Source organism: Acromyrmex echinatior, chromosome 19 (genome assembly GCF_024713525.1).
Source record: "Acromyrmex echinatior isolate Ae372 chromosome 19, ASM2471352v2, whole genome shotgun sequence".
Lineage (NCBI taxonomy): Eukaryota > Metazoa > Arthropoda > Insecta > Hymenoptera > Formicidae > Acromyrmex > Acromyrmex echinatior.
This window is the reverse complement of record NC_141870.1, coordinates 1,387,476-2,425,171: the sequence shown is the minus strand read 5'-3', so window position 1 is coordinate 2,425,171 and position 1,037,696 is coordinate 1,387,476. Positions and strand designations below refer to the sequence as shown.

The 1,037,696-nt window shown below is 35.8% G+C and overlaps 56 protein-coding genes, 5 long non-coding RNA genes and 1 pseudogene across 139 annotated transcripts; 40 read left to right on the top strand and 22 right to left on the bottom strand.

The window, feature by feature from the left end:
* The first annotated feature begins 11,615 nt into the window (after positions 1–11,615).
* On the top strand, positions 11,616–15,061 carry car (vacuolar protein sorting-associated protein 33A). Its single transcript, XM_011059070.2, has 8 exons — positions 11,616–11,859; positions 11,943–12,139; positions 12,725–13,209; positions 13,325–13,445; positions 13,632–13,792; positions 13,892–14,437; positions 14,516–14,638; positions 14,730–15,061. Exons 1-8 carry the CDS (start codon positions 11,761–11,763, stop codon positions 14,816–14,818), a joined length of 1,821 nt encoding a protein of 606 aa, XP_011057372.1. The 5' UTR covers positions 11,616–11,760; the 3' UTR covers positions 14,819–15,061.
* A 543-nt stretch (positions 15,062–15,604) lies between these two features.
* Tao (Serine/threonine-protein kinase Tao) lies at positions 15,605–24,803 on the top strand. Of its 6 annotated transcripts, none has more exons than XM_011059068.2 (12): positions 15,605–15,751; positions 18,331–18,762; positions 18,872–19,220; positions 19,540–19,715; positions 19,849–20,011; positions 20,137–20,486; positions 20,740–20,985; positions 21,087–21,314; positions 21,575–21,814; positions 22,040–22,297; positions 22,396–22,652; positions 22,781–24,803. In XM_011059068.2, the coding sequence occupies exons 2-12, from the start codon at positions 18,457–18,459 to the stop codon at positions 22,899–22,901; spliced, it is 2,694 nt and encodes an 897-aa protein (XP_011057370.1). In that variant the 5' UTR covers positions 15,605–15,751; positions 18,331–18,456; the 3' UTR covers positions 22,902–24,803. The 6 variants fall into 6 exon arrangements, with proteins under 6 accessions (XP_011057370.1, XP_087272406.1, XP_011057369.1 ...); XM_087416280.1 differs by having other exon boundaries at positions 15,609–16,162; positions 20,158–20,486; XM_011059067.2 differs by having other exon boundaries at positions 15,610–16,162.
* Positions 24,804–28,361: 3,558 nt separating this feature from the next.
* On the bottom strand, positions 28,362–31,796 carry Nipsnap (protein nipsnap). Its single transcript, XM_011059066.2, has 6 exons — positions 31,619–31,796; positions 31,296–31,510; positions 30,960–31,142; positions 29,917–30,085; positions 29,445–29,712; positions 28,362–29,341 (listed from the first exon to the last, which is right to left on the bottom strand). Exons 2-6 carry the CDS (start codon positions 31,379–31,381, stop codon positions 29,193–29,195), a joined length of 855 nt encoding a protein of 284 aa, XP_011057368.1. The 5' UTR covers positions 31,382–31,510; positions 31,619–31,796; the 3' UTR covers positions 28,362–29,192.
* A 1,892-nt stretch (positions 31,797–33,688) lies between these two features.
* On the top strand, positions 33,689–64,119 carry Tps1 (Trehalose-6-phosphate synthase 1). Of its 3 annotated transcripts, XM_087416283.1 has the most exons (12): positions 33,692–33,847; positions 35,296–35,435; positions 44,953–45,058; positions 51,381–51,537; positions 57,576–57,740; positions 58,042–58,270; positions 58,354–58,670; positions 58,777–59,150; positions 59,329–59,520; positions 60,064–60,391; positions 60,685–60,978; positions 61,095–64,119. In XM_087416283.1, the coding sequence occupies exons 3-12, from the start codon at positions 44,982–44,984 to the stop codon at positions 61,341–61,343; spliced, it is 2,382 nt and encodes a 793-aa protein (XP_087272409.1). In that variant the 5' UTR covers positions 33,692–33,847; positions 35,296–35,435; positions 44,953–44,981; the 3' UTR covers positions 61,344–64,119. The 3 variants fall into 3 exon arrangements, with proteins under 3 accessions (XP_087272408.1, XP_087272409.1, XP_011057366.1); XM_087416282.1 differs by lacking the exon at positions 35,296–35,435 and having other exon boundaries at positions 33,689–33,847; XM_011059064.2 differs by lacking the exons at positions 33,692–33,847; positions 35,296–35,435 and having other exon boundaries at positions 44,384–45,058.
* A 14,874-nt stretch (positions 64,120–78,993) lies between these two features.
* Positions 78,994–86,412, top strand: Gsc (goosecoid homeobox). Its single transcript, XM_011059063.2, has 3 exons — positions 78,994–80,491; positions 82,614–82,903; positions 85,983–86,412. The coding sequence occupies exons 1-3, from the start codon at positions 79,957–79,959 to the stop codon at positions 86,202–86,204; spliced, it is 1,047 nt and encodes a 348-aa protein (XP_011057365.1). The 5' UTR covers positions 78,994–79,956; the 3' UTR covers positions 86,205–86,412.
* Positions 86,413–118,816: 32,404 nt separating this feature from the next.
* On the bottom strand, positions 118,817–125,373 carry LOC105147802 (N-acetylglucosamine-6-sulfatase). Of its 5 annotated transcripts, none has more exons than XM_087416118.1 (10): positions 125,212–125,373; positions 123,130–123,356; positions 121,962–122,021; positions 121,688–121,894; positions 121,281–121,442; positions 120,751–120,921; positions 120,244–120,445; positions 119,367–119,659; positions 119,174–119,290; positions 118,817–119,106 (listed from the first exon to the last, which is right to left on the bottom strand). In XM_087416118.1, the coding sequence occupies exons 2-10, from the start codon at positions 123,235–123,237 to the stop codon at positions 118,942–118,944; spliced, it is 1,485 nt and encodes a 494-aa protein (XP_087272244.1). In that variant the 5' UTR covers positions 123,238–123,356; positions 125,212–125,373; the 3' UTR covers positions 118,817–118,941. The 5 variants fall into 5 exon arrangements, with proteins under 5 accessions (XP_087272244.1, XP_087272245.1, XP_087272243.1 ...); XM_087416119.1 differs by lacking the exon at positions 125,212–125,373 and adding an exon at positions 123,676–123,737; XM_087416117.1 differs by lacking the exon at positions 125,212–125,373 and adding an exon at positions 123,556–123,677.
* Positions 125,374–125,458: 85 nt separating this feature from the next.
* Positions 125,459–134,220, top strand: Zn72D (Zinc-finger protein 72D). 2 transcript variants are annotated; one of them, XM_011059062.2, is made up of 11 exons: positions 125,459–125,610; positions 125,958–126,118; positions 127,069–127,410; positions 127,922–128,371; positions 128,513–129,223; positions 129,299–129,587; positions 129,663–129,847; positions 130,880–131,028; positions 132,346–132,441; positions 132,536–132,656; positions 132,922–134,220. In XM_011059062.2, exons 1-11 carry the CDS (start codon positions 125,561–125,563, stop codon positions 133,203–133,205), a joined length of 2,838 nt encoding a protein of 945 aa, XP_011057364.1. In that variant the 5' UTR covers positions 125,459–125,560; the 3' UTR covers positions 133,206–134,220. The 2 variants fall into 2 exon arrangements, with proteins under 2 accessions (XP_011057364.1, XP_011057363.1); XM_011059061.2 differs by having other exon boundaries at positions 127,811–128,371.
* A 1,858-nt stretch (positions 134,221–136,078) lies between these two features.
* On the top strand, positions 136,079–138,740 carry Ubi-p63E (Polyubiquitin-63E). The gene is made up of 2 exons (XM_011059059.2): positions 136,079–136,239; positions 136,978–138,740. The coding sequence occupies exon 2, from the start codon at positions 136,984–136,986 to the stop codon at positions 138,586–138,588; it is 1,605 nt and encodes a 534-aa protein (XP_011057361.1). The 5' UTR covers positions 136,079–136,239; positions 136,978–136,983; the 3' UTR covers positions 138,589–138,740.
* Positions 138,741–138,887: 147 nt separating this feature from the next.
* LOC105147800 (uncharacterized) lies at positions 138,888–188,848 on the top strand. The gene is made up of 25 exons (XM_087416115.1): positions 138,888–139,358; positions 140,246–140,376; positions 141,031–141,585; positions 142,115–142,498; positions 156,749–156,928; positions 159,801–160,131; positions 160,749–160,900; positions 161,149–161,286; positions 162,321–162,443; positions 162,886–163,143; positions 163,519–163,785; positions 164,169–168,152; positions 169,319–169,432; positions 169,521–169,634; positions 170,920–171,025; positions 171,111–171,294; positions 172,083–172,269; positions 174,430–174,544; positions 175,564–175,700; positions 177,612–177,751; positions 178,579–178,681; positions 178,904–178,929; positions 179,702–179,776; positions 179,856–180,036; positions 187,204–188,848. Exons 4-25 carry the CDS (start codon positions 142,453–142,455, stop codon positions 187,383–187,385), a joined length of 7,143 nt encoding a protein of 2,380 aa, XP_087272241.1. The 5' UTR covers positions 138,888–139,358; positions 140,246–140,376; positions 141,031–141,585; positions 142,115–142,452; the 3' UTR covers positions 187,386–188,848.
* LOC147906637 (uncharacterized) lies at positions 180,821–184,788 on the top strand. The gene is made up of 2 exons (XM_087415983.1): positions 180,821–180,958; positions 181,719–184,788. Exons 1-2 carry the CDS (start codon positions 180,821–180,823, stop codon positions 184,491–184,493), a joined length of 2,913 nt encoding a protein of 970 aa, XP_087272109.1. The 3' UTR covers positions 184,494–184,788.
* A 3,242-nt stretch (positions 188,849–192,090) lies between the features above and the next one.
* LOC105147799 (uncharacterized) lies at positions 192,091–218,076 on the bottom strand. The gene is made up of 12 exons (XM_011059056.2): positions 216,919–218,076; positions 211,721–211,817; positions 210,711–210,907; positions 209,287–210,433; positions 208,096–208,349; positions 207,459–207,725; positions 205,515–205,691; positions 200,071–200,196; positions 198,300–198,527; positions 197,346–197,597; positions 193,450–193,580; positions 192,091–192,247 (listed from the first exon to the last, which is right to left on the bottom strand). The coding sequence occupies exons 1-12, from the start codon at positions 216,995–216,997 to the stop codon at positions 192,137–192,139; spliced, it is 3,066 nt and encodes a 1,021-aa protein (XP_011057358.1). The 5' UTR covers positions 216,998–218,076; the 3' UTR covers positions 192,091–192,136.
* Positions 218,075–223,717, top strand: LOC105147798 (transmembrane protein 53). 2 transcript variants are annotated; one of them, XM_011059053.2, is made up of 5 exons: positions 218,075–218,437; positions 218,977–219,184; positions 220,406–220,558; positions 220,781–220,903; positions 221,311–223,717. In XM_011059053.2, exons 1-5 carry the CDS (start codon positions 218,223–218,225, stop codon positions 221,590–221,592), a joined length of 981 nt encoding a protein of 326 aa, XP_011057355.2. In that variant the 5' UTR covers positions 218,075–218,222; the 3' UTR covers positions 221,593–223,717. The 2 variants fall into 2 exon arrangements, with proteins under 2 accessions (XP_011057355.2, XP_011057356.2); XM_011059054.2 differs by having other exon boundaries at positions 218,092–218,437; positions 220,793–220,903.
* A 1,601-nt stretch (positions 223,718–225,318) lies between these two features.
* Positions 225,319–227,465, top strand: LOC105147796 (uncharacterized). Its single transcript, XM_087416123.1, has one exon. The coding sequence runs from the start codon at positions 226,016–226,018 to the stop codon at positions 226,994–226,996; it is 981 nt and encodes a 326-aa protein (XP_087272249.1). The 5' UTR covers positions 225,319–226,015; the 3' UTR covers positions 226,997–227,465.
* LOC105147795 (uncharacterized) lies at positions 227,280–230,351 on the bottom strand. Its single transcript, XM_011059051.2, has 8 exons — positions 229,703–230,351; positions 229,469–229,628; positions 228,874–228,986; positions 228,659–228,790; positions 228,375–228,582; positions 228,152–228,296; positions 227,959–228,073; positions 227,280–227,868 (listed from the first exon to the last, which is right to left on the bottom strand). The coding sequence occupies exons 1-8, from the start codon at positions 229,892–229,894 to the stop codon at positions 227,713–227,715; spliced, it is 1,221 nt and encodes a 406-aa protein (XP_011057353.1). The 5' UTR covers positions 229,895–230,351; the 3' UTR covers positions 227,280–227,712.
* A 1,334-nt stretch (positions 230,352–231,685) lies between these two features.
* LOC105147794 (flexible cuticle protein 12) lies at positions 231,686–233,008 on the bottom strand. Its single transcript, XM_011059050.2, has 2 exons — positions 232,924–233,008; positions 231,686–232,664 (listed from the first exon to the last, which is right to left on the bottom strand). The coding sequence occupies exons 1-2, from the start codon at positions 232,954–232,956 to the stop codon at positions 232,356–232,358; spliced, it is 342 nt and encodes a 113-aa protein (XP_011057352.1). The 5' UTR covers positions 232,957–233,008; the 3' UTR covers positions 231,686–232,355.
* A 2,026-nt stretch (positions 233,009–235,034) lies between these two features.
* Positions 235,035–236,703, bottom strand: LOC105147793 (flexible cuticle protein 12). The gene is made up of 2 exons (XM_011059049.2): positions 236,594–236,703; positions 235,035–235,857 (listed from the first exon to the last, which is right to left on the bottom strand). The coding sequence occupies exons 1-2, from the start codon at positions 236,600–236,602 to the stop codon at positions 235,540–235,542; spliced, it is 327 nt and encodes a 108-aa protein (XP_011057351.1). The 5' UTR covers positions 236,603–236,703; the 3' UTR covers positions 235,035–235,539.
* Positions 236,704–251,502: 14,799 nt separating this feature from the next.
* On the top strand, positions 251,503–254,483 carry CPR28 (cuticular protein 28). Its single transcript, XM_011059048.2, has 3 exons — positions 251,503–251,655; positions 252,771–253,018; positions 253,668–254,483. The coding sequence occupies exons 1-3, from the start codon at positions 251,647–251,649 to the stop codon at positions 253,726–253,728; spliced, it is 318 nt and encodes a 105-aa protein (XP_011057350.1). The 5' UTR covers positions 251,503–251,646; the 3' UTR covers positions 253,729–254,483.
* Positions 254,484–255,469: 986 nt separating this feature from the next.
* Positions 255,470–264,422, bottom strand: LOC105147791 (anillin). Of its 8 annotated transcripts, none has more exons than XM_087416131.1 (20): positions 264,309–264,422; positions 263,632–263,784; positions 262,501–262,621; positions 262,171–262,368; positions 261,522–261,706; positions 260,969–261,136; positions 260,207–260,759; positions 259,648–259,940; positions 259,473–259,557; positions 259,160–259,395; positions 258,917–259,036; positions 258,610–258,821; positions 258,411–258,510; positions 258,101–258,341; positions 257,803–257,967; positions 257,478–257,701; positions 257,235–257,393; positions 256,919–257,141; positions 256,690–256,834; positions 255,470–256,602 (listed from the first exon to the last, which is right to left on the bottom strand). In XM_087416131.1, the coding sequence occupies exons 2-20, from the start codon at positions 263,647–263,649 to the stop codon at positions 256,494–256,496; spliced, it is 3,555 nt and encodes a 1,184-aa protein (XP_087272257.1). In that variant the 5' UTR covers positions 263,650–263,784; positions 264,309–264,422; the 3' UTR covers positions 255,470–256,493. The 8 variants fall into 8 exon arrangements, with proteins under 8 accessions (XP_087272257.1, XP_087272259.1, XP_087272261.1 ...); XM_087416133.1 differs by lacking the exon at positions 264,309–264,422 and adding an exon at positions 264,017–264,280; XM_087416135.1 differs by lacking the exon at positions 264,309–264,422 and adding an exon at positions 262,895–262,958 and having other exon boundaries at positions 263,632–263,985.
* Positions 264,423–265,690: 1,268 nt separating this feature from the next.
* On the bottom strand, positions 265,691–268,736 carry LOC105147790 (serine/threonine-protein phosphatase 2A regulatory subunit B'' subunit gamma). 3 transcript variants are annotated; one of them, XM_087416141.1, is made up of 9 exons: positions 268,597–268,736; positions 268,216–268,493; positions 268,019–268,054; positions 267,764–267,891; positions 267,304–267,690; positions 266,582–266,907; positions 266,294–266,507; positions 266,088–266,215; positions 265,691–266,009 (listed from the first exon to the last, which is right to left on the bottom strand). In XM_087416141.1, the coding sequence occupies exons 2-9, from the start codon at positions 268,259–268,261 to the stop codon at positions 265,898–265,900; spliced, it is 1,377 nt and encodes a 458-aa protein (XP_087272267.1). In that variant the 5' UTR covers positions 268,262–268,493; positions 268,597–268,736; the 3' UTR covers positions 265,691–265,897. The 3 variants fall into 3 exon arrangements, with proteins under 3 accessions (XP_087272267.1, XP_087272266.1, XP_011057348.1); XM_087416140.1 differs by having other exon boundaries at positions 268,216–268,685; XM_011059046.2 differs by lacking the exon at positions 268,019–268,054 and having other exon boundaries at positions 268,216–268,685.
* Positions 268,737–268,923: 187 nt separating this feature from the next.
* Edem1 (ER degradation-enhancing alpha-mannosidase-like protein 2) lies at positions 268,924–272,473 on the top strand. The gene has a single exon (XM_011059044.2). The coding sequence runs from the start codon at positions 269,040–269,042 to the stop codon at positions 271,131–271,133; it is 2,094 nt and encodes a 697-aa protein (XP_011057346.1). The 5' UTR covers positions 268,924–269,039; the 3' UTR covers positions 271,134–272,473.
* Positions 272,264–275,151, top strand: LOC105147788 (CXXC finger protein 1). The gene is made up of 7 exons (XM_011059043.2): positions 272,264–272,348; positions 272,419–272,473; positions 272,688–272,809; positions 272,914–273,004; positions 273,087–273,307; positions 273,400–273,976; positions 274,190–275,151. The coding sequence occupies exons 2-7, from the start codon at positions 272,444–272,446 to the stop codon at positions 274,703–274,705; spliced, it is 1,557 nt and encodes a 518-aa protein (XP_011057345.1). The 5' UTR covers positions 272,264–272,348; positions 272,419–272,443; the 3' UTR covers positions 274,706–275,151.
* A 184-nt stretch (positions 275,152–275,335) lies between these two features.
* Positions 275,336–307,929, bottom strand: tyf (twenty-four). Of its 6 annotated transcripts, none has more exons than XM_087416128.1 (9): positions 307,790–307,929; positions 286,769–286,882; positions 286,365–286,679; positions 285,904–286,185; positions 285,248–285,638; positions 284,627–285,079; positions 284,167–284,539; positions 282,177–283,879; positions 275,336–282,067 (listed from the first exon to the last, which is right to left on the bottom strand). In XM_087416128.1, exons 2-9 carry the CDS (start codon positions 286,859–286,861, stop codon positions 282,000–282,002), a joined length of 3,678 nt encoding a protein of 1,225 aa, XP_087272254.1. In that variant the 5' UTR covers positions 286,862–286,882; positions 307,790–307,929; the 3' UTR covers positions 275,336–281,999. The 6 variants fall into 6 exon arrangements, with proteins under 6 accessions (XP_087272254.1, XP_087272252.1, XP_011057341.1 ...); XM_087416126.1 differs by lacking the exon at positions 307,790–307,929 and adding an exon at positions 299,371–302,394 and having other exon boundaries at positions 285,904–286,182; XM_011059039.2 differs by lacking the exon at positions 307,790–307,929 and adding an exon at positions 299,371–302,392.
* Positions 293,416–310,813, bottom strand: LOC105147785 (leucine-rich repeat-containing protein 47). Its single transcript, XM_011059038.2, has 5 exons — positions 310,107–310,813; positions 309,519–309,986; positions 309,112–309,439; positions 307,790–308,698; positions 293,416–293,525 (listed from the first exon to the last, which is right to left on the bottom strand). Exons 1-4 carry the CDS (start codon positions 310,684–310,686, stop codon positions 308,494–308,496), a joined length of 1,581 nt encoding a protein of 526 aa, XP_011057340.1. The 5' UTR covers positions 310,687–310,813; the 3' UTR covers positions 293,416–293,525; positions 307,790–308,493.
* Pis (phosphatidylinositol synthase) lies at positions 303,901–307,162 on the top strand. Its single transcript, XM_011059040.2, has 4 exons — positions 303,901–304,293; positions 304,786–305,074; positions 305,719–305,882; positions 305,952–307,162. Exons 1-4 carry the CDS (start codon positions 304,248–304,250, stop codon positions 306,104–306,106), a joined length of 654 nt encoding a protein of 217 aa, XP_011057342.1. The 5' UTR covers positions 303,901–304,247; the 3' UTR covers positions 306,107–307,162.
* Positions 310,814–314,863: 4,050 nt separating the features above from the next.
* Positions 314,864–318,381, top strand: LOC105147784 (hatching enzyme 1.2). The gene is made up of 4 exons (XM_011059036.2): positions 314,864–315,723; positions 316,543–316,848; positions 317,557–317,693; positions 317,917–318,381. The coding sequence occupies exons 1-4, from the start codon at positions 315,360–315,362 to the stop codon at positions 318,085–318,087; spliced, it is 978 nt and encodes a 325-aa protein (XP_011057338.1). The 5' UTR covers positions 314,864–315,359; the 3' UTR covers positions 318,088–318,381.
* A 775-nt stretch (positions 318,382–319,156) lies between these two features.
* LOC105147839 (low choriolytic enzyme) lies at positions 319,157–323,105 on the top strand. 2 transcript variants are annotated; one of them, XM_011059143.2, is made up of 5 exons: positions 319,157–319,400; positions 320,894–321,166; positions 321,788–322,090; positions 322,506–322,642; positions 322,880–323,105. In XM_011059143.2, the coding sequence occupies exons 2-5, from the start codon at positions 321,025–321,027 to the stop codon at positions 322,973–322,975; spliced, it is 678 nt and encodes a 225-aa protein (XP_011057445.2). In that variant the 5' UTR covers positions 319,157–319,400; positions 320,894–321,024; the 3' UTR covers positions 322,976–323,105. The 2 variants fall into 2 exon arrangements, with proteins under 2 accessions (XP_011057445.2, XP_087272035.1); XM_087415909.1 differs by lacking the exon at positions 319,157–319,400 and having other exon boundaries at positions 320,494–321,166.
* A 4,067-nt stretch (positions 323,106–327,172) lies between these two features.
* LOC105147782 (hatching enzyme 1.2) lies at positions 327,173–330,831 on the top strand. The gene is made up of 4 exons (XM_011059035.2): positions 327,173–327,855; positions 328,132–328,431; positions 329,203–329,339; positions 329,827–330,831. Exons 1-4 carry the CDS (start codon positions 327,525–327,527, stop codon positions 329,932–329,934), a joined length of 876 nt encoding a protein of 291 aa, XP_011057337.1. The 5' UTR covers positions 327,173–327,524; the 3' UTR covers positions 329,935–330,831.
* A 261-nt stretch (positions 330,832–331,092) lies between these two features.
* Positions 331,093–349,322, bottom strand: LOC105147781 (glucose dehydrogenase [FAD, quinone]). Of its 2 annotated transcripts, none has more exons than XM_011059034.2 (9): positions 349,169–349,322; positions 343,717–343,886; positions 338,795–339,038; positions 338,162–338,420; positions 337,455–337,715; positions 336,568–336,798; positions 333,017–333,344; positions 332,016–332,284; positions 331,093–331,954 (listed from the first exon to the last, which is right to left on the bottom strand). In XM_011059034.2, the coding sequence occupies exons 2-9, from the start codon at positions 343,884–343,886 to the stop codon at positions 331,911–331,913; spliced, it is 1,806 nt and encodes a 601-aa protein (XP_011057336.2). In that variant the 5' UTR covers positions 349,169–349,322; the 3' UTR covers positions 331,093–331,910. The 2 variants fall into 2 exon arrangements, with proteins under 2 accessions (XP_011057336.2, XP_087272034.1); XM_087415908.1 differs by lacking the exon at positions 349,169–349,322 and adding an exon at positions 343,998–344,166.
* On the top strand, positions 344,392–348,498 carry LOC147906636 (uncharacterized). Its single transcript, XR_015548244.1, has 2 exons — positions 344,392–345,649; positions 345,835–348,498. It is a non-coding gene; the product is annotated as an uncharacterized LOC147906636 (long non-coding RNA).
* A 1,497-nt stretch (positions 349,323–350,819) lies between the features above and the next one.
* Positions 350,820–355,510, bottom strand: LOC105147780 (uncharacterized). Its single transcript, XM_011059033.2, has 12 exons — positions 354,636–355,510; positions 354,438–354,572; positions 354,162–354,254; positions 353,921–354,085; positions 353,427–353,558; positions 353,188–353,348; positions 352,858–352,962; positions 352,719–352,774; positions 352,455–352,620; positions 351,965–352,361; positions 351,254–351,459; positions 350,820–351,010 (listed from the first exon to the last, which is right to left on the bottom strand). The coding sequence occupies exons 1-12, from the start codon at positions 354,712–354,714 to the stop codon at positions 350,882–350,884; spliced, it is 1,824 nt and encodes a 607-aa protein (XP_011057335.2). The 5' UTR covers positions 354,715–355,510; the 3' UTR covers positions 350,820–350,881.
* Positions 355,511–355,611: 101 nt separating this feature from the next.
* Positions 355,612–366,275, bottom strand: LOC105147778 (uncharacterized). 6 transcript variants are annotated; one of them, XM_087416228.1, is made up of 8 exons: positions 363,202–366,275; positions 362,997–363,082; positions 362,296–362,560; positions 358,952–359,189; positions 358,515–358,793; positions 357,936–358,276; positions 356,701–356,950; positions 355,612–356,406 (listed from the first exon to the last, which is right to left on the bottom strand). In XM_087416228.1, the coding sequence occupies exons 3-8, from the start codon at positions 362,326–362,328 to the stop codon at positions 356,099–356,101; spliced, it is 1,449 nt and encodes a 482-aa protein (XP_087272354.1). In that variant the 5' UTR covers positions 362,329–362,560; positions 362,997–363,082; positions 363,202–366,275; the 3' UTR covers positions 355,612–356,098. The 6 variants fall into 6 exon arrangements, with proteins under 6 accessions (XP_087272354.1, XP_087272353.1, XP_011057333.1 ...); XM_087416227.1 differs by having other exon boundaries at positions 363,008–363,082; XM_011059031.2 differs by lacking the exon at positions 362,997–363,082 and having other exon boundaries at positions 363,202–363,521; positions 364,621–366,275.
* A 129-nt stretch (positions 366,276–366,404) lies between these two features.
* Positions 366,405–372,428, bottom strand: LOC105147777 (alpha-tocopherol transfer protein-like). Its single transcript, XM_011059028.2, has 6 exons — positions 372,279–372,428; positions 369,979–370,117; positions 369,433–369,592; positions 369,207–369,312; positions 368,224–368,587; positions 366,405–367,934 (listed from the first exon to the last, which is right to left on the bottom strand). The coding sequence occupies exons 1-6, from the start codon at positions 372,300–372,302 to the stop codon at positions 367,783–367,785; spliced, it is 945 nt and encodes a 314-aa protein (XP_011057330.1). The 5' UTR covers positions 372,303–372,428; the 3' UTR covers positions 366,405–367,782.
* Positions 372,429–372,968: 540 nt separating this feature from the next.
* On the bottom strand, positions 372,969–409,259 carry LOC105147776 (uncharacterized). 4 transcript variants are annotated; one of them, XR_015548318.1, is made up of 10 exons: positions 409,127–409,259; positions 378,862–378,951; positions 378,155–378,561; positions 377,461–377,614; positions 377,026–377,214; positions 376,358–376,638; positions 375,841–376,134; positions 375,355–375,386; positions 374,341–375,175; positions 372,969–373,944 (listed from the first exon to the last, which is right to left on the bottom strand). XR_015548318.1 is itself a non-coding variant. In XM_087416232.1 (9 exons), the coding sequence occupies exons 2-9, from the start codon at positions 378,938–378,940 to the stop codon at positions 375,166–375,168; spliced, it is 1,446 nt and encodes a 481-aa protein (XP_087272358.1). In that variant the 5' UTR covers positions 378,941–378,951; positions 409,127–409,259; the 3' UTR covers positions 373,951–375,165. The 4 variants fall into 4 exon arrangements, 3 of the variants coding, with proteins under 3 accessions (XP_087272358.1, XP_087272359.1, XP_087272360.1); XM_087416232.1 differs by lacking the exon at positions 372,969–373,944 and having other exon boundaries at positions 373,951–375,175; XM_087416233.1 differs by lacking the exons at positions 372,969–373,944; positions 409,127–409,259 and adding an exon at positions 379,046–380,689 and having other exon boundaries at positions 373,951–375,175.
* Orco (odorant receptor co-receptor) lies at positions 380,831–390,099 on the top strand. The gene is made up of 9 exons (XM_011059026.2): positions 380,831–381,090; positions 381,823–381,957; positions 382,223–382,606; positions 383,069–383,323; positions 383,661–383,923; positions 386,768–386,867; positions 387,020–387,124; positions 387,784–387,939; positions 388,099–390,099. The coding sequence occupies exons 2-9, from the start codon at positions 381,823–381,825 to the stop codon at positions 388,147–388,149; spliced, it is 1,449 nt and encodes a 482-aa protein (XP_011057328.1). The 5' UTR covers positions 380,831–381,090; the 3' UTR covers positions 388,150–390,099.
* On the top strand, positions 395,348–403,364 carry LOC105147838 (ras-like protein family member 10B). Its single transcript, XM_087416238.1, has 5 exons — positions 395,348–395,896; positions 397,676–397,836; positions 399,546–399,782; positions 400,868–401,071; positions 401,842–403,364. The coding sequence occupies exons 1-5, from the start codon at positions 395,830–395,832 to the stop codon at positions 401,965–401,967; spliced, it is 795 nt and encodes a 264-aa protein (XP_087272364.1). The 5' UTR covers positions 395,348–395,829; the 3' UTR covers positions 401,968–403,364.
* LOC105147773 (putative citrate synthase 2, mitochondrial) lies at positions 404,314–408,246 on the top strand. The gene is made up of 8 exons (XM_011059025.2): positions 404,314–404,471; positions 404,584–404,812; positions 405,746–406,084; positions 406,504–406,709; positions 406,989–407,121; positions 407,276–407,470; positions 407,554–407,655; positions 408,049–408,246. The coding sequence occupies exons 1-8, from the start codon at positions 404,314–404,316 to the stop codon at positions 408,244–408,246; spliced, it is 1,560 nt and encodes a 519-aa protein (XP_011057327.2).
* On the top strand, positions 409,009–413,829 carry Rnft2 (ring finger protein, transmembrane 2). Of its 2 annotated transcripts, XM_087416235.1 has the most exons (6): positions 409,009–409,409; positions 409,537–409,703; positions 411,154–411,400; positions 412,184–412,876; positions 412,961–413,176; positions 413,506–413,829. In XM_087416235.1, the coding sequence occupies exons 3-6, from the start codon at positions 411,161–411,163 to the stop codon at positions 413,737–413,739; spliced, it is 1,383 nt and encodes a 460-aa protein (XP_087272361.1). In that variant the 5' UTR covers positions 409,009–409,409; positions 409,537–409,703; positions 411,154–411,160; the 3' UTR covers positions 413,740–413,829. The 2 variants fall into 2 exon arrangements, with proteins under 2 accessions (XP_087272361.1, XP_011057325.1); XM_011059023.2 differs by lacking the exon at positions 409,537–409,703 and having other exon boundaries at positions 409,011–409,409.
* Positions 413,830–414,250: 421 nt separating this feature from the next.
* On the bottom strand, positions 414,251–420,183 carry LOC105147771 (mediator of RNA polymerase II transcription subunit 25). 2 transcript variants are annotated; one of them, XM_087416226.1, is made up of 15 exons: positions 419,910–420,183; positions 419,398–419,522; positions 419,156–419,201; positions 418,943–419,067; positions 418,584–418,803; positions 417,893–418,496; positions 417,471–417,757; positions 417,065–417,243; positions 416,832–416,994; positions 416,520–416,708; positions 416,260–416,442; positions 415,986–416,171; positions 415,844–415,903; positions 415,654–415,773; positions 414,251–415,399 (listed from the first exon to the last, which is right to left on the bottom strand). In XM_087416226.1, the coding sequence occupies exons 2-15, from the start codon at positions 419,517–419,519 to the stop codon at positions 415,250–415,252; spliced, it is 2,634 nt and encodes an 877-aa protein (XP_087272352.1). In that variant the 5' UTR covers positions 419,520–419,522; positions 419,910–420,183; the 3' UTR covers positions 414,251–415,249. The 2 variants fall into 2 exon arrangements, with proteins under 2 accessions (XP_087272352.1, XP_011057324.2); XM_011059022.2 differs by having other exon boundaries at positions 419,995–420,183.
* LOC105147770 (uncharacterized) lies at positions 420,124–423,052 on the top strand. Of its 4 annotated transcripts, none has more exons than XM_087416237.1 (3): positions 420,856–420,942; positions 421,408–421,533; positions 422,325–423,052. In XM_087416237.1, exons 2-3 carry the CDS (start codon positions 421,525–421,527, stop codon positions 422,820–422,822), a joined length of 507 nt encoding a protein of 168 aa, XP_087272363.1. In that variant the 5' UTR covers positions 420,856–420,942; positions 421,408–421,524; the 3' UTR covers positions 422,823–423,052. The 4 variants fall into 4 exon arrangements, with proteins under 4 accessions (XP_011057323.1, XP_087272363.1, XP_011057322.1 ...); XM_011059020.2 differs by lacking the exon at positions 420,856–420,942 and adding an exon at positions 420,988–421,282; XM_011059021.2 differs by lacking the exons at positions 420,856–420,942; positions 421,408–421,533 and adding an exon at positions 420,124–420,261.
* A 206-nt stretch (positions 423,053–423,258) lies between these two features.
* Positions 423,259–426,286, bottom strand: LOC105147769 (exosome complex component RRP43). Its single transcript, XM_011059016.2, has 7 exons — positions 425,786–426,286; positions 425,545–425,581; positions 425,329–425,466; positions 423,922–424,216; positions 423,712–423,832; positions 423,537–423,643; positions 423,259–423,412 (listed from the first exon to the last, which is right to left on the bottom strand). Exons 1-7 carry the CDS (start codon positions 425,800–425,802, stop codon positions 423,279–423,281), a joined length of 849 nt encoding a protein of 282 aa, XP_011057318.1. The 5' UTR covers positions 425,803–426,286; the 3' UTR covers positions 423,259–423,278.
* A 3,057-nt stretch (positions 426,287–429,343) lies between these two features.
* Pak3 (p21 (RAC1) activated kinase 3) lies at positions 429,344–433,371 on the top strand. Its single transcript, XM_011057039.2, has one exon. The coding sequence runs from the start codon at positions 429,606–429,608 to the stop codon at positions 431,181–431,183; it is 1,578 nt and encodes a 525-aa protein (XP_011055341.1). The 5' UTR covers positions 429,344–429,605; the 3' UTR covers positions 431,184–433,371.
* Positions 433,372–433,751: 380 nt separating this feature from the next.
* LOC105146642 (uncharacterized) lies at positions 433,752–437,913 on the bottom strand. Its single transcript, XM_011057040.2, has 11 exons — positions 437,576–437,913; positions 436,970–437,151; positions 436,723–436,898; positions 436,357–436,531; positions 436,115–436,287; positions 435,836–435,987; positions 435,619–435,752; positions 435,377–435,553; positions 435,108–435,292; positions 434,926–435,026; positions 433,752–434,811 (listed from the first exon to the last, which is right to left on the bottom strand). Exons 1-11 carry the CDS (start codon positions 437,700–437,702, stop codon positions 434,636–434,638), a joined length of 1,758 nt encoding a protein of 585 aa, XP_011055342.1. The 5' UTR covers positions 437,703–437,913; the 3' UTR covers positions 433,752–434,635.
* A 407-nt stretch (positions 437,914–438,320) lies between these two features.
* Positions 438,321–595,999, bottom strand: LOC105146655 (uncharacterized). 19 transcript variants are annotated; one of them, XR_015548234.1, is made up of 31 exons: positions 576,144–588,775; positions 538,245–538,424; positions 505,877–505,925; positions 501,806–502,064; positions 498,884–499,094; positions 496,143–497,263; positions 495,140–495,353; positions 494,778–495,029; positions 493,754–494,117; positions 492,046–492,340; positions 485,763–490,481; positions 463,193–463,499; positions 461,133–461,290; positions 458,251–458,372; positions 451,010–451,210; positions 450,013–450,105; positions 449,354–449,593; positions 447,895–447,975; positions 447,335–447,484; positions 446,810–446,830; positions 446,397–446,664; positions 445,482–445,868; positions 445,159–445,317; positions 444,886–445,076; positions 444,346–444,576; positions 443,619–444,119; positions 443,254–443,436; positions 442,865–442,967; positions 442,649–442,783; positions 441,990–442,064; positions 438,321–441,696 (listed from the first exon to the last, which is right to left on the bottom strand). XR_015548234.1 is itself a non-coding variant. In XM_087415871.1 (31 exons), the coding sequence occupies exons 4-31, from the start codon at positions 505,889–505,891 to the stop codon at positions 441,584–441,586; spliced, it is 11,094 nt and encodes a 3,697-aa protein (XP_087271997.1). In that variant the 5' UTR covers positions 505,892–505,925; positions 538,245–538,424; positions 588,802–588,961; positions 591,085–595,999; the 3' UTR covers positions 438,321–441,583. The 19 variants fall into 19 exon arrangements, 18 of the variants coding, with proteins under 18 accessions (XP_087271997.1, XP_087271999.1, XP_087271984.1 ...); XM_087415871.1 differs by lacking the exons at positions 441,990–442,064; positions 576,144–588,775 and adding exons at positions 588,802–588,961; positions 591,085–595,999; XM_087415873.1 differs by lacking the exons at positions 441,990–442,064; positions 538,245–538,424; positions 576,144–588,775 and adding exons at positions 588,802–588,961; positions 591,085–595,999.
* Positions 590,098–599,468, top strand: LOC105146643 (nischarin). 3 transcript variants are annotated; one of them, XM_087415881.1, is made up of 4 exons: positions 590,098–590,673; positions 596,022–596,242; positions 597,378–597,690; positions 597,771–599,468. In XM_087415881.1, the coding sequence occupies exons 1-4, from the start codon at positions 590,518–590,520 to the stop codon at positions 598,734–598,736; spliced, it is 1,656 nt and encodes a 551-aa protein (XP_087272007.1). In that variant the 5' UTR covers positions 590,098–590,517; the 3' UTR covers positions 598,737–599,468. The 3 variants fall into 3 exon arrangements, with proteins under 3 accessions (XP_087272007.1, XP_011055343.1, XP_087272008.1); XM_087415882.1 differs by lacking the exons at positions 590,098–590,673; positions 596,022–596,242 and adding exons at positions 596,470–596,561; positions 597,002–597,167; XM_011057041.2 differs by lacking the exon at positions 590,098–590,673 and having other exon boundaries at positions 596,105–596,561.
* Positions 599,469–600,106: 638 nt separating this feature from the next.
* Positions 600,107–623,302, bottom strand: LOC105146647 (alpha-crystallin A chain). 3 transcript variants are annotated; one of them, XM_011057046.2, is made up of 4 exons: positions 622,909–623,302; positions 612,088–612,204; positions 610,680–610,869; positions 600,107–601,123 (listed from the first exon to the last, which is right to left on the bottom strand). In XM_011057046.2, the coding sequence occupies exons 1-4, from the start codon at positions 623,094–623,096 to the stop codon at positions 600,929–600,931; spliced, it is 690 nt and encodes a 229-aa protein (XP_011055348.1). In that variant the 5' UTR covers positions 623,097–623,302; the 3' UTR covers positions 600,107–600,928. The 3 variants fall into 3 exon arrangements, with proteins under 3 accessions (XP_011055348.1, XP_087272011.1, XP_011055349.1); XM_087415885.1 differs by lacking the exon at positions 622,909–623,302 and adding an exon at positions 617,816–617,992; XM_011057047.2 differs by lacking the exon at positions 612,088–612,204 and having other exon boundaries at positions 622,909–623,299.
* LOC147906635 (uncharacterized) lies at positions 612,146–617,637 on the top strand. The gene is made up of 2 exons (XR_015548240.1): positions 612,146–612,275; positions 616,298–617,637. It is a non-coding gene; the product is annotated as an uncharacterized LOC147906635 (long non-coding RNA).
* Positions 623,303–628,282: 4,980 nt separating the features above from the next.
* On the top strand, positions 628,283–630,225 carry LOC105146646 (uncharacterized). The gene is made up of 4 exons (XM_011057045.2): positions 628,283–628,455; positions 629,019–629,275; positions 629,346–629,472; positions 629,551–630,225. Exons 2-4 carry the CDS (start codon positions 629,146–629,148, stop codon positions 629,792–629,794), a joined length of 501 nt encoding a protein of 166 aa, XP_011055347.1. The 5' UTR covers positions 628,283–628,455; positions 629,019–629,145; the 3' UTR covers positions 629,795–630,225.
* Positions 630,226–630,843: 618 nt separating this feature from the next.
* AP-2alpha (adaptor protein complex 2, subunit alpha) lies at positions 630,844–640,666 on the top strand. 3 transcript variants are annotated; one of them, XM_011057043.2, is made up of 14 exons: positions 630,844–631,022; positions 631,841–631,929; positions 632,664–632,875; positions 632,952–633,145; positions 633,229–633,460; positions 633,528–633,636; positions 633,733–634,376; positions 634,442–634,573; positions 634,684–634,881; positions 634,943–635,280; positions 635,366–635,634; positions 635,724–635,868; positions 635,968–636,175; positions 636,260–640,666. In XM_011057043.2, the coding sequence occupies exons 2-14, from the start codon at positions 631,866–631,868 to the stop codon at positions 636,335–636,337; spliced, it is 2,823 nt and encodes a 940-aa protein (XP_011055345.1). In that variant the 5' UTR covers positions 630,844–631,022; positions 631,841–631,865; the 3' UTR covers positions 636,338–640,666. The 3 variants fall into 3 exon arrangements, with proteins under 3 accessions (XP_011055345.1, XP_011055344.1, XP_011055346.1); XM_011057042.2 differs by having other exon boundaries at positions 630,844–631,153; XM_011057044.2 differs by lacking the exon at positions 630,844–631,022 and adding an exon at positions 631,169–631,721.
* Positions 640,667–641,116: 450 nt separating this feature from the next.
* Positions 641,117–672,944, bottom strand: LOC105146651 (uncharacterized). Of its 5 annotated transcripts, XR_015548236.1 has the most exons (6): positions 667,110–667,240; positions 665,328–665,597; positions 665,017–665,220; positions 663,349–663,437; positions 662,308–662,452; positions 644,017–644,101 (listed from the first exon to the last, which is right to left on the bottom strand). XR_015548236.1 is itself a non-coding variant. In XM_011057053.2 (2 exons), exons 1-2 carry the CDS (start codon positions 652,153–652,155, stop codon positions 643,607–643,609), a joined length of 579 nt encoding a protein of 192 aa, XP_011055355.1. In that variant the 5' UTR covers positions 652,156–652,544; the 3' UTR covers positions 641,117–643,606. The 5 variants fall into 5 exon arrangements, 1 of the variants encoding a protein (XP_011055355.1); XR_015548237.1 differs by lacking the exons at positions 662,308–662,452; positions 667,110–667,240 and adding an exon at positions 672,284–672,944 and having other exon boundaries at positions 643,984–644,101; XR_015548235.1 differs by lacking the exon at positions 662,308–662,452 and having other exon boundaries at positions 643,984–644,101.
* On the top strand, positions 649,262–659,533 carry LOC105146650 (uncharacterized). Its single transcript, XM_011057051.2, has 5 exons — positions 649,262–649,472; positions 655,133–655,783; positions 657,823–658,251; positions 658,365–658,631; positions 659,068–659,533. The coding sequence occupies exons 2-5, from the start codon at positions 655,233–655,235 to the stop codon at positions 659,216–659,218; spliced, it is 1,398 nt and encodes a 465-aa protein (XP_011055353.1). The 5' UTR covers positions 649,262–649,472; positions 655,133–655,232; the 3' UTR covers positions 659,219–659,533.
* On the top strand, positions 659,626–661,704 carry LOC147906634 (uncharacterized; annotated as a pseudogene).
* Positions 663,422–668,512, top strand: LOC105146648 (Uncharacterized protein C4orf29-like protein). 3 transcript variants are annotated; one of them, XM_011057049.2, is made up of 9 exons: positions 663,422–663,760; positions 664,413–664,497; positions 664,575–664,757; positions 664,860–664,972; positions 665,069–665,207; positions 665,279–665,476; positions 665,558–665,849; positions 667,026–667,269; positions 667,359–668,512. In XM_011057049.2, the coding sequence occupies exons 1-9, from the start codon at positions 663,669–663,671 to the stop codon at positions 667,417–667,419; spliced, it is 1,407 nt and encodes a 468-aa protein (XP_011055351.1). In that variant the 5' UTR covers positions 663,422–663,668; the 3' UTR covers positions 667,420–668,512. The 3 variants fall into 3 exon arrangements, with proteins under 3 accessions (XP_011055351.1, XP_011055350.1, XP_011055352.1); XM_011057048.2 differs by having other exon boundaries at positions 666,984–667,269; XM_011057050.2 differs by having other exon boundaries at positions 663,634–663,770; positions 666,984–667,269.
* larp (La related protein) lies at positions 669,465–693,415 on the top strand. The gene is made up of 17 exons (XM_087415876.1): positions 669,465–671,571; positions 679,212–679,285; positions 679,820–679,873; positions 680,293–680,461; positions 680,630–680,731; positions 680,865–681,037; positions 681,240–681,358; positions 681,446–681,644; positions 681,943–682,506; positions 682,583–682,767; positions 684,366–684,588; positions 684,678–684,839; positions 684,912–685,162; positions 685,593–685,744; positions 685,952–686,206; positions 686,750–686,883; positions 686,988–693,415. The coding sequence occupies exons 1-17, from the start codon at positions 670,509–670,511 to the stop codon at positions 687,267–687,269; spliced, it is 4,161 nt and encodes a 1,386-aa protein (XP_087272002.1). The 5' UTR covers positions 669,465–670,508; the 3' UTR covers positions 687,270–693,415.
* LOC147906633 (uncharacterized) lies at positions 671,580–674,224 on the top strand. Its single transcript, XR_015548241.1, has 2 exons — positions 671,580–672,271; positions 672,937–674,224. It is a non-coding gene; the product is annotated as an uncharacterized LOC147906633 (long non-coding RNA).
* A 1,284-nt stretch (positions 693,416–694,699) lies between the features above and the next one.
* Positions 694,700–697,203, top strand: Rad17 (Rad17 checkpoint clamp loader component). Its single transcript, XM_087415883.1, has 9 exons — positions 694,700–694,856; positions 695,180–695,570; positions 695,644–695,800; positions 695,884–696,006; positions 696,076–696,254; positions 696,317–696,406; positions 696,470–696,660; positions 696,728–696,846; positions 696,983–697,203. The coding sequence occupies exons 1-9, from the start codon at positions 694,842–694,844 to the stop codon at positions 697,098–697,100; spliced, it is 1,383 nt and encodes a 460-aa protein (XP_087272009.1). The 5' UTR covers positions 694,700–694,841; the 3' UTR covers positions 697,101–697,203.
* Positions 697,204–701,316: 4,113 nt separating this feature from the next.
* mam (neurogenic protein mastermind) lies at positions 701,317–901,241 on the bottom strand. 4 transcript variants are annotated; one of them, XM_087415877.1, is made up of 7 exons: positions 898,721–901,241; positions 763,910–765,664; positions 718,581–718,928; positions 712,525–712,705; positions 711,228–711,542; positions 710,520–710,774; positions 701,317–709,732 (listed from the first exon to the last, which is right to left on the bottom strand). In XM_087415877.1, the coding sequence occupies exons 1-7, from the start codon at positions 899,261–899,263 to the stop codon at positions 709,488–709,490; spliced, it is 3,642 nt and encodes a 1,213-aa protein (XP_087272003.1). In that variant the 5' UTR covers positions 899,264–901,241; the 3' UTR covers positions 701,317–709,487. The 4 variants fall into 4 exon arrangements, with proteins under 4 accessions (XP_087272003.1, XP_087272004.1, XP_087272005.1 ...); XM_087415878.1 differs by having other exon boundaries at positions 763,910–765,661; XM_087415879.1 differs by lacking the exon at positions 898,721–901,241 and adding an exon at positions 793,363–797,523.
* On the top strand, positions 753,122–761,960 carry LOC147906632 (uncharacterized). Its single transcript, XM_087415886.1, has 2 exons — positions 753,122–753,847; positions 754,303–761,960. Exons 1-2 carry the CDS (start codon positions 753,407–753,409, stop codon positions 754,318–754,320), a joined length of 459 nt encoding a protein of 152 aa, XP_087272012.1. The 5' UTR covers positions 753,122–753,406; the 3' UTR covers positions 754,321–761,960.
* Positions 765,672–770,908, top strand: LOC147906631 (uncharacterized). Its single transcript, XR_015548242.1, has 2 exons — positions 765,672–767,468; positions 768,171–770,908. It is a non-coding gene; the product is annotated as an uncharacterized LOC147906631 (long non-coding RNA).
* LOC147906630 (uncharacterized) lies at positions 807,544–839,971 on the top strand. Its single transcript, XR_015548239.1, has 2 exons — positions 807,544–828,444; positions 828,527–839,971. It is a non-coding gene; the product is annotated as an uncharacterized LOC147906630 (long non-coding RNA).
* Positions 901,242–901,568: 327 nt separating the features above from the next.
* On the top strand, positions 901,569–905,954 carry Elp4 (Elongator complex protein 4). 2 transcript variants are annotated; one of them, XM_011057057.2, is made up of 5 exons: positions 901,569–902,066; positions 903,386–903,575; positions 904,751–905,388; positions 905,451–905,663; positions 905,748–905,954. In XM_011057057.2, the coding sequence occupies exons 2-5, from the start codon at positions 903,419–903,421 to the stop codon at positions 905,859–905,861; spliced, it is 1,122 nt and encodes a 373-aa protein (XP_011055359.2). In that variant the 5' UTR covers positions 901,569–902,066; positions 903,386–903,418; the 3' UTR covers positions 905,862–905,954. The 2 variants fall into 2 exon arrangements, with proteins under 2 accessions (XP_011055359.2, XP_011055358.2); XM_011057056.2 differs by having other exon boundaries at positions 901,569–902,465.
* A 147-nt stretch (positions 905,955–906,101) lies between these two features.
* On the top strand, positions 906,102–912,042 carry LOC105146654 (tetraspanin-9). Of its 2 annotated transcripts, none has more exons than XM_087415884.1 (6): positions 906,102–906,332; positions 907,388–907,606; positions 908,891–909,073; positions 909,444–909,656; positions 910,841–911,048; positions 911,928–912,042. In XM_087415884.1, the coding sequence occupies exons 1-6, from the start codon at positions 906,240–906,242 to the stop codon at positions 911,984–911,986; spliced, it is 975 nt and encodes a 324-aa protein (XP_087272010.1). In that variant the 5' UTR covers positions 906,102–906,239; the 3' UTR covers positions 911,987–912,042. The 2 variants fall into 2 exon arrangements, with proteins under 2 accessions (XP_087272010.1, XP_011055360.2); XM_011057058.2 differs by lacking the exon at positions 906,102–906,332 and adding an exon at positions 906,339–907,118.
* Positions 912,043–1,010,493: 98,451 nt separating this feature from the next.
* On the top strand, positions 1,010,494–1,027,339 carry Kr (krueppel). Of its 2 annotated transcripts, none has more exons than XM_011058365.2 (3): positions 1,010,494–1,010,997; positions 1,018,222–1,018,879; positions 1,019,607–1,027,339. In XM_011058365.2, the coding sequence occupies exons 1-3, from the start codon at positions 1,010,943–1,010,945 to the stop codon at positions 1,020,286–1,020,288; spliced, it is 1,395 nt and encodes a 464-aa protein (XP_011056667.1). In that variant the 5' UTR covers positions 1,010,494–1,010,942; the 3' UTR covers positions 1,020,289–1,027,339. The 2 variants fall into 2 exon arrangements, with proteins under 2 accessions (XP_011056667.1, XP_011056668.1); XM_011058366.2 differs by having other exon boundaries at positions 1,010,496–1,010,997; positions 1,018,217–1,018,879.
* The last annotated feature ends 10,357 nt before the right edge of the window (positions 1,027,340–1,037,696 follow it).

Sequence of the window (1,037,696 nt, the reverse complement as noted above, 5' to 3'; positions counted from 1 at the left end):
TTTTACTGCAAATTATTCTGTGTTTCAGAAATTCTTTAAACGTACGTATAATAAAATATAATAGGTTCCGGAAACTTATTTAAAATATTAAATAAGAAATAAGTCAGAAATGTAGTTATTTAAAATAATAAATACTAAATTTCTCTTTTAAGTTTTTAATTTAAAATATATACTTTAATTTTTGCTTTTACAAGTATGTAAAAATTATTAAACGATTTTTACGTATATTTTGGCAACTTTGAAAAGAATTTATAAAGTTGTATATTTATAACAAATACTTCTGCATTGTTGTAACTAAATATAGTTAACAAAATGAGAAAAATGTACTTTTTCAAAAATGTATAACTCTGAAACATAAATATTTAAACGAAAAATTTAAACGTTAATGTTTTTTTTAAACTAAATTAAGTTAAAATTAATGGTTTATAAATTTTTAATTTAAAAGAAATTAATAAATTAAAGTTAATAAATTAAAGTTTAAAAGTAATCAAATGAAGTTAAAAATTAATGCATTTAAAATTATCTAAATTAATATTTAAATGAAAAATATCTTCAGGATTGTCAGGTAGTAATTAGTTAAAACGTTAAAAGTTAAAAGAAAGTTAAAAAGTTAATGACTTTTAATTTAGATTAATTTTAAATGCATTACTTTTAAACTTTAATTTATTAACTTCTTTTAAATTAAGAATTTATAAGCCGTTAACTCTAACTTAATTTAGTTTAAAAAAAACATTAACGTTTAAATTTTTCGTTCAAATATTTATGTTTCAGAGTTATACATTTTTGAAAAAGTACATTTTTCTCATTTTGTTAACTATATTTAGTTACAACAATGCAGAAGTATTTGTTGTAAATATACAACTTTACAAATTCTTTTTAAAGTTGCCAAAATATAAGTAAAAATAGTTTAATAATTTTTACATACTTGTAAAAGCGATGAAAGTACATATTTTAAATAAAAAAAATTAAAATAGAAATTTAGTATTTGTTATTTTAAATAACTACATTTCTGACTTATTTAATATTTTAAATAAGTTTCCGGAACCTATTTTATATTTTATTATACGTACGTTTAAAGAATTTCTGAAACACAGATTAATTTGCAATAAAAGTAGCGTCCTAAATTAATTTATTAACTGAAAAATTAAATAACGATTAACAAGATATTTAGTACTTTTAACCAAACCTGTATTTAGCACAAATTATTTCATTTTATTAAGATTTTTTGCGTTTATCTTTATATAAGAACATATATAGAATATTTTATCAATCTTTATTGAAGTATGGATCATTAAAAAGAATTATGAAAATTGAGAATTATTGAAAATATTAAAAATATCTCACGCGAATAATTACTAATTCGTTTAAGAGAATCATGCAAATAATATAGGATTGTGCCCGAGATGCCACAAAGCAAAACGCGAAATGTACGGCGATATCCGTTTGTCAAAATCATGTAAAATATGAAAAATATAATTGAATAAATCGTTGAATATTTTTCATACGCAATAGTTGAGTGAAATCTAAAAACATCTGGCGAAAAGCTCGGGGGGGAAGGGGGTCGCGCGCGACGAAAAGCGGTTGGTCGCGAGCGAAAGCGGGTGGGCGGGGGAAGGGACGCGCGCGACGAAAAGCGGTGGGACGCGGAGCGAAGGCGTAGGGGGGCAAGGTGCGGTGGTCGATCGTCATCACTTCGGCATTCGCTAGGCGATCTCGGTGGGAGGCGCACGTGTTTTCGAGTCGCTCCGCGTGTCGCATTAATTAACAGCAATATCTACGAACGCGAATTACATAAGGTTGCCTAAAACTAAGGAATATATTAAGGATTGGAAAGGATTATAGGTTGTATGCACTTTTTCCCTTTATTTCTGAGATTCATTATTCACATACGCAACTCGTGAATATTTTAAATATTTCGTGCGTTCGCGGATGTACGATAACTAACAATAGAAATGAGATTCTTATTGTTAGATGCATGCTATTATTCTAAAATTGAGATATAATATTGGGATGTTAAAATTATTTCACGTGAGCAATTATGTAAGGAAGATCACGCTAATAAGAATCTCTTTTTACTCCTTGCCTTTTGTCAGCATTACATTGTAATTATACGAAAAATTGATATTTAAAATTATAAAATAAACGTCAAATATGTTCGTCGGTATATCGCAATATAATTATGATATCGCATTAAACGACTCGCGCCGCTAAAACTAGAAATAATCGTTTTATTAATCGAAGAACATTAAAAATGGGAAGAATATATTATTTTACTTATTCGTAATATATTCGTAATATTCGTAATATTCGTAATATTCGTTTTATTTCGGCAGTTAGACAGTTGGCGCGACCTTGTGTTGAGGATGGTACGGGGTGGCACAGAGCGGCGCATCATGTTTACGTTTACGCGTAGTTACTGCGCGGTCCCTTACTGAGATTCTTAGAAATAGGTAGTCGTGTCGCGTGTGGTTTTCACATTACATTTTAAAATCTTATCGCGAAGAATGCTAAATATAATACGAAACGTTATACTTTACGAATAATTAATCATTCTAGTAATCGTATTACGTGAATATTTATAAAATATTTATTAAATAGCACATTTCATTGACTTTAATCATATCTTACAGACATCTATAAATAAAAGATTCAATCCTTTTAGCGGCTCTAAATTTATTTCGCAATGATAACGAATTGCAGACGTGTGTTTGATATTCGTTTGTAAAAGTTAACCGGTTGCATAGTAATATAGATAATAGCTATTACATTTTTCAGATTATCTTCCCTCTCACGGGTACACCTTGACGAGGTGGGAAGGCTCAGTACCCATATAGGATATTTATACGAACAGAACGGTTTTTCTCAAATCTAAAAATTTTCGAATCTGAATGATATATCTAGATAAATTTGTAGATATTGAATAAAATCGTTCTCTTCGTATAAAAATCCAAGGAAGCTAACATACCCTCGTCGCCGCTTTGAAAATAAACGAACCGCAGTCGGTTTGTCGCGTCGCGCGTTTGTTCGGGAGTGTCGTTCAAGTAATCGGACTCAAGTTATAGTCCGCGCGCGATTATAATCCATTATTCGCGAGTGTTTTTCGCGAGTGTCCAGTGCGAGAGGATGTGTCAACCCCAACTCTGAGAGGAGGAGGAGATCTGGGAGAGGCATCGGGCACCGGCGGAGCAACCTTGCGGTAAATATCTTTTTTTGCTATTGTAAAATCAATATCTTTTTTCTATTTATTCACTTTATTTTACACTGATTTAAAAATAATAATTAGAAGAAAAGAATTATCTTAAAATTATTTTGAAATTTTATAAATGTATTTTTTTATCTATATATTTTTATCTATGTATTTTTAAGATTTTTTTAGAAAATGCCCGGGAAAAAATGTTTCATATACAAAAAATATTTATATATAATTATATATGTAATGTCTATTATATAACATTTTTTCGAGTGCATTATTATTTTTATAAATATGTAAGTGAATGATAAATTAAAACATTCAATGCTTGTAAAAATATTTTGAAAATTATGTGATTATTTTCAAGAGAATTACGTTTACTAAATATTTTTTTAAATATTACTTGATTTTTTTGCGTTGTTTTAATTTAGATTTTATATTCTTTTTTTACAGAATCATCGTAGCGACGATGCAGATCAAACTCCGCTGTTGCGCATCAAATTGGTGAGTGATGAATAGATGTTTTTGTTAAGGTAATGGATGCGTGGTGATTTTATTAATATATCTACAGATGCATATATGCATCAATTTAATAAAAATATACCTCTATATTTTTTATAAATGTATATGTAGCATTCCATGCATCCATTACCTTAAAATGGATAAGTTAGAACAGATTAGGATAAATTTAATCCTGGATGCTTCTTCTTATTTTGTTGTACATACACTGTAAAATTTATAATCATATTACACTCAGTTTAAGTTATTTTCAATCTTTCGTAAAAGTCCATTGCTCTTATTCAATCTCTCATTAATTTAACTAAAACAATAAAGTAGAATTATTTCATTCAAGAAATCTACAATTTTAAAGGCTGAAATTTTGTTTCTAAATTCATATGTTAACGCGAATATTATATATATATATATATATATATATATATATATATATATATAAGTAATTTAATCTCAGTTGTATGTAATTTAATTCGATTAATACCAAATAATTCAATCATAAAAATATGATAAAAGTTGATTCTATATAATCGGTTAAATATGTTTTACATTAAAATATATACAGGATGTTTGATAATTGTATTGATAACGTTGGTGGGCAAGTAGAGCGGATTAAACTGAGTTGAAAAGTCCTTTACCATTTTGCAATTTTCGTAATAGTAACAAGATATTAATTATTAAATAGTGGCGAATATTGATCTTCAATTTCGGCAAAAATTGTTAATTTTCTCCTTATAAAGTTCTAAATTTTTTTCAGAATTTTTTAATGTCATATTTCCTCACATGTTGATAAAAATACTTGCCAATGAAAAAATGCAATATTAAAAAGTTGATAAAAAATTCTGAAAAAAATCTTAAAGCTCTGTGAGAAGAAAACAAACAATTTTTGCTGTTTTTCTGTAAAATTGATAGTACGATCAATAGATCATCGCAATAGTAACAAGATATTAATTGTTAAATAGTGGCGAATATAGATCTTCAATTTCGGCACTATTTAATAATTAATATCTTGTTACTATTGCGATGATCTATTGATCATACTAATTTTACAGAAAAACAGCAAAAATTGTTTGTTTTCTTTTCGTAGAGCTCTAAGATTTTTTTCAGAATTTTTTATCAACTTTTTAGTATTGCATTTTTTCATTAGCAAGTATTTTTACCAACATGTGAAATACGATATTAAAAAATTCTGAAAAAAATTTTAGAACTTTATGAGAAAATTAACAATTTTTGTTTCTTGTTGTTTTTCTGTAAAGTTAATGGTATTTGAGTAAAAATTTATTGAAAATCAATATTGAGCGATTATTAATATCTTGTTAATTATTGCAAAAATTGCAAAATGTTACAAGACTTTTCGACTTAGTTTAGTCTGCTGTACCTACGAGCGTTGTCAACAGAATTATCAAACACTTTGTATATTATTACATCTTGGAAGTAAAAACAAAAATTAATAAAGTATTCGTATTTTTTAAATAAATGAAATACAGTAAATTAAAAATTATAAAGAATATATGTATATAAAAAGTAATTAGAATAAATGAAATTGTTTTTTTTTGTCTATAGATATTATAATATAGAACAGTGTTTGTTACAGTAGAATAAGTATAGTTTTATTATTCTTTCTATCTATCCTATTTTTAAATATTCATTCAGGATTAAATTTTATTTAAATTGGTGCGGAGAAATACAATATACATACACATATATGTATATAATACATACTGTTTTCACAAATATTCTTTATATTGCTTCACACTTATTATTTGTATACTTGTTAATAATAGATATACTTGAAATAATAGATATTTTAATGTAGCGCATTTATCGTATAATTTATTAATCTCGCTTTTTTATAAAAAATATTTTACGATTAATTTACCTAAATGCACTAAATGCACTACTTTAGTCTAAACTTTTATAACTTATCCATATGTAGTAACTGGATTTTATACCAGTCAAAGTAACATGTTGTAAGATCCAATATAGGTGTCAAGAAATAAAAGAATTTTATCTCATAATTATTTTAAAAAATCGCGTTCGGAATTTTGCATCTCTTAAAATACTTAATTTTGAAATAATAAATTATACAAAAAATGATTGTAATAATTTAAAATATAAACGATATATTTATTAATGTAAGGGAAAATTATATCCCCTTTTGGATCTTACATCATTTATCTGAATTTCTTATCTCTCTGCATGCTTTGAGATGAGATTCAGCAACGAATCGTTCGAATCGTTAAAAATATGTACATGGTCCTTGAATTTTGTTGAATGGAAATCGATTCAGTAATTTTTGGTTAATTTTCAAAAATTAAAATATTTTTCATTATGTTGTAATATTTATAAAAAATTAATAAATTAATAAATTTAATAGTTTCATAATGTTCAAGATTTTGAAAATAAAAAAACGTTGATTTAAAGATTTTTTTGAATTTAGATTTATTTTTAGTCGAATATTTATATTTTTAGTTTTGAATAAACGCGAATAGAGAATAGACGCGAAACTTATTCATTAATGGAATTATTAGCATTATTATTAATAATTGTTCATATTAATATTTAGTCAATTTCATTATATGATGTCCCTTTCGCAACGCGTTCGTGTTCCGCGCATCATAAAAGCGTAAAATCTTACGTTTATTGCCGCCGATATTAGTTGACAGCAATCGGCAGGAAAAAGGAGTATTTCTCCTTGTTGTCGATTTCTGGCATGTGAAGCCAGAATATTGGCCAGGAGCAACGAAAGGTGAGTTCAATCTGGCCAGAAGAAAGAAGAGAATCTCTACGAGCAGAATGTGAATCTGAAATCGACGCATAAGACAACTTTAAGATGTCTTTCAGAATTCTTTATAAAATGTTTTAAAGATGTTTCTTAAAGAACTCGGGAAAAAATGTTTTATATATGCAACAAACATTTATATAAAATTATATAAGAATATATATAATTTTATATAATTATATACATATATTTATATAATTATATAATCTTATATATAAAATTATATGAAATTATATATATTTATATAGAATTATACATAATTATATATAAAATATTTTTTCATGATTCTTAAAGATATTTTTAATATATCTTATGCGTTGTTAGACATTCTGCTCATTGAGAGGTTGGTGTGTGACACCAATCTAAGTTTGTAAAAAGTAAACTGTATATTCGGGAGGGTAATTTGCTCGCAAATTGCGAGTTCTTATATTTTTTGAGAGTTATTTAATATACAAAAAAAAATCAACAAACAACAGGGCTAATGAGAGACAGCGCGGAAAATCAAACGCAAATTTGGTAGATTTAAAAAAACTACAAAACTCGCACTTGATTATCCGCAATGACTCTCATTAACTGTGTTATTTATTAATTTTTTTTATTGTAAAAATTGAAAACCTGGTTTAATTATTACAGGCTGCATTCAGCAGAGAAAGCAGTTTTGCAACTGTTGTAAAATTCTTCAATATGATTGATTTATACATTTAGATAAGGAACTAAAAGCAAGGATCAATCGCATTGAAGAATTTTACAATAGTTGAAACAGCTGCTTTCTCTGAACGCAGTCACTAATTATATTCGCTGTATTATTGCACATTTATGAAATAATGTAGGTATAAGAAATACACGAGTAGAGATAGGTAGTGTATGCGAATAAGTAGGAACAAATGAAAATACGAGTAGGTAGGACAATAAGTATGGTAGGGACTGTATAGGTAGAACGATAAATATGGATAAGTAGAGACTATATAGGTAGAATGATAAATATGGATAAGTAGAGACTGTATAGATAGAACGATCAGTAAGTGGATAGGTAGGAATAAATCATATGTACATACTTGATAATTGGAAAGGAAGGATTAAAAATTGAATAAAATTTTTAATTAATTTTATGTTTTATTTATTATGTTTTATTAATTATCGGCATCCCGTTCCAATTATCATTTATGAAAATAAACCATTTATTTCAAATTTTATTGAATGTTCAGTTACCTAAAATTAAATTTTTTTTTAAATTCTATATACGTACAAATTATGTAATGTGTTAATATTGTAATTAATTTGTTATAAATAAATGTATGTAATAAACTTTATGTAAACTATATCCAGATAGATGCTATCATACTTACTTTTTGTAATTTGCATTACTAATGTAAATTATACATTTACTGTTTAATATATATATCCGTATTGAATATCTATTCAATACAGATAGCATTTATCTTGTCGTAGTAAACCAAAATTGTGTTGCATAATTGATGTAAATTATACGAAATCGACAAAACATAACAAAAATCATTTATTGATTTAATATATTTGATAAATATTTAATTTTGAAATTTTGATTTTTTGATTTGAATTTTATTGTGAATATCAAAATCATTAATAATTTTAAGTATTTAATTCTAATTAAAAATTTGATGTGTTATAAAATAATCATCAATTTTTTTTCGTACACAAATTTAAATAAGTCCGTAAAGATTGGAGTTTTGACTGAGACAATGATTAAATTTTAACATCTGGCTTGCTTTTTGACATTTTCATTTTTAACATTACAGAATTACAAATATATCATAGTGATTTATTATATGCAAAGGTCTCCTTGCATCAGATGGATGCTAGTGAATGTGGTTTATACCGATAGAAAGTCGAAATTATTTTTATCCTCGAGAGTTATTCCTCGTCGCTTTCCATAAAGTTAATTCGCAAAGTCTAATTTGGTTCCGTTAAAAATTCTTGTATATGACCAGTATTATAATTCCGGGTTTTCTCGTGAATTCCTGGAAGTAATAATTTTACCAATGAGTCAATGACAATTGTTATATATTTTAATTTTACTATAACTAAATGTTCTCCCACTAGTAATAACGTTAATAATAGATTGTCTTATTGATAATAAAAATTTAATAGGATTAATATGAATATATAATGAATATTAATTGTTTAAATCCAAATAATTTACTTTTTTTTATTGTTTCAACAAAAACACGTGGTTACGAATGTGTATATTTAATTTTCTAATTGTTACTTTAAAAATCGTTTTCAGGTATTGGACATCCCATCATTCTAGGATATTATTAATTAATAATTTATATATATATATATATATATATATATATATTGTATATACCTTTTTATATAAAATACATGCTATTATATAGATATTATAAGATTTATATATTTAACAAATTTTAATTTTTATAATTTAGATAGTTTTTATCAAAATATTTTATATATTTTTTAATAATGTTATCATGAATACATGAATTTAAAATCGTGTGAGTACAAAAAATTCGAGAAAATCGAATGGGGAACCCTCATATTAACGGGATATTAATAATAAAAATTTTTGGAAAGTACAACAAATAAGAAATTGTTAAATTTTATATAATAAATTCAGTATAAAACTATAGTTTTTTAAAATCCTGTTATTATCAGGTTCCGATTTATCTCGAAGAGTTGGTACCCGACAAACTTTTGTACCCATACATATAAAAAATTATAATAACGCATGTATTTTATTATTATTGAATATATTCCTTCGTAACCACCATTCCAGAAAGGAAATCATTTTATCCTTTATTTTTGATAAAAGATGATTTGTAGTAATGTGTGGCAGAACATATAATTTCCTCGCGAATTTTGATATTATATTAAAAATGCAATAAAAATGTAATTAACATGCTATAAAATTATTATAGCATATAATAAAATTATTACTATCATAAGTGGTCTAAAAGATTTAGAATTCACACCTTCCTGTAATAAGACCACTGGTATTTAACGGATCGCTCAACTTTTCTTTGCAAATGTTCTTGTGAATTTGACGTAGAATCATAATATTATACATTAAGAATAGAATCATAATACATTTCACTCTTCACTATAAAGATTGTTCTTCTTTGTATCGGATATCGCTAACTAGCGTACCACAAAACGAAGGGACCTTGATATTTATTGAGATAATTATCTTGAACGCGATGAGAGCTATTATAAATATATTAATGACTTTTTATTGCTATTATTAAGTTTTATATACGCAATTATATCGCAAATTAATATTAGGTGTTGGAATTAATTCGTAGCGTTTTTTAATGAAAGAATGTTATTTATTTCACATGAGCATTAAAAAATACATTAATGAAAGTACTTCCCATCACTTGTAAAACGCTACGAATTAATTCCAACACCTAATAATTAATAGTAAATATAATCTCTAATTGTTGTTAGTTTTTTTTTCCGCATTTATCAATATTTCATTAAACATTAGTTTATAAAAATTTATGTTATCGTATATATTTTTGACGTTTTCGTATAATCCCGCATACTAAAATTTGTTAATTATACTCCTATTTTGTCATTTTTATTATATTTTAAATATCGAAGGTGGTGGAGAGTTCCTCTATAGGTTGATTTCTTTTTATTCATTTCAATTTTCTTTACAAATTTAAATTAAAAAACAGAATACTGAGATGAATCAGTTAGTATAAAGAAAATAATACTTATAATAATTACTTATTTAAAAAATTATTTATTTTGCATACATAATTTTTTAAAGCAACTATATGTTTTCTTTACACCAAAAGCATCTCATTATTCTGTTTATAAAAATATTAAGATTCTCAAAAAGTTAATAGTTCATGAAATATAATATTTTATATCAATATGTGCCAAAATAAAATGTTAAATATCTCTTCAATTATTAGTTTTTTGACATTACTATCTTAATACTTTTATATACAAAATAATTGAAGGAATCATATTATGTAAAAAAAATCATATAGTTCCATTTTAAAAAGTGAAAGTGAAACCTTCATATCTTTTTGACGTCTCTATCTAAAAAAAAGCAAAATACGCCCTCCTCGAAACCCTTCCACTTCCATTTGAAATATTTTTTTGTATCATCAAAAATAAATGAGATTTCAGATCAGTCAATTTAATGGATCACCCTGTATATGAAATATGTCCATACAGTTCATACATTCTTTTTTTATTTGTAAAATTACTTTTGAGTATAATAGAAATAATAATAGTAATATGAAAACATTAAAAATAATTAAAAAGGTAATTTTCGCACTATATATGTTTTACAAAAAATCGAATTAGAAGAAATGTAAAAAAATTATTTACATATAATTATATATAAAATTATGCTTAATTATGTATGAGCAATTTTGTTTATATTTTTCTAAATTTGTTTTTTTCTAAAACAAACAATGCGAAAATTATTAATTATTTTTTAAATTATTTTTTATGTTTTCATATTACTATTACTATTTCCATTACACTAAAAAGTAATTTTATATAAATGAACAAGGATGTATAAACATGTATGAAGATAAATTTCATATTCATATAATTATACATTGCATGTTTATGTATGTTTATACATATTTATACATATTCATGCATGAAAAATTTTTTTACCAGGATATTACGTGGAAGTTGATTATTCGTTTTTATCTAATCCACGTAATAATATGGCAAAAATGTTAACTTCCTAATTTGATGCACGAAAAAGGTCGGGATGTGTCCACTCTCAATCTTTCTTTCTATAACTGGCAGTTTGTCGATGATTCATGTTTTCTCGTTACCAAAATGCTCTCATATCTAATAGTACGTCCTAACGTATATCCCATTAATAAAAAAAAAATTAAAAAATTTTTAAATGCGTGGAAATACTACGGAATAGAACCAAATGGAATAAAAAAAGACTATGGCCGGTATTCATAATCCGTTCTTATTTCAAGATCGTCTTAAATACTGTTTTAGATGCTAATAGCCCTTTAATTGACTTCTTAAGACTGTACTTAAGACGATTTTAAATATAAGATCCTATGAATACCGACGTCCTATGTTACCCATCAGAAATATTCACAGATTTGACTACGTAGTTCATGTCTACGTTTTATACACATAGAGGCGCTTTAATTCCATCTTTTACTCCAGTTTACTCTTAAAACTTTTCTGGTTTTATTGAAACTCCGTCGTCTGCAACTGTCAAAGTAATCTCAAATATGTTAAATATAATCAATACGTAAAATTTTACGAAGCAATCATGTCGTATCTAACAGGAGGTAGATTGAACGTCGGACTTATTCAGGAACAGGCGAGAAACCGATTACTTTGTCTGTTGGAAAAATGCGATGGTCCAAAGGTACTCTTACTTGACCTTCTCTAGACATATTAAAACAAATTACAAATTTGTTTTTACGATATATTTTTCCTTTTTTTCCGTAGGCTATTATATGGGACCAGTCGTTAGCTGGACCGATTGGTCTGGTCGCTAAGTATAATTTACTAGAAGAGTACGGTGTTGTGAAAATGTATCCGCTGTATGGTGGGACTTTAACAATACCACCTAACATTGCTAATGTCATATTTATCTCGAGGCCACAGTTGGAGCTTATGGATCTGATTGCAGAGAATGTTCATGGGTTGGTGCATAGCAAATATTATTAGATAGAATACAACATATCTATTCAGTGATATTAACAAAGGGGTCTTCACCCTTCATCTGCTATCTGGATACAAGCAAAATTTTACTTTTTCTGTCTTCTTTTCCAGTTTTCAGTTTTTATTTAATAAAGATTTTAGCATTTGAGTTAAAAAATTATTTTGGTGATATAACAGAAATGTTGAAAAGTAATCCTGAATTTTTCTACATTTCTTGAAAGTCTAGAGCAGTAAAAAAAAATTGGATTGAACAAAAAAGATTCAGTTTGCAATTGGAAGGAGTAAAAATATGTTTGCAGACAGACTGTCAAAATTATGTGTTGGTCCTAATATATTAGGATATTAGGTGTAGTAAAAATAATGGATTTCTTTTTACTACATCTAATACAGGGTCCGGCAAAATGATCTCCCACATTTTTAAATTATTAAAGATTAAAATGTGGGAGATCATTTTGCCGGACCCTGTATAATGATAACATGTTATGTCAAATTTTATTATAATTTGCATTAAATTGATATATATTAAAAAATAGTATATATTTGTTTATAAGTTTATATATTTGCAGAGAAGAGGGTAAGAGACCACGTAAAGAATTTCACTTGTTCTTTGTACCACGCAAGAGTCTACTTTGTCAAAAGAAGCTCCAGAATCGCGGTGTTTTTGGCAGCTTTACACTGATCGAAGAATTTAAGTGTGATCTCTTTCCATTTGATAATGATCTGCTCTCAATGGAACTCAGCGGATCCTTTAAGGAATTCCATTTGGAAAATGATCCCACTTGTCTCTATCAAGTTGCACAAGCCATACAAGGCTTGCAAAAGTTATATGGTAAAATTTCGAAAGTCACAGGAAGAGGACCAGCTGCCAGTAAAGTTTGGGAATTACTGGAGAGACTAAATAGAGAAGAGGAGGATAATAAATCACACCCTGTATCGTCTGTAGCCATTGAACATTTATTATTGTTGGATCGGTCTGTAGATTTACTGTCACCTTTAGTCACACAATTGACTTACGAAGGTTTAATTGATGAAATATATGGAATAAAATACAGTAAAGTATTGGTTTTGTATATTTTTTTATATTTCAGAATTATAATTGTTAAACATCTCTTCAATTTGAACGCAATTTGTACAAGGAATAATAACAGAAATATCTTCCATTATAGATACTGTGCAGTTACCTGCAAGAAAGTTTCACGACTCTGATGACTCTCCCACAGCAATGTCTCTGAATGAAAAGGAACAAATTATATTAAATTCAGGAGAAGAACTTTTTGCTGAGATTAGGTATATGTGTATATAAATTTCTCTAACAATTTTTCATATTATATTAGGTGTTGGAATTAATTCGTAGCGTTTTTAATGAAAGAATGTTATTTATTTCACATGAGCATTAAAAAATACATTAATGAAAGTACTTCCCATCACTTGTAAAACGCTACGAATTAATTCCAACACCTAATATTTTTACAGAGATAAAAATTTTAACGGCGTTGGGCCAGTTCTTAGTAAAAAAGCTAAAGTGATTTCGTCTCAATTTGACGAAAGACACGGAGATAAGAGTGTGCAAGAAATTAAACAGTTTGTTGCACGGTTACCTCACATGTTAGCAACAAAACAATCTCTAGCAAGGCGTAAGTAATAAAAACATGTGTTTGGATTTAATGTTCTCTGATTTTATTTTTTTATTTTTGTTTTAATATTTTTGTTTGTTGTAATTATTCTTTATTCAGATACCACAATCGCTGAGATGATAAAAGAAGTCACCGACTCGAGCAACTTTCTAGAATCATTGCAAGTCGAACAAGAATTGTTAAACTGTATCGAAACAGACAAACCGAATGCATATATCGAAGATATGATAGCGCAGCAACAACCTTTATTGAAAATTTTACGTCTTCTTTGTATACAATCGTTAACAAACTCTGGTTTAAAACCAAAGCTATTAGATTACTATAAAAGAGAAATAATTCACACTTACGGATACCAACATTTGCCAACTATATTAAATTTGGAAAAGGCTGGCTTATTGAAACAGCAACAGTCAGTACGACAATATGCAGTATTAAGGAAAGCATTAAGGCTCACCGTCGAGGACGAGAGTGAAGTAACACCGAAAGATATTAGTTACGTACATTCCATATATGCACCACTGAGCGTGAGATTGGCGGAGCAACTGGTACAACCAAACGGATGGCAAGGATTGAATGATGTGATGGGATTATTGCCAGGTCCTACTGTAAGCAGCATCCCATATAGTGTACTTTTGTCAACGAGACGTAAGTCAACTCTAAATCTTGATTTATTTATAGTTTATTTTTAATATATTTATTCCTTAAAAAAAATATGTATTTCAGGAAATTCTATTACTAGCGAAGACTCTAGTTCGGAACCACCGAAACTAATTCTAGTATTTTTCATTGGAGGATGCACTTTTGCCGAGATATCTGCTCTTCGGTTTCTATCGCAACAAGAAGAGTGTGAGTGTAATTTACATTATGAAGTATTTATTTGTACAAATAATAAACGTAATTACTTAATATATAATAAATGTAATATAATTTTTTTCAGTAAATGTCGAATTTGTCGTGGCAACTACGAGATTAATCAATGGCAACACGTTTCTTACTTCTTTAATGGAAGATTTAGAACGAACATGAGAAGAGAACTGTTTAAACCAAAAAGTATCGAAATAGGAGTTAATATTTTTTATATGATAAAGTAACTGTAAATATCTTATATTCCCTTCTTATTATTTTATATTCATAAATTTTATATATATAATTTTTAAAAATAAGATCTTTTTTAAAAACCTTATACATATATGAACGCTAATTGTATTTTGTACATACATGTATGTACAAAATGAAAATAAACTGCTGCAGTACATGAGAACGTAATAAGTACTTTTCTATTTATAAAGTTAGTGAATATATGATCATAATATAATCTAAAAATGTTTAAGGTTTTTCTAGATATTAATGAAAGTAACAAAAATCTTTAATAAACAAAAAGATTTTTGTCTCTAAACTGCTTATAATTAAGCATCCTCCTTTATAATTCTCCTGTAATTTTATAAATTTGTATGTTCATACATATAATATATTCTAAAAGGGAAAATCGAGTCGCTTAAATCTTTGAAGCATAGTGATATGAAGAATATCCTATTTTTCTTAGTGTTTGAATATGCAGGTTGGAGAAAAAAAATTTTAAATCACAAACTAATTAAATCGATAAAGTAAATATTTGAGGATGATCTCATCAACAATATAGAAATTTGTATATCGGTGAAATTATTAAAGATCTCAAATTATTCGTCAGTCAGTAAATAGGAAACTTCTACTTTTCATTGAATTGTATCATGATAAAGTAGCACAACAAAAGGGACGGCAAGAGGCGAGTTAATTCGCAACGTGACCGTCGTAGAGCGCCACCGCCATCGCGAACAGACGGCTCTCGCGCCTGGTGTGCCGTGTAGTGTGTACGGTGTATACGGTGCAAGTACGGTACGAAGGGGGACGAGCGAAATCGGACGTGAGACGCAGGTGGAGGAATCCTCGCGCACGGTCCCTGCGGTCGTCCGTGGATCCGAGGTACGGTGGTCTCGTCGTTGCTCGCTGTCTCGCGGCTCGTTCACTCTCGCGAGAGAGTGCTCGCGCGCACGTACGCGAAAAGAGAGAAAGAGGGAGAGAGAGAGAGAGAGAAAGAATATACGTGTGTGTGTGTGTGTGTGTGTGTGTGTGTGTGTGTGTAGGGTGTGCGTGACGTGCGTATACGGCGACGACACGACGACGACGACGACGAAGCGTGTATTGTTCCGGGGCGCGGTGCGCAACTCTCGCGAATCAACGGCAGGCTTGCCCGAGGATCGCAGGAATTTAATTATGCCCGCGGGATCGTCGGCCAGGTTCAGGAAAAAGAACTGCTACGCCTCCGCCTGAAGAGAGTACACACGGAGCCTACGAGGCGCATGCTTCCCCGCCCGCTCCCTCGCCATTTTGGAGGTGAATACAATTTTCTCGACCCTTTTTTAGCCGACCCTGCCCTGGTGTCCCAACGGGATTCCCATCCGCCGTGGATCGCGGCGTGTGAAACCGCGCGATGTCACGCCACCCAGACGAATGGACGGACGGACGGACGGACAGACGAATGAACGGACGGGGACGTGACGGGACCGGCCGTCATGATGCGCGCGCTATAACGCGTGAGGTGCATGTTTTCGTCCCGTCGTCGACAGTGCAGCGCAGCACCGCGACATCCGTGACGCGGCTGGGGGTGCGGCGGAGTGCGAGAAGGACGAGGACGACGACGGAAAGAGGTGGGGCAGGGGGCCTGATCGGCCCGATAAGCGCCGAGGACCCAACCCTCCTTACGCCCGCATTTCTCCGCCTCTTGCGAACTCTAGCCATCACCGTCGTCGTCGTCGTCGTCGTCGTCGTTATCATCGACGTCGTCGTCTTTGTCATCGTCGTCGTCCGATCTGTCCGCGAACTTCCCTTTTCATCTGCCAACGAATTTCCCGACGTCGTCGCGTTGCCACCGATCTCTCGCGAAAAGAATCACGAATCCGAAGGTGGCTCGCTCGCGTTTAAGGATGTTTCTCCTCGGCGCCGCGCGTCAATAATTGTCTCTCTCTCTCTCTCTCTCTCTCTCGTGCGCGCCCTGCCGAATTTTGCCTCCCAGCCCCTCTCCCCTTCCATTCTCTTTTTTGCTTTTCCTGATCCAATCCTGTCCGTGCGACGGAATTGTCACAGAAACGACAATCTCCGATAGGCTCCTCTTTATCGAGAATCGGCCTCTTTAATGATAGATATTAGGTGTCAGCTACTCGAGACTATTAAAGACCACGACGAGTAACGTGACTAACGCGACAACAATGACGGGACTTCGGCGATTCTCGCTCCTACGGGAAGAACGTGCCTATTTCTGTGTCGTTTGAGTTGTTACATGTTTCCTCTTCGCCCTCCTCACCGTGATCGCGAGGGAAATCGCATTTAGATCCTCACTCCCGCGAATGAGATAAAAAACGGAAATGACACGACAACGACCGATGACAAGATTCTGACAATGGGCCGAGTAAATGTTTGTGTTGTGCCTTTGCGTTTTCAATGCGCCGTGCTGCCATTCAGTGTACACTCAGTCTTTACACTCGTAAATCACGCGTAAGGTACATCCGGCTTGGAGGAATCTTGACTTTTGATACACGAGCGGAAAATTAGCGGATGCTTTTCCGAGAAACGAACAGTTTCTTCTCGAGAGAGTTCTCAGACCCGTGATGAACTTGGAGTTGAAAATTTCATAAAGAATTTAATTGCTTGCAATTAAATCGCTTGCAATCACTTTCGTGCAGTGAAATTAGAGAATATGAGTAGGAAAGTAGTGTTTCCAAGATAATCTCCGGTGCGAATCGGTTATAGTGTAAAACTGCAAGGCTTTATTATTAAATTCTTGACATTAAAACATGACGGTTTGTGGAAATGCAGACATATTGAAATTTGTAAGAAGACACAATTGAAACGTTTTGTAATTGAATGATAATCTGATTAGTGTAAAGTACACAAATATATATTTATCTATATAATTATCCAAGAACGATATCATAAATTATTAAGATTTTAAATTGTTAATTTGAAAGTGCTTTTATATTTTCACTGCAAAGTTATCATTCTTAATTAATGTGTGATAAAATTAATGATTTGCAAATACTGAAATGTGTAAATTCCTTGTTGAAATTTGAAATAAATTAAAAAATATTGACATATTAAGATATTAAGATATCGATATTAGCTACATTAATGTTTTGAGAATACAAAGAAATGAAATTTTATATTATTTGATTATGATGATCTTTATCACAAACTTGTATTTATCAAAATTCCTATTTAGTATTAAAAAATAAAAGTTAACAAATCTTGATTTTCTTTGGCATAATTTTGTAAAGACTTATCTCTGAAATAAGAAATCTACCTTTAACGTCTCATATAACAGTTTATGAATTTTTAAGTATTTTTTTTAGTATTATATTTTCTATGTAATTAATTAGATTATGAAATATATATAGTGACATTATATATATTAATTATATATATTAATAGTTATATATATTAATTATTGTAGCTTTAAATTTTATGAGCTTAATACGTCTAGATCTAAAAACATATTTCTTTTATAGAATGTTAAGTTTGGGAATGGACTGACAGAGGATTTAATATAAACAGACGGTTCGGGCAAGGAATCTAAAGATAACAGGGCAAGGTCTGGACTAGGCCTCGGGCATCTAATTATCAACAACTCGACTATGCCAGCTGTTGCAAGGCCTGGTAGTTTAAAGGACCCAGAGATTGCCGAATTATTTGAGAAAAATGATCCGGAGAAAATATTTGAGGATTTGCGCGAGATCGGACATGGCAGTTTCGGGGCTGTTTACTATGCACGATGCCTGGTTACCAAAGAAATTGTTGCCATCAAGAAAATGTCTTACCTGGGGAAGCAAACGGTGGAAAAGTGGCAGGACATTTTAAAGGAAATTCGATTTCTTAGGCAACTTAATCATCCTAACACTATAGAGTATAAGGGTTGCTATCTCAGGGACCACACTGCCTGGGTACGATATTTTTGTGTCTTTATTCGATTAATTCGATCATATTTTAAATCCTTCAAACTAGCATTTTCTAAATAATATTAAAACTGTACCATTGTATGCTGTTTTGTAGTTGGTGATGGAATATTGTCTTGGCTCCGCATCAGATATTATTGAGGTACACAAAAGACCACTGAAGGAAGAAGAAATAGCTGCAATATGCGAAGGTGTATTGCGCGGCTTGCATTATCTTCACTCCCTTGGAAGAATCCATCGCGATGTGAAAGCTGGAAATATTTTACTTACTGAGAATGGTACAGTGAAATTAGCTGATTTTGGGTCCGCGAGTATAAAATGTCCAGCCAATAGCTTCGTAGGGACTCCATACTGGATGGCGCCAGAAGTTATATTAGCTATGGACGAGGGGCAATATGATGGCAAGGTTGACGTATGGTCATTAGGAATAACATGCATCGAATTAGGTATGTGTATATTTAAGGTATGATTATGTCTAAAAACTTATTACAACATCAGTATGTTTGAACTTAAAGTAATTATTACCATATAATTTAAATTATAATTTGCACAATTATTCAATATCTGCATTTATAATTCTTTTATGTCCAATAAAGTGGCAATGGCTATTCCAATTCAAAAGACATTAATATAATTTTTCAAAATCCTATAATTTAATTAACATCTCAATTTTTCTGTTTTATCAAAGCAAAATAGTTTTATCTATATTCTTATTATTATTTATTCTTAAACACAAAACTGAATTATTTATATTATTGATTATAGCGGAAAGAAAGCCACCTTATTTTAATATGAATGCAATGAGCGCCTTGTATCATATTGCACAGAATGACACTCCAACGTTAAATTCGCCAGATTGGACTGATATTTTTCGACATTTTGTTGAGGTGTGTCTCACAAAAAGTCCAATTGAAAGACCAACATCCGGGAAACTGTTATCAGTGAGTTGTCCTTATGTATATCTGTAGCGATACTTTACATTATCCGTATGTATTTTTTCTTTTTTTTTGTTTCATTATATATAGTATGTTAGTAGTAGTCTAGTTGTTCTCTTATAGGCTTTCAATTTTACAGCATCAATTTGTCACCAGACCACGTTCTCCTCAAGTTTTGATAGATTTGATACAGAGAACAAAAGCCGCTGTTCGGGAATTAGATAATTTGAATTATCGTAAAATGAAGAAGATCTTGATGATCGATGCATGTGAAACAGAGAGCACAGTTGGTGACGCTGACGGTATGATTATTATTTATCAAATATCAATCTTATATGTATATTTTTTACGTTTACACTTTTTTTTAGTATGCTAATTAAAAGTGTTGTACATACTTTTGAATCTTCAAAACTACAATCACTTACAGATACTCCTGATGAACAAACAGGTGGCGATAGTAGCAAAAGCAATTCAATTACCTCAGAACACTCAATTCACTCGATGGGCGTCTCAGCAAGCTCTCAAAGTTCCTCCACCAATAGCCTGCCGCTGCCAAATGCTGATGGTAATGATTATTCTTCTGGATCTGTCAGAAATCGGCATAAGGTCTCAGCAGGTGGTGTCACTGCCAATCTTCTTGAACACGGTGCCAATAATTTTGCAACAATTAGGACAACTTCAATTGTTACGAAACAACAGAAAGAACATATGCAAGAAGAAATGCATGAACAAATGAGTGGATATAAACGAATGAGGAGAGAGCATCAAGGTGCTTTGGTAAGAATTCAAACATTCTACTTAATATCACGAATTTATACAATCTTTACAAATAATTTCATAATGATTACAATTAATAAATTTCTAAACTTCTTTGTATGTCTGAAAGAATTAAAATTTTGATAAATGATTCAATTGTTTAAAAAAATGATATTTAAATAAAGAGATTTTAAATCTCTAAACAATAATTATTGATAATTATGAAAAAATTTTTTAAATACTTATATTTATAATGTATTTCTTATATTTATAGGTGAAATTAGAGGAACGTTGCAAAATGGAAATGGAGTCACATAAACAGCTGTTGGATAAAGAGTATGAAACTTTGTTACAACAATTTAGTAAGGATCTCGAGAAATTACAACTCAGACATCTACAAGAGTTAGAACGCAAGTTAAAACAAAATCAAAATGCTGAGAAGAAACTTAATAAAGAGATAACAAGTAGACATGAAGCTGACCGTAAAGCTCTAGAAGCTCAACAGAAAAGAGAGTACAAAGTAAGATGTTGGCATAAGAAATTTATCATAATACGTAAAATTTTAATTCAAATCTTACACATTTAATTTATATCTTTAAATATATAATTTTATTTATATAGGCCTATAAAGAAAGATGGAAAAAAGAACTTTCTCAGGACGAAGTAACTCCAAAGAGGCAACGAGATGCTACACTTCAAAGTCAAAAAGATAATTTGAGACAGATGGAAGCTCAAGAGGAACAACGGCTTGCGAGGGGACAACGAGAATATTTGGATCTTGAAATTCGAAAATTCCGTAGAAAAAAGTTACTCATCTTCCATAGTTTGGAGCAGGAGCTTCTTCGTGAAGTTCGTATTACTATTGATTTAAAGATTTTTTTATTATTAAACTCTCATATATTTTTTTCTTCAAAATTTTTTCTATATCGTATTTTTTAATTTTAAATATTTGGAGTTAACAACTCTTTTCCCGTAGTGTTAATTCCGAAATCAAACTTATTGATTCTTATTGATATTTTTGTCTTATCTAGGATATTTTAAGAATGTGAATTTAATTACATTATGTATATTTATATATGTATATATATATATATATATTAAATAAACAGGAATTGAATAAACGGCAACAGCAGTTGGAGCAAGCACATGCTATGCTTCTGCGACATCATGAAAAGACGCAAGAATTAGAATATAGACAACAAAGAGCAGTACACGCACTTCGTGAGGATCAAGTACATCGACAGCATTCAACAGAACTTTGTAATCAGCAGGATTATATGCAACGAGCCGAACGTGATCTACGTAAAAAGCATGCATTAGAACTTAAACAACAACCGAAGAGTCTCAAGGTAAATAACAATATGTAATAATGAACATAGACATTGATATTTGTTCTTAGAATGATTTTCAAGCAAAATATTAAAATTGATACTTTAATATCAATTTCATTTTATTTGTATAGAATAATTCATGTAATAGAAATTCTACTGATGTATATATTATTTCCAATGTTTTCTTTACATATATGATATTGTATTCACAAAGAGTTTATAATTTGGAGTTTATAATTTTAGCAAAAGGAAATGCAAATTCGTAAACAGTTTAGAGAAACTTGTAAAATACAAACACGACAATATAAAGCGTTGAAAGCTCAAATCCTGCAAACGACTGCTAAAGATGAGCAAAAAGCAGTTATTAAAAAATTAAAGGAAGAACAAAGACGCAAATTAGCACTTTTAGGTGATCAATATGAGCAAAGTATTGCTGAAATGCTCCAAAAGCAAAGTATACGGCTAGACGAGTCACAAGAAGTAGAATGCCATAATCTTAAGGTTTGACAATTGACATTATCATATATTATTGCATATTGTACTATATTACAACATTATAATTATTCGCTATTAATGATAAATTAATATTAATCTTACAGGAAAGATTAAATTATGAATTAGAAATTCTAATGGCATACCAATCAAAAAATAAGATGCAAGCCGAGGCGCAGAGGAACAGGGAACGTCGTGAATTGGAAGATCGTGTATCCGTTAGACGAGCTTTGCTTGAACAAAAAATGGAATTAGAAACTCAGGAATTCCTTCGAGAACGTAGTGAACGTATACGCCTGTTACATGAAAGGCAAGAACGGGAACTGCAGCAATTTGATGAGGAAAGTGCAAGAATAGGATTCAGGTACGTTAAAAGAAAATAAAAATATACAATACAAAGTTTAATTAAGTTTTTTGCAAGAAATATGCTATATGCATTTGTCAAACACAAACATTGCATTATATTTTATAGCATTTTTCAAATTATTGCAGTGCTCTGGCGATAGCTGAAGCATCAAAAGAATCTTATCCGGACGATGAAAGCCTTAGTGGCTCTATGTTAAGTCTGGCTCACAGTAATAGCTCCACGTCCTTCCCCCCTAATAGTCTTTAATTTTAATCATATTAATATACATATACATATATACGTACGTATCTATATATGTATATGTATATATGTATGTATGTCTGCCTGTGTAGTAAGTACATGACGAGTCTGCCGACGTATAATAATAATAATAATAATAATAATAATAATAATAATAATAATAATAATAATAATAATAATAATAATAATAATAACAATTCAATGACTTACAAATATAACAAGGGTTGGCTCGTTGCGTGCATTGAACCGAACCTGAAAGATTTGTTAAGGTTGGGAATGTGTATTGGACTGAAATTGTCATAGGCGCGTAATTTTTAATCGTCCAGATGTATCGACAAACTTTGCCAGAAAAGAAAGAGAAAGCTTCATATTGAAGAAGAATTTAGATGCTTTTTGCAACATTGTAATATTTATTAATCGTAACCAAATATTCTGAGATGCATGTAGAGATAAAGGAAAAACTTTCAAACATTAATCTCATTTCTAATAATCCATTAGAGAATCTTTAAATTTATAGGCCAGATGATGTCAACATAGGGAATAAAGAATTTTATACACACCTATACCACAGAAAAAAATTTAGAGACATTTATTTATTAATATGCTACAAATATAATAAAAATAAGTACAATAGTTATAATGCTCGAAAATAATATATATTTTATTCTTTTTCCCTTAGATAAATCTGAGATATTTTTCTCAGTGTGGAGTTCTGATTTTTACGTTACTTTCACGATGAAAACTTTAAAGTTTTTCGTGATGATCGAGCATTGCGCGCATTAGTATATTTTTTACGTATTTCCAGATTTTAATTATATATATTCATTAAAGAGTAATAGTGGAGAATTTGTAAAGTAATATTCTAATAAATTTAGCAAAATTATCTTTTTGTTGTAAGTGTAAATATCAGCAATCAAACGTGCATTTTTCTAATAGAGGTTTAGATTCAGGATACAACAAAATATCCTTTTATTGCTTTATACTTTTCAACTTATATTAATATAACGAATTTAATTGCTAATAAAATTGTTGTTGAGAATTAGAAGCAATTGGTATTCACTTTTCAATTCCTTTCAAGTTTCCTGCGTTCAGAAAGTCATTATCATTTTATCTTTGTTATTTATTGAATATTAAACAAAGATAAAACGATAAATATACCCGGGTAAAGTTTCTAAACGCAGCTTTGTAAGATTCTTTAAAGTTGTATCTTGGATGTTTCCTAAATATGTAATTTACATAAAATTAATATATAAAATTATTTATGTGATATATTAATTTATATCTATTATTGCATTGTTTAAGAAAATTTAAATATTCACATTTTATATAATGAAAGATTCTTGATAATGAAGATGTTACGTTTTTTTATTAATCTAAATATTTTCTACGTTATTATAAAGTAAATTTATTTTCAGTTATAAAGCTAGTTATTTAATGTCTCACATGATTTCCTTTTCACTTCCATGTCTTTATTCATACAGCATTAAACCAGTGGAGTTAAAAGTATTTATATGTTAAATATGATATTTAATGAAAAGGAATAAAATCATGCAGATATTAATTACTTTAAATATAAGACAAATTGATATTGATGCATTAACTAAATGTTCTACACGTTTATACTGATAGCTATAACATTTATCTTAATTTGATATGTAAATTCCCCAAAATATTCACTTTTCATAATATTTCAATTGTACCGATTATTTGTGTTTTACGAGAATAAACGTTCAACAAACGTTTGTTCCTCTAAATTGCTTATGAGAGTTTAAAGTGTACCTTTTGATTCATCGCGCTCCATTATATTTTATATTGTATCATACACTCTATAACTGCATTCAAAATTTCATCCAGTACACATCCCAATGTTGTACTTTTACATCAAAATATACATGTTTTGTTTTCCTATTTATTATTTTTTCATATATTTTTTATTTTGTATGTCACGAAACCATTATACATGTAAAATCCGTATCCATGATTGTGACTGTTGTTCCTTCCGATGTTTTGTTATATAACAATTTTCCTAGAAAATCAACGAAAAACAAATATCTCGTTTTGTATTAAATTCAAGAAGTACATATTAAGAAAGTGTATTTCCATTAACGATAACATTTTTAAGCAGGGGTGCTACTATATTATGTAGTTAATACTTAGCAAAACATACAATCAACATTTATTTTTGGAATATGAAATGTCAGTAAGTTTTATTGTATAAAGAATTTTATTGTTATCATAAAAAATGTAAATTTTTATGATTCAATTAATTTCTTTTTAATATATATTTATAGATACATATGGAGAGCAGTAAAACATGTCACCATGAAATACTTGTAAACGATAGTTGACAAAGCCAATCAAATACTTGTATTATATATTAATGCGTATATATTATATTTAAAAAAAAAAGAACTAACGTTATATAATTTTATTTTACGCTTATAACTTGAGATTTTTCACCTAAATTAAAACAAAAATGTTTATTTAGTTTTAGAAGAGATATAAGTAATTATAAAACAGATTGCGGGGCACGACCAAAAATATTGCATTTTATTTCGTAAGTTCGTTAATCTTTCTTCCCCCATATAACTTATACATTTAAACAAAAATTGAAAGCTTTAAACGACATTCACATAATAAACATTTTGTCATTTGCATTATCAATGGCAATGTAGCATATACATTCCAATTTTCATTATATATATACATATATATATATATATATATATATGTAATATATATTATGTATTTTTTTTAATCTTCGTAAAAATAAAATTTGACGCGAAAATTATACGCGACTAGCATGCATCGAACGAATATCTAAAAGTGTGTTCAATTATAGTGATATGAGTGATTGTAGTAAAACATAAACAATACAATTGTTATCATGGTTATATGTTCCAAACTGTACAATACGGAAAACTGTCACAATCAACCGAAATATTTCCCATTATGATATGTAAATACAGACGCATATTATACATAGTAATTGAAATGTAATAACTCACATTATGGAAAAGACAGTAAGATGACATCCATGTATGTATGAAAATACACATTTAAATTCTTCCTTAGATTCTTATTAGGGACAGATGTCTGAAATCAATTACTATAATCAATTTGAAACGTAACAGACTAACAGAGATTGTTCGTGCTAACAAACCGGATTCTAAATTACGTAAAATGTGTGGTTTAGGAAAACTGTTTAGATTAATTTAATATGTTACGTCTTTCTGTTATTATAATTAACTAATTAAACAATTACGATTATTAAAGTTTTAGATTTCAAACCTGCCTTCATCGAGGAAGGTTCTATATAAAAGGAAATTGTTAAGTTTTATATGCACTTTTAATTATAGCACGAGTTGTGTCTCTGAGTTAAGTTGTATGTATGTAACAAAAGGATTATTCTCTCGACTATAGTCTGTGTAATCACTATAACTTGCTGAATACCCAATTTAGGAAATTAATTGTCGATGTTGCTAGAGTTTTGTAAATATTTATTCGCTTTATATAGAATTGCGATATGGAATTTTGATTATGATATCTAGTATTTAGAATGAAAAGAGAGAGTGTGTCTATGTATGTGTGTTTGTGCATCTGCATGTGCGCGCGCGCGCGGGTGTGTGTGTGTGTGTGTGTGTGTGTGTGTGTGTGTGTGTGTACATGGAAAAAAAGAGAGAAAGAGAGAGAGATTTATAAAAAATTTTTCAAAAAAACGTGCGCGTGGCTAACTTTATCAGTTAACTTTGGAATGTGATAACTGGTAAGCTAGACAATTAATCATAGGCATAGCATATCAAATATCATAGTATCAAATTATGCTTGTGATTATTTGACGAGCTCGTTCTTCACTTACTTCCATTTAAGGTGTGATTTTTGTAATGCTAGTGATTTGTATTACGATACAGTTCACCATCATCAGATAGAAACGCAATATTTTTGAGATTGCTGTAATAATTACGATTCCAGTATCCAATTATGTCTTCTTTACATATCGGCCAATTACAGGAATATTGTTTTTTTTTTTTTTTTTTTTGTACACGACGAAACACCGAAGTGAATGTAACTATATATATTTCAATACAATTTCTGGCTTTAATTAAAGATAAATCGTAACTCCTTTTTTATTTTCGACATTATTTTTTTAAAGTATGCAGAGTAATAAGAATAGGTGTAGTCGTGTTTGCAAAATAAATACTATTGATACCATGGAAAGTAGAAAATACTTCAGACCGATCTACTAAACAAAAATTTTGTGAAACAAAATAATCTCCCACAGATATGTTTTATAAACATGAAAATATTGATATCTGAAGACAGCCAAATAAAAATTCAATAATTATTTGTATTATTGTTAATTTGATTAAACAAGGCTAATTATAAGAAAGTATGTGTATTTATAAAATAGCGACAAATAGATACGTTATTGATATTATTTAAGATCACGTGTGAATGTTATATACATGTAATTTTTGATTTCTGAAAGTACTTTCTATTTTCGATATTATTACACAGATTCTTATAATTTTTCTAGTTTGCTATTATGTAATTATGGAAAAGATATTACAGCGCGATCCCTCCTCCCCCAAAAAAGATGATTATTTTAAAAATGCATCAGCATTGTGAAAAAGAGACCCATGTATGCGCGAAGTTCTATATAATTTATATTGGATTTATTCTCTAGCGAACCTGAAAATGATTTGTTTTAGTAAAATTTGAATCTAATTTCCTTTATCCCAATATATACCTTCTATAAGCTTTATTGATAATTCAATTGTAACTCATTCTTGCATTTTGCTGTTAGACAAAAACACTCACACCAATCAGCTTGTACTATATTTCGATGGTAGAATGAGATTCCATGTATATACATAAAGTGCATATTAAGGTAGTTCTCAACAATACCATCTGTAATATTTATTCTTTATTCAATTTTGTTATGTGTATAGGTCTAGATTGAAAAATATACGTAAATTCTTAAAACTAATATTATATTTTAAGCTTTTTATTAATTGCAATTAAAGAGAATAATTGCATTAAGAATTTTCTGACAATGCTGAAGTGTTTTACATCGAATTGAATGTAATTGCCTGAATGGGTGAGTTAATATTTGTAGTCAATATATGATCATATAACTCATCTGTAGCATGAGATAACGTATAATAGACTCTAATATATTCTCCCTACATTTTATTAATATTATTTTATTATTGTTTATTATTATCTTTGTTATATTAACACATGAAATGTAATTTTGATCTAGATAGATATCTTACCATTGAGATACCAATATCTTTCTAATGAATAAATAATCGTGAAATACATACGAAATGCGAATCGAGTCATAAACATTTTTAATAATTATTATACAAATTTAATTTCGTTTTTAACTTTAAGTAATATATATGCATTTTGTAACTAAATCAATTGGGGGGAAAGAAATATGCAGTGATGCATCGTAAATTAAGGTTTAAACAATTAAAATCATTTAATCCAATACACAATACATATTAAGATAATAAAAATAAAAAATGTTAGAACTATGAATGCATTTTAATCCCATTTACCGATCTTTTAAATGATATGTAGATTTTACTGATGATTTGCTTTTTATAAATTCAGGTACATCTTTTCTACTTATGTTATTATATTGTATTATCTATGCATTTTCGTAATATATATCAATTGTAATACGCAAAAATAGAAAAATATGGCAAATAAGAAAGTCGTTAGTAAAATCAAAACGTGTCCTATTGTCTTCCTATTGGATAGTTTGAAATGAATGTAGATAAAGAAAAAAGAAGAATATAAAGATCATTTCTTTATGTCTTTTTCTCTCTCTACAGACATATATATATATATATATATAATACATATGTTGTGATTCAACTGACATTTTGACAAAATGGCATGTTTTATATATAATATTTATACATATATATGTATATGTTATATATGTACATATGTTTATATGTATGTACATATACATATACATATACATATATACACACACACACACACACACATATATATATATATATATATATATATATAAACTGTCGCTTTTGCTAGTGTATAACATCATATAGTAACAAACTATTACATTCCTGCCAGTTGTAATACAACAAAAATTTGTAGCTTTTCTCATGCGCGTAAATAGTTCATATACTTAAATCTACACAGTGTATACATGTAACAAATGTTTTTACAATATTACAATCCGTACATATATATATTTATAAGAAATAACTGGTATAATATACAAATGCATTTATGTTCGCACCCATTTAAATTTTATTTCGTAGGCGAGAACGAAGTTGGGTTTAATATGCGCGAGTGCATTTCTCTTATTAAAGGTACAGTATAAGCGACACACTCGTCCCAACCGGGCGATCTCCAAGCACTTTCACGCGTTTCTTTACGCGATTGAAGATCTTTGTAACCTGAGAAATAAAAACAAATATTATTATGCGATATATGCAAAGATGAATGAGCATAATGTACATAAAATAGCGTAATATAAACAATATGTGACTTCACACTTACACCAAATATGATGTACATTGTACAATCTACCAATTTGAGAGAAGTAACCAGCAAACGGTTCATCATTATTGCGTCTATAATTAATAGCTTTAGCCCAATTGTTTCCCCATTCTATCATCGTGCCTGGTTGCAAACTATAACTACGTATTTCATATTTGTTTGGCCCTTTCCTTTTTGTCAACGGTGGCCAATAACTAAACGCCAACAGATATTGCAAATGACGTGATCTTAAGTAATTCCCACGTTCCGTTTGCAGTTGTTGATAAGACTATGGAAATTAGATTTTAGTCATCAATGTTCATTGCAATTGATCTATTCTTTTCAGTTGAACTTCTTGTACTATTATCTTTTTTTTTCTCTCATTAAAAAAGACATGAGCAATGCGAAATATTGATGATTTGAAATATCAACTGAAAAGAATAGATCTATGTCTCTGACATCTTTTCTTTGTATATTACAAAAGATTTCATACCTCATCTTTAGAAAGCACAGTTTGTGTATGATCTATACGTTCGTAACCACCTGTGTACTGCCATAAATGTAAGGCCTGATCCAAGTCTCCTACTTCCACTGTCCACGAACCCACTAATTCGCAATTCAAATCAGATTTTTTTGAGTGTATCAGATTAACGTGTTCCTCACTGGAATGGCATAAAAAAAAAATAAGGAGAAAACATTTAGCAACACAGGCTTATTTAAAGTTTAACACGTTTAACATTAATATATATATTTTTCGATAATCTACTAAATCTACAAAAGGTTACAAAACAAGTACATACAAATGATATTCTGACTATATTCTGATAATACCAATTAAATATATAATATAATACTGTATGACAAAGAACACAAGTTTTACTTATATTTTAAAGATCACATATTGCAATATCTATAAAGGCTAATCTGCAATGTTCTTTGCTTTTACCTCTTGCCTTTTTCATTCTTTGCAACTATTTTATCAACATCATGTTCTTTTCAGACAGAATACAAAATCATAAGATCAAAATCAAATTTCAAGTTGAAATCATTTTAAAGAAAAACATGTCATTCAAAACATTTTTGGTGACGATTTTGTGATGAATTCTTGATACGATAATAATTTTAACTGATTTTTAATTAAAAGCAATTACAAAATTCATTGTCATGAATTCACAAAATCGTTGTCAAAGTATATCGAAAGACATCACTATGATTTTTCCTAAATTACTTCAACTTGGTATTGGATTTTGTCTTCTACTATTCTATCTTATCTTTTTCGAAATTCAACTTTTTTGTTTCTTATAATAGAAAATGGAAAAATGGAATAAGAAAAAATGCAAGAAGTAAAAATCAAAAAACATGAAATCAAGAGTACACTGTTAGATTAGCCTTATATAAAGACTAGCAAACTACTAATAATAAATTAAATTAGAAGCGTTGCATGCAGCTGAAGACAGATCGACCCTATTGCATCGAATTTATAGGTCAGTGAACCATCACGCACTCAGATGCAAGATCACAAAGATGTCGACTCACTAGTTGGCCAAGTATTTGTCAATCGAATCTGGCCGTATGTTTTGAGTGTGCAGTGCATAAATGACTTCCTTGTCAGAGAGCATTCGCGAGTGCGATTCTTTCGTAGGCTCGATCTTCCTCACCAGAAGTTTGCTCAGCCATCCCTCGCTGATGTCACAGCGGATCGACGATCTCGTCAGATACCTACGAATTAATATAGCTGTTAGTCAATCCGAGCAGCAGGTCCGTTACGGTTACGGACTCTCACGTACAGATCGCTCTCGCGTTAAGAAGTTAAAAAAAATTGAAAAAAATAATAACGACAATCATGTTCCGCACGAGTTCGCTTGTGCTTACCGTGCGGCTGCGAGCAACGGTAGATTCCCGTTACCGGCAAGCACGCTCGTCACGATACGAAATTCTCTCCTCAAAACGGCAGCCATTTCCTACTGGATCTCCACACACGAATCTTCCCGTCGTACTTCACCTTCACCCGGTCGTGTTCGCGACACTTCGCGATCCAGCTCCGGGAGTTGAGAGATTGCGGTGGGACTCGCGGCGCTCCCGATACTCTGCGGAAAGCCACCAATTCGAACGGTCGGTTTATTTATATTCGTAATCTGGTTGCGCGACACTTCGTGTTTTCTCTCTCCCTAAACACGAAAAAAAGCGAGACTTACCGTCATTGAGCTCGAGATGCGCGCAAATGCGTATGTATTGTGTACGCGACGAACGTTGATAAACACTTGGCCACGTCTGATGAAACGAATCGCACGCAAGCGCGTACAGTTTTAATTAAGAATATTACAAGTCTATTTTTTCATGATTCAGCTTTCCTTTTTTTTCATATTGGAGTTTGAGAAAAGGAGAAAAGATGAACTATGAGAAGTTGAGCTGAAAAACATAAGAGGATTATCATAACATTCCAAAATATGTCCTCTCAGAGGAAAATTTTACTTGATACAATATATATATATATATATTATACGTGACATGACTATCAAATAAAATTTGCCTTGGAGAGGACGTTTCGCAAGCGGAACAACAATAAATCATTATGTCGAGTCATAATGACTCCAAAATGAGAGTCATTAAAAATCATTTTTCAATCATTTCCGATTCATTTTAATGTCATGATTTTAATGTTATTGTTACTTTGTTTTGCTTGAATTTGGAACGTAATTTTAATTAAGCCTGTTCTACAATATGCTTTTTGTTTTCTGTTTCTTGCTTTTTGTTATTTTTTACATCTTGTCTTTTTGTTTCTTATCCAGTTTTTTTGTTTTTATCCCGAGATAAAAGTTAACGAATTTCGAAAAAAACCAGAAACAGGAAACAAAGAGAACATTGTAGAATAAACTTTAGTCTCGTTAAACAATAAATTTATGCGAGGTTTCAAACATAAATCTCTTAAGATGCTCAAACAATTATACTTATCGCGAGAATATGTTCCAGACAAATGAAATTAAAAATGTTATCATTATGAAAGTTATCATCGCGAAGATATTCCAATTAATAAGAGACAGCGAAACTTTTTAATAAGCAACAATGGATTAAAAATATTAAAATGAATTAAAATTTTCTATCTATTTGAATGCATATTTTAAATAACAAAAACTTTCTTGAATTCAATTGGATTAAATTGGATTGAATTGAATTCAACTGGAGATTCAATTGGATTGAAAGACTGCATTTCCTATTCAGAATGAATTGAGAAATATTCAGATGAGGCACAGAAAAAAAACTCATATATTATTTTTAGATTGAAATTAAAGCATAGAAATGTGCTTCATGCAATTCCTAAATATAATAAATGCATTCGGATTAAAAAGGATTTTAATGTTCGTGAATACATATTTCTAAAAATCTGATTCTATTTCAATCCATTTTAATCTATTCTCGTTTACTGGGTTGAAATACATATTTTTCGAATCATTATTGTATTTATTGAAGAGAAAGATATATTAAGTTCGATAAAAAGTAGTCAAAATTGGAATTAATATAATAAGATTCTTACTTAACTTCTTTAAGATTCTCAAACCGTCAAATTTACAAGATTATAACCCAGTAAGAAATAACAATGGAATCAATGTCAAATCGATGTCGAATCGACATCATCGATTCAATGTCGATTCCATTGTCATTCTCACTAGATAAGAAAATGTACTCCAACCAAAGGTAACGATTACAATCGAAATATGTATTTTTTTAATTTCTTGATTTTAATTTTTTTTAAATGCGACTTTCCTGATTACGAATATCGTAACCGCATTGCAATTTTCTTAATATTTTAACCGTAATTTGGGAAAAATAATATATTTTTTCCTTGCAAAAATTAAAGGCCGTACCGCAGCCTTTAGGTTAGTTCGAATTGCTTTAAACACTTTTTAGTTTTTACACTCAGTACCTTCGCTTTCTTTCTCATTAACGTCCGAATATATATTTATCTCGTTTTAAGTACAAACATTTTAGAGATTTCAAGCAACACGAACAAATCTTTTATCTCATTTTAAGTGCAAAATCTTTTGAACATTCAAGTAACGCGAACAGACCTCTTATTTGACCCTAGTTCCTAGACCTAGGAAATTATTCCGTTCACGGTTGGCAGGCCATGCAAAACTATTATCGATTCAAGCGGCTAGCTTCGCTCAGTTAGAAACTTGGCGAAGGAGGGCACCAGTTATAGCCGGAGTTGGCTGGTCACTGGTGTTACCTTCTCAAATAAGCATCTCTCGTGAAGATACTAACCGGCGCCGCTACTGTCGCCATCATCGCGTCATTTGCCGGTACACGCACAGTATATCCTCGAACAGGTCCAGTTTTGTCATTCGGAAGAAGAACACCGAGGACGCATTTTACGTTCACGCTGTCACACGAAACACGAAATAAAGGACGACAATCGAGTTGAGGTGGGTGTCCCCAGGTCGATCTGTCAGTTTTGTCCTCTGATGATGACCGTCCGGTCGGTCGATTGACTGATAGCTAAAAGAACGTTTGTCAGTCATCGCACGCGCGTTCACCGCTGATTTCACGTTTTTTCACGTTTTTTTTTTGCGGCTCTTATTACTCATCGCGTTGGTTGCAAATTAAAGGTTGAAAGTACCGAAAGGTACAGCTGCGCAAAAACGATGTTTGAACGGAGCGAGTCGGACTTTTGCGCGCTGCGTGTTTTTTTCTTCTTCGGAACACGCCGGAGCGTCCTCTATTCCTTCGTGATTTAATCGAAATTGAAATTGTTAGGCTTACGATTTCGTTTGGCAAAATAATCTCTATTGCGTTACTGTGCGTCACATGCACTAAACTCCATAATTAAGTAAACGATTAACTTGATTGACTTGTATCCATTTTTCTACTAATAGAATAACTTAGAATAACTTCAATTTCGTTTAATATTCTTTATTCTTTTCTAATTCTTAGAAGTAGAAAAGTAGAAAAAGTAAATTAAATCAAGATTAAAGAGAGTTAATCTATATGGATAGAAACAGGCATTATGTTATATTTCTACTAATGTAGATTAACTTTAATTTTGGTTTAATTTATTCTTTATCTTTTTCTAATTCTTAAAACTAGAAAAGGATAAAAAGTAGGTTAAACTAAAATTAAAGTTAATTTATATGGGCAGGAACAGACATTATGTTATATTTCTATCAATGTAGATTAACTTTAATTTCGGTTTTATTTAATATTCTTTATTCTTTTCTAATTCTTAGAATTAAAAAATGATAAAAAGCAAATAAGTTAAAATTAATCTACACTGATAGAAACGGGCATATAATGTCTACCAATGTAAAGATTAATTTCAATTTATATAAATTTGATTACATATAAAGTAACTTTAATTTATATAAATTTAATCTAATTTATAGTTTCAAAGTTAATCTATTTTGGTAAAAATTGACATTAGACTCATTTTACAATACCAATGTAGATTAACTTTAATCTCAGTTTAGTTTACTTTTTATCTTTTTTTAATTCTTAGAAGTAGAAGATAAAAAATAAGTTAAATCAAGATTGAAATTCATCTAATCAGAAACAATGAATTGTATAATTAGAAATTTGCTATAAGCAATTCTGTCGGTGAGTTTAAAATCGGAATTTGGAATCGTTCTAAATATAGACGCTGTTATAAAGTTACGTAATAATGATAAAGAGATAATATTATCTTGATTGATAGAAATTAAAATTATATCATCGTATTATTAGCGAAAGTATACACAAATTTTATCACTTAAGGCGCTCATATTATGTTGCTGCACTTTGATATATTTACATACAACAATACAATCTATAGCACTGAAATATGATCGGTTAAATTCACAGTATGTTAACTCGCAAATGACATTGACTCATTTTTCAGTTTATCTACATTCTGTTTATCTTATGGAAAACTGACCTCGGAAAACGAACCGTACCGTGCGATTTCGAAATCTACCTACTTGGACCGAGAACTTGATCGAAGATTCAATTTGGCGCGATGCCGAGAAATCCGCACGAAAGGTATTAAATAAAGCTACGCGTAAAGTATAATACGATGCGAGGAAGAATCGCGTAAGTTAATTTGCCACGCGATTTTTTTTTTATATCGATATCGTTATTCCGGTATCACTGAATGCACACGTCCGCGAGCTACGTATAAAAAAATTACTGACGATATAAATCGTCACGAGTGTGTGGACAGATTCACATGTGTATTTACCGAATTAATTTCGTTCACGCGCTGTCGAACGACAATTTTAGGCTTTCCTCGACCGTTTGTTGAGAATGAGAAATGATTTTCTTAATTAGATTCTTTCGCTTTTGAAGAGGTAAGTTTGCAATGCAAGCCTCAGAAAAAGAAGAAATGATTATCGCGGGAAGAAAGTGCACTTCGAAAAGACCGATCTAATTATAGACGTAACGAGATGGTTCCTGACGGCAATGTATGCCAACATTAGCAAATATTACACACACATAACGTGCACGATTATCTATATTCTATATAAATATAGGTCAATATACGATAAAGTTGACATATATTGGTCATGTTTGAAACCGACTTAATAAGAATAGACTGTCCATTCTTATGAAATTGCCATTAGGTCTGTTCTTGTTGCTTGTATATTTTTTGCACTCAGTTTTCTTTTACTTTCTTTTACTTTCTTTGTTTTCTCTCTCTTCAACGTCTCAAATATATACTTATCTCCTTTTAAATACAAAAATTTGTTGAAATTTCAAGAGCAAGGCGAGCAAATTTATTATCATTTAAAAAGAGTGGAGTAATTTGAATTATATCGACCTTTCTTTCTAAATATTGGATTGAAGAAAGATGCTAATATATTCAATTCTTTCTGATATATACATATAGTCTATATAAGTTTATCAAATTTTATCGAAATTTAATGGAATTTAGCGTCTTTTTATTGTTAACCGATCGAATCGCGGAAGCCGTTGATTTTTCACGCTCCATCTTTATGTCAAGCGTATCATCAAATAGAGATTTGCCGAATCAATTTCTTGGTCGCCGGCTATTTCCGATTTTGATTACGAAAGATCTGGATATAACCGACTCACATAAATGGAATGCGCCTACACATTCGTTATTCCCAAAGAGCTCTTTCAAAATATGCGCTGTTTCGATTTTATATAATAAAGTGCTAGATAGCGTCTTGTGACAAACAGAGCACGTGAATTCCCGAGAATCCTGTCATAACGACACAAGAAACATATTTTGATTTTATGTATTTTTTATAATATTTGTGTTTATACATATTAATTAGTATTTTATACATATTAATTCAAAATAAAAAAGATCATTAACAAATTTTTAGCTCTTCAAAATTTATGCACGTTATTATCCTGTGTTCTTTTTCTTCGAAATTATTTATTTAAAAAGTTGGACTTTACGTTATTTCCGTTATGTATGCGTTTATAATTAATTTAATCCTAATCAATATTCGCGGATCTAGTGGACTCGGACATTTTTTTCAACTACATTATGACAAATTATTTATAATAAATATTTTTAAAATCTTACATACTTTTAAGTTACATAATTTTATTCGTCGAATTTTGAGCTTCAAAATAAAAAAAAATTGTTCAATTAAATTAACTTTAAGTAAAGATACATTTAAAAAGTATACTGATCTGTTATAAATATCAATTAATTTTCTTAGGCGAGTATTGCAAATTTTAACATACACTTTAAAATTAAATTCGGGATTAATTTGAAATTTTTGCAAATTAGTTATACTTAAGACTCCTGAGTAGTTACCTTAATCATATAGTCCAGCAAACGAGAAATTATTGAAGTGATATCGAATTTTTTGAATTTTTTAAATTCTTTTCTATATTCGTAATCCGCTTGAATCAGTAATTATGGATAGTTATTTAATTTCTGTATCTCACCCAATGCATAGAAATGAAACATGCGATCCGATTGAATCCGTAACTATGCATTGGTAATTTACATTTAGTATTTTACCTAATATTCAACGTAATGAACGTGCAACTAATTTGTTTGAATTTAACGTGCGGTAATGAAGAATTGTTTAACATGGGAGACCCACGAAATGTTAGTTATCGATCTCGGCAAGTCATTGAATAACATGCACCGAGGTAATATAGTATGCCTTCCAACAAGCAACACAGTGCGACACAGTGATCATGTCATCTTTGTTTAATATTGGTAAACAATAAGGATGTAATGATCCATTGTGTCACACCATGTCATTTGTGTCGCTTGTTGGAAACTACACATAATGGATCATTACATCCTTATTGTTTACCTATATTAAACAAAGATGACATGATCACTGTGTTGCACTGTGTCATTTGTTGGAAGGTATACATATATAAGTCGTTACCTCCCAAAAACTCTGATATGATTATGTGATATACAAAGTGTGTAACATTGCGGATTCACGGCAAGATAATTTCTAGACATAACTCTGGTCATGACAGTGCAAGTTATATCCGGGAGTCACTCTGTTCCTGTGAATCCGTAATGTTATATTATATTTTGTGTACATAGTAGGGCTCATTCGAGAAAAAACGATTCATGTATCTGTGATCATCTTGATGCATACTTTCCAACAATAAATCACTTTCTGAGATCGCAGGCTAGCATTTCATTTCTGAATCTATATAAATCCACACTAGAGTTTACACTATTATATTTATCTAAACGTATAGAAACGGATTCAGTGTATTCAAAATCATCTCTATAAAAATTCAATATCTTTTTCGTGGATAACGCGGATTCGAAAACTTGATTCATATGGATTTATCCAATCTAATCCGCTCTCGTTTGCTGGGAAGCAACACGTTGATTTTTCTTACACGCCATTTGTAAATAAAGACAAGTTGAATAAAACGGAACAATGGAATTGTTGTACATTTGCAAAACACTTGTAAAAATGGGTTGGAATTATTCTTATTTCTTCTGATAGTAAATAATCGTAAAGTGCATTTATTAGTTTTTACTTAATGCACGTGCGTAGTCTATTTTTACTTTACAAGCCTTTTTCGACTATTTGCTGATTGTCAGGGGAAAGGGGTAAACAAATAGTATATAAGAAAAATTAACCTGTCGTTTATGACATATTTCTTGTTTTTGACATGAAAATTCAATATGGCTGAGGTGACTACTTATGAGCTTTATAATATACTGGAGCAAGCCTTCCCTTAACTAAACTATAGAAAATTGTGGTCCGACAAAGGAAGGCAAGCAGTATTAATCTTCCTGATTCTTTTCTATTTATGATAGTAAAACATTAGGCAATGAGCGAATCCCTGAAAAAAACAGTGCATCAGAATATTCTTTGTTGTAGGAATTGAAGACACCCTCATTTCTCGATGGCTCGCTATAATATGTTATAGAACTCATTCAGGAGGCCTTAGGGCCTCAGCACAAAGATAGTCATAACTGAGTCGTAGATCAACGCACAATGTTTTGATCAACCTATATCTACGACTTACGTTTCAGGTCTCAATTACGATCATCTTTGTGCATTTAAGCCCTTAAGATTAGGAGAAGACAGCATCGAATATTAAAATATAGTTTCTACTTGCCAGAAAGGCTATACATCAATATATATCGCTTTGTATCGATAGATCCTTCATTTAGATTGGCGTTCCATGAGCGGAAATTTACAGCGGAATGAAATATAATAGCATAACCAATCATAACTCTACAGTCATTACTCTGTTTTCTTTTCTGCGGTTGTGATTGGTCTCACTGTTCCGTCCAGCTATAAATTTCCGCTTATGAGACGGCAGTCATAAATAACAAGAGTTGTTTTTTTTAATGACAGCACAATGCCCTTCATGGAAGATTAAGGAAATTTTGGAGCGAATATCGATTAGGATTAAGGTAAAGAACTGATGATTTATTTTTACGTATCTTTCAAAATTTATTTCCAATGTATCTTAAGTCTTGTATTCACGATGAAATCGCTCCAAGATCTTGAATAGAGAAAGAACTAACAAATCACGTTTGAACAACTCGGTTGTTCAAACCTGACCAATGCAATTCGATCCGAGATTTCGGATTGATTTTAGTATCGTGGACACGAGACTTTCAGAGAATCTTTCTCTCCTATCTTTTTTTATCATCGAAGCTCAACATTAATTTCGCATAGAGTTTGAACTCTATTATTTTTTATTGTAAAGATAATAACGTAAGAAATGTCAAACTAGTTGTTAAACTTAAACATTAATTAAAAATCCTGATGTGCTCCTTTTCAAAATTTAAAGACGCCGATGACACTCGGTTGTCTTTGTACTTAATAAATAAAGCAAGTTCTCGCTTCATCATCTTGGCACATATTCTTTTCTTATGTCTTCAATAATACTTCTTCTGTCGATCGAAGTTGTCCGTCTTCAATGCAAACATGCAATTGAAAATTAAAATCGACAATCGAACAGCAATGAATGATAAATCAACGAATAGCTTACGAGAATAGTTCAACAAGAAAGACAATGGTGATTAAAAAAGTACTTTTATTTCTTTATTTTTAAGGAAATGTAGAGAAACTTTGATTTAATTTAAATTCTGCATTATTTTACATTATCACTTCTCATTTTCTCGTCTCGATTATTCACTTTCAAAAATACTTTCGAGCTTGTATAATCGGATAAAAAATCGCACACTTCGACAATTACGCGTGATTCACATTTTAATGCTTCGAAATGTTCAACATGAACGCTTATCGTGGTTGAGAGGTCACGTTGATTCTATTGTGCATTCCAACGTCCAACGTTTATCTGCGAAATAGATTTATTCATAGATCAAATAAGTACATCCGGAACGCTATCGCGTAATAAACTTATTTACGAGACATAAAAGTTGAATAAAAGTAAAAAAAATATGAAGTTGTATAAAAAACAGATTAGATAACCGCCGAAGTCGGGGAATCCGAAAGAAAATCAATGTTGAACCAACGTATTAATCCGATTAAAATATTTTAATCGCAGCAATACAGCCAGTGCTGATTAGCTACAATTAACCTGTGCCATTATCGTTTAGATTATATCTTAGATCTTAAAAAAAGATTAACAATGATTTGAACTTTTCAATGAGATATCTACAATATTATAAATATAATCAATTTTTACAACATTTTATCTTTACGATTTTCATTGATAATGAAAACGATCGCAAAAACATTAAGTTGTTAAACTGATAGCCTTGAATATATAAATATTACAAAGTTTTTTATTTTAACAATTCAATTTTTTGTTTCTTTAAAGAGTTTAGAGCTTTAAAGTGTCACTTTAGATCTTCTATCATTTACGTTAAAATTCCGGATAGAATTAAAGTAACACTATGTTAAAATTCTGTTCATAATTTTGTATTATGTAATACAAAAAACGTTGAAGAATTGAAATACGCGACACATAAAATATTAAAACGCATCGCGTATAAAATTAGAAAAAGAATTCTATCTTGGAATCTTACACAAAGTTATGGAAGTAAGATGAGTTAACTGTACAAATTTCGTGAAACTGGAAAAATTCGATTATCGCAATAAATATTAATGCCTTACATTCTATCGAGAAAAATAACACACTCAATCATACGAACAGTTCTAAAATTTGCAGAATTTGATATAATCAAGCAGTATAAACAAAAACTGCACGCGATTGAAATATTTCCATATTCGCCTATTGACGAACAACCCGGCATACGTGCAGCTTCCAATGTGGAATAAACGGTAATGTGCACGCGTGCATGTGCATACATTCTTTTATCTCCTATTGCAAATATCGCGTAATCCAAGTACTTCATTTATTTACACATGATTGTTTATCCAGGGCTGTATTCGGTTTTAACGCTATTTTATCTTTGTTTTACCTCTGATGAATGATAATGATAGAGTGAGAGAGAGAGAGGGGCACAACGCCAAATTACTTTAGCAAATTACTTTAGAATTTGATATGTCCATTTACATCGACGTTATGCTCGTATCACACTACGCATTAGAAAGAGGATTAGAATTCGACCAAGGTAATTTCAATTTTAATCCGTTTTATTTTAATTGGTTGAATAATCTTTAATTTTCTCTCAATCCTCAATCTCCAATGCGTAATGTGATACGAGCGTTACATTTAACACATACATATATATGCTTAATACATTTATCCAAGTCATATTTGGAATCATTATTTAAAACTCGCGAATACATATCGGTCGTTTTGAGCATAAAAATTGATACAAAAATTCAACGAAAAAAGATAATGTTTCTTTAAATAGAACATGAAAAGAATGGTTTTGCTCAAGTATCCAAAAATTTTAGTAGAAATTTATTGAAAATACATTAATTAAATTTCGGCATATATTAGATCAATATTGAGCTAATATCTGGGCAATATCTGCCAATAATTAGGTATGCTACTGGAATTTAGCTGGATACAGACCTGAAAATAATTTTATTGGACCATCAAAATAATTACGTAGAAAATTGATTCGACGTCTTTTGCTAGAATATCAAAAGTCTAAATCATTATGCTTTCCTACGTAATTATTTCTTGTAAAAATTTAGTAATTATTTTTATAATCTATCAAAATTATTTTCAACTCTATATCTAGCTAACCTTTTTTAGATACTTCCGTAAAATCATTTTTTCCACGTAGAATTGTATTTTTGTAACTATATAGAAAGGGCAGGTTTTGCTGAAGTAGCTATCTACAAAATTAATTAGATATATTATAGAGCTGAAAATAATTTTGTTGAATTATCAAAATAATTATGTAGAAAATTTGTTACTAGAATGTACTTTTTGTATTATTCATCACTTGAATGTTTCATATGTTTCTTACAATTATTTTTATGGTCCAACAAAGTTATGTTCACATTTTTATCTACCTAAAGTTTTAGATACTACAACAAAATTGTACTTATAGCATACAATTTGAAGAAACGTTATCTCTCTTTGTGCCAGAAGTGTCACGACCAACGGAGAATGACGTCGAATCATTTTTAGCAAGATCATTCTTTTCGTGTAGCTATTCTCCCCTCTCTCTCTCTTGTTTTTCGCTCGTGCGTCATTAATCTACCCGCAAAGATGTAAATACTTCCGCGTAGATTAAAACGCGCGCACCGCGTGCGCGACGCGTGCCAATTTTCCGCATTTTGCCCGTGAGCCTGCCGATGACGACAATGAAGACGACGACGATGGCAACGATGGTGACACGCATTCGCAACGTGACGATAACATTTTTTTCTGATGTATTTATATCACAGCTTTCGGCTAAACGCGCTTAGCGAATAATTCGAGGCGCGAATAATTCACCATAAATCTTTTTCCGAACTCAACCGCGAAAAAACACTAATTGAATCCACCGATAATCATTCCAATTTCCACGTCCATTTATATAGTACTCACTTAGAAAGAAAGATGCATAATATCATTTTTTTTGTACTTTAGTTATTGATAATTCCAAGATCTTCAAAGCCCGCGAAGAATCGTTTTCACTCATATTGGAGTGTTAATCCTTAACTGATGAGGCTCTCACACGTCGTGATCAATTTATCGATAAGACGCTATTTCACTTATCTAGATTCAATGGGAAGAGTGAAATATTATCTTATCTTATGTAAAGAACATCGAATAATCGATAGTAATTTAGAAACAAAGTTGTTTGCACGCCAAATGGAAAAATACTTATGTATGAAAAACATAATTTTGCTAAAGTATTTCAAAAATTGTTTAGGTAGATATAGATCTGAAAATAATTTTGTTGGATCATCAAAATAATTATGTAAAATGATTGTCAAGATGGTTGTCAAAATTTTTTCCAACCTTGCTCATTATGTTTAAGTGCCTAAATATTTTCTAAATTCTTTGAATTCTCACTCTAAAGAGTAAAAATTGAGCTAGTCTTGAAAAAGACTCAATTACCAGTCTTTAAGAGTAAGAATTCTCTTTAGAGAATAATTATTTTGATGGTCAAACAAAATTATTTTCAGGATCATTTTCAGATACTTCAGCAAAATCATTCTTTCCGTGATAAACTTGTTCGTGATAAACTTGCTTCATCAATTTTATTTCGAAAATGGTACTTTTACATGGAAAAAAATATTTGCTTGAATTAATTGAAATTCTGGCGGAAAATGAATGATCAGAATTCTGGTCTATTAGATTTTTCGTTAAATCTACTAGAATTCTAGCAGATTTAACCAAATATCTAACAGATTTAATTAGAATTCTGGATCGTTCATCAAAATTCCAGTTGATTCATCGTTTTTTTTTTTTCGTTAATTACAAATTAGAGATCCGATAACAATTCAGCCACGAGATGACAAATTTTAAATTGGCCTATCGATTTTATCTAACTTCAATAAATTAGAATGAGTAAGATAGTATAAATTAGAATGAGATAGCACATTAAAAAAAAACAATATATACAGCCTCCTTTTTCACTCTTTTTTTGTAACAAAATTGCTCGTCAAATTGCTCATCAAATTCTATTATAGTCTCTATTACAAATTAAATTGTTCGCTGTAAAACAAATCATCCACCAAAAAATTTTGACATAACGCAGACGTCGTGCACGAGAGAAGGCGATTCATTCGCAAGGTGGTGAACGCAACCATAATCGATTAGCGGTCAGTGATCGATCATACATTCAGGAGCGCGTTTCGAACATTCATCACGTAGTCGCAGCCGAAATCATCGCCGTCGAAGATCCGGTCTCGAAGTAGCAGAGAATATCGCGGATCGGTCCCCGGTGATATCTTGTGTTCTCGGAACGGGATGCGGGGTGTTATCCCGGTGTGTTTACATGGCATCTGACGGTGGTGGTGGCCACGGCACCTCGGTCGCGTTGTTTGATCGCGCAATGACGGTGGCGACGGTCGAGAGGGCGGCCGGTCGCGCGCGGGTGGTGGTTGAAAGGTCGCGGCCTCCGTCATTGATATGGTTACAGAGAGCGCACTTTGGACCAAACGGTCGTGCCGACTTAAGAGGAATAAAGCGCGACGGCGTTAGTTGGCTTCAGTTTAGTGTCATCCTGGCTGCGTAACACGACGCATCGCGCAACCCGACCAACCCGCTCCCCACACTCTCTCTCTCTTGTCTTTTATAAATATTTTTTCCCCCTTTACTTTTCGCTCTCTCTCTCTCTCTCTTTCTCTCTCTCTCTCTCTCTCCTTCCGCGATCTGTAAACCGGCGAGGAATAAAACGCCGGTGAATCATGGACCCTGGCCAAGAGCGACAGTAAACTGCAACCGCGAAAAGATTTTCGCTCATGAGATAATTAGGCGAGGGATTCAGGCGCACCCGAGCCGATTTCTGATAGAAGAGAAAAAGAAGAAAGAAAAAGAGAGAGAGAGAGAGGGAGAGAAACAATAAAAGAGCCGCATCTTTTTATCGAGTCGCGCTGAACGCACGTGACTCTTGACGTTTCGCGTTGGCAAGGACGACCGTGTTGAGAGACCACGGCTACCAAACGTTCCGCCACGCGCTTCCCACCTTCACGTTCCCGTGTGAGCCCGTCGCGATACTATACTGATACCACCATGTGGTCCATAGAACCGGGCAGCTTCACCTCCAACGGGAGCATGATCGTCGTGAGCAACAGGTTGCCATTTGTGCTTAAGAGGAACGAGATAACCGGTCAGCTGGAGCGCAAAGCCAGGTGAGTGTCGCCTTCTTCTCCCCCTCTCTGAACTCTTTGAAGTAGAACCTCACTTAAAAAAAAATCGAGCCATTCTTTCTCAAAACTGGCTCAATTTTCAATCTTTAAGGCTGGGATTTCACTCTTCGGAGTGAAATTCATTCTAAAAGTTTTAGAGAGTCTTGGTGTAATCAAAGTCTGTGTTTTGAAGCATTAAATTGACCGATTCAAAGGAAAGAATTTTACTAATTGGTCAGTCAAAGAATGCTTCAAAGCATTTGTAGCATTATTGACTGTATTATCTTTCTAGCGAAAGAACAAAAACGGAGATATGCGTGAGATCAAAGATACAGAATACGTAAAATTGAGCGACAAAGATAAGAGGAATAGGATACGGAGACAGCTAAGTCTCTATCTCTTTCCATTCAGCGGTGTAATGAGAGGGAAATTGACCGTCTTCCTCTCTCATTTTTGTTAATCACATTTGCTGTACTCTTTACATACGAATGACGCAATCCATGCTCTATGAGTTTATGTCTTTGCGCGAGACCACGTGCAAATCGAATGACAGTCGCGAGAAGAGAGAGGACTTGGCTGTCACTCCGTATTCAACATTTGTCGCGAATGTTTGCGCCTTGAACGGCATGATTGTATGACTTATGCGGTCGCATAAATCAGTTCTTTAAAAAAAATCTCATTTCTTACACTTTAATCTTAGTACACACGATTGGGTCATTCGTGACGTTCTGACGTTCTATACACATTTCTTTTCTACTAAAACTAGGAATGGTTTATTAACTATAATAACTAATTAGCTATAATATTTATATAAAATTTTGTAAATACACAATCTTACGAACACTTTCTATATAAAGATGTTAAAGTATACGTAAGAATTATTTAATAATTTTTGTATATTTACTAAAGTGATGAAAATTAATCCAGAACGACTCGTTGTGTGTAAAGGACCGGAAAATTATATTATGTGTACTAATACAGTAATACATAAATGACTGAAACTTGGCGATATCGTACATGCAAATCGTCATGTAGCACTCGCTATTTTTAACTACGAAGTTCTATTTTTGTATGTCTATTTTTATACACTGAGACAATGCGTATATCTCACGCATTTGCGTATATATAGATCGCATTTTCTTTTATGATAACCAAATGGACTGTACTATTATTGTAGCTATTACTCGAGCGATTCTTTTTTAAGATTGTAGTGTCATTTGCAACATTTAAAGTTGTCGACATTTATGCCTGACACTTACATCTCGTTTTTTTATATATTTAACTGAAAAATCGTGGCTTGAGATAACGAATACGACAAATTACTTGCGATTATGTGTCGTCTTTGGAGTTACATCATTCGCTACTGTCATTATCTTTACATAAGATACAGTCAAACTACAGGATATTTCTATAGCATAACAATGATTTGTATCTTACGACTATATACCGACTTGTTCTCTCGTCTCGATTGCATTAACTCTTTCAAAGTAAAAATATGTAACGCGATTAACAAGATGGAGTTTATTAAAAGAGTTTGATGCCCATTTCCACTAATATAACTTTAATCTTGATTTAATTTACTTGTTTTCTTTTTCTAATTCTAAAAATTAAATTAATCTATATTAGAGAAAACGGACCGTAACAAATTTTTTAAATATTTTGAATCAGTTTGATCTTGAAATTTAATTTTTTTTTCATGCAGAGCGAAAATTATTGTGAAAAAATTTATAATTATGAAAATACTGTGTTTATAATTATCTAAAATAAGATCATTCTCTTAGTAACGCGTGGAAAATTATAAGAGGTACGTTTCTGAGTGCACGTTTCACCTCGAATGAGGTAGAAGGAAAGATACATGGCAAACGTGCATATGTCATAAACAAAAAGAGCGATTATTTCAATAAAAGGCGCGTCGTATCAGAAAATAAACGACGAATATATATAGATAGTCAATAGATACAGCACATCGGTGATATAATAAGAGCGACAAAATGCGAATAACAAAGTTTAACTTAAAATTTTCGTATTTGGAGAGTGATAGTCTTCCCACTGCGACTTCCTACTTGGCAAATACGATTTGATTAATATAATTTTTTTTCTTGTACGCGACATTGTTTACATTGCTATATTCGTGACATGCGCCATCGATTGAGAAAATTCGATGCGTATTGTAAAATCTGACCGATTGATCGAAGAACGATTGATAGTACCAAACGATTAATTGAATTCTGGCCGTATCATCATCAGTGAAGAAGACGTCCAAATAAGAGAAGAAGATTAATTGAATTGATAAAAGAGATTGACTTTGCACGAGGCGTTTTTCTTAATCACATTCAAAATAATTTTTTTTGATAGGCGTAATCTAATCGCGAGTATATAAATGGTAACTCTTACAAAATGTCACGCGAGATTTGTGTATTCCAAATCGGGATAGATTAATGCGAATTTTTAAGGTGACCCTACATGGTCACTAATCTATCAGTAATGAGAGAGAGAGAGAGAGAGAACCAACAATATTACTGATCGTGTGTGGTTAATATTGATAGATTAATGTAAGAGCTGAAAGAGCAATTTTGCTGAAGAAGTTAAAAATTTAGTTAGATGTAGATCTGAAAATAAATTTTGCTGAACCATCAAAATAATTTTGCAAGTATCTTAAGTATGATGAGTAATGCTGCAAAATGTGTTTTGATATTCTAGCAAGCAATTTAGTCGTCCTATCTAATTGTTTTGATGATCCAGCAAAATTATTTTTTGGATCTAAATTTAGATTCATTAGTAAAATTGCGCTTTCGGTGTAGAGTACTGAGAATGATCTGAATTTTGATTCTCGAGCATCAATATCGCTATATTCTACTTCACTGTTAGATGTCAAAGAAACAATGGTAACTTAATCCTTTAAGTTAATAACACTGTATTGTTTTTAACTTCTATATACGTAAATCAATCTACTTCCTTGATTAGTTTCAAAGTAAACATCATCTATATTACATATGCATTTAGTAAATAATAAATTTTTAGTCAAATTTAATACATTTTCTTGAATTAAATTATTAAATCAAGGAGCAAGTAGTGGCGACTTATAAAAATGATTAAAAAAAACTCTGATTGAATATAATTTAACATTATGAATTTAATAGTTTTGAATATCGTAAATATAATTTCATTTCAGAAAAATAATATTTATCAAATTAATTGGCAACCCATTTCTATTACATTACAGTAATTTCTTATAAATCAATTTTTTTTTATTTAAAAAAAAATTAACTTTTTGTATGCTACTTCAACTACCTCGCGAATGACCATCAATGTTATTTTTAATATAATATTTTTCAAGATGAGCACAATTATGCTCGAGTAATTTTTATAAAATAGTGTTCTTGGCTAAAAACGGAAAGATGAATTAGGTTAACGAAAAGGTAAATTAAGCTACGTGTATCGCCTGTAGCATCGTATACACGAGACGCCCGATGAGCACAATTACCACAATTAATTTCTCAAAGCGGCCGATATACGGACGCTATATGTTACCTGCATCATAATTGTCGCACGAGTCTATCGCGTGTTTGCCGGTCGCATCCGCATGTTTCATGTTCTTAGATTGCCCACGCGAGATGAATATCGCAGCTCACGATCGAGCTATGTATTCTCGTACGAAAGACTCACACCGGATCATGGAAAAACACTGACGCGAATGCAGGTTTTTGATTATCATTCTGAAGTGATAATACGAATCGGTCAATTTTCGACATGGGACGTATCAATGCGCTTGATTAAGTCGAATCTGTTTGTTGCACACGTATGTCGAATCGTTCGATTTAGTTTCTGTAAACTTATCCTTTTTTTTTGCTACATCGTCCGATATTGTTGCACGAAATCAATACAATGTTGCTAAAGTGTTAAAATTTTTTGCAATATTGCTTATCATACTTGAAATTCTTACGTAATTACATATATTGATAATAAAACAAAATTAAAAAATTCTTTTGAATTAGATAAGGTTTCTTATTTTTGGATGCTGAAAATCATGCCGCAAATCAAATTTAATATGAGGTTTTCGTAATATTTAAGATTCAAAATGGCTTTTTGCAATACCTGACATTTTTTTGTAAAAAAATATTAACAATAGGTATCCCTCAATTTCTTACTTTTCGACCACGATATAAAGAATTTAATACAGATTTTTGTGAGCTTTTTTAAAAAAAATATAAAATATCGCAAAAAAAACATTTTTTGTACATTAAACCTCAATCTTTCAGAAATTTAACGTGCTGGTAAAATTTGGTTTGCAACCTTGTTTTTTCAGCATCTAAAAATCTATAAAAAGCACCTAATAATTAGAAAAAGAACATTTTTTGAAACTATTTATTTTCAGATTTATATTTAACTAAATTTTTTATAGATTACATTCTTAGACGTGAAACAATTAAGAACATTCGATATATATTAACGATTTTTAAGTTTCTTCACAACATGTTTTGTATAAATCTTTTTCATTAACTTAATATTGTAATATACTTAACTGTAATATTATATGGGATTGAGAACGCAATCACTCGTTAATCAAGAAGACTTCAAAGTAGTCCCCTTAAATCTGTATTATATTTTTACAATTATTAGGAGTCCTATTTTATATATACAATATATATATATATATATATATATATATATATATTCTTTATTCTAAATTTTTTATAGATATTTCAGGAAAATAATATAAAAATTGTTTTTTTCCGTGTACTTAAAGATCAATCAGGAGGTAATCACAAGGCACAGCATAGTTCATATGAGAATCTATACTGTTTCCTTTTTCATTCACGTATTCTTTGATCAATTCAATCTTTTCATCAGAGAGGAAAACTAAATCCTGCGCGATGTTGACAAAGTTTGCTTGAAAGTATAGACACGCGTACTAATTATGAGTGAATTGTATCGCATACAAGAACAGCATGATACCCACGCAATGATCGAAGTTCACGCATTGCGTACTTTCGACAGCTTCAATATATTAAGAACGCTTCGTATATTAAGAACTCTTTTATTAGGTGTTGGAATTAATTCGTAGCGTTTTACAAGTGATGGGAAGTACTTTCATTAATGTATTTTTTAATGCTCATGTGAAATAAATAATATTCTTTCATTAAAAAACGCTACGAATTAATTCCAACACCTAATAGTTGCTTACGAGCAAGGCGAGCATAATCAACGATGCGTAAACAAGTTGGTCATTATACTCAATGTCGAGCTTAAACGTGTCCGCTAAATGTATAATTAATTACGGCAATCGCGTCTTAAATAAAACCGCGACGTTCAATTAATACGGTATATTACAATCATGTACGCTCTCTCTAATATACTTTTACACGCGAGAAATGTGTTTCTTTCATTTGCGATTAAAATACAAGCGAAATTAAGCCATAAAATGATGAGACTATAAGCATATATCCTTTAACACCGAGTCTCACAATATTCTTTTCCGCTGTCTTGAAGTATTTACATTCGAAATAAAATTGTTTTAAGATAACAACACTATCGACTTCTCATTAAAGAGTCGAGACACATTCTGATTGCAGGCCGATATTCATAATCGGTTCTTATTTTAAAACCGTCTTAAGTAATATTTTAAGATGCTAATACTGTTCTTTGATTTATTTATAACATCTTAGAGTAAGATCGTCTTAAATATATAAGAACCAACTATGAATATTGGCCTTAAACTTTGTTTCCTACAATTAGACGTTTACATTCTATTTTTCCTATTTTTTAATTCTATGATGATAGTAATATTAAATTTTCTAATTTTATATTCTTTTTATTCTGTGTATTTAATGTAATGCATTGTAAACAATTGAAATGGAAAGCAGTTAAAATTCAAGCATATGCTTAATGCGATTGTCAAATTGTTTTCCATTTTATTAATGTCAACGGTCAAATTAAAGTATCAGATATAATTAGACCTTTGCGTCGTTTTAAAACTCATAGGTTACTGTTAACGATCTAATGGTATCGAAACTTTTGTAATATTTTTCAAAATATCACGTTAATACAGCTGGATCTTTTTTATAAGAGATAAAGAAAGAGCTATTTTTTATATAAATAAATAATTTTATAATAAAATATTTAATTTTTTAAAATTATAATAACAATTTATTTAAATGAAATGAGAGACTATCTTACGTAACTTTTCTTTCTAATTCTAATTCTACCATAAAATCTTATAAAAATTATTTTAAGAGAAAATTTATTCTTTTAAATCTGAAACTCTTACTTTTTACGAGCGGCTTATTTTTGCTTATCTTTTCTTGAATTTCTCTTTCTTTTACAGTGCCGGTGGTCTGGTAACCGCGGTAGCGCCTGTTGTTATAAACGGAAATGGAGTGTGGGTCGGATGGCCGGGTATGCACATGGAAAACCCGAATGAACCAATTCCCGAATCAGATCCCAACGATCGCACGCCGACGGCTGGTCTATTATCGCGTAAGGTGAGTCACTGTTAACGACAATTAATCGTCGTTAACAAAATATCAACACGTTGATATTTTGTTACGACCGCAATTTGCGGCGCTTTACGTAACCATGATCTTGTAGTCATAATGTTTTTTTTACAATTGTTCATACACAGAAAAAAAGAAAAAACAGTTATTTAATCCGCGTATTGTTAGAAATCACTTTGACTCTTTTGTGTGCAAATTTTTCGAGACAACAATCGGTTAAATCGCTAGGACAATCATAGATTTGTTATACTATCACACACTTACAATTAGTATTTTACTGCCATGAACGTTTTATGTTATAAATAAGCTCATTGATTGTTGCGTCACAATGTGCAGACAATAGCGACTCACATATTTAAATTAAGCAATTTTTTTCTCGCATTCCCTTAAAGTTTTGCGATGTTTTTTGTCTCCTAAATTGACATTTTTTGAGATGGATATGTATTTCCAAAAATTTTTAGTTTATGTTAATTTATGCTAATTAAAACATATTAATTAATTTCAAGGAAAATAATATAACTCATTAAAAAGAACCAATTATTTAAACATTTTATTTTTTTTTCTTCAAGTTGTATCTGCAAATTTTTATTAAAAATAAAAAATTTGCAAATACTAATAACTTAAAGAAAATTGAATTATTTAACATTTTTTACAAAGATTTAAAATTGAGTGAGTCCAATAGACCCATCAATTTCGGAGAGTTAATATTCGAACTTATATAAAAGTTATTAATAATTTAAAAGTTGAAACTTGCTCTTGAAATCTTCATTCTCGATCACCAAATCGTAGCGGTTTTTAAGGTCTTCAATCTTTTAAGGTATTTAAATATTAAATATAGAGGTATTCACGAGAAGGTCTTCTGAGTATTTAAACTAAAACGAGGTCAAGAAAGATTTTCAGAATTGAGAACTCAGGTGGATCAAGTGGTGCGTTATCATTATCGCTATTTCAATTACGCGAAGTATGCTTGACATTGACAATGTGTACCACCTCCGCGTGGCGGAAAGAATAGTCACTGTTCCCCACTTCGATCAACCTGTAATATTCCATACGCCATTGAATGTTTCGAAATGATCTTTCGCTGCAAGCAGCGTCGACAATAATATAACGACAGCAATTTCCTACCTTTCATTTGTAACAACTACGACCAACGCTATTCGATCGATATACTGTTAAATCTAGTATCAAAAACCATTGTTTTAATATAAAATAATTATATATTGTAAGAGTAAGAGCAATGACGACTTATATAAATTAGGTTGATACTGTAGATTTAACAGTTAATGCCACATAGAATTACTTGATTGCGAATTTATGAAGCAATGAATTTGCAAAGAGTTTGCGAATTGCATTATATCGAAATATGTACGAAAATTGCTTTTTACAATGTAGAAAAAAGTGGTAAAGTAGATCGATTCGGAGATGCCTTTTGCCTTTCTCTCGACACTAGAAAATTCGGCGATAGTTTATAGCAGCTTATATACTCATTTAGAAAATAGACTTTTCACGACAATGTCGAGTATTTTTCGACGAAAGCAACGCGACTATGCCTTCTGAGAAGTGATTATTTTATTCTCTTTCACGTACTTACTACACGTAAAGCATAAAGCTTTTATAATGATTAATGCGCGCACTTCATATTACTAATCGTCGTAAACCGCTTTGTCGTTAGCTAGATTGAAACAACATGATAAAAACGACGCGCTTTAACAGTTTTTGTTGAAACATTTCTGATATGAACAGAGAAATGTTCGGTGGCCTGTTTTCCTTTGTTGGAAAAATGACGTAGGAAACAAATGTTGAAATTCCTACGTTTGGACACAATTCCTACGTATATCCGGCACAATGGTATCGGTCACGTATTATGCATGTCGAGTACATATCGTATTTATCTGCAGACTAACTGATTTTCGATTTCCAATTTAATAATTCATTTCCTGAATGGATGAACATTTTCATGTATCACATAACAGTTAATATAAATGTATAACATCAAGTGCGTTATCCGTTATTATTATTATTATTATTATTATTATTAGCATCATTATCATTTTTCTTCTTTCTTTTCTTTTTTTATTATTAATTACTTTTATTAATATTATTAGATATACGCAAAAATTTTAGCGAATTTTTCTTTTTCTTCAACGTTCTGATATAATTTTTGTAAATTCAAATAATTTATCTCCTTATCATATATTTGTAAGACTGATATCGAATTACCTAAAACGCCGTATTTTATAATTTATAATGATGCACATATAATTTTACAAAATAACAGTGAACACGATGAGCGATGAAGCTTTATATTTGACATTGCGTATAATTTTCTCTGTTCTTAACGAAGTCTACTGTGTCTCACAATACATACAAATGATCGTGTTACAAATTGTAGTAATTTTGAAGGTATGAAGATGCTTCGTGTGCATCTAATAAGCCTGAAACCGTTAATGCCAAACGCTATTGTCGTCAGTTAAATGATTTGGCTGAAAAAATAGAAGTAAAAGTACTAAAAAAGTACAAAAACTTTTGCACACACCTAATGTTATCGGTCGCCTAATACAATTTCATGTGTAAATAAGTCCAAAATGGCTGGCACTGTCACGGATATTCGTGTCACGAGGTCAATCGGGCTATCAACTGTATAACAGCGTTGCAAGCCTATCGTTTGTGAAATGATGACTTTTAGCTAGCTGTCGGTATGCTATGTCGGCGATTAACGGATTAGCGGATACCATGTATACACCCACGCGCGAACATTGCGATGGATCACGTGAATCGCCGCAAGAGTCTTCAAGATTGCCAATAATGATATCCAAGCGATAGCCTTGATAGCCTTCGACATCGTTAAATAAAACAGGACGGTGATTAAGCCCGGCAGGCTGCGTGGCGACGAACGATTATTATCGTTACGTGAAATTCACACAATGGCGTAGCTTTTACTCAGCCGACATTAGATTACTCGATAAAAGAGGAGGGGGGAGAGGAGGGGGGAGGGGGAGAGAAAAAACAATATTAATCCCAGAAAGTATTAATTTTTTATGCTCGACTACGAAATGATTACAATTAACGGTTGCCCAGGTCTACTTCAACCAATCACGAGTCCATCGTAATTGGCTAAAACAGAAAGAATCATCAATTCGTACTTCGATATTTTCGTTATGCAAATCACGATTACGATTCCATTTGAGTAAGTATCTCGAAAAATTACGAATAGAGAGAAATTATTATTTGTAATCAAAATAATAATTATTTATATATCGCGATATCGTTTAAGATATCGCTTAAGATGTCTTACGTTCTGAATTCTCTCTCTCTCTCTCTTCTCCGGAAAAGTCTCCTTAATTATGTGAAGGCAATAAAGGCAATGACTTATTGATTTTCACATCGATCAGCGATACCGCCTGGATTATCGACGTTAACAAATTGTTTTTTTACTGTCAGGCTGTAAAAGTTCTTCCTTCTATTTTATTCTGCAACTTAATTTTCCGCCTTGCATTGATTTCATCATTACTATCATTAGCGTTTCGTCAGTGGCTATATATACGTCCGTTGCTCAGTCTCGCCCTATTTTGCTGTCTATCACTGGCAGGAACGTTCAATAATATGTTTGCATAACACAACGAGCATATAGGAAACAAAGAAGACGAGAAGGAAAAACAACGCTGCAAGGGGGGAAAGCCGACTATCATGTCATGTCACGTGGAATACGCTTGCGAGACATGCGATAACGAGCAATTACGAGTATTTGTAAAAAATTTCTTAAAATATTTTCATTATTTCCTTAAATGAACCGTTGGATGAAACAGAAATACAAGATACACATTTTCATAATAATCCACCTTTGCGATTTTGAAATATCTCCGATACTTCTAAATAACAAAGATGACTATGTTAATAATGAGGAAGATCTGAGATCATCGTCCAAAAAAATTGCGCCGCGGATGATATACGTCAGTATATCAATCAGTATACCAGTCAGAACTAGTATACGAAATCTTTTGTTTGTTGTTTTCAATTTCCAAGCATCTTTTCTCGCAAATAACATGATTCGATGTTTTTAAAATCTTTTCTTCGCAACTATTGGATAACAACTCAATCAATTTGAAATTTTTTGATTGCGTATATCTCGAATCGTTTGCACCAAATTTGATTAGACTTCTTGCCTGAGAAACTTCTTGAAAAAACTGATTGCCGTAAATACATTGTTATGATTTTTTTAATTGCATTTATAACGCTTTAACGTGACGTTCGTAATTTGAAGCGGCAGCGTTTTTAACATAATTCTGACCCCGCGATCCCTCAAATTAAAATCGATCGAGGTCATCGCTTGTTTCCCGATCTCGCTCGACGATTAAAAAATTCACTGTCGGTGAATTGATATATGTTTTATCGTGACGCGGTTAAGCAACTTCGACGATGTACGAACATGAGATTTTTCTTTTTCGAGCGATAAAACAATGCGCGACGATCTCCCAATCCGGACGCATGTATGGATAAAGAGAGCCGCGTCGCTTTCCCTGACCTCTCTTAATTAATGTGCCCGTAAAGCGGCGATATCTGTCCGGAGAAAATAACAAACCGACGACCAGGCCGCGGTTGATTATGTCTATCGTAGAAGTATTAAACGCGCGTTATCGCCCGTCAGCGATTGCTCATTTGCGTCAGGAGTGATCTTTCTTGGCATGGCCTGTTTTCACGCGAGCAATCGGAAATAAAGAAGGCAATGTCGCTGGCAAAATAACAGAATTTCGCGGGATAACGAGTGACATTCGAGAGAGAACGGTAAGTCCTGAAACATACAATAGGTTTAGTAAGTTTTAAGCCGTGAGATATATTGGCCAATCACAGTCGAATGTGAAGAGAATAATCGGTTGGTTCATTTCTTTATTATATGTACCTATGTGTTTTGGGATTAAACAAAACTAGACTTTACGTACTTTTGATCTAACATCTGATTTATCTTGTCTTATTTCTCATTATTAAGTCAATTTCTCGCGTTGAGATATCGCTTCCGTTGAATTTATAATGACTCTTGTGTTCCCCTGATGTATGTATATTTTAAACATATTACACAGCTAGAGGCTTTTAAAAATATATTTTTTCTATTTTTTTTTTTTTGAGATATAGCTTTTATTGAAGTTCTTTTGTCTAAAATCTTTATCAAAACAATGTGATCAATAACAATTCAACTTGAAATAAATTATGCAGAGAATAATTTTTAATTAATTATTTCATTAATCAAGTTCAATATATCTAAGATCCAATTAAAAAAAATAATACGAGCTGGTTAAGGAGAATAAAAAAGTTAACAAATTACAGTTCGAAGTATTCATATCATATTAATGTATTCGTTAATGTATTACAATAATTTATTATTAATGACATAATGATAAATATGTATTATTAACTTTTTTACTTAAACCATTATTGACCATTATTTTCTTTAATTCTTAATTGCCATTTCTTTGTAGGATAAATTCAAAATCCAGAAAAAAAATTATACACAAAGTTAAGTCATTTAAAAAAGTTAAGTCGTTTATTTTGTGAATTAATATAAATAAAAGGAATCGAAACGCACGCAATAATCATGATTTTATATATTGCTAGACATTATTATTCTAAATGAACCATATAATCATATATTTAACAATGATTATTATTATAATTAATAATTAATATATAATATCATTAATAATAATAATTATTATTATTAATAACCATGCATGCATGTATATGCAATATATGTAATATATGCATGGCATGCACGGCTGTACGACATTACTTATTTATTTTACAAGTGGAGCACCTAAAAACAATTGTACTCACTGACAGGTTTGCCAAGTTACTTTCCGTATTCTGACACTATCTGATATGACGATTGCATTGTACTCTCATGCTTGTAACTCAAATTAATCCTCTTGAAATAGCGACAGAAATGCGTATCGTGCGTACGAATGATTGCGGAGAAATATGACGAGATATTCCCCCGTCTTAATCTCTTTCTCTCTTTCTCTCTTTATTTTCAGGTAGTAGCGGTTCACGTTGATGCCGGCATCTTTGACTCGTACTACAACGGATGCTGCAATGGAACCTTCTGGCCTCTCTTCCATTCTATGCCTGATCGAGCGACCTTCATCGCGGAACACTGGCGCGCGTATTCCGCAGTCAACGAACAGTTCGCCGCGAAGACAGTATGATTCTACACTTGTGATATTGATCGCGTTTTTGCAATTTGAGAACATTTTTTATTCCCACTCATTATCTTATTAATTCCCTCAATGTCGTTAGACGTCGCAATTTACTTTTAATTCCTTTTCAGTACGATATAAATGTAGTAATATCTCTGTAATAATATTTACTATTCTCACTGCAAAAAGAAATTATAATGAGCTAAGTGCGCTATTATAAAGAAATACTGTACTCAGTATTCTCGAAATATGATTGTAATAATTAAATAATTTATTAGCTCTCCCAAACACGATTCTGATGTAGGTTGGTGCGTTGGAACAAATTCATAAAGAACAAGAGAACCAGCAGAACGGTACGCCATTGGTATGGGTCCACGATTATCACTTGATGTTGGCCGCTAATTGGATCAGACAGGCGGCCGAAGAGAAGAATCTCAGGCTTAAATTAGGTTTCTTCCTTCACATACCCTTTCCTCCATGGGATATCTTCAGACTGTTCCCGTGGGCCGACGAAATCCTGCAGGGTATGCTGGGTGAGTGATATCGCGTAGATATTGATTGTCTTGAATAACTTCTCTCGAATTTCTAACGTGATTCTCTTTGTGGCGACGCTTAGGATGCGACATGGTGGGTTTCCACATTCAGGATTATTGCCTGAACTTCGTCGATTGCTGCCAGAGGTGTCTCGGTTGCAGAGTGGACCGTAAGAATCTACTGGTTGAACACGGTGGTAGAACGGTGCGAGTAAGACCGCTGCCTATCGGTATTCCATTCGATAGGTTCGTTTCATTAGCAGAGACCGCAACAAAAGTCATGCAGTCGAATCAGAAGATCGTCCTCGGCGTCGATCGGCTTGATTACACGAAGGGCCTGGTTCACAGATTAAAAGCCTTCGAGATGCTGTTGGAGAAACATCCCGAGCATCGCGAACAGGTCATTATCTAATACGCTTACTCGCGAGCTCTTGCTTCGCAAAAGTAGTTGCCGATGCTATCGGAGCTGTTTGAACAGTCATATTCAATCACGTGGCGTATGTTAGGTGACGATGCTTCAAATCGCAGTACCCTCACGCACGGACGTCCGCGAGTATCAGGATTTGAAGCTCGAGATGGATCAACTGATCGGCTGCATAAACGGTCGTTTTACAACACCCAATTGGTCGCCCATACGTTACATTTACGGCTGCGTGAGTCAGGACGAGCTAGCGGCGTTCTACAGGGATGCCGCCGTCGCTCTCGTCACACCACTCCGGGACGGTATGAATTTAGTCGCCAAGGAATTCGTTGCCTGTCAAATCAATACACCGCCGGGTGTGCTGATAGTGTCGCCTTTCGCTGGAGCCGGCGAAATGATGCATGAAGCTTTGATTTGCAATCCTTATGAGATCGACGAGGCTGCGGAGGTGATTCACAGGTACATGACTGTCCGTTTCAATAATAAAACATAAGGGAATTGTTTAAATAAAATAAATTATATACTATTTGTGAATCAAAGTTTCACTCTTTTATATTTTGTACTCTAGTTTTAATTAAGATACACTTTGATGGTCTACAACGAAGTAAAACGAGATTTAGACACTGATTTTTAACAGGGCGCTCACCATGCCCGAAGATGAACGCACATTAAGAATGAATCACTTACGTCGGCGTGAGAGGATATATGATGTTAACTACTGGATGAAGTCCTTCCTTCAGGTCATGGGATCTCTGGAGGAGCACGACTCCGTGGGCGCTACTACAATGCAGCCCGTGACTATGGATGATTTCGACGATTATTTAAGCAAGTAGGTATCAGATCTGTTAAAAAATGTGCATGACTGGGCCCGACCAGCGCATGCGCATGAACGGGAGATATCCATAAGGTAATATACATATATATATAAACAACGAGTATCGCGCGAGATTATTATTATCTCGAACTGATTAGCGATTCTCGTGTAAAAATAGCACTTGCAAGGAAAAAGGCTCATTGCATTGATGCCTTAATCGTTAAAGATAGTATTGTAAATCAGCTACGCTTTTAAGTACTTTTAAACCGAGCATGAGTTTGGGTACGTCGCAGCGTAACGATATGATGCGGCTATGCTTATGACGTCGTCGCCGATGGCAGTGACGACGATGAATTACGATGCACTTTGCTATGCGAGATGTATTGATCCTAAATATCCTGATGCCCGACTTGTAAATGGGGTGATTGAGATGGGGTGGGAGACATTGAAAAATCAAGAAAACGCTTTTATAAAAGCCGGCGGGCCCGCGCGAGCGAATGTTACCTGACTCATGACGAAAGCCGGATAACGATCCAGTGACAACCACATGTCCCCTAGGTACATCGGAGATAATCATAAATTGGCGCTTTTGTTGGATTACGATGGTACGTTGGCGCCCATCGCCACGCATCCCGACTTGGCAATCTTGCCGCTCGAAACGAAGAACGTCTTGCAAAGGTTGTCGAATATGTCAGATGTTTACATCGCGATTATATCAGGCAGAAACGTGATCAATGTAAAATCGATGGTCGGAATAGAGGGTATCACGTATGCCGGCAATCATGGACTGGAGATCCTGCATCCGGACGGCAGCAAATTCGTCCATCCAATGCCTGCCGAATTAGAGGACAAGGTGGCCAGTTTGATGCAAACGCTTCAGGAACAGGTACTATCGACCAGATTACTATCGATCCTTGTAATACAAATATAGATACGTGTTTGGACGTATTATCACTTGAAATATTTCTCATTGATAGAAGATGATGGATGATACGCAATGACTATGAGACTGTTAACGCGCGACTGTTACGCGTGCTAATAAATATTAAATCCATTTAATAAATATTAAATGAATATTAAATATTTAATAATTATGCGAAATCATTAAGAGATCGTGATCATAAACACATATTTATCCCGGTAAAGTCAACACATTTACGTGTCTTACTTTTCTGATAGCTCTGCAGGGACGGTGCTTGGGTCGAAAATAAAGGTGCGCTTCTCACGTTCCATTATCGTGAAACTCCGATGGAAAGTCGTCCCAGGATGGTCGATCAGGCTAAACGACTTATCGAGGGTGCTGGATTCAAGGCCTGTACAGCTCATTGCGCGATCGAGGCGAAACCACCAGTCGAATGGAACAAAGGACGTGCTTCTATTTACATCCTACGCACAGCATTTGGTCTAGATTGGAGCGAGCGTATTAGAATTATATATGCTGGTGATGATGTTACGGACGAGGACGCGATGAAGGTACAAAATCGTCTCTGCTGCTCTTGTCCGAACAAAAATAGTCAGCTTATCAAGACCGACATTTTAGATTAGTATATCATCAACATAGGAATTTAAACCTATTTGTTTTTATCTAGGCATTGAAAGGTATGGCGGCTACTTTCCGCGTGGCATCATCGCACATCATTCGCACGTCCGCGGAGAGACGTTTGCCTAGTACGGATTCGGTTCTGACGATGTTAAAGTGGGTCGAGAGGCATCTTAGCAGGCGCAAGCCTCGCAACAGCATCGATATTCCAGGCATCCCATCACGATTTCGACGGGGCAGTGGTGGTATTACGATGGAAATGTCTTATACCCCGCCAAAAACACCTCTCGAATCATAGGTGATGCTCAAATGTTCCCTGTTAGCATATCAGGTATATGTGGCGTGATATATATCATAGAATTATAATGTACTCGTAGCGTAAAGTCAGCCAACATAGACGAAGGAGCAAGAGATAATAAAAGAATCGCAGCTGAAAGCTGAAAAGAAGTTAACGAGGCCCATACCTAAACTTCATGTTGAATATAGGTGTTAAAGAGATTCGCGATCAAAAAGTCCAAAGAAACGAAATGATTCTTCTTAATTAAGAAGTACAATAACAATGTTATATATAATACAATAGAGTCGCTAATGCGGAGTTTAAGAAGTACGAAGAATCAAATCGTTACGTTGACTCTTTAACTTTGTCGATGTATTTTCTGATCGGTTAGATCCTAGCTCGAGAAAAATATTGAACTCGAAGTACATTATGATGTTTTCCATGCGACTGAAACTTCTATTTTGGCTCTATACAACAGAAAGATGTATATATTATATATCTATATTTTCGATGTACGTAATCTTACCGAATTCATAATTGTATACATGGAACACGATACGTATGTTTCTCCACGAAGATATAGCATTTAAATACTTAGTTTTTAAGTTCGCGTCGCTCAGTAAAAAGATAAACATTCGGCAGATAACACTGAATCCCGCACACTATCTTTATTAGCTGCGTTTTATCTCATTAATGATTTATATCATAGCAATAACAAAAGAACTTAGGATAATACTTACGAAGTATGTTTTTCTTTTCAAATGTTTTAATTAATTAATTTGTTTTTCTTCCTTTTTCTCCTCCTTATTTTATTAATAAAGTTCCGAACACACATATTACAAATATTAAAAATATTAATCATTAAATTTTTGGATAAACATGACGCTAAGGATTTTTCATTGGATTCTATAAATTTCTCTGAGAAAAATAAACGCATCGCGGGATAGGTGCAAGTTATTTCTGATATTAAAACTAAGTTCTTTAACAGAGCAATTGGAATCATTCTCGTGTCTAAGAATAGAAATTTAATTCACAATATTATAGACTGTCTATTTATCATACAATTATGCAATCCCGTAACAAGTTATCCAAAACTGGAGTGCCAATTTCTTTTTCGTGTCATACAATTTACAATAAAAATGACATCGTCACATAATTACAATGAACCTTAACGCATTTTCAGGAATAAGAATTATGCGCTCTGTTAATCTATAGCGAACGCGTAAATTGTGGAAACGTATGATTTCGTGCGAGACATCAAGAAAAAAGCAAAATCTAAAAAAAAAAGTAAAAAATAGATTTAAATTAAATTTTACACTTTTTGTAAGTAGAATAAGATATACGATGTATGTAAAAAAAAAAGTGGTAAGAGAAGATTACTGGTATTTATACTGGTATAATTGCTTTTGTGCGAGTGATAATAAATAAGAAACGGCTATGTTAGGATCTATGCTTTTTACTTAAAAAATATGTGTCGTTACGCATTTCTCCGTGCTGCCGGATAATACTGACTGATACAAACTGATACTGACTGGTACAAACTGGCAACGCGTATCCGTCTCTTGTCACGAGCTTGTTTTGAACTGAGGAACTTTACGAAAGTAACTCGGTAATGTCATTAGTTGCACAAAACACAATCCAATAAGTCACAATGGGGAGACTTTGAAGATGTAACGAAATTTAGTAATTTTAACAAATTATAATTAAGCAATGATAGAGATTTGTTCTGGGGTAAAATTGTATATGAAATTGTAAACGAATAATATATTATTTATTAAAAATTACCTCGAACACCTTATGAAAGGGGATTACTTTGGATTGACGACATTTTATTCTTCCTATACAATTTCGTTTTAAAAACGGGCTTTTTAAAATTCGTTTCCATAAAGTGTCACGTTTTATTCTACAATTGCTTTCTTTTAGCTCCCCTGTATTTACTTCTTTAATCTGCTTAGCGTTCGGAACATTCTTTCCATCTGTCACCCACAACGTGGCTCAGAACCGTTTATAATCTAAATTGAAATTAGTTTGCTCATTAATAAGTTAATTATTGCTGGTTGCACCGTAGAGCAAAAGAGTTTAGCGGTTAAAAGGTCAAACGTTGCGTAATATCTAATGAGCGATTAGCAATTAAGTATATAGATGAATATATCAACTATATCGATATCTCGGAGGCTTCGGCGCGTTGCGCGAGCGTCAGATTCTATAATCTCGTACTTTCGCCACTGTATTTATTAGTCAATTAAAATAATCGTCGGTCATTGGATAATGAATGAGACTGACGATTAGGTAGACGAGGGAGAAGAAGACGAAACAAAAAACGGCAATCAATATAAGGAAAATGTAAGCATAAAGCAAAATATAAATTATCGTTACATCGAGGATACACCTATCGGTATGCACAATATCATCTCTGTTTAAAGAATGTGTAGAAAAAAAAAGTATATGTGTACATAACGAGATATATATGTATAAATATACGCGTATACGCGCGTACAGAGTCCTACCACGTGCCCTTAAAACAAAAATCTCTATCCTTTCCCCGACTCCTTAAAAAAAAAAAAGAAAGAAAAAAGATAGAAAAATATTCTACATTTTATACGAGTACTTATTACTTGGTTGGTTTTTACCTCGTTATACCATGTTATACCATACTACCACTGTAAGTGTGTGTGAAACAGAAAACGAATCGCGCGAGATAGTGCGCGGGTAAACGATTAAAACTGTTTTGCTCCCGTCATTGTCGAGCCGACTACAAAATACACAGAGTGCAGAAATAAACGATGTTTATAAATCATTCTCGCACATTTTTCCTTTTTTTCCACGCTGCGCTACCTAGATCCGCTTTGGACGATCTGCGATTGGTGCGTTGGAGTTCAAAATACAAATTTTATTTGCAATTTGATGTGTTGTGTAACAAACTAAAATATTTGACAAACGAAAAATATTTGAAGAATTATAAAGTACACACAAATATATGAAATATGTATCATCTCATAAAACACGTATGAGTGCTATAGAATTATATACAAATGGTATTTAATAAAAATTGTATTCAATTTTTATCTGACGCGAATTATATACTGGAGAGCATTTAAAGTGGATTTGTAGATCATTTAAAGTCATTTAAGGATTTTTATAAAGAAGAAGAGGCAGATAAAATTTCAAAGGCAGATCTTATTCTGTAATTTTTAACGATAGTAACAATATCGTTATGTTATTGTTTTACCATGTATAAAACCTGCACAACGACAATGTAACAATATTATTACTGTTATTAAAAATTAGAATAGGAACTTTAGTTTTATTTGCAAAATGTATATAAATAAATCAAATTATATTATAATATTATAGCTCCGAATAAAGCAAACTTCAAGTTATTATGTTGTATTAAAAAAAGTAAAGCATAATTAATAAAATAATAAATAAAGAAACTTTTTCAATACATATGGCTTATTTAGATAGGAAAGTATAAGGTGTTCACTAGATACTTTCTAAGTACTTTATTTAAATTTATCCAAAGTTGAATTTGATCTATTTACATTTTCAGGCTATCTATGACGATAATCAAATATTATTGAATCTGCGAATTAATTAAATATAAATAATATATATTAAAAAATAAATGTGGTTATAAATTCAAAATTATGAAAAGAAGAGCCTAAGGAACCACAGCACAAGTTATAGTTTGTGATATTTAATTATTCTTGCATCAAAAATTGATTATTACAATAAAAACATTAAACGTTTCGACCACAATCTGGCCATCTACAATAAATTAATAATATTCTTAAGACGCAGAGTTACATCAAGTTGGAATTAAATTCAACCGTCGTGTGTTTATTCCAACTTGATGTAACTCTGCGTCTTAAGAATATTATTAATTTACTGAAGATGACCAGATTGTGGCCGAAACGTTTAATGTTTTTATTGTAATCAATTTTTGATGCAAGAATAATTAAATATCACAATAACTTGTGCTATGGTTCCTTATGCTCTTCTTTTCATAATATATATATTAATATATATATTAATTATATATATATATATATATATATATATTATATATATTAATATATATATTAATTAAATATAAATGCTACTTTACAGAGATCGATTAAACTTCTCCCGAAAATCGACTATTTCTCGAGAGAAGCTTAACCGATTGTTCTGCAACGATTGTAAAACGAGCTACGAATTTTACAATTTTTTTTTCTCTCGCAGGTGCTCTCGGTCCAATTTCCGTGGAACAGCCGGAGTATTATTCGCGACGGCGCGATTGCATTGCGATTGTTTGCATGCGATTTGATCGAGAGAAAAATTCCCGTTCCCCTCCCGCCTTCCAGGAATTTCATTTCTGCTACGGCAATAAATAATGATAGAACTGCCGAGCCGCGATATCGCCGTTTGTGTATCGCCGTTATTTTTCACGGCGTAACCTCTGATGTTGAGACGTATCTCAAGCCAGCGATTAAAAGTGTTTTTTTTACAAACCGATGTCACCGATGCGTGCCCGAAAGCGGAGCGGAGCGGGGCGGGGCGGGACGGAGCGGAGCGGTGACGCAACGAACCGTTACGAGCAACCGCGGATAATAATAATCGACGCGGGTAGGGGAGAGACGATCGCGGGAAAACACACGCGGATTTTTTTATTGTTATATTTTTTTTTATTTATTGTTTTCTAATCGATTCAAGCGAGGCTCCCGCGAACGAAGTGTTAATATCCATTTATACTTTCGATTCTCTATCGAATAATATTGAGATACGTATTTTTTTAGTGAAACGTTACGAATGAAATGTGTAACGTTGAATTTGTCGTCTTTTTGATAAAAGCAAATAATCGTTTTAAAGTGATTAAAAGTCCGCTTTAAATAATCTATAGAACTATCGTTTTAGATTTTAAGAGAGAATTTTACATGTAATTTTATTAATATTCGCATATTATGTATATATATGCACATTTTAATATATATTTATAATGAATATATTCTATTTCTTTTTAATATTATATTCTATATTAGAATAAAAACATGAATAAAATTCTTTTCTGAATTTTCTGATACGAATTATAGATTGTATAGAACATCATAATTATAATTCTATTTTGACTTATGTAAGCATTTTATATATTTTATGTAGTTATGTTATATATTATGTTTATTCCGATTCTCATTTATTTTTCTTTCCATACAAAACTAGACTTTTACTGTAAATTTTGATACGAACTATAAATTGTTTAAAGTGGGCTCTATAAATTAATTCATATGTTGTATATATACATATTTAGACATATATTTTAATGGTTATATATTTTGATTCTCTTTAAATATTTTTTGTATTAAAATAAATTTAAAGAGTTAAAAGTGGACTATTAGGAATCGGCAACTATTATAATAGTTGCGCTAAATTAATAACAGTATTTTCATTTGTTTCAATGTAAGAAATCTTATTTCATTTTAATTATTTTCCGTATTACATGACACAAAAATATAAATAGAATTCTATCCTGAATTACGGATTTAAAATGGTCTGACGAATGTGATCCTCTTTTCCATGTGTCACTACTATGCGAATTAAGACGTGGAAGGAACAACTTTGGCGAAAGGTTCTGTTGGGCGCGGAGTAATCGAGGAAGAAGAGGACCCTCGATTTCCACAGCCCTTTGAAACCGGAATGGGCCCCTTTCGACGACCGTGTCGATCTCGAGTTGGAAACATCCAAATATTTTCATCAGACGAGTCCGTTTTGCGGAGGGTGGACCACGCCATTTTTGCGGAGGTTTCTTTTCACGAGAAATCGATCTCGAGCTGATCGTGGAGAGACCGCCTTTCACGCCGAAGATCCTCTCCGCTGCGCGAGCGAGATTCTTGGCTGAAGAAGAATCCCCGGACGATCCCCGCAGTCGCTGCATAAAGAGGCGGATTACACGGTGTCCATTTCAAGACGTACAAGGAACTGGTGTTTGCGGTAAGTCTTCCTCCTCTCTTTCCCTCTCTCCCTCGTCCATTCTCTCTCTCTCTCTCTCTCTCCTTCGTTGCAGCCACCGCGTCCTGCGGGCGTATACCGAGCCCAGTAGGGGCATTATCTTCGCTGTTTTGCCGATTCAATTGTGTGTGCGGTGAAAGGCGGCGTTTAACAAGAGTTTAATAAAAGGCAAACAGCGCGGGATCGTCGGTCGTCCTCTCTCGCGAGCCATCCTCGTTTCTTCCGCTCCCGCGCGCGCGAAATCGCTCTCTCTCTCCCTCCCTCTGCCCATCATACGTTCTTCCTCGAAGGGATTACTCGGGAAAACCTGGGCCTGTCGGTCCGAAGAAAAGAGGGAACACACGCGAAAGGAAAGAGATTCGAGAAAGGATCGCAGCTGCCACGCACCGATTGGGCTCGACCAAAAAAGTAGCGATTCCTCTCGCTCTCCCCGTTCTATTTCTGTTTTCGCTGATCCACGCGGGTGGATAGACGGGGAATACAGTGTATGTATTCTATGTATTCCCATAGATAGAGGAAGCCACACGGGGCGAGTAAACGTGTTCCGTCGATCGCAATAGAAAGGCATTTTGGAAAACTCGTCAATCGGACAACTCACTTTCAAAGCGTCTTAAGTTCGTATCTGTAGAAATATAAATAAATTCCCGAAAAAGCCTCCTACGAGGCTTATTATTAGTTCTGCCTTGTAGTTTCTCGAGACGTAAGAAGCGTCCCGAATTTGTGAAAATACCATATTTGTAAAAAATATTTCTCGGAAATTGTACTTAAGGTTGTCAAAATTAAATAGAAATATTCACTGTGGAGATATATATTTATCAGCAATTAAAAAACTATTTACATGCACTCTGAATGGATAGACATCATATCGAATATATCGAATAATGAATATATATTTGATGTATTCGACATATTCGATATAATGCCAATTCACTCAGGATAAATATAAATAGTTTTTGCATCGATGAATATATTCAAAATGGATATTCATATTCGATATCGACAACCCTAATTGGATTCAATCGCAAAATTTAAGTCCTTCAATTTTTTGCTATCAGAACTCTAATCATATCAAGTGCTTTCAATTTTTTTATAATGTTTCTTTCTTTTTAAAAGCTATTAGAGTTGACTATAATAGTAAGATTAAAGTACCTTTTTTTTGCAATGAAAAATTAATGTCATTATAAGTATTGTAAATGTGATGTAAATAATTTTTAGAAGCATCAAATAACATTAAAAAAAATTGAGATGAATAAAGAAGAGAATTCTGAGGACATAACTCATTTATGAATAAACATTGGAAACACTTTTCGCAATATCACCGCGCATTTTCAAAGTAGATCCTTGAAAGTTCTTCTCTTATTTAAAATTCCAAAAATTGACTCGTGTTTCTTTTTGCCGACAAAATATCTACGAAACTCAGCTGTTCAATTATCGTTCGAAGACGTCCGAGGTAAACCTCCATCTTCGAAAAACGATCGATCGATCGTTAAATCGCAAAATCCGCCCCTTCTTTTCTTCTATTTTTCTCTCTCTCTCTCTCTCTCTTCTTTTTTCTTTTGCGCCGCGCTCAGCAGAAACGGGCGGACTAAGTAAGTCAGTAACCCAGTGGAAACTCGCCCGGGGCGAGCACCCTTTGCCCCGTTCCCTCTGCCGATCGATCAGTTCTGATGTAATTATCCAAACGTTGAATTTTTTATCGCGGTGAAACAATAACGCATTTTCAGAGCAAACAGCATCGCTCACCGAGGCCGCGGAGGCAGCTCGCGCCGCTCTGGGAGTACCCACGTCGTCCGCTTGTGCCCTCAGTGTTTACGCAACGTGTAATAGAATAATCTGCGCGTTACAGGGGGTGGCAGAGGAGGGGTGGGGAAAGGTGGTGAGGTGCGGTGGGCGATGCACCGCAGGGCAGAAGTACTGCGGTACATCTTTGTTTACCGCCCGCCATCGGTTTCCGGCCCGGAATATCTCTCCTCCGTGCCAATTTGCGGAAGAATGGTAATCGCGCGATAAAACATGCTTTTTTTTATCTTCTTTCCTCGTCCAGCGCCGACACCAGTTGGTGTCCTCTGCACTTCGCCGCAATCGCCGTCATCAATCCTTGCTGCAAACGTTGCATTAAAAAGGAAACTTGCAGCAGAAAAAGTGAGTAATGCTTTAAGTCAAAACCTATTGATTTTTTTATTTGCAACCTCTATGTTTATTTAAAATATTTTGTAAAAATTGATTGGGACTCTCGTTTAACAATTTCTAAATTTATTTGAAGATGAAATGTAATGCTTGTGGACAATTTTATCAATCTTTAAGTTAAGAATTTTCTTCTTGTTAATTTATCTACAAATAAATTTTATAGACTGTTCTATAAATTGTTGTTCGCGCGTTTGGACAATTTTGCATATTTTTATTTCTAAAAAAAAACTAATATCTTTATACGTTTAGAAATACAAAATTTCACGTAATGTACATATAGCGATTATTTTGAATTAGGTTAATTTTGTGTTAATTTTGAATCTAGAGAGCTTTGAAATTTAATACAAACATTCGTCTTATTGAGAATGATTTTCCAAGCGAGATATTATATGTATAAAGGCTATCCTTTATCGGCCGTTTAATACCACTATCACCTCCAATTAAACCATTCCAGCTATTAACTCGCACCTCCGGATTTAATCATTATGCCGTTGTACAATCGCGTTGTATTGTGCGCTGTATAATATGTCATACAATATTATTACCCTATTATACAGTTTACGGTGATAAGTTAATGCGCGCGTCGATAGAGAATCTTAAGGCTGTAACATAAACTTTTGTATAATACATAAGGCATAAGAGAATCAATTAATTAGAGTCATTTCACTCTGATTGATTGATTTTCTTATGTCTTATGCGTTATACAAAAGTCTGAATGGACTTTTTTCTTTTTACAATAAGCCATTACCTATAAAGCTTTCAATCCTAAGCCGTAAGAAATTGATCAATCATAGTTAATTATTCTTCTCACATTCGACTGTGATTAGTAGATAGACTGCGGATATTTATGCAAAACACTTAACTGAATATTTTGCGTAAGATGCATATTTTGCATAAATTGCATATTTACAGATGGCAATCTCAACCTTTTTACTTTACTTTTTAATAATCTTTAACGAACAACGATCGACTGCTAAAACTGTCCGATGGTTAATATTCAGTTAAGTATTTTGCATAAATATCCTAGTGATTAATTAATGTCTTATGATTTAAGACTTAAGTAACAGCTTATTTTGTAGAAAGTCTATAAAGCATACGAAAATTGATCAATCAGAGTCCTTCATTTCATGGAAAGGAAAAACTTTGATTGGTCGACTCTCTTATTCTTTATGCACTGTGCATTATGCAGAGGTCTGTGCTCCTGCCTTTATCGCAGAAAGCCCATAAGTTACGGTCTTTACGTTCTTACGGTTAACTTTACGCGAATTGTTTAGCGACGAATAGGATACAGTATCCGACAACGCGTCATGTTTCCACTACACAGTGAACGGCGCGTCATTCGAGAGGGGGGATGGGGGGTGAGTTTAGGTCGCGGAAAATAGGGGTAATCCCGTGCTACACGAAAACCTCATCGGGCTTTGCCGGGCGCAAGACGCAGAATCAACAAATCCAGCGGGATTAGATAACATCCCACGGGATTGCCGCGGTCCTTCCGTCTACATCCTCCGTCGAATCCCGCGGAGAAGTGCGTCCTATTGTTAGCCCACCGAGTTATTGGTATCACTTAGCGAAATCCGTATCCTTCGGAAAACGGCTTTAAAGGGCCATCCTCATTGGAGTGAGAGCTGCGAGTGAGAGTTTCACATACGTTGAGCTACTCTTATTTATTTATTTGTTTACTTGCTGATTTATTCAGCTCGATAGCCCCATGCGACCATTAACGGGGTCAAACTATTTCTCGCGTACTTCCGATAACACATAGCTCTATAATGTACTTTTTGACGAATGAAACGTTCCTCGTTGATTTTTTTCTAGAGATCCTCTAATTACGCGATGGTAACCTGTGATTGCTCTGACATTTTCAAATTGCGCAAATAAGAGCGAAATAGTATATATCTTTCTCTACATCATTGCAGAGATAATACATATCTTTTCTCATTTGCATGATTTTGATGAACGAAAAATGTCGGATTCCTTACTGTAATTATATGCTTAGAAGGTCTTCCAAGTTCTTCTTACAATAGAACGGCCACGAGCGAGTTTATTAAAATTCTAAGAGAGAGTGTATATACTTTTCCCTTGTACATGTATTTATTATCATATTTTAATTTATATACTGTCTTATTCTCTAACTTTAATTAGGATTATAGAATGAGATATTATAAATTCCAATGAAATATGTATGTATAAGAAGAAAGTCTAATACATGTATCTTTCCCATAGGATTTTGACAAAACCGCTCGTAAGCAAACTTTGCTATACTCCCTTCTGTAATACTTCCGCGAGAAACTCTTCATAATTTTGCGAAAAAAAATAAGCTTCGACGCGCGTCAAATCGGAGCTTCGTTAACGAGAGAAAAAAGAAATATCGAAAGGTAAGATTTTTCGTTACGATCCACCTACTGCATTCGGCGTTTATTTTCCAACGAGTCGCTGAAACGAAATTGACGGTGCTTTACACGAATGCGTTTTTCATTTTCCCCGTTTTTTTTTTTTTTTTTTTTCCGAATTCAACCGTATACCTTACGGCTACGACTAATTACACTTGTCGCTTGTCAGAAAACGCACTATTTGTCAGTGTCGTGTATCGAGTCCAATTTTAATGGCGTCGACATCGAAAAATGTGCACTCGGCAAGAACCGGAGTTGATTTTTCGGGTAGGCGAGGCCGCCTACCCGTGCGCTATTTTTTTCGCTCGCTCCCTACTCTTCCCACCCTCTCATCCCCCTGCCACCCCCTGCCACCCCCCGCCCCCTCCTGCGCCTCCCAGCGTTTATTTCGATTTTTTGTTGGGCACGTTCGGTCACCTGAAAAGGAATAGGTGAAAACTGTTAATTGGTTCCCTGCTGAAAATACGGCGATGTGGCCGCCGGCTGGTTGCGACGCGTTTTAAGCAGAGTCGTGTGCGTGGGGCGCCAGGTATCACGGGGGTGTATGTACGCATATATGCGTGTACACCCGCGCATATATACATACATACTCATACATATGTATGTAACGTATATACACGCGCGTTGCACGCGTGCAACGAGCGTCAAGGAGTGTAGAGCGTGCTCCGGCAGCGTGTCCGTCCAATTATGGAAAATTAATTGGCGATTGGTGACTCGGGGCGATGCGAACATAGTTCAGCGTCGAATAAACTTCCTTTGTATTCCGATCAGCCTTTGACAGCGGTGTAATAATTAAAGTAATTAACGTGCATGCCAATAAATTTGAGATCGTTGCGCATCGTCGCGCGGTACGAGCGCGGACAATTATTCGTCGCGCACGTATCTGTATATATATTGTATATATATATATATATGTGTGTGTGTGTGTGTGTGTGTGTGTGTGTGTGTGTGTGTGTGTGTATATATATATGTACATAGGCACGTACATAAGATACACATATATTCGCGCGTATGTACATATATCGCGCAGCGATCTCGAGTCCGCGTTTTCGATAATAGCCAGTAGAATCTCACGTAATTATAAGGCACGTGTGTACACGAAAGTTTGCGTGATATTTTTCCGCTTGACGGAAATCTTCTTCAGAAAACTCTTTGTGGATCAATTCTAATCGCATTACTGATTGTACAAATTTTGCCATTTTTCCGAAGATTACCGAATTACCGTCACGTCTAATCTAATCTAATCTCTGTAGTTTGCCTCGTCGTTATTGAATCGTAATTACAAGTTGTTTATTTTGTTCTGAGAACTAGTATTCTTCTGATTGACTGAAATGTTGTAATGATCTAATATGATTTAGTCTGAATGTACATTTTCTAGATTTATGACTTATAATTTTTACTAGTATAGATGACTATAACGGTATATTGTATTATAGAAAGTAACTTTTAAATTGTGTAAAAAATGGAATTTGATCAGGCAGTCTAATTACTGATTATTGTCGTATGAGATTCTACAATAAGTCATTAAATCTTAATCCGTAAGAAACTTACTAATCACAGTCAATTGTTCTTCTCACAATTATGATTGATCAATTTCTTACGTCTTAAGATTTAAGCTTAGATATTTAGATAGATAATTTATTATAGAAAATTTATTTATTATAGAAAATTTATAACTCACTCTTGATTTATTATTAACAATTTATTGTAGAAAGCTCACAATGCTGGTTTTTCAATAAAAGTCGTAAGTCTTAAGTCTTAAGAACCAATTGACCAATTATACACATTTTCTCTTTGCAATAAATTATTATTTAAGCTTTAAATTTTAAGCTGTAAAAAATTGACCAAGCACAGTCGAATATAAAAGAATAATCGACTATGATTCGTAAACTTACGGCTTAAGAAAACAGTTTAAGTAATGGCTTATTGTAGAAAACCCATCACAGTTGATTATTCTCTTGACATTCGACTGTGATGGATCAATTATTTAAGTTACAATTAAGTCATAAGTCATAAGTAATTGACTCATTTTGTCAACTCCTATTGTATTAGGCCATTTAAAAAGTATCCGCGGTTTTTTCATTAAAAAATTGAACAAAAAACCGCGGATACTTTTTAAATGTCCTAATAGAACCAGATTAATTCTACGTTCCTTCGCTCGAGTCGCAGTTATAAAACGATTCTTGAGATCCTTTCGCAACCGCGAGGATGCAGTGGCACCAGTTCAGAAACCGGACTTCACGAATCTGCGTTACGAGGGTCTTTTACACAATAGGCGAAAGAGAGAACGTAAGAATTGTCGGCCCGCCCGAATCCGGGAACGAGCAAATATTTACGAGGAACCGTAATCGACTACGCTAATCCATTGTGGAACTCACGTGAACAACGTACCGGATTCGGTCGGATGGATTAAGACACGGCCAAGAGGCGGCCTCGCCGCCTTTTCCTCTCGTCCTTTCGAAAATTCGGCATCCTTTGAGGATGCGCGAGCGCGAGGGTGCGCGGGATATCCCGTGTGCGCACGGCGTAGAAATAATATTTGCGCAATGCATTATGAGCCGCGCGAAACGTGCAAACGGGGCGTGAAAATATTAATTTTTGCGAGACACTTCCGCGACTCGCGGCGGAAGTGCGCTCCCGCGGAATCCTCTCTCGTAATCTCGCTTACGATCTTTTTCTACGCTGTTGTCTCGTTGTTTTTACAAAACTACTCGCGCTAATCCGCGGACTGTCGAGGGATTAACGGATAAAGGATCGCGGGCAGAGAGCACTCTAACATAAGTCGCATTCATCTTGCGTATTCCGGTTATGGTTTTAAATTTATTTCAAACCGTCCCTCTCGCGAGAAAGTTTCCCGGGATTAAATTCTGTAATTGTTTAAGTTACGTTTGTTACGCAAAAGTCTCTTCACTATTGTTTATACAGCAAGCTTTCCGCCATGTATAATGAGCCATACGTATAAGGATGATTTATTTCAAGTGACATGATGTATGAGTTTTCTCTTGAATTGCAAATGTTTTCTGAAAAAATGTTTTACATTAGTTTAAAGTTATTTAGGAGGGTAATATGATGATGTAATATTCGTTATTTTAGATTATTTTTATACCAGTGTTTTATAAAAGATTTAATATCTTATTCTCATGTATTTTTACATAAAATATAAAACATTGATGCTTGTTTTACACAAAATCTGCTAACGAATTTAAAGGAATATTAAAGTATTAAGAATTTCGCTCGTAATTAAGATGAGGCACAATCGCATAATATATTTGGACAAATTTGGACAAGTTGTATTCTAAAACTCCTGTGTATTGAAAGTTAATAAAACTATAATTTTTTTTTTCATGTCGATTTTTGCGATACTGCAGAACAATGTCATGTATACGTAATAAGAATTAATTAGTTCAGAAAAAAGCACAGTTATTTTTACAAAATATAAATACAATGTACAATTACATATTTCTCCAAATATAATACGCTTTAAAACTACAATTTAAAACGTTCCTCACTCATTGAGAGCCGAGGAACGAATCGAAAACTCTTCACGGCCGGTAATTGCCTTCCATTTCAATGCTTGTCATTTCCTCGAGAGCATAAGAAGTAAACGAGCGTGAAATTCCGGAAGAATCGACCAGCAGGCCCGGAATAATCGTTCAAAATGCGAACCGAACAATGTCTTAGATCGGCAACGTCAACAACGTCACGCCGTCCGTCTTAGCGAGCGATACCTATCAATAAGGGACGTCTCACCGGGATACGAAATCTCTCTCCTCCCTTCGGATGAAAATGGCGCGTCTAAACGGCCGCGGCCCGCGTCCTATCGGACGACCTACTTCAATTATTCGGTCGGCACGCGGGAAGGCAGGAAGGCACGCAGTCAAATGTAACCGAGTCCGAGATGAGATGCTGAGAAGAGACTTCGGAAGCTGAAGAAAATCAGGTATCGGCCCGCCTGACACCCCGCGGCTACGCCTTTAAGAATATCGACGCGGGTGCTTTTTCCAGCGCATTCGCCCTCACGAGGAACGAAAGAGCGAGAGCGAGAGAGAGAGAGGGGGGGGAGGGGGAGAACGGGCAAGATCCACTTAGCACGCCGCTTAGACGCGAAAACATCTGTATTGTCGCTGCATTAGCGCCGAGGATTCATCCCCCCGTGATTGCTGGGGAAAATTGTAATCTTTTTCGTGGAAGCCGCCCCGCCGGGAGCGCTCCTTAAAGCGAGAGAAGCTTGCCCGAGAGGGAGAAAGAGAGAGAGAGAGGGAGAGGGAGATGACCTCGACGAAGGATTCGTGTGAATTGCTAAGCGAACGACATATGCGTATTACAATGCGAGGAGGATGCGATATTCTTACTTTACATCTCTCTTTCAATTTACGTCTCCTTTCCGTGCCCGCTCAATTAAGATTCATTGCGTATTCAAGACGGCCGCGACTTACGTCGCACGCGTTCCGTCCCTCCCGCCGAACGTGCGGTCAAAGTAAACTTACTTAACTTCGTTACCTCTCCTTCCTTCGAGGAAGAGAGAGAGAGAGAGAGAGAGAGAGAGAGAGAGAGAGAGACGCGGCGTCTCATTCATAATTCATGAATTTCACTTCGAAGCCGGACTCGTAATACCAATTTCGAAATCGTAAACTCGTCCAGCTCTCCACACCGTTCGCCGTTTGCACGTTTTCGAGGGAACGGTTCATTCGGCGTGGATCGAGCAATTGCAAAAAGACCATCGGCAGATCAAGAGATATATTAGCGATGGCCGGTTCCCAGTCCGTCTCTAACAAAATTCACGACGTACCGGCGAACAATGGCCGGTCCACTGCGAGAAGGGCGGCGAGAGACAGGCCCTCTTTCTCTCAAGAATTCTCCTCGCGGGATCCTCGCGCGAGCGCGACAAGCTGCCATCTCCTGGTTCCGACAACGGCCTAAACCGGTAGGTAGGTAGGTAGGTAGATAAGTAGGTAGACAGGCAGATAGACGGGCATAATACGCGTGCACAGAATCGCGCAGAATGTGGGATCCGGTTCGCCGGATCGGGCGTACGATTAACGTACGGATTAGGATTAAGCTCCGACGTGGATCTCGCTGCGCCCGAGCGGACCGCAGCATCAGGGAGGCCGATACCTCGACCGGGAGGGGTTTATCGAAAGGAGGGGCTCGTCGCGAGGGGTAGATACGGGTGGCCGCGCGCGCGGGGGGGGGGGGTACCTACGTTCTACAATGTTCGAGGTCCATACGCGTTTCAGAAAAAGAAAGACAGAGTGGGGGGAGAGGGGGGGGGAGAGAAAGCGCTTTTCACGCTCGATTCTCCGCGTGTATTACGATATACCCCCTTGTACCCTCTCGCTTGCTGAAGGAGGGGCGGAGGGGGGAAGAGGGGACGACAGTCAATGCACATTACAACGGTTTTATGTTATTAATACGGATGCATTGGCTGGGATTTGAATAATTGAACGGATCCGCGCGGATTCGCTAGATAGGTAGGTATGGTTCTCTCTCCTTCTCCCCTCTCTCTCTCTCTCTCTCTCTCTCTCTTTCTGTGTCTCTGTCTCTCTTTGGCAACGCGCAACCGCCATAATCCAGATCTACCGACGCCTGAATTTTCACGTAGGGTTCATCGCGTTCGTATTGGCGTTTGCGATCGCTATTTGATCTCATAATGTCGACAGATCGATTCGATTATTTAAGATTACTGGTCGCAAATGTCTAATCTCACCTAAGATTAGCAATTATTGATTTCCTGAATACAAGCTGCACGTTAGGAAGAGTGGTACGTATTCAAAGGGATGATAATAAATGTCTGACGGAAGAGCATTTTGTCGTACGATCAATGAAATTATAACGAAATTAATATTAGTACATAAACGTGTATAATTTCGGCACCTGCGATCTTAATTCTCTGATGATAGCTTCTCTGCTGAATTTGAAAAAACTTAGCAAAAATATCTATAAGTCTATTTTTGAATAACTATAAAAAAGCAGAACTGTTTGCAAAATGAAATTTGAAAAGAATAAAAATAGATAACACAGATGTAAAAGATCGAGCTTTTAAATCAAATAAAAATTTAAAAATTAAAGTTTTTTTCGGAAAAGAAATTGAAAAATTTCTCTCTAAATGGAAAAAGTGAGTATATTGAAATCCAATGGTAAACTTGCTTCGATTTCGCTAAAATTTTGTTTCAAACTTTATTTAACAAAAAAATGACAAATCTTTTACTGATACATGTTTCTAATTCTTTCCCTTTTTATTAAAATTTTTATTTGATACCTGCGATTTGCAAAAAGAACATAAAAGATTGGAAGATTGCACGAGTCATTTTTGCAATAATCCTTCTCAATGATTTTATTACTGGTATTAGCTTTAAAGTAATGGGAGTGCTTTACAGAAAGTATCTCATAAAATTTTAAGTCGTGAAATACTCTATTATAATTAGAATTAGAAACTGGAATTTTTAATTTGTTATTTTCATGTTAAGAGTGAAAAGTCAAAGTTAGATAATCTTCTTTTGTGCGATGCTGGATGCTGCGTTACGATATGCCGCTGTTTCTTAAACGAGCAGCATATAATCAATGATTAATAAAACAAATATTGACAAACGTCTAAAGTCGAATTACAATTACAAAGAGAAGGTCTTTTAAAAAATATCATTTAAATACATATTTGTTTTATAAATGGAGATTACGTACTGAAGTCATTGGAATATTTTCTAATACGTCTCCATTGTCGAAAAATACAGATTTAAGACAATTTGCAAAAATAAGCTCTTCGATTCAATCGCATGGTCGAGCGACGGCGACGGCGACGAGAGGCGAGAGAGGTTCGGTAACCTTCGTAATATGCATCGACAAATATGTCGTTCGCTTCCGCGACGCTTTCTCTCATTCCTTCTCTCTTTCTCTCTCCATATCAGAGGGTTATTTCGCGACCACCCTCTCGGCTCGCGCGTTTGCCTCGCGTGTGTCTGTTGCCGCGGCGCGGCATCCGAAAGGGGTGCGATCCCCCCACCCATGAGCGTCGCGACGCGACGTGATCGCACCCTCCGCGCGAGAGCTGAACCTCGTCGTCGTCGTCGTCGTCGTCATCGTCGTCGTCGTCGTCGGCCCTCCGCTCGTCCTGTCTCGCCCTCCCTCGCGGCCGCGTTTCGTAACGTGAATGGGAAGGGGATGCGAGAGAGGTATCGCGGAGAGAGAGAGCCGTGCGACCGGGTGGTGGAAAAGTGGTCGGAGCCAGATAGGACCACGCCCCGATCGCGGACAACGCACGCCAACCCGATGTGGCACCCGAGGGTGTCTCTCTGTCCGCCACCGACGCGGCTGGCGCGGCTCACGGGAACCCACGGGGGTGGCTTTGTCGGTTGTGCGCGTAGGTACGGCACGGGTAGGGTAGGAAAGTAGCGCGCACCATGTCCACGCGGCATCGCGGCAGCCACCGTTATGGCTAGTCCACGTATACTCTTTATCGGGGAGATGTCACTTCGTGTCCGCGACGCGCGACGGTAGGCGCCCCTGCCTGCGACCGACGCCGACGCCGACGCCGACGCCGACCTGGTCCGAAGTGGATAAAGTGCGGACACCAACGGCGAGCGAGCGGGGGGTAGATCTCGAACATCTCCCCGTGGGATCTCCCCGTGGAGAAGAGATTCGGATCGGATTCGCGCCTTTCCCGTCTCGCGACACGACTCGTCTCGTCTCTTCCGTCTCGATGTTGAACGCCGATGATTCGACGCCGGTGAGCGATCGTCTGCGAGGCGGGAGCCTCCTATCTCTACGGGACAAGATTCATCCCATCCGGCTATAAAGGAAAGAAAGAAAGAAAGAAAGAAAGAAAAAAGATCCCGTTCGCTGCGCGGTGCTTAAAATTCGCGAGAAAGTCGGGAACGCGGATCCACACCGGATATACATCCGTTTTACGATGCGAGCGAGAACGTAACGTCGCCGGAGGACGAGGATAGAACGAGCCCGTATCCTTCGTCTTGACATCCTGGGTCCGGAGACTCGCTCGACGCGCATCTCGCTTCCGAGTAACGCCGATACCATCTGTACATCCGTATCCCGCGGGTTCGTATCCCGCGTTACGTAACATGGTAGAGAGCACTTATGCGAGCGACTCGCCGAGATCACGCTCGCCCATGACGGAGCCGTCGAGTCCGCTGCACTCGGATGGTCCCGGTATATCCGGCTACGGCCACAGCTATCTGTACAGCTATTCGCCGGACGCGCAGAACCACATATCGGTGGTGACGAGACGCAACAATCAGAACGAGACGGGCGCCGATGCCACGCACGAGCGCACGTTCGCCAGGAGTCCGATCGGCACGGAGGAGACGATGCCACGGCACCGTCACGGCGTTCGCGAACCGGTCGTCCCCTCGCGACCCTCGACCGGCACCTCCGCCTCCACCATGTCGTCCCCCACCTCACTCTTCACCATCGACAGCATCCTGGCACCGAGGCCGATCGGCAGCGTCGTTGCACCCACGAGCACCACCACCATCGCCGCATCCGTGATCCAGACGCCGGAGACGATCGATTCGGTCGCCGGCCGCACCACCGCAACGATGCATCCGTTGCAACAGCAGCTGCATCACTTGGCGTTCACCTCGGCGGATTTTCTCGGTGGGTAATACACCGCCCTCCGAGGATCGGCGTGACTCCTCTTTTCGGCTGAAAGTCTGTCAAAGGAACCGCGACGTTTAAAAGACGAGCCTAATCCTTTAGACTTTCTTCCTCCGGACGCCTCTTACATTTTCAGACTCTGAGCTCTCGTCATTCGAGTTCTCGTATGCATGAAATTATAATTAACTCCATTGAAATGTCTGGAATCCTATAAGCACGTCTTTTACTGTTTATAATCGTAACTTAAATGGAACTCGATTAATATAATCGTCGCGTTATCGAATTAAGTTCGTATTGTTGGATTATATTAAACTTGTACGTACGACAAGTTGATGATAAATGGAGTTTTCAAACTGTGTCGAGAAACCGATAGAAATAATAACGCGTTCGGGCAAATGAAGCGTTTGAAATCGCTCGTGTTGAACAATTACGCGAGGTCGAACGATTAATTTATGCGTGCCGTTGGAAATGTTAATTGCATTTATTCCGATTATATTACAGTTTTATCAAGTGACATCGGGGCAATATATCGTTTTTTGCAATCTTTTTTTGCAATACGGATGAGAATGTCGATAATGTTCAGAATGCCGGCCATCAATTTCGCAGCAATTTTATGAAAAATCGAAAATTCGGCGAAACAGCCCAATCTCCACATTCTTTTGTATTCCGTAAATTAGCGAATTATTTCCCTGATAGCGATATAGAAAATTGAAAAAAATCGTTTATTAACTTTGAAATGAGAGAACAAAATTTGACGAGCTGTAAAGTGTTAAAGCGCATATCCGAATGAAATCAGAGCGATCAGAGATTATTCGACTCTATTTCGTACGAAGCGAAAAATTTCATTCGTTTCGTTTTGTCCGATTACATTTTTGTTGACTATGTTTCTTTACTAGCTCACTGCCACGATATAATATTTTTACGTTAGCACGATAGTGAGATTATCATTTTAAACGTATTTTGAACGTCGAATTATGTTTTATTTTCATTAATGGATCCTATACTTCATGTGATTTTCTGTTCTAAATCAGCACGTCATAATTAATATCTTTAATTTTGAACTCATCGTTACAACGTGAATAAATAATTACAAATGTCACGGGACTACAGTCCGCATTTTTCCTTCTATACGACGTTACAATCTCACATTTTCTGCGGACTATATTTTTCATCTCACGTAACTCGCTTCTCTCTACAGCGCAAAGAATCTAATTCGTTTGCATTTCGTCAATTTTCTGCAGATCGGTAAACGTATTTCGTTCAACATAGAGACGTTTAACACTTTACAATACAAATATGTAAGACTTGCGCGAAATCCTAAGAGAGCCGGTGCGAAACGCGCCAAAATTTCTTTCATGCCCGCAGGGGGCTTTAGGTATTTTTCCTTCAAGGTAACTTGCATCTCTCTCGCATTGGGGATACGCGAGATGAAATCCGCAATCCGTTTCGATCATGCATGAACGATCTAGCTCCTTCCGCAATCCCGCTAGAAGACGGAGAACGTGAAAAGGAAGCATGCGAACGCGAAAGAATGGGTGTGAGGAAGAAGCCCGCGGTGCTGGGTAAAAGCAGAAATTTTTACCGTCCCCGCATTTTCATACGCAACGTCGCGTTTAAGCAGCTTTCTTCGAGATTTTAAAGTAAAACGTCCCCCGGGACGGGGGTGCCGAGCGACCTCTTTATCCCGCTAGAAGACGAACAGCGTGAATGGGGTCTGCGAAATTTGTAGTATCGCGTTTCCAACAGCGACGTTCCTCCATCGCGTTAATTCTCGATTCGAGAGAACGTTGAAACTGCCGATATTTGGGATTCGTCACCGCAAAGGATCATGTAATCCTTTTGTCAATCGCGTCGATTTAGTGCCCGAATTACCGCGATTGTTACAATTATCGCTCGACGCACAATCGATTTCAGGGCTCCCCTAAATGTTATAATCGCCAACGCGAGAATGGACGTTTGAATCTTTAATGCGGCGCAAAGTTCAAATGGCATGGCGGCCGCGCGGATAATCTTTATTGTCATTCCGCGGCGTGTAGGATCTATCCGAAATCTCGGATAGCGAAATTTCGAAATAAAGTGGCGCAAGTTTTATCATATTCTTCCATTCGTTTCCGGATTTCAGCCGCGGCATATCCGGGACTGTATCCCGGAGGATACGTGGCGGCGATGGCCGCCGCCGGCGTTTCCCTTCACGGACAGCCGGCTTTTTATCATGCCGGTCATCCTTATCAAATAAATCCCAACAATCCGGGAATGGGTCCAATGGCGAAAAGAAAACGTCGCCATCGAACGATCTTCACGGAGGAGCAATTGGAACAATTGGAGGCCACCTTCGACAAGACTCATTATCCTGATGTGCTCCTGCGAGAACAGCTGGCTCTCCAGGTCGACCTCAAGGAAGAAAGGATCGAGGTCAGTCGAATCTTACACTTCTACTATTGATATCTTGAATCTATACTACTTCTATCTTAATCTTTAGAGGCGGGAGTCTATTTTTTTAATCTTACAGCTTTTCCTTGCAAAATTTGTTACAATTCATTTTGTATTTCTTGCTTCAACTATAATGGCTTTCTCGTCCTGTAAAGGTTAATGATGATTCCTTCGAATCTAGAATCGTTTACGTAACGTTACAATTAATACTCGCAATTAGTTATTCACTGTTACAATCGTCTTAATAGTTAAATTGATTTCGGAAAATTGTACAGTCAAATTAAAGCGAGAGTTAGGTCTAATTATTAAAATCATGGTCGAGGACACTCCCTTCTTTGCATTGATTATGAAACGAAATCAATCGCGAAGCACTTAACTATTTAATTCAAATAGTGATGTGATGAGGAACAGAATAGCATGGAAAAGAGTACGCGTTGACAATTATGGGTCCTCTCATTAGTCCGTGATCGTTTTCGAAAAACGGGAGACTACCGTTTCTGAGCAACGTCGGTGAAGCTACAGCGGCGGGCTTAAAGCCGCTTGCCGATGACAAATTACTTTCTCGAGCCGTGAACGGAATATTGAATTTCGGATCGACAAACATTGACCGTCCGGATGGCCCGGGTCCGGTACGCACAATTTGTAATGTAACGTCGGCAAACTACGCGCTCACGCCGCCGCCGCGGCCGTTCCTGAGTGGGATGGAACGGTCTGTGTTTGTCGTCCTAATGCATAAAAGCCCATAATATTTTAACGCGGTCATTAAAATTTACCGCGGTGGGTATTTATCGGAGCCTCGGTCGACTTGAGCTAACAAGTTGCATGCTAGATTAAAAGCTTTAGCGATAATGTGTTTACTTCAATTATACATACGCTCGCGCGCTCTCGTTCGCACACGCGTGTGTGCGCACGTGTATTGGATAGTGCGTATCGTACAATTTATAATCTCTAAAGTGGTGTACTCTCTGCAGACAAGAGAGAGAGAGAGAGAGAGGGAGGAAAAGAGAACGCGCGTTTCCGCGTCACGTTAATTTCGTATAAATTTACCTTTCAACAAGTTCATTGTGTCGCCGATCGAGCGTTATTTTTCCAGTAATTAACGATCTAGCTTCTCAATCTGACGGTAAGCGACATATTGTGATTTCTGTGATTTTTTACACAGCGTAGCCCCGTGACTGAAAATAGTATCCTTTTATGTACACACCGTTTTGTACATTTCAACGCATTCATTTTGTCTGTAATGTTTCGATTTCACAAAGAGCCTTTCTTTTAGAATGATGATTCCTCAAAATGTAATTAACGCATGTTAAAGTCGACTTTCAGTACTCAATTGAATAGTATCTAATAAAAATTGTATAAATTTTTTGTTCCTGTATCTAATTGGTCTAAACGGTTAATCCAAATGTAAAGCTACCATCGATTAAACTCGATTTTACTGATTTTAATTACCGATTGATGTTGCCACAATAGTTTCAAAAAACACCGGGGCTGCGAGAATTGTGAACGGGTTGCGTAAAATTGTCCAACGGAGAATCTAGGATCGACGACGATTCCGTCGAGCAATCACGGACTCTGAGAATCATTGACACTCGCGGGACCACCCGCGTCGCGTCGGCTTTGCCAAAGAAAAGTCCCCCGAGTCTCGAGAGTTGTTTAAAGACGGGAACAACATATACCTGCGTGTCTGGTACCCGGGACCGCCTCTTGGAGCGAGAGTCCACGGTGTTTGCACAGAATTAGTAGAATAGCGATTCTTGCGTCCGATGGAGGGAGCACAGGAGAGGACAAAGAAAGAGCTAGGAAACGGGTCGGGCCGAAGGGAGAAGGAGGGGGTGAGAAACCTAAGGTACTGTTTTGTGTGCTTCCAAGATCGCGTCGACTCGACGGGTCCGAGGATCTACACGGGAAAAACAACAGCTCGGAAATTATCAGTGCACCCACGCTTTATTCAGGATACACATCTCATCGGCATACGACTCTCTGATTGATCGATTTAGCACGCATGACACTGTTGTCATTAAAATTTCCGCTGACAGGACACGAGACACCTTGGCTCACGTGAAACGCAATCAACGTGACAGATTTAATTTTACATCTCAGGGAGGAGTAAACTGGCATTCATCGTCCTTAACCTGAGAGAACTCTTCAAAGTGAACGAGGGTTAAGCTATTACAATAGCTAATGCAGCAAAACGAACGAGCGAATAGGGGTTGAATATTGATTGTCGGTTTTCATTCGGATTGATTCAGACAGGCGTGAGGGACAAATGCATGTCCCGCGAGTGCGCGGGAATCGTTTGATGTCTCTCACGCGTCTTTTCTTACTTCGTTAAGTAATATCTCGTAGCACGTTGATGTATTTTCTGTAATCAGGATTTAAAAAACATTATATTTTTCAAATATTGTTCAATTGGCTCCCCGGCAAATGTTTGCTTTAATTTATTTAATTGCGTACAACTAAAAATCGGTAGCATCATGCTTCACCTTTAGAAAAGCTGTAATTATATTATATTATATTACTTTATTTATAGATATATTCTTAAGTATTTTTAATTACGGCTACAAAAATAAACTTCACTCGTTATTGTCACTTGCAAAATCGAAGCAAAACCATCCACGGACTTTAGTATATACTCTCTTTTTAAAGAAGTTTTTAACTTTTTTGCAAGGCTTTTGATGGAAAAGGGCAAACCTTTTACACCAATCTGACGCTTTTATTCGCGGGCAAAATAAATCCTATTTAATCCTTCATTTGATAATGTTGCTTCAAGCAATTTGATTTTATCCACTTCCTAGAATGTTTTTGTTTTATTTTGAATTGCTTTTGTTATTATGATTGAAATTAAACAACATAAATAACAAGCTCCTCTCAATATTCAATTTATATTGTAATTTAAAGATATAGTCTACAGACATTATCTATGCCTACAAGAAAAGTGAAACCAGTAATGCATTTTTAATCGTCCAAGAAAGAATCGCTCGATTTCAGCTGTGTCGAATGATCGATTAATTTAGACGAGTCCCTCTGAACGTTGCGTTGAATTAAAAAAAATTCATTTCAGGTATGGTTTAAGAATCGTCGCGCCAAGTGGCGGAAGCAGAAGCGGGAGGAACAGGACCGCATCCGGAAGCTGCAGCTGGAGCAGCGTCAGCGTACCGACGATGGTGGCACCGCGACGACGGTGATGGTAGGCGATCGTCTGGGTCTGAATAGACAGCAGCAGCAGCAGCATCAGCAGAAGCTCGAGCAGGACACGGACAGCTCCGACCTCGAGGTAGCGTAGTGCGGCCGTGGTGACGATGAGACACGAGTCTCGTCCATCGGTAAATCGAGGAGATCGAGGACGACGGAAGACGGCCCGGTGCTTTCACGCTCTTATCGACAATGTGTATGGGCATGTACATACGTGACTGTGTTGTAAATACCATTGTAAATATGACTAACGATGAATGTGTACAATACCGAAATAAATTATTGCATTGAAGCACGAAGTGCGGTATGTCTGTCGTCTGGTCCCCTTAAGTCTGTTCTACTGCAAGACGTAAGTTGTAAGAAATTAATCGATCGTAGTTGATTATTTTTGTCACATTCAACTGTGATTGGCCGATTTCTTATGACTGACGACTTGCGATTCAATTGTAGAACAGGCATTTCGACGCATTCGCGAAAGAGTCTCCTTTTTATAGTACATTGAAGAAATAAGAATTCTATCGCCTAGCTTTATGACGATATTTATACACAAGATGCGTGTACAGCGTCGCATGTATACGCTGTTGAAAACTTTTAGAGTGAATCTCATTCTAAAAAATGAAATCTCACTCTTAAAAATAAAAATTGAGCCACTCTTTTTCCAAATTGGAAAGACTCAATTTTCACTCTCCAGAGTGAAATTCCATTCCAAAGAATTTAGAGAGTATATATTCAAATATTCGTAGATTGCCATGTTAACCGAGTCGTCATCAAATCTCTTTTTGCTTCAACTCTGATTATCTCAATGACGTTAAGAGTAAAATTAATTACATAAAATTAATTTTGTCCGCGCTTCTCTCCATCCCAGTTAGTTTGTACTGCGATTTAAAATACACGTTTATTTCTTGATTCAATATATATATATATATTAATTATAGATCAAATTAAATCAATTTAAATTTATTTTATTTTATCTCGAATTTTTCGTGGTTGATTTTCATTGACCTTCAATCTAATCTGAAGAGAGTAATATCAATTTACCTCGATGTGATACCTTTATTCGAGGATTCTCTCATTTACATACAAGTGTGCAGCGAGGTGTCCATTTAGATCGCGAGAACTTTAAATCTCCCGATACTCTTTCTCTACTACCGCTTATTGTTATTGCTGGAGCGCAACGCGGTTTTACAACAATATTTTCTTATTGAAATCGCTTCGCTGTTGTGGAAAATACATTCCCGTTTATATAAACGTTTACACGGAGCTTCGATATTCTACCACGCATAAATATTAAAGCCCGTCGATCGTTTAGAAATTTTGAAACGCGTCGCGTTTGGAACTTTTTGCTCAGCGGTTTTCCGGATATAGGATAGGAGAGTTTATGAGTGAATCAATTCAATCAATTGTATCAGAATAATTGCACCGATATGAATTAAATTTAATTATCAATTTTATTTAAAATAATAAAAAAATTTGTTTTTTTAATTTTACACATTTACAATTTTTTTTTTTAATCGAGTCCTCGATTATTATTTTCGATTATTATATGCGGTTACATCACGTTACATCACGTTCGGATTTACTGCTTATTCATTCTTTTTTTTCTTTTGTCCAACGTTCGCAAATCTCGACAACTTTCCCCCTGTTATTTTCCCCTTTAATCTTGTAAAACGGCATTTTTTGTCACGTGGTTTTCTACGAGAGTCGAATGCAGTGTCTACTTCGACAATCCTGAGAATTTCGATGGGATTCAGGCTGAATCGGCTGCGTTCCGACGAGCCGATAATCAACACGAGTACCGTCATAAATTTGCGCAAGGATGTGGCTCTGAGCATATACGCGGCGCCTTGGCCGTACCGGAAGAACGGCGGGCCAAACGAATTCACATCGCACACGTAGTAAGCTCCACAGAACTTGAAGAGGCCAAGACAGGCGCTCTCGCATGTCAGTACGGCGAAATGATAACTCGAGAATACTCGCTCCAGTGTCTTCCACAGGCACTCGTCCGATTCAGCGTACAATCTGCCGTTAATGGCCGGCAGCATCCGAGCCTCGAATACAATCTCACCGATATCGAAACAATTGGAGAGATATTTAAACGAGTGATTAGCATTTTCATCGCTGGCAGACTTGAGCTCGGCCTCATGCTTGCTGTGCGTGTAATAACGATCCCCGCACACAACGATCGCGTCGAGAGTCTTCGGGGTCCAATATTCCGGCGCCATAATCCTAGTCATGCCAGCACACACTACGTAACAGGCGTACGTCTGCATACCGCGATTCGCCTCGTCGAACATATCGTCAGTTATGTGTATCTCGCCCCACAGGGAGAACAGCCTGTTGGGTTCTTCCACGTAGTATTGATGCCATCTCGCTTTACCGGCGGCGGTGACCTCAGTCGAGCCTGGTCTCTTCCGGTTCGCGGACGTGCATTTGCCCCAGCTCGTCGGCCGATAACGTTTCAACCATGTTGCTCTCTCCCTTGGCTCCCTCGGATCGCCCTCCTCATCCTCCTCTCGATCAGTCTCGTCCTCTTGGTCCTCGATCTCAAGCGTATCCGACGGACATTCGTCGGCACGTCGCGGCTGCTTGGACATCCCGCGTTGCAGTAACTTTAGATTGTCCAGCTGACAGCAATGGAAAGACACGTGGTAGAGCTCAACGTCGATGTAAACGTTCCCCTCACCTTCATAGTTGGATTGAAAATCGAATCGAAATTTCTCCTGCTCGAAGGCGTGGCCTTGCAACATAAGGATCATCAGATGTCTCCGTAACGAGTCCTTGGAACAGAACTTCACGATGCAGGCGAAACCTTTTTTTTCCCACAAGCCATACTCATTGCACTGGTAGGGATTGTACAGGTACCAAAACAGACCATCCTGCCAGAAGGCCAATGAAAATCTGATTGTGCGCAAAATATAGTCACGATACCCCGTGATCATTTGGTCGAGCCACTGCTCGAGTTTTCTCGGCGAGTCGTCCCTGTGCACGGGCATGTAAGCTAAATTGACCTTCTCACGTCCGAGTTTCACCTCGACTTGCAGGGGATCCTTCCTTGATATAATCTGCGATGTCGTACCATACTCTTGATACGAATCGCAAACGCCCCGCGCCACGACTTCTTTCAGTTCCCCGATCAATTCTACTTCGACGCTGTATTTGTAATTGTATACTACGACGTCGTCTAGACGCTGCTTTGCCTTCACGTTGATCGAGCCGATGTGGGTGAAGAGCATCCAGGCATGATCGTAAATGTAATCGATATTAGCGCTCCGCACGTATTTGTATCTTCCATGCAAATAATGTCGTTTTTAAAAGAAATGACAGCTTTGAATGGATTCCAAACCCTCGTAAAAGTACAGTACAGTTAAATTCTCACTCTTCCAATGCGAGATATTAAAATTACGTCACGCAGCTTGACTCAAATTCCACGCACGTATCCTTTTACCTTGACGAGAGTTTTCTTTCCAAATAAATTTTGAGTAAAAGAAGCAAATCTCAAATTGATCGGACAGAGAGTCGAAATAATTTAATTTGTATTTAAATAAATAAATTAAGTAGACTGTAAAAAGAAGTGTCTTTTTGAGTGTAAGAATAATCAAAATATGCATCAAAATATATTAAAATACTTCATATGTTTCGATTGAAAAACAAGCTGACGTAACTTTTCGTAATTTTGATATTTAAAATGACGATAAATATCGTCAGGTTGTTTGCTAAGATTATCGTTTCGATTATCCTGCTTGACATATCAATACCTGAGCTGAGTTTTCGCTAACAATGCCACGATCGCTTGATAGAAGCAGAACTTCCAAGCGTTCACGCGTTCTCGCAGCGTGTTAATTTCCAGTAAATTCATACCCTTCTGTCCATGAAGAACCACGCAGGCATAAACACGCTTGGACGACAACTTCACAATCATGTAATCACCGTCAACCAAACCGGGACGTTGGTCGCCAACCGCGCAATCCACCGATAATAATTTCTTTGATTCCGCATACGATACCGGCACACGTACGTGGCCTAGTTCCTTGCGATTAGCAAAGTCGCTCCTCTGCTGATTTCGAAGAAATTTCTCCTTGTCATCGTCCGTTAGGTCATAGAAAATGTCCCTTCGCTTCTTTCGTTTTTCCTTTTCCCATTCTTTCTCCAGCCCGATAACTGTATCTCGTGCAAAGAGCGGCGGTACACTCGGCCATAATCTTCCGCTTTCATTTCTCGACATCCTTCGATGTATCCTCGTCTGCAGAAAATATCGCAAATTTGTACAGAACTTCATATATGTATCCGCAATGTAAAGAATAATGAATTAAGTAAATCAAATAAAATATGATCTTTATACAATAGTTATACAATCTTAATAAGACTTCGCTGAGAGAAATATTTTGAGTATGATGTGTAATTTACAAAAACTTGTTTACTTTTTAATTAAAAAATTTTATTGTTTTAACCAGAATTTAATTAAATTAATCAAATTTTGATTAGAACAACAAAATTTTTTTTAATTAAAAGAGTAAGGAAAATTTTTGTAAGTCACGTATACCAAACATTTCTCTCAGTGTTCAGTTCCGCAGAGGTGTGATAAAAGAAACATGCAAAAAAAAAATATGCAAATTAAATTAAATCTAGAATAATTTGAGCTGGCATCGTTCCGTTTCTAACCGGCTGCCTCGCCCTCATGCTTCTCCAGATTCGCGTCGTTCCGCATCGACCTAATCCAACAGTCGTCCTAGCCCGACGCTCGTACTCGAAGCAGTTGAGTGGAAAGCACTTGTTAGTTTCCGTGTCAGATAGTCTCGTGATGTCGGACATTGCCTTCCCTTTATCTTCTTCCCCCGGATTCGATCCTGATCTACATGATGCTTTGTGCAAATTCATCAGTCTATCTATCTAAATGAGAGATAATGTTCGCAATTCAAAAAAAAGGAGCCTCACGCGTCCCTTACGATTTTATTTCGCTAGCAGACTGCTGGTCCATTGAAGGATTCCCCTCCTTAGTGTCTTCATTCGTTTCATCATCAATATTCTTATAAGATATTTGATCAACGCTCGTCACATCTCCCGACTCCAAAATATCAGACTCCAAAACATCAGACTCCAAAACATCAGACTCCAAAACATCAGATTCCAAAACATCAGACTCCAAAACATCAGACTCCAAAACATCAGACTCCAAAATATTGCTAACCGTATCGATAACCATCTCATCTTCGGTTTGATCATGTCTTTGTTCATCCGGTCTTTGATCATCCGGTATTTGATCATCACTTTCCGGTCTTTGATCATCATTTTCCGGTCTTTGTTCATCACTTTCCGGTCTTTGATCATCATTTTCCGGTCTTTGATCATCACTTTCCGGTTCCATGATGTTTTGGCGAGATAAACCAATCTTATATTGTAATTTTTTAATCATAATATTATTACGTAATTATAAAAACTTAGTTATGAAATTGAAATTTAGTTATAGAATTCATATTTGTGTGTGTCTACATACTTGGCTAATTTAATGTATTAGATTTTCGAGACTTAAAAGTGTGCCGATGCAACGGGAATGTTAATGTCGATGTAAAATGTCACGTATTGCAATTTTGACATCAAACATAACCGCCGTGCGAGACAGCAGAGACAGCTTCACATAATACGAACATACATATATTTAACTCACAGACATAAAAAGATGTCTGATTTCAGTTTTTTAACAACCTTGCTTTAAGAGGCCTTAAGTTATAAGTTGAAAGAAATTAAGTGACAATAATTTCCATCTTTAAATTGTTTTTGCTTTAGACTTTAACTGTTAGACTTCAGCAAATTGAGCAAAACTCAATTCTTACGGCCTAAAGGCATAAGTTCTAAAGCCGATATATCGTCACTTACAACTTACAGCCTCTTAAAGCAAGGTTGTGGACTTAGCTTCATGTCGATTGTTTGGATCCACTTGACATCCTTTAAAAAAAGAAGAAACGTATACACATAATATATAAATATAATTATGAGTTTGTAATAATATTATTACTCTCTCTCTCTCTCTCTCTGATGACAATTGCTCTAAACACGTAACTATTGTACCTTCCAATAGACTTCTTTTGGAACAAATCCGCTCGGATATGATCCGGATTCAAAGTGAGAGAAAGGGGAGAGGGGGCAAACACTCGAAAATGGTTGGTTTGAATTTGTATAGGCCCTCGGAAGACCGCAGAGAGACAGGAGGGGTTCCTCGAGAGAACGCGGGACGGCTTCCTGAAGCTGAAAAAATACCGGGTACCCGATTGGGCGGGGTGAAGAGGGCGCGTAGCCTCGATTTATCCCGTTTCGTTTGCGTACGATTTTGTAATTATTTTACTGCCGGCGCAGACGAAGCCCTAGGAACGGCAGGCAGGCAATCTCGAACGCGCGAAGCCCGCCGGTGACGCAAGATTTTCAAAGTGTTTATAAAATTACGGGAGCGCGATACCGCCGCGCGCGCGACCGAAATAACGCGAAACCGTACGATCATACCGGCCCGTTCCGTATTCAAATCATTATTGGATTTGGGAGCCCTGCTCGTGCACGGATGACGAACAAATAAATCGTATTTCGAATGCGGCAAAGTCGTGACGCCACGTCGTGATTCCGTGATCGGCGGAAGTGCCGAGATCGTTTCTCCAAAACAAGCTTTGGACTCTCCCTTCCGCGTTCCTTAGACCCGAAAGATCCGAACAGCTTAAGAGTTAAAGTTCGAAACATCCGAATCGTTTAACCACGCCGGAAAAATTCTGAACACTCTGATCGGAAATTAAAAATTACACGAATTTTTTAAATGATCGAGAATTTCGTGCTTTTATTATGTATTTATTTATTATGTAAGAGAGTTACACAGTTAACACAGAGTAACACAGTTACAATTTTATCATTAATGTTACTTTTAGATTACAGTTTAAGGCACACAGATTGATTTCATCTTCTGTTTTGCACATTGACGTTCTCTCTTTAAAGACAGGGAGTTACAGCTCGAGTATCAGTGAATATTCGTCAAAAATCGCTTATCCAGGTGGGCCAAAATGCGTTAACCGAAAAAAAAAAAAACGGGTAACAACTTACAAAAATCGAAGGAAAAATACGTATGTACACTGCTGCGCTGACCGAAATTAATATCCGCAGCTTTTGTACGCGTTTGTTTGCGAGTTTACGTTTCGCCGACGGTCAAAGCGAGGCGGTTTTGCGCGAAAGCGCGTCGTAAAGTTTTTAACGCCGAATGAATCGGCAACGTGTGTAAAGGACGGACCGTAAGGTACGTGTATTTCATTTTTTTCGCGACTGAGAAACGAGCATCTGCCATTGTTAACATCAGTATTACCGCATTCCGGAGTATTTCCGACGCGAACGCCGAACGCGAGTCTTTGGAAAAACGGACGACGGCTTTCACCGATTTTTCTCATGGTTGTTCGACGGGAGCTTTCTCGCGGGTGGCCGGAGAATATCCCGTGGGAATCCCGGCGATGTACAAAGTCGAAGTGGAATTCGAGAATCAGTCTGATCCTCGCCGTCGGGCTCTGGCCGCGTCATGTCGAAGAGAAGTTCTCCAATGCGGATAGAAGGGCTCGCCAAAAGGGGGACGAGTCGAATCTGGACAATTCCCGGTGAAAATTTAATGGAAGGTTCATGGAGACACTAGAAGACGTAAACTTCGTGGGGGCGGATTGATTGCTTGCGTGCCGCGACTAAAACCACGAGAGCATACACATCAATGAATTATCACGATCGATTATTGCGTACCGGGGGTTCCCCGCCGAGAACTTTGACAACTGATCTGTAGGAATCGTCAGTCCCCTGCTATTTTAAGTGGGAGTAACCATGATCGGTGAAGGGTAATTCTTAGGGTATTGTCTCATTATTATGACTTTTTTACAACAAGCCATTATCTGAGTCTTAAACTGTAAGAAATTAACTAATAGGAAATTAATTAATAGGCCAGTATTCAGTTCTTATTTTATGACCATCTTAAGACGCTAATGCGGCCCTCTAATTGGTTCACCTCAAGGCAAAACTTTATTTTTCTCAAATTTAATTGTGATTGATCAATTTCTTAACTTCAAACTTAGATAGGGGAGATTGGAGTCAAAAGTAATACGGGTAAGAGTTGTAACATTTAAATTAAAAGAAAGAAAGTAGAAAGCCAATTACAAAAACTTCAAACGAAGAAATTCGCCGGTAATCATCTTTTCGTATTGAGTTCATTTTACAATTTTGCGTAGTTATTGTAAGAATTGACCAGCCAGTTAAATATTCTCCTCGTATTCGACTGCGATTGGTTGGATTCTTACAACTACTTACTACACTTACACAATTCTAGAATGAGCCTTAAACAGAAAAAGAACAGCTACGAGATTCTAGAGATCAATATTAAGAGTCTGATCGAAACTGATCAGCCTTTTGATTGATCATCACTTACGATCCATTCAGTATGTAGTTCAGATAGCTTCGTACATTTTTGAAAAGTGGGATAAAATAAAAAAGGAAGAAATGAAAAAGATAAACAGTTATATATCCGCCATTTTTATTCTCTTTACCAAACTCTTATTAGAATCTCTACAAGATTCACAATATTAATTGAAAATCGACTGATCAGATTAAACACACACGAATGAAAAATATCATATTCGATCAAGGTTCTTCGCCTAATAATACTTTTTGTAAATTTATATAATTTTCTGTTCAAGTAAATTATTGAGATTCGTATTTTCAATGCTCTCTTTCGTATACTTTCGACGCACAGCTGGAGAGATATTTTCTCGTAAACTGATCAAAATTATTATAAGAATTGCGTGTACATATCAATGGTTTCGGGAAGCTCGCGGTGCGAGAATCGTCCCGAGGGGTGAAGAGAGGAGAAGCGGATTGCCCGTACACATAATAACATGCACATATGTCTACGTATTCGCGTATAATACATACTCGCTCCGAAAGGAGGATCGGAGAGAAGGGAGTGAAGGGGGGTGGGAATGAACGGCGAGGGAGAGGGAGAGAGAGAGTGCAAAATAAACAGTGCATTATATGCAATAACGCACAAAACACCCCTACGGCTGTGCAGTCATCTCCTTCGAAAGATTCGGCCGCGAGTGCGCGCGCGGGCAATCCAATTAATTTTATTTTAATTACCGCATCGTCGGGCATACGCCGATTGTTATTGTTTCGACGTCGATGAATCGACCGTCGCCCGTAATTTTGCCGCTGACAATTTCCGCCACTCGACGTCCCGCGACACCTGTGCAAATGGACACCGCGTTTCTTCTCGAAATAGTCCAAATTTCCAAATTATTTCTTAGAATGGACGCTGCAATTGAATAACAAAAAAAAAAGAAGAAAGGTCGATCAGAGTCGCACTAATTTATTCGAAATTTTTATTCTTTTATTGAACTGAGACGCCAAGTAAAAAGATCGCTTCACATATATATATCCGGCAAAAAATGCCTTCTCAATCATTTCCTAATGGAAGATCATATTGAAACTGGGCGAAAATCTTTCGAAACGCTCTATAAAAATTCTCCCTAAAAAATAATTGTATTCTAAAATATTATTTAGAATTGGGGAATTTAGAAGGGTGGGGAGAGAAGAGATATCGATAGGATAGGTTGATCAGAATCTAGAAAGAAAGATGAGTTCTTGGTTTTAGTGTTATCTTTATATCGGTATCTTCCTTATGAAGGAAGTCCGAGTAGATTTATATATCCGTATCGCGAAGTTTAAGAAAACATTGTTAAGTCCAACGTTAAAAGAAGAACGTTAAATGATAGCAACGTCAGATTTCCTCGTGAGATATTGCGCAAAGTAGATCTCTTTAGAATTACGCAATCGAGAGAAAAGGTATAAGTTACGGGAAATGAGACCGTGTGGGTGGGGGATGAAGGGGGTTGCGATACCGATGCGGATGGGCGGCCATAACGGCAATGATTGTTACGCCGGGAACGAGCCCGCGATCGATGGCACTCGACACACAGTCGGCGAGGAGTTAAAAAGTCGACGTATTGAATTTACAAACGAGCCGTAATATTATTCGAGGAAATAACAAAGGCCGCACCGGTGCGGACGAATTAAGCTATTTTGCCCTACACACCGCGTATATTGTACAGTGGCGGTGGTGGCGGAATTATTTGTACGTCATTACTAATGCGCAGTCGCGATAGAGTTCGATAATATTACAATAATTAAATTATCGTAATATCGCCGGCGGAAAAGGGAGGCGAGTATGAATTTGTTGCGGTTAAATATATAATAAAGCGTTGCTTAAACAAGGGCGAATGCCGGTTACACAAAACGCACACTAAACTAGTCAATAATTCAGCGATTCATTTTCGATATAGAATTTAATCATCCGCGTAAAAGCGAGACGCGACGCTTCGACGACGGTATTAGTCCGATGGTCGTTTTCTTATCTTGCCAGGACCTCGTTATAATCCGGCAAGAATCGCGTTCCGATCACATCTCAATCGTGATAAGAAATGGAACGTATCAATTTTTCATTTAATCTTAACAAAATCAAAAAGTTTAGTTATCTATTACAAAATGTTTAGTTATCTCCTTCATTAAGAATGATAAAGATGTGATTTTTAGATATATTTTTGTCACATATAATTTATAATTTTTAACATAAATATTTTTATATTAACTTTTGTATAATTCTTTTTATATTAATTTTGAATGTAAATACATAATTTTCTTCACAAAAAAAGTTAAAAAAAATTTTATTATCGTACAAATAATAATTTATTTTAATAATGGTTTACAAACCATTTATTTTCTTCATTGAGAATGGAAAAATATGTTTTTCAAATATATCTTTATCATATAATTCATAATTTTTATATACATTTATATATTTTCTTCGCAAAAAAATTGTTATTTTTCGAATAAATAATAATCAACCCATGTTGTCGAGAATCTCCCTCCTTTTACCTATTTTTTATATTTAAACAACTTTGACATCTAAATAATTCAGAAATTTATCAATCTCAAGTATAATCTTTATGTATCTCATATATCAGTCTTTATGAATTTTGTTTCACCCGAAAGATTTGGGACATGTATTTAAAAGATTAAAATCGGTTCTTTCTATACCAATCAGATTTTCGTCGGAGCAAAAATTCAAACGTGCCACGAAGGGCGGAGGGCGACTTCGCGAGAGAGACGAACATCCGCGTAATGCATAGGTGAGTGCTTCAAGTTCGTGCCACGAAGTGGCATTCGAAACGTTCCCAGGAGGGATTTGCGCGCGACAAACCACCGGAGACGAGTCGGAAGGAAATTAAAGACGCGAGTCACCGCTCCATCTTCCGACTTCCGTACTTCCGTTTCCTTTCCGCCGCGACCGGGGGAGGAGGAGGGGTAGATGGAGGAAGAAGTGGAGGAGAAGGTGGAGATGGTGGAGGACGACGATGAAGGAGGTGGGGGGAAGGAGGGAAGTCCTTTTAATTACCCGACGTTAAATTCTTTATCTGGGTGAAACAATGTGGCGGGCCCGTGTTTTCAGATCAAACAAACCCCATGTTGATACGCGGTAATAGAATAATCTGGCAGCTGATTCCGGGGATATAGCCCGCGGGGATAGAAACCCACACGATTTCTGCACCCGGTCTGTACGTTACCACATCCCCGAACGAAAATCACCCCCCTGGTCTCCACCGCCGCCGCCGCCGCTGCCGCCACCGCCGTCGCCACCGCCGTCGCCACCGCCGCCGCCGCCGCCACCCTTCCGTCCTCCGTGCACCCTCGTAACCTCGTACCGAGAGAGAGACCAGACTCCAGGTCCGCGGGTGTTTACACACTCTGTGGCACTGCTAGGACGAATGGTTTCCGGTAGTACGTATGTACGCGATACATGTACGTGTGACAATAAACTGGTGCCTGTTAACTCATCGAATCTAACCGGGTATCGCTCATCGCCTCACCATCACCATCCTGACGTTGCGTGGCTATTTCAAACAATCGGATATGTAAATCTATGTTCTATATCTCGCTACTACAATCTAGAGTACTTTAGGGTAGCTTAGCTTTTAATCTTTTGAAGGAGTATTTATCACCTCCTACGTTTCCCAATATACTTCACTTCTCTTTATCTGACGCCATCGCGAAGTTATACTCAACGTATCGCGGTATTAAAAATTTAAGTAGTAAAAACTAAGCAATAAGCGTATTGGTAATTACACAATAAAAACTGTAAGACCATAAGCAGCAATCCAACATGTTGATTTCCTTACATCTTACTACTTAAGTTTTTCTGTCATGGCCCTAAGTCTCTAAACACATAGTAGGTATAGTGGGCTTTCTATAATAAGTCATTACCTAAACTGTAAGTCTTAAGCCATAAGAAATTGATCAATCATAGTCAATTATTCTTCTCATATTCAACTGTGATTGATCAATTTTTTATGGCTTAAGACTTAAGCCTTAGATAATGATTTGATATATTATATAACTTATATTATATAGTATTGCATAATTGATCAGTTTCTTAAGACTTAAGGCTTACTTACACATATTGTGTTTCGGGCCTAAAGGCTGACGAAAAAACGTAAGGTGGCAAGATGTATAAAATAATAAGCGAATTAGCTAATTACAGAACGTAAAGCAATAACGTAAGCATTAGCAAATCCAAAATGTCGATTTGCTTACTGCTTTTGTCCGCCATAGTCTTAACTTCATATCCCGATGACATGGAAAGGCAATACCGATCTATCGCTCACGCCGCGGGAAACGCCACACGCGAACCCCCGATGGAATTCAATAAAATTGCAAATTACTATCCCAGCGAGGAGTATTCCGAGCTTGTTATTTTCGCGTCGCATGGAAGGGGAGAAGGTAGAAAGATGAAGGAAGGGAGAAGGATGGAGGAGGCGCGCATCCGGCAAAGGGAAGCTGCTCGGCTGCTGGCGGGGCACACACGTGGAGAGAGAAAGAGAGAGAGAGAGAGAGAGAGAGAGAGAGAGAGAGAGAGAGAGAGAAATCCGTGCAGCACGATTGTATGTACGTAACTACGTACAAACGCGGAGGCACTTTTGGCGTGCGTCGCGTCGCGTCGCATCGCCTCAAACCTCCGGCCTCACAATGCGAGACGATTGAAACGCGGCATTCCGACTGTGTTTTATTGCTCCCCCCGGGAAAACTGATTCAATACGACGAAACGACACGGACGAGTGATTCCGATTCCGCGAGTTTCTCCACGGTACTTCCGTCGCCGATGTCAACGACGATGCTCTTATCGATACTACTGTCGACCTCCTCGACATCAAGTTTCGCGTGTTGCTCTCTCTCTGTTTCCCTCTAATCTTCAGTCTCTCTTTTTTTCTCGCGTCATTCTCCAAGGGAATTAACTCGAGGATAGCGACGGGATTAGCGAGTCTTCGTCTCGCACAATTTACAGTTTATTTTACTCTAAATGGTCCATGTTTAAAAATATGAATGCATTTTATTTTCTTGTTATACCTTTAACATTATCGTAGTTAGTAATACTATATTAATCTAAATAAATAATAATATTTATACAAAACAATAAAAAAGCTCAATAATAATTAGTATTCTGTTAATTTTACTCAAAAATTGTTGATGAGTTAATAGAATTTCCAGGATTCCAACAATGTGATAGATACTGTAATAGAGAATAAATTTAATTTACGTTCAAACATGCACAAGTAAATTTTGCAAAATAAGCAGCTTACAAAAATCATATTTCTATTACTGATATCTTATCTTTGTCTAAGATATTATTTAGCGTCGGCAGGATCTACGATTCAACGCACCCACGATTCGTTTCTCATACGAAATAGCTTCGCAACGTATAGTTTGCCGCGAATAAGATAGTTTCCTCGCGCCAATCCAACACCCTGGTACCCCGTTCGCTCTTTCTTAGCTTTAAAAAAATCGGTTTTTGTCAAAGAGAGCGTCGGCACAGTACCTTTCGCTGCGCGTAACTTTACGCTCATTCGTGCATAACGAGACGACGCGTAACAAGGGATCCGTGAGCGACCTCGCCCGAGACGCATCTGCAACGGCAAAGCAGCCAGCCGGCAAGAGAAAAGCGACTTCCTCCTTTTTACTCGCGCCTTCTTCGCTCAGCCGTTTGTTTATAGGCTAACGAGCGCGATTCCTTTCGCGCAGATTGTTTTTTCCTGCGAACGGCAAAATGACAAAGAACGCGACGGTGGATAACCGCGAAAGGATGATTGCAACCCCCCCGTGAATCAATTGCGAAAATTAACGTATGTATCGAAAAAGTGACGGTGTGATTTTAGGACTTGTGCCTGGGGAGGTACTTTTGATAAATTGTCACTGAAAATTATCAACATTCACGGAAATTAACACTATGGGTGCATTCAGTAACTATAACGGCTCACTATTGTTACAGAAATTCAATACTGGAAGACAGTAATTAATTATTTTAAGTATTAAAAGCACTGTTATTCAGTACTTTTAGTACTTCAAATAAGTAATTAATTACTGTCTTTTAGTAATAAATTGGCTATTAAATTAACCAGTATTAAATTTCTATAAAAGTAGGAGCCGGTTGTTCTATCTTCGGAAAAACCTATGTAATAATTTATTTAATTAGATAAACAAAACAGTAAAAGAATGAGAGAGAGTAAAGAGAGTAAAAGAGGAGCTGAAGTTTGAGAAAGGTGGAACAACTCAGCCTAAGCGGCTAAGTAGCTTTAAAAGTAAGAACCATTCGATTGCTGCTCAGTAATACTGAATGCACTCAATGTTTCTTATGTTATCATAATCCATCCCTTACAAAAATGTAATACTGGCCGATTTTATACTAATCAATTTACTAAAAGACAGCAATTAATTACATATTTGAAGTACTAAAAGTACTGAACAACAGTGCTTTTAATATAATACTTAAAATAAGTAATTAATTACTATCTTTCAGTATTGGCCAGGTATTAGATTTCTGTAAGGGATGTAGATTCAATTCCTAATGAAATTTGCAAATGCCGCGAAGAGATCAATTTATTGAAAGTTATATTTTTTTCTCGGGACATCTTTGGTCGATGCCACTTTGACGGTGGCAGTTTCTCGTTTAAAATCGACTCGTCTTAGCCGAGATAGCACGGATAACGTTAATCGATAAGTTGATTAAGTCGTGATAACGAGCAGTCGGGGGTCCGAGGACTCATTATGTTCTCTGCAGTTTTCATATAATCAAATGACGCGACGAAGCAAGGGCGTGGGCAGGTAACGCCGGGGGTGAGATTCGCCCTTAGGGTTGGTTGAACCCGCCTTTGTCGGGATCCGTAGTCTTCATCCTAAGGGATTTCATTTCCATTAGCGCATTGAAGAAACTCAAACGAAGAAAACATTCCGGTCGAGGAAGGCTGAGGAATCCTTTCTCGAGTGACGACGTACGCTTAAAAGTATCTTTTTTAAAAGTATCTCTTTTTTTCTGTTGAATTTTACTTATAATTTATGGCATACGTTCTACTCAATTTTTTTCGTTACGTTCGTATTTGACAGCTCTAAGAATTTAGGTATGGTGCATACAGGAAAGATTTTGCTCTCGGTTTTGCTCCTCTTTGCACAAGAAGGATATTTTTAGAAATTGCTTTTACGTAAAAATCTTTGTCTTTCGCAGGATAAGGAGCGTCAGTTAATGGTGACATTACCGGTGTGTCATAAGGAGAAGCGAATGCTAAGTTCCTGGTTTCAATTAACTTAATGGTTCACTGAGCGTACACCTTGAATTTAAGACACCGCGGTTGCTAATAGGAAATCTTCCACCGAGTCAACAACGCGATGGAACCGCAATTTTTCGCGGTAACGACCTGCATGATATGAGCAACAGACACTAAACGATTCAACGCGTATACACCTACAACACGCATATTTGTATCTGTTTGAATTTAATTAATACAGAACAAATATTTGCGGTGATAGTTTTAGAAATGTATTTCTCATGGTTTCGAAAAAATGATACATATTTGGCGCGATTACAGTTAATTATCGCGTAGGAATTTATTGGTTGTGTATTTATATTTAGGTCCATATTTTCACACCTTATTTTGTTGATAAATGCACACTTTTATTTCTGAGATTCTAAATGAAATTGTATGTTAAACATATACTTTTATCGATAAAAGTGAGGTACAAATACAGATCTCACATTTATTTAAAACGTTATTGTTTAAAACTTTTAGAGTGAATTGTCACTTTGAAGACTAAAATTTCACTCTTAAAGATTGAAAATTGAGCTACACTTTTTCAAAATTGGCTTCACCCTTTAAAGTGGGATTCTTCTCCATAGAATTTAGAAAGTATGAATAAATGTTATAAATATTAAACGCCCACATTTATTTTTAAGATTCTACACGAAAAATTTATGTTAAATATATGCATTTATCAATAAAAATGAAGGAGTAATCACTCAATGTAATCGTGGGACAGAATCCTCCACAACCACGAGAAATCACTGTATAATACTAAATAAAATCTAAAATATATTTTACCAAATAACTTCATATAGTAGTAAAAAAAATGATTTGTAATCAGACGTGAAATCATATGAAATCAAATGGAATCATGTAATCCGTGGAACAATATTTCAGCTAATAATTACCCCCTCAAGTGTGAATACAGATTTTTCCGCGGTTACGAAATACATATTATAAATATAAATTTGATAAATTTCCGTCTCATCACCATCCTTCCGAAGTGAGCGATTCGTCTGCTACGCGCAGAGTCTCGCAGTGTCGCGAGAACAAACTTGGAAGGAGATTAGCCGGCAATAAGGCGGACGCAACGGAGCAGTCACTAGCACCGATCGCCTGACAGGAGTCAAAGCATTCGAAGGCAATGAGTCCTTCATTCGGTTACGGAGGAGGCGGGCGGTTAATAGCTGGAGGACAATGGACTTGGGGTTGCGCGACTGCTCTCTCTCTCTCTCTCTCTCTCTCTCTCTCTCTCTCTCTCTCTCTCTCGTAGGTTCCCGGGACTGGCGAGAACCGAGCGGCTATCCGAGGGGATAGGCACGTAGATCGCAGGCGTGACTGTGTGAGACCCTCGCTGAGATAATTGAGCCGTCAGCTGCACGAACCTCGGGAGAACCGCGCCATGATAGCGCCGCGCCGCAAGTCACCCTCGCCTCGGACGGAAGTACACTTGGGTCACGTGACGGCGCGTGGATCGAATTACCACGAAACGACACCATCGTTCCCTTCCCCGCCCCCACTTTCATCCTCCTCCTATCTCAGGAGAGAATCTTCACCGTCCCGATATACGCGCCCGATTACTTTCCCGCCTGGTTTTCTCTCGGTGATGAGGAGTTCCGGCTCTCGACGATCTCTTTACGAATCATATTTTCCCCGGAAATCGACGTGAATGTCGAATGACATCGTACAGACATCTTAAAGAAAACGTCCTAAAATTTTAATTGAAAACAATAAATTGTAAAACCGGCGGGTAGGAGTTAAACGCGGAAATTCGTACGCAGAATGATTAAACTATTGATTTTACTAAAATCCTAAATATATATTACATATTTCGGCTCCTTTTTAACCATCTTCACATATAATTTTACAAAAAATTGAATAATCCTTTTGTGAATCATGCAAGAAGTTACTTTCAAGATTGATCGATGTAACGATCTTAATTTATTTAATTTATTTAATATATTAATATTGCTTAAAGCGTTTTCGTCGCCATTTTGACATTTCTTAATATTTAACGTTGTTCAACTAATTATTGCTATGAGGATGCGATGATACGGAATAAGCGATTACACGGAACGCGATACTTCGTCGAGAAAAACGGGGTGGTTCACCGAGTACCACATTCGCGTAGAAGAAATAAAAACAAGAAGGGTAAGGGGTACTTCCTAGCGGGGCGCGTCCAGCTAAGATGAAACCTTCAGCACGTTCTAATCCGTCTAAAAACTCGACATAGGATTCGATAATGCGACGCGACGCGTGAAATCCTGACGGATTTTACCCGCAACGGGAGGATCGAGTCCAGACTCCAGGTTGTGAGACGCGCGGGAAGGAAGCTCTTTACTCGGGCGGGAAGGATCGGTTCGCTTTCTGCAACTTCGCACCCTTGACGAAACACGTCGACAACGTCGTTGCGAGAAAGCATTATCGGGATTGAGAACGATATCATGGCATTCGCACGAAATCCATTAACCGTCCTCAGGTATCGAGAGAATTATTATCGCAGGAATGCGACTTCGCAAGGATGCGATTATGTATAAATTTTTCATACTGCCAGTACACTCCGTTCTCTAATGTTGTTTCAATATAAATTAACTTTAATCTCAGTGCAACTTACTCTTCATCTTTTTCTAGGGTTAGAAAAAGTTCTAAAAGTTAGAAAAAGATAAGAAATAAGTTGAAAATCGATAGATTAAAGTTAATCTACATTGGTAGAAACGAGCTTCATATCCATTTCTATTCCAATATAGATTAACTTTAATCTCGGTTTAATTTATTCTTTATCCTTTTTTAATTCTTAGAACTAGAAAAAGATAAAAAGTAAGTTAAACTGAGATTAAAGTTAATCTACTTTGGTAGAAACGAGCATTAGAGAAAGTAAGTTGAACTAAGATTAAAATTAATCTACATAACGCGAACATTATAATGCAAAAGATTGGTGGAAATGAACACAATTCTTAGAACTAAAAAGATACGAAAATTAAGTTGAATCGAGATTAAAATTAATGTTAAAATTTAATTGATGAAAATGGATATAAGAGAAGCGAACGGATCATGCCTCGATGATCTAACATTGCCATTCATTCTTCTTTATCTTTAGTTTCCTTCACGAAAAAAAAAGTAGGAAATCTCTTAACCACACACATCTTTTAGATTATTTAGATTAAACAACGATACACTAATCTAAATGCAAACATCAAGATAGCATTCTGAATGCCAAGCCTTGTTCTCTCAAGTGACACTGAACGGAAAACAAGATTCTTTTCATTTCAAATCAGCAGGATATCAAAGTTGGTAACTTACGTTGGAGAAACGGAAATACGTCGAATTGCCGTTACACTTCAAATCACTGTAGCATAGAAAAGATTTATCTGATCATCTATTAAATCAATGTTCGTAAAAGACCATATTTTGCAAGGCTGTTCTTAGCTTGGGAAATGATATATCTTGTCAGTTGTGGTCGTTGAGAAGTGAATCAATTCTATGAAGCTCGCGGTATGTTTGTGCTTTTAAAATAGTTATTTTAACAGAAAATAAGCAATGTTTTATGTTCTCTTGCAACTTGAAACTGCGATGGTTCGTATAAAGACATTCAAGGAGACCAGAGGATCGCTGCACTTTCTTTCGCTACCGAGAAAAATCTTATCTAGAATCTAAATGAAAAACTTATCTAAGGAGAGGAATATCGTTTGCTCCTGAAAGTTTACCGTTTCGCGAATTCGAAGTATAATTTTCCCTTTTTGTCAATTACGGGGCTTGAGCTACTTACAGATCATCGCCTAGTTTCTCAGTCTTTACTTCTATCATTCGTAACTCTCTTGCCTTACCTTCCCTCTTTCTCCCTCTCCTTCTCATAAAATCGTAGAGAAACGGCTTCGCTTCCGACGATGATCCTTTCGGAGCTTTTCGCACTCGGATGTATATATATATATATATACACATCGTTAGGAACAGGACAGTAACGTCGACCGATTATCCGTGTCCCTCGGGAAGGATACCTTTCCCAGCCTTACCCTTGCCTTACGAGGGGATGCATCGATGTCCTCCGTCTTCGTCTTCCCCTCTAAGAACGTCTTCGGAGTTTTCCCCCTCCGTGGCATGTGCCGGGGATCGGGAGAGGATTCGTTTAGCGGGTAAGCCGTACGTTTTGCCCGGGTGAGATGGGAAAGTAGAGGGGACTCACTCCGCGAAGTGTCGGCGACAAGAGGGATGATGGTTACCGGTCTGGCTGTGGGGGCCACACCCACCATCTCCGGAGACGGCCAATCGCATCCGCGACGACGCCAGGGGCTGCCGGCTATCCCGGAAGTTGTCACTGTGTATCAGGCTGGCTTTCGCCAGCCGTCGCGAAGATACGAATCGAGAATTTAAGGTTTTAAAACGCGTTCGTATATACATACGCGTGTACACGTAGATACACGTAGGGCATCCCTCCGATGCGCCTCGTGCCATCCTCCCTTCCTCACCTTCGCCTCATCTTCGACGCCCCGAAGCGGCCGCCTCTCGATTTTATTAACGCTGTCACTGCGAGAATCCGCCAATATTTTCAGGAGAAAAGCAGCTTGCCCTCGGTCGCGCCGACCATTTTACACGTTACATAATTAACAATCGTATAAAGCTCACTTTAGACAATCTATAAATACGCGTCAGATTTCAGGATAGAATTCTGTTTGTAATTTCATCGTGTCGCATAATTCAACGTATGTATGTATTTTAATATATATTTTATATACGTATATGTGTTAATTCTAATTCATCAAATACATTTACATGGCATATGTAATTACAAATAGAATTCTATTTTGAACTCTGGAACGAGCAAATTATGGATTGTCTAAAATAAGCTTTACAATGAATGAAATTGTGAATTTTACTTATATTTTCATGAATTTATTTTCATGTAAAATATAAAACCGATATAAAATCGAAGGGACGGTATTATTGTTATTATTATTTTATACATTGCATATAAAGCAAATGAATTCAATATATATTTATGAAGATTGAGAACTGTAAGAATTTCAATATTTAAAAGCGACACAAACTTTTACATTATGAAATGTTTCTTCGATATCTTTTTCAGACTACTTTAAATCGAAAACTTGAAATAAAAAAATATAATCTATTATTGTTTATACTAAAAACATAAGACAATGCGTTTTTATTAAAAATAAGAACAACGGTAGATTATATTTATCTAATCTAGTTTATTTCGTTGACCTTCAAACAAATTAATTTTTCGACAACATGTGTTCTTATTTAAATAAAAAACAATTGTCTTATATTTTTACTATAAATATAATTGGTTATATATATATTTATAATAAAAATATAATATATATATTTATTTCAAGTTTTCGATTTAAGAAAGTCTTAAAGAATATCGAATATCACGATGTAAAAGAATTTGTATCGTGTTTTTAAACATTGAAATTCTCAATCTTCACAAATATCGAATTCTCTTATCTCATGCGATATACTTATAAAATATCTTCTTATTATTGACAATACGTTCTTATTTTCTCTTTTATTTTGCATAAAAATTCGCGGATGCTGGTATTGTCCCTAGATACTTGCAAAACCCGCTCCGCGTCGCAGTAAAGTCACGGTAAAGTCAAACGGTAAAACGTTAAAGAACAATCCAAGAGTTAGTCAAACAGCTTCTGTTTAAACAGTTTAAGAATATTTCAAAATGTCGAGTCAAACGCGAGAGACGGAATGTCGTAGATAGGACGGAAATTACGAAGCTCTGCGTCGGCAGGGCATCACATCCGGTGTATACACATACGATACGGTATACATGTATTATCCGGACCACTATTAATCGATTATCCGACGCGAGAGCTGATTCCTATTTGATACTCCAACAAGGATTCCCGTTTATTATTCCCGCCGACAAAGCGCAAGAACGTACACACTCTCCGGCGGTTCATTAATCAAAAGCACCGATCCCCAAAATGGCTTCCTGCCTAGTAACGCCCTCAAAATCTCTCTCTCTCCCTCCCTCTCGCTCTCTCTCCCTCTCCCTCTCTCTCACTCTTACTCGCTCACTCATTCACTCTCTCACTCTTTCGCTGTCACTCGCTGCAAATATATACATACGTATCTGGCGTCTCTCGGCGTTGTTGGCCCGGTTTCTTTGATTTTCCCGATTACACTCTGATCTCTGACAGGTGCGCGTTCACGTAAGCGTGAGCGCATAACACGCGCGCTTCTCGCCCATCGTGTTTTTTGCCGTTTGATCTCTCCCGCTTCGTAACTCTCATCCCGACCACCTCGAATCCCATTCTCCTCCTCCCTCGCCGAAGGCTGCCATTTAATTAGGACGATTAACTTAATGCGCGCGTCGGGAGGAAAAGTGCTCGATTGGCTGTCGGCGAGATTCATCGAGCGCGATACATAATAGATATGGACTACGCATTTCCTGATCTTCGCAGCTAGGGGTCAATTGTGTATCTTGTGAGACGAGTGAAAATTATAAAAAAACGAGCAAATTCGCTAGATGTTAACCAATTGTAAATATTCTACTGAATTTGCTCACTTTTGAAATTTTTACTTCATTTCAAGATTTCAAGATATGCAATCGCGATCTTCTGTATTTTGTTAGAAAGTATTGAACATAGCAACATTTCTCTTCAACTTTTAAGAGATAGAGAGAGAGAAAGGAAATAAAAGTTATTTATGCGCTCTGAGATTATAACCGCTTGATTCTTGTATTTAAGACTATCTTAAATACAGTCTTAAGATTGTAAGCCAATCAGAGGTATTGTATTAGCATCTTAAGACATTACTTAAGACAATCTCAAAATAAGAATGGACTGTAAATATCATCCTATATCTTTTCATGTGCTAGGCACAATACATAATAAAGTTATATTATAGCAGTTTGATAATTAGATACAACAAAAGTAATTAAGAATGAAAACTAAAAAAAACGTAAAAATAAATTAGTGAGTAATACATATTGAACTGTATGATATACATAGAATTATAGTTACACAAAAAAATTGTGATAAACGTTGAATTAGTTACAAGCAAATTATGGCAAACAATGAAACGAATGATTGAAACAATGCAACAATTAAGAAAAGAGATAAAATAAAAAAATCTTCGTACAACAAGTAATCATAAAGAGAGAAAAAGAAAGAGAGAGAATAAATAAAATGTTTCGAGCTACTTCATTCTTTCTAGATTCTTTCTAAACCGATAGTGACAATTTCATAGGACAATTTCACAGTCTATTCTTATTACGTCTATAATGCAAAACGGTGTTCCATTATCTTCACGCAGCGCAAGAATCCAAGGAAGAAAGGAACAATTCAAAGATTTAGAATCTGTTTCACACGTTTGCGTGGCTCGGGATTCTGTTTCTCCCAAGGTGGAGGTTCTCTCAATGCATATATATTCGCGCGATAATTGAAGGTTTAACGATGGTGGATGAAAGTTGATCGCTGGATGATCTCGTAACGTCGTCGCCTGATGCGGAGCGCGTCGCTTCCGCCGACATCGAGAACGACGTTGGGAAAGGAGAGAAATGCGACCACAGGCGCGAGATGACGCGATAATTGCACTGTCAGCGACAGTGTCCCGACCGCGATATGATATGCATAATATAGCGAGCGGCCCGGAACGCTTCTCGCCAGATTACCATCTACACTCGCAGGCTCATCGCCGTGCCGGATCGATGCGCCTGCAGAGATCGGCGCGATAATCAAATCACGGGTTGTATATCAGATCCATCTGAGATTTACGAATGAGAAAAGTCAAAGGGATAAAGGACAAGATTAAAAAAAAAGTTACACGTAATACTCCGGAAAAAATCCGGAGGGAATTTATCGTATGAATAAACGTCTTTGGTACACGAAAGAAAAATATAATTACATATTCCCTTCAATTTTTCCCTTCAATTCGTAATTCTAGATTTTAAGAAATTCGTTCGTCGCAGTTCTAAATTCTAAAAATGTTTTATCTGCTACTTTCACATCCTCCTATCGCTTTCATTTACTTTCTACACACCAAGTATCGTAATCATCGTCGTTAACAATGATATATAAGAGCCGATAGAAAATTGGATCGCTGTAAAATTTTCTATCCGTGACCGCGCCGCGCGAACATCCTCGAATTAATTTCCGCGCGAGCTTGTACCTCGGGAAAGACTAACTGGAAGTTCCAGGTGAATCAGCTCCGACTAAAGCTGAGCTGAGGCATAAAGGAGAGCCGGATGCGCGAAATGAAATTTAAGCGTAGCTCCCGGACATCATTAAGCAAAGCTCTGTCCGCGGCGGCCGGGGACTTCTCTCGTTTCGCGCCCCGCAGGACTCCTGGGGGTTGGAAGTTATACGGGGACGATAGTGCTCTCGATAGATACTCGCGTCACTAGAGCACCATTAACTCTAGATTACAGCGCTGCGGTATTTACACAGGCCAGAGGCGTAACGTAATACGCGACGAGTCCCGTCTTACCATCCCTCGCTCCTGTTCTAGTTCCGCGCGCGCGGAACCCACCCTCTCTTGGTCTCTCGGTACCTCGAGAGAGAGAGAGAGAGAGAGAGAGAGAGAGAGAGAAAGAGAGAGTCCCGGGTTTTCTCTACCCTCGGTCCACCCCCGCGTCGCAACGCCTGTGCCCCGCGACGCCGTCCCTATTTGCCCGTCTCCCCATCCCCCGACGAAATGTATCACTTCGCTTCATTTAATATCGTGGGACGTTGGCCGTGTCGGCGCCATTGTTCCGCGTTAACAGTGGATCACGGCTAAAATAATACCTGCTAATGGCTCCCGGTTTTAAGCTGACAAACAGCAGCACGAGTGTAATAATATAATGCGAGCTACGCACTGCTCGCGGAGTGACGACGATGGGATACACGCTCTGTGTGTGTATGTATATGTGTGTGTGTGTGTGTGTGTGTGTGTGTGTGTGTGTGTGTGTGTGTGTTGTGTGTGTCAGTGTGCGTTGGACCATCGGTGGCGAGCAAATCTTTAATAGATTCAGGAATTGATCTTATCTATCCCGTAAAACTCTTGTCGAAATAATTAAAGCTGTGGCATATGCAAGAAAAACTTGAGCAAATCAATTTAATAAAACGTAAGCAAATCAACATGTTGGATTTGCTACTGTTTACGTTATAACCTTAGTAATAGCACAAGACATCCTGAGGGTGATTTGGAATACGTCTTGAATATCCTGAAACATATGTAGGATATGTTTAGAATTATACTACCCTTACAGAAATCTAATACTGTCCAATATTGAAAGTAATTAATTATTAATTTTAAATATTAAAAGCATTGTTATTCAGTATTTTTAGTACTACAAATTAGTAATTAATTACTGTCTTTTAATAATTGAACAACATTAAATTTCTGCAAGATGAAAATTTTGGACCTAAGACCTAACAAATAAGCCTAAATGGCGTCGTCATTCTAATCCAAAATCCTCAGAATATCCGTCTATAATTTTTTGAATCCATTTTTGATCTTTTCTAATATTTTAGGACTGCTAAATGACTTCATTTCTCGAATGTAATTGTAATTATTTGTACATGATTTTTATATACATTAAAAACGAGACATAATTGCATTTTTGTACCATCGAAGCCAATATTTTGTGAAGTATTTCAATCTTGCAAATTCAACACACTTTATCCAAGAGACATTCTGAGATATGTTCTTCAGAAGTTCAGATTTAGAGACGCCCTTTGAGCCCTTTAGAACGTTCCTTTGAGGTAGGTATATGTTGTATAAGAAACGATAGAATTGTATTATCCCAAATATTACGGATAAACATCTAGGATTACCGATTTCCATAATTTGTGGCTGGATGTAGAACATAGTAAGGCGCTCATTTCATAGCCCACACGTTCTCAGGATGTTTCAGGACGTCCCTGTGTTCCCTAATTGCACACTTTATCCAGGATACATCCTGGAGATATCTTTAGGGTGTTCGCAAGATAAAAGATACTCGGAGTTGACAGAGTCAAGTTTTAGAACGCATCCCTAGAGGTCTGTGATGTTAAGAGTTATTAAGACACGGTCTCTACTGCTATTGGGCAATTCGCTTATGGCTTAAATATTTTTGTATGGCACAACCCTTAAACGACTGTCTCTCGCAGTGATTTTGACTGCAAGTGAGAGAGTGAAAGACCGTCAGTCTCACCGCACGCGCATGTGGAGAATGAGTCGCGATTGTGTCGGACCAGCACGTACGGACCACTTCCTTTTCAATTAACGAGTTCTCCGTCGAAACGTACCTCTTTTTTTTCAGCGCTCTGAGCGCGCTCGGTTCCCTCTCTTTTTCGGATGGATTTTTTTCACCCGCCGTATTATCCGCCGCAAAACTCAGCCTTTCGGGAAATCGCAGCGGCGACGGCGGGTACAATCTTCAAAGTGGCATGGCGGCGCGATTTTTTATTATTCCCTATTCTCACCGTATTATACCCGCGTTGTATAATTTTCGCGGGAGCGAAAAAAACGGAACGTACGCCGTGGCCGTCGCTCGCTGTGAGCAACCCGCGGTAGCAGTAATTTGTAGTTTTTATGAGAAATTCTATATTTGCCCGAGCTGTTCATTAACCCGCTCGCGTTAACCGAGCTGCGACACGGTAATAAGGGTTGCGCCAGGCAAAGGGGTACAGCGGTGCAGCGAGAGGCGAGCGCAGTTATGAGTTACTGGCGGGGAGTAACGTGCGGAAAGCGAGCGTAAGGGAAACGGACGGAAAGGGAACGGAAGAGAGAGAGAGAGAGAGGGAGGGAAGAAGCAAGAAGGGGTGGTTTTCTACTCTTAATTAATTATTTCCGCGACAAACGCTGGCCAGCGGTGGAAAAAAGAGAGAGCGAGAGGGACGTCTATTGAAGCGCAGGTATTTTTCTCTGGCATTGACATTATCACGTGCTGTACCCTCGCGGACTATTTCTGATTAGATTGAAGTGACATAGAGACGCGTACGCGTCACTATGTGAAAAAATGCGGCATTTTTGCTGGACTTTAAAGAACATCGCGTTTACTAGGAGACGGTATTCCGAGTTTCCGAGCGGGCGGCATTACGCGTATTACGTCCGCGTGATTTTTTCTTTGAAAAAGCACTTTCCGCAAACAAAGTGGCACTTTCCGCGGCAAATGGACTGCTACGGAAGTAGCAGCTGTGTGTTACGAGAGGCGAAAAGAGCCTCAGCGTGTGAAAACGGAACAGAACGTATGATTATACATATATACAAGAGATCTCGGGTTTTCCGTACTTTTATTTACATATCTCTTGGCCATTTCCGAGTAGATTTCCCTTAAACTTTAATCTCGTCCTACCAATAATTTTTCAACATTCCGATTTAAATATATATTTTGCGATTTTTGTTGTAAAAAATAACAGATAACAAGCATGATTTCCGTGATTTATTAAAACATAAGTACTTAAAACACATATATATAATATTGTGTTTCAAGTACTTATGTTTTAGCAGAACTGAAATATAAATATTATTCATCGCAAATATGTTAAAAACTGAATATTAAAACGGATAAATAACTAAAAATATATATATTATGATATAAAATTGTTATATAAAAAAAGATTTTGCTGAAGTAACAAATTTACACTGTTGGAAAATTGTATCGAATAGCTCATTTCGTATGTCCCAAATGGGGGACTACTTAAATTTTTGTGTTCATTTAACATAAGATGAATATGTGACAAAACAACACATTGTGTAAAAAAATGATCAAACAAAAAAAGGTAATGCTGACACAGTTTGTTTACAAACTGTGGCAGTATATTTTTTTATTACAATATTTTTTTTAGTATAATTAATATTCATAATATGTTGTAAATTAACGCGTAATTTATTCATTCATCTTAGAATTGACGTTTTAAAACATTATTTTTATGTTACTTGTTCATTTACTCATAAATTGTATCGTTTTGACACTAAAAAATGTTAAATTAACACTCGAATATATTAAAAAATTCAACACAAACTGTTAACAAGAATGCGAATGAATTGTTCCCAACACAAATACACAATACTTTTTATCGTGTATTAAGATATACAAATCTAAAAATAATTGTGTTGAAAAGTTTTAACATTCTAGTATCAACCAGCTTAATCATCTTGCATAATTATTTAATACCGCATAACGGTCCAATAAAATTATTTTCAAAAATCATTAGCTAAATTTTTACATACTTCATCCATAAAACTATCCTTTTCATGTATCAATATATTATTACAACAATTACAGGAGCAAATATACTTTCTTCCTATTCATTATCTTTAAAGCTTATTTCGTGAAATTCAGACGATCACACCCCCCAGCCTGTTAGGAGCCCGATATTTTTTTTTTCAGGCGAATTTATGTACTCTAAATAAATTCAGGAAAACGCTGGTACTCGTGCAGTAGCAGAGTATCCGCAAGCTTAAGTGCTTGACAAGATCTTCGAACACCTAGCTATTATGTCGTCTTCTCGCCGCTTCTGCACGCGAGTCGCGCTCGTTTCTCAAGTTACAAAACTCGTCTTGCCTCGCTGTGCCTAAAACAATATTAGCGAGGACCGACCAGAGGGAGGGGGGGGGAGGTTCCAGTCGGGGTTGGGCACATTAGATATTTATTTAAGGCCGCCCGACACGGCCGCTTTGCTACTCATTCACCGTTGGTACTCGACGATGAGTGCACGCGCCTGTGTGCGTGCGCTTCGAGTACGCGCGTACGCGCGTGTGTGCGTTACGTCATTGACATAGGTACCGCGAAGTCTTTGGCACTAAGTACCCCAAACTCGAAATGTTGACCCGGTTAATAGCTCCGTGTTTGATTAGACTACTGTAGTTCGTATAAGCCGGCACCGGTAATACGAGTTTCATCGTCAGGCGGGCTGCGTTCCGCGGCGCATTTATGCAGAAATGGATCGGTAATTAAAGACGCGCCCCGTATCGCTCTTTGGTATCGCGTGCACGGAAAATTAGGTAAGGCTATAATTAGCCGATGACGATACACTCGTGTATCGATGCGCCGTTTAACGTGTCGTGCATGAATTAGACGAGTTTTCTACAAAGAAGCGTGAAACCTCCCTTGGATTTTAACATTACATTTCCGAAAAAGCGTACATCTTCGAAAAAGTTAAGAAAAGAATAATACAAATCCACACTGTTAAAAATGAAAAATGTAGAAAATAGAAACTGATTAGAAAGGAAATGTAATTACAAGTATACAATTATACATACGCGTATATTAATTTAATATGATTTAAAGTTAAATGTGGAAACATTACTATCTGTAATTTAAAGAGAAGGATTGATTTTTATTAATACACCACTTTTTTTAAATTATCTGTTATTTATTTTTTTTATCTTTTTTTTCTTTTTTAATAGTCTAGATTTATGTTATTCTTTGAAGTGAGAAATTTTGGAAGATAATTTTGAAAAATTCTTACTAATCGCTGACTTTGAAATGGACTCTGATAATTTCCGTTTTACTAATTATGATTTATGGTCTCGGATCTTGTTGCGCGTACAACGCGATCGTCGTGAGGTTCGTCAAGAAAGAAGCGCTTCCACTCCGTTATTTTCCAATTCACTAATTTACAGTAAATTCGCATTTTCCACGTTGCCGGTCTCGGAGGTGGAAATCGCAGAGAGGAGAAGGCACGAGTCGGCCAAAGGAAAATCAGAGAATACGCTTCGCTTCGCGCCAAGTTACACCGAAGGCGGGAGCAGCTAATTATCGAATAACAAGGGATGCCGTTTGAAGACAAATCACCGAGAAGCTCGAGATTGTAAATTGCTTAATTTTTAATGCGTTCGACGAATGTTATGATTTTCAATCTTAAAAGAACGAGATCGGGATATCTCGCTGCTGATAACGATGCTGATTGCCAAATCGTTTTACATTTCATAATATTATTATGTAATATTATAATTATATAATATTTACACTCTCTTTACTTATTTGATTTATATAATATTATTATTATAATCGACAAATTGACATTTGGTGATTAAATTGTATATCACATGAAATAGCTGATTAATGGTAAGTGATAGAAGACAAAAGTTGCAATTGAAAAACTAAGCGAAACGCTATTTCTTTCATATAATTAGAGCGCCATAATAAGTAGAATATATTTATACAGTAAACTTGTTATGTATTTAATATATGTAAATCTTTTTTTAGAAGACTCGGCGATCTTTTCAAGATAAATCGATCCCTTTTGTAATTCTCCCTGCAATATAAGTGCAACTTGGCATAAGTATCTGCTGGAACCCCCGGATAGAGGGAGAAAGAGGGACGAAAGTAAAGCCTAGATCTACGGCTAGAAAGGCAACGAAAGCCATTGATCCTCGCCAACAAGGAGGCGATCGTTCGCTCGAACGATCAATAAACACAGAATAAAAGGGCTCGTCCACAAGCCGACTCTTACACGTTTCAGCAGCGATGTAACGAAGATCAGTAAACGCCCAATCGAGCGATCGATCGAGGAGGATCGAATGATCCGCCAAAATCCTCGTACAATAGTATCGCTTCGCTCGCGTTGTGCCTTCCTGTCAGGAAAATACAACTAAACTACATGTAGATCGCAAACTGCATCGAATTGAACTGCTATGCAGTATCAATGAAATATCGATTCGCAAAAATCTGGAAAGAAATCGGAAAGTCGGTTATTGTAAGCTCAAGAATCTATATTCTTCTTAGGTCTGTTTTTCGAACGATTAACGTGTAGAATTTTAAGATATGGAAAGTTCTACGGAAAAAATACAATCAAAAATCGTATATAATGCGAAACAATACATACAAATTTTTCAAAAATTGGAATTTCGCAATCACATTTCCTTCAACTGTTACAGAAATCCAAATTAATTAATTATTTTCAATATTAAAAGCACTGTTATTCGATACTTTTAATACTTAAAATAAGTAATTAATCATTACCTTCTATTCTTCTTTACTAAATTTTTATGTAAGAGAAATCCTATATATCTGTACTTGTCCATTCGGTTTCGCATAACGAATTTTTCTGGCGATTCATTTTCATCCATTTTCCATAGGCGGATCGCAAAATGCAAATCTTGCGGAATAAGTCCTGATCTTGCTTTCAGCTTTGTCGCTGAGAAACGTCTTGCAACTTCGCTAACGAATAATCTCAAAGACGATCAGCGCACGCGGCCGATAGATTCGTCGTAATGCCATCTGTGCAAACGATTAAACGGACCCACGGGCCCGTGGCCAGCTACCACCGCAGTCTACAAACATTTTGACGTTCATTCACGTTACGAAGAAAGACCGTCTCTCACGCTTCTTGACACCGAAAGGGGCGAATCCAGGACGCTTTGTGCGCCGGTACTCACGAGTCTCGTCGCACTTTGAAGAATATTCGTGCATGCGCCAGCATCTAACCATTCTTCGATCGCATGTGCACTGACAATGAGAGATGGTTCCACTTTATATATATATATATATATATTTTTTTTTTTAAATATATAAGATCACGAAATTGACGGTAAATATTTTAAAGGCAGATTCATTTAATGAAAAATCTTTAAATATGAAAGATAAAAAGAATCTGTCTTTAAAATATTTATCGTCAATTTTAGGACACCCTGTACATATTCAAAAGATACATATAATATAATATAAAAAATGGAATCGTATATAATATGATACGTCATGTAACATATACAGGATGTCCTCTGTATGTATATATACATATATACAAAATAATAATTAGGAGATAATAATAAATAATATATAAGAATAAATATGCAAAAAATATAATAAATGTATATAATTTCCATACAGCACATAGATCATTATTTCAGAAATACACATATTGCAGTAATATTACAGCAATATTGCTGCAAATTTCTGGTGTTGTATGGATTTATGGAATAGTATATATAATAAAAATCTAAATAAAAGAATTGTCACGTTTATATTTAACATTCTCTACATATTCGTTTCTCTTAATTATTCATTTGTAATATAAAAATCATATACATCTTTCCGTATTATTTCTCCATTCACCTGTATTGTGTGCGAATCGAAATGGCTTATATCGCTTACACGTGAAATAATAGCGCGAGCAAGTTAAAGTATATCGAGTAGCGAGAATCGTTGTTTCGCGCACATCGCTGCAAATCCTCTGGAGGAACCAGAAACGTTTTAGCAATATAAATATGTACACGTCCGATATAGTATCGCGTTCTGTCTTCAACGCTCGGCTTTTTTCCATCACCTCCTCCTCCCATCCCTGCTCCTTTTTCCTTCGCGAATATCGCCATTGCTATTCAGATATTCGAGACTCTCTCCGCGGGGCTTTAATAAAAATATTTGCTTAGAAAACAGTTCCATCGCGGGGGGCACGCCCCTCCCTCCCGAGCGCAAGGCGAGTTATTCTTATATCCAGATTCGCGGCGTATTCTCCGACGGCGATTTCCATAAATGCAATAATTCGAAATAAGACAACTTTCGGTGCTCTTACTTCCGACCTAGAATAGATAGTATATAGGGTGATTCTTAATTATACGTCAATACCTCAAGGGATGAATTTAGAGCTAAAAATAAGCTGAAAAAGTTACGCGAATATCTCGCTTAAGCTGCAATTTCCAAATTATAATAAATTAAATACATATATAATATTATGAGATAGAATATATAATATAATCTTATACATACATTTTATATATATATATATATATATATATATATATATATATATATTTCAATTATTTTATTTCAAATGACTTTAAATAATATTTGTATTTAAACAAATTTATCTTTTTTCAAAAACAATTAAATAAAAGCTTAGATGAGAGCTTAAATTACATTCGAAAGATTATCATAACTATTAGAACAAACATTGTCAGAATTATTTTTCATAAAAGATAACAAGAATTAAATCGGCTTTAATTTTGCAAAAACTAACTCATTTGTTATAAAAAATTAAAATAAGTTGCAATTTTAAAATTTAAAAATTAACTTCTCGATACTAAAAAATATAATGTATATGCAAGAGAAAACAATTTAATTAAAAATAGAAATAAATTCATATGATTCTTATCTTAAAGCGTTATTTTTTTAATATGATAATTATGTAATTTCGCGTATTTTACTACACTTGATATATAACACATGTATGAGAATATCTAATATTAAGGATAGAAATTAATAAATGTATGCTACTCATATTTATTTCCCGGCGTGAGAACGCATTGTTCAGTCTGACATACCACCATTCTCTTAAGACGTTTTCTGAATCTGTACCTCAATCCTTTTTTCATAGTATATCCGATATTCACCATTTGATATTCGTCGATATTCATATCGTAAGCTTCAATGAATCTCTGAAGAAGATATCAAAGATCTGTAGTACACAAAACTCTTTCGAGTGTTAAAAGATGCGGACAGTACCTGATCGTCTTCGAAGACGCAGAAGATGTTGTTGAAATTCGGCGAAACGCGACGAATGCAACTGAATGTGTTGTTCGCAGCGTCTTGACATTTGCACGCCAATTCTTCCATGCATAACTAAAAAAATAATTAACATAGCAATTCAAAGAAACATAAATTTTGAAAAATAAAAATTTTAATATTTGAGACTTGCCGTGACATTCAAATCGTCGTTTGGACAACCAGGCGATGGTTCGTTGGACCTTTCTCCTCTATATTCTATCAAAACAATGCGATCTTGAGGTAAGTTACGATTTGAATTAAATAATGTCGTGCCATCCGATGGATATTTCATGCCAGCTATGTTCAAAATCGTGGCGAAGATATCTACACTGCTGACTGGCGCAGAAACCGTAGACAGCTCGATTCCGGGACCGGATATCAGTAACGGGACACGTATATCTGTTTCATAAGGTTGACGCTTATCTATTGGCATGCTGAACTGTCCTATTAAAAAATAATGCACCTTGTAAATACGTAAAAAGTATATAATAAATATATAATAATATGTATTATTTATTTAGTACAAGACAAGCGCGTAATTTTAAAAATATATTTAAATATTATTTATATATGTATAATGTATTATATATCGAGCTTCTAAAATTAGTAGAGCTATCAAAATTTAAGATGATTCTATCTACTGGAAGTACGACAAAAGCATGAAATTATCTAGTCATATAAATAATAAAGCGTGATCATTGCGATGATTGAATACGCAGTTTATTTATTAAAATATAGACATAAACAGTAAGGAACTCAGCTAATCATACTACAGATCATAAGGCAATAATGTAAGAAGTAATAAAAAATGATTTATTTGTTTACTGTTTATATTTCACTGTTCTTTGTGTATCTTAATCTTAATATAATATAATTCTTTGTTTCCTAATGTTCAATGTACTTCAGTGCCTAGTTAGTACTCCCGATTTTTATGTTTAAGATCGTCTTAAGTAAAATCATAAGTTGTCTCAAATCAATGAAATAAGAACGAATTATATACCGACCCAATGCGCCATTAAATTACTTACCAACGTGATATCCATTGTCGGAGGTGTAAATAAAATAAGTGTCATCTAAAAGATTTCGCTCTTCTAATAAATCGTGTATGTTCTTAATGAGTTCGTCTACCGCTAATAAGGTTTCCCACCTCCGCCTGTAGATATCGTCTAATTTTGGTAATATATCGTCTGGCAAAGGGATTGGACCTTTCCTAACTAGCCAATGTTTATCCTATTTTCAAAAATAAGAATCTACATTTCGACTTTACATCCGAGGATAGAATTTTGTTTATAATTTCATATGTCATGTATTTTAATGCGTGATTATTTTTTGTACAATATTTTATTTTTATATATGCATGTATATGTTTTAAAAGAATTCTAATTCTTAATTGCTTTCCATATTACATGGCATATAATAAGATTATAAATAAAATATCTTGATTTTTAGCATAAATTATGTATTATCTAAAATGATCTTTAAGAATCCGAGTTATTTTGGAAAAAATAATTGTTATGTTGGACAAATGTTGTAACCTGATTCACGGGTATATTAAAATTTGGTGTTCTTTTTGCTTTTGTGCCAATGTATTTATCTTTGTGTCTGACTGCGGGTATAAATGGCCCGTGAGGGGCTGGAGGTGCCAACATCATAAGAAAAGGTTGATCACCAGAGTATTCTTTGATAAAATTTACAGCCAGATTATTCTGAAACATGAATATATTTAATTAATATAATATATATATATATATATATATAGAACTCAGCTATGATTTTTTTTTATTTGTTCTATTAATGAACAAAGCCTATAGAACTCAAATAATTATAATAAAAAATGAAAAGGCTTCAAATTCACGCGTACGATAAAGAGCAAAAATGATGTACGATTCACAGGTAGTTTTTTTAATAGAGAAAAAAAAATTTCATAAAAATAATTAATTTATTAGTATGTTCAAAAAGATGGAAAAATTACAAATACAATTTTATTCGCTATATTTATATATTAATCAGACTAGATTTTTTACTCTCAGTTGTATGTTCATGTTGAACATTTTTGTATACTCACGATCACGTCGGTAAGGTAATCATTCGAGCTGTCACCGTATTTTCTCTCAGTACCGTTTATGGATAACGAATAATTGTAATACTTTGAGTTTCCTATGAGACCGGCCCACCAATCCCATCCCAATGGTACATGAGCTGCACCGCCAGTTTCCTTCTTTCCATACTATCGCATGTGCATTAATTTATTTTAATTATCACAAATAATAATTATAGAAAAAAGTAAAAAGATTTTCAAATTCCATTTCACAAATTTTAAAATCTAATTTTTACTTCAATTATTTTAGACCTCAAATTTTGAATTAAAAAATCTTATAAAATTTAAATAAAATTATTTTTGCTTATAATATCATTCGTGTACATCGTAAAACGAAATTTTCTTTAGTCGAAGAATCATTGAAGAAAGTCTACCTGGTTCAAATATTTTCCTGCGTAAAACGTTTTATATCCAACGATATTTTGCAAAAGAGAGGCAAACGTTGTCGGCTCTTGTAATTGTCGCCATCGCGCGCTATTACAACCACCGGCGATAGAATTGTTTACCGTTAGATGATTATGTTGATATCGTCCAGTCAAAATAGATGCCCGATTGGGACAACAAACCGGTGTGGCTACAAACTAAACGACGATTCTTTCTTTACACATCAAACCGAATAGAAATAATTTCCGCATTTTTTATACTTACACAATTTGTAAACGTAGCACCTCGACCTCCTATAAGATTCAGAGTATTTGTCATTGGCGTCTAAAATTATAAATTAAATCACGGTAAGCATACATTTCCAAAGTATAAACGGCTATAATTGTTTTCTAATCTTATTTTATTATTTTTTGCATTTCCTCTATAAAAGACCTTGCATTAATCATATGATAAAAATGATTTCGGTCAAATTGATGATGATATTTTGTAGATTTATGAGATATGAGCAAAAAAAGAGTTTCGATCTTTACGTAAAACTAAAAATGGATTAATTCTGCTGGTAGCACAAGTATTAAAAAAACGCTTCGATTTTTAATACTTTCCCAGCAAACGAGAATAAATTGAAATGAATTGAAATGGATTCAGATTTTCAGAAATATTGATTCACGAATTAAAATGAATGGTTTTCAATTCTGAATGCATTTTTATTCATTTATAGGAATTGCATGGAGCATATCTCTATGCCTTTCAACCTAAAAATAATATTAACTTTTTCCGTGCACACAATTGTGAATACTGTTCAATTCAAAATTTTGAATAGAAAATGCAGTTTTTTAATCCAATTGCATCCAATTGAATCTAATTGAATTCAATTGAATCCAAAAAAAAATATTCGCATTTGGATAGAAAAAAATTTCAATCCATTTTAATCCATTTTCGTTTGCAGAGTTGTTAACATTTTTAAGGCTCTGTTAGGAAGTTGCGATTCCAATCAGAGCATAGAATAATTTTTGATAATTTTGACTAAAAAAACTTTTGATCAATATTGACTGCAACACAGACTTTTGCATAATGCATAGTGCATAAGGGAATCAACCAATCGAAATCTTCTTTTCCATGGAAATGGGAAGAAAAGAAAAATTCTGTGAAATTCTGTGAATTCTAAAAATTAGTTGATTCGCAAAAGTTTATGTAAAAGTTTATGCTGCTGCCTTATCTCATAATCTGCAAAATATAATCACAATTAATTTCAGTCAATTTGACCGAAGTCACTTTTATTATGATTAGTGCGGGATCCTTTGTCGATACATTTGAAAATAAATTTTATTAATTTATATATATCTACATATAATATATTAGATTGAATTTTTATTAATTTTATTTATCTTTATTTTGTTAACTAGTTTGAATAAAATAGAATTAAAGACGCTACCATGCCGTCTAGAACAGAATCTTGATCATCCGTAATAATTAGCACGATATTCTTCGATATTGAGAATGATAAACAATTGAGTAATAAGAAAAATAGTACTAAACGCATATTGATCTCCCGGTGAAATATGAAAGTAGCGAGTGGAAAAATCCGTGTTATAATTCCCAGCTGACCGCGACGAAATTAGACACCACCGTGTCTGTCTAATTGGCGTTTCGCCAGATCTTCTGAAAATATATGTATTATATAATAATACGGTAATCTCAGTTCTTAATCTCGCGCACAGTATATGAATAAATTGCGTGATCGAAGCTACGAGATTACTGAGGCTACTCAATGAACTACAGTTACATGTTTATATCAACGTATTATTATCATATGATATAATAGAGCTATTCATTGTGGCTGAAAACAGTGTACACTTACTGCACTTGAAATGAAATAGATACAATATTTGAAGCGGATATATATTTAGTAGAAGTGAGATAGAAAATTTTAGTGTAGTCTAGTGCAACGAAAAGGAATGCTTAATGTTTAATGAATCACCATTCACGGCGAGGTGTTATATTAAAGATGGCCAGCCAAGGGCAAGTTTTCATGATCATCAAAACTGCATTCATAATTTTAAGGCTTAAAGCTGTCTTTTCATGCTAACTCAACGCTCATTTTTAGCGCCAAATAAGTCACGTAATCGAAATTAATGCTTGATATTCATCAATTTTTATCACGTGATCTGTTTTGATGCTAAAAATGAGGTGCTAAAATCGAATGTCAGCATAAAAAGGCACAAATGATTCTTAAGGGCATTCTACAATACTATCTTCTGATTGGCTTGTACATCTTAATATTATATTTAAGCCAGTTTGAAATATAAGAATCATCTGTAAATACTAGTCTATTAATATCGACCTAAGGATATGATTAACGTAATGCAATAAATGCTTTGAAGCATTTCTTGATTGATCAATTTGTAAAATTCTATCTTCCGATTGGTCGAGATGTTTCGAAGTATTTATATTATAAGATCTTGACTCCACTTCAAATTGAGATCAGGTTGGAATTTAACTAATTAAAGCAAACTGCACTAAACTCGATGTTAACTCGATCTGTTCAATTTATTGCACCAGATTCAGAGTGTAGCAATAAAAAACAGATCTTAGTTTCCTTTTTCAATTGGAAATTTTAATCCAATCTAATCTCACCAACCCTCCTGTGATCACGGCTTATGTTCATTTCTACCAATGGCCTAGTTTCCACCAAGGGTTTAAGCTGGATCAGAATGTAAGAACCAACTACAATCGAGCATTCCCCTGTCATTTCACTGTAACAGGGGAATGCTCGACTTGATGCTCGTAGTTGATTGGTTCTTACATTCTGATCCGATTTAAACCCTCGATGGAAATTAGGTCAATGTAGATTAATTCTTAGGACAGGAAAAGACGAAAAGCAAATTAAATCGACGAGATTAAAATTAATCTACATCGGTAGAAGCTGATAATTGGAAACGCGACAACGTCAATCGACAACGAACTCCGGAAGTGAGCGATGTTGCGAGGGGATGACTGGCAGAGGGCGTCGGGGAAGAAGTAATAGAGAAGCACTAGGAACATCTTGAGCGCGTCGGCGCTAGAATCTAGATCCCCCTACGCCTTCCGGACACGCATACGGCACGGCGAACAAACGAGCGCGAGCGCGGTCGTAGCGCGTGTATCTCGTCTCGCACGGCGACGCACGCACCTACGCACGAACGAACGCACGTTTCTGCTAACGGCAAGCCTCGAGCCCTTCCCCGCGCACGCTGTACGTATGTTCGATGCGCCACGTCGCGTGACGATCCCGACGATCCCGACGATACGCGACCAGCCGCGAAATTATTATCGCTAAACAAGTTCTGTTCTTCACGCTACTCACGCTCCACTACTCCCGGCGTCCCGGAGAATAGCCGAGAAAGACACGCAGTAAGTTTGGTGAGATTCGATTAAGATCGCATATCGGTTCGGGCCGATCGTTACTCATACGGGCGGGCCACATCGCGCTGCCGTTTTTTCTCTCTTTCATCTACCTTCCTCCGGGTATCTTTACCTCGTGCGACGTAATCTCTGGCTCGGCGGCAGGGCAGGTAGCTCGCCTCGCACGCCGACGGCGCCCGGCGGCAGGTAGCGCGGCGACGCCAGGTGTAGAATGCGCGGGCGCGTTGTAGTCCAGTAGTCGTATATTCGCGCGGAAGTGCAGTTTCTAATCTTCCGCCGCGCGCTGCTGGTTCTTTGCGGAAGTGGCCACTGAGGGCGCGTCGCTCTCACGGCTCGCCAGCCAATCGGCGTGCGCGGCAATACCGCACTACCGCCGCCGTTCTATCTTTCGAGTACGCTCGTGGCACGCCCTACGACTGCCTCCATTGTCCTTCTTTTCGAGATTCTCTTCGCGAGGAAGGATGGCTCAGAACAATTATTTTGGCTTTACCCACGGTGGGACGCAATATGGGTACGAAATCGTCTGCATTATCATTATCACTAAGTAGCTAGTGTTAAGTCGAGCGAGGATTCGTGGCCTCGAGCGTGTGCCTGCGATAGTGATAAAAGACGTTCACGTTTTCGACGGCACGCGTATGAAAGGTACGGCCGGCTTGGCGGCCATTACTCTCGCCGCGAGAAATTAGCGTCCCGAGTCGAGCGTCTCCCCCGAGGGGCTTCCGATACATTTTTCCTACGCCGTATTTATCATCGTCCGCATTGCCGTTGCGTGTCGCATTTCCTCGCGCGAACGCTCAATCAACCTCTACTATAATACGGCTGTGATAATTTTACTTTTTAACGTTGCTTCATGAATAGGGCGACCAGCGCCGCATATCAGACCGGGCAAGCAGGATACGCGGTAACTCCGGCAGCTACCGCTGCCACGTATACTCAACGACCCGCTGCCGCCGCTGCGACCGGTTACGAGACGTATCAGGCAGCTGCTGCTGCAGCCGCAACTGGGACAACGTACGCAGGTAGGTTCTACGTGCAAATTCCGCATGGTCACGTTTAATGATCGATCTCTTTATGAAAGAAATTTGAAATTTCAAAGAGTATACCTATCGTTAACGTACTTTGTATGAAATTTCATCTTTCATGGAATATAAACTTTCTTTTTAAAGATTTAAATAAGTATTAACAATATCATGGAAAAAAGTGCTGATCGGGTTCAGGTGTAGCAAGTGGAGCTACACTTGCATCCAGTTCCTTCTATAAGTTTTCCATGTGGTACTATGATCTACTGTGGACAATTCTATTTAACATTAGATAAGCAATGAAATGATTCCATGAGCGTTAAATGGAACATAATCATAGTAAACCGGAAATCCACTGACACTTGTAATGTATTCGATATACTAATTCGACCCGATTCTTAATTGATTCGTCTAGTCTTTTGTATTTCTCGCATAGCTCTTTGTAGTTAAAAAGAAAGACCATTGATTTAGAAACCATTTTGGGTTGAGTCAGTGAATTAAATACGTTATTAATAGATGCTTGTTTTAACAATTGGGTGACTATTGAGGCTATAGGTCTATTCACGTTGCTTAAAATTTTTGCAATTCAAATGAAATATATTTGAATGCTGAAAAGAAAGAAAGCAAAAATGCTGAGTATAAAAAATAAGGCAACACGAACAAATATCATGTTCCAATGTATACTATCAGCACTGAAAAACTATATAATATACATAACATTGAATTGTAAATTTTGAATACTGTAGTATATATCAGTGGAATATGACCTAAGAATGAGGAAGGACAAGAAATATTTTTATTTATTTTACTTGTATTGCATTTGTTATACAATAAATATAATGTTAGCTTAAATGCTTTAAATAGCATTTTTTGTTTCTCATATATTGTCAATAATATAATTATTTTCAAGTACGATAACAATAATGTTTTGCAATACATGTTCCTTGCAGCTGCTAATCCCGGTACTGTAGCTCAAACTTACGATTACGGTTACGGACGAGCTGCTCCAGCAGCTACATACGACGCGACTAAAACCTATTACCAACAACCAGCAGCAGCTGCAGCAACTTACACTACTACCGAAACACATTATCAGGCTGCAAAGCCTGCTTACAGCACGACCAGTGCTTATACTGGTACTGCTAGACAAGCCACTACTACTGGACAAGCTAAGACCTATCAAGCGTCTGGTACAGCTTATCAACAATCCAATCCTACACAGAGCGCTACTTATTCGTCAGGATATACAGCTCCAGCTACGCCTGCCGCTACACCATCAACTGCAACAAATAGTAAGTGTATTGACTTTTTTTTATACATTTATGTTTAAATATTTTCGGTCCTCTTTTGACCACTAACTGTGACGTAGAAACTAATAACATGAAATTGATCCTCTCACAATACATATGAAAAATGCCAAAACAAATTTTCAAAGCTCTGCTAGCATTCTCGATCGTAATAACAGTTTGAGGAGTTAGCAGAAGTTATAAATTTCATTTTATCCACTCCGAAGAATGGAGCACATTTTCGAGTACATCAATTTCCCATCGGTGTTTCGTCTTCGTGGAGTCTTCGTAGTTCGTCTTTTGATGCATCTTGAAATGAATAATAGTAAAAGTTTTGTTCGTCGCGCGAAAATACGAATGGTTTGGGCCCCTCCAAAGTTTGAGGTTTCAATTTCATTTCCCTTAGAAACGGCGAGTACAACGTATTCCGGCTACGACGCAGCGCTATATAGCGCTGCGACTATGTATGTAGCCCAACAGAGTGCAAACAGCAATTCCACTAACCAGAAGACTGGAGGTTGGCAGGGCTACGGACGGAAGGGATTCGGAGCTGGCGGGGGAGGGATGAAGGCAATGCGGCCCAAGCAGCCTCCTAAGCCTCAACAACTTCACTATTGCGATGTCTGTAAGATCAGCTGCGCCGGGCCACAGACTTATCGTGAGCATCTAGAGGGTCAGAAGCACAAGAAGAAGGAGGCTTCCCTGAAGGTGCCACAACAGCCCCCAGCGCGTGGAGCAGGCAACAGTCTTCGATGCGAGCTGTGTGATGTAACTTGTACTGGAAACGATGCATACGCCGCTCACATCAGAGGTGCCAAGCATCAGAAGGTCGTCAAATTGCACACTAAACTTGGAAAACCTATACCAAGTGCGGATCCCACAGTTCTAAATCCAAAACCAGCTGCAAAAGCTGCAGCTGCTAAGAAGTCGACAGTGACAGCAACACCTAAAATCAATTTTGTCGCTTGTAAGTAAATTCCTACATTTTTGCATGTTATGAGAAATTATTAGAATCTAGTGATATTTTTCTATTAATATTATATATTATAGGACTATTATAGGACAAAGCATCTATATAATCTCAATTGCATTTGTACAAATGTTTCAGCTGGAAACTTAGGCACGGTGAATCAAAATCAAACTGCAGAGGTTAAGCAGGAGGAATCAGTCGAAGAAACCGTGGAAGAGGCTACAGGCGATGAAAAGGATATTCAACCGGTTGGCCAAGAATATATCGAGGAGAATAAATCTGAGGATGGAAAGATCATAAGTTTCAATTGTAAACTATGCGAGTGTCGATTCAATGATCCTAATGCCAAAGACATGCATATGAAAGGTCGTCGTCATAGATTTGCCTACAAGAAGAAGGTCAATCCCGATTTGATTGTTGACATGAAACCGAGCCTTAAACAGCGCAAGATGCTGGAAGAAAAATTACGTAGGCAACAAATGCGCGACGAGTATTTACGTCGCAGAGAAGAGATCAATCAATTGGGACCTATGGGACCCATGATGGACGAGGAAATGATATATTGGGAAGAGAGGCGCCGCTACGAGGAAGAATGCGAATATTTCGAATGGTATCGACGATATGGACGTGGATCAGGTGCCCCACCGATGCCGCGTCCATTCCAAGGACCACCACCCATGATGTTATTCCCAGGTCCTCAAAGACGACCGGATTCATCTGACGACAAACATGTATTGGCGCATCATACAACTATTTATCCTAAGGAACAAGAATTATTGGCTGTTCAGAAAATAGTTTCTCACACAGAAAAGGCATTGAAGTTTGTGTCGGATGCTTTAGCTGAGGCTGGTAAGTACTTTCAAGCATTCTTTTTGTGCAAACTTTAAAATTATGAATTACACTGACGAACATGATTGTTTACAGGTAAAAAGAATACTCCTGCCAATTCCAATGCTACTGCAGCAAATGTACAAGCTGGTACCCCGCAGGCAAATGCTGATGCATTGAAGAAAGAAGAAGCTGACAAAAAGAAGGCAGTTACACCACAAAAAGAAGATGGAAGCGATGGGAATTTATTCTCGTTTCAAAAGGAAAAAGAAGATTCTAGGATACTTCGTGGCGTTATGCGCGTCGGAAACTTGGCCAAAGGGCTATTATTATCCGGAGATAATCACGTGTGTCTTGTTGTACTGTGCGCAGAGAAACCTACCAGGTATCTCAGATGATTTCCTTGCATACAGTAATCGCGCGTATACATTATAATTTACGAGACTATTCGTTTTTATAGAACATTGCTCAATAAGGTTGCTGAGATTTTACCGGGCGAGTTAAAGAATGTAGCTCCAGAAGAAACTTACAACGTTGGAAAACATCCAGAATCCGCGGCTTTGACTGTCTCTGGGGGTACAGTTACCGTCAGCGTGACACTCACCAGCCCTCTGATGCGCGAGACACCCAAGTCTGCCGCAGCAGGTGATTTCATTGTTTCGTATTTTTATAGTGGCCAAGAAAAGGATAACTATAAAGGCGAAGCGGGGTTTTTTATGAAATCGTGCACCTCTTTTATTTTCATGTCATTTTCTTGATCTACTCTGCGAGTTGTACATTTAGTTTGTTCTTTTCATGGCCCAGAAGATTTTCTGTAAGTTTTTTTAAGCACCAGGACGATGCGGGGCAGCCAAGGACGATTCGACGGTTGCCAGTGTACATACGCTCTAATATAAAAGTTCATTTCCTTTTCGATATAGCTGCGTGTCTTAGTGTGTCCACGACAGAGTCCTCTTTGTAGAATTCATTTCCAATTATTAAGAGTATATCACAAAACAATACTCGAACGATATTGAGATAAATTTCGCAGAAAAAGAGCGTAAATATGATACGATTAGATGCCGGCTTCCATTATTGCGCGTTATGTCATTTATAGTAACGATTTGTATATTTTGTCGAAAATGAATATTCGAATTAGAATTTCCACCGACGATCAATACTAACGAGAGATTTCATTGAACGTGGACACGCTTGCGATAGGAGGAAACAACGCTGAGGCAATCTTAAAACTATGGACTTTTTGATCATGCATAAAAAAAGACAGAAAATCCCTCTGACTGTTATCGAATGCTGTACGCACATTCTGCGATGTGCATTACATTACCTCTGAATCTTAACCGACCGTTCTATTGGCATCGGTGCTACCTACCTTTTAAGCGGATAGAGGTGACACTACCGATGCTGATAGGAATCGTCGGATGTTCTTAAGCGGCAGAAGAACCATCCGAGAAAGAACGTTTTAACGGGGGTGAACTCGATGCATTGCAAACGTACTACATTCGATCAGGCTTATATTTCTTTTTTCACGTTGGCATCATTACGGTATAGCCCACAATATAAAGGTGCTTAAGTTGAAACGAATATTAATAGAGAGAGGGAATACCTAAAATCTCTGGGCATGATCAAACACTCTAAGTGTTGTCTAAGCGTGTTGTGCTTTCTTTGTTGAAATCTCAGATAATGGTGGACAGCAGCAGCAGGAAGCTGCTCAACTGCAAACAACGCCCGCAGCCTCCAGTGTGACGAAACCAGACCCACCAGATGTACTTCCCAAGGCTAAGTGTTTGGAAGCTTTAGCTGCACTCAGGCACGCGAAGTGGTTTCAGGTTTGAATCCATTAACTCTCAGTTCAAGAACTCAAATTGTCGGTGCCACATTCTTGTTTGGCGCTATGTAACGGAGCATTTTCTTTTATTTTCTCCTGACAAAACGTGAGACGCGTGCAAATTGTCCTTTCTCTCTCTCTCTCTTAAAACAATTTTAATCAAACCAAAAAAGAAAGAAAAAGAGAAAAAGCAGTCTTAGAAACTTCCAGCCTTGTGACGGTTTTATTTTTTATCATTAACCGACCTGTCGTTGACATGATTCTGTCTGAATTGCTTATTTGATCACGTTCGATGTCCACCGTTTCTATATCCGCTGAATTTTTAAACACACACCAAGTCGGCTTTGTCCACTGTACCCTCTTCGGAGTTTTAGATTTTACATTTACGTTTCGGACCACGTTTATTACCACCGTTTATGGCCATACCATAATTTAGAACGGTCCGAAATAAAAATAGTTCCGAAAATAACAGTGGCATCGTCCGTACGTGGAAGAGAAAGCTAATCATACATCGAACATGCGATCAGATATATCAGGCAAGAAATCTTGCAAGTAAGCAACATGTAAATGTGTATCTCGACAGTCACGCGAAAATGCTGCTAGATGCATTTACATCTGCTTTGCTTTAAATCTTCAACATCCAGAATAATAGGAACTGCACTGCGAGACGTCGCAATTCGAGTATAATTCATTTATATTCTTAGAATGAATGTGATTTTCTTTATTTTCTTTACTAACGCAGACCTCGATTGCCTTACGATCAAGCGTAATTCATTATTCTGGATCGTCCTTAATGCGTTGTAGCCTAGGCTGCGTCTGTTCTAGGTCTGTCTTAACTTGAAAGCAAATCGACATATAGCATCAGTACAGCTTTTGTGAGATTATGTATTTCGTTCCATTTTTGTATTGTAACAATTTCATGTGCGTTAATTGCACAGCTTTGGAGATTAAAAGAGACAGACAAGCACAAACACACAGTAGCGCGTCATAAGTGTACCGGGTGTTTCTGTAGATTAGAGTCGAGTTTTAAAGTTGTTCTATAAGATGTGCACAGTTTTCCTTGAAACACATGAATTATGGCTTTTTTTTTTAATTATTGCGACAGGTATTAACGTCTAGGAAAGAGTAATCGATAAACACCCGGTAATATTGATATGGGCTAATACTATTAGGGGCACTAGGCACGAGGCTGGGAGGATAGCTAAAGCCCACACAAAGCAATCGAAGGATAGTTTAGGCTGTCTTATCTCCAGAAGAGCCAGTGCATCTATTACGTATATTAAATCGTAGATTTTAAAATGTTAATCCTGTTCAACAGGCTAGAGCTACCTCGCTGCAGAGCTGTGTTATGGTTATCCGTATAATGCGCGACCTGTGTAATCGTGTGCCAACATGGGGTCCGTTAAATCCTTGGGTTAGTATACGCGACATATTAATTACTCCCATTAATTATTCGCCTGTTCTCACGATTTTTCGATTCTCGATACTACGTTTTTCAATATATACAGGCATTGGAATTATTGACTGAGAAAGTGATTAGCACCGCGGGAGGTCCTCTTAGTCCGGGTGAAGCCTTAAGAAGACTTTTGGAATGCGTAGCTGGAGGAATATTGTTACCGGGTAGTCCAGGTAATTTCTAAAATTTATTTTGTCATATCATGTTTCGATAATTTAATTTCTTATCTTCAAATGATGAAAAAGATGACGAGACTGAGCGTATTGTGGAGTTGGTTTTTGAACTCGAGTACAAGTATTTTGTTCTCCTGTATCATAATCATATCTTCCGCGATACGCGCAGATGATATGGCAATCTGATAAAAATTTTAGCTGTACTGATACATACTGAAAGATAACATACGGAAATCAATGTTGATTCATAATCTTTTCGTTTTAGGCTTATCCGATCCATGCGAGAAAGAGCCAGTTGATGCAATAGGAAACATGACGTCCCAACAGAGAGAAGATATTACTTCGTCGGCGCAACACGCTTTACGATTAGTGGCATTCCGCCAGATTCACAAAGTCCTAGGTATGGAGCAATTGCCGCCGCCGAAATTCAAGGGACGATTCGCTCGAAAACGAAGACGCGATAACAGCAACGGAGAAGGTACCGATAGCGAGGCTTCGAAGAAAGATAAAAAGGCGGAAGAGATCAAAATGGAAACAGATTCCAAGTAGAAGATCTACCAAAAGATTCGTATTTGCAATACGAATTATCTATTAACTTATCTAGTATAAGGAAGCAGTTTCTTTTCCCGCCGTGTCAGTTGCTTGTTTAGGAGGAGAGATGTCTTCGGAATAAGGACAATTTGAAACTAGGCTGATGCTTGTCATGATTTTTAGAATATGCGCAATCTGAAAAATGATAAGATTATAAAAAGATATAAGACGCGTTTATTAAACTGCAATAGCGGGCGCTCTTTGTCTCTACGTCTCTATTGTGAGTTTACTTTATAGCAATGGATTTATTTCCTACGATGTATTTAATCTGTAATAAGCGTGTCACAAAACGAAGGTAGCGTTATTATTGAGGAAAGCTTGAGTTGATCGCTAATTTTTTCAGATGAATAGGATTCTGTTGATTCTGATATTAGATTTGTCTCGATGAAACTGACGGACGCGTTCACGGAATTTAAATCAGCTAAATTATCAGCTGATTAATCATTTATCGGATATGAAAGATACACAAACAAGAATTCAAATGAACGTGTAGTAAGACGACGACGAACGTTTATAAGTTTGAAGTTAAAGAGTAGGCAATAGATTGTATTGAGATTTTGTGTGTATGTTGTGTGTGTAGTCAGTACGTGTAGGAAATACTATATCCTTTCTCTCTCTCTCTCTCTCTCTCTCTCTCTTTCACTCACTCACTTTGCACAAAGTGACAACCATTTACGATATATGCTGTTGTCACGTATGTGACTCACGCAGAAAATAGCGCCAATATATTTATAACTCGATGATTTGGATGCTTGATGATTATCCAATGCGAAGAAAGTGCACGTGTTAACATTTTTTTAACACAATACTATAAATTAGTTTCATTTACAGAATTTCAAGCGAGTCGAGTTAAAACTTTGACGTTTCAATTTTTAGACATTACCTCATTTAAGTGAATTTATTCTGACTTGTGTAGATTTTCTGTTTTTTTTTTGAATGATCATTGAATAAAACAAACATGTGTACGACGCAACTGTGAACTTGTTGATACTTCTGATTGAAAAAACAGTTTCCTTGATATTACTGTTCCTTTCCTTTTCCAACTTCAATATTTTATTCACGAAAAACTCAAGTAATATGTACGAATGTAATTCGAATTTAAAAATAAAAGTGCAATAGTGTGCACGCGCGATTTATTTTTTAGTTATTTTTCGAATGTGCAAGTCGATTATGTATCTAAAATAAAATAAAATTTACAAAAGCGAGCAAATATATTCATCAGAATATTTATAATTTCATTAGTCGACACTTGATGAATTATTTACTTCTATAATTTTTATCATATATATATATACACGCACACACACATATATATATATTTTAGTATTCTGATAGTCACGCGTTTTATAAAATTCTTACTTTAAACTGGTTTATTTTTACAAGAGAAAAATATTCTTTAAAGAGCATGGTTTTTTACTTCGGAAACAAAAAAATGAATATTATGCGAGAATAATCTTAATATATGATATATATCGTGTTATTTATCTTGTTTCTACCTTATTTTCGTGCACGGTTAATATTGCATCAGTCTGCGAGTCATTGAAATTGCGACATTATGCTTATGACTCGGCAATTCTGCGAATTAAATTTTGCGAGGTCGATTTGTACAATGAAAAGCGAAAATAGAAATCTTAGATAAAAAAAAAATACCCGAACAACATGAATGTTTGTTGAGCATCCAGTATCCATCGAAACCGTTTTGTTCCTGAATATTTATTTTTAATAAAGGAGTAGTGCATTGTGCTCAGCCACAAATATCTTTTGACAAGAACATTTTTTAATAATCAACTTATATTTAGGGAATGCATCATTTTGCGTCATCAACGTCGTATTTATTTATTTAGAGAAGGAATATTGTTGGGAATAAACGTGAGCATCATTTTTGAAAGCTGAGCTCAAACAGGAAATTATAACTGTTTCGGTTTCTGATAAATGAGGACAGATGTATGTACAGGGTGCTGTAAAATTAATCGCCTCACATGAATAATTAATTCATTATACTTGAGAAAATAAAATAAATTCATAAAAACGCAAATTCTAAACAGCAATTAAAACTTGATTTTTGTAATTATCAGAAATCTTTATAAATAATCGCCTTAAATACGCTCGCAAATGCTTGCTCTCTCAATTTTCTGTTAAACATTACACGTTCAATATTCACAAAACAATTTGTTCGTACTTTTCGATTATGTACTTGTAGTCTATGAAATCTTAAATCGACGAATTGGTCTTCAAATTATGTACACAGTTTAAACTCTCGATTTCCGGATTATCGACGAAATTCGCCAATAACTGAATTATTAATAATTAAATTGTTATTTCTGGCGTATATACGTTAATTAGATCATTCTCAGGATATACGTTTAAAATATACTTCATATTATTCTTTCATAGCCCATCAAAAATATATGATTCCTTAAAATGAGGTGATTTATTTTGCAGCGTTCTGTACATAATATATAACACTAGCATTACGGAGAACCTGAGAGAATGATGCAGAATATCAAGACTAGATTCTCGAATATTCTCCATAATTCTTTTTTTTTTTACTTATTAGCTGTCGCCTCCAAAGAAAATGATAGAAGGACGATCACATAAGCTCCGTAATTCTGTCCGACGTAGACCTCGCATATCGACTTGGCAATAATAGCAACAAAGAACATTCTAGAATCTGGAGTCTAGAGTGTTCTTTATTGCCATTGTTGCCAGGTCGATACGCGAGATCTGCGTCAGTCCGCATATTCACGTCATATCGATCAGTGACGTTCGCTAGCGAGCCAATCAGTGGCATCGTCGACGCTCTTCGGCCAATCGGATACGAGCATGCGTCATTCGCAGTCATACATGATTTCGTGGTATAAAAGCAAGGCTGGCGAGGCTGGCTGTTTCAATAGTCATTGTGAGTTTGAGCAGAGAAGAGTGTTTATTCCACGACAGTTGTTAAGTCGTCTTACGTGAAAATTACACATAGCGAGAAGCTTTCAAACAAAAGGTATGTTTATTATACTTGTCGATATACTAATTTTTGATTTTGAAATTTTTGTCCTTGGCCTAAAAGTCAATTTATTTGTGCAAACGAGGCATGGATAGTAATGATGATAATCATAGAATATTTGTCCGATAGCCATTGACACGCTATGTTTAATAAGAAACATTTCGAATATTTGTAAGAGTCATTTCCAAATGTATGTTCTATACGCGCACATTATTGATCGTTTCGAGACTGTTGGCTCTGTTGCTAGGCGGAAGATTTTGATTGGTGTTTTTTTTATTGAATCGGTACATTTCGAAATCTAATCGAAAAGTCGTTTTGTATCTGCATCAGCGTGAGAGGCATGTAGGAAATGAGCAAAAAGCCGTAGAATTAATGCAATATCTGTTATTACGTTTTCTTGGGTAACATGGCGTCATACGCTTGGTAACGAGCAATGACGAGCAACTAAAAACCAACCAAAATGGCGGCCCTTGATTTTACTGCGTCTTGTAAGCAGCTTTGATCTGCAAACAGCCAGCTTTTTCATTTTTGTGATTAATATAATTTTGTGTATGGCTTATCTGTAAAGGTGAATGCGGTTTATCCTTTTTTTTTTAAATCTGTCTACATTTATACTTGTACAACTTATCGGTGTTCTCCGAGGTATTCTCATTTTATAAATAATTAGAATTGATTTATTTACATATATATATGATTAAAAGATAACCGTCCATACAACGTGAAATTTTATTGTAGAGCACCATGCAGATTTTCGTGAAGACATTGACGGGGAAGACCATAACTCTTGAAGTTGAGGCTTCTGACACTATTGAGAATGTAAAAGCAAAGATCCAGGATAAGGAAGGTATCCCACCTGATCAGCAGCGTTTGATCTTTGCCGGAAAGCAGCTGGAAGATGGACGTACTTTGTCTGATTACAATATTCAGAAGGAATCCACTCTCCATTTAGTTCTCAGATTGCGTGGTGGAATGCAGATCTTTGTCAAAACCCTGACAGGAAAGACCATCACGTTGGAAGTTGAGGCGTCAGACACGATCGAGAATGTCAAGGCCAAAATTCAAGACAAAGAAGGAATCCCCCCAGATCAGCAGAGATTGATCTTCGCTGGAAAACAACTTGAAGACGGCCGTACGCTTTCTGACTACAATATTCAGAAAGAATCCACATTGCATTTGGTTCTCCGTTTACGTGGTGGTATGCAAATTTTCGTCAAAACTCTGACAGGAAAGACCATCACGTTGGAAGTTGAGGCGTCAGACACTATTGAGAATGTCAAAGCCAAAATTCAAGACAAAGAAGGAATCCCCCCAGATCAGCAGAGATTGATCTTCGCTGGAAAACAACTTGAAGACGGCCGTACGCTTTCTGACTACAATATTCAGAAAGAATCCACATTGCATTTGGTTCTCCGTTTACGTGGTGGTATGCAAATTTTCGTCAAAACTCTGACAGGAAAGACCATCACGTTGGAAGTTGAGGCGTCAGACACTATTGAGAATGTCAAGGCCAAAATTCAAGACAAAGAAGGAATCCCACCGGACCAGCAGAGGTTGATCTTCGCCGGAAAACAACTTGAAGACGGTCGTACACTTTCTGATTACAACATTCAAAAGGAATCTACCTTGCATCTGGTCCTTCGTCTACGTGGTGGTATGCAAATTTTCGTCAAAACTCTGACAGGAAAGACTATCACATTGGAAGTTGAGGCGTCAGACACTATTGAGAATGTCAAGGCCAAAATTCAAGACAAAGAAGGGATTCCACCGGACCAGCAAAGGTTGATCTTCGCCGGAAAACAACTTGAAGACGGTCGTACACTTTCTGATTACAACATTCAAAAAGAATCCACGTTGCATTTGGTTTTGAGGCTTCGCGGTGGTATGCAGATTTTTGTCAAAACTCTCACTGGTAAAACTATCACGCTGGAGGTCGAAGCTTCAGATACGATCGAGAATGTCAAAGCTAAAATTCAGGACAAGGAAGGTATCCCACCGGATCAGCAGAGGTTGATCTTCGCCGGAAAACAACTTGAAGACGGGCGTACACTTTCTGACTACAATATTCAGAAGGAATCCACATTGCATTTGGTTTTGAGGCTTCGCGGTGGTATGCAGATTTTTGTCAAAACTCTCACTGGTAAAACTATTACGCTGGAGGTCGAGGCTTCAGACACGATCGAAAACGTGAAGGCGAAAATTCAGGATAAAGAAGGCATTCCTCCCGATCAACAAAGACTGATTTTCGCGGGCAAGCAGCTAGAGGATGGACGGACTTTATCAGACTATAATATTCAGAAAGAATCTACACTTCACCTTGTACTTCGACTTAGAGGCGGAGATGTCTGATTCCATTGTGATCTCTACTAAAGCGTCGCATTGTATTAAATTGTTTAATTATATTATAAATTCTATTACCTGAGTTTTAATTTTATTAATTCGCGTATACAAATCTTTCGTAGGAAATGATGAATAAAGAAATTAATTTTACATGCTAATAATGTCTTGTTTTCTATAATCGTCTGATTCCTTATAATAAAACTATCAATAATCAATATATTAACATTGTGTTTTTATTACCTAAAATTTTCTTGAATGTGTTTATTATTTATATAGATTGAACTTGATTAAAGTATTATTTCTAATAAGAGAACTTTTTACATGAACTTTGTATGTACTTTAGTCTTTTTAATGAAAGTTATAAACGAATAAATAATTTAACAAAGTAGTGAATATTTATACTTATGATTGTTTAGTTGAACTTCTATTGAGGTTTTTCTTCCTTTTATTCAACTGAAAAAATAGACTATATATCTTTCTTTTCATGATAAAAGAGTTAGTCTTAAGAGATTAGTCTTTGTTTAGTCTTCGTTTTGAAATAAATACACTTGTCAACAATTTATAAAAACTATCTGAAAAACATTCGCAATAGCAAATTTTTCATGATAACTTTTCTTTATTACCAACTGATGGCGCCACTAGGTCTTTTTTCCGTGAGAATAACTGATCCGCACTGTTTGCGCTTATTGCTAGCAAATTCACGGACTCGAGTTCAATATAATGCTGACATTCATATATATTTATACAGTATATTCAATTATACATGGACTTCATTTTCTGTAAGTAACAATGCAATTTAGAAGACAGAAACAAAATTATAAAAACGTGCTGAGTTTATATAAATGTTTGATATAAATGAAATGAAAGGTTATATTTGTGTATTAATATTACTTTCTTCTGAAGAATTTAAAATATAATATTTTTAAATCAAAATTTGTCTGAGATTTTGGAAATTAGAAAATAATTTTATAAAAATGATTTAAACTTGAATTTTACAAAATATATAAATAATTAATTGCATCAATATAACGAAAATTTTTATTTTAACAATTGTATTTTTGCAAATAGACTTTTAATAAAAGAAATTTTTGATAGATAAAAAAATTTTTTTTTCTTATCTGAAATCAATAATTTCATAAAAAATTGTTTGTACAAGAAAATTAACAGTTTAATTTTTATAAAAATTTATTTTTATAATAGAATTTTTATTGTAAAAAATTAGATGGTTTCTCTTAAAAAGTATTTAATATAATATTGTAAAAAAAGTTGTTGAGGAGAATTTTATTAATTCAATTTTTAAAAATACATTTTTATTTAGAATAAATCTGTTTTTGCACATAAAAAGATGCGTGGTAATTACTCTTACATAAAAACCATTCAACAATAATAATATTAAAAAATCTTTATAAAAAAAATTAACAATTTAATTATAATTTAATTTTTATAAGCATATTTTTACTTATAATAGAAAAAATATTTTTATAAATAAAAATATAGATGATTTCAATTACACAATAACTATTTAATAATATCGTGACACAAAAAGCAATTCAATAGAGAAGATGAGAATAAATACTTCATTTGAAAGAACCGAAAGTTCGTTATCGATACAGATCTCATCTTATGTTTGTGGACGAAATAAAAGCGATCGTCGTAATTGTTACAGTTGTTGCATTCTACAATTATTTGTGGCGCGCGTGTTCGGGTGAGTAATGAATTAAAATTTTCGCGCGCCAGTGAGATGCAAAAGTATTTTTTTCAACGCGGAATTCAATAACCATCCACAGTGAAAAACATGTAATTTTACTGATAACATATTTTTCTACCGCACTCGTCCTTTTCAATCTTTCGAAAAACATAGTTGCACGATAACTATCGTTTACAAAAAATCACATATTGGAAGACAACTAAAAAATGTGTTATTTTTATTTGGCTATTTTACACTAATTTATTTGTGTTACTTTCCAAATTATTTTTTTATCGTAGTTATAAAAAATTCATATAAAATAATTGAAATGATAATAATAGAAATCTAAACAGAACAACAAGTCATTATGATGTCAAAATGACTCCAAAATGATCATTAAAAGTCATTTTTCAATTTCTGGTTCATTTTAATGTTATTTTAATGTTATTAATGTTATCGTGGCTTGTTGTTCTGCTTTGGAAGTAGTTTAAATTACAGCACGTAGAAGAATTAGTGCAAAATGTAATATAAAATACAATAATATATGTAGTTTATATAACACAGTATATATAATAATTTAATTAGATTTTATAATAATTATATTAGATAATATAATTTAATGATAATATTAGATTTTAGAATAAGCCTTGTTCTAAAACTAATAGAGTCACATTAATGTTTTTCGGGAATCTAGTCTTTTTTAAAGAAATTAGAATTTTGCCTAATATTCTTTCACGCTGATTGATGTAATTTCAATTTTTCAGATCTATGAAGCTCTGATGAGGATGACGCTCTTTATGAAATATTACACTCCCCAATTTCCTCTCCTGATAAAATTTCAACGAATCAAGTCCGACAGTCTATACCGATGATTTCATTTTCACTTTGACGATCCCACTTTCGGATGGATACACGCAACACACATCGATCATCCGTACACGCGAGTGTGTGTCACACACTCGTGTGTGCGTGTGTATATTTATGTGTACGGCTAATGATGGAAGAAAACGTTATTCACAGGGAGGCGGGCGAGTTCGTGTACCATACCCAGTACGCCTTGTACCTTAGGTAGGGCTGAGAGAACTCGAAGAGAGAATCACGGACTTGCGTTCAGTCTAACTCGGTCCTCGAACTGGTCCCGTGTGCTTGGCGTGCAGCGTGTAACCGGCGTCAGTCACAGCATCCGCGTGGTACTCGCCGCGTTGCCGCTTCCCTGACGACGCGAGATAAGCTTCCCCCGACGCCGTTGGGCTCAACAGTGCAGTACAGATCCGCGTCATTCCGTAAAAGCGAGCGTCGTACAGAAGACATAGTCAAAAGTTTTATTTCATCCCTTGACGATTCCATAAAAGAACTAAATTCTTATCATATTAAAGTATCTTTGTAGGAAAACGCAGACGTACCAAAAAAAGATTTATACAATAAAATTTATCAATTAACTTTTTATTAAAATTTTTTATAAAAAATAAATTAAAATGTTTCACGCTAAATTTTAATCACTTTCCAGCAAACGCAATTCCATGATTCTCTCTTCGACCAATTAATATTACATTAATGTTATAATTTTCCATTCAATGATATAACTATTACGTACAATATGTGTTATATTTATATTGTCAAGTAGGAATTAAATTATATCAGTAATGTAATGTTACTGTTGGTTTGCATTTGTCAACTAATAGTAATATTACAACATTGTTATAATTTTCCACATTTAGTTATATAACTGTTACGTACAATATGCGTTATATTATATTTAGTTGTTGAGTAGGAATTAAATTATATCAGTAATGTAATATTACTGTCAGTTTCCATTTGCTGGGTTCTTACTTACTTCTCGAAAAATAGACTTCGGAAGTACGCGTTAGCGGACATTCAACTCTCTCTCTTTCACCGTTACGATGCTATAAAAAGAAACGTCCAAACTTATGTCGTCGAAATAACTACGCATAAAAATCTGTGTATAAACGTTTTATCTTTGTCCAACAACTTATCTAATGATTCATATGAAATCAGTAGGGCGAGCAGTAATTTAAAGAAAAACAGGAAAAGGGTTGTGAAGGAAATCAGATTTTTTTCCTTCCTGCATTAAATTGGGCTGATGAAACAGCGGAAACGTTAAAATATCATCGATACGAGATTGAAGCCAGCTGGCGTTGTATGAGACAACAGATCCATCAGTGAAGATGAGTGGCTTGGCGGTTTGTTTGATACTCCTCTCAACAGTGCCGGGTAAGTTGCAAGATACGTCAGAAATGCCTATTAACTGAAGATACCCTTAACACCTTGAGTTCTAATCACGCACCTCTCGTGGCATTGTGAAGATTATTGCTATATCCTGAGAAAGCACAGTCGAGTTTAAAATATTGGAAAAATGTTGATTCCTGGTAAACATCAAGCAACAATATCTCACATCAATATTATAATTTCCTAATCACAATATAATTGTTATGCACAACATGTGTTTATATTACCTTCATTTATGTTGTTGAATGGGAAATTATTAATATCATTATAATGTTACTGTAGTTTATGTTTACCATGTTAAACGTATCAAAAATATAATCATACAAAAAATCATTATTAAATTATTATTTGATGAAGATCGGTTTCTTATATTTTATATTTGAAAACATATTTGAAAAGAAACTCGTGTCTGCAAAGGAAAGTAAATTTTTTCAATCGTTTCAAAGAAAAGAAGTACATTCTTCGCTTTCAAATGAAGTACAAATTGTATTAGTAATAACTGAGAACAACTCTTCGCGCTTTATTCACTGAATGTTCAAGGAAACTCGGTATATTGAAGAAGACTTTATCTCACGTTTGCATAAAATTAAATTTTCACAATTGCCGTTCGACGTTATTTGATTGTTATCAATTACAGTCGATCAGCATAACGGAAATGAAACGGAGAGCCCAAATTCCAATTAAACGCCACTTGCAGAATCGCCAAAATGAACATATACAAATACAAATACAATATAACAGGCATATTTGACGCAGAATGATTTTGTATCAAAAATAAAATGAATAAAAAAACAAATAGCTATTTACATAACTATCGAGTTTGCAATGAAAAAAATAGCGAATTCGATTTATAGAATAATAATAAAATTTATATTTTAACACACATATTTCTCTCTCTTTCTCTTTTGATTGAAAATGTTCGTGAAAATATAAATTTTAAAAATATATATACAAAAGTATTAATAAATTTGATAATATGAATTTTATTGCACTTTGCCCGCGAATATATATATATATATATATATATATATATATATATAATATATATAAAATACATTCTATATCGAAACCTTTTATCGACGAAGGACCCGTACAGAAATTAAACTTCAGAAATAGGAACAAAAACGTTCCATGAATCGTTAAATACGCTTCTGCGTCGTGTTCAACTCGCATTCATAAATTTGCTGTTCTTTTTCTTGCCGCATATTGTCTGACTGTAATATACAGCGTCGACCTTACCATCGCCGATTCTCGTACGCGAAACAACGAATATAAACCACACGAGTCCGCGATGTCCTACAACACCGGCCTTCGTCCATTAATTCTTCGCTCAGTTCGATGTCCGTTAGAATAAAAGCATCGATTTTTTTTCGTCTTTAACATTTTCAATGAAGTCACGAATTCGGGTCAATTCTAAAGTAAAATCAACTTGAAACTAAAATGTAATATTTTGTCATCTCACAGCTTTGACGTTTAATTATCGAAAATCGCCGCATTCCTCTTGTGGTAGCTTTAAAGTTGCCAAGGGAATCGACTCCGAATTCATCGAGGAGTTGACAGACTTTTTGTTTCCGCTTTATTGTCGAGCGTCGAAAGGACAGCAAAGATGCAGCAGCGGGCTCTTTGAGTATGACGGCGTTTTTGTTATCTCCTCCATAAACGCAGCTGCAAGCCAGAAGTCGCGAGGTCCACGGAGGACATAATCCGATTTCTTTCGACGTCGAGATATCGTCGTCTCGAAACGATCCTTTCCTCGCGTCCCCGTCTCTCTCTCGTCTTCTCTCAATGCACCGCATCGCGTCGCATCTCGCCCGCATCTCGTCGCATCTCACGCTTATGTGCTTTCTTTTGTGTTTTCTCGCCGTTCTGGTAGTTCGACCCGGTCTAAATATAGAGACGTTGCAAGGGTCTGCCCCGCTGACGGGTCAGAAGTAACTTGTCGCTATTAGCGGACGAGGGTCGAGAGCGGACGCGGGCGTCTCATAGGGGAGAGATCGTAAGAGACAGAGAGAGAAACGAACTTAACTTCGAACGTGAGTCTCAGCTCTGGATGGAATTGAGACGCGGAGAGGATTTATTAAATTTTCCCGCGCGGCTTTTCCGGGACTTCCCCTGCGCGCCGCGCCGCTCGCGAGCGGGCACGCACCGAAATGGAATCCGTTATTTCGGAGGATGGTCGAGATAGGTCGCGAACTTTCGAGGAAAAATAAGAGAACGGGGAGCGAACTTAATTCTTCCGTCGTTTCATCGAAGCGAGAACAATTGGTACCTTGGCGTTGCAGTTGGAGAGAAAATTAGCTTTTAATTCGTCAAAGAACCGGTTATTACCGCGCAATATTCTATATATCGTCGCTTTTCCGCGTTCTTTGTCATTTACGGTACTGCCAATTATTCCGCCATTCTTCCCTCAATTACGATGTAACTCTCTACCGATATCTTGGAAACCGATACGTTTTTTTCTGCAAGAGTCTTTCTATTAGTCTTTCATTAATTTGAAAACGATAGTACAGACAATTAGAGTAAAAATGTTCGTTTATACGCGAAAGATCCTTGGCGATCAGCGTTTTCCCGTAGCATCATCCCGCATGTCGCCCATCGTCGTTTTACCTTCGGAATCACCATCGGCATTTCTGTCGTTTCAACTGGGTTCGCTTTCTCACGGTACATTGGTTCCTTCCATGGACCGGCTGCTCCAGGCGGACTCCATTCCCCAAATTCCGCTTCGCTGTTTCCTACTGTCATAGTAGTTTCTCTCCTACCCGACATCGACTGCACGAACGACGGGCTTGCAAGTTCAAAGCACCGTTCACAATCCTTAAGGCTAAAAGACTTTTGTCTCGAAAAATTCACGCGTCGGTTTCCTTGAGCGTGTTTTTACTCGCGATTATAGAGTCGTGGAAATCGGAAACGGAAGAAAATTCTCTCGCGATACGCAGAAGAAATCAGAGTTGAGAACGTTATACTTTATAAAAGTACCGTGTTACTATTATACCATTATTGTTTGTAAAAGAAATAACTCGTTACTAATTTTAAAAATTAATGCGTTACTATTATCATTACTTTTTTCGTTACTCTTTTGTGATATTAAAGTAAGATATTAGATTTAAAAATTACATTATTTAATAATCAATATTAATTATTAAAATTATTCAATATTGAAATTTAAAATTTTAGTTTTATAACAATTTTCTTTATATTAAGCTTATATCTAATAAATTCTTCGATAATTTTTTATATTAATGTTTTTATTTTTTAATATATGATTATGTATTATTGTAAGAAATTTAATTGTAATTTATAAACGCAGATTTTATTGAAAATTTCATGTACACTATAGATTTTCAATATTTTATTATAAAATATTTCTAGCTAATTGCAAAATGCGATTCTATTGAATAATTATAAAGAGAATAAAAGATTAAAGTAACTGCTGTAAAAATGTAACGACGTTACCGTTACTGTTACAGACAGAAAAAAATAATGATCGTTATCGAAAAAAAGTTAACGAAAATAATAACGCGTTACTTCCCAACTCTGAAAGAAATGAGAACTCTGTAAGAGCGTCGAGTTTACCGAATGCTCACGAAACGAGCAAGAATGGAAGCGAAGATCTTATTTAAAAATTCGACGTTTTTTGCTACAGTTTCATTTTCAAAGTGTATCTTTTTATTGAATCTCTTCTGTGATAAAAACGGCAATAAAACATTAAGATAATAACGATGCTTTTCCCATTAAACTCTCTTAAAAACTTGGAAAGGTACAAGTTTTATGACTATGTTATTCAATTATGGAAAGAAGTTGGAAAATAATTATCGCAAAAGTATCCGGCAAAAGGGAACGTATCAATAGTTTAAGATCCAATCGATTTGTAATAATCGCGAGAAAATCGCCAACGAGATAACTTCGCGACGACTTACTTTCACTCTCTCTTTCGCCTATTCCTTATTGAAGTCGGCATGATTATCGGTGATCATTTTCACGATTTCTATGTTATTACGTACTTGACATGGACGCCGCCCATTAACCTGTTATTTTTCACTCAGAATCGAATTACCAGTCGCTGGAACGATACGCAGAATCCAAAATGCTTGTAGAACGATCGAATAGATAAAGCATGCCCCGCAGTTAACAGGAGAACCGGACAGCGCGGGCCGTGCAATTTGCGCATACCTGGATACCCGCAAATTGACCTAGCTAGGATTTTTATTTGAATTTCCCTCAAACCTGGCCCATTTTTGCACACAATTCCGCGTCCATTACATATGCTAATGAGTTTTGTAACTCGGCTGAGCACGCGTACGCGCGCGGGTGCACGCCCTGTTTGCTTTAGCGAAAACGTACCGGTGATAAATCACGCTGGAACTGGCGGGTAATTGCACGCGTGTCCGCGGTACGTCGGTAAGTATCTCTCTCGAAATCCGATCTCCCGTTTTGTCTACGATTAGATCTGACCTCGCGGCGACGCGGTCGGTGCGATCACCAGCGGTGGTGGAAATTCTTCAGAATGTTATTGCGAGAAGAGTCTCGTCAGTCTAGAAATAAATTTGTATCTGTATCATTCCTTTTTCAATTTCCCATTAATCTTTTATATTTTTGTTTATCTGAAAAAGATTAAGCTTTATTTAGGAATAACGCATTGAGATAGATACAATGTCGTATGTATTATATTTTAACGATTTTTGAATTATATGAGAAAAAAAAAAAGTTCTATCCTCTTGAAAAGTCATCTTCATTCCCGTGAAAATCGCAAAAAACCATGAAAAATATATAAAAAAAAAAAAAATGGAAAATGCGCGTGGAACATGCTTTGAAAATTGATGAAGAATTTTTTCATTTATACTAAATAAGGTTTTTTTTATTTTATTTATTGTAAAACGTTATGAAGTTTTAATCAGCGTGTAATCACGCTTGAAAAGGAATAATTATAAAAAGTTATTTTTAAATACAGAGGTAGCAATGACACACTAATTAACAATTTTCGCTTTTGGGTCAAGATTTCCAATTGCGATGCTGATTTTATTTGAATTCTTGTTTGTGTACTTGCTAATTAAATTTGCATTTCTGATCGGTGCATGATTTTATGACTTCGCAATTGAACAAACCAATGCGGTAATGCATGTATGTGCAAGTACATGCTCGAGTACTGTGAGGTGCATTTCCATATGCATGCACCAACAACCCGGATGGATGCGCGCACTTTCGGTATCCCGACATACACACGTATTTCATTTTCACTGAAGCCCTTTTACATTGTTGCCCGAACACAAATACCGAACACGAAAACGCTTTAGGCCACTATTGTTCGCGAAGAGAGAGAGAGTCGCCAATTTATATCAGAAATTCGAACTACCCGCGCGGCCACCGGATGATAATAGCCCGAACACCTTACGTTATTTATGACCGTACATGAAACGGTATTAATTAATTTCCGTATCCCGACGACATTCGCTAAAATTTATCGGTATAGTAAAATTCGCATTTCGTCGTCCATATTTCGCAGAAAAGTTGTGTACGAAAAAGTGTACGATTTTCTGAGGATTCGCGTTTGTGATCCGTCGCGCGCAATAAAACGTTTTTAACAATACTGACAAAGTATATTTATTGCTGTCAACAATAGTTTGTAGTTCGATAAAGTTTTATGCGAATCCAGCGATTTTTTTTTGCACGTAACAATATTTCATTTGTTATTTATTTTTTGACATTTTCCATATTTACGTGAAATTCGATAATTAAATCATGGCAATGTATTTTGATCCTTCATTTCCTCCTTCCCGTTAAAATCTCTTTAAAATTTTAACACGTATAAAAAAGGCGTTGTCATGGTTACAAATGTATAAAAGAGTGTTATAACATCATTTTAAAGTAACGTCGATAATACAATAGAAATTATATTTCACAGTTCGCGTGCATCGTAGCGTGTCGAAGATTGAAATTAACCGTGGAATTACGTCGACTCGACGTTACAATCACAGACAGATTTTTTTTTTAAATCGCCGATCACTCCAGGCGATTATTAATCAGAACTCCAGTCCAGATCCGATCCGGTTTTCACGTCGTGGACTTACTTTAGCGCTTATTTTCATTTACCATCTCTTATCGTGGTGTTCCGTGAACACTATGTGTAACGAGAAACCCGAGCCAGCTTCCTCTTACTGTAACCGACTATCGTCTCGCGTGTTTCCTCAGAGCCCTATAACTTAATAGTGACTTAGTTTAGTACAGAATTATCAGATGTGGCAGGATGTAAGTAACGGATCTCTTCGAATACGGGTGGAAATCTCGAACTGATAGTAATCGAAACTTTTAAACTCTTAAAAATCTTCAATATTTTGAAAATATATTTCTTCTTTTATAACTTTACATTGTTATATTAACTTTTATATTTTACCGACACGAATAACAATTTTATTTTCAAGTATTGAACGTTTTAGATGTCTTAAATTTCCGTAATTATGCAGGAGACGATTTTATAAAGAAATCTCTTCGAGAGATAATCAAATCTCCAACTGATATGGTAATTGAAACTTTCAAAGTCTCGAAAGTCTTCAGAATTTCGAAAATATAATCTCTCCTTTTATAACTCTCTACGTTATATTAATTTTTTTATTTAACCGATACGAATAATAATTTCATTTTCAAGTCTCGAAAGTCTTCAAGATTTTAAAAATATCTGTCCTTTCATAATTTTATGTTACTATTATAATTTTTCATTCAATATGACCGAATTTTATTTGCAAGTATTTCAAATATTTCAGATATGCAAACACTTCACCAAGAAAAGATTTTCTTGGTACTTGAGACTCTCAAGAATTTCAGAACTTCCTAGCTTCTCGATAATATTTCAAGCAATTCGAGTCTTTACGATCAAATTGTTTGAAAACTTGAGTAGGATTCGAACGGCCATCGCTAGCGCAGATCTCTTCGATCGTTTGTAATCACCGCGACGCGCAGTTTGTTTCTCTTTTATATTTCCTCCACCGTAATCTGAATGATCCCAGATTATGGGAACGTTGTTTATGCTGCTTTTCGCAGCAGTGGATAATTTCAAGAATAATCAACGTCTTCACGCAGCGCGTATCGGAAGGCGGTTATTATAATATACTGCGAACTGGATGAAATATAAATTGATCGGACGATTATCGAGGTGTTCAGATTACAGGATCCGGGAACGGTCTGTCGGAATGTTTAAATTGCTCATACGAAGACGTGACTTCGCGACACGAGGCGAATAAGACGTCGTGTTGCTTTTGCGGTTGTTAATATCCGTTATAATAAGCGGCGAACGGTACGCGAACTTGATATGCAAGTCGGTTGCCTATTGAACCGAGATCGTCGTACACCCTGCACTCGCATTCGTCGTGATGAACGACGCAAGTCGAGCAGCCTTATGCGGCTTCGATAAGTAATTCGATAGAACTGTGTCAGTGCCCGCCTCGCAGCGGGGAAAACTTCGTGCCGTCTTAAAAGCAGTTTCTGGCGCGGAAGAGTAGACGTCGTCGTCGTTTCAAGAAAAAGTCTCTTTTCGTATGATATACGCGAAACTGTATCGTTCTCTTCCTCATCTCCCTCCCCATCCTGAGCGAGATCCATCTCGCGACTGACGGTCGTCGTGAAGATCGGACGTACTGATAGGAACTTCTCCGTACCGAAGAAAAATTACACAGTTTCTTTCCACCCGCTCTTCTTTTTTTAAACATAAAAAGGATAAAATCTGAATTTTAATACGCATTTAAGAAATTGTGAACTTTACACAAAAATATATAATGTACGCAAATAATAATAATAATAATAATTACTTCTTACGAGTATTTAAAAAGTCAGTAAATTTATCACAAGCGTCATATTTATTTCAAAAAATATTCTGAATCTTAGTAAGTTTAATACTTCAACCAAGATTATTACATCAAAACAAATTCGATTTGCTTATTATATAAAGTTGCTTTATCGATCAATTTTATAATATTCTTTATAGGAAATAAATAGAAAGTGAATACATTTTGAATACATATTAATGAGTTTTTTTTATTTATAATATAAGTATATTTTAAGATTATTATCAAGAAAATATTCTTTGTTAACAAAAAATCCGTTACTTAAAAGAAGGAAGTGATTGATAAATTGAGTGATCATATATATATATATATATATATATATATATATATATATATATATATATATCTTTTCTTAACTAAAATATCATTTTTCTGTACGTAGTGTAATCATATTTTATTCCTTTCGCAATTGAATCTTTTTTTCGTTGAGTCTTTTTATTATTTTAAATTTAAAAAAAAAATTCATTTTTTTTTTATATACTTTTTAACTCTGTTACGTTACCAAATATTTTTTTTAACTGAAATATTAAAATCTGTATTTAATAAAAGTTAAAATCTGAGAGTGAAATTTGAGAGTGAAATTTTGCTTATGCCAAAAAAGATTACGGACGCGGGGTTAATAGAGAGCATATATTAGCAGAAGCGAAATTATGCATGTAATGAGATGGCGACGCGTGTGTCGCGACATTAATAATCGCATGAACCTAAAGCCTCCATTTTGGACAATACATAATTTGTTCGAATTATTATTAATTAATTCAGAATAGACGATTCTGTTTATAACTTTGTGCGTTCAAGTAATTACGAGAAAATGGCAAAATGCATAATAAAACGACATAAATGGAATTCTGTACTCTTGAAGTCTGACGCGAATAATAGATCGTCGAGAGAAGACTTCAGGATTCTGTAAAGTAACTTTGAAAATTTCACGTCGTGTTAAATATGTGAATTAAAAAAGAAAGAAGACGCGAAACTATTTATCGCGGTGTAGCGCGGGACATTTCTTTATAGAATCGTCTCCTGCATAATTGCCGAAGTTTAAGAGATATCGGGAGGTCCACGGAAAGCGCTATAGAAAATCCATGGCATTAAAGCGGGAAACTTAGGCTCGTAGTTCTCGGCGTATAAGCGAGACAGTCGTGAAGACGAGAAGGAGTAAGCCTCTCCGGCGCTTCTCCTCGGCGCGAATGTCATTACTTATTCCCGCGTAGTGCGGAACCTGGTGACGACAGATTTATCGGGTGAAAAATTCACGGGGGGGAAAGGAACAAGACGTCGTCGCGCGGTGTCTTCGGTTTCGGACTGCCAAATGGGAAAACGTTGTTCCTGTTGCGGCGAGATTGCCCGACCGGAGGATGTCAGTCCGGTCCGAGGCGCGAGAAAGTGCGCGCCGCAAATAAATCGACGTGACCGATATCGTCGTCGGAAGCCCATCTCCCTCGAAAGGGAGGAAAACAAAAAAAAAAAGACCGCTGTTTACGGAAGCCGCGAATAATTTAGACGCCGAGACGGGAAGGTTCTACCTCTTTTTCTACTTAAAAAATTTTTTTCTTCCTCTTTTCCTCGCGATACTCGCGCGAACGATCGTGGAACGGCGATTCAGAGGAGGCCACTGCAAAGTAGACGGGGATCGATTTTTATGCGAGAGCAGGCTACGAAAATTAACTACTTTTTCTCCGTGAACCGCATCAGGCTCTTAAGCGTACGGGTTATGTAAATAAAATATGCGGTAAATGTTTTTGTTTTTATTTATCGAAGCAAGTACCTCGATGAATATAAAAGGTACGAGTACACGTGTGTACATCCCTTAGGGGAGACTACCTAACACGTTGCACCGTGGGATACATTTGTTATTTTTTTAACAATAATAAGATTTTTAATGTCGACTGCTCAGTTATATTACTTTTCAATTAAATTAGTGATTGAATTGTCAGCATTAAAAAGCTCGTTATTGTTAACAAAAATAATAATTACGTATTAATCCCAAGGTATATACATGTCCCTAGGCACTGCAGCCTCTCTTATTCATCTACATAACATTTTATACAAAAGATTTATTCGTGTTGCTTTAAATGCAAAAATGTTTGCATTTAAAACGAGATAAATATATATTTGAGCATTGAAGAGAGAGAAAACGAAGAATAAAGAGATTATAATTCTACAAGTGCACGTCCAATCATTGATATCTATTTGTACAAGAAAATTTCAAAATACAAGGCGAATATTTTTATTCTAAAAAATATGGATGTGGATTTAACACCGTGCAGTGTTTAAGTATATAATTTTTACCATGTTGAATATTAATACAACACCACAATGCTCTAACAGGGCGAATTTAAAACCCATGGTGTTTACATCGACACCAATATGGTATACATTTAAAACCCATGCTGGATTTAAATATCGTATTGGTGTTCGTACAAACATCAACACGACGAGAATTTATGTATATAAATACCACATAGTGTCAAATCCATTCCCATATTTTTTACATCGTTGAAGTGAAAAAAAAAATCGAGATCGTTAATGCGAGTCGTAACATTTTCCGCATTTTACATCTCCGAACAGACATTTCTATATAAAGTTCTGCGAATAAAGAGCACTTCCTTCCGGTCGCTCTCGTAATAATTCAGCGGTCGAATATTCAGAATATAGAGAGTGCATTTGATAAAATTTTCCCAAGGCACATCGAGGCGACGATTTTTTATTTAAGCATATCCGGCGCGCGTTTCTATGCCGGAACGTCTCGATGGGCTTTCTTTTCCTCCCGACATCCGCAACGATTGTGTTCGGGAACCATGACGAGCCGGATGGTAGGCGAGATCGCCACCGAGGTGGGTTAATCGTTAAGAGGTAGACACGTCGAATCTGCGATTTTGATCGGGAGTTCTTAATGGACGCGCGTGACTAACCGTCCTTTACCTCACGTGGTGCCATGACGCTGTCAAAGTCGTTGACACCGGAGGAGTCGAGATCATTGATCGCTCGTCGTTTGCACATAACACATACGTGCACCGAGAGCTACTCGAAGGAAGCTGAAGCTCTATACTGAAGGATGTTTCGGGAGGAAAGATCAATACTTGGCGTGGCGAACCAATGGGTACAGACGTGAAGAAAAAAAGAAAAAGAAAATGTGAAAGGAATGAAAAACGTATCAAGTAAGCGAAAGGAAGAATCGATATACGTAAATTGCGATTCATAGTTTCTGACCGTTTCCGTGTGTTACGACTAACGATACGTCCATGTCGAAGGGAGCGCGTTAATTTGGGCACGAATAGGAACAATGAATCATTTTGCCGCAGCGCTCTTATATATCATCCGTCCGTTCTCGACATTTTTATTTCTTCGCTTGTACGTCAAAAACGTCCGAGAGGTGCGAAAGATTATCAAACGTAAAATTTCATTGATCTCCAAGTTGGTTCGAGGAACGGACATATTCGCTGATCTAGCGACTGTCGGCTTTATGTAGTCTTTGATTTATCGATCGGAGAAGGTAAGCCAATAATCTCGAGTGACTAGAATTATATTCCCTCGTTCCCGTATAAGCGCAAACTGACTCACTCGCCGTGCAGTCAATTATATAAATTGGGGCCCGCGAGTTACTTTAATTAAGCGTTTAATTTTTCGTTTAATCTCGTGGAAAGCCGCGTCACGTCTTGTAACCCTTGCGAAAGTTAACGTTTCGACACAGCGCTGGATCTCCCACGCGATAAAACGCGTTTGGAGAAAAGAGGAGAGAGAGAGAGAGAGAGAGAGAGAGAGAGAGACTCTTGAATGAAGGGTCCGAAGCGGAGAATATTACACTTCAACGTACCTCGGAAACGGAATTTGTACGCTCTTTATTTAATGAAGTGTCCGATTTACATCGCACAGTCGCATCTAAGCTTCTTAAGAGAAGATGAAAACCGTACACTTTAATTCAATTGATTCAAATTTCAGCTTGAATCGAGATTCAGGTCACTCATTTAAGAATTTGCTTATTGCCGCGTTCATCAAAAGCGAATGCTCCTGGGAGGGACAAATTAATAAGGAAACTTAAATATATACGAGAGAAAATTAGAATCTTGACGCCGGTACGTTGGCAGTATGTTCACGACAATTTACGATGCATTTTATAATACCGAGAGAGAGAGAGAGAGAGAGAGAGAGAGAGAGAGAAAGAGAGAGAGGGAGGGTTAAACCGCAAGTTGTCCCAAGTTTTACTACTGGTCGTTTTATCACTGGTTGATAGACTGTATGAAAGGCCCGACAACAGAAGAGGAGCCAGAAGAGATACTTTAAAGGGAGAGACTAGCCGTTTGAAAATTTATGTTCCTTTTACCAAGAATTTTTAATCTGTACCAGAGATTTGTTGCCGAGAATAAACGTGAAAATTCTGTTAAAGCGCAATAAAACGAACGCTTTTTACCGTTTACATCTGCAAAAACGGAATCGTATAAAACTCTGTGTGCGTAAGATCGCAGCTAAAATGCGCTTTCCATAATTGAAAGCGCAAAAATGAAAAATTTTTATAAGAAAAAAAAAAAGAAAAAAAAGAATCGGGCTGGGGAAAATCGTCACAGATACCAGGGGTGGCTCTCAATAGGTTTCGAAATGCGAGGTTTCCTCGCGCGAATAAAACGAAAGTCATTCGTTTTTCGCGACTCACGTTTCCCGGGACGATTTATTTTACCCCGGCCACGTTTCGTCTCGTTGACATCCATCGCATCGCCATGCGGCCGATGGTCCTACCGTAAAATTTTTGCGGCGGAAGCGCACCGCACACGCCAGACATCACGACGTGACCGTATATTATATCGCCGCGGAATTATTCAATTTTAATCCCGCGTCACGCCGTGTCTGCGCGACCGCGAGATCCCCCACGTGCTTGACACACGTCTTTCCCTCTTTCTCGTCGCAGGACTTACTGCCAGAGTACGTGCATTGTCAGGGTGTACGGTACTTATTGTGTGCCGCGCTCGTGCGATACCGATGGAATGCACGTGCACGTGAAAGCATAAGTAGAGGATTTTAATTTTGTAATCGCGCACCGTGATTTATAATACCGAACATGTATAATAATAATCGTAATAATAATAATAATGATGACGACTTTATCGAGTGCAACTGTTGACATTAAATACGAATAAACGGATAGAAATACAGTAAGTTTGATACTGAGTATCAGCTACAAAACAATAGGCGGGGCGACAGCTGATTTGAAACCGTATCTGAATATCAGTAAATTTTAGATTTTGTTAATTCTGAACAAGCAAATTCAAAACAATTAGTATCACGAATACATGAAATACAAGCAGTCTAACACAAATAATACAGTGTATGTAATAATGTGGCTCAATAAAAATAAATCAATAATGATAATAGAAGAGCTATGAAAACCAAACAATAATTTTCAATATTCATTAAACAAACATATGTTTCGACAATGATCGTGTCATTAATACACTTAATATAGTTTTACAAATAATACAATTTTACCAATATAAAGTGCATAAGAGAAAGTAGGATTTAGTAGAGAAAGTATTTATAAAAGGAGAAACATTTATAAAATATATTTCTATGTACAATTATATGCAAATATTAATGTAGAGTATAAAGTAGAGTGAAGGAACTCAAGGAAAAAGCTGATCAAGTAAAGCTGATGATTATTTATCGATCGATAAAAGTCTTTAAAAGATTCTCCAAATGTTTGGCTTTAAACTACAATAATTGACATTTATATATTATCAATGTATAAATAACTATAATTTTAAATAAAAAGCAAAAGCCTTGCTGTTTGGAATTAGGTACCAGCCGCCACTCGGGGAGCAATGCCGAATCGGTTTTGTTTAAAATTATAGTTTACATCAATGATATGTAAATGTTACTTAGTGTAATTTACAGCTAATATTCTTTGAATAAAGGCTTCTATAATTAATAAATACGATTGGCTTTAACTTTTCCCGTAGGAGTATTCGCAATTCCCCATTCTCTCCTTCATTAAACCATCGAAAACATGTAATGATATTTACCTTGGACAGCATATACATTCTATGGTCTTGTTATAGTACAACATTAATTGTAAGCGTGTATCGGACTATTATTGGAATTGGATGTGAGAAATGAGAGATTATCACTTCTCTAGTATATATATACCGCAATAATGTTGTTCGCGTTTACCTGGTATTTGCAATTCTCCCATTTTCCCTTAAATATTATTACGTATACAATACGTAGCATATAAAATTTAATATATGTTGAATCCGACTAAATATTGCTGGATTGGACTTTCGAACACGTGGGAGGTTTAATGGCACGTCAAAATTTCCATCCAAGTGCCAATTCGACGTGCCATCGTAGCTTCTAGTGTTTATAGCTTATGCATTCGCGATACGATCGTAAAGCCTGTTTTCCTCGCTTTCAGGGATCCTCGGTGATTGTCTGATGGAGCCACCGCAGTGGGGAACCGTGAGGAAGAGAGTTCTTCAGGATGGTACTCTGCAAATTGTGTACTCGTGCGAGTCAGGCCGTAAACTGAAGGGTCACAAGATAGCGACTTGCACCGCTGACGGTTGGGACGAACCCGTCCCGAAATGCGTGCCTCGTAAGATATCGCCTCTTCAAACAAACCGCTCGTTGCGGGAGGAACGCGCGTCTAAATCTCAAGTTCAAATAATCTTTCGTTGGGATTAATTGGGCGTGGAATCTATCTACGATACATCAATCTCCATCTCGCGTTCTATCTCCATGTCGCTGTTACTTTTACTCAATTGACATTCATCTGTTCGCAGAATATCGTATTTGTTTCTTCTTCAGTTTAACAGCGATTAATCGTCACCTCGATGATTTATTTATTGGTCGAGCCGAATATTTGTACATCGCGCCCTCGATAATAACAGTAGTGTATAAATAGTATTACTGGGGAAATGGGACTCCATTTAAAATAATTCTGCACGTTAATTTATATCGTTTGAAATAATCAATGATTTATGTTGATACAGCTGACGTAATTAATACTGTTTGCAAATTGCGCTGTCTATTCTGGACATATTTATATTAAGGAATATTCTGAATTATTCTCGGATTGGAGTCAGAGTAAATTAACGATTTGCGCGTATCACGTATCGCATGATGTCCCCGCTATGTCCATAGCTATGCGGCATTATACTAATTTGATCGACGTAAGTCAATTATCCACATGAAAGGGAGCTTAACTCCTCGTGCCTGGCTCGGTTGAAGCCTCGACGCGCGTGTTCAATAGAACTGACGGACAAATCCGTTTACTGCGAGACATCGCGCTGTCGAAATAAAGGGACTCGCAGCATCAAACTCGCTCTTAATATCGCAAAGCGAATCAAGATTTTGCTTAGTCAATCGGACACCGAACTCATGATCGACAGACGGAGATTGCTGCGGATATGATGATTAAACTCGCTTCCTTTCATTGTTCATTTTGATCGCAACCTACGTTTACGGAGATAAATTTCATCTCAACTTATGTCTACACTGAAAAGCATTATTTTCCATTTCTTGACACAATTGTGCAGCTTCTACCATCAGATAATTATTCAAAATTATGAATATAAAAAAAAGTTACGTTCTGTGGAATTAAATGGTGGAATGCCGTCCATATATCGTTCCGTCGCGTTAATCTAAGCTAGTGGAACTAAGCAGTTGGAACTATATTTAAAATTACATTTTTATGAAAAAGACGGGCGCGGAAGGAGGAGAGAGATATGTCAAAAGGTCCCGAAAGTTTCGAAGAACAATTTACCCAAGACGCCCATTCCTATGATTTGTGGAAACACGACTTTACCGTGGGATTCAATTTTCACCGATGCTCAAGTTATCGGCATATCTTAAGCCGGGGGTTGGCATTGCTCCCAAGACTGCAAATATATAGGGTGTCTTCCGTTCTTTGCACTTTCAGAATCGGTGGAGAACTTTTTTAATTAAAAAAAAAAAAAGAAAATAACGGAGAAAGAGGCATTCAGGCAGCGACCGGATTATTTATTTCAGCCTGTAATTACTCGTACCATCGTCGTATTATTCTTATCATTAAATAATTGATTTCGCAGTTTACACGTATTAGGTGTTGGAATTAATTCGTAGCGTTTTTAATGAAAGAATGTTATTTATTTCACATGAGCATTAAAAAATACATTAATGAAAGTACTTCCCATCACTTGTAAAACGCTACGAATTAATTCCAACACCTAATATATACCTCACTATCATTAAACCGATGAGGTATCGATGATATCGACGATGAAACTAATATCTGGCCGCCACCCCTTCGATGACGTCCCTTTAGCGACCAGAAATGGCGAGGACGGAATTCCCGGATGGGGAAAATTCGCGGAGTAACGTTTCGGTGCTTCAGGAACGCGCCTCGTTCCATCGCATGTGCTATCGGTGGCACGAGATTCGCCGACATAACATAGCTAGCATTCGCCTCGATGGAGATAAGCCGCCAAGTCATACACCCGTCCGGACGTTACAGGCATACGTACACGTCCCCCACCTTCCTGTCTCCCTTCGGTTTGAGGCTTTGATCGGGATGCGCCGTTTGTGTGCTTGTCCAGAGCCAGAGAAGCTTATACGCGAGCCAGTAGCTTGCGTTCATTAATGATTAGATACGTCTATATATCTGTAAATTATTCAAAAGTATTGTACACCGCGAGATATGATAGACAGAACGAAAAATGTCTGCATGTCTAAAGGTTCAGATAGCAACAAAAAGCTGACGTATCCTGATTGAAAAAAAGCTCGAATTTATGAATGATAAGTTAAAATTAATTATTAGGAAATAAACGTTTTACGGAAGAGGATATGTAATATTTGATACTTTTTTTATGTACTTGACGTATTTTTTTTAAGGGGTATTTTTAGAAATAATGTCTTAGGAATAATGTCTGAGTATAATCATCTGAGTTGCATAAAAGTGCTGATTTTTACGGAAGATAATCTTGGCGGATTTATAAATGTGTGTAAATAGCGCGTACTCGGCTGCTTTATGCGTTACTTAGCTGATACGGGAATTATGCATGTAAAAAATACATTATTTGATAGCATTCTCGTATGCGATAAAAGGCGGTAAAAGTATCTGTCCCCGTGTTGGATCACCGTACATATCCAATGAGATTAATCCTCTGTGATGTAAAGCTAACGCCGGAATACCTCTAGAAACATTTTTACTCAGTAAAACGAATATTCTATTTAAAGCCCATTCGCCGGACGTGTATGAGTGACGAGAATTTAATTAAAATTCCTTTAATTATAATTGCAAAATGGATATTTTATTTGCGCTAGTACAATAAATGTACAAGGCGCTAATGATTTCGCGGTGATGAACGAATATTTACGTTTTATTATTCATTAACAATTTGCAGCAATTATATTATTCTATTCGCGAAATAGAAGGTGCTTAGCTCTGACATCGCATACATACGCTATGTTTTGTGTCCACTGTGTAGATAATATACTACGACGTTTCCGTAACGATCTTTATGTCGGCGATCAACCAATCGTTCCGGACAGGGACAAGGTACAAATCGCGAAGGATCGTCTTAAGACGTTAGAGAGGATAGACGATTTAAAAAAGCGCAGAAAAACGAAGGAGGGCAACAAGAGGAAAAAGAAAAGGAAGAGGCCGGTGAAATCCTCGTCAAGACTACCTACGGCAACAAGATTAAACGAAACCGTAGTGTCCCAATTGGATATCAGCTGTGCTGTGAGGAAAATCCTTAGAAAGGGACTCATCAAGGCCCCTTCGATCGAGAATGCTCGCCCCGCTAAATACGCCAGGTTTGTTGTTGCACAAACAAACTGCGAAACAACTTTGAAATAATGAAAAAGTTTTATCTTGAGCTCGCTTAAAAAGTAACAGGAAATTAATATCAACTTTTTTCAATTAAATTACATATACATTTTGTTACGTACATTTATGCCTATATATAGATCATATATATAATATACACTAATTTGAAAAGTAATTAATGTGATTACGAGAAGAAACGTAATGGCTAAAAAAATATAATAACAAAATTGGTTTTAACTTCCCGTTGCTTTTTTTTCGCAAACTCTAACAAGATTATTATTTTTTTTTTTAGCATTCTAAAATCCATTTAGAATTCTTTCAAATTCCGACTGTCTTAACCATCTGCAGTCCAAACTGTTTTCACGAAAATGAGCGAAGTATTTTATTCCCAATTTTATTGGCTGGTCTAATATGAATAAAAGAATTTTTATTATTTGGAGAAATTTACAGAGATCTTAAAAATACAGTTTACCGATTACAATTGCACCGATTCGAATGCTTAAAGAATTATAGGTAACCGCAGTATATCGAGTTCAACTCGACATAGGATCGCAAAAGGTTAATACATGTACATACCTATAATAGGATGTGTATTGTCCTATAGGAGAAAGAACGTACTGCCGCCGTATAATCGATACCTGGTTGCGGTTTACGAGTGCGCGGATGGTTACGTCTTCGTGGATTCAACGACGGACAGGCTTTTTTGCAGTAACGGCACTTGGCTGGGACGTCGTCCGAGATGCGTGAGAGACAATAGTAAGCCACGAATATATAAAAATATTATCTCTGCTCAGTTTAATAACCACGTATAAAGTAGCGAGCAGTTTACGTTTCATGTATGTGTTAATCACATTCTCTCTTTCCAATCTCTAATATCTGCAAATTTTTTCATATAAATATTAAGCACCAGGATCTGTTCCGAAAACGCGATTCTTTTTCTCGTTTAATTAAATCTATTATGTAAAAATCTGCTTTGTTATGAAATGAATGTGTGTTTGCCGTAGTAGAAGTTATCCCAGCGGACAAGGTGAAACGTTGCGATCAGGGAACAGGCGAATGCGAACACGTATGTGAGGATACGCCAAGCGGTATAAAGTGTTCCTGCTTCGACGGCTTTCGAGCTAAAGGACCGTCCTGTATCGGTAATCCATACGCCCACATATAAATTCACCACTGCATATTTCACATTTTTATATCTTTTGAGGAAAGTCAAACTCACGCGCACAACTCTCTCTCTCTTTCTCTCTCTCACTCTTTCTTTCTTCCTCTCTCCTTTACTCGACATGTGATATTTTCGTCGATATTTCCCCACGAATACCATCTTCGTATTGACTACCTGGTCGTATCGATTCGTTATATTACCTGTTTTCGACATGCCAGTTTTTCATCTGTTGCACTTGATATTCGTAAATTTATGGAAACCACGAACGCACACGCGAATAATCCATGTTGGTCGTCGGAATGCTCGCGAGGTGAAAATAATTTCAACTGCGGATATACACATGTATAATGTACGAGAAGTAATTTTAGCGCTCTCGAAAACATACCCGTTGTAAACCACCGCCGTCTTAATAATGGGATTATCGGTTTTGGAGCGTATCGGATTATTTAAGAGTCGGATTGCGCATATTGTTGTACGATATCGGCGCGATATCCAGTTTAAAAGCTGTTATCGATTCGGACATTTCTCGGCGTTTACTAGTTTTCTATTTTTGTTCCCCTCTCTCCGCCCTGTAATACATCGCATGTTTGCAGATCGTATCGCGTTTGTAGTCCGATGATTGCTCGATCAGCGTGTAACGTAGCCCGAGTGTTACAATACATGATATTCTAGCGTGTCGATAATACGCGATTGTAGCCATTGAATCTCTCATTCTACGATAAAATGCTAATAAATAACGATTAGGATTAATTCTGAAGAAAAAAATACCTAGTCTTCCTTTTTAGAAACGTAAATTAATTATCCAATTTGGTGTAGCTCCGTCGTTTGATTAGTTTTGCTGTTTGCGTTAAAAATTTTATCAATCTACATTCTTTGCAAATAAAAAAAAAAAAAAGAAATAAAGTTATAAGAATATTTCACAATTTAATTACAATGTTGCTGCGCTATTTATAAAACTGCGAAGTGCTTAAAATTCGATTATCGATTTTCCTTTTCTCTTTGATATTCTCTCAGACATCGACGAGTGTGCAGAAGGTATAGCAAAATGTACCGATATTTGTCGCAACGAACCCGGTTCGTACTCTTGCGAGTGTCATAGTGGTTTTCAGCTGGGGACCGATGGTCGTTCTTGCCAAGGTTAGTCATATAGAAAGAAAGATATCTATCTCCGACAAATATTTACTAATACTCGTCGGTTCCTCTTTGTATCGGCGTATTTATATTTACGCGTTTGTCTACACAAACTAAATTTCTTGCGGTGAAATCTCACTCCAAGAGAGTGAGAAAACACAACCATCCCCTTGAAAAAAGTGAAAATATTTCACTCCTTGAATTGTCACTCTTTTTTCAAGTAAAAGTTTCAAGAAGTAAAATATTTTCACTTTTCTTTCTCAAAAGGTAGTTGTATTTTCATTCTCTTGGAGTGAGATTTCACTGCAAAAAATTTAGAGTATTGTAAAATTTATGTATTAGCTTCAAAAAGCAATTTATTTTAGCGTTCTTTGATTTAATTTGTTATTTAATAAATGAACTTGTCGAGAGAGAAAAACTCTCTGTAAGGTACGTAACTATTACTCAGACATCAATGAATGCCTCTCGAACAATGGGCACGGACCTTGCCAAGGTACTTGTCGCAATCTCAAAGGAAGCTACGAGTGCAGTTGCACGGATATTCTCGGGTACAAATTAGCTGCCGACAATCATACTTGCGAGGACATCGACGAGTGCGCTCTGAACAACGCGAATTGTTCTCACCTGTGTTTAAACACCCCCGGGAGCGTCTTCTGTCTCTGCCCGGATGGTTTTTATCTGACGAATGATTGGAAAACCTGTCAGGGTAAATATATTTCATGTTCGTTTTCGATCGACTCTATTAACCCCTATTTTCGATCTTGTAATAAATTATTAAAATGTTTATCTGGAGATTTAACTGTTTATTGTATTAATTGCATCGTTAAGATTTAATTGTATCGATCATCTTTTATAAATTGTAATTTCCTTCTCGTAATTTAGACATTTTAGACCGATCGATTTTCCAATATTTACATTGTTTATGATATTTACTTACTATTATCTTCTGTTATTCTATTGGAATTTTTATTTACATTGCAAAAACAATATAAATATAAATTATAAAGTTGACGTATCTTTTTTCTTCCGCAAAAAGAAAGAAAACGGACATTATAAAATCTGAGTTATCTTTTATCTTTAGATATTAATGAATGCAAGGAGACTCCAAAGATATGTGCGGAGAACACTGAATGCGAGAATACAGTGGGATCATACAAGTGCACAAGTACAATACATCCTCACGTGGTAACGAAGATCCTTCGAGAAGAGAACTACGATGATGACAATGAAGACGATGATGATGAAGACGGGAACAATGACGATGATTACGGGGAAGAGATTACCGAAATTCCGCAGAGCTCGAAGTGCGAACATGGCTTTAAGAAAAATGAAAATTTAGAGTGCGTTGGTAAGTGGACTTTACAAGATAAAGTTATTAATAATAATAATAATTATAAAATTCGATTGTCAATTGAAATACGATATTCAAATAAAGATATTTCTAAATGAAAATGTTGATATACTTCTTTGCAGTAATTTTCTGCTTTTTATGTCTCTATTTTCTAAACTTATTTTCAAGTTGAGATTTTTCTCACTTTTGGTTAACTTTCGACATTTATTTATTTATTTCCAAACTTTTTTTTAAAAAGCACTTTTTCAGCAAAAAAAGTAAGACTTAAATAAAATGTTGTTTAAACGAGAAATATGGCTGACATTATAATTGGGAGAGAGAATTCTATCGTTTCGGAAAGAAGATTGCCTTGACACGAGATCACTGATATTCTCTTCCAGATGTAAACGAATGCGCCGAGATTGAATCGCACCGCTGTCAGCATGAGTGCGTGAACGAGCCGGGTGGTTACCATTGTGCCTGTCGACCTGGTTACGAACTCGCGGAAGACGGTGCGACGTGTAAGGACGTGGACGAGTGTGACGTACCATCCCAACCGTGTTCGCACATCTGCCGCAACACTGATGGCGCGTACGTGTGCGAGTGTTTTTCAGGGTTCATGTTGACGGACGACAACGCGACTTGCGTCGAGGAGTTCAAGAACTGCTTCAGCCTGATAAAACCCTGTTCTCACACCTGTGAGGACACCACGGAGGGACCACGATGCATTTGCCCAACTGGATACGAGCTGTTGGACGACCGTGCGACCTGCACGGACATCGACGAATGCGCCCGGGAGGCTCCATGTTCTCATTCGTGCGTTAATTTGGAAGGCAGTTTTATTTGCATGTGTCCGAACGGTCTGGAGATCCTCGAGCACGCGAGTAAATTTAATTGTACCGACGTAGATGAGTGCGGCAGAGATGATCACGGTTGCCAGCACGAATGCGTGAATCTGCACGGCGGATACGAATGCGTCTGTCATTCGGGATTCGTCCTGGATATCGATGACAGATCCTGCATCGACGTGGACGAGTGCGCGGAGAATCGACACGACTGCTCGCATGAGTGTAAGAATTATCCCGGAAGTTACGAATGCGTCTGCCCGGATGGATACCGAATCCTGCAGCATGCGCGAATGTGCGTCGACGTGGACGAATGCGCGGAAAGATCGCATGGGTGCTCGCATGAATGCGAGAACGAGGAGGGTGCTTACAAGTGTGGGTGTCCTAGCGATATGTCCTTGGATGGAACCGGCAGGAACTGCGTTCTGTCCGACGCGTGCAAAATCGCGAATTGCAGTCACGCCTGCGAGAAGGATCGGGATACCTACAGGTGCGTCTGCCAAGAGGGATATATCTTGCAAAAGGACGAGAAAACCTGCTTAGATATGGACGAGTGTTTCGAGGATGAGCACGATTGTTCGCATGAATGCATCAACATTCTCGGAAGTTACAGATGCGCTTGTCCACGGGATATGAAACTTCTCGAGGATGGTCTCACCTGCGGGGATCCGATATGCCCTCAAGGACTTCGACAGGACGAGCATGGTGAGTGCCAAGACATAGACGAGTGTCTCGAAGGTGAACACGAGTGTTCGCATTTGTGCCACAACGTGTATAGGTCTTATCGATGCTCGTGTCCTTCCGGCTGGGTCCTAGAGGACGACAGTCTCACTTGCGTGAGGAGTGATCCTTGCTCCAATTCCTCGTGCTCACACTCGTGTGTTCCGTCAGACTCGGGTTATAAATGTGAGTGTCCTTCGGGTTATCTTCTCGACGGGAACACGTGCAAGGATAAAAACGAATGCGAGGACGAGGTGATGAACGGTTGCAGTCACGATTGCAGAAACCAAGAAGGTTCCTATTCATGCTCTTGTCCAGCGGGAATGGAGCTTGGAGAGGATAATCGTACGTGCGTAGTCATCCCAGACGAATGCGCAAAATCTCGAGAAAATAATAACTGTACTTGCCTCGCGGGATATACTTACTCACAAAGAGATCGTATCTGCGAGGACGTCAACGAGTGCCAGGACAAACAGAAACACGATTGTTCCCACTATTGTATTAATACTGACGGCTCTTACTACTGCGAGTGTCCTTTCGGTTGGCGACTGCGGGAGGATTCTAGGACCTGCCAGGAGTTGCCAGATGATCCTTGCTCCAAGGATCACGGTTGTTCACACACGTGCGAACAGGATGATGACCGCGTTCGTTGCGGTTGTCCGGAAGGATACGAACTACAGGATGACGGGAAAACTTGCCGGGATGTGGACGAATGCTCCGAAGGCTCTCATACGTGCAGTGACATTTGCTTAAACGTCGAAGGCGCTTATCATTGTCAGTGTCCTTCGGGATTTCGGTTGGAAGACGATCATAGAACCTGTCAGGATATCGATGAATGTTCGTCCGAAGAGGCCGATTGCTCTCATGGATGTCTGAACATAAACGGCACTTATAACTGCACCTGTCCTGAAGGATATGAACTACAAGATGATGATAGGACGTGCGAAGTTGTGAATAGATGCGTCGCCTTGAACAATTCTTGTTCGCACAGCTGTATAAGCCATAATGGTACTTACGAGTGCTCGTGTCCTGCGGGATACCATATTGGCGAGGATGGCAGGACCTGCGAGGACATCAACGAGTGCATCCAGGACAACGGAGGATGTTCCCATCTTTGTGCGAACACGGAAGGTGGTGTCGAATGCGCGTGTCCCGAAAATTATGAGCTGTTAAAGGACGACGGTAAGACATGCGTAGAGATAAACGCGTGTTCCATCGATAACGGGGGATGCTCACATTTCTGTCATCACGAGGATAATCGGTTATTCTGCTCCTGCCCGCCTGGAATGGTTCTGTCCGAGGAAACGGTGTGTACATACGAAAACGATTGTCTGCAGGACAACGGTGGTTGTTCCCATTTGTGTTACCACGAAGCCGGAAACGTGACTTGCGCCTGTCCATCCGGCATGATTCTAGCGGAGGATCAAAGACTCTGCGTGCAAGAAGATGGATGCGCGATCGAGAATGGCGACTGTTCCCATTTCTGTCACGATCATGATGGTAACGTGACGTGTTCGTGTCCCGTAGGGATGTCCCTGTCTCAGGACGACGACACTCTTTGCATTCACGAGAATGGATGTCTTCCTAACAACGGCAAATGCTCGGATACCTGTATTTTCATTAACGGTTCAGTCATCTGCGAATGTCCTGAAGGCTACCGTCTATCATCGCGAGACAACGCTACCTGCGTGGACATCAACGAATGCTTGGAGCTGCTAGACAACTGCACTCATCAGTGTCTGAACATTCCAGGCGGTTTCAATTGCAACTGCAACGCCGGCTTCTCGCAGAATTTCCAAGATCCGACTCTATGCGACGACATCGATGAGTGCGAAATCGAGAACGCAGGATGCTCGCATTCCTGCGTGAACCTGGTGGGCACTTTCAAATGTCAGTGTCCAATAGGATACGTCCTGGAGCAAAACAACAAGACCTGCGTTTTGGTGGATGATTGCAAGAACGACAACGGGAACTGCTCCCATCATTGTCATCAAGCGGATGGTCCCGATGGAATTCCGAGCACTCGTTGCTCCTGTCCGCCCGGCTTCCGCCTGAAGCGCGATCTTAAGACCTGCGAGGACATTAACGAGTGCGAGGAATTTGAGAACGACGTGGAATCGGGCTGTTCTCACACTTGCGTGAACACCGAGGGCGGTTACGACTGCGAATGTCCAGTCGGTTACATTCTAATGCCGGATGATCGGAAGAACTGCGTGGATGTGAACGAATGTTTGACCAGCCATCACAATTGCACACACGACTGTGTGAACTTGCTAGGCGGTTACACGTGCACTTGCTACAAAGGACATTATTTGCACACTGACAATTTTACTTGCCTGGATATCGACGAGTGTTTCGAGCTGAATGGCGGGTGCTCACATAATTGTACCAACACCATCGGCGGCCACTTGTGCTTCTGTCCGACGGGCTACGAGCTGTCGCAGGACGAGAAGACTTGCATCGATATCGACGAGTGCTTGATTGACAACGGCGGATGTGATCACAAGTGCGTTAACACTGTGGGCTCCTTCAGCTGTGAATGTCCTCCGAATCATGAATCGTGGAATGGATCCTGCCGACCGTTCAATCCTTGCCGAGATCATAATGGTGGCTGCGAACACATTTGCGCAGCAGTGAACGGTACCGTAATATGTTCGTGCGAGAAAGGCTTCCAAAGGGACGAGATCGATGGTTTCAAATGTCGTGATATTGACGAGTGCAAGGAACAGCACGGTTGCGATCATATTTGCGTCAACAATCCCGGCTCGTACGAGTGCAGATGTAAGGAAGGATTCCAAATGGTGAATTCTACTTGTGAAGGTAAGTGAATAATAATAAATTTTGATTTTATTCTCATGATATAAATCTTGACATCTTTAAGTATAAGTCATTGATGATTTATTCATAGACTAATATTGTAAAAAGGAATTCTAAAACATCCGTTGAAGGGGCTTCTGGAAAATTATTGGAAAAGAAGTAAACGTTCTAGTTATTATATTTAAAAAAACGTAAAAAATTATTTTAAAAATTGTGACAATAAATACAAAATAAAAAAGTTTAATGGTTTTTATTATAAAAATGTAAAAAATGTATGTAATAACGAGAAAATATTTTTTGCATTTTAATATTTTTTTCATTTTATCTATCGTAATCAGTAATCTTATAGGTTTTTTACAAGAGAGAATAAATTTTTTAACATTTTTATTAATATATACGTATACAAATATGCGTAATAAACAAAAATTTATTGAAAAAATTTCTTTACTAAATGATTACAAAAACAAGTTTCTAACAGCATGGCATATGTCGGCTGCTCGGCACAACTTTGCTTCTTCACTGCTTGAAACTTAAATTTTACGTTGCCATTCCTCACTTATATTCTCATCATCTTAAAATTTCTTTTAGAAAAGAAAGCCAGTCGCATCACTAAAAGAACCTTTTAGAGATGCGAAAGGTTTGAAATAATGATATGTACAGAAATGAATCATGTACGTCATTTAAGGATTAATCGTCGTTACTGAATACTAAAGTAAATCACAAAGGAATCTCTATTTCTCGTTGTGTGTGTGTGTGTGTGTGTGTGTGTGTGTGTGTGTGTGTGTGTGTAATGAAGAATATTTTTTCTTAAAAAAAGAAAATTGTATTCACGAAGTGGATTGCGCATAAAAGTAGTAATAAATGCAATAAAGAAAGAAACTATCACGATCCACTTTTACAATTTTTCACGTTTATAAATCGTTGTTTCAATTTATTTTGCTATCACGGTTAATTTTCTGAAAATAGTATCGTCATCTCTGGAAAATCCGAGAGATAACGCGCGGTTCCTAGTTACACAGTTTCGCCCTTTTCTCCCTCTCCCTTACTTGTGTTCCAGTTTCGAAGCTTGCTGTAAAGTTAGACTCGCTTAGCTCGGGCGGAAGTTTCTCGAGGAACGACCGTGTGCGTATGCGGTTTTTTTTCTTTACCTTTCTTTCTTTTTTTTTTAGACGTCGACGAATGCGCAGCCGGTATTTGCAAGGGCAACAAATGTACCAACGTGCCGGGCAGTTATCGTTGCGAGTGTGAGGCAGGATATCGATTTCACGGTGATACCTGTGTAGGTTCGTGTGTAGGCGGAAACGTGTGCTTACTTGAGAAAAAAAACCGATGTCGCTTAATCGTAACTAAACTGAGTTTGCTTTTTCTCAGACGTCGACGAATGCCTGGAAGAGACACCCTGCAGCGAGAGATGTGTCAATACACCTGGATCGTACTACTGTACGTGCTCCGTCGGATTTCAACTGGAAGGGAACAAATGTGTAGGCAAGTTGAAGCACAAGAAATAATGTAAAAAATAAAATTTTAACTTGAAGACGTATAGTGGACTTTCTAAGCATGCAAAAGTGGTAAAATTAACATTTTTCTGTTAATTTCCACTATAAGTTAAAATTAATATTTTATTTTTCACAATGCATCCAATCGTGCGCATCGCATTGTAAAGTATAACGTGTTGTGTAATATATATATATATATATAATATATATTTTATATAGGATAGGACGAGGATATTCCGTTAATTTTAATCCAGCAAACACAAAATATAATTGCAATAATGCAGCAACATTGTAATATTCCTGCTATATTGCAGAAATGTTATAATGCTGCTGCAATATTGCAGTTATAGTCTGTATTTGCTGGGAACGAAAGTTCGGGATAGCAAACAATGTCTCTTTGCAGTGACATGTTTATAATTACATCGTACAATCACGATTGCTCTTGAAGGCACAAGCACAACTTTTAAATAATCAATATATATGTTTTGTACAGAAACAAACATTATCACAAAAAAATGGACGAAAAACTCTTCTCTCTATATTCTTTTAAAAACAAAAAAGAAGTTACGTACAAGTCTAGACATTGCAATCGTTTACTCGATAATTGTGATGGATGTGACTTTGACGCGTAAAAGTCTTTCTTACAGGTTTTTATTGAAAGAAATCGAAATAGTTTTATGACATTTCACCGTATCTGTCATCGTTTCTGAGATAATGGTCTTTCTATCTAGACTTGTGCGTAACTTTTTGTCAAAGAGTATGTTTTATACAGACTTTTATTGTTATATACATGTATACTTTTTAACAAAAAGTTGCGCACAAGTCTAGATAGAAAGTCTAGACAGAAAGACCATCATCTCAGAAACAGTTACAGTAAAATAACACAGAACTATTTCAATTTTTTCTCACTAACATATGCTGCACGTAACTCATGGACAGGTGGCCATCTAAACATAATCTATAATTGGCTATATTTAAACCCTTATATCTGAAAAATTACTTTTTAAAATACAAATTAACATATAACTTTTTTTAAAACATTTTCGTATTATGGTCATATATTTTGATTCGCCAATTTCGAGACACTCTATATATACATATTTATTAAAAGTTGAAGCTATATGGGCTTTGAAGCCTATATATTTTATCATGCAAATTTATCATTATTGCGCATTAATCATGTTACATTGTATATTTACTTGATTATGTAAATATACAATATTTTGTAGACGCTTTTATAATATTAATCTCAAAAATTCATTCCACGGCCGCAGATATTGATGAATGCGAATGGCGTCGCGACAGATGCGATCAAGAGTGCATCAATACCGTAGGATCATTTGTTTGTGCCTGTCGCGCCGGATATACGTTAATTTTGAGGTAAGATCTAAGCGATATTCACAGCAGCTGGTAGAGTAAGAACTGATATCACACGATTCCTACTCTTTATGCATGGGATGAGCAGGAGTCACTGTCAAGACGTGAACGAGTGTCTAAACGGGAACGGCGGTTGCACTGGCGAGTGCATCAACACCGCCGGAAGTTACTATTGCGTCTGCAGTGAAGATTTGGTGTTGGCGCCCGACGAGAGAACTTGTGTCTCGCCAACGTCGGAATGCCGTGCCATGGAGCCACCTATACACGGAGAGGTAACTGTCGCGATATTGCAAGTCATATTAGATAGATCGAGTCGATATATACTACCGAAATATATATTCTAAAGTATCTTTCAAAGAGATGATGTACTACACACACCACCGACATTTTCAACATATACCACTTTGCATTTTATGTGCCGTGTTAAAATGTTTAAAAAAAATTCTGGAAAATTCGGAGCTGCAAGAATAGCTGAAAAAAAATGGAGAATTTAGATTTGTTTGAAACAACCGGCAGAAATTAAAATGGCAAATTAATAAAATTACTTTTTATTACTGAACTGCTAGTTTTTTAAATGAGATCAAGATGAAACGAAAACGAGATAGCCGGAAGTTGAAAAATAATGTGTTTATAATAATATAATTATAATTAGTGGCACATACAAAAAATTGAAGTACACGAATTATTCGAGAGCCTGCTAATTGTCATTTATAATATAATAAATTTTTATAAATAAAATCAATAAATAAATTCAACATTTCTTTAATGCGGTCTTCTTCAATTAATATAAATGATACATACAATTGATTTATATTCACGAAGAAGACCGTATTAAATATCGAAACGTTTGAATTTATTTATAAAGATTATTATATCAAAAATGACAACTGGCGGAGTTAAATGTACTTTAATTTTTGTGAAATTTAATTTCATTAGACCCTTAAATTTATATATGTATATGCATTTTTAATTGTTATACACAAATATGACACAAATATAATATATAAATTATATTCTCTTGACTATGTTATTTATTCTGTTTCTGGGTTTAATCGAGTAGATCAGATGTCCAGGACATCCTTCCGGCGCATCCGTCTACCCCCAGGGCGCCAAGTGTCATGTCCGATGTCGCAGAGGCTTCCGGTTAGAAGGGGCGCATACGAGACACTGCGTCAGCGATGGCCACTGGAACGGGAAAGAACCTATATGTCTGCGCGAAGTCGCAACAGACCCTCTTTACAATCCAAGTATAACTCGATTCCACAGTCCCACGGTTGCCAAGAAAAACGCTGCAGGCATCATGTCCTTCACGTCCCGTAACTTTGCCGGGAAATTAATCAAGATGTTTATCCGATAAAATTTTTAACGAGCTGACTGTTGCATCGAGCGTCGCTTTACGCATAGTACGAACTGCTGTACGCTTACTTCATGGTCGTGTAATTATTTTCGACGAAACATTTTTTTCAACATCGTTATTTTCATTTAAAATTTATTCTTGCCGTTTCACGTTTTTCAGACACGCCTGCAGCATTTTTTTTTTGTGTGAAGAACCTGCATATCTCTTTTAAAGGGGCGTTTAAGCGAGTACCTCTATAGACGTAATAGGTCAGTGAGCTCTGTAATACGAGCCATTGAGGAGTGGGGGTGTTCCAATTTCTGGATAATGACATGCTAATGCAAAAATTGTACTGTTTTCTTTGTCAGCGATTCGCTGATTGGCTAATGTAGTTTTACCCACCACAAGTAGGAAACAGTCAGAAAGATAAATCTTTGTTTGCCTTCCTTTTTTCTGTCGAGTCGCAGTTTTCTACAGTTTAGTTCTCAATTTCTAAATAATGACACTCTAATATAAAGATTGTACTGTTTTCTTTGTCAGCGATTCGTTGATTGGCTAACGTAGTTAGCCATTTTATTCTAAGCAGAAAAGAAATCAGATGAATCTTTGTTTGCTTTCTTTTTCTCTATAGGGCCACAGTTTTTTACAGTTTAATTCTCCCAATGTCTAAATAATGATACTCTGATGCAAAAATTGTACTGTTTTCTTTATCAGCGATTGGCTGATGTGGTTTTACTATTGTAAGTAGGAAAGGATTAGAAAAAGTATTTGTTTGTTTTCCTTTCCTCGGTCTGTAATTTTCTGCAATAGTTTAATACAGGAAAGGCGCGTTCCAGTATATTAAAAATAGACCCTATTGTAACAGAAATAATAAGTAATATAAATTGTGCATTCCTACGAAATTGTCACTATAAATTCAGGAACAAAATACGGTAACTTGGTTTGTACCGCAGATACTGCTCTTTCTCTCAGAGCAAGAGAGTTAAAGAGAGATGCCGATGCGGTTCAATATTGCGTTTTCTTTTTAATGAAGTATAAAGATCAGGGAATGCACAGTCTATGCTTATTACGTCTATGACTTACGCCAAGCAGGGGATGTCTGGAGCTCTCATTAAATTTCCCTTCGATTTTCAAGACGTTATTCTTTTCAATTTACATAAAGGGAACGTTCGGATCGTCATGCGCGATCGAACGTAAAATATTGCCTGAACCGAGCAAATAACTTAACGACGAAAATTCTTGGACGCGCTAGATTAGTCATGCCGCTCGGAGCAGCTTTTAATAATACAAAGTTCCTGTGTAGAGGCTGCTTGCTAACGAGATCATACGTTAACGCCGCCTCTTAACGAGCTTACTCGGACCGACGGGTTTTTACGTTCCGGCTTCTCTCCTCTCGTTCGTTTTATCCATTTTGCCAGCTTTTTCATTCCCGCGCACATTTTCGCGGTTCTTTCCTCCGTGACGTTAATTGTTTCGTTTAATGGAAAGGAGATTTTGATTCTATGTCCGTTTCATGCCGCTTCGGTTTTTGCTAGTTTACAGCCGCTATCGCTCGGAAATCCATTCTTGGCAAAAGATATTCAAATCGGCTCCCATTTTGAAAGAGATGCTTTTCTGGAGCGGCGCTCTTTAAGTGGTTCCTATCTCGCATCAAACGATATTACGCGCGTTTATGGTTGCTTTATAAATAAAGGACGGCTTTAGGTTCTATAGAACGGGGATATACTAAGGATAACCGAGAATCCTCGCGTTCAATTTAACGATAGATTAAATAAATTATTGATTTTTCAGTTATAAAAAGAAAATCGATTGTGTATCATTGAAAACTAATGTTTTTACGAAATCTCTGTACGTCTAACGGTTGCATTGTTATTACATCTCGTGCAAAACGATAAAAGCCTGATAAACCTTTTCACGCACGACGTGATACTTTCTGGAGTAAAATAACTTTCTTGAACCCTATCGGCCAATGATATGGGAATTGCTCACCATCGAAGTTTCTTATCGTGTTATAGTATGGGAAATTGGGCGATCGGTATCAAGAGTTTAACTATCGACTTTATCTCTGTAGACACGCCACAACCGTTCGTGAGCTGCCCTCAGGACATGGACGTCGAATTACCGGCTAGGCAAAACACGATACGTGTAACTTTCCCGCAACCAAAGTCCAACATGGATTGGTGGAGGTAAGAAGCGCATTATAGAGCAGAGATCTTCAATTTCACTACCAAAATTGATCCGACCCGAATTTTTTTTTCAAAATATGTAAAATACATATTATACATTTATCTTAATAATATTTTTCGCAATAAATTCTTTACAGTGTTTTAAAATGCATCGATCATTAGCATCGATCAGTATTATTAAATTGCTTATCAATTTAATTTATAGTATTCTTGAATTTATTTTCCAAAACAGTAAATATATAGACTTATCTTGATGATATTTTCCGCAATAAATCCTTTAAAGTGTTTTAAGGTGCTTATTAGCAGTTATTAAATTACTTATTAATTTAATGTATAATCTTACTCGAATCTATTTTCCATAAAAAATGTGTAAATATATAGATTTGTTTTGGTAATATTTTCCACAATAAATTTTTTACAATGTTTTAAGATGCTCATTAGTATCAGTATTAATAAATTGTTTGTCAATTTAATTTGTAACACGTACTCCAGCTTCAATTTAAGACTATATTTCAAGGTTGTAAATAATCGACGCGCAGTTTAAATGAGTTGGAAAGTATAAGGATTCACGTAAAACTATAATATTATTAGGCATTAAAATCCGCTCTGATCAAACATGTGAAGCTTTATTTATGGTAGATTTACCTTACTCAAAAATATTGTTACTCAATTCTATTTTAGATTTGTTAGACCGAGTGACGCGAATTATTTCTATTTCGGTTCTGGACAGAAATCCATTCGTAGAATGAAAATGGATCTGCCAATTAGTCGCAGAGCGATATTAATTGGCAAATATTTATTTGTGTCAAATTTAGATCTTTTAGTTAATACTCGATTTCGAGAAATTTCTATAGTAAAATAAAAAAATATCCAAAGTTTCTCTATTTATTAATCTATTATTATATATTTGTTAATGTAAACGAAATAGTTTACAGTTTGAATAAAACATCGAGTAACTCGGTTGCATGTCTATCTCGCTGGTCTTTGTATTCTTCTTTTTTCCCTTTTATGTTTTTCAGATACGTACACGCTTCACCTCCATGGGCAAAGCAATTGCAAGCGGATCTGCCGGCGGGCACGACGGTCGTTACCTTCACGGCATGGTCGCCGGTCTCTAATTACACCAGCACCTGTAGGATCGTGATAAGAGTTCGCGGTAAGTCCAGCGCATAAGAGAGAAATCAGGAACAAAAAGAATTCGCTTTGGGAAGTGGAAAGGAAAATGGATCTCCTCCCTGCGAGCTCCTTTTTCTTGCACTAAGTATCGTCGCGGTGATAAGAACCGCTATTATAAACAGTATAAGTAAACGTATCATTGAAGCAAATAATAATAAATTATATCCATATTTTTCTTATGCTAACTATCCATTCCGCCCCCTTATAGAAATTCAGCTTAATACTGGCCAATTTAATACTGAAAGATGATGATTAATTATAATTACTTTGAATATAATTACTTATTTTGAATATTAAAAGCATTGAACAGCAGTGCTTTTAATACTCAAAGTAAGTAATTAATCACTACCTTCTAGTATTAAATTTTGATAAGGACGTTATTACATTATAATAAGGATCAGAATTATTAACAAGCGTACCGATGAACGCTAATAAAATCTATAGTTGAAATTCAATGGCAACGAAAGATATAATGAGAAAGGATTTAATTTGACATTTTATTTTAATGCGAAGAGTGACACCTTTCTCCTCTCAACTCCCAACTATGCCCTCCTGGGAGTTCAATTGAGCGGATAAGAATAAAATGGGAGCAGAAAACTTGACAGCTCCGAAGCGGAATTTCTGATTTCATAGATTATCAATCTTGGATCAAAATCCCGTCAAGTTTCCACCTTCCACTCTGTTCCCTTTTATTTTCGATTTGTCTACTTTTCCCGAGGAAACTTTTCGCACAGGGGACAATCGATCGGGATGGGAATCGGCTCGACACTCGAATCGTCCCGACGCGACGCGGGTAAACTTTAGTTTCCGCGGCGAAGTGCACTCCGCGTCCCGTCCCGCTTAATTACTCATTCTGAAAGTTCGTGAAACTCGCTTTAAGCAAGTTCTCTCCGCAACGCAACGGCTGGAAGGAGTGCCAGTGCATCGTGGTCGATACGCGATTACGCCGAATAAGCTCGCGTCGATCGGACGTACTCGCGAGAATCGCGTTGGTGCTCCTTCGCTCCTTCGTCGATCTTTGCAGTCTCAAAAACCGCTTAGCCTCGCCAAGTTTCTATTCGTCTATTATATTCCGCTTTATCTCGATTTCTATTCGCTCTACATTTCTATGTGAGACTATTCAAGATTGTTGGGAGTTCCATTGAAAAGAGGCTCTTGTTACGAGAATGTACCGGATGAACGTGAAATCTTGAATATATTTAATACACGTCGTAGGATGATAACAAATGGGTTTACAATCTCGTAACCAAGATGTACGATAAGAATGGTTTTTCTGAAGTATATGCCAAAAAATTTAGCTAGGCGGATCTAGAAATAATTTCGTTTGCATCAGAATAATTATGTGGAACGCTCAAATTTTTTACGTTGCACGTAACTATGTATTTTGCTGGTTCAACAAAGTTATTTTCAAATCTGTATCAAACTAACTTTTAAATATTTCAGCAAAACTGTCCTTTCCATGTGATACAAATTTAAATGTTCTAGTTACCTGTTATTCACAGAAGAATCTTAATCCTCTGAAAATCATATTTTTACTCCCTCCATCTATAATCTGAACCTTTATTGTCCTGTCCAAGTTTGTTTTTACTGTTCTAGGTTTTTAAAAAATGTGAAACAATTCAGACTTATAAGACCTCACTACTAACAAAATATTTTAGGATACGGCAGACTCTCCGCTCTCCTTTATTTGGGAGAAATTTAAGAGAAAGATTTCGTTTGTGCCAAAAAATCCACAGAGGATTAACAGACATGTTAAAATCTAAAGAGAAAGAGAAAAATAAAAATATTCTTAATAATAATAGATTGCGGCAAAAAGCACGAGATTTTAAATGAGTTTTACACAAGAGCGATTTTACGAGAGAATTCGGTAATTCTTAGGATATATTTTCAGATACCGAAAACCCCAAGGTTACTATGTGTCCCGTGTCTTTCGAGGTCAGACTGAGTCCGGGGGAACGAAATCGTCTGATATTCTGGCAAGAACCGACCTTCACCGATAACGTTGGCGTGGGACACGTTTATAAAACGAGGGTACGTACTCGTCAAGAAGCAATCGATATCAGCATTCGCTGTCGGATACAGCGTTTCATGTACGATCTTTCCTTGTATCTATGAAATTTTCTCAGTGTTTCCTTAACTCTGCAAATTTATGTCTCCGATATCGACCGGTCGAGACTTCTCAGTCTTCTGTTGGCTCACCTTGAAGTTAATTAACCCCCTTTTGCCGTTGACAATCGGGCATATTAATCGAGCGAGGATATCGTCCATTAATTATCCGTTTCGTGTTTCGAGAAAATGAGACCCAACGAAGAAACTGCTGCAATGCGACGGAGGATAGTATCTACGATTTTCCTCGCGAACGGTACCGTAGGAAAAACCAGCTGGATGATTAATCATTGTCGGTCGACGCTTCCGTCCTGTTTTTATTGTATCCTTTTGGCGTCTCGGCGCGGAAAGCGTATGTGTACTTTATTAACGTAATAACAGAGATTATCCTATCCTCATGTTAACCGGTCCGTGGATAATTGGTGGCTTGCACTCTCGATAGCATTGGTTATAAATGGCCTTGGATACATTATGTAACCTGACGGTTAATTTGATTAGGCAAATTGAAACAAGAAATCGTGCGAAGGGAGAGTACGCTGTACCAATCCCTTTAATCGGGTTATTTGAAGAAGGATGAAAACAAAAGGAAAGTGATCGATCGCGTCACATCGTATCCGATTTTGGACGAATACGAAGCGTACGAACAAGATTAGTCGCCGGCACACCGTTTTGCACATAGAAAGCGGATATTTTCCTCAGAGGAAATTTCCATGCAATTGCGCGAAAAGTTAATTATCGTATGTCTCGCATAGGGACCTGGACATGTGATGTATCCCGGCATTCACGATGTGCGCTACATCGCCTCGGATGCAGCCGGAAATCGAGCCGAATGCCATTTCTCGATACACGTGAGAGGTAAATTTATGCCATTGTGCCCCGCGGGAGTAGCCCGAGAAGGGCTTCGCGATGTGTAGACGCGAATGGCGTCGCGACGCTGTCTGCGTCGCGACGCGACATCGCTAATTCCCTTCAGGGTGGATTGTCGCGTCACATTTTTCTCTATCATAAATATATAAATGTAATTATCGATGGAGAACACAATTGAACCAACATTTGTTGTTTTTCGTATATTTGCAGAATCCACGGATATTCTCGATTCCGAAGTGAGTATGAATAAATTATCTTTGCAGATATTTCACACATTAATTCTGATAGACTATTTTTTAACCAATTTAGGCCAATTTCTATCAATGTAGGTTAATCCCTCGTAAGAACACATATTTCTACTTATTATTTTAGGCACTCTGGGTCTTTTTTCTCCAGCCTAAATTTTTTACTGTACTCTAAATTTGTAAAAATTCTAGAAAAATTCAGGATTACCTTTCAACATTTTTGCTACATTGCTAAATAGTTTTTTAATCGGTTTAACTTAAATATTGAAATCTTTATTTTAAAAAGTGAATTTGGTGTCAAAATATTTAAGATTGAAATTTCGATATCCTTGGCCTGAAAAAAGGACCGAGTGTATCTATAAAGAGTTAACTTTAATCACAATCTAATTTACTCTTTATCTTTTTCTAATTCTTAAAACTAGAAAAGAAAGATAAAAGTTAAACCGAGATTAAATTAATCTACAATACAATGATAGAAACGGACATTACCCGATCTACCTTTTTTGGATTACATAAGTCTATACGCGAGACGATCTTACTGCTTCAATTTTAGTAAACGGTTTTAGTTGTAATGGCTTTTCGACCCGACAAAAATATCGAAGCACCGGTATCCTTTATAGTCGTTTCAATAGAAGTGGTTCTACCACGCGCGCGTCTCGTAGAAAGGACCCTTCTTCGAGGATATGGCCGTAGATTAAAGCGCGAGAGAGAAATTCATGCGGGAAGGTAGGAAGTCTCATAGTGCACTTATCTCCTCGTTTAGCCGAGATTCTACAGAAGAAGGATGCTGATGTGCCCTGGCAGATCGCCCCAGCCCGTACCCAGCTCCTCATACGAGGTAAGTAGACACAAGAGTGCTCACGCGATTACACGCGAGGTCAATGAGATTCCAAGAAGTATCTTAACTCGACTTGCAGTGGCAAATACCGAGCGGTTGTTACTTAAGATACACCAGAATCTTCTCGGGAGCTTATCAGCGACATCCGGAGCATCGACAGAACGGTTACCCGGACACTGAAGCCCCTTATCGCGAACTTCCGCCTACCCGGCAGACTCCGAATCGTCCGGACAATGCCAGGTCGTACAATATCGACAATTGTAAGTGTTTGTACGTGTTATGACCCAGAAATGCATGTTTCATCGAGATTAATTATTGATACAATCAAATATTAACTTTCTAAATAATTTAAATATCCTGATACTAAAATGATGTCTCGAAAATCCAATTTACCATAATTCTCGTCAGAGAATTTCAGCTGTAGAATTTCTGTTCCGTTTATAATTTCGTGTAAAAATAAACCAATGTACATATGTACGAAAATGCATGACACATAAAATTAGATATAAATGGAAATCTATCTTAAAATTTGACATTTTTAGTATTGACTAAATGAACAAGAAATAGATATTTTATTTTAGAAAAAAATACACGCGCTACGGATACGTGCGATGGATTTAAAATAAACATCATTATTTGCACATAAATAAAGCAACATATGAAACGATGCATATAAACAATAAAATGTGAACGAAGCGTAAACCGTGGCATATACCGCAATCAATAATTGAGCTAATTTGAAATGAAGCCGACCCGAATGAGGCAGATGAGGCTGCGAGAGGGAGAAAGAAATCGAGAGGGGAAAAAAAGGAAAAAAAAAAAGAAGAAGAAGAGAACGAAGCTTTTCGAGACCGGAGATATCGACTATCGACGATAGTACTCCATTATAGAAGACATCGTTGATGGCAGTCAACTTCTCGAAGGCGGCATCGACCGGTCGAGAGAATCCACAGCCCTACGATCGGCGGTCTAAAGTGAAACGTGTGAAAGACGACGAGGGGCGATTTGCAATTACGACGGGGGTCGGGGAAACAAGCGGTCGGGATGTTCGACGTGTTGGTGCCGGGAAAACTCGTCTTAACCTTACGATCGACACCACCCTTCCTGGCTGAGAGCGCATTCGCTTTAGCCCTGACGATCTTGTTAGCGGCGCCGTTGATCGTGCGCGTTTACCTCCTCCTTGTACGTGCCCCGATAAATTGTCTCACCCCTTACCTCGATATAGGATAGTCGGGCGTGAAAACGTTACGCGAGTGCCTCTTATCGGGATTTGCGCGGCTTGAAATAGGAACGAACGATGTAACGTTTTTATTCCTTTCTTTTCTTTATTTTATTTTATTTTATTTATTTATTTATTTTTTTTTTTTCATTTTATTCGTCCGGCGCATTTCCTTCGATAAACAAGAGCCAAGGGACGGCGCGCTTCGGCTTTTATTCATATATGACGTAACGGCGCCGTCGACGGCGCTATCTCGAAAACTCGCGTTCGGGAACCGCGGCTTTAAAACGCGGGTGCGCATCGATAACGCTTCCGCGGTGTTCGAGCGGAAGCACCGCGCTGGACTGTAAATTTTCCAATTTCTTTCGGTGTAACCGTGATATAACATTCGCGTTTATAACACAATGCAAAGCGCGCCCACCGCGATACCGTTATATCGAATCCATTGAAGGCGATAATGTACAACTACAACTGAACACTGCATTATGAAGTCAGAATAGAAGTGAGAATATTTTTCCCACCATAAAGAGAGAAGGACCCCCCTCCCCACCCTTATAGAAGCGTATATAATTGCGAAAAAGATTCGGAACGAGATTAAAGTAGTTTTGTCGAAAAATTTCCTCTCTCCTTTTAAAGGGGAAATTTAACGTATTGTAGTATAACAGATTGCTATGGTGGCTTCTTACATTTTCTCGGTGAAATTGAATATTACGTTACGTGTAGGACAAGCCGTTGAGAGCCTTCACGAAGACCAGGCATCGTCGTCGCTACGATCGTGCCAATCGATCGTTATTGATACATTATCCGGCTCCAATCAAATTGGCCGACTCCACATCGAGTTCCAGTCTGCATCCGGAATCCGCTCGCAGGATCAATTCCACGCCGACTCTGCAAAGCAACAGCGATATCTCAAAGAGTTCCAGTCGACGTGAGATCCATGTCGACCGGAAGATCGGAGATCGCGGATCAAAAATACGGATACGTCCATCCTCGGATCGTCCTTCGTTCTTCGTGGACTCACGACATCCGATAATCGACATATCGAACCTCGATTACAAAGCGTATCGTTACAAATTGATCGAAGCAACCCTGAGGAAGCAGTACGACGATTTTCAGCCGCCGGGCGACGTCGTCTTGAATTCGCTGCATCTGAATTCGGCCGACTCGGTGATTGACGTACGATTGAACGACCGATACAACCATAGTCTTTTCGACTTTGTGGAGGAGTATTACGACATCGGCGATGCAACGAGTCGGAAAAATGTCGAACGTCTTCATCCGCTGGACCATTTCTTGTCGAAAGGTACAAGAAGACCGCGGACTAGCGAGAAGGAAACGGCAACGATTTCCGACAATGGCATCGATCGCGAAAACAGCAGAAATCATCTTTCGGAAAACATCGACGGCAATCCTCGAAAATTACCCAGCTTGGACGATAATGGGAATCCGTGCATTCGAGCGCCACTGAATGACGTTCCTGAGATCGCGACGAGCAATCAGGATTCAAAATCGGAAGTGCCGATTTTGAGAAGGTTGATTCCGACGCGATCTCGTAAATGTGCCGATAAAGCGACACTTGGACATGACGCGAAAGATGACTGTCCGCAATTCGCCGGTCCTGGAAGGAGAAAGGAATCTTCGACGAGAAACGATCGACCAGCGAGTGCTAGAAATACTTGCAAGATCTTCACGTTATCACGCGCTGCTACATCGCTGGAAAGACGGGAAGCTACGGGATCACCGAGACCGAGGACGAGCGCGGGTCGTTCGCGCGAATCCAAGAAAAAATTGGAAGATTACCCACTCGCTGTGTTCCCATTGTCGGGGAAACGTCGTGTGGAAAAGGAGGCGAGTGGGAGGTCAAATTTTATTTCGGTGAGCTCCAGCGAGATTGCCAGCATCCGCAGCGAATCCAGCAAACGTCGGGAGGACGAAATGTTGTGCCGTTCGCGCGAATCATCGATCAGTTCTAGGAACCGCGCGTCGTCGCGTCCCCCTTGGATGTCGGGGAACGGAAGGACCTCCTTCAACAGGAAATACGGAGGAAATATTACGGAGATTTCCGCCGCGAGGTTTGCGAGACCGCAACCCTCGTCGGCGCGCGGAAGTGGTCTGCCGAAGCAGAAATTGACAGTTTCGTCTCGGGGACAGTTTCGTTCGAAGGAATCCTCGGCAAGGAATGGCTCGATGAGCCGTAATCCGGCGTTGTCTAGAAAAGCGGCGAGGGGAAAAGAACAACAACGCGGAGAGGATTTCACGACACGGCCGCGTGGGCAGCAGCGAAGTAAATCAAAGGATGTCGTCGGAAGCGTCATGGTGAAAGATAATGAAGAGGAACGAACTTTGAAGATTACCGATTCGCCCCCCGGGGAAAAAATGTCCACCAGCAGAACGGCGATCTCGACAATGGTTGACAATGCCGCTTTGTCGTTTTTGTCGTCTGTAGCACGGACGCTGGGTCGCCCGAGGAAGCGCTCGTCTCCGACCGCTTTCTTCGCTAATGCACCTGTAACTGAAAGCGAAACTTGGGGGACAAAGGAGCCAGAATTAATAACGAGCCGATCCGGCACCACCGACGCTGCGAGAGAAAGGCCAGTATCCGGGAATAATGCGCTAAGACTCGACCCCGAGTCGCCATCCGTGGTAGATAGACGGGAGAACCGGTCGAAATTAAATCACGATGGAGGAAGGCGACGGTTAAGAAGCACGGAGAATCCCTCGAAAGGCGTGTCGCTAAGCCCGCAGATTGAATTATCCGGCGAAGTGTTAAACCCGGCCGACGATACCGATAAATCCGCGATCCCCGACAGCGAGAAATTCGCGGGGCTTACGTCCCGGATCGATTCGCGGGAGAATACGGGAATAGCTCGGAGAAGCGCGAAGACGGAAAACGACGTAAAATCTAACAACGCCAACGACATCGCAGGACCGAGAGTATCGAAAATTATACGAAATCTGCGAACGAGACTCGCCAGCGTGAACAATCTTTCCGAGAACCTCCTGCACGAATCCGCCGTCGCGGCATCGCATCCGGCACTGCGGGATGCAAATTCCGAGACGAAAAGCGGATTAAAGGGCATGAAATTGAATACTCGATCAAACGGCACGGTCGACGAAATGAGATACGATGAATCTCCGTTCGCGGAGGCGTCATCTTTCGTGGAGGCGAGAGAGACGCGGACGCGGGATGATATCACGGGACGCGGCGCCGATGAGGAATTGCAACTTCCGCGACACGATTCGAAAATAGGACTCGCGATGAATTCCGCTCTGAAGAGATATATTAAGTTGTTGAAACAGGGCCTCCGGAATCACGGCGATGAAGACGGCGTCGCTCTGGCGTCCCTGAGCCTCTCCGACGCCATATCCATCCTGTCGGAGCAGAGAACACCGCTGTCACCCGAGGAGATACAGGAGTTGCAAACCGTGCTGGATAGAATCGAAAGAAATCCCGAGTTGTTGTGCAAACTGTCGTACAGTATGGAAAGTGTTGCATGAAAATACATATTATATCTTGTTGATACCAACGTTAATATTTACATCATGTTTTAATATAATTAGTCTTTGTTACAAAACGATTTGCAGTTATGGTTCGTTGCACGCTAAGCCAGGCATAACGAATTTTCAAATGTAAACTCATTTAAATCGAAACGGTGGGAGTTAAAACAAAGCGCTGCGCGAAATAATTGGCAAACAGATAAAATCGCGATCGACGTTTATATTTCTGCTGGCGTTATTATTATCGCCAAATTGCATGTATACTGTAATAACAAACGTTAAATACGATTCAAAATAGCACGATTTCGCGGCCACGACTCCATGCTAAAAAAAAAAAAAAACTGGCAAAGAATTAATGCACGACAATTGATTTATGATATTTTTGCTAAATAAGAATTTTTACTAGATATCGTATTTACATATAATATAAATACGATTTACAATTTCGGATAACATGATGGTTAACTTCATATGCTACATTTTTAATTTTCTTTTATAAAGGATAATATAATAAATTGACGAATAATAAAATTGAAAATCGACAAAAAATTAATACATTCGCGATCACAATTTTTATTTTGACTCACTAAATACAATTTGTAATTTCGTGACAACAACTGATATTCTCATATATTTTTATTTTCTTTTAAAAGGAATAATATAATAATATGTTACTGTACACTATTATGTAAATGCAGCATTAATTATATATCGTATTTATTATTATAATTTATAATTTTGTGATAGTAAACTGATCTTTTCTTTTAAAAAGAATAACATAATAAAATTATATAACCCGACACAGAATTAATACGTTCTTGATCACAACAATTTTTATTTTGGCTTACTAAATATGATTTATAATTTCGTGATAGCAACAATTGACATTCTTACACATTTTTATTTCCTTTTAAAAAGAACAATATAATAATATATCACTTCACGTAACACTGTTACGCAACTACAGCACTAATAAATATATGCTACATTCGGTGGTCATTCACTGGTGGAACTTACAACGAGGGTTAACATCCGCATCGTAACAATAGACCGACGGCTAAGTGCTGTTGGCGCACTACGAAGTAGTTAATGAACAGCTCGAACAGACGTCTCCTCTCTCTCTCTCTCTCTCTCTCTCTCTCTCTCTCTCTCTCTCTCTCCCTGCCTGTTGTTGCCAGCATGATTTACATACGCCATGGTTTGCGGCGCAATCTCTTAGGCGTGTTAGCGCCACTGCTTGCTAATAAGACGTAAAGAGAAAAACGGGACACAATGACAATGTGCGGGCTGAAAGCGGTTTCCAAGCTGACGACGACCATTTACCAAAGATGAAGCGGGATTTGTCTTTGACTTCTGTATATCTTCTGCTGCTTTCGTAATTACAATAACAATAATAACGGTAATAATAATGAGAAAGTGGAATTAGAAGTAGGTTAATTTATCACAATTTCTATAATTCCATCTAAATTTGTTTATCGAATCCCTATTTGGAGAAAGTTGTTGCGCGCCAACACGAAGCTCTACACCTGTTTTATTCATAGAATCTGATATTGGCCACCGTTACAACGTTGTCAAAAGCGCCGAAGTAACATGGAACATTGACGTAATATACTTTAATCCCCTTCCGAACCCTTTGATGCATCAGGCTTTCAGTGTATCTAATCAATCTTGGTAATCTGACGTAAATTGACTTCATATGATTAACGACTGTATACCCGGTACTTGGAAAGTTTTTGTCTGCCACTTTTACTCTCCTTCGTCCTCTCTCCACTTTTCCATTCGCTTTTTCGTAACGACTCCATTGCATCTGCATTTCGACAGCTTAGCTTATGACATCGACTTATCTGAAATCCTTTTTACCTTTTAAAAGATGACGTCAGTTAATTCAGTATAATTAATTACAGCTATTGTAATCGAAGCTTTCGCATCTTGAAAATTCATGATTACGATGACCTAAAAGATCTTTATTACATGGAAGTCTTGTCCCATTTCGCGAAAGTTATATAATTAACCTTTAAATGTCCTTTTAATACGACATACGGTTTTCTTTTTACAATGCTTTTTCAATTACTTTTTTTTATTAGTAACAATACATACATTTACTTTTGATACCATTATTATTGTTCTTAAACAATGTCTGGCGTTTCGATTGAAAGGAAGCTCTTTTAAAATATATTCATTTTTATATGGAAATTGTAAGTAATCGAATTGGATTGATATTTAGTACAATTGTTCCCGTAGTGTAACATTTTAAGCTGTAAAAGCGACCAAATTATATTCATAGAGTTATTTAAGTACGGATTAGGAACGTAAAATGTTAAATGTTAAATTTGCTCGGAATTTTATCTAGAAGAAATTAAAGTGCTTTGCCAGTTTTCTTTACCTCGTATTCTTCCGATACATTAGACAATATCTAACTTTTACAGAATGGAGAAGTTATTACGGTAACGCTGACAGTGTCATATTTCGAGATAAGAAAGTACAATGAAATAATGAATTACAAGAAATCTTACTTAAGGAAAAGCTGTCGGTAAGATTTGAAAAATAGACCCCCCCCCACCCCCCATTTTCTAAAGATAAAGAAACGTTAAAAATATTTATCGTGAAGATAAAAGAGGCCATTTCTTCGGCTTGAAAATAATATTTCTGGTTACGCGCGTATATTGCACACGTCGACGAGACCCGATAATAGAGAAACGTGTGTTCTCAGATCGACATCCAGGCCGACAACAATACCACCCCCTCCGGCAGGAATGGGAGCAGCAGCTGCAGCAGCGGCAATATCGGCAACGCGCCACGAGGACCGATCACGTAGTTTCGCTACCGACTCATTACGGCGCGGGCCGCGTCGAGACTAGAATATTGCCGCCTCGGCATGAATGCTGCACGTAAGGGCTCGTGAACGACATGTAATAGGCGAACGTAAGTTAACTCCGCCAGTCTCCCCGAGGAAAGGCTGTCGTGTAAATCGGCACCTGCGAGCCTCTTGCGCGTACCCACAACTAGTATGAAGATCGATTGCTGTAATTAACTCTGGAAAGCATAGCCTAAAAGAAAATGATGCAATACGGTACTTTGTAACTGGCGATACTGGTACTTTTGTTTCGTAAGCGGTGGCGTATATTTTTTTTCGAAGTATCCATTTTTTTTTATACCTTCTTTGCACGATTTTGATAAATGAAGGATGTACGAAATCTATTAATATAATTAGCATACGTTCGCGGAATTGTCATCATTTTCGAAGGGAGCATTAATTATATGGAAAATTGGGCTCTGCCGTGAAATTAATTAATTTTCACATATATTATAGCTTATAATGTGGTGAACAAGAAATATGTCAAGGCTCGATAATAAATAGTTTTTGAGCTACGGTGCATGCAAAAATGTAAAACTTTCCAGACAGCACTATATCTAAAATTGGGACATAAGACATCTTTAAAACATCACATCATAAGATATTTTAAAGATGTCTAAGATGTCTTTTAGATATCTTATGTCTCCATTTTGGACATGTGTATTTGGGTTGCATCTTTGAGCACCTTTATCACACCATCAAAAACTATGCATTATTTGTGCTTATGACATCTTTTGTTCATCCATTATATGTAAAACTCCTCAAACAACAAAAAGTCCAAAATCAGAACATACTTAAGTCTAAGTCCACAACCTTTAAAAACCTGTAAACCTGTAAGAAATTGATCACAGTCAATTATTTTTCTCATATTCTCATATAATTGTGATTGGTCATTTTTTGCGGCTTTACGACTTACAGTCTCTTAAAACAATATTGTGGACCTGGACTAAGATGTCTTCAAGATATCTTTTGTCTCATTTTGAACATGTATATTGTCTGGGTCATTTCATTGGAATTCAATTTTCCTTATAATCAGTGCGTCCTTTGTTAAGACATTTCAGAATTCGTGCCTCGGTCAGTGACATCGCAGCAGTAGATTTATTTCCGCATAGCGAAGTATATATAGATCAGCAACGAAATAAGTCTGCCATCGTCAATAATACCATTTAAGAATAGATAATATAAAATAAGTGAGTTCGCACGAACCGACGCGACACGGCATGCGCGCGATTGTTTTAATAAGCAACATCAATAAAATCGTATAACGGTATACATTTGTTACGTAATAACAATAACAAACAACGTACCTGCGGCCATGCCGAATCGCGACGGTTCGCGCAGATTATATGGCGATTTTTTTGTAATATACATACGTACATATATATATGTATACACGTATATTTAGTACATAAATTTTATACATCTATATTAATATACGATCGTTATCGTAACAATGATATGCGAGTGACGGTAGAGGAATATTAATAAATAGTAAACGAAATATCTACCTATCTTCTTACGCTACCGACATGAGGTTGGATCGCACTCTGGCGGGGATAATTTTGGACCGGAATGTTTAAGTTTTATATGTAACTCTACATAAAAAAAAAAAGATTATGTATGTGAAATTGCGAATTTATTTGAATTCTACGAGAAATCAATTTAAAAGAAGAATAATCTTCTTTAAAACGCTACGTATTTCCTCTTAAATGCGATGCGATCTAATATGTATAGTATGACGCAAAATTACACCTGTATGTGCGATCTGAGCTCATTTTACAATACTCTTCTTCCTTCTTTGCGTTATACTATTACGATATTTCGTCGTTTAGTGAACCGCATCGTGAACGAGCGCCGTGATTATTAAATACGCCGATCGCTACCAGCTTACATAACGAGCATTATTAATTGATCAATGACGCAAACGTGAACAATTGTTGGTTCCACGCGAGTGCGTATTAATGAAAGCTCATACAAGCACACGGGTCTCTCGTATCAGTCTCGAGAGTAAATGGTAACTGATAATCATTTACGACAAGAAGAGGACGACGGCTTCGTAATTGGGAAGCTTTAAGAAGGCAGAATTTCTGTTGCTTGCAAATACGCATTTTGCCTGTGACAGAACGTTGTAATTAGACTGCAGTTAATTATTCGACGCGCCAACTCTGTAAACAGACCTCTCGCAGCTGTACTTCGTGGAATTACACTTTTCATTTCTCGTACCTCGAGAATTTATTATTCATCATTTAATATAATATATAGCAAGGCTGCAAAGGAGAAAGAAAGAAGGAAAAATTATAATTTCCTAATAATCACTAATTTTTGCCAAACAATCGAAATTTGTGAATGTTTCTCGTAATGGTAAAAAAAGAATATTTGAAAAAGTGTATGTGATTAATTAATCCCGCGTACTGTAAAAAAAGACAATATCAGTTAAAAATTATAGTTATTTCACTCGAACGAAACGCATCGCGAAACAGTAACAAGTTAGCATAATATTAAAGTTGTACGAAATATACATGGTTTTGCAAGTTGTATAACGAACTATACATGGTTTCACTGAAGTACCTAAAAATTTAGCTGAATACAGATGAAACTAATTTTGTTGGGTTACCAAAATAATATACGACACTCAAGCGTGACGAGTAACGCTGCAAGTTTTGGCATTCTAACAACCAGCTTGAACATCGTTACGTAATTATTTTGATAATCCAACAAAATTGTTTTCAGATTTGTGCCTAGTTAAATTTTTAGATACTTTAGCAACTATTCTTTTCGTGTAAACAGTATTTCAATACCATACTTGTTTTGTCGCGTCTTGATATTCATACTGCATAAGACATTTTAAATTTCGTAATCTCGAAATCAAACGCTGTGATTTCCTCTTTCTCTTTTTCTATTTATACTTTTCTCTCTATCAGTACGATTCCTAAATATCACTCCTAAAATCACGATGATTTCTACGACTTAACATGGCCACATTCCGCGTCAGTTCGCACGGAACATCAGCGAACGCGTGTGATTTTGGCGGCAATGCGCGTTGATCTTCCATTATCTGGTCTTGTCAGTGGAATGCATATATTCGGCGGAATAATTTTGTCGCGGGCAAGAAATCGGGTGGTAGGTTTGCCTCGTATGCGAGACAGCCGCGTTAATTGCTACGGAATATATTCGCGAGGAATACGTTATGTCACGCGGAAGTTTATCGGGAGCTCGCACGACGTCGTATCGTAATCGGCGCCCGTTAATTTCAACGTACGGCAGGAATCGATAACGCGAGTTTCGCCCCGCGTAATGCGGTTGTTAACGTATTATTATGTAGCTGGTAGCTGGCACCGTCTTCCCCGTGATCGCAATAAAAAAATTGCATCAACATGGTGATTAGAGGGAGAAGGCAGGAATGCACCACCGCGATAGCCGTTGATCAACAAAATTGGAGGCTTAGCTTCACGCGAAAATTTTACAGGAATTTTACACGAGCGGTATGACGCGAATTTTATACGAGCTAGAGATCCTATAACAAAGCCCGACCATGAGCGATTTTGGCAAAATCTTATGAGAGAGAAAGATATATATATATTGTCCCTGTGTGTGTTACTATCTCACTCTAATTTATACTGTCCCACTCTATAAGCTTAATTAAAGTATAGAATGAGATGATAGAAAGCAAATAAGAGAAAGATTCCTATTTTCAGTCAAAGCGGATTTCGATGTTGATAATATTTATGTGTAAATTTGCAAATATATTTTTCAATTCTATAAACTGCGCGTCGATTTGGTTTGTCGGACTCCAAATACGATTGTAAATTGGAACTGGAAATTATAAGCCTGTTCTTTATCAGAGAACTCTCTGAACTAGTGTATACTATACTGTGCGATAAGTTGAAGTGAAACAGGTATAAGTTTGTATACCAATTCATAGAGTTCATTAATAAAGAAGAGATCTAACTGAAGCAAAACAACAAGTCACGATAAAATGACATTAAAATGAATCGGAAATTATTGAAAAATGATTTTTAATGATCATTATGGAGTCATATTGACATCATTTTGATATCATAATGACTCGTTGTTCCGCTTGGAAATATTACAAATTACATTAATCATCAGTTGGAGACAGTGTAATTAAAATGAGACAATATATATGCAGAGAAGAAATATATATAACTTCTCTCCTGTAGGATTTTGACAAAATCATTTGCGACCAGACTCTGTTATGAAAACTTTAATACGAGCCATCGAGACTTTCGCATTTCTATCTGAATAAAATCCCACCTCCTTCCCCCATCTGCGCAAGACAATGATCTTCGCTTCTTACAATGAAATGCTTCGTACAACACTATACGAACTATCATTACATTATTATTATCTATCAAAAGTGGCAGTCGACGGGAGTTCGATCGCATAAATCTAGCGGCTAATCGTTACGTACTTCCATCCCTGTCTTAAAACTTCATTACGCGAGTACGCGAGTAGGGGGAAGAGAGCTGAGAAAGGGGTTGCACCAGTACAGGCGAAACGATATATCCATTTCTCTTTCTCACTTTTCCCGCGTGTAACCTGCCGGACAAAACGGAATCCATTACGGGGCCTACATAAGGAACGTCTGTGTATACCCGATTCCCGTAACATTTCCATTTATATTACCTTATCGTTATTCTTCCGCGCTGTTTCTTTCCTCTTCACTCCGTTCGTTTCTCTCTCTTTCTCTCTCTCTTCTCTCTTCTCTCTTCCTCCTTCCTCTTGCTCTCGCGTCCCTGATTCTTCCCCGTCGCACCCCTCCGGCCGTTTATCCCTGACGAAGGACCACGACGAAGACGCACTTGCTCGACCAACCGGCGTCGTCGCTCGCCTCGTACTCGATCCTGTGACCGCCGATGTCGAAGCGACGACCTGGACTCTGCGACAGGGTAAGACGAAAAAATATCGTCGCCAACGACAAACCACGGTGGAGCGCGACGATAAGGGGTGGAGAGGAGGGCAGATCTGCCGTGCAAAATTCGCCACCGACTTCCGGCAAGTTGAATATCAACCCCCTTCCGGGGGGAGGGGGGGTGAGTTCGCACGAGAATTTTTGGCACGGGCCAAGCGTGGGAATTTCCGCTTCCTGGCGGATTTATTCCCCAAAATCCTCATCCTCATCCTCTCTTTCTCTTTCTCTTTCTCGTTTACAGTGGAAAATTACGCTTAACTAATTTTACGCTCGCGACTTTCGCGACTCGAGAATCGAGGCTTTTGCTCAGTCGTACCTCGACGCACGAAAAATTTGCATTATTCACGAAAAAGCGCGCGGTTTTGGGAACGAATGACGCGGAGCTATGGTACAATTCGGGTAATAATTGACGCGCGTCGACAAACAAGCTAATTAAAGCCGGCGATACAGTACACACATTCCGATATCGCGCGTTAATTTTAGATATCACCGTTAATTAATCAAGTCATTTGGTGTGCCGCGATTATCGCAATTCTGTAAAGGAAATTGTAACGGGCAGTAACGGGCGTTCTCACATTATTGTGAGAAAAGCATCCGTGATCATTCATTTGTAGAACTTAATTTATCGCATCCGTATCTCTGCCAGCGGATTTTCCCTCGTTTTATAAAATAGCAATCTCGATATGTTCCGCTGGATAATATCACATAATGGGCATTTTCACGCTTGCAAAATATTAACGATTCGCTGAAAATCGCGTTCCGCCCAATTCGAGCGATTATTAAGTCCTCGCAACGTGTGTGTGTGTGTATGTGTATGTTCGCTGCACCGATACGAGTATATCAAATGTACATATTAAAACGACAAATTTTTTTATGATACGTAAACATCGATTATCGAGGTATCAACCAGTTTTGTTTATGATCCGTACACGTCGAATATCCGAGATGGAAATCAAACGGATCAGATAATGTTGATATTATTGAATAATTATAGACAGACATCGGTTTATAGAACGTGTGTATCAGAATGTCAATTACAATTATCCATCCGTAATTAGGATACCGCTCTAGGATACTGCGGCCTCATCCAAAACGAACTCATTATTCGGATTTTCGCGACGGATGCAAAATTAATACGAATTTCAGAGGGAAATCCGATACTTAATTACCTCATTATTGCTGATTCGCGTCACTTTCACGTTATCCGTGAAGGTCGGCTCCGTCCACATGATCGCCGTTCCGTTCCTCCCGACGACCTCGATGTCTCTCGGACAATTGTTAACTTTCGGGGCCTCGCCACCTACAAGTTTGGGATTAGCTATAAATAAACGTGGTGTACTTGTAATTAAAATGAGTTTACGCACAGCAACGCGCTGACCTTAATTTCAGCATTTTTGTTACAATAAGTCGCGTACTTGTCATATGATAGCACATGATGGAAATTCTAAAGTGATGTAAACTGTGAAATAATTGTGAGATGTAATTGTACTCTCTCTCTCTCTCTCTCTCTCTCAAAGTGAATCAGTGATTTTAGCTACATTTATACTGGTGTTACCATCAGTAAATATTTACTGTTTTCAGAATAATACACCGATCCACAGCTTTTAAAGAACATAAGTGAAATACTATGCCGACGTGTTGTGTGAAAGATTGCAAAAGTTGCGGTGATCAGTGAATGAAATACAAATCAATAAGTTTTTTTTTTTCATTTCCCAAAGACGAAGAGTACAGAAAATATGATTAAAAGACGGGCCTAAATAAATAATGTATTTAATATCAATAAAATATGGTGTACACATTATAAATTGTATAATTTAAAGCTAGAGCTAAGGATAAAATTTTGCAGTTTAGTTGAAATTGTTATAACCAGAACTTTGAAATTGTTATAATACCGCTGAAAAATAGATGAATAAGTAGACCAAGTTCTCATTGGGTGTGGCAAAAAATATGCGCAAAACACACCAAGTTTACTTGCATCATGGAGATTAGCAAGATGAAGTAACAGCAACAAGGATCTTGCGCTGCTAGTTTTACCATTCGCGCCGCGTCGAGAAAATTGCGAGGTATGAGAAAACTACCCCCCCAGCAAGGTCCATTCGAATCGAGTGGACGTTGTGATGTCGGAAAGTTCGATTTCCGCATCGTCGTGGAATGATGAATCGGTGACTTGACGCATTCGCGGGCGCGAAAAGTAGTCGGCCAAATGGAAGAGGTCCAAAAGTGAAGAGGGAGGTTCATTTATCGCTCGTCGTGCGTAACGTGACGTTGGAGTCATAAAACCGGAGGGGTGGGAGGGGGGGGGAGGGGGGAAGATGTGCGACATAAGCTTAATTCAAGTTTTCCTGCTGCCGCGCGCGTGTCCTTCCCGGTAAATATATTTTTCAACCCGGACAAGAGGGAAACAAATGGACGAGGGTGAAAAAAAATTATGCTCTCAGGAGGGAGGATAATTTGATATTTTCTCTTTTGCGTCGTACACTCGCTGGTCTAGAAAAGCTTATTCATGCGCCAAGTCCCTCGCTCGTTACCGCTCGTGAGAAAGAAATGGTTGAGGCGAGTTGAGAGCGCGGACTTGTCCGCGGAATCAGGCCAGCGTTCTCCCTGAGAAAACTCGTTGGTGTCAGTGATGAAGCTTCGGAGTTTTGCATTAAATTAGTTTCGTCAACTTACTTTTAGGCACGCAAATGAGAGCGTTGTACTTCTATAAGATTTGCGGAACGCCGAATGCAATCCTCGAATGCCGCCCGGTTAAACGAAACCTGCAGCTTTGCATCGAACACGCCCGGAATGCGGCGTGTTAAATCGTCCGAAAGGGTTCACTCGAGGAGGTAAACAGCCGAGGATTTCGGATTGTTTCCGCCATTTTTACTAACAAATTTATGCGCTCCAAATTCTAAAGATACTTCGGACGTACATGCAGAATTGGAAAAGTTACTTTCTAAAAATAACTCGTTACCGTTATTTCCTTTTTTTTTTTTTTTCTAAAAAAGTTGCTCGTTGTTATAAAAGTTCCTTACTAGTTATTGATTTAAAAAAGTAACTTGTTACTGTTACTCAAAAATTAACAAATGGCTATTAACAATGGCTAGTTTTTATTACTCTTTCACTAAACTTCGATGACCTTTTTTTTTTTTAATGGCATGCAATTGTTTATAGTAGGTGTCGTTAATTGATAGTTCAACGCTAGATTTATAACGGTTTTTATCATTCGCAATATATGAAAACAAGTTTATGCACTTCCATGTACTATACATATCATTCATTTGCTACAGCAATAATAATTAAAAAATTATCATTTTTTAGTTGGCTGCAGAAAAATAACGGAAAGGAACATAAAGAAAAAAAAGAGAACAAGAATGTACTTTTATTCCTCTACAATCATTATACAAAATTGCATATTTAAGATTAATGTTACAAATGGTTCCAAACATTCGAACTCATTTTCTAGAACATTTTGTATTTTCGTGTCATTATTATAGTATATAAAATAATAATAATAATAATAATAATAATAAAAGTAACGATTACATTAATTACTTTTATCTCAATAATGTAACTGCGTCACAAATAAGGAAATGTAAACGATAATAACAAAAACAAAATGAACGTTGGAAGTCGACGCAGAAAATAATGCGTATCTGCTTTAATAAAATTCAATCTTGACAATTACATACAGTCGCAAAGATTAAAGAAAACATTGATGATTAATATATACATTTCGGCTCCAGTTTCAGTTTTCAGCGTTGATCGGAAAAGCTTTTAAATTATAAAAATGTACATTACAGGTAAAAAAATGTAACTTCGTTCCCTATTTATTACTCGCACAAAAAAAAAATTGTAACAGCATAACGACGTTACAAGTAACTTCCCGATTCTGCATATACGTTATGAAAATTGCATTTCTCTATGCTACGCGCGTTGGCTCGAAACGCAAATCGAATAGCGTTGCAGTGATGAGTAAAAGAAGGTAGCAAGTTTTTTACGAGTACAGTAATAATTTACCGGTTTCTGCCACGAGAAGTAAGTTTACGCGGAATCATATAAGGATTTAACTCGCGGTGCAACGAGCTGCCGCCTGTATTTCGCTCACGTCCCGACAAGATGCGTCGGGGTAGGTCGGGGGTGGCGTGGAGGGTGCACGAGGAGGGACGTAATATTCTTAAGACGCATCTAACGGATCTCTACGCCTGGTCTTAACGGGCGAGACGCGGAGAACTTTTGATACGAAGACGTTCGTTTATGAGGCGACGTAACAATTTGCCAACCCGCGCGCTACTTCCCTCTTTTCCGCGCGAACTCGCGTTACATCGACGTGTTTACATCGAGCGTCCTCGCCGCCACCGTGAATCCCGAATTATCATCTTGCGCGCCAAGAAATGGGAACAAGGGAGGGAATATTTCAATCTCGCGCTGTTAATCATTGAGAAACTGCGAAGTTTCGCGACGGTTAAATGATGTACGGCTCTCCATTCTGCGAGCTGTAGTTTATTTAACATATGTTCCACCGATGGAATTAGCCGACCTACGCGTTACCTTCTCCATCTGTTATTAATCAAGATTCGTGAGATTCAAGAGACGTTTATCCGCACTATCTTCCACAAAGTGCAATCTCTATAATCCGAATTAATTAATGCAGGGGCGTATCGTGGATTACCGTGGCGTAACTGACCCTAAGTGAATGATCACGTTTTCGGGGAACCTAATATTTGGTGTTTGATTTTAAACGATTTCAACGGTGGTAAATCGTTTGCAGTCGATCCCTTTCAAAGCGTTAAAAAATTATTGAGCACGAAACGGCGGACGTTGAAAAAAAAACCGCGAAGATCGTATTTTGCCTCCCTCGAACAAAAATCGCGCGATGTGATAATTAACTATGAAAAGGTACATGTATACATTGTCGAGACAGGGGAGGATCATCGCGATTGGGCAATTACGAATTAATAATTGCCATTTCTGCTTGCTGTAGAGGGGACTGTGATTATCACGAGCGCTCGTACGAGAATCATCGTTAGCTGGGCTTATAGCCATAATACGTCGTTAACACGCATCCGCGCAAATTAATTACCTTTGACGATAATGCGTAATACACAGCTGGCCTGCTTCTTCGATACCGGGTGTCGCGCGAAAAATGTGACCTCGTGCATCCCAGGCTCCAGATTGGCTTCGAGTCGCGTACCCCAGGAAGGCTTCGATCGCACGTATCGAAACCAATCGAGATCGGTCGCCGGTTGATCGAAGGTCACGAATGCCTCGTCCCTGCCAGGCGGTAATTCGGCTACGACGTCCTTCGGACACTCCAATCGGGGCTTGCTATATCCTGTCGCGAGAGAAAGAACGGGGCGATTCCATCGCCGATATATGTCGCATCAATTTTTCAGGCGGCCGTAAAAACCCGGCCCAAAAATGTTTTAGTGATTCTTTCTATTTCTGATAAAGGAAACGGACAGGCATGCCTTCCGATAACCGTATAAACGAGTACTCGAAATTTTGTATGAGTATTACAGGTTGAGGTACCAAAAAATCTGATGGTTTTCAAAATAACAATATAAAATGTAATCTAAATATTAATTTATTGTTATATAAGAAATTTATGTTTAAGTTACATTATTATGTTATTTCATTTGAAAAAATCGTCAAGTTTTAATCGTCCTGTATTATTAAAATTCTATCCCGCATAATTAAATATATTCGTCATTAAATTTTCCAGTATTGAGCGTCTCTCAAAGTTCCAACTGTCTCGAGAAGAAGAAAAAAAAGGAATTCTTCAGATCGCAATTTGAAAAACAACTTTGAAACCGTTTTAAAGAAAAGTTTAATGAAACTTAAATATTTTTAAGAACTCATCGCTACGTTGAAAATTTAATTATCTGTCAATATTAAAGTACCGTGAACTCAGAAATATCTGGTTGAGTTAAATGAAATCGAGAGAAGCAGGAAGAAAGACAGTGTAACGAAAATCGTTATTCCACGCCGATAAATTGTACATACTGTGTCTTTTTTTAGAAACTTCCATACTCACTGACGCATTTTCCGTGCTGCGGTCCGTCCCAGGTGCCGTCGGATCGACAGGTCAACTCGTACTCACCGCGAAGCTGATACCCACGGGGGCACTTCAGGAAGCACCTCGTGCTAGGTCGATTGGGCACTTTTCGCCTGTCGCGCCACAACTTGGATGTGGCTGATCGGGAGCATATTAAATAGCCGCGATCGACCGGATTTAACGGCAGGCACGCGATACTATTTATGTCTGGAATGAACGAGATAAAAAATTTTATATAATCCCATCCATGGATTATAGTCCGGGATATAAATCCATATGGGACGCGAAAGCTTTAATCACCAACGAGGAATCACCGATTCGAGAAAGAGAATAATGCTCGTTACTTTTGAAATTGTAATTCGAAGAATTTTTTTCACAAAAACTTTAATCCTTCGATACCACGTTGTACGTTTTGTCGCAAGTGAAACACCCTGAGTATCGTATCGCATAAAGTGAACATATAATACATTTTTTCAATCGAAACAATCTAGACATAAAGGAATATAACACGATAACAAGGCAATGTATTTCTATTATTAAAAAGTTATAATTTGCGTTGTTAGAAAAGGAGTAATCCCTCGAATTAAATAACATTTTGCTATTCTTTCATTTTCATGTGTGTTCAAATGTAAAGCCATTTCTATGGCTAGCTTCAAAAAATAAACGTAAGAATTTAGTAAATAATGAACGAAATTTAATACATTTCCTTCAGTTAAATTGTTTCAGTTAAATTAACAACATAAGAATAATGGCGACCTGTAGAAATATTCAAAGAATAATTAAAATTGGGAATTCAGGCTAAGGGGAATTCCATACTAAGAGTGGCATCAAAGGATTAAGACGCTTTTATAAATATAGCTAGACATTATTCCGCGATTAAGTACATTAAATTTCATTATTCGTATCCAATTTATACTTCTGACGCTCTCAGTTACTTCAATTTCCGACACATAACGCGAATAAAATGAAAACACTTCCTTTTCTTTGAACGCGATGTTACCTCGTCCCAGGAGAACAAATAAACGATTAAGCGGATATTCATTGGTGAGCAGATATCGATTGTGTGGCTCGCACACTAAGTGGAACCTGCCTCGAACTAACAGCGGGCGTCAACGCGAGCCTAGCATTCACGTATGGCTCATAAAGCTCGCGAGCTCCGGGCGTAATCTACGTATGTACGAGCGCTCAAAGCGGAACGCTCCACATCGCCGCGGTATTATGTCAGCCACGTCAGCCGCGCAACGCTTCCACGTATCAAATACGATATGTATGTACATAAGACAGGAATTACAGATGCCAATGGCGGCATCAGAGCAAGGACCTATCGCGACTGACGCGTCCTAGTGGAAGTCGCTCCTGCGTGACAGCTTTGCATAATACTACCCCTGCGGATGCACCGCGACTAACCGGGTGCCGGTTCTACGCTTCCCGTTAACGCGTAAATTTCTTCTTTCTTCGGGAAATTTACCAAGTTACATGTAATTGAAAAAACGTTAAAAAGTTTACGACAAAAGAGGAGTGGCGTTCTCGAGCGAGAACTTTTTTCTCGCGAGGAAGAGGCGTTGAAATTTGTTCGAAGAGGCGAAGAGAACCGCGGCAATACCCAGTATGTACATCGTATTCACTTATCGCGTTCATCCGTCCGTATTCACCCATCGCGTTCGATCATCGTGCCATACTGGCACTGTGGAGTTCACGTCTCCTGTGAAATGAACGAGGCACGGAAAGTGATTTGTCAAGGAGCACGTACCTACGCAGGATTTCCCGTCGGATGACAGGGCCTTCTCGTCCCCGTCACAGGCGCAGAAGAAGCTCCCGTCGGTGTTCTCGCATACCTCCATGCATCCGCCATTATCAACCACACACTCGTTGATATCTAAACACAGAGGTCCAAATATAAACACACGATGTCCCGAAATTTACGAATCTAAAAATACTGCGGCAAGGTTTTTCGAAAAATTAAAAAGTTATACGTAGACATGTTTCTTAATTCAAGCAAAAATTTTCGATGTACAAGGATACAGCCAATTACGGATTATATTTAGATGGATAGTAGTATATAAATGCGCACTTCAGCGTTTAGACTAAAAGACGAAACGAATAAATTATCGTGAAAGATATAAAGAAAATGATAAAGAAATCAAATATTTTATTAGTATGAGAAGATAGAATTATTAAAAAGCAAAAAAATTCAGAATTCTATCTCTCTTACATAAGAAATGTAATATTAATCTAAAACTAAAAAATAGAAACGTTCAATAATGACTGCTCGACATTTCTAGGTTGAAGGGTCACCGAGAAATGAATATTTTACAACAGTTCAGAGTAAAAAAAAAAAATAATTAATCAGATATCTTTTATATTTATTTTAATATATTTGATCTTAAATAATATATTAATTATATTTCATTGCACTGTTTATTGCGCGAGTTTTTTTATGAGGTACAAATGTGATCGATTTATTTTAGAATAAAACCACAACATGTTATTCTATACAATTAAATTTTTTTACGTTGCATATTAAAATATTAGACTACTCATAAAAAAACTAATAAGTTATTAAATTTTTTCATTTTATTTCAGCTTTAAGTGTAGTACATCTCATGAAATATTTATTTTTCAATAATTTGATTGCCCTTTCATGCACAGAATAATGAAATTAATTAATCGATGTAAAAAAAACACGAATGAAAAAAATATATATATACATATATATATAAAACTACCGATTGCAAATTATAAGCTTTTTACATAAAACACAGTTATGTGTCTTTTTATACCAATTGATTGACATTTCCACGTATAGAATTAATATTTTATAAATAGTAGCATTAAAGTAAAATCAAAACCATTCACGAAATATTTCATATATCAATCATATTAATTATTAATATTGATACAATATCATATCTTTCTTAATTAATATTGATAGAGCATTATATCTTTCTTCATTAATATTGATATAATATTATATCTTTCTCCATTAATATGATACAATATTATATCTTTCTTAATTAATACTGACTATTATATCTCTCGGGCTTAATCACTTCTCATTCCAAAGTCATTTGCGTCATGTGACTGCAATACACATTCTGCAATCGATTAGAAGGTTATAAACGATCTCGTATACCCGAGTTACGTTTAATCTGAGATCGTCTCGACATAGTCACGCCTTCTGGCGAACGTCACGACTGTCCAACGATCTGTCTTTTAACGGATCATGGACCGACGATTATTCGCCGTATCACATCGAAACGAACGTTATACAAGGCGCCTTTCATTCGCGTTGTAATGACTCCTTCACCGGCGATCTCGCGTTCTTTGGTCCACGATCTGTCTTTCAATCGTCGGCGAGATTACGTTAAATTGACCGAAGTGGCCGAGCCGCTATTGCTCGGAGCACTCTCAATGATAGCCGTAGAGTACTCGACTTTCGCCGGCTTTCACGGCTTATAAATCTGCGCGGAAGTTCATACAGGGTGTCTCGTAATCCCGGTTAATTTTAGCGACAAATTAGTGATCATCCCTCCTCCCTGTTTATGATTAATTAATTGAAACTTTTTGAAGACGCCGCGTATAAATGGACGGTTTTGAAATGAAGACACAGCACGGAAACTAACTTCATTAAACACTAAGTGAAATTCTTAGATCATCGTTTATCACCGCGCTGGGCAATTTTTATTCTTCGTTACTCTGTTTTAATCCCACTTTTTGCGCCGCGGTTTTCGCGATAAATCTTCCAATACGTATACTCTTCTTCGTATGAAAACGTAAGCAAGGTGCAAGAACGTGGACGCGGTTCATTTATTTATTCGAAAGAGAGAGGAGCTACAAGGAGTTGCTACAAGAACTTCTCGCACCGGCGCGGGATCAGCCACAATGAGGACCGAACACTGAGCAAGAATTTCTTCCGTCGGCGCTCCAGTTTTCACAAAAATCCACCCGTGCGTACTTTTTAGCCGACACCTCGCCGACACCAGCCGTTCTTTTCAAGTCGTGCACACCGCCGGAGATTGTAAGATTATCGCGATAGTCCATTTTTCGCCAGTACAAAAACGGTACACGTCCTTCGCCTTTGCGGGAGCGAAATTAGAATTTCACTTTGATGCGAGATACCGGGAGGGATTTTCATAAACGTGACATCTCGCGTAGTATTGACGTGTATTTCTATTTACGGGTTTCTTTTATCTTCCTCGCGGAGCAAAGAAAAGGCGCGAAATGCGCTTCTTCCGGTTTTAAAAGGGAAAAAAAAACTTTGTTAACACCCTCACCGATCATTTAAGACGGTCTTTAGATCGATCGTTACATCACCCGCGAATGCGTGGATTCTTGTAGCCGCACATTTCCGCCTCGGGGCGACTCGTAATGTCAATCATTTATAAGATGACGTTCACGTAAAAAAACTTCTTCCCTTGAGGCTATTTAATGATTGTGGAAAAAGGAGACGGAAATGGATTGAGTTTCCGTGGAGTAAAATTCGCAAATCACGCCTGTATCAAATAAGCTGTAGTATTCTTAGTGTAATTCACCACAGCATCAATTATTAGAGGTGTGCAGAAATTTTAGTTCTTTTTTCATTTTCTTTTCTTTGCACATGAGTATCCTATTTTTCCGATCAAATCATTTTCTTCCCTTAGGAAAAAGTGTTTCAATATATTCAATACTGATTAACTATTCAGTAACTGGTGAAATATCATCAGTTACTGCGAATAGTTAATCAGTATATATTGAAACACTTTTTCTTAAGGGTTTATATATAATACGAGTACCTTTTTCCTACTTTATGACCAATCATTCAATTGATGACAATAGCGTTTGATAGATTCTCAAGTAAGAGATAAAATGATACTTTTCAAGACCTGCTTAAGATAGAATGAAATGGATTATAAGATAGAATGAGATATCCATGCACCTCATTTTATTTTATGCGTCTATTTTATTCTATCTTAGGTCCTGAAAAATATAATGGACCAATCGGAAGTTGTCTAAATGATATCTATCCAATGTCTTACTTAAGGATCTCTAGTGTGACACTAACAGTTTCATCCAGTTTAAGGAGCTCATAATAAAGCACGTCTTTCATATCCCATTAGATGTACAAAAAGTACCTTCAAAAATTATTATCTTTAAAACGACAAAACTAATATTTGCAATATTTCGTATTGTGAGATACAGTACCCTCGAAGAAGCAGAGCAAATTGATTCACATACTTTAGCAGTATTTTTCTCTTGCTGGAACTTATACGAATGTAATGTTGAATATAAAACTTTTCGTCGCTCATCATGTTCACTGTTATTTTGTAAAATTACGTGCATCATTAAATTACAAAATATGAAATACGTTTCAGATAATCTGACATCTTATAAATACATGAAAAGAAGATAAAATATTTAAATTTAAAATAGTTATACCACAATATTAAAAAAAAGACTAAAACTTTTGCATATCCTTGGTTTATTTAAATTTTTGCGCGAAATTAGAGAAACATACTCGGCACGTATCTGCGCCGTAAATCAATCGAACGATTATCTATCTTAAGAAAAAAATACTGGACGACACATCCTAAGAATGTATTACGCAAAGATTTGAATACGCCTCCTCTAGACATCAATTAATCAAATACTTTTATTTTACGAGTGTCCGTCATTACAAAAATCTCGAACGCATACGAGAGTTTTCGCATCAAATTATCGCGACAAAAATATGTACGTGCGAGTATGAGGAACTCACAGAAGCGTATTTTGTATAAAATGCCGATAAAAGCACCGCGTTTTTCCGATCGCGCTTGTGCGCGTCGGCAAAACGGATTGCAGCGGGGACTGCATTTTGTGCGAGCCGCTCAGAGATATTCGAAGGTATTGGGAGAGAAACTCGCGGGACTCCTAAGAAGGTTACTCTCCCGAGGAATGCACGATTGGCGGAAAAGAAAAGACTCTCTCTCTCTCTCTCTCTCTCTCTCTTTCTGTTTCTCTTTATCCAAAAGCAACTGATGGTGATATAGGTATCGTCCTTGTGGGGTTGTGGGGTTACAATTCGACGAGGTACTTCGTTCGCCGTCTTGCGGAAAAAGGAGTGAGAGCCAACTCGGATTTCCTCGAGAAAATACTGAAGCTGCTGCGTGCTTTCGTCGAAGGGAACGTACGAGAGAATTGTCCAGGATGTTGCGATCGAAGGAACTTAAACGTGAGCTTTCCGCTAAACGAAATACCGCGGCCACAGTAAAAAAAAAACCATCACGAGGAATGGTGTCAATCGTTGAGCTCGAGAGGGATTCGCAATTCTGGTGGGTGAAAACTGAGAAGTGAAAAAATACAGGATGTAATAAGGGAGATATGACAAAAAAAAAATTGAAGGACTCTACGTGTGGCTGATAAATTATTTCGACGAAATAATAACGCACGTGCGAAACTTAGGCATATAGGGTAATGGCGTTTCTGACAAAGTTCTCGTGTACACGTCGCGGAAGATCACACCTCCATTCCTAACGGTAACACGATGCTTCTGACTTATTAACGAGAACTTATTAGCTTAACTCCTGACTTAAGCAGCCGTCCTAACAGACGCAAAGTGGATTCATCCGCACTGTTATAATTCGTGCGCGTACCTGCGTCGTCTAACAATAAACTCGAGATGCAGTCAGACACGAGTCCCATTGAAATTAATGTCAAAATCTCGTTTCCACATTTTCCAAGTGGTTTTTAACAAAAGCGAGACGCAGGGAATATTCGTAAAATTATTAAAGATTTATCATCGTTATTAATCACTTTTTAAAAATTAATTCTCCATGAATCAATCGAGACTAAAAAATTCAGGCAAATTCTGAATAATCTGCTTCAAATTCGGCGCACAAAAAAAGTGAAAAAACGTTTCGGATTATATATTGTAGAATTTTATTCTTTAGTGTTAAAAGAGTGTATCAGAATTTTTTCAGATTTTTTTCGAGTCCAAAAACTCTTTAAAAAACACAATCAAGCATTATTGACCCGGCTGGACTAGCAAAAAAAAAAAAACGTTAGATTACGGAGGGTTAATATGAAAATTATCTCTCAACGCCTCGACTATCGAACAGAATTTATTTTTTATCGCGTTATTGCGGCAGTTAATCTAACGCATAAATTAACACGCCGGCGAGATAAACTTTCCCCTATTCTTGAGGATGAAAATCGGAAATTTTCCATTATCCGACTCACCGATGCACCCGTGGGAGGTCTGCTCGTAACCCGGCAGGCAAGTGATGGACAGGCTGTCCAGGACCGGTTGATCCTTCAGCTCCATAGGTTCTGCGCATCGATAGGAGCCCGGAGTGTTAATGCACCCGTAGCGACACAGCTCCGTCTGAAGATCCGGCACCGAGCATTCGTCCACGTCTACGGGAAATGATCGTCATTTGTCAAACGTCTCCCAATACGTTTCCCTGCTGTTCCCTGCTACGAAAGTGTCGTACCAAGCGATATCCCGCGAATGCTTGCGCGTAAAATCTGGACTAAGTGCGTTTTACCGCGATTGAGAGTCATTGCAAAAATTCCATTGAATTATTGAGCGAATTCTGTCACTTTTATTACACTAGATTAGTACAGATTGAAAGCTGCTATATAAAATTAGCAAAATTAAATCTCTAAGTCATACCTTTATAAAGATTTTAAACGGTCAAATATTCAAGAATGATACGTATTATCATGTTTTATTTAAAATAGATCTATTAATTTATCAAGGTTAATTATTAATATATATTGTCACATATTTGGATATTTTATACAAAGCAGTCTTCAATATATACTAATTCAGTGTAATGCGAGTGATCGAAATTATCGTTATTATTACACTGCAAATCCAAGCATATAATGGATTTTCTATAAACCGTTATTCATCACTCATATCACAATGGAAAGTTAGAATCATAAATCTTAGGAAACTTGTCAGAATAAATCATATTAGACTGTTACTTCACAATATTTTAGTCAATTAGAAAGATGATAGTTTTCAAATTAAATAATAGTACACTATATTTACTATATGATTGATTAGTCATAATGTTATCTATTATTTAATGCAAAAACCATTAATTTTATTTAACTACAATTTCTGTACCAAATAAATATTTGTTTATTATAAGCAATAAATTATTATAAGCAATATTTACTTGTTACTATTATTCAAAGAAATATATATTGAGATTTAGTAAATCTTTTTTCAGTATATTGACTCACTTATAACTTGCTCCTTGACATCTATTATTGTACTAAGCCTATTATAGAAAGTCCATAAAAAAATGACTTCAATATAGTGTAATTAAATTTTCTGTATAAAAATTGCATTACACTTTAAATATATAAATCCATTTTTATATAGAGTATAATACGAGAGTGGATCAAATATAAACGAGAATTTTTTTTTTATTATTTATTGGACGAGAATAAAAATGTAAAAAAAACAAATTATTTTTCTACATAGTACCCTGCTACATTAATATATTTTTGCCAGCGAATAAGCAGTGGCGATCTCGTTTTTAAAAAATAGTAGGTTGCGTCTGTAACTAATTGCGCAAGAATTCCTCTCTACTGGTATCGTCCATGAATCGTATTATCCTACTCTTCTTTCAATAGTCCAAATGATAATCGTATGGAAAGATTTATCTCAACGCGATTATCATTATTTATTTGAGCCGCTAAAAGGATTGGGAGGATTCGATGCCAGAGGACGATGCCAGTATAAAGATGACAGTATATTCGTGCGCAATTAGTTGCAAACACAACCTATTACTTTTTATAAAAACAGGATCGCTAAACTGCCTAAAATCGCTGATAAAAATGTATTGATGTAGCAAGGAACAATGTAGAAAAATAATTTGTTTTCTTTATATTTTTATTCTCGTCCAATAAATAAAAAAAAATTCTCGTTTATATTTGATCTCTCGTATGTTGTTTGTACACGGAAAACCAACACATATACTGAAGTCACTTTTTACACACTTAGACTTGCAATATAATCATCCATAAAATATCACGTCGACCAGCAGCGTCTCGCAGATTTACGATCTTGAATTAATGTCAAAGCATAAGTAAAAAAAGGAAGCAAAGGTGAATTGTATACAAGAACGAAGTCTCTTAATCGAGCGTTCACCGGCGTCCAATTACCTTGACAAGTCTTCCAGTCGTCCTCGAGCATGAAGCCGTCGGGGCAAAGGCAAAACACCCGACCCATCGTGGACAGACACGTGTGAGAGCATCCAGCGTTGTTAACACTGCATGGACCAGTGTGCTTGTTATGTTCGCACGTGTGATTGTCGGCAGTTAGCGACGCGTCTTGCAAATTCTCGCAGGAGCATTCATATCCTCCCATGAGATTTCGACAGGTGTCCTGACAGGGACCATGACCGTTGTTCAGTAAACACTCGTTGATATCTAAACAAGAAACATCGCGAATTTCATCCGCCGCTAACCGCGTGATTTACTCGCAAAGGCATACTTAATTGACTTCATAAGATACTTCGAAGTTTGAGTAAGATGTAATTACCACTCTGGGATTACTTTAATTGCGATAAACAGATGAACGTTTACGTAAAGAAAATAAAATATTGAGATAAAGATTCCGAATGGAAACTAATCTAAAAGTAAAAGTATCTAAAATACATAAATATGTAAAGTCAAAGAGGACGGACGGAAATAAAAACTTGTAAAAAGTTTTGGCCTACGTGGACAAAGTTGGCGCATGAAAATCTCCAAAAATTGCGTCCATTAATGATAATTACTCGCACGGGGAAATCGTGCTCACCGACGCATTTGCGGCCGTCCAATCTGAATCCCTCGTAGCAGGAACAGACGGGACGCCCGTTAATTTCGTTGCAAACGTGCTCGCAGGATACCTCGGCGCACATCCTATTCGGGTTTTGCTTGATCTCGCACTTTGGCACCTGTCCGACCCACTGACGATTTCTGCAGACTAATCGGCTCGCCGAGGATACCATACCGTAGCCTGGCACACACTCGTAATCGGCTTCCAAATACTCGTGGCCCGGGGTCGAGGACCTTTATAATTGTGACGTCAACGCAGCCAGTTATTTTTGCGATAAAATTCTATTTTCTCAGGAAGACTCTGGTATTAACGCTAAATGGCAATTGGGATATATATTTTGACTTTAATGTGAAAGCTCGTCGCGGGGAAAGGATTTGCCGTGATTTTCAAATTCAAATGAATTTATCTTCATCTGTGTGTAAATCCTCGTTGATTTTCAATATTAGATATTTACAATATTAATTAGATAAGATACAAATTATTTTGAGTTTATTGGCACCTTAATCAAATAGAAACCAATCAATTTCATTGAAATTAATGATTAAAATACATTTGTTTGATTGATATTTTAGTTAAAGAGAAATTAATTTGAAAACGGAAAACTTGAGATTAAAATTAACGTCAATCGCTCCGAGAGATTTCATGCATGTCTTATATTAAATTCGTGCACGGAAAAACATGATTAAAATAACAAAAAAACTTCACTGATTCAGCAAATTTACAGCCGTAATATACGGGCAGCTCGTTTTCTGTTAAAATAACAAGTCATACAGTTGAATAAAATTAGCGATTATAAGTAAAATGTATTGTAATAACACAACAAATTTATTAATACAGCGAAGATAATTTTCTATGAAAACCAATTCAATATATAGATCAAAATTTTTAACAAACTATGCTAACCAAGATGACGCGTATTTTTGTTGCTAAAGAAAACTTGTTATATTAGCAGTTTTTATCGTAACAAAGAATTAGCTGAATTAGCATACTCATAACTGTTTACAGACATAATTTCTTTATTGAATCATCGAATCTTCTTAGTTATAGATGTTAAACTCGTCCAGCAACCTATAGCTTTGCTGAATCACCCAATCTATTTTTTCCCGTGTATAAATCGTTGACATCGGATACCGAGCATTGAATTATGGATGATAGAAGGAGAGCACTTACTTTACATATTTGATCAGCGCGTGACGAGATAAAGGCGCCGGTAGGAACGTCCCGTTTATGCAAGTTAAGTCCCCTTTCATGCTGCTGTCGTCCTGCATCGCTCCCGTTACGTCTGTGACTTCCGTGTTTCCGTCGCCGATCTCCTCGACGCTCTCCTCGGAATTAATTATCGGCTTCCTCGGCGGATGAGTGCCGGAATTGCGACGGATCGGCAGCTCGTCGTAACGCGGCAACGACAACGGCTTCAGCCGCGACGTCATGTAAGCGTTGTAGTCCTTCAGGGTCCTCTCCAGTACCTCGTTCTCCAGATCCAGAATCGGTAGATCCTCCTCGGTCCTCGAGTAGCCCAGCATCCTCTCGGCGTCGTAATGTGAGCTCTTGAAATCAATTTTGCCCTCCAACGAAGCGACAGCATCCTGATTCACGCTTTTCCCGTTGACTTCCTTTGCTGCTGCATTCCGTACAGTCGATTTCTTCGGAGGGGTATCGAAAATACCATCATCCAGAATTGAGGAGTCCTTCAAGGCAGACTTGGAGATCTCCATCTCGAGCTGCTTGGAGAATTCCCTCTCCACCGTGTCGGCTGCGTAAACGCCACGACGTGGCGTCGTTCTCGTCAGTCTTCTCGTCGTCTCGAGAGTTGGATGACGTTGAAGACTCGACGACGTCGTCGTGACGATGGCCTCTGTCAACGAGGCGCGATCGGGGGTGAAACTGGACGAATTTTCTATCGTCGTCTCGGACGTGTTGGTCCCGGCGAGGTCGAGTTTATCGAGAACACGTCCACTTAGACCGCCATCGTGCGTCTTCCTCTTGCGCTTTCGTCGCGCGACATCCTGTCGTCTGTCATTCCGCCGCGTATCCTTCCCGCTTCCTCTATTTCGCTCCTTCCTGTCCTTTTTCCGCCTTCGCCGTTCCGCACGAGACTTTCGCGCCTCCCGATTCTTCGGCCGCAACTTTGAGAAAGGATCGCTCCTTTTTCGCGGCGATCGATCCCGCTTGCCCATTATCTCGTTCTCTCGACTGTCCTCGGTGATCTCGTGCAGGCGGTCCTTAACATCGGAACCTCCCGACTCCTCCTTGCCCCTACGGCGCTTTTTGCGCGTCCGACTGCCGAAGTTGCCCTCTTGTTGCTTGCTCAAGGTTGCTGTTGAACAAATAGCGAAGGTAGATCATCAAGGATATGTCGATTCATAAATTAAATGGAGGTACATTAATGATTGAGAAAACTCTTTCCATTCAAGTTTCACACAAAATACGGAGATAATATACGTGTTTACGTCGACATGAAAAATTTTCGGAATGTAAATTCGCTTAGAAACGAATGTTATGTCTTGCTCCGCGAGTATTTTCGCCTTGCCACGGACTGATTTAGCCAGAATATACGTTTCCCGTTAACATTAGGAAGAGACAATTTTACTCACTGACATTTACGTTTCGCCGAGGCAGAATTTTCGCACCATTTTCTGACAAAAGGAGATGTTTGTCCCCACGTTCATCGCCGCGGGCCTCTGCTTTCGCTTCCGCTTCCGTCTTCTCTGGCTCCTTGATAACGCCTCGCGACGAGAGCGTCCTTCTGTTTTCCTTGAGAGTCTCCATTCCCTCAAAAGATGCGTCCCCGCTGGCGGATAACAACAGCTCTAACCATCTTTGCTCTCGCAAAAAACAGGGGATCTAAGAGACGCTGTTCAGTCTACTAAATAAATTATCGAGAGAACAAAGAGGAACCATATCGCGCAATTTCACTGTCTCCAGACTCTAAAAGACCATTTAAACCCTGTTAGACTTTGTTTCAAGAGAAAATATTTTTATATTTCTGTCGATTTGTATGTAACTTGCTTGTTTAAGAAAAGGAAAATAATAAGAGGATGTCGAATACATTTATAAAAATGTAGTATAGACGTAAATACAAGTTGCACATGTAAAGCATATTTAAACGAATGTACCATCAGCAATTGAATCTTTTCCTATACAGAACGATTTTTGCTTAATTATATCAACCAATTTGGACATCCGACATAATTATTTCGATAGTCCAACAAAATTATTTTTAAATCTGTATCTATTATAAATTTTTAGATATTACAAGCAAAATCATTCTATCCGTGAATATTCCTTCTTTAACATTACAGGATTAATCGTCGACCAGTTGGTGGTATTTCGAAAGCGCTTCTTTGACGCTACCGTTCTGATAGACCTTTGTAATTCCGAGCTATAATTACAGCGTAATTCTATTAAAGACTTCCCTTGTGATATCCGACCGGATACGCAGATTTATACGACAAAGCATACGTCATTGTGAAGCGAGAGCATCGCTGGAGTCTCGTGAAGAGTCTCGTTTCTCGCGTTCCCTGCATCGCGTTACATCCGGAAGAAAAGTCGGCGAGCAAGCGGCAGATTTTACAGCTCGAGGGAGATCGCGGCGATACTTTACCTATACTGTCGACGGATTCCCAGAGTGTGCGACCCGTCACCGGAACGATTCGAGGCCATCCTATCCCCGGACGTCCCACGTGCATTTTGGCAGAGTCCTGTAAACACGAGGGGATTCGATCTTAAGAGCCAACTTTGGGTTGCGTTCCACTTGATGCTCGCAACGCTCATGTAATCATCTTATCCTTGTCGTTTGTGAAATATTAAACAAGGAACAAATAACGCTCGCGAGCGTTATGATCGCCAAATGGAACGCAACCCCTCGATTGGCCGTGGCAGGAAAATAAGGGTGAGATGGACGGGGTGAAGAGACGCTCTTCTTACGACTGCATCTCCGCGGGCGATGCAGTCAGCGAGGCGAAAATGCGGAAGTTCTATTGTGAAGTTTGTCGGAACCTCGCGCACACTTGTGCCACGAGTTGGGTCGAAACTTGGACTGCTACTACAATGAAACTACCACACGGAACCCCGGAAGTCATCGGTCCCCGCCCGTCATTTCACTCTGTCGAGCGTACTATCCGCTCGTCGATATGGAAATTCTTTAATGCGCGAAGATGGCGATAAAATCGAGTTGATGGGAATGAATGGAGGAAGGAGGAAGCAGAAGGATGGCTGGGCGATCTCTAAAGGGCGGGCGAGAAATATCTTAATTTCTCGAAGGACGTTCTTTAGACGTCTTACAAATTTTTCTACCGTTCAAGAATGCAACTGGCGGCGCTGAATGTAAAGGATCTTTTGCAAATCTCCTTCGGAAGTAGCGCACGTCGAGAAGTAATTTTTAGTGATAACATTTTGTCTATTCATTTTAGAAACGTGAACTTTCCTCGCATTGAACCTGCAATTTTTCCATTCGCGAGCTATAATACGGACTTCAGCGCGCTAACGAAGGGAATCTATGAGATGTGCCCCGAAAAGTTTCACGGTAGATTATACTCGAAACTTTTATGAGGTTCTCGATTCAGAGAAGAGGCGGTACCGGCCGCATTTTCCTTCGCCATTGTCGAAGAAAACCCGTCGAGAGAGGCATCCTTGAGTCTAATCTAAGCGATATCAAGTGGCAATTGGTATAATCCAGCGATAATCGACTTTCTCCGTTGTTACCGTTGTATCTGAAAACATTAATGAATGCAAGTATTCGTGCAAGAAGTACCTCCAAAGGAGGTATTATCCCGCAGAGAGAGAACTCACTCTTAATATTTTGTGTCTGTATCTAAATATATAATAAATATAAATATATACATACTTTATATATTATATGTATATATTAAATGTATATGTATATATATATATATATATATATATATATATATGTTTGTTTGTCAAATCAAGTTTGTATATAATTTATATTTATATTGAAATTGAATTTACAATATAATAATATTATTAAATTAAAATTATACGTATTTTTTTTATTTAAATAACGTTTTTTCGTATTGCACGAGCACAAGTAAATCACGCCGCTCTTTCCGATTTATCATTTTGATTGACCAACACAAATAATACATCGAGAATTATAAAGGCTTATTTATAAACCAATTGTTTTTCAGTCTACTATCAGGGAAGTAGGAACAGAAAACACACATGACAAAAGCGGAATAAAGAGAAACTGTTCCAACTTTAGAAACAATTAGAGCGAGCAGCTAAGCTTCGCCTTAGGCAGCAGAGAGTAATTCGTTCGTTTCTCTATCGTAATACCACCGACCATCGTAATATCGCGACCACCAGAGTGGTGATTCTGTCGCGAAAGTTTAATTAAATTCAATCAGTGGTAAACGACGTTGTTATAATATATTCCACTGAATGTAAATCGCACCGCTCTTTCTGATTTTTATCATTTTGATTGACCAACGCAAATGCATCCAGAATCGTGTAGCCAGTTATATTCCCCATTTATGTGGATTTACATTTATATACCATTTACTACAAATACAGAGCGGTTTTAGGGAAAGCTGTTTTAAATCTTTAATGGGGTGCGTCGCCTAAATCAGCAATCGGGACGCTTGAATGTTTCACATTTATTTTCACATTGCCTCGACAAGAATAACATAATGTATGACACATTATGCCGGCGCATGAGCGTGAATAAATGAGTACGTTTCGGCGGTACGGTGCGCGCACCGGCAATTTTTCATTTGCTGCACGCTTACTCACGTGTACGCGATATCCCAGCGCAACATTTCGCATCTGTAATATTCACGGGTCATCACCTTTAAAGTTACATCGAGTTTTCGCAAGAGGCAACCCCGGTCCGCAAGCCCTCGGGGCGGGTGCGAAGCCCGAACGCGTCCTGGGAAAGATCCTCCGGGTTTCCCTCATCGCGAAGCGAAATCTGAATTTCGTATGTACGACGATCAATTTTTGATTGCGATCCGGAAACGCAAGGAAATGGTGAACGGCTGGGAATAATTTCCAAATCGAGACGTATAATCGCGACGCGCGCTTTCAATAACTCGGTGTAACGTGCAATGGGACTTTGGGAAACTGCGCCTACTCTCTCGGTGAGAGTTTCCCAGGTACTCGGGGGAGGTTTCCCTGGCAAACCGCTTATCGTTCACCTGCAATAAGCTCGAACATCACGAGAGAATTTCTCTCCATCGCAGCTGATGCGCGGAGCGTGGCCTCATCGTTAATCCCTTGTCAATTTTCGCTCACGACACACGACACTGGGGACGACGAGATTACCTCCGGTAATGTTGCATCGCCAATCGAACGAAATGAATTTCCGGGGCGCCGGAGCTCGACCAATGGGACCTTTCCTCTCTCCCTTTCTCTCCCTCTCTGTCTCATAAAAGGATAAATAATCCCTCCAAAGAATATTCCCTACGATCGATGAAAAACGACGGAACCCGTTTTCTATAATTATTTCACATTATGCACTAAGCTCATCCCTTCGGCTGAATAATTCATTAAGTGTTTGACGGCTGTCTACAGAGACGAATATAGGAAAAACCGATTACGAGAAGATTATATTACGTCATAATTGTGAATTATAGGTTTTGCGCAAGAGTTTATTAATATAATAAGAATGATTATATGAAGAAGAATCTTATGTGTATTCTCTATTTCTTCGTATTTACGCGATTACCGTGATTTTAATTAAACGATCGATTGTATATAGCGGTTATACAAATATTTAGAAACAATGGAAAAGATGCACAGATATTATGTTTCAACTACACTCCGAATATTTAGATCTTTCTCTCAAAAATGCATTTTGAAATTTTATGTAACGTCGTCGCTGCGATATTTATGGACGATATTACTCCATTTAAGCCATAAGTGGAGCGCACTAAAATGAGTAAAAAGTACTGTAGAAACAGTATGCATGCGTTTCATCCCCTGTAAATCTTGCGCCATTTTGTTAATCCTGTTCTGCACGGAGAATATGCAACGACGTAATTACGTGCGAATGTACCAACCGCGCGAACAACCGCATAAATCGTAAACGAGTTAAGTGGCGAAGTTAGATTGCCCGGCGCTCATTGTTTTTTCATTGTTTAAGTGGATCATATACATAGAGAGGCGGAGAAAGATGAAGAGAGAGAGAGAGAGAGGGAGAGAGAGAGAGAGAGAATCCACTTAATGTTAATTCGTAAATCTGCTAATACGCGTCCAGCGACAAAACTAATTACATCACGCTATAGAAAGATGCCGGGGACTGGCATTTCATTGTGACTGCGCGGTCCACAATGCATTGTGAAAATTAACAGACCGCGCTTCAAGTCGCTCGCGCTTCGTAAAGGTGAAAACCCTGGTGGTTGGAATGGAGTTTCTGCCGTCGCGCGACGACGAAATTTCCCCCGGAGATGTAGTGGACTATTTTTCACTTTTAAGATATGAGCCATCGGATGGAAGAGGTGTGGTATAAGGGGGGGCATATTTTTCGTGCTTTAAGGAATGAAAGTACGAAAGGATTTAATGTGAGATAGCCGCTCTATTACACCGTTCTTCTCCATTCCGCTGCGTCGCAGGTGGAGGAGACGTCGTATGGGTGGCGTATTCTTCGCGCTTTAAGGAATGAAAGTACAAGAGGATTTAATGTAAGATAGCCGCTCCATTACGTCGTTTTTCTCCGTCCCGTCACAGACGAGGGAATCTTTGTAGAAGAGATCTCGAGAGTCTTGCCTTACGCCAAAATAATTCGTCGTGTTCTTAGAACGTACGATTTATTACTGACTTGTACCACTGCTCCGCACGACGGTTTCCGATTAACAGATAAAATCTAATTAAATGATAATTCTTGCGTGTTTTCTACAAGATAATGTACGCGGCGAAGTGAAGTAATTAGAAGCGGATTCTCAGTTGGCTAATTTCGGACGAGAACCGCGTTTGTAACGCGGTTTTTAAAAACTATGAGACAAAATTTACATATTATCACGGTCTCTTAAACGTTCTTTATTCATGGCCCCATCTCTTCTTAAAATACGAGGTAAACGTCTCGTCTCGGTTTTTAAGCTTTATCTCGGACGCGGACGTGGACATCCTTCTCTTTTTTTTTATTCCCTTCTTCAAGCGCGCCATATAAATTAAAACGCAGACACAGGCTGACGTGCTCAAGATTGAATCATCTTGCGCGCTTCGAAGATTGATCGTTGAATTGATTACCATTTGTAAAAAACTAGACGACGTAATCGATCACTATTGTATTAATTTTATATATATACAACTAATCCTTCAAAAAGCTGTGTTTATTGAGTAACATAATCAATCTATATGTATAATTAATGTATATGTAATTATGATTACATATGAATATAATATGTTCTCAATTAACGTAATTTATAGTAATTTAAGTAATTTACATAATAACAATTTAACTAATTATCACTAAAACCGATTAAAATTAATAATTTAATTCAATATATAAGCTAAAAATATTTAATTAATATAAATTTATATATGTATGTAATTAAAAGTTACTCAATTGAATACCTGTTTACCGCACGAATTTTATTTGCAACTAAATCAACAACGTTATAAAATATTGAACAAAGCTTATTCAATAAACATGAAATATCGGTTACACGTGCATTATATAAATATGTTATGTTATTGTATACTAAATCGCATAAATAAATTAAAAGAATTAATAATATAACGAATAATATATTCAAGAAATATTTCTTCACAAATAGAAAAATCGGAGTATTTTTCATAGGTCTGAAATAAAAAAAAAAAAAAATATGAAAATGCACTCACCGAACGGTAGAGTAATCGCCACGAGAAACAAGACGGCACAAGCGAGCCTCGCGTGGCTCGCACGTTTTTCAATGCACATAACGTGACGTCGTTCACACCGGCATCCGAATACTTGTACCGTATCGCGCGGCCGCTCGCGTGGCTCTGAGTGCTTCTCTTTAGATTTCGAGTTTCGAAACGCGCTTCCTCTCTCCTCCCTCTCTCTTTCTCTTTCTCTCTCTCGCTCCCTTCAATTTGGTCCCGCGCGTTACGAGACTCGCGCGCAGCTCCCGGATGCTGCGAACGGTCCAGCGAAGCGCCTGCTTGACGGCAACCTGTTCTACGGCCTCGCGTGCTATCCGCAGTTGGCGCCACTCGCTTGAGATCAGAAGAGATCGCGGAGAATTGGAAAGTGGCAAGAGTGGGCTCTTACCATCGGAACGTTATTTACAGATTCCTACCTTTTGATCTTTCAAATGAGCGGGAATGTTCGTTTAAATTCTAGGGTTCGATTGGTTCGAGAAGTATCACATAACTTAATAAAAATTGTAGAAATGAATAGATTCAGTAAGGCCCAGTTCCACAACTCACAGTTAACTCTTAACCGAAGTTCAACTTATTCTTCATTTCTTTCCAATTCTAAAATTGTTAAGTGTTAACAGACTAATGAAATTTTAAATATTCTCAAAAATTCGCACATTTTTTGTAATTTTCACTCTCACTGATAAGTTATTAATTAATTTAAAAAGATGATCGGATAATTATACGTGTGGAAAATCGCAGGCTCGATTGCGTTCTTAAAGTCTCAAAACTGTTGACTTTATTAAATCCATCTTTTATTCCCCATTTCCCAATTCGCTAATTTCTTCTATTTATTTACGTGATTATTTTATTTGCGTGATTTTTCCGAATAAATATACAAATTGCGTTATTTTTATTTTTCGATATGCAAACAATGTATTAAAAAGTAATAAACGTTTTTCCCTCGCAAATTCGGGATGATGGTCCCGCGCTCTTGCGTATGCACTTCTGCATGTGCATACGAGCAACTGGACGTCCACATGCGCCGTCATCCTCGACCTAGCTCCTGTAACTCCCTCGGATATCGATCCCTGAGCGAGTTCGCGCGTTTCGAACGACGCAAACTCGAGTTCAAGCCGAGTAGAAGTCACCCTCCCGGCGAAGCTAGTTCATGCCCGGCGTATTACCTCACCCCCGACTGCTTCCTCTCTCTCTTTCTCTCTCTCTCTCTCTCTCTCTTCCTCTGTCTCTGTCCCCTCTCCCCCTTTCGTCCTCGTGAACAGGAGGCACGACGATCGGACGAGATGAGCGAGCAGGAGGATCTGGATTATTACATCATGTTCCCGTCGTTTCCGCCGTCCCCGAAGGACCAGACGTTGACCGCAGGTGGACAGAATCAACGGGAGGAGTTCGTGTTCGTGTACGAGGAGGACAAGCGGCCGGTTGTGATCCTGCTAGGATGGGCCGGCTGTCAAGACCGATACTTGGCTAAATACAGCTCGATCTACGAGGATAAGAGGTATTCTAGACTACCAATATATCGCGTAATTCAATACACGCTGATACCACGATATGATCGAGCTGATACGCATTTAGTTTAGGAGATCGAAAATCCTTGTGTTGAAAAAACTATACCTAATTCTAATAGTTCTCCAAGTAATCGCGTGCGTACCGGGTGCGCATTTCATAAATGGCGTAGAATCCGTGGGAACGATTTTGCGAAAGAACGGAGTCGTCTCGACTTGTCGTATCGCAACAAAGTTCTTCAACGCGATCCCACTTCGGACGATTTATACGTGATAGAATTCGAAGCAGGATTTTATTTCTAACGCTATGTCTCGCGTAATGCGAAGACAGAGGATACTTGAAATCGAAAATGCAACCATAATGTAGAACCGGAAATACTCCATTTTTGTGAGTACAACATGACGCATCAGATACGCTCGTGTCAAATAGATTAATTCGATCGCAAAGAGCGACCGATGTTGTTCAACGCCGCTCGAAATACAATTAATCTCCTAATAATAATTAATTTTCGTGTTGCATTCTCATATATAGTTGCATCACGCTGCGTTACACAGCGCCAGTGGAATACCTGTTCTGGCGCCGGGACAAGATGCCTTACATCGGCAAGCGATTGCTGCAGGTGATCACCGACGAGCGGCTGGACGAGCACCCCATATTCTTTCACGTCTTCAGCAACGGCGGCGCTTTCCTGTATCAGCACATCAGCCTCGCGATGCAGAGGGCTAATACTCCGTTCAAGGTAGATGCCTCGTAGCGACGAAAATCTCTTTACGTCAAGTCCGCTGGACAATCTGCAATTCGTGTCAGAACTATAACAGTATGCCGTACATAATTATATTTAGTATAATTATTACATTAAGTATAATTATACTGTGTAGAATTATACTTAATATATTTTATATATAGAGGTGTTTTTAGTTCTTTAAATGTTTTTCATGTTTTAAATGTATAAAATTATAAAAGTCTATTTTGAATTTTAATTGAACTAAATTTGGAATCACACACAAGATCGTTATGTATTGTAACTTGCGTTAGATTCTCTTTTCTAAAAATTTTACATTTATTTCTACTTACAATTTTATGTGTCATGATTTTAATGTATGCTGTATGTATTAATGTATTTCACGATGTATATTTTACACATACTTGTATTCCGATTCCTCTATTATTTCTCTCATTACACAACCCAGAAAGTACCTAACAACTAACAGTAATATAACTGTTAGTTATAATTTCACTCGACAAATTGTAATATAACACTTGTTATAAGTTATATAAATTATATTATAAATTATATTTTATAAACAGTTATATTGTTGAGTAGGAAACTTGTAACTAATAGTTATGTTATTTTATTAATTGAAGCTTGCTGGATTGTGTAATACGAAAAAAAAAGAATTAAAGAATTAAAAATATTAACACAAAGTATACTTTAAAATGCAATCACACATGCAAAAATGTATGTCGTGTAAAATTATGTATTCTACACGGAGAGAATTATTTTTTAAAATTCACCCTGAAAATATGGTAGTGGTAATTGTGGTACAATACAATATTTTAAAGATTTTTGCTGCACTTCAGTAAAATTAATCAAATTTATTTTATATTTTATTATAGTTTTATTAATGCATGAGAAAAATTTACGTAAAATTCTTCGAAATGCAATACCGTTTATCCAGATGCGGTCATGTTATCTTCTTCTTAACTCCTAATTAAGAAAAGAATAACGTGACTTTAGCGTTCATCATATCTGGATCCACGTTATTGCAAAAACTCCCTAATATTGTCCCATATTTTCAGGATAAAGAAAAAATTCTCTCCGTATACATTTTATGTTCCAGACATAAATTATAAAGCATTTAAAATAAAGAAGATAGAGAATGTGTACAGAATAATCATCCTATAATATTATTTTATTTTTGCTGTCGACATGTACAAGAATTTCTGACTGGAATTTCAGATCAGAGGAGTGATATTCGACAGCGCACCCGGTGAGAGGAGACTGACGGCACTTTTCAAGGCAATCAGCGCGATTATCGGTGGTAATCCCCTCACAAACCTGCCGATGTCATTCGTCATCACGTTCTTCCTCTCCGTACTCTGGTTCTTCGAGGTAAACGAACAACATGTTGACACTCCACGATTCTCATTGTCTCAATGAACATTAAGCCAGCATGAAACGATCGTAATCTTCATTAATTTCCGAACACGTCCGACACGATCTCATCGCAAACGTATGTTTGTCAGGGCGGCGTACCATATCATGTCCATAGATCGGATCATTTCAGAGCTGTACCGACGCTGTACAGTTTATATGTCGATTTATGATCGTCAGGTAATTGCGCAGGCTTTCAGCAGAACGCCTATTCCGACGAACCCGATCGCCCTCGCGGAGGAAGCATATTCTTGGCCTCAGCTGTTCCTTTACTCCAATAGCGACACTCTGATCCCAGCGTCAGTAAGTTTCCATTTTTTTATGTTAATTCCACAATATATAAACACCAACAATAACATAACATTAATGTTTACACTCAGCAATGTGACTGTTGTACAGTAAAACATATTTGTTAAAATTTGTGTTAAATTTTTTAATATAAATTCGAGTGTTAATTCAACGTAACGTGATTACGTTATTTAAATAATTTTTGTTAAATTGATATTCAACATTTTTTACGAGCCAAAATAATTCGTATAAACAAACAAAATAGAAATATAAGGATAATGTGCTTTAAAAAAATGTTGAATGCGAAATGTTGAAAGTTTTAATATCCTTTAAAATTAGTAATTGAATGTACCTTATCGTTATTACAATCCTAGATGTAATGAGAAGAATCTTGTTACAAGAGAGATTCTGTCTTTCATCAGGACGTCGAGAAGTTCGCCAGTCGGAGGGCCGAGAGGGGTGTGAGGGTGCAGCTCGTCCTGTTCACCAATTCACCGCATGTCAAGCACTACACGACCTACCGCGACGTCTACGTGAACACGGTGTGCAGCTTCATTCATGAATGCCTGATCTCGCCGAGTCCATCAAGGAGCCTGCTGACCCTGGACCGCGGCGACGATCGCGGATCTCAGAGCTACGACGCGCCGCCGGATCTCACCAAGCGCGTCGTGTTGCCTCATGAGGCCGGCAAACAGCAGAATTAGTAATCCGGAGGAGACGCTAATAGATGTAAAATAGTTGCTCGCTAGAGGATCGCGTTGGTGGCACGCGCGCGACCTCGCGGGTGCAGGCGTAAAGGGAGAGAGGATCGACGATCAATTTATTACGTCTACATTTTATAGACTAAAGAGTCTACGAGGAAAGGAGTGAATTTCGAAGGAAATGCCTGTAATCGATTTTCAGCGCAATTACGGCCTCCCAATTTTCGTAATTCAAAATTGGTTTTCAAACTGCTAAACAATTTCTCCTCCTATCGTTTCTTTGTATTCATCCATCTATTCATTGCGATTCCAAGAAAAATCGTATAATTAGGACAGTCGAGTTTTTTGTTAAAATCAACAAAGAGTAATGTTTGCGATGACAAAATTAGAAGAGAAATCAAAAATTTTGTGGAATAGTTCCCGATTTTAAGAGATCGGGAGGTTGAGATTTCGCAGAAGAGATTCTTTCGATTCACTCGTTTCATAAAATAAAGAGGCGACGTCCGAGATGCTGGAAACGGTGCTACGATCGTTAATATACAGAGCTGTTTTATATGAAGTTAATTATTTTTTTTGAGTGAAAGTTATTCAAATGAAAATGTGGATTCTTTTATCCCAAGTCGAGCGAGAGAGTAGATACGCGGTGGCGTAAGAGCTTTCAAATATATATATTAACTGTACTTTGATGTATTCTGATGACTATTCATATAAGCCTAAAAACATAAAGATTTTTATTAAAGCTTATGTCAATTTTACTTCAGTTTTTTTTTTATTTCTATATGCAATTCAAATGTCACAATATACATACTTACACACAGAAAAATACATACTGTATGCAAGTAATAATTATTTGTTTTGAATATTTCAAAGTTTATATATCTGCAACTCTATCATAAATTCATCACAAGCATCATTTAAAATATATTCTGATTTCCAAATTTAACGTTTCAATCGAAATTACTTTAATTTATATGTATAAAACATTCAATTTTCTTATTACATGAAATCGTTTCTTCAATTAATTTTATAACATTCTTCAAAAGAAAACAAATTCTTATTTTGAGTACATAATAAATTTTTTTTTTAAATTTGTAATAAGTATACATTTTAAGATTATTATCAAGAAAATATTCTTTGTTTAAGATAATTGTTACTTAAAAGAAAGTAAATATGATTAATCTTTCACTTTTCTTAACAATAGAATGATATTTTTTTGTGTGTACTCGCGCTTATTTATTTTCTACAATATTTGATACAATTTTTTGAGACTCCTCGCAATATCGTTGCAACTTTTAATGGGTCAGAATCGATTCCTGGTCGAGTTATGTGCACTGTTTGCGGCATCATGAGCCTTGTCGAAATTTCTTAATTTTCGCTAGAACGGCGAAGGAACCGATAGTGTCCATATCCTCTCTCTCTCTTTCTTTCTCTCTCTCTCTCTCTCTCTCTCTCTCTCTCTCTCTCTCTCTCTTTCTCTCTCTATCTTTCTATATCCTTTGCCTTTAATCCTTTACATTTTCCCCGTGTCAGCTTGATTCTTCCTTCATATTTTTTTGTTACTTCTTTCGCCACCGCGTGTCCGAGTGATCGCCGTTTTAGAAGCTCGCAAACTCGTAGACTCGAATGCATCCGTATATATTCTCTGTACAATAATCTGGATGAGCGAATCTCTCTTGTTGAACAATTGTGCGCGTTCTCTTTCGTGGAGGTGTCGAGGACTAATTGCAAGAGAGATTTCTAAGACGAGATGGATACATTTGATAGAAAATCGTATACGCAATATCGTGCAATGTGTTTATCGCTTACGCTCGCGCTCTTTCCTACGCAGCGGAATAAAGAAACCGCACAAAAGAATCAAGCTGGACTTGATTTAGCTTTTACGCAATCCACGATTCGAAAATGCATGGCCGATTCGATAAAAAGAAAACGCAGGATTCTTTTTCTTTGTGTCTCGAATTATATCAGTGATAAACTTTCGAGAACGCTCGAGGCGCTCGAGCGTATAGCTCTGTATCGTTAACATCTCTTTACACACATATATATATATATATATATTTAAAAATAATATAAATATATTTTGATCTGTCGATTAGTTATACGAATAAAGACTGATAAATAAAGCTACAAAGCCTTTTGTTTTTTTTTTCTATTCAAACGAATGAATGTATATCCGAATTCTCTCCATTGATGATATTTCAATGTTTTTTTAAATGAAATCGGATATCGATTTTGATATTTTTTTTATAATCAAATATAAATGAAGTTGGATGGAAAGGTTACGTCAATGTGCATCAACACGTAATACGCGGTCAGCGATTTTCTCATTTTCATCCAAGCGTTGCTTGGCTTTTAATAGATTTACTAAAAATATACATATAAAAATAATATACATTTTTTGTCTATCTGAAAATCGCACTATATAGTTTCGCGAAACACGATTTGAGAAATAAAATTCAAAAGATACAATCAATTTTTAAAACAAAACTCTTTTGAACTCGTTTCGTATTCTTATTATGTCTTATTCCCTTTCGCCGTGAATCTAAATACTATTCGTATCAAGACACTAAATTGTGAGGAGTATAATAGAATTAATGCTCTGTCTGTTTTCGTGGAAAAAACAGAACGGGAACAGACGAAGGCATTGCATGCGGACGTATCGAAAGACAAAGTAACTTCTCTCTTCGGAACAAAGTAAGAAAAAGAGATCACATATGCGTTTAAACATATAAATAATTATATGACATAAATTAATTTGCAGTATCAAAAAATCGCATCAAAAGAAGATTAAAAGAACGGCTGATCGTAAAAGTGTGGATAAAGATGAAAATAAATTGTGCTCAGAGAAACACATTTGCATGGATACTTATAAGTAAAATTTCTATCTTCTTGCACAAACAATAATACACGTTGATTTTAAATTATATGTCTAAAATTTTTTAATCCATATAGAATGCGTTTTGCTAAAATCTATGGCGAGAAATTTCGGCAATTTTCACGGGATCTAAAAGCGCACGGCGATCAAAATAAGAACCTGAATTCTTATTATAATAAATTAGATGGCGATCAGAAATTACAAGCCAATGCCTTGAATAAAACTAAAGCAAAACTCTTAAATAAGGATATCCTAGGAACTAAAGTAAAACGCGATATTGTACGTTTATCTGTTATTTAAAAATTCATTGATATCCATAATTAATTATATGTCGCCAAAAGATACATATAATTTGCATCTCAAATAACAGAGTGATAATAGGCCTCTCCTTTTTAATTGAATCTCATCTTTCCTCTTTTTCTTTTCATGTTAAAGAGAAAAAGAGGAAAGATAAGCTATGCAAAAAAAAAATTCAACTAAAAATAACAAACTTATTAAAAGACGCAGTGACGTCTATGATAGATTAAAATAGATTTTTTTAATGTTATTCTGTGTTACTTGGAATCATTATACATAGTCTTTTTTAATTTATTTCAAGAATGGTAGTTACAAATTTGTTAATGCTGATTAAATATTAATAAGAATATTTTTTTTTTCGAGACAGATAGCGGAAAATATAACAAAGCAGGGAAAAAGATTACCTGTACGTTCCATAAACAGAATTCCGGCGACAAGCAATTTCATCTATGAATTTAATCCGTTTGTCCATATTGAACAATCACGTCCGACAATATCTCAGACTATTTTGTGGCATAAAAATAATTCTGCGCAAACGTTGCCTCACTCTAAAACAGGTAAGTAAGTTTAATTAAATTAAACATTGTCTCTTTGTTCTCGAATTTTTAAATTATTACACATTTTAAGATTTACATAATCGGTAAAAATATAAGTTGTATTCCAAAATTTACTGCCAGTACTGAAAATTTATAGTCTATGTCACTGTAGATTTTCAGTATTGTAAATTTTGAAACATAGCCACAGATGGAAATATTTGGATATTCAGAGATAAAAATATTTAATTCCAAGATATTCTGCACTTTTTATTAATGTATATTTATTATATAGATTTTAAACTGAGGTCATCTGCTGCCTTACCGGAATTGAAGTCTCATATCAATTTCGTGACACATGATCCAGATTTGAATGTAACAAATTCTTCTCCAACGAAAAATACTTGCCTTCCAATACTTGGTAGGGAGAATCTGAGGATACTAAACACACAAGTTGACAATGAATGTAAATTTCTATGCTTTTATCGAATATCTTCGTTCGCTCTTCAAATGTTGTTTTTAATACCTTTTATATTATTTAAATTATAATTTAAAAAAATTATACATTTCGATCGTTTATACCTCAGTCGAGCAAGACATAGATCGCGAAGTGGAGAAAATAAAGTCTGCGTGGCAAGCGTCACAAAAAGAAAAGGATTGGACGAAGGGTAAAGCTCGCATTGACAATATCCAAACGAAAAAACTGTACGAGATACTAGAGAAGATGACGTGCGAGATAGACAGAGTTCAAAGAAGTTACATGGATCCCAAGGCGAATCGCTACTTACACAAAAGCGCGAATAATGTTCTCAAACCGAGCAAGCCAAGTTTACAGGAAAAAGCTGAAATTATAAGAAACTTAATCTTTCCTGACAGAAAAGCGAGAACTAAATCAACATTTTCTATTCTGAGAAACGAAGATAGTAAAACAATTGATAAAGATATGGCAAGGATACGATTCGATGAAGGTGTGGAAAATATTTCAACGGATAAACAACTAAATAAGAATTTCCTATCGAACTACGCTGCGAAAAAGCAGTCTATACATACTGAAGCACACAAGTACGACATCCCCGATGATAAAAGATCAATCCATACAATTGCATTAAATAAGAAACAAGATACAGCTGTTACAGATATAATGAAGCCAAAATTTACAAATGAAAATAAAATAAGAACGAAGATAAGATCTTCCATCGAGGAGTATCTACAACATCACATTGATAATATTCATACATCATATGGCATCGAAGAGAAAAAGGAAGAATATTCTCGAATTGTAAAACTACCATCTGTAAGGGATATTGAAAATATTCTAGCGAATCATAATATTGGACCGCATATGTTGTATGAAAATTTCGAAAGACACAGCGATGATTACGATTCGGAAAATTATGCAAGCGAAGATGATGAATATCGCTCTTACTCGAATACTGCAACTAACACAACACAAGTGATACCCGTCGATACTACTCAAGAGAATAGAAGAATTCATGATATGTCCCTCGAGAATACGGAATTATATAATGATACACGATCGACGAAAGCGGTCGATACGAAATCTTTCAATATTCGGAGACACTCGAGCGCAACAAATTTCCAAGATAACAGCTTCATTAAAATGGGATTAAACAAAAATTTATCGAGAGACACGCTGTCGCAAATATTGCAGTCGGAATACTTGAGAAAGGACTTATCTTTATAATATCTGCTGTATGTGGACTTATCTTTATAATATCTGCTGTATGTGAAATATCATTAATATTTATTTTTATATATAAACATTACTAAATTATATTTTAAATTGTTTGAAATTTTATCATTTCGTAAGTCTTGTTCTCATTTTCCAATTCTTACAATACATAAGTGAACAGATCATCTCTCCCATGTGTTAAAATATTTTAAAAAATATATAAATGTGAAAGTTAAAATTTCTTCTATGTACACTCTTAAATTTTATAGAATATACATTTTATATCCTAACCACATAACTAAAAATTGTAATTTTTATTATAACATCACAAAATGTTTTCCGCTAATTCTTGAGTGATACAATACATATATTGATTAAGGTGTACGATGAGTTTCATAAATGTTCTTGCATTTCTCAATTAGTTTTTCAAATAATTCCATTCTTTCCATCAAGTTATGGCACTGTCTATCAAAATCACACTTTGTTGCCTCAAAAAGATAATAAAAATTTATTTAAGCTATAAATAAAGCATCATGATATGTCTTCGACTGGCCGATACACGATGACCAAATGCATCACACCAACATTCTGGTAAACGTTCGTAGCTACCTCATTGGGAATCATTCAAAATGATCTAAAAGCAAACATCTCAGTGTTCTCAACAAACACTTTACAACCTCTTCCTTCTTTTCAATAACAAATAATCGCTGGATGAGAGATAGAGCATATCATAACACTGGAAGCGCCGAACTATGACTTTGGTATATTATAGCCCCGGTGAAATTAATCGCTGCCGCTAACACGAAAACTGGCATCCACCAACCGTGCGAGGCAGTTACTAATTCAGCTGTCAATGGTCCACAAAGAATTCCAGGTACTGTTGCCTGAAAATTAAGATATACACGACACAGATAATGTAGTCAACTTTACGGCGATTATATCGGTGACTTATTGTTGGATAAAAAAATGCGTACAATTGTATTTGAAACTGCAAACGTAATTCCCGCATGATTCGGAGCTATATCCGCGTGATTACTTAGGTGTCCAGCTGAATTGCACGCACAGAGGCCCATAGATATCGAAACAAAGCTGTAAGATAATAATTTCATAAAGAAAAATCAAACATAGAAAAAATAGAAAAAATAAGACCAATGTTGTTATACATACATGACTGCAGCAAGCAGGTTATCTACAGCACAGAAAGCTAATAGAAAAGCACCTGGTCCTATTAAGCCTATGTTTGTCATTAATCTTCTAACAGACAAAACAGACCATCTTTTTTGTATCAAAGTGTCAGCACTGTGACCAGCAACTGTGAAAAAAAGAGGATATTTTTAAAAAATATTTAAAACAAAGTCGAAATATATATAATTATATATATATTACTTACCAATACCAATGAGAGAATTAACGATATAAGGGAGGGCTGTCAAACTAATGCTCTCCGTATTCGCAGATAAGTTTCTTGCCAAATAAGTTGGCAGCCACTGCATTATTATATAATTACTCCAATTCATTGCAAAATGTGCTATATACAAAGCCCACAGGGGCCAATGAGCAATAAACTCAGTCCAACGTAAGCTTCTATTTTGAGCTACCTGTTAATTAATTATAAAACATTAATACCAAAGAAAAAAAAATTGAAAGTAAATTAAATGTCGGACAGAAGTTTACTTTAGGAACAAATAACGGAATCTCATCTTGAGAATTAGTTTCCTGATACAGCATCAGCCACAACACAGTCCATACGATACCTATTGTCCCAAATAAATAAAATCCAGTTTGCCACGCCAAGTGGGAACATACCTAACGAATAGAAAGACGTACGATTTGCAAAACATAATTTTTTTCAAATTTAACGCACATTTTAAGAGTAAAATGAGACTTACAACAGATGCGACCACTTGGCCAACAGAACCAGCAGCTACTAGATAGCCAAAGGCGCGTGATCTTTCTTCCACAGGAACATTATGTGCGAATAAATGAAATATCACTGGTAGGCCTACAAATAATCTCAAGTTAACTCCTAATCTCAGAATGCATTAGATCTGTTTTTTTTTTAGCTAATTTCCAGTATTATTTATTTTTTATCTTAATGTTTTCTTTACACAAAAAGTGGAAAGATAAACTATGTAAGAAGTTTATAAATAGGTAAAAAGAATAGGCCTCTGTTTTTGTTTAGCTTAACTTCTTGCGTTGTTCATTATTTTCTAACTTGGAGAGATAAAGAGGAAAAATAGGTCTCAAGTCTATTCTTTTACAAAGAATGTTTTGAACTACAGGTGTGTAATGGAAGTTGGAGTGAAATAAATATAGTAATGTTTTGAATTGGTACATACTGTAATGGTTACAATAAGTTGGAGTGAAATAACTAAATTTATTTCACTCCAACTTATTGTACCATATATACCAATTCAAAACACTTTTCAAAGAAGAACAGACCTCACATCTGCTCCGAATGTTCCATTCCTTTTTTATCCTTACCTAATCCTTCTCCTAGTCCTAGAAGCACCCTACAGAGTATGAGTAATGGTATCGACTGTGCTAGCAACGGTGTGATGACTGTACTAATGGACCATAGCAGAACCGCTAGCATAAGTACAGTTTTGCAGCCAAAACGACTTGCTGTGCTCGCGCCAATAATCTTGAAGGAGAGAATGACATATTATAAGCGCTGCATTTTCATTAGCGGTAACACAAATCATACGAATCATCTACCTGACTAGTAAAATATCCGAAAGCAAACGCAGACAGTATCCATCCCTGCCAGTACAGGTTCCACTTAAACTCATCGGTCATCAGCACGATGGCGATGGGCATAATGACTCTGTCTGCGGCATTTATGAAATTCGCAGCCGAGCAGAGGGCCACAATACGCGACGTGCGCGGTAACATCCTGAATTTTGCCATTGTCGATCTCCAGGCACCGTCAAATCGACCAGGTTTAACGACCGCCAATGATCATCTCATCGCCCAGGCTCGATACGTTCCTGGTCAGCTGATCCTTCCTCGCTTATGACAAGCCGAACGCGTGCCCGCGGAAAAATGAGAAAAAGAAAACGACAAATACGAGCGAACGTGTATACGGTATGTGGAGTACGCAGATTTCTAACCTCTACACTGTCGTAGAACGACGAATGTTCTACGACGATGTACCGTTTGTACGTAACGGTAAAACGATCGGGATCATCGGGATTGTATTTATGCACCCGCACAGATAAACACTTTACACTAATGTTAGAAATCACAATTAAACGTCATTACTGTCTAACGACAAGGACGCGGCAAAACGTGATGACTACGAAGACACAATTTGACGTGTCAAGTCAACACGATTGCAGCACGATCGATTCCGATATTCCCAACAGAGGGAAGCCTAAGTCCTGAATGGTTAATGAATGATTAATGAATGTATCCGCGTTTTAGGTATGTATGTACTTAATCCCATTCATAATTTATTGAATTAATAGATTCAATTCAAGTAAACTCAATATTAACCTACAATATACATCCCTAACATTTAACTAATATATATATATATATATATTTTTATTAATAAATTGTTAATAGGAATTATATAATTTAATTGATAAATCACTTTCAATAACAATTACAAGCTAAAGATAGAAAATAGAACTGAATATTATAGAAAATAAATAAATAAATAAATTCGAATTAATGATGATTTACCATTAAATGTTGATTTTAAGTGAATAACATATAAATATTATAAATATTATAAATATTATAAATATTATAAATATTATAAATATAAATATTATAAATATTATAGATTTATTAACGTTGCTCACTTTTTGTATTCAGCATCTCTCGCTTCGTTTAATTCTTTGATCTCTTCAACATCCAAATATATTAGGTGTTGGAATTAATTCGTAGCGTTTTACAAGTGATGGGAAGTACTTTCATTAATGTATTTTTTAATGCTCATGTGAAATAAATAACATTCTTTCATTAAAAAACGCTACGAATTAATTCCAACACCTAATATATTTATCTCATTTTAAGTGCAAACATTTTTAGGGATTTCAAACAACACGATCTACTTTAATTAATTTAACAATGTCAAGCAAATAAATGTGCAAATCAAACAAATGTGCAAAAATATAAATAATTAGATATAAATAATTAATAATCATTTATAACAATTAAATATTGATTAATTATGTGTATAATAATATACAAATTTACACGTATATTTAATTAATACACGTATTTTTAATTAACAAATATATTGATTAATATTCTACTTTTTATTGGTATATGTATATTAAGTATTAAAAAAATGTATGAATTATTCAGACACTTAGCAGAATTTGATTATTAATGTAATGCAGAAATTAACATAAATTCAAGAATTCCATAAATTTTACAATATTTCTAAAAATAGACTACTAAAATTGTAAGTTAAACTGTTAAAGTTGTAAAGTAATCCCTTACGCAAGATTATACTATTAAATTTAGCAAGATTATACTAACTCATTTCGTATTCTTAATTTTTTAAAATAAAATACAAATATGTTGTACATATATATATATATATATATATATATATATATATATATATATATATAAACGTTTTTGAGAAAAAGAAAAAGAGAAAAATCAAAGGTTGCAACAGAATTTTCTGATTGAGTTTCTCAGAACGATCATAATTAGGGAAGGAAATAATATTTATGCATATATCTTTAATAAAATTCTTATTAATTTAAGATCGACAAAGCTACTATAATACAAAAGGCAGAATTGTATTACAATGCAAAAGGTAGAATTGCGCGTATCACTGTGACGAAATTGTAGAGATCGCAATGTCGCTGGAATTTTTCCAAATATAGCTGTGCAGTCCAAATACGATTAATCGACCCATGTTTGTGCTATTTATAATCGATTTTCAATAAGGTACTATTAAAGACCGATTAAGAATTTCATGTTAACTCACAATACAATATTAATTTTACGATTTATTATAACATAGATATGTACATTATACATCCGCGACGTGAAAACATAACACATTCAATGTTTATTTAAAACAATATCGTTCGTACTCGATCATTCATACAAGTAATGACTGTTGAAAAGAATACAGTTTCGCTAATACGTTCGATATCATTATGTAAATCAGTATATTCATTCACGAAGCATTTGTATATAATTAATAAATCGTGAATTTAATATCTACTGCATTATAAGCCAATATGCAGGTATTTATATTAAAACGATCGAGAATGTCTGTACTCTTCAATTGTCTTCGGGCTCACTACGCCCACTTGATGATCATCAGGTAAGTTTATCCAGAGCTAGCTATTTTTCATATCGACTTTAGTATCTCACTGGTAATTAATATTAACATTTAGATAGACGGCAGATGCGCTCCCTCGGGATGGAATCCGTTCTCGTCAGCGACGTAGTTGACGGTGTACCTAACGTTGGTCTCCGGGTCGACGTAGGTGAAGCTACCGCGGACGACGAGAGCCTCGTTCTCATGGCCGACGTTCACCAGCTGGGCAGACTCTTGATGGGCCTGACCGTTGGAAAGCTCGTAACCATACTGGTATCCATCAACACCAATGTTATCCAGTGGTGTTTCTTTCACGATGACCGTCTCATCGTGAGGGGGTGCTGCGATGGCGATGGCCACGAGGGCGCAGAGGGCGATGATCTGTAGGAAGAGAACGTCTATTAATCGATTTGTCACTTGATTTAGTTTCCGTTTTTCACAATTATTGATGAAAGTGATTAAATTAAAAAGTTATTAATAACTGGTAGTGCGAGTGGTGTAACAGCATTCCGATGTATCTATTTTGATGCTATGTTCACAATCTTTAAATTAATTAGCGATAAATTTTATACGCTTGTCCAAAAAAACAAGAGTTGACTTATTGTAAATTATAATTCGAGAGAATCTTATATATACCCACTGTTTTCATGTTGAATGTGGAGGCGATGTACATCTACTCTCGTTTGAAGAAGAAGACTGACGTGGGTAGTCGAAATCAGCAGGGATTTTATAGTGTTCCTCCTACTGCCAAAATTTGACTGGGTGTACACCAATTCACCTCTCACCTTTCTTCTCGTATTTTGCTAGTTAATACATCTGTCGATTGTCCAAATATTCGACCTTCATAAGAATTTTTCACGAAGGACACTTCACGATCTAAGAAACTTCACTCATTTAAAATCGCACACAGAGAGCTCCTAGATAACTATTAGACTAACACAGAGATTTTACAAATTTTATCATATTTATTTTATTGAAAAAATTTTTTTATTATTAATAATAGAATTTAATTATTATTTACCAAAAACCTAAATATTGTTAAACCAAAAATTACGTAATTAATAAACGAATTTTGGGTCAAATAGATCTTATTTCAGACATTCTGTATAAGATTATGTAATTCCGGGAAAAAATATTTTATATATAATTAAAAAAATTATATAAAATTATATATTAGGTGTTGGAATTAATTCGTAGCGTTTTTTAATGAAAGAATGTTATTTATTTCACATGAGCATTAAAAAATACATTAATGAAAGTACTTCCCATCGCTTGTAAAACGCTACGAATTAATTCCAACACCTAATATAATTTTATATATAATTATAGTAAGTTTATATATAATTATATAATAAAAATATATATATAATATGTTCACATTTATATAGAATTATAAAATATAAAATTATACATATTTTTATATAATTTTATATAATTATGTATAAAACATTTTTTCTCGGGATATTAACATATATATATAATTTAAAAATAATTATTTTAAAATAAAATATAATTTATATGATCGGATAAATATCATATAGATTTATTTAAACAATAATAAAATAATATAAATAATAATATAATTAAATTTCATTTAATAAACAAATGTCTAGAAGTATATCCGCCGAGTTTGTTAAAAAATTTTCTTGCAGCTTTTAAGGGTATGCAAGATAGAATTCCACTTTTCTTCAAGAATCTATTTGAGGAATCATTAATTATTGATGTAACCTTTATAGAGACGTAATTTTGCAAATTCTCCTATAAATTAAGACGACCCTGTTTGTAAAATAGCAATAAATTTAAATTTGATTCTTGCCACTCATTTTTTTAATCTGCATTTGGCATCACGTTGTGATCTCGTGATGAGATTTCTAGCCGCCCTCAAGGAACACTACTAACTAAAGCCTTGAAAATAATAGCAACATAAAAATAACACATTTTTAACCTTCGATACGATCAAGAGAAACTATTTGGTTAATCTATTCGGATTCTTTCGGTCTACATTTTGTTGCGAAACGTATCATCTTTAACTTAATGGATGTGTTGATGGCAATGATTTATAATACTATTTAAGAATATAAATTTTAATATTTAAGAAAAAAAGAATTAAATTCGTTATATGCTTATAAAAAATATTTTCAAAATATTAACATATTAATTTATTATAATTAAAAGATTTTTTTATATAATAATGGAAATAATAATTTATATTAAAGCATTTTTTAATAAAAAACTATTTTATTAAATATATTATTCAGCATATTATTAATATTATTAGTAAATTATTAATATTATTAAATATATTATTAATTATATGTATTATTAAATACATATAATTAATAATATATTTAATAATATTAATAATTATTTATCGATAGATTTTTATTATTTTTGTAAAAATGTGTGGATAAATAACTATTTAGTTTTCGCAAAAGTCGCAACTTACAATTAATTGCTACAAATTTAAAAAATGTGGAATAATAATAAGTCTAAGTAAATATGTTAAATTATGAAAGAAATTTGACAAATAAGTAACTCAAGAAAATTATAAATTTTTAACTGTTTGATTTTCCATTGTTTTTCAACATATTGTCTAATAAGAATGAAATGCGAAATAAAAGTAATTGGAACATATTATTGTGTGTTTCAAAACGCGTTGCATTATTTCATCGAATATATATTTATTACTTACATAGTATTGAATTATGATTGAGTAATATAAACTGTAGACCAATTAATAAAATGTGGGCATTATGATTTATAGCTTTATTGTTCTATAAAAAAATACAAATTATTTGTATAATACGTATTGTTAACCATATTATAACAAATTAATCGAGTCAAACGATCCTCAGTGAGAAATGAAAGTAAAATCGACGTCGAATGAATGTCGATTCAATGTCGATTTGATGATTTCGACATCGATGTCGATTCCATTATCTTATTGGGATTTAAATTGCTCATTTATATTCATAGAATTTATTACATTTTCAAGATTCAATTTTGATTTATCGAAAACGAAATTTACTTGTCCAACAATCAAAGTAACGTGTCGAAAATCGAAGAGTTGTGGAATAATTTAGACACCAAGGATTAAATAAAAATCAATTTATTTAAAACTAGGTTTGTCATATTTGTCTGTGTGATCGCTATGATCGAGAAATCGAGAGGGTTGAGGTTCTCTTCAAATATGAGACTGAACGAAAAGTTGTAAGAACACAGTTATGAGGTTGGCAGGTAGAATTCTCGTCAGAATTTAGGCGACTGGCAGATGCGCTCCCTCGGGGTGGAATCCATTCTCGTCGGCGACGTAGTTGACGGTGTACCTGACGTTGGTCTCCGGGTCGACGTAAGTGAAGCTACCGCGGACTACAAGTGCCTCGTTTTCATGACCAGCGTTTTGCAATTGGGCTGACTCTTGATGAGCCTGACCGTTGGAGAGCTCATAGCCAAACTGGTATCCGTCGATGCCGATGTTATCCAGTGGAGTCTCTTTCACGATGACCGCCTGATCATGGTAGTTTTGAGGGGGAGCCGCGAGGGCGACGGCGACGACGGCGACGAAGGCGACGATCTAAAGTAACGTGCAAAATAATGAAATGATTTGAAGACAAAGAAGTCTTTTGTCTTGTATCCCAATTACAAATTTCGAGTGGACTGGATCAAATCCCAGTCCACTCGAAATCTACAATTGGGATACAAGATAAAAGACTTCTTTGTCTTCAAGAAGTCTTTAAGATGTTTCTTACGCTTTTCGTTAATATATGTTTAAGACATCTATATTCTAATTTTTAAACTTTGCGTTGTCTGAGACGATTCGTAATCATTAGTAATAAAATAATATTTTGATAAATTTTACACTTCTTTCGCAACTTATGATAATCTGATCCTATTCTCTGATTCTTGTAAAATTACAATATATTCCTTTTTTCGCAAATTTCGTGTAAAAGTATAAAAAAAATGTAAAGAATAATTTATAAATTAATAAAATAGATAGATGAGACGCATATTTCTCTCTTTAACACAAGATAAAAACTCTCGTGATGACAATAATATAACTGTTATTCTAATACATTCTCAAGATATTTTGTACATTCCTCTGGAAAATGATAATGTCCTTAATTGGTGTCGCTTGATAACACGACGGTGTGATATTTCGTAATCCTCGAGGTTCCGAACAGGCGAAAGTTTCCGAGAAATCACCACATCGCGAGATTCACCGAGAGATTATCCCAAAAATTAGACGAGAGAGCGACACTCGTTTATCTCTTTTGGAAAATGTCATTACTGATTTTTTGTAGAACACGCACCAGTTTCATGGCTACAGGTTCTTTTTTCTCAGAGAACAAGTGGTGATCCGACTGGAGATGGCTCACTAAACTGATTCGATGTACCACATCAGCTGGCGATTATATATAGCCAGAATTGTGCGATATAAATTACGCCCTACCATCATCGTCCACGGCGTTGCCAAAATCTTCATGTTCGTGTGTCGAAATTCTTAAACGACCGGTCGACCGGACGGCGAGCGATGGCACAACGACCATGTTACGCGCAGTCGAGAATGTCAGGCTGGAATGTTCGGGACGGATGCTGGGGAGGTTTCACCTGAACAGGTCGCAATCGAAACTCTGGGTGCTTTCCAGTAAGAGACAGTGAGAGCTTCCAACAAGCGACACTGTATAACACAGTCATCGTTTCATCTTTGTTTAACATTGGCAAACCACAAAGATACCGTGTCTATCTAATTGTTGGATGGCATCCACAGATGACACAGTGTAACACAATGACTCATTATATCCTTATCGTTTGCTACTGTTAAACAAAGATGAAATTATCATATTAATAACTGTGTTACACTGCGTCTCTTTCTGGAAAGTATCATCTAATAATTAATTCCTCGCTCAACTCAATGCCCGCCACGAAGGATGATTTACGTCCCGTGTGAGGAAAGTTACGAGAGACTTAATTGTTAATTTTCTGCGGAATTTTGTTTTTCGATATGCAAACGCAACGATTGTAATAATGCATTTACGAGACTGGCTTGTCGAGAAACGCGCGATTGTACCATTTGCAATGGTCCAGATGCTGTCGTAATTCCAGAGTTAATAGTCGTGGATTAATCTAGGAGCAATTTCAAATGCACTTTGAGAGATAAGCCCTGCTAAAGGTTACACGTAAATCCTTTACCTCGTATGTCCTCGTTAAATCTTAATCCATTGGTCTTTAATATGTTTTTACGTTATGCAATACATGCACAGGCTCATCTGATGCGAATATTAACACGCATGTGTGCATGTAGCTCTAATGTATTTGATCAACTAAATTTTTTGTGAATCCAAGCCGGTAATCAATCATGACTCCTGTTGCATCACGTTACGATTCATCGAAATCCGCTAAGCAAAACATTTCATTTAGCGTGTAATAAAATTAAGAGAAAATTATAGATGTACGAGCTTGTGAATTATTATTGGAAATTTTTTGTAGGTTAATGAATTGACGGATGCATCCACCGATTGACTAAAAATGAAAATATAAAAATATGTTTAATTTATATTATTTTATAAAAATTTTTTTAATAATAAGCAATTGTATAAAAATATAATTTTTTTCTAAAATGACAAATGGGACAATATAAATACATATAAATGTATTTTAGACCGATATTCACAGTCGATTTTTATTTCAAGACCATCTTAATATCTTAAGATGCTAAACTAATAGCTAAATGATTGATTTATGACATCTTAAGGCTGAACTTAAAATGGTCTTAAATATAAGAATCGACTGTGAATATCGGTCTAAAATATATTTATATGTATTTATATTGTTCCATTTGTCATTTTAGAAAAAAATTATATTTTTATACAATTGCTTATTATTAAAAAAATTTTTAATAAAATAATATAAATATCAGTTATAGAATCTATTTTAATTGTTTTAAGCAACATTCTTTCCAATCATCAATCGCGAGGTTCCTCAAAGAGTTACGGAAAATTATTGTCTACTTGATTAATACAAATAGAATTTATCACGATATCAATAAAGTATTTTTACGATTTTTTATTTTATTTCACTATTTTTTGTTGCAAAATTTTTGATCTTTCTAATTCTCCACTGTATCTTAAATATCTTTTGTTTGAAATCGAAGTCAATATTCAAATGGCAGTCAAATAGTCAAATTGATAGTCAATAAGGCTCTTTATAATTGATAGTCAATAAGATTCCTCGTAAAAATAAAAGAAATCTGAGCTTTCTCGTTATATATCTTTGATCGACACACGAATATCTTATTGTCTGACACGAATGATATCACTGAGTAATGAAAAAGGAATGATGCGCGCTGGACAAGATTTGAAAAGAAAGTATACTGTTACATAAGCAGACAACTTATGCTAATGATCGAGAGATTGAGAAAAAGAAAAAGAGAGAGAAAGAGAGAGAGAAGTCCGACACGTTACCAGAGAGTAAAGATCTTTTTTGTGGGAGGGCAAGTCAACGACGCACCACGATCTTTTGATCTGACACGAGAATCTTCATTACATGGAAAATTGAAGATGCCTGCGTAGATCTTCGCGATAAGGCAATATCGTGACATTTTAATTAACAGTTTTAAATGGTGATTTTATGAAAAAAAAAAAAATACAAATTTGTTTTATATATTATTAAAAATCGAATTATTATTATCGTTCCTCCTGAATTTGTCATTGAATTAAATAAACTATTAACTTTCTCCACGCAGTGATACATCGCTCTTTATCTTTGTCTATCTTGTTTAAACATTGGACAATTATGTGCGCGCGTGCGTGTCATTACATATTATATAATATGCCATTATATTATCATTGCACATAGATTGTATCGAACTTTCTAATGCGTCTATATGATCAATAGGCCTCGTGTATCGAGTTATATCATACGCGTATGTAATCGGAGGTTGTACGTGGCTATGTTATTTTGAAGTACACCCCGCCTCGTATAATTACGAACGTTTGCAACTAATAATACATTGTACAAACGCCACAGGCTAAGTTACCGATTAATACCCGGGAGTCGTTATCGTCAAATTAGCCAATCGGCACTTTGGTTCGCATCATTGATAAAGGTTTCCAATAGCCTCTATATCTCACCTTTCGTTATTTATTAAATTTCGTCGCAAATTGCCATCACCTATTTTAAAGGTGAAAAATTAATTTCTAAAAAAAAAGAAAAGAAAAGAACTTACACGTTCGAATCTATTTGTTTGTTATCGATGAAAATTAAGAAGAGATTAAATCACAAATTGAAAAAAATACGTAAAAAAAATTATAGATCGATCTATCTTTCAATAAGACTAGATATTGCAAAATTCTAGAGAAAAAAAGAAATTTTTCAATTTTTTAATTTTATATCCGAAATAATACGATATTTGAGAAGAGAATTAGAAATATGTTATAATATCAAGTAAATTAAAAAATGACGTATAAAATAAATATAATTTTAAAACGGAGATAAATAAAGAAAGATAATTTTAATGATACGTTCTGAATTTTCGATGTACAAAATATGTTTATAATTTCTTTTGTAATACCGTTCTGAATAATTTCGGATGTATCATAACACTGCTAAAATTAAAACTGTGAAATTCGCAAAAGATCATTAAGTTTGCAAGATCGAAGATCTTCTGATCGTCATATATAGATAACTAACCGAGTTAGTGCATCGTCCCGTAGCGGCCACGTCAGATCGTGACTTTTCCTTTCTGTGGCCAGAGCGTCTTTTCAAGGCGCGATTATTGTATAATCGATTGTACGCGACGGTGTTACAGACGGCGCAGATGGATGCAAAAGGAGATGTGCGATCATTCCGGATAAACAGATGCGAACGGTTCGTCACGCGTCGGCGTTACGCAAAGATCCTCAGTACGTTACGCGCTGCGTACGAGAACCCCGAAGTTGACACCTGATTTCTATCATTCTATGCTAACAATTAATAACCTGCTGGCAATTTCGCTGACGGTTTCAACAAGAAGCTTTTTAATTTCCATGAAGTATCGAAAGTCGATTTTGTGATTAGGAAATTTAACAAGTCTCGATTTAAAATAGAGAAGCGAATAGAAATCCACGAAAAAATGCTTTTGCTGAAATATCTATAAATTTTCACCCTCTTTCAGAGTAAACTCTTACTCTGAAGAGTGAAATCTTTTAAAAAGTAAAAATTGAGCTATCCTCTTTCAAAATTTTTACTCTTTAGAGCGAGATTTCACTTCAAAGAATTTCGAGAGTAGGTAGATAATTAGATATAGATTTGAAAATAATTTTTGTTGGATCATTAAAAGAATTATATAAGAAACTCAAGCATGATGAGCAATGCTGCAAAAAATTGTAACATTCTAGCAGTTTTCAGCAAGTTTGAGCTTACATAATTATTTTGATAATCCAACAAAATTATTTTTAAATTCGCATGTTGCTAAATTTTTACACTGAAAAACTACTAAATTTTAATAAATATTTATTTGAATAGATCTAAATAAATATTTAAATGTAAACAATTATTTGTCTGGTATAAGAATCATTAATTTGATTTAATCATCATTTTTTATTGAGTAAACATTTTTTACTGTAAGTAAATGTTTACTTACATTATCTATTATTCAAAGAAATAAGTATTAAGATTTAGTAATTTTTTTTTTTTAGTGTAGATACTTCAGTTCTTATCGTACTTCATTTCATCTCCATGAATAAAATTGAGATCTCAAATGTCGAGATGCGCACGTCGCGCTTTTTTCGTGAAAAATAAACAGAAAAATGTACGAGAATTAATGTGTCTAGGAAAAGAGTTGTCTGTCTCGAAATTACGATTCTAACACGGACTTCCCGGGGAGCGAGCCCGTCGATCCCGCTGGGCAAAAGACAAGACGGAGGACGAGACAAGACGCGACGCCGCTTTTCAACGAGGAACTTGCACACGGATCGGGAATTTCGCAAGAATCCTGCTGGACCACGCGAGGTCGTCGCCGTTGCCGGTTAAAGGCACACCTTGCGTAACATCACCGCCGCGAGCACGACGGCACGGATCCTAAATGCCACCACACTCTGTCGACGGATGGATCTGTACACCGGCTGCGCACATGCATTAAACGACGAGGTGAAGTCGCATGGTACGATGTACTTCTGATCTATCGTTCCTCCTTGGTAGGGGAATTTATCTATAGTTGGCCTATCTTCAGCTATTGAATTTATGACGAAAGTGATAAAACTAATCCGGAGAAGCGAACGCGAGAAGCCGTCCTTAATTGGTTATTCTTTACGATTTCTTGGATCTCTTTAGTGGCCAGTATTACATATGCTAATGATGACGTAAAGTAACGTTCCAAGCAGCAGAGTCATTTAAACTTATGTCAGAGATGCGAGTCTGGTTATTTAAAAATTCTTCCTTCTTTCTCTCTTTCTCTCGCGCTCGAAAAATCACCTCGAAAAATTATCGGCGTATTTTGACTGCGAAGGAACTGATTTAGATGTATCGCACAAATTAAGAGATTCGGAATTTGCATTTAGTTAATATCTCCAAATGGCTTTGTACTACGAGGAAATAACTGTGATCGCGTTGCGCTCGTCTGGCCAGTTCTACCGCGGACTACTGCCACGGAAAAAACTGTTTTGCTAAAGTATCTAAAAATTTTAGCTAGATCTAAACGTGATTAAATTATCAAAATAATTATGCAGGATAATATAAATAATTATGCTCAAACTGATTACTAAAATATCAAAAAAATTGTTCGCAACATTGCTCATTATCATAAAAATACAAATACCAATCAGAGTCAACATTAGATATTTATGTGCAAATTCAAAGTCTTCATTACATAACAAATTAATTATACATTTTGACTCCTTGATAATTAAGGATGACCAAAAATGTTTAATTAATTTGTTATATTTAACAGAGAATTAAAATTCGCACACAAATACTTAACTGGTTCTTATTGGCATTTGTACCTTTGTGATTGCTCATTATATTTAAATTTCAAACATAATTATTTTGATGGTCCAACAAAATTATTTTCAGATCCGTATCTAAATTAAATTTTTAGATATCTTACAATTACTAAAATCGTTCATAAACAATTCGCGCAACAATTCGTTTTTCGAAGATCCTCTTCGCGATACGGCCGCACATCGATTAGCCTCGCGATAAAGAAACCGCCGAAGGCGCGATCCATCGGTGATGGGTCGGATCATCAACGATGCATTTGCCATGCGATACGATTACTTATTGATATCTTTCATAATTAACGTGGAATTCTTCTCGCGTCCTGTACCACGATAACGTAGCTAGATAAGATAATTGCACCAGCAGATGTGATCTCCTGCCGGAGGTCCTACGAGGGTGTTTAAAGGTGGCGGTGAATAGTAGCTGACGTCGCGAAAGGTGAGCCTCAATGAAAGAATATCTCGCTTTAAATTATATCGTTATCAAGGTGGATACACGCTCGTATGTATAAACGTCCTCGGAGTTCTGTACAATCACTCGTGCATCTGCATTTGCAGAAAAGAATTGTGAGGTATATATTCTTTTCTTCTATTTTACATTTATCATCGATAAATTTAATAAAGTTCATCTTGAATGATCTGTAAGTTGCATCAGAGTTTAGAAATAAAATTCTACGCAAGCAAAACAACAGGTCACGATAACGTTAAAGCGACGTAATGAATTATTACTGATTGACGTCATTATGATGTCGTGATGACTGTATTATGCTTGGATGTTTTTTTTAATTTTAAGTGCTGTATAATATGAAGAGATTTAAAAACAATTAGAAATACATACATACATACAAAATATATGACAAAATATATACACAAAATTTGATTTCAAAATCTGACAAGAGCTACACAGCGGGTTTAACGAGACATTGATGTATGGGAAGACAAAGTAACGTAAATAACGAAATCGCAAAAGGAGATAATCGAATCACGCGAGATAATTGCGCTCGCACGCGATTCTTCTTTCGTAAAGCGATCCGGAAAACTCACGCTGTGCCACTTATCGTGGAGATTTACATGCCGAATGAAGCAAACAACAGCTTATCTTCAGGAAAAGATCGGTGTTGGAACGTTACATGATCAAAAATGCAGATTCTTCCCTTCTACTTCGCACCTGATGTAAATTCAAATCCAGCCACGCAATCAACAAAAGGTAGAAGGCAAAAAATATGAATTGGACCCTCCTGGAAGCGCAGATTTATTTCTGCGGCGGAAGCGAAGAATTATGGTCAAGGATAAGCCAAAGTTACAAAAAATGCTTTCTCATTCCTGATTAGCGTTAAACATGTTTTTGTGAAGTTCCAAGCCAGTTTGGCCAGAATATTCAAGAATTTTTATATATACTGCAGAATTTATAATTTCTAATTTAGTTTTATAGAAAAATTATCAAATTAATTTTTTAGAATTAACGATGCATCTATTATATAGATTCACTCAATTATAAATCTCTTTGTCAAAATATCAAACGATTCAATTTTTTAATGTTACATCTATTAAATTAATCTTCCCAAAATGACAATGGATCTATTATAGATTCACTCGATTATAAATCTCTTTGTCAAAAGTACCAAATAATTCAATTTTTTATGTTATATCTGCAAAAATTTGGATAATTCTTATTAAAATGTTCTTAGTATTGTATCATATATTTTGAAAATTAATTAGTGCCTTTTAATTAACATAAATTTAAGGACTCTTAGAACAGCGATAATAATTATCGTATGTTACAAATTTTAGTCAACTCCAGAAAGTATCTTACTAAATTTATAGTAGTTGCGATATTTTTATCAGTATTACTTCGAAACAAAGTGGAGGAAACTGCACGTCTATTAATTCGTACGCGATAAAACGCACATAATTTTCTGTACGTGCAGAAGGTCACGAGAAGGAACGCTCGACGTCGGAAAATTATCAATTACCTACTGCCTCCTCAATTTCTTAGAAGCAGTGCTGCGCAGGCAGCTCGCATTCATTATTGCCGATAATCTGCCGGGACCCCCGTGAACTTTTCCTCAAAGAGACTGGCGGAGCGAATGAACCGTGCTCTCACGTGAAAATGTACCGTGACACAAACAGACGCGGATTTATCATTGAGGACAACGCATACATATATACAATCGTATTTAATCTCCCTTCGTGAATTCTCCCAGGTGGAACACAGAGTCATAATAAAGTCATAATGATATCGCAGAACGTCATCATGACACATTTGAGGGAGTGGTTCACTTGCACTGTTACAATTGTCCACTGCCAACTTTTGTCACAGCGACTTTTGCGTACAGAGTTTTTTTTTCTAGCGCTCTGATTAGCTTGTGCTTAATTAGATTGTGTGCAATTGATACATCCCGCATTTGACACCTAAAAATGAACTTATAAGTGACAAATAAGGTCGTGATGATATATATCTTTATGATATTACTATGACTTTCCTCTGTGTTTTACTGAAGCTACTATTGGTGGAGGAAGATGCATTCGACGCTTCATTTTGCATCCGCGCATCGCGTCTGCGGAAATGCAATTGTTCGACATTTGAGACTCTGGGACAATATCGATCGAATAGAGCACGCGAGAGTACTTCTCGCAGTTTCTCACGTGAATTGCCGATTGCGACCTTTGCAGTCAGTTGCGCGATCGAGAAGAGGAACGTGTTTCTGTCGCACCCGACAAAGAGCGAAATATTTCAATCACGATTGGTAAAAATTATTTTATATAACAAAATATGTCTTTTACAAACATGTTTTTAAACAATGTTAAAAAGAATTACATACTTCGAAATAAATATTTTATATTAATATGTTATACAATAAAATTTCATTTTGTTATACATATAAATCACACATATTATGTATTATAATTTGTAATATACTGTATATTTAATTTAACCTGTATAATATTTTATATTAAATTTGAACTTATTTTTAAAAAGTATTTCAAATATCATTTTCTCTCTATTTAGATATCTTTTTTAAATAAATATTTAAAACATATTTCAAATATCTCTCAATAAATGTTTTTAAACCAAATGTATTTATTTAATTGAATAATTTATAAATTATAATAGATTTACGAAATTGAATAGATTCTAAAATTTAAATCTGCGTTGTAGGTTCGGCAGAATAAAATGAAAGTATTAATTATATATTATACAATGAGCAATATCGTCGCGGATGCGTACAAAGAGATCACGTCACGACGTCGCATCTGCCGCGAGCATATTGCCAGCGTACGATGTTCACGATGCACGAGCGAAACGAGCACGAAGCGGCGGGTTAAAAAGAGAAGAAGAGAAAGAGCTGGTCAACTCGTTGACATTTACTCGCTTTCGCGAGTCTCCCTTTTTTTCTTTGTCTCACCAAGAGATGCGGCTCTGCGCGAACCCACCAGGCTGTGTACTTATTGCAACGTCCTTGGAAGTCGGGTTCACCATCGCAAGCTTATATCTCTCTCTCTCTCTTTCTCTCTTTCTTTTTCTTTTTTTTAAATTGTCTCGGTAAATTGATCTTAAGAACTATATTTACAACACGTCTAATATGCATGCAAATGGTACGCCATCGATTCTTCAGGGATTATTAAATATATACACAACCACCTGTCACGACCTTGTATTACCGTGTTAAAAGTGCTATTAAAATATCGAAAAATGATGTCAATGATCCATTAAAGATAAACTACTTCACGGGTTCGTATATTCGCAAATTTTACTGGAACACTCCAGGCGATGAACATTCATCCAGCAATTAAGTAAAAAATTTTGTTGAACCTTTCATTCGCGTTTAACCAACTTCTAAATAAAATTTTATGTGTTATCCAGTGCTAATAAAAATTTATTTGTTTAGACTCTGTCATTGTGTTTCATTAGAAATAAATAAATCTTTTAAAAATACTAAAAATTTATTATTTGACAGAATATGAATTTCTTGAAAATATATATACAATAGATTCTATAATAAAATATAAATAAAAATAAATAAATAAATAAATATAAATATTAAAAATATAAATTTAAAAAATATATATATATAAATGAATATAAATATAAATATAACATATATATTTATATTCTATAATAAAATTTAATTATCAAATTTATAATCTTAGATACAAAAATTAGTAAATAAAATTTGCAAGTATATACCCAGATATTTCCAAGATTTTTTGAGAATTTTCGCGTGCAAAACGTATTGACGCTGTGTATCTGTTTTCCTTGCCCAGAAGACTATCCATCCATTGCATAATTTCGACTTGAATGCATTTTATAGGCATTTCAACAGATAGGTTTGCCTGGAATTTAACATCGCGCGTCCTTACTTGGAATTTAAGGTTGTAACTCCGCATGTGATGCCTAGCTAAGGCAGAAAAGGTCCCTCATTGCGTGATTCGCAATATACTGTCTGCACACCGCCCCCTCGTAAATCATTCATTATCCATCCAAAGGAGGGTGAAATTCGCTATGGAAATGTGCGATGTCTTCAGTTGACATTTCAATATACCGCTCGTAACTATGTATTTCACGCTGTCTCGTGATACATAATTAAAGTTAATAAGATTTCATAGTAACTTAATTTCTTGCGAGCTACGTGATAACGCGAAATTTGCCAATCATTCTTTTTCTAAACCTTACTCTTTATTCATCTTTTTTAATGCGGTTCTTTAGCATTTCTTCGATGCAAAACTAACTTCTCAGATAACACGCAACATCTTTAGAAGATGTCTTTATGATGTCTTTTAGATACCTTTTAGTCACGCATGTTCCAAAAGACATCTTTATAACGTCTTTTAGACATGCATGTTATTTACTCGAACTTTCTTGTAGACTATTTCAATAAAAAAAATGATTTTTATACATTTTTCGGTTCCTCATCTCAAGATTTAAATTCTCATGTTGTTTGATTAATCACAAGCTTCTCATGATGACACTAATGAAGCAAAACCATGTAACAGATGATTAATTAAATAGTGAGTCGCAACTCTTCTAACAGGTGCATCGATGATGACGCAAGAAATCAAATAAGCCTTCTTATACTAAAGTAAAATAAAATAGCTATTGCTTACGCATACAATTAGATACTCCACGTTTTTAAAAGATACTATTCATTGTACAGACAACGTCGTAAATGATTGTAAATTCGCTCATGCCTCTGAAAGTCTCTGGATGTGTATGTATGTATAATATGCGAATATTGACTTGATACACAGAGAAATGATGTACAGAGAGATCGTGATTTTCACAGCGCTTTGTAAAAGTTGTGAAACGCCAAAAATTGAAAACACTTGCTTGAAGGTTAAATAGATAAATAATAAACGATATAATTGTTACAAAGTGTTATGATATATTTGAAATTTGTTAAATTTTAATTAATAATCGCAAATTTCTCGCCGTAATCATATATAAATGGGTCGTGGAATTCGAGAGAGAGAGAGAGAGAGAGAGAGAGAGAGAGAGAAGACTCATCTTCGTGATCTTTGCATAATCGATGCATAATCGGAGTCTGCGTTTACGGTCGCGAATCGTGACGAGCACTGACTTTCTCACGTACAAAAAGCGTAAAGACGAAAAGATGGAAGCCGTTTCGACATTAGAATGTCAGAGACCTGTACGACACTGACGTTTTTGCATCGGAGCGACTGGTTAACCACGTTACGAACATTGTCCGCCTGAGGAAAAGAACTCAGGCAAATGCAATCTTAATGCATTCAATTGTTACGATATCTTCGTTATCTTGCTGAGATTATCCCACTCTAACGAGAAACACAGCTATCGAGAATCTATCTGTATAGCAATCAAATAATATATTCCGAAGCAAAAAAAAAATAAATAAATAAATTGTAAATTGTTTTGTAACATAAAATACGTTAAAAATATTTCTAACGTCAATAATAGCGATATTAACAATATCCAAAAATCTAGGGATGTCTAAAAATTAGGTGCTGTATAAAAAAAACAGAAAAATGTCTCGCCGAAGAGAGAAAGAGAAAAGGAAATAAGAGGGAGGGAGGAGAAAGAAAGAAAACAAATATCAACGGGAAAGGAGATGCGGCTGCCGAAGGCGTCCTCCTCGAGCGTTTCGCCGTCGCATCTTCTGAAATGGCAAGGTCACCGGTAGTTACGTCATCAACTTTCCTCCAGCGCGCGTACAACTTCGAGAAAACCAAATGTCACAATGACCAAGGACGTTTCGGCTGCGCGTAATGTAACGTCGCCTACGGCTAACGCGATGAAATCCGCGCGCGGGGAATTTCGGTTTTCAGGTCGTTTTCGGATTGAGATCGGCCAAAGAAGATGGCATGCGCTGCAGATGAAACGCATCCCGTAGGCCACCGACCGTGGCCTTGGTTGGAATTACATCTACAAAAAAAAAAGAAACAGAAAAAAATAAAAAAAAAAAGCAATAAATCTGCAGCCGAGAACAGAGAGATGCGGATCCTAAAAGTCTGCAAGATCACGACCATCTTAAATAATGTCTCGAGACTAATACGGCTCTCTGACCGTTCATAGTCAGTTCTTATTTTAACACACGTTCTACGATAAGCTATTAGTAATGGGATCGAAAGTCAGAAATATATGTAGTCAATTATTCTTCTTACATTTGACTGTGGTTGGTCAACTTTTAGCTTCTGACTTCCAATTTATTACTGGCTTAATGTAGAATGGCCATACTGTCCTAATATCGCTAAGATGCGGCTTTCTCAGAATCGTATTAGAATCTTGCATTACTTAAGAAGGTTTTGAAATAAGAACAGACCGACCTACGATTTTTAATACGAGGTTTACAATAGAAGTCATATATAATAGAAGCGATTATAGGATCTCAAGTTGTAGAAAATTAATCAATCATAGTCGATTATTTTTCTCACATTCGACTGCGATTGATTAATCTTCTACGATTTAAGATTCTATTGTAGACGATCGCTATTGTAGACTCCGCGTAAGACATGAGAATCCATCGAGTATATTTAATACATATAAGACGATAACAGTACACCACCTCACCGTTACACCTTTACGTATAATGTACGAGGAAAGCTCACACTTTGAATTCAATGATAATTTTCCGGGGGGGGGGGGGGGCAAGGAGAGGCGGTTAATTCATAAAATCAGCCTGAACTTATCGCGCTAACGCGAGACGGATAAAGATCATACGCGGCGATTGAAGTCGCCGCATTGTAATATGAGAACGAGAACAATTGCCTTTGTGTAGCTGAGTCAATGATTCGCCCTTGACAATGATTCACGGATACCTGCCACGGAAAATCATTTCGCGATGCACCTGAATGAACAGCGGACAAGTGAATGCGTACAAATAAAATACGCGAGCGTATTCCCGGTCTCAGAATGAGAGGGACGTTGCGCAACGCAATAAACGCATCGATACAACGTGGAAGGCATCTTCTTCGTGCAATGCATCGACGTCTAATTCAAAATATAATTGTGCACGGCGTTGTTGTATTAATCCGCGTAGGTGCGCACATTAACAGCATGCACGTCGTAAACGCACAAACGTCGCGTGATAATTCCTTGCATTTGTGAATACCATTAACGCCGTAAGACAAGGCAGAGGAACGTCGTTATAGGTTCCGTCTCGCCTTCATCGTCCTCGGTAAACGCACTTGAGCAAATGGCATTTTTATTTGCGTGTGGAAAATTAATGGCTTATATAATAGGCTCATTATTTTAAATCGCATTTGTTTGGCTTATTTATATCTATCGTCGGGACACGTGTATTATACTCGTATATCGGGATTCTCGGTAATGATTACGATTACATGCGAATAATATTAACTGAGGGAGCTGCCGTTATTCCGCCATTCGTCAGTGTCAACTCTAAGCAAATTATAACTGATTGCTGCCAATTATAATGAAATTTGCATTTCTATTATTCTAACACGCGCTTCGAAGTTTGATGGAATCGCAATAAAGCATGCAGCGACATCGTGAATTTACGAAAGACAGAAGTTGCCGAAAGCTACTTTGTTTATTATTGTAAATTTTATAACTAAATGTAATTAAATAAATATACAATACTTATATATACAATATACGTACATATTATACGTACGTATATATAAATAATTATCAATAATAGCTAAAAAGTCTGCTAAAAGCCGACGCCAGTTGTAGTTGCAATTATAATTTTATTATTTTCCAATGCACACATAAAATAAATAAAATAGACGTTTCGACCGGTGTTTTGGGTCCTCTTCGGTATTATTACGTTGAGTAACAAATAAAATACTGCATTATATACAGAGATGTTGTTCTGTCGGATCGCTTGAAATGCATTTTTGTCGTCAAGTATCACTTAGATCGAGAATTATGCTTAGAACGGTCATTAGACTTCCTGATTCAATGACAGTTTCAGATTGCTATGACTATCGATGTTACGTGTACAATGGTCATTATCGTAATGAATGTAATGCAGTATTTTATTTGTTACTCATCAACGTAATAACACTGAAGAGGACACAAAATGTGGGTCGAAACGTCTATTTTATTTATTTTATTATATGTGGGGATTGAAAAATAATAAAATTATAATTCGCAACTACAACTAGCGTCGGTTCTCAACAGGCTTTTCAACTATTATTGATTATTATTAGAGTCTATACTTCTATGATTGTCTAAAATAATTTGTTAGGTTTCATTTATAACTATAAATTATATAAACTTTGTAATTTCAATATAAGACTTTTTGATTACATTCCTATCTAAAGTATAGAATGTATGTACATAATAATATCTTGTATCGAATTTATAGAAAATTGTTCTGACATACTTATATTAATTTCTAATAGATTTAATAATTGATGGATAAATAATTGATGAGGATAATTGATAAAGATAAATAATTGATGAGTTGTATGAAGAACCTATAATAAGGATAAGAAAAGCAATCATTCATTATTTTAGGAAAGATGTTTCTAAAATCTTGTTTTTCGAAAATATGAATTTTTTTCAAATTTTTAATATATTTAGCAGTAAAGTTCTTCATAAAACCAAGTGATTCAATTAGCAAATTTAAATCACGGCGTGCGTTCGCAGTGATGAAAAATAAAATATAACTCACAAACGGGCAACATCTAACGGCGACCGCGTCATCAAATCACAGATACATCCTGCATTTGCGGGAGAGACTCATCCGCGAATCCGTTGGGGGCTGTTGCTGCTGCTGCACAAGCAGGTGGGGGGATGTGCAATACAGCACCGCGATTTTCTGCTTATATAAAGGCAGATGCACCGAAGGATTCCCGGTATCTACGTATCGGTCGTCGTTTAAGGACGAAGGGCCGTCTTCGGGATCGTTCGCAGATCGTTCGACCACGAAAGAAAACCTGGCGCGATGAAGACGGTGGGTGGCGATCCTAGAAGAGATATAGAAATACATATTCGAGATACATTAAGATCTGTCAAAAGAAAAGCGATCGTGGGACTCTTCTTTAGACTTTTCGGGGAGGGACGATAGGCGGGACCGAATCGTGAGGGTTACCGCCGATATTTTCGAGCTGGGTCTTCCGAAATGGACTCAGCCATCCAATTTTTGCGTAACAGTGAAAGTGAAGAGGATTTTGTGACATTTGTGCGCGCGTGAAATTATACTCTCCATTCGCCACGGAGAACATCTACAGGGTGTCGCGGAAAGGCTACAATTTCAATGATCAATCCGGAGTACATGTCTTTTTTTCAGGAGAATCTGACAACAAATTTTTAATATTCAAGTATTAATTAAACAGATCTCAAATTGAGATTCTAAAATTTCAAGTTTTAAGTGATCTGTAGAATTTACGTTTACTTATTCCATCAGTTCACGAGAAACTTTTATTTTATGATATTACACAACTCGAAAAAACTCAGGATGATTCAATCATTCAATAAGTAATCGTTTTTATGTGATCGAAATTATTGATCATTTAATGAACAATTATTTTTAGGTAATTGAAATTATTGAGATCTGCGACACTTTGTATCCGAAGAAGTCAACCCATTGTTTTTTCAGTTTGCTGTGCGAACGATATAAATTCGATTTAAATTCGTAATAATCTAATACTGATCGTCGAAAGGTCAGGTTCCGAGGAAAGACCGAATTTCCAACACAGCCACCGCATGTTCCTCGCAGAGATCCATTATCAATAATTCATTTAAATAAAATGTTTACCCTAACATTACTTAAAGAAATCCAATCTAATACTGGCCAATTTAAGACTAGAAATTATTTATATTGAATATCAAAAGTATTGAACAATCATATTGAACGACAACTTTTAATCCTCAAAATAAGTAATTCAAATCACTATCTTTCAATATAAATTTCTATAAGGGATATCTTGCGATGAAAGAAATTTAAATATGCATGGTCACAATAAAAGACACCTGATTAATTTAATAGAACTCAACGCCATAAAGAAGAACGATCTCGTTCTTGTCTTCTTCAACGAAATGATCTTCTTGCTTCTCTTCGTCACGCAGGTGTTCGTCATTCTGGCACTCATAGCCGGCGTTCTCGCGGCGCCGCAATCTAATCCGAACGATATCACAATCGTGAACCAGGAGGAGGTGAACAATATAGGGGTAGGTGGGTACCACTTCAGTTATGAGCAGAGCGACGGTCAGAAGAGGGAGGAGACGGCGGAGCTGAAGAACGAGGGCACCGAAAACGAGTCTCTCAGCGTCGTTGGTAGCTTCAGTTTCATCGCGCCGGACGGACACACGTATAGGTACGCGATATCAAAAAAACCACCTTAGGCGATCTATAATTGGATAGGATTCTATTTGTAATTTATATCCTTTTTTTTAAATGTATTTTTATATTCTTTCTTGCATGTGTAAGTGTATATTCTGATTCTTCTAAAACAGATTCTTTCAAAATGTCTAGATCTATTTTATATACTTGATTCTATACATTTAAATCACTCTAGAATCCATAAAAAATTTAACATTTAATTATTAAAAACTTAATCTATATAATTCAAATTCATATACACTATTACATTCTTACAACTTTTTGCCGTGTTTATTTGCAAATAAATAAATATATTTGCAGACAAAGGTTGTAAAAAAATATAAGATATGAATTTGAATTATACAGATTATTTAAGTTTTTAATAATTAAGTTAATTATTAAATTTTTGTGGAGATTCTATGTGTGGGTTACGATTTCATCAAGTGTCTTTCGTATTGCATGGCACATAGAATTACGAGTACAAATTGAATTCTATCCTGAACCCTGACACGAATTACAGATCGTCTAAAGTGGCCTTTAGGATTGCAAAAATGATTACAAATTCGAAAGTAATGTCTTTATATTGAATGTTTGTATCGTTCAGGAACGTTGTAGCTCTTTGAACACCCTCTCTGTAATTGCAGGGTTGATTATACCGCAGATGAAAACGGATTCCATCCGACTATCAATCTCGTCGCAAAGTAAGCGGACTCGAGGACCGAAGTTACATCATCTTAGGTCGTCGACATACACGCTCGTGTAATTACACACGAATTAGGATATTTCTAATCGTATGACACTGCAAGGCACGCGATTCACATCGATGCGAATGGCAAAGAGTTGATGTCAGTCGCTAGTTAGAAAACGATCGATCTTCGTTCTTTTCTAACCGATGCGTTTTGTGATATTAATTGTGATATTTTACAAAGCGAGAGAAATGCAATTCTTAAAATCGACAATGATCGCGCAATTGGTCTAATTTATTAACACTTTTGCATCGTCTTCGGTCGAAAACCAAGAGTAATTCTTTGAACAGTCGGCAAATAGTATAAATAAAATTACGAGTAGAATTAACAAAATTATTTCGCTCAATATTTCTTTTTCTCTTCGATTTTCTCTTACAATTAACGTAAAAAATATTTACGAATATCGCATAACATCTAATGACTTACAAAACGCATTGAAGTCTTTCACGAGTGAAACACGTGCTTACTTGCAATCGGCAACATGTATTATACAGTTTCTCGAAATTGCTAGTAAACATTTTGAACGAGAGACGTCCTCTGTTTGCAATTCTATCTTTATAGCGTGGCGACAATGCAGCACTCATTGAGACATCGCGATATCTGCGGTTTCTCCCTGGCGCAACCTCTTTCTTTTTTATACGCGTAATCTATATATGTATATTATATCCATAACAGAAAATAATTTGTTCAAATAAACTTGTATACATACTGAAACCTCCCTGTAACTGTTTACCATGTCGCGTACTTTCTATACAATTAATAAAGTCTTTTAAACCAATCTATCGTTCGCATCCAAATTTCAAGATAGAAATTTACATTTATGACTTTTTATGTCATGGTAGACAGCGCTCTGGTCTATCAGATCCTGGTTCGATTCCAGTAGAAATCAAAATATTTACTCTCGTGTCTCTTCTCGGAAAAAGGCCGGCAACTTTCCGAGAATATTCTTACTCAGAGAAACACTTCTCGAAAAATCCACCGGCATTAAAAGTAGGTCCCAAATGCTTGTGGTAATTGAAAATTAATCAGCGTGTGCACCACAGCATATGAGAGAGGTGTAACACAGGCTAGAGGCTTAACGTAAGAAGAATAAAATCTTTTCCATTCTGTGCTATAAAGGCTTTATAGATATAAGGTTCTTATAGAACCTATGTAGAAAATACTGAGAGAGCAGTATTATAACTGATCTATCGATATAAACTCTTCCTATATAAACTTTGTTCTACAAAGCCTTTTTTTATAATTCGATTCGGTATTACGAATAAAAAAAGATAGTTTGTTTTTTTCTAATTAAATATACTGGATTAAATATATTTTTTTTATTTTATGTAATAAAGAAAGTATGGTAATATGAGAAATGTGAAGTAGAGAAACCTGAGTAGACATCCCGGTCTTTTTCGTGTATCAAATCTCGTAGGATAATGTCCACGATTTTTTTTATAGTTCTTTTCCACACTATTACGTGGATTAGACAAGGACGAATAAACAATTTTGATTGTTCATCCTTGCCTCACGTAATAACATGGAAAAGAACCATAAAAACGTGAATCCTACGAGGTTTGGTACACAAAAAAAGTCGGGATTTGATACAATCCGAACGAAAAAGGCCGGAATTTGATATACGAAAAAGGCCACTCTCAGATTTCTCTCTGAAAGTATAGATCGTTTACAACAAATTTTAGGATAAAAACAAGAATAGATTTTTACGGTATAAAAAAAATATATTTAATTCATTACAAAAAGATGAAGAATGTTAGTTGTATATGTGCATACTCAGAGTAACTCACATTAAAAAAAATATCAGTGTATTAAGTTCGATGTAATATTCGATGTAATTATTAGTCAGATTGTATACATTAGTATTATATTATTGCTAATTAATACATATATATTTGCTAATATAATAATATTATTAGTATATACTATTGCTAATATTAATATATAAGCGCGTATATAAGTAATTTTACATACATAAATATTTCTTAATTACATCAGTAAATACTAATAACTAATTTCCTATGATTAGCCTATGTACAATTTCTTTAATGTGTATTATATCGAAATAATGTCGAATGTTGAAATTTATGTAGCTATTTGATAAATATACGTGATCAAGTGTTCAAGAAGTTAATCGTCATGTTGCAGGTGATATAATTATGCAATTAAACGATTGAATAATACTGAAATACGATTACAATAAAGATGAAAGTCCTTTCAGTGCAATGAGAGATTTTTTTCTGAAGTGTAAATAAATTTTACAGTTTCAAAAGATATGAGAAAATGCATTGAAAATTTAATACATAATACTCATGTATATATACATATACATTAAATGTTTCAGTATTAAATGGATAGACTTCATGAAAGCTTGCTTTGAAATTCTGATTTTTAATAAAATAACTATCAAAGTTTAATGAAACCTTGTATAGATTGTGTGTCCACGATTAAAAATCAAATCGATTCATTCGACTATTTATATTAAAACAATTAGTTATTTGCAGCACAAATAATATCATACATGAAAATTTTTAAGCGACCAAAAGTAGTATATATTCGCTACTTTCTCTATATTTTTCTTGTTCTTGTAAAGTATTATAAACAAAGTATTTTATTCTACCTTTCGATGAGCGATGCATCATATATGAATGCATATGCATGTCTGCTATCAAAAATCGATCTATACGTACATGAATACGTTGCTCGAAATTAAAGTTTAATCTTGATTTAAGCTTTGTAAATTGAACTTCCCCAAGCTCTAATTAAACTTAGAGTTTTATTCAATTTAGACATCCATTCCAATCCTTTTTCTCTCGTATCAGCTAATAAAAAGTGTCTATGAACACAGGATTAAAAAAAATTATATTCTAACTCAAGAGCACAATTTTGTATTGCAATAGAACTAGAAGACAACTATACATACTCAATTATAGTTTCCTTTCCATCTGTCTTCATAACGAGAGTATTAGTATCTCCAGGTTGTACAGGTCTCGATATCTCGAGTAGAAATGTGTAAGGACGAGCATATTTCTCTCGATTTATAAATTGTACGTGCTTTGTAATAACATCTGCAATATCACAAAAAATTAAATCAATAATAATCAATATAGATACAATGCAGAAATTATGTTAGTCGAAAGTTCAAAAATTACCCTCCAAGTCGAGATGTCCTATTGGACTTTTCTTGTGTTCGTCCTCAGGATGTACCCAATAATAAAGCTTAGCGTCTTTAAGCCAACACCATCTTCGACGCCAAGCACCTAAATTTGTAATCTCCTCAAAGAGCGTCAAAAATCCACGATGCTCCACTGACACTGAGAGTTTACGCGATATACGCATTCGCAGGTATCCTTCTAATGGAGAATGTGATGAGATCTGAACGGAAAGTGCACATTAAGTATGCGAAGATTATACACATATTGACATTACGAATCTTGATTATACTGAAGAATTAATATATATACGTACGCCGAACAAAGTAAGTTGATCGCGATTTATATCATCGAGAGTGAGAGATGTTGTCCCCGACAATTCAAAAGCTGGTGATCTGATTGCATTTGGACCTGCTGGACTCTGTATTTCTGGCATTATAAACTGATTCTTTTTCTTTGGTGTCTTATTGACCGCCTGCAAATGGATTCAACATTAAACCGTTCTTGTGTATTTATAATATATTTTATAAAGAGAAGGAAGGATCTTGCTTTGACTTACTTTTACAGTATGACTGATATGATATTTTTTTTCATGTGGCAAATATTTTGGTTGCGTCTGAAAGGTATATACTTCAACAAGAATCTTGAAATCACTGTGCAAATTATCAAGTTTTAACATTGAAGTAAAACGGATGCATGAATCGCCTGGTTCAGCAGTTGCTGCTTGAGTAGCGAAAACTTCCCCTAAATAATACATCAAGCAGACACAATGAAGATATGTATCTGCAACAAATTGCAAGATTATTATGTTTAATATTTATTTCAATAGTTTCGTTTTATATAAAAAAAAATAACGTAAAAGTTGATTATATATAATCACTTACTCATGCCCATATTTCGGAAATATTCTTGCTTGAGCGGTAACGTAATAGCAGAAATAGTTAATGATCCACTCCCCTGCACTTCCGGCGAGCCTGCCTTAACAGGTCTCAGAGTGCCTTCTCGTTTCAACCTCTGTACTTCATTCAATGCAGCTTGGCGTTTGTGAGCTTAGTAAAAAAATAGGCACATTTTTCACATTTAGCAATATTTAAATTTTATATACGTTAAAATTAATGTTCAATTTTATTATTATCTAATTTATATGTAAAAAACTCATATCATATAAAAAGAAAAATTTACTAGCGACAAGCAGAGCCCATTCGCCTCCGACGTGCTCACTAGAACCATTAAATTCGACAGTAGAATGACATAAATTCAATGCTTTGCTAGCTTCTTCTATCTTTTTTTGTTGTGTTACAACAACTTCGTCCAATAACTTTTTTACTTTCATTTGCACCAATATGGATTCATCTTCGCGTTTCTCTATATCAAAAACTGAATCTGATCCTGTTTCGTGTCTTGCTGAATTAATTTTAGCCAACTGAAATTCATAAATAATAATCATGTTATTATTCTTTGTTTACATCAATTATGATATTGAACAACTTACTTGAGATTGTTGTCGTCTATACGCACTAACCGTACGTACTAATGGTACGCGCTTGTCACCATCTCCTAGTTTATCCGAATCTTTTAAAGGCGAACGATATCTGTGAAATTAAGAACAATTTCATTTAAACAATTTTTAAAAAATAAATGAAGGAGCAAGAAACATATTTTCAATAAAAATCGTGTACGAATGACTGTACTTGTAACTATTACACCCCATCGATGAACTTTCACCGCCTTTATTTATTTTAGGAGGTGTGGGACCTTCCTCCTTCATGTCATTATTTAATTCTTGATGAATTGGATCAATATTTGGATAAATGTCTTCAAGACACTCATCCAAATATTGATCCATTTCATCTAGTACCGAAATGTCTGACGTAATACTATCAGGATCCGGTTCTATGCATCTCTGTAATTGTAATATTAAAAAAACACATAAGTATATCTGATGTGTATTTAATAATATGTATACTGCGTTAAGATTAAGTTTTTATATCTTTATACCTTTTTGTTAAACAACGAACGTTCATCGAACTCATGCAAAATACTGCGTCCAAAACTCATACGCCCGAAAGATGAATTTTGTATGCTTTCCTTATCACTTTCTTGATCAGTTTCATCATGCTGTAAAGAAGTGAAGAATATATAAAATATTTCGCATATATTAATGTGAAAATTTTTTGGTTTTTGTTTTTAATATATTAAATGTAAAAATTTTTTAATTTTTATTATTTATTTTTATATTACTCGGATATAATAATCGGCTTCAGTTTCCGTCTCGGTTTCCGTTTCTGTTTTCTCGTCGAGAGTAGCTGTTACAGGTTCGGTACTATCGACAGTGTATTCCGAGTCACTCTCGCTTTCAGTAATTTCTATTTCCGACAGATTAGGATACAGAGATCCTGGTTTTGGTGGACACACGCGAATACGTTTAATGTCGGATGTTGCATTTAAATGTTGAACTTTGGGTGGGCTTCCAACAACTAAAAAGAAAACTCGTAATTTTAAGTATTACAACAGAAAAAGCGAAGTGAAAGAAAAATGTTCTTTTTATTTTTACCTTGTCTTTTTACTGGAGAAGATTTAGAATGATACGATATAATTTCTGGTAATGGTGGCGGTGGCGGCGGCTGAACAATCTGATCCTATATTTAATAAATAAAATATACAATTCATTATATCACACAGTAAAAATTTTGTGCTACTCTTTTACGCATAAAATAACTTAATCTTACCGGAGCAGGAGTCGGCTTCACTGGACAAACAGGCGAATTCTTTGGCGACGATGATTTGCCTTCGCTACTTTCGCTCGTTCGAATGCAAGAGCCAGCGGCAGCACGAGCTACTTCCTTATTAGTATTAAATCGGGAACGTAACATGCCTAATTCGCGTTGTCTCTCAGCAAAAGTAGCTTGTAAGATGCGATTTTCCATCTCTTCTACTTTGTTGCCTTGTTCGAACATCGCACGTTGCTCCACAACTGTTCTGCTCGGAATATCGACGTTTCGATTGTACATTGAAGATGAATCTAAAGAATGAAATATTATTAAAGGAAAAGTTCCTATTATGAGATATTGAGTTCATTTTGGGTAAATACTGGAAGTGTATGGGCTGAATTTAAAAAAATAATAAATTATTTTAAAGGGAAATTAATAAGCTGTTATGTAAAATTTAATCAAATACTATTTTTTTTTGAAAATTAAAGAAATATAAAAATCCTGATTATTATTATTGTTAGATATTCTAAATCGTATAAATGAGGACAAATATTTTTTAATTAAAAACTATATATACCCGTATTAGATCCTTGCTTATCTTTTTCTTGTAACTTCTTAGGCGGTATCGACATTGTAAGCGGTGCTTTAGGTATTAATGCTTCTCCCTTATTTCGCTCGAAAAATGCCATTCTTTCGGCAAGCGACATTTGAGCGGGATCTTTCGCCTTCGTCTCCGTGTTCTTAGCTTCAAATATCGATGCCTTACTCAACACCGAACCTGATGGTTGGACCAAAGTCTTTGGCGAACCGTTAAATCCTGTTCTCGACGGTAATCGAGAACTGCTAGTAGTATTCGCATTTTTAATATTTTCAGGAGTATTAGAAACTTTACTATCGTTGCTTCTAGAAGAATTAGCTGGACTTGCAATCACATTGGCATCACTTTCCGTTTTCTTGCCTCTTGGTGAACCGTCAGACTTAATAGGCAAAATTTGTTTCTTCTCTGCCTGCTGGTAAGCAGAGCTCTTATTAGGCGATAAACTTGTGACAGTGTTTGATTTCTGAGAACAATGCTTATAGTCATACACAAGACGAGAATTGCTTTTTGTACGACTAAAGCCTTGAGCCTCCTGTAAATATTTTTAACTATCCAAATGTGATCGTTCAATCATTACTTCTCTTCTTTCAAAGATATAAAAACAATAGAAAATGAAAATATAAAAATATAAAAAATTAACGCACTTTACATATTTAATACAAATATGTATATAAATATAGAAATTTTTACGAAGCTTTAGTCATTTCATTTTTAAGAATAAAATTATAATATGTTTTTTACCAAGTTTTCTAATACATTTTTATCCCATTTGAATTGTTTGATAGGACTTGAATCTTTGCTCTTCCATTTGTTACTTTCACTTGTGCTTGGTTGTGATTCTGATCCATTTTTAACTTGTTCGTTAAACTTTGCTTGTATTTTTTCTGCTTTACTATTTCCAGGTTTAATCTATAAAATAATTTGTATATTATAATGCAAATTAAAGGATATGCAAATTACTTAATACATCATTTTATTAAAATAAAAAAATTGTGAGCGCGAGCGTGACATGGTAGACAGATCTATCACGTCAGAGGTCTCAGGTTCAATCCTGGTAGGAAGATATTTACGCTCGTGTCTCCTCTCGGAAAAGGCTGATAACCTCCCGAGAGTATCCTTGCCCACAAAAATACTTCGCGAAAAATCCACCGTTTAGAATCAGATTAAAACTGTATGTCCCATATGCAATTGAATAATCAGCGTGCACCACAAGCATATGAGAGAGATGTAACACAACCCAGAGGCCCAACGTAAGAAAAAGAAAAAAACTTGTAAGCCAAGTATTACAAAATACCTTGGAACTAGTTATGATTGGATGAGATAAATCATCCTCCCAATTATTAATTGTTGAAGCTAAAGCTGCTAATCTATTAAGTCTAGCACCTCTCTTAACTGGTTTACCATCGTCACTACTTTCTTCTGCAGTGAATTTTTCTTCTGTTCGATGTATAGGTGAACTTAATTCGTGATTGTTATCATCTGTCAAAGGAAAAAATATTAATTCTTTTTGTTATCCATAAATATAAATATTAAAAATAATTTATTTATCTACACAAACATCAATAAACATTAATTTATATAATCAATAAATTTTTTAAAAAAATTTTTATATTAATTTAGTATAAAAAAATTTAATATAATAAAATTTGTTAATGTAAACTAATAATATAATTCTTCAAAAAAGTTGGAAACATATAACGAAAAATCATAATCATGTATGTTATATACATGCTGTGTGTATTCAGACATAAACATACTCATGTACAAGTGTTAGAAACAAGTTTTGAAATAGCTTATATGGGAGTGCTCTGTATGAATCGTGTGGGAGTAACCGAACGGAGAGATTCGAAGTATATTTAAGCTTATACTATTCATGCAAAAGAGTTAGGACTTTAACTTGAAGTTCAGTACAATGTTCAACCTTATTTTGAAATGCTGCTTACCAGAATATAATTTTCCAAGTCTGTGTAACTTGGATCGCATATTATGAATTTGAAAATCATTATTCTCCTTGTTTTCTTGTTCATTATTCGGTGAAGCGATGTTACTTATAGGAGATTTACGAGGAGATTTGGTAGGAGAAAGTGCATTAACTGCAACTGCTTGTATTGGTGATTTAGCTGAATTTTCATTTGCTACTGCTAAATAAGATATTTCTTTTAACAAACAAGAAGCTAACAGATTTTATCTTATTAATTTATTTCAAATATATTTTTAACTAACTATTAAAATTTCATATATAAACGCTACAAAATAAATCTTGGAAATATTACCTGTAGCTTGTTCTAACAAAGCATTTTTCAAAGGGCTCCGCCTTTTTTTGACATTATGTCCTGCATTTGACAACTTTTCATCCAGTTTCTCTCTCCTGGCTTTAGCTCGTTCCAACATACGCTATTTGTCAATAATCAATATGTGTTAGATTATAATATCACAAAAAAATAATTTATATTACAAAAAACATTTGTATCATAATCTACAGTCAGAATATTTATATATATATTATAGATTTACATATATATTATAGATTTAATAATAACAATAATCTGAATGATTAATATCATGCCTACGGTGACCATATTTTCTTAAAGAAAATAAAGGACAAATCCGAAAATTTTAAAGCTTTGTTCCTACATGTTTTCAAACCAATTTGTGACTGTCAAGAACCTGTGCTATAAAAATTATATTGCACAATATAATCGATTCGACTGTATTGGAACAAATCCTTAATCTGAAATGATAAAAAGTTCAAAATAAAAACTAGTTTGAATAAATTTAATTTAAAAAATTGAGAAATATAATTAACAAAAACAAATTGTACTTATATATTATACACTTTATAACATATTTTTATTATATTATATTTATGTATTATATATATTTATGTATTATATATTATTTTTTAATAAAATAATATTAAAGAAGGCTTTTAATGACTTTTCTGACGAATGTATGTTAAATTACGTCATTATTTAAAAAAAAAAATCACAAATTTATAAATAATTCATTTCAAAATTGCGTGTAAATGCAAACTTCAAATGTTTCAACTTTAAGTTGAATTTTACACTTAGAAAAGAATTTTCCGTAATGTCAAAATAAAGGACGATAAAGGACAAAATTAGAAAATAAGGATAAAATTGAGTTTTGAAGAAACAAATAAATCTAAAAGACAGCAATCCAAAATAAAGGACATATGGTCACCATAGTTATGCTTCTCAAAAATAATACCTCAAAATTTTCATTAATTAATAAATAATGCGCAATAAAAGAGAATTTACACGTAGGTACAAATCGTGAAATACAATCCGTGAAATACAATCATAACTACGTCATAGTACATGCTAGCCTCCTATCGTGAGGCATCTATCTTAGCAAGAAGACAAATAAAAAGGAAGGATCCTCACCTGGACGAAGGGCTCCATTGTTTCTTGGCGTGATTATGTGTCCAAAGCTTGTCAGCTCTCGCTCCAAATTCCGTTATGCAATCGCCACCACTGATGTAAATGGTAAAAATTCTTAGAAAGACACCGAACGAAGATCGGAACGATCCTTACGCTCTGCAACACAACGGAAGTAGCCTTTATTTCTAACCGTTGAATTTAAACACGGGCGCCATACTGACGAGGAACTACGGGAAGTGGGGAGCTTGGTTGACGACGCAGTGAGGAAAGGAGAAGTACCAGACCACGACGTGGGGGTTCCAGGAACTACAGCAGATTACAGGGAGTAGGGAGTCGTAGGGAAGCAATGGAGTATATAGAGGAGTGGGCGGAATGACAGTTTACTTACTGATTCCACCACCTCGATCTCTCGCGGATTCGCGGCTGGTATCACGCAAACGCGTAAAACATGCATCGAAAAATGCGCGCCAAACGCGGCCTTTCACTTCGCAAACAATAGTATAAGATCTGATTCAAATTAATAAATTCACGAATCAGATTCCATATTCAAAACAATAGGAATTTTTCTATCGTTCCTTATCAATTTTATCAGGGATATGAGAAGGCTGACTGCAGAATGAACTAAACATTAGATATGACTATCGAAGAGTGTCCTTGAAACTAGTGTAACGATAACAAACCTTGCTTGTTTCGTGTGAGTCGAGATCAAATTACGAATGTAGCCAGATCCAAGCTGACCCAAGCTCCATACTGTACACTATTGTATCGTGAACTGTCGCGAATGATGTGAAGAGAGACGCGAAAAAGACGCGATAGACGCTGCGTCGCAGTGACGTAGCCACGAATTTCTCCCCGCCCGTTAATAAAGTAATTAAAATGTCCTTCTTTTTACTTTTATATAAATAAAAAGGGAAATTTTTAAAGAAAAATTAAAGTAAAAAATTACACGTTTCAATTTGTATAAACGTTCAGCCGGTTAACAAAGAAATTTATATTTAGGTTGTATAATAAAAACTTTTTTTTTTTTTACAAATAAAATACACAACGCTTTTTGATAAATAATAAAGCCATTTTGAAAAGAAAAAAGTGAATTTGTTGTAGGCAGACGCAAAGTCGTTAATTGAATTTTTGCAAATGTCGAAATAATAAAATATTGAAAATATATGTTTCATGCTCCAAACCTTTTTCAGGGAATAAAATGATGGAGAAAAAGTACGCGAAGGATGTATATGCTTCTGGAGAGAATACTAATTGAAACTTTCAGGGACTAAAGTTCTAAACTTTTTTTTAGAAAGAAAAAAACATTAGATTCTTAAGGTGGGACTCTTTAGATTACTTCAATTTAATACTACGCTACTGATACGACTGTGCGATTCCATTGACCCTACCCTGTATAGGGCCGCTATTTCATTTGTGCGTTTTTTGTTGACAAGTCTGATTAGCTTACAAGATAAAGACATCCGAGAACCTCTCCATCCTGTACATTTATTGTTGTATGGCAGAAACAAATAAAAGAGCACCCTAACCACACGATTTAAAATCATGTGATTGGTCCATAGAAATTTCTCCCGAAATTTCTCGAAACCAAAAAAATTTTAATCAGATTGAGATGTGGCTATTTATTCGTAATAATGGTATCTGAAAACTACTTCAATTTAGATGTATTATCGATTCACTGATTAATGATGATGAATCTCTTATCAATTTTATTTTATTGTTTGACGACGAAAGTTTTGAGATTTTTTGAAGATATTTAATAAGACCATCCGCACAAAGATGAAATATAAAGATCAGTCTATCTATTTTGGTCTCTCTTGATGATAGTTTGCTAAGAGCGACTGTATGTATCATTAAATTATTTCTATGTACGATTTAGATTTTATTTGGATTTTAAAAAAAGACACTATGAAATCAAAACATTAATCATATTGTAAGAAAATATATATACTTTAAGCATGTCTACATCCTTATAGTTTTATTCGTAACTGTTTCAAATATTTCTATATATTGCTAAACAAAAGGGAGCAATTTATTGTTTTGTTTAGAAATTAATTAAGAAATATTAAAAATAAATATAGAATATATTAATTCTAAATGTTACATGTGACGGTGATTGCCATGTTCTGGCATATAATAAAGTATAAAAATTTTGTTACTACAAAATGCGTATCATCACAATATCGTGTTAAACACATTAAGTGTTAATGTCCAGTCGTGCATTATTTATCTCGGGACGTTTATCTCGTATTCTTGGATGGGAAGTGCTTCGTCATACATGGGACGACTCATCTCCGGTATCAGCCGCCATAGCTTCGCGATTTTCGTATGCCCAAAAGCCGTGGAATTCGATCAAGATACTGACCATCGTGTCGCCTTGTCCGCTTTTGTAATTAGAACATTTTAGTTTCAATATACCGCATTTTCACAGCACACACATAATATATTTAATATCTCCTTACCAAGATAGTAAGTCCTGCAGCGTAATTTTACACGGATCTGCTGGCTTTACCATATCGAATATCTCATCTTTAACATCTTCAAAACTAACAGGCTCTTGACCATGCATCGTCATTTGTTCTTGTATTGCCTAGAAAGTGATATTTTAACGTTTTTCACTTTGTCCGAATTCAGAAACTGTAAAAAAATTTATATTACAGTAACATACTCTAAAAAAATAATTCAGACAAAAAGTATCCAAGTAACCACGATTGTTAATGTCGAGAATTCGAAAGAGGTAATGAAGACTCTGAGGTTCGTGCCGATTCTCTAATGCTAAAACGAAATCCAAATACGTCTTATAATCCATCTCGCCTTCATAGGTGAGACATTCTTGAAATACTCGTTCGAGAAAAACACCGGTTAGAGTACCAGTGCCATATCTGTTAACAAAACAATTATATCTTTAATATGTATGTATTAATATAACATTACATGACATTTTGAAATTTATTACCCAGCGAGTTCTTCTTTATTCAACATTCCATTGTGATCTCTGTCCAAATTAAGATATTGCCCGTAAACTTTAAGGGCCGAAGGCGCAGAGAACCAATTGGCTTCTTGCAAATCTTTCGGCAAATCCTCGTCTCTCAATTCTAGAAGATCGTCCAAAAAGCTACACGCTAAAATATCCTGAATACGAACTCTTCCGGTTCGAAGCGGGTCTAAGAAGAACAAGAATTTCCTGACGGCTGTACACACGTAAAACGAGTGGAAGGACTTTTCCAAGCCTTCAAGTTGTGGCAATGTTGGTATCAGTTCTAAGATATAATTTTCCAAATCCTGAAAATAAGTGAATATTAAAAGAATGTATTATTAAGATGTATTCGTTAAGGTTTCACTTATAAAAATCTAATCTGAGATATTTAGAGAATTAAAAAATAAATGCTGTTTTCTTTATTCAGGAAAAAATTTAAAGCTTTAATCTGTAACAATTTTGTTTAGCATTTTCTTTGTGATTTCATATACTGTATCATTAATTTTTTTTTTCAATGTATTTTTACAACTGAGGAATGAAATATTTTGATTTTATTATTTTAATATTCGCTGTAGAAATCTCTATAAAAAGTTGATTCTTTTTTGTAACAATTTTGTATCAAAGAGCACATTTCTCTTATCTGAAATAAAAATATAGTATGCTACGCGCAAATAATAAAACATTTTAGATTATAGACTCACCGATTCTCTGAGATAACCCTGTCCTGTAATATCATATAAAGATAGTCCAATTCTTGTTTGATGTAACCAAACTTTACGCATAACGTAATTGAATAATGCCATTATGCTAATTCTACCATGTAGATCTCCTTGTTGTAATTTAGCAAAAACAACTGCAGTAAAATACGGACTGCACTTTGCTCCTGCCAGTTTGCCTACTTTCTTAAAGTCCTCATAATTAATTAATTGCTCGTCTCCTGACAAAGGCGGACTGTGATGTTTGTCCAACAAAACCCAGAGTGCTTTCAATTCGTGATTATCGAGCAACTGTCTAGAACGTCTTTGCAGGAATAAGGCGCGTGTTTCCTCGCGTAATTTTTGTGGTAGAATCTCATCTTCTTTTGGCAACTAAAACAGTATTTTTCATAACATATAACAGAAATATACTTCAAAGTTCAAATCTACAGAATATAAATAATACCTTGAAATAGAATTTTGGTATGACTTTATAAGTGGAATCATTCTTAGTCTTCACACCCTTCCACTGCTGATACATCTTCTGAAAGTATTTGTCTTCCTTCTTTTCATCTTCTTGAGAATTCTCATCAGCTGTAACAGCATGTCTCATGATATTCAATGAAACAAATAAGCAAGGTTTTGTTTATTTTTATTTATAATGCATTTTTTTTATTTATAATGGTTATTTCTACGAATTATTTTATTGGCCACTGTGTACCTAAAGATAAATTTAAGGAAGCCCTAAATATAAGATCTGAAAGAGAGAGTATGAATATAAACATTAGATTCTTCATATAAAGCAGTTTTTAATATGTACTAATTCAATATAGTGTGAGTGACCGAATTCATCATTAAAAGATGCATATCATGTTTTAGAAAAAATGCTGTTTTTAAAAGACAAAGGCACATACATACATTTCTTTGCTGAAGCGTGGTTCCGTAGCAGCGTTTCTAGCTCCATGTCTTCGTGAACGTCGTGATTCCACGTGTCCTTTTTTTTATATAAAGAATGATCGCACACCTTTACATCTAGATTCTTTTTTTTACTATTCCCATATTATATTATTCTTTCCTTTGCATGCAAATTGACGTACTATCTTTAATGTTTGAAACTTCTTTTGACAGTTCTTGAAATTAGTCTTAGTAGGTTTTGCTATTTTAACCTCTTTTTGAGGTTATATGACACTTGAAACCTGAATATTATTATTCTCAGATTATTTTCCCTAACTTCTTAAAGTTATAAATGATTCTGACTTTTTTCTACTGTTCTGTCTTAACAAGTTCAAAGATACTTGCAGACACTCTTTCGGTCGCTTTGGTTATGTCACGCTGTGTCAATCAGGAGTTGCAAACGGAGAGTTTCGAGGGTTTCAAACGTCGCGCACAATGCTCGACGATCACACGTTTGTCGTCCTTTCGTTCCTGCAATCGAAAAGGGAGTAACGAGACACGAGAATCAGATTTTGCATCGCGCGCGATCGTGCGCGCGCGTACAGCTCTTCTACGTGCAGGACGAGCTCGCGGTGCAGATTTGTAGGTTAGGTTAGATCGACGTCGCGCGAAACAACGCGACCAACGCGATGTTTACAGCGAGCAGCGGCGGGATTATTTTGATTACGTGGCGAACGTGGGGCGCTCGAGCCTCATCACGAGAGACTCGGCGTATTGTTGACGTCGTCGAAGACGCGACGATGCACAGTGATGACAGATAAGAGGCCACGGACGGTTAAACAACAGCGATGATCCTCTTCAGAGTGGGCTCGATCTTCGGCTTCTTGATCCTGGTCAGCGGATTTCGGGAGTACAGTAAGAAGGATCTGATCAGCCTGCGGGAGGAGGTACGATCCATGTTCGATTATGCCTACTCCGGCTACCTAACGCATGCCTATCCGTATGATGAACTACGCTCGCTGAGCTGCGACGGCTTCGACACGTGGGGCAGCTTCTCCCTAACCTTGATCGACGCCCTGGACACGCTCGCGGTTATGGGTAACTTCTCCGAGTTCCGTCGCGTAGCCGAGCTGATCGGCACGAGGACAAACTTTGAGGCTAATATCAACGTGTCGGTGTTTGAGACAAATATCCGGGTAGTCGGCGGGTTGCTGAGCGCCCATCTGCTATCACGTAGAGCTGGTGTCAAGTTGGAACCTGGGTGGCCCTGCAACGGCCCGCTGCTACGCCTCGCCGAGGACATGGCCAAGAGGTTGATCGCCGCGTTCGATACACCCACGGGGATGCCGTACGGCACGGTTAATCTCAAGTACGGAGTGCCGGAAGGTGAGACCAGTATCACGTGTACCGCTGGCATTGGTACCTTCTTGCTGGAATTCGGCACTCTCTCCAGACTGACTGGTGATCCGCTGTACGAGGAGGTGGCTATGAATGCTATAAAGGCGCTGCACTATTACAAATCCAGCATTGGCCTAGTCGGTAATCATATAGATGTCTTAACTGGCCACTGGACCGCTCAGGATTCCGGCATAGGCGCCGGAATAGACTCTTACTTCGAGTACTTGGCAAAGGGTACACTGCTCTTTCAGGATCCCCTGCTGGCCTCGATATTTCAGGAGCATAAGCAGGCTATAGAGAAATACATTCGACGAGAAGACTGGCATCTGTGGGTCTCCATGACCAAGGGTCAAGTGACTCTACCAGTCTTTCAATCTCTGGATGCGTATTGGCCCGGTGTGCTAAGTCTCTTTGGCGAGATTGGCGACGCGATGAAATCCTTACACAATTACCATCGCGTATGGAAGCAATTTGGATTTACTCCGGAATTTTACAATATACCACAGGCCGAGGCAGGGACCAACAGGGAGGGCTATCCATTGAGGCCAGAGCTTATAGAATCTGTCATGTATCTTTACAGGGCAACCAGGGATCCATATTTGATCCAAGTAGGAGTGGACATCCTGAGGAGTCTGCAACACAGCGCGAAAACCACATGTGGTTACGCGACCATCAATGATGTCCGGGACCATCGTAAAGCAGACCGAATGGAATCTTTCTTCCTCGCGGAGACCACCAAGTACCTGTACCTTCTTTTCGACACCGATAACTTTATTCACAATACTGGTTCTGAAGGCGAGATAATCGACACTCAATGGGGCCAGTGCGTGGTGGATGCCGGCGGATATATTTTCAACACTGAAGCTCATCCAATTGATCCTGGTGCTCTCTATTGTTGCCGGCCAGCGCAGGGGATCTTCCCGGAAGAGAGATCGATCTTGAGGAGATTCGTCCCGATGAGAGACGCACTGATGGATAACGCCTCACCGAACGAGCTTTATCCTGAAACGGATGCCTCTAGCAAAAATCCAGACGTGTTGCCAATCACGATTACGAAGCTCTCCGAGATCAGGCATTACTCTGCGAGCGAGAAGAAAGACGCTTTCAACGAGAGCGTTTCGTCGTCAAACGTCTCGTCAACGGATTCGTCGGATTCCATTGGACATGAAAACGCCAGGAACGAGGAAACCGAAAAATCGAATCGAAGCGAAATCCGATTGTCGACGACGCAGGTTCTTCCGCCCTCGTCGATGATCTACAAGGCTGACGACAGCGACGGTACCGATGGTTCCGATAATTTTGAACCCCCAATATTGTCCAACGGACAATACTCTGCTCCTGGACTTGCGACAGAGAGTGGGACACGACGGAACACTACACAGAGTCCCGCTAAGGCCAGATTCGAACCACAAATAATGCTGGAGAACATCAGACGTGGGAATCTTTATCCGATCAATGTCACAGCGAGGCAGAACTATCAGATTTTGTCCTGTCAAACTCAACCATTCCTACAACGAATGTCGATCATAGGAGAATTTTTTTAAAAAGAAACGTGCCGCAAAGAAATCTTTGATACGAATCTGTTATGGTGATTCTTAAAGTATTTTTGATTCGCGCATCTTTGTTATGAGAATGAAATCTACGCGAGCCTGTGTCACTTGCGTACGTTGTACTTTAGAATATATTCCTGTGATATAATTGTTGTTGTATAGTTTCTAACAAATATAAGATATTGCAAACATATGACAGTCTTTTCACACTGGCAATTTTATTTTTTTATTTCAAACTCAAATTAAAAAAGATAAAGTCATTTAATATTTTATACTGCTATTTGATATTTTATATGTATAATATAAATAAATTCTTTTTCTCTACATGACTTTCGCAAGAAATTTTATCGATGTTTAAATTTTATTATTTGTAATTCATTTAACTTTTTATGAGAGAAAATAAAATCTTTACATTTCATAATTGTGAAGTAATTCAGATCTTGTCACATCTTCAACGTCAAGTATCCAAATTTGTAATATCCTTGAAGAATGTAAAAAATGTACGATCCTCCACGGACACCAAGAGTTTAAGCTATATAAATTTGGGTGCTTGACGTTGAAGACGTGCTGGCTTGAAGACGTTAAGTTTTATTATTGGGTACATCCTGACAAATGTAGGAAAAGTCTAGTAGACTCTCGACTGCGAAGATAACTTTTGAACTTTAATTTCTAACGTAATTTCTATATTATATTTATACATGATGCAGGTCTACCCAAATAAAGAGAAGACCTACAGGTTTAATGCTAGATTCGAATGGTGCATAAAAGTGCAAGCATCAAGTTGCAAGCAGCAATCAATCAATGAGGTGATTTTTACAGTGTACGACAGTACAAGTATTTTTTACACCACTCGCATCGCCCAGCTGATTGATTGCTGCTTCCATTGTTTGATGCCTGACACTTGCATGTGAACGCACTTTAAAGCTAACCTGCATTAATTGCATCATTGGTTAAAATAGAACCAGCAACTGTAACCGACAATCTGTAATATGATTACGGTCTATAACAGGTTTATCATTCTTAGAATTTTCTGTTTCTTATATTTTTTAAATACATTTTGAAAATTTCAAAATTTCTTCTGCAATACCGACCGTGCCATATTAACCGACAGTACCTTTTAATCAACATGGCGATGAGATTGATCGCTTGTTTTTTTATACGCTCGTGAAATGTTTTTCCGTATATATAAATTGTACATATAAGTGAAACGTATGTAATATTAATAGTAAAATAGTGTAATATTAATATAAAAACGATACAAATTATTTTTCTTCGTTAGTGTGTTACTTCGGATTCACTTCATCATGGCTGATAAAAGACAACACAGTTTGTCGGTGAGAATTAAAATGTATATATGCGGCTGAATATTAAATAAAATACAATTTTTTTGTTAGTTTTGTAAACGAAAGCATTGTCATATAAATAAATTGCAATAGTATATTGTTTATTTTATATAAGTCCTGGTTTATAACATCTGAAATGCCGCCTAACCTCTTTGTTTACTAAAAAAAAATATTTGGATTGATCTTTAACTTGTATTATATACAGAAAGAAGAAATAGCGAAGCAGTTTATGTTGCCAGAGAGGAAAAGCAAAATCGCAACGTTATTGAAACAGGACGGTCAAGCATATTGTATTTGTAGAAGCTCCGACAGTTCTCGCTTTATGATGTGAGTAAAATTATTCAGAGAAATCAATGTCTAAAATTATTTTTATCTAATTTTGCTAATTTGAAACAAGATTGTGAATCTTACATTTTTTTTTATTATTTCAGAGGATGTGATGCATGTGAAGAATGGTACCATGGTGATTGCATAAACATAACCGAAAAAGAAGCAAAGCATATAAAACAATTTTTCTGTGTTGTAAGCAAGTGATTTTTATACAAGCGAATTTTTTAAAATGACAATAAAAGGCAGTTTAATGTAAAATAATTATTATATTCAGCGTTGTAGAGAAGAAGATCCAACATTGATAACACGATACAAACCACGTAGGACAGATCAAGATGACAGAAAACATAGAAAATACAAAGAGAAGGAAAGAGGACATCGATACGAATATGACGCGCCATGGGGTCCTAAAGTAGAAAAAAAATCCTCCAAACGCTGTGGAGAGTGTACAGGATGTCTGCGTACAGAAAATTGTGGCAAGTGTGACGCTTGCAGGTAATATAACAAAAGACTGATTAACAAAGTTCATTATTTGTACGAAACAGTTTTGCTTACAAAATTAATCATTTTGGATTTCATACGTATAGACATCTGAAGAAATTCGGACCTTCGGTACGATTGAAGCTCAGATGTATTCAACGTACTTGCCGTGTAGTAGGCGATCCGCTAAAACCGTCCAAAAGTCTCAATAAGGGAACGAAATTGACCAAGAGACGGAAGAGAGATTCGAGTAATGAGAGGAACGAGTACTTAGAGCCACCGCGCCATTGTTATGGACCTACATGCACGAAACAATCGCGACCTGGTAGCAAGTATTGCTCCGACGATTGCGGTTTGAAGCTGGCGACAAGTAGAATCTATCAGGTGCTGCCGCAGCGAATACAGGAATGGTCATTGACCACATGTATCGCGGAGCAAAATAACAGACGCGCTCTGGAAACCGTGAGAAAGCAGCAGCATGACGTCCGTAGGATATTGCAAGAATTAGAGAAAAGACACATTGAATTAGATCGTATTGTCGAACGTGCGAAGCATGCGTCCATCGATCCACAAGCCGAAGTGGATGACAACGACGACACGGAGAGCAGCATGTACTGTATAACGTGCGGCCACGAAGTCAACTCAAGAACCGCCATTAAACATATGGAAAAATGTTTCAATAAGGTATTACAAATTACAGGAAATTGTCGATTACTTGGCTTTACGAGTTCCTAAATGGGAGCATTTACATAAACTTAAAATATTGTACATATATTTACCATTTAGTTAGTGAGCCAGTCTCACTTTAGTTAATAAATTTTATAGTTTATTCTATAGAATGAATTTCTCTTTTTTTTTTCTCAAAATAAAAGTGCTTATTCAGGTTGTAATTTGCAGTACGAATCGCAAGCGTCCTTCGGCTCGATTTTTAAAACACGCATCGAGGGCCAGGTGATGTTCTGCGACTTCTACAATCCTGGAAACAGGACTTATTGCAAAAGGCTGCGTGTTCTCTGTCCCGAACACTGTAAGGATCCGAAAATTGGCGACGCTGAAGTATGCGGTTGTCCATTAGTCACGAACGTCTTCGATGCCACGGGTGAATTCTGTCGCGCGCCTAAAAAGAGCTGCGTAAAGCACTACATGTGGGAGAAACTACGACGAGCAGAGATCGACATGGAGAGAGTGAGGCAGTGGTTGAAAATCGATGAGCTCGTGGAGCAAGAGAGGCAGATTCGATCGAACATGGCGACGCGAGCCGGTGTATTAGCTCTGATGTTGCATTCCACTTATAATCACGAGTTAATGGAACAGATGACGCAGGAACAGAGTAGAGAACAACTGCAGGCGATGGAAGAAGAATTACAAAGGAGATACGGTGGGCGTCAGCAGAAGGAACAACGCATGGAGTAATAATCTTTATCATACTTAACTAATACTAGACCTCTAACTTTTAGTTGCACTTGTTCAGTTGCACATTTTTTTTATTTCCTCTTTTTTTAAATATATATTTTTTAATATTATATTAAGAGATGAAAATTATAAAAAAAGAATGCAGTTGCAAACGAAGCAGACCTAGTGTTATTTTAACATATTGTTTGTTCGGAACTAATTATGTATAGCATGGTCGATAGTTCTAACAAATATAAATCGTGTGGACTGAGAACAAAAAATAAACAAGTCACAGAAAGTTGGTACAGTAGTTGTAAACGTGTACTATAATGTAATGTGCGTATATACATATGTATATTATATTATGTACTTGTTAATTTAAAGTAGATTAAGATAATTTCGTAAGGTGAATAATAGTTCCTTTAAGCTCTGCCATTTTTTAAATAAATTTACATAAAATCTAAGTACGTTCTGATGACACATTTTATGTTTTTTTAAGAAAATATATATGAAAAAAAATATTTGTTAATATTCATTCTGTTGTAATCGTACTTACGCTCAGATGATGTTCGAACATAATCCATGTTCTCAATTAGTCTAAAATTGAAGAATCTCCAAAAAAGTGGTATGCAACAGATGGAGAAGCAGATATTTCTTTTCGGCAATATTCGTTATTATTTACATTATAGTATATCGAGATGCAGACGTCAGGATTTTTCACACACTCCGACAATTAATCGTTTCAACAAAAACCATTTATTCACAGGTCGTAGCCTCTGCGAATGCAAAATAATACGCCAAACTAGCGATCTATCGCTTAGCTTCGGAAAATAATCGCGTATAGAATGGACATATTTTTCCTCTCAGGAGAACCGCCTGTTTCGAATCGCCTCCCCTTAAATGCGTTAAATGACGCGATATTTGCCGAGTTCTTTGTCATCGATCGCTGAAACTATTATTAGTTATCGTCATTTTGGAAGTTTACGTAAAATGTCAAATATACAATAAGTATCATCCTCCGTCTATGGAACCGAGAGTGTGCTATCTCAGGACACACTTTCAATAACTAACACTGCTTTACTCACAAATATCTATATATAACAAACATAATAATATAAACTTATGCGACGCAATAATTAGGAACAAATGTGTCAATGCGATGGCAGTACGAAGCTAATGCGTCCGGATGTCCGTACAAATTATGCGATAAAAGTTAATTCTCTAATGTTCATTTCTATCAATTGTTTTTTTTTAATCTTGATTTAATGTAGCCTTTACTCTTTTATAACTTTTAGAACTGTAGAAAAAAATGAAAAAGTAAATTATACCGAATTAATCTACACGTTGATAGAAATGTACTAACTCATGTAATCTTAAACTAATTGTTTCGCGATAAAGACTGCGAGAAGCAATCATCAGATAGGCCACGATGGAATTAATTGTCGAGTTCGTAACAGACAAAATTCGAAAGTGCGTGTATCGGAAACAAATTATATGCGAATTAAACGAATGTTTGCGACTCGCTTTAAGGGACCGGGTTGAAAACAGGCGATCATATCCCGATATATATATATATATATTTTTTTTTTCGTGCGCCGACCTCACATTGTACGTGCATGCGCTTTAAAAAGGATAAAGGACGAAGAGAAATAGAGAACGACTCATTCTTTTTTCTTTTATCACAGTATTGCACGCAAAGCTTGTACGAAATCGCAAGTAAGACAGCATAAAGGCCAAATGGCAGACACTACACGCTTTCCTCTCAAAATACATCCGGGGAGGATCGGAATTCTTTCGCAGACTAGCGAAAAATGTTTCTATCCACTCCCTCATTTCTCCCTCACACACACACTCTCTCTCTCTTTCTGCCACTCTCATTCATACACATTTCAGCATTATTCTTTCACAATCCATGGCAACGACTCCAAACGACCCTTCACATCCATGGTCCATAATAGCTTCGACGTAGATCCGACAAGTTAGTAACAAAATAATAATCCACACGTATACACATGTGTTTGAGTACGTCACCAGAGAATAAATCGTGATATATCTCTTCGTTTCCTTCGTAAAATCCCTTCGGATTTTTTCCCCCCCCCCGTTTTCTTTCGCTCGACTACAATTTTTCCTCTCGTACGGTAGTGCCTTAACAATCTGTCGTTCAACGGAAAAATATAGCGCACGGGTGGTATTACGCTGTCTTGTCCGGGTCGACGCGGGTCGGATGGCTTTGACGTCTTAATATATTAACATCCTAATGGAACGTTAATCTCTTTACGAAAGAAGCTTCGGAAGAAAGTCGCCCCTCTCCGGATAATTCTGTGACACCGCATACAAAGAGAAGAATTTCTGTACTCCTCTCGGTAAGAAAAAAGGGGGGAAGAAGTTGAAAGCTGCAGGATCGTCGCCGTAGCCAAAATAAAGTGGATGAAGACGGGATTACGAGCGATTTTCTTCTCTCTTCGTGTATCTTCAGCCGCGACGCGAAGGTCCTAAGAAGAGAAAAGAGGGAAATAGTCCAGCTCCGCTTCCACCCCGGAGGGACGACGAACACACGGTTTTTTTGATTTGCCACCCCGGGACGAAGCTCTCGCCGATGCGATACGACCCGACAATCAGATATCACCGTACTTCACGCACGCGAAAAGGGGGAACTTTGGCAACAAACACACATTCGCATCGTTAAGGGTTTTTTTTTGCAGCTGGACAGCACAGCCTTTCACACGCACGCACAAGATCCGCAATTTGACATGTACAATCATCTCCCAATCTCACTCGCTCTCTCATTTGTTATCTCACTAATAATAGCAGCATTAACTGTAATCTTAATTGGATAATTCTGCCGTAGCGTTGGTAATAATCATACAATGTTATATCATACAGCGTCGTATGTACAATACGGGAGGAGAATCGTTTCGTTATCGAGTAACAAATTGTACAGCGGCGCGAGACCAGCGTTGAGGTACGTCCGGTCGATTTCCCTCGAGACCGTCAGGAGTACTTTTACTTTTCGCTCTGCGTTCCGTCCTGGAGAAGCCGCCAGCTGTGCGTAGCTATTTTCCGAGATAGTCGCAACAATCGGCTGCTGACTCGCATTTTTATCGCGCGAACGATTAACGACGAATTGAATAGACGGAACCGGATAAACAAGGCAAAGGGAGAAGATTAACTTTTGGTACATACGATAATTTTCCGGTTCCTCATTACACATGATGGATCATTCGTGTCCGGATTAATTTTTATTAATTTAATAAATATCCAATATTTCTATCTTCTGTGTAGATAAACTTTAATTTCGAGTTAACTTACTCTTTATTCTTTTCTAATTCTTAAAATTAGAAAAAGATAGAGTTAAACAAAGATTAAAGTTAATCTATATTAAAATAGCACAAAAAATATATAATTCTTATGTTTGACATCTTTAGAAAGTATTTGGAAAATTATAATATAATTGATGCTAGTTTTTCGAAGAGAAATGTGCGGAACACAAACGATCTAATCGTGTGTACTAAAAGTTAAAGGAAATCTCTATGCGAAACTGGGCTAGACTCGAGACGTCTTTCGGAGCGAAACAAACTTCGCTGTAATGAATAATGATGCAGATCGATGTGAAAGAAAATAAACATATTTATTTCTTCTCATAAACTTAAATTTCTTAAACGAAAACAGTAAAGGGGAGATGGGCAGGGAGACGTACAGACGTTTGTAATTTTAATGTAGTTTTTCACTTTTTCTTTCCCTTTTTATATTTTTTTTTTCTTTTCTCTTTGTTTCGTGTTCGCTCGTCCTTCTCTCTTTCCTCGTCGTTTTTCTCGAGTTGCGTCTACTCGTCGTTAACCGCCTGATCTTAATCTCACGCGATGCAGATCAAAGAGACAAAAGTCAATCCCGACCGGTCCGCAACGAATTTCCGCGCGTTTTCATGTATGTGTGTACGTCGAATGAAGAAAAAAAAAAAGAAACGTTAAGTAATTATATATACTCTACATGTGCGATATAGGTTGGCGTAGCTGCCATCCCACACTCGCTATGTACACTGTTAAATGGTCCTAATCTTCTTTTTTCTCCTTCTTTCCTTTTTTCGCTTAGTCCTGTTCCACAAGTACATTTGCACTAGTCTTCGCGAACTCTTTATCACTTAGCCATTTGAACCGGTCAACATGGCACAGGCTGAGACTGCATTCAGTTGCATTTTAAGGCGAATGGAGCACCTGACTCTGTTTCTTTTTTTTTTTGTGTTTTTGAATTATAGTTTTTTTTCGCGCGTGGAGTCGAAGTAGCTCGGAAAAAGAGAGAGTATCATTCGCGTGAGAGGCAACGACGAGCTGCTCGAGCGATTTATCAGTTAAAGTAACAACCGGTGTACCGCGAGATTGTTCACAGCATGTGCAGCATGTCGAGAGGTGCGTGGTGTGTGTATGTATATACGTGTAAAATGAAAATAAAAAGGAAATGAAAGATAAAAAAAGAAAAAAGTCGTGCAGTCCAGTATACTCTCCGTTGGAGCAACATACATCACGGAGAGAGAAAGAATCTGGGAGGAGCACGAATAAGAAAGATTAAAAAGAAAGTTTCTCTCGGTCGAAGAAGTGGAAAGGCGGTTCTCGCGATTACACTTTTGGAATGTAACTGTTCGACATTAGCAACTGAATGTAATGTATTATATAAAAAGGTGATAATTGGGACAAAAAGAAGGGAAGGATAGAGCTAAAAAGGCGTCCAGACAGTCAACGTAATATCGGAAACGCGTGTCTCCTGCGAAGTTGTTTTAAAAAGGAAAAAAAAAAAAGAAAGCGAGACACTTCGGGATACTTTGTCAAGTCTGTAAGGTATTTTAGCTGCGGCTACAGTCGTACCTCTTTTTTCCGAGTTACTCTCCAATATGCGCGATAAACGCTTGCGTCGTACAATTAAATATCTCGATTTTCTCGCTTATCTCGAAAGCTGTACTTCCAGCTGGAACTATCTCCTATATACTGGACAAAAATGAAAATTATCAACGGAGTACGGCTATCTTTTTTTTCGTTTTTACACAATTTTGATATTTTCGCAAATAAAGAACGATATATAACAAACTTTACCAATTCTAATTCATTAATTAATAATTAACTCGCGTTATAATACTACACACACTTTCATGCTTCCGTACGAAACTTATCTTGTGTTTCATTATTACCTATGAAAACGATAAGTTTCTACGATTCGCACTCATTCACTCATTCTATTCTTCACACAGATGTATGAGACTGCTGTACGAAGATTTTAGAATGACACGTTTTCGCGATTTTATAACAATGTTAATAATTAAATCATTTAAGATTATTAGAATGTATTTTCGTGCCCCGACGATGGGAGACAGCGTCGTGAAACGAGTTGAAAGATGTAACTAAAAGTTAATTCAAACGCAAAGGGATTAATTTGGAATATGATATCCTGAACCTACAGTGTACTTTCCTGAGGTTACAGAACTCATAAACTTACATTTAAAAACCGTACAATTACAGTAGTTAAAAGCGGCAATTATATGCATTATTGTTTTTAGGCTCAATTTTTTTTAGATATTTACAGGCATACGAATTTAAGATACAACTTATATATCTTTTCTTTTTATCTTCAATTAATTTAAAAGTTCCACTCGTATATATATTTCCGTATATACATACATGTTATATTACAGAGCGTACATTGCTTTCACTTACGTGTTTCATCGAAATAATAACGTGGTCACATTTTCTTCTTACGCCTGTAAATTAATGCCTCGGAAAATAAAGAAGAAAATGCAAGAGAACCTTCGCGCGTTTCAAAAATCGTCGTTCGTTGGTAAGATACATTCGACGAAACGAAAGCTTAGGAACTGGGAACGTATCTCGCGTATAGAGCTTTGATGAAAGTCGAGTTACATTTAATGAGCAAACGATACACATTAAGATAGCGCACACGAATTATCTTCCCGGGACAATGCCTTTCTCTGCAATCGAACAGCAATCTCACTTTTATGATCATCCGACACACGAATTACACACGCCATTCACACTATTTTTATCGATCACAAGCATTTTCTTATAATTATCATTACGAATAATTATCAGTTACTTTTTTTTTATTAAATAAGCAAGTCTGTGTAAAAATTTAATGTTTTTCGAATATTCAGCATTCTATCTTCACAGACATTTGACCAGACTTTGAGCTTACTTTGACATTTTCGAAACCCAGTTAGTGACCTTTTTTTCCCTTACTATTTTAAATTATCGAATGCTCCACAACTGGAAGAAGTAGCCACTCTGAGTTCTAAGTCAACCACATTATCTCAATATATTACACAACCACGCATTTACATTTTTCTGATTTACAGTCCGCACATCTTAATTTGCATTTATCGAGTAAAGTACGTTAACTGTGTATACATTTTGACTTCCATCATATTTCGACTCACCGATCATTGCTGATCTTCCATGATGATCGATTTAAGATTATAAGATCGTCTCATCTTAAATCGTTTCATCAGTTTACGAGTTCGAAATTATCAATTCGAATTTACTTACAGATGTTTTACGGTACTTCTCATAGATTTCTCGATGTGATTAGTGCAGGTTTCTTCGATACTTCCCCATTGATTCGCCTGAAGATTCGCAGCTCTAAAGGCACCAGGAGATATTACTGTTGATGCTGTTTCGACTTTTCCCATTTAAGACTCGCTTTATGGTAGATCTGGTTGTTACAAGTCTTTGTAGCATTATCTTTTAAGCACTTTTTAAAATCGTACACTCATATAAACCAAGACGATCTTCGAAATTTATAGAGATGTCTAACGTATATACACGCGTGACTTGTACGCTGGAAGTTCCCTTTATTCAAAGAAATAGGATACATCTCTTTTTCTCTCTCTTTCTCCATCTTTTAAGAGAGATATTTTTCGACCAAAAGTTTTTAATTGTCAATACTGAAGTTCTGCGACACTGTCACAATCGTTGGAAATTTATGCAAGTACAATGTACATTGCTGGAATATATACTTTATCCTTCTATATTCTGTCAACTGGTTATATATGTACATTGCTATTATTATCTCTTGAGGCACACTTTGCACCACTCGGCTCCATCAATCTTGCGCGTTTGACTCAAAGTAAGACAGACAATCCTCTGAACGAACTTTACGTCTCGAGAGGAGCAACCGTGCACGCAACACATACAAGTACTTGATCTCGCGTATCAACGTGATCGAGACTCATCGAACTAACTATTTGCAATGGAAGTGGTTACCAGTACAAAAGTTACTGTCATTGTCTATTTCCTTCGACACGGCGAACTTTCTCACTTCACTGTCCGCTATAGAACTGTATACGACCGGTTGTCACTGGCATTTCTTTCATGACAGCATCCCATGCTATTGACAAAAAAAAAGAAACAAGAGTAGAATAAGTACAAAGAATAAGCAAGAATAAAACAATGAATACCTCAGTTTAAGATGACAAAGAAACGCTATGATGTCTTACCTAAGCCAACAAACGACACGATCTTATCATGATTGTACGTCTGCACATTCAACTCTTCCTCGGGTGCTACGTAAAGCATCGAGAAATCTTCCTTAGGTGGATGAAACTTCTCCATGATTCCGGGTGGCGGTGGAGGCGGTGGTGGCAGATATGTAGGTGGCGCAAATCTTGTAGGATAGCCCATGTACGGCAACGATTGTACCATAACTGGATGCACGGGATGAGTGTTCGCCGGTGTCACGTGAGCGTTTGGTTGTTGCATGTGATAATTCGAGAACTTGTCGTATCTCACAGGTTTCTCGGTAAACAATGGCGGATTCCTCTCGAAATTGTTGGGCGACGGTACGGTCGGGGAAAAAACAGGATTCGCCACGATCGTCGGGGTTTCCTCGTTGCCGTTATCTTCCGAAAGCAACAACTCGTTTATTTCGAAACCAAACGTGAGTTCCGTCGGCAGATTGTTGTTTTTCGCGATGTCAGAGGATGTCTCGTCCAAAAGGATCACTGCGGGTCTAGGAGTCAAATTCTTTATCTGTTGCGTTTCCACGGATGGTCTTTGCGATTGATCTTTATCGGGCTGCATGTTGTGTGACTTTGTCTTCTTGTTTTCCGTCTCATCGCGCTGTTGATTGTCTTGCTTCGAGTTTTGCGATTGACAAACTCCCACTTTTGTCGCATCGTGTTTCATCGCGGTATTCTGATATTCTTTCGTGACCCTCGCTGACCTCGAATCACCGCCGGTCATCTTGTTGCTAGATTCGGGCTCACCGCTCTGCGAGTCCTGCATAGGTTTCGCAGTCTTCAACTTTTGCGCATCCGCGCAGTCATGTGGCACGATTATTGGATTAGCCTTGTTTTCGGACTGCGAGATGTCGATATTATGCGATTTTTTAATTGTCTCCTCATTATAAGAAGACCCGGGCTTTTTAATGTGTTGCTCTTCATGCGATCCCTGAGTTTGTACATTTTGATTACTGTGTACGTAATTCCTACGAGAGCGAGGATTATTAGCTCTCGGAAGCGTAACAGAATCTTTATTGTTGACAGTACAATTAGGATTGTTATCAGTATCGACTGGATTATAATTCATCATTGTACTATTATTATTATATCTTGGTGTTACGGCGTTTGTCGCGATAGTCTCGTTTGAATTCGAGCTGTAATTGTTAGAAGTCACGTTCTTCTGTTCCTTGTGATCTGTTGCTTGCGTTAGGCTTTCATGCATTTTCTCAATATCTTGCACATATTTAAAGACTTGGATGTTCTTATTGATGGCCTCTTCCTGAGCTTCGGCTTTCTTTCTATCTGACGAATTTTTCATTTTCGTCAGAGTCGGCGAAAGTGGTTTTTCGAAAGCCAAACTTAAACTTGCTGCTGCATGGTTCGATTGTGTCTGTTGCTGTCTCGCTTTTCTCTCCGGATGCTGCAATTCATCTAAACTTGGATAATAATCTTGAGGCACTTTATCCGGTTCCGAAAAAGTCTTAGGCGGAACACTGGGCCACGACGACGTATTTAGCATAGCGGACATTGTCAGATTATGTGGCATGTTAATAGTAGCCATGCGTGCTATATCAGCGTAACTCGCTTGCGGAGTGCCGCCTGACGATGTTGCAACTTTAGACAAATTATGCTTCGAGGTATTCGATGTAACCGGCAACGAATGGACTGAATCCAAATCGCTACTATCCGCCGACTTGTCGCTGCAAGAAATTACAATGTATATAAACATTAAAATCTTCGAATTAAGTGTCTAATCTAGGTCTGTCCACAATTTAGCTAAACACTACCATCTCTCCATTATCTTATTGAGCGAGATAAACAGGAAACAAAAAAGGATAAAAAAAAACAATCATTGAGTAGAACTCTAGCATTATCCTTTTTTATTTTCTATCTCAATGATGGAAAGAATGAAGCGTTTTGCTCGCGAGCTAAGTTTTGGACAGATCTAGTCGAATTATTTGTTACGTATAAACAATTATTTAATTACCTTGGAGGCATACTACTAGCTGATTTTCTTCGAAGTTCAGGAGAAAGAGGTGTCCTGTAGTCGTTAGAGAATCCTCTGGAATTTTGGAGATACGATCCCGATGTTGTTAGGTTTTGTGCCCTACTGCCACTGGAGCTTCTTCTTTGTTTTTTGCTCTTTTTCTTTTTCGTAACTACCAGAAACTCCGTCTCATGTTCCGGTTCCGGATTAATCTTTTTATTTGAATTACGACGACTCATGTAATCCTCCCCTGTATCGTTGCAATATATCGATTGACCTTCCTCTGTCCCCCAGGATCGTCTGTCGCCTCGACTATCAACTGTCGCATCTCCGGTGCTCCTTTGTTTTGGACGTCGCAGTGCTATATTTACTCCTATCATTATAAAGATTAAAAGTATATTAAGAAAGAGATATAAATATATAATGCTTAAAGCTTTATATATACATAAATAAATGATACCATGTTGACTGGATACGCTGCTGGCACCACTGGAACTGGGACTCTTTTCCGTCGTGAGATCCTCTAATTTTGTCTTCGAGATTTCTTCTAAGGAATTAGACTTCTTTAACTTGGAAGGCAATTGTTCTCTCTTTGTATCCTTCTCTCTGGTTCTCGGTTTTGTACCAGAACTAGTTTTCACTCTAACGGGATTACCAGTCTTTCCTTTTTTGCTCTTGGATTCTTTATTCTCAATGAAGTTAATTAGACTGTCGATATCCTCATTACGATGGCCTTCGACATTTTCGGCATTATAAACTTTGACATTGTGTTCCTGAGTATGTTTCCTTCTGGGCTTCTTCCGTTCACCATTATAGGGCTGTACAGCGTTTCCGTTTTCATCCAATGATTTCTTTTCTCCCGACACGGATGGATCCTTCATCGTGATGTGCTGCGTTGTATACCTTGGACCTTCTGTGCACAAATCATATATTTTATTAATAAATAATTTTATTAATTTTGAGATTTGGATAATGCAAGTAAATAAATTTTCTTAAATATTCATAGAAAAATCTTTCAAAAGTTTAATACAACAGACATCACATATAATATGTATACATACAATTAAAGCGTTATTTTTACCCATTGTTATATTCTGCGTTTGCCAAGACGCTGGCATCACGGAGCATAAACTGGGTACGATTTTGCTTTGGCTAGTACTGGAACCATTTGAAGCCCCACCTATACATTTTACACTGTTGTGTGGTTGAAACAATGCCCCAGTCACCTCTGTACCATTAACAGACATTTTTGATTTCTCTTGCTTATGATCACGTATAGGAAACTCTATAGTGGTGTCCACAGATGTCTGTCCTACTATATCGAAAGATGCCCGTGTGACATATTGTTGGATTGATTTGCGCGGTTCAATAATTTTCAATTCAGTCCCTTCGTCATTTTCAGTGTCTAACGAGCGAGGCCTCTGAATCCCACTCGCAGTAGACCCCACATTTCTTTCACTAATAGCACCTACCTAAAATAGATAAAAAGTAGTATCTCTTAAATATCATATATTTTATCTTCACCAAAACACTTATTTAAAACACTTTTATAAAAATAGGAAATAATCTTTCTTGATATTAAAATAAGTCATTAGGAACCGATATTAAACTATAGATTCCATGTATCCATGTATGCATAAAACTATAAAAAGATACACACTACAGAATATGCAGAAAGACTCACTCCTCCTCTAAGAGGCTATGGATTGAGATCAATTAGCACAAATGATACCTTACCTCAACATCGCCCAAGTCGATGACCATGTAATCCGATTTATATTCAGGAGGTGGATTATCTGATTCCAGCATCTCATTTGTTCCGAATTTTCCTTTGCTAACTTGTTTCTCTCGTGTTTCGGACTCTGCCTCGTCTGAACTATTAGCAGTGTCTCTTTTCAGTTCTTTTTTTTCTTTCTCTTTTTCTTCTTTCTTTGTACTAGTATATGACGGTTTATCTAAAGATTTGGATTTTTCCTTATTGGTCCAATCATAAGCTGGCCGTTCCTCACAGAAGCTCTTCTTTATAAACAGATAAGAAAATATGTTGTTTATGTACGTAAATTTTCACTGTTACAATCTCATAATCATCATAAAAATATTTTTTAAATATATATTAGATATAATTTATTAACCGCTAGTAAAACAGATTTATATTTATGAATATCATTAAGTTCATATTAATATTCAATAATAAATACCTTTTTATCAAATATTAGATCTAAATTAGCCAAAGGAGCAAGGTTATGCGATGCATTTACATTTGATGGTAACGATCCACCTTCTCTCTGTCTAGCAGAGACACTGGGTCCCGGATTTTGCTTTTTGTTCTTGTTCCTATCCTTTCCGTAAGTATCAAATTCCGAACGTCTTAATGATATGAAATGCAAATTTGAATCGGACACATAATACCCTTGCTTCTCTTTTTTACGATTTGAGCCCGAAAAACAGCGTGAATTAGATATCACTCTACCGCCTTCTTCAGTCTCATCCGCTTCTGCTTCTAACAAAAGTTCCTATAAAATACATCATTTTATATACATCTTACTGTCAACGTATAGCATTTTTATATGTAACTTTCACAAAGTAATTTCAAAGTACATACATTAAAAATCTTAGACCTTCCTTCCCGATCTTTTGGACGCTTGTATGTTATAGCTTCATCCAGTAAAGCGCGTAATTGTTTATCATTTAGCATAGACAGGGTCGTCGATTCTTCCTAAAAATAAGAACAATTGAAAAAATTACATCATCTATGCCAAATTGCAGAGAGACTGCATTGTATTGACTATATTTTCCCTAACTTATCTATAAGTATCTTTTAAATAAAAATTAAATAAATTGATCTCTCCTAGGATTTTCTCTTATAATATTAAACATCTATGCTCTTAATAGAAAATATATTGTAACAAATATATACACAAAGTTAAAAGTTTTGAGATAGGAGTCGGTTCGTATGCAAGTTGAATAGTAATATAGATGTATTGGCAGATAGAGAATTTAAGGTTTCTCTTATTGGATTTGTGTAAGGCTTACAACAACCACATTGCATTATATATATCAGGATTATCACAAAATTCTAAAATTCTATAACTTTTTCCTAATTTCCAAACAAAATTTCATGACTTTGTGCAACACTTTTAGTAACATTTTGAATTTCTTTGTATTTGTTTTAATTTGAAAACCGAATATTTTATTGAGAGAGCAATTTAACATAATGATGTAAGTTACTATTAATATTGCTGACATTGCTTGCATTTAATTGTTAAGTTATTGGTATTCCAAAACTGCATAAGTGTGATATACGCATATTGAACTTTTTTTAAAACCAAGAATTTTAATTTTCTCGCAAATTCCAACCTTTCCCTAATTTTCTCAACCGTTATCGATTTTCCGACATTTCTCTGATTCCCAGTTTCGTACCCTATATATATTTCTTACACACACATATGTGTATAGTGTTTACTGTTTCTAAAACGCTAGGTAAACATTCAATCTCAAGTAATTCAGTCTACTTTGCACCTTAAGACCTCCACCCCATTAATATGCCGACATAACCAAATCAACTTGCATGTAAGCAGACGAAACGGATTTCGTGTGCGACATACACAGCTGCGTATGCGGCAATATAAAAAGTAAAATGTGTCGAGATACCGCGCCACCACGTTATCGTCACGTTAACGAAAAAAAATCCAGATTTTATCCAACGTGGTTATATACCGGGTGTGAGAAAGCGGACGCATTTTCGGAAGCTCTGAGACGTCGAATTGAGTTTTTTTTTTGATGCACAAGAAATTCGATAGTGTTCGTAAAAAAAGGAGACGAGTAACGTGGATAGAAAAATCGAGAACGCACACGGACGTGGGGTGAGAGCGGGATGACGAGCGTTACAAGGGAGGTAAGGGGAGATCTCAGGATAACGATACAACGTTGGTTCGGCGAACTCGCGAACGTTCAATGACATGACGAGAATCGTCACGGAGTCCCAATTTCTTATACGGGGTGTCGCGAGCGTAAGAGCGACGAGGACAGTGAACGATCGACGAATGGATTTACGTAGCAATTCGGCGATCGCAGAGTCGGATGAACGTTATGGAAACCGCGGAGTCCGATCCGTGGGCCATTTGTGAGATCGATAACGCTCTAGTGATTAGCTAATTAAGACGTGAACTCCGAGGAACGGAGAGAGAGAGAGAGAGAGAGAGAGAAAGAGAAAGAAAGAGAGAGAAAGAGAGACAGAGCGATATCAGAGTAACTTACAACGGAAGATAATGGAGGAAAAAATCCACTATGCAACACCGGCACGAAATTTATATTTTTAGAGGACACACGGACGGCCGGGCCTCACTTGCTCGCTTCGAGATCGCACTTTCGCGACTCGGCTCGACTTTACGGTTGCACAGTGCACTGCCGCTTTTCTTTCAACACACGAACGAACGAACGAACGTCGCGCATCCCAGGGCCCGTGGACAGTGCTGCCGGACTAAGCACACGGATGGCGTCGTCGCCTTTCACGGAGGTACAGTAACAACAACAACAACGACGTCGTCGTCGTTGTCGGCGTCGTCGTCGTCGGTAGATATGACGAGTCCCGGTTTTTGAAAGCTACTGCGACGAGCGGGCGCGGCGCGCTCTTCCCAGCATGGCCGCCGCCATTACACTGAAAGCACGACCAGCCCAGGGGCGTATGAAGGCCGGAAGGTGCCACGCGGCTTCCCAGAAATAGCTCTCCTTTCCGCTCCTTTTCGTTCGTTTTCTCTCTCTCTCTCTCTTCTGCCGACAATTTTGTGAGTAAAAACGGAGTGGAAACAAAGAAACAAAAAAAAAAGCACGTGTTTCATCTTGATCAACAGAGAGGGTCGATTGTAGGTCTTTTGCGTAGTTAAACTAGTATACACTTTTAGAACTTAAGCCTGTGACATACAATGCTTGTTTTCCTGCTGAAATACGCTTGTGTTATTTAGTAAATTACTGGAATTGCATCACACAAAACGTAAGGTCTGTTTGGATTACTTGTACTTTTTGTACTCAGCATTTTCAATTTTTTTTTCTTTTCAATGTATATTTATCTCTTAGTGCAAAAAGTGTTGAGGATTTTAAATAACACAAAGATCTACAGACCTGTAGAATTTTTAGTAATTTACCAAAATACAAGTAATCTAGCAGGAAAACACGTATCTTCTGCCGCAGGCTTTAAAGTGAAATAGATATATTTTTTATATATGGTGAAAACGAGAAAGAAAGTTCTAATGCATGAATAAAAAATAGATCTATTATGAAATAAGTCGAAAATGGATTCTAATCGAAATTATTTCGTTTTCCCTAGAAAACACAATAGAAATCCAAGGAATAATTGAATAATTTCGGATTGGAATTCATTCTGAATAATTCCATAATATGTGTGAAAAAAGCTCAAACGAGATGAAAATTACAAATGTAAGCAGATTTTGCAGGTGTTGATTGCATTCAGCAGAAAAAATAGCTTTGCAAGATTCTTTAATATAATTAATTCACATATTTAGATCCAGTAAGGAACCAAAGACAAAATCAATCATATTACAAAATTTTACAACAGTCGCAAAGCTGCTTTTTCTGTTAAAGTGAAGAGATCTCTTTTTTGTAGCAGAAATGGTATACATTTTTAGAATTTAAAGTAAAATACAGTGAATGCAAAAAATATTCGTACAGAGAAAATATTTTTAAAAAAAATTTTATTTTTAAAAAGTAAATATTATCCAACAAGAAATGAGTCATCGAATTAATGTTACAAAACGGATACGATGATTTCAATTCGATGTTTAATTGACCATCATTTTTTGTTGGGTAATTAACTTTTAAATTTATTCATAAAGAATAAAACAGACTGTTTCTTTAAAATTATATATGAGATGTGTATTATAGAAAATGTATCTGAAAAATAAGCGAAAATATATTTGAATGTTTAAAAAGTATTCTTACAATCGGAAATTTATCTTCTAAAGTTAAAAATACATGCGAAGCTCGTTTATTAGAACAGAATATATTCATTGTATAAAATTGCTAATTAATATTTAAGATCCAGCTAGACCTTTCAAGGCTTTCATTTCTATAGTTTGTGTTATCATATGTACGGTCCTATAATGTTATATTAATTAATATTCTCACTGTAGATACACATTTAATATTTGGCAAAAGTGAAGAAGAAAATTTAGTGTAATTTATAGTGCGAAAATAAAACAGACCCAATAAAATTATAAATAATAATTATAATGAATTTGCTCACTTTTGTAATTTTCACCTTATTTCAAGATACACAACAATAGGATTTCGAGAGATGAACTCGATATCACGAGTCTTGTGAAAAGGCGAAAAAAAAAAAACAAAATCTTTCGTTGATCATCACGTTCCCCGTAAGAATCATTTTTGTATGGAAACGAAATGTGATTTGTCACGGAATGGGACGACACGTTCTTGCTCGTGACAATCACGCTTGCGTACTCGGGTAGTCCTCTGTTTGGAGAATCGTGCGTATACATACAATACATACGTGCACGCAGTTATCCAAGATTGAGAATCGGAAGGTTTGCACTCGCGATCCTAAATATGAGACGCGCGCGGCGCGAGTTCTCTCGCCTTTGTTAAACTCGACGACGAGGTGTGGGACAGATTATTAGAATATCTCTTTCTTCCGGTAGTCTCTGATCGTTCGGATAAGTTACGTTTGCAACGCGAATCGCGGTTCAATGCTCAGCATTGTTCTCTCTCCAAAATATCCAGAAAGCGAGACTCATGATCTGTTCTTTTTAATTAAAAATATGAAAAAGAGAAAAGATGAACAGCATTATATCTATATAGTGATTGAATTTATTAAATATTTATAATTTCATTGGTCAACATTTAGTGATGCTCATTTTCATCATTTTTCATTTTGTTTCAAAATGCTGAATATTACTGAATCGACCCTAAGAAGTTCAGCTAAAAGAATCTAGACTCTCGAATGTTTTTCATCGATAGATTTTTTATTTCTGCACTGTGAACTTTCCTTCTCGGTTTCGAATTTGCAAATTTCAAACATATAGGGTAACTTCATTATACGCCGTACTTAACAAAAATTTAATTTAATTAAGTATTATTATCATGTTTAACGTAAATGTAAATTAGACCAGTAAAAAACTTTGTACTGTCTATTACTATAAAAAAATAAGAGAAATTTGAAATTTATTTTTCGTTAAAAAAAAAACTTCGAAATCTTTTGTTGTATATGCTGTAGAAGTGGGATGTATGGTTAATAAAAAATTTATTCATAGGAGGGAGTGGGATGTTCGGCTAATAAAAAATTTACAAATAATGCTTATAAATAAAACGTAAATTTACAAATAATGCTTATAAATAAGATGTAAAATAATACAATAACTTATAAAATGTGTTTACAAAATTTTATTAAGGAATAAGAATGAAAGTGTGTATATGAAATAGTAAATAATAATTACAATTTTTTACATACACATATTACAGTGTCATGACATGAAATAGATATTTCATGTAATGCATTTATTGCATTTAATGCACCGAATCCAATCTTTGTATGCGCACTTTGTATGCTTTGGACATAAATCCCATCCGCTAAAAATGCTGTGTATCCTCCAAATAGTAAGATATACAGACATCAAGCTGAATATAAAAGAGCTAAGAACTTGTATTTTGCTATACTTATTCTTTACTATCTCTTTATACTTATGTATCATCAAATAATCATTAAGTAATTTCTACAATAATCATTTTATATGGATTATGATGTATGATTGCGCTGTTCACTACATTGACAAATCGATTCAACTGACAGTAATCTTATTAATATTAACAAGAAACGGATATAATAACACAATATTAATATAATAATATAACATAAAAGTATATAACAAAAAGATTACGTGTATATTACCCCCACCCATTACTTCTATTTTTCTAACTTTTACAGGGTAAGTACTCGCGCAGCTAAATACAGAGTTACTCTGCCTAATTGCCTATTCAACTTTAAGTAGAAAAATGTTGTATACTAGTTCTGTTGTAAAAAACCTATTTCTATCAATGTAGATGAACTTTAATCTTAGTTCAACTTACTATTCATTTTTTTCTAATTCTTTAGATGTTAAATTAATTAGGTTTGTTCGTGTTGCTTGCACTCTTTGCATTCAACACCTTCGCTTTTTCTTTCTTAAACGCTCAAATACATATTTATCTTCTTTTAAGTGCAAAAATTTTTTGGGATTTCAAGCAACGCAAATAGATCTTACATTTGTCTTATTTTGAATGTAAAATTTTGGGGATTTCAGGCAATGCGAACAAACCTCTTAATATCGATTTAATTTACTATTCTTAATTTATTTTTTCTTTAGACAGTATTCATATTTAAGATCATCTTAAGATGTTGTGAATCTACCAATCAAAGAATTATACTATTAGGTGTTGGAATTAATTCGTAGCGTTTTACAAGTGATGGGAAGTACTTTCATTAATGTATTTTTTAATGCTCATGTGAAATAAATAACATTCTTTCATTAAAAAACGCTACGAATTAATTCCAACACCTAATAGTATCTTAAGACATTAGTTAAAATGATCTTAAAATAAGAATATTATGGATTGTGAATATCATCCAAATGGTTTATTTTTATTTTAAGACCGTCTTAAGTAATGTCTTAAGATGCTAATACAGCTTTCTGATTGGCTTAGATTATATTGTAAGATAATTAAGATAATTTCAAATGTAAGACTCAACTATGAATATTAATCACAGAGCATCGTATTAGCATCTAAGACATTACTTGAGATGATCTTGAAATAAGAAGCGACTATGAATACCAGTCTTGGAAACAATTTTCTTCTTTTTTTAGAACTAAAAAGAACTTTCTTCTTTCTTTAAAACTAGAAAAAAGTGAATAATAAATTGAACCAAGATTGAAGAATTAATTTACATTTGTGAAAACGGAAATTAACAACGTCAGAAATGTACTCTGTATGTGTGGCGAACGCATGTCGCTTTATACTTCGTAGTCTATTTGCAGAATGTCATTTGAAAAATATAATAGCATAACCGATGCAATACCGTTTACGTATGTAGCCTCTGTGGTCGTTCTAGAGTTTATCGTCGATGAATCATGTCGGATTAAACTTCGCCAATGCTGTTCGGCGTGGAATCCAAAATAATGAAAAGCCAAGTTTTTGTCGTGTCATTTCTTCTGGCATGATGTAGCTTGCTCCATTGCGTCCATGTTTCTTTTTTTTTTTTTTTTTAAACAAATCTACCGTTTGCACAGATGAGTTACGTCGTTGTATCTTTTTGTTTTACAGCATCTAAATGCATTTGGTCTACATTTCTTTTGCTAAAAATGATTACAAAGAAAAATAATTTGGGCCAAATTTCGGCGGATATTTTATGCTTGTTTCCACCAGTAATAGTTTAATTTGAAACTTGATTCAATTAACTCTTTCTTTTCTAGTTTTAAAGTCCAATTCCACAAATGCAGGATTAACGTTGATCTTGGTCCAATTTATTCTTTATATAATATTTTTATAAGTCTAAGAATTAGAAAAAGATAAACAGTAAGTTAAACCGAGCGAGATTAAAATTAATTTTACATTGATGGAATAAAAATTAGAAAAAGATGAAGAGTAAATTGAATCGAAATTGAATTTAATCTACATTGATGAAAACGAGCATTAATCCAGAGATTAAGAGTTGAAATCGAATGGAATATCTCGAAATTCAAAGTACGTTTCTTTCCTTCGATTACCTTGTAAATACTGGAAAATATGCACGGAAAAAAGTGATGTATTAATAACATTAGGTAGAAATTATCGTATTAATTCAATAACAGTATTAATAAAACGAATATGACATCATGCTTCTGTTTTAACAAAATGCTATTGTTTAATAATGCTGTTATTAATTCTCTGGAGCTGACGATGGGTCTGTTAGACAATTATACTCCTTATGTTACATCCGAAAGTTTAGATTATTCTTATTAAAATGAATTTAATATTCATACATTTTTTTTTATACGATTTTGATTTCTCGAAATTAGTATCTTTTAATCAACTTATATTAAATGGGTCCACAGATCCAATGTCAATAACTGTCTTACTGATTTTGATGTCAGAATTAAATTAACAAGATTATTTTTAATTAGACTGCTGTTAATATACCATTTTTTTTCTGTATACTTTGTCTCAGATACAAACATCGGTTTTTTTTTAAATACTCCGTAGGAAACGAAAAAAACTTTCGAAAAACTTGCACAAATTACGGCATTTTTTAAACTGCTGTTAGCTATTAGTGTATCATTTTTTTCCATGCCTTATGTCAAATATCACAGATACATAAATTGGTTTTTTTAATACGAGTCCGTAGGACTCGGAAAAAAATTTTTAAAAAACTTGTACAAATTACGGTATTATTTTTAATTAAACTGTTGTTAGTTATTACGTATCATTTTTTTCCGTGTCTTACGTCAAGTCAAATGTCACTGATACAAAGATCGATTTTTTAATACTTCGTAGAAATCGAAGAAAACCTTTGAAAAACTTGTAGAAATTATGGCATCTCCAATCGCAACGCCGATCTTGAGAACGTCGCTGCGCGGCCTCGGAAGTCGCGCCGTATATAGAGTTCCAGTTCTAATCGTCACGTCTCAAGAACGTATGCGTTCGCGGCTGATATTATATTAAGCCGTGCCGTTTTTTTTTTGCACTTGAAACGTCCGTCAATTACGCAATTTTCGCGTACACGTGAGCTGCCCGACAAGGCACGTTTATGCGGGACAACTGAAAAAGTTCAATATCGCAAATCGGGATGATCGAAGGCTTAACCCAATGATGTGACGAGTTGCACGCGTTCACCTTCCACGAGATAATGATAATTGGTTTACGAGCGTCCCGCGATAACGCCCATTATTGGTTGATAATAATGAGCATTGTATTACGGGGGCATTTACATGAAGCTAATTAAAGAGGCAAGTCGACCGGCGAGAGCAGACCTTTCAATCAAAGGCGACAAGTGCAGATTGATTTAATCCATAACTGGAACGTATAATGATTTTCCTAATTTTTAAATAGTATAATTATTTTAAATAATTTCATGTGTCACAATTTTTTTGTTCACACAGATTGTTTTATTCGTGTGAGCTAATTATAATACCATATTTGTGCTACGTAATTAAAGTATTACAATTTTTATAAGTCTGTTTTTTATAGCTGAACTTTTGAAATTTAAAGTTAAATAGGTTATATATTTGATATTGACATAAGTTAATATATTTGGTATTTGATGAGAAAGCGAGAAAGAAATTTCTAGTGTAAGAATTTAATGTAAGAACAAAAATAGATATATATCTCATATACAGTTAAAAATTTTAATCTTCTAAAATTAACATATAACACAAAAAAACTTTAGTAGGTTACAAGAATCCATGTATCCCTTGTTACGGATTAAAATTTAAAACTGTCAGGGATGATTAAATTGAGAAAAAGAAAACAAAGAACGTCAGTATAAAATTAGTGTACAAATCACGTATTGATCAATTAATCTTTGAAGGACGAGCATCTATTTTCTAAATCTTACAGCTTTTCCTTGGGTAAGATTTATTATAATTTATTATACACTCCTTGCTTCAAAATATGATACTATTTGAACGCCACTATATAGTACTAAAGGGATTTTCCATCTTATAAAGGTTACAACAATTTACAGAGTTATTCAATTAAAGCTTCATCCATTGATCGGAATGATCCAAAATCAGGATCTTCTAAACCTTGAAGTTATAAAATCATAATTACATAATTTTAGGAAGATGAAAAATGATTTAATTGCTACATCGCGTAATGATCGAGCGACTTGACCCTTATCTGTTTTTTAATAAAATGATAAGCAAAAAGATGAACAAACAATAAAAAAATAAAAGTAAGAGATGGTAATAGAAACGAAGTACATAACGAGATTATAATTACTCATCAAAAAGATGAGTGATCTCGCGGAGAACATGACAAAGCTTCTTTCCGACATTTTATTAGTCATAAATAAAACGCAGAGAGCTAACGGAAATAAATATTTACACTCAATATATATTAATTGTAAAATGGTAATATTAATTTCTTTGTTGTTATCCTGATATAATTCAGCCACAATCCATTGTTCGGTCATTATATCGATTTCGTATAAATTCAGCAAAATCGCTCCGATTCCCAATTCTTATTACGCAATACACGTAAATCAAGAATCGAAGCGGCGCTTGAGCTTGCAATTGAGTTGCCTAATTGTCTGAAAGAAATTGTGCGAGCTGATCAAACACCGAAAAGGGATATTGAGAACGTATTTGCACGGATGTGTCCTCGCTCTATTGAGAGCCGGCATTTTCAGGAGCGTAACTAACTTTCAGAACCGTGTCCTTAAATCGCAATAAAGATCTATAGGAGGTGTGTGTTTTTATTGAGTTTCTCTAAAGTTAAAATGCTCAATTGAAAAGCAACAAGAATAGAAAATAAATTGAAATCTATCTAGAAATTGTGTATTATGATATTATCTACCTACAATCTATATCGTTTCTAGTAGGTTGAAATCTATTATTTAAAAGTTATCTATTTTTTTTTGTTTTATTAAATTTATTAGAGGCTTTTTCTACAATGAGCCATCAGTAATAAATCAGAAGTAAGAAGCTAGAAATTGACCAATCACAGTCGAATATGAGAAGAATACTTGACTATGACTTGACAATTTCTATCTTCTGATTTATCACTAATGGCTTTGGGTAAAGTGACAATTTGGATTATCAGAAATTTTAACATACAAAATATACTCTATTGCATCAATAATGTACATTTTGTATGTTTAATTGAATATACTATGATGACCTCAATTTTTTACTATTTCAACATTTTCAAATTATTCCACTTGTAGAAAACTTCTAATACACAAAATGACATCAGCTGTTCTCTAAATTTCTTGGAATTAAATCGCATTTCAAAAAAGTTAAACTTACTGCCATTGAAAAAGAGTAAAAAACATTTACACTCTTAAGTAAGAATAGCAGATTTTCACTCTTTTTGGAGTAAGATTTCATACTTTTGTAGTGAGATTCGAGACTCCAAAAAAAGAGTGCAGAGATTTCTTTTGGAGTGAATCTCATTTCAAAAGAGAGCAAATATTTTCACTCCTTTTCGAAAGTGGCAGTATTTTCACTCTTTTGGAGTGAGAAACTTCACTTCAAGAAATTTAGAGATTTCATAAGCACAGCACAAAGTCATTCGACCAATGAGCATCCAGTACAGAGGCATCATATTGATTCACATGAGATGCTCATTAATCCAACGGCTTTAACAGGAACACAGAGTTTTGCATAACTTATATTGCATAATGCATAAATGAATCAACCGAAGTCTTATTTCCTTCCTTTACATGAAATAGAAGACTGATTGGTTGATTTGCTTATATGCGTTATATAAAGATTTTTTTCGGCTTTTATCTTATGTTTATGCAAATTATGTCACTTTTCGTGCGATGAGTTTTAAGATAATACATAATAAAAAATACAGTAGACACGATTTCTAATTAAAATATACCTCTAGCTGTTATTTTTTGTTCCTATTTCCTTTAATTCAATTGTACATTAACCTTAACAAAATTAGAAAAAAATAGATGACCCCTAACCTTCTGTCGTAATTTGTGGATTTCGGAAAGGACGCACGTTAAAATAAGGGGAGATAAATATAGCGTGTGAGATCTTTGCGCATTATTTTAAAATAAATTCGTTCCTATCGCATTACAATATCAGTACTCTCTTTCCCGGAATTCTATTTTAGAAGAATGAAAAGAATGTGCTAGCAACAGTCCAATTTATTAAACAGATATAAGTAAATAATTATTAACATCGATGACACAAAAGGAAATAAATCATTTTCTAGAGAGAAAATTGTAATCCAATATCACCATCAGAACTTCACAAATCAAAGGCCTAATGGTTTCATCAGAATTCATACATATATATACAGATCGCGTTCAATTCTTTCATATTTAAAAATGAGAAGAGAATGAGAAGAGAAGGAGAAATTGGAGCAGCGAATGATCGATGCATATAATCAATGCATTGTTTTCTCATGACGAATTTTATTCCGAAACAACGTAAATGCCTTTCTAGTGAGATCAGTCAATCATGTAACTTTCATGTCTAAAGCGGAAACGTGAAAAGTGAAAAGTGAGTTTTTCGTACGTATATCGTATGTACACACATACATTTTCATTTTTTTTATAGTTCCACGTTAGGGAAAAAGTTACGTGATTGACTCCTAAGCTGGCAATCATGTAACTCTAAAGTGAAAACACGAAAAATGAAAAATTTTCCTATTATCTTCATAATAAAAATTTTCTCTTTTTATATTTCCATCTTCATATCGTTATACTGGTGCAAATGGTGAAAGGTGATATCTCAGACCTTCAATACTACAATTTTAAAGTTCATCCTGTGTGCTTGTTGTATTTGTCGTTATCTCGCATAACGCAGAACGCATAATGCGTAAGAGGCTTTCTACAATAAACCATTAGTCAGTTCTACAATAAATCAGAAGTCAGAAGCTAGAAATTGACCAATCATAATCGAGTATTCTTCTCATATTCAATTGTGATTGGTCAATTTCTAGCTTCTGACTTTTGATTGATTACTAACGGATTTTCTACAATAAGCTATTGTCCAAGCTTTAAGTGTTAAACTGTAAGAAATTGACCAATCATAATCGATTATTCTTTTCACATTTGACCGTGATTGGTCAATTTCTTACGACTTAAGACTTGAAGCTTTAATTTAATGTCTTATTGTAGAAAGCCTATAATGGCATATATTATAAAAATCCTTTTAGAAAACGAACCAATCAAAGTCCTTCAAAGTTTCTTTTCCTTTCCATAAAATAAAAGACTTTTACTGGCTGATTTTCTCATGCTTTATGCATTATGCGTAATGCAAAGGTCTATACTCCTTAAAGGCTTTTTACAATAAGTCATTACCCAAGTTTTAAGTCTGAAGCTTAAGTCATAAGAAATCGATGAATCGTAATCGAATGTGAGAAGAATAACCAATTATGATTGATCAATTTCTTATGGCTTAATGTAGAAAGCCTGTTAAGAATCGAAGAAAGGAGGGAGGATCGACGATTCCTCGACGCGGTCGCCGCTGCGATGCTCACCTGTTTGCTGTCGGCGCCGCTGTTCAGCGGTGAGCTTTGGCTGATCGAATCGGCGGCGCCAGCGGCAAAATTAGCCGGAGCAATCTCGATGTTCGAAGTTTGCTCTGCGGCGATGACGGCGACGGCGGCAACGGCGGCAACGGCGACGTTATTATTGTCGTCGTTATTATTGTTGCTGTTGCTGCTACCGGACGTCGATACGGCGTTGACGGTCTCTATATCGATAACTACATCGGCAGCAGCGGCGGCAGCGACGGCGGCGACGGCGGCGTCGGCGGCACGGTCGCTTTCAGCGATTTTGTCAGGAGCTACCGGTTCCTGACGATGTTCCGGCCCTGGGGCCATCTTGATCGAGATTGACAGCGCGGTGTCCGCCGTGCTCATGGCTCCCTCGTCATCTCTCTCCTCTTTTCTCTTTATCCTTCAAGGGTCACGAAGCCGCGAAAGGACTATTCGCGTATCGATCAATGATCCGTACCGCATTGAAGACGCTGCGTTCGGAAATACAACGGCCGAAGAAGACGCTATATTCTCGCGGTTAGACGAGCGCGAAGTACGCTTAGACGACGACGTCGAGGTCGAATTCAAGGATTGGTTTCACCAATGCTTACGCAGATCGCTAAGTTTTCTAATAGTTTAATCGAATTTTTTCAGCTTTCCTTTTCCTTATACCTTTTTGAATAGAGAGACAACCGCGACTTAGAAAAGGACTAACTAATCCTAATATAATAAGTGTTGATCAAAATAAGGACAAGCTGTCAATTTTTGGATTCAGTTGGAAAGAGTCATAATTCTCTAAGAAATATTCAGACTAGAAAAAGAGAGAGAGAGAAAGAGAGAGAAAGAGAGAAAAGTCCTTGATCGGGAAACAATCGAGATCCAAAAAGAAACTTGGATCGAAGATAACTTCCGGGGCTACTCCGGGATTTAACACGCGCGCACGATTCCTCGGTGCGGAGTTTCCGCGAAATCCTCGCACTCGATTCCGCACACGCGCGCGCACCCGACGGAGAAAGATGGCCCCGGTGAGTTCCTCGCGGCGATTGATCCTCCTGGAGAATCCAACTACGAGATTCCTCGTGGAGTCTCCTATCGCTTTTTCCGTCCAGGAGACTGGACGACACTCCGATTCGCGCAGCTCCGTCGATAGATGCGCCCGACGTCGAGGACACGTCGTCTGACGGCCGACCTCGCGCGAATTTGAGGTTAGCCCCGAGTCGAGCGAACTGTCAACTGGCGCGGCGACACAGCTGTCCGTCGCGACGTCATCGATCGCGTACGGCGAGCTGGCGAAACGGCGTTCGGCGATTTTTTTTTGTTTTCCTTCCTCGTCGTTGAAGTCGAAGGTGAACGCGAGAAAGGAAAATTCTTACACCACTCAGAATCAGCGATTCCTTTGCGAAACGTTCGTTCGGGAGACAACTTACGTAAACGCGACACCGCTCTGGCGGTCACATGTCAAATTTGAACGATCGACGCGTCGCCAACTGGTGGATTCGACCGCGTGCCGTTTCTCGCCTCCTCCTCCTCCTCCTCCTCTTCCTCCTCTTCTCGTTCACCACCTCCTCCTCGTCCTCCACACTCTTTTTCTTCTGGCAACGTCGAGCGACGAGGGGGTCCAGCTTTTCAAAAGTATAGATTTTCCAAGAATGGTCGGGGCCCATTCGGTGTTGCTGCCGCGGTCGTCGGCGTTTCCTCTCGAAAGTAGAAAGCCCAGTTGGACAATACCATTTCTAAATACAACGTCGTCGACGACGACGGCGACGGTGATGGTAACGGTGACGATGACGGTGACGGTGACGATGACGATGAAGGTGACAGTGACGGTGACAGTGACGGCGCGTCGTCGCGCAGACACGAAGACCCGGCGAAGCTTCTCGAACGACGAGGAGAATCGTGGATAGGCGCGGCGTCGTCGAGGAACGGCGACACAGCGCGACACGGAGAACCGTCCAATTTTGGCGTTACGACGCGGCGATGTTGATAATCGCCGCCGCGGCGAGCACTCATCGATTCAAAATGGCCGCCGCCGCTGCGCAGGGGCAACGCGAATACACGCACGCACCACGCACGCGTTTCGCTTCGTCCGTCCGCGCGTACATACGTGCGCGACGGAACGGCGTGAGAAAGAGTCCATTCGCAGGAAGGATGTTTCGCGGAGAAAACGCTTACGCACACCAGGCGCGTCTCTGCGACGCTCCCTGGCGCGCGCGCGCCACCACACACACACACACACACACACACGCGCAACGCAAGCGCGTACACACGCGCGAATCTCGATCCTCGCGCGCGTCGCGGAGCCTATTTCCTTCGGCAACGCGCACCGAGAGGTCCGAGAGGCTCGGCGAGAACGGCGAGCGAATTCGTCATCGCCGCCCAGCGCGCGACGTCGCGATTCGTCAACGTGACACGACGGACGATCTCACTGTACGAATATTGTCGGCATAGTAGATACCATTAGTTCGCTTTCTTTCTCTCTCTTTCTCGGCGCGACGGATCGCAGACGGGATCGTCGCGCGAAGCGAGGGAGAAACGGAAAAACGAACGAAAGGAGAGTACACGGGTAGAGTCGATTTAATTCCGTGCGAAACGACGGTGCGCCAACTGGTCGCGCCAACTGGGTCTCCCCGAGATCGGGCGCCGGGTTATCGATCGCACGACATTGCCTTTTTCTGGGGAGGGGAGGGAGGCGACTGGCTTCTCCGCGATGTCTTCGAGCGAGACGCGAAACGGAGGATTGGCTCCGAATCGAATGACGACGATGACGATAACGACTACGACGACGACGAGGATAATGACGACGCGCGCGGTAACCACGACGAATGTTTGTCAATGAGATTCACGGCTGTCGCAGAACTACGACCGCAGAGTTACGATTTTACGAATCGCGAGAAACGCACGATGACGCGCGGAGCCGATCCGAAGGCGAGACAGGTCCACCCTGAGGGATCTTACGGACACCCTCCGCCGAGCGACGCCGTCCGCACGCGCGCGAACGATTATCACCGGGGAAAGCCGAGGGCGGACCGTCGCTTTACAATGGACTTTACACTTTCCCGTCGCGACACTGTAACAAGCGAAATCCCCGCTTTTGCGCAGAGGAACGACGGCGGACCAGCCGCTCCGGCCTGCGAAAACATCGTCTGGCGTGCAGCTGTGTGCTCGCTTCACGCAGCGCCCCGGGTGTTAATTAATATCTCGTTCTTCCGTTTTTACCAAAGGAAACTTTACAAGGAAACGGAACTGACGAATAATTTCTTATTCTTTCTTTGTGTATTTCTATCACACTGCTCTGTTAAAAATTTCATGAAATTTAATATACTTTTAAGTTACGCAATTTGAACTTAATTTCATGACATTATGAAATTAAATAAGTGAAATTTAATGTACACGTTCATTACATTTAAGTAACTATAATTTAATGTTCAGTTAAATCACTCATTGTTATTTTAATTTCGTTCAACTACGAGCTTTATTTATATATAAAGGAAGCATTTCTAACAGTGCAATGTTCAACTTTAACCTCGATTTAAATCTAAATCTTCATCTTTTTCTTGTTCTAAGAATTAGAAAAAAATGAAGAGGAAATTGAACTGAGATTAAAATAAAGAGATTAAGTAAGAGGTTGGTAAAAACTGACACAAACGCAGTTCTACTAATTATCATTTTATAAAAATTATCTAAAAATTAGAAAAAGAATTAAATATAATTAATTAAATTAATTAAATGATATTAAAGTTAATTACATTGGTAGAAATAGACATTAACATAAGAACTATACAGAAGAAGAGAAGTTTAAAAAATTTAGAAATTTAATACAGTATAATATTGAATTCCGATTAATGTAATCAATGATTACTTGCAGAATTGTTTCAGCAAAATTACTATTTATTTAATTCGTCATTCTTTAATCTCTTTCCATGTTAAATAATAAGAAATTATATTAATTCTTATCATTTATATATTCTATATTTTATTAATTTTCAACTAATTAATTAAAACTTGATATTATATATATATAAAAATATTTATATACCCATATTATTAAAGTACTTGATATGAATTTAATCATTTTGTCGAATCATTCCAAGTATAGAGAATGCAAGGCAATAATATGACTTGCGTTTTTCAAATATTAAAGGTCTGTTTTTTATATAGCTGAACCATAATGTATAAACTCTTTAAAATAAAATAAGTATACGTTTAATATATATTTAAAACAAGGAGGTAAATCCATATCATTAAATTATTTGATAACTTAATCATTTTGTCGAATTACTCCAAGTATAGAGAACGCAAGGCAATGATATGAATTGCGTTTTTTCAAATATTAAAGGTCTGTTTTTTATAGCTGAATCATAATATATAACATACACTCTTTTTAAAATGAAATAGGTATACGTTTGATATAAAATTATACATTTGGCAAGAGCAAGGAGGTAAATTCTAGTCCACAATGCGGCAATAAAAAACACCTCAAGTCGAATACAGACAAAAGTGCACGTGGCGCGTGCAGGGTTAGTCACGGCTATGGACTTTTGATGGCCGGTGCAGTACGCGTCACCGCAGGTCGATACATCTCGAAGTCGCACGAATACGATACCGCTCGATGCCGACACTTTGTTCCCGTTGCTGTCGGCTGCCAGCAGTGCCAGCTGCATCCGGACGACGCCACGCGACGCGACGCTCGCGATACGGAGGCAGAGAGGAAAATCGTCCGTGCAATCACGATCTATCACGGTCCGAGTGAAGTGTCTGCAGATACGTGAGTCGGCATCGAGATAATCCCTGACACGAGCCGGCAGTTCTAGATAAGAGTCACATTATCTCGTAGATAGATATTCCTGTGAGGAGAGTCTACGTCGGAGTACGCCGAAATGACCAAGTCAGAGAATATCTTTCTCTTCGTGCCAAATATCATCGGTAAATACCTAATCTCGAGATATTTTCCTTGTGAGATAATCACACTGACGAGTACGTCGTGTGGAACCATTTTTGTATTTGTATGTAATACGCAGTAAGACTGGGCAGGTATCGATGCTCGCCAAGATTCAATTGAATGAGACTAAAGTAGCTGGAAAATCGGATTTTCCCTCGACGAATCGTTCTGCGTAATTCCAAGTAATTCAGTCGATGAGACGATCGTATAAGACTACAATCATGCGACCGTACGACGTTTTTAAGGTTGCCTTTATTGATTGAGTCAACGCCGCTATTGTTTTATGTAACATTTATATCGGCCAGTCAATAATAAATTTTTCTTGTAATTCTTTCAAAGCAATTTTTACTTTCAGCATCTAGAAGCATAAATTTTGAATTATTTTCCGATTGATTATAATGATAAAACAGTAGTTAAAGTTATGTTTATATGCCAAACGTGATAACAGCAGAAAGTATAATTATGCATTTCAACAGGTATCGGCAGAGTGATTCTGGCATTGATTTCCTTCTACTTTATGTCCACTAACTACGTCATTGCATCATGGTGTTACGTGGTTAGCTCGTTGCTGGACGCGGTAGACGGCCATGCGGCCAGGTATTACAATCAGAGCACCAAGTTTGGTGCGATCTTGGATCAGCTGACGGATAGAATCGGCACGATGTGTCTCATGGCTACGTTGTGCCAATTCTACGAACCATATACCTTCTGGTTTCGAGTGAGCATGGCTATCGACATATCTTGCCACTGGATATATTTGCACACGTAAGAAATAACGTATAATAAATTTAGATTGTAATACATCAGTGTTGTCTAAGGTTTGTAATTCTAGATACTGGCTTGACATACATCAGCATTCATGCTTTTTATCTTCTTTTTCTTATCTTTATTTTAAAAAAAAAAAGGAAGTTAACAGGTATGAATACTGATAGGTTAAGCCATTATACAAAATTACAAATCTTAAACAGCACTCATAGACATAATAGGTGTAGACTACGCATTGATCTTATCTTCTGTGTTTTGGTGGAAACAATTTCTCTGGAACATATCTCTCTTCAACTATCAGCTCTCTTTAGTTTTCTGTAGATGAGAACTAGTGTACACTTTTTAAAGTAAGATAGATTTGTTTGATATTTGAAAGCGAGAAAGAGAATTGTAGTAGTTTGCAAGAATAAAGAACAAATCTTTTAACTTGATACTTTAAAGAAAGGCGATATGCCTTCAAGCTAATATTTCTATTATCGGAACTCTTCTTCAAACTACTTCACTCTTTTTAATCTAATAGTGACAATATATCATAGAAATGCAGTCTGTTCTTATTACGTCTAAGCTGGCACTACATTGTACATATAATAATACGATGTAAACTAGTAAAGAAATGTAATAATTGCCTTATTGAAATACATCAGGACTCTTCTGCAAGGAAAAACCAGTCACAAGTTTGTCGATATGTCTGAGAATCCGATCATGAGACTGTACTACACAAATCGCATGGTACTATTCTTCATGTGCGCTGGCAATGAAGCATTCTACGCTGGTCTGTACCTCCTGCATTTTACCCCAGGACCAATTTGTAAGTAACATTGCAATACCATATTTCTTTCTTAAATGTGAGAATGTATAATGACGTTTTATCTTGCAGTTGCCGGTATGAGTCTGTACAGTATAATCGTGCACTTGACCTTCCCGATAGCACTTGTCAAAGCTGCTATCTCTTTATTACATGGATACGTGGCGTGCATCAATCTCAGCATCATTGACGTGAAAGAACGTCAGGAGCGGCTTAAAATGAATTAAGAATCTCTCGCTCTCTCAACGCATTGTTTGCTAGTCAAGTTGAATGTGATCTACAATCTTCCTATTCTATAAATTGATACACGCATGTTTACATACTTCCATATATATTTTTAAGAAGCAGAAAGAATGTGTTTAAAAATGCGTGGTCAAAAGATGTCTCTATTTAACTTATAGACCTATCTTGTAAGCTCAAATGAGTGTCGTTATCACTATATACTTGTCCCAGATGATGTATCTATAGTACATAAAAAGCTTAATGATAACAACACTCATCAAAAGTTATAGAATAGGCCTATTAGTTGATGCGTAGGAAAATATTATTCTTTAAAAATAATCTGAAGATAAATGGCCAAACTCTCTTACGTTAGAATATATGTGAAATGTATACTTTTACGAAAGAGGAGAAGAATTTATTTTTAAAGCATTAATAGTGACAAAGACCAAAATATTTCATTATCAATATGGCATAGTTTCATAGGCTGCATTCAGCAGAAAAACGGTTTTGCAACTGCTGTAAAATTTATTAATATGATTGATCTTGCCTTTAGTTCTTTATTGAATATAAATGTATAAACCAATCGTTAAAGAATTTTATAATTGCCAAACTGATTTTTCTACTACACGCAATCATGATCTTCATAACCTTGCTTTAAGAGGCCGTAAGCCGTAAAATCTTAAACCAAGAAATTGATCAATCACAGTTGAATATGAGAAAAATAATCGACTGTGATTGGTCAATGTCTTATGGCTTTACAGTTTAGGACCTCTTAAAATAAGATCGTAGACCTAGACATAGTTTTGTTGTGTAGTATATCGTTTATTATACAATAGCAGCATTTATTATACAATAGAACAGTAAGTTATTGATATTCTATTTTCAAGATCTCGGATATGTAGAAATTACAGATTCCTGTGCATCAATATTATATTTTTTTATATTTTTCCAGTAGACAGTTTAGAGGACCTAACATATTTTTCATGTAATACATTCTACATGTAGCAAAAAATGATTTCGATGTATCACAATGTGTTGAATAAAACATAATTTTAACATTTCTTTGCTTAAATTTATTGCACTGAGTTCTATAAATATCAAAATCAGTATATACAGGAGGACCTGTAATTGTATAAATATTATGCATACATCAGCTCTGTTCAATTTGCAACATATGGCAAACAAAAATAAAATATTGAAAAAAAATACTATAAGTATAGTAGCATCTTTTCGACTAAATATAAATATAATTGTTTGTAAGATACAAACTCAAAATAAAAGATATATTACTAATGCATCAAACGTGATAAGAAAAAAAATATTTTCAATTTGTGATGTAAAACATTGTAAGGGAAAGAATAAGGAATCGTGTGGAATACATTGAATATGTTGCAAGGAATAGTCGGTAATATTTCGTATTATCGCGCTTGTTCCGTACTGGGAACCTGGCGACGATGTCACCGCGAGGACAATGACGCGCGTGACTATACCGTAATTGAGGCACCTGTCCATAAAAACAACGTTAATTATAAAACGTGACGGATAGTTTCGCAGACGCGCGATACGTTTAACGGGCCGCATGTCCACGTACGACACGAGGAGAATTGACTGGAGAACAAAAGGAAATTCGACATCGCGATGACACAGCGGATGACTCCGGGCGAGAAAGTGGAAACGAACGTACTAACCTCAAATTCCTCGCTCCCCCGACGTGACCAGTCATAATTTCGGCGCCATATTATCACTTCAAACACTCGCGCATATCAAGGAAAGTTGCCCAACCTCTGTCGAAGCACCTTCTTCTTATCGCCGGGACACCATGAAGGGCGATCGTCGCGGCGCACAACCCGCGGGAACACAGCGGAGGGTGTCGGTCAACAAACGTCGAGAGTTTCGAACGCGAACGCGACACGCGTAGCAAAGTACAATATTTATAAAAACAGACGAGGATCCAAAGTACCGGCGCTCGTCGAGACGGCGCGATTCGGTAGCGAGACGGTAGCGCCACTATCGCCGCCGTTGGCCAGCTACCGCCGCGCCGGTCGATGTCCCTTCGCGACCATTCAAATCTGCGGATAACCGCCGCTTCCTGTCACCAAACGCCTCTAATCGACACGATAAAGCGAACCGAACGCACCCATCGCGATTATTTCGTTATGCTTCGTCACGCGATCTCGACGTCTCTCGCGACAAATACGTTAAAAAAAATTAATTACTCTCGTAATTAGTTTTCTCTCTCTAATAAATCTCACGTCGAGTTCGCCAATAACGAATCGAAAATAAGGAGCTTCTATATTTCTCTTTTTTTCTTTTTTTATAAAAAAAAAACTATTAAATTTTAAATCGATTGAATTTGAGGTTGAGCAAAATTTAATTGCTCTCCATGTTCTCTTTAGTCTCGTAATACAACGACAAGCTGTTCGCTAAGATTCAAATCTGCCCTTGAAGGATATACCAACTTTAGATTTCCTTGGGTGTCGACTACTTTGATTTGTTGAACCGTCAAGTTGTTACACTTGTTATCCGTATCCTTCGGTTCTATGGAATCGACGAGACCCGAGATTATCAATTCCTTCAGAAATTGATCCAACACATTCCTGGGAATAAAAGAGTACAAATGTATTAGAGAACTGATCTCTTTTTTTAGGCGTTTCATTTGCTGGTTAACTTGTAGTTAGACTTAACCTGATGTTTCATCTAATACTGATTAAATATTAGCTTAATATTTATTTAATATTGATCCAAAATATCTCCAACATTTAGCAAAGATATCATCAATAAATTACTATTAGAGTAGATTAATTTTAATTTTAGTTCAAGTAACTCTGTCTTTTTCTGGTTCTAAGAATTAAAAAAAAAATAAAGAGTAAATTGAACTGAAATTAAAGTTAATCTACGTCGTTACAAATGAGTATATAACTGGTTGATATCTTAACTTACGACTTATTATACCTATTGTGTATACAGATAAAAAAGATTGAGATATATCGTTACATACACAGAATCTCACCTGCAAATTGTGTATGATATAGCACTAGTTACTTCTACGAGCATCTCTTCGGTAGCTACAGACATTTTCGTTATGTCACTGTTTGTGATGGGTGGAAATGAAATAACCTGCTGTGATTGATCCAACAGACATGGAAATAAAGGTTTGCCTTCCAGCAGATATAAATACTTGTGTATTCCAGAATACACATTTCGTTTCTTCTCTTTACGTAGAGCCTCAGCTTCCATCTGCAACTTCTGGAACAGATCCGCGCCTGTGTATATCTTGTTGTACATTAGAGGCTTTATTTTCAATTCTGTAGGCACCTCCGCCGTATATGTGAGATCTCCTACAAAAGTGAGTAACAAAATATGTCTTAATAAAATATTAATGCACAAATAATACGTTATTAAATACTCGATATCTACCAGGTACAATGAGTTTGAAATCGTGAGTCGCTATTGTAGCTGCATTCCTTTTCTCGCATATTCCATCGTGTAATCTTGTTTGCAGCTGAATAAACTTTTTGAAATTCTCTTCTGTGAAGCTTATATTTTTCACGATGCACGCAGCTATATAAGGCCTGATACTTTTTACGTGTTCTGTAATTTTTATCACTGGTGTGTCGTCCAATATTTTCAAGACTTTTAATTTATGCGCCAAGCTATCAACTACATTTTCACTTTCGGAGACTTTCTGACCCCTCTTTCCTTTCTTCGACGTATTATTTTCTGTCGTGGATAATTCACTTCTTGGACAGTGCAACTTGACGTAATCCAGTATTTGCTTCGTGGAGCATTGATTAATTAATTTTGTTAGCCTCCTATCTGACAATTTATTCTCTTGCAGATACACTTCCTTCAGTTTACTACAATCTGCTAATTCACTTGGTACAACTGCATATTATAATATAATTATGTATTATTTATTTTTGAATGTTTAATGATACTTAAGATTATTTAAGGACATAATACAACAAGAAACATACATATGGTATAGAAATAAAACTACATTACCAGAAATTGAGTTATCTGCTATATTTAAAATCTTCAATCCCTGCAGTCGGCTTATAGTAATTGGAATTTCCGTTATATAATTGCCATTAACGTGAATCTCGGACAAATGTATGAGTTCTGTATGACAAACATCGGGAAAGGCCTTAAGCTGATTGTTTGATAGATCTAGGATGCTTAATTTCGTGCATAAAGTTAGCGACGGTACGTCTCGTAGACAATTCGAGGCAAGATTGATTGTGCTTAAATGGGGATGATCACCGAGTTCCCTCGGGAGAGAGGTCAACTTGTTCCTCGAGCAATCGAGTACCTTCAGCTTGGCCAGTTTAGCTATCTCGCATGGTAACGTGACGATCTCATTCGAGTGCAGCACCAAGGTCGCAAGATTCGCCAGTTTCTCGATCTCATCCGGCACTTCCTGGAGACACGTATATGTTATACTGAGATAATTCAAATTGTGAAGATTAAACAAGTTCTTATCCAGGCCGTGCGTGTTTTTGATCAGTTGGGACACCGACGTGCCCGACAGCACTAACTCGTGCCTGTTTTTCTCGGCCGCTTGTTTCACGGCCTCCCATGTCATTGTGGTGATTCAAAATTTTATTCACTCTACAACCGCGATGTAAACAGACAAGAAACGTTTTGAGGTTATTCAAGTCTTGTAGGTTGGCTCATGATGTAATGCGAATATTGCGAATTGACTCATCGACTAAACTCGACTGCACTCGATCGATTAATCGAATCTCGCTCAAATTCAAACTTCGATTGTTCTTTCAATTTTTTTCAAATGTACGAATTCAAAGAAATTCTGACTGTCTAATGTCCATTTCTATCTTATATTCAATGAGTGCGTTCGGGAAGACATTTTTAGACACTATTTAGCGCTACAAGTTATTCGCGAAGATACAAATAGCGCTAACAAACACGATCTTGGTCATTAATGGTAGTGTGTTACATCACAACTGCGTGATGTAACACACTACCGTGATGCTATCAACGCTAGGCTGCGTTCCACTTAACGCTCACAACGCTCGTGGAATCATTTCACCCTCGTCGTTTATTAAATGTTAAACAAGGACAAACTCGCGAGCATTGCGAGCGTTAAAAGTGGAACGCAGCCCTATATTTCTCCCGAGGTAGTGTATTGGTAACGTTAGCGTTTGTAAGCTCTGTGAACAGCACTGTGTTATTATACGCGATCGAATGTTGTTTCAAGAATTGTTACAGATTATAAACTTTCCCTGAACCGTCCATAGATTCTCTGTATACTCAAAAATTCAGATCGCGTTATTCACTCAAGTACCAATTGCACAAAAGTTGCACAAAAGTTGCAGCAACATTGCAGAGATTTTGCAATGATATTACTGCAAATTCTGTGCTGTGGGGTAGAGTATATATAACGTGAATTTTAAATTTTCTTGTAGTGAATATAACAAAATGCAATTTCAATTGCAATATCTATGATGGCTTGCCGCTAAGCAAAAATCGCTATTAACAAGATATCTCCAATCTTTTACACATTTGTGATGAAATCAAATATGCAAATTAAACTCGGCAGACACTTTGAACAATTAAAGATGATACTTACAGCAAGCAAGAATTCGTTTATTCCGACCTGGCAGCATCATAGAGATTACAATTGAGATTGCATTCTGTCTTCTGTGATTCACTATGAAAAAAAATTAAAATTCACGTTACGTGTACCTAATGCGAAACTCTAAAAATTTAAATTATTAGAGAAAACAGTTTGATGGATGATTGAGAACAGAATCCTCTATATTAATCTCGACGAATGTTAAACGCTATCAACGCTACAGTAGGATCGTTCATGGAGCTTACTAACGCTATCACGTTATTGGCTCCACGAATAGCGTTGGTAGCGTTTACGTTTATGGCGCAAATAGTAGGGAGTTTTTGCAGTAACGTGATCCAGATACGGTGAACGCTGAAGTCATGTTATCCTTTTCTTAATTAATTGTTAAGAAGATAATCTGATCTTAGCGTTTACCGTATCTGGATTCACGTTATTGCAAAAACTTTCTCTTATCTCCCAGAACGCATCCAATGTAACTTTAAATCTCAGTTTAATTTGCTTTTTATCTTTGACTAGTTCTAAGAATTAAAAAAAGTACATAAAATAATAAATTAAACTGAAATTAAATTAGATAATTTACATTGATAGAAATGGGCATAAATCGTCTGATTAACTTATCAGGTAATACTATTTTATTAACATTGATAGATTCATTAATTTTTTTATTATTTAACAAATGGGGAGAAAAATTTGATTGTGAATTACGCAAGTCAAAATCTTGCCATAAGCAATTTTGATGATCTGAATTAATTAGTGATTAATTTAGTAATTAATTAGTGATTAATTATTAATCAAGTAATATGTAATATTATTTTGTTAATATAGAATAATTAAACTTTTATTACTTAATAAAAAAAGAGATGAAGATGAATTATACAGTTTAATGAATTATACAATATAATTTAAAGTTTTTATAAGTATTTCACAAATATTTTTTAACAAATATTTTATTGAACACTAAATTAATCACATAAAAGAAGTTCAAGATTGTATAAAAATATATTTCAATATTAATTAGAATATTAAAATATACTAAAATTATTTATATAATTTTGGTTTAATTTTTGTCGTATAGATTTGTTTATATGATTTTAGTTTTATACTTTTGTCTTTCTCTCTCTAAATGTAATAAAAATGCCAACCCCAGAAATACAGATCTGTATGTAAATGGCGTGCGTGGACGGGATTTATTTATTTTTTTTTTAATCAAAAATTATCGTGTTGCTTGTATAATAGAAAGGGGGACCTAAGTTCTAACATTTAGTTCTAGTACGCCATTCAAACAGGTTTTAGATAACGCGCAACAGAATTTTCGTAATGCGGCTTTTAGCCTCTTGCTATCTGTATGCTAGTTAAACATTGCGATATTCATAGGTTCGCAATTGGTTCGCTACCATTTGTAATCACTCGAATGATTATAAAAAACGGCATTTTGCCTACTATTCCTTGAGTCCGGAAAAACCCAACGGTGTCAACGGCTTTTCGCTGTCCTATACAAAAATTTTGTCCATTGCGAATATTAGAAGTGAGATCCCTTTTTCTGCATCCCTAATCAAAATCCAATTGGATTTCTTAAAAAATTCTTGAATTCTAGTTGGAAAAATTTATGAAGATCTGGGCATGCATGTATTTGAAATACTTTTATATAGAAAACAAGTATTTGTAAGATCAATTGTATTTAATATTTTGTATTTCATAAGAGTATAATGTAAAAGTATTTAGTATTTTAAATTTTAAATTGACAATCAATTTTATTATTTGAATTATAAAATACAAAAACTTTCGATTTTTCAATTTTAAACACAAAATACATAATACTTTTATGTGCTCCGCTAAAATACAAAATACAAAATATATTTGTACTGCAAATACTGTATTTTAAATAAAACTATTTCAAATGCAGGCTCAGTCCTATGAAGATTGAGAAATAGAATGTTTTATAAACTTATAAACAGAAAGTTCAGACAAATCCCGGAAAAAAATGTTATATATATATATATATATAGACATATTTTATATATAATTTTATATAATTGTATATAAAATATGTCAATTTTTATATAATTATATATAATTATATATAAACCATTTTTTCCTAGGATCTCCCATTTTCTACAACATTTTTCTAAAGTTCTTTTTGGGTTCATTTTAGTGAATCATTTGAAATAATTTGCACATCTACGCTTCACAAGTAACTTTTTGTAAACATTTAAAGAATGTAAACATTTAAAATATCTCAAGAATTTGTTCAAGTTTCTTTTCTTAAATTGAATGAATGTATCACAATGATGAGTATAATATCGAAACGGATAATAAAAATCGTCCTTGGTTATTTAATTGCTGTCATACATCGAGGTTCTTCGATGACAAATGTTTGTCTGGCAAAATTTGCATGTGAATGACTTCGTGCCGGGATATTAATCCCGCCTATTCTATGTGCTAATAATGCCATTCTCCTATTATGCAGACGTATACTTGACGCATCAAGTGACCATTTAAACGGAATCTGAACTTCTTCACTTCCGTGAAATCATCTCGCCCTTCTAAAATTGTTTATTTCTTATTCCTTGGTATATGCAAATAAAATATAAATATCCTGAGACACCAATCAAGATTTATTCTCTAAAATTGTTTCTTAATATCCAAAATTTTTATAAAAAACATATTTATATTAAAAACATACTATATTATAGAACATATTTTACAGATGAATCTTTAGTCCAAGTTGATGCCTTTTGGAACCAAACACAGGATGTCGATGCGTAACAAGGTTTATTAAAGAGTTCTAATGTCTTATACATATATTTACAATATATTAGATTATTATTTCTTGTCAACACTTATTTTTTTTTAATTATGTTAACAGTGAAATATCGACACATTACATTTGTACAGTGTTAGGAAACTCAATGAGTTCGTTCAATGTGCATTGAAAAGGATCCGAAGCTGGATCGATACGTATAAAACATTAACTAATAAATTTTATTATGCATCGACATCCTGTATTTGGTTCCAAAAGACATCAACTTATGGACTAAAGATTCATCTATAATGAGTCTATTTACAACTAATATTTAATTCGTATTATATTTTACAGAATTTTCTTAATGCTTAAATCGATTCATAATTAAATACTTTCGAATTGATTGATTACTAAGTACTTTAAAATTGAAATAATTGCACTTCTCGGTGAGAAAATATTTCCTCTCAATATCTCCTAAATTAGAATATTAACTTCTTTGGATTATAATATCAATAACGATTGATCCATATGTCATCGGAATTGCGAAAGTATTAGAAAAGAATTCGACCTCCTCTAAAATAACCGCCATGTCGGGAGGATTAATGATTCATAACAGCGGCCTCGAGGTCTTGGTGTCGCACCTTCGAGGTATCAGAGAGATACCAGGAATAAATCTGAGCTCGCCATCACCAAAAGTCCACGGTTATCAACGGATGACCCCGATCATTTCCGGAGTTACTTCCTACAGCGAGTACATCCGCGCGGGTGGGGCACAGATTTTTTTTCCATGTGGCGTATATAAAAACGAGAACGACCCGAGTAGTTACGTATCATTCGCGTTCGTTGTCGCGTGACTGTAAAGGTATCTAAAGGTACCTAAACTTCGTATTCCGTGATACTTCTTACTTGATCCGATTGAATGTCGATCATGCCATGTGGACTATTAGCCACCCTCGTGTGGATGCTTCTCGTCGTGACGTCGTTGACGTTTGCGTGGCCGAGCTTTCGTCGTCGGGACATCTTCGACAACGCCGTGGACGGTCCTGGTGGATTGATCGCTCATCTGCAGAGTTTTGGCAGTTTACTCTACAGATACCCGAGCAATGAAACTGGATCGAAGGTAGCACAGTGGCGCGAGGATATGGATGTAAATCCGGAGGAGCTGGGCGAGTACGTGGAAGGAGACATCCTGTTTCCGTCGAATGTCGGAAGAAACGGTCTTGCAGCGGTCTCTGCCCGATGGCCCAACGGCATCATTCCCTTCATAATTAGCCCTTATTTCAGTGAGTAACTTCGAGAATCAGACACGACAGTTTCCTTTGCTTATTTTTTGAAATTGCGCGTTTTGCAGTATCTCATGTCAAAGTTATAACATACTTATTATTACTAAGTTATTTCATTATATTTCGTTTGATAATGTATTGAGTGTTAATTGAATATTCAGATAATTCTCTGTGAACGCTAACTGACGCCAGTTAATCCTTAGTATACACAATTGGATCATTCGTGTCTTGTATAACATTTCTTTTCTTCGATTAAAGCTAAAAGTATTAAATAATTAATTATACAATTTTTTGAGGATCACTTAATAATTTTCGTATATTTGTGATGAAAATTAATTTCGAACATGAATGACCCATTAATGTATAGTTTAAGGACCGGAAAATCATTATATATACTAGTTAATTATATTGCATTATATTAAATCGGAAATTATAATTAACATAACTTATGATTTCCCATTCAACAATAATTATAATATAACGTACTATGACAGTTATATAAAAAAATGTAATTAATTAACGGTTTCCAAGAAACACATTAAGTTAAGAGAAAGTTAAAATGACTTATTTTGATCATTACTTTTTGATGACTCATTTAAAGTCAAAATGATAATTTTTTTTGTTACAAAATTTGACCGTCTATTGACATTAAGATAAAGTTTTAATCAAAATAAAGTCATTTTTACGTTTTTGATTTTTAAGAGTTAAATTGATGTTTTGCTGGGTTGAGTACTTAAATATCTTTCTGAGCAATTCTTGAAAGCTCTCTCCTTTATCACTTAAGACCGCTATATTTTTGTCCTTTCATTCGTATCACAGACGCACAGCAGCAGAAAGTTATATACGACGCAATGGACGACTATCACAAGTACACGTGCATCAGATTTAAGCCGTACATGGGAGAGGAAAGCGATTACGTCAGAATCACAGCCGGTAACACCGGATGCTGGAGCAGTGTGGGTAGGATCGGTGGCCGGCAGGACATAAACCTTCAGGTTCCCGGTTGCCTGACGCAGAAGGGCACGGTGATACACGAGCTGATGCACGCCGTTGGCTTTTTGCACGAACACAGCAGATACGAGCGGGACGATTACGTGAATATTTTGTGGGATAATATCTTGAACGGTGTGTACTCGTACTCCCACTCACAAACAATAAAACTGTCTAAAAGAAAATATAATATCATGAGGTCTAACATTCTTTTGACATACTTTCTCGCGTCGCTTTGGTTTTTTATATCTTATCTATTATTTTTTAAAGTTAAAGAATCTTGAAAATTGATCATTTTTAATGAAGATTGAACTGAAAACCGTTTTGTCTATTTATATAACATTAATATTAATAGTATTTAATATTATTCAGTAATGACTGACATAATAATTTAAATAACATGCTGTTTATTTGGCATTGGTTTTTTTACTTGTATGATTTATAAAATGTTTTCTCTATAATAAAGTAACGTTTTAATGTCAGCAAGATGCCATTAAAATGTTACTTTATTGCTTGGGTTATAGCAGAAGAATTGCCTTATTACTAATGTCTTCAATATTAAATATGAGCGATTTTTTATATCACAAAATTTTAAATTGACTTTTTATACGCGACACGTTGCGACAGCAAAATGCTATTATTGATTGAAAATTGTTCGTGAGGTGACGCACTTTATATCAGCTCTCGAAAATTTGAATCTCATGACATTTTGTTGTCGCAATATGCTACGCAAGAAAAGTCAACTTTACAGTCATTGGTCTAATAATCGGCCGAGGTTATCTCTTCTGCATAAAATTTTATTTTTATGAAATTCTGTTTTTATCATGTGCGTTATGCATGTAGGTCACACGCACAATTTTAATAAGGCTCCCCCGGAGATCACCCATGCCTTTGGAGTCGGTTATGATTATGATAGCGTGATGCACTACTCATCGACAGCGTTTTCCAGGAACTATCAATTAAAAACTATCGTACCCAAGGTAGGCAATTCTTATAAACATTATCATATGTGTCAATGCTTTATCATTAATTATATCACATGAATAGTTTGATTGCTGGACGGAGTTTATGCAGACAAGAATTATTGAATTTGCCAGTATAATAAAAAAAAAATACCTTTTGCGAGTTTACGAATCATGAAAACTATGTTATATTGTATTATACATTATATACGTATCTATATGTATTTGTATGTGTCCGTAGAGACAACTAAACGGTGGAATATTGGATATTATTGGCGGAATATTCCAAGGAAATAGCGAAATAAAGCTGGGTCAGAGGGAAGGTTTCAGCAAGAAGGACATTTTGAAAATCAGAAGGATGTACAGATGTGGTAAACGTACTGACGTAATCAACTATGACTATCAGTACTGACGGACGAATACTGGTGGTTTAGCAACGTCTTCGCACGTGTTAATACAAATAAAAAGAAAAGAAATGTTTGATTAGCAAATTAATTACTTAATAAGAATCTTTCCGTAAAAAAAGAGCATCTAGTCTTATGTGCAAAAGATACGATTATTTTTTTTATAGATGATATGTGAACAATTAGTATAAACAGTATTATTATATGTTAATATATAATTATTAATCTTTAATAATTAATATATAATTATATATCTTAATTATGAATGTGTACCTATCTTATAAGTTACATATTATAATATATAAATGCATCATCCTTTCTTACTGAATTTTTTAATCCTCCTTTGTTAATCAAATATTAATGGAATATCAAAATTTATGAGCAATAGTAAAGAAAACATACTGAACATTATCGATTGATAAAGAAAACATAACGTAATTCGTACTAATAAAATATATTCAAATAGATGAACTATATCGCGATAAAATATTTATTATTGATATATTATTTTAAACGTAGTTTTACAGTATAATAACAAAATTTCTTGCTAAATTTATTTTTGTAGAACTGTAGATAAATATGGCAATCGAATGATATATTTTTTTATCTGTATTTCAAATATTTGTTAAAAGTTATACGAGGGTCGAAAAATTTTGAGTCTCAACATGAAAATGACATTACTCGTCAAAATCATTCTGGTATAATCGTACATTAAATTAATATAAAGGCTATGTGCGCAAATTAAATTAAAATTATTTGATTATAAAAAATCTTGATCATAAATAAATTTCAAAACGTACATTTCGGTTCAATTTTGAACCGAAATGTACGTTTTGAAATTTATTTATGATCAAGATTTTTTCATCAGTGTGAACCTCTCATGACAATATTAAGAACTAAATTATTATAATTGATTTAATTTATAATTTTATTTGTATAAAGGCTTTTAGCCTAATTTATTGTTTTAAATTTGAGGAATTCATATATTAATATTTTAATTGTTACAAAAATAGATGTTTTGCAAGATACTTGTGAAAATTGTAGCCATTTTGAACGCTCAATTATTGTTTGAGAGTCATTTGTGTCAGTCGATGTCAATAAGTGCTTTCCATTTGATGACACAAGTCGACACAAGTGTATCGTTCTGTCTTTGTCTTTCTCCGAATGTCAAGAAGGATAGAACAACGCTTGTGATTTGAGTTGACTTGTGTCATCAAATAAAAAGCACTCAGTGTTTTCGTTTGATGAAAATCTGTATCCTCCAAATCTTTAAGCCTAGGAAACAGGAAAAAATTGTTGGGGATCAGATCTGATGAATATGGTGAGTAATTAATTAATTTGAACCGCAATTTGTAAATTTTTGTTATGGCGATCGTCGATATTTGATTTTTTTCAACAACTGAGCGTTTAAAATGGCTACAATTTTCACAGCTATCTTGCAAAACATGTACGATTGTAATACCAGAAGGGTTTTTGATAAGTATTTGAAATATAGATGAATATGGCAATCATTCAATTCATATGTCATATTTATCTATATTTTTATAAAAATAAATCTAGCAAAAAATTTGCTGAGATAATATCAAAGATAATTATATCATGAAGATATCGTTTTCGGAGAAAAGATAATGTCAATGTCGTGTCCGACTTTTAAACGTTTCAGATAATACAAACATAATTAGACAAACTTATTTTATTCACCTGTTCAAACTTCCCAAATTGTTTAAGACATTATAATAAAAAGATATTAAAAATTTGCATTTATTTTACTGTACATATAGTAAACTCTTTGTTTTTACGTTAGAAACTGTTGTACTTTTTGTTTACTATACAAATTTTTATTTTAAAATATTATAATATTATAATTAAGGAAATTCTCGTGTTTAATAAAATATAAGACAAATCTATAATATACAAGTCTATGTAATACAAATGTTAATAATATCAATAATATTTAAAAAAATTTCATTGATTCTTACCGTATCATTTTGAAGATATTTAATTTTAAATGTATAGAATTTTACATTACAAGTTAAAGGTATAACCTTATTCTGTAATTATTTTCTTTTAAATTAAGATACGTATAAGACAGCAATTTAAAAATCGTTATAATTATAAAGTAAACATTTAAGTTTCTTCCCGTAAAGTTTCATTTAAACTGACCGAGTTTACAAGCAATTTATATTTTTCAATAAAGAAAGCTAGAATATATGTCAAAAATGGACGATGCGTACACATCAAATGAGCACCTAACTTTTATTTTATCATTTTGAAAATATTTAGTAACATATAAAATTAACAATAATTATGTAATGACATAAGATATTGTTAGTAATTTTTTTATTCCATTATTTTAATTATTTTATGTATTATCATGAATAAACTATCTATTAACTAGGAAGTAGTGCGAGAATCTCCTTAATCATAATTTGATAAAAATGTAACTGTGAATTATACTCATCATAAATATCAAACACTTACAGATATGTATATTCGTTGACAAAGATCTATTTATTTGAAAAATCAAAATTAAACAAAATGTACAGTACTAAACACGATAAGATCGTTTAATTGAATACTCATGTTCAATCAAAGAAAGACTGATTGTAATCGTCAGTAAGTTTGTGAATAGCATCTTTAGTACGATATTTATTGGCCACCTGAAATTAAATAGGAGGGACAGAAAATTTTTGAGATAAAATATATAAAAAGGGAAACGATATAAAACTCTTACCGCATTCGCTTTCGTCGTCATTATATAATTAAATCAGTAACTTATTGATTTAACGTTGATTATGTCGGGTCTGCCATCAGCATGGACGCTTGTCGTTCTTACAACATTTGTGTCGGCGGTTCCAATCTCTGACGTAGAAGATACTTTACAAGTGGCCCTGACAATTCCGGACAACGAAACGGGAGTTAAAGTATCACAATGGACCGTAAATATGAACGTAAATCCTGAAGAATTGGGCAACTATTTGGAAGGAGACATCATGATCGCAAAAAGCCTCACACGAAACGGTATGAAAGATGAAAGTCTTCGTTGGTCTAATGGCGTTATTCCTTACGTAATCATGGGTAACTTCGGTAAGTATTTCGAAAATTCAGCCATTCTAACGATCATCAATCTAATTATTTCATAATGTGTTATAAGTAATTATATGGGAGAGATCCAATTTAACAAGTATTAATCTTTTATCAAATCATTTATCAATAAATAAAATATAAAATAAAGAGTGCATTTGTTCTATATTACTAAATTATGTACAGTCTTTTATGCATACAATATTTTATAAGAACATAAGTGTTGTATAAGAATATTATATCTATATTTTTATTTCAATGTACAATAAAAAATGTATATATTATAAAATATTATAATATTTTTTAGAATAAGATAAAAAAAATCTTTTTTTACATTTGATGTTGTTAATTTAGCTTATATGTTACATTTCAGATATCCAGAATTAAAATATGTTGCAGACATGTTAATTTACTTTCAGAATATCTATCAATTATCCCATTCTTAGCAATATATTAAAATAAAATAAGATAATAATGTATTTATTATTATTAAATTATTTTATGATATTGCCAATGGCAAAATATAAATAAAAATTTAAATATAAACAAAAATAGTCATCTGGGAATGATCTTATCGTGTTCAAAATTATTTTATTATTTACGTTGATAAATTTTGTATCGCAGATGACGATCAGTTGAATCTTATACATGAAGCAATAAAGGAGTATGAGAAGTATACATGTATCCAGCTTAAACCGAGAACAGACGAAGAGGATTATGTCAAATTTGTTAGTTATAATACTGGATGTTGGAGCTACGTTGGCAAGATTGGCGGTGAACAATCAATAAACTTACAAATTCCTGGTTGTGTAACGAAAAAGGGTACTGTAATACATGAGATCATGCACGCTACTGGCTTTTGGCACGAGCATACTAGAGATGATCGAGATAATTACGTGACTATCAACTGGGATAATATTGAAGAATGTGCGTATATTCGTAATTTAACAATAAGAGATTTAAAATAAGAGATAATAAGACTTTCTTGAATAAATATTTCAAAAATTACATGCAAATGTTTTGCATTGTCATTTATTGATATTTAATATTAACTAATTTTATATAACTATAATATTTTATATCAAAATAATATATGCCATTTTTCCAGCTGGAAAGTTTTTTTTTATACATTTTTACAGAGTTTATTTACAGATTGATTTATGAAAATTTCTAGGAATTTTCTGTCGTTTATGACTTAAGAATTATTAATTATTTAACAGTATTTAAAATAATAAAAAAAATAACTGTTTATATAAAGATAATAATTCTAAATGCTATAATAATTAAATGAAAATATTCTGCACAGTTACGTTATAAACTACTCTTTATTTTGTGTATCTAGCAAGCACGGGTAATTTTGCCAAACTTTCCCCAAATATCGCCCAAGATTACGACATCCCTTATGATTACAGCAGCGTGATGCATTATTCAGCGTACGCATTTGCCAAAAATCCTATTATAAGAACTATCATTCCCAAAGTAAGTGATAATTATTTTTTATAAATAATCTCTATAGAGTTATTGTTAGTTACATTATTAATAAACAGAAATAAAAACGAAATATCGATTTGCCAATTTAATATAGAAAAAAGGAAAACTTGTACATTACTTGCAAATTACACGCTGCATCAAATTATATGTATCTATTGTGCGTTTATCTGTTAAAATAATCTTTGTGATTAATGACATTAATGATTTTATTATTGAAATTTTCAGAATCCGTCAGCAAAAATCGGTCAAAGAGACGGACTTAGCAAGTCAGACTATCAGAAAATTAACAAAATGTATAACTGCAATGTGTATATAGTATAACTGCAAGTAAAATAAAAGCTTAATCGATTGTTCTATCAGAGACCCGTACTGATGAATGGATTACGGCTGCTGTCATGATAACGTGAATAAATAAGTGTGAATGAATAATAAATAAGTACAAAAATTAAAACTGCGTTTCGTCCTTATTTGTGATTTTCTCCAAAACAAAGCAAAAACGAACACATCTTTAAAAGACTTTTTTTCTTAGTTTATCGATCTTCTACAGTCTACATACTCCTAAAGTTTTCACATTTAAATTCAGGGTATCCTGTATATGAACATATTATGGTTGATTTAATAGTTCTTTTTTCTATGCACATTTCATGTTTTTATTGTGTATGTGAGGTGCGGATAATACACAATGTTATTTATATTGTTTATTTTTGTAATCTTATATATTACCATACGACTTAATTATTATTAATCATTTTACATAAAAAAATTATATTTATTGATTAAGATATACAATTATTTTATTTATATTTAATTATGTTTTTAATTAATAATTAAATATTACAGTGTATGTTTAATTTGTTTATGTGTAATCAATTTTTAATAATCTTCAAGTTAAATACTTTTTTTGTTTATCATTTTTGTCATATTTATTTATATATATATATATATATATAAATAGAAAATATATATAAATGAAAAAAGCAATTTTTTCAATTATATATAATTATTGGTAAAAGATATATGACCATTATATATAATTTATTATTCTCGCTAGAATTAGTTTCTTGGAAATATTGATAAGATTATGCGGAAGTGGGGTGCGAAAACTTTTGCAATAAAATGTATAAATATAGAAAAAAATGTATGGAATATTGTATTATTGTCTTTGCTTTCATTGTCATAGGACCATAGATGGTAACTTTTTATAATTTCATTTAGTATCTATCATATTGTATCGACTAATCATTTACACTTAGAAGTTTCTCGTCTTCACAATATTTGTATTAGTGGAAACGGTTCTTTATACAGGAATGTACCATCAGAATTAGCACAACATGATTCCAAATAAAGAAATAAGGAACAAGAAACAAAGTAATGTGATGGATCAAGGAACTTAATATAAATCCTAAGGAATTGAGTGAAAAGAAATCATGAACATAAGAATTAATTTCAAAAGAAACGAAGATGTTTGAAGAAAATAAATCCCACCATTTGCATTATTTCCATCGTAAGTAATAATAATTTAATAATTTTAATAAGTATCTTTGATATTAAAAATGAGAAAGCATATATAATTAAATGTATCTTGAAAATTTTTTTAAATTGATAGTAAAAATATATTATAGTAAATTCCGGCTATACATATATTGGCATATTAATATATGCCATGATGATAAAACTATAGGCTACCGAATGAGTGATTCCATAAATAATTATTAAAATTTACTAATAGCGAATATATTAAAAGAAATTATCATGTCAATATTTTTTTTGTTTATTTTTTCTACGAATTGTGCTTATTTCTGATTTTTTAATGTTAATTAACATTAAAACCTGACATAATGGAATAATTTAGCAAAATTATTTTTTGTGACAAATTATTTTTTGAGAAAAATCTGTAAGAAACATCTATTCCAATTACAGTTACTTCAAAACAATGTTTTGTCGACTTGAATAACCATTGGCTGCGTTCAGAAAAAGCAGCTTTGCAATTGTTGTAAAATTCTATAATATGATTATGTCCTGCCCTTAGTTCCTAATTAGATCTAAATCTGTATAATCTAATTATATTCAAGAATTTTACAACAGTTGTAAAGTTGCTTTCTTTATTGAATGCAGCCATTGTTTGATTGCGCATTGAAGATTTAAAAATACAAACATAAGAAATGTGCAGTTCGAGACATTTCATTTTTCAAACAATTAAGCAAAAGTTTTTAAATGCTTAGTTTTGTTTGCCTGATATTTATATTATTCTATTTAGAAGAAAAAGCATAATGAAAAAGAATTAAAAATCAAAATAAAATAATTTAAAAAATAAGTGAACTTTATAATAATAAGTGCTCTGCCAGTAAAATCTCTTCTTCTTCTTCTTCTTCTTCTTCTTACGTTAGGCCTCGGATTATAGAATAAAATACTTCATTTATAATACTTTATAAAAAAAAGAAAAATATGTTTATGAAAAGATGGCTAGCTGATTATTCAATTATCGCAGCGTATAGGACAGTTTTAATATCGGTTCCGAAAGGCAGATTTTTCAAGAGATGTTTCTGTGAGCAAGGATATTCTCGGGAGGTTGCCGGCCTTTTTCAAGAGGAGACACGAGCATAAATATTTTGGTTCCTACTGGACCGAATCCATTATGGCATGGTAGACCATAACGATGTCTGCAATGCCAGGCTCGCGCTCAGTAAAACTCAATAAAATTAATATTATACAAAACAAAATCGTATATTACATACATATTATATGGGAACAAGAAAATTATTAAAATTCTAATATGTTTTTTTTTTAATTTTATATATTCACGTTTTATACATCGTTTTTTTAAACATCATTTACCTTTGCAAAAAAAAAAGGTTATCTATTTTAAAAAAACAATGTAGTTTTTTGTAAGTATTAGGGTTATTAAAAACATTACAGAGACATTGTGTGTTCCACAATGGAATGTGTCATAATAATACCTACAATTATTAACTATGTGTCATTGTTTTTTCTTAGAAAAAGAATTTTTGAAAATTAGAAACAGTTACTCTAGAAAAAATGTTTCATAATTATATATAATTATATATAAAATTGACATACTTTACATTAATTACATATATAAAATGTGCGTATATATAACATTTTTTCCAGGGTAGATGCACACAATGAAAAAAGAACCATTTATAGATGTTATTATATATTTAAATGTTTATAAATTAGTGATTAATAAGTTTTTATATAGATATATCTACTATTAAATATAATACAACTTTATATATTGCATATTATTTATTTTTGCAATGATATATTATCATTTAGTTTTAGTTAATATATTATTTATTTTGTATATGTAGAAAAATTGTATTTATTAATTACAAAAAAATACACAATTTTATTATTAATGATTGAAATATTGTCACACATATATTTTTAATTGTGTATGTTTAATATCCTGGCGGAAAAATTTTTACGAAAAACTATATAGATTAAGACTAAATCTTAGAAATTCATAGTTTAGATATTTATAGTGAGATATTGTTTGTTTGAAAAATCAAGAAATCCTTCGCCCCGTTCGTACTTTTTGACGAGTTTTTACAGAACATTTTTTCGTATTTTGTATCATAAAACAAATGTCATTTTATTTTCCATTACAAATATCTATGAAAAACTCAATATTTCTAAGATTTTATCCTAATCTATGTATTCTAGAATTTTTCTGTACTTTTTCGTAAAAGTTTTTTCCGTCAAGATTTTTTAGAGTTTTATATATATTATTTTTATAGATGAAAATATAGAATATATGAGACAAATTAGGATGTACGTATATCTAAACATGAAACTTCCGATAAAGAAATAATCTAAAAATCCTCGCGATATATAATATACCTTAATATACATATTAATCCTTATAAGCATGTCCGCCAGCGACTTACAAGGTGCAAAAGTTACTTTGGTGCCTCTCCGCTAGATGACTTTTTTTAAAATCAATTATAAATATCTAACTTGTATTTTGTAACAAGATATTATGATAAAAATGTCAAAACACGAGCAGCAATTATCTTAGATGGGGGGGATGGTATCTTAGATCATTAATTTATTTAACAAACGTATATAATTATTGGGTAAGACGTTTTACTCAATAATTTCTTGTTTTTAAGATATAAGAATTTGAAAATATCATATCGCTTTTTTATCTAGTATGATTTGATTATATAAGTATAAAAGCAGAAACATGTATATCATATCATTACCCTTGTTAATGTGTAAAAAGTTATAATTGTTAGCTGTTACTTCACACACACACACACACACACACACACACACACACACACACACACACACACACACACATATACAACACACACACATACATATATATATATATATATATATTCTTATTCATTAATAAAACTTTGTAAATACCATGACATAAAATGTATAATTTTATATCTTATTTCTAAACATTATTTGTAAATTTTTCATGAACCGCACCCTCTGGAATATGAAACATATAAGAGATGTAAAAAGGTTTTTATAAAAAACAAACATTCCGTATTTCTAATCTTTTATAGTGTAAATAATCTAAAGTTTGATATTTATTATAAACACAGTATAAACAGTTATATTAGATAAAATTAAATTTCCGATAGATACGACATATCGGTGTTATCCTAATTACTTGAGTACTTATGAGTAATACATAATTATTTGTGAGTAATATTATTCTCGCCAAAAGCGTTGTTTAGTTAACAATAAGATTATGCAAGTAAGTAAAGTGTGAAAACATTTGCGGTACAGTATATAAAGGGGAAAACATTCCGAATATTTCGTTACTGTATTCGTTTTCGTCCTCAGGACCATAGAAAAGGGTAACTTCTTATAATTTGATTGAATGTCGATCATGCGTCCATATTGTCGACTGTTAATTGCTTTTGCATGGACGCTTGTCATCATCACGTCAATGGGAGCAGTCCCTTATAGTACCGATGATGAAGCCGATGAAAGCAAACATAAATGGTTAAATATGGTTCCGAATTATGAAACAGGATTAAGGACTGCGCAATGGTGCGAAAAAATGAACGTAAATCCTGACGAATTAGGTGACTACTTCGAAGGAGATATCATGATCGCAAGTGACATTAAAAGAAACGTATTGAGTGATGATGCTGATTGGCATTGGTGGTCTGATGGCGTTATTCCTATCGTAGTCGATGGTGATTTCGGTAAGTATTTTCAAAATTAAAAATTTAGCCACATTCTGTAATATATTCTTTAAAATCAATTATGTTTCATAATACACTAATCTCAAAATTCTTTAGAATGAAACTCACTCTAAGAAAATTGAGCCAATTGAATTGAGTCCCGAGAAAAAATGTTTTTTATAAAATTATATAAAGTTACATATAATTATTCTATAGAATTTTATATAACTATAAACATTTTTTGCCGGGTTATCACTGTGTGTAAAATTGTCTTATTTTATTTTTGTTTACTCATAGATGAAAAAGGACACGAACATATACATCAAGCAATAAATGAATTTAAAAAGTATACATGTATAGAAGTTAAAGCTAGAACTAACGAAGATAACTATGTCAAAATCAGTAGCGATTATTCTGGATGCTGGAGCGAGATTGGCAGAAAAGGCGGTGAACAAAAAATGAATTTGCAGATTCCTGAATGTTTAGGAAAGGGTGTTATCATGCATCAGTTTATGCACGTCGCTGGTTTTTCTCACGAACACACTAGATCAGACCGAGATAATTATGTAAAAATCAATTGGGAAAATATTCAAGAAGGTATTTATTCCAATAACAAAAGTTTAAAAGGATTAATTTTTTTTTAATGAAAGTATTTAATCTAACCGGAAAGAGACCCAACTGTCCTCCACCGATTTTAATGAGCTTTTATATGTTATTTTCCAGACAAAAAAGAGCAACATGTATTTTTTATACGTGCCCATACGCACTTTTAGAGGATGAAACACCCTTTAAAAAAAATCGGTTTTTCTCTTTTGAAGCGAATATCGCCGGAACTGTAAGAGATAGAAAAAAATTTTCAGAATGAAAATTGAATGAATTCAAGAGTACTTTAGAACTATAATAAAAAAATTTTAAAGGGTAATTATAATAAAAAAAATCTAAAAGGTGTTTCACCCTCTAAAAGTGCATATGGACACGTTTAAAAAATACGTGTCACTTATTTTTGTCTAGAGAATGGCATACTAAAAACTCATTAAAATCGGAGAGGGACAATTGGGTTCCTTTCCTATAAATATATACTCTTAATGCAGCTATAACTTTGCAATTAATTTATCGTTTACAATATCTAGATATTTTTCAAGTCGCTATATTTTATCTATATATATCTCTCTAATTTATATATCTAATTTCTGATTCTTATTCATCGTTTCATGAAAATTTTCTTTCATTGTTCAATAATTACTAATGCTTTACATTAAACAGCGATTTCTTGTGCAACACCTTGTTTATAGTAAATGCTTGTAATAATTGATTGAAATTATATTGTTATAAGCTTTTTTTATCGTATATATGCATTGGTATTTTCAGATGCTAAAAGGAATTTCAAAAAAACTGAGCTAAAGTGGAGTAATTTTGACATTCCTTATGATTATGACAGCATAATGCATTCTTCAGCGTACGCGAGCGCTGTACACGATTACGTAAAAACTATTATACCTTTAAAAGTAAGTATTAGTTTTATAAATATTTTATTACGACTAGCGTATGTCATTAATTCCATTATCGAAGTATTTTAATTATTAGATTCAAAAACAAAAAATCATAGAAAGATTTTTTTAAAAATGATTTTGCAAGGAAAACTTCAAGTTTTCACGATAGATAGTCGAAAATTTCATAATTTTTTTGACACATGGCAGACTTATAAAGTAAGAAGAAGATTTTCCCTTTTTTAGACTTATATAGTTCTTTTTGGTAAAAATTATCAAATTCACATAAACTCAAAAATTATAATAACCTTTTGAGACTAAAAGTTTCAAGCTTTAAAATCTTTTTTTAAATTTAAATTTTGTTCATTTTTGACAAGGATATTGTATACAATTTCGAGCTAAAATACAGAACTTGTAAATAATCTTATTACGTATAACAATATTATTATGTATAAATAAAAGTAATTTTCGTAGTACCATTAAGATTATTGTTGAATACTTTCAGGATCCAAACATAAAAATCGGCCAGAGAGAGCGTCTTAGCGATTTGGACGTTATGAAGATAAATGTAATGTATAATTGCTCATCGATGTCACACAATCAAGTTGTGTAGAAATCATCCTGGAATTGTATCAAAATAATTGTTATTAATTTTGCGATGCTGATAATGCATAAATGAAAAATTAATCTTAGCTGTAATTTTAATGATATAACAGTAAGTTTGAAAAATTTGAGTTTAATATAAAAATTAAGTGATATCACTGTTCAACACCCTTATAGAATATGAGTATGAATATCATTTTCGATGTATTTTTGCTTGCTAAACGTTATTTGCTTACTGAATCCGTTGTCCAAATTTGACATTATATCACAATTTTGAAAAAAGTAGGATCAAAGAGAAATAAAGAATGACGATTTTGATGGTTTTCATGACATGATAGCACTGATAGCAAATTTTATTTCTAAGTTTCGTTTATATTACGCGTAAGTATTAATATTTTAGATTTAAAAAACATTTTGGCTGATTTCGATATCATTTTTTGTTTTCGAAATATATTAATTTAAATATAGTTATCTCTTTTCTCGTGTAATAATAATGTAATAATATAATAATAATGCATGTATCAACATAGAGAAAGAACTATATTTTCAAATTAATATATCTTGAAAACAAAAAATAATATTGTAATGAACAGAAATACATTGTAAGCTAAAAGTTGATACTTTTGCGTGATATAAATTTAGAAATAAAATTTATTACCGGTGCTACAACGACATAAAAACATTGTAACGTTTGCATCTTTGACACAATTTTTCTTAAAAATGCGAACTAATAATCAAATTTAAGTAACGGATTTGTATTCAGTAGACATAAATACATAGGAAAATGACTGTTTATATTCGCGATATCAAAAAAAGTTAAATTTTGTTAGCTAGTGTAATTAGTATTTATATATATAATATATTATATAGACTATCAATAAATAAAAAATAAATATTGTTTTGTGAACATTGTTTACTTTATCAAGGCAAGAAGCAACTTGTATTGTATACATTAATCTTAAAGTTACATATAAATACATAAATATATTCTTTATGAAGTATATTCTTTACTTATTAAACATTTCTTTTTTATCGAAACTTTTATTCCCCGTTAATCGATACTATGTATTAGTTGATTCTAGAAATTTTTTAAATTAAAACGAAGGAATATGTAAAAATTTTTATTTAAAAGGAAATTGTATTCTGAATTGATACATTTCAAAGAAGATTTGAGATATCTCGCGAAAATACTCTTTATTTGTACATCATTACGAGTGATTCGTAGAATACACCGCGGCAATGTATCTACTATTTACATTACAACAAAGTTTCTTATTCTATTTATTTTCGGTGAAAACGCAGAGAAAGATCGCAATTGAAGATGATTTGCTCACTAATTTAAAATATACATTTGCCAAAAAATTATTATTACGAAACGAACTTAAATATATCGATATATCTTTATACATCAAATATGTATAAAGTAAATTCTGAATTGTCATGCAATTAAGAAAAAATGTAACATGATTTTTCAATAAAGTTATAAAATGTTGCTAATAAATTTGATAGTCCTTCAGATTAGTTATATATGTATATATGTCATTTATATAAACAAATACATATAAACAAATACACATTTTTTTAATGGAATTCTACATAGTATTTCTAAATTAAACTAATTAATTGATAACCAATTTTGCAGAAAAAGGATACAAACCTGTATTACGTAAAATGTCTATTTTTTATCTTATATCGTAGGAGATTCGAAGTAACACAAATAATCCCCAAAATAGTATACGTATGTGCGCGCACGCGCACGCGAGTATTCCACTTAATTTTTACATTATTTATTTTCAAAATATCTAGTAATAACTATATATATATATATATATATATATATATATACTTATACTTTTTTATATAAATATACTTATACGTTTTCTAAATTCTTCTCTTTCACTTATTTATATGTGTGAGATACACAATGTCTTTAACGAAATAATAATATGACAGTGCAATTGAATCGTTTGATTAAACAACGTGGAATCAACCGATCCAGGTTTTCTTAATGAAATCTGCCGCTCTTTCACCTGCAACATGTACATATACAGTTATAAAGAGGAAAAGAGGAAGATGAAAAGATTTACATACCGATCATAATCGCTGGCGCATTCGTATTGCCGGATGTGACCCTCGGCATAATACTTGTGTCGGCCACTCTTACACCTCGCACTCCTCTGACTCGCAATTGATTGTCAACCACGGCCATTGGATCATCTGGCGGTCCCATTTTGCAGGATCCCGCCTGATGGTTCTCGGGTGCAGTGTCATGACGAATTGCACATTCCCAGTAAGCGTCGCAGCCGAACTTGAGATGCTCGCAATTCTTCACGGGAGTTCGGTCCAGTTCGAAACCATATCTATAAGTTATTTCCTTAGAATCGAAAATAAGTCAAGATACCTGAGACTAATCTAAGATTTTTTAATCATTTTTGATTATGATAAAAGTCTATGATGTAAGAAACTAGTGATCTGTGTTAAAATAAGAAAAATTTTTTATTGAAAAAATATTAAAAATAATGAATTAAGTATGAAAAATACGAATTAAAGAATAAAATATATATTTGACCGAGTTTATTTTAGGCGATTTATATTAGGTGTTGGAATTAATTCGTAGCGTTTTTTAATGAAAGAATGTTATTTATTTCACATGAGCATTAAAAAATACATTAATGAAAGTACTTCCCATCACTTGTAAAACGCTACGAATTAATTCCAACACCTAATATATATATAATTTGCGTCAAAGTTTAGAATCTAATTCCATTTATATTTTTATGTACTCTGTAACACAAATAAATTTAAAGAATAAAAAAAATGTACAGAAACATATATTTTAAAATATATACATATATACACGTATATAAAATTATAAACAGAATTCTATCCTAAAATCTAAAATGCAAGTAGTAAACCGTCTATGGATTTAAGAGATTGTTTAAGAAATGTAAAAACAATAACAAAAACAGAAATAATAATAGACATAAGTATTTATGCTCTTCTATCTGGAATTTTCATTTTTTAAAAAGGTTGCAACACGTCTGCATTTACTCACATTAATGAAAAAATTACTAAGAATTGAAAGTTAATACCTTTTGAGAGCCTGGGTCTCTGTTAATCGGATACTGAACTTAACGGCTTCCACGAGAGCTGCCGAATCGTCGGGATGAGTCAAGTATTTGGGGTAGATCAGCGGCTTCGAGAGAGGGTCGTTGTTTCGTAAACGTAGATAACCGCGACTTTTCGGATGCAGGATAGTCGGGATGACGTAGATGCTGCGGTTTGCACCCTTCTTTTCGCCCACCATTCCAGTCTCCGCGCAATCGGCCAGGTAACCGCCGAAGATTAGCTGCACGTCGGGATGATCTTCTTTCGGATTCGCGTACTTAGTGTTTATCATTGCTGTCACTTCGGATATTCCTAGATCAATGCAATGCTAAATGAATCTCGTTCTGCTCTATTTTCAAAAAAATCTAATAATGTTATTAATTTAATATAATTGTAATGAAATAATTTTGTGTGTGTATAGAATGGTAACAATTATATTGTTAAGATTTCTATATCATTAAAAAAATATATTTTCACAACCAAATATTTATTTTACAATATAATTGAAGCGACACTCAAACCGTAGTAATATTTTATCCATAAATCTGTAACTTCCAATATCAGTATATCATTGATTAATAAATAAAAAATTCAATTATTAATCTGACTCACAGTTCAGTCGATTTTGCTGTTAAGCGAAGTTCGAAACATCAGTATTTCGAGCATAGATGCAATCGATGTTTTTGCGACACACTTAATGTATCCGGATCGCGTTCATTATCCTTATGTAATTTAATTGAGCTCCAAATCGCATAACTGATTCGCGTAGCTGATGTCAAGAGAAGCGATTTTGCGAGCTGCATTTAGCGAGAACTGTGCCCCATTATAACGTCTCGCCGCGCCGCAGGCGTTCATGCGAGGAGGCAAGAGACGCGATTCTCAGACGTGAAGGAGTTCAGCCTCGGAGGTGAGGCTTGTTAAAAACTAGCACAGCTCGAGGCTACCGATCGTGCTGGATACCTTAAAAAGCGCTATGGGTTATGATCGAGTTAGTCTCGTGAAAGGGATACGTTACAGGTATAACACACGCGACGGAGTATGTATTTACATAAATTCCCGAGCAATTTACTCGGTGAATTCCCGACGCAAAGTTATATGCTCGCATCATTTTCAACGGTTACTCTCCTATCTTTAATAAAGACCCAGGGATATACGAGCGGAGTGCAAAGTAAATATGCCGTCCAATCAGAATTGTCTATATAATTAAATGTATTAATTAGAGGATCGCACAAAAGGATAAAACGTGACCTTAACTTTTTCGTGCATACTGCCTTTCATTCTTTCTTTTATTAATGGCACAATAAACACAAATGTTCGCACCTCGTTGTGGTTAGAGCTGAATATATTTTAGATATTTGTACTTGAAATAGAATATTTGAAATACAATTTGTATTTTGTATTTTGTATTTTAGAGAAGCGCATAAAAGTATTTTGTATTTCAAATAATGTAATAATGCATTTTACTCAGCCCCGTCTAAAGTACACGTTAAAGAATGTATGTTATCAATAAGAGTTACTGCCTCTTCTGGAAACTCTAACGTAAGTGAAATAGAATTTCCGTGCAATGTTGAGGGCTTGGCTTCATTGAGGAATTTAATAATACATAGCATAATTAAAAGGTTAAAAGGTATTTTAAAACATTGGAAGTATTTTCATTTTGTATTTTATGTTTCAAATCGAAAGATTGACAGTATTTTGTATCTTGTATATTTCAAATACTTTGATGATATATTTTGTTCAGCCTTGACAATGAATAATTAATCTTACATAGAGCGTTTTTAATAATATGTAAGCATAACTTCAGGAATTAATTCAGGACATGGAAAGTTCATATAAACGTTTATTCTGTCTATGATCTTCTTTCCCAAATTACGTTTTCATGTTTCACACATTTTCATTATAAACTGAGTTGATTTAGTTGATTCTATTCAAATGTTTACTATTAATTTAAATTAAGATGTTTACTATTAAACAGAAATGTGTTAAGATGCTATACTAACTCAATTTGTAAATAAAAATTAATACAACACGAAACGTAACTTGTCTGTAACTTTCGGAAAAACAAGATCAGATGATACATATGTTTATATAAATTTTTATTTTTATCCTGAATTTATTTCTAAAGTTGTGCCTACTTGTTATGAAAAATCCTGTATACAATCTCTTTTAATCGCTACTTACACGCGTCGTAATTAAGCCTATAATGTAATGGAAATGCAAATGTAATTTGTAGAAAGGTACATGATAATCACTGAAAGCAGATAAGTTGTTAATATTAATTTATGAGAAGGAATTAATGTGTTGTTAAATATTAGATTGATGATCAACCTTAAGTATGATCACTGATGTTCTCATAAATTATCGCACTTAAATTAACAATTAATATTGCAATGAAAAAAGTTATTAACTATTGACTAAAAGTTACGTCAGATATTACGTATTTCATACATCGTTAAATTATTAACTTTTAATATTATACCAATATCTCTATCCATTTCATTTTTATCATTGTATTTCTCAGTCTCGTTGTTAGGTTTTTTTCTTCGGGTCATAGAAAGCTTGAGAAATAATATTCGAACATAATGATGTATGGAGTGTATGTGAAATAATGGCACGGTACGAGGATCAGATAATTCGCATTGACAAATCATAAGAAGAGAGTCACGAGTATCGCACGAGGCGACGATCGGCTTCAAGTCGGCAATTGGGATGACGGTAAATAGATCTGTCGGTCGGGATAAGTCACGTAATCGCGGGTCGACAGAACCCGAACGTGACCATTGTGCAATAATACACTTTCACTGCTCGTGGCACGAAGCCCGTGAATTAACGGTCCGAGATGCAACATCCTTCGACATGGTAAACAGGAAGGAGAAGCAGATTAGTACTTTAACCCGACTAATGTTGCCCCGATCAATGAAATTGCAACCCTAGGGAGTCGATCTCAGGTCTCGAGTTCTAATGTAATAACCCGAGACAATGATGGCTTATACTTGTGGAGTAAAAATACAGATAGGATCGAAGCTACGGCCTCTTCGATTTTTCTCTGAGAGCTACGCTAAACTTTATTTATGTTTCAAGAAATTAAATTTTTTAACATACATTATTGATTAAATCTTTTTTTGAAATTATGATAAACAAATCAATAATTGATCAAAATCTAATAAAATGTAAAACAAAACTGCAGCGAGTAATTTAATTGAAAACGTAATTAGATATCCGTTATATCTTGTTGCATATATACTTAGCATATGTGTTAGCATATTACTTTGTTTTAATTTTACATATATAATTAATTTTTTTAATAGTGTTAAACAGTTTATTATTTTCCTAATTTTTACTTTTAACAGTTCTGTTCTTTTCTTGACTTTTTTATTTGTTATTATATAACTGTAAATATTTTATATATATATATATTCATGCATATTTTAAAATTTGTTTATGTTATCTAGGAAGATTCTTTAGATTCTTCATTGGTTTCACTCTTACACAATTAAAAAATTTTTAAGTAAACATTTAGAGCAGTCTGTCTTACCTGTTCCAGACATTAGGCCATCTCTGAAGAGCAAATATTCCATAGCGGTCGCCCAATTGAGAGGAGTAGTATCGGTATCGTTGATGGTGAAGGTCAACGCGTAGGCAACGTGATTGTGAAGATTCTTGCCGACACCCGGGAGATCGCGAACAACCGGCACTCCCACTGTATTGAGTTCATCTCGAGGTCCTATACCGCTATTTAAGAGGATTTGCGGTGAGTTAACGGCACCTGAACAAACGTGATGATTTCATTGCGAGTGATGATTTGTGTGCACGATTTTAACGCTAAATGTAACAATAAATCCTACAGATTTTGCCACTGGATAATACCGTGAACGTAAAATGTAATGCAAATTTATTCATTCATGAAATATTTATAAAATATAAAGATTTAAAAATAAAAAAATGATTTCTTCATCTCTATTGTAAATTTAATTTTATTATCTATTGTAGAGTATTTAAAGATAAAGAATTTATCATCGTATATTTATCATTGTCTTCTATTGCTTCAATATCACTGCGAAGTCTAGTCCCAAAGACGTCGTAAGATGCGCAATCCGTGTTCGAGAGAAATCGATTACTATCCCTCGAGAGAATTTGTGGAAGGATGAGTAACTGAGACTGATTCTCTATATATGTGTGCAAAGCATGTGGTTTCTAAACACAGATTTCTATATATGCGACATTCTTGACATGAATAGGAATGTAGTTGCGCCTCTTCAGAGGTGTCTTCTTCCGTGTCAAAGATAAGACAGAACCGTCGATATATTCGAGCCCTCGAGAAAGGAGAAGTCTATAGAGATTTGTCTGACTTGCACCGGTTTAAATTACACACGAATGCTAGCCGACGAAGCGTTCGTTATCCCAATTAATCGGTAGAATTACCTCCGCTCACGATCACCTCCTTCGCTACCGACACGTGTTTCATCATTCCGTCATGAAGGAACTCGACACCGACTGCCCTGTTATTCTCATCGAAGAGGATCTTCGTCGCCGTCGAATTTAGCATTATGTGAAGATTTGGGCGATTCCGAGCAGGACGCAGGAAGGCGCGCGCTGTGGAAAGACGTGAGCCATTCCTGGATGTGGTCTGCGCTATGGCGAACCCGGTGTGGGTTCGTCCATTCAGATCAACCGTATCGTATCCTGATATAAATAGATAGATAGATAAATAGATAAATAAATGCGTTTATAAGAAATTTTAGAGTAAGTCCTCTAAAGCGTCTATAATAAGATTAATTGCATCAAATTTAATAAGGCTTTAAGTCTTAAACTGTAAGAAATTGATCAATCACAGTCGAATGTGAGGAGAATAATATAGGAGAATAGACTATTGATTAATTTCAGTTTAAGGCTTAAAGGTTAAATTTTACGCAGTAAAATTTCATTGTAGACGCCATTTAAGAATATAATAATGCATTGAGATTAAAGGCTAACAAAGACAAACGGTGAATAGACAATACGAGAATTAAAAATTGAGTAGAAATAGAAAAGGTGAGACAAAAGCAATTCATCTTGGATTTCTTTGATTAATCTTGATAAATTTAGAGGTAAAGATTGTGTGGTCGCTCAAACCTCGCAATTATATGTACCTAATTCTTTTCCAGCTTCCAAGAGAGAGGTACTTAATGGCGGGTGGTAAGGAAACTGCATGACCGTGAGTGGTCCGCCAACCCCGTGATAACCGTAATCCATGCTGTTCACTTGCTGATTATCCTCGCTTCGTATAAAAAACGGTAGGACGTCGCGATAGGACCATCCGACGTTGCCGAGCTTGGCCCAGTCGTCGTAATCCTTGCGCGAGCCTCTCATATACATCATCCCGTTCATAACGCTCGTACCGCCGAGGACCTACGGATTTATGTTGTTATCTACAGTTTCATACTGTAGTTTCATATAGATACTTCATAACAAGTATCTCTGACAAAGAAAATCCTCTAATTTTTAATTAAAATTACAAAATTATAAATTGTTAAATTTATTTTTACAATAATTCGATTGAAAATTCATTAATTTTGTATTTTCTGTAATGACAAAAATACCTAAGACTTTTAAAAGTAAAAACATTTTGTATCTCTACAACTTTTAATCACGATATAATTTAAATCAGGAATTTAATTGAAAAAAAAAAATTAGAGAAAAAGAAATTGATAGAAGACTGGAAGAATTATTATAGCATCGAGGTTTCTTCTTCTTTCCATTTCATTCCATCTAATTCTACATACTTTTCCTCTAGGCCAATAACATTTTTTGTGTTCCTTGTTCAAGCAAGCTTCGTCCTCGCTCTCTGTGGTGTACTGCCAGTCGATGTCGCTGCCGATGAAATTGAAGAAGAAGGAAGGTATTTGGGTGCCCGTTGGCTCGTCCAAGCCAGCTTCCAACAGCAATACGGAAAATCTCGGCTCTTCCGACAATCTGGCCGCGACGGTTGCTCCAGCGCTACCACCTCCGATCACTACGAAATCGTACCTACAGAAGGAGAGACGTCATCGCGTTGACATCGAATTCTAATATTAAACCTACATATATTTGAAAACAGTATCACATTACAAAAAATGTGTTAGAATGAAACTACATTACAATAAATCTTCTCTGATTTTCTCTGGTATTCGACAAGGTATATGCATATCTCGTTACTCAGCCTTTGCGCTTAATTATCGAGTTGGGTCATTGATCTTGTGATAGATGAAGCGCGACGAAATAGAATGAATAGATGAAAACTCTTAACTTACGCAAATTCTTTTGACTGAAAAATTTCGATCCTTAATTTGAAAAATGATGTTTCGAAAGCGAGAATGTCGTGTTGGTGCGGATGATTGCTCGGTTTCCAACAATTTACGACGTATACTCATCAACGAAAGGCACGTTAATCAGCATAGTCATATTATTAAGTGATCTCCTTACTTTTTACGAATTAGAAACTGGGTTAGAGAGACGATGAAGAGAAATTATTACGGGAAAAAGTGAGAAATTAAACTCACTGTTAAACTGAATTATTTGTTCTTTCATGATAAGCTGTCTTCTTCCTTTGGATAATTGGATAATTAAATCGATAATTATCGTTACATAATTAATAACTTAATAAGCCTCGTTCTGGGATTTAATTAAACTTTCTTAAATTCGATTCTTAATTTACCTAGTAAACTAATGATTGTTATATCATGAATGTTGGTAAATTCGATTTTGCGTCGCACCAGGTCCCGTATTGGGGACGGTGCACCCTTTCCCTTCTAGCTATGCCTCTATATCGACATCGGGCGAAAGGCGGGTTTCTCAGGAGGTTGCTCGGGACGATCGTAAGTGTCCGTGGTATATGCTCTCCGCTGAATGCCACGGCGTGCCTGTATCCGTATTTATACGCTAGGAGGGACAATGACATACTTTTACGCGCGAGACTTGATAGAACGGCGTATACACATAATAAAATACTGTAAGAATCTCATCTTCCTCTCAATTCTGTGTTTGATTAACCTGGAACCAATTCCCCTAAAATTATATTACCGAGGGATACATGCTTTTTAAATCGTAAACATTAGGTCTGTTTTTTATTTTTACATAAGACTGCATCAGAACTTTCTGTCTCGCTTTCGCCAAATATCAAATACTTATTTATTCACTTTAAGTTCCAAAAGTGTAGTTCAATTATAAAAAATGAATGAATTGTAAGATGAGGATCTTAAAAATAAAACATAAAAAAATATAAGTAGTTAACAATAGTTAATAGAAAGTATCAAATTATTTTTTTTTTAATTGACTCTTTTTAATTAGCGAATTCATTACATTTCTCACGAGAAATATGGATTTCTTACGTCTTACATATCTTAATTAATTTAATTTATTTTATTTTAGCCTAAAACTTGTAGCCCTTTTCTTTCTGTTTATTTAATTTATTGAGCTTTATTACTATTTTAGTTTTATTTTATTTTATTAATGTCATTTGCATTGTGTGAACATTAAGCGTATCGTGAGATATGTAATGCAAATGCAATACCTCTTACAGTTCGTCTTATACATCGTTACGTTGTTATCACTCTGTCAAAATCCAACATTCAGAAATTACCTGTGGAAATGCATATTAATACATAGTGTTTCATACTTATGTAAATTTACTAGAATGAATATGTCAAATAACTCAGATTGTCTAAGTGCCAGTGGCTATGTAACGGCAAGTCGAGATAAGCATAAGCGCTATCAAACCTGTTTTCATCTTCGCTAAACAGGTTCTTGATACATAATAATTTCATTGCACGCTCTGTGTTCTTTTCCTTTTTTTTTTTTGACGATTTCGCTGATCATGTCCTTCGCGCATGATAAGGTAAAACAAAAGTATATGAAACGATTACTGTTTAATAATCAAAGTTCTTTTATGCTCATATTTGAATATCAATCGCAATATTAAGGCGTAAAGGATTCTGTGGAACATCATATATTTAAGAATCAAATAAATAAATCAAAGACACTTAAAAATTAAATAAATTAAAATAAATTTTGTCTCGCACGTTTCATACAAACTTATTTTTATATGCTCTTGTTTTACGTGCACAGAAAAATACGCAAATAATAATTAATAATAATAAACTTATTTCAAGTATCTCAAAAGTTTATATATCCGCAAATCTATTATAAGAAGCATTAAATTTATTCAAAATATATTCTGAATCCCAGTAAGTTTAATACTTCAATCAAGCTTATTAAATTAAAACAAATTCGATTTGCTCATTATGAAAAGTTCGTTTCTTCGATCAATTTTACAATATTCTTCAAAAAAAAAAAGTAAATTCTTGTTTTGAGTACATAATAATGAGTTTTTCAAAAATTTTGTAAGTATATTTTTTTATAGATTATTATCAAGAAAATACCTTCTCTTTGATGAAGATAGCCGTTACTTAAAAGAGAGAAAATAAATTGAGTAACCTTTTCTTAGCAGTAAATGATATTTTTCTTTGTGTAGTTCGACACATCTTTTTCGTAGCTAATTTTTTCCCGAGTATAAAAGAGCTCTCTGCTCCTTTCGCGCGTCGGTGCGTGCAGCGCAAGTGCGCGTCGATGAGGCGACGAGATGTGACGCAACGAAGAGATGCATCGGAACAATGGCCCGCGATATTACGTACGCGCGTAACAACGATCTCGCGGATGGAGGTGTGCGTGGATGCTCGTGTTTTTCCGAGAAAGAAAGAGAGAAACGAGAAAAGCGCCGGTAGTACTTCTGCGGTATTACGTGAATAACGTGTGCCCGCGACACAATCGTATATCCGTATTTAGGATTCGTCGCGGAACACTTCCCGTGGATACGATGCTCTCTTCTTCTTGGCGGAAGAAATCTCTCTCATCGATAAGTCCCAAAAGATCCCATGCGGGAAAGAGAAAAAGTGCGACGTGTTATTACATTCAGTGCGCGCACAATGCGGTCGCGAGATAAGGAAATCACTCGGGATGGTGGTAGACTCATCCTCGCGACCGTATCTCCCGACCTCGATCGGACGATCAAACGATACGAAAACAAGGAAATCGTGTTTGCGAGTTTCCTAAGCTCGCGTTCCCGCTATCCGGATAATTGCTGATAACCGCGATAGTTGGATAAATTGACAATCCGACGGACATTCGTGACTCAGCGACTCAATGAGATTTATGAATGTGTGTATTTTCGACATTCATGAACTCTCGGGAGATATGCCATTCCTAATTTCCGAGATCTTAATCTTCAGTTTTAATGTAAAATAGGACTTGCCATATTCGACAGGAATTAATGTACACTCTCTAAATTTTTAGTGGAATCTCACTCTAAAAAGTGAAAATTGAATGTCTTGAAAAGAACGACACACTTTTCAGTCTGCAACAATGAGATTTCATTTCTTAGTGAGAATTCACTTCAAAAGTTTTAAAGAGTAAAGACGACAAATGCAAATTGACGCGTAATTAATTAGGGCGCAGTAATATTTTAATAAGCAAATTAATTTAACAATAAAAATAATAATGATTAAGATATTCACAAATAATACACAAAGATATACATGATTGTCGATCACAAGGCAGGAAATTTCTTTCATAAGAAGATGTCCTAAATAAGGAATGCTTAATATCCAATATATTGGGTCATTTAAAAAGTATTCGCGGTTTTTTCATTCAAAAATTGAACAAAAAACCGCGGATATTTTTTAAATGACTTAAACGCTTGTATAATTTGCCCTTTTTTAATATTTAATAAAGAACAAGGATAAAATGCTGCTAATTAGAGCGCTATTGAGTTGCTAAAATAAACGTAGCCATAGGGAACATAATTTCCACTCAGAATCGATAGATAATAAAGATAATGGCAAAAGACTTAAGCAGTAAAACGTAAGCAACAAGAAAATCAATATGTTTGATTTGCTTACGTTATGGCTTTATGAACTTTATTAGCCAATTCGCTTACTGCTTTTTTTTGTATGCTCTGGACTTAATAGATAAAGCAATTTACACAGAAACAATTAAGATAGATCATTAGTAAGGCCAAGAGCATATAACAAAAGCCCCGTTCTTTATTGAAGAATTCTAAACTGGTGCACAACGGTGCAATGAATTGAAGTGGAAGAAACAGTTCAGAGAGTTTATCGATAAAGAATAGATCTAAAACACAGTCGACGGACTGTGTCGTTTATGGAAAACAATTAAAAATGTATTGTGTGCGTGCAATGGTTACATATATTGTCATGGACTTTTCATCAATGACACAATAGTCGGCCGACACTTTGTCTATCATGTTTTTGCCCTAACAATAAAAAATGGTGCACATGATAAAAATTAGTCAACACGATAATAACGACTATTTAACAAATTAAAATTAAAGATGTAAAAATAAAATATAGAGACTGAACATTGTATATCTAGTTAATATAACAAAATCAAACGTTAAAATCCTTTTCATTTTCCTTCAACGTCATTTTATGTCATTAACGCACACTTGATTATCGCACAAATGACCGACGGATGTACACACACATCATGTACTTATCTATACGCGTGGATAACAATTCCTGGCGAGTTGATTATCGTTATCGCGCAATCCGTCGAAAGAAATCATCGAGGTCGATTAGGGTCTCCTTTTCGGTTACTCGTGACCCAAATTTGGCAATCGCCTCGTCCAGAATGGTCTTTGTATGAAATTTACCTCGTATTGACATTGCTCGGTGGCGCAGGTCTGTTACATGGGTCCTCGAGATCGCATTGACTACGCAAGAAGACTTCGAGCAGCCCCATGAAGAGCATGAAGGACGAGCCACCGCATGTCGAGGCCAAAGTGGGTCCTGCGGACGTGGTCAACGGACAATTGCAACTCATCTGGAACAGAGACATTATTAGTGTTTTCATCAATCACGTAATGACTCGACGTAAATAGGCTTTAATTCGGTGCTGCAACACCGAAAAGTTCACCGTAAGACAACAATTTACTTTGGCGAATCTGATTGAAACTGAGCTCGTTCTCGGTTCTTTTATAGGATAGTAAATAATGTACGTCGGTATCGACGGGGAAAGGACTTTATCAAATCGTCGCGCGTTAATTCCAAGGAGAACGTATTTTATTTGAGAACGTTTCTCCAAGCCGCGCGACCAACTACAATAACTAACCGCAGAAAATTGAAATGCATGACCATTTAATTTACGCGTATTACTGTGATTACGTAAATTATGCGATAATCATATATCTTCTTGTACCTCGAAGATAACGGTAACTGTCATCGTGTTTTGCTGTAACATGATTATACAGGATTAAACTTATTATTTCTCAATAATCACGACGGCGATGTTAGTAGTATTAATCAGGATTACACATGAAATATAATAATCTGTATCTACGAGAATATTAACTATGTAAATTATGTTATAGAATATTAATTATGTAAATTATTATATTTGATGTGTAAACAATCTATGGATCACTAAAGAGTCCTTTGTCGTTGTACTGATTATACACAATAATGAAAATAATACAGTACAAAAATAAATAATTAAATTTTTTGATTATTAATATATCTGACTTTTACATTACTAGATAAAAATATAAAAGCGATATACAAATTTAGTATTAAACTGCTCTTTTCTTATACATCTTTATTTATTAATATAAAAGTCAAATATTAATAATTACAAAACTTAATTATTTCTTTCTATATTGTATTATCCCGTTTATGATAATTTACATATTTTATATTGCCTACATGAAAACAATTCGTGTAAAGTCAACGCGTAAACAATACACGAATACTCCACTGTTAATGTGGCGTGTTGAAACATACAACGTAAACCTGCTCTTAATTGCCCGGTTGAGAGGTAAAGCGTGTGATCTGCGAAAGTAATATTTTCATTCAGCAAAGGAGCCGAAGCATCTAACAATAAGCAATATCCCTTAACCAGTCATGCACCGATGCAATCCGCCGAGAGCGCGTTTATCTTCGATCCGCTGCATCGTCGGCGGACCATGAAGCCGAGCTCCGTTCCGTGAAGAACAAAGGCCCGAACGAGAGTGAGAGTGCGCATACCGACGTCGCCGTCGTCGTCACCGTCGAACAGTGTAACAGCCCCGTAATAGAGTGTGTAATGTCCGGCTGTAAATTCATTCAGCTCCGTTCGACCAGCGACCGGCGCGATTGAGAGGCGCGATTCCTCTTCGCGGGAGGCGCGTCGCACGTGCTTTCTACAATGCAATTCTCTCGCGTTGCGTCTCCCTCGGAATGCGCGCCTGCCTTGTATGCGCGCGTACGCGTATACGGCGGTGAAACTTTTTTTTTTTTACACCGCGTGTTTCCTCTTCCGACATTTCTCACAGTCGGATACATAATCGCGCGAGGCGTAACGCGCCGAATTTCTACCGCGAACCCGCGAGTGAAGCGTAACGATTGTATGTAGGGATTGCATTCACGCGACGCTTAAATTTTCGGTGAGAAAGCATGAGAGATGTGGAAAAACAAAGAGAGCAACACGCCGTACATCTTCTCTTCATTGAAAAGGAAATCTATACAGCACAGATCTCCGAGAGACATCCTAAATGGATCCAGGAGACGTTCTTTGTCCTAAGGATATTCCTAAAATGTCCTGCGAATAAAGTATGTTGTATGAGAAAGATTTAGATGCCAAGGTCGATATTGTCATGATTTTTTTATAAATAATATTTATTATATTTTAAAGATACGTGGATTATTTCTTCTAATTTCTAGACATTCAGAGAATTTTCACAAATTTTCAAATTTATTAAGGAGAAAGATAAAGCTAAATTTTTTTTTATTGACAGATCAGTGAATTCTGCGTCTAAAATCTGACATCAGTTCGATGGATTTTTAACGAGACGGATGAGAGATAGATCTTTAATAAGGGACGGCTTTTATTAACGAAATTACATCCGACAGGTTGTATCGCACGGATGTACCTGACACAACACGGTGAGGACGTAAGAAAACAGAAGGAGAAGCTGTAAAATAGCATGACTTTCGTAATCGACGGCGAGACAGTGCGCGGTTCTCGGTCAGTGAACGTAACGGTGTTGAGGCTTTGCGAAGGAGCGTATATATACGCTCGAGGGACGTATAGCTGCAGGCAAATTCGGGCTCCTGCAATTACGTACTAAAGTACCATAATGTATACCTGAAGCTGAATGTAATAAACAAAACTCGACAGTCAAAGTAGGAAATGAGTTCGTCTTATTTGTCTATTCTATCAAAGGTAATAGTATAATAATAATAATGATTCAGTGAAATTAGAATTTTAAAAATGTCGGAAATGATTTCTACAAATTATGATATGTAACAATTAACAATATTTCTGAGTCACGTACTAGATTTGTATGAAATGATTTAAACGAAACGTAATCTAATTTTATATCATTTATAATATTTTATATCATTATAAGATAAATTTTATAATATTTATTTAAATTTTATCACAGGATATATAAATTGTAAAATAAAATCAAGTGATCATATTTTTGTCTGGCTATATTTATACCACTTTCAAAATGGAACGCTTGATATTCCTGTTTAATTATTATTAGATCGTTCTTATTATTTATTTTACTCGACGTTAATGCGCTTCCTGATTAATTAGTGCGTCGTCCATGTCCGCTGGATATCTTTCGCTCGAAATGGAAAATCACGAATAAACAAAGTAATTTTCGATCGTTTAGAGTAATGGAAGTATAATTTTGCTCATTTTTCCTCCATTATCTTACGTGCGTGCATCTGAGCATCAACGAGCCATTGAGAAATTGCTTACTCATAATCCTAGCAATTCTAAAGAACGCATCTTGCTTCTCATTTTACATAAATTATCGCAATATGTAAATTTAATATATATGATAACGAAATAAGTCTTTCCTCTCCCTAGAGAATTCCCATCGCACCTCATTTCTTACGTTGATGATCTGGATATAATTAAGTCTTAAATACTTTTTAAATGTATTTTCAAGAGATTTTTAAAAATTTTTACCTGTGAAATATAGATGACAAAATCGTATGTATTTATTATCTTCAAGGGGTTCTTCAAAATTTTTACATGTGAAATAAAAGCGAGAATATACTTATGATTTGTACGCTTCAATTTCTCGATCGCGTGAGATTATCCCCTGATCTCGCATGAACGTTAACTGACAGCTTGTATTTTTTCTAATTATTATTCATATATTGTTATCCAATGTGTGTTACACGTAACATATACAATCAATCGCGTAACAGAGCACAGTTTGGCAGGGTAATGATTGTTTGCACGAGAAGACCGTAGTACCTGAGAGGGTGTTAATTGGAATTTATGTAACTTAAAAATGCTTAACGTTGGCGTTAACAACATCGCAATCGCCACAAAGAGAGTATAATTTCCCGCAAATCACTACTATATGCTTCTTGATTCTTGAGCGTGAAAATGTAGATATTACACGCTACGTTACATATTTCCTGACGTGATTTTCCATGTCAATTTCTATTTTGCTATGTTCACCTTATTATACACCTTATTATATCCAGTTCCGACGGATATCTTCTGTGGTAGCTATTTGATTACAATGTTATGCAATGCGTTATGCATAAGATCTGAACGTACGACTCGTCTGAATAATTTTAATTTTTATATAATTACGAGATATTCAATAATGGCAAATTTCATTGCGGTTTAATGCGATTAAAAATTATTCTCTTCTATATACGGTCGGATATCTGCTTAATTATTTTTTAATGAACACAGCCGAGCAAAGCTGCTAGGTATAGGCAAATATATATATTATAATATATAATAATATTATAATATTAGGTGTTGGAATTAATTCGTAGCGTTTTACAAGTGATGGGAAGTACTTTCATTAATGTATTTTTTAATGCTCATGTGAAATAAATAACATTCTTTCATTAAAAACGCTACGAATTAATTCCAACACCTAATATATAATGTATTGTATTAAACACAATTATGTCATATACGTGCTTTATAATTTTCAAGATTTACGATTTTAGTAGAAAAATTATTGTTTATATGACAAACCGTTATCAGTTTTTTTTAATAATTATATACAATCATAGAAAACAATTCACATTTCAGAAAACAAAGTGATTATGATTAATCTTAAAACTTTATATGACTTTAATTTGACATTGATAAACGGATAAGAATCATCACGTTTCGTGCATTTCTCTCACGTGATTGACTTGATACGATCTTTAAGCACGAATATGTCTCTCAAGGACTTGCGAGTGGATATTGTATCTTATCTATAGATAGATTTAAAAAACGAATTATGCATATTCGACAAGGACATCGTACATGTCGCTGCGGTGACGATTATGTGTTTAAAGGGAGAGGTACGTCTGATGACGCTTGATGTCAAAGTATACGATTATCATATAGCGAATTAATCCTGCGTATTTATCACTGCGTTTATTTAATAAATAATTAACTATATTGTACAGAGACACAATTTCTAGTTGCAAAAATGCATCAAGCGTGTAACACATATCAGAGACAAGAAGACGAGGCTCAGATACGCCTTTCACTCATTTTCCTGTCAGATATGTAAATATACAAACACTCATACATATTTATAAATGCATGTTTTTATGAGAAATATATATATATATATATATGAGACGTTTCTTTTTTTAGTTGATAGATGTTTTTATCAATTAATCCGCTAACTAATTTTCATCTTGTACATGCACAGAAATAATTACATAGTCGTTAGAATTTTGAATGAGTATTACTTGGAAAAATTTATCTCAGTTTGATATAATATTTCATTTTATAAGCTGGTTCTATGTAAAACAATCAAAATTAATTACGAAATTAATTAATTAATTAAAAGTAACAATTCTTTGTGCCTTCCTCCTTCCTTTTTCTTTCTCTTAAAGATAATAAAAAATGAATAAAAAAATCTATTAAAACTTCATTGATAATAATAGTTCATATTTATATTTCACAAATATGGAAACTATGGGTCGCATCAACCGTCCTGGTTTTGCTATCACGAGTAAAGAGATACAGGAATTATCTCCAGTACAGCATATCTTGACTCGCCAAAATTACACCGGTTTCAAGGTCTCGTAGGTCTCACCAAGACCGGAGCAGAGAAGAAAAGTCAAAGAACTCACCTTTCAAGGATGGTCACCCCGTATCCTTCGAAAGATAATTGCTCGACTGGGGCAGCCCGCAGCACAGCGCGGAAAAGACGCACGAGAGAGTAAGTGTAGCTCGCGGTACCGCGATCAACGGCCGACTAGACCGGTACCATTCCCCATCGCCGTGGTAATATTCGACAACTTCCACCACTTTCCTACCTTCTCTCTTCTGCTTCGCACTCGCAGGAACAGTTTCGGGAATTTACGCATCACAAAGAAATTTCGCGATGATGCGCCGGTGGAGGAACCGGTAGGCATTAATTAAATTATTGCGGACGCTTCCGCTGAAGATCTCTTAATGACGAAGAAATTCTGTACGATACAGAATTTCTTCGTCATTAAGAAATGTAGTCATTAATCGTTATGACTATTGTTTGTGTTGATTAAATTATCGTGTTCTAAGAATAATAATATATTATCTCAAATTAAATAATAATTAAGGAATAAGTGCCATAATAAATCGAATTAGATAATTGTTTAATTTAGTCAATACAATACGTATTGTCCGAAAGAAATTCCTAATTGAATTTGCAAAAAAGTCGAAAGATAAGCTAAGGATAATATTGTATATTTGATTATCTCATATGATATTATCTAAGTGAGAAGAGAAACGATATTCGTGAGGGATAAATTCATTTTCCGCAGACATGTTGCCTGACACCGTTCTCCAAAGTACGCGAAATACTGCAATTTCTCGCTGCCATTGTATATTTGCTTACTCTTTTATTATGCCCCCCGGGCTAATAATCGCGGAAGTATTTACAAACGAACGATTTCGTTTCTAAAATCACGCTATGGAAAGGAAAAGGAATGGCGACAACAGGGAGATAATAAAAAAACACCCATAAATTTTGCACTCGATCAGAAAGGTACCGTTTCCCATCACGATCCCGTCATTTCGATGCCGCTGATGTTGTCATAGTTCTCGTGACTGGAATATTCGTCGTACATTGTTCGGTTTCTCATATTATTGTTATGGATATAATAAGGCGATGTCTCGCGTAGGAGAGCATTATTGGACGTTCGTTGTTGAATAAGTCTTCGCCGAGAAGAAATGTGATCAGCATATCATGCTGCGAAACCGAAACCGAATTCGAAACCGGTTTTACAAGTAATTCAGAACAAAATAAAAATATTGAGACATCGCGATACCTGTATGTCCTTCCCCATTCAACGAAATGTTTAAAAGCTACCTTAGAGAAGATCCTCCGTATTCGCGACTTGATTTGCCAACATAGTGAACGGATATCATGTCATAAGGATAATTTGCGAGACCGTGGAATTTCTCGTCTCGAGTGCTGTAATCACTTTGCCCCGTTGAAGCAGATGGACTGAATGTCGCAATATTTTTATTGCGCCCATCTACGTATCGCATTTCAGAAACTCGGCTCTTCTTCTCGTCCATAATTTGGCTTCTCGCGGACGTTTCTATGTCGACCAACGTATCATTTCTATATCTGTAAACATCAATGACACGTTGCAGTGAAGCCAGACATTAATTACATGCAAAACAAAAGTATGCGAGATTTCTTCTATTTTATTTTTAGGTAAATTAAATCTGTTTTTTCCGCAACATAGTAAAGCTTCGAAATTTTTTTATATATAATCTTGTATAATTTTGATACTCAGTTATTCTTATTTTTATTTTCTTGCGTTTATTGTTATTTCGTTTTAACATTATGCGATCTAGCATAACTTTAGAGAATCATTTTTACACAGATTATCAATTGCGACATCAGTGACGTTTGGTTTGGATCCTTGTTCGCGGCTTGACTGTTCCAGATAATCATGAATCAAATACCACGGTCGCCACTCCTGTATGGTTTGAATATGTTGGAATAAACAATTGTCACACCACAATTCACTAGAAGTACATACACACGAGAACATAAATATCTAGATATATCTTTTCATGCCTTTTCAGTCCTCATGCCTTCTTCTCATTTTTTTCCTTCTTATATATATCTTCTTTGACACGCGTGCAACTTCGAATGGCTAATAACCTTATGTTCTCGTGTGTACAAACGTTTGGAAGATAATCTTTTGAAGCATACTCACATCAGAATTATCTAGTTCTTTGTTACGAATATTTAGCGAAGCAGTGCTTGTTCTTTCCGTCATCGGGAAACTCCTATGATCGGGCGATTCATCGGTATGATTCGTCTTGATATTTTCTATCTTGGCAATTGTAGAATTTATATTTGTATAATCAATAGTCTTATTTGCAATCATCGAAGTATTATTCGTCTTTGAATTTCCAATATCTAAAATAGTAACATTTATACAACGAATTAAAAAAAACATATGAATGTCTTACTTAAATAAATTATTTTTAATAATTCAAATAAATTTAAATCGTAAAAAATTAAATAACTTCATTATGCAGAATATAAAATAACAAATATTGATTTTTAAATTGGCAATCACTAATTAATAGTCTGCTATAAAAGATCTCTTTATGAACTGAATCCCAGCTATAAATTACATTCTTCAATTAATTTTAAGTAGATTTATGACATAACTTAAATTTAAAGTTCAGTTATGAATATACGCAACATCCTAGAGGTGAAGAAATTGCAAAAAGTGATTTATGCTTTAAAAATGGTTTTTGTAAAAGAAAAATCAACTCTAAATTGTCTCATAAATATGTCTCATAAATTTGTTTTTGATGGATTTTGTAACAATGGCTGTACACTTAATATATCTCGCAACTCAAATTCTTAAGTTTCTGCGATGTTAATCGAACATAATTCCTACTAACATAAATACCTGGTGTTATTTCTGGCAAAGATATTGAAACCACTTCGCTAAAAAGGTCAGTGAAGAATGCATCAGTGAAGAATGGTAGAAATTGTCCTCGTTTTCCCATATCTTCAACAAGGATCACCGGCTCATACGGCGGCAATAAAATCTTGTACGGTTTTTGTGGCGCGTGTCTCCATCCCTCTTCGTCCTTCACTTTCCACGAACGATATGGATCATTCTTTATCCAGATCGGGTAACCTTGGTTAAAGAAGTTAATGTCCTCTAACATCATGGGAAGGGGGAACTCGTCGTTGGTTGTTATGTAGATCTTTCTTGGGGTTTCGAATTTATCTGTATCACGCAACATAGTTGACTCGGTCTTCCCATCAGCGGATACAGTTGCCGGAGAAGTCTCTGAACTCTTAATTAAAGAATTTAGAAGTGATATATTTCTATAACATTTACAATGTTGCTATAATACCGCTGAACTATCTATATTGTATAGGTTTAATACTTGGAAAATTTTGTCATCGTTGATTGGAAAGGGTTTATTGTGATTCAATCGAACTCGAGGATAAGGCAACGTCAAAAATAGTTCATTCATTGATGATTCTGTGATTAAATTTGGTTTCGTTGTTGCGATTTGTTGATGAATCAACGAAACTTCTGTCCCTTGCTTTCTATATAAAGAAACGTATACAACAGAAAAGCATTTGCAGAATAATCATCTCATATCTTTAAAATAATAATTAGTGTTAACAGAAAATCCTTAACTTACACAGAAGTTGTATAGTGAATACTTTGTCTCCTCGTTGAAGTCACTGGTAAAGTCGGCTGAAATCATAATCGAGTCTTTCAATTTCGGAAACTGAATTTCCTCGTAATTTTTAATTCATTCATATAAGAAAATCCTCCACCTTTTTGCTTGTAGTCGAGTAATTCGTTCTTCTATCTAGCGCCTGGCGAATCAATTCCCTCTCGGGTTGCACCAAGGTTCTTCTATTTGAGGATTGCTTAGAGACCTACATTTGTTTCTGTCAGAGTCTTTCTACTCTATTTTTAGTGAACTCACGGATTTGTTTCGACGGAAAAGTCGTCGTCGGAATACAAGATAAAAATAAGTTAATTTGATTATATAACATCCTTTGTTTTTTTTCGTGAATTTTCTTGAAAAATTTGCTCTTTAGAATTAACAGCGAGTCTTGTGTAACGATTTTTATAACGATTTTTTAAATGAAGAGATATACCTTGTTATTCATGTTGCGTTTAGTGGACGAGACTGAAGATGCATGACACGATCGCTCGATGGTACAATTGAAACCCTTACACGAATCTATAATTCGCACTACACATTTTTGCGCTCGTGGGCAGATCCAACCGTAGCAATATTTACTGATTAGCTCATCTTCTACGAAAAGAATTACATCGGATTATTATTGTTGCAAATGCGTGAGCGTAGTTTGAGCATTTTATCATCACAACGAACCGATGGTGAGCACACAATCAGGCGTATGTGTGCACGACGGATTGCGACAATTGTTTTCTGGCCTTCGTAAAAAACACTCATATTCCGAAGCGCAATTCAAACTTTTGCATTGGTCGAACCAAGTTTGCACATCTGAAAACGATTATTTATTTTCATTATATACAAATTTAACAATTTTCTAACAAGCATTTTAAGTTGGTTTATATTTTAAAAAAATATACATACAATATTAAAATTGTTATTGTTACTTATATTTAATATTAATTAACACTAGGTTACAAAGTTATATACAAAAACATATTTGACCTAATGGAACTTTTCTAATGACAGATTCTCAGAACTCATCGCTCCAAAATGTGCTTAAAAAATTATTTTATATTTTAAATATGTAACATATATTTAAACAATTTCAAACACGTAAAAAGTTTATGAAAAAATACATAAAAGTATGATTGAGAATGAATTAAATTAATTATTCCTTTGCTTGATGTAACCTTCTTCATTTTCACAACTTTTGATCAGTTTGCACGGTGGACTAACGCAGAAGATTTCTCGCAAGATGCAACGTTTTCCTGACGGACATTCGAAACCGGCGCAGGAAGCTGCACCCTCGTAATATTCTTTTTCCAATACGCAGCGCGCTACTTGTTGCTTACACTCTGAGAAAATTTTGAAGATCTATATATTATCTGCATTTCTAGAAATATAATTAATCCGTTAGTATGCAATAATTACTTCCACCCCAATGACATCCTCGAACTTTAATGATGCACATGTGTCCTCTGTTGCAACGAACAGTGTCGCACGTTGGAGGTCCCTTTAAAGATTCTAAAAAGAGGCAGACTTAAAAAATCTACTTACAATATATAATACTGCGTGAAGTATTTTAAATTAATTAAATGCAGAAAAGATATAAAGAAATACAGAAGAAATCACAATAAATATTGAAGTCTAAAATAGGCAAATTTCTATCTGACGGAAGACAAAGCGATTTATCTTCTCGAACTTCACCTCTTCTTGATTTAGAACAATACAACATGCCAGGGCAAGGAGGATCCTTGCACCAAAATCTTCGTTTTACGCAATGACTACCATTCTCACAATGTAGATGAGCGCATCCTTTCGAATAGTCATTTCCTGATTCTCCTGTCACAAATTTTTGAAAAAGCGAAGTATATAAAATTTTATAAAATTTGAGATTAAACTTACCACTCGCGATAAGTCTTTCGAAAAACAGGAAAAGAAAAAGCCACATTAAACTGCAGATAAAAATGTGTTCGCACCGCATGACGACAGCACCGATAGCATTCACTTATTTCAATTGCGATGGTGCACTTGTGCTGATACAGCTATAGATATAATAGAGAGTAATGTAAACGCGAGTATTGTAACACGAGCCACCGCATGGAAAACGTATTGTCATTACAGCAATTGTCGCTAATATTACGCCTTGTTGAACAAGTCTATTGTCACGTTACACGGATCAAAGGAGACTTAAATCACAAATGTTCAATAAATCTTGCTTTATCTTTTGCGTATTTATTTTTGAAAAGCTTGGGAATTTATTCTCGCTGCTATCTGGTTGCATTTCTCTTGTAAAATTATAGATAGAGTCTTCACTTCGCGGAAACTTGCTTCTTCGATGACACGTATGTCATTTTAATATGATTTATTAAAGAAACAAGAGATACTATACGCAGCCTGGTCAAGTAACAAAACACACTCTGCTTTGACTTATTGACGTGAGTGATAATGCACGTGGAAACAATATTTTGCATAATTATTAAGCAATAATGAGAAATAATAATGAATTGATGATTCATTCTCCTAAATATTTTTAGAGAATGATAAAAACAGAAAAAATAATGGTATCTTGTCAACGTTAAATTGTTAAGCAATCTGTGTATTTAAAAATTAAAAAAATATTGTGTTTAATGCAAATATCATAGAAAAATATCAAGTATCTATTATTTTTTTAAAAGTTATTTTACCATTTGTTTTTTTTTTATATTCGCGCGATCAATATTGTACTACGTGGCTCAGTTCGCGCACGCACATGAGTTTACGATCAATGACTATCTAAGTATTTTTTTCACCTTCTGAAAAAGTCTTATGTTACCATTTTCTCAAATGCATTTGAATTGTTGTAGTCTTTGTCGGATTACAAATAAAGTAAATTCTATCATTTTGAACAAAACGATGCTTTATTTATACGCGATTATTGATAATGTTCGCATGTTATTTTTTAGTTTTTGCAAACAATATTATCAATCTATATTTAATTAAATGTTGTTAACATAGATAGATATTATAATTCTTTATAAATTTAGTTTTAAAAAGTTTGCATTTAAAACGTTCTTAATGACGTAAAACCTCTTACATACTTATTATCTCAAGTTATTATATCACACGTTTAGTTTTATCGCAATATTGCGGTATATATCAACAATATATAGTTCACAGATAAAAATTATATATATATAATATATATTTGTATATTGTATATAATACAATAATTAGATTTCTAATATAAAATTAATATTATAAGTCTTATAAAATTAAATCAAAATGTAGTTTTTAATATTAAAAAGTTTCTTTGTATATCATTGCAAAGAATCAACGACAGCCTTGATTTTACATAGAAATTCATCTATGCGTCGATTAACTACAATTTAATTTTCTTTTAACGGTCTTGTATCCACGTTTTTCAATTGCAGCTGCAACAGTCCAGCGAGTGCGCTGGTGAAACCAGCGTTGTAATCCAATGTGACTTCTGTATAAGCATACTCCTCGCGACAATCTTTAAACAAGTCTACCTCGTCTGGTCCGGAGACTAGAGCACCATAAAGGATCTGCGGATTTGGGGCATTCTTGCTAAATTCTTGCCATCCGCAAGGTGTCGGTTTATTGGGGCAAGAAGAGGCAGCATGATGCGGCTGTTTCGGTGAATTTTTACCATATCCGACTACGTAACTTCTTCCTGCAAAAAAAAACATAAGTCAATGATGGAAATAAAAAAAAAAGAAGAAACTTTCATTCAAAAATTGGTTACCGTTATTGTGCATTTTATTGGTTGCCAAATATTTAGATATTCTATTTATATTTAACAATATAAAAATTTTTAATCGATGACATAATAATTAAAAATGAGTTAATGATATAAAAAATAAAAATGAAGAAATAGAAATTGCATGATGAATAAAATAATCCGTCGCAACTAAATGAATGAATTTTTATCTTTTTTAGATATTTTGGAATAAAACCCAGGTCTTACCGGCTCCACCCAGCATGTAATCAATTTGTTCTTTGGCGAATTGGCGATATTCCTGTGATTCGCCGATTTCCAGGAAATCCGCCGCTACGAGACAAACGAAGGCTACATTAGCAACATGAGAAAGAGTACCGGACTTATCGATAAACAAAAGGCCTTTCGGTGTGCGTTTCTGCTGTCGTACCGAGAAGTCGCAGAATGCGCGAGTGGCATTCTGGTACTCGGACTGTCCCGTCAATTCGGCCAGTAGTACCTACAAAAAGCGAAAAAAAATATATTCCAGCTGAAAATATCAGAAAAAAATAAGATATCACTTAGTGAATTATTTTCAACTTTCCTTACTTTAAAGCCAAATTCGTCGAAGAATGACAACTCTTTCGTAACAAATAAATTATATTTATTAATGTATGTTACTAGAATAAAATAAAAGAATAGTTTATTAATTTCAGTGTATAATATAGCCAAGAAGGGAACTTTATAATTTTCGTCTCCTTACTTATTCATCCATATCTTCCTCGCGTACCTTCTTTAATTATTCATTTATTTACCTAATCTTTAAATTCACTTATCTATAGTTTCCTCTCTTTTACCTTATCTTATTTTTCTTTTTCTGCTCCTACTTATTCTTATGGCTATTTTTTACTTTCTCGCCTTTCTCCCCCTGCTTTCTTTATTTATTTAGACCTCTTATCTGCTATGAACTTAATTCTTTTTTCTTTTTCTTCTCAATATCATCTTTCTATCTTTCCACAATTTCTTTATGACTCTATACCTTTAATATCATCCAGTTCTCCCCTCCCCCCTATAACTTATCTATAATCTCTCCCTTTTCTTCTCCTATATAGTTCATCGAACCTACTCACATTCCTTTATATAGTGTTCTATTATCTTTACCTTTTTCGCAGAATATATCTCTCTTCTCTTCCTCTAACCAATATTTATTAGGCTCTATTGCACCAACGTTACTTTGATTTTAAGCAAAACTTAAAACTCTCTCTGTCTCATTTTAAAGCAAAAGGCAGACGGACATAGAGAGAGTTTTAAGCCTTACTTAAAGTCAAAGTAACGTTGGTGCAATCGCGCCTTAGCCTTTTCCATATTCCTGCATCTTAATTTTGCTAATATGCTCTCATCTCTTTCCCTTTTTTTATTATCTCTAAATTTTCTTCTCTTAGGAATTTCGATACCCTTTTATCGCTTATCTTAGAATAAAATAATATATAAATAAAAAATTTCACCTGGATACCAGCGACTTTCTTATTGTAGAAGAATGCGTTCGGCCGCTCCTTTAGATGAAAGTGTTGATAATGATGTATTGCGTCGTCGAAGTACTTCGTGTCTCCAGTCGCCTTGAAAAGCCAAATTGCGGCCCATGCTAATTCGTCACCGTAGTCTGTGCTTTCATAATAACGTTCGGCACCGCGTATCGCTTCGTGATAAAGACCGCGGTAAACGTCAGCGAATTTGTACAAGTCCTTCGCGTGCTCGAGACACTTGGCACTATACTCAGAATCGACGCTGCTGAAGACGATGCTCGAAGCCGCGAGAGCGGCGGCCGTTTCGCCGGCTAGATCAGAACCTGATAATAGTAGTAAATAGAATATTTTATAAGATTGCAATATATAATGAAAGTAATAAATGTGAAAAGATAAGTCAAGAGTGTCAAAAAAATAGAAAAACTGATTTTTTCGTAATTAGATATTCTATACAATAAAAATTAAAGGCAATAATATATTTTAATGTATTTTTTTTTGTTTTTCTATTTATCTCCTGATAAGTAAACGAATTATTTGAAAAGAGAAGTACGTCGACACTACCAGGATGTTCTGCATCAATCTTGTAAGTTGGTCTAGTAGTGTTTAGTTCCTCGGGTCTTCCCCAAAACATATGATCGACGGGAAAATCACCCACTTGGCCGTACAACACGTTTTCGCTTACGTGACACTTGATAAAATAATCGGTGGACCATTTGATAGCTCTGCGAATTTCGTCCAGTTGACCGGCGGCGTCATAAGCCTCTGGCCAGTTAACCGTTCCCCAAGCCAAAAGTGTCGTTGTGAAAGCCATCGTAAAGCCAAATTTGACGAAATCACCAGCTGGCAGAATAAGAACAATTAATTTTGCAAAATGGATTATACATTTTTTTTTTAATTTTAAAGAGATTTCATCTCGATATATTTTTTTCTAGATTTAAATAACTATATCATAAGCTTATCGAATTATGTAGTGATTGAAAACGTGACTGGCTTATTACCATCGTAGTATCCTCCGGTTAAATCCTCGCCATTCGAGCCGCGATCATACAACGCGGAATCGCCTCGCCATGAGATTCTGTTGTTCTTCGGCAGCTTACCAGAACGCTGTGCTTCGTAAAACAATAATGAAAGCTCGAGGACTTGGGCGTAATCATTCCCATTCTCGATTGCCTTCGCGTCTTCTGTCGGGACAGCGTTTATCTCGCATGTCGACGTAATCAATATTGCCGGCAGAATCTGTCGATACATCATACATTAACGAGTGTTTAATATCATTGTTGAACGACCGAACGTTTACAAGGGGAGAGAGTATATAATGATTTTCAGTGCACGTGTACTGGACGAAGCGCAATGTAGGACAATGTCGTGTAGAGTCTTAAATTTTCCATGTAGACTACAGTCATAACATAATCTGCGCAATCAAGATTTACGCTCCGGGGAAAAAATAAGGTCGTTTTCCCCTTTATTGGTTTTCCGTTTTATCGGGAGTCCAGAAAAACAAACAAAATTTTGAACAATTTTCAACGTAATGTCACGCGTCTCCACACTCTAAATAATATAGGTGTGAATTTAATACGCATCCGATGTTTATATAATTCTTATCGTATTGATGTTAATATAAACATAATATAGATTTAACACACAGTGAATTTTAAATCTATGTCATACATAATGGTGATACAAATAGGGTTTTAAATTAGCTCCATGTTGATGTTTAATGTTAACATCAACACAGTGAGAATTATACGCTAACCCAGCAAACGAGTATGGATTGAAATGAATTGAAATGGATTCAGATTTTCAGAAATATTGATTCACGAATGTTAAAATGAATGCTTTTCAATCTTAAATGCATTTTTATTCATTTATAGCATGGAGCATATCTCTATGTTTTTCAATCTAAAAATAATATCTGTGAACAACACACATATGATGAATACTGTTCAATTCAAAATTTTGAATAGGAAATGCAGTTTTTCAATCCATTTGCATCCAATTGAATCCAATTGAATCCAATCAAATCCAAAAAAAGTATTCGCTATTTAAAATACATTCGGATAAAAAAAAATTTCAATCCATTTTAATCCATTCTCGTTTGCTGGGAACACCACGTAATTAAATTACGTAATTATATTTACACTTATATTTTTTACAGTACTATTTTAATTTGATAATTTATTTGATGATTATCATTTCGAGTAGACTTTGAATTGCTTAACGTGACTAAAAGTAACAGAATTCATGATAATAAAATAAGAATTGTGAAGTACTGAATACTTGTCTTCTTCCAAATTCAGAGAGTTCAATTCTGAACAACAACAGTTATTTTAATAGATAATAGAATACAAGTTGCTTCAAGATGCTTAATGAATAACAAAATAAATATAAAAATTGGGAAGTAGTGTGATATGTACAAACACTTATTTTCTTCCCCTTGAAAAGCAAGCTCGAGGAATTTAACTTTGAAAAAAGAGAGAGAAGATATATTTTGCGAAGTAGAATATATGTATTTTGTATGCATATTACAATCATATGTCTTTTGTTTGTCAAAAAAACTGTAACGGCACAAAACGATGTACATACATTTTTGTTCTTTGCTTATAATATACTGACTATATGTGACGGCATCGCGCGAATCGCTGTGATAAATCCGCAAAACACGTACAAGTTACGTGACAGACTTAAACGCGATTCATTTGCGAGCTGAATCTTCGTTCATTCAAAAGCCTTCATTACGGATTAAATTCTTGCATTCTCGTACAGCTGCGTCTACCTTGATTAAAGTAAATTAAAGCACATTTCGTTTGAGAGATAAAAACTCATTGTCGGTCGCAATAATCTAATTAAAACTTTGCGAGACGTGTAATTTATATAAATAATTTATTTTCAAACAAAGTTTTATTCCAGAAAAATCATGAATACTGATTTTCAAAGTATAGAAAAGATTCTACTTTAATCACTAAAATAATTAACTTCTCTTCTGATAAATAAAGATTTTGGAGAATAGCGTCATGATTAATTAATTTTCAATGCTCTTGCAATCGTTATTGTTTCAGCGAATTCTTTAGCTGTTTATAAGCTGTTTTGTTTAAATATATATTTTACAGCTGTTTTATTTAAACATATATTTAACACTTCTTTAAATAATCTTTGATTAATTTATCTTATTAACATTTATCTTATTAACATTTTATATGAAAAAGCTAATTTTCTTGTCACATTTTGGATTTATATATATATATATATATATATATACATTTTTAGCACCACAAATAAAATGGTTAATTCGTGAATTCGAGAAACGGTATGTTTGAGAAGGAAGGAAGAAACTATTTGCAGCTGCGTTTGATCCTGCTTCCTCGTCGTCAAAGCGTTCTCTAGGTTTCCATGAAATCCTCGGTTCGTCGGCTGTGTAATTACTGTATGACAAACGTCAATAGCTTCGGCAAATATCGACCTTATTGTAAACTTGTGAATTCCGTATAACGTATAAGCGTGAAAATTTCTTTCGCGGAATTCAACGTTTTTGAAACAATATATCCCAAACGAGAAGAAATGTTTCACTATTTCAAAGTTCGCCAAGCGAATTATTATAAATTAGAATAAAATTTATAATAATGACGAACTTCGGAATAATGAAATATTTCTTCTCGTTTCGAATATATACGTTTCAAAAATGTTGAATTCCAAGAGAGAGAGAGAGAGAGAAATTCTCACGTTCACATAGGAATTCCCAAGTTACAACATTGCTGTAATACTACTTGCTGGAATGTTTCAAAACGTTTCTTGCTTATTAGGAATGGAATCTCATTTTCGATAAAAATTTTACCAATGTTCCATTAATGTGCTTTCTGAACTTATTATTAATATTTGAATGTCTATGTAATGTGTACAAATTCAGACAGAAAAAATAAGATTTTTCATTATAAATTTTAACTGAAAAAGCGCGAGCGCTGATTAAAGACTGTCCAAGATCTGTGAAAAATCTGACAATAAATGACGAAAACGGACTAGAAAATTTTTTACTATGATTTCCATACAAAGAGCCAAGACATTTAAAAAATTCGTTGATGACAATTGAAGATAATTGAATAGAATTGTTAGACTTAAAAGTATAAAGCTAATGATTTCAAAATTTCTGCCTTATTAAAAAAGACAATTAGCTATTCAACTAAAAACATTGTTAGCAATTATTTTCCTGTTATGAACTTATGGTATGTTGTTATTTATTTCATCACAAATTTTCGCAGCGTTCCGTCGTGTTCAAGGCAACATTTGAGGTACTGCAGGTATGCAGGTAATCGCGAGTGACCATCAGGAATCATTGGCCGGGAAAACTCACCGTGACGCACGTGACGAAGAGGTCGAGCTTCATTCTGTCTTAACGATTCTGTCGTCCCGGAAGCGCGAACGCGACGCGACGAGGCGCGCGCCGGTCACGTCGATTCAGAAACCTCGTGTGTGTCCGTTATACTGCAATGTCGTCGAGGATCGGCATAGCACACCTTGGTACACGAAAGCGTTGCGTTCTCCTTCGCAAAGTGTCAAGTTTCCTTCGTCCTTCTTCAAAGGTGAAAATAAATAAAATTTGAACAGATGTGAAGTTTCTGCAAAGGAATAAAATTCTCAGTTAACAGAGCCAAAAAGAAATTAATGGAAAAAATGTTAAACCTATCTTGTAAAATGCATCACGATGCTGGATTAACTACTCTTTTGAAATCCCAAATGTGAAATCTTTTTATCTATTTATCTATTTATAATTGATAATGTAAACAATATAAGGGTTTGTTGTTCCATCTTTGAATAAATTATGTGATAATTTATCTAATGAACAAAAGAAAAAGTTAGAGAGAGAGAGAGAGAGAGAATGAGAGCGAGAACAAGTAAGTTAAAATTTATCGAAAGATGGAACAATCCAGCCTTAATAATATATGAATAAATAAAATATCTGAATAAATAATAAAATATTTTTGTGCAAAAAGTGTAAAAGATATGTGTATAAAAGAAACAGTTATAGATCTACAAAAATTTAATCCTAATTACAATAAATTTACATCGTAGATAAATCATCAGATCAATCATAAATGATCAGAGACTGGAACCGGCAAAATTCGATACCACAGGCACACCTTTTAAATAAAAACGCATTGATATACACAAAACATTTTCTTTAAGAGAGACATGTTAAATGTAAATGCATATCCTGTGTGTGTATCGCATTTAAAATAACGTTAAAATTCAAACTCACCGTAGCTGTTCCGGTACCAGTCAACGCCGATCACTGGCTTAAATATCGCCGACTGTCTGCATCGCGATCTCGAGGAAGACTCGCGGAAGACCAAGAATGAACGATGATCGCGGACCGTTCCGTTCCTCGCGTTATTTGTTAAGAGGCCAAAGGTTGCCTCTTCTACCATCGGTATTTGTGTACCCAACACTGACAGAATGTGCCATGCACAGGTTGCGTACTCAGTCTTCTCTCGTTCTACCGTCACTTCGATCGCTCGGACTTCGTCTGGCTATCATTCTCCCACTCTCCCTTCATTTGTCCACCACGTCGATCTCCTTCTGTAGATTGTATTTAAATGCAGATCACGCTGCTATCTCTACAATTCGAATGAGAAGTTTGATCGAAGCGATTCGTACAGAGACGTGAGAAGCACCCAATCTTTTCGACACAATTTGACAGAAGAATGATATCTAAAGTTGAAAAATCAGCTGATTTTTAATGTTACATGCGCATCGTTTTAAATATCCAATATTATATGTGGATTATTTCATACATATCTTCTATTTTATCGATTCATACTTTAATGAAGTGATAATCTCAATTTTTACGTAGTTTCATATATAGATGGTAATAATTATTGATTAACCTATATATAGAAAGTCGGTGACTTATATTGTATAATATATGTTCATTATATTGATATTCAAGAATATCGATCCACCTGTCAAGCTAGCAAAGGCATACATTAGTGAAGAAATTATTGCAAATCGTATCTACATAATCGTTAATAATAATTTATATTGCACAAATATATCATTTACACTAAATATAAGATTACTTTACAATTTGAGGTCTTTATTAAATGAACTTCACTGAATATTAATGTTGATACTGTCGTGCTCGAGTGCTGCATAAGTTATCAAGCCGTTGTGTGGGTCTATTATAGAATCATTTATGTCAAAACATGAAGACGGAAAATCCAGAGACTAACGCTATCAATGTGCTTTCCTCATTAATAAAACAGTAGCACTTAAGAAAATTGAAATTATAATTATGAAGCTTTGAACATGTTAATTTCATAACTAAAAATCTATACATTACACTATTACAGTATGCATACACACACACACACACACACACACAGAGTATTTTAGTCGAAAACATTCCTCCACCGGTTAAATATAAAATGGTAAAAATTTGAAACAAATTCTATTTTTGCTTAAAATTCAGCAACAGGCTAATTTGGCATTTATTAAAATTAATTTGAATGATTCTTCATTTAAATTTATTCTTTTTATTCTTGCAATAATATTGCAATAATATTGGCTCAAATTTCCAGTTCATTCAATATAGTTCGTAAGAGAGAGAAAGCAAGGAAAAAGTATATAAGCAAATGCTTGAAAAATTATTAAGAAATTATTAAGAAATCATACTTACAGAACGAGGAAAAATACAAAATATACGGATGATTGAACGTGAAATCTCCGTAATTATTTAGTGAGTTTTTAGTAATATTCTCTTCGATGAACACGCCCGGAAACTCTTTTCAATTGTCGCATATATAATATTGTATTATATAGCACACACAAAAGAAGAGTGAAAGTGAGTATTAAAACTGTAAAAGTCGATTTAAACAATTGAAATATTTTTTATATTTAAAAAATTTGCCTGCAAAATAAAAAGAAAATTTTTATCTAAATTTAATTTAAATAATTATACAAGTAGAAAATAATAATAAGAATCTTGAAATTTTACAAGAGCTATTAATATATTTTTATGGAATATTTCATTGATTTTTTTTCATTGCTTTTAGTATTTTCTGATTTTGTTATATTTGTCGTAATTATCTTTATTATTAATATCGTAACTTCAAATAATTTCATTTATTATTTTGACGAGTTTTAATCGAAATAAAAGACAATAAAATAAAACACTCTTTACTTTCACAAATTCCTTTTTTGTCAAACATCGATTAGATTATCATTGTACACGCACTATATTGTCTTATTTTAATTGTCATCTCTGACAATGAAATTTATTGAAATAATTTATTGATTCCGGAATTGTAAAAAAGGTTGATTAATTAACTTGATTGAACAATTTACTAACCGACTGATTGATAAGCTGCCTGACTGACTGACTTAGCTCAGCTCAATGACGAATGATGAATGTAAGTGACCAAAAGAATGAAGAAGTGGGGATACATGGAAAGAGGCGACTACTCGTTTCGCATATATGATGGCATAAAGAATATTATATTACCATCACTATCGTCGTCGTTTTGATGTCGATATATTGCCCAGAAAATATAATTTTCGTATTTGTTAGATCTTTACTGGAATCATCAAACCCTATCAGGATATGACTAATATAGATGGAATCTGAATAATTAATGTATTGGCAACGGTTTCTTCTTCAAGGAGAATCTTATTATTTTAGTAAAGAATATTTTTATGTAGAAAATGTACGTGAATAAAAAAAATGTCTTTCTTTATGCGGAAAACTAGCAGAAACACCGAAAACAATAAATTAGATAAATTTCTTTTAATTTATTAATTTTTATAAATATATCAAATAGTTGCGCTTGAATAGCAGAAGAGAGAGTTAATGCAATTTTTTAAATACAATGCTAAGATAAACCAACAAAATAAATCAATTAAATTAATTACATATCTATCTCATTTTAATAAGATCTCGTTTCAATAAAAAGAAGAAAGAAAGCTTCTTTATAAAAACTTTTAAGGTAATTGTTTTAAGCTCAATAATACTTTTTACAAATTTTAGTGTTACTCTCTCTTTCTTTAACTTTCGAATTATTGAAATACGGCATTGATTATCTCAGGAAGTCGAGTGAACGTAAATGGAAACTCGGGTAATTTCAGCACAGCGGTTTAACTGCTACATACAGCTTTCACTGGATATGACATTCTTATCGAATCTTTCGTTTTCGTTCTACTTCGCGACGAATTAATGGTGATTGGCGCCGCAACTGGCCAAGTTAAATTGGATCTATTTTTTCTAAGAACAGGGCTTACGTTTTATTGCAAGGTTTCTGAAATTGTAGATTGCAAAACGCTTCTCGCAATTTCTTGTCTGATTATTGTAATACATAATCGTAATGAATGTAACTTCTTATACGTGCTCTGACGAAAACATTGCTATATGAGTCACTTACGTAGTACACAAAAAATCTGTCTGCGTTCGATATTGATTGAGGAAAATTGTTCTTTTTTTTTAGGATTTATTTATACAAATTACCTACTAATATTGACAGGGATACAGCTACATCTTTCATTCTGGAAGACTTTGTTCTCATTTCTTGAGATAGAATATCGATAATGAATATCTGAAGTCATCAAAAAACATCACGTTAATGATAGGTACATGTCAGTGCGCCGCATTTTTGCACGTTTACGAGTGCAAAGAGAGAAATCGCCGACGATTCAAGCAAAGAATGTATAAAACTATAACTTGTTTATATTGCTACATTTATGGCTCACTACGAAATTCAGCATTACTCAATTTCCAAACATTATTGCATATTTTACTAATGACATGATAATAACAATATATAACTTTAACTCTAAAACGTCTCACTATGGAAACAACACATTTAGATCCAACCCAATTTGATTGCTTATTACTTTTATAAAAATAAACATATATTGTAATCAATTTTTTCTCAATCAAAATGAAAGACATTAAGAAATATAATGGTACCAAATAAATGTTAGATATCTTTATTAATAAAAAAGTTACAAGCAATCAAAAAAAGCATTGAAAAGGTACTGGAAAAAAAAAGCTGAATATGCCATATTAAAAAGGCGTTTTAGAGTTATTAATGTGCATTTATATGTATGTATGTATAAAAGTGCGGTATATTCTAACGTACTGCTTGACTAAATGTTATATCACAATATTTCTATATTGAGATATTATCCTTTTTAAGAATCAACTTTGGCAATAAAATTTCTAAACTTAATTAATTTAGAAGACAAAGTAAAACATAATTTTTATGTTTCGCCATTAATATGATTACATATATAAAGTACTTATTATTTTATTATATAAAAAAGAATATTAAAATTTGATTATTCTATGTATGTGCCTTGAATAAAACACAAATGGTATTATCTGAAAAAAGTCGATGGAGAGGAAAGCTGGATAAAAAAAAAATATCTGTATAAAAAAGGTAAATTTTGTTTTCTTAGATTCTTTAAAATTATCTAATAAATTATAATCAATGACGTGACGTCTTCAATTATAAAAATAAATAAATTTAAAAAATGAAAAATATTAATATTTTGTTAATGAATCATCTCTATCATTTTTTTGGCAAGCTTTTTGATAAAAATATATTATGTTTTAACTATATAAGTTATACGAATTGAATCGCGCTATTTTAAAGATACTCGATATCGAGCACAGTTCGTACAAAAATTTGCGATACATTTGTAATCGTTTGAAACGGAAATGCTTCAGCTTTCATCGTGGACGAAGTTTATGATCGATCGACATCGAAGTTTACGCTGACGATCTGGTTAACGACTGCCGTTGGCGGTGATTACGCCATAACGATTTTGGATCGCGTTAAACGACTTAATCGATCGATAACTGCCGGAAGGATCCATCAAGACCAAATAGGTCGTCTTGCGTCTTTGGTTTACCTGGTCGTAAAGCCTCGTTAGTCTTCATAGCTTCCTGCTCCGCGAACCACGGCCCGTATTCCTCCAATTTCTTCATCCACATGTCTGAAAGATAAAGAAAAAGAAATGATATTAGTTAGAGAAATAATCTTAAAGTCTTAAAGATATTTAAGTGTGATGTTTTCTATATGTGCATATTACTATTTTAATAACAACTATTGTTATTATATCTCACTTTGATATTATATGCCGGATGTCTCACAAATTTAATAAAGAAAATTTAATGTTTTTTTTTCTCAAAGTATTCAAGAGACTAAAAAAAAATTGTGTTTGAAATTAAGTTTCAAAATGCACTCTAAATTCCAAATAAATAGAAATAGTGAAATTGACGTGCCATGTATATTCTGGATGGGTCCAGCGTCGCCACCATATTCGGTCGGCAATATCTCTCGAGGTATGTAATCATATAGCGTCTTGATATCACTGTGCATGAAGATGCGATTGCGTATCTTTTCCTTCAGGAAAGGTTTGACAAAATTAAGGATTGTGTCTACGAGTGGACTGATGTTTATCACGTGCACTTCTTTTAGCTTCACTGGATATGCTTCCATTGCGCAGACCAGAAATTTCTTCACTAGAGATGGTGTAAACTTGGCAAAATGTATGGGCGTCGCGACAGCAGCGTCGAGAATGTAGACATCGCCAGCCACACCGTGTTCCTCCTCCTTCAGACGAATGTCGCCGATCATGAACACTGTCTTTAATGATAATAATGTCTGTTATTCTGATATCATGACACGAAATATTACATAAAGTATCGATGTGAAATAATTTTTAAAAATCGAAATCGATTTCAATTATAAATCGAGTTCAATTATAAACACTACAAATATAAAAAGAATTAAGAATAACGTGGTAAAATGTTATTTATGAACATCAGATTAAATTTACCGAAACAACATCGGTAAATGTATTTTTTAAGGGATATTAAGCACTAATACGAAAGATTGTGTTGTAAATAAGATTGATCTTTCATTTTTAAACATAACAAAATTTTACTGAAGAAAGCATTTCTGAATCCATATATGGTTTTGCTGAAGTATCTAAAAATTTAGCTACATACAGATCTGAAAATAATTTTTTGAACCATCCAAATAATTGTGCAGAACGCTCAAGCTGATACATCTAGAACATCAAAACTTTTTGGAGCACTGCTCATCATGTTTGAGCGTCCTACATAATTATTTTGATAGTCCAACAAAATTATTATCAGATTTGCAACTAAATTTTTAGATACTCAACAAAACCGTTGCTTCCGTATAGCCAAAATGTCTGTACAGTTTTGTCGAAATGAAATAAACCACAATAAACTTATACTTTCATAGTTTCCGGTATATTGGGAGTTGGTATGTCCTTATCGACTCCTCGCATGACGATCACTCTATATCCCTTGTGCGTCAAGCCTGGCAAAGGAGGTAGATGTCTGCAGGAAGGAGACGAAGAGTTAGAGGTGCCGTTTAGTTATAGGAGTACCGTTTCTTTCCGAATTTCAATATCTTAAACTATCGCCATATGTATACTATGTACAATTCGAAATCCTTACAGTAGCTTTGCTACTTCTTGCAGCGCCGGCATTGTAATGTCACGATTGGAGAAAAATTCAGGAACTATTGCACGCATCGTAAAGTACATGTCTAGTTTCCATTTGCATTTCTCCAAGGAAAACTTGCACCCACGTAGAAATGTCATTATTCTTTGATCATCTAAAAAGAGATAAGATTATATCATGATGACTCTCTCTCTCTCTCTCTCTCTCTCTGTATATCTATAGTAATTAATTATAATAACTAATTAAAAAAGAATCTATTTAAAGCCTACTTTAGATGATCTGTACAATTCATGTTAGAATTTTATTTTAAATATTTAAAGAGAATGAATAATGTATTAAAATAAAATGAAATGTAAATTAAAATAAAACATATATTAAAATTTTATAATATTATATATATGTAAAAATATAATGCGGTATGTAAAATTACAAATTAGATTCTTAATATCCTAAAATTTTGTGCAGATTGCCTTCACTATAATTATTAATTTTATATGTTTAACATATGTTTAACATATATTTAACAAAAATTACATGTACCGTCGAACTTAGGTAAATGCGGCTGCTTAGCGAGCCATTCTTTAATCATTTCGAGATCCTTATCGCGCGTTGCTACATTCTCATTCAATTCCACTCGTATCTGGTTAGACATTTCATCCGTAGGTTGTATCAACAGCATCTACAAACACAACAATCGCAATAAGAAAGTAGGAACATATCTATATGACATCAAATATAGACAAACAAATTCAAGGATTCCCTATAATCGAGCATTCTTATAATAAAAAAATATAAATATATGTGTCTCCCATTTTCAGGATTAGAAAGCGTAAAATTAAATTACTTGCAAAATAAATCCGACATCATCCCTACTGTATGCATAATGTCTATGACTCCTTTTCGGTTACACGTGTTACGCGCGTAATGTGCACTACAGGGATTGCACAACCGGTTGAGATACCCATCGTTCTTATGTCAGGAATTAATGCTGACCAAAGCGACTTGCTCAACGCGAACTTTCTCTAACTCGTCGCGGCTTCGTACGTAGAAGCCGAGAGAATGTTTCTTAATCTTTACCCCTTCTCGTTTCGGGAACGGCAGTATTTCGAAATTCATTTTTTATGACCCATTTAATCATATGAAAAAATTTATAAAATCATATTCTTGTAATTAATACAGAAAACTATAGGTTTATTCTCCGCGCAAAGTTCGAGAACAAAATACTTATTTAATTATAAAGAAAAAAAAAGAAATTTGAAGCTGAAAAAAGACAAAGTGAAAAACAAAAGATTTTTTTTAAATTAGAATAGTTATGGCGCAAGCGCTCTTGGTCACCAAATTACTATCGTGATTGTCTTTTCATAAAGCAGGAAAATTGGCAAGCGTGAAAGTCTGTAAGTATTCAAAACATTAGTGACAAGAGCATTATCCAAACACAGCAACGTCTGCAAAGTGCTAAAAATGCGCTTAAATATATTCTTTTTAGTTAAATTTTCTTTTTAGTTTAAATATATACTTTTTTAACATTTTGTAGACACTATGTTATTATTATCTGTACACCATCAAAGGATGTAATTTGATTACAATAGAAATGAAAAATTTATAATAATGTCAAATTAGTAAGAAAAAGAAAGAGAAAAAGAAAGAGAGAGAAAAAGAAACAAAGAGGATCTGATTTTGAATTTTAATTAAACATCAAAGGTTTAAAAAATTTTAATAGTAATATATAATTCTAAAAATATAGGAAAATTAATATTTAAGTAATATTTAAGGAAAAAAATTAATTTATAGATTTAAACTTATTCTCACAAATATAAAAGATCTTTAGTTTTTTTAATTTATAAACTATTAATTTTTCAACATTCTCATATGATTGTTTGATATACTATGATACAAAATAAATGTGTCGCGTCTGCAGTATATCTACAGTATATATCTGCAGACAAGTAAAAAATGCAGTATAGACAAAGAAAGCGTCGCAGTATAGACGACAAAAAATGTGTAAGAGTAAATGAAGACAACCTGGATTCTTAAAAAGAATCACCTTGTAAAAAAGTTAAAGAAAAATTCGAAGAGTTAAATAAGACATTGCGAATAATAATTATGGTTTCGCAATTAAATTTGAAATGTACAATTCCTTTTCTTTTTATTATATTTTAATATAAACATTAAGCGCGATATTTAACTCTCTATGAGTCCGAATAATTTTCAAATCACTAATAAATCGATATTTTATTATAATTTATTTAATTTCTTATCGCAAGATGATGTATACATCTTGATATATATAATGTATTTTTAATAATCATTAACATTCTGGATAGCAGTATCAATATATAATGTATTTTTAATAACCATTAACATTCTGGATAGCGGTATCAACTTTAATCTGAGATTAAAGCAAACCTGAACAGAACAAGTTATGACAAAATGAATCGGAAATGATTGAAAAATGACTTTTAATTATTTTGACATCATTTTGATATAATTTATTGTTCTGCTTGGAAATGCTTTTGCAAGCAAAATAAGTCATTATGATATGACTCCAAAATGACTCCAAAATGATCATTAAAAATCATTTTTCAATTATTTCCGATTCATTTTGTCTGCAGATAGACATAATTTATATTTATATGTTGATATTTGTTGATTTCATGTTATATAATTTTTTTTATAATCATAAAAAAAATCGGTCCATAGAAGATTAAAGCTTATTTCATTGAATGTAACTTTATAATATTATGTAGTAATATTAACGCGATATGATACGCATGCAAAATGATCTCGTGAGTGTTTCCCAGATGATTTTCATATATGTTATAAAAGAGAGCCAAACTTACCTTGACCGATGTGCAACACGACATTTGCAGGCACAGACACTCAACGTGCAAATGATCGCGGCAACGATGACTTTCGGATAGTTGCAGAAAGAGAAATGATCGGAGCCGCAAACTCGAGAGACGGCAAATGAACAACGGAGTGGGAACGATTACTTCTCGTGCGTGGACCGGTTCTCCTTTATATCATAGGGAAGCCCCACTCTTACTTTGCTTGTTACAGTACGCCGTAAAAGAAAATCTGATTGATTAGCAATTTTTTGGGCAAATTTTACTAACAAATTAGTCGAGCTCTGTTGATTCATGAGAGATAGTTAGAAGAAATTCCATTCATTTCGTGACGTAAAAGAATAAATTTTGTATGATACCAGAGACATTAAACAGAGCAAAGCAAATATTCACATATTATACAACGTCTGTGGGCGTTCTAAAAATATAATAGGCTGAAATTGGAAATTTTATAATGAAATATGTAGTCGTTTGTTATAAAATTCAAATTTTAGTGATTTTATATAAAGAATTTAACGTAAAGATTTTATGAGGAAGAGATTATTAATTAATTTCCAATCTTATTAAAGCGGAGTCACAACCCGTCCAAAGTAAGCCAACATTAGCTAGTATTATATACACACATGACATGTATAATTATTCATATGTAAATCAATATTTAGCGAGTGTAATGCATAAAATTGACGTACATTGGTCATGGCATCTGGAGCTAGCTAAAAAAAGCTAATAGAGTATAATTCAAAAGTATGATAAAAGTACATAATTTTTTACTTATTTATATGCGAGCCGCTTAAAGACACATTGATCGATTCTCAGAAAGAAGTTTCACATTTTATTGTTTATCAGAGCAAAAAAAGATGAATCACGTACGTACTAAAGCGGTCAGGCGCGCTCATCAGGCGAGAATTTTCACGTTATATAAACGTTACAATTTCATGAGTTTCTAAAATCACGGAATTATATTAAAGTTAGCTATCGCCATTCCTCGGTAAGTAATTGAAAAATTATTGCGATTGCGTATAATGAGTAAATAAATTCACAGGTATATTCGTGTATATTCTCCGATTTTCGTTGAAATCCACTATTAAGAAATAAGCTAATACATTTGTCCATTGTCATTCATTATATGAAAAAGAACCATATACAATAACGTGTTTACATATATAAGAAAACTGTTCTTATATTGACTTAATTAATGTCTTAGAAGAGACAAAAAATATCGACAGTTCTCTCTTTCAGCAAAGTATTCATATAATTGATTACATTACTATACACGTTAAAAAGTTAGAAAACGTCATATTAACGATTATTATCTGCCATTAGAGAACACTCTATAAATGCATTGCCTACCACTGCTAAGTTAATGTTGGCCTAGCATAATAACTATACGATTGATATCAACATTACATGCACAATTAGTCATATAAATGTAGGCTATTATTTAGCGAATGTATTAGCGTTAGAAAAAACAGTGAGAAAGAAGTAATCGTGCAAATCTGAAGAAATCTCAGAAGCTGCTTCAGTTATTTTCTATGTACAATTTTTATACAAAAAAAAGGACAAAATGACGAAAAGAAGTGACAAAAATGAAAAATATTACCTTTTTTTTTCTTTAATGTGAAGAGAAAAAGAGGGAAGATAAACCATTTAAGAAGTTTAGCTGAAAAGAGCAAGTCTGTATTCAAATATAAACGATATAATTGCGATATAATGATCAAATCGGAAAAAACGATATAATTGCGATATAATCTTCTTTTTTGTTACACGCATGTTTTATATAATTCTAATCGCTCTGTACATATCGTCAGATCAATCTATTATTAAATATGTTTTACTACACAATTTATTAGCAAATTTTCGAATGTATATTTATAGCCACGTAAGATTTACAAGATTAAATTTTCTTCAAAAAAATTCGGATTATTGCTAATGCGTGATCATGATAATTAACACAAACGAAATCGCAAGTCTTTGTTCTTGCGAATAATTAATAATTCTCAAGAATTTATTATTGACTTTCGCACGCTGCTAGTAAAGATAACAGTGATAATCGTACACTCGATTCTGTATCGCATTCACTTCCGAGTGCATAGAATCACACGTTGACTAACTCACACGGGCTGCACTCATACCCTCGTCTTACTTTCTTTCGCAGATACATGCGCCGTTGTTGCACCAGGGCACGATTACGCGAATGGCGACCGTCATAACTGAAAGATTTCGCGTGTGTATGAAATTACTGGTTGCAATTTCATATACATTCGCGTGCGATTTTGTAATTGACTGGAATTAGCAAGACGTGTTTATACACGCGGTAAATACTTGGCCCCGCACAAATATACGAAGCTAGTCAATCCTGTCTTTTTTAAATTGCCAATAGTAGATTAGAGTTCGCTTTTTTTGTCGTTAGATTTTAACGACAGCTTCACAAATTAGAAATTAATTTTCCTTTGGGAAAAATTAATTTCTGATGCTATCAGAGCAATTATTCATGTATTGCACAGGTAATTATTTAATTGTCAAAGTTTATTCGTGGATTTAATTGATATTGTAGCAACATAACATCGTAATTTTCTTTTCTTTCGAAAGCCCTATTCATCGAATATTATCTTTTATAATGCTTTTTCAAGAAAATATTATCAAAATTGTTGCTAATTCTCATCTATATTGGGTAAAATATAGAGGAATAAATAGAAAAAAAGATAAAGAAATAAAAACATATAAAGATGGAGTACGAAATATTATGTCTTTACATTTAAGATGTTATTGCGACTTTGGCGAGAATTGAGGTCATGGCACCGAGAACTGTACTGAGGTCACATGGTATTGTCTTCAATGAAGCCGAATTTCTTTGTATTTTTTCGTTGTTTTTCTTCAATGTTTACGGTGCTCTAAACAGAAGATATAAAACAGTCATTTTTATCCCAAAAATCAATAGACATATTTCCAGATCAGATTATTAAAAATTTGAAGCTAATCCTTATTGAAAGTCTTTGCTATTAACAATTTGTATTAATATTTCAGTTGAATATAATATAAACATAAAAGTTACACAAACATAGAAACCTACTTTGACGTAGTGCCATTCAGTTTATCCGTTTTCTGTACAAAAATGGAATACAATTAATGTATTTTAAATGATTATATATTATTTCATTAATTATTTCTTTATTTTATTTAATTAATTGCTCTTGTATTCAACAAAGTATTATTATTGTTATTTAAATATATGTCAAATATATTAGGTGTTGGAATTAATTCGTAGCGTTTTACAAGTGATGGGAAGTACTTTCATTAATGTATTTTTTAATGCTCATGTGAAATAAATAACATTCTTTCATTAAAAACGCTACGAATTAATTCCAACATCTAATATATTTATACAATTGTGTGCTCTACTTTTATCGATCTGTATTTTAAGACGTAAAATAATTTGTTGAATATATATTTATTGAATATATATTTATTGAATATATAAATAATAATATTGAACTTGCGACACAGATAAACAAGCATTATCATTATTTATTATTAAGACATGATTGGTTCACCTTACCAGTTTTTTAATGTTCGTATTTCTAACAACTCGCTTTTCCGCTGGCAATTCTTGCGAAATGATTCCAGTTGATAAACGTAACTTAATTGGAACATCGCGTCTTTGTCGATTCATACATTCGGTATCATAACAATTGCTTGTAATTATAGCTTTTTTTATTAGAATTGGTAGCTCATCAATAACTCTTGCTTCTTGAAAAATTCGACAATTCGGTCCTTGTGCAGCAAATGAAACGGGTATTTGGTCTCCAACACAGATTTGCGTTACGATTAAAAGAGTGTTCTTTACAGAAGTCTTCATTGATTTAAGAAAACATTATAAGTTTATTAATATTTATAAGAATGTAATTATTTTTTATGTTTATTATATTTATGTATTTTTGATTTCGGCGTTTAATTAAAATTTAACGAAAATATTTAAATAAAAAAAGAACTGCTAAACTACATTTTATATTTCTCTGAATTATTTGCGAGTTTAATGATCTTATTGACGTCTTATTGACTGAAGCAGTAATTACTTCGCGTTGAAGGAGATCAATAGCGGCGGTTCCCTCACTTTTCGGCACGACGGCGACTAACATGTAACCTTTATCGTTTGGAATAGATTTCAGCTCTCTGATGGTTTTCTCGATTAAATTAATCGCAGTCGATTGAAGAAAGGATTGTTTGCGCGAAGAAAATTTATTCTTGAACACACCATCGTTCTTGTGCAATGATTCAAGTAGAGAACGAAAAAAAGCCATTCTTATTTTGGACAATATATCAAAAATATCCCATGTGGTATCATAATTCAAATCTCCTAATAAATAAAAAATTTGTTTCTTTATCTTTTCCTTTATTTTATTATAAGTTAATTAAAGATTATATTTTACGTCAAAATAACTAAAATGTCAACTTGTTATATTTTGTATAACATATATATCTTTTTATTTACACTTAGGATTAAAATAATCAAAATCTAATTTAATATATCATCCAAGATATTATTTTATATCTTATATTTTATGTCTCGTATTTGGAATTATTCTTAAAATTATCAGAATTTCATGTTTCATATTTGTTTTTTACTGTCTTTTAGCTTATTTTTCTTAATCTTTAATTAATGTGATCTGTTGTGAATCTTTTCATCTTTATTAAAATATTCATGTGAAATATTTTTCTTTAATTACATCCATTTCTGACTCACCGTCTGTCTTTGAATCTTCCGCAATCGAAGGGGGAACGGAACTTATCCGATCGTTAAGATCGATTACTTGCCAACCGTCGTTGAAATCGCGTTTGCTTTTACGCAATTCTAACTTTGCATTACTCTTATTTGAGCTAGACTCGTATTTAGGAAAAAATGGGATCGAGAAGTTGCTGCTGGAAACTGCACCTGTTGCATAAAATCAAAATCAAATTAAATTAGTAATTAACATAATGAATGTTGGAAGAATACATTGATATTTTTATATAAGAATACATTATAATATTTTTTAATTCTTAATTATTTTTTTTTAATTCTTAATTCTTAATATTTTTTAATTCTTAATATTTTTCTTTCGTGTTAATATTTTTAAAAATTTCAATACATGAATAATTGCAATAATTTAATAAATGTATTTTTTTCCTTTTTTCAAACCTGTTGTCATTCCTCTTGTATGTGTCGCCCAGGATAACAACTCTTCGATATTCGAGAGAAGGATATGCTCGCAATTGCAATCTTTTTCCTTCTTTTCAGAAATGGACGCGTTATCCATAGAGAAATTAGCATTCTCGATCTTGTCACGACAACTCTATAAATTTCATTTAACACAATTCGAATTTAAACTATAAATAAGCTTTAAAAAGATTGTATCGTATTATATATTAGGTGTTGGAATTAATTCGTAGCGTTTTACAAGTGATGGGAAGTACTTTCATTCATGTATTTTTTAATGCTCATGTGAAATAAATAACATTCTTTCATTAAAAAACGCTACGAATTAATTCCAACACCTAATAATATATAGTAAAGATTGTATAAAATAAAATTATAAAACTGAATTCTACAGTTCTTTCTTTAAATTTAACATATTTAAAAACTCGCCACTTCCTCATAGTATCACATTTTTATCAAACTTTTCATTAATTATTTTGTTATATTATATTTAATAAAAATACTTGAATATATATATATATTTTTTTTTCGTAAGAACGTGAGTTTATTTTGTACTTATTGAGTGTAGAAAAGAGAGTTAAATAATGAAAGAAAAATTTATTCTATAGATGTTCAATTTTCTAATTAATTTAAATTATCCGACATAGAAATGATTAATGTAATTATAGGAAAGTACTTGAAGAACTCCTTCAATCGCGAAGGGCAGTCTTTCTTTATAATCTTTCCACGAATTCTCTTCCTTTTTCTCATGGTCTCTTTCATCGATCAAGAGCAAAATGATATTTCGAGGAGTAATAACAGCATTAATGTTTTCTTCAGAAGAATCAGAAGCGTCGTTCCTCATTGCCGATGCTATTTCATTGATAGGTTTCATCTCGATGAGTTTCATCTCGACTTTCTCGGTTGTTGATTTCTTCTCGCGCGTCTGATTTTCTAACATATTTTTTGATATTTTCGTATCTTCAGTTTGCAAGATCCTGTTCATACCAGTTACCTGTATCTCTTTCATTGCAGAGTCGACAAATACTCTTTGATAAGTGTCCAAGGACGGTGCCGTGTCCCATGTAGGCGGTACAAACACTACTATTGAGTTGTGACATATTAATCAATATGTATAATAAACATTCTTAAAAAAACACGTTCTTAAAAAAACACGTTCTTAAAAAAGCATGTTCTTAAGTCGTCTTTAAATATAATTTTAATATAAATAGAATATTAACATCTTAAGACATTATTTATTCAAGACACACTGTAAAAAACAAGAACCGATTATGAATAAGTTGACTAAATGATTGATATATATGTATGATTTATACTTTGTCATAAGTTAGAAATATGACTATTCAAATGAAGCGAAGATGAAAGCAAAGATTGACGCGGTACCTGCACGATCCATCGTAAATCCGTAGGAGCACGTTATCAGCGACCACAGCATCAGAACAAAGATACCCAAACGTGACATGACGACTTCCGCTAAATTAATTTAAAAGTTTTTACTCGTTTTATATCGCAATTAGATTATTCCGCCTCACATGCACGTATTTTTATAATATTATACATCACTCACTTGTAATTAATTCACGATTGATTTTTCATAAAAAGAAACTTTGTGGAAAGCAAAACAGTTTAATTCTAGATCGTTGTTCAATCTCGATAATTGCTACGTCCGCCTTGTTTTCTTCCCAAAAAAACAATTCGACTGCGCTGTCGCTAATCAACAAAATCGGTTACCCGAACGACCAAAGGAGTATCTTATAAGTCACATGAAGTTCTCTTATTAGGATTATTTTGCAGTGATAAAAACATCACAATTTGCAGGTTTTCGATTTACGTAAAATCGCGTCGTTGAATCCAGAGTTTTAAATCCAAATATGTATTGATTATTTCATCAATCATTGTATTCATTAACAAATTTGAACAGGACACCCTTTATTCGAGAAATATCCTGGGAACATCTATGAACGATATTCAGAGGCCATAGGAATGTTCTCTGAACGTTTTTAGGACGTCCCTGAAGCGCATTCAGATTCCCACCCGAGGACTCCCTAGAGTGTTATCCTTGTTTAACATTCGGTAAGCAACAAGGATAAAATGACTGTTGGTACTCGGGTGAGAATTTGAAAACTCTCCTGGAGGTTTGCTGTATGGGGAAAAAACTTTCGCGTTTTAAATAAAAGATTAAAATATCTAAGTATAAGTGCCATCAATAACTTCTTCAATGTTGATCTAATTTTGACTTATCCGTCGTATTAGCACAAAGTATCATTAACCGACCGTAATATCGAAGGACTGTCACCCTAAATAATGAAGGATTCCTTACTATGTACTATCCATGTAAGTTGCGGTGCGGCCCCTGTTTTAAGTCGATACGTGACATATTTAATCGTTGAGGCTTACATAGGTCACACTCGACGATAAAACTACGCCCGATTTATACTATTTGTTTTACGTCATTCGTTTCGTATGCGCTCGTACTTTACGTACAAATCATTTATTTTTATCGACCCTATGATATATGTGATGATGGTATTCTAGTAAATTACATCTCATTTACGAGAATTTATGTACATTTTTCAACGTAGATTTTGCGTGTTGAAAGAGAGTGATTTTCCACAAAATTTACTAGAGAAAATTGGCTCCATCCAAAATCTGTCAAATCAAAATTATTCTTTGATAATAATTTTGCATATTAATTAAAAAAAAATACTAGAAACACTAGATTCTTAAGATATATAAAATTGATACATAAAAATACAATAATTAATTTGTAAATATTTTTAGGAAAAACATGAAATTTTGTATGATAGAAAGAGGATAGGATTGATCATTTGTAATAGCTACAATACGCAAGCTAAACTTTTTATTTAACATTAATACAATCGTGAAATGGAAGCACGAGAGGCATTATCTTCTAGCTAATAATTACTTAACAAAAGAATCGTAATAAGGGTCACAACTTGCAAAGTGTTCTAGAATAATATCCAGAAAATCGACGTTGCGCGTTGATATACGGCGATCTTAGCGGAAGCTTCGTTTCACCAGTTGCTAACCCCTGCTCTAGACATCTTGAGACTTTAGACTGTTTTCTTCGGTAAAACTTTCTTTACGTTGAAAACTACACGGAGCACGGCGGTGCTGTACTAAATTATTAAGAAGATTATAGATCCCCGTGCAACTCGGGGACGGCGTAAGAAGCGATATGGCGTCGGAGGAACGTCGCGCAACGCGACAAAGCGGTTTGCGCCTGGTTACCGGGCCCCGATTGGTCCACGTTTGGTACCTACCCTACTGGAAGGGGTTTCGCACCGACGGGGTAGTGGTAGCGGTCAGGTCATAACCAGAGGGTTGAACAAGAAGGCAGAAGTAGAGGGTACCTGGGCCTCGGTCGGAGAGACAAGACCATTCGCAACACAAAACTGTTTGTGCCATAAAACGACGACTGATGGCAGGCCGGCTAGTTAGTTTGCTTTTCTTCGTTCTTCTGATATATTTGGCAAGATTGCTGCAACGTAATCGCGAGGCGCTGAAGGCCGCATCATAAATTGGCCGCGGAGTTCCGACCAATTCTTCGCTTTTAGACATCTGTAATCTTGGATAGTTAAAGCGACCAAGGTAGGTCCTTCGCTCTTATTTCGAAACAGATACTTTCTGAACAAAAACGCGAAAGTTTAAAAAAGTATCCGAAAAATGTAAAAAGATTCTGACATCTTTTATAAATACGAAAATACAGCGTATGTCTGAAAAAACAGGAAGCTTCTGTTCGAGTCTTGTATCGTTTGACGACGAGTTGGAAAAGAGTCTAAAGACTACCTAGAAAAGTCTTATCAATTTTTCTAATTGTAATTTATATCAATTTACATTGTATAAAAAACACATAATCAACATTATATGTTGATGAATACAAAAGAAAAGTCATAGAAGTTTCTAGAAGTTTCATTTACATAATTGCCTTATGATTTCATGCGTATAGTCATTTACAATTAACTGCTTTATGACAAATGATACAATGTTTTGTGCGCGAAATAATAACCAATTATATTAAAAAATAATTACATATGTATGTTAATTATTATAATTATAATAACATATTTATGTTATTATAATGAATTATGCCAATAAAATTATTTGTAATTTAAAATATATTTTTTTGAATTGTGAAATTGTGAAATTTATTTAACAGTCGGTGTCTGCCGTATTTATTTGAATCATTTAATACTTTTTTAAATCAACTTTTTCTGAGTGAACGGATTTTAAAGTTGTTGAATTTTAATGACAACTCCACGAAATAAAGCGTTTGATAAGTAGTTTAATAATAAATTGTCAACTCGTGCAATTTGCTCGCAGATGATGAAGATGAAGCAACAGGGCCTAGTGGCCGATCTCATGCCCAACATAAGGATCATGAAGATGTTTGGACATTTCGTATTCAACTATTATGACGACAATTCGTCCAAATACTTGCATAAAATATTTTGCTGTGTAAGTAATCACGAGTTTCAACATACTATTAGATAGTATTTTCGCCAAATTGCAATAACAAAATTTAATTTTGTCTGATCAAATCGAAGTTATCGATATTCTTTAGCTTGATTTTGGCAATAATATTTTGACAATATATTTAATAGCTTTAGGATGATCTATAATTTTAACAATCGATACATTAAAATTAATATTAGTTCATGGTATCATCTGTGAATAAAAATCCTAGATCGTACACGAACGTCGCAAAAACTATCTTTTCTAGGCGAATCTATTTCTGCTGCTGTTACAATTCGGCCTGTGCGCGGTGAATCTGATCATCGAAAGCGCCGACGTCGATGATCTCACGGCCAACACGATTACTCTCCTTTTCTTCACGCACAGTATCGTCAAGGTCGTTTACTTTGCTATCAGGAGCAAGTACTTTTACAGAACGTGGGCGATATGGAACAATCCGAATTCACATCCGCTCTTTGCCGAGAGCAATGCGAGATACCACGCGATTGCTCTGAAGAAGATGAGGCTGCTGCTCTTCTTGGTCGGCGTCACTACCGTGCTCACTGCGGTAGCTTGGACCACTCTTACGTTCTTTGAACACCCGATTAGGAAACTCGTAGATCCAATTACGAATGAGACGACAATTATTCAGGTAATAATTCAAATTTATAAAATACAAAACATATTTCCGCTCAACAAGGAAAATTAAAAATTATTGAAAATGAAAAAGAAAAAATGCTTTAAGATAATTTAATTTATCTTTATGCTTAATTATATTTTAATTATATATATGTGTATTAAAAATAAAAAGCAACATTAGACATTCGCTTTTTATTATTAATATACAATTATTAAAATTATAATATATAATTTAAATAACAGAATTATAATGAAATATAATTATAATTTAAATTATAATGTATAATCAATATATAATTAAGACACGTTATGTATATGTACGTATATAAGTCAAATATTTATCTTTACATACTTCTTTTTTTTTTTATTTGATTTTTTTATCTATAATATATATGCATTTATATTGCATTTATTGTATAGTATAATTACCCGAGTACCTTTTTTCTGTGTATACATGACACTTCTTATAATTTAGTTACCGCAACTATTGGTCCGTTCGTTCTATCCGTTCGATGCCAGCAGGGGAATAACGCATATATTGATACTCATCTACCAATTCTATTGGGTGTTCTTCATGCTTGTTAATGCCAATTCATTGGATGTGCTTTTCTGCTCGTGGTTATTGTTTGCCTGTGAACAGTTGCAGCACTTGAAACAGATTATGAAACCACTCATGGAGTTGAGCGCAACTTTGGATACGGTGGTACCGAATAGCAGCGAGCTCTTCAAGGTCTGTCGAATTTCAATCTCCACAGATAATGTTGATCATATAAATTTTATTCCCCGCATTCAAATCTAGATCTATATATTTTTTCATTTTTTACATTTAAAAGTTTTTTTAAGATGCTTATTTTGATCAATATAAAAAAAATTTCATTTCTATTTTAAAATAAAAATAGGATTTTCTTTTTATATTAAAATCAAAATTAGCTTCTTAAACAAAATTTAACGTTGACATAAGAAGCAATTTCTGTCATCTAAAGTATTAAAATAAACGATGCAAATTTCTGCATAATTAAAATTTTCCTCAGATTTAATGTGTCAATGAGATTTTTTTGTGCATACAGGCTGGTAGTGCGGATCATCTTCGTGAATCGAATGAGAACAATCAGCCGCCACCACCTTCGGCAGCAGCCCAGGGCGACAACATGCTGGACCTCGATCTTCGTAATATATACAGCAATCGACAGGACTTCACGGCAACTTTCCGGCCAACTGCTGGTATGACTTTCAATGGTGGCGTAGGACCGAACGGATTAACGAAGAAGCAAGAGATGCTCGTCAGAAGTGCCATCAAGTACTGGGTTGAAAGACACAAGCATATTGTCAGGTCAGTCAATTTTATTACCACACAAGTCGCGCAAGTCCGACGAGACTTACCGCAAAGTCTAAATAACGGACTAGCTTACGAGAGGTCACAAGATAAAGCGTGAAGACCGTGAGATAAAAGATTCAGTATCGAATGCCGTGATAAGAGATGCGAAACCGCCCCCCTCCCGCCCCCCCGTGCTCCACTTACCTACTGAAGACGTATAGTTAATTCATGCAACTCTATGAGCGAACGACGGACCATTTCTTTGAAAGTCATCTGCATCTTGTGCGGACTAGTGACCCAGAATAATCTTGTACAACACGCCTGAAGGTGTGTAAAGTATTTAGTATATAGTCGGCATTATATTGACCCCATAGAGAGACACGCTAACTATTCTCTCAATTATTAAAAAGTGAGCATGACAAAGTTATGTGTGTGTGTTGCGTACGGAGCCAAACATCGCGATTATAAAATTTTAAAATATGCATAAACACATTTCAAATACTATTCCTTCGAGGCACACATATAAATACTTGATATTAATTATTTAATACGTAACGTAAACTGGAGAAAAATAATTTTATCTCCTTTTATATAATATAATATATATAATATACATATATATTATTTTATACAATTACATATTATATTTGTATTTTAACATTTATCTGATACTACGGATGAAATAATAGTCTTGCGATTTTAATTATAGATAAAGAAAAAAATGAAGGGAAAATTAATAAAACTCATTATTTGCAAATATTTAGACATTACATTTTTAGCATATAAAGCAAAGTAATTATTCACAATCTATATCGCGGTTTAAATTCCTAATATTTTATCAATAATTTTCGTACTATTTATTAATACGTTGAACGTTATTCAATGTGAGAGTTATCAGACTGCTATTGCAATAATATTCGGTCGCATATTTGTATGTAAAATATTCAAAAAATTTCAAAAATCATTAGAAATCAATAGAAAGACAATCATAAATAAGATAATAAATATATTTTTGAAAAGCTTCATTCGTATGTAATAACGAATATATAAAGTTTTGTTAAGCTTTGGCAAAGCTAATTGAAATTTGTACGTGACAACACATTGCAGCTATAATTATAATTACTGGGAGGAAAGTTTGAAATCTAGTCAAATAATCTTCTCAACAATTGATATTATTTTCGATGTAATTGATTGTTATTTTAAAAAATCTATGGTACAGTCCTTCAAAACTAAATAATAGATAAATAGAACAATTCTATTTCCAACATTTCACTACAGTTTCATAACTATTCGATAATGAATAATTTTATTTTAAAAGCGTATTCTTTTCGAATTGTGATAACCATCGTTCTTCGTGAAAGTCAGAGTATGCGGAATACGATCGGCGGCGACAAGATCGATTGCTCCTCGGGAAAATTTTTTTTTCGCAATAACGATGCGAACGGATGCCGTGTTCCTGTAGGTTCGCGGGGGTGCCGAAGCCACTCGTCGACTAGCACGGGATGCGCGTATTCCCACGGTGGTGAAGTATTTATTCTAAGAAAGCGCGATATTGACCGCAACGGGGGTCGTGTATTGTACGGACTGAGCAATTCATGGGGGATGGTATTCGACATGACGGTTCACGTGCACGTAACGTGCGCACACGTGGTTCACCTAACGCCAACGCACGAGTGATGACAGATTTTCGCCCACGCAACCTATGGACACGCGTTGTCACACTCATCTAGTATTGCACAAATCGTTCAAAGGAACAATAGCACCAGCACTGTAAAAAAAAAATGTTTTATTCTTGTCTCCATTTTTTAAACACTTCAAACTTTTTCAATAGACAAACCATTACATGTTTGGATTGAAAACACTATGCGTTTTAAATCCAAACATGTAGTGTTTTGTATAGGATTGAGAAAGTTTAAAGCTAAAACATCTTTAAGTGTTTAAAAAATGGAGATAAGAATAAAACATTTTAATATCTTAAAATTAAACACTTCTTTTTTCAGTGTGATTTTATCGATAGAAGGATCCCGTTTATTACTGTTTCGCATTTTCTTTAACACACATTTTTTTTTATTGAAAATTAAAATATGCAATCTTGATCGACGCGATTTCGATACTACATCGAATTTTACGTTATATTTATCTAAAAATTTATAAAATTTTTCTTTTGGAAACTTTTCGTTTATTTTTCATTTCAAATCCTTTTATTGTCGGTGATCTTAGGGATTTAAGAGATCGGCAAATTGATTGAAAAAATTATTATGATAGTCAAATTATATTATTCAAATGATAGAGATTCATATTATCATCTACGCAATATTGGAAAAGATATTGACCGCAACCGAGGTCATGTCCTACGAGTAAGTAGTCTAAGGGGAAGAAACGTTTCCACATAGCGGTCTATATATCGCGTTGGATATTCGATCTGAGTTTCAAAATTTTGAAATCTACGCAGTCTCGCTTCGAAATTACATTTCAGCGTATATTTTACAGATCCGACTTTTCGCGATAGTGACAACCAAGTGTAACGCTATACTACCGCGTTTTCTTCAAGGCGTTTCGACGTATCGATCATTCACTTACTGGAAATAGTGTTAACTCGACGAACGGTCGACGAAATAGGATATACGTGGTGAAATGGAAGCGAATATTTGTTCGTCGTTGTTCAACTTAGTTTTAATCACTTTAGTATAAAAATCAGTATCTATGTATGAAAGCATGGGAATCGCGAATATATCTTTCATAAGTCGCTTGTCAACGGTACTTTTAAAGTGCGGCATAAGTCTTCCGTAGATAATTCAGGTTGTCCTGAATTTTAATTGGCGAAATAATGTAATAATAATAACTGTTATTCCAACGTAGATTGGTCACCGCGGTCGGAGATGCGTACGGTTTTGCGCTTCTGCTTCACATGTTGACGACGACCATCACTTTAACGTTGCTCGCTTATCAAGCGACGAAGGTGAGTTGTCAGTCAGGTTCCTTTTCAAGGTCTCGAATAAATGATTTATTGATCGTATAAATTAGTTAAATAAATAATGCAAAGTCGATGGATTAATCTGAACTCGAATATATCAAGAAATATTCATACTATACGAGTTTTAAATGCTACAGGTGAGCGGTATAAATGTATATGCGGCCTCCACGATTGGCTACGTGCTCTATACATTTGGCCAAGTCTTTTTATTCTGCATATTTGGAAATCGTTTGATTGAAGAGGTGCGTATATGGAAATTTATAAACGACTTAATAAATTTCTGAAATTTTATACAATTGAAAATTTATGTTAAATTTAACATGTTTAATTTATGTGATCCAAACGATCCATCAAAATTTTAAGTGTTAATTAACAAAATGAATGATACGTTAGAATGTAACAGAAACATTATGGAAAAGTTAACACAAAAATGTAACATTTTGAATACAAATTGTGTAAACATATTTCTTGAAAAAATTAACATTTATGATGTATTAACTTAATACATTTATCTTTTATTCATTTATCTTAGAATTTACATTTTTTCAGAACTTATTATTTTTATGTTACTCTTTCATTTATAAATCATGTATTAACACTAAAAAATGAAAAGTTTAGCAATATTATTTTAATGTTAAAAATATTAAAAAATTAAATGTAATTTGACCCAAAATATTTAAATAATCACATTATGCTAAGTTAATACTCGAATATGTTAAAAATTCAACATAAAAATTTTAACAGAGGCGATTTTAACACAAGTACAAAATATTTCACTGTGTAATTTAAAATGGCTCTAAAAAAATAAAGATAAATGTAATAAAAATTTAAAAAGCAAAAACTAATTTTTTTATGCAATTTTATACAACAAATTGTAATAAAAAAATTCATTCTTTTTTAGAGCACTTCAGTGATGGAGGCGGCTTATTCTTGTCATTGGTATGATGGATCGGAGGAAGCTAAGACATTCGTGCAAATCGTATGTCAGCAGTGTCAGAAAGCTATGTCAATATCAGGGGCCAAGTTCTTCACGGTGTCTTTGGATCTCTTCGCTTCGGTAAAACTAGATATTTTATCTCAATATATTTTTGTGTTTTTTCTTTTCATTCAATTCTTATATAACGAAATTAAGAAGATTCCATTCACGATCTATTATGATAGAATGAGATAAAATTATGATAGAGTAACGTAATAAACAATTTTCTAAAAATTTCAGGTACTGGGAGCCGTGGTGACCTACTTCATGGTGTTGGTGCAACTAAAATGAACATTTGGTTTTGTATATTCCAGATACGAATGCAATCTCTCGCGTTGCACACGATTGTGCAAGATTATATTTTTTAACGTATTTACAAGGGACAAAATGGAGCATTCGTGTCATGAAGATTTTCACGAAGAGAATTCTGCGTCTTTACAGGCGCATAACAAAATACAAAGAATCATGGATTGAAAAGTCATAAGAAGCTAGTACATGTCAGAATTGAGTTTAAGCAATACAAAAATGATAGAAATTATTTGTACTGTTACTTAAGAAGTAAGGCTTAAATAAAAATCTTTCTTTTTTATTATTACTTAGATTAACGAGCGGTGAAAGAAACGAGCACATATATCCTATACATTTTTCTTCGTTAAAATGTAAATTTTAGCTCTGTATAATTTTTCTCTCCACCTTTATTATGCATATAGCAACAACAAAGAACAACGACAATGTAAGCACTCGTCGCGATTCATTTTCATAAACATTAATTATAAGTCATAATGCTTAACGGGGAAGATATACGCTATGTCATTTGAGGTATACTGCTGCAACTTGTACTAATTGTCCTACAATCGATAATGGAACATTAATGAATGGACGCAGGAAAGTTTATTATCTTTATTTAGAGTCTATTATTAAAAGTCGTCCAGCAATTACGTTGTTATATTTTCAAACAGCCTATATTAAAAAAAAAACACGGTGGAGGGATTAAATGGCAATGTGTACATTGGCGATGTGTCCGAATAATGTGTAAATATAAGATGTAATCGTATGAAGTGATTACATTTTTTAATGGAATAGTATAATATTACGTAATATTAAATTTTGATAGTGGCACTCTTTGTCGTTGTACGCAAATAAGTAACAATTTACAAAATATTTATCACTAATGCACGCCAATTTTTTATTACGATTTTTGCGTTTTGTTAAGAATTAAATTGTAAATCTTGTCATTTAGATTTCATTTTAATTTCATCTCATGGATCTTTAACTAAATTTTCTTCTTTTTATTCTCCCTCTCTCTCTCTCTTTCTCTCTCTCTCCCTCTTTTTCTCTCTCTTTCTCTTCACTATTATTGATAAAATTTGTGGTTTTACGGCTTTCAATGTAGAAAATGCGTTTTGACACAAATACGATTTAACCTCCCTATTTGTTGTCACTTAATTTTGCAGTAGAGACAAACAATCTTTGCTTTTTATCGCGCATTCGGAAGGAGAGAATTAAGAATAAAATTTGTTAGATAACGAATAGCGATTAATGGAATAGCTATGAATGCGCGATTGCGAAATACATAAAAAATTTCGCGTTAGGAACGGAAAGTGTCAGCGTCTTGCCTCTTGATGAGAGAAGCGGCGATACAATTGATGTAGTACGTCAATTACTATATAATATGATTACCAAAGTACTTGGCTCTAATAAATTTAAAAAGTAAGATATATATATATATATATATACACCATATATATATTTTCATTATACGTAACCACGTGAACGCGTGAACGTATATCTAATGTATACCTCGTTTTTTATATTTCTCGTAATATCTCTCGATATTTTTAGTAAGACAATATTTCATCACTTAAAAAGATGTATAAGAAGAAATATTTGCACCATGCATGGCTGCTCATTCTGACCGTTATAATATAAATATGTATCTTTCATCGACGCGGATATCGTTTTAGGCGACGTGAGATATTTTCAATTCTTTCGTCGGAAAGAAGTATGAAAAAAGTATTTCGTCAAAAGAAGAATGTAAAATGTCATAACAAACGTTTAATACGAGTATCTGGCGATATCCGAGCTCGATTTACTTTTGACATTAATGTATAATTAACGTATGTGTATATTACTATGATCAAGTATTAATCGATGAGATCACAGTATTATCAAATAGTTTTTCTCTATGTAAAGCTGTACTATATTTATTTAATAAAATATTGATATAAACGTTCATATAAATTCCAACGTGTCAGAGGAAAATCCGAATTTTCTCATTGCCCTCAAAAGATTTAGACAACTACACAGAAAGGAATATTTTGTATTTGTGTTAATTTCTTAATTCCTTGTTAAATTTTTGTGTTAAATTTTTAACATATTCAAGAGTTAATTTAACATAATGTGATTGTTTTTTTAAAATATTTTGAGTTAAATTGATATTCGACATTTCTTATTATTAAAATTACACAATTTATGAATAAGTAGACACATAACGTATATAAAAATAATGTTTTTTTTAAAAACATACGTTCTAAGATAAGTAATTAAAATGTGTTAATTTTATATATTATAAATATTAATTTTAATTATGAAGTATTTGCTTAAAAATTTAATACAGATTTTCCAACTGTATAGCATTTTTGCGACAAGATTTTATTAAACCGCTTCGTGTTAGAACTACAATAGATATTCACTATGCGAGTGTATTACAAGACAGCACCGTAAAAAAATAAAAGTTACAAATAACCCACATGAAATACACTTACGTTAGTAACTGCTAATAAAAATTGTCTTGTCTCACGAAATCTAAATTAATACAAACCGCATGAGTTTCTCTTATTCGATTCGATCGCTGCTTTTGGAGAACACGATTCTTTCAACATGTAGAAAGTAACTTTTTTTTTTTTGATGTGATTTACGAGTGAATTGTACAAGTAATGCGTACAAGTATGCAGGTTAACGTGAGTAGGATTGTAGAGATAAAGAAGGATTATGTTTTGCCACTCCCACTTTATCTGTGGAAATACTTTGAAAATCCGAGAAAAAGAACAAACTTTCTTTTCGCACTGCATTCTTCATCATATTCTCTTTCTTTACTATCAGTAAAAGTTTAGTATAAATATCAAGATAAATATCTCTGGTATATAAAATAAATCGAGATGCGCGCGACTGCGCATTTGTCCCCGTGTTTTCCAGCGTTAATAATAAAATATTGACGTAAAGCGTGGAGATGTATACATACACAGGGCGTTTCAAAATTTTGCAAGCTTGTAGTATTTATTGAACCGAATAAAAAGCGTTTAATCGAAATAAATACGTAAATAAATCCGCTTAAAGAACGAGCATTCTGTTCCGCTATTACAAATTGATTATTCGTTGTTTATCGTTTGTAGAAATAAAATATTTTTTATAATTGAAATTATAATTTTTATAATTGGAATTATTTTATTATTTTAATATTTTAATTCGGTGTTTATTGTTTATAAAAGCAAGAAGTTTTTGATTGCAAATGCACAGAATTATTTCATTATTTTAATATCTTAAGTTCAACTTTAGATTTATATATAAATTGTGTCGCAATCTAAAATAGAATTCAATTTAAAATTTTATATGCTATGTATGTAATAGAAACATTTAAAGAATCAGGAAAAAAGGAAATAAATATAAAATTCTAAATAAAATATTCTATCCTGAAATATAACATAAAATGAAAATTATTTAAAGTAAGTTTTAAAAGAAACGCATTATGTATCTTTCATTTCAATATATATTTATGATCTATTATTCTTGTATCATCAAATTTCGAACTTGTTTAAAAATTTATAACGTATATTTCGAACGAGTTGATAGTTGATAGTCTCTCAACAAGCAATATTTATGTATTAATATTTATACAATAATATTTACATGTTAAAGTATCAAAATCATTTTAAATAATTTATAATTCATGTCCTCCCAGAATTTAGAATAGACTTTTACATATGATTTTATGTCGCATGTAAAATGTTTGTAAAAAAAAAGATAATAAAATAAAATATACATGGCAATATAAAATTAAGATCTGACGCAAATGAAAAATCGTTATAGTGAACTTTACAATATATTACAACAAATATGTTATTAAATAATCTTCATTATTATTATTTATATACCGCGCACACACACACACACACAAACATAAAAATATAGATGAATAATTGTCACAGCAAAAAATAGCTATTTATTCTAAAAGAACAAGTTTGCGGATCTATTTTTGACTAATTGTAAATACTTTTTATTCACCTTAGCAAATATTGCAGACAAATATTGCAAAGCTATGATCCTATCTATTACTATCTGGAAACACTCTGTACATCTAGATTAAGATAAAGCAATGTCTATTAAGAGCTTGTAAAAATAATCGTTTAACAAGCCGAGTGAGAAATTGCCGCGACGCGGTTCGCACGCAGGCGCAAAACGCGAGCATCTCCGTGCGCTTCTAGGGGTAGTTTCGATCGTCCGAGGGATGAACTATGCCGTGCTGCCGCCCGAGACGCCTCAACCTCGTGCGTTGCTCCTGTGCGATGCTGTCTGAAACGAGAACTTTCGCGCCGCCGTCGTTTCATGACAGTGACACGCCTGCGGAGCGTGTGGTGCCGGTCGGTCGCGATTGCGTAATCGTTAATCGAGTGTCAGCCCTCGGCGACCGGGAGAGGGATCCTCACAGTCCGAAGAGGATTCTGTGATCGCGCATCGTCACCGGAGAGGATGTGCCGACCGTGGTCGAGACGAAATCAGCCGTTGGCTCTGTCAACGGCTAACTCGGACGGTTCTAAGATCGAGTCTGCGAAATTTCATTGACGAATCTCGGTAACGATCATCCTTCTGCACTGCAAAATTGTTTCTCCTCGGGAAGCAATACACGTAAAGCAATACTGGCGCATGGATCGCGTCTGACAAGCTACGCTCATCTTCACTTTGCCCTACCGTCTCCTTATATCGACGATTGTAAATATCAAAGAAAAATGATAATAATACGACGATGTTCTACAACAATGTTATTTAAGATGTATGCGGCGTTCGCCGAATCCGAGTGCAGGTGGATCGGATCCAGCTGAACTAGGCGTGCGCAATCCGAAGAAATCCTGAGGGTCGATGATCAATCAATCACGAAGCAAATCGGTTGTCAATCAACGAAGTACAATCTAGAATAATTGCTAACAATCAAAATCAACGCGTAATCTCGAGACGAGTTTTAGATCTCTATCTTATTGATACGTCAAAATGATATCACTTATATTTATCCGCAATTAAAATTACATTAGTAATGGAGTTTTTCTCATCATGATACATCAGGAATACTCATCGAGATTACGCCAATTACAATCCCTCAACTTTACGATACTTGAAGAATAGCGCGTATCGATCAGAATGATCGGACATTTGATATTAAGGGACATATGTACGTGAGTTACGTAATACGCCTATCTGTAAAGTAATAGGCTACAGTAGATGTCCCCAGAGAGGACATGAAGGAGATGAAATCAAATCTGAAATTACTGTTTGATTAGTGAAGCGAAGAAACACCCCCGATAGACAATGAATCTCAGCTCTTTTAGTCTAGTCTATAGTCTAGTCAACGAGACTGAACAACACTGGTTGTTAGATTGTAAAAGCTAAAATAAAGCGAGATAATTTTTATCAAAGGGAATAATCCATTGCCATTTAATGATACACCCGACGTGTACTAAAGCAAATAAAGTAAAGGGAAAAAAGAGAGAGAAATCAAAGTATAATCGCATGTGCGCACGTGGATTATAATTGACAGAATTGGATTCATCTTAGTTATTAAAAGGCTCAAACAATGAAATCGTATCGGAGTTAACGAGGACTGGCACGGTGCAAGTTGTGAGGAATTTTTTGCGAATCACCGATAACCATAGGTACAAAAACTGCGAGCGGCTGGAGGAGGCGAAGCCTCCCGCCGCACAAGCATTATCGTAAGTATTATAAGTCTTGCAAAATGTTTTGTCTGTCAATTTATTTGTATATTATATTTTATATTTATTTATTTTTTCTATAGTATGATTTATATATATCTTATTTTATACAATTAATTAATTATGTTTTATATTTTATATTATTACAATTATATATTAATCATATTTTATATTTTATATAAAATATAATTAATACATAATTGTAATAATTTTATATAATAATCTCAAAAATTTTCTTGTATTTTGAAATAAAAGATGTATTGAATATATTTTTTTATTATTTCTGTCTTTTATATTATTTTCATTTATCAATAAATTACGTTTATAATTTTTAAATAATAAATATCACGTGAACAAAATCAAATTAGTTATATAATATAGTTTTAAAAAAATTTAATATCCACGCACTCCCATAAACAAAAGCATCGATTACCTACATACACGTATTAACTATACATGTATTATGAGTTGAAATTAATTAAAAACTTCGACAAAGGCCCATATCCACGCATAATTAAAGTTTCTACGATATAATATTATGGTGAGCTAACCATAACCAAACACTTTTCAAACTATAATGTGATAATTTGTATACTCTTAATCCGATTAATACAACGTAATTCCCTCTTTCAGTCTTATAGCTTAGCACGTTGATTAAGAAAATTAAAAAATGTAATTTATATTATTTCATAAAAAGAAACTTAAAAGAAAAACATCTCAAAAATTTGTAATTAATAAAATCGGTAAGAGATTTCAAAACGATCTTATAATATCGTGATTATATTAAATTATATATAGAGATATGAGATATATTCCGTCCAGACCAAATTTAATTATAATTTATAATTAAAATATTTTATATATATATATATATATAAAATCTATTAATTAATTAAAATAAAAATAACTTTGTGTGACTCCAAAAATAAATGAAATATAAGTAAATTGTCTATATGAATTTCCACGGTTATTAGTGCATAAATAATATATTTATAAAATGATAAAATATAATAAGCAAACAATTGAAGTGTACTTATCAATAAAGTTAACTGTAAATTATAGTACATTCTAATTAAGATTTGCCACAGAAAATGAATTTTAAAATTCCCTTTTTCAAGATTTTCCAGATGAAAATGGAAAATTTTCCATGACTAATATAAAATATATAAATTTTAACATTTAGACTCAAGGATTGTAAGAAAACTATAATATATTATTAAAAACACAAAAAAAGCTTACTAGCATGTAGTAAAATTTTGGGTGCAAATTCAAGCCAGCTAAAAAAAATTAGTTTTGAAAAAAAGAATGCAGTTACAATAAAAAAGAGAGATCAAATAAAACTATTGAATAAAATAAATTTGAATTATTTTATTAAAATCGTTTAAAGTGCACAAGTTTTGAACTATAAACGTCAGATATAATATTTAAAAAATGATAACAATTGGAATAGGAACAGTTTAAGGAAATTGTTTGTGAGCAAATTTTGAAATTCCAGACTTTTTTACATTTTCCCTTTTTTTATTTTTTCCCTTTTTGGTTTCCATGACCAATTTCAATTTCCCTGACTTTTCCCGGTTTTCCCGGTTTTCCAGGTCTGTGGCAACCCTGTAATTGTTTGCGGATTATATTTTATCACCTTATGAATATGTTATTTATGCAACTGTAGAAACTTATAAGTAACTTACTTATATTTTATTATCCAGTTACATAACTATATATATATATATATATATATAAAATTTGAAACGTATATGTTTTAAATGCTATCTTGGTAAATCGGGATTATAATTCTCTTCACATACATATATATATATGTATGTATGTGCAAAACATATATCTATATGGTCGTTGATCCCTGGTTAGAAGAGACAGTACTCCGGAGTTTCGCGTCAGTCGATCGGCGAACTTCGACCACGAAGGTCGTCGGAGCGCGGTGATAAGTGCACTTCGAATGTTCGTCGCGAGTGCAATGTTCTAATTACAATTAAATCTGATGGAACGCGCGAAGGACAATGAGTTCCCATCAAGCTCGATCTTACATGCGAATAAACGGCTTTTGGGTAAACGAGATTCGCTTGTCAATACACGTGATGTGTTCTGATAAAAGTTCATCGTACAGAATGCATGTGAGACATTTTTATTTTTATTTAAAAAAAAACATTATCAAAGCTCGATATCCATTTTATTTAAAAATTTTCTCAATTTTCTTGTTCTATTTATAAAAATATATTTTTTCCTCCCGTTTTAAATATAATTATCTTTTATTAAGCACTTTGCAGTAATGCATGTCTTATTATAAGGATGTTTAATCGTTTTAATTGATTCGATTATTTAATCATAAATTGGGAATTGATTTCCGTTAGAAAGCGCATTCGTCAACGCTTTTATTTATACGCCAGTGTGGATTGGCGCATCGGTGTTCAAGAGAGCGGGACAAAATCTCATATAAGCATCCATAATTACATGTCGATTTGTTATGCGATATGCAATATCGCGAGTATAGCTTTCAACCAATTTGTACACAAATATAATCACATATATAGATGTTTTATTTGAAATTTCATCATATAAATCACAGAGATCACTCTGTACATGCACTTTCGCGCGTAATGCATCCTCGCCAATTAACATTTCACTTATTTTTTAAATTAAAATATGTTTAAATTAAATTTTTTCAATCCGCGGGTACCGCAAACGTTGTTCCGTTCTTGCATACGTGATCATAAAGCAAATTTATGATTCAAAATATTTACAAAGACAAATAAATTCGCGTGCGGAAGGTGTATTATGACTTATGGATGGCATGGGTGCCACCTAAAAATATTTTCTAAGCTTCATGAATAATATATCTTCACGATGGAAGACTAGAGCAACTTGCTGCAAAGTCGGCGAAACAAATGTCAAGAATATCTCGAATTTCTTTACTTGAATAAGCTTTCGCATTTCACGAAGCGATCTTCCAACTTGACTAACGCGTAAAGTTCGTTCCGAAGCGGATCCACATTTGAATATCATTAATTAATTCATTTATTCTATCGGTTCGCGGCGTTTCTCTTCGTGTACATTGTCACATTTAAAAATTACATCGAAAAAACGGAAAACATAATAATTTTCTGATATTTTTCGTGAATATTAATTGGACTGGAATATTTATAAATGTTCATTGCGTAGTCTTTCTCCCTTCTCTAATTCTTCGCGAGTAACGATAACTCGTTTCGTTTAGCATTTAAAATGTAGTTTTTTGTAGCTTCTGGATTTAATCCATACCGATAAACGATTCACAGAAAGAACAGTTTTGCTAAAATATCTAAAATATAATTAGAAATAAAATTCTTGAATCTTCTAAAAATTAGAAATAAAATTCTTGAATTATTCAATCAAGATAATTATGCAAAACACTCGAATTAATTACAAAATGTCAAAACTTTTTACTCATCACATTTGAGTTTCTTATGTAATTATTTAGATGGTCCAATCAAATTATTTAGATCTATATCTAGTTAAATTTTTAAATACTTTAGCAAATTCTTTTTTTCCGTATTCAATATAACGAAGCTCTTTGTGTAAAATATAGTTCTTGTACTTTGAATAGTTGGAATAACTTTGGTTAATCATACGGTATTGCATGCCTCCGATGTTTCATCAAAATTGTATCTAATTTGCAAAACTTTAGCGTATATATCACGAGAGTATTCGGAACGAGACTCTCATCGCAACATTCCTAGTTCCAGGAACCGAGTATAATTATGAAATAAAATTGCTCCTCGTATATGAGCAACAAGTTCTCGTACAGTTATACGTTATTTGCGTGTTGCATAATTTTGTCGTCTCTGTCGCAGAACTGGACCTCGATTATTTAGAAAGAAGAGGCGGAAATACAATAACTTACGAGGGCGCTGAAGGAAGCTCAAAAGAGGAAGACAGCCCTGCGGACACATTAGATCGTGTTAAGGTTATCTTCCTAGGTGCACCCGGCGTAGGAAAGACGAGTATAATCCGAGTAAGATTTAACTCTTACGCCTTTTCGGTATACCCGACTTATCTTTTTAAAAATTTTTCCACCGCCTGTAATTATTTTTTTATTAATAAAAGTATGTATATTTGTTTAATGCCGTTATGTTATATAATGTCAGGCGTTTCGATTAAAAAAAATTTCTTATATTTGTTCATTTTTGTGGAAATTATAAATAATTAAGTTGAATTGGGTACGTCATATATATCAATATGTTGTTCCTGTAGTGAGGCATTTAAAGGTTAACAGACATGATTGCATCTCTCAATTAGATGTTACTTTTATGTACTTTACGTGGAACTACTCTTTGCCCTGCGAATCTCTCAATTAATCTTTTGAATATTAAACGCGCAGCTTTGAAATTCTAGAGATTTAATTACCTCAATATAGAGACATTTTAATTAACATAATTTAAAATTTGGACATTATAAATATGTTACATCAGTCTTATATTTAAATGACGTAATTTTTATTAATCCGACAAAAAGCGAAGAACCTCTCTCTTTGATATTTTCAAATATCTTATATGAAAAAGCGATTCGTACGAAGTGCGACGTTCGATCGATGGGAATCTTTGTCAGAATTTTTGTTTTAAAGCAGGAAAAGAAACAAATCGTGGAAACGAGTCACTCGGACGCTCCGTTCATTTCCGATAATAGTTTCCGCTTATCGATGACGACGATTATCGGCTCTCCGAGGAAATTAAAAGGCACAACGAATATCCTAAGAAAGCCGAGTCACTTTTGACATTTCTTTTAATAGACGAAATTTAAGTTCAAATACCTGCTTGCGCGGGAGAATTGATCGTACACGAAACGAAAGGTTTCACTAAAATAGCTAAAAATTAAAGTATCTAAAGTATCTAGATACAGATTTATTAACTAGATAAATTAATTAAATACAGACACAAAATAATTTTACTGGGTTATCAAAGTAATTATGTAGGACGTTCAAGTTGGTTGCTAGAATGTCAAAACTTTTTACAACATTGCACGTCATGTTTGAAAATCCTACGTACTTATTATTATTTTGATGATCCCCAACAAAATTTTTTGTTTTTAGATCTATATATTTACTATCTAAATCTCTTGGAATAAAAATTGAGCCAGTCTTGAAAAAAGAGTGAAAACTTTTTTATTCTTGAACAAGAATGACAGATTTTTAAGATTTCACCCTTTTGGAATAAAATCCACTTCAAAGAAATGAAATTTCATTCCTTTTTTGGAAAGATATTTCATTCCTTAGTTTAGAATGACTTTAATTCCAAAAAAATAAAATCTTGCTCCAAAAGAATGAAATCTCATTCCTAAAGAATGAAAATCTGCCGCTCTTTTTTAAGAGTGAAAATATTTTCACTCTTTTTTCAAGATTGTTTAATTTTCAATCTTTTGGAGATTTCACTTTAAAAGATTTAGAGAGTAACTAAAATTTTAAATACTTCAGCAAAGTTAAATACTTCAGTAAAATTTTAAATACTTCAATAAAACGTTCTTTCCGTGTAATAATAATATCTATCTCTCTCTGAAAAGAAAAGTTTTACTTTTAAAGATTGAAAATTGAGCCACTCTTTTTCAAGACTGATTCAATTTTTACTCTTTAGAATGATAGAATGAGATTTCACTCCAAAGAATTTAGAGAGTAGAACTCTGAATCCATAATTATTTTTACGAATACGCGATATTTGTTTACGCTTCCAGCAATTCGTCTGGAGCGAGTTCTCCGAGGAGTACAGACCGACCGAGAGGCGGGAGACATTTTATCCGAGCGTGGTGCTGGCCGATCGATTATACGAATTGAAGATCACCGATTTGCCCACCATTCCGTACTTCCCGGTCAGTTCGCACTTAGAATGGACGGACTTTCGTTATTATGGACTACGGAGTGCAACAGCGTACGTGCTTGTATTTGATCTCAGTAATCAGGACACGTTTCAGGTACGTACAATTGAAATTTAATGTTAAAATCGCGATAAATTGCGAGCAGGCCACTTGCAGAACAGAACTTTAACTTCAGAAAGAACGTCAGGAACACGGCAAACGTAGCTCGCGCTTATATCTTTTTTGTTAAGTTTTTCTTGCAAGCCTTTTCCCTTCTCGCGAAAGCCGTCACGACTTTCGACTTGAAGTCGCATCAAAGTTGCTGACATAAAAGTTTGATTATGTGGATGTTTGTCTGGATGACGAAAGATGGTCTCTCGAGGACAAAACGTAGCGCAAGTTAAATGACGTTAAATCGATTTTGTTAATAATAAGTCAAAGTATAAATGATAATAAAAAGTATAAATGAAAAACCGTGACGTTGATAATATTATTAAACAAGAAATGAAATGATACAATAAGTAATTAGCGACTGCAAGAGAAGAATCTTTCTTCGTATTTATTTTGTTTAAAAGTATTCTAACTTCTAACATTAAAATTACTAAGCCTTATACATACAGCTTCTCAATATAATAAAGTATAATATTGAATGATTTCAAATAATTTATGAAATTTTTAGTTAACCCTTTCATATCTAATTTTTTAAAAATAAACAGCTTTAATTGTAAAAGCTACTTTAATTATAAAATTAATAAAAATTTAAGTCCAATGCAAACCGACACAAGATAATATTAAATTTTAATTATTTTTTTATTTTATAAATAATTTTTTATATTTTTGAATATAATAAAAATGTCAATACAAGCTAACACATTTTTATTTATATTTTTAGACAATACACATTTTATGCATACACACGTCCATCGATTTAGTTCAGCTTTAAAATTTTAATTTGTTTTATATTTTATAATAGTATCTATCAGTTTATCACAATACTTTTTTTTTTTATTAAAGTTTAAACAATAATTTATTGCGAAATGTGTCTTATATCTGATTTTACGGTGTCGGTGTCTTAAATGATTTAATATTTACTAAAAATAAAATTTTTTTAATATGCTACTACAAGTGGCCTAATGCGTGAAAGGCTAAATGTGAAAGCGCCGGTATATTTTTCTTTAATTTCCGACCGAAATTGTGTTCAGTATATTAGAACGTTACGCGAGCAAATCTATGAGGCGCGAGACATGAGAGGTGTACCCTTGCTGGTGGTCGGGAACAAGCAGGACGAACTGTCACAGACCGTCGCTTCCGGGACCAGGTACAGGGACATCGTGAACCTCGTCCGGAAACACTGGAGATGTGGTTACGTCGAGTGCAGTGCCAGATTTAACTGTCGCGTAGTGCAGGTGCGCGATATACATTATTTATCAATCTGCCCGCTGCCAATCTGCATCTCATTCGTATTAAGATTAATTTAACTCCTTTAAAATTTTAATGAGCATCTCAATTACCGTTCATATTTAACATTTAATACCAAAATTACGAGTATTGAAACGAGATTACTGAAATTCTCGCCGAGGAAATATTGACGTCGAAAAATTCATTGGGAAGAGCTTGAAAATAAACTCGGGATTTCTCATTTTTTAGAATTTTCGTAAAATTTTTTCTAACATTTTTAGAATTTGTTTAAATTTTAAGGGGAGGACCCAGAAGTAGAAACGCGCTTTTGAAACGCAGTTTATTGTAAAAGGTAGCTTTTTGTGTTTATACTTTGTACGAATTCCAAATCCTAACTTCAGATACTTAGTTTTTTAAAAAATTGACAATAAATGAAATCTATCATCTTCCCAAGTAATTAATCAATTCAATGACTTCAAAATTTATATACTATATTATAATTATATTATTATAATTAAAAAAAAACTAGAGGATGTTAAAGTTAGGATTTGGATTTGGTTTCTGTTAACATGTACACGAAGAACTGTTGCAACAAATCGCATTTCAAAAGCATGTTTCCTTAAAGACTTCCGGTCTTTTTCCTTACTCTGTCCATTTCTTCAAAATTCACAATCAATCTGCATAACTTCAATTGTAGAACAATTATTTGCATTGCCTCTTAAAAGAGATTGTGAGTTAGGAAGACTACAGCAACTTTTCGATATCTTTTGATTGACAGGTATTTCGGGAACTGATGAAGAGCATACAGGCAATAGAAGGTAGGCCGAACTCGCCGTCACCCGCGGCCACGCAACCAATGCGATCCCATCAGCACGATACCAACGAGAGGTGCATTCTTCTCTGACATTAAGACCAAATCGCTTCCCTGTTACGAGGCAGTCGATTACACAATGCAACGTCGTATATCGTGTATCGTACTTGCCCGCGAGCAATGAAACCAGAGTAATGACAACTCGAAGAGCATGTCACTCGAGGCACGAAAGCCAAGAGTAGTAGAATACATCGTACATCGGGGGTGACTCTTCTAAGACTGCACAAGAGTGCTAACGTGCACAATCACGCGAGCGAGTGAACGAGTGAAATAACAAGTTTCGAAATAAGCGACAATAATAATCGAGATTTACGCCAATGGCGAATTCGCTGCGACATGCGATTTAATCGCCGAATTATATATATCGGAGATTTCGCGCATAAATTTAGCGGGGCTCATTCGGTAAAATCCCGTCGATTCAACGGAAAGAATCTGTCTCTTCCTGCAGTATTCAAATTTTGTATTCATGTTAATCGCATTTGCATATTTAAACAATCTTCCTTTATGCGTAGAGGTCGTCGATTACGATACTAATATAGTAATATTACAATATTATAACGATGATAATTATAATTTCCTAGAAATTTCCAAATCAATTTTACGCAGTAAAATTACTTTTACATGTGTATACCGATTTTCAATGAGTTATGCAGATCTCTAGACGGAAATGAGATCGTCTATAGAAGTTAACACGCGTTAGAATGCTCAGACTATTAAATAGCGTAAAAATTAGAAAAAAAAACTTCGATAATTAAACGAGACAAGAAGGTAGCGAAATGCAGCGCGGAACTCCTTTCAGCTCAACCCTTTCCCGCGTTCGGCCTAATTATATTCACGCAGTAGGTAGGTATTCGGTGAGAACGAAGCAATAGTACATATACATATACATATATTTTACTATGCTGTTAAGAGAGTTAATTGGTTATCAATCTAACGGTCAGTCGATCGCGAGAAAATCGTGTAATCGTTATTAATATATTATCGATATGTTGTATACATAGATTATACTGGCATATATCGTGTGTTAGCGTTGTTACCGTTTGTATGTACTCTACGAAGGATGCTATGTGCACGTAATTTCTACATTAGGTCCTTCTCGAGATAAGACGCATCCCCGTGACTCATCGCGACGCGTTAATACTGTCACGCGCCACACATCAGTGACACCAGCAATAGAGAGAGCATCTCATCGACATTATTATCTGTTACATTCGAACGCTCGAATGCACATGTTAAAGAGTATCACATATATACGACAGGGGCATAAAAGATACGTAAGATCGCTCAATTTCAATTTGCACAAACGCAAGTAACCGTTTTGTAACCGGCGCGAGTACGACAGCATGGGAACGACCGGCAGAGTGATACGTGATCCCTTATTTTGTATGCACATGCACGACGTTCACAATAAAAACGCCAGTGAGACAGTAGCACGTGGCATATCATTTTTTTCTACACGTTGCCTAAACGCCTAAGTACTTTATTTTAATTTTTAATTCGTTGAAAGCTGGCACGTTCTACTCGGGGAAACTTTATGGGCTTTCTACAGTAAGCCGTTTAATCACTACTTATATATTATACTGGTAACAAGTTAGAATTATAAGTCATAAATCTTAGGGAACTTGCATCCAGAATAAATCATTTTAGACTATTACGTCATAATATGTCAGCCAATCAGAAGAATGATAGTTTTTGGGGAAAATGATACCTGCATTGTATGATTAGTCAATTTTAAATAAAAAATTTTTAATTGTAAAAAATGAAATTTGATCAGTTATTCTGACTTATTGTTGACTAACTGTTTATTACTGCAGAAAGCCCATTTCCAAGGAACACATCAAGTCAAGAGAAAGTCAAAATGACTTTATTTTGACGTCATGAAAGTCGAAATAATGATTTTTTTGTTCGACTATTTATTGACGTTAAGAATTAAAATTAAGTCATTTTGATTTTTTATCAATTTTTGTGTGTTCCTTAGATTAGACTTTTCTCGAGCAGAGCATAACTCATCATGACATTAGAATGACATTAAAAAGATTCCAAAGTAATTACAAAAAGTCACTTTTTAATAAATTACGATATACTTTAACATCGGTTATTTATTTTTATTTTTCAATGATGCCCATAGTAGTCTTCTCAAACAGAAGAAGATTGCTTGAAGTAAACGCATTCAAAGTCTCGCTTCGATTTTTCTTTGGGCTGAATGTGTCAAAATGTTTCTAAAATGATTTAATATATGTGAAAAATTTTCCGTTTAATTGGATATAAAACATAAATTCAAGTTACTACAAAAGAGTTTATCATTACCTCATCTTATATACTTTCCACGTAGCGTATTAACCGTTAATTTGGATTTGATTGAATAAATTATTACGAAAGATGTTACGTCTGTCGAGAGGACTTCGGTGTGAAAAAGCCTATCTATTCGCTCTGCGGGACAGGAGGAGAAATTGCACTACGCAATTTCCCGGCGACAGAAAGGTCAACTTTGGAACGGGCGAACGACACGTACTGACGGTTGGAACTAATTTATCAAAGTACGCGAGATCGCGCGAATGACTAATTCGCAAAATTCGCGAATCTTATCAAAGCGGTGCCGCTTAATTTACTTGAGATATAAACAATCTTCCGAAAATATAATAAATATAGAATCTGTCATCCAAAGGTAAGCAAAACGAGAGGAGAACCCAGTACGAGCACAAATCTAAAGGAAGCCCTCTGCGAGAAGATTCCCGTGCACCATGATCTTATGAGAAACTTTCGACTTCACTTTGGTCCAAGTGTCGTCAGTCAAATCACGGTTGAAAGCTTGTACACGGGATTAAACGATATAAAAATTATCGTCAAGGAAACCTCGGAACTTGATCCTAAACATGGTGTAATAATCATAAAATGTGATATATTTTTATCATGTGATAAAATATGTCAATGTAATATATTTTATCTATATTTAATCATTAAGAGACAAGATATTTTTAAATTATTAAAGGAATAATTACAATATATATAGATACATTAATAAAATAAATGATGATATATTAAAAAATATAGATATATTAAAGATAATATTTACTTTATCTTTCGAATGTGTGCGTGTGTAAAAGATGATATAGTTTTATAAATTTGTTAAACTTTTCGATCAAAATTAGATTTTACGAATACAATATATATTCTTAATTTTTAAATTTAATTATCTCAAATATGACTGTGCGCCGATACATTCGGACATTAACCACAATCGATGTGAGACCTAATAATAATTCGGACATTCCTATACATGAGAAATAATCTCCCCTAAATTATTTTGATAAAGAATTTATTGCGAAAAATATTACCTCAGCCAGATAATATTTTTCGCAATAAGTTCTTTACCAAAATAATTTAGGGGAGATTATTTCTCATATATAAAAATGTCCGAATGTTTCAGTTCCTTATATTATTAGTGCCTCACATCGATTGTGGTTAATGTCCAAATGTTTCAGCGCGTAGTCATATTTCAGAAAATTAAATTTAAAAATTAAGAATATATATTGTATTCATAACATCTAACTTTGACCGATCTTTGGCGCTCTCTATCATATGTATTGTACATTTACACGATCAGAGCTTATTTCTTATTTGTTAAACTTTTCATTTTTATAAAATTTTAAATTTCGTAAAAATGTATCAGATATTAAATTGTTAAAAATTTCAAGCAATGTTTGCGACTCATAGGCTACACAATTTTCTTTTTTAAGAGAGAGAGAGAGAGAGAGAGAGAGAGAGAGAGAGAGAGAGAGAGACTTTAACGTTAAAAATAAAACTTCTCTAGATCGTATACCGTGGATTGACTATACCGGAAGTGATCACTCTACTGCCTCGCGAAGGAAACTTGCCAAGCGCAGAGGCTGTGTTTTGGTTGCTCCTAACTGGTGACGTTCCTACACAGCAGCAAATTGCTTCATTGATCGCTGACTGGACGTTACGACGTAAAAAATGTACAGAATGGTGGTCGGGACCATGCGGCGAAACAATAGCTTCCGTTCTACGTTCAATGCCCGAAACAATTACACCCTTGCATAAATTGTCGGTCGCGCTCACAATTTTCAACATCAGCAAACAGGCGAAAGAAGCTAAAAAGCTCGGTGCCATGCCTTACACTTATTGGGAGGTAATTGAAGATATATTGTGACACATTATAAAAATTTACTAAATAAATAAAAACCTTCGAAGAATTACTTACAAAATTAATATTGCAAATGATAATAATCGAAATGTTTTATTTCTAATAAAACACATAATATTGAAACATAAAAATAAAAACGTAATTATGTCTCATTTAAAAAATATGAATAAAATTATACATATAAATAGCAAAAAATATTAATTCAAGATATCAAACTTTTATTTCTAAAAGTAAAGTATATGATTTCACTTATAAATTTGTATAATTGAGCTAATTATAGCAGAGAAAGAATGATGTAGTTTTCTGTATATAAAAACGCATTTTTATTGTAAAAAATTTTCATCAACCATATATTGATATTATACATTAGTTAACGAAAAATAACATTTACTTTTTATTTTAAGTATATCTACGAAGATTGTATGGAATTTCTTGCGACTTTACCAGCAATAATCGGTTTAATTGCCAAAGGCCAAACGTTGACAAATGTGAGCGGTGATGGCGATTGGGTGCAATTTTTGTTAGATTGCTTGAAAAACGTGAACGAGAGCTTAGACAGCCGAAAATCATCGATTGCGGATTTTCTCAGATTATACATCATTTTAAATGCGTAAATTTTTCAATTCTCTTGTAATATAAAAATTTTCATTTTTGTTAAAAATAAATTCGAATGTTAAATATACGTTTAAAAAACAATGAAGCTATAATTATAAAAAGTATCATAAGTTATAATTATTTAATAAACCAAATAATACAAAATCATTATAATTAAAATATAAAAATTCATTTCGTGTAAATAGTAGTGATAACTATATGAAATTATATCTTTCAATTGAATTAAGTGTAAAAGGAAAAATACAAGAGAACTGAATATCTATCTTAACCCTAGTGACGATGATGGCGGAGCTCCGATTGCTCACGTTACGCAAATTTTGGGTTCAACTGATCTCCATATAAATGAGGTATTAGCGAGCATCGTTTTAGCGTACATTGAAGAGCCTAAAAGTGGAACAATGTTGGAGGTAAAACAGTATTATTTTGGATTATGAAAAAAATTACATACATATATATGTAATATATTTAATATTTAATATATATATTTATATTTTATATAAATTATTGTTATAATAATATATTATAAATATTATTATATATATATGTGTGTATATTGTACAGTGGAAAGAATTACAAACAAAAATCAAAAACACTCTTGGCCGAACGTGGACGGAACATGCCTTAAAAACCTGCGTGCTAAATTTATTGAACAGATACAAATTGATAGGACATAAGGAGGCCGATTTTTGCGATCCACGATATACCGCACTCCTGCATTACGCCAAGCAACATTTGCCCAATAATTCGGAATTAAAGGTATAAAAATAAAATCGTGCACAGTGAGAAAAAAATATTGATTCTTATAGAAGATACAAGCCATAAAGCTAAAAACTTCACAGCTCTCGGAAGATATTACACGGATATTAAGAATGGCAACAAGAAGACCGAAAAGGAAGGACATTTATCCAGAACAGAATGCCTTGGCTCCTGTTATTTTTCAGGTAGAACCGCTATGTTTTTATAGAAAATAAATTTTGGCGTGCAGAAACATTCGACTTGCACATTTTCGTTTGGCTATTATTGTATTTACTATTGAATTTTATTTAATTTATATATAATTATGTATTATCATGTACATATTTATATATAATTCAGAATAATATAACTTCAAATTCATATCATTTATAAATTGTTTGTTATATCATATCTGAATTACCTATACATTTTTAACACTATTTATAAACATTTACTTGCACACACACAAAGTAAGATTATTTAGAAATTTTGAATTTATAGTATAATAGACTCGTTTTAAGAAAAAAGGTAAAAGATGTAAGACATATGTTTTGATCGTTTCTCCTCGAAATGCCTTAATTGATGATTTCTCTACCTAGTATTATGGGTTAGAAGACATGAGATTTAATCAGATGATACTTTATATGGCACGGACTCTGGGAGCGATCGCCTCGATTATCTGGACGAAGATCGTAAACGCGCCTATCGAGCACCCGATATCAAGTTGCACTTACAGCTATATAGAATCGGTTCGCGATAATGACATAAAGAAGCGAAAACGTAGGACACGAAAGTAAATAAAAGCAAAACGTGCATAAAGGTTCACTTATCAAAGTAAATCGATCTTCGACAGCTCAGTGATCTTTATTTCTCAAAGTTTAATTTTAATTTAACGTATTGATCATCAATTATTCGTCAACTATTTTCCGCTATCGCGTATGCTTGAAATAAATTGTTTTAAAAATGTCATTTGAAATTACACATAATTCGAGGTAGAACACAGAAATCATAGTAATATCCTAATTACATCATCATGATCTGTATTTGTCATATTTACTCAAGAAACACACAAGTCAACAAAAAATCGTAATTAACTTTCATGGCGTCAAAATAAAATCATTTTAACTTTCTTTTGACGTAGATATAAGTTTATTTTTAGTATCAAATAATCTATATCATAATCTATATCTATGATATTATGGCTCTTAATTTATGACTCTGCGTTTTACCTGGAATTATATAAATGTAATATATGTAAATATATAATATTTACCTTCAAAATAGATGACTTGGACAGAGAGAGAAAATTGCATTTTTTTAATTATCTATTACTGCGAGATTTTTAAAATTAAAAATATGTACACACATGTTACCACAAAGTCGCCAAAGCATTTTAGAGACACGTGCCGACTTCTATACGTCAATCTCAGTACTTCCGTAATACGCGCGTAAATGCGGTGGTAATGCAGGTTTCTCGTTTCAGTGCCGACGCAAATAAAAAATATATGACAAAATAACAGAAACGGTATCTAATGGGGCTACTCCCCGATTCCCTCTCGATAAGACGGGGACTTTAGGGGCATGCTCGAGTACCGTCGTTAATCCAAAGAAAGAAGAACTCGTCTCAAAAGGACATGGAAGGGGACGTTATCGCGAGATACATCAGGAAATACTTACATTCAAACGCGTGGATCGTTTTCAATACGCGTGCTCGAGCAAGGTCCAATCGACGTCGTACAGATAATCGCGTGTAGAATGGCGTGATACGACGTGTACTCGTGCTTCGAAATTATGACAGATAGAACTGACGGAAGGTCACCGACGTGAACGCTCCAAAGAAATCCGAGTTGCGCAAACCAGAATTCCGTGTCGTTTTCGCAAACCGAGAACTGTACAGCTGAAGAAATGAGAATCTCTCGACGATCGTAGCAGAATTTGCGTGATTACAATCTTTCGCAAGGTATATCTATAGAATTATATGTTCATCTCGGAAATCATTGAAAACAAAAGGATCGACGTATATTCTTTATGATTTTTCTCTTTACATGTTACGATATTTATTCGATATTTTGTTGGAAATATACCAGCGATATATGTGATATAAAAGCGAATGTTTAATTAGAGATATATCAATTTTGATGAAACCGAACTCGACAACTTTTGGCGTAAAAGTAGAGGATTGAATGATAAAAATCGCGATAATGATTAAGGCATGACATCCAGCTGACAATGGTGACATCAGACATGTCTGAAGGTTAGAAAATCTGTTGTACCGACATGGGTATTATAAAAATAACACGAAATATGAAATCTAGTGCAACTCAAGCAGACTAAGTCATTATGATATCAAAATGATGTCATAATAATTCCAAAATGATCGTTAAAATTATTTTTCAATCATTTCCGTTTCATTTTAATGTCATTTGACTTTATCGTGTGACTTGTTTTGCTCAGAGAAAGTTTATAAGATTTCTGAAGAAATAAAATTAAATTTAATATAAAATTCAGTAAAAATCTATACAATAGAGCAATCCTCAATCAACAATGCATAATCTATAGAATATTGCTACATAGATTGAATAAGAAATTCTGTAAAAATAACAAAAAAATAAAGCCAGTTATAAGTTTTGAAAGAAGATTTATGTCTGTTTCTTATCAGTGTAATTTAATTTCAATCTCGATTCAATTAACTTTTTAATTCCAGAAAAAGGTGAAAAGTAATTAATTAAATCAAAATTAAAGTTAATCTACATTGATAGAAACGAGTATTATAGAGCCATATTTGTATAGAAAGGATAGAAATCCACAATTTAAATACAAATACGATAATAATAACAATCTTGCTGTTCGCTAAAAGCAAGAAAAGAAATCTGAGAGTTTATTATGGTTCTTGAAACTTAATAATTACATAAGTGAGCAAATTTACAAAATATTTATAACTTTATTGGTCAACACCTAGTGAATTTGTTTATTTTTATAACTCACTTCGTTTTAAAAAAACGTAATAAGCCTGTTTTTTTTAACTGCAAGGAGTTCAGTTAAAAAGAATATATTTAGATACTTTTCTTTAAAAGTGCAACTCTAAAATGAATTTTTAACTTTTCGCAAAGCTTCATACATCTGTTTTCTCCGCACAGTGAGATCATTATTAAATATATTAGGTCATTTAAAAAGTATCCGCGGTTTTTTGTTCAATGTTTGAATGAAAAAAACCGCGGATACTTTTTAAATGATCCAATATAATATAATTATATGCAAGATTTCATATTTTGCGTATTACTTTTAGTCACGTGTTCGTACATATATTTCGTCGGTACAACAGATTTCTTAATTTTGTTAAACATTCTGAAATACGTCAATTTTAACAGTTAATTAATGATTTTATTATTTTGACTTTTCAAGCCTTCGTTCTTACGCAAAGAAGCATTGAACAAACATTTCATCAAAAACTAAACAGTGTCCTAAAAAATCAAGTAGTGTTCTAAATAAGATATTTACTAATACATATGCTATTTTAAGTTAATAATGTACATTATATTACGCAACATTCTATATTGCTTTGTTTATATTGATATTAAAAACATCTTACGAAAATATCGCACGTTATACGTATAACGACGTAATAAGGGGACTTAACAGATTATTGAACGTTGATATCATATATCCACAAATTGATAAAAATGTTTGAATATAAAAATGTTTAGATAAAACATGGCTGAGAATAGACCGACAGAAGAGACGACAAGCGGACCCAATTGTGACCCAACGATGCCACTTATATCAACATCGAATGAAAATAGACAAGTTCAGGACTCGCCAAGTAGTACTAGGTACACATTGGCGAGTATAAGCCCTGAAACGGCATTTAACTTTGGTGTCAGAACGGCAGAACGTTCAAGAATATTCGCGGGAAACATCTCCTCCACTATTCGTCCTCTTATACAGGCAGCGGTATGTAACATCAGGATTGTCAATATTAATCCTTCGCAATAGGGGTCTTTGAGAAACACAGCAAATTTTTTATTATTCCGGATTATATGTATAAAAATCTGAAAAAATAATCTGATATACTTCTTTGATGAATTTTACCATCATAAATAGTCGAATTGTATTTTACAGATTTATTTTTTATAGATTAAAATTTATTTGCTAAGGAGAATCAAACAAAGCTAATGAGAGTACAGCGCAGTTAATAGTGCACAAAGAAGTCACAAAAAAACTGTTTTAATACATATTTATTGTGAAAATATGATCGCTTTACAATTAATTGAACGTTTCGATTCTATGTGGAATCATCCTCGGCACACAATTCGATACAAATTTTTCTTACTATGTTCATTCTCAATGTGTCAAGATTGAGTTACTAACAAATTACCAAATTTGAACGCATAAATCTAAAAACAGACCAAGAATACATCTTGAAGCTTAAGATTACATTTAATCAGCATCAATTTAAATTTATGTAATAAGATTAAGAATATATTATAAAATATGCTTTCAGCATTCGCACGTATAAAAAAAAGTTTTTATATGATCTTTTTGTGGACTATTAACCGTGGACTATTAATTCTCATTACTTGTTTGATTCTCCTTTGTTTTTAATTTTGAGAGTCCATTTTTTAATTTATGTTTGTTAAAATGCACAATCAAAATATTGATGGTGTTTAAAAAACCCAATTGCCGACGTAAGTTTCAAAGGAACATATTTAGTCAATCATTTTCTTTTTGTCACAGCCTAACTTATCGTTGACGTCGCTCCTAGCCATTCATGGACTCCGGAATCAAGTCCATCCAGTTGCGTTACCAAGCGATAGCTACGTAATCAATTTAGAGGATCCTGTAAATGATACCAATTCTCATGATGAATCTGTGCACAATCACCACCATCACCATCATCATCATCACATAGCATCAACAATGCCAAACAATTTTTCAAATAACACGCATGAAACCGCGAATGAAGTAGTCGAAAACCACAATAATAATGCCTCGGAAAATACCGTCAATGGCAACGTCCAGATAGGTCCAGAAGCTCGGGCAATGCTGAAACAACTTCAACAATACGTTCCTTTTGTAACCATTCTTCTCGCCAAGGGTCTCTATGATCATCGAGCCGGAATAATCACGTTTGTTGTACTACTTATTACGTTCTTTCACGCTAATAATGGTCTCAAACGTGAAATCGCTAAACAGCACAACCGGAGTTGGTCATTGCTCATGCTGATTCTATGCTACATCACTGCGTGCATTGTGTTCGTCGTATACACGTTTAATTTGTACACTCTCGTTCCCTATGCTGAACCACTCACGATCTGGGAATTACTTTGTTACGTCACAGTGATGGACTTCTTCCTTAAACTCATCACTATCATTTGCAAAGTTCTTTTGACTTGTCTACCGGTACGATTACTGGCATTCCAGAATCGGGTAAATATTCATTCATTATTTCAATTTGTGTTGGATATTATATAACATAGATGATATATAAGATAGAAATGAATAAAATTTCAGGGAAAATATTATCTTATGGTAGAAGCGACGTCGCAACTTTATCGATGCGTCGCACCTGTTCAGCCGTGGTTATACTATCTGCTTGAAACGTATCAAGGTCAAGAGAAAATCGTGGGAATTTTCTTCTCGATAATGTATACAATGAGCAAGGGTAACGATCTGCTGTCACGTCTAAAACTATTTCGCACCGCTGCGTGGAAACTATTCCAAAATGTGGTACGCATAATCTTTACACATGAATATATCTCTCCGTCTACAATTTAGGTCTTTTTACACAAGCAAAATTTTATTCTCAAATTTCTCCGAAATAAAAGAGAACGAAGTTCGATTCCTCCTAAAATAATCGAGAAAACAATTTGATAATGTAATAGAGATTAAATTAGAGATTAAATTTTTTCATATTTTTTAAAAATCTGGAAAACGAACTTAGATTGGGCATAAAAAAACCCAGATTGTAAACGGAAGGAAATATGATTATGAATTGAAGCTTAAAATTGTCACACTATAACAATAATATTGTGTAATAATGTCTTTCTTATATATAGAGTCTTGGAGTATCTCCATCGAAGGAACAACTGATTGCATCCGGCGGTATATGTGCCATTTGCCATGAAGAATATACTACACCAGTTAAACTTCATTGTAAACATATTTTTTGTGAGACATGCGTCTCGACCTGGCTCGACAGAGAACGATCGTGTCCTCTGTGTCGCGCCTCCATCACGGATGATCCAATTTATCGGGATGGCCATACAACACACTTCATTCAATTGTATTAATTCCGTCAATTATCATCTCTTTAGAGATAATAATTTTTTGTACAGTTTTTTATTATTAGGTAAAAAAAGTAAGAGGTTCTGTTACAGCAACCATGTTTTCCATTATTTATCGTAATTGAATAATCCTCAAACTTTTATATCTTCTGAGTTATTTTATGAAACGAAATATAATAATATTGAAATAATATACTATTTTTTAATAAAACTAAATGCATTGGTAAGGTGCTTAGATTGAAACATTGTACACGTTTGGACATGTAAAATATGATGTATATAAATGGTCATATTTAGGAATTTTACCGCTAATTTGAAGGAAACCGTGATAGGAAAGGCCAAGAACTTTTTTTTTATTTTTTTACAAAAATTTTGTATGGGTAATATAAGAAGCATTTAAATAGATTAACTAAATTAGATAAATTGAAATTTAGACTTATTTAGTCCTTCTTTAATAAACTCATTTTTTAAATAAATATTATATATATATATATAATATTAAATAATATATAATGTATATGTATATTATATTTTATTGCATATATGTGTATATTTTATTTTAGTATTATTACATAAACAAATATATTATAAAATATAATATTAAATATAATGTTATTACTTGTTAAAAATTGCAACTTCAAAGCGTGTAACTTGCTATTTATATCGTTATTCATAAAACTATTTAGAATTTTTCCGGAATTTTTCAAGGTATGTGTTACTAAACATTGCTCATAAAATTGTTTATAGTTAGCAATTTCTTTATTATATAATTTAAATTAAATCATTCCGAATAAATGTGAATAATTACATTAAAGAGAAACTTAATTTCTCTAGAATCAAATCTTGAATTGATTCGAAAATAGAGAGAAGCTATTGTATTTTGCAGAAGTTAAATCAAGCAACAATAATCCGGATCATAAGAAAAAATGAATGGAAAAGAATTGCTATAAGCTTTTCAATTTCTACAAAGCAGTCCATGACCACCTAATAATTAAGAAAATATAAACCACTCGACATTTCGAATATGACAACAGTAACAAGTAGAGATCCTATTAACAATGTAATTAAAGAAGATTAAAAAAATTTGTAACGAATTGAAAGAAAACGAAGAATATTCCATTAATCTGGAGTTTGTTAATAAAGCTTTAAAAGTTAAAAAGCATTTCTAGGGAGAGAGGGAGGGGAGGGAAGGCTACGTAACAACAAAAGGAGAAAGCGCATCTAATATTAATGTTGCCAAAAATATCCAGAAATTTTTCAACAAATAGTTGAAAAACGTGGACACCTTGATTTATAACTTTATATACGTATTTTGGGCATGTATTTCTTCCTATGTACAAGTATTATTTATTCTCATAAATATATAAAATTAAAATTATTATGCTCTCCTATATTTCCTTTTACTTATGCATGGATACGTGCAAGTGCACACATGGCGAGTGTGCATGTATACTAATATACTACATAGTAAAATTAAAAAAAATAAAATTAAGAAGAAAACTCTTACTTGCGATGCTTAACCAAGAAAGTCATAATTCGACACATCTTCGAACTGCTGATTTTGTGCATTACCGGGAGCCATTGGTCTCGTTGCTATTTGCCCTCTCGGACCTACCATTTGCTGTTGTACTCCGAATACTTGCCGAACGCTATATTGAGGTTGCGGCTGTAACATTAATTGCAATTTATATTATAAATGTTTGTTTTACATATCTTTATTTTTGTCATATCTATAATATTAGGTGTTGGAATTAATTCGTAGCGTTTTTTAATGAAAGAATGTTATTTATTTCACATGAGCATTAAAAAATACATTAATGAAAGTACTTCCCATCACTTGTAAAACGCTACGAATTAATTCCAACACCTAATATTAATACAAATACAGCTCAGTTTTTTCAAGTTATCATAAATTCTCACCTGTTGTAATAAATGTCTGAGACCAAGATTGTTAGTGGAGACTGGACGCATCAATCGTTGAGAGTTCGCCTGTTGATTAGCCATTGCGGCCGGATTGAGGCCTCTCTGTGCTTGTTGCGCCTGTACATGCGTGAAAATAATTGTTTACGATACTAAAAATATATTTATTAATAAATTAAAACTCGTTTACCTCAAGTTGTTGCTTATACTGCATCTCTTGCTGTTGTGCCACTTCTAGGTTTTGTTGAATCTGGACAAAAAATATCGAAACCATAAAAATTTCTAATTTTAAATATTACTTTCTGTTAAATACAAAAAAAAAATATATTTACATTTACTTCCAATTGAGACTTATACTGTGCCTCTTGTTGTTGAGCAGCCTCTAACGTTTGTCTTAGATGTTGAATCTTTAGCAAATTTTGATGTCTGGCGATTTCTATATCATCATAAGGAGGTCTCTGTTGGCCAATCATGCCTCCGGCACCAGTATTTGCTTGTGGGCCATTAATTCCGCTATTCTGTAAACGCATGTAACATTTTCTAAATGTATCTAACCAGTATATAATTATTATTCTATTCTATAGAAATGCTAGCACATTGTATTACCTGCATATTCATTTGGGGACCGCTGGTCGAAGTTAAAGTTTGTGGAGGAGCGGTGGACACGACATTCTGTGTTATTTGACCACCTCCCATTGCCATCGTATTTGTTTGGGACATAAGAATACCCCCCTGTGTACCTGTAGTAGACATGGGTGCGGGAATCGTATTACCTGGTCCAGGATTAGCCTAACAAAGTTATAAGAGTTACTCTCTGATTATTTTCTTTTTATCAATTTCGCGTATAAGTAAATTTTATTACTTACCTGTCTTACAGAAGCGTTTTGAGACGTTTTCTGTTGTTGAATAACCTTGCGAAGACGATCTACAAAAGCTGTTTGATCGTTTGGAATAAAACCTAAATACGTTTTTTTGTCTGTAGTATACAAAAGTATAAGTACTTTTATTTCACAAGCTGGACTTGATGACGCAGAAGTGAAGTGAACACAGCCTGCCTGAAATATATTGAATTTTGAGTATTATTATAAACATTGTCGCAGATATATTATTCGTAGCATTTATTCGTGCAGCCAAAATAAAAAACACGTATATATGCATAGCATAATAAATACACTTACAAATCCAGCTGTCATCATTTTTGTTAAGGATTCTAATGCTTCACATGGCGTCGGATGAAATACAACAGATTTAGAATTCTTCAGATAAGTACCACCAATACTTCCTATCAATTGTTTCGGCATCAATTGCATTATCAATTTAGGCGGCCATGTATCTGCTTTCCTGAAAAGCAAATATCGTGTAAAATAAAAGTACGAAAAAGTTATGTTAACAGTGGAAAACAATCATTTACAATTCCGGATCTCCGTCTTTCGCATTAGCGGAAACTTGACACGGGACATGTCTCGTTTGCTTTTGCGCATCTGTTGGATTTTTGGCCTTTTCGATCCATTCTACGATTCCTTGCCAGATGTTTTGGCGCTCGCGCGGCACAAGTTGTTGATTTTGTACAGTACCAGTAGATACATTGCCCTGAAAAATTATAGAATCAATATTTTATTATTTATTTTTCACAATCCTTTGTGACTCAAGATAGCTTTTTCCCCGATTCACAGTGTTTAATAAACTATAAATTATATATTTTTATCTCATTCTAATTTTTACTTTATTCTATATACCACTCTATTGCAACGTTTTAATCCTTTATGCTTTTGTTTATTTATAAAGTTTATATAAATATAATAATGTAATTTGATTACTTGTGCCTGAGAGTGAGTAATCTGTTGCGTAATAGAAGATACTGAGACCGGTGCTTGCTGTGAAGCAGTAACAGTTTGTGAGACTTGAGTAGGTACAGACTGGCTAATACAAGAAGCAGTAAGCTGCGATCCTGGTTGACTGTGAGTCGGTTGAGCGGCCATAGACATGGTAGCCTGCTGAACATTTTGCTGTTGCAACTGCATCGTCAAGCGCAGTTGTTGCTGTTGCTGCGTGAGTTGCTGCTGTTGCTGTTGCTGATTAGCTGCCATAACATTATTGCCAGCCACTGTAAAATAATGTAGGTTATCTAGAACGTAAGTTATCTATAAATAAAATGTAAACTACAGAATTTTGTATGTCTAAACACAGCATAAAGAACAAAAGGTAAGATTAAAGACTGCAAATGTGTCAATGCTTTTACCATCTAATCGTTGATTAAACGCAGCTACATTAAGTCCTAACGATGAAGGCGGTTGTGTTAATTGTGCTATTAGCGCACTGCCTTGTGTATTTGCAGGCGCGGTTGCACCCGGTGCTATGAATGGTCGCATCCATCTGGGTCTTGTGGCTATGTTTACTCCCGGTGGATGATAATTTGGTGGTGCGGCTATCTGAGGATTGTAAGGCGGTCGGGCGGTATTCATTGGTGCCGCCATGGACGGCGTAACAGTTTGATGCACAGAGGTGATATTCTGAGGAGGGGCTTGGTTTCTGAAAGGAGGACCCTGTTGCTGATTTGGCGGAGCGATATTCTGCTGCACTTGATTAGTGTTAGGACTGTCGTTACTCTGCAGTGGACTTAAGGGTATTTGTGCAGCGGTAGCCGCGGTATTGTGAACATTACCACCCATTTGGGGACTGACTGGTCGTTCCTTTAAATTGTAATTTCGCAGAAGTACTAAATGCCGTGGATCCTTGGCGTAATTCTTTGTTTGCGAGGACTGTAAATCACCGCCAGCTTTTTCAAATAATTTATACAATGCCGGAATTTTTCTTGGTGATAATATAGAAATATTAATATTCCTCTGAAAAATTACACACACATATATATAGTATATACGCACATACATGATGATCACCTCCTTATTACGCATTTACATTTTGTCACTCACCTCTTGATAAATAGTAGCTAATTGTTCAATGGTATGACCAGCGAATTTGTAAGTTTCTTGAATCATGGTTTGATATGGGGGCGAATTACATATTAAAATACAATGTTTTTGTGAAGCTGTATTTGGCTCTCGTCTCAGCTGCAAGTCTTCAAAACATAATAATCCTGTTGCAAGACCTTCGCCTATGTTTGCAAAAGATTCTCCCTTTCCACCAACCATTCTAGATGAAATATTATTATTGATAAAATAAATTAATAAAAAGGATATACAATTTTTAAAATAGCAATGTTAATTATAAAAGGTTTATTTATGAAAAATATTATGATATTAGATATTATTAGATATTATGTGTTCTGTACTCAAGCTTGTCTAGAACCATCAGTAGCTTGTGAGGATTTGAATAAGGTCCTAGAGTCTCAGTGCACGGAGATGGTAAGCAATCAGCAGCGTGATAAACGACTATTCCATATAATGTCGTGCTGTTCTGTTAAAATTTCGATTGCAATAAAATAAATTGTAACTTAATTAATTTCCATAAATTAAGAAATATAACTGTATATTATATCATATACCTCAGCAACGTATTCCCTATCTTCTATGCCACCTTGACTAAAATATCTATAATAGATAAAGAAAAAACACAAAAATTGACAAACAGATTCTTATTGTGTACATAACATAGAAAGTTAGTATAATGCAGTTAATGCTTATAATAAAGTTGATATTTGCAATATATAAATGTAATCAAAGATAGGATTATTTTTAATTAATTTATGAAGTGATTTATAAATGTATGTTACATATTAAAACTTACTCCAATGTTGGAATAACATAATTTGTTTTAAGGTCATTAAGGTACGCGCCATTAACGGCTGTTCCTTCAATGACGAATATAACATCAGCTTGTATTCCATGTTCAGTTGGTCCTGTCACCATGTTCTAATACACAAGAATCTTGCTTAATTACTTAAATGCTATTTAATAAAATATATATAGAGTGTTCCGAATGTAAGTGACCAATTTTTTCCAAAATGAAGTAAGAACGAGCATATCTCTAAAATTATTTAGATATCATATCTTTAAAGAATTTTAGAGATAAGATTTTTTTTCTTATTAATTTATCGATCCCTTATACGCTTCCAAAGTTTGACTATTTAAATTCGGAACATCCCGTATATATAAAATCGCAAACTTTTTTCAAAGTTATTTTATTTAACTGTATTATTTATATTATGTAACTGATAAAAATAAAAGTTAAGATACTTGATTTTATGTATAGAATATTTCAATAAGATAAACTTAATAAAGATAAAATTAATTACATACATATTGAAGTTTCACAAGTTAATCTAACCTAGACACGCTCCTTCAAAATTATGTTACTTGAATTTTTCTTTCTTTACAAACTTACGTTCAATTAAAATTTACAAGTTCAGGCAAAAAATACGCTTGTTTGCCAACGCGTTTGTATGAATATGCGTATAAATCATATAAACAACTTTATCTTCTTTCTTTCTACGTTTACACACAGCTAAACTAAGTTAAACATAAAGCTCGTATCAGACTACTCGTCGGACCACGGTGGACAGGAGAGTGGAGACGGTGGAATAAACGGATCCTCATACGCGCAACAGCGCTTTGAAACCGAACGCTGATTAGTAAAAAACGAGTGATGGAGGTAAATTTTATTCCTACAGCCGACTTTTCATCAATAAAAAGGATAAAACAGAGAACCCAGACTCTTACAACGCGTAACACGTAATGCATAAGAAAACGTACCAAAATATCAAAGTCCTTCGTTTCCTTCTTTTTCGTGAAATAAAGAACTCTGATTGGTTAGATTTCTTATGCCTTATGTGTTATGCATTATGTAAAAGTCTGTGCTCCTCGCTTAAACGAAATGAACATCGAGTACCTATTTACTCGACTAGAAATTAAATATTTCGCATTGATATTTTTACATCATCTACATTATTTTTCTACTCTTATAATTAATATTCCAGAAATAGCTCGATTTACGTACTTCGAGCTTCAAAAAATAAAAAAATAAATTTAATTTTTTAAAAAATTAAAGCAAATAAAAAAGCAAATAAAATTTTAAGAAATAAAAGCACAAAAAACTAATTTAATAATAACAAATAATAGTCAACAAATTACTACCGATGAAAAATATACATAATTCATATAATATAATTATATTACATATATATATTATATATATAAATTATATATTGTATATTATTCATCTTTGTCTAATAATAGTATGGAAAAAAACCACAAAAACGTGAACATTATCCTATGAGGTTTATGGTACACAAAAAAGGTCGGGGTGTCCATTCTCAGATTTCTCTTTGATAGGGTAGTCCCGCACTTTTTTCTGCCAGATTTTTCATTTTATGTACAAACGCATCGAATAAGCCTAATTTTATCGAAATCAGAATAGAGGCAGTTTTCCTGGATAATTATAGTGTACCTTCCAACAAATGATATACAGCTAACACCGTGTAACGCACTTGATCATTACATCCTTGTTGTTTGCCAATGTTAAACAAAGATGAAATGATCACTGGTGTTGTACTGTGTCGCTTGTTGGAAGGCACACACCATGTATATTTAATCTCGTGCAATTTTGTGCTTTTGCCCGAATCATTCTGTTCATACGCGTCTGCCCGCTACTAATTGCTCAGCTGTTATGAAAGGTTTTTCATTGTTACGTAAACCGGCGCTGTCAGTTTCGAAATACCTGTAACAACTACGTTGTATATCGATCAAACTAAGTTCCTTCCCTATAATGACTAATGAAAGTAATATTTATGGGTACAAGGTATAAGTCCATTGAGGATGGCAGTCTCGCAACGACATTAGTATTAGAAACAATTCAGAGTGTACGAATTGTGGATAGGAGATATATTCATTTGTAACGTTTGCGAAGAATAAGTTGATGAGCATGGTAATTAGTTTGATTTTGATTTAACACATTTGTATTGCAATCTTTTTAATTCTATTCTTAAAATTATTTTAAATCGAAAATTTTGTCTAGCTTGCTAAAATATTAAAATTATTTTTATTTTGGTAGTTTGAGGAAACTGTACAATTTAATCATCTTACATGTATGCTCGTTTATTTTGAGGCTAACATTTTCAACAACTCTTAATAATTTTTTCAACAATTTTTCAATAATGAATTGAACTAGAGACCACTACATAGATAAGACTTGTTTCTGTCAATGTTAATTTTAAATCTTAGTTTAATTTACTCTTTATCTTTTTCTAGTTCTTAGAACTAGAAGAAAAAAACCTGGAGAACATAAACAGTAATATTTATGTTATAATTTCCTATTTAATAATATAATTATTATGTAATTATATAATTATATTGTACAACATATGTATTATGCCATTTATATTATTGAGTAGAAAATTATAATTATGTGATGTAATGCTATTGGTTCGTATTCTGTGGAAAGTAAGTTAAACTGAGATTAAGATTCATCTACATTGTTATTGACATAAATGAAATAGCATTAAAGATACAATCGAGCCTGGAACTTGTATTTAATAATACAAGTTCCAGGCTCGATTGTATCTTTAATGCTGTTTCACTTATGTCAATAATTGCCTAATATTTGTATGTGTATGAATTTTAAATATATCTTCCAATTATATAAATTTTGAGTCTCAATTGCTTTGGAACACAATTATGTCTACTGAATTATTTGATTAATTCTATTTTTTTCCATAGGCGTCCACATCGAAGAAACAAGCTCACAAGAAGAATATGATAAAATTTGAATTAACCGAAAAACAGAAATCTGACATAAAGGAAGCATTTGATCTATTCGATCCGGATGGCACCGGAAAAATTGGTATCAAGGATCTTAAAGTTGTTCTTAGAGCCTTAGGATATGAACCGACAGTGAAAGAGTTACAGACACTCGTAGCTGATATCACACCAGAATGTCCTAACTCGTTATCTTATGAAGAATTCATGAAAATAATGTTAATTAAAATGACAGATGTAGAAGAAAGCCAAAGCGAAATAATAAGGGCATTCCGACTTTTCGATGATGATAAAACAGGAAAAATATCCTTTAAAAATATCAAACGAGTTGCGATGGAATTGGAAGAAGAGTTGACTGATGAAGAAATATTTGATATGATCAATCAGGTAGATGAAGATGGCGATGGAGAAATATCATTAGAAGAATTTATAAAACTCTTTAAGAAGATGTCATGTTAACTTTGTATTAAGTTACATTCACATTTATGTCGAGTTAATGCAGAAACATAACGTATTTTTAAACTAATAATGTGTATTGTATTAATATATTCTAAATGGAAGACTGATATCTCAATATGATTATCTTTTACTTGTTAGTATACTTGTCAATGATATTTTTATAAACTTTTATTTATTTAGATGTTTAATGTGCCACGAGTGTGTAAAAATAAATAACATTAACTATTCTATGTATGTTAACATTTAATTTGTTGTTTTCAAATCCCATACAGTCCAATTTCAAAAATTTATAATAAAAATACAACTAAGAAAAAAAAAATATTATATATATATATATATATATATATATATATATATATACTTATAAAATAATTGCATCAATCTTATTACATATCAAATATATGTATGAAAATATGATATATATAATAATACAATATTTTATTTAAAGAAATATATTCAAGTATTTATTTCCTCATTTTTTACATTCAGTGTTGAAATAGCGGCGTTGATTACCGATCGAACTAACTTTGCTCTTGTTTTCGCCATTTCCAATCCTTTGGAAAGTAAATTCTGAGAGATTGGAATTCCACCTATATTAAATTTATGATCATTGTTACATGTGACATATAATTCAATAACTATTAAATCTATTAAATTATGCAAAGCCCATTAAAAATACAAATATTACACTGTATTTTAATATATACTACACACCAGGTTTATGTACATAACAAATTTTTTCCTCATCATCCATCACAATAGAAAATTTTCCTGATGACAAATCTTCCTCATCATCCGTTGGATCAGCTACTAATAATCGTCTGCAAATAAAGAGATTAATCAAATATGAATTACATGTAAATATCTATTACACTGAACCAAAACTGACTTTTCAAATACTGCGAACGATGTAGAAATTGGTAATGTTCTTACAATAAACTTCTTTCTATTTTTCGGATTTACGATAGTTAGTGCTGTCTCTTTAGTGTAATTCACCTCAGGTAAGGTCACTGCAAGATAAATTCTTTTATGAAATATAAAAAAAAATTGAACACAGATATTATTACATATTATAGCAGTATGTACACATGTGACGTACACGTTTTAAGAGCTGCCATCAATGCTCCAGTACAAGCATCTATAACTGAGCCATTGTAATTCAGACACAGGATATCACAATATAATACCCATACTAATTTACTTTTACAGATGCAAAGATCTTTTAAGTCAAGTGCCGCTGAGTTACTCAAAATAATATCTATGAACTTAGAGAGCACCTGCGCCTGTTCGCTCGGTGGGCCTGGACGAAACTTAGAAGAACAGAGAGGAGATAATTCCACATTTGGTACTATGTAACCATGATCCGGAGTGTCTGCTTTCGGTGCCGCTAATTCCTAAAATAACACGATGTGAATCATATTATCAGTGAAATAAAGCAACTTTCAGTTAAAATAAATAAAGAAAAATAAAGATAGTTTGTTATAAAATACTATATAAATTATTTAAAAAACATCAAACTCTGCCTCTATATATATATATATATATATATACCAGCTTGATCAAAAAGTTTCCGGAAGAGACCACCAGGTGATGCTCTGAGTCAGCTGATTTGAGTTTTTTTTTTTGGCTAGGTTGCCACATCTATCATTGACATTGCCATCAAATTTTATCGCCATAGCTTGACATTTGTAAAAATTACGCCGTCTTGAGTACATCTACCTCTGCGCGTGTTTCGATCTTTTACAGTTTTAAAAATGGAGTTGAATTTGCAACAACGAGTTTGCAACAACGAATACCATCAAACAGCCATCGAATTCACCCGATATGGCTCCCTGCGATTTTTTTCTGTTCGATCGAGTCAAAAAACCTGCGGGGAACGCGTTTTAACAGCCGAAAGGAGGTAATGGAAAAATCAAAGACGGCTCTGATGGCTATACCAATAATAGAGTTCCAGAAATGTTTCGGGAGCTGGATCAAGCGCTGGCATAAGTGCGTTGCAGTCGCTGGAAAGTACTTTGAAGGGGACAATATCACTTTTGATGAATAAACTTGTATTTTGAATTTTCTGAATGAATTCCGAAAACTTTTTGATCAAGCTAGTATATATATTTGAAGAGATATAAAAATGCAGAGTTTCCATTTGATGATACAAATAGATGTTCCTTTTTTGTTTTTACTCGTGATATGTCAAGAAAGATATTACAGAATAACATTTGTGTCGACTTATATCATTGAATGGAAAGCATCCTTTGTTACTTATAGAATCTCAGAAAAGATAGAATGACATTTATGTCATCTTGTGATGCTAATACTTGTTTTTTTCCAATTTAGATTAACTTTAATCTCAGTTTAACTTATATTATCTCTTTATCTTCCAATTTGTAGACTTTTCAAAAAAAGATGAAGAATAAGTTAAACAAAGATTAAAATTAATTTAAACTAGTAGAATTTGTACTAATAGAAATGGAAAGCATCCATATATAAACAATGTTGTAACCATACTTACAGCTTTAATACCACAAACTGCAGTTGTGTCACCTAATTTAAATATCGCTGAACTGTCTGCCTGAACAATTGATGAAACATTTACACTTACTGGGCGAAATGACAAAAATTTCCTACCATCTGTCCGAACATTTTGTTCCTACAAATGCCAGATATTTTATAGAAAAATTCTGTTATATTTATATCTTAATTTATTCAATATGTATACAATATTTACCAGATGATCCTGCAAATATTTCACAGGATGGATCGTTCTAAAAAAAAATATTAAAATGGATATATTAAAGCATCATTCAAAACAAAATAAACATTATAGTTCAATCCTACAAATTTTACAAGTTAATTAGATATTTTCTTGCCAAAAAAAAATTATTTTTTTGTACTTATAGAAAAAGGATATGAGATTTTCACTAATCATATATTCTGTAATTTATTTTAAAAAAATAAGATATACATACTTGTACTGTAAATCCATTTGTATTAAAATTTTTCGTATTTAATACTAATTGAAAGTATCCTTGTTTGACAACACGGGCCACGTAATGAATATTGATTTAAAAAAAGCGTAGTTATAAAAAAACAGGTATATATATATATATATATGTATATATATATATATTTATTTATTTATTTAATTCTACACAATTCTATAAACGACAATATAGAACACGTTTGAGATTATTTCCTTCTCTGGCTCGAATACATTTAATACAATAGGTTAGTTCGTGTCGCACGCTCCACATGCTCAACGCGCTCCAATCGCGCATGGTGGAAGCATGGTTGAAAGATTACAGGGATGTTTTCCTAGTTTACAGAAAGTATGTTCGGGAAGACGCTATTAATGCTGTTGTGTTATTCTATCTTTCTTTTACACCTAATAATAAAGAAAGAATGACGTAGCGCTAACAGCTGTATAAAGTACTTGTTGGAATGCAATTTAGTTTCATAGTGTAACACCAGAATGCATTGTAGTCTTCCCCATTCTTATTCTTATAATTATATTAACAATTTGCAATTTGAATAAAGTTGAAACTCTTCTAATTGTATAAGCAAACTACATTTAATTTAAAATTGTGAAGAAAATTTATATGAATAAAAATGAATCAGCCTTAGAGGCCCTCCACCATCCCCGCCAATTTTTAATAGCGGTCCTCTTTTCTTTGTAAGTATACTCCCTAGTAAAAAAACGAGTTACTAATAAATTTAGTCCGTTTTTGCAGGTAAGTATGATTTAAATTTATTTTTTAATTTTATAGATATTATTTTAATATCTCTCTTTTTTTCTTTAATTATTTTATTATATTTCGCTAAAATCATATTGCATTATGATATTCGCGAAATACAATAAAATAATTAACAATTACATTGCATAGCTTTTTAATATTATCTTTTATTGTAATCCTTTAATAATACAATAATAATTATTTACAATACAATGTTAATAATAAAAAAATTTGTCGAAATCTATAAGACTTATATTATAGCGGCCAATTAACAAAATTTAGTAAATGAGTATGATACGAAAAATGTCGAAATACATACGATACACAAATTTCTAAACCAATGTTTTAATGAAATTATGTAAATGTGGAATGAAATACAACAAATTAAGATCGTACTTACTATTTTATTAATTTTGGAATTAAACAAAAATTAATAAAGTATTCGTATTTTTTAAATAAATGAAATACATTAAATTAAAAAATATAAAGAATATATGTATATAAAAAGTAATTAGAGAATGTAATTAGAGAAATGAAATTATTTTTTTGTCTATAGATATTATAATATAGAACAGTGTTTGTTACAGTATAATAAGTATAGTTTTATTATTCTTTCTATCTATCCTATTTTCAAATATTCATTCAGGATTAAATTTAAGTTGGTGCAGAAAAAAATAATATACATACACATATATAGTATGTATATAACATACTGTTTTCAAAGATATTCTTTGTATTGCTTCACACTAATTATTTGCATACTTGTTACTAATGAAATAACAGATATTTTAATGTAGCGCATTTGTCGTATAATTTATTAATCTCGCTTTTTTATAAAAAATATTTTATGATTATTAATTGTTACTATAATTTACCTAAATTGCACTAAATGCACCTACATTAGCCTAAATTTTTATAACTTATCCATATGTAGTAATTAGATTTTATACCAGTCAAAATAATAACATGATGTAAGATCTAATATAGGTTTATTGTGTCAAGAAATAAAAGAATTTTATCTTAAATTATTTTAAAAAATCGCGTTCGCGATTTTGCATCTTTTAAAATACTTAATTTTGAAATAATAAATTATACAGAAAATGATTGTAATAATTTAAAACATAAACGATTTACGATATTTATTAATGTAAGGAAAAATTATCTCCCTTTTGGATCTTACATCATTTATCTGAATTTCTTATCTCTCTGCATGTTTTGAGATGAGATTCAGCAACGAATCGTTCGAATCGTTAAGAATACGTACATGGGCCTTAAGTTTTAGGATGTTAATCGATTTAGTAATTTCCGGTTTATATTTAATTGGAAATTTTGTTTTTTATATTGTGTAAAATTTATATTAAGAAATTTGATCTAATTTCATAATATTTGAGATTTATAAAATCAAAATATTGAAAACATCCCTCATAGAGATTTTTTTAAATTTAGATTTATTTTTAGTCAAATACTTATATTTTTAGTTTCGAATAGACACGAATAAGGAATAAATTTATTCACACACATGTAATAATAAAATTATTATTATTGATAATTAATATTTAATCAATTTATATATTAATATGGTGGCCCCTTCGCGACGCGTTCGTGTTTCGCGCATCATACAAAGGCGTAAAATTTTACGCTTTTAGTCGGCAGCAAAAAGGAATATTTCTCCTTGCTGTCGATCTCTGGCATATTAAACCAGAATATTGGCCAGAAAAAAGACGAAGATGTGAACGAAGTGGATTGGTGTGTAACACCAATCTAATTTTTGAAAGATATATATAAAGATAAATTTTGAATATTCGGGAGGGCAACTTTCTCGCAAATTGCGAGTTCTTATATTGTTGATTTAAAATACAATAATTAACAAATAATAGGGCTAATGAGAGCCAGTGCAGATAATGAAGCGCAAGTTTTGTAAGTTTTTTAATCTACAAATTCTAGTTGTACTTGATTATCCGCATTGGCTCTCATTAGCTCTGTTATTTATTAATTTTTTGTATTTAAAAAATTAAAAGTCTATTTTAATTATTATCATTTATTGCTCATTTATTTAATACGATCACAATTAGGTAATCTCTCTGAATTTATCAGTACACGATAGGACATGGTTAGGTATTAGCTGCTGCATTCAGCAAAGAAATCAGTTTTACAATTATTGTAAAATTTAATTTAATATCATTAGTTTCATTTAAATTTATAAAAAACCTAAAGTAAGAACCATTCGTGTTGAAGAATTTCACAATATTTGCAAAGCTGCTTTCTTTGCTGAACATGGCCATTAACGTATTATATTCGCGTAACAACATATAAATATATATATATATAACTATATATATATTAGGTGTTGGAATTAATTCGTAGCGTTTTTATTGAAAGAATGTTATTTATTTCACATGAGCATTAAAAAATACATTAATGAAAGTACTTCCCATCACTTGTAAAACGCTACGAATTAATTCCAACATCTAATATATATATATATATATATATATATATATATATATACACACATATATGTCATTACATATTTATGAAATAATGGAGTATAGGAATATGGGTTTTAAAACAAACTGTCGGCAAAAGTGATGGAGGCAAATGGTATATATAGGCAATCGATTTGTATATAGGCAAAAGGTGTCGTCTTCATCAGGAGCATAAAAATGAATATTGTTATGTAGTTGAGATTCATTGCTTCAGAGAGCAGTAGTGCGCGGATGCATTTTGCGGTTACAGGAAAAAGGTCTTCATGTCCTCTCTTAGGTTTCTCTCTGGTAATAATATCGTCTGATGATACGTCTGTCATTATTACGTTGTCAGCACTGATAACGTTCGTCCACCGGCGTGTAATCGGGCGTGAGACTCAACGATGTGATCGTTGTGGCGGACAATAATTTACAGAACGTTACAGAACATTAGCATGAGTATCGAGAGTATTTGAAATCGCGCGTTCGTCTATTTTCTTTTTCCCTCTTTTCTTTTCTTCTCGAAAATTACTACGCGTAGTCGCGAAGGAGCGGGGATAAGGGAGAGGAGCGCGAGAGTGCGCGCGAGAATGAGTCTCAATCTGACAAAGCTATTCTCAAAAAAGAGGAGCGGTCCCCACGTCGACACCGTGGCCGCGGAGATTGGTCTGCCGACTAACGTCTCGCACAAATTTCACGTGAGCAAAAATGCCGAGACCGGGCAGCTGGAGGGTCTGCCAGACCCATGGATACGTCTGCTCAACACCCAGATCTCCAAGTCAGAGCAGAACGAGCATCCCGACGCTGCTTTGCAGGCCATCAAGTTTTACAACTATTCGATCAAGCGCAAGCCGCAGGATCAGGAGGTCTTCAAACCGTTCGTCACCCAGGATCTGATCGAGGAAGAGTCGCAGGAAATCAACAACATCCTGACAAAGAAGTATCATTTGGATGAATCTGACGATGATCGCTTAACTTCTGAGAGTTTGACCGACGAACAGACGTTACCCGAGCTACCGCCAAAAGTAAATAAGCCGCTAAAACCTCCGAAACCACCAAAACCACCGAAACCGCCGAAACCGGCGCCACGCAAGTGCAATGACAGAGTGGAGAAGACCCTCACTGAGATACTAGAGGATTTAAACACATATAGGATCAGTAATGATGAGGATGTACCGTCACGAGAAGAAGAGGAGGAAGAAAATGTTTTGCCAATCAGAATAGAGGAGAGTCCTATTCTGCGAAGGAAGACGGAGTGTACGGGTGTAAGACTCAGTGATGAACAGGTATATGAGGAACTCAGGGCTATTTGCCAACGCGGAGATCCTAACTTGCGCTTTGAAAGAACTAAAGAGGTAGGCGCCGGTGCCTCTGGAACTGTGTTCATAGCCACTGATCTTCAGTACAATCAGAAGGTAGCTGTGAAAGACATAGATTTGTCGAAGCAACCAAAGAAAGAGTTGATACTAACTGAGATCAAGATTCTTAAGGAATTCCAACATCCAAATTTGGTTAATTTCCTCGATGCTTACCTTGTGGACGAACATCTTTGGGTAGTTATGGAACTACTGGAGGGTGGGCCACTCACAGACGTTGTCACTGAGACAGTGATGAAGGAAGTTCAAATCGCAGCTGTCTGCAGAGAGGTCCTGAAAGCAATAAGCTTCCTGCATACTAGAGGCATTATTCATAGAGATATTAAGTCAGACAATGTGCTGTTGGGAATGAATGGTACAGTAAAAGTAACAGACTTTGGTTTCTGCGCGAATATCGACGGTGATGAGAAACGGCAGACTATGGTCGGCACTCCATATTGGATGGCGCCAGAAGTAGTAACAAGGAAACAATATGGCAAAAAGGTGGACATTTGGTCGTTAGGTATAATGGCTATTGAAATGATCGAAGGAGAGCCACCTTATATGAAAGAGACACCATTGAGGGCATTATATTTGATCGCTGCCATTGGTAAACCGTCCATTCCGAGGTGGGACAGTCTCAGTCCGACATTCCAAAATTTCTTGGAGAGATGCCTCGCTGCAGAAGTTGATGAGAGAGCGACTGCTGACGAGTTACTCTCTCATCCATTCCTAGAAAATTGTGCGGAATTATCTACACTCACTCCATTGATCCGTGCGGCGCAAAGAATTCTCCACAAAGCATTTCATTAAATATTTATTTAAAAAATTGTAGCATTCATAATATAATTTCACGATACTTCATTGCTGCATTGTTACGCTAAATAATGAAAAGAAGATACTTTATAATTGAAAGCCTTAAAAGAATTTCGTAATTATTATTACTTCGATTTTAACATCTTAAACTTATTTAACTGCCCTTCGTTTTTATTTTACTATATTGATTTATATGTTATGAAACCAAAGCAATGGTTGATAGTCATTTTAAGATTATATTATTTACATAATGTATTATCGTTCTATAACAATCTAAAGTTATTTTTAATGCTACTTAATTATCATGATCATTACTCTTGCAAGATTGTATCGTGAAAATCATTTGTGAAAATGTTTAGGTAAATTTAGCGATTTTTTAAACAAGTTGCAACAAATATTAGGCTATTCGGTGTTCTAATTAGCAATATTTTTATCATTCGGCTGAATCATAAAAATACTAAAAAAAAGTAAAGTATAGATGATTTCTTTCTATTTGTAGAAGCCACAGTGTGTGCTCTTCACAAAAGTAATGAAAATACTAACTTTGCTAAAAGCAAACGCTAAACTGTACTAATTGTTAGCGGACGAACTTGTTACATTCTACGATAAGCCATTACACTTAAGCTTTAATTCTTTGAGTCACAATTGAATGTGAGATGAATGAACGACTATAATTGGTCAATGTATCTTATGGCTTAAGACTCAAAACTAATGGTAATGGCTCTTTGTAGAAAGCCTATCATACATGCACACGTGCACGGGGGTGCGGTCGGAAGTCGTCGCATTGTTTTTGTAAAAATCGTGCCTAATATTCAGTCGTTCGGTATATGGCTTTGTGGAATATTCGGTATTCGATTAGGTATCGAATATTAAATCTCTAGAAATATCATCCATTTTGTTGTGTGCAATATAATTCATGAAGAATTAGGATTTTACTCAGGTATTTCCGCTCAATGATACTACGTCGATGTGCATTTTACTATTCAAGTTCAGTATTCATCAAAACAACAAATGGAATGTTTTAGCTGTAGATAATTGTGGACAGAATGCATTTTTATATGCTCTTTTGAAGGATGAGTGGAATTTATACAATATTTTATACAAATATTGCATTTTTAATATTAAATTATAAAAAGTTCATAATACAGAATATTTTTCTTAAAAAAACTGTACTTATATCAATGTACAGAACCATCAAGATATCAGAGAGACAGAAAATCAGTTACATAACTCTGATAATAATTAATGAAAATTAGCCTCAAATTTGAAGCTCTTAACTCTTTCCAAGAAAAATAAACTGGATAAGGTTCGCACATGTTTGATAATATAAATTGTAAGATAAGTTCTTTGATTATAACTTGGTTTAAACTAAATTTATAACTTATAGAATTTTTTGACTATATTACTTTCAATTCAATTTATTAATCATTTTCAAATTTATAAGAAAAGTTGTACGTTGAAATATTAGTATTAGTCGTATATGAAATCATTTTGTGCACGAAATCGAGTGACACTGTTTGTTATCGTCAGACAATGCATTGAAAATTAACTGTTATGAGTTATATAACGACAATTATCCTACAATTCATTTTTTTTAGTAAAATTTTTTATAAAATTATTAAGGTGTGCACACACTCACATATACACACACTCATACACCTAACTTTGTAAGACTTTTATTCTTACTTTTATAAAACATTTTTGTATTTTCTAAGAGCGCGAAGATTGCTCAAACATAATATTCATATAGCTATATTTTTAAATAACTGATATATGTACATAACTGATATTCAAGTGTTTATAATGAACGTGTAATACGTATAAATGATTGGATTATTGTAAAAAGTGAATATTCTATATCCTTATCTAGATATTTAAGATAATTTGAGCAGTAATATCAAGTATATATGAAATCACGACTGTGATAAACGAAAGTTAAGTTATATTAAATATTTCTATAAAGTATAATTTTTGTCTTATATACATGATATTCAATTACCATACATGAAAATATTAAATTGTGACAATAGTTTAAAGTATATAATTATATTATAATAATTAACATGAAAGCTAGACAAGTGTTGTCTTCAATCATATAACATATTAAATGTCTGTTGACGAGTAAATATATTTAAACAGTATTGTAATCGTTTGTATGATTTGGAATAAAAAATTATTATTTATATATTTTATCAGTTTTGATAAGATATGAGTATTTAAAGTTTTTGAAAAAGATTATGAAAATTAAAATTAAATGCGGGAAATGCCTTATTAAATAAATACAAATAATTCTAATTAATAATAAACTTAAAAATATCATCAAGCAATAATAATAAAATTGTGATTATAATAAAAATTAAATATTTGTACAAATGTTAATTTTTGCTTTCTAAAAAGACATGAGATGCTCTGATGTGACTTTGAGAATTGCATATATAATGTAATTGTAATATATATATATATATATATATATATATATATATATATATATATAATTTTTCTGTATATGAATATAAATAGATATTGATACATTCGTAAGATATCACGTATTTTAGACAATAAATATTTTATTTAGGAAATGTTTTATTTAGGAATATGTTCATTCCATATTGTCATTAAACTAATCCAATAATATTTAAATTACAAGTAATATACAAGTGAACTATTTATTGATACATATTTCCAATTAATAAATTTATTAGAAGTAAATTGGGAGCTTTATATTTCACATATTTTTTCAATATTCAGACATAAATTTATATCTAAGTATTTATAATAATATAACGAAGACATTTATATTTCATAATTTTAACTCAAAAGATATACATGCTTCCCATGTGTTATATCACAGGGTCAATAATTTGAAGATTTTTACAAAAGTAGACTTACATAAATATTAATATTCTAATTATTATTTACAAGATTTTAAATATAGAATAATGGACACTTATTCTCTATCAATTTTTTGGATACCTAAATTAATAAAAAATTTTTTTAATAATTAAAAAATTATACTGAAATATTACAAAGAATGTTTAAAAAAATCACAATTAACATTTAGATTCACTTAATGTTGCCACTAATTAATTTATAAATGAAGTGAGAATGTGTCCATTTTGGCAATATAAATACATAAATTATTTCCTTTAATCAAAGTTTTTGATAATAGAATCATTTGAACTTTACAATGAACAGTTATTTGCAGAACACTCATATAAATATATAAATTGTTTTATATTTTTGATTATATATCTGGCACAAAAAATAGAATTAATATTAATCAATTCTTGTGTTTATTTCAAAAACAGTTAGCAATTATATACATTACATATACAAGTTATATTAATTAATATTTCTTCTACTTAATTCTATTTAAAAAAAAACAATATTTAACTCTCTTGATGCAAGAAAGCTGTTTTTGCAATAAACAAGAGTTTATTTAGAAATGATTAATATGCATCACGTTTGTACCTCAGTGCTTGTATTCTGCCAGCTGTGAGAAAAATTGGATCCTCTAGTGTTGCTTTTAAAATAGCCAAGAAATTAGCCGCTTGATCCTCGTCAATTGCTCGTCTATCGTACGATAGCTGTACTGACATTTTTGTTACTTTTATTAATGAGGAATCTGCAAGACATTGCAAAAGTATTATTAGTTGCTAGAAAAATTAGTTTGATAGCTAGAAAGTAGCTAGAAAAATTAGTTTGGTATTATCCACAAAACGTTTTTCGCAAAAATTACCCAGTTCTTCGCGTCCCGCGCCTACAGCAAGAATAGCAGTTTGTGGAGGATTTATAATAGCGGAAAACTCTTTGATGCCGAACATTCCCAAATTCGATATTCTGTACAATAAAATTGCATATGTAGTATACACGTACACATATGTAAACATACTTTACGTATATCGATCGATCAAGGCTTACGTAAATGTTCCTCCTTGGAACTCGTGTGGTTTGAGCTGTCCCTTCTTCGCTTTTTCGGCTAATTCTCGAATATTTTTAGAAATATCCGTTAAGTTTTTAGTGGCAGTATCGAATACTATTGGAGTAATCAGACCATTTTTTGTCGCAACTGCTATAGACACATCCACTTTTGGAACTCGAACAACCTAAGAGTTATCGATTGTTAATATGATAATTGAATTGCGTAGCTTAACACAATTATATAACATAGTAAAATTAATCGTATTAACCTGTCCATTTTGATATAACGTATTTATATCAGGACATTCAACAAGTGCATGAGCTACAGCCTTGGTAACAAAGTCGTTAACTGACACACTTATATCTTCTGTCTTTAACTTTCCACGAAGTTCAAGTAACTTGTCGATGTTTATATCCATAACTGCGTAAGAGTGTGGTATAGTTCTCTAGAAAAGAAAAGTTGCTTCGATTAAATTAAATAATTAATTAAATTTTATTACAAATACAATACCTTCGATTCTCCAAGTCGTTTAGCGATAACAGCACGAATGTTGGATATTTCAATATCTTTGTATGAAGATGGTCGGTCAGATGGGACAGATATCTCTTCTAAACTTGGCGTTTTAACAGCTTCTGGAGGAGGTGCTATAAAAAAAATAGTCAATAAGTGTTAAATATTATATAGATACTCCAAGAGAGACAGTATTATTCCAATATATCATATTTACCGGATTTAGGCGTAACTTTTTTAACATCGTGTATCTGAATGTACGCCAAAACATCGCTCTTCAATAAACGATTCGTACGTCCAGTGCCCTTAATTGTTCCAGAACTCAGGTCATATTCTTCCAATAATCTCTTTACTGCCAAACCATACACTCTGTACAAAAAATATATTAATTGCAGTACAATTATTCATTTGCAAGAATATGTTACGTTAAATATGGAAATAATAAATAAATAAAATTAATTCAATTATATAAATTATCTAAAAAATTAATACATACTGCCCACTTGATGGTAGTTTTGCATCAGCTGGTGCGGCCGGTTTAGTAGAACTTGGTGCTGCAGGTGTTGCTGATTCAGTTGATGTCGGGATAATAGCTTTTTTCCAGTCCATTCCTTTTTCAACCATAACCGCTATCAACTGTCCAATTTGTACTTGAGATCCTTCTGGAATCTAATAAATAATATTAATTAATTTAAGAGAGAATGTAGAATTTTTTATCGTTAATAATTAAATATGCACAAGAATTTTTGCGAGTACTCCTTCTTCTTCCAATTCAAAGGACATGACGGCTTTGTCTGTTTGTATGTCTGCTAACGCATCACCCGGCTGTATTTCATCACCTTCCTTCTTCAACCACTTTACAATTGTACCTGTTGTCATGGTTGGCGACAAGGCAGGCATGGCAATGTTTTGTCTGAAAATAAATGAAATATTTAGAAACAGATTCTGAAAATGTTAACTGTTGATTTGTAAGCGTATAAGTGCATAAGCGTTATACACAGTATTATTTTTAAATCTAATATATTAAGAGAATTAAATATGTAAATATGTGAGCATTATTTCAACATTACTTTAAAGCACAGTATATTTATTAAAGAATCATACTGGCCGGGTGGTGGTTCAGCTTTCGTAACAGGCGGGCTTGCCTCAGTAGAGGATGGTGCTGCTGAAGAAGCTTCTGCTAGATCAGCTGGCATTTCTACTGTTTTCCAATTTTCATCAGCCTCCACAGTGAGAGCTATCAGAGTTCCTACTTTAATATCTTTCGTTCCTTCAGGTACCTAATCAATATATGTTGCATAATTTAGATGCAATCTATATGATTTGATTGATTCGTTGCTAAGCTACATACGATTATCTTTGCCATCACACCTTCGTCGTCAAATTCCATTGTGACAATGGCTTTGTCAGTCTGAATTTCAGCAATAGCGTCGCCAGGTTCAATCTTATCACCTTCCTTTTTTAACCATTTCACTATGGTGCCACTTTCCATAGTAGGTGATAATGATGGCATCGATAATTTTTTTCCTATTACTGAAAACAAATGTTCTCTATGTTCATCTTCATAAATTAAAACTTTCATTTGCAATAAATGTAGATATGCAGTTGAGTAAAATATTTTTTCTGCAAAGTAATGTTTAAATAAGAAAATCGCTGGAAAAAGAAATTATGCTGAAATGATTGCAAACAGATTGAATGCTAGGTATCGAGTGAAAATTAAAAAATTGATTGCATAATCAGAAAGACGCAGAAATTTGTTTTATCGATCGCAGCGAAAAACTTAATTTATAATTATCAGGCATTGGTTTTCGACACTTTCGTTTAACGTTCGTATCGTAAACGAATAATTTTATCTCTCACAGATATTTTCATAAAATTTAGTTCACTTTTGGGGAGGTAACCTCAAAATCGACTAACTTTGCAAGAAAAAATCATAGTTTTTGAATAAATGCCATACCATCGAGAATAGTGCTGGTGTGAAAACATAATCGTTGATACTTTAAGGGCACAGGGACGTGAAGCGCGATGGGATTAGCGTACTTCAATGACAGGTGCATGAACTTGGACCTTAATATATGCGCCATTTTTATGATCAGGCAAGGCAATGATCAGACTATCCTATCAGCCCGCAGATTGACAGACTGTCGCGATTTGCCTGCAAGCCGTGACTTCAAATGACCTTAATTTTTCGTGGCACATGTTTATCAGTAGATCCTATTTGCTTGAGTTCCCGAAAATTTTTGCACTTAAAAAAACGAGATAGATATAATAGGGTCTTGAAGAGAGAGAAAGTAATAAGATTCAGAATGCACAAAGTAAACAACTGGTATCAAAATTGGTTCTAAAACTGGTTTTAAAACTGGTTTTAAAATTATATCAAGTATTAAGTCCTAGGTTTCTACCAATTTATTCATAATTTGTTTTTTTCCTCAACGGTTTTCTTATTGAATTTGAACTTTGGAAAAAGAACATTAAATTTAAAAACTTTGATTCACAATCAGTCGTGGTATCTTTATTTAAATTTATAATAAAATAATGGAAGATTCAATAGTAATAAATGATAAAACGATCTTGTTTTATCATTAATTATCTAATTAAGCTAATTTGATATCTATTAAATTTTATTTTAATTCAACAAAGATCTTTATTTTTTTTAAGACCATTATTTTTTTGGATTAAGGATAAAAAATGGATTTTCATCGTTTTTGCTCGTCATACAATTTTTATTTCATCGTTATAACAATAACAGTTTTCTTTCCCGTGTTAATTCGCATAATGTTTCTATTAATAATATTCTGCGATATTTCGCGTCGCATCGCTTACATGACTCGTATAAATTATGAGAATTTACCGGTGCGAGGATTTGAAATTTACCGGCGTTTGAAATTGGCGGCGATCGCTCATACCGCGATTATCGATACTATCGATCGCGCGCGCTTGCGATCCTCGATACTATCGATCGCGCGCGCTTGCGATCCTCGAAGTTGCTATTTGAGTTAATGGTGGACTTTTGCAAAGTACGTCGCGGTTGCAAAAGGTAGCCGGTGTTTCTCCAATTTCTTCGACTGGGCGTGCCGTTATATCGTGCACGATTATGTACAGGAAATTATACGTGCTATACAATGATACGTGCGTGTGTATTATATGTGTGTGTCGCGCGCGTAGATTATATCGTTATAAAAACTTATTGCTAAGAGCTCGGGAGTGTGTGTATGTTAAGTAAGAGTCAAGTTGGAGGACGCATAAAAAGGAGCTGATTACGTTTACAATTATCCCTCCAGCATCGGCGGTGAGTCAGTTTTTGATGGAATTATAATTTCTTCATTAATTTTGGATTAGACTCTGCTGACCCTAAATGATATTTTTCTGGAGTAGTTTTTATATATGTATTCAAATATTTTATATATGTATATATATATACGCGTATATATATATATAAATCATATATAATTTTTCAATATCCAGCATCGGGTGAAATGTGGATGCTATAATAAGATCGGTGATGAGTACATAATTGTGATAAAATTATTATAATTTCTTTATTATTAGATCTTGATTAGACTTTGCTGATCTAATATTTTTTTGGACCAGTATTTATATATATATACATATACATATATATATATATATATATACATATATATGATATTTAATATATCATTATGATATACAATAATACAATATATTATATAATTATATTATTGTACAATACATTACATATTATATATGTAATAATGAATTATGTATTATAGCAATAAATATATATAAATAATATTATATATATATATATTTATATATTGAATGTAAATTACATATATATTTAAGACTGTGTCCAAAATTGCACTTCGGCGCTGGAGGGATACATTAATAATATTAAAAGATGAAGTAATATCGCGATATTAAGTTTTCAACTTGAAAAATCAAGCCGAACTAATTAAAAGTAATATAAGATACATATATCGTATGATCGTTTTTTCCGTAATTTCTACTTTTACATATAACAAATGCTCCAGCGTATCCTGCATCGATCGGTACGGCGATTCTTTTTAATTGACGATTATTTAATCGCTCGTGATAGGAATTTGGCACTCTTCTCTTATGTGTGACAACTGCTCTAAACATTAAAACGCCATACTACAATGGCCCATGAAAAATCGTGTATATAACGCTAATAGCAACAGACGCTTCAGAAGCGTATGTATCGTGAATTTCTTAAAATCTAGTTTACATGGTAATTCACACACTTGCTTTTGTCGCCAAGTTCGGCGAATAAAATCTAGAAAGGCTCGATTTTAGCGCGATTGTTTTCTTTAGTGACTATAATAAGTTTTCTACAATAAACTATTACCTAAGCTTTAAGTCTTAAGACTTCTGGGTAATCGTCACATATTGAAATGACACGTTAATTTTATGTTATGTGTCAACTAAAGACAATTTGGATAAAACAAAATAACGAGATCGCTTTAAAACATTTTGAAAATAAAATGGATGAAAACTATTATCTTATCCTCCCCTTACAGTCAGTAAATAATCGTAAAAATTGATAAAAGACACGTAAAAGTGAAAATAGGTTACGCATGTGTATTGACTTAAAAGTACTTCATGTGCCTTTTATCACTTTTTACGATTATTAACTGTCAGGGGAGGATAAGAGAAAGGATAGCTTTCTATTTTTACAATTGTTTTAAAACGATCTCATTATTTTGTTTCAAATTGTTTTCATTTACAAATGGCACATAATAAAAATTAAAGTGTCATTTCTCATTTCTGTCGCCACGACTCATTAATGATGACTACTGAAGAGCCTTAAGTCATATATAAGAAATTGATCAATCACAGTTGAAAGAATAATCTGTGAAAAGAATAATCGACTATGATCGGTCAATTTTTTTATGGGCTTTCCACAATAAGTCATTATTCAAACTTTAAATTTTAAGCAGTAAGAAATTGATCAATTATAGTCAATTATTTTTCTCACATCCAACTGTGATTGATTAATTTCTTATGGCTTAAGATTTAAACTTGGATAACGACTTAATGTAAAAAACCTATTACGATTTAAAACTTAAAACTTAGGTAATAGTTTATTATAGAAAGCCCATTTCATTCCAATTTCATCTCATCGCATGCTTGACACGTTACAATCGCATACTTTTGTTTGTCGCCGCTAAAATGAAGAATCTGGCCGCGCCATTAAATCTAATGGTACCATCTCGCTCACAGACACTTCGGCGAGGATACGCAAGTCTCGTTTGTCGACATATTATATATAAAAGTTTGCCTCGTGAAAATGATTGTACGTAAAACGGGAAAGGACATAACGATATCCAAACCAGATTTTCAGTCGGGTGGGTTTTACAGTCTCTTATACTTACAAATACGCGGTACGATTTGAAAACTTTCGAAAAAGAACTTTCGATCTGCGAAGAGACGCGGTAAAGGTTTCTCCAAAGCCGGAATATATCGCCCGGAAGCGTATTAGATTAGTCACGCGGGTAAGATCTGACGTCCGCCAGATTTGTTATTTAACGGCCGAACGCCTGAATTAGTAAAAAATGACACAGTAAGTCGCGATGTTGTTCGATTTAGTACTTAAAAAGGGATGAGCTCCGTTTGATGATGCATTGATAGTCCTTTCTATCGCGTAGTTACCGCTTTCTGCGCTTTCTTCATACGCTTTTTCGTGTGTACTTGTACGTTACGAGCTCTTATCATATATAACAAATAATGACAACTACTTATATTACCGTATTATTTAGTCGATCATTATATACATTGCAATCAGTGCGCAAATAAAAAGCACTTCCTCAGTATGTTGCATGAACTTCCGTTTTCTTAACTAGTCGTTGAGAAAAAAGTTCCCTCCCTCTTTTTATTTTCTTGTTCTTCTTTCTTGTTCTTCTTTCTTGTTCTTGGTACTGGCAGTAGTTTTTTTGTGCTTCTGTTTGTATTCTTGGAACGATGCTTAGGAATAGAAGTTTTCTCTTTGCTGATAAAGCGGTAAAGGAGCCACTGGTGAGAGATCGTCATCATCCAAGCTTGATTCAGTTTTCAAGGGAAGCGTTGCTAGAGCTTTCACTGTTGGTGAACGAGAGACATGATGAAGCAATTATAAATTACAAATTAATACGTTTATTGAAAATGCAGTCTTGTTACCTTCAACGCTTTTACTACTTTATATATTTTTATTTATCATTTATATCTCGACTATTCCTATGAATTATCGTTTTTTACACACAATAGTTGAAATAGTTATTCTATTTCAATAAACGTATATCGATGGAAGTAATATTGCGGTTGTATCTGCTTAGCTTGATCGGAGGAAAAAAATAGAAGAAAAAAGAAGGGAAAAAAAAGATGAAAAAACAAACCTGAAAATGATAATGTGACGTGCGTGTCCTATAGGGAGGGATGGAGTAAGCATGTCGGTCAGTGTGCCTGGTTACCTATATACACACAAGCACAAAACAATCCAAACAACAATTCATACTCCCTAAGACGAGACTGTATTCGCTGTCTTGAACGAAAGCCATTAATAAAATCGTATAAAAATAGCGTATAACTCAAGTAATGCATGCGTGTTCGCATTTGTGAGAAGATTACGCGTATGCGCAATATAATGTAAATTGCTCAAACCGAATGAACATTGACGTTAAACCGAGCGTCAAACGCTTCTATAAAGGACGTCTTTCTACAATGCGTCACAAACACTTTGTCGCCAATGCTTTGCGATAACCTATCAGAATTGCGTCAATACTAATTATTGACACTTTTGATTGACTGTCGCGAAGGATTGTGACTAGTGACGAGGTGTTTGCGATGTATTATAGAACATCTAAGCGATAGAAAAATAAAAATCATTCATCACAACAGCAATATAGAAACTGTACTCATCATTGATCGAGCGTGGTAAAGAAATACGTTTTTTTTTCTTTTTGAAAGCTTAACAAAACGAGCATGCTGCCATAGATGTACGTAAAAACGATTACAATCATGCAGCGATCGTATTTGGAGTGTTATCGACACGTACCCGCTACCATTTTACTTTTCTCCATTACTTGCTTCGCCAGTATCTGATTGAGTTGGAGAATGTGCTCCCTCTGCCGTTTTTCTTCCACTACTTTGCGTTTCAAGGTGTCTGATTTTTCTACGTTAGAATTATCGTCTGAAATCAGGTTTACAAAATATTTTTGTAATCATTGTCACAAAAAATGATAAATAATTGGAGAAAAAAAATATCGCATACCACCTCCTTCCGGTGCAGTCACGGTTGTCTCTGAGAGCATTTTCCTAATTGCTTCCGCCTTTTTTAAGCGTTGCTCTTGTTCTTCTGCTGTTAGCTCCGGTGTCTGGAAAAATAATAACATATGATATAATAACATATATTTAGAGTTCAATTAATTCAGTTTAATATAATTTATTCAATAATGATTCAATAATATTATTTATACATATAATTCTCCAATATATCGAAGAATTCTATATAAATAAAATAAAATATATTATTTTTCATAATACAAATTTCTAACATATAATCTTTCCGATTTTTAAATCGGAATTTATATTAAAAACAAAGTGTAATTAAATTGATTTTTATGAAATTTAAAGAAATTAATGAGTACAAATTATAAATACCTGCTCAGGAATATATCTCTCGGGAATGACAATTTTATTAGGCGTGCCTAATAGCTGGTCTATAGTACTCTCGTTATACTTCAACTCCTTGTGACTTAACGTTGATCGCACCACGTCAGGAGCGTTTATCCTGGGTCTGAGCGCTCTTTCCATGTCCAGATCGTCCCTGGCTCTACCCATGCCCTAGAAATTATCAAAGATTCTCGTAACGTAAAAGCGAAAAATTAAGGAAACTGCCACTGATGGGCAATAGCACGGCACAGCGCAGCGATGAAAGTCAGTGACAGGAAATAGACAAAGTGAGACAGAGGTAGACGAAGATAGGGAAATGAGAGAGAACAGAAATTGAATGAAACAAAAAATACCATCTTCGAGAAAGTATCCTCTAGATCGAGCACTGGTTTGCTACTAGACACAGTGTAATGCCGCCTTTTCTCGCGAGGAATTTGCCTTCGTCTCGGTCCCTCCACCCTCTTCTCCGTCATCTCTTTGATAATCTGTTTGGCAGCCTCGCTCTTGAACACCGGCGACAATTGCGGCGAATCAGACTGGTTTGTGTTCACCGTCGTTGCGGTAGTCGGTCTCTCGTGAATGCCGACGTTAGTCGGCGATGTTAATTCGGGGCTCATGGCACCCACGAGAGTGCCGATTTTCTCGTATTGCCTGTACGGTCCAAGCGAGTAGTTGTTATAGTGAGACTGCGCGGCGACCATCGTCGCTTGCGACGGATAATTCTGGCTCTGGCATGGGCTGTACGACGAGGCGGTTGAGTAGTTGGGAGAGCTCATCGGCATGTGAGAGCTGGACGTAGGACTATCCGTGTACGGTGACAGAGTGCTATCGGAGCTGCCGTCATGACTTTCGAACTGCGATGGAGCGTCAAAAAAAAATTGTAAAATGCCGGGATCGAAGGGATTAACAAAAACGAGCGAGCGAGACGAGCGTCAGGATGCTCGGAGTAGAATAAAATTATCAATAATATTCGCAAAACTATATATACATCAATAAACGGAAGTAAGGTATTGTTGTACGGAGTGACCTGAGAAGTGACCTGGAATTGTATTTTTTAGGCAAGTTATTGGCAGGACTTACCCTAATTTTATGCCGACGTGCCATCATACTCTTCAGGGCATGCATACTGTCGCTTCGCGGTGGAGGTACCACGGGTCCATAGTGTACTCCAGTCTGCTGTTTTTGACCGCCGAAACCACGTGGCAGAGACATGCTTCTTTGGAATTGAACATCGTCCAGTTCGGACAGCTGAACCGTGCTCTGCGCATGAACAATTGGCGATTCCTCCACTACTCTACCAAGCTGAGCTTTCTAGTTGTTAAAAGATCTGCATTAGTATAAGTTTAAAGAAATTGATGTTTTTTTTTATTAGATTTCAAATACACTGAAAAAAATAAGTTTTAATAAATATTTGTTAGAATAGTTCTAAGTAAATATTTACTAAATGTAAACATGTATTTGTTTGAAGAATTAATTTGTGTGATTTAACTATCATTTTTATTGAGTAAATATTTATTTACTGTAAGTAATTATTTACTTGGTACTATTCAAAGAAATATTAAGATTTAGTAAATTTTTTTCAGTGTATTTGAAAAGACGCATAATCGAAAACGATCTTACTTCGAATTTCTGGGAGCCTCCGAAATCATCATCGGACAATCTCTTCGCGCCGCCTGGTGCCTGGAGGCCGTTCGTCAGAGGAATTCCAAGATTGCCGGTTCTGTCGCCACGGTCCCTTTGTCGCCTTTCCGATTCGCGTTTCACTATGCGCACCGTCTTAATCTCTTGTTTCTCGCGATTGTGCATTAATCCTGCGAAGGCGCGGAGAGAAGAATAAAATTTCCGACGTGTGTCAGGTTTAATAATGTTTCCGCAGTGGAATGGGCGACTTACCGGCGAATTTGTTGTCCTCGTTTTGTCTATAATTATCATTCAATAACAATGCTTCCTCGCTCAAAGGGGGCGGCGGTGGCGGGATATATTCCGGAGCAGGATTTAGCGTACCATTCATTATATTTCCGTTATACTTGCTCGTGTCGGCGACGTAATCACCTTGCGTTAAAAATACAAATCGATACTTGAATATCAGAATTATTTTGTGACTACGCTAATTGCTATTAATTGTTATTTATCCAAATACACGTGAACATCATTAGTAACAATATTTGTTAATATTAATAGGATGAATTTTTGCCATAATCCAACAAGAATATTACCTGCTACTCTTGAATCCGTATTAATATACAGGGGTACCACTTGAATCACGTTACCCTTGCCCTGCATTTGGTCTTTCAATAATTGTTGCTTTAATTGGTGTTGTTGAATTTGTTCGCGCAGCTGCGGCGAGAGCGTAGATATGTGATTTTGTGAGGGTTGTACGAAGGATTGCTGATTATGTGGGCGATTCAATGGGGATAAGTCCTTGTATTGGGTAGGAGAACCATATCGTTGGTGGGAGTTATCATTTTGTTTGTTCGGAGGTGAGATAGACAAAGACGGACTTGACGGTGAGTCCAAACCATGGTCCAAGGTTATTCCGGAATCTAAATCAGTCTCCAACCAAGAATTTTGCGTACGTTTCTTCGAATGATGCACCTGAGGAGCTAAGGAGAAAATTGTATCTTGTAAGCATCATTCTCTTTTTATGAAAAATATACATCCCGATATTAATGTTTAACAAATAATCAATAAATGTAATATACTGTTTTATTTAGTATACAAGGATAACTATGAATGTATTATATTACTGATTAAAATAATCTTTTTATGTTAATTTATTTAGATTAGGACTGTCTAATGTTTTGCCCACCTCTCTTCCATTGTCTTATTGAGCGAAACAGAGAGAAAAAAAAAAAAATAAACGCTAGAACTCTGCCTAGACCTGTATACTTTTCTGTCTCGTTCAATGAGAAGCTGGAGAGGTGGAAGCGTTTAGCTCGCGAGCCAATTATTGGACGAGCCTGATTATGATAAAGTAATAATAAATTAATAATAAATTTTGATTAATAATGACAGTTTATTACAATATGAATTTTGCAGTCTTTGGTTAAATTTGAGTCATCTTGAGTCAATATTAATCCTTAAGTTTTGAAATTTTTGATGGTTTCGACACCTTAAATTGTTAAACTCACCGTGCGGTGGCTGCGGGCGAATTTGCTGCACCAAACTATGAGATTTCTCCGTCAATTGGCGAACTTGAATGCTCAGTTCCTTCCTCTGTCTCTGCAGATCGCCGACGAGTTGTTGCACTCGTCGTAATTCCGCTTCCAGTGGTGCGGTCGTGCTCGAAGTGTCCCTCGCGACGTTACCGGCATATCTTCTGGATGCTTGCACCTTTTGCCTCAGCACCACCAAATCTTGCTCCAATCTCGCGTTCTCGGCGACCGTTTCCTCAAGTTTCTGAAAGCACGTGAGAGAATTGCGGACTATCAGATTAAAAGATTGCGCGACTTTGATCGTTAGCCGACTGTCACATTACGAGAATGGCAACTAAACAGCGAATGACGGAACTGAATGGTATAATGTTGTGAATAATGCAATTTACCTGGAAAAATACTGGCTTTACCTGGAAACAGTGAATCGAGACTTTAATTGCAATACGTAATACAATCTACTCTCGCCATTTACATTCTCTCGTGACTACTATCTTCTTGTATTACTATTATTTTCGCGATATCGCGAATTCAGATTGACAAAGAATAATAAAAGACAAACTTAATAAAAGCACGATAAAATGATGAAGCAGACGTTCACTTCAAATTCAAATATTCATTGATAAACGAGTAACTTCGTATCGTCAAAAAAATTTCTATTAGCAGAAACATCGGCAACAATGACGCGCGTTGGAATATTCAATACGTTTCACGACGTTAAAAAAACATACGAAGAATTACGAACAGCAATTACTCGCATTTTGAAATCCGGATTGATGCGCAGTTTACTTGTTTTTCTGCCAATCAGTCTGCATCGATTTTTAATAGATTTGTCCACGTATGGACCAATCGGGATGCAGGAAGGCGAAAGCGCGTGTTAGCGGCTGTCACGGATATACATTTTCGAAATTATCTACCTTCGAGTTATGGGCGAGCAGTATCCTCACTCTGCTCAGTTCGCGTTCCAACAGGAGTTGCTGCTTCCGATATCGCTCCGCTTCGGCCAAATTGCTTCTGCTACCTTGCAATTTGTGGCGCAACCCGCCCAAAGCTTTCTCGAGTATTTCCTGCGAGCATTAAGTCGACCAGGCGTGTAATGTGATATTGTAGATTTCTATATCTTGGAATTAAGGGCAGCTCCTGTCATTTCGTAATTTATTGTTACAATATCGTTTTAGTTTCAAGCAAATAACGACATCGACTCTCCTCTAAATTGTGAAGGATATAATAGATATCGTATCGGGTCTTTGTGTGGGTGAGATTACTCGGAACTCTTGAAGCTTAAAATCAAATTCGATAGAATTATCTTGAAAAATATTACAGAATATATTTCTTCTAGAAGAAACTCGGAAGGCTTTCGTACATTCATCAGTTTGGTGGAAGGTCGTTATAATTGCATTCTTAAAACATATACGCGAAATTTTTTGAGCAATTTAAAGGCTTTATTCTAAGTGGTCATTATTAGGTTCATACCAACCTTGTCCTGCTGGAGACTATGCAGTGTGCCAGATTCCTCCTGAAGCAGTCGATCGAGTTTGTAGAGCTGCTGCACTTTGGCCTACGACATAGAAAGGATATCGAGTGAACGACGAAACCTTCAAGTTTCGTTGCTCAAAGGACAAGCTAATGTTTCAATTGGAGCAGATCTCAGAGAAAAGGGAAATCTGCCATCGTTAATTCTAGAATAACGCTCCAGAATCTCTATTTTCTCAACACCCTATCTCTAATCTTGTCCGTAAATGAAATTCTTTCGCGAGTATCGTGTGAAAAATATTGGTCAAAGAGACTTTTTAATTTCAACAATATTATGTTCGATAATATTATTATTTTGATAACATTATATTCCTTAGTGTGACACATAATTTTAATTTATTACAGCACCTATTATACTTCTCTATATAACAATTATTTTAAACCTCTTTGAAGTCAATGAGAGTATTATTTGAGAATATTATTAGGTGTTGGAATTAATTCGTAGCGTTTTACAAGTGATGGGAAGTACTTTCATTAATGTATTTTTTAATGCTCATGTGAAATAAATAACATTCTTTCATTAAAAAACGCTACGAATTAATTCCAACACCTAATATTTTTAATAATTAGTTAAATTGAATATTACTGAAAAAGAAAGGAAAAAGGGTATTTCTTCATTATCTTTCTCGTTCGTTCTTATTTATTTTTTATTTGTTTATCGCATGGAAATGCATTTGTAAGACTGCACAAAAGTGTCAAGGTGGATTAATTTTGTTATTCTAACGGAATATTGTATACTTAATTAAATTTTGAGCAGTGAACGATCGTTGAAAAGTCTTGAGGACAAATAATAAGAAGAAGGAAACGAAAAGCGAGATACTTAAATGGACATTGTCCGTAGAGACTTGACTCGTCTAGAAAGTATATTCTTCAGTAAAGTGACTTCTTCACGGAATTTACGAGAGATCGTAAGTGTCGTCCGAGTTCGGTCTCTCTTGTGGTTGTGCCTGCGAGAGTAATTCTTAATTTTTGCACGTACCCTTTTTCCAATCGGCCTTTACAACTTATCTACCGTGGATTTCGCTTAGTATTATAGCACGCGAGAGATCAGGAATCGTTTTCATTGGTCAAGAAAACTTCCATGTTCTGATGCACCTCACGCTTTCTTAGCACGGAATATTACATTGCGGAAAGAGAATGTAATAATATGAGACGTAAGAGACAGAAATTGGAACGAGTAAAACGTATTTCACGGATGATATCTGACGAGATTGAGAAAGCAAAGAATATATACTGTAATAATCGAGACATTCCGTTTATAAGATCGTACACTTTTAATTAATGCGTTTCTAACGCTGCGAAAGTATAAGAATTATTTAAGAATCCCAATTAACAATGATTTCTACTGCGTATTCACATTAATTAAACTAGGATTTTTGTGGCATGATAATTAAATGAATCACCTGCAACTGTCCATGATCGGGACTCAACCTGTCCCAATCCCTACGCTCTTCAGCCAACAGTCGCTGCTCCTGCACCCTTTGGTTAAATTCCAGACGGTCGCGATGATCCCTCGCGTTCTCGTGCAGATCGTGTCGAGAACCGGAAACATTGCTGGTCCCGTTGGCAGTGTTACGATTATATAAAGAGCCCAGTTTCACCATATTGTCCACGAGGTTCACAAGAGGCTTGCTCTTCTCGTACTTTTTTGGGAAAAGTCGAACATGAACTTACATTAAACTTAGAGTACTTTTTAATGTGCAATATAAATGTTAATGTGTAATACAATGTGCACTAACGCTTAGAAACAGTATTAATTAACAGTATTAATTAAATCAATATTTTTTTAACTTTATTATTGATGAACGTTATCGAGAGTCGAAGAATTAAGTTTGAAAACTACGACAATAATTTCAGCCACTTTTTAAAATTTGATAAAATTATAATCTCAATTTGTTTAACTTTTATATAATTCCTATATTAACTTATATATTAATTCCTCTCAAATCTTTTCAAAGTTAAGTTATTTATTCTTTTTCTATTGATTGCTAAAATCCATCGTTTCATATCTATGTAAATATTTCGAGGTAAATCTCCGCAAGGTATATTTCACGTGTCTCACCTGCTTCTCGAGATCCATCAGATGCCTCTTGAGTTCCTCGAGTTTTTGAAGATTTTCTAACCGTCTCGGCGTGTCGAGGTCCGCCAGTCTAGCCTGCGGGTGCAAACAAAATACACGAAACGTTTATCGCGTTGCATCAGAGATTCCTTTGCTCTCCGCGTCAAAACAAACAACATTTGCGTTTTCGCGCGTTAAGCGACACGTTACTTCATGACATACAACGCAATAAAGCCGGACAATAAACACATATTTGCGTAGAAAGGCGACCCTAAGTTCGACTCGACTTTCTCCTCGAATCTCGCATGTCGCGAGATCACAGGTATATATTCATCTATGTCCCACATTTGACGTTGAACATAATCATTTGATAATGTTCTTTAAAGATCGTGATTTTTTTTTAGTCCAATAGTCCATGAAGCTCCGAGTCGAGACTCGGGGCTAAATATAAGACGTGAAAGAACCAATGTATCGCGCTTGCCTAGCAGTCAATTACACTTTGTGGATCGCAAAGTCCGTAAAGCGCAATTGAATACGTTCAATCCGTTTGTTTGCGCGCGAGCGTTACGTCACGTTGTCAACTATGAAAGAAACAATATTGATTACTCATACTGTATTATCGTCACGTGGATTCACAATCTGCGTGCATCTACAACATATCGATCTATTCCAACACATCCTGAAAGATCTCGTCAAACTGCACGATCGTCTGTCAAAGCGATCTTTATTTCTTTCTCTCTTCCTCTCTCTCTCTCTCTCTCTCTCTCTCTCTCTCTCTCTCTCCCCCTCTTTCTCTCTAACATTAAAGCAATCATTAAAAAGCGACGCTCCTCGAGCTCGAGGAGCCTACGACGTGTCCCTCCAGACGACTCCGGTTTGCCCGGACCCCTAAAGGGACCCACGACCGCCATCGTCACCGTCACCGTCATCGTCACCGTCCGTGGATCATCTAATTACTGTGAAAATTTCGTGAGATCGCGTGCAAAAGCTCTCTTCGGACCTGCGCCTCGATCTCCATGTGGCACGTCTCCATCGCCTTGAGGACCGTCGCGTTCTGACGTCGTAGCTGGATCAACAGTAGCACCAGTTCTTCATGGGTCCTGCCGAGGAGCTCGCCGGCGGAGACGCGCACCAGTCCGGATGCGCCAGTCTGTGTCACCAGCCTGCCGCTGGCATCCGCTCTCAGGGAGCTGATGTTACTCTGTCGAGGCATGCAATCGTTTGTTAGCCACACACGCAAACAACGCAATCGAGCTGTGACATATGGAATTGTTACGTTATGGAGCCGCGAGGATTGCTCAAGGTATCGCGTGAGCTTTCGTACGATGGAGAAATGAGAGGACGAGGCTTTTGTTAGAGAAAGCAAAGCGACGGATTAATTTTACAATTATACACGGAACACACCGAGCGTACGTGGATTTGATTGGCATGGAAGAGGAGAAAATATTATCATCGACAGCACGAGTTAAATTACCATCAACATTTCACAGTTGCGCCAACGTAAACGGCAAAATATTGTAGCTACTATTGTCCTAAATCATTCGATTCAGTGAGATCTTTCAGAATATGCAATAACTTGTTTATATACCATTGACATATTTTTCTCTTTCCCATATCTTCCCTCGCCTACGTAAATAATAAACTATCGCGTCAATATAATATAAAGATGTGTATAGAAATATATACGTGGTCATCTAGTTTCATGGATCATAACTAATAAAACGGTGGAAACTGGTCGGAAACAGATTCCACGCGAATGTGAGAAATAGAGAATGTGGCGAGCCACACTGACCCGAATTACAAGGTAGCCCGTTTAGCCGTATCGAAATTTCAGCCGGCGGTTTTACGTCAGTTGTGTCTGCGAGATTGTATGCAAACTTTTTAACTGCTGGAATTTCTCGGCGAGAGCCTAGGCAAGAGGGGATTACCGCTTAGCCGATTTCCCCGTCTGCCATTTTGCATTCGTCCCCGCTGTGTTCCAAAACCGCTACGTTTTAGTGGCTTTTACGGTTGGATTTGTGGTAGCTTCAGAGATGAAGCGAGAGGTGGACACATCCGACCGGGTCGTGTAATACAACGGAAGGCAATGTGACGTAAAGTGGAACGCGATACAAATAATTGCTGAAATAACAGCAGTTATCGAAGAGTAATTTGTTTAATATTTGCACTGCGCGAGGCAATTGTAAATAAATAATAATAAAGTGACACGCTATCAATTTACGTGTAACTGCATGACTCATTCAGCTGAGTATTTACCCGCATTTATGTCAAACAATATCGTTTGTGTATCGATATTATTTCGTCAGTGGAATGAAATTTAGAATTTATTTCTGATCGTATAAATATCCCTTTAGCTTAAATTTCCTTTTAAATCGCTCGGTACAAAAGTATCATGTAAGAATCTCTTTATATTTATATCTCTGACCATTTCCTCTCTTTTATATCTCTTAATTTTAAAAAGTAACTAGTTCAGACGTGTTTATCTATAACGTTCGACTTTCGAGTAATTTCGAAGCTTCGAGCAAATTAGCTGAACGGTCGTATCTTTTGTGCGCCATTGCAAGAATTTCTAAAGATCGTAGAAAAGAATTTCTAAAGATCGAAGAAACGGAGGGCGAGCTATAGTTTTCTATTACTTTCCAATTTTCTAATACGCCTCTCTGGCCGAGGGAGACCAGCCAGAGGCGACGTACAAATTCTCATAGACATATCGACACGGACGAGCGCAAACAGATACAGGTCATGCCGAGGTTCGATGCACGTAGCGTTGCAGCGTAGAAATGTAGGAATGAAATTCGTACAGCAATCACCATTGGATCGTAGTTTTTCTTTTAGTGAAACGAAAATACGCCTTCTTTATTTTAACAGACAGGTCCCAAAAGATAGCTCGTACGCTCTTCGCATTCCACTGGAGTCCTCGCTGGTCGCGGTATCTTTGCGAGGTCGTGCAATCTGTATTCGCGGGATATACCAAAGCGAGATCGAGGGCATTCCCTTGTCAGGAATGGTCGCTCAACGAATCCTAAATCCTTCGCCACGCGTTGAAATACGTCAACATGATCGCGCGATACACGACGAAGGAACATCGCGAAAAGGAAAGGCACGCTCACGCTTGCTCATTGTATCGCCAAGGACAATTCCTCCTTAAACAAGTAGAGTTCTTGTAGAAAGCTAAGGAATTTTCAATTTGCCGCATTCTCTTGCGGCTGCTTAATGCCTGTCGACTTTTATCTTCCACGTATAATTCAGAGTTCGCCACAAAACTGGAAATCAGGGAATTAAGGCAATTGAAAACAGTCAGGGAAATCAAGGAAAAGCGACGTCAGGAAATTTTCTAAAAGATTAAAATTCTTGGTTTTAAAGAAGTTTTATATACGTATATCACACCTATGCAGTTTTGGAATACTATCAATTTAATAATTAAATGCAAACAGTGTCAGTAATTTTTTACGAGCATTAACAGTAATTTACATTACTATGTTAAATTGCTCTCTCAATAAAATATTTAACAGTTTCCAAGTCAGAATGAATTAAATATAAAAAAATTTCAAAATATTGAAATTCAGAAAAAAACATGAAATTTTGTCTAAATCAGGGAAAAGTTATGAAATTTTAGGACGAGAAATTCGCGGCAACTATAATTATTAAATGCAGACGCATGCTGATAGTTATATAAAAGATATTTCTTCTCTTATAACACTAACATGATAGCATTCATCCACTTCACTTCTTCGAAAGTACAAACAAAGCGTGGTGTCCTCAAGTTTAACAGAGAAATCCTGAAAATTCGTGCTGAATTTCATCTTCAGAACGTTCAAAGAAAGGATATATCTCCAGAGATCACTTTTCATCTTTCCTAATTTCAAATCTTTGACTTCAAACGAATGTATCGAACAAAGTTACTTGATTGCACTCCAGAGATAGTAATCTGTGATGTCTCGAATCTTCTACTTTACCTATTTGCGCTTTGGAAATTCCTACGTTTTTCTCACTGATTAGCCAGATGGGGGATGTTTCAATTTGCAGAAAATGAAGAAATTCCACCGCGAACTTACGAATCTCACTCTCTCGGGGTGACGAACGGGAAGCGATATGGCGAGCAACGCTTCGGCGGGCGGACTGGCGTCATGCCCGGTCGGATCGGCTAGCTTGTTCGTCGACCGACCAGCCGGTTGCATAGTGTGCATCGCCGCCTTGCCTGGTTCGCCCGGTGCCTGGCGTTTTGTACCTTTTGCCCCCGAAGGGGCCCCGGTTGTCTCTCGACCACACGCGGGTATGCTCGCCGACGAAAGTTCGAAGCTGCTTATTCACGTTCCTCTCGCTTCATCGCGATTCTCTCATCCCGGATCGGATGTTCTCCTATCGGCTTCTATTAGTCATTAGAACGATGATGTGGATCAACAAACGAGATTTACACGTTGTAACGGACGTGTATCTCTTGCGGCGACATCCCGCGGTTGACGCGTCCCTAAGATGTGAGGTGTCGATTTACGCGGGAAGATAATTCGCGGTTTAACGTTATCGTGATGGTTCGATTGGCAAGGAATGATATTTTGCGACTTTTATATTTTGTAATACGATCGTTGGGTAGTGGTCGACGGTAAGCTAAAACTCGAGACGTAAATTGATTTTCGAACGCTACACAGAAAAAAATGATTTTATCGAAGTGTCTTAAAATTTAACTAGATATTTGAAAATAATTTTACTGGACTAGTAAAATAATAATGCGAGAATCTTAAATATGATGAGCAATGTTGCAAAAAATTTTAATATCCTAACAATCAGTTTGAGTTTCCCTACATAATTATTTTGATGCTTTAACGAAATTATTTTCGGATTTGTTAGATATTTCAGCAACTGTCCTTCCGTGTATTCTTTTAATCTGAAGTGTTGTTGGAAGAGGAGAAATTAAGTAATTATTCTTGTAAAACTTGGAGAATCTTGATGGCTTATTTACGCCAGTCTCTGACGCAACCACATTGTACGCAGTGCTACCATTTTACAGACGGTTTTTCACAAATCCTACATTGCCGTAATAAATAACATATTATGTCAGAGCTATTTTCCTACGATAAGATTCGTCGTGAGGAACGATGAATTTGTGTAGAAGGATGAATGCCGTGCCATCATGCGCAGATGGCGAAATCCATTGTGCACGAAGCTTAAGACCCGTCTGCAGTTCCTTGGCACGGTGCCCTTGCTGACCGGTGCTGACCGTATGCAGGATCGACCCTGGACCCCATGTTTCTCGTTTGTCTTTTTTTCTGCCGTCTCCGTCGCTCCCTTCGCTTCTCCTTTCTCTCTCTTTCCCTCGCCCTCCCCTTTCGTCCTGATCCTCTTGCCACCCTTTGCCACTCCATTGTATGTAATGGCGCCAGGACGACGACACTCGGGTCGTTACTTTCTTGCCTTCTCGTGTACCGTGCGTTTAAGATAAGCTCGAGTTAAGAAAACGATGGGTTCTCGTCCGAATTTGTCGTTCACAGGGCGAAAAATCCGTTTCTCGATTGAATCTAAGTATTCGTTGTTGCGGAACAAGTCGTGAAATAGTGTCGAAGAATGCTGTCTAGCAGGATTATTTGTAACACAAACTTGTAAAACTCCTCAAGCCACGCTTAGAATTTTATGACGCTATGCACTGAAGGAACGACTTGAAAAAAGATGTTAAGTACAATCGTAGATTCATTAGATTCTTCGTTATTTTAATGCAATCGCGAAACAAAAGAGTTCTCGAAGTTCTGCTCAGTACTGGGATTCTGTAACTCTTAATAATACTGTAGGTATCATTATACCGTTATATTAAAATTTTAAGTATCTTATTAATTATTATTTAAAGTTTTAATTAAAAAATGAACTTGTGGCATTTGTTATAAATTAATTTTAAGCTTATGTATAATGCTGGTAATTAATAAGTAACAATTCAGGTAAAAGATTTCGAGGTAAATGAAAAAAGTATAAGTGTCTAATATTTTTAGGCAAATACTTTAAAGGTTGTATTATTATGTTGTGAACATTGAGAAATAAAAAATAGTTGCAATTACCATAATTTAACTATAGTTTTTAGTCATTTTTTTGGGCAACTATATATTTACAGTTATTTCAATCAGGCAAATACAGTTAATTATGCTATTAAGAACGGTTTCACATACTGCTTGAAAATGTTTAGTTTTTCTAACACATTTTTAAATTATTATTATTATCACATAAATAGTAAATGAAAAAAATTAAAAAAATAATTATATTCACTATAATTATAATGCGTTTACTGAATAAAAATGTTCATTTATTTATTATTTACATCTTAATAATTTACTATATTAATATTTCAAATTATAATTTATAGTGTAACTTTTTCATGTTTTAACTACATGTATGGTTATTATTACTAACATTATATAGCAGTAATAATTATAAAAATGAAGCTCCTAACCCATAATTATTTTACCTCGCAATTATACAGATATAAATATTTTTCTCTTAGTACAGATATTATATATGATAAAAACGTAACAAAAATATAACGTTACCAATACTGTCATTACGAATCACTGAATCCCAATGCAATTCTCGATCGACACCTAGTCTCATTTTTCCTATTAATTTTTAATCACAAGATCATGACCTAATGCATTTAACGATGGAACAACAATGATGACCTTTCATGTTCAGGATCACATGAATCAATGTGATACTGTTTGTAAATAATGAGAAATTCATCAGCGATAACTTCATCAGAATTGTTTTTCGCTTGGAAAAGTCGAAAGCGCCGATGAAAATGATTCGCCTCGCGTTTATTGCGCACGATACCATAAGCGCAAATATTATCAATCTCGTTTACAACGCGATGCATCACGTGCGAAGATGAGAGACTCTCTCTCTCTCTCTCTCTCTCTCTCTCTCTCTCTCTCTCTCTCTCGGGGGGCAACATTTTAATTAATTGAGCTAATGGAATTTACATGCTGCGATGATGATATGCAGGCTATGCCGCGTCAATAAAACGGATAGCGTGTGTTTGCATGACAAGAGACAAAGAGACAGTTATAGATAAAAGCAGCAAAACGACAAACCGTCGATCGTGCAACGTTCGCGGGAGAATTCGCCATTTTGTTTCCGGTAATTTGATCCTGGCGCGATAATTCGATCCACCAATATTATATAAATCGGGGTTTTCAAGCTCGTCGCCTTTTTATATGGACAATAAACTCACGTCGTAGACGCGCTACCGTGCTACACGTAAACGTAATTTATTTTTACGAGCTGGAGGATTAGCGGGAGAGTAAGCTGTACGCTCGTAAACAAACCACAAGCAATTTGCGAGAATGTTAGACTTCACCGCGGAACCGAACCGAACCGAATCGCCGTCGGATGTCAGCCATCGGCGAGACTTGGTGCGTGATACAGGTGACACTTTTACGAAGCGTGCGCGTTCGCAATCGTTCCCCGGCCATAAATTTCCCGTTTGCGGTGACTGACCACCGCGACGACGGCATGGTTAATTCACGCGCGCGACCGTTGCACGATCGATGCCGCGAATGGACGCGCGAATTTCCTCTCTCCATCCATCATGCTCTGCCATGCCAATCGGGATCGACAGGACTAGAGACCGTCTAATAAAAGTCTGGACGTGAGAAAGCCACTTTTGATTTGTTTCCGTCTTGTTTTAACAATTCCTGAGAGAGAGAGAGAGAGAAATAGTTAGGAAAAAAAAGAACAGAAAAGAGAAAAAGGGAAAAAAGTAGCAAATATACGTCCTTCTCTCTCGCAGATTTTTGTTAAAACTACCACTCTGCGTACAAAATTGCAACTCGAGTCCAGACTCTTATTGGAGGGTCACTAAGACTAGAGCTCTATACGTAAAAGAATAATGTAAAGGTCTGCCACGTTTATCCTAATAATTATGGGTGTTTTCCAGTAAGAGATGATACAGTGTAACACAGTGAATCATTACATCCTTGTTTGTTCTTTATACTAATGTTAAACGAAAATGACATGATCACAGTGTCACACTGTGTCGCTTGCTGGAAAGCAATTACATATCATATTAAAGAATTATTAAGCTACTGTTGGATGTTAGACCATCAAGTTAAAAATGGCGGTCGAAATAGCCAACAGGAAAGTTGTGCTGAGCATTCGGCTCAGATGAAATGATTACGTTACTCTTTTATAAATAGAGCTCTATTCTAGACGGGGTGCTCTTTCGCACCGAGGTATTAAGGCGACTTGCCCGTCGCGTTTGCTTACCCTTTTATGCAGCAGCTCGCTGCAATCCGCGCGTGATCGCTGCTGGCCTTGTCTTGGACCCGTCATCGTGCCTCCGCCGCGGTCGACCTCCCTGCCAATCGGGCTCATCATTTTTCTCTCGCCTGCGAGCAGAAAGGAAGATAAGTTACGCAGGAGAAAGCCGCTGGAAGAGGAAGTCGCGTAGTTCTGAGCGTGTCGTAACGAGCGAAAGGATCTGTGAAACCGGAAATATTGAAATCGACTGATATTCTGGAAGATTTTTTTTTTTCTTTGTTCTCCCTCCCTTGCTTTGGCTTGCAGTCTCAGACTCAACGGAATAGCGAAAAAAATTGTAATAACGACCGAGCAGATTGACTTTCTCTTTAATCACGTAAATGGCAGTCGTTTGTATTTGCGCCTTAACTGTTTAAAAGCGCCGGAACTGTCGGAGCTACTGCCTTTCGTTACGATATTGCATTACAGGATGTCGCAGGCATTATTTTCAGCCACAGATTGCCACAGAATTTCTCTGAGGAATCTTAGAATTCTTTCTTTCTAGCAAGAATTTAATAAATTAACGATTTTTTTACATTATATTTCAGCGATTAAATTATACATTTTTTTTTGCTTCATCATAAATTCAGTTTCATTCGTTTTTTAAATTTCAAAAATATCTTTTCAAAAATATATGGATATTGAGACATTAGCATATTTGTTCTGACTCGACAATCTGTGGCTGGACTGAACGATAATGGATCTGGGACGCCTTGTATAGGATATTCAAATGCCTACAGAAATGTTCCGCAGCTGCGACCGTTAGACGAGTCGTAAAATGGAGAAGCATGGACTTCTGTCTAACGCAGAAAATTGCGCAGCTATTGTACCTGTACAGATACAATCGGATTGCACAAAGAAAATTCTTGGTGGACCGTGGTATTTAGATCGCGGTGTTTCCTCTATTCTTTTTTGAAGAAGATATTTGCTAGGAGATATCATCCAGGAGCATCGTTTAAAAAAAAATTACAATGTTTTTTCCAATTTCTTAGCATCAGATTCGATCAATCAAATTCGATTCTCCAAACGCGGCCAAGGGAAAGAAAGGGAATTGGCTGAAATCGTATCACTTATTCGTCTTCAAAATGCTCGTCGTTACAAACTTACAATTTTTTTTAATTAAAAGGGAATAATGGATAGTGTAATTATGATTTCTCTTATGATTGATTCTCCATTAAAGCCGCCCCAATTCGTATGTTCCTCCGTGGTTGGATGATTCGATATCGATCATGCGTACCTTTGCGTAGTTAGACAGGGCGTACGGAGGCACACACGGGATTTCCATTATTCCACGTTGTGCATTAGATAGGTGGCACACAAACCTTACCAGGACACCACTGCTACGGATCTTCGGGTAATTAACCCCGGGCGCCCGCTGAAATTCTCGACCTAAATTTATGCGCTTTTCAGGCGGTTCGGCAATCTCGCGATTCAGAGCAGACGTTAAATCGCCGCTTAATCTCGCGGGTATTAATCGCTCATCCGCCGAGCGAAGCTCTGTTCATCATTCGTAAGTTCGCACGAACCAAACGTTCCAGACGAGCCGGGTTAGAAACCAGCTTCGAATATTAGAGATAGAGATTTGCTGCAGTGATATATTACGTAGATTATAATATAATATTTATGCATATACTATATTTTATAATAAAATGTAATATACATTAATGGATTCTTGATATTAAAAATAACAATAATTTAGACAATGAGAGTTCGGCACGATACTTGGAGCGCAATTATTTTATTAGATATCTTTTATTATTATGTTAATTATGTTCATTTATCGAACATTACAATTTCTTCGGAGAGGACGTTTTAACATATTTCGGGATATTTTCAGCGATGATGTAGATAATAACAAAAGTTCGATTATATCTCTGATATTAGTGCAACTCGTTTCACATTTTTATACTTTTGTCTTTCATACATTATGTGTGACTGCAGATTTTATTAATTGTATTTCATAATTCAGACTAGTTTTACGCTCATGGCAATTGGAGGCCAGATTAATTTAACCAATTTCACAATTTTACGAATTCAATGCTATGAAATGATATAAAATACTTGACTACTATTTGAATATAAAACAAGTTTTATTATTATCGTTGAGGATGATCGAAACGTCCGTTCTGAAAAAATTGTAATGTTTAATAAATTAATATATATTTTTTGCATAACAAAAAATAAGACAAAAGAGACTAATTTGTGTTTATATTTTCAAATAGAATACTATTTTTTTCGAACAAAAAAATCTTTTGCAATATCAAGATGTTCCTCCATTGCGTACCGCAAAATTTGTATCACGAAATTGAGATAATAATTTTACGCGAAGTTTTACGAAAATTTATCGGGAATACTTTGAAAAAAATCTGATTAATTAGCGCGCTTAGCGAGCCATTAATTCCGCATAGTGCAATGTGTCCGGTACGTTGAAGGATCATTTTATGAACAACGTGAACGTTGTTACCTTTGGCATTGTCTTCGTCAGCGTCATTAATTAGCGTTTGCACTCTTGTGTGCTTTGCTACGAAAAGAAGAAAAGTCGATATGGGCGTAACTCTCTCGCTCGGAGACAACCCGGTCGACGTCGTAATTTTTTTTCCTGTCAAACTTACCGTCGCGATAGCGATTCGTATATTACGACCAACAATATATTAATTGCGCCTTAATCAACTTGGAGTTCGAGGCAAAAGTTTGAGTTCTTTCATAAACCCGGATTCTCCGGAGTTAGCCGTCGCTAATTAATCGCTTCGCCACCTGCTCGATTCATGGGTCGGCTCATCGAAAAGTTACCGTGAAAACCGTGGAAAGTATCAGGTAGATTAATAAATATAGTACAAAGGAAAACTTACTTGGACTGTGCACGCGTATCTCACTGTCGCTGGGACTGGAAACACGATGGTCGTTTAACGAAGTGACTCGCAAATGTCCGATCGGGCTGATCAATCGCTGAGTGGAATGACCGCTCGGCGATGCTAACCTTAGGTCCCTCATGTCATTACTAGTAACCCTGAAATTTGCCGAACAGGTCAATGGGCCGATTCGTAGAAGGCCACGTTTGAAATGATGCCACAAAGTGACCTAATGCAGGAAGAAGCTGTGAGCGAAAGTTAAGTTGCTGAACGTTTTAAAGGAAATATGATGCTCTGGTACAGTGATTCCCAAAAATTCGTTTTGCATTATTAAATTCAAAAAATAATAAATGTCAAATTATACCTTATTTTTAATCATTTTTATAGATCGCCATTGCTCTTAATCAATATGTCAATTTAATTCAAACATTGAAGTTAAACAATTTAATTCAAGAGAATGTATTCAATTTGATTTATTTTACTCAAATTTAGTTTCCTATTTACTAAGTATACGTTAATGTGGATTATTTTCTTTTCTGTAGTTTAAAAATAACTACAGAAATGAAATAATTTATATTTTGACACACATGGAAATTAGATATAACAAAATGTTAACTCAAGGATTGGGTTGCCATTGCTTCTTTGATATCTAAAAATGCAGTCCATAAAGACGGGAACACAGAGTCTTGCATAACGCATAACGCATAATGCATAAGAAAATGAACCAATCAAAGTCCTTCATTTTTTCTTTTCCATGAAATAAAAGACTCCAATTGGTTGATTTTCTTGTGCCTTATGTATTATGCATCGTCCAAAGATCTGTGCTCCGGTCTTAACGTTATGAATTTATGGCTATTAAATACGTTAAGTAAATATTGGCAGTTCCGAATCGATGTTTTGCGATTCTAAATTGATACTACGACACGCGCATTATCTTACGTACAATTTATAGCGGCAGATCTTGTCGATTAATCACGAGAAAAATCGATGTCTATCATCCGAAACAAATAAACGTGGTTACGCGATACAGCAGAAATTAGATTCGCCGTGGAGGTAAACCGCGACACAAATACATATGAGAAAATTGTATTACCAAGGTGACGCGGTTTAGCTCACGCCTGACAATAAATAGAGTCTCGGTGAGCTTGAGAGTGGCTCTCACGTCGATTATGACATCGCAACGCCCTTCAGTCTAATTAATGACGGTCTGTATAGCCTCTTCACGAGAACGAAAATTTGAAACGATAAAATTATTGCATTATTTTTAAAAATGTTTTTTTTTTTAACTTAATGGAAAAAATGTAAAAATCCTTTAATAAATTTTAAGAACATATATTTATAATAATATAATTATAATAATTTTGCCATTATACGAGAAACTAAATTAATTACCGTAATTACATTACAATATAATCATACAATCGTCACGTTATAAGTTGTCAAGAACACACAGGAAATTTAATCGGTTGTACATTTCGTGACAAACGAACAGCGCGTTGTTGTTTGCACAAACGCGGCGAGTAATTAAACAGCGACTTAAATGAACGCCCCTACACACACACAATACATAGCGAGTTATATACGAACTAAATCGGGCGGTAGCTAATCGCGTTGTGTTCAGGTGGAAGTGCACGCGCTACTGCCTTTTATGACGATTAATTAATTATTGTTCTCTACATTTTGTTTCGACATACTAGTTGAATAATTTTGCTATAAAAGCGGCAGAATGAGATTCGAGTCTTCAGGATCGTGCCTTTAATTGTAACGATAATTCTGCGTTGTAATACTTGTCTAGAGTCGAATGTGATCTTTTCAGACGCGATACACAAGGGTACAGACATTTGGCTGCTTGCGGCATTTCTACTAGTTACCACCTCAAAGTAACCAAACAGTCGAGCAACTTAGGTAGCAGAATTAGACGGCAGGGCTGCGGCCGCGCGAGTATGTGTTCGCTAATAAGTTTCCCTATTACGGGGTGCGATAGGGGCGGCGGTTTAATTACAGAACACCGAAACTTCGTTATACAAATACCTGGGAGGATCGGCTTTGAGTCTACTTACATGCCGGGACATTTGCCGATGTCGCCGTTGCTGGCGGCCCTCAGTATATGGGCGGTGGACTCGTTCTCCAGCTGTCTCATAGGCGATTGCTGCTGCTGCTGCTGCTGCTGCTGCTGCTGCTGCAGCGGAGTCGAGTGATGGAGCGGAAGCGGTTGTTGCCGATGGTTACTGCCGGTAGTGTTTCTCGGTAGCGGAAGAGTGGACACCGCCGTCGGTGGTTGAGTCAGCGTTCTTTGAGGCAGATGAGACGTGCTGACGGCTCTCGGCGGAAGCGGGTCTCTGCCTATCACGGATCCCGAACCGGACGCTGCGAGAAAGAAATATGCACGTGAAAATTCTATATATCATTACGTATATATGTTCCAAGAAACCTTTATTATAGTACGCAAGTTAGAAGCAAGATTTCACATGACGTTACACTAATTGAGCCTTGCGTGTATACGATGAAATCTCGCAAGCATCCTTGGATTGCGAGAGATCGGTATGGGGCCGTTCAGGAAACGTCTGTCTCGCTTGAATAGGAAAGATGAGAAAAATATGTGAGAAACTAGCATGGATATCGGATTGAGTAATATCTACTGTAAACTTCTATCGCTCGCCCTCGGCGAGCCAGTCAGCCGTTACCAGTCATAAGCGAAAAATGCATGAAATAATATACGATTCCTTAAGATTTTACGATCATGTATAAATACAAATCGAATTGAATAGGATTTACATAGTATAAAGTGTAATTACATTAAACTAAGTGTCTACGCCGGATTATTATGTTTTAAGCGTAGTTTTGCACCACAGTTAACAAAGAGTTAAATAAGAAGAAAATATTGTAGTTAAAATTACACAAAGAATACAGGTCTTATTGTGTACTGTTGAATTCATAATGCCAAATTATACTTAATTTGAGTTATTCTTAATAATTTTTATAGGTTAATTTAACTATAATATAATGGAGTTAAACAATTTAATTCGAGTAAATGTATTAAATTTGATTTACATTTAATTTATTATTTACCAAGTGCATACGTTTATATGGATGTTGTTCACTTTTATATTAACCACAGGATTGATTTACATTTTGTCACACATGGAAGTTAAAAATATTGTAATAAAATGTTATTTAACTCAAGAGGTTGGGTAATTGGATAACTCAAGCCATTGATATCTAACACCTTTGATATCTAACAACCAATATTTTGTTGTAAAATTGAAATAATGAACACTATAACATCATTAAATACAATTTCATATATTATTAAATATAATAAATTATTAAACAATGTCATAATAACATAATATGTACATTGATTAAAATTCGACTAGGTCTAAGAAATATGGAGTCGACGTGTACCGTATAATTCTAGAGTTAACATCTATATATGCGAGACTCGCCTATTTTCCTAAAAGCTTTACACTCTCAAAATTATTTTTCTTCACTCCAGAGTAGTAAAGAAAATTTATGTGAAAATGAAATATGTGAAATGCAAAAGATCCTACATGTGTGATGTAGGCTCAAACTTCGAATCTCATGCTGGCGAGTCCTCGCCATGCCGGATGCATGCAGTGAACATGGGAATAGTACGGAATGAAATTGACAGACACACAGGACGAAAGGCAGAACGGAAACGCGTGACGCTCGGGGGAAGCGGCAGTAGGCTATTGCGTTGAGAACAAACTGACGAGACAGACGACGAGAGAGAGGAAAAGACAATTTATCAGGCGCAATTAAGTCAACCTCCGGAACCGGGCCAGTATGTGTTTAGTTACGTAAGACTCCGGCCAGCTATGAGCTACCATTGGGCTAGGGAATACATCTGTGAAGTTAGCATGGCATTTTATTAATTTTCAAAAAATAATAATTGTTCCGATAGCACTTTCCTTTTTATTCTACCGCGTTCTTTCAAAAATGACAAAATGTTCAGCATCTTTAATATAAAAAAATCAAAAATAAACAAATACCATGCTGGAATGAAATTTTTACGGCATTATTATGACATTTTTATGGCATCTGCTACTTAGATGAAGTCATGCCGTGCTGGAACGCGTGAAGTTAGCACGGCATTTGTTTATTTTTGATTTTTTGATATTAAAAATACAGAACATTTTGTTATTTTTGAAAGACCTGGAGAACAGTGGAAAGTGCTACCGGAACAATCATTATTTTTTGAACATGGGAAATTAATAAAATGCCGTGCTAACTTTACAGACACCTAGCTCATGGCGATGACCGGTTACGCATCGAGTGCAATCGTGCGTCGCGACGTGACTCCTATTTTCTTTTCTCTCTCGCTACGAATTGTTTTACGAACAGATATCCCGCGATAGAAAGAATGGAACGAGAGTCGATTGTCTATCGTTGGGAAAATCGGTAGCGATCATCTGGAATTCAATCGATGTGGAATGCATGTCGGCGAATCATCGCGGACTTGTAGAGAGACCAGGGCGATTCAACGGACAATGAACGCGCACGAGGGAATAAATGGCGCGAATCCGCACCGGCTACGCTGCTACACGCACGTCTGGCATTTGCCCGACGATCGAATCGGTGGAATATCTGTCGTGTGACGATCGTTCACGGTTTAATTCTGCGTTCACGCTCAGACTGACGCTGGGAATGCAAACGACCTGGTGCGATGCCATATGGGCGCAGCAGGAAACTCCTCTCGCACTTTGCGCATAATAGACGGTATTCAATCTGCAGAATATGTGGACTGATAACGCGCGACTCTCCCCGTATATATGATGATAAAGACATCGCGCGCGATTTGAAATTCCGTTCTCCAGTCACGATCGGACCATATTTGCAGATTGATATAGCCGAGATTTTCTCTATTTGTCGGAGCGGTTCATAAATCTCGTTCGCGTAGAAGCGAGAATATCTGACATAAGAGTTGAAGATTATTATATTGCATTCTTAAACACCTGTGCTTTGCGTATATAGGTTTCGTTGAACCACAGATAGCTTCTTTCATTTATGTACTTTACATCATAAGTGGATGTTACAACGTAGCGAGACGTTTATAGAGTTAGTCCGTTTTAACCTGTCGTACAGCATCCGGGCTACGCAATTGAGAAATTCATGAGCAATAAAGCTAAAATGAGGATCTTATTATGCATAGAATATCGCGAAATGTTGTAACTTCTCCGACGGGAATAACTTTGTGCTGAGAATGATAAAAGATTTTAAAAGACTTGTGCTTTATTCCGTGTAGGAAAATAATCGGCGGGCAAATCGCTCTTTGGAAAATACGAACTATTTTCTTGTGATTTCTATAACGCTTCGGAAGTTTATTTCTCCGTTCCCAGTTATCTTCATTGCAATTCTACTCTGTTACACTTTGTTTTGGATCAACAATCGATCCACTCACTTCGCATTGTCCGCCCATAAAATTACAGGGGTGAATATATCGCTTATTCGCTAAAATAACGACATAACTCAAGAAACGAAGTTTTCCAGATAATAAGTTTGAATATTTTGAATCATTAAAATTTTGTAATATTAATTTTAAAATTCAATTTTGATGTAATAACTGACTGTAGAGAAATAAAGGTACATGTATACTTTTAAAGTATGTTCTTTCGCTCTCTTTGTTTCTTTATGTTTTCGTTTTTTTTTTACAAGCAACTAAAAAAAACGACAATTTTTTAATTGTGTCGTAACAAATGAGCGATATATTATTATATACATTGTTTTTTTTTTAATACCGCGAGATACGTGAGTTGATGCGAATCAACCCACTAACAATAACTCAAAGAGATGCACTTTTTAAGCGAAATATCCACGTACCGTGCAACATTTTTCACCTTTATAGGCCGTGGAGTTCGGATGCGCGAAGTTCCCTCGCGGAATCGTTCAATCCGGCTTGCATGATAAAAAACTCGAACGTGCGAACTGTGCGCGATTATATCGACTGACCATGGACAATTGACGATGTGACTCCGTAGTTGGTGGAATGCGTGACGACGCATCCGGGATGCCAGCGATTTGCGCGGATTCATCGTTATGCTGCGAATGAACACGCGAGCGGGATGACTCTGTGACAATTCGTATCGATAACCAACCGCGATGTGCGGCGCTCGATTGGATTAAATCGAGATCGACTTCCTAAACGACGTTTTTTATTTCCTTTACGCAATCATAAATGCGTTTCCCGTTTCTTGGCCTTTGGCGAAGACCGGAATGCGGATGGATGGTCGGTATTGTTAGCGATTCGAACAAATCCTATGAATGCATCGAAGGACGTCGCAGTAAATTCATTTGCTTTCAACCAATAAATTTCCATCACAAGAGATCGTAAATAAATCCACGAGTTTGCAGTTGCAAATTACGGCGATACTTATAACGAATATTCCACGTCTTCTCTTTTCACTCTATCTACTTTTATCTTTATTTTGTATATTTTCTAATTTCTCGCTTTATCTCGCGTTCATCACTGTCTTTGTTTTATTGTGCTCTTAATTTCAATGCTGCAACGTGTTCTTAGATACCGGGCTTGCCCTAGAATTTCTAATAAATATTTATCTCTCTCTCTCTCTATCTACCAGAACATATAAAACCTATTATTCTTGTTCTTTTTTACAACTTGGCTTATTGTAATTAAATTATTATTTATACGTACAAGTAAACATAAGAATAATTTCTGTGCGCCTCCATAATTCATATTTCCTAGCTTTATCACTCCTATAATTATTTAAAGTTAATCAAGTTTTTCCAGTTATTCCTGCTATTTTAACGGAAATGAAAGATCTTTATCAATACGACAAAAATCATCGATAAAAATAACAATCGTTCCAGTTTCTTAGATTGTCTCGATATTCCTGACGAACATTCTATTTGTAAACTCGAAAAATATATGAAAGAATTTTATATTTATACAGAACGTCGTCGAGAATTTTTTTTTAATTTCTTTCTTATACGCAACAACAGTCGTTTATCTCTTCACTCTTTTATTCCATAATATAATTGCCACGCATTCATGCATTGGGATCTGAATTGTATCGCTGTTCTCAATGCAATGCAAGTTACGATAACCATCCAGAATATTCAATGCGGAGCATCGAAAATACGTAGATAATCAATAAAACGGGGGAAATAATTTAATATATACTCAAGCGGTCGATCGACGATTGTACTACACTAATGTACCATCTCTCTCGAGCGATGGTTAAATGCATACAGCATACAATCAGTGTAATAATTTAAACGTATGCATCTCCGTCGACTCATTGCGAAAGTCGTGCTGGAAATGTTAGATCATGTAACAGATCGGCGTTACCCAATTTCGTTGTTCTAGAACCGGACCTCGTTTCGCAGCGCTACAAAATCTGCAACACGAGAAATTCACTCGCAAGTTTCACGCCGGTTTAATTAAGCGCGGAATTCATAGGGAAGCCGAGTCGCGGATTTGCGGACGGCGCGTCGATTAAAACGAAACAAATCTTGCGGAGTTTGAAAATGCAATTAAAAATTTCAGGCATCGATTTGATCTTCCCGTGCCCGCATGTGCGCGCGTAAATATAGGTGTGCTACTTGGCACAACGTGTAGAAAAGATCAAGATGCACAAACGAGAGCCGTTATCCGCGCACATACGGGGTGTCCGTGAATTTCCGTGACGTTTCGAATCGGCAATGCCCATAACGAATTTCTTGTCTTGTTGTAGAATTTCTTGCCTTGTTGTTGTTTCCGTAACATGACTGTTGCGCAAATCGTATATGTATGACGAAATGATCTCGCGAAGCGTTTCGAATTAGGAGGTCTGAGCTAGAAATTACGTTTTCACGGTAGAAAGGGGGAAAAAGGGTGGTCTGTGGAAATCTCCGACTGTGCAGAACGCACGGGGATTAAAGCGGGGGTTGTTCACCTCGAATATCCTAAAAGGCGCCGGAGAGTTGGGGAGCTTTCTATGGGGATTTAATGGCTGGCGTCGCGACGCCCGCGCCGGAAAAGGCGTCAGAGGGTCGTTGAAACGACGATGAGCATCGGCTCCAAAAGGGTGCGGATATCGTTTTCCCGGATCAGAATTCGGGCGTTGAATTCGCCCGAGAGATTATGGGAAAAGGGCGGTTCGCCCCCTCGTTCGAGAGCGGTTAATGAAATTCGTGAAAACCCGCACGGAATTGTAACAGAAGAATACAATGCGAATAATCCGACTCAACTAATTTTTACAGAGTATTTCGTAAGCTCATCTTCGACCTTGCCTTACTTTTGAATGTCATATTTATCAACAATTTTCGACTTTTGCTTGTCTCGGCATTAAATGTCTCGGTCGCGGTAATGAAACAGACATTCTATATTTAATTGTCCCAATTGTCGAGCAACAGATTATATTCCGACTGAGTTTCTCTCTTTGATTATCTGATGTAGTCTCTAGAACAGAAGTGGCCAACCTTCCTGTCTAGTATATTATTATAGAAATCTTTGATATGCCACTGTGCTACAGAATCAAGCAAAAATGATTGCAATCTTATACTTTCTTCTCTTGCATTAAAAGCAAAGACTTCTTTTATTTAACAAAGTTTATTTCTTTTACTATATTCTATTTTTCATTCGTTTTAAAGTAAATTGCAAAATACTAATCAGAGATTACATGTATTTTGTCCGTTTTCACGCTTAAGCAATATTATATTTTCTTCTGTTGATTGTTTATTAAGTAGAAAATTAGAAAATTATCTAATGGCCAATTAATATATTCAAAATCTTTATCATGTGATGAAAACAATATTAGTCTAGTGCCTTTAGTACGAAAACGAACGCAGCTGTAAAGTGCAAATGTATAATAAAAAAAAAAAAGAATTTAATGGAGCATATACGGTTGACACAAATTTTAAATTTTCTTTGCAAGCGTGTTTCTTTAAGCGTGCCACTGTAAGAATGCCTTCGCGTGTCACAGATTGGCCACTCCTTTAAAGTTAAGAATAACCTTGTATGAAATGACACTGTCCGAAATCGACAAAGGTAGATGAGCAGAGTAGGCAAACAGAAATAGATCGTGGCACTTTGAACACGACGTCGACGGTAGGAACGTACTCTCACGGTCATTTGTATCGTCCTCGACCTGTTGCTGTTGGACAAGAGTGTTGATTTTCCTTTTTCTCCGCTGTACACGCCGCGCTGGACCGCCTCCGCCGCGTTTCGTTTTCCCGCCATTATTACGAGCGGGATGGCAAAAGGAAGACGAAGAAAATGTTGGTGCGGTGGCTCGCGTCCGGATGTAATAAATATTTTACACTCCCGCAGCATTCCTCGAGCGTTTGTTTTCTCTTACTTTGTCGTATCCTCGCACGGTATCTTCGCCGTGAGGTAAAATAGGATCACGCCGTCATACGTCTCGCTTAGCACATCGCCGTAAAACTAGTGACGACTAATCCGAAGACGAAAAGAACCGGTGAGGTCCGCCCGTTAGATAATTCACGTAGATCTCGTTGTAATACTGTCACATTTTATCTTTATTTATTAATCTAAGCCTCGGATTCTGATTCAAAGATTAGGAATGGTTGAAGAGTGACACACTGGAAAAGGTACTAAATTTTAATAAATCGTTTGTTTAAATAGTGCCAATTAAATATTTATTAAATACAAAGATATACTGAAAAAAATTCCTGAATTGAAGTAATATTTTCTTGAATACGTTTAGTAAATATTTATTTGCAATAAGGAAATGTTTACTTACTATTCAAGAAAATACCACTTAGATTTAGGAAATTTTTTTTCAATTCATCAAAAAATACTTATATTTATTTGATACAAAAGCTATTAATTTGATTTAACTATCATTTCTTTTTATTGAGTCAATATTTCTTTATTGTAAGTAAATGTTTGGCACTATTCAAGTAATATAATAATAAATATTTATTAAAATTGAGTATAGTTTTTCTTGTGGAGAAAAAAATGTTTTGCTGAAGTATCTAAAAATTTAGTTAGATACAGATCCGAAAATAAATTTTGTTGGATGTCAAAATAATTATGTTTTTAGAACATTCAAGCTATAAGTTGCTAGAATGTCAAAACTTTTGGCAGCATTGCTCATCATGCTTGAATTTCTTACATGATTATTTATATTGGTCCAAAATTTTTAGGTCTATACATGTCTACATAAATTTTAGATATTTTAGCAAAATCATTGTTTCCGTATGGCAAGTGAGAAAATAAAATTGTACGAAGAAACATTAAAAAACGTTAACAATTGCGACATATTTTTTTATAGTCTATTTATCATTCACTGCAATTAGATTTATTTTTGTCTTAAATTTGCAAAACATTTCTTGACAAATACATATAATAATAAATAATAAATAAGAAATAGAGTAACGAATATTGTTTTACGATATTTGGAAATAAAAAAAAATCTTTATATAATATATAACTCTACAATTCTCAAAATTATCTTATTTTCTCTACTTCCTAAGATACTTTATAACGACTTTATAACGATTATCACTTAATCACGAAAACTTAGTTAAATTATAACTTTAAGTAATGCATTATGCATATCCCTCCGATAGGAAGCTAAGAAGTAGTTTCTTATTCCTCCATAATTCTCATTTATGTACATACTTGTACTTAATAATGCAAGAAAGAGGTACACGTATAGCCGCGGTTAAATTGTCTTTCGATGATGAAATCATTGTTTCTTATATGGAAAAGCAATGTAGTAAAACGACTAATCGCATTGCCGATCTACGAAACTACTGCAAACTACTGCAAACTACGGTTTGCCGCAGTACATATTTCCCGTGTGGATTAATCTCCGGTGTTTGAACCTCTCTCCGTCTTTCCAAGATCGCGCAACGGTCTGCCGCAATCTTGCCACTATGATTATGGTAGCAAGTAGCCACTATGGCACCGACACGAGTGTCGACTCGACGCTCCAAGTAACGGGATCTGTAGTGATCAAGTAGGTCAGGCGACGCGATATCGTCGCTTTGTCTCATCGACCGTGTACTTGAAGGTCCGGTTTTACCTTCCAATCATTATATTCGAGACGACATCGTGATTTCTAAGTGTGAAACGTGTATACATGAGTTAACTAGGAATTCATTTTATTAGCAAGCAACGATTCTTCTTGTACGCCGATAATGAGGAGATTTTACGGTGGATAGCATGAATGTTCTGAATGTTAAGAAAACGTTGAATCAGTGAATGATGTTGCGATTAATAAAATAAGTCGTAATACCGGTCGTAATAAGGCGATATTACTTGCATAAATAAGTTGATCGCAGTGAAAGTTAATATCGGACAAATTATTAAATGTCGATGTCTTTTCATAATGTGAACTGTATCGAAGTTTCTACAGAGAATATTGGAATTTATACTCCGACATATCAAGAATTAATGAACAATGGAGAAATTAACGTTATGTCATTATTATACCGTTAAATATCGAAGAGATTGGTAACCTAATATCTTGAATTAAATAGGAATTTGAATTAAATAGGAATCTTATTTAATTAAATAATATTTTATTATTTTTAACTTCTATGTATGTCAACGTGTAAATCAATCCATTTCTGTGATTAGTTTCGAACATATCGTCTACATTAACATGCATTTAGTAAATAATAAACTAAATTCAATCAAATTTAATACATTTTCTTGAGTTTAAAATCGTTTAACTTCATTGTTTTAGTCAAATTGACGATATATCGGGAAGTGTAGTAGCGATCTATAAATTATTAAAAATGACTCAAATTGGGTATAATTTGACGTTATAAATTCAACAGCGATATTATCGATTTTTACAAAGATGTCGATTGTGGATCGACAAATGAATAAAAATTAAAGCCGCTTGGAACTGTCACAAGAAAATATTCGCGTTTCATCCGAATATTTGCGGAGCTTGTCGAGCAAGAGTCGTGTTTGCCGGCGTCTAATGACATTTCTTGCTGTTACACCGTTAATTTAAAAGCGTAAAAATATCGCGACTGGCGCGTTCTCAAGTTAAAATCATCCTTTACATTTTATGAACGGTCGTAAAAGGATCGTTGAGAGCATTGGTGGCTGACAGACGACCGGAAGAAGATAACGTGTGTCGCGTCATCAGTTGCCGATCGATGAAGCTCAGTTTGGTACACGCTTCGATAAAAAGAGTAGGATTAAACATCGGTTGCTCGACAGCAATTCAAGCGGAAGCAATAATAGTCCAACACAAGAAACGGAATAAATGGTGCGTTTCGCTCCCCGCTAATTCTACAGGAGAAGTCAATTACTCCTATTTTATCGAGGGCACGAAGATGTTTTTCCCACGCGAGAATTAAGCGTCCAAGCAGAAATGTAAACATAGTATTGCGATGAATGCATAGTATCGATCATCCGTTAGCGATCCAGTTACATTAACGTTTTCCAATGTTTGCAGGAAAAGAAAACTATACACCGACGAACGTGAAATCTATGAGATCTGACCTAACAAACTGGACTGTTCTTTTTCTTCGTGTTTCGATGCCGTGAAGAGAATTTCTTATCGATCTTCAATTTCCCGGTCTCTCCACGGTCATCGTGATCAATTTGATGATGGCAGGTGCAAATACATCTTCCTGTCACCTACTTTTACATCTATAGAATTGTGTCGCTATTTCCTTGTTTATAAACCGTGTTCGGTCGTAAGAAAGGAATAAAGGCTCGTCGAATGCGCAAGATATGTCGCATAGAAATGTACAATCGTACATCGTGTAAGAAGCGATAGAAAGTTCTATCTATATAGAGTTATCCCAGACACTTCAGTAAGTTGATAGAAAGAAAAGAACTGCAGCACCTTGCTTAACCGCCAACACCTTGCTGCCGACACACATTACGTAAGAACCGAATCCGCGACGCGAGTACCGCGACTAGAATAACTGTATTTTACGAAGGAAAATCGTTCTGCAACGCGCGCACAAATTCTACTGCTTTTAACGGTTCACATGCCGAGGTTCAGTCCAATTGACGCGTCTCTGCTCGTCCCTGGTTTCGTTAGCAAAAAGATTCAGTCGCGTGACCACCTATTCATCAATGACATACCTTTCTTTGACGTTGCCAGTATCCGTCTAAGGTAAAAACCGTAGAAGTGGGACGCGATAAACACTACGTTGTTTCGTTGTTGTCTTTTATTGTGGACACGATGGCACAATATTTGCTGGAGCTATCGGCAAAACATTTATTTCCACGTCAAAGAATAGCTCGACTAGCTAGAAAGATCGTGACGTCGAAGTATTTTATCATAAATACAAAATTGATGATGAGCTAATGGCATCCGAATAACGGTAGTCATTATCTTTGTTAACTAAACGCCTTTGAAATATAATTTGATAGAGCTGACTGTCGGACTGTTTGATTGCTGCTTTATTGAGAGGCAGTGATGTAGGCTACCGAATTGGTCACGATCGACTCATTATCGTCCGAAAATAACCGCCGTTACTTTCGTTCTCGGATAAATGCAATTGAGAAAGAACATATGTTACTCGAAATGTCATTGATTTATATGATGAATTTATGATTGTGCAGAAAAAGAATTAAAAAAAAATGGAATGAAATTCGCGAGGTTTTTTTCATTGAAGTATTTTAGCGATCAATAGAAAAAAAAGTTTTATGTAGAGCTACAACCATTGTGAAGGCTATTTAAATTATTTAAATCGTGAAAAGTTGTAAGATCCAGAAAAGTCTTTTTGTTAAGACTGTCTTCTTGTTAAGTATCCAAATAAGGAGTATTAGGAAATATTATGAATTATGAACACGCCATAAATATAAATTGTTTTTGTATTAGGTGTTGGAATTAATTCGTAGCGTTTTTTAATGAAAGAATGTTATTTATTTCACATGAGCATTAAAAAATACATTAATGAAAGTACTTCCTATCACTTGTAAAACGCTACGAATTAATTCCAACACCTAATAATAAATCAAAACATATATTATTATTATTATTAGATATCAAAGGAGTAATAATGATCTCCAATCCCTTGATTTAAATAACATTTTGATATTTTAACTTTCATTTACCCATTTCTGTGGTTAGTTTCAAAGTAGACATCACTCATATTAACGTGTGCACTTAGTAAGTAATACCTAAACTATAAATTTGAGTCAAATTTAATTTTCTTGGGTTAAATCAACCCTATTGTTTTAGTCAAATTACCGATTGGGTAGAAACAGTGGCGACCTATAGGTATGATTAAAAATTACTCAAGTTGGGTATAATTTGACATTATAAATTCAACAGTGTAAAGAAAGACGAAAATGATAGGCCTAGAATCACATAATACCACATAATTCGATCCATATTTAATCCCTGCATTTAGCCTTTACCTAAATATTTGACAATTGAGTTGAATGGCAATATCACGGGTGTTCTAACGGGTGCGTCAGTCGGGAAAGTCAGCGTGGAGTTTCGGCAGCTACGTTCGCGTTGGACGATAGCGGGGATTCAATGATCGAAAGTGCCGGCACTCAGTAACGGTACTCGGTCGAGAGAGGAATGCATCCCTGCATCCACGCGCGTGTGGAGCTGAATAAAACGGAATAAACGAACGGAGCGTCCTGTGACCGAGCGGGCCTCTGGCCTTTCCGAAATGTATTCGTCGGGTCCCCGATCTCTTTTTCTCTTTCTCTCGGCGGCCTTTCGCGTTATGGTCCTCTCGCAACGATCGATACCACGGTCGCGAGAACGCAACAGTACCTTTGGCGCTGTTCCAGAATTGCAAGAAACTGTAACGCGATGTCGTTTCTCAGTATCGAGAAATCGAGTGGCTTGGCGACCAAGTTTGGCGAGGGTTCCTTTTCCCGATAATTACAGATCTGAATTCTGAGTTATGCCAAGTACAAAAATTACGAACTTTCGGGAGAAGGAGAAAAGGACTTAACGTCCAACTCGAACGTGATCAACATTTTAACGTTTGACATCTTCGGGATTCGTTAAAGATAGGGTTACCATTCAATTCTTTTCCCCGGATATCATCCTCTTTTTTTTTAGGGCAGTTCAAAGATAATTGTGAGCGTCCGGAATTCCTTCTAAATATTCTGCTTTAACTCTTCCCGCGTTATTCTATATTATAGTTTTGATTTATAACAAGTGTAGTAATTTCCTCAAGCTGTAATAAGCTGACCAATCATAGTTGAATGTGAGGAGAATCTGAAGAATAATCATCTATGATTGATTAATTTCTTATATTAAATTAATATCGCTAATAAACAATTAGATGGAAACAATTATTATTATCATCATTATTATTATTATTATTATTCGTTGATTGTTTTAATCAATTTTACTAACCTACACGCATTTTTATATGCATCCAGAGTTTTTAGCCTGTAAATTCTAGAACTGAGAAAATTATCTGGTTGAATTACTCGTAATTCTGGTAGAAACGGACAAATTAAAATTTTTGATTAAATCTACTAAATTCTAGTTGATTGTTGAGATTATCAGAATTTTGTGGTTCGTCCATTTTCTGTCACACACCTTTCTCAGCACGTAGTTTAGAAAATTTTGATAGCAACTCTAGCTAAAGGAGACGAGTTGTATGGCCGTGAATCGATCCTGATTCGCGCGACGCTCGTGAATTATTCTTAGAGGCTGCAATTTATACAGAGCTTTCAACTTCGCCGCGAATTAACGATTCGCCTTTTACCGCCAGCGCGCCGTTTGTCCGGTTTAATCGAAGTTCGCAAATTACCTCGCCAACCACGATGAACATTTTAATACCGAACTTCGTCTGTCTTCGCGAGAAATTCGAAGAATGCCCCACATTAACGAGACCTCACGTGCCAGGAGTTCTGGAATGGCCTGAATGAAAAGACCGGGAAACCCGGAAAACGCGCGTTTTTTCTTTAATGACGCTTTTTCCTACCTAGGTTTTAGATTTGCGCTCCGAGTTTAGTCTCTCGCAGTAACTTCGGTAGCTCGCGTAATAATGCTCTACCGATCTGACTGTGTAATGAGGCCGATCGATGGAAATCGTGCATTATCAACTAAATTAAATGTATCAAATTAAATGTATTCAATTACTTGTAGCTTAGGATATCATGATTGCAACTATTAGTGTAATTTTAATTCAATTATCTTGTTCCAAATATACCTGTACATTATTGGTTTCCAAGTTTCTCGTTGTCGAACGGTATAACGCGTAATAGCTATTAATTCTCCGGCGTCAGTGCTTTATTCTCAACACAACATTCTAGTCAGTGAAGGGAATGCGACATACATAATGCATAGATACCGTAAGTAAATTTCGATCTGTCGATACTGTTGCTGTTAATACTGTCAAACGAGTTGAAAATTATTCATAAAAAATCGGCAAAGTTTTTATACGGTTGTTCCATTGGATTATCAGGAAAATGGATTAAGATAGAATTATCACACGATTTGTGGATTTTATATACGTACTGTATTTGCCGGACCAACAGCTGCCGCAAATCAAACCAACTTTCCCGCCCATCTTCCTCGCGATAACGAGATGCGCAGCTATCAAAAGGTCCTTGCTCCCTGCCGTGAATCTTAATAGCAGCGTGATCGACGTTTTGTCACGCCACGTGCCTGTCATGGGCACAGTCGCGTCGTCAACGAGTCTTGTCCGCCACGTGTTCACTACGTCGAATCCCGTAATATCGAAGGCAAACAAGACAGTCACGATCGACCCAGTCGGTCTAATTGCTAGTCAACAATTTTTTTTTGTTTTCGTCACGATTGTTCAACTGATTTCCAGATCCTCTCGGAAAAGCCGTGGAAACTACTCCGATCTGATCTGCGCAGTTTTGAAAAATTTTAATACATTTCGCGTGTTTGCAAAACAAATTACATAAAATCTCCTCAAATAATTTCCGATTGATTGACGGATAAATTGCAGCTATTCTTTATAAAAACCCCAGAGATTAAAATTATTTTCTCTAGATATGTGATAATAATATTTTGTGTTTAAAACTGTTTTAGAGATATTTTTGAAGGTACAATTTTATTTATGAAAATATAACAACATAAATAATTATGTTAGATATCGGAAACAGAATGAAAGAAATTTAAAAATATAGATTTTCTCAGAAATATTCTGTAGATAATTGAATTAATTGAAAAATTATTTGATAAAAATCGTAGTGCATCAGTTATTTCAATAGCCGATCGAATAAGATCGACTAGGTTTATACAATCATACCGTCAGCACGGACGATGAAGTTTCTGTATCGATCAATACGAGCTGTCATGAGTTTATCGGTTTATTCGTTTATTGAATTAACAACGGATACGATTTCAGCAGAAATAGAAGCACATCGGTCTGCAGCTCGGATTTTTTGAAATTTCTATATTTGCAGTTTTGTTTATAAGCTGTAAAATTTCGAAGTCCATACCGATTTGTTCCGTACAATAATATTTCGAAGTTGTGACAAAAATATTTACATAGCAACGTGTTGCTTGAATTTACATTTTTTTAAATATAAAATCCTGATAGAAGTATATTTGTGATTACAATATACAGTAAATATATCCATAATAAATACACATAACAAAAAAATAAAAAATGAAATCCAATTTACACCTTCCGATGATTTAGCGTTAAAACTAAAAGGTGTATTTTTAAATTTTACCGATGTTTGCTTCAATCTTCAGACTACATTACCGCGGGATGTTCTTCGATTCCGAGAAACGTCATCATACGTGAAAACTTTATTCTCACTCTAGTTTCAGATTTCAGCAATTTAATACCGACGATACATATTACATCTACGTCCGCGGCGCCACTATATATTTTAAGACACACAGCGAAAACCGCTTCGCGCCTAAGAAATTACGCGATGCCCACCATTCTTATTCTTCCTCCGAGACGCGTAAAAATCATCCGGGCGCTTCTTACATCACGTAGCTCGCGCTCACCGTCATACTTAACGAGCATCGCGCATCTTCCTCGAAATGTCACGACCTCGAGTGAACTTTCAAGACGATCTTTATTCGCGTGTAGCGCGTACACCACAAACTCGCGTATCACACGTTGAACGTATCCATTCGATTTATCCGCGAAATTTCGCAACCCCGAATTTCTGTCGATCGCGATTCAGACGCGACGTCCGTTACACGATTTGGATTTCGCCTGGTGTCAGGTGTATGTGTGTGTGTATGTCACTCGCTCTGTCTGCCCTTCGCGAAAATTCCGAAAATTGATCGTGCAAATAGCGAAAGAGAAAGAATCGCTGCAAAATCTACAAACGATCCGCACAGCAATCTCGATTAAACTATCACACAGTCATGCAAATGTGTACCGCACTTTATCGCGAAATGCAACGTCTCTCTCGACGTTGATCCACGTGAGTACGATCACAATCCACTCGCCGATCGATGCGGACTGGCACGCGTCCACGCAGCACGCGAGAGTCGCGTGGAACCGCGCGGAGCGCCACCGACTGACTGACTGACTGACTCGAGGCTCGAGGCTCGAGGCTACTATCATCCAACCAGGCAGTCGGTTGTCTGTCCGACCCCGTCTGATCTGAAGGATCTCGCACCCGGGAACTGTTGCTCCTATGACGCGAACGTGCGTGGGGATGCTTTCCGATGCGGAAATACGCATGCAGTGCTTGTTACTGCAGTGTACTACTGATACCGATACCCTCTTGCTGGTTTTAACTGATTCTACATAGTGTTACATAGAACTTCCATTTGGTGACACAAGTCGACATAAATGTCATTCTCTCTTTGTTACTCATTGAATGCTATATTGAAAAATGATGTTATACCAAGCATTATTTTAATTGAAAATAATTGTGTTAATTTAATAATACTAATTAATGAAATACTAACAAATACGTCACGCTCCTGTTTCAAATGTTTATAAAATTTTATGTGTTTCATTAATATTGTTATTGAATTAATAAAATTATTTTCAATAAAAATATTGATGTTGATATAACGTCATTTTCTATGCATAAGAAAGATAGAATAATATTTGTGTCAACTTTACTATTAATGCTCAATTTTTCATTTGCTGGTTAACTTGTGGTTTAGACTCAATCTCACTTAACTCGATGATAATATAAAAATTGTGTTCTTTTCTAGTTATAAATAATCATTAAACTGATGATTTTGTAGTGGTGAAACTTTAAAAACTTTACTTACCACAAAACTATCAGTTCAATTATTAATCATGTATAAAAAATATGATTTGCATTATCATCAGATTAAGTCTAACCACAAGTTAATCAGAAAATGAAAAACCAGACTTACATGGAAAGTACTTACAGTTAAATTATCTACTCTCACTTTTGAGAAAAAGAGAATAGAATAGTTGTCTTACAGTTTTTCTGTCGTGTGATCGATATCTTCACTCTGTTGATGTTTTGTTTTTAATATTAATAGTTAAATATTGACAGCTGAAAATCGATTAATTAAAAAAGTGTTGAAATATACAGAAGCATTAAATCAGCAATAATGTTTAGAAATAATAATTTCGGAATAGTCCTTATACTTTTGTGATATGCTAATTATTGTATATCAATTTTCATTAATTCAGTGCTTTAGAAACTTTCTCTCTGTAGTTACTAGAAACGATGCGAATACTGTAATGTAATACTGTTTTCAAGGAAATTTTGGAGAAATATTGATACCGAAGCTGTGGATATCTTAACGAAGTTATGCATTCATAGTTTCCCTTCGTTAGCGAAATCTCGCTATTTTGATTTCGAACTTCGTGAGTTCGCTGCCGGAATTAAACGTTCCCGATAACAGGATTATCGTGGCGTTATTTTGCGTCTCATAGTGTTCTTGGCACATTGAAGCTGTATAAAAATAAAATGCTTTAAGCACTGTGTGGCATTCTGTTGGAATCCGATACTTCATTTCGCGAGGCTTGGTGTGCGATTATTTAATCGAGATCGTTATCTTCTCTTTCACACTTGATGATCTTTCTATCGTGCTATCGAATACAAAATTATTATTAGCGTCCTTCTCTCGTGCTATTCATTAACATACTTCATCTTTAGTCTCTTCAATTTATATTCAAATCATATAAATATTATCTAATAAAATATTTATTTCAAATTAGAATATTTATTTCTAAGCACAATAATTAGTACGATTCTCATTAACAATCTGGAAAATTATAGAAAATTATTTTTGTTTAAATTAAAATGGAATTTTTCTTCTCGAAAATTCGATGATTATATTTTTACATGTAACAAGTGTTACAGACAAGCTATGAATTCGAAAGAATTAGCAGTTTTGTAGATCAATTGCCGTTTCGGGAAATAACATTCATTTTTCGTAGGTCGGAATGTGATAAATGAGTTTTCGTGCTTGAACATGTTGTGGCTTTCGCGGACGATGAAAGTTTGATTTTTCGCCGAGGTCAGTGGCAGCCAGTCGATGAGTAGAACCGCATTACTGAAGTGCCAATCACAGGCGTATCGCGGTGAAGCTTCGGCACTCAAATTGTAAAAATATTCCACTAGTTTTAACCTGTGTTACGCTATCAATCCCAACATAAAAAATGGAGATGATATACATCAGAATTAAGTGCTATTCAATTACTAATTTAGTGCTTTGATTTTAGTGCTCGTTTAGTGAAAATTCGCGACTGAAACTGGTTACGCGTTTCAAATCAGGGCTCTTACTCATATATATGTAGTACAAAATGAAAAATTAAATAGAACATACCGAAAAATTTTTAAAGGCTATCGAGAGAAATTTTATATATGTATAAAACAGACATGAATTATCTTACTATAGTTTCGAAGATACGAATCAATAAAAAAGAATAGACATATATAAGAATAAAATGTCATGAAAATAAAAAAAAGAATCTAATTTTAAAATATTTGGGAAATTCTATTGCTTCCAGAATATAAAAAATCAATTTTAGTCACTGAAAATGCATATTGAACTTAACTTGCAAATGAAGATTGACAAGAACAAAGTATTTTATAAAATCAATATAGAAAATTGATTTTTTACTCTAAATATTGAACAGTATTTTAAAAATATAGGAAATCAAATTTGGTGTTTGTTCTTTGTTGTCAAAAATGCAAAATTTCCTAATTACCGTGTTAAAATTAACGGGAACGAATTTCCATACGAGAATAAAATTGAGACAGAGAAACATGTTATTCCGTGTTTTCAATATCACAAAGGCGACTAACGCGCATATTTTATGACGTACAAAAAGTGAAATTGGCACCACTTCAGAATATAAAAATTATTTTCTATAAAGTATATTTTGTACCTGTTATAAAAATATTGAAAAAAAATGAATATTTCTTTTACCGAGATTATGCCAATTGATTTCAATCTTCGATGGAATATATAGCATGTGTTTAAATCAAATATTGAAATGCTGTGGCTGGCATCAGGAAATTTCAAACGATCTAAGGTTAAAAATACACGTTGCAATATCCGACTAGATGGAGTTTCTCCCTCAGATTTTTCGTTTGGTTCAACGAATATCAAATGTACATGTAGCAATCCATCGGGCTTCGATACAGATCCGATATTATCCCGTTTTCGTCAGGAACCAATTCTTTCGCCGCAATGTCGAAAACTCTTGTCTGATTTCTTATTAATTCCACGAAATCTGGAACACCCAACGTGAGTCCGGTGAGACATTAATTATGGAGTATCGCAGCATTCGAGTTCCACAAAGGGAAAACGTATCAGGAAGGAAAGACCGAAAAATTTCTCACGCGACGTCAAGGTATAATCGATCGATACAGTAGAGGGACTGAGAGGGAGAGAAACTCGGTTCTACAGGCACGCGTTCTTTCTCATCGATATTTAACGATCCCGCGAGGAATCGAAGGTACGAGCAGTCGGGCTGTAGATATCACTCGCAGTTCCATAGAATCCATCCACTTCAAGTACACCGCGTCGTGTTATTGACCCCGAGACAAAGTGCGACGAAGTCACGGACGGTGTCGACGATATACTTATAGTACGCGAATGCGCACTTACGATATTGCGTTCAACGTGTTATACATTTGCGACATTTGCGACAATGCAACGACAGACTTTCTATCCATCGATAGACCTTACAAAGTCGTTCACATGCCAACGGAGTTTCCGAGTTGCAGCTACAGCTATTAAAGCGCGTGATGCGCAAATAGCATGACTGCTCGAAAACCTAAGGACGATCCCGAGAGAGCACCTGACTGTCATTCAAACGGCTTTAATGTCTATAAGGATATAATGTCGCCTCTCTGAGGAAGAATTAATTGACAGCAACGCTCCAAAGAAAATTAATTAGGACGACTAATTGTCCTCGATTAATTGTCAGATACGTTGGGAGAACGCGAATATTTAATCGGGGATAATAAAATCGCGACCTCTTTACGCTCGAATTTTTACACTGGAAATAACGGGGCAATAATAAATTATAATGTAATTACATAAATTTTGCATACTGTGTGGTTTCTTTCTTTCATGATAAACTGTATAAGTAGAAAAAAATCGCATATGCGATTATAAAACGTTTATCATAATTAACAACTGTTCCATACTTAATGTTATTACATATTTTATTCGCTGAATAATATTGCACATTTAGAAATCAAATTGCTCATCGAGGAACACTTTTAGTCGTGATGAAGGAATATCTATTCTAGAGCGGCTGAATCTTATCTGTGATACTAATGCTACCCATTTATCAGAGCTGTCTTAACTATCATCAATTTGGTCCTTCCTCAATATATCCGGTCATTAGAAACGAATTTGAGTTTTCAGGACGTTCTGAAAATGTGATAACTTACCTGGGAGATATTCTACTCGATTCGTTTCTTGTTTCGTTTATTTTCAATTACCCTTTTGTACAATTTATGTATAACGAGCTATATACATACTTAATTTAAAGTAATTCGATCGAACCTCTTAGTTAATTGAATAAACTTTCGAGATAATTAATAATCTTGCTGACGGCATACATTGTATTCCCTAAAGCTAGTTTCATTAATCTTTGACTTGATCGAGAGAGATATTTTCGAGAGAGCTACTTCGAATTCTGCTTCACGACGATGAAACATCGCAACGATACATTTTGGCAAATTGCCTAGGCGGGTGAATTAAATGGAATCGCTGTAACTGTATACCGATAGTTCTGTCGATATCACCGTAAAAACATGGCTCACGAAACAATTCGCAATTCAACGTCGATTTCAACGTGGATTATAAAAAATATTGTCACGCAAATATTGAGAACGAGAGATCCTGCATAAATAGTGTAAATTTTATTTAAATTACTTCGATTTGATATAATCAGAGAATTAAAAAGTTTATCCTCCAAAAAAAAAAACATTCTTATCGTATCGATAATGTCATTATTTACTTATAGTTTGAGTCAATTAACTGGCACAACTTAAATTAAACTTTAAATGAACAAAAAAGAGAATTAAATAGAGAACATAATCGTCTTGGATTATACCAATTTTTCGGCGGTAATATAATAAATCTTAAATGGTACACATATATTTTTATAGTATCATCACATGCATTTGTACACACACACACACACACACACACACACACACACATACACACACACACACACACACACACACACACACACACACACACACACACACACACATACACATATACATACACGATCGCAGCTTTATTGTAACTTTCTAAATACAACTTCAATGCTATTTGTTTATTTTGTTGCTACTGCCATATAAATTAATTGTTTATTATTTCGCGAAAATCTGATTTTACGTGCAATCAGTGTGATGAATAATCTCACAGTAAATAATTAAATGAATCAAGCCGCGTTTTTAATCATCTCGTAAACGCACTCACACAGTCGCGCACCAGGCCGTGTTCCAAGTCGCATCGATCGTATAACTTCATCCGCGTCGCTCAAAGTTACGTCTGAATGCATTATTCAAACTGATCCTAGAATTCAACAAACTCATCCGGTAAAAAAAAGGAGAGAATCGTGATGAATAAATGTGAACTGGATCACGGCCTGGTCCATAATTAACAAGGACAAAGAAGTAGCTGCATCGTTGTGCAAGCCACCGCAAGCGCAGGTACATTTGGTAGCGAAAACGTCGAGTTTAATCCTAAAGAGCGAGCTTAAACTGATGCTTACTAGTAGTTAGCTAAAATCATAAATATTTTTACTGATTACAGTTTCATATTTTTAAAAACATTAATGGATAAAAAAGTTTTGAAGTGTAGGTTTTGGATAAAAAAGTTTTGAAGGGTAGGTATATTTGCTGCTGCTCGAGCAGTAAAAATAAATCTATATTTTTGAATAGCAGAAAACGTCTCGAAACTATCGAGCGTCTTTTCAGCCACTAATAATAGATGGCAAAGTAAAAGAAGACACTCGTCTGCTTCGATGTGAGGTGAATGATTCATCGAAATATTTGATCATGAAAATTAAGATTTCGAGATAAATGATGAATTTTCTTCAAATTTTCATTAAAACTTGTTGCAAAGTTTATGGCACAGAATATTTGTGGAAACATCTCTTACATTAACAGCTGCTACTATTTAGGATTAAACACCTATCGCACACTAGATTCGTAGTCACGTGAGACGAGTCGGTCGTGTGGCGGCAGTCTGGCGATTTGGAACACGGCCCCGCATAGTCACTGCCTGTACACCCCAGCGTTGTTGAGGAGCCACTCACCTGCAGCCCGTTTACACGGCTCCTGCCTTGGTTCCTGCCTCTTGATCGGCATCTTCATCGGCAAGGCGTCGCGTACATCCGCGATATCGACTGGTTTTACGATAACGTCTACTTGCTCGTTGTCGATCGCAGTATCCATTGTCATTATCGTCGTCGTCGTCGTCGTCGTCGTCGTCGTCGTCGTCGTCGTCGTCGTCGCTGTCATTGTCATTATCGCCGTCGTCATTGCATTCGTTGTCGTTATCGTCGTGGTCGCCGCCGTGACGACGGCGAGCTGTGAATCGTGAGCGTCTCCAGGTTGTTCCACGACCGGCAACCCTCGCCCCGAGTCCGCCATCGAGGTGCGCTGCTGTTCCTGGAGTAAGCAGGCGCTCGACAACAAATCCCATTGGCGGAGCTTCTCTCGGTCGAGCTCGAACGACGTCGCGGACATACGGGCGTCCGGGATCGAGCGAGCCGGGGGAAGGTTGCCGTCCTCTAAAAAATGATTCCTATCCGAAACGGTAGGCTTGTGGTATGTATTGCTTTGTGGATCCCACACGTAACCGCCGGTACCGATCATTTCCATCGACAAAGTTTCGTAAGTGACGTCGTCATCGTCCTCGATCGATTGTTCTCGCGTATGATGATCCTTGTTTGTTCTGCGTTTGACTCGCGGTCGCTCACCGCACGAAGATTCCTCCGTGCAATTGTCCCTGCGTAAAACAACACTGTCGTTCACGTAGGTTGCTCCACGAGTGATTTTGCCACGTGACTTCGCATCACCGGATCTTCCAGGTCTCGGCGGACTGTCTAGATTATCCAATGATCTGGCGTTTCGCAGGCTCACCCTTCTCAGACTCTCGCACCAAAGGCTATCTTGCTCCCAGGGATCCTCGGAATTGAAACTGCTATCAGTCATGGCGTTATGATTGTCAGACAATGGCAAATTTTGCGACGTTGCCTCGACTTGACTGGTCGGAGTCATTGAAGTAACCGCTATCGCTGTCGTTGTCGCTGCCGCCACTCGGTTAGCTCGGTTTCGCTGCTCCACTAAATTTTGCAGGCCGACGTCGTCGAGTAATCCCTCCAGAGATCTTGACCGACGATGAGACGCCTGTGTGACGTGCGTCGGTTCCGTGTTATCGACGTTCCCTGGATTAACGGACTTATCTCTAAGACCGTGGGGATATAAGTTTCTAGTCTCGGGCAGAGATACATCTGGCAGTGGATCAGTGGACTTTACCCGGCGTAGCGTGTCAGCTTCGTAGAAATTTCTCTTATCTACGAGAGCGGCCTTATTGTCGCCTAGCAGTTGACAGGTCGTCCGCCTCAATTCCGCAGCGATACGTCTAGCCTCATCTATGTCGTCTACTTGAATCTGTCGCGGCATTTGCCGCGCGATCGGATTTACTATACGACCGATATCATTCCGCTTGTTCAAACCGATCGCCGCGTCATCCCTCTGATTGTTCAGTTGAGGCAATCGCGAGGTATGGCCGATCATCGGTTTGGTCAGCTCCATGTCCACGCTGTTGACACTTGCCTGGAGATCAGAATAGTAATAGGGTGCTCCCGATTGATCGCTTTGAACACGCTGCTCGCTAGCGTTTGGTAAATATGATTGTTGCAGAACAGAGTTTATAGTTTGCATCGACATTGGATTGGGATAATGACTCGAATCCTGGCTGGAAGTCGATCGATGGTTCGGCAGCACATGTCGCACACATGTATCGTGACTGGCGGATCTTGAGTGAATCGGGAATCTTTGCTCGGAATACGCGTTCACGTTTTGCAGCATACTCGTCAGCGTGCTGCCATGATTCACTGAGGACAAGGATGCGCTGATAGGGGAGTGCATCGAGGATTGCGCGCTCGCGGGTCTCTGACAAGCCATAGATGTCGAGATGGACGCCGCGGCTGATGCATTCGAGTAACTGGAATCCCTGCTGTGAGAGATTGGCAGTGCGCTAATGCTCTGTATCCTGTGATCGCGCGGTGGCTCGCTGTCGGATCGAACCGCCGGCGAACCGCGAAGCGGTGAGAAGCTCGCGACGTTTTCGTAATGTGCGTCACCGGTGAAGGACTGCGAGTGTTGGTGAGTTGGCGGTAAATCGGATACTCTCATGGATGGCAAGCTGCTTGCCGAGCCAGTCTTGTTTTTGCCGGAATAATCGAACGGCCGATCGAGATTACTGGACATTAATTTCATCTTCCTTGATAAATCCTGACACGTGGTCTTCTGCAGTTTATCGACTACCAGCATATTCTCGTTGAATCCGTAGATGCTGTTGTAGCTCGGATCTTTCGCGTAAAGATCCACGTTGAATGCATCTCTAGCTTGTAATTCTTCCAAGTATTGATCGAGGTCAATGCTCGCGCCGTCGAAGCGACTTCCCAACGATTCTAATTCGTCCAGACTATCTAGAACTTCACAAACGTCATCGCTGACTGGTCTTCTCTTCAATTGCCTGTGCCTTGCTTCCTCTTCTGGATTTCTGAGCTCGATCGAATCGCTTCCGGACGCACTTTCTAACGATATCCTGCTATCTCTAAAAGTAGAGCTGATGGTCGCATCAGAGAACCTTGACGGTGGCCTATGCGTCTCCATCTGTCCTACTGGTTTACTCCAAGATTTTGGAGAATCGCGGTTCAACGCATTATCTTTCATCGTAGCCACCTGTGGCGAGACCTTCTTTATTTCTAACGATTCCTGCATATCCAATGATTCTAAATCATCTAACGGTGGTGGAGAGGTCGGTATTGGTGGCGGGGATACCAGCTCACTGTCTGACGAGTCGTGTAATTCTGCCATCATGTTGCGGCTAGCTCCCAGATAGTATGAAGCCGGTCGGAAGGTGTCGGATAAACTGAATCGTGGATGCCGTGGCGCGTCTATGGATTCTAGGTCCTTGGACGATTCGTCATCGGCGTCAGAACTGTCGGATTTGAGTGCCGTCAAGATGTCGGGCAGATCGCCTCTGGAATGCGGCGAATTTTCACTGGCATTGCTCTTTTTCATCGAGGATGCTTTACTGCCATCTTCGTCCTCCTTTTCGGACAACTGATTCACTTCCATATATACCGGCTCCATCTTGTTATCCCGCACGCAAACAAATTCATAGTGAGACGACGGGTCCAATGTGGAATAATCGCCTGAATCATGCTTTCTGCCATCTTCGTTCGGTGCCAAAAGAGAGCGAGTCATTCCATTCTGCGCCATCTCCACATACGAGCTTTCCTCATCGGCGAATAGACTCTCCATCATCTTAGGATGCGGTCTATCATCACTGTTAGGATCCAATATGGCCTTTCTAGGAGACATGGGAAGATAATGATCTTCACTATTAATATCATCCTGCTTTGAAATGATATCGTTGTCAGTGGAGAATTGGTCGCTGTGTGTTAACAAAGATTCAGTCATACTCGTTCTTGTACAGCTAGGACTCGGAATAACATTTAAATCAGTTGATGGCACGCATTGTTCTGTCAGGCTGTCCTTTGAACTGTTCATTTTATTTTGCTTCAAAGATTCATCGGAATTCTGCATCTGTATGGTATCTGTATACAGAGTGTCCAAAGTGAAATGTTGCGTAATATCTTCGTTCTTCTCAATAAATTTTTCTTTTTCATCGTCTCTATCTCGCCGGTCCAAATTACTTCCAATATCATATCGTAATGTTTCATTATCACTGTAATCTCCGCGATGCCTCGATTCTTGCCGCTTCTCGGATTTCGGCCGATTAGCCTGTTGTGATTTTCGTTCGAAGTCCGCTAAAAGATCTTTGACTGATTTGTTACTGTCAGTTGAAGCTTGCTTAGCGTGTCCCTCTTCTACGCTTTTGTGCTTGGAAGCATTCTCCGAAGCATTTGTATCACCTAAAGCGAAACTGCGTATGACAGACGAGGTTTTGTTCGCGCAGTCAAGCTTTGAAACGTGAGCTTCAGTTGCCTGCAGTGGCGATACTTTCAACGGCTCCTGCATAGTCAATACTTCCTTGACCGGACTGGCGCCATCCATATTCATCTCGAAAGATCTAATTCTACATTGGACCAGATTCATAGTCTCAAATTTCTCGCTCTCATCTTCCGTTTTCGATGGCACCGGCACTTTCTTAGGGTTAATATACTGATAAGAAAACTCTTTTATAACTTTGCTCTCGTCGATGCCAGGATCCCATTCATCATTATCGTCCTTGGAATCCCATTGTACGTTCTTTTGAACGTGCCAGGATTCGTTAGTTCGATAACCACACAAATTGTCGGATCTGTTGCTCTCGATCATGCTTGTTTGTTGTCCGTCATATTTTTGCTGATCGAAACCGTAAGCGGTCGACGATTTCAAAATACCCAGCGGTTTCTTCGGAGTCTTGTGCCTCTCAGAGTCCTCAAAGGCGGTTTCGGGATCTGATCTTCTAGATAACGATTGTTTGTCTGCTGAGGACGATGCGTACGCATAATCGTTTCTCATCATCGGCGGAAAGCTGACCTCGTCGTAACCGGCGTCCGGTGGTATACCACCCAGAGAGGAGAGCGTGCTCCCCGGGTTCGCTTTACGACTGTTAAGGATTTGCGACTGCGGGATCTGATTAACACTCGTGCGGCCGGTTCCGGGTATCGTGACGTCCTGGACGGCGGACGTCGCTGTCGCCGTCGATGACCGATCGTCGCCGGCGTGCCGGGGGCTCCTTCCTGCATGCGTGGGTCTGCGCGAGCGCTTCCTCCGGACATCTCCCAGCTCTGATTTGTTCGTTACAAAACACAAAGACACGAGTATGTCCGTTACTTACGAGTGTCGTGTATATGTGTGTATGAGAAAGAGAAGTAGTCCCATTTATTCCGATTTTTATACCCATTAGATAACTCTAAGCAAACTCTAAGCAAATTCCCGTTTCTATACCCATTAGATAACTCTAAGCAAACTCGTCAAGCGCGACAACGACATCAATGATCATTGCACCGTGTAAGCAGCAAAGACGTTCATCTATTTTAATTATTAACAATTAAAGTTAAATTTATATATTTATATGTGATTATTTGAAAGGATTTTATACATCTTGAAAGTTTACGATCAGCTTGAGAGTGATAAAATTCAGAAAATACATATGTTAAAAATAAGTTTCTTGTTGCGCGATTCGATCGTAATTAATTGTAATTGATGCAATAATCCCGATAATCGACTGATTTTGCGGTTAATCGTATAGATAGCGGACACGCGAGCTGGAAGGTAGCAATCGTAATTGCGTAACTACGGCAAGTAGTGTTAGTGAAATTCTTTGGCATGCCATGCTGACCCATATTTTCTACGGTAATCTGATTACGATCGATGTTAAGTCGAATAGGATATCGATATTCGGTCACTTAGACAGGTAAGTTTTAAGATTGTTAATCGTTCCCATTCACCAGCCAGCTTAGACCCAACAGCAGCAGATAGAAGGAGCCCCGCGGAGAAACGTCGCAGATATCCAGATTTTTAATTTCCTCTTGTATTTTATAGTTACATAAATACTTCACATCTCGTTGAATTGATATGATATAATAAATAGTTAATTGTTTCCTCGACGATTATGTTAGTAAATAAAAATAAAGGAAAAGCAGCTTCGATTTTATAATCAATTTTATAATACTTCGCAATTCGTGAAGAATAATTCGGGTGCCTTGCATTAATTACATTTATTTCGCACAATTGGGAAAATATTTTCGTTAGACTACATTTTTTTTTACATGTCATTGATTGAAAACATGCTGGTAATTTTTATTTACAATGAAAAAAAGGACGGACATAAAATCGCTTGACATATTTCAATTATAACATAACGAATACCATTCACAAAATACAGAATTCTCGACGTGCGTTTTCGTGAAAAAAAAAAAATGCCTTTGTTTCCGCGAGCAAATATGCACATTGAATTCTTCACCGTGTTAGCAATTAAGTACCATCATGTTAGCATTTGGATTATTTTTAGCTTTAGGTCAACTATCTACTTCTAACTGAATACACCGCAGACAAGGCGCTTTCGAGGGACTCGAGGCGATCAAAATATTTGACAAAAAGTTGACAAAGTATTTTTTTTTCTTTTCAAAGACAGTGGATGAAATCTGTCCACAGAAGACACTCATAATCTTTCCAATAATTTGAACATGCTTTGTTTCAAGCACATGCCCAACATCCCCAAAATTCGTCCCCCAAAAAAAGAGATACAATAATTGTTCGCGCGAACTTGAATATTTTGACCAGGTCCCTCGTTACGCAGGGCGACCGAAGCTACCATTTAAATGATAAGTTCAGGCGAGCTATCCCTACCTTCGTCATCGCTGGAATAGCTGTTGTAGCGTGGCACGTTGACAGCGGTCCGGCGACCGTCCGAGCTCTTGCTCCTGACATGCGAACGATGCCCATCCTCCCGCCTTCGGGAGTGACGACCCTCCGCTACGGCGGCCTCGTGCGCTGCCAAATCCAGCAGCGCCTGTTGCTTGTAGTAACTCGAAAGATCATTTTGCGCCCTGCCTCTATTGGCCGAGCCGGATGGCTTTCGTGTCAACGGAGATTGCAGCATACGCTGCTTCCATTCTAGCAGCCGCTTCATCGATTCTTCGCGCTGAAATACGTATTGTAACGAACCTTCCCATTAGCTAACTGACAGAAAGATATGTGCTATTTTTTCTGAAGGAACGCGGAGAGAACGATTTTGCTGAAGTAAAAATTTAGATACAGATCTGAAAATAATACCGTTTGGACAATCAAAATAATTATTAAATTATTACTGTTTGTAGCATCGTTATCAATGTTTAAATGTTTTACTCATTATTTTTACAATCCAAATAAATGTTATTTTCAGATCTCTATCTAGCTAAATTTTTTAATACTTTAGCAAAATCGTTCTTTCCATATATTTATAAATTTTTTATGATATTTATCGATCTCTCGAGGTTGACTGCTGACGGCGATATTAACAATGAATTAAAATTTTCGATAATAGGATAGATGAGAAATTAAAAAAAGCTATTAAAAATGATTAATATGACATGAGTAACGTAATAGAAATGACGACGATTGAGTGAACGATGGTGAAAGCAAAAATACGGGAGAGTCAGGATGACGTAAGGTAATGTGCAGCTATGCAACGGAGGGCTGTCGTGAATCACGCTTGTCCACCGATGTTACCGACACGGTTGTCTTGTACGAGCTTGATATGAACAATGCTGATGGTCTACCTGTCGACACTTTCTGATTCTAAGAAGCGCACCGCTCTATGACTCATTCCAGCTTTTCCGGGAACGAAAGCCGGGAAAATAATTGATTAAAATTTTTAATTCATTAAAAATAAAATTAGTAAATAAGTTTCAGATAAAGGTGATGCGTGAAGGGGGAAATCAAAATTGGTAGGGAAGAACGAGTAGTAAAATTAGTATTCTTAGTCAATTTAGAGATAAAGAGGGGGATGAGGAAGGATCAAAAATAGAAAAAGGATTTATTATCATTTTCAATTTCAGAGAATTTTTTTGTTTCATGAAAAAATTTGGAATTTCGGTGATGTAAGTTACATAGGGGGATAAAAAAGTATAAGAAGGAAATTAGGATTAATATGAACGAAAAGCAAGTTCGAAAAAATTCACTTAGAAATATTTGATAATACATTTTTACATCGCATAACTCCAGCATCAGTATTGATACGCTTTACAAATAACATTTCGTACATTCGTTTAATGAACTCAATCGAAAAATGAGTTTTATATTCATAAAATATTTCAATTAACAAAATCTGTATTTAATCGATCTCTTTGTAAACTTTACTTATGAACTTTAAAAAGTAAAATAAGAGTATGATTTTTCGAAAAAATTTTATAGCTTAGGTACATCCCTTGTATTATAACCTTATATTATACCTTGTATTATATTATAAGGGTTGATATTTATCTAAAATATATCGATACATTAATAACACGATGAAATGTTTTGAAAAACAATTTGCGTGTTTTTACGAAAGTAAAAAAATACTAGATCTCCTTACCTGCTGAATCTTGCGTTCACCATCTCGCGAGTCCTGCTCGGAGGACCTCTCGGTGTAGTCGTCGTCGTCGTCGGGATCAAGAGCGGCAGGATGCCGTGTCCTTGGCAGACGTGCCGATGCCGATCTGCAGAACTGCTGCTGTTCGCTCCATCGTCTGCTGGCACCTGCGTGACCGGCGTGACACGTCTGAGCGATGTGGGTCCCGTGGGCAGCGTGACCCGCTGCTCTTCCCCACCCGTCGTATTCGCCTCGTATTCTACGAGGAATCGTGTTGTCTTCACCGTGTGTCAGCGTTTCTCGGCCATTCGCCTCGCAGCTCTTCTCGCGCAAAGATCTTCGAAGTTTCGGATCGACACCCATTATCCTGAGAAAAAGTAATTTGAGTATGCGTTCCTTTTCTTGGATTCAGTTTATTGTAATATATTATACCGCGTAATTATGTTCATATCATAATTCGATAGAAAGACGTATTACTGTATTATTTTATTTTAATTGTATTTTCGTATAACTGCACTGTCCCATTCTATAAAATTTAAAAAGTATATTTTAACAGTTACTGTAGTGGCACTGAAACAGTGTCATATTTTGACACTGTCAGAGACAAAGAATAACAATAAAATAATAAATTATAACAAATCGTACTAAAAAAAGTTGTAAGATTTTAAAAATAGACTCTCGCCTCTTAAAGGTTAAAACATTTAATATTTTTTTATTTTAATACTCTAATACTCTAGCAATTCAGCTTTTTAAAAATTACTTTAAAATATCGAGTAAATAGGAGAAAATTGAGCTGGTAGACTCTTCAAAAATTCATTAGTATACATTTTAAAACTTGATTGGTCGAACATTTAGATATCTATTTTGAATTTATATATTCAAACATTCACCTAAAAAATACACGCAAACTCACGCATGTATGCGTGCTTAAAAATACGTAGGATTTTTTTTAAGTATTTAATTGGAATTTTAGGGGGAAGCCTCCATAAGGTTTAATCATTTATTCGGACGATGTACTGTGACTCACTCGGAATGTCTCTGCGTCAGCGACTGAACGGGTATCGTGTGCTGCTGATGTACGTGATCCCGTTGTACGCGTCTCAGAGTAGGGCAAGTAGAATCCGACAATGTGGATATTCTATTTTCATCGGTTTTATCGCGGATACCCGGCAGCTTCGGCTGCATTGTGACACGCGAGAGAGACTGATTCCTCTGCTGCTGGTAGTGTTGAGGGGTTTGATGCAAATACACTGCGGACTGCCGCATCTGCGCTGCGTATCTAAGCATAAACGTGAACAGAGAGTGAATATCTTTCATAGAGATCGATTTTCATTCTCTTTTTCTCGATATTTGCGTAACTTAAATCCTTAGGAATTTACGCGTTCGTACCTTTCTTCAGAATAGAAGTAACCGTCATTGGTCGTATCTGACGGGTTCACTATATCTAAACTGGATTTAGGTCTCTGCGGACGTCTTTGTTGATCCAGGGGTCTCTCGCATTGCGTCGGTTGTTGTTGAGGACGTCTTGCTGCTTCATACTCGAGAAAGTCTGCGCTATGCGGTCGCGGTGGTGGTTGAATTCTAGATTGCCTTACTATTGCCACTAAACAAAATAAATTACAATACCCTTTTTGTATTACCACGTTTTATTCATTAAATTACAACATTATTCGACAGTCTTTGTAACATTATGCAACACATATATCATGAAATAAAAAGAAATTGAATTTCACTGTAAAAACAATGATAATTTGTATTACGTAAAAGAAGATCTAGGTCATCGTTACAATTATTATAATGATGCGATAATATAAGATAAAAATAGTATCCATTTCTAAAATTAACTAGTAATAAAATAATAAAGTTTTATGATTTTGCTGAATTAATATTTGTTTACATTTAAAAAAAATACTATGCACACTCACACTTTCCAACAGAATTTAGAAGAGAGGACACTTTTTTTTCTAATAATAATCATAATAATCATAATAATAATAATCAAAAAGAATAATCATATTTGAGAACAATCAATTCTTTTTATGCTTTAAAGTAATATTATTATACAAAACACGATGAAAATCGCCATTGGCGATACGACAAAGTTAGCAAAGAAATTATTTCTATTTTTTCAGAAATTTGTGTCTTCTTCATGCAATAATGCAAATCGCCTCCACTGCAGAATTTTTTAAACGCGCGTCCTTAACAATCCGATAAGAAAGCCCGCTTTGTGATTTAGAAGGACATTGTCAATACAAATACATTCGCGTAGAATATTTTTATCTTTATTCTCCGGAAAGGGTATCGGCCGGAATGAAATGCCGGCCGTACTAATTACAAGCGCCTTTGTAGGAATAATTAAGAACAGAAAGCAAAAGAATGCACAAAGACTCACTGTTCGGCGGCGTGATGACGGGGGAATGCAGTTGCTGCAGATGCTGTTGTTGCGCGTACACGGGGATGGGAATGGGCGCCGGTGATGCGCCCTTGGTGTAACCCACCGGTCCTGCAGGTCTTTGATAAAGCTGTGGAGTGCCATAGACCTCCTCGTAATCGCCGTTACCCCTGCTGTTGGTCCTCGGTTTCGCACTGCGTCCGTAAGTGTCAGGAGTTCTTCTCTCCGTCGACTGGGTGGTCTGACCGTAGCCATAATGCAGGCCCGATTTGTCGATTCGCAGACTCTGTTGTGACGGCTGATTCATCCGCGTGCCATAGATCGTGTTGTTCCTTTCGTAATCGGACATCGGGCTCTTGCTCGTAACCGTGACATCCGGTGAGGCCGGACTCTTCCGGTAGTCCATATCCGGCGATGGCGTCGAGTACTCGTTGGAGCCATCCGTCAGTCTTCTAGGCTTCGGTGGTGCGTTCGCGTAAATCGGCTGTCCGAATTTCGTTCGAGGCATAGGTTGTATCGTTTGAACGCTGCCCGTACCAGGATGTGATATCTGCTGGGGCTGCTGTTGCTGTTGCTGCTGCTGCGGCGATTGTTGGACCACATGCTTATGTAATTGCGACGACTGATGAGTCGGAAGTGCGTTCTGATGCGGCAAGTGATGATGAAGCAACGCTTGATGTTGATGCGAGTGGCCCGGCTGCAATTGCTGCGATGGCAGCAAATGTCCGTATTGTTGGTGCTGTTGTTGCTGCTGCTGCTGCTGCTGCTGCTGTTGCGGCTGCTGCGGCTGAGAAGTGCCGGGCTGGCCGTATTGCGGCGACTGTTGCACCCAACCATTCATCATCGGATGACCCGAATCGCTCGCGTGATTGTTGTTGGCGGAATTACCGTTGCTGTTGCTACCGCTGAGGTTCGGGAAAGAGGCAGTGTTTGCGCTGTTCGGGCTGGAGTTGTTATTGGAGGCATGACTGGGATCGTCCCGCGACTGGAAACCGTGAAAACCAGAATCGCTGTCGTCGGCACTCTGGTTCAGGATCGACGAGATCGACGAGACGCTAGGTCGAGCGCTTCGTTCACCATCTTGCGCTATTTCTATGACTACCGCGGCCTCGCCTGCGCCACTAATAAATGTAAAATTGAAAAGTCAGATATTATTTTTAGCCCGCACTATTCGATATCGGGTCTTTCACCCGTCAAGCTTACAAAAAACCGATAGTTTTTTATATAATTGAAGATAATTTATTGATAATTGAAGGAAGTTAATTTACAAGATTATGTATAATAAATATCCTGTCGATTCGACTTGAAAATTAGTATCAGTTTGATATTAATAGGATTATTGGAAATATTGATAGGATTATATTGAGGTTGCCAGATATATGACGCATATATATAGATATAAATGAAACGAATTAATTTTAATACGTTCCTCTAGGAGTTTCTCTAATTTTGAAAATTCCTCATATTATTAAATACACAGAAATTAATATTATTCCGAATACTGAAGCTAAAATTTTAACATTTCGATTACTTTTCGGTCATGCAAATAAAGTTTCAACTAAAAGATGAGCAAAGCTCATGAGAAACAAGCGTTTCGTTGTCCGCTGCTGCGTCTGCTATGTCGCCCTGCTGACGACGTGCTAATGGACAACGGGCCAGCCCAGGCTCATCCACCGGCAGTATCTCGCGGGTCGAATAACTCGAGAAACTAACTAACGAGTTAGTTACACCGTGATAACGCGCGAACGACAGATGCACTGCAACATCCGCATCACGATACTTTCGCGTGCAAATAAACGCGAGTAGCCATACCGTCCTAGTTTCCTTCGTGGTGCATCAAAGAGATGTTCATCGTCACTCCGTTGCACTGTCGAGCTAATTTCGGGATCTTTGTTTGTATCTCTGGACGGAGTTTACTGTCGAGTTGTCGTCTTAAAAGATGACATCTTTCAAGACGGTGTTGAGCGTAGTTCTGACAATTTCGTAAGAAGTTTTTGTACGTCGTGAGAGCTTTTATTTTCGCGGAAGATTTTCAGTCGGAAAAGAAGGAAGGAAGAGAGAGGTCTGCGATAGCCACGACGAAATTTTTATAATATTCAAAAGCTTCAGATTTCATGAATTTTGAAAAATGTGGATGTATGTATGTAAAAAGTGGGATCAGATATAAATGTGAGGTAAAATTTCTATGCGAACAAAATGCAAATGCGCGTGATGCGTAAAACAGACCTGTACGAATGCCGAACGGAATACGAAAGAAAGTAACAAGCGGATGAGAGTAAACTGGAAGGATTATTTCCACAAAGAAATACGTCATATGAAAAATTAAAAACACGTGCAATATGATAGATTAATGTAATAGCAGCGATCATTACAATAATAGATTAAAAGAATCACTCGGTTTTTTTTATCGATTGCATCACTGCATTTCGTTTTTTATATCCGTTTATTTATTCAAGCTGCAGAATAGCAAGAGAGAAAAATGCATCTATTCCACGTTTTAAACTAATAATAATAATTATCATTAACGCGTTGAAAGCACACCTGACTTAAGCCACTCAAATTAGCATTCCTTAATTAGGATTAAATTATTTAATTTATTTAATTTCTCGTGATTAATAAGGAAGTCGTTAAAGTTTAATATAAATTGTACTTGTTCTCGGCTTTCTACACAATATCGCATAATTACTGTATGTTTCCCGTGAGTCTATTAAACAGCTTAAAAATACATGCAGGAAACTTACGGGCTAGGATCTTGTAAAAGCGTTGCCAGAGTCAGAGCATTCACCCACTGGTTCATGCTCTCTCGACTGTCAGCCGCGAAGTGGTAAGTCCTCATGTTCGCGTGTTCGGCCTTGAAGGCGAACTTCTTGTTGACTTTGTCTTCAGGTTTACAGATAGTAACTCTGTACGAAGGTAGTAATATCGAACCTAGCAGTTTCTCCTCCTCTGGGCCTGAAAATTAGTAAATTGCTACATTGCAATAAAAGCTACGATGACGAGACTGGTCTTGTTTCTAAAACAATCAAGCAATATCTAATTTCACATTGAAATTCCACGCACATGATATTTTAATGTGCGTTAATTTTCTATTGCAGAAAGTGCAGTTAAGTATAAATACAAATAACTATGATAAAATAACTATGATATATTTTCGTATATTTCGTAACGAAAACTTCGGATGTATGTCACGTTCAGATAGTCGGTCAAACGCAAAAATATTTATAACATCTTGTTTTCAATTCTGACTAGTTCAAATATACCATTTGATGATATAACTGCAATATCTTCTATTTATCCTTTCTCTCTCTCTCTCTATACATATATATATATATACATATATATATATATATATATATATATATATATATATATATATATATATATCTATCTTTAATTTAAAATTTCTCTCTACAATCTATTCCTATGATTAATGTACGATGTGCATAAAGGCATGTACTTCCATATGATGGTTTTAAATATTTGCGAAAATCAACATTTGCATATTTGTTGTAGTTTGCGATTGTGTATGACGATATTAATCTCAAGGGACATGAAATTCTATGAATTTTTATCGAACAAAATGTGAGTTTTTAAATGTGTACTCGTATACATATACGTGTAACCATGAAATCTCGGCGAATCGAATTCTCGAACACTGCGTTTTGGAAAAGCTGGAATTTCAGTCTAAATTAATTTCAGACTGAGTGATCCTCTAACGATAAATGAATGTTTTTATCAATTACAAGTTGAAATCTCACTTCAATCAACTAATTCACATGCACAGATTCTTCTTTCGCATTTTGATAATAGTTAAAAATATATTGGTTTGTTTATATAGAAATTCTATTATAATTAAAGCAATTAAATGTGTATGAAATCAAAATGTTTTATATTTTATTTTTTGGTGAAATTTTAAATAGATCAAATTTTTATTAAAGATGATTACATGTAATAATTGAGAATGTTTTGATATTTAAAAAATATATATATATTATTATATTTATAAAATTTATGAAGCTCCTTTAAGCTTATTTAAGAAAGTTTTCTCATCTAGAACAATAAGTTATCTTTTGCGAATGTAAAAATAGAAAATGTTTTCATGACTGTTATTTGTGCTTATTGTGTTAGTTCCGAACATTTCAAAATTCGTTGTTCGAAGCTAATAATAACATCTAAGATATAAAGCTATAAGTGAGGCGACGTGAAAAGAATGTTTCTTGTTGGTATCCGTGATTGCGTATACAACTGTCTGAAACAAAACAATCAAAATGCTATTTGCTTTCTATGTGCACCATTTATCTTCCGCGCCAAAATGTTCATTAAAAATACAAAAATAATAAAATAATAGAATGGCACTTCGAAAAAAACTTACATTTTGCATTTAAACTTCATGAATTTTATAAAATATTTTAAACATATTTTTAACATTTAAGAACGTGGAGAAAATGTAAAACGAATTTAAGAAAACTTAGCGAAAAATTAATAACTGCATAATAATAAACTCTTTTCAACGTGAAAACACAGGAGATCGATTATTTTCGATATTGCAAATAAACTTACTTGCGAGAGAAATAATAAAGAAGAAGAGTTATTTATTGAGTTGTTATTGAGTACTTATTAATGCCTTTTACGGATTCGATAAGGATACTCGAAGAAGTTTCTCGCAGGCTGCTAATTAGAGAACGGTATGCATCGAATCTAATTTAACTAAAGTTCGCAAACGACACGTTCGAATCGCCGCGAACTTTTAGCAGGAATTTCCTTCTCCATCGGATGATGTGAAAGACACTCTGAAGTGGCGCGTGCGGGTATGCGAGTGTATGTTTAGTGAGATATATCTCTGCTGCTGCGATCGTGATACACATACCGAATCAAAGATTCCGAGTATAATTAGCGTCTCTGATTGAGTCGAATTATAGACGAATAGCGTTGTCCAGAACAACAGGAAATTGATCTGTGCGATCTAGACTAGCGAGACGTAAAACGGGATAAAATTTGGCGAGATGCCACAATATTTTCGCGAAACTAAATGTACCAAAATAAAAGCTCGTAAATAAGACAGACACGAAATCGATTCGAACGAAAATTTTGAAAATATTAATTACGAAATTTTATTTTCTATTTCGAGAATGATTTTTTTAATTGTTCGAGACGATCAAAAATTACATTTGTGAATAATGAAACATCATTATTTATATTCAAAAAAGGAAACTGTTATTATTTTGTTTTGCAATTGTAAAAATTGAGATTTTGTCAATTGGATTAATTATGAGAAATCGAACGTTATTAAAGAACTTTAATTTCATACGAAATGGCCATTAAGATTCATTTATTCGATTTGTGCAGAACGGTCAACGAGAGAGCTTATTTATACTAATAACTAACTTTATAATTTCCATTAGATTGGTGATTAATAGAGGCTTCTGGAACAATTATTAATAATTATTCCAGTCCATAATGTCAATTGATAATTACGCAATGAATAAACGTTACATCTATCGGATTCGAATGCTAAACTGAACGAGCTACATTATTCTGACTAATAAAGCTCATTAAAAACCGATACCGTATTGCGATAACGTTACGTGCCGTGCGAAAATAGTAGGGAAAAAAGTAATAAAATACGCGAAAAAAAATATCGATCGTTCAACGTGCAGACTCACCCTTGTAATAAAAGAGGCAGTACTCGGAGAGAACGAACCAACGCTTTTTCCATAGCATAAGACCCTCCGAACCTTGTTTGTGCAACCATCCCTGCAATGCAACGGGGGCGGAGAGAGGCCTTTTCGCAGCGGGCGAACGCAGACCGCCTTGAGGACCGCTTCGCCTACGCACCCCCGACACGGAAGCTGCCACCCCCGAGCCATCGTGCTTGCTACGTACCTGAACCGGTACGGCGGGCGGTGTGCTCGACTGGACAATCTGTAAAATAAAATGCGCCTTTTCTTATCAAGACACTCACTTACAAATCTTACGAGCGACGTTGCATCAACGTCGCTTAAATTTAGTTTAACTAAAACTGTTAAATTAAAACTGTCTTATACTCTGAGATGTGAAAGAGGATGAAAAATTAGAAATAGTAATTAAGTAATGGTTAAGATTAATCGCTCATTATTCCTTAATTAGTTTCAAAGGACTGACTTTTATGGAACTTTCACTTAAAATTCAATTGTCAAATTTAATGTTTAATGCACATAACTTGAATGTGGAATCTAATCGAATTTTCATTAGCGCGAAATTAATTGCAGGATTTGATCGCTATGCTCATCATTAAAATATACATTTATACGATTTAAAATGGACGGATTTTGAAGGCGATCCACTTGGTGCTACAAATGCTTCGAAGTATTTGATTGACCAATCAAGAATGCTTCAAAGCTTTATAGCTGCTTTGTAGCATCAAATGAATCGTAATCTTAATTTAAAAAAAAAAACACTGTCTATTCACATGACATGACATATAAAATGCGATTGAATATTTTATTATGTAAAATATAAGTTTATTTATTATTATTTACAAGACGTTTGCGTATCATGTCATGGTGTTGAAATGTTGAAGTATTGGGTAGCTTCAAACATTGTCCAAGTTCGAAGAATTTACAACGTAAATGCGATTTCGCGAGATAAAGATAGAAAGCTGGAAGTAATAAATCTTCGGTGAAATTTGGAATCTTTCTCGCGCCACGATCAGCACGCGGCCAAGATCTCGACACCTTTTATTCGGTGCCTTCCCCGAATGCGGCTGATCGAAATCCGTTTTTCCGCTTGCCGACGCGCCACGTTATCGCACAAAATTGCCGTTGGCCGACAAAAATTTCGCCACGCCACTCGGAACGTCTATCCGATAATGAAAAGCCATAGAAACGAAAAAAGGAAGAAAAGACCGCCGGTGCAGATAGCACGATCGCCATTCGAACGTGAAATTCGTCCGATCCGTCGATTTTTCTCTTCTTGTGACGCTTGTTGGGAAGAAAAGAAAAACACAGATCGATATCCGACGAATGAAACGACCGCTAAATAACTAATTACTCAATAGATGTGTGTTGGATAACATTTTCAATAGGGTACATCTTCAATGACGAAAAAAAGCACGTGCCTCCGCAAAGTCCAGTTGGATTTAATTCTCGAAATAGACCGGGTGTATTATGCAGCCTTGCTATCGATTTCCCTCTACCTTCCTATCAGATTTAAAAATACATGCGCAAAAGAGCGCCAAGATATCGGTCTCGGTACAAAAGATCGGAGAGAGCCGTGGGAACACTCGAAACTCCATTCCTGACGTGGAAATGAATAATTTACCGCTCGCTCTATCTCGTCTGACTCTACCTAGTTCTCTATTTTTCCCTAGAATTTTACGAGACATCCCGAATGCACGAAAAATAGTTTACATATTTGCTACGATCGCAAATTTCGTTCGCACAACGGCAAGATATTGCGACGATATTGAACGATAGAACGTTAACATTAACGTCGTTCGGAAAGTAGTTTACAACTCGCCGGCGAATCAATATGCCATTTCGTAATATTTTTCCATTGTGTTCTTTCATGCGTTATTAAAATTTATAGATGGAATCACAAATTTGCAAGTTTATAAGCATCTATCGCAAGGTGCTGTATGCCGGAAAATCTCGGCGTTTTATGCGCAATGCGTATGCTGCTTTCCCAGGGTTGCCACAAATTCCTCGTAAAATTTCATCCTTTTATTTATTGTTTATTTTTACAGTTTTCCAGCATATTAACATCTCTTTAATAGATGTCTATTGAACATCAATATTTAATTGTGATATTACTACAGTAGTTTAGTTGCGTCTCCAACTTCCGGTTGCACCAACGTTATTTTAATTTTAAGCGAGACTTAAAACTCTCTTTGTTCCCGTCTCTTTCGATTTTAAAACGAGGTAGAGAGAGTTTTAAGTTTCGCTTAAAATCAAAGTAACGTTGGTGCAACTGGACCTAAGTCCGAAAAATTATTATATTAATTCGGCGCGCAATTCGAATGACTACAAATAGTACATATCTATTCTATGTACATTATATAGTAATTATATAATTCACATGGAATTGTTTAAGCTGTTAAAGATCCCGTTTCAACTAGTCTTTAGTTTCTATTTCCTCTTGATTGTGTTTTCACATTTATGGTCCAACAAGATCCTTATTTCCATATTTTTCGTTAATTTCGTTAATTAGACAAAATTTCATGATTTCCTCTAATTTTCAATATTTTGAATTTTTTGTATTTTAATCCTAATTTTTGGAAACCGTTAAATATTTTTATTGCGAGAGTAATTTAATCAATGTAAATTACTATTAATATTATTGACGCTACTTGCATTTAATTGTTAAGCTGTAGTATTTTAAAATTAGGTGTGATGTGCGCTATTTAAAATCTCTTTAAAACCAAGGATTTTAATTCTCTTCCAGAAAATTCCCTGACTTTTCTCTGATTTTTCTGAACGTTTTCAATTTCCCTGACATTTCCCTGATTTTCAGTTTTGATGACAACCGTGTCTCCTTATATCGACAACATTGTACTTTCAGACGCGACACTTGCCAAATCTTACTTCTTGGAAGAGCTTCTATCAACAAGAAACTTGTAGATACGTTTTATCTAAGAGGTTATAAGAGGGAGAGGTCCTGGAAAATTCTCCGTTTTCTCGGACGCCCGTAGTTCTCTGGCACTCTCAGAAACGCCGATAACACGAGCTGTATTTTTCAGGAATACAAAGTGCCACGGACGTCTGTTTGAGAAACTTGCAGGATACGGTATACGTATATAACGCGCTCACGTATAGCACATACATTGCAGAGTGTCCTTAAATTGCGAATAGTACGAACTACACCGTTGGCCATTTGCTCTCCCAGAGGATACATCAAATAACACAATGCATACATTGTCGATGCAAGAGGAAGTATCTCTCTCGTGATTGATCTCTCCTCACAGAACGGTGCGATTCTCAACGTTACGCAGGAGTTGCCGCAGACGAACATTAGCGCTCGTTTCGTCTTCAGTGCGCGGTCGTCCGTCTCGTCCGTCTCGTCCGTGAAATTTCTCCTATATACGAGCTTTCGTCGCGCCACGAAAAAGCCGGACACGGAAGAGGAGTCGCCCGGGTAATCCGTTAAATTACAAGAGCTGCTCGCGCGCAGTTCCTCGACGACGGAAGCAAGTACGGGTTCGCTCGAGCAAAAAAAGACGAAACTCATCCGGGGTTCGCCGATCCCAAGGAAAACTTCGTTTCCGCGGACGGGAAAAGCAGCCGAACTCTCGTGGCAAACTTTCGCTCTCCCTTCCTGCTCTCTCCTCTTTTCACGGTGGCGTCGAATTAAATCACGCCCGATTCGTATCGCTTGCCATTATTTCCAACGAGGTAATCGTCGAGTCACACGACACTGATTCAAGCGAATGTCTCTAATTGGCAGAGTAGCGCCGAATGATTTTCACGCTAGATCTCTATTCTCGCTCACACAACAGCTCACGACCGGAGTGCAACTCATTAAACATTGCGGTTTCGAACAGTAGGTAATAATCGATCGCGGGGAAATGACTATTATTTATAGAGATCGGTGCGCCAATTCTCAGCGACGTGACTTGTCGTAATTTTATCATTCTCTCTTCATGAAAATAAATTCTACCGGTATATAATACTTGTTTGTCTCCAAAAGAAATTCAATACAGTTTCGGTATATCTAAAATTTATAGCACGATTACTGATAAATATCTGGCAAACCTTTACCTTTTTGTTGTCCATTCCGGGCGTAGAGCTGGTCACCGGCTGGTCGAGCCTGTAACCAAAGAAAAAATAACTTTGAATTATTTATGACGAGAAATACAACTTGACTTATTATGTATGACATTTATAATTTAACACACGTTGAGGAAACTAGTACACTTTTACGTCATTCGCCAAGTTTGATACTCTGTGAACTGTTATATTTTTATTATAAGAGCTTTTTTATAATATATCAGAGTTGTCACAAAGCTGAAAATTAGAGAAATATCAAGGAAATTGAAAACGGTCTGGAAAATCAAGGAAAAGTCAGAAAATTTTGCAAAATTTTCTGGAAAATTAAAATTCTTGGTTTTAATGAAATTTAATGCATACATCATTTACATAATTTTGAAATACTATCAACTTAACAAATAAATAGAAGCTGTTAACATTGCTATGTTAAGTCGCTTTTTCAATAAAATATTTGCTGGTCTCCAAATCCAGAATAAAAATACAAAAACATTTCGAAACAATATCGAAAGTATCAGGGAAAAATTATGAAATCTTGTCTGGAAATCAGGGAAAAGTTTAGAATTTTAGGATAAAGAACTTTTGACAACCCTGTATATTTCGCTACATTTTCTTCTCTAATTCTTCTAGTTTCAAAATAATCGTATCAATATTTCTCGAAGGATATCGAGCGATCGTCACTTTCGTCTATGCGATCCCGACCTCGATTCTTTCTCAGACAATACGAACGACGAAACTACTCGTGTTTTTTCAGCACATTTAGCATTGAAAATTTATAGAAGCAGCGGAAAGACCTGCGGTCGATATCACGCCTTTAAAAAAAAGAAAAGATTCTGAAATGAAAGTTTCATTCGACAAGAATTTCCGCGCCGGAGAACCGTCATTTTATCCAGCAGTAATCGCATATTCTAATAATATAATGCTACTATATGTAAAACACATATTGTTCCTTTAGAAAATCGCTAGACATTGCGAATCGCGGTTAAATGAAACGGTAAAATAATTTAATCTGACGACGAAACCGAATACGTTGTGAAATTTAAACAATAGAACATTTTAATTTTATTCAGCTTTATTATTCTCGGGCCTCTTTATCTTCTCATTTTCTTCATTTCAGTAATCGCTCTTTTACAGAAAGAATCATATTTTTATGTGTACTTTTTTTTTAAACGGATGTGATTGTTTGGCGTACTCCCCTTTTTACGTCATTTTTACGTCATTTCTGTACGAAAAGTCACGTTCCATTGTGGCAATAGCCGAGCTGCAGCCAATGGCATTTGCTACTACAGGGAAGAAAGGGTCAACACACTATGCAGAGGATGCCCTTGCGGGCTGTGTAGTCGCAAAGGCATAACGCGCTATCGCTTTTTATTACCCACGCTGCACGTCGATAGATGCAATGTGGTTGCGCGACGTGACGCGTGGCTGTTCGTTTGGAAAGTCGCCTCGGTTAGCGGAAGAGATCGATTTATTGTTCCGGACGGTTTTATTCCTAAGAGAGGCGAGCACGTACGTTACACCCAATCCGTACGGTTCTGGTCGTTGTGGCCATCAGTAGCCACGGCTGGTGGACGTTGCACGCGTGCATCTCGATCACCGGAAACGTGCGAGATTCAGTCGAATTTCCATTTCCACTCTTGGCACGCGTGCCGCCCGATATTAAATCCCCGAATCTTTTTATCAGTCGACTCGATTCGATTTAATATCCCGAAATTGTGTGCGAGAACTGTTATAACTTGATGCCATCGAGCCTCCAGGCGCAAAAGTATCTCGATCCCAAATGTCGATAATCGAATCTTTCTGTCTCAATCGTCGTCGAAATATAATGAGTAAAATATAATTTCATCTAATTTCATGCTAAATGCAGTAGTTCAATAATGTGCGTTCGAGATATCGTGTTTTATCCTCCGAAAAAAGTCGCGAAAAACAGTTTAGCGTGTCACTGCAGATATTCGTTCGCGAACTTCTCGAACGAGCGCCGCACAGCAGATAAATCTTACCAATTCGAATAATCAGATTACGCTCGAAACAGCTATTATAATGAATCCTTTTTTAGAAAACGTCCAATCCTTTTTTAGATATCATTTTTTTTTTAAACCATCCCGATCCTGTTTTCTCCACATTCTAATTGCGGGATTGGTCAATCGGATGACGAACGGGGCTGACTCGAAAATTGTCGATTCGTTTTACCAAAAAGCTGAAAGCGACGGTAACGTATCGGCTTGGCGAAACCGCAGATTCGATTGACCGGTTTGCCGTCCGTTTCCAATTCGCCACGCTGAATATCGACCTGCTGATCTTACTCGATATTAGAATCCAATCGCGTTTAGACAACGATAAGATAATCAACTGTAACGGAACATGCGCTGCGTCGACGACGGAATGATTAATGCCATTAACGTTGAATTCATCTGGAAAATAGCGAGCGGAATAGCGTCCAAATGAAATTCCAGACACTCCATTGCGTGGCTCGCATCTTTCAATCTGCTCGCAGTCTACGACTGTACGTGCAGATTTTAATGACTGTCCTTAATTGGCGCAAAATTGCTGCTCTAATGGCTGGTCAAGAACGAGTTAGAGAGAGAGAGAGAGGAGGGGGGGAGGGAAGATGTGCTGTATAATACATACTTCTAAGCTCACGATGTAATTAAAAACCAATATACTAAACCACACTTGTGTATTCTAATAGGAGCTGTTTCCATCTCCGGAATCGCCAAATCGCTTTTTGTTGATCTTGCTAAAAAATCTTTGTAAAAGGTGGTGCTATTGATCTTTTCCTTCCCGTTGTTTTAATCATCATGATAATCCTTTAAATGCACTGAGAAACCCATTTAATCGAACCAATTAATTTCTTGTTTAGATGTGGATAAACAAATCCTTAGTTAATGCAATAAAATATAATGTAGTTAAAGCAAAACATTTGGTTATTTTAATAAACAAGTTTATCAAATGTCAATGTTTATCAGAAACAAATAAAATGTTACAATAACCAAAATTTTGCTTTAACTAAATTATTTTATTGCATCAACCAAGGATTTGTTTGCTCATATCCAAACAAGAAATTAATTAATTCAATAAATAGGTTTCTCGGAGTAATGGCGCTATAAGAAATAAAATACGAAACGAGTTCTATACGAGACATGCTGTAAAATCGTGATGTTTGCGCGCATGCGACTGCAACTGAATCTATTATGCATCTATTATACATCTGGAATAAATCTGTTTTTATGCCGTTTTCATTAAGTGTCTAAAAGAAATACGATTCAGTAATCAGAGGTAACACATAATAATAATTAATATTATAATGTAATAATATTGTAATAATATAATTATCGTTACAAATAATAATAACCCGTAACAACAATAATAATAATAATAATGATGATACTAATCTTAATTAGGTACATGATAATGTAATATGCGATTATATATAATAACGAAATGAAAATATGTACGTCGCAAACGTCAAAGAAGCAAGTACCGTAGTATTTATCGTGCATACAGATATTCAGACAGAAAGAAATCAGTTCTAATTTTCAGCTGTGACAAATGTAAAGTCCGGTAGCTCGTATGACGGATCACTACTACTAGAAGCGGTGCAATATGCGATATCCGATGATTACACGGGGAAACCGGTCTTCGGGGATACGAATAACCACTGCATCGCGCGGGTGTACTCAAAATGCATCGTCGTACGTTACTTTAACGTTACGTTCGCGCACGCGGCGACCGAAATTGGGTCGCCGCGATGCGGTGCGATGCGCCACGATCTAACCCTTTGATGTACCGCGGCGTGTACACTCGTTTATTCGCGGTGGCGCGCGGTGAATACGGCATACGTTTCTATGCCACGCGATGGTATCAACCGTACCGATCTTTGCCAGGCTAGAAATGCTTCTTATGGCGGAAACGCTAGCGCCAAGATTATCACTTCATTCTGGCAGTTATCGTTTACCCCGAGGTATCCATCCCGAGAAATTTCAGGACGTTCGTGGCAGCGGATGTTAAAAGAATTTTTTGAAAGTTTTTTTCATTTCGCGGTTTTATTTTCTCGCATGTTCAGCATTAGGTAAAGATAAATAGACACGTAAGAGGGATGTTCTAATGTTTTGATATAATTTTTAATATTTGAATTTTTGACATTTCATTAAAAAATAAAAATAAAAATTTAACGATTAGATAAAAATAATTTATTATAAGTAAGAATAATAGAGATTCTATATCTTGATATGATTTACGTTTTTACTATTAAAACTTTTAACATTTTATTAAAAAATAAAATTTTAATGATAGATGTTAAAGCGTAGTAACATGTGAAGGACAGCCCTACAAAATATTTTCAAACCCCGGCTGCGAACCGGAGGCAAACATATCAAAGGATTCCGGTATGCTTGGGGTACTCCATAGAAAGTGGTGTAGAAAAAGCTTCCGTGTTCCTTGCACACTTATTACAGTATTCATGTTACAGACATATATTTACCGTAATACGACACTACAGCGCATCGCGCGTCATAATGAAATTAGAGTAGTTATACTCGAATATAACGTTGAACGTGACGAGACGGGTAAAGTAAAGCAGACAATTAAAAACGCATACAGCAGCCGCTCGGTAGTTTGAAAATGAGAGTTTAATACGGTCCACTGGTCTATGCACGTGCCTAGATTAAATATATTTCAAATTTATGGCAGCAATTATGTTATTAAAACGACGTTTATACATGCCGTCATTCCTGATTCGATTCCAGCCACAATCGTATTTCCGAATACTTTTAGTATCGAAGAAAATTTATTCCTTTGCGCGATAGCTTCGTAACGCACGTGAGCCTTTAAGTTCACCGTGTCACTTGACCCAGAAATTCATATCGAAAGCATCGAAATCGATATCCTACGGAAATAGATGCGAAGAAGCGTCGCGAATAATTGGATGTCGATAAATTGCTAATGGACGAACGAGGGAGACGATAATATAAAAGTCGACTGTATAAATGGATTCTTTTTTTTTTTCACTGATGACCTTGTCGGATCAGAATTGCAGCATCCGTGGGAAGGTCAGGATAAAATTAGCATGTGGAGGTTACATATGAATGCAGAGACCTCGACCGTGCTCATGAAATAATCGTTTGAATGAACATGGGTAAACCTATATCCGAGTCTCGAATCCCACACGTTTCTCTCTCTCTCTCTCTCTTTCTGGGCAAATATATAAGCTATAAAGTGCATATTTTAAAAGCAAAGACATGCTGTCAAATTAATTGGAAGCTTGTCGTCGTCGTTTAGATAGCAACTTACATTTTTTACGAACAAGTATATATATCAGATATGAAAACTTATGAATTTTTGCTATCAAGTCGTCTTTCTTCAGATGATATATATCATAAGTAATACATGTACATATTTATTGCGCTCGAGTTTGTCGCAGTTAGATCAAGAGAGGAAGGTAGAGGCGAGGATAAAAAACCCAGTGGTAGAAAACCGGAGGCAGTTTTGTGGCTAGAGGGAAGAATGAATGAGAGGAGAAAGAAACGACAGCTAGACGTGTATGAAAGGCCTCTTCACAAGAACTCGCAAATATTTTTGCATCCTGGATGAAAATTCGCGTAAACCGACGCGAAGTGCTTGCTCGTCCCGTTCTGCTTCATATTGGAAGAACGTAAGAGGATCCTCCCAATATGAGCTCCATGAAAACGCGTCGCTTACCTAGCTTGCTCTTTTCCGGCAGTTTGCATGCGGAACGCTATTCCATTATTTCTTCTCTCTCTCTCTCTCTCTTTCTTTTCGTTTTTAATTCCCGAAAGTTAGCGAGCGTACTGTTGCCGTGAAGCACGTACAAGTGGGACAAACATGGCGAACAACTCCTGTAGGTACCTGCAGGGCCCAATACAGGTCGAGTCTAGTCGATAAAGCTGCTTCCGCTCATCCTTTCTCTCTTTCTCTTTCCGTTGTCTCCATCTTCTTCTCGTCTCCAGCCTCTTCCAAAGCAGTCCGCGGTTTACTGCTGCCGAAGAAATTTTTATCGGCGAACTTTATGCTCGCCTCGTGAAGTCTGAATAAGTGCCGAGTGATTCGCGAGATGACTGTCAGGTGATTGCTCGGAAACCAGCCGTTATGAAATTTGTGGGAAAAGAAAATGAACGTACGCGAAAGCTAATTTATATGCTATTTATGCCGAGTTTAATGGTATAAGGCAGGATATTAGTTGGAGAATTTATATGTTTTAACTTTCCATCGGATGCATCCTGTTGCTTTGTCAAGCTCTCTACTGAATATTGATCGCAAGACTAAAAGTTATCTCATAGTTTACAGGTCGTGCTAACCAGCACTACATGAGATGCTTCTTTTGAAAGTGATATACGCGGCAGGAGAAATAGTATGAATTTCAATGAGGCAACAACAAGATGCGATTATAAACTTTTTGTTTTGAAAACTTTATTTTAAAGCAGCGATTTTTTACAAACTGTCGACATTATCGTTTTTTAAATAGGTAGTTTAACTAATGCAGAAAAAGATCGTTATTTTAAATAGTAATTCACATATACAAAAATTATCACGGTACGAATTTGAACTAATGAGAATAAATCTAATTAAATAAGGAAAATTCTATATTCGATAAAAAACAGATATTTTAGTGCCTAAATATATATTTATATCCGATTCTGCAAATCGCGCGCCGAAATTTTTTTAGGTCTTGAAACGCAATAAGCAGAATCACAGTAGCAATATTACTTATAAAATTGACTTTAATTAATTATATTTAATAACTTTGATGTTTAATAAGTATCTTTATAAGAATATTAATAATTAGATGTTAATAAAAATCTCTTAAATCTGTGAATAATTTATTACGAAAAATATTGCCTCAGCCTGAATAAAATTCGCTTTGATCGAATATAGGATTTTTCTTATTTAATTATAAAAATTATATTATAAAGAATTCATTTAATGACGCAGTTAAATATACGAAATTTTTATGAGCAATAAATCAACTAAATTGCAGAAATCTTTATTCCTTATGTCACTGCAGTTGACAAAATCCTGATATATATCGAGATTAAAACGATATGATCGTATCTGTGCAATTGAAAAATTTGGAATTGATTTATCGATGTGTAAATTGTACACTCACTGAGTCGTGAGTTAATTATTACGACACGCTCTTCTCTCGAGCTATTCTGTATACATTTACATATATATATATATATAATGAGTGTACATAAAGTTTATATGGTTTAGATCGATACACGGCGTCTTGTCGGTCGTACCATATACATCATTTCCTCTTACAGCATCCCAAGAGTATAATTGAAACAGAATAGATCCCCTTTCGAAGCAACAGTGAATCGTCCCTGTCTAGTTTCTCTCTGTCGATTTTCGTCCTCCCGACCTTTATCCCTGCAGCAATCGGCAATGTATGCTATAGAATTATTATTTTTAGAAATTTAATATCTATATATCTTACGTGCACGCGAATACGTGTATCTATTTTATTAATGGTCTGCAGTATATACGTCATAAATCATAAATTAAACGTTAATTAGGGTAACGCGATCATTCAGAATCGTGTCAAATGTAACAATGCCATTGAAGATCGCAAATTGTCTGCATTGAGCTCTTCGTATCTGATTTCAATCAACGATATCATTGCGCCATGTAACAATTGAACGCATTTATAATCAATTACACGTTCGAAGTCTGCAATTAATAACAATGCACTTTATTTACAATGTATTATCCGATGTCATATAATCGTCTAAAATTGCAAATATTTCTGCCTCTTTTTGTATTGTCAAATTTCATCACAATATTCTTTTTCTAAGTTTTTTTAAAAGTTTTTAAACTTTTTTTAAAATATACAATTGCACTAGTTGAATTGTTCGTACACGAGTGACAATCAACAAAACGCAAATATCATAACAATGTGACCACAATGTCGTTACGTTATTATATTGAACGCGTTAGTGTGTGAATGAACCTTTATGCACTGCGCATGTCGTACGCAACGCACGTGTCGCAGTCGACGGTTTGCCGGCGAGTGCAAACCCTCGCCATGACCTAGGTAGTCGATCGATAACCATGGTGAAAAGTCCGTTGGGTGAAAATAGTGGAACCCCATCATATTGTTCGAGTAGGAAAAGAACGCGCTTAAAAGCGGGCGAATTTACTAAACGACACACAAAGGAACTTGTGTAACGAAACAGAGGCGGAGCGCGAAGAGATGAATTATGTTTTACCAAGTTGTAATTCCCATTTTACACAAATAATTTTACACTAGTAGTTGACTTCCGTGGATGAACATTTTGTTGCAAGTTTGCAAGTTAGCGCGAGAGCTGTTGTAAGACGCGTTAAGTAAATGAGGAGAGATTGTAAGAATGCGAATATGGTGAGCGCTTATAATAGAATTTTTTCCTCAATAAATTTTAATTAGTTTTATACGGAAAGAAGAAATAGGTTTTGCTGAAGTATCTAAAAATTTAGTAGATATATGTAGATCTGAAAATAATTTTATTGGATCATCAAAATTATAGACATTGCTGTAAAAAGTTTTTAACATTCAAGCAATCAATTTGAGCGACCAAAAAAATTATTTTGATGGTTCGGACAAAATTATTTTCAGATCCACAGCTAGCTAAATAATTAGCTAGCTGTACTTCAGCAAAATCGTTCTTTTTTCATATAATAAATTTTAATTAAGAGACGAGAAGAATATGTATGTCAATATAATAGTCAAATTTAAGGAAACGTAAACGACACGGAACACTTGACCCATATACGCGTTTTACCCTCGCTTCCTTTATCGACAACAATCACCCCTTTATCGCAACGTGAGCTATAATGCCTCACTTCCCACGTCGATCTCGAATACTACACTGTATTTGCTCGATTCCTTTTTCGACCGTATTTTCATCGGCGCGTACATTTCGCATACATTTTGTGCGACTACGAGCCAAATGAAAAAGCTCAGATGCATCGAAACGATAGTTCGACAACGGGTGGCTTTATGCACTGTATAAATGTGGCAGTGATTCGCGCATACATCTCATAGAGGCGTCACAAAAGAGAAAAGTACGAGCACCGGAAGGAGAGAGAGAGAGAGAGAGAGAGAGAGAGAGAGAGAAAGCTTGAACTTTTTGGGCATTCTCGCGGCTGAAAGCAAGCTTATTCATACGTAAGGAAATATGTACATCCGTTCGACTTTACTTTTGATATTCGACCGGAGGTCTACGGTTACGCGCTGCGAAAATACATTTTAAAGCACGCAATTGACAAGGTACATCGAAAAATCTCCCAATCTTTCCGCGGGATTTGATTTTTATTGAATTCAATAAGATTGGAATTGACAAGCGTTCGTAGCGCTCATGTTATTTATGTTTCATTCGCTTATAGCTATTTTGAACCGATAAAACTGGATAGTTCAGATAAATAATTACTTCTGCAGTTCTTTTAACTTTTTATTATTTTTATCGAGTTTCGCAATCGAAATTGGGAAGATAAGGTATTCGTACAATTGCTTTATTTTTTACGCTGTGTACATTCTATGGATTTAAAAATGGTTGTAGTTAAATATTTTTTTAAAAAAGATATCTCTCTCAAAATGTTGGAAACAGTAATATAGCCAAAATACTCAGGTGCAAAAATACTATTTCGCTTTGTCCAATCATTCAGATGGAAAGTAGAAATGATGTTATTTGTGTTTCATGCATATTTTCATGAGTCGATCATAATGCCTTTTTGATGTGCATCCCGCGCATATTTTTCTTCGATATACATATATAGTTTCGCGAACAATTACAATTTAAATCTTTTTTTTTCACATAATAATAACGGATAAAATTTGGGTAATGGATAATGGAATAATAACGTGAACGACTGAGATATAGGCTGAAAATTATGTAGGGAAGACTGACGAAAGGGACTGAAAATATTGTCCGGGAGATAAAAAAAAGTAATGGAAAACGAAAGCAGAACTTGCTGTCAAATTGTTCAGCGATATCGCGACTGCATTGTGGATTTTCATGCTTCCGTTATGAAATCTTTTTTATTTCAATTGCCTCGAAATATTTCGCGTGTAAAATGAAGATAAGTAATGATATTAAAACAATACAGCAGCAGAGTAAAATTTCTTTAAATAAGTAACTGTATGTGTATATACATATATACAGGGTGAAACTTAAAAAACGTCCACGAACTGTATAGCGCTATTCCTGATACAAAAAACTGAGTCTATTACGATTTTCGCAATAGTTAACGAGATATTAATTTCTATTGCCGAATAAACGAGTGAAATCGACGCACAAGACAACTTTTGATATTTTTCAGTGTTCTTTATGAAATATCTTAAAGATAAGCTCTTAAAAATTTCTTGAGACTGTCGATTTTAGAGATTCTATTTATTAGGTAATTCAAACAAAATTGTGAAAATTGCAAAATGGTTCATAAGTTTTAAATTCAATTTTTCAGGAATAGCTATATAATTTATGAACGCTTTTTAAGTTACACCCTGTATACGTATATAAATATATATACACACACATTACATTACATTACATCATAATATACAATATACGTGTATAATACATAACATACACAACAGTTACAAATCTACAAATACATACAAATGCATAAAATAAATAAGGAAAATTCAAGAAAAAGATGAATATTTGAAACTCTGATAAAAAGAGGCGACTAAATGCGATGTCTACTAAACTAATAAATCTAATTGAGGGCGCCACGAAGGAGAAAGGATTTATCGTTCTGCGTCGTGCGCGCCCGCTAATCTGTTTCCGACGAATTATGCAACGCCAAGTTGTAATCGGCCGAAAGGATTCCATCGTGCCCATTTTCGCTTCTGTGAATTAATAAACGCGAAATATAAGGAAACGCTACGACGAAACTATCATGTGATGTCTCATTTCCTCATTAATGAGAGCACAATTATACAGTCATCGATCCGAGACGTTATTTTAATTGTATTCATTCTATTACATTCGCTTTCAGTTATTAATTGAAATTCCTCTCTAAAAATAGCGATAAAACAGTCGATCGAATTTATAATGAAAATGACTAATCGGTTTACTATCAGAAGAAGGAATGATAAGAAATAGGTGTGGTGAATAAGTGTTTTCCGCATTTGTTAACCGGCGTCTGGTATACAATAAATGCCATTACAATATTTACATATCTTACCAGTCGAAGAAATTCCACAGGCACGCGAACATGTTGGCTGTACGTTTCCCACATGGAATGACACTCTCGCGCGTTTCTTGCACTTTTCTGTGTGAATTCTTCCAAATCGATCACGATTGTAGGTCGATAAAAATCCTGTTTTTTTTTTTACATTTTCGCACGTACAATCAAGTTTACCATCGATCGCGCACTCGGGGAACTCGCTCTAGTTTTCCTCTCCGTTTTCTGATCAGCATCAAGCTGCGTGTGTATGTTCGAGTGTTATCCGTTAGTTTCAACGAGTAACAGGGTTGCAATGTCATATTTAAGCTGACTGATTACACTCTCAAAGTTCGAGCGGGAGGTCCATCAGTCGATATGTACTTCCAAAGTAGTACAATCCGTCGCAAATTTTGTCAACCGGCTGTCCTAGCGATTTGCCAATATTAAAACGATATAATGAATAATAAAGCAGCGGATCCCACGCGCGTGGGAGGCTTGTTGCGTAATGTTACACGTGTCTCACGACGTGTACACGTTGTGTTTCTGTGAGCTTCGAATTCGCCCTCACCATGAAACCCGTGGCAATTAATCGGCTAATTCTAAAGCGGAATAGCAAATTACCTGTCGCGCGGAAATGTCGTTTGCCTCGCAGCGGGACGTGCAATCCCGTATTAATACAAACAGTCCCGCGGGAAAATGACGTACATACATTCTTGCTGTAATTTCCCTAGATATTTTGCAAAAATGATCCCACGGGCGCGGGGAAAACTCGTACAAGTTCCTGTGAAAAGGAACGCCGGATGTAACGTTCGTCGTCAAATGTTGCCGGAAAAATACATTTATACGTATTCGCTTCTGTGAAGGAAACGCACGACCGATCGTAAAAAGTTGGGAAACGAATTAAAAGTGAAGTCTGTCCCGTGTCGCCGCCGGTGATAACCACTTCGGAACTACTCGCGTAAATTTGTTATACAGAGTCTATCACCGTTTATCGAAGGCTGCATGCATTTGCACCCTTCGAAAATAAAGGTAGGTGCACCGCAGCAGCAGCCGCTCCGGAGAATTTAAATTTATGATGTATGTGTCTTCGCTTATACGTACATAATACTTAAATTTTTCCGGAAATAAGCGTCTTCGACGCGGATTCGACGGGCTCGACGAGGAGAATCCTCTCGGAGCGATAAATCGATCATAAACTCATTTAAACGGTCGACGATGTGCACCAAGACATATTAAAAGCTGTGTGACAAGTTTTCCCGCAGTTTACGCTGCAAACTACTCGATGCTAGTGTCGATGTTCATTAAATTTTGATGCAGCGTGTAATAACAGCGGAGTAATAAAAAATTCATCGAATAATTGAACCTTTCGTTTTATCTATTGCAATTCTCTCGTTGATTTACAACGGAAAAAATTGACTTCTTCGCGTAAAATTTTCACTTCTTCTGATGAGAAATAAAATCTTTCCTTCTATCTTTTCTTCTCTGGAGATATAGAAACGCGATACAGAAGAAATCTGCTCTTGTACATTCTTTATCCTACCCTTAAACGCGTATAAAATACACACGTGCGACACTGAAAATTACGTCAAAATTATGAGAGTCTTCCGATAGATAAAATACTATATTCTATGTACTCGGCACAATATCGCCAGTAATTTGGCGACGCTTGTTAACTTGTTGGATAAAAAAAAAAAGGAAAAGTACTATCTTTCCATCGCATTATCACCTCTGCAAGCGACGTAATGTATTCGGCAGCGTGTAAAGCGTGCATCGAAAACAGAGTTGCCGGAGTTGCTAGTCGAATACATGAATAATCAGGTCCCACTACGTGCGCAACTAACGCTCTCGGTAACAACGTCGGTTTTATCAAAAGGTTGTTCATCGTGCACTACGAGAAGCGAGTACTTCTTAGAGTTTTTTCTTTTTCATGCAAAATATAAATTCCCGTCGTCCAATTACTTTCGCTCGTGGGAGCGTAACCCGCATCGTTTGGATTGCGCTGATTTTTTAATAGCTTTCCCATGTAATCTCTTTAACCTTTTAGATAATCTTTAAAAAGATGGTTTTATATATAATATATATATATATAATATATACATACATACATAAATATATAAAGCGAGCATGATAATGCCAAACATAATGTTTTTTACTAAGCTTATTATTCCGTCGGGAAAAATTGATATAGAAATTACAATTCAGTTTGACTTAATGAATTTTCAATGTTGCGCAAATAAAATCCTGATGCTACATAAATACATCTCTCTTGTTTCTTTTCTCTCGAATAAAAAAAAAAATAAAGTAGCGCGATACAAGTAAATAACAACTACGCTTAAATACCACATCGATTTGAACCCTATCTTCCTCAAACGAGCAAATTCCCTATTCCCTTTTTGCCGTGTCACACGTTTCGCAACCGTCGCATCGGCGAAACCGTAAATACGTGGTTTCACTCGGACTATTTTCTTGATTAAAACATCGATCGAGACACACGGCCAGCGCCGTGACACGAGCCGCAAATTCGACAGCTCCGTTCGAATTACCAAATCGCAGATAGGCGTGCAGTAACGTTCGAATAAAATCAACGAATTGTCGAATCAATTTGACGCGAATGCGGAAACAATGAAGACCACGCTCGACGAGGTGTATTTAATGATAAAACGCATTAGTCGTGGGCGTATCGTGCGATTATTCCAACCTGTTCTCTATTGTATCTCACGCCTCTCAACCCTCAATCCTCGTCGCAGGATATTTTCGATCCTCTTCGAGGGATGAAAATATCTCGATTGGCATTCGTTACATATCGCGGCGACGAGCAAATAAACGCGCAACGAGAGGAAAGATGAGGCTTTTGAGAGATTTTTTGCATTTTTTATAGAATTCCTTACGACCGCGTCGAATTAACACGCCCTAGCGACACGCGTTTTGAATATGATAGTCTGAATATTGCAGACCTTCATTTCAACGAAGGCCGATTGTTCGTCGACTCCCACGAGTCCGTTCGCACCGCCCTTGGCCTTCCACGATCAACCCTTTCCGAACTACCGCGTACGTTGCCCTTCCGGCTGAACTTTCGGAGCAAAAATCGAAACGAGATGTAAACGTTTATGTAAAATTTTTCATGACGACTCGGACGATTTTTCTGTGAATTTCTAGAAGATCTTCGTGGATGATAAATCAGAAAAAATTAATTTCTCGAACGTATATGATTATCATCGGTAAAAATGTCTATTAGGTGCTTTCTATTTGCTGACACAAGTCGAAGTGTCGTTTTATCTTTGTTACTCACTGAAGTGAAGGAGGCTAGAATGATGCTTGTGTGGACTCGTGTCACCAAATGAAAAGCACCCAATTATTCGTTGCTATTTTTTGTTGCATTCTTAATGATACAATTTCAAGAAATTGTTTTCGCGAACACAATGCGAAGAGCTTCTGAAACATTACTACCGGTAATAAAAATCGTAAATGATTTGTTTCCAATTCTACGTTTTATTTCGCAAATGGCGAACTTAAATTGGGCATTAAAAGGAAATCGGCTAATTAAATTTAGCTCGAAGTATAAGTGATACTAAAATATTTAGAAATATTTCGTCGATGAGGCACCAATGCCACGGGTCCATGGGGACGATTTTCGTGTTTAATCGCTGCGATAAGAAATTCCCCTCTAACTTGTAATCTGGAGATCGTCCGTGGGACACTCGCGAATGATTATCAGACGACCCAGGTCGTCTTTCCGGTGGATCGACGATCACGTGCTGGGTGTCGCGGGGCGACGTCCGCGCGTCGTGCTCGACGCTCGCTACACCACCACTTCCACGACGCCGGCGAGATGGCGAGAGGCTCGTCTGCCCGATCGCGCGCGCGAGACAGACGGTTCACGGCAGTCGATCGCCCTCGCCGAGGTCACGGGAGGACGCGCCGGAAGCGGCGCGCGGCAATTATTATCATCGATTGTTATCACACTGTCCCGGCATCAACTTGGGTGATAACGGCGGCGTGCCTGCGGGCTCGCACTGCTCGCAGTCGCGAAGGACAGGGTGAAAGCGAGGGCGACCGTGCCGTGTCTCGTGCCGGAGATACTCTGTTCCGGAATACGCCGCGCGACCGTGCCGGGCTATCCCGGCGAGAAGGGGCGAGAATTCTGGGGTTACCCGACTCGTAGCGCGGCGAGGGCCCAACTGGCATGCGCCTTTGCCACCCTCCCTCTCGCGCTCCCGTACACTTCCGCCACCGCCGTCGCCGTCGCTGCCGCCACCGCTGCCGCCGCCCCTCACCACGTTCGTCGAGCTGCTACTACCCCAGTGCGTTCTCTTCGTCAGTACACTATGGTCGGGGGTGGAGGAGAAGGGGAGGATACAGCTCCACGGCTTTCGCTCTCTCAGTTTTCTCCGTTCCGATCACTCCTGCCGCCACCAAGCGCGAGCGGGTGCGCGTGTGCATCCCCTCCCCTCCCGAGAATCGCCGACGGCGCATTGTCCTTATGAAGGTTTCGCGAAGGCATCTTCCGCGATACGTGCATCTACCCTATGATAACGGGTTATCTTGTAGTTTTAAGAGGGAAATGTGATATGCGAATATGTATGTATAATGTCTTAGAAAATTTTCTCAAAGATGATGGATGTGTATAAGGAAAGATTCTAGTGAAAGATTCTTTCACGTTTCACTTTGCACAATTATAAATAGTATGTTTCTTTCATAAAAGTAAATAATTTTTGTATTATCTCGTGCGTAAAATAATATCTTTATATCTTATAATCAAGATGGACGAAATTGACAAAAAGACTGAATTGTATTTTAATAAAAGACACTGATTTCATTCGTTATTTTTTTTTCTTTGTGTTAATATAATTTAAAATAAAAACATTTTACGAATTATATATTTAAATAATACTTTTTCAATGTAATAATTTAAATAATAATTTAATATTCTATCTGTCCATATTAAAGCTTAAAAAAATTTCGCTTACGGCGCGCCAAAGGAATTTTTGTCAATAATAATAATTGAAAAATAACGTTGTTATTTGTGAGGACCATCGAGCACATTTACAATATAATCAGAAATGATTAATTACGGTAAACGCAAAGTGTTTCTTGTAGAAATCGTGCAGTACTCAGGAACGAAAATTGCATTCCACGACTCGACCATAATTAGGATAATTAGTTTTTCACTAGTCGTGTTTTTCGCTTTTGATTCCGCCGGTGCCAGCGAGTTCACTTTATTATCATCATGTTGTTGAAGCTAAGCCGCTATGAAGAAGTATAATTAAAGGGGACTTTTCGGGAATATCATCAGTAATCTTCTTTGGATGACATCTCCTATGTTTTGTTCGATCGAGCTTGATCGAGAGAACGAAGTTTCAGCTGTGAATGAACAGAGCGAGCAGTGTGACCTATATAAACACGCGTGCAAAGCGATACGTTTCACATTGAACAAAGATTGCACACGAGTGCTATGTCACAGGAAAGTATTATCGGAGAAGAGTTCACTATAGGCGCCAAATGGCATTCGCCAGATGGGCTCTCGATATCACAGTATTCATTCCCTTCGACTTTGGGATACATGTAGACATACAGAGTGAAGAAAAAGTATCGAGACTTCGAAATACACATATCAACGACGAAACATTTTTGAAAAAATTTTCAAGTAAAAACTTCAAGAGTAGAATATAATACACTTAACGCATTTTTTATTTTATAATATATTTTTTATGAAATATGACGTTATCGAGATATTTTTTATATTTTTTATATTTTCTTTATATTCTTTATATTTTAATTTGACAATTTTCCTTTTTACATATAAAAGTATTCAAATAGAGTCATAAAAAGTTCAGTACTTGCGAAAAGATATTTCATATTTTATTGTGACGTAAAATAAAATTTAAATAAAAAGATTTTAGAACGAAGCGTAATGCATGTAATAAATATTTTATAATATGCATTTTTATATTCTTCGTCGAAATTTTTTAATGAGATCGCAATATTTTTGACATTCTTTGATATATTTAAGATATTAATAAGTTACTTCGCATTTAAAGATATTAATAAGTAAAAAAATAATTACAAAATATTTAATATTTAATTTTGAATTATTGGAAATAAAATGAAATAAAATAAATAAGAATAAAATCAAAATAATCCATGATTTTGCTTTTTACTTTTATGCATTTAATGATAAGTTCATGGAAAAATTGTATTTAAGAAAAAAATTGATAATTTGCACGGTTATACGTATTTATTTTGAATGCAATTATGCGTCTTATTTTATATAAAAATATATATATTAGAATAAAATATATCGCAAAATATTGACTTTTTAATAATTTTGGCTCAATATTTTCATACGCAGAATGCTTGAATTATCTAAACAAATATTAATTCTATTAAAAAAATATTAGTGACGTTTATACATCTGTCATAAAAACCGAATGCTTTTTACAAAACGTGTTGCACGGTTTACATATATTTCATTTAAAAATTTTTGTTTCAAAACATTTTTTTTAATGTTTCATGTTTTTATATATTATATTTGGCTTGATATTTTTATACACGTAAATATATATGAGCACACGTTACAGTAAATAATAGAACACAATTTTAATGGCATAATTTATAAACCAAGTTCGATTGATTGCAAAAATATTTGGTTAAAGATATTGCGTTATTTGATTAAAGAATCAAACATTTGTATTGCGTTGAAAAGAGTACTTGTGGAATAATAGAATTACAAGTGAATTATATAGATCAACAAATCACGTCAGACGTATCACCCTCGAGATCGTCATAGGGTGAAAACAGAGCTCTTACATGTGGTCAGTTTTCAACGTCGATGTCCCTTTTGTCTTCCCATGGCGTACCAAGTCCGAGATATATTGTCGCGTGACATAAATTCTGCATTCTCTCTACATTCTTAATATCTTTGTCGTGTCACATTTTTCACGACTGACCGCGCATTATTTTTGCAACTATGAAAAATTCGATTGCCGAAGAAAATACACAAAGGATTCTATATAACGCAATTCTAGAATTAATTTCTAAGGGAAATCCAATCCAAATATTGCGATCTCATTAAAAAATATGTCGATGAAGGATATTTTATAAAAACGCATTTACGAATATAAGGAAAATCTTTAAAAAATCTCGTGTCTCATTTTGATCGCGTGTTATTTTTGCAATTAGTAAAAGTTTGATTGCCGAAGAATACACAAAGGATTCTATATAATACAATCTTGTAATTAATTTCTAAGAGAAATTCAATCTAAAGGATGAAAGTTTATTAGAATATCGAGAAATACGACGTTTAATCGGATCCTCGTCGAAAGGCAGCTAATTTTAAACAGTTCAGGGAATTGAAATGTAGTGCAGTAAATCTCTGGGATAACGAACTCTACTGTACAGTCAACCATGCAAGCGCCAGACACCATAGCGATAACTGTATCATAACATGGTTATGCAATAAACAATGGCGCACGCGTTTATTATATAACACACGTGTAATACGTGTAATACGTGTAATACGTGCGATACGGTCGGTTATCGTTGCACTAATGCGGAATAATGTTGTATGGTGTTAGAGAACCGTAATTTTGCGCGTTTGCCGGCGCAACGAGTCGCATACCTAATATTTAGCGAACGGTGATTCTTCGCTCTCTGCTCTCTGTTTCTCTCGTACAGCAACTAGAAATTCCCTTCCGTTTGATGACCGTTTCTGGTCACACGACTTTGATAACGTCGTCGTTCATACCGTCTCGAAGAATGGTGTCGATCCTTTGACCTCGATCGAAATGCAGAAGTCACGTGAAAAGAAGTCGAAGGCACGTATTTCGTATCTCCGATGATGCTTCGCTTCGAGATCGACGTGCCTCGAAAGGAAATTCGAGCGCGATCTTCGAAATGCGAAAGTGTCATCTGAATTCCTTACCTGTCTGAAAGCAGCTTATCCGCGTTATCGTTCACGTGCAAACGTTTCCGCTTTAATATTAACGTGTAATATCACGCGCTTAACGCGATCGAGGCAAACGCGAATTTTTATATTAGGTGTTGGAATTAATTCGTAGCGTTTTTAATGAAAGAATGTTATTTATTTCACATGAGCATTAAAAAATACATTAATGAAAGTACTTCCCATCACTTGTAAAACGCTACGAATTAATTCCAACACCTAATATAATTCGATGCGAGAGGAGAGATTAAATATCGAAGCCCATAATAGTATCGAAAATTGAAAAAGTTGCAAACTTTTCTCTCCGCTGAGCTGTTTGGTTAGTGTTTGAGAATGACTTTTTATTCCGGTAATATCGAAGTCTTTATCGAGTGGTTTTATATTTCGTTATCTGGCCGAGCGAGCATTCTTCTATAAAGCTACGGATAAACTTTGTAAGCGATATCGTCTTTTATTTGTTAATAACGTACGGGATCGTCATATGCTATGGGCGCATTGAGTCATAAAATGCCATACGAGCAGGGTAATCCGCCTCCTACATAATTACATAACACAAAGCGCGAACAGCGAGGTCGTGTATATGAAAAGAATAATTTTGATAAAGTCTAAAAATTCGAGTAGATTTGAAAATAATTTTGTTGGACCGTGAAAATAATTATATACATGGGGAGAATTTTTTTTTAATTTACTCTGAAAATATGATAGTGTAGTACAATATATTTTCAAATTTTCATGCACTTCAGTAATATTAATCAAACTTATTTTGTTGTAATTTTATTAATGAATGAGAGAGACTTACATAAAATCTCTTTTCAATTCTTCGAAATACAATATTGTCCCCTATCATATTTTCAGAGTAAATTTTAAAAGAAAATTCTCCCTGTGTATATAATTACTTTGACGGTCAACAAAATTATTTTCAAATCTATATCTACCTAAATTTTTAAAGATTTTATCAAAATTATTCTTTTCTAAAAACAAATTCTTTCCGTGTAGGACACTTGAGCGATGCTACAAAAAGTTTTAACATTCCAGCAATCAGTTTGAGCACATAATTGTTTTGATGATCCAGCATTATTATTTTCAGATCTGTATCTAGTTGGATTTTTAGGTACTTCAGTAAAACCGTTTTTCCGTGTGTATATTACCATATTAATTATACGCTCGCGCAATCGATCCATCTTCCATTTCGTCAGCGTTATCATTGCAGCAGATACATGCAGACTAAGTAATTCGCAAGCTTTCTTGACTCGAAAAATACTTGATATTCACGACGCGACTGAATAGTTATCGCGAAACCGGAGATCACAACGGTGACATCTCCCTTTGGGTCATTTCGTGTTAAATCGAACAGCTCCCCTTTCTTCGTTATTACTTTATGATCCAAGATAATTATGAGAAATGAGATAAAATTTATTTTAACATCGTTAATCTTAAAGTGTCTAATCTTAGAGTTTTGTCATTCACGACACGTCGTAAATGTTTGAAAAATATTGATAAAGATTTTCATATACAATTATACGCGATCGATCCAAATGTGGAGTTGAAAAGTATTAAGGTTTCTCGAACTTGAAAAGCCGTTTCTGTCGATGAAATAATGAGCGAATTCTTCTGAAACTTTTCTTTCGTTCCCGTTAAAGTTGACCGCGATGAACTAGTCCACTTTCGCTGCGATAATAAGGCAATTTTCTCTAATATCAGAGTATCGAGTGTCTTTCCTCATTCTCCTCGAGTTATTAAATTGAACGCGCGAGGAACGCCGATAATGGGTCATAGTAAGGTTAATATAACGCTGATATGACCGTGCATACTAAAACATCCTTGCTTAAATATGCACAACGTCCATTATGTCATTAAAACTGAATTCTATATTGCCTTGTCCACTTGCGAGGGCGGATAGTTTTGCTACTTTCTGAGCACGACGCTAGACCGGCTTAAGCTAACCACACAAAGCGATGCGTCGTGGAGACACACCGTTAGTAAGATGCATGACCGCACGCGCGCGGTCATGTAAAAGCTGTGAGACACAATGTGTGTGTGTGTGCATGTGCAAGTTCCAGGTCCTCGGCTTGTGGCACCGGGTGCGAGATCTCGTGAAAGATAAATATTGCAGATAAAAGAAAGAATAATGATAACTTGATACACGATGTTATTTATAATATCGTATGGTAAACGGTAAATTTGTCTTATGATAATTTTCATGCGAAATGAAAAACGTGTTCGCAATTCTGAGGTTTAGAAAAATGAAACTTAAGCCTATGGCTATTTTTTTTTGGCTACTTTTAATAGATTGCTAGGCTTATACCACACAGAAGAAAATTTAGAATTTCTAGTAATTTATTAAAACATAAACAGTTTAGCAGGAAGAAATTTATCGCGTGCCGTAGGCTTAAGTAAAAAGATTTAGATAGAAGGGACCTTTTCTAGGTATTATTTTTAGGTACATAGAAAAAATTTATTAAACTTTAATAAATATTTGTTTAAATATGTAGCACTGACTAAATATTTACTAAATATAAACCTATTTATTTAATACAAAATATTTATTTAATACAAAAACTATTAATTTAAGTATCATTTTCTTATTGAGTAAATAATAGGTCATTTAAAAAGTATCCGCGGTTTTTTGTTCAATTTTTGACTGTATATATATTTATTTACTGTAAGTAAATATTTCATTAGTACTATTTAAACAAATATAGTTATTAAAATTTAATAAATTTTGTTCAATGTAATAAAATAATTTTTGTAGTTGATCTTAATACAATTTTGGATCTTAATATTTCATGTCTGTTTGGTGTATACATATGTAGTACATCTGTACATACATACACACACACACATATATATATGTGTGTAGGATATATAATCCCGTATGTGTAACTTCCACGTGCATGAATGCGAACTGCAACCGCGGCGGACAACAAGAGGCGCACGTTTCCGAATGGATATGCGAGGGCCATACGCATAATGCATTCGCATCTATATAACGAGATCCATGCGCACCGGGTTGGGTTATCTCGAAGAACTTTGGCACCTGAAACACGATGCCAGGACGTGCCTTCCTCCGACCCTAAATTGAGACGAACGGGAAGCAGCATACGCTGTGTACACCACAAGGTACATACATTCGTATCAAAGACGGGAAATCCAAGTGGTACCGCAGAATCTTGAGAAATCTTCTGAACTTTCAGTATAGCCGAGGGACCGAAATCCTCAATCTTAGTTAAGAATTCTCGAATAAGAATATTTACTTTAATGAAGACTAAATGGATTAATGTTAGCCAATCTTTCGCATGGGATAAAAGGTAGAAACTTTTCTTGTTTAGTTCAACGACAGATCCCCCCAAAATCGAACTTCTTATTTTGGAGATGAATCAGGACGAAGGTAATTACTGTTCAGTTATCCTCTTTATTCCCGGGAGTATACAAGTTTCGTAGAAATATGCGGAAGATAATCGCTTTTAATCGCAGCAATGAGCTTAAAACAAATACGCTTTGCGTCGAAAGCGGCATAAGAAAGACGGGACAGACAAACGCGACGCGTCGACACGGTATTACGTTAAGTGGATTAAAAGTTGTGCATGAAAATGGAATTAACTAGCGTGCGATGCACCAATCCGGCACGGGGGGGTGCAATGGATCTAAACGCAGTTAATTAATCAGCCTTCAATCTCTACGTTTAGGACAGTAACGTCCCAACGATGTGTGTAATTATTCGCTGTATCGTGTCCGTATCTGCGTCCACGGATTAATAATTGAAAGCCCAATTAAAGCGGTTCGAACAACGTTTGTTCTGGTCTCCGGGACGATCGGCCGGGATTGACTTGGCTGAGGAGTTATTCCTGAATAATGTCCCGAATATCCCCCATAGATATCATCCCCCGCGGAGCTAAAACGCGTTTCCGAGGGATTACTCGTCACCATGAACAACGATCGTGTCAAGCGACGGGGAGAATTCCGCCCCGATAATCCGCTGGCCGGAAGATAAAATTTGTTTACCGCCGAGCTCACCGTTCAGCTAAGCTTTTGTATAACCGTCTATCATCCGCGGATATACCATCCATAGCGTGTCACATAGATTGGATACCCTGGCATGGTCTTCTCACTCGCACAGAGTTAATAGCCGAATATCCGAGCACAATGAGACTTTCTCAGTGATACCGAAATCCGATATCACGAAGGGTGCTTCATCTCGCAGAGGAAATAGCACACCCCATGAACACGATGTACAACCTGGACTTAAGTTTATAGACTTCGAGGCAAAACGTACTGGCCATTCATTACATTTCTCTTCTTTTCTCAAGTAAACCTGGAGGGAACGTTGTTCGTCAATTTTTTTCAAATTTTTTATAGTTGCTTCTTATATCAAAGTATAAAGAAAGTTGTCATTAATTTTAGCATAAATTGAGTCTTTCAATTAAAATTTTTTTATTTTACAAATGTCTGATTTTACGATGTTTGAAGTTTTTTTGCAAATGAAATCGTTTTCTTAACTACTATTAACTATTATTTTGTTTCTATATATGTATATCGAGCTTCAAGAAATCGGATGTAGATTCATTTTTAAGAAATATTGCTTTAAACATTGTATAAAATCGAGTATTTGTATAAAATAAAAAATTTATTTTTTAATTGAATGATCAAATTTAAGCTAAAATTAATGATAGATGTCTTCATACTTTGACATAAGGAACAACTGTAAAAAATTTGAGAAAAATTAGCGTCTGTCGTTCCCTGAGGTTTACTTGTCAGGATCTTTGACTTGTCTCGCGGAAAATTACGATATATAAAATTCCTACTAGTAATGGAATGCGGACCGTTAATCTTTTTCGCTGAATTTCGTTGCATGTGCGATGATCATTTAGAATCCGTATCCGAGCTTTAGCCATTTTTCAGTCGTTAAGCATCATAAATAAAAAAATTAATGAAATAAATAAATAGAACGATATCATAAATAAATAAATAGAAGAATGCAGATATATAGGCTGCGTTTGGATATATACGATCAATACTGAAAATCTTTAGTTCACATTACGTATATTATAGATTTTTAACTGACAGTGTATATCCAAACATGATCCTAATTGCGCGAATTATCAGTTCAATATCAATTTTTATGATTTCTAAATATCTCACTGCAATTGGTAATTCATTCAGTGTTCTGTTGAAACGTCCCTGTCGAAATTACAATTTGCGTATGTTAATAATTAATACATGTTAATTCGCACAGATAAATTCACTCGTGATTACCCGAAAATTTATTTATTATGAGAGATATAATTTCAACTTTCAGAGCTTGAACCTAAATTTTCATATTTTTGAGATATTTTTATTTATCAAAGCTCTAATGATATATGATACACATATTGTACATAATTTTTGAATCTGTGAAACTAACTCGATATTTTATTAAAAAGATTTTATTAAAAAGAAAGAAAGAGAAAAAAAAGATAGTTCCAGCGCTCTACAATTTCTTTAAAAAAATATATAAAGAATTCCGCATTTTTTAGATTGAAAAATGAAAATTGAAAATATATCATGTTAACTTCGCGAATCGAACATGACATTCTCCCCCCCTCCCTCTCTCCCCCCATCTAAAGTACAGGGTGCGTCACTAAAATCCGACAAATTTCAATTTAAATTTTTTCAAGTTGTACCAATATATATAATTTGAAGAACAAAATTCGAATAATTATTGATTTTAATAGACTTTAAATATAGAAGACATCACGGCATTTGGAAAAAAATATACGTGCTGATAATTTATCGCAATTCAATGACATTTCTCATTAGTTGTAGCAAAGTTCTTTGCTCTACAATCATTTTTACATAGAGTTCTAGCTGCTACTTTTTCAATTTTGGTTTCTTAGTATAAAAAATGCAGAACTTTTTTTTTATTTTTATAGAACTATAAAAAGTGCTACTGGAACTGATAATTTTTTTATATTAATAAAATGTTATGCTAACTGCACAAGTCGATATCAAGCGGGATCCGAAGTTAAAATAACATAATATTTAATACGTAATATTTAGAGATCAATAAAGTCATATATAAATACTTTTTGTCGAGATAACAAATAAATTTGAAAAGTATTTGTCCCAATTATTTCCATCATAGTGCCATAATATCGTATTCATGAGAATTATAGTCGATTACAAAATATCATAAGTATTCATAGACTGCTATGCTCTCGGTCGTAAAAGCGTACTAAGAAATTTACGTCGCTGCTGCGCGACGTCTTCGACGTTCGTGGAAATGTTGAAAAATTTTATGAACAGAAGAATTTTACATGAAGAATTTTATGAACGCATCTGGAAGCTTTCAGCTCACGTGATAGAAAGATGCGGAGATATTTCGCCGGACAACGGACATTTCCATGTGAGTGAAATAAAGGGCGAGACGGCCCTTGGGTATCGTCCTGGTCCCAGTGACGCATGGCATCGTTCAGGATTGGCACGAAACGATCGGAACAGGACATATAACGATCGAAACAGCGTAGTGCCCTGGGCGAGCGATGCCACGACTGACCGATAAGATCCGATAGAATAGAAACCCTTTTGCAATCCCTTCCTTCTCTCCCCTTCCGTTACGTTTCCGTCCGCTTGGTATTTCCTCTCACCAATTCTTCGCTTTCTCGTTCAGGTGCAATTTCGGCGGATTCTATCCGTCTCACTTGGACTTCACATTTGTGACTCTCGTTATTAACTGCATTTGTACAAAGTGTAATGTCCGCGCGTAATTATGACCTGACATTTCTAATGGACTGAAGAATTATTGCGATCTTTGATGAATTAAAGATGAAGCCTACCTTGTTGGAAGACTCGCGAAGAAAAGTTAATGGAAGATGAATAATTTCATTCATCGTTTATAATTAATAATTTCCCGATAATTACGTTTACTTTACATGTCACTAATCTCCCATTAACTTCTTTTCGCTAATCCTTCAACAAGGAAAACTGAATTTTTTTATTCATCATAGATCGTAATAATTCTTCAGTCCATTAGAAATATTAGATTATAATTATGCTTTGTAGAGATGAAACGAATGGCGAATGAAGATAGCCTTTGTACACGAAAAGAACAAATTAACTTAGGTATCAAAAAATTTAACTATATTCTCTAAATTTGAATCAGCAGGTAGTCACTGATTCAATGGCACACTTAAATAGCACTGCATAATCAGTAAAGTTCAACTAAAAAAGAACGAAAGTTTAAAGAGCATTATATAATTAAAATACCGATATTCGCACGTTAATTTCAATCTTCCAATATCATATTTATTGAATTTAAGTATTAAAACAAGATTAGTTAGATCACATAATAAAAATTAGCTAGATTAGATATCGCACATTTAATTCACTGATTTTCATATTTGATATCAGTGATTATCCACTAATTTAGAGAGTAGAAAATAATTTTGTTAAATCATCAAAATAATTATGTAGACAATTCAAGCATAATGAATAACTGCAAAAGTTTTAACATTTATTAAAAATGAGCGTATCCAAAATTATTTTGATCTGTATAATATCCAGCTAAACTTTGAGATACTTTAAGAAAACTGTCTTTCCCATGTACTGGAAAAGTAAATTCCTAATCAAATCACAAGTAAGCGCCAAGACTAATCACTCTGCATATATCGATTAACGTTCGTGTTTCGTTTTATTGCTTCGTCGAAAAAGATCGATGAACTCGCTTTTTCGGATCAGAGTTTCCGGTGTCTCCAACGTGTTTAATTCACTGATTTTCATATTTGATATCAGTGATTATCCACTGATTTTGAGAATAATTTTGTTAAATCATCAAAATAATTATGTAGACAGTTCAAGCATGATGAATAATACTGTAAAAGTTTTAACATTTTAAAGTTTTAACATTAAAAATGAGCGTATCCAAAATTATTTTGATCTATAATATCCAGCTAAACTTTGAGATACTTTAAGAAAACTGTCTTTCCCATGTACTGGAAAAGTAAATTCCTAATCAAATCACAAGTAAGCGCCAAGACTAATCACTCTGCATATATCGATTAACGTTCGTGTTTCATTTTATTGCTTCGTCGAAAAAGATCGATGAACTCGCTTTTTCGGATCAGAGTTTCCGGTGTCTCCAACGTGTTTAATTTCGCGCGTGACTCGATCTCCACGTCGAAGAAAATCGAGAGAGCGGAGCTGGTGGAAAGACACGGCGTAAATTGTCGCACTGCAACCGACAGGCTGAGGATATTTAATCGCGGAGGTGAGAGGTGACGAAGTGTCCGGAGTTCGCGATAATTTCGTCGTGAAGAGCGCATTTTTCTTTCGTCGTCGTCATCGTCTCCTCGTGCCCTGTCGTTTAATGGCACATGGACGATAGGTGGGACGCGGGAACGGTGCCTCAGAAAGGTGAAAAGAGAAAAATGGGAACGGAAGCGAAATTTCCACGAGAGTAAGCGAAACCCGTCCAAGTCGAACCTATTGCGGACGGCAGGATTCGGGACAAAGGGGAGCAAGAACGAAGAATTGGCGCCCGAGCGTGACGGATAACGAGGACGTTAATCACATGTTATCACTCGTTCGTGAAGGAAGACGTCTACGTCATAAGGGAGAAAGGAAGAGAGAAAAAGGAAACGAGAATTTACACGTGTGCTTCTGACACTCCATAACATAACTGCACCTTTTCGTCATAAGATGAATTATTCCGCAAGCCCAAGAAGATTGTATGTAAATTCAGGAAATTTCAAAATTCAGAATAATAGAAGTTAAAATCAGAAATAACTTTGATAATAAAATTTTCAAAATTTTATTTTATATTTTTGCAAAGTACGATGTGTCATGTAGATATTACAATCGTTCATTCATACCAATTTAGGAATAAAAACATGAATATTCATACTGCTGTTTATAAATTAGTGTAGATGAACGATTGTATTTTATGTATGATACATCGTATGTATAAACTTTGATGAAAAGTGTCAAAAATAATTTTGATAATTTTAAAGTGTTTCTAATTGACATTTTACGAATCCTATAAATAACAGGATATGCTTTTAGAGAAAGTCTTTTATTATTAAACCATAATAATTTTATTACATTACACAACTGCATCCGTTAATAAGCTAGGCAGAAGATATCATAATTAAGACGAATATGATTACAAAAAGGTTACTATCTTAAGCATCAAGTATAGAAAAGCCGTATTATAAAAGTAACTCGACTAAATTTTTGAGTAATTTATACCGTGATGGCATCCCCAAAACAAGAAGCGAAATTCAGGTAACAAATACGATAAACAAGAAATCGCTATTATAGTATTATAAGTATAATTGAATTTTCTTCCATTATCGCAGAAGAGAAACGAGAGTGTAAGCTTCGAAGAGTGGGATAGCGAATGCGTTTCGCCATCGATGGGAAGGGATGAAAAAAAGGAGGAAAGGATAAGGGATGAAAAGTAATGGCGCGACGAGACTCTCGGCGCCATTATGGTGGAGACGCCACGGCAGATAAACTTACGGCATGTACACAACGCCCGGGATTCCGTTTTACGGAATATTGCGAGATATGTTTTGCGAATAGATAAAGTGCAGAAATTACGACGAATCGATCCGCATGGAAATTAAAGCCAAAACTAGTCGCCGCAAGCGAAAGGTGAGCTACCGAGGCGCGCAGAAGGCGACCTGGTTACAAAAATTAATTTCGCGCTCCTTTGTTCGCGGGTAACGCAAAAATCATAAAATTCCTGACGGAATATTGCTCATAAGTTGTGACAGAACATTAATCATAGACTCGTTCTTTTATTTTTACCTGTCCCTCGACAGACGGACAGATTTCAACCAGATTTGTCGCGTGAAGTCGCGATATCAGAACAGTGTTAGAAACGTATCCGAACGGTAACTCTCGGGCAAACGCGTTGTCATTTATCACAATTCATTTGTCCAATTACTTTGAAAACGCAACGGTTGTTACGATTATTACTCGCTGGCACCGAGTTTATTCTACGTTAAAGCGATATTATCCTTCGACTCCTCGTTTGTGGTGCTTCTGCAACAGTAGTCTCTCTAAATCTGAATCAGTGGATAATCATTGATATCAGTGCCCAAGTATGCCACTGGTAATCGATGAATGAAATGTGAGATCCCTAACCTAGCTAATCTTTATTACGTGATTTAATTAACCTTGTTTTAGTGCATAAATTCAATGAATATGATATCGGAAGATTGAAATTAATGTGCAAATACTAATATTTTTGTTATATAATGAATAATGCTCAATCATTCTTCCTTTTTTAATTGAACGTCACTGATTATTCAGTGCCAAGTATGTCACTGGGTAATTAGTGACTATCCAATGAGATTCAGATTTAGAGAGCAACTATCCTTATTAGTGTGCCTTTAAGCCAATTAATTCATTATTGCATTAATGATTAAATACTGTAATTTTATTTTGTCTGTTTGAAATCAATATTGATTTTTCTACTATTTCTTTTTTTATAATATTTCTTTAATTAAAAAATATTAATGTTTTATGAGTGCGTTCCTCCAAGGAGCGATGGTTCTATTAATGTGCCCCCAATTTGTATGCCTATCATTTGATTCATTTTAACATATACTTACTAAGACAGATAATAGATATAAGCTACTTGTTTAAGTTAATATTGTATAAATCATTATTTTAATTATTACTGATTTCAATGTATACTAATAATAACATAACGCTCTAATGCAGGACACATTAATAAAGACAAGTTTAAAATCTTGCGATATTATTGGACTATCACGTAAATTCCTTTAAATTGTGATCTTTCGAAAAATGTTTATTATACTTTAATAGTTAAAAAATAAAATATTCTCTTTGACATAATTTAATTTGATAAAAAAGTATCTTTTCTTACATATTTGTGCTAGTTTTCTTTAGTTTATTTAAAATCAAAGGTAATAGGGACAGTTACCCTAACACATACATGTATTTCGCACAGCCGTTTTTCACGAACGTCATAGGCGACATCACAGTTAAGAAAAAAACAAGTTGCTCGAGTATCCGAGTTTATAGGATGTCTGTTTAGCAAAAATTTCAACGCGCAGGGCAAGATTTAGTGTGAAGCAACGAGGAAAACTCGGAGCTCCTTCCAGAAAAAGAAGAGAGTGGAGCAAGTTCTTCGACCACTTTCTTCAAACTCCTTCTTACTTTCATCATTAATACGAATTGCGTCGATCTAATTTCTGGGTTGGTTATGTACACGAATGAGAGCGGGGTTGCTATATCAAAAACGCGGTTCTGTGCCACATTAAACAACGCCTGCGGTATTTTCAGTCATCAAAAACATCGTTCTCGATAACGACTCTCGCAAGATGAAGCATTTAAGGCAAACAAGAAGATTGAAAAGAAAGAGAAATATCTCGCGAAATGTTTGCCACAAAATTTATTTCATGCTTATCAAAGAATCTACGTGTATATAATCTGCGAGGTTCGCATCATTAATCGAAAATCGATACCGCACGGTGTTATCAAAATAGAGAATTAAACGCGCCAAACTCGAAAGAATAGCAAAAAAGAAAAGAGCGAATGCATTTCCATCCGGTTGATGATTTAAACGGCGCTGCGAATGAAAAAGGTTGATGAAGGAGAACGAGGTGGAGACGGGTGATAAGAACCTCTTTATTTCCTTTATCAGGCCATGCGAAAGGTGGGAGGGATTCTCTCGATTACTGTACGTGCAATATACGAGCAACTCGGGCTGATTTGTACGCATATCGAAGACCTTTTCATAATCCTCCAGCGCTGGGAAAACGTGATCCGCCGGGCAGATTTTTCGTTCGCCGCGTATGTACTTGAAAAGCCGGCTCATTTGAAGGGTACGGGGATTACTTACGACAAGTATAGAAATCGGAATTACGTCGCTTTTAATCACCGGCGATACAGTCTAGATCTATAAGTATATACGTCTCGTCTATATTTAAACATCTCCGATACCACTCGCTGTTTCAATAACTGCTCTTCAAATAAATTCCTCGGACATTTCGAAGCTGACACAGATATATGTTTATAACCGATTTAACCTTTAGAGGACAGAAATCTATTTTTAAATTCTTACAGCTTTTTCCTGAGTGAGATTTGTTATAATTTATTACTTGTACTTCTTGTTTCGAAATATCACAGTTTCAACGTCACTACAGTGTCTTTCTCAATCTATAAAAAGTTAATAAAATCATCCATTATCTTCTATCTTTTCCAATTGAGAGTAAAGGGAAAAATATCTTGTTAAGATGATGAATAGCTCATATAAATTTTCGAACACGCGCATGTATTTATTTTTCAAACGGAAATGATCGATTTCCTTTTTCTAAAGTAGCAAAGTACATCGCTGTAGACGTCTACATTGAATAGACGTGATCTACGTTTGATGCAAAGAGGGGCCGCAATCAACAATAGAGCAAAATAATAATAGAACTACGTGGTCGAAGTCGTAATTAAAATCTAATGCTATCAAGAACTTCCAACTTGAGATGAATTGTTGCGGAACACGCGACGTGATCGATCATCCACGGCGCATTACCGAATAAAAGCCTCATCGTACTATCGTAGAATCCGCAACAAGCAAAGCAACGCGATTCGTTCGTATTTCCATGTCAGGCTGTGCGTACTGCTTTGAATAGCAAGTATTTCGAGGAAAGAACGAGTCATTCTTATGTTTCGTTCTTTTCGTCGAGAGTATATAGAAGTATACGTATAATCATAATACTGGAAAGGGTATCCTTTATAGCGTATTTTATTTTAACATCTAGCTTCCTTTTTTTCCTACATAGATTTTATTACGTTTATCACAAGTCATGAGACATTTACTACGTGGTAAAATTAATAGTTTGAATAGTAATAATGAGAATTGCTCGTTAAATGTATGAATCGTAAAAAATAAAATCTTAGAATATTGTATAAGTATATATAATTACATATAATATTCCTTTATTATTTATTATGCATGATACTCTAATTTCTTCGCAGAGATTATTCGATTATTTCTTTACAGCTTTTACGTGTCGTAAAAAGTCGTAAAAAGGAATTCAAATAATTTCTGAGAAAGGATGATCTCTTACAATCTTCCATTTCCCTATGATTTCAAAATCTGTGCTAAATCAAGAAGCCGTTTCATGAAATTGAAATAAACTGTCTATTGACACTCGCAGTAAATTAGTGCCGAACTCATTAGTCCCTCTGACCGGTTCTGAGGACGATGCAAACAGAGAATACCTACCGTGGCATATACCGGGTGTGACTCACCTCGAATGTAGAGCGCAGCCGCGCTGCACCGTGATGTAACTCGACGCTGGTGGTGGCGGAGGGGGTGTGAGGTATGTCGACGGTGGTAGTTCATGTCTGTGGGGATGATTGTGATGATGATTATGTGAATGGTTCAGGGAGCCTCGCAAAGTCCCAGGCAGATGGCGATGTGACTGCTCGCTGGAAACATCAACGAGAAAAAGATGTTAGTCAAGGGGATCGATACCGAAATTCTCGGGTGGTTATTCTTTTCCCACCGGATATGTACCGGGTACGGATGAAGTCCTACCAATGGTCGATCGTGCAGAAAAGCGTCTACTGTCGGTAATACTCAACGCAAGATAAGAGTCGCGAAAATGCGACTCGTGCAGATATTAAAGATTCGTACAATAATTCATTTATATAAATTATTTCAGTAGTATTTTTTACAAAAGTCAGGACAATATTTTTTTCTATAGAATAGGATAAATAAAATTATGACGTTTTTTATTTTCTCAATAAAGAAAATATTCTATTTAAAATATTTTATTTAAATTTGTTTATACTAAAAATAATATAATTTATCACTATTTTTTAGTATAAGTAAATTTAGAAAGAGTGGAATATTTTCTTAAATGAAATGTATTATAATTTATTATCTCGATGTGCTAAAAAACAAAAAGAGATATGCATTCATCTTATTCCTTTCTTGTAATAAATTATTTACAAATGTTATGCGCGCAGGATAAAATTCTCTTAAATCTCGCAAACCCATAAATTTCATATAACAGTAAAACATTTGAAATCCTGCATTTGAAATTAATTAATATTTGAGTCATGTTGTTTCGTAATCTTGTTTTATTTCCCTGAACCATGTTACACACGTTCTTCTCGTAATCAGTTTAAAGAGTTTTAATTCTTATCAGATTGATAAAGTGTTATCGAATCAAACACGTTTTAAGCTTTTTTCACATTAGCGTTAATGCTTATTTTAGTAATGGCATCATGGTCTTTCCGTATATTTCAATATTATCAACTATCAAGCAGTATCAGTTAGATAAATGCTAAAGATAAAGGACATTTTTCATCGTTAGTAATAAAAGGGAAAATATAAAAAGGAATATATAGTATGTTCTATATTAGAAGTTACAAATAATTTCGAAAAAGTGAATTTTCTAAAAAAAAATTGCTGAAGCATTTCACAATTTTAAGATGAAAATATGATATAATAAATTTTTTATACGTTTTTTAAACATCAATATTTAAAAAGAATCATATAATTTTTGTATATAATACGCTTTAATTATTCTATTTATAAAAATGTTGATATAATGTTGATAATTAATTATATATTAGGTGTTGGAATTAATTCGTAGCGTTTTTTAATGAAAGAATGTTATTTATTTCACATGAGCATTAAAAAATACATTAATGAAAGTACTTCCCATCACTTGTAAAACGCTACGAATTAATTCCAACACCTAATAGTTTCAAAATTTACTGAGAAAAATTGATCCCCTTTTTTGTGTCAACTAATTTTTATTATTTTATGTATAAAAATATTTATTTAAATGTTGATAATAATTATTAAAAGTTTCTGAGATAGTTTACATTTTATATCAAAGTATGTCGGAATAAATATTTTTATACATAAAATAATAAAATTAGTTGACACAAAAAAGTACATTATATAACTCAAAAAAATTAGGGGATCAATTTTTCTCAATAAATTTTGAAACTATAATTAAGAAAAAATTTTTTGTAATGCATGTTTTTCGAAAATAATTATATGTTTTATTCAATTAATTAATCTTTTATTTGATATATAAAAATGAAGTTAAAATTATTAGAAAATAAATATTTTATATGATATTTTACACATATACGTGAAGATCAAAATAAAATGTGAAATACGAATCTCTTGAACTATCGATTTTTTAATAAGCTTACTTTAATACTTTTATATGCAGAATATCTAGAAGAAACATAATTTCGTTAAAAAATCGTATATTTCCATTTAAAAAATACCAATGAAATTAATATACAATAATGCGTAAAAAATGTGTTCATCATATCTTCCTGCTTAAAATTGTGAAAGCCTTATACGTGAGTAAAAATTTTTTTCATAAAACTTTATTAAATTTTGATTCTTAAAATAGAACAATCAAACATTTTTGAATAATAAATCCAAAATGACGTTTTTCATCATTGTATAATTCATTTCTTTTATATAGTAACTATTAGTGCTAGAATGTTTTATAACTAGGAATATATACAAATTCTTTTTTAACGTGGAATTTTTGAGATTCGATTTGTTTTCGCACCTGCCTGTAATTATATGCAGAAGGACGTTACATCCGGTCGCGAGGTACCATCGCACCTGGGCTCCCTTTATTCTGAAATTCTGGTGGGGGTTGTATGCACAATAGGTGATTGTCTACATCCGGAAAGCTTTGCTATTTGTTCGAGATATTTCCATGCATATTTGTTACAAATTTGATGTCTGTTTACAAGCGAAAGCATTAATCTACTAATTAGCAGATTTTCTGGCAAATATAAATTTGCTTTCTGAGCAAAGATATAATTATCTCATATAAACGTATAAATGGGTAAATGAGATATATGGAGATATTATTGATCGTTCTATAAATGCAAACAAGTTAATAAATTCTTACAAATCGATATTTCACAAATTCATTTAATTTATTTCTAACTTAAATTTTCAATAAGAAAAGAAAAAAACCAGCTGCAAGAAAGATTTTAATTTTATCTAAAATAAACGTTTTCTAAGCATAACAATTGTATCCCTAATTACATATGTAACGTTTCTCACAGACAGATTAAGGTTTATCGTGGTAACACGTAAAACCGGAAATGTCGAAAGGAGCGAGTGAGTCTTTTAACAAATAGGGTTCTTATCTGCCTCTGAACTAATCTTTCCGCTTTCTGTCGTACCGCTATCATTTAGTTTTTTAGTCGACGAAAAAAAGGAAGAAAAAACGTATATCCGGTATATACGTACAATGAATGCAATAGTTTTCACGCGAAGCTCTAATAAGCTCAGTTCAAGCTTTATTCGTTTGACGATTAAAAATTTCTCGATGAAACTTCGCTGATGAGTTCGATGAGTTTTTAATAGACGATAATGATTCTGCAAGGCGAAACTTTGATCATATACCATCGACTGGAGTATGTGTTCCGACACGTTGTAATGAAGCCAGGAGCGTAAACTTCTAAGAATAGCGATGCTTGAGACAAGACGAAGACTGACGTGCATTTTCGCGAAAGAGAGTGTAATTAGACGTCGCGTCGGCCGTTATCAAGATCCATGCGTGTAACAGTGAATCGCTGAGTAATTAGGTGAACGAGAATAAACATGTACAACTAATTCAACGGTACGGGTATCCTTTCCGTTTTTAATTACTTAAACAACAGAATGATCAAAAATAACTTTCTCTGAAAGAAGTTTGTTTTACAGTTAAGTGCACGCTTTAAAAATTAATTAAGTTAATAAATCCGTCAGTTAGATTAAAATTTATAAAGTTACCTAACGAAATAAAATTACCTACGAAATTCGTATTATTTATTTCAGCAGACAGACAGAAAATCATAATTAACAATAAACATAAACGTAAATTTATATAAATTTATTTCGTACATATGCATGTCGAAAAACATGTCGTACATGGGAATTTTAGCTGATTACTTATTTCGTTCCATAATAAAACGTAAGTAAGGATGAGTAGGTCAACCAGCATAACGCAGATATCTACGTAATAATATAGTACCAACAGTGTTGTAAATAGAGGAACATTTCAAGCTTTATTCGGATCTTTTCCAATTAAAGTAAAGTACCGTTGCGTTGTGAATGGCGGAACGTTTCAGTCTTTATTCAATTCCTTTTCAACCAAAGCAAAAACATTGGTTATATATTTTGTTTGAAAAAGACTAAACAAAATTAAAATGTATGTAAGTTAGTACGGTATTAGCGCATGAATATTTGTGGTGACTTATATTAAGCTTAATCATTATTCAGACTTTTTTTTCGCACCTGCCAATTTCTTTTTTTATTGTGTGAAAAACTTGCATTCCTTGATGGTTTATGCAGCAGCATAAGATAATCTTAAACTTAATCCCTTTGTATGGAAATTTTTGCAAGAGATTTAAGACTAATCATATATTACTTACTTCTGACTAATCATATATTAGATCGTGACACGTCACAAGCCAAAAATGACATACTGAAGTTTTTTAAATGCCATTTATAAATAAAGAAAATTTGATAAAATAATGAGATTACTTTTTAAAACTCTTAAAATTGACAAAAACTATCCTTATCCCCTCTCTCAATAGTCTGTAAATAAAAAAGAATTATAAAGTAATTTCATTATTTTATTTTATAAAAATTCTGTCTCTTTATTTACAAATGGCACGCAAGAAACTTAAACGTGTCATTTCTTGCTTATGACGTCACGATCTAAGATAGTCACGGAAACTAGTCAGGAGCAAGTCGAGAAAAATTTAAAGCGCGAGAATTCGTTACATCTAAAGAACTGGCACAGAATGAGAGATTAGATCGACACGGAGGGCTTAAAAATGCAAGCTCTAAATCTACCACGAATCCACTCGTGCTTGCGATGTAATTCAGGACCGTCGTGCGAGGATTCTTGAAAAGGTTCATCGCGCAAATGTTTAACGGAGAAGTCACTGAAAAACGCGAGGAGCGTTTTCATGTATCCGCGCAATTTGCTCGATGCAGCACGTCCGTACAATAAGTTATGAGCGAGCTGAGTAAAAGAAGGGCAAACGAGCGAAGCTGGGTCGAGACAGAAGGGAAGATTGTGAAGTATTTCTACGTATAAATGTTTCAAAGTGGCGGCAAAGACACGTTTTATTTCAGGCCGCAGAACGTGCGTCTCGAACTTTACATTTTACGAAGTCGAAAAATTACAACTCGCATTCTCTGCAAATATTCTATAAAACAGGAGTATGTGAATAGTACGTACAACGTAAAACGCAAATCAAGAGGCGAGAGAGACTACTCAGAACGTAAAAACTTTCGTCTTTCTCTCTTTTTTTACAGTCGTTACACAGTTATAAACGAGAGTCGCTTGTGAAACATTAAGTTTCACGTTGCGGACGGTTGCATTTTGTATGAAAAAATTCATATGCACGTCATTAAATTTAATTTGATATGCTGCGATCTGATGAAACTTCAAAATGATACTTATTGCAACATTTTAATATAAAACACGATAGCGTATTAAAAAAATAAAATTGTTAAACATCATTTGTGTGTATAGTGTATTTTTATAAATTTATTGAACTGTAGATGTGTGAAATATGTCACTCTTCACGAACTTATTTTATTCTAGAATTAAAGTCTGTTATCAAATTTTGCATTAAAAATATCGATGTAGATATTTCACAAAAAATTTGTTGTATTACATATTTTTTTTGCATTAAAAATATTGAGTCCTAAGAAGAAGGATTTATTCATTCAAGTTTGAAAACATTGCGAAAATCTTATGAAAATGTTAAATTAATTATTTATTTCCCGGATATTATTATACTGTAATAATCTCGTATTTTGTAAAATCTTTTGCAACATTTTGGAAATTCGAAAAACGTTTGTGAATAATAAAATTCTACATTCTGATGTTTCGATCTTTTTTGATGACAAAAAATATATATTTGTACTTTTCTACATTTCGGTAACTTTGAAAATCTTCAATACTTTCTAACAAAAATATCATACTAATTAAAAATTATTACTACTCAGTTGATTAAAATACTGACAGTGTTTAGATCTTTAATCAATAATCAATAATATATATTTACTTTATATTTAATTAAAGTACGCATTTAAACATAAATGCATTTTATATTACTCTTTACAGAAAAATATTTTGTTTTCAAAAGGTTGAAAATCGTTATCTGAAATGAGTGGTCTCTGTCCTTCTAGATTACAGTTGTCACCGTGAAAAAAAGAAACAACGAAGAGTAAACTAAGAATTTAGATTAAACGCGATGTCGGAGAAATTCATTCTTGGTCTCACGATGTTGATAGCAATGGCAATAACATCTTCTAAGAGAAATAGAGAGAGAAAGAGAAAGAGAGGGAGAGATTTAATATTGTGGAAATTCATTTTACTCTTTCGCTATCACTGACGATAAGACCATACTCAGTTTGTATTAAGTGATCGCCAATAAGTTGTACCATCGTGCGCTAACTTTTGCATCGAAATGACCATACGATGGAACGTGGAAAAAAACGAGGTATGATAGAAAGGGAAAAATATGATAATCGGAAGCTGATGGCGAGGTATTGACGTCGATGCGGGCATTGGCTTCCACGGCAGATGCCGCTTGACTGGAAATTATCGTCTTCATGTCGACCAAAAGGTGGCCAACAGGTCTCTTGATGTTTGAACACCTTTCTTTCCAATCGAAACGATGTCATACAAATAATTTCCTCTTTCGCTGCACGAGCGTCTTTGACAAACAATGCTGATTACATTTACGACAGTTAGATAAAATTTATCCATCACACAGTTAACGATCTTACAGTTAATATGTGTTGATGAATCAGATAGAGAAAACTAAAACAAGGAAGTACAGTTTCATGATACAATAATGAATGAAAAAAATTTTAATCCAATCTCATTGTGTGGGGGGGAGGGGGGGGGGTATTAAAAAATACCAAACGGGAAAAATCAAACCTGAACTTCGAAAATTTAATTCAATCTTATTTCGTTTAGAATCATATCGTGTTCAAAAATTTAAGGCCTGGTTTTTCATTTTCTGATTAACTTGTAGTTAGACTTAACCTGATAATGTAATAATTGTGTCTTTCTAGCTATGATTAATCAGTAAACTGACAGTTTTATAACTTGATGATGAATAACTTTTAAAGTTACCACAAAGCCATTAATTTATTACAGTGATTAATCATAGCTAGAAAAAACACAATTTTTACATTATTATCAGATTAATTACAAGTCTAATTGCAAGAAAATGAAATTGCTTAATCAGAAAATGAAAATGCAACGCATGCATGTGGGAAGCAAATGGCGATTTATATAAATATGAGGGATGCATGAGGGATGCATGAGGGATGCAATTCGTTGCAGCATCACGAATTATTTCACTCGCATGCGGCGAGCACATGCTCGGGGTTCGAATCCTGCCGAAAGTGTAGCTTTCCAACTTTAGACAAGAAGATTCTATACTTGACCTTAATGGCGTCGCTTCAATGCGTCATTCTCGCGGCGGTGGTCTCGAGCATCCTACGTGTTTTTTTTTCCCTTTCTCCTTCACGTATTTTTAATTACATCTTTCATATCTCCTACCGCGTTTTCATTTTCCGATAAAACTGAATCTCGCAAACGCGTCGTATAGAAGTGTTGATTATTAAAACCCTTCAATTATTAAATCGTGACGAAAGTCAATCCTGAGGATTATATTTCAAATAGACGTTTAAATCCGTGCGTCTCTTTCATTCGTGTTAATATAGATTATCCGTGTATCAATAGCGTATCGACGTACGTAATATTAATTTCGATAGTCACGTTAACCCGGTACTCCAATCGGAATACTCCGAATCATGGCTGGAATTCGCGCTATCGTTGCGGAAGAACGCTCGCTATGCGGAATTCTCGCGCGGAAACGACCACTGCACATATATATATATATTGGCATATTCGTGGATTCGCGGAGTGTCCACATGAATACGTACGAATGTCATTCGAAATGAGAAATTCTTTTCGCAAGACGCACGCGAACCCTTTCATCCGTCGTGCCCTTCGCCTGCCCTCATCGAGGTGTAAATTTTAACCGCGTCTCGAAAACGTAACCGAGTGAATTTTTTACACGGCGCCAACGCCGCATTGTTCACGCGAGCGTGCGTTAAATATGTAGCTTGTAAACCGATTATCACTGCAACGAATAATCTCGCATCATTGCGCGGAATTGTTTTCGACGCAATAATCATTCCTGCGAACTAATTCGCTTGACAATAATTTGCATTTTATACTCGTCATACTCGACGGCTAATCGTTATTAAAATTGGAATTTAATTCAGTGGAATGCGGAGGGTGTCGCACGTAATAATTTTTTATTCCGGGAAACAAAGCGCACTTGCTTCAATATTTGCAAAAGTGTTTACAAAGGTGAATCTGCTAATCGGGGACCAAAGTAAAATTATAATATGCGGTTACAGTTTTCATTCTAACGTTGGAAGGAATCATTTTCTCTGGTTTGTTTTTAACGTCAAAATTGAAATACGACAAATACTAGAAATTTAAAATGCCTATTACGGTTAAAGCTCGATCTTCATCGCTTTAAATAATTCAATCTTGAATTACTAATATATATATATACTTGCATATATATTGTAGTTTTTTCGAACTGCGCGCCGAATTATTTTTCCGGACTATAAACGCAATTAAAACTACTCTAGTAATCGTGAATTAAATTGACAAGCAATTTTTTTTTAATAATCCTGATGCTACCATCAAGCATCATATTAATATTTCTTAAAATTGAAATAATTTAAATTCCTATGAAAAGGACTTTCCATTTTTTTATAGCGTCAAATTCGTTTAAAATTAAAATGTTAAAAAGTAGTGCATTGCGTAATTTTTTCAACACCACAATTGAAATTATATAATTATATATATAAGTTCGCTTCGTTCCTCGATCGATAAACATGCCGTTTGCTCCAAACTTTAATCCCTTCGTGTACTAAAAGGTTTCCCTTCTCGCAGTGAGTGCGATCGCAACCGTGCGGATCGAACGAATCCGTATGAGTAGCACCAAGCAAAATACCTGGATACGTTGTTACTTTTGAAGCTGACCATTACTCCGTTCGCCAGCGTTGGCTATCACGGTGGTCGCTGGAGCACGCTAGAAGTTAGATCGCATTACACTTGGCTGCTCACACGCACGCACACGTACACGCACGCACACGCACACACCCGCACACGCACGCGATTCTACCGGAAGGCGTCGGCGCAGGAAAAGAAGAAACAAACGCGGCCACGTGTACGGAACGCTCGCAAGAAGCGACACGCATCCTTCCAGCGCCACGTTTCCGGGCGAACTGATGAGCAACCACGCTCCGTAGCCGCTCTGCCCCCACTTCCCGTCGTGCTGGTCGACCCTTTCCCGTCCCGTCTTTCATCCACCACTGCCGACAAGTAAAATCGTATCCCTTAGCTCTTGTAATACAAATGCATTGCCCTGCGTCGTCGAGGTACCTGCTCTAACAATAAGTGCCATCTTATATAATTTCAAATAAAAGCGTATGTTACATAAAGACCTTAATGTGCGCGCGAGATGACTAAATCGATGCTGCTATTTGTTAGAATTCGTACGACAGAAATAGATGATATTTTAAAATAAATAGCACGTCTAATTATATATATAATATTTGCAATGGTAATTAGCAAATTGATCTGTCTGTTGATAAATAGGTTCTGTTCTTTTTCTCGGAATAAAATTTGATATCAATTTAACGAAGAACGTTGATTGAATTATTTAAAATCTGTAACATGATAAAGTCAGAAATTAATGAATAATGATAGAAATTATTTTAACCCATCTAATAAGTAAATTCTTCGAAACGTCCTGTGTTACAATGTCATTGTTTATTCCTATGTGAAACTTTTATAAGATACTTTTTAATATTTAGAGAAAATATTTTGTTAAAATTATATTGTATAAATGAAGAACTCGCTACTTAAAAGCATCTTTTCGCTGTCTCATCCAAGTGCGTTGCTTCGACATTTCTTCCAAGCGTATCTTTGTCTCCCATCTTTCTTAAACGCATCTTTTACCGTTTCTTGCCAGTAGCGGATTTACATCTTCTAGCGCCCTTATAAAGCTCATTCGATTCGTGATTAGGATCTTCATTTTTATTCCTTTTAATGTCACGACGATCAACTCAAGAATAAATACTTGCTCGTTTCCATTTAGGTTTATTGGTCTGTACTTTCACATCATTTTTTAACTTTAAGAAGACGTTAATAAATTAATGTTAATAAGTTCCTTCTTCCTAATGTCGGCGATTCTGGATCTATACGAATTTAAACCTATATACATCACTGTCTCTGGCAAAACCGTCTCCCTGCCAGCTATAAGTGCAACCTTCCGTCGTCTCATAAGCGCACCGTTTCGCAAGTGTGTGCATCATTCATTCCACCGTCTCTCAAGAGTACAGTGTTTAGGGAGTCTTGTAAACGTACCGTTCCGCTAGCCTATGAGTTACCGTCCTTTCTTTCATTGTCCCTCTCCGTTATCCGTCTCTGATGACAACCGACGTAAGGAAGAAAATGTAACGCAGTTGGCTCAGCGCGTTACATTTTCTTTATCAGTATATTTAATATATACGTAAAGTGAAAAATGTAAAAAAAAGCCCATCAGAGCCCATCAGCTGTTCGGATGCACAGGAAATTCTTTATTTTCGTGTGAATGTAACAAAATGAATAAAATAAACCGACCCTTCAATTCGGGTCCTTATCAGTATAAAATATATATATAAATCGAAATTATATAAGTAACGCAAATTCCAAATTGATGATTTCCGACAATTTAATTCGTTCTTCTTTATCCAAATGCCAAATTAGCTACGTAATGAATAGCCCAATGATTATATAAAAATATTAACTTATACAATAATAATATAAAACCTTACATAAAGTAAAACATATATAAAGTATATATGTTCATATGTAAACCTACTACATTTACGTGATTAATCCATGTGATTAAAACCACAGAAAGGACTTTTAATCGCCGTAAGTGAAACGATGAATCGGCGCAAGTGTCGCTAAACTTCGATTTAAACTTCTACTTTAAATTACCTGGAGCAAATTATTAATGATAATTACAACATTCATTTAAATTAATCGACGATACCTGTCTTTAAAATTATTCGAGTAATACGCGAACTAATTAGTTTCGAGGAAATAAAAAAAAAAATACAAAATCCCAGACTAAAGATTGCACGTCAGAATTGCAACGTCGAATTAAAAAAGCAAACCAATCTTGTCATCTGCATCAATCAAAATATTATATAAAAAGCAAATTACAAAGGACAAAGGAAAATTAAGAGACGCCTGAAATATTACACAAAGCTGGTCTATCCCAGGAAGAAACTTCATTTCACAGTATTTCCGGGTTTACACCGGGTGGAGGACCGACCGGAACGTGAGTAACAAGATTCTGGGGTGCGGAAAACGGCGTCGCGGAATACCGTCGTTGTGGGATGGCGTTATTTCATTCGGATTTTGACGTAGCATTCGTTACACTTAAGCATACGATTCCTGTGTATGCAATTCCTCCAGAATCCCTTAATTGAACTTTCCCGTCACGTTCTATACCTTTTAGTTCAAATCCCTTGCGTTTTCCTACCTGCAGGCTTCTCGGTGTTCTCTCGAAGGCAACTAGTTGAAACTCTTAACGTATCCCGAAAAGCGTTTGGTCACAGTAAATACGATCCTATCGTAAATAACGTCTGGGACAGTCGCGCAATCCAGAGAGAATTCGTCACGACGTAACGTACGATTCGTATCTCGTCAAAGAGAAATCTCAGTGAGAGACATACTTACGACAGGCGAAAATAATTCAACCGCCATTAATGTCCCAGCGGTTTCTTTTAAGCTATATATATAAAACCTTCTTTCATCTGGAATTAATTCCGCCTTCTCTCATTTCAAAGGCCATGTGAGAAAATCATCGGTAAAATCATTGGTAAAATATTTTTTCCTATCCAACTATAATTATTAATATATTAATTAAATGTTAAAATAGGTTAATTAATCTAATTAAGTAAGAGAAATCTTGTATTCGAATATTAATTTGAAGATTCTCACTTCAAATTATTAATATTCTTCTAAAATACTTATTAACATCAATATGATTGCGTTTCAAAACTAAAAAAGATTTCGGTTCGTGATTTGTAGAATTAGATATGTACATAAATTCATACCAAAATATTTAAGCACTAAGATTCGCTTTGATCGCCGAATATAAGGATTTTTTTTATTTAATTAAATTTATTTTTATCGGTCTAAATTCGTATTATAATTGTAAATTAACTAGTGTCACAAGAATTTTAAATTCCAACATAGAGAGAACGGCAAACATTTGAAAGGCATTTCATGAGAAGCGTAGGAAGTGCAAGAGGGACAACAGTGACGCACTTGTTAAGAAAAATTCAAGGGGACAAGTATCTCGTAGGCAGGTAGATAATTTTCTGTCGCCACTATTGTAACCGAAGGTCGTCGAAGGAAGCGACAGGACGTCTTTACATTGAATAAGAATTTGTAGGAACGGCAGGTAAAATAACCTGCTTGTTTAGATATTGTCAAACTCGAGATCAACTCGATGTCAAGCAACTACTAGCCTTTTATCCGTTTACTACGTTTAATCCCTTCCCACAGCTTTAGAGTTACATTTGAGATTGCTTCTGCTATCGCCTATCTGTCATTAATCCGGCTTTTGTTCTCGCATCGCGAGACAAACGCCATCCAGGTCATCAATTCATGCGAACTCCGGCGCCCGTTCGCTCACTAAAATGAAATTACGAACGTTCTCCGATATGCCGCAAGTTGCGGAAATGGCAATCTGGCAAACGTGAATTAGTTTCGTAAAAAAATTAGTTTTTAACCCAAGAAATTAAAGTAATAAAAAATTTTCAAATTTACAATCCAGTATATTTTTTTTTCTTCTTTTAATATGCAAACATTTATCGTCTCGATATCATTTTAATTACATTTAAATAATTTCAATTCCTTAATAAATTTCATCACCTAATAATTTTTCAGTGAAATAATAAGTAAATAAATACGTAACGAAACATAATAGAAGAAACTATTGTGTTTTCTCTTTTTGTACTCATTGTACATTCTTCACGTATTTTTGTATTTTAAGAAAAAAGGGAAAATACGAAAACGAAATATAATATTTCATTTTCGTACTATCTATTTTCGCACTATCATGCTTCGTTAAATATTGGTCATTTTTATTGTCACGAATAGTCGAGAGAGGAGGTAACCATTCAAATAACTTCTTGAGAAAATATTGAAACTCGATGTCCCAGGCAGACAGCGAAAGAGCAGGCTATTGGGTGGCGTGTATGTATGCGAAGTGTGTTCAGAATTTCAATGAGAACCACTGGAGATCAGTGGGAAAACTTCTGGACCATATGACGGCACAGCAGCCGCCGTGAGAATGGTCAGAAGGGCGTGCGAACTACCAGGAACTCGAGGTATGTGAGTGCAACAAAGTTCCAGTGGGTTTCATCCCCTAGCAATGTTGCCTCGGAAATCCCTCAAATTCGGTCAATAATACAAAAGCAAAACCGAATTCGTACTGCCTTCGCTACTTCGAAAGTGACCACGATATAAATTTCCAAGTCATCATCGACGGAACGTCGAAGTTTTAAGACTTCCCGACGGTGTTTCTTATAGAAGGACCCGCAAGTCCGGGAAAACAAAGAAGGGAGAAGTCCCTGAAAGAGGTTTGCACCGCAAGGAAAAGGAGGATCCAGATTCATTAAATGCCTGACGAAGGAAATGTCCAGCAAAGCGACTTTAGTATTTCAATAATAAGACGACTGTTGTTTGTTAATTATATTCCTGAGATAGTCAGAAGTCTCTTCATTTCGATGCAAAATAACGTCACAGTGAAACTTACATAGTCTTACCTCATCCGTTAAGCAGATAACAACCTGAGGCTACAAAGTTCAATATCAAAGTTCACTCGTACGTACACTGTAATTTTCAAGCGCTCCCGAAATTCACGTTGAGTGTACATAAAGACGTAGAGCACAGAGAGAGACTGTCATCCGTAACTAAATAGAGTATCAAATGTGATCAAAACGAGAGAGAATACGCGATCTCTCTTTTTCTCTCTCTCTTTCTAAAATACTGTAATGAAAAGACATAAGACTAGTCGTTGCGATTTCCCATCTCTCATTTCTTTTGACCAATTTTACGCACGGATGGACGCAATCCATGCTATACGTCTTTGAATGCACGTGAAATATTACATCGAGTAATTGACAGAATAATTATCGAACGACGGTTTCCGAGAACAATTAGTTTCTGCGAAGTCTATATTGTGCGAAACGGTAGCAACTAGGAACGCCAATCTCCGCACAAGGATTGAGATTCAGTGATATCATTAAGTCAACATTCCGCGTACTCCTAAGAGGCTTAAGATAAACGGCTAAAGACGACGTCATCGCGCTAAGACGACGGTTAATGAGATTTCCGAAAACAAACACTTATGTGCGGCTTGCCACAGGACTTATTACAGGACTATACAACAAGCAAATTTAATGTTGCCGGTCGAGATAACGTCGACGTGGTGTTCACAATAAATGTCGCAGATGCGACGAAGTTATAATCGTGCTGGCAATAAAATTCGCGGGCCAACTTCGGGCAAAGCCTCGCCCATTGAATTGACTTCGCAACATTATTGCGAATTTGAAGCGGTATTCGCTTCATTACGGTTACAACGGAAATTGCTTGATGGTTGTTAGTTAAATTAAAGTTTGATAAATGTTTCAACGGCGCGATTGTACTCCCTGTGTGTATAATTTAATGATAGCATTGCATCATAAATTTTCATGGTACAGTTAAAAAGGATAAAAGCTGCTTTTTGCAAACTTCCCGCGAAATGCTACAGCATTTCTCTCGTTCTATTTTTATTTTGTCACACAGGTGGCTGTATAATCCTGGCATATTTTACAAAGAAAATTTGGAATGTTCTGCGCATTGTGCTCATCCCATGTGGTACTGAAACCACAATAATGGGGTTGAGAAAAACAATTTATAACAATACAACGTATAGTACAAATTATACGTACAATTAAAGTTTCCCTTATGAGTTGAAAATATTTATTATTGTTTTATCTTTTATTAAGCCGAACTGTTAATTAAACGGTAAACCTTCGAACAATACGAAACATCTCAGAATGGACAGACAAAACTTTTAGAAGCAAAAATGAAATCACGAAAGAAAGACTGAAAAAGATCTGAACGGAAGACGTTGATAAAAAAAGAATCTGACAAAGTTTTCTCTCATCCGCGTTGTTGGCCTAACAATGTCGTAGATAATACTATAGTTCTTATCTTACCGACATGGAAGACGAAGATCCTCTTCTTCAATACACCGAATTCTGCCCAGATTACTTCGGATACGTGGGAAGCGCACGATGCAACTAAATCTCAGTACTTTATTACTGAACGCTCACTTCATTTCTAAATACAGCTTAAACGTTGGTTGATTCGTTCAATTTTACAGTCTCGTTCTGCACGAGCAAACTTCTCTACGAGGCGCGTATCTGTTGTTTCGCGTTTCCTTCTATTTACGAACTTCCTACTCCTACATTTTGTACACTGCACACTGAGAGAAAAGTATTTGACATTTCTGACTATAATTATAATTAATAAAATTAATATGGTTAGGAATTCCATTTTTGTGGTTACTGTTGCTATACGTTGGCAATAATAACCATATTTTCTCAAATATAATAAAAATAGGTACATGAGTTTTAAATTGAAAAAATTGTGCTCTAAATTATGATAATTTCAAACATTAATATAGTAAATATGAAAATATAAAATAAACATTGTCAAAAAATGACTGTAAATTACAGTAAATTATGGTAATTGCAATAATTTTTTCTTTCAGTGCAGATTTCATTTAAAAAATATTATTTGATATATTTTTAATATCTTATTTGATATCAACATATACAAGAATGAAATCCGATAATTGCGAATTATAGGCACATTATTCCTTGACATGAAAAGCTTAGAATAAATTTGTTAAAAAAGAAAGCAATACTAACTTCCTTGTGTTCTTTTACACAATACTGGAATCTCTCCGTAAGATACTTCTCTCGTATTTTCCATTTTATTTCCTGGGTCAGCTCTTGATCTGGTACCCGTATTTATTTGCGAAAGTTCAAGAAACATACCGAGCGCGGCGAGGCGTAGGATGAAGGGCGCGCAAATGAGATTCACAATTTCCTTCCAAATTCGGGAAAAGAAAAAAAAAATGATCGCGCCAGAAGGCTGTGAATCGTCGCGCGTCCTGGGAGGCTCCCGCGACATAAGAGCTGCGAAAGTTCTCTCGGTAGGAGAACTATTCCGTTTAGAATTTCTTCGAACTCGAGGTCGACGAACGTAACTTTACGTTCACGTATATTGCAACGGCTCGAAAAAGGGATGGATTTATTCCCGCGATCCAACGGTGGAATCGCTCGCACAAGGATGCGGAAGGAACGGATTTCGAGATATTATTCATCAATAATTTATAGCGTTGTTGTAGCTGAAGGAGTGACCTATAACACAAAACGAGATGCGTGATGCGAACGCGGAAATAGAAAAATATTTCATGCGAGAGAAAAAAATAGAAGGAAAGGAATAGCAGTAGCAAATCAGCAATGAATCTCGAGAAAATATGCGTTCCGAACATTTTATGCCTAATGTGAACTTTTGATGCGCGATAGCAGGGATGTTTCATAGAATGAAGCTATCGCAATTTCGACTTTAAAGTAATATGACAATTGGCGACAGCAAATAATGTCTCTTTGCGACGTGATTATTACATTATACAATTATGATTGCACTTTAACAGTACAAGCACAATTTTTAAGTATTTAGTATGTGCTGTTCAGAAATGTCATCGCGAGAAATGGATGAAAAAAACTCTGCTTTATCCTATAAGTTGGAACCATCTCGATATATTATATATTTACTAAGAAAGAATTAATTTTCTGCATTTGAAACATATTACGAATACAAATTTCCTCTCTCTTCAGTAATTATCTGTAATGCCCTAATTTTTCTATCCAAATCCACAATTCTTATTCAGATAATTCTGCCGCAGATGGGAACGAAGCGAATGTGTAATTTTTCTGCAGAGCGCCTCGTATTGGTACGTCCATCACGTTCTGCGAATACTGTCGCAAATTCGCGGTTCATTCATGGATGTATGTATCTGACCAGTCGCGCTTCAGAAAAGGCGATTACTCGCGGAAACCCCGCGGATATATCTATGATTTTCCGTGGTGGCTTTCAGCTGAATATCGATATAGGCAGGCAAGCTGTACGTCAAGCGCGAGCAAGAAACGCATTCAGCCAGTCAGAACCGGAAATCGTGAACAAATCATGCCGGAACATAACGCGAGGAAAATATTGCGGCGAAATTTTTCACAATTCGAGATTTCGATTCACGTCGTTTTTTTTTTCATTCGATTTAAAGGGAAAAGTGTACTTAAAAATTATCAAAATATCAATTATCTTTGTATTTTAAAAATAAATTAAAATTTTTTTATGCAAAGAATTACGCTGAGAAAAAAAGTTATTAACTTGACTAAATGCGTTTAGTTCGTAATGATTATTTAGTTCAAAAATTTATATATTTAGATTAATAAAAATCTTGTAATTTAAAACATGTTTGAATTAACAGATATTTAGTTGAATTAACAAATATTTGCTTGACAGTTCGCGTGACCACTACATTTAGTTGAATCAACTAATATATTTTTTTGAAACGGCAACTTTTTTTCTCAATGTAGCTAAATCTCTGAAAATAAATTTTATATGGGACGGTCAAGCTGATTGCTAAAATATTACACTTTTCTGCAGCATTACTCATCGTGCTTGAGTTTTTAGCACAAATCATTTCGATTTGATAAAATTATTTTCAGATTTACGTTATTTATAGCAAAATTTTCAGACATTTCAGCAAATTCCGTTCAATGATAGGAAAAGGGAACACAAAGATACACTTTTATTTTATGATTTCGCAACTATACTCTCCGCTTAAGCTTTTAAAGGTGGAATATTCCACGAAGAGCGAATAGGCCACAACATGTAATTTGCATGGTAAGCCGAGGTCGACGTTTCCACACGAGAAACGTGATAGGCGTGGGCCCTGAGCGACAGTTTTCGAGTACATCAGCCAGTACGTTACATGGCTGAAGGGGTGTCCGGGTCACCGTGATAAAGGGGTGCCCGAGCGATGGAGAGAAAGTAGAATGTATGTGTGAAAACGCGACAGAAACAACGAGAAGAGGCTGCGGCCATATATTGCGGTCCGAGTGATACGGCACAAATGGAGAACAGAAAACCCGCTCTTGCTATGAGCACGTAACGTGTTTCAAAAACAATTATATATATCCCTGAAACAATTATGGCCGGGCATACTTGGCAGTGAATTGCGTGACGTCCGTTGAATCCTTTGAAGACGCGAAATCGGGATTTATGATAATTTCACGGTTCCAGCGTCGTACTTGTTAATATCGCAGACAGCGTAACGCGTTTACATAAATAATTCTACATTCTAAATAATTGGAGCGTTAATAATCTAAACACAGAGGATATTCCGCCCCTCCGACCGTCGCGTCGTGATACTTTAGCGAAGCTAAGGGATGAAATTAATTCTCTCAATGTCACAGTATCATTTAAGATTCATAATGCTCGTGGATAACTGTTATCACTGCGCGTAGCGTAACATCGTGTTTCAATTACATCCATGTTGAATAACAACATTTGAAGTGTAAAAATATAGGAAATGCAATTGAAAAGATCGTTGACGATCTTATGTAAATTTCGCGCATAAGAATCGGTCTCTTAATCTTGCAATTGATGTGCGACTTCGAAACTTATCGCCAGTTTTATGTCTTTATCTTCAGCTTGTGCTATTTGCGAGCGTTTTATCGTAGGACAAGAAAAAGTCCGATGCAAGTGGTAGATAGCGAGTGTGATAGTTAAGCGAGGAAGCCATTTTCCACAATTAATGTCGCTGAATATTCTTTATCTCTTTATCCGAGTGTCATGAAAAGTACGTAATAAAAGAGTCCGGAAAGAAGTTGAATTACGAACGAAATGGCTAGTAATATAATAACGACATGTACTTATCTGACATCTATTACCCTCGACGTGTCGTTTTTAACCGTATGACAAGGACAACAGAACGGTGTCCCGACCAGTCTCGACAAAGTTTACCGTTGTAAACTCGCACCTAAACGCACGGCCATTGTGGCAAGAAGTTTCACATCGACTCGGTGAAATTGTCTACGAAAGACAATTTATATCTGCCGGATGTCTGTGCGACGCGAAAATATTTCGTATCATCTTCCTCAAGTTCTCCCCTTCTTTTCGGAAGAAGGAGAAAATATTCTCTCATTTTATTTTTCCAGAGGAAATATGACGCTCGATGTATGATACTAACCATATATATTTTTCATATACATGGTTTCCAAACTAATTTTCCAAGCTAATTTTCGTCCATATAAGAACTTATACTTTTTGAATTTTTTCGCACCAAGTTAATGATTTATTGTTGTATGTACATATAACAGTATGATTATTATCACCTCTTACTATCCATTTAGAACGCACAGAACGCAAAATATTACATCACGAGGTACTCGACTTTCGAGTCCATTTTCAGGGTGTACATCTGTATCTTCTATCTTCTTATCCTTTCAGTAACGCACGCGTACATTATATACGATATAGATGCTGTGTGCGAATGCACAGCTGCATTTGGACATGACGATTATATCAAAGGGGAAGAATCTCGACGCATATACAGACCAGATCGCATCATATTCTATTCGCATTCGCGCTCGTGGGGATCTTAGAGAGAGCTATTGGTCGTATCACAAACGAGGAACAGATTTCTCTCCTCGTCTTCGCTCCGCGTAGGAAAGATTCTCTTCGTACACTCAAGTAAAATTCGTATCGCGATCAAGAGAGTATATTCAGATAGAGTTTTCGTATCTTCGTCTGCGTCTCCGATTCACAGAAATAGGCTTCTCCCGCGCTTCGAGCATACAGGAATTCTATATATACGAATAAATGTATTGTAATCCAAAACTCACCTCCATCCGTCATCCTTGTCGCTGTGCAAGCGTTTTGCCATTCAAGAATCGTATCATGTCTCGAAAAGAAGCGAAACTTCGACAATTCTTATTTCAGAAAAAAAAAACTACCAATACGTGTAATTGCTTCCGAACTCTTGCGAGATCTCGATGCGAAAGTACATCTCTTAACGTATCTTTATTAAAGATAGCCTCAGCTCGTAATAATTGTAAGCAACAACGCAACACGAGAAAAATATCAGGGCACTCCTGGCAGTCGAGAAATATTTTTAAGGCAAGAGCGTTTTACAGAGATTTTTAAAAAATCCAAGGAACTAAATTAAAATTAATGTAGATGTCTGAGGCACCTTTTATATATATCGTTTTCTTACTTCCAAAATAACTCCATTTATCTAAAATTAAATATATTTTCCAAGAAAATTTGTAACGTTATTTATATTATGCCTGCGTTGATTGATCGTGCATACTGCTTCAATTATTTATTTAGATCATTTTGATTAGCTTGATGAATGTCCCTCGCAATGTGATTAATATGGCAATTTGGGTATACAAATTGGCTAGTCAAGTTCCACGCAGCCATTTCAAACGCACGAAACTTTAACAAGATACGATGGTACGTAAAACAAACACATAAACGGATGCAAGAAGTCGAAACATTGTAAGGCATTTACGTATCGTTACGAACATTCATTTTCTTCGCTCTCTCGAACGTCTAGGCGAAACATCTCGAAAGACGAAGAAAACAAAGTTTACGGATAGGATCCCAACTGTAACAGCTGAAGAGATTTTGCTCGTTTCGAGACTCAAGGGCGCGGCTGTGGGATCCTTTGGACATAGCCTGTTACGACTTGCAGATTTCTTGGCGGAGCTCCATGGCCGTATATTAGCATCAGATTAGTAAACCCGGCGTTTCGCAGTTGGCTCTCGATTCCGTGCTGTACTAATTTTCGATCGGCGGTGATTAGACGGCGCTGTTTTCTCGATATTTCAAATATGCGTGAGTTCCCGAATCCTTAATCAAGCCCCTCATCCGTAATCAAAATCACGAGTCATATAATAACGTGGCTTGATTCAGACATGAATCATGCAAATATGCAGAATCGCAGCTGTACACCATTGCTGTTTAAAAATTTATTTTACGATGAAGTATATTAGATTGCAACAAAAATTCGTATTCTCCACATGTTTAAAAAAAAACTGGATAATTGTGTTATTTGATAGAATAAAATTTCAGCTTTAAAAATCTGTTTTTCAATTGCGATACGATGATTTTTAATGGAGTTATGAGTTATACTTTTATTTAGTGCGATAACTCAATAACAAAGAATCTTGGGATCATTTTTTAAAAACAATTTTATAATTAATTTTAATAGGGAAAATTTTAAGCTTTCACATTAAAAAGTTAAAATTCCCGTAAGTCCTCTTTTGGATACGTGATAGGAGGTCCACAAAGTGAAAAAATTTCCCAGCTCTAGTTTCCTATAAAAATTAAACTCACAGAAATGCAAAAGGCATAGTCATAATCTTTCAAAAGTAGAAATTTTAACCTCTAAAACATTTTTAATTTAATTCATTTTTAACGAAGTTACAGCTACTTGAATTTTCAAGTTTGTGCTTCGAACTTTTAGCTTCATTGTTGATCGCAGGATTGTTTATCTATTATTTTTCGAAATTAAGATCTCTCCTAGGGATTTCAATTACCTGGATTAGCAAGTAATAGCGGTTGGCTATTACGAGAATCTCGAAAGTAATCCTCGGGAAAAGTAAAGTACGGCATCATTCGTGCCTCTCATCCGCGGCAACTTGCGTCGCACCGCACGTTTTCCCTTGAGCGCGTTCGCAGCGGTAATCTACGTGGCGGCAGACGAAACGATTAAAGTTTCGAGTGGCATTCATAAATGACGTCTCGAGACGCTGGAAACTTGCGGAATCCCGCCAGGAGATCCGCACCGCGTCTTCCGCTGGGAGCAGCGCAGCGAGGCGCCACGAATTCCGAGTCGGCATGCGAGATGCGAACGCAGGGTTGTTCCGACTTCGCCGCAAGATTGCCGAAACTTTAGTCACGTTGCTTGTGACGAGATTGGCAGAACTATAATATGTGCCCGCGTGCCGCGGATTCCACGTGTCGACGTATTTTCCGTATTATTGCGAGGATCGATCGTCCATTATTTAATCACTGACGGCAGATTTGTGATGATATTGCGCAAGAAAATTTGTCATAAAATGCAACAGAAACAAATTATACATATAAGCAAATTTACTTAAAATTTTTCGTACGTTTTTATTTCGTAAGTTTTCAAGACTTTTAGAGCTTTTTCGAAAATAATTGAACAATCGTTTTGATTAATCATACATTTGTGTATGTCGAAAATATGAAAAATATGTTTCCGAATAATATGAAAAATTATAATAATAAAAATGTTTACGAGAGGGATGAGCAAACCTTAAACGAGCAAAACTTAAACGAGTATACGTTTGCGAAGAAAAGACTCGTAAAACAAGGATCGATTTTCGATTCTCATACAAATTGAATGCACAAAGAAATAGGAAGAAAACAGTTCATCGTACTTTTCACCGACAGGTAGAACTACGCGCCATTTGATATCGACTTATTTGTGGCAAACATTCTGCAATTGCAAACTTTATAATTGCGTACATTTTACGAGAGGCAAGTCAATTAATCAATTTCACCTCGATAACTTGGAGCGATTGACCAAATTTAATTATCAACCTGAAAAGGGGAGAAGGACGGACCTGAGAGATCGCCGGAAATGAATAAATATCCGGCCGGAAGTACATATGCTTCCTATGAATTGGTCTGTTTTAACGTTTTCCATCTCTCTTTCCCATTTATTCCACGTGATAGACATAAGCACTGTGTATTGGTCCTGATGTGCAACGCAACGGAAAATTATATGTCATAACTGAATCGGTTATTATTCTCGAGCATATATCCTTTATGTCGCGATCGATTTATTTACGAGCAAAATTCTTCTGCTAAAACAATTCCCATATAATGTTTTTTTCGTAAATAATAATGAGAAAACATTCCTTGCACCTATATAATGTTGTAATTGGCTAACGTTAATTGCTGGAGTTTCATTTTGAAAATATATAATATTTGGTCTCTCGTTTTATTTTTAAAGCACCAAATTTTAATTATTATTTGCACCTCGATTTGCACCGGATATAAAATATGGAACAAGGTATCGCTCGGAATCAATATTAAAAATCGTAATATGTAAATGCAAAAATGTTATCTTACTATCTCTCTCGAATTCATTAAATTAGAACGTCAATATTCAGAGATGTACAAAAATAATTATTAAATATAATTTTATGATGAAGATTAAGATTATTACATACCATCTCAATTGTTCGCGTGCTATAGATATGCTTTACGATAATGCCGTACGAAGTCTCACTTTCGTAGACGCGAAATTGCGCGCCGATTTCGCTTAATAAGCAAGAATAGCAGAGCGTTTTACGTACAGTGTTCGCGTAGCGAGAGAGAGAAATGCACGAATACACCGTACGAGAGCTGCTTACGCAATACAGGGGAGCCGGGGGAAAACCGGAAGTGTTCGGTCAAGGTAAGACGTTGCCTCCATCCAACGCGAATGCACATTTATACCGGCCTACGATTTTCCGCGATCGCCCTGATTCCTTCTTCGAGAATTGCTGTGGCGGAAACAAAAATGGCTTAAAAGTAAAAGTATCAGGCACTGAGTAGAAAAATTTAAAAGAGCGTAAAATATTAGGTGTTGGAATTAATTCGTAGTGTTTTTTAATGAAAGAATGTTATTTATTTCACATGAGCATTAAAAAATACATTAATGAAAGTACTTCCCATCACTTGTAAAACGCTACGAATTAATTCCAACACCTAATATTTATATCGACTCTGTAAAAGCGACGGTTTATATTTTTACGCAAAATATGTCGCTGTGCTCAAATATATTCGCGTTAATTGGAAACCAGATTCCAAAAGATTCAAAAGTGTTTGATTATTTGACGTGTAATGCAATATTTCATAATACGTATACACTGTTCATAATGTCAAATTATATTCAATTTGATATTTTGTACAATTATATATAATAATATTTTTAATAATTTCTATAGACGCCACTGCTCCTATTCAATATATCGTTAATTTAACTAAAACAAAAGAATTAAACAATTTAAGGAAATATTTTAGAGTATATAACGGAGCTAGTTGTGACACTTTTTATTCAAATTATTATAAATCTTCATACTAGTATAATAGAATTTTTATGCAATATGTCGTCGTGCTCAAATATATTCGCGCGAATTGGGAATCAGATACAAAAGATTCAAAAGTATTGAACATTTGAATAATAAGAATTGCTTTTAAAACGTTGCATGTTTATCTAATAATTGAGGACCTATAAATTCTTAACATATAAATAAGAAAAAAATTTGTTGATTACAAAGAGGACATAAATTATTAAGCGCAGTAATCTCTGTCTTTATACTACCTTACACATAGACGTATCCATATTTTACTTAAATACTTAGATATTTGCATTTGCCCAACTCGCTTCTCAATTAGCCCTGCTCTATCCTAAATTTGACTCAAATTTATTAGGTGTTGGAATTAATTCGTAGCGTTTTTTAATGAAAGAATATTATTTATTTCACATGAGCATTAAAAAATACATTAATGAAAGTACTTCCCATCACTTGTAAAACGCTACGAATTAATTCCAACACCTAATAGTTTATTTACTAAGTGCATATATTAATAAATGAACGTATACACTTCAAAATTAATTACAAAAATGGATTGATTTACCATTTCGACATACATGAAAGTGAAAAATAACAAAATGTTATTTAACTCAAGAAATTGCGTTGCCATTGCTCCTTTGACAGCTAACCGTGTAAGAAATATAAAAACTGAACACACAATTTTATGTGACACTTTATATTTTCATTTTTCATTGTGTCACTGCAGGTATCATCATTCTATTACAGTTCCAGTTTTGTGCACGACGAGACATCTCAATCCCTTAGTGGATTCTTCTTAATTTTTTCGGCGTTTAATACAAGATCTTCGATGAATTTGTTTGTAGTAGATGATATTCAATACGAGATTGGCCGATCCTCGATACTTCTCAGTGTTTCAAGTAAATGTCGATTACTCTCGCTGGTTTCTTAGAAATGATAACACAATCCTTGGACTTCTTTTGATTCTTAATGATGTATATAGTCCTCCCCTTTGGATCCGCTAGAGCCATTACATTGTCGGGATACCAGAAGAACAAAATGACTCCGAATGTGAGCAGAATGAAAATTAAAACGTTCGAATGCATATTTGACCAGTTAATGTTTCTCTGTGAAGCGATTTCGATCGATTTGTCACGGCGTGCATCATAACGGTCTTTTGTAACTTCGCAAGATCATAAAAAAGATACGAAAATACCATATCAGAAAATATGGATGTCGTAAAAAAAAATTATAGACCACGCAAATTCTCCTGATAACGCGAAACCAAGAATAATATTATCACTGCTGCGCCTAAAAATGCATAAATAAATCAAGGTTATAGATATCGATGTTATGGATGTCCTTCGAGTGCTATTTTTATTCTGAAAACGTGATTACATGACCGTCAACTTTATTGAAATAAATTATAATTCATAAATTATTCATGGATTATAATTTTGATTGTAATCTCCAACGTCAATTAATTTTATATGGAAATGACAATGAAACAAACTATACTAGCGCGTTGCAAAAAACGGAGACGGGAACATCAGGTAATCTTGCTCGATTTCGCTCGACCTCGATTAACGTAATCATGGCTTTACGTAAATGAAGAGACTCCCCAAGCGTTTCTACGCTGATCAACATTCGTTCCCTGATTAACTCATTATCGGAGAATGAGCTCGAGAAAATTAGCTGACCGCTGGCTTTCCTTAACAATCAAGAGATGACCAAGCACTTGTTGTTAGTAATTAATTTTCATGATAATAATAATAGTAATAGAAAGGTCAATACACAAGTACATAATTATTAGTAAAGTTATAAATTTTTAATCTAATCATTTGTTTTGTTCACCTTCTGATCGTCAAATGATAATTTACGTTTTTAATTTCATGACATATTTTATTTTATTTTTTAACTATTTATACAGTTTGTCATTTTATGTTGATTGTTTTTAGGATCGTAGCCCTTTTTCCTTTTTAATTATTTTAATCTAATCATTTGATCGTGTTGACTTTTCTATTACCATTATTATTTTGCGTTGCAATTTGACATTTGTTTTATCAAAATGATAGTTATGGCAAAAATCTTTCTGATGGTACGTGTAAAATTACAAGCAATAATTTTCATGATCTTTTACTTTCACTTTATTAGTAAGAAATTACTGATCGAGTTACTGATTAAAAACTAGTCGGCCAAGTTTTTTGTCCTCCAGTGCAATTTGGGCGATCGGTTCTTTGCGCGTAATCATTGCTCGGTACAGCTTATAATGAAAATTAATTGCATTTTGGCAATTAATTATCATCACCTGGTTTATGCAACAAGAATACGGAGTTCGTTTACCATCGACATGCACCACGATAGTTAATAAAGACGCTACCAACAAACACCGGTTTCATTAATCCCGATATGCTTGGCCACGTCCGTCGTTGTTTGGTAGTTTGGAACGATCATTACGAGTGATAAAGTTAACCTGGGGAGAGGCAACGGAAATGTACGTGGAGCATCGATTAAAACGGAAGTCGAAGGTCAGCTGAGAGAGAAACGAACGCGACACACACATTTCCAGTCGCGACGCAAAACGTTTGTCGTCCGATAACTTTTGTGATGACCTTTAAGTTTGTAAGCTACTCGCTCGAATCACTAGGTCTGTTTTTTATTTCTGCACTAGACTAAAACTTTCTTTCTCTCTTTCCGCAAATATCAAGCATAACCTACTTCACTTAAAGAGTTCCAAAAGTGTATACTAGAGTTCAACTATATAAAAAACAGACTTTTTATCGATGTCGACGCGACGACCAGTTACTGCTTGGCGCAAAACTGTGACAGCATTGAATTGCATTATTTTCACGGAGAAGCAAGAATCTGTAGTCGATAATTTATAACTGACAATAGTTATTAATGTTTGAATCATGAAAACGTATTTCACTAGCTTACTTCTTATAATTTGTTACCGAAATAATGTGCTATTATTTAGAATCCATACATATTCTTTGAGTAATAGTTATCATTATCAACTTCATTTAAATTCTAGAGAATAAAATAGGTAATAAATATTTTGAGAAAAGTTGACAGTGATCTGTTGAGCTAACATTGGACACATGAGCAGTCGACTGCTATATCGAGATAGAAGAAACGAGAGATTTTCTCCAGAGAGACTGGAAAACGAGATTCCATCGAGCTTCTACCTTAAGAAACTTCAAGGAGATCAGCCGGCCTTTCAACAGCAATAACGGTCAACCCGATCATCCCTCGTTCCCAGGGAAAATCCAAGGAATCACATCGTCCGATCTCGCGAATTCGAGACGAGAAAAGGGCTTTAAACCATCCAGGAAATGAATACTTGTCTCCTTCGTTCAGCATTTCAATCTAATTCTATCGACATGCTACATTTTTTAAATCGCGTGACAAAGTGATAAAGACTTTACTATTTTTTTCCCTTGTGCTGTCGATCTTTATTTTGCGAAAATGCTTCGCGGAAATCGTGACGCGACACACATATGCGACTAACGTAAACGTAAAATGGATGCGGAACTTGGTCCTAAAACGGATGATGGCTCTAAAAGTATTCCGCAAACGGCTCGTAAACGTAGATAAAATGGCGAGCGAGTAGTAAAGAGATCCCCAGCAAGAAGAGGACGCGTCTCAGCGCTTTTCATCATTCTCGACAGTGGTTTTCTTCGCGGTGATTTTCTTAGTGGTTTTCTATCATGGTTTTCTTCACAGTGACATCGTCTCGTAGATCTGGATGGAAAGTTGTTTAGAAGCGAGATAAATAGACGCATATCTATCTCGCTTCTAAACAACTTTTCGAGACAAAAATCACGTATCTTATTCACGTACCTTTATAATAAAAAACGTTCTTTTAAATGCTTTGTTAATATTCATGCTTTGTTAATTCTGTTAGAACTTTTCCTTCAAAAAACATAGCATTGTTCAACTAGACGAAATGTAAATTAAATGCCACAGAGGAAGATGGAAGATCCGTTATATATCCAGTGGAATAATTTCATTTACCTATTTATTCACCGCAATGTATCGACTAAATATATATACGTATACGTAAAATAGCCCTGTTACATAAATGTTACATTTTACAATTTAGCTAGGATTCTCTGTGCTGCCAAAGGTAACCAACCGTTCCACATCAAATATTATCACAGTTATACTATTTGAATAGCTATGTGCGTGAATATAAATAGGACGAAAATTAAATCTGCTACTCGGTCAGTTTGCTTTTTGTCACCATCATATTTAAATACGTCCATCCTTTTTTGATCACCCCTAGGAATATAAATTATTTGAAATTCACAAGCTTCTCAACCTTACAATAGCCGAGCATTACCAAGACTGGCTATATGTAGGTCAACGGAGACGGATATGTTTCAGGAAGAATATTATTTCTACAGCGTATCGCATAACACAAAGCTCGGATGCATAAAGCGATAACGGCGCTTTAAACGCGATCGTGAGGCAAAACCGTTAAATCCAGACTGCCGTCTGTAATCTTAAAAAGCTGCACGACACTGTCTGGACGAGAAATTTCAATGATACGTACTCGTTTACTAACCGCTACGGTTGCAACGTCGTTATACGCAGAAAAGGTAAATCATTATTGGTTATTCGCTGAGTTCGTCTTAGAATATCAAGTAAGAATTGATTATCTCTCGAGATCTCCCTAATTGCATTGGAGAAACTAGTTTTACAAAATACTCCGAAAAAATTTATTGAATCTTAATACATATTTCTTTGAATAGTAAACGTTTATTTACAGTAAATAAATATTTACTCAATGAAAAAAATGATGTTTGAAATTAATGGTCTTTGTATCAAATAAATGTATGTTTACATTTAGTAAATATTTACACTATCAAAAAAAAAGACAGCAAATTTCATGTAACGTAACGGAAGTAAGCAGATTATGTTTAATGTTGTGAAATGGAAATGAAATTACAAGTAACTTAAATTTAATGTTCACATGCATTGAATTTCACGCGAATTCGCATAAAATTTTATGGAAAGTACATTAAATTTTATGAAAAAACATTAAATTTCATGTACACAAATATATGTTTCAATTACAGATACATTAAATTTAATGTAACGTCATTAAATTAAATTTAACTTGTATAACTTAAAAGTACATTAAATTAGATAACATTTTTAACGGTATCAATTAAGAACTAGTTAAACAAATAATTTTTAGATTTAGCTTTTGTTTCAATGCAACAATAAACCGCACGTTCGTATTTATTAATTATATCCTTTCGGAGAAATCACATTTGGGATTTGAAGCATACACGCGACAGAAAGAATTGCAAAGTAATCTGGCAGTAATTGAATTTCAATATCTTTGTGTCGCACGATTGGGGGGAGGGGATTTTCAGGGAATATTGCGGATTGTCGCGTGTGTGTAGGTAAGAGCTCTCTATCTCTCGTAATACTCGAGCTGCGCGATTAAATTAGGCACGACGAAGATGCGCTGCACAGGAATTCCCGCGGTGTGGGAGTTCCCGATATCGTCCTGATCGAGAGCATATCCAACTACGATAATTGCCTAACGTTCAATAGATGAAGAGGATTACGAAATAATAAAGCATTATTACGCAAAGCATTATTACGTTATGTATGACATACCGCATGCATACTTTCTTCCATTTATATTTACTTCATATATACAATTATTAATAATAATTAATTAATTATTGGGATACTATTAATATGCTACCTTCTGTGATTTATGTATAAATTAATTATGTTGGAATAATATATTAACTCTCTGTTGATAATGTGAAATTTTCATCCTTCTTTCGCAATCCGAGTTTTCAAACTTCAATGCAGAACTTTTTATTGTCCCAAACTGCACAAAGATCTGAAAAAAATTTTATATACTTCTTCAGAACTCGCTTTCAACTCGCTTTAACGAGTTTTTTGCTGTCATAAAAATTGGATTTTATTTATTTTTTTATAAATTTAAATTTATCTACTTAAATTCACAATAAAAAAAGTTGTGTCTTTAAAGACCAACGTTGTCAGTGGAGGATTAAAACTGTAAAATTAAGTATTTAAAATTATATTACATGAGAAAAGAATAGAAACGAATAACGAAGAACAGTGAAAGTTGCGCTGAATATTAATGATCAAATGAATAATGTAGAATGAACAAGTAAAGATATTGATCCATTATTCGCGCAAAGATCTACGATAGAGTCCTGCGAGCCTCGCACTATTTCGTATTTTAAGGAAGTTCAGAGATTAAGGACAATTTACGGTATTTGCCGGAAGCGGAAAAGGGGAAAACTCCGGCGGCATACTGGTGCTCACAGAAATCGCGACCACCGTTATTTTAATAAATCACATGCCGGCGTATTCGCTCGCCCGCTTTCATAACTCACATGCACCGGTGTGGTTTACATTTACCGCGTAAGTGTTTGTTTTTCCACGTTACTGAAAATTGTGACTAATTGCTGTTGCACTCTACGATGGAAATAAATAGATCCTCTCTAAACACTCAGCTGAAAGTTACCGGCCATATAAGCTGCGAAATATACCATGTGTCTCAAATCCATCGATTATTCTTTCAGCGAACAGTCGAAAATAATGATGTCTGCGACATAATAATTTATAAGATAAAGAAATCTAAAGAGAGTTTAAAGAAAAAAATTTTTATTTCAATATTTAACAAAAAATATTTATCAAAATATATTTTTCTCTTTAAACTCTCTTTAGATTTCTTTTTCTTATAAATTAATTTGTCAAAATTCTTGGTTTTTCGTACATATTTTCAGAAATATTTTTATACGTCACTTGGTTTTAAACTGTATGAAAACTTTATCAATGCGTTTTTAGATAATAAGCATGAAAAAGTTGGTTATTTTCACAAAGATTATACTTCAAAGTAACTATATTTCCGTCAAGAAAGTTTTTATATTAAATACTACTAAGAAGAAGAGAAGAGGGGGCATCAAAATTGCCTAAGTTTTTCTGAAGCTCGACTAGCTGCGCGTAAAAAGAATTTCGCAGTGCCGAAGTTTTTCGCTTTGCAAGATGGGTCAGCAGGGTAGAACAGGTAACGGTGGAGATCACATTTTGTGTGGAAGCATCCTCTCAGAAAGGAGAGGAAACTTGTTTAAATCGTGCCACGCGAGATTAGACCACAAAGCGACCTGGTTTCTTGTCGGTTCTCGCGACAAGAATCGGGATAATCGAGAGCTGCGGCAATTTCCGTTTCCACTTTAACTTATTCGAAACAACGCGGGTCGGTTCACCGCGAACCGATTAAACTCTCAGAAAATTTCTCGTAATGAACGGTATGCGCACAAAGCTGAAAACGATGTACGAGCGAATTATAAAAGAGTTTTCGCGGCGAAAAACAAAAAATGGAGTTAATGATTCGCGATGCATGATAGAAATTCGCAATGAAAAGAGGATTTAAAAAATGCTTCTCTTGCGCTTGGTTCGCAAACCTACGACAAAGAAAAGAAAAACCTGCAAGGTTGCTCCAGTTTTTGCGATTTATTCAGCTCCCAAGTAAACTCAACCCTGGTCTTCCTTTCACGACGGAAATACATTGGACATTCATCTCACGACCCTATTCTTACAGTTTCTTTTTTCACTCCGTTTCCTCCTTTTTGTTATCAAAATTGCTAATCTGACTGAATTTTTATTTCCCAAGAATGAACTTTCATATCTAAAATTGTTACAATCACGTCTGCTAATATAATCAACTGGCCGATATTTCCAATTCATTGATCCGTCTTGATTCTGGTTCAGATAATTAAAATTCATCGTAATTCAATATAATGATCATACACTTTTTCTGAATAAAGAAAAGAAGGATGGGATTGGGAATCGTTTGGATAAACTGATAAGTTTAGCCATTTCTTCATTAACTCTAATTCGTTTGAAACTTCTTAATTCTCATTACGATCCAAGTTTTTAAGTAATTATTCTACCCATCGCTGGAATCCAAAGTTGCACACTTTTTCAGATTCGGGGAAGAGTTTTCTGGACAAGCGAAAAGTAGAACGTTCCATAAGGCGGACCAAACTGCGGAAGTGTCTGGAACTGTCAGCTACAAATTTGGGACAAATGACCATTCTTACGTACAGATGAAAATCCGCCTGCGGATTACGCCGGCCAAAATAAATTTCACGTACGCGTTTCCAGACCGTTTCGTTTCGTTTCGCGACGAGCACGGGAAATGATTTCACGTGAACTCAGCTGAAAACGGCGATATCGCGCTGCTACTCGATACGTAACCATTGTTGTTGTCCGAACAAATGGCTATACGTTTATACTGATTTCGATCCGTGCCGTGCTATCAATCGTGCGATAAAATCGAGGTCAAGCTAATTGAACGGCGTACAATGAAAATTCGGCGGTCAAGTTTCGAATCGACACCGTTCTCTCAACGGTCTAAATATTTATCATGCCCTTGTCCAACGTGTATTGTATTGAATTCGCAATTGTGAAACGCTTAGTTGCCTCTCGTAGTTTAATTAAAGAGATTCGACACACGCATTTGTATAATCAATGTAAAACAATCGCAACAGATATTCTCGCAAAAGCAGCATAGTAATTGACGCAATATGACGTAATGTATGATTCATTTGGATGATATATACGCAATGCAATGAAATCTTACAACGACTCGTAAACATACCGCTGATCGCAATCTGCACACTAATTGGTAGTGTTATATCGATCGTGGCAGCAGCGGATAGACGGCTGGAATTAAACGTCAAGATTTAGGGCAACAACACGTTAAGTCACGTAGAGTGAATTTTATAAGTAAACCTCTGGAAAAGTTCTATATGGCGCATGACGCTCATGAAATTATTTCATTCTTGTTGTTTATCAAAGTTAAACGAGGACAAATGATTCTCACGAATTGTGAGTGTGAATTGGACCGCAGCCTGTATCATTTATATGATTATATATATAATGAGTTATTATATTAAGAATCTTTTAGACCCGGTTTTTCATTATCTGATTAACTTGTAATTTAAATTAATTAATCTCATTTAACTCGATAACAATATAAAAATTGTGTTTTTCTATTATGATTAATCACTAAACTAATAATTTTGTACTATAATAACTTTAAAAGTTCTTCACTGCAAAATCATCCGTTTAGCGATTAGATAGAAAAATAGAATTTTTACTTTATTATCAAGTTAAACACAATCACAAGTTAATCAGTAAATGAAAATTGGTTTAATGGTACGACTAGAATACTGATAATACAAAAAAATGTTTAATCTTGAGATTAAACCGTGATATTCTTATGTATTTCGACACTCTGAAATCGAATTCGATGTCCAAATTGCTCCATCACTTTTTTAAGTAAGTAAAACTTCATAAATCGATCACTCCTTTTAACTTTTTCAGATGCTCTTAACAAAATTTTCCAACCCAAGTTATTTCGCTGAAAAAGAACCATTTAGTAGTAACCAACTTGCATATTAAAAACCAGGTCATAAATGGTTCTATAAATATTGGAAAATTGAATTATTTTCCGTTGGTAAAAAAAAAAAAAAATCGTGATGGAGCAATTTAAACATCGAATTCGGTTTCAATGTCAAAATACATAAGAATACCATAGTCTAATCTCCAGATTAAATATTAAATTTGTGTGTGTGTGTGTGTGTGTGTGTGTGTGTGTGATCGTCTGTTGTCGAAATTAGTTTGCTAATGATTAGTTTGTTGGGGAGTCAACTACCGCGAGGGTAATTCATCTTGGAAACGCTCGGCCAATATCGGTTCGGTAACCCCATCGATATTCCGACAATTCCTCACCTCGATTTGGTATCCAGCGTACAAAGTAGGAGCAGATCGATCGTACGATCGATATCTCTGCGCGACGCGAACTGAAGGAATTTACTGCAACCGATCGACCGTCCGTGCAGGTCGACACTCGCGGCGAGTACACGAATCGGCGTGTATTGCACGCGCGTGCACACGAGACACGCGTGCACGTCATACACGACTAATATTCACTTTCACCCCACGACACGAATGTACAGTTCGCAGCCTGCGATGTGAAATAACGTCGTTCGTTAGCAGGACACGACATATAGGGGAGAAAAAAAAAGGGAAGTGTCTAACGAACGAGAAATTGCAAATAAAAGAGAGCACCGTTAGATGCTATTAAAACGGAATATTTATACGATAACGGAGGAAATGTCATTCTAATTAAATAAATAAATTACGAAAGCCAAACAGGACAGCCAGGCTATGTTACGAGCAATTCGTACTTGCATGAGAGAAACGTGGCTGGATTGTTATTTCAAAAGTTGTCAATAATTTACCAGTGATATCATGTAACTATTACAGAAATTACAGCTGGCATTTCTATCACGTGAACAATTTTATGCAACGGATAATAATCGAATATTTAACGCCGGAATTGAGAGGACGGTCGTATCAAATTAAAACTGATAAAGCTCAATTATATTTAATTTTCCGATAGAATCTTTTATCGGAACGTACCGATGAACTTTCCGTATTCAATGTATGGATCGAATATTTCACATTATATAAGTTTGCTAATTTAAGTACGGAAACTCGTCATTTGCGATAATGATGTAACAGTTATTAGTAACTATCTAAATTTGAAGCTTTCGTAGTCGAAGATGAAAATTTACTTTAATCTTCGATAGCGAGCTCGGTGCACAATACAACGATATTAATCAGAGTTCTTACAGTCATGAAACGTGGCAAGTTTGCTCGAAATGATGTATTATTTGGGCCGCGCGAAATGGCGAAAGAGAGTTGCAGGTATTATATCATATTGCCACGTGTAGATAATAGACTGTGAATGGACAAGTTGAAACTCGAACAAAGCTCTTTCGCCGGTTAAATATTCCTTTCGACGCGAAGACAACTGGGAAGAAAGCTCCATTTCCACATCTCCCATTCACATGCTTTGGATTTACGTTCGCGAAGACACTTTGCGATAAAATAAATTTCATTTCTCTGAATTTGCGAAAACTTTTATCTCTTGAGTACAACAGAGGTGATGCAAGCGACATTAGACAACACTGTCAAGTTTCTGAGCTTGCAAATGATTTCCCTCGAGTACTTTTTACGAGATCTTAGATTGAAGACAGTAAATGAAACTCTAAGGAGACGAAATTTGTTTTAAAACAAATGTGAACGTACTTTGCAATAACACTAATTAAACTATATGTTTTTCTCTCCGTTACGATTTGTACGTAGCAGACCTGCTTTAAAGCTTAACTTTCCAGTACCAAAGTGACATAGCGTTAAGTCATGTTAAGTACATAATTTTTACGTAACACCGAGGAAAGTTGTTTTATTAAAATAATTTTATATCTTCTTAAATTATTATTACCTAATGTGAAAATATTTATGCACAGGCTAGAATAAATATCAATAAGAATGGCATTTCTTGGTTTAATCAAAACATTTTTCTCAGTGTAGATGAAGAGAATCGTGTTAGTTTTGGATCATTCTACATATTTTGCAATTCAACTCTATTTTTAGATCGTTGTCTAAAAAAAATGTCACTTCGACACTTGGACAGCTTTTCAGAGGCAATCGTGAGAAACAAGCACAGCAGAAAAAGGGGAGGAAAAATGTCTCCGAACCGAAGTCGAAGGGAAACGCACAAAGGGAGCAGTTAGTCTTCTTACAGAAGCATTTACGCGAGAGATATTAACTATAATCGGTCACACACGACAGGGAGGACAGTCGTTCGCGGACGTCCGTATCGCACGAGAGTTCCTGCGGAACTGACAGCATTTCCGTACGGCAACGTAAAAATCACGAGACTTCCACCTCTTTCCACCCCCTCATCCCCTCCGCTCCCAGCCACCGGTCACGTGACCTTTTGCCTCCCGCCAGCGAGGATGCACTCTCGCCCTTCGCCACCCGTCCGTCCGCACAACCCCCAGGTCCATGACGCCCCTTTCGTGCTCGCCCCGAAAATGCTCGCAAAATCCTCGCCGGTAGCGTTTGTGGTCCGACATTCCGTTCATGTTCCCTCGCGATTGGTTTAAGCAAAACGACGACCAAGAGGAAATTGTACCTCAAACCGATAACCCATGAACGTTTCTGGTTTTGTTGAAACCTAACCGAAAATTGTTTAAGAAGCAGAAGTAGACAACAGCGCAAATGTACTGTTGTAAGTAAGAGAAAATGAAGCTGTAAAATGACTGCGATAGTTCACGAGACTTTAAGCGAAATTCTTATGTAATCCTAATTTCACTCTCGTACTTTTTTGTCAAGTTGAGATAATTATCAATGACATCATATAACAATAGATCGCAGAGATGACATTATTGATAATGTAAATTTGTAGAAAATTCTACATACATGAAGGGTCTAAATAATATATAGTATACGAACATTTAATGAGACTTCACTAAATAAGATTTTGAGATTTTAAAATTTTTTAATAATATAATTTCAATCTTATTACTTTTGTACATTTTTTTTATATCAAATAAAGATACGATATCGTAGAAAGATATCAAATAGTATATAAAGATAATATTACATCGTCTTAAGAAATTCAAGATTCTAAGTTATACATATAGATGTTGAGAAGTGAGTACGAATACGATATCAATAACTCAGCGCCAAGAAGTGATTTGAACCCTACCCTTTGAGTTTCGCAACTTTGATTATCCCTAGAGAATTTGAATCTCTTCAGACTCTGTGCATATTGTAATGAAATCAAATTCGAAGACATTATTCGTTGAAATTATTCAGTTCCATCGACATCTGAGATCAGATGTACATAATAATGTACATATTGGAAAACTAGTCAAAATTTTGAGAAAAATTAATTTTTTCGTATGAATTATTTGTTAAAATGGCCTTAAATCGAATTAAAAAATTTGTTTTAACTTGGATACATTCAAATCAGATCTGGAAGAAGTTAAGACGGCTGTTCCTACGACAATGACTTATATACACCTCTCTTATCAGGCTTATTAGGGCATACGTATATTAAAAATACTCACTCCTCTGCGCAAACGAGATTACACCGTGCATTTCGGTAGACGAAGAGCGAGACATCCCCGAACGCCCTTCTTATCAAACATAAGAACAATCATAAATCATTCGTTTATTACGAAAACGACTGTTTACCGAATAAACGTAGATAGCTCAGGTAAATAACGGTCTCACTGTAAATCTCCAACTCGGCTTCGTGTATCTGCGATAATTGCGACACGTATGCTCTCGAGATGCGCTCTTGACGCGCTAGAGAGCTTACGTTAAATTTGACCCGCCTGTTTGCCGCTGAAGCATCACATAATTTCTCAACAGACCTCGAATTACTACGTTATATTTCACATTTTGAAGATATTGTGCGATGATAATTCGCGTGTTTTAATTTGCTCGCCGAATATATATAAATCTACACGGAAAAAAAAAACCGATTTTGCTGAAGTATCTCTAAAAATTTAGCTACAGATACAAATCTGAAAATAATTTGGTTCACCATCAAAACGTAGGAATCTCAAGCATGAGTAATACTGCAAAAAGTTTTGACATTTTTTAATAACAAGTTTGAACGTTCCACATACTTGTGATTCAGCGAAATTATTTTCAGATTTGTACTTAGCTTAAATACTACAGTAAAATCGTCCTTTTTGCGTTCCTCTCGCCTTATGGCGATATTAAGATTGCAGAAAAGATTTAATTTCGGTCACAATAATCTTCTTTTCCACGATCGCAATTTTACAAAAAATTTTCGAAAGATTTCGGAATTGGTTCCAAGTTATCGACCAAAATCTCACCTGCCACTTCCGGGAGTTCTCACGACGTCGTAGCGAACACTAGGCTTCCTGCGACGATCTCTTGGACTTCTCAGGATCTCCCTGCCGTTTCTGAACGTTTCTTGAACGATATCGCGCGGGTGGGTGTGAGTCTTTAGCGGTTGATACGCTTCGGTGATCGCGCAGACGCCGATGCAGCCGCAGCACTTGGACATCGCGCTCGAACTCTTTCAACACGACGATCGAATCCGCGCCTCCCGCAACGTTCAGTCCTTTTTTTCACCGTTGCTGGTTTTCTATACCATCGCAATCCCCCGAACTGCTTTACTTTCCGGTACACCAGAGCTCTGGTATCGACATCGTCTGCACGTCGTATCGCTTGTAAGAGGAAATACACGAGGCGCAACTTTTGCGCTGCTCTTTGGCGAGAAAGCACGTCCGCCGATATAGAAGGCTCGAATGAAATACATTCGACGGTTTACAACAGGCACGGCGCCGCCGGTCCCGCACGGTCAGTGTAGGCTAGATATATGTATGTGTAAGAAACCATACGAATCGGAAAAGCCCGTGATCTATCGCGCGCGTGCTCTTTACGTGAACGAACTCCCGATAGCGTGGTGAAGTCACGGAATATTCTCTCAGCGCGCTTAAATATATATATACGTTACCAAGAGGAAACCACTTGAGAGATGAAAAGTTGAAATGATTTTTGAATATAGACTTCCATGCTCTCGCAATTCGCGCGTCGACATTTTATTTAAAGCGGATATGAGAGTGCGAATTCAATTTTCGAACGCTGTAAATATGGAGTCTGTTTTTTGTGACTGAAAAATATACACTTTTGGAACTTAAAGTGCGATATACGTGTTTAATATTTGGAGAAAGCAAAAAAGAGTTCTCTAGTACAGTTTAGAGGAGGAACAAAAAATAGATCAATGGAAAAAGTGGCTGATTCTTGTGTTTTTTGTCGCCATCGTGAATAAGAATAATGGAAATTATTTTCTCACACGTACACACCTTGATGTTTCCAATTAAGGCTAGAAATTCTATGACAAAGCCTGATCAATTTTGTCAATAAGAATGAGGAAGAAGGGTATTTTTCTATATGCTATCTCATTCTAACTTGTTAAAGAACAAAAATGGTCAATCAAAAATTTGTCATCTCGTGGCCAGACACTATTAGAGTCTCTAGTCAATTCTATTATGATCCTTAGAAGATAAAGTCTGACAGCACTACAAATGGCTGTGTATATACACAGAGAGAATTTTTTCTTAGAGTTCACCCTGAAAATATGGTAGTCCCGGGACAACATTTCGAAGAATTTTATGTAAATTTCTCTCATTCAGCAACAAAACTACAATAAAATATATAATAAGTTTGATTAATTTTACTGAAGTGCAAGAAAAAATTTTTTAAATATTGTATTGTTACCACAAAAAATACCATATTTTCAGGATAAATTATAAACGATAATTCCATCCGTGTACAAATCTGGTATGAGTATATGTGTGAATCTGATGTATGTGTTATACTTTTAGTACTGCCATTTTGAATTTTAGGATTGACCAATGAAAACAATCACGATGAGTGACTAGACTCTTATTTTCTAGAAACACTATCGTCATTAATTAAAAGTAATACATCAATGTTTCTATTTGCACTGGACAATGTAACTGTTATATTACATTTATATTATCGAGTGCGAAATTACATTGAAGTTACTCTTAGTTCGTGTCCATTGGATTTTAATCGTTAAAAAATCCTCTAAGATGCAACGAATCGATAATGACGAAACAAAAATGGGACATACATTGGATATAAGTGAAGTAACGGTCAGGTTTCAAAGTCAAATATTTTGAAGCGATTTAGGCACTAAATGGCATTCTGGATTGGCACATCTCGTACTTGAGATTCGGAGAAGCGCGAGACAAAACCGAGAGATCGCGAAAGGACCGATCGGAATGTGCGCAGCGACGTGTATCGCACGCGCACGAAACAATGCCGAAATTGAACCGGCTGCGTATCCGTCTGTAGGAATTGCTGGCACGTACACCGGGAATGTCGTTTCAGTTACAAACGCCGTAACTTTACCGATCCCCGATCCCCGCGCCGTGCTTCTTAATAATTGTTCGGCAATTTTTAATATTCAGCTCGCCCTGGGTGTGTTGTAGCTGACGGTTCACCGCTACGTGACGATGTTCGATCGCGCGTGTCCTACTCGCAATGAGGTTCCTGAGGTTGTCCCGAGAATGTCCCACGGTAGTTAAAATTCATTCGATCCTACGAAAATCCCAAACGAGAACAATACGATTCGGAAAATAGCTTCTGCTTAAAAAAAAAAAGAAAAGAAAAAAAAATTACCAATGTCCGTTGAGATTCTACATTGAAATGAGAAAAATGCGATTGAAAATGGAAGAATCAGAAAATTCTAATTACATTTCAATCAGAATTCTAATTATCGTAATTAAAATTCTAGTAGATTTTCTCCAGAAAATTCTCATTCGTCTATTTTTAATCAGAATTTCAATTAATACAATCAGACATTTTTTTCTCAGTGTATATTTTGATAAAATATACGTCATATTTTGATGAAAAAAATAATTATTATTTACCTCAACTATCAACTTTTTCATAAAGATTTAAGTAGCATCGGTAAAAAAAATATTCTCCATTTTATTTTAAAAAAAAAAAAGATAATATTTCTATTATTGTTGTTATTAATTTTTGCCCCGATGCTGTTTTCATTCGATTTATTTTCTATTTCGGTTAAAATTTCGGAAACTGATCGATCGAACGCACCTCGCGTTACGCGTTATATGTCGAAGAACGATTGAAAATTCGCGAGTTCCCTCGCGATGAACGCTTGGGATGATACTGAGAGGAGTTCTTGCCGAAGGGCGAAGATGAAGAAGAAATAGAAGAAGAGTCAAAGAGTGGAGAGGAGCGCGTGTCCTCCGTCTGTGCGTCAGCGGTGCGTGACGCATAGCGATTTAAATAAGCATACAATATTTTCTTAACAAGAAACGGCGTATCCTCGCAATTATTTGACGTAAATACGAAAGCATCATCATTTTTTCAAAAAAAAAAAAAAATAATAATTAAGCAATATTAAACGATAGATTATCTTCTTCATTCAGAGATGAAAATATTGATCAATGTTAGAGTCAGTTTCTTGCGAATCTGACTTTATTCATTGTGGAACGTTTGCGCGGTTCTCGGAATATTTCGAGCATACGCGGAAATGGTCTGTCAAATGGTCAATCCACCGAATGTTACGCCAATGTGTCGACCGTACGATTGCATCGTATAAGAATATTCATCGGCACACACCGCGAGAACGCGTTTGCTCGACACACGCATCGCTGTAGTCTGCAAACCAAGCGGATCAACAACCGGACGTGGCTGTGGACTGCAGCTTCTTTTGCGTTTCGTCTGCTCCTTGTCGAGCGCATGGCAAGCACGATGCACGCGGAAGATTTAACGCGCCTCGCTTGATCGCTCGTTTGTGCGAGAGAACAAATTGAGGAAGTAACCTTTTTTTTTTTTTTTTCGCAAAAGGAAGCAAGGCTGGTTATGTTTTAATTGGTGTAATTAATAAGATGTAATTATCTAGAAATAATTAATCATATATCGGTACCAGAATTCAAGTGAAATAAGACTGGAATTCAAGAGCAGACTGAGCAAAAATGCTGTTATTAATGACGGAGCGTTTTTCTTGCAGTAGACACCGGATAAGCTCCAGGCGAGGCTCCAGACGAAAAATGGCAATGGCCGTTAATGCGCTGCGAAACGGGGGAGTAAATTACGGTGGAAAAGGGTGGCGGTTCGGAATCGACATGTTGGGCAAACTCGGAGCGCCGAAAACTAGAGGGTCCTAAAGTGAGAGATTGCTCATCCCGTTTACACAACTTCTGTTTGGTCCACCAAACCTATTTTTTAGGATCTGCTCAAAATAGAATGAGATATATGGATACCTCTTTCTATCTCATACTGAAAAAAAAAAAACTAAATTTTAATAAATACCTTTTTTAAAAAGTATGAAACATAAATATACATTAATTAATAATTAATAAATAATATACATTAATTAATAATTAATTAAATATACATTTATTTGATATGAAAAATAGTAATTTGATTTAACTATCATTTCTTTATTGAGTAAATATTTATTTATTTATTATTGTTGCAAATGTTTACTCAGTATTATTCAAATAGATATTATTAAGATTTAGTGTACAATAATTTTTTTCAGTGTACGCACAAATTATCTCATTCTATCTTAAGCACATGAAAGCATCCTGAAAAATATGGCGGACTAAACGATGTCAAATCTCTTACACGAAGATCCCTATCGAAAAGCAGACACGTGCGCGCCATAAGAGCGACGATCTCACGCCTCGCAAATCCGGATCTCGTTTTCGTCCGCCATTCTCCACTGCAAAACGTTTTGTTAATCTGTCGCGCACCGGGCTGCTGAAATAACGGAGTGCGCGTGCAAATTCCGTGTGCACAATCAGTGCAAAGCCGTGACGCTCGGGATTTTAATAGGTAGCTTCTGCACTTCGCTAGATCGATTATAAATCACGTTGGAGAATTAAATCTCATGATTTGCCACAATTATCCAAGCATGATGGATCACGTAACGGACAGAGTAATGCATGGTACATATACTGAGAGCGATGTGTATGTATATATAAAGTGCGCTTCGCCGCAAATCGCGGAAATACGAAGGGCGATGAGAGTGAGATACGACTGGAGTTTATTTCCCTAACGTGCACATCTTGCTCTACTACATCTCTTCGAGACATATATTTTCTGTCAGTTTTGACATGAAACATGAAAATATCCCTCTGTAATAATATCTTCAATTTTCTATCTTTTTTTAGATTGCTATATTTATATCGAGTTTATCATTTATGCGAGCTTAAAATATCCTTCCTTTGATGTAATTCTTCGTTATATTGTAGCTTACGCTTAAAATTAAAATTAAGAGCTTAGTGCTTAAGTAAAAAAAGATTTGACGATGTAAAAATAAGCGTAATATAATATTTAGCGATTTCAGATTACGAAAGCTACGTCTATATAGCAAAAGAAAAGTGTCAGGCTTATCACAATAAGTATCAAGTTTAAATTCATTTAAAGAAGATTATTCTGTTAGTAAATGTATATCTAGAGATCCACAATTACTATACAATACTTAAATAGCTCGAAATCAATTAAATTTAGAAAAGTCGCGACTTTGCGAAGTCATATTTTTTTAGTTATAAACTATCAAAATTAACTAATAATACTATTTTGAGATCAGCTTCATAATTATATTTATACTGATCTACCAACTACTTCCAGCCAATTTATTGATTCTTTTCCCCCCTTAAATAAAGTAATCAAGCTGTCAACTTGTAAATAAAAAGTAATTACTTCTTAAAGAGAAAGTTGAACGTAAAAGAGTACCGAGCGGAATTAACGTATAATATTAGCTACTACGTTAAGAATCATAAAACTAATTAAAGGTAAAGGTCAGTATCAATTAAACTGTGAAAATTAATAAAAGATAACAATGCATGTGTAAGCGCATTTACAGACAATAGCGAGCGGACTTTACGCGATCCTACAAGACAACACTGAGTCGCTTATAATTGAAAATTTATTGTTCTTCGATACTCGCTTTAATATTTCATGTTAGATTTTTAAATCCTAATTAATCTTCAGGATAATTAAAGTATTATTGCACGCTAGCAAAAAAATGTGTTTTTCTTGCACAGATCAAAGGGACGTAAAATGATTATAAAATGTTAAGATCGATGTCATTTTTCGGTCTGCGTCTTTCTATCCAATAAATTTCACCTAACGGCCATATAGGCGCGTAATCCGTTTGCTTCGAAGAAGCGCAGCTCTTCCATTTGAGACGGCAAATTTATTAAAGGCAAAGATATCTCAAAAGAGACGGTCGAAGATAGTCTGTATGAAAGCTAAGTCATTTAGTCAAGCACTTGGTGCACTCGCGCATCACAAATTCTCTTTCCGCTTAGATTCTCTTCTTAGACTTCTGACAAAACCTGTAATTACTTTTTTTCGTACGCGCCATTTAAACTGTATTCGGAAAATCAAAGGTCGATCGAGGGAGGCTACGACCGTTAGCTCTATTCAGTGTGTCAAGTACGCACGTTCCTGAATTGTATTAAAAAGTTAACCAGCGAAAGAGAGCTTGTTGCGAGAATGTATTATACGATGTAAATGAGACTCGCAATGAGCGAACTTGGTAATGAATTAAAACTGATTAAAAACTGTTTCCATCTCTTACACTATGATAGTACAAAATATGCATTATGCATACTTGTTACTTTATTAAATTAAATATTATTATATTGTGATGTATACAGGATAAGTTAATACGATCATTAATATTACATTAGTCTAAAATATACAGAATGAGATAACATGATCGCCTCGAGTCACTTTAAAATATTTATTGTTACACAAGAAGAATAAAATGTTGTGTGGAAGTTAAAAAATTTATGCTTAGATAAAATGTGAATATTTGTTTTTTAATACAACATGTTCACATCCTTACTTTAAAAACTGATGCAACTTGTAAAAAAATAAATTCTCTCGGGAAAAGAGAAAAATCATTTTTCAACTTGGTAAAAAATTATTGACTAATCAATTAACATCGGCAAAAAGAATGTGCTTTTGATAATCGTAATCAAATATCACTTTTATCATTTTCCTTTTACAATTTTTAAAAAATCATTCTTCTTTAGTTGTGATGAATTTTTTTAATTACCCTTTTTTATGTTGAATTTGACGATGAGGTTAAATGAGGTCACTTTTGATGATCGATAGCGTAATGTTTACCCAGCTCATTCATAATAATAATTCGAAAATCACATTTTTGAGTTATATCATTTTTTTTAAACAAGAGAGCAGTGTGTACTTTAGAAGTTCTTCAAGATAGTCATGTTAAGTGACTCATTCTATACTTAATTCTTCGTATTATTAAGTTTCAACATTACGTTATATTGCATAAATAAGATGCAAAATGAATAAATCGAGATCGTATGAAGCAAACAGCCAATGTGGTTAATCTGGTCTAAATATATCAATGATGGACAGCTTAGAGATACAAAATGAATCTATCGAGGCAGAGATGGAAGGCAATATTCATGCACGATGGCCGCAAGGTAGAAGCCAACGCTCTCATAATTCAGTACAGTATGCAATATCGAGAATCTACGGAGCTGCGATGCTGGCATACTTTCGTATTTCACGTAAAACAGGTGGATATTGCCATCGATACATCACCCGTGCCATTCACATGACGTTCTCCACCACCAGTTAGACTGGAGTGCAGCCGCAAAATCGACTGATTTATTTAGTGTCAACTTTCGTGACACAGTTAACGACGTATGAGGCTTTCAAATTTTCAGAATTAATCATTTTTTTTTACGTAAAAATATTGAAATATTTTTCAAAAAGGTATTTAGTAGCCGTAAACAAACTTATAAAAAAATTATACAATATATTTCAAAAAAAAGCTCATCGGAATCGACGGGAAATATTTCGCATGCGTTTCTCTATCTATCAAATTTACTAAATTTTAAAAGCTGGATTATGTTGTACACTGCACGAATAATATAATATTACAAATCAATAACACGCACTCTATTTCCTGTCTTACGATTTCCCTATTTTACATATTGCAACATCACGTTTTTCTTTAGAACCCACAATTTTTTAAATAGTAGTTGGAGTTATCTTTTCGCTCGACGCTTTCACGATTTCAGCACTTTTCGAAGAGCCGAATTGTAGAAAGGACAGTTCCGTTCGGAGAAAAACTTTGCGAAAACTGAGGGCTGAAAGTCATACTGCGCCGATAACCACGAAAAAAAGTAATGCTTTCCTTTCCGTTCATCGGAACGTAATCGCAGCGGTTTTTCGCATTGTTCCGCAGATCCCCACATTCGTCGGTCTGTACAGAAAATAATATATAGCGAGCAAAGAAACTCTTTTGTGTAACGTCCCATCCAATTTTCTTACTTGAAATATTATCGTTCTTGTGAGAGTTACTGTACAAAAATCTGTTAAGCATTTATAACTTCCACGGCAAAGAACCTCTTTTTATCTTTCCATTATAATTTGCGCGCCTCGATAAACGCCTTTATTCATTTTTTATCGTCACGTTCGCAGTGGAATTAATTAGTACGAGTAACCCGATCTAGCTTTAACTTACGGAGAAATTGCTCTTTTCACGGAAATCTTTTTAAAAAAATATGAACAATACGTATTCGCTCATTGTACTGTTACTTATACTCCATTTTTAATCGTACATTCTAAAAAATATCAGTATGGATTTAACATCTCTGATGTTGGTTTAATACCCAGGTGGTGTCTATATAATTCTCATTGTATTATTGGTATTAATTAACATTAATATGGTGTAGTGTATTTTAAACCTCTGGTGTTTATATCAACACTATCGTGACGTGGATTTAAAACCCATGATGTTAAATCCATACCATATTGGTGTTAATATTAATATAATCAACACAGTGAGAAATATATAGACAGTGCTATTTTTTAGAGTACAGTCATTCTATTTACGAAAATATATTCCTATTTAGAAAAATACTTCGATTTCATTTATCGTACTTTATTTTAAATTTCTTGATAAAAGTAACATCCTCTGTGATTTAAAAGATATTGGAAATACCGGCGAATCTTAGCCAATAAGGTAGAATCAGAGAATGTTCCGTGAAAACGCGCGGCGACGAGGAAAACCAAAGGTAGTATCAGAGATAGCTCACGGAATCCGATCACATTGAACAATTCTAAGATTATATACCATTCCTACCTCTTTCTACGATCTTGTGCGAATTGCCGCACGAGAAGTCCAAGTCTAGGATCGATATTTTGAAGCGTACTTCGAATTCGGAAGCGAGGAATGAAGCTTCCATCGAAACTTTAATCGATCACGGTCGAGATATGTCGGGGACGGGAAAAAAGATCGAGGAAAATGAGAGGAGACGTCGAAGGAGGCAAGAAAACGTGCGGATTCGCCGTAGCGCCATCGAGCACTCTTACCTCGATACTTTCGCCGGATTCGTGCGTGCCTATTGCAATCGAGTGCACTTGAGAAAGTAGCCACGTGGTGCTGCATCGTCCCGATACGAGAGGACCTCTAATAAAAACGATGAGCTCGGTACATCTAAAGGCGCACGATCTTATGGCAGAATATATCTTGCGAGCTGCACGAAAATATAGTAAATCGTGGCCCAATATATTTTGCTACCTTAAGTGCGACCTTGCGAGATCGAGATAATTAAATCGGTATACCTTGGTTGGAGAAGACATAGAGGTAAACGAATGGAATGATATGTAAGAACGCTGCACGATAATGAAAGAAAAAAAAAAAAATTTGTGTTAAAATGGCATCTCCCACGCACTGAAAAAAAATTACTACATTTTAATAAATATTTAGTTAATGCTTTTCGAACAAATATTTATTAAAATTTAGTATACATTTTTTCAATGTGCTTGTCGCCATAATTTATTAGGATGATCATTAGAATTTATATCAACAAATCTTTGTATTCGGCGAAACAACCCCCGGCGAAAAGTTAGTGAGTTAATAAATATGGAGCAAAAATATAGTGTCGCAAAATTAAAAGGGGAAATAATGCTTTTCCGCGTGCAGGCTGCTTTAGGAAGAAACATCGTCGCGATGAATTTTCGTGGTATTCGTTACAAACGAGAGATGTAAAGTCACGGAAAACTTCCAACTTTTGGAAGAAAACATGCGCGTGATGCGTCCCTTGACGTTTCCTGTCTCGATGCGACCTCATCTCACGGCGTTATGGCGTTTCCTTTGTGTGCACGCAAGTGTGTGTAGAGAGAACGAGGAAAAGAGAGAGGAAAAGACAGATGGGGAGAGAGAGTGGAGGAGAAAGAGATAGAGAGGGGGGGAGGGAGAGGGAGAGGGAGAGAGTGCCGGTTCGAGAGGATGCAGAAGAGCGGTATGGAGGAAACGGGTAAACGAGGACGCGGTGGTAAAGGAGAGAAGGAATGCGGCGCGGTCACAACATCAAAGTGAAACGAGATGGTGAGTCGTCTGGCTGCAGCCGAGCGCGTATGCTGAATGTACGGAGGCTGCCGAGAACAGCTTATGGTCCATGGTTACTGCCCGAGTGAACGAGCACGAACGAGCACGAACGAAAGGATCTCGCCTAATGTTCCGGAATTCGACGCTACGTTAACGGTGTCTTCACCGACACCGACGTTTGTACTACGCGAGGTGTGGTTACACCGAAGGAGCTTAATCTCTATGCTCCCACCCATTTGCAACCTGTTTTTCGATCATTCCGCCATCATTCATGCTCAAACGATCGCTTATGCCGTGCTTATTATTGTTCTCCTTGTTTGCCTCGGGTATTATTTGACCCGCGAAACGTGCTTCCATAACTTCATGCGGTCTTATGGGTTCTCTGAAAGGCGTTCGAAAGGAATTTTCAAAGCTTAAGAGTAACCCATCCTTACTTGCGTCAGATTTGTCAGATTTGTCGACTGCGCTTCGTGCCTCGTGTTTTACAGTAAACGTTCCATTTCGTAGCTTTTCCGATAGACTGACTCCTGACAATTTTCCATTTGATTTTCCACGACGTTTCACGCGAACGACAACCGCGTTACGTCACGGAAAGTAAAAACAAACAGGAAGAAGTAACTCGAATAATGAAATAGACACGCACTTTTGTCGTTCGGTAATACGAGATAATAAGAGTTATTTCTCTTAATTCAGCTCTTCCGTTTTTAATATGAGAACGTTACGATGCGGTTTCGTCTCAAGTTAGTGTCTACATTCGTGATTGAAAGATGGCTTTGTGGCACTTCGTTTATCCTGCATACATCGATAAGAATACGTGATGTAAGGCCGGGTAGCCGAATAGCATAGCAACAGCTTGCAGCTACTTCGGATTCACGTCAAAAATATGGCAAACTGCATATGACAACAAGTTACGCATTGCAAAATGCTTTCTGAACTCTTGCCAACAAAATTAAATAGATCTACTCTCTAAATTTTTTGAAATTCACTCGAAAAGAAAAAAATCACTCCTTTTTTCTGGAATGAATCTCACTCCAAAAAAAAGAGCGAAAGTCTTCAAAAGTGCAAATGTTTTCACTTTTTTCAATAGTATTTGAACTCTTTTGGAGTAAGATTTCGTCCCAAGAAATTTAAAGAGTACTTCGCAACGACGTTCTGTTTAATTCAAATTAGATAGAGGATCTCTCATCTCTGTATTATTTACGTTGAATTCATTTTCTTTTTTTGCATCGTGATGAATATTTTGATTATATTTGGTCTTTTTGCTTTGATTGTTGTTCTTATGAACTCAAACGGAACAAGGAATATTTCTCGTCGATTTTGAGGTGTAAATTACATTCCACTCGACCATCCGAAGCTGCTTTCGGTACACGTAATTGTGTTATTTTCCGTAAAGCGTAACTGCACTTTGCTTAATCAAATTCTGCGCCGAGAAATCGGTGAACTACGAAACGATGTAGCGCTCTTCGACCGTCAGGCGAGAGACGAAAAGCCATGAACGCGCGAAACGTAAGAAAATATGATACTTGGAGATCGCGATTTTAAGTTGGATTAAAAAGATGATTAATGGATCGTCCGTCAAAGCGGTGGTCAATTCGTGAGAACAACAAATTTCGTTCGAAGAAAAGCAGCACGAAGAAAAATGGGTGGTAAAAATAGATCTTGTAAGTCTAGTAAAAAAATTCTGACTATTTTTGTCGAACTTTGACAAGTTTTACTCTGAAATTTAAAAGTGCCGGAGTACAAAGTAAAAAATACATCACAATTATAGTAAATCCATTCAAAAAGTAATTATCCTTACAGCCAAAATAAATCATATTACACCGAGAAAAAAAGTTGTTGACTTGACTAAATGCGTTTAATTCGTAATGATTATTTAATTCCAATATTTATATATTTAGATTAACAACATCTTGCAATTTAAAATATGTTATTTGTTTGAATTAACAAATATTTAGTTGAATTAACAAATTTGCTTGACGAGTGCCCGCGACTGTTACATTTAATTGAATCAACTAATATTTTTTTTAAATAGCAACATTTTTTTCTCAGTGTATTCTCAAGGCTGCAAGTACGATTTCTCAAGGCCACATATACATTTGTATTTTTACCGCGTAAAGTAAATTTTATCAGCGCTAAGGCAAAAAAATACTCGATAAAGTAAATTCTATGGAAATGTATGGTAATTTATAGATTGAGGAATAGTAACAAATTGCAGCACAGAATTTACTTTATGAAATGGAGGTAAAAAGTTACCTTACCTAAGTACAATATAGCTGTACAATGATCACTTATTTACCAGAAAAGTGAAATAGATGTATATTTTATATAAGTAGGAGCTTCTCTGTCCCTATATATATATATCTACCAATTTCATTTAAATTTATTCGAATTCTAGCGCATATAACTATATTTTTCTCCGCGCGAGCTGTTTTTTATGAAATCAATCAGATTGATTAAAAAAAAAAAAGATGAAAATGTCGAGCATCATCGAGCTATAATCGAAAAAGAGATGCTTCTTCGCTTCTCGGGAGACGAGAAACAACGCAACATTCCAAGCAGAAAGAGCGGACACTCACCTCCGCTACGATCTCGGGTATTGCTTCGACGAACGGTCTCACGGCATCCAGCATCCTCCGTTCTCTCGTTCGCTATCCTCTCCCTCTCTGTCTCTCTTTCCTCTCTTTCTCTCGCTCGCTCTCTCCCTCCCGTTCCAAGTACGTAATTGGAAACGGCGAGCTGCGAGAAAGACGACTAAGTTTAAAGCCACAGAAGGGCACTGTTCTGCCGGGCATATGAATATGTGACTATTTTAGCTACAACAATTCTCGCAAATTATACTCAAATCTTTAAATGTACGGATATGAGAGAAAAAAAATGCAAACGCAGAGATTACAATCCAGAAATTGAGGAAATTGCGTAATGCAATTGAGGAAAAAATTCTCGCTTACGAAATAATGGAGATTTTTTTTTATCGCGTCTATATAGTGCGAGAGAAAATGATGTAATAAAGTATATGTGTATGTTCGATCTAGTTCTCTCTCTCTCTCTCTCTCTCTCTCTCTCTCTTTTTCTGCCTAGCATTTTTAGTTATAATTTTCACTCGTCCATTGTCACAAACTAGAGAGATACTCTCCAACTTCACAAAATTTACGTTTATTTTCAGAATATTCGTATAAGTGCAACAGAAACTCCAAGTAAAAATGGAAGATACTTGCAAAATATCTGAAAAGTTATACGAAAAATACCACTGAAAAATTATTTTAATAAAAGAGACGTCATAACTTGCGCGTTGGGAATTACCGAATTAATTTAAGAAATTCTTACATGAAAAGACTGATTTTACTAAAGTATTCACAAATTTAAATTAATTCACAGATCTGAAAATAATTGTGGTTGGACTATCAAAATAATGATGTAAGAAATTCAAGCAATGCTGCAAAAAGTTTTGACATTCTAGCAACTAGTTCGATCTTATATAATTATTTCGATTTTCAACGAAATTATTTTCAGATCTGTAACTAAATTTTTAGATACTTCAACAAAGTTTCCATTCTTTCCGCATAGATCTCACGAGAAGAACGGATTCGCTGAAATATCTAAAATTTAGGTACAGATTTAAAAACTATTGTATTTAATTAAATGTCCAACACAATTATTTTCGGATTTATCTATTAGGTGTTGGAATTAATTCGTAGCGTTTTTAATGAAAAAATGTTATTTATTTCACATGAGCATTAAAAAATACATTAATGAAAGTACTTCCCATCACTTGTAAAACGCTACGAATTAATTCCAACACCTAATAGTTGAATTTTTAGATACTTATTTCAACAAAAGTTTTTTTTCTTCGCATACACTCCGATTTCGTCGTTTCGTTCGACGTATATTACGCACGTGCTCTTAAAATTGTTCGAGCTCCACGATGCATTCCAGCGATTTCGATCGGTTGATGACTAAGGATTACATTTACATAATTCTCCCTTCTTAGAGGAGTGTCTCGGAGATGGACTTTTTCTTTTGGTCGGTACGTGACAGGAATGCAGGAATACGCCCACAATCGAAATATCTACCTGCCTGTGCGACTCGTTTCCTCGGGAATGACTTATGAGTCACGATCCTACATCGCACGTTTTCTTTATCCTGACACTTCGTTACGCGCGTCTCCGTCGCGTTAATGTGATCGCGCGTGTCCTCGCGAAATTCTCTACGTATAAAAATCGCGTATCGTTTCTGGATCCTACCAGTTTCTTTGCTACGCGATGTAAGCGCGAGTTGTAACACCGCCGTAATTAATGGTCACGTATCTCCGCGTTATCAGATGTAGCCCGTCATCCGCGAAATGCTCAGAAAAGAAAAGAAACAAATCTCTCTGGAATTATATTGTCGTTAACCCCGCTAATGTTTTTAAAATTGTTCGCTCTTTGAGAAACAGAAGGAAGGAATTCAAGGTACATGAAAAGAATAATTTTGTTAAAAGATCTAACGTTTTGTGAAACACCGACAATGATTTCGATTATTAAAATAATTATGTTAGAAACAAAAAAAAATTATTGAACGATGATGCTGCAAGAAATTTTGACGTTTTAGAGAGCAACCAGAGTTGGAGATTCCAACAAAATTATTTTGATAATTTAACAAAATTATTTTTAGGATATCGATTATAGTTTAACATTTTTCTAGGAAAATTTTTCACATTTTCGCTTTAGGGAAAGTCATTATTTTTTTTTTTCTTCTAAAAAAGATCTATAGCCAGCGAAATTTAGATCTTTCAGCCAAATCGTTCTTTCCGTGTAGTTTTGCAGTGAATTCGGCTATCTCGAAAGGATCGATTTGCGACTGTAAAACTCACTGAAACTCACCTTCCTCGATTTGCGACGAACGAACGGTCGAGAGAGTTCCCTGGAGCGTAGCCGTCAGCTGAACGATGTCCTTAACGATCGCTATAGACGCGATCCACGACTATCCACTCACTACACTTAATTTACGCACACCGACGCTCCTTCACGGATCCTTTTTCGGCGAGCACTCAACTATCTCCCGTCGCACTCGTAATAAATGCCCGGAGTCACTAAAATCTCCTTACGGAGCACGCCGACTCTCAGGTCTCTCTCGCCGGCTTCCTTTCATAACGATATCCAAGAAATCGCGCCGACCGACAGTGACGCATCTCCACTCGCGTACCAATTTCACAATTCTCTCCGTCAAGATTCGACAAACAAACGTCGTGGCCACGATGAACGGCGAGTGTTTATCACGACGATACATCCGGGAAAGCGACGTACGCGTCGTCGTGGAAGCCACGGCTTTGCGAGCGAGTTCGAAGAATCGTTTATTCCCGTCGATCGTGGCTGACGCGAGGAGAGGAGGAAAGGTCTTCTTCACCGGTCTCACCGATATATATCGTGGTCGATATATCGCGCACCATTCACACCCGGCGAACGCGCGTTTCCGCTGCGTTTTCCGCCGATCGCACCTGAACACCGAGACACCTGAACGCGTGCGCGCGCGCGCGCCCCGCGAGAGCACCACGTACCACCGCGTAAGAACGAAACCGACACGACACTGGATGAGAACGGGCAACAGGTTCGTCGGCGTGCCCCCGAGGAACGCGATGCAGGTAAGGGGGCACGAGAGGGAGAGAGAGACCAGCCGGGCGAACCAGGCGAGCCAGGTAAGCCGCCATTGCTCCTGACGCAGCATCCAACCTAGCAGTGACGTAATTAACGGGCACCCTTGGGGCCCCCCCATTAGCGTTCACTCGGAAAAGACTTTAATGACTGTCTTTTTTTCCACGGCGATATTTTAAGGGTCACATTTAAGGGTGTAAAAGTCTTTCTGTGAAATTATTCATTCTTTATTACGTAGAGACTTACAGTTCTGTTTTTATTATAATTTGTTTTTACTTTATTATAACGATTAAGTGGAAAAAAAAATCGAAGTAAACGATATTTTTGTTCTTATTTCAACGCGACTCGCAGCTAGAAAACTATCACTACACGGAAAAATATCATTCTAATGCTAAGAAAAGTAATTATTAGGTTTATCTTTTTGCTTTTAAATAACGGTTATCTTTAACAAAAGATATTTTGAGGATAAACTTAAAATAGACTTTTTACAAATTGAGAAAAATCCATGTGTACTCAAAATAAACATTTATTTTCTTTTGGAGAATATTATAAAATTAATCGAAGAAAATCTATATGAGGAAATCGAATTTGTTTTTTAATTTAAATAATTTTGAAGTATTAAACATGCTAGAACTAAAAATGTATTTTGAATATATTTGATGCTTGACGAATTTATAGATATATGAACTTTGAGAAAATGAAAAAAATATAAATACACATTTCTCGGAATAGTATTAAGTAAACATTTACTTACAGTAAAGAAATATTTATTCAATAAAAAAAATGGTAGTCAAATTAATGGTTTTTGTATCAAATGTAAATATATATTTACATTTAGTAAATATTTATTTAGAATTATTCAAAATAAATATTTATTAAAATTTCTTTTTCATTCTTTTCCCGTGCACTAACCCTTTTAAGGACAAACATTGAAAATTAGAAAAAAGATTTATCTTAGCTACATTTTATTCAATTTCAATTTAATGATGACAATTGAATACGAAAAAGGAAAAGATCGAGTTGATCGTTTCGAAATCTCCTCAGAAGTTTGCGTTTCCATGTCTACTTGTCGTTACTTCCGAGATACTCTACACCTAATCCGCACGTCGGCGTAATCAATCGTATTGTTTGACGTGGCGCCTCCAATAGGAAGTGTCGGTTACGTCACTGCGGCAACAGGTTGTTGCCAATGAGAGCTGCCATGAATGAGCGAGCAGGCGAGCAAGCTTGTTTCGTGGCAGCGCGGCCTACCCCTGCATTAGGCAGAATCGAGTGCGATCTTTCGTATTGCTGGACGTCATCCGTATTTATTTTATTTATTCGTATTTATTTATCCGTATTTATTTTTTAATTCGCCACCGTCGTTGAATAAATGCAAAATCTCGTTGGAGTTACGCTCATTCGTTTTCCTCGTATCTGTCGTTCTCTCTCTCTCTCTCTCTCTCTCTCTCTCTCTCTCTCTCTCTCTCTCTCTCTCTCTCTCTCTCTCTCTCTCTGTTTCATTTTCTTTTTTTTTCTTGGTGGGTGGTTTATTATCGACGACGATGGATTCTCACGATCCGTTCGCGAGATTCGTGGATATATAATATATATATATATCCGAAAAAGCCGGTTGTTATCAAAACCAAAGATATTACGTAAACTGCCGTTTAGCTGTGCTAAACGGTTCTTGTCAAAAAAGAAACCAGTAGTTATCAAAATACTAAAATATTAAACTCTTGACTCTGAAAGAGAAACTGTATAATTATATGGAAAGGACGGTTTTGTTAAAGTACTTAAAAATTTAGTTACAGATCTGAAAACAATTTTGCTATATCATCAAAATAATTATGTAGGATATTAAAATCATAGTTACTAGAATATCAAAATTTTTCGCAGCGTTTTTCGTCATACTTGAGTTTCCTATATAATTATTTTGATGATTCTAAAACAATTATTTTTAAATCTGTAGCTAAAAATTTATATTTATATACTTCAGCAAAATTGTCCTTCCCGTGTATTTTATACGATTTATAAAAAGTGTATCTATGATTATATCTCACTTCCTCAGAATCTTGCTTGTTTCCTTTTACTTTTCAAGTACACGCGTTCATTTCCGAAAGTTTGTCTTATTCTAAGGAGGCCGAGAATATTCATTTCCGCCGTTCTCGGCGTCTCGCAGGAATTTCGTACTGCGTTTTTCACGCGGGAAAAATGGAATTGCCGTCGGGAGAGATAAGACCGAGGAGTAGCTAGAGCGTGTCGGAGGAACGCGAGGTAAGAGCTTAGTTGATAGCGAACGTACGTAATTGCCATCCATCGCGCTCCGAAACCATGACGGAGGATTGAGAAATGCGAGAAGCGCGCGAAACGCCTTTCGTCCTGTCGTACACAACAACGGAATAAGCAAGAAATATGAGCGACGTCGTTTTCTCGCAGCGTTCCTTCGATGACGAACTCGCAACTCGCAACGAGACATTGCTCAAAGAAAATGATTTGCGGTATCGGCCGGCATTCCGCTCGAAAGCGACAGCGTTACTTTAGGCTGATCGTCACGCTTATTTAAAGATAATAATGTATGTAGGTATGTTACACGAAGTGCTCTCATAGAAAGTGCCTGCTTATCTTTCTATCCTTTTTTGAATCTACACTGAAAGAAAAGATTGGCTGCTGCTGCAAATTAGATGGCTTAGTATTTTAAAATTGGTTGCAGCAGCCAATTTTTGATTGCGTTAGTCAATCGAAATCTTGTACTGATATTGCAGACAGATTAATATATCTAAAATTAATATATCTAAAAATTGACTGCTGCAGCCAATTTTAAAATGCTATGTCATATTTACCTAATTTTCTGCAACAGCCAATCCTTTCTATCAGTGTATTATCAAGTAATGATTTGTTAATATTAAAACGAAGATTGGAAAATATGACGTGAATTCGGTAACCTACTACATTTTTCGATGCTCGACGATGTGCGAAGAGAGAGTTTTGTTTCTGTACACTGTTGAAATTCGTGAGATCTTACAATGAAGCTTTCCCAGACGTCACATGCACACAATTGTTTTCATATACGTCATTTAATTTACGCGAAATCTCTACTTTGTCGTCGTCAAAGAAACGACATTAACCGAGATAACTCACTGTGAAGAAATCATATTTAGAAACACGCGAATGTCTTGTATTTAACGATGTATATTTAAAAACTAAATTAAAAATCAACTTTTTTATATGCTTGTGATTTTTTATGAGCATTTCTAAGAAATATATGTTTTTTATTTTGATTTATATCGAAACTATCAATATTCAAATCAAAATCTAAAGATACTTGCATGTGTCTTTTTCTTACTAATATTTAACGATATAAATGCAGCAATTAATACGAGGTATTACTTATCATTTGCTACAACAATGACGTGATTTAAAAATTTTTTAATATGATTGGTTTATACATTCAGAAATTAAGAGGAAATAAGGAAAAAAACTAATAAAAAGTAAAGGATCCTAACAGCTGTAAAGCTGTTTTTTCTTGCTAAACGCAATCATTGCTCCATTTCGAGTAAAGCCTACAAATGTGATTGTAACAATTATGATTAATGAGAGAGACAGTCGAATATTCTCTTTAAATTCAAATATGACCAATATAGTTTAATTTTAATTTCGGTCTAATTAACTCTTCATCTTTTTCCAGTTCTGAGAATTAGAGAAAGACAAAGAGTATCAGACTCGATTGCACCAACGTTACTTTGATTTTAAACAAGGCTTAAAGCTTATTCTACATTCTTGTGCTCTTTGTATCCTGTTTCTTGTTTTTTATCTTTTTTCTTCTGTGCAACCGTTTTATCAACAATGGTATTTTTTGCTACGTACATATTTCTTGTTTCTTCCGAAATTCGTTAACTTTTATCTCCAGCGATGTAAAACAAGAAACCGGATAAGAAGCAAAAAAGACAAGATGTAAAAAATAACAAAAGACAAGAACTAGGAAACAAAAAGCACTTTGTAGAACAGGCTTAAAATTCTCTGTGCCTCTATCTCTCTTTCGCTTTAAAACGAGACGGAGAGAGTTTTAAGTCTTGCTTAAAGTCAAAGTAACATTGGCGCAACCATTTAACCGGATTTAAGTTGCACTGAGATTGAAGTTAAGCTTCATTGATAAAGAGACGGGTCTAATGATTAATGAATTATTAAAGGACCGATCGGACCGACCGACGAACATTCGCGTAGTGCGTCGTCTCGCCGTGAGATGGAAGCAGCTGATACGAATTCATTCAGTTTTTTTCCACCCCGCGGCCAGCGAGACAGCTGTCAAGTGTCAAAGATGCGTACTCGTATTACGATCTCGTCTCCTGTTACGAGGCAACGTCGTTCGTCGCGAGGTATACGTCGGTGATAAGTGCGGAGGCGTGTGTACGTACGTAATCACAATGTCCCGTGCGACGCACAAATACCGCAGACTCTGCCCCTAAATGTTCCGCACCGCACCGCACTGCACTATACTCACGATACGGTGCGGCGGCAGCCGCCGATTAAGCGAGGATAACCTCTGAGAATCCGCGACTCGAGGGACCTTTGCCACGTAAATTACGCGTCACGGACCCGGTCATGGCGTGCCTGCTGTTGAATCAGGAAAACGTCCACCTGAAAATACCGTCGGTCGACACGGTGGACGGCGTCACGTATTACTGCATCGAGGTTGCGATCGCGTCGATCAAATGGACCGTGAAACACAGGTAACATTAATTGGTGTACTCAAGGCACTCGCTTCCATTCTCATCCCAAGCGTCGTTTTGCGCTTTATTTAACTCGTCACTTTTGCGTGTATGTGCGAACGTTTATATGTAATTTTCGTAATAAGCTTGAGATGGTATTTGAACTGCTTTCCAGCAAGACACAGATGACACATTGTAAGACACAAGACATAATAGACCTGTTCTTAGCTGAAACCTGTTCTTTTGACGTGAAAGAGAAAAAGATAAAAGATAAACTATCCAAGAAGTTCTGAAAACAATCCTCAAGTGTTATATCTTATTTATTGTGCTTTACGTTTAATCCTCATTTGTTTCATTATATTGTTTGTATCCATTGTGCTTTACATTTGATCTCTATTCCTAATTTTTTCTATTTCTTTAATATTTGATATTTATTTATGTATCTAATAATTCTTCTACAGACCTAACACTGAATGTTTTCTATTTAATGACACAAATTGGCACAAGCATGTTCTTGATATTCAAGGAATAACAGAGATAAGAAATGTCACTTGTATCAACTTGTTGTGCCAAATGGAAAGCATCGATAGTGAACACATTTCATCTTTATTTAACATTGAAAAATAGGTATAATAATTAACTGTGTTACACCATGTCATCTGTATTTCTTGCTAGAAAAAAAACCTATATTTCTTGTTTACTTATAAAGATAATTAAGATGAAGAGAATAAGGCATAAAACGCAAAATTCATCATGTATTATAATTTTCCAACGAAAGTAAAAATGATATGTGCGTAAAGGGAAAAGAAAAAACTATGGTTATCCTTTATGTCAAAGGTATAGTACATTTGCGGCGTTGCACGACAGCTTTGTCTCCAAATATTGCGTCGAAAAAGACATTTTACCACCGAAGAAACTCATAGGCAACAAGTGTGAGGTTTTCGTGGAGAAGCGTAGGCAGAGTCTCGAGATATATCTCAATGCTGTTTATAATTACTTGAAAAAGGCGATGCCCAGGGAGCTCGCCCTATTCCTGGATCTGCACGAGTACGATATATATTTCCTGGTGCAAAGCATGGCGTTGGAATTTTTTGTAACGGGTGATACTTTGCTACAGGCTTCGACGAGCTACAAATTCAATCCTGTACAGGTAATTAAATCGTCTTAGTTTTTAATTTGATGAAAATTTACAAACACACTGATGTCATCTGTTAATTTTTTTATTTTCAGTTGTATGCAATCAGCGAAAGATTAAAGCAGCCATGCCCATTGCTGGAAGTTGTGGATAAGGAATATGCCTTCAGTCACGTTTTGGATTTTAATTCGCGTTTAACTAGCCTCACTATTGAAGGAAGTTCAGAGCCTTACAAAACTAGCAATATTTATCCGTCCGCTTTGTCTATTGAATTATCCACTTTCAAGAATGTGCAGCATTTAACGATTGATCGGTATCCAGTCGACAAAATTTACAACATGGGAAACCTTCGAGATACTGCGTCTACGTTAAAAGTTACCAATACCAAGCTCAGAAACATCGTAGAATTGGCTATGTGCGAAGAAGTTCATAAAAATATCGAGAATGCTAATGATTCTCATGTATGGATGAAGGTGACGCACTTGGACCTCAGTGATAATCGCATAGAAGTTATAGATGAGGCGATTAAATTACTGCCGCAAATAGAATGCTTAACATTGAATAACAATCACCTGTCTGAAATCTCCAACGTGACACTGTTGCCGAGATTATCCCAGTTGTATCTAGCATCGAATAATTTTACTCATCTTCCGGACGATCTTCACACGAGACTCGGATATATCGTTTACATCGACCTGTCACAAAACAAACTCACGTCGCTCGCCAGTTTTTCGAAGCTGTATTCGTTGGAGGGATTAGATGTGAGTTGTAATCGTATCGAGAAAATCGAGGAGGTGAAACACATCGGTCATTTGCCATGCTTGGAGAACTTGAGACTAACGGGCAATCCAGTATCGACAATAGTTGATTACAGAGTCAAGGTTCTGGAGCCATTTGGCAAGAGAGCCGCCGATATTTGTTTGGATAATGAAAAACCGAATCAAAAGGAACTTGATACAGTATCGGTTCATCAAGCATTGCGCATCGCGAGGGAAGGTAAATCGCCGTCGTTTACCGCATCCGACGCGCCACTTTTTTCTGCTGAGGTTCCAAGTATATAGAAATTTTAATTGGCTCTCTCTCTTATTGCGACAACCGTGTTGCACGAAGAACATTTAGATATGAAACAAAAATGTTTTATATGGTATGTAGATTTCACACTATGAGACTGATTCTCTCTTCTTGATAAAATTGTAATATTAATTGTTTTTAATTTCGATTTATTATACATTTGCTATTTTTACGATGTGAATAACGTAAGAACGACATACTTTTTACTTTTACCATGATTCTTGAAAACATGCCAAAATAAAGTAAACTACGTTTTATGAAGTTTCCATATTGTCTTATGCATAAATTCGAAATGAAACACATGTTTCTTATAAGCAAGTAAAAAGACTTCACACAATCCATGAAAAAATTATAAATATGAACATAATATCATTTGATTCGTAAAATAAATTTGTAAAATTTCCACTATTTTATACATATCATGCATAGAGTTTTATCGATGACAATGAATCCGCGTACATATTATATTTTATATATATACATAATTATTTAATCGAAAACATTATTTAATCAAATTTACTTGATATTATTTCCTTAGAGTTAGTATAAATAAGTCATAAGTCGTGTAATATTTATTTTGAGATAATGTTTAAATCTTTAAAAAAATTTTAAACAATACTAACACAGAAAAATTTTGTGTAATAATTTTATAATAATTTTACGTAAAAGAGTTATCTGTGTATAAAAACATATTTTGTTAATAAAGATAAATAAACTAAAAATCTGTGATAATATATGTACCTTGTTGTCAAAACTAGATAAAACATACAATATACCACACTGCTTGGAATTCAAACTTGTGTTTGTCTATGAACAGACTATTACTCACCTTGTATTTGTGGGGAAAAGCATAATTTTTTGTATATTTTTCGTTGTTAGGAAAATATAAATTCGTTATATTGTTATATTTATCATAGTTTTTATTTAAATTCGCATTACCTTTAAATATTGTGCGTGTATATGTGTGTGTGTGTTTTGTTGTATATGTGTGTATTGTGTATGTATGTGTATTTGTTGAGTGTGTTGTTGCGCAATATTTTGAAAAATATTAAAATATTCATAAATAATATCAATAATGGTCACATATTCTAAGCATTGTGTTATAGTCTTTTAACGTACACCTAAACTAACACATATATAAGTTAACCGTTACAAATGGCTATTTCTTCATTGATTTATGAGTTTCGATTCGTTGGTTCGCAAGTGCACAAGTAAGCAATACGGCTCACAGTTTCTCAAAAAAAAGTATCTAACTAAAATACATCATTTCAAAAGGCAATGCATATTTCTGAAAAAATTATGCTATTTCTACGAGGGGATCGGAAATATCTTGTGTATCAAAGAAATAAAGCTGCTCGTATGAAAAAGGAAAAACATTTTTTATCAAACACATTTTAGCTAACTTTTTTTTTACATTTATAGCACTTCATTGCTCTACGTTTGATTTCTTTTTGTATCTTTCACTGAAAGTCGACACGCACCAGGCACTTTTAGCGTGGTCGATTTTTCTGCTATTACACTGAGAGAAAAAAATGATTACAATTACTATAATTTAACTGTACTTTATAGTCTTTTTTGAGACAACTATGCATTTATACTTTTAACCATGCAAATATAATCAATTGAGCTGTTAATAATAGTCAAGCACTCTGCTTGAAAATCTTTAGATTTTTCTTAACATATTTATTATTATTATGATATAAATAGTAAGTAAATTTTAAAAAATAGTTATATTTATTATAATTGCGATTGCATTTACTGAATAAAAATTATTTTATTTATTATTTATTGATATTTTACTACATTAATATTGGAAATTATAATTTATATTACAATTTTTTCACATGTTTGAGAAAACTATACATATATGGTTATTACTAACAACTATAGTAATAATAATCGCAGAATGCTCCTGGCCGTAATTATTTTACCATGCAATTATATATTCACAAATATCAAACACTTTTCTCTCAGTGTAGTTTAATTAAAATTGGTCAAACTTTCTCTCGCGCAAATAGATCAACTTGTTTAAGTTACTATAATAAAGGTAATAGTAGAAGAAGGATATAAGGACTTACGAAGGAAAGATCCAATTTGGGTAAGTCGGATGGCGGTTGGAAATAATGAGAGGAATTCGAGGCAGAAAATTAGAAATCGACTTTCCGCAATTCGTCACTGGGGTTTACTGGTGTGCGATCGGGATTAACTTCTCGCCCGATCCAATCGCTGGTAATGGCGCCTCCACGGTAAGGACACCGTCCTTACTCAGGGAAGACTTGATGCTCTCGGGATTGGTTCCCTTCGGCAACAGGAATTCCCGATTGTATTCCCTGTATACCGATTTGCTCTCCGTCTTCTCCTCATGCTTGGCATGGACCTGGACAAACGAAATTGCATTGTGTTAAATGATATAATAATTACATGACGATCTGAACCGTATAATTATCACTATTCACATACTTCGATTCATTGATAATTAAATGTAAGACTTGCACGTGATCTCAAGGCATTATTTTAGATCCAATTATACTATCAATTTGAAAAATTACAGATTGGGTTAATAATAAGATAGGTATAATAATTTTTTAATTTTGTATTTTACACACATATACACATATATATATATATATATAACTAGATATAGAATATTAAATATATATATATGTTTAAAGAAAAAAATTCTTAATAGAAGTTGATGTTACAATCAGCCCTTTTAATGCGATAGCTCCTATCGCCTTGAAACTAAAATATATTATGGCTAGTAGCCAAGTCACGTTGTAATTCTATAATCTAGAGTTTATTATTTATATCAATTATTATTAATGTTAACTATTAATACTAAATATTAATGGGTATTAATATTTTGTCTACGATCCTCTCAGGATGTATGATTACACGTGCATACTGACGTGAATTTACAAGTGCTCGTTTAGATTCACCTCGCGTGCGCCTGAAGCACGTCGCGATTGATTTATCATTACAAATGCATTGGATTAACCAACCCTTTGCTCTTTCTTCGGTCATATACACATTTCTTTTTTGAGGAATTCGAAGTTTGCGAGCGGCAAAAAAGATTATCGCTTTGTCGTGACCGAATTTTCACCAGCGACAATACAAGAAAAATACGCTCGATAGGTATCCTTCGTGACTCCCTAACAAGCAATTTCCCTGAGTAATCTAAAAATGGGGTAACGAGAGTACCTCGTAATAGTGACCGTATTACTCATGCATTCGACCCATGAGTCATGCTGTTCGACTATGTGTAGGTTTCATCTCCTCAGTAGATGTAGGTATAATGTGACAGACATCGATCTTATTTTTCCATCTGCGACTAGTGTATATACGTGTTAGATTACAGATACATCGAGATATCAACTTTATTATATGAAAGAATATGACATATGTATACAGCGACTTGCATTAAAAATCTGCAGTATTTATATATAAAAATAATTTACTCAAATTTTTCGAAATATTTCCATCGTAATATTCTTCAATATGATTTTATATGATATCAAAATTATACATTTTAATTTTTTTATTGTATAACAAAATATCAATTATAAAAATAAATATTTACGGTAGAGTTTTAGTCTTTAAATCGATATTTTTTTAATTCACATTTTTAAACAACTAAATTTTAATAAATATTTGTTTGAATAGTTCTAAGTAAATATTTAAATGTAAACATATATTTATTTGATACAAAAACCACATTAATTTCATTTAACTATTATCTTTTTATTGAGTGAACATTTATTTACTGTAAGTGAATGTTTACTTATTGTTAGTACTAAAGAAGTATATATTAAAATTTAATAAATTTTTGCAGAAGTTTAAAAAAATATTACGAATAATATATATAAATAACTAGTCCCGGAAGTGGGCTCATTGAGTCAGGACGGAAACTGAGACTAGGTTCTCGCCTTGAAAGAACGTTACTCTCAATGACGAAAATGGGTTATGAGAGACACGACACAATTTGGGGATCCAAAATTTTGGCCTGCGTCTTACGAGAACCGTGGAAGTCATAAAGGGGTCGAAACACAGTGGGAACGAAGGACGAGACGGGGAAGATGGCGGATTGTACCGCCATCGCTTCCACCTTCTACATCACGTCGACGCGAATCGATATTTTCAAGCTTGTCCTTACAAGTTCATCTTTGTTCGACTCTGTTCCTGCTACAAGTTATTCTATATTCAATTTAAACAAATTTTCACGGGAAAATATTTAATACAAAAAATACTCGGAATATATCTAGCTCTCTACGATATTCATTTTTAACATTTGCATTCTTCCCAATGTAGTTCTATCGAGCGCTTTTGTTGACTCAGCGATCGATGATAATTTACATTTTATCACGAAGCGGAATCGCCGCTCGTATGTGCGCTAATATTTCTTTACAAGCCTCGCGTCCCGAATTCTTCAAACATAACTTGCTTACGTGAAACATTACGCTTGTTACAATTCGTTCGCTTCGCCACGAAGCAGTTCACCTAGATTCTACTGACGAAAAAACGTCCTACTGAAATATGTATGAGATATAAAAGTCGACTTATTAATCAGACTCCAACGTGTATCGCTCGTTAAGCCGTAATCACATTAGCGATTGCGAATGGAGAGAAATAATTTTGTTAATTTAACGAGTCATCAGTACAATTTAACAAGTAATAGATTTTTACAGCAATAAATTTTATTTGTAGATATAGTGACAACAAAGGTGTCGGTGGTAAAAACGAATATGATAAGATCGCCAGCAATTATAACGAAACCAACGACTGACGCTTAAGGTTCTGTCATCCAGTACTTGGCAAATGACTGGCTAAAATGACTAGGCTGGTATCATCTGCTAGTACTTAGCCAGTATCTGAACTATAGCAATCAATAGACAATCAGTACTGGTCCAGTACTAGACCGATTGTGAAAACCTAATATAGGATGCTATTTTTGATTTGTTGTCTAAGACAATTTTCCTATCATAGAGATGATACAATATTTGCTGTTACTGACATTATAAGTTATACTAGCATATTTTATACCTACAACAAATACACTAAAACAGATGTGATTTGCATCGTAAACTGTGTATTGTTTGTTACATTGACGAATAATGAGAAATGATGCGCAATAGTATCTAATCGATCCATTTTCTTTCTAAATTATCACATAATAAATCATTTTTTATTTTAATAAACTCTCTCTGCGATTATGATTAGCGATTGTCGATAGTTTTCAATCAATCAGAATCAATTGTCAAAAACAGTCAATTGATTAAAAAATAATCACAATATCATCAATCACAATATCACGTAATCGCTAGTGTAATTGTGACTTTATGCACTTTCGTTTGTCGAGAGTATTATCTTTTTAAATTATCATCATCAGCTATAGAATATCTTCGTAACAAGCTGTATTTCGATGGATTTAAGATTAAACTTCTAGTTACAACTGGATTTAAAGTATATGCAAAACTTTCGTGGCGTGCTGCTACTCGAAGACTTGCAAATATTGCACAATTCACAGATCGGCGTCGCCGTTGAGTTTTGTATAAACGGCGTTATTATGACAGAGTTGTTACATCATGTTAATAGCGAGTTCGATCAGCGACGTATTTAGAAATTGTTGGAGTTTGTATGACAACGAAGCGAGAACGACTTGCCTTGAAGAGAATCGGTGGCGAGTATGCAGTGTTGACTCACATAATCAAACAGCAAAGGCAATATATCTTTTTAATGTGTACATATGAAGCATTCTTGTCGAGCTATATTTCGACATTTCAGAAAATAATCTCCTTAATTTTTAATATTATATTATATCGCAAGAAAGAACTTAATTAAAGTAATTAATTTTTTTGTTAAATCCGTAATCTTGCACTTCAGAAAATTTCTCTAATCTTTAATATTAAGTAAGTATCTCGAAATACAGCTTGATTAAATTAATTAAATTTTTGTTAAAGACGTATTTTCGATGCCTCGGAATATCTCCCCAATTTTTAATATTAGATATATCTCGAGATAAAGCTTGATTAATTAAATTTCTGTTAAAGTCATATTTTTAAAGCTACAATAGAGCTTAATCTTTAATATCAATCTTTAATATTAAATATCAAGAAAGTTCAATTAAATTAAATGAGTGTTTGTTAAAGCTATACTTTTGACGCCTCAGAAAAGCTCTCTAATTTTTAATATTAAGTATCTCAATTAAATCCCAAACATAATTAAATTATAAACAAAAGAAAATTTACAAGTTCGTTCTCACTAATCAATAATAAAATAAATAATTACAGTCAACTAAACGAACAAAAAAGTTAATTAAATTAATATATTAGATTAAAATTTGCAAATCATATGAATAATAAACTTAGATGTTCTGTTCTCACAGAGACTTCTTTAATTAATTTAACATGTAATAAGTTATGAACAAAAAATATACATAGTTATATAGAAAACGTTATAGTTAATGGAGAGCTATATAAAAAAATCAGCAAATTAGTTCCATTTAAAACTATCTACAAACGCTTTCCAAGTCATATTAGATCTATACATTCAGATGTAATGTTTAATTGATAAAATCTCCTTCATAACATAATCTTCGTTCACCAGCGAGAATTTGTGGTGTCGATACGATTATCTGAATATTTTGAATACCTACTTGAACAAACAACATTATAAATATGCAATCATTTCGCCGGTTGCTATTAACAGTAAACATCGTAACACTTGATCTGTAAGCCAGGCTCGCCCTTCATCGCTAATCGCGATATTTCTTGAAGCGTGTCTTCGATGACTTTGTCGCGAGAAAAATGCAGGTGCAGGATACATGGCCGCGCCCATTAGAGTGGCAAACACCATCACAGGTAGAGTTGCGAACGATAGGCGAGGCTTGTTGTGTGCTAATTGCATTACGTAAAAGTCGCTAATGATTAGTTCGCTTCATTTCGCTTCTGGAACGTCTTCCATCCACATTCGTGTCGTCAAGAAGACCAACTGAATCTGCCAATCAAATCTATGTCTATATCTGTCACCGAAGGCGATACATGCCAATGAATGAAATAATAAACCTTAACCTTGCCACGTGAAAAATTGGATTGACCTCGATGCAACTTGCATCTGTCTGCATTACGTCCTTCCTCTCCTTCTCTTTGTTCATCGTCGTAAGACTCTAGCGGATTCGTATTTGATTTCAGGGCGCGTGTCGCCTTGAATAATTTTCAGGTTTGAATTCCTTGGCATCGCTTCGTGCAGGCCAGTCAATACAATAAATGAACGTAAAGTGGCTAAGATCGAAGTCGGCGATGTAATTGCTTTGCTGACCTTTACGATAACACATTAGTTTCTCGCAAAAGTTCTTATAGAAGGAAAGGCAATGACTCGTTAACTTTCATTAATTGTTTAATAATTCTCTGTTTTTCTAAAGACTGAAAAAATTTCAGCGCGCAGTTTGTAGAATTGAATGTGTATATAAATTCACGAAATATTTAAGCACTAACATCCGCTTTGGCCGAAAATAAAAACTTCTCTTAATTATATAGATTTATTCTTAGTCCAATTTCATATTAAAATTGTTCATAATTCTCATTAATTCTCTTAATTCCCTGCATAACGAAATGTTTCTATAATTGAATCCTTGGAATTTTCTATGATTTGCTCGAAAAAAGAGCGACTTTTAATCATTTCTGTCTCTCAGACAAATACGGTAATATAAAAATATCAGTGTCTTAAGTACCGAGAGTTGTTCCTCTAAGCCGCGAAATGGATTCTCTCGTGATGGATTCTCTGGTGATCCGCTAACGCGATTCTCTTGTTGCGACATTTCTCTTGGAATATCGATCGTGCCGACTGTAAAAATATAAAACTCACGAGAAAAACGCGTCTAGGGTAACCCTAGATCCCGCAAGATCGAGAGAAAAAGAAAGTAAGGGAGAAAATGAAACGGAAAGACAAAAACGAGAGAGACGAACTATATGTAATCCAATTCTTCCCAGGATCTAAGTTTTCGCGACGGATATCGTCTTACGAGAAACAAGCCTTACGCAATCCTACCAGCTGCAATCACTAGTCATTGGAGTGACCGATTTGCCAAATTTTAGCACCCCCAACGAACTGAATTATACGTGATTTGGATAACGTACGATTGATAGTGATTTAAATTATATTATCAACTTTCGAATATTCTGAAAGTTTAAACATTTAAGTTTTTTTATATCGATATCATACACAGGTTGCATCAAAAGTCAGGTCTCAAAAAATGTATCAGAAATAGGCATATTACATTATTATTTTATTAGTATTTTTCATTTTTCATTCCATCATTTTTGACGTACGTAAAACAGTCTTATTATTTTTTTCTTTCATTAATTTAAGTATAACGGTGTCTAATAAAAATGTTAATTAATAAAATAACACATAACACTGACTTCTGAAAACTGCCTCCTAGTATATTCTATATATACATCGTCACTAATTTTGTACTCTAATATTTTTAAATATAATAATTTTCAGTACACAATTGTAATTAATTTGTTATTTTGAAAGATAGAGAGGGAGACTAAATTCTCGATATCCATAGTGATAGTTGCTGTTTGAAATTCGGTCTCGCGATTGTCGAAAATAACATAAGCCGCTGGCAGCTCTGACTCACAAACTAAATATAACCGTGAATTTTCATGTTCCCACTTCCACTTCTCTTTTACGCGAATAAAAACAGACCCTGAATCTTTCAAAAGTTGATTAAAGTGCCCGGATATTATCAATTCAAAACATTTAATGAAACGCTCTTTTATTATGGAAAGAAGATTATATTCCTAAATCGAACAATCCCATCAATTAATAATGATATGTACAAAGTATTGTATATAAACGACCTTAATTATGCGATATGTATGGAGTATCTGTTATAATTAGTCAGCTGCTTCGATTATGCAAACTTGGAATCTCTCCCTCCGTAGAATTTAACAAATTGTAATCAATCATTATGAATATAATATCTAAATTTTAATCAATAATCAAGCTTTAATCAATACACATTATTTTTTATTAGAATTTTTCAATCACCGTATTAGATATTCTCCCGGACTTTTTACTTACATTTTTTTGCATATCCATCAGTTAAATCTCTATCGAAATACTCAGCACGAATTTATTACTAGATTATATGTTACGATGAAAACGAAAAAACAGACGAGGATACACGCTTTCTCGCTGCTTCTGCGATGACGTCAGCCGGTCGTAAATTTGTGAGATGATCTATCCTACTCCCATACATGACCCATTCCCAGCCTGGACTACTCGTCCTTCGGAGCATCGTCCTTGGTCAAACCCTTTAAGGTCCGCTCGCTCGCGGTGCGTGGCCGACCTGAATTCGCCAGACCCTGACCACGTTATACGACAAGCAGCTTCGAGTTCTCCGTTGTCATCAGGTTCCCGGCGAATCCGTTTATGGAAGACTGCTCTCGTTCCCTTGAAATTATTTCAGCGAGAAGGACAAAGCGCAAAGATAAGTGATCGATGTCTTTTGTGAACGAAATTCGTTTACTTGAGAAAAAGAGAGATCGATCGAACGAAGAATTGGGTTGCCACGTGACGGCGTAACTTTTCGGAGAATATAACAGATGCCGAGGTAGATAAAGAAGCATATTCGAGCGTTGATATGCCGACGACCTCGTTCGAGAAAGATAGGATGGCCAGACGATGAATGTGAATAGAAACGGATGAAGACTGAGAACGTATCGCCTTCAAGTTGAAAGAGGTACGTACGATCCAGGAGACACGTTGTTTTGACAGCCGCACACTTCCACTGAGCTGCTACGAACTGCTTGAAACCAATGCTAAAGAAAACAATGATAAAATCATCTCTTTAAAGAGAAATCGATTTTTAGTCTAAATAAACTCTGATGGAATAGTGCGATTTTTGGAATACCCAGTACAAGGTATGCCTATACTTTATGGGGTCAATCGTGATTATATGAAAATGAAGGAGTGCGCTTGGTTGGCCGATCATTTATCTAATAAATCATCAGAATAATGCCATGCTTTGTTCCTCGACAAATCTTGCACCATTACGATCTTTCTTTCATCGCGAAGAATGAGAGTACGATGGTACAACGACCTCATCATTCTTCAATCTCGTGCATAACGGTAGAAGGTCTTTTGCAATATTCGTGCTCGAGAGAGAGAGAGAGAAAGAGAGAAACAATACTCGATTTCCACTCTATTATCTCTCTTATTGAAATAGATAATTCTATGATTATATTACAATTAGTCTCATATTGTAAAGAGAAAAGACGGATATCGTACATTAACAAGTAATGAAGTCTTCAATTGTTTAGACTTTGTCGGGAGCGGAAGTAATTGCTCGTCATGTGACTCTTTTCAAGAGATTAAATTTATTAAATTTAACTTTTCCGTAATTGTTGTTCCTATTGCGAAATATATGTACGCGACATGTCTCTTGTGTAATTCATAAGCGCGTAATCGCACCGTCTCGTATCTCGGGTTCAGCTTGTTTGTTCACAATGGCCAAACATTATTCCGGTCCGCCGGTATGACGACTGGCGTGAATTTATTTTCGGCGACGGTTATTTCCGTCCAGGTCGGCGCGAGAGAACGTTAGAGAAGGATCTTTCGAAGACGTGCTTAGAAATCTTGAAGAATTTTCGCTCCCAATATTTCACTTCCTGCCGCTGAAATTCTAATAATCCGAGATGGCAGCGAGAAAGAAAAGGTGTATAAATTTGTTAAATTTATATTAAGCGCCGAGCTGCTCCGCGTTGAAATAAAGTTGCATTTCGCGAAGAAATCGTTAAAATCGCGAAACAAGATGAAATTTTATTTCCTACGACCGCGTTACTCGACGAGACTGCTTTCCTGACAGGAAGTGACGTAACGCAATTACAACATTCTACACAGTTCATAAAAGATGCGCAAGTATTCCGCGTGTTCCATCATGTTCCTTCTCTTTGACTGGATAATATTTACAATATTTACAATAATATTTACAAGAAATGTAACTTTGTTAAAAGAGAATCACTATTTTTTACGCCGTTTTTTTTATATCAAATTTACACTTTATTTATTTATTTAACAATGGACTAAAGAAATAATAACTTTTAAGTATATTATTACTATCTTGAATTTAGCACGAGAAGATAAAGCATGAAAATCGGTATTCCGATGTTAATTATTTCTCTGTGAATATAAACTGTAAACGAACTGTGTAAATGAATAGATCTACAAAAAACTATTGCGGTGCGCAATTTACGAGTAATTAACTTCGTTTTATAATGGCAACACATTGCACGTGACGGATAACTTTGTGTCGCGCCAATCCTCGCCAATTGCGCAAAAACTTGAGCCAGATTTACATCTTGCCAAGTTGCGCAAGAGAGCGTCCCAATACATATCGTGAGTGATGAATCAACCATATAATAACTTCGGGTTATTAGATGATCCGAGAGAAATTGCGCAGCAATAAATTGAAAGCTTTCGAGAGGTTCCGAATATCTATTGTTCAAGTAAATTAATTTATATATCTAAGGATAGACTGGCTATTAAATCTAAGGCCGGTATTCATAGTCTTAGATTCAAAACCATCTTATATATTTATATTGTATATATAAATACAGTCTCTTAAGATGTCATAAACTAATCATCTTAAGACATTTATGCCTATTTCTACAAATCTAATTTAATTTTAAATTCTAAGAAATTCCAAGTTCTAAGAATTAATAAAGAATAAAAACAGACTGTGAATATATATATCGCAAGAATAATATTATTTAAAAAATTTGAATAAAATATTTTCAACATTGAATCCTTTTCTATTACATTTGCAGTCAACGTACGTTCGGTGAAGAAATGCCGATTGGCTCTTTGTTAAGTTTTTTTAATTTCATGACTAGATTTACTTTAATAACTGTGATAGTTTCACTCACTAATAGCTTGTTGTCCACAGTCTTGACGACAATTTCTTCAGGCGTGTATTGTGAAACATCGAAACGCAGCTTCAGCATCTTATTGTCACCCTCGTCTTGGATGAGAGGACTATTGAGTCCGTCCAGCCAAGCATGATCGTGCTGAGGACTTAGAGAACTGCTGTTCTGAGTGGACTGTTGCGTGGTGGTGCTGTAATTTAAAACAAAAGTCTCAATTATCATCGATGATCGTTGCTTGTATATCAAGTCTAAATGAGCAGTGAGATGTCGGACACATTGATGCGGTGATAAGTGATGTCGGATCTGTAGCCGTTAACATAAAACCTGTGTTTGACTATACTACAGTCGGTGCGATAGTATGAAGCCTTACTTACGGTGTGTGACGATGGACAGACAAATCAAATACACACAGAGACTGACATATAAAATTGTGTGATATCAATTAACGCTGAAAAGACTAGCACATTTTGCATAACTATTTTCATTATCATCACGCACAGAAATAGATGGAAAAGATCGCATAATTTTGTATAATAAAAAAGTCAAGTTATTTATTTCAAATGCTAATTGGTAATTAATGCGCATTTGCTCTTTCTAGCGTTAACTGATTGCAACTGGTGTTACTCTTGCACGCAGCACTATGATCTATGCAGAACAGGAAAACAAGGTTAAAAATTCATAAGGTATGAATCGTGTCAAGAGAGCAACATCCCGAGATATCATCATCCCAAGTATACATAATCACAAAACGTGCAGACATTTATTTGTTCGTTGCACTCGCTTTGACGCGATTACAACTGCGTTAACTCTTTGTAGAAAGAAATTGTTGTAAAGCTGCGCTAATGTCATTGTTTTTTACGAGTTCAAGTTTCCGTTATTATCTCCCAATACATTTATAAATAATATTAACATATATAAATTTTGTATACGTTAATATAAATATAATAAATTTAAATTTCATTAAAATAACGATTCATTAACATCCAAGAAAATGACCGACGCAATAATTAAATCCTCAATTTGGAATTTTTTTTGCTATAATCAGATCACGTAACAATCGAAAACTCCCTTCTTGTTTAACGATATTATTTAAGCGCAAAATCATTAATCCATCTTATTCTTCAAGTTCATCCTACAAAGAGCTACAAACATAAACGAAAAAAAGTGCGGGATAAATGTTTCGGCTAGGAAGTAACGTAAAGTGTGCGGTCTAATTTACAACTACTCTTTCAAAACGAAGCGTCGATCTACTTGGTCCTCCAGCAAGCTTTATAAATCTAATCGGGGATGTGCGCCTTTGTGACGCATAACATCTTCCGATCCCATAGACTGATCGCCCCTACATCAATCGACTCGTTTTCTCTGTGCGTTTTCATTTTTTTTTCTTTTCTCTACGATAGAGCGTCACCTTTTGAAACTGTCGAACGCGGATCGCTTCGACGGTGCAGCAGGATCAACCTTGTCCCAACCTTCCTTCTTCGAGGTCGTCGACGTGTGGTGCTCGCTGGTACTCGTGTGATGTCGACTTCATAGTTAGTCACGTGCCAATGCAGAGAGCCATTCGGTAGGCGAGACGGTAGTCGAGCGCAGGAAGAGGTATTGTTATTATTATATACGATTATGGAGTCTCTGATGGTTATGGAGTCGTCCGAATTTAACGTTAACTCACGCGATTACTTGTCTTCGCTTCTCTGTTTCTTGGCGGTACAGTTCGATTAATCTCTGTCCTGCAGTTTCCTCAGATTGGGTTTCACCAGCGATTAACAGTTATTCGTCAGATGGTCTAAGATCTCTTCCGAGCTTCCTGGTTTCATTAACGACAAATCACTCTTGCTTTGCTGTCTTCATCAACAAGCACCAGTTTTCCATGGTGAATAAATAATCGAATCTATTTGGGAATCTATTAAAACTTTGATCATATAAATTCATGACTACATCTATCTTTAACGTCGTAATAACAACTGTTCAACTGACGTATAACTGTTCAAAGTTTATAAGCCATTGATGAAAACCATTCTCGTTGAAATTACAATGTGTCGATATCATTACTCCGAATTTTCGATTAATTTTTGGCAAAGAAATACGATTTTGAACTATATGTAAAATCATGTTATATTAATAGATTGATTAAGTATGTTTGTGATATTAAGAGCAATAAGTTTGCCAAGAAACAATGAGCGAACGACATTCCCAGCAAGATTTAATTGAAAATTCTGGTACTTTTTAAATCTGTTATTTCCTTTATTTTTCTTTTTTTTTTTTTTTGAACTGTCTTATTTTTGCTAATTAAAAATATTACAATACGACTCCTTAATGAATTGCAAAAAAGTAGTCTCACAAGTCTTATATTTTCATATTTATGAAACTTCGTAGAAAAATAAAAATAAATGAAAACAAACCATAGAACTTAGCGCGAAATTTTGACTGAATAAAAATCTCATCGCGTGTGTGTACTAGAGACTATGCAACTAATGTCTATCATAAATCTAAAATATGCTGTCAAATCGCTTTAAAAAAAGGACAAAAAGCAGTAAGACAATCGACACACGTCAAACACGCAGCAAATTAATCGTAAAGGCTATATACAAATTATTCGTACAACTTAAAAAATTAATAAGCGCACTCGGCAAATACAATACGTATACGTGATAAATCTTATTGATTCTAAATTTGTTTAAAAGAAAAGAAACACTTTGTTTGCGATTAAACGAAATTTCTCGAGTACCTGCCTTTGTCCCGGTGATCTTTTACCACGGAAATCGACGCTAATTATCGCTGATAATTGTTAAATTTATTAACGGTACCCCGAAAGGACTCTGATCGATCGTAAACGTGCTTACATGCAGATGAGAACAAGCTTAACTCCGCTTCTAACTTCGCGCGAAATACCACCGAACTAAATATCACGATAACCGGAAGTGTCTTGCCTTGTCTTCGGAGAGGTCGTCGACCTACTACCACGTAGGATACTATAAATAGTACGCGATTACATCGTCGCAGCCATACTTGCAGCGAGAGTAATCGTGATTTCTCTCGAGTCACGTTTATTCGTGTGTACCTTAAGTTCTTCCTCGCAGAATTAACTTTGATTTAACTAATTCTACTACACCGCTATTTTCCAGCCTCATTTATCGCTCCTCGAAATTTATACAAGTTTTGAAATAGGTATTAAAATGTTTATGGAGCCACCATAAGTTTATGGAGAATTTATAAGTGATATTATCGTAAATAGTCATAGATTATTCTTTTGTAATGTATTTGTTATTTATACAAATTTAAAAAGATGACTTGTTATACACAGATGATTTTGACAAAATTAGCAAAATTTGAAGAAAACTTTTGTAAATGCTATGAAAAATTTCTCTATTATTGTTGTGAATTTTGTAAAGTTTTACAAGTCTAAAGATTTTTCTAATGAATTGTCTTGCCCTTCTAGAAAAAAATCATATTTTATAAAAGATAAAATGCACGAATCTCTTCGATGAAAATTAATGTTCGGAAGAAGTGAGATCGTGTCTGACATTTATAAAGTTTTGCGATGGTCGAATAAATTGTATGATAGAGTAAAACGATTCCAAGAACGAAATGTCACTATATCCCGTCACGCGATATAACGTGTTTGACAATAATAACGATTATTTTCCGCGTTTTATTTCCTTCATATAAGTATTGAACAAAGAGATGGCTGTCAATAAATTCCTATCAACTATCGTGATTTTTCGACAAATCTATTATTGAGAATGCAAATGCATCATACGATTTATATAATATCTTTTGTATCTTTTATAAAAAACCGAGATATACATTACCGTGAAATTTTGATTGAATCTAAGCTCGTAACATTTAAATCCCACGAGACGTTCGCCAACGAGAAGTGCGAAAGGGTTCAAGTAAAGTCGTAGGAAAGCTGCGTGGGAAAGAATAGGAAAGAAACACGGTAGAGAACAATTATGCCAGACAAGAGAAAGGTCGGGTCTCGTCTCATGAAATCGAGAGAGGTCGACCATAGAGCTCTTACAAAACCCAACTCGTCGGAGTGAAAAGGCCAAGCGAGATGCGAATCACGAAGTAGTAATTCTAATTTTAATCCATTACGTTATTTTGCACGCATTTCACATTATATGAATATGTCTTTATCATTGTATGAATATATGTCTTACATACTTTAATTGACATGCAACAAAATTATAATTCAAGAAATAATTAAAGATATGATTTCAATGGTATCATTAGATTTCTATATGCGAATGTTTAATGACGTATTTCATTGAAAGAAAAAAGTTTCATTAAAAAATTATAATAAAAGTAAACATGAAGTGATAGTGAAAATTTATTATATGACGCAAGAATAAGTCAGCGGTGTTTATCTAATCTATGCTTACTACTTGAAATTATTGAAAATGATTGGTGTGACTTGTATCAGTCTCGAAATCTTGTATCAATACATAGCACAATTTTATATCAAGATATTAAATTCAATTGCAGAAATTATAAATTATAAATGAAAATGTTTTCTTCACTCTCGTTTGACGTGATAAAACAGAATCAAAATTTTTGTCTTATGACAATTAATAGAACAAGTTTAACTAAAATATTGACACATAATTTTGATATTGTTTTTACTATATAAAAATGATAATTAGTGAAAAGATGACTATTGTGCAAAATAATAAATGTCTCCGAAAAGTTAAATATAATTTCTAATGATTTGTTCGTTGAGTGACAAAGAGTTTATTATCGTCATCGCAAGTCACATCTAGTTAACTAATTCTATCGAATAAGATAATCGGTACGACAAGCACGTTTCGACAGAATCATATTTAACCATTTACGCGATGCCAATGGTCGGCTGGAAGTCAATGAATCGCTTAACTCACAGTCAATTACACATCGCCGGCACATTGTGTAACGGAAAGATCATGGTAGTGCGATGAAACAAAAGAACGCGTGTGTGAGAAAATGTGTGAGAGTAAGCGGAAAGTGAATCTCCTTTTAGCTCGGACGCATCATGTTGCGTTGCTCGAATCTTCGATCGCGATGTCTAGCCGACAGTACGCCAGTTATCAGCAAAAGTTCAAAGCATGAAGTTTAGCATAGTTCACCAAAGTCAATTAGTGAGCTATTGCCTTGCCTCTATAAGAGGTAATTTCCTGTTGCTGCTCGAATCTTGACGAACTGTCTATTCAAAGCTATCTGCTGCACGATATCGAATCCATAAAATTTTTATCTTGCGTTCTAAAGAAGCAAAATATTGCACGTGGTACAATTATTGATTTTCCGTCAAGAAATATAAACGTATTGAAATTTCCTACTATAATATAGGAAATTTGTGTACGTTGGAAGATATTTACTTTTTCAAGATAACTCGATAAATTTGCTTGCATTTATAGACTCGATGTAAAACCAGATATTTTAGTGCTTCCGTTATTTAATAATAAAAGATTACTGCGTTGTACAATTATAAAATAATTTTGTTCTAAATATGATTACTTAGCTCCAAAGTGTACGATTATTAACGAAATCCAATTCAAATAGTAATGAAGAATAAAAAATTAGAATCCAAACAGGTGTCTGAAGAGTCGATAACATTTGTATATCTTGCTGTCTATCTGTTACAGATGAGCTGCAGTCTTATACGTTAATAACACATCCACGTCAAAGACGCCACTCAACGTGATGTGCTATGCGCGCTTGTCTATTTGCGGTAACCGTCCCTGAACATAAGAATTACGTCAGAAACACGTGATTATTCGAACTTTGTAATGGACCATATTCACCTCCCACGATGGAATGATCCATCGAATATGCACGATCGACACCGAGCACCTGCTTATCGCGACGCATAGATATTTATAAATGCTGCAGGCATAATCTTTTATGCCAATTTTTTTATGTCAATAACAAGACACGGCATGTTTCTTAAAATGGATCTGGTTACGATTTATAAGAAATTCTTAAGTCATATTACGAAAAGGAATGTTGATCAAGATGAATGGCTGTACATAAATTAAATCGACGAATTAAATATAATTAACCGATTCAGGATGGGCGTATATATAGTAACTCGAACATCTCTCTAAAATTACGTTAATGTTTTTTAATGAATAAAATATTTTAATCAAGATTTTAGGATTTTAGAATTTTTTTTTAATGTACGACATTCATTTCCATCATACTTGCAACTTTCGGTGTTTTAAGATTGCATTATATTCATTTAATAGAATTCGAAAATTTTTTTTGTATCTATTGTTATTGTTGAGAAAAGATAAAAATTTTATTAAGAATAGTATTAAGAAATACTCGCTTAGAGCAAGAGATTCAAAGCGTAAATCTCACATAGCAGATCTTGATTATCTAATCCTTTACATCTGACAATCACACTGTTAGAAATGTTCTCAAATTTCATTAAATTTTAAGTTACACAATTTGAACTTAATTTCATGACATTACATTAAATTTAATATATATAATTTATATATTATAACTAAAAAGTATATTTGTGTACATATACATAAAATTTAATGTATTTTTCATGAAAATTTATGAAATTTAATGTACACGTTCATTACATTTAAGTAATTACTGTAACTTAATTTTCAGTTAAATCATTCATTTCAATTTCATTTCCACGAGCTTCATTTACATGTAAAAGAAGCTCGTAGTTACATTCCTAACAGTGCAGATATTTTCCTTTCGATATTGAAAAAGATGCAAATCATTCAACATAAAAAAATGTATTGTATGTATAGAAGTGAAACAATAGCAATTAAAAAATCTACATTTGAATGTAGGTAAAAAGGCTGTAATGTCAGGCTCTGTGTGATTGTTTTGAACTTTATCATACAAAAACAAAATTTTAATACATGCATTGTTATTTACTAAAATCGTCGAATTAAAAAAAAATTTTTTGAAATGATCCGTTTTGAAATGATTAAATAAAAAATAAAAAATTTCAAATCGGTAATACGGATCGAAAAAAACAGTATTAAGTAAACAGTAAAAAGAATTTAATTAACTGCGTGGCAAAATGATGTTTTGCATGAGTAACTCGCCCGAGTAACTAACCAATCAAAGTAAACTGATGACGAATACGTCGGAATACTTCGGATTTTGAGAATTCGCGCTGAACAACATACCGAAGCTTGATGACCGTTTTATGCGCGGGTGGATAGAAATCCTCGTTCGGGATCATCGTGAAATCCTTGACCGGTGGTGAGCGAGTCAATACCGACCAAGCACGCTTCGCTCTGCAACGTGGACTGTGACGATGCGGTTGCCTCGACGATGTCGTAAAAATTACTGCGTAAATTCACTCGTCTAGGATCCCTGCAAGCTCCTCACCTTTCCTGCGCCACGATTTAGTGCTTGATTCCAGTGGGGGCCATTCGCGATGGTACATCGCGATACAATGTCAAGGTTGTAATAACGTGGAGTACCGCAAAAATATACATTTATATGAAGTGTCAACTTTATTTCGAGTACGCTATGTAAGAAAACAACGTTAATTCAATGCAGCACGCTCGCGTCGCGGCCGTTGCATTATGCATAAGCAGCTCGTTCATTACAATGTAATTTCAATAAGTACATTTTTTTAAATATTTGTCTACGTGGAAAGAAAGTTTTTTTTTGGCTGGAATATCTAAAAATTTAGTTCCATTGAGAAAAAAAATTTCTGGTTGAAAATAAAGATTCTAATTAGATCAATTAGAATTCTGGTTTTATCTCAACTAGAATTATATTAGGTTCAATCGGAAAATTTTGCATAGAAAGAACGGCTTTGAAGTAATTAAAAATTTAGCTAGATACAGACCTGAAAATAATTATGTTGAACCATCAAAATAATTATGTAGGAGGTTCAAGCATAACGATAATGATGCAAAAAATTTTCTAGCAATCAATTTGAGCATCCTTGATGGATGGTCTAATAAAATTCTTTTCAGATATATATCTAGCTAAATTTGTAGTTCAACAAGATCATTCTTTCCGTGTGATTTGTTCCTTTTCAATTAGAATTCCAATTAATGCAATTAGACTTTTTCTTTTTCTAGTATAGATACAAATCTGAAAATAATCATTAGGCTATCAAAATAATTATTTGGGAATGCTCAAGTATAATGATAATATTGACAATACTGCAAAGAATTTTGACATTTTAGAACCCGTTGGATCCAATAAGATGGTTCAGTAAAATTATTAAATCTGTGTATCTAGATTAAATTTTACTTTAATTAAATCGCTATTTCCGGATAGCAAACGGGCACGAGTACGTTGACTGGGTTTATTTTGATCGGGTAAAATCCCAGAATTTAACATTGTTCGTTCTTTTTCCGTGTTCCCATCTCGCTTCTTTCAACTAGCTATTTCGAATGACGACAATGCTGCATTCAGAAGACGCGATCGTGTGTGTGCATCGGTGTGCCCATGCCGTCAAAAATGCAGTGAACGCGTTTCGTTGTGCGTTCAATGAGACGCATGTCATGTAATTGCGTAATAGACATCGTTTGTAATTCCGCGAGCGACACGTATACAGTTTTCCCACATTTAAATAATAATTCCGAGCTTTACGTGAATGTTTCCGCTGTGACGAAACAAGCACGATTCAAACAAATATTTGTTGAAATTCAGTACATTTTTCTGTCAGTGTAAATGACGGTTATTTAATTAAGCATCGAACATCATTGTTATGGTAATTGAACGACTTCCACGAAGATTCATGAATACGAGCGTACGCAAATTTCCAACGCACACATTTCTCGGATCACGCTTCGCATTCGGACGGTCGAGTCGCCAAAGGAGGCTCTTGGTCCACGAATGCAATGACGGAATCTCTATAAATAGAAACTAAAATGCACGAAACGACTGTGTCGATGCAAAAATGCAATTTGCGAATCGTTGTGGCGATCGAATCACGCTCCCCAATAAGAAACCTCATCTTTGCGATTTTTTTGCGACGGCACTGAGATGACGTTTCATAACAAAGAGAAGCTATATATTTATACGAAAGCTTATGTTCTGCGAATTTTTTATTTAACATGACATATGATGACATTAACACACATTCTACGATAAGCCATTAGTAATAAATCAGAAATCAGAAGCTAGAGAGAAATTAACTAATTAATAGTCAATTATTCTTCTCACATTCGACTGTAATTGGTTAATTTCTAGCTTCTGAATTCTGATTTATTATTAATGGCTTATTATAGAATGTGTGTTAATGTTACTGAAATTACTGTAGGATCGAAACGGTACACTCCGAGTGTCAGCAAGGCAGCAAATCGTAAATTAAAATCACATAAATGATTTTAAATTGATATAAGATCGGTATATTCTAAAATAACAACGACGTGAATTAATCACGCAAATGAGCGATTTTAAATGGATATAAGATTAGAACGGTGCATTCAAAATTTTAGCAAAACGACGTAAATTAATCACGCAAACGAACGATTCTAAATTGATTAACGTTAACATTAGATTCTAAATTGATACAACATTAAATAATTTTGGCAAGACAGCGATGCGACGACATAAATTAATCACGCAAATGAGCGATTTTATGTCGAGTCTCTTAAAACGCGACGAACTGTAAGTAATATATTATCTATTTTTCTATATCAGATTTTTATCCTTTCATTATTTTTTTTTTTTTTTGGTTGATTAATTTCTTTTTTACAATCTTTCAGGATCGATTTTATTGTATCTATACGTTATAACGACGCTTCTAATTCGGAAATCAATCTTGAATCGCAGTCTTAAAATATTAAATTGCATCTGCACGATAACGCATACGATCGATCTATAGATTACTAATCTCTCTAATCACTCGATTATCGATCGAGCCGCGAGACGGAACTCGTAGTGTAAAACACTAACGATCGGTGAATTATTATCACGCAAAAAGAAAATGCATTTTTTTCTCTGACATATCGCAAATTGATATGATGAACTTCCAACGACTGTTAATAATTGCCTTCGATCGCGAGTAATTTCAATGCCGGACGTGTCGCATCAAATGAAACAGAATCTCTCTTTTAAAACGAAATAAAATCTCTTTTAAAAGAGAGATGTAGGTATCAGAAATAAAACCTATCGCATATTTTGATACGAGCGAAAATAAAAGAAAAACTTTAACGTGAGGATAGGAAGGCCACTCTCGCAAGTTCTCTTTAATCCTCTCGCGCGTCGCAACTACGACAAATTAGATTCATTTATCCGTACAAAAGGATCGATATTCTCAATGTCAACCGGCATTATTCGCGACCTACGCTTATTTCTATCGATCTTTCTCGCCGATGTACGATGTACAGCGTGCACAATAATTCCGTTAATGTGTAATTCTCTCGAAAGACGACCTCGAGATGTACACAATACGCAGATGCCGGTTCATAAACATACTGTTCGTATCGTTACTGTAAGCAAACGTTCGAATTATCGTTTACAATTGGAAAGGAAAGCTTTTCGAAATCGATGTATACAAAGTCTGCGACGTACGGTGCTTGTTTTCCTACTGGGACTTGCGTTTTAGTAAATTACTGGAATTGCACCACATGAAACGTAGAATTTCTAGCAATTTACCAAAAGCGATCCAGCAGGAAAACAAGCATTGTGTATTGCAGGCTTAAAGCTGCGTTCCATAAAGCGCATGATGTATCATTAGGACTGTTCTTTTAGCTGAACTTCTGCAATATTTTTTCTTTTTTTTTTCTAATGCAAATGTGGAGAAAAAAGTGATTTCTATTATTAATTTTGATTAAAAATAGATAAATGAGATAATGTAAACATCAAAAAGGTATATCAAAAATGTTTCCTAGATTAATGAATTTCATTTTATTAATTTTTGAAAAATGAGACTTTAATGGATTAGAAACGGCGTTAATTGTATAACATTTTAATGGATTAGAAACGGCGTTAATTGTATAACATTTTTCATCAGATTAATGTAGTTAGTCTTGTCTTTAATTCCGCACTGAATAAAATTTAAAAGTATAAGTTATTAAAGAATCTTATATAGCAGTTACAAAGCTGCTTTTTCTGTTGAACGCAGAATCATTTTATATCCTTGTTGTTCATTGAATGTTAAACGAAGTTTTTTAGCTAAATTTCTTGTTTGTGTGGATTTATGTTTGTGTTGTGTATGTGTTTTGTGCGCAATTCATTTTTTCTCTTTTTCTGTCTAATACAATGTGGAAAGAGAAAGAGAAAAGATGAACTGTGTTAGAAATTTAGCTAAAAAAAAACAGGCCAAAGATAAAATAAATACATCATGCGCATTATACACACAGGAAAATATCATATTCTATTGAGGAAAAGACTTGAAGAAATACTTAAACATTTGGAGAAATTTATTTATTTCACAGAACAAATAAATATTTATTTAAATATGGCGAAATAAATTTTATTCTTAGTAAATAAACCATCCATTTCATTTTTTTTTTATAATTAATGAGATATATTTTACAGAAAATGAGATATTTCATAGAAATATATATTTCGTTATTACAATCAAATTTTTTCATAACTGTCCTAATAACACATTTTATCTAGAAAAAAATTACATCCTGGAGATGTTCTTAGGATGTTCAAAGGACATACGGATGTTCTTTGAACGTCCTCAGGACGTCCTTTAGAAGTTGTTAGAGTAATAATATCGAAGAAAACATCGTAAGTAATATTTTCTTCGCAATACTTAGACATTTTTCTCTCAGTGTATTACTAAAAAAAATAATTACCCATTAATTTTTTTTCAAATCATCTTCACCAAAGAATATTTTCTTCATAATAAATAATCTTAAAATGTACTTATTACAAATATTAGAAAAATTCATTATTATGTATATTCAAAACAAGAATTTATTTTTTTTTTAAATATTATAATATTATAATATTGAAGAAGCGACTTTATATAATAAGCAACAACAAATTTAGGATTCAGAATATATTTTGAAGAATAAATTTGTGATGAATTTATGATAAATATGAACTTTATTGGAATATATGAACTTTTGAAATAAGTAATTGTTACTCGAGTACAATATGTATTTTTCTGTGTGCGTTTTTATGGAACGTAGTGAGAAAGGCACGAGTACACGAATTTATGCGCAGAGAGACGCGCGAGAGGGAGAACATAACCGGTGCGTCCTGAAAGGTTAAGCGTCTCGCGAGAGAGAGAGAGAGAGAGAGAGAGAGAGAGAGAGAGAGAGAGAGAAAGTAATTACTTGACACATACCTGGTGGTGCTCTTGAAGAAGTTGTTGCTCTCGCGATTCATCAGCTCGCTGCGGAACCGCGACATCTCGTCCTCCATCTTCCTCATCTCGGCGTCGAAGCGCTCGCGTATATTAGAGAACTCGGTGTCGATCACGCTGAAGTCACCGAGTTTGATGGGAATGTTGCGCTTGATACCACTGTCGGCCATGTTTTTTTTTTCCCCAGGCAGCACTTTCGTGTCTCTTGTCACTGTAATCACTTAATGAAGACTCGCGCCGCGTCAGATACGATTCAATCGCGAATATGGATAACTTGTACTACGGTACTTGAATACTCTTTAATTCGGCACGTGTCACGTCCCGTGTCTCGTTCCTGTCTGAGGAATGAGCGCGGCTCGCCGGCGGCCGTTTAAATACCCGGCGACGCCGGCGAGGCCGCTTGTGGGTGTTCGGTCGCGCTCGGCTCACTTCGTCAACACGCGCACGCGGCCGCTCGCCGCTCGGTCGGTTGTGAAACGGCCGCGGGTCAACGCGGGCGGACGGCGCGGACGCTCGCGAAATTTGACATGCACCGATCACGGCCCTTTTAAATTTAATTAGACATTAATCGCCAAATGGCAGGAGCGTCGTTAGCGAAAAGTTGACAGACATGAAATGGCGAAGCCGCCTACTTCCTGCGCGGATCGATGGAAAAGTGCGATCGATTTACTGTTTACGGACGCCGCTACTTTTTATGAAAATTTAACGTAATTTTCATGATAGAACCCTAATAATATACTTTATTCGAAGGTTCTGGCGAACATTCTTAGGACCTTGGAATAGCCTCTGAATATTCTTTGGAACGTCCCTTAAAGATCTGTATTAAGAGAAGATTTTAGATGTCATTGTTTAATTTTTTCAGACATTTAGTTAATGTATTCATGATTGTTTATGTGAGTATATTATACGTATATTAATTATGTACACTCTGACATTTTTTAAAAAGAGAAGAGGAAGGTGAAAAACGTGCTAAATATTGATTAACTAGGACTTGACGGCTAACAAATTTAAGAGTATTGAAGGTAATTTTTCTCGATAGAAGATTGCTCTGTTTTTTAGATGTTATTGTTTAAAATAAGTTTGAAATATTTCATATATTCGTAGTCGTTTATATGAATATAATAATGAAAGATAATAATGCTGATATTTTTTTAAGAATAGAAAGATGAAAAAATGTATTAGATATTGTTACTTTGAATAAACTAGACAAGAATAAATTAACAGCTGACAAATTAAATTCAACGTAATTTTCTATAGAAAGTTGCTCCGTTGTTTAGATACTATTATTCAAAAAATAATTTTGAGATATTTAGTTGATGTATTCATGGTCGTTTATGTGAATATATCAATGGTATATTAATGGTAAATCCATTCTGATATTTTTTTTAAGAAGAGAAAAAACGGCGAAAAACGTTCTAAATGTTGATACTTTGAATAAACTAGACCTGACGACTGAAATTTAAGAGAATTGACTTCCTTCCCGTCGAGAAAATCCTCATTGAGGCCAATGTGCTGACTTTCTGATACTCTGAGGGTGGACTTATTTTCGGGTGGACTTATTAAAACAAATAATACATCACACAAAAATGTGGCCTCGCTCTTAGAATTTGTTCATATAAAGATCGCGCGTAGGCACAAAACGAATCATCATTGCCGCGCAACACAGCATGACTAATAAACCCGCGCAATCGTTTCCTTATAAACGACCTCCGCAAAAGAACAATCTCGAAATTCCACAGATCTCGATAGAATTATTTGTATCTATTTATGGCTGATATAAGAAGGATGGAAATAAAGTGATCACAATGTGTGTAAAAATAAGTTTTTATGTAGTAGTTCCTAGTTCCTACAATTCTTCTGATAAAATTTTTAATATATTTAAGACTTAAAAATTTTTTTTGTTTTAAAACACTGTCATAAGCGAGAGTGAACATTCGTGTCGGTAAACATAAACTGAAAACAAAAGGGATGATGTAAGAGCCTTTAACGATTAGATGCAACGGCGAATACAATTTTCACGGTGCTGATCGTTTAATTAGACCGAATTAAAAGGTCGACAAGACATCGTTTAATCGCGGTGATCCATCCATGAAGATTGCAATCGTCATCAATGAAAATTTTAATTGAAAGACATTAACCTAATTTAGAAGACGAAGATCTATTTTTTTAATTTTACAGCTTTTCTTTAAATAAAATTTATAATTTATATTTCATTTATATTTCTTCCTTCAAAATATACCATCGTTTTAGCGCCATTATAATAGCTTTTCTATTCTGTATAGATCATAGAAAGAATGATTTTTGTTAAAATATCTAAAAATTTAGCTAGATACAGATCTGAAAATAAATTTTGTTGGGCTATTAAAATAATTATGTGAAACACTCAAAGCTACTTACTGGAATGTCAAAATATATTATATTACATGATTATTTTCAAATCTATATCTATATATAGGCAAATTTTTAGACATTTCAATAAAATCGTTCTTTCCTGTCAAGATTAAAATAATTTTACATTTTTGACGTTAAACCTTTCCCGAGAGTGTTAAAATTTTTAAATAAAATTATATGCCAGTTTATAAATTGAAGATGTTAATTGTTAGCATTGCCACGTGTAATATAGGCACAGATATCTAACCAACAACTTCAAAAATCGTGAATCAAATTGATGAAATTGCGAAACTCAGTATATAGAAGATGTGGATTCTTACATCAACAATGGCCGATTGGAAATTCTTCCCGCATTGTGTCTATCGAAAATTGGCAATCACTCCGAGACGCGTCATCGAGCCGGGAATATTAAAAAAGACTGTATGCGTCGTCACGAGAGAATTCTTTTACGGTATTGAAACGGAGTCTCGCGATGAGTGACGCCGACGCTATTTCGGCGCCTCGTATCGTCACGAATTGCGTTCTCGCGTCTGAATGGAATGGCAACGTCACTATACGCCCCCGTATTCGTCCATACACAACACATTCGACATATACAGTCCTTTGCCGGTCTCCACATACGCTCATGTGAATTAGAACATCGCCGAAAAGTCTTCTCACGTCGAACTAAGTAAATGAATCAAAGCCATCGAAGGAAGGAACGGAAGTCACAGATACTGATTTTTGATGAGCTAAAGGAAACGTAGGATTGTACAATGAAAGTAAAATATATCAATAAATATAATATAAAATATTACAGAGCCAATGAACGTTTCTCCGAAAAAATGTAGCGACGAAATTTTTAGACTAAATTTTTTCATTTGCCTTAGAAATTTGAAACAACGTTGCTAAACTTTTAAACATGTTTCATTTGAGAAAATGATTTTCGTTACGAGCTCACACAAGGATTTAATAAGAGTTTTAATAAGAGTTTTTTTTAGTATCTCACGTATCTAGTAATAAAAGAGAGGAATAAAAGATGCTGATCTCGAGATCATCGAGGTTGATGCTAAAGTGTGTCAATGTCATCGCTTTTATATCTCCAGGTGAGATTCTTTACGAGGCGACGGACTTCCTCTCTCATTTTTAAAACAGACACCATCGACGAAAACAGACACCATCGATGTGAGAGGAAAGGAAACTTGACTGGTGTGACGTCACCTCCATGAGGTTTACGTCGATCGATAAAAGGCGTCACAGGTTCCTAATATGGATCGAAGATAAGACTGTCGTGCATAATAACCTTCTTGATCAATCTTTCCCATAATTGCGTAAGATTTCGCTACGGAGAACGTCATGATATGTCTTTAAGACATCTAGTTAATGACGTCATTGTTTTAATTAATAACGAATTCAGTTGAACGTACACTAAAAGAAAAAATTGGCTGATGACATAACATTTTTAATTGGTTGCAGCAGCCAATTTTTGGTTGCGTTAGCCTATCGAAATTTTATACTGACATTGCGGATAGGCTAACGCAACCAAAAATTGGCTGTTGCACCCAATTAAAAATGATTTACCATATTTACCATCTAATTTGCTGCAGCAGCCAATTTTTTTCTTTCAATATAAAAATGCGCATTAATGCATATTAAAGCCGTTGTACATTGTAATTTAATTTTTTATGTTATAAAAGTATGAGTAATGATAAGTAATGATGTATCCTACTTCGATATTCAGTAAAATGTTACGAGTGATCGATCAATTCGATCAATTCGTTGTCATATCCTCGACATTGAATCATGAAGAGGTGATCGACGGTCGAAGGAACCGAACGGCAAATGCCTTCGAATGAATCTGGCTTCGGATTCTATGCTCGTCTCGGATTTTGTCAGCTAATAATAGCCCGGTAGAGCGCATACCGTTGAGCTACTATCTTTTCAGCGACGTCAGTTTGCTTGTTTTCCTCGTCTACGTACCGAGCTATGAATAATTGTCCAATCTCTTGCAAACGCAGTCGGGAAACACGAGATACATAATGAAGAAACGACGCGGACATCGCGAATTATTGAGAATTTTTGTTAAAACGTTAGGCACTCAAGAGTGTGTACATGAAAAAAGTACAATTTTGCTGAAATGAATTGAATTTAAAAATTTATAGCTAAGTATATTTTGCTAAATTTTTAGATATAGATCTTTGAGAAAATATAATTTTGGTTGGACTATTAAAATAATTATGTGGAACTCTCAATTCTTGATTATTAGAATGTCAAAACTTTTTACGTTAGTCATCATGCTTGAATTTTCCACAGAATTATTTTGATAGTCTAACAAAATTATTTTCTGTATTCTCTAAAATTTTAGAGTGATTCTCACTCCGAAGAGTGAGTTTAGAGTGAAATCTGGGATCACAGCCTTGCATAACGCATAATGCATAATGCATAAATGCATAATGAGAGTTTTCTACAATAAGCTATTACTTAAGCTTTATGTCCTAAGCCATAAGAAATTGATTGATCATAGTCGATTATTCTCACATTCGGCTGTGAGAAAAAAAATTGTGTGTGTGTGTGTGTGTGAAACATGATTGATCAATTTTTTATGACTTAAAGACACAAACTTAGATAATGACTTATTGTAGAAAGCCTGCAAGGAAATGAACCAATTAAAATCCTTCATTACTTTCCTTTCCATAAAATAAAAGACTGATTGATTGATTTTCTTACGTTTTTTGCATTCTACGTTATGCAAAGATCTATGCTCTGGACTTCACGCTTAAAGATTGAAAATTGAGGTACTCTTTTTCAAGAATTTTCACTCTTCAGAGTGAAGTTCCATTCCAGAAAAATTTAAAGATTTATCTAACTTAAATTTTTAGATATATTTCAGCAAAATCGTTTTTTCCATGCATAAATTCCATTCTTTTTGATGCAAGCCTTTCTACAAGGACGTGAATGCAATATATATATTAGCACGAAATTGTGTAAGACAACCTTATCGTTAATGAAACGAAATTGTTGGACGACACACGCATAGCGATCATGTTGCCATTCTGCAGCTTCCGATCTAACGCTGATCGATCATCAAGTCTATAAATTAACATGGTCAATTATCCAATGTCACCGCCATGAATAAACTCACACGTAACACAATGACAGGTAATCTCGAATAAAGAGTTGTATAATTATAAGCATTCTCTCGCATTAAGTAATTCCTACAAATTCCCACCAAGTTACTGTCGTCATTCATTTCTGCAATATATAATTTAACATTTTTTTTTGTAATGGCTGGATAAATATATATGTATTAATAAATAAAAAAATATCTGATAAAAATTACGCGATTCTTTCGAATATACATCAAATATACATATTATATATTGGAACACATAATTTATATATTTTGTATTATATTTTATACTTACATTTACAATATATATTTTTATATATTTTATAATTTTTATATAACGTGTATTTCTAAATATTTTTATTCGTGTAATAATATAATTTGTTTATTTCGTGCTCGCGTATATAATAATGTGTTGTATTAAATCATGTTTAAAATGCGTATCCTAAATTTTTAAACACGTTCTGTTTAAAACACGTACTGACAACAAAATAAAACTTAATATTTTTGTCTTTTTTTTTTTCAAATAAAACTTGATATTTTTCTTTTTTTTTTTTTTCAAATCATTTTTACCATTGATTGCTTTTTATTCTAGTTATAACATTTGCCGCGAGAGGCGTTAGTGTACAGCTGATTTTTCACCTGAAATCTGAAATTGATCACCAAAGATTGGGAAACACGTGGTTACATCGTTACGTGTGCTACGTCAACCAACATCGAACATGAGGAACAATGCGAGGAATGTGAAAGATAAAGTTCGAACTGATAAAGGTGATATTGAAGATAAACATCGGGAGAAGAAATTCGACAAAAAGAAGTACAGATTACAGAAGTATAGCAACAAGTATAAAAGTATGTGTACGATGTACGCCACGAATAGGTTAAGTTTATTGTTTATTTAAAATTTGCTTCCTTGTATTAGTTAATCAATGGGAAGAGAGGAGGAAGAAGGCTGTGTTACGGGAATATTATAAAGAACTTAAAAAGGATCAGCAGAATTCCGCGGGAACGTCATCAAATTTAAGTAATACATCCAAAAATGAGACTAGGTATGTAAAATACTTGGAACCTATTCAGAATCTACAACTTGAAATCTAATATTGATCAATCTATTCGTATGTAAACAGCAAATTGAAGAAGAGCAGTGCTTTCTTTAAAGCTAAACGGGAATATCAGCGGAAGCAGCAAGAAAAAAAGAACAGGCTAGAGAATGCCATTCGTATAAAGGCAGAACGAGAGGAAGCCCTGAAGAAGTATAGGGAGAAGAAATTGCAAAATTACAAGGTATTATCGAAGAAGACGAAGAAGGGACAGCCTGTCATGAAGGGCAGAATAGAAATGTTGCTGGAAAAAATACAGCAAATAACGTAATATACAATCGTCTCTTTATCTTTGATTAGACTGATTCAGGATATGGTCAAAGTTTCACTACAAATTCTTTGAAGAACTTTTGACCAATTATAAAGATTAAGATAAAGAAACATTTGTAGCATCATGTTGACTGTACTCCTAATCACACCATTGTACAATGGAGCATTAGAAAAATAGTAAAATGTTTTCAATTTGTATATGATGTATATTGTATCTTACACAATGTAATATGTACAGGATGTTCCAACAGTGACACATGTTCTTCAAATTTCATTAAATTTTTTCATACGAGATCGCTTCCATATATTTATAGTATTATCTTTTATATAACTACTATTTGTAAACTAGAGTGACAATTTCGTGTGCAATTACTCATTAAATTATAATGAAGTAAATAGGAATGAAGTAAAATAAATAGAATTATTAAAAAATTATTTAATTCCTCGCCTTATTTAATTCTCTCAAAATGATAACGTCATTTACTGATCAACATAATACTTTTACAAAATAAGTTGCAATTCCGAATTAAATGTATCTGAAGTGAAAAAGTATTCATTTAATTCATAATTGATTCTTATATATATCTTTATTCTCACAATAAGCTTTAAGTCTTAAGTCGTTCAATCAAAAGATTGATCACAGTCAAATATGAGAAGAATTGACTATAATTGATTAATTTCTTATCATTAAAAATTTAAAGATTAGATAATAGCTTATCGTAGAAAGCATGAGACTGTCTTAAGATGTCATGATAAGAGAATAGCATCTTAAGACGTCGCACCTTAAGACGATCTTAAAATAAGAATCAACCATGAATATCAGTTTACCATATTTGGCCAAATCAATTGATTATTCCTATCGATGCGGCGACTCTTCGCGTTCGATCGCGGACCCTTTTAACCTTTCGCATTCAATCCCGAGGCCACGGACGAAGCGAAGAAACTGGAAGAAACCGTGGGCTTGAACCGGCGTGCCCTTTCGCGGCGATCAATCGCGGGTGACCGCCTTGGCGGTTCGAAATACGAAATTCCACGCGCCAGCGTGGATCGCGCGTGCGCGCTGGCATTTTGACGGGCGGCCGTCGCTCGTCGGACGACACGGGCTAGTCGACGGTTGCAAATGGCGACAGCCACGAAGTCTCTGGCACGGGCTCGCGACTAGTTCCACGCCTACCGTGCGTCCCGCGAGCGAGCTGTGCGCCGAACGTAGCCCCAGCGCCCAGAGATCGGTACGTAGCCTAAGTGAACCCGGCGACGTCGTGGGTCGCGACTCCCCCCCCGGCCGCGGCGAGAGGACTCGCGGCAACTCGCGGCGCCCTTGGAATCCCGGCGGATCCACAACAGCTCACGCTCGACGAAGGTACCGTCTTCGTATCGTCTCTTCTTCCTCCGAGATGGTTCTCTCCTTCCTCGATCGATACGTCGCCGCGCGATCGTCTGCCTTCCCGGATCCGTCCCCCCGTCGATTCCGACGGTCGCGTCCGGTACGTGTCCTCTCCCCCCTCCCCATCTCTCCTCCTCGCTAGCCGGGACGGTCTCCGGGTGCCGCATCGCTGTCAAGAATCACCGTCGGAATTCGCGGTGCAGAGCCGCGTCGCCGACTCCGATCACTCGACGAATTTAATAATTGTGAATACGACGATTTCAATCGCGTTTCTTCCGAGTGGCTTCGACGGCTGAACTTTATATTCCGGAGCTCCACTCGGCGCCACGTACATACGATATTCCGTTTCCCCGATTAGCACGCTCAGAGAGAGAGAGAGAGAGAGAGAGAGAGAGATAGACAGAAAGAAAGAGAGAGAGGGGAGAGAGAGAGAGAGAGAGAAGAAGGAGAAATTAGTTTTGCGATTGTAAAAGACGGCACGTATAGAAGCGCGCGGCGATAGGAGCGATCGCGGCCGTCCCGTCGTTGCGTCACGTCGTTTTCAGTGAGCGAAACAAATACCAATTACAGTATATCTGCGTCGGAGCGCGATCTCTAAGCGTCTCAGATTGGAGGGGAATGAACGTCCGAGTGTTCTCACATAGCTCTCGCTCTCATTCACAGGTAATCTTGAACAGAACGAGGCAAGATGCCGGCCGTCAGAGGAGATGGTATGCGTGGATTGGCGGTATTCATATCGGACATCAGGAATTGTAAGTAACCGTTGTGTGGCAGTGTTCTATATTTTTCCATCAATAATACTCACACTTCACATTTAATTGCTGGATTATATAATGTGATTGTCGGCATTGTAAATCATTCCCAATTCATTGCTATTGTTCCTTCAAATACTGCTAATCTTGTATTTGATGTTATTAATGACATTTTATTCCTCGAGTGATAATGTGCCATTGAAACTGAAATTGTATGTGACGTGTTTAACGTTGTGAGGAGCAGGAGAAAGGGGGCGGTTCTGATATAGGCCTATCTTCTTGTGATATAGCTTGACTCTCAATATCAATCTACCACACATTAGCTAAACGTTTATTAAAAACGAACGCTGGTCTTCTTAAGATATTTATAGAAGGCACAATTGTATAGTTTTATATATATTTATGCATATTATTTATTTATATAATTTATATCCACTTTTCTGAACTGAAAAAGATTGCTCTTTATAAGTCATTTGGCAATTATCATTATTTTTTATATCGAGTTCTGCTGATGTATTATTTTGATCCATATGTATAATAAAAAATCCTTGAATATTTTTAGCCAAAATATAAATGAGGATATTACAATAAAAAAGTTTTATTCTAATGCATATTTTATTTTTTTGTCACAAACGTACCTTATTATTGTATTATATAAGATCTGTTTGTATAAAGGATGATAGATACACTTGTGCAGTCTTTTCTTTTTTAAAACGTTGTACTAATGTTACTAGGCAAAAGTAAAGAGGCAGAAATTAAGAGAATTAACAAGGAACTAGCAAATATACGCAGCAAGTTTAAAGGAGATAAAACACTCGATGGATATCAGAAAAAGAAATATGTTTGCAAGCTGTTATTTATTTTTCTTCTTGGCCATGATATCGATTTTGGACATATGGAAGCTGTCAATCTACTTTCATCAAATAAATATTCAGAGAAACAAATTGTAAGTAAAACAATCGATCTGCAATATGCACAATAATGTAGCGGATGATGTCACTATCTAACTCATATAATTCTAGGGATATCTTTTCATATCAGTCCTAGTGAACACTAATAGTGATCTGATTAAGTTAATCATACAAAGTATAAAAAATGATCTCGCCTCACGCAATCCAATTCATGTTAATTTGGCGCTGCAATGCATCGCTAATATCGGTAGTAAGGAAATGGCGGAAGCCTTCGGCAATGAAATTCCAAAATTGCTTGTCTCAGGGTACGACATATTGTATTTGCTTTATATAGCCATGCTGAGCTTATATCAGATATTCGTTGAGTTTTCAAATATTTGTTCTATAGAGATACCATGGACGTTGTGAAACAAAGTGCTGCGTTGTGTCTACTGCGACTATTGCGGACAGCTCCTGATGTCGTACCTGGCGGTGAATGGACGTCGCGTATAGTTCATCTGTTGAACGACCAACATCTGGGCGTTGTAACAGCCGCAGCATCACTCATAGACGCTCTCGTAAAAAGAAATCCCGATGAATACAAAGGCTGCGTTAGTCTTGCAGTTTCGAGATTAAGTAGAGTACGTTACTGAAGTAAAAATCGTACGACAATAAGAATATTATTTAACATTTTTTCTGCGATTGTAGATTGTTACGTCAAGTTATACAGATCTGCAAGATTATACGTATTACTTTGTACCAGCCCCATGGTTATCTGTCAAGTTATTACGTCTGCTGCAGAACTATACACCACCAGGTATTTAATTCCACAATACATGAAGTACATTGTATGTAGAAATACAATAGGATATATTGTAGGATATATTTATTTACGGAATTTATATTTTTGCAGCCGAAGATCCAGGTGTGAGAGGCAGATTAAACGAATGTCTAGAAACAATATTAAACAAAGCTCAAGAACCACCCAAGTCAAAGAAGGTCCAGCACTCAAACGCGAAAAATGCTGTTCTCTTTGAAGCCATTAGTTTAATTATTCACAACGATAGCGAGCCGAATCTCCTTGTACGAGCATGCAATCAGCTCGGTCAATTTTTATCGAACCGAGAGACCAATTTGCGATACCTGGCACTCGAATCTATGTGCCATTTGGCTACTTCAGAATTCTCGCACGAAGCCGTAAAGAAACACCAAGAAGTAGTCATATTATCAATGAAGATGGAGAAGGACGTTTCTGTGAGACAGCAAGCAGTAGATCTATTATATGCCATGTGTGATAAAAGCAATGCCGAAGAGATTGTTCAGGAAATGCTAAATTATTTGGAGACAGCTGATTACTCGATTAGAGAAGAAATGGTCCTTAAAGTTGCGATTTTAGCGGAAAAATATGCAACCGATTATACTTGGTATGTTGATGTTATCCTAAATCTGATTAGGATAGCAGGCGATTACGTATCCGAAGAAGTTTGGTATCGAGTTATTCAGATTGTTATCAATCGAGATGATGTTCAGGGCTATGCTGCGAAAACCGTCTTTGAGGTAAAATATATATTTTTTCCTTTTGTAAAATTATTCCGACATTTTGTATGTGTTGTATGTTACAGGCGCTGCAAGCACCCGCTTGTCACGAAAATATGGTTAAAGTCGGTGGTTATATACTTGGAGAATTTGGTAATCTCATAGCTGGCGACCAACGATCTTCTCCAGCTGTTCAGTTTCAACTACTACATTCCAAAGTAAGTGCATATATTTTTATTTTTGAAAATTGTTCATATATATATATATATATATATATATATATACACACACACACACACACATATCTACATATGTATATCTCTTACAGTATCATTTATGCTCTCCCATGACTCGAGCATTACTACTTTCGACGTATATAAAGTTTGTCAATCTGTTCCCCGAAATACGCAGCCAGATCCAAGATGTCTTCAGACAGCATAGTAATTTACGTAGCGCAGACGCTGAGTTGCAACAAAGAGCATCAGAATATTTGCAATTGAGTATTATTGCTTCAACTGATGTCTTGGTATGTAACATGTAACAATTAAAAATATGAATATTCGTCATTGATATATCTGTTTCTGTAGGCCACCGTATTAGAAGAAATGCCAGCATTTCCCGAAAGGGAATCCTCCATTCTTGCAGTTTTAAAGAAGAAAAAACCGGGTCGAGTACCAGAGAATGAAATTAGAGAAAGCAAGAGTCCAGCGCCAAACACTAATCATCACACTGAACCTCCTCCTGCTGCTGCTACAACCGTGACAGTTAATAATTCTTCTGCTGATTTACTAGGCTTGTCAACTCCACCTTCCTCGCAACCGTCTAGTAATACAGGCGTATTGCTTGATGTTTTGGGAGATATTTATAACATGCCAAATAAACTTGGTACTACCAACGGCACCCAAAATACATACAATCCTAAAAAGTAAAATATATTATGCGATGAGAAATTTTTATATAATTATAATATTGATATTTGTAATAATTATTATTCTGATTGTATTTTTCAGGTTTGTTTGTAAGAATAATGGTGTTTTGTTTGAGAATGACTTGATACAAATCGGTGTAAAATCGGAGTTTAGACAAAATCTTGGACGTGTAGGTCTTTTTTATGGAAACAAGACGCAATATGCCTTGCACAGTTTTCAACCACAACTATCTTGGACAGATGAGAATCAAGCAAAGTTAGCTGTACAAGTAAAACCTGTTGATCCTATATTGGAAGCTGGTGCTCAGATCCAGCAAATGATCAATGCAGAATGTATTGACGACTATAATGGTACGTTATTATTATATTTTTACAAATTTTTAATAATTAATATCAGAATATATTATTGTTCCATTACACGTAGTATTTCCTATTTATAGATTCGCCGAGCATGATTATCTCCTTCATTTACAATAATGTGCCACAGAAGATCACAATGAAGTTACCATTAACAATTAATAAGTTCTTCGAACCAACAGAAATGAATGGGGAATCATTCTTTGCAAGATGGAAAAATCTTGGCGGGTATGTGATATGATTGCAATACAATTAAGGGGGAAAGAGAGACGTGAGGTTTTTTTAAATAGTTCCATAGATTGATTTCCATATTAAATTTATTTTCAGAGCGAATCAACAACGATCACAAAAGATTTTCAAAGCGCAACAACCTATGGATCTGACACAAGTACGCACGAAACTACAAGGATTTGGAATGCAACTGCTTGATGGCATTGATCCGAATCCCGATAATTTTGTCTGCGCTGGTATCGTTCATATGAGGGCGCAGCAAGTGGGTTGCTTGTTACGTCTTGAACCTAATAAACAAGCCCAGGTAATGTTCAATTCTTGAAAGATTCAATATCGTAATAAGCATGATAATTTGTGTTTCTATTTAACTGCACATTTCTGCTTGCAGATGTTCCGTTTAACAGTACGTTCGAGTAAAGAATCGATGTCGGTAGAGATCTGTGACCTGCTGGTGGACCAATTTTAAACGGCCTAGCAGGCGTAAATATTATCGAAAAATTAGCACTACGTCGTGAGAGGACATATCATTATCGAACGATGATGTCATCTCGCGTCGTTCAAAAAGATATTGATGGTTATTTGTTAAGAAATATTTGCGTTGTACCCAAGCTTACACTCAATAACGCTCTTATCTAAGATCTATATCTTCGTATAGGTAGTTTCGTGTCACTATATATCATTTTATTGAAGAGGCATAAGTTTGAATCAGGATTATCGAAATTAAGTACTGAAAAAAACGAGGGATATGTATATGAACTGGCTATGACAGACAGTATTATCTCATAATCGAGGATACTAAGGTGTGGATCTGTTTTGAATGTGTCTGCATCTTATATTACAATCTACAATTTAAGCGGATGAAGCGAGAATGCGAAATGGAGAAAGACAATGAAGAAGCTAGATTAGCTATGGATATGTACGTATTGTAGAAACACTCGAGCCGCATTATAGAAACAAAGCATAAGATTTTTTTACTGAGTTTTATAATACAAGTTTCCCTCCGTATCGTTGCAATTTATATAGTTTCAAAACATAGATTAATCACTTCGATTATTCAGAGTAGAACATCTCTCTTTGCACATCATTTTCTTTTATATCGTTTTGTACCTATGCGTCATGAGTTTTGTTCATATTCACGAATTGCTTGCATTGATATTTTGCCATGAGATTGCCGCGTGAGCGAGAGTAGATTTGGGCACAATGACAGTAGTTGTATAATATGAGCTGTTTATCTAGATACCCTTATATTTAACGGAGCTGCGAATTAATTATTGTGTACAATTAATAGTTTATATTTAATTGTCTTTGTCCTGATCTTGAGTTTGAATAATGTCTTAGATTGACCTAGATTTTCTGTATCATTGATATTGATTAGAGTATAAATCCATGGCTGGTCATTTCTATGTTTGCAAAATGAGATGGGAGGTATATCGTATTATAGTATATTATTATTAAAAATTAAATGTCTACAGGTTAATTATTTGTAACTATAGAAGTACATTTTATTATCTTCGGAGTCTTTGCGTAAGATGTATATTTAGTAGAGTGTACAACTCTGTACAGATAATATTTGAAGTTAATAATATGTTGATTATGATAATAACAGTGGGAAGAGAGCAGCTCTAATTATGATTTAAATATCGCTTTATAATGATCGGTGACGTGTTACCGATTTTGTAAAGTCTTACACAATTGTACATATAAAATTGATCACAAATGGCTATAAATATTTTCAGGATAGATTGCGCTATTCATAGCCATACAAGCTCAAATTTGTTTCTTATTCTTCAATTATGTTTTATTCTTCAGGAAAGTAAGATGTATATTTTTCATATTCATATAGTGTAAATTCATGTGTCTAATGTTCCCATTATATTTCTTTTCTTTTATATTATAGTGTATTAGCTGTATTTTAATTATAATAGGTCGAGAGAACACGGCGCTATCAGTTTTACGACTTGATTTAATGAGATTTTATTATCATCATTATTACCTTCTCTCCCTTTTTTAAATATTATTCGTCACGATAGAATATTTTACTATTAGATATATGATTATAATTGTCGTTAAATCATAAGCAATGTGAAACGAAACATGGGCGTTTTATATTTTCATTTCTCTCGTTCTTATAGAACAGTTAACATTTCAAATTGTTAACAGTATAACTTTTTTTCTTATCTAAACTAGGTACAAATTGTTATAAAATTTAATTATTTTTTTATTGCGATACTGACGTATAATCCAACCTAAAATTATAATCTATAAATTGTTATTATTAGAAAGAAATGAGAGGATAACAATTTGCTATGTTATACCATTATAGATCTTTTTACGTATAAATGTGTAATATATATGTAAAATTGATATAATTTGTGTTTTATATATTAATGACATTTTAAATCGCAGTATTCTTTTAATTGTTGGATAATTAAGATACAAATTAAAATTAAATAAAAATTATTTTTAAAATCAAGAAAAAAATGACAATAAAAGAAAATAAATTTTTCCATTGTAAACAATTACATTGAGACAATTATCCCAACGTTTTACATGTTCAAACATTCCTTTATAATAGTTTTCTTGTCCAAGGTCTGTGAAATACTGTAGAGCTGTGATCTTTGATGTCTTTATCCTTAAATCTTTTTTCTCTAATAAAAAATGCTGACCAAAGAGATGGAAATTTAATGGAACTAGATCGAAATTATGTGGCAGAACAGAATTTTCCACTTCCACCTATATTTTAAAGTCCAATTTGAAATGAAAAAATATCGTAAAAATTTTTTTATTTCTAATTATATATGGATATATATATATATATATATATATATATAAGTTTTATATATATAAATAAAAAAAAAATATATATATATATATAATATGTATAAAATACACTTTAAAATATCTATATTTACATGAATTTCTCTCTATTCAAACTATATTATGAATATTTTATAATTTTTATTGATTTCCTGCGTACAATAATCGACTTTTATTAATGAATCTCATGTGTGTTTTGTGCGTCGTTTTATGTGTGGAGTTTTATTTTTCGAATTTTATACATTTAGAAGAATTGACAAACTGATTAACGTGGACCCTCGACCAAACATTGACCGCCAGTCATGGATTTTGCGAGAAAGTTTGATTATATTTTAAAAACAAAGACAGTCAACGATATTTATAATAACGATATATCTCCTCATTCGTACTATTATATAGAGTTCGCGTTTATTATATACTATAGAGATGAGAATCGTGTTGCGCTTTAGATTTAAAAGGCCCACTCATGATCCTACGATTTACGTAACAAAAGACTATTGCGCGAATCTAAGCATTCGAGCTATACGTAAAATTAAATATATTAGAGAAATATCACGCGAAATTTATGCAGATCGATAGATCGTGCGTGGGCCGTTTCACATTCAAATGAAAGTTGCGTTAATATATATAATATATACATACCTTTATATTATAAATACATAAATTATATATATATATATATATATATATATATATATATATATATATATTAAGAGAAATGTGTGGCGACACACGGTTGTTAGATTATCATGTGGCGATGCTCCGATCTGCTGACGATCGAAGCCGTCGGTACGATTCGATATTTGACTACAATATGTGCTAAATGTTCGAATAATTCGAATATCTCGAATATCTATCCGCGTAATTCGTTGTTATCTGTTAGAATTTTTTGGTAAACCGAATTACTCACAATATCGTGTAAAGCGATGTGATATGAAAGACCTCGTTTTTATCGCGTATCACATTAATGCCATAAAGCCTATCGTCTTCTACTCTAAGATTCCGTAAATTATTTACGAATGTCGAGATATTCTAATATTCGGATATTCAATTCGTGTAGTCTTAAAAATACTCGTCTGTTTACACACACATACGAGAGAAATTAAAGAAAAAAAAAGAGTGTCTGACCGTTGCGCGGGAATATCTACCTTTTCGCGCTATCGTTTGTGTCGTTGTCTCCTTTTCATTGCGGTCTAATCGTGTACAGATTTAATGTAGAAATTTACTAGACCTATCGCGAACAACTGCCGAAACGGTTGATGAGCGCGAAAAAATAAAACGAGCGTAGAGAGCAGATCGCGACTGATTTTCGGCCACGAGTTGCCTCGCTCACGAGTTGCTTGCGGACGAGCGTATTGTATGATAATATCATAGTAGATTGCGACTTTCGTCTTTGTAATTAACGATGTTCATCGTATTTATTTCCTCGTGTAGCATATGCATGAGTGTCGTCCCGTGTGGTTTTTGACCATTGTGACTTCGAAGTCAAATGTTAATGAGCGTATATTGGTCTTGATCTCCAGCTACGATTAGCTAGTGTATTTACTCTTTTTCCTGACGCGCAGCAAGTTTCATAGGATTTTTCGTTCTAGTTATGCACGTGGCACATCGTTCGAATACACGTATTTTTTTTTACATATATATATATAATGAATTCGCCATTCGATTTAATATTCATAGAGTTCCGAACCTCGGGGAGTTTTCACGGAAGTTCAAAAAACCGCAGTTTCTACATTTAATCTTTACGCGAGAAATCTTTAGTCCCGTAGCATGCGTTCGTTTTCGCCCTTCTTTATCTCTTCCGAGTACCGCTCTAGCCGATTCCTTACGCAGAATAAATCGTGCAAGCGTCCTTTCCTGGATCACTGATTTATTTTGTATCATTTAGCTTTGTATGTACACATGTACGTTTATAAGACATTATTGATTTATATCATAAAATAATATATATACATAAATATTATCTCTCATATAAAAATGTGCCTACTTTACCTGGCTCTTCATTCTGTCATTGTTTTAACAATTTTCTCCGTTTTAACTTCAATCAGACCTATTTCTATCAAAATATATGTATTTGCATAGAAATCCACAGATTAATTATTAGAATGAGTCAGCGCAAAAATTTGGACGATTAATGTCCATTTCTATCAATGTAGATTAATCTCGGTTTAATTTAATCCTTGTCTTTTTTAATTCTTAAACCTAGAAGATAAAACGTAAATATTACATTGATAGTTTACATCGAATATTGATTTATTGTAATCTTTATAACTAGTTTACGAATTTCTATGCAAATATGTATATTTTTAAAAGATAGGAATATAAAACTAGGATAGAATTTTTTTTGTTAGAAAGTAAAGATCAAAGACTAACTGGATCAGAATTGGAATTAAGATTATAAAGGAACATAAAATTATGCACAAAAATATTATTAGGGTGATAAGGATAGTTTATTATTAGAGTGAGAAAAGTTTGGTCACAAAGTTTTGTGATTATCAAATTATTAGCAATTTATATATTTACAAAATACTGGATTAGTTCATTAAATGCTAAAAATAAACATTCAAGATAATCACTTTTATTTTTAATGCAAACTTTAATTCAAGGTGTTTCGAGAACGTATCAACAATGACCACGCTCTTTTCACAGATAAATTCTTCCAGATAATCAATAGAATGACTTTCAATAATCAATAAAAATCTTCGTGCAGAGTTTATTGGTATATTAGATGTAACTCTCACTTCAAAGTTTTTTTTAAATGTACGTTATTACGTGAATATTGATTCGATAAAGACACAAAACTTTGTCACACAAACTTCTTTTGTGATTTTGTAGCATTTGACAATTATCTAGCGTAAAAAATTCTTTTTATGAAAGTTTTGAAATGGTACGGTAAATGCAGTAACGACGTTATTTAAGTAGCATTTAGCTAAAGTATATTTACAATAGCTCTTAAAAATGCATTTTACAATACTAAAATAAATCAATGGTACCGTTTGAGGCATGCATTTTTTATAGCGCTATAATTCGCCACTGGCAGATCTGTCTGATCGACGTATTCTAGCATTTAATTGTTAATCATGCATTCGTTTGACAATAAGATTCGCAAATATATGAAACATTGAACACGTCATAATTCTAAAGATACATTGCCGCATATTAATATTAATATACTTTGCAGTCTTATTTTGCATATGAAATATTCACGTTTCAATAAATGAGAATGAATTGAATTCAGATTTCAGATATTCACGAACGTTAAAATAAATTCTTTCCAATCTGAATGCGTCTTATTCATTTATAGGAATTGTATGGAGCACATTTCTATGGCTTTCAATATAAAAATAATTTTTTCTATGCAACATGTATACTGCTCAAAATAAAAGATGTAGTTTTTTTCAATGCAATTGACTCCAATTGAAAGTTGTACGCAAGAAGGTAATCTCAATTCAGTTTCGACTGCTAAAATTAGAATGTGCATTTCATTATGTAAAATATTCGTATAATAAAATGTTTAATTATATTTTATTTTGAATATTTAAATTCATATCAATTAAATAAAGAAAAAAGAAGTGAAAAGGATTAGAAATACTATAGTGAATGTTATTTGTTTTTCTTTTATCAACAATATATTTAAGAAATTGAAGAACACGTATGTGCCAGTTGCTTGAAGAGGATAATCAAAGTATGCTTAGCAAAGTGCATTGTAAGTTGGTATTCACACAGATCTATTTTCGTATACGGAATAATGTATAAATAATGCTGAAAGTTGTAGATGATCGTATTTCACAATGCAGACGTCTATTATATTTTACAGTGCCTGGTGATATTTATATCTTCGGATCGTTCGCATACGTAATTCAAAAAGCTTATTAAATATGGATTAGAAGATTGAATTCGTAATCACGTAAGTGAAAGATCAGATTATTTTCAGACGAAATAACATTGAAAGATCATATCGCCTTAGCGTCCAACAATATCGATCATGCTAATTTCGAATAAATCTAAAAAAATTTGTCAATTTTACTTGTAGGTTTGAGCATATTGATTAATTACACAAATACACGTGCACTTGTTATCAATCGTAACGATAATAATCTAAATCAGTTCCTTACAGAAATGTAATAACCAGTTTAGTATTAAAAATAAATAAAACAAATTTATTGAGATAGTAATTAATTATTTATTTGAAGTATAATGAACAATGGTGCTTTTAATATTTAAAATAAATAATTACTGTTTTACAATATTTAAGAATTCGACAATTTATTAAATTTCTGTAAGGGACGCAATGATAATATTCGAAAACACAAAAATAAAGAGTCTAAATTTTTATAGAACTATGTTTCACGATCGGACGCTTGGATGAAAAATTTCTAACTATTTTATAAATTGAAATCTACGGTGAATCTACGAACAACAGTTACTGACATATGCATTTGTAATACGACTTGCAATACTTATCTAAATATTAAAAATGTAACAGTCTATTCGTATTAAGGAGAAGGATTTTTTTTTATGCTATATACTTAGCGGGGTGTCAGGAAGTATTTTTCATTTCTTTATTGTGTTGTAATCTACGCAAACAATCGGAATTCTAATCGACAAATATTAAATGAATATTCACTTTGCGAAAATATTCCCATTTTTCAACTCGTACTAAAGTCGTTCGCTGTTCCGCAAAAGAAATTAATTCTCTTAAGCACTAATTGACTAGTATTAAAAGATCGATCAATAAAGGTCGAACCTATATTATTCTTCTAATCTTATTACGAGTCTGTACGAATTTCTACACCATCCATTTATTTCTCAGGTAAATTAGTAATAATCAAACTTCAAGAATTCTACAATCGAAAAAAACTTTATACCTTCTTTTTCGTCATGGATAGGAATACGTCAGATCATCTTGAAGATAAAATTAATGTTCGGACGATGGTTGGTTGACCCTCTGTAGAACCTCTGATCCAACTGTCTCTTTGTCCCTCAGGATGGCCTCCACATCCTTCTCAAGTACCTGCTCCCTGTTGTACAGCTGGAATCTATAAGCGGGCTCATTCACCAGCACGCTTTCCTCGGCGGTGCTCTTCGCGTCTTCCGGGGCGAGGAAGAACCTCGCGCGACCTTCGCACTTCCGTCGGTAGTCCGGATTGTCCGGTGCTGGACGGTGGCAGGAGTCGCAGACGGTGTCGGTGCGCGATGTGCACGGATGAGCCTCGTACAAACCCGGGCCACATCTGGCGCAATTCCAGCAGGGCTGCGTGCTGTGATGCGGGCTGTACGTACCACTGGGGCATCGCTCGCATACGGTGTCGCGGCCGCGAGCGCAACGGCTAATCACGCCCCAGCCTGGACCGCATCTGCTGCAGTGCGAGCCTTCCCGATGGTGCCTGATGTGAGGCCTGCTCTCAACCGCCTGGAAACAGAACGGCAGATGGTTAGTGCTCCGAAAGGTGAAATTCGTTGGGACGGCGAGCGAGTGACTCTATGTCCCGATTTTTTTTAAATCGAAAGGATTTAAAAATTGACTGTATCGATCCGACCACTTGACCCAGAATGCCATTTGTGAATAATTAAAGAGTCTAAAATTGTATTTCTGCATGCGTTCCTTCAGGCAATGTAAAGTTATTTTCTCAAGAGACATTGTTTTCTGAAAGCTCCACGTCGCGATCTTTTAGGATCAGATCTTCGAAAGGTTTTAAAAATTGACCGTACAATCAATCCGACCACTTGGCATGGTCGAATGACATTTGTAAATAATTGAAGAGTCTTTGTAAAACTGTATTCCTGCACGTGTTTCAAAACTGTTTTCTAATGAGGCTATTTTCTAAAGACTCCACGTTACAATTTTTTGGAATCTTCGACAGAATTTAAAAACTGATTACACGATCCACGAAACGAGTTGGTTTTAAGTGATATTTGTGGATAATTAAAGAAAATTTGTGAATAATTAAATTATTTAAAACTGCGATATAAAGTTGTTTTCTAAAAAGGATTTGTGAGCAGAGCAAATAAATATCGTACTAGAATTAGAATAGTCGGTTTATTATTACTGATGGATATTACTTTTCTACTATTCTTAATATGAATTGATAAAATGTAATTTCAACCGTTCAACAACAGGTGCACTGAAGAAGGCGGCCACCTGACTTCGAGGGAACACCTTGCGCCTTTCTTCCGCCTACTTCGAGCAGATCGAGAGACGCGATATATGAGCCTCTCTACTCTCTCACGCATAAAATGTTTGCTTTTAATACGTTAGGATATCCGCTACACTTTCGCCGACTAATTTTCCCAAAATAAGTCAGTCTGATCGATTGAGAGATCCATAACTTTCTCTCAGTTTAAAATACTTTCTAAATATCATAATATATCATTACAATAAATTTAAATATATTAAATAAAATAATTAACATAAAATAATAACATAATTAAATATATTTAAAAAAATATATTACTATTAAATATATTACTGCCTTTCCCCATGCATTCCATTGTAATTACAATAATATTTTATATCATCTCAAGAGATCTCAGTCTAAATTTTGGATTCATATAGTCAATGAAATTTTGATGACAATTGGCTTTATATATTTTCCGAGAAACACGTGCGATGGTAGTTAAATTTTTAACACCGTTTGTCTCACACAAAAGACTTTTGCCCACTGTATTTCCCGAAAGGCGAACGTTATCGTTTGACCACAGAGGTTTGGCGACAAGTAACAAATAAAATAAGAACAAGAGGTAATTCTTTTCTACAGCAGCTGTTGGCAGCTGCTTCGTGCGGCACGCGCCGACGGTCACCACGCATCACGCGAATCGTTAGCACCGGGCCTTAATTTGAAACCCTTCACCTTACCTCTGCGAGCACACCATTGTCGTCGTACATTGTATCGTGGACTTGCCATCGAGCTTCTCACGACATGGATTATTGAAAAAATGATATTAGTCTTTCCTAGAAACAATTTTGTACTATCAACTCTCGTACAATGAACGAATGTGTGTAATAATATCTGTAATTTGTGGGAAGAATCAGAAGTCGTGAGATTTTATTGCCAAGAATGCTTTCTTAAAATTATATTGTCTTTTACACGAAATTGCAAATTCGTAAGTGATGTAAATTGATATATAAGCGTACGGTATTCAGAGAATAATTTTTAATTTCATTTTAAAGATGTTGTACATCTTTATGCTCTCATTTACGTAACTAGGATTAATGTTTTGTATAAAAACTAATTTTATGAAAAATTTTGATTTTCGTTGTACGTTGTTGATAATACAAAATTGTTCCTAAGAGAAACAACATTTATTTTTTCGTAATTTGCAATTGGACGGTCATAATTTTTTATCATAGATTTTATCTCATCAATTTAGGGTTGCGTTTACTAAATTAGTAAAGGGTTACGACCCTTCAAAGTAACTACTTTATCAAGCCAGCGCATTCACAGTATAATAAACAGACAATAATAAACCGTCGAATATTCAATAAGTTTTAAATAAATTCCTCAACGAATTAACTTTCAGAAAAGAGGGAATACAAGAGTGAAAACAAATATAAATGAAATTTTGTTCTTCACTTAACTTCGAAGTTTGGCGTAATAGAATTTTAATGGAAGATTGTATTGAAGGTGATGCCGAAGTGAGTTAAGAACTGAAGAACTACGGTTGAGGTTTATAATTCCAGCGGAGAGCGAGAATACTTCGTAAGAGCATCAACAAGCAAGAAACATCGATCTTCGGAGCTTCTCAGAATTGCTCCAAGTGGGAGAGAACGTTGCATTCTTCGATGGAAATACTCTCGAGGATTTTGCAACAGTCAAGAAGACACGAAGACGATTTTGCCTGTGCAAGTGATTTATCGATTGGAAAAAAAGTTCATTTGTAGAAACCGCAGAACATTCTTGTACTCGGTACTACGAGTCGACGAATCATCACTCAGAGCTTCGACGCTGTGCTCGAACGATGCAGAGAGCTGACCAAAGAGAAAGAGAGGCATTGGAAGCATTCTTTAGCGATTTCCGATATTTCTTTTCGCCGGTTCGAGAATTCTGTCATCGCGAGAGCACGTTGTAAACCGATTATGCGCCGTGGAAAGGAAACACAGGCTTTACGAGTCTGAGGAACCCAATAGTATGCCAATAAATGTCTGCGTAATTAGACACTTAGAAGAAATGTGTTGAATAGCTCGATATCTTCTTGTAACGTGAAGATACATTTTTTAAATATAACTTTCAGAGATATAAGATCTGTTAGCGTTGCTTGCACTTTTTTCATTCAACATCTTCACTTTCTCTCTTTTCAAAGCTCAAATGTATTGTACATCTATTTCATTTTAAATTTTTTGGGAATTTCAAGCAATGTGAACAGATCTATAGACTTGACAGGGCAAAAAGCCAGGCGAGGTCTGTTAACGATCCGTAACAACGATGACGGAAGTAAAGTTACGCTCATAGTGCGACGAGTATGAATAGAAACTTCCGGTATGACGAACAGAACGGAAGCGGTAATTGCTGGTCCCTTTGTATCCCGCTTCTGCTTCTATTTTCTTTCTTTTTTTCTAGTCGATACATCGATATCGATAAATTTCAAACGAATAGACGGCGCGATGGATGCGCATACCACGTGACGTAAAACTTTGATGACGTTCATCCGATCGGTCAGTTTCATTGTAATAAAAGCTCTTTGCCGCTTTATTTAAACATTTTCTTTTTTTTTACGAAATCAACGATTTTAAAGAATTTAGCTGTAACTGAAAAGTACAATAAGTAAAATAACTAAAAACAAGTAATTAAAAAGTATAAGTGATTGAAGGCAAGTGATTGAAAAATCAAAACCTCAATGTCCGGAAACTTTGAAAGTGGTTTCCATTGAATTTATTAATTTCGTGATTGGTAGTAATTATCTTTTACTCTGTCACGTCTTCGCGACCACGAAGATAATTAATGATGAAAAAAGAAGGAAAGAATTTTGAGTATAATACACGCGTGCACGAGCGCTTTGAGGGTAGCTGAAAAGACACGCGCATGTGAATAGGGTGGCGAATTATTCCTACCCGATTCACCCGAAGGAACGTGGCCTACTTCCATTTGTCACCGGAAGAGGTGGATACCTCGCGCACGAGAAAAAAAAATTGCAGTAATTTTGAAGCCAAATGGAGACACGTTCCAAACGTTATTACAGGATAAGACGTTTCGTGCTCGTCGTCGATGCACGTACTTTACTGTACAGATTGAATCTCTACGATTTCTCAGTCTGCCAATACTGATTGAAATATATTTATCAAATTCGTCAAACTTGTATAAATACTTCCTACATTTACAAAAATGAGTAAAAAAATTAAGTGAACAAGAAATATTAATTAATTGAATGGAAGAGATTATCGAATAATTTTAAATATAATATAATTAATATGAGAAATGTGTGTACTTTCTAGTTTTCTCTCAATTATATCATTAATATTTAAAGATATTCGATATTCCTTTTCGTAGAGCCATCGAGACTCACGAGTATCTATCCTATAATATTCTGGATTCTATATATTTATAATCTTTTGATACTTTCAATATTTCCTTACGTTATTTCCGCTTTCGAGCGAACCGCAAAGTCCCGATACTTTTAGAGAAGGGCACCGCCAAATTGCAACAAGCAGTACCTGCGGAGTCACGCCAGACTGGGTTCCCCCTGTCCTCTTTGTGTGTGTGTGTGTGTGTGTGTGTATGTGTGTAGACTTCCGAGCACATCAGCCGGCTCTACTTCCCGGAGGAAGACGCTGGGTTACCCCGAGGGTGAATCCACAGTCGCAGCTGCCTCGAGAACCACGATAATTATCTTCGGTCGCTACGCACCCTATTGTTCCGTGAACACTCCGCCCTCCGCATATTCTATAAATCGGAGGAAGCTACCATGCACCTGGATACGAGGGAGGAAGGGAGATAAAAGCATATTCTTGTATCTGTTTTAACGTCGCGAATAATTTGCATTAATTACAAAACTCATCTTCCAAATAAAACTTGATATTTTTTTGAGAATGTTCTTCTGAAAAAAAACTTGAAATGTTGCAAAAATAAATGTTACGTAAAAAACAAAGATTAATTACTTAGAATACTTAATTTATAGATTAATTACTTAGAATATATCATTATCGAGCGAGGCAATATTGTTATTATCAATACGTAAATTTTACGTTTAAGAAGCCAAGTGTCCAAACTGATAATGGACCAAATTTTTGAAAGCTCGTCTTCGCTTTAAGACATGACAAATTGGATCCTTTAATGACACTGAAGGCAGCGTTCAAGGTAACACTAAAGTCAAATTTGCAATATCATTCTAAATAATAATAAATCACAGCTGAATTTAACAATGTCCGCATTAAGTATTTTTTCTAACAAACATTAATATTTCTGCGACGCAAAGTTTCGCAAGTGATAATTAATAAAAAAAAATATAAAAATTAATATAAAACAGGAAGTAAAAAAACAGTGAGAAAAACTCACGATCATTATAAACAACATTGCGTGTTAGATTGCGATCATTAGAATTTTATATTCGTCAGCGAACGAGTGCCTTTTATATTTGTTTAGAGCATATATAAGAATACAGAGCATATATAAGAATAATCATGACAACATCGCTACAAGGAAATCGCATCTCAAATTCTCTTACGATGCTAATAAATATCAGTATCTTTTGAAGACTTCATCAGTCACATAAAATCTCTCAGCCGATTTTACGTGCTCTCAAGGCGCCATTCATCAAACGGATTCTTCCATGCTGATAACTTACAATACGTAAGTATGTGAAACTTCAACGAGTTCATGCCCTTCCTGTGCAATGCCGTGCTAACAATTGGACATTCATATCCCTTTCCCTTTCTTTAGACCTTTTTTTCCCTGATTTCTCTTTACATCTCGTTTCGCGATTCGGCCTGTGTCAAATATGTCGTATTTTTCTTCGAATCTACATAGTCGTGTTATGAAGTACCGTTTTATAAATAATTATTTTGTCATCATGTGTCACATCGCCGTATCGTACCGAGACTGTAATTTATTGATAATATATTGATTGATAATTTATTGAATGCGCGAATAGTGAGGCATTGCATATAGTATATTACATCAGCACAGAAAGTAATAACACCTTTTCCTTAGGTACATCTGTGACAATAGTTCAGTATGTAACTCTCTCCCTAATTCATTGGCTTTGTTTCGTATTATTTGTGAACATCATTTGTCTGAGTTTATACATATATTTTCCCTCTTTTTGTTCTTTTTTATAACTAATTTTCTTTAATTCTTCTAAATTTTTGTTCTGTATTACGTTTGCTTTAATTTATTTGTTCTTAAAGATCTTAGAACGATAATAAACGCCTTATCCCTCTTTATCTTTTTTTTCTTTATCTTATCTGTCTTTCTTTTTCTCAGTTTGAAACTCATTATTATAAATGTTCCCTGTGCCTATATACGGAGTCGTAGGAATGCAAAGAAATCAAAGGTTGAGTAAAGCATCGTGAAAATCGCGTTCCGAGCGGAACCGCCGCTCCGGATTCCCATGCCATGTTAATGAGTCTCATAAAATATGGCATACCCCAGTGAACCGAATAACTCGCTGACACATGTGCGTAACGTGTGAATGTAGCGGGTGGTAGTACATATTTTCGAATATCGTGCAATAGTGTCGCAGATAACACGTGATATTATATATTTTGCATTCAATTTTTTACTCTTATCAATATGTACGTAAAAAGTTTGTAACGTAATGCATTGCAAAATAAATTAGATTTACATAAAACATTAATTGCGTAAAACAACTTTGATTATTTTCTGTAACACTTAATCGATTTCATGCTTCTTGAATTAGTCAAATTTCTATTTCACTTAACTTCGTCTCCCTTAACGACGTATTTTAGATTTTAAAGAAGAAAATATTATATCAATTGTATTAGGTGTTGGAATTAATTCGTAGCGTTTTACAAGTGATGGGAAGTACTTTCATTAATGTATTTTTTAATGCTCATGTGAAATAAATAACATTCTTTCATTAAAAAACGCTACGAATTAATTCCAACACCTAATAATTATTTTATAAAATTACAATTAATTATAATTATATTAGCATTTTAAAAATACATCTACTATATACAATACAAATAATTCTTATTATTTAAGTAAAAACTACTTTAACTAGATAATCAATAATAAAAATGACATCTATCAAAAAAATGCAAGAAATAATAGAGTCTAATTTTTATGAGGTATTTAATTTTGGAATAAGTTGATTGAAACTTCTTATTTTTTATGACAAAATCTATTAACTGTAATAAACAGAAGAAATATTTTTTTGTGCGCGATTTCGACATCTCTTATAAATTATATTTTACAGATAAATATTGCGTAAGTGTTAGCAGTTTGATATTTCTGGCTTGACCTTCGCAAGAAACGATCTCTCATATTTCTTTATCCGCATCTTTTTATTGTTATGAAATTGCAAATTCACGGTCGTGAGAAATGATTTTATCAGTGATATTTTTTAGCCAAGCGAATCACATGATAATAATTATCATGAAATCAATATCGAAATTCTGTCTGCTTTCGCACGACAATTACTATCTTGGTCATTCTTCCTCGCCCTGCATTCGCGCTTTATGGATCCAGTCAATAATTAGTCTCTCCAATGTCTCTCGTTTAACAGAGCTCAAATAGCGCTTGAAATTACGCTGCACCCGAGATCGTAACACGGGAATTTCAGAGAATTTTAAAGCAAAGATAATAGAAAAATACCTCCAATTATTCTCTCTTTATCAGCGATGTATCTCATTCAATTGAAATTTACGTGAAAACGTTCAATTCAAGATTATTTTTAACAAATCTCATCATTCTTGCGGATTATGCCAATGCAATTAAATTTTTCCTCCTCCGGTTTACCGTATTAATAAGAAATACAGGAATATCGAACACATGCAATTTTTTTCTCAAATGAATAATAATTTATTCCTATATTCAGGTAAATCTAATCAGGCACTCTTTTGTTGCGTTAATACATTTTTTAATCTTTATCAGATTACTTCTATAAAATTGTTCGTGTCACCAAATTCTGTGATTGAATACATTTTCTCTGATTAATTGACATCTGATCATTAATTCTCGAACTTTAATTCTGTTGCTTATCTCATAAAAAAATTAATGCAAATATGTATAAACCTAGACATATTTATTTACAACACTTATATAACTAACTAATTATTTCGGTTTTAAAAATAAGATTAATTTGCAGATTTCCATGATAATTGTAATAATTTCCATAATGGAAATCAATCTAATATTTTTGCAAATATATGAAAATGTATTCTATAAAATATATTCAAATTTTCGCTTCGAAAAGAATACGTACCTTAATAAATACAGTTAACGTGTAGACGATGATAATAGTCAGCATCACGCATCGATTGCGGATTAGTTTTCGGCGATTATCCATTGTCTTTTGAATTCTATTCTTCGTGCTTGCCACTTCAATCAAAATCACTTCTTTTTTTTTTTCGAAAATTACGGTATATTCATAACTTTATCTGCATCAGGATATACTCGTATTCAAATGAGAACAATGATCTCGCGCTTTGATCTCGATTTAGAGAATAGTTTATCAAAATAATTTACGATTAAATTAACACAACAAACGCGGATAAAATGATTTTTATGGCACTCAAAGTTTAGGATAAAATATTTCTACGTCAGCCAAGAATAAAATTCGTTTAGCTGATCGTTGTAATGTTACCTCGGTGAAGGTTCAACGTGAATTGAAAGGAGTGCATCGGTGCAGCTGTTACTGTTGAATACGCGCCCGGTCACGTGGCCTTTCGTGTCCCTCTTCGTCTTTAGGATTCGGATCAAGTCATCCAACATTCGAATTTTTGTAGAGCGACCGTATATGTGAATAGACTGCTAGATACACTGATACACTATTGCAAATACCTCGGGCTTTGTTATATTTACGAGAATTCTTTTATAAGACATTTAGTAAATTTCATTTGTGATAACCGAAAATAAAACGATGGTCTTTGCTGATCGTGCGATCAAATTCTATGACCAAATATATTTTCTCAGATTAGTTGATATTCGATTATTAACTTTGTTATATAAAAGAATTGATGTAGCTTGTAAATATGTGTATATTTATTCAGTTACACAACAAATTATAATTATATTGGCTAACCTATTAGAATAAGATTTGTGTAGATTTGTATCTTGCAAATGTAAAAAAAAATGTGCTCAGGAAAATTGTGAAGCTTTTAAACGTTTTAAAATAAAACTATTAATAGTTGTAAAGTTATTAAATACTGGCAATATATCGTTTAATTAAGTGTACGAAGTTAATACGTAAATTCTTATTGGAATAAATAAAAATCTCTCGAAAATTCGATTGCTAATTAGTATTTATATCAGTTATCTTGCATTTGTTTTACCAACAGCTGAACGTTTCATAATAATGTTTAAATTTGCTGTCATTATTGCACATTAAAATAAACAATTTGTGAAGCAAGTGTGCATTCTTTTACAATTGGACAGTAAATATTCACGACATAATTAGTACTGTTGAAAAAATTTGTTATTCACAAATAATAACAAATAATTAAAACATAATTTTCTAAAATAAATTAAATAACTACCGTTTATAAATTTTTTTAAGAATACTTGCAATTTTTTTACATTTTACGAGAAGTTAAATATCTCGGGAAAAAAATTCGCAAATTGAATTTATAAAAGTAGTATATGTGCAAAAAAAGTAATATCAATAATTCTTTACATGAATAGATAAAACTGTACTACTTCGATTTTAAATGCAATTTTTTATTCGTGTCAAATCGCACGATATCCAATAATAATATTTTCTCCAACGTGAAAATATTGGAAAATAATACGCTCTCTCCTCCTCGAAATTTTTGTTCGTAGCATTTTTCGCAACAAATGATCGAGAAATAGAGAAACGTTTAATTTAAAACTTGATTCCATCATATTCTGAACGAATATATCCCATTCATAAATAACAACTCGTCTGCGACCATTGCATGTGCCATTATATCCTATTGTATCAACTACTTATTATATGAGTTATTTTCTCGTTACTTGATATTACCGACATGAAGGATGAAAGTAATGCATCGGATTACAAGGGTTTTTCAGGTAGAATACTAAATAAAATCAGATTTAAAGTTAAAAAAATATCTTCCAACAAGAATAGCTATTGCTAGAAAAACAAAAATCATTTTTTGGAAAATTTAATGTCTTTTTCCTTCTCTGGAGGGAGGTGTTATGATAACCGATAGACGAAATATTTTGTCAATCTTCCTCAAAATAATCACAAAGAAGGTCAAGGTACAAGAATATACTCACACATTTTATCAGAAATTTAAAAAAAATTAATAAAAATGATGCCCCCACCAAAACAAAACAAAACATCCATTCCGACAATCTTGACAGAATATAAAAAAAGTAAGTATTTAAATACAGACACAGTGAGAAAATGTAAAGTACACGATGTAGAAACGAGGCTCTAAAGGTACGTACTGTATCTCAAAATTATAGATATTTTCTCAGAAAAGAAAATGAATTAATGAAATATTAGCGGTCATTATAATTATAATTATTTTTAAAGATTAAATTACAATTTTTTTTTAATTTGTAGAATATTCTTTTATTTTCAATATTGCTTTTCTCGGTAGACGTAGGCCCGGTATCACAAATGTAAGATTATTAACTTTAATCTCGGTTTAACTTACTATCTTATTTTCTTCTAATTATAAAAATAAGAACTAGAATAAAAGTTAGTTGAATTGAGATTAAAATTGAATTAGGTAAAAAGATAAATAGTTTAAGTTAAACTGAGATTAAAATTAATCTTAAATTTGTGGAACCGGATTGTAATAAACTTCGTATTCTCTGATTTTATTGTTATAGTAATTGTGCTTTATTAGAAAGGGAATGCAATGTATTCAATATATTGAATTGCATCTCTTATCAGTCATAATAGGCTATTTAAATTTTACATGTAGTTCGTTAAGGCACCCAGTTGCACCAACGTTACTTTAATTTTAAAGTGAAATTTAAAACTCTCTTTGCCTCTGTCTCTTTTCAGTTTTAAAACGAGATAGAAAGATTTTAAGTTTCGCTTAAAATCAAAGTAATGTTGATACAACCGGGCCTAGGAATTACAAGTACATTGCTTGGAAAATAATTTATAGAAAATCATTAGAAAATATACAATCACATAACATTTCTTCCTTATACACATTTACAATATACATTTACGTTTTAAAGTATTGAAATACGTTTATGAAATATGTTCATATCCTTTACTCACAAAATAAATATATATAAATGTATATAACAATAACAAATCACCATTTTATTCGTTTTTTTATTTTGTTATTTTATTATAATGTTATTTTATATTATAGGTTTGTCTGAAGCAAATACCATCACCAACAAAATTAATTATAAAATAGAAAAATAGAAAACGGAAGTGATAACAGCTAGCACTTGATAGAGCAGAAACAAATGGAAATGATGAATGATGACAAATCAGATTGTATAAAACAAAATCATATTCAGGATATCATGAAAGAAATCAAACCAAGTACAAAAAATGAAAGCAATGGCATCGATAAAAATATAGACAAAAACGAATACTATGAACTTGTAGAGGCAAAAAATACCGTTAAATACATCAAATATGTTCTGACAAGAATGAAGCCTATAATCGATCAGAATTCTGCGAAACCAAAGGATTATGATAAATGGACGGAGGAAGAACAATACAAACACATTGCAGATAATATAAAAACATATATCCCAAATATACCACAATCCTTATTATTTTTTTTATCAGGCTCATTATATCGAGGAGATTGTGGTCGAAATTCGACGGACAAACCACTCTGGCTGGACATGAAAAAATTCCAGAGAGGTCAAAAATTCGTGCTAGATCATTTTGGCTCAATTTTTTTCGCTAATGCATTATCGCTTTTTCAATTATTCGCTATTGCAGATGGTCTTAAACCGCTTATTTTTAGCAAACAATCTCACACGCCGTATTTATCGTTTAAAAGGTATGAAGATTTGGGTAAAATCTCGTAGTTATAGTCTATTCTTATACTTTAAGATCATCTTCAAGAATGTCTTAAGATGCTAATGCGACTCTGTGATTGACTTAAGGCAGTCTTAAATAAAAACTGACTATGAAATCGAATCAGGACTTGTATTTATAGCGTTTCTGCTGAAGACTTGAAATTAATGAAACTATAGTCAGAGGTGGAATAGGTGAAAAATTCATAATCGTGATTTAAATGAACAATTCTTACTCTTGAGAAAAAACATTATGATATTCAACTTTGAAATTTATAACAACTAACTGAGCCTTGAGGCGAGAAAAATAAGAAAAAACACAGGAAGAAATTATATCTTTGCAAGTATTTATTTAATTCTAAATCAGATGTTATTGCTTTATTTGCATTACAATACAAATAATAAAAAAATATAGCGTATTTATGTCTATAAATAGTACTATATAAATATTATATCAAGAGAAGTGATAAAAATTATTGGTGTATTTTTAAAATATTTGAAAATTATATTACGTATTATTAAAATGTTTTTTTTAATGTTCAGAAACATCACATTATTAAGTAATATTTTAACGATATTTCTAAATTATATGAAAACATTGATAAAATTCATATAAAATCAATATTAAAAAATGTTGATTTAATTTTTTGCTTACTAAGATACGTTATAATATAATATGTATAGCTATTAATACATTATTTGTGTTATAAAATCAGATTAATTTATAACAGATTAATCTAGAGATTGAAATATAGAAAAACATGAAACAGATAAACTGTTTGCTAAGAGAATTCATTAGATCGAATCAGAAATAGTCGGTTGAATTGATCATTTGACTATAGCAGTGATTTGATTAGAGCTGGGATTTATTTGCACATTTCAGCCGATTTTCAGCTTGATTCTTGTCCCTTATTTCAATCGATTCGAATAATTATTTCTAGTAGAGATATAATTTATTGACTTAAGCTTTATTATTTAAAGTTTACTTTTCGTCGAATTAAGTATTTAAAATTTAAAATATTTGTTTTTAAAATTTAAATAATAAGTTAATTAATTATTATCTAGTAAATTAATTATTAATTCATTAGTTTTTAAACCTAATTACATATAATTCCAATATTAATTAACAATACGAATTTGTGATAATTAATACTGATTAATCTTATTAGGATTAAATGTGAAAACGTTTTTGAATATTCGACATCATTTAGCATCATTATTTTTCAACCTTGGTCGACATAAAGAAGCTCAATTCATAATCAGTCATGTATTTTATGAAAGATGTTGCATAAATTTGTCAATTGGAATTTGACAAATTTGTGCAACATCTTTCTGAAAGTTTGCGTGTGTATCTGTGTGGCTAATGTTGTTATTACTAATATTGTATACAATTAAATTTTGAGCAATAAAATGTGTATATGGAATTTTAATTTACGCAATATTACATGATTAATCGTGAAAGAAATCTTTAATGATTGAATCAGGTTTGATTACTACATCCAGCATTTTTTAGACAATTCCCATATAGAGTTTTCGATCGGTCCAGTACTGGGCTAGTATTACGACTGTCATAGTTTAGATATTGGCAAACTACTGGCCTAATACTGACTAAATATTGCACTGAAAAAAAGGATTGATGCAACAAATTAGATGATAAAATATGGCATAGTATTTTTAATTGATTGCAGTCAATTAAAAATGCTATGCCATAGTTTACCATATAATTTGCAGCCAATCTTTTTTTTCAGTGTGGATAATAATTTCGGTATTGACAGATTGTACTGGCCCAGACATTTTAGCTAGTCATTTACCAATGCAGATGACCAATGCTCTGTACTGGCTGACAGAACTTTGGCTGTCATTTGACAACCAGTCATTTGCCAGTAATAGCCCAGTACTAGTTAACGGAACCTTGCTGTCAGTTTTGACAGTTGTAGTGTTGACTAAGTGTTGATTTCATTGTAAGGGGCGACCCTACAGATTGGTCGAATATTTGATAAGAAATTTCCAATTTTCATTGAAGGTATTTGTCTACGGCTTGTCATATAAGAAATTGGATGACGGAAGATCCATGGACCGTGGGCACGCGAGCATATAACGATATACAAATTGTGCGTAGAATGCACCGTGCAATCCGATTGAAACTCTGTGAACATGATACTGAGGAAATCGATATGGCTTCTAAAATTCCAAATCCATGGTGTCCTGATAGAAAAACAATTTTAGAAGATTTATCTTCCTGTCCACATCCGACTATAGAAAATGGTTGTATCCATCTATTGATCAAACCCAAAGGGTTGAATCAAGCAGATATGTCAGCCACACAATTCGCTTTCATGGGGATAATTTTGTTATATCCTCAAAAATTCGGCATTTATGCTAGCGATGAAGATATGGCAGCTTTTTGCCACACATGGAGAGGTATAGGATATCTTCTTGGCATAGAAGATCAGTAAGTAAAAGTGGTTTCCAAAAAGTTTTTCATTCCTTGAATATTTTCCTCATTTGAAAAATTCTATGTCTCATTGGAATTCTCGTATTTGATGGAAACATATGAATGTCTAGATACAATTTCTGTTGCGGAAGTCTGGAGGAAATTAAACAAAGATCACACGACTTTATCGAAGTTTGGATGAAACCCTTTTTGAGGCAAGTAACGCCCGAATGGGAACATATGCTGAGATGCATGATGGAAGGCAATTCTTATTATGATAATTTTTTCACATTCAAGATGGCACTACTGTTTATCACCAATTTATTGAATATAGATATGCCACGTACGCGAAGTACGCTCACTTATTATGAATGGTTTAAACTCAGTCTAAGTCAATTGTGAGTAGAACACAAGCCAGATAATAATTAAGTATAATGCGCAAAAATCCTTGTCAAGTTAAAAAACGAGAAGTTGATTATTAACAAAACAAACTTAACGACCTAGACTATTTTTCATAAATAAACAAAGATCAAATATTTCAATTTCAGTTAATTAATCGGTTTAATAAAAAAATTTTTATTACTTGAAAAATCTCTATTATGTATGATAATTTATTATATTTATATGGAAAAAAATGTAAAATTTGTATGTTTAAAGAATTATATAATATGATAGGCTACTATCGCAATGTATTATATCAAGACTCGTTTGTAGGACATAGACTATAAAAAATTAAAGTGTAATGCGAAATTTTATTGTGTTTTTATTACTCATCTAAATTAAGTTTCCACTCACAATAATAACATTTATAATGATTTCTTTCTATGATTTCAGCTTGATACCCCGTGTTATGAAGATACGATTTGTAAGAGAGTTTCTGAATAAAAACCTTCATAAGAAATTCGATAAAGCAGTCAAATATGGATCTAAAAAACATATGGAACTTAAAAAGAGATCTGAAAAGACTTTAGCTGAGGGCCGATAATATTTGTATACAGGAGTTTTATTTATATACATTATTAGGTATTATAGTTAATAAACATTAGCATTAATAGGTATTAATATAATAATAGATATCAATGTAAAATGATATTAGATCATATTGTGTTTGATAGCTTAAGTTATGGCTAAGTTATGGAATAATCATAGTAAATTGACAAATACGAAAAAATTTATATTACTCATGCTATTAAACTTTTACACATAAATCAGAATATCATTTATAACATTTCTATGAAATATGTAAGGCTAAAGTACTTTTTGTAATAAAAAAATCCCATTAACACAAATAAAATAAAAATTACGTCTATTTTTACTATTTAAGATAAATACTAAGAAACACCTATACATACGTTTAAAAAAATATATATTTGTATAAAAAAATTTAAAAATAATAAAAAATGATTTTACAATTAATTATTTAAATTAATTGCTTAATATAAATAATCAAGATTAATAGTAAGAAGAAGATGCGAAATCCATTTATTTCACTATTTTTCTGAATTCATTTTTGTTATTTTTATTTTTCTAAATATTTTATAATAACTAATACAATAACTAAATATCGCGTTATTTGGAATATAGTTTCTATAACTTAAGTAAGACAGAACAAAATAAAATCAAGTGAGTTTATATGTGTTACACATATAAACGTGACTTTTTCAGTATGCTTAAAATTCTTATGTAATTTATATTTTGATGATTCAACAAAATTATTTGCAAATCTATATCGAACTAAAATGTTAGATATTTAAAAAAAATCATTCTTTTCATAGCAAAAGATTAAATCGATACATTGTTATAAATATCATCGCGGACGAAGAAAAAATATTTTGAACAATTAAATGCTGGACAGTAAAATCGTAAAATGTTATGACAAATAATACTAGATGAAAATATACCTTACGGATTAATTGTAGATGCTCAAATGTTGAACAATGATATGATAGACTAAAAAATTCATAAATCGTGATTATATACTTGTAATACAGAGTACTAAGTAATTCTCTTACAACAGTTGTATACTGTAGCTCTTCATATAAAGTTATTTCTCACATATCGAGGAATCATTTCGTAAAAATAATGAGTTTTAATGATACACTTAAAAAAAATATTGAAAATTGAGAGTGTACTTTAATAGCACATGGAAATACGAGCAAATGAAAATTCAGATGAATATGAATATGTGAAACTGCTGCGGATATAATACATTCGACCAGAGCTTATTCCCGAACGACTGCGACGAATGGACAGTGAGCCAAAGATATAGTTGGATAAATAAGAATCTTTCTAAATTTTACTCGAACGTATCAGAGTCCTTATTGGATTTCATTCCGGCTTCCTTTTGCCAAGAAGATTGCGGTTGATCACCGGTCGGGAGAAACTCGAATGATTGTATATAAATATCGCAGAGGACAAAAATTCGTGCAGGATAATTTGGCCGGAATTGCTATGAATTTAATATTGTCGCTCTTACCTCTGATTACATTTGAAAATAATCTAAATTCAATCGTGAGTGATCACACTCATACGCCATACTTAGGATACAAAAGGTATGTCACTCTAAAGGCGGATACAGACTTGTTGCATATTTGCGTAAATATCAAATGATTGTTACGTGTCACTGTAAACACAGGACAACATGTGTGTCTAAAAGACGATGTAAAGACATCATAAAGTCATGAAGACATCTTTCAGACATTGCGTGTTACGACGAGAAAGGCACCGTATTTATATCATTGGATTGATATGCAATTAATGATACAATACATATATAGGTATACAACAATTCTGTGTCCGCATCAATAGGTATAAGTGGCATATCACTTTTCCTCAATGTCATAATTGAATAAAAAAAGCAAACAAACTGACAAACTGTTGCCCACTCTTACTAATTCTCCTCATGTGTCCAATGAAAGCGATATCTATCATATAAATTTCATATGTCATTATTTAATTCTCATCAATTTCGAAGATATTTGCCGACCATGTATCGGGTGGTAAATTGGTTTAACGGAGAACTCTGAATCAAAGGAACGCCTGCTTTCAAAGACATGCAAGTTGTACGTAAAATGCATATAACAATGAGAACTAAACTATCTCAGTAATAAACATGAAATCGACAAAGCGCGCAAATTCGCAAATCCATAGTGTCCAGATCGTGAATTGCTTCTAAAAGATTTCGCTGAGGCGTATCCATTCGAGAAGATCGATGTTCTTATAAATCATTTATCGATCTGCCATTTGAATAGAAATATATACAATGTGACAGGGCAGTGTTTCAATACTGCTTCGTAGACTTTGTTTTGTTTTATCCGCAAGAGTTTGATCTGCACGATGCAACCGATGAAGATCTTGAGGTTTATTGTCATCTTTAAAGATGTTACATTGAAATATTCCTTTTTGATATGTTAAAAAAAAATAAAATTTCCATTTTATATTTTAGCCATTTCGACGTCATTTCCTTTTTAATTCTTAATTTATTTCTATATGTATGAGCCATATAAATAAAATAATGAAAGTTAGAGTGGAATCTCATATTAAAAAGTGAAAATTAAACTAGTCATGAAAAAGAGTGATTACATTTTCAATCTTTAAGAGTGAGATTTCTTCAGAATAAAATTCACAAAAATTTTAGAGAGCATATTGAGGAATTAAATATCGTCAGTCTGAGTATCATCCCAGCAAACGAGAATGGATTGAAATGAATTAAAATGGATTCAGATTTTCAGAAATATTGATTCACGAATGTTAAAATGAATGCTTTTCAATCCTAAATGCATTTTTATTCATTTATAGGAATTGCATGGAGCATATTTCTATGTCTTTCAATTTAAAAATAATATTAGCTTTTTCTGTGCAAAAATACACAATTGTGAATACTGTTCAATTCAAAATTTTGAGTAGGAAATGCAGTTTTTCAATCCAATTGCATCCAATTGAATCTAATTGAATCCAATTAAATCCAAAGAAAGTATTCGCTATTTATATATATAAAATACACATTCGGATAGAAAAAAATTTCAATCCATTTTAATCCTCTCATTTGCTGGGATCTTATTCTTAATTACTCACCGAATGTTCAGCAAGAATAAAAGATACTCGGAGTTGACAGTCGTTTTGGAATGCAACCAGGATGGTAAAAAATCATACTTAGGTATTTATAACATTCTCCTTTAAATGCTTCTGTGTATCATCCGATATCATGCAACTCAAAAGACTTAATAAATTCAAAAGAATTAATAAATTCATTTTATAGAAATTCATATATATATACATTATACATAGGAATCTATTATTAATAAATTACACATAGAAATTAATAAATTCATTGTAGAAGTTTATACATCATTATATATAGGAATCCATCAGTATTAAATTATTAATATATGTTTTTGCATTATTTTCATATGTGTCCTAATAAATTAGAGTAATCAATTTATACTCATTAAACATGACAAGATGATAATTAGTACCTTATAAGTTAACTCAAATAATACCTATTTCATTAGTAGAGAATCATTAATCTTTTATCGTTTAACATACAGGACAAAAATTAGATTAGGAAATTATTGGAATTAAGATAATTATTTAGAATATCCCTCCCCCCCCTCTCACCACAAATCTTAATAAAAATACACTTATTCGACGTATTTTCACTCAAAACGAAAAAAATCTCAAAACAAAAAAACGTGGCCTCGTGAATCGAGTTATTAAACAAATTCTCTGCTTCAAAATACAAATTCACTGCTTTAAAAACACTAATTCACTGCTAATGCAAAAACTTTGTATGCTTAAAGCAGTAAATTTGTGTAATTAAAGCAGCAAATGTGTTTTTAAATCAGTGAATTTGAGTAATTAATGCAAAACATACATAGCGCTATATTGAATCGGGATAACAGATATCTTAACCTCTAAAGTTTCGAACTTTAACATTTAATAACTCGATTTACGAGGTCGACCGCCGCAGCATAAAAGTTGCAGAAATATTACTGCAAGTTTTGTGCTGTTGCAGTTGTAAGTATAAGATTTTACCAATCAAATTAATTATTCATTAAGTTAATCACAGCTCGATCAAAGTCATTTTTCATAACGAGAAACCAAATTCGTACTTACGCGCGAGGGCGCATCATGGAATGTCCCTCGATTGCGTTTATCGTCTGATCGACCGCTCGCTCTTCGATTGGTTTCTCCGCGCGCAAAATCTACACGCACATAAATATTGCGAGATGTATACACGTCAATAACACGTCGTGTCGTGAAAGGTTTAGTTTTTTTCCATCGCCGCGAAACGATTCGAGCGCGTGCTGGAGATTATGAGGGGGATGATACGTTAACGCGGGACCATTCGACTTTTCGTGTGAGATGCTTGATACTCGCTCGACGACAACGACACGGTACAAGTAAACGGCGAGGTCGATATTCGTTTTATCGCGATGCCGCCGAGTCGTTTGGACGCAGTTTACCGGAGCATCCTACTCACCAAGTTCTTCACGAAGGGCTGGGGCAATCCACAAAATTTAAGAAGGTAAGTGAAGGTAAGTGGCTAACCTGATTTAACCTAATAGCCAACGTTACTTGTTGAATACTTCATGCCTTAGATTGATTGGTAAATTTCCATTGTTATCTTCATATAAATTAATCTATTTAAAGCATTCCTCGTATCGAATAATAATAGATAGTGGAGTGCTATGTGACTCAGCACTGTTAATGATAAGATATTTTATTTGAAAGATGAACAGATTTACAGATGTAACAGATATAATTATGTTTTCTATTTGACCCAGGTGACATAAATATTGTTCTTTATAATTTATTGAATGTCAAGAAAGATAGGTGTTAGATATAATTAAGGAATGCTTTCTGTTTGACCCAAGTGACACAAATATTGTTCTCCATAATTTATTGAATGTCAAGAAAGATAGGTGTTTAAGTTGACTTGTGATACTATTGTTTGTTTTTATCAATATAGATTAATTTTAATCTTGATTCAACTAACTTTTTATCTTTTTTTGTTCTAATTCTTAGAATATAATGCGATAATATTTAATAATATTTCTCTCTGTCAATTCTATATCTGATATTTATAATGTTCATAGTGCGTAATATTTGTAAGCATCTAAATCTTTAACAATAAATTATTAAAACAGTATCTAAATATCTAAATAATTCTGTTTCAGAATTTTTGAATTCAGGAAAGTTATCGCAAACCGGAAAACATGCTACAATATGATACCAATTAACTATCCGATAGAGATAACAAAAGTATTTTATATTATATTCTTTCTGATAATATAGATTCCACTATTATAAAAAATGATAATGTATGTGTTTTTCTATAGGATGAAGTTTGGTCAGACTGTCATATAATTGAGGGTCGATTTGAATCACCTTTTGAGAAGCATCTTCCAGGAATAATGCCAGATAAAACTAAGATGGCCTATTTTCAAATGGTTTTACCATCTAAATGGAATTCTCATAAAATAAAACCGATTTGTTTACATCTTGCAGGAACGGGCGATCATGTATGTAGCATTACTGCTTATTGTATTATGATCTTTCAAAGTATACAATATGGTATACCTTTATTTTTACAGAGATATTTATATATTTTACTTATTAACTAGTTTTTTTGGCGACGTAGAAATCTTATTGCTAAACCACTACTCAAGGAATCTGGGATTGCATCGATACTGTTGGAAAATCCATTTTACGGATTGAGAAAGCCAGACGATCAAAAGTAAGAACTCTTAATTAAAGTTTGTAAGGTACAAAGTTACACACCTTTGCAGATTTATTTTTCCTTACTCCATTCTTTTTCACTTCCACTTTTTAGACGTTCTAGTCTGCACAATGTATGTGATATCTTTATTATGGGAGGCTGCCTGATAATGGAATCTATTGTTTTGTTAAACTGGTGTGAACAACATGGATTTGGTCCATTGGCTCTCACTGGATTGTCGATGGGTGGACATGTTGGTTTTTATTCTGAAATAAAATTCAGTTGGTATATTATATGCATTTAAATATCGTGGTTTTTTTTTAGATGGCATCTTTAGCAGCTACCAACTGGCCGAAGCCAATTTCATTAGTACCTTGTCTGTCGTGGTCAACTGCTTCGCCTGTGTTTACGGAAGGAGTAATGAGTGCATCGATAAATTGGGCACTTTTGGAGACGCAATATTTTTCGGATGAAGCATATCAAAATGATCTCGCAAAAATGGTGAAAGTTATCGATCATGATGTAAATATATCATTTTTGTAATTTTGTTAATAATTTTCTCAAAGTTTCTTTTTGCTTTTGTTGAATATTTAATGTTTTTAGGATGCTTTCTTAGCTGGCCAACATTTTGCAAAGCACTTTCCTGCAAGCATGAAGAGAGTAAATAAGTTGAGAAAAGAGTTTAATGAAAGCAATGAAGACAATAACACTATAAGTGATGCAATTAGTACCAATTCTATTGATAATCGTAATGAAATTAATGTCTCCATTGAATCTAAAAACGATAGCAATCAGTTGCAATATCAGATTGCAGAAGAGAAGGCAGCAGCTAAGATATTTCCCTTAAATCTGATTTCTAATAGATTTAAATCAAAGAATCCTAATACTCTCAAAGGTACTTCATATAAATTAACTTGCATATCTGTGTATAATTCATCAATTTGCTATGTAGTTTATAAATAAAATACACACACACACACACACACACACACAATGTAGGGTGTCACATTTTAAACGATCATCCTCCAAAAATTTGCTTTGTTTGCAATTTTAGAGAAAAATGCTTCAGATTCAATTGTTGTATATGGTTTGGAAGGGTACATAAGATGCTATTATTGGTTTGACTTCGCAAAATTGTTTGAAGGTTACATGAAGGTCATTATCAATTTCTTAAATGGAATGCCCAATTTTTGATAGTAGTCTTTGTAGTTGATTTGAACACTTCCAAAATGATATAATGAAGCCTTTTTGTTAAGAACTTCTTGATTGATTGAGTTTTTAACATTAAGATAGCATTACCATTATTCAAAGTATTTCAGATTATAAAGATTTTGTGGCTTAATTCAAACCTCCATTTGCTTTTCTGAATGTACGTAAATGTAAGCGCATGAACTTAATTTATGAGCTCCTCTCAGAGTGCTTGATTTGAGTAATGCTAATGTTGGCCACACTAATTTCCATCAAGCTTTATGACTCGAAAAGTATTGATCAGAAAAAGACTTCATTATAGTGAAAAGTAAGCTACAAGAATATGTAATGAAATATATTGGGTTTCATTTAAGAAATTGATAGTGACTTTTTCATGTAACAAACCTTCAAACAACTTTATAAGATCGATCCAATGACACCATCTTATGTTTCCTTCCAAATCATACAACTTTTAAGCCCGATGTATAAGATGAAGTTCACTCAACTTTCTGCGTTTTGCCAACGTTCATCCTATAACCTATTACAATTAAAATAAGTTGGATTAGTTTCTAGTTTTGCGACTTGCGACCCACGTTTTGCGTCTTATGTAGATCGGGCTTTATCTGAAACATTTTTCTTTAAAATTGTAAACATAGAATTTTGGAATGTGATCGTTTAAAATGTAACATCCTGTATATATCTCAGTTCTCATTTTCTTATGATAAAATTAAAACAGTTTAAATATGTAGTTCAGATATATTTGTTATCTGTTAACCTTGCGTTTGGCAATCCTAGATAACATAAACATGGTTTTATATGACCGTTGTTTTTTCTATGACAGGCGTTTGCTTATTGCCAGTGCCGAAACATCCGCTGTTTTCAGACAATAAATGGCGTGAACACGAGGCATTGCAATTTATGCGCGGCATTATGGACGAGTGCACACATTTGAAGAATTTTGAGATACCTGTTGACACTGAATTAATCATTGCTGTCTGCGCCAAGAACGACGCTTATGTACCACGAGATCATTGCATGAGTTTGGAAACTATATGGCCGGGAGCTGAAATTCGTTATATCGATGCTGGACATGTCAGTGCTTATCTTCTTCATCAGAAAGTTTTTAGGTATTTCAAAATCTATTATAATTTTTTGTGTCTTTATCTTTTTTTACCTAATGTAGAAAATTTTCATTAGCAAATGTGTTTCATTTCAGATCTACAATAGCGGAATGCATTCAGCGATCTATGAAAAAATATCCTACAGAGGTTAGTTGATGTGTAATATTTGCGAATTTTATTACAATTTTACATTATTTCGAGACTCTCTTAAATTTTATTAGATAACGAAATATTTTCCGAGTTTGTGATTAACTAGAACTTTTTTACGCTTGAGGATCTCTGTATGCGCACGTGTGATCTATTTTTAAATCATGATAATTATCTTGTACAAAAGAATACAATTGTTCAGTCAATTTAGTATTTAATGTATTGTTACACAGAATGAGCTAGTTGCCAATAAAATGTTCCTACAATAATAAAACAATAACACAATAGATAGGAAGATTTTGACACACACATACACACACACACATATATATATATATATATAATATATATATATGTATATATATATATATATATGTGTGTGTGTATGTGTGTGTGTGTTATTTTAACTAAAAAAATCAATTTGTAAAATAATGAAAAAGAGAAAAAATATCTAAAACAAAAATTACAGGAAGACAATAGATAGTGACTTTAATTTGAGCTTGGCTGATGTATCTTCAAGATTATATACTTTTATTTGTTTAAATGATACAATATAAATTTTTGTAATGTTATTTCCTTTATGTTTTGTAGACATATAGCAATATATGATCTGTGTATAAAAATAAATATTATATAAAAGCAATATATCAAAATTAAAAATGTTGTATACACAAATATTTTATAAACAGTTTTTGATACTCTTATGTGTAGAATATCATGGAAAATTACTTCATTAATTATAAAAATTTATGTGGTTTTGTTTTAAGAAAAGTGATTTGCATAATCTTGAAGATGTCAGATAAAATCAAATTGAAATTAGTATTTTACGATAAATGCTTTCAAAATCGAATAATTTTTGCCTGCTCGAATTAAAATTGGATAGTCTATACATTATATAAATACAATATACATAAAATTTAGACATATTTTCAACTGTATTTTTATTACTGTTTGTGAATCACTGATACTCGAATAGTATTATATATTATATAGTTGTATAATTATATAGTGACGAATGTTCATGAAAAAATGCGATATACTTGATATATTTTGTATATGTAATGTAATTATATGCAACAATAAATCACATGTGTATATTTTATGTGTGTGTGAGAGAGATAATAATCTTAAAGTGTATGAAGTAATCCGAATGAAAACTTTTTCTCTTTCGTCTAATTCAACATACAAATAATCATACAAATAATTTATAAGATTTTTGAATTCTTGCCCAGTTTTCTTGTTTAATGAAGTTTACGAAATCATAGGTAGTGAATTTCTGCTTTTCCGGAAATGCGAAGAGCTCGATTGGTTAGCGATTTTCTGCATATTATTAGACACTATAATGGAATTTGGTCAACAGATGATAAACTTTTGACCCGATGTTTTTGTCAACTTCAGTAAGTTAAAATAAGTAAAACAATATAAGTTAGAACGAGAGCTTAAATAAAAAGAGATAATAGGTCTGTTTTTTAATTAAACTTTTTGCGTGGTTCGTTTTTTTTTTTGGAGAGAAAAAAAAAATAAACTGTGCAAGAAGTTCATTTCTGAAAAGAGAACAGTCTAATGTATATCCTTCTTTCTCAATCTAGTTTTGACAAAACTACTCTTACAATTAGTCAGATCTTGTTAAAATATTTTTTCACATGTTGACGCTCGATGCTCATTTTTAGCATCAAAACAGATCACGTGAAAAAAATTAACAAATATCAAGTGACAATTTTGATCACATGACCTATTTTGACGTTAAAAATGAGCGTCAGGATGAGAAAGCACCTTTACAGTTTTATGTCCGTTTCCATCAACGTAGATTAACTTTAATCTCGGTTCAACTTACTCTTCTAATCTTTAGAATTAGAAAAAGACGAAGAGTAAGTTGAACCGAGATTAAAGTTAATCTACGTTGATGGAAATGGGCATTAATAGAGTATAGACACGTTTGAATTTGAAAAAGTGTGCGGCAGATGGCCGTCGCGGAAGGAACGCGCGCCACCTCTCGTCTCCGTGATCGATTAGACCGGAAGCCGGTCGACCCGCGACTCGTGCTCTCAGAGGCCTCACTAGCCTTGGCCACATGTATCACGCGTTCCCGTGAAAAGAGTTCCGCAGAAAATGCGCCGCGTTTACGTAATCCGCGGTAACGCGATGCCACGCCGGTACTGGTAGGCACGCGGGTGCGTTGTGGGAATTATTCCGCGATCTTGTCGATCAGTGCTATCGCGAGTTTAACGCGAGCGAAGTTCTCCCTCGGACGAGAGAATACCGGATAGATACTGCGTGACGAAACCGAGCCGGGGGGGTTGCGCGCGTGTTCACCGTTCGCTGGTGTGTTGGCACGTATGGTACACGTCCCAAGTGCCATTCGACGATCATCCGCGGACTTGAGACCAGTCTCGTGATCCGCGGCGCCGTTCACGTTGCTCCGAGCGGAGGTGCGTGAACCGCGCGCCGGTGGTGGATCGCCGAAAGCGCCGAGTCAGCGCGTTCGTTCCTAACCCCCGCCGGGGAATAACACGAGGTCGCGGCGCGCCTCCGCGCGCGTGTTAACGAACGCCGGCGACCTCGCGTGATCATTGCGCGACCGGACGACGTACACGCGGCGAACGTGGGTGATACATCTGCTTTGTTCCGCGCGACCGCGTGCTCGCACGCCACGCGCGCGCGTCTTACGGAAAATTCCCCCCCTCCGCCTGTGACGTCCTGTGACGTCTGGTGACGTGCCGAACTACGGAAGCTGACGGAAGTGGACCACTTCGTGCCTCCGTCGTCGCGTCCTCCTTCGGGGTGAACTATCGCGCGAACGCCACGCGAGAGACGGAATTTTCCCTTAGCATGGAGTTGGGTATGTGAAATTAGAGGACGCGCAATAGGTTAGTTTGCCCATCTTGTAAAATCATCGACCGTCATCGACGGCCCTGATCGTAAACCCTCCTCCCTCCCTTCCCTTCTCTCCCCCCCCTCGAGGACGATTTGAGAAAGCTTCCGCGGGGGAGTGACGTCCCGACGGCAGCGACGAGGGTGAATTTGGTGGCGGTACGCATCGACCTCGTGCACGGTCCGCGAACCTCGTGTTTTTGTTCCCCGACGGCGTGCGCCGCAAGATGGCGGCGAAACTAGCCAGCCAAGGTGGCGCTCGGAGCGGCGGCGAGCGACAGGAGGCGGGGCCCTGTCAGTCCTACGCCAGTGTGCTGAATCCGAAAGGTGCCTCTCAAAATCGTGCCAACTCCTTCAAGAGCAACAACAAGGAGAACATTGACGATCAGGTGGCAGTGCCGCAGCAGCAACAGCAACACTTATTGCAACAGCAGCAACATCAAACGACAACAAATGCGAAGGAGAAGATAGTGCCAAGTGTGAAGGGTGGTAAATCCTATCAGAGAATCACTCGGTGCCCTCAGACTGTTCCGAACAGTTGTCCGGAGAGACGCGATCATCACGAGAACTCGTCGAGCATGCCGGTCGCGCACGTCGACGTCGTTCACACGTCATTGGCGTCGCCGGCGCCTGGCGCGTCACATGAGAACGACGGCCAAAGTGACGCCGAACGGCTCAACAACGGCAGTGTTGGCAACGACGGTGAATTCCAGACAGTCGCCACGAAGGGTGCCCGGCGTAAAGAAAAATTACGCGAACAGTATCGCGAGAATCATCGGGAGCGTCACCGGTTGCGCGATAACAACAACCGCCATCAGCCACCACGTGGTCCCAATGGCGTCGGGGGTGGAGGCGCCGGTAGACGCGGCAGCGACGAGAGATCGCACAGAGAGCGCACCGACCGCAATGGCGTCCTCGATCATGGCTCGAAGGAGGCCCATCATTACAAGGATGAGCAGAGCACTGAGCCGGAAGCGCAATTGGCATCCCTACCGCCGCCGCCGGTCAAATACGTCGAAGCGCCTTTGCCCGCGGTGAACCCCTGGACGAGAAACCGAACATCGGCGTCGCAAACCGCAAAGACTCTTCCCTTACAACAGCAGCAGCAGCAGCAGCAGCAGCAGCAGCAGCAGCAGCAGCAGCAGCAGCAACAGCAACAGCAACAGCAGCAGCAACAGCAATCACATCAACCACCCAATGTCGTCGCAACGTCTACATGCGTCGACAAACAGAGCGAGAGGGAAAGGAGAGTGCTGCAACCGCAGCAGCAACAGCAACAGGATGCCACAGGTGAGTTACATAATTCTTCAAAGCACACTTGACGTTTTTTTAACATATTTTGTTGACAGAGTTATTTGACTAATCTCTTATTTTTATGTGTGTTACAGAAACAGTTTTATATATTGTTAAGTATGTGAGCTCTGAAAAATTTTTAGAGTAGAGTTCTGAGTTTTAGAAAAGATTGAATATTGAACCATTCTTTTCAAAAAACTGGCTCAATTTTCGTTTCTAAATTTTGGAGTGAGATTTTAGAAGAGATTCGAAGGAATTTAGAGAATTTAAATAACATTTTTCTGTATGTATGATTGAAAAAAATTAATACATTAGTCTTTTATTTATGGATGTACAGTTAAAGAGCTTGCTGGGATAGTGGATTAACCCACATTTTGAAAAGCTGGAGTAAATGATATCTTATTTAGAATTCATTCATTCCATTTTTTTTAATGTGCTTCATTTTTTTAATATGCTAATTGCAGCGAACTCTTCAATTATATTAATTATTATTTTACTGATTATTATTTTTTACAAGAAAGTGTTTGACGTACGGAGGGAATAAATACTCCGAGCTTTCAAGAAATTCATCTAGATTTATGAATAGTTTTCCTCAGTTTCGTGATGAGAAGGCGTTAAATGCCGAGCGATTAATTTTGGGTGGACACCTGTCGCAAGATGCTCGTTAAGACATTTTGCATCGTTAAATATGCATTAAGTACGTACTTACCTTCAGCGTTTTTCGGCAGGGATAAACTGCGCCGTCGATAAATAAAGCTCCACGAACTTTACACGCGGCCTTGTGCTTAGCCCCGATTGCAAAATAGCCTATTATCGCCTTTCTTCGGACTTTCCGATAGCTATTAGTACGCGCGCGGGTGCACGATAACGATTACATAATTATTAACTTGTCGCACTCTCGTGTATGATCTCATTTGATTAACACGTACCACCTCGCACTTCGGTGGGCTTCGCTGAAATTCGAGAGATCGTGTCGAAATATCCGATTTCACGGAATATTATACTTAAATAGATTGTATTATTCATGATGTCAGAGAGTGGATTTCTTTCTCCTTTTTTTTCTCTCTCTTTCCTTTTCGTTGTTTTTTCTTTTTTAGGATTAAAATTGTAAATTCCATCAGACTTCATTCTTTCTGACATTTTATCTTTTTACCTATGAATAGCTTGATAATTAATTTTGATTATTATAATACAAATTCCATAATTATATATTTGATAAAGAGGAAAAGATTATCTACTTGCTTTATCAGATTATTATAATTTATCGAAAGCCTTCAAATTTTTAATCGCTTAAAATTGAAGTATTTCTAACTTGTCGATATTAAAAACATCCTTGTATTATTTAAATGCTGCTATTTCCAGATGTTGAGGACAATATTGCACAAATTTATCACGCCTCTCAGTTGGAATATTTGAAAATTTTTTAAAACACGCTAGAACGACGAACATTTCTGTGACAAAACTGTACGGGAGGTCTGTTTTGGATGAGATATATATATATATTACGAAACGGAGGCATGAAAATAGAAACGCGCAAGTGTGCGAATGTCGAAAAATCGAGGAGATACGGCGGTCTATAAGCAAAAACTATCGATTGAGGAAAGAATCGACGTAAAATATACGATCGCCAATGTTTCCGCGTATTATCGAATAACTTTTTATTGATTCGACTATTATATTTGCTTGTTTTACCCTGGAAAAAATTTTAGATTTAAATATGCATGCACATTGCACATTTCAGAATGTAGTCGCGGAAGAACTTCTGATGCCTGATGGTAATTTAATAGAATTTCTTTGCCATAATCGAATCTCACTGCAATCTGCACGTTTAATAATTTTATAAAATATATACTGAGGAAAATGTATTAAATTATAAAAATATTTGTTTAAATAGTAGAATATTTATATAAATTTAAACATATATTTATTTGGTAAAAGAATCGTTAACTTAATTTAATTGTTATATTTTTTATTTACTAAATATTTATTTTTCGTAAATAAATATTATGTTATATTAAAATTTACATAGATTTACATACATTTTTCTACTAGCGTAGATTGTAGAAGTTGAAAGCAGCTATCAAATTAAAAGAGAGCTAGTAGCGTACGTCTTTACTTTAGATGTTCGATAATCGTGATAATAAGAGTGTGAACTCAGAGCACTCCACCGACAACCTTATCTTCACACTCTACCAACATGTTTCAGACATATATACGTGGCATCGAAATGTCGCATGGGGACACCAACGAGTTGCTTTCAGCAGCAATTTATTTGCATATCGGAAGATTCGATCTTGCTTGAGTCTGTTTTGCCGAGCAAATCTGCCTTTATCTCCTAAAGCAGTAATGTTCAATCTTTTTTAAGGATTACTTTCAGAAATAGGAAAAATCTTATGGATTGCATAATGTTTATTTTGTTTGGATTAAATAAAAAATATATTTTTATGACTATGCGAGCCAGCAAAAAATTCAGACGGGCCGCATGTTGAAAATCACTGCCTTGAAGAAAATTTTATCCTTTATAATGCATGTATATGTACATATTTTTTATGAAGGAAATATATGTATATATATATATCTCAAGGATAAGTTCATTCTTGATTTAATACATTTTTTCATTCTAATTATTGCAAAAAAGATTAAATAAAAACATTTTTTCCTGCGACACAGTGAGAAAACAATACTTAAAAAAGTATTTTTTACTATGAGAAAAAAATTTACAGGAAGTTTTTTGATATTTTCAAACAAAATTCTTCCTCCACAAAATTTTATAATTTTCTTAATTTGCAATTTATTGCGTATGTATAACGAATGAGGTAACGGATGTCTTTCATTTCGTACTTCTCATTTTTACAGTTTCGCAGAAGAAGTCCCGGATGATTTAAACGCCTCGTGAATGCGCGACAGGGCGTCTCGTTTCAGCGAAGCTGCTCTCTCAGCACCGCTACCGAAAATATAATACCGTGGCATTTTCGATTCGAGACGCTCGTGTAGGCGCATGCATTTCCGGCGCGCGGCGTGAAACTCGCCGAATCTGCAGGACCGTAATTGATCTACTTGTTCCGATCATACGGGACGAGAACTCGGGAGAGTGCCACGAGGGCAATGACATTGACACTCGTTTTGCGCTTCGATGGACGTCGCGAATCATTTCTACAGGATGCAATCATGAGAGCGTTCATATAATGTTTCTTATCTAATGGGCTTTCTACAACAAGCCGTTAGTAATAGATCAGAAGTCAGGAGCAAGTGTTGTAAGCGAGTAGTCAATAGTGTGTCATGAGGCAACAATAAATCAGTAATCAGTGACTGCATGGAAATGACATAGAAATTCCATTTATTATGATTTATAACTTAGATTACTTTATAACTGACCAATCATGTATTGTTATTTGTCTTGATAACTATCACCCTTTTGATTGGCTGAAACATTGTGACGTAACAATCTAATATAATTTATTCTGGGTGTAAATTTTCTAGGACATATGATTTATATTTTAACTTATTACTTGATATGAATAATGAGACTCGGCTTATTGTGGAAAATCTTATAATAGTCCATGTCCTTGACATTCTCACTTTTAGAAAAAACATCTTGTTAAATAATGTAAGAAGAATTTAAATACAGTTTACTTTTTATTAAATTATAACTCTCTCTTCCTCTTATTGAATATTTATTTGTCATTCTTTCGGCTACATTCTATAATCAGGCATTTTATTTTCTTGGTATGTATGTGAAGGAGAGAAAAGAGAGAGGAAACACACAGTATAAGTAATTTCTGCCAACGACACGCTCGATCGAATTCCGTGGAAAATAGGACGCAAAATAATCTGCAATTCAAGTACATTTTTAGAATTAATGTACTTTCGATTTTTATTTCTGTTCAGTCTTGAATCCGCTCATTGATCCGCAGTTAGCATCGGCTTCCGATCTCGTGCGCGTGATGAGAAAAAATGCACGAAATCTTAATGGAAAGAGAATCGGACGCGTTTAGCTTTGAATGCACCGCGTAAATGTTGGGCCTTGGTCTTGTCGCAACAGATCGACACATTCGATCCACATTAAAATATGTGTCGCAGAAAGTGAGAGTCGCGAGAATGGAAAACCTGTTTCGGGGGACGGACTTGTCCAGCGCGATAGACCGACAAATATCTTTCGATCGAGTGCGCCGCTGCGCACACAAGGCATTTCGAATTGCTTTAAAACAGTGCCTCTACTTTAACTCGTCAAGGCCTCCGTCAAATAAAAATTCCGAGATTTAATATGACCTCGTTGGTAGAAATTGAAAAAATATATATAGCTAAGTAGCTTTTGAGGTTTCCATTCAATAGAATACATTATTAGAATACTAACGTTTCGTGTATGAACATTGCAGTTCACTTTATCAAGGTATGCTGTCAGGCAGCTCCTCGCCTTGATAAAATGACCTGCAATGTTTATGAAATATTGACATTCTAATACACTTGACACAGAGATAATTCGCGAAACGCATAGCTTCTTAATACACGTTTCAGAATAACGAAGAAGAGAGAGAAATAGGAGATTATCTTTTTCTTAAATCTCTATATCAAAGACATTTTTTTTTGCGTACTCGGAGATGAAACCTACTCCGTAAGGAGTCTACTAAGGCTGAAAGTAGCAGTCGAGAGTATTCCCAGACGTCGCGAGTAGTTCTCTATCGTCTCACCGTGATTCTCTCTCTCTCTTCTTGAGGCCAGCCAGCTCTCAGTGGCTCTTCGACGTTCGAATCGCGACTTCAGCATCGATACTTCGCGCTCCGTCGTGCAATCGCATTGATTACAAGATATTTCATTAAGTGTATTGAGTCCGGGCTAGAACATCGTTCGTTCCGATTCGCGAAGCCTTGCGGCCTTTGACTTCGTCGAGGAATCAATCGTGAGGAATCTAATCGTTTTAACCCATTTGCCCGTTTAATTATTTATTGAGAGAAGCGAGACTCGCCTTAATAGACATCCAGGCGTGGACGTTCGTAATAATCTGTGCGGCTAAGACGCATCGTTTGTCATATCAAAATGCATATGGAGTTTCGTTCGCGCGATATATCAATATTCTTATTGCTGATGCAATTAAGACCGCAATTTAATTAGACCGCAACTTGGGCGGCAACGGAACGGAACGGGTTGGATTGTTAAATTCGAAAGGTCGCGTACACGTGACGCGATGAAGATAGATGAAAGTGAAGACGGTGCTTTCGAAAGTGAGTCGACACCATCACTGCTATCTTCTTCATATGCATATTATAATTTGTGATGCAAACGTTATAGTGTCTAGAATTTTTATAATATTTCTCAATCTCTTCAGAAATGAATGGAAGGTTGTACGGGTTTTAAATTATGATTAAAAGTTGCAAGCAATCTAAGTTGCAAAAAAAACTGACTTTTTTAAGTAATTCTCTCCTTTAAGATAAACAGTTTGTTTAGAAAATGAATAATATATGTATGGACTCTTATTTGTTCGAGTTATTTTTTCACAAACCTTGCTACGTACATAAACTCTTGTCGAATATTAATGACATTCTTATCTCGGTTGTGTTATCAACTCGTTTATGTACCTAACTAAATCATTAAATTTTGTACTTGTACTTTACAAGAGTATATTTTAGCTTTTATCACTGATCAAGAATTATAAATACGAACGGTATGTATTGTTCTATAACTTCCGGTAACTTTTTAATAATTCGGTAATATGTTGAATCGCAACATGCTGAATCGTAGTAGGATTACGTGAAGTTATTACACCTCGTGACACGTATGACCACATCCTGGCCTAACGTTAGTTAACGTAACTTCGAGCGGAGACATTAAAATCATGAATCACGCCTTTGATATAGATTGTAAATATTTATAATCTTCGTTTAATCTTTAAAAAGCGGAAGTTTATTTTATTCGTATTTTTTTTATTTTCAGTGAAGATGACGTTTTAGATTAAAATGCAATAAAATAAAAGAAAAACACTAAAAAAAAAGCTGGAAATAATAGATTTGTCATAAAAAAGTCATAAATTAAATAGAATATATCGATGTTAATTATTGAATTAAATATAACTAGCCTCTTGAATAATTTGTTTCATTAAAAAAAGATTTTATCTTACACTTGTCCTATTAGAAGAGAATGTTCGAATCATATTTAAGTCTTGTTTATTATTTTGAACGCCTACATTGAGGGCAAATTGCCATAATTATCTGGCTTCGACATTCCTTGGCATGGAAGCAATTAAGTGTAAATATTACATGTAAAGATCAACTATAAGTAAAAAAACAACGTAAAATAACTATGAAAATTAAGTGTAAAAAATAGAACTAATTTGGCTAAATATGGCGGAGTTGTTGATGTTTTTTATCACAACTCATTTCAAATCTTCTAAATGACGCAGAATTAACAATGAAAACTTACAGTTAATGATACACATAATTATATGAGAACTCATAAATATAAAAAGTTCGAAAACTGTTTTACTGATACAATTTTTTGAGATAATGAATAATTACGATAAGATAGAAATTATACGATAAGAAAATGCTAGATGAAACATTATTTAATTACAATTTTACTATATTCAATTATGTTGTGTTGCGTAACATTAATATTCATTACTCTCAGTAGTGTTTTTATAGTATTATAACGCTTTGATTTCTCAACTATAGTGTACTAATTCTTGCTCTAATCTTGCCCTCTCAATTAAATGCCATATGGCTTCCAAGACTTATCTCTCAATTAATATTTCTTACACAATTAAAGATATTTCATTTATAGCGATAATAATCGTAAGAGCTACAAAGAATTTTGTCAAAAAAGAAGAATAATTAATATATTTAATAAACAGTTAAAGTGACTAAAAAAGATAAATTTGTATGAAAATTTTTTGTTCAGCATCTACTCCATCTTCCACCTTCGACCTGACGTCGAATGTTACAGATAAAAATATTCGTGAAACACGCGCGTGTATGTGAAAGATAATCGAGGTCACGCGGTTTGGAATACAAGTTACGAAGAAATCGATAAAGATATAATTATTCAGAGACGGCTTTTGAGAAAAAAATATTTAACAGACTGTCCTGAATATATTAAATCCTGCAACACAGGTTCATACAAAATTCTTGACTACAGTAGCCCAATTTGCACAAGAATATCTCCATGTATCTTTCATATTTTTTTATGTTAGAATGAAAATTCTTTAGCTGTGACAAATATACCGCGTGTTGCATTAACATATTGGTCAGTATATGTTAGAGAGATTATTTTATAAAAATAATATCTTTTTTTGCAGGTATTACATTTATAAAATAACCAATGTCTAATCAATATGTTGATGCAAGCGATACATTTTATTGCAAATTTATTGATATTAATTCATTCTGTAAAACGTATTATATACAATTTATATATATATATATATATATATATATATATATATATATATATTAGGTGTTGGAATTAATTCGTAGCGTTTTTAATGAAAGAATGTTATTTATTTCACATGAGCATTAAAAAATACATTAATGAAAGTACTTCCCATCACTTGTAAAACGCTACGAATTAATTCCAACACCTAACATATATATATATATATTGGTTTTTAATATTTACATAAAAGCATTTCTTCTTCTTATTTCCAGAAAATGGTGTCGAAAGTGGTGCCCAGCCTACAATTGTCAGAGCTTCCAGAGATAGAAGGAAATTCAATCAAAACGTATGTGATGTGTTTTATATCTTCTATCTTATTCATTCAGTGCGCACGTATTTATCTAAAAAGATAAGCGATTTTAGCATACTCGATTATATTGTAAGCACAAAAGATAATTTTTTATTTCTATTTTATAATATATAACATATATAATTAAATGCAATTGATACATAACTTTCTGAACGGAATGATGAAAATAAACTTCCAATACTTTAATAGATGTAACGAATCAAATTTTTATTTAAATTAAATTTGGTTTACTAAATATAATGGTGAAATATATATTTATATATTGTATATTGTTTTATTTTACAAAATATATACGGCGTAATTTTTAATTATACATTAGGGGATGAATTACAAATATAAATTATTTAAAAGGATTTATTTTTATGAGTTATATATAATTATGTATAATTATATATGATTCATTTAAAAAAATACAAATGTTTAAAATATTTAAACATTCTTCTTTCTAACATTATAAATACTTTAAAACATTTTCTGTAACATATATATTTTTCTTGTGCATTACAACAGGCAAGTGATTTTACAAACATTGGAGATTGGCCTACTTTAGGAACACAAATAGAGGTGGGTATTATTGAATTTCTGTGAAATTACTATCATACCTTTAGCAAGTTATCTAAGTTATTATTTTAGAATGAAACTGTTATATAATTATTATTAAATAATAATTATTAATAATGGTTTTATCTATTCTAACTGCCGCAAGTAATATTTCTTATGTCATTATTACATAATAAACTGTGCAAGATCTAGAGCTTGCAAATGATTTATTCATGCATTTGTGAGTGTAGAAATTTTGCTAGAAAAATATCAAATATTTGTCATCTCAGATAAAAGTTTCTATGTCTGAGAACTGTTCATTATTTGTACACATCTTTTTGTACATATTATATGTACGCGTTCCTCAAGTTACTTACTTTTATGAATTCTCTTTTATTTTTTATTTTTGTATACAGTAAATGGTATTTTATCTTTTAATATAGAGGAAAACAACTATAATTCCTTTGAAGCAAAATGGTGTGCTTAATGGTGAACCAAGTACCTCTAAGATGTGCAACATTGTCGAAAGTAAAGGCAAGGAGAATAAGGAACAGATAAACTATCAAGATGATAGCGACGAGCATATGGATAATAATGAAAAGAAAAGGAAAGGTGAGAAAATTGATCTTTATCCTTGGAATTCATTATAATAATTGCTTATAGATAAAGTAATAAAGCTTTTGTAATAACTTTGTTTACAAATGAATTGTTTTACTTGCAATGTAAATAAGAAATGTTTTTAATCTACATTTAATTTAAATCTGATTATCATTTGTACAGCGAATAAACAAAAATGGGTCCCGCTTGAGATTGACTTGGCACAAAATCGTGGGACTATGCGATCACCGAGATTTCAAAATCATAGAGAAAGAAATGGTGAAGGTAATTTTATTTATGTATGTATAGTAATCGTGCGTGCGTGAGTATGCTTGTGTATGTATTGAAACTTAACTGCAAAGTGCGCATGTAGCAATAATAAAACGAATATAAATGTTAATTATATTGTGATCAACAGCGAACGATGGTGAGCACTGGCGTGAAAGGGATTACGATAGATCAACTGGATATAATTCACGAGGACGCGGTGGAAGAAATTACAGAGGTAGAGGACGAGGCGGGCGTGGCCGTGGTGGTTTCAGACACCGATACGATCACGAGTATACAAATTATACGACGGACTGTGCACAAGTAATTTCTTTTTGATATACACAGTTTAAATTATTTATTATCACGAGTTGCAATAGTTCAATAATGATGTTACCTAAGTGGGAATCTCTCTGACCTTATTTTGATGAATAATAAGTGATAGTAGAACTGAAAATCTTTAAAGTTTATATCTATATTTGTAATTTCTGTTTCTTCAGACTTCATGTTTTCTTCTTTTTTACAGACCCATAAATATGAACATACGGATTCTGGATATATGATACCTTATATGGGAACATGCTATTTTAATAATGCAAATTACATAGATACCATTACGTTAAAAGAATATATACGAAAACAAATGTAAATTTACTCTGTATTTTTTATATCGATATAATTTGTATACATATATATCGTAACTTGGATAACAATATCATTTTTTTTACACAGAGAATATTACTTTTCTGAAGAAAATCTTGTGAAGGATTTTTTCCTACGTCGTAAAATGAATGCTCAAGGATATTTACCTCTCACTTTGATCGCATCTTTTCAGCGTGTACAAAATTTAACGGTGGATATAGATTTGGTGATAGAAGCAGTCTTGGAATCCGATAGACTGGAGTTGTTAGAATTAGAAGATGGATATAAGGTATTATTATAAACTTATTTTAAATTAATAAAATAGCGCATGTTATCTGATGATTACAGCACATATTTTTTAAAAAATCTAGCATGTTACATATGTGTTAGATACAAAACTTGTGCTACAGCAAATAGAAGAGGATTCGCTGACACCATTAGAACTTATTTTAAGTTCGACGAATGGGGTTTGATAGTAGCCCTCGTTACATTGTATTTATAATTATTCAAATCTTACATATATGTATGTTCTTTACGCACACATATAATGGCGAATTTTTCTAATAATATAAATTTTTATTTTTCAGATTAGGACAAGATTCGATCCGTTAAAATGGCCTCTTTTGGACATAGCTAGTAATATCGCCTTTTCAGATCATGTGCAACAATCTAACCCATCTCAGTCCGAAGTAATTCCTACCTCTGAAACTACATTTTGTCCTATTGCAAAGCCTTTATCTACAATGCCTGTTCCTCCAGTTCCTCGTGTGTTTGACTCTTATCATTCCATTTCATCAGTAAGATTTGATGAACCAGAGACAAATTCTTCCACAATAAATGAGATTCTAAATCCTGATGTGCCAGAGTTTGTGCCGACAACGGAAAGAATCAATGGATTTACCGCTACGAAACAACAATCAAACAAAGATAACAGTAATCAAACAAAGACAACAAACAAATTTCACTTTGAAAAGATAAAAGAAACAATGGAGATTGCAGAAAAGTATCTTCTCTCTTTTAATAATAGTTCTCTCACAAATGTAAGAGGAGACAATGAATTACCGGCCACAGCAGATGCTTCTACTTCAGACAGCTTATCAGAACGAATCAACGGAGAATCGGATTCATCAAGTGACAATGCTTGGAAGGAGGTAACTCATTTTATTTTTTATTGTATCAAACTACAGAAATTTGCGAAAATGAAAGTATTACAGAAATAAATTATAGGTGAGAAGAAGAGTCAAACATCTACATAAAGAGAAAACAGAAGAGAGACATTCACACAAGGACAGAACAGAAGAGAAAGAGAAATCTGAAATGAAAAATGCAATACGAGAAGAGCTGGATTTTCAATTTGACGAGGAACTGGATTCACCGCCACCGACTGGTCGACATAATGCCTTTTCAGAATGGTTAGTTTATACGCGCAATTTTGAAACGTCAAATGGCTTACTGCTCGGTGGGATTGACTTGCGATTTGTAGATCCGAGTTTAATCCTATCTGTGCCATATACGTGTTTAAGGAGCCGAAAACGACTTTATTTGGTGATTAAGATACCTCGTTCGGATTTGGCGTTAAACTGTAGTTTCATATATTCCACATTAGATATATGCATTCGTTTTCCCATCTCCCGTTGGAGGTCAGACATTAGGCTAACAACCTAATTCCGGAAAAATTATTGTTTAGAAATCTAGAGGAGGTCCTGATCATGGTTTAGACTGTAGTACCATTAGATGGATGGATGGATACCCTTTTAATTAACCCTGTAATTAATCCTGTGTGTGAACCGCAGTTTTTCACTAATGTCGTATGAACGGTGATTCATTTATGCCAACGCCATATTTTTCCTAATAAATCAGTTTAAAAATCGGAAAAAAATTTTTTTTATTTTACATCTATACTTTGTATTTTGAATATTTTTTAACTCAGATGTTTTTTTATGTGTTAAAAAAATCATAATTTTGCAATGCGTTGAAAGAAAGAATCTGCTTAGACAGATAAATCTAGACTTACACTCTTGTGAAATGATTTTTTTACGAAAAAGGTTTACAGATGTTTGTATTAAAAATCTTAATTATTTTGAAAAGTGAAAATTGTAGCACAAAAATAAAACGATTTTTGGAAAAAAAATTCAATTTTTAGTCGGAAAATTATTTATTTTATCTTACAAAAGTATGAAATAATATTCGTACAAAGAAATTTTATAATATGAAAAAATTTTTTGAGAAAAAAGATTCAAAGGAATCGTCTTCACTGATACTTCGTGCATCGTCTATGTACATCGCTCAAGATATTTTGAAGGTTTGTTTTACTCTCTGAAGCTTTATTATAAAATATTTTAAGTTTCTCTTGATCATAAAAGTGTCAATCTCTTCGCCAGATCTCGACATCGTCACATTAGTTTTTTGCTAATGCGGTGTGAATCATGGGACGACTTACCTACTCGTAGGATCGCAGCAAACTAACTAACAACCGTTATGATCGTTCTATATTCTCACTCTACTACCTGCTTCTTTCATTCCCTCCCTAATCTATTGTAATGCTATAGTTTGAAATTTTGACTGTTCCTTGAAAGACTCACAATTCACATACAGGTCAATATCGAAATATTTTAGGATATTGTAGTATGAATGAATTTAAGTATTTTCATTAAAAAAATTCTGCTTGTTATAATAAACTCAAAAATTTATAATGTATTTAATTTATTTGAGTTTATTTATAATGCATTTATTAACAATTTGAAAGTTTATAAGAATAAGGGCCATTGTTTCACTTTTGATAAATCTTTGGTAAACCTGTGAGATAAATCTGGTAATGTGATTGGGTAATCTTGCTACTTACTCAACAGGTAAAATTTATCAAAAGGTGGAACCACTGGCCTTAAGAAGTCTAAATCTGAACTGTTTTTTTATCATAACACAGAGAGAAGAGCGAGATTAGATGATTATTTAATCTTTTAATATTTAGATTACTGTTGATATTTTATATCTCTTGATATAATTATTACAGGTCTGAAGATGACGATGATAATGAATTATCGGATAGAGATATTAATAAAATATTGATATTTACTCAAATCAATCCTACATCATCCAGAATCCCAAAACATGAGGGCCATGATAGAACAGGAGAGTGGACTACAAGAGTAAAAATGACTCAAGAATTAGAACAATTTATCAATGACGGATTACATTATTATGAAGAACAATTATGGAGACAAAATTTTCAAAGAGTAAGATTAAAACTTTAATTTCTCAAATTTAGAAAAACAAATAAACAAAAATAAATCCAGGGATATTAATAAGTTATGTTAACATACAGCATGGTTCTTCTTCGTCCATTGGAAGTTACAAAACGGTTAATATGATTAGTCAAGAAGATTTCGAAAAAATGGCGCCGAAAGCTCCAAGAAAAGCAAATCCGGAAGTTCCACCACCACCACCTCCTTCTATGGAAGATTTAGAAGTTTCGGTTTCATCACAGGTAATTCAAACTTTGCGAAATAAAAAAATTATCCTAGAAAAATATTATATATGCTATGTATTCGTTGAACAGCTTCCAAGCACAAGTCCAGATAAGAAAGATAATAGACAGGAAAGGAATCGTTGGAGTGACAAACTTTGTCCACGAGAAGGACGAAGAAATACCGCGCCACGTTTCTTTGCTGTTGTGAAAGATGGACCGTCTGTTGATCCGAGAACGCCACGAAAAAGGAAGACTCGTCACAGCAATAATCCTCCAGTGGAACATCATATTGGTTGGGTTATGGACGTTCGAGAACATCATCCTCGAACGTATTCCGCAGGGTATGTAATATTCGCAATAAATTTGCAGCTTAAACTGAAAAATAAACTTCGATATTTCAAGATAAACACTTTATTGCTAACGTGTAGAAATATTAAAAAAGTGTAAATATTAAAGTTATACGAGGAGAAATAATTGCTAATTTTCTATGACGTATACATAGCTCGTAAATTAAAAGTATCTGGCATTGTAATCTCATATTTATATTTTTGTTTTGCGATTAATTGAATGAATTTGTATTAACTATTACTAACGATATTTCTACTTTTATAAATGTAAAATATAACATGATGAATTATCTATCTATATGTCTTCTTTTCCCGACTGAAGAACCTTGTAGAATAGTTTTAATCTGAATGATAACGGAAAAATGAAAGTTTAAGTTTATTTTGCATATATATTTTAAATTTGTTCTCTATTTTACTATTTCAGGAGTAGCGCAGGCACAAGTCCTAATGAAGGTTATCTTGCTAATAGTTATGGAAGTGTTCCCAGTATCTGTGAACATCCGAGTCATGCTTTGTTGAAGGATAATGGATTTACTCAACAAGCATATCACAAATATCATTCGCGTTGTTTGAAAGGTATCAGCAATATAGATATTTTCTTAAGATATTAATTTGTGTGTATGTATGTGAATGGAGATTATAAAGTGATGAGTTTCTATTTGTCTTCTTTTCCCGACTGAGAATAACGTGTAGAAATACTTTTATCTGACTATTAATTAAACAAATTGTATGTTTATATTAAATCAAGATTTTTATTTACATATTATATTCATATGTTTTTAGAACGAAAACGATTAGGTATCGGACAATCTCAAGAAATGAACACACTTTTCCGTTTCTGGTCGTTTTTCTTGCGAGAAAACTTCAATCGTACCATGTACGAGGAATTCAGAACTATAGCCAAAGAAGATGCCTGCGAAGGATACCGATACGGACTAGAGTGCCTTTTCAGATTTTACAGTTACGGCTTGGAAAAGAAGTTCAGACATACATTGTATACAGATTTTGAAATGGAAACGATACAAGATTATGAAAGCGGTAAGATAAAATTTTATATGTAATTTTTATTATATGTTGTCACAAAATAGATAAACAGCACAAAATAGGTTGTTTAGCTATATAATGTATAGTAGTTAAACGGTAAATTGTGCAACAGCAAATCAAGTGTTTTACTAACGCCAAAAGGATATTTTTGCCCTAGGATTTTGATTAGTAATAGCACAACAAGTAAAAAACAATTGACGTTAAGCTTACATGCATAAGTCTATTATGCTTACATTTTAATAAATTACTAGAATTGCATCATACAGGCGCGTGTTCGAATTCTTATCTGGGTACATCTCCAGATTTCATGTCATCCTTGTTTAATGTTCGGTAAACAAAGATGAAATGATACCTGGGCATTTGGGAAATCTGAACATGGCTCTGTGCACAGAATATCCAGAGTAATTTACTAAATAAAACACAAGCAATCCAATAAGAAAAAATGTGTGTCGCAGGCTGTACATTATATTAATATAAGTCATTATTACAATATTAAATCATCATACTAATATTAAATTGAATTATTTAAATCAATAGGACAGCTGTATGGATTGGAAAAATTTTGGGCATTTTTGAAATATTATAAAAACTCTGATCAGCTTCATGTAGATCCTCAATTGCAAGAGTACCTATCAAAATTCAAGAACATCGAAGATTTTAGAGTAGTAGAAGTGAGTATTATTGCAAACAAATTATTATTTCTCGCGTCATAATTAATTTTTTAATAGCATTTAGAATTCATTTCTCATTTTATAATATTTGTGTTATTTTTTAGCCTCAAATACATGAGATGCTTCAAGCTGCAAAAATACGTAATAGGACTGTTTCTGAAAGTGCTAGAGAAGATTCACTGACAAGCGAACGCCTTTCAGACTATAATACACTGCCAAACGCGCAAGAGTCGCATTTATCGCAGTTTCGAAATAGGGCTGGTTCTTTCGGCTCTAAATCATTGTATCATTTTCGACGACGGAATGATTCCGCATCATCAAGCAGTCAGCGAAATAGACAGAGTTCTGGTTTCTCTACGAAACCTTTTGAAGCGAATAAATCGTAAGTCACTGCCAGAGAACGAACTCAAGCCAGCTCCAACTTCGAAGCGAGCAAATCCGTCACGATTAAGACAGAGGGCTCGTCTACCTCTCAAAAATAAAATGGTGCAGCGATAAAAAAAAAACACGTAAATTTCGAATAAATCTGTGAATTGACAGAAAATCGAATCGCCCTCTAGATGAAGTGGCGATAGTATTTTCGGTAATATACATTATTGAGAATTAATATCATAAAATGAAAAATGGAAATCTCTAATCTTATTTGTGTGATTTTAGAGATTATTATTATTGGAATATGAAGTAAATTCTTGATAATAGATTTAGAACCGTGATTTAGCGTTTAAGATTATATTTACCGATATTTAAACCCCTTGGCGTGGTAGCGCATTACGAAAGATATTTTCACTCGCTTTTCATATTGTTTGCGATATTTAACTATGTTACAAGATAGAACTGAAGCCAGAAAAATGATGAGAATGCGTGTGTGTACATGAAGCAATATAACGATGGAAATGTATATATCCTAGTACTTTCAGTTACACTTTTATTTCATATTCTGATACAAATATAGTGACAACACCTCGAGCAGGCGAACATTACCTGTGCAGAAACGTCCTGTAAGATATTGTTTGCTCAAACGAGTGTTTGATGTATGCAAAAAGATGAAGTGCTACTTTTATCTAAAAGACAACATAAAGACTAAATATATATACATATATATATATATATAACAGGTAAATGCCTAAATATTAATTTTGATTAATCTATTATCATAAATTCAGAAAAACTGTAATCATATAATTCGTGAATACTCAGTTGTGTAGATACACATCTATATGACTGTCATTGGATTTGCTTTGTCTTTTCTGATTATTATTGAGATTATTTAAATTTCTATCTTTTTGCGAATATTTAACATTTTTTATTGGAAAAGGCGCCCTTTTCAGTTTTCTTCTTTTTATTTTTTAGCATAATTTTTTTTATAGAAGACACGCGTTCTTTATATATCATTGAAATATATTTACAATAGTATTTACTTACTCTCTTGAAGTGGTAGCGGTTAAGTGTTACATTCAGAGCTTCTATTTTAAGACTAAATGTAATCGTGGCGTACTTCCATATAACGCAATGTATATCTATATATATGTACATACATATATATACATATATATCAATTTTGCCATATTTATTTTTCATAAAATGCAGATCACGAAAACATCTGCGTGAATATAACACAGATACAGAAAAGTTAACGTTGTCAGTCCCCAAAATGTAAATTTTTTTAGACTTTCAATTCAAAGTTATTTGGAATCAAGCTTTTAGAAATCACTTGATGAATTCTTAATGTATTACTCGCACTAATCGAGTTTGCATATGCATATATTTATACATACGCTGTCTATGCAATAATTATATTATAAATATTATACGTTTTGATGAAATGAAAGTGTTACGAAGATTGATTTATATCGTATTGATTTTGCATAACGAGAGGATAATAATAATAAATAATAATAATAATAATAATAATAATAAATTGAGTGACTTGTATATATAAATAGAGAATTGAAATGCACCGGCCGTTTTTATCAATTAATCAATCAAACGAATTAGTAAATTGTGTTGATGGTTGTTCTTTATTTCTTAAGTCGATAATCGATCACTGTAGACTGTTCACAAAATGCATATTCGAAGGATGATGAGACGGCTTTCGTGCGAACGCAGAAAATTGTTATGTTTATATCCTAATCCTGTCGTCCTGAACATACTAGTCACGTATTGAGCTCACGTATTATATCACACATCGTTTACAATAGAAAAGTCAAGATAGGTGATACAGTTATCACGATACAATAAGCAATATAATGTTTGAGCGAAAGTGAACGGTAAGTAGTGTTGATTAGGAAGATGAAAGAGAAAAAGAAAATGCCTTTGAATGGCAAGAAAGGCTGTAAATTCTCGTCACGTATAACTTTTATTTCTTTATTAACGGATATACGTTATTACATGAAAAATCGACACTTAAGTCATGAGTATAACGTATTTAATATTACATTCGGAAACACACGATACCGAATATTTTATTTGTTCGAGCGCCACGCGCAAAAATGTCTTTCAAAACATCTAGATTGCAATATCGACACATTAATTCTCGAGATCGAAGAAAAAAATGAAAATAGATTTTGCGTAACGTTAATCGTAATAGACGCATAGTAAAGCGCAAATGATTTCGCTACGGATAATGTATTCGTGCAATCTTTTGGATTCTTCCCGTCTTTCTTTGTCTTCCCATTATTACGCCAATGAAACCCGCTTTTGCTATTTAGACAGGACATAATCCAAAAATTAAAATTATACGAAGACGGGATCGGACTTCGTATCATCGATTGAGATTACAATTAACGTATTGATATATCTTATGAATGACACTCAAATGTTGATAGTAACAAAAAGTTAAACGCTATAATATCACTTGTTAATGAACTTCTTGATTTTGCAATATAAATAATGACTAGGAAATGGGACTAAATAGTAGAGAATAAAGTCTTGTGTCGTGAAAGAATAATGTTTAAATTCTTAATTAACAAAAAGAGACACATCGAGACGTTGCTTCTGTGAAGGCACAGTGATAGCAAAAGCTGACAATGATTCTTAAACGAGGCGACAATCGAAAGTCTCTGCGTCTGTTCGATAGCGAATTCATCTGAGAATGAACACGATCAATTTATAAGAAAAAAAAATTGATTATATCTAATTACGCATCTCTTCTCTTTTTCATTTTTTTTAGATTCTTAATGGGAATTGGAGTCTTCAAATTTTAAGACTTTGATTTAATAATCGTTTCTTTACCTTTTTTAGACTTCTGTTTTTTTTTTATACGAGAAAGAATCTATTCGTGATTTTTTATTTAAAAATAATTTTTTTTTCATCTTTCTAAACGTATTCAGACGTGATCGACATCAGATCTCCTTTCTCGTTTGTATTAATATTCGGATGTACAACGAAACTACGCACGTTAATGTTTTTCAAGTTACCACGAACAACCGAGAATGATTTACTAACGAGACGAAAGGAAACGTTTCTAAGCGAAGGGAGAAAAAAAAGAGAAGAGAATGATCATTGAACAGACGAGGGACAGTTGTTAGCACAAATAATTTCCTATCGATTTATCAGTCGCGATATAATAATAGATATGTACAGGCGAGAGAAAATAAACTGCGTGCTCATTAATTGTACATACTTTCATAGTTCGATTTTAAACGATTTAGATGTACCTGTAGATTTTTAAGCCAATAATTATAGTGTAAGCTATATAAGCCTTTATATAGCGCACGAATAACGAGATAAGATCTTAGATAAGTTTATACAAGCTAAATATACGATCGGCTTATATGTTATGCAGGCTTCTTTCTCGTGGCGTGGTTTAGCAATCGTTAAATATGGGAGGAAAATACAGAAATACTGAAGTAAAACGTTGATATTCGAAGAGAAAAAAAAAACGAAGTACTTGGCGCCGATTTTTCTCACTGTAATTGCACTGTTTCATATCTAATATACGTTATCGTGCAACGTTGTTCTCCCCTTTTTTGTAGAAGAGACAGAAATGTAACATAATGTAAATAATTTTTATCCAAAGTTGGTGAGAGCCACGCCACAAGATCGACCCCGAAATGTAAAAAAAAAGATTATATATTATACATACGTATATATATACATATGCATATAATATATATATATATAACATATATATGTGTATATATATATATCTATATATATGTATATAAATTCTTACATTGTTACTTATATACCCCTAAAATAAATCTTAATTTTACATTTAAGGCTTACGCTAAAAAGCGGGTGGGGTTTATTGGTTGCTTAACTATAAGAAAATGTATAAAAAATATTTCATATAAAGATTATACACTAGATCGCAAGAAATCATTATGTTTATCAATGTGGAGATGGGATGCGTTTTGAGGAGGGACCGTAATATTTTCAAATCGTTTCGTTTTTGCTGAATTTATTTTCCTACGTAGCTTTTTAAGATCTTTATCTTTTTAGATCTGTTACTTTAATTCTGTATTTTTTTTCCGCTTTTTTTCACATTATTGTAATCTTTCAATAATTTAACTCGCTCATTTGTCCAATGATATAATCTCTTTCTTGAATAGCTCTACAAATACAATTATATTTATAATGTTACCATTTTGTATAAGTGCCATTTTTATATACCTTGATACGTAGCTCTGGTTTTTTTTTTGTTGAAGAAACAAAATTTGTTAGTAAGATCCCTCCTTAAACAAACACAGGAATGCGTAATTTTACTGAAAGGCATCCTCGACGGTGTGAGAAAAGACGAGCGCAAATTTCATTACACAGACAAATCCATACGTTTTGCTAATCGACATCGATCAGTCGTCAATCGCGATCCGATCTCAAGAAATAACGTTACTTATTATCACATAATGTGTTATTCATGATACATTGGTATCATTAGTAATTATATATTATTTCTCACTTTATCTCGTTATTCATTTAGTGCCCATTATAATTTAAAGATACAGAAAGATTGAATCACTTCGTCAACTTTAAAAAAAAGTTTTTTTCAACCATATGCAGTCATTGATCAATTACTACTGAAACGACGAGATCGCGTTGCGTTTGTGCAAAATTTTACAAAAATCTAGTCGCTTTAACCGATTGCCAGCGGAACCCTCTCCTCGGTATCTTTTGTGGAATCGAAAATGATACGATCAAGTTTTTTCGACAACGATGAAAAGTAACCGGTTGATTTGAGATCTTATCCGATGTATGTGGAGCTTAGCTTCAGGAAGTAAGATGAATGTATCTACTAGTTAATGAACATGACTCAGTTATTGGACGAAATATTTTAAATATTAAGCTTCTAAATGATATGTATTTTTTCTTAGGCCTGTGTTACCTCTCTCATGATGTGCACGCTGATTATTTAATTGCCATGTATTTCTCAGCTACTCCATTTCTCATGGCTGAGTATGGTGACTTCTTTCGTCTGTGGTACACATGCTGATTGTATGTATACAGTCATATAGCATCTACTGTTTAACGATTCCGAACGACGAAATTTTGTTAGATGTTAGAGAAGTGTTCTTGGCGAAGATACTCTCGGTTGTCGCTTCCTTCTGAGAGGAGACACGAGCGTGTAGAAATATTTTGGTTCTTTTGGGAATCGAACCCGAGATCTCTATTTGCTTTACCACGTTCGCTCTCAAATGATATACAATTCTAAATAAATTTGTTTATAAACATTGCTTATCAATATTTCTTTAGAGTCGTACATATCATTGAAAGCTTGACATTAAAAATTTTTGATATTTTGTCCAATAATTGAATCATGTATATTAACTGATACATTTATCTTACCGATTCACGACAGATACTGAGCAAGAACATCGGAAAGGGCGTAACTTTCTTCGGGCCGTATTTCCGTTCGCGTACAATAGTGCCTTTGAAAAGAACTTGACTTCCGGAATGTTATAAAAAGTCGCATTACTCATGCATTTTCAGATAATGCACAATAAAAGAAGAAAAGAAAGAGGAAAGAGAAAAAATAATAAGCGCCGCAAATTTAATTAGAATACGTTTAGAGGATCGCTAGAGAGAACTCTCGTAGAAAACCGGTTGGTCCTTCGGGATGCTAGATGGGACCGACGAATAAAGGATAACTACCAAGTCCAAGCCTTTTGTTGAAGATATATAATGCTACATATTTTTTCAAATTCCAACACGGAGCTGCCTGGATCGGCAGGAGCCTCGAGCATTCTCGGGAGTGAGGATGAGAAATACCAGCCCGACCAATCCATGTAGCTTCGCAGGATATATTGAGCGCATCGCGCTTCGACTGTAAATAAAAAAAAAAAGCAAAAAGGACACATACTTATATACACGTACGCTTATACACACAGAGTAAATTGCTAATGAACCGCCGGCTTAGGGACTCGGGGAAAAGAGATTACAATTCGTAATCGGTATGCAAGGGCCTCAAGGGGTCCCGAGACGAGTGATATGTATTGTGTGACGCGTATAGGATGGCTTTTGTGAATGCGGGCGCGTAGTCGACAGAGTTGTAATGTTTGTGAATACATAAAATAAAACGATCAAAAAAACCGAACATTTAGTCCCTTGTATCGTACCTTCTCCTCGGAAGATATCCCAGAGAGTTCGATATTGTAATTATTATTCGTAACAAAATTGAATTTCAAAGATTACATCTTGTTTCCTCAGGATACTTATACTCGTATTCATAGTCAGGCCTTATATTTAAGATTTCCTTTGTCTTTAGATACTCTACAATTATTTCATGGGCTGCTGAGCATCTAAAAATAAATTTAAGGAAGTCTTAAGTACAAGGTCAGATTATAAACGGGCAGGATACAACTGTATATATTATACCGTCTTTCTTGTATTACCAACGCGTTTGTATATTATTTTTCTGTTTATCCACAATTTATAAGTTTATTTTACAATTTTAATTTATTTGTTATTGTTATTTTCTGAAAAAAAAAGCTTTCATATTAATTTTTAATAGTGATTATACTTATCGACGTCGAGGCCATTGTAATATTTTCGAACTTACGTAATAGAATGTATTTTTACATGTAGAAATTATATTTAAAATAAATTATTAATATTATTAGAGAGAATCTTGCAAGATATTATTAATATTATTAATGTATTACTTATAGCATAATTGAGTCTTATTGACCATCAATTATATAAAATGATGTGTATGATGAATAATATATTGATATATAGGGTGTTTGATAAAAACCATAACAATTCTTAAAGATTATATTAGGTGTTGGAATTAATTCGTAGCGTTTTTTAATGAAAGAATGTTATTTATTTCACATGAGCATTAAAAAATACATTAATGAAAGTACTTCCCATCACTTGTAAAACGCTACGAATTAATTCCAACACCTAATAGATTTCTGAGATCATTTTGAGACAAAAATTCTAATACCAAAATGTCGAGACTTTATAGTTTCGACTTAATAGTTTTTAAATTATAAGCAAAAAGCATTTCTAATAAGTAAATAATTTTGCTATAAGTATTAATTTCATATGTTGAATTAATTCGAGCAATTGAATTAATCGTGAATTTAGTAAATTTGAGATCGTTTTTACGCTTCTGAAAAAATTAAGATATATGTAAAAATTCCTGTTTACAAGAAGAACGAGACTTAAATTACGAAACAAAGAAATTGTTTGAAAAGACTTTGAAGCATAATAGAAAAATCAGAGTTTAATTCTAAGTTTATTTGTAACTCTTAATGTTCATATTAAATAAAAAGAAAAAAACTTTGTAGATCAAAATATTAATTATGCAATTTCCTGTATCGTGTACAGATATAATATTCAAATGGAAGAAAGGTTGACAATATTTATGACACTATTGGCAATATTGGTTGCTATTGGCAGAATCATATAACACATGCTTAGAACATATGTTTTAAAGAGACGTAAGATTGATACGAGGCAATCTTTCAAGCTCATTAAAAATATGATTATAACACAATTTATATAAAAGAAACATGGTTGAATCGAAGGTAAATATCAAAAATATTTTGATAAATATTATTTAAAAAGCTTGTGTTATTCGAGTGAAATGTGAATAAATGTGTCTCGCCTTATTTCATCCTAACCTAAACACTGTATTAAGTTTGTTTACATCGCATGTTCCAACATGCTTATCATAACTCCTACTCATTCCAATGAGGCTCGCTATGATAAGAGCATGTTGGAACATGATGTGAACAAACCTTTTCTTATCTTTATCTTCACATCTTGTTTAAAATACAAAACATTTTCTTCTTAATAATTTAAGTGTTAAATTTAATTGTTCAAGTAACTGAATTATGTTTGTTTGCAGAGAACTAACACTTGGTGCGTTCCATCATTTGATTGCGAACCTGCAAATAAACCCATACTAAAACGTACTAATAGAGCAGAATTAGATAAGACTCTGTTTGACAGATTTACGCAAAGTAATTTCAAAAAGAGAAAGCATGAAACCAGCTTATCAAAGCTGCTTCAGGCCTGCGAGCCTGAAAGGCTGTCTGAATTGGCAATTAGTAAACAGAAACAGAAAGAAATCTCTAATTGGCTTCAAAACAAGACACTGAAGGGAAAACCTTCTATGTTGATCCTTTCTGGACCTTCCGGCTGTGGCAAAACTGCAGCTATAAAATTACTTGCTAAAGAAAATAGTTTTGATGTTATAGAGTGGATTACGCCAGTTGATCCGGTTGAAGATGAAAATAGTAATTGTCACAATTTCAAATTCAAGCTTCTTTGTGATACATAACTTGATTCATAATTTCGAATTGTTTTTAGAACACATAATGCGACAAGGTGATAGATTCGAGGATCATTTAATACGTGCAACACGTTATCACACAGTATTGGGTGACTGTTTAAAACAATTGTTCCTTGTTAAGGATATCCCAAATGTCTATCATGAGGATTACAAAAACTTCTTCGCACTCTTGGAGTAAGCAACACTTGGTCAATTTGTAATGAACGGTTCAATACTTTAATCAAACCATTATGATATATTTCTTTATAAATATCTAGAAAATATTTTCAAATGGGAAGAGAACCTGTGATATTCGTTTTCACAGAAACTGGTAATTCAAAACTGATGCATATTTTGTTTCCACCTGATATAAGAATGAAGTTTGGCATTGACATCATCAAGTGAGAATTATAATTTCTTAAAGATTAAACGTCTCTCTGATTCTCTTTAATTGTGATTTATTTATACAGTATAAACGCAGCCACGACTACCTCGATGAAGAACGTATTGAAACGGGTATCTAATACATTGAATTCCATTTCTGGCGACATGCTGCATGTCTCTCAACGACACATCGACGAGATATTGTCCAACAGCATCGGCGACGTGCGCAGCGCCGTTCTAAATCTAATTTTTGTTTCTCTCAGAGGTATATGCACTAATAATTGAACCAATAAGTACGAATCTGCATTGTATTTCTATGATTGTTAGTGCCTGAGAGACACGTGAAAAGCGAATGCGGGATACGGGAGGAAACTTTGGGTCTGCTACATGGCGTCGGAAGAGTCATAAATCCGAAAAGTAATTAGATTTTACTTCTGGATTTGAAACTTTCATAAATTGTATTTATATTTAATATTTTAGGACAATCACATGGAAATTCTTTCAAATTTGTACACGATCCCGAAGAAATAGCGGCATTCTTCCAATCACAGTCAGTAGTATTCGTCAAATTCCTGCAGGAGAATTATCTGAATACTATAAGAACTTTAGAGGAAGCCGCAGTAGCGTCCGATATATTGAGCTTGGCTGATGTTCTAAATTCTGAATGGCGTGTAAGTTCGATTAAAACATCACTTTTGTTACGAAAAATTATTATTATTACATTCTTTAATACAATAGGATCGCAATTTGAATAAAGTTGCTTTATCGTACTGCATCCGTGGTTTGATGCTGACGAATGAGAAGCCTGTAACTAACTGGAATCCAGTGAGAAAACCGCGGGATGATCACAGTAACGTGCAAGTATCTTAATTAATATATCTTAGTTAATTTAATATATTAATATAAATTATTTTAATTTAAATTATTTTAATCAATTATATTCATCATTGTCGACTGTGTATTTTATATTTTGACGTATATGTTTACTTGCAGACGAAGATGCTTGGTGATGGCAGAAACGCGCTGTTATGAAGCTATAATTAAAACCACTCCGAAGGAGACAAACGAAGCAGTGGATAAAAATGAGGAAATAATTATCGAAGAAGATTAGACATTACATTACATATCAAGTATTATATTTCTTATATTCTCCCCTTTTACATAACTCCCCCCTTTTTCTTTTGCTAGAAAATAAAAATATTAATATTTAAAAATTTGTTACTTTAATTATATTATATAAAAATACAGTTAATTAAATATTAAAATAAAGCCTTAATGGAAGAATAAATTTTTTAGATACGATATTGATTATTGAAGAACGGAATCTTATTTTTGATATATATCGTAAAGCAACCTTTTCCGGTAGATTTCTTTCACTTTGTCATAAAAGAGGTGTAATTTATGGAGTTGTGGATAAGATTTTTTGTTTGTGTCATCCGAAATTCCAACGAAATAATTTGATTGACGCTATTAAGATTTTTTTATAGAATAGATATCCGTTACGTTTTATTTTTTCGACTATTCATAATAGAATTAAATATCACATTAATAAGATTAATAATTTGAATAAGAATAAGGATGACACTGAGAGATTTTTTAGGATTCCATATATTAATACGATATTCGAAAGATTTATACCTATTATTAACATGTTTAATTGTAAATTGACTTTTACCATTCCTAACACATTAAGAAGTTTTATAAAGAGAGGAAAGGATGATTTAGAACACATTCAGAATCAAAATGTGGTCTACAGAATAGCGAGGATTGTGATGTCAGTTATGTTGGCCAAACTAAAAGACAATTAAAGATCAGATTGCATGAACATGTTTCAATCAAAATATCAATATAAGTTCAAAATTTCCATCAGTGATTTCCAACCATCGTATTGAGGAGAATCATAACTTTAAATGGGATAAAGTGGATATATTAGATGTAGAGCCTTCATATAATAAAAGGTTGATAAATGGTCCATATTAAAAAACAAAAACATGGAATAAATAGATAAAATGACACGGAGTCTTTGCCAAATTGTATTCTGACATTACACATTCTCTTTCTCCTTCGTAATATCTTCTCTCCTTTTTCCCCCCTATTTTTCCGTTTTTCGTTCTCGACAATGTTTTTCTGCTTGACATTTCGTTATTTGACATCGTGCAAGTTAGATACTTGTTACTTTTGCAAATTTGCTTATAATAACTTATAAAATAAAAAGACTATTATATTGTACCACGAAATGGACTACAGTCTACATTTTTTTCGTTGTGTATTATTGGACTCTTAACATATTTACTAAGGTACATTATCATATTACTAATTTTTATGTAATTAATATTAATTCTTTTTGTTCACGGTTACTTTTCCAGAATTTTCTTATGACTTTGTTAATTCTTAATAAAAATAACTCGCAGCGTATTACACAGAAAGAAAAAATTTTATATTAAGGAATTGTAAGAATATTGTAAGACCATGTACAGATTTTTAAAATTTAGAAAGATTTTTATATTATTATAAGATTGCATTGAAAATGACTTGATTGGAGTTGAAACGTTTGTTTATTTTAATTTTGTATTAATTTTAACTTATTTAAATTAAAATTCTTTTATTGGCTTTTTGCCCTTCTTGTATACTACCTTTTGTTATAAGTACAGAGCCAGTACCTTTCTAATATTTTTAATATTACAATAAAATTAATTGAATAAAATTTGAAAAAAAACAAGCTAAAATTAATTAAATACCAATAATCGGTAATAGCTGCACTGAACAGAAAATACTGATTAGTAAATGCTTAGTGATCGATTCTTTAATATGATTGGTTCTTACCTTTAGTTCTTCGTTGGTATATAAGTGTATGAACCAATCTTAAAGAATCACTAATGGGTGCATTTAACGGACTCAACAGTTGAGTAAGCGCTTGCTGTTATTGGTGTATTCTTTTAGATTCAATCAGAATTTTAGATCTAGAAGAATACATCAATAGAGCAACTGTTGAGTCTGCTGAATATAAGCATTTAGTAGGCACTATGACTTCCTACTGAGTGATCAATGATTTCTTGTAAGAGCTCACTAAGCGGATTACTAGGCTCAGCGAGTAGTTTCTGAATGCATAGGCTACGTTCGGCGTTGAAATAAGCATAATTTTATTGATTTTTGAGATACTGTAGCTAAATTGTACAATTACCCCAAATTGTTATCATACCTACGCAAAAATTAAAAAATCGCCAAGTTCGTCCTCAAAAATAGATAAATATTCAAAAGAAATAACTGTAACTTCGTCAAAAATAGAATCATAACGAGATTTTTAAATGCTTCTTCAATTTTACAGTTGTAAATTAAAAACAAAATTATCTAAAAGATAAATTACCGATTATCAATTACCGCATTTATTAATTGTTGCACGCAGGAACACAAAATATAAAGTTGCGCTAATGCACCTGATGTGTATATCATAATCGGCACTGCTTCGAAGAACGTCACTTTTGCTAGCTGAAATTTTAATGAAAATGTATTTGCTACTCTATTTCATGATTAAAATCCTCAATATAATTAAATAGTTATTCAAACTTTTTATGTAAAATACATTTCTATAAAGAAAAAAGAAGGAAAGATGAGAAAGAGAGAGAGAGAGAGAATTAGTGGTAATAAATACAAGTCTAATCAGTTCATGTCCATAATGTTTAAGTCACTCGCAAATTGACAAACATATAGCGTGTAATTATCATGGAACATGAAGCATTGCACTGAAACATTGCTTTGTTGAACATGTTAAAACTTAAAAAGTAGAAATGTTAAAATCAAATATAAAGATACACATTTTTAGAACACACGTCTGTGTACGATGACGTGTCACTCAGATAGTCGTACGATACTTGTATCATTCCTGCTGAAGAGAACTCGAAAGAGAGTCGAAACATTCAAAATAAAGAAGACATCAGTCTAATATCTGATTATTGATTATTCACTAAATAATTGCGCCGTTTATCGTTGCTGACTCTTATTAGCCTGTTATATTTATCTTTTTGTATTGTTTTATATATCTATAATTTTTCATGAAAGAGTTATACTGTCATCGAGCTTTTTAGTCATGAAATATCTGCATACACGATAGCTAGTAAAATTGTTGTTAAAAAGTTACAGAATAAGTCTACATCTCCTGTATTCATTAATTCGTTATGTATAAATATATATATATATATATATATATATATGTGTGTGTGTGTGTGTGTGTGTGTGTATCTATATAAATGTATGCATATTATCTTTATACCTGAGAGTAAACATCCCTTTTTCGTGTACCAAATCTCATAGAATAATATCCACGTGATTTTTTTAGTCCACGTGAATTAGATAAGGACGAATAATCAACTTTGATTACTTGTTCTTGTCTAATAGTACGGAAATGAATCACAAAAACGTGAACATTACTCTACAAAGTTTGATACACGAAAAAGCCGGAATGGCCACTCTCAGGTTTCTCTCTGTTTATATCTGCAGATGTAACCGGACTCGCATCACATCAATTTTTCGACGCTGCGACTTTATCGACAGTATCAATAATGTGATACGTAGTTTGCATCATTCTATAAAATTGATGTTGGTGTCGCTAGTGTACGAGAACTTTCACATAAAGAGACTAAGATGGCCGCTCTCAGGTTTTCTCTTATTCTGTGTCCAAGTCGAGAACTAAACAGAGCGCTAACATTTCAAGTACGGCAAACAGCGTTCCGGTATCAACAAGTAGTAAGTCCCTTGTTTATTTTCTATTTTCATATTTATTTTCATTATTTGTCGTGGGAATTAAATTAACTCGTCCTACCAACTGGGATGCGTTCCATTTAACGTTTGCAACGCTTGCGTGTATCATCTCATCCTTGTTTAATGACAAGAAGAATGAAATGATATTTGTTTTTCACATTTTCAAGAATTGCGATTCCGAATTCAGCGAAAATTGTCTTGAGAATTAATAAAATATCAGGCAAATAATTGGCAAGGAGATTACATTATGTTTAATATTTCGCGGAACTTTCAAGGATTTCAGGAAACGTGATTCCAAAAATTAAAGATTTGAATTCGTGAAAATCAAGCGTTTCCACTCTCGAAGAAAAAATTGATAGTCATCAGAAAAATGTAATCGGTAAGAAAAGGTTATATATTTGAAATATTATACTTAAAATTGTAAAGATAAAAAAACAGATCTTTAAAATTATTCAATTTTGAAATTTACGTTTATAAAATTAATAAGTCCTATAAAAGAACAAAATTTTAATCTAATTTACGCTGGATATATCAATTATATATTCCAGAAGGAAAAATAATATCACGGAATATTGCATATAAATTTGTTTATTATTATCTGTATAATATATTTGAAACAATATCATTCTACAACATTGCATAAAAATATACAAAGACATGAAAAAATGTCTTGACTCATTCGATAAAACATGTTCATGAATAATTGTCTAGCGTTGCATCGCTGTTACCAAAATTAAAACGGTTCGATATGTCGATTGTGGTTTGCAATTTAATTGATGTTGAATTGAAGCGAGAATATTGTGTGAGTCTTACAATACACTTCATAAATATTTTACGAACAATTCAAATTTAGCCACAGACAAACACATTGTATTTTAATTTCGGATTAATATTTATGACAGAAATAGGTCACAATTATTAATAAGCGAAATATCGTTCCTGTGCTCGCAAATTAGCAACGTTGTTTAGAAAATAGACTTCTCAGAACAATAAAAAAAAAAAAAAAAAATTAAAAATTACAGCGATCGAAAATAAATCAACTTTCGCATATATATGTTTCTTATGCAATGAAAGGAAATTACCGTGTTTCGTCAATTTTTTTGGAATGCGCTGCACAAGAAGCGTAATAAATTTAATAATTAAACGAAGAAATAAGGGCACGTCGAGAGTGTCTCGATTACATCATAAACATGTTTAGAGAGTACGTAGGCCAGAAATAAAACTCGATTTGAAACTTATAGATTCGTTCTATCGATTAACAAAGGATCCATTTCGTGCGCATTTGGGTTGAATGAATTAGAAAATTTTTTTCGGCGAAATTTTAGCCGCATTCTCGTACGAACGCAATTACTATTTTCTTTTGAGATCATTGATAGAAGGATAACAACGATAATTATAATATTAGTAATAATTAATAATATATAATGATAATCATATCGTAATTATATAATTATATTACTTAATAATAATAATAGTAATAAAAATAACTATTCGTAAAGTATCCTTTACCAGGAGAGATATACCTATAAATTATGTACATGTTTTCCGTGCGTGTATGATTCTCAATCTCCACTTCTTTTCTTTTTTCTTTACATTACGTATCGTTAAGATAATTTACTATTACTCATCACGGTAGCAACATAAATAATAATGTAACACTATTATTTACAAAACTCTCTCTCTCTCTCTCTCGCACGCACTCTTTCTCTATATCACTCTTTCTATTCTTCTTCTTTCTCTCTCTCTCTCTCTCTCTTTATTGCTGCCTCGCTGAATCGCGCGCGTTGCATGCGAATCTAGTTTGATGATCGACGATGCACCTCTTTCAATCGCGAGATGATCGCAGAATTCTTCGTTAACACTTTCCCAAGGAAATTACAAAAAGATTCATCCAGACTCATTTTTATCAATGTAAAACTTAATTAACTTTAATGTTTAACTCTTAGTACATATGATGCTTTTTTTCAGTTCCTTTGTTACACACGACAGATCGTTCGTGTCCCGTTAATTTTCATCATTTTTACAAGTATACACAACTTATTAAATAATTCTTATATATACTTTAATATTATTTTTAGAAAGTGTTTATAAAGTAGCGTACTAAAAAAAGGAAGGAAGAGACTATCATTTAGCCAAGTGCTCCTATTTCAGAGAAAACATAATACGCAGGACACAAATAGCTCAATCGTGTGTACTAAGGGTTAATTTACTCATCTAATCCTTAACACTAGAAGATAAAAGGTATCGAGTTAAACCGAGATTAAAATATTAACTTAGTAACTTACATTGATAGAAATGAGTTTATTCATCCTTAACGTGGACAAGAATCGAGTAAATAGCCACCCGTTCGATCGGAGAAGTGTTAAAATCGGTTGACGTCTACTCTCGTTGTACTTTTCGACGAGGATGTATGCTTTCTTTAATTCATTATCAAGCGTCAACAATATATACGTATCACAAATCGTCGCGCGCGATAATAGTGCATCGCTCTCGCGCCGCGAAGGCGATCCGGGGCGAAAGGAGAGGAGCTTCCGGTCGTGCCTTTCCGCGAAAGATCAGCGCGAAATCTTTCGCAGCTTCCTGAGGTATACACATATACACGGAGGACCTTACGAGGACAGATAATTTTAGAATTCGGAGAGCGCATCGTATTCTCCTGACGAAGTACCTCGATTCTCGAGGGCAGTGCATCGCGATCCGTCTCGCCCTGGTCCTGCCCTTCGAAAGCGATCCGTTCTTTCGATCGTTTCGCCTCTGAACGCGTCCGAGATGAGCTCGCACGAGATCGTCGATCATCGCAATATGACGCCGAAATGGAGACCGTCCGGCCGATCCGTTTCGCGTCGCTTTTCGTATTACATGTTCTATCTACTTTTCTCTTTTCCTGCGTCTACGTATTTACAGTGACGAAGGAAAAGAAAACTGCGCGTCATCGCCGTGGTCTCTTCATCGATAATCGTCTAAACTCACTTTTCTCCTTCGTTTTTGTTTTATATATATATGTATATCAAAACCATTTTCGCGTAGAAATACTGATCCCACTAAATGTCCCTCGCGGTGGTTAATTGATATCTAAATTTTCGGCTGACTGTCTTAGGCTCAGTTTCACCAATGTGGGATTAACTTTAATCTCGGTTCAATTTACTTTTTATCTTACAATTAGTCTAATTCTGAGCATTAGAAAAAGATATACAGTAAGTTAAACCGAGATTAAAGTTAATCTTACATTAATGGAACTGGTCTCGGTTGTACGACAATTTTTCCTTGTTTTCAAGTTACCTTTTTTTTTTGTTTTCAAGTCGTCGTTTCCCGCGAGAAAAAGAAGAGGAGACTGCGAGAGAAGGAAAGGCTTTTCGACGAGGGCAAATGCTGAATAATCCGCTTGTATTAAACTTCGGTGAGACATGAAAACGCATGTTTAACGCATTTGTTTGAGCGTTTATTATTAAGAATGAAGGTTCCGCAATATCATCCCTCGTTTGTATCGCATGTCTCATTACGTTGCGAAAGGTCAATGATAATTGATATCGCGTTTCACAAGGATTTGCATGAGCGGCTCGAGCCCATCATCAAGGCGAGAATTGCGAATCGCGAAGAAACGTGCGAGTGTGACGTCGACCAGTGGATCGTTGCTCTGCCTACGCTTCACTTTGGATCAATGAAAGCGTGCGAAACGCCCACAGCTAATTCGAATGAATGAATGAATGAATGAATGAATGAACGAACGATGGACGCATATTTCTAAACGATTAATCGCTGACGACTTCCGAGGAACATCTCCCAAGAAGAACTATCTTCGGACGTGCTTCGGATGTGCGTCGACATTAATTTAATCGGGGGAGGGGGTGGTTTTCTCGAGGTGCAGGATGAGATCAAAGAAATGCGAACAGATAATTATTGGCTGCGTTCAGGGCACATATATTACTCGTATAAATTTGTTCAAAATAAATTTCGGTCACAATTATTTCGTTTTTTTGCTAGAAAATAATAGAAATCTAGGAAATAATTAAATAATTCGAATCCATTTCGAATAATATATAGGAGAAAAAGCAGTTTTGCAATTGTTGTAAATATGATTAATTCTTGATCTTAATTCTTCATTCAATGTAAATGTATAAGGCCCGATTACACCAACGTTACTTTGATTTTAAGCAAGGATTAAAAATTCTGTTTTCTCTCTTTCGCTTTAAAACGAGAGGAGAGAATTTATAATCAAAGTAACATTGGTGCAACCGGCCTAAATCAATCATATTATTAAATTTTAATATTAGTACTAACTAAATATTTATACTAACTAAATATAAATATGTTTATATTTGGTACAAGAATTAATTTGACTATCACTTCTTTCATTAAGTAAATATTTATTTATTAAGTAAATTTTAATCAATACTATTGTAAAAAATATTAAAATTTAGAGAATCTTTTTTTGCGGTACGCAACAAATTTTCAAAGCCGTTTTTCGTGCTGACGCAGCCAAAGAAATTCGTCTCGGAGCAGCGACGATGACGAAAATGCAGTTTGAAGAGCGTAAAATCGAACCGACGCGCGAACCAATTCTTATCGCGATCCTAATTCCGTGAGAAGCCGGAATGGCGAATTGACATTTTCGAGTACGCGATATCATCCCCTGACTATATCTCTCTCTACCGACGCTGTCGCCGCCGCCCTTGTAATCCTTATCCTTCATCGCGGTGGCGGCGGCGCCGGCGGCTCCTACCCTCTTGCTCCCATTCTCAGTCTGCTCGTTTTCTCTCCCTCACGATGATATTGATCCTCCTGCCGCGAGGCCCACCCACGAGCAGCAACGTTAGGCTGCCATTCGACCTAGTGTAGAACCATAACGCGGATGAAGACGCGCGGAGACGATCAAAACCTCCGTTTTGCCCGAAGATCATGTCATTGGAAAATAAAAAAAATAAAATAATTCAATATAAAGCAATACTAAATAACTCGGATTCAGTCAGGATAACTTTGGCCTAAATTAAAAAAAAATACCTAAATAGCATGTCCAAAAATCAGATCACAAGACATCAGGTTATTTTTAAGATGTCTTATTTCCCGATTTAGATGATGTTTGCTGTTTGGGCGAATTTTGAATCGAAGTTACTTTGATTTCAGATAAGAATTATCCCACTTAACAGCTTTTTTTTTTTAAAGAGAGACATGTGTGACTGGTAAAAGATAATTTTGATTCTAGGCAGATCCGAGATTCTTGCTGAGAGACAGTAACGCGATATGTCGGGAAAGAGATAAATAAAGCGGGGTGCGCGGGAAGTCTCGTGTTGCACGCCGATCGCGAAACGCTCGCGTTATTGGCGGCAGGATAACGTGCCGGATAACGCACATTAATTTTCGGACGGATCGATACGACACGCGATAAGCCGCCGATGGTTTATCGTCCCTGGGATTTTCCGCGTGGCGAAACGGATCGAATTTATCTCGATGACGAATTTCCGATAACGCGTCAGCAACGCGTTATACCGACGAGATGGAGATTTTGGAAAAGTTCGAAAGTTTTTTTAAGTGAAGAGATAATATATCTTGTAGGAACTTAACGCTTTTATTAATAATAATTCAACATGGAATTTATTCTATTCGAAATGCCCGTATTATATAATGTTTCTTTTATAAATATTTATAAATAATACGATAATATATATGTATATATACGTCCCCAATCAAGGCCACCCTCAAGAAATTTAACACGTCGCAACCTTCAACTTGATGTCATGCTTTTTCACGATTAACTATCGATAGTATGAAAAGTTAACTTTTCAACGATGCAAGCGTCGCGATACGCCTGTATGTTTGCGCGTTTGTGCATGTGATTCTCTTTTGTGCAAAAATCTCGAGCGTGATAATGCTGATATTGTGTAGCTAGTTTTCTAATAGGTCGGTAACAAATGGCTTAAATTTTTTTTTTATTAGGCTCTACTTCCTTCTCTGCAATCGAAAAAAAAAGAGACGATCCACTGTGACAATCGACATCACGCACTTTCTCTCTCTCCCTCTTTCTTCCTCTCAGTTGGTCCCTGATGCTCTTCCCTATAACAATGCGCAGTTTCGCTTCCTCGCAGTTCTCTCTTCCCTCCCTCCTTCTTCTCTCACTCGCATGAAACGTACAAAATGGACAAATCAATGTAATTGATTTTTATCGAGATTTTCTCAAAGATTTTACAAAGGTATTGACGTGAGAATCAGCCTCTAATCTTCGTCTTGTCTTCCTTTCCCTCTTCTTTTTTTTAGATTATGTTTTATGGCCCCAATATTTTACAAGATAGTGTTACCCCACCCGATTGAAATTTAAAAAATGATGATTATTATTATTATCTTCTAATCCACTTGGCGCGGGACTTGCTAGTTTCTAGCGGAGTCGCGACAAGCGATAATAAAATCCGATTGGAAGTCTTCGTGCACACTTTCGGCGAACGGTCGAGGATGTGCTTTCTGCGTATGTATATATAAGCGCGGGATTCAATATATCTGTTTTACTCTTACATTATAACATTAATATTTCTTTCTGCCATGTATTGGATCATTTAAAAAGTAGCCGTGATTTTTTCATTCAAAAATTGAACAAAAAAACGCGGATATTTTTTAAATGATCTAATATTTGTTTTTTTTTAAACAGTACTTTTGATTAAACGAACCACAGATCGCTATTCCTTTTTTGTTATCTATGGAATGTATCGCTATTTGGAAGAATAATCGCAGATTCCTTTTCTCTCTTTCTTTCTTTTCTTCTTTCCCTCTCTTGTATAGCATCGAACTACATAGTGATTTTATTATACATTAACAGTTTCACATACACGAATGACACAAAGCACAAACTTTAGGATTTGTTCGTTATTTTCATGTTCTTAAAAATCTTCAAAATAAAGCACAAGATCAATGTTACCGTTTAATAAAATAAGAAAAAGAAAAGAACGGTGAATATTTCGACGATACACTCCGCGCAAATTCCCGAGAAATGATTGCCCCTTTAGAAAATACAAGTAGTTCGCCGCGTCGAAAATGGAATCTACCTCACCGTGATTATTTGTGTGCGGCTTCGACATAGCGCGACACAGCACATTCGATATTAAAACTTAATAAATATATTTACCAATTAACAAATGTGCCCTGTCGCTGATACATTCATTTTCACGTCTTTTACTACACGCTCCCTCTCAGTCGCGCATAATTTCTTTCATGCATGCATTTCCACCTGCATATTATCGACGTTAATCACTATTATCTCATTATAATATTTATCTATATATATTTTAAATTCCTTACTCTTATATACTTGGTTAAACTGTGCGGGTTTAACGCTTCGAATTTCTTCTAGATTTAATATCTATTTACAATGAAGGACCATTTTATTTTGTATTAGTGCTAACAATGTGCAGTTTAGGAAGAAGTTTTTTTCAATCCTTCTTTACTGTAAAAATTTCCAATGTACGGACCGATCATATGAGCGCGCGATTTTGCATCGCGCGTCACAAACTCATAAAATTGAATGTTTGATAATTGACTTGCTGTTAATTGTAAGTATGCCATTAATGGCATAATTAAATACACTACTTTCTAATCGTTACGTTACTTTATTTATCGTTACGTTATTTTCATAATAATGTAATAATATAACGATATATTATTACGCTATTGTGATATAATGATACAATATAATCGTTACATTGTTACATTATTATTCTTATAAAGTATTATAACGCCCGGCCAGGCTCGTCTGTCCAGAAATCTTGGACGTTTTGCAACGACGAGTTGGCGCAAGGTAACCAATTTTTGCGGCCGAATAGGTTCAGTCGAATAAACTCTAATCGTGGCCTCCTTATCAATATCAATATCTCTATCTACTTGCGTGAATTTTCAACGTGAAAAATCAAGAGAAAGGAGAATCGTCTTGCGGAATGCCCGTCGAAGTCATCGCAGTTGTCGAAGTCGTCGACGCGAGCACTCGGAAATTTATCGATCGTTCTCGATATAGCCAAGCGTGGGCGAACTTGAAAAAGAAAATAGGAACCGCGACCTCCTGGTTTTGTTTTGTTTTTTCTCAAAAGTGGATATCGTTGCCCAACGAGAAAACGATAGAACGATTTCCACGTACCTCTTGATATCCCACGCTACCACATCTCCAGGGCTAAACTCCCTCGCCCTTCGGTTATTACAAAATTAAATTTTACTAAAATGTGATTGCCTAAAAGAATAGTCGGCAGCCGCGGAAACGGTAACCGAGAATGCACTACGACCGGTTATATGACTTTGTCGCACCGGTGGGTAACTGTCGTCATTCGCAATTGTCAGTCATTGAATATAATAAAGTACCTGCATATCATCAATTTGCATCCGTTTTCTCAACATCGAGCTCAAAAAAGTCAGTTCGCTATCATAATATTATTATTTCCATCATACCTTTTAAAACTCTAATAAGATTGACTTGAATCAAACGTTCCGTTTATAGACAATGCTTTTTTTGTAATTAAAAATCGAAAATTCGAAAAAGGACATTCGATGTTCTCTTCCAAAAATGCACTGATGAGAAAATCGATTCGTTTGATACAATGAGGGAAAACACGATGGGAAGAAAGCAGATCAATACGCGGACGAAGTGAAATTTGTCGGTACCATTGCGCTAAGTATACACTTCAAGGGGTCGATCTCATTCGCTTGACATTGTAGTAAAATCGGCATATCGCCAAGCACCGACATCTAAACCGACCATACTGTAGATACGGTTCCATTACAGAATATCGAGATTAAAACCGGCCGTAGAGTCAAGAGAGTTAAGCAGTTCTTGGGCGCTAAAGTTCGACGTGTCTCCTGTAGGAAGGTTCTCCAAGAATTCGAGGGTAAAGTCAGGAGCCGTAACGGACGGATCCGTAGTGGTGGCCGGTGGTGGTGGCTGAGTGTGCTGCTGCGGTGGCGGTAGACTACGTACACCAGGGCTACCTGCACCATACTGTTGATGTGGATGCAGAGGAGAACCTAAACATACAATTCATTAAGTCTAATTAAATGTGTTGAACGTTGCTACAAATATTCATACAAATAAGTGGCATAAAGCGTAGAGCAGATAAGTCCCCGTTAGTAAAAATTTTATTATCTTCACTTGTAATTTTTTACGAGAGCGAAAAAACTTATTGAATAATTTTTTTTTCATTAAACACACTATCAAGAATTTTGTAATTAAGGCCTGATTGCTCCAATGTCATCAATATTATAATACTTTAACTTTAACGAGACTTAAAACTTTTTCCTTTTCTGTTTCTCTCGGCTTTAAAAAAAGAGAGAAAAAGAGAAAACCTCGCCTAAAGTTAAAGTAATATTGATGCAATCGGGCGTAAGAAAAATGTATTGTTTCGGTTAACAAAATTTTGTATAATGTAATGTATTTTGTATAATGTAATTTGTATAACGTGGTATGAGAAATATTCATTAAAATAGAATGTACTTGACTAATTTTGCAGCTAGAGGAAGGATTTTAACTGATTTTGGAACAAAACGTTCGTCATTTTTACTAAATATGACTGATGAATATAACTGCGTAGCAGTAGAAATTTGAGGATTTAACTTCTTTTCTCCTTACAATAGTAGAAATAATTTAACTTCTTTTGGAATTTCAATGTAATTTTTTTTTATATTTTTAGATACAGCTGCTTTTATATATAGACTACTCAGATAATTTCATGAGAAATTCCATTTAATTTGTATGATTAATAATGAGTACGCTCGAGCGTGTCGAAACATTTTTGTCTTTGCGATCACTACTCACCGGTCCCAGTAACGTTGACTGAATTTACAGACGTTGTCTGTGACATTTGCATCTGCAACGACATCTGATTGTTATTCTGCTGCATAGCCAGCGTTTGTTGTTGGTGCTGTTGCGTCAACAGCTGTTGCATCTGCGTGCTGTTGGACATCCCCGAACCAGCTATGCCGCCGTTTTGCGAACGAATTAACTGTTGATGTTGCATCTGCGCCGCAGTCATTTGCATTGTGTTACCCGCGCCACCCATGCCGAAAGCACCTGCGAAAAATGTGATTTAATAAAATCCCAATATCAATTCAAATAATTTTCACGAATAATAATAAGTAAGATTCGCGAGAAGTGCTTGATTCTCTATGAATACAATTTGCATTTGTGCGTTTATATCCAAACAAAACACAGCGACATACATGTTATTTCCGACGAAAACGAGGACATCATTCGAGAGAACAAACTTCAAATTAATGTGAAATAAGATAAATCTGACATCAACAACTGACTCACGATTCTTTCGATGAACACGATAATATATCCGGATGCTTTTCAGCAAGAGACAGACGATACAGTATAACATAATGAATCATTACATCCTTGTTGTTTGCGAATCAAACCAAAAAATGAAATGATCACTATGTTACACTATGTTTCTTGCTAGAAAGCACATCATATCTGTTTCTCCTTCTTTCTCTTTCTTTCTTTCTCTCTCTCTCACACCTTGGTGACTTTGCTGGTTGAATTGCGAGCGCATTTGCGCTTGAAAGCCCTGCTGTTGTTGCATCAAAACCGCGTGTCGCCATTGGTCCTGCTGGGCGCCACGACCCGCGATGCTGTTTCCAAGACCGTCCGGAGGTCCAACGCTGACGTTGGGCGGCCGTTGATTGTTGGTTCTCGGGTAGCCTAGCCGTTGATGCATCTGATGCATATTGCCAATGGCAGCCATCCCGCCGCCGCCCATGTACATATTACCGCCGGCTGCGTGCAACGCCTGCTGCTGCTGTTGTTGCGCCATTTGCGGCCTCATCATCGGACCTGCGAAAAACATCCACACGTGCCGTAATGCGGGACATCGTCTAACGTTGCTACTACTGCTGCTACTTAAACTCGAAAGCATAAACAAAGAATTTTGTGACGGTACGAACGCATTAAATTCCACCAAAATTATAAATCGCGATAACATCATGGTACGGATGGTTGAATTCGAGAACGCGACATTTTAAAGGAGAGGTAGAAAGTCTGTAGATTTTCTTCCGTTTGGATAGAATCTCGGGAAAACCGGGCGTCGATCCGATCGATAGGAGTCTTGTGGAGGCCAGGATATATAAGGATAGTTTCGACTCCCTCTCTCCATCACCTCACCACCTTTTGCCACTTCTGCCTCTCTTCCTCTTGGAATGAATCCAGCGGAACGTCAGCATCGCGTTTACGCTTGGTCGAATTCTTTCCACGCTGATATTCAACGTGGAAAGCTACCCGCGCCAAGATGTTGAACAACGGTGAACATGAAATATCGAGCGCATGAAATATCTATTTACTACCACACAATGGATTTTGCGTGATATTGCTGTATTAATAGTATTTTTTTCGCGAAATTATCTGTTTTCGTATTGCTCCTTTACTTCAAAAGAAAGACAATTCAAAAAAATTAAGTATTATATTCCAAAATTTTTCTACTTGCCAGAAGATTAACGACTAATCAAATAATATAGCAGCAAAAAGAATATAGTTCTAATATCAAATGTCAGTTTCATTTCACAATCCTTTTTTTAAAGATCACCTTTTTTTTTAGTTGTCACAATTTCGATTATTTTTTATGAAGATAAGCTAGTGTGATTGATGATTGATAGGGTAATGTTTACCTAATTCATTTATGATGAATTGAACTTGAAAATCACGTTTTAGAGTTGTGTCACTTTTGAAGTAAGGAAGCGATCTATTAAAATTCAAACATTAAACTATAAGGTAAAAATGAAGAAACTATAACGGGCCGGTAAAATTTTTTTTGGAGTCTTACCCGACGGTGGCATAGGTTGTTGCGTAACTCTGCGCATGGGCCCAGTATTTGCAAATCTCGCTTGCTGACCCATACCGATACTAGCATGCATCATCTGTGCCTGGGCTGCGGCCTTGTATTCGGGCGGTGGTGGCCTTACGCTTCCCATTCCACCTGCCATATGCTGCTGCTGCTGCATCACCTGCAAAATTAGAAACATATAAATATCAGAAAAAAAAAAGCAACAAAGATATACAGGATGACAGAGGCAGAAGGCCTCCCCTAATCTTAACTGAATATTTCAGAAGAGATATATTAAAATCGTGTCATATATCTTCCTGCATTTCTAAAGTCGAAGGCAGACATATCGACATATAGTACTGGACGGAGCATTAGCATCGAAACCATCTTGTCAGACCTAGAAAGAGGTAGAGGGATTACAGGGGTAGTACTGGATCATGTAATCAAAGGCTCTGAGACATTAAGTTGATATATCTGTGCTCAGAGCGTTACTTTTACACAAAATAGTACGTAGAAACCATATTTCAAGTTTTATTTTGTATCTAATAATTAATAATGTAAGTTTAGAATTATCGTACTGCATTAGTACCAGTCAATGTGATAGCTCCTGACTTTGAAGAATACTGTCCTCCCTCTCCTGAAACATAATTCGATCGAATAGGACAAGAGTAGAAAGGGAGTTCCGTGCCCACTTAGTTACCTTACTCTTTCTAGGTCCGTCAAGACGAAAGATCAAAGAGATTTCGCCGCATGCTTCGTCCAGTACTATATGTCGATAGTATAGGCAGACACGTTCACGTGTCACCTTTTTGGTGACTCACTTTGAAAGGTAAGACTTCAAGTTCGAAATTGTATTCGACGCTGGTTTGAAAATCGACATATACTGAAAATCGCAATGTGCAGTGTGTGATTTTAAGGTCGGCTCGTCGCGGTTTCCGCCGGTCTTTCGCGGAGCCTCGAGAAAGCGAGAGAGCAGAAGGGCGTTGCACGCCTAATCGCAGGTTGTTGCTCGGTCGAGAGTGGAAAGAGACGCCGGCCGGCGCGACGAACGAGAGGAGGTGAGCGGAGAAGAATGGTACGAGAGCGGGAGAGCGAAAGGGTGAACGTATCCGACAACGGCGGCGGCGGCGGCGAGAAAAGCGAGACGGGAGGCGAGCTGCATCCTGGCCGCTACGCCGATTCTAGCATCGCGGTTGCCGCCGCCACCGCTTTGTATTGTCGTGCGTTTTCCTCGCCCTGGACTTTCCTCGCAGCCGCGTAATACCAGGAAGCAGGTAGACGCAAACTCGGACATTCTTGCACAGCGAGATCGCCGCACCGTCATCATCTATCCTGGTAAATCGTGCACAACGACGCATTTAACATCGATCACGATAAGTCACCCGATTGTTCGAAGGAGAAGAAAATACACTTCTACGTGGAAAGAATGGTTTTGCTGAAATATTAAAAAATTTCGCTAGGTATACAGATCTAAAAATAATTTTGTTTAGACCAAAATGATTATGTAAGACGGTTTAAATTGGTTTACTGGAATGCTGAAACTTCTTAGTATTGTCATCAACGTTTAGTCGTTCTATAATACATAATTTTGTGTGTGTGTTAATGATCCGACAAAATTATTTTTAGATCTATATCTAACTAAATTTTTAAACACTTCAGCAAAACTCGGAGAGTTTTTTTGGAAGTGAGTAAAATAATATCAGCTCTGCTGAACAGTCAGATAATTTTAATTTTAATTTGTTTCGTTCTGATTTATATTGAATTCGAATTTTCAATTCGCAATCTCCAACGCGTAACGTGACACGGGGCTTAAGATAATTGTGGAAGTTTTAAAAATAATTTGTTTTCTTATTCTTTTCGTCATCGATTCTGTTCATGCGAATTTCGTAATTTTGCAAAAAGTTACCGAAATATTTTATCATCTCGATTCGCACTTCGATAATGTACAACGAGAATAGGAATGGGTTTCTGCAACGAGAGCCCTGGCAATTCCTAGAACTCATAGACACGTTGCACGATGATGCTCCTGTTGTTCTGTGCACGTTAACTATCCTAATGGATCGGAATGGATACGGGGCCGATCATCCCGTTAATTCCAATATCATCGCTAATCTAGATCGCGGGATCGCTACATCTTGCGTATAAGTGCGGAAAGAGAGCAGATCCGCAAATGCAATAAAGATATCAGTTTCTATCATTTCTGGCGCTTTTTGTTTTGCCTAGAAAATATCAGTTTCAACTCTCTTATTCATAACTTTGTGTGCGCTTACGAAACATTAGTAGAATCTAATTGTAAATAATTACTTCAAGAAAACAAATATAATTTTCATTGTAATTCGATAAATATTACAACATATCGCGCATTTGCTATAACAATATAATTAAATTATTATCACTTTTTAGTTGCTTGTAGAAAAAGATTAAAAATGTAAAGAAAAGAGAGAAAATATGTACTTTAATAGAATATACTTTTATATTTCTTTACAATCAATTATTATAACAAAATTATATATATATATATTTTTTTTTTTGAAATTAATATATAATAACAAATTTTAATAATTTAAAACAATGAATTTTTATTTTCTGGAAAATTTTGTTTTCTGAGCTGTGTCGTTGTAGCAAATGAGCGATATGCAGAAGTATACTGATAAGAGCTGTGGTTCAAGGTAAAGCGATTCAAGAATCAGTCGAAAGAATTATGTTTCTTCAATTCATTGAGACCGTTCTATCTATTATTAATCAATTACATGTGTACATATGCAAAAATGTGTTTTGAAAGAAAGCAATCGATTCGCGCATACTAATATTGGCCGAGCACTCCTCACCCGGGATAAAATCATTGGGTTGGCTGCGCGTCGTTCTGGATGATGCACCGTTTTATCGCCTCAAGCTTATCCCTGACTGAACAGGATGACTAACCAATTGCATGAAACGTACAATTAGTAACTGGAGCACGAGCATCGTCGTCTTTGGTACCTTAGTATTATCGAGATAACAATCGGAACGTTGCGGACTGAGTCATTCGCCGATGCGACCACGCAAACTCTACGAGATCTCGACGAGTAGCTCCGTGTACGCAATTTTGCAATTGCCAGTGTTGCATTTAGATAAAAAATTATGTAGATAAGGATAAGATAAATTACGCATAAACCTATCTTAGATGAGATAACTTTATTTTAAATTTATCTAGATAAAAGATGGAATTATAAAGCGTTTCATCTATATAATTTTAAGATAATATCACTTTTTAGCAAAACAATTTAGAATATACATATAATTGTAAGTCTAATTTAAAAAAATGTAAGGATTTATACGATAAATGAAAAGAAAAAAAAAATATATATACATATCCATATTTTCATTTATCGTATAAATCTTTACATTTTTTAAAATTAGACTTACAATTATTACATTTGACAAATGATTTCTTGTATAAAAGAGGAGAATGGGAGAAATGCAGCATACCTAAGGAAAAATAGAATATTTAGGAAAAATGTTTTAAATGCAATAAAGGATAAAATTAAAGCTGAATATCTCGTCTATCATATATGATAGATTTAATAATATTTTCACCGCGTAATACATAAAATTATTTTATTTTAGAAAAAATTTATATGCATCATATTACTCCATCATATAATGCAGCACATTACAGTTTTTATATTAAAAGATTATTAATACCATTTTCTGATTCTGTGTTAAATTTTGTTCATTAGTATGTCATAAAAAAACTCATTTTGAGAGCATAATCCCATAAAGCTTATTATGTAAAGCAAAAAAACACTGACCTGACCTCAAAACATAATTTAAAAATTTTTATTTTCATCTTATTATTTCCCAAACGTGAACGTGTCTGATGACTGAATATTATGAATATGTAAATAAACTATTATAAATATAAAAAAGTATAAGATTCGAAAAATTAAAAATTTAGCTTTGTAATAACATATTAATATCATAAAAAAATTGTTTTAAAGAAACAAAATAATATAGATTTATTTGAGGTGCAAATCTCACAAAAAAAAGTATATCAATTTAACTTTAGTGGATGAAAATAAAAAAATTTTGATATATGGATAAAAATAAAAATCTTATTATAATTCTTTAGATTTTGATTTTTAAATATAAAAATACTTCAATACTGAATCTTTTTTTTAAATTAGATGATAACGTTGATACACATCAAGCTAATGTTCAGAATTATAAATTTGGGACAGTATTGATCTAACAATATTAAACAATATTAAACATAAATATTGTTAAATTCATAAAAAGAGATGTTTAAAAATCTTATACTGGGAAGTTAATACTAAACTCACTATACATTAAGATAATTTGAAAAAGATAACACTTCGTTTATCTAAAATAAAGGTGGAGATAATTCTAGATAATATTTTAATAATTATATCAATAATGATAAAGTCATTTCTTCACCTAGAAAATTATCTAGATAATTTTATATAAATAACAGCAAATACTGACAATTGCTAAATTAACGACACATTGTCTAATCGCACAATGACCGTTTCATTGTGATTCTTGCAATAACCAACAAAGATGAATTAAATCGCTCGATATGAGCGCAACAAAAAATTACTCATCTAATTTAAATCAATTTAAAAGTTTAAGCCTGATTCCCTATTATACCAAATCCTGGATGTACTTTGATCGAAGAGTTCGATTGAAAGTTTTCACGATGGAGCATTAAAGAGTCGTTAAAAAAAAGTCTTCTATCAAATTCTCTTTAAGAAAAGATAATCCCCAATTTCCTCGTTAGAAAATATTTAAATGAAAGAAAAAAAAAAAGAATGCTTGCAATTAGAGAAAAAGATACAGTAGCGCCAAAATACAGATAAGTGTTATATACAACATATACAGTGTTATATATTAAATTAATATACATAGTTGAGTAAACTATTTCGCAATTATTATATATTCGATAAAACAGTTTATTCGACTACGTACATTAATTCTACATAAAAAACATTCATATAAAACTAGTATAGTTGTCACCTTTACCACTATGTTTTTCTCCAAGTGTGAAGAGACCGACAAATTACATCGTCGCTTGCTGCGATATTCTTTGCGTGCGGAATAAGCGTGCTAAATTATACGTTTAACGTCGTCAAGAGTTTGTCGCCTTTAATACCGATGAGGCGATGAGGAACCATCACGAACAAAAGCGTACGTATCGACGACGCTTAATCTCGCGTGAAGTAATCGCTGAGAACGCTAATTTGCCGATCCCGCTTCCCTCGATATCACAGGTTCTCCCGCAGGAAACTGTGGTGCGGCGCAAAAACTTTTTCGTCCATTGTTCCCGTCTCGGAGAAAGCCCCGTGTCCCCCGTCGCGCTCGCGCTATTTGTCCTATTTGTGTCGTTTCTTTCAACACGACGGGGCAGAAGTTGCAAAAGACCTAGTAGCGGTACCTGTTGCATACGGACGTCGCGGGCTCTTTCTCATATCTCTCTCTTTCTCCTTCTCTTCCACTCTCGCCGGATACGAGCTTAATGTCTCGGATAATGTACCATCGCGCCGCGATCTCGCGATTATCTACCTGCACAGACGATCGTCACAGCGAAAGCTTTCACCCCCGGAGGACCATATCGGTTATCGGTGTAACCGCTCGAAATCGCGATTCTCGAGCGCGAACGATATCATCGGGGTGTACGAAGGTGTGAAAACGCATGGAAGACGATAATAATCGCATAAAGATAAACGTTGCACGTGTGATTGTTACTACGACGCACAGCAATTCGATGCGAATGAGAACTGAACGTGTAATTTACGTACTTATCATGAAAATAATTTCGTGTCTACGATGCATATAAAAATCCGGATGGACGTCATTCGCATCGATTGCGAAATTGCTCAGACAGCGACACGTGTCACATATAGCACACAAGCTTGCAGCAATGTTTGTGTATTGCGATATTGTTGCAATGTTGCTAGAATAGTTTGTGCAGGGAAACGAGAGGTCCGAGTACGAGAACTCCTCAACAAGGTACGCAAATTTATCGGAGTGAAGACAATCAAATGAAGGTTGCTTACCTGTTGCGCGCGCATCAATTGCTGCTGCTGTTGAAGAAGCTTCGCGTGCTGGTGCTGATCGACCTGGCCCGGCGGCACCTGCTGCGGATGACCTCGAGTTCCTGGACCGGCAGCACCCGGCTGCGGCATTCCGCCGGCGGCCGCGGCCGTCGCCCGCTGCCTTAGGCTCTGCTGAGTGAAATTGATGGTTTGGGACTGCGAGACCGAGCAGTAGGCGTCGGCCTGATTAGCCGATGGCCCGGCCTGATTCTGCGTCTGCTGCTGGTTGAAGTACATGCCCTGCTGCGCCGCGACAGACACGACCGGTTTCAGCTCGCTCGTGACCTGTAAATGCTGCCCCGCCGACACCTGCAACAAAACAAAACCATATTTCGCATCGTAGTTCGTCTACCTCTCGCAGAGATCATGGGAATCAAGCTCGCGTTAGTAATGCTCGAATAAGAGATTGGCCATTGTCCTGAAGAATCAATTACGCGAAGAATTTTGTTATGGGATCGTTATTCATTTTCATAGAACAGTTGAACTGTGAATCATTCAGAAAAGAAACTCGTACAGAATTGAGAGGAGTATATAGCGTCTAGTGCTAAGTAAATATAACAGTGAAATTGGCATTTAACACGGTGAGTTTTTCGTACGCGATCCTTTTTTACGATGTGCGATGTGGTGCGTACATTTCGATGGTGTAGGCACTAATAACAAGTTGTCTGTTTAAATTGGTTTTAAACACGGGATTCGTCTGTCGAACGGGACATGTTGAAGTTAATCTCTGCTTCTTTAGGCACTTTAACAACACACGTGATTACACAGTGGCTAATTTGCTAATTGCATGCAGTCAGGACGTGGTAAAAAAATGTTATGAAGAGTATAAAACGCTACAGAATACACGAATTACACACTCACTCACCCAGTAATCATCTTGCTATCAACATTTTTTTTTCTCTTATTTTCTTTTCATTGTACCGCCTATTTTGTCGCCACGCGTGGCTTTCCAAACTTTTAGAGACATTTTGAATTTAAGATCATCACATTTTGAATTTAAGATACACACAAATCTAAAAACTTAACCTTCCATGTTAAACTTTAAAGGTACAGCCAATATTTTGAATTCTGATAGAAATCTGTGTGAAAAAAAATAGAGTTTAACTTCTTGATAGTGAAAACGTTAAACTTTTTATCAGTAAGGATTTTTTCAGATTTTTATAAAGTCTGTATTAAAATTCGAAGATCCAGATTGTAGACGGAAAGTAACATTGACGAAGGGTTAAGATTAATACTTTGATTGCGTGAATTTTAATAGATAGATTTAAATCTGCAAAAAGTAAATGAAATACAATTCAACCTCTATAATAGTAAAAACTCGTTATTAAAGTTACCGCAAGTATTTTTTCAAATTTTTATACAATTCGAAACATAAATCTACACCAAAGCTCGAAGACCCAAGTTGCTGACGCAAAGTGCAAGATTCCATAATGATTAATGAAGAATTAACGATTAAAGATTCTGAATTTAGGTTTCATTTCAGGTTATTTCCGTTATTATACAGGTATTCGCAGTGACGGAAATGATGCCTTTCGACGGCGACAGGATATTATCGCCGGGTGGACCGAAATTTCTGGAAAAGAGGCAGCTGACAACAACAAACGGTGACTATCGTCCCGCTGTCGTCGGGGACATATCACTGGCGATGATACGAAATAGTCATTCCTCTATATTTCATACCGCGTGACGAAAGAGGAGCGAAGAGAGAAGTGGTCGAAGGATAAGCCACTACTGTATCCCGCGGGCGACCCTTCGATCCTGCAGGCTATCAAACCCTCGTAATCTAGTTGCGACTTTGTATCCCCGATACACATGTACGTATACACATATCTGAACCCTGTGAGACCTTAAACATCGTCAAATTGCGTATCGCGTCGCGTACGTAGCTCGCTACCGCGCATTTTTATCAAAATTGCACATTCCAGCATCGATCGACTATCCAGTTTTTTCAGCTTGTGAAAAAAAAAATACATTCTTCTTAAACGCAGGTAAAGCGTGTATAAGATGATACAGGTTGCATACAATTGCGATACTTAAATATACATGTAGAACCAGTGGAACACAGACGATGACAGACACTTATGCAAATGCATAGGTGTGGAGTCGTCTTCTGCGCTGATAACTGTTCAGTTTACTAAAATTGTCGAGATACATATGACGTACATACGTATATATAAGTATATATGTATACATACAAGTATATATAAGTGTATAAGCAGCATGTAGACGTTGTGAGCAGCGAAGAGCCGCACACAAGACCGTCTACCGATACACCGGGATAATTATACACGCAGTCAAGGATTGGTATTTAGTATTACAACCGGCGTAATTTCGCTGTACGTACTATACATATATACGTGTATATACTGTACGCATACATATTGTAGATGCTATGTACAGCTACATTTACACGTATGAGGGAATTATCACGTCTATCCGCTGAATGCGTATCCGTGTACACGTGTATTTCGCACGATAAGCAGCCATAATATATATAGACACAATATACAATATTCCAGGTACTCATCAATCCCTTTGTCGAAGTTGTGATTGGAGTATTTATTATAACAATCAAAATATCTAACACAAATAAGCGAATAAGTGAAGACTTTACTCGATCAAATGAGACATCTACCTCATTCTATCTCAAGCAGGTCCTGAAACATGACGATTCAAATGAGTAGTCCAATCTCTCATGTCTATTTTCATTCAATATACGGTTTACCTAAAGAATAAAAGTCACAATAAAATTCATTCATGAATTTCTTTAGGTAAACACACAATGTGATTCATGAATTTCCTTAGGTAAATCATATACTGTAGTAACGGGTCTTACGTGAGGATTTCTATGGACTGAAACATGTCTGCGATAACATGATAATGTCGAGACATCGCGTATCCCGATAGAGCGTACAGAGATACGTGAGTATCTCCGGTAGGAGAAACCTTGGCCATCGGTCGTGCATAATTAGCCTAAATCACGGGTAGCGTCTCGCCAAGGGGGTGGCTCCCGGATACGACATCCGCATAGCACGTGTCTTGTCACTGCGACCGCGACACCTCGCCAAGGGCTCGGAGAGAGGCAGTTTAGCAGGTTCTCCTGTGTTTCCATGGGTGTCGTGAAGTAAGGTGGGGTACGCGAGGCGCCTCGTCGAGCATACTAATGAACGCTGACACGCGGGGCGCGTGACGCTCTTTCCTGACACTTGGGAGTTAAAGACTTTTACTCTAATAAAACCGTCGTCCGTGCGCGTTTTATCGATCGAAACCGTCGCGCAATTGGAACTCCCTTCACTTCCCTCTCCGCTTCGAGCTCGAGCTTCGACAGGAGGGAGGAAGTCTCGCGAAGTAAAGAACGACTTCCTTTTCGATTTGTATTCGAGCGTGTATTTCGTTTGAAATCCTTCCGGTGTCGGGGGTTCGTACTAGTGAAAGCACGAAGAAGTAAATCGAAGATGCCGATATTATACAGCGCAAAATGATTCATTTTTAATGGAGCAGATAAGACAAACCGTTTTGAAAAGTCGATATTACACTGGGACTCTTGGAATGCCAACCCTGCTGGCTCCTGCAATTAAGCCTAGTTAATGATGTGACCGTCATTAACGAGTAATTCGCAGAAGCCAATAAACCGAAGGAGCCCGTAAACTGGAATACCTAGATTCGATCGATTTATTACGCTCGGGCATACCGTTTCTATATAATATATACGGGAGATATATAAATATTTTAATTGTAATTTGTATTCTGAACATATTTATAGCTTTTTCATTTGATTGGATCAATTTTTATTGTTTTTTTTTTGTGTAAGATATTTTTAACTTCTCTACTAATTTTCTAATTGTTTAACACGAGTTTTGCTTCAATACCTTTAAAAAAGATCGCCAATATTTAAAAATCGACTTAAATTCTTGGCTCTATCAAATTCATATCTCTGAGAATAAACAAGACTCTGTTAAGAGTCTACTAGATTTATTAATTATTCGATGGATTTTTTGCATATACATTACATATTCTCTCTCTTTTCCAATAATATCAAATCTAACTTTAATCCATTATATTATATCTTCAATTACTTTTTTGTTATATCTTCTTACTACATATCGTATCTTCAATCAATGTTATTAATCGATTAGTTGTTACGGTCACTGAACTGATTTACGTTGCGTTCAAAAATATTATCAGAGCGTCTCTGAGTTTCATTTTATCCTTGTTATTCATCGAAAATTAAATAAGGATAAAATGATACTCGGAGGTACTCGGATAATGTTTTTGAACGCGTCCTTAAGAGGATGCTGGAACGACAGTTAAATTTAATTGATGATAATACACTTTTTAACTCCAAATTCAGTTTCTTGCATTACCATTCTATCTCATTGAAACATCTATCCTTATCTAACATAATGCAATGCTATCTCTTGCAGGATCCGGTATCTACTGCTAGATATATATTATAATTACTGCTGTTTTCCGATTTCACTCGTAGCATACAAATGAAATTTTCAGATCTCCTTCCTCTTATATTATACTAAAGCTCTTACTTCATTTCTACAAGCGTAATGTTGTTTTTTCATGTCATCTCTATAAATGCAATATCAAATTAAACGAATAATTAGATAATTTCGAGGGATGTGCAACTCCTGTCTACGCATTTTTATGAAGCTCTATTAATACCCTATTAACTTCCTCACATCTCGGACTTCTGACAGGGCGTGTGATTGTTCTTCCTGTCTACTTGCTTCTCTCATCTTTTGCCTCAGTTGTCACGCGATGCTAAAGAAGAGTATACGTTTATCTCGTGAACTGATTACATCTGTAATTAAATATCCCCTCATATATAGAATGAAAGAACTATTCTATTTCATCATCCAGCGTTTAATTGATGATTTTATTTGAAATCAGACGAAATTTAACTTTTATTAGACACTGAGAATAATATTATATCATTATAAGTTATAACAGTATACATCCCAGAACACGCAAAGAAAAGATGATTTGACAGATTTGCTGCATACTTTACTGATGATAAGAAATTACGAAAGTTCTATATTATTAATTAATAATTAGTAGTTTTACAAAAAAAAAAATTAGTATCCACATGAAACTTTGTTTTGTCGATAATTGATAAATATTAAGGTAAATCTAATAAAATAACGAAGCTTCGAAAATGTAGACATTATGCCTTACTTTTGATGGTAGAAAGATAAAGATGAAAGTGTGATTGTACCTGCGACATTTGAAATGAACATTTTTTTTTTTTCCGCAATAATTTGCACTTGAATTATGTTTTATCTTAACACAAGCTATTTAAATTCGTCTCTTTAGTTTGCTATAATATTTTTTGTTGTTATTGATAAAAATCTTAACAATTACAGATATATTGTTGATATAGCTTCAGTCACTGAAGATATCGAGACATTTACAAGGATACGTTCAAGAAGAAAATTTTCTCCATGCGACGTTGCGTAGATGGAAGCGCATATTTAATGCGACTTGGAGACCGTCATTAGCATACTGCACAGAGCCAATGTACTGTCACAACAGTCGATATCGCTCGAGGATAGCGGCGACGGATGTACGTGCTCGCGTAATGTTAAGTCGTCGCGGCATACGCATGACTAAGGAATCGCATTGTGACTAATATTACGATGCTGTAATCGCTAATCATAGTGCATAAATATTCTTCGTCTAAGATATTCACTCGCGGCCACGGCAAAATGTGAAGAGAAATCACCGAGACCATTTCGTAAATTCGATCTGGAATGCAATATTATGCGGATATTACCTATCTCGAGTACAATGGAGAGCACGATCGCATACGATTATGCAAGTCTTTTTCAAATTATACCATTGAACAAGAAAAATTATTTTTTTTTAGTTAATTTATAAAATACAAAATAAGTCATACTATCATCGTATCTCCAATTATCATAGAAGGGAATAAAACGCCTTGGAGAATCACTGATAGGTTCTACCAGGTACAACGTACCGAAATTCGCGAATACTGTATTGTGGGAATGACAGTGGGAAGAATGGCATTCTGACGAGTGACCTTGAGATGGACACTTCAGACCGGGACGGACAGAGAGGTCTGAACCTCTCGCGATGAAAGGGCAGACCAAGGCATGTATATCGCGCACGATGTACGTGGCTTATCCCACGGATTACGATGACTGCCGTTCGTGGAACGGTACGCAATTGCGTAGCGAGAGGAGTACGCAATTGTGCACCGGCAACGGGATGAGGGAAGGAGACGAAGAAGAAATGGCAGAGAAAAGGTAGGAGAGGCGAAGAGAGAGAGAGAGAGAGAGAGAGAGAGAGAGAGAGAGAAAAGAAGAATAGCTCCACGGGAGCGAGTCTCACGAGTCTCCGCGGCCGGTGACCTCTGGCCCCTCTCTTCCTCACCTCCATCGTCTAGTGTTTCTCGTACACATGTAATGTGTGCTAAACGCCACCCGCGCCACCATCACCACCATCACCATCACCACCACCATCGCCATCGCTACCATCGCCGCCGGTGACAACGTCGACGTTTCTATCATCTCTCAGTGCGAGCGACGACCCATCTCCAGTCTACCCGCCGCCACCCCCGAGCGTCGCCTCGGCCTCACCACCTCAAGCTTGATGACGCGCAGATATCGTCACCCTATACGCATCAATTGGCGACTACCGACTGCTCGCGGTGCAGTTGACCGGTCCGACCTGTGCGAGCGGAAGGGGATGCGCGCGACCAAGAGGTTACAACCCCTTTGTTTTACGCTCGGTCTATCGAGAACACAGGAATTAGCCGCTTCATCTCGCGATGCGTTTGCATTAGAATTAGGCAAATTGCAACGCGAATAAAATTACACGCAATGCCTCGATCGAGGGTATTTCAGAGCTCAAAATACTCTGCTTATTACTTCCAATTACGAAATAAAAAAGAATTACATGGCCAAGTATTTATAGATAAAAACAACCGTAGCAGCCATAAAAATAACAATTATGTACATTAATGTTACATATAAAACTTGTGTAGTTGCAACGTTTATAATAGCTGTTACTACAATGTTTTTCTCTGAGTGTCATAGAAAAAAAGTTCTCATTATAACTCGAACTCGTGAAAATTACAATCTGCCTGAAATAGTCGACTAGTGCAATGATCGTAGATACATCACGATGCAGTGGCGTGCGAATGCTTTTAAATCTCAAAAATATCGATTTTCCGCAAATAACGTCGCAGAAATGCTTTCAAAGCATTCCTTTTTCCCATCAAACATTGGAGTCCATTCTCCAGAATCAATTACTTTTGCAATCGTCTATTGTCACGCTACTTACACGCTGACGTTCACGATACTCTCGCGACGATTATCCACCTTGATTATCTTCAAAGTTTCATGCAACACGCAGTCAAAAGTTCTCGGGAAGGTTCCAATCACTTTGGTGCACTATTTTTCTCACAACCTCGAACGACGCTCTACCGCGAAATTGAAAAGTTTCGCGATCGAAGTTAACTTCTCGATTATTGAGCGAAGCGACCATTGAATGCACTTCCTTTTGTTGAAAAACAATGATAAGGGAGATTTCGAAGGTGCCAAATACGCCATTTGCATTTATCTGTCCCTATAATGTCTGTTCTCCCCACTCTAAAAAATATCGCTGTGGATTTAACACCATGCGGTGCCCTATACAACTTTCACTATACTGATAACAAGATATTTAAATTTTAGATGTTAAAAATTTATTTGTGACAAATATACTTATATTTCACTGAAATAAATCTTTATTTAAGGCGAAATAAAATTTTATTTCTATAGCAAATAAGCCTTATTTTTTACATTAATGAAATATATTTCATAAAAGTATATATTTCGTCATCAACAAATTTTTTTCATAACTAATGAATATCGAAGAAAACGTCGTAACATTTGTTTCACAAAATTTAGCCCTTTTCTCTCAGTGTTGATGTTAATATTAACACCAATACGGTGAGAATTACATAGACACCACATTGATATTTTTCAGAGTGCTCTTTTCAACTTTTGTCATAATCTTTGCTCCCTTCTTTCAAGCTCTCGCAAACTCATTCTTTAAAATTCACGTTCAAATTCGATTCAAATTCAAGAGTAGTTCAACCGATTCGCCTTTCGGAATTTTCTAGCACGAAGGCAAGTAAAGAAGTCGACAGAAGTCAGTAGTACAACCACCACAATCATCAGACATAACTTCCCTTTTGACAGCATACTTCACTGAAATTGCTTTAGGGAAGTCTTATCATTGATCGACTTCGTAATCAACCATGGAACTCTTAAATTACCATCAGGATTGTAACGTCGCAAAATATAAAGCATTACATAATGAAATATACTTAAAAATGTCGAAGAATAATTACGTTAGATGGAATTGTTATTATTAACTTCTTATCTGTAAATATAAAACAAAAAATATAAAACTGAATAAATGAAGGTGACTGCCCTAACGACGTCGAGTTAATTCTGAAACGGAGCCCGGATCGATAACGAGACGGTTCGTGGGTATTTCAGCCACCTGGACTCTAAAAACTGAATACTCTCTAGGTTTCTGACGGCGTATAGTGTGAGGGTGCGGTGGTCACGTGATTGCTACGGTGACGAGTCCGTGTAAAGCGAGGAGGGTTGGAAGACAGAATTTTCCGTGAAAAATTTGAAGGCCGCACGCGACCACCATTACCACCACCACCACCACCACCACCACCACCACCACCACCACCACCACCACCACCACCACCACCACCACCACCACCACCACCACCACCACCACCACCACCACCACCACCACCACCACCACCACCACCACCACCACCATCACCACCACCACCACCATCACCATTACTACCACCACCATCGTCACCACCAGTCATGTCTCCGCTGCTCACGCCATAATTCTACCATTTCTTTCTTTCTTCCATCGACGCTTCTTAGATCCTATTTGTCTCTTTCATTCTTCCGAAGCTTCTGTTCGCAGTTTTCCTCTCGATCCTCGGTCTTCCCAGCTCTATCGCTCTAGTAACGACCTTCCTTCCTTTTTCTCACCGACGTTCGAAGCATCGGATTGCTTGATTCTAGGTAGGTACCGCCGGAAAAGTACTGTCATAGGCGTATTCATCGAAAAATAAATTGTAATTCATATGTCATCAGTAATACAATATAATATTCTATTTTTATGTTACTTTATATTGAAGAAAATTAATTTATCAAAGAATCTGATATTTTTTTCTTATATAATATGTATATGAAAATTATGGAATCAATCGCAAAAAAATTTTAATCTACGATAACATGGAACTTTACGCTAGATTTTTTGCGGCATATTTTTTTGCGCGCAAACTTGATATTTTTACAAAACTAGGGTACATGCACTAGCTTACATATGACGATTGCGTTTATTGTTGTAGTAACTTTGATTGCTATTACACAACCAGCGAGGAAACTGCGGTTTACATCGAATAATATTTATTAAATAACAATATTTTGCTTCCGGCCAATAATGTAGCTTTTTTTTCGCGCAGTTTTCGTTATCAAACGCTGAAAAAATTCAATCTCGCAATTTGTGACCTTTCGGTGCGACGCCTATGACTCACCATGACCGTTCTACGTTCTACGTATCGAGAGAGAAAGAATGCAGTAAAGAAACTGTAGGAAATGCGCGAATTCAGGAAGAATTCACGCATGCAGGCGCCATCGTTCCGCAGAAATGCACACGCAGCGGCCAGCTAATTGCACGCACACTGCGAGTCGTGCAGTTTCATTGAAAAAGAAATCATGGGATGGAGAAGACTTACAGCAAAGTTTATTAAAGTGTTTTAAAATAAAATCCTGTTCTGTATACGAAGATACCATACAGTCGAAAATGAACATTTCACGTGTCAGACTTCCTAAACGATCCACCCAAATTTTTGTGTTAATTTAACACTAGATGAATAATCAGAAAGTAATACAAATATTATGTAAAAAAATTTAAAAAATCACAAAAATGTGATAACACATGTGATGTACTGACACAATTTATAAGCAAACTGTGCAAGCATATTATTTCGGTAAAGTTTAACATTTACGATATGTTAAATTAATATGTATTTTATTTGTTTATCTTAAAATTTTCGTTTTAAAATATATTATTTTTATGTTATTTGTTCACTAACTCATTGTCATCGTAATTGTGCCACTTTGACACTACATATGAAATGTTGAATATCAATTTAACAAAATATTCAAAAAACATAATCAGATTATATTACATTGACATTCGGATATGTTAAAAATTCAGCACAAAATTTTAACAAGGATTTGAATGAATCAATTTTAATATAAATATAAAATATTTTTTTACTGTGTAAGGAGAAAAGCTTCGCTAATTACAATTGTTTAACAATTAACGTAATCGTAGTGGTTACTGATTATAGTACATACACAAATGTAAGCTCTACAAATTAATAAAAGTACAGGACAGGAGTAATAACTAATAGAGAATTTGAAGAGTGAAGAGTCAAGATATAAAAGCTTTTTTAAAAAATTAACGAATATGTTATTTATTACAATCATATAATTGTACAAAATTAAAAATTTTGATGTGGATCTTGATGTATGTATCGCATTATGGATAAGTATGTTTGTCAGAAAATAATAAAAAACGTCGTAGTCAAATAAATAATTTAGCAAATTAAGAAGAATCATCAGTCTATGGAATGTGTGTGGCCACACAAAATACGACGACTCTCGATTATTTTATTTTCTGACGAACATACTTATCTATAATGCGATACATACATCAAGATCCACATCTCCATCTGTGTTCTCCATACAGTCGAGCAACCGTCTGTGAGCAATTTTTATTCGTCCTGGAAATTATTCATGTGAAATTTCAAACATTCTTCGGCAAAATCAACGGATACTGACTTTACTGAGTTATATATTATAACTATTGTACATCTGAGGAAGACTCAATCCTGCCAAAACATGTTATGTGTTCTCATATCATTATTAGTTATTCATTAGAATATATACAACAAATTTTTAGTTTTGTACAATTGCGCGTCGTAATAAGTAAAATGTTCGTTAATTTTTTAAAAAAGCTTTTATATCTTGACTCTCTCTCTCTCTCATTCGCCCTTTAAACTCTCTATTTGTAAGTTCTACGTTACATTAAAAGAAAACATCGCTTATTACAACAACGAGATACAACTCGAAAAGCAAAGTTTTTCAGAAAATAATTTTTAAAGTTTTGAATCATTAAAATTTTGTAATATTAATTTTGAAATGCAAGTTCGATGTAATGACTGATTGTAGAAGAATATATTCTTTTTTTTTTCTAAGTTTCTTTCTTTGCAAGCAACTAAGAAATGAAAAATTTTTAATTATGCCGTTGTTGTAGCAATGAGCGACATAAAGTTTTTTTCTTCCACATTTGAAAATTGTAATAAAAGGCTAAATAATTCATTAAAAAATAGAAACAGATGTGTGCGATTCTAATAAATTCCAAAATCGCGACAGCAACTGTTGAAAGGGACAACAGAAGAATACCGAGAGAATAAGAGAAGACACCGAAGAGAGACAGAAAATTTCTACTTTCCGGAAAGACTTGAAATCTCGATGCTTGTATTGTTCTATGTATCTCTCGATTTTTTTTACAGACTCGAGTCATGTACGATTATCAAAGGTTGTGAGCGACTCACCGAGTCAATTAGTCGCCGAATGCTAGTCGTAATTGAAGCGGAAGATAATTAAGCCAATCGCGGACGAGCATTGTCATCGTGACAATTAAAGTACTCATGACTTACTGAAGAACGCGTGAAAAACTGCGGCGAAATTTCTCGTAGATTTATTTCGCGACAAAACTGGAATCACAGAGAAGATATCTGGCCAAGAGAATAGGATGATTTTATTATTAGTTTCTGAAAAAACAGTGTGGCACCATAATCAGAAAAGAGGAAAAAACAAATTAAAATACTTAATATAATCAATTTACAAACCTAATGCAAGATGTTGTAACAAAATATCTATTAACTGAATAATGAAGATCTAATTTGAAAGGCCTATATCGTTAGATATCAAAAGAGCAATAATAAGCTAATCCTTTGAATTATAACATTTTATTATCTTCAACTCATGTGTGTTAAAATATGAATCAGCCTATTTCTGTGACTAATAGTTTCAAAGTAAACAACGTCCACATAAACATATGCACTTAGTAAATAATAAAAAATAATAAATTAAATTTTCAAGTCAAAATTTAAAATATTGTATTTTCTTGAAAATTGAATTCTATTATTTCTATTATTTGAGTTAAATTAACGACATTTTAAATGAGCAATAGCCCCAATTTGTAGAAATAAAATAATTAAAAATAACAAATTAAGTATAATTCGAAACTTTGAACTTAACAGTGTATAGAGAGAGGGCAGATTATTTCAGCAGGATTAGCCTTGAAGGACATCGATACAGATGGGATTTTCGAATGTGGCAACGACGAATCGGAGCCACGTGTAAGTTAACGCACTCGCTTAATGACTCGTACGAAGGGTGGACAAGAAAGTAGCGAAGCAGAGAGGTCGGGTTACGCCGTGAAAGGGAAACGCTTGAATACGGTTTAAGCGGGGCGTGCAGCCAACAACACGCAGGCGGGGGGTCGACAGGCGTTGATATTCCCGTGTAGAGGAGCCTGGGTGTGTTTTGCTGTGCTGTGCTCTAGATGTGCGTGTGCGTGCGTGTGTGTGCGTGGGTGCGCCCGCGCCCGCGCACGCGTGTGCGTGTTTTGTGTCTGTGTGTCGGCGCACGGGACTTCTGCTGATCGATATTACCGTGGTGCACGCCTGTCGCGTATATACGTACTCTCTTTACCTTCGAAAAATTACTAAATCGGAATCTCAAGATTTTTGAGACATTTTCAAGATTTAAAAAAAAAATAGAAGTACATTGCTGTTTTTGAAAGTGAGGTATGCTGTATTTTACTTTCCCTCCTTAGTTTACGCGCGTCGTCACGTACAAAATGTCGGTCAATAATTTTAACGTAATATATTTTTATAATAATAACTAAACAAATTTCTAACGTTTGTATATTTTCATATAAAATGTATATTTTTGTGTAAAGACGAAAGTATCTGTAAATTACATAATTTGTCAATACTACATAAAGTTGTAAAACGTAAGTTCAATTTTCGTGTACGTTCCCATTGTCTATTGCTTCTTTTACTACAATAATATTGTATTTTTATTAGTAATCTTTACTGTATTTTCCGTTAGAATGTTATTGAGAAATTATTCTTAGAATTAATAAGTTTATTTTTTTATTCCATCTTGTACCACTGATTCAAAAAGCTTGCACTTGATAATTGTCACCGTTAATAGATCAGCGCATCATCCATTGGCACCGACCGACGATTCCATAAACTTTCGCACGTATACATAGCTCCAAGGAGATCGCGCCGAATTACAATCGTTCAACAAATTTGTGCGCGTCCGTCGCGTCGCGAAACCGAAGCGTGGAATTGCCGGATTGCGATCGCTTTTGTTGCACGCGCGACGACGACGACGAAAGGGATTAATTTTCATTAGCTCGCATCTACGTGCGCGTGCATACGTTTACCGAGCAATGAACATCTCGACCAGATCTGAAATCACCGAGACCGCTTAATATCCGTTGTAACAGCTATTAAGGTTCGATTTAGGTCTTCCTTCGCCGGATTATGTAAAACACTGAGTGCACAATAAATTGAGCATTTACGATACGTCGCGATCGCGTATGTATTATGTATTATGTATTTGATTTCTTTAAAGTACATCATCATTAATTATAAATTGATTGCCATCGTATCAGGATTAAATTGACGTGGCAATCAGTTTTTCTTCGGTAATCGCGGAGTACAAAGTAGGTCTAATAGATAGAAATGCAAACTTTGAGGTCGATAATTGAAGCGGCAATGATGAGCGGCATCAACCCACTCGTCCCAGATGGATCCGCAGATCTCTCGTCGTCAAGCATAGTTTAATCGGTGGAGCTTCGAAATGATATTAACCGATGAAATCGAGTCCCGTGTGTACTTAACCGGAACGGATACGCTGATGAAAGATGTCGACGTCTCTTACAAATGAAAACGCAATCGAACATTAGTGAAAAATCCGGGGAACAAGAGCCAGTAGAGAGAGAACTGAATCTACGCACGATTGATTTCTCGACAGGAAAAGAACAGGCGGAGTTTGAATATGTATGACGACACCGTAAAATTCTCTGGTAAGTTCTATAATAAACGTTTGTTTTTTTTTTATTTCTGCACTAGGACTCTCTTTCTCGTTTTCGCCAAATGTTAAACATATATACCTCACTTTAAGTTCCAAAAATGTAGTTCAGCCATAAAAAACAGACCCTAAAATTCTATAACATATAAATTTCTATATTAAAATTCATGAATAATTCTACAAAGGTTACTAATTTCATTACTCGGAAATATATGATGAGCATACTGCTTTTTTTTTCAATTATTTTTCGACAGAAAATTCTTCACAAATACTGCATTATTTTGAAGATGTATTTAGGAAATGTCAACTGTGAATGCTGAACTGAACACTATTCTCCCCGATAAATTCACTGAAATTCGCCATAGTGGAAAATGGGCTTTTTCCCCATCGTGCGCGATACCATCGATTACAATACTTTAAAGCTGCAATTCTCGGACGGTATTTCTTGGCTATCTCGGCGATAACGTTCGTTGTTATCGAAGGACCGATCGATATGGTTGCGAAGACCGCTCTGTCTAATAGCGGAGACTACGAGGGAGAGCGGACAAGCGAATAGAAAGAAGAGAGGGTCAAAACGGTGCGAGAAGAATTTAGCGGTGGTTTGTAGAGCAGAGAGGAGCTGTCCTTTGAAAAATTCTTCGCAGAGGTGGATCAGAGGGAAAAAGCTGACCGAGGTACGGAGGATAAAGAGATGCGAGAAAAGTACGACTAATAGAAATAAGTAAACGAGGGCGAGGAATAGGAGAGTTTGAATCAATGTAAAGCGAGAGAAAGACGAAAGTCCTAGTGCGAGAGAGAGAGAGAGAGAGAGAGAGGTGAAGAGTAGCTGCTGCTGGCTGTGGCTCCCCGATATCGATTTCCGATAGGCGGCATTTAGTGCTCTGTATATTCTGTCTGGTCCCCATACGTGTCTGATACGAGGACATATACGTATCCGTGATGGGCACGACACCGTGATACGCGGCAGGCACTGGAGAACCAGGGGAAAGGAGAGAGGGAGAGGGAGAGGGAGAGGGAAGGGAGCGAGGGAGGATAGGAAGGAGAGGCGAGAGGCCGCGGGCGCTGCAAATTGCAGTCAAGCGGCATACAAGGTGACGCAAAGGGAACGGCCGATGCGTTCCCGATGAACCTCGGAGGCGAATGACCCTTTCGCGTAGCAATTAGAGAGACCCCGAAGAGAGATTGAAGACCAGTATTAGTAGTGATGATGAAGACGCGATAGTGGTGCCTGGTGGTGGTATAAAAAACGAAGTTCGAGTAAAATAATTTTTACTCGGCTATTTTGATATTGAACAAAATAAAGCTAAAATTAAAAATTGGAAATTTGGAATAAATGATAAAAACATCTTTTGTAAATTCGTTTCACGATCTATCGATTATCTAAATGTAAAGTACGCTGAAATTTTTGTGTGAAACTTTATATTAATAACGTAAAATAAAATAGAGTTAGAATATAAGTATTATATAAACAAGCATAGATATTAAGGTCAAGATATTTTTAAGAATTCTCGAATTCTTCTCGTGTCTTATGATTGATTTCGTTCGCCGAAATATTTAGACCAATAATCGATAAGCGGAAACTACCAGTCATTTTCGAGATATTGCCATCCAATAAAATAATGCTCAATGGGATTTATCGGCGCAAAAAAAAAATGAAACGAGAATGTAAGACGGTAAAGACCACCAGCAATTGCAATTAAACGTCGTAATGGAATCTCATCGCTTCCGTGCTTTTATGAAGCGCAACATGTTATTATTCGAGTGCACTAATGATGTGCCACATTGGTTTCTATAAATAATACGCGATGAACACGAACATTTTAGTTTTAATCGAGCATTCTAACTTTGCTGTTACTTGGAACCGATCATAATATCGGCACAACGTGTGTAATTATTTCCTAATTAAGATTTGAAGTCAAAATTCAAGTTAAAAAGATCTTTTCTATTATCTATGTTACATATTCATAACTGTTTCCTCAATTTTTTAGTTGCAATATTTTTTAATCGCAAACAACTTTTCAACGAAAAATCATTTGGATCTTGTAATATCTCCAAATGCAGTATAAATATTTTTACGCTAATTAACACCCAAGTACCGTCGATTTCTGGGAAAGGAGTGCCAAAAAAAAAATCTTGAAAGGAATATTTTCAACTGCGTTTCGATTTTACAAATATACAAGTATAAACACGTGACGAAAATAAAATTTTAATTACTACAGTATTTTATAAACGTATTATTCAACAACCATACTTTATTAACGCGTTAAGTAGTTTTTACGTATTTTCCCTGATTTTTCCGGATTTCCTACGATCCGTAGCAATCTCGGTTTCTTAATCAGCGAGGACAAATGTTCGATCTTCGATCGTACGCCACAGGGTTAGTGGGATGGCAGGACACGGCTCGATTTACACAGAAGGGATTTGCCTTGTCGCGGATTGAAAGATGCTCTCACCACGGCTAGTCGTGCAGCCGGGGTGTAATTAGCCCGCACAATAGCGAAGGTGCCAGTAAACTCCTCATTAATCAAAACCTTCGTTTCCAAGAGAAGAACCTTGCCCGTTACCCCCGTCACCTTGCGTCCCCTCACGCACGTTGGGAGGAAGGCACGTATTAATTATTACTCGCGGTTGGCCTTTGTTTACCCCAATATTCCAACACCATCGCAGCTTATTTGGGGGCTCCCTTCTTGTTTTACGAGCGAAAATCTCCGCGAAGCCGATGTCGATGCTGTTGTTCCTTAATCGTCGATCGATACGCTCATCTAATCGGCGTACTCCGCAACACTTTAGAAGGGAGAGGGTAATATCATCCCCTCTTAACAGCGCTGATTATAGTTACGGAAGTATCGCCTTATCCATCCCTGTTCGCTTTCTCCATGCTCCGTTATAGCTAGGCGCTATACTCGCCAACATCTTCCAACTGGGGTTGAGTAAACTTGTCCCAGTTTTCAACTCTCCGCAATCAACTCTCGAAACAACGAAATCGACTACAAATCATTGTGCTCTCAAATCGACGTAAGATCCTGTCGATAACAGCGTGAAATAATGGAGCGTTCCTCAATTATGTTAAAAGTCGTAGGTAGATCAACACTTTGGGCACGGATGAACGGGGAACGAACGAGTGATGCAATAATCGAAGATAATTTGCGGATTACTTGCGCGAGAAGCGTACCGAAACGCTTTGGGTAAAACTGATGTTGGTAAAAGGGCCGAGGACAGGGCGGAAGCGATAATCGATGCTCGGCACCAATTAGTAAAACCAGCCCGGACTTGCTTTGAGCCGTTTCGCGGAACAATGCGCGACGGAACGCGTGTATCGATCGATTCTTTGAAACTTCTCCCGAGCTCGAGAATTCGAGAGCCCGAGAGAAAAAGAAGGCAGCGAGAAGGAGAAGCGCGTGTCTTCTCGTTCCATATCGCATTATAATTTTACGAGAATTTTACGAGAATTTTACGAGAACCACGACGTGCCACGTAATACCTCGAAGGTAATTATAATAATTCGTATGATTAAAATAACAAATAATCTTTTGTAGAATTAATCGATCGTTTTTTATATTTATTTTTTATATTTATGTTATAAATACCGTTATTTTACCAATTACGTAGTGCTACGTGACATCTCCGAAGCAATTATAGTAATGATCCGTACGATTAAAAGAGTAAATAATATCTTTTGTGGGATTAATCAAGCGTTATTTTTATACTCCATTATCTATTCGTGTAATACAACGCCCATCGTAAAGACAAAAGCCGCCTTTCCGTGCGAGATAAGGCAGGATGCTGCACCCTTGCTTACGGGGTGTCATTCCGCGTTGTCCTACTTCGTGCTGGCTTGTGTACGTGTGTGCATATGTACGTGTGTGCGCGCGCATGCCACAGGCATGTAGAGAAGCGTGTCCTTGCGAAGTTTCGTCTGCTTCTCCTGGTCAACGTTCCTACGCCCGCTAGCCGGGTATCGACCGGGCGGAAGATGAGGCGCGATTTAATCCTCTGGGAGTAAAAAGGGCAAGACCGAATGTGAGCGAGCGAACGAGAGAGAGAGAGAGAGAGAGAGACGAGGGGGGTGGAGGAAGAGTTGGACGATAAAGGAAGATAAAGTTGGACCGTCAAGAGTTCTCGCTCCCATCATCTCACGTGAAAGGGGAATTGTCTCGCAAAATAGTCAGCGTTGCGGGAAAGCGTGAAAGTCCCTTTACCGAAGAAGTAAATCGAGCCTTACGATCAGAGAAAAGAAAATAGTGGGTGAATTAAACACAAAGCGGAGAGACGAAAATGATGTTCGGTCAATGTAACGTGTATCAGGCGACACTGCCGCCGGATTTATGAAATCTGGTATACTTGTACTTGTGTACATCAAATGCTCCATAAATTCGTTCGGATATATACGGAGAGTAACGTTTTATGTAAAATGCAAGAGAATCCCCGAGTGTTTTATCACTGTCGAGAGATCGTTTGGCTGTCAATGGGGAAAAATCTCAAGGACGCTGAGACGTTTGTGCGCAGCGTCGTTTGTGACTGCGTCAGATGAGACCAAATATCTCGAGATCTTCGACTTTCCGATCGAGTTTCCCTCCCGTCGCGTTCGCCACTACCAGGAAAACTTTCGACTACTCGCTAACCGGCAAGGAATAATCCTCTCAGGAATATTCCTGCCGGGTGTTAGTCGTCGCCATCGCCGCCGTCGTTATCGCGGTACGGTAACGATCGTCGACGTTAAAGTCACGAGAGAGGGAGAGAAGAAGAGCGAGGCAGAATAGAGTGAGGAGAGAAGAGAGAGAGAGAGAGAGAGAGGTGCACGCGAGTAGGTTGGACGAGGTAAGAGAACAGGAAGACACGGCGAAACTCGACTAGGGACTGAAGAGGGAAAGCGCGTGCGAGAAGGGTAGTAAAGGAAAAGCTTCTTGTATGTATAGGTGTGTCTGCCGGAGAGCTCCGCGAGGGAATGTTAATTAATTAGCGTTGCGGCATTGATCACGCTGTTACTTTGCACCGCGCTGCGCCCTATACACCGACATCATTGCCTACGAGTCCATCCTTTCCTCTCTTCCTCTCTCTCTCTCTCTCTCTCTCTCTCTCTCTCTCTCTCTTTCTTCTCGGCACCGTTTTCTACACCGCCTCCATTAGTCGATGCAGTCGTCGCTAATGGCAGAGTGCACGATACCCGCCACTGTCGGCGTCGTCGACGCCATCATCATCGTCGTCGTCGTCGTCGTCATCGCGAAACCACTCGTCTTGAAGGACACTTCCGCTGCACCAGACTCGCTTATATCGGCGAGCAAAACGATCGTATGTATAGGCATCACGCGAAACGTCGCACGCAAGGCGCTGTACTCGACTTGGTAAAGAGCATGTCGATGAAGTAAGCTTGAAGATGAACGAGGCGCAAACGCCACGGTATTCATATGAAAACGTTCTACTGCCGATTTTCGCTATTTCAAACCCGAAGGAACCAGTATTTCACAAAGTGTCATACCTTGGAGATATTTATAGACAGGTATAACTTTGTAATTCATCTGCAACCGTTTCAAAATCACCGAATAACAATACAATTGATTTTACTTTCTCATATATTATAAAAGCTAAGAGTAAATATTTAATAAGTAAGTTAGCAAAAGAGAATGAATAATTCTATGTTAAATTGCTGATAATTGAAATATTTAGTCTAAAATATTTCTTTTTAAGATTTATATTATTACAAGAAAAATTCGGATATCGATTATTATCACGAGATGTCAAGATTTCAATTTTACACAGAGGTCTCAACCCTCTGAGATATGAAGATAAAGAATTACGCTAGTAGATTCCAAATATAGAAAGAGGGGGGGAGGGAGAGAGAGAGAGAGAATCGTCCGGCAAGGATGACAGTTTTTTCCTGCTGAGATTTGCGTCAGCCAGAACTGCGGGGTTTCGCATGGTGGTATCTAAGGGTTCAGTGTGGTACCACCACTCGTTTCACTGCCTATGTCTATAGGATCCACCTACACACAAAGAAGCATCTCTCTCTATCTCCGCACATCTTAGAATATCGTTCAGTCACCCCGTTCGCACCTACGCGCCGCCCTCTAAGGAATGAGGAGAGGAGAGGAGAGGAGAGGAGAGGAGAGGAGAGGAGAGGAGAGGAGAGGAGAGGAGAGGAATAGCAAGAGAGATTCTCACACGGGGAATCAACGAACGAGCGAAAAGGGGCAGATGACGCCTGTAGGCAGAGTCCTCGCCCCGAGAGATCTCATCATCGTGCTACCACCGAGAGGGAACGAGGGCGAATCCTCAGAAAAGTCAATACCTTTGGCCAAGATCGCACCTTCGAAGTGCCTACTTTTTCGCCTCACTCTTTCGACTGCCGTCTGCTTTTACGTCGTACTATGCTTTCGCAACCAGAAATTCAGATTGTGTTCTTGCTGCAAAGTTATTGAAGATAACCTCGATCAAAGTTTTATCCATAACGACGTTTACGGTGATTTTATGTACTCTGATTTTATGTAACTTGATCGTGATGAATAAAAAATGTTGACTTTTTATATTATTACATTGCGTCTTTGTGATTATTAAGATTATTAGTATTATTAGTACATAATGCATAGAAATATTTAAGAAAAAGGACAAGTCGAAATTTTTTTAATGAATTTCGTATTAAGTGCAGATTATATTCTAAATATATGGACCTTCAAAAAAAATGATACGTAAATTTAAACACTTTCCAAAGAAAAATGATATAAATAAAAAAAGCAGAGTTCTTAGGGATAACATAACAAAATTAGTATCTGCATTACTTCTAAAGAACCAGAAATGTTCATTCCATTGTCTCCTAAATAATTACATATTTTTTATTTGTCTCTTTTTTTTGCGGAAGTGCGATATAATTAATAATACTTCAGGTCTATTTATATATAAATTTGGACTTGCCAACCATCATAATATTGTAATTCGATAATCACCGGTCAGAATTTCGTTTGAAGTTAATTCAGAGATTGCGATAACATACGTGTGTAATCGTTTCCATTTACAGCTTCAACTAGTTGTGACTCATTATTGTAATTATATCTTATATATTCGATTATTACTCAATCTCGAAGAAATTTACACGTCAAAGAATATCGAACATTTAGATTGCAAAGATGTTGTTTTTTTGCAAAATTTATTAACTATTCGCAATTTTGCAATCAACGCACTATTAATGTATCGTAATCACGCTCTACGAATTGTGGTTTTCAAACGATTAACTTAGCATTAATCTCATTTCATAAAGATACAATTTGCGAGATAAGACCACGTCTATGATACGCAAGCTATTTGTCAACAAAAAGCCCTACACTAATTATGTAGAAAATGAGATGCTGGTAAAATAAGTTTTCACGTATATTGTAGATTGTAATATAGTGAACAAGAAATGTAATAGACAAAAGGATCTATCAAAGATACTCCGTTTTATACAATACATCATATCCCAATCAAGAACTATCCATTCCTAAGTCTTGTTTCCATTACATTTTTTGTTTGCCACATTATAAGCTAAGTTTATGAAAACGAAGTCATCCCAAAGTTCCTATATAATTAATGCGGGGTCCTCTAAAGGAGAAATCGTATCTATAATTTCGAATTGGTTCTTTCTCGATTACTTTCTGAGACTTTCTGATTCGCGACTCAACGCACGGGCGACTCGAGAAACGCATCGCTTCCCCGATTTCAAGTTGTCGCACCGCACGTAATACGCGATCCGTTACATGTCGCGTGAAGTAGCGGAGTAATGGGAATCGGATACTTCGGCCGCGGCTGCGCCATACAAACTTCGATCGCCGCTACGTCAACCCAATGTACAGCCACGAAGAAGGGCCGTTGCGCGCGCGGCATGCTCTCGGCAAATCACCTTTGACCCAGATTAGGGACACCACTTTGCTGACGCGGATGGGGGACGCCGCGCGAGTATATTAAGCCGATGCGACATTTGGAATTGTGCGCGTTGGTCGCTTATTATAATACAAGCGATGCGTCTCCCTTGGCGAGAGGTTTCTGAACGACGTTCATCGGTACGGTGGTGGCAGCTCGTCCTTTTTACCCTCTACGAGCGTGTTCATTTAGCGTGTTCGGCGTCGAGTCACGTCATGCTAGTCAAAATTCCTTGAAGGTTTCGACACGTTTTATCCCTACTCTCCGTGCTCTTCCACTTCTTTCTTCTGACAATCCTTTACTCTGACTTCTTCTCTTTTCGCTTCGTAGTTCGCTCTTTGCTAGTTTTGCTTGAAAGACTGACGCATCTTGACGAATTCACTGCGGAATGTTGCCGAAATTAAGTGCCTTCTGAATTCTGCATTACTCGCGTAGAGTAATTTTTTTCTTACACCTACTCTAACATTATATTTTAATTTTTATTTGTTTTCTTCGATTTATAGTTAAATAATGATCATGAGAATACTTCATGCATCCTTTAAACAAAGATGTATGTGTAAACAATATTTTTAAATTGTGAAACAATAATATAATAATATATGTACAAATATAGTGTTCATATAATTTGTGAATTTATAACATCCTGTCCTGAACATCCATACGGGAATGAAAATAAAGATTTAGCGATTAAAATGAAATTTTCTTTGGATCATTAATATAAAATCAATATAAAATAAAAATCCGCGAAAGCAATACAAATATTACTTTAGTTAATGTAATAAAATTTATTTATACATTTATTTATGTTAAACTTACGAGCATTATTTTAACGTATGACGACTCTTGCGTGAAAAGACGGGAAAGCGGGAAGCATTAAGGCACTCGTGAAACTTCGATGGATGCTAATAACTTCCGAACTCTCGTCTCCGTTTCTCTTAATGCGTATCAAGGGGGATCTTTGAGATGCGGTGGCAAAACATTAATTTCAAATCGTGGATAAATGTTTGTTCGGGCGGTCGTGTTCTTGAGTTACAGGGAGGGTGGCGTCAGAATAAGCTAGGAGGACCTCAGTGTTGGAACCACCGCAGAAGGACGATGCTGCTTACGGTGGCGGCTATTGGGAACCAGGGAATCGTGCATCCTCGGAGAAAACGGTGAAGGAGAAATACCATTGAACAAGAACGGGAAAGAGACAGAGAGAGTAAAGAATAGTACTACGTGCTCGGGATGCCAACTCTTCGAGGTGGTTTATATGGAACAATCGCACAAGAGTGAGCCATGTGCCAGGGTGGCTTTCGGGAAAGCTGTTAATGGCTGGTACCTTCGGAATACACGACGGGCTCTCGAGCTTCTCCAAACACAACTACAACGAATTGAAATGGAACTGTGTTTGCGAACTGTCCTGTTGGATCACGAGGTAGCATCTTCTTGATTAATTCGAACGTTATTTTTTTTTCTTACATACAGTAGATGTCGTACTGATATGGCGACGTGTAGCATGCTATAATAAGGTACTGATTTAACGAGGACATGCCGTGTCCACGCAAAATCTCTATGTTTCTCTTCGAGAAATTTAGCGTTGTGCTAACCGCAGGAAGTGTCATCGTCACCTATTAAAATCACGGAGCAATAAGAACGAGATATAAAATGCCGGGCACCATCGTCGGCAACTGCGACATGCAAGAGCTCACCGTCAACAGCGAAATATTTCGAGCAAGTAGGTCGTAAGAACTTCTAATTAAACGTCCGAAAATACGCACGGTGCGAGTATTTTGGGATAGAGCGGTGCGTGAACGACGACGAAAAGATGTCGAGTTCATTGCACGCCGACCGCCGCGCCGTGCCGGTAAATGTCTACAAGATCCGTTTCATCGAAGATATGATCCGTATGATTTTTGCGGTATATTAACCCTTTTGTTACGCAAATTTTTCTACTGAGCATATTTTGCTGAATTTTAGTATGTGGGAGTTTTTGAGGTCACTAATCACAAATCTGTGAAACCAAAATTTTAAAAATAAAAATAGCGAATTCAATATGGCGGTCAAATTGAAAAATTAACTATTTATTTACGTGTAAAATATAACAAGTATAAAAAATATAATGAATTAAAAATATTGTATCAAGAATATGTATTTCATTAATATCTTTTTAATCTGCCATTTAAAATTCGCCAATTATGAATGTAGATTTGACATCAGTGATCTTGGAAACATTAATATAAAGATTTTAAAGATTGCCAAATACATAACGATACCGAATACGTAATAAATCGATTATTAAATACGTAAAAACATACAAAAACTGCGACGAGAAAGGTGTACCTTCTATGTAACAAAGGATTAAAACGGTGCGGCAACAACAGCGCAACGAGTTTGACCAATATTATATTTATCCGTTTTTATCGTACGACAAACTTTTTAAGCATTTTGATTGGCTGCAACAGAGAGATCGGATAATCTCTCTGTCTCGCAGCCAATCAACAGGCTTGAAAAGTTTTATCCTATGACACATAAAATATTGGGCTTTATTAAAGTAATACGGTCTCGGGGAATCTCTTTCTATTTCATTTAGACGATTTCATTGAGCTAATGCATTTCTTCGCAAATTAATCGCGATTGAATCTCGCGTTCGATACGACGACGAATCCACTAAAAGTGAAAAAAGATACAGCTGGACTCGCACGACACGAGAAGAGGCGCGATAGCGAAAATGAAATAAGTAGCACGTACTTTTATGTGCGACAGCCATTCTCTCGATGCGCACAGTTTAGAAAATCTCATGTTATTACATTTACAGAGCTGTGGTAGACGATGCTTTATCAATCCCAGAAAAAAACGTTTCAATGATCCGCTCGGAATTCCCACTCGGATTCGTCTCTGTAATACGCCGTAAATGAAACTTCATTTAAATCTCTGCCACTTTGTGCGACATATCTCGAAGTACACAAGCAAATCTGTCGCATTAATGTATTTATAAAGATATTCTTCGTAATTATGATTGAAATGTAGGACAAAGTGTAGATGAAACGATGACACAAGTCACGTAAAATTCGTAAAGCAACAATGTAAAAACGTGTAACTCGGAGACAGAATCGAAGGTTCGTTTCGTCTCTACAAAAGTTCCCTTAACTTTTGCAAGAAACGCAAGTTGCTGCAGTTTGCGCAAATTCTCAAAAAGTTTCAATCGTATCTGTTTGCATAATGTTAACCAGAACTTTCTACACGCCTCCGAACTTCATATACGTCTTTTCTATTAAATAAACTGCGAATTCCCGTTTCTCACGCGACAAGCATTTCCGTTGCCTAGCTTGTTAAGTTTACATCGACGTTCCGTGTTAATACAGATTCCAAGTTCACGACTAGACGTACTTCTTCGAGCACGATAAATCGCCACGTACAATCGATTGCGTGTATACGCAATAAAGTATAAAGATACAGAAACGTGCTGGATAAATTGGCGAGGAAATAAATTGAGTTTCTGGTGGGATCGATGAATTATGCGAAAATGCACTACACAACGTTCAACGCAGAATGCCATCTCGTTTAGAAAATTAATTATGTTTAAAAGACAGGCATTATACATCGCATGATTTCCCGCGTGGCTCATTAGAGCATAGTCTGATACTGCAGTAAGGCCACATTGCGATTTCGTAATTGCGTCCGCCGTTGGATACTTCGAGCCTTCCTCGAACGGAATCGATTTATATCGCGGTAAAACCTCGCGTAAATAAGCAGTGAAGTTGCATGAAGATGTTTGGAAAACATGCATATTCGATAAGATGCGATCAATGTCTAGATATAATACGTACGTGTGCGTATTGATTTTCCTAATATCCAGGAAAAATCGTATTCGAAATAACGTCTCATATTATAAACTATATGTTCGACCGTGTTGCGTGCTAAACAATATTAAAAAAACGTTCTACGTGTAACGCCAATGTATAGGGTCGTTTGATAATCACAGCTTTTGCAATAAACGCAATCTAAAGGAGAAACACTGTTAAGTAGAAAAGATAAACGGCCAATAAAGATTAATATTGATGTATGATATTTAAATAATTTATTATTTCGATATTAAAATAATTTCTTTAATTTAATTAAAATTTCGAAAGACATTTTAACTGTACAAAGCCTTCATCAATAGTAATGATGAAAAATTGCATCAGGAAAAAGAACAAAAAATATGTATACATAAATGTAAAGAGAACAGTATAAATATTATACACCAGAAATAAGAAGAAACACCATCTTACGAGGAATTAAAACTTCGAAAACTTCGTTGATATATAAAACCTTGCCACGCAATCCCATGGGACGATCACCAACTTATCGAACAATATCTCCGACAATAGCAATACTGCTGCCATTAGCAAAATGAAAGCTGCACTGACTAAGCCTAACTTATGACTTTAATTATCGCGTAGCCATTACGTGCTGTTGTTTGCCGTTGACGTCGGCCTCTTTTCATAAAGCTGCGAGACTTAGAGTACTTTGCTATTACTAAAGAATTAATGATACCGCAAATTTGTATTGCAAAGAGTGACTTTTAACATACATAAGGACAAGTGAAGTTCGCAAATAGAGAATAAGGATGAAAGAGACAAATGTTTTTCCTCTATACGTTGAGCAGAACTCGATTATTGCTGTAATACGGAGATGTCAGCATTTTAATTGAAAACGTTATTCGCGATATGAGCTGAGCTTACTTTCTCCCCTTGATAACTAATATTTTACGCTTTGCTCATTTCTTTTTACTTTAATGCGCGTTGATAAGAACGAATCATGATCGTTTTCGGCTTTAGTTGTTCGGCTCGATTAGTAACCCGAATTCGACACACAACGAAATAAACTTTAAGTGCGCTTTTTTTAATGCATGGATTTTAAAATGAGCGCAACTTTATTAGACATTTCTTTTATATAATGTTTAAATTTTCAACATTAAACGTCCGTGTCCCAATGATATCAGAATAAATGGGAAAAAATAAGAATTCTGTGATTTAATTTTTTACCCGGGAATAAAATGGGGCGATTTTTACATCAAACAGCCAGATAATGAAGTCTCACAGTAATTTTCTTTACTGATTGAGAATCAAACTTCTTACGTTTATTTATAGAAAATGTATTATAGTAAATCTACATATCGATTTCTAATACTAATAAATTGTAGAACAATCAATAACGTACAATAATATACAATTTGAAATTAAAAATAGTGACTGTTAATTGAAAAAAATCACCCCAGGTGATCGTTTGCGCAATAAAAACCTAGGAAATAAATTCCGGAGTCAACATTCGATGTCAAATGAAATATTTTGATGTTACAAAACGTACTTTTGTTTTTCGTTGAAATATTTATTCCTTTCCTCGTCATTATCCCGCTATTAAATTCATGTTTTCTGTACGCATCAGCCATCGAATCATATATCGCGCTACCACGGAATTTTGTTTGATTTTACTATTTGTTGTACAACAAGAGGGACAACTGGGGCGCACAGAGACAGTCGGAGAGGGATAGATATCAGCGTCGAGTCGTTTTAAAATACGTCTGGGAGACGGCGTTGCTTTCAGAGGAACGAAGAGCTTTGCGCGTAACGGAATGGCTCTCGTGGAGTATATGACTGCGAGATGAACGACGGGACGAGATAGACGGGTGTCTGGTAGATAGGTAGGCAGGCACGAGAGAACGAATGGCGGGAGAGACCGGACGTAAAGGGAGATGCATTGTTTACAGTAATGAAAGCGTAAATAAGTGATGAGCCGAGCGACGGCATCGATCTCACTCGGCGGGCCCTGCCTTCAACTCGCTACGGCACTGTCCCCCGGCAAATTTACCCCGTCCCAATCCGTCCACCCTGGAAAGTCTATCGAGGCTTCCAGGGGGATGTGATGTTTTACCCCCACGCCCTACGCTTTCGGTTTAATAACCTTCTTTCTGATGTCATCCGCGGCGAACTACCAGCAGCGGCGTATGCTTTTCCGAAATTATGATTAGAATTAGCTTTATTTTTATACCCCGTCGCGAAGATCCAGCGATTTAACGCGAATAATAAAAATACATGTCACCTGTAAAGTTTAATCAATAAGAAATACTATTTACCGAATATCTAACTTCTCGTAGATGTTTATGATACGGGTAATATCGTTTTGATATATATTTCACAATTTTGTTTATCTCTATCATATAATACTCATCTAACAGTGTACCATCGATAATATTTACTCGACTTTCCCCCTCGAGCGTAAGTAGTATAGCTAACGTATGGGCAGACGGACTTTATATATACGTATATATATATATATATAAAATAGAAATAAAAATATCGCACGAATCAATTACGCAGTGATCGTAAACGTTATAATAATATTTAGACGTGAGTTTATCTAATTATTTGCAATCGACTGCGACATATATTTGTATAAAATACTTTTTATACGCGAAGTTAAAAAAACTGAAATGTGAATTTTAATATATAATCAGTTCAAGTAAAATTATACACGATGAAATATTTTCGGCATCCACCTTCGTATATATGTATTGAGAAAATATGGAGAAAACGGTTTGAATTTCAGAATATAATTGCGTACAGTAAAATAATTATGATTAGGAGCTAAGTGCGAAATTAAGGAACTGAGATATGAACTGAATATATAATCGGTGCAAGTAAAATTATACACGGCGAAATATTTTCGACATATACCTTCGTATATAAGCTGAGAGAAAAATTTGATATTTGAGTATAATTATAGTTCATTTTTATAATTATTACTGCTACAATATTATAATAATATTACACTGAAAGATTAGATGCTGCAACAATTTAGATAGTAAAATATGGTATAGCATTTTTATATGGCTGCAGCAATCAGTTTTTGGTTGTAGCAGCAAATTTTTAGTTGCGTTAGCCTATCGAAATCATGTACTGACATTGCGGATAGGCTAACGCAACTAAAAATTTCCTACTACAACCAAAAACTGATTGCTGCAGCCATATAAAAAAAAAACGCTATGCCATATTTTACTATACTGTTACAGCAGCCAATCTTTTTTTTTCAGTGTATATATATTTACAGTTCTATATACCAAAAAAATATATAGTTCCAAAAAACGACTATAAAGTTATGATTACTTTATACCGACATGTGTAAGAATATATTATATATAAATTATTACTAACATTATAACAGTAATAACTATAAAAAACCCCAACCATTTACCATGCAATAGTCACACGTACGCCAGAAACTTTTCTTCCGCTACATTCGCGAAGTAAGAGAAAAAAACAATATCTGTTCGATTTTTCGTGTAAACAGAAATAATTAACATTTTCGTTATAATTGTGCTATGACGTGACATCATTGCTCGCGCACATCGGGGTTGCAAAACTCCGAAAATACCAGCCCGGACTGAATTTTCCAAGCAACGCCGGGTCAACGTTACCGTCGCTGCCGATCGATTTATCGCGGGTCCGCGTCTCGTGAACATATTTACTCGATTAAAAGCGTTCACTCGGCACATACTCGGCATGCACGTTTTTAATCTGCTTCCGACGTATCGGACCTGTCGTGCGCGTTTGTGCGCCCGTTCACGACGGGCAGCTTTGCTCAAGCTGCCGGGTGTAACTTCCGTCGTCGTCGAGAATAAACGGCGCGACACAACGGACGGTCCACACGTGTCTACCGCGAATGAAATTAACATTGAATAAGAGCCGCGGCGCGCTTTATGCTTCATTGAATCGGCCATAAACTCTCTCGCGTAACGCGCAGTACGTCTTGTTTTCCCGCCTGCGCATTTGCGCCTCGCAAGCGCGTGTAACGTGTCAAGAAGGTTTATTGTCGATGTAAAAAATAGGAAATAAAAAAAAAACGTTTGAAAAAGCGAGAAAAATGAAAGGATAGTTTTATGTGTGATACACACACACACACACACACACACACATTATCCGACGCGCGCGATTAGAATAAATTGCGCGATAAGCACAATAGATCCATCGCAATGCGATTTTATCGCGTCACAGGATGACAAAACAATTTGACCACACAGTTTTGTGTTATCAAATCATTAGTAATGTATATTTACGGAAAAACAAACCGGGAGTGTTGTGTCTTGTTAAATATTAAAAATGGTAAGTAACATTCAAATGATCACCATTAACTTTACATTACATAAGGTTTCAAGCGCCTCAGGAACGCATCAATAAAATCTATCAATAGAGTAGCCTTCAGTTAATTAATCAATAACAAATTTTTTATGCAGAATCTTTTTTAGTATTTAATAAGATGTAACTAAAACTCTTTAAAGTTTGTTTTTTTAAATATACCTGTTACCGATTATACCTGTTAATGATTTGACACACATTACGGCCAAATTCTTTTGTCATCCTGTGAGTCGTACTCCTGCAAAGTAATAATATAATTACAGTTAAAGATATATCGTTGCAACGGATCGGCTAAGCACAAATGCGCCAAGGACACAATATACGAACATCAAAGTACAGCGAATTATGGCCGATAGTGTCTTAATAGCCGTGATAAAAAGTATACTGTTGCTGTCATTGGACCATATGTGTGCGCACATTTAAATGATTTTTTTTTCTCCCCTCTTCTTCGCGTTCTTATGTATCTACAAAGAAAGATTTGTTCCACTTTATATGCGAACTACCTTGACTCAATTCCAACAAATAATTGCGGAAACAGATGTGAATCATCATATTTTTCTTTAAGATTCTACAATAGGCGAGTACAACGATCGATAGCTATTCAGTCAAAGTGATAATAATAATAACAATAACAATAATAATGATAATAATAACAGCAACATAAAAGTTTCCACAAAGATAAAAATAGTTCTTTTATCTTTCTGAAATTTCCGATTTTCAACTTTCTGCAGATAAAGTTTAGTACACTGAGAAAAAAATGTCCGATATTTGTGTCTATAATTGCATTGATAAAATAATTGTGATTAAGAACTACATCTTTTCATAGTTATTACTGTATAAAGTGCTAATAATAATTATATTTATAGTTTTGCCAAAATATAATGGAAATCGAAAATAATAATAATAATGATGCTACACTTAAAAAAAATTGATACATTGAAATAAAGAATAAAATCCTTATTTATATCGTTACAAAATCGCTGTCTTAACTATTTAAACTGTTTAAAAATTTAGAGTTTTATTGATCCAACTCTGTCTCTCTCTGTCTCTCTCTTTCTCTCTTTAAATTAGTTTTTAAATAATTGAAGCATAACTGACAGCGATTTCATAATAATGTGAATAAGAATTTTATTAACTTTATTTCACACACACACACAATGTACTAATTTTTCTTTAAGTGCAGTAGCGCCATTATTATGTTAATTTTCGATTTCCATGAAGAAAAATACCTAAGAAAATGTAGGAATAAAATAATTCTCGAATGGGGTTACGAAAAAAATTGTATCCATCTTTCTTTACCCGAGAAACGTATTCAGCATGGTAAAATACGTCAAAGACTAGATACAAAGTACGATGTAACAGTAGAATATTATCGAAGTATCGGCACGATTGCGTCGCGCAAAGCATCATGCAAGGATGGTCACCAAAGAGATCAGCATTGAATCGAGCTTACGTCACGTTCCATACGTCCAAAGACAGTCTCCGATATCATCGGGAGCATCTCGTCGCCGTTCACCACGCCTGATTATCATATCTTCGTGCGTCGCGTATAGATATCGGGAGACTAAATGAAGGAGTCAATAAACACTACGCGCTTATTAAACAGAAATCGACGCTTCAGTTTGAGCAATAATCTTATCCAAATATATTATTGACGTACGTTGACGGGACAATGATATTAGAAAGCTATAGATATATAATTATTAAACGGCATAGAAACGACGAAGGAAATTAATTAAAGAAATGAAGTAAATAAAATGAATGTACAAAACGTAACGTAGTTATCTAAGTGTTACTTCTATTTGAAATAAAAAGTGCAATTTCTATTCTCCCGTCTCGTTTGCATTCTTTATATCTTTATTTACGAAGGTTGTCGTCAACAACTTACTGCACAATACATACAAAATCAATTACGTTTCAATTTCTTCTAGAATCTTAATTAGCAATTTGGTAATATTTGAGAATTCAATGAATTCTTAGCAATGCAAGGGTACAGAAGTTTATCAATAGTGTGCTGGCAAGTTTACCGTCGTTTAATTTCCACCTTATATAATATTATTGGCGAATAATTAAATTCTGCTGAATTCCATTTTGGTTCTACCATCTGACAATCGGATAAATGGCTAACAAGCATTTAAATGTAGCGTAATATTTATTAAAAATAATATTAATTACAAGATCTAATTCTTTGTTCACATCGTATATAATTAAAACAATTTTTATTGAAGAAAAAAAGTTAATTTCCGTAAGTAACTACCGAACGCACATCAGTATTCAATGTGATCGACATTTCTTTCTTAGCTAATGCGAGTGATCTATGTTCATTAATCCAGAAAGAAGATTAGACTCAGACTAGTCAGAGAGAGAGAGAGAGAGTCAAGATTAAACGTAGTCGAACAAGCGCGCGGGAGTTTGCCGTGTCATCGAGAAGGAATTGGTAGCTACCACGTTAAAAATAGCGCGATGGCGGCGAAATGATTCCGCTGGCGGAGGGGAAGGAAGAAGAAGGTCTAGATAGCCACGAGAGAGACGTCGAGCTAAATTCTTGATTTACAAGTGGAGCGGAAGCGACTATCGCACAAAGCCGTGGCTCGCGCGTCTAATGCACTCGTAAATGAATTTTATCGTCGCCACGGTTACGCGGCCAAGCCAGCTGGAGGCTGTGCGAGTGGAAAATAGAGAGGCTCCAACGGTGGGATCCTCTCTGCGTAGATATCGCAGTTTGATGGCCACATTGTGTATCTATTAAGATGTTACTTCGACCCACATTGTGATAAACGCGCGAGCGAGTACTAAAATGTGTGTTTTTTTGTTCTTTTTCGTACACGATTAAGATATGAAAATGGAACGTTGTCTGTCAAGAATGGAAAATATCGATACGTTAGAAGGTGATACGTGTGTCAAAAAATCAGTAATTTTTCACAGTAGAATATTTTAAAAATTCTGAATTGGAAACGACATTTTTAGGATGTTGAGTATACATATTTCTGGAACTTCACCTCCTTTCCATGTTATTCTTTCAATTGTGATGCGTTTCTCTTTAAAACTATGTCATACGTTTTTAAAATTCGAATACTGCAATTCTAATGTGAAGGACGCTAATTATATGGAAAATTGCGTCTCGATAAAAAAAAGTTGTGGTAAAAAAAAAAAATGTTATACATGGCTGAAACAATGAATAGTTCTTGAACTATGGTATATCAAAGGGGTGCTCTTGAACACAAATTTTACACTTTTGATATATTATACCCGGGAATTTTCCATATATAATTAGTGCGTGGTCCTCTCATCCCCTCAGAGACTGTGACGTTTTTCTACATAAGCAGGTAAACTACAAATGAGTCATTTTTTTATATAAACAAATATATTAGTCTTTAAAGTTGATTTCCATTTATCATCCGAAAAATGTTATTTTTTTACGTGTGTTACTTTTATTTTTTGTAAAAAAAAAATCATTGTATACGAATCAATAAGATCTAAGAATTTAAATGGAAACCAAATTATCTATCATTTTAATATCATTAAAAACCATACTGTACACAACACACACATACAAGAAACATCTCTATTATCCATTCTCGTGTACGTTGCAGATTTATGCGTCAGGGAGTGCGTTGTTGCAGAGGGGCGGCCTGCTCGATCGAAAGAACGCGTTTACAAGGCGTGGCATTCCATGTTGGTCGGAGCCCGAGTTATTTGCAGTCGGTTGCGATTGCACTCGGATCGTGGCCTCTTTTTGCGCCAAACACGAACCAGAAGCATCGACGAACGAGATGGCCGGCGCTCCGAAGAGAAATCTTATCGTGAATGGACCCGATCGGGAACATTGCGGACTCTAAGTTTGTCAAAAGGTCCTGTTACATCGAGGAATTGTGAGCTTGAGTTCAATACAGCCAAGTCATCACACGTTGGCGTCACGCGACTCCTGTATTCGGAGATCGATCGACGAAGAAATGACAAACAAGGCATTTATACAATAAGGTGTAATTACCATGTATTTATTGAATCGCAAAGCTTAATTCTCGAGAACGTTCGCGTACCTTTAAAAGCTATATAAAAGCGCGATATATTATAATACGTAGTGACCTATCTTTAGAGGTGAGCTAATCTCAGTTTGCGAGGAAAGAAGAAACACGGCGTGATCGAAGCGCTTATTGGACTGGGCCACAAAAGGCGGTCGAAATAGCCAAGATAGAAAGACTGTTGGCATTTCGGCTCAGATTAAAGGAATGCACTATTTTGATGCACATAGAGCTTTTAGTACACGCGGTTCCGCTTTATACGATCCCGTATGCATTTTTGGCTCCAAATGACGGTACTTAGAAGTCAAAGACGTGAGGAAGACTCTCGAGACTTTGGAAAACTAATCTAATCTTGACGTGATCTGGCCGTATTGTCTCCTCTCAATACTGGAGGCAGAAAGGAGCTATCCAAATAATATTAAGAAGAAGATCCCGTAAGATGCGGCGTACAAGAAAAGAAATACACGACAGAGATGAAGCGAGGGAGAGGCCAGAAAGGGAGGACTCTCTGGAAGACGAATCACAATTTAAGAGCGTCGTTGCCGCCGACCGACTCTACTATTTTTGAGAAATGTTTATCTGGCCTGGATCAAATATATAGTTATGAGTTCCAGAAGGCGCTCGATAGTTCTCCGAAGAGATCACTATTGGCTGCCGCTGCTCCGCGGAACGTCGCACCAAAAATACGCGTGCTTGCGGTCGGGCTACTTGTCGACGATCGTTTCGTTCAGCCACCGCGATATCCTCGGCGACGTGCCAGGGCTGAGCGATGGCCGGGGATAGCGATGGCGCCGATATCCTCGATGCAAGACGCGTTCAACGTCTCTGGAAAGGAACGTCAACAAATTCGAGATGCCATTTCCAGAGACGAGTCCAGGCAAAAAGATGGAGGCCGTACGTGTATAATTAACTTTGTGAGTTTATGTTTAAATTTTGCTTACTTGCATGACTTTTTCTTAAAACATCCTAATTCTGAAAAGAAATGGTCTCAAGTATCCAAAGATTTAGCTTACATACAGATTTGAAAATAATTCTGTTAGAGTATCAAAATATAAATTATGCATAGAACGTTTGTTGGATTATCAAAATAATTACGTAGAATATTCAAATCAGTCATTGTTGAAACTTTTTTGCAGTGTTCGTTATAAGCGCGTTCTACATAATTATTTTATGATCTAATAAAATTATTTTTAGACTTGCATCTACTCCAGTTTTTTTCTGTTCCATCAGCAAAATTGTTTCCCGTGCAAGAATTCAGAGAGATTAGATTCCGAATTAGGCGCTTTAAGGGAAAGTCATGTAAATGAACAGACAAGTCTTCAGTTAAACGTAAAATCGCTGATTGGTTGATACGCGCTTTCATGTGTAGCATTGCGAGATTACGTAATCTATGGACAAAAACGAAGTATAACGTGCATCGCACGAGGATTACGAAGCTAGGTAGCGGCCATCATTCCGCTGGAAGATATTCAGGAGGGAGCAAAACGTCCGACGCCATTGGACACGTGCAGCTCGGCTACATCGTTTGTCTTGCGGACTTTGTTAGCCTTGTTACATATGAGAGCGATGTGTACTTCAGAATATCGCCGTGCGTCGGAATCGCGCCGGACGAAAATACTCACTGACGCTTCGTAGTTTCGATAAAAGATGCAAAAGATCCAACGAGAACGGTGCTGAATTTGAAAACGATATTTATCTACATCGTATGTATAAATATCAAACAGATTTCGCAATAGATTTTTTTTTTACTTTCACAGGATTTCCATCGGAATTAATTATACGGTAATATATTAGGTGTTGGAATTAATTCGTAGCGTTTTTTAATGAAAGAATGTTATTTATTTCACATGAGCATTAAAAAATACATTAATGAAAGTACTTCCCATCACTTGTAAAACGCTACGAATTAATTCCAACACGTAATAATAAATATTACGTGCAGTAAAATTGTTCTCAAATCATTGAAAAAAAAAAAAAAAAAATCTTGCGCTATTCGCGAAAGGATCTTAATCTTCTGGAAAATGTACACGTATGGGAGCGTTCATAGAATTCATAATCTGAAATTGCACAGTGCATCGACAACGGTATCATTCGCAGGACGTTGGCCAAGGAACACGTGCGCCTGTTTGTACACCAAACAGCGTATACTGACATCCCCGGTATTTCCGCGAGTCATAGTTCGCCATCACGCGGATTAACATACATAACATGCCCGTGTAAATGCAAGTCATGCTGTATTCGATAGATATTCACCGAGTAATTCTCGATAATCTGGCGAGCGTTATCGCGTTTGGATTTTATCAGATGACTCGCTCGCGCGCGGATTTCGCCAATGGTGGATGAAAAACAGGGCGTGGAAAAAAAAAGAGACCGGATGCGCCCGCTCGCGTGCCGAAATCGCGCGCGAAATCGCCAATTTCTCGGGAATTCGTTCGCTCGCGAGACAATCGCGCGGTATAGTTGCACTTGTGCGGTGTCACGGTCGAGTTAAAATTAGCAAGTCAACCGGATTCGCGCGCAGAGCGACGGGAGAGGCGCGGAGAGGCGCCTCGTCGAGCGAGCGCCGGACAGGCACAGCAGCGCGGCGAAACAACGCGACGACGACGCGATCACGCTCGTCGGCGTTCACGTCCCGTGTGCGGTTCTGCATTCTGCACGCACGCGTGCTTCTCCGCGTAGCCGTTCTCGTCCTTGCCGCGGGCAAGATGTACTTTATATTATTGGAGCGGCGCGGCGCGTCGACGATGACGAGCTTTCGTTACGTCAATCCGAGAATGACGACCGACGTTGCGCGTCACTGGATCGGATCGTAATAATAATATGCAGTTCCGACCCCTCTCAAATTTATATTTTATCCTTTTTTAGACATCGAGAGATATCATTAGCGTAAGTCTGAGGAGAAGGTAATTTTCCTCATACGTGAAAAGAGTGACACAAAAATATAATAAATAATCTCGCAGGAAAGGAGATGAGATTTGAAAGAATTGTGACGTTTTAACGATTATTTTTTTTTTATGATTTTAAGTTAGTTTATTTTGGATGATCGACGAGATAATGTTTATTTAATTCGTTCATGCTGTTAATTGGTAAATTATGTTTTTTTTTTCCAGTTGTGTTATTACTTTTAAAGTAAGGGAGCGATATATCCATGTCATATTATCGTAAAAATAAAGAATATGAAGGAGAATTGAAAAAAAAAAAATGATAACTGATAGATTCAAATACGCGCGTTTTTATTGTTCGAAGCTAATTTAATAAATTACTCATAATGCATAGATTCGAGTTGATATCTGTCCCTGAATATGATTATACCGTACGTATTGTGTACCGTACATACCGATCGCGACATCGCGAGGCATCCGATATTATTTTTATCCTGTTAATTGTTCGCAGATTCAAGCGAAATGACATGCGGAGATTATTATGCAGGCGAAGCACGGAGGTTGGGCGTTTACGTTATTTGTACCTCGTTAATACACGCGATATGCCCCGTGGGGGCACATATCGTCGAATTTCATTTCTCGTGCAAAATTGAACCCGTATTCGAAAACAGGGATTAATACGTTTTTTCACCCGGTACAAAAATAATGAATTCTCAAACGATATTTTCGGCCATTTCCGATACGGTGCTTATGCGGATGCGATAACGTAGAGTAATTTCGCAAAACACGTAAAACTAATTTTCCATTCGTGTTCGCAAATCTACCGGCGACTCCGTCAAAATACGCGGGGACGCATTTTGGCGTAACGTTATCTCGATCGATTTAAAACGAAAACGCCCGGTCGACCGACAAGCGGGGAAACAAACTGTGCAGGACCGCCGGCCCGATATAGGTTGCAAATGGAGGAACGTGGATATCGATTTCAACGCGGTATGCAATTGTGGAATGTGTCTCGTACATATCGCCGGATCGACGCTCGTGTGCGAGAACGGCGGCTACACCGCACCGTCGTCGTCGTTCGTAGATATCGTGACGCGCGGAATCGACGAGCGCGTCTGTAAAATCACAGACCGCCAAGACTATAGGCCGCGTGACGTGACACACGAGCGAGGTATATATTGACTGTAATCGGTGCGAACTATAATTTTGCTGACGATCAAAGCGAGTATAAATAATTTACACCTAGCGCCAAGTCGTTGTGTACCTGCACGGAAAGAATGCTTTTGCTGAAGTAAAAAATAGCTAGATCTAAAAATAATTTTGTTTACGCCGCCAAAATAATTATGTAGAATGCTCAAGTTGGTTGCTATCACTGAGAAAAATAATTGTCCATTTGACTAAATTTAGTTCGTCTTTATTTCTTTCGAAGGAGAATGTATTTAACTCAAACGTATATTATATTGTATATTATATTTGAATACGTATTCTTCAATGAAAGAAATACAGACAATTAAATTTAGTCAAACAATTAATTACTCAAACAATTAATTTTTTTCCTCATTGTAGAATTGCTGAAATTGGCAGATTTGTCATCAACAATTGAGTTTTCTACATAATTATTTTTTAACGTTTGAACTAAATTATATTCAGATTTGTATCTAACTACATTTTTACATACTTTAACAAAAACCATTCTTTCCGTAGACTTTTACTCGGAGTTCTCAATTTTAGTAATAACAAATTAATTATTAGAAAGAATCAATATATGCCAAGAGTTTCTCTATCTTTTCTGATTATTACGACCGCACCGTAAATGTGTAGGATACACGCGAAGTAGACTTTATACATTATATAACAATAAGTAAATATAGCTCATGTAAGACTAACGAAATAAATAAATAAAAATATTTTCGATCGACCTGGAACTTTAAGTGCCTAATATTTTCTTATAAATTTATATATATGTATATATATTATTTAGCTTTTTGCAAATTACATTATCGATTACTTGTCAATCTTAAAGCGCAGTCTCAAACTTGTAAAGTTAGAATATCATATTATTAAATCAGCAATTAATTTAATATTAACGATACCGATAAAAATATTATATCATAGATATAAATCTACAAAGAATTTATTTTGAAAAATATCCCAGCTAAGGTTCGAACGAAAATATTACTAGGTATAAAATTTATTTATTTACTGTTCTATTATTCTGGACATTTGCATAAGTAATCCTAAAAATGTTAAATTTTATTAAGTATCTCCAAACTTTTGACTTGGAATATAGTTAAATAAACTATTTTACAGTTGCAATAACAAAATAATTTATTCAACCACATTAATTCTACATATAAAATAGTCATCATCTTTACAGTCACACCGCACTAATTCCTCTAAAGATTGTACAATCGTACGGAAAAAAATGTTTATTTGAATTAACTGAAATTCTGATGGAAAATGAACGGCCTAGAATTCTAGTAGACCAGAATTTTGGATCGTTCATTTTCCACCTGAATTCCAGTTAGTTCAACCAAACATTTTTCTCCGTGCAGTACATCTGTCTATGTGTACTATCTTGCTATACAGATAAATGCGTATTCACCGATTAACTGTGGAAACGTTTAGCACGATTAGAAATTGCGCAGCTTGCGCGAGACGGCAATTCGCTGGTCGCAATTTGCAGCGATGCGACGCGGTGATTACGCGGTGCGGCGCGGCGCGTCCTTCTTTGATAAGAGTGTGGCGTTAATTTATGTACCTACATCACACCATTCACGATTTATCGTAACCGCTTGTCGTCGTGAAACGAACGCCGATTTTCCCGAGCCGCGTTGCACGCGTTGCATGCGTTGCATTAAACTCATCGCGGTTATCTACGGGGAAACTCGCACTGTTATTTACGTGGACATGTAATTCGCTGTTGGCTGATTAATCGAAGCGATAGAGGTAGACGGACATCACGTCGAAGAAAATGAATGAGGACGAGAGCGATAAAGTATACAAAAGCGCGTGAGCGGTTAAAAGTCAATTGTATGATTCGTCAAATTAACAACGTCCGGGGTGGGCGATGCTCGGCGCATTCACGTTTGTGCGTCGAATAATATCAACTATTCCGATGCACGAAAATCGGCTCGACGACGAACGAGTGCTGTTTCATTATCGAATCACATTTCAAGTGGTACGCGCGCGGTATAGAAACAAATTGAGAACAACGTTACACTCATCGAACAGCGTGTTCCACCACGTCCTATAGTTCGCGTCATCACATATAGTGCAGTATAAATATATATATATATATATCTACTAACTCGGAAAAGGATATCTATACGCATCGATACGCAGTGCAACGGGGATTTTTTAATCGACAGACAAGAATCTTCACCGATCGACTTGCATGGCAAAAACAACTAGCAGACTGATTAACGATCAAGGTATCTTATAGTAAATTCAATCACTCAGCTACCCTGGATAATACACATTAAAGGGTTTATACTTTATGTAATAAAGTACTTTATACAGTGGCATAATATAACTTTAACAATGAAATAAATATACATGCATACGTTGAGAAAAAAATATACTAAATTTTAACCAAATATTTGTTTAAGTGTAGCGCCAACTTAACATTTACTTACGGTAAATATTTACTAAATAATAATAACAAATAATAGTTAAATCACACGAATCAATAGTTTATGTGCCAAATCGATCGAATAATGCAAATGATTCTTGACAAAAATGAACTACTAAATGCTAATTTACAACGTCGATTGTTCGACAATAACGGTGAAGTGACAGGAGCGTGAACTTTATACAGGGTCAAGATGAAGGTCACGAGAAAAGGAAACGACATCCTTCTTGGACTCATTACGGTATGCAGATTAACGTCGTTGGAATCGATAACCCTTCCGATCATACGTGCATATCCCACCGATCGTTTCGATAGGAAATGAACAATGTCAACGGAAAAGATGTCAATGGGGAGAAGGAAAACGAAGAAGAAGAAGAAGAAGAACGAGAAGGCACACATTCGTGCGTGCAACGATTATCATTTAAATGAGCAGTGCGCTTGCTCTTTGGCGCCCCGAAACATGCCTCGAAATCGGGTAATTTGAATATTTCGCCGATTAAGCTGTGAACGCTATTTTACATAGGTTAGGACGGGGTTATTAACCGCATGCGATCGACCCGCTTTATTTCGACAGTAAGTCATCCATGCTGATCTGCATTCGTCGTAATAATATCGATAAATAATATCGATCCAACTCCATACCAGACGTCAGATCGAATATAAGAATTAAATTAATCTAATGTAAGAATCTCACGCAACGATAACGATGCCACGAAGAATCGCTTCGGAATTCTCAAGATAGAAATACAGAAATTGGACGATATGACTTAAACAAGAAATTACTTCATTAACGGAATTAGCAACTCACGCTAACACGTCGATCAACCTCTACTTCGTCAAAAAATCGCAATCGGTTCGTCGAGAAGGTGGTGGCGAGTGGACGTTGCACCCTCACGAGTTACGCCATTGGTAGCGTTTTCATCTGCGTGAAATTCCCGGCATAGCTCGCGATACGAAGAAGATTCCGCGAAATCCATTCCACGCGTTATTCTTCTTCCCAGGGAAGAAGATCCTTCGGCGACGCGATCGACAGCGTCGACAGCTTTCCTCTCTAAGGCCCGGTTTCACAACTGACGGTTAACTCTTAATCGAGGGGGTGTTCAACCAATTCGTTATCTCTTTTCAATTCTAGAATTGAATTTGGAAAAAGATGAGAGATAAGTTGAATCTCGGTTAAGAGTTGACCGTGAGTAGTGAAACTGTCTTAATCGGATAACGAACGCATCGAAATGCGCCACTGATTACATGTGGGTTATAACAAGCTCCGGTAATAAATTCTTATTGAGCATTCGCGCGTTTGTTTGCAACGTTACCATTCTCGATTCCCGTAATTAGCGGTAAATTAATATTCGCTGTGAGCGCGTATGGACGCGGTGGAACGTTTCGAAAACCCGCTTAACGCCCATAAACATACACCCACCCTTTTGCCAAACGGGGGAGGCGGGGAGGGAGGGAGGGAGGGAGGGCTATGATTCGCAAATCGTATCGATCGCGTCGTATTTACCGAATGAGTTTTACGAATTACATCCGTGGCACGTTTGATTTGCACGGCATTTCGATACGTCGATTTTCCCCGCCCACCTATCGATGATACTCGCGCGTCGCTTTTTCATCCTGTTCGGTTAAATTTGTACGTCGCATGTCCGACGATGATGCATAAATAAAGAATTATTTTATCAGTCGTTAAACGAGCGATATTACGCTTTTTTTATGCAGCAACAGCGGGTAAATAGTACGGAGTAGCTCGAATTCTTAATTAAATCCTAACTATACGCATTAATTCTGGCCTCTCGTGCGATCTTATTTCATCCTTTCGAATACGTATGTATGTTCGAGGGAAAATTTGTCAACGCGATTGGAACTTTAAAGTATCCGTACCTGACGTCGACTCGCGCAACAATTCCGAGGTGATAAGCGAGCGACACGGTCCGTCTGGATGGGACTTCCGTCCTGATAATGTCACCGATTTCGGAGAATCCGAAAGAGGTTGCGAAAAGAACGTGGGAGTCATGTCAGGGTATGTAAATCGATGACATGTGCAAAAATAAGAGTAGAGGAGCGCAGAAAGATTGACGGTGAGAGCATGAAAAAAAATCCTTGATTTGAATCTCGCTCATCATCGTATTCCCGATTACAGCTCGATATTCAAGAGTGATTTTGTCGAACGCGGAGATTTCAATATCAATATCCGTTTATCTTTCCCCCTTTTTTTTTTACGAAATTAAAATATCTCGATGCCGAGACGAAACTCATCGGTCCGCAATTGACAGTCGCGTTTCACGATTCGAAGCACTCCGAGAATGATTAATTATAACCGCGCGCTAATCCCCATTATCGTGTCGTGCAGTGAATCTACCAATCGTGGGAATTTTGTATCATACTAACGTCAAGGTAATGTCAACGACGTCAATTATTCACGCGAGCGACGATTATTTGCGCGTATCGATTCGAACGGGATCGCAAATTCGTAGCCAAGCAGGTAATGAAAAATCCGCAACGAAATTGAGAAAAGCAGAAGATGTCTACAGATGAGCGGGAGAGAATAATGGATCTGGCTAAAGATGAAGAGGAGGGCGTCATTTGTCTCCTCGACGCATTGAGATGCAAATACGCACCGCCTAACGTGATTTACGAGGAAGGAGCGAGCAACCAAAAGCGTTTCCGAGGCCAGATCCGTTCGAGCAGATAAGATCTGTCCGAGGACAGCCGCCACAATGGACCTAGAGATTTTATAGCGGCAGGTATTCGCGCGCGGCGTCGTACCATCGTTTCCTCTCGGTCAGCAAGTTTCCTCCGGGATTGACGTAAAAAGGTCACGGCTGATTCTGCGAGTTTCTGCGACTCGATTCGTGAGCTGCGGTTTGCTCTGAACCTTTTTTTTCGCAGAGTTTGCGAGATTAAACATCACTACGTTTGAATTGGCAGTGAAACTAAGTTTCGAATTAATTAAATTAACTTATTATTAGCTGCAATCAATTCTAGTTGATGAATAACGTGAGAGAGAGAGAGAGAAATCGAGCTCGATTATCACGTCAGTTTCCCTAACGATTGGCTCCCATTGTTTATAGGAAAATACATTCGCGTGGGATATCTTCGTTGACAGTTTTATTCAGAGAGCTCCCTCCATCGACAATGTTGCGAATTGAATCGGGAACCCTTATGTAATTCAACGCGGCAACGAGCATATCGACGAGCGCGGCGATTCTTTTCATTCGTCCAGGTGAAATCCTTTGTACGAACGAACAGACATATATACAGGGGGGCTGCCTCATCGCCGACGCTGGCGTCACGTGCGTATTGTCACGAGCGTAGCCCCGAGACTATCACTACGGAGCGTATTGACGCGGATTGCAGGCGCAGGTTAAATCGAGCAGACGGCGGCGGTGGCGTCGCGACGCCGGCTGTGCGGCGCGGCCGCGCAACCCTTCGCTCGCTGTCCACCTCTCCAACCCTCAACGTCATCCAGAAGCGTCGGCGCGGAGGGACGGAGAGATAAAGATATAGAGGAGGAAGAGAGAGAGAGAGAGGGAGGAAGGGAGCGGGGATGGTGGACTCTGGCGAGAGGGAAAATTTACAAAGAGGACCGCCGCCGCCACTGGGAGAAACGAGACTACTTGTTGCGCGTCGCGGCGCCCCCGTGACGCCGTGATGCTCCCTTCTACCCCCCGTATCACCACATTTCATCGACGACCAACAACGTCGCTACCGCCGTCGTCGTCGCCACCCCTTCGATGTCGCGCCACCACCGCCTGCCGTCGCCAACGATGCCCCGCGATGCCGACGACAAAAATAGACGCGTCGTCGCGGCGCAACAGATATCACTCGGCTCGAGCTCGAGTAGCTCTCGGTTACTTCGTTTTGATCGCCGTGATAGTGGCGATTAGCAGTGGCCGTCATCCGACCGAAAGAAGTCGTATCGAAACTTGGAAGTTCGCGATACGAGATTATTGAGAAAGATAAATATTCCGTCGAGTTTTGCGTTAGCTCGAGAAAATTTCATCCGCTTAGCTGGAGATGCACGGTGTACTTTATTTACATCCTGATGATTGAAAACTAAAAAGACGGTATGGTCAGAAAAAACTTTTTTAAAGGCTTGTCTATGTAGAAGTCATACACGATCGCGATATCTTAAGAAACTGACTAATCACAGTCAAATATAAGGAGAATACTCGATTAGAATTGATCAATTTCCTACGATTTGATACCTTACCGTCTACGATTTTATATAGACGAGCTTTAAAAGATGTAGGTACATTGATACGGGTATGTGTGTGTGTGTATCTTTGCGCAATTAATTTCGAATTAATATAATTAGACCACATGATCCATAGTACGAGTTTTTTTTTCGAATATTGAAATACAAAGCGCGTGCAAAAATAACTTAGTAAAATACACATTTCCCGTATAATATTTCGTTTTCGAGAAAATCGATCTCGTGCAGAAAAAATTACTTCACTTACCTGTATCTGATTACCGATGTGCAGCTGCTGTGCTTGATTGATTTGCAAGGTGGAAGTACCGGGTCCCGAAGGAGGTCTCGGCGGCGTGGAGGTCGTGTTAAAAGGTCCTTGCGAACCGGTCTGGTTAGGTCCACCTCCTTGCGATCCTCTCGGTGGTAACGGATAACCCGGGCTACCGTGATTCGGCATTGAACCCGGACTACCATACGGCGAGTATTGTTGTTTGTAACCGCCACTAGGCCCCAGCATGCCGGGCTTGCCGCCTGTCGCAGTTGGTTGGGGCCTCTTCATATCCGTGAGGCCTGCAGCAAATTGAGTTTGCGAACTGACGAACATATCGTTGGTCTGCTGACTCTGGAAGGTTGGAGTGCCATTGTTCTTGTGATACGAGCCGGTTCCCGCGGCCGTGGCCTGGTTTTGTCCACCGGTCGGGCCGGTGCTACCAGGACTACCAAGGTAATCGGAAGCGCCGCCGAATTGAGGAAATTCGGCGTAAGGGGATCTCGCCGCTGGTCCTCTTGCCGCGGCGGCTGCCGCTGCCGCCGTGGGATTGAATCCACCTAGACCCAATTGCTGGCTCTTGTGCTGATGCTGCTCGGCCATCTGCTTGAGCGTCTGCGCCGCCGGGCTCATCTCAGATTTGAAGTCTAATCCAGAGTAAGGAAGTCGAGCGGGAGAATATTGCGAGGACCCAAGAGTGCCTGGACTCGAGTTAGCTGGCATCGCGTTACCGTTGTTACTGCCGACGTTGTTGCTATTGACGCCGTTGTTCGCGCCGTTGGCATGCTGCTGTTGCTGCTGCTGATGAATCGCATCCTTATCGTCCTCAATCTTGATCTGTCCGTTATTCGTTGGCATACCGTTATTGTTATTACCGCCATTGTTGTTGTTATTAGCGACGGCGGCAGCAGCTGCGGCCGCGGCCGCTGCCGCGGCGTTGTTCGCCAATGTATCGACGCTCTTATCTTCAAAGTCAAAGTCCTTCATAAACTCCGGATGGAAGTCCGATATTTCGGAGATGAGATCCTTGAATGCATCCGACGTGATGATCTCGTCGCCGGTGTCATCGCCCATGAATTCGGAGAAGCCGGGGAAACCGGTGCCGTTCGCTGCGGCATCTTTCTCTAACGCCGCGGCACATTGTTCAAGATCCACGAACTCATTGTCGGGTTCCTGTTTACATTCGACTAGGTTACCAATATCAACGCAACCGATTCCACCGCTACCACCGGCACCACCGGCGCCGCCACCAGCACCGGGCCCGCCAGGACCTCCGGGACCGTTGCCGTTTCCAGGCTGCGGTCTCGACGCGGCTGACGCAGACGTGTCAGAACCGGGTTTTGGCGACGATGACGCATTTAAAAGATCGCTTTTCACCGACGCATTCGTCAGTGCTTTTACCGTTACGTTCGTAGAGATTGCTTGGGCTTGTGAATTATTCGCGGCCGAAGTTGTAAACTCCAATTGCTGTACGATCTGAACTTGAAACTTGGTGAGACCTTCGTTCCCGTCACCACCACCATTGCCACCACCACCACCGGGCGTTGGACCCGTCGAGTTCGCGCCATTCCCCGGTTGATGCTGACCATGGCCGTGATGGGGCCCGCCGCCGCCACCACCGCCAGGACCCTGTTGATGCTGATGAGGCCCTTGCGTGCATTGCAGCTTAACCGGCGGCTCGCCGAAGCCGCCATCGCCACTAGTACCACCGGCTGGCTCCAACTCCTCGGTCGTCCTCTTGAGGAATTTCGGCTGCTGAAACGAGAAGAGGGACGGATCCATTAATCGGATGGATTTTCGAAAAACAGAAAGGAAACAAGAAACGACATAAGATTAGAAATCTGCCAGCGATAAAAATATTCAAAAGTTATCCTCGATGTGTCATTACCTCTCAATCCTTACTTATAATTCCTAATTTTATTATTTTATTTATTACACAGCTTTAGCCACCTATAATAGTATTGACCACCTTTCGATTAAGCTCGAGTCGAAGTAAATTTTCAAAGACTACCGCTTTTTCCGCTGCTCTGTTGCTCGATCACCGAACCAAGCGAGATATTTAACTCGTCGCTTGGTGTCGCTGAGCTCCACAGCTTTTTCTGCGATTAACCCGGGCAGTTTCTCACCGTACCTGTCAATACTCGCGACGCTTTTTCAGCCGCTGTCTTTATACGGCCGGGTAGCGCCGTTTTGTTTCGCGGAGTACCGGATACCCTGGCTTGTAAATCTCGACGAGCGAATCGTCTACCGAATCAAAAAGACCGATGACACATGATTCAATGACCGCGATGAACCCAAATAGTCATTATCGAGTGCACATTATTAAGTCTTTCATTTATACAATATTACCGTATTACATCTCAACCTCGATCTCAACAATATCTATTTTACATTTAAAATTCATCGTATTTTGTCAATAATGGATGAAAACAATTTTCATAACTGATGATTATAGGGAACATGATTAATTCTTAAACGTTTCACTATGGAAACAACACAATACTAACCTAATTCGATTACTTACAACCTTCATAAAAATAAATATATCGTAAAAAAAACTCGTCTTAATAAGAATTCAGAACATTAAAGGATATAAGTTCTAAATAAATGTATCTTTATATATAAAAAAATTGGACAACAAGCATAAAAGGCATTTAGAGTTTATTATTTTAAAATAATTCTTAATCATGTGTATAATCATAAGATTAATTAAAACTAATTTTAATAAGATTAGTTTTCTCTGCTGAAACATAATCAATTTCGATTCATATAATAGTTTATAATTAAACAATAAACATAAATATTTTTCGCAAAGTTATATATACCTACGTAGCTATATATATAATCTGCCAAATTTTGCGAAAAATAATATCTTTGCGAAAAAAAAATATATAACCTATATATATACCTATAATCTGGATAAATCTCGACTATACACAGTGGCAACATCGTAATTGATTCCTCTAACAAAGTATCTCCAATAATCGAAATACGGCAGAAACTCGAGGCAATTATCGCCGGATTTCAAAGACGAATCCGCTTAGGAACCACGAGATACCTCTCACCGGCGAGGATTTTTGCGAGATCTCCAAGTCGACGACCCTGTTTTCGGCCAGGCAAACAAATTCGCAGCAGTGGCGCCGGAAGGAGGAAGAGAAGGGGGGGACAAGAGATTGGAAAAAGTTTTTCCAGGGTGCGGTCGCGAGAAACGCTTTCACCGATGCGTATACACATACATACACGTACATACGCACGAGGCACGCGGTTGCGCGCGTGTCGGTGTGTATCTATACATTTGTCATGATTTGAACCGGGATAACCCTCCCGGTTTCATCCCAAAATCGATAATACGTATTACCCTCTAATAGAGAATCGAGCGCTCTACGCGAGTTTCCCCCTGCTGTTCTCCTCCTCGCCTTCCCGTTCCATCTGGCCCAAGAGCTCGAATAATCTTGCGTCTTCCACAGATGTAATACGATATTCCGTCAGCCTTCTCTACCCGCAACAGCATCCTCCCGCCAATCGCAGGATCGACGTACCCGCCGTCGCCGTCGTAAAGGTAAATGACGTTTCTTCAAGGACCCTGGTAACCCCGACCCTGGTTTGCTCCCCTTTTACATTTCGCGAAATGAAGTACATTATAGTAGTATAGATCTAAAAAGAAATAAACTCTCCCCATCGCAATCGTCATTGATGGTCCCAACGAAATGTAAGACTCTTTTTTCAGTGCGGTAGAAGAATCTCGCAGAGAGAATCTCGTATACGCTGTGAGAGCGCCGTATCGTGGATTATGATCATTTTTGCGTTGTGCTTAAAAATTTATTCAAGTGCTCGTAGAAATTATTGATCCAAAGAGTACTTCTCATTTCAATCCAAGAATGGTCATCTAGGATGATTTTTATAAACTCTACAGTAGCGAGAAAATGAAACTCAGTCATACTAGTTTTCTTGATTGATCAAGAGTTTAAATCAATTTTTTTTATTTATCCTTTTTTTTTTTAAATCGTAAAATAAATTGTAACTTTGGCTCAAATTTGATAATGCCTCTGAGATAGTGCTGTCTTGTGTCTTCATTTTGGACATACATGCATGTTGTTCAGCCATTTCTTTAAATGTGGGTCAAAGTTCACAGTACTTCATTTTACGGCAAGTCCATAACATAATTTCAAGTATTAATAAATTATTAAGCTCAATAGTATAAAAATATTACATGCTGCATGTAAGACTGTACTGTAAGATAAGTTCCCATTTTCGATTTCAGCACAAGTACCGTCATACCGAACATTAATCCTTTGCGCCTAATCGTACAACGTTATATGAGAGTACACAGAGGACTCAGTGTAGATTGCAAGTCGCAATGGCGAAGGAAAAAGACTTCGACGGATAAAGCTTTCGCGAGGCAATTTTATAAAGGTATGTGTCGGAGATTGGCGGATAACGACATGGCTTGCACCCCGGCGTCAATATTGCACTCGCTCTTTCCTCCACCATTTCGTTGTGGCTTTGAAGCAAAAAATAAGTAAATGAAAACAAGAAATACTTTAAACTGCGTTTTCCACGTCCTTTCTGTCGAACTAATTACTTCCTCTGAGTCGCCGCTATTTGCAGTCGCGTGAAAATACGAGACTCTTTCTTCCTTCTGATCCGAGACTGATCGAAAGTACACGTTTCATCAGCGAATTAAAACACCATCTATGTCAAAATGCACATTAATGATAATGATAAACAATACGTTGCTATTCGCGGATGTATAAAGTGGCAAAATCGCGTGAATTTTATGTAAAACGTACGCTGGACATTTTTTACTGCGATGCAAGGAAAGTGAACCATCGATTGCAAAAGAAATTTGTTCATCGATGTACTTAGCGCCGCTATTGATGAAGATATAATCTATGAAACGAAGACACATTTTTTTTTCATCGGATAAAAGAAAGTTTAATGTCCATTTCCATGTTAATGTTTCCATTCAATGTTAATTTTAATCTCAATTTACTCTATCTTATTCGAATCTCTTATAAAACAGAAAAAAGATAAAAGTAAGTCAAACCGAGATTAAAGTTAATTTACATTAGTGAGAAAGAAGACATTTGTGCCTGAATGTGTAACTTAAATACATCTGTAACCTCGACACGTATCACTCAGCGTAATATTATGCTTCGTTACTCGGTGTATGTTTGTTGATCGACTTAACCTTCATCATCAAGTACGACATAATGTGCGTCTTATCTAGTGGTTCAATAATCTTATCTGAGCTTGCGCAGAATTAATCGTGTGAGATAAATCGAGCGTCCCTCGCAATTTTGTAAAATCAATATCTGTCCTCAAATAATAACAACAACGTTTCGACACCACAATGATTGTATACGACGCTTTATTTATATTCCTTCATCCGATTCGTTACCCATCGACGAATTCGCGCGCGATTAGAAATTAATACGCAATGACAGGAATCAGGAAAGGCGAGTGAATTGCCGAGGGAGAAAATCAACTGCTTCGGGATGAAAGCACCCACGTGCGGCGTTACGGTTGCTTGCATCGCGATGTGTGTGTTTCGAGGCAAACTGATTTCATCCACCCAATCCTTTATCACCTCCCAGCGAAATCGGCTAACGACCAGACCGCATCGCTTGAATGTTAGCTGGCCGAGTTATGCCACTTCGTCCGGAAGCAATAATCCGCAGTATGCGCAAATTTGTGCGCGCGCGAAGAGCGAATGTTGCTCGGATACAGAGAACCGTGTACTTGTGCCGTTAGGACTAAACTACCGTATCGCCATCGAGCGGTTTACTTCGCCGCGCCGTAATCCACCGCACGCTGCTCGTTAAACCCGTCGAGTGCAATGCGATCGTACGATGAAACCCGATTTTTCGGGCGATACGTCGGCGATAATCGACTGCGCAGCTTCAAATTCGAGAGACAAAGGCCTCAGGAGGCTACGACATCCCGTCACGTTCATGATTCCGTTCATGTGCGTCATGTTTGCTTAACATCGTGGGAATGTGGTTACGAATGAATCTGTGGAAAGGGATATCTACTTGGATATCTCATTAATTCTTACTCGTAAATTGTTCCCCGTTAGTCTAATAATAATAAAATTCATGCGCGGAAAGAATGATTTTACTTTCTAAATTTACGTACGCTGGAAAGTCTGGCATTAGTAAAAATTCTGGTTAAAAATGAATAAATCAGAATTTTCTAGTTAAATCTGTTATAATTCTTATAGTTGAGAAAACCAGAATTCTGATCGATTTTTAAGTAGAAATTTTTCCGAGTATAAGAATCTCAAACGTGATGAGCAGTGTTGCGAAAAACTTTAAATTTTTTTGCAGCATCGTTTGTCACTTCTGAAATCCTTACAGAAAAAAATTTCTAGTTGAAAATGGACGAACCACTAAAGATTCTGCTCATATCAATCATTCTATCTCAACTAGAATAATAATAGGTTCAAATAAAAAATTCCTATTTATCCTTTTTCAACCAGAATTCTTATTAATCAGTGAGACTCTTTTTCCAGTATATATAATTATTTTAATAATTACAAACACAATTAATTTTATATCTGTATATTTCTATATCTAGTCAAATCTGTAGACACTTCAGCAAAATCGTTCTTTCGAGTAGCCGTGTATGTACTCTCGTTGTGCTCCTTGAAAAATTTTCTTCCGAGAGATCGGTGATCACATTACGAGTCGCACAACAGCCATAATCAACTTAGGGTGCGCGAAGGCCGTCTTAATTCATGAAACTGACGTTCACATTGTCCAAAACGGAAGACGGATAGGCCCCTCTTAACGTTCGTCACTTCTGTACGTAATAAGTGGCACATTGCGCCACTGATTAAGTTGCGAATGAGTCAGACGTCTGGAATTGGTATCTTGGATTCGTGTCACGTTATTGTCATTGTATCCCGCGATTTCTTTTCGTATGTTTTCATTTCTCTTTTTATATCGCGCCAACAAGTCCAATTTGAGAGACCTAATTTAAGATACATAGTAAATACGTACTTAATTTCATTCTCTTTTTCGACAAACAGAATATACTGCAATTACGCAATTAATGACACAATGAGTAAATCTATTACTTCAATATCAATTAGTCAAGATAACAATGTCAAACATCTTGATATACGTAAATTAATAACGCGCAGTCTCACTTCTGAATCTTACTTACTCCGAATTTTTATTATTCCAGATTTCATATTGTAAAACTTTCGATTCTACATGTAGTTCTACAGGATTCGAGAGACCTTGTTACTTCCTATTTCAATTTCCTGTTTTTATGAGAGCATCGTCGGAGGTGACAAATCGGACATCTCGAGTGGTGAATCTTGGCAAGGCGACGCGACGGTGGTGTCTCCGAGATAAGAAGCATGTCACTAATCTTGACGTGTGTGCAAGAACGCTTGTGTGTGTGTGTGTGTGACACGAGTATGGGCGGATACACCGATCTATTGAGCGTTACATTTCGTTAACAACGCTCCCGCCAGTCGCGACGCGACTGTTAACACGACCTAAATATCAACCGACGAGACCGACGACGTTTCGTGACACATAGACGCCCCGCGGTCCGCTTTTCGCGTGCGAGACGCGCCTTTCCGCTCCGCGTGCGAGTTTATCGCTTCCGCGTTTTCACTCCTGATAAAAGCCACCCGCTGGCCCTTATCCGCGTTATCAACCGTCGCAGGTAACGGAAGAGGGTCTACCAAACTTCGCGGTGTATATCGCGGACGACGGTTTTCGGTTTATTTACGCACGTTGATAATATCGCACGTTGGAAAGAGCCGCGAGCTGTTTGCGTCACTAATTACTCTGAAACTTGATAAAATTACGTCAAACAAAAGAGAGATCTTATATTGTAAGAAGACGCTTACTTAAATCTTGTAAAAAAATTCTCCAAGAATTCTCTCCCGAATTTTCTAGACATTTTTGAAAAATTCCAGATAAGATCAAAGAACTTTTTAATGCAACTTTGAAATAAATAAATTAATTAATGCAAGCGACACAAATTATATATTAATATGAGGAAGACTTACTGCAATATAATAACAGAGTTACTCTTATTCTAATTGTTGAATACCGTCTTCTATTTTGATTTTTTTTTTTTGTAAAAACTCGCGAGTTATACGAGAATGTATGTGAATATATGCAGATGATGTGCTATACTTATTGCTAACCAAATATCAACATTTTGCGTTATCAAGAAAAAAGGAATCAAAGAAGCAATGTTTTTACGAAGAAATAGAATTTAAAACTAAAATTTCAAAATCTTTCTGAGGAAATTGTTAGCGAAAAAAAATTTCTTAACTTTTTTCGGTTTTCCGTGGCTATTTTTTTAGTTCTTTGACTTTTATCGGTTTTTTCTAGTCGCTAACAAATTTGTACTTTAAAAATTCATGATTTTAACCATGACATCCAAGGATAAAAAAAGAAATCCTCTGAAAATTTCAGATTTTTCTAGATAATAAACATCCTCTAATAAAAGAATAATTAAAAGAAGACAATACGTGGAAAAAACGATCTTGCTATATGTTCGAACATGTTGAAGTGTTGCTGACAATGATACAAAAATTCAACATTCTAGTAATTAATTCGAGTGTCTACAATTATTTTGATGATCCAAGAAAATTATTTTTACGTCTATATCTAGCTAAATTTTTAGATACTTTAGCAAAACTATTGTTTTCGTATCATGAAAGAAATCCGCAAGATTCGAAATGACACTACACGGCTTATACGGCTCGACTAAGTAAAATCGGTGTACAAGAATTGTAATCCGCCGACTGATAGGCACTTACCGCTTTTCGTGCAGCGATGCGTTTACGTAATCGCCATTTCCAGGATAAGCAATCGCGCGGAATTTATTCAGATCACAAACCTCTCCGCCTTGCACGAAATCAGGATCGCTTCCACCACGTTGTCCATGCGGATATTTTAGATGAGAATTTATGGCGCTTTTTTTTCCCTCCCGATCTGATGTCACGCCTTTCGCCTCGCGACCGCGCCGATCGATGCAAACGCTCACTTCCGGTATAAAAAATGAACCACTCTATGCCGTTTCCTCGTTGCTCGTCCACGGCGCGAACAGCGCGGTCGTAATTTCGCGATTGGACGTCGCACATTTTCGACGGGGGATAACAAGAGGGAAGGATGGGAGAGAACATGCACACGCCGTAACGGATGTTTATGACAAATTTTGGGCGTCCGGCTGGTTTTCGCGCACCGTCCGCCCGTCGTTAATCAGCGGTGCTTCTCTCTTGCGTCGCGACATCGCGAAATGATTTAATTCCGACCGAAAATTCGCGTTCCGCGTGGAAATGGCAAAAATGACTGCACGATATATAATGGTGCGGCGGTAATTCAGCGGCGATTCGAGGCAATTTTTTTTTTTTTTTTTTTTTACCGCCACATCTCGCCGAATGCGCAACTGACGCGAATGAGAGACGGAGAGAAAGAGAAAGAGGGGGTCTGGTAGGAGGGAGGGCACGCACGATTGCAGATGCAATTACGATATTCATCCGTGCAAATGTAAATGCGCCGGGTGCCGCCGCTACCGGTCACGATGCGCGATGCGCGATGCGCGATGCGCGACGCGCGACGCGCGGCTTCGACGCATCGGCTTTCAAACGAAAAATGGATTCCCCGCTGCGCCCCGCCGCGCCGGCCGCGCACGCTTTTGAATAATCGTTATTGCCGCAATCCGTTGCGCAGCGCGTTGTTCAGCGAGCGGTCAAACTGTCATGCCCGTTTTAAAGAATCACGCCGCTTTCGACCCGCGTCGGCGCCACACCGTCCGTTCGCACGCATTCTGATAATCAGCCGTAATTTAACGTGGATTGCGGAATCGCGTGTAAAACCACTTAAAAAATATATCCGCGTTGACGGATGGAAATGAGTTGTGCGAGAGAGATAATCACGCGCGAGTCGAACGAAGCCACGAGGAATATCAACATCCCGGAATGGGAATTCATCCGACTCTATGAAAAATCCCGTGAGGTATACCACGAATAAATATTCGACTGGTCGCGAATGCTCCCCACTTTTCCCTCCCTTTCTCGGAGTAAAAGTGTCCGTTTGGGATGTCTCTCGGCGTTCACATTGGGACGCATTAATTTACGCAATTGGCATTAAATTACGCCGCGAGCGAAATTATCAGAATGGCGCGACCTACTCTACAAAGTACTCTATAGGCGAGGCGCTGAGCGCGCGGAATGGAGCAATAATGTGCGCACCGCGTTACAAATATGTGCTACGTTGTTACACAATGCGAGCGGTGGGACGACAATACGACGCGCCAGGCGACGGCGTCCTCCTAGTTTCTACCGAACGAACCGTTTGTCTGCCAATGCGATCGACCAACCGGCCGTCGTCGTACCATCAATGACGACTACGCATCCACGCGAACGAGGACACCGTACACGGTGCCACGCACCAACCACGAAGCCTCGAGCTCCTGATTACGCTGATATATCGCTGTAATTGTTAACAATGACCGAGACGCGTTGTAATAGTTTAGAATATTGACAAGAACATTCTTTTGGAACACTATCTTTTCTTCGCCACATTTTACCCGGCGACGATACGGGCAAGCGAGATTACGAATTAATAAGTTACGTATTGAAGATTCGTTTATTGTTACGAGAGCAGCTGAGACGAGAACTGAGACTCAGCTCACGACATGGATCTTCGTTTTAGAGCAAGACGGTTCTTTATTATTGTAGAATCATTATAAATAAATAATGCCTACACGACATGCCTTGGTATCGCAAAAATAAAGATTGATTCGATTAGAATTTCCAGAACAGGATAAGTCTTATGAATTTTGAAACCATTTTCCTGTCTATAGTTGCGACATAGAAAAATTCAATATTGTAATAAGACATTATTAGAAATTATTTAATAATGAATCGTTTAAGATCTGATATAAGATATTACTTAATTATGAATTTTCTTGAAGAAGTTTTCAGAATATCAATCATTGAAAATTCTATTGTATAATAGTACATGAAAACAACAATATTATTGAAGTATCTAAACATTTAGCTAGATACAGATTTGAAAATAATTTTGTTTGGGCAATCAGAATAATTATGTAAGACGCTTAAACTGTTGTTGCAATGCCAAAACTTTTTGCAGCATTATTATCAAGTTTGAGCATCTTATAATTAATTAATTGTCCAATACAAATATTTTCAGATTTCTATCTAGCTAAATTTTTAGATACCTACTTCAGCAAAATCGTTCCTTTCTTTGTAGTTGCAGTACGTAACACATGACGTGTAACAATACATGACACAATTTTAATAACCTTCTTAACAAAACACAGCTTCATATTTTCGTCGAGAAGGACTCAAACCTAGATTGGCCTAAGAACGAGAAGTGAGCCATTAAGTCAAGGAGGAGGCTTTCGCATAATTTCCACCGTAATTATCATCCTTGCTACGCTACGTGCTTCGTATCACGAATTATCTTCGCAATTAACGTTGAGATTGGAGGAGCTGCCCGAATTCATGAGCACAGAGAATCATCTCGTGTAACGTTGCCACATCTGTGCGTTCTTTCAAGTTGCAACGCAGGATTCAAACCATAGCATATATATCGCATTATGAAAAAAAAAAACTTATAATGGTTATTACAGTGAACGAGCGATTACATCTGAAGTCTGATGGTGTCACGTATTCGCGCTCGATTTCCGCAAGTATCGCGTTAATCCAAAAACGTATGAAAGAATAGAAATAAGGCGTGGCAGTCCCTCTCGTCTCGAAGTTATTATATTTCTATATTATTGGTGCAACTTTATTGCGAGAGAGTCTTTGGAAAATTCGAATCGCGTGGTGCCATGCCGTTTTTTCGTAGTCATTGTTATTATACATCTTTACAGCTTTCAAACATCGCCCGAAAGATCCTCGTATCGTCGAGCTCACACTGCTCTTTGATAATTCTGTTTTAACTATTAATTATTCCGCAATTATAGCGTCATAAAATAAATAATTTCTATTCAAATAGAAATTTTCGTTCCTGTGATGGCTATCGCTCTTATAAAAAGTGTAGCGCAGGGTGATTATAAAAGTGTCATTTTTTTCACATATAAATATAAATTTTTCGGTCATTCTATGATCGTTTCTTTCAGGAATACATTTTAATTTTTAAAAATTTGAAATTGAGCTTTTCATTTTCCGAAGCTAATATAACAAAAGATTATCGTCTCTTTCTAAACAAGCTCTAATTATATTGTAATTTCACTATACCGAAAATAACAATAAAAGATAGATATAAAGGAATAAATCGGCGGAATTTAAGAAAAAAAAAGGGATAAGTATCGATGGAATTTAAGAAAAAGTACAAATAAAAATAATTAAAGATACCGCAGTTTATAAATAAATCGAAGACAGCAAACTTTGATTGGGAGTCGTAATCATTGCATAAAAAGATTACAGCTGCATAACTGCAGAAGAAGGCTATCGGAACATCAACTTCGATGGCTGAATTGGCGAAATGGGTTTGACGAGATCCGAGGGAGCAACGGGGTGAAAATGAGAGGAAAGAAAGACTGGAGGTCGTTGTGCGCGAAAATTGTCGAAGGAAATTTCTTGACCTAATTCTTTTTCTCACAGCCACGTCCTTGGGTGAGGAGTTCATCACGTGGCTTGCAAAAGCATCAAGATTCAATCCGAAGGTTCCGCAAGCGAGTTTCGGTATTCGCTCCGCGAAGAGATCGAGATAAATTCGACTAGATGGAGATCACATGCGTAAGGACGTCTTTGAATCTCTCTGGTTCGGGTAAAGTCATCTTTAGCCTCCATCGCGCGAGTTGGTTACTGGAAGAATTGAATGAACGAGAATGAGAACTGACTTGTATGCCCGCCGAAAACTCTATTTCCTTAGTCTATTTCGAAAATATAAATGCATCAGATTTAGAAAAGTTGGCTATTATCGCGAACAAACATTCCGTAAGTGCGAAAGAAGAAGATCTGTTATGAAAAAGGCGATGATTAATCGAATCGTTGGCGACAGCATTATTAACCGAAATTTCATCTATGTTACATTATATTTTTAATAAAACACAGTAAAAGCTTTATATTTACGCATTTTTTTCGTGCTTGCTGAAAGATCATCGCGATTATGAAAATCGCGAACATGAAAAAAATATAGAAGGATTATGATGAAAAAAAAATACATAAAATGATAAAGATACGTTTCCTTCTTCGTTAAACAGAAATTATATAGCTGACTCTAAAATTACTTAAAATCAATCTATTAATAATCAATTCTCGCTTTCCTCATTATTTAATTATTTTTTGTATTAATAAGTATCTCGGAATTGAGTAAATAAAAATGGTGGAAAAATACCGAGTTACAGAGATTACGAATATATAGTTAACAAATGCGCAAATATAGAGCTTTTATTGAATCCAGAGAGATTATACTAATGTTCGCATATGTACACTTTTCGTACAATAATTTTCAAAAAGGTAATTATTAATTGATATGTTCAGTCAAAGAGAGTTTGTTAGGTTGTTGCAAATAAAATAGCCATTTTTCATATTTCATACAATATATGGAAGATATTCGTTAAAAATTTAAATTTCTAAAAAGAATTTTGAAGCTTAAAATCTTTACTTTGGAAAGGTTACCATGTTTTTAAGTTTCTGTGAGTTTGGTAATTTTTATACATAAAAAACTACGAGCTAGACAAAATGGGAAATATTCTTCTTACTTTATGGACCTGTTACGTGTCTCAAAAAAATTGCAAAAATTTTTGACTTTTTAATATGAAAACTTAAAGTTGTCGCAGATTAAATAAAAGGAGCGTTTTGATTGTTCATTACTCCGATGATTAAAAATCTTACCGCAATAAAAGAAACAAATTTTTAAAACTAAAACTTTGCTTCAAGTATAATATAATAATATAATATTGCAAATGTGGAAATGTCGTGTTTCGCGAAATACAAAAAACAGCACATTTACAACCTGATAAATCCAAAAACGTTTCTAATGTATCTAATGCATATTTAGTGGAAAAGGAAATCTCTCTCTCTCTCTGTGTGTGTGTGTGTGTGTGTGTGTGTGTCCAAAATTTGAGTATTTATCATTGATTATTCTCTGTGAAGAATCTCTCGTTGAGCATGTAGATATTAATTTAAATATTATGCTCACACAGCATCCCAGAATAGCTGCAGAATTCGACGAAAATCTGCGCCTTTTCGTATTTTACAGGAACAGAGATTCCAGACAAAGAACATTTAAAAACTAACACATCTTTAACGATGTATTGTTAACAAAAGAATATTTGCAGACGGGGATCTGTGTTAAACCAAGAGGCGAGCGAGCATATCAGCGCGATACGGTGCACGTACCCATCGATATCGTGTCCCTTGACATGTAAATTCGCGTAATTATAATTACAAATCTCACGGAGCCAGACACACCGGAATCACGTGATCGTAACGCGCCTAAGTGCCATAAACGCGATACGCGAAACCGTCGCTTGGGTCGACTTGATCTTATCACGATTTGCGTCTCGATGTGACATAGTGTAGTTGACTGGTGGCACTGGTATTGTCATACTCGAAATTCTCTCTGAAATTATAATATAACCTAATCGAGAAACTTAATTTAAATACAGGTTAATACGTTTTATTGATTCTTATCAACTCTCTTTAGTGTATTATGACTTACGACGCGTGATATATGTAAATTAAATTAATCAACTTCGATTTAATTATACATTCCGTCGTCAATCGACAACAGATCAATTCGAAGAATGCATTCGTGAATATTGAAATACGCACAATATATAGATAAGATACGACTTATCGTTTCACTGATTTCGCGCATAATGCAGTAGAAATAAACTCGTTTTTTGCAAGAAATCTTTTACGTCCGTATTAACTGGTTGCATTGTCAGTGCTCGTATCACTTTCGCAAACAGCGAGAGAAACGCAACTAGGAAGTAGCAGATAGAGAGGGAGAGAGAGAAAGAAAGAAAGAAGAGAGAAGAATAAAAGAGAGAGGGAGACAGCGTTACACAATCTTGTTGATAATTGTTTATTGCGCTATCGCGAGTCTCTCTCTCTCTCTCATTACGCGCGATTACGTTTGTTGACGACATTTTGTCAACAATCGGTGAAAAGATGTCTATTCTCGAAAATAAAACTAATAAAAAGTATAAAATAAATATTTTTTATTCGCGCGATTTCCAAAGAAAATATTTTCTATTCCCCTCTCCCTCAGACTTGTGGAACATTATTTTTATTTTCAATCTTCTATTCCTCTCTCCGATAATACGACGATTTTACTGGACTCCCTGCACGCGACGTGGCACACAGTACACTGCTGCCGACGATGCATACGCGTAATGCCGGAGAAATTCGCGAAATTATTCACCACGTGCGTGGGAGGCGCCCACTTGCGACGTAAGGCCACACGCACGCCACAAGTTTTACGTGTAATTCGTGTGGCGCATTACCGATTGCGTGCACATTACGGTATTAAGCGCTCGGAATATACAATACCTACCCCGTCATTGCTTATCCCAGTGTCTCAGACGTGGTGTTGCAGTTTACTCACGGAATAATACGGGTCCCCCTCTACAAAATCGTTCGATACGTCGCGCCCGACAATAATAACTCCGTATTATACTCTCGCCAATCAAAAGTTAAAATCTCTCTCATCGAAAATTATATTTATTTCATATTTCACATTCGTTGATACGTGATTCGTTATATATAAGCATGTTTATAATTTTATTTTTCGTTTGAACAATATTTAAAATAAATTTTTGATATTTTCAAGTTAAATTAAATATAAAAAGGATAGAATGTGAATTAAATGATTGAATATAACATACAGAACTTTTACACGTAAATTATACGGGAATTCTATATTTTTATCCTTTTTTTTTTTAGCAATGTTTCCAATTTATGGCAGCGGCATTTCGATCAATTTTTCAAAAAATGCGATTTTTCAAAACAATAAATAAGGCATCTTCAGTGCTTCATTTTTAGAATGTTGTCCAGAATTCTAAAGGATGCCGCACCTTCTCAACAAGCGGCGAGAGAATCAATCTAGCCTAAAATTTACTGAAAGCCCTAGCGGGTAATCTTGACATTATCTACAATATAATTCTTAAAAGTATCTGCTTTTAACCTGGATTTTCCCTACAAACGTAAAATAGTATTAAAGTGAGTTTTGAAGTAAATTGTTTTTAAACACATTATCGATTGATCTTTTCACTTTGCAACAAGTCAAGGAGTCTCGTCTGCCGTTAATTAAAAAGCTTTCTCTCTTTCGTGTCTGAATCGGAGTTTGCGGAGAAATGGCGCGATGCGATTTTTCGGTGAATCGCTAAGAAGGAGAGGAAGAGCAAGCAGATCGATCGCGGAGCTGCAACCGCCGCTCGAGGCTGCAACGCGCGCGGCGCTTTTCACCGTGGCGATAAATTCTGGAGCTTGCAAGCTCGGAGCAGCCGCCGCCGCCGCCTCCTACTGCAGCTTTCCTACGAGGGCTTTCGTGCAAAATATTTCAGCGCCCTGATGGCGTAACTCGTCTGGCCATTCGCCGAAGTGTCGAATTGACTATCGAACAAACAGTATGATACCTTACGTTCCTGCGACTTACGTTCATGATCGTTCTTATAAAGGCCTGCAATATGCAATCGTAACTGTAAGTCGTAACTGTAAATCGTAATACAGACACGATCGAAATTTCGCATTGTCCTCCTATATTCGCGACACGTTTATTCTCAAAACATCAAGTGGTATCGATCAGATAATATTCATAAAAACAGTTATGATTAGTATAAATGGTAGTTAAATATTTTTTAAGACAACATATAATGTGGTTGCTGCAAAAATGCCTAAAAATGGTAATAATTTTAACCATTTTTGTAGTAATGATAATCATAATTACAGTTAGAGAGAGAGAGACAGCGTTACACAATCTTGTTGATAATTGTTTATCGCACTATCGTCAGTCTCTCTTTCTCTCTTTCTTATTACGTTTGTTGACAACGTTTCGTCTACAATCGATGAAAAGATATCTATTCTCGAAAACAAAATTGGTAAAAAGTATAAAATAAATTTTTTGTAGTAATAGTAACTATGTGTTATAATCAGTTTTCAAATATATATAGTTGGCAATTTTCAATTTATTAGTAATATATAGTTACTATTACTAATAAATATAGCAGTAATAACCATAATCATATAGCAACATTTTTCTCTCAATGTATTAGGTGTTGGAATTAATTCGTAGCGTTTTACAAGTGATGGGAAGTACTTTCATTAATGTATTTTTTAATGCTCATGTGAAATAAATAACATTCTTTCATTAAAAAACGCTACGAATTAATTCCAACACCTAATATATACACAAAGAAAAATGTTAATCTACGCGGAAATTGTATTTACTATAGCAAAAAGATATATAATTCGGTGCTATTGTACTTACTAGATCTTTTTTTATGAACAGAGCGATGTTTGATATTTCTCACGGATATAAGTATTGTTTCACGTTCAGGAAGATTTAATCTAATCGAATTTATATGTGTCTAATATTAATAGTAATATTATTAATTCGAGAGCTTCGCTAATGTGCGTAAAGTCAAAAGAAGCGCGTAAATACAAGAAGTTTATCTTGTAAAATTAACACAAAATAAAATATCGGTGAACTAATAACAATGGTTTTCATTAGTTGGACTAATTGTTTTATATAAATAAGATACTTCAAGCATTACTGAGAACGTTATTACCGCAGCAGAAAACACTGTACGAGTGTCAGTGCAATCTCTGCTAATCGCAACGTTCGTTTCATCGATAATTCGACGAGCGTTTTCTTTCAGCATTAAACTTTTCATCGGAGCGTTTGATTCGCGTTATAAGCGTATACCCGCGAGGGAAGAAGGACGCTTAATTATTTACAGTGATTCTTTATTCATACTTGCTATTCCGTGGCGAAGCGGAGGTGCTTGATTAAAAACAGTGTCGGCGACGAGCATTTCCTATGAAAGTCTTTATTCGTGCGAAAAAGTGTGGTGAGCTTCTTCATACCATACGAATCTTCATAACGTACGGAATATTCAAATATAATTGAATAATAATTTTCCACCGGATTGTATTTGACTGCCTTATGTTGACAAACAAATGGCTCAGAGCGTGGCAAATTTAACATACAGCGTTGCAAAATACAATTCTTTCTTTCAAGTACGCATAGTTCAGCACAATCTTGTAAGTAGGAAAGGCTGTCTATTTAACATACCTATATGATTCTACGCTATACTTTCCTTCGAGGTTCGGCATTATCAACATTCACGCAAATGGCAACTATCTTTCTGGAAGTTTGCCGATGTTTAATTCAACGACAGGCCTACATCACTTACGCGCGTCACGTGGCATAGTTTCGCTTCAAGTATACTCTACTGGAGAAGCACGGCCAGTTGTTTTCCTGGAACGGAAAAGAATCGGAGGTATTCGCCCGCATTCATCGCGACACTCACCCCGGTACACCTCCCTCATCCGTCAACTCGCGAATGCCGAGCGAAGGGTTGAACGAGTACGGGGCATCGACTTTTGGGACGCGTTTCTCTGCGTTACCGCGAGATTATCGATCCCTCTGACCTCCTTCGTCCTCCGATGTGTTGCTCGCATTCGAACCAACATTTCCACATTCGCACGTTAATTTCTGGAGCGTCAGCTCGCTCATGAAAATTATCGGTGCGCGTAAAAGACGGGGAAAGATGGGGCGAGAAACGGTCCGATCGCGGTGAACTTTGGTCGCGAGAGTCAACTTCCGACTCGAGAGTTGTCCTTAGGTCTTCGTCACGCTTCGAGGAAAGTTTTCGAAGCGATCGATACACAGACATCAACGTATATACCCGGTATCGACCTGCCGCGTTTCTCTGGAAGCTAATCGGTTTCGACGCGTTTATCTCGAGTTTATCTCTACGCATCGATATGTCGCATCAATGGTTGCAACTATTAGCGAAATGGCCGAATACGCGATATAATACAGCGTGTCATTAGATTTTAATATAATGAATATAAACCGATACTCCCACAATTCGTACAAAATTCATGCATACTTTGCACGTGGCAATTTACAATTATCTATGTGGTACACGATGTACTACAAATGCGAAAGATTTAACCCTTTCAGACTCAAGTTGCCTTTCGCAAATAATAGAATTTAATTTTCAATTCAACTTAATTAGCAGATCGAAAAATGAAGTCTAATGATGCAAAGGGATATCTAATCTTTGTAATAAAAGATTTTTAATATGTAACAATATGTACAATTTGGCAACAATTTGTAAGAAAAACCTGAGAATAACGACATTTTAATCCGCCTCTTCGATCCCGACGATCTCGATCAATGATTCACGAGTCGCTCCCGTCGAACTTCTTCGCCTGCCAGGGAAGATGTTTCCCACGAAACGAGGAAGCGCCGAGGCACCACGCGGAGCTTTATTAACTCCCCGTGATTTACAGCTGCCCTCTCGCGGGTGATACGTTTCCCTTCGTTCGAAATGAGCGCGCGCGAGCTGCGATTTAATTGCAAAAGAGTATATGGACGGCCAGGACGGCCGGCGGCGGATGATTTACAGCCATTCCGTTACTGGCGTCATTTCGATACGGCTCGTTACGAATCCTTCATATTACAATTTATAATGCACCGCCCGGTCTCGCAAGATTATTGTGAACGCGCGATTCTCGATCAGAGATCAAGGTTGAATTCGGTCTTTACGATCCAAATTACTGTTCGCGAACGATTTTGTCCTCGATTTAATCTCATCGACGCATCTAACGGTAACAATAAATATGTATCTATTATCTGGTGGAAGAGATTTTATCGATGTATGTGTATTGTCGCGAAGCATCGAGTCATTTTCTTGTAACAAAACATATCGTAACTGCAACTCCATGCTAATAATCGTAATATCAACGTTTATAACCTGATATCATCGTGTATTAAATGTCGATGCAATTACGAAGTATCGTCCATACATTGCGTAAGTGTTACGCAATGGCGTTGCAGCAGGGTTTGACGGAAAAATCCAGTGGATGAAAAAAATTACGGTAAATTCCGAATTTTACTTTATAAAATTATATTCAACAAAAACCTATAAAAAAAAGACTAATAATAAAATATGTTTTTATATACTTTATGCAAAGATATTTTTGCCTCAATTTCATCAGTAAATTACGCTAATCATAAAAGTTAGAAGAAAAATAAATCAAGCTTATGGTAATAAAATTATATATTATAATAAAGTCTTTTTTAATTCAAATTAATATATTTTTAAGATAAAAACTTTGAAAATAATATAAATGTTAAATTTCACATTAATACGTGTGTGTGTGTGTGTGTGTGTGTGTTTACGCATGGCAGTACTGAAGCATTTCAGTGCACGTATTGTAAATTGAATCATTGAACGTTATCTTGAGGAAAGTTCACGCGATTACTGATAAAACTGCGTCATTTAATACAAAAGCTAATAAACCACGAGTGTCAAAATAAATGTTTTTTAGGAAAATACATATAATCTTTTTCCAGACCTTTCCTGTTCGATTTATTATTACGGAATTGCGAGTAATATCGCTCAAGGCATCGGGGTAGTTGAGAAAGAAATACAAAGGTATAACTGACGATACGGTATTATCGATTAAGTATTACGGAAGCCATACTAAGGACATAACTCGACCAGACAGCACTATGTACGTACCCGTAATTATTATTGTCTTACGATGACGCAAACAATCCGAGTCGGAAGCTCGATTATCCAATCTGAAATCCTCCTTGCACTAAGCGATACCGGCAAGATACGCGATCGCAAAAACGTCCTTCTAACTTTTCTACCTATAGACTCTTCTTCTATACAATAATCTTTCCAGAATACGTATTGCAATATTTGTTTTTTCAAAATCCACTCAGATTATAAAATCACAAACAATAATTAGATAATCGTTTAATATTTATCAGAATGGCATCTTTTTTAAGAATCACGTAACGAAAATCTGAACGAAAGTAAAGGATCATTAAGTAAAGTTATCGATCTATTGGAGAGGATCACGTCAGGATCGTTAACGCGTTTCGAATAATTGCTATACGTACGATGGTTCGAAAAAAAAGGGCTAAAAGAGCCGCGAAATAAACTCGACACGGCCGGTCTCCCCCGTAGTAGCTGTGTCAAGTGGATCCACGCGAAAAGTACAACGCGCCCCCACGTAACCCGCACGTTGCGATACGGATGCGGATTCGGTGGGCTCGATATACGTAGCCGAGCGCGCGCGAGCGAGTTCAGGCCAAAGTCTAACAGACACGACACACCTCCGACCTTCCTATCGATCTGCGGCCGGAGGTTTTACGCGTCCTCCACCCTCCGTAAGCTCGACGACCCTCTCTTCCCGCCCTCCCCCCTCACTCACTCTCTCTCTCTCTTTCTCTATCTCGTTTGCTCTACCCCTTGCTCTCAGCCGTATAACCCTCTTTCGTCTCCCTCTCTCCCTCTCTTTCTCCTTCTCTCGTTGCCCAAGTCCTAGCGAGAAGGAAAAGCGAACCTGCCTGCCGAGACCCTCACCATGAGAACGAGTTTCTCGTCCACCTCTTCCTCCTCTTCCTCTACCAGCAGCAGTTCTCCTCCGCCTCCTCTTTCACCTCGTCCTCGGCACTCACAAGCCCGCACCCTCGCAACCCGTTTCTATCGCACCCCTCGTCACCTACGAGTTCGCGACGGGAAGAGAAGAAGGAGACGAAGTGGCGCGGAGAGAAAGAGAGCCAATAATGCGTCTTTACGACTCCGCGCTTTCGCAACACAGCCAACTATGCGCACCACGGCCGTTCTCGATTTGATTTAAAGACGAGCTGTCGCTTTTTAGCGCCCTGCACGAGAACCGAAATATCGTCCCGCGAGATCGATCCATCGCGCGAAAATATTGTTTCGATTTTTGTCCGAGGACCGGCAGTATGCGAAAAGGATTGTCAGTGCCGTTAATTGTAATAAGTTAAAATATTTTTCAAACGCCAAAGAGATAAATCATTAGGAAAACATGTTCCAACTTTGCGAAGTACTTAGAAATATTTAAGTCACAGTAAATTACGGAAGACAATTTATATACTATTATTTCAAAAAAGTTGTCCACGTGTCATACACTCTAAATTTTTTACAGTGAATTCTCACTCCAAAAAAGTGAGATTTCACTGCAAGAAATGTAGAGTATACATATATAAACTTCGTTTACTTACAATTAGAATGTGTCTTAATAAGAGAATGATCAATGCGCAAAGTTCATTATTTGTGGCACGAAGCTAGGAAAAAATTTTCCACGCTTGATCCCTAGGGTTTAGGGGAATTAGGAATTTTTTAAAAGTTCAGTCGTTTGCTACCTCGGTCCGAAAATTTCTTTCGTTCCTTGAAAATTTAATCCTCAACATCCTCGATTGAAAAATTCCTACTTTTTGGTCGAATAACAATCTCCGCCGAATAATCACTCGGAGAGTCCAAGATTCGAGCAGAGAAGCGATAATTCCGAGGCGCTTCGTATAAATAAGCATGTGGCGATGATGCATGGACGAGATGCGCGGGAGACGGTGCGCGAATAATGAATTCGGTCGATCTTCGTGAAAGTGGGAGCTATCGCGATACCCGTCAAGGAGGCGCACGATCGTCTGTCTCCTCCTCCACCTCCACCGCTCCTCACTCGCTCGCTTCTTCTCTCGAAATATCTCCGTTACTCCGGACGAGAGCGAGAGCGAACGGCATGGCTAAAGTCCAGAAAACTGAAATTCTCGCACGCGCGATATTTCTGGATATAGGCGCGCGAGAATTCATGGCCGGAACGACTTTTCGTCACGCTGGAAATTAGTTGAGAAACGCGGAGGTTTTATCGTGCCGTAAACCACGCGCGAGCGCTTCGCGTAGCGAATTGCACGCAGCGGTTCCTCTCCTATCGTTTATCCTCGAGGAAACGAGAGAAATGAGGGAGCTACCGCTCGTTCTATCGCGATCCAAACGGATAAATAGTTCCTAGCTGTAAAAGTTTTGCGCATTCTGTAACTCTACTAAAACGTGAGTACCGGCGTTTGCAGAAAAGAAAAAGATAATGATGAGAACGTGCATGTATACGCATGCATGGATACTCTGCACAATATTCTCAACTAATAAAAATGAAATCCGTGTAAAATGAGCAATGCGATAGTGATGGAGAAAGGCTAGAAATGCGTATAAAAATCGAAGCTTTACAAGGGAACAATATAATATATTATAGGATCCTATACGTATGATAACACAAATGATAAAAATCAAAAGTCTTAAACGGTCCAGTTGGATCTTAAATGCTTGTATGATTCTGTGTAATTTTATATACATACTACGCATATAGTCCTTTGAAACGTTAAACTACCGCAGTAATATCACGAATTAAATTGACTAGCAATTTAACACATTTTTCGAAACGATCTTGATAACGTTAAATAACATATTAGAATCTGTAAATAATTAATTCTTATTGCGAAAAATATTATTTTACCGTCCTAAAGATTATCGCCTTTAGATTATCGAAGCAAGATGAGAAAAAATTCGAAGCTCGCGACCGTATGAGAAAGCTAGAGCGGGCTCGCGCAGAAAGGAAAAAAAAAGCTATGAATGATGCCGATGAAAGATACGTGAATGCGTATCAGCGCGTACGCGAGTCGTTGCGCATCCCATACGAGACGAGCATTGATGCGCGCGAGTCACGAATCACGATATTATTTCGGACGACCCTGTCTGCCTCCATTCCCTGTTGCCTCCTCCGTTATACCCCACTTCTCTCTCTTTCTCTTTCATCGATTGCATCTTCGTTTTCACGATGTGCAGGCTAAATATATCTTTTACGGACACACAGGAGAGACTATCGACAGAACCGCAGAGAGCGACACGTACGATTTCCGTTTAAAGGGTATCCCAATAACCCGCCCGAGGTTGGTTGAATACTTTTGATGTCTAAAATTTCGAAGGCGTGGAATCGTTCGTTTTTTTCTTTTCTTTTCTTTTTCTCTTTTTTTTCCCCCGAAAACGCGCGCACGCGATCGCGTCGCGTGACAAATCGCGATGACCGCAGACGTAAATCGACGAGAAACGTGAATCGAAATCGAATCGCGAAAGAGTAATTGGACGTTATAATCAGATGCGAGAAAAAATGATGAGCAAAAACGCGCGATTTCCCTTGATGATGCGATCTAGTTTTCTGTGATTCCATACGAGCTGTAGACGTAATAATGCCGATAGAGCAGCGATTTATCTCGACGTGGTTTCAACGAGCGCCCACTCGTCTGCGAGGTAAATTTATCGTGGTGGACCGGTGAATCCCGTTGCTTGTATGGCAACGTGCTCTATTTTTGCTGTAAGGTAACGATCGTCTCCTTTGATCCAAAATATTATTATCGTCATTAGCAGTTTATTGAATAATAATAAGTATATTAAAGTTCAGTGCAGAAATTTAATTCAGAGAGCCGTAAATAATGCTGAGATATTCAATTTTGTAAACAGTGCAAAAAATAATGATCAATCAGATTTCGACACGTCGATAAATAAAAAATGCAAACGCAAATCAGTTTCATCAATCTATACGACGGTAACGTACGCCTTTGCGTTCATATCGTGGTTTGAGTTTTTGACAGCATTAAAAGAAGACGCTCAAGGACGCCTCGAAATTTCGTGTCGAATGATACTCGACCAGAGAAGAAAGATAGAAAGAGAGAGAGAGAGAGAAAGAAAAAAAAGATTATTTCGATATTTATTAGGCGCTTTGAGACGATGCCTCCAAAACACATCAATATAGCAGCTACACAGCGTATATAAAGAAAACAACAGGTATGGAAACACTAAAAAAAATAACTGAATATAAAGAGGAAAGGAAAAAATTATTAAAAAAAAAGAAAGTAATCACAAATATAGCGAGTTGTGTGCGTCGACTTCAAATTCAAATTAGAAATAAAAGCAGATAGTTGAAGAATGTGTTTTGAATGCGATTAGAATGAGGGAATATCGCGATATTATACAAAAATATGCACAAATACAACGTCGAAAAGAAGAAAGATGAAAGCAGATGTAATTAAGTATCATAGATAGTTTGCTAGAAATATTTTTTTTTATTAGTCCAAGATGTCTGAGCAACTTCAGTGTGAACTTCAAAGCTCACGTAAGCCCTCAAGATAATAAATCTTTTTGGCATTGCACACAAGTTCTAGTACTTGATTTCTCAATATTTTGTAATGATTAAAATTCCAATCAGATCTTCTTTTCTTCTCACCCTTCTGGCCATGTCACGTTTCTCTATCATAGTTCTAATTGAACCAAGGCGCTAGCAAAACTTGAGAGACTGATCTTCAAACTGATATCTTCTGCACAATAAAGAGCGTTCCAGTATACAATTTTCAAGATCGTCAAGGAAATTGTTAAACAGTAAAAATGGCGAACTCTAATTTGACTGGGAAAACAATCAATTTTCATTTTGTGCTGTATACAGATTAGATTATGAGCTGAAGGAAGTGTATGTTGCGCGCGTTGTTCGCAAAAGAAATGAATGTCGCAGCATCATCCAAAATGCGTAGATTTAGATAAGTCTAGAGATTCTTATGTGTCGGTGCAAAAAAAAAAAAATTAAGTACAGATTCGACAATTTCACAAACGATAGAATCTGATCAGAGTTGTACGAGTGAATATTAAGGTCAACACTAAAGTCACAGAAGATGATTGAGTAATTCAGGAAATCAGAGAGATGGTCATGATGTGGAAATCTATAAACGCAGACAGGAGCAGTTTAGAACTGCAGAACTCTAGCGTGTAAAGAGTTAAGTATAAATGATGTCATATCATCACCGATCCTGTTCAATTCTATCATTTAAGCAATTGATGATCTCTTTTGAAGAGATACAAGCTCGTCTGAGACGGTAAGTTTGAGCCAGGTTTCCAATACAGACAGATGACATCATGATATCTAGTGTACAAAATACAATCAGAATTCAGATAAGTTAGTAACGACTGACAGCGTGACAGACACGAAGGTACCCCGAGTGTAGCTTTATCCATAATTGCTGCCTTTGGTCAATTTCCGTTCAAGATCTACATTAGCAGAAGGGAACAACTCTCACAATCCAATGCCGAATGGTGTTGAATGGTATTCAATCTCCTGTGTTTGCAGTTACACTGGTATTATTGTTGCGATTCTTCCTTCGTTTCATAGCTCCCTGCACAATGACTGTGACTTAAATTTACAATGTTTCGCAAAGTGACCAAAAGCAAAGCACTCGTAGCATTGAATGACTCTTATATAATCAGTTACTTTGCATACCGAATAATCGATAAAAATCGAGAAAAAAGAGAGAGGGAGAGATAGATAAATAGATAGAGAGAGGGAACGAGAGAGATACGCGTCGACTTTCCTCAATGTCACTCCACGTCGGAATTGTCGTCGTCCTCGTTATCGCGACTCCTGACGTCGCCGATAACGACCGAGCGTGTATAATGTGTACATATATATATATATACAATATTATATATATATATATATATATATATATACATACGCCGACAGTTGCAGCGTCGGCATCGATCGTCAATAGAGCGAGATCCATGCACGCGGAGACGGACGAACTGGGAGAGGAAGAAGGCTTCTCCGCGTCGTAAGCTAACTCGTTCGTACGCTCGTCCGCTCCGTTTCATCACCAACACCAAGTCGTTCGTTTCCGTTGGTCGCTTCGGCGCGGCGCAGTGCGACGCGTAATCAAGTGGTATAAATAATTCCGACGCGCAGCCATGAGCCGGCCGTCCTTCCGTCCATCCGTTCGCCGCCCGTGCGAGGCTTAATCCCCTGTTATGACACGCCAGAAATCGGAATGCCACATCACGCGTCACTGCATCACTAAACTGGAAACTCGCGCTAGTCCCGACAACATCGAATCCTCCGCTCCCGATAAGCGCGCCTGCCCAGGATAAGATTCTCATTCGAAGCTCGATTCGATAATAATCTCTGTATATTACCAATATCTATGAGTCTGAGACATTTTTAGAATAATGTTAATTTAGTCGCCTAAGTGACATAAATAGGTGCGATGTTATTGCGCCAGAAATTAACGCGCTGACTTGACGCATGAGTTTAATTCAGCTAAATTGCGAACGGTATTTAAAGGAATGGTACGTCGGAGTTCTCTCGACGAGCACCGTAGTATAGATTGGCTACTAAGAGAGCTAGCTTTATACAGATAATAGCTATGAACTAGAACCCAGCAAGCCACGCTGAAAGCACAGTTACGTTAATATCGCTAGACTAATTTTGACTCGTCAGTGAAACGCGGAAGATAACGGAATTCACTGGAGATTTTCACATTGCGTTTTTGCGCTCATGTCAGCGCATACTCATATTGACTAGCAAAATAATAATAATAATAATAATAACATATTATCCATTTTAAATGTATTTAAAAGATTTCGTAGTCTCCTTCCATTATGCCGATCCGGTTTAATTGATTTTCATTGCAATTTTTATTAAGGTTTACATTCGACGATGAAACATTTGAAACTTACGCGTTAATACAATTTCAAATCAATGTCGAAGCATCAAACGATGCCGAAGCATCACAGTTGACAATCACGTCAACGATAGGCGAATAATCGAGGGAGGGAAGATTGTACGTAGTTTCAGTCGTAGACTTTGAGAACAGACGATACCGGAGGATGTTGAAACGGTATGGCACGTCGCTGCACGTCCACTGCCGTGTACGACTGGCCGATTCCGTCGACTAACGCCCCGGATCGCGAACCTGTCATTAGTGCAACGGCACAGGGAGAGCACAGGGAGAGCACAGAGGAATGTCCGCGAGCCGCAGTGCGATGGACGCCCCTATTATCGGTCGCTCGACCGCCAGAATGCCGTTAGACGCACCGACGGTCAATCTATTGTCCTACGTGTGCGCATGCAGCTCCGTCCCGCGAGCGAGCGACGCGAACGAGGAGAGTGCGCGAGAGCTTAACTAGACGACAGAATTAGCTCGCGTTCGAGCGCGTTTACGAGGAAAATTTCAGCCCAACCTGCCGATGCGTCTTCGCCGCAATTCGCAATTTATTCGTTCAATTTTCACACGGCCCAGTTTCACAAGAAACTCACGATCAACTTTCAATCGTAGGTCAATTTGTTTCTCATTTCTTTCCAATTCTAGAATAAGTTGAACCTCGATTAAGAGTCAACCGTGAGACTTGCGAGACTGGGCCTAAGTCTCTCGTATTTAGTCGATATTATCGTATTTATTATAGTATTGATATTGGTATTCAAACATTTGACCTACGAACGACTCGTTTCGGTTTCGGTTATATCATGACCGTTGATTTTGATTTTCAAATTGGCGCTACGAGGATCCGGATAGTTTGAGTCGTACTAGTTTCAATAGTATCTTTCTCTAATCCTCTATACAAGAAATTGCAAGTAAGACGACTTATGCGTGGCCAAGAATAAAGAAATGACTGATTAAATCCAGTTAGCGTATTCGTGACGAAAGAATTCCGATCGTCGTTGAAGAAAGGCAGACACCGAGAATTCGTTTGCGCCCCCCCCCCCTCCCCCGAGCAATCCCTCTAAGCGCAGAGCGACAGAAATAAAGCCTACGTTTATAGTAACCACGGGTGAATGGAATTGAAAGGGTGAATCACTTCCGTTCGTTTCAACCTACTCCGCCAACTCTCTCGATCGAGCGATCTCGAGGAAGCGGTTGATCTTACACTTAACTGTCGCGCTTTCTCTGACTCGGTAAATTTTCTCAATTCGCGATTTAACTCAATTCGCTCGCCGATGTCGTGTTATTACAAATCAATTTCAGAAAGTGAGACAATAAGGCGATCGAGCGCAACGACGCGTAAATGAAAACACGACGGCTCGAAAGTCTTCAAATGTCACGACGCGAAATTTTCAAGTTCTGGCGATGATAAATATTTCTCTCTTCTGCCTCTCTCCCGCTATTCAGTACGAGTAACGCATGGTGTTGCAATGCAAACAATGCAAACTTACGGTACGGATGCACCTGTGTTATGCTCCGAGACACATGAGGCGCGATTTCAATACAAACAGCGGGGGCCTGTATGGTGCGTAATACAGTTACGACGGTCAGCCAGTTTCCGGTTTCTTTATACCTTCCGAGAGGAAGATGAGATAGGAAACGGACGCTGTGAGCGCGAAATATTTGAGATCTCCATAGGTTTCCTTTTCGTGCCTTTTCGTGCCTTTTCGCGAGTTTATCGTTAAACGCGTTCGTTTGATACTCAAGGCGAAACGCCTTTGATGCGATTACTTTTACGTTGAATTAATGAATGTTGAAACAAAACGATTTAAATCTCGCAATGGCTTTTGCCTCTCTACGTTGTAAATGAAATTATAAACTTTCTCTCATATGTAGATAAAATTAATTATTACAAAAAAGTGATCAACGTACCATCATTCCAGGTAATCTAATGTCGCAGGAACGACGTGGTAGAAGAAAGATTTCTTTTCACAGAGAGGCCACCCGGGCCTGAGGCCCTGGCAGAGGGGGGCCCACCATGCCCCTCCAGTTCCTTCGCGTTCTTTTGTGTCGTTATACCAAAGCAACGGATTTTGCCCTCGACACGTTTCGTCGATACACTTTTTCGTCACGATTGTAAATATCAACGGAACTTGAATGTCATCTTTTCCTCGCTCGTTCAGCGATACGCGTCATTTGTATTCCCTTCTACGGTTTTGTCTTATGGTCGTTAATCTTTATAGTCGTAACTGTAGCACTCGATTTGTTTACACTCGCAAATAATATAATGATTATACTCAACGTCGTCCGATTAAAGACGTACCCGTCGTATGTGAACGCTCGATACACTTGTTCGATTGTACCGTTATCCCGACGGGATTGAATTACGACTAAACGCCACTCGACTGCGAAAAAAAAAAAAAAACGCGACAAGGCACCGAAGAGTCTTCACTTGATTCGTTCGTGCCTCTCTCGCTGCCGCTAAATGTCACTCAACCCTTTCGTTCACGCTGCCGAGACAGCGTGCGCAGAGTCGATTTCCTTCTATCGATCGTCCGTAAAATGTAATGCCCATCTTAACAATTTGACTAGCTATCGTCGTCGACGCAACTAACACCACGCACTAACACCAACATGCCGACGTCTTTGTACGTCTTTGTACGTCGCGCGTCACAGAGACTGCTTCTTTTTCGTCGAGAAATCTTTTTCGTTTCTCGTCTTATCGCTTCCTCACTCGAGTTACCGATCTTCTTTCACAGAGAAAGAACGTGACACTTCTTTCGACGTGGCCTTGCACGCCGCGTATCGCCCGCTAGCTTGTTCCCTGACCTTTGACCTCGTCAAGTTCTCTCACAGCCGGCGACCGACCGACACACCGACACACCGACGAGATGCGTATCGGCGATCAACCGAACCCGATCGTGAAAAATAATCGAGACGACGCAATTGTTTTATCCTAAGTCTCGGCGACGACGCAGTCGTCGGTGTTTCTATAATTTCTTGAAAACGCTCATCACTAGACTTTTCGCCGCTAATTCACATTCTCCAGAAAAAAGAAACAATGATCGCGGGAAGCGCTTTTTGTACAAATAGTTCTCCACAAGAAGTGTTTTCACAGTTTTCGTACGTTTACTTTTTTTTCGTTTCTTTCGAATAGCTTAAAAACGCCAAGGTTCGAGAGCTCACGCTCTCGTTGTTGACACGCGTTATCGTATCGTATGTTTCGCTCGCAGGTTTCGCGCCGCACGACGTGATTTCGTTCCAGAAAACGAGTTCCAGTTCTCTCGATCCACAGCGTGGGAACGGAAGAAAATCGCGACGGCGGAGGCGGCTTTTCGTTGACGGACGCGCGCTTCGATTTTCCCTCGTAAATCGTCAACAGGTGGTTTTCCGAACGGCGACGCACGGAACGCACGCGACGCGGATTCTCAGGATCCAACGGGACGCGATCGCGACTCGCGGCAGTTCGGCGAACAGCTGATCGCTCGTACGACGTCCTGGCTCCTCTCGACGGAGAGACAGGAGAGACAGGAGAGACAGGAGAGAGGAGGGCTGATATGCCTCTGGAGAGAGTCCTCTCGGACTTGCCTTGAATTCGCCGTCGCGATTCCAGTCACCGAGCGCGAAACACCGGACTGTTATATATCAGGTCTCACTCTTCTCGCACGCCTTCCCTTCCTCCGCCGTCGGTGTTTTGTTCGGTGTTCCGAACTAAACAGGCGTGCGCCTAAATCTCTTCTGCGCGAAACTATTTTCGTTCCCGCGATGGCAGGAACGACGACGCGTTTAAGCAGCACGCGTCGCTTCCCACCACTCTATCGCTCCTTTCCGTTCCCTCTCTCTCTCTCTCTCTCTCTCACACACGTGTCTTCTGTTCTCGCCACTCGTTCTCGTTCTCGTTCTTCCCCGACGCCGCCGCTCGTCCCGCTTTTCCCGTGGCCGTCGTCGAGCGCGTCCCGAGATCGTATACGGCGTTGGGTCCACGTTATTGTCGTCCTCGCCGTCGTCGTCGTCCTCCCCGTTGCCCCGTTGCTCGCTAGGTTTACAATACAGGGATCGCGCGCGCTTCCCCCCACGCGGTGGACGCACAGCAGAAGGAGGATGAGACGGAGGAGGGCGACCGGGTTCTTTCATACGCAAACATCGGCTGACGACTCTCGTCGTGCGGCGTCTCGGCCCTCCCGACGAGTCACGAGCGAGCAGGTAGTATCGCTGCGCCCCTTTAAACGAACTTGTAACGAAACTTAAACGGAACTGACGACCGACTATGATCGGCCGGTTGCGTTGTATCGTTTCGTTTGTTCCTCGCTGAGGAAGGCACTCACGCACTCGTCCACTCGCGGTTCATGGCGCGAAATAACAATGACCGTTTCGAGTCACGAGCACTCTCAGTCAGCACCGACGATGCACGTGCAAACGTAAAAGCTCGCACGGAAGAGGAGGGAGGGGAGGGGCAAGTCTCACAGTTTGACAATCCGAGAGAGGGAGAGACTTGGCGAATATTCGAAAAATCAAGCACACTAAAGAAGAGGAAAGAGAAGAGGGAGAGAGTGCAAAGAACGGTAGGTTGTACGCCCTGTCGAAGACCGCGAGCGATTGACTCCCGCGCGTCCCGGTCTCTTCGTAGCCACGGCACGCGTGAGAGAGGAACACGGGAGGGGATTCCCACGGGAGAGGGGGGAGGAGAAGCGGCGACGGCTGCCGCGGTAGGGCCAGGAGGGCACGCGAGAAAGGGAGAGAGAGAGAGAGAGAGAGAGACAGAGAGAAAGAGGGGAAGATAGGACGGAAGATTGGATGGACGAGGAGAGACAGACAGAAGGGGTGGGGTGAAGGGGGCAACTTGAGTGACGACGAGGGTGGCAGGGGGGAGGAGGCGGTGGGTATGGCGCGTGCCACTACACGCTAGCAGGTGGAGTGCGCGTGCCCAGAAATCTCTATTTCTCCCCCTTTGCGTTTCCGTTCTCTTTTCACGATTCGCCGCCAACTTTTTCTTCCCGCGTCTCTCTTCCCCTCTTTTCCGTCTTCGTTCGGTCGGCTCGTCGTTCGTTTTACAGTTTTCCCGTGTTTCAGGAAGTGTCCTTCGTTTCTCCTCTTCACGCTTTGTGGTGCTGTTTTTTTTCTTCCTCCCTTCTTTTCCTCACGTTTTTCAAGGGTAGAACTCGCGATCGACGTATCCACGTCGCATTCTCATTCTCAAAAAATTTCACTTTCGTTCCTTGGGCTCCTCCTAATCGATGGTTTTGTGACGTTTCACGCAGAGATCGTTTCCGAGTTTCCCGCGCGCGTGTCACTCGAGCACGTCACGCGATTACAATGCGCCGCCTCGACCACGACGTGCCGGCATGATAATACGAAATCGATTCGCCCGATTGAAAGATTCCTGCATTCATAATGTTTACGTCGCACGGTTAAATTATTCTCGTAGTCCGATGAGAGAATTGCTAACGAAAGTCTCGATATGCGCGTTAGCCGAGTTGTTGCGACAAGTTTACGGTAACGTCACGGACACATCCACGAATCCTATCCGTGTCGAAAACTCACTTTCGTTGACGTTCGCCAAAGAAGTTTAAGAAGAAAATTGACACTGCAAAATTTGTTAATAATTACATATGCCTCAGTTTCAGATGCCACCAGATCTTATGGAATGAATATCCGTCGCATTCCGCGCGATACCGAAGGAACTTCGAAGGAACTCCAGTTCAGTCTGTCGTAACGATTCATTCATCATTAGATCACTGAATCAATACGATGTACTCGACGTGTCGTCAGCGTCCACCCGAGAAACCCACTGCAAAATCGAATCGCACTACCGCGACGACCTTTCATAAATTTCGCTGCTACTTCTTTTCTGCGCATCTGTCAATCTCGCAAAAGTGAACGATATACGCGGAGGATATAGTTCAAGTCACATCTCCATGCTCCTCGTGTCGCGTTACGTCGCGCAGTGCGAGCTGTCACCGCTGCGCACGTGGCTCGCTAGGAGACGCGATGCGACGGCACGTCCCCCCCTTCGATACGAAGAACCTGACGCTCCGAGAAGTCGCCAGCCACTGACTACGTGCATCGCGACCGCTCTGGGCGGCCTGGCTCCTCGCTAGTCGCTCACGCGGGGAGGCACGCGCGGCGACGGCGGCAGCGGAGTCTCGGCTACGTTCGGCCAGATTCGACACCGAGTTCGTCCTATCGGACCGACTCGAGGCACTTGGCCGGCGCGGCGCAACCGCGACTCGCTCCGATCTGCACCCGAGGCCGCTCCGCGTCGCTCCGCTCCACTCCGCGCCGCGCCGCGCCTCGCCACGCCACGCCACGCCGCGCCACGCCACGCCGCGCCACGCCACGCCACGCCACGCCACCGGCCGTCTGCCCGATGCTGCCCGACTCTACGACTTCTAGAACGAACCTTAGTTCCGTCTCTCCACCCCGGGACCCACCTCCCTGCTCCAACCACCGTGGGTGTACCGTAACTGCGTACGACCGGTGTATATCGCACTGATAGTACACGCTGCGAAACAGTCGGTGTACTAGGAACGCTATTTTAATCGCTTAAATTATCGTTACGTGCGTTTCTAACATTCCTTGAGCATGTTTCTAATTATGACAATATTTTTGCGATGTCAGAGAGTGATTTCGACAGTTGACAAAGACGAATTCGCTGACGTACGACGACGCCAACGTCCTTCGAATCATTCAAATTCAAACAATCGTGAATTAATTATTAATAACCGAGCTCTCAAAGTAAATTGTTTCACTCATTTTTATTATGGCTTCTCTTTCAGTTATATTGTTGCGAAGTAATGTTTACAAAAGATAGTTGATTCTAGGATTAAAACTGCACAGTCACAGTGCACAATTATTTAAAAGAGCAAACAAAGATGTGCTTGCATACTCGATCGGCGCGAACGTAACATCATCTTTAAGAAGTCTTTAAACCGCATTGGCAAGCTGGAAAAAAAAAAGAAAGGAAGAAAAAGGAAAAGTGTAACGACGCGCGGGAAGCGACGTAGTCGCAAGAGCGACTTAAAGGCGGCCTCCCGTGCAGCTGGCCGTACCAGAGTCTTTACACAGGCGCATTCGCGCGACACGTCGCCCGTACACATCCAACCTCCTCCACTTCGGCCGTTGCGTCATCACGGCTTCGCGGTGCGCGTTCGCCGGGATTCAACAGCGCGCGGGGGGATCGCGCGGAAGCGGGTGGCGCGCGCGCGAGTGCGCGGCGACGGACGCATCTGTACCGCTCTGCTTACACTTACTACAAATCCGTCCCAGTGGTGCTCATCCGATCGTTCCGTGAGCGTCATTGTCGCATGGCCGGGGGACACGGTTGGCGATGCGATCGAGCGGCAACGCGACGCGACGCGACGCGACGCGACGCGACGCGACGCAAGTGCAACGCGTCGGCGTGTGCACGACGCATCGTCGCGTTAGCTTGCCGATGAATTAGCCAGTGGTTCTCGCACTGAACGGAAAACACATCGCGGTTACGCGTGTCTGAGATAAGAATGTAATCTAAAATATTTTAAATATTTACAGAGGGAAGAGATTGACAGGTTGCTGATAAGAATTTTGGATCCTCGTTCATCCTACAAAAAATAAATGGTTTTACTGAAATACAAAGGAGGAAATATAAGGTACTTGACCCTCCTCGAATTTTGCCGAGAACAATTATGAAAATCATTTTTAAGACGATATTAAACGCTCATTGTCAATATATTCACTCTTATTAGTAAAAAAACTTATTAGTAAAAAAGTTTGTTAAAGATTCTTAAAGACTGATTTTAATATATTATATATATATATATTTCAACAAGTTTCGTGTGAAGATAAATTTTTGCCCATTTTTCCCCTAATTGAAATGAGTATGAAGTATCTAAAAATTCTAATTGAGAAAGAGAGATAATCGAAATTCTAATTGATTTAGTCAGAATCTTCTGGTTTGTTGTCCATTTTCAACTAAATTCTTTTCAGTGTGCCAAATTTATAATTGCCATAACTTTTTCGTTTTCTCTCAGTGTGGATCAAAATAATGATGTAGGATGCTCGAGATGCTTGCTGGACTGTCCAAACTTTACTGTTCTTCATATATTAATTTCTTACATAATTATTCTGATCATCTAATAAAGTTATCTTTAAATCTGTATCTACACACGAAAAAAAAATCTTAATTCCAAAGAAATATTTTTTTGATCGTATTAAAAAAAAATTATTTCTTTGAATCAATGAAAATTCTATGAAAATACACACAATATCTTATTTCTTTGAAAGTATAGTATATCTTATTTTCCAAAAGATTCTTTTGAATACGAGCAAAGAGCATATTTTCTTTGAAATTAAGATTTTTTTTTCAGTGTATCTACGTAAATTTTTAAATACTTCAGCAAAATCATTTTTCTTCGTATAAACGCGCGATTGAAAAAAAATTCTAATAGCGCAAGTGCGCATTGACGCAATTAATACGCGTGATTACGGCTGCTGTGTTTTATGCTAATAACGATTGACAGAGTGGCGATTATTTGTCGATAGATAATTAGATGAGATGTACCGCGGGAGGCGAGACGCTGAATGACAGGCGGAATAATTGCAACGTGGATATTACTCGCGATTACGAGTGCCGCCCGTTGATATACTCCGTAAATGAGAAGTAAAATTGGTAGACGGATGCAGGAACGCGCGATGATAATGCCGAGGTGGCGGCGGACGAGGCTTTTAATTAAAAGTCTAACGCGGCGCCATGAAGGCGATCCTCCCGCGGCAAACGATGCCACCTACGCTGATCATTCTTTTCTATTTATCTCGCGTTGGCAATTCGAATTTTATTTAAGCAAAAAAATTGTATATATATACCGGCAGATAAGAGGAATCTCGTAATACTTCGATCTTTATTCACGGGATCACATCGTTTTCGAAACAAACGAGCTGGTGCATTACTTCCATAGCTCCGTTGCCGAACGAATGGTACACAAGTACCGAAAATCGTGTTCAATCTTCGACCATATACACATGGATAAGTAAATGCATAAGATATGTCACGATAAATCAATAATAGAAAAAAATCTAGTATGGGTATCTAAATTACGTCCAAAATATGCATCTATCGTTTTACTAAGGAATTCATATAATCTAATCACAGATAAATATCTAAATCAGGTAATAGAATAAACTGCGCATTTCTATGAAGTTGTCACTCGGTTAGTCACTGTTAGAAAGAATAAGATAGCTTAAGTCATACATAAATCTTTCTCTCTCTTTACGTAAATTTTTTAAGTACTTGTTTCATAAAGATATGTGTTATAGTAGTCGCAGTTCTCTAGTTTCATTTATACAAAGTATCATATATTATGTTTTTTTACTATCTACTTATTTTATTATTCTAACTTTTTTTCTCTCTTCATAAAACTTCTGTTTCTGCATTTCATAACTGTATATAACTTAACTACATGTAGGCAGTATATATTATGTTTGATGCTTAAGGAGACGTGATCTCAGAGCGCATAAATAAATAACGATTCTATCTCTCCAAGTAGTTGAAGAGAGATGCTAATATATTTAATTCCTTCTAATGAAGCATAGAAGATCAAAGCGCAATCCATACGTTTATGAATTCATACGTTTATCTTATCAAGTTGAAAACGAATGTAGTTTCATCTTTCTTTCTACATTTTGAGTAACATAGACATCTTCATTTCAATTCAAAGCATTTTTCTTCTTCTCTTGTACGTTCTCTTCCGCCAACGAAGACGACCAACCTCAAAACATTGCGTATATGATAAAAAGTGGGAGGAGATGTTGGGTACTTTCCAGCAAGAGATACAGATGTTACACAGTGTAACACAATGAATCATTACATCATTGTTGTTTGCCAATGTTAAACAAAAATGACACGATCACTGTGTCGCTTGCTGGAAAGCACCAGAGTTAGCATGTGTATATGACGAAATTGTTCAACGCATTCGCAAACGAAGGACAACGTATGTGTCGACAACGACGTAATGCAACCTCTGTTAACGTAAGATGATCTTCCGAGATAAAGAATGACATCGCATCGGCTTTCGTTGAATCTCGAGACGCGCGATCTCTCGGGGAAAGAGGGAGAGGGAGAGGGAGAGAGAGAGAGAGAGAGAACGGAGTCCTCGGCGAGTCCGTATCGGGACTGAAAATGGCCATTATCTTCGTTACTACACACATCGACTGATGTGAGTTTCTTCCTCGAAGCGTTGCGTGTGACGTCGCCGTGCGTACGTGCCGAACAGCGGCTACGAAGTAAACGAGCCGTGGAGGTACACGATCGAAGGTCGATTGTAAACATTTATGACGATGCCATGGCTCCGGCTATCGACGTTTATGTTACAGATATACGAGCCGCAAACGGCTGAAGGCCAACTGTAAAAATACGAGTCGATTCGCGGCTGTAATAAAGATGAGTAAAAATACGCGTCCGGGACTCGACGGAATTACACAAGGGAATTATACTTCTTCGTTAAAGAAGTGCAAGAAGAAAGAACACCCCCACATAGGAATGCCAGTCGTTTTCAATAGCGCCAATATTTGGCCCAATGTATGGTAACCAACGGTTGGCCAATACTTGGTATTCTATTATGGGCCATATCTGGCATGACTGGGTACCATTGATTTTCACTTTGCAATAGCGCCAATGCTTGGCTCAATATATGGTAACCAATTATTGGCCGATACTTGGTATCTTGTTCTGGGGCCATGTCTGGCATATGACTGGGTACCATTGATTTCTGCAGTTTTTTTGTCTGTTATATATGTTAAGTCGTCGTGCGATAGTTATTGAATCTTTATTATTAATAAATATGTCGAAAAATTATTATAGACAAAAAAAGTTTCGAAAATTAAAACAATTAAAAATTAACATCAGTGATAAATGTATTGATAATATCGGAAAAAATGACGGTGAAGAAAATAACAGTGAAATTAATATTGACAAGTACGAACAATGTAAGTGAGGTTATATTATATCATGAAGAAACCATTTATCACAGATGATAGTAAATATAGTGAATTATTCTTATTTAACGTTAAATAATAGTCTTATTAAATGTTAAATAAAGATAAAATAATTCACTGTGTTACACTGTGTTATCTGTGTCTCTTGTTGAAAAGCATTTAAAATAATTGAAATAATCGGCACTGCATTAAAACTATTATTGGTCAAATATTGGCATAAGACAACCATTAATAGCCCAACATTGTTTATCACGTTTAGCCAGTATAGTTACCCATTATCGGGCCGAAGTTATCACCCTATAATATTCTCATTAGTGGGCCAGTCATTGCCATTATCGCGCCAATATAGGCCACCTGGTAACCAATCTTGGGCCAGTATCGGACTAATATTGTAGTAAAATCCTATATGGGATGCTCCGTAATGTTGAAAAACGATTACTCTTTGATACGAGTACATATCGACAATTACTTTTAACTCGAATAAGGTAAGAGGTGCAATTTTGAACATTACATTCTACAGTTCTATTCTACAGCATTCTTTATCCGAGAGACATCCTGAAATGTTAGCATATTAAGAGGACATAGAGGCGTCTTCTGAACGATGATCTTTAAAACTTCTCTTGGCGGGTTATGAAAAAAAAAAAAAAACCAAAATACAGAATAACATGGGACTTTTAAAGATCATTTATAAATGCCATAATCTGTAAGAGTTGATCAATCATAGTTGATTATTCCTCTTTCATTTGACTGTGATTGATTGATTTCACATTACGGCATATATAAATGATCCATTTGTTTTTAAGAACTCTAGTCATTATTAGATCATTATGCCATCTAACGTTATATATGTCTCAACTTTTTGAGTTTGATCACGGTTTCTAGTGGAAATGTGGTTGAATGGAAACACCGTGGTGTTAAGTCACAGAATGAGCCTATTGTTCTTACTTACATTGTAGTTTAGTTTTTTCCTGTTTAGTGGTACCCTTCACACAATAAGATCAGAGTTACCAAACTTGAATCTCGAAATTGAATTCAAATCTAATTTTGTTCAAAATTGTATTATGTTTGAAATTGTACCACCTTACCCTACTCGAAATTCTTGCCCGTGTCACAAACTTGAAATACGGAAACTCGCCTCTAGCTTTTCGTATAATTTGTGTGATAAAATGCCATTGTGCCGTTGCGATGAAATAGCAGTGGAAATGCGGCAGTAACGTTTGCCTGCGTATGAGTTTACGTACAGAAAAGTCAATGGAAATGTCAAAATCCTGATTGGATCACGTTCCTTCCTGTCCAAACGGCGAGCTCTCTTTTCGAAATCTGTCAGCGTGTTATCAAAAGTTTCGGCTTGGATTTTTGCCTCGGTCGCCGAAGGGATAAAACGTCCGCGGGATACAAATGTAATTTTCATAGCGAACCAAGCTCCATGTTACTTCCGGTTAGCGTACGCTTCATCGAGCGTATTTTTGAATCAGAAAGCCTTCTATCGAGGGAACTAACGAAACCATCGAAAACAACAAACGAAAGAGAGGAGGTAGAGGACTGGAGAGAGAATATACTAGTCGAATTCTCTCCTTTTTTACGAGACGCTCTTTGCCCTTTGCTTTCATTTTATTCGCACGATGTGAACGCGCAGTAAAAAAGCACGTTGGGTAAGTGAAGAAGGAAAAAACAGATCGTGGATAAGAGAAGAAACGATGGCGGTGGTTGAGATCGATGCAGCGCCTTTCACTGATTTGTGAGATCGCTTTTCCCTCGTTCCGCTTTCCTCCCTCTATTCTCGCTATTCTCAGCCTTCTTTCCGCCGATTTTCCCATCCATGTTTCCCTTCCTGTTTGTTATCCCTTTGAATTTCCTCACTCTTGAAGCCCATGATTGTAAATACGGAATGGATTCGGATTGCGAACTGCAAATCGTTGACCAGCCAATCAGATTGATTGAGCAACGATTCACAGTTCGCAAATCAAATTCAATCCATATCCATAATGCGTAGTGTGACATGAGCTTAAGCTTATTCTGCATTGCGAATGCAATCATTATTCTATGGACGATAGATTGAACAATCATCTCTGATCGAGATTTTCCATCGTCATCAAAATGTTGAAATAACGTAAAAAAATTATGAATATAAAACATTCGAATAATCAAGTCTCAATTTTCTGAGGGCGAGCGAAAATAAAACGTATTATAACTGATTTAATGTCTCATCTAATCGATCATACTATCTCAGCGATTTATCTCAAAAACACTCCAAAAGATATGACATAGTTGTATAAACATACAATTTGTTCATAAAAATAAGTATATGAATATAGTGATTAACAAAGAAAAGATTCCAAATTCGAAAATTCAAAAAATTATGAACAACACGTAGAAGATATCAATATGTAACAAGTTTTGCTACCCAAATTCACCATAAAGGAAAAAAAATCAACTCCCGAAAGTCGATCAATTTTCGTTTTTAATTATTTTACCAAGAAAAAGAAATAAAACAAAATTTTATAAAGAAGTCTTATTTCTTTTAATAAAATTTATTGATTAGAAAATTTATCCATTAATTTAAAAAATTATTAAAAATGTATAAACAAAGCAGAATATGTATAAAATATTCTTGTATTTTCAACATGGCTTTTTAATATAATTTAAGCCATTAATACGTATTTTAACTATATATTTATTCATACATATAAAACATAAAATTACATAAATAACAAATAAATAAACTTGTAAATATTATATAAACATATACATTAAAGAGACGTATAAATATACAAGAATATTTTTTATAACATTTATTTAATATTTTTGAAATTGTTGAATAAAAATAAAAAAAAAAACGAAAATTGGACTAATTTTCAAGGTTTCAGATTTGATTTTAGAATAAATTCAAATGACAAAAAGAATAATACATAGTTTTAACATATCAGAACATTTTCTGTGCCAAAATATCGTAACTTTTTTAAATTTCCCAGTTGGAATTTTCCGTTGTATAAAGTAGGTATGTCGAGAAGGCCGTAGCGCTACGTAATTGCATAAGACAAAAAAAAAGGATTTGGAAGAAAGTGACGATGGAGATGTTGCTTCGCATTTCCTTTCTGTCGTGATCTTTCACAGCAGATTGTTAGCGTTTACTCTGGGCTGCGTTCAAAAACACTATCCGAATATCTCCCAATCTTATTTTATTTTTGTTGTCCACGGAAACAAGGATAAAATGATACTTGGAGGTATTTAGATAATGTTTTCGATTTACTTGACATTGAATATCTGGATTAAATATTACTTGGATACATTAGATCATTATATATATATAGATAGATAATAAGACTAAACATTTAATACTTTAATACTAAATACGTAAATATTTTGACTTGTGTCTTGATATTAAGAAGCGTATTCTTCAGATAAATATAAAATCCAGTATCGGAAGATGTCTTTTAGCACCACATATAGCTGTATATTTATCTTACGGGTCGTATAACCAAAATACGGATTGTCTCTAATTGATTATCTCGAAGAAATATCTTTTACGTTGCGCGGAAACAATCGCGACAGGTCGCAGCGACGCGAGGAGCGTCATACGTGACGTTTAAGAAACCACGAGTTAAGTCGTTACGGCGCCTCATGTAATTTAATCGCAGGAAACAATTCCAATTTTGCATGCATAACGTCGCATATTGCGCACGACAGATCGTAACGCGCACATCTCGGAACGTCAGCGAGCCTGCGTTGCACACATTATGTGCTTGCGAGGAATAATCTTTCGGTATTGCCATCTTTAAAACATCGGCTCGATAAAACACGATGCAAATGATCTATATTTGTCACTAATAGATTACCTATGTACGCTTTATGAGGCACGTGTCCGCCTATAAATAGCTCCATTATCTGAGACTGTTAGGAGAGAAGAATCTCTAAATATTTATTAAGTACAATGTGACTTTCCGTGTACATATAATACTGTAATATTATTTCAAAAACAAAGGCAAAATTTAATATACTTATAACGGACGATTGGCTGCAGGACTGCATATTAAATCTTTCGGTCAATTAAGGATACATGCTGGTACGAAAATGAAATCGCGGAGAATTTTGAATGAGAGACAGCTGGAACATGATCACATTACATGAACGCGTTTACCGTTTCTGCTTCATCTCGCTTATACCTCTCGTCGTAAACGTTATTCTCTGATTTATCTCAAAGTTCGCGCGTCGTAATCACGCGATTTCAGCGGAACCTGCCGTCAGCGAATTCCTCCGGCAAACAAAGAGTCGCGTTGGTGACTAGAGAAGGACAGAACGCAAGAAAGAAGGTCGCGAGGAAACGAGTCGAAAATAAAAAGGTACGTGACGCGAAACAAACGAACTCTTTTGGCTCATTATTGTACTTAACTTTAAGTCTTTATTGTAAAAAAAAAAAATGAAACACAGAATGAGTAAAATGATAATAGGGTTCCGAGAAAAAAAAAAAAAGATAAAAAGATGGAAAAGAATAGATTAAAAAAAATAGGAAAAATAGAAAATTATACGATATTCATTTTTCGTATAAAAAAAAATGACTTAAATTTTATTTTATAAACACACATACACAAGATGTATGCATTGCATAAAATAATTAGACAAAAAAAAAACAAATTTAATATCACAAGGTCATTCTCGAAATTAATTCGCGCTGTTCTATTATACGTCGCAACGTAATTTTAATTCAATTAATGCTTAATTAGCGCTATACTTAGCGTTGAAAATTAATATGATACTAGCACACAGGGGACAAATGCTAATGAGATCCACTGCTCAGGAATGGCTACTACCTACTTGTTTTCATTTAGACACTTATGAGAGCGTGTGTGAACGACGAACTGTTTATATTACTGCGATGCTAGAGACTCTTGCTATCGGCAAGAGTCTACGTAACCGGATCACGCAGTCGTCATCAGCTAACTCGTTCCGGTTCTCGGTAAAGCGATATACCAAGAAAATCGAGGTACGAGAACCATCGGCGTTAATTCGATAAAATATGCACGGACTAATTTAATCAGTTACTTACATTTCCGTAGCAGATTGCAGATTGACAGATAACATATGCATGATTTATCCAATCGCGACTTACCTGAAACAAAAATTAAAATGTCACATTTAATAATACGAGGGATAATATTAATATAGTTAATGTAATATACATATATGCTTTATAAAGTGATTAAAGATATGTTTGTTTTATTCTCCATTTATACAAATGAATGAAAGTCAAATTAAAAGCGGCGAAAATTTGATTGATATATCTTGTACATATTAAAATATGCTTTCTGGTGTGTAACTGCGTGTATAACGGTGGTGTATAACGTAACACACTAGATTATAATCTCAGCGATACGCAAGTTGGACATACGCATGTTACAGACCGCTACTGTTTTCCTAGTATGTCACGGCAATAATCCACGAAACAATTTCGCTCGTCATTGTCTCCCGTGCGCTTATTATCTAGCGACGTATTATCATTCGCGATAATGTCCGTGCGATTTTTGTGTCAAATAACAAAAATGGTAATAACTTTTTTTTTACGACTGAAGAGCCCGCTACGTTATCAGGTAAAATCTTGCGAAAAATAGTGATCCGTTATATTTCCGTTACATTGTTGCAGTGATGACATAATTTACAACGACGTAAACGATGATGTCATGAGATCTTCTTTACAATACTCTTTCTCCCTGCAAATGCGACTGTTGTTTGCATAATTAAAGGGAAATTCGATATTGGCCACCAGTTCGGCACAAATCGCCGAAAAAAAAAAACTTCCGACCTGACGAAACATTTAATTATAGTTTAATTATTGATTCCATATCCTACTATTTGAGAAAAAAAACTGACGCCTTCCTGCTAGGAATGTATCACGATCGATGTCGTTGTTGTTGGGAGTCCAAGATACGTCGACGGACGTGGGATTCTGTGAATCATTGCCTTGAGTGGTTAAAAGTAACAGGGAGTTAAGCAGGCGAAGGAAGACGAAGAAGAGAAAGAAACCGTAGAGATAAGGCAAAGCGAAGACGGTGATGGTTGCGAGAGAGACAGAGGAGGATAAGAGGTTCGGGACGAGCAACAGTGTTTACCCTTGACGGTCGGCGAACGTTATCCGTGATCCCAGAAACCAGAACGTGATTATATCTCGCTCTCTCGGTCCTTTTCCTTTCGTCGCGTTGACGCGTCCGTTCTTGCGCTTATCATTCGTTCTCTCTCCCTTTTCGAAATACATACGATAAAGTCGCTTTTATAACGCACGCTTTCTTTCTTTCTTTTAAACAGACGATGTACGTGCATTCGTTAATATGTCATATATTATAGAAATCGCTCGTTTTACAGGTCTAAATGAAAAAAATCTTCTACAAAAATCAATATAGTCATAGATCAACATGATAACATAATCAAAGGTCAACACGATAACATAGTCAAAAGTCTATTTTATATAGGATCAGCAATTCCAACGAAACCAACGTTTCGATTGTCAACGGCCAAAGTTCTGTCAGCCAGTATTAGGTCATCACTGGCAAATGACTGGTTAAAATGATTCTGCCGGTACCATTTGGCACTGGACCCAAGTTATTATCCAGTACTTAGCCAGTACTGATCAAGTTCTGGGTGGATTATAAAATCCTATGTAGGATTATATATTTTCTCACCGATAAAACAAGACTCAGACAAAGACGTTTCGCAAACACGAACTAACTATCTAAAGGAACGTTTACAGATAATCAACGCGTCGAACGTAATTCGTATTTGCATCTCGGTAGGCGATCGTCTGACAGTTGCGATGGGCTTGAAATCTTGTTTCACGGGGAGAAACACCGAAATATTTAAAAATGGGATCTGACGAAGAGCGATCGGCCGCCAGTACCAGTCGAAATCGAATTATCCCGCAGAGAGGAATCGAAATGCCCGCGAGGTATCGAGAGATCTCACCCGGACGGTGAGAGATCTTCTCGGATAGCCCGGAGGCCGGTTCGATTTATCGGCGAAGGGATGAATCCGGGTGCAGGGGCGCGTAAACGAGCGGAGCGGGTGACGCTTGCATAAAGCGGTGGAAAATTCGGGTTGAAACCTGTGAAAGCGGGGAAAGAAGATCAATAAAGTGGTGTGCCATACTGTCGGTGCCGCCAGTGTGTCGTTGTAGTAGCGGGTGGCTTTCGTTGGTGTGTATTATTAAGCGAAGAGGTGTGGAGCTGGAGGGGGAGAGAGAGAGAGAGAGAGAGAGATGAGAGGAAAGCGGAGAAAGGGAAAGAGGGAGGAGAAAAAGAGAGACAGAGGGAGAGAAAGGTCGGTGACTGGAAAAAAGAAAGGAAAAAAGATATATGCGAAAGAGCGAGGGCGTGACGATACGGAGCGAGATGGAGAGACAAGGAGGGCGACGGAAAATGTGGAACAGACGTAATAAAAACTTACGGCAAAAAACAGAAGAGGAGATTACTGATGGGGTGATATAGTCGTGTAATCTACCGATATCAACAGTGCGAGGATTCGGCAAGGCGAGCTCGACATGATCTTGAACGTAAATTCATACGTCCCACTGTTAGATTGAAATCTGATATTCGAATGAGATGTTTTGACCTGTTTGTCAAAATGTTTTATCTAAACTAAGCTGGAAGAACGCAATACGTATATCATCTATGGAACATTCCATGCTCGATTTCATGCAGGAGAGGGAGCAAAGTGTTTTAAAAGAGATGGAAAGAGAGGAAACGGAGAGAGAGAGAATATAAGGAGCTTTTTCTCGCGATTATTTCCAATAAAGTGCACAATTACAAATTTCGATCTCCGGAGCTTGATTTCTGTATCGTACGAACAATATAGGTGTTCTTGGCGAAAATATTCACGTTGGTGTTACCGGGCCGGAAGATAATGTCATCGGACGGCACGCTGACATCGATCGCTGTGTAGGTACGGTCTACTTAGCAATGCACTTTTCTGCATAGTTTACACACAAAATCGACACAGTAAAACGAGGCAGATTAGAGAAATTCGTTCTACATAGCTATATCCGCGGAAACGCGCGGCTACATCCCCGATTTCACGCCTTTTTGTTCGGGCTTCAACAACCGATGGGAGGTCGCTCGCAAATTTGATAAATCGCTAATACAATGACACTTTGGAGTCATTTAATTTTTAGGGCATTGAACAAACGAGTAAACGGACGAAAGCCGGAGGGAGCGAATGAGCACCACTGGCCGTCGAGGTGCTGCGTTTCCCCTTTATGCAGCCAATGGCGTAACCGCTTGCGGTATCAACGTAGCGGCAAAATCGACAATGTCTATTAAGAACGTGTAAATCTTGTCGCTTTTAGTGAACCATGGAAGGTATGGACTGCGTCGTTGTGCGGATTTACGCCATTCTTGTCGCGCCATTACAATGTAAAACGATCTCCCGCCATAAATATTTAGGTAGTGCAAATCAGCCTCAAACTTAAGGTTTATGTGAAAAACGTGATGGACGCACGATTATATGCACGAATAATTTTCATGCCAAGTTTTTAAATTCTGCGTGTTAACGCCGATCACTATCCGTCAAGCTGATTTCCTGCGAGCACCAACCACCCTTGACGATCTGCCATGACGTACTTAACGCCCAACGCTCCACAACCCTTTATCAACCTCTCCACAAGGTTTCGTTTCTTTTTTCTGGTGGGGGAGAAGAAAGAGGAGTACGTTTCATACGGAGAATGATCGTGCGCGTTGCCATCGTCAGTTTTTTTCCTCCGCAGGAAATCCATAAGTATACCAGACACTCGCGGGGCGAGTTTTCCTAATTTGTTCGATAGCCGTAAATAAAATTTATCAATTTATTCTTATTCAAAGTCTTCTAAATTGGATCTTTGCAAACCACACAAGAAGATATTATAAAACGTATATGAATTTAGAAAAATCTAGTCTGGTTGAAATTAAGATTCGTTTCTTTTTTTATTTTCGTTCCGGTGTAAGTAAAACGTAGAAAAAGTGATCGCAACTTTTATGTTAAATTAGACTGTGGTACCAAAGTGACTGCACTGCGAATTAGTCGCCTTTCATTCGCGCGCAAATTTCATGGTGATGATCGTATAACACCGATTAATACTTTCTTTCCTACTTTCCTTGCCGCGAGCATCTAGCGATATATTCAGCCATCCGAGAGTATATCGTCGACGGTTTTACGAACTTACATTTCCGTTATTCCAACTTACTACTGCACCGTCAAAGCACATAGAACATAAAACGATAGTTTTAACGTAATAATCATAAGAAATATCTATCTCATAATATATATTAATAAAATATTAAACAGATATCAATTATTTTCTAATTTTAGCATCCTCAAGCATATTTGCATCAATCGAGATTTAATTATTTTTTTAAACAAAATTTTGTTTCTAGAAATAGTTTGACACTATTCTGAAAATTAAAATTAATATCCTGATCAGAAAGAGTGTTAGTTTTTTTCAATAAATAGAGAATCTGTAATTTAAATTATATTAAAAATCAACAGGGTATCATATAAGTGAAGATGCAAGCTTCTTAGACCATACACTTTCTCGTTCGATATAAACGATATTCCCGAAAACGTTCCATTGCCCCGAAGTTAAACTAGGACATCGCACGGCATCTACTCCCTCTAACTCTCTTGGGGGTGGCATCGGCGCGCATCTTCGTTCGTTCGTTAATCCCAGAACGTCGCGACTACTTTGCAGGAACTTACCCTCCTGCCTGACGGTAGCGTCCTTCTTTCGTACCCTCGCGCGCTGCTTGTCGATGGTGGCGCGGGTGGGGGGTGGATGGTGGAGGAGGATGGAAGAGAGGTACCACCATGTTATGCAGCCCCACCATCGACTCCGTCCTGACCAACCGGCTGTTTACTGTTTGGCCTCCCGGGATATCGATCCCAGTGGCGTAAGAACCCGCAACCCAGAGCCACCCGACCCCGAGAGTGAGAGAGTACGAGAGAGTATGAGAGACGAGAGAGAGAGAGAGAGATCGGCACGCGGTGGGTTTCGGCCGCGGGCGGTTGGCAACCGACTCTAGTGTTGATACAGCACGATTCCGACACCGCCTCCGTACCCTCGGACTCGGTCGGCACTCAGGTAAATTGACTTCGACTGAGTAGTACCCGTCTTTAATTGAAGATACGCTTCAACACGGGCGAAGCAGCACAGTGAAAATCGCGACGGGAATCGAATCCAAGAAGCTACAAAATAACGAATCATTTATCTTGGTTAAATAGTAAGTATACATGATTAAAGGCGACCTTCATTGGACAAGGCATTAATAAGTTTCGTGCTACGAACATTGTCCGTTGTTTCATTTCAAACGGTTTCGATCTTAATCAAATTCAGAAATGACAATTTTATTTATTAAAATATATGTATAGGATGTTAAAATTTCATCAATTGTGAAAAATGATACTTCCATGCATCCTTAATGAGATTTGATTTAAATTTCACATGAAATAATATTACGCCTGTCGGCCTACTAAAATTTTCCAAGAATATGCGTAGGTTCACGACATTATATAGCACAGTCATTAATCGCTCTCGTTTAGAACGAGAAAGAAGATCTCTCCACAGCAGCTTTTACTGAGACGATCGGCAGGGTAGAGTGGATCGTGTTCGGAACGGAATCGGCAGCGGCCATTGTTGTGCCAAGAGGGTTGAAGAATGAATCTTGCCAGGAATGGATTTCGGGTGGGATTATGCCGTCCCACTTTCGATTCTATTCGATGGTAGAATTTATCGAGCCGCCAACTTGGACGGCCTTCCCGTTTGTAGTAATCTCCGGTCGAGTAAATCGCGCGCGATATCAATGTAAATTCGAAAATAATTTTCATCTTGACTAATCATCCCAAGACACTACCATCTAATTCCTCTTTTTTCTTCGATATAATAGACATTCATTGAACCTGAAAAGTACGTCAATTTCTTGCTATTGCAATTCTAATTGCAGTACTAAGATCCATGTCACACGCATTGGAAACGGAGGATTGTGAAATTTGAGATTAAAATTCGATTACTCAAATAATTTTAATTAATCCATTTTGTTCTGATTGAATGAATTTCTAATCTTCAACTCGAAATCCTCCATCTCTATGTACGTAGGGTGACATGAGCTTAAAGAGTCGTAATCCCACTATCAATTGCACTATTGTAATTGGCGATTTTGCTTATTTTTCAACCAATCAGAGCAGAGCAGTTACCGATTGCTTTGCTCTTATTGGTTGAAAAGTAATCGCCAATCGCCAATCGCCAATCACAATCGATAGTGTGATTACGGCTTCGTGTCTTAAGTGCTGTCCAAGATTTGTGAGTCTGTGTAATTGGCTCGATGTATATCAACCACTCACGCTTATTGCTTCTTTTTTTTAACTCCATTAAGAAAAAAGGAAGCAACATGAATGCACGAATGCTGATACATGCGTTTCAAGCCTTATTGTCCAAAATTACGAATCTTGGACAGCACTAAGATATGAACGTGCCATGAAGGAAAACATTGCACGCAGAAAAGTCGTGTAGCAGAAATTCACGACTCACTGAAACGTACAATGCGTATACATACATCTAGCAGCTCGCATATGACGATGCATGCACCGCGAATACACGTGTCCCGCAGCGTGTTGAACATCACGCAGATCTGCTATCGCAGATTCAATCTTTTTGACCCTCAATTCGTACCACTACTTGTCCGATATCTTCCAAACCGATTATCTTACGTGGAAAATATGCGTTAATGGCTAAATTGTCTGGAGCACGAACTGATCCTGAAACATGTTCTTATAACGCTGCGAATAATTACGTTGTGTCTAACATGACACTTATACTTAATGAATCATTTTCCATTTAGCGAAAAAATATTTTTTCATTATAACGGACAAAAGCAAAAAAAAAAATTTTTGAATTTTTGCAAATTCAACTTTGCAATTACGAGTAAATAAGCATATTTATTAGATCTTGTCGGCATTTCGATTCGAGAGATTAAGTAGGAAGTCTGATGAAATTTCTGCTAAAGAGAGATCGAATCAAGACTCGTTGAAAATACCCGGTGCCGGTCGAACATCCCGGTGCACCAATCACATTGGATTCCTACTCGACCGTTATCTCTGCGTTCGGTGTCATCCGCGAAGCGAGAAGAGACGGGAGAGAAGAGAGTCAAGAGAGTCGCTCGCGGTAACGTCGTTGCAACGCGCGAGAGCCGCGCGTGCGATCACGTGACGTTGCAGTGACTGTACAGCGACCGGGAGATGCGCGGGCGCATATATTATGCATGTACACCCGCATATATCACGATGATACACATTAAAGCGACGCGACATACATCCACGTATACAAACACATACATATACACACATTAGTATCCCGCTGACTTCTCCTCCTGACGAACCCAGCCGCGTTTCGTAATAATAAGAAAGCGCGCGTGTACGACGACTCGTTTGCATACGTATGAACTGCAGTCGATATTTATTCTCCAAATGTCTTGTTATCGACGGTAAATTTTATAATAAAAAATAAATACGTACACACGCAGAAAAAAAATGTTTGATTAACTACAATTATAAGTGGAAAATGAAGAATCCAGAATTCTAGTTAAATTTACGAAATTTCTGGTTCTGGAAATCTATTAAAATTCTAGTTGAAATAACCAACATTTAGTAGATTTAACAAAAATTCTGACATTTTTTCCGTGCGGAAGGAACAATTTTGCTCAAATATCCCAAAATCTAGCTGGTGAAAATAATTACGTTGATTACTATCGGAGTAATTATGTAAGACATTCAAGCATAACAAATGATGCTGCAAAAGTTTGAACACTCTGGCAATCAGCTTGAATATCTTATATAATTATTTGATATCTAACAAATTTTTAGATACTTTAGCAAAACCGTTCTTTCCATGTAGAAGAATATGTATATTGTAAAGATCGGGTCGATACATTTGGTCTCAACGTACAATCTCTAAAGTCCAAATTAATTTGAAAGTTATCGAAATTGCTCGAATTACTGAACCGTAAAAATCAATTTGGCAGTCACTTTGAAAATTGAAAAGAGCTTAATATTTATGCTTTGATCAGCACGATCGGGATGTCTGACCAGCGTCAAGGGACGCAAGAACAACGAGAGATAGCGCGAATCAAAGCGACAGGGAATACAACAACGGAAAGGCGAAACGAGGGAACGGGTCGTTTTGAAATTTTTGCAACCGTTTTGCGAGAGGACTGCCTTGAGCAATCCCAAGCTCGGTTATACGTCGGATGTATAAGCACGCCGGCGAGCGTGATTCGCCTTGCACCTCGAATGCATTCGCGACGCAAACGATGCGGTTACTTTATGATCGGTCCCTCCGTCAGTGGATGATGATCGTGTATTATAGATTCGAACTGCATCTGGGCAAATGGGATACGATACATTTCGCTCCCGTAACATTGTAATCGAAGGATCGTAATAAAGTAACACGCGAAGCGGTTACCTGTAATCTCTTTTTCAATGCCGGTAGCTGTTTTGCAGTTGCGAAATCGTTCATGCGAATTAAATGCGGCGGAGTCGGATGTTACGTTAGTCGCGGCAGCATTTTCCACTTATTTCATTTTCTGTACATTTTCTGCTCGTGACAGTGGCCACCCTCGTGATGACGCGATACTAGCGAAAACTTCGTCTCCAGACGTCCCAAACATTTTTCGTGCTGCATAATTCAGTATCTTAATTTCAGTGAACAATTATATCTTCGCGATATTATTCATAAGATTTTTTTTTTATTCAAATTCGCTCGGACAGACACTTTTATAATCGCGAATATTTTTCACGCTACATAATTAAGTATCTTAAATTTATATCTTCGTGATATTGTTCATCAAATTTTATTTTTGTTCAAATTCATTCAGACAAATATTTTTTATAATCGCGAATATTTCTTTCATGACGGGCTGCATGATTCACCATCTTAAATTCAGTGAAAAATTATCTTCGCAATACCGTTTGAATTTTATTTGTGTCCAGATTCGCTCGGACTAAATATTTTTAAAACTGCAAAGTAATCGTGAAAAGCAGCTAGTCGCATAAATTAAAATAAAATGGAAACCGTGAGGAAATTCTTACGATAAAATAACGATTCGCGTTATGAACTGTTTAACGGACGATCAGAAGAAAAAGAAGACCGTTCTGCTGATGGTTGTGCGAGGTAATCCGCGACAAGTGGAGGTCAAGATGCGAAAGAGGGAAAGGCGAGGCTACTTCTTCGAAGGAAAAGGAGCGAAGGGAGTCGCGTCGGAGCTGGGTTAGGAAAAGGAGTCGCGCTATTACGCGCAACGGCTGATGTGAGGAGGCAATCTGTCGGCTAAGCCGTCTCTTATTACCTCGCCATCATCGTTGGTGACTACCGGCGGAATCCGCGTGAAAATATGTACCTTCGTACATACACTGTGTATACTGTACTTGTACTTCGAACAGAACGGCGCAACCTGTTCTCCGTGCGTCTCGTTGACCGGTAGAATATCGTGGACGTGGTTTACTCCTCGCGTGGCCGCGAGTATTACTCATATCTACACGACGTACTGCATAACCCAAGTGGTTGCCGCGGGTGTATATCCTCCACGACTAGATTAGAGCGAGGCCATTATCTTTCCACTCGTTTCTTCTCTCTTTTTACGGTTAGGTCTGATTTTATGTTTGAAATCATTATTAACTCTTGGAAGAAGAACCCTTCGAAGGACTGTGGCTGAGCCATCATTAGGGTGGCCACCCCTTCTAAATTTTGTGAATGGCAAAATTGCTAACATTCCGATTTTCGGCTCTCTATATAGAATAGAGGAAAGATGAAAAATTATGCACTGTCAGAAGAGTTAACAATGAAAGCTCGATGATTAGCTTGTCGTGACATTCTCACGCGAGTCTTTTAACGACACTAATAAGATATTATCATCTTCAAAGAGACAAGCTGCGTCTTGAATTTTTATTACTTACTAATAATGTTTAAAATTTCGGTATTAAGAAATCACATTTGTTAAATATATTTTTTATTATTACAACGTAGTTCAAGGAGATTCCTTTTAAGAATTATTTCCAATGTAATACGGAGTACGTCTATCTCGGAATTGCTGTCCTATATTGTATTAAAATGAATGACTCTATGACGATTCACCACACCACTGCTATCACTGAGTTCTCTAAATAATAGATTAATCGCTATCCATCTCGCAAGTGCTTCCTAAGTACGACAGCATTAATCGTGTGAGGCAATAAGGAACTTGAAAGAGAAGATCTCTTGTGTGGAGAACAAGGACGAGAAGTGAAGAGGGAGGAAGACGGAGACCTTCGGTGATAAATTTAGCTACGGTCGACGGTGTAAATCGCGAATAACGGTAACGCGGTGCGATTATTATCGGCGCGTAAGAGCAAGGCGGATTAATAGGGACAGATAAGCTCGTTCCTAGCCGGCGAGCTACAAAACGCTTGGATTTCCAATGGATCGTTACCTTCGTGGGTGCATCATGCGATCGTCACGGTCAACCGAGTACCTGGCTGACGGCTGACAAACGAGAATTCCTCACGAAGATCACCGATACAAGAAGCTAGCGCCCGTCGGTCCCTCGGTCTCGACCGGTTTCCGGGTGAAGGAGAAAAGGAATTCCTTCTTATTCCTTAAAGTATTTTACACGGAGTTTTCCTACGCACAAACACCCTCTCCTCTTTTTTTTTTGCGATCGGTTTCTAATTATCCTCATTATCCACAATCCTAATTATCCACAAAGTGGATAGAAATAAGCAGTGCTTTCTGTAGCACTGACATTTGAAATGTATCTCTTGTAAAAAGATTAAATTTCAGATAAGATTGGATAGCAATTAGTCGATTGGAGAATATGTATCTATATTTTTGAATTGTGATTTTTCTAGATTTTTTTTTTCGGGAATAAAGAAAAACACTTCAGGAAAATTCATGAAACGCTTTAATTCAAAAGTATAAATTTCAAAAAAGTATTCCATCCGAATTTTATATAAATATATTTCGCTCGATTCTTAAGAATACGTCTGTATTTGCGGATCTTATACCTATTTTCGAATCGACGACTCGCTCAGTGGAAATCCGACCTACACATTTTCGGAGCGATATTCGCTGTGATATTATTAACGACGAAACACTTTTCCCCAGAGTCGCGACATTAATCAAGAGTGACAATGGATCAGAAAAGATGAGAAGAAGGATATGCAATATATTGGAATTTCCTATCGCTGTAAAATAACCGAATGCACTCGATTCCGCATTCGAGAGGACCGAGAGTATACCAGTGCGAGATTTTATCGGCATACAGAACAATGATACGAATCTAAACATAACTTTTACGTCAAACACATTACATCATACATGAAAGAAAGAAAAAATTTCTTGACGATTGCTTGAAAAAAATTACAATGCAGCCTAAAATTAACGAAAATTAGTTAAGTTACGTTACTCAATCTAGCTAAAAAGTGGAACGCACATACGGAAAGTTTTTGCTGTTAGATATCTCCATAAAAAGATAGATAGAAATTTGAAAATAATTTCGAATAATTTGAATTTTCAAAATATTATTAAGACGCTCAATTAATTATGTAAAACGCTCAAAGTGCTAGAATGTCGAAATTTTTTGCAGCATTGCTCTTCATGCTTAAGTTTCCTACATAATTATTTTGACGGTCTAAAAAAATTATTTTCAAATCTGTATCTTTTAGATGCTTCAGTAAAATCGTTCTTTCCGTGCAAATCTTGGAAAAAGCTTAGGAGATATCTAACAAAAATAAGAATAAATTATATTATTATCGAAAATGTGTTTTTAAAATATAAAAATGCTCGATTAAAAGACGCTATAGCCAAACTGCCTTCATCTCTCTCTTTCTCTCTCTCATCAAGATTTGGCTCACTACTTGCATGAAAGAGTGATTTCAGTCTCATTTCTATCAACATAGACTAACTTTAATCTCAGGTTAATTTACATTTTTTTTTATATTTTTCAAATTCTTAAAAAAAAGATAAAAAGTAAGTTAAGTCGAGATTAAAGTTGGTATAAATGGACATAAATATTAAATTGTATCAACTACAAATTCTGTTATCTACCATCCCTAGATTCCGAGACAATAATAACACCAGATTAATGATCGATAAGTAAATTTATGAATAGCTTCGCCGAGGATTCGACCCAGCGGAAACGGATAGGTATCGAGTAAACGAAACGATGTACACGCCCTATTTGCGCGATAGTGCGACGGCGCGTTCTATTTTTCGTGGACGGAACGCAGGCTGCAGCCATCAAAAAATCCTACCAGCGCGCTCGCACAGGAATTCTCCTGGTAACAAACGGGCGCGTTCAGGACGCGGCAGATTTCGTCGAACGGCCGGCAAAATAAATAAATAAAAAAAAGAGAAAAGAAAAAAGAAAAATGGAAAAAAGGACATGCGAAACTGGCGAACGTGCAAAGAGGGGCCTGAAAAATGCGGCGAATCGATAGTTCGGTGCACTCTTATGTATGTATATATGTACCTATTCCGGGCGGGTCCACCTCATGCCCGCGGAGTCTGAAGCCGCATCGGACTCCCTTTTCGTCTCTTTCATCCTCTTTCGCCCTCGCTTGATATGCTCCTGTCGATAAATCACGGTCGCCGTTATTAAAGAATCGCGGGATCGGCGATAAACCGGAGAGTCAGAATGGAGACGAAACGGGAGAAACGGCGAAGAGTCATCCGCTCTGACGAGATGGAGAGATGATAGAATTGAATTCGCGCGCCACTCCGCTACTCGGGAAATTTACAGCGCGCGAAGACGTTATATAGTTAATGAAGAACGCAGGTCGCGCAGGTGCGATTATGAACGAGGCAACGACGTCCTTTGTTTTGCTTGACGTTCTATTACGTTCCAGAGACTAGGCGCGTTAATTTTTCCGGAAACTAGTAGCGCATAATAATTATTTCCAGGGAAATACAGTGGCAATAAATAATATATACATATATCCGATCATCCGCAACTGGGACACATTGCAAGATTAAGCATTTTATCCCGAATCTATCAATCAAGCCTACTAATTTATTGATCCGCAGCGTATTTAGAATTTGTTTTTATTTCCAAACTGAAACTCAAATTTTTTAACTATACAGTCCATTCGAGTTCCATTTTGAAATTTTCAAGGTTGCTTCATAATTAAAATAGGAATACGATAACGATATTTTTACAAAATTTTTAAAACATTTTTTTGGTAAATCGATGAAAAATATTGATAAAAATTGTAAACAAATGGAAAATGATTTATTTATATAAAAATGATAAATGAAAAATAACCATCCATAGAACAATTTACGATCTTTAAAATCGATCTTTTGTATTTTTGGTACGACTAATAATGGTTTCGACGATATAATAATTTAAATGTTCGCATGAGCGGTTTTATGAATTTCTGCAACTTACATGCGTCAATTTTGTCACATTTTTTTCGCAAAACGCATGTCTTATATTTTTTTCTGTAAAATATTAGCAAATTAAAAAAAAATAAAATGACGATATTTCGAAAGTGCCCAGTTTGACCTGGAATGGCTAGATTGTAAGTATTATATGTATATACTAATAAAGGAAAAAAACATATAAGATATCAACTTATTTTCAATGGTACAAATTAGTACAAATTCAGTATTAATTTTTGCTTGTATTGCTCTTGTATTGCTTTTTTTATGGTCCTACCAGCTTAAATCTTAAATTAGCAGCACCTATTTTCTTGGAAATGACACATAATATACAATTGTTTTCGACAGTACAGAATAGTACCAATTCAAACACAACTTATTGATTTCTGATATTATTTTTCTTTTTTTCTTTTATTTTGAGTTGGTCCTGCCAATTTAGTATTAAGCTAGCACCGCCACGATTTTTTTGAAATGACACACGGTACAAAATTATCATTAATAGTACAATTTAGTATAAAATGAGTACTAAAAATTCCAATAAGTCCAATTTAATTCTGCTGATTTGGTTCCTGCTAGCTTTATAGAGTTTTGCTTTATGACACCTTAAGACTTGTACTTAATGTTTTTAAATATAAGAATATCGATTGTGAATATCGGCTGTAGTGAATTAATTCTTAGAAAATATTTCTATACCGCATTTTTTATTCCACAATTATATTGGTTATATCAATATCGTGGTCAACACAAAGAGATTCGTGTCACTGTGCAACTCGAGAGCTAAGCGAAACAACCGCGTCGACCTACAGGGCAAACATTCGCGCTATGCGTCAGCGTGCATGCGAAATGTCCATTACGCGCGAGTTCCATCGATGCAAAACGATCTTCAGGGTATATCAGTCTGAAATCGAGACGATTCAAAGCGACGGCCCCGAATCGCTCTCTCGCTTTGATAGAAGTAAAAGCAGGGTAGCAAAGGAGCCAGAGAAGGCCAACGCGCTCTCGACTCTCGCGGCACTATCTATACTACCGGGTTTCAAGCTAGCTTTGTTAACTTTGCATTGTCGATGAGCGATCGCATCACTAGCCATCGCCACCTATCGCTCTCCCTGCGATTTCTCGATTGCTTTAGAACACGAAGGCACCGACGCACGGCGAAGTATCGATAGTCGCAAAATTGGGAGTTAATTATCTTCACGCTTAAGATTACAAACGTAGAACCAAATTATAGAGATTTTCATGGGAAACGATAAAATCGGGATCGACGGCAAAATTAACGAAAACGCTTAGCTATCGAAAAATCGCGGAAGAAAAAAATATGATAAGTCGATAATAAATTTTCAGTCGGAAGAAAATGGAATTGAAATTTATTAAGTGAAAGGAATGGTGAGAGCGACGATGCAATCCGTGAATCAATCGTTTCTTCAGATATACGCATAGATCCACATAAATCATATCTTTACATTCGCGCGCGTTACACGGAAGTGTAATTACGGAGCTACTTAGCCTCGCGGGGGCATCCGTCCGTCGAGATATATCGAGAGATATCGACGCAGTCGCGTGTGGTTGCGAAAAACATTTCATCGACGAGTAACGTCGCGCGACGCGCGAATTGCAGAGAGCGACGATCCTCTCGTAAATCACCCCCGTGCCGCATACCCTGTCGATTCCATGGATCATCCGCGACACAACGCACCGCGGAAAGGCCTTCACAAATCACCGATACTTTCGCGTTGCAACCGGAGCTGTATATTATCGCGACTGTTACCGTGGTCTCGAATGCCCGCCGTATTTTTACCCAAACGAGTCCCCGAGTCATGACGGAGCACGGTTCTCTTCACGGCTCCACTCCAGGTTCGTATATTCGTCCAATTATGCGTAACAAGAGGACGCTATCGCGTATCCCGTTGTGTCCGATCTCTTTCTGCCCGATCTGTCACCGTACGTGGTAGGACAAAACGACTTTGAATATCCTCGAGTTCCTCGTTTTCCGTTACATCCGTCACGATTAAGATGAACGAAAAATTAATGCTTCATTCAACCATACATATCCTGTATGGAACTCGAAAAGTTGCGCGAGCCTTAATTGAAGCGCCTTTTATACGAGGCTGAAAAGCAGCAGATCGGTAATAGTGATAAAAGCGGACAAATAAATGAGATCGCGAGAGATCGTTCCTCCTGGAAACCGTTAGTTTTCATTTTGCGAAACCCCAGGGTGCCGCGGACCGGCGCATTTACGAAAGTGTGCGATATAAAGCACCGCTTTTAGTGTAGCACGCATTACAGAACGCGACGCTGGCCTCGTGCGACTGTAATCGAATCTGGGCAGGTTTGTTTCGACCCGTTGATACGCCCCGTTGCAAGCACGTATGTGCATACGACGTGCACATTCAACATTGTAAGTATTTTCGACGTTAATCGAAGAGAAATCGCGGTCAACCTTGCGCTGGTGACGCGTCATCGGTACCGCAAGGGACAAAGAGGTCGCCCGAAAGAAAGGCCCCCCCAAAAATGAATCACCGGATCCATATGCACAATAACGTCGCGATTGTCATCAGCGTTGCCTTTTGTTACAACGTCTTAAAAACGGTAAACGACACTCGTGCCGTGAATATGCAATGGGATATTGTGTTATTGTGTTACCGGAATCATGTTTAAAAAAATTGGTTAAACCTTAAACAAAGATATATCAACGTATAATTTTATGAGATTCATGGAACTCTCAAAGTACAGTTTCTCTTCTAAAGTGTCTATAACTTAATGAACGTATGCTATAAAGATAAATACAAAATATAATACTATTGTCAATTTTTTTGTAATTTATTTAAGTGTACTAATATATAAAATATAAATAATATATTAACACTACACGCTAATGGATTAATTTCTCTGTGCCGCATCTGAATTTGTTCTTTCCTTCCTCGTAAAATCCTTCTCTTCATAAATTGACGCCTCGCAAAATGCTGCGCGGCTATAAAACCGAAACGTTAAACAGTGGTTGTAAAAGCGCATACCTTTATGATGGTAGGATGTAAGACGAAAAGAATGGAGAAAGCACAAAACGTTACGAAGGACATCTCTTAAGACTCGTCGCCAACTTTCGCAAATGAGGACCAGACGACTACAATCATCTGAAAATAATGTTGCTTTCCCTTTCGATGCGCGACATGCATACAAAGTGCCAAAGTGCATCAGCCAATAATCGTTTTCCGGCGCGCACGATACAGGCGAGAGATTTCTCGAAACTTGGATTGTCTACTTGGTAGAATGTCCCGCAACCATCGCTACACGAATAATCGTGTATGACTCTCACGTACTTTTCCTACACAATTATGCACGAAATATCCATTCCTCCAACTAATAACTGCGCGACGTAAATTCGAATCGAATTAGATACAGTCCTGTGCTTTAATTACACATATATGAAGTGGAGTACAATTCAATTAGGAAAATAATAATTTACATAAAAAATATGTTTTACTATGTTTAATTCATATTTTTTATGTAATACGAATTTTTTCTTATTTATGAAATATGTTGAAAGTTTATGAGTTCCTAATCCTTGAGCTAGATGCAACATTTCGACAATGTTTTAATTCGTATGTCATAACAGTGTAAAAATTTGTAAGTTTGAATACAAAATTGCTCAACTATGCTCTACCAGAGCTCTTATCGGAGCGATTGCTTGTCGGTCCTTGAAATTTAAATTGATGTTTGTGAAATTATTCGCAACTGCTTTGGATCTTTGAAAGGATGCGATAGTCGATGTGTCCATGCATATACCGAGTCAAATGGAGAACACTTAAAACATTTTTTTTGTAATCAAAAATTGAAAATAATAATATTAACCACCTGACAGGTATTGACGCGATTCTGCGTCAAAAACAGAATGTATAAAAAGGACATTGATGCGATAATGCGCAAATCGTTTTATTTTGTTCCGGTTTCAACAAGATTTTCATCAACAGGATAAAACTCGATATTTGAAATTTTTGAGATCACTGATTCCGAATCTAAATTAAAAATTTTGAATTTTCAAACTTTGATTCCAAATTCGCATTCAACGATTCGAAAAATATCGTATGTAGTTGTTCAGGCGGTAATGTAAGTAGAAATATTTGTTAAGCAACGTCATACATTGTAAACATTTTCTTGCGCTTTAGGAAAGAATATCAATCAATTTTGTACGTAAGTTTTCGAACACTCAATAAATTTTATTAAGTTTTAATGAAAACGATTTGAGCAATTTGGTAATAGAAGAACAAATTATCATATAAACATCACTACATTTTTTAATAGAAACTTGCAAACTTGATTCACAATATATAGTAAGGATTCCAATTTAATAAAGATCTCAAATATTATAAGTCTTGATAAAAAATTATCAAATTAGCATTTTATTAAATAAAAATCTGCGTATTTTATAAATCAAAAACTGCATTTAGTTTTAATGTTGTTAGTTTTAAACCTACATGATCTATAAAATTGATCAAAATAGAAATTTTATTTATATATAATTTTGCAAATTATGAATATATTTATAAATGAGAAACAATTCTTGTATTACAGAAAGCATAATTTGATTTATAATATATAGAGGAGAGTGGGAAAATTAACAAACATGTGATAAACGCGAACGATACTATTATTACAGTATATTAGAGTAATGATAACCTCTCATTTCTCGCATCCAATAATAGTCCAATATATGCTTAATGCCACATTATAACACGTGAAACGTAGAATGGTGCACACCGTAAAAGGTAAATACTATTACATATTTTCGATGTAGAGGAGAATGGAGGAATCGCGAATACCTAAGGGAATAGTTAAATAAAGCAATAATTATTTACGAATTATGTAGAAATCTTTTTTATTCTAAGAATACTGACTTTAAACTACAATAATTAATATTTATATATCATTAATATAAACTACTATAATTTTAAACAAAAAATAAAACCAATTCAGCATGCTTCACATCGCGACGGGTAATTCCGAACGATAACTGACAATAAGGTTTTGCCTTTTGTTTAAAAATTATAGTTTATATTAATAATATGTGGATGTTAATTATTGCAATTTAAGCCATTTAAGGATCTTAAAGTCGTCTGTTTTATCGACTGAATATGATTTATTATACATATTATGTCATTTACATCACTACATATTATTATCAACATCGCACATACATATAAATTTTCGTAGAACGATATGATATAAAATTAGACGCTAAGTCTAATTCTAAGAACTTGACGTTGTTTCTTCATGTAATCTACTAGTCTGTAACCTCTAATTTAGTAAGATTGCAGTCTTTTTATCAAGCAAATGTTGTCGTGACTTGACAGCTCAAGATATCATATTGAACTGAAAAACAGAAAAGCAAAAAAGCAAAAAATTTCAAATCCAAAAATTTTATTTAATTTTTCTCTCGGCCTTATTTAATCTTTCTCTTGGATGTTCCACTACTTTCTCCTCTGTACCTACATATAATGTATGTGTAATTATGTATAGAATATTTAGGTTTTCTTTCATTGACATAACTAGGTCATTAAGAAATATAACATGTAAATATAATAAAAGTTACTATTGAGAATTCTTTAATCATAACAACAATCAATTTCAGTTTTCTAGATTATTAATATCAAGTATGTAGATTAAGTTACAATTTGTGTTCACATACCGGGTGAATCAGAGTAGTTGAACCAGTTTTTTACCTTACGAGAAAATTATCAACCTCACACCTAATTATCGATCTAACGATACAGATCAGATGCGAACATCGTGCGAATTACTGGGCACACTGGGAAAAAGTCGCATTTTTTAATATCTTGTAACAATTTTTACAACTCAGTGTCAAACGTGCCTGTTTTCACGCTCAAACCAGCAGTTCGCACGATATTATCCACGCATCCGATTTGTATCGTTAAATTCATAATTAGATGTGTAATTGATAATTTCTTCATCGTAGGATATAAAACTGGTTCAACTAACTCCAATTCATAATATTATATGTGATAAGGTTTATTTGCCTATCTAATTGAGCACGGCTATAACTATAATTCTGATTATTCACATGTTTTCTGTATTACACGATGCATAAAATTTACAAATAAATAAATTCTATCCATAAAATAAATTTACGATAAATAATCGTTTACGAAATACCGGATGCCTGCGTAGGATGAACATCTCATTACACCCGAGTATTCGTGGGCAGCAGTTGAGTTCACGATTTAATAATTCGATAATTATCAGTCTTCTATCCTTATACAGCCGGAGTCGGCGATTGTTGTCTGAAAAACTCTTTTAATTTGTGCCGTTTAATAGCCCGTTGCGAGCTTATCGGGACATTAACGAGCAGCGAGTACGCATCGTTGTTTTCTCGCATCGGCGAGATTGACGGCAATTTCGCAAATAACGATCGGTTAGATTTTGCGCGATCACGCACGATCGCGGTGTAACTGACGTTCGTAACTGACGTCAAGTAAGTATGCTAAATGTAGCGAGGCTCGCTCTTTACGAATGCGCGGAGTACGCTTAAACGCGCTTAAACGCGTGCTCTTGTTATGCAAGCTGGCCTTATCGCATTGCCTGCGCGACGACACGATCTCAGTTAATGACAGGTAGATCGACTTGCGTCGTCCTATGTTGATCAGGTGCTGGACGCACCTAGCAGCGCTTTCCTCATGAATAGCGATCAGATTCGTGATTTATGCCAGTGGCGCTCGGTAGCGGCGATCTCACCCGGCAACCCGATCGACCTGGCGCTGAAACCTGGCTCTCTTGACTGGCTGTCATTGCGTAAACCGTGTATATCTCGCGTTGCCAGTCGCCGTTGCGTCAACGACGGCGGTTAAAATCATGCCTATACGCATAGGGCGAGTCTCGTTAGCACGCGAGTCTCTGCTGCAACTTGCAGTAACTGACAGGCAAATTATCGCACATCGATGCTCATTGAAATAGATTTAAAGTGATGTTTTAAAAATTGCGATTTGAAAAATACCGAATACGTAAGGAAAATTTGACGAGACAAATATTATTTGCTTCTTTAAAGTTTCTCCTGATAAGATAAACTCGTCGAAGAAAAAATTCGTCGAAAGTTTATCATAAAAATTGAAATCGAAATGGGTATTCGAAATTCGTGCTCTTCGAAAGCATATTCATCAAGCGAAGAGTGATGTCATATATTGTATGTATATAGGTAATACCGTGTTAAGAATATACCAGAGATTTCAGTTGACTCGATTTAACGCAACCGCCGGTCGGTTAGTGTAATAATAACGCTAGTCGCACGGTGTTCATAAAATCAACGAGGCCACGTATAATTTCGCCGCTCGCGTATCGTACGACACGCGCAATCGGCTCATACATTGTGTAAAAGTCATGACACAAGATCGCCGAGTGCGAGTAACCCGAGAGCCGTGCATACACACGAGCTCTAATTCAAGGCGCGAAATTCTCTCGACTTGGCCGTACCGTTGCGAAACGAGCGTCGATCGAATAAACAACTTGCAGATTCATCGATTAGAGAGAGAGAGAGATCGTCTAATAATCACCATTTACGTACGATCAGTCGTGATACGAAACATCGTTTCAGAAATGTGTAATCACAAAAATTACTAAAGGTAATTGTACCACCTTGTAACAAGTTACATAATAATAAGATTGCGATATGTATTCGCCTTGGTGCGCCTGTAAATATTTTAGGTGTCAGCGATCGATCCGTCTCAACCTAATCTTACGAGTCAAGTGCATAGAGAAGAAGCACTTGGGCTTATAATCTTTTCTCGCCGGTATTTATGTGAATGTCCGGCAGCATGAATAATTGTTTGAACAAGAAACTAAGAGCAATGAGCCAGGCACAATGTTAAGTGCTTATCAAGACAAAATTATTAATGTATATTAATAAATTGCAATTTTCAATTTCTTCTAAACGTTTTGATTTACATTAAGCCATCTGCAATGAAATTAATAATTTACAAATAAATCATAGTACATTTAATCTCCAGTTAAACGCCATAATGAAGATCGTACACTGTATTAAAAAACATGTCGCTTGATTTTAAGATGCGAGATGTGTAAAAGATGCTACCGGTATAAGAAGCACCTTCGATAAGAAGAAGTGCTGTTGTTTAATTATGACTGAATAATTTTGTAACTTTTCGTAATTTGCATCAAAGCAAAAGTGAAAGAATTGTCGGTTGAGAAGACGAATAATTTTATAAATTGTCTGAGCGTTCTGTTTGCATGCGTAAAATTTGATTAATTCCTGAAACTATCTGTTTATTCGCTGATACAATGTCTTTCGCATAATATCCAGTTTATTTTTCTTATTTCAAAGAAGGCGACCCAAAAGGTATCACATACAGATACCAGAGATTGAAGACTTTCACGTGGACCTATGCGATGACTTGTACTCTACACTGTTCTCCGCACTCTGTATCGCCAATGTCCGTATTTATCCAGCGCTCTTCCTCTTTAAGCAGCGTGTCTGGTACGAAGTGGTACGAAGTGCCCATTGTCATTGTCGTCGGGCATCTTCCGCCTGCTTATTTCGTCTCGTGGCGAACGGGAGTTTCACTTTCTCCAGGACAAGCAGAGGACGAATTCCAGGTGGAATTCCACGATAGAAGGGTGCGGACTGATCGCACGTGAACACGCTAAGTTCGTGAACTCGCGACTAGACCAACCTCTTTTTATCTTTCCGAACGATTCGCCCCGAGCAGTTCAACATTTACTTTGCTATAACGGCAATGAAATAGTCTGATTCCTATGACGATTATACTTATTACGTTAAATCTATTATTATAAAAGATTGAATAATAAGACGTCCGCAGCAATTGAATTAAAAATAAGAACATGCTTAAAATTCTAATGAGAAATAAAATATCTACATATTAAATGTACGTAAGATTAAAATATTCAATGAATAAAATTTCTAAAAAAATCTTTTCTAAAGAATCTTAAAATTTTCTTTAAGAGTCGTTGACTGAAAACATTACAAACATTGTAGTTTCTGTATGGATTCTATAACGATCGAACGTTCGTCACACCATCGATAAATTCTTAAGGTACGAATCATTGTTATAGAACGCAGTCGAACAGAGCACAGCCGGTATCCGCTATCGTCGCCACGCAAAAGCACCAATCTCGAATTCCTCCACGACTAGTCAGCGACGCCTCCGTAAGTGATCCGTCATATCCTGGTGCGTCTCGCCGAACGAGAGCGTCCGCGTACCCGCTCCTACGTTATCATCATCGTTATAAACGAGACACGCTTGATATAGGCGCGACTTTCTCGTTTCAATTTTGAAAGTACTCATTGGCGACGCTCGTCTCCGCGAGTGTGGCACGTGAAGAGATGGACACGCGACCGTTCTCTAGACCGACGCAAACGGAAAATCGAACGGGGGGACCACCAGCGAGGGAGGAGGACGAAATGAAAGGCCGCGTTACGCCGAGTGACGAACGGAAATCGCGCGGTAGAGAAAGAGACGCCATTCGACATAATCGCGATCTTCTCCGCGATCTTCTCGAACTCGATTTTACAATAAACATAGAACGTATTTTTTTTTTAGTTGTCATAGCTCGGTATTCATAGTCAGTCTCAAGTTCAGTCTTGAGATTCACGAATTAATCAGAGGACTGCGTTAACGTCTTAAGATATTACTTAAGACGGTCTTGAAATAAGAATTGATTATGAATACCGATGTTCATAGTCCGTTCTTATTTCAAGATTGACTTAAATAATGTCGATGTTAATATGGCATTCGTAGTCGATTCTTACATTTAAGTCTGTCTTAAGTACAGTCTTAAGATGTCATGAATTACGTAACGGTATCTTAAGATATTACGGTCTTAAAATAAAGGATATAAGAATAGATTGAAAGAAGAATGGATCGGCCATAATGTTTTCTGCCTAATAACATTTTGACATATATATATATATATATTAAGATTTTAATTATTCTCGTCCCTGATTAACTTATTTTCACTCATATTTTTCTTTGATTATATTTACTATTAGCACTCACAGAGAGCTTGATGTGATCAACGTATCCGGCAACGTACTGGATTCGGATCTGGGTGTTGCTAAGTCAAAATGACTGCGAATCAGTCATCCCTCCGGAAATGAACTTGGACGACGTTTGACTTTTAGATTACGTCAATGTCAATTAGCATTGTTGCTCCCGACTCTGTTCTCTTTCTCCTTTTCTTTCTTCTCCTTTTATTACATAAGGAATGATTTGCAAACGTGACTACTAATTACAATTCCGAGAACTTCCTTTATCTAGCAAGGTAGAAGTTTATATTATCGCCTAAGTTATTGTTTTCCCGAAAGCACTTGAAAATATTTTTACGGGAAAATTGAGTAAATTGCGTGTTTCCTATGCAATAGAGTTGCAACGTGGGGTCGTCGATAAATTTCGTTTGCTCTCTACTTCGAAAATGGCCGTGTCAATGCGTACCTATACTCGCTTTCTTTCCGCGGCATGGCGGAAGTGAAAGATTGTTGACGATGCGATCCGGGACGAGCGCGGAAAGTCGCTCTTTTCTCTTCACTTTGAGCTCCGTGCCATTCTCAATAACGAGTTATTAGCGAAAGCCACGTTCGCGTTCTGAGAAGATTATACTGATCGTAACGTCAGAACGAAAAGTATAGTGGCACGACATACTCGGTGGCACTGTTTTCACTAGAATATTTTTACTAAAAGTACGCTTGTACTTTGACGAGACTTAAAGCGAAAAAATGGCAGAATGGCGCAAAAAAGAAAACAAAACGCGGGATATATCATTGACCCGCATCGAGAGGTGAGAGGGTGAAAGTATAATAAACGTGCAATGAAGCAACGAGACTGGCGGCGTGTAATTGTTCTATTAATCGCGGTTTTCTTCTGAGTCGATACTGAAAGTATGCGATTCACTGAGCGTTATCCATAAATACAAAAATAGAAGATTGAAAAGACTTCCGTGTCGAGCTCCTTCCTGTTAACACATTTCTGCATAACGGCATCAGCACGTAAGTAATTTTCAATCAAATCTAATTGCGTAAAGGAGAGAAGACTTTGTGTAGTAAAATGCACAAGTCTGTTTTCTATATTTATTATAATCAAATAAAAATAAAATAATTGCATAATCAATTAATATCTATGTTACATAACTATATTTATGTTCTATTATTTATAATTATGTGTAACAAAAGTAAAATAACCATATATACACATATAATAGTAACTCTTCAATCTTTTTTCTTTCGCTCTGCCTCCATTTCCCATATATATATTTACATATTTACTCGATTCTACTCGTTCAAGAATCCAGGATCGAGTACTCAATCGGCATGAAATTCAAATATCAATCGAGATGAAATCGCCGAAACTCTCAGGTAAACGTAATGGTGGGGTAAATGGGGAACGCGCTCGCGTGACTAACCCGGAGAATCGTCAGTCGTGATGAGAGCGGCTTTTTTTCACTCGAGCCGTATGTTCCAACAGAGTACAACGCGGCGCGCAGCTTTCGCAATAGTGAGAGGCGTGTGCCGTTGTACGTACCTTTTGATCTCGTCGTGGCGGTGGTACGCGGGTCTCGCTACGTGTCACCGTTGCACCGGCGACCGCTCTTCGAGCCGTCCCGTAGCACCGTTGCGAGGCGATACGCGTGGACTCGTAACGTGGACTCTACCGCTCACCGTAACGTAACGTAATGTAATGTAATGCAACGTAACGTAAAAGGCGAGCCGAGCGTTTCGTGCAATCGGACTCGCGTTTACTGGCTGATTACGCCACGAGTCGCTTTTTTAGAAACACGGATTTACTGTAAGTGCTGGTACCGTAGAAAATGCACTGATAAGATAAAAACACGAGCACCGCGTTTCGCCAAATTTTTTTTAAACAATAAGGATTTTTTGCCATTTTTGAAATATGCATACACGGAGAACATTGTTTAATTTGGAAAATTTTGGAAAAGCGTTAAGCGCACTGAGAGAAAAAAAAGTTTTGGTAACATATATAAATTTACAATTCTAAAATTTAAGTACTTGCAACTAAGTTTTTGCAAAGTGATAAGAATTAAAATGGTACTGAATATTATAAAAATATAGTATAATTGTATAAAAATATCTAGTATTCAGTTCTCATTGCTTTATAAAACTAATTGTAAGTATTTAAATTTTAGAGTTGTCGTTTTATAGTTGCCAGAACTTTTGTCAGTGCGCGAGTTATATCTATGTGCCTCATCATATTGATAGAATTTTTCATAATGCAACAATTGTTCATATCATAATTTCAAATATATAATTAGAAATTTTATGAACTAATGATTCAATATTAATATAAAAATACTAAAATAAATTTGTCATTGAAAATGAATCAGTAGATTCCAATCATATTAATCAGAATTCCAAATATTGTAATTAGATATTTGGTTACATCTCGCGATACTAAAATAATATAATAGAGTTACGTATAAAATTCCGATTTGTCTATTTTTGTCACATAAATTCCAATCAATGCAAGATTTATTTCCAGCAAAAATTAGTGAATAAAGTAATAAGAAATAAGAATTAATAAAATTTAATGTATTCTCACATTAAGAATTTAAGAGAAAATAACAGAAAGATAAATATGAACAAAATAAATATGTTTAACTTCTACTACGTGTCATCAACGTGTAGCCATTTTATACAGGTAATTTATAGTACCCTTGATAATTTCATAAAAATATCAATTAATTACTTTCGTATAATTATATATAACTGGCAATTGCGTATAATAAGACAAATAACAAAAGTGGCTTTATTTTTCGACCTTATTTTTCTGCTTGCAATAGATACGTTCGTCAGCCAACCGTATTGTTTGCTCCAAAAGTAGGTGAGTCTCTCATTTCCATGAGTTTCGTCAGCTTCCTTCTTCGACTCTACTCACTTACTTAGCATCGATTAAACAGTTACATTATCGAACTGGCATGGACAGTGGACCAGCACCTTCTTTCGGGTTTCCAAATCGCGGTTGCGCACCTTTGTGAAACACGGTAAGTATAGGCGTAGGATTGCCCGGGATGATTACATTTTCGCGATAGATCGATTGATACCCGTTTCTACCAATGTAATTTAATTTTAATCTCATTTCAACCAACTCTTCATCTTTTTCTCTAAGAATTAGAGAGACTAAAGTTAATCCACATTGATAGATACCGAACGCAAAAGACACACTTTGATCAACTGCAATTATAATAATTCATGATTAATACTATCACATTAAACAGTTGCAAAAATATTCAATGTTTCGTCCGATGGTTTCAGAGATCAGCAAAAGAAATTGTTTCAGGTTAAAAATTTTCCAAGAAAAAGAAAATTACGGCAAATTCAAAACTCGCGTTCTGAAAGGGAATGAGAAAATGCTACGCGCATGCACGGAAGGAAATCCAGCGAAGAGCTCGAGAGTCGATGCGAAGGATAAATTTCGTTTTACCCTTTTGCCATGCACTACTAGCAGCAGCACGTGTACACGCGCGTGTACGTATAAGCGTACGTATGTGCGTGTGTACGGGACGGTCTCACAGAGGCGGAATCGCAGAGGCAGTTTCCGGGCGACCCCGGCGCGGACGTGGAGAGGCCAGCCAGCCAGCCGGCCGGCTCTCTCTCTCTCTCTCTCTCTCTCCCCCTCTCTCCCCCTCTTCCTCTTCCACCCTCAGCGCTCTCTGTCTCTCTCTCTCTCTCTCTCTCTGACGTTTCTGGTAGCGTCTATCGATCCTATCGAGCCGAGGCTTCGAACGACGTCGACGGCCACCACGCCGAATACATTTTCGCGCCAGGTGTTATCGAGGCGAGGTCCGCGCGTGTAGGCGGCACGATACATACAGGTATATAGCGCGAGCGTGGCGAAAAAAGGAGGAAACGGGTCCGCCATTGCTCTCTCACGTGCGCGCGAGGCTACCGGCGATGGCACTATTTTGCATTTCGCTCGATACCTATACCGTCCGGGAGCGTCGATCGAACGGACGAACAATGAGCCGTGTACGTGCGGATTTCGACGTGCGATGACGCAAACGCAATTTAAGACTGAATTTGAATCGAAAAATTGCCGGCGTTCTATTCTCTCGGTTTAGCAGAAGAATATGATACGAGGGGAACGAGCCGTTCTATTAAATTCGATTATTTGTTTCCAGAGCCAGCCGCCTTTCTAGAAAACTCGCCTTCCCAAATATATAATGCACTTAATTACGTCAATCAAATTTTTAATAATAACTAGAACTCGCACGTATGAAATTTTATACATATAAATATATAGCGTATAATTTAAAAGTGTGACGTTTCAGGCTAAAAAGCAAATTCAAAATATACATAGATAGACATCGTTTCATGAGATTATGTAGTCTTGTGAAACCATCGTGATTTTCTTATCGATCTCTCCAGAAATCCGAGAGGGTGCACAAAGAAATTAGATCGGTCATACTCAGAAATTTCATGCCATGCCGGGCTATCGTCATCCTCGTCTTCGTCGTCGTCGTCGTCGTCGTCATGTTATTTTGGTCAAGCGAGAAATTACCATGACAAAGTCCGAAATTGCCTATGGACCGAGCTGAGCTAAGCATCAGCGCGCACCGCTGAAACGTCTGAAACACAGGCAGGATGGATGCCGCGTGTGTGGTGCGGCGACGGACTCGCCTAATTGCAGGTGACGTGCGCGCCGAATCCGCACTTTGGAGAGACGCACACGCACGAGAAGAGCCACGCGCGCATCCTTCCTCCCGATCCCGGAGGTACGGAGGATTTGCCCGAGAATCGATAGTTTACCCCGAAGGCGATTCGATCCGGCGCGATGCTCTTGCAATTAGGCGCGACGACTCGGCCACGTGGATTCGCATTAGCGGAGTCACATTAATCGGGAATATCGGCGGGGAAGGGCGATCGTGACGATTTAACCTCGGGAAAAACGCCAAAAGACAAATCTCGAAGGAGCGAGAGTACCAGAATACGATCTTTTATTTCAAATTTTCTCATAAAATAACGATATAAGCGCCTCGAAACTCGCTCGCAAACGCTCGCGGATTATCCGAATGGCAGCCTCATGGCAGTCATGACTTTTCTTGCTCGACGAAATGATTTTCGTTCTATATATTGGCGGCCTCGCAAAGGTAGGTAGGTTAGAAGGCAGATGCATATACCTACGTATATATCGATCTGCAACTATGTAGACGCCTACGTACATAAGAGAGAGACCATCCATTTACCTCGCTACGCAGTGGATGTATATAAGCGTAGCCTCTATACTCTTCTCAACTTGGCGTCGCGCCTGCAGCTACGGCAGATACATAGGCACGATCTATATAAGCCAAGCACATACCGTGGCAGCGGTTCTTTCACTGTCCCACATTGAAAATTGAAGGTCCTGCGGAAAATGGTGCGACGTGATGAAAGACAGGACACAGCTCGTTTATATCATTACGTTGTTTTATAGTAATAATTAATTGCATTTATGTAAAATCGTCTAAATAAAACTGCACGAGAGATTTGGGCGAAAATCTCACGAAAAATAATTAAGGAACTAGATCTAAACTATATCTAAATCGATTTATCGATCCAGGATTTTCAAGTCCCAACAAAATTCTCTCTCCGTTCTAAATCAATTTATAATTCAATTTTGTAACAATTATATCACTAATTAAATTTGTCAAAATTTAAAAGAGTAAATCCTATACATTTTTCAGAGAACATACTGGTAAATAATCTCCGAACGTTAACGCGAATCGTCGTCTCGCGAAAGGGAAGTCTGCATTTCGATTTCAGTTGCACGTGGAATGAACGTGGATCCAACGGCAGAAAGAAAATAATTCCGCGTCGGACAATAAAACCCGCGGATACGTGCTTCTGACTGGACAACAGATCAAATCCGAAAACAAACTGCGATAATGAAAATTGAAAGAGGGACTACAGCGAACCGACGAAGCAAACAGCAGAATTCCGTAACGATTCGGCGAGCGAAATTGGGCGAGCTTTAACATTTTTATTTTCGATGTCCTCACTACCGCCATTCTTCCGCACGTATCGAACTGTGGAATCGCGAGAATGGTCAGCCCGTTCACCTCCCGTCTGAATTTTCGTTCGAGATATATTTTTTTCACAAAGACATTCACGTGTCGTAAAACCGTATGCAGGAAGTGCTTTTTATCATTAGGGATACATTTATCGGTCGCGTTAATCTTCGTAATCGTGCGGCTGAATCGTTAAAGACTTTCGGCGATAGTGATTTGCCCACAAGAATCGACCAGATGAGAAGGAAAGGAGCGATCGTCCCGATCGTTGTAAAATCATCATCGTAAACTGCGTTGCTCGTTAAAACATTAAATCGCGCCGAACGACTCGCCGGTACTAACAAGAAGTTCTAATGACTACGCGATTAAGGTGCATCGGCAGGTGAGCCCGTACACCGTATCGTTCTGTATGCTTGAACCCTGACCTCCGAAGGTTTCGAAGATGCCTTTGACAATAAGCTTGCGAAGATTACGGCGACGGGACGTAAAAACGATAAAAACACAAGTATAACAACGTGAATACAATTATAAATTGGGAATATAAATCGCTTTCTAAAAACCAAAGCTGCAGGTCGTTACATTGACAATTTTACGTTGACACTTTTCGAGGGGAAGAAGAACACAGACATCAAGCGAGGGAACGTTAAGATCAACGGTAATACACGACGTTAACCGTAATTTCAGCATGTTAATACCGTCACTCACGTCGTCGGCTCGTAGCACCTGCATTATCAGATTACTCGCCCAGCTGCCCGGGGATCGCGCTGCACTTTACGAGCAGTTTATGCGCAGCTCGCCTCTGCGCGGAGTGCTCCAGATAAATCATATTTACTAGCCGAAACTGTCGTCGTGCGCTCCCGTCGCCGAGTCGCATTTATTTTCGCGACGGGATCGAAGACGCATGCACCGACGAAAGTACCCGCTGCTGCACGAGATAAAGTAGCAAAATTTACGTCTCGTTACGCATATTTTTTGGGTGTTAACCCAAAATGTTAACGCACGTTCATTCGAGCAGGAACGTACAGATGACGTCAAAAATGTTTTCTCAAGAAAGGATTCGATTTATTAACTCGTTCGAATCTTAAATCGAATAATCCTCGTCGTTTGCGACCTGATGTTAAAAATAAATTACTGTTTAGTCAATTCTGATTGGAATGCACATGTGGAATATATGACAAAAAAAAAAGGATCGTCAACGACAAGAAAAAGAGATTATCATATCAACAAGGTTTTTTTTTTTAATTAAGGATGATCAAGGAAATGGCGTTTGCAATACAATGTTGAAAAACCACAAGTGACTTCATAAAATATCCATCCGATGGCGCATAGGAGATCTTCACAGCATCGCTGCGGAGATCACATTATGAAAATGCATCCGTCAAGTCTAATATTTCGTAGGTGATACCAGCGGCTTACGACCTGCCATAAAATGTGCACTATTGCACGGGCACTCGGGAATATTTGCGAATACCTTCGCTAAGACGCGCAAAATGAAGTCGAACTTGAACGCGGAAGTTAACTGCATTGCTAACTTCCTTTTTTGTTTCGATAATTTTTTAAATTCTTCTTTTTCGTAGCAAATATAAAATATATATATAAAAAATGATTAATACAACTAGGTGAAAATTGACCGAGAAATATTCAATATAGGTAAATAAACGAAAAAGGACATTTCGAGCGAAGATCTTGGTGCCTAATAATATTTTTATGAGAACCTTGCATTTCAAGTATAAACCGTGTGCCGATTATTTATCGGTTTTGAAACACAGTAATTCAAGCTGGAGTACGTAATTAATACCACAAACTATAACTTAAATTGACAAGTAATTTTTTATGAGAGAAAAACGTACTAAATTTTAATAAATTGTGTGAATAATATTAGTTAAACATTTATTAACATATCTATATTTGATATCTATATTTGATTAATTTAACTATTATTTTTTACTTATTAAATATTTGTTTATCGCAAGTGTTATAAATGTTAAATTAGTATTACTCAAAGAAATATTTGTTAAAATTCAGTACAATTTTTTTTATCAGTGTAATATTGAAGCTAATGAGCATCTTTGTGGACGAAGAATGTATTGCAAAAAATTCGATTTTTCGTTGTCAAAGAACAATTTTCTATTTAAACTTACAAAATCGCAAACATTATATAGGGGAAAATACTGTGCGATATATTTGTTTCCTCGAGAAATCTCACGCGGCCGTATGCGGACCATGTTTATTTCGATACCGGTCAGAAGCCAATATTTGAAGTAGTTAATCGTCGCAGTACACTCTGTTACAATCTCTGACTGGTGGCTATAAATTTCCAAGCAACCTGAGAGTTTCGTGGCTTTTCAGGAAACGAAGATAACAAGCTGGATCGGCCAGGAAAAATGGTAGGCCATCTGCCAAACCATCATCGCACGCTCTCGTGAGATGTCTGTGGGATGCAGCAGCGACGATCATCGTGCGCATATACATAAATACATGCACACGAACAAGAAATTCGTGACCCAGATAGTCTAGAAAGGCGAGATGGCGTAACATTTCGCTGCGACTCTGCCGCCATATCAGCTGTGTCATGAAAAAAAGAATCGGATATACGATTCGAGATCCTAATCGACGCGATATAAGTTTAATCTTATTCTAGAATTTTTTCAACGCGACAATTTTTGCACTTGGCTAGATCTATTACATTTCTTAAATATATAATAAAATAAGGATATTTTAAAATCATATGGAGTCTTACCGAAAATATCTAATAAATTCGATTGTCTGATGAATCAAATGGAAAACCCGAGCGATTACGTTTTAAATTAAAGAATGGATTGAATTTTTAAATTTCCGCAGTGCCGCTTCTCTTCGTACCTGTTATTAGAACAATTGATAAAACGTCACGATTCGTTATCAGTAGAGATGACGTAATTCCATGCGTTTGCCGTGTTCCGTTTTGTATCGATACTCTTTCGAGCTCGTTTTTCGATGTATAACAAGACCAGACGATTTATCGATCGCACGAAAAACTACCAGGACCTATGGCAACGTCCGCGCTAAGTGGAAAGGTCTATGTATGCGCGGACTGTCGCGGCGGAATACTGTTAATCGCGCGATCTCAAGGCCGTCGCGTCCTCGCGAAATCGCTGGATCGTCCTCGAAATTTCTGCGCACGATCGAGCACACATATTTTCGCGTTCAATTCGGCCTTCAAGCTCGCATCGATTTGTCACTTTCGATGCGATATCGGAACATACGTGACGTGCCCAGAAACTACGAGAATGCGAAATAGTTTTTCGTTATTTGGTAACGGAGTACATTTTGATGCTCTTAACTCTTCGTAGACACTCTGGGTCTCTTCTGTCTGGCCCAAATTTTTTTTACGGTTTTAGGCTTTCAAAGACTCCAGAAAAATTCAGGATTACCTTTTAACATCTCTGCTTATCTTGCCAAATAGTTATTTAATTCAAATATTAAAATCTTTATTAAATAAACATTAAAATTTATGCCAAGAAATTTGAGTGAAATTTTGCTTGAGTTGAAAAAGACTCGGTGGGTCTACGAAGGATGTTAATACGGATATTCGCTACTTGAATTCAAATGTAGTCGTCAGTATTTTAAGACAGTACAGAACCTTCGTTACTGCGCACTATGCAGAATGAGAAGAGGAACGTAACTTGATCCCGATTCCTCCAGGATTCGAGGAAGAGAGAGAGAGAGAGAGAGAATGGCTGCGAGGCGAGGACTAGAGATGAGAGTAGTTGAAAAGAGTGACGAGCGCGCTTTTCACAGCCTTTATTTCTACTTGGGATTGTGCTCCGCTACACCATCGTACTCGTCGTGCTCGCAACCAGGACCGTAAACCCCCAATGTAGGATCGCGTGCAAAATGAAAGAAACCATAGTAACGAAGTAACAGAAAAACTAAAAGCGAAGAACATTTCGTCTCGTTAGAATATAATCTTGCGTCAATTGTATGGATTCCTTTTTTCCTCGCTTTTCCCCTCAGCTTTTTCCACCGCTGTCAGCTTTGTCGAAAAAGCGGATAAATAGCACCGATCGCAATTAATAATCCAATCATTTGGTATTATACATTGACGGAGGAACAATGCGTGGTATCATGCACTATATTATAAGCGCAGGGGGGGGGGGAGGGAGGGACGATATGAAAGTGACAGTTTGCAAAATGGGCAAAGCGTAATTTTGGTCCATTGGCTCTATCCGGCGCCAATGAAACAACGTTATCGGGCACGCTCCCAATATCCGACTACTGAACTATAATTAAGCTCTATTCTTTGTGCGAAAATTAATTCAATGCCGGGGACGGTGCGGCGAAGCCACGCGGAAATCCGCATGCCGACCGGACGAGCACCGGACCGACCGGGTACCGTAAAGCACGATCCTAATTTGGTTTTCCAACGGTACCGTACGGTGCATACGCGGATTCCTATTTTCGTTTTTTAACGCTCGATGCTATTTTTGCCAGATAAAACGCGAAATGCGCAGCCTGTTAAGTGATGCGCGATTTAAATGCGTGTCGCCCGACGCTGCTCGATTCTCATGCGACATTCACGCACCAAATATTTTGCCGCTTGATATTTGCATTAAATTCATACACGGACCATTTTTTTTTCAAGCATGTTCTTGCGAAATTAACTTTGTCCTCTGTCTATCTCTCTTTTTCTCTTTTCTGATATATGCAAACATTTTTGAGAACTCATCCCATCAAAAACCATCCATTCATAAAACATACATGTATTACTGTCTAACTCTTATCTTTATGTGTTTCTTAAAACACATATAGGCTGGGTTTTTTGTTCGCTGGTTAACTTGTAATTAGACTTAACCCGATGTTTTATCCAATAGGCTTCATCCATGATAATGTCATAAGTGAAGTTCATTGAGTAAAGCATCAGGTTAAGTCATAAGTTGAGCAACGAATGAAAAACCGGTCTGTGAAGTAATTCAATTAGGTTGGCGGTGAAAAAAATCAAGTGACTCAGGTATACAATGCGTCCAACCTCGATCTTCAGCACACTTTCCTCTACCCTCTGAGAAAAAGACAGTGGTGGCAACTATAAGAGTTACGTAGAAATACGTAGAATTAATGTACATCTCAAGTATATCTTTCTCTGAGTGTGTGGTTGCCTTAGTAAGACGTCAGTATCTTTCATTTTATGGTACTTCAATCTCTCTCAAGCTGCGAGATATGATCTGGAAGAGTAATCCCGTAATAGCTTTCAGCAGTGATTTTCATTTCGCGGTCCTTAAATCCACGAATAAAAGAAAAGGAAAAAAAAACTACGGAAAGCTTCATGCCTGGAAGACGTCGGCTCGCGCGAATAATCGTACGTTCATGCTCGCTGATCCTGCTTATATCGAAAATATCAATATGCATGGAACGCCGCGCGCGACTCACGATACAGGAAGCCGGAGCTCTCCCCCGTTCGTCCCGGCCTGCGTGCGTGTGCGTAGTCGCTTGCACGCAACGCAAGATACATACGTTCCAACGGCATTACGCACGCATTTACACGTTCTCGGCCGCCCCTCCGAGAGCGCCTGTGCACTACGTGCCCTACCACCCCGACAACGCGGAACGACGAAAACCCCTCCATGCGCCCCACTAAGCTCGCGCAAACCCCCCTTCGATGACGCGAACCCCACCAAGCTTTCCTCATCATCCCGTTCTTCTTCTGGTTCTGCCCCTCCGTTCATCGTGCTACCTGCCCGTATATCGTCTCTCTTTCGGGCGTCTCTCACCTACGACGTACAACATCGGTTCGTCGTCTATAAACTCGTAGAATCGTTCTTGCGACGAGAGAAGAAAAAGGACGCGGTGATGCGGCGCGAAGGAGGAAGAAGGAACTCTCCTCGTTCCCGGGAGGAAGGGAAACGGAGATCGAATGCACCGACCGCCGCATGCAATGGTACAAACCACCTACCGCTATCTTTCCGCGTATCCTTTCTCCGCGAGTACAGTCCACGTCGATTTGCTTGGCGGCCTTTTCTACCAACCAGCCTGTCTCGCCCCAGAATGCTGCTGTGCCTGTCGCTCTAACGCCGCTCTTACAGGGAGTTGCTGCCAAGAGAGGACAGGCTGGTACTGTCCTAGACAAAAGCTGCCAAGAGGTACCTATCTGTCGTGACTTCGATCGTTGGCGCCGTGTTTACGGCCGCCACCATGAAAGACGAGAGCCCGACAATCCACATTTAACGTCAATTGACGTAAACCGTGATTTTCACGCGACATTTCGTGTATTATTGTGACTAAACGGTTGAATATGTTGCTTCAAACACATTGGAATATTCTATATATAATAATCACATGATGCAATGGAAATTACGGAGAAGAGATGGTCTTTCTATGCTCGATAAGGCAGAATGTTTCTATTCCGACAAAAAAATACTACGAGAGCTCGACAACTCATGTGACACTAATTAAAATAAGATATGATTTTCACGCGATTCCATATATCGTGATAAACCAACAGAATTCTACAAATCACACGATAAATACAAAAACAGGAAAGAGCTTCTTACGCTCGATAAGGATATCTCTATTCTGATAAAGAAATACGAGAACTGTGATACTCGTTAATTCATTTCAATTCCAATCTATGTAACAAGTGCCTTCATATATGTGTGTGTGTGTGTGTGTGTGTGTGTGAGTGATTAAATTTTCTGTGTAAAAATAATACTATATTACACGTTTACATGCGTAAATCTATTTTTATTTGTAGTATACTTATTATTAGAATGATATTTTTAGAAAACTAAACATACAGATATGTATAAAGTCACTTACAGACTTGGATTTGCAGTATTTTTGTTTATCATCTGAACATGTCAAGATATACGCGACTGATAAGTTACTGATACTAAGAAATTCAAATAAATTCAATACAATTTTTTTACTTGTCAATGATTAGTTGATGATTACATAAATCAAAGATCTAAGATTATGGAAAATCAATATCGCGCGTTATCTGTTTCTTTGATTTTAAATGTCGAAATCTTTGAGTGATGATAGGTTAATGATGTCATTAGGAAAACTATCGCAAGATGTTTCAATGAATTTGTTTAATAGTGAATTCGATCACTTGCACTGCACTTTTTATTATTAATTCACATTAAAGACCGTTTTATGTAAAGTATCTAAATGCAACGGTAATAATTTATATAATCAACTTTATAACATAATCAAGTTTAACAATGAAATAACATGTATCTGTATTCTGTTAAATAACGTGACAATATCATTATTGAGAGTTTAAAATATTTAAATGCTTTTACATTTAACTTTATTAATTTCATATATAGCAGCTTTTAATACGTACTAATCTAGTGTAATGCAAATAACTGAACTTTGCTACAAGTTACATGTATTAATGCATATTTCCACGTAACGTAACATTCTAGAATCGTATAATTATAAGGATAGATATACCCCCTTACAGTTGTAACATTGAAACAACCTATGTCGTTACGCAAACGGCCTTGTTGCGTTTTAATCCGCTTTGTACGATGCGCTTGTTATTAATATCTCACTATGATACATTTGTTATTAATATCCATTGCGGCACATTCGCTATTAATACCTACGGTTTCCATATAGAGATTGCTCAATACTGCCCTTAACGAAGATCGTCCTCGTACTTATCGGCGATTTATTTATAGAAAGTGTAATTGTCACAAGTCTCTTAATACGTTTAGAAACATTAGGAGAATTCTCTTGACGTAGAAGAGTCTCTGGAGAAATTGAACCGAATATTAACAGATTGAGTTTAATTTCTCCCGATTCGCATACTATTATTATCTCTTGAGTTCTTGAGTTCAAAATCTTGATTTGGTCAAAATGCAGCTTATTTTATACTAAAACACAAAGTTGCAAAGAAAATTAAAAATTCCCCTTACTTTCTACGAGAATCGTAGAACGTTCTAATAGCGAAGGAGTTACGTCGCTCAGAACGCATATTGTTTTAATGAAATAATTGCGCGGAATATCCTATTTTGAGAATACTTGTTTTCAAACGTACATATTAGCTGAGTGCCGTTTCTACCTGCAGCATCATTGTCTGAGATACGTTCATGCTTTCTACTAAGTAATTGCTCACCGGGAGCTCTCTTCGCGAAGTGGTTATCGGCCTATGAGAGAAGGTCGATTCGTCGGTTATTACGTGACACCGTTACGCAACGCGGCTCGCCTCCGCTCGTCGTGTCTTTCATCTCGTCTTTACACGCGTACATTGCATATATTCACACGTCACAAACTTGTGTTACCAAATTGCCCATTATTCGCAAGATTTATAACAATCCGGGACACGCTACTGCTAAAGAAGATTTCATTTTTCGCATTTACATTTTCCGACTTTAACACGTTACTCGCGCCACGAAAATCAGTCAATAATTAAATTACGAGTGGGCGTTCTCTTCTTATCTTTCTAAAAAAGTATAGCCAAAAAAGGTACATTCAGTAAAAATAATTATTAAATTCTAGCATAGAAAAAAAAGTTTAAAGAGATTCATTCTGTTGTAAAAATAATTATCAAATTCTAATACGATCAAACATTCACGATAGACAAACTGCAGTCGTAATCGCGATCGTGATGCACAAAGTATCTAGCTCGAAGTAAACGCCTCGAGTGATCTTGGTACGACCCGACGCGATCCTCCCGAGGAATGTCGAAAGCGTATAATTCTACAAGCTACTCCGGGATGCATCGGTACTGTTGACGGGCGAGAACCGACCTTTTAGCCGTACATCGGACAAACGAGCCGTCCGACTTGCAATACGATCGAAGCGAGACGGAAATATACGCGCAAGAATCGAACGAAAGAATCGAGAAAGATGGAGGAACTGGGGAGGGCAGAGGGGGAGGGAGCTAGATAACTACGTGGTGGACGGCAGCGGAGGGTATCCGCTGCAACGCGAGAGGGAGAACAAATAATAGAAGGAGGGCGAGGCGGTCACTTGTTGCGATCCTGTTAGTTCACCTCTTCGCCGACCGCCTCTTCGTCTTTTACTCCGTTCTCCGTGCACGTCTCCGGTTCTGCGCGTCGAGACGCCACGCCGCGTCGCGTCGCGCCGTGTTAAACGAGAAACGGCGCTACTAGACGAACGACAGCGGAGGAGGCCGGGGAAAACAAGGAGACGACCGTCTATTTTACGGGGTATGCCGTATATGCATGTACAGCTACCTACGAGATCATCCTTGAAACCGAAAATGTACATGGAAAGAACGGTTTTGCTGAGGCTATAAATTTAGGTAGACACAAATTTGAGAATGATTTTGATAAACTATTAAAATAATTATGTAGGAAACTCAGCAATGCTGCAACAAGTTTTGGCATTCTAGCAAGCAGTTAAAAAATTTTACATAATTTTGATCTACAATAAAATTATTTTCAGATCTGTATCTACTACATTTTTTTTGGATACTTGAACAAAATTGTTCTTTTTATGTATAAAAGACTTAAAAGAGCAAGAACTTAGTTTACGGATTATCTGCATTTAAGCAGCGCTGTATCATTAATACATAAGTTGCATATTAATTATGAAAACTTGTGTAAAGTTTGATAATAAAAGAAACCAGACGGAGCTTATATTATAGTTATTTTTGCCACCCGATCTGTCACAAAAAAATCTGCGGTATGATATTAAAGTCAGTTTTAAAAAATCACATCACGGAAACTAGAACTGGATTTTTTTGGTTCCCACTTTTATTCGAGTTAAATACATCAGACAGCCGGATTATACATAGATACATAATCTTTTCATTACATTAGTTGCTGCATATCAGTTTTGTTTCTTCAACAAAATAGAGACATGATTCCCATTCGAAAAATCTCGTGCGATCGTACTGTCTATAGGAACCTATCACACAGGCCAGGAAGAGTCGCGCTGTCATAACAATGTTATTACCCGCCTAGACTCCCAAGAGCGTACATAATGTACCTTACGCTAAGATTCGGTGTAGTCTCTCTCTCTCTCTCTCTGTCTCTCCTCTCCTTCTCTCTAGCTCTTCGTTTCTCTCTCCAGTGCTCCATTGCATGGAGAACGCGACGGCGAGAGGCGCACAGAATTCGTCGGCGAGTCGCGAAACTATAGGCGCGCCGGATGCGGCCGTTCCTCTCGCTAGAACAGCCGCGAACCGGGTCAATACATACACGTTCCAACGGGGCTATGAACTATTGACACGCATAGCGAGGGCTTATTATTGGCCCGCCCGAAACGGCGCGATACGATGATGCCACGGTCGATAGTTTTCCCGGAGAGCTGCTAGTCGGGGATCTAATGCCAGCCCCGTATAATTATTGCGTAATTAGCAAATTTGAGCACCACGGTCGGATCGATAATCGTAAATTATCGGGATTGGTCAGCCGAGGCTGATGCATTGCCCACGGCGATGCACACCGGTGCAACGCGGCGCGGCGATATTGTTGTTTCTCTCTCTCTCTCTCTCTCTCTCTCTCTCTAGCTGTCTGTCTGTCTGTCTCTTTCTCTTATTCTCTCTGCACCGTACTGCTATAAACATGCACATCCGTATGCACCTTTATACAAATCGTGTGCGCGTACTTGCTTCTATAAGCAAACTATTAATTGAGTTTTCATTCTTCACGGTGATTATCGGCACGTTTAACACAGTTAATGAAAAGATTCTACGATTAGTGGCGCGTCCAAACAATTCAGGATACGACAGCGAAATTCGAAAAATTTATTGAGTTGCAAATTGAAAATTTCTTTCGAATGTGATAGGTAGTTTTATAAAAGAGAATAAAGCGTAATGTTAACCTTCCATAACTAGTTTTTCTTTAAGTACGCTATAATTAGGTAGATAAAGTTTGATCGTCATCAAGTACAAATTGTTCCTTAGTTATTTTATAAAAAGAATCCTCACAAAGAAAGTACGAACATTCTTATTATGTTTATCCTGAAATATTAATATGCAAAATTTGTACGGTCAGAATTTTGTCGCACAAAAAGATTTGACTGTTCTTTCATTTAAAACCTTCACTGGTTTTCAATAAATGAAGATAGTATAGCGAGAGAGAGAGAGAGAGAGAATGCTCAATGGACAGCCGCGAAGTCACTTCCCGGCGTAGCATTTGATACACCGGATTCTCTACCCTTGGTTTATATTTTACGAAGGTGAACCACTAGAGAGCAGCGACGATATCGTCCGGCAAAAACGTTATCGAGACACAACACGCGCAAAACCGCGCCGAGCGGGCGGCGAGCCTCGATTACGAGCATTTTCGCCTGGCAAACCGGCGATTTCGGGTTTTGTCGGCTCGCACAAACGACGCGGGGTCGTGGTAGCAGGAGACGATGATTCCACGCTCGGTTAATATCCGCGATCGAACGCGCGCTACCCCTCTTCACTTCGCTCGCCCACCCTTCGATTCGGCCGAACACGCGTTCTGTATGTGCACGCGTGTGTGTCGAGCGCGCGGATAATAATTATTTTCGTAATTTCCTGGCATTCCGCGCGACGAGCCCATCAATCCGAAAATCGTATAAACTGACTGTCACATTCACGCCCAAATTCAAAATACGAAGGGTGGAATGAGTTCCACCCTTACTCTTCCCTGGTCCCGCAGCGCGCGCGCGCGCGCGCGTTCTCGCGGCCCGTCAAATACCATTTAATCCCCCGTGAAATCCGGTTTAATTTCGCTCGGCGAGATATCCCCGGGAGTCCACCGTCGAACACCCCCGTCGTCTGAGCGACGAATCGAAATCTTTCCGACGTCATCTTCCGCCGGAAAACGTCTCACTCTCCCGGCTGTGTGGGAACGTCGAGCTGCCGAGCGAAATCAAACTTGGCCGAGGTTGCGGGAACGAGATCGATACGTGGCCCTCATCGTAAAAATGCTTCCCGCGAAATCCCTCGGCAGCGCGATCTTATTTCCCCCTTGTACGTCGTTCTTATCTGGCTCTCGCTTTTAGCTACACATAATTTAATATAGTTGTTGCTTTATTCATCAGCGATGATTTATTAATGGAACAACAGCGATCAAAGAGAAGAGCGAAAAATCGCTATTGCTAGAGGATAGATAGGATATTGCTACAGAGACAACAATTCAATCGGTTCACAGTCGCTCTGTGTGTCCAACCTCCTAATTTTGCGACACTGCGGTTCGTTTCTCTCTTCTCATTCCCGCGCACCGCGTCGATTCGCACCGCCAGTTTCTCGACCCCCGTTTGTTTGTATATGCTAACGCGTTACAGGCCGTAATATCAAGCCACGAGAGGTGGGCAACTGCGAAGCCGGCAACCAACGATATACTATACGTCGCGTGTACGATAGGTCCATGTCCGATATTGGAAATCCGCCGACGAGAGAGAGAAAGAGCTCCCTCCGGAAACGGTGCGTCGACGCGTCAATCATGCATACGAGGACTGAGTTTCGGAAAAGTCACGTTTTTGCGCGCGGCCAATGCGTGTGTGCGTACACACTATCCTATTAATATTTGATATTGTCAAAGAAACTTGGGAGAGATTAAAAAAAAACTTATAAAATATGTCTATATAGATAAAAGAACCCATAGGATCGCCAGCAAGTCACCAGCAGTTACAACGAAAGCAACGCTACGGCTCAGTTTCACAACTCACGGTTAACTCTTAACCGAGGTTCAACTTATTCCTCATATCCTTCTAATGCTAGAATTAGAAAGAGATGAGAAATAAGTTGAACCCCGGTTAAGAGTTAACCATGAGTTGTGAAATTGAGTCTATAACTGTCAACTGACAAAGGTTCTATCAATCAGCACTGGCAAATGACTGGCTAAAATGATTGGACCAATAATACTATCTGTCAGTATTGGGTCAAGTTATCATCCAATATTTAGCCAGTATTGAGTCAGTAGTTTGCCAGTACCTGAACTATGAGAGTCAGTCATAGTTCTGGTCTGGATCGATTGTAAAACCCTATATGAAAAGATCTTAAAAAACAAGAAGAGTATAATGAATATAAACACTTATTGTAAAGAAAAACCTTTACAGAAATTCGATTTACTGGGAGGAAACGAGGAAACGCTTCTGTTAGATATACCCCGTTGATCTACCGAAATTTATAGTTACATGTCTACACTGGAAACGCGAAGCTGAAAGCGAGCGAAGAAAAACATGAATATGTTAATAGAGAGTTGGAAGTAGATAAAATCGTAATACTTATACTTGCGTTCTATGTACCTTCTCTCTCTTTTGCGACGCGATTTAAATGTTAAAAAATTCTGAACCGCTTGATCTTTGACTCGCTTCGATGGATCGAGTGTTTTCTATTTTGTTCATATGGAAATGTCCGAATTAATTATAGAACCGAGAACGCGTATATGGCTCTTAAAATAAGAAATTCGTAATACAACACTGATAAGCATGATGCAAATTCAATAATCTTGTACAAATAATATGACGTTAAGAAAGGGATAAATAAATAAATAAATAAATAAATGTAAATATAATTATAGGTAGATAGATAGAGAGATAAATATAAGAAAGAAAGTAGATTTAACGAAAGTCAATAATTATGAAATTAATTAAATTAGCACGTATTATAACTGAACACATCAATTATAATCTAATATAAATCACGCAACAGATGCTACATTTATTGATCTCTCAATATCTAAGCACATCGTTCGAGGTACTTGAAATTGGAATCAATATCGTATTAGTGGGTCTCAACTCTTCACTTAAATAAAGAAGTAAAGAAAAAGAATATTATGCAGTTATTAAATTTCTGGTACTTTGCAATACTTCCTACTTCTGCATATTTATAAAATGAAAATCTGATTTCGTTAAAATCGGGCAACCTCAACCAGAGTAGATTTCGAAGATGATCCAACTGCAACCATGACTGCAGTGCTCGTTCCTTACGACGCGATAGAATCGTGTGGACTTGGCGATGGTGATCGGCTAGTCGCGAGTTAGCGTTCGTATGGAGAGAAAGAGAAAGAAGAAGGACGGTCGGTTGAGTGAGGAAACGGCGGAGAAATAGTCGGAGGGAGGAACGAAGCGGATTTGCGACGTTGCCGCAAAGCGCAGTGGCGGCGACGGGACGGTGTCGCGTAATCGCGACCGTATTTCGTATATTCCTAGGACATACACAAGTAGGGGGATCGTGCACGAGATCTCAGCGAAGCTTGGTGACCGAGGTAATAGCCCAAGTGGGATGGAGAACGCCGGCGAACGAAATGAGAGAAAAAGAGAGGGGAGGAGGGTGAGAGTAAAGTTGAAGGAAGAGGTATGGTAGGGTAAAGAGGTAGAGGAAAGAGGAAAGAGGAGGTTGCGACGGGACCAACGACGAGGGGAACCGGCGAGCACGGTAGCGGCATGCAGTGCGGTGCGTTACACCTGCACAAGCGCAACCGCTGCTATGTTGCATCGTGTGGGCGCGGTGGTGTCATCTCTCGGCGATCTCCTGAGTGACCTGTCTCTCCGGATCCCTCTCGTTCCGTTACCCCCTACAACGGCCACGAACGAGTTCCGTTCCTCTCCTCGGAGGCACGTCTCTAACCCGAACCTAAACCAGCCTAACCTCGGAGTAACTTCATCCTCCCCTCGTTCCCTCCGCTCCTCGTCGGCGCGGCATGCGCGCGCGTGCGACAGTACTATCGTACCCCGAACTTCCCTCACCCGACCCGACATCCCACCACCACCACCGTCACCACCACCACCGCTTCAACGAGTGTCCACTTCGTCTCACGTTGGGGGATCACCAAGGTGGGGCTGGCTGAGGAAAGGGAAGCAAGTAATGTTGCGAGAGGAGGTGGAGGGCGAGGACAGAGATACTGCTCCACAACGCCGTCTTGCTTTCCTGCCTCTTCGTTCACGGTCACACCCGCAGTAAAGCTCAACCTCGAGATGTCTTTAGACTCAACGTCGCTTAGGACTCTCGGAACTTTTTGCGAGAAACTGTTTGCAGAAAACTGTTTTAAGAAAGAATGGATCGAGAAAGGGAAAGAAGAGAAAGATTGACCTCGACAGCAGAAATATAATATGATGATTCAAATCGATATTACGATTTAATCACTTAAAGAAATCCATTCTTTTAAAAAACGTTATCAAATGTTTAAAGAATATATTTTACCAGTTACTACTAGTTCAAATATTTTATAACGAAACGACACTTCTCATTCATTTGATAGTTTAGCGATATAACAGCGTTGATCATAAATTATTTACCAACTAAAACAATCAGACTATTAGCGGTCCAATATTTTCATTGCTAATCTCATCAACCTAAATGCATCTCAATAACAAAATAATGTTATGTATAGAAAACAATATGTTGGAACAATATAATATTATATATATTAGAAGGATGTATATATTTTAATGCAATATTCGAATAAAAATACGGTTCGATACTGAATAACATTACGTATTTCGAGTCTGCCGCATCGTCGTGAAACGGCAGCCGATTCCGCGCGCCGCGAGTTGAGAGCCATCGAGGGTATCAGGCCGGCTCCACCTAGCATAGGGTGAACGGGTCGGAGGCCGTTGGTTCCTCATAGAGTTGCTCTCTTCTTATTATTGTTACACGGACGCTCGCTCGCTCGCTCGCAGACACGCACGTACGCATTCACCACGTATACTCACATATGCGCTCACGCACGCGGCATACGCATGCGCGAGTCGCATTCTGACGGTGGGGTCCGGAAACCGCGCGCCGCGTGGGGAGACGCGACAAGAGGGGCGGAAGTGCCCCGTCGTCGTGGGGTACAGCACGGTGGGGAGGAAAACAGGTTGAATCGCGCGCGAGGCATCACGCTGACCGAATCCGTGGTGGGGACGACTAATAGTGATTCAGTTCGAGGGGGATAGGGGAAAATCACAACAAGGGGCGAAGACACCAAGGGTGGGAGAGCTGCGCGACTGGTAGGGACGATCGACGCGTAAGGGGTGGCGGCGAGAGGTTGCCGCACTTACTCCTGCCTTACCGCGGATTACCATTATCATTATTCCTACTCTCGGTCGGGCGCCACTGACAGCTCTATGTCAGAGCCACCGTTACGATCGACGTCGTTATGCACGCTCCTGTTCAGTTTGTCCCTTTGCTTTGGCTTGTTTCTCTCTCTCTCTCTCTCGCTCTCTCTCTGACTTCGTATCACTTCGTTTCGCCTGCAGTTCGCTTTCTTTGTCCGTTACAAAGAGATCGAGAGCACGCTCGCGTATCTCTCATCTCCGATAATACGGCGTACCGTAATGCTTTGACCCGTATTTGCACTCTGAATGTAATCGATACTCTCTAAAAAATATCGATGTGGATTTAACATCATGCGGTGTCTATATAATTCTGTTAATGATTAATATTAATAATTATACAGATATCGCATATAGACATGGTGTTAAATTGATCATTTTTAGAATATATATAATTCTTAAAACAACACCGAATGCTATTGTTTCAGAAATTCTGGCAAATGTGTTTCTGTACGTAATAAATATCTATCGTATGCTTTTCATATGTTTGACGTAGACATTTAATGTACAGAGAGAAAATTTAAAAGCTTCATAATATGTGTATATCACGCCTATTATTATCTCTTATTAGAATTATATAATAATGTACATACTAATTATCTATTATGGTATATCAAGATAAGGAGGTTCTTTTTCTCTCGTGTGGTTATCCGCGGTAACTTTCCTTCGCTGCACCGCCGCGTTATTTGTTTCCTGAACACATTATCGCGCATAGAAATAGTAAACATTTGTGTCGAGACTCGCATCATATTACTCATCGATAAGCGTCCACTATCCTCATTTAACTTTCACAGAATACATTAATAATGAGAATATCGCGATATCATTGAGTAAAGTTCCATTGCTTTCCGTTTAATATTCGTTATCCATCGTTTTAGACGAAATGTACCTAAACACTCTACTCTAAATGAGAGTAAATTTGAGATATTATTATATTCTGTTTCAATCTCTAAATACTTACTTTTTGTAAAACAAATTTATAAATAAATTGTAAATATAATAAATGCAAACAATAATTGTACAGAGGAAATTTTCATTAAAAAAGTTTTAATTGTAAAAAAACAAATATTGATTAGCAATTTATTAAAAATAAATACATTTTATCCTAGTGTAAACAAAAGAGCTTCGTGAAAATAACCGTGTTTATAATCTTTGAAACTAATTTTCTCGATTATATGAAATTTTTTTCTCGCGTCTAAATTGTATAAATTTTTATTTTCGCTTATTAAAATAATATTTTATTATTATTATGCATCTTTTCAAATTAAATTACATTTAAAAAATATACAAACTATTTCATTCTTTATTATAAATCGTTGGCTAATGTTTACTTCCCAAAAATAAGACTTTTTTAAAAGATATCTCCCTTGTACGAATACTTTTCGTACTTACTGTAAAATCATTCACTATATATCATCAAATAAAGAGCATTATATTAATAGACATGCGTAATTATACGTATAATTTTTTTATAAAACGAGTTCGAAAGTCTACTATTCGAAATTGTAGATAATTGCGAAAAAAAGTTCAGGCCCGTATTTATAGTCGTGTTTCTACTGAGAAACTCAGCTAAAACTAATCTTGAGTCATGGAACAATAGACGAATCTTGAGAATCGATTTGTAAGAAAGAAGTTCGTTTACGATTCAAGTGAGGAACTCAAATAAAGTTTATCTCGAGATATTTTTTACGATTCAATAGTCAAGTCTTGAAGGAAGATTTCGTAATAATCTCGAAATTTGTATCCTCTAATTCTTTGAGTCGAGAAAACTTTCGTATCACGTAAGTATGATCCGAAGATAATTTGAGAAGAAAAAATTATATAATATTTATATCATAAATATATTAATATTATATCATTTGATTTCTAATCAAGACATTTAATGACTATTGAATCGTCTGTACCTCAGAAGAATGTATAATTATTTATGACGTATGAATTGTTTGTTTTGATGTTGAATATTCAATTGTGAAAAAGCATGACAATGCGTTTCAAAGCGCAATGCTCTTGGATAAAATAAAAAATGGTTAAAGTTAAAGTTGAGCGATATCGTCTCAATCATGATGGTTAAAATTCAGGATGGCACCAGGACGAAATGGATTTGGAAGTAGTCGAGACGTATTTAACGACTGATCCTCGATCCGAGCCATTAGAACTATACATAGTAGGTAGTTATACATCCGATACCTGATGCTAATTCGAGGCAAAGGAATTTTTTACACCTCAAGTCGAAGGAGATGAGCCACTGCATTCATTGAATCATACATTCGGAAACGGTCATACAAAGTGCAAAGCGCAATTATCGCCCATTCTGAGCGAGAAAAAGAGAAAGAGAGTACCTTCGGCTTCAACTCTTTCTCTCTTCTCGAGTTTTCCTCCTCTCGCGCCATTCCCCGCGAGATTCTCGTCTTCCAAGTTTCTCTTCAACCTTCCGAGTCCACGACCTTGACGCTTCGACCGGTCGCCGTGATCTTACCGTCGATCCCGAGGATGATATTCGCGGACCAATCACGACCAATACGGAATGCATTATATTTTAATACGAGATTATATTTAATACGAGATATATCGCAATAATTTCTATAAAGAAAATTATAATCATATTTAGTTTTTTGTTACGATATCAAAATAAAATCCACGTCTTCTACTTGATAAATGTTAAAAACATAAATTGAGAGAAAAAATGTAATTATTATACTTAAACTATAATTTATAGTTTATTTATCATTTTCGGCCAACTATATATACTTTTTGTAAAGCTATAAACATACTTCCTAATTATTATTACTACCATTATAATAGTAATAACTGTAAAAAATTCTTCTAACTACAATTATTTTATATTATAATTGCAAATACCAAACACTTTTCTCTCAATATACTCTGCGTAAACAAATTTATATGATACAATAATTAATTTAATAAATATATTCCTGGACAAACGATGACTATCATCGACCGTGATCGATACACACACGAGGAGGACGCACTTTGCATTCTCACAATCAGCGATATAAAGTTGCGAAATAAAGTCTCTGTACATACATACATACGATCGGAAGGCCACCACACCTACTCGATCTCAGTACGCGCACCAGATCGCGCCTTTTACCTGTCATCCGTGAGTAATAATCTTGTAAAGCTGTGCACTCCGTGGATGGGTTATGGGAGCAGAGGAAGGAGAAGATGCACCTTCGTTAAAAGAGTAGACGTGATAAGAGGGAAAGAGAAGGATGAACGAGGAGCGAGAAGAAAGGATCAACAACCTGCGGTGCGATCCTCTCTCTGGTATCCTCCGGCAAAACCAATGAGGTACACTAACAACGGCAAATCCATACGCCCTCAATGCCACTGACCACTGCCTAGACAACTCTCTTTCGAGTTATTCGACATTTTCAGATATTTTCCAGAAATCAAAATAGACTTTAAAAAAAGCAGACAGAGAGCCAGAAGATATATTTTACGTATCTTTATCATAAATTTAACATCTGATACAAGAATTTTATTTCACGAACCTACAGAAAGTTCTTATATTAGGTGTTGGAATTAATTCGTAGCGTTTTACAAGTGATGGGAAGTACTTTCATTAATGTATTTTTTAATGCTCATGTGAAATAAATAACATTCTTTCATTAAAAACGCTACGAATTAATTCCAACACCTAATAGTATTAAAGACATTTAGAATGTACAGAGAAATAAGATTTTTCTCCAGAATTAATCGTAATTGTAATAAACATTTTTCTTTTTAAATTATTATTTATATGTTACGTACAGATGAAAGGGTTTTCATACAAAAATCAGTAAGTCTAAAAAGTTATATTTTCTGAAAATAAAAAAACTTTTCATCTTCAAACTATCCATAGTATAAACATGATAATTCTTCTCCAAATATACAATAACAAATATAAGAACAAAGTTTAGGCTTTGATCAATATTTTGAAAATAAACTTAAAGAAAATATGAACTTTTGGACCTGTTTGATTTTTACTTTGAAATTGTGCTTTTTTTTATATTCGCACAAGGACGACAAAGTAGCGTCTCGACAGCACTCGTAACGATATCTAGAAACTTCTAACCCTATCGCAGCTTCTACACTGTCTGCATATTTAAAGTTCGTCAAAATCGCTCAGAAGGCTGGAGAAACACGAACGTCTCTCCCTTGCGACTAGTATAGCACGAAGTGCTTGCACGGAGCGCGCATATCCTACCCGGCCATACCTAACGGTCGCGAGGGGCTTCAGCCATTATCGTGGCGATTGCCGTGTACCTGCTAGTGTTAACTCACGGCCACGTAGATATCCGCAGAGCGAGGATCGGTAAGGTTAATGCCACCGAGCCGAGGATCGAGAGAAGCGCGCGAATCCTAGTTATCGGCCACACCCGGGACAGGGCAAGGTGGCTAAGACGAAAGAACGGTGTTTGTTGGCAACTCTCGCACAGGGCCGCATACTTATCCGATATCATGTACAGAACTCCTCGTTTACGCGTCTGCGTTAATTCCGAGGGCGGTAAACTGCAAGTGTCTATACGAAACAATACCGCAATTTGCGCTGTCCGATTACAGTCGCACGAGATTGATGCACAAGCGACGGGCGTGTGACACGTACGAGGGTTCACGTTTTCGTTATACGCATTCTTTGTAGCTATCCACCAATCCTTATCATTTTATGCGCTGAACGTAATTTTACAAATAAATAAATTTTTGAATCAATCGATAAAGATATTATACGAATCGAAATAACTTCGACTTCTGAGGTTTCAAAGCGTGCGCTATGTTTCGATTAAAAAACACACTTTAAAACGTATTTACTCCTAGAATAATACTCTTTGAAACTCAAGTTTAAAGCCTGAGAAACATTGAAAAGCACAAACAATAGAAACAGGGAATTACAGATTTCAACCTATACATATATAAGTATACATGGTTTCTAATAGGTTGAAATCTCTTATTTCTTCTTCCTATTGTCTGTATTTTTCATTTGTCTTAGGCGTTTAGATTTGCAAAAAAACAGCCAAGTGTAAGTACATGAGAGCAAGAAACGAAGTTAAAGGTTAGCCACGTGCAGATTCAGAGAAATCTCGAATAAATGGACGAGCTGGTTACGCTCTATTTCCGCGGTCGTTGTAACTAACGGTAAATAATTATTAACATTCGTTCCACTTCTTCAGCAGGTTCGTATGAGAGATACGTCTACAAGTAACGCGATGACAAAATATGAAAAACAGCTATGGAAAATACGTAAACATGTAGCAAGGTTCGAAGTCGATGTTTTTCCGCCGTATTATCGTTCCTAAAATAGGGAGCGATGAACTTATATGGCGCACGAGCTCTCGTTGTCCCCTCTCGTTCCCTCTTTTGCACTCCTTCGTAGGACTGCTCGCATAGGCGGCTAAACTAGGGTGTTATTCACGGACTAATATTAGAACAGCAATGGTCACCACGAAAGTCAGCCCTGTTGCGGACGAAGCTATAAAGAAATCGTAATTCTCGAATATGTGCCATGTCAGAACGTAAAGCTACGTGTATAAGAGAACGTGAAGCAAAGAGACAGAAATGTATTGTTCGTGGCTATCGCATCATTATAACGTACAGATAATTTCCTTTATATTACGGAGAAGTGTATATATATTTTAGAAATATATGATAGATGAATAAAAAGGTGTGCCCAAAGTGTATGTACACTTTTTCCCAATCACGGATGTTGAAATGCCTAAACGAGAAGACGATTACTTTTGGTAAATTATCACGTGTTTATCATCTCTATCTCGCTACGATCTTTATATCGAGAGAAAACTATTTGACATCTGTGACTATAATCACGTAGTAAAATAATTATAGTCAAAAATTTTATACTTATTATATGTGCTGTTAATAATGTTAGTAATAATAATTATTTGTGTAGTTTTACAAAAAAAAAATATATATATATATATATAATTGATTGAAATAATTTATAAATTATAGTAATTGTACTTTTTTTCTTTCAATGTATTTCTCTCTTCAGTAATAGTGACTTCTTATTTACGGTTTGATAAAACGTAATGTAGATCATAATAAACAGGAACGAATTTCGTTTGAATAAATTGAGATCAAATATCAATCTAAAGTGCGACAAACAACAGTCATTCGACTTCACAACAGAATGAGCACCCCTGGTCAGGAAGGGTGCATAGCTTCGGTACGACGTTAGACGGCGTGTCTGTATGGGTCGGTACACTAAGACTTGTCTCCACAGAACTAGCACAGCTGTTTCGTATCTTTTTCTCTCAGTCGGTCTGCTGGCTCTCATCCCTTGCATCGGTCTGTCCCCTTCCGTTCTGTCCTGGGCGCATCGACCCTTCGCGTTTGTAAACGCAAATCCTGTATGCCCCTTCCAAACAGGAAGAACGTAGGGATACATGATTCAAACTTAGGATTCGAGCACGAGCGTTGGAAACATTTCGTTTCGTGACAAGTTTCTACTTCTCGTTTTGTTTCATCAATACTGAATTAATTATGCAGCGCAATTATGTATTCCTCAATTTTTTTTCATAATACGTTTTTTTTAAGCGATAAACTAGGATAAATAAAAAAGTCACGTCAATAAATTTTGTGCACAACAATTTTATGCAAATCTAGAAGATAATGTGAATTCTGTTTTCAATTTTGGAAACTACGGAAATTTTTGTGCTTATGTAATTATGACCGCACTTTCTCTCTCTAGAGAAGTGGAGCAAAATATGTGAATAAAATATGTTTTATAATTTAACGCGTAAATTACAACATAATGTGTTTAACTGAGAATTATTGGATACTGACCCAGTTTTTGCCGGTCGTAGTTCAAGTTTACATCGAGACTTACTTCCGTTATATCAATTCTGTTCTGTCATGTACAATGTAAAAGCTGTAAATATCGTAACGGGAACAGTCAATTAGCAAAAAATCGTTTTTCTGTAACGTAGTCTTTTATTTTATAAATACTTCTCTTCAAACGACATCTAATTGTCATTTGTAAACAAGGAAATGAAATTATCATTGGCTCATCAGCTGTTGTTTTATATGCCTCACTGTTATCGAAAAATAAAATTATAAATAATTATATCAAAAGATTACGTACTAAGATATAATAAAAACTACTAAGTTTTCTTAAGAAAATTTAGGCAACGGGCTATGTATAAAATCAAGAAGAAAATTAAAACGAGTGTTAGTTCCCAGGTCTAAAAATCTCCTGACTTCCAGGTTTTAAGAGACAAAGCTTTGCTTTGAAAATATTTTATTTCTTCGAAAATTGCTTTCTCTTTTCTTCAGAAATACATTATGGAAAATATATCATGGAAAATTTCTTTTTTTAGACAATACCCTTGTATTTCGATTGGTTCTTAGTTCCGAATTCCTGGCAGGTATCTGTTTTCTTTCTGTAAACTTTTTCAAAAGAATCCGGTTTTTAGAACGATTCTACTGATACGTTGTGTGTAGCTATTAAGCAAGAGTTTGCTTTTATGAGAAGAGTGTATTTAATAATGTTCCTTCTGTCTCTCTCTCTCTCTCCCTCCCCCCCTCTCTCTCACTCTCTCGCTCTCTTTCTTCTCCTGCTTCTTAGCTACTCATCGTGTCTTAAATTTTCCTCCTTGTGAGCACTTCGTGCGAGTTAATTATCTGTTATATACTCAGCAGAGTAGAAAATATCAGTTTTCTAATCTCTATCCTATACATACATTGAGTTTTCTAGGCGACTTTTCGTATGTATATAACCATTTACAAATCATTTACAAATAAGAAAAAAATCGAAAGTGGAACCGTGCTACGTCGTATTGCTCGTTAAGAGACAATCAATATATCCAAACATATATCGCGTATTACATACATAAACCTCGTCCGCTTTCATAATAGTCTTTTATAAAAAAAAATGTAGGAAAAAAAAACAATAAGAAAGAAATTTTACAGCTTAAAATAATCATAAAAATGTATGCACCTAATATATCCTTTATATACTTGAGCCATTGCATTCTCGTAAATGACTTAATAATCTTCATACAAAACAAGCAATTTTCTCATCGGTAAACGATAAAGCGAACGATAACGCGACTGTATCATCAGGAAAGATTCACACAAACGGACGATAGGAATCAAGCACGTTAATACCATCCGATCGGGACGGAAAAGCAGCAAAGTATAGAAGTCGGTCGCGTTCTCCCGGGCCCCAGTTCTCCCTCAGAGGAGAAGGTCCCGCAGGCGATACATTTCGTTCCTTCTACGTTTCCTTCCGTTACACCCGTTCACCGAGATTACGCTCGCCTGCGAGACCCTAGATCCGGTCGGCCAGACTACTTTCGAGCGGATTTGCACCCGCCGTGATTTGAGCACCGCTGGGCACAGGAAACGTTTGTAGTGCGATTAATACCGAGGTGTTGTACTACCCGAACCACGCATGTCGGCTGTCAGCTGTCGTCGAAGAGGGTCCAGAGCACCGGCGTGGTGCGGCGAGCGAGCAAGCGAGGCGACCTTGCAGGCCAGTTGTCTTCGCTCCGGTCGGCTAATTAATGCCGCAACACCACGCGCGCGATATATGCGTCACGGCGACGCGACGTCGTCAATGATAAGCCCGCGGTCGCGACGCCGACGCCGACGCCGACGGCGACGGCGACGGCGACGGCGCGGCGTATCGACGCGTATCGCCGAATTGACTGGCATTACTCCTCTGTAACAGCGGAATGGATTCGACACATTCGCTTTCAACGCTTCGACGAACCTTTGACTCCGGGACATGACACGCGCAATTAAACCCGCGGTTCGCTCGATCAGCTCCGTGTAATTCAATCAATATAATTCCAGCTAATTTAGGTTAATTGTTGGCAATGCCTAATCTTGCGTTCAATCTAATTGTGTTAGCCACGGTAATGAGAGCTAAAGCGGGAAAACTAAGGCTCGTCATTAAATGCAGTGAGTGATTTGTCGTTATATCCGGGGGATATAAGATAAGATGCGGGGGGGTAGAAATCAAAGTCGCGAAGTTACGAGGAGGAACGCGAGGAAAGCTACAACTAAATCAGAAACTATTTATGCATACACCTTGGAAATTTATTAAAAAACTAAGGAAAAAGAACCGTCCTTTTGAATGTATTTTATATTGCAAAAATAAAATATGTCTATACGTTGTAATCAAATATTTTGATAGTATTTTAGTATTTTTTATTCGGCTACGATTATTAATGTGTGCAACGATAGAGATATTTGGCAAGAACTGCGAAATCATGATGCGTCGCATGCAAGCTCCTTAATCGCAAAGAGTAACAAGCGGGGAACCGATTAAACGTGGCGAGTGTTCCCTCTCGATTAAGGCAGCCTGGAAAACTCGTTTGCTCGAACTGTGTCACTGTCACGGTAATTGACGAAAAAAGTCGAGTTACTTCGCAGTTCGCTACAACGAGAATATCCAGCTCCAGTCCTAAATTTCGCCGTAAAAAAAATAACGAGAAAAAATATTAAAGCTTCTCTTGCTTTCTTTATGCTTCCTTTTTACCAGGAAAACTTACAATGGTATATTCGTGCAAATGGTCACCTTTTGTTGTCCGAGAATTCGATATGCTTAGCTTTGAAAACCACACACACATTTTCTACATGTTTCAGTAAAATGTGAAAATCTTCACGTGTAAGTCTAAATATTTTCTAAATCTCAAAAAAAGTCACAAGTCGTAACTAAAATCCGTAGTCGAGTATCAGAGCGAATTTCAACATGTTTTGCTATACGTGAAATAAATTATACGTTTTTCATATTATGTGTAAATTAATTTTTGTAAGAGTTTTAGTACGACTTATTAAATAATAATTAACAATTAAACATTCCTTTCAAATCTAGTAGAATACCAATACCGGTACTCGTTTTCAACCGATACGACGTTGTATAGTTCATGACGTTCTAGACTTCTTCTAACGTTAAGACCTGCACAATAGTCACAATAGGGTTGCCAGCCTTTAGAAGAAATTTATTAACTAGTAATAGTCGATTATTTTTCTTATATTCGACTGTAATTGGTCAATTTCTTAAGCTTGCGACCCTATTATGTAAAGTTCAATCTACATAAGACGCAGAACGCAGGTCGTAAGATACAGAACGCGAAAGTTCAAGTTCATCCAACTATCTGCGTCCTGCGTTTTGCATCCTACAACCATATTATAATTAAAATATTGGGTCATCTAAAAAGTATCCGCGGTTTTTTGTCACTAGATGTGTGTTGATGGTCATATATCTAGTGACAAAGTACCGCGGATACTTTTTAGATGACCCAATATATTAAGTTAATTTCTAGTTTTGCGATCCCTGTGACCCGCGTTCTGCGTCTTATGTAAATCGGGCTTAACAGGTCTTAGTTTCGAAAACGCATACGACATCATACAATAATCAGAAATATATTTCTATATGCAGAAGTCGTTATCCTAGGAGCCCTCTTCAGTTTGGCGTAATCTATTATTACGGATCACTGTGAGTTTAATGAAGCGCCTGGCTTATCTGCACTCACCTCGAATGCGTGTTATCTCCCGCGTACTCAACTGCTCGAAGCATTCAATGTACAAGTTCAAATATAAAACGTGTTTTTCAGTTAATGCACCTACTATAGCAGGTACTGCAATGCGATCATCGGAATGCCGTACGTATAAGAATTATTAATAAAATGGAATGTAGCTTCGAAGGAGGTAACTTCGTAAATTCCTAAATAAACATTCCCACACCAGAACACTAATTAATGGCATTTTCGGTAACGGAAGATCAGTTTAAAAATGACAAAACTCCCTGAGTTACTCCCTGAGTAACCTAGAGAAATATTAGGGTGATAAATTTTAAGTTTACCTTCAAGATAATATTAAATAGTACCGATATTTTGGTACAAGTTTAAAAGTGCTTCTACACACGTTAGATAATTACGCATTTCAGAGAAAAAGAAAAGAAGGAGGAAAACGTACGTGAATGAAAGGATACAGACATGAACGCAAAAACTGTAGAATCAAGGAAAGAAAGATATTGATGGATGCCTAATTTGAACCAAGTTCGAGTACATAGTTTTCATCGATCGACCATCACCTTGAATGAAGCGTCTGGGAAAGTCCGTTGCGAAAAAGAAAGAACGGAAAAGGAAGAAGAGAAAAGAAAATAAATCTTTAATGGGACAGATAATAGAGAGAATGGATAATAATAGCACGAGATAGGAATTCCAATTGAGTCTCATTGCACTCATTGTCTCATTGTCACTTCTTTTATTCTAATCAATATTTATACAGAACAGTCCTATATTTTATAAATTTTTTAAACTTAATGTAAATATTATATGTAATTCATACACACACACACACACACACACACACACACACACACACACACACACAAACACAAGCAATTGTCAGGAATTTTAATGACAAGTTTTAATATTCAAAATAAAAAAGTTCTGAAAATTTTTTAATTCTTGAAGAAATAGAAATTTTCCAAGTCCTAATAAAATGATTTTTGTGGTAATTGTACTTGTCCTATTTTTCAATTTTCTATTTTTTACTCCATACTCTTTTTTTTTAATCCATAAAATCCTTCTTAAAATATATTAAGATAGCTGTAGATATTTTTCAAGAAAAAATCAGGATGGTAAAAATTCAGTGAAATCGCTCACAACGCCAATTAGTCAATTTAATATAAATTTTCTAATTAGTCGATTTAATGAAAAACATTACTGAAGAACATTACTCGTTATGATCCATCATAATCTAAATAGAATGCTCCGTTGAAATTCTAAAATAAGACACTAATTTAAAAAAAAATCGAAAGATTTTCTAAAAAAATATACGAATACAAAAACTAAAAACCTGTACTAAGACCTGTATTAAGAAAATATATATGTGATTAGTTTGAAACAAAAAAAAACATCTTGTATTGGATTTATTGTATTTGAGGCTGCTGAGAATGGCTCGAATTGTGAGTCGAAATATTCAGTTTTTATAATTATGTACGATTTTACGATTGAAATATATTTTTATAAGATAATCGTACCAACTACCGCGTATTAATTGTCTATTTTATCTTTATTTATTTAAATTTAACAGGATTTGCAATGGAAAAAAAATCTTTACCTTATTTTCTGAAGTTTTTTTCGTTTTACACGAAGCTTTCTTGACTAAATGTCGCATCTTAGACGAAAGCGATCAAACAAAGATCTGAAATGAAAATTTCTCTTCTCTATTATTCACAAACTCTTAGGCTCGATTATATTAATGTTACTTTAAGCAAGACTTAAAACTCTCTCCGTCTCGTTTCAAAGCGAAAGAGAAACAGAGACAGAGTGAGCCACACAGCCTACTTACAATCAAAGTAACGATAATATAATCGGGCCTTAAGAGAACTTGATTCCTTTTCTGTCTTTATTTAACACTTTATGCGAAAAATTAATTCGCAACACGATTCAGTCACAATTTTAATAACACAATTGCAAATTATTAAAATGTGTTGTTAGAACTTTCAAAGTATAAGTTCAAAATTTATATCATTTAATCATTTATATATTTTTTCTCACTTTACTTTAATTAGGCTTTCATTAATCGCAATTATTTTTTATTCAATCAATGATCACATGTATTCATTAATACTTTCCTATGCAATTAGCGAAATGTTAAAGTTATTTCCGAACTTCTTTTGACGAACTGTTCTTTGTCTGTACTGTCGTATGACTGGAAAACAACTGAAAAACTAAGAGTATTTTAAACTCACACACACACACTTTCCATAATAGTAACCATAAATGTAACGTAGGTTTTCGACCAATCGCCTTGCTCGATTCGATCATCTGTAACCATACCAGCAATCGAACAACGTGATTGGTCGAAAAGCTTACTATTACAGAAAGTATGACAAATTTTAAAAGACTTGAAAACGTAAACTCCATCTTGTGTCAAAAAGGTCAGTGACAGCATAGAATCATCTAGAATCAGACTAGAATCATCTATACACAAGTTGTAATATTAACAGTCATGATTTAGAGAAGATTATTAATTCGGAAATTCTTGAAAATCAGAAATATCATATATGTTTCCGAATAAATTGTACTAATCTTTTTTATGTATTTGTTTAATAACATTTCCGAGTTGCTAAATATAAAATTGCTGTTAATAAATAAAATTCAAGATCCAATAATTAGAAAATTTTATAAAGTTCTTAATATATTGGTGTGTGTGTGTGTGTGTTTGCGCGTGATTTAAATTTTTTTGTGTACTATTCACAGTTTATATATGTTAGTTTGTGTTGTCTGAGGAAGATTCAAAAGTGAGCCGAAACATAGCGCGTTTAATAGAATAAAAAAGTTTTACGCTTTAGGTGTATTATTTGCGCGTTTTCTGCGTCTTATTCCTAGTGCTCTTATTCTTTCCAATTTCTTTTAATTTATAAAGAGTCTTTAGTTTGATTCGTATATATATGAATTTTTTGTGTATCTTTTGTGTCTTCATGTATTATGATTTTTAAAGTTGCTTTACAAATTCAATGTTAGATTTACAAATTTTCAAATAACATTTTAAATACAACACAAATTTTGGAAAATCTAATAAAATATAATTGTGTTGAATTTTTATCGTGCGTCGGACGACATTGAATGACATTGGACGACATCGGGCAACATCGGATAATGCCAGACGAGTGAAACCGAAGAAGAGAATTAATTTCATTTTTTTATTTTTGTATGTTATTAACCTAAAATATATCAATAAACACAAATTATTATTATTATTATTATTATTATCTTTTTATTTTTAAAAGATTTAAATTCTATATAACTATGTTTTAAAAAATTTATAAAGAGCAATGAAATCCCTAAAAAAACTCTTTAAAAAAGAAAAAAATATACGCCAAATGCATAAAAAAGGTATCGAATATAACATTCCTTTTAATACAAAACGGATACAAAATAAATGCAATTAGCTAAGTATTTTATAACGTAAAACACATAAAATAGATTGAAAGTGATTCTGAAAATGATCAACTGAATTATAGTGAAGAAAAAACTTGGCGTGCCCGAGTTATATTAATTGCACTTGTGTGAATATATTGTCTCAATACAGTATTTGTATTATAAATTAAAATATGAAAATAATAGACATTTATATATAAATATGTGTATAGTAACACAGTTTGTTGAGAAAATATACTCGCAAATAATAGACGTGATATAAATTATAGAGAAATAATATGTAATAATATTGATAATGTTTAAAAATAGAAATTATAGATAACGAATTTACAAGATTAGTAAGCAATTATTAACATCTCTTCTTTGTCGAATTATTATTTTCATATATTATGTACCATCTGCAGAATATTGTATGTAATAACCTTTTTAATAATTCGTATTGCAAATAATTTCCGTATTGTGAAAATGTATTAGTCCTAAAATATTGCGTTTTAATGTGACGGACACACCAAGTTTTTTCTTCACTATAGTCTACTATTTTAGTTACTTTCAATCTCTATCTTATATGTTACATTATGTCTTGCATTATGAAATACTTGGTTAATTGCATTTATTTAGTTTTTTTATTAAAAGAAATATAATATTCGATATCTTCTTTATGCACTTGGCATATATTTTTTCTTTTTTTAGGGTATATGTGTGTGTGTGTGTGTGTATATATACACAAAGTGTTTCTTATAACGACATTTACAGTATTTCCGTTGTTTTTAATGACATAACAAAAATACCAAAAGGAAGAAGTTGTTCGATTTAACATATGATGGGATACATATAATCAGGAAAAATTTTCCTCAAGTGATTCCAAGGAGATACTATTTATTTTATTTTAGAAGTTGTCCAAAATGAGAGAGAGGTTATCGTAGGGCAAGAACTTCCAGACATTTTCGAATGCATGGAATAAATGATCGTCTCATACTTTCGACAAGTTCCGAGGCGGTACATGCACGACAAATTCTTTCTTGAGTGTTTTCTAGTATTGTGAGAATATCTAAAAAAATCTGGACGCTTTTTAAGCGTCTAGGAAAAAGTCAAGATGGCGTATGATTTGTGAATAAAGGCATGTACGTGTTATCCTCATCTCGGAATACATTAAAAATGCGATAGGGAAGACTGGGAAACGCCGGTTATTGTAGTTTTCAAATAATGGAGAGCATAAAAATCAAGTTGAATTTATAATAAGTGCTTAATAATATTTATATAATAATTGTCAGTACTACAAGTGATGTTTCTTCAATAATGTCAACGTAATTAATAATGATTGACGTGATAGGACAAACTGAATAGACTATACCTATATTTCTGAATTATCCACGATAAAAAAGAAAAACCCGTATTACTCCAAACAGAAATGCCCTGACTTTCCATTTGCCTTTCACTAACACATCTTTTTCTTTTACTGCTTTAAGAATATAAGATGGTTCTACAATAAAGTGAAAATTTAGGGTGCCTCACTAGTCCAAATCTGCAATTTAGACAAAATATTAAAACTACGTGTATATTTTAATGAAATATAAAACATACGATATTTAGCAAAAGTAATGAAATAAAAACAAGTTTCATTCAATATTAACATTTCATTTCGATATTTTGCCATTTCAACATTAAATATCTTTCCAGAATGTTCAATGATTTTTTGTGACTATTACAATCATAATTTTTTAACTATTATAATCTCATTTTTTAGAGAAATCTATGTAATGTTTACATGTATCAAAAACAAAGAAGCACCTCCGACTCTTAATTATCACAAAGTTATACGTTAAAAGTTACAGCTTCAACTTTTTTTTCTCTTTTACTTCATCAATAATCCACTATAAAATTTTGCATACGTCAAGTTCAGTACTTCAACTTCATTATATTAAAAATGAGACACTTCTATAGTAACTCGATTTACTGTAGAATCATTTTATGATAACCGAACCTGGTTGAGTACCTCTAATACGCCAACAATGTGTCCAAAAAATTTTATACTTCGCTTAGTTTTAGAAATAATAGTCTGTAACATACACACGCACACCTTCAGTAGGACATCCTGTATAATCACTTTATTGTATAAATTATTATTATTATGTTATTCGATAATGCAATGGAATAATATTATATTAGAATTCCTATTCATATAAATAACTGATAACAAATATATATCATTCAAATATATCATTCGAATAATTATTTAAATAAAAATTTATTTAAATTATCATTTAATCGAATAAACGTTGATAAAATAAAAAATTGTTTATAAATAAATTATACCTTTTATTTGTTATCTATTATTAGAATAAAATGTAATCTATTATTAGAACAAATTTTATTCATCTTCAATGTATAATATAAAGTAATATAAAGTAAGTGAAGAAGATTATCGATCGTAAAGAGAGAAAAAAAGAGAAAAAAGAGATTATTACACGAGTTCGAAATATAACAGTAATTATGAAGAATCGTAAATCAACAAATTTTTCTCACGTGCAATGCAATTTTTCTCCTCCCTTGAAATTGAATATCATATATAAAATGATTTTATAACTTTAGATTTTGGACATGAGTTTAAGGGGCCGATTGTTTGATAAATTTTACCTGGTAGGTAAATCTGACAACCCACGCATGTGACTGAGTAATCTTGCTTCTTACAACTTGCTTCTCAACAGGTAAAATTTAACAAAAGATGGAATAACCGAGCTTAAGTACGGTAAATCTTTCATTTATTGCTAAAGAAAATTGATGTTGCAAAGATTAATAGATCCTTATTAAGAATATGGTTGTCTCTATAGAAAATATTCTCGAAAGCTTTATTAATGATTCAGCTCCATTAAAGATGTATTTAGAAGGTCTAATCGATAGAAGTTCTAATGTAGATCCTAATGTAACAATATCTTTGACACGAGAGAAAAGAGTCCACTTGACATGGTCAAACCTTGGATATAGTATTTATAATCATATTCTTCTTATTGTTAGCTAGAAGAGAATGCTTAGCTGTACATCCTACTAGCGAAGATGTCTCGTACTGCTTAGTGCGCTCCACAACAAATATTGGACGCATTCAGCCGACTCAAAAGTTGAGTGAGCGCTCGTTGCTATTGATGTATTCTTTTAGATCTAAAATTCGAATTGGATGCTCTAAAAGAATACACCAATAAGTAGCTTAGTCTGCTGAACGCATTCATTATATAAAAGACAGTGCGTTTGTCATCATTACTACGAAATTTTGATGAAACAAATCCATGCAACTAAAAAATTTTGTTATTATAATATTTTATTTGTTTCTTATATCAGATAATTTTTTGTTAATGCAAACATATTATAAATTCAATCAACAAAATCTACAACCAAAAAATTTTGATTCGATCAAATGAGTTTCTCGCAGAGTAATAAAACATCTTATAATAAAGTTCTTTTTAAATTCAAATTAATATATATATATATATATATTGAAATAAGAATTTTGGATATAACATTAGTGTTATTAAATGTTATGTAAGTTTTTATTCTAATTAGTTGCATGAGAAAAACAATAGTAATAAAATTAAAATTTTGTATATACATCTGATTTGGATTTACTATCTACTTACTTAATATTTTATTACAAAAAATTAATTTATTTGGTACGTAAATTCCTAACATATTTTATTTTCATAATAATGAAGCTAAAACATTCCCTCAATCAAGGTTAAAGTAGAGTAGTTACTAGAATACTAAATGTAAATATCGATAATAAAAATTGGTTTACTTTAGTGTTTTTAATAGAAAAAAGTTTTTGCCATTTTTTGGAAAAAGTAATTTTTCTCTAACATGGACATATCTAAAAAAACATGGAATTCCATCAAGTTTAGAAGAAAGCCTACCTTATTTCTAAACATTTGCATAACAATATACGAAAAACAATATACTGTGGACAAAGAAATCGCACATAGTCCTTTTCTTTTTCCATTATAATACAATACAACTGTAGTCAGGAAGATGCAAGATTGTTCCACAAAGGAGTATATATAATAGGCAAACGTCCGAGAAAACAAATATCTTACAATTAGATTCAAAAAGTCTCGTCAATGTTGAATGTAAGAAAGCGTAGGTGCAGATAGTTTAGATAGTTTAGGTTTAGATGCAGGGGATGCAGGGGATGCATACATAACATAAGAAACGAGAGATAGAGAGTGGAATGACGAACGAAGAGAGGGGCACACCGGCTTCGAGTCTGCACTGTCGTCTTGCAATAACCGTTCGCTCTTTGTGCGCTCAGCTGCCTCCTGTTTGTCAGTGGTTGTCAACCGGATTTGTCGCAGATCATCAGTCGTACGTCGTCAGTCTGCTACTCGTTCCACATCATGTAAAAACTTACTCACGTTTCATGATTTTAATAGACGAAGTTGCATAACATTGCATCACATTAGAATTGTTACAAGCAAACGAAAAAGATGTTTATTCTCAGCGAAATCGATATTAAATACAAAATAAACGTAAGCTGTTTTTTAATACTATTAACGAAGGTTTAAATGCAGCTTATGATATCAAACTAATTAAATCAAGCGTTTAATAATTAAACAAAAAGTAAAGAGTTACAGTTGATCGGTTAATTAAATTGATTATTTTTGTTAATTGAATTGTGTTCTCTGCCGTATATAATCTGTTTAATATGAGTGTGACTGATAACTTTCGAACACATCTTTCGTGTCTTATCATCGATCCGACAAATTATCGTATTTATTTTGTTTCGTGTCACTTTTTCTATTTATTTACGGATCTTTTACAGACCTTTTACAGCCATTTTTTACGATTCTTTCAGGTACGTACAGAAGAAAGCAGCTTCAAATCTTTATGTACACGTTAAATATATTTTTCTCTAACAAAATTTAGATAACTAAAACTTTCTGTATGATGTGTCAGAGAGGACGAACTTTTCTAGTTGTTCAAAAGTTTTTGATATAACGATTCTCAAATAAAAATTATTATCTGTTTTTATTAGATTAGACTACGTAAAAGTGGAAAGTATGTATTTCAAAAGATGTTGACAATGATTCATAATGGCGGTGATTGGACGACTTATTAATATTTATTAATATGTTGTAATGATTGTACAGCGTATATGTAATTTTTTTCATTTTTTACAAAAAATAGTTAAAAATCAGTTGCACTCTTATTGAACAAACAGTAACAACTATATACAGATTCTTATATAAAGAAGATTTAATATTTACTTAGAGCCTATTCCATAATTGCGTAAACATAGTTTAAGTGATTGTAAGAATTGACCAATCACAGTCGAACATAAGGAGAATATTTAACTGTGATTAGTAAATTCTTACAACTACAACTACGGTTATGCAATTGTAGAATGGGCTTAACATAAATGCAATCTATCTGCACTATAATAATAAGTAATTATAATAATAATTGATTTTTTTTGTAGATAAGTTTATATACTTAATCTAATTACGCGATTTATAATTGTTCTTTTATATCTCATTTATTCATATAATTGCATCATTGCTGAATTTTGAAATTTGTTTTTATGAAACATAAATCGATAATCGGACAATGTGATTTTCTACATTCACATCATTGTGTATTGAATGACTCATTTTAAACGACATAACAGAACATCTCAGAGACCATGATGCCAATAAAAATGTTTCAGACAGGGATTGTTTGCTTTTAAAGATAGAACAAATATATCCTTGTTCTGAATAGAGTTTCCGTGACTTTACAAGGTCATTCCTTTCTTTTGAATAAAACCATATGCCTCTATCTTATGTAAACTAATCTTTATCGTTTTTCTGTAGAAGTATTAAAGTAAAATCTTATCTTAGAATTAAGATATCTTTATTTTTCCCATGAAAATTCATTATCATAAAATACAATTTATAAATTATTCACTTTTCATTGATTTCACTTCGATACCAAAATACAAACAAAATGAAGAGAATTGATTTAAATAAAAAAAATTTTTGAGTTCTATTTTAAACAAATGGAATCACCTTAAAACTTCAATAACTGTATCTACACAAAGATATACATTTATAAAATATCTTTTTCGAAACCAACTCTTATATCTTAATTGTTATCATTTGGTTTTTCATATTTCGTTGTATAAATACGTTGTATAAATATTGATTGCAACACTTTATATACATGTATATTTTTGCGTAAATTAAAGAGAAAATTTATAAAATATTAACATTTCACGATCAGTCGCGAGAACTTTTACGAAATGATACGTGTATATAGCAGGAAATCATTATAAAAAATTCATCATTAACTCACTTATATCAACGATCATAATCCAAAAGTATATCAAGATTTCACTGCTGCGAATACTCACCTGAAACAGTAAAATATAAGGGGCATATAATATTATAGCCTTTTATATAGAGTGTTATTATGATTATTCAATGTTCGACATTTATGTTATCGAGCTTTTGCGATTTTATGAAAGTAGATCGGACGAAAAAGTTTTGGAATTGATTGATAGATGCTATAATATTCAGAAAGTAAGAAATAAATCATAAAAGCTATGAAAGATAAAAAAGAGTGATAAGAGAAAAACGTAGGCGTATGAAATAGTCAGTATTGAACGATCCATCCCGATAAAGCATCCCTTCATACTCTTCGCTTTATGGGTCTTCTCTTGGCTCCCTTACTCCCTTCTTCTCCTCTTTCTCTCCCTCTCTCTCTCCCTCTCTCTCTCTCTCTCTGTCCTCTTGCCACCTCGCGACAACTCACGATCGCCAATATCCTTTATCACGATTTACCATTTAGATGACTAAGTAGCGTGAATCTGTTTTGATAGTAGGCCGTTACGCGTGTCATTTCGCACGATAGGACTGTGATGGTAATTATTCAATAATTCATTAAATAATTAATTAAATAATAATTCAACAGTAATTTATATAGCTTCCTCTATTTTCATATAATATGCTAGATCCATCTAAATAAAATGCATTATCAATGTATGACAATGTATTTATATATATTTCACGTTTCGATATAGTATCTGTAAGCTAGATATTTGCAATTTGGAACTCTATTTCCGTACAGAACTATAATCACAGCCACGTAGACTGGTTGATTAAGCACGATTTCGAATATTATCTCCGTCACTATACATTGATTTAAACTGGAAGAACGAAAATATTAAAGAGAACAAGAGAGCACAAAAAGGTATCATGGCGCTCCATCTCTAATATTTTCGCCTTTTAACCGCTTTTGGTCGAAATAAATACCTAATGAATATACAGCAAATCCATGCGATTTGTCATTTTAATGTTATTATTCGATGATTTACGAATAAGTATGTCAAATTATAAAGATCCAATCGAGAATTAAAATCCGTTTTAACAATTTCGATTGTCTATGTATGGAGATATTGTAGAAAAGATTCGGACTTGTAGTCTAAACTAACTGCCCCTAAATCACGCCAGTCCCAATCGCTGCTCGACATCGATGTATCGCGACACCGAGGAAAGACGTTCACATCGATCTAGCTGGTGCTATCCGTGGAAATCGTGAATTCGGAGGCTTGTCCCGATAAATAAACCGAAGTCAATTTGGTGCTGGAGTTACGCACGCTTGGAGAACGAAATTAAACAGGCAAATCTAATTTCCCTTCGGCGACATGGGCGCGTCGCAGGACCACAAACTCTCCCTGTTTCACGAGCAGCTCTCTCTCGTCTCTCCGCAATCGAAAACGTCAGAAAAAGCAAAGTAAGAAATGGTTGTAAAAAGGAGAAAAAATTAATCTACGCAATTATGCTAGCTTCCCGAGACAATTTCGATTATCCAATATAATTAGATATGAAATATTCCTATTTTCGTTCCCAGATATTTCATCTCAATGCGGCGCGCCACGAATTATGCAATGGAGCGTCATAACATGTGTTTTAGTACAAGCAACGATAGCCACTATATACTATATTCGTTATCAATTCGATTCAACCTTTAATCTATCGTCCTATTGTTTTGCTGTAATATGTACTTGGATTTAATATCAGTTATACAGCTTATTTTCTGACAATGTTCAATGTCCAAGTTATTATATAAACCTTGCAATTAAAAGTAGACTTTATTCGATGACGGTTTAACAACCAATGAACAATATGCTGCCAGTCATTGCATGTTAATACTACAATATGTGAACAATATGTGAACGGAATACGCTATACATGTAATCAATTTTTATTTAAAAAAAACTACAAAGTGTGTGTTGTGTTATAGAACGAAAATGACGTAATTGCTTTTTATTAATAAATCTGTTTTTTTTTTCTAAATTGGACGGAAGAGCACGCTATGAACACGCGCCTATGATATAGGGTATGAAAAATATGTGTCACTCCGTGCCTCGCCTATCAAACGTTTCTAATGGCTAAGATTATTTCGTTCACGCCGCTTCCGTCTCAATATGCATGAATGAACGTGCGATGAGTACGATTTAGCGCGCGCATAAGCAGCTAAAATGCCTGAGTAGTTTGTTTAATAATTTATTATACTGTGATATTGTGTGAATTTTATGTAATATGATCGAATCACAAAAGTACATAAAGTGCAATGTTTATCGTTTCAATTTTCCTATCCGCGTTTAAAAGCTCGAAATGAGACGTATAATTTGTATGGTTTAACACGTTTTCACAAAGTAAGTTAATTACATAAACTAAGTGTAATTTCATCTAAGTGTAATTTCACCTATAATGTAAAAACATTGAACATTTTAAGATTAAAAATAGAAAACGGAAAATTTATTTCCATATTTTATTGTTAGAAACACAGAAAATATTCTGTTGCAAAATAAAACAAGAAAAATGTTGAAATTATTTTTTTGATCATTTGGAATTTTGTACCTTCAGCAATCTGGGTCTTTAAGCTTCAGTGCAGATTTTTATTTTTGTTGCATGAGATTGCATGAGATTGCATGAGATTGCATGAAAATCTGAAAAAAACTTATATACTTGTGAAAGCTTTAACAACGATTTTTTACTATCAAAGTCGGATTGTATTTTATTAATTTTTTGCCAAAATTATATACCAGAATTTATAATCAAAATATTCAAAATATCGACTGCCAAAATTCAATTTGGACGGCGGAGAGATAAACTGCCGATTTACGACTTCACTCGATTGTCATAGTAAAAAGATATGCGAACGCTTGGTCTAAATAAACATATCGTTGATATTTTTCATTGGAGTAGTTAAGATACAGTAATGCTTATATATGTCTCTATTACTCTTGTCTCTTGTGCCAACAACCTCTGGGTTTTCTACTCTATTCTAGAGTTACATCAGACCTAGCTATAGACCACCACCATGGAATCAATAAATACCTGCCTGGTCATGTTAGGGATACTTGGCGGCTATCGAGCTCTCGAGAGTATCTAACAATACAGTAACCGCTTAACCCTTTAACCGCCGGCGCATTGGAAAAGTGTCTATCGATATGCGCTCTTACATATTGTTGAATAAATGACATTCACAAAGCGGTATCGCTTGATAAACTACAAAACGACTCATACGTAGTTATCGAATTTTAAAAACGTAATTTTAAAAATGTGATAAAAGGCGATTATTACATTCTCAAAGTATGCTTCGTTACAAATGTAACATGTTAAAATTGTAGACAAATTACCTTAAGCAATCGCAATGCATTAGTGATGTGACATCGAGTCACGTATAAATTAAAACTGCCAAGTTTTTACATGACCTAACGGTAGACCTGCTAGATGCATTAGATGCATTCGCGTAATCGATAGACGAGTTGCATAATTACGCAAAGATCGTTTTACATAATGGATCCGATTTTTCGTATTATAAAAAGTCACACATCTATCACATATATATATACCTACACTGAGAAACTCATTTAGTTGAATCAATTAATTTCTTATTTGAATATGGGCAAACAAATCCTTGGTTGATGCAATAATGGTTATTGTAACATTTTACTTCTGATAAACATTGACATCCGATAAAGTTGTTTACAATAACCGAATGTTTGGCTTCAACTAAATTATTTTATTACATCAACCAAGAATTTGTTTGCCCATATCCAAACAAGAAATTAATTGATTCAACTAAATAGGTTTCTCAGTATATGTTTGTACAAATTACTCTTCTTTTCTGTCTCTCTGCAATCGTGAATTAAATTTTGTAAGATAATCATGATAATGTAATTATTTGCTAATTGAATAAATTATTTACGAATGTGCATAATACTTTCTGGAAACAAAATGTCTGCGTAACTGTCTTCTGATAGTCGTAAAAGAGTAATGCGATTTGAGGATCACTGTCAAACTGGCACCCCCTTTGATACTGCGAAGCCTCGTTCCCTTTCTTCTATCATCCCCTTGTTCGCTACCTTATCCACCGACAGGATGCCACGGAATTGATGCGGTATTCGCTACCATATGAACTATATACTACATGGGTCCGACTTTACCTGAGCGTAAAACACTGCCGCAGACACCATATGGTTATGAGCGCGGCTTTCGTATGGTGGTTTAACCTCATTTCACCAACTTTAAGACCGCCTATCACCGGGAGACGTCGCAAGCAGGGACGTAAAAACCAAGAACTGGGTCAACGATAATTTTCAAGCTGTGATACATGGATGTATCTAGTAACAAACTCGGTAGTATCCGCATGTATCGCAACTTGGATATTATCAACGTTGCATAATCATATTTTTACATAACGCAACAAATATTTCATCTGAAGATACACTCAGGATATACTAGACGCACACTAAAAAATTGGATTCAAAACAAACAAGAATAATATTTTTTCATTGTAGATAAAGATATCACTGCGATGTTTCAAGTGGCGTATGTAACAAGTAGTTTTTACATACACATTTTAATTTCTGTTTAATGACCTATATTTTTATTTTTATTTATTTTGCATTTTTTTCACACTGCTCTCGTAAGATAATTGAGCGGACTTACGCAATCGGTGAGTGGATCGCGCAAGATACTAAGTAACAAAGTAGAGTTGACGAAATGATTCGTAACGCAAGAGTAGCGATGTAGAAAAAGCCACAAACACTCAATTCTGAGTCTGAATAAAATCCAGAAAGTAGACAACCGACATCGCCATAATCAGAGAGAAAATTAGATGGGGGGAGAAGGATGGATAATCAATGCTCTCGAGATAAGCTCAGCTTAGAAAGAAACCATATGAAAATTTTGACAGCTTCATTAGAGCAATATAACACACGAATTGAGTAAATCTCACACGTTCGCTTACTATATAATAATATCTATCTACAGAAGATGGCAGAAATGGATTAATTAACTTAAAAAGAAATATATTACTGCGTTACTGTATCGAAAAATTGTATATGCGATTAGACAGGTGTTGTATTCGAGCCATGCATTTAATGGGAATTTTTCATATATTAGATATGCTGGAATCAAACTAAAAATTATACTTTTTACTTAAGGAAATTTTAGAACTTTAAAAGAAATCGATTTTTTCTTTACTTCTTTTAATATTTAGAATCTAAAAATTAAATTCCTTAAAAAAAAATTTATAAAAATAATGAAGATAAATTTTTAAATTGTCGACACGCTCAAAGACAGCTGTAGATTGGAGCGTAGCCTGGAGAAGTAAGAAAATTTATCATTTCGAGTTAGAGGAGAAATTTGTCGAAGAGCCCCGGTATTATCGATCAGAAAACTCATTTTTTATATTGTAGCTGAAGTATTCTTAAAATCTTTTAATCGTATTTTTCTTGAAAACATATTTTTAAAGTAGGTTGACAATTTCTCAGAAACTAACTGAATCCATCGATTTTTCAACTTTTGCGTGTATATATATATATATATGTATATATATATATATATCTATTTATCGCATAAACTATTTTATCTATCGCATAAATTATTGCGATATCTATAAATTAACTGTTTTCATAAATGTTAAATTCATAAATTTTGTTAAAAAACAGATTTGTCTTTAAAAACCATGTCACTTTAACAATTTGCATTATTTTTCATTCTAGTTCAGACTGTAGCCACACTCATAATAACACAAAACCTTTTTGAATTGTTTGTTTCGATTAAGTTGGAAGGCTGTATCATGTCAAGCATCGACACGTTTTTAAAATCTTATTTTTAAATTTACATAATATAATAAACACTTAACATACTAAAATTTATACATGTTACTAGATATATAAATAAATGTATAAAAATATAGAAAAATTATATATGCAGCAGCTTTCTTTAAAAAAATTCTCAAAAAAAAAGACCACGTTTTCATGCTTTATAGACTAAAATCCTCTTAAACATTAATGTACATTTATGTTATTTTTATTATTAATGTACACGATAAGATTTACTTTATTCTCACTACTAATTCTTTCCGTTACTAGGTAGAAACAAATAGATTCGTACATTGTTTTCAATTTAGGATTTCTCTTAAAACAAATAGATCTCTATCTCATGTCCTTTCGCATTTACGCGTTTGCGCTTGAAATTGGAAACGGTAGTTTCCTAGTTCAGCTCGTCGTCGCGTAAGACGTAGTTGAAAACCGCTGTGGAACACTCAGCTGGAGCTCTGGAGGTACTCACCGAGGAGAAGAGGGACGAAGCGATGGCAACAGCGCTCGACGGACGGATGGCATCGCTTCCATGCGCACGCGAATGAACGAGCGAGTGAGCGAGTGAGCGAGCGAGCTAGCGAACGAAGGAAAGAGCAAGGACAAAGAAAGAAAGAAAGAAAGAGAGAGAGAGTATGAGAGAAACGAATGTGTCGAGAGAAAGAGACAGAAGAACACGCGCGCAAGCGTGCATTCGTACATTCGTACATTCGTATTCTAGGCGGGGCAAGAAGGGGTGCGAGAAAGAGAGAAAGAAAGAGAAGACACCCAAACTGTCTGCGAGAATGGGAAGGAAACAGAAAGGGAGAGAAACGGTAAAGAGAGAAATGAATACGTGTGTGCACGCGCGCGTGAGAGAGACAGAGAGAAAGGGGGAGGGGAGGGAATCAGCATCGCGTGAAATGCATCTCACTGCACGCACACGCACAAGAATATCTCACTGCTGTGAATCGAGTATCCCTTCTCCGAGCGTTCCATATCTCTACGCGCGATTCCGTAGCAATTGGTAAACTATCTTCGACGACACGTACAAGTCGCGTCTGAGAACTCGATCGCGCGGCTTTCATATAGCAAAAAAGTTTGATGCCAGAAAACCGACAGGAGAGGATGAAAGACATTTTGCACACTTTACTGACGTCCTTCGTTTGTTAATTCTTTCTTATCGACACATTGTTCTGAGGATCATCGCGTCACACAATTTTTAGAATATTCCATCTATTAAACTGTAAATTCATGTCGATATATTTGTGAAATGAAATGTGTCTTCAGATTTTTAAAACTCGTATAATTTTAGTAATCACTTGATATTTTATTTTAATTTTTTAATCATATAAAGAAGATTTATAAAACTAAATATACATTAAAATAAAATATGCCTTTAAATAAAATTATATTACAGCTTTAAATATTACAAAATATTATATATATATATATATATATAAAATTAAAATCGGTATGATATGTTAAAATTATATTAGCTCAGTTATTTTAGTATACATATATTCATTTAATATTATAATAATATTCCATTTATGTGTTTCTGATTAAAAAATTTATTTTTCTTAAAAAAAAATTCTAATAAAATCTCAAAAAACTCATTTCGAATTTTTTTTTTTAAATGTATAAAACCCCAAAAAATTCCCTGAGTTTTCTGGAGTCGGCAAAATAATACCAATCTTGGCACCTGATTAGTCATTTTTTCAATTTATTATTTTTTTGAATGTAAAAGCTCTCTTTGTTTTTAATAATTATTATTTACATCAATTATGTACAAATCAAAATAGTCAAAATTGTTTCAAAAATGTTTATAAAACGGAACAACCTTTAATAATAATTTATTCGTATAGAACTTGAACGGAACATATTGTCAGAACTATTATCAAAAATGCCCAAAATTATCGGATCGACACGTTTCTGTGAAGTTCGTAGAATATTTCTAACCTATGTAAAAATTATTAATTATTGAAATTTAGTCCTGAAACGTCATATAATAATCAATCTAGCTTAAAAAAAATGGGAACACTTGACACATGTCGTAATATTTGATGGCATCTGATACTCTAAAGGATGTTATACCGTGCTGGAACGTGAAGTTAGTAAAAGGCGATTTTTTTATTTTTGTTTGATATTAAAAATGCAGAACATTTTGTTATTTTTGAAAAAATAGTAGAACAATGAAAAGTGCTACCGGAACAATCATTATTTTTAAAAAATTAATAAAATGCCGTGCTAACTTCACAGACATCATTAAATTAAACATTAATATTTTAATAACAAGTCGGAACATAAAACTTACATATCGATACGTCTCTCGCGTACGGATTCTTATTACGCCGCTTGTCCGCAGAGAGCGGAGAAAGTTTCCCGTGCGAGTCACGCAAAAGCGCGAGGGAATCGCTGAAGACGACGGATGTGCAACGCATGAACGTTACGCAATATCCGTTTTACTAAAGTCCTCGATTGTAAAAAGAAAGGAAACCGCGGGGACTGTGATTATATTGCCGTTGCGCGCCGAAATAAGGGGATTACTCATTAAACCGGCGATTTTCATGCCAGTAGTAATAAGCGTAACAATTTCATGCCAAGTAGCCTGGTTTCGATTCTGTACGACAATAGGGGGTGTGTACGCGAGCGAAAAACGTTTGCATGCGAGGATCGTAACGAATTATCCGACATGTGCATTTCTACATTGTGTTCGCACACGCGACCCCGATTCTTTTTCTTCTAAAAAGTGATGGCGATCTTTTACCGGTGGACTTTAATTTCTCAGAAAAAGGAAACTTGCAATAAGACTCTAGATACACTTCTATAGTAATGTTCAACAAAATATTGAACATTATATGTATATATATCATTAGCTAAAGAGTTTTTCATGTCGAAAATTAGATGTAGAATGTTAGATAAATGAATAAAGACGGAAAAATATTATTTATTATTTATCTATATCATTTGTTAGACAAAATTGGTATGTACGAATCGATCGTTCTGGGAAGTCGCGAATCGATATTTACAACATCTATTATTTCTTCAAATTATTTCTTCAAACGTTATTCGTATAGCAACGCGCAAAATAATGGATCTCATTTACATCATTCTAATGTTAGCTTTGTAATCCGTTGTTTCTTGATTTGCATGCGAAATTATTAATATTACTGCCGAGTGTTCGCGAGTAAACGTGAATCAAGTTATGTTCAGATCAACAGTAATCTGTACTTCTCACTAGTATCTAGCTCGAATTAAATTTTCATGATTGATAGAATCTACAAATTATTACCGTATGCATGCCAATATTATTGAATCTTTCATCGCGTTTTATGATTATAAAAAGTGTTTACTGAAATCTTGTAAAAAAATTTCCTGAAAATTCTCTGGATTTTCCAGATATTCTTATCTAAAATTTCATTAACATTTTTAATACAACTTTAAAATATATTGAAGTGCAACGAGTGAAATAAATAAAATGTGTATTATGTGTAAATGTATATTACAAATTAGTAAAAGAAAAGGATTCCACGAATATCTATTATTTTCTACAGTTGCTACAATAAAACCTATATTTAACAATATAAGGAAACTTCACTAAAATACACATAGTAATGGTGAGCTAATTTATGAAGTATTGTCTTCTATTTTCACTCTTTTTTTTATAAAAACGCATACAAAAATGTATGTAAATATAGGCGAATGTGTATACTTGTGACTGTCAACATTTTTTTGCATTATTACCAAAAAAGAAACAATGTTTTCAGAAAGAGACATCATTTAAATTTTAAAGTAAAAAATTTTCCTGAGAACTATTTATTTCATGAAAATCCCTGTTTTTTTTTTCACAAAAATAAAAAAGAAATCCCCTGAAAATTCCATGTTTTCTAGGTTTTTCTAGATTATTTATATTTTATTATTATGTGAGTATACAATAATTCCATTATTTGTAATAATTTGAAAAATAATAATTTGAAAAAGCAATTTGGGAAAATTGCACTTTGAACTACCATTTTGAGAAAAGAAAGCCATTAATTAACAACTGACAATAAGTCCTGAAAAAATTGCTTATTTTCAAAACATCTCTCGTGAGATAATAATTAATATGCTATCAATTTCTTTCACATTAAGTAAGATTACCTACAAGTTAGATGTTAAAGAACTATATACAGAAATTGTTCGTTGTGCCTATTTTTATAGATGTTACATATGTAAGGTCCGCGATTGTATACGATAAAAGGCTGAGGAATATATTCAGGACGACAATTACATTACTATTCCGATGGTATCCCCTATAATAGCGATTCTCTTCCTTCCTCTCTTTGATTCTGTCAGGAGAACTCTGCATAGATATGCGTAACAAAGAACTCACGCTGGGCAACCTGAATTTGAGGCTACATTATCTACACCGGTGTGCTCAATTTTTTCCAACGTAGAATAGACGTAGTTATGTCGAGAAATCATAAACTTCTAAACTAGCTGCTAAACTGTCAGATGAATCGTTATGGTTAAACGACCACGATTCTTTTTTCAAACTAGATTTCATTAAACATACAAATGTATAGAGTGTCCTATATGGTTCCATCATTTCACATTTAATATCTTTTTCAAACCAAGCTTCCTCCGATATACATGTGTCAAACCGGAAATTACTTATTGTATTTCGAATTTAGCTAACGGAATTTTAATCAAAAGTCTCGATTATCTAGACGTTCAAATCATCGAGTATTTCAAACCTACATGCAAACAAATTTTCACCGGGGAAAGATTCACAGCAGATAGCTCACGTCTCGTGTATTTTTGCCCGAATCCGGTTTCACGATTGTCGGGGAAGTGGTGGTTTCCAATTAGAGTTAAATGTTCGCGCGTTGTGTACGCCGGCACGATCATCAACGCCGCTACATTATCTCCGGTATCCGTAACTTCATCTAGACGCATAACGCGTTTCGTCATCTCTCGTCGCGTGATGAATTCCGTATTTTTTTTTTTTGCCGTTAAAACGTACGTCGCCAGGCACGAGTAATGAAAGTCGCGGATAGAACGCGCCGCACCTGGTGCGGTAAATCGTTACATGTCGGCAGTAGCGCGCACGGCGAGATCCTTTATTGCGGAACATTTATTTTCTTCATGTATGATCACGGTGGTTAGTGGACTCGCGCTCTCCCATCTAGAAACCATCTAGATGACCATAATTATTATTTATCTCGCGTGCGAGAGAGATCCATATACAAACGAACCCTCACCTCTCTTTAGGGGCATCTCGGATGCGATTAGGACTCAATGATAGAATAATGATAAAATGAATCGGTCGCATTTTATAAGGGAGACCAGCCTCAACTCTTTGCCGAGAGATACCGTATTCATATGGTCGTGCGGACCATCCAACGTGTACGTGACCGGCCAGATTAAGCCTGTCGCTCATTACGCGCCATGGCTCTCGAGAGCCATGTGAGCAGCCGAGAAGAGATATCAGTAGAATGCATACAGAGTCCGAAAGACTGTAAAATTCAAGTCCGTACAAGTTCTCGCATAAGCTCGATCCGTATAAAAATCTCATTACATTATATGTGCATACTTGTCATATCATACAGCGCATTATGTAAAATACAAGGAACCTCGTGGCGCGCAGACGATATAGGAACCGATCTCTTTTATCCCAATACTACAATGACGCCATAATAAAGTCGCGCATCGTAAACGAACCGTTAAATGCCGAATAGCAAAAATCGAGCGGTGTCCGAGCGGACAGCATCGTGAGATCTGAAAAGTCTCAAGGCCGCAAGGAAAGGGATCGCCCGAAGCACGTTTGGTGGTATGCGTCATACGTCCGGAATGTAACACCCTCCATCTTGTCCGAGTGCAGCCGTAAAGGGGCAAACGTCTTGGTGGGCATTATGGTTCGAACGGCCGACGCGACGCACGAACGTGCCGCCCAGAGATCGAGCAAGTCGACGCGTGTCTGGTCGTGTTTTACGTGTTTAGCGCGTTGCTCTCCGTAGAGAGACGTAAGCACGCTTTAAGGATCCTCTACATAGAAGTCGTAGATGATGGTGGAGTCTTGATGAGGTCGTAAGTCTGGAAGTCGTAAGAAATCAACCAATCACAATCAAATATAAGGAGAATAGAATTGGTCGATTAGAATTGGTCAGTTTCTTACGATTTAAGACTCCACGATCGTAGAAGATTCTTCTATGTAGAAGACCCTTTAAGGGACCGACGGTCTCTGGTCTGCGCATCGTCGCCGGAGGTTTGCTCCCGTGTTTATTACGTGCCAGAGAGGTCCACCTAACCGAAAGACAGAGAGAAAGAGAAAGATTTGTCCCTCGCTCAACGATCAAACGGTCGCATGCGTACAAGGGAAGAGAAGCCTGAATCCACCCACCCACGCACGCACGCACGCACGCACGCACGCATTATACGAGCGTGCGCTCGTTTTCGAGATCTCGCCAATGACCTACGAATGTCCGCGAGACGAACGTTTCTCGGAACAGCGGATGCATTTCGAGGCTTTTATGTTGCATTGCGTCTTCGTCACGGCTGAGGAACACCGGTGAAAGGTCTCGAAGATGGTCCCATTCATTTTTTAGAAATCATAATTCTTTATCGATTTTCAATTCATTGGATCGTCATAAAGGTAGATAGAGAATAAATATATGATTTTATTTTATATCTATCTTGAATATGCATTTTTTCCATTGTCAATTTTCTGTATAGGATACGCGACATTATAAACAATCTTTTATATTTTTGGCAGGGCAAAATTGACTGCAAAGTTTAGAAAGAACATGTAAATCATAAAAGAGAAGACAATGAAAATTCTAATGTCAGATATTATGTTGAGATGTCAGAAACATCTCACGCGAGTAATTACATTTGAAAAAAAAACACGCGAGTATAATGTAGGTTTAATACAACAAGTTTGTGAAATGATTCACTCCTATATAATGCATCTTTAAATAAATCTACAGTTTATTCGCAATGAAGAGAGAGTAGCTATCGTTTCGCGACGTATTCCCTCCCTGGCGAGAAAGCTGCACGCAGATAGCCAAGGTGTGCGTTTCGAAAGATGGGGGGGGGGGTACACAGGACCGACTGTACAGCATACGTGATTATGACCGCGCTCGCGATTCACTCATAAACTTAATCAAGCCGAAGCGAAACTGCACTTCGACTCGTTCCGAGAGGCGCGCTCGGTATGTCCGGCGGAACTGCTTGGGTGGTCGGAACACAACCACGAATTCCAGTCCCCGACGTTCCAAGAAGGTTCATTACATATCTCGTCGCGTAACGTCGTACCGGCATATCCCGGATCCTGTAGGATGCGCGTCAGAGGAACACGTTTGTACTAATCAAACAGAGAACAAACAAAAAGGATCGCGAGAACGTCTTTCGTGATGGTAATCCCACTATTTTGCACTTTAATTCATTTATATCTAATTTAATTTGAGATCTAATTAGGCTATCATTCAATAAGCGCTCAGCGATTCTTTAATATTGATTGAGTCCTAATCCAGATTAAGTCAAAGATGGCAATTATTTGCATTATTCTTGTTAATATTTAAATCTTTAATTTCTCATATAGGAAATTCACCAGCAGGTCGCCAGCAGTTACAACGAAACCAACGCTTAATCAACGCTATGACTAACAGCAAAGGTTCTGTCAGCCATAGTACTGGGCCATCACTGGCAGATGACTGGCTAAAATGACTGGGCCAGTACCATCTGTCAGTACTAGGTCCAAGTCATCATTCAGTACTTAGTTAGTATTAAGTCAGTAGTTTACCAATACTGCGATTGTAATATCCTACATCGCATTCATGTATACTGTTTGTTTGTACAACAGGATGTCTTCCAACAAACGACTCAGTACAATATAGTGATCATCTCATCCCTGTTTAATATTAACGATCAACAAGGATGTAAATGATGCACTGTGTCACGTGTCATGTGTGTCTCTTGTTGAAAGGCATCTGTATACTATCAGAATACAAGGATTTAATATATATATATACATATATATATATATATATATATATATAGTAGTAAAAAATTGCATCAAATCTTACATTAATTATCGTGATAACGTTATCTTTCGCCCAAGCGCAACGATAGTGAGCAAACCGTCACGACGAATTCGACGCGCATTATATTTCAATCTACGGTGTTGTAATATTTGAAATATGGATTGATATTTCTCCTTGGCAATATGTGACGTTCAAAGACAGTAATAGCAGCGTTATTATAGCACTTGAAGTGGCGTTATCGACAAATTACAGTTTAAGGGTAATCATACACTTCAACTAAGACGTTTGTGAGATTTTACCAATGTGGACGCGAACATTCTACGTTAGGTATTTCCGATGGCGTATCGATGCTGATAATAACACTGATAATGCTACAAAGTACTGCTTTAGCGTAGTTTTATTTGTCGATAATTCGCATGTTACTCGACCACTTCGCCAAAGCGAACTTTTTGTGTTTGTGTGCGTGTGCGGGTGCGTATGCGCGTTTGTGTGTTATAATTTGTGTCTTCTGGAAGCGCTTCCTCGAACATTATTGACAACCTTGCGCGCATATACAATTCTGATTATCACGCAAACATCGGCGTTGGCCGATATAGCCTTGAAATTCTGCGAATCGAACACAAGGCAATCTGCATTTCACAAAGATAACGCTTCAGCGAGTCGCTGATGACGTTGTAATTTTATCGAACTTTACCAAGTGAAACTGTTATCACGTTTATTAATAAAACTTAGTTATTACACAAAAATTACTTCACATAATTTTTATAATATTTAAAGATATTACATAGCAAGGAGTGATAAATAAGAGAAGAACAAGACTAATTTTCGGTATAAATTAACATATTAATTTAGAAATCGGTTATTACAACGTGACGTACTATTCTTTCGATGGAAGGATCATATTCTTTCATCTCATCAAATATATTCCTTACAAAGAAGATTAATTTCATTAGATATCATAATATTGTTGATACGCAGTTAAAAATAAATATTATACAAGATACATATCTCTGATAATAAATATTTTAAAGCTATATTTTTTGTAACATTTTTAAAGCAAATAGTCTAATACAAAAATATCGAGACTATATATAGTAGTTTTTAAATGGGAAGAATTTAATAAAAATTACAAATGACGGGGCCAGAATTTTACGCGCTCAAGGATGTCAAGATAGTCAAATGAAGAGAAGACGATGATCTTGATCGACACATTGTCCTCAAGCTCATCTTCTCTTCATCTCAAGCTTAATTGCTTTAAGATAGCGGGTTAACTAAGCGTTGATCTATTAAGTCCCATAACTTGTAAAATACGTAATGAAAAAATGATCAACTTTTGTACGAAATATTGTCTCAAACTTAAGGAGTTTGAGATATTATAAGCTTGTGATTAAAATAAGAAATAAATAAGAATAGTACGAAAAAAACATTCATCGTCTTCGCTTTCTGAAATTTGAAATAACAAACTATCTGGATATTTTATCTAAATGTGGAATAAGAAGTGACACGCATTTATTATATCTAATATCAAGGAGAGAGGATAAAAGGAGAGAATGTAACTTTTGCGTCGAAATTCTTGTATAACGCATTTATGCATGCGAAAATCAAACATCGGAATGCAACGGCGAACAAGTTCAAGAGACCGTTACGATAAAACTCGATCGTTATCAGTCCTTATGCTCGATCCGAACATGAATGGCATTCCACGAAATTCCGTTCGTCATCGCTAGTTTAAAGCCGGATCCGGTCAAGCAAACAACGTGAACCAGCGCGAATGAACGGACTTGCTTCAATGAGTGTGGATGGCGCCGGAAACACGAAAGCTCAAACTTGCGTCGATGAACATGTTTCGTTTCTAATCAGCATATCAAAAGAAAGAGTTCGTTAAGCTTGTCCGTGTTTATCGTAAATGCTCGTTCGCGCTCGCTAGCTTGATATGAATCCGGCCTCCTTAGTGCAGTGATTCAGTGAGAATCACTGCTGTGGACGATCCGATTAATCGACAGTGCTCACGCGCGATGCAAATCGTCATGCATATGGAAAGTCTTAGTGTCGTCCATTACCAGATACCACTACCTCCGGTGTCTCCTGTCTTTTTCGTCATAGTCATATCGCGTCGACTTGTCCAAGGTTGAACGGTACCGATTTGACGGAGGCGCGCAGGCCTCGTGAGCGAACGTTTGTAGGTGGAATGAAAGTCCGACTGGCCTCGTTTTGTTTTCTTCGTCGTTCCGAAACGTCTTTCCCTTTCATTTTACGCTTTTATCGATCATATTAAACCTACAACATCTTTTTAAAAGAAAAAAAAATCAAAAAAATTGTAAAACTAAAATTCTATATTTGTTTTTAACCTAAGTGAATGATCGTTTCATTCGTCTCTATATTTAAATTATTAAAACTGTTAAACGCTATTTTCATTTTCGCAGCATGCTCGAATAATACTTGCATTTTTTTCAATTTGATATTCAAATTACACGCGATTTACAACATTACAAATATGTATTAGGTGTTGGAATTAATTCGTAGCGTTTTACAAGTGATGGGAAGTACTTTCATTAATGTATTTTTTAATGCTCATGTGAAATAAATAACATTCTTTCATTAAAAACGCTACGAATTAATTCCAACACCTAATACATAAACAATCATCTCTCAAAAATCAATTGTTGAATTGTGAAAAGATCTCGAATTGTAAGAGTTTCAAGTTATCTGTGTTTCTCAGTTGAATCTTGATTGCAAATATAAGGTAACATTATTAGACTGAGAGAGTCTCAAAATCCATTTATTAAATCGTGTCGCGTCTCAAAATTGGTTCAGTCAATTTCTTCAGCAGAAATGCGACGATAAACACGGGTCTAAAAAGGTTGGGCCCGCCTAGCTTTTAGCAGTCGTACTGGGTCCCAACAAAACGGTGAAACGTCGTGCAACAAATTCGATTGTTACGGGCCAACACTACGAAGACGAGTAATCGAGACGTCTAATATCTCAGACCTATACGGTGTGTCCTAAATTGTCGGTGGGCGTTCAACTAATGGATTATAATGAGAGTTGTCGGGCCAGCATAATGACCATGCTGAATGTTGAGTTCTCTCGATCGGCTCGAAAGGAAACACTCTCGATGGAAAAAGGATATGCGCACGCGTGCGATACAACAAATGGCTAGCAAAAATTCTTTAGTCCTAACAAATTGCCATCCACTTGGTCGGTTAAGATCTTTCGCGACCATTTCGCATAATATTAGACACACGAGACGTGACTGTTTGCGGTCGTTTTCGTCTGACCGAAAGGTATAACTAAAATATTGCAATCTCTCTTATTTTCTGCAATTTCTTTTATTCGACAACAATTAAATTCGTCGAATACAATAACATAGCACAGGAATTATGTAGTTCTTTTCACTTATTTTTAACTGAAATATTAAAAACAAATCCAAAGGACAATTATGTGTCCCTAAATTAATCTCTAAATATTGTTTAAAAGTTTAATATAATAGTTACATTATTATATTATTAATAATACGCAATATTAAACATATTACATGTTCAGTATATGCGAAAATATTTACGTACATTGTTCGAGATCGGTAATTCAAAAAAAAAAGGGGTAAGAATTCCTTCGGTCGACCGACAGTAATTGTTATTGAACGCACGCACAAGGCGAGCTCGTGATTTCATCTCGAGCCTGACTTTAAGCCTCATCAAAGTCAGAGATTCATTGTTCTTTAGCCTTTTCAAAACAATTCGGTACACGAAAACAGGCACCGGCAACGGAACATCGAAAGTTCTAGAACAATTCGATTCGCGCACGCGAGCGCCGCGCTCCGACGAATACGTCACGCGCTGTCACCAATCCCGCGTACGGATTTTCTGTCGCGCATGACTGTTACGTTGAACGTCGCTAGAAAAGAATCGAAAGCGCCAATCAATTGTGTACAACCAATGCCACGTGATAATTACGATTGTGGCTAAATTTAATTGGATTTCTCCCAAGAAGACGGCCCGGACCGGAAGTAATAAATGCTTCGATCTCGCCGGTCCTCTGGGCAGATTGAGCAGATTGCGCAGATTGCTAAAATAGTCTACACCGCTTATACCGTCTACACCGCTTAGAATTCTTAGACTTCTCAGAGTTCTTATTTCTAAAAGTTCTTCGAGTTCTTAGAATCCTAGTCTCGCTACTATACCGTTTCGTTAAATCGCCGCGCTAACCGCTTAGTGAAATCGCGATAAAACGACTCTTTCCGAGAAAATCGCCGAGATTTTCCATCACCGCGATTCCAAATACAATTTTGGAAAAGGTGACCGCATTTGATATTTTGTTAATCTAATTTTTAATTAATTATATTCTTTGACTCTGTAACTGATTATATTAAAGAAAATTCTTTTGTTAAATTAAAAGAAACGGAGTTCTCTTTACTGTCGTGCATCATATCAACCTTGTGCCGTTCTCTCACTCGAATCTTTCCGCGCGGTGCGCTCTCGCACATACATAGAAATATGAATGCGAAATACATTTATTAAAATACATCATATTAGGAAAATTAAAAGAATCTAAGAAAAGACTACAAGATTTCTAACTATGATAATACAAGAAATATTTTTTGTTAAAAATAATAACAATAAAGAACTATAAGCCAAACTGGGTTGTAGTACTATATAGTTGTGTATGAATCGTTATAAAATAAAATACAAATATTTCGTTCAAGCCTTAATCAAGCTATCTTTGTGCACATTTTCAATTAATTAAAACAATAACGAAATTTACATCATAATTATGAGTCCGGTTAATATAAAATGTGAAAACTATTTTTTTAAGTCAGATCTAAATTAAACGAACGATAACTTGCTTCAATAACGAACTGTATCACCAATACGGCTATAAAAAATGAATAAATTGATTTTATAAAACTAACATTATAAATTAATCCTCCAGTTAAGTGGATTTTGAAGATACAGTGGATATTTCGATTGTAAATTGTAATATTGATAAATTTAAATTTTAAAAATAAATAAAAAAATATAATCCAGTTTTTTTATAAAATAAAAACTCATTAAAGCTTCCACAAGTATGCAAAATTTTTTTTCGATTCTTTTACAGTCCAGAACAATATTATAAAAAATTACACTGAAACTCAATGATCCAGGTTGGCTGAGGGAAGGTACGAAATTTTACATGGTCAACAAATGCAACAAAGGATTAATTTTTGTAATTCAAGTCCTTTATGTAATTTTGTTATCTGCATTCAATGAGGGAGAATACGATATTCTGTAATAAAATGTACTGTGAAATTATCAATTGCCAGAAACAATTGAGCATTTATATTCAAAATAGAAATCACTCAAAGCGACAGTGTTTCATCCGTTAGAATGAGTGCCACTGCGACTGATCTCGTCGGTCTCGTCCGTCGCTGAGCAAGTGACTCACTCCCGAGGTAGGATAAGAATGAACGCGAACAAATAACCTCGAGCTTCTCTCGTGCAACACCGCACCGATCACTCGATCGCTCGATCGTGCCTATATTTCGCGCGCCGCTGATTGAGCACCGCTGGCGATCTACTCGGAGTGACATCCTTGTCGCGAGCCGTGACTCTGACATCCGACACGTGTCATTCGCGACTTTGAATACGGACGAGTCACGAGTAAACGACAAATCAATTTTGTGTGGATCCGCATGTTAAGAATTTATTTCATTTCTTGAGACATGTGTAAAGTCAATGTTTGCGATGTCATAATAATAAGGCAAATTTAACGATTATCAAAAAATTAAAAAGGATTTTTCTTGTCTATGACATTGCAAGAAATACTAACATTTTAATAATTACCAGAAACAATTTCATTTGTACTCAACATGAGAATTACGAGATATTAACTAGAGCAGTAGTGCAAATTATCTTCTGCTCATGTGACTGAAGTAACTCAAGTGTTATTCAAGTTTGATAAACTTTAAGTATCAACGCAAGAACATACTAGAACGCACGGATAATTTCTTTGATTTCTTTGATTTTCTTGATATTTTCTAAATATCTAACGTACTTCATACAACTCAATTTTATTATTCGAATTTTTATAAAATCAACATTAATTCGATGAAATTTTGTTGGAATGAATTCACAGTATATTATACAGATAACAGTTTAGATTAAAATAATATAGATAGAAAGCGTATTCGCGTCCGGTTATATAAATGATAATTCTGCAATAATAAATTATGCATGTTCCTTTTCTATTCCCACGTGAATAACAATGTTATTACTTCACGTAGCCGTCATTTTGTATTATTTTCTACAATATTATAAAATAGAGTTAGAGACTATTACTTTAGAAATTTTTTCAAAGAGTGATACCGACTTGTGTTAATAAAATTTAACTTAATTTAAATTAAATGTCTTTACGAAACTATTGATATTTCGAGTTTTTTACTCATTCAAAACAGACCAAATTTTATAATTCTTATTTATCATATTATTGCAGAATTATATTTTACTGGATACTCTACATCCCTAAAAATTTCAACAGTACAGTTCGACCTGTATGTTGCATAAATCGTTCTCCAGGATTCGACAGATATATTGAGAGCACGTGGAGGAAGGAGCGGCCCGCGTTCAGGATCTGGTTCACCGCTCTGGTTAGCTTCTCGGCGGAAATCGCGATTCCCACAGCTTTCCCCCGCCATTCGTGGTGGCCCGGCGTTCACGCGCACCATTGTTCGCGGCGCGCCGACACTACGATTATGAATGAGAGGAACGCGGGGCACGCAGCTCCACGCACTGCGACCTGGACACGTGCGCGTACGCGAGGAGGCTTTGGAACCAGAAAGAGAGAGAGAGAGAGAGAGGATGAAACTGCGCGTGATTATCGGCGATCCTGTTACATCGTGTCGAGTAGTGTTTCCTGTCGATTCCCTCCCACCTCACGCGTCCAACTCCACCGTTTCACGTTGGTGATAATGCGTTATCAATCGGACGATATCACGAGAGCGGAGCACGAAGCTGCTTGGCACGGGTGACTTTGTTCCTTGACGTTGCATTGATTAATCTTATATACCTGATACGTTAATCTTATATATAGACTGAATTAGACTTGTAAACATTATGATTACAGATAGCGAACGAAGGAAATAATTTTCTACTCGTAATATGTGTATAATACAAGTAAATTCTATTCGTGAATAAGGAAATTATTTCTTAGATTTTTTTTTATAACAATATGTTATTTTTTTTCAAATTGCTGAAATATCACAAGACGTATGAAAAATTTGACGATGACTGGTGAAATTAATAAAAACGTTAAGGAAATTGTATTCTATATCTACACATCTCCAAAGTAATCGTACGTTCGTCTCTCTAGTATCATATAGAGTTAGTTTCCTTCTCTTCATTAATGAAAGCAAATACATACAATAGATATATCGACAAGAATACGAAATTTCGCGAGCTATATACTTCTAACTTCCGGTATCAAGTTCAGTTCATTGATAAACGTTCCCGCGATCTCTCCGTCATTTTATATATCGCAACCAGTCTTTCCTATACGAACGTGCGAATTAATTATACCAACTTGGTAACAGTTTCGTATGACGCGAGTGTGTTACCTATCACCTTTATGGCTGACGGTGATTCGTAGGATGTGCATACGTCACGTTACACATACAATACACCGATGACCCGACGTCATCCGCTGCAGGGAAGTTGTTATCGTTCATCTTTGCGCCGCACGCGACATTTATAAAGCGCGCCCCCACGGTGACGCGTTTGCATTTACGTATTACTTAATATCACATGCTCGTACATGTTGTTGACAACGTAATAATTACGGCAAACGAAAGAGCGCGTTTTGTCATACTCGAATAGCCAATTGCTTTCAACAAATTATTTCAAATGAAATTTTAAAGCAATCCCAGTTATCGATGATCGATTCGATAAACTGCAGTGTTCTGTCAAAGATTAATAAATATTTAACTATAGTACACGTTGATTCATACCGTGTCAATTAATCACATAAATACATCGCATGTTTTCTTAATAATTTTATGTTTCGATATAATGTGTTTACTTTGAGCAATATTTTTCACATTAATAATGTTTGCTTTGAAACTATTATGTTTGACAATATTTTTAACGGATACTTTTGGAAACGCTTTTTAATTATATATTATTTAATCTGTATTAACTAATCTCTTATATATTATTTAATCTCTTCATTTTTTCATAAAATAATTATAATAAAATATTTTGCATTTCCTGAAACATAAATGTATACTCTCAACTAATTACGTCGCAAAAATGTGCGTCAATGCATCCTGGGCCATCTATTTGTTATTTTCATAATTCCATTTGTTTTAGAAGATAAATATTTGTATAGAATATATGAATATAGATGAAAAAGTAAATTTTATGTAAACATTTTGAGCGGGACGTTCGTAATAATGACGTTACGCGTAACAAGGGCGATCGTAAGAACGCCCCTGCATTGACGTAAAGCCAAGGTTAACGCAGGGACGTCTCGAATCGAACGCCTACGGGAAACTAGCACGGACGCGACCTATAACCTTAACGATTCATACGTCCACCTGTTCCATCTTGATTTTAACGCCATGTTAAATTCATCGATTTAGACGACAAACGTAGTAAAAACACAATTAATTAACACGATTAAACAAAAAAATTCTAAAGTCTCTTTTGTTCGATTCCTATCAAAGCATAAACAAGCTTTTTTTAATTTATACGCTTGCACGATCAAATAGCAATCAGCTTACTTGAGAGAGAGAGAGAGAGAGAGAGAGAGAGAGAGAGAGAGAGAAATAAAATAGTTTGAAAAAATTCATACTTCTACTTAGTAGGATTTTATTTGAATATGCTGCTAATACTTGCGAAAAATCCTACATATAAATTATTAATATATAAACATTAACGTCTATCAAATATACAGATATTTATAACTAACTCAATAATACATAAACATAAATTGTTTAATACTTTTTTATTGCTATTTTATTATCTTATTTGCAATTTTATTTCTTTAATCAAGTTGATAAAAACAGTAACTGTGTGAACTTAAATTTCTAATTAGTATAGCCTTAGGAAAAAGATTAAATTAAAAAAAAAGAAACTTCAGTTGTTTTACTGTTCTATCATTAAGTTACTTGTATCATGTTTTTCCAGAAAAATCATTTTAAATATCACGACGTATTATATCTTTCCGATTTTATTATTTGACATTTTGATTAAATCTGATTTCGACGTCCTTATCCAAAAAGTACCCTCAAAATTACCTATGTCAAGTTTAAATTAATTGCTCTAAAAATATCCTAATTCTGAGTTTATTATACTCATTATTTAAGTTAAATAAACTTCACCAGAAATGTAGCAGTGCTAGTTCGCGTATAAGAGTAAGGTACATTAAAACAATTAATTGCTGGGCTAGTTTAGGTCTTAAAATGTTTCTAGAATTAATTGCTCTAAGAATATCCTGATTCTAAATTTATTGTTCATTGTTTAAATTAAAAAAAAAATCTTATCAGAAGTGTAGTGGTGCTAACTCACGTTATAAAGGAATAAAATATATTAAAACAATTAATTGCTAGGTTAATTTCGGTTTTGTTGGTTCTAGAAATAATTGTTTTAAGAATGTTCCGATTTTGAATTTATTAGTGTACGTCATCCCTACTTTTAAAATTAATTTCCTACGAATGGAAAAGAGTAATAAATTCGGGACTAGAGCAATAAATCAGCACTTAATTATGGCATACTGGCATACTTTTTTTTACAGGTATTACTGGTACAGGTATTAGCTTCACAGACGTCTTAAAATTGATACCACGGTGTTGTCTAAATTTGTTGCTCTCAAAATATTCAAGTTTCGAATTCATTACTTGTGAAGTAACTAAGTGTAAATAGCAACGAAAAGCTTTTTAGCGTGCAACCAGTGCAAAAGTACCAATATAAAAATTTATTGCTCGCTTAAAATTGGTATCAAAGTATTATTTGAATTTGTTATTTTTGAACTATACACGTTTCAAATTTATTACTTGCGAAATAACTACAAGCATAATGAAAAACTTTTCAACGTGCAGACGATACAAGAGTGAAGTACTAGAAAAAAATTTGTTGTTTTCAGTATCCACAGATAATGTGTAAATACCAAATTTAAGCGACCAATAAATTTCTTTCTAGTAGTTTACTCTTGCAACTGCCTACACATTGAGACATTCTATATGTTTATTTTATACTAATTGATTCATGACATATTATTTTATGCATAAAAATATTCGAACAGCAAAAAATGAATAATTTACATATTTCATCGTAAAATATGCTAGAATAAAATAAAAATATATCATAACTTATTACATTTTTGATAATTATATAATATTTTAATCTTTTTGTGCGCGTAACTAGAAGAATTATGTTATGTAAAAAAATTGTATAATTCTATTATATATAAAAAATGATGATAACTCTTATATGTCATTTTAAGGGGATCCTAAAGAAATAAAAAATAAATTTATACAAAAATTATATGGTTTAGTCGGTAATAGAAACTTTAGGATCTTGTTAAAAATTCAATTTTTTCAAAAATTTTTATCTTTAGTTATTCCCTTTCAGACTATACAACTTTTATCTGCAACATGTAAATGTCATTTACAAAATATTCAAGGTAAGCAGAGTGGAAGACATGTGTGTGTGTTTATATATGTTTATATATATGTGTTTATATATGTGTGTGTGTGTGTGTGTGTGTGTGTGTGTGTGTGTGTGTGTGTATGTACATTCTTGCCTAAAAAATAATTATTTTTTTGTCAGATTAAAAATTTTAAAAGAAATTTCTACATCACTGACATTAAAAAATAAAAATTATGCAATTGCTCATCTTTAATCCGACTGATACGTTATTTACTAAAATAATTCAACTTTATAAATTAGTACTGAATAATGTAAATGTGCGTATAAAATTCAGATATTTAGCGAATATCTTATTACATCGATAGACTTTTTAATTCGTTTTAATACTGATCGAATAAGTTATATAAGAGATGCTTATTTAATCAATTGCTTGTTTGCATCAACCATAAAATACGCAGTAACATGTTTTTTTTTTTTTTTTTTTCAGAAACTTTCGAGACCGAACTTACCGCATACCAAAAATACAATCAATTCTGTTTTCGTGGTTCTGCGAACTTTATTCGCTTCTCCAATATGTTTGCATCGCAACTTGTATCTTCCAAAAATTTAGCAAGAGAAACATGAAATTTGCGCAAAGTTTGAAACAAGTACTACCAAAACTTTTCGTATACTGAACTTTATGCAGCAGATATGCGGTGATGAAGCGTTATCACGTATGTTCGTCAATGTGACGCGCGTCTTTCGGGAGGATAATATCATTCTTGCGCGTTTGAAAGTATTGAGCAAATTTTCGTAGAAAAAAATCGTCCACATGTTGTGTGAAAATGAACCTACTGAAGGATCGTAGCAAAATTCCGTGCGAGTATCTCGGGATTTTTTCCGAAGTAATTATTAAGTAAGGGATTTTTTTCCGTAGGTAATATTGAATATAGATATATCAGACACGTTCGTTCGTCGCGAAACGTGAGGAGCGTCACTCGCGCGCGTTTCCATCTCCAGGGCGAAGAGACTCAGAGGGAAAGGAAGGAAGGAAGGAAGGAAGGAGGAACGCCGACTTTGTAACAAGTTCGAATTCCCACAGCGGCGTAGGAACACCTACGCCTGCTACAACGAAACCAAGCAGAAGAAGCAGCAGAAGAAGCAACAGAAGAAGATGAAAAAGAAGAGGAGTAGACGAAGAAGACAACAAGAGAGTGAAAGAGATGAAAAAGTCTCACCATGTGAACGTTGGAGAGACCGATCGGATCGTTCTGCTTCTTGTCCGTCTTCTTGGCTTGCCGCTTGGCCTTGCTCTCGAGGAAGCGTTGCTTCAGCACCAGGGTGTCCTGTATGTTCTGTTCGCACAATCCGTTGAAACTCTGATCGAACCTGGGGATACAGTCGTTCTGTCTGCGCCGATAATTCTCGAGTCTTCGTCGCAGACGGTCTACAATCGCCTGCCTCTTCGGGGTGAGTACCTCACCCATACCGGGTGCTTGACCCATTTGCTGCTGTTGATGCTGTTGTTGTTGTTGTTGTTGTTGCTGCTGTTGTTGCTGCTGCTGCTGCTGTTGCTGCTGCTGCTGCTGCAGGTGCAATTGTTGTTGACCGGTAATGCCCAGCTGACCGGCGTTTAATTCGTGAATCGCGGCCGCGGATTGGCCGAGGACGTTGCCGGCGTGCCCGTTCGGGCCCTGGCCCGCGCACACGGAGATAGTGCCGGGGGCGACGCCGGGGGGGCCTTGCGGGGGCTGTCGGGGCAGGAGCCCCCCGGCCTCCATACAGCCCCCTAAATCTACCGCAGGATAAGCCAGTTCTCAATGATTGCCACCAAGGTGGTCGATTGTAACGCGCGATGCCGACCGCGCGTTGTCCTCTACCATCGGCCTCACCGTTGTTTGCGTGACGCGCATCCTCCGCATCCACCCCACTGGCGTGCCGACGATTCCGATTGTACCTCCTGATTTCCGAGCGCAGGGGAGCATCTGGCCGCGCGATGTAGCGGTGTCACGCTCTCGCGGGGCTTGACCGCGGTCAAGATCGTACAGCAGCAACAGTCCGCTTCACACGTTTCTTGCGAGAACGATATAACTACTCTGTATAAACTCTGGTTTCACCAAGTAGACCAAGTCTCTTCCTTTGTCTCTCGTAGGCACTTGTTGCGACGGAAAAATACCGCGGATGATCCCGCTGCTGATTTCGCGAAACGAACGATTTCAATTCACGGTGTTATTACGATTCGAGATTCCTCGCGCGCGCGCGCACGCACATATACGGCGCGGAGCGGGCCAACTTCAGAGCTAACGTAATGCGATGCCACCGGCGCGGCGCGCGCGGCATCGACGCGACGGACTCGTCATCAATGAACACGGTCGCGTTCCGCCTTTTGTTTCCCGATCCACGTGACCGCGCGCGCGATAATGCGCGCGTCGTCGCACGGCCTGCTTTCTCTTTCTCTTTCCCTTCGGTCTGCTCTTCCCAGAGTAGATATCAAAACACCGCACGATTACGACGATCCCCGCACATTTCGTACGCGACTACTGCACGCTTACAGTCATTGTCACACATTTATAGTTACATTTACAGCGTTCACGATTAATGCAAAACACTTGGTAGGTAGATTAGACTCACCAGGGTGAAAACGTCCAATAGTCTCGATACGCGAGTAACGCGAGCGGAGCTCTGCTGGCAACACGGGTCACGGGGTTCGCGACTGTCACTCTCGGGAACGCGCGCAACGGAAGATTCGACAACGGTGGGACGGAAGGTTCGCCGCGCGCGACTAACTTGACGATAAGAGCCCGCTCGAGTCCTTTCTCTCGCGCGCTCCTTCTCTCTCCATCTTACGAACGCGTGTTGTCCTCCTCGCTCTCTCTCTCATTCTCTCTCCGTCTCGCTCCGCCTCACGCTTCCTCGCGTTACTCTCGTAGCGACGATGCCGAGTGGAAGGGGGAACAGAACCGCGACACACACAAGCGACTTTCGCGGTTTCACAATCGGATACCTCCTTCACCCGCGGTGGCCGTCCGCGAGGCACAAATCTCTCTCTCTCTCTCTCTTTCCCCCTCTCTTCTTGACGAAAATACGTCCCCGACAGAGATAGTTCATACAATACCGTATATATCGAGTCTCCGCGATTGATTGCGTTTAGCGTGGAACGATCATCGGAAGGGAACACACTGGGTAAACGTTGACACGACGCTGGGTATTTACGGCGAATTTGCCCGGTGCGTCGCAAGCGCGCTGGACGTCACAACAGGTAGTTGAGCGAGGGCAGCGTGCTGCCGCTTGTCTGGAGAAAGAGAAGAAAAGAGAGCGGGTGGGAGCGAGAGGTCGTCAAACGGCACACCAGTGCGCAGAAGGGAGACGCCAGACGGACCGAGAGACCGAGACGGGAACACGCGTCGGCGATACTCGGCGACGCTGGCGCGACGTGGCGCGGCGGATCGAGGGGCGACGGAACGGAGAGGGAACGGAAGGCGTGCGCGCGAGCCAAGGAGAGAGAGAGGGGCGCGAGGAGTCGGTAGCCACGGTGGGAGAAAGGGAAGAGTGCTTTCAACGTTCGGCACGAGTTCCTCGGAGTTCCTCTTGCGCGCATTCGCCGGAGTCTCCGAGTCCACCACTCACTCACTCACTCACTCGCGAGCGCGCGCGCGCGCGTGACAAATTTGTGTCTTTCTCTCGGACAATTTAAAATCTTCTTTCCCGCGTGTCTTTCCCCTCGCACTTAAAGTCTCGCGTCTTTCTTCAAGGTAAGGTATCGCGAGATCGCTTCGATTTTCAATGTTTCGGAACGCCGCAAACACGCACGTCCGCGGAAGACGCTTTGCGATTAAACGGTTCTCGAACGCGCGAACGATCTGACGTTGGGTGAGTTGGGTCCGATCCGCGCGCAACTTCAACTCGATGCGCAACGCGACTGGACCGCGCGCGGCGCGCAGATGTTCGTTCACTGCGCCGACACTCCGGGACTCGACCCGGTTTGACCGTCGCGATGAATCACATGTTATCGAGCGTCGGCATCGAACGCGCGTACGATTGTATTAAATAATTGCATAACCTCACTTTCCTTCGATTCGCGCATACATTCACGCACGCGCGCCCGCGCGCCCGCGCGCGCGCGCACGCATATGATATTACGATCGCGCGTCCTGTCTGCTCTGTCGCGGCGCGGCGCGGCGACGCGAGAGACGATTCTTCTTTACCTTTCTCTCTCTTTCGCTCTGTTTCTCTCCGATTCCTCGTCTCTCTGTCATACGGATGCTCGCGCGCGATCGCACCCGGCGACGAAACGTCAGGCGCTTAATCGGATCGGCGTACCGCAACCTAGCAAGCGCACGATCACGATACCATTAACTGAACTGCGCGTAGGACAGAACGGGACGACATGCATCCCGTTCAAACGGCGAAACCGTAATTACTGCCGCCGCGACGCAGCCGCGCTCCGGTGGCGACGCGAGAAACCGTCAGAAACCGTCGACCTCCGATCGGCTTCGTCCAACGTGGCGTCAACGTTCGGGGAATATCGGTACTACTATGGATATCACGAGTGCCACTACCGGTGCATCGATCATGGTGGGCTGGGTGGGCAGATTCGCGTCGAGAACGGCTCCGAAAGATTCGTGCTGATTTGTGCTGTTTCGTTCTCTGTTATCGAGAACGAAACGTATATATATACGTTATAAGGAACTCGAAGAGACTCGCGGACGGCTTTTCCAGACTATTTTCCACGTTTATAACTTGCGATTAGTGAGTGCTACACTGGCGAGGAGAGAAAGCCGAACCGGCATGCGACTAATTGTTTTTCGAACTTTCGTTGCTTTCTTCCGGTGTGAAGTACGACTCGATTGAGATTACCAAGTGTAATCGTTTTTAGAAAAGATCGAGTATCGCAGAGAAAGAAGCATAAACTTCTGTCGATCAAGGATCTTTGAAATCTATCAAAATCTTGTGCACGTGGCAAACGTGACAAGCTCAATTACGGTATTGCGCGTTTTGATTGACGGATTTACTCCGATTTACTCCCTCGAATTTTTGCCAGAGTCAAATTTTGTCCTTATAAATGTATAAAAACATATTGTAAAATAATGTTGGAATGCTCTGAATTAAAATTTAGACTGTTTTGAAAAATTTCAATTAAAGTAAATGTTTTGCAGCAAAATGAGACAAACATTTAATTGCTTTCCATTTACATCAAAATCCAAATAATTCCAAATGATTCTCAATTAAATGTATGTACTTACTCGTTTTTTGACACAAGTGAGATTTAACTAAGTTTTTACAATTTGCACAAACTCAAGACTGCGTGCTTTACAGAATCTTATTACTCACATCAAAAGTGAGGTTAGGTTGTAAACTATGTTGTCAGTTGTTATGCGATAATCGTAATCAAAGTAAGCAAGAATAAGCATGTAATGACGTAATTATCTAAGTATAAAATACATAACTCGGTATCACTTGTGTGGAAATAGAAAGCGATCTATTGAAAGTAGCAGAAGTAAGATGATCAATGTAAATGCAAAATTAAATAAGTTCTACGGATTCAAAAGTGAAACAAGTTTGATGTAATTTGACGTATTATATTACAAAGTTTCTTATCATAAAGTATATCGATAAATAAAAAAAATTTCATCTCAGACTTATTATTACATTTATTTTGAAATGTGCTTAATGAGTAGAAAAAATTTTAATATGGTGTATTAAATATTTCCAATGTGCACTGAGAAAAGATACTTAAAAATTTATTTATAAGATGTAATGATTATTTTTACTGAAATAAATCCTTATTAACAACATATAATTTCGTCATCAGTCTAAATTTTTAATATAATAAATATCAAAGAAGACGTCATTTACTGTGACATTTACTTGCAAATATTTTACTTTTTAAAATTATATTTCAGATATCTACTGGATGACTTTATAAGGAAAAAGCGATGGCTTTGGGTGGAACAAGACTTAAAACTAGACTTCCGATAATACCAGGCACGAAACCTTCGTTACGAAATTCACAGTTGCTTATTTCAACAGGGATACCTTCTTTAGACAGTTCAATTGGCGGAGGTTTACCTATTGGCTCGATATTTTTAATTGGCATGTATATTTGTATACTTATGTTTCTTTAATGGGTGAATTATTCAAGACTTGTTAAATATCGTAATTAGTTTTGGAGAATTACTCATACATCTTTTTTGCAAGAGTGTAAAAAAATCTAAAGCTAATGCTTCTTTATTACTAGTTTATGTACTATATACACAGAATGACCTTTTGATTTTTTAATAGGGTATGAATCAATAATTATTCAGCCTCCAAAGGATATATCTTCTCTTCTTTTGAAAGATTAAATATTAATAACACTACACATATACATACATACACTTATAATTATTTAACAAATATTTTGTACTTTACTCTGATTTTAAAAGCTAAATAAGTTGTGTGTCTCACTGTTGTTAACACAGATAATATTTGATTAAAATGATTGTATCAAAATGATCGCTGTTTTTGTTGATTGTAATTGTAAGTTTAAATAATCTAAACTTCTATTTGTAGTCTAAATTTAAATTATTAAGACAATGTTACCGAAACTTCATCTCTGACTATTCTTGAATTGATATTGTTATAATATTTCCTATTTTATTTTTCTGCTACAACCTTAAATTATAATTATGAACAAAAATAATCCATAATTACAATAGATTGTAATAGAACGATAAAACGATGAGAAATATTCAGTAATATCGATTCAAGGATAGTTAAAGATAGTTCGATAAACGTTATCTTAATAATTTGAATTTAGAATATATACAATTACAACTAATATACAACATAAATAGCGCCAATTATTCTAATAAAGTATTATTTGTGTTAGCAACAGTATAGGAGAAAGAGAAACAGATATTTATTTAACTTTCAAAATTAGAGTAAAATATAAAATATCTGTCGTTCAAATAATTATAAGTGATAGTGTATGTATTTAATTCCTTCAGACTTGATTTTATGGAATCGTGTTAAAAATTTTCTTTTTTAAATTCAATTTATGCACACTTTAATAAATAATTCATACAAATAATTTTTTAATTCGACTATTTTTTCAACATATACATTATTTGTACATCAGATTTTAGATGATGTAGAATTAAATAATTTCAACAGATAATATCTTTATAATATCTAAATTTTATGTACATTACAATGTGTGAAGGGATTCTGCAGAAGTTAATGAAACGTTTATTTGTGTATATGTTTAAAGAAATATTTCTTTTCAGAGGAGGACAAGTATGGCTTCTATGCTAAAACTATATTGAAATACTTTATGGCAGAGGGAATAGTCGTATCTCAACCTGTACTGATTGCGTCTCAAGATGTCCAACCTTCCCATCTTGTATCAAGATTGCCCGCAGTTATAGATAATTCAGAGGAACATACGAAAACTACAAATAATGAAGATGAACCAATGAAAATAGCTTGGCGATATCAAAAGATGAAAGTAGTAGATTCAATTCCTACGGGAGGTCAAATATTCGGTCATTATTATGATCTTACAAAGCAGATGCAAAAGGATTTCTTAGAACATGCTGACATAAAACAATGGGAATTTAATGAGGAAATGACACTAGATGAAAATAATAGTCATACATTTAAGAACGCTGCATATACTGATTTATTATGTACTGTAGAAAAAACTTTACGCGATGGACAATATTTTCTCTCTGAAACACCAGAACAGAAAACAAAGAAAATTTTAAGAATCGCAATTCATTCTCTGGGATCAAGATTATGGCTTAGTGACACAGAGAAAGATTCTGATAGTGATCTATTAAAATTTCTATATTGCTTCAGAGCACTTTTAAGGAATTCCTATGCAGTCGGCATAGTAACAATACCAGTTAATAATTTCAATAACGTAAGTATCGAAAAATTATCCCCTTTACAACGACCAATCTTTTTACAGCTTACATTTTCTAGAATTTCGCTATCGAAAGAATTGAGCACGTATCGGATATAGCAATTAGATTGGAATCGTTTGCGGGATCTGCAAAAGCGCTTAATCCATTGTATAAGGAATATCATGGTCTGTTGCACATTAAGAAATTGTGTGCATTAAATGGTTTGTCACACGGCAATTCACAACACAGAGATTTAGCATTTAAATTACGCCGTAAAAAGTTTCTTATAGAAGTTAGTAGATTTTGATGTTTTGTTTTGTTTCTCAAATTAGTATATTGTGTCATATAAATTTTTATATTATTTGTTTGTTTTTAGGTTTTACATTTGCCACCCGAGTTCGAAGATACGTCTCAACGAGAGCAAGATGACACAGTAACATCCAATATTGGATGCATGAGTGGATCTCATAAAAGTACACTTGATTTTTAGATTTATAAATTTTTAATTATTAAGAATTATTAAATATGATTACTTTAATGTAAATTTTTTATTGACAAAATTAAATATTTATTTTGTTAAAAATTTTCAATTATTAATCCTTCATACTCTTCATATATATTTGCCTTATCCTTCGTAAGATATTCTTAATTCACTTCTCAAGATATATTATAGGTTGATTATATGTGATTTCACTTCTTAACAAACAAGTGTTAAATCAGAATTTTTACGTACGTTTAGGTCACGCCTATCCCGTTTAACGGGAAGTGCATGATGTGGCGACTGAATTAATGTAGAGAAGAGGAGATAGGCTTCGTGAACACTTACAATAATGCGCATAAAATATCCTTTTACTGAGCTACGCTGTATATGGGCTCAACCTACAAGTTCATTTACACAGTAAAAATACAATTTTTGATGGAAAAATCCTATGAGTATGGAATCTCCAGATTAATCCTTTACGTATGTATAATTAATCCAAATAAGAGAAACGAAATTTTTATAATAGTATTCTAACGTTTCTTGATAAATTAAAAATACTTCTTTCTAATTATACATTATTTAATATTTGTAATTTATAATAAATATTTTTATAAAAGAATTCGAATAAAGGAACTTTAATACATGACACAATGTTAATATTTAGCTGAGAGAGAGAAACGTTAAATAATAATTTATGAATTTAAATACAATTAACATGTGTGCTAAAGCATGAAATGGTCTTATCAGCCATTAAATGTTCCCCCTTTACCGTGAACCTTTGCCGACTCGAATCGTACATGAACCGATCGACGATGCAAATGTCCATGTATGTGTGTGCGTGTGTGTGTATGTGTATAAATTTTTCGTTCCCCCTCCGGTCTTTTTCCATCCACGCCTTTCTATTTCCTTCCGGTTCCGTCCGGTCGGTCGCGCATGAGGGCACGCAAGCGCGCCTACAGACCCCCGATGCTGTTGTAAAGTCCATCCACCGCGTACGGGGGGTTTTCAGTCCGTAAACATACGCGATCGGGTTCACCTCGAACTATCTAGTTGTAATATTGTACATAGTGTAACTTGCGTCATCGAATGATTTAATTGTGCGTTTATTATGTACGCCGAATACAATCGTTGAAACTTTATGTGACAAAAAGTCATCTGCATATCGCTTATTGTTATTAAGAAGCAAGCATTTTGAACGTAATAATGGGAACTAGAAAATTAGGCATATCGCGTGCTTTTGTTTGTTGCTCGAATATAATTTTCTTGGTGAGTTATTTAGCTATTTGTTTCAGACGCAACTTTAATTTAAATCTATCTTCAGTCAATATATTATTCTTAATTAATAAAGATTTATATCATGCGTTTTTTAAGTAAAGAAGTAATATATGAAATGTTATGTTAGATATAATATAAAATAATAACGTTCGCTATAATGCGAATTGGATCGATTTGTGTCATTTTAATAATTATTGTAAACTGTTTATCAAATCAGTGTAACTTGTGAAAGATTATTAATTGTTTCTCTCTTCCTTCAGATGTCGGGTTTCGTGTTAATGTCCTTAGGAGGATTATTATTAGCCGATAATGAACGGATTTTATTATCGCGCCTGTTAGGACCTGGTGATATTCATCCTGATCAACCGCTCTTTTATTACTTGGCATTCGCTATAGTTACATTAGGATTTCTTATTGCTATTACTGGACTTCTTGGATGCTGGGCGGCTTGTCTCTTTAATCGTTGCATTACAATCTCCGTAAGAACTGTTTTTAAATATTTCAAATATTTTAAATATTCAAATATTTCAAATATTTAGATCCAATATATTTATACATTTTAATTAATATTTAAAAAACAATTTATAAAAACATTTGAAATAAAAAAACATTCACAAAATATTTTATTAGGTGTTGGAATTAATTCGTAGCGTTTTACAAGTGATGGGAAGTACTTTCATTAATGTATTTTTTAATGCTCATGTGAAATAAATAACATTCTTTCATTAAAAAACGCTACGAATTAATTCCAACACCTAATAAATATAAAATTTACAAATAATACAGAATAATCTTTGAGAGCAATACGTTATTATTTTCGTTTAGATTGATATTTAATAAAAATAAAATACATACAAAATTTATATCTAAAATATTGTTTAATTATTGTAATTTCTTGTCGCAATTTCTTTTCCTAGCGACAAATTTAATGATATATTAGATAATAAAACGTATAAAAATAATTTATATATGTGTGTGATGTCATATTCACGCATTTGTTGAAAAGAATTATTTGTTTAAAGTCTTTGTTTGCGTATCGCAAGTACGACAGGTGTTTAAATGCATCAATCAGTTTCATGCGCGGCGTTCTCTTGTGAATCTAACTACAATGTTGCTCGTCGAGCCTATCTGAAACAGCAGATTTCCTACTTCGAGTTCGGTCATGCATCGTTGCCCGGAAACGGATCTGCTTGTATGCGGACACGCGCGTAAATAAAAGGAGGGCGCGTTCGAACGCCGCGTAAAAACACTAATTATTTGCTCGTGGTTCGGACAAATGAGAGTCAGCTCGTCAAGGAAATGAATGCTACCTATTTTTCCTCATTTTTAACACTATTTAAACACCAGTTGTAAAACATTAAATTGAATGTATACAAGGAAAACATATTAATATTATTTTAATAATAAAATAAAATAAAAAGCAGTTTTTTGAATTACATTTCATTACCTCATATACCATTAAATTTGCCGCTAGGAAAAGAATTGCGACAAGAAGTTACAAAAATTGAACAAATTTTGTATCTAAATATATTGTTCAATTTTTGTAACTTCTTGTCGCAATTCTTTTCCTAGGGGCAAATTTAATAGTATATGAGGTAATGAAATGTAATTTAAAAAAACTCCTTTTTTTTAACGTAATATAAAATTGGAAAATTAATTGAATAGGTAAGAAGAAATATTGTTTGAAATAGATGTATGTTATAACGCGTAAAATTGCGAATATAAGTAGCTCGGGATCGATCTTTTGTTTTTATGCTTTCCAGTATCTCTTAACAATAATATTGTTGCTGCTCGGTGAGTGCACCGTGTGCATTATCGCTGTTTTCTGGCCTCATATACTGGGGATCGACGTAAGACCGGCACGTTTGATACGCGCTTTACAACGCAGTTATGCCGTACCTGGACGCGAGCAATTTACGGCTGCACTCGATCTTGCACAAACAATAGTAAGTTTGTCATCTATTGAATTTAAGAGTAAAGATATAATGTTAACATACGTTTTCTATTGTATTATTTTTCTATTAAATATTCAGGAGCATTAAATCGTTTAGAGCATTCCAAACAAATTACTATAAAATGAAGACTGATAAGTAAAAATTTATTAAAGTTATATATTTCATTATTAAGTCTTATATTATGCAAAAAAAGAGTCTTTTGTCTAGTTTTCATAAAAGATGAAAAATATAGAAAAGTAGAGAAAAAGAGGAGAAAAAGAGATATCTATCACATTTGTTACTTGGCTAATATATATATTTAATTTATATTTTTGAAATCAAAAGAGAAAACGTGCGTCGTTATTATTCTGACCATTTACAGTTTACTTGTTGTGGCATAAACGGAAGCAGCAATTATGGGACATCGTGGTGGCGACTGCAGGAAGTCGGTCGCAGAGAATTAGTGGTACCTCTCAGTTGCTGCACCCTGAATAACGCCAATGAGACGAGCTCCTTCCTCAACCCCGAACCTGCCAATCTCACTCTCTGCCAGGCTCTGAACCCTGCCGAACATCAATACGCCCGACACACTATGGTATGCGCGATAATGAGGAAGTTATTACCCCCTCCCCCCCCCTTGTCATGCCGTGCCATGCAGACACGAGTGAGACGAACTTTTTGAATCTGGCTAACAAAGAATAAATGCGGAGGTCTACATAAGGCTGCGTTCGGAAACATCACTTGAGTGCTTTAATGCGTCTCATTCTATCTCTATTGTTAGACGTTAAACAAGAATAATGACACTTGGATGAAGTTTTCGAACGTAGCCTAAAACGAGAACAAACATGTCTATTTAGAATATTGACACGTTATTCAAGTGCGATATTCACATGAAGCTTTATGACGCTATTCTCGCTCCATGAGAATGGAAATCCGTTTGAAAGTTTAATACAGTCAAACGCATCCTGCGTGAACATAAACGCGAAATAATATTTGAGGAAAAACTATCGCGAATCTCTACTCCTAGTTCGTAACTCCAAATTTGATATTTCGATTTTTCGCGTTTTGTTCGAAAGTTACGATAAAACCGGCATGACCTCATATACGAATACATCATACTAGGAAAGAGAGTCGTGTGATTAATAGCTTTTGTCTCGATGAAGACCTCCATAACAAGGCTATGAGAGAATTCATCAGAATGCGGGCAGCAGACAATGATGTTACGTTGTTATGATTTTAGTTTTGTTATATCTTGCTACGCATTAACGTATTTTTACCGTTTTATGCAATAAACTAATATCCATAACCAGCTATTTTTCAAATACGTGAATAAATATTAATAATTTTTAGCAATGATATATTTAGCAATGATATATTTACATGAAGTTTTATATCAGGATAAGTTAGATACGATTTTTAATATAAATCTTTATAAATATCTAAAGTATTTTTTTACATACAGTGTCTACATATAAGTTTTTGATCAATAATTGATTCCAGCGCAATCGATACGAGCTCAAAGCATAGCAACTTTGACACTAAATCCAACTTTACCGGCTTTAGAATTCACTCGAAGAGAAAACTACCGAAAATTAGATTTGAAGAAAAAGTTGAGCTAATAACTTCACACATTAAAACTGTATGCCTCTCTAAAAACGAACGAATTTGTCATCGATTAATAACGTCGGGCAACAAAAGACAAGCTGATACATTTCCGATATTCAATATAACATCTAATATCGATTGTTATGTGTGATTATCTATTTGTTTTATATTTAGGGATGCCTTGAACATATCGAGAAATGGACGCAGGATCAGGCCCTGATCTTACTAGCCATCGTATTAGTCGTCATGTTCGTCGAAGTCACGACGCTCCTCAGCATACTTCTCGCATGCTCTCATGACAATAGGAGAAGTAAATCGCAAGCGTCGACTTTCACCTCCACGCAGACTTTAAGCCCATTCAGCGAAAATGATCACGATTTTAGTAAGCAATTTTCTTAAACTACAATTTTTTTTGATCGCACTATTTCGAAAATATCTTTTAGTGAATCCAGTTAAATACATACTAGTGTACACTCAATAGACTGACGATGCATATTAAAACCGTTGTAATAAATGTGTGTTTAATGTAAAAAAACAAATAAATTAAATCGCGAAATTTTTAATATACTTTATTGTGCTGTTAGGTAAAATACATATTTTATAATAATTAAAAATTATATATATCTCCTCTCAATATGTAACAAATTCAAAAATAGAATATAACGGGAAGTATATATGTAGGAGTCAACGCAGTACTTAGTGCACAATTATAATAATTGAGTTACAATTTTAAATAGATAGTTTTACATTTAAATTAAATCCGATTACAGACTTAAAACTTACTTATTATATTCTATTCTTGAATTTGTCACATATTTTATGATTTGAAGTCTTTGCATTTTTCATTTTTAAACTCTGATTAAATCGGTGTAATTAAATTGCTTTAACATGCATTAATGCGCACTAGTAATATGCTCGAATCGAATTCGCTATTTAAATATACTTAACTTTATGAAAATAAAAATCAGAGCGCAAGTCGAATGTAATAGGAGAGTAATAGAAGCGTAAATGAAACTTCTAGGAAGTGAAAATTGAAATATCAAAATGTAAAAAAAAGTGTAAATGTTTCTTTTATATTTCATTGTTCCAATTTTCGCCTTCTAGAAGTTTCGTTTACGCTTCTCTTACTCTCTCATTACATCCAATTTACGCTCCGATTTTTATTTTTATCAGGGACATCGAGAAGGATCTTTATCAAACTTCAGTATTTTCGAAATTATTATTCACTATCTTATCATGGTTCAAATATGTCTGAATATAGGTCTAGGCATCGAGAATAGAATGCATACAGCCGGAACTACATTCGGTGCCAAATCATGAAGATGGCTGGAGGGCAGCGAAGGACGGACAGCAGTTGACGTCAAGGACATGAATAAGCGAGACTGAAATTTTACTTTTTAAAATCTTATACAGGTGATTGTAATGGACGTGTGAATTTTGATATCGGTAGTGTAGTTAGGTGTAGGGGAGGGTACATACATGTAGCGAATGATATTCAGATATGTAGGATAAAAAGTATCTAACTAGTGTCCAGTAAACATGCTACTCATATTGATCATATACTGCCTCAAGATCAGTTACGAAGAAATTTTAGCTTTGGCCTTAGTGATCAAGTGGCGTTTGGAAGTCCAAAATTAGGAAGAATACTATGAAAATAGAAAGTATTAAAAATGTTTGTTTTATTTATCAATTTAATTTACTTTTGTTTTGTTTTTACATTCGTAAAAAATAAAAATTAATTTTACATCATAAATGAAGTGACTGTAAAAGAAGTTAGATTTAAATCACTATTTTAGTTTTTTTTACGATTACTTTATTTATGTAAAATTGATTTTTTTATAAAAAACGAAATAAAAGTAAATTAAATTGATAGATAAAACAAATATTCTTTTTATTTTTATAATAAATGAATTTTTCCTAGTTTTGGACTTACGCCACTTGTCCATTAAGGGGCTCATTTATTTGAATGTATATATATTTAATATCTATTCAATACAGATAGCATTTATCTTGTCGTAGTAAATCTTTTTTGTTTCATTTTTTATATAAATTATAATATGGAATCGGCAAAACATGATAATAAAAATTGTGTATTAATTTAATAAATTTGATAAATATTTAATTATGAAATTTTTTTTTAGTTTAGATTTTATTTTGAATATCAAAAAGTCATTAATAATATTAAGTAAATAATAATTCTAATTAAAAATTTGATATGTGAATAATTGTCAATTTTTCTTTGTATTTAGTGTACAAATTTATTAAATAAAGATTGAAGCTTTGACTGAAGCATTGGTTAAACATTAACTTCTTGTTCGTGAAATTTTTGACGTTACATTTTTAACATTATAAAGAACTAATCACTTTAGTGATTAGTTCTTTATATGCAAGGGTCTCATCGCTGTCAGATAGATGCCAAGGAATGCTTGATTTGTACCACAATAAGAAGTCGAAACTATTTTCATTATAGAGAGTTATTCTTCGTCGCTTTTCATAAAGTCCTTTTGCAAAGTCTAGGTGGCCCGTTGGAAATTCTTATTACAGAATCAAAATTAGTCCAGGATTTTCTGAACAGTTTTTGAAAGTAATAATTTTTGCAATGAGTTAATGACAATTATTATATTTTAAATTCGCGTTGTAAAATTAATTCAATTGTATATTTTGAGATATAATTTTCACTGCTTTCTTAGTTTTAATAAATGTTCTCCCATTAGTAATAATGTTAGTAACAGTCTTAACTTGTCCTAAACTTGTCATAATGGCAATAAGACTTTAATTTATATGATATTTATATGGATATTTGTTTAAATCCATATTATTAAATAAATGAATTCAAGTTTTGTATAAATAATTGGCTTGTTTTTTAATGATTATTTTAACAAAAATATAGTTACGAATATATATATTTAATTCTCCAACTGTTGATTGTTTAAAAAATTTTTTTTAGGTATTGGACATCCCGCCATTCTAGGATATTATTAATTATTTTAGTAATAGCAATTTATATGTATACGTATATATAAATATTTATATATATGTATACATTTTTTTATAATAAAATACATGCGTGCGCGTAAATTATGAGATTATTATATTCAACAAATTTTGATTTTTGTCATTTTAGATAATTTTACCATGCAAAATGCTTTATATTCTTTTGACAGTATTATCGTAAATATGAATTTAATTAAAAAAATGTTTGGATACAAAAAATAAATTCGAGATGAGTCGACTGAGTACCCTCATATTAGCGGGATATTAATAATTAAAATTTGTGAAAAATACAGAAAAATATAGGAAATTATTAGAGTTATGTAATAGATTTTTTAGTATAAAATAGTTTTTAAAGTCCCACTATTATCGGGTTCGGCTCGTCTCAGTTGGTACCCGAGAAACTTTTGTATCCATACATAAAAAAATTACAATAACGCATGTGTTTTATTATTATTAAATGTATTTATTCGTAACCACTATTCCATAAGAAAATCATTTTATTCATTCTTTTTTAATAAAAGATGATTTTTGGTAATGACATTTTTATGAATTTTAATGAAATTTAGAATATATTTTCTCACGGTATGTGACTTTTAATATTATATTAAATATGCTTTTAATATTATATTAAAGATGCGATAAAAATGGTAATTTTAATTGATATTCTGTGAAAATTATTACTATCGTAAGCGGTCTGGAAAAATCGGGATTCACACCTTCCTGTAATAAGAGCATTGGTTTGACGGATCATTTAATAAACTTTTCTTTGCTGATGGATTTTATGAACTCGACGTAGAATCAAAATACGTTAAGTTCGCTCTCTAGTATGAAGAGTGGTCTTTGTAGCGGATAATAATCGTAAACCATTAGGCGGAGGGATCTTGATGTGGTCAAATTGTTGGGTCAGTTAAACGATTAATTTGTTTTCACCAATGTAAATTAACTTTAATCTCGGTCTTCAATTTACTCTTTGTCTTTTTCTTTAGAATTAGAAAAAGACGAAGAGTAAATTGAATTAAGTTGAGATTAAAGTTAATCTACGTTGGTGGAAATGAGGCATAAGAGATAAATATATTAATGACTTTTTTATTCGCCTTATTGCTCGTGTTAGATAAAGTTTAATAAATCTTATAATTGTAAGTTATTAATTAAAATTATATATGATCTAATTATTGTTAATATTTCATTGCATTTATTTATATTTTGGTAATCATTGGTTTAATAAAATTTGTGTTATCGTATTTTTGGCGTTTTCGTATAATAATTATTAAAATCTGTTAATTATAATCCTAATATTAATATTATTATATTTTGAACATTTTTGAGCATTTATAATTGTATTTTATGTTGTAAACAATTATTATTATAATATATTATTGTTATTAGTATAGTATACAAGCAATTATTGTATTATATTAGTAATAATTTCTATATTACATATTTTATATTCAATTTTATATACTGTATTACATCATACAGTATATTTTTGTATACTATACTATTTTAAATTAATGCAAATGTGTATACTGTATGGCACATTTGTTAAATTAAATTAGTATTGTATTTTATAATTTTGTATTATAACGTAATATAAAATGGTAAAAAAAATAAGTAATAAACTTTATTATTAATAAATAATAAAGTTTTTTAAATACCATAAAATCGAATAACTTTAGTCCAGACGGAATAACTTTAACTCAAAATTTTTTAAAATACGTAAACAGCGTACGTGTTCACAATCGGGAAGAGCACTTTAAAATATCTTGTAGCCTGATTCTGATCAACGTGCTGGTTGAATATTATTCAAAATTTGGATCAAAACAACTCCATTTTATACGTACGTACTTAAATAAATGACGACCATCGATTACAATTGGCGGGTTTTTGCTTCTTTGAAATTCTACTTCAAGTTGAAAGTATATAGCTAATTTCTATGAGAATTAAAAACGAGACAATGTACGTTAAAAAAACGTTATTATTTTTGTATATAGTTAGGTACTGCATAAAATATAAAGTTAGTAAGATTAATGTGTTTGATTAATATTCATATTTTTAAGCTTGAGTTTCAATAGTTTCCATTTTCAAAAGAAAAGATTAAAAGAAAATAAATCACAACATTTTCCTGAAATTGATTTTACTTATTTTATTTATTAAAATTAAAAGTAAAGCTTTATTCTTTACTTATTAATATGTGACATTAATTTTATATATTATATTGGATCATCTAAAAAGTATTCGCGGTACTTTGTCACTAAATATATGACCATCAACACACATCTAGTGACAAAAAACCGCGAATACTTTTTAGATGACCCAATATTAATTATTATTTTACTTATTTTTGTGTTTTTAAATTTATTTGGTTATGCAATATGTAATATAATGAATTTGATTTTATTCTTTACCATAATAATGCCAAATTAATTTTCCATGAATTTCTTAATTTATATGACAAAAAATAAAACCAATAAAAAAATTCATTATATTATGTATTGCATAAGCAAATATAATTAAATATACAAAAATAGGTAAAATAATTATAATATAACGTCTAATTTAAATATCCGCGGCATAGTATCACATTGGGCGCGTTCAAATTGACAAATCGGCTAGCCTGTTCGCCGAGCAAGTGAACATGATTGATTGTTACCTGTAGATCCAACCAATCACATTCAGGCGCTTGGCGAGCAGACTAGCAGAGAAGAATCTGAGGGCAGCTATCCCGGTCTTTTTCGTGTGATACTTGTAAGTTCCCGTACACTAGTGACACCATTTATATAGAATGATGTGAACTGTATCACATTGACTGCTGGTAAAGTCGTAGCGTCTTATAATCTGGTGCGAGTCTTATAATCTAAATCGAAAGCTAATGTTGAGCGCAAATCCGACGCTACATATCCACAAACTGTAGATATATAAATAATATGTATATATTTTATGTATTTTGCGGTCTCGATATTAACTTTCGATTTAGAATTTAGATGAAACTCGCTCACATTACATCAATTTTTTGACGCTACGATTTTATCAGCAGTGTTGATAATGTGGTACGTAGTTCGCATTTTATGAAATTGATGTTGATGTCACTAGTGCACGGGAGTTTCCAAGCGTTACGCAAAAAAGGCCGGGATGGGGCCTCAGATTTCTCATTGACTTTGCAAATTAATTATTTATATACAAATAATAGGTGTTATTATTTACGAGCAGCTTTAATTATAATAAAGAAATCTCATTATTTATACATCATTATTATACGAATATTTTTTGACTAAAATAATTGTTTTATTTTTTTTTGTTTTACAAAAACAAATTATAAAATCGCGAAAACATTTTTATGTAATTTCTATAAATATAAAAAATTATTGCATTACTAATTTCTACATATATGTATATATATATATCTAAATTTTTGAAGAAATATTTTTTCAGTAATATGGAGTATATATTATATAATAATTAAGAAAGATAAAAAAGCATTTAAATCTATTATTCTTTTGTACGTTTTATTAATGCATTATATCTTAGATTATTGATACGCGCTCAGGAATGGTAGAAAAATTGTGCAATAACATTGTTTCCATAAAAATTATATTTCGGGTAGAATAAATAAGAAATTCTCTCTCTCTCTATTTCTTCTTACGATCTCTTGCGACCAGACGTTTAAATGTAAGATTTGAAAATCTTGTCCCCGGATGAGTGGTTGTTCGGGGGCAGTCGATACATTCTTATTTCCATACAAAGCCTTTCAATTTCCCTACTGAGCCTTTGATATTTTGCAGGACGAGGGTCCCCTTGCCCGCGTCTTCAATCCCTCCTTGGTTCCTATTGATCCTGGTCCAGCTTTCCTCTTCGCGGAGAAATTATGTAAACTACCACAAATATAAATATGCACGTATATGTATCGAAATTTCACAATTGATTAGACTTGCGATCGCGGACATTGATATGGATATTTTATGAATGTGCAAGGTGTCTACAGAATATTTTACTAGTTAATTGCTTTGACGTTGTGTGTGCAATAATATACATAAAAAAAAAACATTTTCTTTTTATCTTAATAAAAACATTCTAACATAAAGTGTTAACTCGTGCGGAGAATTCGACGCGTAACGCGGTCCAACTGTGTCCTGATAAATTTAAAGCAGGAATTCGTCTCGATAACAACCAAAAAGATGCTCTCGGATGTGAAATTTCTTTCCCGTGGCCGCGATATCTCTTTTCGAAAGCCACAGCAGCATGAAGGCACAATAATGATCTCCTTCAGATTGTCAAATGCGTCGTTTAGTCGCGGACACTTTGCAATGATATATCGTTCGTCTCATGAAGAGGTAGCCGTAGTCTGGGCATTGTGACTTTTGCGAGAACATGACCAGTAGCATGATTCGACACGCGTTAGATAATTCGTTCCGTGGATACTTGTTACTTTTCTGTCGGAACCCTTTTCTAAAGTTCACTGTTGATGAAGAAAGCCGTTAAGTTCTGATTTTCAATATAGACGTTACAAGCTGCCATCATTATGTCGGTGCGACCTATTATGACAATTTCTTTATCATATTAGATTTTTGAATGATGCATGAAAACTGAATCTTTTAACATCTTCAGAAAAATATGCTTAGACATCAAATACGCCATAAAAAGAAATGTGTTTCATTCTTCTCCTCGTTTTTTAAACTCTTGAAGATGTTTCAGTTTCAAACTTTTTCAATGGACAAAACACGTGTTTGAATTTAAAACCCTATGCGTTTTAAATCCAAACACGTAGTGTTTTGTCTATTAAAAAGTTTAAAACTAAAACTCTTTAAGTGTTTAAAAAATGGAGACAAAAATAAAATATTTTAGTATCTTAAAGTTAAACACTTTTTTTCAGTGTAAGATTTTACATTTTTTAATATTATTGATTATTCGTGCAAAAAGTATACTTGTGTTTTAGATTTAATAATTAAACGTTGACATAATGAAAGATATTATATACTTTAGAGACAAAAATAAACACTTTTCTATGAATATTTTTGTCAAAAATAGGATCTCTAATTTTTAAGAACAAAATGATAAAAAATTTTATTGTATAATAACTTCTAATACGATCTTTTTTTTTAAAATACATAAAAATATTGAATCTTTAAATCAACATCTCCATAAAAAGATGCTTAAGTCACACAAGAGTTTTAAGTTTTCTTAATATCATCAATTATTATACTTGTGAAAAGTAAACTTGTTTAAATTTAATAAAAAATGAAATTTATATAATTAAAGATAAAGTATCATGCAGTTTAATGAAAAAAAAGCCACACTTTCTATTTATATTTTTGCAAAAATTAGGAATTCTAACAATATTACATCCCAACTTTTAAAAACAAAATAAAATTGTTTATTACTTTTCAAGTAGCAAGATAATGTCAAATGATATCTTTAACATCAATAAGACGACGTTAAAATTCAAAAAGTTAAAAAGTTAGTTGGGAAAGTTACTTTATAAGTTACTTATGAGTACTTTTTATTAGGTTACCTTACATGTGTTTGTTATAAAAGTACAAAAATTGAGTACAAAAAGTAATACAAAATTGGAGTAAATAATAAATAATAATTTAAAAAATAGAATATCCAAATTTATTATATTCAATTTCTATAATAAAAAATAACTTATGAGTAATTTGTAAAATATCTTTCCTAATCTTTCCTAATCTTTTTGAAACATTTTGCTTAATGTTATGCTTGTGCTAATCAAAGCTCCTTCGTTATATTGTAATACTCTCTTCTTGAGAATTTTTTATTTTTCTTTTTTTCCTACAAAAAGATATATAAGTAAAATAAGCTAAAACAATATTGCAAAAAGCACGCTTCTGGTGTATAATGATAGTGATCTTTGATGATTGTCAGGCTATAGTGTTCTTTGAGGATTGTCAGGCTATAGTGATCTTTGATGATTGTCAGGTTATAGTGATCTTTGATGATTGTCAGGCTCGACGTGATGTCATTCTGCGTGTCGTACGGTTTTTATGAATTCTAACTGATTTCTGTTGTGTCGATACAACGGCAGTAATGGATCCCAAGATGCCACTGCACGAACGACTGCGAATGAATCGTTCAGCAGAAAGATTAATTGTGAGTGATGCAAATGACGTGGTGGAGAGTCTGTGCTGAATGAAACTCCATTACGAGCATCTTCGAGAAAACCCCCTCGATTGCGTGAGAGAAGCCGGAGGACATTGAACGGAGTGACATTGTGTCAGTGAAAGTTGGTGAAGTGACACTCGAGATAAATGTTCTGCCGGTGTTACACACCAAGAGAATCTCCGAGACACTCACCAATCCTCGTCTTTCCACGTGCTACTCCACTACATCGTCCACATGATTTCCTTTGCGTTCGTTCTCCAACGATAATCGCTGACGACGTTTTCGATAATTGCAGTATTCTGTACAAATTGAAGGAATGCGCGGTGATAATTTTTTTGTTCGCCTTTTATTCAGGCGTTTCTTTTATTTTTGCAGTAGATCAGACATTTAACAATACGATATCAACAACGATCTGTAGGGATCGAATCGCGTTTACGATGCTTCGGCGAATGTTAAAGGCTTCTACCTTAACTCACCGAGAAATCAGGGATCATTAGACAAACGGCCGGGCTCAACCCCGGTGATCGGTTTTCTCGCAACTGTCCGGTTGACCTAAATCCTGGGAAACGGCAAACTGATGGGCCGTAACAAAATTCCACGCAGATGCGACGTTGCGCCACATACATAAATTTTCCCTCTTCTGCTTACGAGCCTTTTGTTGCCCTTATGGTTTTTCCTTTTTCCGTCATGTACACGAACGCAGTCGTGCATTCTTTAGACAAAGAATGCCTACGGGTCAAGAAATGGAATCGAGAAGAGGCAAAGAAAAAATTTTAGATAGAGCAATAATTAAATTATTGAAGAAATTATTGAAGAAACCCTGGTAGAATGTGCGTGTGTATACAGTTTTTCTAGATACTCATCCAGTCTACCTAACATTTGATATTACATTTAGATAACTAAAAATTATATAGATAAAAATAAGGTAAATGATAACATATCTTATGACAACATATCTTAGATAAGATAATTTTATTTTTAATTTATATCATTTCTAAATAATTCTAAAATGGTATTAATACGTTTAAGCAAAACAATTTAAAATATAGAAATATATTCACATTTTTATTTATAATATAAATATTGATTTCTTAAAAACTAGACAATAAAGAATTTCTTAAAACTATAATCGTGATTACCTAACAAGTAGGGAATGTCAATGCTTTGAGTCAAATGCTTTGAGTCAAGTGCTTAAATAATTCAATATGTATTTATATACTAGATATATGTAATCATTTAAATTGTGTGCCAAAATTTTTTTCGGTCTTGAAACGCTAATCGAATTACAATAGAAATATCACAAATTAAATTGACCAGCAATTTAATAACTTGATGCTCGTAAGCGTCTTAAAAAGATCTTAATGATACTAAATAACATATAAACTAGAATTTTTCAAATATTTCCATCTGACAAACGATTTCTTTTATCTCGCTTTTATACTTTTATTACCTTTTCGTCGCCTAGTTATTGACCTTTTATATTTTTTAAAGACCGTTCTCATCATAATTTTACGAGGATACACCTTTTTAAGCTTAAATTCATAAAATTTACGATACTTTTACGATATCCTAAGAAATAAAAAAACCGCACAGTAGCCACATTACGTTCTCAATTTTTGTTTTCCCGATAATCGAGTTGAAATCTTTTTTACCGTACATTACGTTTATAGAACAGTATCACGAGAAGCAAATTAATTAAAAATTAATAATTCATATATTATTTTTATTTTATTTATCCAACTTTAATATTTACAAAAAATCAAATAATTCCTTGGAGAATATTTTCATTGAGAACAAACTGAGCACGAAGTAAATGCGCATTCAAACATTCGTTTTTAAATCCCGTTGATGTTACCGATCCTCAGATTACTCGGTAATTTCATTTAGATCGGCAAAATTCTCTTCGGAATCGTGCTTACGACAAAACGCGAAAGAATGGTCACGAAGAATCGTAGGAGTCGCAGGATTTGCGCGACGGTACCAGTGATCTTTCGTAGAGGTGGACGTGCCGTTGATTCTTCAAATCAGTGCACGCTTCACTAAATCTCTCGTACAATACCGATGTTTGGACACATGGCGAGCGAAAGGCTTGCACTTCCTTTTCTTCAGTGTAAGCAAACAGTCTTCTGTCTCATTCGATGATCAATGCGATCGGTCATTCGTAGGAGTCCCTCTTTTCTTGTCGTTTTTACTATTTATAACAAACAGATCTTCCCAATCGCTCGATCGAGCTGATCCATACCTAAGTTTGTCCCCACTGAAGCCGATCAGCATACTGCCCATACAGTATAGACTTCCTAAAGAAGTTCAAAAAATGTTCCCAAGATGTCTCTCGGATAAAGTGTGTGTGCTGCATGGAAGGTTTCTTCTTCTTTTTTATAAAGTAGAAGAAGAAGGCAGCATGTCAATTGGCACGATCGGTTTCAGTAGGGGCAAGTCTTAACGTGCTTCCGAAATGAATGATTCAAATTCGCAAAGCACGCTACTGATCATCCACTTTCCAAAGATATTGATTAGGAATAAAGAAACTGATACAATTTACTTCTGATATGCCCTATATGCAGAAGCAGTCCGATTTCCTTTACGAACATCGCGGGGCAAATCGCTGGTTCCATTGGCGTGTCTATCTATATGCTTCACAGAACATTATGTGTGGCTCCTTCTGCACACACAGGCAATCACCGACACGCTTCCGATGGCGCGCGCCATATGCCAGCCGGTGATTCCACCACGGTCACGATAATTTGCGAAACCATCTCAGGTAATGAATCCTGCGCCGCGTGCGCTGGTAGCGGTTCGAAACGTCGAAAATCGATCCTATCAGTTGAGTCATCCAAAGCGTACGGTCCCCCGAGTGAGGTACTTCTGAAAACCACTCGTATTTTACACCATGCGTTGGTGTACTGTGCAGGTTTCGAGAACTCGCTCAGATTCCTTGATCACCACTTCGGATACGAGAACAACGAGGTCGAGAACCGCGAAAGCTGTCAAGCGCAATCAACGTCTGCGATGAGTTTCCACCAAGCCGGAGTGGATTCTTTCTTCGCCCTTGTGTAAAACGAGTTTCCAGGGAAACGCAAAAAAATTAAGGGCCCTTACGTGCCGGTTCGACTCAAATTGATTTCGCTGCGCGTTTCTGCTTTTCCTTCCTCGTTGTGGTTCGCACGCGGTAACGTTACGCCGGTCCCCGCATTGGATTACATCAGAATTGTGTGTACGATTATAAGAAACACTTTTTGTATTTTCGAATGCAGCGTCGATGAACTTTTTAAAATTGGTAAACGGATGCGGAGTTTTTTTTATTGCGTAATCGATTTAAATAAGAGTTTGATTCCGCTAAGTAAGATCGCACGAAGCGATATCTGAGAGTTTTATAAAGTAACAATTTTCAGAATATTTTAAAATCAATTAAAATTAAATTTATCAACGTATTGTTCCTTTTAAATTGTTATTATAAAATTGTCCATTAATTATAGATAGCTCTTTACTTCAAAAATAACACAATTCAATTTTTTTTCAAAAAATTAAATTTTCCAGAAAAACTATTTTTCAATCGATATAAAAAATTATTGATTAATTAAATAATCTCGGCAAAAAAGTATTCTTAATATAAATCAAATGTTGCTTTGTCATTTTTATTTCACAATCTTTAAAAAATCACCTTTCTTGAATTTTAGTAATGATTTTCTTAACAATCACTCTTTTTGTAGCTTTGACGATTTTTTAATGAAATTAATTTATTTTTGATAATTAATAAGATAATATTTATTTACAATAACCAATTACAATAAGTAAAGTTAATTTTTATGCTTTGTTTTAATATTTATTTAACTCATTTATGATAATAACTAAAAGAATCACGTTTTTAAGTTGTATTTTGAATCTACTTTTGAAATATGTAGGAGCGGTATAATCAATGGACAATTTTATCGTTAATTATGTCGCTTGGATCGCTGCGTTTTCTCGCGAAATCTCTTCTTCCAAAAATTTTAAATTACTTATTTAGGAATTTGCTCGATCAGTGTCATTTCTCAGAGCAAAATGCGATGTTCAAATCGGCATTATTCCTATCAAGAGATACGTATCGTGCATCGTTGCCTTCCAGGTGGTTACTGGATTTTTCAGAACCGGACCAGGGCGTACCTGGGAAACCGCGGACCCTTCTCGTCTTACTTTCCGAATCGGCATCACGCGACGGCCAATCGGCGTCAATCGACCTCGCAGAAATACAAGACCGTGACGTAACAATGGTGACTGCTCCTTTTGGTAAATCGAGGAAACTCCTTCCGCCCACAATGTATCTGAGACCCGTATCTCGAACGGCCATCTAGATTCTTTCTTTTCCTCCTTTTCTCTTTCTCACTCGCCTACCTCCGCGCGTTACGTAAAAATGCATTGATAGATCAAAGGTGCTTGCACTGACCTAAGCCGGGATCAAATTCTATTCTTTTCGGTCTTCGAACAGCTCGTCGGCCGATTGGGTAACGATCGGATGGACCACTTGGATGAGAACAAGAGACGAAGCGGCTTGTTTGGAATTTTAGTTAACATTTATGTGTATTTCCCGCTTGGGTTTTTCGTTAAATGCAATAGCAAACAAATTGTCATTAAACTTTAATAACTTTAAATATGAATTTAGCGAAAGAATAGTAAATAGAGGTTTGCAATTTGTAATAACTGTGAAAAATATTTTACTACACAATATTGCAATTTAAATCTTTTTTGTATCGGACTTTAAGCTTTCTCTCTCTCTCTCTCTCTTCCTCTCTAAAAAATACTTTTATAAAACTTTAAAATTATAAATAATTTTATTTTAATACTTTGAATTTCACTGTAATTAAATCCTCGACATCATTTTTATCAGCATATATTTAAATATTCTTATATTTATCCTTAGGAAAAAGTGTTTCAATATACTGATTAATCATTCAGTAACTGATGAAATATCATTCAGTATAATATTAATCAGTATTGAAATATTTTTTCTTAAGAATAATTATGCACATACTTATTATTTATTCTTCATTATTTACAATTAAATTTTAATTTTTCCTCAAAAAATTAAATTAACGAATAATGATATTTATTTATAGATTACTAACTATGAGTTAACTCGTATTCGGCATTTAATATATTATAATAATAATAATAGTTTACTATAACTGTGTTCAAAAAAATTCACCGATAACACTGAAAATATATAATAAACATAAATACGTAAAATAAACTATAGATTTTTGAAACAGCCTCTTCGTTCTCTTTAGTAACTATCTCAGTTCTCTCGGGCTTTCTCTCTTTAGGGGTAAGACGGTAGCTAAAAGTAGTCAGTGATCAAGCTTAAAAGGTGCCAACTCAGTCGATACTAGAGCGTCTAGGATTTTGCATCTGTTATAAGTAAGCGAACAATGACAGCCTCACAATCCGTTTGCCTACAAACAGCTCCATTTCCTGAAGATTAAAGGATTAGGTGTAAGGAATATACGCCTTGGCGGCCGACAATAATGGAAGAACAATTAGCGTTCGGTAGCGAAACGGGTGCGGCGTATCTCCTAAGAATACCGATGTTTCCCAAACAAGGATTTATGCCAGGAAAAAAAGGTGGCGTCATCGCGGATTACGCGTCCACCTTGGTCATTCACGGACCAGTTTCTCCGTTTGTTGCGAATTTGGCGACACTACGACATGCCCAGCCGGACAGAAAGGGATTGTGTATGCTCGTATACATATGCTTGTGCCGTGAGCCTTAATACTTCTTACTGTCATCGTAATGCGCTCCTGATGACACAAGGACAATGCCGTCCTCGAATACAGGAGCCGGCATTCATCTACGCGTAATTTTGCGGTCGAACCGCACCAATCTCTTTGTTGTGCCGATATTGGAGTGTAAAATGAGATTTCGTGAGTTTGGCTCTACTTTGGACGCAGCAGGTTTTATGTGCACGACGCGCTCAATGAAATTAAAAATCCATTAAGATTTTTTGACAACATGCAATTTCCTTTAACAAGCTTCAAAATGTGTATATATTAATAACGTTTGATAGTGTTGTAAAAAGATAAGTGGGATGTCACTGTTATTGAATCTATATAAATTATTAAACCATTAGCGAATAAATTAGTATTGCTTTAAATATCAATTTTAGATGAAAAATTTATAGAAGTAAGGATAACAACTTTAAAAGAATATTCTAATCAAATTCTGGTCAAAATAAATAAAAATAGCAAATAGAAAAGATAACAAATATTTGTTATCTTTTCCCTTCTCTATTTGTCTTTTCTTTTCTTTTTTTCTTTCATTATCAGAAAATGTTCCAAGCTATTTGAAATATATTAAATCATAAGTGACAATCAATCAAAAGATAGCTCCACTGGCTAGAATTTTTGATTACGATATCTCTAATGTATACAGAGAAAAATTATGTTTACATTAAAGAAATTGTTGATTTTTTAAAATTGAAACGAAAATACCTTTGAGGAAAATAAAAATTTACTTAATTTTAAGAAATATGACATTTAAATAAAAAGAACTTGTTTTAATCGTAACGTACACATTTCTTTGATTTAAACAATTCTTTTTTTAATTAGAGAAGCTTTTCCCTGGGTGTACTAATATCAATCGCTTAAAATTTCAAACATTAAAAAGTATTTACACGGTAAATTGGACAAAACGCTCGGACGTGAATTAATTAATTTTCAATATCAAAATCGGTGATTAGTGAATCATATTCACTCTTGTCAAGTAATAGTTGCTAAAAATGCATTTTAAGACCGAATATATTATGTGGACGAGCGACGTCGCTAGTTTCCGTTCGTGTAACCGACTTCTGCGACAATCTATTTTCGGACTGCAGGTGGTTCCTCGGACGAGCGGAATCACATGTTAGGCTCGTCCTCTGTGCCGCAAGTGTCAGGAGGAGTAACCCTTCGATCGTCAATCACCCGGCGATCGTAGCGAACTTCCTGAGAACGATAGGGAGAGTGCCGACTTAGAATCTGTTTTACACCACGGAACATCAATTATACGTTCATTATAATATGTAATTGGATTTTTTTTTCTTAAGATCTAAGACGCGGAAATTAATTGATTCTCTTAAGGAGACACGATTTCCGAATATGTCGGCACCGCTTTGAAATCTCATTTCTGAGTCAATCTGTCGGTTCGTAAATATTTCTTTGAAGAATATAAGGCAGAAATTCATACGATAAAGCGCAAAGAAGACGCAATACTGTAATTTGGAACAAGACAATGAAAACGTCACAGTTTCATTACACTTAACGTAACTTAATTATCCAGGTGACATGGCAGGTAGGGCGACATGGCGACAGCTTGTATTACAAAATACTTCACGTGTAATCTGACTCTTTTCTCCTTAAACTAAATATCTCGTTCTTTCGAATTACGTTGGCGTTTGTAGACGGAAGTCCGGTGGCCGAGGGATCGAGTGGTCAATGGCACGACTCACAAGGGCCTAGCCCTAGCTCAAGAACAACACATCGGAAAATACCGCGTACGGTCGTCGTGAGGCGGGAGGCATCTTTCCCACACTCTCGCTTGTGAAAGTTCGTTACGATTTCCCGCACGTGCATCAACTCGTCAAGGAAATGCCGCTTGCGATTTCATATCGGCAACGAGATCGCGGTAATGGTACCTGAAAACAACGTTATAGCGTTATCGTGCCGCACTGCGCAGGAGCTAACTCTGTGTCTCATCTGTGTCTCATTGTATCGCATGCCGCATAGTCGACGTATCTAAATTGTGCGATTGACCATTAAAAATGTATCGCGTGATGAACGCGTGAGAACACTACGCATCTCGGAATGATTCACACATTTGCGTGAGAATTGGCAATCGAGGGGTGAATGGCGATCGAGTGGTAATCGATAGGACGGATTAGCCTTGCACGTATATAATTTTAATAAATAAAATAATGTCGCCCACGTAGCGTATCATCTGCAAAAAGAAAAACGTATTGTAACGTCATATAATTGTTTCACTCGTAGAAAATGTGTTCACATCTCGTATCTTCCTCGGGAGAAGTATATTTCTCGCCTAGGGTTCGTCGCAATCGCCATAAATATCATCTCCGCATGAGTAATCTATATAATATGGCGTTGAAAAAATCGGTTAAAGATACGAAAGATGAGGAAAGACTGGGATAACAACGATGGGGGTGTATCTTCATTTTTCTTGTTGAACGTGTATTAGGACTGTTAGGAGGGTTGCAATCGTGCAGTGAGTACTTATACTTTTCCAAAATAAAAATATGAAAATATACGAAATGAATGGAAAGAGGAAGTATTTTTCTCTCTCTGTTTCAAATTTATATTCTTATTAGTGATCGAATTGTGATGACTTTCAACTTGTTTTTCAATTCTAAAAACTACCGCACGCTAAATGACGTATAACTGTATATACACAGCATAAGTCCATCTAGACCATTGAACATGTTACATAAATCAATATGACAACTTTATGTTGGATGCTCATTGATTCAGACAGTCTCAGGTCACATACAAAATAGGCTGCATAAATATAACATAAGGCTCCTGGACCAATAAGCATTCGAAGATGAAGACGCCATATTGATTATACAATATAAAATACTCACTGGCTGCGTTCAGCAGACTCAACAGTTGAATGAGCTATTCTTCTAGATCTAAAAGTCTGATTGAACGAGTTAAAATACATCAATACAGCGAGCGCTCATTGAGTCTGCTGAACACAGTCATTAGTTCAGGGACCTTATACTAATATTATGCAGCTTATGTGTCATTTTGTGTGTGATGTTTCTTATGCTATGCTACGCATTTTGTGTACTATAATCTTGTGAGAAAAAAAAAAGAAAGGAAATCTAAATGAACGAATATAATGAAATAAATAATAATTAATATAATTATTAACGTAAAATATTAAAAATTATTGACGAAACATTTGCACTTTTACTGAATCATCCTCAGCCACAAATATAATAATAATTATACATATAAAATAAGTAATGAAGTAGGTTTATATTCTTGCAATTAGATAATTTTTAACAATAGAGATTTCGTTTCTGCCGCCAATCTTATATCGAATTTGGAAATGTTATTGAGAGGAGGATTTCAAAGAAATGTTTTTTGTATTAAATGGTACTGTATTCAAAACACATGTCTATTATATAATGAATTCTTTTATATAGAAGCGAAACATTGTATCAAACATTGTAACATCTGACCACGAAACATTTGTATCGATTCGTATCATCCCTATAGATCGATCAAACTATATCACGATTTACGAGACATTCGATATCCCATCTTCGATTCCAGTCGTCTATGTGTCTATCGAGATCAGATTGTCCAAGATTGACACGTCAGGATACAACCGCAATGGCGTCAGTCAGCCATTGCACATGTGATAATTCCGATCGCGTTACCCTTCATGTAGCACTCACCCCCCGATGCGTTCAAGTAGGGGTTGCGAGTCTCTCGCTATGATCTTCTCTCTCTCTCTCTCTCTCTCTCTCTCTCTCTCTCTCTCTCTCTCTCTCTCTCTCTCTCTCTCTCTCTCTCTCTCTCTCTCTCTCTCTCTCTCTCTCTCTCTCTCTCTCTCTCTCTCTCTCTCTCTTTCCCCTTGCCCAAACGAGAGAGCCCCAAACGAGTCTTGACCGGTCAGCGCCAGATAAAAGCTTTTTCCTTCTGCAGCTGTTAAACCGGTGATCTCTACAGTTGCGCGCTCCTGAAACTCACAATGCTCATAGTAGCCTGATCCATAGCTCTCGGACATAATCGCCGGACATATAAAAAAGAGGAAAAGTATGTTGCCCACTAACTGACTGAACTAGAATTAGCAAAGTGACCGATTAGCTGCGTGCTCTTTACAATCGCGGAGTAAAAGATCGGACAGATGTAGAATGCCTTTGAATTGCACGCGATGTGAATTCGTGAATAGCCGACAAATCGAGAATATTATCGCAATAAAAGCTTTCAAACAATTTGATGTTGGATAAAAGCTACTAAAATAACTTGGAGAATTTCAACAAAGTAACACACACAAATTGTCGAAAAAAAATTTGTTGTTCTGAAACTATATACTTATATTTTTAAATAATATACGTGGCACTTGTGTGATATTAAAAAAATTAATATTAGCGTTTAATAATACGCAAATTATAAAAGTTTAGTTCTCCTAAGTTCTCCTCGTGCAAATTCTTCCAGAGAAATCGAAGTAATTAGGATATAAGTGCAGCGCGCGCGTTTTCCAATCGCAAAGTGCATCAGGAGGAAAATTCTCGGTCATAATGAAAATCGGTGCAGTTGCAAGGCTGCAATCTGCGATGCCCCTCCCGAGAAAGTTTTAATTTGAGTTTCAACGATATTTTCTGAAGCGCAGTTCCCAGTCGCGTTCGTACAAGTAAGGCGGATCTCGAGCAAAAGTACCATTACGTCCAAGTTCGAGTGTAACCACTTAAATCTTGATGAAGTTCAACGGCGCTAAGTAAGATGTATACAACGTGATACTGCCGCGTAAATTCAATAAGCACGAAAGATGGAAGAGATATAAAACGCGAGATAAACGACCTCGAAGTAAGCAGATCTCGTTAGGGTGCGATCGCTTATTTGCGTAAGTCAACCCGCGGTGTAATTACCTTTGTTATTTTTTCATTAAATTCCTGTCAAGTTTAAGTTCCTGAGTGCTTGGTTGCTAAAAACAATTTTATAATCAACGATATGTACATACAGGGAGTTTCCGAATTATCGCGTAAATTTTGTACGACGACCCTCTTTGCGAAAAAATTCACGTTTCTACTACGATGCCGGTCGATTAGTTTGTTTTTAATTTATATAATGCATGCGCCTCTTAAAGAAATATCCCAATTGCTTTATTGAAATAAACGTGTCGCCATTATTGATATACGTAATATTTGGTCACTATATCTCTTGAAATTTTTATATAAAACCTTGATGACGCATTTTGCTCTAATATTAATCATTCTCGAAGGAACCACATAAACTCGGAAATCATAAAAGTGTAACGTTTTGATTGTTATCGGAATTAATACCACGTTTGATATTCGACACGCATATGTAGGTCATGGGCTTCTTCTAATTTAATTTGCCTAGATCGTATCTTGTCGTAAGCTTGTTATACGTAACTATTTCATCATTATTGAATTTGTTCGCGTATGTATATATATTTAATTGTTACTCATATACAATAATTTTTTAAATATCTTGTTATTTCCCTGAATCAAATTATTTTACGTTTATCAATTTAATGTGTAAAATGAGGAGGGATTGGTTGCAACGGGTTGCTCCCAAGTACTCTAAAAAATTTTAAGATAATATATCTGAAATTTTAAAGCTATAGGGTGACAAAATTGAAGAAAAAAAACAATATTTGTTCTTCAATTTTGACACCCTATATTCTTGAAGCTAAATCGTTTCAGACATATATAAAGTATAATTTTTTCCTTGAATTATATACAATAAGGAATCGCCCCTTAAAATTTTTTAGAGTACTTATTATTCTTATAAGTTAGATTAGTTTGTGCTCGTCAATTTAATGTAAATATGTAAATAATATGTAGATAAGAAAAGAATTACAAAGTAAAAATTTTGAGATTCAAAAGTATCTTCTGTTCTTCACGAAGTTAAGAACACGTCGATTCTATAGAAGACTATTATATAGAAGATTATATTTATATTTGAGTGAACAGACGTTTATTATAACCGCATGACAACGTGATACTTTCATATTCGATAGGAATGGTAAATGGATAAGTAGAATGGAAGAAAGATGCGTGACCCGTATCCAGGGCAACCGGACCCTATCTCATCCTTAGCGTTTCTAGATGTCTTCTTAAGTTGCCGGAACAAACTTCGACTCGATAGAACAACGTGTAATGCCCAGAGGGAAGCAGGAGCACTGTCGAAAGGAAAAACAGACGAAGAAGAAATTTACTTACAACACGGAATTACCGTTTCGCCCCGAGTCATCTTCCGTGCCTCATGCAACGAGTAATTTAACTCGCCTCTTTTGCATCGAAAGGCGCCGACGATCCTTTTGTTTCTATTAATTAATACAGAATACGCGCGATTTAATTTCTCGGTAAATTAAATTCCTGTAGCACGTCTCTCGGCGTTAACACCGAAATGAAAAGATTTAATTAAAGGATCGGCTGAAACAAACTGGACGGAAACGTAAATTAAAGTGTCTTTAAAATCTTTTTCTTATGCTTGGCATAAGAAATTGCATTTAAATATATTTAAAGCTTTATACATACGTTTTATACACATTAACAGTCAACAGATATTATTTATCAGCGCCGATACAGATCGATTGCTATCGCTATATTTCTATCGGGATATTTCTTTATGGGCACCCTCGCTCTTCGTTTCCTTTCTGTTGATCGAGTCTAAACGTCGAATCGCGTAATGTTCCCGCAATTTTCCAGAAACTTCAAAGGAGCACCGTAGGATCGTAGCGAAGATCACAATGAATGATCGTTATGCGTATTCAAAATGGTCCTGCCTGGGTAGGGTAGCCATTGCAGGAGCCCTGGCTATTGTTGACCCTTCGCTTTCCTGAAAAACGCAGCCGATTGTGCAAGCCCGGCTCACGTGTAACCGTAAAGCGGATGTTGATGGATCTACCTCTCGCGCCGCAACCCTCCCTCTTACCGATCCCGCGAGAATATTAGATTCAGAAATATTCGGAAAACTACAGACGGTCGCACGCTCATGTTACGATGTTACCATTTTATCAGAATAGATAGATTTGTATAAATCCAACAGACGATACAACGATGATCTTAAAGTTTTAAATTAATCATCATCGATGATCATTGATGATCTTAAATTTTTTAATTCTTTTTCGCTTCTTTTTACATCTTTTAATCTTTTCAATTGTCTTTAATGAAGCGAAATTGTTCTCATGTATTTTGATCGCTTATTTAAACTCTACATTCGCGATGTAATCTGACATTGTCTCCGCCTTTTCTCGATGAAAGCAAGGAAGTAAAAAAGTGAGTTCCGCCCTGATCGTACACGTTATGGCCCATCCTCGTCCCTTATTCTTCTTCGTGGCTTCCACGATCCGCAGAATGTAAGCGTCTACTGTCCGCATCAGAAGCACACACATGACAAAACCGATGACTGATGGCGCGAGGCATCCTATCCCCGGAGCAAACTTTTGTTTATTCGCTTCTCCGTCTCCATCGATCAATGGCTACCGAGGACTTTCCGCGGAAGAAACCGTATAAAAGGAGGTATACTGAAGTCCCTTAATATTGAACAGTCCTCCGTAAATTATTAATCCGCCGGTTACTAATAAACGTATCACTGTTTGCAGCGACAATCAACATTTAATTGTATTTATTATAAATACATTTTTGTTAATAACATTTTATTTTTTTTTTTTAAATTAAAATCAGACATAACTACACTCGATATAAAATAATTCGTACACCTTAAAAAATATCATCAAAAAGAAACATTTTAGCTCTGTATAGAAAATCTTACTGCATACATTGCGAGAACATTCTGTATAAGAACATTTGTCATAGTACTGAGGTGAAGGCGATTCGAAGGCAAGAATGAGACTTTATCGCGAGTCATCGTGATCGCCATTTCCATCTTACGAGCAAACAATCGAGCAGAAGAGAGCATTGGTCGATGAGAATAGAGAGTGCATCGTAGCATCTATTCCGCGCGACGATGGTGAACCGGAAGGTCGCCCCTTTGATACGAAGGGCGTCTGAACGTCGGTTCAGCCGTTGCACAGAACGATTTATTGATTAGTACAGCTAGCCAATGGCGCATTGGTCAGTTGCACGAAGGCTCCCCAGATACAACCCCAACGCGCAAAGAGCCGAAAGGGGGGGGGAGGTTGAGTCAGGGAGAGGGTTGCAAACCCCATGGTATCGGCCAACGGTCCGGGGAGAGATGTAGCTTATCTCATTCTCGGAAATTATGGTGGAACGATGAAGGGTGCCGCGAACGGCCACGTTCTGCCTTTGGCAGCCATTGCTTTTATCCGTGAGAGGCTAATATTCCTTTTGATCATACGGAACTGAATCAGAAGTTCTGTAAATTAGAAAAATTCCAAGTTTATTTAGTTTACCGAAATTTCATTGTCACGCTCTCATTTATTTAGTAATATTTAAAAACCTACGTATATATATATTGAGAACTTCTCTTATAAAAACAAAAGAAATCAAAGAGCCAACTGTAGGAAAGAAATCAGCTTAAACATAATTTTTTCAGATATAGAAAAACTAAAGAACATTTCATCATTAGAATTAATTAAATATTTTTTCGACGAAGACGATTGACGAAAACACATAAGACACTTTCCTTATCTATTTCAGCGATAATTTATTTCAAGCTTTTTTAGTTGTCGAATTACAAGGCACGAGGCGACGCGGCAGCGGCAGCGGCAGCGCCCAGCAATTTTGAACGTAAAAGATTAAGCAGTCAAAGGCTTTTAAGCGCACACGAGGAACCGTTATCAATTATTCAAGATCAAGCTACCAATCTTGGATCCCTCTTTCGCCGCCACGCCCCGTTTGCGACTTTCTTTCTAAAATCCTCTTCCGTAGACTCCTCTGATTCATCTCCCGTAGTTACTTACGCCTTAACTCAAGAGCCGCGACATAATTAGGCCCACGGCATCAAGTATTTATTCTTTCATTAGCCTCCTCTCTTGTAGGAAGCTACGAGAGGGTCGGAGATGAGACCATGTCATCCGAGCGTAACTTGATCAACTTCAAACTTTGCTCGTTCTCTCTCTTTCTTTCTCTATTTTTCTTTCTTTCTCTTGCTATCAACTGCCGCGATACAATTAGTATTGCAAATTGCATTTTGTGCCTTGTAAACTTATTTTCATTTATTAAAGATATCATTGATATTAAATCGGCATATAACGTTTTGAGCAATTAAAATTTCCTAATTATAGAATAATAATATGATGTTTATTTTTTATTAAATTTTTGCGAGTATAATTACCTCTAAATAACTCTTCTGTCCAAGATAATATTTCCACAACTACTTCCATTGATTAATTGTCTCCGTCCTCCATTACGGGGTGTGGTTTCACAGCGCACTGAGAAGGGTTACATTGCTCTGCATCCTGATTGGAGGATGGAAACTTTCAGGGAGACTTTACCTGCAAAAGTATTAGGAGAAGCAAATGTAAGGAGGGTTATATATTGCATTGCATCCTGAGGATAGAAACTTTGAGGGATACTTCATTTGCAAAAGAGTGAGGTAAACAATCGATATGAGAGATGAACAATGTAAAAAAATGTATCAAAATGAAATATTTACTATTTTCTGATTTTCCAACACGTGTCCACGACACCTTTAGTGAGGCAAGAAAAGATCAGAGAAGAAAAAAATTAATCCGAAACAGCACGCGTCCACTGCGAGCGAAGCAAGATGCTCGTCGAAGCGTGGTCCAGACTGCATCTGCCGCCAACATCCCTCTGCCCTTTTAACAACAAAAAAACGAAATCGCGGTTAAGTCGATTTAAATTATTCAACCAAATTTTTTTCACGTCATCTCGCCTCCATCTCGTAGCATTTCAGCACTGCAGCCGTTTTTCGGCATGTGCTGCAAACATTGTTACGGTCATTTTTATCGTCATTCACGAGGCGGATCTTCAAAATGAATTCTTTTTTTGTCATTCAACAGAATATATCTATGGCATGTTCCATAAAATTTCACTTCGGCCGATGATTAAGATTTGATAAGATTTAATTGTGATCGATATAATAATTCTGCAAATAAAGAAATAAAATTGCGCTATATAATTAATATACAACAATATTAATATTTATCATGTTTGAGATAGAGTAAACTTATTCATCTTTTATAATAATGCATGGATGATAGTATAGTGTTAGAAGATATATTTATATCAGGGCAGACTTCTTGTAAAACTTTCGCCGGATTCAAAGGAAATGTCAGTACGCGCATAAATCAAATTAACTATGTAAAAGTCCACATTTGAGTTCATTCGGTGACAGTTATTAAAAAGAATGAACCCCTTGAACAGATGCTTCCTTCTACCGTGGAAATCATGCCGCGACCGTTTTGATTTATATATCGGCCGCATGGGTGGGCCCTCGAAGTTTTCGGTAGCGGAAAGGAAAACTCTTTAATAGTTTCACGCGTGCGTTGGTCCCATTATCAGGACACGGTTAGATCTCAAAGAGCCGCTTTGGATCTCCAAAAAGCGGAATATGCTCCCGAATGAAAAATGATTTCACGTTTACTCAGAAGAATTGCTTTTAACGATAATTAATTAATCTCGTATATTACTTGCGATTATCCCGATACAATTAAAGTACAGTGACATTCGATTTAGGATTTTCGCATCGCATATTAAAGACTGAAATAAGTTACTTCTACTTAAATAGAATCCATTCATCTCTTCATTACTCGAATGAGATGTCAACGACACTTTGAATTTATAAATTAACTAAGTGTATGAATGCTATTTACATACATTATTATATTTAGCGTGAATTGTTTTAATAAAAAAAATTGCATTGATCTTTATCTATTAAAAGATGAGTAGAATATTATCAATATATGTATATATTTATAAATTATCAAAAAGAAAAGAACAATAAAAATTGAAATATAAGTAATATTGGAGTGTCAGAAACATCTCACACGAATAATTATGTTTAAAAAAATCATGCGATGTGGGAGAGGATCATTAAGGATATAAAAAGTATACATGGATCTAGTAATTGTTTTTATAGTAATATTTTATTCACACGCGATTTCGTTCGTGTATAAATAAATTGTCGAAAGAGAAATAATTTGTATATCGAGGCCAACGAACGAGAGTGGCTTTATATGTCGTTACGGTTGCGCATCCAGTGCGGAGTCAGTTGCTCGTGATAAACTACCAGCACGAGGATCGAAGCTATAACGCTCTCGTAAACATCTTCCCACCCCTAGCGTCTTCTCCGACGATGATATCGTCTCTTCCTTTTCACGGCACTTACACTGCGACATGGCAGACAGCAACAGGCGGCACATGTCTCTTTTATCCTCTTTCACCTCCGATCGTGATACTCGCTTTTACAGTTCCCCACTCGATTGCAAAGCATCGTGAAATGGCGCGTGCGGACACGTTGTTACGTCCGTAATTCACGATCCTGTGTGATCTCATTATTCTCAGACGCGTGATGAGTAATATTTTGTCTCCATAGTACGTCTTAATGCGATAATGTGCAAGCTACAACACAGTCGCCTTTGCAATAAGAAGAAAATTCACAATGCGCGAGCTCCTTCGTAATTAATTCTGTAATTACGAAGAAGTCTCGAAATCACTTTGACTTGACTATTCAATATAAATGGTAACTTGAAGAATTAAATGTAAAATTTCACTTGAACTCAACCTATTTGTAATGATCTCCAATGCAAAACAAACCATGAAATTTAATTAATTAAATGTTCCACGTGTATATCTATGCCAAATTAATTACTGAAGCACGTGGATTTATTATCTCGCTCCGAAAACAGCTGCGGCTCGTGATCGCGTCCAAGTAAATTGAGGACTCGCGTAATTATACGCTTCATCGAAGGGAAGATGATGAGAGACCGCATCGCGAGATATCCTCGAGCGATGATAGCAGCCCAGACTGCAAGAACTCAATCGCTTTTATAAGTATTACGTGTGCATCGGGAAACGTATCACTCTTTTAGCATTTTGATAAACGGAGTATATTTCAGGTTCAAATAAAAATTGCAAATTATTACAGCTTTACCCACATAGTATAAAGCACCTCCACAACACGTAAACATTCTGTCTCTAAACAAAAAATAAGTTACAAAGGGAGGGTTCAAATTCCGGCTGAGGTGATATTTTTCGTAATATATAAATTCACAAGGTTTTAAAGATATTGATTAACATTAATAATATTAAATTGCTTATCAGTTTAATTTGTGATATTACATACTTCAGCTTTAGTTTGAAACCGATAAATAATTGATCCATAGTTTGCTTGAACTGAGAACTAAAATTCACACAAAAAATATTAATAGACTGTAATTAACCTTATGTGGCCTTCTGTGTTTATTTGTGTTAAAAAATGCAGTTTTTTTAAAAATAATATTTGTTTTTATAATAATTTTAATATTCTGTTAGTCCTTCTTTAACTTTTATTATCGCTTTTTCCAAAAAAAAAGAACGCAATACATTGAGGGTTCTTTATGATCAAGACTGTACATCAATACTTCGTAATAACGAAACAAGTCTCACTGCCTCGACGATTTAGCGTTGCGAAATATCATGTCGTATAAAAATATAAATCGGCATATGAGTACCCTCTTTTTCCATCCGTACCCGTCGCGTTCGAATCCCCTGCTCGTATTATGCGCAAAACTTCATTGTTGCCTCGTTCAATGGCGAGCAGGGGAAATTTTGGGTATTCTCGTTTTACATAAACTCCAACATAGTCATCGGGCAGGTTAGATTCCAGCGAAATCCAATTTTACTAAAAAATATAAAAATCGAGCAACTGATTAAAATAATCGTAACGATAAAATAATTTATAAAGATTGCAGGCGTTATTGAACGCCATTTACTATTATTTAGAGCGAGTGCTAAGTGTGTTATATCCTAATTTATTGCATTTTGTTGTAAAAATTACATGTGACGGAAGCAAATTTCAAGCAGGTACATTAAACATATTTAATATTGTGTAATGAAAATGAAGTTACATAAATTTAACATTTACTTACATTAAATTTTATGAAAAGTACACTAAATTTCATGTACATGTACGCAAATATACTTTTCAGTTGCAGATACATTAAATTTAATTTAGTGTCATAAAATTGAATTTAATTTATAGTATGTAACTTAAAAGTACATTAAATTTCATGACATTTTTAATAGTATAAAAAAAATATAAAAATAAATATTATTTTTCAGTAAAATTGCTTTTTGATTACATTTTTGTTAGATATAGAACGTCAATTTTTTGGAGTGCTTTAAACTTATAGGCCAAGACTATAATGCATGCAGATACAACTGCAGGAGCCATCGCTACCATGAAATATATTTTGGCGATTATTAATTAAAGTTAGAACAAAAATAAATGTAGCAAACCGTCATATTCGCTTATATCGAAAGATAAGATCTTCCCAATTTCGTTACTATTCTGTTTGTCTTAACATCTCTACGGCTTTCTATGGCATCATGCCTTTCCGGTATTTCTCCTCTCGTTAGGGTCACTCTCGAAGTTTATATATTTCCCGTCTCGAAGGACGTAGGGGCGAGCTCTCGAGAAGGCAAATACGACGGATGATCGAGAGGTCCGTCGACGCGAGGGAAGACAGATGCGATTCGAGAGGAAGAGCCACGCACAACATCCTTCGCCCACGCAACTTCGCCGCTTCCGCCTTTCCGATTTTCTCTCTCTGGTCGCCGCCGTCACTCCCGTTGCTTCTGTGCACAACGTGTCTAATGTGAGAAACCTGTAATGTGTTTACTGATGGGGACGGTAATAAAAATATGACATCGCAAAATATGATGGAATACGGCTGTGATAGCGACCGGGCGAAATTGATTTTTTCTCTCCGCCCAGTTTACTTGACAGAAGTAAATTTCAGGAACTTGATTAAACTCAAGTGAAAACTTGATTGAAGATGAAATAACGTACATGAATGAATTAATAGATTTACGATTTTCTTGTTAAATCGTACGTGTCTTAAAGTTCATGATTTTTGCAACATATTAATTGGCTCATTATGCTTGAAATACGATAATTTGATATTATAAGTTAAATTGATAATCAATTAATTTTTAATATTATTATTTCAACTTTAGTTTATGATTTAACACTGTTTATTAATTTAACTTAAATAATGGACTTCAACAATTGAGAGAACTTAAAAAATATATTAAATTTGACTCGAATTTAGTTTATTAGTGACTAAGATCATAATCATTAACATAGATGTTGTTTACGTTTATTTATTTAATTTAATGTAAATTTATATCGTGTACGTCTCCCGACGAGCGATGGAAAATTTCTCACCCGGTGGAGGTTACCTCAATCACATACTTTATTCACATTCTTTCTCTATCACATCGTTTGAGCTCTTGCTAGTAAGCTTCTTCGCATTCGACAGATTTGTGCTAACGAGAACGTTATAAGGGTGCCGTGAACGAAATCGTTCAAGGAATATCGCAGATCCTTTGAAGTGCTGACAATCTGGTGCAAACTCTCGAAAGGTCGATCGATCTTGGTTCCGGAACATTAAGACGTCCTATAATAATGAATACGCCTTTGACACCCTCGCGCAAGCTGTCGCTCTTTTAGAAAAATTATTTCCTCATTTAACTATGAGCGGCACAAAGTGTCAGAAGTTAAAGGCGTAACTAGCCCTTTCCCGCAGCGCGCCTTTCGATCGTCTCGCGTTTACCACGGCGACGAATGCGCTGATCAAATGTCCAGTGAAAATTGAGAAAAACCAGATTTCGGGGCGAGCGCACGTCCAACCGGAAGAGTGGGACAATGGTGGAACCAGCAGTTGGTCTTTGTTACGTAGAACTGGAATAGAACCAGAGGCGTTAACACGATGCCTGGGCCGAGGGTCATCAGATGTCGCACGACGAGTCGGCTGCTAAACGCTTACCACGCCTCTAAATCCTTCAATTCCCTCTGCCAGTGGCTCTGCAAAACGTCACGAAGAGTAAGCCTCCTTTGACCAGTACGAACCGCCTTAAATCATTACGATTTGCGATAGCAGAGTCAAAGTGGAGATGGGTTGTTTCTCGGAAATGTTGATGACTTCAAGAAATATAAGCATAGAGAATAAGATCCTCAATTGTGAATGTAGAATCTCTTCTCAACTGTAAATATAGAAACCCCTGTCACTTGTTTTGTAAATTTTGATCAATTTTTTTTTCTAGAAAAGCAATGAATGATTTCGTACACAATTAGTGTTGAAAGATACAAAAATATATAGTAACAAATGTGTAAATAGAATGGAAAGCAATAATTTATTTCACTTTTTTATATATAAGTAAGATCTTTAGGACTTTACACAACACACATCTTAATGTGTAATATCTACAGTTGAATATAATCAGGATACATTAACAGAATATAATATATAATATATATGTATATATATAAAAAATTGAAATGAATTTATTTTAATATATTTTATAACAAATCAATTACGAAAAAAAGAGATAGAAAGTTTTCATTTGTTCATCTTGTATACATATAGTGACACATACATATATTGTATACATATATTCCGCATTTTAACTTTGTCAGTTAAATATTTTTTTAAAAAATTCTAAAAAAATCTCAAGAAAAAAGAAAACATTTGTTTTTCAAAAATGATATCATCTTCTTAATCAAGGTAGTTTTTTTTTTTTAAATCTCAAATGATAATAGGAATTAAGCTACAAATGGTTTTAAAGGTTTTATAATTTTTATAACTCTATTTTGTTTTTTTTTTTTAAATTTAGACAAGTATTTCTAGAAAAATCGCATTTGGAAAGTACAAAAATTGAAATTTCGATGAAGATCGAATTAGATCTGATTGAGTGAGTTTACGAGGGTTATCTGATTCTTTTGTTAAATTTTTTCTTTAAAGAACACTTGAGAAGAGTAAAATTTAAATTACAATATTCGTATTCCATATACAAAACCTATTTAAAAAATACTGATAAGTATCATAAAATAACTCCAGAAATTTCAAAATGTTTGCAATAACTTTAAAACAGAGACTTTATTATTGTATGAAAACTGATGAAGAACATTTCAAATATTTACTAAATTAAATTTTTCTGTAAATTGCAAATTTTGAATGTCAAAACCTCCCAAATACAATTTTTCGAGAAATATTTATTTAAATTTAAAAAAAAAGATTATAAAAAAATTTTAAAGAATTTTAAATGATATGTCACTTAATTCCTATCATAATTCTTATCTTTTAAGATTTTAAAAAATTAATTACTCTAATCAAGAGGATAAACCAGCATAATTGAATTTATCACTATAATATTATTCCTCTTAAAAACAAAATTGACGTGTTTCAGCGTATTTATTTTGCATCAATCAGTTGGTTACAAAAACCAAAGATAGAAAAATTTCGTTGACATCTTGTATATACAATTCCATATATGAAACATTCCTCTGAAAATTGCATGTCAAGTACCATATGAAAAAGTCTCTTCGGTATTCACGAAGCGAACTTGGAGTACACAAAAATAAAGTATCACAGGTATACGAAATATATATAGCTGATTGAACTCAAATAAAATTAATTGCATTATTTAGAAGAATTGCATTATTTGTGGCGGTCTAATACTCGTGAGGCACTTTTACATAAGTGGTTTAAACTTTTTCCTTTCTACAGCGTTGCTTCACGAAGAAATGTTTTCACCACGTTTATGCGATACATCACAAATAGTTTATTACTAGCTGCTTTTGTCGATTCACGTTTACGAGTTTAAGAGCAAAAATAAATTGTTCACGATATTTTTTATTTTTAAGTGAAATTACAAATATTGACATCTGTCAGGTGCAGCGTCGCATTTCGATCACTCTGTAGCATAGCTTTGCCACCCCTTTCATATTCCCGTCTTTCGACATGTTGTGGGAATCGCTACGTTTACATAATTTTCCCAGGGCTTTGGCGAACATTCGAAAAATCGTAACACTTGCCCAACACTGCCGGCGTCATGGGCGTGCTGGGAAGGGAAAGAACCCTGGAAAACCTTCATCTTCGTCCTTCAAAGGTCGAGCTAGTAAAATCGTTCGTCTTTGTATGGAAATAAGAATGCCCCCTGCACCCGTAATACACACCCACGCGCTCGTATACACGCACTCAATCGCGCACACCACGAAGCGCAATCTAAATTCATGCGTGAAAACTTCAAAAGGCAGTCATGCGAGAGGGAGACGGAAATAGGGTGAATAGGAGAGAATCCGCAGGTACAATTTGAATCGGGTACGTCGAAAATATTTTTTTCGATCGGAAGGAAGGAATGTCATTGACCGGTATTCACATATCGCCGTAAAGTTCAAAGTAGCATTGTCCAAATCTCTTCTGTATAAATCAATAATATTCACAAAGTAAACGTTTTATTTACAAAAATCAAATTTGATTATTACTTAATTAACGTAAGCGTAATTATATAATTGTATATAATATATTATATAATTGTTAGCGCAACGTGAATTTGATGTTTTTAATAATAAAAAATATAATAGTTGGGCAAAACAAAACACAATGTACCGATGGCTAGTTCTGTTAGTTATGGCGTCAATAAAAAAGGAATGAAATGTCCGCAGGGGAAGATCCTCCGAGATCCTAGGGTCCAATCTCATTAACCCTTCACCGAGCGGAATTCAGAAAGGGGTTGGAACGATAACCCTTCCTCGTCACCATAGCAACGGACCCTACTTTTATGTCCTTACAATAGCGTCCAATGGCAATAGCCTTACCTGTTATTCAGAATACTGTTGCAGGATGTATCACGTCGATGATAATTCGATAATTTTTATATCAAATTATACAGACAATTTTATCATTAATTGTTGTAAAAATAATTATGTGATACAAAAGATATGTACAATTAATTGGAAATTGTTTCTGAAATATCACATATATATAAGGCAACAATTAATGATAATTATATGCTTTCAATCAAGCTTGGTTAATAAGGAGCTCATATATGAAAGATGATATCAAATTATGCTGTAGTTAGTGAGAAATAAGACAAAGCTTTGATCTTGAAACGCATATTTCCTTCGTTTCCGTCAACTTTCGATTGACAGCAGTAGGAAATAAAAATATGTTTTACTTTTTAATAAACAATTTGATAATGATGTTGCAATATTTTGTAACTAAACGCTAAGGTTGTACTAAAGTTGGAAAAGTCGATCTTGGCATAACCTTGACATTTAGTTATAAAAATTGTAACGTCATGTTTATCATAAAAAGTAACGGGAAAAGTAATGCTTCCCAACTCCGCTTCTTTTCAATCCTTCACCCATTTTTGCAATTATGAGTCATTCTACCACATCATTAAGAATCTGATAGTTTTGTTTTTTTCGAGCGTATTTCAGAAAAAAAATTATCTTTCTGACGGAAAATAAATCATTCTGGACGATTAGCCTTATTTTGTGGGCGAAAACTCATCATTATTATTTTTCCTGCAGTCTCATATACCATTGGTTGGAATATTTATCATTGGAATTTACCTGCAAAGGTAAAGGTACAACTGACAAATATTTAAAATTTCTTCTTTGATGTTTTTCCTTATAATATTAGGTGTTGGAATTAATTCGTAGCGTTTTACAAGTGATGGGAAGTACTTTCATTAATGTATTTTTTAATGCTCATGTGAAATAAATAACATTCTTTCATTAAAAACGCTACGAATTAATTCCAACACCTAATACTTATATACATCTTTCTTATACATATGAAGAATACGTAGCGCCGTTTTATATAATCTTAAAGATTTCATCACTCGACATTCGTCGAATGTAGGTATTAAAAGCATAATACCACAATGTATCTACGCATATTAAATAAATAACGTATAATCTGATAGAACGAGCTGTTGTAGATGAGCTGTCACAAAAGATTGAGGTTCGAAAGGATTCGGGCTTTGCGAACGATTTTTCGTTTCAGAAATATTTAAGTGGATCCTGATATTTTGAAAGATACCATAGTCGGCGCCAAGAGTGACGGACGGCAGATTGGTGCGGCGATACTTTTACACGAGCAAAAAGTTCATCGTTAATCTTCGAAAATAGTCTACCTTTCGAACGATGGACAAAAATGCAATAGCATAGTCATATAGCAAAAGTTGAGAGGAAAAATTTGCTTTGATAATGTACAGCTGTCACAAAAGTAAGGCACGCAAATCAAGCATTTTATAACAAACGGTTTTTCTCTTTTTGTACTTTCTCCGTAAACTTTTTAATTTCGAAATTATAAAATCTTTTGGAAAAAATGAGATTTTATGCAAGAAATTTGATTATATGTTTTTCAAAACTAATGATTTTTTTTAGATCTTTCTCAAAAGATCTCAAAAAATTGTTTTTTGAAAAACATTTAAAAAGTCTTAGAAAGTCTACTTTAAAGTGCTCAATTCGTTAAATTTTATCTAACCATATTTCATTAAGATGGTTTTCAAAGTAAAACGAAAATATTGAAAAAATATCAATTTTCAATTTTATGTAATTTAGGAAAGTAAAAATATCGTAGAGAGAAATAAAGGTCAAACTTAGTTTAAATCTATGATATATTTCTTTTTTAAAATGTATTTTTAAAAAATGCGAGAAAATCGCAAGAATTTATTAATGTTGATATATATTGTATATTTATATAAATATTTATCAATAAAAAATATTCTTTTACTTTTTATACGCTATATAAATATCACTTAAAATCTCACTTTTATACATTTATTCAGTTTATAATAAAAAATTGTCAATATTCCAATCTAACTCTTCAGGCCCCTTAATTAATTCAGGTCCCTTTTCATTATTATTACAGCTTTTTTATTTATCATTACATTTAGAAAATCTATTTTCGACATATTTGATCTTACAAAACATTCAATGAAACTGACATGACGAAACCGACGAAATATCGCCAAGTAATGCGAATTCATAGTAATCGAGTTTTATTCGCAGTGAAAAGAAAAAGAAAGAATTAACGAGAATATGAAAACAAATTAGGCAAATGCACTCTCCGTAGATTCTATAATTATTGTTTGCTCTTTCATCCTTCAAATCTCTGACATCTTCCCATCGTAGTGAAATCGAATTGACTTTCTACTTAATCTTTTATTCATTTATTTTATTTTTAATTCGAGTAAGAATGCATTTCTGTACACTTTTCCCTAAAAATACTAACAGAAATATTAGAAACAGATTTGTGCTAAACAGGGCTCTCTTTCTACAAACGTTTTTTTTTTTATACTATAGAAGGTAAATTTATCTAAAAACCAGTACAACAAGCTCCTCCTCTCAGATGCTAATTAAAGTTCGAGGGTGCGTTAGACGATACGGCAAGAGAAAAGTAGAAGGAACTCATTGGCATTCGAGACGTAGAGCCGCATAAAAAATAGCTTCTCTCCCGAAACGCAACTTGGATTTCTCGGAAGGTATAGGAAGGAGGGAAGAGAGTGTCACGGGAGGTGGCTCCGGGAGCAACCGTAGGGTGTGTGTGAGAGAGAGAGAGAGAGAGAGAGAGAGAAAGGGAGAAAGTCCGACCACCCTCGGAAGACAGAACCGCCGCCGTCGTCGCCGCCGCACTCGGAGCGCTAGAGGGATGATGAATATAAAGGCAGGGCAAGCAGTTAGGGTAGATTCAACCCTCTCGGCTCGTGAACCTCACGGGCCAAGAAGAAGCTCAGATCAATACTTTTTATGCGAGAAGCCACGGGGACGACGGGGTTGAACGCGGGTAGAAGAAGGGCGAGTCGGTTCGGATGAATACAGGGTTGACACGGCAAGGTGGAGCAGTCTCCCGGTTCGCTCTTCCACCATCACACCCCTTCCTCCACTGCCACCATCTCTGCTCTCTTCTATCTTTCGTCTTCCTCCGTTTCTCTCTGCTCTTTTTCTCTTTCTACGTGCCGCCGTAATCAGGAATATCATTAAACTCTCGGCTTCTTCCTTTGCAACAATCTTCTCCTTTTCTTCCGCGCCTTCCTTCTCGCCATCCTCGACTTTCTCGACCACCCCCCTGACAAGATCCTCGTTACTCCATCGCGCGCATGAGAGGAAGAGTCGAGAACGCGATCTTAACGATTTCTTGAAGAAAGTCCATTGCGTATCCTCGCTCCCGAAATATACTTATATTGTTGATGTAATTTTAGCACAAAATTGCTAATTGCTTAGTAAAGTACCTGTACTAAAAATAATTTGTAATATAATTTGTAATACATTTGTTTTATGCCTGCGATCATACCACGTAAAAAGATACGTATATATATATATATATATATATTATAAATGACTACAACAATAGTTTTCGCGCGATAATAGTTCCTGACACGAAAACAAAAAATAACGGAACCTTTTATTTTAAACAATAATCACGTTTTCTTCGTTCAAAGATATTTCGCCCTTGATTCCACCCCCACAGGGAGATGATGTTTGGCAAACAAGGAATGCGGGTCCAGACCAATTCCATGACCAAAACTAGAGTAATGCCGTAAATTTTCCGAGCGTGATTTAAGAGATCCTGACGGTGTTGGCTGGATACAGATTCCGAGCGTGCAATTCCGTGCAAGGACTTTCTCTTTACCAGCGAATGACAGTACCCTTAACGCGTCCAGGCCGTAAATCTGCAAGTTACGTAAAACTAGAGTAGAATGTTCAACAGTTTTATGCAATATACTGCGATTCGAGGACAGACCCTATGTTTTATGACAGCCTACTAGATAAGTTGCGTCACAGCAATCTTTTTGTTTGTTTTGAAAAATATATATATCTTAAAATGTCAGATGTAAATTCTATTATTTTCATTTGAAAACGCTCTCGTCCTTGTCGAACAGGAAATATAAAATGACTTCATACATTATTGTTAAAATTAACTTCCATGGAAGTCGTATTGAAAACAGATAAGAAAAAAGATTAATTACTAGTATATTAAATTCTATTCTCAGCATTACTCTTCAATATTAATTTTAATTTTTGAAAGGATATAGTTGTTTTTAAATATTTACTTAAAAAATGAGAATATTTGGTTGATTCGGTAAGTGCTTTGAAAGTCGATATGTGTTTCATAATCGCTCTCTCATAAAAAAAACAGTCACGACGATTGAGTCTGTTGGATGTGTACGCGGACTGCTAAAAAGAAATGAAAGCCGCTTCGTAACTCCGCGGATGCCGTAATCCACTCGTACGTAGCGAAACTCGAGAGGGTGTTTCGTCCTCGTTCCTTCGTCATGTGCGACGGTTACTTGGTGGTGCTCGAGCGGAAAGAGATATACACGAAACACGTATACAGGAAAGAAATCCGTCGCTCGCCACCCTCGCGCACGTCCGAGGGAGCGTGTTTACACGCACACGCACGTAGGTGCCCCGGAGATTCTGCAATATGTTATTGTTCGGCTTGAGCGAGTATCTTAGAGGCCGCTTCTACCCCTCAGCCATTGTCGTGGTCCTTACAGATATTGACAACCCGCAGGAGAAATTGGCGGGATATCTAGAATCTTGGATCTTTCCGGGATACGCATCTGCTCTCGAGAGTTGGCCCCACTCCTCAACGAGTCGGATTAAATTCGTTTCTCGTTTCCTCGAGTTTTGTGATTTCATGCAGGATCGAGCACCATGACTTTCGCGCCGTGCGGAAAACTTCACTGTACGAAACAAACAGAATCGTTTGTTTCGTGCAGTGTTTTTTCCGTGTGTCAATAAGCCAAAAATATGTCTTAGATTCTAGAAAATTTAACGTATTCAAATAAGTTTTTATGATATTTAGAGAGATATTAATTTCTGAAGATTGCCGAATATATATAAACGGATAAAATAGATGCAACTTTAAAATATCATTCACAATTCTTTATGAAATATCTTAAAGAACTCTTAAAGAGATATCTCAAAGTTGTTTTGTGCGTCGATTGTAGACATTTACTCATTAGATAAGAAAAATTGCGAAGGACTTTTCGACTCAATTGGCTCTACTTGCCTTCAAGCTGTGTATTAATAAGTTTTTTAGGACACTCTGTATATAAGATTATATGTATAATCTTATTTGAATACATTAAATTTTCTAGTGTGAATTTATATATATTTTTATACATCCACATCAAAATATTATTTAAACATTAATATGATTCAATCACTGCTTTTAACATGTTTCCTTACTTACATTAATTGTTGCAACAAAATGTTATGAAAGATTCTGTGGTCGAATCGATTAAAACACCTGTCACAGAATGTAGGGAGGATTTGAATTTTGGTTGAGGTGATATTCTTTGCAAAAATAATAAGAACTTTTTAAGTGTCTATTACCATTAAATTATTTACAGCCTTTAGAATGTTCATTAGTATCAATATCATTAAATTTAATTTGTGACATTATTACTCCAATTCGGTTTAGGATTGCGTTTAAAAACTGAAAATGATTTCGGCGCGCAATAGTAGAACTAGATATATATGTATATATTTTTTATATATGTATATAAATTCACACCGAAATATTATTTAAGCATTAAGATCAGTTCAAATTGATTAAGTCTTTTCGTTAGTTCTCTTTCGTTACTTATTGTATATTCAAATAAGATTAGTTTTCAAGCATGATAAAATAAAAAACGATAATAGAATGGTCTGTGTCTCAAGTTGAATAAGAGCGTAGAAATCTTGTAAGGGAATGGTTCTGTGCGAAACGGATAGAATAGGTATATTATTTTTGCTTGAGTTGCTCTCCTTCCCAATAAATGGTTTTTAAGAGATGTAGCAATCCAGAAAAAGGTTTCACGAAATAGAGGTATCAAAAAAAGTGAATGTTATACAATTCGATACTGTGTAAGTATTCCTTAAGAAATATATACAATAAATTATATAATTGTATCATGTAGATATTATATAATAAAATTGCCAAATTTTTATTTTACTAGATTTAGATGTTTTTATTTTGATGTAGTTTTAGTTTCTAAAATATTATAACTATAACTCTCTGAAAGTTTATCGACATAAGAATCCTGATAAGCTTAGTAACTTCTCGAGATTTGCGTTGTGACTTTTACGTCACAGTCCGTTTGATCTTATCTTTGTGTTTTTATGTACATTGCCTGTCGCCACGACATCACTTGATTTAAAATATGATAAATTCTTAAAAATGTTATGAGATATGACAATTTTTTTCATTAGCGAGACGATGGTCAAATCAATTCGAAAAACTTGATTTTCCTAAAAAGATTTGTGTTATTAATCAAACAAAATGAATATTTATTCGAAATTAAAATCAATTATAATTATGATATGTTATAATTTCTCAGTTTTTCTAAAAAAATTTTAAACTTTTAAAAATCATGTTACGCGATTACGATTATATCATGTGTCTCATTCTTCTTTTCTGACGGCGAAGTCAAGCAATCCTTCATCGCGGCTCAACGAATCGACCGATCTGAGCTGAAGAGAAGTCTCAGCAAACCTTCTCGAGGAAAAAGAAAACGCAATGAATCGAGCACACGTGAATTCTGCCACGCGCCACAATACCGCGTTTCTCGCGCCGCGAAGAATCTCAAGGCGCGCACTTTTATTTATTCCGTCCCGTCACGCATGTCGTTCACTCGAATCTGCACGCACCCACACGGCTAACATGGCTTCCGGAGCCAGCTGCATCGCGTATTGTCGAATTCTTCAAAATCTTTATGCGTCACGATTTCCCCTCTTTGAGAGATATCGTCACACTTGAGGAAGGTATGCTCTCCTCAATGACGAATCGGTGAATTCATAGCAGATGAACAAATAATCTATCGCTGATCGAAAAGTATACAAAATAAATAGATAAATGTAAATTAAAATAATTTGGTAAAGGAGTAAAGGTAGATATAACTTTGTCTATTTTTTTTTAATCTTTACCTTTATTAGAGAAAGTGTCAAGTGTTTATCATAAGCATAGATCTTATATACCTGGATACGCTTCGTGACTAAAATCAGGAGATCGAATTGAAGGCAAGAGAATGTAATGGGAGTTTTTTAACAAGCGACATCGTGTAATATAGTGATCATTTCATCTTTGTTTAATATTGAATATTGAACAACAAGGATGTAATGTTACACTGTGTCATCTGTGTCTTTTGTTAGGAAGCTCCCAATATTTTCTATTCCTTCAATGAGAATCAAATTACTGTGCAAGCACAGACACAATGTCTGATGAATAATAATAAAATCATATAAATAATCAATTGATAAAAAAAACATATAAAAAAAGCATATGCAAAAAGACATAAAAAATATATGCAATGTTTTTATATTATATTAAATTAAATTTTATTAAAATTGTACTAAAACTTCACTGTAAATTAAGTGTTCCAAAACGTGAAAATGGAATAATTTTAACAAAACTTTTCGATCAAGAAAATCATGATTATTCATTAAGTACTTACAAATAAAAGGAAATATTGCCATTTTTTTCTCCAATATATACATAGCTCCGGGAGGCTCCTCACTCATGAAATCAGTCAAGCACCATTATTAAAATCAATTCGAAATCAAGTTAAATCAGAACTTAGTTGAAGTAATTTCAAATCTTTAAGAAATCAAATTGAAATCACGTAGTTAAATATGAAATCACTTGAAATCATTCAAAAACATAAAATAAACTGTACAAAATTGTTTAAAATCATGTCAAATTTCTAAAAAAATCACTTTGAAATCATGTTGAAATCGCATGAAATCACAAGAAATTGAAAATCAAGCACACTTTATTTGTGAGTAGCCCCTTGCAATTTATTATAACCTACAAGTTAAAATGACTGCATGATATATTTAAAACTGTTGGTCATTTATCATTTGTCATTTTAGTTTGCGTGTCATATACCTTGTACTGGATGTTACGTTAACATATTGAGTTGACATTCAGTATGTCAGGTTACTTTATACTTTTCTAGGCATTACATTTATAAAATTGATCGATTTATTATGTTTATAAAATATAATAATTGTACACAGAGTACAATGAAAGCTATAATGCATTTACTATATATATGTCTTTATCTACAAGGAAATAAAAGGCATCCAAGTATATAAGATCTATGATTACAAAAATATTAGTCCTGTACGATCATATATAAAATAAATATAGCTTATGGTATGACTTAGGATAGATGAACGCCCTTATTGGTGAAATTGATCGATCTGCTACTATCTTATAACTACGAAACTAATTTTTTATTCCGATTCTACGAGACCCTTTACAGCAATAGTTTTTAAACAGAACTGCCCATGAGGGAGAAGCAAGGATCAATTATATTCCGCATTGCGGGATGCCGCGGGCGCCATATGTCGGCCGCGAGGCTACGTTAAGGTCGGCCCCCGTTAAGCTTCGCGAATGACTCCACAGTTTTCCGCCGACTCGCGAAACCGCCTCATAATAACGCCTTGAGACATGGCCGCCAAAGTAACATCCATCATTTCCGTCGAGAGTTATTAGGCCAGCGTCCAGCGGGGGTGAGTGAGCGCCATGTAAAGACTGTGGTGTGGAAAGGGCGGTGGCTCTCTCCTTCTCTCTCTCTCTCTCTCTCTCTCTCTCTCTCTCTCTCTCTCTCTCTCTCTCTCTCTCTGTCATTCATTCTTCTTTCGGTCTCTCCCTTCGGTTGTTCTCCCTCGACGGTTAACGATGCGTTTTATGCCGGCGTTAAAGCACTCGTCGCAAAAACCGCCGTTACCTTCGTTTCATCGAACGCCGCCACTATAGTGCACGGGAGGAGTGAACGAGAACAAGCCGTAATGATCTTAGAAATGATTTACAGTTCTCTCATCGCGCCTCCGCCCTCGCCTACCTTTCCTTCTTTTTTTTTCACGCGCCGGCATTTCGGCTAGTCACGTGGCGATCTTTTTCGCTATTGTCTCTATCTCTTTGCCGACTGCCGAGGATAAAGCGAAGACGAGTGGAATTGATTTGAGGAGGAAAAGTAAAAGCGGGCTTCATTTGCCAAAGTGGAAACCATCTCGGTGGTCTATATCCAATGATTATTCTGTCTTGAATCTTTTATTCTCTATTTCATTATATTGTAGCCTGTGTGCTACTGAACTTCAGCTAATAGTATATCCCGCGTCTTTATAAAATCGCCGCGTTTCATTCGCCGGATAAAGGAAAAAACGACACGCAGAGAAACGCAGTCACGCTTTTTACGATGTAAACTTAATTCGCTGTCGAACTTTTTGGCGAAGCGTCGACTTCCCTGAGGATCGGGGGCGGGCAGGTGAGTTATCCGACGATCGCGGATCCTTCGAAGCGTGTATAAAAGGATACGCCGGCTGCTGTTGCGTGGAGCTACGTTCAGAGAGGGTACAAAAGTTCCAATATATCAAGTGCAATTCTTTCATTCCCGCGAGAAGGAACGAGGAGGACCCCGAGGCTACGCCGGATGAGCGTGCCTCGAGGGGGTGGCGCGCAACAATGACAACCCCTCCTGATGCACATCAATATCCTCGCATCGGATGCCACATATTTTCGCTCGATACAAATGACATCTTCTCGAAAACCAATACCTGCATCGTACCTCCGCTACGATCCTTCGCTCCATTCGTGACCTGATGGTCTCCAATGGAGCCCCGAGGACTTTTTTTGTTAAAGGTTGACCCGAAATAATACCCTTTCCTTAACAGGATCACCATTTTTTTTATTTCTACCGAGAAACATTAACGCGAAAATTCTTTTTTATTAATGTATCAGATATTAGTATAAATGTATTAATTAAATTAAAATAAATATAGCTTTGTGACTCTAACAATAAATCAAATATAAGTAAATTGTCTATAATGATTTTGATGATGCTAATCATTTGTGAGACATTATAGCTTCCACACTGATGAGGATTTAAATCCAGAATATTTAATGTATGATATGCTGTAAATATAAAAAGTAGGAAGTGTTCAAATTAATACTCGCGCACGCGTGTGGCGTTCTGTACTTAGGCATATAGACGTGTATCCAATTAGATAGATGACATGACAGTCAAAGTGTTAATTAAATATTTCTGCTAAAAGTATCGCTTATTCCATATACGAAGATTTAAATGGCATTATACACTAAAGAGTTATACGCAACGTCACTTTTATCGTTCCGCTCTCATTTGGAAAAATCTCATACACAGTTTTGGATTTCCGAGCATTCCAAGACGGTCATAAAAGTGTTACGAGTGCGGCTGTCAGCGGCGCTATAATTGAAGATTAATCGTTGGCGTGGGTGTCAAAGCTCATCGCTAAAGTAAAAAAAATGCATTGAATGGAAAAGGAACATTGTTGGTAGGATGGGCAGGTCGCCGAGTCTCAGCACCGTTTTCGCTTTTGTGCCAGGACTATTACTCACAGATTAGAGTGAGAATTTGCGAGGCGAAGGCAAAAGGGGACAATCTCGCTCACTTGATCTTTACATTTACGACAGGAGCCACCAGCCATTCAACCGCTCGGTGAAATATCATCGCCTTAGCGCGAAAAATCATAAGACGAGTCTCTTGGCGAAGGAGCTTGATTGTGCATTTCCGTAGGACAGGCTACGGCTCCTGTGAAAAGACTGTCTGAAAATTGATATCCGTAAGGTGATAAGTTACTTAGCTTCATGAACGTCATGATAAACATGTAACCCACTTGACTGCATCTAAAAAAAGTTAACCTTTTGCAACGGATGTAACTAAGTAGTGCAAAAAATCCGTATAAACTATTGGAAGAAGTTTATTAAAATAACCTTAATCTTTGATCTGCTTAGAATTAAAGATTTACTTATACTTTGTCTCGATACTTCTCGATAGTTAAGATTTTTAGCTATTTACTGCCGAAAACAAAATTTGTGAAAAAGTTGAGCCGTGTTTAAGAAATCTTACAAATAGATAGATGGATGGTGGCCGGACTAATGCTATAAAATTATAAAGAAAGTTTGCTACTCTGCTCTACTTAGGCCCAATTCCACAATAATTAATTCTTAACCGAGGTTTAACTTATCCCTCATCTCTCTCTTTCCAATTCTAGAAACACCTTAAAACCTTAAAAGGACTTACTACGAAAAATAATATTTTTCGCAGTAAGTTCTTTACAGATTTTAAGGTGTTTCTTATTAAATTTGAGAAAATTATTAATATTTCAGATTGTTTGTGTTGAAAATCCGAAAGTAATCGGCACATAGTCATATCTCTGAGATAAAATTCATTTAAAGAATACATATATCTATATCATTGCAAATTACTACAAATTATTATATAACGTACATCTAAATGTACTAACGCGGACGCAAATTTAAATATTCTTAAATAATAATTTTAAAGCAGCGTAAATGAACGCAAAAACAAAGGATTGTATATTCATCAAACAAGATATCGATATTTTCGATACTCGTAGCGCAACTAGAAGATTGGGCAAGCTGGGCGTAACTCTTCGTAGCCACCGGATGTTCGCGTGAAAACTGACACAGATCTAATTTCTTTAACGACAGTTTGAGCAAGACAAAAAAGTAGAGAGAAAAGGAGGAAAAGAAGGAAAGTTCAAGCAATACTCACAGCGCCAAAGGACTCGGTCGTATTGCTCTAAAAACCGAAAAAACTATGGAAGCCCGACACGCAGGAAGTTAAGACGTATCTTTATCCTCACGTTTCGTCATGATGGAAAACATATTTGAAAGAAAACATTCAACCGTGCCGCGCGGCGGTGAAGAACCTATGGAAACGGAGAATTGGAGACCACTTGTCAGGGCTACGCAGACCGTGTTTCGCGTTGTCGACATTTGACCCGCCAAGGCGCTGATTTTTCTCGGTCGTGAAAGAAAGAAAAAGAAATAGTCATAACCGATGTTCACAACTGTACGATAATAGAATCGTTTTTACTTGTTATATGGTATGTAAAGGCATTTATCGCTACCTTTCGCTCACTGTCTTTTAACAGTAAAAGTAAGCCTTTATCCTCGGACACTGTCCATTATGATCTCAAATATACGATGGGTGTCAAATGACACCATTAGACATCCATCGTATATTTTCAGCCCTCCTCTTGCTGGGAGATCCTATAACCACGCTTCGTTGTGACTTTCTTTCTCGTCGTAATTAAAGAATAACATAGACACAAGAGAGTTGTATGGAGTAAAGAATAAATTCCACTAATAGAGATTATTTACATAAAAAGTGTTTGAAAATCCCAACAAACTCTGTCACGTCGTTTCTATTGTCCTTCGTAATCGGCGTCATATGTTACGGAGTTGCTATGTCCGAGTTGTAAAGATGTATATTATTATCAGCATCGATCATTGGTAATTATCATTGGGAATCTAAATGATTTTCCTGTCTGACGTGACCTAAACACCGAAGCGACAGTTGCGCAAATGTGGTAGGACTGTCAGGCTGTTAGTGGCTTCGTGGCAGATGTTACGACTATAACTCGTATACACTTTCGGTCAAGTTTCGATTTTTATGTCCGCATGGTAGTTCCATCTATTTTCAAAAATCGACAAAAAGCGAGTATTCAAAACTTTCGACCAACTTTTAAATCGCCGCAAACAAAACGTTACCATTATATCGCTAATCTTTAAAATTAATTTAAAACAAAAATAATTTTTCTCACTTCCTTGAAATTAATGTTGCTACTTCAACCATCTTTCTCTTATCGATGCTTTATGTTCCCATTTTTTTGCGTAAACGTTGTCTATTACTATCTGCGCGTCGTCTCAAGCACGACTGTCTCATTTCTGAGGTCGATTATTTCATTAACGATGAATAATTAGGCGAGTTTAATCATGAATATTATCGTATTTATTTGTGAGCTCATAAAACATTTATGAAACAGACGTTTTATCTAACAAACTTTATTATCGAATTGATAAAAAATAACGATACATGAACACATCTATTTGCTATGATATCTTTAATTTAATGTTGAAATTAACATTTTTTTGTCTAGACGCAAATAGGCAGATAGTATAGATCTGCTGTTTTTAGCCGAATTTTTTATATACAGTTCATTTTTTTTCTTTTCACAAAAATACGAAAAAAAAAGAAAGAAGATGAATCGAGAAGTTCAACTGAAAAAGCATGACAATAAAAAAGGGTAATGAAAACGTTTTGTGTGAAAATGGAAACTGTTCCAAATATAATCCTTTCAAATCTTTTCTCATGAGGAAACCCTTCCATATTCGCACAGTGTGTTAAAAATGAGGCTAAATTCTTTCTGAATTGTGAAAAACTTCAAAAAAGTCATATCAACAATAGAAATGCTAAATGATTCTCATAATTGCTGGATAAGTGGATCGTACGATTTCAGTATAACCTGAATTTTTAGGGATCACGAGATCCTTTTTAGTTAATCCATAAATCAGATATTTATATTTGTGACAAGGTCTTTTTAACATACGCTGCCTTTGGTTGTCATTGATAGATTACGAATATTTACACGGTACAGGAATTTCGTTAGAGATGTCTGATAGATCTCCAACTGATATTAAACAAAATGAGATCTTCGTCAAACGCGACATTCAGTATGATATAAGAGGAAAATTTTGTCATAATTATTTCCTTGGAAAAATTTATTATAAGTGAAATTAAGGTTTTTAAAAGTAATTAAGAGTTCATTTTTAAAAATTTCGAGGTAATTTTTGAAATGTGTAAAAAGTTAATCTAAAATAACCTAAGAACATCAAAGTTTACTCGCGTACAGTATATGACACCGCCACCAAAGGAACGCAGCGGTGCAGCATTTTCTCATAAAATCCACATAGGACAGAATAAAAGATAATTCTGTATATCTATACAACTGTTGAATCTGAAACAAAATTTTTTTTTAGAAATCAAAGCCTTAAACGGTCTAACTAGATCTAAATGCTTGTATGATTCTTGTGTGAGTTAAATTGACTAGCAATTGAATAAATTTTTTGTGCTTATTCGCATCTTCGAAACGATCTCAATAATGTTCGATCCGGCCGAGGTAATATTTTTCGCAATAAGAATTAATTATTTATAGATTTTAATATGTCATTCAGCATCATTAAGATCGTTTCGAAAATGCGAATAAGCATCAAAACGTAGTATACTATAAATTCACACAAGAATTATACAAGCATTTAAAATCTAGCTAGACCGTTTGAGACTTTGGTTTCTATAGTTTGTGTCACACACATACACAATATATGATCCTACAATATATTATATCGAAAATTTTTTAAATATTTCGGCGACAGAAGATTAGATTAAAAATATGAAGAAAAATACGATACATAATGATTTCTGAGATTTTATTTTTGAAGAAGGAAAACGTAATGGCGCGTAGTAGTGAGTAGTCTACTATATGATACAAGACTACAGGAAGTTGATTCCACGAGACAGGAAAAGTCACGATGGTTTCCGTTCTCATACATGTGATACAAACTCGATGAATCCGTCCGGAAAATCTGTGTCCACCGCTGCCTTCAGTTGAAAAGTCTCATTCGAATTAAAACCGCTATTCACCAAATGTCTGTACGGTATTAAATGAGAGACGTACAGAGCCTTCAATTTATTCTCATAAAATATCTGCACCGTTCGCACTTTAATTTCTCCAACATTTCTGCAATTAAGAAGTGTGCAGCGCCAGGGATAACTCAAGAAACTCGATCGCTCATCAAGTAATGATACGTGACGAACATGATGATGCCTCTACTGTCTGCATCATAGCGAGAGAGTCACATCACAAAAGTACCAAACGAACTGAAGCAGCAAAAAAAATAGTAAGAGAAAGAGAGAAACCTCTTCAATATTTTGTCCTGGTGGCGGTGTCCACTCGGCGTAGGCGGATTAAGGGTAAATCCAGCGGTGACGGGGGGGGTGTCGGAGGGGGGTTAAATCCTGATCGCATTTCACGAGCTACCACCTTCGAATATCGTGGCAGCTTCCATTAGCGCTACCTACGGTAGTATGTCAAAAGAAAACTCCTGCACCGACATTATCACGGCCTGCCAAAACACGATTCTTCCTCGCCTACGATCCGGTGGAAACTCAAAGGGGTTGCGGGGCGGTCTTTTCTTCCGACTCGATTACATCGGCAATAATAGACGCGGTCTAGAGGGAGTCGTAGGGGTTGCAATGAAAATCTCGTTGATTCGTTTCGCCGACGTTTCGAAGAAAGAGCGCTCGACCGCGTGAAAGGGTTTTCTTAGGGCATACGCGTGACGACAGGAAGCGACGACGACTCTTTGGAAGGATTACAAGGGATTGCGACTGTTTTATTGATATGCGTCCATGCGAAAAGTTTCGTATTTAGTCAGTGTAAACATGACGATGTTTAGAGACTGTTATAACCATTTTAGTAAGTACAAAAACGCAGACAAATATTTCAATTCATAAATTTGACATATATTTTATGTTATGCTATATTTTTTTATGTGTATCATATACATTATATTGTTTATTGTTCATTTAAATTATATATTTTTACATATATAATACTTTTTGGATTATTTCTTGTGTTATTTACATATTGTTTATTTATTATTAAATAAATTACTATACTATTAGAAGATTGCTAATTAATTAATTGATTACAGCAACTTCATAATTGTCACTTTAATTTCTCCAACGAATATGTTGTCAGTTTTCAAATTTATATAAGCAATATTAACCCTTCGGTGTCACATTATATATATGTTTTGTCACCATACATAATTAATGCAAGTAACACTTTTGTCGAATGCTTTGAAGAACATTATACTTAGGTAAAGGAAAATATTTCAATAAAGACCTACTGATTATTATTACGAAGCATAATAAATTTATTTCTCAGCTACATTTGAAGATGAAAGAAAAGCGGTGTAGTCGCAGTTAACCCATAAATATCTTAGCCCTTTTAGGTCTACGCTGACCACATTGAATGTCCTGAATTATTGATGGCCTTCCAGTTGAACTCTTTATGAATAGAAAATATGTATTGTTAGAATATCGTGACAATGGCTCGAAAAGCAAGACCGATGTAAGTTACAAAATCCGGACATAAGTTATAGCGTTTTTATAATGCTGTGTGAAAAAATATTCAAAAGGTATTAAAAAGTTGGTTACAGCTGTGATATAATTAAATACAATTAAAAGTAAGGAGCTTTTAATTCTAAATAAATTGATTAAGTAAGCGCTGATCTTAAGCTGCAGCTAACAAATGTCAATATTGCTTTTCTGTTAACATTAGATCAAGATTCATTTGTTCATGATATGCAACAAATAAATGTGTATGTGCGTATATATGTGTGCTCGCGCGTGCGTGCGTGCGTGTGCGTGTGCGTGTGCGTGTGCGTGTGCGTGTGCGTGTGCGTGTGCGTGTGCGTGTGCGTGTGCGTGTGCGTGTGCGTGTGCGTGTGCGTGTGCGTGTGCGTGCGCGTGTGTGTGTGTGTGTGTGTGTGTATGTGTGTGTGCGCGCGCGCTCTTTTCAAAATCAAATAATGGGCAAAATCTCCAAGCAACCTTCCCCGCAGAGCCTAGAAGCGAAGCAATAGTCAAGTCTACCTTCCGCACTAAAGAGCTAAATTTGATATTATCATAGTCTTTTGAAATGTCTCATTTATCAAAATTTGTAATAAAAAGTCGACGTGCCTATTCTTTGAGACCGTCATTCCTGGGTCATTTCAAGGTTATAGATACTGCCTAGTATAATTTTCATACTGTATATTTTGTTTGAAACATTTTTCAATAATTTCGGAGATATATTGTTCGTTTTTTAATAATAATTGCTGTTTTCGGACTTTACTCCATCCTATATATATACAAATATGCGGATGTAATACATGTATACATCTTTCTCGTTGAAGATTCAATGTTGGATTCCACGTAGACAGATTCAGTTGTACGAATATACGAATACGCAAATATATTATACGTATACAGTGTATTTGTAAACTGACGATACTGCATGCAGATTTTATTCTCTCCGTCTCGTATTATTATTCTACTCGGTCTTGCTACGTAAAGTGATAGGTATGAATCTTTGCCACTTCGGGCTTATCGAGATAGGTGTGAATCTTTGCCACTTCGGGCTTATCGAGACGTGATCTTTCCTGGATATACCGGCAAAAAGGGCTTTTCCATGTAATATTTGTCCACGGACAAAGAGAAGTTTAAACGTGCACCCTCCGCTAGGACATTGCTGAAAGACACGTTCGGGGTGTTTCGAGCAGTCCACGATTATCGAGCAAACAGGGATGTTTGCATGGATAAAAGATCGTAGATCGTGCCGAAAAGACCAAAATCTAGAGAAATAAAAAGAGTGCTCGCAGAAAACAACACAAGACCAGCCAATAAAAGTTCGACGTTTCGTGCGATAAATAGAAATATGTTGTAATCGCATGGTGACTAATGGATGGATTATCCGACGATGATGCATGTCGCATCTATGTCGTTTATCGCAAAATCTTAGACTTGAACGTAATCTAAAATGAGCAGGTACGTCGCGCGAGACAAAAATGCAAGAATGTGACGCAATATAATACGAGATTACGACCTGCGTCTATAGATTCTCTCATTCGCGTTCATGGCAGATCTCTATCTGTTAGGAAAATCCGAGTGGAATTAGTAGAGGGTCTCCATTCGGTCGGTGATCTAACAAGGACACACAGCGAGCTGGCTATCGCGGGCAGATAGATTCGAGAACGTTCTGGAGAAAAGATTACCGGAAATGTTAGAAAGGACGATTTTTTTTCTCGTTTCGGGGATTCGGTGTTGGATTCCACGTAGAAGAGATCTCACAATCAGTTATATATGAACGCACGATTACTTTGCTTTTATTCGCCTACGTTTGACGTTTCACAATGTGCGCTTTTCATCGTCGGTTTAAGCATACGTACGTTCTCATATATTTTGATTCAATAAACAGTCTGGACAACTATGCACCTATAATTCCCGATATCTATCGCATTGCACGAGTTAAGTTCGCTTGAACGACGTAACGTAAGCTGTCTCACAATGGACGTGGCACGTCAGGCTTACAGGCGCCGATCGTACGATTGACTAGCTTTTAAAGAGCGCGGATCCAGGCGACGAGTAGAGAATCCTCCTGCACGCTATATTGAATCGGAGGCAAAGGATTGGAAAGTGTAAAGAGGCAACGAGGCATGTCGCAACTCGTTACGGGGAGAGATTGGAATCTTTACGGAGCCAATCGTATCGCCTCCATTTCGGGACTGTGTTAACCATATAATTTGACATGTGAGCGGTATTGAGCCTCGATAACGATCGTCTTGAAATTCAGCGACAAAGGGAGAAGCACAGTATACTTACTGTGAGGATGGACACATCAAGCTTGAAAGACAAAAGAGAACCGGTAGGAGAGTTAACAATATTTTGTAGAAGTTTTAGAAGTCAAATGATTGGTTAAATGTCAGAGAATGGAAGTATTACTTCTTGTTACTTTTTTTTTTATCGTTATTTCGTTAATAATAATTGGTAATGAAATTAGTAGTAAAAATTAGTAGTAAATATTAAATTTGTTCATTTACAACTAGAAATTTTTCTCTGTATAGATACAGTCATAATATTACTGTTTTGACGATTACTGAATAATACAGCTTCCATGATTCAATTGCACGCGTGCCATGCTCTGAAAACAAGAGCGAAGATTAGGTCGCAGAGGGATCGGGAGAGACAGACATAAATTTTATGAAAACGGTCGAAAATAATCGAAGTGTCCGCTTTAACTGGTAGATAGCTAGGGGTGCAAGCTAATGAAATAGATTCGTCGTCTATTTGCCCTCTCTACCACTCTCATTGCAGCCGATCTGCGTCATCCCGTCTTTTTCAAGCAGCTGCAACCTATCTATTGTCTTAATTTTGCAGATGTGCAGTCCGGTTCCGAATGTCCGACACGTGTCACTGGGATAACGCAGCTAATTAGGCAGTAGATAGAGCTCGTGGTAGCGAACTGACGCATTGATAAACCGTTAAATGATAGCTACGTCTCACGAAATAGCTTTCTCCCATTTGCGAGGGATGTGCTGAAAACGAGAATAATTAAAATAATATATATAAATGAGTAAAAGAAGCGTCCTATACGCGGTCAAAAGGTCTTTGATGCTCAATAATTCTCTCTCTCTCTCTTCCCCCCCCCTCCTCCTCTTTCCCCCCTCCAGCCTCTCGTATGAAAATTTTTAAATATGTCATCATTACAATAAACATATCTATTTATATTATTTACATATCGGTTTAGTTAAATTATTATTATTAATAAAATAATAATTATTAATCATTCTTTGAAATTAAAAGTCATAATCAATATTTCATAAATAATATAAATAATAGCAAAACAGCTTCACGTTTCTATACTAACTTTTAACATACTTAAGATTTCTTTGTAACGAATTAAAGTTAAAACATATACACTAATATATTTCATTCGGTTTTGTTTATACAGTTTTATAATTATTTAAACAATCAATAAATTTTCAAATCAATATATCTCATTCAGTGAAATGAGTTTTCTCTAAAAAATTATGTTCTATTTGTTTTTTTCTTTTTGACAAATAATAAAACAAAAACTAAAAATTTGCCAACTTTCAAGGATTTTACCCCCTCAAAGTGATTTTAAACAACAAAAAATAGTTTATTATAGGATGTTCTCTATGTATTGCTAAAATTTCATAATTTTTTGAATTTCTAGTATTCTTTTTTTAGTTTGGCAATAATTAAGAATGTGTCATTAATGAAATGTACGTATAATATTTATTATAAATTTCAATAATATGTTTTCGATACTGCATAGCTAATTGTAAGTTCGATAAAGATCCAAACATAAACCATTTACTATCGATATGACGTGTTCACGATAGCTTTTTTTGTAAAAAGAAAAAAGGGAGACACAGCCCTTGAAATGGAAATCGTCTAGGAATTCTACTTTTATCAAACTTTTATACAATGCTATACAAAAAAACATAATGTTTAGAACGATGTATCAACAATCCGATAAGATTATCGCTAGCTCTAGGATTTGTTTGTTAGCCTCGCGATCTTCGTTAGGTAGACATCCGACATTTTCGAACTAAAACGTCATCTATATTACGTCAGAATTAAGAGGACAGGTGAAGGTTAACCCAGCTGCCTCTCCCTTATGATTATCCTCTCTCTTTCTCTTTTTCTCTCGTTCTATTCCTTTTGTAACCTGTCACATTATATCATTGCTTTTACCGACCTATCTAATCTTCTCTCGCCATTGCGGCACGTGCCGTTATTAATGGCATATGTATATCAAAATTGAATTCTTTCTTTGTGTTTTTATTAAATTACTTTTGTGAAAGTGCAAGATGAGTTAACATACAAATAATCACATAATATAATTTTTGTTTGTCAAAAAGTATTAGGTGTTGGAATTAATTCGTAGCGTTTTACAAGTGATGGGAAGTACTTTCATTAATGTATTTTTTAATGCTCATGTGAAATAAATAACATTCTTTCATTAAAAAACGCTACGAATTAATTCCAACACCTAATAAAAAATATGTAATGGCAGTATTTTAACTCTTTTGGAGTGAGATTTCACTCCAAGAAATTTAAAGAATACGCATGCACGAAGCATCCTTTACTCTCTTCAGATGACGTTATTTCAGAGATGGAATGTGTTCCGTTTTCACGCTCATACATTGTAAGCGTTCATCCTTGTTGTTCATCAAATATGAAACAAAAACAAATGATGCTTACAAGAGTTTAAGCGCAAAACGGAATGCATAAAATAAATTTAAAACAGTAAGTTAAACATTGTTTTCTCAAACGTGACTCAAGTTTTAACATCATCTCTTATTTTATGCTTTCTATCGGACGAGCCTTTTGTGCATTTCGAATTATATATCTCGCCAGTAGATACCATTGGAGAGATCGTAAACATAACGTAATTACGAAAAGAGCCCGTTTAAGTTGTCTTTCTAGGCGAGTTTAAAAAGTCTAAAAGTCTAAATTCTTCCTTGTCTGTGTACTTTATGAGTCTCCTAAGTGCTTCACATAGGCATGTATATGCGTAGTAAAACGTACTATATCTTAAACGTGCGATAGTATATCACGAATTTGTGGAGGTGCTCATAATATTATCATCTTCGATTGTTCGAACACTTAGAAAGAGTGTAACCACAAGCTTTTACTCACAATCAGAATCGTAAAATGGAAGGGTGAGAGACAATAGGGTGAATTCTTAAGAAATACTTCATGTACATTAAAATTCTTTAGTTAAGCGAAACCTTTCCTCTTTTACTGATTAAATCTTATTGTTAAAGACAGATATCCTTTCTTTTGCGTGAAACGCTGAAGAAAGGACCGATAAACGACGTTTTTTTGTAAACGTCGATTTTGTTCAGATCCGTGAGTCTTAGGTATTTTCTAAATTCTTTTCTGCCTCTCCTCTCTCTAAAGAGATTATAAATTATTCATAGTGCTATTCATATGTTATTATATAGCGAGAAATAGTATGTTATAAAATATACTTTCGTATATTCCAGTGTACAAAATCGATTTGATGGATCAACAACTGTATAACGCGATTAAATTAGCTTTATGTTCTCAATTAGCATCAAATGCCGTATCGCGTGAATTAGATACGGCACCGCTCATTATGCTCTTCTAAATATCTCAATTAAATAGACACGTGTTAGGCATGCCTTTCAATTGTAGCTCACCTCTCGCACAAATTGGATCGGTGAAAGGCTTAATCGACGATCGTGTTTCGTGTTTATCAGCCACATCGATCAAATCACTGCATCAGTGTTTCTCAGTCAAACGAAACAACAACGTTCACATATATTATGTGCATATTATTGTAGATTATTTGATGTCTCAATATTAATGAGAATTTATTACATTACTTTTTTTTCAATAATGACGAAGTATAAACATAAATATACGTAAGCGAAAATAATGATTAAATTACAGTTTTATTATCCATTCTACGTAAGTTTCACGCTTGTCAATTTCCTTTCACCTCGCATATACGATATCTCGTTTCGATATTTGTCAACCGAACGGATACCTTGAACATGTCATGAATGTAAATCGGTTCCGGCAAACGATTCAGCGAATAGTCAATCTCGAAACAATAGCACGATTTTAGCTTAAAATAAACAAACGGAGTGAGATAGGGAAGCGGATATCCGCAATTTCCCTGATGGAAGTATTAAGATGCTGCTGAGGAAAAGAGGCAGCAAAAACTAGATGGAAAGATCCATTGGGTGGTTACATCAGGTTGCATAATGCACAGCGTGGACCCCGTGGCTGTTTGCTTAGGGCGAAATGCGGTTTGTCCCTTCCGTGATCGTACGCATACAGAGCTATCTTGAACAGTTCGAAAGCGTGAGCGTCTTTTATAAAGCATTACGCGACCCTTTCATTTCGATTGTGAAAATTTTCGAAAAAAATATCTGGAAAAAAGGACAATATATGAAATGTATGCAGCGCAAATACCGATAATATGTTGACACCTCTTCAAAGTGATCCTGATTCACATGTTAATAATTTTCATAAACGGATTAAAATACAATATTATTTTTTTAATTCTAATTTGAAACATTTTTTAACATCAAATACAATTAAATAATTTATAATATAATATAATATTCAAATAATAATATATTAATATTAATTTTATTAATTATTTAATATGAATGTGAATCAGATTTTTTTATCGGGATTTAAGTAAGTGTCACGTGTTTATAATCTCCAGGGAGGTTTCAAACTACATCCTTTTTCTGAAAAAAAGCACGGCTGGACACATGAAAAAATTCCTGGATGAACATGGAAGCAGGTCCGGTGTTATATGACGCCGCGTGTGAAACTTTGCGTTCAGAACCATCGCATCCATTTCCTCTTTGTTTTAAAAGAATATTCGGGGAACTGTCTAATCAATTTTTCTTTTTAAATGGTTCAGGATAGTACTTCCTACTAGAATTAGTGAGACTCGTGTCAATCTTGTTCGAAATTGATCTAGGAGAACGCAAGATAAATAAACATCTGAAAAATATTAGTGTATGCTCTACCTAGTTCCATATAATCATGTACTTGTAGCAAATTCAAGTACCAGTCGAAAGTCTATTCTGATTAAGATTTTTATCGTTGAACAGTAATTATGTGTAAGCGTTTCTAATTTACTTATTTTTTAAATTCCTGCGTTTTTCATCATATGAATTTGAAAATTCTTACTGAAGATAATCGTTTGTTGTTGCTAATTATGACACTGACATTGATGTTATTATAACCGTATATTAGTAGAAACACCTAGCTCGACTCACCTACAATATATTATTATCAACTTTGAATTTTTATTTTTATAAGACTCACATTTAATTAAAATTTAATGTATATATACTTGTATAATTTATGTGTGTATATATATATATATATATGAATACATGCTAACGGTATTGTAAAAAGGTTCAATAGAAATGCATTGGAATAGACTTTTTTTTACACTTATAAGCTATTAATCGCATGGATGAGATGCAGCAACGCGAATTCTTCTTTTTTTCTGCTGTACTCAAAAGCGAGCTGAGGTAGGGTTTGAAATAGACCGGTGTACAAGGGAGTCACGATGAAACGTGAAATATCTGGCATTCCCACAGTCAGATAATATATCCATAGCGTGTCCACCTTCCCATTACCCGCGGCGATGCAGGTGAAACGGTTGCGAAAATCTGGAAAGGAAATTACGAAGCTTTTCCAAAACGCTAACCGCGATGTGAGACTCCCACGGTATAATATCCATTCAAATGGATCGGACGAATGTCGAGGATACGGAATTAGATGCGAGTTACGAAAGAGGTGAGGGCGAGTCGATCCCACCGTAAGTACACACAGCAGAGGTCCGGTAAACGTCGGTGATCGTCCCATCTTTTCTCTCAAAATTGCATCTTTTTTGAAAGGGCTCGTCGGATCCTCAAGCCGTACACAGGTGTGCGTCAGGATTCAATATTTGAATAGTCGTTTACATAAGAGGCTGTGCGTGTCTCTGACGCGGGGACGCTCGGACGTGAAAAGGGTTACGCCAAACTTTTATTACTTCCAACGCCCAGGGTAAGGGATGGCCGAGGTGAATCGCCGCGGAATAAAGAAGTTAGGCGTTCGGTAACATATCCCTTTTATGGGTATCCAAATAGCCATGGACGTGGGAAAAGTGTCCTCGGATGGAATTTCGTGAAAACCTCGTGGAAGCTCGCAGAATAGAAAGACTTACATAATATGAAAATGATTTATATAATTACTTACAGGGTGGTACAAAAAATGTCATACTATATATTTGGTTTATAACAAGTTAACTTTTAACAAAATTGGTGCAGAATATATTATAACTTAATTATGTAAAATTAATTATATATATCTATATATATATATACATATTAAAAAATTTGAAAATTAGATGATTAAATGATATGACATTTCGTGCAAATTTACTAAAGTTATTCTCTTGTCTAAATTAAAAATATAATTAAATATTTTCTTTATATTCATGATTTTTCCGGTTTGAAAAAAGTGTATTATCTATTAAATATCGATGTAATTGTTTCATCTATCGTGGATGCGTTTTCGAATTATGTTTTCGCATGTGTGCCTGGAAACACAGATAAATTATATAGTAATTTCGAGAATTTCGAGATCATTTAATACAGCGGCTGGTCCACCGGATATGAACGGTGACGTCCGCACGCAAGAGTTTCCACGAAAATAACACGTTCGCAGCGCATCACTCATGTCCCGATCGATGTTTTGCAAGCGTGGGAATATCCCCTACAGTGGTTAACCCCTATTTTTACCTGTTCGAGGGATTTGCCGAAGATGAAATACTATCTAGATATCGAGGGTGAAGAAGGAGGAGGGCGCGGGGGATGAAATTAGGCTTAAGGTTCGGAATGGACAAGGGTCGGTCTTTCAGGTATTTTCCGATAATTTTCAAAACGTAATTCCCTTTCGTTATTCGGCGATGCCTTTCTGTCGCATCGTAAAGGCCGCACACACAGATAAAATCTCATTTTTTCCTATTACTTAACAGTGATTCTGACATACATATATTGCAAAATTTTATTATGTAATTACAATGTATTTTATTAATCATTTTATTTTTACATCAACTCTACATGAACGTGTTAAATCTAATTTATTAGTAAATTTATTAAATAATAATTTAATGAAAGATGATATAATAAAAATTTAAAAAGAGAGGAATTTATCCTTTACATTATTATATTAATGTTATGCTACTTTTTAGACATTAAAATTAAAATTTGAATGAATTTATAGTTTTAATCCGATCGTTCAAGTATAATTTATTCTATTCTATCTCGCATTTCCTCGTCTATTACTTCGCTTTCTTTTGCTTTCAAGTCAGAAAATTCTGGTTTAAACGCATTAAACGTATTAGATAAACTCATTTGCGACAGAATATAACAGTATCTTCGATCTTGACGCGAAGACAGTCGACAACCTATAGGCTGGGAATTTTCGTCGAGAATCGAGATTCAGCTTCCCATGCGTAGGCGTAGGTAGAATTCTACATAACGTCCGATATTGTGTTTCACAATTAACAAATATAATATTACTCAACCTATATATATATATATCGCTTGACCATTCCTGTAATTCAGGCTCGTAAGCTTGGACAGTTGTAGTAGTCGTTCCTACATCTGGAAAATCTGTTTTTGTGCGAAAGTGGCATCGATTACTTTAAATACAGAAAATCTCGTTCTACTCAGAACTATGAAAAGGTGCCCAATTTCGGGTTCTTGGAAGGTTATTTAAATTCACGCGTGATGAATTCTTTTCATCTGTGATAGCGTTGAATTTATTGCTATAAGAATTTATTTGCGGAAGGAATATATCACTGTTCGATAAAAATTATTTTACATAGAATCACATATAAATATATAAAATTATTAGGTGTTGGAATTAATTCGTAGCGTTTTACAAGTGATGGGAAGTACTTTCATTAATGTATTTTTTAATGCTCATGTGAAATAAATAACATTCTTTCATTAAAAAACGCTACGAATTAATTCCAACACCTAATATATAAATATGTATATAATTATGTATAATCTATAATTATATGTAATTTTATATAATGCTTTCTTCCTCCTGTGTGTGTGTGTGTATTTATATGTTTAATATATGATTATGCTCTTATGTATAATTATATATATATATATATTTCTTATTTGATAGTTATATATAAATATTATAACGATTTATATACATTTTTATCTGGCAGTTTATTTCTGTTTAACTGCTAACGTCCTAAGTATCGTAAGTGTCCAGAAACAATAATACATTTTATTTTGTACACAACAAGGTATCTCCGTTTTATGCCTCTTACATAATTTTTATGGTACACTTCTTTCTACTTTACAATAAAATATTTCGCAAGCCATTTATTCCAATGACATGAATAGCGTTAAAAGAAAAAAAACTCGCTTTCTTTTCGAAAGACAGATTATATATATTTATTGTTTCTCTAATAGTTTCTATTTTTTACGGTTTTTTATCTTTTTTCTTTACACCGTTTCGAGGTTACTTTTACAAAAAGTCCAAGATATTTTTTTATCGATTTCTTATCAATCTGATTTATATTTTTGCAATAATGTCTTTATACTTCGTATATTTCATCACACTCAGAATTCACAAGCGTCCTAAATATTTATAAATTTCAAAATGTTTACCTCGTTTCTCAGCTTATAGGTGAAGACAGGCCGATTGACATGGGAAAACACGTAAATATCGTGTAGCCTCCTTTTATTTTTGTTATAATATTATTGTTTTAAGAGATGCTAGAGACGCACTAGACAGCCAGTCCATTCTAGTTGTGTATCGCAGTCCATACGCGCAAACAGATAAGACCGTCCCGAGTGGTTTACCGGTTAGTCTTGTTTGATTTATGGCTTATGAGATATCTCGTGGCATCGGAAAACGCATGCTGCTTATACAGGATCATAACGAGGCAACCTTGTGGAGAAACTCTGTAGAGGAAACTCTGTGGAGAACGACCGCGACTTTTTATGCATAGAAATCTTTTAATCACAGCATTGTTAATCATAACAAGGGTTTCGACACTTCCGATATTTTTTTGGTAAATTTTGCGAAAGGATTTTGCGTGCCTTCTCTTTCTGCATTGGTACTGTTTATTTATAATAGCATAGGTATAGTAATAACTATCGAGTATTTTTATGTTGTCATAGAAAATAGATATTGGATTTTCCCTTTTTCATGTTTTCTAGATAATATTGTTTTACTCTTTTTACAAGAGCAAGAACAAGAGCAGTTAAGAGAATTGTGAGCGCAGCTCTCTCTTTTATATCTTTCCCTGACTTTTTCAAATTTTCCCTGGCTAATACAAATTTCCACGATTTAACAAAAATAAAGTTCAGAAAACTAATGTGAATTAATTCAGTTAATCATGGATTGCTTGAGTTCAAATTTTGATTAGAGTCTCTATTACACATAAATATGTGTTTCACAGAACTGAAACACACGTAGGATCAATAGACAAATTAAAACACATTGGGCAAGAAGACTTTAACTCTCATACCATGCAACGGTACTCTCGGTCATTTTTTAGTTCAACGGTACTCTCGGTCACTTTTTAGTGCAAGGATCGCCTGACGGTCGACCGTCTTTGTGCTGCAAAACACGGTAAACTATATGACAATTTATTAACTTTCGTTGAACTGAATCCTTTGTTAGCATTTTTTTGTGTTTTTTTTAACTGGCGTAAAAATCTGGTGCAGTTCCAGTTTTCTCCTCGTTTCCGCTACAAATGATCTCTAGATTTTTGCAATGTTAAGTCCGAATGAAAGTCGAAAGTCAATGTGTCGGTGTCTTTTAAAAACATTTTTTAAGAAATAATGAAACCATAAAACATGCACTACACAAACGAAAAAAGTGCCGCCAGAAGACTAGATATGCACTTTTTAGATCTACCGTTCTTTTCAGAAGACAAGTTCTTTTTCAGAGCTTAATTACTTTGAATATATTTTTACTTAAGATTAAAAAGCATGAACAGTGTCAGATATCTCTTAAATTTTTTTTTACAAAAAATAAACCTGACCAATAAATATATCTGAAGTTAAAAGATTTTGTTTTCTTAAATTCACATATGTTAGTAGTTAACATTTTGCTACACTATATTATGAACTGTATCACTATTGAAAGAAGTAGATTTAGAAATTTTAACGGTACTAGTCCTTCGAGACAAAATCCTTCGTAAATAAATTATCGACTTTCTAGCACAACAAATAAAAAAGATATATATATGGTACATTAATCTCAAGTATGAGCAGAATTTTTGCAACTTTCACGATATTTAAATGATATTTCTTTTTTCATTGTCAGGGAAAATTTTATCTTGTTAAGCATAAAATCGACAAAAATCCAACAATTGACAAAAGTTTAGAAATTGACCAAAATCTTGCGTATTTATGCACAATTAAAGACTTTGTATATCCGTATATAAACAAATATTTACAATGGACTCAGAAAAAAATATTTACCAAATACTTAATAATTAGATACACACATAACGACTTTTTGTATTTTTGACAAATATTAATCTTCTTATCGCAACTTTATAGAAATTTGCGTAGGGTACATTAAAAAAACGAAATTTGTTCAAGTATCTGAAAATTTAATTGAACACATTAGTGAGCATTGATGTTTATTAAAGTCATCATACACTCATCTAGTCTGAATGCAAAATTAGAATACTTTGAATTATAAAATACAAATAACATATAATAAAGTATATTGAGGATTTCGCGATTTAATCCGTTTATAAATACATTTTAAGTCAATTTAAATAAGACAATTTAGTAAGACAATTTTAATGTACACTGAGTACACACTAATGCGAATTCGCTATTAGATCTGTGAAAATGATTTTGTTAAATATTCAAGCATGACGAGCAATGCTACAAAAAGTATTGATAATTTTAGCAACTATTTGGCATCCTACATAATAAACATTTTGTCAGTCCAATAAAATTTCTTTTTTCAGATCTATATCCAACTAAATTTTTAGTTAATTCCACAAAATCTTTTTTTGTACCCTTATATTTCTAGATGCAGATCGATATGGAATATCAGAATTAGGATTGAATCCGATACAATAGACAGTTATTACCTTCATCGCGTTGAAAGCAGCACCACTTCCCGCACGTCTCGTTGAAACTTTGTCGAAAAGTATAATGATCGTCATCGGGACAAGAATTCGAGGACCCTATTTTTGCGTCATGACTATCCCATTGTGCGTATTAAAAATGCGTTACATCGTGGCAGCGAAATGAGGTGCGAGAAGTCGCGAGGTGAGAAATACGGGATGGGGCGTTGCTCGCTCATAACAGTCTTTCCATGGCAACATTATGCGGTTTATGATCGCAGCATCGCCCACCCTGCGACGAGGGGCATCCTCGTTACGACCTCGTAAAGAAACCTTTTAACGTGTCCACTTCGCAGCGCCTTCATTGTGACTTTATCCGGGAAACTTCTCGGGGAGACGCGAAAACTTTCATAATTATCGTGCCCCCGTTTGCGCTTCGATCGTTCGCTTCATTCGATTGTTTCCGAGCAGTTCGTCCAATCGCAATGCGTATAATTCTTTCATGATTCCGCAATAAGCGACAGTCCTGAGGACGGATTACGCTCGACCGTGCTCTCCACGTCAGACGGTTGTCAAAATAATATTTGTTCAGTTCCACGGATTCAATTCCTCGGAGAGGCTTTCTCGCCTGTCTGCTCCTCCCACATCGGTTATGAGACTTATGACCGTTGTGATTGTCATGTTTTGTCAACTCTTTTATGCACGACAAAAGGGCTGCCACCGCGTGAACCATGGGACTTTTCGCTAGAACCTTTGATGCATTTTGCGTCTACGATGCGCCGACGTTGCAGCGATAGAGAAGCACTGTGAACTTTGGGGACAAAAGTCTGTTGGTCCGGAAGTTCTGTTGGTATAAAATTCGATACGTCATTCCACTAAGAAATCCAGTTTGTCCACTGCCCAGGCGGTTTTCACGATACACCACGTATCGTCAAATTTTGTTTTGACAAACGTGAGTCGCATGATGAATCCAAATGCGTCTCATCAATGACTGACATACAAATGCATCAATCTGGGTTTAAGGGTAAGATATTCTCCACATTTTATTGCATTCGTGATTTTTACCGAAGCATTATTGGCATTTTTATTAAATTTCTAATACGTCAGTACATTTATTGCAAAAAGAAATTATTCCTATTTTCCTAAAGTATATATTCAAGAGAGATATTCGAATTTTTATTACCAAAATTAACTAATTTCTCATGATATATTTTTAAAGTAACATATAGCAAATCAACTAGTCGTTTATTACATTGTCTTATCATATGCAATATTAATTATATTTAATCTTATTCGATTCACACATGTACACACACAAATAAAGGTAAATAAAAAGAAAGACCGATTTTACTGAAGTATCTAAAAATTTAGCTACAAATCTAAAAATAATTTTGTTTTACCATAAAAATAATTTTGTAGGAATCCGTGATGAGCAATGTTGTAAAAAACATTTAATATTCTAGAAATTAATGTAAGCGTTTTATATAATTATTTTGATAATCCAACAAAATTATTTGCCGATCTGTATCTTGCTAAATTTTTACATTTTTTAAACAAAATCTTCAGCAAAATCTTTCTTTCAATAAACTCACATAAAATATAATAAAGATATGTATTAATTTTTAGGGTATAATATAGATATGTATATAGTATATATATATAGGTTTGATCCTTGTAATCAAATTATACGTAATAACGTTATAAAAAATTGTCAAAAAAGACATCTTTTTATTATAATGATACAGTTGCAAAAGTAATATTACGTTTATAGTATCCAAGATTTGTGACTCCTCCCCTTAATAATATGAGATTAATAAAAAACATTAAATTACTTAATTTAGAAACATGAAATATTAAACTACGCTCATACACAATCAAAAGCAATATTACACGTATGTAACTTTACGCTTTATCGCCGAACGAAATCTTTCGTTCTCTCATTTCGTTCTCGCGTTTGGTAAATAAAAATTCGCTATTGATGAGATTAATACATGATGGATCAACTGTTTTAACGAACGTGCGTACGTCGATGGACTTTCGACACTTCGAACTCCCCTCGTTCGTTTTCTTGGCAGGTGCGATGATACCACGATTCGGAAGTCACGTACGAATTGAGAGCGAAAATCCCTGAATCCATCGCCTCACTGCGATCTTCGCAGATCATTCTCACACTTCCTTTCTTTTTCTCTCTTTCTTTCTCCCGCGAGCAGTCCCTCGAATCTTTCGCGCCCTCGAAGCTTTGAAAAAATGCTCCGAAACGTTATTTTTCTCACCCTCGATAGTGCTTGGCATCGACGACCCTTCGTACTAGAACGGTCAACCGAGGACCATCGCACCGCCTCCGCCGCCACAGCCACCTCAATCCGGCAATTATCGACGTCGAGGCGGCCACGAGTGCGTGACTATGATAAATCTATGATAGAGATCGGAGAATTTATTACGCGTCTGGCGCGAATGAGATTCCGCTCCTGCGGCTACTCGTATAAACGGTAAAGGCGTCATCGTCGACAGGGTGCGACTATCGGGGGTCGGTTAACGCAAGGCAGGCCCAGACTGTCGGCCAATCCAGCTCGCTGCATGGTAATAAAAATATCGGGGAAAAACATTGGCAATGGCTGCCGTCTCTTTATAGGCTGCATATGTGGCAAAACCATTTTTCTCCTACGCGTTTGCGCTCCGTGACGAAATGACCATGTCAAGTTGTTGCATCCTCGACACGTCCAAGTGCACGAGGGCGCGAACATTATCGTTCGTATATAACAGCAACACTATAATAGCGAACTTAAATTTACAAATATTATTTGATTTATTACAATGTTTCTTAGGCTCTGTTTTAATTGTAATATCAATTTTATCTTCAGCTATTATTTATTTGCTCTTTGCTTAATATTCATGTTCCTTACTTTTCACCTGATAACTGAAGAAGACTCTGTGTAACTGAAACGTTCCATCATTCGTCTACTATTCTTTATATTAAATTATTTATTATTATTTATATTTAATATATATGTATATATATATTTTAATATGTATCTTTCTTTTACTCGTATCTCAAAGAGAATTATAAAGATCCACGCGAATTAAACAAGATAGAAGAAAAAGTGAAGAAGTGGAAAAAGAAAAAGGTGAACCGCAATATGAAGCTCTATTAATTTTTATTACCATCGTTCACCGACTCTTCACGTAGTTACATCCTTGAACGTGCTTGATAGATAAGGATGCGTTCTAGGAACAAACGATCCGGATTTAAGAAAAGATCACCTATTAGGATAGCCCTTTAAAATGCTCTTTGGCGGCCGGACAATTTTCTCGACGATAATTGATAGGCTACCGTCTCAAAGGCATCGTTTCTATCTTTCGCGATTGATTAGCGGGATACAATTGTTAGACGCGATCGAAGATGTTTATGCCAAGTGAGTTTATTCCGTTTAAGAGAGCATATTAACTAAATAACTTTTTCTTGTGATATGATTCCTCACTGTCATCGTATATTTCAATAAAAAAGGTATGAAGTTTCCGCTGTGCAATTCTTCGCTCTCTGTACAATGTAAAATTCTGTCTTGGAGAACGCGAACTCCTGAGAATCGCTCTTGGAAGCTACCTCCAAGTTGTAAAATTCATCTTATCATATTATTTTCATCATTATTGGCGACTCTCAACTTCGCTTGTATTAATCTCATAGCGAATATTATATTACTTCGTTGCTCCACTTTACGCTTGGCGTATCGAATATTTATTTGCAAAATTCTCGACGTTTAAGTCGATAAATTAATTAATCACCGAAATATTTTTTTCTTCTTTTTTTTGTATACGGAACGAAAACACCCCCCCCCCCCCCCGGAAAAATGACAGTTGTTTGGTGAAAATCCGGAGGAAATAGTTCGGTTCCGACGTGCGGCGGCTTTCTCTCAAGACAAGCGAGTAACTTAATCCCATTTTTCCAGCGTAGACAATAAACCACCACCGCGCGCGTGCTCACGCGCGCAACAAAGTGCGGCGCGGTTGGGCGCGTGTGGACCGGGGGAGACATTAACCGAGGGCAGATGCTTCCGCGCGTCGTTAAAAAAGCGGAGAGGGCGCGTGCCGGCATCAAACAACTAAAAATACTCGAACGCCTCCTCCTCTCTCCGAGAGGAGAGGAGAGAGAGAGAGAGAGAGAGAGAGAGAGAGAGAGAGAATCGGCCACGCCCTCTATAAAGTCCCGCTCGCGAGCACCTTTCGAGCCTGAAAACATTCTAAAAGCCTCCCCTAATCCCTCCTACGCTGCACGTAACAAATAAGCGCCACTAATTCCGATAATTAGTAACGATGCCGACATAAAACTATAATAAACACCGCGCTTTCATTATATGCTTCTAAACTCTTACTTAATTATTTTGCAGAATGATCTTTTAAATCCATCAAATTTTTATATTTTTCCGATTTCAATGAAATACTATCGTTATCCTCGTGGATTTATTTTTATAATTACAAAAGAAAACCTATTTTGCTGAATATAAATTTAAAATACGAATTAGAAAAATAATTTTGTTGAGCCAAAATATTTATGTAAAAAATTCAAGTATAATAAGTAATGCTGCAAACAATTTTGATAATTTTGACAATCAGCTTGAGCATCCTACATAATTATCTTCATAGTTCAACAAAATTATATGTAATTCTGTATCTAGAGAAATATTGAAATATGTCAATAAAATATCGTTCTTTCCATGGTTATTTATAATGTAAGAGATCTGAGTTCGATCCCTGGTCGAGGTAATATTTTTTGCAATGACATTTTTAATATTTTATTCAAGATTAAGATCTTTCTAAGAATCTCGAAGAGAATTGAATTCCTCTGAGAGTTGTGCAGTCATGAATGTTCCGATCGCCCGATAACGTTAAGGCCCGATTTTTCAGTATCTGATTAATTTGTAGTTAGACTTGATCTGATATTTTATCCATATGGGCTTCATCTATAATGATGTCATGGATGAAACTCATTGGGTGAAACATTAGGTTAAGCTTGATCACAAGTTAACCAGATAATGAAAGACCAGGCCTAATGAAAAAAAGAATAAGTAACTTTTGGATATAGGCGCGCCAGTGAAAATTGAACGGAACATAAGGCAGGATAAATCCCGCTTTCCACAGAGAACGAACCGAAATCTTTGTCACTGTGTTTATCCTCGGAACAGGAAACAAATATCAGTGCTGGCTCTCGACGACAGAAGACGGTCTCGATCCGTCTCGTGGAAGAAACCTCCCTCAAAATCTCTCTCTCTCGTTCTTTCTCTCGCCATTTATAAAAAACATCTTCGATTCTGACAGTAGGAGATGACGATGGTGGAGAAGACACGAGACGTGCGCGTGCCGACGACACAATTGTCTCTCTCCCCTTCGATTTCCTCCCTCCACGTGTTACCGATCTCGCGGATGTCGGTTTACATATTTTTAACTACTTTTTTTTTAATCCACACAGTCAAAGCTCGTTTCTTTCCCTCTTGCTCTCCTTCGTTATCTTTCTTTCGAGCACACATGCCTGTCGAGTCTTTTCATTGTGCCTCTCTTTCTCTGCCCTTCCTTCTTTTCCCGAGTTACGGGAACGTGTACGCGTTTTTCACCCCGAAAAGTGGATATTTTTGTTCGAAAAAAAAAAAGCGAAAAAAGCGCGTATTCGTTACACGCTGCACGAGGGTGCGCTTCTGGCCCGTGTGCAAACGAAGCGGTTCCAAACGTACGAGCGTCCGCTGTGGCAAGAAGAACGACGGAGAGGAAGGGTGTCGAAGGGGGAGGAAAGAGAATTGGGAGTAAAACAGCGATGGTCGCGAAGGGAAAATGAAAACTACGCATCTGCGTACGAGGAGCGAGCGAGAGGGTAAAATTGGTGAGGCGGGGGGAGGGGGAGGGGGAGGGGGAACGCGTTGTCTCTCCCGGAAAGTGGAAATTTGACGATGGCAGCACGCAAAGGAAAAAAAGGGAGAGAGTGAAGCTCACCCTTATTATATGCGCGTTCCGCACGAGCGAAGAGCAAAAAGCACCTCGAATCCTTTAACCGAGGTAAATCGGAAAAAACCTCCGTGATGATTTATTGCGTCACGCCGCCGATTTAAGGCAACGCAAGGTTTTTAATGATTTTCGCACATTGGCGCGAAATATCGCACAACGTCTATCTTCTAAAAAGATTGCTTGGTAGAAAAGTAATACAAAAGTGATACAAAATTAACATTTTTTTAAATAATGAAAAAAGTTTTTACTCTAAAGTTTTTAGAATTTTTTTTATAATTAAAAAATGCTAATTTTTTGCTTGTACGATGAATTTCGTGTTCATAAAAAAAATTCGACTCTCAAGATCTAAGCTCATATAATTGTGTCCTCATGAATCACGCTGGATTTTAGTAACTTATAATGCCACCCCTGTATTATTAATCGATAAATCTGATATTAAAGTTTCGAATGTACACGTCAATAATCTTCCTTAGGGTTCTCTCTTGGCTTCGTAATCTCATCAGAACTTTTCCATTATAGCAGGCAATCGCGGGTTAGTATTTGGACGTAACGACGCTTCATATTAATTTTATCCAAGCTTCCAGCTTCGTTTCTCGTGGGTGAATGATCGATGAAGGAAAGCTCTCATCGGACACAGCGACGTTTAAGGTGGTGAATGGCTCGATCAAGCTGTACATCGACATAGAGCCGCGTTAATCTTAACGCTATCGTCGTAATGTTCAACGCATTATTCGAGTAGCCAATCGAACGTCAGTGAGCACGCGACGATCGGGTTTATATGCCATAAAAGGAGAATTGCTGCCGGGTGGGCGAACCGCTTTTATTCTCTTGTGGTTCCGCAGTCAATTTATCTCGGTCGAATTGCTCTCGAGCAACGAAAGAATGAACCGCTAGAATATGGCGAATCGGACCGTAGATTGTTTGCGCATAAATTCTAATTATCGTACCGCCCTCATGCCTTCATCAAGTAAGTCGGTACTATCTTCCCTTCGGTTAACAATTAAGTCGTTGGAAGACTTGATTCTTTTACTTAAAGTTCACGCAAGTGTTAATGTACATATTACAAACGTTTCGAAAACTACGGTTTTATGTTCCTTTTTAATGCAAATTAACATAATAATCATTAATTATTATATATTGACTGTAGTTAAAATTGGTATCTGGATATACAATTTGAAAGAGAGTGATAACGTAGGATATACACTTCAAGCTGAGTAATTAAGGCATCTAAACGCAATTACACATCAATATAGAGAGCTGTCAGATTATCACATAGGCGTTGACATAAAAAATGACTCAACGTAAACAAAAAAAAAGCAGTGGTTCAGTGATAGAGAGAGAAAGAGAGAGAGAGAGAGAGAGAGAGAGAGAGAGAGAGAGAGAGAGATCATGTTACGGCGATCACAATGTAAATTTGGTAAAAATAAGAAACCAACAGTCAATTAGTAAACAGTAAAAATTCAACACTTTTACTACAAATACGAAAAAATACTTAGAATGAGTTTAGATCTAGACAGGAAAACAGAAAGCAGAAAAGTGGCAGCCAATCAGAACCCTCGCTGGTTTCGGCTTTCTGTATTGCTTACTACTAGTGCAAGTTTTGATTGGCTGCTTTTTTGCTTTCTGCTTTTCTCTCAAGATCTGAACCCACCCTCACAAAACAAAGATGCCCGACTACGTAGTTTTATATTTGTGTGAAGCTATAATAAAATAAGAATAATTGACAATTGTATTATAGTATGACAAAGATGAAATATGATTAGAACCGAAAACAATACATTTATTTGGAATATTAATTTTCGTCGATGGCGACGGTAGATACATTGGTAGATACATATACATTATCGGGAATCAATAAATATATTATAATATACCTATCGCTCTATTCTTGGAGAAACGAGCGACTCGTTAGATGTCGAGATATTAACGCTCGAGCGGACAGGTAGAAGAGCGCTTTTGGAAAGGTGCGTCGAAGCGAAGGATACTCAGGTGCGAGCTTCGAAACAGGATCGCAAGACGACGAAGAATTAATTCGAATGGGGCACGTGAGATACCTTTGTGATCCGACAGCGTTTGTTACAGATGAAGAATACAAATTTTAGTCCGTTCTCATCTATCTCTCAATTTGTTTCTTCTAATATTAAAATATCTTGGTAAAACATACGTTATACCTTTTGAGACGTATAACAATCAAAGAATTGTAAATAAAAATTGTGAAATAACAAATCAATTACTGTAGAAATATTCTACATATTTTTATCACGGTTATATATGTCGTTGAAAAAGAAGTCGAACGAATTAGAGCTTCGGTTAACTATACACCCTGTGGGCAAACGAAAAATGATCTCGATCGCAGCCAATAAACGGATTGATGTCAGAATGGCCGTGTTGTGACAGCAACGCGAATTAATCCCTTTTCTTGAGGGGAAAGGGTAAGCCTTTCGTTCTCTTTATAGCGAGCCCTTTCCGAGGGATAGGGTTGCGCAAGGGTTGAGACGGAACGATGGCGGTGTCGGTTTCAAAATGGCGGTAACGCTATATGTTTAACGTAATAAGATAATACAGATAAAAAAGCATTCTTTTACGCAAAATAGTTCGATGATACGATTTCTCTGGAGAAAAGATTTCCAAAATATTTCAAATTATACGTGAAAAGCGATTTAGATTTTTCTCTTAATAAAGATTATCCTTTTTGAATTAACTATCAATAAGTGTAAGTCTCAAACGTTGCGTAATGTCTGTCGCCGGCCTCGCTTGATATTCAGCCGACGTTTGTTTCCGTTTCCTGCATGGCTACGGCGTCCAGTTCCGTTAACTATAGTCGTAAGGACGAGGAATGTAGGAGAGAGAGAGACTCGTCGCCGCGCGCAAGATCGGAGACCATTTATTTCGCGACATGAATATTCTCCATCGTCCTCGTAACTTGTATCCTCTAACTCCTGTCATTCGAAGATCTATAACCGCCGGTTGTGCGGTGGCATAAATTTTCGAAAAAGGAAAACAAGAGGAGAAAACGCCATAATTCACCGGAAACGCCACCTCCGCTGCAGGAAAGGTGCGAAGCTAGCAGTCTAATGAGATCCCTGACTGTTTAAAATGCTCGATCTCGCGCTGATGATGGAAATCTGTGGCATAAATCCTAAAATTCGTGGACCACACCGTTGTGAAACGACTATTATAACGACATTTTAGGAAGTCTCGATGTTTGTGCCTTATTTACAGCGAGATTTAGATACGCAGATAAATGGTACGAATAGTGATAAGTAAGAAAACTAAAACTCACTTTTAAAACAGATGATATAGCTTTTTACGTTTTGATACAATTAAAAAATGTTTATCTATCGCAAGACAAATGTGATGTAATTAGAAGTCCTACAAAAGTATGTGAAACATTATTTAAACTATGCTATGATTACTTATCCAACATAACGAGGGAATTATTTATCTCGAGATAACGTTTTATGCGTATACCTTCCAAATCCCGTTAAGGTTATTTTAACTAAGCTTATTCGCGATACCGATAACGCGTCCTAACGAACGGCTATCTCAGAACGGTGCTCACACATAAATCACGATTACTGCGTAGATGCGATACACGCGTGAATCGGCCGCTATGCACGAGACGCAGAGATAGATTGCAAGCACCGGCGAGACTAGTACTGCACAGGCACTATTATATTATACACACGCTCGCATACGCATACAAGTACACGCATTCCCACAAGCTTCTCTGAAATCATTACCGACAATGGCGCGGGACAGACGGCCATCGAGCTCGGACAATGAACAATGTTGGCAGCGACGCTGTCAGCCAACCCCCTGTGCAGCAGCCTCTCCTCCGCAACCCCTCGATCCTTTCACCGTCTTTCTCCGTTCCGCCGACTTCTCTCTGGTTGTCCGACCTAGAAAAAGGTGGGGTTCTCGTGCAGATTGCACAACCGTCCGACGCCAGCTGGCCAACCCCTTGACCCCGACAGGGTGGACGCTCGTAAAGATCCCATATACGTAACCCGGCCCGATCTGACCAAAGGGGGTTGCTGAAGAAAAGGTGACCAGCCGGCCGTTATTCTGTCGCACCTCGATACTGACCGATTCATCGGACGTTAAAACGGCGTACTCACGCGACATGGCTGGTAAAGAATTGCGGAATGTGAGAAGAATGCGAAGGGGCATAAAGAGGCTGGACACAGAAATATGTCCCAGGTGACCGGGTAAATGGGACGTCGGCCTCCTTGGTAGGGGTGAAGGTAAATCCGGTTTTTAGATCCTCGTGTCGCGCTATTCTCATTGCGCCTTCTCTTTCCCCTCTTCATCATTCGACCGAATTCGCGACTTGAGGACACCACCGCCTCCGGAAGCAGCGTCGCCGTTGCGTTATGCATTCACAGGAACAGGTGATACACTCGAGGCGCGACAGTGTAACAACGGTTAAGCGGTTAGCCCTGGCCGTAGAAACGGAGCAGCTGTAGTCTGAAGTTCCAGCACTAGATATTTCATTGTTTGAGAAACTTTTTCCTTATCTACAGCCCGTCAGAAACAAGTTTTCCGTTCCAAGGGACGTTATGAGGATACGCTGCGTCGCTGGCTATGCATGTCGATGCATATTTGTGGAAACACGTCTTGTTCGATTTTACTGCTCCGTCTCGCATTACCAATGCACATATATTCCTAACTTAATTATCTAACTGAACTAATAGATTCCGTTCCCATAGTTTGACCACCTACTTCCGGAGATTCTATATCCCGCATATGGATCCAACCATTCGCTAAGAAAAGAAAGACTGAAGATTTAGAATTCATGGTCGAATCGTTTCGACGCGATTTTGATCCCACTTCTTTATCCTGGAGGATCGACTGATTGCCAGGAACATCGTTCCTATCTCAGGTACTTTACGGCCAACGCAGTTCGTTCCGCCTCAGCGTCCTTCTCCACCCTTCGGCCGACAAAGTCTTTTTTTTCGTAGGGATCGTGTCGGACCCCTTTCGAGATTACCTGGGCGCGTGCGCGGCGCGTTTCTGACTCGTTTCTTTTCTTTTTTTTTTAAGAGAGAGAGTATGCCGCGCTACCTGAAACACCCGGGAGAGAGACGAATTAATATATCGAGTAATGGATTAAGGGCCCTAGGAACCTACCCCACGTGAACGTCGACGCAACCCTCTCCTCTTCGATGCGTTTATACCTGTACCTCTCCGCGGGATGTTTATGGTTGACGCGCAAACCGCGAGCACCATACGTTACCATTGTGTAAAAGGGTCATAGTGTTGCAAAACGACAATCCCTTTCCTTTCTTTTTTTTTTCCTTTCGCGCTTACATCTCTGACGAAGTAATTGGAAAGCGATATATCCTTCCGCTCGATGAAAACGGGTGCTTTATTGAGTGGCACCGACCTGCGTTCTATAAAAGTCATCGACAATCACGATCGGGCGACAAGTTCAAAAGGGTAGGATAAAGAAGAAGAATTAAATGCGCCATTATATAACGTATTTGTGTTACAGCTCGCTTTAATTTAAATTCCGTAGCGCATCATAATTTAATTAACATTATATGAATTATATTATATGCATGTTGCATGAATCATATATATTATCCTATATCACGTAATTTTTTTTATATAACTGCTCATATGAGATGTTTCTGACACCTCGAGATTATATATATTTTAATTTTCATTGCCCCCTTTAATGATTTATAATTAAATAAAAGAATTTTTTTAATTATAAAATAATTCAATAACAATATAAATATGATAATGTATAAATAGTATTCGTATATTTAGCCAATTTATAAGGCCGGGATACCTCAAGCGAGAAATAAAGGATTAATTACATGATCGGAAAATGTAAATGAAAGTAGACACATTCTAGTAACACATTTACAGGATTTTACTGATACGTATAAATTATAGAGTTCACAAATAACAGTTCCATCGATATACGACTTATCTCAATTAATCATTAAAGCATGAACAAATGACAGCTGCAACTCGCGTTACATGTATGAATGTAGAGGTGATATGGAAACATCAAAGAGCAAATGATTCATTTAACCCACCTTATTGAAAACGCGGCAGACCGGAAAACGCCCACTGCCAGCACGACAGCCGCAGTGTCTCGTTAAATGGCGCAAAATTACGGAACTCGTCCGCGGAATAATTGCAGAGCATCGCGCGATAAACGACATTTGTTCGCTTCGCTTCGTGGTGGGCCGGCAAACTCCCACGAGAAAGGTAAAGAAGAGAAAAGGGTCAAGCATGCACCTGCGAGAAAGGGTCGCGATTCCCTCTCGTAACCCTCTCTGCCCAACGGTATATACATGCATTTGTGTGTGCATGACACCTGTTACGGCACACGGTTGTGCACGTTACCGATACATGGGGGTCGGACAGTTAGAGAGGGTTGAAAAGGGTGAGGCCCCGAAACGGTGCATCGGGGTCTACAAACGAGGCACAACCCTTTTCTCCCCTTTCTCTTCGTCCCTGTGCACGGGACCTTTCCATCCCGCAATAATCGCAGGTATAACGCACACAGTGCCACCTTGTGCGGCCTGAGGTCGCAACATAATGCGCCGCAACCCTTTCGACCTGATGTATTATGTCCCTAAACGTTATCCCACAGAGAAAAATGATCGAAAAAAAAAACAAACCTTCGAATAACAGGTTGGGGCACGTAAATCCTTTTTTCGCTTTTAGCTTTTCCTTTCTATCAAAATGTTTCCTAATGTTCTGTGCATTTTGCATCTTGTATGTAAAGGGATTATATAAAATTTTCTGGAAATTTTTCATTTTAATATAAAACGCTTTTTGTTGGAAATCCTAAGAATTTTATTTTCGGATTTGTAGAATTCTTTTTTAACTGATTTTAATAATAAACTGCAATATTTAATTTTTTTTAAGAACTAAAAGGATGTCTCTTTAAGAAGTCTATGTCAGTATCGGTGATTTTCCTCTCTCAATAACATTTTTTTTTTTTTAAGGAAAAGGTATTTAAATCTTTCTATCGATAGTATTGAATGAGCTGAATATTTTTGTATTAAAGTATTTTTTTCGAAAATTCAACTATTTTCAGGATATAAACTAAAAAAAGTTGTATAATATTTCAAACAAATTTTTATATCACTGCAAAAATGTTAAAAATGTTCACCATATAGATTTGAACGTGCCTGTAGTCTTCATGGAAGTTTTTAACTTTTGAATCATAAAGGAAGGGGAATAAAACCAACTCATCATTTAACGTCCTACCGGAAAATATGATAGAAAAAATAAAAAATATTTTTCGCAAATGATTCAAGAATTAGAAAAAGTTCGAGCAAGTTTTCCATGAATTTAAAGAGTTAAGAAATCACTACGTTCGTGTCGAATTTCATTTCGTTCGAATATACGTTGCCGAATAATAGTTTTGACTGCATCGCGGGCGGTCGTCCCAGGAAAAATAGGACCTCCAACCATGTTATAATACTTCTAGAGAACGAGCTGCTCGTGGTTTGAAAAAGATTGGTAAAGAACGAAAAGTAGAGTGCGATACCGAAAGCAATAATTATCGGTGCGTTCGAAGTGATCGCTGTGACTGATCCTCGATGCTCGCCGGAAGTAGGTGGCGTTTAACCGGAGACCGTACGAAAAGGGATGAAAGAACGAGCCGAGTCGTTCATCTAAGACGGACCGGGGAATTAGTCGGTACCGATAATAAGAAGTCGCTTCCCTTTGCCTTCTCAACCAACAAGTAGGGGTGACACCGTTAAACTTTAAGCGGATGAAGGGCAGACGAAGAAGAGAACGAAAAGAAACGATAGTTTCTCGCGGGAAAATGTTATTAGAACCCATAAGCCATTAAAAACGCTAATTAAAAACGTGATGTCAGACACATATAATGTTTCTTCATTAGCACTTATAATTAGAAGATGGGCTTGTTTTTTAACAAATCATGAATTCGCGACACTATATAATGTGAAAAAAAATTTTTCTAATATATTATTTATAATAGATTCTTACTATTATTTATTAATAGATTCTTACTTTAATTGCAAGATCCGTATGCCTTTCTTTAGTGAAGACAGAGTCGATATTTAAAGGCATCGTAAAACCTTTTGGGACGTCATCATCGCTCTTTGGGGCGATGGTCTATTCTTGGCATTTGCTGTAATTAGCAAAAGTTATTCCTTACTAAGAGGTTGTCCCCTATAATTTACAACGATCTTGACAGACTTAAGAAAGTATGACAAAATACGGCACTGTCTAAACGAGGTTATTAAACGACCATCGGAAATAATTAAAGAGCTTAAAATCCAGATTAAAAATCTATGCAAACTGTCTTTTTCTAATCGCGTAATCTGCTTTGAGAAGCCACTTAAAGTTTACGGTCTCACGGTCTTGTTTGACCGGTCTTGTTTTATCAGAAATAACACGATGTCCAAAATTACGTATGACATTGCTAGCTTGTCTCAGATTTTTATTAATTGGAGAACAGAATTGATAATTCTTTGTGAATATATTAGGTGTTGGAATTAATTCGTAGCGTTTTTAATGAAAGAATGTTATTTATTTCACATGAGCATTAAAAAATACATTAATGAAAGTACTTCCCATCACTTGTAAAACGCTACGAATTAATTCCAACACCTAATATATAATTACAAATTTCAGTAAATACGCATAAACATTTTATTTTCGATTGTTAAATTAATAGTTTGGATAAACAAATTGAAGGATCTTTCACTTAAATGATAATAAACAAGATAGCAACATACCTAAAAACTGCAAGATAACTAAAAAATTGTATTATATTTATATATTGGGAATTGATAGATTAGGATAAAAGAGGCAACACAACTCGCCATTGAAGTTAACATTGTAGCTATAACAGCAAAGCAACAAACTTGGGGCCCAATTAATCTTTTCCAGCGGGTTCTTCGCACGCACGAACGATTTAACGAGGTTGCTCGAAGCAACGTGCCGCCCACCGAGGACCGATTAATCTTCCCGTAAGAGCGAGTGAGAGAGCGAGGAGAGTTCCTCTGAATCACGAGGGAAACACCGGCGTAAAATTAGCTAACACCACCTTGGTGAGAATTCTTGAATTCCTCGGGGATAGCATGATGCTGCAACTATAATCCGCCATCGCGGTAGATGGCAAAGAATCGTCTCGGGCTCCCAGTAGGTTGCCGCGGTTTGCGCCTGGCCACCCTTTGTTTGAGAAGCGAATTGCCGATTCATCTCGGCGCGTAATTATTTTTCGTAGAAGCAACGAACTTTGAACGGCACGCCGTGGGGAGTCCCTCGAAGCTATCGAAATCCACGCCTCTGCATTGCTGCTGTAAAAACTCATCACGGATAATTTCACATTATTCTCCAACCCTTTCACATCGTCTCTTAAAAATTAATGTTCAAGAAAGAATATAATATTTTTTATTCAACATCCGGTAATATTCTAATATCTGCATTATTTCGTGAGCTTTTAATTCATCGCGTTAATATAACCACATTAACTGCTGAAAGAATAATATTGCAAACTGATACGAATAACGAAACTAAAATTGTCAGAAAATATTTTCCCAAAATTACGCAGCCTTTCTCACATACAAATTACAATAATGTATCTTGATAACACAGCTATATAGAGGCTACAATGATAGATGAGGCAGTCAATAATAACAATTCTGTTATTTTAATAGTTTAATATTTATATTTAAAAATCTTTATCGAAACGTATTCCTAGAGAAGAAAAAAAAATTCAACGATAGACCGCCGGGGAGATTAACTCTTCCTCTTGGTTCCAAAGGGTGGATAAAGGGCGAGAGGTTCTGCGACAAGAAGGAAAGAAGGAAAGAAGGCGATATACTATTATTCCCTGGGCGCTTTATCTGCTCCTATCCGAGAAACAAAAGTTCTCCTCCGCCATCGTAACGGTGGCGTCGGCGACGTCGGTGCCCACGACTATCGATCTTTTTCACGAGCTGGTCCCTCACAGGGAATAATGCGCGACTCGAGATATATACCTTGATCCGCAGATATCCAGCGGTCACGATCCCCGCGAACTTTTATATCGAGGGTCGCCGAAGTTTTTTGGCGCGTACTTCAAAGAAGTTCCCGTAGAAAGGGAAAGAAGAGAGGGAAAGGGAGGAAGAGAGAGAGAGAGAGAGAGAGAGAGAGAGAGAGAGAGAGAAAAGACCGTCGACAAGTCCATCGTCAGGACGGCACTACGCTATCAAATATTCTATGAATTCCGAGTCGGCTTTGTGTCGGAATACGGTGATGGCGTCGCGAAAGGAGATATTTCGCCGCATTAAATTTTTATCGAAAACTTTTGCACACACCATAAAATATTCCAGTAGGTGATCCTCCTCCTGCCGCCCCCGCGTATCACGATTATATTTATTTATTTATCCGATACACGGTAACCTTTGATAATTTTCTTAATCGATAAAATTGTCCAGGCAATATTTCCTACGCTTTTTCCGTCACGCGACTGACGTTTTACAAGAAATTGTGTTATTATAAATACGGACTCAGTTTCTCAAGGTTAAGAGGATGTCCTATCTTGAGGGTGAAATCTTGGATAAGAAATCGATCGCGATATGTCTTTTATGAGTAAACTATAATCCTGTTAACGAATACATATAATATCTAAGACAGTTCGAAGTGATTCCTAGCGCATACAAAATTATTCGTACCTATGTAAATGTAAAATTAGATTACATAAAGAGGTTTCTCATATGACGTATATCTCGCCTGTTTCGCGCTTAAGACCGATTTCACGAAAGATGGCGAACTCATCAAGAAGTAATACGATACACTACCAGCCCTATCGAACAACGAGAAGAAACCTTCGAACTAGCAGAAGCCATAATTTCGCAAAATGAGGTAAGCTTCGTCTATCTCTCCTCCTCGGGACGTCCCTCAAGGCTGGCATGGGGTTACATCCCCCTTCTACGATCGCCCCATCGCTCCGGCCAACCCCCTTGTGTCATGTTGGGGTTGCGCACTGCACAACTGACCAATAAGCTACCCCTCGCGCTTATGTCCACACCGACTATTCGATCGATAGTTACAGTATCCATGTAACTTTCTTCGTTCACCATCAACTCCCTCGTAATGTACGCTTTGGTTCGGCTCAACTCGGCGCGGCGAGTTGCACGACATTTCTCAGAAATAATACGCCGTACGTTTTCCAACTTTTTCAGTCGAGTTTACTATGAAAAAATTTCTCACCGTCACGATATCCAATCGGTTTTTAACATTCGACTACCCGCTGTATCTAGAAGCTAGTAATAAATGATTGACATTCATGAATAGACATCTATGCGCTGATGAAATGATATAATCGAGGCCGCTTAATAATCGAAAAAGGTCAAAGGTGATAGAAAAAAATATAATGATTTAGATTAAAGTTAGGAACATTTATTTCATTGCCTCGAAATGCACGCGCGGCTCTAAATCAGCAAGTTTTTCAATTAACTCCTCGAAATGATATGAAGAGCTAACAAAGACACTTCAGATACTTAAAATAGCCACTTATTTTGCATCGTTGCATTTTTATTCAGCCGAGCTTCGCGCGTATCCATCGAGAAAAACTTTTCCATTAAAACCTGCCGCGAAAGTTGCTGACGACCATCGATAAGACGTCCTGACGTAATTAATAGCGGTTGCAACGAAAGATGGTTAAGTCGACGACGCGACGAGAAAGAGAATAATGGCAAGCTAAGAGGTTCCAAGTATGATACCGCACTAAAAAGAAATAGCACAAAGTCGAGAAACTATTACTTTTTTATCTCGAGTTTCACGTCCTTGGATTTTACATAGATGACACAATGTAACGTAGTGAATCATTATATCATTAATGTTAGACAAAGATGAAATGATCATTGTGTTATATTATGTTTCTTTCTTGTTGAGAAGCACATTAAAATTTAAATTTCTCTGAAATTCATGGAAAAAAAGTATAATACGGTAGATGAAGGGAAAAATCTTGATTTGCGGGAAAGTTGGTTCCACCATTTTGGTATAATGTACGCGCTTAGTACGAAACGATAATAAATTGTCGAGGCTTCCCTCACTCTCAGCGAAAATTCTCGATGAAGGATAGCTCGGGGTGAATTGGCCGTTAATCAGGAGTAAGGGAGGCTACTGATTCAGGAATTTTTAATGGCCGACCTCCTCCCGCTTAGCAGAGCCTCCCTCTCGCCGGAGAAAACGTCGTCGATTAATTCGGGGACTACGACATCTTTGCGTTCTTTTTCAAGAAGACAATGCTGAGGGATCGCGCGTGTTACAAAGGGGAGAATCTGGACAAAGGGTGTTAGAACGTTGGAACAAAAGGACGGATAACGAACGGAGCAAAAACACTGAGAACGGAGAAGAAACTCTGTGCCTATTCCTCGTTCCAAGCCGAAGTGCGAGAAGAATTATCTGCCGAAAATCGGTCCACTTCTTGTGTGCTTTTTAACAAGAACCACTTTTTAACTTTTTATCACTCTTAGATAAAATATCAATAAAAATATTTTATCTAACAAAGATATAGGTGCAAGTTATTTACCTGTTAAATGTTATAAGAATGCAATTGAAATGTTCTCAATGAGGCATCGGAATATTTTGAATATTCTTGGAGCAAAACTTTTTTCGAAGCAGAAAATGTTGATCTATGGATAAGGGATTGATTGCGTAGATCATGATGTCGTGGACGGCAGGAAGCGCGAAACTAAGCTGGAAAAGAATAGCGGGAGATGAACGATGGAGGAGAACGTTATTTTTAAAGAAAAGAATCCCTTGCTCTCTTCTCTCTCTGTGCAAGTAGAAGATCCGCACCGTAATGAAAACATGAATACTTGAAGCCCTCCCACCGCCCATAATTATATCTTCGCCCTCGGGTTAGGCTTGAGCCACGATCCGTAGAGCTCGGGAAACGCGAACAGTAGAAGGGAGACGGCGTGGAAAGAATCGAGGGGGTGGACAGGGGTGCCATTTCTGTCCCCTAAATAATTAATTCCGGCAGCGCCGCCGGCTTAAATGCGCGCGGAGGGTAAAGGAGGGAAAAACTTCGGTATACCAGGGACACTAGTCTGCTGGAGATTCGACCCCGACCCTCGAGGCAGCATGCGCGCGGGCGCGCACAAAATCGATTGCATCGAGAATGGAGTGGCATTTAAAAGCTGCTGAACTTTTCTGTATCTTAGAAAATGCAACTATTACATATGCAGTAAACGAAAATCAAAACAGTTTACGGGACTCTCTTCGACTCTCGAAGACAACGAGAATAAAACTTCTAAGTTCGAATAATTTAACATGATTTAATTATTTTAATCACTTGACTATTACTTGGACTGCGAATAGAAGATTCGAATTAATTTTACGATCACCTCAAATTATCAATACGTACTGAAGAAGTCTTTCTACTAAATCGGGATTGAGACGTATTTATATTTTTCATGTATATTATATATTATATATTAATTATTGTCAAATAATTGACATATATTATAATTTACTCATACAAGCTTTCTTTCGATCTTTGTTTTATGAAATTCCCGATATGTCGCTGTTCTTTTACAGAGATTCGTGGTGCGTACTTGTATCAAATGAAGCGAGAAAAGAGCAGTTTACATACGTAAGCAGCCAAGCGTTAAGGGTGACCGTCGAAAGATTGATTGATTGATTTACTTGGAAGTACAGAGAGGGAAATCGCTGCGGTTCCGTTTTAGATTAAATTGCTAATCTCTATTCTGCTTTCGCATTTACGCACGAGCTCGACGGTCGGTTGAGCTTAGTAGGCGTCTTGGAAGATAAGACGAAGGATTAATGGTCGCGGCATTAGGGCGTAATTTTATGGGGATTATTTTAAAGGCCTTCTTAGATCCAGTGGCTCAGTCGCGATTATCTAGACATCATTAATCATGCGCCCCGTGCTTTAAACTCCGTAAACGCGATACCGAAAACTTTTTGAAGCACCATTTACCCGAGCGCCGCCCGAGTTTAGGTAGTTACGGCATAGCTTCTCGTCTGGCAAACGTTAATATCTTGAGGAAAAATGAGAGACGGCGGTCGCTCGTAAAATTACATGAAGAAGAGACGTTTTACGTAGTATATTCGCGCCAACATATGCATTTGTCAGAGTGCCAAGACAATTGGCCATCTCGCCGGTAGCTCTTGTCTATCTCGCCGATGTTACATACGTTTAACGAAATGTTTGCGTTATCATTCATTGTCATTCAACTCATACACATGTATTTGGCAAAGGATACGCCAAGAGATAACTGTGCTAATGCCAAAGTACGCAAACACGACCAACCTTAAATGTTTCTGTATTACGTGATTTTCGAGGCTTTACAAGTTTATTTAACACAAAATAAAATTATCACTTTTCATATAATTTTAATTTAATTTATTTTTACAACAAATTTTACATAGGGGTTACATGCTTCAGATAAAGGCAGGTTTAAAATTACAAACAAATTTCGTATAAAGTACATGAAAATGAGAATAAATACGCAGATAAATAGTGAAACGTTAACCTGTTGTAATCAGATTGCCAGATATCTTATATTAGATACAAGAAATTGAAATGAAAAAGAAAAAAATAAACGCATAATCAATTTCAGACGGCAAGCTAACGTTATTTGTTTCGCCATTTTGTCGTCAAAATTTGTTAGGCTTAGGATAGGACAAGTACAATTCACTGATACCGTTTCGTACAGTAAAGGGTAAAGCTGCCACGCCTCTTTTCAAGTTTTACACCAATCGAATACACGCGGTTACGTCAGCCGACTCTTAGCAGGTGCCGCTAAAGGGTTGGAAAGCGTAGGTAAACACCAGCAATACGAGAAGGGTTAAACAAATCAGAGTGCCTCGATTGGTCATGCGCAGCACAGAAGGGGAAAGGTCGAAAGGGTTCGAGAGAATTAATGAGTTAGGCGCCATTTTGAATCCATTTATGCTATCCTTTATGCTATCCTTTATCCTATCGTACTCCATTACCGGCTTAAAACTGTACGATCTCATTCGTTAATTTCTTCTTTTTCTTTCACGTAATTTGGAAGTCATGCAATTTATACCGCTCGTATAAACGTTTGTGCAACAGTATTAGAGATATGTAGTTAATCCCGGGCGTATATGTGCGCCCTCGCTGTAGCTTCCGCAGCTCCGAAAAATCCTACTCAACCCGCACTTTAATCCCGCGAGCGGCGTCTCCGCGAAAAAAAGCAACGTAATAAAGAACCCTCGAAATCCACCGGTTGAAATCAGAAGAAAAAAAAGCTAAATGCCGCCTGCACGTACGCGTTGCATAAATATTATTAAGTTTGACCGACGAAGCATACCTACATCTGCCCGATGAGGAAGAAAGAGGAGGCGAGCGATTTTCGAAATCCACGAGGCCGATATAAATTTGACGGTCGCCCGGATGGTCCTTTGTACAACTTTTTTTTCTTCTCTCCTACCTTCCCGCGCACGCGGCGGACCAAGACGCGTGCTGAAAACTCTCGCTTGGAAACGTGTCTCAAGGAGTTTTTAATACAGCTGCGCAAAAACGACCCCGAATAGCACAATCGAAGATATGAAAGTTACTACGTTTCGATTGATGGTCGTGAAGACTAGTCGTTTCCAAAAGTTGCTATAAAGAAGATGCGTGAATCAGATGCGTGAGTCAGATGCGTGGGCAGATGCAGAAATTCTACTTGTAATAACAAAAAAAAATTAAGAAAAACTCACCCTGGATTACAATCTGATTAAATTGAGAATATGAAAGATTTGTTGAAGTGTTGTCCATTTTCTCAGCATATAGTCTGTGTATACTTTAATAATGTTGTAATATAACGCAAAGATACATATCACGCGTTAACGGGCCGTTACGTAAAATTATTCCGAGCTGAGAAACGCATGCGATGGCACGGAAGAGATCCATAGATCGGAGATTTGGAGCGCGTGGGCGATTGTGAGCGATTCTAAATCCGACAATGGTGCTCTTATGCCCAACACCTGCTTAGGTGAGAATCAGGAGACAAATATTAACATCTATATTTCAGCGACGATGGGACCAGACGCGGACGGGAAAAAGGCGGCTATTGTTCCGCTCGAAATGTACGACTTCGAATTCGTGTTTCCTTAGCTGCAGGATGAAAAAAAAATTAACTTTTCTAATGTACAATATGAATTAATAATTTTATATAACCTGACATATTATAATCTGGAATACAATTCTAAATCGATATCTTTAAAATTGTAATAAATACCAAGATTCTTTTAACTTTCCTGAATAGAACTACAAAAGTAAGAAAAGTCTCTTTTTCAACAATAAAATATTTATCTTGCACAATCTTATAGTGTTTGAAAAATTCAACGTAATTAACAAAAATGTTCCATTAACATCCGCTAATACAATTAGAGTTATCCAACTGCTAACAAGAAACTAAGAAAATCGACAGATTATGCCATCATAAAACCTAACTCTTATATAAAATTCTGAAAATATATCTAAATGCCAAGGAGCTTAAAAAATTCTGATTACTTTTCGAGGAATCAAAAGGAAACAGCTAAACACGAACTTACAAGAATGTCTCGCGTTGAAATATTTCAAAGAAATCGTACATGCTCTCTTTTTTCACTCATTTCTCTTTTCATGACATCTTTTTCACTCCTATATTCGACGAGTATAGGACGAGTCAAGCTTTTTAAGATGGGAGAAACTCGCATCGACACGATCCATACGGCCCACTTGACTCTTTTGGTCCGTCTCTTCCGCTTTGCCAAGTGAGAGCAAAGCTCGCGCTCGGCGCGTTTGAAGTTGGTCTTGTCGCCAGCGGTCTCTCCCTCGGACAAACTATTCTGATCGAAGCAGCGTCGCCAAAACGTCGCCAAACTGGAAAAAGAGAGAACGTGGTAACCGATTATCCTGATATATCCGATGGCCATCGGGTCTCTGTTTCCGGGAGCACGAGCGCAATAAAATGATCCGTTGCCAGGAGGAGGAGAGAACAAGAAACGACGACGTCGTGATCCCTGAGGAGGAAAGAAAAAGAGGATGAGGAGGAGGAGAAGGAAGAGAAAAGTAAAAAGTGGCAGCCTGTTGCTGCTCGCGTGGAGCTACCGTTTGTGTGTGCATGTGGACATATCTACGTGCGTGTATGTATAGACGAGGATCGTGTGCAGGAGACGTTGGGATCCTCAAAGGAGGATGAGTCGGCGCGAGTCGAACATACGAAGGGAGGAACCGACATCGTGTAGTTTCCTGAAGGAACCTCTCTCCTTTTATCTGCGGTTCTCTATCTCGCGAGCTTTGGCAGCGTCGGCTTCATTGTTGCGACATAACTTTCCACTTGTTCCATGTTCCTTCACAGCAAAAATGTTAATAGGCATAGCGATAACGCACATGGCCGAACGTGTCCATTACAGATCTGTAGAGACTACTTTGTAGAAGTGTTTTTTTCTGGATCTAGTATAGTTTGCTTCGAGAAACGCAGCGATCGCAAAATAACGAAATGCGCAACGAGAGTCTTGCATCGTTGCCAGTGAAATTATTTACAAAACGCCGAGTGTCTCTCCGCGATGTTATGCAGTTGGCAACCACCGGACCACCTCCGCGAATGCGAGACGAACGAAGGCGAAGCCGAGGCCACAAGAGATCTCCGGGCGCGGAATTCTTTCGGGAACCATTTGTCAGTGTCCATTAGTGCGGGACACTGGCAGCGGGACGTTTAGCGCGACACAAATACACAATGTTAAAGAGTTGTGTATTTGCGAAGTTAAATGAACCTTGCACCGTGGGCGACGATTGTGCAGCTGCAGTGTGGCTGCCTCTCACTGTCGCGACAAGAGCAGGGCCCCTCTTGAGGTGTGCCCATGCGAGAAAACTGCGAGAGGACGCGCGGTCGCAGCTTGGAAAGAGCGAGGTTTGCTGGATGACAAGGCGTGTGCTTCTTTCGATGTATAAATAAAAGTAACTCCTGCATCACTCTCCTTTTCTCTCTCTGTCGCGCATGAGTTAACCTGATGCGTTCCTCCTACCTTCTAATGTCCCGTGGAGAAGACGAAAAGATATACCAGAAGATCGTCCAGAATACACATGCACGTATCTTATCCCATTTTCGGATATTTCAACGAACTTAACCGTTCTTACAACAGTGCTTTTGTGTATAAAAGTACTCCACAGGAAGTCGAGAGGTTCTTTAATCGAAACTAGAAAATAAATAGAAAGGATGCATGAACATACGAATCATAGTTATGCCGATTTTTAGGTATGTCAGTATGTGTGAGTTTTGTATACGTTTCAATTTTGATATAGTCAAATCTCTAATATCGTATCAAATATTAAAATATTTTTTATTCAAATCTATATTTTATCAAAAAGGGGAATAATTTTATTTATACAAAAATTATACAAAATATATTTTTAATTATTATTGCACACTAGTTAGCTATTCAAAATTAAATTTTTAAATAAATTATATACATATATAAGATAAAAAGAGCAATGAGAGAAAATAAGAGCACTATCTGTATAAAAAAACATCGATCGATTTTCATAATAGAGTTAACAGTATATGTATATGTGTAATCAATATAATCTTTTAAAATAACTTTATAATTACAAGATCAGTCTTTAATATTTATTATGTTTTAACTAACGTAATTTTAATTAACGTAATTTTAACTGAGTCAGATTTTGCTCATTCAACTTTTAGCTTAACTAAATTTCCCAAGCCATTAACTTTAATTCAATTTAGTTCAAAAAACATTAACTTTTTTTTTACCCAACCCTGCCAAGAAATAAACGCGTCAGTTTAGAAATTGTGAACAAAGTCGGAACCGTATGCCCACCCTAGTCGACAAGTCACGTAGCGTCTTTCGAAAATCCAAATCGGCGAAAAATTTAATCGACCATGCGGAGTTTCGCCCGCGGCTTCGTATTTTCCCAATGGATCTGCGACAATGTGAATCGTCCGTGGCGGGCACCAGGAGAACGCGGAAAGGCACAATGGTTTCGGAGGTGGGTGGAAGGGAGACATAGAGAAGGAACAGAGAAACTAGATATGGCAAGGATGGACCACACAAGCGATTCGCGTGCTTCAGGCGTGGCTATATATCGTAACGAAATACCGATCGATTAAGTTGTAAAATCTACAATGAAGCAATTAGAGCTCGCGCTAATATTAAATCATGACCCTTCGAGATGTATTATTAATTCGACAAAGACGCGAGTTGCAAGGGCGCACCTGTCTCGCGTTAGCAGTGCATAAATCTACGAAACGACGATGTTAAATCTACCAAAAGACGGCCCTTAATTTGTACATGAAAAGAATGGTTTTTGATGATGTAATCTCAAAATTTAATCTAGATACAGATCTGAAAATAATGTTATTGAGTCATTAAAATAATCATGGCTATGTATTCCGATATATGTATATTGTCAGAACTAAAAAAATAGTAATTGAAATACGTATGGCTTGAAAGAATGTCAAAAAGTTTTTACGGTATTTCTCATAATGCTTGAATTTCCTACATAATTATTTCGTTTTTACATAATTAATCTTTTTTTTTGTGTAGCATTAGTAAGCAATCATACCGTAGAATTCGGAAAAGGAGTACATTCAGAGATCTTGCGAGATCTTCAACGAATCACGCGTTTCCGTGTAGATTTACAGCTCTTCGCGTGATATCATTTATATGTTAAACAAATTGTCTCCTATGAGTAAAAAACATCGGATATATTTGAGAGGCGAACTAATAAGTATCAGAAAATGAAAAACGAGACGAAAAAAAAATCTTCGACTCCTTTACGATTTGCAGGAGCAGATGCAGATGAGAGTCAAAGGAGAACGGTGATGAGAGTAGAAGTAGGCTCTCATTTATTGAGAGTGCGAGTGTATATTCGCGAGAGATCCGCACATCACTGTCAACGCATCTCGCTAAACCGAATCAACTCGACAATCTTGTAGAAGCCGTCGTGGCCGTCAACCGGAAAAGAGGGACGTTTTGAATACGGACCGTGTATAAGGGCGAGGCAACCCTCGTGCCTCACTGTTGCTCCCAAAAACGAGTTCAACCAGAGTGACCTCTTCACCCTGTGACGTCTGGCGGCGTGCGTATCAAGAAGCGAATTTGACGTCCGTTGCAAACGGCAAAAGCTTGTAGTTGTAGCCCTGGGACATTACATTGATTTTAACGCTGATTGACGCACAAATACGATCTGGCATCTTATTCTTAGTTGCGTCACGAGCACGTAGATGCAAATGAAATGTGCGAGACGGACCAAGGAAAGAAGGTGTAACTCTCTAGAAAGTAGAAAAGTACAAAAATAATCCATGACTCTGAAAAACAAATACATTATGATCCACAACATTTTCCTACGCAATGCTACATCTTATTATCTTAATAGAATCCCGCAAATATGCCTCTGAACGTTTATCACAAGTATAAGCGAATTTGAACTTTCCCAACAGAGGATCACCATCATCGAAATTTCGTCGCCATAACGTCATGCCGCAAATCGTCGCTGACAAATTATTGGCGGCGAATAAAATGATCTCGTCCCTTTTCTCCTCCTTGCGCAAAACCCTCCCTTGTGCCCTTCTCCCTTTATTTCACCCTTCGAGAATATTGGTCAAACCTGCTCTGCGTGTTGGGGAGGCAGACCGCGTAACGGGGGTGGCGAACGGGCACAGTAAAGGGTGCGGATTCGAAGAGGCAACCCTCTGCTCGCGTCACACACACCCCAGACCCGCGGCCTAGCCTCGAATTACTCACTGGCCTCCCCTTTACCCAAAATTCCAAAAACGAAAGGATTTGCTCGTGTGTGCGAAAGCAAAGCGTGGGGTCGATTACTCTCCCTCTCTCTCTCCCCCCTCCCCCCCCTCTCGCCTCGCCTTCGCACGATACTTCCATTTACCTCAGGATCCAGCCCCCTTCGAAACCGAATTTCTCCCTTACAAAGCCTTTCTGTTATTCCATGATAGAATTTCATTTTCGACCATTCTCGCCCGTTATAATAACGATCTGTTAAACGACGACCAAATATCACTCGGCTTCGCGATCGCGGATTAACTTCCGGTGATAAAATTGTATGTACCATTAATACGTAAATTACAAATCAACTAGTAAAAACGTTATATAAATTTTCTACCAAAAAATAAAACAAAATCCTTGCTATTCATCGATACAAGAACGCAAATAAATTTCATTTTCGTTTCATCGTGCGATCCGACCGACGTGACGTCGCGGACGAAGATGTCTTTTCGGCATCCGGTCAGTTTTCCACTTCCTTAAATCTCTTTTCGCGAGGGTAGCCGAATCACACGTCAGTTGCAGAGACGGACGTTTTTGTGTTACAGGGGAAAAAATATCGTGTCGGTCTCGGGCCGCCACCGCTGCCGCCGCCGATAGGGTGTAAGAGTACGCGGCACACGGATAAAAGGGGGTGAAGGGCAGCGGAAAATGTAGGGTGGTTTTAGGTCCTCCATTCAATTTATCGATGGATTGACAGCTCTGTTAGGTCCTTGTTACGCAGGAGCACGTTGTCGAGCAAAAAAGATGAATCGAGGGTGCAAGAGCGAGAAAAAAAGAGAGCGATCAGGGAGGAAACCGGGAAGGAGGTAAATTTGTGAATTAAATTTAGTCGTGTGCACTTTACATTCGTGTGTATGTTCTTTCCAAGAATTGTTTCCGTCGATTACAATTATTGCAGATATAGAAATCGCCGCTTTGATTGAACCAACCATAAACAATCCAGCGATAAATAAACCAGTGAAAAAATTTTCGTATATAACGTAATCTCAAAAGTTTCTCAGATATAATTTCTTGGAAATGAACATCGAGATAGTGAGAATATATACGAGTTCATTCTTTGAAAGATTTCCTATAGAAAACGAATTTTCCATGGTATGCAAAGAAAGTAGCAGACATAGGGATTCCCCTCCTCCCTCCACTAAATTTTGGCAAGAAGAAACAAATTCTGAAAATCATTTTTTAACTAAAAATTAAATTTCATTGGTCATTGCGTGACTCACGCGTTATTCCCTGCGAAACCTTAAAGTAACAGAATTATCGATATTACAGATTAGAAAGTATTCCGAATTGATAATACAATTGCACAACTCTTTTACAATTAAAACGCACAAAAAAGCTGCAAGCTAATCGATTTTCCAGTTAAATTGAGATCTTATGTCTTTTTTAATTGTGGATGTATTATAATTGTGCAAAATAGCATTTTGCAATCTTTACAACAATCCGGAGTACTCTCTAATCTGTAACGTCAATAATTTTGTTACTTTAAAATTCTTTTAAAGTAACAAAAATTCTTTATAAAAAGTAAAAAAAATTTGCTGGAGATTCGCGAAAACTTGGTTTAATAAAAGTATTTTAATAAATTTTGTATGAAGACAAATTTTTGCCTTCTCGTAATTGAAATTCTGGGTGTACGCTCGTGGGTCAAAGTATCATTTCAAAGTAAAATTTCTATTTGACCGCGCGATAGAAAAACTAATTTCCTCAGTATTTGATTAGGACCGAAATTGTCCAAAAACGCAGACAGTTAATCGGACAGTGATACATTATCGATATGTCCTGTGTGTCTACTCCGTTTCCTTCTTCTCACCATCTCTAAGATCCACAATTCAAGCCATTGTCCGAGTCCGATCGATCGATCCTTGACAAATAATCCTGCGAGGAGGAGGTGTAGCGTCGCGGTCTGCTAGCCGTACCGCGGATCGATCGCATGCTTCATTATTTATTAAATGAGATAGCTGACTAGTGACCAACGAGGAGCTCGCTCCCCTTTGCGAACGCCATTGCGAAATCTGTTCTAAAAAATTAAGGATAGAAAAATTATTTTTTAAAAGTAATACGTTATAATGTTTTTTGACTTGTTAACGAATCAAAAAAATATTTAATTATAAGTTACCGATTTTTAAAAGTAATTTGCCTCGTTATCGTTATTTAAAACGTAACTTCTTCGATTCGTTACTTCTTCTATTATTTTCATGTTAAAACAAGAGTAGATTAAATAAATAATTTATTTTTATAACATTTTTCTATTAAAATATCAGTAAAAGCTATAAAATCTTTTATCTTAAATTTATAAAACCACAAAAAATTTAAAGAAAAAGATTTGTAAATGTTCAATAATCAAAATATAAATAAAAAATGTTTTGTTCTTATTAAATAAATATTTATAAATACAGCGAAATTTATATTTTTCCTTATTACTCTCGACTTATGTTTCCAAATTTTGAACATGATAATTTTAATTTCAAAATTGTATAAAATGTACGCGGCAATAATGCAGCTTTATGATTAGTTTGTGAAATTTTAAAAACTATGTACATATTAAATTCCACAGAAGACTCTTATATACATTTTTTTTGTTTAACCCTGAGTGTACATACATCGATTGTAACATTTTTTTTATACTTTTGTTATTCCAAATAAAACTTTGTAATTAACTTGCTTAAAGCTTACAATTTAAAATCTCATTAGATTGTAGTTAGACTCCATTACATCGCGTGATTAGCTATATGGTAACTAAAGATTACATTTTGATATAATGAAAGTTTTGGAGATAAAAGCAAAGATATATATTTTCGATTGTGCGGCGAAGTGTAACGTGCTGAATTTCAACTCTTTCGGACGCCGTCTATCGAAATTCCGCGGCGGCGCGATACAAGGACGATAGGGCAAAAGGATGAAAAAAAGGAAAGAAAGATAGCTCGACATCCTTCCTCCTAGACCAGCTGGTGCGTCGGACCGCATCTCGAGTCTATTCGCACACCACATGTTCGCCAGTGGGCGAGCACCGAATTAATGCAGAAAAGAGGGCACTGCTCCGCTATTATTAGCCTAGGCCACATATTAAGCGGTATTGGGATCCGATAATTAGGAGATTCGGTAATAAGCTTATAACGCGGTCTATCTCACCGACGTACAAAATGTCGGTGGTCCCGACACAAGCTCATAAATATCATATCAGGAAACTGATATTTGCCTGTCCGATGACAAATAGAATTCTTGTTAAGTTTGTTTATCCGAAGAAAAAATGTAATTGTTCTTACAGTAACCCAATAAACACCAATTAACAATAACACAACATCAATGTCACAATTTCCTACTCAACAATGGTCGCCTTCAGCAGACTAGTTATTTTGGAATTGTTGAAAGTTCTTTTGGCTGAAATAAGATTATTTTTCTAGGTTTGAAAGTGTAAATTAATTAGTGCAGCGTCAAGAAAAAGCTGCAATTGCAAAATAAATATTCTACTGAACGCAACCAGTGTAACGTACAACGTGTTATATTATATTTATATTGCCAAATATGAAATTATGTAACGAAACAATGTAACGTTACTGTTAGTGTTTATCAGAAACATATTTAAAAGATGAACATCGCCACCGTTGCAATGCGTACTCCAGTTAATTAAGCATCGAGTTGCAACTTTTCGACAGTTTTGTCCGTCGCGAGAATTTTTTCAACGTAATGAAAATAGATTTCTAGAAATAGTTACGTTAACGAACTTCTCACAGAAGGAAACAGCTGACAATTTCTTTTGCGGATCTTGATCGTCCCGCGATCCGCTCGCGTAGAAAAACTTCCGGTCGCTTAAAAAAAAGAAAAAAAGAAAAACGGGAACGTTTTAATATCCTGAAAAAAATATTCGAAAGCGCGTTTGATATCTGATTGGAACGAATCGCCGCGGGAGAGAAATGGAGAAGAAAAAAAAATTTGCTCGAGCGACGAAAGGAAATTTCCAAGTCGGCTGCTCTCTGCTGCGAAAAACCGTCGTTCGTCGGTTACAGATCGAGATACCACGATATGATCCGCGATATTGGTCTCTATGTAAAGTGGTGCACAAAACGATCAGATCCCGGGATAGATTGGTCCATTCTGCATACGGTAGGTGACCACGTAAAGAAAAATCCCGTTGGATTTCCTTTCAATAGCGACTCAAAAAGGAACGCAAAAACGTAAAAAAACGGTTCTAACCGTTTTCCTTCAACTGAATCACAATGTACTTACATACTCAATTAAAGAATAAACGGATATATTTAAGCATAAAAAATAAATTAGATTGTTTAAATATTTTATATCTCAAAAGGAAATTTTCGATTTGTACAGAAATATTGTTTGATAACGTCGTTTACATTTGTTAAATTTGGATATTTATATTACAGATATATACACACATACATTTTTTCTTTAGAATATAAATTCTATAGAATATAAATACATTAAGCTTAATGGAATTTATTAGTAAGATTAATTTTCGTAATTGGGAAGTAATTTAGTAATCATACTAAAGGTTTATACAGTAAGTTAGATTATGGAGCAATTACGTGGATTATCAGCAATTACGTAAGTACGTGTTTAAATCTTGTGTGCCTAGACACAAAAAAGGAGGAGACATAAAATTTTCGTCTACGTGACTATTTGTACAAACAATATTTGATAATGGTCACATTTTCATTTACATTTCTCAAGATAAGTTAAAATTACGATTAGAAAATTTCATAAAACTTTAAAATGTCGATAGATTTTTATCGTTAAATAATTTAATCTTAAACTATATTAATTATTCAAAATAAAAAATGTTTAATCAGTATAAAATAAAAGAAATCAGTATAAATTAAAAAAAAAATTATTCTTTTTTAATTTTTATTTATTGCATACAGAAGCAATACTTAGGAATCTTTTTACTAACGATTATTAACTGCGGTTTCGATTTCTTTATTACTTTACGAGAGAGATTTATCGATATTCTATTGTGTGGTTTTTTTCTGAAACTCGGAATTCTCTGATACAATTTTCTAACGGTTTTATTTTATGAGGTTCGTATTTTTTACCTGTTTAAAATAGTGCAGAGAAAATAAAAACATTCGTTTCTCCATTCGTGTCAGTTCTATTTTACTTGTGCTCTCTTCTATGTCGGATTTTGCTCTAGTGAACCATTTTTTACGCTAAATAATTTCAAACAAGTATAAAAAAATCAGGTCTCTTCTTGTATCAAATTTATGGCTTTTGTCTAACTAACAAAATTTATGTAAGTTGAACGATTACGGTTTCCGCTTTAGCTTTTTTCGGTCGACATTGAGACTTTTAGATCATATGAACAATACTACAGAAATGAGGGTAAAAAACATACGATATACTATTCAGTTCAAACCGAAATGACAATAAATTCGTAAATTTATCGTATATTACATAATTTCTGTATGTATGTGTACATAGGGTGTATTGTAAGTACATTAAAAGATTTTAAAGGATGATTTCTTAAACAAATTCAAGACGGAAATTTTATAAATATGTCCGAAATGGCTTAGTTTTAAAGATGACATAGTGTCAAGGGTGAAAAAAATTCGTTTTTCCCATGAAAATCATTTAAGCTACTTTAATAAAACTTTGTACGTGTTTGAAGGATATAAAGCCTCATTTTTTCGGACTATTATTTTTTATTTAATCAGAGATGAATCCAAAAAGATAACGAATATCCTTTTTTACGAAAAAAAATACTGATACGTCACTAATTTTTCTTAAGTTTGAAATTTTTTTATGACAAATAGGCAGAAAAAAAGTCACTTTAATATTTTCGATAAGATAGTTATTTCTGATCATTATTTATTAATCAAATGAAACAATTTTGCAATCTACGAATTCGAATTCATTTTTTTCTTGAAAAATTATGGATGACGGTCTTATTTATTTCATTACAAGAATAATTTTAAAAGTTTAAGAGATTAGAAAACAATAAAGGATTAATACTAGATTTATTAAACTTAACACCGAGATCAACTCGGCAATTAAAGTAATTAAAATATTTATGATCTTTTGCACAATTTATGATAAAGATTATAAATAATTTTTTGTACATTTTTTTATTTATATTAAAACATTGAACTTTCTGTTAACAAACAATTATGAAAATAATCTTGTAAGCATTCCATAGTAAAACTCCGATTAAATAAAACGATTATAAACCAAATTAAAGATTAGAGACAAATTAGTTAAAGGCGTAATAATTTTCTTTTTGTTTATTTAAAATAAATAATATAACTTCATCATTTTGAATTAAAATATTATTTAGTTTTCAACGTAATCAATAATTTAAGCAGATTGATAAGGAACCTCGTATAAACTTTCTTTCGAACTTAACGTGCGTTAATTATTTTTATTAATTATTTAAAGTCATGAAAAAATACAATAGCCACAAGAAAATTAAGCCGTTGCATATTAATAAATTTAAATAAAATGTAAGAAAAAAATTTTCAGAAATTTTATAAAAGAAAATCAAGCGTCTTAGTCCTCTTCATAAGAGGACTAAGACGCCTGAAATATAATTCCGTAAATTGAGTTTTTTTCATATTAGGAAGATGTTAGACATTTCAAAATGTTGTACAGGTGGAAGGATAGCCTGCTATGTGACCTTCAGTTGAGATTATGCTGCTGGTGCCATGTCATCCTATACCGCAAGGCACGGGTTACTGAAAGAATTTGGAGCAGGTATACGAAAGGGTTAAAGACCCGTTGAAATCCCACAATGACCTGTCAAGCAATAATCTATTTCTTTATATACGGTTAAGAGTTATAATAATAACCCTAACAAGATGCCTATTGTGAGATTTTGTGTTAATAGAAATAAATAGTTAAAAGTGTTGAAATCTGTTCATGAAAAGTGAATTGTTTCGTGAAAAGTGAGTTATTTCGCAAGTTAGAAAATCGAGAGCATCAAAATCAATAATATGTATAAAATAACTTATAATTTAAAATTTTTTTTGTTTGATAAAAAGCGCACAATACAAAAAATTTTTTAAATACTGTTCTTTATTAAACATTTCTTTTTTTTTTGTAAAAATTAGTATCGATATTTAAAAAATTTGTGTCTAACTTAAAAAATATATAAAATATTATTTTATACATTAATTTAATACTGTTAAATATTTTTTAATATTAATTAGCATTGCTACAATACATAAAATATATATTGTACATTTTTATAAAGAAATATAAATATATATAATATATAAAATAATATTTTATATTATCAAAAAAACAATGTCACTATAAAATGGAAAAAGTAAATGAAAAATATAATCTATTGATCTTACTTCATAAAGTTTCGATAATCTAGGTCGATATGCTACAATGTTTGAACAAATAGATAATATAAAAATTCAATACATTCCTAAATTTTGAGGAATTCCTGATAATGAATACTTTAATATGATAAACTGAGAATAAATTGAGCAATGAGATAATTCTTCTTTTTATTCACTTCGAAATCCTCGCGAATTATACAGAGCTCAGTTGTTTGCCAGGGTAGTTTTTCATAATATTTTGTCAGGTTTGTATGCGGAAATACTTTCGTGTTGTGGTACTCACTTCGGGCGTTCCGCCCCTTCGCCACCCCTCGTCGGAAAAAATCCCAAAACCTATGACATTCATCGAACAAAAAGAAATCTCCTGTTAGTCACTCGATTGATTGTTCCCTCGACACGATCCAAAAATCGGGAGTACGTTTGCATTATATACATGTAACGCAGTTCTATATCGATTTTAAAATAGTTAAAACTGTCTTCAAACTGTCGTAGTTGATAAAAAACATACTCGAGCGATGATAATCCATCGAGTCGTTGTAAAAACGTTATTCGGTAAAATTCAATTAAATTCGATCTGCGCCTATTCCGATCCAACGCATCTGCAAACGCAGATAAACGCGTATAAGACCAAAAGAAAAAGATGAAAAAAAGCAGAGATATTTTTGGTAACACGGAAAGGAGCCTCTTGTGGATCGGCCGACTCACTAATTCGACAATCGCCCCAGATCCCGCACCCCTGTGCATTCGGTTCTTTTTTTTTTTATCATCTGTTTCTCTCTCCCGTTCGACGTCGCCATTCTCTCATCCTTCCCGATTTCTCTCGCTCTCTCGCTCTCTCGCTCGTTCGAATCTCCGTCCTTGTCTCCACGGCGACGACAGGCGGCTGACAGGGTGGAGTGCTCGCACCGCTCGCACCATCCTTGTATCCACGTGTACGTATCCGTATCACGCATGTATGTGTGTGTGTGTGCGTGTCAGTGTGACGCCAATACGGTACGACATGTGGCCGTATGCGTGTGCCACGAAGGCTCGTTCGCGCGTGCATGCGTGACACCCAGTATACGCACCGGGATCCGACAGGCATTCTTCTACTTTTTTATCGCCGCCACACCGAATGTGCGTGTACACGGCGACTGTCGTGAGTTCTCGGCTACAGGCACGCGCTACGCGCGCCCGGCGTGCGCGAGCAGGTGAGACGGAAGAGCGAGCACGATTGCACGCGCGCACTCTCCTATCCTTCCTCTTCCCTCTCTACGAAACGACCCCCGCGGGGGTTATCGTAGCCGATTCCGGTTTTGTCGAAGAAACAGTGGGAAAGTGGGAGCTGGTGTGGCCCCCGAGCGTACCGTTATCACAGCACGAGTCAGTTTTCTTTGTCTATTGAACTCTATTGCATTATTTGCCTTTGATACGATAATCACGTTTGCTTCCAACTTATCTTGACAATGCATTGTGTAAGATGCACTAGATAAAAAGGACAGCAGCAGTCGATTGCGAGACATATCGTAAATACACACACACGTACAATAGAATCTGAGAAAAAAATGCGAGCATTTATTGATGAATGTAAGATATGAATATGAGCTTTAGATTTTTTTTAATTGGATGCGCATTGATAGAAGAAAATAAAACGAAATGATATTCTGTAATCTTTTCCGTTCTTCCAAGTTACGATGAAAAGAGATTGCGTTTTTCTTCAAACTTATGTACTTTTTTTTTCGTAAAAGCATATTACTTAAATATGTACAATTGAACTAATTTTTATAATAAATCAATCTACATCACATAAATAAATCAAATGAGTAAGGAAAGAGTCAATATAGTTGAGGTTAAATATTAATGCTTAATAATATTTTTATATGTAAATTTTAAATATATCTTTTTAGTTATATAAACTGCACCTCATTTACTGTTGGATTTGAAATGCAATCATAAATTGAAGCTAATTATCAAGGTTTCAAATAAATGTAGATACAATTAAATTGATCGTTGCTTTGGTAATAATGCTACTAACATCTTAAAACATCATAAATAATTTATTATAAAAAATATTAATCATATCATCTATTATTCATATTTATCTTTTTTCATTTATTTTTAAAATTATTTTTGTTTGTGTAGATATGGCGCGTAGATATGGCATGTAGATATGGCGTCACAACCAGCAGACCTGATGATTATGTACCTGAAGATAAAATTACATCTTAAGATAAATTACCTTAAGATAAAAAGTAGGACTGACGTTTTTAGTTTTATTTAAGTATCTATCAAACATTGATAATCTTGAATAAGGGATATTTATATATAACTATTATAATAAAAACTACGAGATAATAATCTACGAGATATTAATCTACATAATTTATTCTCTCAAAAATTCTACAATTTTATCTTCGTAAACAAAAAAAAACTATTCATTCGTTTGAAAAAAAAAATTTCACTTTCAGAGACTGTACAATAGAATTGTTTTTGAAACTGTTTGAAATTTTCGAAATCTAGATCTTGACAATTAGAGAAAATAACAAAAGAAGCGAAAGTTACCATGGTTGTTTAAAAAGAAAAAAATGTAGTCTACACATAAATTGCATGAATTAACGACATAAAGAAAATTTTACGTGCAAAAAAATAGCAATCTGAAGAGAGTATTCAAAGTAACAAAAAGGTTTTTATCTTTTATTTAAATTGAATTATTACTAAATTCTAGAACATGAACTTTTTTTATTTTAACCAATATTCCTGAAAACTTAAGAAATTGCAACGAATTTTCTTAATAAATAAAAATGGATTACAAAATTTACAAGAGAAAGGAAGCACTTGATTGATTTCTTAGGATGTTCTCGATAAAATCGGTTAATTGATTAAATGTTTATTAGAGGCAGCATTCACCATTGATTTTACCTGAGATTTTCGATTCTTTTTTTTGCACCCATGTACTTGTGTACCATTTACGCGACGTTATATTACTCTTTCGCGCAACCTCGAAGACTTTCTGAACGCGACGAATCGTCGCGCAATTTATATCGATCGCTTTTGAAATATTGACAACCGCGGTGAACTTTTGCAAAAAGCTCGCCAGTATGCATACGAGGAACTGTCAATATCGCCAAAGCAAGAGGTATATTCAGCAGGCATTAAATAACAAATGTATACGCGTGCATTGCGGAATGAAAAGTAGTCCTCTCGAAGACGCAATCGAAGTGAACAACGCTAATTGTGGAGAGATCATAGAGTACAAAACATTTTCTCCGAATTCCATAATTTCCTTTCTCGACCTTACTGCGCAATTTCGCGATTTTAAGAAGAAGCCGCGATCGACCCTTTGTCCAACTTTCGAATCATACGAAACACACCGCACAATCTCTCCCATTTATTCCCCTTTCACCCTCCTTCTCCCTGAGACTGGGTGATCTCCCACCTTCTCCTTCACCTCCTTAGGGAAAAAACGCACTCTCCACACGCGCCAACCCCTACCCTTAAAGATCACGGTCGCAGGTTCACCCTGTCTCTCCCTACCCCCTGTCCTTCCTCTCGCGTTTGCTCTTTCTACGCAATAACATCTCTTTCACCCTCTGGTCTTCTCTTTCCAACTATCTTCTCGTGCGATCATCCCCTCGCACTGTCATCCCGCTCTGTCTTTCTCTTCTATTCTCATTTTATCTCTTTCTCTCTCTCTCTCTCTCTCTCTTTCTCTCTCTCCCCCTTGAATACCTATTTCTTGCCTTTTCTCTCCCTCCTCGTACTCCATCTTCCGCGCACAGACTAACCCGCACCACGTCCCAGCAACTCGCGCATCCGGGGTTGCGATTCGAGAGGCCGAGAGGGTAGCGCACCGTTGACGCCTGGTGGGGAACATGAGCGGCTCGAGTGGGGCGGCAGCAGGGGTGGGGGATGTTTGACTACCAGCGAGCGACTCGGTTGTCACTTAGTATTGGGTTAGGTCAGCCCGAGGTTTACATCGTTCGTTAATAGTTATCGGTCGTCCGTATGATCGTAGCACGATTTTTGCTCGTTCGTCCAGTTATATTTTAGAGTAGTAATCAACTGAGAACGCGATATCCTCGTGATATACTTGAACAGTACGTCGGATACCTCACTCGTGATCAACGTACCGGGGTATGTCGGATGTTCACTTGTGCTGATTTTTATCAAATTTCTCTCGGGTGCATCCTACCACGGGGAAACAAACGAGAACGACTGACGGTGACGTTCGTTTTTTAATCACGCAGCCATTGGTGCAGTTTCGCGTCGCGGCAGCGCGCCTCCGTTTCTGCATCTCGCCGCGAGTGATGATCACGTTGTGCTCCAGAAGAGGACCGGGCGAAATGTCAAAGTGAGAAACAACTGGAAACAACCGTATGGACTACCGTAGCATGGCACTGTCTTGTATGCGCGAAGTGCAGATTTACAAAGGTATCCTTTCTTTTTCTTTGTCAGCATAGAATTGCATAAATAGAATACTCAGTTTTGGGTAAACCATGAAAATTGCATGTATCCCTTTAGTCTCAGAAAAGAAACCTAAAATGTACCCTTCCGTTGAGAAATTGCAATAAATTTGCTATTTTTGGCATTTAGAAATTTGCTGCTTTTGGCATTTAGAAATTTTACTCTTTTCTATTTCCAACAATACGTTATTTAATGTTATTTGATTTCTCTTCTTTTACCAAGAAGAATTATTGTTCATCATTATTACTTTTACGGACTTCGTTTTTGACTTTTAATATTGTCTATTTCTTTGCACAAACCAAAAATATACCCTTCTGTTGGAAAATTGCAATAAATTTATCGTTATTTGCTTGCCATTTAGAAATTTTATCCTTCTCTGTTTTTAACGGAACGTTAGTTTCTCTTCTTTTAAAAAGATATATTACTCTTACTCCGTTTTTGGCTTTTAATATTGCCTATTTCTTTGCACAAACGGGTTTTTAAATGACTTCCAGCGAAAACTCTTTCTGGCGAAATTTGACAATAAAAATGTTGTAACATAGAGTTAAAATGCTGTTACATCGATCACGCATTGTTTGCTATTTTTCTTTTTTTATTCGCATTCAACAATCTGCCGGATGTTGGCCTCGAATGAAAGTGAAAATGTAGGTGGTGCGTCGGCGCTTTAATATATATAGAAACAAACAGATAGAGAGAGAAAGAGAGAGAGAAAGAGAGAAGGGGGAGGAATAGAAAACGAGAAGAGAGAGAACAATTTTGTAGTTTCTTAAGAGTCGTGCGACTTCTTGGCATACCGCCAGAATCTAAAAGCATCTACGACGATACGACGCACGTACGTTGTGACACATCGTAAACATCGATATGCCCCGGAGAAACTAAGCTAAATCGTCCGACGCGAAAGGAGAGGTAAAGAGATTGTTGGAAAAATGAAATCCGTATCGCTAATGACTTGCGAAGCGGCGCGACGCAACGCGTCGCGACGCGACGCGACGCGCGGCGTCTAAAAATAATCACTGCTATTGCTTCGGAATGCCCGGCACGCTTCTCCTTTTCTCGTAACGACCCCTTGTGTCTCCATAATCGCGCTCTTCTTAAACTGGTGAGGTTCGACCTTCCTGGTTAGGTATTTAAATCGTCAGATCTTACGGTGGTATTCGAATTCTGATAATTATACTTGAGATCTATTTTTTTTTTATAGCTAATGCACGCACGTTTTGTATACACACAGAAAAATATTATTTTCGAAATAATTAGAAATTGCTAAGAAAATTATTATTTTCGAAATATTAGAAATTATTATAATTTAAAAAAGAATTATGTACCCAACATTATTATATACTCAAAACAAGAATCTTTTTTTTGAAAATTATAAAATTAATCAAAGAAACGATATAATAAACAAGTCGAATTTCTTGTAATTTAATGATTTTCATTGAAGTGCTAAACTAACTAGGATTCAGAATATATTTTGAATAAATTTGATGTTCGTGACGAACTTATGATAAAGTTGTAGATAATCATTTAAAATATCTAAAACGAATCATTATTTGCGTACAGTATTTTTCTGTGTGTACTTGAAAAGAACAATTTTGCTGAAATATTAAAAATTTAGCTAGATTGAAAATAATTTTCTTGGATTATGAAAATATTATTAATAATTCTCAATTATACATTATGTAGGATTCTCAATTATGTAATAATGAGCATTATAGTCATAAAAAGTTTTGACATTATAGCAATCAGCTCAGAGAGTTCTAATTATTTTACTAATTATTTAACAAAATTATTGTCACGCAGATACGTATCTAGCTAAATTTTTAGACTTTAGCAAAATCATTCTTTCCGTGTAAGTGATGAAGTAGGCATATATTTGGTAAAAGTAGAAGGAAAATTCTGGTGTAGAAAAGAAACTTATTGTAGGATTAAAAATCGTTAGTCACCCAAAACAATACATTATATTTTTAGACATATGAAGATTAGAAATATGTATAAGCATCGAAAAAAACCTTTATGATTATTACGTTTCATGATTTAAGCCGAGAAATTTTTACGATTTTTACCGCATCTGAAAACAATATTGCTCAGAAAAAGATACGTTAACTTAGAAAACTGTAATATATAACATGCATCGGCATACAGGAACACAAATTTCCAAATTTTTAACTAGTCAAGGCTGTGCGAAAAAGATCAACCATAAAGCTATGACAAAATAGACAATAGAAAATTCTATAAAAAGATTGCAAGGCCGATAATAAGAAAAAAAACAGCTAATATAAATTTTGTCGATACATTGTAATTTTTGTATTTGAAAAATCGACAACTTGGCATATTTTACTTTTCATCACTTTTACGAGTAGCAAATATTTCGCTTAGATATTTCGTGGAATTTTGTTAGTCGCGAAAATTGCTTGTATTTCATCTCTCCAGTCGAATAAATATATATAATATAAAAATATACAGATTCCAAAGAAATAAATCTAAATCAAATGATTAAAGTCAATACGAATCGATCTCAGGTGACCATGTATAAAAAATTGTTATATTAATAATTCTATCAAATGTTTCGACCCCACTTTGTGAATCTCACAGAATGTATCACTGACAATTCACAAATTAATCATATCGCAATACAATAAATCAATAAATTGTTGAACTTCATACTTAGTAAATGTTTATATCGCGAAAAAATAATCAAAGATAATAATAGAAAAAAGTCCAAGTGATAATTAAACAAACGTCTCAGTATTTGGTAGAATACCTAAACTGTTAGTGCCAAAGTTAAAATTCCAATTGTTATATACTGTTGAAAGATTTGTCAAATATAACACATTTTACATGTTCCAAACGATTCCATTAAAATTTTTGTGTTTAACATAAGATGTTGGAAAACAACATAGATATTAAGTAAAAAAATAATCACAAAAAAGATAATGCTAGCATAGTTTGTAAACAAACTCTGAAAGTATATTTTTTTTTAAATAAAATAAACGTTTATATATTAAATTAGCATGTATTTTATTTATTTATCATAGAATTTATGTTTTTAACATATTATTTTTATGTCACTTGTTCACTTATTGATAGATTATGTATCATTTTGAAACAAACATAGAAACGTTAAACATAAAATCTTTAAATAATGTATTATTATATATAAATATAATAATGCAAGTCAACCAACGTCAAATGCAACGTTTTCTTAGTGACAAAATGGCACAATTTATGAGTAAGTGAATAAATAACATAAAAATAACGTGTTTAACGTAAATGTTATAATTTTATTAAACAAAATAACATGCTTCCACGGTTTGTTTACAAAGTATGTCAATATTATTTTTTTGTATTTATTCTTTTAGTAATATTAATAATACTTATGTAACTTTCTGACTTATTCATCTTGTATTAAATTAATCTAAAATTTATCAGTAATACACTGAAGAAGATCCAAAGCGAGGATCGAAACGAATAAATACAGACATAGAACTTAATTTAAGATTTAGCCTGTATTAGTATCTCCAAGAGAAAGTATTCGCGATAAAACTACAAGGGTTGCGACCAATTAGGGAGTAGACGTAAGCGGGGGTGGTACTCCTGACGTCGCGTTGCCAAGGAACGGCGATTGTAGGCTGTAAGGATCCCGGTCGCCGTTAAGAGAATTTTAGGGTAGTGGGAAGAAAGAAGAGGGGAATAAGAGACTGAATTCTTATTGATTCAACGACGCTACTTTCTATAAATAATCTATAATTAATTAGCCTGTAATAATTGAACGTGGATCATCATTAATTATTGTTTCCTTATGCGATTCTGTCTCGTTGCGTTAAAAAAGCGCAAAAAACATTCTTTGGAAACATTCTTTTTTGCCAATTGCCTGAATGCTCGTCGAAGTGTCCTTTGAATTCGCATTCTGTTAAATACCCCTTTGGATTGTATAAGAGAAACCTCTAAATATAATGTATGACGTCGATTCATACAGAATTCCTATAGAAGCAGCAACCTTTTAGGTTCCGATTTTCAAAAAAGGATTTGCAACAACCAATGTGCCAGTATTCGCTCGATTGTGAACTAATCGCACATTTATCAAAGAACAAAAGACATCCGAGGTTGCTATTCTAGAGATATAAATTTACGTCCCTTATATCCCTTATATTATTATATACATATTATTTCAAAAAATATAGTCTCATTATATAGTTTTTTTGTTAGTAAATTATCATAATATTTAAATAAATAATTCAATTTTTTTATTTAAGACTCTTGTTCATCATCATCTCAGATTATGCATCAAAAGCGAGAAAATGCAAAATAAAAATTTTTGCAAAATATATTTTTAAGAAAATATATTTCAACAAAACAATACTTACAATCGATAAAGCCGCGAATTGTAAAAAACATATCCAAAATCTCATTTTGATTTGTTAATTAATAAATAATCATTTATCTAGAGAGAAATTAATTATGCATAACAAATTGCGATATTTTTTTCTTTCGACTGCATGCAAAGTTTTGCATATGTCCATTAAAAAAAACTACTAACGTCGAATAAATTACAGTTAAGCTGCCGTAATCAACGTTATACATAATAAAGATACGTAAATCTAATGTGACCTATAGTTTGTATTTTCATTTTTGCTATTTATTTATAAATACTTTCCGTCCTAGTTCAGGAAAGATGGCTCACAATCAAGTAACATATACACACTGTATCTTTAAAAAATTATAGAAATTTGTTTGGTTTCTTTAATTTAAAAAATTATAATTTTTATGTTACTATGCAACATCATTATACAGGGTGGAACAGTAACTTTATTCATCTAGAATGTCTTCGCTATTTTTAGAGATATGAAATAATTTATATACTGAAGTTGCATAGCATCAAGAGGAGTACAATATGCTACTAATAGTTTTTCTATGATCTCTATTTTTTAAATGGAATTATATGATTTTTTTACGTAGTATGATTCTTCTAATTATTCTCCATGTAAAAGTATAAAAAAACCAATACTGTTTACAAGATGTTTTATACTTTATTGTGGTACATTTTAACATAAAATGTTAAATATCTCGTACATTACTATTAATAATTTTTTAATTTCTATCTACCTTTTTTATATAGAGGAATTACATAAAAATATTACATAAAAAAATTATAATTTCATTTTAAAAATGGTGAAATCTTCGAAACGCCTCCACTTATAGAAAAATCATTAGTAGCGTATTATATTCCTCTTAATGTTAACTTCAGTAAATAAATTATTTTATATCTTTAAAAATAGCGGAAATATTCTAAGTAGACAAAGTTACTGTTCCATCCTATATATTTATAATTCAAAACTAATGGATCAATTCTAAGCAGAATCGTAAGACTCGTATTAATCGTAAAACTTGTAAGAACTTATTATTACTATTCTAATTTTCTAATTTTATGTATCATAAGACATACAATTATTTATAAATATCTATGATTTCTTGTAAATTTTATAGTTAGTAAGAAGCTGTCTGTAAAAATATCATATAACGATATAAGCACTTCAAAATTCTTACAAATCTTACAGGAATGTATTACGAGTTTTAGATTCTGTTTACAATTTAGGCATAAATTACGTTGGCATTAGCCAATGAATCATGACACAATAACCCGCAAATCCTTATTATTTTATAAAATGTTACATACATCTTTAACATAAAACATACATAGCTAATGTTCCGTAATACCATGACCATCTTTTGCCTAAAAATCAGATAAGATGGCCAATGCATATATTTTAAATGCAATAATATTTTGATAATATTAAATTTTTGAAGTTTTCTTTCTAATTTCGATAATATTACTTTGGTATATCATTTTCAATGAAGTGATATACCAAACGCGCTATTAAAAAATAATTTTAAAAAAGTATGTTTTTTACATTTGAAACAACTATGGCGATTTTTTACCAGAGTTTACCCTACATTTTTTATAATTGTCCTGCATTCTTATTCCATATCCTCCTCTTCTCCTTCCTTAGCTGCATCTTTTCACAATTTTCTTAAGATATTACTTTTCACAAGATCTAAATCTTTATTTCATAACTTAGTCCGTATTATTCCTATGCATACATATCTAAATATAATTTGCAAGAATTTTTATTGTGTGCTTTCTCGCTTCTGATGTCACAATCTGAGATAATAGGGCAGGTGAGTGAAAAGAAGCCTCAATTATCTAAATTTGACTATTGGAAATTGTGATCATGCAAACTCATAGCTTTATTGACGGATATCCCTTTCGATTTCGCCATTCTGATAAGCGTGTATTTGCATACCGATAAAGTCGTTGGCCCCGGAATCGAAGAGGCGGTACGTCGTAGACGCGTAGGTGGATAGCCGGAGCTTTATGAATGAACTCTCGCGTAGTCAGGAGTGCGAGTGAATGGAGGAGGATCCAGTAACCTCACCTCACGTGCGAGCGACATATGTGGGAGGGCAAGTTGAGAGTGGTAGGGAAGAGAGAGGAACAGGAAGAAAGAGAAGAAAGAGCGTGGGAAACATCTGAGAGAGAGAAAGAGAGAAAAAGTGAGAAAGTGGGGGAGGGAACGTGAGGAGAAGTCTTTGGATTCACAGATCACATACGTGCACATACGTGCAATCATGCGATTTATTTATTCTCTCGTTTATGCTAATCTCACTGAATTATTTCGACAATATTACGAGCTGCCGACGGATATTTTTGATATTTATAATACATTTACATTTTACTCCATACTTAAGATGCGAATAACAAAATATGTTTTAGTACACGAAAAGGATGATTTTGCTGAAGTGATTTAAAAATTTAGATAGATATAGAAAATAATTTTGTTGGATCATCAAAGTAATTATACAGAATGCTCAAAAGTTGGTTGTAGAAACTTCGTCGTTCAAAACTTTTTGCAACATTACTCGTCATGCTTGCAACGTTAAGTAACATTACTCATCATAATTCCTACGTGATTATTTTGATGGTTCAACAAAATTATTCTTAGATCGGTATCTAACCAAATTTTTAGATACTTTAGAAAAATAATCTTTATCGTATAAAAATTTTTTTTCGTATAATCATTTTACGTATTAAGCATTAAAATGTTATGTGTAATTGTATTTTCATAAATTAACGTATGTTTCGCCACAAACGTATATACCTATATATGCATGTATATGTCTCTCCATTAAGTCCAGGATTCCTGATCAGTCGGTACCTGGGCATGATGCAAGATCCTGAGAAGAGCACTCAACTTGACAGCGCGTCGCAGAGGATGTTTTCTATGTTCGACCCGACAGCAACATTACCACTGACCCAGGAGCAGCTGTTCGTTGCTAATCAAAGGATGAGCATGGCTCTGCTAACAGCCACGAGATTTCCTGTATTAAACGCGAGCATTGCCGCTCCGTCGCTCTATGCGTCTCCGCAGGATCTCTTCGGGAGTTGGATACCACGAATCGCATCCTCGCCGCCTTCCTCTCTTCGCCCACCGTCAGAAGTATCGCCGGCCCCCAATATGAAGACCTCGTCTCGACGCAATAACAATAACAATAACAACAACAATAATAACAATAATGATAACAGTGACAACAACAATATGAACGATGACGATAGAATCGTCAGGAGGGGTCGCGCCGCGAAAAGGAAACCCACTAAATTGAAAGTGGAGGCTGCGGCAGAAGGTGCGGATCCGGTCAGTCCTTCCGTCAGTCCTGAGACGACGAAGGATGGCAAAGATAAAGTCTTCACTTGTGGAGTATGCCAGAGATCTTTCGGGTACAAGCATGTGCTCCAGAATCACGAACGCACGCATACGGGCGAAAAACCTTTCCAATGCCAGGAATGTCAGAAAAGGTGAGTCTCCGCTATCGATCGCACGATGTCTTTTCTCATGATTTCTCCAAGTCACGACAGACAAAATCTTCGCGAAAATCATCATTATCACGTAACATCGATTTAAACAAACGATGTTTTATGTAAAAGAAAGATGTTAAAAGAAAAGTGATTGATATTTCTAACTGCATGATAAAGTAATTATGATTAAGTTAGGAGTTACATTTTTATAATTATTACTATATCTAATGCTAGTAATATTCGTATTGCATACAAAATTGTATAGCTACTATTGTGCCAAAGAATCAAAGATTAAAATTAATTTAATTAGGAGGCCATTAATATAAACTTCATTAACGAATCCTATAACGAAGTATTTTACATAATTGAGGGTTAAAAAGATTGGAGAACCTCTCAGTAATTTTTATACTTAATTTGAATCGCATATAATAATATAATTTTGAAACTCATTATCATTAGGTAGATAAATTTACCGCATATTCGTAAATCGAATAATGGCTAATTTACTCGTCCCTAGTTTGGTATGTATGGAACTATAAATATATAATTATTGTTAATATATAACATTATAGATTAATAACTAGAGCTCCTAATTATAATTATTTTACTATGCAATTATAGTCACAAATACCAAACACTTTTCTCTCAGTGCACGATTCTGGCATCTTTCAGTTCGTTCATTAAAGTCGCGAGTTCAGCCAATAATCCTTGATCTTTGACTTTGCAGATTTACCCGGGACCATCACCTGAAGACGCACATGCGGCTTCATACGGGCGAAAAACCTTATAAATGCAAATTTTGCGAACGAAAGTTCGTCCAGGTAGCGAATCTCCGCCGTCACCTACGTGTACACACGGGCGAGCGTCCGTACGCTTGCGACATGTGCACGTCCAGGTTCAGCGACTCGAATCAGCTGAAGGCGCATATGCTGATACACAACAACGAGAAGCCGTTCGAGTGCGAGATATGTCAAATGCGTTTCAGAAGGCGGCACCATTTGCAGCAGCACAGGTGCAGTAATGGCGCGGTGCAAGAGTCGCCACCGGAGGCCGAGTCACCCCCGTCATTAAACAGTGACGAGCTCGACTCGGAGGAATACGTCGATGTTGACGCTGATGTTGACATTGTCGCAGAGCAGGCGCCGGAAGAAGAACCGCTCAACAGATACATCACACCGATCAACAGATTATCTCGCCATCTTCGAATTAACCCCGAGCGAAACGGCCCTGTATACCCGGCCTCGATGGCGCTGAATCCTCCCCCAGGTGTTTTGCCAATGCAAACGGAACCTGAGGACTTATCGATGAACAAGTCATCCTCGCGGGGATCGCACTCTGGGGGCAGCGATAATTCGTCGCTGAACGCCGACGTCAGCGAGACTAATCCGGAAGAGGATGACAGCTCCTAGTAAAGTCTCGCCGGTACGTAAAGAAAACTGCGTGAACAATGCTCTTACTGTGCCATCCTTGACATCATCGGGCAATATAATAAGAGTTATTTACGCGGTATTCTCTTGTATAAGGCTTCATTGTCTCGCGTAATAGATCTTGATTATGGGTTACGGAAGGGACGATCACGCTCGAAGCGCTCGCGAAGAAGCGCGTTCCGCGAAGTCTTTGTCGTGTACATAGTTTCGGAAGAAGGGCATGTGTGTCCTCGTGAGTGGTACGCGCCGTTGCGTTAACGAGAGGAGAGAATATAGCTGTTCGGATTGGATATACTGGTATACAAGTTCCTCTGACAGTAAAAAATAGCGGGGGAAGAGTGACGACAGTCCATCAGTACACTGTCGCCGTCGTGAGTTTCACGGTATCTATGGTTTATACTACATCACTCGTTGTTACATTTTTTTCCTCGCCCTTCGTGATTATCCGGAGATTATTGGCCTTTGCTATCTCGATCGAACGCGGTTGGATCTTTCAATTAGTCGAAACGATTTGACATTCGCGTGTCCGAGACGTTCCATGTATTTGCGAGAAACGATTTTAAAGTGCGTGACATCCTTTATTTTTACGTTGACAGGCGATTGTTTGAATCGTCAAAATCAAACGACGTTCATTGACTGCATTTAGCATAAAAAGCTACTTTACAATTGTTGTAAAATAAATACAATTGGTTTATACAATATACATTTAGATTTAGTGAGAAACATTTAAATCTAAGAGCAAGAACCAATTGTACTAAAGAATCTTTCAACAGTTAGAAAACTACTTTTTCTGCTAAACGCAGTCAATGCTCTCGAATTAATAATCAGCAAATACGATCATTGTTTTATAAAATAAAGTAGCGAGTGTCATCACTCGCGTCTGTGGCGGTTCAGCAAACTGGAAAATCGTAATCGTCAAGCGGCTTGATTTAAAATTCAAACCGATCTCCATTTCCATTACCTCTTCTAGTTTCGCCTTGATCGCAGAGAATGATGTACGCATAATCGAGATCTCTGCTTCTCCGATTTCCGCCTTCAGATCCTTCGGACACGCGCACCCGGTCTCGTAATAAATCCTTTCAAAGAGATCTAAGCATTTTTTGTAAGCAGAGTTTTTTTTTTTCTTTCAACAGGGCCGCTTGTACGTCGTTCGTACGAACCAGTTTCGCGATGACATTTTTGTCGACGAAAAATTTTTGCAGCCGAACCTTTTCTCATCTCAGGCTTCCTTCCCTCGCACCTCCACTCGATTCTCTGAATACGGATCTGATTTATGTGAGATAATTCTTCATGTAGACCAGTTACAAGGCCACCTAGAGATACATTGTTCATTATGGACCGTATCATATTTTTAAAATTGAAAATGTGTTCCAGTTCCGTTACTTCTCTTCCTACGATGTATATAAACGCTGTATATAACTTTGAGATACAAATCATTCTCCTATATCGCATAGAAAGATAAAAAACAGAAAGGATAGAGAAAGAAAGTATAAGAAAAGAGATAATATATTTTGCACGAATTCGCTCAGAATACTTAGTCGAAATTGCCCTCGTTTATCTTTTGACCGTTTTGTTCGACCATTTTGCGAGAGAAGAAAGACGAACGCAGGTATATCCCGAATTGCATCATTTTGCAGTAATGTTTCTGCTTTAAACATATGTTCTATTTGTGCAATCGCTAAAGGAACTGTTCAAAATCGCAAGTAAAGCAGAGTTTGTTTGAAAAATAATAATAATTAACGTCCACGTGAGTTTGTTTTCATAAAATATCAAGAAGATAATGTTGATATTAGAGATTTTATGCGTAACAGATTAACTTTTTTCTTAATTTTATTTCAAGACATATCGCTGCATTGCTAAAAAAGTGACACATCTCAAAATTAGCTACTTTTCATTAATATTGCATTTTTAAAATTCTGCATTGAAATAATGTTTTGATCAGGATAATGAATATGCAATTTCTATACATTTATCTTCTTTCATGTTATACTTTCAATTCTAATGTATTCTTTAAAACTATGTCATAAGTTTTCAAAATTTGGACATTGTATACCTTAGTATAGTGTAAATTTTATTCCTTATGAGAGTTGTGACACTTCTTCATATAAGCAAATGAGCTATAAAAAATTGTGTCTTTCAACAAATATATAGTAGACTAGACTTTATAAGGATTTCCTTTCATTATCTAATGCTAATTTTTAACTTGTCATCACTTTTCTATCAACGCAGCAATATATTTATCGTAAAAATTATAACTCATTTTCACATTTTTATTTTTTTCGGCTCTTTTTCTTTTATTTCATTCTTCTTATTCTCGTTCTTAACATACATCTTTAACATACAATTCCCTCTAACGAGACTCTTCAACCATTTTATCAGAATTTGACCTAAGTTTTTTTATGGAATACAAAAAAAGAGGATAGGGCACATGGCAATCCTTGTCATTTTTTTGGCATTTCTTCTCAAGCATAAGTTCCTGCTATAGGAGAGATATTAGAAACAGGAATAAATATTAAATACTAGAAATAAAAAAATTAGGTTTTTTGAAGATTTTTTTTACTTCTAATATTTAATATTTTTTTCTGTCCCTAATATATTTCTTTCACTTTGTACAGAGCCTAAAACGTGCAACAAGCATCACGTGGCGATTTTTCTCCTAAATCCCTTGTTACATATCTTTCCTATTTTAAGACAAGCACTAAATCTCTGCTGAAATTTTTGTCTCGTTCGTTCGATTCTTTGCGTTGTTACAGTCTTCTCTTTCTATCCCTTATACGTGTCGCAGAACGTCTCGTGCATGTAATCAGCGAATGTTACAATTTTCCGTTCGATCGAGTTTTCTTTTTCTCGCAAAAATCACGTGTTAATATCGTTTGTTTTATATTATACTTCTCATTTGTAAATAGTTAGTTTTAGAAAGAAATAATGTATTACTTCTCGTCGATTCATTCGCGTACTCAATTTATTGGACGGGAATGACATTTGGCTGGGAAAGACAACAATTCCACGGATCTCTTAAAAAGCAATAACGATTTAAAAATGATTTAAAAATGCAGAACAAACGCGCTTGTTCGAATAACGCATCGTTATCTCGAGTACGTAATTCTGAGATAGAGTTCACGCACACAATTTTGCTTCGTTAAAACTCAGTCGCTGGAGATTCAGCGACAACCGTCAGGCAGTCGAATCTCAATGGCTTACATTCTCCGGATCTCGCGAAATAATATAAACGTCACCTTTGCTGAATGCGTTATTAATTCCGTTACCATTGATATCATCGTGACTTTTTTTCTACCAACGCGTGAGGCACGCAGAAGGCGACAGAGGTCAGCAGGGCTCCGATCTCGTGCCCCGAAAGAAAGGCAAATCTCACCCCGAAAACCCCCAAGTATATTATTGTACATAGAAGGGAACGGCATCCCAACCCCTCGAAGATAAAGGACCGTGCGTGAAGTGAAGTCACAAGTGTAAGCGTCGTCCGACTTGTTCTTTTTTTTCCCCTCCCCTTTTCTTTCTTCCGGAGGTCGGAGTGACAGATGAACGAGCGGTGATGCCATGACAGGACGATCACTTAACGAATTTACTTGTGGTCAGTCCGCAACACAATCGCGAAGACGAGGAACCGGTTTTCGCGCGCCACTCCCGCGACGGGGAGACGACGTATCGAGTTCAGGGTCTGCGACGAGAGAGGCACCGCGATTAATCGAATGGCGCCGAGGAAGAGTCGTCTTGTCAAGAGCGCGCGCGCTCCGAGCAAAAACCTTCCCTCGTCACTCAGTCCAATTACAGGTGACGATTAACTTGGTCACAACGCGAAGGAAACGCCCTCGGAATAGCGTCTTCAGAATAGCGATCGACGTTAAGCGACGTAATTTCGTCGAGTTCAAATACAGGATGTCACGGGAATACGAAAGCGATCTCTATGCTCGTTCACGCCGGCGAAACGGCGATGATCGGCATATCTTATTTTGATTCTCTTCTCCTTTTCGCGATTATCGAAGTATTGAACTCGTCGAAATTGTGCCGTCTTCAGTCAATGCTTAATATTTTAGAATACGCTCCGATTTAGGGCGCATCGATTTGCGTTATTATTCGCTCGGTAAGTCGTTCGTTATTTTCGATTTATCGTTCATGGCAGCACTGCACGTTCTCCAGTTACGTTTGCTGAGTTTGCTTAGACATTTAGACAATACTTCACGCGTCCTGGAATTATAATCGGACCATTCAGCGCGACGGTCGATTCCGAATCGGCAATGGTGGTGAATTTGTAATTGTCGATCGGGAACCAATTGAACCGATTGAACCGGATATATCGCGTCCTAGTTTTGTTCCTAATGTTCGACGTTCGATCGCGTCCCGCATTACCAAGATCGAGAGAATCTTCTAACTAATGTAAGTTAGCGACTTCCGGTCGGTGTAACGCAGCACGCTTTACGCGATGTTGAATGCAAGAGTACCTTGAGAGATATCGATTTCTAGTTAATGGTTGTTAGTTCCGAAACGATGTTTGTAAACTTACGTTCCTGCCGGACCTCTGATTGGATACCGGCCCGCTACCTTTTTCGTTTTCTTGTATAAGCAGACCTGAGTCATAGGAAAATCTGAGATATTGACGAGACGAATCACGTTAAGCGTCGTGGTTAATGAATAAGGTTATCGCTTGTCCTACTGTAATCATTATTGTTGTTGTCCTCTTACTCTTAACGTGCAAAAACTATGTATACATATTATATATATATACACACACACATATATATATAAATATATATATATTTGTGTCGAATAATTGTAATGTATTAATTATATGACGTGTACTCGAACTAGGGGTACGTTGTACGGATGGTGATTGAAATGTACGACAAAATATACAAGTAATTGTATGAGGGATAAAGATAGGAAATATCTTACTATCAATAAGATATTACTAGATTTTTATGACAAAGAGTAACAGGAAGACAAAGGCAATCTATCTTAAAGATACGACTGAGCAAGATGGACGATCGGGACATACAAAAACATTTGGATATTTAAACTGTTTAGAAAAAATATTTTTAAAAAGTATAGATATATACATATATATATATATATAACGGAAAGGGAAAATTATATATATAAAACGGAAAGGATTATCTGTTCTTTATATACGAATTTTAGTCAATATGTTACGATGGAAATGCATCTAATTTGGTGATCCTACAAAATGTCTAGTTATTCTACAGAATCGCCAGTTATTTTGGCGAATAAAAAAAAATTCTCACGCCTCTTGCGTAATTACGTATGATTTTATAAATTGTCCCTCCCTCTCTCCGTCACTAGTGATGTTACAACGGCAGTTGTTTAATTTCATCACTAATGATCGATCGACGATGACAACTATACCTTTATAAAATAATAACCGACAACGATTTTATCTCTACATAAAATCGCTCCAGTGGAATATACGTAATTCAAAATTTTTATTACATGCACCGGCATACCCAGTGATTCTATGGAATCACCAGACGATTTCGTACGAACACCAATTGATCGCTTTTATCGTAACAGGTACAGATTTTTTTCTCTTTTGTACCCGCACGAACGTTACGCTTCAACGAATTAAACTCTGATATTTATTAATCAACTAATATTCGTTGCTTCTTACATCTCGTTCTCGTGCATTTTGCTGCATAATTTAGCTCTTTTTGTCTTTCTTCTTTTTTTTTTTTTTTTTGAAAATAAGAGAGCGTACGATACGCTCATAGAATTTTGTCGAACTATTTCCGTTATCCAGTCGAGTCGCTGTGCCGAAAGCTGACGTGACTCCAATCGCACTCCGTACTCCATGTTCCAGTGGCTCGAATAAGAGGATGTACGATTGTGTATACTTCTATATATGTAATTAAATTTATATCTATATATAATTTTATACAGCCAATCGCGGCGCGCGCGAAATCCGAGCGCGTGCGGACGTCCCTTAATATCGCCCCGTAATATCGCACAAAATAATTAACGCATCCCAGACTAAGAGTGCCAACTCTTTCGCGACCGCGCCGGAAACTGCGCGGCGCGCGACAATAAAACTCTCGTTCCCTTCCGGTTCTCCCTCATTCCCTTCCTCGCCTCCGGTCGTCCGCGCGGATTCTCGCGCGCGTTTAGCGATATAAATACGGTACAAATTCAGACCTTATGCCTACGGTTAAAAAGTGAAAATGGAACACGGTCTCACGAAGTAATAGATAATAATGATAATCGGTTTTATACGGCTGTAAGAGCGCGAAACGCGCGTGGTCGCTTGATCATTCGCCGCGAACGTTACGGTAACGTTATATGTACCTGTACTCGCGATACTCGATACGGTGATCGTCGTCGGCGATCCCGCGGACCGCCGGGTCTATGACGGATCCCCGAGAACGATACCGCATTCAATTAACGTCGCAAATTATGTCGTTAATTAATAAATGTCGTTAATTAATAATTAATAAATGTCATTAATTGAATGCGCTCGATACGCAATGTACAGGGCGAACAGCAGATCAAGCGGCATTGTACGTATACTATGAAACAGACACTACCTCACCGTACACCTAATATATCTCAACCACAAGACTGATTTTAAATAATATTCCTATAATAAATAAAAGAGCAAAGAGAGATAAGAAAAATGTATTACGAATCGAAGAGAGAGAGAGAGAGAGAGAAAGAGTGCGTGTGTTTGTGTGTGGATGTTGCGTGTGAGAATGAGAGTGAATGAGAAAGTGAGAAGAATATCGTTCGTACAAATATGATGATGTAAACTGTTTTGTAAGTAATTCGCGTCTAGAGAATAACGCTAATTGTAATAATTATCATTATTACTGCATTGCTGCCAATTTTGAATTCTTATTATGAATAACAGTAAAGCGAGGAGAGGAACCTTTAATATTGTACGTGTTTACTCGTAATTTCGTGCCCCGATCTTTGCAATCACGATTTCTGTAATAAGTTATCAAATGTTCCATTAAATTGACTACTCTGTCAAACTATTTTTATTATTAAATCTCACTGTTTAATCGTTCGCGAGTCTCTGCAGTTATTTGGCACCTGACCCGATAATCCATACCTCGTCATATCGAATCTATAATAATACGGTAATGATTTAATAAGATACAACGACGGAAAGATAAATGTGGACTCTTGTGAAGAATTTTAAACAGATATGATATTTGTGGGAACCATCGGCAGTGTTAATCGTTAACTGTGTCATGAATATTTATGAAGAGGATAGGATAGATATCCTTTCGCCGACGACGAAATTAGACCGAATGAAATTGTACCGATTTCATACCGAATTTTAACACGCGCCGGATTTTACTCTTTTCCACTTCAATTGCATTTAAATATAGTTAAATCTAATAAATCTAATAAATTTTAATTTAATACGCTCCACTGCCGCAAATTCGCGGGAAGCAATTTCCATCGAGATTCCTCGATGTGTCATCGATAAAACATTATCATTGGGGATCGTTATTTCCCGACGCGTGCCGTCGCGCAGCTCGGATAGAGTGATGCCGCGGGCATCACAAAAGCGACAATATTTTCACGACTCATCCGAGGTTGCATCACGGATTCGCTCGTTTGATTCAGAAAACGGAGTAGAGAAATACCGAGGAACGACAGCAGCCACCCCGGGAAAGAGGGAGGGGAAAAATGCATGTTGAAAAACCATCTCTCTCCACCCTCCCCCGGTGCGTTTCCTCCCCGATGGAGGACCGGCGCGCGCGCGACCTGCATTCAGCTGTACCATTCGGGTTTCCAAAATCTAGGATTCCATACACGCGCGATCAAGCAGCGGGCGAAGCTGCAGGCATTACTGAAGGGCTCAGAAGAGAGGGGTGGTACGATCGTGGCACAGTGACACATTATGCTGTAATATGGGGGCACGTGGCAGATGCAACGGATCGAGTCAGGCTGAATCGTTCGAATTCATAGGTCAGCAGTCTCTCGAGTCCGGACTCTTTATTCCGTTTTCATCCCTTTTTTTAATTCTTTTGTCTGATAAACCTGAATAATCTGCGATAACATTTATCTTGTGATATTTGTTCGGTCACAAGAAGTGCAAAATAGTATAATAGTGTAAAATAGTTGCATTTAACATTAAGCCTTCTGTTTATCTCAGATTGTGACGTAGAAGCGAGAAAATGCACAATAAAAATTGTGGCATAATATATTAATGTATATATTAATATAATATATTTTGCCACAATTTTTTATCATGCATTTTCCATATATGGAAATATTTTTTAATAAAACCACAGTCGATAGAACTAATTGAAAACTCTCTTTTCGTCAATTAATAAATAATCATATACCTGAAAATGAATTATGCATAACTAAGAACGAAATAATCTTCGATCACGACTACAACAAATTTAAATTAATAATATACAGAATAAATATGATATCTCCCGAAACAAAAAGTTAATTTTCGATAGAAAATATTTTATAAGTCTATCGACTGCAAATATTGTTTTATTAAAAGATGTTTCTCTATTAATATATCATTTGCAAGAATTTTGATTGTGCTCTCTAGATTCTTTGAAGTGGAATCATTTTTTGCGTTTCAAAATGCGAATAATCTTAAGTCACGATATTAACATTTATTTTCTTGCTTAATACTTATAGAAACTTTCAGCTCTTGCAGGAGGAGAACGAATGGAAGGTAAGTAGGCACTGAATTTAGAGCAGAGGACTAAGGGGAACCGTCTCCTCTCGTTGCACAACGGTGCAGGCGTGTATAAGTTTACTCCGCGCAGCATTGGCCCCATTGTCAATAACTGTGCCAACACGTCAAGGAAATCTGGCAGCGCTCCGTTTCTTGTATGGCACTAAGTGTTGTTTTCGGGGTCAGGATCCGGAAAAGCACGCCGAGGACCCCCGAGATCTGTACGCTGCTACCTGAAGTACCGCTACAAATAGGTAAACATTCACAAATTCGATTGCGATCGTCTCTGCGCGTGTAATGGCGCGTGCGTGTCTAATTTCGATACAATTTATCCCTCATGATGAGAGAGTAAACTTACGGAATTAGAGCGCGCTCTCTCGCAAATCTCTCGCGCATTTAATTTATTTCGAGCTCCGTTATTTTTCGCATAATCCCACGGTCGATTTATATTTAATTTAATTAAATTTATAATGTGGATAAGAGAGTTACACAAATTTTATATGGAAATGAGAATGTGAATATGCAAATGGTGAGACTATTTTAATGCCTATCAGATAACTTACATGAGAAATTTTGTTCGATTAATTTAATTATTAATTATTAATTTAACAGTTTAGATTTTGCATTGATAGCAACAATGGTGCTGTTTTTTTTTTTTTTTTATAACTAGACGTGTCTAATTTCTGATGATCTTGCGATATATCACTATCATATCATTGATCTCTCGTAAATTTCTGTCGTAAACAACACATCCATCGTTGTACCGTTTTGCGCGAGATATCATCAAGAGTTCAACTTCATCTTTTTAAACATCAACGAAGGTAGTAGCGACGACGTGACGATAACTTTTCCGGACTGCATCGCAACAAGCGCACCGTAAATTTCCTTTCTCTCTCGCGACATCGTCCTGAGATCCCGAGCGAAGACGAAGTGGAAGAATAATGGCGTCGTGTGCCACGCCACGCGTCCCTAAAAGCAAGGGATGCAGGGCGAGCGGGAGGTGCGTTCCCCCTTTTCCGCTTTTACCTCGGCGTGCCTTGTTTTTTTGTCTTTCTGATGGAAAAAAAAGCTCCTTTATGGAGGTAAAGCGCGCGTGCTCTACCGCGGAGGAAGAAAGGGATCCGAGACTGCCAACCACCCTGGGAGCCTTAGGTGGCTCCTGTCGGTTGACAATGCACCAATCCGTCGGTGCGTCCCAAGAAACGCGATACCGTTTACCCGACGAAACCCAAAATTACATGAAATCCCGGGGTGCACGGCGCGTCCTCGCCGTATGTATTATACGGGGGGGTGATTCACCCGGGGGTGGGCTGTGCGCCGATTTCAATGAACATATGTATGATCGCGATATAACATGTAAAATTGTTGTTATTCTTATTCCGTATAAAATTACATTGAAAAAAAATTCTGTTGATTCAATTAAAGTCTGTATTACGGGCTGTCACTAATATAAGTAATTAATTCATGTATATTTTTATTGATATAAAGGCCTTGATTGTCGAAATAATAATTTATGCTTTTATGTCAAAAATAAAAATATATGAAAAAATATATAAAAATATATGAATTAATCACTTATACGTTAGTGACAGCCTGTAATATAGATTTTAATTGAATCAACAGCATTTTTTTCTCAGTGTATTATCAAACAAGAATAAATTTCAGATAACGTTATCAATGTTGTGCAATAGAATAACGAAAATTAGTAAGAAATACTATAAGTATGTTGATCGATTCTTCAGAATACGACATGATTTTCCCTTAAATATTGTGCAGCAGCCTACATATATTGTTTACCGTTTTACGGATGCTATGTTCGATATATGTATGTCGAAACAAAGAAAAAGTCAATTCTCTTCCAATAATGCAATAGATAAACGAAAGTGCATACATAGAGATACAGTATCACCTCTATCTCGCTCGAAAACATATAAACCTCCAACTCCTTATCTCTCTTCCCGTCGATTAGAACAGGTATCTCCCAGTATTTTCTAACGGTTCAGGTATTTGAGGAAATGTCTCTCGGCCAGTGACTGGTGCAGCTTAGACTCGAATTTAGCTGACCACACGGCGCCCAGCATAGGTATAATATATTTCCAAAACTTTCCACATGGATCGGGAAAGAAGAAGAAAAAGGGATAGACAATAAGCTCTCCCGTGTGGCCAGTTCTCCTAGTCCTAATTATACAGCACACGCCAAATAAATGGGTCTTCAGTTCCCCGAACCGTTGGCTCTCAAGGCACGACTGCTCGATCCTCGCGGCGTTCATCCGAATAAGCTACCATATGGCGAATCCTTTTGCCACTGCTTAAAATCGCTAGGCATCAAACCCGATGTACATCGAAAAATTTTTCGTCACGGACGGGCAGGTGCTTCCAACAACAGAGGTGGCGACCGTCCGAAAAAACAGTTCCTCTATTATGTATTTATGGTCTCAAGAAGGAAAGGAAACGGTCATTTTTACGATAATTTATAAATCCTACGTCACCATCACCAAAAAGATTACTAGCCTAATGAATACTCCAATTGATGCATTCGTTCGATAGATACTTGTTAATAACCGCGTTGTTAATAAATATTCGTCAGATACAGAGAGTGTTTGTAAAGATCAGTGCTAAACTTATACAATATTTTAATCAAGTAGGTGAGAAAAGTTCAGATAAACTTATGGTTGAAAATACCTTATAAACGTTTAAAGATTTATGAATAGAATTGTTTTCCATAATTTGTTACATGAAATTACTGAATTAAAACAGTTGACAAGTCTTGATCTCTACATGGATTTTATTAATTGTTACAATAGTTATAAAAAATATTCGATAATTCTTTTTCTGTAAGAATTCAGGCTTTCATTCATCGAACTAATAATTATTGAAAAATCTTCGAATGTTTGTATTATATTAAAAATTTAGAGTGAACCATCCTGAAGAGTGAAATCTCATTTTTTAAAGATCGAAAATTGAGCAACGCTTTTTCAGAACTCGCTCAATTTGCTTGTAAAAATAATTTGCTTTAAATAATATTTATAAATTTTTAATAAAACATTTTCATGGTAGCATAAATTTATGTGAATTATTTTTACTTGCCGACTTCATTAACATATTGTATAAGTTTGGCATTAATCTGTGTGGCATCCTGTATAATACAAGGTGATTCAGAAGAACCCCATGTCCTTGTAAAGACGTGTTGCTGACTGAAACTTCCTAACTGAATTCCGATTTTTATCTACGAAAATTTTATTCGACACTTTTTAAGTTATTGAAAGATAAAGTTAGCGAATTACACCGTGCAAAAGGTAAGCAGGGGTGGCACATTCAGCGTCCGATGCGAACGAGAGGCACTCGTTGCAATCAATTTTTAAAGACATAAGGGCTTTCTACAATAAGCCATTAGTCATAAATCAGAAGTCAGAAGCTAAAAATTGACCAATCATCGTCACTTTTAACTTCTGACTTCTGACTAATGGCTTATTGTAAAAGGTTTAATAGAGTTATAGCCACAGCACAAACTCTTGCATAACACATAATGCATAGTGCATAACGGAATCAACCAATCCAAATTCTTCTTTTCCATTAGAAGGAAAGGATTAGAAGGAAAGGAAAAATTCTGATTAGTTGATTCGCTTAGGCACTATCCGTTATGTGTTATGTAAAAGTCTGTGCTGCGGCTCTTAGGGCCACCAATAGAGAGCCTCACAGGGAAAGAATGGCAAATTGCATTATATCACCCGTCTCCTCTGATTGGACCTGGGCATCAAAACTCCATAGGTATACAAGAGATTGGAGAAAACTGGTCACGTGACTCCGCCCTAATTGGACGTGGGCAACTCATGTGATGAAATGACATAAGTTGCATAAGTATAGCATAAACTGGGCCAATGAACATCTTATGCAAATCAATATGACGTCTTTTTGTCGGATGATCGTTGGTCCATCGATCTTATGCTACTTCTCATCTTGTGTACAGTGACCTTTTCTGATTCACATAATACACACACACGCACGCACGCACACACACACACACACACACACACACACACACACACACACACAACACAACACACACGAATGCGAATCAGAAGTGTACTTTACATGCATGAACTCTACATATATTAATAATAATCGATAATATCGATATGATGTGACCATCGCTGCGGGATACTTCGTTCCAAACGAATCGAGTATTCACCTGCTTTTCTGTTTTTACGTGTGCATGTGTATCATTTATCAGTTCATCATCCTATCTCGCTAATGCCCAGTTAAATACACTTTTCCGAGTGACAGGTGCCACGAGATAGTTAATAGTCCTTCGAGATCTATCGAAGTAACGTGGAACATTAAATAAATTCGTTCGTAAGTGGTTGGGTCACATAAAACGATCGAGTCGAATATATATCCAGGAGATTTTTCCAAAGAGAATTAATAATATGCGAAGTAAATGCTTCTCTGCGGAAGATGCGTTAACATCTCGATTGTTGTAACTGCTTGCACTGTCGACATGTTTTTCTTTGAACACGAATATCGATACACAAACAATAACACATACTCGATATATCAATAATTCACGTAGTTTTGCATATTAAAGTTTCGACAAAAGCTTTATCACTTAAATGTCAACTACAAGGCCAAGATTACAATAAACATGAACGTTGTATTTCTACGTCAAAGTAGAAATATACATATTCAATCCATTTACATATACCTGTCACATGCTATTCTAAATTGATCTTGACAAGAAAATTAATACGACGAAGCATAAAAAGTGACTATAGTTACAAGGTGCGGGTTTCTGATATACACCTTGCATATTACCTCGCTATGCACGTCGTGTTTCTCTCTCGCTTCATAAATTTTCCATCGTAGAAAGTCTATAATTTTAATGGATAGCAACGATCATTTCAAACTGACCGTCTTCAAGTCCATCGATCGAGTACTTTTGTATTCATATAAAAGAAAGATCATCGCGATTCTAGCATACTCATAATAGCAATCTAAATCATCCAAAAAAAGTCTAATCACTAACTGCGAGTTAGCTAAGCGTGTCACGTAACCGCGAAAAATTGTAGCGGCTGTCATACCGTTAGACATAAAAGTAAGCCTTGTCGTCGTAAAGAGAAGGATTCGAACGCGAAACGATCCGACGGTGCTTAGGTAATATCGACGGGCTAAAGATCACCGAACCCCTTAGAACTCACCTTCGTAAGAGCAACCCTTACGCGGTGCAACGTTAAGCGCACCGAAGCTGCTTTAAGGAGCGCTTCTCTCTCAAAAGAGTGCCGATGATGTGCGATGAAAACGGAGCGCTTCCACCGAGTTCATCGAGGATTTTCGTGAAAAATACATTTATTTCAGTGTTCAGTTTTCGCGCAAAAATAGTAAAAAAAAAATGTACCATAGAATCATAACTCCTCTCTTGATTGCAAATATTTCTCTTAGCTATCGAAAATAGCGAAAAAAAATATCATTTTTTGACACATCACGTTTTCATTTGCATCATTTGATCTTGGTCTTTTGTCTTTGTCTTTATCTTTACATCGTTCTTAATCCACTCTTAACGCATACCTGTTATTGCGAACATTAAACGGATTCCGGCCTAGCAGGGGACTAGTAAAAGGATATTATTAGAGGGATCCGGTCAAAAGGAATGCAAAGGAATAAGAAAGGAGGCGGAAGGAGGAAAAAAGACGCTACGCCAATAGCATATTCTGGAAGAAACCGTGGCCGAACCTCTGAAATATGCATCGACTTACAGCTAGAGAGGTATTCCGAAGTAACCCTCTTCCGAGAATATACGAGCGCGCGATCAGAGCTTCATATTTCCTGATTTGGGAGTGAATTTAACTCTGGCCTGATATCGCCTGCACTTCGATCGGAAAGAGAGAGAGAGAGAGAGAGAGAGAGAGAAAGGAAGAGAACGTATACATTCATGTACATATACGTCGTCACAAAAGCTCGTGTGTGTCCAAAAGAACATGCAAATAAAAGATTGAGAGCGACAAAGTCTCTTCGTACGTGTTCATATTTTAGTAATATAAGTGTAACAAAGGGATACACGCGTCGGAGAACTATACGGGTATATTACCCACATACGATTCTTAATCAATCCCATCACAAAACAATCAAGTACAATTTTCATGAGATGTATAATTAAAACAGCGAAGTAAAATCCTGTCAAACTGGAGCTTCGCCTGATGCTTGGTGGAGATAGTTAGCGAGAAGCTGCTTATTTTCAATTTATCAATTATTTCAGAATAAGAACTATCAACGACAAGATATTTTCATTGAAGATAAGTTGAAGACTGACGATTAACCCGACCATCTGGATATTCCGAAGACGTGCGCATCTTATCCTAATGGGCATTGCTATTCTTTTTGATGAGAATCTTCATGATAGAATGTTAGAGCGCTTTTTCGTAATCTATTCTGGATCGTGAAGGGTGATTCGGACTTGTACGGACGAGCGAGCAGACGGATGGACGGACGGACGGACGGAACCAACGAACGAGCGAACGAACGAATGAACGAGCGGACGGGGTAGAGAGTTGCTATAGAAACACTAATTCCGTCTCTGTCGCACCCGCGCCTCGCCGCGGCGAGCCTTGCGACCGGGGAAAGAAAAAATAGCGAGGGTGAAAAACCTGGGGGTGACTCAAATAAAAAAACGGATCAATATTAACTCTTTTTTCAGGGGCGGATGGGCCACCGGGTGGGGACGCTTCGGCAACCGCGCCGTACCTCCCTCTCCCCGCTGCCCATCGTGCTTGCTTCACCCGATATCTCCCTGTATCTCCCTTGCTCTCTCATCCTCTGTTTCACTCCTACCTTTCGTCCACTTCCATTTTTTCACCCTTCATGAATCCATCTCTCTCTCTCTCTCTCTCATTCTCTCTCTTTCCCTTCCTCTTAAATTCCAACCCTTAAATTCTATCCCGTTCGATTTTCTCGAGCGAGTGAACCACCAATGCTTGAGATAGTACCAATCGCGAAATTATCTCGACGACGATTTGAAAGCGAGATTCAAACGCAGAATTGCTAGATGTTTTAAATGCGTCGCACCTGTTACTCGCGAAAAATCGAGGGATGGCCTTCAAAGCACACGCGATGGTACGATGCATTGACCTGGTTACTTAAACGAGGGTTCGAATTATTCTGAGTAAATGCGTGTCAAAGCGACACGCATTGCTCGTCGGTACCTATCAAAACAGCTTGAGATAAAATTAATAAAAAGGTATGCATAAAATTAAATGATTTAATCGATATTCGAAATTTGCGCAAGGTACGACGAAAATATACTTCCTCACATCAAAAGTAACGAAATTTAACAAATTAAGTTTCCTAAAGGAAGAATTTATTTTTCAACTGGACAAAAAATTTTAATTATGATTAATCGAATAATGAAAAAATTATAATTAATGAAATAATCGACAAGAAGAACATATAATATTCTTAACATAATCAAATGTCATTTTTGTCACTTTCATTTTCTACAATTTTTAAAAAATCATCTTTCTTGAGTTATGAGTTATTTTGACGATTTTTTATGAAGTTAAGTTCGTTCACTTTTGATGATTGATAGAGTCATGTTTACCCAACTTATTCATAATTATAATAACTCGAAAACCATGTTTTTTAAGTTGTGTTTGAAAAATATAAGGATGTATTTTTATTTCAAGGAAAGGTTGAATTGAGTTTCCTAACGGTATTATTATTCAGTTTACTGGTTCATCTACTATACATTTTCTTTTTACTGTCATATGGCTTTCGAACGATGAGAAATCGCGATATAATATAGTAGATTCCAAAATATTCGATAAAAATCGACGTATACTAGCAGATATTCGCTGAATGAACAACGCACGTGCAGGGTTTCTTAGTAATCTCACGTCGATCAACACTTCTCTCTCTCTCTCTCTCTCTATTCTTGTATAAAAATGATAAAAGTGCTTTCAAATATAAGTAAATGTATATTCTTATATATATTATATATTTCTTCCTTTTTCTCGAAACCTATCTATCGTTTCTAATTATTTTACTTATTAATTTTTAGCAATAAACATTTTAATTTTAATTTTATTTATGTTTATTAATGTACAAGTTTATTATGTGATAATTTGTATCCACAAATATTATATATTTGCACATATTTATTTATACATATTTGCACATATTTTAATATTTTGCACAATGCTGCGCAAAAATGTGCTATCTTCTTTACGACGATAAAGCAGAGGTTTTGTGCGATCGTGGCCGAGTTTCTCGAAATCATCAAGTGCATCCTTGACTTTCGGCATACCCTTTACAACCCTTCTTTGCATTCATGGCCTCGAAAGTATACCTTTTTACCCTCGTTTGCTGATGTGACCGGAGGAACTCCAAATAAACAGGCATTTCCATGGTTACGCGCAATTACCGGGGTTGACCAACGACTAACTATCCGCCTTTGAGTTTCCACCTTGAGGACTGACGCGACATGAGCAAATCGGTCAGGGGTTTCGAAATTGAACACGGGGTGTAGGGCTCGTCGAAAAAAAAAAAGGAAAATACGTAAAAGACGAACGACGACGCGAACCAATATGCAGTAAATTCGCAGAATCGCTAGTGGCCTGGTTTTGATCTATTTCCTTACCGCTCACCGGAACCATCCCTTTTATAGATCATATTTATGGGAATGCCATGTCGGTCTTTCCCCGATAACATCGTCATACAAGAA

Bases quoted from the DNA above. Each gene is read 5' to 3' on its own strand.
- LOC105147798 (XM_011059053.2), top strand. From the start codon at position 218,223: ATGAGCGAGCAGGAGGATCTGGATTATTACATCATGTTCCCGTCGTTT. The intron at 219,185-220,405 runs GTAGATGCCTCG...CTGGAATTTCAG, and splicing joins GGGCTAATACTCCGTTCAAG to ATCAGAGGAGTGATATTCGA. The intron at 220,904-221,310 runs GTAAGTTTCCAT...GTCTTTCATCAG, and splicing joins ACACTCTGATCCCAGCGTCA to GACGTCGAGAAGTTCGCCAG.
- LOC105146647 (XM_011057046.2), bottom strand. From the start codon at position 623,096: ATGGCCGACAGTGGTATCAAGCGCAACATTCCCATCAAACTCGGTGAC. The intron at 612,205-622,908 runs GTATGTGTCAAG...CTAACTATGAAG, and splicing joins TTCTTCAAGAGCACCACCAG to TCGACATCACACGAGTACCA. The intron at 601,124-610,679 runs GTGAGTGAAACT...TCGTTTGTCCAG, and splicing joins CTGTGGACAACAAGCTATTA to GTCCATGCCAAGCATGAGGA.
- Elp4 (XM_011057057.2), top strand. From the start codon at position 903,419: ATGGCTTTGGGTGGAACAAGACTTAAAACTAGACTTCCGATAATACCA. The intron at 903,576-904,750 runs GCATGTATATTT...ATTTCTTTTCAG, and splicing joins TGGCTCGATATTTTTAATTG to AGGAGGACAAGTATGGCTTC. The intron at 905,389-905,450 runs GTAAGTATCGAA...TACATTTTCTAG, and splicing joins CAGTTAATAATTTCAATAAC to AATTTCGCTATCGAAAGAAT.
- LOC105147839 (XM_087415909.1), top strand. From the start codon at position 320,875: ATGTCGGGTCTGCCATCAGCATGGACGCTTGTCGTTCTTACAACATTT. The intron at 321,167-321,787 runs GTAAGTATTTCG...TTTGTATCGCAG, and splicing joins CGTAATCATGGGTAACTTCG to ATGACGATCAGTTGAATCTT. The intron at 322,091-322,505 runs GTGCGTATATTC...TTGTGTATCTAG, and splicing joins CTGGGATAATATTGAAGAAT to CAAGCACGGGTAATTTTGCC.
- Pak3 (XM_011057039.2), top strand. From the start codon at position 429,606: ATGAGTCTCAATCTGACAAAGCTATTCTCAAAAAAGAGGAGCGGTCCC.
- Edem1 (XM_011059044.2), top strand. From the start codon at position 269,040: ATGATCCTCTTCAGAGTGGGCTCGATCTTCGGCTTCTTGATCCTGGTC.
- LOC105147781 (XM_011059034.2), bottom strand. From the start codon at position 343,886: ATGAGTTGCAATTGTCCGTTGACCACGTCCGCAGGACCCACTTTGGCC. The intron at 337,716-338,161 runs GTACATATAATT...TATTTATATCAG, and splicing joins GGAAGCTGGAAAAGAATTAG to GATACGATACGGTTGATCTG. The intron at 333,345-336,567 runs GTAAGACAGACT...GCATTGATCTAG, and splicing joins TGGCCTAATGTCTGGAACAG to GAATATCCGAAGTGACAGCA.
- Orco (XM_011059026.2), top strand. From the start codon at position 381,823: ATGATGAAGATGAAGCAACAGGGCCTAGTGGCCGATCTCATGCCCAAC. The intron at 383,924-386,767 runs GTCAGTCAATTT...ATTCCAACGTAG, and splicing joins AGACACAAGCATATTGTCAG to ATTGGTCACCGCGGTCGGAG. The intron at 387,125-387,783 runs GTGCGTATATGG...ATTCTTTTTTAG, and splicing joins GAAATCGTTTGATTGAAGAG to AGCACTTCAGTGATGGAGGC.
- LOC105147799 (XM_011059056.2), bottom strand. From the start codon at position 216,997: ATGTGCATTGAAAAACGTGCGAGCCACGCGAGGCTCGCTTGTGCCGTC. The intron at 205,692-207,458 runs GTAATTGGACGC...CATTTCCCGTAG, and splicing joins CGACTGGAAGACTTGTCAAG to ACGTGGACGAATGCTCGGTG. The intron at 200,197-205,514 runs GTGAGTCGGATA...CTCTGTGTTTAG, and splicing joins GACCTCCCACGGGTGCATCG to ATATCAACGAGTGTGTGGTT.
- LOC105147776 (XM_087416232.1), bottom strand. From the start codon at position 378,940: ATGTCACGTTTGGGTATCTTTGTTCTGATGCTGTGGTCGCTGATAACG. The intron at 376,639-377,025 runs GTGAGTCAGAAA...TTTATTTATTAG, and splicing joins GGAAGATTCAAAGACAGACG to GAGATTTGAATTATGATACC. The intron at 376,135-376,357 runs GTAATTACTGCT...AAATCAATGAAG, and splicing joins TTGATCTCCTTCAACGCGAA to ACTTCTGTAAAGAACACTCT.
- larp (XM_087415876.1), top strand. From the start codon at position 670,509: ATGGCGGCGAAACTAGCCAGCCAAGGTGGCGCTCGGAGCGGCGGCGAG. The intron at 681,645-681,942 runs GTATTATTATAA...TTTATTTTTCAG, and splicing joins AATTAGAAGATGGATATAAG to ATTAGGACAAGATTCGATCC. The intron at 685,163-685,592 runs GTATGTAATATT...TTACTATTTCAG, and splicing joins CCTCGAACGTATTCCGCAGG to GAGTAGCGCAGGCACAAGTC.
- LOC105147780 (XM_011059033.2), bottom strand. From the start codon at position 354,714: ATGCGGTGCGAACACATTTTTATCTGCAGTTTAATGTGGCTTTTTCTT. The intron at 354,573-354,635 runs GTAAGTTTAATC...AATTTGTGACAG, and splicing joins CGAAAGACTTATCGCGAGTG to GAGAATCAGGAAATGACTAT. The intron at 351,460-351,964 runs GTATTTATGTTA...TTACTATTTTAG, and splicing joins TTTGCCAGAAATAACACCAG to ATATTGGAAATTCAAAGACG.
- Zn72D (XM_011059061.2), top strand. From the start codon at position 125,561: ATGGCTCAGAACAATTATTTTGGCTTTACCCACGGTGGGACGCAATAT. The intron at 129,588-129,662 runs GTATCTCAGATG...TCGTTTTTATAG, and splicing joins TGCGCAGAGAAACCTACCAG to AACATTGCTCAATAAGGTTG. The intron at 132,657-132,921 runs GTAATTTCTAAA...TTTTCGTTTTAG, and splicing joins ATTGTTACCGGGTAGTCCAG to GCTTATCCGATCCATGCGAG.
- LOC105146650 (XM_011057051.2), top strand. From the start codon at position 655,233: ATGGAAATGATGAATGATGACAAATCAGATTGTATAAAACAAAATCAT. The intron at 655,784-657,822 runs GTATGAAGATTT...TTTTCATTGAAG, and splicing joins CCGTATTTATCGTTTAAAAG to GTATTTGTCTACGGCTTGTC. The intron at 658,632-659,067 runs GTGAGTAGAACA...CTATGATTTCAG, and splicing joins AAACTCAGTCTAAGTCAATT to CTTGATACCCCGTGTTATGA.
- LOC147906637 (XM_087415983.1), top strand. From the start codon at position 180,821: ATGTTCGACGTGTTGGTGCCGGGAAAACTCGTCTTAACCTTACGATCG. The intron at 180,959-181,718 runs GTACGTGCCCCG...CGTTACGTGTAG, and splicing joins TGCGCGTTTACCTCCTCCTT to GACAAGCCGTTGAGAGCCTT.
- LOC105147788 (XM_011059043.2), top strand. From the start codon at position 272,444: ATGGCTGATAAAAGACAACACAGTTTGTCG. The intron at 272,810-272,913 runs GTGAGTAAAATT...TTATTATTTCAG, and splicing joins GACAGTTCTCGCTTTATGAT to AGGATGTGATGCATGTGAAG. The intron at 273,308-273,399 runs GTAATATAACAA...TCATACGTATAG, and splicing joins GGCAAGTGTGACGCTTGCAG to ACATCTGAAGAAATTCGGAC.
- LOC105147791 (XM_087416131.1), bottom strand. The intron at 259,941-260,206 runs GTATATATAGTT...TTCATTCTTTAG, and splicing joins TAAGCAAGGATCTAATACGG to ATTCATCTTCAATGTACAAT. The intron at 258,342-258,410 runs GTAAGTTGTTCA...TATGAATTTCAG, and splicing joins ATAGACGACAACAATCTCAA to TTGGCTAAAATTAATTCAGC.
- LOC105147802 (XM_087416118.1), bottom strand. From the start codon at position 123,237: ATGCGTTTAGTACTATTTTTCTTATTACTCAATTGTTTATCATTCTCA. The intron at 121,443-121,687 runs GTAGACTTTCTT...CACATGCGATAG, and splicing joins CAGGAAAATATTTGAACCAG to TATGGAAAGAAGGAAACTGG. The intron at 119,660-120,243 runs GTAAGTAATTTA...ATTTTTTAATAG, and splicing joins CGACAATGGATATCACGTTG to GACAGTTCAGCATGCCAATA.
- LOC105146654 (XM_087415884.1), top strand. From the start codon at position 906,240: ATGGGCTCAACCTACAAGTTCATTTACACAGTAAAAATACAATTTTTG. The intron at 907,607-908,890 runs GTAAGAACTGTT...TATGCTTTCCAG, and splicing joins ATCGTTGCATTACAATCTCC to TATCTCTTAACAATAATATT. The intron at 911,049-911,927 runs GTAAGCAATTTT...GTCTGAATATAG, and splicing joins CGAAAATGATCACGATTTTA to GTCTAGGCATCGAGAATAGA.
- Ubi-p63E (XM_011059059.2), top strand. From the start codon at position 136,984: ATGCAGATTTTCGTGAAGACATTGACGGGGAAGACCATAACTCTTGAA.
- LOC105146655 (XM_087415857.1), bottom strand. From the start codon at position 576,337: ATGTCCAAGTGCTGCGGCTGCATCGGCGTCTGCGCGATCACCGAAGCG. The intron at 458,373-461,132 runs GTAAGTTTTCCT...TTCTGCTCGCAG, and splicing joins GATACGCGTGCACAGTCCAA to GCGAGAGAAAAATGATGAGC. The intron at 451,211-458,250 runs GTAAGCAAACGC...ATGCCTCGACAG, and splicing joins GCGAGCTGCTGCATAAAAGG to AGTAACATCAGCTCCCTGAG.
- LOC105147790 (XM_087416141.1), bottom strand. From the start codon at position 268,261: ATGGAGCTAGAAACGCTGCTACGGAACCACGCTTCAGCAAAGAAAT. The intron at 267,892-268,018 runs GTACACAGTGGC...ATGCTGTTACAG, and splicing joins TTCCTTAAATTTATCTTTAG to CTGATGAGAATTCTCAAGAA. The intron at 266,216-266,293 runs GTATGTTACTGT...ATCACTTTCTAG, and splicing joins GTCTGAATTATTTTTTTAGA to GCAATACAAGAACAAATGAC.
- LOC105147795 (XM_011059051.2), bottom strand. From the start codon at position 229,894: ATGGCAAAATTCAGGATGTTACCGCGCACGTCGCGTATTGTGGCCCTC. The intron at 228,297-228,374 runs GTAAGTAATATA...TTTTTTTCACAG, and splicing joins TAATTCTCTCATTGGTATTG to TTGCTGGTCACAGTGCTGAC. The intron at 228,074-228,151 runs GTATGTATAACA...ATTATCTTACAG, and splicing joins AACCTGCTTGCTGCAGTCAT to CTTTGTTTCGATATCTATGG.
- Tps1 (XM_011059064.2), top strand. From the start codon at position 44,940: ATGTGGTCCATAGAACCGGGCAGCTTCACCTCCAACGGGAGCATGATC. The intron at 45,059-51,380 runs GTGAGTGTCGCC...TTTCTTTTACAG, and splicing joins CAGCTGGAGCGCAAAGCCAG to TGCCGGTGGTCTGGTAACCG. The intron at 59,521-60,063 runs GTAGGTATCAGA...CATGTCCCCTAG, and splicing joins TTCGACGATTATTTAAGCAA to GTACATCGGAGATAATCATA.
- LOC105147770 (XM_087416236.1), top strand. From the start codon at position 422,022: ATGCTATTGGTTCGTATTCTGTGGAAA. The intron at 422,049-422,324 runs GTAAGTTAAACT...TTTTTTCCATAG, and splicing joins TGGTTCGTATTCTGTGGAAA to GCGTCCACATCGAAGAAACA.
- CPR28 (XM_011059048.2), top strand. The intron at 253,019-253,667 runs GTACGCGATATC...CTGTAATTGCAG, and splicing joins CCGGACGGACACACGTATAG to GGTTGATTATACCGCAGATG.
- AP-2alpha (XM_011057043.2), top strand. From the start codon at position 631,866: ATGCCGGCCGTCAGAGGAGATGGTATGCGTGGATTGGCGGTATTCATA. The intron at 633,146-633,228 runs GTACGACATATT...TTTGTTCTATAG, and splicing joins CCAAAATTGCTTGTCTCAGG to AGATACCATGGACGTTGTGA. The intron at 633,461-633,527 runs GTACGTTACTGA...CTGCGATTGTAG, and splicing joins CAGTTTCGAGATTAAGTAGA to ATTGTTACGTCAAGTTATAC.
- Rnft2 (XM_087416235.1), top strand. From the start codon at position 411,161: ATGGCTGAGAATAGACCGACAGAAGAGACGACAAGCGGACCCAATTGT. The intron at 411,401-412,183 runs GTATGTAACATC...TTTTTGTCACAG, and splicing joins GTCCTCTTATACAGGCAGCG to CCTAACTTATCGTTGACGTC. The intron at 413,177-413,505 runs GTACGCATAATC...TCTTATATATAG, and splicing joins GGAAACTATTCCAAAATGTG to AGTCTTGGAGTATCTCCATC.
- Rad17 (XM_087415883.1), top strand. The intron at 696,407-696,469 runs GTAATTAGATTT...TTAATATTTTAG, and splicing joins AAGAGTCATAAATCCGAAAA to GACAATCACATGGAAATTCT. The intron at 696,847-696,982 runs GCAAGTATCTTA...GTTTACTTGCAG, and splicing joins CGGGATGATCACAGTAACGT to ACGAAGATGCTTGGTGATGG.
- Tao (XM_011059068.2), top strand. From the start codon at position 18,457: ATGCCAGCTGTTGCAAGGCCTGGTAGTTTAAAGGACCCAGAGATTGCC. The intron at 20,012-20,136 runs GTATGATTATTA...AATCACTTACAG, and splicing joins CACAGTTGGTGACGCTGACG to ATACTCCTGATGAACAAACA. The intron at 20,487-20,739 runs GTAAGAATTCAA...TTATATTTATAG, and splicing joins GAGAGCATCAAGGTGCTTTG to GTGAAATTAGAGGAACGTTG.
- mam (XM_087415877.1), bottom strand. From the start codon at position 899,263: ATGGAGGCCGGGGGGCTCCTGCCCCGACAGCCCCCGCAAGGCCCCCCC. The intron at 765,665-898,720 runs GTGAGACTTTTT...TTCTCGTTTCAG, and splicing joins GTCTCTCCAACGTTCACATG to CAGCCGAAATTCCTCAAGAG. The intron at 718,929-763,909 runs GTAAGTGAAGTA...GTTTTGTTGCAG, and splicing joins ACATCGGTAATCAGATACAG to GTGTCGGCGGGGCAGCATTT.
- LOC105147785 (XM_011059038.2), bottom strand. From the start codon at position 310,686: ATGACATGGGAGGCCGTGAAACAAGCGGCCGAGAAAAACAGGCACGAG. The intron at 309,987-310,106 runs GTAATGTAGTTT...TATAATATGCAG, and splicing joins AGCAGATAACTCAATTTCTG to TTGTACCAAGTGAATTAGCA. The intron at 308,699-309,111 runs GTGAGATTCTGT...TTTTATTCCCAG, and splicing joins ATATCATACACAATTTGCAG to GAATGTGTTGGATCAATTTC.
- car (XM_011059070.2), top strand. From the start codon at position 11,761: ATGTCGTATCTAACAGGAGGTAGATTGAACGTCGGACTTATTCAGGAA. The intron at 13,210-13,324 runs GTAAAGTATTGG...CTTCCATTATAG, and splicing joins AATATATGGAATAAAATACA to ATACTGTGCAGTTACCTGCA. The intron at 14,639-14,729 runs GTGAGTGTAATT...AATTTTTTTCAG, and splicing joins TCTATCGCAACAAGAAGAGT to TAAATGTCGAATTTGTCGTG.
- LOC105147782 (XM_011059035.2), top strand. From the start codon at position 327,525: ATGTCGATCATGCGTCCATATTGTCGACTGTTAATTGCTTTTGCATGG. The intron at 327,856-328,131 runs GTAAGTATTTTC...GTTTACTCATAG, and splicing joins CGTAGTCGATGGTGATTTCG to ATGAAAAAGGACACGAACAT. The intron at 329,340-329,826 runs GTAAGTATTAGT...GAATACTTTCAG, and splicing joins AAACTATTATACCTTTAAAA to GATCCAAACATAAAAATCGG.
- Pis (XM_011059040.2), top strand. From the start codon at position 304,248: ATGACCAAGTCAGAGAATATCTTTCTCTTCGTGCCAAATATCATCG. The intron at 304,294-304,785 runs GTAAATACCTAA...GCATTTCAACAG, and splicing joins CTTCGTGCCAAATATCATCG to GTATCGGCAGAGTGATTCTG. The intron at 305,075-305,718 runs GTAAGAAATAAC...GAAATACATCAG, and splicing joins CACTGGATATATTTGCACAC to GACTCTTCTGCAAGGAAAAA.
- Nipsnap (XM_011059066.2), bottom strand. From the start codon at position 31,381: ATGGCTGCCGTTTTGAGGAGAGAATTTCGTATCGTGACGAGCGTGCTT. The intron at 30,086-30,959 runs GTGAGTCGACAT...ATGCCATTCCAG, and splicing joins GACAAATACTTGGCCAACTA to TGAGGAACACGTTAATCTGA. The intron at 29,342-29,444 runs GTAAGTGTGAAG...TTTATTTCTCAG, and splicing joins CAATGTACATCATATTTGGT to GTTACAAAGATCTTCAATCG.
- LOC105146643 (XM_087415881.1), top strand. From the start codon at position 590,518: ATGGTCACGTATCTCCGCGTTATCAGATGTAGCCCGTCATCCGCGAAA. The intron at 596,243-597,377 runs GTACGTAATCAC...TTTATGTCAAAG, and splicing joins AAGTGCGGAGGCGTGTGTAC to GTATAGTACATTTGCGGCGT. The intron at 597,691-597,770 runs GTAATTAAATCG...TTTTATTTTCAG, and splicing joins ACAAATTCAATCCTGTACAG to TTGTATGCAATCAGCGAAAG.
- LOC105147769 (XM_011059016.2), bottom strand. The intron at 424,217-425,328 runs GTAAGTATGGTT...GTGTTATTTTAG, and splicing joins CAGTTTGTGGTATTAAAGCT to GAATTAGCGGCACCGAAAGC. The intron at 423,833-423,921 runs GTACGTCACATG...TTTATCTTGCAG, and splicing joins GATGGCAGCTCTTAAAACGT to TGACCTTACCTGAGGTGAAT.
- LOC105147784 (XM_011059036.2), top strand. From the start codon at position 315,360: ATGTCGATCATGCCATGTGGACTATTAGCCACCCTCGTGTGGATGCTT. The intron at 316,849-317,556 runs GTGTGTACTCGT...TTATGCATGTAG, and splicing joins GTGGGATAATATCTTGAACG to GTCACACGCACAATTTTAAT. The intron at 317,694-317,916 runs GTAGGCAATTCT...ATGTGTCCGTAG, and splicing joins TAAAAACTATCGTACCCAAG to AGACAACTAAACGGTGGAAT.
- LOC105147777 (XM_011059028.2), bottom strand. From the start codon at position 372,302: ATGTCGTGTTGCACATCGGTCAAG. The intron at 370,118-372,278 runs GTAAGTTTGGCT...TTGTGTTTGTAG, and splicing joins CGTGTTGCACATCGGTCAAG to ATGCTGTTGATACAACCTAC. The intron at 367,935-368,223 runs GCACGTCAATTT...TTTATCTTTCAG, and splicing joins ACCCATCCAGAATATACATG to ACATGTGGATGAAGAAATTG.
- LOC105147771 (XM_087416226.1), bottom strand. From the start codon at position 419,519: ATGGTGACAGGACCAACTGAACATGGAATACAAGCTGATGTTATATTC. The intron at 417,758-417,892 runs GTAAAAGCATTG...ATTATTTTACAG, and splicing joins GTTTAATCAACGATTAGATG to TGGCTGGCAATAATGTTATG. The intron at 417,244-417,470 runs GTAATCAAATTA...ATAATTTTTCAG, and splicing joins TTACTCACTCTCAGGCACAA to GGCAATGTATCTACTGGTAC.
- LOC105147838 (XM_087416238.1), top strand. From the start codon at position 395,830: ATGGAACGCGCGAAGGACAATGAGTTCCCATCAAGCTCGATCTTACAT. The intron at 399,783-400,867 runs GTACGTACAATT...AATTGTGTTCAG, and splicing joins GTAATCAGGACACGTTTCAG to TATATTAGAACGTTACGCGA. The intron at 401,072-401,841 runs GTGCGCGATATA...TTTGATTGACAG, and splicing joins TTAACTGTCGCGTAGTGCAG to GTATTTCGGGAACTGATGAA.
- Kr (XM_011058365.2), top strand. From the start codon at position 1,010,943: ATGGACTACCGTAGCATGGCACTGTCTTGTATGCGCGAAGTGCAGATT. The intron at 1,010,998-1,018,221 runs GTATCCTTTCTT...CATTAAGTCCAG, and splicing joins CGAAGTGCAGATTTACAAAG to GATTCCTGATCAGTCGGTAC. The intron at 1,018,880-1,019,606 runs GTGAGTCTCCGC...TTGACTTTGCAG, and splicing joins TGCCAGGAATGTCAGAAAAG to ATTTACCCGGGACCATCACC.
- LOC105146646 (XM_011057045.2), top strand. From the start codon at position 629,146: ATGAGGAACAATGCGAGGAATGTGAAAGATAAAGTTCGAACTGATAAA. The intron at 629,276-629,345 runs GTATGTGTACGA...TCCTTGTATTAG, and splicing joins GTATAGCAACAAGTATAAAA to TTAATCAATGGGAAGAGAGG. The intron at 629,473-629,550 runs GTATGTAAAATA...GTATGTAAACAG, and splicing joins ACATCCAAAAATGAGACTAG to CAAATTGAAGAAGAGCAGTG.
- tyf (XM_011059039.2), bottom strand. From the start codon at position 299,754: ATGAGCACGGCGGACACCGCGCTGTCAATCTCGATCAAGATGGCCCCA. The intron at 286,186-286,364 runs GTATTTATTATT...CTGTTTATAAAG, and splicing joins ATCTAATATTTGATAAAAAG to AAGAGCTTCTGTGAGGAACG. The intron at 284,540-284,626 runs GTATCATTTATT...TTATAATGATAG, and splicing joins CAGCGTATCCAGTCAACATG to GAGTAAATATAGCACTGCGA.
- LOC105147773 (XM_011059025.2), top strand. From the start codon at position 404,314: ATGTTACGTCTGTCGAGAGGACTTCGGTGTGAAAAAGCCTATCTATTC. The intron at 404,813-405,745 runs GTAATAATCATA...AAACTTCTCTAG, and splicing joins AACTTGATCCTAAACATGGT to ATCGTATACCGTGGATTGAC. The intron at 406,710-406,988 runs GTAAATTTTTCA...TCTTAACCCTAG, and splicing joins TTATACATCATTTTAAATGC to TGACGATGATGGCGGAGCTC.
- LOC105146642 (XM_011057040.2), bottom strand. From the start codon at position 437,702: ATGGCGCATATATTAAGGTCCAAGTTCATGCACCTGTCATTGAAGTAC. The intron at 435,988-436,114 runs GTATGTATTAAT...TTTTTTGTACAG, and splicing joins AAACTACCATCAAGTGGGCA to AGTGTATGGTTTGGCAGTAA. The intron at 434,812-434,925 runs GTAATTTTTGCG...AATGTCTTGCAG, and splicing joins CGCGGGACGCGAAGAACTGG to ATTCCTCATTAATAAAAGTA.
- LOC105147800 (XM_087416115.1), top strand. From the start codon at position 142,453: ATGAGTGGCTTGGCGGTTTGTTTGATACTCCTCTCAACAGTGCCGG. The intron at 175,701-177,611 runs GTAAGTCCAGCG...ATATATTTTCAG, and splicing joins GATCGTGATAAGAGTTCGCG to ATACCGAAAACCCCAAGGTT. The intron at 180,037-187,203 runs GTAAGTGTTTGT...GTGTGTTCTCAG, and splicing joins GTCGTACAATATCGACAATT to ATCGACATCCAGGCCGACAA.
- LOC105147796 (XM_087416123.1), top strand. From the start codon at position 226,016: ATGACGTGCGAGATAGACAGAGTTCAAAGAAGTTACATGGATCCCAAG.
- LOC105146651 (XM_011057053.2), bottom strand. From the start codon at position 652,155: ATGGATAATCGCCGAAAACTAATCCGCAATCGATGCGTGATGCTGACT. The intron at 644,102-652,071 runs GTACGTATTCTT...TTCTGTTTCCAG, and splicing joins CGTTAACTGTATTTATTAAG to GCGGTTGAGAGCAGGCCTCA.
- LOC105147794 (XM_011059050.2), bottom strand. From the start codon at position 232,956: ATGTACATCGCCTCCACATTCAACATGAAAACA. The intron at 232,665-232,923 runs GTGGGTATATAT...CTCTTCCTACAG, and splicing joins CCACATTCAACATGAAAACA to ATCATCGCCCTCTGCGCCCT.
- LOC105147778 (XM_087416228.1), bottom strand. From the start codon at position 362,328: ATGAAGCTCGACCTCTTCGTCACGTGCGTCACG. The intron at 358,794-358,951 runs GTAATAAGCCAG...TTATTCTGCCAG, and splicing joins AACCGGAGGATACTACGATG to CTGGTGATTTCGTCAAATTT. The intron at 356,407-356,700 runs GTAAGACCTGGG...TTTTTTTTGCAG, and splicing joins TTACATGCTGGGTGGAGCCG to GAAGAAGTTACGTAGTCGGA.
- LOC147906632 (XM_087415886.1), top strand. From the start codon at position 753,407: ATGAAGCGAGGGAGAGGCCAGAAAGGGAGGACTCTCTGGAAGACGAAT.
- Gsc (XM_011059063.2), top strand. From the start codon at position 79,957: ATGGTAGAGAGCACTTATGCGAGCGACTCGCCGAGATCACGCTCGCCC. The intron at 80,492-82,613 runs GTGGGTAATACA...TCCGGATTTCAG, and splicing joins CACCTCGGCGGATTTTCTCG to CCGCGGCATATCCGGGACTG. The intron at 82,904-85,982 runs GTCAGTCGAATC...AATTCATTTCAG, and splicing joins TCAAGGAAGAAAGGATCGAG to GTATGGTTTAAGAATCGTCG.
- LOC105146648 (XM_011057048.2), top strand. From the start codon at position 663,669: ATGCCGCCGAGTCGTTTGGACGCAGTTTACCGGAGCATCCTACTCACC. The intron at 664,498-664,574 runs GTATTTTATATT...GTTTTTCTATAG, and splicing joins ATCCGATAGAGATAACAAAA to GATGAAGTTTGGTCAGACTG. The intron at 665,850-666,983 runs GTACTTCATATA...TTTCTATGACAG, and splicing joins GAATCCTAATACTCTCAAAG to GCGTTTGCTTATTGCCAGTG.